The 1,153,433-nt window shown below is 34.1% G+C and overlaps 3 protein-coding genes, 1 non-coding gene and 1 pseudogene across 4 annotated transcripts; 3 read left to right on the forward strand and 2 right to left on the reverse strand.

Moving 5' to 3' along the window:
- The first annotated feature begins 225,233 nt into the window (after nucleotides 1-225,233).
- Nucleotides 225,234-226,413, forward strand: LOC130849936 (5-azacytidine-induced protein 2-like). Its single transcript, XM_057729196.1, is given in 2 exon segments — nucleotides 225,234-225,400; nucleotides 225,402-226,413. Coding segments are annotated over 2 exon segments (1,179 nt in total).
- A 327,888-nt stretch (nucleotides 226,414-554,301) lies between these two features.
- On the reverse strand, nucleotides 554,302-554,924 carry LOC130849714 (syntenin-1-like; annotated as a pseudogene).
- Nucleotides 554,925-666,333: 111,409 nt separating this feature from the next.
- Nucleotides 666,334-667,192, forward strand: LOC130849501 (26S proteasome non-ATPase regulatory subunit 10-like). The gene is given in 1 exon segment (XM_057728437.1): nucleotides 666,334-667,192. A coding segment is annotated over 1 exon segment (681 nt). The 3' UTR covers nucleotides 667,015-667,192.
- Nucleotides 667,193-968,826: 301,634 nt separating this feature from the next.
- On the reverse strand, nucleotides 968,827-969,418 carry LOC130849898 (FUN14 domain-containing protein 1-like). Its single transcript, XM_057729143.1, has one exon. The coding sequence runs from the start codon at nucleotides 969,380-969,382 to the stop codon at nucleotides 968,915-968,917; it is 468 nt and encodes a 155-aa protein (XP_057585126.1). The 5' UTR covers nucleotides 969,383-969,418; the 3' UTR covers nucleotides 968,827-968,914.
- Nucleotides 969,419-1,054,342: 84,924 nt separating this feature from the next.
- LOC130850568 (U6 spliceosomal RNA) lies at nucleotides 1,054,343-1,054,449 on the forward strand. Its single transcript, XR_009052938.1, has one exon. It is a non-coding gene; the product is annotated as a U6 spliceosomal RNA (small nuclear RNA).
- The last annotated feature ends 98,984 nt before the right edge of the window (nucleotides 1,054,450-1,153,433 follow it).

The following is a 1,153,433-nucleotide window of genomic DNA, read 5'->3' on the forward strand; positions in this document are numbered from 1 at the left end:
TCAGCAAAATTACTCTCTATGCATATATTTGAAATTTTTTATAATAAAATATTTTCAAAATGTCCATGAGACATTATAAACAGGAAAAAATAGAAAGCAATAAATGGCAATAAATCTATAATAATTAGAAAGCAAATAATTAAAAATAGACACACTTTTATATTTGTTCTCATTTGAAATAGCTAATTAATTTTAGCAATTTTATGTATTGAAAATAAATAAAACTTTTAATGATAAAGCTTTGGAGTTTAAAGTAATAAAGTTCAATATGACATTTTATTTTTAAGTAAATAATTAATAATAATTACTATACATTGTCTCATATTTTGATTACTCCTTAGGGATATTTGCTCTTCTTCTGGTGGGGTATAATTTAGGTGTTCTTTTCCATGGGAAATTGGTGTCCTTCTCAACTACAAACATAGAACTAAAGAGGGGCATAATATCACCACTAGCACAGCATCCATACTTAGCATATCCACAAGTATATTTTATTAGTTATGTTAAAATTAGTTATAACATCCTTGATTCTAGAAAGAATTTAGGTTGACACATAAAGTTGTAGTAAACATTATCATTTTCTAAAAAACTGTTTTATAGGTTTGGAGACTGAAATCTAGGCTTATTGGAATCTAGGGTTCTCCCTCCTGCACCATTTCCACACCATGGTTGATAAACTAAGGTGATTGGCTACCCAAGTGAAAGCAATCATTTTCCCAGGTTCTGGATCAGAGACAGGTAACAAAATTTAGCCTCAGCTGTACAAGGTAATGGAGTAGTATTTGGAATGCAAGCAGTTCTATTTTGCTGTTAAATAGGAAATCTGAGATGTAAGTTTGACTGTATCAGGCACATGAGAGAGCAGTGTTTATCAGCACATCTGGAGAGGTGAAGATGCCAGAACAAAAGGGCCCAGGGAAGCTGTGGGGAAAATCATGAAGAATAAAAGAGTAGCTCCCCTCTTTGTTAGTTACCATGATTAAAAGGAAAGTTAAAGGAAGTAGAATTGGACTTCCTGTGAACCTCTCCATGACACCTCCATGATGTATCTTTGAGATGCATTCATTCACTTAGGAAATTTGTCTCCATTTGGTGGCCCCTAGTTTTTTTTATAAGTTCATGAGCATTGTAATGGGAGTAGAGAAGCCATTTTCAATAATAAACAAAACCCAGTGGAAAATTTCTAGGAATAATTAACAAAAAGCTAAGCTAACTAAAACATCAAAATATTGTATTTTTATGTAGGATGAACTTAGTGGTATTTTCATTTTGAACAGAAACTATGTTTTGCAATTTTATATCTTTCTTTAACATGAGTTAGATTACTAAACACCATATTAAAAGTAGTTTGATTAATACATCATTTTAAGGAGAAATATAAGGGTATAATAATAGGAATAATAATAATAACATTTTTAAATTTTTATACAGACTTCTACTTATCAGAATTATGTTTGACTGACAGCCTCAGCTAAGCAAGTAGAAATCCTTAACTTTTCATAAATTTGAATAAGATTTTCAGCAAATTCCAATAAAATTCACAGATTTAACTTGATGTTCAAATACTTTCCATTCTTTCTACAATGGAAAATTTTTAATGTGTTTCACAGTACCGCCACACAAATAAAGGGATTAAATATGTGATTATTATTTAGTACTGAGTTCCCGCTCTACATTCAGTGTTCTGACAACTGATTGTGATTGTCTTGAAAGAAATAACTATATAATTAGCAGATTCTGCATTTTATTTTTTGTCCTGCTAAATATTCAGTGTCTCATGTGTTTAACTCATTGAGATGCTTACTCTTTGCAAAAGTTATTAACATGCCAAGAGCTACTCCTTGAGAATGGCAATGTAGTAATATCTAGATTGTATTTATAAAGTATAGGAGAAAACTAAACAGCACAATAGAGGAATATAAAAAATTCATAAATGAAGCTTACCCATTTAAAATTCTAGGTACACAATTTAAAAAAGTTTTTATATTAAATCAATCATATTAAAAGTCAGATTTAACAAAAGCCCTCAAAAATAATTTCACATGATTATCTACCTATAGTTTATGCATTAATTGACATTTGAACATTGATTTGAAACAGTTAACAATAGTGGGGGGGAATATAAAAATATGGAATTTCACATTAACTTTTATAAAAGCTGAAATATATAGATGGTTCTACATGGTATGTTTTTTGTTTCAGTTTATTACAAATATGGCTTAAGGTCTTATGAGTTTCTAAAATCTTTATTAAAAAGTCCTTTTTTTGAAACAGTAGATGGAACTTCAAAACAATTGCTTAATTTTAAGAAAAATTCTCTGAAATTTAATAAAAACTTTAGAAAATTATTCTGAATGTTTTGTTTGCAAAAGTTTGGAGAATAAAGAAGATGACAGAATCAGGGAATAATAAGAAGAGAAAGTTGCAAAAACTCATCATAACTTGAGAATTTCTAGTCAAATCTCTAATGAGGGAAAAATGTATTTGTGCAAGTTCAACATGTAGCTAATTAAAAGTTAACCACATTTCCAATATGCCTGACACTGCAAAGTTTTCTGATCAAGACAATGGTTTTAGTAAGTAATCATTTCAATGGAATGGTCAATCAATTAAATCTATTTCAGTAGAATTAACAAATAATGGGAAGTCATGATTAAATTTGTCCAAGGGAGCATATTTGTCACTAATTCATACTTTTTATCTGCAAATATGAGACCAATATATCAATTTTTAGAGCTTTAATATAACCAAAAAAATGCATAATGAAAATAGCATGATTTCTCATGCAGTTCATAGCAGAATGTCCATTTTGTACTTTAGTTTTTGCGAGAGAAAAAAAAATTCCTTCTGCTGTAACTCTTCAAATTTTTATTATACTATTAAAATTATTATAGCTACAAATCTGTCTTCAATATCCTGCAAACAATATCAATAAAATATTTCAAACCCCATAGGCTTCTTATATCAATCTTTCAAAATATGATTTAGTGATAAAAACATTTACTAAAGGATATTCTCCAAACTTTTCAGTCTGATATATTGAAGGCTAATTTATTAATTTTATTATATTATATTTATTTATAGTCCATATCAAGTCAATTAAGCATCATTTCTTAGTAAGGATGGCTTTTATATGTCTATATCCATGCTTTTGTTCACTTCTGAAATTCTATTTGAAATGACCTTCCCTTAGCTTTGTTCTCTTGTGATACTTGTTGAACTTTTTTTTTTCTCCGTGAATAGATCTGTGATTTTTCTACTCATGAATAATTATCCTATTTTAAAAACTAGCACTGTTTCTAGTTCTCTTTTCTCCCTCTTGGTTATTTATTTAGATGATTGAGATTACATACTATTCTTATAGACTCCAATAGATTTTATATTATTTTGGAGAAGTTATTATACACATATTCCTTGTACTAGTTGTCATAGTACTTGGTCAACATGCTGTTCAAATGTATGTATTTTCAGGGAGGATGTCAGAAAGATAACAGACTAGGAAGCTCCAGGCACTTCTTCCCCCATAGAGACACAAAGTTAACAACAATACATGGACCAGAAACCTCTGTGAGAACACTAGAGACCAACTGGGCAGCTACAACATTCAGAACATTTTAAAACCAAGAAAGAAACACAAAGAAAGTTTAGAAATATTATCTGCATTTGGCACACCTGTTTATGCCCCTCTCCCAAGGCAATATAATGAAGCAACCAGAAGGAAACCCTCCATCCTGGGGCTTCTCCTTTGGGATGTAAACAATAGAGTAGACCCAGGGTCCAATGTTCTGGCTTGTCTAGGGGCTGCCCTAGAGACTGGTTTCTGACTCCAAGCACTGACAGGACTGTTGGGAGTTTGGAAGCTGCTGAAAACAGATGAGTGCCTCTGCACGTCAGAACTTTAAGTTTTACAGGTAGACCCTGGGGGGAGGAAAATACCAGAAAAGGTTGGAGAGGACCCAGGACCTCCAGCCAGCCAAAGGTTTACCTGCATAAGATCAGGACTCAGACTGAGAGAGATGGTTGTTTTTTGAAATGCCCACATTCCATAAAAAAATTAAAATGTATTCAAAGAAACAGAGAAATATGGCCCAATCAAAGGAACAGAATAGAACTTCAGAAGTTGACTCTAAAGAAACACAGATCTATGAGTTGCCTGTAAAATAAAGTAACTGTCATAAAAATGCTCAATGGACTAAAAGAGAAAACAGACAATCAAATAAAGTCAATGAAACAATGCATGAATAAAATGAGAATATCAACAAAGGTAGAAACTGTAAAAAGAACCAAATAGAAATCATCCTTAAAGAAGGAAATGCTGTCATTTGCAAAAACAGGGATGAACCATGAGTTCATTATGCTAAGTGAGTTGTCAGAGAAAAACAAATACTGTATAATATCACTTATATGTGGAATGTAAAAAGCCAAACTCATAGAAATGGGAGTAGATTGGTTGTTGCCAAGGGCCAGAAGATGGAGGAAATGAAGGGATGCTGGTTAAAGGGTACAGACTTTCAGTTAAAAGATGAATAACTTCAGGGAATCTAATGTACGGGATGGTGACTATAGTTAACAATACTGTATTGTATACTTGAAATTTGATAAGAGAGTAGATCTTAAATGTTCTCACCACACACACACACACACACACACACACACACACACACACGCACAAAGTACTATGTGAGGTGATGGATGTATTAACTAAACTTATGGTAGTAATGTGATGGATGTATTAACTAAACTTATGGTAGTAATCACTTCACAATATACACATGTATGTATATATTTTATATGTATATCAAATCCTCACACTGTATACCTTAAACTTACACAATGTTTTCTGTCAATTGTTTAATGCATACAGAATTTTAGACATGTAAGAGGAAAAATTCTGGAGATCTGTTTTACAACAATGTGAATATATAGAATACTACTAACTGTACATTTAAAAATTGTTAAGATTAGCACTTTTATTTTGCACTTTTTTACACAATTAAACATTAAAGTTAAATTTTAAAAATTTGTTACTTATTTTTTTCATTTTTATTTATTTTGGAACATAGCTGCAAACTAACATAATATTTTCTTAGTTTCAGGTGTACAGCAAAGTGATTCACTTAAATGTATACATGTACCTATTCTTTTTCAAATTCTTGTAATGGTTTGTTTTTTAAATCCAACAATTCATTCACATATTCTGGATTCACTGAAAAATGTGTAGTTTATCATAAAACTACCTGAGTTCAAATGCTGATTTGACTCCTTACTGAGCCATGTGACCCAGGTCAAACTACTTAATTTATAAAATCTTTTTTTCCTTATCTGCAAATTTGTCATAATTATAAGACCCTCCTCACAGGTTTGCTGAATTTCTGTAAGACCTCCCTTTTCTTCTACATGGCAAATAGATAAGATGTATTCCATAATGAATACATGTTGCTGGACTTAAGGAGATTAGTTATTCTATTGCTCTAGTCTTATAATCTCATTACTACAAGTGGGAGAAATTAGAACCTCCATTTCAAATGGCCCCTTCTTGTAAAAATTATCAGAAAGAAACTTTAAAAGGTTCACTATTGCAAAATGAGGAAAGCATAAATCAGTCTACAAACATTATAATAGTAAACATTACAGTAGAAAGAAAGAATTTTGAAGCACTAATTTTGAACTTCAAATGTCATAGACCTTACATAACCAAGAGTCTCAAAATATTTGGTGTTTTCATCAGTGTTGCATAATAACATATACTTCTGAGAATAAATAATTAATGTCCTTCATCTTCCACCAAGAAGACCAAATTCTTTGATTACTCAATTTCATTTGTTAGGAAAAAAAGGAAGTGGAAATATTTTCTCCTCTGAGTTATAGATTTGGGCAGTTATTCTCCAACAAAAAGAGGTAGCTTGCCTTGGTTAAAGAAGTATCAACAGATGGATGGATAAAAATGATTTGGCACATATATACAATGGAATATTACTCAGCCATAAAAAGGAATGAAATTGAGTTATTTGTAGTGAGGTGGATGGACCTAGAGTCTGTATGAAGTAAATCAGAAAGAGAAAAACAAATACCGTATGCTGACACATACACATGGAATCTAAAAAAAATAAAATAAAATGGTACTGATGAACTCAGTGGCAAAGGAAGAAAAAAGACACCTATGTAGAGAATAGCCTTGAGGACATGGGGAGGGAGACAAGGAGAAGCTGGGACAAAATGAAAGAGTAGTATTGACATTTATACACTACCAAATGTAAAATAGATGGCCAGTGGGAAGCAACTGCAAAGCACAGGGAGATCAACTCGATGATTGGTGATAACCCAGAGGGGTGGGATAGGAAGGGTGGGAGGGAGGCTCAAGAGGGAGGGGATATGGCGATAAATGTATAAATACAGCTCATTCACTTTGTTGTTTAGCAGAAACTGGCACAACAGTGTAAAGCTATTATACTCCAATAAAGATCGAAAGAAAACTTTAAAAAAAAGTATTGTTTTCTTAAAACAGTAGAAATAATATGTCTTATAAGTTCAAAACAAATTCATGTATTTTTATATATAATATTGCTTTTGGAATACTGAGAAAATATGAAAAAAAAGGCATTCTTTGAGTGGAAAATCAATTATGTAACAAATTATTTTTCTTTCGGAATTTGCTAAATTATTTGATTAAAACACAGAAAGCTCAGGGTTTAATGCTTTCATTTAAAGTAGCAAAATAATTTGTAATAGCATAAAATAAATTTTGAGAGAGAGATTTTAAACACTGAAAATAAAATTGTTATTCAGATAAAAATGCCTACTATATTTTAATCATTGTGTTTTCCCTTTACATATCATTTGAATAACAAAATTTGGAAAATATTGTAGAAGCTTTATGCTTAGAAACCACAAGTGGATACTGAACTAACAGACATTAAAACTGGGGATTTTAATGAGTGTCAATATGCTAAATTTCTTCAAAAATGAAAGTAATATTTATAATCAAGAAAAAATATGAAATCTAAAAGAAAATCTTGAATGGGAAATCAATTATATAACTAAAACCTCTATTTTTGTTTCAGGATTTGCTAAACACTTTGATTAAAGTACATTGATCCCCGTTGCAAACATGTGATGTGTAGTCATCAGAACCACTACAATGACTTTCAAAATCAGAAGACTACACTTGGCACAAGTCTATTCAGAGAAGCAAACTATAGGAACCACAGCTTGCCAGCAGGACAACATCAAATGTTCTCTGAATGGCAGTCCTTGTAGTAATCCACAGTGGGACAGAGGCCTGTCCAGGAGCCATTTTCTCTAGAGGTTATGTCTCAGGTGAAAAGGCTAAAACCCACTGGTGGGCTTGGAAGCCACTCTGGCTTAAAGGCCTCAAGTACCATGAAGGGTAATATGTCTTGGAATAACTCTATAAATATATCTTTCAATTTTATGCACCCATTTATAAAGTGTGTGCCCATTTATAAAGGGCTCCACTCTCAGAGAAACTCAAAAGAAGGAGCCTCTGCCAGAAGTTTATGGTTCTCCTAGTAGATGTGTAGTTTTTAATATTGCCTCTATTTCCAGATATTAGAAAGTTAACCAAAGGACAAATATGCATGCAGAGCAATCAAAAAGGGGCTTATTAACCCTTTACTCTCATATCACAAGCAAGGATGGTCTTCTCTCAGACCTGACTGAGTGCTCTTCCAAAACAGAGGATGCTAAGTAATACTAGAAAGAGATAAAGATGTGCTAATACCTATGAAAAAATTCAAAGTAAGACAAAAAACTGAAAATTGAGGGGTTTTACAATTAAATTAATTATGTATTCATACTATTTATAGAAAATTATAGTATTCAATGATTCATTAAAAACTAGAAACTAGATTTTTACAATTAAACGTAGAAAATTCAGAAGCAACCATAATTTAATATTTTCTATTTTTGTATATTTTTAAAAATGATATCTCATTATAAAACATTTTGTAAAATGCTATAGCATTGAAGATCCACACAAATTATGGATAATCTGTTATTTTAAATAATCTGTTTATTCTCAGTAACTTTGTTATTGAATGAACGAACATAAAAAATAGAGTTTCTTCTTACTACAAAGGATATTTTTTGGTTTGTGAAAATAAAAATACGATGAAAATCCTATGCCTACATTTTAAAATTTACTGTATAATTGGAAGTTATGGAATGAAAAGAAAACAATTTTTTGTAATACCATAAGTGGTACAACAGAGGTATTTAGAAATCCTATGGTGAGAACAGACTTGTGGTTGCCAAGGGGGAGGAAGAGTAGGAGAGGGATGGACTGGGAGTTTGGGATTAGCAGATGCAAACTATTATATAGAGAATTGATAAGCAACAAGGTTCCACTGTATTCAATATGTTGTGGTAAACCATAAAGGAAAAGATTATGAAAAAGAATATATATATGTATACATATATATGTTAGCTGAATCACTTTGCTGTACAGCAGAAATTAATACAACATTGTAAATTACTATACTTCAATAAAATACATTTTAAAAATTAAAAGTAAAAATGCCATGGGAACAATTAAAAAGAAAATATTAGTTACATTTGCAGGCTAAAGAAAGATTTCATTGAAGGACTGGCATTTCATCTTGCCACTGGGAAAATTAGAGATTACTAGAAAGTGAAGGCTATTTCATCCAAAGAATGTAGTGGAGTAACTTCAGAGAAATATGGAACCATTTATCACGTCCATGAAAACGTAGTTAGTTATATTTAGGGTGTAGAGCAAAAGTATTGGAGACTCGGAGTTGAAACTAAAAAAAATCAGGAAGTAAGGGCAACAGTAAAAAGGAAAAGTAAACAATTGTAAAGGAATACCAAATTTGTATGAGGTGTGTTCTGTACGAGAATCCTATGCTGAGGCTTTCGCAGTCTGCGTTATAAATAACAGTCCTGAGACTCAAAGACTTTGTCTGTTTTTCAAGGTCAATTATCACTAAATATCATCACTAAATTTAAACTTAAGTCTGTCTGACTTCAAGATTCAGTCTCTTTCCACTAACCCATTCAACCAGATTGAGATGGGCACACACACATTATGCTAATATGCTCAGGTTTCCTCACGTAGAATTTATGGAGTCATGTGAATTGTTTTTAAAAACGTTAAAAGTATGGTCATGTGAAACAGAGCCAAAAATGACGATCCTGGAAGGAAGTAGCATAATTCTAATGCTGTAAAATTATGTCCTCAAAAAGACTTTAAAACACACTTCTACTGATTTATAGGTACTATTTATAGGTATTTCCTTTGTTCAATGATGATAATTCCCAAGAAATGGTAATCCCCCCAAATTTGCACATTTTGTTCAATAATTTGTCCTTTTGGGGAGAGTAGGAAGTTCATTGATCTTTGGAAGCTCAAGTTAAAACATAAAATGGACAAAAATATCAATCCACCACTCCATGTTTCTTTTTTGTCCCACTAATTTAACATTTGTGTGTGTGTATGTCTGTGTGTGTGTGTTCATGTGCACACTCCCACACACCGCCAGCATCTCTGAGTGTTTTAACAATGAGAATTGAGGTGGGACTGCAAAGAGAGTTAGGGCAATTTATTTAATCATTCTCTTAGTATACACAGTAATTTAGAGAGTGTAGACTGTCTGGGGTACAATACTTAAGGAAAATGTCCTAAATCAATCAGACTAGGTAAATCTTTCTCCATAAGTTGTATTCAATCCTGTCAGGAACAGTTTTAGTGTGTAGTATGTTTGAAGCACTCTGTGTGAGGTAAAGTTCCTTGGCAGAATTTTCTCCTCTCTCTTCTCCCTGCAGTGTCTGGTCAGTTTGGGTGAATCCTTATCATTGTTAAAATCGTGAACAGGAAATAGGATGAATAATATCCTATTTTAAGATTGCAGGAGTCAGAGAGGATGGCTGACATTGGAGAAAAGTTGTTTCTTCTACAAGAGCAAACATTGGGATGCCTTGTTCAAGGACTCAGACTACCTGATTCAGATTGATAATAGGCTGACCCAGACATTTATATTTAAAGGGGAGGGAGCTTTTGACAATTTTAATTTACTTTTAGACACTGACCCTGTTACACAATAGGGACAAATAACTCCAAAAAATCATAGGATGGATTGGGAGCAAACATGTGTAGGATTCTTTTATCTTTGTAGGATTTTATCAGAAATAATTGGCAAGCAAATAAAATGACTCCCAGTCAACAAAATTGACCTTTTGTATTTGCCATTTGCAGCATTCATGTCATGGCAAACTATAGCAGCACTAGGAATTTGAATCAAAAAATCTACTTGGGAAAGGACCTGCATTCAGGATAATCAAAAACTTCTGAAATGAGTCCTGTTCATTTTCAGGCTATTTGCTGCTGCACCTGTTCAGACATTGTTCCAACTGGCTCGTGGTTTAGCCATTCCCTCAACACTTGATTAAAAACATGTCTTCATCAAACAGGTTGGGAAGCTCTCACACCTGTATTTGAGTTTAGATTTTCTTCTTTCAGAGGATGATCTTAAATTTTGTACAGAAAGTTTTGTGCCCAGTTATTTCTCTGCATCTGTGTTAAAAGAGATACATGCCACCACCACCCCATACAGCAGGAAGACACAAATTGCTTTCACTGGACATTTAACCACCTTTATTTGCCCAAAACTGAGAGAGAACCATCAATAATAGGAATAGTTTTGTGAGCATGACCTTTATTGTCAGGATCACCTGAAGCTCAAATTCCAACTCTGTCACTTACTGTCTATGAAGCCTTAGTTGAACTGCTTTAGCTCTTTAAACCTCATGTTACTTGCCTGAAAATGGGTACAATCATTCGTTATTCCCATGGCTTTAAGGATTCAGAGAGATTATGTATTAAACATTCTAACAGAATTCCCAAGGCATAGGAAGCTCTTAATAAATTGAGGTACAAAATGTTCTTTAATTTTAAACCCAGGGAGATTTAAACATACCTACACTCTTTATTATAGCCCAATATAATAAGGTGCCTGTCTCTTGCCAAGTTGGGACTTCCTTAGCAGCAAACATCTTTCTCTCTTTCTCCCTCACTCCCTGGGTCCTGGCAAGTAGTAAGGTTTCTAAGAATTTTTCATGAAAGATAATTTTATAAATATAATATTTAATGTTTTTGGAAATCACATCACAAAAAGATGTAAATATAAAGAGAGATATTGGGATTCTCATGTTCATGAATGTAACTATAAAAGTATGAAGAATCATTTATAGAACCACATAATAATGTAGAAATTAATGAATGATTGCATGTTTTTTATTATAGCTGATCAAGTAAATGGGTATTTTTCAGTTCTAGATGTAAAATTCTCTTAGTTCAGCTTTGTCTACATGAACAGGGCCATTCTTTGGGCAATTAGCTAATAGAATTTTTCTATTTGTGTTTAAAGGTTGTCAGTAGATGATGCCTTACCACAATATCATCCTATTCTTATTCATTCAAACACCCATATATTCTTCATGCACATAGAGTTTCTATTAAAATATACCTATAAAAATAATCAAATATAAATATATAGAGAATTTGAAGGGAAAATATGACATTTTGTAACTGTATCTGTAGATTAATTTTATATAAAAAAACATATTGTATTTCACACCAAATCCCCACACTCCCTAATTAAACCTGATAACAGAACATCACATTAGAGTACACTAGTACTTTTATACTCATGATATCATGTAAGTCTACACAATATATGCTGTTAGCCTATAAGTGATGGAACACATAGAGAATTTCATTTCAACACAATTGCCTTGAAGTAACTCAATGTTTCTAACTACAGTTATACTTCCAGATTTACTTCCATAATATATCTAAGACTTTTTGAGGCTCAAGTCAGGATAGAAACTCTCACTTAAAAGAAAAAACTATAGAAAGAGGAATCAGTCATTTTTAAGAGAAGTGTTTTTAGTTCTTCAGGGTCTGTATTATTTGAGGAGGAGAGAAGAGTTTAGGGTTTCTGGCCAAGAACATTATGCAATGATTTTTTCGGATACCTAGCAGACATATATTTGATTCTGTAACAAAATCATTTTATATCTCATATCATTTCTCCTTCTCTAAAGAATTGACAGAACACTGCGTCTTCTGGACTAAAACAGTGGATTAAAATATACACAGATGTAATGCCAGGCTTTTCAGATATTTATGCATGTTGTTTTTTAAAGATCATTTCAGCTAGAAAACTTTTCATAATAACAATAATACACAATAGCTTAGCAAATTTTTGATAATTTTCTTCATATATATTTGTGCCACAAAAACATAACCTCTTATTTTTATAAGCAGGAATTTATCCCTTTCAACCTGCTTTTAATGGTGGGTTTTGTTCTTTTTTCAGTTCATTCAATTTTGAATTTTGCCATAATGATACCTACCATTCCTGTGGTTGATGGCAACACATTTGTTTCATCTGTTTTTATGTAAAGTTAGCTACATCATGGTTTTCCTTTCAAAATAATGTTTCTTTCTGACATGATTTTATCAGTTTTTTTTAGGATAGCACTTGTAAGATTTGTAAAAAAAAAAAAAAAAAGCAGATGCTGTGTTCATTGCAAAAATTAAAAAAAGAGAGAATATACTGCAAGGCCCTTGGATACACAATAATTTCAGTTAAGAATATTACTCATTATGTCATTTACTGGAAGTTGAGTTTCTTTTTCTTTTTTCTTCTTTTTCTACATTGAACAAGTTGTTTTATTTGGTTGGTTGTATGCAAACTGACTGATGTACCTGCAGGGAAAGAGAAGGCTTACAGTACAAAATCTTATATATTTTCATAGGAGTAAGTCTGGAAACAGAAATAGTGAATTTTTAGCTCAAGAGAGACAGGTAGGTCATAACTTTGGTAATTTCTGCTTTTCCATTCTCATTCCCTAACACCCTTCAATTTTTTCTCTTCTGCCATGCACTATAAGAAAGATGAGATAGGCAGTATTAGTTTGGTTCCCATTTTAACTAACAGTCCAAAAATAATTATTAAATTAGAATGGGTTTCTTGAAGGCAGTGACAGTAGCACATTGCCCAGGATATAGAGGCACTATGAAATGTTGGCTGACTTAATTAGTCAATGAGAGACTTGGGTCCTGAAGAGTGATTGAATTTTCACGAGATTCCACAGTAAGAGGAAAAAGATATTTTTATGATTCTCAATGCAGTACTCTTTCCGTTGTAGCATGCCACTTCCTGAATGAGATTTTGGTACAACATGAAGTTTTGAAAGGAGACATGATCATATTATTTCTGTGGGAAATAATGTTATCTGTGCCTCCAAGATTCATGACAGGTTATCAAAGAGGAACTCTGTATGACCTGAAATGAATCTTTATTCCATCATCACTATATAAAAACAAAACTTAGCAGGCAAAAGCTTTTTACTGTCTCTTGAAAGAAGAGGTAGCATTGGGGATTTGAGAAGACATATGTTAAGAGGACTCTCCACTGAATCACATATATTTGGCCATTAATCAAAAAGCTAAGCCTTTAGAAATTCAATCTCTTTGTGTTTTTATCCTCGTGGCTTCCAGTCTTAGATTAATGCAGAGTAACTGGATGAGAAGCAAAGGTTTTAAACTCTAAATGTTAAGCTAATTGTTTATTGTTGATTACCTATCCAATTGGTCTCACATCCATTGGGATGATTTGACCTTCCCTGGGAGCAGCAATATACAGAACAAACAGCAAGGTAGCAAGCTTATACTATTGCTAATATCTCGAGCTAATTTACCAAAGCCACCAGACTGTGCGAAAGAGCCATTCCTGGCATCTCCTCTCACATAGTAATGTTACCATGTTGAACAGCTGAGGCAAAGTGAATGCGCTGATACCTGGCTTAATATGGCTATGTGAGCACTATTTCAATAGAAGACCTGGTAGGTCTGCCTAGGATGTTTATAAATTCACATAAGTTCAATATCTTTTATACTCAATTTACCATCTTTTTATGGTATACTTTCTCCACTCCAATAAATTCTTCAAACAAATCCACAAAGCTTTCCTCAGGTAGAGTTCATCATACCCTGTATTTTTCTCTCTTTAATTAATGCTTAATTCATTTGCCTGAGGTTTTTCTCATTATAATAGCATTAACATGAGTAAAAGGCTTTGTATTCAGGACAAACAGAAATGAGGCTGAAACAAAGTATTCTCAACTGAACTCCATGCTTCTTCTTATAGGATGTCATATATGTTATTTGATCACCTCACTCCTATGGTCTTGATAGAAGAAAAAACTCTACAGTTTTCTCTTCATTTGCTTTCTATTTGTCAGAACATCTTGTTAATGATACATGTTTTTCTTAAATTACTGATACAATGAAATTTAATTCTACTAATTAAACCTAATATAGTTGAATCTTAGGCTCAGGTATATTTTACCACTTAGAAATTGTATATAACAATTATCATTTCATAGTTTAAAAAAGTATATAGAGCAGGGATTAGCAGTTTATGGCCATGAGCCAAATCCAATGTATTACCTGTTTTTATAAATAAAGTCTCATTGAAACGCGGCCATGACTTCCATAGTGGTGCAGTGGTTAAGAATCTGCCTGCCAATGCAGGGGACACAGGTTTGAGCCCTGGTCCAGGAAGATCCGACATGCCACAGAACTACTAATCCCGTGTGCCGCAACTACTGAACCTGCGCTCTAGAGCCTGTGAGCCACAACTATTGAGCCCACGTGCCACAATTACTGAAGCCCATGCACCTAGAGCCCATGCTTTACAACAAGAGAAGCCACCGCAATAAGAAGCCCACACACTGCAATGAAGAGTATCCCCCGCTCGACACAACTAGAAAAAGCCTGTGCGCAGCAATGAAGACCCAACACAGCCAATAAATAAATAAATTCATTTTTTTAAAAAAACCCAAATCCCTTGGTGTACCCCCCAAAAATAATAAATAAATAAAATTAAAAAACAAAACAAAACAAAACAAAAAGCCAAATCCATTCTTTTTCTCTGGCTACTTTTGAACTACAATGACATTGTTGAGTAGTTGTGACAGGGATGTTATGATCAACGAAGACTAAAACATTTTCTATCTTGTCCTTTACAGAAAAGGTTTGCTGACCCCTCATCTTAAGTGGTCCACTCAGATTTTATTATTTGTCTAATCCACCTATATAATTATATTATAAATATTTATACTAATGCCATAGAAAACAAGTTGTCTTGATTAAAAAATATATAGCAGCATATTGCAAGGATGGTATTATGACTGAGTGCGCTTAGGAAATGTTACTAGTTGAGAAGCAGCAGTGGTGTTTAGGATTGACTATACACAACTGAAATTAAGCAGACACAATAGTTGTGTTTCCTCTTTTAGCAAGTTCAAAATGAGAGAACTCTAGAACCTCTTCTGTGTTTTTTTATGCTATAAGCTGAGTGTATTCGAATGCCTACATCACTAAGAGAAAGAAGTTCTTCTTGCTTTTAAGAACATTAGAAGCAGAAAGATAAGATTCTTAGATAGAAATGGGACATGAAATAGTCAAGGTGGAATGAATTCATTGCGTCTCCTTAAAAAGTTCACACCTGAGGCATGCCTCTCTTCTGCCAATGAAGAGCAGTGCAAGTAAACTTTTTGGAAGATACCTGCAATCCCAGTGTGCAGAAAATTTAAGAAACATACAAAGATAAATAGGAACAACTAGAAAGCCAGCTAAAGTAAATTCATAATTTATTTCTTCATTTATTGACATTCATTCATTTAATTAAAGCATTTATTCAACTACTAGGAACCATGTTATGCCCGTCATTGAGGATAAAGAGGTAAATAAAAAGATTTTTCTTCTGAAGCATCTTTAATTTTCTGGGTTAGCAAGATGGTATGGTAGGGGGATGGAAGGGCGGATGAGAACAAGAAGATAAAAGCAAGTGTGAAAGGGTGACTTGTTCTCATTCCAAGGTATATTAAAGATCTCTGAGGAAATTTAAACTTGAGTTCTTCACAAAAAACATTAGTCTGGGGCAAGTTGAAGAAGACATCAGATCTTTTGTGTATGTATGTGTGTATTCAATCTTATATTCATAAATAGATCAAATTACTTGACAATTTATTTTGACCTTAATTATTATCAGTAAGTTTTTAAGTTTTCATGATGCAGTGTACTAAACTGCTCCACAATGCCACTCAGTAACTCAATGGAACACTGCCATCTCAAAAGCATGACTTCTAAGGAAATCTTCAGGATTAACATTTGGTCAACAGAAGGTAAGAGTGAGGCAGTAGAGGATCATACAGGGGTATTAAAAGTCATGCCTTGACTTAGACATCAATTCTTCCCACATTCTATTGGCCAACACTCACCAACACTACCCCACATGGTGCCAGGAGGTTTGCAAATGCAGCCTCTGGGTAAGCAGTCACTTCTCAGTGATTCCTTTACACTACAGAACAGATCCTTTTGGTAGAGCTGTCTCTATATCACAAGTGTTGAATAAGTTGCTGTATCTTAAGTTGCTAAACAATAATTCCAAGGACCATCAGGGTCAACTTTGTTTTCCTACAGCTATTGGAAACCCTCTTAGATCATCTATAATCATCTATCTTATATCATGATTGTTTATAAATATATTTCATATTCCAGATTGGGGTGTATATTCCTGAAGATGGGAGTTCTATGTTCATTTTCAGAAATCTTCTTCAGAGATTGACCCTGTCCATGATTGTTTAAAGTTATAGGATTACTACTATTTTAATTTCAACTAGCTATTTCAGTGGGTAGACCTGATGGATATTTACTTATTTTGGGTTAAGTTTATTGGGCTCATTCTATGACATAATTGCTACACATTTTTATATTTATAGAAGCTGAAGACTGTTGCATATTACTGACATCAGCTAACTTTTGTGAGCCTAGTAACAACAATTCTGGGAAGTCACTTTTGAAGGCCATGGGCATGACACTATATTACGGTAAAATGATTAAGAATGTCTTGTGAGATTGCATCATTAAGCTATTACTGCCTTGTTCTGCCATGAGATCATAGTTTACTTTTACTCAGTTTCTGATATTCAGAAGCAGTTTTTTCTGGCCACTTGCTGACTCTTGAGAAGACTCTGACCAGTGCATTGATTTTGTTTCCCATAAAGTATTTTCAAGCTAAGAAACCATGAACTTGAATCTATTCCAGAGAAGTTTGCTGGTAGCACTAGGATTCTAAAAGAATATATATTGCTAGATATATGCCTCTTATTTTAATGGGATTTAATATTCTCCGAGAGCAAGCATATAAAATGATATAATAATGTTAAATTAAAAAGGAAGTAATTATGAGTCATATATTGCTTACTTTTTTCCTTCCAGTTTTGTTGAGATATGGACATATAGTATTGTACAAGTTTAAGGTGTCCAGCATAATAATTTCACTTACATACATCATGAAATGATTACCACAATAATTTTACTGAACATTCATCATCTCATATAGATATAAAAGAAAAGAAAAAGAAAAAATATTTTTCTTTGTGATGAGAACTTCCAGGATCCACTCTCTTAACAACTGTCATCTGCAGCATTCAGCAGTGTTAATCACTACATATTTATCATGAATCAATGCATTGCATCCCTAATACTCATTTATCATATAATTGGAAATTTGTACTTTTGACTTCCTTCATCCAGTTCTTCTTCCCTCACCCCCTAACTCTGGTAAACACAAATCTGATCTCTTTTGTTTGTTGGTGTTTGAAGTATAATTGACCTAAAATACTATGCAAGTTCTTGTTACACGGCATAGTGATTAAATATTCCCATAGGTTATAAAATGACCACCATGACAAGTCCAGTTATCATATGTCAGCATACAAAGAAATTACTTATTTATAAAGGAAAATAATAAAATGCAAATGACTATATAGAACTTTCCCTTCCCTGATAGAGTAATAATTAGTCAATATAAACAAGATGGTTACCATATTGTATTTCACAAAACAGAGGGTCAAAGTAAACAGGAGCTACTTTGGTATAAAACCAAACACTGAGGATATTCCATTTTTGTTTTTAAGGAGATCAATTTAGAGTTAGACATAAAGCATCACATAAGTAAAATTTTATCTAAAACAAAAATTCTATCTAAAACAGAACGCTTGAATTTTGCAAATGTGAACCACCAGTTCTGAGCAAAATCTCAAGGTAAAAACTGTCACATAGTTAAACGCATGTTAACAATTTGAGTCAATTTTCTTCTTCCAGCCAAATACTGACTTTTGGAATTGAGAACTGTAAATTTCAATAAATTAGATCCCTACTACATATCTGCCTCCATCTTTTTTAACCAAAACTGTTACAACAATCTCCTAACAGACACTGTTGTCTTCTATAATCCATTATCCAAACACAGAGCAGGTTGGTTTCTCTTAAGCAGTTTCCCAGACAGAGTTAGGAATGTAAGGTGTTCATTAGGAATCAATACCTCTGAAAAGATGTAGGAGGTTGCAGGATTGCACCAAAGAAGACGTTGAATTGTGATGCATGAACAACAAACACTTGACACAGGAGATCTAGAGGGAATATTGCACATAGGGGTTCTCCTTTGTTGGCTGAAATATCTAGGTCTTTCTGCCCCTGGGCTATGGGCAGCCCTGAGAAGGCTACAACTTCAAAAGAGGTGGCTCTCTGGAGATCCTAAAGGAGCTGCGAGTTGGAGCCTGTTTGCTGACTAATCCTTGAAGCTATGATTCTTTCCTGAAGGGTAAGCTAAGCAGTGTATCTCATGCCTACCACAAAACAGCAGTCAAGCAAAGGTTTTAAAATATAAAACACTTTATATCTTTACTAACACATAACTCTTTAATGGCTTTTTTCTGCAGTTAGCACAAGTATATCATGAAATACAAAGATGGCTTTTACTAACATCTTTTCCATTTTATCTCATTTTTCACTTCCCTTTGCTCAGCCACTAATTAGTACTTAGTCTTAGAATTCTTCAAGGAACATTTACTTTTCCCAGCTTAATGACTTGTTATTCCCCATGTGTGCAATGGTCCATAACTTGACTTTGCTTGTACATTTTTTAGTTTGTAGATCTCAGTTTAAATGATTACATGAGCATAGGCCTTCTTAGACCATTCACTATAGCAGTCATTCTCATGACAGTACGTGTTTATTGTTTGTCTCCATATTATGCAATATGTTCTATCAGAGTAGTGATTACATAAATATTGTTGAATGCCATAAGGCCATACAATCATAAATTAATGGCAACATAACTTTAAAAGCCATGTTTTGTAAAAAAAATATCATATTACAAAAGCACACTAGGGTTAAATGTGAAATCTAGAAATATTTAGAACTGAATTATAATGAAACTACCATCAAAATCTGTGGCTCATGGTTAATATAATACTTGAATTACAACACAATAGAATATGAATAAATAAATGTTACAGAAAATGAAATAGATACCTAAGAACTCCATTCAATAATTTCAAACATAGATTTTTATGAGTTAAATTTATAAAATCTTCAAGATATAATTAATTTGTTTTTAATCAAGGTGTACTAAAAATTTTTTTTAATTATTTATTTATTTTTTTTGGGGGGGTACACCAGGTTCAATCAACTGTTTTTATACACATATCCCCATATTCCCTCCCTTCCTTGACACCCCCCCCTCGAGTCCCCCCCCACCCTCCCTGTCCCAGTCCTCTAAGGCATCTTCCATCCTCGAGTTGGACTCCCTTTGTTATACAACAACTTCCCACTGACTATTTTACAGTTGGTAGTATATATATGTCTGTGCTACTCTCTCGCTTCTTCTCAGTTTCCCCTTCACCCCCCGCCCCCTCCCATACCTCGAGTTCTCCAGTCCATTCTCTGTATCTGCTTCCTTGTTCTTGTCACTGAGTTCATCAGTACCATTTTTAGATTCCGTATATGTGAGTTAGCATACAATATTTGTCCTTCTCTTTCTGAGTTACTTCACTATGTATGACAGATTGTAGTTCTATCCACCTCATTACATATAGCTCCATCTCATCCCTTTTTATAGCTGAGTAATATTCCATTGTATATATATGCCACATCTTCTGTATCCATTCATTTGTTGATGGGCATTTCGGTTGCTTCCATGTCCTGGCTATTGTAAAGAGTGCTGCAATAAACATTATGGTACAAGTTTCTTTTGGGATTATGGTTTTCTTTGGGTATATGCCCAGGAGTGGGATGACTGGATCATATGGTAGTTCTATTTGTAGTTTTTTAAGGAACCTCCAAATTGTTTTCCATAGTGGCTTTACCAACTTACAGTTCCACCAACAGTGCAGGAGAGTTCCCTTTTCTCCACACCCTCTCCAACATTTGTTGTTTCCAGACTTTGTGATGATGGCCATTCTGATTGGTGTGAGGTGATACCTCATTGTGGCTTTGACTTGCATTTCTCTGATGATTAGTGATGTTGAGCATCTTTTCATGTGTTTGTTGGCCATCTGTATGTCTTCTTTGGAGAAATGTCTATTTAGGTCTTCTGCCCATTTGTGGATTGGGTTATTTGCTTTTTTGGTATGAAGCTGCATGAGCTGCTTGTATATTTTGGAGGTTAATCCTTTGTCCATTGTTTCATAGGCAATTATTTTTTCCCATTCTGAGGGTTGCCTTTTAGTCTTGTTTATGGTTTCTTTCGCTGTGCAAAAGCTTTTATGAGGTCCCATTTGTTTATTCTTGATTTTATTTCCATGATTCTAGGAGGTGGGTCAAAAAGGATGTTGCTTTGATGTATGTCAAAGAGTGTTCTGCCTATGTTTTCCTCTAGGAGTTTGATAGTGTCTGGCCTTACATTTAGGTCTTTAATCCATTTGGAGTTTATTTTTGTGTATGGTGTTATGAAGTGTTCGAATTTCATTCTTTTACATGTTGCTGTCCAATTTTCCCAGCACCACTTATTGAAGAGGCTGTCTTTTTTCCATTGTATACTCGTGCCTCCTTTGTCAAAGATAAGGTGCCCATATGTGTTTGGGCTTACTTCTGAGGTCTCTATTCTATTCCATTGATCTTCCTTTCTATTTTTGTGCCAGTACCATACTGTCTTGATCACTATGGCCTTGTAGTATAGTTTGAAGTCAGGAAGCCTGATTCCACCAACTCCATTTTTCCTTCTCAAGATTGCTTTGGCTATTCGGGGTCTTTTGCGTTTCCATACAAATCGTAAGATTTCTTGCTCTAGTTCTGTGAAAAATGCCATTGGTAATTTGATCGGGATTGCATTGAATCTGTAAATTGCTTTGGGTAGTGCAGTCATTTTCACGATGTTGATTCTTCCAATCCAGGAACATGGTATGTCCCTCCATCTGTTTGTGTTGTCTTTGATTTCTTTCATCAATGTCTTAAAGTTTTCTGCATACAGATCTTTTGCCTCCTTAGGCAGGTTTATTCCTAGGTATTTTATTCTTTTTGTTGCAATGATGAATGGGAGAGTTTCCTTAATTTCTCTTTCTGCTCTTCTGTTGTTAGTGTATAGGAATGCAAGAGATTTCTGCGCATTAATTTTGTATCCTGCTACTTTACTAAACTCATCAACGAGTGCTAGCAGTTTTCTGGTAGAGTCTTTAGGGTTTTCTATATATAATATCATGTCATCTGCAAAGAGTGACAATTTGACTTCTTCTTTTCCAATTTGGATTCCTTTGATTTCTTTTTCTTCTCTGATGGCTGTGGCTAAAACTTCCAAAACTATGTTGAATAATAATGGTGAGAGTGGACACCCTTGTCTTGTTCCTTTCTTAGAGGGAATTCTTCCAGTTTTTCTCCATTGAGAACAATGTTGGCTTTTGGTTTGTCATATATGGCTTTTATTATGTTGAGGTAATTTCCTTCTATGCCCATTCTCTGGAGAGCTTTTATCATAAATGGATGTTGAACTTTGTCAAAAGCTTTTTCTGCATCTATTGAAATGATCATATGGTTTTTATCCTTCAATTTGTTGACATGATGTATCACGTTGATTGATTTGCGTATATTGAAGAATCCTTGCATCCCAGGGATAAACCCCACTTGATCGTGGTGTATGATTTTTTTAATGTGCTGTTGCAGTCTGTTAGCTAGTATTTTGTTGAGGATTTTTGCATCTATATTCATCAGTGATATTGGTCTGTAGTTTTCTTTTTTTGTGACATCTTTGCCTGGTTTTGGTATCAGGGTGATGGTGGCCTCGTAGAATGAGTTTGGGAGTGCTCCGCCTTCTGCAATATTTTGGAAGAGTTTGAGAAGGATAGGTGTTAACTCTTCTCGAAATGTTTGATAGAATTCGCCTGTGAATCCATCTGGTCCTGGGCTTTTCTGTGTTGGGAGATTTTTAATCACTGCCTCAATTTCTGTACTTGTGATTGGTCTGTTCATGGTTTCTATTTCTTCCTGGTTCAGTCTTGGAAGATTGTATTTTTCTAAGAATGTATCCATTTCTTCCAGGTTATCCAATTGATTGGCATATAGTTGCTTGTAGTAGTCTCTCATGATGTTTTGTATTTCTGAGGTGTCCGTTGTGACTTCTCCTTTTTCATTTCTAATTCTGTTGATTTGCATCTTCTCCCTTTTTTTCTTGATGAGTCTGGCTAATGGTTTATCAATTTTGTTAATCTTCTCAAAGAACCAGCTTTTAGTTTCATTTATTTTTCTTATGGTTTCTTTCCTTTCTTTTTCATTTATTTCTGCTCTGATCTTTATGATTTCTTTCCTTCTGCTCACTTTAGGGTTTCTTTGTTCTTCTTTCTCTAGTTGTTTGAGGTGTAAGGTTAGGTTGTTTATTCGATCATTTTCTTGTTTCTTAAAGTAGGACTGTATTGCTATAAACTTCCCTCTTAGAACTGCTTTTGCTGTGTCCCATAGGTTTTGGGTTGTTGTGTTTTCGTTGTCATTTGTTTCTAGATATTTTTTGATTTCCTCTTTGATTTCTGTAGTGATTCCCTGGTTGTTTAGGAGTGAATTGTTTAGCCTCCATGTGTTTGTCTTTTTTGCAGTTTTTTTCCTGTAATTGATATCTAGTCTCATGGCGTTGTGGTCTGAGAAGATGCTTGATATGATTTCAATTTTCTTGAATTTGCTGAGGTTTGATTTGTGACCCAAGATGTGATCTCTCCTGGAAAATGTTGCATGTGCACTTGAAAAGAAAGTGTAGTCTGTCATTTTTGGATGGAATGTCCTATAAATATCAATGAAGTCGAGATGGTCTAATGTGTCATTTAAAGCTTGTGTGTCTTTATTTATTTTCTGTTTGGATGATCTGTCCATGGATGTAAGTGGGGTGTTCAAGTCTCCCACTATTATTGTGTTACTGTCGATGTCCCCTTTTATAGCTGTTAGCATTTGCCTTATGTATTGAGGTGCTCCTATATTGGGGGCATAGATATTTACCATTGTGATATGTTCTTCTTGGATGGATCCCTTGATCATTACGTAGTGCCCTTCCTTGTCTCTTTTAATAGTCTTTACTTTCAAGTCTAATTTGTCTGATATGAGGATTGCTACTCCAGCTTTCTTTTGACTTCCATTTGCATGGAATATCTTTTTCCATCCCTTCACTTTCAGTCTATATGTATCCCTTGGTCTGAAGTGGGTTTCTTGTAGGCAGCATATAGAAGGGTCTTGTTTTTGTCTCCATTCAGCCAGTCTGTGTCTTTTGGTTGGAGCATTTAATCCATTTACATTTAAAGTGATTATTGACATGTGTGTTCCAATGACCATTTTCTTCATTGTTTTGGGTTTGTATTTGTAGGTGTTTTCCTTTTCTTGTGTTTCCTACTTAGAGAAGTTCCTTTAGCACTTGTTGTAAGGCTGGTTTGGTGGTGCTGAATTCTCTTAACTTTTGCTTGTCTGGAAAGCTTTTGATTTCTCCCTCAAATCTGAATGAGATTCTTGCTGGGTAGAGTGTTCTTGGCTGTAGGTTTCTCTCTTTCAGGACTTTCAGTATATCCTGCCATTCCCTTCTGGCCTGCAGAGTTTCTGTAGAAAGGTCAGCTGTTATCCTGATGGGTTTCCCCTGATATGTTGTTTGTTGCTTTTCTCTTGCTGCTTTTAATATTTTTTCTTTGTGTTTAATTGTCGTTAGTTTGATTAATATGTGTCTTGGTGTATTTCTCCTTGGGTTTATTCTGTATGGGACTCTCTGTGCTTCTTGAACTTGGTGAATTATTTCCTTTCCCATGTTGGGGAAGTTTCCACTAGAACCTCTTCAAATATTTTCTCAGACCCTTTCTTGTTTTCTTCTTCTTCTGGGATGCCTATAATTCGAATGTTGGTACGTTTAAGGTTATCACTGAGGTCTCTGAGGCTGTCTTCTAGTCTTGTTATTTTTTTTTCTTTTTCCTGCTCTGTGGCCTTTATTTCTCCCATTCTATCTTCCAACTCACTTATTCGTTCTTCTGCCTCAGTCATTCTGCTGGTTATAGCATCTAGAGTATTTTTAATTTCCGTTATTTTGTTATCCATTGCTGTTTGTTTTTCTGAGTTCTTATGAACTGTTTCTTGTACTTTCTCTATTTTGTTATCGAGATTTTGTATCATTTTTACTATCATTACTCTAAATTCTTTTTCAGGCATTTTTCCTATTTCCTCCTCATTTATTTGTTCTTGTGGGTTTTTTTCCTGCTCCTTTGCCTGCATGGGGTTACTTTGTTTCCTCATGGTTGTCCAAGCTTTTGGGGTTGCTTGTCCTGGTGATAGAGGTGTTTATAGAAGACTGTCCAAGCCTCAGACTAATGTCCAAGTATTGGATTAAATGAATATTCAGTCTAGGAAACACATACATGTATAAGACACACAATTATTGAATCCGTTAGGACATAAGGCTCTAGAAAGACCTGACAGAACCCCAGTGTGCTATCAGATATTCAAAGAGAAACCCTGCAGAAATTGACAACTGAAACAGAACAAATCAGAGACAAAAGCAAAAGCAAACAAACAACAAATAACACCCTACACATACAAACATCAATCCAGGGAGATTTTGTAAGCTAGGATCAAATATAGAAATGAGCTGGAGTACCACCAGAGAGAATGGAGATTCTCAGAATGTAATTAGACAACTGTACTAAGAACTAAGATAAAGACAACAGCCTAATATTAATACCAAGGCAGTGCATCATCTGGAGAATAGAGCAAGGAGTCTGAGCAGGCCGATAGTGTTGCTTATAAGTATGTTAAGATAAAATAAACTTAAAATGGCTGGAAGAAAGGGGAACAGAAGAGCGTAATGTGGTTGGAAATATGCAAAGAAAAAGAAAGGAATAGAAGTGTATAAAAGATAGGGATGAAAGGAAAGTATGAGAGATATTTTGTCCATACTACCAAAAACTTAGCTAGATGTAGAAGTATATAAAAAGGCAAAAAAAAAAAAAAAAAAAGAATAAAAAATATCCTTAAAAAATTATGTTATAATACTTGTAGATTCCTTAGGGCTAAGATAGTATTTAATAAATCAAAAAAAAAAAAAAAAAGAGAGAGAGAAAGAAAAGAAAAAAAAAAAAAAATCCAGAACTGATCCCAGAATGGACCAGTTCAATAGGTACTGATACTACTATTTCTGTTTCCTTAGCGTCTCAGCTGTAAATGTCCTTCTCCTTGCCTTGGGTTTTTTTTTGCATTATTCTGTGACCAGCAGAGGTTCCTTTATTGTTCATCTGTAAGCGTCGGTGTGTGGGGAGGGAGAGGGTACAAGAGTGGCTCCTTCTCCTGGGAGTGAGTGAGCAGTGGCGCACTGTTGTTTCAGTCAGGCTTGGAGGTGCCTGTTGCAGAAGGCGCTGGTGGCTCAGGCGTACACAGAAAGTCTTAGAGTTGGGCCTCTCTCAGGGTTTTTTCTTTTTGATGCTGGTTTTTTTTTTTCTCTCGGCAGCCTCCCTGCTGCTGGCATTGCAAGGAGTTTTAATCTAGCCCCGCCCGAGTGCCTGAGGGTGCTTGTTATCCCTGAGCGCCTTAGGTGGCCCACAGGGCATCTCTCCACTGCCTGTTGCAGAGGCACCGAAAGAGAGGGAGAGGCTACGTGCGCGGCTCCTCCCCCCCGCCCGGGAGCCTGCAGCCTCCACCGCCATCACGGCCGGGCAGCTCTCAGGGACGGGCACTCCTCTCCGCGGACCTCCTCCCTCCTGTCCCCTCGGTCCGTCACCCTAGCGGCAACAATGTTTCTCCCCCTGAACCAGCTCTCTGGTTCCCACGCTCCCGCTGCTGGACCCTCCGTTCAGCCGCGGATCGATGTCTCGGTCCTGGAACACTGAGCTGCGCTGCAGACCCTCCGTATGTTTCTCACTCCCTCCCGTCTGCCACAGCTCCGCCGCTTCACCCTCTTTGAGCCCTCGTAGATGCCTCCCTACCGGCTATGTCGGGCTCCCCGCAGCCCTTTCTGGTGTCCGAGGCCATCTGCTGGTGTTCAGCTGGTTCTCTGTGGGAATGACTGCGTCCTTCCATGCATTCCCAATGCATCTGTGGAGAGGGATGCACTCCACATCTCTCTACTTCGCCGCCATCTTTTCTCTCCTAAAAATTTTTTAAAGCTATCTCATTTATCAATTAATTTAATAAGGCCCTATAATTATGTTTCCAAAACCAGATCAGGACAAAAAGAACCAAATAAACAAAAACAAGTACAGGGCCATTTCACTGAGACATATAGATGTTAAAATTCAGAGGAAATTATTAAGTAATAGTACATTTATACTGTACAGTTAAAGAGACTAATTTTAGGAATGTGGAAATATCTCAATAACAGAAAAAATAATCTATTACTATATTTGATAACCTTAATAAATTAAGGGAGAAAAAACAATTTTGCTTCATAAGTTCTTTCAGAAAATAAAACAACATGTATAGATTCATCCCTTATTTGTGATACAAATGCTTAGTGAAAGAGTAGAGACTTCTTAAGTACATAAAAGTTGACTTTATTTACCAAAACCTGTAACAAATATTACATTACATTTAATGAGGATACTTTATACACATTCCCTTTAACATCAGGAATAACAAAATAATGTCTAATATAACTTTTTTTGCTACATTGTAATCAAGACCCTAGCCAATCTTATCCATAAAGAAGCAAAATAGAAGTTTAATTTATTTGAACATGATAGAATAATTTACCTAGAAAATCTAATGGAAGCAATGAACTATTTGAATTAATTATAATTTCAGCAACACTGCAGAAATGAAATAAAAACTTCACATGCCCAACTCAGTGTCGTTTCTCTGCAGCAGCAATTATATGCTGGAAAATACAAAGGAGAGTAAGATAAGATATAAAGAGCAAGTAAAAATACAACTACCTGGGAACTACGTTACTAAGAATTAATAGACATTTCATGAAAAAACTTTAGGCTTCTAATGAAAGAGGGATAATGATCCAGATTAAGGTTTCCCAATCTCAGCATTATTGACACTTTGTAACAGATAATTCTTTGTCACATAGGGCAGCCCTGTATGTTGTAAGATGTTTTGCATTCTTGCCTATGTGTCAGTAGCATCTCTCCAGTTGTAACAACCAAATTACTAAATATCTCCAGATTTTGCCAAATGTCTCCCAGAGGACAAAATTGCCACTGATCTAAAGGAATGAAGAGATAATTGATGCCTTTAAAAGAGATAACCTAATAATACAAAAAGATGATTTATCCCCACAAAGTAATCTATGATTTCATTGTAATCACAATAACAATTTCATTTGGAAGATCCTTTATAAACTTACTCTTACATATATAGAAATACAAAAGGAATAAAGACTTGCTTAGAGAGGCAAAAACATTTTCAAGCTTCAAAGTCAGAATCATGATATTTACATTAAAAGCAACAACAGCAATAATAATAAACTGTCTTAACTAAAAAAAAGGAGAGAAATAAACTATTGGAAAAATAAAGAGCTAGCTGTAGAATAGAGGCACAAGTGGAAATTTATACTTTTCTAAAGGGGGCACTAACACAGTATACTGGAGAAATTTCATAAAGTTTAGTAGATGGTGTTAGAAAAACTGGATTAGCATACAGAGAAAAGTCATACTGAATTATTTTTTAAGATTCTAAGTAATATCAGGTTCTATTTTCTACATAAAAATGGATTCTAGTTGGATTAAATACAATATATAATTAATAAACACATAAAATACCTTTCCGTCCTGGAGTGAGAAAGAGGTTTTTAAAAGAAACTTCAAAAACACAAAAATGAAGGCAAACATGATTAACACATTACATCAGATTTTTGTTTTTCTGTTCATAGGGTGAATAAATGGTGAAAGTTAAAAGATATATAAGAAAATATGAAAATATACTCCAGACATCTAGAAATGACAATAGATTCACATCCAGAATAGGCAGAGAACTCCTACAAATGAACAAAGAAAAGACTAAATAAAAATATTTAAAAATTGCAAGGAAGTGATAAAAACTCAGTTACAGAAGAAAAAGGTGCCGGAGCTAATGAAATATGAAAAATATTTATAATTGTGAGTAAGCAGTGGAAAGAAAATTAGAGTAACAAAAAAAAATGGCTTTGCTTATTGGACTGGTGGTGATCAAAAAACTGGAAAATGTCAAGTGTTAGTGGGGATGTGAGTCTCACTGTTGGTAAGATTGTGGGGATTGGCAGTCATTCTAGAAAGCTCCATATGGGGACATGTGCAAGGTCATTAATTGCATCAATGTTCCCAACCAGGGAAAGGCATTGGAAGCAAGTTGACTATCCATCATTTGAAGAGTGGTGGATAAAATGTGGCAGATAACACCGTGGAGTGTTATAAAGAAAAGTTGTCACTTAGATGTATACACAGCATAATGGATAGATCATAGATATACAATGCTTTGTGAAAAACAGAAAAAATCAAGAGAGCTGATATAATAATATTTAACTGTTAAGCAGAAACTTGTATCTCATAGCTTAGGTAAAATATCTTTCTGGTAGGAAGTTTTGTTCTAAGTCTTTTGTAAAGGTCATGTAGTTATGTGCTCTGGCTGCACCCCTCCTTTGGAGTCAAGTTGCCTACTCTACTTAATTGTATTTCTAATTACATTTTCAGAACTATAGCTAGAATAAACCAGAGTGTACACTGTTTATGTTCAAGTTGCATACTATTATTTTATCTTCCTTGTATCTCTATTTCCTGGTTCTCTAGTACCCCCCCAAAGTGTAATTAAACAGAAAATACAATTTATGCTGTGCTTTCAAAATCTGTCCTGTTGCCATCTTCCCTCGCAAGTTGGTCACATGTCCCAAAAAGCCCTACATAACTAAGAATACATAACTTCTCACAAAGTACATATATTATTTTTTTATCATTTTCTCACAAAATGTAGAAAACTAAAGCTTCCATATCTGTGTTCTTAATCAGATGAGCTATGAGAGGAAACAACTCTGAGTTATTGAAAAAAATTCAATGAATTAAAAAAGAAAAGATGTCATCTCCTGAACTTGCCTGATACAAATGACTTTTTGAGTCATGGGAGAGAAGGAATTGGAAAACTAAGATATCTTCCCGTATTTTCAAGTTTTTTATTTCATGTAATTAATCAGAGTTACCATGCTAACATTCATGAAAGCCAGAATATGTTTTCCCACAATCCAGATATATCTGTCTTCTAAACAGCATCCTTACATTTCAAATATTTCTCTCTCTCTTTCCTTGTGTATGAAAGAACATTGTATTATATACATATTTAAATTTGAATTACATATGACATATTACAAAATATAAAAGATATTTTAAGGCACTATATGAAAAAAATAAAACTAACATAATAGATATTCTGAAATTTTATATAGAAATTATATATAGAAATTTAGATTATATATATAATTAGAAGTAATATGCATGTAAATGTATATAATATATATTATATATAATTGTCTAAGAAATGGGCTATTTCTACAGGGCTTCAAGCATAAAGCCAATTATGTTCCTTTTTCTATTTCATACCATCTTGTTCTTTTCAGTCCCTCATACACCTGTTCAAGCTTTTTTAACTCATGATTCCAATAGTTGGCACTGTTCTCAACTTTGTTTTAACCAATAATGTGAATGATATGAAGATTATGTCTTAATCTACATAATTGGAAAAAACAGTCTGCAGTCAAGAGTAAAGGACTTTAGGACTTTGGACCTTTCTAATTTGTCATCTATATCTGGGTGGGTAAACAAGGTCAAGATGAATTCATCCAACTTCACCATCAGATCAGCTTCTGTTTCTTCATCAATACTTAATTGACAGTTCTGCTGTTCAACAAAATCATTCAGTCAGGGCCAGGCACTTTTCTACAAACTGAAAATATAGAATAACAAAGAATAGACAAGGTCTCTGCTCTCATAGATCCTTTGTTTTAATAAACCAGTCAACAAATAAATACAATTGAAAAGGGCTATAAAGAAAAAGGAAACAGAGTGATGTGATAGCAAGTACCTACCAGGCTTATGTATGTGTGCATAGCTAGGAGGAGACCACTTGGAACTGGATTTTGAGGAAAGACTGTACAAATGTAATAGTTGAGAAGAAACCAATGGGAAAGAAAAATCAGCCACAGGAAGACCAACGGATTGGAGACTTGAACTCATAAATTCCAACATGCTTTCTATTACTGTTCATTGTATCCAATCAGATAGGCTATTTCTGTTTTAAGAAGGGCCCGTATATTATTTTCCTCTCTTAACTTAATATATTTGGAGTTTATTGATTTTGTAGCTCTATATTTTCCCTCAAATGGTTGTAAGAGATAAAGGGAAGGTTGCTGAAAGGATTACATTGAGTTACCATATTCATGATTTCAGTTAATTATCTTTCAATAAATGCTTTGGGTTCAAACTCTCTAAAAGAAATAAGGGAAAGATTTTAATTTGTTCAATTGAAAGACATATCAAATACACATATTGGTCATTACATAGATAAGACAAAATTTTCTAAATCCCTGTTTGTTTTTTTTTAAACTGATTGTTCAGGTTTTTTTTTGCTTGTTTATTTGAATTGGGATGATGATTAAAGAAACCAGAAATGTTTTGATAGGGTGGCCTACTAGAGGAAAGTTGTCTTAAGATACTTTAAGAACAATACAAGAAATTTAATTTCTTTTCTTCATTTAGAATTATTCTAATTGTAGGTGAACTGCATAGAAGATCACAGTGCTTCTGTCACCTGCAACTTCTTTCCTCAAAGGACAAGGGACAAAAGATTATTTATACCATCAGAAATCATCAATCTCCTACTTCCCTTTCCCCTATGTTTAAATTAATAGATATTTTAGGCACCTGCCAATATTTGAGTGGTAGATTTTTTAAAGGAAAACTTCTAAATATTCTAGGAAATGGTTTGAAGAGGAGCTGATAAGATTGGTTAAATTCAAAATGCAAAAACATGCTGGAAAATCATGTCAGAAATCCAAATGTAAACATTTAAATGGAGACAACAGTGTTCAAGTTTCATAAATGTACAATAATTAGGTTAGAAGCAAAATATGTGCAAGCAGAAAACAGTCATATGTTAACCTAGTCTGACGCTCAGAGAATAATCTCAGGTTCATTTGAAAATCTGCAACTGTTCATAAGTGTCTTAGATTGCTTTCATGCTTAGTTCATCAGTTTGAAAAAAGTTGTGCACATATTGTAAAATTCTTGTGCATATGTTACCAGCTCTTCTTTTGCTGTTTATATCACCACTAATTAACATTTTTAATTAAGACAAAAAACACTGTTAGCATAATTCATGAAAAATTGGAGCAGGTGTTTAGGGTAATAATTTGTATAAATAGCTCTTGCCCTACACTAGCATCTAAATTATAATCATTAACTAGCTTTTTAGTGGATCAAAGTGAAAGTCTTTCTTTTATTTAATTAAAGGAGAAAATGGGAAAGAAAAATAAACCACAAAAATAAATGCAGACACTACAAAATTCTACTATTCTCATTATATTCCTAGTGTATACGACATTTAGAACTTATCCTTCTTGAAGCCCATCTGGTCCTCTTCCCCTCCACCACCTCTGACCTTGTACTCTTCAATTCACTCTTGAAAGCACAGTTCTAAATAGAAATTTCCTTCCTGACTTTCTCTGCTCTTCAAATTTCTTCTCGCATCAGAAGCAGGGTGGGTTTTTACAGCATATTGTACTATATTCCATTAAAATAGGTACTCACCGAATCAAAATTAGTTAATAAATATGTCCATTTTGTCTAGTAAAAGAGCAAAGCACTAGAGGACTTATATTGCCAGCACAGTGCTAAATTAAGTTAACTTAGCTCATTGAAGTAAATTAAATTAAATTCGCTATTTAAAGAGAGTTACTTACAGTACATGCATCACTTGTGATATGCCAAATTATGTGGCTTCAAACTTACCTAAAATTCAATAGCATCACTTCTTATTCCTCTTGCAAAGGTATTCTTCTGCCTGTGTTCAGAATCTGAGTCAAAGGCATCATTGGTGCCCTAGATGCCCAGGAAGAGACTGCAGATCTATCTATAATGTTTTTCCTCTCTCATCTCTGACAGTCAATGCCCACAACCCACCATGACAACTAAAATTTAGTGAACGTGTATTATGCTCAGGGCTGAGAATGCAAGAAAGTATAAAATACTGTATTCTAGCTATGGCTCTTTTGAAATGCCTCTGTTATTACCCTTTCTAACACTTCAGTCCTTTGCCCTGTTCATGTTCTTATCATTCGCCTAGGTGATTCTAATAGCCCTGGTTTGCGTTTCCAGCACTCAGTCTTTTAACCTTCATACTGTGGCCAAATTTTTTTTCTAATTTTTTCTTATAAAAAATTGTTAATTTGTCTTTTTTTTCTATTGGTAAGTAGTAGCTGTATTTGCCCTTTCTATGTAATAACTTAATTGTGAAATACATATCACATATTCATTGATCTGACCCTGGCCTATTGTCTGTGTTTGTTTCTCATTCCGTTATTCTCCAGTTCATACAGAACTCTGCATCATCACTATGACAAAGTATTTTGTATAATTCCCCTTGGAAGTTTGATATATTTTATGTTTATTAAAATGAGGTGGTTATAGCACATTTTCTGATGTCAAATGAATGATGCAGTACATAACAATAAAGTCAGAGATAGGGTTAGATATAAGACTGGTAAAAACCAATATGGAACTATTTGCCTAATGAAAAAGGAGAAATATTAAAACCACAAACTGTAAGTAGATGATTCAAATTATGTCCACTCCAAATTGTGATATGCACAAAATATTTACAAGTTAATAATATATAAAGCAATTTTGAGGATTCGCTCTATATTCACTCCATAGACATTTTTAAGTTTATAATACTTAAGTATATTTGTCTCTTTTTATATATCCAATTGTCAATTTTGCTATAGGCACAAGTAAACATAACTGATCAGTAATCTTTGAAAAGTTAAAAAAGATATTGTATATCTCTATAATGTCCTTTTGAGTAATGACAGTACTATTTAATGTAAAATTTTTACTTTATGTGGTTTTAGCCTATTCATTCTAAGATGAAAAGAGAAGCATTTCATAAATTTTATAGTTTTATTTTTCATAGAGGTTACCACTCCCTGAATGTGTAGTGTTTATTTACTTGTGCATTTCTCTATAATCTGTCCCATTAATACAGTGTAAGTTTCATAAGGCAATCATTTTGTTTGTGTTTTCCAAAAAGGCACATGTTGAAATTCAACTCCAAGGTGCTGGTATTAGGAGGTGGGACCTTGGGGAGGTGATGAGGCTATAAGAGTAGAATGCTCAAAATGCCTTGTAGAAGAGACCCCAGAGAGCTCCCTTGTGTCTTCTGCCCCATGAGGATACTGTAAATAGGTGGCTGTTTCTGAACCAGTAAGCAAGCAGGCATCAGACACCAAATCAGCTGGTGACATGATCTCGGACTTCCCAGCCTCCAGAACTATGAGAAATAAATGTTAGTTGTTTAAACCACTCAGTCTATGTTACTTTTGTTATGCAGACTAAATGGACTAAGTTGGAGTCTGTGGAGGTTCATGAAGATTCATAGAAACAATCAAGACTCCTGAACAAGTCCTATATATAAAATTGTATCTCCATTTTCTTTTATGTAAACATATGATTTTTTAAAAAGGACATGGCAAAAGACATTTAGAAATTATACTATATTTATTTTACTGCCAAATCTAACTACACTTGTTCTGTTACCTCAAAATTTGAAAAGACAAAAAAGAAAAACCAACAGAAAATCATTTTAAGTTGTTTCAAATAAACAAATATAATGATTAAAGAAAAACATGAACTCCTGAAGGATTTGTACTATGAATAAACTATTACAGATTCTGAGGTTTTATTATGAATGTATTTCATGCAATAGTTAAGATTTAGTTGCCCACATGTTTGCTACTATTTTATATGTATGTTTTAGATGATAAATTTTGTAGTCAGTGTTTAACTTGTATACACTGTATGTGAAGATTTGCTTAATGAATGTTTCTCTAAAGTGATATAGCCAATCATTCCATTTCATATGCATAAAATATATTATACAAACAAAAATTAAAATTAAAAACCTTAATCACAATTACACTCTGTTAGATGAACTAATCACTTTTTCCAATATTCCTTTATAGATTTCACTGTTCATATAGGTGTGTTTGTGTTTGTATGCATTAGTTTATGATTTATGTGGAAGTTATGACAGCATAAATGTTTTTTACACAGTTGCATTATCTTCATAGATAATATTTAAATAAATACATCAAATACATTTAAATGATATAACCCAATTTTCTTAACCATGTTATAGTGTTCAAGGACAAGCTGATTATTATTACTCCTAGGTTATTACCATTGGAGATAAACCTGCAATGGATATCTTCAGATATTGTGCTTTTCCTCTAATTTGAATGATTATTTTGGGATAATTTACTAATAGTCAAAATATATGAACATTTTAAGATTCTATAATTATTGTCAAATCACCTTCCAAAGAGGTTTTACCCTTTGCATTTAATGTTGCCTTTATTGTTAGTATTAACATTGGAAATTGATGACACTACCTCATGGGCAAAACGATAAAGAAGAGAACATATTTATAAATCAAGGATAGTTCTTGGAAATTTGGAGTACCATGGGTAGACACTGAGATTCCAAGGAAAGGGGATAATGTCTAATTAAAATTTGAATATGTAGGAATGGAGATTGATTTAGTTACTACAAGGGTGAGTCAAAAATTATCTGCACTCTGATTATATTAAAACTTCTGTTGGCTGCACTGTCTTATCAGCGCTTTCCACTCAAGGCTACTATCTCCTCAGTCACTGCTGTGCAGGTGTGAACATGTTACATCAGTTCATTTGTAACTGCGGTGCGAGCAAAAATGGATGCCCCACCTGTGATCTACAGGAAAGAGGAGCAGCGTGCAGTGATTTGTTTTTCGTGGTCTGAGGGTACACCTGGTGCCATTGTTTATCAGAGACTTTGTGTACAGTATGGGGAAAGTGTTTGCTCATGAAGAGGTGTGTATGAATGGATAGAGAAGTTCAAGGAAGGTCGCACAAGTGTTAGCCATCAAGAAGGAGCCAGGTGCCCTTACACCTGAAGACATGAAGACAGCAGTGCATTGGTGGCTCACGCTCAGCCTAAAACATTGTTTAATGAGGGAATACGAAAGCTTGTTGGCAGATGGACAAAGTGTATTGAAAAGGAGATTATGTCTAAAAATGATGTATTTGTCTTTCCTAAAAGTTCATGAAAATGAATTCTACAGCCAGAATGCAGATAATTTTTGACTCACCCTCATATAGGGAGGGTGTTAACATCAATAAAAGCAGAGATAAATCAAATTCAGGGATAAAGAATAACTAAGGAAGAGAATCATTACTCAGACAGCTTGGTTTACAAGAATGCATTACAGAAGACGATGCCTACTGTGGCTCAGGAAGAATTCCACCAAGGGCAACCCTTCCCTCCCATGAAATAAGAGAGCTTGTGAATCCAATCCAGGTGGGCAATGAAGCAAATATTCAATAGTCTGCCCTTTCCTTGGGTATATTTATGATTTATTGTTTTTGGCTAATATACAAATAAATAACAATTCTAATGTTTTATTTTAAAAGGTGAAGATTTTTAATATGCTCTCTGGCAGGGGTCTCATTGTTTCCTGAGAAGATGTAGGCCACATCTACAACAGCTGTCTTGCAGACTGCAGACAGCTGAGCTGGAGCTAGAAGGAGGAAAGGTAGCACCAGGATCATCTGCAAAAGTGTGTCATGACATTTTTAAACTCCATTTTTAATAAATGAATGTTGTTTTACTTGGCAATTATTTTGTAATTATTTTAAATGTCTTATTTTAAAAGTAATATATAGTATTCTTATTAATGTGAATAACACTATTAGTACACCTTAGCTCTTTACAAAGGAACTTTCATTCACCGCATAAAATATTGTCAACAAAGTCAGTGTGTGTACATGAGAAAAAGGAAAGAAGAGAGAAGAGAGAGAGAGAGAGAATCAATCTTTTAAAAAAGGAGCAAAATCTATAAGGTTTCTTAAGGCAGCTATTCACTATTCCTCCAAGCTCTATTTATAACTGCTATAAAATAATAATCCCCTTTTCTTGTTCACTTTTATAGGCCTGTCTACAGGCCTTAGAAATATTGTGTTTGGATGAAGAGGTAGAAATCTTAAAAACAGTAAAATCTAGATTTGAGCTTTTGAGCCTCAGCAGAGGAATCTGCTGACAGAGGCTTGTGTTTGCGTTTAACCCACAAAGTAGATTTATTATCAAATATTTGTGAGTTTTGAACAAAATTTTATGAAACTGGTCTGTCACATGTGTACAAATACAATAAGAATTCCAAAAAGTGTTCTGTAATTTATTTTCTTTTTTGCTTCTAAATTATTTATCAACTAAATCAAACTGAATTTTCCAGGTCATTTTGAGACTTAATTGGCTCCCACGTGTGACCTAAAGTGACTTAACTTGTCTAACCTTCAGCCTTCCTATTTAAAAATAATGTTTTATAAGGGCCTTGGTTGAGAATTAAAATCAGGTAATAAATAGATAGTCTCCTGAAAATGATAGAGTGAAAATATACGGTTTTTGTTTATCTTCACTCTTCCCTCAAATTCAGTTAACCCACATGAAATTATTAGCTTTAAAATCAGTGGAAACTTGTCTTTCATAGCTTATAGGTTTAACAAGAATAAAAAGTAACTTTACTTGAATTTGTCAGAATATAGATACCTTTCATGAATTACTAAATTTAACTCTCTTAGATATATACTCCTGGCATTATGTATTAACTTAAATAGGTGCTATGAGAACCCTAAAAGAATAGATGTATATGTTTATACTTAATATAACAGGGTCACATTCTGAAAGGTTACATCTGTTAAGTGAATCTACTGGAATGATCTTTACTTGGGTATCAGATGCCAATGTTTCAAAGTTTTTGCTAGCTGTGAGAAACATGAATTAGTTTATGTAAAAAAATAAAACTTTCAACAGTATTTCAGAACAAACATGTAAGAGTAGATAAAGCTCTCCAGTTAATATCCACTAAGTAATCTGGAGAAAATTCCATAATGGCAAACTTACCAAGATAAATTTCTGGTAAAAGCAGTCCAGGTAGTTTCAGAAAATGTGAAGATCTATCAATTACATTTATAACTGTTAAAACTATGAAATCTTTGGTCCTGTGTATCTACATAGTGAAAATAAAAAGCAATAAAGTGTAAAATGGTATTCAACATTCTGAGTTTTGGAGTTAGACACTTGTGGAGTGGGTCTTGTCTCTGCCTTTTAGAGGACATTTGATTTTAACCCCACCGAGACTTTTCAATTTTATCTTCTCTAGAGTGAGAAAAACATCTATTTCATAGATTTGCCACGAGGCATAAATAAACAGTGTGAATATAGAATGCAGCATGATGCTTGTGGTAGTTGTTAAATAAATCATGGTGATACAGTGATTTAGGACATATAGATTATTTGGCTTAACATGTTTAGAAGAATAAATGATTATAAAATATTAAAATATGCCATAATAACTTATTTATGTATATTATATTCTTTTCATACAAGAAATTGATTTAAGTTATCTTTACCTGACTTCCCTACTCGCTCTTAATTTGGTAACTCATTTGATATATCATTTATGTATTGGCTTATTCTTCACATTCTATGGGATTCTCTCCCTCATCTTACATTAGATTATTGACTAATACTCTAGGCTCTCAGAATACTATGTGTTTCTTTAATCATGTTACTTTTTACATTTAATTGCAATACTGGCTTAGCTTTATATAAGTCAATAAAAAATCTCCAAGGAGGCATTAACTTTTTGTGTGTGTGCTATTCCAACAGTGTGTGATCCAGAGAAGGAACTCAATAAAAGCCATTGTCTGAACTGAGACATGTTAGGCTATTCAATCACACTGGTAGTGATGGCACCAAAAAATTTCAACTCATTAAAATGAAAGTAAATCAAACTTTTTATGTTTTATGGATAAAATATTTTATATTAAATGGTTGAATCCTGCCAATATGTAAATGTTTATATCTACTCAAATTGTTGAAATAGAAAAGAATGAATAATAATGGTGCTATCAGAAAAAAAATCAACCATAAAACAAATATTCAGGACAAATTTTCTTTGGTTTTTGTTTACTATTTGCTTTATACCAAAGGGAATCACAGTTTAAGAGATAGTTTAAATAAAGGTTTTAAAAGAAATCCATAACATGCACACCTTAACTTGAACAATGGTATGTGTCAAGTATGTCTCAATAAATCTGGAAAGAAAGAGAAATCCATAATAAATTGTATATCCTCCAGGAAAATATTTTAGTATGTTATATGAATACATATTAAACAAAGAAGGTTTTATATGTTACAAAATATTCTTGCAACTTTTTCCCAGGTATTTAAAAATAAATGCTACTTCTCTGAAAATTATCAGTATCACAGAGAAGTAAAAGAAGACCGCCTTGCATATCCACCCACCTAATGAGACAGAAACTTTTCAGACAATTTGAGAAAATGCTTTACTTATTTATTTTTATATTTTAAAGCTATCATCAGATGAATATCTACTAGACAGTTGGTTTTGCTTCAAATCATAAATCTGTCATGGCCAGCTTTATCATTTGCTGTCTGACACTTTCCAGTACTGATAATCTCTGTGAAGAATAAGAAGTTGGAGTGGAAAACTCTCGTAAACCCCCTCTGTAGTACATTTGTCAATTTCATGTTTTTAACTCCTGGCTGCAACTGTGGGGACATTTCTAATTCATTCTCATTTGAGAGTCCTCATTTTATCTACTTTTCAGAGTGCAGTGTTATCTGATGCTATTTCATGCTGAGATGAAACACTGTATCAGTGGGGATAACTGCTGAGTAGAAAGAACAAAAGAATTGCATATATCTAACAGTCCAGAATTTTCACTGGGGTTGTGCTGAGCTAGAGCATTTACTTATATCCCAAAAGGATTGTTTCATAATATATAGATTCCTATAAACTTTGAGACTTGTAAGGGAAGTAAGAACTCAACAACAAGTTTCACATTTGGGTGAAATTTTCAAAATGATCTTATTTTTGTCACTTTCTTTTTATTTCCCGTAAGAAAACAGTTTTGCATATGCAACAAAATTGTCCTTGGAAACTTTGATCTAAAGGATAAAACTTGAAGGTTTAATCTCTGAAAATAGACAAAAACTTTACATTTATTGACCTGATTACTTTGCAAAAGTGCTCACAAATATGTAGCTGGGAATAAACATTTCAAGAAAACATGACAATAAAAATGATTGTAATCCACAGTTTTAAAAAAATTAACTACAAGTTAGTGTTTTCTCTTAGATTATAGCTATAATCCCATGTCTAGAATACATTGCAAAAACAGTTTAATTTTAGATGACCTGAATATAAGAATATTAAAGTGTTTAAACAATCTAAACATATCTGGAAAGTCCTTTTAAAAATCATGTGATAAAACACCTAGCAGATTTTAGTTTCAGCCCAATTTGTGACTATATGCAACCATTTTCAAACATACATCATTACTCCTGATTGAAGGTAAATTAGGTAATATTTATAAACCTCTTCACATCAATCTTGAAACATACTCTAATTTAGCAGTTGGTGTAAGATAGAAATCAGGGTAGTAGTAGTGATGGTAGTAGTAATACTATTAATTTTGACAATTTCCTTTTTGAAAATCTAGTTTAAAAGATACAAATAATATTTGACATCAGTGATTATTAGAGTCACTAATGAATAGATTAGGTTTGTAGTTTCCATTCTGCAATTCATGTTTGTATGCAAATTATGTTATAATTATAGTCCATCACTTATTAAGACAAAACTATTTATGTGTTAGGTTGATGCTTAATTGACATGCATAGAATTATAACCAAATGCAAAATAAGTAAAATGTAACAATGTTCATCTTAATTACATTCATATTTAGGTAAGGATTTTCTCTTCTTTTTCCTCTATCACAGAAAAAAGAAAATATTTCATAACAACCTTCGTTATATGAAACACCATATGGTTCATTATTCAATCCATTAGAGAAAATTGAAAAGAACCCCTTGTTCTTTTGCAATGCAGTGATCCTCACTTCCCCTTCCAATACAGTGAAATTCTGACCTCAGAATTTCAGGTTTGATCCCAGATCTTTGATTCTAGTTACCAATTTGTTGGTTACCAATTTGTTAACCCTCAGCAAATGCAATTGTTGTGCTTCTAAGGTTTGATCATTTATGTAAGAAAGATAGTACTCTTGGCTGTCAAAATAATCATTAAATACCTAATAGTAGACATATTCATATTTTATTGTATGATGAGTGACAAATTAAAAAATAAAGAAGATAGTATAGTCCAAGTTTACTTTTAAACTTCATGTATTCTTCTACCTTGGAAGACTATAGCATATCAAGCACTTCATGTATTCTTCTACCTTGGAAGACTATAGCATATCATGCTGTGGTGGATATGTCATAGAAACCCTCACTTATAAAGCAGGTGATTGGGTGGGGAAAATGTGAATACTTGATCAGAAATTAGAAAATAGAACATTTGATCAGAATCATTGTATATCAGTCATGAAGCAACTACATGAAGAAATGAAACACTGCAGGGCACAGGTAAATAATAAGTTGTAATGTAAACAAGAGTTATACACACAAATAGAATAATACTAGGACCATATCATAGAAGTAGATAGAGAGTCAACTGGTAAACCATTCAGTATAAGGGAAACACAAGTGCAACCAGGATATGACACAAGCTTGTTTCCTATTTTAAGAGTTGTAAATTTAATTGCCTATAGATGTCATATAGATTCCTTAACAGAATTGAGTGGACTAAATGGCATCTGATGTTTGGTCTCAGTATCCAGGATCAATAGAGAATACTGAAATGTAGTGAATTGGAGAGGAAGGTCCCTGTCCTAAGGGCACAGAGGCTGATACATATCCGATAATTATTATAATCTAGTATTGTTGTGCTTCTCATAAAATGTCCAAATAGCCATGTGAAATCTATCCCATTATTTAATTGAAAAAAAGCAATTTTTTTTTTTTTACTTTTGGTGTTAGGTAATTTTTTAGTAGACTTAATATTTTATAGGAGCCTAGATAGGTTCACAACAAAATTGAACAGAAGATACATAAATTTCCCATATATTCCCTACCTCCCACACAGGTACAGTTTCCTCCACTATCAATATTCACCACCACAGTGATACATTTCTTACAACTGAGGAACCTACACTGACACATCATTATCACCCAGCATCCATAGTTTATATTAGCTTTCACTCTCAGTCTTATATTTTCTGTGGGTTTAAACAACTGTAGCCATTATTATAGTATCATACAAAAAGGTTACAATACCCTAAAAATCTTCAGTGTTTTGTCTCATCATCATTTCTTTTCACTTAACCCCAGAAGCCACTGATTTTGTCTTTTCAAGTATGCTAGTCATATAGTTAGAATCATATAGTATGTAGCTTTCTAGCTTGGCTTCTTTCACTTAGTAATATATGTCAAATGTTCCTCCATGTCTTATTATAACTTGATAGCTCATTTATTTTTAGCACTGCATAATATTCCATCATCTGTATGCATCACACTTTGTTTAACCATTCATCTACTGCAGGACATGTTGGTTATTTCCAATTTTTGGAAATTATAAAGCTACTATAAATATGTGTGCAGGTTTTAAGATAGATACAAGTTTTCAACCCCTTTGTGTAAATATCAATGAACACATTTGCTGAATTTATGGTAAAAGTATATTTACTTTTGTAAGAAACTGCCAAACTGTCTTCCAGAGTGGCTCTACCATTTTGCTTTCCTATCAACAATGAATGAATGAGAGGTCTTTTTGCTCACATCCTCAACATCATTTTGTTTACTCAGTGTTTTAGATTTCATTCATTCTAATGAATGTGTAGTGATATCTCCTTACTCTAATATGTAGCTCCCTAATGCTGTATGACCATTTCATACGCTTACTTGCTATCTGTCTATCTTTTTTGGTGAGATATCTGTTAAGTCTTTTGCACACTTTAATTGGGTTGTTTGTTCCCTTATTTAGTTTGAAGAGACCATTGTATGTTTTAAATAACAGTGTTTATCAGATATGTCTTTTGCAAATATTTTCTCCCAATCTGTGGCTTGTCTTCTAATTCTTCTGACATTGTGTTTCACAGAACAGGTTTTAATTTTTTTTTAAATATTTCTTTCTTTTTTTTTCTTTTTTTATTGTTTTAATCCCAGCTATCCTTTTTTTATTTTTAAAAAAAATTTGTATTGGAATATAGTTGATTTAAAATGTTGTGTTAGTTTCAGGTGTATAGCAAAGTGAATCAGTTATACATATACATAAATCCACTCTTCTTTAGATTCTTTTCCCATACAAGCCATTGCAGAGTATTGAGTACAGTTCCCTGTGCTATATAGTAGGTCCTTACTAGTTATCTATTTTATATAAAGTAGTGTGTATATGTCACTCCCAATCTCCCAATAATGACCCATTTTGAGTTAATTATTATGAAAAGTGTAAGGTCTATGACTAGATTCTTTTTTTTTTTAATGTGGAAAAAGAAAGTTGTTCTAGCACTATTTGTTGAAAAGAGTATCTTTGCTCCATTTAACTGCTGTTGTTCCTTTCTCAAAGATCAGCTGACTACTTATGTGGATCTACTTCTCATCTGTATATTCAGTTTTTTTGATCCACTTGTCTATTCTTTTGAAAATACCATCCTGCCTTGATTATTGTAGCATTACAGTAAGTCTCAAGGTTGCATAGTATCAGTCCTCTAACTTGGTACTTCTTGTTCAATATTATGTTGACTATTCTGGTCTTTTGCTAAATCAATCCATTTTTAAATATTAAAAAAGTAATTACTTTTTTTTAATATGGTGTGTGCCAACACTATATAGGCCAAATTAAACATCTTTGCTAATTGTTTTTAGTCCACAGATTGTGAATGTGTAAAGCCTGCCCCGATATATCAATATAGTGTTTTGCAAAGATTTCTAAAGAATTTCCATTTAGTATTATGGTAAGACAATGAGAAGAAAATTTGGATTCTCTTCAAAACTGCTACTCAGAAGGAATAGAACAGAAATGATCATTTAAGAGTTGTCCTAGTGGACCAGACTTCATGATAAGAGCCTGTATTCACTCAAAAAAGAAGCAGGGACTATGCTCACCTAGGGTTACAGTAAACCAACCACCATGGAAACTACATCTGAGGGAAGCAGATATCAAGAGGGACTCTTGGTTGCTTAGGGTAGGAATAATTGCTGGAACCATACAAGGAAGTATAGTTGAAAGATGAAAATTTGACAGAAAGTCTCTTTCTCTATCATTTTAATGTGGCTTTCTCATGTCATTTTCTGGGTGGAAGCAATATTGCCTTGTACTGACTATACCACTACTTGATTAAGGTTCTTTGAAAGAACTTTACACATGCCATGCAAACTGCTTCCTCTGACCCTACACCAAAAAAAAAAAAAAAAAAAAAAAAATCAAGCACTATTTCTTTAAATAAGCCTTTGCTGATCCCCAAGATTATGTCAAAATTTTATATCATAGACTCTTATGGTACCTTATGTTTCCACTCCATACATTTATCATTCTTTTAACCAAACAGCTAATCTTATATTTATGTGTTTAATTCTATATCACCTATCAGAATATAAGCTTCCATAGTGGCCAGAGCCACAAGATTCATTCCCTAGTATATTTATTTTACCTAATACAGTCTTTGCATATAGTCAGAATAATGTTTGTTGACTGAATGAATGAATATAAATGAATATATTTTTGGCCTTTGTGGATGTATTCTTTTCTGAAAAGTTAGTAAGAAAACACTATTCCATTTAAATACCTGTTGAAAATAAAAACTGAAAAAGAAACCCTGGAAGTGAACTCAAGAAATTACAGATGACTGTAATACAAACAATAACAAAAAACTTTGAATTTCTAATCATCATAGTATAACTTGAAAATGATTGCCAAATCAATAAGAAACCAAAATTATACTGTTCACCTTGTTGTGGAGTTGACAGTTACTTCTTTTTCTATACATCTATATCTATGTTAACATTAATTCAAGAAATACTTATTGGAAGCTTTCTTTATTTTATGGAATTAGTCATTCACTTTAAGTGGGCAAGTGCAGAATCGTGACATGACTTTCCTCACAATTTTTAAAAGCCCTGGATTATTATGTTGGAATTTTATTTTTTTGAAATTTCTAATAATAAAACAAAAATTTCAGTTTCACAGCTGTGATGGTTCCTTGGTTTCCATAGAAGAGGTTTTATTTTCTTTTTTTCTTTCTTTTTTTTTAGTGAAGCAAGGACTAAGAATCCATCCATATTTAGATGTTCCCCTTTCATGATGGCTCAATTATTAATGTTGGTACTAATCATCTCAGTACTTGGCAAGACTCATTCATGCTGCAGGAAAGCAAACTTTCTGAGAAATCAAAACACCAAATGTTCTGAACAAAATAATTGGAGAATAAGAGTCCCCTCAGAATCTGAAATTTTCACTTGACAGAGCCTTGACAAATGTGAGTGGGTGTTTAATCAAAAGGATATTTGTCACAGAGCATAGCTCACAATTTTCAACACAGCAAAGGAAATATTTGGTTCCTATGGTGTAACCGGAGCTTAATCCCAGCAGACCATTCCAAGCCTGTGATCCAGACTGATTTTTAATTCAGAAGTCAATGGCTTGAAGATTCAATTTCTGGGATTTGCACAGATATGAAGGCAATGGCTTACTTTCCTACCAAAGGCATGAATGGTAGAATTGGTTCATGGTTACTCCCACAGGTTCTAGGAGCCGAGGCAAAGTGCCTGAGTTAAAGAAAGATGCAGTGTTCCTTTCTGCATGTTTATGAAATCAAAATGATATCATCAGAGACATTATGTTTATACAAATTCAGCTTTTGAAAATGATTTAAAAAGAGAGAGGATGTAAATTTATAATTTACTTTTTCTTGACAAACAAATTTTTGGAACTTAATTTTAGATCATCTGGCATATTTTGGAAAATGCTGTTTATTAAGTGTGAGTTAGAATAACCTTGTGGAATGTTTAAAACTACTTATATGTTCTAGTAAAATCTGTCCTGCTATTAGAGTAACACTGTTGTCGAAACATTTTTCTCCTCATAAGTATTTATTCATTAGAGAGATCAGAAACTATAAAAAGAGTATAAAATCAAGAAAACCCTATTCTTGAAAAACAACTATGTGTACATATGTAATACTATATATTCAGATTATTTTTGGAAAAACAATATAATAGTTTACAATTTATACAGCATGTAATGCATTTTATTATCATGTATTTTATTATGTATGCTCAGGTTATTTACTTTGGGAAAAACAAGAGTTGATAATTGTTGAGCCCATGCTAAGTATTGGACTTATTTATAATAAACCTGTTTTACAACTAAACATATTTTAAAGTACACAATGGTCAATTATCATACAAAACAAGATAATGGAAGTGCCTGGATTCTAATACAAATTATCTTATAGGTAGTTTTTTCCTTTAATAATATTATTCTCAGGTAACTCTTATTCCCTTGGGTGTGCAATTGCTTTTCACTGATTGGTACATCAAACTCTATCTCAAATAAATGTCAAGATTTTCCTGATTTTTTTTTTACCCTAAGGTTATTCCTATGTATAATAAACCCACTTTACAGCAGTCAGTATGTTTATGGTCATACATAAAACCAAGTTCGTTGCTTTAATCTTGTGATCCCCTATTCCTGGAATGCAATCTCTCAGCTTTAAATCTACCGCTCATTCAGCCACCATCATCTTGTAACCTAAAGCTGCACATCTTTCCTAACGCACTCCCTGTAACGTGCTCGTCAAGCAACTTCACTCTCTTCTAAAACTGTGCATATCATCTGCCCCAGAGACTGGAATTTATCACATTATACTTCCTATATTCTTAATATTTTTTCTTTCTGTAACTCTTTTCATGCCTAAACGTGTATATCACTGTGCTAGAAATTGGAATATGAAGACGAACAAGATGCATTTCTTTCCCTTGATTTGTTCAGATTGATGTCTATATTTTTTTAAGAACTTTTATTGAGACACAGTTAACATACAATAAACTGCATATATTTAGAGTGTACAATTTGGTATTTTTTTCTTATTAGTAATGTATATATGACAATCCCAATCTCCCAATTCATTCCCCCCAATCCTCCCCACTTTCCCCACTTGGTGTCCATATGTTTGTTCTCTACATCTGTGTCTCTATTTCTGCCTTGCAAACCAGTTGATTTGTACGATGTCTGTATGTTTTTGTTTTGTTTTGTTTTGTCACTACACTTGGAGAATATGTTTCCTACATTATATTGAGTTTTAAGATTTACAAATTATCTCAATAGCACATTCCATAAATTTTAATTTAGTAGTAACCACTTTATAAAACTCACTCCTCAGAAAATAAGAATATACTTTATAATAAGACTAAATATAAACCCAGTATCTTGATATTCTTATGGTTGAGCAGAGTACCATGGACCGGTTACCAATAGCAGGAAAGGACTTCAACTACATGGAGAATAGCAAATATCACAATGCCAGCCTCCAGGATTAGATGTCCACATATGTCTACCTACTACACGTTGCTATCAGAATCTCCAAGCAAAACACAACACAGTCAAGCACTGGATGGAACCATGCCTTTACTCGCATAGGGAAGAAATAGAGCAAGATCAGCTCTGATAGGGTGCATTAATGTCTCATGACTAGCAGCACCCCCATACACATGGCCCCTTCCCCCCCAGCTGATGCAGGGCAATTGGTCTGTATGCACTCTCTAGTGCTGCAGCAGAAGGACCCCTCTTCCTCCCCCATGAAGTCAGAAATACTGAAAGTTAGAGACCCACTGAAGCACATAAGTATGCGGAACATAGGAACATTCACTGAGTGTAAAACAGTGTAAGATATTTCCACACAAGTTGCTAAGCCCAGCACACGTGTTATGGGCTCTTTATCTCCTGGTAAGCAATTGTTCCAGGCCCAAGACCCATTCTTCTGTGCCCTGTGATTGAGCAGGGGTCAAAAGACTGCATGCGTGCTTTTCCCAACACTTGAACAGTATGAGAAAAAATATTAAAAAAAATACAGATAAATTAACCCAAGTGGAGAGGGTAACTGATTTGTTTTCATTAAGTATGGACAGGCTACAGCTGGTATATTTAGACTGATCAGCGATTCCCTCATATCTACTATACACTATTAGGGGTTCCTGTCATATTTAACTTGGAGTCTCACCTTTAAAATGAAAAAAAAAAAAAAGGCAGAAAACTTAAATGGGATTTTGGCTGAATGCAACAGACATATTTACCAGAGTTCATGCCTTTAAGATAATCGCTTACAATAAATATCCTGTTAAATAGGCTCTGTGACATTTTGCAAGCAATAGTGGCCAACTAATAACACATTTGTGTGTCAATGACAATCCAACTTCAATTATACTTTATCATTTGTCCAAATTTCCTCTTTGGTATATCAGCTTTTCTTCCATAATTGAAAGTCTGTCCTCTTACCATGCTGTAAGTTCTTTAAGACAATGAACAAAAATCTTCTACTTGGACATACTTCATCACATGCCTAATACACTGTGATGTTGGATCAGGAGCAGACAAAATTGGGTGCATCAATGACATAGTTCCAGATGCAGATGCAAACAACCTGTCATCATTATATTCTGTTTCTATACAATCCTTTCACCTTACACTCTGCCAATGTGATATACTTAAAATAGCATTTACTGCAATGGGTGTATTCATTTTCTATGCAAAACCAATGACATCAAACTTAGAGCCAAAATCTACATACTATTTTGCAATTTCTGTGGGTAAGAATCCTGGGCATGACTTTGCTGTGTCCTCTGCTCTGGATCTCACAAGACTGAAATCAGGATGTTAACCAGGTGGCATGATCATCTGGATGCTTGACTGGGGAAGAATCTGCTACCAAGCTCAGTCATGCTGTTGGCAGCATATGTCTCCTTGTGACTGTGGAAATAAGGATTTTGTTTCTTGCTGGCTGTTAATTGAAGGCCACTCTCAACCTCTAGACGCCACCTGCAGCACCTCGCCACATGGTCTTCTCATAATATGGCAGCTTAGTTCTTCATAGCCAAGAAGAGAATCTCTCTCTCTCTGTTAACATTGTTGCATTCATAATATGATGTGACCATGGCAGTGAAATCCTAACACCTTTGCAATATGACAGAACCTAAACTAGGGAGTGACACCCCATCACCTTTTCCATCTTTTGTTGATTGAAATCAAATTACAAGTCCTTCTCACACTCAAGGCAAGTGGATTATACGTGGCTGTGGCCACCATAATTGATGAACTTTTGTCATAAAGGAAAGATTAAGAAACGTTTACCTATGAAGTTTATTACTTTTCTTAGTGTATGTTTAGTCTAATTTGTTTAATTGCATATCCATCTATGTTTATATATACATCTCACAGTGGACGTGGGTCTATTTAACTAACAGAGAAAAAGACTATTGATGAGTTTTACAAAGCCAAGTGTCTGTTTTTTCTTCTTACACTGACCTTTCAAAATGAAGGATTTAAATTGACAAATTTTAAATAGATCAGCCAAATAGTTACAGTCTCTTTCAAGACCCTATTTTAACTTACTCTCTCTTACACATTCTATTTATAAACATCTTAATTAACCTGGGGGTGAGTGGCCAGAAAAACACAGGGTTTTAAGGTTTTAGAATACAGAATGCTAGTGTGTCCGACTGGGATATCTGTTTTTCATGAGAGATTGCCTGCTCACCAAATAAATTCCTGACTATCTATCTATCATGGACTTCAATTTTCCAACAGAATAGCCTGATTCATCACTGTTATGTCAATGACACCCTGCTCTATCTGTCGTTGCCTACTGATTCCCCTGGGGAAACTCTAATATTTCAGGCTTATGTGGAAGATATTAAGTTTGATATCACAGAATTTCTTGCATCTAAGAAATACTGAAAGAGAGGATATGCATTGCCTTTGACTATTCACACAGGAATTTGAGACACTTAAAGTTGAAAAGGCTCTCATAGGATTTAGAGTAAAAAAAAAAAAAAAGTCAGTGCACCATGGTGAAAATGAGGCCCAAAAAGGAAATATCATATGGCTTTGGCCACCAAACCAATTAGGTAAAATATTCAAACCTAAGTTTTCTAATTTTAAAGCACTGTCTGTGCCCTACATTAAATATTCTATACATACCTTCTACCCCAGGCCACAAGGCAAAGTATAGCCCTAATGTTATAATGGCACCATGACCCAGTTACATAATGCCGACAGCATTTTTCTTGCCCTTTACATTTTGGACACTCTACCACTCTACCACCTCTGGATCTCTGCATCCCTCTCAGTATTTTCCCTCTTCCTCCTCTTGGTATTTGTTCTTCTAATAACTTAGAAAATACAGTTTTTGAAAGTATTATATTACTTGTTGTCAATAAAATTTAACTCTAAGTGGGACCAATTCAGTTTCTCTTGTCATCTCTGTCCTATTTCCACTCCATGTGTTGCCTTTTCTCACCTATGCGTGTTTACATTCCTTTAGCTACTCCTGTCTATGGCTATACTCTCTAATTTCTGGTTCTCTGCTTTCTGAAACCAGCCTCCTAAGGTTCTGGGCATGGAAATCATGAGCATTCATTGTCCTGCCCTCTGACCCTTGGAGATGCCACCTATGATAGAGTGGAGTTTTGGTAAAGAATTAGATGGGAACAATTTGGAACTACACCATGTATGTTTTCATTCATTTACTTGGGCATGGGCCTCAGTGGGTTCAGAGAGGGTATAGAAATGGTCTTTGGGAAGGCAATATAACAGAAGAAACACAGAAAATCTTTTGTCCTCAAAAAATGTAAATTTTAGTGAGGGAGGTCAATAATCAACAAATAGAAATAAATGGCTGTAAAAATGGCTATATATTGCAATGTTAAGTACAGAGAATGCATAAAGAAAATAAAGCAGGGATAGGAAATAGACACTAATGTAAGTTGATGGGAGGTTTTAAATATTATGTTCAGGGAAAGTTTGCTAAGGAACGGCTTTTGGGCAGAGACTTGAATAAGACATCCTTCAAATGACGGAGAGGAGCATTTCTGGAGTGAGAGCAGCAATGTGAAGATCACAATAGGGAGTGAACAATTTTATTTGTGGAAAAAAATAATTAAGGCCATAGTGACAAGACATTCAGCAACATCATACCTAAGCAATATGGATGAGTCACTTAAACCTAATGTTTAGCAAAATAAATTACTATACAATTACATTTATAAAAAGTTCAAAAGTGGACAAAATAATTTGTGGTGTTAAAATAATAATTTATTGTGGGGACAAAGGAGTAAACAGGATGGTTCCCTCTAAGGGATTCAGGGTATTTCATTTTTTTAACATGGAATATTCTTTTTGTAAAAATTCATTGAGCTGTACACACATAATTAATGTTCTCTTCTGTAACAATTTTACTACAATAAACATACTTAAAAAATCTAAGTGCCAGTGGAAGGAAATAAGCCACACATGGGGAAAATAAATTAAAATCTCAGGAGTAAAAAAGCCCGTCAATCTAGATCCTGGATTCTGAAATACCATAGTATATTGTAGTAGTTTAACAGACATTTACTAGCACAGACTAGGTGATAGATGATCTTCCAAAAAGCAGCATTATTCAGGTTCTAATAAGGAGGAACTTATAATAGCATTGAAGAGATAAAACAATTAAAATGAATTTTTATACACAGAGGGATTTTCTAAAGTGGTGGTATTAATACTCTTCTGTGGAGTATAGTATAAAGCTATTGTTCAATAGAAAACACAGAGTAGCTATGAAGCAAGTGAATATTTGTTCATTAGGAATTTTATGAACACAGTTATTCACGAGCTAACATGTTTTTCTACTACTTAAGGCCCTTGGTTTATTTCTCCATGTCCTCTGGATAAGATCTGAATTGTTTAAAATGGTTTATTCCTCTTTTCTTCCTTATACACTTCATCTTTCACTGAACACACAGATTCTGAAAATACCTTCTATTCTCTTATCATTACACCTGTACACACTGCTATGTTTGTACTGAAATTTGCTCTGCTCTTCATCTGGCTAATTCTTGCTCCTCATTTATACACTTCTTTCTCAGTTGGATAATTTCCAACCCCCAAATACTGACTTTTGTCCCTTGTTGGAATCTTTAATACTGGTTGGTGATATGGCAAACATCACTTTCTGTTATTAGTGCTTCTTACCTGTCTCTATTCCTGGCTGATTGAGGACAGATGCTGTGTCTTGTCTCCTGCTGTAGACACACCACCAGATGCAGTGGCTGGCACACAGGAGAGGCTTGATTCACTTTCGCTGAATGTGTGAATGAATGGAATGGAAGGAATGAGGAAAGAAGAAATAAAGGAAGGATTGGGTAATGGAAAGACAGAAGGACTGGACTAGAAATCAGGTCTCTTTACTCCTGGTCCAGAGATTTTTCTTTAAGAATGAACGACTCAAATGGATCTGGGGACAAGCAGAAGTAAAAATTACCAAAATGATTCAAAAGGAAGTTTGAGGGCTCTGATGCATGTGAGCACGGTCCTCTTTAAAGGCAAAGCAGCTCTTCAGTTCCACTTTACCTGTGTCATCTGAGTATTCTAATGATCAGCATGGCCAGATACCTTGATTTTTGTTTCTTGTTTGTTTGTTTAAAGATAATCTATAGATGTGGATTTTGAAATGGTGGCTGGTAATTCTAGCACTGCCATCATCGTCATTATTATTTATTTGCAAATAATGTGCTTTCCAACATCCATTCTAGATATTTCATTTTCAAATGTTGATTATACCTTCAATTTTTATTAAAGCATCTTTCTAAATTATTGAGGTTTTATTTGTAGCATTCTCATGTGTGGTAAAAAATAGTGGTCAATAATGGTCAGTCTCTTCAATATGACAGAAACTATGTTCTTTTTTGACCTGATATTTTAAGAAAATGATCTCACAAATTAGGAAGCATTTGGGATTTCCCTTAATTTCTCTTTTTCCTAATAAATTTTGAAAACTATGATATATGCTCTCCTGTCTTCCAATAATTCATTCCCTTTAATTATTTAAACGTCATTGGAAAAAAATTCTGAGTTGGATTTGAGTTCACATTTTTCTTAGATTTGAAAATGTGCATTTCCCTTGTTTATGTCACAACACTTTTTTGTAGTTAATTTTGAGTAAAAACAACTAGAAGATTATATGCATCTGGAAGCACAAAGACACAAATTATTTAGGCATAACCTTAAACAATGCAAAAAAGTAAACTGTTTTATTTTTTGTTTCTTCGCCCTAGATGGCTATCTCCATTGTAAGTTACAGTTAAAACTTGCTTGTAATAATAGACTGTCTACCTATATATATATATATATATATATATATATCCATTTGGCTTATGCTAACTCTGGTTTTATTATTCTGAGCATTTAGCAGAATATCCACAGTTATAATTAGGCTAACAAAACAAATTCTTGTATAAAGAACTTTAAGTTCATAAATTTGAAATCTTACATCAGGTTGTAAACTGGGGATAAAGGCATATTTCCAGGCTAGGATAATTAGTAATAAAACAGGCATAGTGCTAGGGTATAGTAACAGACATTAGAAGAGGAAGTTTTCCAGACTCATGTAACACAAGAAATATACATATATATTTTAAATCATCATTAGCTTCAAAAATGTAAGTGATATTTGATACTTTCCCAGAATTTCTATAGTCCCAATTTACCTATGTTAATTTACTCTTGTACTTACTTCCAAATTGTAAGGTGTATAATATTTTTAAAAATTTCTCACTGTTTTTATTCTTAGTGCTGCTCAGATTTGTTTCTATGGAGGCTAATAGGCAAAGCTGGGCACATTGAGGAGAAAGTCTTTGCTATGAGGATCTCTCACAGATTAGCCTTAACAAACCTGTTAAACATATGCTTGTAATTGAGTCTCAATGTGCTCAGTTATTTAGAGTAATCCAAGATAAAAGACATGGATAAGCTCAAATCATTGACTTTCATTTCCTTTCCATTATAGTATGGAGATGATTAGTTGCTGTTTCTTGGTGGAAAGCCAAGAGCTACTATTTCATAAAATTTTTTTTCTTTTCTGAAAAACCTTGCAATTAATTTACCAAAATTTTTATTGATTAACTTCTATTTTTAACTTACTACCCTAAACTGATACTTGAAAGGCAAAGGAGAAACAAGAAGCTCAATGGAGGTACACCGAAAAATTGGCACAGCAGTGTAAAGCAATTATATTCCAATAAGGAGCTTAAAAAAAAAAAGAAGAAGCTCAATGGAGGCACAAGCAGCATATGCAAATGAATGACTCAAATCTTTTGGAGTGACCTCCAGATTATGTTAGAATGATGGTTACTATGGTTACCTTCAGAGGAAATATTGAGGATTAAAAAGAAAAACATTTAAAAAATAGGTTAACTATTTGCCTTTTCTGTTACTATTAACTATGTTAACTATTTATCTTTGCTATGATTGAGAAAAACATATCCAAAAAGATAATATTTGCTTCATTAAAAGCGAAGTAAGAGAGAAGAATTATTCTCTCTGCATGAACATTTAAAAATTCATTATTTGCAGGAGGATGTAGTCTTACATCAGAGACGTAGCTTTCACCTAGCTAACTCAACAGCAGAGCCTCCAACTACTGCGAGCTTATGATTTCTACTCTGTGTATCAGTTAGATATTGTTTTACAATTAAAAAAACACACAATTTAGCGATGTAAAACAACACTTGAATCAGTTTTCTGTTGGTAGATAGCAATTACCAGGAATTCAGCAGCTTAAAATAACACAATGTCATTATGGTATAATTTCCATATGTTAGGAGTCCAACGTGTTGTATCTCTAATCAGGGTCTCATAAGGCTGAATCAAAGTGTTGGATGGCTGTGTCCTCACCTGCAGGCTTTACTTAGGAAAGATTCACTTGCAAAATTTCTCAAGTTGTTGGATTCCTTATAATTCAATTCCTTGTAATTGCAGAACGAAGGTCCCCATTGTCTTGCTAGGTATTGGCTGGTTACTGCATTCAGTTCCTAGAACTTGCTCTCAGATCTTTGCCATGTAGCCCCTTCTGACTCAGCCATGAAGCAACACCCCTGAGTCAAAATCCTCTCATGTTTTGATTTTACTCAGCATCCTCTTTTCAGAGTAGCCAGAGAAAGCTTTGAAAGGGCTCATGAGATTAGGTCAGTCTCACCCAGATAATTTCTGAAGGTCAACTGTGCCATATAACATCACCTAATTATGGAAGGAAAATCCATCAAATTCAGAATCCCAGGGATGATGGAGTGTGTGTATATCAGGTAAGAAATCCTGCTTGTCATGACTAGTTTGTAAATCTCATGAACCTGCTGATTCTTCATATGAGATATTATTGGAGTTATAGATGCAGCTGCAATCAGCTGGACATTAGACTGGACATTTGAAGACTTTCTATGGAAGAGTTTTATGGAGAAGCAGTGGGGAGTCTCTCTCCCTTTTGATTCTCATCCTCCGGCAGGGGTGTCTAGTGCTTATTACTAGAGTTCTCAGAGAGAGAGAGAACATAACTGTACAAAGTCTCTTGAGGCTTAGATCTGAACTCATACATTGTCTTTTCTACCATACTGTGGCCAAAGTAAGTCACAAGTCCTACCCAGATTAAATGAGTGAAGAAATAGCTCCACATCTTTAAGAGAAGGGAAGAATCTGTGATCATTGTTGCTATGTACCATTGTTTTTTCTAGATAAAATTAATTAGGACAGAGAAGAAAAATTTGTTAAGAAAGAATATATATTCATAAACATACAACTAGTTAACATTTATATCATGTATTCTAAGAATTAAGACTAAAATTATGCAGTGAGTATTTTTAGATTGAAAGATCTGGGAAAAAATTAAAATTTAGAAGAACTAGATAAACAAAACTCCAAAAATAATTAATTTTACAGGTATCTTGATATAAGAGGATAGGTAGGAGAGGATATTTTTAGCTGAAATCACATGTATTTCTTCTGTTTTGACTTTGATTTGATCAGATTCTTTGTATTTCAAAGCTGGAATAAAAATCTTTGACTCATCTTTCACATTTTATTCTCTGGGAGGTATGCATATATAATGAAAACAAAAGCCACTAAACATCCTTCCTCTCCAACCACTGTTTTAGCTTTGGTAAATATTTCTAATTCTGTTTATCATAGAAGCTTGAAGGAAATTTGCAAAATCTAAGTAGCATTTTCCTACCTAATCAGGATTTGATGCATGTCAACTTTATTCCCTTGCTTTGCACAATGTCACGGGAAGATAATAAATGAACTGAAGGAAACACATCTATATATTCACTTGACTCATAGTCTCTATTAGACAATGATGTTCAATATAAAGCATGATTCAAGAGGGAGAAACTGAACATCCACTCTCTATAATCAATATTAATATCATTAGGAAACTTAATAGCCAAAGGGTAGAGTATGGCAGCTAATAAATTTTGGACATAAGAGCCATTTAAAATTTTATCCTTGTTGGAAGCAAGAGAGCCACCTTGTTTTCATAGCAGTCCAAAATTTTGAGACACTCCAAAGGCTTATATATTTTCAGTGTAAATATCAGCTCTTTTGCCCTTGGCTAGAATACATGACACTGAGAGTGCATATAGCTTGGCTTGTTGGACTAAAGTAGCTGAAGGCAAAGGTGCTGCTTCAGGTACTTCAAAAAGAGCTGATATTGCATACTTAGCATAAAGGTTGCCACTTTCATCTTTCAATTGAGAACCATCAGCGAACCATGAGAAATCAGCAGTATAAAAAGGATTTTCCTGTTAGTCAGCAAGAGCGGTCAAAGGGTGATCTGTCGATCAGGAATGAGTAGTCTCCTTTGCAGAGGAAAGAAGAAGGGTGGCAGGGATAAAGTTATTAGAGTTAGAAACAGTTAAATAAGCAACAGTTAGCAGGAGAATCTCATAGGAGTTGAGGCAACTAGCCAAAATGTATTGAGTGTGATGAGAATTTAGGAAGGCTTCTTCTCCCGCTTGGGTTGCAAGGTGGTTAAAGGGGATCCTGTTACTTTTTCTCTAGCAGCATTAAAATCACAGTTGCAGGAGTAGCTCTGAGGTAAAGGGGTACCCTCATGCCAAGGGGTCTAGTTGTTAGCTATACCCTACTCAACTTGATGGTAGTCCCCATCTTTTTGGGCGAACACCGCAAGGGCATTTCCTTCCTTTTCATACACCAAAGAAAAGAGAGAAGCTGTAATTAGAGTGTCCAAGTGCAGGGGGATTTATCCAATTTTCCTTTAAGGTATTAAAACTGAAGTTATCCTGATTTTTCTAAGTATTATGACCAGGTTCAATGTTCTTTAGTAAGGCCTGTAAGGACTTGGCTGAGCTCACCCCCTCCCATGGGCACACCAAAGTTACAATTATTTACAGAGCCACTACCAGTGAGAATGACCTGAGCACTAGCAGAAAAAAATTTCCAGCATGAAGCTTATAAAGAAGGGACCACGATGATATGGGTAAGAGGGCTGAAGACACAGTATGGTCAAGATCCACACCCCCTGGGTATGAGACCAACAAACAGGAGAACAATCACAAAGCAGAGATTCTCTCCAAGTAGTCATGTGTCTGAGCCCCACATTGGGCTCCATAGCCTGGGGATCTTGTACCTTACAGATTTTTGTAATCACCACTGTACTCCTCATCTTTCATTCTACAATTTTTGACCCTAGATAGGGACACTGTGTATGGTTCCATTATCAGTGAACCACACATGTAGTCACATTCAATTCTGTCATCTCCAACCCACTCCAAAATACATTTAGAGTAGGGAACTCCTCTTACATCATTCCTTATTTTTCCAATTCCATTGATTCTCTTGTTTAAGAGATAACTTTTCATTTGGGTATTTAATGCTTATTATTAAGAAGCCAGGCTTTGAAATCCCAAGTCCTTTTACTGTTCAAAAATATACGGCACTTGCAATTCAAAAGTCATGTGTCTTCTACTATGAGTATCAAGAACCTAACATAAAAGTAAAAATTTAACTTTCTTTTTTAAGTTGTTCAAGCTTCAACACTGAGGACATAGCATATAGAAAAGCATTTGCTGATAGAAAGATAAGGCTCAGGTTCACTTACTCACTTGTAAGTAAACAAGGTATACAGTAAACTTCAGGAAACACTGGCCACACATCTTCTGATAATACTGTGAAAGGTAGCTGTAGTGTGCTAAGCAATTGTGTGCCTAAGAGAAAGTAATGAGCTCTCTGCTTCTTTAAAAAATGGCATTTATGCTTAAATCTGAACAATGAACAAGGATTACCTATAATAAGCAAAGAGAGTTTTGGGAAGGTTAAATATTCAGAAAATATCAGATGAGAAATGGTAAAGAAGGAAGTATTTTTTTCAAGGAACTGAGAAACAAACAGTGTAGTCAGAACATACAAAATGATGTCAACTGCCACAGATAAGATTGCTGAATTGGTACCAGGCTTGGAGGCAAGTAAAATGCTAAATGATTTAGATTTAAACCTAAATACAATGGGAATCCAGGGAAGGATTTTAAACAGGTACAAATTATGTGATTAATGTTGTGCAATTATGTGACCACTACAACTATGAGCCTGTGCTCTTAGAACCATGTTTGAATGGGCAGCCCTCTCCATGTGTATGTGTAGGGATGCTTTAACCTACCAATTATTTCTTTATAATGGCGGTGCAGAGATAGATCTTTACTTTATTTGTGGAATGTCTGTAATGGTCCTTATATCAGCTGGTCACATTAAAATTAACACTATTTGAGACACAATATTTGAGACAATGTTCCATTGTGCAAGTGTGGTGGAAAAATCAAACCTTCCTTTACACACTCTGTGTGTGAGTAATCCTTCCTGAGGCTCCCAGCTTTACATGATGCATGCTTTGAATACTTCCATCTGTGGATTTATGTCCTGTATGTTGCCTTTACTAAAATAAAACACCCTCATTTAATTGTGCATTTTGTGTGTGTTTGTATGCATGTGGGTATTTTCTCTAGAAAGATTTGTGGAAGCTTAGAAGGGATACACTTGGAATGATATAAATAGGAGTAATGGTGTTATGCCATCTTTTCTGATTGGCATTACAGAAAAAAACACAAGTCTGGATGATCATTAAAAGGTAGAGAAGTGATACTGTACCCCATAAATAGAAAAATATAGTTTCTATAGCACAGAAATGTAAGCATATTTTATTTTTTCATGAGATGAATTTCTGAGAAATTCTACTGTGTCTAGCTGAATTAATTTCTACAATCATAAAACACCTTAACATATTTAGAGAGTACTGCCCATTGGCATTAATAAATTATAAACTAAAATGAAGTAGCCATTGGGAAGACATTTAGATTTTGGATGTTAAACTTTAACTTATGATATGGAAAAAGTCAAATGATACATTAGTTAAATTAATATCTGGTCCTACACTAGTAGGAAAGAGCAGAGGGGAAATTAGATATATTCACATAAATGTTAGCATTGAAGCTCAGCACAAAAATCTGTGAGTTTGCCAAATTTAAAAATTTTTGTGTATAGTAGTGTGTATCTATTAATACCAAACACGCAATTTATCCCTCCCCTCTTTCCCTTTTGGTAACCATAAGTTTGTTTTCTATGTCTGTGAGTCTGTAAGTCTGTTTCTGTTTTGTAAATAAGTTCATTTGTATCATTTTTTTTTAGATTCCACATATAAGTGGATACCATATGATAGTTGTCTTTCTCTGTCTGACTTACTTCACTTAGTATGAGGTTTCAAGGTCCACCCATGCTGCTGTAAATGACATTATTTCATTCCTGTTTTATGGCTAGTAATATTCCATTGTACCACAACTTCTTTATCCATTCATATATCAATGGACACATTTTTTCCCCCAAATCGTTATAGGAGTATAATTGCTTTACACTGTTGTGCTAATTTCTGCTGCACAACAAAGTGAATCAACTGTATTTATACATATATCCCCATATCTCCTCCGTCTGGAGCCTCCCTTCCACCCTCCCTATCCCACCCCTCTACATCATCACCAGTCTTTGAATTGATCCCCCTTTGTTATGCAGTTATCTTCCCACTAACTATCTATTTTACATTTGGTAGTCAATGTCAATATATGTCAATGCTATTCTCTCACTTTGTCCCAGCTTCCCCTCCCCTCCCACCATGTCCTCAAGTCCATTCTCTACATCTGCATCTTTATTCTTGCCCTGCTACTGGGTTCATCAGTACCATATTTTTAGATTCCATATATATGTGTTAGCATACTATATTTGTTATTCTCTTTCTGACTTACTTCACTCTGTATGACAGACTCTAGGTCCATCCATCTCACTACAAATAACTTAATTTCATTCCTTTTTATGGCTGAGTAATATTACATTTTACATATGTGCCACATCTTCTTTATCCATTCATCTGTTGATTGGCATTTTGGTTGCTTCCATATCCTGGCTATTGTAAATAGCACTGCAATGAACATTATGGTACATGTATCTTTTTGAATTATGATTTTCTCAGGATATGTTTCAATTTTTTTAATATATTTTTTTATTTTTTGGGGGTATACCAGGTTCAATCATCTGTTTTTATACACATATCCCTGTATTCACTCTCTTCTTTGACTCCCCCCGCCCCCGATTTTCTCAGGATATATGCCCAGTAGTGGGATTGTTGGGTCATATGTTAGTCAATGGACACCTAGGTTGTTTCAATGTCTTGACTATCATAAATAATGCTGCTATGAATATCAGGGTGCATGTATCTTTTTGAATTAAAGTTTTTGTCTTTTCCAGATATGTGTCCAGGAGTGGGATTGCTGGATCATATGGTAGCTCTATTTTTACCTTTTAAAGGATTCTCCATTCTGTTTTCTGTAGTGGCTGCCAATTTAGATTCCCACAAACAGTGCAAGAGGGTTCCCTTTTCTCTACATCCTCTCCAGCATTTATCGTTTATAGACTCTTTGATGATGGTCATTCTGACTGGTGTGAGGTGATACCTCATTGTAGTTTTGACTAGTATTTCTCTAATAATTAGCAACATTGAGCATCTTTTCATGTACCTGTTGGCCATCTGCATGTCTTCTACAATACTATGTATAAAACAGATAAACAACAGGAACCTACTGTATAGTACAGGGAACTATATTCAATACCTTTGTAATTACCTATAACAGAAAAGAATCTGAAAAATAACACATACATAAAACTGAATAATTTTATCTGTACATAAATATACATATATGTAAGTGAATCACTTTGCTGTACCTCTGAAACTAACACAACATTGTAAATCAACTTTACCTCAATAAAAAAATAATAAAGTAAAATAAAATTAAAAAAATAAAGACCCTTGACAGTAGTCTTCAAAAAATTATTTGCTTAAGGTAGAGATAATAACATAGCAAAATATATGATCAATATCTAACTTTAGTGGCAAAAGACCTTCAATTTAGCTTTATTTCTGCAATATAATAAAACTTTAAATTAATTCAATAACAACAGTATTTTAAAAATGAATTCTGTCCTCAAATATGAAGTTTTAGATTCTGTGTAATTTCAAAAAATTACATGGAATCATTTATTGTAATGCTTTGGTAAATCATATGTCTCTTTATGTAAAATTTAGTTTTATTATTTTATAAATTTATCTGATTTTATTTCATTTTTTGAAAAGACTAGTCTAATATGTGCATGGTATCATTTTAGAAACACAGATGTATCTTTTCGTTGCCTGCCTCAACTTTTCCTACATTTTAGATAACAATATACTATATTAACACTTACTCTTCTTCAGTGTAAAGCAAGATCTTGAAATTAAGTTTTTACAGCAAAGTTAAATCAACATCAGTGCAGTGACAAATATTTCCAAAGAAAAAATTGAATAGTCTTGCAATCTGCTCAGAGATGGCTTTTATATAAGAAGTGAAGAATTACTCTCCCACATAATTTCCCAACCACAGACCAAAGTGGCAAAAGTTTTAGAAGTTTACTGACACTATTTAAAAATTGATTAATTCTCAAAATAAATATAGGATAATATATATTAATGAGCTAATTATGAACATAGTTCAAAATAGTCTTCTTCATTTAAAATATTGTAATTCTTTATACAGGTTCAGACAACATTACATTTCAGTAACACAAAATAAAATAAAGTGGAGATCTGAATATTTGATGTAAAGATTTAGCTAATCCATTTTTATTTCACATGAGACCATTGCAAAATATCTCCATGAGAATTCTTACCATCCATTTTCTGTGTATCTGCATTATATTAAATATAAGAAAATTTCTGTTTCTTTATACAATTAGCTTATTGATTTTATATATTTATTTTTAATATAAACTTGCTTAATAAAATAGTTCTATGGAATTTGCTTCAAATAGATTTTACTTCAGTAAATACTTTAATGATATTGATCTTTCAAAATAGCAAATGAGACATTCAAGAATAATTAATACTCATAAATCCAATCTAAATCTAGTAGTATATATATTCACATCATCCACAATATTCCACATTATGGAATCTTCTCCAGATGAGAATGCTGATAGATTATATTTGAAAAAATTTTAAACAAATTATTCAATCTCTGTGTGCATATGAGTATATTTAAAATGTCATTATTATTGTATAGAATTTTATCTGTTTTATATTGGTTATATTCAAAGAGTTTCTTAATTTATGAAAATAAAAATATTCTTAAAATTATATATTACAATGTTACTGTGTTCTTACAGCAACATGGAGAATTTATATGCCTTTGAAATTGTTTAAAACTCTGACTTTAAATAACATAAAATAATTGATTTCTTCTTAACTCCACATCTAGTACACATATACACTGGTTGCTTATTGTCATATAGATTGTGAAATTTAATAGTTTAGGAAAACATAAATAGTCAAGACATTAAAAAATTTTGCCTATGTCTCAGGATTTTTCAACAACAAATGTGTGAGAAGAAAGTAGAATCATTGTGATAAATATAGGTATTTTTGGCAGATATTACACATTTGAAAAAGCACAACATATCCACACTTTGATTCACAATAATGGCATTTAGTAGAAAGGACTAGTATAAAGTAAATTATATGTTCTCTTATTTTGTTTTATTTGTATATAAAATAGTACCAGTGATATGAGGGTGTGTTAGTTGTTTATTGCTGCTTCACAAATTATCCCAAAGCCTAGTGGCTTAACACAACAAATAATTATGATCTCACAGTTCCATGAATGAGTAATCTGGGCATGATTTAGCTGAGTCCTGGGCCCTTGGATATCTCACAAGCCTGCTGTTAAAGTACTGGCCAAAGCTATGATCATCTCAAGGCTCCTTTTAGGGAGAATTTCCTTTCAAGCTCACCCACACGGTTGTTGGCATAATTCAGCTTCTCCTGGGTTTTTGCACTATAGGACTCAGTTGTTGGCTGGTCTGTATGTTGGCTGGAGGCTCCCCAAATTTATCTCTGTAAGTCACATGATAACATGACAGCTGGTTTCGTCAAATTGATCAAGTGGTAGAGAGCAAGAGAGTGTCAGTAAGATGGAAGTGATGACCTATCACCCGTCATATTTTCTTAGTTAAAAGTGAATCATTAATGGAATAGGGTAGAAAGCCCAGAGATAAACCCATGCGCCTATGGTTACCTATCTATGATGGAGGAGGCAAGAATATACAGCAGAAAAAAGATAGTCTCTTCAGTTAGTGGTGCTGGGAAAACTGGACAGCTACATGTAAAAGAATAAAATTAGAACACTCCCTAACACCATACACAAAATAAACTCAAAATGTATTAAAGACCTAAATGCAAGGCCAGACACTATAAAACTCTTAGAGGAAAACATAGGAAGAACACTCTTTGACATAAATCACAGCAAGATCTTTTTTAACCCACCTCCTAGAGTAACAAAATAAAAACAAAAATAAACAAATGGCACCTAATTAAACTTAAAAGATTTTGCACAGCAAAGGAAACCATAAACAAGATGGAAAGACAACCCTCAGAATGGGAGAAAATATTTACAATCAAAGCAACTGACAAGGAATTAATCTCCAAGATATACAAACGGCTCATGCAGCTCAATAAAAATAAAAAAAAAAAATCAAAAAAGTGGGCAGATCTAAATAGACATTTCTCCAAAGAAGACATGTTGATGGCCAAGAGGCACATGAAAAGCTGCTCAACATCACTAATTATTAGAGAAATGCAACTCAAAACTACAATGAGGTATCACCTCACACCTGTTAGAATGGGCATCATCAGAAAATCTACAAATAACAAATGCTGGAGAGGGTGTAGAGAAAAGGGAATCTTCTTGCACTGTTGGTGGGAATGTAAATTGATACAGCCACTATGGAGAACAGTATGGAGGTTCCTTAAAAAACCAAAAATAGAATTATCATATGACCCAGCAATCCCTCTACTGTGTATACACCCTGAGAAAACCATAATTCAAAAAGACACATGCACCCCAATGTTCATTGCAGCACTATTTATAATAGCCAGGACACAGAAGTAACCTAAATGTCCACTGACAGGTGAATGGATGAAGAAGATGTGGTACATATACACAATGGAATATTACTCAGCCACTAAAAAGAACAAAATTGGGTCATTTGTAGTGACATGGATGGATCTAGAGACGTATCATACAGAGTGAAGGAAGTCAGAGAAAAACAAATGTCTTATATTCACACACATATGTGAAATCTAGAAAAATGGTACAGTTGGACCTAGTTGCAAAGCAGAAATAGAGACACAGACTTAGAGCACAAACATATGGACACTAAGGAGGAAAATGGGGGTGTGATGAATTGTGAGATTGGGATTGACATGTATACACTGCTCTGTATGGAACAGATAACTAGTGAGAGTCTGCTGCATAGGGCAGGGAACTCTACTCAGTGCTCCCTGGTGACTTAGATGGGAAATCCAGAAGGAAGGGTATATGCATATACATATGGCTGATTCCCTTCACTGTACAGCAGAAACTAGCACAGCATTGTGAAGCAACTCTACCCCAATAAAAAAAAACTACATCAGTCCAAGGAAGATATACAAATCTCAAATACACACAGAACAAGAGGCTCAAAATCATTAGTCGTTAGGGATATGTAAATGAATACCACAGTTACATACCACTTTAGACAAACTAGGAATGTTAAAATGAAAAAGACAGACAATAACAAATGCTAACAAGCACGTGGAAGAAATCAGAACCCTCATAAATGTATGAGAATGTAAAACAGTGAAGCCACTTTGGAAAACAATTTGGCAATTACTCACAAGCTTAAACGTAGAGTCAGTAATTCTACTCCGATGTATATGCCCAAGAGAAACAAAAACATATGTCCAAACAAAAATTCACATATGAATGTTCACATTAGCATTATTCATAATAGCAAAAAAGTAGAAACAACTGAAATGTCCATCAACTGAAAAACATAAACAAAATGTGATACATCCATACAGTGAACTATTATTCAGCCATATAAAAGCATGAAGTACTCATACAGGCTACAACATGGATAAGCCTTAAAAACATTATGCTAAGTGAAAGAAGCCAGTCAGAAGATCACATAACATATGATTTCATTCATATGAAAGTCCAGAGTAAGGAAGCAATAGAGACAGTCTATTCGTAGTTGCTCAGGACTGGGGCTGGAGGGAGGGGGCAAGGGAACGTGGGACAGTAAAAAAGTTCTAAAATAAAATAAAGTGAATCATAAAATTGAATTCACACTGAAATGAAAGGAATTACACAAAGGTGTCAATACCAGGAAGCAGGAATCTTTGAAAGCCATCCTTGAAGTATGTCAAGGACAAGCGATATGTAAATACATTCTTGCTGCAAAAATTTTCCAGATTTCTGTGAGAAATCTTGATGTCCATGAGCTATCTGGAAAATTCTCAAAGTAAATATTAGACAACTGCATTATTTAGCCAACCAAATGTCACATACCATTCTTCTTTGAAAAATATGCTGATGTGCATATTGCATGCGGACCTTGTGGTCACAGTATGTCAAAAAAAGTAAATAAATAAAGGCAGAATGTTAGGGTAGTTATTCCCAAAACTGATGCTATTCAATATCAGAGTGCTGTAAATCAAGACGTTCTGTCCAATTAATTAAATACTAATTCCATTCCTTCATTTGTCATGACTTCCAGATACTTGACTTGTCTTCGTTTCATCTGGCTGTACACACAGCATAGTCGAAAAGGGGAAAATAAAATATATCACTATTAATTGTTCACATTCAAAGAAAACAGTAGAACAAGAATTCATATTTCTCAGATGGAGACACTCTCTTAAAATTCCAATGAATTTAGTAGTACTTTACACACTAATGCATATATGCAAGCCAGAACAAAAATAAAAATAACTGTTCAGGGAAGATTCTTTTACACTTAAACCCAGCTACTGTTAGATGAATTCCTACAAAATACAGAAAGATATGGAACATTATTTTTCTTATGCTGAGTAATTCATTAATGTCCAACTACCTTGGATGATAATGGAACTATCCATGCACATTATTGGAAAAATGTAGCCCTGGAGAGTTAAACAAATGTAATGCAGGGAATAATGTGTCTCAGGAGGGAATGTATGACCTACTCACTATATTAACTTTGTATTGTCTTTGCTTCTATGATTGGTTAAAAAAAACCTATAAAAATTGTTATTAATATTTTAGAGAAGTGTTAGAAAGGCTATTATTCTGCATTTATATAGGAAACCAAGTAAATTACTAAAGACTACATTAAAGGACCATTTTACACTGGGATGTCTACACACTTCTTCATTTAATTCTTTGTTATTCTTTGTTGTGGAATATGTTCACACTTGAATATGAGCTTTTTTATGTGTGTTGGTAAATCAATAGATAAATACATTATTACAGGTCATCTACTATGTTTCAAGTACTATTGTGAGACAAAAACTACGACCTTCTTCAAAGAGGTTAGAATTATATTAACTCAAATTTGTACATCATTTTAGTATATATGATACAATTTCACATACAAAAGGGAGGGGTTTTCTTCTTGATGTTTAACTTCAAGACTATGTGACATAACATGGCACACTTGAAAAATTTTGAGTTCATTGTTTTATTCCTCATAGCAAGTTTTTATCAAAGCTTGTTCCTTATCACATTCAACTGTAGGTTAGTGCTTCCCTGCATGCCATCTGTGGATTACCTGACTGCAATCACCTGAACTATGTAAAACATGTTAAACATGAATATTCTGGCCACAAACATAATCATTCTGTATCCAAGTCTCTATGGGGCAGCCAAGAAAAATCTCCTTTTTGACCAAGTCTCTATGTCATTATTCTGCACAGTGAAGCATGAGAACCACTTTCCTTAGTCGTGCTAATCCATACATCTTAGCTAGAGAGATGAACTTCCACTTGTGAAACTGATAATGAGGGCTTGGAGGAAACAGGAGATAAATAATAGAACCCTGAAAGGCAGTAAATTAAATGCACAGTATTTTGTTTTTTGATAACAATTATTAAAAGTTTACTATGTATCAGGCATTGTTCTAAAAACTTAATGTACAGTACCTAACTTAAATCAATAAAACATCTCTTCTAGAAAAGAAGAATTTTAAATACCTAATTTGCAAATGAAAAAATGGAGACCCAGACAATGTATTGAACTGACTAAGATCATACAAACAGTCACCAAATGAGAGATTCTAAATCAGGTCAGTCTTCTTTAAATTCTCAACTTCTGTGCCACCCTGGAGAGAATAACTTGGTTTGCAGTGGATAAAGAAAGTTTCACTGGAAAAGGCAACTCCTTTTAGGCTTTGGTATACAGAGAATTGGGACTCACAGTAGTTATTGAAGAATGAATGGTGTTTAAATAAATACAATAAAGGAGGGAGAGTATTTCTGCTTTGACTCATGGTGTAAGCAAATCTTGAAGTCGGACATAACTGGGAATACATGTGACACCAAACGCTGAAGAGTGTAGAGGAGTAGGGAAAATTGATTTCCTGGAAATAGAGTGAATATTTCTTTGGTCATTCAGAGGTGAAAAGTTTTGCTTTTAACAATGTAAAAAACTAAAATTTGTATTTATGTGTCAGTATTTGAGTAGAACTTCCTTTTGCACATATTTATTGTTAAATCTGAAGCATTTAAAGCATGTGACCACTCTCTTCTTGAAACTCTTCACCTTGAGGTTGAGAGACCTTGTTCCATCTAATTTCCATTTATCATTCTATTTTTTAATCAATTATCTATCTCATTTCTCTTTCTGTGCTTATCCCTTAACTGTGGGTTTTGTTCTGTACGTTATACAAATATGAAGTTCATGGTTTTCTTTATGATTTCTGCTGGAGGGGTTCTTAAACTATTGTCCAAAATATTCAGTCTTTATAAGCCTTAAAGTAACTATTGAGTGTCAGTTCACTATTTATTCTTCTTTATTTTTGGCTAGAACTGTCTCAATTTTGTTTAAATTTTAGCACAGCTCTATATGAATCATCCTAACTCCTTAATAAAAATTTAATTCTTCTTCTAAGAGATTGATTGAAGAATGGATATATGGACCAATCCTAACAATTAAACATGAGATGAAGCTGTCTGGAGAGGGACATAATGGTTCCAGGAAGGGTTTCTTCCCTGGTGAAAGAGACACACACAGAAAAATCACCATTGTTCTTTAGTTGGACCTTGTCATATCTGAATGCTATTCTTGGATCTGATGTGTCTATCTTATATCCATAAAGAGGACTAGTCCAAGTGCAAACTGACATGCCAAGGATGTCCCTTGTAATATTTTTGAGAGATCATATTACCAACCTTGGAACTTAATATCAGGTATGATAATGAAGTTTTCTTCTTATTTGAATTATTTTAAATTGGTGTTTTCTCTTATTTGTAACCAAAGTCATCGCCACTGATTCCAATGGAAAATGAGATGTATACAACATTAAAACTGTGAAATCTTGTGCCAGTTTATGGGAATAGGTTTCATGGTCTCAGATATTTTTTTAAAAATATGTAGTAGTATAAATTCTTAAAATGTAATTGATTAACATATTGATTACTTGTAACTGTGCATCTTCTTTATGAATGAAGTTATTTTCATTAACTTCACTCTTATGCTCACTAATACAATCATTTCTCTATTACTGTTTCTATTTGCTAAATGAAATTTGGTCATGTTATTTCATTGCTTAAACCTCTATTCTAATTGCCTAAGGCGTTGCCTTTAATTTTTCTATTTCTTTATAAAAAGTTCATTAAATGACTCTAATCCTTCAAAAATTCAATAAGAAATACACACAAAGCTTCTTGAGTGATGCACTTGTCACGAATAAAGAAATAGGATAATGGAACAGAAGGGTAATTTGTCTATTCCACATCAACCTTTCAGTTTCTGCAGATAAAGCAATGTCCCACTGAGGGATGTGTCCAGGAATAGTAGGGGATGGGCATGGCAGGAGCCCCTGGCAGAACTGGGAGAGTCAAGGAGAAACAAAATATACGTAGCTGTAACTGAGGAGAGAAAAAAAATAGTGTCTTTCAGTTGTGGAATAAAGAAAGCTAACACACTGATAGGAAGAAAAAGGACAGCAAAACCTTGCATGTTATCCATAGAAATTCAAGAGATGAACCAATTTAAATCTCATCTAATCACAGAACTCCTTCAGAGTAGCAGCTGATTGAATGGAAGGAGAAAGGGAGTGCAGTCTAATTTTGATTTGCCTAAGATACTACCTATCTTCTCTTCAAAGTCCGGGACCTTTAGTGTATTGTGATGAGTGGAGAATCCTCTTTTTTCAAGGTTCATCATCTTCACTGTATTGAAGTGAGGAGGAAAGAAGAGAGACAAGTGTGTTGCCACTTTACAGGTAAGGCTTGTGGACCTCCTTCTGCTGGTAGACACTTTTTTTTTTTGTATGATGCTGTCCAGTTATTAATGTTCTGTCTATGGAAGGTGTTTAAATATGGGGTACCTAATGGGATGCTTGCCTCCTCTGCATTTCTCCACTAAAGGTTATGTAGATTCTCCTTGTCCAGTGCTTGGAGCTATCACCTGTCTCAGAGCCCAAAGTCTCTTACAACTGGAGCCCTTAGCCCTGTAGGCATTTCTCTTAGCTAGGGTAACAAGTGATGCCTGGAGAGCAGCCACTATCCCTGTGGGAAATGTCTCCCTTCTGTAATGTTTTCTGGTCCCCATTGTGTTGAGAAGGTATGACCCTGCACACCTCTCTGTTCTTAAGTCCATGATATATAACTGTATATTCTGAAAAAAAAAAAAAAAACAGAGATACAATCCCTCAATACTTTAAAAACTGTTCTATTTAGCAAAAACAAAACTAAACTAACAGTATTAACTTTTTCAAGTTGGAATACATGTACTCTCTTCTGTGAAAACCAATCTTTGTGTGCTTCTTTTAAATTCTTTCATTATTTTATTATTGCTTATTTGGTAAAATCTATAGTGTAAACAGAGGTGAATCATACAAATATACTTTTATGTGTTTTATAATTTATTCTATGGAAGAAATACCTGAAACATTGACTGTGAGCTCCACTGTTCACACCTATAGTCATTTATACTACATATTTGTTTCTTTGGGCAAGGCTCACTCTCTAGAGCTTTAACTATATGCATGACCTATATTCAAACACATGTGAACAGATGCCCAGAAATCTACTTGAAGAAGGCACTGAGTTTCCTGTTACTGAATACATGCACACTGAAGAGGTCAGGAAGATGCATGTGACCTAATAATAAAACTCTGTTCATTAGAGAAGATGGATGATTCTTGTATCTGTCATTTTTGTAAAATCTGTCAATTCTCTCTTCTCTCTGCAGCTCCTATGTGCCTCAGTCCTTTCTTCATGCCTAGACCTAAAGCTCAGAACATTTTCTTGTTCTCTTAAAAAACCCATCAGCCAAAAACACAGCTGAGTAATGGTTATTTTCTGTAGTTTTTATATGGGAAACAGAGAAGGGATCTTTCTGTTACAAACCTGACAGTAAACAGAGAAAGAATTTACCCAGTTTTATTTTCCACATTCACATATTTCTTGGTTCTTCTTTCCTCCTCCTTCTCTCCTTTAATTTTCACTTAGGAATTCTTCCTAAGCATTTTGTTTTTTTTTAATTAATTATTTTTTGCAGAGGCAATTCAGCTTCCTCCTGGCTCTTGCATACAAGAAAAATTAACAAAAGCATCTTTCAGTTATTTGTGCCCCCCATCTTGAAAGACCATGTATGTGTTTGCACAGGAGACTTGTATTAATTTCTCCTCCTCAGTCATGATGGTATGTTTGAATCATGAAAAGTGAAGAGACAAAAACTTGGGGGGAGGTGAAAAATTGATTAAAAGCTAAGTGACAGTTTGAATAATAAGCTCTGAGATGTCAGAGTCATAAATAAGATGTTTCCCACATGAGGAGGCGTATTACAAAACTGACAGAAAAATTTTTCCCACAGCCTGGAGATGTTTAAGAATTCTCTGATGGCCCCCACTGCTGGACTTAAGAGTGAGTTAAATTTCAGCATCCGATTTCTCCAGAGGAAGCTTGGGGAAGAGAATAAAATAGCACCTTTATGTTGCAGTAAATGGATTTATATTTAAATACATGTTCGAGACATCCTGTAAACATCACCGGTGATGGTGATCCAGGAGTGCACTGGAAGGAGCATCAGATACTGCAGTTGGAAGCATGTCCCACAGAACAAGAATTTGCCTATTGTGAATACCATCCTGGATGAACCCCTTAGGAAAGAACGCTTGAAAAAACAGGAGCTACCCAATCATATACAGCACTTGAGAATTTGGGAGCTGGAAAGGACTTCTGGAGATCCATCTCTTCTAATGTCCTATATGTTACTTCTGCCACAACTTCCAATGTTTGGATGCATTCTCAAAACAAACCACTGTTATCATTAAAATATGTCCCAGTTTTTCTAAATAATCTTATTAGCTGTGATATGTATGTTCTACAAACTATCCATTTAATGAGATATTTATTTTCATCAACCGTTAATCTAAATGTACTTATGCTTTCTGCTATGTATTCTTTATTTTTTATGGGTAATATAATTAGATTTTAAACAGGGGAAGAATTCAGTAAATGACAAGAATGTAAACTCCAAAAGCTATTTTTAATACAACAAAACAAGACTATGAAGACAATTAGAGAAATTAAAATTTTCTGAAACAAATTTATGGAGCTGAAAGACTATTTTATCAAATAAGAATATAGTTTTATATAAAAATAATCTGATTCTTTCTACTTAGGCTATATTAATAGCTATAAATTAAAAATACAAATAGACTTTTATTAGGAGGGTAGTCTATATGCGAGTCATGGTTTTATCTGTTCTTAGTTTTCATTTAACCTAATTACCTTGAACCTATAGGTAATAAAAATTATCAGTAAAATAAACTTACCATAGTAAATGTGGATTTTGGAGTTAAGCAGGCCAAATTAAGCATTCAGCTCCTTTCTCTACTGCTGTTTTAAATCTGGACATTTTCTTAAATTCTCTAAGTCACTGTTTCTTCATGCATGTAATGGAGATATACCAATTTATTTGTTTGTGAAAAAAACTAAATGAGAATTTATTTGCCATAGTATGTGGCATTTAACATCTTCTCAATGCATACTGATTCCCATTTTGGTCTAGGAGGAAATGGAAAAAAAAAACATTTTTATGGTAGACCCATATTAGATGCCAAAAATAATTATATTAATATCTAACCGTTGAACAAATGCTTACTATATACCAATTGTAGGCACTGTACAATTATGATCCCATTTATATCTCAGAATAATACTGTGATGTAAGAAGTATTCCTGTCCCCATTTAACACATAATGGGGCTTAAAGAAGGACTTTTCTAATCAGCACACTGCTGCTATGAGAAACTGGGATCCTAGTTCAGTGAGTCTGATGTCAGACCTCCCACTCTTAATCCTACATTTTGTTGATTTAATTCTGTAGGCGTGTATAAGCATGGACATGTGTGTTTGTGTACTTTTACTGAGGGGCTATTTTGAGTAAATCTTCTTTAACAAAAGGCTAGAAACTATATGGTTATCAGTAAGCATTTATGGAGCATCTGCTTCCATTGGTTTTTAAAGTCATAGGTATCTAGTACCTAAGAATGATTTTTTTTTCAGAATTAAGAATGCTGACTAAATACCTTCATAGTTTGAATTTTGGGTGGAAAGTTCCTGAGTTATACATAGATATATAGAGATATATATAGAGAGATATTATTTCTATATATAAAATAAATTTTATATAAAATATATGTTTATGGATACTTGATATTTACATACACTATATATAAAATAATACCTAGATTTAGTTAGATATGGATATATAATTTTAGTAAACTTTAAATTTTTTATTTTGGAATTATATTATTTTATTTTTTTTAATTGTGGGTGGTTTTTATTTTTATTTTTTATTTTTTAAAATCATTTCTATCTTTATTTTTTATTTTTGGCTGTGTTGGGTCTTCCTTGCTGCGCCTGGGCTTTCTCTAGTTGCAGAGAGTGAGGGCTACTCTTTGTTGTGGTGTGTGGGCTTCTCATTGTGGTGGCTTCTCCTGTTGTGGAGCACAGGCTCTAGGCATGCAGGCTTCAGTAGTTGTGGCTCACAGACTTAGATGCTCTGTGGAATGTGTGATCTCTTCCTGGACCAGGGATCAAACCTGTGTCCCCTCATTGGTAGGCGGATTCTTAACTACTGTGCAACCAGGGAAGTCCCTGGGATAAATTTAGATTTATAGAAAAGTTGCAAAGAGATTAGAGAAAGTTCTATATGCCCTTCAACAAGTTTCCTTTAGTGTTAACATCTTAAACATTACACATTTTTCAAAACAAAAAAAAACATATTATTTCATTAGTATTAAACAGAAGATTTTATTCAGATTTTACCAGATTTCCCAATAATGTTCTTTTACTGTTCCACCATCCAGATTAGGATACCACATTGCATGTAATTTTCACATCTCCTTGTTCTCTTCCTGTGTAAAACAGTTTGCCAGTCTTCCCATGTGTTTCCTGACCTGACCTGGAGAATTCTGAAGAACACTGATGATTATTTTGCAGAATGTCCTTTAATTTCTCATAATTAGACCAGTGTTATAGGATTGGGGTCAGAAATCAGAGGTGAAGTGCCCTTCCACCACACTATATCAGGGGCATGTGACATCAATATGGCTTACTACTGGAGATTACTTGGTAGTACCGTCTTCTAAGTTTCCTCATTATAAAGTTATTATTTTTTTCTTCCTTTGCATAGTATATTCTTTAGAATCAAATCCTTGAGTCCAGCTCACAGTCAAGGAGGAGGGAATTGAGTACCACTTACTAGAAGAGGCAAAATATCTATGTATATTATTAAGATATCTTCTATAAAGAACATTTGTCCCTTCTCCTCATTTTTTTCAATAATTTATTTATATTAATATAGGCACATATATATTTGATTTATGCTTTGAGTTAGAATCCAATATTACATTAATTATTTTGTTCTTTTCATTTTTTCAGCTTTGGATACCACATATTTTTTTTTTCCTTTTAAAGTGGATGACTTTTCAAAAAATGTCCTTCTCTCTGATTTATAGACATTTATATTATACAAATCTACAAAAATTTTTCCCTAATAACTTTAGTTTATAAAGGTTTTCTACCTTCTCTTATCAATTTTGCATTCTACTCCATAATTAACAACTTACATACTATTTTATTTAGTAATTATCTTCATTTATAAAGTTTGCTTTCTTAAATACTATCTTGTTCATCAATCCATCAAACAACAAATCCCTAGGGAACACTTCTTATTTGTTAATGATGATGTTGGGTGCTGTAGAAACTAGAGGGGAGAAAAAAGAAATATTCGTCTTCAAAGAACATATAATCTATTTGAGAGAATAAAAATAGCACTCTCAAAGCAACTGCAGCATAATCTAAACCTTCATTATAGAAGAACCAATATTGTGGAAGTTAAGAAAGAGGGCAAAAAGGCAAGGCATCACAAAATCAAAACATGATTTATCCAATAAATATAATGTACTGAAGTTCAAGAAAAAAGTGGTGAGCAGATGATTAAGAAGTCATGTCCAAAGAGTGTGATGAGTTAGTTTTAAGCCTCATTGCACAGAGCACTATGATATAACCTCACAAAATCTGAGTCTATGGTGTTTTAGAAGGCCTTCTGGAGCTGACTTTTATATAAGATCTGAGTTATTAACAGGAAAAACCATCTTGGAACTTGTATGCGGTCTTGGAAATGACTTTCAGAGCATGAAATCAGAATGATAATTGTTATACATAATGTAGTATTTTCTTATGTCCTCAAGTTAATTGTAAAATATCCATAGGTAGGGGTTTCTATGCAATATAACAGTACAGAATTGTTTTTTAGTAATCCTTCTAAAGACATTTTATATGTATGTGTGTATGTATTTGTGTGCTTGTTTGTGCATCTTCAGATATGTTTTCCCTGTTTGAATTTTTTTTGTACATGGCCATACACTCATTCTGTCATTATTTTTTCATTTATTCTTCCAACAAAAAATATCCACTTACTTTGTGATGGGCAAGATTCTAAGATGACCACTCATATAACCTCATCATTCCCTTGAGTGTAGTAGAACCTGTGAATATAATGTGTTATAACTACTATGGTTCTATTACGTGACAAAAGTGATCTTGTAGATGTAATGAAGTTTACTAATTGGTTGACTTTGAGTTAATTAATAGGAGGTTATCAAGGTGGACCTGGCCAATCACATGGGCCTTTTAAATTGTGTTTAAAGTCCAGAGAAAAGGGAATTCAGAGACCCATAGTACAAGAAATATTTGGTGCACCATTACTGATTTGAAGATGGAGGGGGTCACATTGATAAGAATGTAGTAACTTCTGGGATCTGAGAGTGATCCTGATTAATAGTCAGCAAAGAAATAGGGACCTTCATGTTACAAGAAACTGAATTATTCCAAAAGAATGTGCTCTCAAGTGAATCTTCTCCCAGAGCTTCCAGATGAGAACTCAACCTGGTCAATACCTTGATTTCGGTCTTGTGATACTCTGAGCAGAGAGCCCAGCAATGCAATCTGAACTTCTGACCTATAGACTGTGAGCCAATAAATGAATATTGTCTCAAGCCACCAAGTTTGTGGCAATTTGTTGTGCAGCTGTAGCAAACTAGCACATACTTATTTGTGTCAAGCACTATTTTAGACCCCTGAAATGAGAGTCAGGTTGTGCTATATTATGTTGTAAAAAAAATAATAAACACAGTAACAAAACTTCAAATCTTTGTGGTTTAATACTACAAAAAGTTTGTTCTCATTTATGCAAATCTCTATTATCTATAGAGTGTATAATGATGCATTTTTAATTTTGTAACATCACCATCTCAACAAAGCCTCTCTCCATTATTCCTAAAGCAGGGTAAAAAACCACTGGTCTTATAAAACCAATACATATTCTCCCATGGAAAAGACACATCAATTTTGTCTACACCAATTGGTTTGAATTAATCATGTTGCCATGCCTTGGGTTGGGGGAGTCAATGTGCCCAGGAAAAGAGCAGGGTATATGTGAGTTATAGAAGTCTCTACTATACTTGGGTGACCAAGAAAACATTTAAATCAGTGACCAAGACAAAAATCCTTGTCTTCATGAAAACAACATCCTAGGTGTTTAAGGAAATCATCTGTCTCTTGGAACAAAGACTTATTGTTGGGACATTTTAACAGGAATAAAGCAGAAGATGAATTTTAAGTTTAAATCCCAAGTTAACATTGTCAGCCAGTCTGTGTCTTAAGTTCCTACTAACTTACTCAGGACAAGATGGAAGCGGGGAGGAGGAGGAAATCTTTTTTTGCTCCTGTGGAATTGAGAAGAGTCAAGGAGACAAACAAAGGGGTCAGAAACCCAGCCTCTCATATTTATCCCATTGCTGGTTTGAGCCTTGGGGATATTGCAAACATATCTCCACACCCACACACAGGATGGTGAATAATGAATGATGTACACTAGTGCCAGTTCCTTCAGAATAAGGACACGTATTAAGTAAGACACATCTCTTACCCTATTTCACAGACATTTTAAACTCTGTATCAAGCAAACATATGAGCAAATAACATGATGGTATTAGGTAAAATTAGAATAATAATAAAGTAATAAATAGATAAACTAAATATGCAAATAAAACAAGAAGAAATCATTTTAATATTATAGGCTGATTCTAAAATATAGTAGCCAGACAAGTCTAAAAATTTACTTCAGCCCTCTGCACTTATTCCTCAGCTTCTCCATTTTCAGAGATGACCTTGGACCATTTTAAGGAGCTATTTTTCATCCGCAATTTCTTTGTTCATCTGTGACTGTCAGTGCCTTAAAAAAATCAGTGGATGTATTTCAATATCTAATACTACAATATAAGACACTTTAATTGTTAGAAATTTGATTTCCCTTGCCACTGTTAAGCTGCTTGTCAAAAAACAGATTTCCATTTATATGAATAAATGGAAATAATAAGTGTAATGCAGACACTTTGAATCAATTGTTTTAATACATTCTACATAGTTAAGCCCAACTCCTTAATTAGTTTTAATTTTATAAGTCCCAAAGAAATAATTGCTCATTTTTTATTGTTCTTTCACCTCCTAATTCAAAAGAAATATCATTTTATGTCATATTACCATGAAAAATTAATTACACTGCTTTAACAAAGGATAGTTGTTCATACTTTACCTTAAATAATTAAGGATTTGAAGTTAAGTAGAGATACTTATATTTGTAATGTATTATATTCAACATATAAATGTCACTATATTTCTTTAATAAAATTTGCATAAAATATATATTTAGTAAATTATTAAAGAGGACTATTGCTATGCATTTAAAGTTTTACAAATTTGTGTTATGAACTTACAACCTGGTATTATACCAAATTCTCTTAAGAAATGTACATGAAATTCAGGGTATTTAAGGAAGCTGGAATAAAAGCTGAGGACAACAGATGAAAAATATATTTTTAATAAAAATCAGAATAAAGCAACTGTTAAGTGTTGTGTGGAAAAGACATACAATGTGCCAAAAACAATATATGTAGACCACCCCACAGAGAAGTCAGTGCCTTCATGACCTCTACCCATCTAGGTTTTGATACTAAGATCACAGAACTGTGGCACAACCACAGCCATAGAATATAATAGGAAGGGCTGAGATCAAGGATTCTTACAGAAAATCAAACAGGAAGCATGGAATGAGAAGTTAAGCTATCTACTTGAGTTCGAGAAACATGATTCATCCCTGCTGTTACCCATAGCAATAGCACTTGGGATGTTAAGACTTAGAATGAAAAAAGGACTGTGAAATTTGCTGCTTATATCAGTTTTACTTAAAGCTTGGAAGGTAAAGCAAAGAGGACTTTACAATGGTAAAGAGACTGTACATTCATTGCCATGTAATTCTGGACCATGTAATCTAATCTTAGGAATCTGTTCACAGGTGGGAATACAAAGGTAGGAAGCAAGGGAACTATCCTGTTCCCTCTGGAAGCATCCTGTTACAAACTGAAATAAGAGGAAGTAGATAAATGTAGATTCACTTCATTAGGGAGGAGCATAAAGAATCTTATCTGTTTGACTTAATAAATCTCAGAGAATAAGGGCTTCACACCCCTTCATTTTACACAAAGTTGTATTTCTTATTTAAAAAAATAGACAATTAAATGTTTGCTTGTTTTGTGATATTTTACCAGGAACAGATACACTTTCTTATTTCTGCTTCTACATTATTCCACAGCTGCGATATGATTTCCAACTTCCTTTTGCTGTATTACTCCATTGGAAGCTTAGGCACATTAACCTTTAGCACTGCCTAAATATCATTGTCTTCTCAGCCTTGTTGAATTCAAAGCCTCCTACATAAAATACTGGGAGACTTGCAGATGCAGGTAAAGTGGCTTGCTCTTTAAAGGTTAGCTATGTACCTATCCTATTGAGCTAATAATAGCTCAAAAGACTTTAGTAGTTATTAGCTAAAACAAATCAATACTGAAGGAAATCAATATTAAAGAGAAAATAAAAAGATTAGACTTTATTATTGGATCCTTTTTCTACCTTAAAAATCAATGGTTGTTCAAAAAGCCCCAGCATCTCCCTTTCTTCAAAACAATTTATTTTGGCACAGTATGTCAAAAAAATGAAAAGTTGTCATGGCCTATTCTCATCCTCTTCCAAACTAAATAATTCAAAGCATTTTTTTAAGTTGATGGATTTAATTTTTCCATTTTTATTAAATTTGAGTTAAAATATTAATAATTTGATATTTGTCACAAAGTTCATTAACATCAGTTTTTACACCTTACTATTTTGTCAGTCAACTTTGAACTAAGTTTTCATAAATACCGACAAAATATATCTGTTTTACCCAAACTGAATCATGTATATATAATAGCAAAAGATTTTGACATTTCATTCTACACTCTCATTCTTGCTTTTGGGTTTATAAATCTGGGAATTCCTTTGATCCTTTATCTCATTTGGTGAACTTCACAAACTTTAAAAAGTTTACATATACTGGGAGACTGGTTGAGAGGCCCAGATGGAGGGTAAGTTATGGCTAGTAAAAATCAGCTTGACCACATCTTTGTCTGTTATAGCCTAATTGATAGGAAACTAGATGTCACACACAGAGTCCAAGCATGTGAAGAGTTATCTGAGCAGAACTAGCAGCAGCATTTTCCCATTCATATATTCCCTTAGTGTCTGGACATTTTCAGTAAGCAATATGGCATTTATAAATGCAAAATGAAACTATAACTCAAAGCCAAAGTTACATGTGTTTTTGAAAGACAACAAAGCATTCTTTGATTTGCATATTCTTACATAATTTTCTTTACTGTTTTCTCTGACGTCCATAAATCTGTAATAGTTTGTAATCATGCAACTCAAAGTGAGAGCTGAGGATCAACACTACTGGCATCAATTAGATTTGATAGACATGAAGAATCTTAGGTGCCATCTGAAACCCATTGGATAAGAATATTTATTTTTAAATATATGTCCCAATAATTCATGAGCACATGAAAGCTGAGAAAGTATGTTTATAAGTTCTTCTTGGTATAACTATGGCTTCCAGGACCTCAAATCAGCCTTCAATTTGCACCATAATGTGCTTCTCAGTTATCATTTTCATTCCATAGAAAAACACTGTGTAATTATGATGTGCAAGCATGCTTTGAGGTCCTGTGAATTTAGCAGTAATAGAGATAGACAAAGCCATCAGCTGTTATGAACTTATATTCTAAGCATGAGAGTTATTAAACACACAAAATAAGTAAAATATTTAGAATGTTAGGCAATGACAAAAATATGGAGTAAAATAATTTAGGGAAAAGGAGAGGAAGGTGGTGAGGTGTAACTTTAGATAGGATGACTAAGGAAGTTCTTACTAAAAGGCCAATGTTGTAATAAATTCCAGTAGAAGTGAGGCATCAAGTTAATGGATATTTGGAAGGAAAAAACGTAAAAATTTATGTGATGAGATGTTTCATATTAAGCCTGGAGTGCCTGGTTAGCTCTACTTCCATGGACAGAAAAATCATAATATAAAATATTAGGGGAAATTACATCCCTTGAGCGACTATTAGTTGCAGTTATTATGATAACTGGTTTATGTATTTTATATCCTTTAGTTACTATGACAACTCTACTGGATAAACATTATTATTATCTTGAGGAAACTGAGTCTCAGAAAAGTTGGATAACTTGCCAAATTTCATATAGCTTGAAATACAGGAATCAAGATTTAAATGCCAAGTCCATCTGTTTCAAAAGCCTATGCTATTTCCTCTAATCATCTGGCTGTCATCCCCTCATAACCAGGATCAGATTTAATAAGTTGAAAAGTGTAATTATAATACTGACTCAAGAAAAAATTATTACTGGATTCAGTTGTTTTCAGAGCAAATAAAGTAAGATGTGTAAAGATCTTAAATGTAATATTGACTATATTGTCATTTTTAAAAAATATTTATTTGTTTGTTTGTTTGTTTATTGCTGCATTGGTTCTTTGTTGTTGCATGCAGACTTTCTCAAGCAGGGTCTACTCTTCATTGCCGGTGCACAGGCTTCTCAGTGTGGTGGTTTCTCTTGTTGCCGAGCGTGGGCTCTCGGCACTAAGTCCTTAGTAGCTGCAACACAAGGGCTCAGTAGTTGTGCCATGTGGGCTCTAGAGTGCCTCAGTAGTTGCAGCATGTGAGCTCAGTAGTTGTGGTGCACAGGCTTAGTTGCTCCATGGCAAGTGGGATCTTCCCAGACCAGGGATTGAACTCTTGTCCCCTGCATTGGCATGCAGTTTCTTAACCACTGCACCACCAAGGAAGTCCCTATATTGTCAATTTTAATCAGCAATTTTAGCACTGGGATGAAAAAAAAGAGCTGTGGGAACTTTTTTTCAAACACTCTGTCGCTCCCCCCTGACCTCAGCATTTTAGATTCACTAAATTCAGTTTGGCGGCTCAGGTATCCATCTTTTAGACCAAAGTTCCATAAGCAATTCTGATGCATGATAATATCTAACAATCACTGCGGTAAATTTTTAAAGGGTCTGATCAAAATCATCCAAAAGCAATTTCACCTTAGGGGAAATTAACTTAGACAAGATTAGTTGGGATTCTCACTCATGTCTTTTTTTTTAAGGACCATACATCTGCCAATAAATAAGCTAAATTACCTTTGTAAACTCTTTATCAACTCTGACCTAGATATTGTGCAATTTCCTTTGAAGTGTGTTTCCAGATAGTCCATACTGATTGAACAGTATCAATCTTACAAATTGCATTCACCACATGTTATTTGAAAGGCTGTGTGATGTGACTAAGGAATAAGAAGAATGAGTCTGAACATTGGCAATAGAATATTCCAAACTCTATTTAGTAAAGTTTAAATGGATTAGGTATATATTTGTTCTATTCAATTTCCTCAAGTGTTTACCTATTTAAATAAAAAAAAAAAAAGCTCGCTGTGACACAATTTAGATTTTATAGAGTTCTGTCACTTTGGATTGTATTTGAAATTTTAACTCAAAGTTCTTGAAGAAAAATCTGGTTTAATGTAAATTCACTTTGTGACTGACAATTTGACAAGAAATATCACAATTGTGAAAGCTTGAGCATATTGTCACAAGACTATTATTGAAACTAGACAAACAATAGTGATATTATAAAGAAGGTCACTTACTGTGATTTTTGGAATTAAAATTTATCCAAGAGTATACAGTTTCACTATGGATAGTGAAAGCAATCTATTGCTGCTTTTCAGTATTAGAAAAGAAAAAGTTCATTCTGTCATTGATTGACCTTTAAAAAGAAAAATGTAGCTGGCTTATGTGTAATAAGAAAGCTATATATATATATATATATATATATATATGTAAAGGTAACCCATAGACTTTCTTCATTTGGGTCCACTGCACAGGTTTTTCACACTTTTATTATAATCTGATTGGATAAACTAATGACCGCCAAGTCATATTACCATAATGGAATACAACTCTTTTTTGCAATAATTTTTTGCCTGCAAATTTTGCAAAAATAAAATTACAAAGCAGGAAGACTTTTTAAAATTTTTCATAATTTCTCTATTTGATAAATAATGTGGCATGAAAATATGTAATGCTTTTATCATTTATATTTATAAAAAAATAAAAACCTCATTTTAAAAGAGTAATATTCAACAAATATCTTTGCAACTATAAGTTTAACCAATTTCTCCCCTCGGTGGAAAATATAGTTATGTAGCATAAAGACAGTGAATGATATAAAAGTTCACATGATAAATGATGTATGTAGTCATGGTCAGTTTTTGCAACTGAATAAGGAATGATTGTCTTGGAACTATGACATTTTTCCTATTCAAAATTACCCTCATATGTCTTTCCTCTTTTATCTTCTTTTCAAATCTCACATCTTTTTGTTGTATTGTATATTTTATGGAATACTAAATAATGAAAAATATCCAGTTGTGTCATGCTATCTTACATTATTTTTTGAATTCAAATTTTAGCTTTAATTTTATCTGGTTTGATAAAATTAACATAATTATTGTATTCATATATTCCATAAACTACTTCTTTTCACAAACAGAATGTTAAATGTATTTATTTCTTGAACACCAATTTTACTTGCAACATTTAATTATCTGTCCCTTGGCTCTTCTAATTCAATTTGATTTTTTAAATTTAAGGTACATGGGTTTTATAAGCTCTGATCATAAAGAAGATGACATTTAAAAATATAAGCCTAGTGAAAACATAAACTATAGTTTCTGACATGTTTACATTAGGCAATATCAAATGTTTCTATTTTTTTTTACTCATTGTATATACATTTTTTTAAATTAGGATTTAGTGATGATATCTTTCAAAAGTTAATTTCTGCCAGTTGGTACAGAATCTAATACAAGACTCTTTCTCATAATGTTTCCTAGCTTTAAGTTTGAGTTAATTTAGGTTAATAGAGTTAAGCTTTAGTTAATTCTCTTGAATTCATTGCCCTTTCTTTATTTGAAAGCTGAAGGTAAGCATCTTCTTATAAGTCCTCAGGGATTTTATATTTTATGGTATGATTTAATTTATATTTTAATACTTCCCCTTTCAATTTCTGCAAATCTGCCATGTTGTTGCCATCTATAGACGCATCTTGTACTATAGCTATCATTCAATGACCTCAGCCTATGAAACCCAGATGCCTCAAAAGATTATATCAGCCAAGGTAGCCTTCTGTGATAGGGAACACTTCCTGCTCAGTTTATTCAAGATGTCTTATAGAGGCCAAGAGCATCCTCTTAGGGACGAATATCTCAAACCTCTAACATCCTTATAGAGGCTAAGACCTGATTGTACAGCACATCTGTATTGCTCAAACTCAAATTTAAAAAGCCAGTTAAAGGTTTATCTTTTGACTTGCCTATGTGATTATGCAGGACATTCTCTGCTTAGTACCTCCAAGCATACAGTAATTTGGACATGCTTTTTTTCATATTTGCCTTCTATTTCCCTTGTATCTTATTAAAAAAGGAACGGTGGAGAAGAATTTGTATGGCATGATAATGCTGATATCCACATTTTTGTCCAATCTTTCTACAAGCCATCTATGGATGGTGGATTTAAAAAGCCTACTTGGAGTAACAGGAGGTTGGAATTTGGAACTCTAGACTCATTTTCAAAGATACATGCTGTCCATACATCTATTCTACTAGGCTAAAATCTAAGTGCATTTTTGCCAAGGAATGGAAGTAATTTTTATCAGTTATTTGCAGCAACATTTATCCTGGTAGTTCACTGGCTTATCATCATAAAAATATACTTCTCAATTAATATACCATCCAATGTAGGTAGGAGGAAGAAGTATGCAGGGGGCCAGGGCTCTGCTCTACACAGGGCCAAGTTTTTTCCATCTTGTGTCTCCACCCTCCTAAGTGTGTTTAGTGTCCTCTGCATTCAGTCAGCCAGTACTGAAGAAACAATTCTTACTGGAGAAAGAATTCTGGAAGGAAAATGTGTATGAGACAGTCCTGAAAGTGATGCCCATCAGGTTCACTCATACATTCTATGGACAATAGACAAAAACTGAGTCACATGCCCACACCTAAAAAGTTAGAGATGCTAACTATTCCAGCTAAGCACCTGGATGAGCTGTAAGGACTGTTACTGATGCGCACTGGCAATCTCTGGGTTTTATAATTGAGTTTCCTATTTGTCATATATATTTACATATTTGTATATATCCTTTCCCTCTGACTCTACTCAGTTTTAACTAGGTCTTGTGTGATCTGTCAACACAGATTTATAAGTTTAGTCTATTTTGCTTTTCCACAAAGCCATCACAATTATTGGGGAAACTTATAGACTAGTATCTTAATTTTAACTCTAAAATTCAACCTATTGAGCTAGAAAACTCTTTAGAATATAAGCTAATATGCTAATATTTTCCACCCCACTTTTCTTCTATGAGATGAATTATAGGATAAATGGAAAAAGCAAAGTGGGGTCTCTGTTTCCACTTAAAAGATTTCTTAATGAAAATTACCTAAATGTTAAGTACACTCTTCTGTACAGAATTTGGTAGTTTCTTTGGAAGATGTGAAGAGGAATTATTTTTGTCATACTGTTTTGTACCAATTTCAATTAATAATTAGCCATATTTAGACACAAATTCTGATCTTTAGTAATGGGGCTACATCAATTGTAAAAATTAATGAAATTAGAACTTCACTACTACCCAATCATTCAATAAATACAATAACCACCTGCATTTTTAAGGTTCTGTGTGTTCATAAATGTTTAATATTAGCTTTTATATCCTCATGAAATTACTGGTCAAACAGGCAAAGAAACAACATAGAAAAGTAACACGATTACTTGTATGAACATACTGATATAGTGTACTAGATGGAATGTGTTGGAACAACTACATCAAATAACACAAAATTTGTGTGGTAAGAAATATTTAATTTATTGAACTAAATTGAGTTTCCTCATTTGGAATGTCAAGCATTCTTAGAATACTCTAAGGCACTCAAATTTACCCCCCCCCAAAAAAAAACCTTTTAAAAAGAGGCCTATAGCAGTTTAAACTCCTATAAATAGCATTTTTACTAAATATACACAATTCTTAACAGCAGCATTTCATAAAGACTTGTTTGGGTCTGGGGATGATGCAGAAGAACATGAAGATGAGTGAAGCCAGCAAACTGTGCAGTGGTAAAGAGAAGAGAATTAGATTTGCTTTAATAGTTACCTAAATAAATGGTCCAGTATTAAAGGAAAAGAAGGTAAGATTGAATTACATAATTTAATGTTTGATTCTTTTAAATAAAAACCAAAATTATTTAATTTTATATTTTTTATTTTTTAACAGTGTTACTAAAAAACTAGTCAAGTCTGTCAGGTTGGTGATGCTGGTTATTTGAAAAATGTAAAGGTTTCCTTAGTCTCTGAAGTACAAGAAATCCAAGGAAAAATAATAATAACTTTGCAATGTTTACAAGTAAGGTATTTTCAGGCTTTTTACAAATATCCCCATTCACTTCTCAGGTAAAAATATGGAGTTTAAACCATTCACTGACTTTTTTTTTTTTTTTGTAAATTCAATCAGAAATAAAATTGTATCAAGTGCATAAGATTTAACTAATGAAGATACAGTAGAGAATAACATAACATTTGATCTTATACACATGGGGTTTACAGTCCAATATTTATGCAAAAAGAAAATTATTTCAACATGTTACGAAGAACAAAAATATACCTAAAATGTGTTCACAATATCCAAAGATAAAAGTCATGCAGTAACAAGAGAAAACCTACAGAGCTATGGGGTGTATCTCAGTTGTTGCTTATGTACTACACTGAACCCACAGCCTCACCCTCTATTCTAGTCACTGGTACTATGATCAAATTTGTGTTGATACATTTTGAAATGAATCACCTCGTCTAAAACAGTGCTTATTTATTTTAGCCCCAGGATGTTTTTGTGCTACAACAACAGAACCCAGCAGAAAATGATATAGCACTCAGTATAGGCAACCTGGACGTGTAGTGCCCTAGGGGTCAAACTGTGGTCAAAGGAACGTAAGAGACAATGGATCAATGCTTCTGTCTCTGTTTTTCCAGGTGGATTGTCCTGAATCATATCCCTTAGGCTTCTTAAACCTTCCCAAAGGATTGAGTATCCAGAAGCCCAAGCAAGTTACCTACCAGATAGTGCATTCTGGTATTCTCTCTCTCTCTCTCTCTCTCTCTTCCCCCTCACCTCATCTCTCTCCCTTTCATTCCTTCCTCCTGTACCTGGGATAGTATTCCCAAACAAACTGCAACTACACAAGCCATTGCCTTAGGTTCTGTTTTGAGGTACTCAAGCGAAACACAGAGTGTCTCAGCTAATAGGGGATGGAATCATAAGCTGAAATATTATAGGTCTATAAAAGCAATTTTGAAGAGGTCTGTACTCATGTTTTTCTGCTATTATATTTGGGTGTTAGCGATTCACTCAAGGTTTTACAGCTTGCAGTCAAAGTGTGACTAAAATATGATCACCTGCTTCTTCATCCAATGTTATCTTCCAAATGTATTCAATGTTTTTCTACATTCTTTTTCATAAAACATACCCTGATCTATCCCAATATGGTTCTTAAAACAGAAGTGAAAGTGAGAGAATTAGAAGGAACTCTGCCAATTTTTTATTTATTTATATATTTTTTTTGATGTTGAGTTGTATGAGCTGTTTATATACTTTGGGGTTTTTTTGTGGTTTTAAAATTAATTAATTAATTAATTAATTTTATTTATTGACTGCATTGGGTCTTCATTGCTGCACGCGGGCTTTCTCTAGTTGCGGTGAGTGGGGGCTACTCTTCATTGTGGTGCAAGGGGCTTCTTATTACAGTGGCTTCTCTTGTTGCAGAACATGGGCTCTAGGCACATGGGCTTCAGTAGTTGTGGTGTGTGGGCTCAGGAGTTGTGGCTTGCAGGCTAAATTGCTCTGTGGCATGTGGGATCTTCCTGGACGAGGGATTGAACCCATGTCCCCTGCATTAGCAGGGGGATTCTTAACCACTGCGTCACCATGGAAGCCCTGTTTATGTATTTTGGATATTAACCTATTTTTGGTTGTATCGTCTGAAAATATTTTCTTTCATTCCATAAGTTATTTTTGTTGACTGTTTCCTTTGCTTTGCAAAAGCTTTTAAGTTTGATTTTGTACCATTTGTTTATTTTTGCTTTATTCATTTATTTTTGTCTTGAGAGAATGATCTAAGAAAATAGTGCTATACTTTACATCAGTTAACTTTTGCTTATATTATCTTCAAGGAGTTTTATGGTATCCTGTCTTATATTTAGGCCTTTAAACTGTTCTGAGTTTATTTTTGCATATGGTGTAAGGAAGTGTTCTAGTCTCATTTTTTTACATTCAGTGGTCCAGTTTTTCCAGCACCACTTATTGAAGAGACTGTCTTTTCTCCATTGTATATTCTTGCCTGATTTGTTGTAGATTAATTCACTATAGGTGTTTGGGCTTATTTCTGAGCTCTCTATTCTGTTCCACTGAAGACCTAAATAGACATTTCTCCAAAGAAGACATAGAGAAGGATAACGGGCACATGAAAAGATGCTCAACATCGTTAATTATTAGAGCAATGTAAATCAAAACCACAATGAGGTGTGACTCACACTGGTCAGAATGGCTATCATCAAAAAGTCTACAAATAATGAATGCTAGAGAGGGTGTGGAGAAAAGGGAACCCTCCTGCACTGTTGGTGGGAATGCAAATTTGTGCAGCCACTAAGGAAAACAGTATGGAAGTTCCTTAAAAAACTGAAATTAGAGCTATCACATGATTCAGCAATCCCACTCCTGGGTATATATCTAGAAAAGAAGAAAACTACAATTAGAAAAGATAAATGAACCCCAATATTTATAGCAGCATGATTTAAAATAGCCAAGGCATGGAAACAACCGAAGTGCCCATCAACAGACAATTGGTTTAAGAAAATATGATATATACGCACACACACACAATGGAATAGTACTCAGCCATAAAAAAGAATGAAATATTTCCATTTGCAGCAAAATGGATGGACCTAGAGAATATCATACTAAATAAAGTCAGACAAAGACAAATATTATAGTGTAGCACATATATGTGGAATCTAAAAAATAATACAAATGAATCTATATACCAAACAGAAACAGGCTCACAGACATAGAAAACAAACTTATGATTACCAAAAGTGAAAGGGAGGGGGAGGAGAGATAAATTAGGAGTACAGGATTCACAGATACAAACTACTATACAAAAAATAGAGAAGCCACAAGGATTCGCTCTATAGCACAGGGAACTATATTCAATATCTTCCAATAATCTATAATGCGAAATATTCTGAAAAACATATATACATAGCTGAATCACTTTACTGTAACCCAAAACTATCACAATATTGTAAATCAACTATACTTCAATAAAAAAGAAACTTTCAAGGATATTGTATATTGATTATATAGAATAAAACATTATCTTATTATTTTATACCATTAAAAAACACTCATACAATTTGCCTCATTTATTTTCAGTAGACCTCACCTTTCTTTAGTTTGTTTGTTTATAGAAGCTGTAATTTAGAAAGTTAGGGACAAAACGAATCAGAATCAGAATGGAACTATGCTAGAATCTTACGTGGTACAAAATTGTCTTTAGAGATTAAATAACCAAGTTGTCCTATCATGCTTTCTCCTGAATAAGTCATTGAATGAAAGAGAACAATAAAAATTTTAGGCAATAAGTGATTTTTATTTAATCTGGGCACTGAAATCATTCTATGAATCTTTCCACTCATAAAATCTGACTTTCTGTTATTACTACCAGGATGAGGGCCCCAGACCAAGGTCTTTGGGGATTTCCCACCCCAAGGTCATATAATAATCATTTCTGAAATGAACAAGAATACAGTAACAAAACCCTTCATCTTGTAGATATTTATAAGTATAGAAGTATAAACAGGGTCTAGATATATTTGCTTTATTGTGATATGTGAATTGCATTGATTTTTATGGCTGAAGTTCACATTTTTATGGACGAACATGTTGCAAAGAATTGCTGAATACATATATATATATGTTATGCCTCATCTTTAAAAGTCTCTCAAACTTTATAGAGGAAATAGAAAATGCCAGTTGAACACTAATTTAGGTCTGATTTCCCTGAAACAGATCATGATATTTGCATTCACATGCATGCAACTTAAGGAAATGCACCCAAGACATCAAGTAATTTTGACAAAGTCCCAGTTTCAGCCCTATTGCAGTGCAGAAGGGAGATTTGAAGCTTAGTTATGCCTCTTTGTTCCATTTGCAGGGAGCATACATGAGGAGTAGGATGGTGATGTGGAAACTCTAACCACCCAGGCATCTCCTTATACCCCTTTGATCTCTTTGTGCTGGGGGGAGATGGCTCTGTAGCCAATGGGAAATCATTAAAAGAAAACCATGAGCACCTGGGGACCCAGTGATGGGCACACAGAAGTGGTGCAGGTATCCAACAGTGAGGTCTCCATTCCCTGTTTAAATATATGGTAGGGATAGGAAATGCTTCTTCTGTCTTGAGGGAAGGAATGATGCAAGAATATACTTACTGATTGGTCCTTGAAGGCAGGAACTAGTTCTTATTTTTTTAACCCTTGTGTCTGGCACAGTGCATGATATATAGTAAGTGTTTAGTAAATATACATAGATTAATTAAAAATAAGCACACACACACACAAAACTCAAAGGACATAGATAATTAATGAAGCTTTGAAATTTGCCTAATTTATACATCAAAAACATTTGAATCACAATATTATAGTTGTACCAAATCTTCCACCAAAAATATCTCATATAGGATTTTAGTAATTAATTGAATGAAAGAATATGCAGCAAATTTTTATTTCCTAGTACATGTTCATTGATCTCCTCTGTACTTGACCCTCCTGTTGATTTCAAAGGAGACTTGCTCAGCAGTGCTAACAGCACAGGAATAAAAGGTTCACAAAAACAGTATTCTATATTTTAAAGTTGTTAATTCAATAACTAAAGGGGAAAAAGAGGAAAGAGAGAAGGGAGTCTATCATTATCCTACACTGACTTTGAATGCAGCAAAGCAAAAGCAAGAGTTTTTCACAATTATCTTTACTTTCTTACACTTCAATGAGTCTTCTTGGAAGAGAAAATACTTTTCCATATGCATTAATGTTAATTTATAAAGCAATTTACATGCACCAAACACTATACATTCTGTTTCTCCTCTTCTTCTTAATTTTTAAATTAATTCCTTTTCTTATTTTTTCTTTTCAAATTATATATGTATGTATGGAATATATATAATATGGCAGTTGTAATAAGGCATAACAGTAGGCACTTTTAAGCAAACCTAAGATATTGTCACCAGGAACCTTATAATGCCATTGTAAAATATCTATTAGGAATAGCCAAAAGTTTCTCTCTTGGTTTTTGCTTTTAGATGTGGGAAAAAAATCATTCACTGCTGTGACCTTAAAGGTTGATTTTGTTTTCTTCTGATTTTGCTTGTGACATTCTCTAGAATATAATTTTAGAGGATTATAAACTTTTTGACTTAATACATTTGCCTTTGATGCAGCCCTAAGTCTAGATAATGTAGACATTTGCCTTTTGACAAGTTATCTGTAAAGCTGTATATACTCTAATTATGATGCATGCTATTTGTTAATGGCTTTAGTTCTTTAACATGGCATCTGGCTTAGAGCTAGGAAGAGAATTATCACTCAAGGTACACCTATGTCATGACTTTAGTAAAAGCTTACAATGTCAAAATAAAATTGCTTAGTGCTTTTTTGGATATTTCAAGTCATTGTAAACTTAAAATATAATAATAAAATATTTGTGAAAGAAATATTTACATATCAGTTCCAGTCACTGATAAAATTCCATTTATATTTTAAGTAGAATCTTATATGAATTACTTTCCAGTATCCAGACAATGGTTAACTTTCTAATTACTGCTTAGGGTTACAATGATTTTGTGCAAGTGAGTTAGGCTTCACTGTTTATTGGGGTTGCCCATACTTGGAATTATTCTATACGAGATTAGAGTATCACTTCTCAAAATTGATAAAATATTTCAATGCATAAAAGTATAGACTAAATGCTAAATACTTGCTACTAAATGCAATCAGTTCAAGTTACTTCCTGCCTTAAAATCTTTTGGTGTTCCCTCTGTGCTTTCAGAATAGAGTAAAAACATCTTAAATTGTCTTATAAATCTATCTACAATTAGACTCTGATTTCTTTAGCCTCTTGTCTCACCATTCACCCCTTCAAATTCTTGGCTTTAACTTTTTGGAATTATTAACTCACCAAACATTCCATAATCCTGCCTCCAGCCTTGTAAAAGATGTTCAATTATCCTTAACTACCCTTTTCTTCTCTTTCACTTTGTCCTCATCTACAAATCCCCTAGCTTTCACTTTCTTTCTGATAATTGTTCTGCAGATATTCTGAAATGAGGGTCAATGTCTCTCTTATGCAGTGCCACAGCATCTAGTATTTGGACAAATGGTAACATTTCAACCACCAAAATTTCCTAGTACCTTGTCTGCATTGCCCCACTAGACTATAAAAATTTTGAACTAAGTAATGGTACCTCATTCATTTTTGTATCCCCAGCAAATAGCATAGTGTAAGGCTCTCAACATTCCACAGAGTATATATAATTTCACACACACACACACACACACACACACACACAGTCACAGTTTATTACAGAGATTGATGAAATTACTTTTATTCTAATGTGCCAAAGAAATTTATATGTGAGAATGCTAGGTAGGCATCTAGAATAATTTCATGTGGCCAGCTAGACAAGTGATCACAGCACAACATGACAGTTACTTATTCAAACCTATGCCAATCCTAGTGAAATCTGAAAGCGTTTTTAGACTTATTGTACCTGTTCCCTCTTTTCTTCATTCAGAGAGAATTATGACCTTTGACAAATCAATTGATTCCCCTTCAAGTCAATACATTATTTCTTATTCCTAACAGTAAGACAATGATTAAAAATGTATAAAACTTAATTCTTAACAATAAAATAAATTTGATTTGTACACTTATGGAAGAATTAATCTCTTGGTACTTAACTATGGAGAATTAACCTACAGTCCCAATGAGGAAATATTGTCTTGAAATACAAGTATTATATGAGGTAAAAACTCAATCTCAATAAAGCCTCTTCATTTTGGTTTCACTGACTACTCACCTTCCGTCAATGAACATTCTTTAATTTTCAGTCCATGATCTATATCTAAATATATCTGACTTCTTCCCAGTGAATTTACTCTGTATTGAGCTAAATTTTAATTACATGTGTATGCACTATTTCTCTATTGCATAATGAGTTGTACTTTTTACCTATTTATTTTTTCTAAATAAACCATTTATAAAATAACTATACATTTATATTTATAAAATTGGCTGCTTTATTTGGGTAAATATTCATAAAATATGTCTGTGGATTTATTTTGTTTTGATGTGAAAAAAGATTTGTGTCTCAATCTCACAGTCATTGATTCTTGAGGATTAGGTGCTATCTGTACATCCCAGTGTCTGGAAAAAGATGAAATCAATTAACATTTGCTTTAAAAAATGGGCACATACATTAAAAACATAAAGAGGGAGGTAGCAATTTTACTTTAATTTGACCAAGGATGCTATATTATTGATTTATATTCAATTGTTGAATAGTTGACCTGTATAATATGGTTTTCCAAATAACTGGAGAAAAGAAAACTGCAAATTCCCTATGCCATTCTTCTTTCGAACTTCTTTCTCTTTTGAAAGGGCAAAAAGAAACACTTATCACAAACGGTTTTAATGCAGTTATTATGGAGCTCTGGTAAAATGTTCAAGTCAGATTGGGTGAAGACTTTAAATATATCTTTTCATTATTTGATTGAGATTTCAAATTTTAAATAGTTTGCAACATTTCACAATAACCTCTCCCTAAAAAGCATTTACCTCTATTATGACAGTGTTTTCCTTCTGGGAAACACAGGAAATTGCACTGATATTCAGTGATAAGAAATAACAGTGCTAAGATGTTACTATTAAATTATGTATAAATATCTTCATAATCGGAACATAGCATGTTTATGCTGATGTGTATTTACTGAAAATAGTAAAAGAAATTGTGCATATATAACATTAACAGTATCTTTCATAAACTAAAAATTAGAATAGTGTGTTTTTAAATTATTTCTTTTGAAGACATGTATCTTTCTCACTACTTCACATGAAATTTTATAATTGACAACATAAACAAAAAAATACTACATTTATCATCTTAATTTATCCCTATTTTCCATAGATATTAAACTCCATAAAAGGGACTATCATACTCAAGTGTTTTTCATGGCAGGAAAAAAGTGCCAGTTCAGATACCCAAGGCAATTGTTATTATAAAATCCACCATGAAGACAGAAAGAATATTTTTATAATTACTTGAAATAAGGAAAATACATTTTTTAATCTTGTAATTGTTTCAATAAACAAATCTATAGTATATCTTGTATCTACTGCTCTTGTTTCAAAATACTCAGACATTTTTTTACCAATTTGTTAATTTGCTGGCACCATTATCCAAGAAGTTCCATAATACTGAAATACAATTCAGTTTAGCTACGTAAAGTAGCTAGAAAATTGGAATTTTTAAAATATTATTTATTTGAAAAGAGGGTATGAGATCTTGAAGTAGTGTAATATTCAATACTCCCTTTGGAGGAGCAATTCCTACTTTAGTTGTGCAAAAAGAGACATCTATTCTGCTTCCTGTGACAGGCAGTATTTTACAGAGAAGGCCACAACAGTAAACCCCCACATTGTGACTTTGCCATTTTTACAGTGGATCAAGGAAATACTGTACTTTGTGCCTTGATTCTGAGTGAATTTATTGATATCTTGTAACCAACAGAAAGTAGTGGAAGGGACACAGCTTAAACTTAGAGGCTAGCTCATAAGTGGCAGTGAAGCTTCTGCCTCCTTTGATCAGATAGATTTTGGAGGCCTAAGCTACTGTATAAGAAGCCCTACCAGGCTGTGGCCACTATGGTCTGAGAAAATGCAAACTAGCCCACAAGGAGTGATAATGGAGAGAGACTTTTAATCTAAATGAGGAGAGAGAGAGAGGGAGAGAGAATGGGAGAGAGAGCTACCTGGTAAATTTACAGATGTACCAGCCCCAACCCCCTCCCCATCCCCCCCACTGCCCCACCCCACACTACCCCACCCCATCCGCAGGCAGCGTTTCATCTCTGGCCTCTACCTGAATGCAATTACATGAAATACAGCCAGAAACATCCCCTGAACAATTTCTGAATTCCTGATCCACAGAAACCTTGAGAGACAATACAATTATTGTTGATGTTTTAGGGAGATAACCAAAACACTTTTCAGGAGTGTACCCATCATTTTTGCTTTTATTTAAATTATTATTTCCACTATATAAGTGCTTAATATGTATTTGTTGATAATTTAATTTAGTGTAAGGGAACTATAGATTTCTACCTAAAATTCCTTCAGACACGAATCCAGAAAATCATAGTTTATCTCCACACAAAATTGGGAATATAGATAGATAGATAGATGACAGATAGATAGATGATAGATAGATAATGTATCTTATTTACTTTCTTCATCATTAGCCAAAAAGATGCCCAAATTGTCAATTAGTATATTGGCCTCAATTAACAGGAAGAGTTTTATATAGATAAATGCATAAGTTGAGTCAATAAATCAATACATAGAAACTTTAAATGTTTTCATGAATTACTATGAGTTAAGTAATTTCTCAGGTCATCACTGGATGGTTTAATCTTACTTTTGCAACTTGCATGGGAATATCTGAAATTTATATTTAAAAGCTTAATAATCATAATTACTATAAAAAAAAAACAAAGCAAGACATTAAGAAACAAGATTTAAGAAATATAAAGCAAACTTAGTGGATAAAACCCATTTATCTTACATACAAACAACAAGGCTTGATTATTCCTTGTGATTAAGCATGAGGTCCTTGCTAATGCACTGACTTCTCTGTTCCTCCCTTTGGATTGCCCAGCATCTCAGTCTACACACTTGGGAAAATGGTCCAAAGATTTTCCAAAATATAACTCAATTGACCAGCCACCTTTTTCATTTGTTTTCAAAATTGTCCCAAACTCTATTTCTTGAAGTACAATCTTTCATTTCTCAATGTCTAGAAATCTACAAGCTACATGTCAGCTGTTCTTTCCTGTGTACAAATCACTTCACAATTCAGGAGTTTATAACAAATACCATATGTTTTTGCTTATGAGTCTGTGGGTGGTTGGTAGTTTTGCTGATGTAAGTAATTCTCAGTTGACAACTGGGTGTTGCTCTTGTGTTACTGTCGATTGAGTGCTGAGTGGTCTAAGATAGCCTCACTCACATAATAGGTGGTTGACTTGCCATCAGCTGGGACTGCGGAGAGACTATGTGTCTATTCTTCTCTAAGCTAGTCAGGACTTCACAAGGGGATCACTGACTTTGAGTCCTAGGTCAGAACTGGCAAGTCTCTTATGCTGCTTTCCATTGGCCATAGAAGGTCAGAAAGCCAGTCCATATTTAGTGGGTGTAGAAACAGACAAATACATAGACTTCATCTGTCAAAAGAAACAGACAAATACATAGACTTCATCTGTCAAACATCTGTCATGTTTCAACTGAGCATAAATACAGGATGAGAAATAACTGCATCTCTTTTTGCAAACATTCTACCATAAAAGTCTAGTGGCCAGCTATGTGTCCCATTCGCCAAGAGAGAGAAAGAACATAATTGCTTTCCCAGCAGTCACCTCTCTACCTCCGGACTCTTTCTTTTTATTTGTTATTCTCACCAGATTTACTTTTTATACTGACTATGATATCAGTGATGATAGCAAAAACAACATTAATAACATCAGTTAATATTTATTGAACACTTACCATATGCTAGGTGTTATACTAAATTATTTATAAATATATCTAACATATTCCCTCAGCAATTAAAAGAAGTAAATACAATTATTATAATATAAAATTATGAATATATAAGTATACATAATTTTTATTTATTTTTTATTGTTATTCATTTCTTTCAGAAAAAAGCAAGCAACTGTGCATTGGCATGTAAGGACATACATGGTCTTGCACACTGACAATTCTTTGATTGCATCTTCCGTTCTACCCTTCTGTCATCCCACTACAGAAACTCTGACCTCCCTGCTCATCCCAAAGTAAAATAGGCAATACCCCTGTGCACTGCGCTTTCCATCCACCTGGAGCAATTCTGCCGGGTGGATGCATGGCTTCTTCCCTCACTTCCCTCAATTCTTTGCACAAGCAGTACTTTCTTAATGAGGTCCACCTGACCATTTTATTTACTATTTTAATCTACTCTCCCACCTCCATTCCCCTAAGCTGTCCTTCTCTGTTTTCTCAAGACTTGTCACCTTCTAGCATATTATAAAATACACTGCTAGAACTGAGGTCAGCAAACTGTGTACCAATAGGAAAGTCCAGCCCAAAATCTGTTTTTGTAAACAAAATTTTATTGGAGCACAGCCACGCTCATATAATCATGTATATTAGCTAGGACTGCTTTTGTGATACAATGGCAGAATTAGGCATTTGTAACAGCAATGTAGGACTCAAAAAGCTAAAACAATTTACTATATGGATTTGTAGAGAAAAAATTTTCTGACACATTGTCAGAATGTAAAGTCTAAGAGGGTAGGGAGGTATTCTTTATTCCTTGATGTGCTCTAGTGTCTAGAAAAAACAAATTAATAGTTTTTGAAGGAATGAATTCTCCAGTCTCCTCCTCTCTAGTATATATATCCATACACTAACACTATTGTAACTACTTTGGGCCCAAATCAACGTAACATAGGAGGGAGAATTTTGAGGTGGACAACATAACACAGTTTGAAAATATTTTCAAATACAGTATAAGTTTATTATATGACTTGATAGATATAACTTTTTTCCATACTAAAGTTTGTTATTGGTAGATTTTTCTGATCTATATATCTTGATGTTTTTCCCCCTTAAAATTATTATTCTTTCAAGTTAAATTAAAGGGTCATCTCTTTTTGTCAAATCCTTTTCCAGTTACTTCAGTCTAAAACATGTAATATCTGTTTAATTTCTGTATCTCTTGATAAGTCAGTTACTGGTATGAACTGTTTGTTATATTCTAACCTAAGTTTTCTGGATATAGCTATGGTGCACCTCCAAATAACCTTTAAAATCTGGTTTATTAAATGCTGTAATTTTGTCTTATTTTTCTCTGTCTACAGTGACTAACTTGAAATTTGCTAGTTATTCTACCAATATTTGATTTTATTGTAGTCTAAATTTAGCTCTGCTAAAAATAATTTTGAACCTAAATATTTATCCTTATATATATAGAATATTATAATTCTTACACTACTTGAAATGGTAAAAGCAGCCAAATATATATTTTTAAAGTATCATTAGAAGTCCCTCAAAAAGAGAACTTTTCAAATGCCCAGCCCTCCCTTTCTTTATCCTAGGTGCAAATATCACATCTTAGCCTTTGTCGTTCTACTTTATTTCAGACAATATTAAAAAGTGTTGACATGTGAGAGGTGGTTACAAGTTTTCATTTGAAAAATCATCCAACCTCAGAGAAGAAATATTATCTCACATAATTATAGGAGTGAATTAAAGCCAGGACTCATATGAAATCAAAATTAGTTGTAGGCTCCATTATAAAATGTGTTATATTCATTCATCCAATAAGCATCTTAAATGTCAATTTGTGCAGACTTTATTGTGAGGCTCTGTGGCCACAAAGGTAACTAACATTTGGTCCTTAACATCAAGGAGCCCAAATATGTGGCGCTGTGGGTAGACACAGAGAGCTACCCATGAATTCACATTGAATTCTACATTCAAATATGTTATTTATAAGGTTTACATGGGTTTGGGTCAATCTATATAAGCAAATATTTTACAGTTAAGTTTGTTTTTCTGTTTGCTCTGTATAATCATACATAAAGATTAAATTTATGTGGTTTTTTTCTAAGTTTCCTGTAGTTTCATCAATTTCTAAAACAATTTATGAAAGATAGTGTTTGGAAGTTTATATAAAATATTCATAAAATATCTCTCAGTTTTTGATAATTCTTGGAACTACACAAATTGATTTAGTGAATAAAAGACATGTGTGCTTTTCTCCTGTTTTGAAAATTATTGCTTCAAGAAAATTCCTAAAGCATCTACATTCTCTTAATAACGTTGGACATTGTCACTTTTCCTAATATACTGTTCCCTGACTATGTTTGCTTTAAATGTTCTCTTTATATTCAATACAATTGTTATATATAACCACCATTTTGCATCTATATAGTTTTCTGTGTGGTTATATAACCAACTGTATGCACTTTATTTTCATAATGATATTTTAGATCCCATAATAGCAAGAAACATGTCATTTAATATCACTCATCATTCTTAAAACAGTACTTTATTAGCTATTCAAACATATTTTAAATAAATATTTTTACATGTTTAGATTAAAAAAGAGATTCAATTGCTATTTTATTTTCATCCCCTACATTAACAATTCTTTGAGTGACAAACTCCCCATCACATAGAATTTAGTAATTTCCTCATAGTTATGTACCTTGAGGGGGAAATTTTTTATTCTTATTATTAACATAAAAATTGAGATCTCAGTCTCTCTAGTCTCCTGTTAAAATGTTTAACGTGTAGTACATGCTTGAGTCTTGGTTGAACCCATATTTGCTTTCTCTGAAAGAAACTTCCATCAGATATCTTCATCCTTTGCTCTCCCATTTCTTTCCAAATTCTGTTCAACATTAGTTTACCAGAAAGAGTTTCTTGGCCTATTTTACATATAAAAAATCAAATCAGTTCTCATAAATTTATTTACCACATCCTCCTGTGTCATATTTTCCAATATCTTTAATGGCCTATGAAGATACCTATCTATTCATCCACCTACCTATATTGTCTATTTTTCACTCCCACCCCAAGAATAATACTCTCATGTAGGGTCAAAATTTTTGTCTTTTTTCATCCTGTTGTTTCTTAGTGCATCAAACAGTATCCAACACACAGTAGGTATTCAATAAATATCTTTTATTCACACCGCCAGTTACACATTTTAAAAGAAATATTGAAATATCTTAAATAGGGAATATGACTAATTGATATTTTACTATTTCTTAAATGTTAACTTGTTTGAAATTTATTCTATCAATCCTAAGTGCACAAATATGTAAATGAAACATATTTTAATTTTTCTATTAATTTAAAATTTTAACAGCTATTTTTAGCTCTTATTTGAAAGCAGTACTGAAAATATAAGTATTCTAAATTTTTGTACTATACATTCATAACTGACATAAAAAATTAATCCAACTTTTGTAAGAATATTAGGATTTCATTCTCATAAATTCCTACAAGATACCTGGAAGATATAATCTCATTTTGTTCAGAGGAGTATCAAGACAAAAGGTTTTCCTTTTTTGTCCTAAACTATATAATTAATGGCAAAATTTAATGGCAGAAAATTAATGATTTTGTTGGAGATGTTCATCATTAAATTAATTCCTAGAATTTCAGTATTTTATAAGGGAACTGCAAGAATTCTTATTTTGGATTTAAAAAGAATATATGCAGCTGAGTATGTTTCTCAGAATTCCTTCCCATGATGCTTCTACTATCCATCTTTTTATTTTGTAATGAGCTGGGGCTCTTTAAACACAGACTAGGAAGGAAGAGAAATGTTTAAGAGCCAACTAATATTTTTAAATATATTTTTACGTGGTGAATTTAGAGAAAGGGTCTACTTAACTGTGCATAAATTAGTAGCATTCTAGGTACTATATAAACTACTATTTTAACTACAGCTGTGAGTTGATAAATCAGAGTAGACACTTGACTCAATGGGATTGCAACCAATTTATTAGACGAGCATCTACTTCAAAGAGTTGTCTTGAGGAGTAATCAGATCTTTCTCTTGAAGAGGTAAAACAAAAAATACAGAGAATTTTAGAAAACAGTGATAGACATTAAAACTGTGAAGTTCATTGACTGAATGAGTGTTCTGAACCCCTACTACATGCCAAATTTTACTGAGACTGTAGTAAGGAACAGAACAAACATGAATTCTTTGCAGCATGAAATTTAGGTTCTAATGAAGACATAACAGTTAATAGATTGGTAAATTAAATATTATGTCAGATGGTGATAAGAACCACAGAATTAAGCTGAGCAAGGAGGAAATTTGATGTGATGGCAGAAGGCATGACCTAGGAGTTCTGGATTTCTTTGATGTGTCATCTCAATACACAAAAGTGATCACTTGCTCAGATTAAACTTGATGATTGGTGATGACCTTGAGGGGTGGGATAGGGAGGGTGGGAGGGAGGCTCAAGAGGGAGGGGATATGGGGATATATGTATAAATACAGCTGATTCACTTTGTTGTACAGCAGAAACACAACAGTGGCACAACAGTGTAAAGCAATTATACTCCAATAAAGATCTGAAAAAAATTTAAAAATACAATAAAATGGCGAAAGTGTGATTGCATAGTGATTCTTGGACTATGGCCAATTATTTGGCTAGATGATCAGGAAGGTGGAAGAAACATGAAAATTAGTGACAATGAAATTTAAGAGATATTTGGATATACTTCTCTGAATGGGTGAAAAAGTGAATATATTTGTGTCCCATGTGAATGTTCACCAATGAATGACCTCAGCAGAGGAGGATTTTTTTCTTTTTTTTACACTTCAAATACATGCAGTTTATTGTATGTCAACTACAACTCGATAAAAGCCCTTAAAAAAAAGAATACAATATTTTCTCTTACTTAGAATTCAAACATCTTTTCACCATTCTCACAGACTGAATACTATGATTACAAATAGCACTGAAATACAATCTGCCTCCCTCTTAAATCAAGTCTTTCCATTATCTGATCTGGTTGATTTGCATGTGCTATTCACATACTACTTAGACTGTATTTATTTATATACTTTTTTATTTACAAAGTAATCACCTCCCTGGATGGTCTACTTTGAGTTTTAAACTTTTCATAGAGTCAAATGGCTTGAATTCAGAGAAGGATTTTAATAATCAAGTGGATAGAGTGACCCAGTGTCCTTTGTGGATACCAGTCAGCCTCTTTCAACAGCCACCCCTGTCATCCCGAAATGGGCTCACAAAGTAGCCATAGTGGCACCAAGGACTCTTGGCTATGTCCACTGCTGCATGCCCAACCTGCCAGCTTCAGAGACTGATGCTGAGTCCCTGTAACCTGGGGTGGTCAGTCAGCTACTTGGTAGCATATGGATTGCATTGAACTGCTTCCATCTTGGAAGGGACAGAGTTTTGTTCTTACTGAAATGGATGCTTACTCTGTACATTGACTTGTTTTCTCTGCATGCACGATTTCTGCCAAAACTACCATGTGTGAACTTATCTACTGTTGTGTTAATCTGATCAGGGAACTAAGTCTTCCATTAGAACATATTCGGATGAGCTCTAGGGGGCTAAAAGACCATCCTCATGATGGAAACTAATGTTTTAAGAACAAATCAAAAGTGTAGTGTATAGATACATGTGAGCAAAAGTTTATAGATGATATAAAACATGAATGAACCTTACAAGAGAATTAGGTTTTCAATAAGTTGGAAAAATAATTATGAAAGTTGAATATAATGCTACTGTCCCTTCTTTTTCTAGTAATTTTATGTGACTCTCTAAGCATAAAAAAAGCTATGATATTTCCTTGTTCCCACGTCTTAAAGAAACGCTAAAGACATGGATGTGATGAAAGAAATAGTCTTTGCTTTATACTTTAATTCTCTGTGCTGCCAAAAGCTTTGCCAAGTCAAGGAGTTTAAAAAAATGTCATCCTCATAATGGGCCATATGAAGGGGCAACCTGATGCAATAGAAGAGAAATAAAAATCCCATTGCGAGGTAATTATGGAATCATGTACAAACCTTTAAAGGTTAATGAGCTCTCCAGAGAAGATGAATGACAGTTCTAGAATCAGCGTCTGCCTATAATTCATTTTCAACATAATCCTAGTTGTGAAGATTTGACATATTATAGGTAATTCAGGGTGAATGTTAACTGTGAAAATGGTTACTTAAGTATGGTGCACCCAAATGATATTAAAAGAAACATCATTTGGTCAAGAGATGAAACAAGAGCATTTAAAACATAGTGACTAGAAAAAACAAAGTATACCTTAATGATAAAAAGCAAAGTAAATGACCAAAGAATGATCTTTGAATTCATTAACCTAGGTATAAACCAAGTGATATCTATCCTTTGATTCTTCTTTTACATGAAATTTTAAGTGCACAATTAAGCAAAATTATTTCTTCTAAGTTAAACAGCATTGTGGTAAGAAAGATGACAAAAAGAGAAAAAAGAGTTAGCAAAATACATCTGAAACACCTAGATTGCTTTTATAGTAAATGAATACAGTATGATGATTTTTGAGACAGAATTTTCTACTTTATATTCACTATAAGATCATACACTCTGCAAGAAGACAAAGACTTTAGCATGGACATTTATGATCTGTCACTCCATTAATTAAGGAATAAGTTAAAATAAGAATAGTTTGTAAAATTAAAGTGGTAAAATTAATAAAAATAAATTATTATTTTGTATAATAAGGGCAGATTACTCAAACATTTTTAAATGAAAAAATGTGTATTGCAAATAGGAGAAGCCTTGATACAATATATAAATTATTTATTGCATTTAAGCTTGTTCAAATGTCAAATTATATAGAGATAATCTTAGTATTATTAATAATAATAAAATAATAGGAGTAAATATTTACTGAAAACTATCCAGTTCATTTTATTGCTCCAGTAACTGTGTTGATCATTTTATGAACATTATTTCATTTAAATGTTTTAGCAGCTTTACAAAGTTTGTATTATTGTTATTATTGATGTTATATAATAAGATTACTGAGATTCCTATGTTCATGTGATTTATCCGAAATAGACAACTGATAAGCAGAGAATTTAGAATTTTAATTCAAGAAGTTTCCTTTTAGGAGTTGAATTTTGAACATTATTGCCTTGATATTCTCATTTTATAAAAATTAAAATGAGACAATAATTTTTCCTTTAAATCTTAAGGCTTAATAAAAGTGATCAGTAATATCTTCATACTGGTATTTGGGAGCAAGTTATGTTAGATGTATTGGGGATCTCCAGAGAAGAAAACCAATAGTAGATAGATAAATCTAATTCCAGCAGCCTTAATATCCAGGAAGGGTTTCCATTTTGCAGTCTTGAGGAGAATCCCTTCTACTTTGAGGATTCTTAGTCTTTGCTCTTAGAACCTTCAACTGATTGGATGAGGCTCACCATGTTATGGAAGACAATCTGCTTTATTCAAAATCTACTGATTTAAATGTTAGTCTAATCTAAAATATAACTTTACAGCATCATCTAGATTGGAGCTTGACACAACAACTGGGTACCATGGCCTAAACAAATTGACACATAAAATTAGTCACCACAAAAGCCAAATCTGTAAGCATGACTAAACTTTATCATCCTGAGTAACCTAAAATAAGTGAGCAAAGAGTGGGAGTGATTCAGTTAGTGTTATGTGAGGGCTATTAGAATAAATAAATGGAAGAGAGCAACAGACAGACAGAGAAGCTATTCCATTTCTTCAAGTCAAATCTCTTTCTTGACTATAAAATCCTTACAATAAATTTTATTATCTCTTAAGGTAATTAGAGTTTCTTGGTTACTTTCTTTATTCTGTTACTTGACAACAAACAAGCCTAACTTTTATAGTTTATTAAGTTTGAAAAAAATAGACATTTTTTACTAGATTTTACAAATTTACTAGAATCTACAAAATATCATTCTAAACCAATGTTTCTTAAAAGGACTATCTTGAAGGGGAAAAAGAAAGCAAACAAAGAAATCCTACTTTTCCTTAAGTTTCTAAACTTAATTCCAAAGCTAAAATATAATTATGAAGTAAAAGTTGTTTCTACACATCACAGTATAAAATCACAGTTCTTGAACTATTTTATTATTCACATGTTCGATTTAACTTAAATACATCAAGATATGTCTATAGGAGATGTCAAGGCATGAAAGAATTATTTACTTTCATAATCACAGTGATTTAATGTTCATGAATTAATTTCATACTCATTCTTACATTAAAATATGACAAAATTAATTTGCACCTGAGTTATTTTAAATGAATAGAATATTTAAAAATCTGCATTTAATATAACTACATTTATGATTTTTACATTTGTATTGCTATTGTACAAAGAGGAGGATCACTTATTGATTTTTGTCTAACAGATTGACACATTTTTTAAATGTTCTCAATTTTTTCAAATGCTTTATAGTTTTTAAAAAATGTTAACCCTCTGAAAATAGAAGTCAAGACACTTTCTCTTGGATCATAATTTTTCAATAGGCAAAAATAAACAGCAGGACCTAATGAAACTTAAAAGCTTTTGTACAGCAAAGGAAACTATAAACAAGATGAAAAGACAACCCTCAGAACGGAAGAAAATATTTGCAAACAAATCAACAGACAAAGGATTAATCTCCAAAATATATAAACAGTTCATGCAGCTCAATATCAAAAGAACAAACAACCCAATCAAAAAATGGGCAGAAGACCTAGATAGGCATATCTCCAAAGAAGACATACTGATGGCCAAGAGGCACATGAAAACCTGCTCGTCATTAATTATTAGAGAAATGCAAATCAAAGCTACAATGAGGTGTCACCTCACACAGGATAGAATGGACATCATCAGAAAATCTACAAATAACAAATGCTGGAGAGGGTGTAGAGAAAAGGGAACCTTCTTGCCCTGTTGGCAGGAATGTAAATTGATACAGCCACTATAGAGAACAGTATGGAGGTTTCTTAAAAAAACCAAAAATAGAATTATCATATGACCCAGCAATTCCTCTACTGTGTATACACCCTGAGAAAACCATAATTCAAAAAGACACGTGCACCCCAATGTTCATTGCAGCACTATTTACAATAGCCAGGTCAAAGAAGCAACCTAAAAGTCCATCAACAGATGAATGGATAAAGATGTTGTACATATATACAATGGACTATTACTCAGCCATAAAAAGGAACACAATTGGGTCATTTGTAGAGACATGGATGGACCTAGAGACTGTCATGCAGAGTGAAGTAACTCAGAAAGAGAAAAACAAGTATTGTATATTAATGCATATATGTGGAATCTAGAAAAATGATACAAATCAACCAATTTGCAAGGCAGAAATAGAGACACAGATGTAGAGGACAAACATGTGGACATAGAGGGTAAGTGGGGCATGGCGTGGGTGGTGGGATGAATTGGGAGATTGGGACTGCATTATATACATTAAAATGTATAAAATGGATGACTAATAAGAAAAAAATATCAAATTGTACACTTTAAATATATGCAGTTTATTGCATGTGAATTATATCTCAATAAAACTTTTTAAGGGAAAAAAATGTGAAATTGTATGAAATTTTCCATAAAATAAAGTTAAATTAATTTTGCATTATTACCATGTGATATAACTATGTATGCATGCATAGATAAACTTATACAAGAAGAAAAGACTCAACATCTTAGTGAGTAGTGACTGCATAAAAATTTCAGTAAGCAAATAAAAACACAAAAAGGGCAAATTATTTTTTTCCCCCATGGCCACGGACTCAGCCTGGCACACTCTGCCCTGCCCCTCCCTCTTACCGCAGGATGCCACCCCACCCCGGTGCACCCTGGGACATGTAGTCCTGAAGCGGGGCCAGCAAAATCTTTACAATAAATTTGTTCATATTTTATTAATTCAATAAATGTTTTTTGGCTACTTTTTTTTTTTGTCTCTGCAGCCTGTGGTATCTTAGTTCCCTGACCAAGGATTGAACTCAAGCTCCCTGCTTTGGAAGCCTGGAGTCTTAAACACTGGACAACCAGGGAAGTCCCAGTGGATACTATTTCTATATAACAAGGAACAGACTCTAGGATTAAACAGGGCCATATGCACACAAAAGCATGTGGTACTGTTTACACTCATGATTGAAAAGAGCAAATATCGCACACTTTGCTAAAAGTGTTTGTGCGTAGAAAGGTCGAAAAGTTATTATCATGAAAGACACTGAGTTTGCAAATGTTCTTCTTAGAGCCATGGGAGCAGTTCTAAGCACAGGGAAGGAAGCACATACCAGAAACATGATAGAATCCCTGAAATTTCAGAGACTAATCTATCAGTATTTTTGTGTACTCCCATGGTGGAATATCACACTTCCAGCAAAGTGCTGAACTTTCGTGCTGCTGTCAGGCATTTAGTATCCTTCCAGTGATAGGTTTAAAAAAAAATCAGCAATTCTATTCCAACTTTTGGAAATCATTCTGAAAGGGAAAAATTAAATAAAGAATGTACTGTGAATACTAAGGCAAGTAGATTTTCCAAATACTTTATATTAGAATAGCAGAGCAGACAGTGGAATGATCGTTCTAAAAGATTTTTTTTTTTGTCCGTGTCAGATTTTCTCATATTTTTGTGTAGCTTAAAATATTTAGAACAAATGGTAGCAATTCCTCTTCAGAATCTTGAGTGTGAGATTTCAGAGGTAAATTGAAATCTCAATATAAATGGAAGAAGCAAGGTTATTTAAAAGAGAAGACCACAGAAGCAAAAGGGAAACATTATTTTTCTTTCATCTGTTAGAAAACAATAAAGCAAGCACTGGCTTGTGTAGGAGCTTAATAATAAATTTCCATCCATATAATTTCACAGAATACATTCACCATTCCAGACCTAAGCATGATGATTTATCCTAATACTGTTAATAGGATGGAATCAATAAATGAGAACAAGTTGAGACTGGCAGAGGGCAATCTTGAATATACTTGGGATACATTTCCCTAAAGATAATAGGATATGTAACTATTAAATATATATTTGTAGTGAGGCAGACTGTTCCTTCTTAATCAATAATGAGCACTCTTTGCTGTTTCTGCATAACATCTTTTATTTTCCCGCTGATTTCTCCTCCTAAAGAAAGCTTAAGGTTAATAGTTTGTCACAAGCTTTTGCTGATGTTATATGTTCCAGCATGCCTCCAAGGAAATGTGAGATAATAATTTATCTCAATAAGGGAAAAAATAAACTCTTAGTTCAATTTGATTATCTAAACATTAGTTAAGTTTTTGTAAAGATAAAATTTTGTATATTCCAAATATATTTGAAGAAACTTTCATAAAATAAGAGAGAATGTCATCCCAGGATATGCAAGAAGAATGCTCTCTATTTCTTAATTACACTGTGGGAAAGTCTGCATAAACAATCACAATTTTTTTGCAATAATAGTCCAACTTTCATGCATTTATTTTCTAAATTGACTATGATAACCTTGCTCACTTTCAATTGATAATGTATGTTATTTTTTGTTATAACTTAAAGGATACTGCCTTGATTATAGACAAATCATCATTAATATGTTATGTAACTGGCTAAAGATCACATTTTCCAAGTGGCTGAATGTATCATTCTAGATACTTCCCTGTCTCTCTTTCACACACATATCTGGCCAATATAATCAAATAATTTCAGGTCTATTTTTATGATATATCCAGAATTTAGCATTTCTTACCACCTTCACTGCTACCACCAGGGTCTAAGACAGCATCAAACGGCATGGCATTTCTTGCAATAGCCTCCTAACTGATGTCCCAGCAGTCTATTTCCAAGACTGTAGCCAGATTGGTCCTTTTAAAATATTTCAGACCATATTATTCCTCTGCTCTAAGGCTGCAATGATTCTTTTCTGAACATTGTAAAGGAAACAGCATTATCAAACTCACACTCACTCTCCAAACCCCTTTTACATGCATTAATCTTCTCAAAAGTGCTCATAACCATGTGACACCTTACATTTCTCTGTATGTGTTTGTTCACTATTTGTCTTCGCAAATAGAATATAATGAAAGAGAGTGAAGTCAGGGACTGTATTTTCTTCACTAGGTTATCTCCAATGCTTAGAAACTTGCTGATTCATTATAATCTGTGAGTATATATCAGTTGAATAAAGGAATGAAATTAAGAACATAATAATAAGATTTATGATTGCCATGAAAATTAGTCCAATAATTGTAAATGGATTAAAAAGTTAATCTCTTTTAATGTAGATTAGTTTTATCATTCTTATATGATAATTATATTAATAGCCACATTTTTCTTCTGCCTTTTATGTTACAAGGCACTATGAAAAATCCTTTACATACACTGTTCTACTCATCTTTAAATAATGTTATGAAGTAGGTGCAACTATGACTAATTTTATAAGACTTAGCAAGATCAAATTATCTTTTCAGGGTAAGAATGTGCTTACATGGCAGAGCTGAAGCATGTCAAATTGATTTCACAATCTGTTTTATGCTATACTGCCCCAATCCACAGTTTAGATGTTTTGGGTTAAGTGGTGTTGTAGAGACCTGCCTGGCATCATAATCTGCACCAAATAACATGTGACAAATCCATGAATTATTTTCCCAAATCCCTAAGTGGTGCCTCATCTGATCCTTTTCAACACTCTCAAGAACATAGTTTCTCTTATTCTGTGCATATTTGTTGTGTCTATTTTACTATCTGGGTATGATCTTGACTTTTCCAACTATGAGTCAGACTTTACCCCAGCATTATTCAACTCAGTCAATGGTTCTCTCCTTCTACCCAGGACCTCAGAAATTTCCAACCTGTGGTCTTCCTTTGTGGGCAACAGCTCCACCTTGTTCATCCCTGTCTCACAAAAACAAACAAAAAACAAACAAAAACAAAACAAAAACAAAAAACACTGACAAAATGTTTTGAGCATCTCTCTTATTTTGTTCACGTGAATTTTTTGCTTTCTGGTTTTTCATCTGAAACTAACTCATAGGATACAATGTAACTCTGATTAATATATTCACTTAGAGAGAACTTAGTGTCCCGGCATAGCACACCATTTTGGATCTATTAAAAAAAAAAAAAAAAAACAGTAACACACCCTTATTTCAACTAGTAGGTCTTAGTTTAAGCTTGCTGGATACTTAGAAAGTCCATAGATAAGACATTGGTGTCCCAAGAGCATCTGTATAAATGATCTGTCAAATGTGTGTGTGTGTGTGTGTATGTGTGTGAAACTGTGTGTAATTTGCAGGGAGGACATTCATAAATTTCATCAGATTGTCAAAGGGACTCATCATAAAAAAATCTTAATTTTCATGTCATTATATCATTTTTGTTGGGAAAGGTCATCAAGAGGACATGATCACTGATTGACCCACAAGCTGGCCCGAGGTAATCAGATGCTCCTTACCCCCTCCCCTGACCTTGGAATACATTTTTGCCCACTCTTCCCACAATGGGAGCCATTTTCAAGGACACAATCTTAAGAGAGCAATGTGTTGTTGAGGTCATCTGTATGGTACTTGTGACTGAATCCAGATAAGGACTCTATGTAAACTCAGATTCTTGTGGGAGGGTGAGGAGATCTACTCATCTTGTAAGTTTCCTTGCTTATCTACCCTGCCACCTACCAGTCTGGACACCCGACTCTTTCTTCAGTCTCTCCTTGCCCTCTGTGTATGGGGGCCAGTTTGCAAACCAACAGTTGTTGAGCCAGCCAGGATACCAAGAAATGGGCCTTAGGAAAGAGGCATTCATGGGGGAAATCCCAAGCTGACCATCAACCTCTATGTGGAGAGGGGTGGCCTATGTGTTAGATACTTCTGGTCTGCTGCATGAGTATGGGGGTGCCACTAAAATGCTAGCTGTTTTGATGCACTTGTCTGAGGAACTGGACATAATGCACTGAACTGAGAAAGGAGAAGAGTGGCTGTGCAGGGTGTGGGCCTCTACTGTGGACAGGTTGGCTGGACACTGATGCCCAGCCAACTAACTGAAGTCCCAGTTAGAAAGTTGGAGGAAGAGCTGAGGATAGAGAAGGACAGACAAGTGTCCACTGCTCTGCTGGGGCCGGCAGACAAGGTGAGAGAGCCGGATAGTAAATTGGAGACTCTAGCGTGCCATTTTGAAAAGCTAGGAGGGAGTAGGCTGCAATGGAGTAAGATCCAAGCACTTGTGATATAGACTGATTGGAACACTAAGGGGTGGAATCCCTGGGAAAGTGAGGAGAGGGAAAAGGGAGGATGCTGTGGTGCTTGACAATTAAATGGTAGAAAAGCCTCCAGCCATCTGACCCTTAATACAGAGGAAAGCAAAAGCACAGCAACAACAGCAGCCAGTGGTGCAGCCCCCAATTCAGGAGACATTCATGATGAGAGAATATATACCCACTGAGCTTACTGATGTAGCTGTCAAGTTCCAGCAAAAAAGCCGGGGAAAGGACCCAGGCATGGGATGTGGAGAGCAATGGCATTTCTCTGATTGGGCAGGAATCAGAAAAATAAGCAATATCACCACATACTCTGCCTTCCAACATTGCCTACATGGTGCTCTGGGGGTTCAAGGTACTCACTCCCTTATAGATTGGATTGTTCTAGCCTGCAGGGAGAATTGGTCCAATGAGGAGAGTCTCCATGAGGATGCAGGACCCTGGAAATCTGCAAAGGAAATGTAATAATGTTTTAGGGATTGGGGAGTAAAACATGCCATCTATGCCCCTGTCTTTGAGGGCCATTTTGGGACCACATTCATACAGAAATGAAAGCCAAGATACTCTAGTTTGCCCCCAGCACTGTTACTTATTTTGGGAATCATCTTAATCTGTGCTTCTATTTCATGTGCCTATATTGTTACTGTGGTGTCTGCCTCCAATGCAGAAAGATAGATGCCAAAAAGTCACCTCCATGTTAATGAAGCCCCTTGCTGAGCACTCAGGGCACACTGCAGACGACAAGAGATGTATAAGATTGTGATCGCCAGTCACAAGGGGCAGGGTGTTGGAGGAAGTTATCCAGGTGACATGACCTCTGATTGACCCTTCAGCTGGACCTGAGAAATTGAAGCTCCTCACATCACCCCATCCTTAGATACACGTTCTGCCACTGTTCCCACAGTGCAAGCCATTTTCAAGGATGCAGCCATGAGAGAGCAAAGTGTTGTTGAGACCATCTGGACAGTATACGTGATGGAAACCAGTTAAGGTCTCTACAAATACTTTTCAGATTCTGGAGAGCAGGTGAAGAGACCTACACATCTTGTAAGTTTCCTGTTATCAACCGTGCCACCTACCAATCTGGAGTGGCCAGTCTCTTTCTTTAATCTCTCCTTGCCTTTTGTGTGGGGGCCAGTTTTCGAAACACATGTGTATATTCAAAGAAATTTTGCTTTTAATAATTACCTCCAGGTCCACCTAGAAATTATGTATCTTTTTAAAAAAAGTTTTCTCCCAGTGTGTATAGTTTCTATTATTTTCCATAACTGGCCTCATTTTCATAAAGTTTTGCTACTCATCCACCAGGCAAAGCTGAGCCTCTCTTGTATTTTGTTTCTTGAGGCACGGTTGTTTTCTGTGGAGGAAATAATACATCAAACATACAGAGTGTGCATCTTTGTCAGGGAGGGGTTAGGAGGAATGTGAGATGTGAATTTTGTTCTGCCCACAGCCTTTGTCAGCCAGCAGCGAGGGAAATGGATATAAAAATATATTGCTCTTGAGGAAAAATAATAGGTAGCGGGTACCGTTACTTTAAAAAACAGTGATAGCAATTTTTGTCACTGTTTGCAGCTGTGTTTTTCTGCCAAAATAAACATGGCTGTGTTGTGTCTCACCATTTCTCTTTCTGTGTCTCTTAGTGAGGAGAAAGGAAAATTCTCAGTTTACTGAGTTAAATCATCATTTTCTGAGGCAAAGACAGGAGTGGAAATGCTCTCAACTGTTTCCATGGGTGTTAGTCAGCATTTTATTTCACTATTGGAAAGTTGATGGACAAGATTATTATTTTTCTTAACTAGCCATGTTATCTCCAATTTGCCAGTTTCTGAATTACAAAACAGCAATTTCATAGGCCATAATTTACCACATTTATGACATTTTCCTCACCATACATGTAGGTATCAACCTCAAGAATGCCTAATATTTGGCATAGTTGTGTGTGTGTGTGTGTGTGTGTGTGTGTGTGTGTGTGTCTGTGTGTGTGGTAGAGAGAGAGAGAGAGCTGTTTTAAGTTGTAGATAACAGTTTAACTCTGACTAGTAATTCAGAACAAAGCATCATCTACATAAGGCTGCCTATCCTTAACAGTTATTGTGTCAGTTATTTCAAGTTTATTGCATGTTGATATATTATTTGGCAAAGAAAAAAGCAGAAAGTAGATTCTACCTTTGATAAGCACTTTCAGGACAACATATAAGTAAACAAAAAAATCAACTGAAAATAGTGAGACTTCAAATGGGCATTGTATTTAATGACTATTGTTTTAGTACTGTATTAGTTTCTTGTGGTTGCTGTAACAAATGACCCCAGACTCAGTGGTTTACAACAATGCAAATTTATTATCTTATAGTTTCAGACATCAGAAGCACAAAATGGTTTCCCTGGGCTAAAATTAAGGTGTCTGCATGCTGAATTCCTTTCTGGAAGCTCTAGGGAAGACTGTTTTATTGCTTTTTCCAGCTTCTAAAGGCTGTCCAAATTCAATAGCTCATGGTCCACTCCCAGCTTCAAAGGCAGCAATGGGGCAATAGGTAGATGAGTCTTTTCCACATCTGAAGGGTAGCAGAATATGCCACCCCAGAAAATGCCTTTTCAGCATAGAGATTATCTTCAACTAATCTTATCAATAGAGAATCTTATCAAGAGAGGGACTTAAGTCTACATAACAAACCTCATTCTTATTTACCTTGCTTTTCCTAGTCTTATAACTGCATCACCATGCCCTTAACATCTTCCTTTTTTCTTTAGCTGAAAATGGTATATTTTTTTACTCCAAAATGTTAATAGCATTTCTTTTCTTTTTTATCTTAAATTTGATGTTTTATTGTTCACTGACAAAAATGTCCAAAAATTGTAGATAAAATGTAACCCTAGCCAACAAGAGTTATTGCAGAGGGAGATCTGAAGATTCTGGAACCTCTCAGTTTAGGAATTACTGAACTCCTTTTTGAAATAAACATAATATAACCAAATATCTTGTGTTCTTGCATCTTCCTACTATGTTTTTTTTTTCTTCTTTTCAAAGTTTTTTTTTTTTTTTTTTTTTTTTCATTGAACCATAGATGATTTATAAAGTTGTGTTAGGTTCTGGTATACAGAAAAATGATTCAGTTATTTATATATATATATTCTTTTTCAGTTTCTTTTTCATTATAGGTTATTATAAGATATTAAATATAGTTCCCTGTGCTATACAGTAGGACCTCATTGTTTATTTTATATGTAGTAGTTTGTATCTGCTAATCCCAAACTCCTAATTTGTTCATCCTCCCCTTGCCCCTTTGGTAACCATAAGTGTGTTTTCTATGTCTGTGAGTCTGCTTCTGTTTTGTAAATAAGTTTGTTTGTATCATATTTTAGATTCCACATATAAGTGATATCATATGATATTTGTCTTTCTCTGTCTGACTTACTTCACAATAAGATAATCTCTAGGTCCATCCATGTTGCTGCAAATGGCATGATTTCACTCTTTTTTATGGCTGAGTAGTCCATTGTATCACATTTTCTTCATCTGTTGACATTTAGGTTGCTTCCTTGTCTTGGCTATTGTAAATAGTACTGCTATGAATATTGGAGTGCATATATCTTTTCGAATTACAGTTTTCCCCAGATATATGCCCAGAAGCAGGATTGCTGGATCATATGGTAGCTCTATATTTATTTTTTCAAAGAATTTCCATACCATTTTTCAGAGTGGCTCACCAATTTACATTCCCATCAACAATGTGGGAAGGTTCCCTTTTCTCCACATCATCTCCAATGTTTATCATTTGTGACCTTTTATGATGGCCAATCTGACCAGTGTGTGGTGATACCTCATTGTAGTTTTGATTTGCAGTTCTCCAATAATTAGTGATAGGCACATCTTTTCATATGCCTATTGGCCATTTGTATGTCTTCTTTGGAGAAATGTCTAGGTCTCAAAATAGCTTAAAGACTTAAATATAAGAGAGGACACCATAAAACTTCTAGAAGAGAACATAGACAATATGTTTTCTGACATAAATCATAGCAATGTTTTCCTAGGTCAGTGTCCCAGGGCAATAGAAATAAAACAAAAATAAACAAGTGGAATCTAATCACACTTATAAGCCTTCGCACAGCAAAGGAAACCATAAACAAAACGAAAAGACAACCTATGGACTGGGAGAAAATATTTGCAAATGATGTGACCAACAAGGGCTTAATTTCCAAAATATACAAACAGCTCATACAATTCGATAACAACAAAAAAAAAACACACTCAAAAAATCGGCAGAAGACCTAAAAAGATATTTCTTCAATAAAAATGTTATTTAAGGTGATGGCTTGGCCATCTTGGTGAGTTACTCAATTTTCCTGGGTAACTTCCATGTATATATGATAAACTTCTGTTTGATTTTGTCTTGTTAATCTGTTTTATATTATAGGAAGTCTTACCCAAAACTCAGAAGAGCAGAGAAAAAATTATTTTTCCTTCCTACACATCATATCACATCACTCAGACACTGACTCTTATGCCTCCCTCTTCTATACTTAAGGACCTTTAAGATTACTTTGGGTCCACTGTGTAATCCAGGATAATCTCTCTATTTTAAGGTCTGTCAATAGCAACCTTAATTACATCTGCAAACTTGATTCCCTTGTACATGTAACATATTCATACGTTCAAAAGATTAGGACATTTACATCTTAGGGAGCCATTATTCTTTCTACTGTAAACATGTAATATGTACTTTATACTATGCCAACTCTTCTATGAAGTTGAGCGAAGGCAGACCAAGTCAGAAATGGACATCTATGTTTTTAATAAAGTATATTCATTAACTTAATGATATGGATTCATTAGAGTTATTACTAAAGTACTACGTGACAAAATAGTGTATAACATCCAATAGCTCAGAGAAGTTTGGGGGATGGAAATGCTATTATTTTTAATTCTTACTTTATAGGTTTCTTTAGAGTAGAAATGCCCTGATTAGCAGATACCACTGAGCAAGAGCAGTTAGCTTTAGCCCTATATCAATTTAATTCTCATTACGTCTTTGTTATGATTTTATCCCAATAACAATAGAGAAGAACAGGAGAGTTATTTTGATCTAAAAACATCTGTGTCTTTGGGAAGATTAAAAAACTGCTATTTTAAGTTCCAAGATGACATGGAATGCCAAATTGTTTTCACATGGTGTGAATCAGCCTAACTTCATTTTGGAGAAAATGACTATTGAAAGTCTTGGACAATTATTGCATTTTAGATCCTGAACAAAGATGAACAAGACACTGAGCATTTCTCTGAAATGTAGCATCATCCTAGAAACACACCAAGGGAGTATGAGGAAAGGATATTCAGACAGCTTCGGAGTCAAACATCTTATAGGAAGTGATACTTGATTTCATTCTTTTTAGAAAAGGAGTGAGATTAATTTAAGACCAAGTTGTCAGGAATAATGGGTTAATAGCATGTGAACAGAGGGAATAGCATGAGGAAAAAACCATCACAAAGGTGTAAAAATATCAGGGTGCAGTAGAGGTAAGATTTCTGAAATCTGCAGTTTCCAGTGGCATATCTATAAATAGGATGCAAATAATATAAAACATTAATAAATTATTGCTTTGTGAGTAGACTAATTGGTAATAATATCTGGAGAAAATTCTCCACTTATTTAATAGATAATGATGCCCTGGAGTAGATGAGCAACCTCTACATTCTCTTCCAGGTAATTTTTATTCCAGGTAGAGCAACATAGCATGGAATGGTACTGAAAAAATCTCTGCCCTTTTTCCATGGCAATGAAGGGAGACAATACACAAAAACTTAATTGTGATAAAAATATTTCAGATAAGAAGACTAGCAAGGAAAAAAAATGCAATGACACATTGTGACTGATGAAAGAAGAGTTCACGTTCAAGTAAAATTTGTAATAATGAGAAGGATCCAACAATAAAACTAACAAGGGGAAGATGATCATTGCAAGGAGAATCATAAAGACCTACAGCAATATTAAAATGATGAAAGTTAATATATATATAGCAGATACATATTTTATTGTTCAAACCATGACATCTTATGGGTGAAAATTTTTATTAAGGTATTTTTCACTGACTGAATGATTTGATCTTTTTTTATTGGTGGTCAACTACCATTCAAAATTTACTTTTGACAATAAAATTATTTCTAAACAACTTAAAATAGCTTATATCCATGTTAATTACATATACATTCTTATACAAGTATATCAATTAAAGCAAAAAGTGTCATTTATATTGAAAGTGAAATAAGCGGATTCCTTTTCCTTGTTACATATTCACACACTTCAATTGCCTAGCTACCTAATATGCTTTGCAACTGGTATTTTTCTGCAAAATGATTTTTAAAATATAATTCTTCTTTTTTACAAAATCACCCATAATTTCTCCCCAAACTGGTTTTTACTTAATCAAATTGAAAATGCTGATATATTTAATGGCCACTTTTCTTTATATCTTAACACTTTTAATTGAGATAATTGTGTTTATGTGTGTGTGTGTGTGTGTGTGTGTGCGCGCGCGCGCATGCCAGTACCTGGTAAGGACTAACCAAACATTTAAAAAATGATGAATACTTCCAATTTAATTTTTTTTTGCAATGACAGATGAACGTATTTCAGCCACAACAGATTTACAGGTACTGTCTTATTGCTTTCATTCAGAACACTAATATTTTTAACTAATATCTTGCAAGACAAAATTGGTTACATTGACTCCATATATGACTCAAATGTTTTTGTGGATGCTTTTTTGCTAAACATAGGAGTTTCGAAATCATAAAATTTCTTTATTTGATTCCATGTCAGTATAAGATATAAATTAAACAGGTAGAATTACATCAAAAATTCCTTCTACGTGTAGAGATACTCTAAAGCACAAGTATAGATTTTCAAAATTAAATCTGTACATCATGTAAACTTTCATTGTTTAATTTGTTCAGTACTTCCTTGTTCTTGTAAATATAAATTTTGTGCCACTCAAATTATTGGACAAATTTATTAATAGATCCCACTTGAATTAAACAAAATATATTTAAACTTAAGAGATTTAATGATAAAAGCCATCTTACTCTATCTGTCTAGGATAGGTTAAAAATATGTATTCAAAGGCTCTATATACCTAAAGTCTGATCACTGACAGGCAGTCAAGAGTCAAAGCATGAGCGATCACAGCAGCTTCATTACTATTTATTTTTAGTTCAAACACTCTAATTGTGTACACATAATATATTTATAAATATTGACAGCTACATTTGGTTAGTAAAATGTCACAACTTTCTTGTAAGTATTTATAAATTACATTTTTACTTCAATCATTTCTTAGTCTGTGGTGTGTGTGTGTGCGTGTGCGCGTGCGTGGTGGAGGTCGGATGGAAGTGAAGAAATGAGCTCATACAATAAAACGGAGTAAAATGTGTTTCAAATTTCATTACTCTTTGCATTATCTGCAGACACTGAAAAATTTTTGGATTCAATGGAATTGTTCATTATTTTTCAAGTACTAACAAGACAAAACATAAGAGTAACTGTAAAAAAAATACAATTAATTCAGGAGGAAGGGTAAGATGGGGTCTATATTGTTAGATTAGAGTCAGAATATCAAATATCAATGACTTTTTTATTTTACTTTATATACGGATGGATATATACAGAAACACACACATACACACATACATGCATGTGTGTGTGTGTTTTTATATGGATTACTATACATACATAGATTTCAAACTCTATTTATTGAGAGAGCCTAGGAGTAGCACATTCAGCACTACTTCATAGTTTGCAAATACATTTCTTCAGTAACATAAACCAAGTTTTCCTGAAGTGATAGCTGATTCTAGGGCTGGGCCAGGGATTATGCAAGTTAAGCCTGGTACTTTATGTAGTGTCAGGAAGTAAGGAAGTGCTTATGAAACAAGTGGAATATGTCAAAAAGATATTGTAGCCAACTTTACGGTGTTCCCAATAGCCCGAGCTGGGGTAATTTGAGCAAGAAAGTAAATGATCAGAGTATTAGATTATCACCCAAATCATAAAAATAAGTATCCATGAATCCATATTGATGTGAATAAGTGATTGAATAAGTAAATGAAGGGATGAGAAGGAACACACATTTTTTACAGAAGAATTTCACATAACAACTGTAGAAGAAATGAAAATAGAAAATCTCTATTAGAATATTATAGTAATAATTGCTATGGGCAAGTCCCTGGATGAAGGCTAAAATTACTGTGCAAAATTTTAAGTAGAAACAATATATTTGCAACATCACAAAGTGACTTGCCCAAAATATTAATTAATGGATCAGGCAGTTTTATCAGATATCAACATATTATCTGATACTTTTCTTTCCATGAGGTGGAGTTTTACTCCCCCTCCCCTTGAGAGTGGGTTAGATATAGTGACTTGCTTCTAAGCAATAGAGTGTTGAAAGGAAAAAAAAATAGTAACTTTATAGTAGCAAAATCTAGTGGACACCACATTAACCAAGAAATTAAGATTGACATCAACAGCCATAAGTCATGCTGATATCATATACTACCTGATATTTTATGATGAGAATGTCATTTCACCACTGCAATATCATACACCCCCAAAAGCATAATCCCAGTCTAATCATAAGAAAATGGTAGACCACCCCCAAATCAAGGGACAGTCAACAAAATACTTTGCAAGATCTCATCAAAATTGTCAAGGTCGTGAAAAGCAAGGGAATGCTGAGTTTCTGTCATAGACAGGAGGAGACTAAGGGAGTGTGATGACAACACATTATGGTACCCTAGACTGAATCCTTTAATAGTACAATACATTAGTGTAGGGCTTCCTATGTGGTGCAGTAGTTAAGAATCCGCCTGCCAATGCAGGGGACATGGGTTCTAGCCCTGCTCCAGGATGATCCCGCATGCCACGGAGCAACTAAGCCTGTGAGCCACAACTATTGAGCCCATGTGCCACAACTACTGAAGCCCACATGCCTAGACCCCGTGCTCCACAACAAGAGAAGCCACGGCAATGAGGAGCCCGCACACCACAATAAAGAGTAGCGCCCACTCACCACAACTAAAGAAAGCCTGTGCACAGCAAAAAAGACCCAACACAGACAATAAAATAAATAAATAAATAAATAAATAAATAAATAAATAAATAAATAAATAATTTTTTTAAAGTACATTAGTGTAAAATATAATAAAATCTGAATGAGGTATTTAAATGCTAATAAAATGTGAATAAAGTCTAATAAATGCTAATTTATTAGATTTAAGTATTTACCAGCATTATAGACAATGTTAGTATTAGGGGATGCTGGATGAAAGTTTTATGGGAACTCATTAAACCATCTTGACAATTATGGAGTAAATCTAAAATGACTTCAAAATAGCTTTTAGAGGTTAACAACTTGTAGGATAGTTTAATGGAAAGAACCATTAGAACTTCATTCTCATTTAGCTCTGCTTCAAGCAACTTGTTTCTTCTTTGCTTCTCAGCTTTCTGATTTGCAAAATGCAAAGATAAGACAAGGTAATTTACCTATGATGCTTTCTTCAGTTTTCTCTAATGTTATGTGTAATATTTAAATTATGCTGAGCCATCATCTTGGATTTTTGTTAAGTAGGCTGGTAGAAGCAGATGCAGGGATTAGTGTGGCAGGCATTCTGTAAAATGACCCCCAATGATATACATCTCCTGGTATCCATGCCCTGGAGTAATTTCCTCTGCTTGCCTGTGGGCTGAATTTGTTGTCTCACTACTAATTAATAAAATGTAAAAAAAGTGATAGGGTATTACTTATTTGACTAGCTTATAAAACACTGCAATTTTCACCTTGAACCCTCCCTCTCTCTTATTCTCTTCCTCTCTCTCTCTAACTGGCCCAGAGAGAATCCAGATATCATGATGTGAGGCAGCCATGTGGACATTCCAGGTGATGGGAAAGCAGGGAACTGACCAGCTGAAATACTGATTTTCATTTCAGTGAGGGTTTATCTGTTGTGTCTATTCTGTCTAATGATATAATTAGTGAAAAAAGATAATCAGATATTATATGGTAAGACACTTTGCTCTAAATATGCATCTTTTAGGAACTGTGAGTTGCCTCTAGCTTCTGATTTCAATATTTACTGGAATAGAGTAGGGCCCAGGCTATTTCCATGATATTTCCATGGTGGTCATTTGCTTCATTTCAACAAAGAGACTCTCACTTTTTCCTATGCTTGGCTACTGAACAAATTTTTTGTAGTTTCCTCAAATAAGAAAGTCTCATTTTGCATAATTTCACTCTTTCCCTGTTTTAATCTTACACAAATTTATTATTCCTCTTCTTCCTACACACACTTTTTCTTGGCCCAACCATTAAAGGTTAAAATATGGTGAAAAGGAACAGTGGTATAATCTAATGTGAGATTTCTTACTTTTTCCAAGGTCATATGCATCTATTTTAACTATACTGGATCAGTTTAAAAATTTCTCTTTAGATTTATTCCAATGATATAAAATATAATACAATTAACATTGAACAAGAAAAAGTGTAAGAATGTTTTATTTTGTATGATGATGAAACATCAAGGTGATTTACAGAATTTCATTATGAAATGAATACATCTAAATCTTGTCAAAAGTACATGCTAAACATTCTCAGAAAGAGTTAACTTTTTCTAGGTCAGGTTTGAAACATTACCTTTTGCTATATTTTTTCTACTTCAAATATTGAGGTTGATAATTCGAAGATACTAATCTTAAACTTTCAAGAAAATTGCTAGTTGAGCTAAAATACAATATTATGTCATTTTTTGGAATTAGCTATTTAATTAAAATTTTCATTCATCTTCTTGAAAATAGAGATAACTGACAGGCAAAAATTAACCTTCAAGAAATAACTATTTATAATGAAATTATAAAACAAATTATAAAAATTTAATTTTGGGTTTGTGTATTTTTCAGGTATTTTATTTTCACAGTTGAGATTTAATTGTATGAGAGAAAGTTCACATAAAAGTGCATTTAAGACAAGATTGACTCAATGTTTATCAATTGATTGACTCGATTGATTTCAACTAGTACACTCAGAACTAATATTTGAATTTATTCTGGACATTAATTAAAATATGTCTCCATTAAAAATTTTCTTTTAAACTTTTTAGACAAGCATAAAAAAGTGTTTTTTATTTATGCTTGTACAATAAATTGGTAACATTTTAATGATATTTTAATTTTAGTGAATTAAATATCTGATAATAATGATATTTGTTCCTTAAAAATCTGTAGATGTCTGTTTCATAAATTAACAGCTCCAAAACCAAGTTTCATGTTTAACTAGCTCTCATATACATCAGCAAAAATAAAATATTATGTAACTTTGAAAAGCCAAGGGCTTATGATTTATTGGTAATTTTGCTCTTTTAATCATATCATAGGTTGGAATTGAATGACCTCTATGAGATGAAATAATAAATCTAAACTGCAAATTCAAAATCAATTTAAACATATAGAATAACATCTGTATTTTTATTCACATATATGAAATGCTTCTTAATTTGAAGAAAAAAATAACTTGAGAAACGAGCATGTATCTATCTGTAACTGCTAATTCTGCCTCCTCCTGCTTTATGATTCTAACAGTGGAGAATATTAAATGAAATCCCTAAGTAATGGAAAGGGTGATAGTGTTAAAAGGGCTGAGACACCAGTCAATGGAGACTCATGATGTTATTACCCCTCCTCTTGGCAGTGCCGCTGAGATGCAATAAGTGACTGCAGAGTTCAGCAGGAAGGAAGAAAATGTAATGATGATTCTAATTTTCATGTAGATTTTCTTTGTACTTGGAGTGTATCCTGCATCACATTGCTTCCAAAACCAGACTGCCACTTTGTACTCTGCCACTTGCAAGTGGTGAAAGAAACATTTTAAAGACAGGTATTCAAGTTTGATTTAAACAGTGCCTGAAAAACCCAGAGTGGAGATAAAGATAGATAATACGTTAATACTGGCCTATAGTGGATTAGCCAAGAAGTCTAAAAGTGTTTTCATTGTTTGAAGTTCCTTTGGCGTTTTTTAGCTGTGATCTTAAACAAATTATTTAACTTCTCTGTGCTTTAGTTTGTCTACTGTAAAATTATGATAATAATAAAAATGATAGTATCTACTTCATCAAATTATTGTGAGGCATAGAAAATTAATAGAAGAGCAACGCACTTAAAGAGGCACCTGGAATGTAGTAGGCAAAAAGCTCTTACTTTTATGCCTAAAATAATATCCACATGGCTGTTTTTTACGAAATAATAAATGAAATTGTTTTCCTGTTTAGAAAAGATGTACCAATCAATTACAAATAATTTAGAAAATAAAGAAAATAGTAGAGCCAAATCTTATTCATAATGTCAAAACTCACTAATAATTATTATTTAATTATTTTGTTTACCTATTAGAAATATTTTTGTAAATTAAATATACCTTTATAATGCCATTTTTGAAGACTGCATGTTTATTCCATTAGGTTATTTCACAATTTATCTCCCATTTACTATCTGAACAGTCCTCAGTTTCTCACCTCCAAAGTGCACATAGTAGTAAATACCAGCTTTTTCGTGTAATAGGGAAAGTTAGGTTTGACAATGTATATAAAGTTAACAAAATTTGATCTATTTTTATTATTTAATAATTGCAACTTAAAAAATTCCATTTTGTTTTAACTCATTTTACATATTTAATAATGTATTAGAGAATGTGTGTACATTGAATTATTGAAGCACACATTATACATGTTGTTAAGATTTTAAATCTAGGAATCACTTTTAAATTGCAGTTAAGCATAACTATTTTAACTAAATTTTCCTTGTTTTTCCTCCAAGCAAATTAAATTCCCAGAATCCCTTCTCATTTTTCTCTCCTGTTTTAGGGTCCCAATTCAACAATCCTCCAAGCAAAGACTTAGTACAACCTTTCAATTAAATGATTACAATATGCACAGTCTCATTTATCACCCTTTATAGAGCTAATAGGGTCCTTTTGCCTTGAACCATCTTTTAAGATATTTAAAGGTGATTTTATAATGCAAATAATTTCAATTTTATATCTATGACTGTAGGGAAATTATTCTAATTTGCAATGATATTAAATGCAAACTAAGTGAACATACAAGTAAGCATCTCTGCAAAATTATTCAGTTTTAGATTTTTTCTATAAATATATCTTCTGAGTTCTTCATTGGATGAAAATTGCATAGAAAGTAAATACATATCTGCAATTTAAAATTATTAATATATTCTCTAAAGATGAGCTCATATTTTTAACCTATATGTCATTTTTTTATGTAAGGACTATGTTAAAAAAAATTGGGGGACTTTGGTCATGAACTGCCAGTTTAAGATCCTGGTAATCAAAGCAAAACCCCTGAGATACAATTCTTAGACTATGACCCTTTGACACCTGAAGAACTAGAGGCATATTTTCTTTTCTTTTTTTTTTTTTTTTTTAATTGGCTGTGTTGGGTCTTCATTGCTGCACATGGGCTTTCTCTAGTTGCGGTGAGCAGGGGCTAATCTTTGTTGTGGTGCACGGGTTCCTCATTGTGGTGGCTTCTCTAGCAGAGCATGGGCTCTAGGTACATGGGCTTCAGTAGTTCCAGTACATGAGCTTAATAGTTGTTGCTCACTGGCTCTACAGCACAGTCTCAATAGTTGTGGTGCACGGGCTTAGTTGCTCCACAACATGTGGTATCTCCCTGGAGCAGGGATCAAACCTGTGTCCCCTGAATTGGCAGGTGGATTCTTAACCACTGCACCACCTGGAAAGTCCAGGACATATTCTCTTGAATGATGGAAACTCCATGAGAATTTACTTATACCTTATAATTCCATTGACCAATTATTTTAATTTATAGCATATACTTTGCATCTGTTTTGGCATTGTTAGATATTTTAATAATTCTCTAATATGATATTCAGTAATAAGCACATCCAATGCCACAGAACTTTGAGAAATTATTTTAACAAATGATAAAGTCTTACACTTTACATTTACTATGACAATTTTAGCACCAATAAAATAATTCCTAATATTTTTCTGATATCCTTTTTAGTGTCCAAAATGTCTATTTTGTCTATAAACAAATTAATACTAAGAAAATAGGGAGCTGGCAAGCAATGGTAGCTAGTTTTCTTTTATTCATGAATAATATCATAACGATGTAAGGAATGAAATATTTTCCAAATTTCATGCTAAATATTGAGAATCGTAATGAGGATCTAAAATTGTGCCAAGAACCAAAGTAAAGAGATCAATTAGCAATAAAACCAAACTCAGAATGGTCTAAGGAAAACAAATTTGTTATTTGATTGGCTGATGTAAATGGCATTCTCGGCGTCATGCTTATGTTCAGGAATGAGCAGATAGAGGGGCTTTCTCAAATATATCTAATATTTCCTTTGGCTCTGTGTTGCTTTCATTTCAATGTACAATCTTTGTGGTGGCAAACACAATCACCTATATCATCAGGCTTTTATCTTATCAGTTTATAAACCCCAGCAGAAACAAGCAGCTTTCTTCACAGTTGAAGAGTGAAATACAGGTTACTCTTATTTGCTCACCCCAGAATGCAGCTCTGTAAGGGTTAATTAGATCCAACAGAGTAACATGGACCAATGGTAGGGAAGTGAAACACCAAAGAAAATTTAGGAAGCCTTCACCTAAAGGAGGGTGAAACAGCAAATGGTCACAATAGCAAGAAATATCAACAAAAATGTTACTTTGATAATCTCCACAGTATTAGTTTTCTACTGTTGCATTAAAAATTATGTGACTATCAACAATACCCTTTGATTATCCTATAGTGTCTATAGGTCAGAAGTCCAGGCATAGCTTACCTGGGTATCCTGTTCAGGTTCTCAGAGACTGGAAAAAATATATTAGCCTGGGTGGTAATCCAGTATTTACAGGCTTATTCCAATCTCATTGATTGTTGACATAATTCAGTTCCTTTCTATTGTTGTAAGACAGAACCATTCAGCGCTTAAAAGCCTCCCAATGTTACCTGCCATGTGACATGGTACTTTGTTTTTTCAAGGCCAAAAGAAAAGTGTTTCTCTTGCTTCCCTGCCTCAGACTTTGACGTCTGGACATGCTTTTTAAGGGCTAATCTGATTATGTCTGCCCAACCAGGATAATTTACCTCTTGAATAACTTAAAGTCACTTGATTACATCTATAAGATTATATCTGCAAGATTCCTTCACCTTTGCTATGTAATATTACAGTCACGAAGCATAAAACTTGATGGTAACCATTTTAGAATTCTGCTTACTACATCTACTAACCAACACCATCAATACATAGCTATGAGATAGAGACAGACTCATAGTTACTAAAATAAATAATATTTTCAAGATTGTGTTTTTCTAATAAGTTCATTGGCATCTTTTACTACCATGCTTTCTTTAACACAAATAATTCATTTTGGTTTTTAGTTTCCTTTTTTTATATTTATTATAGTACCTCATAATCTTCATTTAGCCACAATCCATCAAAAACTTCAAACATTCAATATTATTTCTCCTCATTATGTAAATCATCAAAAGAAATCATTTTCAAATTGACAATTTAAACTCATAGAAATTTACATATATGTGTATACAACCAACAAATTCCTTTGTATGCAGATTTAAAAACTTTTTAGGGCATCATTATTAGCTATTGCTATGGCCAAGACATTTTAAAATCCTCCCCCTAAAAGCAGCTATAAAACAGGAGAAAACTGACAAAAGCAACCATTTCAGTGCTCTGGAAAACCACATGTTTACAAGAAAACTGTCTACAGTTGAATAAATATTGAACCTTTGGTAAAAATAACAGGAATCTGTGATGATCCACCCAAAGGAAGAGGAGATAAAGCAGAAAAAATATTTTTGAAAAAATAATGATGAAGAACTTGATAAAATATGTTATTGTACACTTGAAGAGCGCTCTAAATTAGAACAACTGCAAACAAATCCACATCTAAAGAAATAATAGTCAAACTGTTGAAAGAAAAAAATTTGTATGAAGGAAAGGAAAAATGACTCACCATGTAAAGGGATGACTCAATATAATTAATAAATGACTTTGTGTGAAACCATGGAAACCTGTAGACAGTAGAATGACATATTCAAAGGACAGAAAGGAAAGCAAGCAAACAAAACACCTGTCAACACAGAAATGTACATACAGCAAAATAGCCTTCAAAAATGAAAGTAAAATTCAGATATTCATAGACAAAGACTGAAAAAATTATTACTAGTAGTAAATCTGCCTTACAAAAAAATGTGCAGGGAATTCTCCCACTGAAAGGAAATTACATGAGACAATATTTAAATCACAAGAAGAAATTTTTAACAAAACCCATAAATGACAAATTGGTCAATTAATATAAATGAATTGGTGAGTATTTTATACATTCTCTTAATATCTTTAAAGTCATTAAATTTTATAAGGCAATGATTATAACACTGAATTGTTAGATTTATATCACACACAGATATATATTAATGATTATGTATATTTATAGATGGGGGACTGGAGCTATATAGGAACAAAGTTTCCATATTGTACTGGAATCAAGTTAGCATTAATATGAAGTGAATTTAATCAATTAAGATTCATATCATAATCCTGAGAGAAACCACGAGAAAATAACTCACAAAAGTGTAATTTAAAAAAAGGAAGTAAAATTTAACATTAAAAATATTTTAGCATAAAATCCAGTAATTAAAGAAGCCTATAAATACACACAAAAAAGTAGAAGACATACATAATGTAAATCCAACTGTATCAATAACTATATTGAATGCAAAATTCTAAACAACCCAATTAAACTAGTAGATATTGTCAGACAGGATAAAAAAATCAAGACCCAAATACAGGCTGTTGGCAAGAGACAAAACTCAGATTCAAAGAAATCCACAGACTGAAAGTAAAAGGATGGAAAAAGATATCCCATGTAAACAGAAATGACAAGAGAGGTGAATTGGCTACACCAATATCAGAAAAAAAAAAAAGACTTTAATATTCTTAGACATGGATAAGTATATTTCATAATGATAAGTTAATAAGTCACAAAGGTATAATAATTATAAATATATACCCATCCAATAACAGAGCTACAACATACATAAAGTAACAATAATAGTTGGAAATTTCAAGAAGTGATTCCATTCTCAAGAATTGATAGAATAACTAGCTAGAAACTCTGAGAAGATAGGAGTCTTGCATAACACTGTCAGCCAACATTATTAAACTGATGTATATAGAACACTCCACCCAATGATTGCAGATTACACTTTGTTTTGAAGTAGACATGGGACATAATCAGAATAGATTATCTGCTAAACTTAAATTAACTTTAACAAATTTAAAAAACTGAAGTCATGCAAAGTATATTCAACTACAACAAAGTTAAATTGTTAAAGCAATAATAGAAATATTAGAAAGTACCAAATATTTGAAAATTAAAAGCCACCCTTCTAATAGTAACATAGGTCAAAAAAGAAATTTTAAGGGAATTAGAAAATACTTTAAACTGAATGAAAAGAAAAAAAATTACAAAATATCAAAAATTATGTAATGCAGTTAAAGTAATGATTAAAAGGAATTTTATAGTTTCAACCAACTATAGAATGAGAATGATTGTAAATGGGGAGAAGGATTCTGTTTTTTGGCCCTGATAGAAATGTTTTAAAATTAGATTATGATGGGGACTTCTTAGGTGGTGCAGTGGATAAGAATCCGCCTGCCAATGCAGGGGACACGGGTTCGATTCCTGCCCCAGGAAGACACCACATGCCATGAAGCAACTAAGCCCATGCACCACAAATATTGAGCCTGTGCTCTAGGGCCCGTAAGCCACAACTATTGAGCCCATGTGCCACAACTACTGAAGCCCATGCACCTAGAGCTTGTACTCTGCAACAAGAGAGTCCACCACAATAAGAAGCCTGTGCACCACAATGAAGACTAGCCCCCGCTGGCCACAACTAGAGAAAGCCCATGTGCAGCCAACGAAGACCCAACACAGACAATTACATAAATACATAAATACATAAATAAATAAAATTAGATTATGTTGATGTTGAGCAATTGTATTAATGTACTAAAATTATTGAATCTAACCATAAAACAGATAAATTTTATGATATGTAATAAAACTAATAAATATTTGTTGACTAAAAAACCAGAATATTAATTACAAACTATATTTTGAGAAAAGGGGCAAAATTACTAGTGTTGTTTTGAAAAGATTAGCAGAGGATTAGTCTGAAGGACTGAACTGAATGAAGAGAGTTTGAACCGAGATCATTTGGTGTGTAAATCAGAGCTCTGTACATATACAAAAAAAGTAATTGAATTGTACACTTAAAAGCAATGAATTTTATGATATGTAAACAGAGCTGCTAAAGAAGTAATCTGGACATTAATTTTCATCTGTGTATTTTCCATAAAATCTATATCTGAAATAAATTTACCCTAATTGAAATAATTAACTGCATTAATATGTTTATTATAAGAATTTGTCATTCACCTACCACTTTTATTAGTTAAAAATAGTTTATTTCAGATAAAATAGCATTAAAATACTAATTTTCATTTCCTGGTATATCCAAATAACTTCAGCAACCCACAGAATGGAAGAAGATAGATTTAATATATATATCTGAAAATGAAGTCATCAATGATATGGAAGGGACACCTAAAATCAGTAAAAAGAACATTAAAAAATGAAAATAGATGAAAGATATAAATATATACCTCATATAAAAATATGTTAATAGTCAATGGTAATTATAATTCTGTCAAGCCAGTTCAAATTTTTAGTCATCATAGAAATTCAAGTCCAAATTAAAATGCAATAATATCACACAACTACCATTACATAAAATACAAAACAGAGAATACTAAGTTTTGAATAGATCAAGGTACAGGAAGAAATCTTATACATTTCTGGTGTAAATGCAAACTGGTACAAATATTATGGAAAATTGACAATAGATAGTAAAGAATCTTTACTTCTAGGCATGTACCCAACAGAAAGAGTACATCTTTAAGCATGAAAAAAGGTATCTAATGGCAAGTTTGTGACAGCACAGCATACTAGTCAAACATCAGAAACTACCTAAATGTGTATCAACAGTAGACTAAATTAATTGTTGTACCATAGTACAATTGTACTACTATACAACAACTAGAATGAATAATCAACAATTAAGCATGATGATCAGGATACATCTTACACTGCTGAGCAAGACATGGAATGGCATATGAATAAAAAACATAAAATGAACAAAGAACAAATACAATATGTATACAGTACTTTTCTATTTAATACAATTTACATCAAATTCCATTAATCTCATGTAACATGATTTTTTCTTGTTTCTCTTTTTTCCTTTCTTATCCTTTTGATACTTTCATACATTTGGAAATACTAAAGGAAAATCTTTTGATTATTTATTGCTGTATTTTATTTTGTTTTTAATGCAACAGTTTGGGAGTTGTGAAACAATTTATTTTACATATCCAACTTGCTATGTTCAACATTCTCAATTTCTACAAACAGACTTACGTTTAAAATATTGACAGGCTTTATTTTTAGAGGAGTTCTGGGTTTGAATAAAATTGAGCAGGCTATACACAAAGTCCCATATACCCCTTCTCCCACCCCCAATACAGTTTTCCATTCTTACTAAGTCTTTCATTAGTGTTTGATTCAATCGGTGAAATGGTAATGAGGCATTATTATTAACTAAAGTCTCTAATTTGCATTAGACTTCTTTGTGTCCATTAGAGTTCACTCTTTGTGTCATACATTTCTATGGATTTTGACAAAGACATAATGTGAAATATCCACCATTACAATGCCATACAGAATAGTTTTACTGCCCTAAAATTCCCTTCTGCTGCACCTATTCAACCTCCCTTCCTTCCCCTTGAATTCCTGGCAAGCACTGATTTTTTATTGCCTTTATAGTTTTGCCTTTTCCAGAATGTCATATAGTTGAATTCATGAAGAATATAGATTTGATTTCTTTCACCTAGCAATACATAGTTAATGTTCCCCTATATTTGGTCATGGCCTGATAGCTCATTTCTTTTTAGTACTTCCTGTCCATGAACATGGGATATAACCCCATTTGCTTGCATTTTCTTTTCTAAGAATTTTTTTGTTTTTTTCCAAAGAAATCTTGTACATATTTTTTTAGATTTGTACTCGAATGTTTCAATTTTTGGTACTACTATAAATTGTATTTTTTATTTCAGATTTTGATTATTCACCACTAGCATATAGGAAAGCCATTGTGTTTTGTATATTACCCTTGCATTCTGCAACCTTGCAGTAATTACTTATTAGCTTCAGTGGATTTTTTGGTTGATTCTTCAGAATATTCTAAATAAACAACAGTGTCAGTAAGATGTAGGGGAGGGAAGCATTCTATAATCCTTTGATTTGGTCTCAAGTCTTCTAGCAAATTTGTAGCCCTGTGCTCTTTCCTCACAAGTGCTTCTTAGCATTTTCCCCCCTTAGGTGAGACAGGTAAATGGAGAGAGGGCTAGAGTTGGTTGTTTTCTTTCCCCAGGTAAGTTAAGCTCTGGTGAAATAGTTTTCATTGAGGCAGGATTTTTTAAGGAGAACAAAATGATCCAAGCTTATTTCAATATTCAAACTTTCCTCTTCTTCTGCCTCAGTATTTAGGGAATTTTCCTCAGATATTTGCTCTGAGAAATTGGTGTGGATTCTACAGGTAAAACTCATAAAAATATTTTTTTTCATGTAAACATTATGTAGTAATTGCATCATATATTTCATTATTATAGTATGAAAAATGTATATATTAACAGCTTGGTCAGATATATAAGTGATTTTAAGTAAGGTATTTACCAATTTTTAGAAATACAAAACTGAAAATAAATTTACAGTAGGATTTTAAATATTTGTTCAAACTTATGAATGAGTAAACAAGTAACCAATATATGTATAAAAAATCAACCAAACTTTTTTCAGAAAGAGTCTATAGATTAATACTCTAGATAATTCAAGTGTATTCACATATTGAATAGTCAATATCATACTAACCTTCTGGGCATCCTTACCCTTTATTCAAGCTTAGTGGTAGTAGTAGTAATAGTGGAGGTAATAGTGGTAGTAGTAGTAATAGTAGTAGTTTCTTTTTTTAGCCATGTTATGATATAACTACACACATTTTCACTTTTACACATTTTTTACAGGGGGTATTCTGAATAGCAAATCCTAAACACTCAGTGCTTTTTATCTTGTTTATTCCAAAGTAAATGGATTGGATGATGATGGTAAGGGTACATTTAAATGAGAGATTGCTCATTCTTACAGCAGGCTGTCACAAAACACTGTTTTACAAATCCTGTGATTCTCAAAATCTACTCTATATTAGTGTAGGCAGGAAAAAAAACCCAAGCTTTTGCTTATTAAAATTGGTTTTATATAACATTTCTTTATATTTTACAGTTATTGCTTCAATGAGAATCATAACTATCAGATTTCTTTCTTACTTACATTTACCTGAGAATTTTATCCTCTTTAATCTGGAGATCTGACATTGTTTACATGAAGTAAAAACCCACATGAAAAAGAAAAACCTGGGAAAATTTATGACTGAGTTAAGGAGACTTCACAAGGCAAGGGGAGAGAGAGAGAGAGAGAGCGCGCGAGAGCATGTACAGAGTGAGAATGTTGAAAAACAAAGGAAAAGTCACACTACTTGGAGGCAACTGGTTGATTTTACAGAAAGAAAATACCAACAAGAAGAAATAAAATATGGAATGAGTGTGTAATTGTAATTATATTATGGGTTTTCCCTAAAAGCTTGACTTACCAGTGGCAAAGTAAATTAGTTTTACATGAACAGTATAACTTTTATTGTAAATTTTAAAAAATATATGATTAACATAATAACTTACTCTACTCCATTAGATATATTGCAAAATTTCCCCACACAAACTAAGTTAAGAAATTAAAGCACATTTGAGTGGAATGGTGAAGGGTTGAATTAATGAAGGCTAAGCAAGAAGCCCAGGCAATTGCACTGCTCTAAAGATGCAATCTTTTTGATTACTTTAAAAAGTTGGGATGTCAAACTGCTTCCTTTTTTCCCAATAATTTTCTTTCAAAATAAAATAATGTGCTTTTTTAACTATTCATTTTGCAAAGACTGAGTCTATGGCAACATAGGAATTCCTTACTTTACATTTTATGGGCAGTCTCTTTAATCTTCCCACATTCTGTACCTTCGGGCATATAACACAGTTCATGTTTTTCCACAGACCTAATTCCAATTAATGCCAGTAATGGTGTGAGGAAACTTTACGTGATGGATGTACTCAGTTCTATTAGAAAACTACCATGCTTTTTGCACAGAAGCACAAAATCCATATATTAAATGATGGGATTTACTGGGTGTAAATACAAGATTTTGCAGATTGACAGAAGGAGAATCAAATTGTTATTAGTGATATCAGCTGATCTGATATTGTCAGTTGGGGAAGAATCATAGTTTTTATCTTTCTTGTTAAAAATAATTGAAACTAAAATTTTATTTTCTTCCATATCTTACTCTCAAATGTCGACTCCTTTTCTTTTTATCTATGATTGCAAATTTTATTATTTCATAATTTTTCCTAGTAGAGTCTTGAGAACAGTTTTTTATGCATGCATTTCATTCCAGTTAGATAAATCTGTCACCATATGAGTTATTTTTCAACTTATGCCAAGTATGTGCCCAAGTATAATTCTTTAAAAATCACCAGTATAAGATTTAACATCATAATTTTCCATATTTTTATTATAAAAGTAATTCCTAAGAAAATTCAAGCAATATAAAACTCCATAAAATAAAAAGGATAATATTTACATTTCTGTCACCACCTGTCCTTTCATCACTTCAACTATTTCCACTATGAGTCACTGTGATGAAAATTATTATTTATATCATTCCAGATCTTTTTCTACACACACACACACACACACACACACACACTTCAACATCTTTATTTTAGAATTATGGGTCTGCTTTCAGTTTTACTCTGTAACTCATCAAGTTGGCATAACAAATGTCATCCCTTCTTTTTATGACAAATCCATAATGCCCTTATTAAGGTACATTTACATAGTTAATGGTATTTTTCATTATTGTCAATAATATAGTAAGAAATATAATTTATATGTATGCATCATATGTAAATAATTGCTTAGGATACATTTCTAGACAAATTTGGATGGTTGGAAATATGCCCATTTATATTTTTGATAGGTATTATCAGGTCGATTTCCAAAAACTATGTAAATTCTGTCACAGTTTATTTTCCCTTAGTTTTACTCATTGTGTTTTGGAAAAACTATTCTTTTTTTTTTTTTTTTTAACAAAAAAGACAGTGTCATAAGCCTAATTTTTGTTAACATTTTAGTACAATGTTAACCAGGAGGTGATGCAAGGTTAAAATAGTTGCAAGCCATTATCTACCTAAATTGTTTTTGGTTAGATTGTTCACAACCATTTTTATCGGCAATTCACATAAATACCTAGAATTGTAGAAATAACATTAATTGCCAAATTAAATACCCTTAACAAACCATAGGCATTCTTTCCACTCTGCTCAGTATTTTGACTTGTCACAGGCATATTCACAATAACACCATTGATTTTTGAATCACAGATTATTGATTTTAATTTCACTACTGTGCTGCTTCTTTGGTGCAGTAACTTTCAGTCTTCCAGGTCAGCTCATTAAGTTATTTCTATCCTGCTGCTCTAGTCTCTACAGCTTTGCCCCTGCAGAAGTCCGTAACTCCTGCTTATTTGTGTTTATTTAACTTGATGGTTATTCCCTTTCAAAAGTCATTAGTAAAGATGCAATACGAGATCCTTTCACCTCATACAGAAGAGTTTAGTAGTGTCCTTGCCTGGTGCTAGCTCCGTGAAATGAGAGAGGCTGTAACTGATGATCTCTAACCTCCCTCCTTTCTGATTTTCCTTTTCCTCATTACTAACCTCTGGCTCTCAGCTATATTTTTCTCCACTTTCAAAAGCACTTTTATGCCCTGAGAGGTTTGTGTTTCCATGGAACTTTTCTTTAGAAAGCAGTTCAAAACACTTATCTGTCATCATTTTGGTTAATTCTCATAGCTCACTGTGATGTCTCCAGCTAGTGAGTTCTATAGTGAGAGTCCCATTTTACATTAAATCTTAAGAATAAAGAGGCCACGTATATTGTTAAAGACATCACAAGAAATAATCAGAAATAAACTTTTACTTTTGAACTCATTATTCAACAGATATTTATTAAGTGTCTCTTTCATCAGGGCTCAAATATGACAAAGTTATTTCCTTTACTTTTTCCCAAATAAAATACATGATGTTTTTGTAATCACATAAAGAGACATAGAGTAGTACTAGCACTGATTTATTATTATTCAAGAGTAGGGACATTTATTTGTGTATGTCTTTGCTTCTATTTCTATTTCTAATTTGTAATAAAATATGTGTAAATCTCACCATCTTCTTAATTGCTTACATTTTGCCAAAATTTTCCCAGCAAACTCTGGCAGGAATAAGATTTAAAAAATATGGTGGTATATGTATAAGTACAGCTGATTCACTTTGTTGTACAGCAAACACTGGCACAACAGTGTGAAGCAATTATATTCCAATAAAGAGTTTAAAAATGTATCAATAAAGTTACATGCTTGCTGCTGAATCTCTACCAATATTTAGTAAACTTAAGCAGATCTTTCAAAAACTTTAACACCTGAGAAATAGAAATTATAATTTCAAGTTGCATAATTTTAGGGTTTATAAAGTATCTTCATAGGTTTTATCTTAATAATCTCAACAGCTCATTAAAATGCATACAATTATTCACATTTTATAAATGCAGAAATTGGAATCAGAAAGTTTAAAATACTTTTAAAGAGTTAAAGGTGTCAATTTTTAAATGTAATAGCTGAAATTAAAATTCAAGTTTTCTTGCTCCAGATCAGTAATTTTTGCCTCTTAATACAAATAATATTTATTAAGGGTTTATAATATGCCAGGAACTAACTGATGTGTTTCATCTCATTTAACCATCACAAAACACTGAAGGGAATAACTTTTAATAGTGTTTCAAGCATATAGAAGAGGAATCATAAGCATGAACCCCATAGCTAGTTGAGGGTGCAGATGGGAAACAAACCCCTGTCTGATTGCGTAGTCAAAACCCATGACTATGGTATCCACATTCTGTCACTTTTTGACACTAATTGAACCAAAAGGGATTAAGCACTGAACGTATAGTTTATTCTTAAAAACCAGCATAGAGCAATTGCTTTTCCGTCCTCAAAAACTCTACTATATGTTACATCCTGGCTGAAGGCAGGGATGTGTCTTTAGTGACTGGCTCATCAAGGCATGACCTGCATTGCAGGAAAAACAGTTTCACCTAAAATCCTCTGAGCATATCGACACCTAAAGCCCCACCAAGCAGACCTATTGCATCATAATCTTTATTTGACTAAGAGCCCCAGGTGATTCTATGCATGTTATTAAAGTTTGGAAAGCACTGCCTTAGTGAATCAGCAACAGCCAAAAACAATTTTGAAAACTCCAGATATATTAAAGAATATTTCAAAGTTATTTTATTTTGATCATTTTTTGTGGCTGTTATTTATAAAGATAAAATGCTTTCCTTCATAATGTCTTTGAAATTGGTGGTGTCCCATAGTTTTATGAATAACAAAACTTGAGAAAACATCTTCTATATTTAGCTCTATTAGCCCTTTTTTACTTTAACCTTTTAGATTTTTTTCTTAAGTTTCACGCAGATCTAGTATATTGATGACAAGGTACATGATATATACCAGCATTATACTTCTGCAATAGAGACTACATGTTGGAAAAAGAGTGAGGGAAATGTTAGCTTAGAAAATTTGAAGCATAAATCAGAAGCTTGTCTCCTTGGGAACATTTAAAATAATATGCAAGAAAATCATTGAATCATAGTGCAGGCTTTTCTTTTATTTGAACACTAAATATAATAATACACTATTCTGTAGAGTGTCATGAATTTTTTACATTTCATTATATCCTTACTTACTCTGAATCTATCTGTAAAAATGATCAGAGCAAATTTTGTCTGTGTATATGTGATTTGTATTTGTTTAGAAAATAAAACAAGAAAGCATTACATAACATTTATATCTTCATAAAGATTGGACACCTAACGGAACAAAATTTTTAAGGAGAAAAAAATGCCAATAATATCAGCCCAATTGATCATAATGTATCTTCTTAATCCACTGTATTATCAAGGATATGTATCTAAGTGTAAAATGATTTACCTTTATTCATTATGTCTCTTAATTTATCTGTTTTGTATCATTTTGAAAGATTATAAAATGTGATGGAGTATATTACCTGTTAAAATAAGACTACATTTTTACCCTTAGGCAGCAAGTTGACAAATGGACATGAATTTTGCCTCTGAGTATTCCATAAGCTGGTATTGTCCTGACATTGCAAAGTGTTTACCACGAAAATCCTTTACATCCATCACCCAGGGCCAGCTTTTGCTAGATTCTAATTCCACTGACATTGAAATCTGAAGTTCTCTGTGAATCATTTATCATGCTTATTAAAATGTTCCATTGTGGATTAGAATAGCAATTCACTATTATTTCAGAGTGCTGCCCAAGGAGTATTCTGTGCAGCAATCTTAATGCTTTATTGAAATAGAACTTTGGTTTTAATAAACGATCTTTGCAAAGGTACCCTGCTTTCAATTATGAAAGGTGATGCTGGTTTTTTAAATCTGGCATCTGTGCCCAAGATTACATAAATCCCTTAGTTTAATATTGCATTTTTCTGTTCTAAATATTCCACTCTCAATATTTTAACATGCATATGTCAATTGGATTAATTAGACTATTGTATAAAGAATATCCTTCTAAATCCTCTTTTTGAAATGGGGCCAACTGATCAACATATAATGAATACTTCAAAATAACAAATATATTGCATATGAATGAAAAGAAAATACAGTTTTTTCATAAGAAATGAGGTATTTGTACAATAGATAGATTTCCAAATAGAACCTATTATTTTGTACAGCAAGCTTCTCCCTAACCAAGATGTGTTACTTTTTTTTCAAAAAACTTTAAATGTATAATAGCGCAATCCACTCTTAGCTCTTTTTCTTTCTTTTCTCTCTTTAATTTCTCTTTCTCTTTCTATGTTTCTCTTCCTCTCATTATCTAATTGCACATGACATTATCTCTTTGATGTCTTTCTAAGAAAAAGACAAATATAATTTTGTACAAGTTCTAATTCTCTGCTCCTACTTGAAACTTGTCACTGTAACTCTGAAGAAACAGTTTTTTATTTTTGAAAGAAAAAAGATTAACTTATAACTTTAAAATTTTAAATATCATAAAATTATAGCTGGTATAAATTAATGTCATGTTTTTTTCTTCTTTTCCATCATGTTTTATTATAGGATATTGGATATAGTTCCCTGGGCTATACAAGATTATGTTTTCTCGATAGTTGAAACATACTAGGATGTTAGGCATTCCCTCCTTAAACATAGTTCCTCCTTAGCCAATAAAGTGATGAAGCTCTAGTTAAATTATTTAGCTAAAGCTATACAGGAAATGAGAGAAAGATACAGAAATATAACTTTTAACTAAAAAATCATAAAGACTTCTCCCAATGCTAGGTTGTGGCTACTTCTTAATTTTTACAGGTCCTTTTAAATACCTGCTTATATTTGTTTATTTTCAACCAGGAAAATTAAATTGGAAGTTAAATATACATTTATATACATTTATATATTAAATAGAGAATTTCTTAAATTAAACTCTGACCCAGTAACTTTATAGCAATTTATCCTACTGAATCAAAGGAGATTGAAGTTTGAAGGGGACCTTATTTCTTTTGCTCTGCAATCTGATATTTTTTAAAATCTTGATGGAAAGTTTACAGGTGAATATGATCTCCATTTATAGTAATAAGCAAGAAACATGACATACAATTAGATTTCTTATGTTAGGAGAGAAGAATGTTAGAGAGTAAAACTTAAAAAGATAAAAAAAAGAGACTTTAATAGTGAATAGTGCGACATACGGATGGCCAAGAGGCACATGAAAAGCTGCTCAACATCACTAATTATTAGAGAAATGCAAATCAAAACTACAATGAGGTATCACCTCACACTGGTTAGAATGGTCATTATCAGAAAATCTACAAACAGTAATTACTGGAGAGGGTGTGGAGAAAAGGGAACAATCTTGCACTCTTGGTGGGAGTGTAAATTGATACAGCCACTATGGAGAACAGTATGGACGTTCCTTGCAAAACTAAAAACAGAGTTACCATATGACCCAGCAATCGCACTCTTGGGCATATACCCAGAGAACACCACAATTCAAAAAGACACATGCACTCCAATGTTCATTGCAGCACTATTTACAACAGCCAGGACTTGGAAACAACCTAAATGTCCATCAACAGATGAATGGATAAAAAAGATGTGGTACATATATACAATGGAATATTACTCAGCTGTAAAAAGCAATGAAACTGGGACATTTGTAGAGTCATGGATGCACCTAGAGACTGTCATACAGAGTGAAGTGAGTCAGAAAGAGAAAAACAGATATCGTATATTAACACATATATGCGGAATATAGAAAAATGGTACAAATCAACTGGTTTGCAAGGCAGAAATAGAGACACAGATGTAGAGAACAAACATATGGACACCAACTGGGGGAAGTGGGGAGGGTTGGGGGGGGAATGAACTGGGAGATTGGGATACCAAATTTTACACTCTAAATACATGCAGTTTATTGTATGTTAACTGTATCTCAACAAAAGTTGTTAAAAATAAAAAAAGAACATAGGTTAAACTCACACACAAAAAAGGAGTGAATAGTGCATATAGAGAGGTAAAACTGAGGGAGGCAAGTGGAAACAAGAAAAGTTGTGTTTGAATGAAAGTAATCCAGACTTCTAAAACCATTAAAGCACAACTGTGTCCCCATCTTTACCCTCTTTTGTTTTCAAAGTGGAGAGTCACTGGGTTTTGTTTCATAAAATTGCTCCATCTAGAAAAGGTGGGTCTAAGTCCCATAAACGTGGAAGAGAGAGGCACCTGTGTGTGCTGGGTGTCCTTTTCCACTCCAGAGTGAACACAAAGCAATGGATCTAGAAATTGCCCTAAGGACTTCATGTGTTCACCCAGGCTCCACAAGAGAATATCCAGAACTTCCACAGCAAAATTCAAAGAAAAAAAAAAAAAACAATCTAAAGAAAAGATAAGCATAAACAGCCCATAATGTAGTTTTTGTGCCATTTGACAATAATGGATTACAGTTTTCACTCCCAATTTCTGAATTTGGACTTCTGAGAGGCAGAAGAGCTTCCAAAGGTTTACACAATTCTGACACACATCCCATTCCCCAGATGTAAAAATGAAAATCATGAGACATTTGATATCCTATGTATGTAAAAACCTGATGGTAAATAACGGGTAATTACAAACAATTTATAAGAGAGAAGGTTGAATAGACAATCAGTTCAAAAACAGCAATTATAAAAGTAAACAGGATACTCTTTTCTGAACAGACTAGGTCTATCTAGAAGTTGTTTTTATTAGAAATTATTTTTCCTATAGTCACCATCGTTACAGGATGAATGAATTACCAACTTCACACCTCCAAACAAGGTGACTGTGCATATATTTCAATTTGTGCTATGTTAAAACTGTCAAGTTGAAACTATTCCCTTTCTAGCTACATATATTCAAGGTCCTCTGAGAGTATTTGAATGGTGATGACTCAAATTATAGCTAATTAAATACCTGAAAGAAAATGAAGGTTTAAATAAGAGAACCTGATAAGAGGAGGAAAATTGCCAAATTGAAGTAGAAGTTTGATATACGGATGTCTTTCATAGAACTTCCTATTACATAAGTAACAATTAAACTCAGTAACAATTTGTTTTTAAATAACTTTCCAGTAAAAAATACAGCTATAATTGCCTGACAGCCTTATTAAGAATGCAAGAATTGAGTCATATAGTGCTAACATATTTTTCCATCTCTGCTTCCAATAAACTGTCCATAGAAGTTTGGAGTTTCCCCTTTATGTTAAGTATCAGCCTGAAGTTGAAGAAAATGACTTGATTGTAAATATCAATTTGGCTGATTTTTATTAGAGATATTTTTATGCTTCTGTTTCACAATATGCATGTACATAAAGAAATTCATTTACTAGGCACCCAATTGCCTCTGTAAGAGAATAAAATAAATGAATTTGATTCCAATTCATCCAAATCATCTAAAGTATATGAAAAAAGGCCAGAAATGCAGTATTGGAATTACATTGCAATACAAAAATAGGCTTTTGAGAAAAATTCTAGAATTTTTGTCTATACTCCACCACATATTAAATATGATGGAAGATTTATTTCATGATTTTCAAGATTAATTGGTATGTTGTGAAGATTTATGGACATTAGCACACTGAAAACAACCAGATCTTTCTTTTATACTTCTACTTACTTGGAAAGCTTTCAAGAAATAAGTTCCAAAGAAATTGTAATTACTAACTGTTAAACTGGAAATTTTATAAAATCAGATTTTAAATAACGAGAAAAGCATGTAGCATACAGATATAGCAGTGTTCAGTAGAAAATTTATAGCCTGAAATTTCACGTTAACAAAAAATGAATTTTTTTTTTCACTCTTGGATTGAAAGGTTAAAAAAATAATATATTTTATCGGCATTCTCTTACCTGAAGGATGTTGAATTGGTACACTTCTACAAAGATTCAAATGTTTTAATTTGCTATTTCTCCTAAAATTCTCTTGTCAGGAAAATATTAGAGTTGAATTTCCTTACATTTTTCATGAAGCATTCTGTTAGAAATGACTCTTTAACATCCAACATATTTGTGTTTAAATTACATATGCTAAGAAATACCTTGTCCTGAAAGAAATTTATGAAAATAAATTAAAAAAAATTTTAAGTGGAATTTTTTTCATGTACCATTTTAGGATAAAAAATAGGCTGGGGGAAACTTACTGACAAAATGACAAACTCAAAACACTATAGGTTTTTCTTAAAACAGTGTAAATTAGTGTTCTATTTCTATCCATGTGAGTCAAATAAATTCCTTTGCTTTACCCTATCCAAAAGCAAGATAGATATACAGGAATAGTTAGAATTGGGGACAATTAACTGAGAAAACTCAGATTGGTGCCCATGTTCCACCACTTAAAAATGTTGAGTAATTTACCTAATTTCTCTGAACCTTAGTTGCCTCATAGGTTTGTTTAAGGATTAGCTAAAATAAGGCACAAAGTTCTAATTGTGCCCAGTGCATGGTAACTTTCTCAGGGTTTAAAGTATGAAAAATGTTTGGATTAGTTTATTTTTATGCTATTTATATCTTCTCAAAACTTTTTGTTCACTTGCTATGTGGCTGAGAGAGCTGAATTGGATTTTCCTTCTATTAATGTCTTTCTATGTTTCCTCATATTCCTATAAGTTTTAATTAAAAATTACTATGTTGTGTATTATGGTTTATGAATATTTTAACATTTCTCATTTTAAATTATATACTTTATCTTTAAGCATTGAACACCCTTGCCTTTTTTAAGGTATTTTACCCTAATTTTAATTTAGTTTTATTTAAAGATAGCAAATCCTAAATTCAGTCTGGTATGATTTGCTCATTTTGCAAATTTCCATCTCCCTGGGAAATTATACCTTTTAATATAACATATGAGCATGTTTTCTTTATAACCTATTTTTCCTTTTCTTTTTAGAGGTTGATTTATCCCAGTTATGCTCATTGCTGTCACAGATTATTTGGGTGACATTTGGTTAAATTAAAATTTAAATTAAATTAAAGTTAAATTTTTTGCTGTTTATTTTTCTTTCAAAATTTTATTATATATCCTATAGTGTTTTCTTTCCCCTCCAAGTATATCTCTTCTAGTGTTTTTTTAAGAACTTTAGGATTTGTATTTTTCTCTTACTTTTGTATCCGAATTTCAGTTTGGCTGAATGTAAAATCTTTTTATTACCCTTTCCTTCCCTATCTTCTTTCCTTCATTTTTCCTTCTTTTATTCTTTTGTTAAATTCCTTCTGTCATGTGTGTGCACGCCTGTGTATAGAGAGGTATTTTTGTAGGCTTTTCTCTGGTCTCTTTAACTAAATTTAATTCCAGATTAATTTGAATAAAGTGTGATTATTTGATCATTTTCTCTGTATAAGTGATTTGAAATTTTGCTTAGTTACTAGAAAATCTTTCTTTTCATACCTTTCATCAACACTACTTTTTTTGGAAATGTCTCATTGTTGACTGCTCTGTGTTCTTAGATTTGTAAGTATTACTTGTTATTTCATAACAAATTCATGAATTATATGTTTAAAAACTTTAGAATAAACCAAATAGGTATATGATAGATCTTTATCTCTATTCTACATCATGCATCTGTTTGATCAGATCTATATTTGAACTCTTTGGTCATTTCAACTTCTGCTTACTTATTCTGCATTGAGCAACTTGTATCTCACATTTTGTTTTTTATAATAGCACTGTTTTTTCTTTTATTTCTTGAGTTCTGTTGTTTATGTTTTATCTCTTCTATAAATTGTGTCTCTCCATGTGCTTTTATTGTACAAAGAGAATTGATTCATTGAGTTTTTTTTGTTCAATTTATGTTGGTATTTGGTCAAAACTTTTATTTTTGCTCAGTGATACCATTCCTTATTGATGACCATCATTTGCCAACATTTTGATTTTTCTTTTCTTGCCCTTCCTTTTTCCTACTCATCTCTTCATTTTTTTTTTTCTCCCTTGTTATATATGCACAGATTCCATATTGATTTTAGGTTAACTATTGCACTTTTTTGAATGAGATAAGTTCTGGCTGGACCAGCTCTTAGTAAAATGTTCATGTTGGGGAAAGGTCAGTAACACTTTATAAGATACTTAAAATTTGCCTTATGAAACAAAGTTGTTTCAGCGACTGATACATCTTAATCTTCACTTCTCCTGTCAACATAATAGACACTTTATGAACCTCACAGCCATTTTGAGTGAGATTTTCTTAGTAGTTGAGTATTGAAGTCACTCAGATGATTAAATTGAAAGAATGAGAATGGGGAAGGTTCCCATTCTTGTTGCAGCAGCATGTAGAACCAGTCTAAGATAAGATAGCAAATCTGTAAAGAATTAGGGATCTTGGAGTTAGCTTTGATGCTCAAAGTAAAGCTCTCTTTGCTTTGACATGAGTGGAATCCTATGTCTTATCCCTGATCCCTTTCCTTTTATTCTATCAAAGTCTTCCAGTAGCTAACTTGCCTAGAGTCAGTGCTCACTCTACACACATATATGTGTAGAGAAACAGACCTACCCAAGACAAGAGTATAGACAGACAAGCTAGGTCCACCAGAGCTTGTTATTACACACATGCCCATTTTAGTAACAAAAAGCATAACTCTAAAGACAAAAAAAAGAAAAAGAAAAACTATCAACAAATTCATGGATTTGACTGTGAACACCTGAAAAATTAAAAGAAAAAGATGAATCAGAAAATATATGCAATATGTATGATATATTTGTAAGAAAGTGCTTAATCACACTAGCAGAAAAAAAGATAAAGTATATATCAAAATAATTTACAAAAAATGAAATGTAAGTGCCCAATTCAGATATATGATTCTATGTTGGTGCTCAATTGTATGTGCATTTAAACAATTTGTGTAAAAAATGGGAATAAATTGTGCTTTTTAAAAAATTTTGTCCAATATTCAAGGGTACTGTATATAGTACATTCTTGATTGAAATAAACACAAGTAGTCAGTTTATCAATACATATCAATATTTTAAAATATTTATACTATTTATACATTCAACGTTTAGAATCTGAATAAGCAAAAACATCTGGCCTCTTTCAGGTAGGTTATTCAGGGACTGTCTCTCTGAAATTCAAATTATGTTCTTTCCCATTCAAAAAGCTAGTTGCTCTCAGAGGCTTTCAAAAAGTGGAAAATCCTTAGCAAATATTCTGGGTCTTTCGTAATGTACTATCAGTATTAGACATTATCATTCCACATACATTATTCATTTTTGATTTAACAGCTCATTTAGGCTTTAAAATAAGCTGGGCTTTTATCTTTCCTACCATGCTACCATTTAGTCCATAGTTACTCATTTTTTTCTCTTTGCCTAGAATCTTCTTTTTTAAACTCATTCCTGTCTTCCCTATCTGAAATCCTTTCTGGTCTACTAAGACAAAATTCCCACAGTCTTCACCGCCTAAGTTATTGGCTACTCCATGCTTTTAATATCTCAGGTTGAAAAATCCTTGAAAGTATTGTTGACTCTTCTCACAAAAAGTAAATCCAATGTATCAGCAAATCCTGTCATCTTGCTGTGAAAGTGGATTCTGAATCTGAACAGAGCTCACAGCCACCACTTCTGATAAATGCTCATCCAAGCTACCATCATCTCAACTATATTATGAAATATACCTCTTAATGAGTCTATTTACTCTCTTTGGTTTAGGTCCTTGGTGGCAGTAAGAATGAGTCTGTTAAAACACACATCAGGGCATGCTATTCTTTTACAACCTTCAATTGCATTTCTATTTCACCCAACAAAAAAAGGACCAATGATTGAATAAGGCTTAACAGTCCCAATATGAGCTGATGTTATTTACCTCTTTGACTTTCCCTCCCACTCCTCTTCTTCCTTTCTGTCTTACCTTTAGCAACACTGGGTTTCTTGCTCATTTGTACTCAGGCTGGCATAATTCCACTTTAGTGCCTTCAGGGCCTGTTTTGCTACTTCTTCCATATTTTAGTGTTACTGTGTACTTGTTTTTCACATCTACCTGAAACAAGTGGCAGGGACTGAATCATGTTTACCAAACCATCCCTCACAGAAGCCATGACTACCATGTGTAATTTCTAACTTTTCCATAAAATACTGGTTAAATAGATTTTAAGTGAACTTGGGTTCAAAGCAGTTAAATGTGGTCCCACATTAATTCTGAAGGTCCCACACAGAGTTAATACTAGAGAGAGAAAGGTGTCCTGATCTCTTGATGGCAAGTCAAGCAGCTGTCCTGTTCTTTAACCCCTTGTAGGAATTTATATTGAAACACTGAGTCAGATTTGCAGCACGGTTCTCATTAACTGACTTCTTTTCTTCATAGAGCAATGATCTCATTAAAAGAAAACTGACACTCATGGGGTTTCCATATGGACAAGTGGAAAAATGCAGATGTCATTTAGAAGAAAACTTCCTGTAAAACTTCCTGCACTCCCCTCTGAGTTGCTATCCTCAGGATTTGCTGCTGTCTTTAATAACCCTCTGTGTATGCGTATGTGTGTGTATGTGTTTCTGTAGGTGTATGCATGCATTCCAATGTATTCAAGAGAGAGGCATCTTTAAAATATCAATATTTCTTTCCTGAGAAAAACAATTGTAGGGTTAGCTACCTATGTGGAATTTTAAAATCTATCCCCATTCCTCCACCCCATTTTTTTCTCTCTGTCTCTCATTTCACTTTATTCTTACTCTCTTATTTTAAACCCTATTTTTCTTGCCTTAGTTTATTAGAATCCGTTTGGTGACAGCATCAAGATGGCTAAATATTACAGAAAATCATCTCAGACTTTTTTTTAGACATAGGGCAGTTTACAAAGGAATGTTAAATAAGCAATGAATACAGGACATTTATTTTGGAAATATTTCATATTGACTGACCATGCTGTGTTTGCCTTCAATTAAACATTAGATGAAAATGACTGTTCACTAACCCTTTCAAACAAACAAAAAAATGACAGCTTTAATATAATGTTTAACCTATCAATTCTTCTGAATTTTTGTATCATGTTTGAACTACCCACTATTAACACTCTCAGAGCAATAATAGAATATATTTAAAAAATACATTAAGTAATGTTATTTTGGTACAGAATGAAATGTTAATGAATGTTATTGATGTTGTTGTTTTACATTTGTCTTGACACCAGATAGTGAGCTTTGCCAAGAGATACAGAAACGTAATTGTAAGCATTTTGAATTCATATAACCTCACACATTGCTCCATCATTTGTTTAATTGACTTAATTTGAATGAAAAAGTTCCCCTGCCCTTTACAAAGTTGCAGTCTAACTGTAGAGATATTGTTGAAGATTAAGCTTCTTTCTTTTAATAACATAGTAAAAATTGATAATTTGAAATTTCCGAGTCCAAAAGAGATTAATTCAGGTTTTATGTCAAACATCCTAGTGAGGTTTATAAAATGTTTCAGAAATAGAATGAGGAATGTACAAAAGGATAACATGTGTAAAGTGCAAAGAGAGAGATCTGCACAGGGCATCATGAATCATGAAAATAAACATAAGGACAAAGACTACAAGAAAATAGACCCATGACTACATTACTTTGCCTCATCTCTGTCAAAACTTTATTTAAATAGTAATGATTTGCACAATGCTTTACTAGTGCTTTAACATAGATAATATTCTTAATAGAACAAGACATCAGAAATAACACTCAGAATTCAAAGAAAATATTTCATTATTCAAATGGTTGCCCATATATAAACCCTTTTAAGAATTTATGGTAAAATATTTAAAAGAATAGTATTTGGGGACATGATGATGATGGTGATGGTGATGAAATCCCTTCACTTATGCCGTATAGCATAACAAAATCATGGGAGTGATACCCCATCCCATTTGCCATATTCTGTTGATTAGAAGCAACATTCAGGTGTCACCTCCATTCAAAGAGGGGAATGTATACCACTCATCAGGGTGTGTGTCACCCTAGGGTGTGTCAGCCACATATTAAAGATCTTAGGACACATGAAAGATATTTAGAATGTGGCTTACAACCAACATCATCATATTCCTTGGACTCCTTTGTAACCGGAGATCTCCTTTGACTCATTGTGGGGTTTTTTAAAGTGTTATTCTTCTACACTTAGTACTGAGCCCCTAAATTGGCTATATAAAAATTGTTGAAATTGTGTTTACCTTCCTTAGAGGAAAATTAAATTTGGATGATAAAGAGTTGTCTTAAAATGATAAAAAGCAAATGGATTTTAAAAGTTAAGCCATTGTACATTTTGGTGAAGTACTATTTGGCTATATATCTCACACTCATATATTCTGAGGAGATACTGAGGGAAGCAAGTTGAGATTGAGTAAAAAAGGTGTTCATTATATTATTATAATAATAGTAAAACATTGATAAAATCTAAATGTCAGGCAATTAATTGAGTATGTAACTATTGAATAAATTGGGCTAAGTAGAGTATATTAAGATACAGAATTTTTCTACAATTATTCAAACATTATCTATCAGATTTCCCCTTACTGGTACTTAAGGATATCTCGGGCAAATGGTATAACTTTTACTTGTTAACTTTAAAAATTCTTCATATCATGTAAATGCCTAATTTGCTTAAATCACAACTTTAAACTCAAACCCAACTTTCCCAGATTCAAGTCTGATTGTGGATTCAAGATCAGCCAAAAAGGAGAGGAAATGATATGATCTGATCTTTGCTAGTCTTGACAATGCTCTTTTTTCCCAACCCTTCTGCTTCTGTTTTTTTTTTTGTTTGTTTGATGTTGAAGACAGTTGGGGTTAGGAAAGCAGGGATGAGAGGGAAAATACCAAATATGTGTTTTATTTTGTTTTGATATTTACTTAGTAGGGGTTAATAGCATTTCTCTTCTACCTCTTAGAATCTGTCCAAATGCTGGTATCTAAGTGTTGGCTATTTAGTAGGGTTAATAAATGAGTTCTTCAGAGAATCATTACAAGATATCTACAGTGCCCCCATTCCCTGCTTTGAACCATGACCTATTACATCTTCTTTCCTGCACCGTTATTACAAACTATTCCAACTTTACTTCTATTTGTCCAATTATCAACCAAGTTTGTGCCTTGATGGACTTGAGGGGAGGGAGTAACTCTGATTATTCTTCCACTCATTCCATTTCTCAATCTCCACTGTAGTGTAGGGGTCAGAGAGTAGGAATAAAGAAAAAAGGGGAAATCAACACCCTTTTGAGACTTTAACAAGCAGGACCCCTGTCCTGTGCCTTGCATGCCATACAAAATATGCACAAAATGATTAAAAATGCAATAAACATATTAAAGGATATGTATGGCTTGCTTATACAAGATCTTGGCTTCATGTTAACACAGCAAGACCTGTAACCTCAAGGCATTTACACTCCTAATACTTCTGAGAACTCAAGGAAACACTTCTCCATCTCTCTTGCTGTGTATCTTTCAAAGAAAAAGTGCCTATATACTAGTGCCTTGAAAGTTTGTATATTCTGTTTCCAGTGTCAGAGTTATACAATGAATACTTTGAATTTCAGATATTTGCATAATGGAAATGCTTCAGTAAGCAAAAATGACTAATTAATTTGTCACATCTTTTCTTTCAGAGAGCGTGAATGCAATAGATTATTGCTTAATGAAGTCCCATTTCCCCTTCCCCCTCTATCCCCCCACTGCCCCAGGAGTGACAAGTTTCTGTTTTCTTGCTTCTCTTGGTGTTTCTATTTGTGATTTCAGAATTAGTGAGATACTTTCAATGATTACAAATAATGAGTAAGAACATTTTTAACATTACAAAATGCATATTGCCCTTTAAATTTGTTTATATGTGTATGTGTATATGTCTAAACATAATGTGCATTATTAAGATATCAGTTCATTAAACTTGGCAACACTTTCCTAGCCTGATAATTTTATTTCTTAATTATTTGAAATATTTGAGATAATATTTTTTAAAACTTATAATTAATGTTTTTATAATAATTTTGAAGTTTTTATATTCATTATTCATAGCATTTAGTCTTTTAATGTTAGTAGATAATTGTGAACAATTTAGAAGAAAAATAACCTTTTGAAATATACATATATGATTTAATTACTCACTTTTAATTTACATTTGTATGTTTATTCACATTTTTATACTCAATACATCTTACTTTTAAATTACTTTACATTATTATTCTTTGAAAATAAGTTATGAAAATCTAGATTATAACATAATTATAGTTTATCTGAAAAGAGGCAAACAGAACATATGAAATAAATACAAAAATATGCATTATGTGTGTGTTTTATTTTATTACTCAAACATAACATGCCATCTATGGAATATTTAAACATGCACAATAATAATTAAACTCAGTTTCTTTTGTGAAATCCATAGCCTCACCCATATTTTAAAATTTTATCATTATGAAGGTATATTTATCAGGTAGGAAAACAGAATAGATGTTATTTAACAATTTGCTACCCTGATTTATGACTTAATAACATTTATAAGTATATCATTTGGCCCTTTATATTGTGTCCTTGCCCCTAGCTTGAAGATCTGAGGGGCACTCATGGGTACAATATCTCTTTATTTAACTAGAAAAGCTTGTTATTCTCTCATTGATTTTTTTTCCCTGAATCCCTGGTTAATAATGATTGACTATCAGTGCCCTCTGTGAGGCGATCATCCAAACACTGGAACATTTTTCAGAAGCATGTTTGAATTCTTCAAGGCTTCCCCACTGCCCAAGTCCTTCATCGAGGTCTAGTTTACTGACTTCCAATCAGTGTTCCTGCCTCAACTACAAGTGCCATCTTTGTATATGTGTTTCTTGCTGCTAGAGCCTCTTGGGCAAGTAGACAGTTGTCCTGAGTCAGGTACTGATAAAATGGCTGCAGCTGAGTTTGATTCTGCAGTAGTAACCCTTGATTCACAGAATATTCACACTTTCTTAATGTATCTCAAATGGAAGGAGTGCAATCTACTATGCTCAGGCAGCTATATTCAACTTGATATTTCTCTTCAACTCATAGGTAGGTACAAGAGCAGATCATCAAGTTGCTTGCCTAGCAGTCTTCAAAGCCACATATTGAATGAGGATCACCCACCTCCAACTGGGCAGGGAAAGAGTAAAATGTTACTACTGAACTGCCCTTCCCTTACTATTTCTCTGCATGAACAGGGAGGGTAGGCATTGAATTAGTGACCAGTGATAGTGTAGTCTCTTCTCACAAATCTTGTTAATTCTTAGAGAAAGGCATCTGGCCCTGATATTGCAATTCTGTATGGGCTCAAATTGGAAGAAGATTATTTTCCTTTTTTCTTTTATGTAGTAGTCACAATTAGTGTCAAACCTCCATTCTATACCTTGTTATAACGGTAAACTAAAGTATGAGATTACTGGGTAACACAAATTATCTTAAAGGAAAATGTGGCTTTTATAAGTTGTTAATTTATCACTTTACAAACAATGTCACAAATTTAACAAACAATTCTTTATATTTTACCAATGGTAGCAGCTTGTGAAAAAGAAAATGTGTCAAGGAAAGAATAAAAATCTTAAATGAATATTATAAATAGCAAAAATGAAAACACTAAGTAACAATTCAAAACCTCAAAAGATGTGGTAAACCTAAAAGAATCATCAGAGCATCACTCGGGTTCTTAAATGATCTTTTGCTTTAAGAAAAAATAATTTTATTTTCCATTCAGAAAGCCACTGCCTATTTTTAAAACTGCATGTCTAGCTTTGACATTAAACTAATACATATTGATTCCTATCTCTCTGGTTGTACTAGAGAATATTGATTCATATGTTAAAAAATTATTGACACCCTTGTCGCAGTGTTTCTGAAATTAATTTTTTAACATTTTCAAGAAAGCACTCATTTATTCAATCAGTAGATTAATGTTCTGACTCCAAAATTCACATTTGTAGGGAATGGGTAGGGAAAGAAGACATCTAGAATACTGTAGAATTTTGTCTACTCCTTAACTTTTCCTCTTTCTGTGCAATCATTTGTCATTTGGGCTCTTGTTACTGTGAGTCTTCAATGTTATGTGGAATAATCGATGGATATTTGACATACATGCTCAGAAAAATAAATCTTTTTCTGTTTATATAGCCATAGTAAAGCATTTTTTTGCAAATATAATATGCCAGGCTCTAGATGTCTGATGTCTAATATCTATTAACTCATTTAATCCCCATGACAACCCTATAATATAGATATTATTTTATAGTTGGACAACTAAAGTACAGAGATATTAGAAGATTTTTCTAAGGTAACAGCCAACAATTGATAAAGGCAGTTTCTGAATCCAAGGGTTTGTCTTGAGAGTCTCCTTCTACTCATAATGTAGTAGTGTCTGTACTAATGAACAAACCTTGAAGTATTAAATAATTGCTTTTGTTGTGGTGGTGGTGATCATTATGGGTTTGTAAAGTCTTTCCTAATTAAAATAAGAATTGTTTTAAAGAATTTATTTAGCTAGGACTTAGTAAAATTATTAAGGAGGAAGAAGTGGAGGAGGAAGAAGAGGAGGAGGAGGACTTGATCCAAACTGAAACAACCAGTTTTCCCTAAAGATTAGAGTGGGAAGAATAATGATTATAGATTTTATAAATAATATTTCTGAAATGAAGTTGGCAATACTAGACCCCTAAGACACAATGATAAAAGTAAAACTAAATTTATTGCCAGTCATGTAACTTAAATTCAAGAAAAAAAGAAGTTTCAAAAAAATTTCAGAGGCATTACACATACAATTGCTTGGCTAGAGATTCTGACAACTTCTCAAGAGGAAACTGAAATTGTAAGTGACTTAGAACTTAGTGGACAAAATTTTAAAGTGTTTATCTTAAGAAGGTTTACTTGAAGATTTTGAGTTGAAAATTTTGTACAATACTCTATTCTAATGCTGGATAACTCAGTGCTTTGGACATGACCAAACACGTGGTTAGTACTAACATATAGATGTTGAATTGAATTGAATCCAATCCCCAACATCCCTGAAAAATTTTTGACAAGTTTACTTAAATTTCAAAATATATATCAGTTGAAAAATTAAAACATTTTTGCACTTGGAAAAAATGTTTCTTATATAATTAGCATTTTTGAAGTTAAGAATTTTTAAAAAGTGACTTAAAATAGTGAAAAATCACACATAATGTTAACAGTTATGTAAATTATTACATTTATGGCAAGTAAGTTAGCAAAAGTCTTTTTTATTAGTTTTTATTGGAGTATAGTTTCTTTGCAATGTTGCATTAGCAAATATCTTAGCATTTTTTAACATCCAAGTCAGAAATTTTATTTCTAGGTATTTATTTTATAGAAGTAATTGTGGATATAAGATATGGCTACAAGAGTGTTCATTCTAATATAGTTTGCAATGGAAAAAATTTCTAAACAACCTAATTGTCTAAGACTAGGAAATTGATTGAATAAATTTTCATAGACCATTGCCATATAATACTATGCAGTCATTGGACATTATGTTGTGGAATAATAATTAATGTCTTGGAAAATGATCATGATTCAATGATAACCAAAGAAGCAGATTACAAAATAGTGTGAAGAAAAATGTCATTTATTTCATATGTATCACATGCCTTGGGTGTTTTTTCTTTGTTTATAATGTTTTACTGTTTTTAAAACTTTTTCTTCAGTGTCTACACTTTGTTAGTTATGATGGCTAGGTCATAATGTGACCTAGAAGTGGTGGCAGGAAGGCCCCTAATCACAGTGACTTAATATAATAAAGATCTAGTTCTCACTTATGCAAATTGCACTGCTTGTCCAAGGGAATCTCAGAGGTAGTGTTCCTCCAGCAATTTGGAATGCTTTGGTCTTCTGGCTGCACAATTTCAGCATAAGATCTTCTCTATAACCACAATGGCAAAGAAAGAGAACCTGGAACAATACACACAAGCTCTTCACTGTCTCAGCAGAAACACATATTCCCTTCTGTTCATGGTCTAAAGGCTAAAATTTGTCACATGGCCCCACCAGCTGTAAGGGATTTGAGAAGTACTGTCATTCATCTATTGATTCAGAAACAAAGGGTAGACATTCATGAACTCTAGTAACTGAAAAGAAACAGGAATCAATTATTATATACATATTTTTTAAAAATCTTCAGAAGCTATATTTGGATCAAGAAGGAAAGGGAGCATAAACTCATTCCTTGGTAAGATAGTAAAAATATTAACAGTTCTAAAGGGTAAAACATATATTTTCAGCTTATGTATTGCAAATGTTTTTAACCCCAACAGTCAGATTCAAATATGAAAGGTCAATTTAGCATCTTAAAGGTGGGAAAATGGGAATTTTGTCTTAATTTCAGGCATAAAGCAAAGTGATTCATTTATACATGAACATATACATCTGTTCTTTTTTGGATTCTTTTCTCTTATATGTTATTACAAAATATTGACTATAGTTATATGTGCCATACAGTAGGTCCTTGTTGGTTACCTATTTTATATGTAGTAGTGTGTACAAATTTTTTCTTTTCCTTTTCTTCATTCAGAGGAGTGACTTTGCCCAGTTTAGAATGAAAGTGACTTTCTCTAGTGCAGAATGAGTCCACGCTGAAGACAAATGTGTTATATGAAGACAATATCTCTAGTAATGAAAGAAGGTGAAATACAGTTTTTGTTGTTTTTGCTGTTGTTAATGACTCACTGTATTAAAATGCCCTGATTTTAATGGATCATTAAGGTGCTTTTTGATTGAACATAAAGGGCTTTTGTGATAAATGTTTGGAAGGGACATCATAGGTATTCAGGGGATAATTAAAAAAGAAATGAACCGCCCCAATATTAGGAGATCTCAGCCTGGGATGTCTTCCAGTTAAGCTGGCAAGAAGAGTGACCACTGCTTGAACTTTGCTGGCTCAGAGTCCACTCCAGCTGATATCCTTGTCCTCAAAACATGGAAAATTAAATTTGCCTGGATTCCAATAGTGGCACTAAATGCCTGTTCTTGTGAGTGGAAAATTCATTTTTTCTGTCAAAGTGTTCTTCCCAGCCATCTGCTCAATGGAAATGATGCCCAATCTATGTCATGATTGTTTTACAGTGTTACCTTTGGGGCACTTCATAAAGATTCCTCCCAGTAACAACTTCCTGTAGGAAAATTTAAGAACCTTGGTTATTGGGGAGGAGCTCCTTAATTTAAATATGCTAAAAGCCATGAGCTAGAACATTATAGAAAGGCAGTACTATCCTGTTTGTTGCAGGCTACTTTATGTGATGCTGCATGTTTTGCATCAAGCTTCTTTATGATTTTTTTGGGGGGATTAGTATGCCCCAAAGTATTTTACAAGACATTGGTTCCCAACTGTAGTATGTGTCAAAATCATCTGAAGAGTTTGTAAAAACCAAGATCACTGGACCCTGGCCACAGAGTTTCTGATTTAGTAGGACCAGAGTGGATCCTGATATTTATATGTCTAACAATTCCCAGGTCATGCTGATACTTGTGGTGACACAATTGGAGAAGCACTGATATAACATAGAAAACACAGAAAAGATTGTTTTATTATGCAGTACTCTGTAGGATAATATTTACCTGAATTTTCCATTCTGGGTACCACAGTCTTTACTGCAGTGGCCTAAACTAGTGTACTTTGTTTAAATATCTATTTATTATCTTTTGCAGACATTATTAAAATTTAAAACAGATTCATCACATTTTATCAAATCCTAACCATTGAGTTAGAATATACAATTTACTTTTTTAAAAATTTATATAGGTATATATACATGTGTGTGTGTGTTTGTATATATGTATGTGTGTACATATATACATATGTATCACATATAATTTTGTCTGTACATGCATCTTTATCAAAATATATGAACTCTAAAATTAGTACAATTTATTTTAATTGTAAGCTCAGTTTAGATGTGATTTAAGGATGTGTCTATAAGCTGGTGAGTCTTCATTTTCTCATTTGGTTCTGGATAATTCACTGACACCATGGTCTTTTGTGAGCCATATAATTTAATTTGGAATAGAAACATAAAGATATCTTTATCATTCTTCCTGTCTCATTCCCTTCTTATTTTTATAGAACATTTTTTATTTGATTTCAGAGAAATCTCCCTCTTTCTGCAATTGTTGCTCTTTCATCTTTCAAATGTGAGTTTTGTTTTGATAATTCTATCTCTTTTGCATTAATACAGTTATTAACTATGCTAAAACTTTCAATTTATACTCTTCAAAATGCTAGCTACAGTGTTGTTGCATCTTTCTTTTAAATATTTTTCTGGTCTGAATTATAAGGTATTGATCGTTATGGTGCTGGACTGATGGAAGGGGTTTACAGCCCTTGGATTTTTGGTGGAAAGGGAGCTCTTTCAGGTTGAATGCTAATTGAACAATCTTTCCTCCTAGTTATAAATAAATGACTGATTTTTTTTGTCCTAAGATGAACAACCACCCCCCTTGCTGTGGTCTCTTGTAATTGGTTATGTTAATAGCACAATGCATGATGCATATTAGAAACTGTCTAATTTTTCAAGTCATGATAATTTGTTTTGTTGAAAGACTTATATAAAGTTAAAATAAAAGAGAAGAACATACTGAAGAATTCACTGTGACATGTGGCTTACATAAAAGAAATAAAAAGAAATCATTACATGGATTATAAGTTATTTGGAAAGAATTTCATTATGTTTTCTCTAGCTTCTTTGAATTTTTACAGTTAAAGAAATAGATTATCTTTTTAACAGTTCTGTTCAAAATAATTTATTTGCTAATGAATATCACATATGAAACAAACAATTCCATTTTTTCTTGATCCTTTCTCTGTAATGTTAAAACACTAAAACCATTTTTTGTTAATTTATAAACAAATAAACAAGGCTTGTATTTTCCTTTTTAAGAAGAATGTATTTTTCCAGAAGAAAAATGCTCATTTGGCTATATAAATATATATATGTATATCTGAAGCTAATAATATGTCTTCAATCTCTGTTGTGTTGGATTGGTTATTGTGTTTGTTGGGAATGAAAAAATCTTTAAAATTTGTTCTAAATAATTTACAGTGTCTTCTTTACCATGTTGCTTCCATATTGAACTTCTCTAGTACAAAAAAAGCAAAGCAAATAAGTTCAAAATTAACAGCAAGCCAAACTGTCCATAAACATGAAATCTCTGGACATATAATTTCTTAATGATTAAAATTTCTAAAGTCCAGAGTTGCAATTATAAACAAGCTTTAGTTCATGGTTTTCATGTCATTAGAATAATTATTGTTTAACCACTGCCCTCTTCATAAAGTAGAAAATAAATGGTTTCAAACAAAACTCATCATTCAATTTGTGGTTAATTGATATAATTATAGTATATTTTGTCATTTTTTTCTTTCTAAACTGATAATAATGTGAAATATTTGACAAGCTAGTTTATAGACTAGAGGAAAGCATGTTCTCTGGTTTTTAAATTTTACTTACAGAAGTTTTCAGTTTTTCATATATGCTAGGGGAAATTTCATATAAATTTTGATGTTTTTTATTGTAGTATTTTTCAGAGATTTATGGTAGACTTAGATCTGTATATTATTTGTCTCAGTAAATAATGATTGTTGATGTATACATCATACCTGTTTTCTGAAAATTCTAAAATAACATTAATTTTGTAATAAGTTCATAATTAATAATAACATTTATTTCATAATATTTTGATTAATCCATAGTCATATGGCTCAATTTTTGACATTTAGGAATTAATCTAAAGCAGTTGTTCTACAATGGATTAATTTTGCTCCCTAAGGTAATTTTAGCAATGTCTACAGAAATTTTTTGGTGTTACAACTGGTGGTGGGGGTGGGGGTGGGGGGGAAGGGATTGTTGCTAGTGCCATTTAATGAGTAGAGGCCAAGGATGTGGCTAAACATCCTATAATGAACAAGACGTGCCCCCCCACTAAAGAATTATTTGCCTCTAAATGTCAACAGTGCTGATGTTGATAAGCCTGATTAAGAGTACCTCGCTCAATGCAGTCTTTAACCATAATAAAGTTTGAAATCATATACGAAACTATTTATCCTTTCAGCACGTTCTTATATTAGCATCAACTTATGCTGAGATGGTTAGTCATTCTGTCTACTTTGTCTTCTTCTAATTTCCCTGACAATTATGATACGTGTGAAAACCCTGAATCTTAGCTGCGAAGACAAGTTGAGGAATGGAAATAAGATCTCACTCTTTTGGAATAGGTATCTACTTTCTGTGGGTCAGCAATGCATAACTGTGATGTTCACTACCACTGTTTTCACTTTTGATTTGCTTTTTTTTTTCTGTGTGATTGCATGATGTGTGAGATTTTTAACTTTTATGGCATAGATGGTTTATTAGAACCACAAGAAACGTCAAGTTGCTGCTCATCTCTTTTATTACACTCCAATTTACAAATGAAGATGTAATTATTTGGAAAAAAATCAAGGTTAGTCACAATTCAGATACAAAAATGTGATTCACTTCCCTTACACTTTTTCTTTGAGGGACAAAAAAAGAGACAGCAAAATTAAGCTGAAAATTCAAAACAGCACACGTATACAATTAATAGAGGGAAAATGTGTTCTATTTGCATGGAGAGAGAGAAAGAGCAACCCATCATTCTATTCTGAGGTAATTTTCACTGATGAAGGCATATTCATGATCTGAAATCTGGGCTTGGGGCTTAGCCATGGGTTATAGAAATGCATAACTACATAGAATTTTATTTAAAAGGAGGCTTAATGTCACTGGCACAAAACTGAAACTGTGTTGTTATACTATACTGAAATTTTTCTTTCCCTGTCTTTATCATTAAATTTTAGGAGGTATAATTGTCACCCATCTCCTATGACAATTAACAGTGCTTGGCTTGGGAAGAAGTCAAGATTTTGAAGGACAGGACCTTTGCAGCTCAGGAGATTTCAGTGTCTCTAGTACAAATGATGAAAGAATATGTACGTTATGTATCCATTTCATCTGCTTAAATGGCCCCCACAAATACCCTAAGGAGGAGGCCTCGGCAGCTCTTAGTCAAGGATTAAATTTTTAGCCTAAATAAGGACAATCAATGTTTCTTAACTGAGAGTTTGTAATTAGGACACAGAATAACTGAGTAATATAAACTTAATATTTATAAATGACATATATTTTGCCATGTGTACAGGAGCTGAAAAAATGCCCAAAGAGAAGAGACTGAAGAAGTTACAAGGGGATAAACAGGAAAAAGAGATAGAAAGTCCATGACACTTTCCAGACTCTTGTAGGTTCTGAAACCAGATCAGCACACCTGCTTTGTTTTCAATGATATCCTTTAAATCTTCATAACAATGCTACTTCCAGCATTTTAGCTATACCATGCTATTTTGTGTTACTTTCTAACAAAAGAATTCTAATAAAGTCTGTAATAATAATGTTAATGATAATGTTCAAAGAATACTAATTCTATATTAGGCAACATTCTAATATACTTACAAGATTTTTCACACCTACTGCTCTCCAAACCTATGTGATAGAAAAGTCTTTTCAATTTCAGCAATGAGTTAAATACTTATATTAAAACTATCATTAAGAAAGGAAATAAAATATACCACTAAAGCTTGATGTTTTATATTGATTTAATTTTTTGCATAGGCCAGAGACAGATAAATATCAATGCTCACAGTTGGAACATTCAAAAATCATTTAGAGGTTTGCATGAAATGTGAAAGTCACGAGAACTTTATCAGCAGCTTTTTGTTTTGTTTTTATTTTTTATTGGAGTATAGTTGATTAACAATGTTGTGTTAGTTTCAGGTGTACAGCAAAGTAATTCAGTTATACATATACATGTATCTATTCTTTTTCAAATTCTTTTCCCATTTAGGTTATTACACAATACTGAGTAGAGTTCCCTGTGCTATACAGTAGGTCCCTGTTGGTTATCTATTTTAAATGTACCAGTGTATGCTGTAGTCACTGTATAGCATTATGTATCTAAATTTGTCAGTGTAATTAATTTGAATTCATACACAAGCATTTCCTTATCTCCTCCTCTACACCCACACATTCATGCACAAACACTAAAAACCAGTATACATTATGTATATTGTATATATATTACATATTATAAATATAATATTTATAGTATAAAAATAAGATTTTATTATCTATATTGCATATGTAATATATGCAATGTACATAATAACACCTGGGGCTTGGGAGATATTTCAAAATCAAAATAAGGAGAATTTCTTTCAAAAAGGCAGAGCATTTTTTCTCTCCTGACCTTTTTTTCAAGTAAATATCCTATAATTCAAAGCATTACTTAGAGGAAATCGTTCATAATGAAAGCACATGGTAAAATTTTAAAGTGCATTCTGTTCCCAAAAATGCAAGATAGTGCCTAAAGAAAGTTGTTTTTGAAAAATGATTCAAATTGATGCTATTGCATAATTTCAATACAAGTTGTTAAAATAAAAAATAACGCTATAATAACTTAGTAATGGAGGTGCACAAAAAATTCAGAATTCAGGCAGTCCACAAAATCTTCATCAGGTAATGTACTTAGCAACCATTCTGAGGTAGGGCCGTGCTTGGGTTCGAACTGTAAAGAAGAAAGGCACAAGCTTGGTCTCCTAAGGCTCATGATGTGTTTTCTGGTCAAGAAATAGTGAAAACAATAGAGATTAGAAAACTAAAAGGGGAGATTGGGTATAATGATTCCATAAATCCAAGTGTGAGAAAGTGGAATCCAGGAATCAAAAAACCCCTGACTTTTTATAGATGATAGCAGAAACTTTCTTTGAATTACTGGCTATTCTGAGGCTCACAGATAGAGCTGAGTGGGAACACCTGATTCAAATGATGGGTGGGTTATTAGATTCAAATGATGGGTTGTTTATACTAAACTGTATAAATCAGGAATCATTATTTTGGATCTTAGATCTTTTAAATTTTAATTGTTATGATGGTTAATTTAATGTGTCTACTTGGCTAGGCTATGGTGCCCACTTGTTTGGTCAAATACTAGTCTGGATATTGTTCTGAAGTTAATTTTTCAGGTGGAATGAACATTTCAGTAGTGGACTTTGAGCAAGTCAGATTATCTTCCATAATATGAGTGGGCCTCATCCAATCAGTCAGACACCTTAAGAATAAAGACAGGTTTCCTAAAGAAGGAATTTTCCTCAAGACCACATAGGAACCCTCCCTAAGTTTCCAGACTGCTGCCCTGGAGGCTTCATACTCAGGAATGCAATATTAACAATTTTTTGAATGTCCAACCTGTTAACCATCCCTATATATTTCAGACTTGCCAGCCCCCACGATTATTGAACCAATACATTAAAATATAATCCCCTCTCTCTCTCTTTCTTCATATATATAATTTTTCTCCAATAGGTTCTGTTTCTATTACAGGTTCTATTTCTCTGGAGAACCCTGACTAATGCAATTGCATGTTTTGCTATATCCATGTGTGTTCCTAAAAATCATCATATCAGTGTCCACATTTTCTCTTCCCTGTGCCTTCCAGCAAGGTGAGATGTGATGCTCCTCTCCTTTGTGCCTTTGGCAAAGAACTTTTCACTATTCTCCTCCTCCCCTTGGGTCTTGATTAAGGCAATTCTCTTGCACACAATTTTGTGCCTATAAAACTGTATCCCCAGATGCTTTCAAAATATACTTTGATATCTTACAGAACCATTTTTTAAGAGTTGGATCAGCTAGTGTTGTGTAGGTTTCTAGTTCTATCCCCAGTGTCTACCCTCCAGCAAATGTTGCTATCATTTTTAAACCAAAAACTTTTGTGAGTCACAAGCGCTCAACAAAAGATCCTTTAGCTCAATAATTTTAAAAAGCTTAAACTATTTGATCTCAAAAATACAAAGTATTTTAGCTTACCAAAAAAATGAGGAACAAACTGATAGTACCATCTGCTACTTTCAAAGTCTTTACTGTTGTCAATATGACAGTTACGACAGTAGCACTAAATTGGTTGGGATGGTGACCGGGGGTTCTCTACTGTGTAATATCATTTGTGTATTCTGCAATGGAAATACTGTTTCAGGTTTCTATGTCCTTTTCTCATTAATCCTTCCCTACTGCTAAATTTTTACAAACAGTAAAAAAATGTTCAAAGCATTCACATGTTGACATATACTGATGTTTGTGTGGCATGTCTCTTGATGTTTGGGCAATGTGTTAAACAAATTGCACAACAAGTAAGTAGAAACTGGTTGCAGGATGTTGTTTATTTTCTCAGCTCAAGGTGGTTGCTTCTAGATTTGAGTCTGTGATTCTTAAAAAAGTATAATATGACATGAAATATCATTGCTCAAACCTCTCCATTCTTTGTTGACAGTTAGACAGCAGAATACAAAAATGTGCTGCTGCATTGACAGTTGTCAGCAATTATTATACTTTTGTTCAGAGAAATAATTATATATTTTTGGAGAAAAGAAAAGGATTTCTAATTAAGAGGTACCCTTCAACCAGTTTGCAAGGCAGAAATAAAGACACAGGTGTAGAGAACAAACATATGGACACCAAGTGGGGAAAGTGGGGAGGGTTGGGGGGAATGAATTGGGAGATTGGGATACCAAATTGTACATTCTAAATATATGCAGTTTATTGTATGTTAACTGTATCTCAATAAAAGTTCTAAAAAAAAACCAAAAACAAAAAGTCTATCAATAAATATTCATGAATTTTTATTAAAAAAAAAAGAGGTAGTCAAAAGTCTACCTTTAATATTGTTTCTAAAAGTATAAGAAAAAAATAAAGTCTTGTACTGTTTTATCATAGATTCATTCCACAATTAGGTATTTCTGGTCCAAATTTCATTTCTCATCTCACTATGCCAATATATATCTAACAGATACCTCTCATCTTTAAGCCATATTGACCTTCTCTCTGTTCAGTGATTATTACACTGATTTCCTCTCTTCTTAAAATGTCTTTAGTCTTCTCTTGTAACTAATGTATTTTAACAATGAGTTTTCCGATATGTAGGCTTATCTCATATACTTACATAAAATCTATTCTGTCACTTTTGGTGTTGCAACAGAATATACCTCTCTTGTAAGATCTCCCACTTCATATGAGACTTCTCTTCAAAGCATTTCCCTTCAAGAAATTATGATGTCCTTGAGGAAAGTGAAGAAATCTCCCTCCTCCTTATTTATGTGCAAAATAGGCTACATCCATATTACTCATACCACCCTCATACATTGAATTATCTTACAGAAAATATATAAAGTAACTGTATAAAGTAAAATATCAGTGATAAAAGTATTAAATTAGAAAGTCTACACAGACTAGTTTTCTATGTCTTAAAGTTTTGTGCATTTTCTTTCTAATGTTAATTTCATTGATGGTCTCATCCAAACATGTATGTTTAGTTCTCTCAATAAATTCCAAAGTACTTTTTGATATCTGTATATATAAAGTGTAGTCATTTAAAGAGGAAATCAGCTTATAATTTTACACAGTCTACAAAAGAAGTAATTAATCTGAGTTTACTATGGAACCAACTATAAAGCTTTCAAAAAAGACATCTCCCTGAGTGCTACTCCTGGATAGTTTGATTCATTGGAGGTTTACATCAAAGAAAGGTTCAAATGTGAGAAGTTACAACTGTGAATTAAAAAGGAAAAGCATTTTTAAAAAGACACAAAATGGAATGACATGACACAGGTCACGCAGTAGAACTGAGCAACTCATTTACTTATACACATATTAAAAGCCTACTCTGTATCAAGCACTGTTCTAGTTTTGGGGGGATAAGTCAGTAAAGCAAAATTGATCCTTGCCCTTATAGAAGTTATATTCTTCCAGTGGAAATTAGATGATAAATAATTAAAATAACAAAGGTGTTAATTTTCAGTGGAAAGAAACTGTGGAGAAAAGGTGAACAAAAATAGGACTAGATGAATCATATGTGCTATGCTGGGAAGGGAATTTCAGATTTAAATAGGATGCTATAGGTTGGCCTCATCACATAGTTACATTTGAGTAAGGGCTTTTGTAGTTGAGGGTGTTGTTCAAGTGAATAGCTACTGTCAGTGAATTCCAGGCAGAGGAGTACCTAATTTAAAGCTCTAAATCAAGGATGTGCCTGACATGATGAAGAGTCAGCAAGGATGATTATGTAGCTAGAGTGAAATGAGTGGAGTGAATGGGGAGAGTGATAAGAAAGGAGGTCAGAGTTATGGGGTGAGAAGAAAATTATGTTGGGCTTGTGGACAACTGTAGTGACTTTGTTTTTACACTCAATGAGAAGAGAAGCACTTGCAAGCTTTTAATCAGTATATTGTTATGACCTGCCTTAAGAATTTAAAGGATGACTTTGTCTTTGTGTTTTAGAATTGAATGCCTATAAATCAGAATACAAGCAGAAGGAGCTGTTAAGAAGCTATTGCGGTGATCCAGGTAGGTACCGAAGATGGCTTAAACCAGTGCAGGAGCAGTGGAGGAATGCAATTATTTTGAAGGTAGTGCCAAAGTGATTTACCAACACATTAAATGTGGAACATGAGAAACAGGGAAGCCAAAGATGATGCCAGGGACTCCAGCCTCCTAAATTTAGTGACTGGCATTCCTATCACCTGGGACCTATAAGTGTCACCTTATATAGAGAAAAGGTTTTGCAGATGCCATTAAAGTAAGAATGAAGTAAGCCAGAAAGAGAAAAACAAATATTGTATGCTAACTCATATATATGGAATCTAAAAAAAAAAAAGGTACTGATGAACCTAGTGACAGGACAAGAATAAGGATGCAGATGCAGAGAATGGACTAGAGGACACGAGGTTGGGGGGATGGGGGGCAAAGGGGAAGCTGGGATGAAGTGAGAGAGAAGCATAGACATATATAAACTACCAACTGTAAAATAGATTGTCAGTGGGAAGTTGCTGTATAACAAAGGGAGATCAACCCACTGATGGGTGATGCCTTAGAGAACTGGGATGGTAGGGTGGAGGGGAGTCACAGGAGGGAGGGAATATGGAGATATGTGTATAAATACAGCTGACTGACTTTGGTGTAGCTCAAAAAATGGTACAGGAGGGTAAAGCAATTATATTCCAATAAAGAGCTTAAAAAAAAAAAAAAAAGGATCTTGAGATGGGGAAATTATCCTGGGTTTTCTGGATGGGCCATAAATTCAATTACATATTTCCTTAAAATGGGGGAACAAAGGGAGATTTTATGTACAAACACACAGGGAAAGGTGAAGATAGAGCAGAGAGAAATTTGAAGATACTAGCCTTGAAAGACTGCAGTGATGCATCCACAAGCCAAGGAATGCTGGCAGCCACTAGAAGCTAGAAGAAGCCAGAAAAGATTTTCTCCTAGATCCTTTAAAGGATACATTTCCCTACCAATACCTTGATTTTGGCCAAGTGTTATTTAATTTGGACTTGCAGCTCCCAGAACTGTGAGATAGTTTCTGTTGTTTCAAGTTACCAAGTTTGTGGTATTTTGTTACAGCAGCCACAGAAAATGAATACAGATGCTAACAGATTGAACTCCAAATTGGTGGCAAAAATTGCAGATTCCATAGCAGTATAAGAAGGCTCACATTGCTCTACGCTGTTGTCAGCATTTGACATCATCACATGTTTAAAACTATTTGCTAATCTGATGGTTGAAAAGTTCCAAGTACTTTGGTTTTTATAATACTTTCTCTGTTAATGTTTAGGTTGAGTGTATTTTCATATGGTTATTGGTCATTTGTACTTCCTCTTGTGACATGTGTGTTTTAAATGTTTTCTAATTTGTATTTTTATTTTTGATTTATAAGAATTCTCTTTGAATTCTGCCTGATATATAATTCAAATATTTTCTCCAAAATTGGGTTAAAGATTAAAGTTTTGATTTAGTAAATTTTGTTGTGTTATCCATTCTAGCTTTTGAACTTATTGTATTGTTTTGTTTTAGATGGCTTACCAAAAAAATAAATACATTTTTCTGTATTTATTTTTTGTAGTTTAGGGTTTTTAAAATATTGAGATCTTAGGAAATTCTTCTTTTGAAAATTATATGAGCTACTGATATGGATGATTTTTACCTTGGAAATACAGTAAATCTAAAAAAAAAGATTTCTGGATAGTATAATCCTACACTGATTTAAAATACCAACTTTATTATATAATATTTAGATTTTCATTTTTGCCTCACTGATCTTTAGGCTTATCCTACCACCAGAATAACATTATCTACTTTCAAGTATATGCATGATATACATATGTATATATTTACATATAAATATATATACATATGCATACATGGACAGGTCCTCTCTCCTGTTTCCCCATTTAAAAAATTGTGTTTAAGTAAAATTTACTCTTCCATAAAAAAAATTTACTCATACATACACATTTTAGAATTTTATAAGAGTCTCAGGAGTTGTAGAGAAAAATAATTTGGGGTATGATTGATGAAGCATTTAATTAGTACATTATCTGGACAAGAAAAAACCCTTTGGCTTATAATAGTCTAAATTAGAATATTTAATGTATATTTTAAAAGATTTTCTCATTGATCAATATTCTAAGAACTGAGAAAATATATTATTTTTGAAGTATTCATATTTTATAAGAAACACATTAATTTTTTATGCCCTTTATTGGAATATAATTGCTTTACACTGTTGTGCCAGTTTTTGCTGTACAATAAAGTGAATCAGATGTATTTATACATATATCCCCATATCCCCTGCCTCCTGCGACTCCTTCCCGCCTTCCCTATCCCAGTCCTCTAAGGCATCACCCATCATCAAGTTGATCTCCCTATGTTATGCAGCAACTTCCCACTAGCTATCTATTTTACATTTGGTAGTGTATATATGTCAATGCTTCTCTCTCACTTTGTCTCAGCCTCCCCTTAAACTTAAGTCCTTAAGTCTGTTCTCTACATCAGCATCTTTATTCTTGCCCTGACACTGGGTTCATCAGTACCATTTTTTTAGATTCCATAGATATAAGTTAGTATAAGATATTTATTTTTCTCTTTCTGGCTTACTTCACTCTGTATGATAGACTCTAGGTCCATCCACCTCACTACGAATAACTCAACTTCATTCCTTTTTATGGCTGAGTAATATTCCATTGGATGTATGTGCCACACCTTCTTTATTCATTCCTCTGTTGATGGGCATTTAGGTTGCTTCCATGTCCTGGTTATTGTAAATAGTCCTGCAATGAACATTGTGGTACATGTTTCTTTTTGGATTATGGTTTTCTCAGGGTATATGCCCAGTAGTGGAATTGTTGGGTCAAATGGTAATTCTATTTTTAGTTTTCTAAGGAACCTCCATGCTGTTTTCCATAGTGGCTGCACCAGTTTGCATTCTCACCAACAGTGCAGGAAGGTTCCCTCTTCTCTGCACCCTCCCCAGCATTTATTGTTTCTAGATTTTTTGATGATGGCCATTCTGACTGGTGTGAAGTGATACCTCACTGTGGCTTTGACTTGCATGTCTCTAATGACTAGTGATGTTGAGCATCTTCCCATGCAAACACATCAATTTTTGTTATAACTTTTAAACATGTCATCCTGAACACCATCAAGACAACTGTGATAAAGCCTTTCTTTTTTTTTTTTTTTATCCCAATCTCCCAATTCATTCCCCCCCAACCCTCCCCACTTTCCCCACTTGGTGTCCATGTGTTTGTTCTCTACACCTGTGTCTCTATTTCTGCCTTGTATTTCCCCTTTCATACTTGTTAGCATTTGCCTTATGTATTGAGGTGCTCCTATATTGGGTGCATATATATTTATAATTGTTATCTCCTCTTCTTGGATGAATCCCTTGATCTTTATGTAATGTCCTTTCTTGTCTCTTGTAACATTTTTTATTTTAAAGTCTATTTTATCTGATATGACTATTGCTACTCCAGCTTTCTTTTGATTTTCATTTGCATGGAATATCTTTTTCCATCCCCTCACTTTAAGTCTGTATGTGTGCCTAGGTCTGAAGTGGGTCTCTTGGAGACAGCATATATATGGGTCTTGTTTTTGTATCCATTCAGCCAGTCTGTGTCGTCTGGTTGGTGCATTTAGTCCATTTACAGTCAAAATAATTATCGATATGTATGTTCCTATTACTATTTTCTTAATTGTTTTGTTGTTGTTTCTGTAGGTCCTTTTCTTCTCTTATGTTTCCCGCATAGAGAAGTTCCTTTAGCATTTGTTGTAGGGTTGGTTTGGTGGTGCTGAATTCTCTTAGCTCTTGCTTGTTTGTAAAGCTTTTGATTTCTCTGTCGAATCTGAATGAGATCCTTGTTGGGTAGAGTATTCTTGGTTGTAGGTTCTTCCCTTTCATCACTTTAAATATGTCATGCCACTCCCTTCTGGCTTGCAGAGTTTCTGCTGAGAAATCAGCTGCTAACCTGATGGGAGTTCCCTTGTATGTTATTTGTTGTTTTTCCCTTGTTGCTTTTAATAACTTTTCTCTGTCTTTAATTTTTGTCAATTTGACTATTATATGTCTTGGCATGTTTCTTCTTGGGTTTATCCTGCCTGGGACTCTCTGTACTTCCTGCACTTGGGTAGCTATTTCCTTTCCCATGTTAGGGAAGTTTTCAACTAGAATCTCTTCCAATATTTTCTCAGGTCCTTTCTCTCTCTCGTCTCCTTCTGGGACCCTTATAATGCGAATGTTGGTGCATTTAACATTGTCCCAGAGGTCTCTTAGGCTGTCTTCAATTCTTTTCATTCTTTTTTCCTTATTCTTTTTCTGCATCTGTGATTATCACCATTCTGTCTTCTAGGTCACTTATTCGCCCTTCTGCCTCCATTAATCTCTGTTGGTTCCTTCTAGTGTATTTTTCATTTCAGTTATTGTGTTGCATATCTCTGTTTGTTTGCTCTTTAGTTCTTCTAGGTCTTTGATAAACTTTTTGATCTTTGCATCCAGTCTTTTTTCAAAGACCTGGATCATCTTCACTATTATTATTCTAAATTCTTTTTCTGGAAGGGTGCCTATCTTCTCTTCATTTAGTTGTTTTTCTGGGGTTTTATCCTGTCCCTTCATCTGGTACAAAGTCCTCTGCTTTTTCATTTTCTCTGTCTTTCTGTGGCTGTGGTTTTCAGTTCCACAGGATGAAATACTGCTGATACTGCTTGATACTGCTGTCTGCCCTCTTGTGGAGGAAGCTATCCAGGAGGCTCCTGCATGCTTCTTGACGGGAGGGACTCAGCATTTCTTAAAAGGATCCATAAAAGGGCTGAAGCCGTTGGTCTTGTGTCCTTTAAGTTAATTTTTTCTTTATAGAGAGCTCATCTTCTTTTGGTTCCAACATGGACATGTTGCTAAATATGTCTGATTTATTACTTCCAGCAACCAGTGTTCTCTATGTGGTAAGGGATGGCTTATTTCTTTACACAACAGTTAACAATGTTTCCTTAATTTTGGTCTGGATCTTGCTTCTCTTGCAAAAAGAGATGATTCTTTTCTAATTCATGTTGTATTAAAAAAAAACAGAATAACTGAGATAGAATTATTTAAATGATGGAGGAAGTTCAATTGTCTGGTTTACTCATAAAATTACACTAACTAGTTTCTAACAGACAAGAAATATTTAGCTAAAAGCATACTTTATATAATAGTAACTGGAAATTTATGACTTTATAAAGAAAAAAATGACTTTTCTGAGAATGACTCAGCTTACACAATTAAATAGAAGAACATAGAACAGTGTGATTTACTACACATGTTCCAGGTCTGTCTAGCTCAGGACTATGAAATAACTTCATTTTCTTTTCTTCTTCTTTTTTTTTTAATTCATTTATTGATTTACTTATTTATTGGCTGTGTTGGGTCTTTGTTGCTGCATGCAGGTTTTGTCTAGTTGCAGAGAGCGGGGTCTACACTTTGTTGTGGTGTGAGGGCTTCTCGTTGAGGTGGCTTCTCCTGTTGTGGAGCACAGACTCTAGGCACTCAAGCTTCAATAGTTGCAGCACATGGGCTCAATAGTTGTGGCTTGCGGGCTCTAGAGGGCAAGCTCAGTAGTTGTGGTACTCAGGCTTAGTTGCTCCGCAGCATGTGGGATCTTCCCAGACCAGGGATCGAATCCCTGTCCCCTGCATTGACAAGTGGATTGTTAGCCACTGCGCCACCAGGGAAGCCCTTGTTTCCTTTTTAAACATAAAGTATATTGGCACAGCTCTTATCTGGTTTAATTGTTAAATTGTTGGTAATTCTCTGCCCTTCTTATTCCTGGAAGTACCCAAACAGTGCTGCTTCACTGTAAGTCTAAAAAATGGTCTGTCAACAAAAGGTCCTGGAGGGTATACACACTGTTGTCTTTCTCCTGATCTGGCCTCAACTTGTAAGTGGTCACAACCAGGGAAGCTACCAGCACAGCCTTAGCCAATGGTCTGCACCAATGGTACTGGCCAAAATGTCCTGAATGTTTCCCTCAATGCGGCTAAAATTCAGACAGTCTTCTTCCTAACCCAAGGTCCTGACCTCTCTTTTCATAGAGCATTTATTTTAGAAACTTGTCATTATAAATTCCCTTTTCCCTCTTTGAGAGACCTCTTTTTAAAGACCTCTTTGCAGTTTTACAACCCATAAATGTCTTCCTCAATGATCTGAGATATATCTCTTTGAAATTTTAAACATTAAGTTAGACAGTCCACTTATCTTTCAGTTTATGTTGGAAGGTAAGAGCCTAATTTTTGTGGGCATCATGCTCCAAGTTGTACAACAAACTACCTCCCGTCACAAAGACATGAGAAAATTTACATTTTCTGTGCATGTTAATTAGCAAACCCAGGTGGCTTGTGTGTCCCATCATCCCAGGAACTTAAAAATCCTTTGAGTCTTTGTTTCAGTTGAGTTCAAGTTGAGATCTGTTGTCTCTCCCAGATTTCAACATTCTGTTTAAATTTATTCAGCGTAATTTTTGCTTTAACAATACTGTCTCTGGGTCCTCCAGACTATTTACTTTATCCTTGTGACAGAGCTTCCTTGTAAGGATAAGTTAACTGCCTCCTAAGTATGAGGGTGAGTCAACAATTATCCACACTCTGGCTGTAAAATTTATTTTAATTAACTTTTAGAAAAAGACATACATCATTTTTCAATATAATCTCCTTGCTTTTCAATACACTTTGTCCCTCTGTCAAGAAGTTTTGAATTCCCTCATTAAAAAATGTTTTAGGCTGCAAGCCATGAATGCACCTCTTTCTTCAGTTCTTCATCAGAAGTGAATCTTCATCCTCATAGGGCTGCTTTCAAGGGATCAAACAGATGAAAGTTCAATGGAACAAGAGCAAGACTATAGGGAGGATGCTTTAACACCTCAAAAGGAACTAATCCACGACAGACTTAGGTATCAAAAAATTTGTGTGAGATGGGTACTGAAACAACTCACAAAAGAGCATAAACAGAAGCATTTGGATATCTGCAAAGAAAATTTGGATGGATACTCTAAGAAAGGTGAAAGTTTCTTAAAGAGAATTGTTACTGAGGAAGAGACATGGATTCATAACTACGAGCCTGAGAGTAAATGGCAAAGTATGGAATGGAAACATCCTCAATCGCTGACAAAGAAAAAGTTCAGAAGTCAACCATCCGCTGGAAAATTGATGCTTACAGTTTTCTTGGGTTCTCAAGGGCCAGTATCGGGACATTATCAGGAAAAAGTTCAACAACCAACAGTGCTCATTAAAGTGAGATGCTTACTGAAGAGCTGAAGCCTAAACTTCAGATTAACTGCAGAAGACTGCTATCCAAGGGTGTTGTGATCTTGCAGGACAATGCACACCTGCACACTTCCGCCCACACTGTTGAAATGGCAAAAATTTCATTTTGAGGTGTTAAAGCACACCCCCTATAGTCCTGATCTTGTCCCATCAGACTTTCACCTTTTTGGTTCCCTGAAAGCAGCCCTACAAGGACAAAGATTCAATTCTTATGAAGTGAAAACAGAGGTGCATTCGCAGTTCGCAGCTCAGCCTAAAACATTTTTTAATGAGAGAATTCAAAAGCTTGTTGACAGAGGGACAAAGTGTATTGAAAAGCAAGGAGATTATGTCAAAAAATGATGTGTTTGTCTTTTCTAAAAGTTCATTAAAATAAATTCTACAGCCAGAGTGAGGATAATTTTTGTCTCACCCGCATACTTCCTAATTCAAGGAGAAGCAGCTCTCTTTGGGCCCACAGACTTGCACAGCCTTCTCCAGGGAGGGCAGCACCACCAGATGCTAGACATTATCCTTTGATAAAATCTTACCTCATCCTTCTCAAAACGTGATTCCTCTAGTTTCTGACATTTACTTATTTAACCATAGGAGCTGAAATAAAGAGCTAAGGGGCCTCATAGGGACTAGGTATCATGTACTCTGTATTATTCTTTTTCACTTTACTTTGAAACATTCCATCTCCATCTGAAAATAAAAATGTGAGTGAGACAAGAAGGTGTGTTGTCAGGATATATAGCATATCTGGACCCCCACTTAGCAAAAATGTTCTATATCACCCGTTTCTCTATGGTGACGTAAATAACCCACAAAGTGAGTTCCAGTTGTTTAGAAATACTTGGTAGAGTTCCTATGCCTGTACTTTCTACTTTAGAAAATCATATGTTCTATATTTTAACATCAACTATGGAGATATTAAAACATTTATTTTTGTTAAAATCATAAACTTACTGGGATGGAATTGGGGTTTCACCTACCGTTGTCTTTTCTTAAGCGAAGTTCTTATGGCTGAAAGTCCAATTCAAATCCAGAACACCGGTTTCTTACAAATATAGCCTCTTACATTAATGTGGCATAGACTTCTGTTCTGTGTATCTTAATTTACAATCCGTATTCAAAATATGATTCTATTTTTATGACCAGTACTTACTATACAGGAGGTGCTTACAAATGGTAAGTAGGCTTTTAAAAGTGTTTTCCCTATTACCAAAATTGCAAATAAAAATAATAGCAAAAATTGGTTTGAAAATAAAATGACACAAATACTGTCACCTATTGAGACATTGGCCTATTAAGGAAGCCACTTTTTAAAATGCCAAAATATATCTAAACTTGTTCTTGATTCCAGATATTCTGACCTTTACCCTAGAGCTCTTTTATTCCTCTCTATATTTCATGAGCACTTATTCTAAAAGTTAAAGACAATTTTGCACAATATTACATACACTTGCAGATAAACCTATTTCAAATAAATCAAAGTTATCACAACAGAATGCTATGTCATTTACTATATGCTATCCCTGAAAATGTGGCATATGTATGTATATATAACATGTACAATGTATCTAATATATATAACATCTAACATTTACAAGCAACCTTTGTATATATGCATCTTCTCTGTAGAACAGATATATTTACTCTTTCTAACATGTGAAAAAAAATCCATTAAAAAGAAGTCAGTTCTTTAGTCTAAGTCTTTTCATTAGTCTTCATCAATGCTGCATCTCTGAATTATGATGTAAAGTTTTCTTTTTCACAAATGAGTCTCATTCATAATGTACTTAACTGCTCTAGATTTTAATAAAACCTACAACCTGTTGCTTTCCTGGGTATGACAGTGATAGATACTAAGGAAGTTCCTGAAGAAGCAATATTAAAATTTGAGTTTAAAATGAAAAACACATTTTGGTATAATGTAACACTAAGATAACTAGACATTCAGGTACAAGGATATTTATCCAGACTGAATTATTTTTCTCTCACTCCAATTTGACCTTTTGGAATTGCTGAAATCAACTTTATAAGCACCATAGAAACCAGACACTCTCATATAATTTTGAAAAAAAAAAAAAAGAAAGAAAGAAAAGAGAGTTCCAGTCAATGTTTGAACCCCATTAACTTTTTTGCTTATCATTATTTTACCTTGGATCCAGCCTTGTCTTTGTAAATCATTATGTTCCAAGCCTCAAGCTCTTATAGGCAGTGAGAGCAATTCTTACGATGACCTATTCTACGCCATACTTTCAGTAAAGTCTATAAACTTTCTAGACAATAATCTAAAAGTGTAGATAAAAATGAAGTAAAGGAATAAAACCATTTGCTCTTTCCAACTGGAAAGCTTCCTAAGCAGGAAAAGAAAAATTATATTAGAGACAATCTTGTATGTTAAAAAAGCACTAAGACTCATGGGGAAACCATGAGTAGAATTATTTTGCCTCCTGGATTTTCCATGTATACTTGCATCCTTCTGAAAGTCACTTCCACTTGCTTAACACTAGTATCCTCACAAAATCTAGTACTGATTTTTCCATTGTATAGTTAAGAAAATGAAAACTGACAGAGGAAATCTCAGGATTTCAAACTGCCAAAACCAAGGCTGAAAACTTTGCCCTAGAAGAACTCTCTACATATCAATATACACTTCTTGAGTAGATAATTATGTGTTAGGAAACTAACTTAGAAAAATTAGAAGGCATGGACTCAACTCAGGATTACTGGAACCCATTTTTCACTTAGCTCAATAATAATAACAGTACTAAATTCTCTAATCATTGTAGAGAAGGCCAGTGTTCTTACTTTCATGTATTTCTTTTAGAAGCTTAGTGTATCACGATGTAACATTTTAATGGTAGTTAGATAATAACAATATATAACCTATGTTAACCTCAGAAATATTAACTGGCTAATGAACTAAATAAGTGCATAGAACACAAATAAAATCTTGTAAATGCTGATTTCTTCTCTGTACAGAATTTCATTATACAAGCTAATGTAATTTTAACTCTTTCAGATTTCTACAAAGCCCAGAACTGTGACCAAGAATCATAAATACTTACAAAGAAAAGCTTCTAAATCGCAGCACTGTCTCTCTCAGACTCCCTGAATTTCACGCATTTGCAGAGCTCATAAGAACATACTCAAGAGTGGTTTAAAAAAAAAAAGGAGTTCCCTAGTGGCCTAAAGGTTAGGATTCTGGGCTTTCCGGGCAATGGCCTGAGTTCAATCCTTGGTTGAGGAATTGAGATCCCGCAAGCTGTGTGGCCAAAAAGCAAAACAAAACAAATAAACAAAAAAACAAGGTGGTTGTCTTTTACAAAAGAATAGCACATTTGATTAGTTTGTTTTTCAATCAAAAGCAAATCGTATGTAGAAAAAAGAATGAGGTTTGAGATTTGAAAAGTTGTTAGATCTGTATTAGTAGTGCTAAAATAAAATATGAGCAGACAGCTATAGAATAAACTGAAGAATACAGAAGTATTCCAATAATCTTAGTGCATTTAACCTAAATTCAAGTCAACTTGCATACCTTAATGTAGAAGTTAGTCTTATGACATTTTAAAATAAATTATGATGATGATGGTGAATGTATATAATTGAATTATTATTTTAATCAATTTTTTATTGAAGTATAGTTGATTTGAATTATTTTTAATGTGTCTTCTTTAGGTTTAAGATGGATAGCAATATGATATATTTTCATCAAAACTTGACTTTTAAGAATCTCTTAAATTAACTTGCATAAATTTGTTGATCCCTGAAGAAAACTGAATTCATTAAAAAGAAACTTGTGCAGAAGAATAAATGGATTGATTTTAGTCAATTAGAACATTTTCAAGTAGGGAAAATATTATTCCTTAATATTCAGATTTATAAAATAGCCCTGGAATAAATGTCTGTGTTTGTACTTAATAACGTAACATTTAATGATATGTTATTTAAGTAGATACAAATTTTAAAATAAAATACATTCTATCTAAATTAAAAGGAGCAGAAAGCGGTAAGACTAAAGGACACTTTTTTAAATAGTGGAATTAATATACCTTTTGTTCAGACATCTTGAATGCATTTTATATGAACAAGAATAGCAAGTTGATTAGAAAAATAATGTAGTCCAAATAAACTGGGTTTTATAATCAGTGTGTACATTAAAATGCTCAAACCCAGAGGTAGAAGCAAGCCCATTATTCCAGTTCATACTAAAATTAACTGGAATAATATATATGGAGATTCTAAAGGAATCTGGAATATTCTAAGCAAAATGGCTGGTGGTTCTCAGAGAAGCCTAAGATTGGTGCTTATGGAAGATGTATGAGCCAACTAATCCCTGGAGATTTTGAAGTGCAGAATTCTATCTATTGCGAATCTCTTGGATAACTGTAGCACCACAGCTGGCTGCTAACCAGGCTTTACATGTAGTGAAACAAGTAGATATTTTAAGACAAATCTTAAACAGGACTAGAGTACCTCCTGTGGCAAATAGAAGGTCTCTGTCATGGGGTCCTTCTTACTGGAAAAAAATACCTATTAAATCATGTAACCTTAGAAAAGGAATTTGCTTGTATATTCAAGACTTTGGAATCCTGAAATAACTGTCCTAACCACTAAACTATACCCATATGAGAAATAACATATTGTAGATGGAACAGTCACTGGTTGGATGGGACAAAATAAAAGTATTGTAATTATGTCAAGTTACATCGCAGTATTACAAAGTGAAATATAGGGACTACAAGTAAAATTAATGGTAGAAAAGTCAAGAAAAATTGTATGGTAATAGTGGTTTTGATGGTCAAGTGTGTTGGAAAACTAGTCAAAATGCTCCCAAGGTATTATTTATATGGAGGGGGAACTGACCTGCAGCAGATTTAAATGTGATTAATAACAGATTGATTACTGTTGTTAATTACACAGAGAATGTATACAAAAAATCATAGAAAGCTTTAGATTTGGAAAACAAAAAAATTGTAAAGTTATTGTAAAGACACATTTCATAAAGTTTGTTTTGGTCTTATTAATGCCTAGCTGTCTAACTTCAAATCATTGGTTATTGCAAATGTTAAGTATCTGTATAGGCATTTGGATTGTGTAATTGATTACATGATATTCTAAACCTGTCAAATTAAGAGCAAGTGTTTTGTCATAAAAAACCTTTGTCTGTGGGTCAGTGGCGTGGACTATGAAGTGACGCTTCATTCCAGCAGGCCTGGAATTGGCCTAAGCTATTTTGCTGCCACCACGTGACACTGACCTCTAGCCATGCACAAATGTACTGCTTGATAGTGCACTGGATCTGAAAAACATGGGATGTATTTTGTGCAAACTTGCTAATAATAAATGACTGTACTACCCAAAGCAATTTACAGATTCAATGCAATCCCAATCAAATTACCAATAGCATTTTCCCAGAACTAGAGCAAGAAATCTTATGATCTGTATGGAAATGCAAAAGACCCCAAATAGCCAAAGCAATCTTGAGAAGGAAAAATGGAGTTGGTGGAATCAGGCTTCCTGACTTCAAACTATACTACAAGGCCATAGTGATCAAGACAGTATGGTACTGGCACAAAAATAGAAAGGAAGATCAATGGAATAGAATAGAGAACTCAGAAGTAAGCCCAAACACATATGGGCACCTTATCTTTGACAAAGGAGGCACAAATATACAATGGAAAAAAGACAGCCTCTTCAATAAGTGGTGCTGGGAAAATTGGACAGCAACATGTAAAAGAAAGAAATGAGAACACTTCCTAACACCATACACAAAAATAAACTCCAAATGGATTAAAGACCTACATGTAAGGCCAGACACTATAAAACTCCTAGAGGAAAACATAGGCAGAACACTCTGTGACATCCATCAAAGCAAGATCCTTTTTGACCTACCTCCTAGAATCATGGAAATCAAATCAAGAATAAATGAATGGGACCTCATGAAACTTAAAAGCTTTTGCACAGCGAAAGAAACCATAAACAAGACTAAAAGGCAACCCTCAGAATGGGAAAAAATAGTTGCCTATGAAACAACAGACAAAGGATTAACCTCCAAAATATACAAGCAGCTCATGCAGCTTAATACCAAAAAAGCAAAGAACCCAATCCACAAATGGGCAGAAGACCTAAATAGACATTTCTCCAAAGAAGACATCCAGATGGCCAACAAACACATGAAAAGATGCTCAACATCACTCATCATCAGAGAAATGCAAGTCAAAGCCACAATGAGGTATCACCTCATACCAATCAGAATGGCCATCATCAGAAAATCTGGAAACCACAAATGTTGGAGAGGGTGTGGAGAAAAGGGAACTCTCCTGCACTGTTGGTGGGACTGTAAGTTGGTACAGCCACTATGGAAAACAATTTGGAGGTTCCTTAAAAAACTACAAATAGAACTACCATATGATCCAGTAATCCCATTCCTGGGCATATACCCAAAGAAAACCATAATCCCAAAAGAAACATGTACCATAATGTTTATTGCAGCACTATTTACAATAGCCAGGACATGGAAGCACCCTAAATGCCCATCAACAGATGAATGGATAAAGAAGATGTGCCATATATATACAATGGAATATTACTCAGCTATAAAAAGGGATGAGATGGAGCTATATGTAATGAGGTGGATAGAACTACAGTCTGTCATACAGAGTGAAGTAAGTCAGAAAGAGAAAGACAAATATAGTATGCTAACTCACATATACGGAATCTAAAAATCGTACTGATGAACTCAGTGACAAGAATAAGATGCAGATGCAGAGAATGGACTGGAGAACTTGAGGTTTGGGAGGGGGCGGGGGGTGAAGGGGAAGTTGAGACAAAGTGAGAGAGTAGCACAGACATATATATACTACCAACTGTAAAATAGATAGCCAGCGGGAAGTTGTTGTATAACAAAGGGAGTTCAACTCGAGGATGGAAGATGCCTTGGAGGACTGGGATGAGGAGGATGGGGGGTACGCAAGGGAGGGTGGGGGGGGAGTCAAGGGAGGGAGGGAATACAGGGATATGTGTATAAAAACAGATGATCGAACTTGGTGTACTCCCCAAAAAATAAAAAAATAGCAAACTGATGCTTTGGACTGATTTTGCACCTCACATGGTTTAGCCATTGTGGCTGACCACATAACAATAATGTGTCTACATGACCCACAGGGTGTAAGAAACCCAGCCAAGACTCCATGTTGAGCTCCCTAGTTCTGAGGTGTTCTGGTTCTTATGTCAGTTGATCCTCATCTAAGAGAAAAAGTGAGTCTGGTACAATTCTGCAAAGGGAGAACAATTGAAGTCTGTTCTCAGTGTCTCCAGATTGCCCACTCTAAGGCAGACACTGGCAACAAAGCATATTTTAATTTCATTGCTTTTTGCCATATTGTATCATTTTCCTGACTAAATTGTAGTTTTATAAGAGATGATATTTTAGGTCCTGCTTTCTTCTTTAGCAAACCAAATCTATTCAGCTCCCACTGATAGAGCGGTTGACTTATTAGCTATAACTGTCTCTCATTCACTTTTTTTATAATTTGGTGGTGTTTTAGGGTTTAGAGTATACACATATAATGTGTAACAGTATTCCTTAAGTGATATCATATCACTTCATGAATCATATAAAAAGTTTATAAATGTATGTTTCCATTATCTCATTCTCAGCCTTTGTGCTATTATTCTCATAAATTTATAATACTTATATGTTATAAATCCCATTATATAATTTTACTATACTGTTGACCCTTGAAAAACATGGGTTTGAACTGTGTGGGTCCACTTACAATTTTTTTGTAGATTTTTTTCAATAGTAAGTAGTATGGTACTACACAGTCTGTGGTTGGTTGAATTCACAGATGCTGAACCACAGTTACAGAGGGCTGACTATAAATTATACCCTGATTTTCAACTGCATGGGGGTGGGGGGGCATCTCTAACCTCTGCATTTATCAAGGGTCAGCTGTATTTGCTTTAAAGTTTCAATTTTCAGATTAAAATAGTTTAAAATATGGAAAATAAGTCTAGTGTTTACACACATTTTTACTTTTTTTAGTGTTCTTCATTACTTTGTAAGATATAGATTTTCATCTAGTATCACTTTCTTTCTGTGTAAAGGAATTCCTATAACTTGTACTTTAAAGAGATTTGTTCCACTGCCTCTGGCATGCATTTCATCAAAGAAAAGTCTGTTGTCCTTCTAATTTTTTTTTTTTTTTAATCTACTCTGTCTTTTTCTCTGGTTGCATGTGTGATGGCAAATGGTGTGTGGGAAATCTCCATGCTTTTCTCTGAATTTTGTTGTAAACCTAAAATGATGTAAAAAAATCAAGTATTAATAAAAATAGCAGCCAATATCTATGAATTCAAAATAATACATTGGCTAATTTATTTCACTATAACCATTTTTTAATTCCTTTGTTCCAACTTTGAAGTAAATGGTGTCAAACACATAGTACTGTCTCCTTCATCAACTTCAAACAGTTTGGCTCAGACCATCTCCCTAAAGTACAATGTAATATAAACAGACCTATTATCAAACACTCATTTTCAATATTATGGTAGACATAATAATGGCCCTCTAGAGATGTCCACATCCAGATCTCTGGAACATAGGAGTAAGTTACCTTACATGGCAAAGGAAATTTAAGTTTGCAGATCAAATTAAATTTGATTAGTGGCTGACCTAAAAATGATAGAGTATCCTGGATTATGCAGATGTGCCCAGTGAGGTCAGAGTGATGTGATATGACATGACATGACTCAGTCAGCTGGTGCTGGCCTTGAAGAAAGAAAGGGGTCCATGAGCCAAGGAATACAGATGGCTTCTAGTAACAGGAAAGGAAAACAAAGCAGAATCTCCTGGAATTCATGGATAAGCAGGAAGAATGACACACTGTGAGGGAGAGAGAGAGCAAGGAAACTCCTAGTTCTTTCCCATATACCTTGCCTTACGCATCTTTCCATTTGGCTTTTCCTGAGTTATATCATTTTATAATAAATTGATAATCTAGTAAGTAATCTGTTTCTCTGAGTTCCGTAAGCTGCTCTAGTAAATTAATTGAATCTGATGAAGGGTTCATGGGAAACTCCAATTTTATAGCCACTTGGTCAGAAGAACAGGTGAGAACCTGGACTTGTAATTGGTGTATGAAGTGGTAATCTTGTGGAACTGAGCCCTTAACCTTCTCATGGGGATCTGATGCTGTCTAATGGGACCTGATGCTATCTCCAGGTAGATAGTGTCAGAATTGAGTTAACTGCTTGGTGGTTTTAGTTAAAAACACATGTCAGAGCAGAAAAAAATAAGAAAACAAACAATTTGAAGCTAAAATTCTATTGGAGGTCAGATGGAGATCAATTTGAAACAAGGTGGTTAGAAGAAGTAATAGACATCATTACAGAAATATAAGTTGGCATTTGGATATTTGATGGAGACATATTTTCAGCAATCTTTGCTAAGAGGAATGCACTTCTTTAAATTTTTTTTGAATGTGTCACCCTGTATTCTTACTTAATATCCAAAACAATGCAGCCAGAAAGAAATCTGAAGACCTATTGTGGATCGTGCTGATGCATGTTGAAAGAGCACTAAATTCCCTATAGCTTAAAAGTAATTGGACTATTTTCTTTTCTAGTTAAAAGAGTAATTGATTTTAGAAAAGTAGAAAGTATTTCTAAAATTTCAGCAAACCATTTAAATGCCTGCAGCCGGAACCTGTACAAAAAAGAAATATTCTGCTCTATATTTTTGTGACGTCACGGTGCTATTTCTATGATTTACAATGATGTGATTCCAAGACATGGAACCTACAAAAATATTCTAAATATTCACTGCAATCATTAAAAACAAAAACAAAAACAAGCAAACAAAAGGCAACAAAACTACAGTAATGGTACAGGTGGCCTATAATCAAACAAGTGTCTGCTCAATTTTCCATTGTTATGTAACTCTTAATTTACATTTTATGTAACATAGGACTTTGCAGGTTATTATTATTATGTTTTTTATTTCCCCAGTATGGCCATTAGCAGTTCTTGTGACATATAGGCAGAAAGTATTTATTATTGTATGTATCACTTTATTTGACAAAACATAGTAAATATTTTGATGGCTAAAAATATTTTTTAAAGTTCAGGTTTTATTCTAGAGCAATTATACTTCCTATAGGACTATTTTTTTCTTATCAACATATATTTTGTTTGCTGCCAGCTTTTTTAAGAGTTGAAATGGCCTTTCATCTCTCCTTTCACTCACCCAATAGTGCGACACTTTAGACTGGGCATCATTTATTTATAAAAGAGAAAATCACATCCTGAGGCACTGTACCACAAGAAGCTTTAAAGTTTAAATGACAAAAATTGTAAGAGCAAGAGGAGATACAAAAGTAAAACCACTGAAAGAGAATTTTCATTATATGAATGTATTAAACTGTCATGTTTTCAAGCCTCTTTGATGTTCATTACCACTTACCAACCACATTATCAATCTGAAATTTTTATTCAGAGTGATGGACTCTACTAAATGACTATTTTTTAGCATGTCTTACATAAAATTTTAAAGAAAAATTTCTCACTATACATTTTGTAATTGAACATTAATCCTCTCATAAAAGAAGGACACAGAATCTTCTCTATAATATCATTTGTGTGTGGGGGTGTGTGTTTGTGGTGTGTGTGTTAATAACACTAGCCTACTTAATATGGAAAACGTTTCTTCCTACATTCATAGCATATCCCTTTGAGTGAAATGTAAAATCAATATGCTTTATTTAAAATAATCTTAAACTTTTAAAAAGTCAGTGAAATAGTAAATAAAGAAGAATTTGGAATCAGATAGGATTAAATAGATATCACAGTAGTCATTCATTCAATGAACTTCTGAGCTTTACTACAACCCCTGTTTTTTCATCTGCACAAATTTCCCCCATTAAGAAAACATGTTTTGACTGTTCTAGATGCTTGGGATATAGATGAATAAAGTAAAAATTTTTTCCTTATGGGTTTGATTTTCTAATCGTGGAGTAAATTGCATAGGTAGGTAAGATGGCAGTTAGGTAGATGATTAAATACATAGATGGATAGATAGATAATTTTTCCCATGTGGTAAATAAAATGTGAAAAGAGGAATGAGAATAATGGTCAGGGAAGTCAGGTAAAGTCTCTTCAGGTAGAAACTGATGTAGGCTGGTAAAATTAGTATTAAGTAGGCACATGAAACTCTGGACAATGAGCCTTCAAGATGGAGGAAGCAGGGAGTAAGATCTTTGAGGTGGGAATATACTTGCTGTAGTAATTGGACAAGAAAGAGAAAAAACTATAGCAGAGTTTACATTTAATCTTAAGTGCAATTTGACAGTTATTAACAGAGGCATCCTAATTTGAGGGTTTGTTGACAATATTAAATTAAATTATAAATATATATAGGAATCTGAAATACTGGTTTTCAATAAGTTTTTGACAGTCTTTCATTCCTTAAGAACCAGTATTTAAAGATTTCACCCAGGCAGTTTGGAATTACAAAAAGAACACCATATACATCAAAGACAAACAAACTTGGGTTTGACTCTTTTTCTCTAACAACTACTATGTGATCTTGGGCCAAAGGGGATTAAAAACCTCTTCAAGCAGCTTCCATATCTCCTCAAAAACACTTTCACAATCTCATTTGCCTCTATGAGTAGCACATATTTCCATTTACCTTACAACAAAGAGGGTTACAAATAAAATATAACAGGAATATTAAATATATAAATAACTATACATATTGAATACTATCAAAATAATATATTATGATAAGAAACATTGTAACAATATAATCATAATACAAGTATTGAAAACTTCATTTAGGAGATTTCTAAAGCCAGAGACATCTTGGCAAAACTTATCCACTGAATTATATAAAACTTTATTTTCGATGATCCCTTTGTTCAGAATAAACTTAGAAAAGGACAGAATCAGGTTACTTTTTTAGAAAGATTTCTAATCTTATAAATTTCATAAAGATGTTTAATTAGCTCAATTTTCATTGATCCAACCTATCCAGGCTAATTTCATGTTAAACTTGATATACTGCCCATAATATTAACAAGTTTTGTGTATAGATATTTGTGTAATGTGAATATTATAGACCTCATACTATCAGCCTGCAGTACCACAAAGCAATAAATAAAATAAATTAATAGAAGTAGAAAAAAATCTGTTTTTTTTTGTTTGTTTTTAAATTTGAACTGTGCTGTTAGGGAACTGATTTATTTAACTAAAGCATTGTCATCGAAATTTGTGTACCTGGGAACTGTGCAAATCAAGGACTGCCTATACACTACTAGTTTACATTGACCCATATAGGCGAAAAAAAATCTGTTTTTTTAAATGTCCGTGTGGAAAAAATTTTAAGCCTTTATAACCATGTTTATCTCCACAATAGCTGTGATATTTAACATCATCTTATAGGTTAATATATCTTTTAATCTGATGTTCTAGCTATAACTTCTCCCATAAAAGTTTTATCAAAGATTTTAAAAAGCAAATATTGGGTGTACATGATTTTCTCTTTCTTTTCCATATAAATGTGGGTGTTGATTGCACCTTTCTTACTATTAGGAGGGAAGTGAGGTAGATAAATTTTGTCTTATGCTTCAGGGTCATTTAATAAGTGGAGAGGACTGAATGTTACTGTAGATCCTATGTTTGAGTTATTTGCAGTAAAGGCATAGATTTTGGGTTTGTCCACTTGGAAAGGAGGTGCATCTATTCCACATTCAGACAAAATAGAGAATCCAACCCACAAAGAAGATTGTGGCTAATACCAACAATATGCTCCCCACCCCCATTTCTCTTCCTGGGTCTACGGAATGACTATTTTTCCTAGCCTCCCTTGCATTTAAGTTGTGGCCACACCACTATGCTTTTGCCAATGGAACGTGCCCAGAATTATGTGTGTCACTTCCAGGTTTGGCCCTGAAAATCAGTCATGAGATCCTCCATGCTTTCCTTCTCTCCCATCCCCAATAGCTGGAACTAAAAACTCACTGATGATGGAGCCAACGAATGGAAGGGGCCTGGATCATTGAATGACAGCATGGAGGGGAATTGACAGGAGAGCCTTCCAATCTGTACTCACTTTGCAAGCATAAGCCATTAACTTTAATTTTTTAAATCTGTACTATTTTGGGGCATATTTGTGACAACAATTTTCTCAATAGTTAAAAGAAAGGTAAAATTCTAATTTCCAAGAAGGTAGGTAGAGTGCATGTATATTTTATGTTTGTATCCCCTGTGTCTTCCATGATGCCTGGCACACAGTGGATGCTCAATCAATTTATGACTGACAGATGAACTGACTGGGAGAATGAACAGATAAATGACTTGAAAGGGTACATTTGATTAAATAAATACTACCCCAAAACAACCTGGGTCCATTTCAGATTTAGGTTCAGATATAACCTAGTTTACTCTTTGTAAGTGAACCTATGACAAAATCAAACACATATATGTTCCTTGTTCAGTAGTAGTCTCCTTCTTGCTGTAATAATTTGCTGTAACAAGTTACCATAAACTTGGTAGCTTAAATAACACAAATTTTTTGACTTACAGTGCTAAGTCAATATCACTAGAAGCTGGACCTAAGTCTCACTGGACTAAAATCAAGATGTCAACAGGGCTGATTTATTTCCAGGTGCTCTCAAGAATTATTCTTTGCCCTTTCCAGCTTCCAGAGGTTGTTGACATTCCTTGGCTCATGGCTCCCTTCCTCTATCTTCAAAGGCTGCAACAGCAGGTTCAGTTCTTATATCATAGTAATCTGGCCTGCACTTCTACCTCCCTCTTCCACTTTTAGGGATCCTTGGACTACACTGGGACCACTTACATATTCCAAAATAATCTCCTTATTTTAAGGTCACCTAGTTAGCAAAGTTAATCCTATCTGTAAATTTAATTCTTCTTTGCCATGTTAGGTAACTTATTCATAAATTCTAGGGATTCAGATATGGACATCTTTAAGATGCCATTATTTTGTTTACCACAGTTCTTTTATATATAATTAACAGTTTATTTTATTTAATGAAATTCATAAAATGTCATATTCACAAATTCTCATAAGAAGCCTCATAAGAAGCCTGCAAAGGTTTCTACAGGACACATCAATCTAATTTTATTGATTTCCATTCTTGCACAGACTGAAAAAGCTAAGGAGATTAAAAAATGGAGTTTCTGCTTCAAGTTCTTTTGAACATATTTGGAGTCACCCTGCATTATGCAGGATCAGTGTAGTTAAAGAGTTTTCCATCTGTTATTATTTGTTATCTTAGCAATCTACTACATATGCATGCCCTTAAAACAGCTAAAATAATCTCTTGCTGGAGGCTGCAATGTGGCTTTGTAATGAAGGGGATGATCTTGAGATATTTTCAGTTTCTATTGTAGCATTCTAGAAGAATCTGGAGTGACATCAGATTTCACATTCATTCTTGTTCACTCAGAAACCCATTTAGCTTGGAGCAAATGGGACATATCCTTTCACATTGCTGACACTATCGAAGAGCCAAATGATGAAGGATTCCACAGCTTTTGTTCTTCAATTCCCCAAATCCCATGTTTATACTATGGCTTTTCTTCATTGGAGAAAGATTGGTCTCATAAAACAAAACTACCTCAGATTTCATATCACTGGCACGTCCTGATACAAGGCACTTGAGTTTGCAAGCTAAAATCTATCACGTTTTATGTTTATTCTTTTCAATTCTACAATTCCTCTTCTAAACAAACCAAAACAATAAGTAACTAATAATTTGTTATGTACCAAATATTAAAAGCTTTCAATGACAGAAAAAAATGTCTGTGTATATGTCAGAACTCTTTTTTCTTCTCCTTTAAATACTACTAATTTAAGTTCCAACTACCTATTGTTTACAATATTTGGCATCATGTGCCTTTTGATCATGACCATGGTCATCTGACCATCACTTCGAAGGCTGTTATTAAGACCACTGAATTTAGGGTATATAAATAATTTCAGCTGAAGAGTGAGTTCTCATCTCGTCCTCTTAAAGGCATTCAGTGTTATCCTGATTGGCATTCAAGGTCCAAAGAAATAACAGAGGAGTAAACCAATTGAAAGTGAAATATGAATTGAATGTTAACTGAACACAGATTCTAGAGAGCTTTCAGACAAATTCTGCAAAGAACAACAACCTCCAAGTGAGTGAACATGAAAATAATAAGAATGGGAAAATGTCATCTGACTTCTAGTTGAAGTCTCCCACTTCAAGTAAAGCAGATTTCCAAGGTCAAGTCTACAGAACAACAACATTTGAGCTCACTGGCCAGATTCTCCATTAAAGAGCAAAGGTTCAAGCCTATTGCTGGCAGGAAAGTGGGGAAAATGTAAAATAATCAGTGCCAAGGGCCAAGACTAAGTGACTAGCTAGAGAATGAGGACCTTACCCATAATCAGGGAATAGGGGCTGCAAAAAGCCAATTTAGAATTCCTGTAAGAGGTTTAGTTCTGCTGATGAAATGCTGAGCTCCATCATTCTTTGCAACACCAAATTGGACTTTCTGTGTTTCCTTAAGTTGACAGTCTCAGGTCATTTGTGTATCTGTTGGGTTCTTCATGTTACTCTCCATATAAAAGTAAACAAGGTCTTAATCTCATAATTTACAAAGCAAATTTATCTCAGAATATAGCAATTAGACTCACAAAGACTTATTTGGTTAGTCATTTGGAGCTATTTGCATTACTTTGGACATCTGACACTGTCAAATTTAGACTGCTTTAGTCTATTTTTAGAGATATACTTATTAGAAGGGTTACTCTGGGAGATGATATAAAAGAAAAAGATTTTTTTTCTCTTAAAATATTTTCTTGTATTATTATGAAAAGGAATGCTGAATGTGGCTCTCTACTCACATAAAACTGAACATTTTACTGACAGTATTCACAACAGACCTCAACATTAGAAGGGAAATGATATAAATAGAATTTTTTTTTAATCTCTAAAATATAAGTAGTCTTTTCTATCTTTTCTGAGGCGACTGTTCTCAGGAACATCTTATTTAAATGCCTCTGTGAAATTCCTTGAGTTGATTCTTATGGAATATGCTTCCAAACTGAAGTCAAAATATCACTCTTTAATTTATTACTGTTGTTTTCACACATTTATGCAGAATGTAGATGGAAATAACATTCTTTGAGACTCCACCATGTAAGAAGCATACTGGTAGTTATTATAATTAATCCTCTCAATAACTCTGTGACAGTGTGATGGTTATACCTATTTTATTTTATCTTTTAAAGTTTTATTTATTTATTTATTTATTTTCGACTGCATCGGGTCTTAATTGTGGCACAGGGTCTTCATTGAGGCATGTGGGATCTTTCATTGCAGGTTCTCTAGTTGTGGTACATGTGCTTCTCTCTAGCTGTGGCTTGCAGGTTTTCTCTCTAGTTGTGTGCACAGGCTCCAGGATGCATGGGCTCTGTAGTTGTGGTGTGTAGGTTCCAGAGCTCTTGGGCTCTCTAGTTTGTGGCATGTGGGCTCTCTCATTGAGGCATGTGGGCTCAATAATTGTGGCACATGGGCTTAGTTCTGCCAAGGCATGTGGGAGTTTAGTTCCCCAACCAGGATCAAACCCAAACCCCCTTCATTGGAAGGAGGATTCTTTACCACTGGACGACCAGGGAAGTACCTTGTAATACCTATTTTAAAAATGAAGAAACACACAGAGAAAGTAAATGATGTGTTCAAGAGTTTGAGTGAGGATGGAAATCCAGGCCAGCTTGATTTTAAGTTTATGCTCTCTCTACTACACTGCACTGTCTCCGTGTGAAAAACAAGGTTTCCATTACCCACACTTTACCTGTTTATTGTTCTGCTGTGCACATCCTTTCTCAGAAATGAAAAGAGTATCCAAGTAAGACAGCATTTCAGCCACCCCAGTGAGTTCAAAAGATAAATCATTTGTATTTCTATTCACAAGAATCCCTATGAGATTAACATTAGTCATTAGTCAATCCCAAATTAAGTGGAGATATATATTTCTTTTGTTATTCTTGGCTTATAATATATTTCATTATATTTTTTAAAAATTAAATATAGTATATATATAACCATTATGTAAGTATATGCATTCATATATGTATACATATATACACATATATGTATATATGTTCTTTACATGTTTGATAACTATATAAAAATATATAATAGATTTTCATATATAATATGTATCAAATGTGATATGATATATAATATCCAGAATAGCAATAAAAGTAAGATCTATGCACTAAGCTCTACAATTAAGAAATAGAATATTACTAGTGTCTTTGAGGAAGACATCTTAAATGCGTAACTCTCCCCATAGGTAGTCATCCTTGGTTTTTTTTTTTTCTTTATAGTTTTATCATATATGCAAATATACCACAAAAGATATGAGGTTCAACGACAAAAAAATAATTTTATATAAATTGAGTCACATGATATGTATGTCTCTGAAACTCTCTTTTTTTCAAAATTTCATTGGTGAAATTCATTATGTTTGTAGGTGTGTATAATATTGTGGTTTATAATGAGAAATATAGATTTAGTCTTCTACCTGGTTCCTGGCACAGAGATCTAAATTAGAACTTCCTAAGTGATGAGAGCATAATAAAGATGCCTTTGTTATGTTAATGAGGTGAATTTTGGAAATCCCATGAAGATGGGATGCTGCTTCTCAAGGGAACCAGCTATGATCAGAGGATTGGAACTCTCCATCTGTATACCTCCCAACCTCTGGGAAGGGTGGAGGCTGGAGGCTGAATCAGTTACCAATGGTGAATGATGTAATTAATTATGTCTCTGTAATGAAATTTCCATAAAGAAACAAAAGAAGGGGATTGGGAGAGCTTCCAGGTTGGTGGACCAACCAGAATATATCCACATGCTGGCTCCAAACTCCTCAGGGACAGAAGCTCCTGTGGTCAGGACCTCTCCCTATCTATTTCTTCATCTGGCTTTTTATTCCTATCTTTTAATATCCTTTGTAATAAACTGTAATTTAGTAAATAACCTAGCTCCTCAAGTTCTGTGAGCAGCTCTAGCAAATTGAATCCTTGGAGGGGGGTGTGGGAACCTTCAATTTATAGCCAGTTGGTCAGAAGCACAAGTAACAAGCCGGACTTGGTGTCTGAAGTGGGGACAGTTTTGTGGGACTAAGCCCTTCACTTGCAGGATCTGATGCTGTCTCCAGGTAGACACTGTCAGAAGTGGATGGAACTGTAAGACACCCAGCTGGCGTCTAAGAGTTGCTTGGTGATATGAAAAAAGTCACACGCTTTATTCATTTTTATTTCTTTATAATAATCCATTGTTCAAATATAGAATAATTGATTTATCTATTCTTTCATCTGGGGTTTATCTTGAAACTTATTATTCAAACTTATTATACAACACGGCTCAACACTGTGAAGTAGGGATCTAATTTTATTTTTGTTTATATACAGATAATTAATTATCAGCACTCATCTATACTATCCCAATCATGTACAGATTATCATACACACAGTATCTGTGGTGTACTATCAGTTTCCACAAATGAAGTGCTTTTTCCAAGTTATCTCTTTTGAATAATTCTGAAGAATATTCTGGAATATTGACCTATGGTTGTCAGTGACATTTGTTTAAAACTTTTTGATAAATTTGGTTTTTATTAATTGAAAGACTCTTATTCGTGTCTCTCAATTGTGCCTTGGCTAATTTTGATTTCTCACTTTTTAAAGTACATTTTAGCACTAACTTGTAATTTCCATTATGAAAAATGATTAGATTTTTAATTGAAATTTCACTCAGTAGTTAAATTGGGGGGAAATGAATCCCTTTTTACATTAAATATTTCTATCTTTGAATATTATATATCTCTACCTTTACATAAGATTTTTTAAAGTCTCAAAAATTTATAGTTTTCTCACTACTGTCTTAAACATATATTATCAGATTTATTTTAAGCACCATGCATTTGTGCTTGCAATTGTAATTGGTATCTTGGTTTAAATAATGCCACTTAATTTTGTTGCTGATATTTTCTAAGTAGTAATCCTACCATAAACAAATAATGAGAGTTTTGTTTCTTTTTTTTAATCTATATTTTTATTTATATTTATTTCTTGCCCTACTATGCTGATTAGGTCATCCAGGATGATATTGAAAAAGCAGGAAATTTGGGGCTAAAGAAAAAAAGAGCTAAAAAAGACAGTAAAATGTATAGATAAACACAAATAATTAATTTCAATACAATTTTGAATCTCAAAATTAAAATTTAAATATTATAAGATTTAGACATTATTTTCAAAAATGTTAAGAGTGGAGAAATAAACTTCTAGATCACTTTAAGAAACATAAAGAAGATGATTCAGTTGAATTGCAATAGCTTTTTTTCTAGTTTTCAAAAGGAAATTAATAATGTATATCAATTTTCAAGATTAATATAATAATACTGGTGCAAACATTCAATTAAATATTGTAAAGATAGCTAACAGACATGTAGAATGTCATGAATATTACTCCTTCATCTATACTTATCACAGAGAGTTATAATTATTGGGACAATACTAGTTTAGGGGAAAGGTTTAGTAAAGGAAATACGTTTTTATATTATATATTTTCTACTACTTCAAACTTTTAAAAATAGAATATATTTTATGTGTGATAGAAGAAATTAAATATAACAAAGTTAATGGGCCTTTTTTGTTCCAAGTGTAGTTCGTAAATTTATAATTTTGAAGAGATAAGTATTATTTATGATACCTGAGTTAACTGACATTTTTCCATGCTGCCGTTAAATTGTCCAAATATTTTTTTACCTGAAATTCTACATTAATCTCATTTTTTATTACTTTTCACTTGAACTTTATACTTGTGTTAAACAGACTATCAGAAGCACAGTTTGGACTAGATCTATCATAATATTTCTTCCAAGTCCATTTAAAAAATGAAAATTATTGAAATCAACCTCATATCTACTGAGTCAGCATCACTGGGAATGGCACCCAGGAATATTAATTTTAACAGTGTCCTAGGTGTTCCTGATATGTGTTATATTTTGAGAACCATTGCTCTTACCCTAGAGTACACACTGATTTTCATTCCCACTTTCATTAAATACTGCTAAGCATACCTTCTGTTTTTAACGTAGTAGTCCTGTGATGATAACTGAACATGGACAGTTAGATATAGATAGGTAAGTAGATAGATAGATAGATGATAGATAAGTAGATAGATAGAGATAGAGATATCTTTAAAGAATTATCCAAGTAATTCTGTTGCTTATCCTTTACTACATGGAACACGTAGTGGGCATGTGTCATTGAATTTGACTAACATCCCCCAACATATCTCTTAACAATCTGGCTACATTTTGTTAGTCTTCCATATAATGAGTCCTACCTTTACAAACAAGGATTTAAAACAACAATACAGCAACAAACAGATATATATTTCCCAGATGCTTTTGCAAACACATAGACTCGGTCCCATTAATCAGACTCACCCAGCTAAGATTAATGACAAAATAAACAGCATGTGGAGATGTCACAGGTTGGTGGGGGAAGGTAAGAGAAAATTTTCCATATGTTCTTTAAAAATTAGAGACCAAGTATTCAACTGAGAAATAGAATATATAGAAAAACTAAGATTATCCAATGACCACTATTATCAAGTATCATTGTTATCAATTATCATTGTCAAATATATTCAATGAGGGATGAAGGATTGAGTTGTTAAAAATGTAGGAACTTAAAATGTAGGTATTCCCCTATATTTGTTATTCACTCACATCAGAAGCTAATAATCCTAGAGCTCTAGTATCAGTTTAACCTGAGAGAAATATAAAATTTCTTGATATCAAGATTTAACAGGAATGTACACCAGGCACTCCATAAACCTTAATACTGATGTTATTTCTTCTCTTTCTTTTTCTTTTTGACATGAAAAGTGTTTTACATAATTGATGTACACAACTTGATGAGTTTGGAAATAAGTACATACTTGTGAAACTATCACCACAGTATCTGCTGTAAACCTATCCACGACCTCCAGAAGACTTCTCCCACCCTCTTATTTATTTATACATAATTTTTTAGTTTGTATTCTTAACTTAAAAACACAATATAAAATCTACCTTCTTAGCAAATTTTTAAGTGAACAATACAGTGTTGTTAATTGTAGACACTGTGTTATGCAGTAGATCTCTAGGACTTACTCATTCTGGATAATCAAAACTTTGCACCCTTTGACATATACCCTCCTTTTCCCCCTCCTTCCAGGCTCTGGCAACCACCATTCTACTCTTTACTTCTATAAGTTTGACTATTTTAGATTTGCCATATAAATGGTACCATGTAGTATTTGTCCTTCTCTTTCTGGCTCACTTTACTTAGCATAAGGTCCTCTAGTTTCATCTATGTTGTCACATATAACAGGGTTTCCTTTTTTTTAAACACTGAATAATATTCTATTGTGTACATATACCACATTTTCTTTATCCACTCATCTATTGATGAACATTTATGTTGCTTCCATATCTTAGCTATTGTAAATAATGCTGCAATGAACATGAAAGTGCAGTTATCTCTTCTAAATCTTAATTTCACTTCCTCTGGTTATATAACCAGATGTGGGATTCTTGGATCATATGGTAGTTCTACCTTTATTTTTTGGGGGAATCTCCACATAGTTTTCCATAGTGGCTGTACCAATCTACATTCCCATCAAATGTGCACAAGGATTCTCTTATCTCCACACCCTTGCCAACATTTGTTATCTTTTTTTTTCTGATAAAAGCCATCCTAATGGATATGAGGTGCTGTCTCATTGCAGTTTTGATATGCATTTCCCTAGTTATTAGTGATGTTTATTACCTTGTTACATATCTGTTCAAATATGTAAATCAGTTTTGTTGAGTACCACAGGACATTAACAAAGGCCCCACTGAGAAGATGACTTGTGATCAAAGACTATGTGGATATGTAGGAAAGTGTTCTCCAAGAAGAGGGAACTGCAAGGACCAAGATCCTGAGGTAAAGAGCACACCTGACATATTCAACAACAAAGAGAGCCTGTGGAAGGAGAGAAGAGTGAGCAAAAAAATATATATGTGTATATATATATATATATATATATATATATAAAGAAGGTGAATGAAATTGTTCATGAAGAAGAAGGCTAAATATTGATAAGATGCAAGTTCTTCCCAAATTGACCTATAGATTCAATATAATCCCAATCAAAATCCTAACAAATTATCTTATGGATATTAACAAGTTGATTCTAAAGTTTATATAAAGAGCCAAAAGATCTAGTATTAAAGAGTAGAATAAAGTTAGAGAACTGATACTACCCAACCTCAAGACTTACTAGAAAGTTACACTGATCAAGACAGTATTGGTAAAAGTGTAGACAAATAGATCAATGGAACAGAATAGAGAGCACAAAAATTGATCCACATAAATTTATACTTTTGATCTTTGACAAAGAACCAAAAGCAATACAAAGGAGCAAAGATAGTCTTTTCAATAAATGTAACAAGTGGACATGCATATATGAAAAACAAACAAACAAAAAACTAGATACTAGACACAGACTTTATTCTCTTCACAAAATGGACCAAAATGTAAAATGCAAAAGAATAATACTCCTAGAAAGTAACATAGAAGAAAACCTACATTGTCTTGGGTATGGTGATGATTTGTTAGATACACCACAGATACAATCCATAAAAAAATTAATTGATAAGCTGAACTTTATTAAAATCAAAAACTGCTCAGAGAAAGACAATGTTGAGAAAATGAGAAGACAAGCCACAGCCTGGGAGAAAATACCTACAAAGATACAAATAATAAAGGATAGTTATCCAAAATATACAAAGGACTCTTAAAACTCATCAATAAGAAAATACATGCCAGTCAAAAAATGGGCCGAAGGCCTTAACAAACAGCTCATCAAAGGAGATATACAGGTGGAAAACAAGCATATGAAAAAATGTTCCACATCATATGTCATTAGGAAAATGTAAATTAAAACAACAATGAAGTACACTACACAACTATTAGAATGGCAAAGTCTAGAACACTGACAAAACCAAATGCTGATGAGAATGTGAAACAAGAACCCTCATTCATTGCTAGTGAGAATACAAAATGTTATAGCCAGTCTCAGTTTCTTACAAAATAAAACTTACTGTTACCATTCCCTCCAGCAATTCCACTCTTTGATATTTACACAAATAAGTTGAAAACTTATATCCACACAAAAATTTGTACATGGATGTTTATAGCTGCTTTATTCATAACTGCCAAAACTTGGAAGCAACCTAGATGCCCTTCAGTAGACTAATAGATAAACTGTGATACATCCAGACAATGGCATATTATTCAGTGATAAAGAATTATTTAATCATTAAAAGGAAGCAAATGCAATTACTAAGTGAAATATGTCAATCTGAGAAGGCTAAAAACTTTAATTCCAACCATACGACATTCTGGAAAAAAGCAAAACTGGAAAAGACAGTAAAAAAATCAGAAAATTCAGTAAAAATCTCAGTGGTTGCCAGGGATTGGGGGTTGATGATTAAATAGGGAGAAGAGAGAATTTTTAGGGCAGTGAAAATACTCTTATAATACTATAATGACAAATACATTTTATTATACATTTGTCCAAGTGCATAGTTAGACAATACTAAGAGTAAAATCTAAAGTAAATTTTGGATTTTGAATAATTATGTTATGCTGATGTAGGTTCATCAATTGTAATACATGTGCAGCTCTGATGTGGGATGTTGATATTGGAGGAGGTCATCCATGGGCATGGAGTACATTGAAAATCTCTCTCACTTTCCATCAAATTTTCTTCTTATGACCTCTCAAGGCCACGTTAATAGTGTTTGCTTTTACTTGAGTGAAATAGTAAGCCATTAAAAGGATCTGAGCACAGAGCTGTGGTGATCTTTTATATTAATAGGAATGCCCCAATACCATTGCTGTGTTGAGGAAAGACTAATGGAAGACAAAGGTGGAAGTAGGAGACTAGTGTGAAAGCTATTACTGGCATCCAAATGAGAAAGAGAGGTAGCTTGGGCCAAAGTAATGGCAATGGGGTAGTGAGAAGTAAACAGATTCTGAACAAAAAATTAAGAGTTGCAAAACTACATCAAGGTAGGCTCCAAAATTTTGGCTTAAGTAGTTGGAAAGATGGATTTTTACATCTAGTGATATGGGGAACAATACAGACAAAAGAGATTTGAAGGAAAGCATATTGTACATGCACTATGGCACCTACATTTTTTGTGCCAAACCAATTGCTTACAAGCTATATAACGTTGGGTGATTTATTCAGCTTCTTCTTACACTAAAACCTTGGATTGCAAGTAACTTGTTCTGCGAGTGTTCCGCAAGATGAGCAAACATTTCTAATAAATTTTAACTTGATAAATGAGCAATGTCTTGCAATATGAGTAGTATGTGATGCCAAATGTCACATGATCACAACTGAGCTAATGGTTCTTCTCTCTGTCTTACTGCAGGGCTGTGGGTGATTGTCTCCCATGCTCAAGTGATGGGTGATGCTCGGTCTCAGGCCGCAGTGTTTGGCAGAAATCAGTGATTTTTCAGAATGTTGGAAAGTGCCCACAACTGGCACTAGTGTATTTTTTGTCACTTCAAAGCACATACAGACAGTCCTTTGCTTTTCCATACAAGAGATGTGTAAAATGTGGGAAACAGTGCAAAATTTTGTAGAAAAGCACCACCCGAATAAGGCGGTAGCAGTGTGAGCGATGAATCTGTTTAACGACAATGCAATGTCATGTTTCCACGAAATCCTCAAAAGGAGGCACAAGCAAGTGTCATTGGATAGGGTCCTTGTTAAAGTTGCACAAAAAGAAAAAGATTCCATTGCGCCAATAGATAGCAGTGATTCCTTTAGTGATAGTGAAAGTCGTCCTACACAATAAGCCTCCTCTCTCGTCTCCTTCACACCAGCCACAAAGGTTTTAAAAGGTAATTGCACGTTAATTTGTTTATTTTTCTTTATATTTTGATTTTCTTTATTACTTTGTATTATATTACAGTATTGTAATCATTTTTATATGAATATTTTTGTGTTGTGGAACGAATCATCTTAGTTTCCATTATTTCTTATGGGTAAATTTGCTTTGATATACAAGTGCTTTGGATTACAAGCATGTTTCTGGAATGGATTATGCTTGCAAACCAAGGTTTTACTGTATCTCAGTTTCTTCATTTATAATAGCAATGACTTCATTGGCTTATTATAAGGGATAAGTCAACTAATATAAGTAAAATTATTAGAGTATTTTCTGGTACATAGTAAGTATTATACAGATGGCAACTGTTACTGTTACCAGGTGCTAGGCTGTGGGCATTTAAAATTTGAAATGTCTATTACACATACAATTGGAGATGTTTAATAAGAAATTGGACAATCAAACTTACAGTTCATGGGAAAGGTCAATGATAGAGATATGAAGTTGAGAATCAATAACTGGAGATTACAAAGTTAAGAATTTCCACTTTAAAGACCATCTAATCAAATGCATGTGACTTTGTGCATGTTAAAGTCTCACAAATACAATCTAGTCATATATTTAAAGGCATGAAACTGGAAGAAATAGCCAAAGAAATAATGATATATAGAAAGACAAATAGTTCAAATACAGGTTCCTATAGCACTACAATGCTAATTCAATCAAGGTGGGAAGAAATATCAAAGGAAACTGAATGAAGATCATTTGCCTATAAAATAGGAAAAAAAAAAGGAAGAAGAAGAAAGTGAAGTGTACTGGAAGTCACATAAAAAAAGTGTTTCAGGGAAGAGAGTGTCATCAATCGTGCAAGTGGGGCTAAAAGGTGAAATAAGATGAACGTTACTTGGTGTCATTAAGTAGAACCATTTTGGTTGAATAGGCGAAGATAAAACCTAAATGGCATAGGTTCAAGAGAGAATGGGAGAAGATAAAACAGAGACAATTTCTTTAAAAATTTTTGCCGTAAAAAGAGATAAGATGGTAGCTCAATGGGGACTTGGTGCCAAGAGAGGTTTCATTTTGTGCTGTTTTGTTTTACAAGGGAGAAATTACAACATCTTTTCATGTATATAAAAAATAAGCAGGAGAAGATGAAAAAATAATTTCTAAAGGCTGAATCCAAAATGAGTGATTGAGTTTGTGCTTTAGTTCACTGCAGGCAGGATTCTCAGGAGTAAAGAAAATGAATGGAGCACTACTGGCCACAAAAGGGGCAGAGATGCAGGAAGTTGTTAGATGTGTCCTAGGAGCATTGGCAAGCCTTCTTCTGAGTGCTTCAGTGAATTATGATGCCAAGTCACTATATGTGAGAAAGGATGAGGAGGCAGAAGGAGGCTAAATGAAGACTGCACATCATGAAACAGTCTACTGGGAAAGTGTGAAAGAGAAAGGCAGGGAAATCCAGTATTATTGCTGGAAATCACATTGTCATCAGTGATTCAGTATTTAGTGGAACCTGCTCAGTGTGTTTGTGATTTTTTTCTCCAAACATCTTCATCTCCATGGCTACAGATGCAGAATAGGAAAGAGTTTGATTTGACCAGGATTTGGACCTTGCCAGGTGAAAATACCAAAACTAGATGGGAGCAAAGAATTGAGTGAGTATTCACAGGAATTATTTAATATGAAATCCATGAAAGGGAAAGCTAAAGAAGAAAGCTAAAGAGGACATGGCGTGGTCAAAAAGTTATATCAATTGATGTGATATTTTTGAGCAGAGGATTGTGGATTGAGGTTCTGAGGGAGTAAGGTAAAATGTAGGAGATGGTGTCAGAAATCTGAGGCTTGAAGCTGAAATATCACTTTTATTATTGATCACCAGATGTATGGTATAGCCATGGGAACAAGTGAGTGAAGTGGGATAAAGGACAAAGTATATGGAGAGGAGAAGATTCTGGATCAGAGATCCAGATATTGATTATTGAAGGAATGCTATTAGAGAGAAAAGGTGACTGAGCCAGGAAGTAAAATCTTAAGGGAGTAGGGTAGCATACCCTAAGGCTAGAAGAGGATAGATAAGGGAGAGTGAAGTAGATAGTTTAGTTTGTGACATGAGATTAAAAGGTCTGTGGACATAAGGAGGATGGAAGGAGAGTTTAAAAGTGGCAAAGAGGATTAAGGCAGCCACCTACTGCAACTCCATGCTTAGTGTCCTAGCATACCCCATGTGACACAGTGTCTCCAATGGAAACTAGACTCCATTTAGTACAGAATGATAAAAAGAATTCTCAGAGAGGAAACTGAAGTTATTGTGAATTTTGGTGATGCCGAGATCCAGAGGGCATAGGTAATTGGCAAAAGAAGTAACACTTGCACTAAAATATCCTGACTCTTACTCCAGTGCTGTAAAAGTTTCAATTCATTCCTTTACTATCATAAATTCATCTGAATGACTGACTTATTTGTTTGTACTATAAGTAATCCTTAAAATGAACAAATACAAATTTTTCAGCAGAAATTATTATATAATAGTAGTCCTATAATTGTAAAACAATAGTCTTGGTTTAATCTGCACCTATAGTCATAAAATAAATAAAAAGGCATAGGTCTAGCAAATCTACTTAAAGATTTAAATCTATGGAATTGTACATGGCAAAGAAAGAGAATAAAATATAAAAACTTCATGTCAAATGATGTGAAACTTTCTGCTCTACGCTTACCTCAAGCTCGGCAGTGTGAAAAAATGCTGCCTCTTTTTTTAAGTAGAGACCCTGAAAATGAAGCCATCGTTTTTGCTGTAACTGACAGATCCTGCCTCACTTACAGTAATTGAGGTATCAGGATGAATTCACCCTATGAGCACAGTAGAAGTGCCTGAGAACCTGCACATCATGGAAATCTTGAAGACAGTCAATTGGGCTTTCTATCTCAGCAAGCATCACAGATACCCAGTTTCTCAAGATAGAAACTTCAGAGCCAACCTTGACTCCTGACGTCTCCTCCATCTCACACATCCAGTTATTCACTTATTAATCCTTCCTCATAAATATCTCTTGAATCTGGCTTTTCTTCTCCACTTCCATCACCAATGCCCTAGTTCAAGACTTCATTATCTCTTCCAGGGAAATTTCAACAGTCTCCTTTTTAGGGAGGTATCTCTTCATCTAATCTTTTCCTCACTGCAGTCCATATTTTGCACTTTAATAAAGTTATTGTCTCAGAAAATTACTTCGGAGCATGCTGATGTCTGTTTTCTTGTAACCAATGTTGAACTATTCAGGATTGTACAAGTGAGGTTAATTAATGAATATGCATTGTGTTTCCTGAATTTAGTTTTAAGCATCTCAGTGGAGGACTTACTTCATTTTTTTTTTTTTTTTCTGTTTTGCTTATGGTGCCCAGTGCAATACTGAATGCAATTAAGTAAGTGCTTAATGCAGAGCTGGATGATTAATTGTCTTTATCATAGGCAGGATTTCAACATTTTGAGGAAATGTCGGAGTTATTATTTTGTTGGCAGCCTTCTCCTAAATCTTCTTTGGCAAAGGTCTTGTGCTTCCATTATTGTGGAAGATGCCAAGGACATTCTCCATTTCTTGCCAATATTTTTATCTATATAATTTATAAGATAGAAATATGGTGTTACACTGAAAATCCCTGAGGAGAAAACTAGACGTACAGACTATAAATAACTGAATAGTTCATCTCAATGCTGCAGTCAGTATTCTGATATACTGGTGAAAAGGAGGCGTTCCAATGGCATATTTTACTTTCTGAAACTTGGATAAGCACAAGCAGCCTGCCCAGCAACTAGTGTATAGCCCAATTCTAAGCACTCATTAGGGTTTTGGATAGATGTACTGATTCAGGATTCTGAATAGGAGGGGGTCACACTACAACATTTTTGCGTCCATGAGAAAGAATTTTTTTGCTGTTTTATAGAAAATCATCATGATTTTGGACAAATGTAATGATACTTTCATATTAGATATTAATTATTGGCCTAGCACTTTATACTTATAGGAAATACAGACTGATGAATTGAGGTTACGTTATAGTAGCAGATTTACAGCTTGGATACAGGGTAGAGAAAAGAAAAAAAAAAAAAGTACTTTTAAAAAAACTTGCTCTCTTCCTTAGGTATTTGACTTCTGGAGTTTGAGTAATAATTAATTTACATAATATGGATTAGATGATCATAACAAGCTTTAATTAAGTAATAAGAGAAGTAAAAATTTCAAACTAAGATTGCATCTTTCATTTCTATCCTGCCTTCTTTCATGATATTAGACACTCAACAGGAACCAGTTTAATATCAGCATCTGTACAGGAACCTCGTGAGGCATACCCATCACCATGACTGGAGGAATACCTGCTGGGTCCTGCAACCCAGAGTCCACTTTTAACCTTTGACCTTCATGAGGACTCTGATCAAGGGAAGAGCAAAGTGTATCACATTGACAAAAAGGACTAAAACACAGGCATGGAATTGGACCCAGTATGGTGTTCTCCAGCTCAGATATTTGCTCACAAGGCAGTGCTCGTGAGCAAAGAAACCTAGTGGCACAGTGATGTCCATGAATTGGCACACTTGTCTAGCTTGGTGAAGATGTAAATAGAAGATGTGGTAGAGGCTGAGGCAGTCTGGGAGCAACTCCGTATGGAAACAAGCTACGCATGCTTCTCTACCTGTGAAGGGCTCATAGAGGTGCAATAGCTGCCCATGATGGACCAGGCCACCTCCCTGATGAGCACTCACTTCTGTTCCAACATGAAGACACCACATGGCAGTGGTCCAGCTCCCACAGACACTTGGGCAGCTGTAACCACTGCTTCTGCTCTGGGTGGGTGCCCAGTCATCTGTACCAACTGTTTCTGAGCCTCATTAGCCTAAATTTGCTAGAGAAAGGCCTGGGACACACCCTTCAGGGTGTCTTATGGCAGGATGGCTGGTAGTGACAGGTTAATGCTGGGCTCAGCAGTGCTCAGGGCTTTGTCATTTAAGATCTCTTTCATCCTGGGCGTCACTTTGAGGGCACAAGCCAGCAGTGGTGAGCTTCTCTGTTATGGATGACTTGTGCAACTCCGCCTCTGTGTGGGGGCCAATAGATCAGCTGGTCCTTGGACTGCCGCTCAAGACATCTTCCAGATTTTGGCTGAAGACATGAAGTCACTGAAGGAGAGGCAAACCCTGAGTCACTCCATCAACTTCCTGGTCAGACAGCAGTTGGACAGAATGAATGCTGATAATCTTACCTCTTGATATTCATGAACTTGGGCATGTTGCACACCTGGCATAATGTTGCATTTCTCTATCTATCTATCTATCTATCTATCTATCTATCTATCTATCTATGTATCTATCTATCATCTATCTATGTATCTATCTATCATCTATCTATCCATCTATCTATCTAATCTAATCTAATCTAATCTAATCTATGTACCAAGCTATATATTTAATCAAGGAAGGAAGATTTTCTTCAAGCTTACTACAATTGGAGAAAGAGACCAAAATTCAGTCTGAGCTCAACTCTGCTGGAACAATGGGTAGGAAGGTTTTGTTTTGTTTTAAGTATTTATTTATTTACTTATTTATTTTTTAAAATTTTTATTGGAGTATAGTTGGTTTACAATGTTGTGTTAGTTTCTGCTGTATAGCAAAGTGAATCAGTTATACACATACATATATCAACTCTTTTTTAGATTCTTTTCCTGTATAGATCATTACAGAGTATTGGGTAGAATTCCCTGTGCTATACACTAGGTCCTTATTAGTTATCTATTTCATATATAGTAGTGTGTATATGAAAGTCCCAATCTCCCAATTTATCCTTCTTCTCCCTCCTCCTGCCACACCCTGTAACCATAAGATTGTTTTCTACATCTTTGACTCTATTTCTGTTTTGTAGATAAGTTCATTTGTACCATTTTTTTAGATCTGATACATAAGTGATATCATACAATATTTGTCCTTCTCTGTCTGACTTACTTCACTCAGTATGAAAATCTCTAGATCCATCAATGTTGCTGAGAGTTTTAAATAGCTGGGATGGGGTGGGGCAAGGAAATTTTAAACTATCTGTGTATGCTAATGAGACTTACCCAGAGGAAAAACAAACTCATCTTCATGACAGGAAGCAGTTTTACAACTTGGAGTAGAGTGCTTACCACGTTTGACTCCTAAACCCCAACCTCCACCCCCACAGAAACTTAGAAATAGGAGCACGGTCTTCCTTGATGATTGTATTTCAAAGGTATGGCTCCAGGTCCTTGACAAAGACTTCCCTGAGTGGTAAAACTGGCCTCAGGCTTTTAAGAAGATTTATACATTAAAGAGACAAAGAAAGAGTTTACAATTGCAAGGTTTTTAGAGTAAATGCTCTCAGAAGAGGGAAGTTGGGGGCTACTGTCAGGAAGAAGTTTGTCTAAAATTTAGTAGAACTGAAGAAAACAAGACCGTCTTGGTATATGTATATTCAGAAAGCATGAAAGAGTTAATCATAAGAGTCATTCTTATACATATACCATATTAATTTTGTGGATTTTCTTGCTTTCAGGAGCTTTCATACTTAATGCATATGGGGGAGGGGGGAAGAATTGGTGGGGAAACCCAGAGAAACATTACTAGGATTTATTTTAGTGATCCTTGTTCAAAACGGTAATTTGTCAGAGTAAACTAAGAACTAGTTTAGATACAAATGGACCAAATCCTCTACAAAATGTACTACTTGCCAACATTAAGCAAACTAATTTTCCACCAAAGTTAATTATTATTGGAGTAATTTTAATGCAAGACTTTTTTGCTTTTAGACTATCCAATCTTGTTTAAAGAAAAGAAAACTTATAAAGGAGATGAAATTTATAGGAAATGTTAAGCATAGATGGTAAGTAAATCTAGTAGCTTTTCATAATGCTAACTCATAGGATATATTAAAAAAGTGTAGGTATCAAAAAATCAAGTAGCTTGTGAGAAATCTAAATAATAAGTGAGTTAGTCCTTGGTAAGACATGCAAAAGAGAAAATAAAATTATGATGGGACAAACAAATATGTAAGTTTTAGATAGAAAGCAATGCAATGAGTAATGTTATCATGATAGTTCTGAGATACTAGCTATGTTTTTCTTAAATTGGTCACCTATTGATGACACCCAGTACAGTTTAATTGTGGATCCATAAGAACTCTATTCAGACAATGCAAGAAAAACCCATAACTCTTTAGCAGCTAACTAGTGAGCTATGTCTGTAGTCAACTGTCTTTTCCTACAGTATTTTCTATCTGTGAACCCCCATGCTCAAACCTCAACCATAATCCTACTAACTGCTTCATCAACAGGGAAGTTGAGAAATGGCAGAAATAAAGACAGAACCTGAGAACTTTGCATGACCTTGGATTCAGGTCTGCATACTTGGACCCCATATTAAGTATGGTTGACTTAAAAAAAATGCTCAAGGTGAGAGTTGCGAGTTAAGTTTTATTTGGGGCAAAATTAGGACTGCAGCCCAGGAGACAGCATCCTACATAGCTCTGAGAAGCTGTTCCAAAGAGGCAGGGGGGAAGCTCAGTATATATGTGGTTTGGTGAAAGGGAAAAATATGCAATCAAGCACATATTGTTTACAAAAGGTTACTGCTAGTTACAAGCAGCAGTCATCACCATGAAGGATTTTAGTGTTTTTTTTCTAGACTTGAGGAGATACAAGAACTGGGCCCATAAAGTTGGCTCCTGAAAATATCTAACTATCTGATGACCTGTTCTGCCAGTTTTTCACAGAGCACAGAGTGCCTCATTTCAGCTCTCTACCCTGAACACCTTCCAGGGGGGTGTTGATAGTCAGCAGCTGGAGCAGCACAAGATCTAATCTTTGTAGAGGTAGATGGCAAATGCCAATGGCCAATGCCAGTTGTAGTTGACAGTATCTTAGCATATATCATTCATTTTCCCTGTTTCCTCATGGGCTTTTTTACATTGAATTAATTAACCATATAATTTGAATATCTTAATTTGGTTCATAAATCTCTTCTGCTCCTCTGGAATAGCTTGTGCGGAAGCCACCAGTGTTTCAAAGCCATTTGCCTCATGAGAGTTATTGTATATAAAATGCCTAGCGCAAGGGATGGGCCTAGAGATGCTGTTCAATAAATGCTTGCTATCCCTTATGATAATTTTCAGATTTGGTATCTACTGTCATATTCTTATCTAGATCAGTGGTTCTTAAAAAGGGGCAATTTTGCCCTCCAAGGAATATTTGACAGTGTCTGGAGATACTTTTGATTGTCACTACCAAGGGAATGCTAGTGGCATCTGGTGGGTAGAGATCAAGGATGCTGTTAACATCCTATGAAGCACAGTATAGTCACCCAACACAAGGAATTATCAAGTCCAAATGCTAAATTGGTATGGTTGAGAAACCCCCACCTGGAATGATCATGCTCCCCCGTCCTCACTGAAAATTTTGAGATCAATCTAGATATAGAAATGGATACTTTAGCTAATACATTCTACCTCATGATATGTATTTATTTCAAAATAATTTTGAAACAATCGGCCTTATGAATTTACCTCAGCAACTATCTAAGATGCTAATGTACAAAATGATCACTATAGTAAAACTACGTTACAGAGATTTAAATTCAACACTGAATATTATGAAAAATCCAAAAACAAAGCAGAAAACATATAAACAAAAAACACACAAAACCTGATCAGTCCTCTGCTCTTAACCTTTCCTCAAATGCTATTAGCTATGGCTCAGAAAAATTATCTCTATTAATCATACTTTGAAAATATTGTCATAAAGAATTATCTCTTAAGAGTTAGAGCCATTAAAGGCTTTGATGAAGTCAGATCTTCCATTGCTAAGAACAAGAAAGTCAGCAGTTTATCTATGTTATACTAATTGGCCAAAGATAGTTTAAACATCAAGATTTAGTGGGAAATAAAAAATAATTGCCAGATTTAATTCAGCTACAGATAAGATTTTTATCTTCATAACCAAGTTTATCTTCCCAATAACTAAAGAGTAGCATGAGGGAAAAAATTAATTGTTCACTTGATATTATAACAGGATTACACAATTTTAAAGGGATGGTGTCTCAGCATTTCTTCCATTTGTTATTTCACATTTTACTTTCCAATTCCTTTTACTAAGTTTATATTTTATATTTAGAAAATCACACATCCTTTAGAAATGTAGTGTGTTGTGTGTGTTTGTGAGGTGGAAGGCAATTTTTTTTTAAATGTTTGGGTTCTCAGAGAGAGAAGATGAAGAAATAATCGAATATGTAAAGTAGAACTGAGGGTCTGTTTTCCAGTTTCTCTTCTGTGGAAACCTGCCCTGGTCAGCACACAGAAGGGATTGAGCCATCCATCTGTCTATCATCTGGACAGGCAGAGGCTGTATACTATGTGAACAGGGCCAAAAAGTAGATGAGTTTGTGGGGGGCAAGTTGATGAAGTGATTCCCAAGCTGTGTCCTTATGGCAAATACTTCGTACAATATTCCCAACTGTTCAGCTATTCTCTGTCTTCATCAGACTAGGTAGAACACAAAACAAAATAAAAAAAAAAAGTTAATAAAGACAATGTTTTCTAACATTCTAAAATAATGAGTAGAGCCATGACCATAATGCTGCCCAAGAAGTGTTAGAGAATCAGTATTTATAAAATTGCCTACACTTCATATATAAGATAAGGAAGGGTCAGATTGATCAATAAATTATTTTAGCCCCTCCTCTAACAAATAGCACCATATCCTTGCTCTGTTTCCTATTAAGGCTAGAGCTTATTCCCACTGGATTATGCTGCCCTTACTCTTTGTGGGGGCTTCATTCACAACCTAATTTAAGCCACTCCTCACTTCATTTCAAAGGCCTCTTCTTTCTATATCTTACCAATTCTTCAAGATTTAACTCAAGCTGTATTGATAGCTACAGTACACCTTAGCCCAGGTGGATTTCTTCTTTTCTGAACTATGAAAACACATTGGTTTGAGCCATTAGCCTCCTTAAAATGTTAAACAAATTATATATTTTTCTTTCTTATTAGATTGCATACTCCCTAGCATGAACCATAAAATGTTCAATTGCTCTATTTCTGATATTAAAGATTCTCTGTAGAATAATCCTTCCCACAGTTCACCAAGATTGTTGTGTGGATTAATTCAGACTAATATACGTGAATGTTCCTCACCTGATGTTTGCCACAAAGTACATGAGAACACAAGAAATGTTCATGTGTATAAACACATGAAACAGATGGGTGAGTAAGAGGAAAATGCTGTGAGGCAGATGTTTTTTGGTAGAGTTGGAAAGACACAGAGAGAAAGACAGATTGAGAGAGAATGAGAGAGAAACTTGTTCCACCCTTCAAAAGAGAAATAGTTTTAGTCCCTTTAACCTGAAAAGGGGAAAGAAGCAAAAAGTAACTATTTCTCCCTAGGTGAAAAGAGACTTTCTAAGTTGTTTTCTCCTTTAAAAAGGAAAGGGCAGAACTGGTGGGGTCTATTGCTCCTGTGGGGAGAGTGGGAAAAAGAGAAGAGACCCTCTTCCAGCACAGAGCACAGAAAAATTGCATCAAGTAAATGAAACACCAAGAAGGTGCAACAGTGGCAGGGGATTTCAGTGAAGACCCAGAAGACAAAGAGGCTGCCTGGAGAACGGTGGCGTTGTAGCCTCAAGGTGATTCAAGTGGTGATTTCAGTCATTAACTGTGCTGACCGCTACAGAAAAAGTTGGGGAGTCTGCCAAAATTCTCCTGGGGAAAAATAATGGAACTCAGAGTATCTTAGGGTTCAGCAATTACTTTTATATGTGTTGGCCAAGTAATACATCATTGAAAGATGACTCACATCCCACTGACTGTCCATCCACAGGCTGATTGCCAAGAAACATCTATACTATATAGAAGCTAGAGTTATACAATAATTATATCTAATTTTCATACTCATATCTGAATTGCTTGAAAGTTTTTTATGTATTTTTGTACCTGCTCATATTTCCTACCCATCTTTTTTTGAATCTTATATCAATATTTAAAGTGGTTTTGCGTAAAAGAGGATCAGCTTCATTATAGTCTTCATGCATTTCCATTAGCCTTGATTATTAGTTAACATCAGTAACTGTGCTCCTTTTATGTTTTCTGCTGTGGTGGTACTTTGGAAAATTTAACTACTGTGCGGAAGTATTGATAGTTATAAGGATGTGTGAAAACACCATCAAGTATATTTTCCAACTCTTATTTAAGATTATTAGTCTATTCTGGCAACCTAAAATGCTGAGAAGCTATAAAAAAAAAGTCATATAATAATGGCTCACTGGTTTAGGAGATATTAGGCTATATCCTGAATTTTTTTTGGAGGTATATATGGTGCCACACTCACACTTGAATGTCCTCTTGAATACAAATCTGGACCAACATATATAAATTCTCAATAAATATTTGATAGGTTGGGTGGAAGTAGAGCATTGAATCTAACTCTAACTAGAAAATATTACACTAGGAGATTTGGTCCCGGTAGATGATTGGAATCAAGTCAGAACTATTGAGTCTGGTTTAATCTGGGCTTATCCTGGGCATAGACCACGTAGTAATTTTTTTATGTGTATAACTGCAGGGAGAGGCATGAGGAAAAGTAAAAATGGGCATGTCAAAATCTCAAATGCCCCCCTTTCCTCCCTCTTTACCTTTCAATCCCTAAATTAGACTTGGTGTTTATGCCAAAAACACTGTTTAAATGAACACTATTAAAGAGAAAAGGAAACTGAATGGCTAGCTGTGTCCCACTTACACATTAGCTAGTGTACTATCATTGTATTAATGCAGATTTTTGTAATTTGATAAAATTATGGGAAAAAACAGATTAAGTCTAAATGGTAGACTTGGAAGGGTTCATTGAGTGAGTGGTTTCAGTTAGATGGCAGCTGAGGCTGGAGTCATCTGGAGGCTCCATTGGACCACTTGGACACTGGGCAGCTGGGCCTCTCTCCCCTTCTATATAACATCATAACCTCTTCATGTCACCCCTCTATGTATGGTAGCTGAACTATTTACGTGGTAACTCAGAGATTCCAAGAGCATAAAAATGGAAATGTCCAGGCTTTTAAGCTTTATAAGCAAAACTGACACAGTGTTCAATCCCCACTTTCTACAGATTAAAACAAAGTCACAGGATTATGCAACAATCATCATGGGAGAGGACTATATATTTGAATGAATGCCACCATTCATTCAGTGGATGGCTCATTGGGGGCCATGTTTGTAGTAATCATTCAAGACTTCTTTGAGTAGTTGCACTAGGGAATGTGCAATATGTTGAAAGGAGAAAAAGAAACAACATATGGTTTGAACAGTGAGACAATTAGCTACACATATGTGATTACTTTCCCTGCACAGATTCCATTCCCCTTACAGTTCAGTGTATTCTAATTTTCATGAAATATCATATGTTCCATGCCAAAGCAATTTTTTTCCATTGACTTCTCCCCGGTAATCATTTTCAGGGAAATATTGATGTCTAATATATTCCCTTTTTCTGAGTCCTGAAACAAACATGATAGGATAGCATTGATATTGCCAGTCTATGTGGTGTACTGATGACCCTAAAACACATGGAAGTTATGTTGAGGACATGTATTCCTACACAGAGTCCACCAAAGAGAAGTCACATTCTTAGCCTGCATTCAGAAGATAGCACCTAAATAGAATTGATTTTCATAGACATGTAAAGAACAAGATTAGGTTTTTCTTCCATGGCCGAGTAGACAGCATTTTCAAAGGGAATTGATAAGCAACATAAAGCAAGTGTGAGACACTCATAATAAATGTGGTACAGACTGGATTTGTGGGCTTGATAAAGGTTAAGTGAAACCACCCAAGAATACAGAAAATGCATACGCTCTTTCCTGTCTAGAATTATTACTTTTGTTTTGGAGAGTGATATTCCTACATACATGTGCTACTCCAGGAGGGCACGACAGAAAGTACAAGAGCTGGCAATTCAGCAAAAATTGACATTGGTGATGGAACTTTCAGTTTCTTTAAAGAAGAGATCTCTTCCCTGCTTTGAGTACTCTGTGTGTGTGCATGTGTGTGTGTGTACATGTTGGTATATATTTAGCTGCATTCTGAAAATACACTGAAGAGGAAGGAGGCCATGTTTCCCCCAGTTACCTGGACACCCTTTCTGAATTCCCTGCTTTTCAATCCCATGCTTCTTTCTAACCTCTGCTGAAACAGCTCTGCTGTGCCTCTCTGGTTCACTTTCTCTAGAGAATTTGCCTCTGGTTTTTGGCTGGGGAGTTGGGAAGTGAGTTGAGTGTGTGGGGAGGGGTAATAATAGCTGTCTGGCTGCATAAGATAGAAGAGCAACAAATCAGGGTTCTCCACAGTTGACCTGACTTTCCCACTGCTCAGAATACAAAGTTTCAACCAATCTTCCTATTTTCAAACTGGTATCATCTCTCTGCCCTCTGTGGGGCCTGGTTTGTATAAATGCTGAGCTTCTAAAGAGGTTTTGTGGGGCGATTTGACTGAGTCCACACTGTTTTCTTCCTCTGCAGTCAATTAAATTATACCTTTCTTCACATTTTCAACTCAGCTATCACTCTTATATATCAATTACTTATCTTAAAAAAATACAAAATGTTTTGTCTGATGTCATTATTGCTATTGATATCTAATGCCTTTTTTCATCTTTAAGTACCTTTTCAGTGGATTTTTGGAAAGGATAAATGATCAATACTCATGTTCAAGTGAGAGGTTTTAGCTGTTATTGTTCTTTTTCACTACATGCTCTTGAGATTTTTAATACATTTGAACATTTAATTCTAGTAAACCAAAAAAAAAAAAAAAAACCCAAGAACCAAAAAAACTTTATTTTCCTGGTTGAACATTCATTCAAACTTCTTTGGTAGGTTTCTTCTGAGAGTGTTTCCAGTTATTTTTCTTGTCTATAAAATATTTTATAAGAAACAAGTAGGGGGACTTCTGTGGTGGCACAGAGCTTAAGAATCTGCCTGTCAGTGCAGGGGACAAAAGTTGGAGCCCTGGTCTGGGAGGATACCACATGCCACAGAGCAACTAAGCCTGTGTGCCACAACTACTGAGCCTGTGCTCTAGAGCCTGTGAGCCACAACTATTGAGCCTGCATGCCACAACTACTGAAGCCCATGCACCTAGAGCCCATGCTCTGCAAAAAGAGAAGCCACAGCAATGAGAAGCCTGTGCATTGCAAGGAAGAGTAGCCCCACTCGCCACAGCTAGAGAAAGCCCATACACAGCAACAAAGACCCAAAGCAACCAAAAAATAAATTAAATAAATAAATAAATAAATAAATAAATAATTTAGCAAAAAAAAGAAACAAGTATGTTATTAGAAAAAATAATCCAATATTTATCACCACTCACTATTTTTTATTTAATACACAAACTACCAAGAGCAATGCAAGAATTTTCTCATAATATTTCTATCACTGACTATATTTTCATTAAATGAAAAGTAGGATGCTGACCTAGAAACTGGTTTAGCAATACTCTAAAAAAACTACCAAGTAATTGGTGCTGGGAAATTATCTGAAAATTCTTAACCTCTGTTCTCTATTTATTTCAGGTCTCAGATTAGTTTGGTACTATTTACCATATCATGTGGTTACAATTTATGTTATTTTTGCTGATTACAGAAAATTTTGCTTCAGAAGTCATCATATGAGCAGCTAAGAATTGTTTCAGTATCATAAGAAAAAAATAGCTTAATATTGGTTAACAAAACTGTAAATTACTTGGATGAGATATTGTATTAAAATGAACATTACAAAATATTTTTATATAATAGTTCACTTCATTTACCCATTCAATATATAGTTCATCTAACAACAAAGTTTCAACCACAAAACTATTGAAAGATCCATTTGGGAATTGTTATGGACAACGTAAGTGAAAATTGTGTGGGTCCAGGTAACTGAGCTATCTCAAAGCTTTCTGTCCATCCCAAGGAACTGTGAACCTGACTCACATGCATTTAAATTGCTCACACATAATTGAAAAAGTATGATTGCCCTTTTATTAGGCCTGAGCTTATTAACTTTTATAGCAAAATATCACTATTGTTGCCTTTACTCTTTTAAATCAAAATCTGGTTCAAAATTGATTTCTTGGAAATAAATAATAGAGTTTAAAATAAGAAATCATCTGTATCAGAACCAGAAATGGTAAATTATATCAAGAGCTAAAATATAGTATAGAGATAAGTGGCAAAAATTTGAACATGCAGGAGTTTCACCCTGGTAAGGGAGGAAATAGAAGGATTTAATTCATATACTATATACCTCACAGTTTATATAATTCAGTATTTTCAGTTAATTCACAGGATTGTTCAACTATCACCACAATCAAATATTAACATTTTTATTCCCCTAAAGACATCTTGGGCCCCTTAGCAGTCAATCTCCATTTCCTTTTTGCTCCGCTCTGAACTCAGCCCTAAGCAGCCACTAATAAACTCCCTAAATCTATAAATTTGCTTATTCTGGACAAATTTCAAGGATTTCAAAAGATTTTTTAAAAATTGTAATTTCACTGGTTAAACTGTGGAGAGAGTTACTGAGTTACTTACACTGTCATTCTGTAAGTCCTGTTCCCTCCAATTGTTCTGACTCACTTTTATTAAATATCTTCATTCAAATCATGTTATATTTAAAATAATTTTAATACAAAGTTTGAATATGTATTTTAGAAGATATCAGAACAATCATTTTATTCTGTTGTAGGCAGAATAAAAGGCATCCGAAAGATATCTATGTTGTAATTCCCAGAACCTGTGAGTTCTGTATCTTTCCTGGCAAAGGATAATTAAGGTTGCAGGTGGAATTAAGGTTACTAATCAGCTGACCTTAAAATGAATACATTATCCAAGATAATCTGGATTGGCCCAATATAATGGCAAAATCCTTAAATGTGGAAGAGGGAGGCAGAAGAAGAGTATATGTAGGAGTAATGTGATAGGAGAAAGACTTGAATGGTCCTTGTGGGCTTTGAAAATGAAATGAGATCATGAACGAAGGAATGTGGGAATTCTCTAGAAACTGTAAAAGGCAAAGAAGAAGATGCTCCTCTAGAGACTCCAGAAAGGAATGAAACCCTAGTGACATCTTAATTTTAGCATGATGAAGTCTATTTTGAACTTCTGAAAGCCACATCTATATTACTACTACCAGATTCTGGGGGTAATTCAAAAAACCCGATTCAAATTATGGCCCACTAAGTTACTATGGTGGTCTTATTAAAATTATTCAACCACTTCCCACTCAAAGCCTTGTTCTGGTGTTTCTCCTTTGTGTATTTACTATGGAATACTGTGATAGAATAAGGTGACAAGCTGAGTAAGAATATAGTATTTTAAATTATATATCAGTTCACATCTTTCCTTCTCAGTTTCATAGACTATAATCCACTCAAAGCATGGAATTAGGGTTCTAGGGCATATTGGTGTTCTTTCAGCAGTTATTTTCACCTCTGGGAATTCTTTTGTAAATAGTCCATTTTCTCTATTCAGGTAATGACAATAGATGGACACATTATTATTGAATAGTTCTACTCTCTCTTTGTTATCCATTAATTGTGGAACGTTATTCTAAGTAGGTCTATTACAATTTTTTCCCACCTTTTTGTCAGACTAAAGATTAAAATAACTTTTTCATTGTTATTCTTAAACTTCTGTAACCCTTAGTTTTTCTGACTTGTGCTTCTCATTTATATTTGCTTTGAGTTATGTTTGGTCCTTATTTCCAACTTTTATACATTTAAGTTTATAAAAGTTGTTGTTGGAGATCTCCCTGGCCTCTCATACTATTGCTTTAGATACCTCCTCTTTTATCCATCATAAAAGCAAATCATAAGTGTTTAACCAGAAATGTGTTTTGAGAGCTTCTCAGCTCTCTTGAGGTACTTTCCCTCTTCCAGTCTCAAAATACAGACTGGCCCAATAGTCTCTTCAAGTCATATTTCTTTCTATGTCCTTCATGTGTGTCTCTTCCTATTACTTTCTTTCCTAATGACAATAATAAGCATGCAAATTTTCTGCAGATACTTCAAAAACTAATTCAGCTGTAAACTGTACCTAGACAGTAGTTTTTTCCTTGACCAATGTATTTTATTTTCCACTTATGATCATCTTTACACTCATTTTGATTCATTTTCCATATTCAAATTCTTGTAAAAATAGGTGTCCTTTTTACATTGCTTCCTGTTCCATCTAGGGACTGTATGTTATGTAGTTAGAGAAGCTTCATGATCTATTATTGTCCCAAAATAAGGCCAGATATAAATATGCATATAAGCCATTTCTACTTTTATCTTCCAGTGGTGCTGGAAGATAGTGACAAATCATGTTATTTGAGTCTCACATTGACCTCTTTGTTATCATGCCTTCATATATGTTAACTGATATTTTCTTTTGTATCACTAGTTTATATACCATAGTGTGATAAGAATCATATAGCAATGCTTTGAAGTAGTAGGCCACGCATACTGTGTTGCTGATTTTGTAATTCTGAGGGAATTCCCAGGGATCTTTCTTAGCAGCAGCTCAGATAATTATGATGAAGGTGGTTTTAGAGCCACATTGGGAAACTGTGCTCTATAATTTTTAAACAAAGTTGCATTATGGATTTCTGACACTAAAATCTGCTCACTTGATTAGACTTCTAAAATGACTTATTTTCTCCTGTGTTGTTCTCTCCTATGATAGTGATTTTTCTTTGAATATTTTTAGACAAGAAAAATGTAAAAAAAAAAAAGGTAAATGAAAGATGGTATTATAATGAGAGTAGGAATATAAGGCAGCAAGTAAATGCCACCTAATATCAATATTTTAACACCAAATAAAATTAATATACAGTATGTTATTTTAGAGCTAAATGCTTTGACATTGTCATCTTAATCTTTTTTTAATGTTTTTTTCTAATACAGACTAGTAAAATTTTATCAGAGTCAGCTGCAATCACTAACCAACATTGAAATCACTGCCATTAAAATGTTTACCATACATATTTTGATTTTAATCACACAAGCTAAATTCGTTTCCAACTTTTGGAGATTCTGCTATTACCTTCCATTATTCTATTTACTGGCTTAATTTCTAATTTCAGTAATCTGTGTTCTCCTTAGTTCTTTTTTTCTGACAGGGGAGCTGCTGGTTAACAGATATTCTCATACATCATTGATGGGAGTATGTGTGACTCAGCACAATTTGTTAATCCTTTGAAGGGAAATTTGGAAGCATCTATCACATTTTCAAATGCACAAACCTGATCTAGCATTTCACCACAAGAAATTTGCTCTACAGATATATTTCAAATATAAACTGATATATATATGTATATATATTATATATATGTAAAAATATTCACCACAGCACAGTTTGTAATAGCAAAACACTGAAAACACTCCAAATGTCCTTTAACAGATGACTAGCTTTATAAATCATGTTACGTATATACAATAGAATAATACCCAGCTGATAAATCAATTAAATAATAATGTATGTGCTGCTAGCACCCTGATATTGGTTTCTAAATACCATTCTCCACTTTAAAAAAAATTACAAAAACAAACAAAGCAGAACTCCAGTGCTGTCTCATAGAATGTGTAACATGATGCTGGATCAATGTACTGCATCAGAATGTAAGGAAGCACTCAAATGATCATGGGGACATGTCTAAAGGAGACAGTAGCCAGCTTAAAGTGGCTTTCACTGGCTCTCTGGGACAATTTAAGTATCAAAAATAAGAATAATAGCATCACATTTTAACACATTGAATAAAATAAGAATCTAAGAATTTATACAAATATAGATACATACATACCTACATACGCATGTACATAGTGGAAAAGAGAATGCTCTTTTTTTTTCAATAGCCAAATCATGGAACTGATAAACTGATAATGAGCTTGACATGGCAGGCCTTCATAAAGTAGAGGATGTACAGAGGTGAAAAGTGTCCATGAAGTTTTGTATGGGGGGGTTATAAAATATGTACTCATTATTAGTTTACAAGTTTTTGACCTGAACCCCTACTTTGTCCATCTGAATGATATGATCTTGATTTATTGAAAGCCTTATCAAATATCATCATTATCTCTAACAACTCTTTAGCTCTCTGTGCACATTTTCAAGTGCCTACTGATGTCTCAGATCTTTCAAATTAAATATGTCCCACACTGCCCTCAACATATTCCCTGTATTGAACTCTTTAGATTATCACCAGGGAATCTGCTAATAAAGCAAAACTTAAACTTGTTGTAGCAAGAACATGACCTGAACAGAGTCTTAGCTAGGGAGCTAACTGGATTGCACAAAATCTGAAGAAAGTGTTTTTTTGGTAAGTGGGCTGTTTGCTCAGGGGAACAGATTCTCATCTTTAATAAATGTGTCTGTAGGAATTTTCTAAAACAATTGGTGGAAATTCCTACAAATCCCTGCTCTTTATTGCTTTCTTTAATTTTTTTATGGTGAATGTGGGAAAAGTTGTTTGAAAATGACCCCTCAGCTGCAGTAAATAAGAAATCTGATATCTGAATAACATGAGCACTTTCTTTTAGCTATTAAAGTTCACATTATATATCTCACATAAGCCTAGGACTATCGAATTGGATTCGTACACTAGAACAGCTGAATCAGACGCAGCCTGAATGAAGATTCAGATGAATTCTATCAAGAATAGTGCAGGCATAACTTATGCACATTTATAAATGACCATACAATATCCTGTTCATTTTATTTTTATTTTATTTTTTTAATTAATTTATTTATTTTATTGGCTGTGTTGGGTCTTTTTTTTTTTCTGTGCGCAGGCTTTCTTTTTTAGTTGCAGTGAGTGGGGGCTACTCTTCGTTGTGGTATGCGGGCTCCTCATTGCCATGACTTCTCTTGTTGCGAAGCACAGGCTCTCGGTGCATGGGCTTCAGTAGTTGCAGCACATGGGCTCAATAGTTGTGGCGCATGGGCTTAGTTGCTCTGCGGCATGTGGGATCTTCCTGGAGCAGGGATCAAACCCGTGTCCCCTGCATTGGCAGGAGGATTCTCAAACACTGCACCACGTAGGAAGCCCCGTCCTGTTCATTTTATAAATGTTCATGGCCTTATTGATTTTTTCTGATTCTCAAAGGATAAAAATATCCTTTGAGAAAAATGTATATACACCCATAACAATAATATATACAAAGATATTTTTGGGCAAATTCTGATTTAACCTCAAGTATGGTTGGATTGTTGTGGATATTTTCACTCCAAATCATAATAATTGATAGATATGTCACATTCCTGTAAATTTCCAATAATGAAGTTACTGTTATAAATGTGCCCAAAACTATTAAATTCCAAGGTTCTTATTCTAAAGAAACCATTTCTTATAAATAGGAAGGTGAGCCAAAAATTACCTGCACTCTGACTGTAGAATTTATAGAAGTTTTAATATAACCAAGTGTAGATAATTTTTGATTCACCCTCATATAGTTGTATGTCCCTATGAAAATGGGGCTTTGATGACATCTATGTAAAATCAATACGCAAATTTTGAGTATTGAAAGAAAAGAAGGACTTCATTACTAATTATTTTTATGAATCTATTTAGTCATTCATATGATTCTAACTCTTGTTCTCTTCCAACCTCTTTCACAGTCTTGGCTGTCAAACACCAGTACCTTCATCTGTCAAACCTCAAGTTAACCTCCTCCCAACGGGGCACTTCTTCATCATTCCATACCTAATTATATCTTCTTACTCTGCTTTACATGTATTAAATTCAATGCAGAGGGCCACTGTAGAATTATCATACATATTATAATTACTGTTTCATGTGCACAAACTTTGTAATTTGGGACTATGTCATTTCATCTTTATATTGCCATAGACTAGCACAACAGAACCCACTACAGAAATGAATAAAGTAAGCTTATGGTTAAATCAAGTAGTATGATAATACAATTTAATTTAGTACAGAATAAACTAAAAACTTTATAGGAACAAATTAATTATCCTCACTTGTTTGGAAACTTGGATAAGGCACATCATAGGATAAGGTGAAAGAAAAATTTCAGGAGGAAAATACTTACCTACTATTTTCACAAACATCTAAAAAACAAGGCCATCTGGTATAAAGAAGAATTCCAGCCAAAAAAAAGTGGCAAAAAAAATTGGTTTGACAACTTTGACATAAAAGCTACTTATTCCCAATGCCAATTTCTCATGTCTTGCCAGTTGAAAATCACATCTCTCTGAGAATGGCATTTAGTCTTATTGAAATCTGATATACAAAACAGACCATTTTATCACATCAGGGATTACTGTGAGTATATTTATTCAAGGTGCCAAACTGCACTGCAGACCAATCCACAGTACAACTTGCCAAATGGATATGAATGATATAAGCTAATAACTAAGAAAGAGTATCAACTAGTAGAATCTGTGACTCAGGCACAGTGCAAATAACACCAGCTGACACTAGGAATTAATCAGCATCCAGTGTCTTAATGAGGGTGTTGCCATTATTTCCTATGAAAAAATTATTTTCTTTTTCTGTGATGACTTAGGGGAGTTAGAAAAGAAGCTTTCCTGAAACAGGAAATTAGTATGTGTGGTCTACACTGTTTAGCCTTTATGTTACTTGAGAACATAACCCTCATATAGCTGAAAATTGAAAATGACTAAACCATTCTGTATTATTTCACATACATCGTTTGATATCTTTCTAATAATAACACTCTGATATAAATCGTTGGTACTGAAAGTTCTTCAATGCAAAAATCAGTGACCTTATTTTTGCCTTTTTCTTTTATACTTATGATGAATGAAGTCTAAAATAGAAAAGAAAGCAATTACTTCTTGTTTTAAAAGGAAAAGGCTTCATTCTACGACTTCCACATCCTTGACGCAGATAACAATAGCAATCTAGGAGTAGGAAAGAAAACGTAGACAAGAATGCTCAGGGCCACATAGAGGTGGATTCCAAGAGAATGGCAATATTAACCTCTCAGATGTATAAATTGTCCCACTCATCTGCAAAAGGTGCCACTATTCTCTGTTCTGCATTAAGCAGCTAGAAATAATGGTTCTTAGAACAGAAAAAAAAATCAAAGTGTAGCACTTTTCTTAGGGCATTTGCTATTCACTGACCTCTAGTCAGTCAAAAAGCTGCATGTTCTGGTTCACAGATACTTAAAATTTTATTCATAATTATGAAATTTCTCACATTTTACAGTCTTTGTATGTGCTAGAATACTTTCATATAATTTATGTGATGCTATCAAGCTGGAAATGAATAAGGGTTTCTTTTACTATTGAACTAAGGTGTAATTTATTTTATTGGGTTAGGATACAAAATAATTCTGTTGTCTGGGTTAATTCAATATCAAACATTTAAAGACAACATGTGTTATTTTCTTCACTGTAGCCCAGTAAAATTCCATCCTTTAAAAATATAAATCCAACAAACTAGTGAATATAACAAAGAAGAAGCAGACTCACAGTTACAGAGAACAAACTAGTGGTCACTAGTGGGGAGAGGGAAGGTGGGAGGGGAAATTAAGGGTAGGGGATTATTAGGTACAAACTATTATGGATAAAATAAGCTACAAGGATATATTGTACAGCACAGTGAATATAGCCAATATTTTATAATAACTATAAATGGAGTATAACCTTTAAAAATTTTAACTCACTCTATTGTACACCTGTAACTTACATAATATTGTACATCAACTATACTTCAATTAAAAAAGAAATTTCAAAATATATATATTCACATACACATACAAATTCATTCATCTCAATTAAGATGTGAAAATATACTCATTGAGTGTTTCCTAGTCCTAGGCATTGTGTAAAATATATGCTTTCTTGCTTAATTCTTACACTGGCTCTTTAAGGTCATTACCACATGAGGAGACTGAGGCTAAAAAGAGTTATCACATGTCTAAGAATGTTCAGCTACTAAGTGTAAAACCCAAGATTTGCACATTCATTTTTCTTAAATGACCATCTTAACACTTAATAAACACCTTGTACTGCCAGTCCACATAAAAGTGTCAACTCACTGAGAATTTCTGTTTCCAACTGAATTCTAGTGGCAAGAAAATTTATGTCATCCAGAAGTTCCATGAACAGAAATATGACCCTCATGATCAGCTTTCTATATAAGCAAACAGGTTTATAGAATTAATTATTAATCTACTGACAAGGTATTACAAAATATCAGTTGCTAACATAAGCTATAATTACATAAATATAGATATCCATTCCTTGTGTATTAATATTAATAAACATGCTCAATATATTGTTGTAATTCTAAAATTCTGTTTCCTTGAATTAATTTTCTCCTTTACTAGAGAACCAATTAAATTCATGAAATTTAAGAAAATAAGATCTGACCCAAGTAAAATAAATCCTTGAGATTAAAATTCTGGGTTATTTCTATGATACTTGAAAAAATATGGTGCAGGAACTAATTGATTTTACTTAAGTTTTGGTAAGTTTTTTAGAACCAATTGCTAAGGAACATCAGAAAGAGATAACTTTTAGCTTTTACTCTGAACCTCCTACTAGACTGATAATATAATTAAATTGCAAGTGCAAATATAAGAAGTTTTTTTTCATTTCCTGGGCATTGCTGTGTCAGTGACATTCACATACAGCATAATAATATTTCCTTTTTTACTGAATATACAAAAACAAAAAGAAAAGCTCCCAAAATTTAAAATTTCATGAAATTTTTATTTTTCTCTAACATCTATATGAGCTATTGGAATAGTATACCTCTGATAACATATTTATAACAGTCTACCTGCCATTGGGGGATATTAGTAAATGCATTATATGAAAATGCCAATAAAGTTTAATGACAATGCTCAGTACCCGTGTTATTCCTAACAAAGAAAGACTGTAATTACCACACATAAATATATGTGCAACTACCTTGCAAAAGTGAAGTTATATGGTAGATAAAAATAATAATGTTTATAATTCTTTCCTAAACTCCCTTTCAGTTATTAGGTAAAAAAGCCAAAATTGTGAGTCATTTCTGGATGGTTGCATGCATTTAATACTCACAGTTTATCTCTACGTTTGAAGTCTATACTTAGAGCTTATGTCTGTACTATACTATAAAGTCTATACTAAAGAGTCCTTGTAGCCTTAAGATCAGTCTTCTGATGTTCTGGTATATATACAGTAGGGTGAACTTCAATATTTGTCATGGTTTTCTTTGGGTATCCTAGGGAGAGTAAAAAGATGTTTAGCTTTGGAGTCATTGAGATCTAGCTTTGAATCTCAGCTCCTTTAATTACTAAACCTGTACTCTAGGGCAAGGTAATTAACCATCTGAAGTTTAATATAGTATGCAAAAGGGAGGGACTGATAACTATTTTGCACCCACCTTTAAATGCTTAAAAATATCTGACACAATTAAGGGCTCAACTCTTTGTTGAATGCATCTGCAAACAAAGAAAATCCTCACATCTGCTTGGAGAGTTATAGTGAGTATTATCAGGAATCAAGTGTGAGAAATAAAATAACAACGCATGGCAAGCGGAAGTTATCACTGTCTTAGTTTCTCTCTTGTGCTTCTTCCTTCTGTCATGAATACTCTTCAGACACCTAGATTGCTTGCACTTATTCATATCTCTAATGTTAATTCATCTACATGAGTGACTTGTATTTTTGGCTCTTTGGTCTTTTTTTTTGTTTATTCAAATGATTGGGTCTCTAGAGGAGTAATTCTTAAGGTTGTCTAAAATAGTGTTCTTTTGAAAGAGAGAGAGAAGTCTTATCAGGTATACAGCATTTATATTAGATGCTTTTTTTTCAGGGTAAATCTAGACATGGTCAATGACATTAATTAAAAGTTTAGATATTCTTGGTTATGTAAAATGTTAGCAATATATCTTTTTCATGTCTAATTATTAACCATATTCTCTTTCTCATAAGTTGTTCCATTTAGAATACTTGTGGTTGCAGATATCAGAAATTACTTTCAAATCAGTTTTTTTAAATAATGGAAACAATATATAAAATTAATTTTAAAATTTAGTTACTACTTGGGTAGGTCAAACAATGTGATCAGATGTGAGTTTTGGCTATGTTTCGTAGCTTAACAGCTTTTTTAAAAATATTTTTTATTGAAGTATAGTTAATTTACAATGTTATGTTAGTTTCAGGTGTACAATATAGAGATTCAATAATTTTATAGATTATACTCCATTTAAAGTTATTATAAAATATTGGGTATATTCCTTGAGCTGAATGTTACGTCCTTGTAACTTATTTACTATTAGTTTGTACCTCATAATCCCGTTCCCCTGTTTTGCCCCTCCCTCCACCCCTCTACCAACTGATAACCATTAGTTTGTTCTCTGTATCTATGAGTCTGTTTCTGTTTTGTTTTCATTAATTTGCTTTATTTTTTAGAGTCCACTTATGAGTGAAAATATATAGTGTTTGATTTTCTCTGTCTGACTTTTCACTAAGCATAACAGCCTCCAAGTTCATCCATGTTGTTGTGAATGGCAAAATTTCATTCTTTCATGGCTGAGTAATATTCCAGTGTGTGTGTGTGTGTGTGTGTGTGTGTGTAAAACATATCTTCTTTATCCATTCATCTGTTGATGAACACATAGATTGCTTCATTATATTGGCTATTGTAAATAATGCTGCTATGAACATTGGGGTGCATGCATTTTTTTCCAATTAGTGCTTTTTGGTCCTTTGGATATATATCCAGGAGTAGAATTGTTGGACCATCAAGCCTGTGATATGCTCCTCCTGTTCTGTGTCCCCCTCCTGGGTTGCAGGTCCTAATCAGATTGCTTCTCCTCTTTTCCTGCCAGATGCTATATGGATCTTTCTTTATAACCTTGGTTGCAGAAGAGCTGTTCTGCTAGTCCCCAAGTAGATATTAGCAAGAGTCTCTCTATATATTTAGTTGTAGTTCTGATATGTTTGTGAGTGCAGGTGAGTCCAGTGTCCTTCTACTCAGTCATCTTGATCTCTGTTCAACAGCTAGTTTGGGATCCTTTCTTGGAAAACTCCCATCTTACTTCTAACAGATGTCTTCCTGGTATTTCCTAAGGCTACATGCTCACATATTCAAATCTAGCAGTAAAGAGATACTAAAGTTTCATAAATCTAATTGGATTTGTAATCATGGGATGGGGTATTTCAACTGGATTATGGCAATCAGTCACAGTTTTGAAAATGGAGGGGAGGATTAATCTCAACAAAACAACATGCCTGGAAAATATGAACTGTTATTAAGGGAAAGGCAGCCAGTAAATATTAATCTCAGTCTGATTCTTTAATTACCCAATTAAAAATAATACTTCTCATTAATGACTCAAAAATATGTCAAAGGATATAAATATGTATATTTAACTTCTCCTAAAAGGAAGACAAAATTTGATCTGTTATTACATTCAATTTCACACCCATGATCTCTGGATGATAGGGAGGCTTCTTCGTGAAATCTGACTGTAACTTCCCAAGGGCTGACAACTTAGTAAATGATAAGTTAAACTAACACCAGGATACTCAGTATATTTATATGGACAAAGTATAAGGCAAGTATAAAAGAAACTCCCATTTGTAAACACATAATGGCCACTAATTCATAACAGATATCACTATGTGTTGGAATGGAAAAACAAGCTATTCCTGAGTTGCCACTTAAGTCTATTTTTTCAGTTTTACAATCTGAGGCTTTTAGTTGTATTTCAGGAAAGAATCTGCCTTGACCATTGCACTTCATTCTTAGTGACTCTCCCTTCCTAGAAAAGCTTTTTGAATAATTGCCTCTATCTCCATGCCATCATTCCGTTCTTGCTGTTCCAGAGGCCTCTTCTTGTTTGTTTAAGTTTTAAGGTTTAGGGATTGTTTTAAAAATTAAGCAATCACATACTTTAACAACCTGAATTGAGCTGTCTCTGACAATAGAACCTACAGAAGAACTGAATTGATTTCTGTTCTGTTCATTCCTGATCAATTTCTGAGGTATTCAGTTGTAATTTTTAGCCAAAAATGAGGCATCTGAATTTATCATTTTTAAGCATTAGATCTCTGCTCTTTGCCCATTCCTTCAGACTTCATTTTCCTGGAGTTTGCCATTTTAATCTCTGCCTGGAGGAAATTTGAATTAAGTGCCAATAATTTGCACCTATCCCTACATGGCATTCAGGCTACATTGTCAAAATGATCCTCTTTATTATACATAGTGGTATTTATCAAGCAGAGAAGGGTTATTAGGTGGTCATGAACAATCTTATGGGGCTAGGCTTCTCCAGGAGTCCTAAGGTATCCCTTTATAAATTCCTACTTCCCACAGTTTTCTGACTTTGAAAGGTTCCACATTATTTCACTCAGTTGCTTTGGTTTACAGTTCCAAGCAGAAAAAATTCTCATTGACAAAGGCATATTTTCTTCACTCTGTGACTCCAGTGGCCAGTTCTTTAGTGTGATTTTTTTTTTAAATCCTAAGGAGTTGCTAAAAGATTCAGTTAAGTAGCCAACAAACCCCAGTGGTGTGAAATTGTCCCTCAAGACTCCTAGTATTGTAGTCTTGGAATGCACATGATCTGTGTTACAAGATACATTAATTCATAGTTTATGAGTGGAAAAGATTTACTAATTCTTCCACTCAGGAAGATCATCACTGCTCTCATCAAGAAGGATGAAAGCAATGTGTCAGGATATCATTTCAATTTAAACAAGCTCGGTTCAAATACTCCCTCAGTGCAAGCAAGAAGGTAAATTAATTACTGTAAAACCATAAATAGACTCATATGATGGACTCTATTAGCAAAATCAGCTGGCCTAAGCCAAGATAAAAAGGTTCAGAAGAAGTTGACAGCCTCAAAGACAAAATTACAATCAACATGGGAAGAAAAGTAGAGGGAGGACGATTATGTGGCCAGTGGAGTAGTAGATTGAGCAATCATGACGTTATGCTGGAGCAGGAATAGGCTGGCAAGCAATACAGGATAGATGTTGTGAAAACCAAATGAACAAGTGTTGAGTTGACCTACATTTTCCCTAGTAGTGAGGATCTTTGTAATTGAGGTTAACAATTATCAAATGTGGCTTTTCTTTGTGGACACACAGCTTGACTACACTTCCCAAGCCCCCTTGAAATTAGGTGTGATCACATCCTCCACATCTAACCTATGAAAGATAAAAGTTGCCTGACTCTTTCTCCCTTTCCCCCAGATAAACTTCCCATAAAAAGTTCTTCATGCTACTTCCTCTTTCTTCTGAATGGACAGTGAAAATTATGGTGAAGTAGAAAGTCACATGTTTAAGATGATAATACAATCTTTATCCTGAGTCTCTGAATATGTGAAGCAGAACACCTCATTTACTGGATACTGCCCAAGATTCTCATGTAAGCAAGAAATGCATTATTATTGCATAGAATTATTATAAGTTTGAATCTAATTGGCATTGTTACCTAGCCTGCACTAATTAATACATAAATCAGTAGTAATATTTGGTTGTCATATGGTAGGCAATTATGAAAATTACATCAGAGACTAGAAGGCATTCTCATGACATACAATGATTTAAAACACTTTGTAAACACAATGATTTCAGTAACTTGGAAGGCAAAGAGTCTACCATTTCTGTAGTGTGAGGGTAAGTTATCAGATAGAACCCATCCAGATAGAATGTTGGTATGTGTTGACTTCATTGCTGCATTGAGCAGGACTTTAATAAAAATAAATTAGCCAGATAAGAATTGACCATTTCAGAGCAGAACTGTACGGGAATAAGAGTCAAGGAATTAGACCCAGCCCCTCGCGGCGCTCCCCCGGCGCGTCGCGGTCCTTGCGGGCGGCGACGAGCCCGGGTGACCGGCCTTCTCCGGCGGCGGCTCGGCCCTCCTTCCAGGGCCTCCGGGGCCGCAGCTGACCGGCCAGCCGGGCCGGCCCTGACGCCGCCGAGGCGGGGGAAATGGGCGTCTCTCCGCGGCGTCCCCGCAGCGGCAGCCTTCGCCGGCGAAGCGGCACTGTCTTCCAGGAAACCGGAAGCCCGCGGTGATCCCTGGCCACCCGGTTTGTTTTCGCTCCGTTTCCAAACACTGGGGAATCGAACCTCGGCGGCCCTGGCGGCAGCCCCGCGGAGCCTGTGTTCGGGCTGTCATGGATTCACTGGTAGAAGACGATATCTGCATTCTGAATCATGAAAAAGCCCATAGGAGAGCTCCTGTGACGCCAGTCTCAATATATTCAGGAGATGAATCTGTTGCTTCACATTTTGCCCTTGTCACTGCATATGAAGACATCAAAAAACGACTTAAGGATTCAGAGAGAGAACTCTTTCTTAAAAAAAAGAATAAGAATTTTGGAAGAAAAGCTTCTAGGAGCTCCAAAGGATGAAGAACCAAGTTCTGTGGGACGAGACCAAGTAAATAAGGCCTATCATGCGTATCGAGAGGTTTGCATTGATAGAGATAATTTGAAGACCAAATTGGATAAAATGAATAAAGACAGCTCCGAATCTTTGAAAGTGTTGAATGAACAGCTACAATCTAAAGAAGTAGAACTCCTCCAGCTGAGAACAGAGGTGGAAACTCAGCAGGTGATAAGAAATTTAAATCCTCCTTCATCAAACTGGGAGGTGGAAAAGTTGAGCTGTGACCTGAAGATCCATGGTTTGGAGCAAGACCTGGAACTGATGAGGAAAGAATGTAGAGATCTCAAAACAGAGCTACAAAGAGCCAAACAAATGGATCCATCTCAGGAAGACAATCTGAAGAGCAGAGATCTCCAGAGACTAAGCATTTCAAGTGATAACATGCAAAGTACCTACTGGGAACTGAACAGAGAAATGTCTAATTTACATCTGGTGACTCAAATACAAGCTGAACTACTAAGAAAGCTGAAAACCTCAACTGCAATCAAGAAAGCTTGCTCCCCAGCAGGATGCAGGGAAGACCTGGGGAAAGACAGCACAAAACTGCACTTGACGAATTTTACTGCAATGTACAAAAGACACGTGCCTCTCTCACCAAACGGCAAAATTCTTTGTCATGCCACCTCTTCCCCTTTACCAGGAGATGCAAAGGTTTTATCAGAGAGAGCGGTTCTCCAGTCGTGGACAGATCACGAACAAGCCATTGCTCACAATGGCACAGACTTTCAGGAACACAACTCTTATGGCAGAAATTCTCTGGAAGATAATTCGTGGGTGTTCCCAAGCCCTCCTAAATCAAGTAAGACAGCATTTGGGGAAACTAAGAATAAACCTTTGCCTTCACCTAACCTGCCACCCCTGCATTACTTGGATCAGCATAATCAAAACTGCCATTATAAACATTGATGCTGAAGAGATTCATGATGTTCTCACCAGGTTGCCGTGTCTCCCTCAGTGGTTTTCTTGGGAAATCATTAACAAACTGAAAACAGATTTTGATTAAACTTTTGCAGAGTTCTTCAGTATTTACATTTGCACATAATGTACCATATTACGTAGTTGATTTTTCAGTATGAAAGAACACCCTCCTTCTCCATATTGTGGCTGAGAATGAGATATGTGTTGCTAATTAATAATAAACCTAAGGTGTTTCAAAAAAAAAAAAGAGTCAAGGAATTAACAACTTTGCAAGAGCAGAAAAGTTAACTGCTCTTGGATCTCAAAACATAGAATAAAGTTTTCTATCCAGTCATATACCTTTCTATGGCTTCAAAGTTGAATGACTCCTATTAAGGTGAGACAGATATGAAGAAAAAGAGGCACATATAAAAATAATTCTAAGAACACTTTCCTGGAAATAAATTCAGTGAAAATTATTGGCTTAGGGTACTAAATGTAAGCAAAAAGATCAGAAGCCTATTGAGTTGTTTTTCAGATGAGCCATGTGCCAGATCTTAAAAAAATCTGTGATTGTAAAAACCTGGGTTGTAAATAACGTAAAACTGGTACAAGTTATTCCCTAATAATCACTTTGAATGTGACCATATAAATTATGGACAAGAAAGAACTACCCAGAGCATGGAGCCAGAGGCCACAGAAAACCACGAACAAGCAAGTTCCGTATAGAGAGGAGATCGGGGGCGGGGAACATATTGGTCACACAATGTTTTCTCAGCAGAATTTTGCATTACCTCCTCTATGGTTGAATGACTATTATGTGTTATTTTGATTCCTTTTATAAATAAGAATTTTTATTATGTATCATCTTTTCTTGCTCTGCCATTATATATCAGAAGTGGGGAAGTTGCAAGGAGAGAGACTTACATTTTTATTTTATATGTGCTTTATAAAGCACATATTGCCATGATGTGCTTTACTATAAAAAGCATATCATGGCAATATGGAAATAATATTTTGAGATGAATACAGTGATTAAATGGAACTGGTGAGGAGACTGCATGTGTCTTATGTGAATGCATGATGAGAAGGGTACAAATGGATGAATAGCAGTCTGCATTGTGGCAGACTGCTAACTTCATCTAAATGAGATTCCTCTTTGTCTTTGGCAGACAACTAAAATACACACATTTTAGCTTCATTTGTATTTAGGTGGAACTGTGTTCTAAACAATAGAATATGTATCAATTAACTTTGTATGTAACCAATCACTCCTAAATTTAGTGGCTTAAAACAATCATTTGTTCAGCTCACATTTCTATAAATTAATAATTTGGACAAGACTCAACTGTGAAGTTTTCTTGATTTTGCTGGGTTCCCGCATTCATCTGTAGATCTTCTTCTGGAGGTTGTTTAGCTGTCATCTGGGGTAATGGGAAATTCTGAACCATTTGTCTCTCAGCATCCAACAGATTATCTGGGACTTCAGATAGCAGTGGAAGCAGTGTCTTCTAAGAGCAATAAGAGAAGGTAAACCCCAAAGCGCAATCATTTTTTTTCAGGTTTCTCCTTGTGTCCTTGTTCAAAAAAATAAAATATAATCTGAGAGCCAAGTCCAAATTTAAGACCACAGAAATATAATTGACCTCATAATGGAAGAAGCTGATAATCTTCATTGCAAAGGGGACATGCAGACAGCAATGGGAAAAAATCTGTGGCCATAGAAAATGAATAGAAATAATGCCTGCCATTTCCAGACTTACTCATTAAAAACCTCCTCTGTTCTTGCCATCACCATTCTTCCTTCAATTAGCTGGATAGAGACACTTGCTTTGGCGTATTAAATCTGGTCACAGAGTCCTTGTCACTCTATCAATATGAGAATCTCTGCTGGCCATATGAGTTGCTTGGACAAATGAAATACAGTTGCTATGGTGTGTCCCATTTTAAGGACTAGCCCCTAGGAGACCTAATAATTTCAACATTTGCCCTCTTGGAATCCTGAGCCTTTATATAAAGAGTTTCATCTGCCTTATTGGAGAGACAATGTGGAGAAAAAGAAATTTCTGTTCAGCCTTAAACTGGTCCAGCAATCCCAACTGAGCTGTCAGACATATGAATGCAGCCATCATGGATTTCTGGCCAGTCCTGAACTACTCCAGCTATTCCATCTGAGCTACTGGGCATGTGAATGAGACCAAATTGAGACTGCAGATGACAGCAGTCACATGAGTGAGCTCAGATGAGAGCAGCAGAAGAATCTACCAGGTGAATCCTGAGGCTATTGGTAAATTGTAAACATGTTTTTGTTTGTTTGTTTGTTTCAGCCCCTAAGTTTTGAGATAGTGTTTTATGTAGCAATAGATAACCAAAGCAAACATGGTAACCTTGGGAGATAATCGAAGATGGAAGAACTTCTATTTACTTGTGTGCCGAAATGAGTTGATGATAAATTCTAGCCAACTCCCCCAATGCTTATAGACCTAGAGACCTCGCCCCAAGAGAGTTATGAAAGCAAAACTAAAATTTTATCCTCTTGAGCCACTTCATATGTAGTTCTATTTTGTTTTCCTGCAACTTAGTCTATTTTAAGTGGTATAAGCTCCTATTATTGATGGTCAGTCTATATTCCCAGATTCTGCTCAGGCATTGTCCATCCCATTCCAATATGCTGTTCACTTCCTGGTGATGTAGGACATCTCAAAATCTTCTTCTTGTCCAATAATATAGGTTATGAGGGTTTGAACACCTTCTATGTTATTGGTATTATAAAGAAAAGTCTTACCTGTGGCCAAAGTGGAATAAATGGAATCATTGTGAAATTGTCCACTTAAATGGTACAGTGATAGAATACTTTGCCCCGTCACATCAAAATGGAACAAAAAAGAACTCAATTTGATTTGACACAAGAAAGATTGAAAACATTTATAGAGGCAAAATCAAATGGAAATTCTGAAGCCTTAATTTCCATGTGAATAAAGCACTTTGGTATTACTCAGGCAATCTTCTGTATGAGTGATTGTTCAAGCTGCACATGAGCATGAAATATTCTAGGTAAACACCAGGAAATGATCAAAACTACAAATATTAGTTTATCCATGAAAAGACTAATATATCGTTGTATGAAATATATGCAAAATATTTAATGCCCCATGAGAAAGAGGCTGAAGATGATATTAAATCCCAGGCACACTCTTGTCTTTAGAGAAAAGCCCTATTTCTCACAGAACAATGGAGAAATGAGGCAGTAGCAAACAAAATGAAAGATCAAGGTACAAGGTAGGAAATTAATGTAAACTCTTAGTACAGTGGAGTAAACCAGCATGGGAGTAGGCAAGGAAATACTTAAAAATTAATCACTGTCAAATCACCAATGTAAATCTCCACAAGTACTGCAGAGATTTATGTCATTTCCCTCCTAAAACAGGGAAAGTCTAGGGAAAATTGGGACAAGTTTTTCACCCTATGAATGAATGAACAAATAAATGGATTAAAGGAGTTCCTTTCAGGCATAACGGAATGCACCTACATTCATAAGATTAGCTATACTAAATTCAGCCCTATCCAATGGAATTTTCTCCAAAGAAGGAAATGTTATATAATCTAAAGTTTCAGATACAGTAAACACTAGGAATGTGTGGCTATTGAACACTTGAAATGTGGCTAATGCAACTTAGGACTTGATTTTTAAATTTAATTAATTTAAATATAAATTTAAATAGCCGTGTGTAGGTATTTGAGTTGGGTTCCTACTACTTCTGGGACAGCTGATGATCATAGAACTATTTAAATGATACCATCTTGTCAAGATCCAAATAATGTTTATTTGATGGAAAATGTTTTTCAATTAACATCTGTTCATTTACCAAAATTGTATTGAGCCTATTCTTCTTTCCTGACAGGGTGCTAGCTAGCAGTCTTGAGAGATCCAAAGCATTCTCTGAAGCCAAATGGAAAAGGAGATAAGAGTATTATTTTGCTCTCTGTTTACAGAGCACAGTCAGATTTTAAAACATATTTTTGGCCTATGTATTTACCGTAAGGACTTTTCACAATTTGGACCCAGACTTTTATCCCAGAGTGGTTTCCGATTATTCTTCCAAATACTCTTTACATTATAGGTGAGCCTGACTGTTGTACTGGCAAATCATCCCTCCAGCTGTTCCCAATCTATGATTTCTTCTTTCTTCATTCTCTCTCCTCCTTCTCCTCCTCTTTTCTCTTTTTGTAAAAATTCATTTGTCATGAATTCCTTCTACTTATTTATAATTATTTTCTCTACCCTGTGAAATCCTTGAGCCTTACCTTAACATCTTTTTCTAATCACTTGTTCTAAAAAAGAGGAAAGAAAATGGAACAAATATGTATTGGGTAAGTACTCAGAACCAGTTGTTTTATATAGGTATTAACTTTAATTGTTAAAAAAAAATTGTTTAAGAACAATTGTATTATTTCTATTCTCTGGAATGAAGCCTTAGAGAAAATTAATAAATTGACCAAGGATATATAGCTATGAAGTATTTGTATTTCCATTCAAACACATTTTTCTGATAGAACATCTTCATTTCACTACCTTATTAGCAACACCAGTACTGGCTCTTACAACCATTGCCCTTTGGAACCTTGAGGTACAATGGAGAAGAACATTCTGTCTAAGAAAAACTTAGCATAGGTAATTGACCTCATATGTCTGCAGGCCTACTTATAGGTACTCTGTCTCAAACCTGACTCAGAATGGGAAATATAATTTATGGAGAGTTTATAAGTGATCCTTTGCCTGTATTAAAATACTTTCTCAACTACCTCTCAGTTCAAAGGTCCCATCTCACCCCTATGTTTTTGTACAATCTATAACAAGTAACTGGAGTCACACACAAAAGTTTGCCTTTTCTCATGTCCCTAGAGTCATATTGCCATTCCATTATCTAATAAATAGTCTATGCTACAAAACTTAGGAGACCTGTGAGACTTGTGCCTTCCAGAAAGCCAATATTAAATGTGATTTCTTCTAAATCTTCCTTTCTGGCATCTATACATCAGAAACGATAAATTATCAAGATCTAGGGCAGCAAGGGAAAACATAAATGTTTTCAACGTTTTGTTGTCTATAATCTAATTCCAGGAGCCTAAACCAAACCCAAGCAAAAATCTTAAAGTCCTTCAGATCTCCACTCTCTAATGTCAGACAACTTTACTATGAAACAAAGAAATATATGAACTTAACTGTTTGTGCATAGGTGTGACATTCAGACAAAGAGGAAAAGAACGAGTATCCAAGTCAACTTTTTTCTGCCTTTAGTTCAGACCTCTTCAAATATGTGTGATTGTAACACCTCTGCAACCCTTGCTGCTTCCCAAGAATTTAACACAGTGTTTTAACACACACCACAGGTGTGATGGTAGGGATTTTTTTTTTTTTCAGATTCTTTTCCATTAGAGGTTATTACAAGATATTGAATATAGTTCCCTGTGCTATACAGTAGGCCCTTGCTATTTATCTATTTTTTATATATAGTAGTTTGTATCTGCTAATCCCAAATTGCTAATTTATGCCTCTCTCCAATTCCCCTTTGGTAACCATAGCTTGCTTTTTATGTCTGTGAGTCTATTTCTATTTTGTAAATAAGTTCATTTGTATTACACTTTTTTTTAGATTCCACATATATGTGGTATCATGTGGGATTTGTCTTTCTCTGTCCGACTTACTTCACTTAGTATGATAATCCCTAGATTCTCCATGAAGCTACAAATGGCATTATTTCATTTTTTCTTATGGCTGAGTAATATTCCACTGTGTGTGTGCGTGTGTGTGTCTGTGTGTGTATACATATATACATATATATACATATAGAGAGAGATTATATCTATATCTATATCCACCACATCTTCTTTATCCATTCATTTGTTGGTGGATATTTAGGTTGCTTCCATGTCTTGGCCATTGTAAATAGTGCTGCAATGAACACTGAGGTGCATGTACGTTTTCTTTTTTTTAATTTTTTTTAATTTTTATTTTATATTAGAATATAGTTGATTAACAATGTTGTGTTAGTCTCAAGTGTACAGCAAAGTGATTCAGTTAAATATATACAAGTATCTATTCTTTTTCAAATGCTTTTCCTATTTAGGTTATTATAGAATATTAAGCAGAGTATCTTTCAAATTAGAGTTTTCATCCTTTCTGGATGTATACCCAGGAGTGGAATTGCTGGGTCATATGGTAACTCTATTTTTAGATTTTTAAGGATTCTCCATACTGTTTTCCATAGTAGCTGCACAAATATACATTTCCACCAATAGTGTAAGAGGGTTTCCTTTTCAGAATGATATTTTTTTAAAATGAACTGAGAATAAAATGCAATATAGGCTCAGAAAGTGAGGCATAAGTTTTTCAAATTAGCTTGATGTAGACATCTTTTCTTCTCTAAATTAGGTTTGGGTTAGTTACTCCATTATTTCTCTTTAAGTACCTAAATTCTGAAATTCTCTGATTATGTACAGATAATATAATATCCATGTATATATATAATAAATAGTTGATGGTTTATAATTAAGTGTGGAAAAAATACTATACTTGTTTTCCAGATACAGAATGGCTTCTGATACAATAAATGGATGAGATGTTTAGGGGAGGTATTAACAAAAGACATGGACTTTGAGTTATTTTTATCCCCTTTAAACTGATTTTATAACAATTATGAAGTAAAGTGGAAGTAGTTTACATTGATATTAGGTTTCAACCATATACAAATAGGGTGTGCTTAAATAAACTCCTGGAGATAATTTAATGTCATTATCATGATGTGGCTGTTGGACTTCCTAGGTGGTGCAGTGGTTAAGAATCTGCCTGCCAATGCAGGGAACACAGGTTTGATCCCTGCTCCAGGAAGATCTCACATGCCACAGAGCAACTAAGCCCATATGCCACAACTATTGAGCCTGTGCTAGAGCCCGTGAGTCACAACTATTGAGCCTATGTGCCACAACTACTGAAGCCCACATGCCTAGAGCCTGTGCTCTGCAACAAGAGAAGCTACTGCAATGAGAAGCCCACACACCACAATGAACACTAGCCCCCGCTCGCCACAACTAGAGAAAGCCCGTGTGCAGCATTGAAGACCCAACACAGCCAATAAATAAATTTATAAAAAAAAAAAATAAAAGTATCTGGGAAACTTTAAAAAAGAAAAAGGATGTGGTTGTTAATTTCATTAGTGTTTGGAATCTCTTAAGATAGCCAACTAATTAGGTCAAAGTGTTGGCAAAGAAGTTGACCAATGAATAGTCCAAACTATTCTACAGTAGAGTAAACACATATGATACTTTTATTTTCTTTCTGGCTGCTTTAAATGTTAATAACCCTGGCCAGCAAAGAAAGATGATTATAGACTAACAGTCCCATCCATCAATAATGATGGAATTTTAGATTGCATATATTAAGTCATATAGATTATAACTGAAACTGGTGAAAACAAATATGAAAACCTAAGAAATGTGAGAAGAAATTCACCCTAAATTCAGAATATTTACACTTCAATGTCTCAAGATATTTAAAGGCACTTAGAATGTAACATATACAGTTTTTCAGCCTTTTATATTTTTTCTTCTGTGCCTAACAATGCTAGTTTTTATAGTTTATTGCTTGTGGTAAGCAAAATAATGATTTCCCAAAATGTGCACATCCTAAACCCAGAGCCTATAAATATGGTAGGCTATATGATAAGGGGGAATTGAGATTACAAATCAAATTAAGGTTGCTTATCAGATAACATTGAGATGGGGAAATTATCCTTGATTAATCCCTCATGTAATCACCAGAGTCCATAAATGTGGAAGAAGGAAGCAGAAGACGAGTCAGTGTCAGAATGATGTGGTAAAAACTACTCAGCCATTGCTGGCTGTTAAGATGGAAGGGGTCCATAAGCTAAGGAATGCATAGATCTTCTAGAAGCCAGAAAAGGCAACAGAAGGGATTGATTCTCCCCTAAAACCTCCAGGAAGGAATACAGCTTTTCTAACACCTCGATTTTAGCCTAGTAAAATCCATTTTGGACTGTTGACTTCCAGAACTGTAAGAATACATTTGTATTGCTTTAAACCACCAAATTTGCAGTAATTTGTTACAGTAACAAAATAGAACCTATGCATCACACCGATCTTATCCATATCCATAATGTCTTGCCTCTTGTCATTCTCCTACAGCTACCTATCAACCTTGAATGATTCTTTTTTGGTTTCTACTCTGGACGTGATATGATCTATTTTTGACAATTAAGTTATTATGGTTTTCAAGTACATATGTATCCAGGGTTGTCTACTTTAGGACATTTTGGTATACCATTTGTATATATTAATATCATACAATTAATAGAATACTATTTTTTCTCTAATATTTCTTTAATATTTTCATGACACGTCAGTGTAGTAACTTGCATTTCCAAAGACTGATGGTGATATTCCATTGAAAGATCAGATTTAGAACCTCACCCTTATTAATCCTTGTTAACCATTATTAATCCTTGGTAATGTTTATAATCATGTAAAATATCAAACATTAAAAGTGATAAAACAACTCTTTTATCATTAATTTATAAACTTTCAAGGAAAAGCTATTTATAAACAAATTGGGAAGGAGTAGAAAGAGAAAACTACATAAATTTGATTTTTCAAGTAAATTGTTTAAAGACAAAGCATTATATCCTTGATCTTAGCTGCCAACACAATAAAACAAGTTTGCAGTGAAAAATATTTTTTTGATTTAAGCCCTCTTTGTAAATATTAAAAGTGATAAACAGAAATTTTACAGCATGACAGTTTAGCTGTTCATTTCAAATGACAAATAGTTTCATATCCAATATCTTATCACAAAAATTAAAAACAAATGAAGTAGTGGTATGGCTGAAAGTCACAATATTTCAGAAAACAATAATTCACATGAAACTAGTTAAAATTTTTTTTGATAAATTGAACATCAAATTTAAAGATAAAATTCTCTTCTATGGCAGGGTAAAATAAGCCTCCAACTCTCTAAATGAAATAAGGTTAGTAAAATTCATAATGCACTGAGTGTCTCATTTTTATGTGAATTACTGATAATTTGCAAACTCATATTAAAAGACATACTTTAATTTTTTTCTGAACACAGCTAAAGATCAAATTTAGCATTTGGCATTTCTAAAATTCTGGACATTAAAAAGAATATACATATACATACACTTTTCTTTAAATTTTTCTGAAATTCAAGCACAACTGTGTTGTCTCAGATCTATAAAGTGGATAATAGATTTCCATTAGTTGCTTGGCAACATTGTTTTATGTTCTGCAGCTGAATTTCATATTGATGATTTATTTTTAAAGTTACCTGCATGAAGTTGTTGGAAACTTGGACAGGTATAGTTAAGATCACTGAAGGTTCTATGCACCTGGAGTTTATTGTTTCAAAGAAAATGATTAATATGATTAGCATATGGTGCGCAATAAATCATTGCCAATTTGCTTCTTCCCAGTTATATTCTATATGCTCAAAAATTTAAATTGTATTAACTTAGTTTAAATTATAATAGTGAAAATTATATTCTAGTACTAAAACAATTCTGTTTTTAAAAATTTGGCTTTATCATATATAAATACACACACATACATAATATTAATATATATATAATCTTAAGATATGTATATATACATATACATACACATATATATATACATGTTTGTGTACATATAAATGTAATCACAAACATGTATGTATGTAGTAAGAGTGGTAATATTTTCTCTTACTGGTATAATTTCACTGATACTAAAAATGATCTCTTTCCCTATAAAATCTCTAGATAAAATTTTTGAATTTTTACTATCAAAGCCTCACTTCCTCTGTTACAAATGTTACTGTGTTTTGAAGACAAGTGCTCTAATACAATAAGATCAAGCTAAAGATATGTCACTAATTGTTTGAACACAATTCACCATGTTACTTGTCTATAAAAATAGACAAGAATCAAGAAGAGAGGGTGTGAGGAGTGGGTTCATATGTTTGAAGTGCGGAGATGTAGGCATGGATAAGGCACAGAAATCAAGCGACTCAACATTTTGGCTATAATTTGATGTCAACTGGGCCTCTTGGTAGGTAAATTCAAAAATTGGAAAAAAAGAACTCATAAGGGAAGTCCAAAAGCACTAAGGTTCATGAGTTGTAATTTTCCTTTTCCATGTTTTGGCATTAATATTTCACCACTTTCTGATTTAAGGCTATTCTTTGATTCTGTGTTTTCTGTTGAGAATAATTTGGGTAAATTTTTTATATCAACAATCTAAAGTCCCGTCTCTTTTCATGGCATTCAGTCCTATTCTTCCTCTGGTCCTTAATTAACATTCCAGCTCTGCTGCTATCTATGAGTGCTCAACCAGAAGCCCAATGACATATATGCCCTAGGTATTTTTCACAATTATATTTCACTTTGATGTGGCTGAGCACTGACATCCTTTTAATTTTTTTTTTTAAGAGGAAAGACTTTCTGCCATTTCCTCAGTCTGAAATACTCATGCTTTTATTTTTTCTCCTTCCTAGCAGAATATTTAGAATATTTTCTGTCCTAGATCACAGTTCTTATCTTTCCAAAGAATAGTGTTTACTTTTTCTCAGTCCATTATCTCCTATTATCGTGCCATTCTTCACCATAAGACAGTAAAATGTTTATATATCTATTTCTGCTACTCATTATATATGCCACTGCGGCAGGGATGTTGTCTTAGTTTTAGTGTCCTTAATACAAAAAGAGAATAAAAACATACTACTTTTAAATTTAAGAATCATACTTAGGGCACCATGATTTCTTAAAATGTCCTTTCTTCATTAAGACATATTTATTCTTTTTTATCTATGTAAGTTGTCAATCTTTGCCAAAACATTTATTGCCACTCATCAGCATTAATGTAATTGGATCCTTGACAACTTTGTTCTGACTCTTATTTTTCCTATATTCAAGGAAGTTCAAGTTATTATTACTGTGCTAATAGAATGTCCTAAGTTTACATTAAAAAACTTAAAGCATGTAATCAGTACAGACTACGTGCTACACATTACAGAAAACTAAATAAACTGCAAAACAATTGTTCTTGAAAATATTATAATCCTGCTTATATCCAGCCTGAGGACAGGATATGCTTTCTTGTTGCTGCCTAGTGTCTTTTTGTTTCAACTTGAAAGACTCCTGTTAGCATTTCTTATAACGCAAGTCTAGTGAAAAGGAACTTTCTCAGCTTTCATTTATCTGAGAAAGTTGTGATTTTTACTTCAGTTTTGAAGAACCCTTTTTTCTGGACATAGTATTCTTTGTTAGCAGATGTTTGTTTTTGTTGTTGTTTAAAATTTTCAGCACTTTTGAATATTTCATCCCAATTCCTTCTGGACTGTATGTTTTGGCTGAAATAACCTCTGATGACCTTATGGGAGCTCCTTTGTATATGCTAGGTCACTATTGTCTTGATGCTTTCAAGATTCTCTCTTTGCTGTTGAATTTAGCAGTTCTGTGATAATGTGTCTCATTGTAGGCCTTCTTGAATTTATTCTAATTGGAATCCTTCCAGCTTCTTGAAACTGGATTTCCATTTCCTCCTTCAGATTTGGATTTGTGAAGTTTTCAGTCACTCTTTTCTTCAAATAAGATTTCTCTCTCTCTCCCTCTTTTCTCTTTCTGGGACTCTCATAATACATACGTTGGAACCTTTTGATGGTACATTATAAGTCCTTTAGACTATTTTTACATTTTTTTACTATTTTTTCTTTTTCTTTTTCCCTTCTAGCTCACTAATTTCAAATGACTTTTCTTGGAGTTCACTGATTCTTCTGCTTGATCAAGCCTACTATTGAACCCATCTAGTGGATTTTTCAAGTTAGTTATTAATTTATCAGTTACATTTTTTACAGCTAAAAACAAGCTGCTTCTTTTTTTACAGTTACTACTTCATTATTGATGTTTTCATTTTGTTCATGGATCATTTTCCTGATTTTATTTAGTTGTCTGTGTTCTCTTGTAGTATACTTCTTCAAAACAAATATTTTGAATTCTTTATCAGGTAATTTGTAGACCTCTATTTCCTTAAAGTCAGTTTATGGAGAGTGTTTTCCTTTGACTGGGTCACATTTTCTTATTTCTTTGTGTGCCTTATAATATTTTGTTGTGATTGGTCCTTTTGAAAAAGCAGCCATTCTCTCATTCTTTTCTGACAGGCTTCATACAAGGAAAGAGCATCACCCATCAGGCTGGCTAGAGGCTCTTGGAGTCTCTCAGACCTTTCCTGTGATTACTTCTTCTCTAGGCACGAGTATTATTTCTCATTTAGAGAGGTTTGCTAGTAGCTTTATTAAAAGCTTGTAGTTTTTTTGCCCTCTCTCCTCTGTCTGTGTTACTACAGGTTTTTTGGTGTTGCTTTAAACCATTGATGTCTCCTTTGTTCTCAGCCACCCCCAGGTATCCAAAGAATGTGATCCCCTATCACCTTTAGGAGTCAAGTGAAACAGAAACCAATCCTTTCAGGAGGCCTCTGAAGAGCCAGAACGTTGCATGATGTTCTACTCTTCTTTTTTCCCTCCCATAGGAGAAGCCACATTGAGTTTCTCCTCCTAACTGTGAGCTGTGCCAACTTGGTGGAAAAACAGATATAGTTGAAATAAAAGTTTTCTTACTCATTCCCATGCTGATGTTCTTGGCTTTGAGCTTGCCTGGGTCACTGCAATGTCCTAACTGCGTCTAGACTTCTCATAAAGCTTTTGTAGACCTTACAGTGTTGTTGAGTTGGTGTTTCTAAGGGGAAACAAAGTCTGGGACTTCCTATTTAATGATCTTGCAAATACCTAGACTGATATGTATTTCTATGCTGAGTGAACATGTTTAGCATAGAGGGAAAATAGTAAAGGTTGTTTTTACTTGCTAAGTTTGTGATGATTTGTTACACAGCAAAAGAAAATTATTATGATGTGTTTTACATAGAGTCTATCTTCTGTGTAAAATCCTTTGCTTATATTTTGATTGAGAATTTATCTTTTACAGGCATTCCTTATGTATCTGCAACATTAATATTTTGCCTGTTATCTGTGATGTAAATTACTTCTCCACTTGTCTTATTTTAAGATTGGTAATTTTATACATATTTTCATTCATGTTGATTTAATTGAGCAATTGATTTTATATGATTTCTTTTCCTTTACTTATCTTAAGAAACCACAAAGCCAAAATATAGTCTCTATGAAAGAATCTCACAAGTGTAATGTTTATCAACAAAATAAAATACAAAGGAACATGTACTGATTGACTCAGCGTACATAAGAGATAAAAATAGTGGTGTCCTTTGGAGGGATAGTGACTAGAATGGGATATAAGGAAAAAGTACCTTTCTATGCCAGTATACAGTAAGGCTTGATCCAGTGTTGGTTTCCCAGGTATGTTCACATGAGAAAAATTCAGCAAGCTGTACTCTGACAATCTGTACACTTCTCTGTGTGTTTGTTTTCAACGGTAATAATGTATACCTTCCTACTGAAATACAGTATACAATTGTATGACTATATCACAAAATATCTATATACTTGACTGCTGATATGTATTTAGGTTGTTTTATTAAAAATAGTGCTGCTATTAACATTTTTTTTTTTATATTTTAGGTCAAGCTATAAAAGCATTTCTCCTTTTTATATATCCAGTAATTTAACTTCTGAGTCACAGGATTTGAATTTGTCCAGCTTTGAGTGATACTGGCAAAGAATTTTCCAAAATGGAAATCTACACTCCAAGCAGCAGTACATGAGCACTTTGAATAGTCCACATTTAACAAATAGTTTCAATCATTTTCATTTTAGCTTGGGAAAGGGGTAAATAGTAATATCCCATTGTGTGGTTTTTTTTTTGGACATACAATAAAGGGCATATATTTAAAGCATACAATTTGATTTTTTTTTCTCATTAGTAATGTATGTATGGCAATCCCAATCTCCCAATTCACCCACCCCAACTCCCCCTGCTTTCCCCACTTGATGTCCATATGTTTGTTCTCTATATCTGTTTCTCTATTTCTGCCTTGCAAACTGGTTGATTTGTACCATTTTTCTATATTCTCATGTATATATTCTATATACATGAGTTAATATACAATATTTGTTTTTCTCTTGCTGACTCACTTCACTCTGTATGACAGTCTCTAGGTCCATCCATGACTCTGCAAATGTCCCAGCTTCATTCCTTTTTACAGCTGAGTAGTATTCCATTGTATAAATGTACCACATCTTCTTTATCCATTCATCTCTTGATGGACATTTAGGTTGCTTCCATGTCCTGACTATTGTAAATAGTGTTGCAATGAACATTGGAGTGCATGTGTCTTTTTGAATTATGGTGTTCTCTGGGTATATGCCCAGCAGTGGGATTGCTGGGTCATATGGTAACTCTCTTTTTAGTTTTGCAAGGAACCTCCATACTGTTCTCCATAGTGGCTGTATCAATTTACATTCCCACCAAGAGTGCAAGAGTGTTCCCTTTTCTTCACACCCTCTCCAGCATTCACTGTTTGTAGATTTTCTGATGATGCCCAATCTAACTAGTGTGAGGTGATACCTCACTGTCATTTTGATTTGCATTTCTCTAATAATTAGTGATGTTGAGCAGCTTTTCATGTGCCTCTTGGCCATCCGTATGTCTTCTTTGGAGAAATGCCTATTTAGGTTTTCTGCCCATTTCTTGATTGGGTTGTGTTTTTTTTTTTTGTTATTGAGCTGGATGAACTATTTATATATTTGGGGGATTAATCCTTTGTCTGTTGATTTGTTTGCAAATATTTTCTCCCATTCTGAGGGTTGTCTTTTCATCTTGTTTATAGTTTCCTTTGCTGTGCAGAAGCTTATAAGTTTCATTAGGTCCCACTTATTTATTTTTGTTCTTATTTCCATTACTCTCGGAGGTGGGTCAAGAAAGATCTTGCTGTGATTTCTGTCAAAGAGTGTTGTTCTTCCTATGTTTTCCTCTAGGAGTTTTACAGTGTCTGGCCTTACATTTAAGTCTTTAATCCATTTTGAGTTTATTTTTGTGTATATCCCATTGTGTTTTAATTTATATTTCCTTGATGAAATGTGAAATTGAGTACCTTTTAATTTTTGTGAAGTGCCCGTTCTTATCAATTGTCATAATCTATTGGATATTGTTATCATTGTCACTGTGATTGATTTGTGGAAGGTTTTTATTATAAATATGAGTCTTTGTCAGATGCTTTATTATAAATAATTTCTGTCACACTGGAACTTGCCCTTTTTACTCTCTTCATGGGATCTTTTGATGAATAGTAGTTCTTACTTAATATAATGAATAATTATTTTTCCTTTTGTATCTTATGTAATATATTTATCTCACTTTGAATAGTGCCATATTTTTATTGTTTAATAAGGTCTTTGAAAACAATCATAATAATACTGTTTCTGAGACCAAGATCTCAGGGGTTTTGACCATCTAGATTTGAATCCTAATTTTACTATTTTTAGTTGTATTACTTTGGGGAAATTACTTAACCTTTCAACATTTGAGTTTTTTTATCTTAAAAAAAGAGCCTGAAATATCCCAAAGAATACTTTTGAAAATTAAATGAAATAATCTAAGTGAAAGACACAAAACAATGCTTGGCACATAGGAAAACTGCACAATAAATTTATGCTATTACACATAACAAATTAATTCCATATGTACGAAGTAATGCAAAAAACATATGAAAGTTAGTATTAGTTGTCAAAATAAAAACTAAATTTGATTTTCTGACAGTTTTTAACAGTCATACTATGTTAAAACTCTTGTTTATTGGAGAAAGAATAGATGATAAATGAGGAAAATAAATATATTCATCAGAGCACTTAGCTGCCAGCAAGAGAAGCTGACTCTAGATAATTTAAGCAGACATGGAATTCATTAAATGGATTTTAGTTAGGGACTTCACTGGTGGCACAGTGGTTAAGAATCCACCTGCCAATATAGGGGACACAGAGTTGATCCCTAGTCTGGGAAGATCCCACAAGCTGCGGAGCAACAAAACCCATGCACCACAACTACTGAGCCTGTGTGCTGCAACTACTGAAGCCCACATGCCTAGAGCCTGTGCTCCACAATAAGAAAAGCCACCTCACTGAGAAGCCTGCACACCTCAATGAAGAGTAGCCCCAACTCACCAAAACTAGAGAAAGCCCATGAGCAGCAATGAAAATCCAATGCAGACAAAAATAAAAATAAATAAATACAAATTTTTTAAAAATAGATTTTAGTTAGTTTGTGTCATTGTTGGCATAGCTAAAAAATCTGGTAAAAAACTGCAGTGTCAGAACCAACACCCAATATCATCCTGAAGAACATTCTGGTGAGGGCTCTACCAACCTGAATCCTACCTTCAAACACAAGATGTACATCTTGCTCCCTGCCAGTGCCTTGGAAAACTGACTCTTGCTGCACCTGCTGCTATTTTTGGAGAAAAAAATCTTCTTCCACGTGAAAGAGGGCTTCTTTGGATTACTTACTTCCAAATACCTGTTTCCCTCTCTCTCTCCTCTCTCTCTCTCTCTCTCTGGCTCTTCTCACTTTGGTGTGACAAAGCCAGCTGATCTATTGTAAGCTACTCCATGGACAGTCTCATTTGGCAAGGAACTAAGGCATCCTTCTGCCCAGAGGGTCTAGGGTCCTCAGTCCAACAACCTGTGAGGAACTGAATCCTGCCAACGCCACATAAGCCACATAAGAAGAGGACTGTTTCCCAGGTAAGCCTTGAAATGATTGTAGCCCCAGCTGATCATTTGATGCCAACTTCATAAGAAATACTAACCCAGAAGAACCAAGTCTTCAGTGACAGGATTCTCAATCTACAGAAACTTTGAGATCATAATTTTTTTTAAGCCTCTAAGTTTTGGTTTAATTTTTATACAGTGATAGATTACTAATACAATGCCTATCGATCTTTTGAATATTATTTTCTTACCATTAGTACTAAAGTTATTAAAATAATAAAACTCTATTTTAATCAGAATCTAATTAACCAGAATACTCAAATAAGTAGATTTTTTCCAGAAGTTTATAATGTCCTATAATGTAACTATATTGAAAAAAAGCAAAAGCCATTAGGATAAACATTCTTGTATTAGTGATAAACCTCCTGTATTCATCTATATAAACATTATAATTTGATATAAGAAAAATGAACCTTGGATCTTAAGAGTCTCATACCAAGTAAAGAGTAAATTTCTGGTAACAGAGTTACACATTTCTTGGGTAATAAGTGTTAATATATGTGTATTAAACTAATGGAAGATTTATTTCCCTCAGAGTAATTATTTTTAAAGCAAAAAGAGAGATAAATTATAAAACGATCAAATTTTGGGATCAAGTAAAGTAGTTTTAGTTTTAGTTTTTTAAATGAAATGTATTATTCCCTTAACTATTCTAATAAATGCCATCAAAATACCTATTTAATCCAGACAAAATAATTTGGTTACTGTAATTAAGCCATAAAATCTCTGTTATGTAATTCTAAAATTTTGTGTTTTTTTTTTAATTAGTACATTTTCAAATTAGCATTTGAAAGAACTAAGCTTAACCAAATGGGATAAAAGCATTTACCAAAATGGCTAGTATATTTTATACTTTAAAAAACTTCAAGTCATTGAAGTATTTTCTTCTTTTATTATTATTTTTTTCAATATAAAAGGATCACTTTAGACAAAAGACCAAGAGAATAAAGGTAATTACTGTTCAAAAGTAATGTTATCTACCTCTAGTATTAAAAAAAATGACATTTATGAAATTTTAGACTTAAACTCTCAGAGATAATAAAATCCCAAGTAACAGCATCAAAACAATGTCAACAGTTCCTACTGATATGCAGGATAAGCTGGCATAAAGTCTGCAGTATTAAAACATGGCTTACTAAGAGAAAAGATACTGATTAGTTTTTGTTTGTTTTTTTCTCTTCCCCTCCATTTCTTTTCTTTTTTAAGAACTTTTATTGAGATACAGTTGACATACAATAAACTGCAGATATTTACGGTGCCCAACTTGATACTTTTTTTCTTATTAGTAATGTATATATGGAAATCCCAATCTCCCAATTCATTTCCCCCCAACCCTGACCATTTTCCCCATTTGGTGTCCATGTTTGTTCTCTACATCTGTGTCTTTATTTCTGCCTTGCAAACCAGTTGATTTGTACCATTCTTCTATATTCCGCATATATGTGTTAATATACGATATTTGTTTTTCTCTTGCTGACTCACTTCACTCTGTATGACAGTCTCTAGGTCCACCATGTCTCTACAAATTGATTAGTATTAAAGTGCTTTTAACCTTACCTCCACAAATCAGAAAACATTTCTCCAGTGTTTTTATTCTGTAGAAGACTTTAGCTATTTCAAGATGATGGTCTTTTGTATCTTTCAGAGAGAAGGCCATTGACAACTAAACAATACCTCAAAAAACTAACAGACATCTTAATAAAACAGTGCATTTTAGGCTGGTATAGCCAAAAATCCAGTACTTTTTGCAAACTAACCCTTTAAAATGCATCCTATTTAACATGATACTTATGTTTGATATTGAGATAGTTAATTTTGTTATTAATTTACAGAATATAGAGGTTTAGAAGGGTATATGTTGGTATAATAACTGAGTAATTTACTTACTATGAAAAGCTCCTCATTTATATGATGTTATTTGGTAACACAGGCTGAGGTGGAGAGAGGAAGAATACAGGTTCCATACTTAAAGATCTCACTATAAGTCCATACAGTTCAGCACTGTGTAGTCAGCTTCCATGATGGCCTCCAATGACCATCAACTGCTGGTATTCAAGCCTCTGTACAATCCCCTCCCACACTGAATAGGTCTGTCAAAAAGCTACTGTGAATATGGCAATGCTAAGCCATAACAGACATTACAACTTTCTCCTTGCTCTTTGGGATCATTTGCTGTAGGAGACACTGGCTGCCATGGTAGGAGGCCGCTAAAGGTAGATCTGCATGGCAAAGTTCTGATGCCTTTTGACAACTTTCAGTAAGAAACAGGAGCCTCCTACTAACAGGCATGTGAATGAGCCACCTTAGGAAATCCTCCAGCCACAGTGAAGTCTTTAGACAACTACCGCCCCAGCTGGCATCTTAGCTTGAACCTCATGAGAGATCCCCCAGCCAGGACTAATCAGTTATGCTGCTCCTGAATTCCTGACCTACAGAAATGTGTGACATAATACAAAGTATAGTTGGATTAAGCCTCTTTATTTTGGGAGTAATTTGTTACACAGCAATAAATAACTAATATGCACAGAACAGCATATATTAAAAAAAGAGAGAGACCCTAGTATTCAGTTACTAACTTAAATGAGTTTGTATGTATGCCTGTGGATGTATGAGAAAGACTATATACATAATCAAAACAATGTCAAGAGAGCATACATCAGGAAAATATATAAAGTAGCACATTTTATTTTCAAAAAAGAAAGCAATGAGTGCTATGAATTTTCAAAGAAATAATGGACACAAAAAATTCCTTTCACATACACCATCACGCCAAAGACTGTTAAACATGGATTCCTGCCCACTGATGCACAGCAGGATAAAAATTAGAGGATGTTAAACCAGGTGTCTCCAGGGCTGTCCACCATTGCTATCAACCAAAACGTTCCAAACGATTCCTCTCAGACTGTTTGCATTAATGAATAGATGATGTCTAAAACCATATGGGATTCTGTACTTGCCTTAATTAAAATTAATTGCCCCATGAATGATTAATGCTTAGCCTGAATTTTTCATAGTTTCTATGTAACTGAGATACCAAACAATGGAGCTCATCTACATTTTATGTTGCTCTTTCAATTTCCATTAAAAAAAGTAATTAATTACTGCATCTGTTTTCTTTTACTAAATATGACTAAATGCTCATTTTAAAACATTAAATATTTACTGCAGAAATTTACCTGAAGAAATTTCTGGCATCTCTAGTAATTTAAATTTTTCTTGGAACCATGAATAATAACTATCTGATACTAGAGATAATTTTAGAATAGATTGGCTTGCTTTAACTGTCAATAAGAAGGCATATGTAATTCTTCAATCAAGTTTGGAAATTAAAAAATAAAAGATACAAAGTACATGTAAATATTTCTGCAAAGCAATGCTTTTCAAAAATATTTAAATTTTTCTTCTGCTACATAGCCTTGGAAATTATCATTTCTATGTTTCCCTTATAAAATAATAATTTTCAAAAAAAGTTTACTGCCATACTCAAGAGGTTATGCTTTCCAAATTAGTAAATTTATTTTTAAAAAGTTCTCATTCTTGAAAAGCTACCATAACAATCATCTAGTCTCACAAAACAATCTTCAGGATTACAAAGGAGTTTCCTGATAGAGCCTGGACTAGGTTTTATGTCACTTGAGAGACATGGCCTCCTTATCAAGGAGCTACAGTGGCTATTAACACTCACAAAATAGTAATTGGTTCTAGGACTTAAAATTTGGGCCAATTAGTGGTAAATGTTTTTTCAAACATATTTTAAGCAAATTGTATTATATAAGTAAACTAGTCAAATATATCACTTTGTCTTATTAGTTCAATGCTCTCAAACTCAGTCAACCAATTTAGATTATAGCTCATTTATAAGAAAGCTAATGAGACCAAGATTTCAGTCTCTATTTGAGCATGCTAATTTTGTACACATACAAACTCAGTCCCCATCACCCATTTTTACTAATCTGTACCAATTTTCATGAGCAAAACAGACATCTGAGAAGAGATAAAACATAGTCCATAATCTTGCAAGAGAAACCCACATAGCATGTTTTAAAAGGATGGGTCAGTAACTTAAAAAAGAATTGACACAATTTCTAATGTATCTTCCGCTTTTTATTTTAATTTTTGTTGAAATATTAACTTAAATTACAAAACAAAATACTTAATTTACAAAACTAAAATAGTTTTATATAGTTTATAATTATAAAAAGTAGTCTCCTGACCCCCTAACCCTCACCATTACTGTCTTACTCTTTAGAAGCATGCACTTTTAACTCATTTAGCTAATTTGTTTTAGTATTTGTCTTCATATTTCTAAATGATTTGCTTTTTTGCAAAATGTTCTTAAATTTAGTTATTTCTTGTATAAGAGTGTATTTTGTTTCCTACACTTCCCCCAACCCCAAAATTACAAATATATACAAAAATAACCCTCCCTGTAATCCTCTCAAGAATTTTACATGTGAACTTTAGTCAAATCAATAGCCAGTGTTTACATTATTATGATGATTCAACTACTATTCACCGTGGCAAGCAGAATCAATTCTAAAGATGTTCCCACAAGATTCCTTTCCTTTGGTTATTCAATCAAACACTAATCTAGCTACTGCTGTGGAATGATTTTGCAGACAAAATCTAAAGTTGCTAATCAGCTGACATTAAAGCAGGGAGATTATATGGCATTATTTGGATAACCACAAGTAATTACATGAGATTTTAAAGTCAGAAGAAGAAGGCAGAACACTCACTCAAAGAGATGTAGCAGAAGGGAAGGCAGAAAAAAATGAGGCAGAAGTAGAAGACAGAAATTTGAAGTGTGAGAAGGACTCGACCCACCATTACTGGCTTGACCACAAAGAGGACCAGGAGCCAAGGAATGAACGTGGCCTCAAGAAGATGATAATGTAATCTATTAAAAGGAAACAAGCACCTCAGCCCTACAAGCAGCATAGAACTAAATTCTACCAACAACCTGAGAACCTGGAAGCTGATTCTCCCCCACATCCTCTAGACTGAGAGTTTAGGCAAGCCAACACTCTGATTTAGTCCAGAGAGATAGTAAACAAATTCTTAGGACTCTATCCCAGTCGAAGCACTTCTATCTATAGAACTGTGAGAAAATAAATGGGTGTTGTTTGAGTTGGTAAGATTGTGGTGGTTTGCTACAGCAGCAATAGAAACACTATACATTCATCATTGAGACACATAATACAATATGATTACTTTTCACTTACCAAACTATCTAAACTCAGATAACACTTTACACCTGCCATACGATAATTACCACAGGCATTTCCTTTATATTTTCCCATGCTGGATCTATTGTTTCCCTGAATCCCAGAACTTCCTCTTTTTCTTTCATTTTCATGGAGAGCATCCTTCAATAGCTTCGTGAAAGAGAAAGAGTAACTTAAAACAACTTTGAAACTTTGCTTGTATGAAAATAATTTTGGTCAACCCATGAAAATAAGTTGATTGAAAACTTGTTTGGCTATAGAATTCTAGCTTGGAAATAAATTCTCTTCAGGATTTTGAAAGGCAGCATCTAGCCTTGTTTAAAAGTTCAAAGCCATTCTGAGGCTGCCACCTTTATGAGGAAACTTTTTTTTCCCCTCTATCTCTCTCCAGAAGCCTTTCTTTCTTCAGTAAGCCATTATTTTCATCCCTAGTGCTTGGAAATTTCCTAAACTGTATCTTACTGTGGTTACATTTTCCATTTAGTATGATTACTATTTGGTTAGCCCTTTCAAGAGGGATATTTATGTTCATCCATTCTAGGAAAATTTTTTGAATTATTTTATACTTTTCTTCTCTCATTTTCTCTATTCTCTCTCAATCAATGAAGAATTGGATAGTCTTGTTTACTACAGTAAAATATCTAAAATATTTCTCTTCTATTATGTATATATGTACCTTTGTTTTCTTGAAGATTTTTCTCAAACTTATTTTAAAAACCCTCCTTTGTCATTTATATTTATGCTTTCATATTTAAGATCTCCAGAAGTTCCTATTGTATGTATATTTCTAAGATTTTTTTATTTTATGAATGCTTCCTTTATATAAAATCTGGTTCTTGTTTGATTGTGGAAATATATTCTCCTATATCTCTAAAGAGATGTTATAATTTATCATACTGAATTTTTCTTTTATTCCCTTTAATTTTCCCTTCCTGTGGCAATAATTGTAGTACAATTTTCTATAGAAATAACAGAAAGTATTTCAGTCTTATTTTGCTTTCATTGTTGATAGAAATGTATTTTTTGAGTCTTCATAGTTGGAATGAATAAAACATGTGCCCTTAGTCAGTCATTTTTGATGTTTATAGGAAAAACTGAGGAATTTTGATTAATTTATTTGCACAATATATTTCAAAACAGAAAATATATCATGTAACTATTATTGACTTTGCCTCACTCTCAAGTATTTTACTGACATGAGAAAACTTCAATTCTGAATAGACAGTGATAAGAAGCAAATTTCCCTTCTGTTTAATAATTGGATGTCAACACTGGTTATGTGTTCTGTGTATCTGAATCTTTTACTCCTCCATTACATGCATGCTTCTGGTATTGATATCTCTGGAAGCATTTGAATTTTATTACCTCTGGTTCTGTACTTTGTTACCATGTCTGGTGGGTCAGCTCCATAGGCAATGCCAGTATTCCTGGAAGTCACTTCTATACCAGAGCAGATAGCAGTAATTTAACACTATGCAAACATTACCATAAACCACATACCTGTAATGTCTCTAAATTTACACTAATTGTATTCCAAAATTGTCTTCTTTGTACTTAGATCCAAGAAATACCTGCGGATCTTAAATATTACCTAACAGGAGGGAACTTAGGATGAAAGTAAGTCAAAGTGAAAAGAGACAATGGTATTACCTGATTTTAGGCATTACCCTCTATAATGCTGAAAATCTTGCCAAAATATATGTTCATGTGAACACATTGCTGGGTTCCTCCCAAGGCCTTGGAAGGAGGCCATGCAAGTGAGGGACCCTTGAGATTAAGCTTTATAAGCTTCATGATAAATCTACTTCCACGACCAATTTGCTTTGGGTACCCATTCAGGAAACTGGAAGTATAGATTTTGCCCTTGAAAGCCTATGAAATAGATCAGGATTTTACATTAAATAAATCAACTTCAAGTCAACCCTGTACCAAAATCTGAAAATTCACTCTGCTATGCAGTCCGGATTGAATCCAACTGCATTATTCAATACAGCCTATTAGAAGTTTAAGCAATGAAATAAATCTTCAGCATTACAGAGATGCTTTAAACATGAATGCTAACCTAGTCCCATTGTGGAATATACAGAAAAAAAGTTAAATTTAAAAAATTAAATTCTGCAAATTAAAGTCCAAATAAATTCCTGTGAAATTTAATTCTAAATTATATTACCTCATGCTTAAGAATTTAACTTCAAATAAAACAAACAAACAAACAAAGAAAAACACCAAAAGGCTAAGTGTTATCTACTGAATCTCATTTAAAAGGGATTCAAATCCTCAGATGAAAATTGGCTGCCTCTGAGATGTGCAACTTGGACCATCTTTCAACAAAAAGGGCAGTTAATTCAAGGAAACCAATGTTGTGTTAAATCAAGGCATGGTCTTTTACAAATTTTACTTTTAAATAGTAGAAACATTTAATAGTTCACATGATGTTATTAAGCATTGACCTTATAGACAACCCATTCAGAAAAAATAAATTCCTTGTTCTTAGAGCAGTCATTCAAGGCAAAATTATGTTCTCAGAGCTCAATATTTACAGTTGCCAAAATGTGCAACAATGTTTCAGTCATATGGAGTGTAAAAAGACAGATGAAAAAAATGTAGTTTTCAGCTTCAGCAGATATCAATCAGTGTGTGCTAGTTGCTGAGAGTACATGACTTTAGATTTAACTTGGTGTGGAACATTCTCATTGAGAGATTATTAAACATGTTTTGTATTTGCTATATCACTCTGAGGAAATGTGGAATGGAGTAAGGAATCTGCATGTAAAAACCAGCTTCAGAGCTAGAGGGTGATATTCTAATTGTTGGTATATTTTTGCAAAGTTTAGAATGCATTATTAATTGCAACCCCAGGTCTCAGGTCTTACTGCAGCTGCCTTTTTTTCCTACAGAGCCGAATTAAAACTCAACATGCATTTTCCCTATGAGGGCCATATTTTTGGCAATCCAGGGCTGCTTTTCCACTGTTGTTGTTAGAAGAAGGGTCTAGTAACATAGCATCTACACTCTACTCTGAGAAAACATTTTCACTAGTGTGCCACAGTGGCTATTTCTACTACCTTTTGCCATAGAATGACTTGGGAAGAAGAAAACTGCCTGTTGAAATGCATAATTAATTTTCAGAAGCTCACATAGGGCTGATTCCCAGGCTTAACACTAATAACCCATACTTTTTGTAGCACACATGAAAATCAGCAGCTTTGCAACTTAAAAAATAGCAAATATAATTCTGTACATCAATATTTTAAGGTATCTAATCTTGCTTCAACCTAGGCTAAAATTCCATGGAATAATACAAGTTTTCTTTCCCAAGAAATGAAGAGAAAAAATATTTTCATTGACAATTTCTCTTTTCAACTCATCATTTATCAAAGCCACCTCTCCTATGCTGAAGAGAAGTGAGAATAAGTGTGCAGAAATGCAAAGTGTTATTCTAGTAAAACTCTCCACCAAGAAGGAAGTATAAGAAATGGTGAAGAAACAAAAGTTGTCCTATGAGTTGTCCTCTCATCCCTGGTAATTTATTCATATTTAAGAAGGCATCCAAAAGTTGAATGGATGTTCTATGACAATGCTGTTTCTTTTACACAGTGCCTCAGTCATTTTATTGTAGGATGCACAAATTACCTGATTGAGGGGTGGGGCATTTTCTTAGGTGAATTCATTGCTTCAGAATGTATACTGTTAGGTTCCTATCTTGGGTATAATTCTGTGTGTCATTTTGGGATATGAGAAAGATAATTAAAATGGGGATTATCATTATTCAAAAAGGAATGTCATGTTCTAGTCTCATGCATTAATGTCATTCTTGGTGATGACATGTGTCTTCAAGTCTGAAATTTCTCTAGTTTTAATTAACCAAAGAGCAAATTTTCCCCCACATTGTGAGAAGAGCAGTAGGAGTTTGACGTCATGGAGAAAGAAAAATGTTTTGAACATTTAATTATATAATTTCTTGTGTAGTGAAATTGTATAGTGAACCCTACTCTTGTCAGCCTCCCTACATCCATAATACCCACCTTCAGAAGTACTGGTGCCTCCAAATCTGGAGGCTTTGAGGCTTCTATAGCAAATGATCACTTATGGATCTTTGACAAAGCAGCCTTAAAATTTACAGCTCAAGCTTCCAAAGTTTATCATGCAGGCATCCCTCTCAGATGTCCTATTACATTCCAGAAGTCCAGTGAACTCATGGGTTAAATCTTCCTTCCTGAGATCATCAGACTCCTCATCTCACATTCAGGAATGGGGTTCTAACCCTTCTTGTTTAGTATTTTACCTCTTTTGCTCCCTTCCCTCAAAGTTATTCACTGCTTCTTTATGGCAATTTGTGTCAGGTAGAACAATACCAGAAAAATGATTGGGTCAGAGGTTGCCAACTCAAAGTGTATGTTTTGAATTTCTTCTATAGATTTTATTTTATAGGTACTTTATTTTGACCAACATGATATTTTATTAATTGAACCCAGTTTTAAAATGATAGATTTTTGTACTCCCTTGAGAAATGTGTAGATCTAACAACATGGGCTAGTATCCTGGAGATAGATATATTAAAAGTAGTATTGCCAACTTTTATGTAAACTACAAGTATTTCCTTCATATATTTTAATTGTATGTATACTTACAATTAATCTGCTTCAATTGCATAGTTTTCTATGTCATCCTTATACACCTCTGGGTTTACAAAATAAATTTTTTTATCAAAAAAAAATTAAGACGTAGCAGGGCTACCATAGAGTTGCGTAGATCAAACTACCCTGGATGATATAACACACTGAGATTGTTAAGTGGATGGCACTGCCTGGGTTTGTGCACTGACAACTAGTATAACTATAAGTCTTTATCCTTGGACCTAGTTTTCCTCTGTTAAAATCTGCTTTTGCCCTTGAAACACAAATATTCTTAAGGAAAAGTCCTCTTTACCACCTTGGAAATGGAGAGGGGAAAAGCACAGGAAAATAAAACATAAATTAATATCTCAATAAGTTATTCTGTCACAGTCATATATGAGAAAGAACAGAATATATTATCCATGAATAAAATATTTAAATATTACAAAAAAATTAAAATACTGGGAAAATTACAGGAAGCAATTATAGAATTATCTAGACAGAGAGGTAGTCTAAATAAAACATTGCAAAATTAGGATAGCCTATGCAGTGATGAGTACAAGGCTGAGAGCTGGGAGCTCATATTCCTGTTTTTAATCTTGCTAGGGTACATCACTCTTACCTGTTAAAGAGAGATTAAACTAAGTGATTATTAAAAACTCATTTTATGTTTAGATTCTTTGATTGTAATAAGTAATACAGGCTCTTTCAAGTCCTAACTCCCAAAGAATGTAGCATTGACTAGTGCATTCCCTTTTATGGATGTTTTTTAAAAGAAGCTTTCAACAGAATGATGTCTGTGCTCAGAGCAATCTTAGACTGACTTATCTCACTTGTATTCTCATTTGTGATAGAAGAATCTAGGTTTGCTTTTTTTTCCCTGGAAGCCACTGCAGATTTAATTTCCCTTTAAGCAGTAGAGTAATAACACACTCTCCTTCACCCCACAGCTTGAACAGATTGAGAGTTTTAATGGGGAAAACATCAGTGCAGGTAGGGAAAACCCAGGAGGCTCCAGGAGAGCAGCCCTAAATCTAGTAAGTAAGAGAGATATAACAGTGGTATGAGTTCTACTGTTTGGTTTCCAGGGAAAACCCATTCTTTCTAACATTCTCACACTATCCCACCTACATTTTATTTTCAATCTTGTTTTTCTTTCCCTGAATCCTTATCCATTCAACACTCAGGGGACCATGAGCAGAGCCACTTGCTGCCTTCCCTCCATGTAAGCCTCTCTTCTTCAGATTCATTCTTATCTTTTTTGAAAACAGATTCTAAATACATTCTTTGAGAGAATGTTGTGTTTATAGGAGTTTTTACAAGTAAGTTAAAATTATAATTGTCCAACACCTTAATGGGGCAAGTAAAACACATTTTGGTGCAATGATTTTGACAATCACCATTTAATTCTTCAATACTTTAGTGAGTACTCATTGCAAAATTTAGGGCAATAGGAAAAGAAGAAAAAATCACTATAAAGCCTAAGGTCAACCAAGATAAACTGTTGGCAGAAAAGACATCCTTTTGATGAGATGTCAATAATATCTCTGTGTTTGGACTGTATGTTCTAGTGGAATGAAGAAGAGAAATAAAAACAGACATGGCAGAGATTCTATTCAAGAACTATGAGTTCAAGGAAGCATTGAACTGTATAGGAGCAGAATACACACTACCCCAAAATATGTCTCTTTGGCATAAGAATTATTTTAGGCAGACTATTGTTAAGAAACAGCAGACAAAGAAGAAGATTTGAAGCCAAGTAGAAGTTACACTTTTGTAACAGACATTTATATATAGAAGGGAAGTCTCCATTTGCAGGGCTGTCTACCTCTCTGTACCAGGAAGAGGATGATGTCTAAATCTCTAGAAATTCTTATCAATGGAGAAAGCATAGTCTTAAATCTGCATAACAACCATATCTTTGATTACTGTGTCTTGGCTAGTAACTTCCCATAACTGGCCTCCTCCTTCTCCCAACATGTTTTGTTTTTGGCTAGAGTTTGTATTTAAGGTGGTGGCTTTGACCATTTCTAGGAGTTGCTCAGTTTTACTGAGTCTCTCCCATGTATATAGGAGATATTCATGTTATTAAATTTCTGCTTGTTTTCTCCCATTAATGTGCCTTTTATTACAGGGGGATTTCAGCCAAGAACTTGGAAGGGTAGGGGGGAAATGATTTTTCCTCCCCTACAGAACTCACAGTTTATCTTTCTAGAATTCAAATGAAAGTACAGTTGACAATATTTTTTCTGTCACAAATGCTATATTTCTTATGAATGAAGAGGACATTTTGATGTAAAGATTAATGGAACCACTCAATTTGATATTTTAATTTTTTTCTTTAACTTCAATTTTTAATTTCAAATACAGAATAATTATATGACACTCTTTGGAATGCTAATTGGTTATGTATACTGAAATAAAAACACACAACATAAGAACTCTGAGTTTCAGTTCTATCCAGGGACCTTACTGAGGACTATAGCCCAGGAGACAGCCTCTCAGCTCTGAGGAATTGCTCCAAAGAGGTAGGGTAGGAGCCAATAAATATGAATTTGGGGGCTAGGAAATACATGTAATCAAGCATATATCTTGGTAAAAGATTACTGCTAATCACACACACACAAAAAAAAAACCCACAAAAAAAAACATATCTTAAGTTGATTTTAGTGGTTATCTATATATGGGAAAATTCAAGAATCTGAGGTCATTGAAATTCTTTCTTAGCAATGCCTCTTAACTATCTAGGGAGCCATGTATCCAAAACACAAAGAGCTTCATTCTGTTTTTCTTTTTTTTTTTTTCTTTTTTCATTCTGTTTTTCATCCTCAGTTCCTTTCAAGGTGTACTGTAGGTAAATTACTACAGTGGCTAATGACTTGAGCTTGTGAAACTGGGTAGTAGGCAACATTGTTCTACAGCTGTCAATTTAATAGAAAAGTAAAAAAAATCTTACATTTTAGTAGCCATAGTAAGACCTTATTTCCTATGAAAAAAATAATGGGACATGCTGCACTATGTACCTAGTGATGATGAAAAAAATTCATATTTTATGGAAAGACAAGAAAAATTTAAACATAAAATTTTTCCTTGCCCATTTGTGCCTTCTCCCTCACCCTTAGTGTGCACGGTGCAACTGCATTAACCAGACCTCCTTAAGAGATAACACTCTTTTTTAATCTCATAAATGATCACAGGTCCTTAGGGGATAATTTTCTCAATCTTGTAAGGGGTCACAATGACCCATGACCCACTACTTTTTGTACATGTGCATCTGGATTGCATACACTGTCAATAATATGTCATTTGCTGTATGACCCTTTGTCTCAAACACTTATATAACTGTGCTTTGATCTCTAATGGGTAGAATAGTCCTCAGAGTTATATGAAAGACTGTCTCCTAGGTTACAATGCTCAAGCTGGCTCAAAATTTTTCATTTCTTAGACTATTAACTTTTTATTGACACTGGTTAATCAATTTTGTTTTGTTTTCTTTCTTTTCTGTAGATTAAATGCTGCTGCTTTTTTTTTTTTCATCCTGCTTCTCCAACCTAAAATCTTTCCCTCTTTCCCATTCTTTTTTTCTCCTCCTATATTTCTATCTGTTTTTCTGATGCCTGATTTATGATTCCTGCTTCTTCCAGGAAGCTTTCCATGAATACCAGGGCCCACTATAGTAACTAGCTCTTTACTATTATACTATTTATATTCTGTACTGCTTGGCAAAGGCAACTCTATTGTATAAAGTCCCAGAAGAGGTGTCTCGGTACATGATTTCAAATTTCTACGCTATCATTAAAATTTCTGAAGCTACAATTTTCAGTTTCTAAAATTAATTGAAGAATTCTTCAATTTTCACATATGTTGAGAGTTGAATGAGAAAAAATATTAATGTTCAACACGTTAGGTGTGTGTGACTTGTATTAAAAGATGCTTTAGAATGTGAGGATAGAGACTAAATTCCATGAATCCTTCCTATTGTTGGACCTAAATTTTTGACAAATATAAGTGCTCAATAATTATATATTATTTGGTTTAATCCAAAATAAAGTGTTCAAAAACAATTCTCAATCTCCATTAATAATTAATGTATTTTTCTTTTTAATACATGTAAAACATAGTAGATGTGCATAGCCATTATATGAAGCCATGTATCATGCTACTATCTTACCTTCCAGAACTTCCTTTAGTAAGAAGTTACCTCTGTAAAAATAGGGATGAATATTTATGAAAGGTTATTCATTGTGCTTTCTATAAACTAACAATTTTCTGTATGAAGAGAAAATCAAAGTGAAGTCGGTATTGCTAAGAAACCTCTCTAAAACGGAGCAAGGAAGCCATTGAGGAAATGGGATCTATGCATGTCTGCTTCTGGGTGGAATCAGAACTCTGACCGCTTATTGTCTCAACGCAGGAATTCAGAACACCTGCACAATATTCTAAAACCTCAAGATACTTATCAAACCCTTACCTTAAATAACTTGTAACAGTCTATTCCTTAAGGACAAATATTTCCTTTTTGGGTCAGAGCCAATCAAGATTGATGAAAGACAGCTTTAATTAACAACCTTGTGGTTTTTATCTTTATAAGCCCATGACACTTTCTCTTCCCAGGAACATTCTTTCAATTTTACTTGAATCTGTGTCTTCTGAACTGCAATTACCAAGACCCCAAATAAAGAACTTCATTCTTTGCAGCTTCAAAACTGATTATTGTTCTACACCTTTTTGATCATTATTTTGGAAAAAAATAACTTGAGGGAAAAAAATCTGTCTTAAGGCCATAGGAAATACTTAATTGAAATGTTTTTTCACAAATTTAGATGAAATTCCTAGATGATGTTGCCAATACTACTTCTAAAAATACTAACCTCAATGATCATATAAAATATATATTTTTTTAATTTTTATTGTGATAAATACACATAACAAAATATACCATCTCAAATATTTTTAAGTGTACAACTGAGTGGTATTAAATACAACCATAATGTTCTGCAACCATCACCACCATCCATCTCCATAACTCTTTTCATCTTGTAAAAACTGAAACTTCATACCCATTAAACAACAGATCTCCTTTCTCCTACTTCCCCCATCCCTTAGCTACCTCTATTCTACTTTCTGTCTCTATAATTTTGACTCCTCCAAGTCCATCATGTAAGTGGAATCACGCAACATTTGTTATTTTGTGACTGGATTATTTCCCTTAGCATAATACCCCCAAAGTTGATTTATTTTGTATCATATTTCAGAATTCCTTTCTGTTTAAAATCTGAATAGTATTCCATTGTATGTATGTATGAAATTTTTTTCATCCATTGATGGATCCTTGGGTTGCTTCTATGGCTTAGCTATTGTGACTAATGCTACTATGAGTATGGGAGTACAAATATATCTTTAAGATTTTGCTTTTGTCTTTTTGTATATATTCTAAAAGGAATTGGCAGATCATACAGTACAGTAATTTTATTTTTAATTTTTGGAGAACCTCTCATGTTTTCCACACTGACTGTACCATTTTACATTCCCACCAGTAGTCCCTAAGGATTCCAGTTTCTCCACATATTCACCAACATGCCTGCCTTTCTTTCTTTCTTCCTTCCTTTCTTCTTCTTTCTTTCTTTTTCTTCCTTTCTTTCTTTCTTTCTTTCTTTCTTTCTTTCTTTCTTTCATTTTTTCGTTCTTTCGTTCTTTTGTTCTTTCTTTCTTTCTCCCTCCCTCCCTCCCTTTCTTCATTCCTTCCTTCCTTCCTTTCTTCTTTCTTTCTTTCTCTTTCTCTCTTTCTTTCTTTTTCTTTCTTTCTTTTTGCCTTCTTTCTCCTTCCTTCCTTTCTTTCTTCCTCCCTGCTGCTCTCCCTTCCTTCCTCCCTCCCTACCTCTGTTCCTCCCCCCTCTTTCTTTCTTTTTTTGATAGTGGCATCCTAACAAGTATAAGGTGGTATCTCAACATAGTCTTGATTTACATATCCCTAATGATTCATGAGGTTGAGGATCTTTTCATGTCCTTGTTGGCTATTTATATCTCTTCTTTGGAGAAATGTCTATTAAATACTTTGCTCATTTTTTATCATGGTTGATTGTTTTTTTGGTTGTTAAATTTTAGGAGTTATCTGTATTTTCTGGTTATGAATCCTTTATTAGTTATATGATTTGAAAACATTTTCTCTGATTCTGTGGGTTGCTTTTTACTCTGTTTAGAGTATCTTTGGTTCATGAATAAATTTTTTGGAAGTTTATTGTCTATTATTTTTTGTTACCCATATCTTTGTTATCCAAGAAATCATTTCAAAATGCAATGTGATGAAGTTTCTGTCCTATATTTTCTTTTAAGAGTTTTATTGTTTTAGATCTTACATTTAGATCTTTGAACTATTTTGATTTTTGTATTTAGTGTTAAGTAAGGGTCTAACTTCATTCTTTTGCATGTGAATATCCTGTTCTCCCAACATTTGTTGGAAAAAACTTTCCTTTCTCCCATTGGATGGTCTTGGCACCTTTGTCAAAAATTATTTGAATATGTATGAAAGTGTTTACTTCTAGGCTGTTTATTCTTTGCATTGGACTATGTCTGTCTTTATGCCAACATCACACTGATTTGATTACTGTAACTTTTTGATAAGTTTTGAAAGGACTCAAGTGTGAGTTCTATAATTTTGTTCTTTTTCAAGATTTTTTGGCCATTCAGGGACTCTTGAGATTCCACATTAATTTTAGAATTTTTTTTTCTATTTCTGAAAAAAATGTCATTACAATTTTCATAGGGGCGTTATTGCATCACTTTGGATAGTATTGACATCTTAAAAGTGTTTATGCTTCCAATCCATGAACATGGGATATGTTCAATTTATTTGCATTTTTAACTTATTTCAACAATGTTTTGTAGTTTTTATTGTATAGACTTTTACTTCCTTGGTTAAGCTGATTCTTAAGTATTTCATTATTTTTTATGACATTGTAAATTGTTTTCTGAATTTCCTTTTTATGCTGTTCATTTTTAGTGTAGAAATATGAAAATAATTATTGAAGATTTATTTTGTATCTTGTTACTTTGCTGGATTAAAATTGTTAATTTTTTGGTGGAATCTGTAGGGTTTTCTACATATAAGAGAATATCATATGCACAGAGTGATAATTTTCTTTTTCCTTTCCAACTTGGATAACTTTTATTTGTTTTTCTTGCCTAATTACTGTGGCTAGAACATCCAGTATCATGTTGAATAAAGGTAGCAAAAGCAGGCATCCTTACCTTGCAGTTTTTTTTTGTTTTGTTTGTTGTTTTTTTTTTTTAATTTATGGCTCCTATTATGTTAAAGTAGTTTTCTTCTATTCCTAGTCTTTAAATGTTTTCTATTATGAAAGTGTGGAATTTTATTATTGTTTTTTAGCTTCAGTTGAGATGGTTACATATTTTTCCCTCTATTCTGTTAATGTGATGTATTATATTAGCTAATTTTATATGTAGCCATCCTTGCATGCCAGGAATAAATTCCATTAGATCATGATATATAAAAGTTTTTAAATTGCCACTGAACTGGGCTTGCTAGAATTTTGTTGAGAATTTTTACATCAAGGATCATAACTGATTCTGGTTTGTAATTTTCTTTTCTTGTAGAATCTTCATCTTGCTTTGATATCAGAGTAGTGATGACCTTGTAGAATGAGTTAGAAAATGTTCCTTTCTCTTCAGCTGTTTGCAAAAGTTTGAGAAGAATTTGTATTAGGTCTTCATTAAATGTTTGATAGACTTCACCAGTGAAATAATTGGGTCCAGGGCCTTTCTTTGTTGGGGGATTTTTGATTAGTGATTCAACCTCTTGACTAATTTTATGTCTGTTCAGATTTTCCATTTCTTCATAAATTAGTCTTGGTAGGTTTTGTGTTTCTGGGAATTTTTCCATTTCATCTACTTTATCCAATTTGTTGGCATACAATTCTTCCTACTACTATCCTGTAATCTTTTATATTTCTGTATAATCAGTAATAATATCTCCATTTTTATTTCTGATTTTAGCAACTTGTCTTTCCTCTTTTTTTTTTTTTTTTTTTTTGTTGCCAATTTAAGGTTTGTTACTTTTTCCTGATCTTTTTGAAGAACTAACTTTTGGTTTCATTGATTCTTCTGTACTATTTTTCTAGTTTCTGTTTTATTTTTCTCTGCTCTAATTTTTATTATTTCTGGCTTTCTGCTAACTTTGTGTTTAGTTTTTTCTTCTTTATTTAGTTCCTTAAGGTGTCAAATCAGGTTATTAATTTGAGATCTTCCTTGTTTTAAAGTTATTTTAAAGGTTTTATTTATTATATCTGCTATCAGATCTTTTTCAGGGGCTGCTTTTACTGATTTATTGTTTCCCTTTGAAGGGTACATATTTTCCTGATTTTTTGTATGCTTTGGAATTTTTCACAGAAAACCTAGACATTTGAATCTAATAATGTTGTAATTCTGGAAATCATGTTATCCTGCTTTCCCAGGCTATGTTATATTTATTTATTGTTTGTTTATGTATGTATGTATTTATTTATTTATTTAATTGTTGTAGGCTGTCTTGGTGTTGAGGATCATCCTGAGTATAAATTTATTTATTTATATTTTAAGAATATTTATTTATTTACTTGGCTAAGTTAGGTCTTAGTTGTGGCATGCAGGATCATTTTTGCCACATGCAGGATCTTTAGTTGCAGCATGCATGATCTTTAGTTGCAGTATGCGAGATCTAGTTCCCTGACCAGGGATTGAAACTGGGCCCCCTACATTGGGAATGCAGAGTCTTAGCCACTGGACCACTAGGGAAGTTCCCTGAATATAAATTGAAGAACTTCCCAGGTCTTTCAGAGCTTTCCCCTGGATTTGTGTGGTTAGTATATAATTTTCCCTCATATTTACAGTTGTTTTGAAAAGTCTGATCCTTAATATCTGACTTCTAAAGAGAAAAATAGAAAAATGAAAGGGAGGGGTTAAGAGGCTGGGCCTTTCAATCCCTTGCAAGTCACTTGAGTCAGAGGTGGAGAGGCTTGAAACAATGGAGAAGGGTACAACAATGACTACCTACATTTTTCTGCACCTCTGTTTTCAGAAGAACAATCCGTGATCGTAACACAGATTCCCATTATTTGGAAAATAAGGTTCTTTTTATCCACCTTGGCTCTCACAATCTGTGTACAAACAGCTCCAAGGACACATAAACAGCTGTCTGCTATGTGGCTGAAGATGGAGAATGGATAGCTGCTACTCTGCTAAAAGCTAAAATTCATAAAATTTAATCATAATTTATGGTCCAAGTATTCCCCTGGAATTTATAAGCTTTCAACAGACTCTAGAGTTCTAAAATGCTTACTTCAGATTGATCCTGCCATTGTAATTATTGTCTTAGGTGGGGAGACAGATTCTTCTCACCTCCTAACTCTGCCATCTCCTTAGAACCCTCTAATATAGTTCTTTATAAAAAAATATTTTTCTTTTGCTTTTTTGATGTTGAACTATTTCCAAATATCCAATTAAATATGGTACTTCTATCTACGAATTTCTATATAACTAACATTTTGCCTAACCTGAATGACATTTGACACTATCTGCCATGAATTAATTTCATTCTTGTCTCAGTTCTTCTTATGAGCTCCATATGAGCAGAGATGCTATAATTTTCTTCTTAGTAGATGTGGTAGTTCCTCCCCAATTAATTTACATCCTAAACCTGGGACTTTTGAATTCTACCTGATATGACAGCAAAGATTTTGCAGATGTGATTAAGTTAAGCATCTTAGCATAGGAATACCATCCTGGATTATCTGAGTGGGCCCAAAATACAATCACATATATCCCTTATGAAAAGGAAGAAGAGAAATATTTGACCACATTGAAGAGAAGGGTAATGTGACCAGGGAGATTGTAGTGACACAGTTGTAACTCAAGAAATGTTGAAAGTCATAAGAAGATGAAAGAGACAAGGAATAGAATCTACCCCAGAGCCTCTAAAGATTGTTCATCTCTGCGAAAACATTGATTGTGTCCCAGTGATACTCATTTCAGATTTTGGCCTTCATAACTGTAAGAAAATGCATTTCTGTTTTTTTGGTTTTGTTTTTGTTATCTTTGTTGTTTTTTGTTTGTTTGTTTTTGTCACCAAGTTTGTGGTCATATTTTTCACAGCAAAAAAAAGGAAACTATGTAGTAGACAAAAATCTTATCTTGTTTTGTTTTGTTTTGTTTTAGTGTGTAAATTCTTGGTATACTTTATAATTCTACCTAGCAGCCATTTCTCTGCTCTCCTCTTCTTTGTTATACCACACATCTTCTCTGGACAATATCATCTAATTTTTTAATGCAAAATACATTCATACCAGATGGTTCATAAGTGAATCTTTAGCCCTGACCTCTCTTCTGGGCTCTGGATCTTTATATTCACAAGTTCAGGAAATCTACATTTTGAAATCACCGAAGTATCATAAATTCTACATGCTGAAAAGAGAATAAGTTATGTTTAGCAAACTTATCCTGAGTTCCATATCTTAGTGATTAACACCAATATTTAACCATAACCCAAACCAGGAAATTCAGAGTCAGCCTTAACTCTTCATTTTTCTTTATTCCCTATGTCTATTGAGTCTCTAAAGTGTTTGGATGCTTGAATCTAAAATTTTCTCCAATATATTTACTTCTATAATCTCCTTCTTCTATATATAAGCTAGGTTATTAAAAATGCCTACCAACTCTACCTACAGCATTGCATACCATAACCCTGCTCTCATACAGGCAGAGGAAAGATTTGCTTATGTCATTCCCTTGATAAAAACAATTAGATGATGTCTCATTGTCCTTAGACTGAAGTCCAAATTCTTTTAAGAGCTCTATAAGCCCATTGTGTATCTGAGTGCATATATATTTTATCTCTAGATGTATTTTCACATCTTCCCTTTAAAACAGTGCTCTCTGGCCATATTAAATTTCTCTTAGAAACAGCAATGTTCTTTTTCTGCCTTTAGAGCATTGGTTGTGCTATTCTATCTGTTGGGAATGCTCTTCATCTTCTTCATTCACCTGGCAACTCAATCTTCAGATTTAATTATACATCGTGTTTCCTCTGTGAAACTTTCTCTGATGCCCTGCAGACCAGATTTGTGGCTTCCACCATGTGTTTACACAGCACACTCTGTATTTTCCATGGTAACACTCACCACAATTTATTCTATTCAAATGGGATCCTTGTCTGTCTCTTCTAAAAGACTGTAAGGATTTTAAGAACAGGCTACATCTGTAGTCCCATTCTTTGTCTCACACATAATGATCAATTAATGTATATATGTTTATATGTATATACACACACACACATATATATATGTTTATATGTATATACACACACACATATATACATATATATATGTTTGTTTAATAAATACCTATGGATAAAGGACAAACTGAAAGGTTGTAGGGACAACTGCAGCATTTATATACTCCGAAGAGAATCCTAGAACTTCAGTATTCTATTTACTCATAGAAATTTTCTTCAGATGTTAAAAACAGCATGGGTTGACATTGACTTCAACTTTTTCTTTAATTTTAAAAAACATATTTTAATAAAAATAACAGGAAACTTCAGCCTAACTAGTGATATGATAGATTTTTCTTTTACCATTGTATTTTATACAGTATACACTTTTTAATTCACTGCCATAAATTAAAACATGTGGATCAGCTACGAGAATTTCAGGCTAACATGAAATGATACTTTCTGCCAGCCAAAGTTTCAGTTTCACAGGATTACCTTCTTGATCCATGTTTATTTATACAATTACTTGGATTTTTACTATATATTTATTTTATTACCTCATAAACATTCCATTGAAAAATGAAATCAATAATTCCAGCAATCCTAGATCTAAGTATTATTATAGACTCTCACACTTTAATCAGAACTAAAAGCTGTATCTTTCAGGAGAACTGGGGCATGCAGCCAAGTATGAATCTTGTTTGATAGAAGCCAGTAGTGGAGTTCTCATTCTCTATGTCAAATAGTAGTTTACACATATGACTCAGATAAATTTGTAAGATGTGATAAAAAATCTTCTGAAGGACTTATGGGGAAAATGGACATGAGGCACAAGTAGTCCTTTTTGTCTGACTTTGGGGCATTTTAATTATTATTATTATTTTCTGAAAGGATATGTTGATTGGAAATAGCTGCAGCCACTGTGCGGCTCTGAGGAAAGTGCCAAGAAAATCACACATGGGCTTGCAATGCATGGGCTGATTTTGCTGAGCTGCTGAAAAACAATCTTAGATGTACCCTACTTCAAGATTTCTTTAATAAGTAGATACAGCTTTTTTCTCATTCTTTGTACTTCTGATGACAGATTGAAATTACAATGGAGTAATCACAGTTCAGGCATACAAAAATGGAGTCAGGCAACCTTCAGAATCTGGTCTCAGACACTTCTTTGCACTATTGAGAACCTGAATTTCTCTGAACTGTGCCAAACCCAGGGACACCACCAGCCATATTTAGAACAGCATCCACCAGCTGCCATTTAATATTCTTAAGGTCCCTAACTATGCAACCATTTCTGACCCCAACCAGTCCTTGCTTAATAAGCACTCCGACTTCTTGCCAGCTCCGATTATAATTCTTGACAGACAAGAATTATGTAACTTTATGCAACCAACTGTGGCCCTGAGGGTTTTGCTTTTATAAGGGTCCTACATTTTGTCATTTGGGGGAACACAATTCAAGTGCTTCTGGAATCTGTGGCTCCCAGTCTGTAGTCCTGACAAAGCCCAAATAACACCTTCAAATAAAGTCTCTGCTTCTAAAATTTTGGCTAATGCTTCTTTTTTATCAGTATTTCTCTTGCTTTTAGTGTTCATAAATGTATCTTAATTTAGACAAAGATGGAAATAACTAGCGATGGTAAAAATTGTAAAAATGTAAACCCTAAAGTTAAGACCCTAAGTTTAGTCTATTAACTCTGTGTTCAAATGTGAAGAAAAATAATTAGATTTAAGACCATATGTAATATATTAAAATAACTTCAGTATTTGCATTTAATATCCCAAATACATTACAAATTTTATGTTATTTTAACTTCATTTTGAATAGAAACAATTTTCTAATCAGTAAACTTTTTTGAGCTCTACACTATCCACTTTCACATATATGTTTAGAAATGCATAATTATGTAAAAGTAGAAGCCCAAAATAAATTATCTTGATATATGTATATAGTTTTTATTTTGTGTAGCTAATTTTACAAATATGCATTGTTTGAGAGTGAATACAATTGTTATCCCTTCTACTTTCCATCTTCTATCATCATTTCTCCAATGTTTATAAAATTCTGTAAGTAGTAAGTTTGTTCTTCAGATAATCTGTTATCAGATGGTTAAACAGAATAAAACTCTTCTGCAGTGATTGTATGGTATATATTGATTCTAGATAATTTTGATTATCTAGACAAAGTGACGCATTTTTCTCTATGTCTTCAAGATGTATAGATTCTTAACATCAAATGAAAAGGTAAAAAGGACTACTACTTTTTCCACGAAATCTATTTATTCAGAATGTAAAAACTACAATCAGGAAAAAAGTTTCTTAAACCATTTATTGTATCAGTGACTTTCAAACTCCTATCCAATATTTTGAAAAGTACTTCTAACCAATGAGCTTTATTATTGCTTTTTGGTTTGGGTTTTGGTTTATGTTTTCCCCCAGTATTATAATTATTATCCTTTTGTTTCTTAACCTGTAGGGAGAAAAGCTTATGTGCTCCTCTTTCTCACTGGGTTCTATGTCTATTGTTTAATAAAACCAAAAGTGAAGAAGCCTCATTCATCTTACTCCCCTTGGGTGCTCCAATTCACAGAGTTGGAAGTCAGCTTGTCTGAATTTTCTTTGGGGACATTACTGCACTAATGAGTACTCAGGTGTAATTCACTGGAAGAAGTTTTCTGGTGGAAGTTGTTTGTTTCTTATGGTGAAAATGAGCATTCTACACCAGCACAAGAATACTTGTTACAATTTTTTGCAACACCAGCAAAATTGTTCATACTTGCCAATTTTTGCTTTATGTACAAAATTTTTTTAACAGAAGTCACTGTTTTCTTGATATTAATTATGATAGAATTTCCAAACAATATAAATTCTGAAAAAGCTTGGGGTGCTTCTTAAGACAGCTCTTTTTGGTCAACATGACAGTGGTATAAATCTTTTCATAAAGGGATTTTTGGTTTACTTAACTTACAATCATATTTTAAAATATCCCACAACCCAATCTACTAGAAAAGTTGATTCTACTTCAAAATATCAATAAATATACATGGTCTTTCTATTAATGAGGATTAAACTGACTTTACATACACAGAAATGTGTTGATATGATACATGACACAGTAAAGCATTGTTTTACACACACATATTTTTAACTGAATATTTCTAGATTTCATGGGCTTTTGGTTTCACTTCCTTAGATTTTCGATTGGTCTTTGTACATCTTGTGTTAAAAATTTTTTTCTTGACACTTGTAGTGGACTCATATATATAATAGCATACCTCAGTTCATTGTTTCTGTAATACATATAATAAACACATAAATGGTACAAAGAATTCAGTTTGCCATTTGAAAGAAAGCTGGATATCTTTTCTGTCCTGGATAGTTCAGCAGGGCAATATTAAAAAGAAGCTTTGAAAGAAGCATTACTAACATTCTATTTGCTGCATTAGGCAAAATTCTATCAACTGAATGATAGTTTCCACCATCTTTCAGCACCCCAAACACATGAAACTTGTAGGTTAACCAAGGAGAATCTCTTCAAAATAAGTTTCTTTGCTGGCATGAAATTTTCAATGTTTTGTGTTCTACTCACAATAACTCTGGAGCTTCTTGTGGAAAAGGTAAACATGGATCTACAGGCTTAATTGAATTAGAATCGCAGTTTTATATCCCTCTCTCTAGGGTGATGTAAGCACCCTGCTTAGCATCAATCCAAGGACCTGCTGCACTTGGCTACTCTAGTCTAACAGAACAAACTAGTTACTTGAGTGGCTGGCTCACCATCATCAATGCGTGGTGATGATGTTGTCCATCTTGGAGACCAGAGTCTTAATTGGGCATCAGTAATGTCTGATGCTAGGTACAGTTTTGACATTGGTTAGCTTTGAGGCAAAAGCACATTGCTTCATTTCTCTGGGCTTCAGCTCTGGCCTGTATAATTAGTGAATAGAAATAGACGATTTCCTGTCAAAATCCCTTGACAGGAAATTTGATGTTTACAATATGATTTGCTTTATTAGAAAACATCATTTTATTAAACACATCTTAAATGTTATTTCATTTAAATGTTATTTAAATGTTATTGAACTTAAATGTTATTGCAATTAAATGTTATTGCAACTATCTATAGGTTGTGAGGAACCATGTATTTTGTCCCCACTACATTTTGAATCACAGGGAAGCTAACATCATTGATACAATACTTAGAGTAGGTGACTATAATCCTTATGAGGTCAAATATATTTATATTTTTCATTCATTGATTTATTTCCAGTCTAGAGAATGCCAAACATGTAGCTAGAAGTTCAATAAATATGTTGAATAAATGAATTAATGAATGAACCATCATACAAAGCTTCCTGCTCAGTAACGATAAGGCCAGCCTTCTCTTTCTCAAAGAGTCATTCTTTTCGTCCACAGATTGGAAAGAAATACAGGTCTTCCTGGACTTATGATGAGGTTATGTCCCAATAAACCTATTGTAAATTGAAACTATCATAAGTGGAAAATGCATTTAATACACCTAAACTACCAAACATCGTAGCTTCACCTAGCCTTCCTTAAACATGCTCAGAATATTTACATTAGACTACTATTGGGCCAAATCATCTAACACAAAACCTATTTTATAATGCCATGTTGAATATTTCATGCAGTTTATTTAATATTGTACCAAAAGTGAAAATGGAATTGTTTTATGGATACAGATGGTAAGTGTATCAGCTGTTTACCTACCCTCATTGTCATGTGGCTGACTGGGAGCTGCAGCTCTCTGCTCCTGCCTTGCATCACAAGACAGTACTATACTGCATAGTGCTAGCCTGAGACAAGAGCAAAATTTAAAATCCACAGTATGTTTTTTACTGAATGAGTATTGCTTTAACACCATTGTGAAGCTGAAAAATCATAAATTGAACCATCCTACATTGAGGACCATCTGTACGGATTTCCTTCTAACCCCCATATCAGGAAGAGTCAAATCAGCCATGTGATCTCAGCAAACTCTGGTCACAGAATGGGAAAGTCTTTGCATTGTACATTCCATTAAATGGTGGTGATGATCATGATGGTGGTGATGACAGCTAATCACAAAGACGTGTCTGAAGCCCTTAATATCCTTATGACAATCCTATGAAATAGGTTCTTTTCTTACCAACACTTTTAATAGAAGATGAAACTGAAACACAGGCAGGTTAACTTGCTAAAGGTCATGAAACTTCCCAGATCAAATGCTTGCCAGTCTTCTCTACTTATAAGACTCCCTACATCATACACACATGTGCACACACGTGTGTGTGTGTGCACACACGCACACACACACACACTTCCAAATAACATTCCAGGCAACTCTGTGCTTAAGGAAACATTACCATGTACCCATATGCAATACCCATAGCACCACCTTAAATTTCATATATAAGTCAGAACTCAGAATCTCTGCTCTAATTCAAGGAAGAATTATTCATTTTGTAGCAGTCGATGTACCAAACACAGTCAATCAACATTTTCTGCAATTCACTAACAACAGAAGCAAAATTTCACAATTTAGCACAGTTTTCTTTTGCCTTTTGCAATAAATATATCTTTACCCATAACATTTTTTTGAAATTTGTAAGGTACATTAATCATTTAAAAGATTTTCTTAGAATAAAAAAAAATTAGTCATATCAGACTCAGTGATTAATGTTAGTTCTTTGTATTCATTTCTTAGGGCTTCTTTCACAAAATATCTCAAACTAGGAGGCTTAAATGATGGAAGTTATTTTTTTCACAGTTCTGGAAGCTAGGAGGTGTTGAAAATTAAAGTTTTAGCACTGTGGCTTCTTTCTTAGGGCTCTGAATGGGGATCTGTTTCATGCCTCTCCCCTAGCTTCTGGTGACAACCAACAATCACTGGCATTCCTCGCCTTGTAGATGCATTACTTTAATCTCTGCCTCTGTTTTTACTTGCTGCTTTTACTGTGTGTTTTGGTGTTCAAATTTTCCTCTTCTTATAAAGACACCAGTCATGCTGTGAGGGCTCAGTCCTAATGACCTCATCTTATCTTAGTTAAATCTGCAAAGACCTTACTTCCAAATAAGGTCATGTTCAGAGATACTGGGGTTTAGGAATTTAACATATCTTTTGGGGAGAACAACCCAACCCATAATGCTATTTTAATGAAATAAACATTTTCCCCATAATAATACTAAAAGCTAATTTGACCTCATTTTTAAAACATTATTTTTAAAATTACTTTTTATATAATGGTTAATATATGTCATGTATTTTGGTATGCAATTTACCTATACCAGCTCATGAAATTTATACCCCAAGTTCAAACAGTAGGGATTTGGACCAAGGAAGTATGGCTTCAAAAGTTACCCAAATGATCTTATACCACATTTCTCCTTCAGTCTGACACACTCTTGCATTTTTCTTTTTCTTTCTTCCTTTCCTCTCACTCTATCATCTCAAGATTCTTCCAATCTGTCCTACAAGTCATCCTCTATGTTGCCTCCGTACACATTCTAGACATTCTTCCCACTCTTCCTCATTGCCCAAAATTGACATAAGTGATATTATTTTCTGATTGCTAAGATTTCAAGAAATGAAACTTAAACTAGCCTGGTGAAATATGTATGAATAGTAATGAGTATATAGGTTATCCTTTCTAGGTTTCAATTTTTAAAACTTGGGGTATGTATATCTCCTAACCAAAAAGACTAATTATTTTAGTAGAAATTCAGAAGTTTGGATTCAAAAAGGTTTGATACTGAATTTTTGATCTGCCACAAAGTACCTGACACACTGAGTTGCATTTAATTTCTGTAAAATAGGGTTATATAAAAAGCAGATTAAACTTATTATTCTTTTTTAACAGACTAGAAACCTGAGGTAAATGAAATTGGGTAACTTACTCCAGGTCACACATCTAATAAATAGAAGTCTTGATTCTGCATTGAACTATCCCAGACTACTTTTATAAGATTATTTATAAGAAATGAGATAATATTTATTAATCACCTCCCTACAAGTTTCTTTGTCACATATTTTCCTCTTTTTCCTTAATTCATGTCTGTTTGGCAATAAAAAGCACATTCCATTACTTAGTCACACTACCATTTTCCTAAAGACCTCCCTGCCATTGCAAGTCATATATCAACAGTATATACTTTTACCTATAACTAGTCCTCAAAATCCCATGTCAGAACTAAACCCAAATTAGGAACAAATGAATGAAAAAAAAGTGTACTTTGTAAAGCATATTTTAAAATATGCTTTATCTGTGGATATTGAAAAATCCTTGTATCCCTAGGATAAATCCCACTTGATCATGGTGTATGATCCTTTTAATGTATTGTTGAATTTGGATTGCTGGTATTTTGTTGCAGATTTTTGTGTCTAGGTTCATCTGTCATATTGGCCTGTAACTTTCTTTTTTTGTGGTATCTCAGTCTGGTTTTGATTTCAGGATGATGGTTGCCTCATAGAATGAGTTTGGGAGTTTTCCTTCCTCTGCAATTCTTTGGAACAGTTTCAGAAGAATAGGTATTAACTCTTCTCTAAGTGTTTGATAGCATTCACCTGTAAAGTCATCTGATCCTGGACTCTGTTTGGAGTTTTAAAACCACAGTCTCAATGTCATTACTTGTAATTGGTCTGTTCATATTTTCTACTTCTTCCTGGTTCAGTCTTGGGATATTGTAGCTTTCCAAGAATTTGTCCACTTCTTCCAGGTTGTCCAATTTATTGGCATATAGTTGCTTGTCTCTTATGATCCTTTGTATTTCCATGGTGACAGTTGTACCTTCTCTTTTTAATTTCTAATTTTATTGATTTGAGTCCTCTCCCTTTTTTTCTTGATGAATCTGGCTAAAGTTTTATCACCTTTGTTTATCTTTTCAAAGCTTTTAATTTCATTGATCTTTCCTATTATTTTCTTCATCTCTATTTCATTTATCTCTGCTCTGATTTTTATGATTACTTTTCTTCTACTAATTTTGGGTTTTATTTGTTCTTTCTCTAGTTGCTTTAGGTGTAAGGTTAGGTTATTTATTTGAGATTTTCTTGTTTCCTGAGCTAAGAGTGTATTGCTATAAACTTCCCTCTATGAACTGCTTTTGCTGTATCCCATAAGTTTTGGATGATTGTGCTTTCATTTGCATTTGTCTCTAGGTATTTTTTGATTTCCTCTTTGATTTATTCAGTGATCCATTGGTTGTATAGTAACATATTATTTAGCCTCCACATATTTGTGTTTTTCAGTTTTTATTCTTGTAGTTTATTTCTAATCTCATACCAAAACGAGACAAAGATATCACACAAAAAAGAATATTGCAGGCCAATATCACTGATGAACATAGACACAAAAATCCTCAGCAAATTACTAGCAAACCAAATCCAACAGCTCATTAAAAGAATCATACACCATGATCAAGTGGTATTTACCCCAGGAATACAAGCATTCTTCAATATATGCAAGTCAATCAATGTGATATGCCATAGCAACAAATTGAAGAATAAAAACTACACAATCATCTCAGTAAATGCAGAAAAAGTTTTCAACAATATTCAACACTCATTTATGATAAAAACTCTCCAGAAAGTGGGCATAGAAGCAACCTATCTCAACATAATAAAGGCCATATATGACAAAACTACAGCTAACATGATTCTCAATGGTGAAAAGTTGAAAGCATTTCCTCTAAGACCAAAAACAAGACAAGGATGCCCATTGTCACCACTTTTATTCAACATAGTTTTGGAAATCCTAGCTACATCAATCACAGAAGAAAATGAAATAAAAGGAATCTAAATTGGAAAAGAGGAAGTAAAACTGTCACTGTTTGCAGGTGACATGAAATTATACATAGAAAATCCTAAAGATGATACCAGAAAACTACTAGCACTCACCAATGAATTCAGTAAAGTAGCAGGTTACAAAATTAATACACAGAAATCTGTTGCATTTTTGTACACTAATAATGAAAGATCAGAAAGAGTAATTAAAGAAACAATCCCATTTGCCATCCCATCAAAAGAATAAAATATAAGAATAAATCTACTTAAGGAGACAAAAGACCTGAGTACTCTGAATACTAGACAATACTGATGAAAGAAATTGAAAACAACACAGATGGAAACACATACCAAGTTCTTGGATTGGAAGAATCAATATTGTCAAAATATGTATACTACCCAAGGCAATCTACAAATTCAATGCAATCCCTATCAAATTACCAATGGCATTTTTCACAGAACTAGAACAAAAAATTCTTAAAATTTGTATGGAGACACAAAGGACCCCAGATAGCCAAAGCAATATTGAGAAAGAAAAACGGAGCTGAAGGAATCAGGTGTCCTGATTTCAGACTATACTACAAAGCTATGGTTATTAAAACAGTATGGTACTGGCACAAAAATAGAAATTTAGATCAACAGAACAGGATAGAAAGCACAGAGATAAATCCATGTACCTATGGTCAATTAATCTACAACAAAGGAAGCAAGACATACAATGGAGGCAAGACATTCTCTTTAATAAATGGTGCTGGGAAAACTGGACAGCTACATGTAAAGAAATGAAATTAGAACACTCTTTGACACCATACACAAAAAATAAACTCAAAATGGATTAAAGATCTAAATGTAAGACTGGACATTATAAAACTCTTAAAGGAAAACATAGGCAGAACCCTCTCTGACATAAATCACAGAAATATCCTTTTCAGTGTGTCTCCAAGAGGAACAGAAATAAAAAACAAAAATAAACAAATGGGATCTAATTAAACTCAAAAGCTTTAGCACAGCAAAGGAAACCATAAACAAAAGAAAAAGGCAATCCACAGAATGGGGTTAGTGGGTTGCCTTTTCACAAATAGTGTGTCTAACAAGGGGTTAGTTTCCAAAATTTACAATCAGCTCATGTGGCTTAATATCATAAAAACAAACAACCCAATCAAAACATGGGCAGGGCTTCCCTGGTGGCACAGTGGTTAATAACCCCCTTGCCAATGCAGGGGACACTAGATCCTTGGCCCAGGAAGATCCCACATGTCGCGGAGCAACTAAGCGCGTGTGCCACAACTCAAGAGCCCATGAGCCACAACTATTGAGTCCACATGCCACAAGTACTGAAGCCCATGTGCCTAGAGCCTATGCTCTGCAACAAGAGAAGCCACAGCAATGAGAAGCCCACACACAGCAATGAAGAGTATCCCCTGCTGGTCACAAGTGGAGAAAGCATACATGTAGCAAACAAGACCCAACACAGTCAATAAATAAATAAATAAGTTAATTAATTAATTAATTTTTTAAAAAAATGGGTAGACCTCAATAGACATTTCTCCAAAGAAGACATACAGATGGCCAAGAGGCACATGAAAAGATGTTCAATATCCCTAATTATTAGCGAATGCAAATCAAAACTACAATGAGCTATAACCTCACACTGCTTATAATGGCTATCATCAAAAATCTACAAACAACAAACACTGGAGAGGGTGGGGAGATAAGGGAACCATCCTTCATGGTTGGTGGGAAAGTAAATTGTTACAGCCACTGTGGAGAACAGTATGGAGGTTTCTCAAAAAACTAAAATAGAGCTATCATATGATCCTACAATCCCACTCCTATGCGTATAACCAGAGAAAAACATAATATGAAAGGATACATGCACTCCAATATTCATTGCAGCTCTGTTTACAATAGCCAAGACATGGAAGTACCTAAATGTCCATCAAGAGAGGAATGGATAAATAAGATGTGGTACATATATACAATGGAATATTACCCAACCATTAAAGAGAATGAAATAATGCTTTTTGTCGCAACATGGATGGACCTAGAAATTGTCATACTGAGTGAAGTAAGTCAGACAGAGAAAGACAAATAACATATGATATCTCTTACATGCAGAATCTTAAAAAATGTTACCAATGAACTTATTTACAAGACAAAAAGAGACTCGCAGACTTAGAGAATAAACTTATGGTTGCCAGAAGGGAAGGATGGGAGGGGGGATAGTTAGGGAGCATGGGATTGGTATATACACACTACTATATTTTAAATGGATAACCAACAAGGACCTACTGTATAGCACAGGGACCTCTGCTCAATAATGATGTAACAATCTCAATGGGAAAAGAATTTGAAAAAGAATAGATAGGTGTATATGTACAATTGAATCACTTTGCAGTATACCTGAAACTAACACAACATTGTTAGTAAACTATACTACAATATAAAATAAAAAGTTAAAGAAATAACTGTAATGTAGCCATTTAAAAAATAAATAAAACATGCTTATGTTTCCTATTTAGATGAGAAACTAAATAATTAGCATTTTATGTTAAGTGTGAATAATATTATGTGGTACATACATTCGGAAATATTTATGACTGTCTTAATCAGCTTAAGTTGCCATAATAAAATACCATAGACTCAGTGCTTAAGGAACAGAAAGTTTATTTGTCAAAGTTCTGGAGAGTGAGAAGCCCAAGATCAAAGTGCCAGCCAATTTGGTTACCAATAAGGACCTTCTTCCCATCTTGCAGGCAGCTGCCCTTAGTTTACTTACATGTCCTTTTCTTAGTGCATCCAGAGGGGAGACAGAGAGAGAGAGAGACAGAGAGAAATGAAGAAAGAAAGAGATCTCTCTTCTTCTTCTACAAGGCCTTCAGTCCTACGGGATTGGGATCCTACCCTTATGACCTCATCTAAATCTTAATTACCTCCTAAAAACCCTGTCTCCAAATACAGCCACATGGGAGTTGGAACTTCAAAATATGAATTTGTAAGGGACTACAATTCAGACCATAGATGGATTCTTACCATTTTTTTTACTTAAAATAATCCATATTTAGATAATATGAGACCTTGAAAGCAAGGAAAATGTGAAGCTGAATTTTAAATGTATCATAATAAATTAATTCTAATTTTATAATCTATAGTAAGTCAACTCTTTATAATGATTTAAGCATCAGTTTTTCTTAGCTTTTCTTTAGATATCTGCACTTAGATTTGAATTTTCTCGTAACATTAGGTAGAGATTGTTTTTGCTATAGTCACAAAAACTACGAAAGTTGTTGGCATACTCTTGTTGTAATTAAATTCTCATTTATAGATATTCTAGTGTTTGAACTGAAAACGTTCTATTTCCATAAAACCTCAATATGCAGAGTCTTATTATCTGTGTTACTACTCAAATGTTAAAAAGCTCAGAGTGTAAAAACATAGTTATATAGTCAATTTCCATTTAAGCAAAGAGCTTTAATAGAAGCATCAAATATGCTATTTACCACATTAGTACTTTTCCAAGTCTTCTTGAAAGAAAGATTTACCTGCCTGTTTTACAACTATAATAAAGCCAATTATAGAAGAGCTCACTCAATCTTTAGATCAAAACTCTTTGCCAGTAAGTCAATTATCCTGGTCAAATTGTGCTCTGAAAGGAAAGCACTGTGCTTAAGGGGGTTTGAGAAAGAACTTTACATGCATTGTAGAAGCTTCAGGCCCTCCCCTACAGTGTGAGCTCATTGTGTGGTCCAGGCGTCATTGGAATACCAGATGCCTGTACTTCTCTTCTACTTTCCATACCTGTACCTCCTTTCAGCAACATTGTCAGTAACATGGGAAATAGCAATTTAAATGTGCCAAATAAAGAAATAAATCATTCTTTGAATGATATAATTTATAATTGCTTATTAACAAGGCTTACTTTTTAAGGATTTTATTTTATGCATGTATGTGGGAATAATAAAATTGCTTGGAACAACCTACATTCTTCTCTGTGTGTGTGTGTGTGTGTGTACAGAGAAAGAACAAGAAGGAGAAAGAGAGATAAAGAGGTTACTTTATGTGCCAAGTACCATTTTAGATTCTGAGAATATCCAGATTCACCAGTTCTTTCTTTCTAGGAACCCACCATCTGGCAGGGGAGACAGAGATATGAGCCAGCAACAATTAAACTGTTGGTTTTTTATAAGTTTGTCTGTAATATGAGAATAATATACTGTGCCTTAGTAGCAGAGAAGGGCAATATAAATTCTCATAAGGGATAAGAAAGGAGAGCCAGGAAGGGCTTGACAGAAAAGTTGGCTCCGTAGCAAAGAATGGACTTTACCCAAAGAGAGTTTTGCCCTGTGTCCCAGATCCTGGGAGATAACCTCTAAACACTTGGAATTTCCCAAGTTATAGAAGTGTCTCTGTTGTTCACGGTGGGCTCCTGGATCATACCTGATAGTTTATGCTAACCAGATGACTTAGGCTGTACCAGAAAGAACAGCCATGTGACTGAATGGTTGTGGCTTTGTTAACTACATGGGAAATGACTCAATCAATTTTTCCTGTGTAATGAAGCCCCAATAAAAACTAAGGAGATCAAAGTTCAAGTGAGCAATTGGGTTGGCAATGCATCTTGTATCTCCTCACACATTGGTGGCAGAAGGACAACAAATGTCTCATTCCTGAGGACATGAGTTCTTTTTATTGAACCCTACTAGTTGTACTAACTCGTTTACTCATTTTGACCTCCTCCTACAATGCCTTTTGGTTCTGCAGAGCTTATAAAACTAAGAGCCAAAATTTATGATTCCCTTACAACTAGAAGAAGTCTAAATGGGACTTTGATATAACTGTGTAAATCTTGATTTCAAAACGAATCAAATGAGTGAGAAACAGGGTGCGAGCTGCTCATCATTCAGGTGTTTAGCATGGCAATGTTGCCAGAATCTGTGATTATGGGTTCCCCCATGCAGATCGTGATTCTGGATCATGATTCAGAGCCAACCACTGTCCTGGTATTTCCACTTTCCACAGGTAACCTCCCGATCTTATCAGTACAATAAGCACTTCTGAGGTGACCTTCTAGACATCATCCTTGAGGGTTCCATATAGTGTCTGTTTAGACTAAGTGAATCTGTAAGTTGATTTTAACCCAGTGCTTAACCTAGTTATATTCTGCAACTAACCCCTATGATAACCTTCTAAGAGAAGATAAAAAAAAAAAAAAAAAAAAAGAAGGGAGTCATGAAATCCCTAGATAAATATGCTTCAACTGGGAGCTTGTTAGAAATGCAAAATGTCAGATGCAACCCAAGACCTACTAAATCAGAATCTGCAGTTTAACATGTCCTACTGATTCTAAATGAACATTTTTTTTTCCATCAGAGAAAGAGATAAAATAAAAGAGTAAAGCAAACAAATGTAGTGATAGCTGCTAAGGAGGTGATACAAGGAGATGATGTTATCACAGAGTGATGGAGGCAGGGTGGTTCTACTTTAAATATGTTTGTCAGTATAGAGCCCTCAGAGGCTCTAACACTTGAACTGAGACTGGTAGGGTCTTAAGAGTCCAGGCATGAGAAGATGTGGAGAATATCTGAGATAGATCTGTCAGCCACAAAAATTTTGAAGTAGGAAGGGTTTGACATGTTCAGAAAATAGGAATGCTACTGTGAATATGGTAAGTAAAGAGAAAATGAAAAGGTCAGAAAGGTAAGCATGAACCTGTCATTAAAATGGAACATTGATTTATATTTGCTTCCATTGGAAGAACTATCAGTGGACTTTAATCAAACAAGTATATGATATAATTTAACTTTTAAGAGGACAAATGGTGAAGAATAGCTTATAGGCCTGAATGACTGAAGTAGTCCACAGGCAAGAGATGAAAGTAGCTTGGGCACTAGTAGCGACAGTAGAAATGGGGGAGAACTAGAAACATTCAACATTTTGTACATTATTTCAACAGGACTTTGTAATTGTTTGGATATGAGATGTGAGGGAAAGAGATAAATCAAGCATAACTGTGAGTTTTGGGGTTTAGCCAACTGGTATGTTGATTCTGATATTCCTGAGATGAAGAAGGAAGGAATAAGAAAGGTTTAGTTGTGGGGTTATTAAAAAATTCATTTTTATGGTTGGACCTAAAGATTTTCATGCTAAGGGAAGTAAGTTAGACAGAGAAAGACAAATACATAATATAATATATGTGAAATCTAAAAAATAATACAAATGAATTTATTTACAAAACAGAAACAGACTCACATACTTAGAAAACAAACTTATGGTTACTAAAGTAGAAGTAGGGGAGGGATCATTTAGGAGCATGGGATTAAGAGATACAGACTACTATACATAAAATAAATAAACAACAAGGATTTCCTGTGTAGTGCCAGGAACTATATTCAAAATCTTATAATGACCTAAAATGGAAAAAAATCTGAAAAAAATATATAACTGAATCACTTTGCTGTACACATGAAACTAATACAATATTGTAAGTCAACTATACTTCAATTTAAAAAAAAGAAGTCCTCTTTTGAACATGTAAAATTTATGTTGTTAGAACTACAAATGAAGAAATGAAGATGATAAATGGAAAGCTTGAAATGAGACTCAAGTTCAGGAAAGAAGTCAGAGCTACAGCTGAAATTTGATGATCAGTCTGCACTGGCATTGTTTTCAAAGCTAGAAGCATGGATGAAACTCTGTAGTAAAAAAAAAAGAAAGTATGTATGGAGACAAAAAAATATTCAGAACAACTCACTGGGGTTTCCCTTGCATCCACAGAATGAGTAAATATGGAAGAGACAGAAGCATTGCAAACTGAGCAGATAAACTGTATATATATATATATATACACACACACACACATATACATGGTATTTTACTCAAGAGATAAGGAGCTGGATCAACATGTCAAGGGCTGATGAAATATCAGGTAGAAGAGGAGAACAGTTACTTTAGTATTTGGTATAATGGGGATCACTAAGAGTGTTACCAAGAATAGTCTGATGGACTGATAGGAATGAAAGCCATGGTAAAGTGGGAAGAAGGAAACACAGGCAGCAAGTCCAGACAAATATGTTGCAAGTTTTACTAACAACAGGACCATAGGATTGGGACAGTGATTGGAGGAGAATATAGGCTTGAAGTTTAAGATATCATTTAGTTTTCTTTTATCTAATGGAAGATAGTAAAGGATGTTTGCATGCTGGCAAAATATTATTGTAATAAAGAGAATACATGCATTAATTGCAAAACACAGTTCCTGACAAGTTACAAGTGACAGGATATGGGAACTAGGAAGAGGATTTTTTTTTTGATAGAGCAAAGACTTCTTATGTTTATTTTGTAATACAAAGGGACATAGAAAATGTGAGTACAGACATACGTAGGTTTTTACATGTGGTGGTAGGAAGATGAGGGATTTCTTATTTTTTCAACTGACTTACAAGGAGAGTTAAATGCCAGGAGTTGTTGAATGACCATGTAGTTTTGCTATTACTGTGGTAACTGAGACATACCAAAAAGCAAAGCATGATGGAATTCATTCTGTTAGTCTTTTGAAGGAAGATGACCATGGAGTTCAAGCTAGAATCCAGAGTATTTAGCTTAAAGTTACTGGACATGTGGGCAATATTCTAAGCCTAAAGATGGTCTGGAGGACATGAGTTAAAAGTCTTATTTAAGTCTAGATGTAGCCAAATAACTAAGTTCTGACAAATGAAATTGCGATGACTTCTGAGACTAAGTACCTGGATCCAGGCCAGACTTCACAGGTTAAGGGCATAGTCCTCCACAAGACTGTTCACCTTGCTTCAGATGCCAGATGCAATCCCAAGGGTCCCCACTCTGATCATGGGATACAAATTCAAGAGTCTTGCTGTCCACTCAGTTTCAGTACTTTGCTAGAATGACTCACAGAACTCAGGACAGCACTATACTTATGATTAGATGTATTATAACAAAGGAATACAAATCAGAACCAGCCTATGGGAGAAATGCATAGGATGTGATCTGGGAAGGTCCAAAATATGCAAATTCCTTGTCCTCAAGATGCATTAGCCTTGGGACACATCAGTGTGTGATAGTATTCAGAGTATTGCCAGGCAAGGAAGATGACACACACATCATTGTCCTGAGTTTTTATTTGGGTTTCATTACAGAGGCATGATTGATTGAATCACTGTTGATATGTTTGGGAATTCAATCTCCAGTCCTCTCTTCTTTCTGGAGGTCAGGCGGATATCACATGGTTCAAAGCACGGGGGATCTCTAACCACATGTTTGTTCGTTCTGCTATGGATAGCCCCCGTCCTGAGTCATCTTGTTAGCATAAACTATCAGGTTCCGTCCCAGGGGCCATGAGTAACATGGCCAATAATACATTTAAATGTTTAACATGTCAACATTTTGCCATATGTCATTTATTTTACTTGTAAAGGTTTTAAGAACTTTTTTTGGTAATTTATGTCAAAGTCTCATTTTGTTAGCACTCATCAGAAAAGTGCTAATTAGAAGAAAAAATAGAGCAAGAATTTTAAGACAACTATTAATATCTTTCCTCTTCCTCTAACATGATTTTGTTGATTTTCTATGAGCCAGTATTTGCTATGATCCAAAAGGATTCTGAGAATGTACTCATTACTGTAAATATCCCATAGTAAGTTATAAATTCTACTAATTACCGTATGTCAAGTTATCAATCTCTCCACTCAGAAACAAGTTAACAATTTATTTTTCTGTGCTTAATGCCAGAGATAATATTTCTCATAAAAATACTATGATTTCATTTAATAGAATATTCAGAATGTTGACTAAGTTTTCTAATATTTTATCTAGAAGTTACTAATGTCTGGAGGGATCTTCATTGATATTGAACAAATGCTACATTAATTTTTAGTGTTATTAAATCTTACAGTAGATCAAATAACATCCCAATCTACATCAGGCAAATGCCATGGTTACAAGAATTTACAGTAGTATATCAGTATAGTTACATAATTACACATTTATTTGACCAATTAAGCATGAAAGTGGCATATTGTCAGAGATATGATATATGACCTGAACATAATTTGGTTAATGAGGAACAAGAAATACCTGCTAATTAGGGCAGGTATTCTGTTAGCAGAAGACTGCTAATTACCCCTGACATATGTCAGATTGAATGGTTTTATGTGAAAAAATGCTGAGTGGAGAAATCTTGTGGAAAATAGACTCTTCTTATTTATAAAATATTTTTAAACATTTAGCTTTAGGAAGTTGAAAAAAAGTTTGCTATAGACAGTAGTTGCAGCTATTGTGCAAATTCTCCTGTGTACTCAGTCAATGATAAATAGCTGCTGCCATTTCAGGTTTGTGTCTGTTATGAACTTCTAGAGAGAAAATCTTTACTTCCAATTTCTAATTATCTAGACTCCCAAATGTATCCACCCACAGAATCCCCTGGCTTAAGTTGGATCCAAGTCTTAACTCCTAAAATCTCTTTAATTCCCTCAACTCTTTCTCCTTTCTTATAAATAAGAAAGACAATCAACATTTCACGTGCAGATGAGAAAAACGTTGATGGTAACAGATTTTTGAACTGTTGTAGGATTTCAATGAAGTTCCTTATTGCCTACTGACAAAGAATTAATGGAAACCGAACACAAGGTGGAGGTTTCAAAGGGAATTACTGCTAAGAAATTAAAAATACCAGATAAACATGGCAATCATGAAATATGGGGTATTCATCTTTATGGATAAAACATGGAAAAAATTCTGACGACTCAGCTTATAGTTCCTGAGATAATTCAGTATGATTTCTAGGCTTAGATGTGTGGCTCTAACCAATCTGCATTAAAACATATGAAAATAATCTATACAAAATTTTAATTATAAACTCATCTTTTGCTTTAATTATTTTTTCATGTGTAATTTTTCAATATAGCTGTTTTTAAAAATGCTATCTTAAAGATGGAGTGTAGAATAGAGGTTATAGTGTCATACAGGTCTTATACTTACTAAATCTATCATATCGGTCAGTTTAAGTAGCTTCTCTGAAACTCACTTCATTGTAACAAAATTCTCTATATTAATATTGATATATTGAAAATAAATTTATCACACAAAAATGGTACTTAACATTTATATATAGTAGTCCTCTGCTTGTCCTTACTGCATACCTCTTTCCCATCATCACTCAAGAAGACAGTGTTTCCTCCTAAAAATATAGTACATTCATTTTACAGAAATTATGCACTGGACTACATAGGAATTAACAGAATATGCTAGCCTCACATTTCATTTAGAATTTAGTTAAAAGCAATAAATTTATCTTGACAAAATAATATATTCTTTCAATTTTTTCCAGGTTGACATATTCAAATTTTGGTTAGGTTGGTTAGTATATAGAGATACTTCTTAAATATTTGAAAAATGTTACACATAATTTAAATTTAAACATAATTTAAATATCAAAAATTTCAAATACCTTGTTTTATGTTTGATTCTTTATAATGAATTATTCTCCCCACTGGTAAAAATCATTAGACATAATCCAATAATTTTCTTTCATATTTCTTTAAAGTAAAGGGAGGTAAATATGACCAAAGAAATTCAAAAATAGTTTTGTTGCTCATTTTCTTATTTTATATAAGTTGGAAATATCAAAGACTTAATATGTTTTTATATAACATATAATGCAATTCCACATTGGTGTGTGCAGTTACTATTGAGTACTAAAACTTCAAATCATTTATAATTAAGTTACATTTTATGAAAAACATAGTGTGCTTATCTGGTAAGTAATAAAGGCATCAAACTCTGATTTCTTAAATAAAAAAAAAGTCTTCCCAGTACTCTTTTCTTGTGCTAAATTAAGAAAATTGTGTTCTGAACTCTTTCCATTTGTTAGTTCCCAGTCATATTTTATTGAAAATCTGACTCATATCTTGGCCCTATATATGAGATAAGTTAGTTCTAGCTTGTCTGAAAACAATTTCACAAGTCTCAAGTTTTGTCTGACTTTCACAGAGAGTAAATGTTATGTAAATTTTTAACTATCCTTGTAGCCTGGCCCCACACAAACTATTCATATTTATTTTATATCACTTTTAGTCAGATTCTTAGTTCTAGAAACTCTGACAGTACAAGGATTCTGAATTCTGATCATTCTAGCTTCGGTCTTACATTTGTTCATGTTTTATGTTTGCCTGGAATTTCCATCACACTAATTTTAAATCACACTAATTTTTCAAGATCTTTTGTCTCATTCCTGTTGGAATCATTTGTGGCTACTGTACTGGATGTTTCATTCCCCAATACTCTATAGAAATTAAAATCTGTCTTCCTAAAATTCAGCAATGAATTGTTCAAGTTCATGTCGGCTTCTGTCTTTGTTTCATAATAAATACAGTTTTATCTCCCAAATAGTTTGTGGTCTCTGGGAGAGGAGGAACAGCCTATTATTCTCTTCTATCTCCCACAGTTATAGTTAGAAAAAAGTGTGCCAATCTTTATGACTTAAATTGTTAATTAACCTCCAGGTGCTTCTGTGTGATTGTTTGCTAAGCATTCAAAATGGTGCCTGCTGGACACCCTGACTATGAGGGCTTAATGATTGACAGCCATTATTATTGTCATTATTATTTCCTCTTTCTTGCTCTTATATTTTTTTAAATCTGCATTTCTCAGTTCCCTATTGAAATAGTATCAATTTTATACACGTTAGAGTTTCTAGATCTTTCTTCTCTTCTACACTTTTACATGTTGATGTGTCCTGGGACTAATGCTCTTCTTATCTCTCTCTATACTCCCTCCCTCATTTACTTTCACAAAATTCTTGATGGAAAGAAAGATTGGTATGATTATACACTGAATGGGATAGAGGGTGTATGGAGAAGTCATCATTTTAATTTATATCTTATTAGTTTAAGATGGGAGAAGTGTACAGATTTCTTAAAGGAGAGGGTGTGAAAAATGTAAATGTAAATGTTTGCAAATGATAAAGGAAATGGTAAAATTAAGGGAGATGATATCAGATGGCCTCAATGTTCTTAATGATTCAAAGGCAAAGTAGTCATCAGAGAAAGAGGTAAGAAATGTTGTGTAGGTGTCTTAAAAGTTTTGAAGATTTTGCATGGTCACTGAGCAGAAAGAAAGGCATCTGACTTTAGACAAAAATAAGAATTAACTGACAGTGCTGGAGTCTTTGTTGAAGTTTTAAACTTAAGCTGTTTAAAATAAATCTCTCCTTCCATAAGTCTAGGTTGTTTTTTATTTCATAAATTCTCTGTAAATTTTGACAAAGCTGATCTTTCCCTGAGCTGTTTTCTCAGAAAAACAGGAAAATGGACAGTTAAGAAATCCCTCACCATTTTGTGTTCCAAAGAGTCATCCTTGCCCTTAAAGGAAAATTGAATCAGATGGAGTTAAATCAGGCAAGGAAGGCTTTATTCAAGACTATTGCAGTAGGGGAGAGAGACTGAACACACTTTGCTGAAATAAAACATAGGAGAGATATTAGGTGTTGGATGAGCTAATGAAAAATTACTGGAGGATGTTAGGGAGAAGTTGGTTAATGTGATTAAGCCTTCTGTGTTTGCTAATTGGTGCTTACCTAAGTTAGACATCTACCCTTACACAGAGACCTAGAGATAGGAACCTCTTTGAAATTGGTTACATTTGATTTGAATGGAATGAATTCGATTACATTTCAAAGGGGTAGTTTTCTGGTCCTTGAGAAAGAAATTCCTGGGAAGAGTCTTTTTCTGGAAAAAACAAACAAAAAACTGGCAAGAGTCTGTGAGAAGATTTACATCTCGAAGGGGCAAAGAAAGAATTTAAAATTGCAAGTTTTCTAAAGTAAATGCTCTAAATGAAACAAAGGTCAGGATCTATAATCAAGGAGAAAGCTGTCTAAAGTATAATTAAGCTAAGGGGAATAATAAAACTGTCTCAGTGACCCTGTGTATTCTGCCTGTCCTGAGATAAATCTGCCTCTACCTTTCTTCAGTGACTCAGATTATCTTTCTCTTGCCTGCCATAAGAATCCAGGATGACTTCCTTCTGTATCTGCCTCTGTAAAAACAAAGGGCCCTATCCTTTTCTTTGGGACTTTCCTCATTAATGAATGCTCTCCTTAAAAATAATTTTCTTAATTTGCTGGTGCTTTTGTCTTTCACATGGTAATACAATACATCCTACATCATTTCATATTAAATAAACAAAAACCTAAATGAGTTGATGTAAGCAAAGCAATTCGCATACCTGCAGCATAATTCACTTTGAGATACTCAGATCTGCAAGTAAAATTATTGTGAGTACCTAAGAAATTTGTCCTTTAAACAAGTGTCTAATTATACAGGCATATATCATCACAATACAATTAGATATAGATGGGATTATGTTTCCCATAACTAGGTGATAGGTATAAGTGAAAGCAAGTTTCAAGTGAATACCAATAAGGGATAAACATTCCTAGCAAAGAAGCACAAGACCATCACGTAACCCGCTTTCCTCAACTGTTCCAGCTCACTTTCTTCAGGCATTATGACATATATCTTGTAAGGATAGGTGACTCTGAGTCAGAAAGAATCATGTTCTGATGACAGGTCAGGCAAATATCTGGTGAAATCAGACAACAGAATCCTCCATTAATAACTGGGGGGTGGGGTACACATAAGGCCAACCAGAAATCTTGACCTAGATATTAGTTCCATAGGTTCCAAGCTGCAGGGTTGGATGGATTCTGATACTCTCTTATATGGGAATATCAGGGTTCCTATAGATTTTCTATGTAAACTACTTTTCTGAATTTATTTCACCACCACAAAAATATATCTAACATTACTCATGCTAAGTGTTTAAACTTCTGTGCAGAGTTGGATGACATATTTAGGTCATTTTTTTATAACCTTTGGCATATGGATTCCTGATTGGAGTCTTTCCAATGTTTACCAAAACCCCTTGCATGTGAATTCCTGATTAAAGTACTTCAAATGTTAACTAACAGCTCCTAGACTGGTACTTAGCTGTAACTTGTATGAAAACACATTCAATTAATCCCCCAAAAATATTGTTAAAGTAAGTAATATTATATTGGACACCAGTAATATTTTATGCTTTTTTTTCATATTGAATAATGAATTTGGACCTACTTAAAGTCTTGAGTTGGTCATTAACATATAAGCTTTTATAGATTTATATAGTAAAATTTCTTCTGTAGGCATTTTCTTGGTTTGAAGAGATGATTTCTAGCAGATGAGCTTAGAACAGAGGGCTTTTCTTCACTGAATATTTCATATGTCAGTCTCACTCTAGCTAGTCTCTGGTTTTCACTGTTGATATCTCATTTTCTCCATTGTCTGATCCCATTTTAAGTACAGAGGAGAGGTTCGAAGACTTGATGAGATTGAAGTTGAACTGAGTAAACAAGCTGCATTCTGTATAAAAAAAGAAAAAGAAAAAAGTGTGACAGAGATATTAAACATGAGTAAATTTAAATTTTGTCAATTTTTATTTTAAATTATATATCAAATGCCAGAAGTATAGAAATGGGAAATATACATCAAAATAGTCAGTTTTCTTCTGAAAGACATACATGCATTCTTTTTCATAGACTGCCTGTAAGAACTAAAAAACAACAACAAAATAAATATTTTTTAAAATGCTGCATCAGCTCTTAAAACAGACAGTGCTGACATTTTGAGATGTGAAAGGGAGATTGATTTTGGATAGAGAGACAGAGAATGCTAAGAAAATTTAAATACTTCCTCGGCAGATAAAAAACAAATCTCTTTACAGTCTCCTGTTGCTATTCTCTTTTTGCAACATTATCCACACACCTACTAGTTTTCTTAAGAGCAGAAAATTGAGAAACAACATTTGAATAAGAGTGGTTGAAATATTATCAGGGCATTTTTTAAAAGGAAATATTTGGGGAAAGATAATTTTCAAAGGTGTAAGCAAAGCAAAATTATCAGGGAAGAATTATTATATTTTGTTTGCTGAAAAGTTGCTTTCAGATAGTTTTACATTTACTTTGCTGTGCTCTTTAAATGTTTATTTTTCATTTTCTTTACAAAGTTATTTTGCTAGGCTACTGGTTTAGACAGGCTACCTAGAACTCTAATCATAGTGGAGTATGCATAATAATAATTTCAGAAACAAGTGGGAGTAGGTGGGGATGGACAGTCATGGACTTTACCCCTACTTATTTTCTCCAAAGGACAATTTTATTAAATCTGAAAGTCCCATCTTTTTAGTACCTTTTTCAAATTGAGTAAATATATCTGGAAAGAGCTTTTATGACATCTACACATGCTAAAGAAAGACTAGTTTGCAATTAGTACACTTATATTCTCTAAAAACTAAGAACTATTTTCCAATATGCAGTACTTACCCTAGGGACAGAGAAAGTATAGCCAGTGACACCTATTTAGTTTTTTATTTCCAAATATTGATTCTTTACCTTCTAGCAACATCATCCAATATTTCTTTGGTGGGGAAACATCTTCCACAGTTGCAGGTCCATGTATTTTAGGACGGACTGTCTCCACACTTGTGGTTCTTAAGAACAACATAAGATTCGGGGCAGCTCAATCTGTGTTCTATCACTCTGCCACAGTTATCAACTTAGGGAAGAGCAAGTGATATTGGTTGGTCCAAAGAGACAATCTAAGATATTCCTTAGGACTCTTTGAATTCCAGGTTTGGCAAGCTTATTAAAGGTGAGTCTGGCACATCAGCAGCCATTCTGGCATCAAAAAGTGAGAGGAAACTTGAGAATTAAACCAATGTAAAGAAACCAGAAGTGACAGCACAAAGAGAGAGATTGAGTAACAGAAAACCACTGGGTCTTGATGAAATAGTTTGAGCACCCAAACAAAATATCTATTCCTAGAACTTTTATTTACATAAAAGTATTTTTTTCTTATTTACTTACATGAACTTGAATCAGAATTGTGTCACTTGAAAATGGAAGATCTGGTCTATATGAAGAGAGCTACTCAGATGACTGAACTGTGATCTTCTTCAGAAATTTGTATTATCCCCAGGTTTTACTAACCCAATACATGTAATTTTTCTTCCTCAACTTTGCCATTTGAGTAGTGCTGTGTTAGTTGCCCTCCTTCATTTGTAGAGTTGTAGAGAGCATTTCTTGGGATTCTACAAAAATACATTTTGCTCAGAATAGAATGGAATACATTTGACTCTGCTCTTCTGTAAAACCCTAAAAGTGTAAACTGTTTTCTTTTTCTCAGCTCTATAGTTTACTTTTTTCTTCAGTTTGAAAACCCACCTTTCTTTACTGCATAAAGTCCCCCTAGTCAGTTTCCATTTTCAAAATTAGTTATATGCTATACATTTTAAATACTCCAGTTGTGGAGAAAATGGAGTTAAAAGAGGCAAAACTAAATTTTCAGTTTCCTTTAAGATTGTGAGAAAAAAATATTACTTTTTAAAAATTTAAATTAAAAATATTTATTATTAAAAGAAAATAATTTTTTGGTTGTTGTTACTGTTCCATCTCTTTTTCAGGTTTTTCTACACAGGGATTCAAATTCAAAATATGTTTGCTCTCATGTTTGAAGAAAGTCAACATCATGAAGGTATTTTCAATTCTAAGAAGAATTTTTATGTTTTTTAAAATAATTTTGTTTTAATACTTTTTCTTTATGAAAGGTAATTCATTGAGAAGTTGGAGGATCTGGTTTGAATGCCTCTTATAAACAGAAGGAAAGGCTATGTTTTCACCTCTCTTGAGAAGAGGGAAAGAATATGTGTGATTGTTTTGCTGTGTTTGTTATTTTATTTGCTTCTGCCTTTTACAATTCCTAAGTTACAAGCTACTAAGGAGATATTTTGTTAAATGGGCTCTTGGTCTGATATTTATTGTGTATGTCATTACCATGGTTGAGGAGCAAAAGCATAATGGCCATTTTGTTTTGAGGGCTTGCATGCCCTGGTGCTAGCCACTGAGATGACTGAAAGCAGGTCATTGGTCATGACCTTCACCACAGCTGTAGTGAGGCTAGTGCTCTGTGTAAGGAGTGGCCAATATGGAGGCACAGAATGTTCCCATCAAAGATGTGTGCCTGAAGGAAAAAGGGAAACAGCTGAGCAACTATGATGTCCTGAGGAAAGGCCTGTTAGAGATTACCATAGATTTGCTGGGAGACCAGGTGAGTACTAGGAATATCATCAACCCTACCATGACTACCAAGGTGACTATGGATGAGGCAATTGAGAACAGATTGGGAGAACCAAAGGTTCATGAGAACCTACAAAAGAGGGTGTGATAGGTTGCAAGGTCCCCCTACTCTGAACAGAATATCTTTCCATACCAGGCTCTAAAGAAAGGCCTCATCCTCAGAGGCCAGGATCTTCACCTGCATGATACCTAGTTGTATACAGGTAACATCATGGATCCTCCATGCCCCTGGCCCTCACCTGTGCTAGGTAATGAGAAGACACAAGAAGTGTTCTGTCAGTATCCATTGGCAATGCCAAGGGGTACTATAACACCATCATGCGGGAGCAGGTCATGTACAGCCAGCTCCAACAGTGGTGCTACACCGACAAGCTGACAAGCTGACAGGGCTGATGCTGCAGCCCCTCTCAGAAGGCCATCCAGTCCCAAAAGGAGGAGTTCTACACTGACATCCAAGTTTATGTCCTTCAATAAACCCCAGCTGACAGCTTCACTCACACACTCATACACACACAAATGTAAATATTGCTAGGCAAGAATTTTATCTCCACAAGATAAGGTTTGTCTAGTAATGCACGATTAATTAGAAAAAAATTGTGGACAATAATCCAAGGGATATGCCCAGTTTACAAAAGCTATCTCACATTTCCTAGAAAGGATATTATATACATGTGATTATCATGACCAATAAAGTAAAATGGTCAGGGTGCAGATTTCTGAGGCCACCAAAATATCTGTCCTTCTCTCATGTCTGCTTCCCACAGGCATTCAGTGTACTCCAGCTGTCTTTTTCTATTTGTAGGTAAAACTAGAACCTCAATGTAGAAGGTGAAAAGCCATTTGAAGTAGATTCCTTCCATGCCCACTCTCTGGAGAGTTTTTACATTAATGGGTGTTGAATATTGTAGAAAGATTTTTCTGCATCTATTGAGATGATCATGTGTTTTTTATCCTTCAGTTTGTTAAAATGGTATATCACATTGACTGATATTTGTATATTGAAGAATCCTGACATCCCTGGGATAAATCCCACTTGCTCATGGTGCATGATCCTTTTAATGTGTTGTTGGATTTGGTTTGCTAGTATTTTCTTGAGGATTTTTGCATCTATGTTTATCAGTGATAATGGCCTATAATTTTCTTTTTTTGTGATATCCTTGTGTAATTTTGGTATCAGGGTGATGGTGGTCTCGTAGAATGAGTTCAGGAGTGTTCCTCCTTCTGCAATTTTTTGGAAGAGTTTGAGAAGGATAGGTGTTTGCTCTTCTCTAAATGTTTGATAGAATTTGCCTGTGAAGGCATCTGGTCCTGGACTTTTGTTTGTTGGAAGATATTTTAATCACAGTTTCAATTTCTTTACTTATGATTGGTCTGTTAGTATTTTCTATTTCTTCCTGATTCAATCTTAGGAAGTTGTACCTTTCTAAGAATTTGCCCATTTCTTCCAGGTTGTCCATTTTAGTGGCATATATTTGCTTGTAGTAATCTCTTATGATCCTTTGTATTTCTGTGGTGTCAGTTGTACCTTCTCCTTTCTCATTTCTAATTTTATTGATTTGAATCCTCTCCTTTTTTTTCTTGATGCATCTGGCTAAAGTTTTATCAATTTGGTTTATCTTTTCAAAGAGCCAGCTTTTAGTTTTATTGATCTTTGCTATTGTTTTCTTTATTTCTATTTCATTTATTTCTGCTCTAATCTTTATGATTTCTTTCCTTCTACTAACTTTGGGTTTTGTTTTTTCTTCTTTCTCTAGTTGCTTTAGGTGTAAGATTAGGTTGTTTATTTGAGATTTTTCTTGTTTCTTGAGGTAGGATTTTATTTCTATAAACTTCCCTCTTAGAGCTGCTTTTGCTGCATCCCATAGGTTTTGGGTCATTGTGTTTTCATTGTCACTTGTTTCCAGGTATTTTTTTAAATTTCCTCTTTGATTTGGTTATTTGACTAAATAACCAAGTGAGCTCTTAGTTATTTAATAGCATATTATTTAGACTCCATGTGTTTGTGTTTTTTTACCTTTTTTTCCCCTGTATTTGATTTCTAATCTCATAACATTGTGATCAGAAAAGATGCTTGACATGATTTCAATTTTCTTAAATTTACCAAAGCTTGATTTGTGACTCAAGATGTGATCTATCCTGGAGAATATTCCATAGGCCCTTGAGAAGAAAGTGTATTCTGCTTCTTTCAGATGGAATGTCCTAAAAATATCAATTAAGTCTATCTGGTCTAATATGTCATTTAATGCTTGTGTTTCATTATTAATTTTCTGTCTGGATGATCTATCTATTGGTATAAGGGAAGTGTTAAAGTCCCCCACTATTATTGCTTTACTACCTCAACATAATAAAGGCCACATATGACAAACCCACAGCAAACATTATTCTCAATGATGAAAAGCTGAAAGCATCCCCTCTAAGATCAGGAAAAAGGTAAACGTGTCTACTCTCACCACTATTATTCAACATAATTTTGGAAGTCAGAGAAGAAAAAGAAATTAAAGGAAATCTGAGAAGAAAAACAAATAAAGGGAATCCAAATTGGAAAAGAAGTAAAACTGTGACTGTTTGCAGATGACATGATTTTACACATAGAAAATCCTAAATACTTTACATAGGAAATCCTAAAGATGCCACCAGAAAACTACTAAAGCTAATCATTGAGTCTAGTAAGTCTCAGGATACAAAATTAGTACACAGAAATCTCTTGCATCCTATACACTAACAAAGAAAAATCAGAAAGAGAAATTAAGGAAACAATCCCATTCACCATTGCAATAAAAAGAACAAAAAATACCTCAGAATAAAACTAGCTAAGTAGGCAAGAAACCTGTATGCAGAAAACTATGACCCTGATGAAAGAAATCAAAGATGACACAAACAGAGAGATATATCATACTCTTGGATTAGAAGAATCAGTACTGTGAAAATCATTATATTATCCAAAGAAATCTACAGATTCAATGCAATCCTTATCAAAATACCAATGGCATTTTTCACAGAACTAGAAAAAAAATTTTACAATTTGTAAGGAAAACACAAAAACCCCAAATAGCCAAAGCAACGTTGAGAAAGAAAAATGGAGCTGGAGGAATGAGGCTTCCTGACTTCAAACTATACTACAAAGCTACAATAATCAAGATAGTATGGTACTGGCACAAACACAGAAATATAGATCTATGGAACAGGATAGAAAGCCCAAAGATAAAGCCATGACTCTATGGTCACCTAATCTATGACAAAGAGGCAAAAATATACAATGGAGAAAAGGCAGCCTCTTTAGTAAGCAGTGCTGGGAAAACTGGACAGCTATATGTAAAAGAATGAAATTAGATCACTTCCTAACACCATACAGAAAAATAAACTCAAAATGGATTAAAGACCTAAATGTAAGGCCAGACACTATAAAACTCTTAGAGGAAAACATAGGCAGAACACTCTATTACATAAATGACAGCAAGATCCTTTTTGACCCTCCTCCTAAAGTAATGGAAATAAAAATAAACAAATGGGACCTAATTAAACTTAAAAGCTTTTGTACAGTAAAGGAAACCATCAAGTTGAAAAGACAACCTTCAGAATGGGAGAAAATATTTGCAAATGAAGCAACTGACAAAGGATTAATCTCCAAAATATACAAACAGCTCATGTAGCTCAATATCAATAAACCAAACAACCCAATCAAAAAATGGATGGAAGACCTAAGTAGACATTTCTCCAAAGACATACAGGTGGCCAAGAGGCACATGAAAAGATGTTCAACAACCCTAATTATTAGAGAAATGCCAATCAAAACTACAATGTGGGGCTTCCCTGGTGGCACAGTGGTTAAGAATCCACCTGCCAGTGCAGGGGACTCAGGTTCGAGCCCTGGTCCAGGAAGATCCCACATGCAGCGGAGCAACTAAGCCCGTGTGCCACAAGTACTGAGCCTGTGCTCTAGAGCCCATGAGTCACAACTATTGAGCCCAGGTACCACAACTACTGAAGCCTGTGTGCCTAGAACATATGTATATATATAATGGAATTATAAACACGATTGAACAAATGGAGGAAGATCTTTTGCAGATAATGGGTACTTTGTAAGGTCTATAAATTGCTCAACAGAATTTTCTGATTGTTCACTCTTCACACAAGTTGTTTTTCAAAAGAAAAACAAATTTTTATCTGTTCCTTGCACCCTGTTTTCTGCTCATAAACCATCTGTAGTGAGTACTTTTATTACATTATACCTCACAGTATTGTTTACACACTCTACTCTTATCTGAAGAAAGTCCCATATCATGGATCCTACCTCCTCAAAGTGTAAGCAAAATTCAACTTTTAGCCTCTTTGTACCTAAAATACAAGCATGTGACTGACCTAGGTTCTGCCATTCAGAAATACATTTATGAGATTTCAGTTAAGAAGCGAGCACTGTTGTGAAGTTCTACCACATAAAAGGAAATAGATAAATACTTGTTTCATTAAAATCACAATGGTTGGTAAATGTACATATCAAATTTTTAAAATGCTGATGAAGAAATAATTAAAATTATATACATAAGCATTTTATGAAGATACATTATTATTAGGAATGATTAATAATTTATACTTAATTACATTTTTAATGTGTGATAATTAGATGAAAATACCAGGCAGTTTATGTGATTGTAAGTATTATTATAATTTATAGCCAAATCAAATATTTTTAGCATCAACATGGGACATGAGAGAAAGCAGATAAGTATGAGTGAGATTCTGTACTAATTGAAATAATTGAGTGCAAAATGGAGGTATCCCATAATTACAGAAGAGTTTTAACATTGATTAGGGTAGAATGACTAAAGGAAGTATTTTGTTCCTATTGAATGTGTGTACTATATAAGTGCATATGTTTAAATGAGTCTGTGTATGCTGTTAACCCATTTATCTTCTTAGGAACTGTAAGGCATAGAGGTGAAATCTTTTAAAATTTGTCATCTTAAATATTTTTACTTTCAAAATATGAACATTTTAAGCCAATGAATGTATTACCTTTCTATTGCTGCATAGCACATTAACTCAAAACATAGTGACTTAAGGCAGTTATTGTTTATCATCTTGTTCAGTGTCTGTGGGTGATAAATTGAGGAGCACTTTAGCCGGTTCTTCTGACTCAGGAGCATTAACGAGGTTGCAATAAGATGTGAGCTGGAGCTGCAGTCATCAAAAGTCTTGACTGACACTGAAAGATTTGCTCCCAAGGTGGTTCTTTCTAATCACTGACAAATTATTGTAGGCTATGTTGGCTGTTAGTGGGAAGACTCAATTCCTTTCCATTTGTGTGCCTCTCCGTAGAGCTGTTTGAATGTCTTTGTGGCATGGTGTCTGGCTTGTTCCAGCAAGAGCAAGCCAAGAGAATAAGGTGAAAGTTGCACTATCTTTAATAACTGCTCCTGGGAAGTTACACACCCTCACTATCAAAATGTTGACTACATAGGTCAGCTTTGATTCACTGTGGAAGGTCACTACTGAAAGGCATAAATACATGGAAGCCAAGATTATCAGGGGCAATCTTGGAAGCTAGCTAATACAATGAAAAATAAATTTAAAAATTTTTTTCACTAAACAAAAATTGTTATTTTGAATCGTGGTTTCTACAATTTGCTTTTAATCGCTAGATAATAATAATCATACAAATTTACCTGCAGTAATATTGTACTGTATTGCATTGTATTGTACTGCATTTATTGTTTGTTCACTTTTTTGGGGAGAGGGGTTGATAACTTATAACAAATCTGTGTGAAAGTTCATCATTAGCACTAAATACAAAATCTACATAAAGACATTCATCACCCATGTTTCTTACTGATAAAGATTCCAGGATGTATCTTGACAGATATTTTAGAGCTAGGTATTAGTAACGCTGAGGAAAAAACCAGGATTTTCTAAGGAGTGGACCCCTAACTTCTTCCCTATACCACCTTTTTATGCATAGAAGAATCAGTTTGTTTATTAAAAAAATATATTTTTAAAATAATCATGTCTAGTTTTCCTTATATATATCTTTTTAATTTCCTTTATTGTTATTCCTTAATTCATTACTCAGTTATAAATTCACAAAAACATCACTTTTGTATTATATAAAATGTGAAGTGTACAGATGTTAAGTGCATACAGTACAAGTTTTAAGGAATATTTATCAAAGTCTAATATTTTAGTGCTTTGAGGAATATAATAAATGCCTTTTAGCTTTTGCTTAAAAGGACTTTGGGGTTGGTTGCAGAATAAAGACATATATGCTAAAAAAAAAAGTAGTTAAGCAATCATATAGTTTATTTTACTGAACATATAGATAATGTAAAGATAAGTCCCAAATCTTATTTTTTCTAGTAATCATAATTGTTTATTGACCTTTTCATAGGCTGCTACTAAGAAAATAGCAAAATTATCTGATTTAAAATATTGTTCTTGGACTTCCCTGATGGCACAGTGGTTAAGAATCTGCCTGCCAGTGCAGGGGACACAGGTTTGAGCCCTAGTCTGGGAGGATCCCACATGCCATGGAGCGACTAAGCCCATGCACCACAACTACTGAGCCCGTGTGCCACAACTACTGAAGCCCATGCACCTAGAAGCCCATGCTCCACAATAAGAGAAGTCACTACAATGAGAAGCCAGTACACCACAACGAAGAGTAGCCCCCACACACCACAACTAGAGAAAGCCCACATGCAGCAAGACCCAGTGTAGCAAGTAAATAAATAAATAATTTAAAAATACATAAAATATTGTTCTCTTCCTTCACATTTAGGAGAGAGGACAAGCTATTATTATCCTAAGTTAAAAAGAAGAGGAAGATAATGGGGAGCTAAAAATTATTCAGTTATATAATCACTCTCCAGTGTTGGGGAGTCAGTGGGAACTGTTCTCTTCAACAGTTAAGCAAGGATAATGTGGAGGGGAAAAGGTGCATAAAAAACAGCCTTTATAATTATAGTATAATTATCTATCTATCTATAGGTAAATATTTGATTTTTTCCTAGATTTGGTTCTTGGCAAATAGTTCCTAAAACTCTCAGAATTTCCTGAGTGATAGAAGCGTCTTTTGCTATTCGTGAGAGGCCTTTTCAATCATATCTAAGTTTGCGCTAATGAAGCGACTCTTGAGAGCGCCTCTAGGTAGCTTCGAAATGGGGCTGGTCACCAGAATCACCAATCATGTGATTTACAAGGTTGGAATTTTCAGTCTCAGTCACCAACCCCCAACTTTTGAGTTGAGAGGTTCTGGAGATTGAATTCTGTCATCAATGGCCAATGATCTCAGCAATCAAGCCTCTGTAATGGAACTTCACATAAATATTATAAACAACAGAATTTGGGAAGTTTCTGGGTTGATGAATACAACAAAGTGCACTATGGGGAGTTTGTGTACTTCCACCTCCCCCTCGCCCCCCCCCCCCCCATACCTTGCTCTATGGACTTCTTCCATTTGGCTGTTCCTAAGTTGTAGACTTTATAATAAACTGAAATAGTAAGTAAAACACTTTCCTGAATTCTGTGAGCCAGTCAATCAGAAGTGTGGGTAGGCTGGCACTTCCATTTACGATCAGCTTTGTAAGTGCAGGGAGTCTTATTGAACTGAGTTTAACCATCAGAGTTTACATCAACTTCAAGTTTTAGTGTCAGAATTGAATTGAATTGTTGGACACCAAATTGATGTCAGAGAACTGGAGAATTGATGTGGAAAAATGACATGTATTTAATGCCAGAAAAAGTCACACATTTGGTGTCAAAAAAAGATATAACAATAGTATTTATTCAACTACTTCTTCATTTTAATCTAGTAAACCTCTGATTTTTTTTTTATCAATTGTTCATGTTGTAGTTGCTTCTCTTGTGAGGATTTTTGATAAAGCAAGACTAGAAAATGCATCAGGGATTTGGAAAAGAGAACTAAAGAAATTTAGATTACAAGTATTTAGAATAGATCCTAGAGAGGAATGAGATAAAGAATTAGAGCAGTGTTTTAGGGGAAAGGCAAAAACAAAAACATGGGTAAGAGAACCTGTCATTTTGGCAAGCCATGCAATCTTTCTTACAACTAAAGAAAGCAATGTAAAACTCTTCCTTACCTATGTTGTAAAATAACAAGCAATTTCTAAGTGAAACTAAAGGGACAGTATAAAACAACAGCAAAAATATATTTTTGGGTAGAATGACCCAATCGTTGCTGGGGATGAGGGTATTTAGAAAAATGTCAAAAGGCTAAAGACCAGTAGGAGAATAAGCAGTATTTTGAATTAAATTTACAATTCTGAAAAGTCATAAAATATTTGAAAGTCACTTTTGAAACATATATCTAATCATAGGACTTTATGAAATTTGCAAACGCATACGACATAAACTTCATGACTGTCACCTACTTTACTGGTAGAATTTTAGATTCAAGCTGTGATTTTCAAGCTTTTTTTAAATTGTTATTTACCAGCTCCATTTGCCTGGACATGAACACCTCAAAGACTTTCATTTGCTTTTCCAGAGGGGGGAAAAATGCCTTCTTTATACAATTCACTGCTTCTCTTGCAAAAAAATCTATTACAATTACTAATTACTTTTTTAATCACAGCTTTAATTCTTAATAGTAAGTATATAACATGTTCCAAGATTTTTGAATATTTTATTTGTCTCCCAGTGACTACAGTATATTTTATTATTTCTATTTTGCATATGAGAAAGTAGAAATTCATTTTTACATTTTCATTTACTCAAAAATAATATGTGAATTGATTTTTATATTCATCAGACTTCTCTAGAGAGCTAGGACAGATAACATATATATAAAGAAACCTGTTATAAGGAATTGACTCATGAGATTGGGTCATGGAGACTGAGAAGTCCTGTGTCCTGCCATTTGAAAGCTGGAGGCCCAGAAAAGCTGGTGGTGTAGGTCCAGGTCATATCTGAAGGCCTGAGAATCAGCAGAGCCTATTGCATGTTTTAGTTCATGTCCTAAAGCTGAAAACCGGTAGTTCTGACGGTTTAAGTCTCAATCCAAGAGCAGAAGAGAACCTGCTCAGTTAGGCAGAGAGAGTAAATTCTCCCTGTCTCCATCTTTTAGTTCTTTGTGGGCCCTCAGTGGATTGGGTGAAGGAATAGGAAGACAGAAGAGTGAATGAGAGGTAAGAAAAATTTGATATGACATATCAAGAAAGTTTAACAGATAATATATATTTATTCTCTGACAATTTAGTTAAGTGCCTAACATTCTAATCTATTTAAAATAAATTGGATTTTGTAATGATTCTGTGAAGTATTGGAATTTATTAACTTACATGTTTCTTAAAGTAGTAGTGATAGGTTTCCTTGAGATATTAATAAGAATTAATAAAGATTGTGATAGTAGAGAAATACCAATTATAGTAATCTGAACATGAAAAATCATTAACCACATCATAACTTTTAATTAAGTTTGAATATTTACAATATCAATATGAAATTAAAATAATATTAATATTGATAATAAACATTCATTTGGGACTTTCTTTGTCTTGTGAAATTTATTTCCGCTATCTTCAGTCTTCATCTAGGTCCTGCAAGTGAACAGAAGTATTTTCACTTTGTACTGGGAGAAACTGGGCTTAAAGAAGATCAGTAGCTTGCCTACTGGTACCCAGGAGGTGGAAGAGTTGAGATTTAAATTTAAGATTCTCTGACTCCAAATGCTATGACTTCTTCTGCTATTGCATTTTCTCCCTTCCTAAAATTATTCTGTATTTCTGGGATTTTTAAAGGTCAACAAAGATTACCTCTTCTTTCCACTTTGATTTTAGAATCATTTTATTAATCAAGCACAATAGGTAGAATAATGGAGATCAAGATATCAGCTATGGAAAATACAGTTGTAATTATATGGTGAAATAGGCTTCTTTGAATTTCACCTCTGAAGTAGACTGGAGTAAAGAGATTCTCAGACTCAATGAGAGGCAGAAGTGGCCTTCACAGGGAGAGTGTCTCCCCATTGAGTCCATCACAGAGTGTAGGGCTGTGCAATTTGTCTTCAATGCAAGCAGATTGACCTCATGAATGAGATAAGGAGGGGGTGCTACCTTATTTTTGTCTCTCAGATTCACCAACCAGATGACTCATCCTTCCTCTCTTGGGTAGAGTTAGTAAGGAGTGAGAGCCAAGCTAGGCGCTACCCCTGACATAGGAAAGTGAGGAGCCTTATTTAAGTGTCCCCCCCAGTGTATTATCAGCAAAGTTTGACCATCTTTAAAGAATGGTTGAATAAAGGAGTTTGGTTTACTTTATAGCTTAGCTTGTTTTAATACAAGATCCTAGTTAATATAATATATAATATATAACATAATATACTTAAATAAATATCAGAATTCTTGTCATTATTTTAATTTTTGGATGAATGAAAATATTACATTTTGGAATATATTCAGATAAATTGATATTTTAAAAATTTGGAATATAGTCTTCTAATTCTTACTTAAAATAGAAGTCAAATATTTAATTTTTTGAAACTCCTCCAAATTTTCATAGAAACATTTTCAATGACTTGAAAGTCAATGCTAATTTTTGAAACACATCTGTCACCAGGGATGGATGACCTAATTTAGGTGAATTGTGATTTCAAGTATTCATCTAAAATTCAAGGTTGACCTACATCAAATGTGAGAGACTCGAAGTTTGGTTAACTTCTTATATTACTTTTCTTTTCCTCTTCGTATAACTTTTTGCTTCCTGTTTCTGACTTGTCTCAGAAGCAGAACTGCTAGCAGTGTAAGACAAGCTGGTTCTATGATGATTCTATACAGCTACAAACCTAAAATGTGCAAATCTGTAGAAGAATACGGTTCCAGATTTTCAGCCTCAAGAAGTTTCAGTTCCTGGAGAGTTTTCATAAATGTCTTTGTTTTTCTGTATCATGTGATTATTTCATCATTTATATTGACACAATGTATTTGATATAACAAATATGTTATTTTCATTTGCTAAACTATTCAGAAACTGGTTTTTATTTCACTATATGTTGACTCTATCTTCAAACATTCATTTCAGAATTAGCAATATACTTTTACAAAATTAATTACAAATCTCATATAGGAAAAATTATTTTTAGATAAGTTTTTCACATGGCTAGCTTCTATGTGTTGTTTATATCTCCACTGGAATGTGTTCTCCTCAAGAGGATTTTTTCTATATAAAGTTGCTTCAGCCACTATTACACTCTTTCGGTTCTTTCACTGAAGGGTATAACTATGTTACTATCTTGGTTTTTTATTTGTTTACTAGATGATTACATTTCTCCCTGAATTGGAAGACATATTGCATGAAGTCCGGAATCTTTTCTCTTTCAATCACTTCTGTATTCCTTGAATAAGACCTAGAAGAGCATGTTGTGTGTGTATATAGATTTTCAGCCTCACAACAATAATGTCCACTAGGCTTTTTTTTTAATCAGTTGTCATCTCATGAACCTGCAAATTTAGCCACTTTTCCATTTCTTCCATAACTTCATCACACACTATATATGCCACTTTAGCACTTTCTGAGTGGCCTCCTGCACAGACTGGCAAGTGTCCTCTTCCTTTTTCTCAGTGTATCATATTGCTGACATTGTCAATGAACTTATGCCAACAGCACTATAACACATGCCTGAGCAAAGTTTATCTAATACATGTAATTTCTTTGTAAGGTATATCACAACCTTCTTGTACTTAGGCATACTAGACAGCACTTCAGTACTCTGCTTGGGGGCCATTTTAAACAGTAAAATCATCAACAAACAGCACAAAAATGCAACACATGTGGCATGAGAGAGTCTGTGAAAAGCACTCTTGTTTAGAGTATGAGAGCTGAAATAAGAAGGCAGAGAGAACATTGCTTTGTTCAACCTCAGCTCTGCACATGTCTACAAATGAAGGTGAAAACACTTCACACCTCAAGTATTGATTCAGGATATATAGGTGTATGTGCCAATTATTCTATAAGATCTTTAAGAGCAGCATCTAAGCTTTATTGAAACTTATAACCCATTGTCACCCACAGTACTGGTACAAAGTGGAAACTCAATTTCCTATCAATGAATTGGCATGGCATAGAAGCTAGTGTGTCCTGTGAGGATGTCAGTGTGTCTATTTTGACTGCAGGCCATATTTCTGCTTTGATGCATTGCTAAATTGTGACTGAAGAGGGAGAGATCAAGACCATTGGCTGAAGAAGACTGGCGATAATTGTGCAGGTAAACAAGATCTTGAGAAAATATGAAATATTAAACCCAAAATGGATTTAGGACTCTGTTTTTACAGAAGAGAAATATAAAGCAAGATTTGGGAGAAAGTTTCAGTAATTCCAAGAGTGCCTAGATATTTACCCCAATCACCTTTCATTTATTTTGCCTCATAACACAAGGACTAGAGTTTTACTCTCCTATCACCTCCTGACACACATATCTTTTATTCTGCACTGGTGACATAGAATTGCTCCTATACTCCCACATTTTATTAGAATAGATTCTGGACTGATTGTACTTGACATGGAGAAAAGCTGGGGAATGTTAGAAGTGACATCCTTAACAGATCTAAAATAAAAATAATTTATATGAAAAAATATTATAGTTTTCTCATACAGCTAACATGAAAGTGAAAGAGTGATTGGAATATGTATGTGTGTATATATGCTAGATCTATTTCATTAAACAATATTAATTAGACTGACATAATACTGACCAGTGCCTTTTTACCAAAAAAGCATGATTAAAAGTCCTATAGGCATAAAGGAGCTAGTTGTGGAAAGGTGATGAAAGTAGGTACTATTAAAATATAAAGTTTAAAGCAAAATGTTAGATGTGGCTGCATAGAAAGGTAGGCTGCCTAGAGTATCTTGTATATCATGATAAAGACCTTTGGGAGTATTTTGTATATGATAAGAAATACCTTGGCAATGTCTCCCAGTTCAAATGTAAAACAAATATGCTTGTTGTGTTCTCGTGTATCATCTAATGTGGATTTCTGACTCTCACATTATCGGTCTTATCCTCAAGGAAGGAACTTAGTCCCAGACTGGCTTGGTCCATTTTTCTTCACTTTGTATATCAATGTATATTCTACTGTGTATATTCCCTCACATCCTCTGGCTAAATCTGTGTAGGTTATGACTCAAAATGTACCTCATGTAGAGTGCTGAGGGCAAATCCCATTGCGCTTTGCTATACTGCATCACGGACAAAAAGCCATATATTGATCCAACTAGTATCAATTAACCATTTCTGTACATGAGGCACTATTGTAGGCACATGTTACACGAGTAAACAAAATAAACAGAATTTATTGCCCTTACAGAGCTTATATCCTAGCATGCATGCAAATATACAACAGAAAACAAAACCAAAAAATACCACCATCTGTCCCAGCACTGGGTGTGGAACAACCCTTAAACTGATTCTGAGTTTTGTGACAGTGTGTTCAGTAGTATTTGTTGCAGAGCCCAGCAGTAATGCCAGGTAAGAACCAGGGCTTTGGAAATACACAAAATGTAGCCAATATTCAAGTCACAAATCACTCAGTTTATTGCATACAATTAGCACACAACACAGGTTAATCAAAATGGAGAAAAGGGGGTAAGAAACCACTCAGAGAAATCTGGAAAGGAGTCATCTTAGCATGAACAGCTGTCTCACACTGGTCTCATGACAAATATGAGTAGGAAGTTTCCTTCTGCTCTGATAGAGCCCCTGGCAGTGTCCCTCTAGAACAATCTCAATGGTGGAGTCAAGTCCTCCAGCAAAGAGCTTGACATCACTAAGCTCATGCCAGTAGGGTTTAACTGTTACATTCCTAGGGGGTCTTATCTCTGTCAACTGTTCCTTCTGTTCCAGTGAAATCTTTCCACAGAAATTACTAAAAAATGCCTTATCTAAAGTAACATTCTTAATTTACCACTCTAAGATACTCATAGTCCTACACTAGGCATTTCATAACAACCAATATGGAAGTTCACACTGGCCACAGTGACTCCATCTTGAACTGTATAATATAGCTTAAATCCTATGAGATTCATACTAGATGAATAGGATTCATGACACAAAAGAAATCTCATCATAACAAGTATTTTTGATATGGTGAGTTCCTGGAGAAACACCTGTGGAAGCAAATGCTTTGATGAAAGAGAAAATAGATGTTCCAACTGGCATCCAGTTTATCTCTGATGGGGTCTCCTCTCAACTTGCTCTTTTTATGTTGAACATTTATAAGTTCAATTGCCTGTAGACAGTCGTCCAGAATTACTTTGAATGCAACATACACAAAACATATTGGCATTTACTCTTCTAAAAATTAGGAAATTATATGTAAGACCCCTGTATTACTGAGCCTCAGAAAGCCCACTCTGTCAATTGTGTTCTCCTGGAAGGAAACATCAAGACTAAGTAAGAAGTACAAAAGAAGATTGTACATAATACCTGTGAAAGATAAAAGGAAGAGAGAGCAGGTGTAAGCAGGATAAGGCTGCAGACCATACTACAGGTCTGACATCTATGAAAGGAGACAGGACAAAAAAGAGTAGAAAAAGCCTCAGCAGGGCAGCTCTGAGAAAGTTTGGGCCAGGCTATCTGGGAGCTCTGAAATGATTGCCATAGAAGAGTTCCACACTGAGGAGGAATGCCTAAACTAGCACTCTCACCTTAGGCTGTCATTGCCTTGCAGCTGTTTGGGAAGAGTGCAACCTCAGTTTAACCACTGCTGTGGATCTCCAATGTTCTGCAGCTAAAGGCTCTCAGCTAGATGCCCTCATTGCAGTTGGTTGAAAATGTCTTTCTTTAAGGGTGACCCTAACAGTCCACCTCCATGATGTCACACCTATGGCATTTATGCTATATCCTTCGATTTTCTTCTTCCTGTTGAAGTAAGTCTCTGAACCTCAGTCTGAATGCCTTTTCTCTGTGTGGACATTCACCAACTCATCTATAGTGTTCTATGTGTTTCTTCTTTCAAACCACCCAGGACTGAGGTGGAGTGACACTTTCCTCAAATGTTGCTATTTTAACTATATTGAAACAAATACACAAAACTTATTTTATACGTTTTTAAACTTTAAGCACTTTTCCTTTTATCAGTACAAGCATGAACTAACAACAATAACAACCAGAAGAAGTAACAGAAGTTTTAGGATCTTTTAATAATCTCAGAAAGACAATCTATAGTCTATAGTGCTTAATTCCCTATTAAACTAGAATTTTGTTTTGTTTTGTTTTTCCGTTTCATTCCTTGCCAATGGCACCTTAGGCTAACCTCACTAAATGTCTTCATCACTTGTATTCCCACCCATTTTGAAAACCTTGTGGTAATTTTCTCTATAAAGGTCCCTGTTCCTAGGTATTGTCCTAAAATTGTATTCTTTGTAGACCGATGAGTGTAATTTTCTTTCAGGTGAACGACGTCAAGTATCTCTTGACAAGGTGATAACTCCGTCCTCCTGCACAGCAGTTAACTTCTTGGATAGTTGCCCAAATGAGTTATTCTTCCTCTAATCTCTTCAGTTTCTAAAATTCTGCAGTTTAATTGATTTTTTTCTTCAAAAGTGATGCCCATTTTTCAAATTCTTTATGAACTATTCACTCTATCAGTTATCTACAAGTCTAAGCCAATTCTTGTTTTTCAGTCTGAACTCCACTCTCAGACACCTCTAGAAAAGACACCTGGATTGTTTTCTGGCCCCTATTTTCTTTTTCCATTTTTCATGGGTTTGTCTTTTATTTTTATCTCTCTTGTGTGGTTTATTAACAAATTGCTTTTTTGCTTAAGTGACTTTGATTATGGATTTCTGGGATCCCTTTGACAATCATAAATAAGAATATTGTGTTTTTAACTCTGTGCCAGGTTTCAGTATGAATTTTCCCTGAGTATGCTTTTAACTTCAGAACTCAATATTTGCTAAGGTCCCCAAAATGACTCTTTACTTGGATATAGTATTTGTTTGGGATTATCTTAGATATGACTGAATAAAAAGTTACCAGGTCTTTAATAAAATACATTGTGTTTTTACTATAATTTCTTGCTTATCATGTACCTTCTCTCATCCTGTAACATATGGGTAATGTTCTGAAGTTTGCTGCACTTTCCAAAAGAGTTTGTTTCTTAGAGTGGATTAAAATGGGCAACTTGCCAGTAAAACACCAGCCTAACTGAAATAGTCACAAAACATGGATGAGAGGGAATCCTAATGGCTGTTTCTTAATGTTGAAGCTTAGAATTCTTAAGTTCCAGCAAAGTAATCAATTTATTAGATTATCAATAGATAAATCACAAAATATCCACTAAGTCTAGCAAAGTTGGTCTTAACAGTAATATACTGACAGAGGAAGCCATGACAGTATGTCTTACACATGCTCTGCCATGGAAGGGTCGGGGGTATTTTCAATACACTATTGTGGTAGAGATGTATATAGTTCAATATGAGATTCCCCTAATGCAAAACTGATTAGGAAAGTCAAAGCAGGTTAAACTGAAATATGATATTACTGCAACAAACATCACAGCATTCTGGAAGTAAAATACAGATGGAGTGCTCATTTTATTATGACCAAATCATGAATTTATCTTCTTAGTATTATTGTAGTATTTTATTAGAGAAATTAATGAAAAGTAAAGAGGATCTTAAGAAGAACTAATAGAAAGTTAAATGTGAATACCATTAGATTTCAAAATGTGGTGGGTTAGAAAAAAGAGCACAGCCTTTGTTATCAGCAAGGCTTCAGCTTAAATACTGAAAAAGGAATTCACCTCTTGGAATTAAAATGTCCACTTATAAAATATGAATAACTGTACCAATCTTATAGAATTGTTGTGAAAATAAAATATTCACTGTGGTAATTGGCAGATATTAAATTCCCAGTGACTGAACATCCCAAGTTATAAAAAATAATAAAAATTTCATTTACATAACACCCGCTTAATCTTATACCAACATGAATATGACAGGGAATCTATTTATTATATTATAATATTACACTTATCATGAAAATGAAATATTGTTATTGTCATTTAGTCTTGTTTTGGATATACAATTGCACAAAAATCCTTATATGTCCTATTTCAGTCCAAGAAACATATGGCACAATATTAGCATAATAGAAAATTCAGTTGAGAAGGAAGCCTAAATTATGAAATTTCCTGGTGATTTTTAATTTGCTTTATTAAACCTGAAGCCTCCTCTGTCTCTTGCCCGTCTCCAGCGGGACAGTTACATTTTAATATAGTTGACAGCCTCCAGTAGGCTGATGGACATGCAGAATCTCTGAATGCTGAGAGCACTTAAAAAAAGTGAAGTGACTGTATATATGGCGATAGACAAGAGTAGACTCTATAGAGGAATGGAAAGTACATTCTGAATGCTTTTCCTTGGCAACCTGTTTTCCCAGCATAGCTCTTTAGAGCTCTTGGCTGTGATTCACTTTTCTATTAATGTTATAAAGCACTCAGCTGTCTTAGCAGACATAATGATGTACCAAGGCAGAGTACTAACAAAAAATCAAGAAGTCTCTGTGGCCTTGTACTTTCATTATCTTGTTATCTGCACATGCTTGACTCAAAAGTTGAAACACTGGTAGAGAAGAGCAAAAGTAGAGTGAGGAAACCAAGTTGCCTCATTTTTCTCAGCTTTGAGGGAAGTCCTAGCATGTCTTTAGAAACTCAGCAAGAAAAAAACTACACCAAAACTTCCTAGACACTTAATGATGACTAATCATATTGTTACATAGTTTATTGTTATATAAAATTGGAGCATGTCAATGATTGCACCCTTAAAATTATATTTCACTTTAAACCTTGTGTTTAACAATTTTTATAAGAACAAGTCCGCATAAGGCCAAAAGATTAAAAAACTCATCAAGCAACATATAGAAATAGTGACTGATATTATTGTAATATAAGTGAATTTACCTTTACTTAAAAAAAATAGAACTTTATTACCTTTGGACTCATTTTCTATCAAACATATTTGAAAATGTAGATGATGAATAACAGTCACGCAATACTACCACCACAGTGGCTGGAAGCAGAAAACAAGAACTGTATAAAATCAAACTAAAATACCTCTTTACTGAATATACCTTTAAACAAATAAGCAAGAAAGCAGAGCTAATTTTTTAAATGATAGATTTATCATCATGATTTGTATATATGGATTAATTTCATATTAATTTTAAATATTACTTTGGTGAGAAATTTGATGTAATTGAAAGAGCAAGATCTTTAGGACAAAATAACACGCATAAGAAGCATAGCTCCAACACTCAACACTGAAAGCTTTTTTTTTTCTTTTAAGAAAGCCATCTACTTTTCTCAGCCAGGGTTTGTTATTGTAGAAAATGATGGAACTAATTCTTGTTTTTTTCTAGGGCAGTTGTCAATTTTAGAAATGTGTGTATAATGTTTCACATATATGAAATAATAAACAGAAACTTGTAACTTGTTCAAAAGGGGACCTTGACTGTGGGGATGAGTACATGGTTGTATGCATATGCCAAAACTCACCAAACTGTACTTTTTAGGTATGTAAAATGTATTGTACCTTCAGAAATTTTACACTAATAAAGCTACAAAGCATCTATGTGATCTGTGCATATTTCTCACTCTTTTTTGAACAGCAAAACAGAATAGACAGTTATTTCTCTTTTCTTTCCTGTCACATAGACAAAAAATGACAATAAAATACTGAATAGTTTTTATTGCTTTTTATTTAAGAACACTTTTGGTAAAAAATCACTATTCACAGGAGCCCTATGAGATAGGAACTCAGATTTTTAAAATGTAAAAACTGAAAATCAGGTAATTTAAACAATTTGTATAATACATGAGCCTCCATCAGATTTCCAGAAGCTGAATCTTGTCACAATGCATACTGCACTTCCATAGATTTTTCTGGAAAGTCCGACACTACTAACTGTTCAATCATAAATTTTTTTAGGACATTTACTGCATTTCATAGAAAACATGGAGAAAATGTTTGGAAATTGTATAACAAAAAATAATAGCAAAGAATAACATAGCACTAAATTATTTTTTACCGAACAATGAAGACTGAAAATCTACCTATTCCTTCCTTCTCTCCCATTTCTCTCTCTTCCTCCTCTCCCATTTCTCTCTCTTCCTCCATCACTCTCTTCCTATTTTTCTCTCTTTTTAAAAAATAAGACCATTTGCATTGCCAAATTTCTTTGTGTCTTCCCAGCCTGTTTTCCATAGAGATGTTTTTGACTATTCTTCAAAAATAGTAAAGAATGAAAGAAAGAGAGAGAGAGAGCAGTCCCCCTTATCTTAGGTTTTGCTTTCAGTGGTTTGTTACACATGGTCAACCATGATCTGACAATTTTAAATGGATAATCCTAGAAATAAACAAATCATAAATTTTAAATTGTGCACTGTTCTGGGGCATGTAAAGAAATATTGTACAAACCCGCTCTGCCCACCCTGGATGTGAATTATTTCTTTGTCCAGCATATCTGCACTGTATCTGCTACCTGCCCTTAGTCATTCAGTAGCCTTCTTGGTTTATCAGATCAACTGTCACAGTATCACAGTACTTGTGTTTGAGTAACACTCATTTTACTTAATTAATAACCTGGAAGCACAAGAGTAGTGGTATTGGCAATTGAGATGTTCTCTTATTGCGTCTCATTTATAAATTAAACTTTGTCACGGGTATGTGGATACAGGAAAAAACATAGCATACATAGGGTTTGGTACTATCCAAGGTTTTGGGCCTTGGATCTGAGGGTCTTGGAGCATATTCCCAAAGGATAAGGAGGGGGACCAGCATACATATATGTATATACGTATATATAAATGACTTTTGCCAATTCATCATAAATCAAGCAATCATAGTGAACTACTTCATATTCTATAAATTTCAGCTATTTTTCTTGAAACTTATTTAGATGTTTTATGCAGAGAATCATTTATCCTGAAAAGTCATAATTGTGGGCCATCTTTCCAAGGTTTGTTATAAAAATTAATGTTTAAACTTGTTATTTTAGCTAGCTGCATTACATACTATTGTATAGGTGTACAATAATTATGTAATATTCCATACTGTTGCACCTCTAGGTTGTTTTCTAATTTTTTTAATCAATAATAAGCTAAAGAAATAAACACAGTAACTACAACAATGATTATTTCCTTAGAATAAAATCCTGAGAGTATAATTGTTTAGTGGAAGGCTTTAAAAAATATTTTCATACTTGTAGACTCACAAGCATACCTCATTTTATTGCACTTCCATTTATTATGCTTTGCAAATAACATCCCTTCATAGTAATGCACCAAAAAAGGGATCATTCAGTTGAAAAATGATAAGGAATCTTTTGTTCTTCCTCATCCCACATGTTAAGAGGGGAGTTTTTTCATTTAGGATAGGCAGAAACTAAGCTTACATTCATTCAAGAAATTTAATTGATCACATATCATGTGCCAATAACAAGCACTGTTAGAATCAACATTGGAATTTTGCAGGGCCATGGAAATCTGTCCAAAAGGGATGCCATATATTCTCACCTCCCATCAAATCATGCTACTAACACCTTTCTTCACAAAAAAAGAGAACTGAGCTGTATAAAAGTGTTTGACATTAAACTTTGAGCTGTCCACATCTTACTGATATATGTGAATGTTCCACAAGTGTCTTCTCCTATTATCTCAGACATTACTTGCATGTACTTTCTATACACAAATATCAAATCAAAGTTCCTAGTGAGTAATTCCACCAATATTTCCTTCATAACGTTTTGTGTTCAAGCTTCTATTATCTAGTAGATACATGTTATTCCTAAGGAATAATGTCTGTTCTTATATTGCAGACCAAGATGTATTATTGTAAACTAATATGTTTCCAGAGTTTTGAAAGAAACACTTAACTACTTTGTGTTGTACCTTACAACAAAAACATATTGATTTGAACTAGAGGGCAAACTATCCCTGCTGCATGATGACTGCCAAGATGCTTGATGGGTGCATCTGGCATTTATCAATACTCACTCTAATATGATTTTTCTTTCTCTATAAAACTTTCAAAATTTCTCCACATTCAAATGAATAATAAATGGAACACATTTTTATGCAGACCTTGTTCATGGTAGAATATTCTTGAATTCTATTCATTTTATTGCTTTATTACTTCCCAATTTTAAAGTCAACATTATTCCAAAACTAAATGTAACTAAATAGTCCATAATTCCATAACTAATTCCATAATTCTATAAACAAATGTGAAGTAAAAATAGTGTCAAATTACTAGCTTATTTATCTGTTTAATTGTCTGTCATTGTTTATGTATCTACATTTAATTATCTATCATTAAAAACTGAGTTAAAACTTAGTGTCATTTTATGGGGTTTTTTGGTAATTACATTGTTTCCCTGATGAGCTGTCTATAGTTATTAATCTTATATTACAAATTTAATTAAAATAGTTCAGTTCAAAAAAATACCTTAGTGCTTATTATCTCTTTAACACTATGTTTACTACTGAGAATATAAAAATAAACACATCTCAAACTCTTCATTGAGTAAGGTATCGATTAGCTCAAGAAGACATATATGCAAGAAAATAACTTTCTATGAAAGTTTATAATAAAACAAATGAATAATACGCAAAATAAGAAGGCAGTTGAAAATATTTAATATAATTTCTGCTGTTTTTCAACTGAACACATGCCATTTGAAAAGTAATGCCATTTCCAATTGGAAAATAATCATTGTCCAATTGATTTGGAATTATTTTCTAGTTAAGTTTATCAATCAAAACTGGCATTATTACTATGGAACAGGAATTCATAATACATGAAAACAATACAGAAAACACTAATGTATACAATGCTGTTGATAAATGAAAATTATCCTGAATATTGTATGTACGTTAATGAGCAAAGCTTTAAATCTAAACTTTGCACATTAAAGCTGCATTTCAGGTGGGGAAACATTCAGTGAAGAAAAACAAACAAATAACTACACATTTTGGCTCAGATATTAGAAACAATTTGAAAACTAAATCAGTTTTGTCATAAAACTATGTTTTCTTCTCATGTTTCCAACTTTCTATAATGTCAGTCTGATTTAAAGGCATTTATCTTGTATCTGAACACCTGAAGATGTTTCATTAATAGATCAATGCTAGAGTAGAATTTGACAATTTTTCTCTATTCAAACATGTAAGGGGTCTTTATAAAGATATGCAAATGAAGAGGAGTTTGCACGCCCTCAACAATAAAAGATTTTTCTCTTGGAATGACATCATTATTTCCTCAAATGCAAAGATTATTTTGCTGCTTTGAAAAAAAGTGTTCATGCAAACTCTTGATTGAGACTTGAACAGTAATGTTTCGATTCTACACTCTGAAATGAGATTAGCTTATAACAAGCATAGATATGGTATTTTCAGAATTTTTCTTTGATAGATATAATATAAAATAAACTTGTAGAAATACTCAAAAGAAGAAACTACTAAGCCATTATTTAATGCATATGAAGCACTTTTTATGCACCTAGAGAAAAGTAAGTACTTAATAAATGCCAAGAGTATTACTATTATTATATCAATGAAATAAAAACACATGAATATAGACCATTTTCTCAAGATTTTGCAACATTCTAAGGAAATAAAGACCAAGAGTGAGTACAGCGATTTCTGACTTTTATATAATCATTTACACAAATGATGTACTGGTATTACTGCCTAGCAGTAAAATATTAGAACACGTACATGCACATTTATAAATAGCTACTTCTCTGAGCCCCAGCTGCCACAGTTTGGCCCCTCCCTGGAGGTCCCCATGATTTACCAATGAAGGGATTTATTCCTTAAGAAGAAAAGGTCCTCAATTCCACTACCAAGACCAGTGTCATTTCTGATTGTTGGATGCCCATTTTACACCAGAAGTTGTTAAACATTTTGGGTTTTACTCCTGAATTTACTATATACCAGTATAATGAAGCAGAAAGTATATTAGATCACATGATTTTGGATCTTTATTCTACTTTTAAAGTGGGCAGAATTAGAGCCTTGGCTTCCTCATCTGTAACAATGACCATAATATTATATATCACTCAAATTTTGAAAATAAAATAATTTTTGTATAAAATTATCTAGAAAATTGATCCTAAATAAAAGTGGATTCCATCTGAAAGTTTTTAAGATTTTTTCCTTATATCCTTTTCATTTTTCTCATTTTATATGAAATACATTCCAGACTCCCAGATGAGTCATCTAAAGCAGTCCTCAATAATCTATTTATTTCCAAATATTCAGTTTCTTATGTCCAAGCACTGATCTAGCAATAGAGATACAAGATGTAGCAAAACAAAAAAAAAAACCAAAAAAGAGTTCCATTATCATGACCTTATAATTTTGTGAGAAAACAGACCAAAGAAAAAGTAAATAAATTAATAAGAAAAATGTTCTCAGTGAAAAGAGCTATGATGATAAAACTGATGCTTCTTCACCACAATAAAGCATTGTTTTATTATTCTCACAATATAGTTTTTATCATAATAGTAGTCACAACGCTTTTCTGCCCCTAAATTTGAATTAGTTCAAGCTAATGAAATGTAATATTTTAATATTAAAAATTTAATCAATTGCTGTTTTAACAACAGCACAAAGGAGAAAAGCAGTAAAGTTTGAATTGGTCAAGAGGCGAGTCCAGGATGAGATAAAATTTCAGAGATATTCCGGATATTGGCTCTTCTAACTGCAGAAAGAGAAAGAGTGTAGAAGATGGATGTCATAATGAAATGTCATCCAATCATCCAAATTCTACTCAAGCAAGAAGGATCTCTTCCATAGTGTGCAGAGACCAAAATCATTTTGAGGGTGACTGTGTGTCTTGGGCTAACTACAGAATAATTTTTAAAAACTTGTTTTATATGACAATAGATCCCAAAATGTGAAGCTTGAGTCTGTAGACCCCTGTCTATGCCAGTGAATGTCACCAAGTTAGCCTTTGCCATATTCTGGTGTCCTATATTCAGTTGCCTGCTCTTATTGCTTCTAATCATGTTTTAAGTATATTTCAACTTGTTTTTTCCTTGATCATTCCCCATTATGATGGCCCAGTAGGTGGGCTTCTTTCTCTATCAAAATTTAACAACCCAGAATAAAGATGGGGCTGTCCAGAAACAAGTGCCCAATTTAAAGAAAGTTTTTACTGCTTTTAAATTTGCAAATGATACTGGCTCACACAGGAAAAGGACATCTAATTCCTCCAGGTCCTCTAAACTGTTCTCTATAAATTTCATTAAGGTCCATGTCATTTTTTAGTCACTGAATTAGAAAGTATCCATGGAAATTGTGGGAATCTATGAGAAGCAGACTATTTTACTATTTTTGTTCAGTAGATAAAGGATGTCATTGTGATTTATGTTTTTTAAATTCAGTGTCATCATCATAGAATTTCAGAAAACACCCTTCTGTTTTATATAATCCAATATACAAAGGTGAGTCAAAAATTATCCACACTCTGGTTGTTGAATTTATTTTAATTAACTTTTAGAAAAAATAAATACATCATTTCCAACATAATCTCCTTGCTTTTCTATACACTTTGTCCATCTGTAAACAAGCTTTTGCATTCCCTCATTAAAAAATGTTTTAGGCTAAGCTGTGAGCCACGGATGTACCACTGTCTTCACTTATTTATCAGAAGTGAATCTTCGTCCTCGTAGGGCTGCTTTCAGGGGACCAAACAGGTGAAAGTCCAATGGAGCAAGATCAGAACTATAGGGAGGATGCTTTAACACCTCAAAATGAAGTTTTTGGGGAGTATCAATAGCTTGGGCAGAAATGTGCAGATGTGCATTGTCATGCAAGATCATGACGTCCTTGGAAAGCAGTCCTCTGCATTTAATCAGAAGTTTAGGCTTCAGCTCTTCAATAAGCATCTCACTGTAATGAGCACTGTTGATTGTGGAACCTTTGAGCCATGGCTGATTTGCAAATGATTTGTCACATATTTCTAAAATTCTTAAACTGGTCAAGAGTACAGTTAAGACATACTCAACTTGAAGACTGGAAGAATATTGGGGAAAATAGAACTCATTTTAAAATAGGCACTTACATTGAATAATATTTCTTCTAATGAAAATAGTCCAGCAATCTTTGGGTAAAGTTTGTCTAATCAATTAGAAGTGACATTTTATTTTCTAAATCACAATATAAACTCTGCTTAAAATTTAGATATTTTGTAAATAATTTAAACTATTTAAATTGAATTATTCAGTGCTCATTATGAAGAAATTAAATTGTAACAAACAATTATTTACATTTACTTTTCTTGAAGTTGGCATGTAATTTTAAATCAGAATTGATTAGAATACATAGAATATGGAAAATATTATGCATTTTCTATGAATAAGCATAGTAGTATAAAAAGTAGGAACCTGTAAAATTGGACATTTTCAGGGAGGTCTGTGAATTCCCCTACACTGTGTCTAAATTAAATTATGTGAATTTGAGGGGTGGGATCAGGTCCAGAGATTTCTTTTCTGTAATTTATTTTTGGTTCTGTGACACTAAAATAGGTTAGTAAATATTGATCTAGGCTTCTGTCCAAAGTTATCATTACCAAAATGTGTTCCATGGTATACTAGTCTGTGGATATGTTCCCACTCCACCTTCCCCCCATAAAAGCCTCCTGTCAAATAAATTTGAGATATTATACACACTATACTTTCATATTGAAGATTTACTTTGCAGCAATTTGAAAATTGGTTTTCCATCCTTTTTTTTTTTTTTTTTTGAGTCACTCTAGAGACCAATGTTTCAAAGTACAAATTGTGCTACACACTTCAGTAGGGAAACTACAGAAGTGATTCTAGAAAGGTACTTTGGGGTCAAATCTAGAATGTTTAAATGACTAGATACAGAGGTTCAATTTAATTATGTGGCCTAATAGGGTACCATTTAAAGAGAGAGGAGTGATGAAAGTGATGTTTCCTCCATCAGTTTACAAAGAGATCTGTAGAGGAAGAGACTTGCTCTAGAAAGATCCCAGGAGGTTACTGTAATAACTGAAGTCCTTTATTAATTTGATCACATCCAGACATCAATATAAATATTTAACATAGTATCTACTGATTAGCCAGATTTTGAGTGGATTGGTCCATTATAAGCTATTGCATTCTATTCTTTCAAAGATTTCTCACTCATCCTCCTGCATTTCACTCCCACACTCAGACACACTGCTGCACTGCTCTGACTGCTTTAGTTGCAATTTATCCCATGGTGTGAATGAAATGCCTATACCTCAATTTCATTGCTGGCCCTAGTTTCCCAATTTCGAGATCATTTTCTCTTCTTATTGATTTTAGAGTAGACAGAAGAATTTATTAGGATCAATTTTATCTATTGCTTTCAGAATTTTGTAACCTCAATAAGGTCATGAAAGGTTAATGCTTTTTTATTAAAATGAATAAGCCCAATTTCCTCAAACTTTTCTCTCAAATAACATCATTGATTCTGATACACTGTGTGCTCTGCTCCCTCAAGGGTAATTATGCCACTGAGTGGCTATATGCCAACTGGTATTTTACAACATGTTTCAGCCATGTCCAGAATCACACAAAGATTGCTCTTGTTTGAATGGAATTGCTCTAATAGCATATCTGCTATCTTTTTATCCATGCATTAGGCTTTGGGTTCATGGGTATTATTGCAACTATAAAATAATTTTCCTCTGTCAAGGTTATTAGCTTAAGTCCCATTTAGCTGAAATTAGCAGATTTATTTCTCTAATCTTTGGATCATAACTGTCTTTCCCTGAATAGTGTATCAATTTCCTTCTTATCTGACAAAAAATTTCACATGCTTTGTTGCATCCTCATTATTTAAGATACATTGCAAGGGTGCCATTTTTAAAGTCATGCAATTTTTGTAACTTTATGGTAAGATATTTTAATTGTAATAATCATTTAAAAGTAAAATATGGAAGAGAATTAGAAATGATCAATTCTATGAAAATATTTTTAATGTAAAATAACAGAGTATTTATGGCTCCAGTTTTAGGCAAGTGCCCTCAAACATTATTCAAGCTCAGTTGTTTTACAAATTAAGGGATTATGAACTAGTAATAATACAGCACAAGGTAGGAAACTACATATTATGTGTCCAAAATCTGTGCCAAGTGATTCTCATAATTTTGCCACAAATGCTGCCTCTGTTTCCTTCCCCCATGTAAACTCTGCTTTCAGTAACCATGAAACCATGTAAGATTGATGGCTAAAAGATATGATGGTAAGAAGAGGTGTTTTTAAAAGAAGTCCTAAAGTTTTACTTTAACTGTTTCACATCTTTATTAAGATCCATCCTCATTCTGCTGGAGCCTCAATTTAAATGTACTTGGGGAAATTTTTCATATTTGATAATGTTTTCTAGCAAATATATTAGTAAAATATGCTCAAGTTCAGATAACTTTTAACCTTTCTTTAAAAATTTAGCTATTTCTCAAAATGAGCTTCAAGGAATTTTTAAATGCCACAGGCCAATTGTAGGAATAAATAGTTCAATTATCTTTCCCATGGACTAAGAAGCTATTTTGCATGTGTGAAAAGTATTGGTCTTCAAATACATTATGCAATTAGAGTGAAAATAAATGAAATAACAGATACAAAGCAATATGCTTAATTTGCAATTTTAGATAAACTGAATTTTTCTTACTTTATATACCTTACTTATTGAGTCCAAGGAGAGTAAGAAAAACAGCAAAAATATGGCTATATGTTTATTCTTTTTTAAGGCCAAGCCTCCTTGAATTTTAACTCATTGAGTTAAATAACTTATTCAATAGAAGGATGAATAAACAAATATCTTGTTGCATTTTAACATCTTAGGTTTATGGCCCGATGCTACCATCTTGAATTGCAGTGTTCACTGCATTTCTTCTGCACATGGTCTACTGAGCTGAGGTGCTGGGCACAGCCATTTTGCATGAGGAATTCTGGTCTGAAGCACCAGGTGCAAGGTCTCTGCATGCTGCACCCTATTAGCAAGTGAAACTAGACTAAGCACAAAGGAAATGAAAAAGTTTTCTAGATTTTGGTCATTCTAATAAAGACAAGATAGTGAAGTAGAAGGACTTGAGCTCACCTCCTCCCATGAAAACACCAAAATCATAACTAACTGCTGAACAACTATTGACAAAAAGAACTGGAACCTACCAAAGAAGACATTTTACATCCTAAGACAAAGAAGACACAATGAGATGGTAGGAGGGTCACTTTTGCAATATAATCAAATCCCATCCCCACTGGATCAGCAACCAACAAACTGGAAAATAATTATCTGCAGAGGTTCTCCCACAAGAATGAGTGTTCTGAGCCCCTCATCAGGGTCCCCAGCCTGGGGGTCTGGCAATGGGAGGAGGAGCCCCCAGAGTATTTGGCTTTGAAGGTCAAAGGGGCTTGAGTGCAAGAGCCATGCAGGACTGGGGGAAACAGAGACTCTACTCTTGGAGGGTGCACACAAGTTTTAACATGCCCTGGGATCCTGGGCAAAGCAGTGACTCCATAGGAACCTGGGCCAGACCTACCTGTAGGTCTTGGAGGATCTCCTGGGGAGGCAGAGGTAGGCTGTGGCTCACTGTGGGGGCAAGGACCCCCATAGCAGAGGCCCCAGGGAATATGCATCAGCCTGAGCTCTCCTGGAGGTTCCATTTTGGCACCAAGACCTGGCCCCACCCAATAGTCTGTAGACTCCAGTGCTGAAACACCTCAGGCTAAACAACTAACAGGATGGGGACACAGCCCCACCCATTAGCATACAGACTGCCTAAAGTCTCCTGAGTGCACAGCCACCTCTAACACCCCTTGACATGGACCTGCCTGCTAAAGAGATAAGACCCAGCACCACCCTCCAGTGGACAGGCACCACTCCCTCCCACTAGGAAGCCTGAACAAGCCTCAGGACCAACCTCATCCACCAGGGGACAGACACACACCACAAGCAAGAGGAACTACAAACCTGCAGCCTGAAAGATAGAGGCCACAAATACAGAAAGTTAGACAAAATTAGATGTCAGAGAAATGTGTTCCAGACAAAGGAACAAGGTAAAACTCCAGAAGAACAGCTAAGTGAATTGGAGATAGGCGATCTGCCTGAAAAATAATTCAGAGTAATGATAATAAAAATGATTCAAGATCTGGGGAAAAGAATGGGGGCACAGACTGAGAAGACACAAGAAATGTTTAACAAAGACCTAGTAGACTTAAAGAACAAACAAACAGAGATGAACAATAAAATTGAAATGAAAAATACACTAAAATGAATCAATAGCAGAATAAATGAGGCAGAAGAACAAATAAGTGATCTGGAAGACAGATTGGTGGAAATCACTGCTGTGGAACAGAATAAAGAATAAAGAATGAAAAGAAATGAGGACATCTCAGAGAACTCTGGGACAAGATTAAATGCACCAACATTCACATTATAGGAGTCTCAGAAGGAGCAGAGAGAGAGAAAGGGCCTGAGAAAATATCTGAAGAGATAATAGCTGAAAACTTCCCTAACTTGGGAAAGGAAACACTCACTCAAGTCCAGGAAGCACAGAGAGTCCCATACAGGATAAACTCAAAGAGGAACATGCCAAGACATATATTAATTAAGCTGACAAAACTTAAAGACAGAGAAAGTATTAAAAGCAACAAATAACATACAAAGGACTCCCTATAAGGTTATCAGCTGATCTTTCAGCAGAGCGGAGTGACTTGATTTATTTAAAGTGATGAAAGGGAAAAACCTACAACCAAGAACACTCTAGCCAGCAAGACTCTTATTCAGATTCAATGGAGAAATCAAAAGCTTTATAGACAAGCAAAAGCTAAGCAAATTTAGCATCACCAAACCAACTTTACAACAAATGCTAAAGGAACTTCTTTAGATGGAAAAGTAAAGGTCACAAACAGAAACAAGAAAATTACAAATGGAAAAACTCACTAGTAAAGGCAAATATACAATAAAGACAGAAAACCATCCACACAAAAATATGGTATCAAAACTAGCAATTGTGAGGAGAGTTTTACATCAGGATATAAGAAATGCATTGGAAATTAAACATTTTCATTCAGTCCAAAATAATCTCTGATTTTCCTTGTGACTTCATCTTTGATCCTTACTTTAGAAAAGTGTTGTTTCATTTCCAACTATTTGGATATTTTCCAAATTTTTTTTCTTTTCTATTATTAAATTCTAGTTTAATTCCACTGTGATTTGAAAATAAACTTTGAAAATTTCAATATTTTAAAATGTGAGGCTTGGTTTACGGCCCAGATTACGGTCCCCCTTGGTAAATGTTTCATGTCATTTAAAAACATGTGTATTATATGATTTTTGATATAAATTAGATCTGATGGATTAATGGTGTTATTTGACTCTTCTATATCTTACTGACTACTGGTTCTATCAATTATTGAGGAAGAAGTATTGAAATCTACAACAATCATTGTGGCTTTCCATACTTTTTTCTTTCAGTTTTATCAGTATCTTATTTACATTTTTACAAGATATTACATGATGTGTTTTAATTAGGATTTTTATATTTTATTGAATAATTGACCCCTCTATCATTAAGAAGTATCCCTAATTATCAGTTGCTGTATTCCATATTTTGAGGTCTCCTTATTATTAATTTAACCATTTTAGCCCACTTTTAATGATTGTTTTGATGGTATGTCTTTTTACATCTTTAACTTTTAGCTTTTCAATATCTTATAATTAAAATGTGGTTTTGCAGATAGCATATTTTTGAGTATTTTGATACAAGTCTACAATCTCTAATTTTAATTAGACTGTTTATATTTACATTTAACACAATTAACCATACAGTAGGATTTAAAACATACTATATTGCTGTTTGTTTTCCATTAGTCCCATCTGTTCTCTTTATTTTACATTTTTCTGCCTCCTAAGGATTAATTTTTATGATTTTTTTCTATATTTTTGGTTTTTTGATAAACCTCTATGTTTTAATATTTTGGTGATTCTTTTAAGATTTACAGTAAACTTCATTAAACCATACAGCCTGCATTCCAATATTAGTATATACTCAGTGTTGAATTCTGTTTTATTTCTTTGACGATTTTGTATTTTATTTCTAATATTCATTAAAGTTACACTTGCAAATTAGACTTATACTTTCAAGGTTTGTTTTTAAATTGTTTTAAAAGTGTACTCAAATAACCTACTTCAAGGTAATTTTTAAATACTATATCATTACAATATCTTTTCTAAATTTCCCGCTACAAGGTGTAATATCTCTTCCTTTGAGTGACCACTACATTTCACACTCAGAAGATTTAAAAGCTGAAATAAATTATATTGATAATTGTATGCACATAACAAAACAAGCTGAAAAAGATAAATTGAAGTAGTGAAGATGGAATCAAAAGTTGTTTTATCTAGTTCCCAGTTTAAAATTCTATTTAATTGATGATTTTCTTTTTTTATCATACACTCTGTTTTTTATCATACTAGCTGTTTACCGGTTGTTCTTAATACCTCTTGTCTATCCATGTGTCATCCCACACACACTTATATGTATAATTAGTGATTTTTAAGGGCCTAGAAGTTAGAGATACAAATAAATTTTTCATTGTATCACATACATATCTATATCTATATCCATATCTATATCTGTATCTATATCTATCTGTATATCACTGGAATCAGGCAGTTATTACCTGGTGCCATTCCTTCCAAGGGAATCAATGCATATTAGATGCATGTTAGTTGACCTGAACAACTAAATGAAGAAGATGGAGAACTTTAACAATTATTATTTAGATGAAAAATTACAGTCAAAACTGTATACATTTTGTTCCCACCTTCCTATCAAATTGAAAAAAATGTAATTATTACATATTATGCTTGTACACATACACATACACACACTTTTATTACAAATAAAACTAACTTCTAACTTTCTGCCACAGCATGTTTAGTTAAGATGTTTTCTCACCATGTAAATTATATCTGTTATACAACTATTATTCTTGAATATGACTTTGTATTGTGCCTATGATTAATCTGATTTTCATAATTTATTTGCTATTCAATTATGTTTATCTAACTGACTTTTTTTTATCTCTTGATATTTTCAATTAAATTCCTGAAGTGAGGAATGGAAGATGAAAATTACAGCAAGCAGCAGTCTCTCTAGATTAGAAGAGCCCTTTGCAGTAAAGTGCATATTACTTTTTTCAGGATTATATTCAATGAGTCATGGAAGGTTTCTTTCCTTAGGGAACTAGCTTTGTCTCTGATTTAAGTGGTTATTAGAGTATCAGGTGAGCATCGCTTCACATCTACAGTTCTGTTTTCATTTTATTTCACAGATGGCTTGGTTCATTCTGACACACAAGTAACTAACTGAATGCAAACCTGCCTCTCTCTCAAGGTGAACTCACAGGTAGGCAGTGCTTAGGAAGAATGTGCAATTCTGTGTTTTTTCATAGTAGAACACTTAAGAGGATGAATATCACACTCCATATGTATCTTCCAAGGAAATTCATTTCTTTCTGCAAGTCCACCATCTTATTTACACTGTCAGCTGGACTGATACTTCTCCTTATTCTTTGTGTGCCCTCTTCTCTAAAGCACACCACTCTTCAATACACAGCCTATTTCTTGCACTGAATTGGTTGAGAATGGGAAGGACAAGGATGTGGAGAATGAGGCTGTGAACTGAAAGAGAGAAAGATAGTACCAAGATCCTTCTAAATCTATGAGTTTCCCCTCCAAGATCCTATTCAAGTCACTCCTGAAAGCCTTCTATTTTCTACATTTGATTGCCAGGCATCCAGGCAAAGTGTTTTCACACTTTTAGACTAACAGGCAGGTTGACACCAAGATGCCTCAAATTTATGTGTGCTTCCAAACCACAGAAATGGGGAGGATAAAACATAGGAGAAATCAATATAGATCGAATGAAGTATGTATATACCACAGAACCCTGTGCATTGCCTCATTTCCTTTAAACCTATTCCTTCTGTTCCCCTGCCCTTCCAATGCTTTTGAGACACAGGTGGTTCATGCCATCCGCAGTTCTGTGTAAGTGAGTGAAAATCATTTTTGGCTTCTTAAAGGAGAGTTAATACCCTCTTCCTCAAACCTAGACCACAGACTATTAAAAAAGGGGACAAAGCACATTGAAGGGTAGGAAATAGGGGAAGAAAAAAAAACCTACAAAATTTCTGGGTTTAGGAACACCAACCCATAATACCACATGGTCATTCCAGTTTTCCTCTTCATTTTTAAAATTATACTACCATTTCTGCATGTGCAAGGTACATACATCATATAAAAGCATGCATCTGGCCCAACTGTTACTCCATGCTTGTTAATGGTGGCAAATAAGCGTCTGAAAAATAAACCATTGTGTTTATTTAGTTGCTTGTTGTTTTCCAAGAAGTTCTTCATCTGACCCAAGATACAGTCAAGAGTAATGTATTGGATGCATTCGTAAATGCTGGAATCAGAATTTCTGAGTTTATAAGTAGTTTCTGCAATTCAACATGTGTTCGGCCTTAGGAAGTTATTTAATCTTTGTATACTTGAGAGTAAAATGGGAAAATAATTGTACCTACCTCCTATGGTTTTTACTAAGCTTAACTGAGTAAATAATATGTGTAAAATATTCAGAAATGTTAGCTATTATTACTTTTATCTGATTAAAGTCAAGTGGTAGATAAGCAATACTCTATTAGGTCCTTCTTTCTGAGAAAAAAAATATAGTTATAGCTATATTAAGTATCTTGTTGCTAGTGGCATTATAAGAGCTTATTTCTAATACTCTTAGAGCTTATGTTTGTTATAAATTGTTTATGAAGTTAAGTTCTCAGTCTTACACTTCTACATTATGTTCACAATAAAATATTTTCTTGATATGATTGACTTTGGGTGCTTCAGGTATTCTTGATGGCTGTAATAGTCTAGTCTGATGGCCAATATAGGTGATAATAATAATTAATCCTAAAACATCAACTTGTTTCAACTGAAAGTGGCTCCATGTCGTGGCAAATTTAAAAAAAGCTAAACTTTCTGTAAAAGACACTGAATAAATCACTTTCCTGGCAGTGCAACTATCCATGTATAGAACTAAGATTAAAAATTAGATATGTTATCTCTTGTCACTGTTGGCAGCTTCAATTCCTCACCTCTTCACCTGTGGGCTGAAACACAACATTGTTGATAAACAATTTCCTCATTTCTGAAGGCTTTATATTGCGATGGCATGTCAGGTTCAGTCCTTTCAGAAAGTTAATACTTTGAAGTTGGGCTTCTACATGCTTTTTAAGTATCACTTTTGTCTATAGCACTTTTGAGCACCCTCTTCAGTTTATCATCAGCAGACCAACTGTTCAGCTTTCTGCTGTCATTCTTTCACATTGCCCAGTTAAACAAAACTGAATTTTCTTCCTTTTTTTAATGATATTTTCAATGTGAATGACCTTATTGCTGAGAAGCTTGTCTTGTCACTTTATACTACATCCTGAAAGAAGTAAGAACTATTGAAAATTTCTACAAATATCCACTCAGATATCTGCAACATGTTCAAAAAGATGTGCAATTAAATTCAATTATTTTTAAACTTTTAGACTGCTCTCATCATTAACACTGTATTTCAGATTGGGAGCTATTGATTACATAAAATTTGCACTTACGGATTATTCTACATATTTGGGGTTGTTAAGTAACAAATTTCCAAGAAAGGAAGGAAAGGAAAGGAAAGGAAAGGAAAGGAAAGGAAAGGAAAGGAAAGACAGGAAAGAGAAGAGACAAGAAAACAGAAAGAAGGGGAAGAACCTCCCTCATATAAGTCAGCACAATCTGAAGTGATGAAAATATATATCATTCCCAGCAGTATGTGTCTTTTCGCTAGATTTTTTGGTGAACACGCTTTCTCCACTGGTAGTTCTGATGGTGAGACCATCTGTATTCTAAGTTCACTAATTATTACTTTGATAGACACCATGCAGCACATACGGGGGAAAGTTTTCATGACCAGACCACTTTTCAGTCCTCTCATTTGAACTCTATTTGCTGGATCTGGCCTTGCCTCACTTTTCAAAACCAAAGAGAGTATTTTATAGAGCTCTGTAATCACTACTGAATGACTAGCTACTAATATGATGTTGATTTTACTTCTCAGTTCTGATAAATGGGCCTCTTTCCCGAGCTATTTTTTCATTGTGTCAGAACTGCTCTTATAGCTACTCTTTGGCCTAGATATTTGTAGTATATATCCATTCTTACAACCTCTAAAAATCCATTGACCAACCCATACTGAGGATTTCTGTTAATTATGCCAATCTTCCTCTCAAGGACTGAAGTCAACCCTAGATGCAATCTGATGTCTTCAATATTAATGTTCAGATAATAGGTAGTTAGAAATTTTGCTCCCTTGACTGCAGTTCCATGATTGGCATTTTCCTCACATGCTAATAAATTAATGTGAAGTGGAGCTTAATCTATGACAAGTAATCCAAAATTCTCTTCTTGCAGAGATGTTGCAGTAAAATGAAAGAGATAAATTAAAGAGACACATAATTACATAATATAGAAAAGAGTTAAGTGAGAGTTCCAAAAGTGTTATGGGAAAAGTTAGGAGGAAATGGGAGGATAAAAATATGCCAAACTATTTGGTTTCCAGAAGGCTTCAAAAGAAGCAGTGTTATTTGCATGTAACGCATCCCTTTGATTAACTGGGCTTAAAAAAAGGAAATTCTAGATAAAAGAAACAAACTTTAAGAAAGCATTGATAAAAGAAAAGGGAAGCAAGTTTATAACAGTAAATTTAGTTGGGTTGTCTGAACTTTATATAGTATATGACTATTTCAGTTTAAATTAAGACCTAAAATATAAGTTGGGAGCTGATTTGCGGGTAAGTTTGTGAAAGTCCAAGTTTAATTTGAAATCACAGGTCAGTTGCCTTTTTCTTTCCCTCATTCATAATTGAAATCTAACATAAATGCCTTCTCAAAAAAAGTAGCTGAAAATAAACATACTGGTTGAGGAAGTAGTGTGTCTATTTGCATCTCTCATTTCTGCAAATGATGTCCTGTGACACCTGTGACTGAAAGCCATGTGGCTTCACAGAGAGGTGTTTGAGAACCATGGCTTTACTATGTGAAGGACTTCAAGTGATTCTGAATCGAACAGGCCTATGGGCAGCAGCTTTTTTTTTTTTTTCCCAATGTTCCCAGAAGAAAAATGAAGAATAAAACAGGTCAGTGGCTTCGGGCAAAATCAAAGATGGTCCTGGCTCTGGAATGTAGACCAATATTTATTTTGCACATCTGCCTTTATAGTTAAAGCAGAGAAGTGTATGTTCAATTTCTAGAAATGTAGAACAACCTTCCTACAGGGTGTTTCACAAAGGGTGAAACCTTTCACAAAGGGTGTTTGCTAGAGATCTTTTAAAAATTTTGAACCCTTGAGACAGGATTTTCATAACATAAAGTGTATCTGTTACTCAGTGCTGATGAATTCAACTGAAAATTGAGAAATTAGAATGCCAGCAGATCTGATGAAACTGGCTGATGTATTAGGCAATAGGATTTATAATCACCATACATAGCTTTGCAATACCTTTAGTCCCTTTGTACTCATAGAACCAAAATTCCTGATTTCATCAGTATTCCTGCATGAAAAATAATGGACTCAGACACAAACATAAGTTAAAATGCATGTTCAGTTCAAATACAGAAATAAATATGGCAATAAACACAAGCCTGGACCTCAAAAACTGAGAAGGTTGTTTCCGTAAAGAGAGTGTGAGGAAAAGCATAAGAAGGAAAATTTGAGGTTGCTTAGTTGCAAAAACGAAGTTGGAAGGATATCATCAACAGCAACTACACGTGGGGTGGGGAAGCAATCACAGGCTTTGTACTAAGTGTAAGGTAGTCAGAAACGGAAGCCTTCCTGTTTGCCTTATTCACAAAGGGAGAGGCACAACATAAACATTTCCACCAGTTATCACAAGAACAAACCTAGACAAGAGGACAATCCTTTGTACCAGCTCTGTGTATGCATAGTATATACTGTATATGCATTCTGTACATACTGTATACACATACATGTAGTGCTATAATCCAGACAGGTGGACATATAGACAGATAGTGAATTCATAATCCTCTAAAGTTTGCTGTGTTCAGCTGTGTACTTTACTTTGTGTTAGTTTGTTGTTACTTGATCATATAAAACATAAACTTGCTGAGAAACATCATCCAAAAGCCAAGATAACTTCAGTATTATGTCACCAGTTCTTGAGAGAGCAATCTGGTATGAGCTAATTTGCTTTACAGAAACACAGATCATAAAATCAGATAGGATACATAACACGATATAAATTTCTTTTATTGATTTCTGGAACCATAGTGGCCACATTCCATTAAAAAATTTTGATGCCCATTAAATTCAGTTGATAACTGTGAGCTCTGCATGAACATAAATGTTAGGTCTCTATAGCATTTTCAGAAACCATCTTTTATTTTCACTAAATTAACATAATCTCAAGCCACTTAATTTCTGTCAGACCCCAGTTTTTCATGCTAAAATGGGGAAAGTAAGAGAAACAATATCAATAATAGGTCACAGTAGTAAAAATATGTTCTAGATACTTTATATTCATTTATTGCATTTTTAATCTTCACAACAATTCTATGAAGTAGGTGCAATGGTTCATTTCACAGGGTAGATACCAAACTTACAGAGGGTAAAATTCCTCAGTGCCATCTTACTTTTCAGAAATAAAAAACCCTTTTAACCACACAATGTTTACATAATGCAAAAGGAAGTATTGTCATGTCCTCTTCTGTAGCTTTGTAGTTAGCTTCTCTCTCCCTTTTCTCCTTAATGACTCTTTCAGGAAGGAAAGATAGAACACTGGGGCTTCTAGAACCAGCGTGAGTGAGGTAAAAGGCTTCTGTTCCAAGATTTATTTTACAATCTGGACCAGTTACCCTAGAGATTATCCCAAGAGACTTCTAGTTTTCAAAGTTGGAAACCTGTCAAAGTAATTAAGATGACCTTCCAGAACAGAATAAGGGATGCCTTGGTACCTTGAAAGGTAGAAGAAAGTGGATGAATCCTAGAGGAAGAAGATTCCCCAAACTGGAAACAGTGAAGAGGGCATAGACTGAGTGCATGTTGACACATGAATACTAAATACTAGGGATTTAAAAGCATAAGCAAAAGCCATCAGGGAACAAAGTTACCAGTAAGGTAACTTTTATAGAGATGCTTTAATTTTCTATTGCTGCCGTAACAAGTTAGCACAAATTTAGTGTTTTAAAACAACACAAACTTATTATTTCACTGTTCTGGAGGTCAGAAGTATGACATGGGTCTCACTGATCTAAAATCATGAGGTCAGCAACAATGTGTTTCTTCCTAGACTTCCAGGGGAAAATCTGTTCCCTTGCCTTGTTCAGATTCTAGAGTCTGCCTGCATTGCTCAGCCTATGGCCCCTTCCTCCATCTTCAAAGCCAGTAGCTAGTATCTTCAATTTCTCTCTCTCTCTCTCTCTCTCTCTCTCTCTCTCTCATTCAGGTTCTGACACTAACTTTTCTACCTCCCTATTCTACATTTAAGGGACTCTTAGGATTACATTGGGTCCATCCACATAACTTAGGATAAACTATTTTAAGATTAATTGTTTAAAAACTTTAATTCCAAATGTAAATCCCTGTTGAAATGTAACAGGACATATTCACAGGTTCCAAGGAATAAGGCATAGACATCCTGAAGCAGGAACATTATTCTGCTGTCCACAATGAGTAATCTGGAATTGGGCAAGATTCTACAGCAGTAGCTCTTTATACCAAGGATAGTATTTCAGGGTGCTTCCTATTTTTTCCTGGATCACTTAATCCTTAGGCTTGGACAAAGAACATGGAAGGAAGAGAATGCCTTAAAAAATCCATGGAAACTTTGATATATATGACTTCCAATCTAGATCTAATTTGTTGTAAGAAAAAAACAAAGACATGACATTTCTTGGTTTAAGTATAGTGGAACAATTCAAGTCTGCTTATAAAATTTTTATTTGTGACCTCAGCCTTGTCTACAACTACTCCTTCATTTACAATACCAAGGAGAGTTCTCAAGTGTGTTTTATGGAATATCTAGTTTTTCAAGGAATTAAAGATGTTTTTGACCCTGCAGTTTTGAGAATAAGTATGTTAGAATATTGTTTGAAAATCAGCTTCTTGAAAACCAGTAAAATGCACTGGAAAATTTACTGGATATCTACTTTGTACAAAGGAAATTAAGACTAAGAAAGATTAAATGCTTTTCTGAGATTGAGGAGTAAGTTGCAGAAATGGCATTCATTCAAAATTGATTTCTAGCAAAATCCATATATTTAAACATTATACTGTTCTCCCCCTAAATAGCCTCAAATCACCTCATTATAAGTAACATACCTCCATTTTGTTAAAAAAGTCTCCATCCCTTAGAGAGAGACTTCAGTTTGGGCCTTAGGAATCTATACTTTCAGTCACCTTTGGTATGTATTCTGCACAGGTAGTTTGAGATAATTTCGTTAGGCAGCACAATCTCCTGATTCCTGGAAAATGCAATTCTGCAGAAATATATCTCTACGTAATTGCATTGGAAGGGGAGCTTTTATAGAATTAAGATAACTGAAAGTCCCAGCTGTATCCACCATCCTCAGTTTTTCTAAATCCCCAATTCCAAGTGGAAACCCCAATGCATTAAAGGAAGTGCCCCACTCCACAGAGAGGGTTTGGCACTTTATAAAGGTAGCTGTCCCAACTATGGTACCAAGGTGTTATTTCTAAAACACATTTAGTTTTTGATACATGGTATCTCAAAGTAGCCACATCAAAGTGGCATGAAGCCAATTTTTCAGTCTCTCTGATAGGCCTGTTCCTGAGAGGCTGCCATCAAGCTGTCAATTTTACTATTTCCCCACTGTCATAGGCAAAGTCGCATTGCCCACTAAGGAAAACAATCCCCAAACTACAAAAATTAATGTTCTCTTTACACTGCTGTCACAAATGAATGGATTTTCAAATAGAAATTATACAAGGAAAATTGCTTTCAGAACAAGACCACATTCTGCAAGAAAAATGTCATGCCACTGTTTATTTGTCTGACCAGTGCATAAGCTTCTAGAAAATAGAGTTTATTATAGAGAAGTATGATGGGCCTCTCACAGACAGTACAGCAAGAGCACTGTTAGAAAAAATGTTGCTTGGTCAACACAAAGCAATTACTTGTCAGGGAGACTATTGTAGATGGAACGATATTCCTCTGTTAGTCTTGATTTTATGACTAAATTGTGAGGTGTTTTAGTCTTTATTACCAACAGTAAAATATAAGTAAGCTTGTTAAATTATGTTAATTATACATATCGGAATCCACAGGTATCTACTAATAAACATTCCTTGAAAATGTCAACAGCATACTTGTCTCCTTTTGTAAAAATGTTTTCTTGAATGTCAATATTAAAATACATTTTGTAGGATGACAATTAATTGCAGTTCTTGCATTAGGGAGAATTCTCTATCTCACACATGTTTTTTTCTTTTTTCTTTTCTTTTTTCCAGTGACTAACCAGACAAACTTATTTTGGTCTTATCTTCAAGTCTTAGATTGATAGGTTTTGTAACAAGGATATGGAGAGCAGAGGTCAAAGGTAATAAGAGGGGCAGAAAATTTGAAAACACCACCTTTAGACTTGTCAAGAAGTCCATCTGCAGCTGTTTATAATTAATTATTGGTCCATTTGGTTAAGCTAGACTTCTCAGGATGAATTTTTACTTGCCCCTCTCATACATCTCATATATCTAATTCCATTCCAACATTTATTAAAAAGCCAACATTTACCACTGTGCTAAATTCTTTTAGTCTTTTCCTTTTTATCTTCACAAGGAATTGATGAGGTAATATCATAGACTGAATATTTGTGTCTGCTCAAAATTCATATGCTGAATGAAACCTAATCCTCAGCCTGCTGGTATTTGGAAGTGGGGCATTTGGGAGATGATTATGTCATGAAGGCAGAGCCCTCATGAATCCCATTAGTGCCCTAATGAACAAGGTCCCAGAGAGTTGCCTTGCTCCTTATGTCATGTGGGGACATAGTGAGAAGATGGCTGTCCATGAGCCAGGAGGCAGGCTCTTGCCAGACACCAAATCTGCCTATGCCTTGATCTGTGTTTAGTGTTACTCAGGCCTTGGGATGCCTCACTGAAGAAACAGAGACAAAAAGAGAAAGTTGTTTGCAATGTAACTGGAAAATAAATTATTGTCATCAACTCCTGGCCATTAGTATAGGGGAAGAAGAAACATTAGATGTTAGAAGAGTGGTCAGGAGTGAATTGCAACAAATACTAATCTAGGACAATTTTGATATCCTTTCATGGTGTTTCCTTTTGACACGTTTTATAAAGTGGATTTATAAGTAAAATAGTATACTCAGTCTTAAGGTTTTTGATGAACATTGCCCAATTTTTTCTGTACAAGTTGGACTAAATTATATTCCCATCAGTAGCACACAAGATAACTCTATTCCCCCTTCCAAACTGGCAATATTGGTTATGTTCTTTTTTACAAAATGTAATTTGAAAGAAGTATGGTATGTCAATGTTATTTTTTAAATTTCTTTATATTTATGAATTTGTTTACCACTTAAAATTCTTTTGTGAACTCAAGTATATATAATTTTTGTGATTATATTTTTTCTTAAAATTTTCTAGTAGTATTTTACATATGTTACAAACTTTTATCCTGTCATGTAATTTGCAAGTTAATTTTCCAATTGATTTGTCTTTTTATTTTATAGCTTTCAGTCTATAACTGTTATTCCTAACAGCATATCTAAAATGTTCATTTTTACTTCATTCTTTCTTCTTTTGGTCTGATAATTGGAAGTGATTATTTATATGCAAAGAACAAAGATTCTATTATACTGTTTTGTTACATTTTTGTTTGGAGACAATTGGTACTAGTTCTGATCTACATAATTTACAGAGAGCATAAATATGTGTGGACATATTATGGGGGTCATTACAGTTTGCTTTCAAATCCACGTTTTACCTTTTATGTCATGCAAAATCTAGTCACTATATTCCTTTACCAACTGGCTTCTTACCTTAGTGGGCCAACTGGAGCCACTGGTAAGATGTTAGTATGTTTACTTCTCTATTTTCTCCACTTCTGTGAGTCTTTATCAAAAAGTAAATTTGTAATCTTGTTTTTGGTGTGTGTTTGTTTTTTATGTAAAGTTATTTCTTCCACACCACTAACAAAGGTTTCTCAAAGAGTATGAAATTTGGAGGACATCATGCTCTGGGTTCCAGAACTGACACAATTTTTTCACTCTTTGCATTTTTATTCTTTCAGGATACTGTCTTTAATCGAAGTCCTCCTGTAGAATTTTAATATTATGTTTAACAAAGAGAAGATGGAAAATTACTCATAGCTTTTAGAGAGATAAACTCACTTCTTTTCAATCTGCATTGCTTATAGGTATATTTTATCCATACTCAAGAATACTTGAAGTGGCATGATGGTCAGACTGGTAGGAAATAAGCTAGGATGTATTTTAACCAATTATCTGTGAACTAAGTTCACATTTCCTGTCCTTAAACTTAATTTTGCAAATGACATTTTTTTCCCCATCTAAAATACAACTATCCATTTAGCTATTTCCTGATTGTTCTCTGCACACTTATTAAAAGTGAAGGCTAGGCAGACATTGAAAAGAAAAAAAATAGAAAATTCTGAGGAGGCACCAATGCCTACATTACCAATTTAAGTTTTGTGCCAAGGTGTAAATTGCAGCTGCTGCATCTTCTGAAGTAGATAGTACCATTTTTTACTACAACAAAAGACTAGAGAAAAACAATTCACAAAGGTTGTTTCTACACAAAAACCTGAAATGTTAAGGTCAAGCAGGGCTCAAGGGAGGTAACAAACACTAACTCAAGTTGCATTCTTTAGTATACCTTATTTCTCTCCCCCCACCCCATGTATTTGGAAGCAAACTCAGATATCTTATTTTGACTTAATTTTATGTATACAGCACATGTGAGCCATATATCAAGAGGCTGATGGCTTTTAAAAAATTCCTAGATTCTTCAACAAATCATATGGATTACTAATTAATGTAACTATTTATTATTTCTTAGAGTGGCCAGCTCATGTAATATAACACTACTACTGTTCTCAGGAGCACAGGATACAGTGCGGAAGGCACTGTGGTAAATAAAGAGTCAAAAAACAAAACAAAAACCCTCAGATAAGTACAGTGACAGGCAAAGCATATCATATTTTGATAACTTGTAGGAAAGGCACCTAACATAGCCAACATCTTTGAAATCAGAGATGATTTTGCAAAGTTGCTGACATATGAATTAGCTTAATAAGAATGAGTGCACAGGTTTGCATGGGGTTCTCCAAGCCATACACACCACACACACCATACCCAACACATGCTTAGGAAAAGTAAATACCATAGGCAATTCCCAGGAGAGGAATGAATAGTTAATTATAAATTAAGCCTGAAGTTTGAGAGTAAAAATAATATAGCAGCAATGCTGGAGCATTAGATATGATGCTATGATGAAATACCTCATAAAACATTCTAATTGATACAGAAGATTTCACACAGGTGAGTGACATAAAAACCTTTCCATTTTAGAAGAATCTCGCTGATAAAATATGTACACAAGAAAGCAGAGTTATAGGCCAACAAATCTGATAACCCAGATGATACAGATAAATTTCTGAAAACATACAAGCTGTTAAGACTGAATCATGAAGAAATTGAAAAGTTGAACACACCAACAACCAGTAAGGAAATTGAATCAGTAATCAAAAACCTTCCCCTGAAATATAACACCAGGACCAGAAATCTTTACTGGTGAATTTTACTAAACATTTAAAGAAGAATTGATGCCAATATTTCTCAAACTCTTTCCAAAAATTGAAGAGGAGGGAGCACTGCCAAACTCATTTTACAAAGGCTGCATTACTCTGGTGCCAAACCAGACAAAAACATTATGAGAAAAGAAATTTATAGGATTTTATATGTTGAACACAGATGCAAAAATCTTCAACAAAATATCAGCAAATTGAGTTCAACAATACATTAAAAGGATCAAACACAATGATTAAATGGCATTCATTCCAGAGATGCAAGAATGGTTCAATATCTGCAAATCATTAAATGTAATACACCACATTAACAAAATGAAGGGTAAAAACCATATGATCATCTCAATTTATGCCAAAAAAGCATTTGATAAAATTCAACATATTTTTGGGATAAAATTCTCAACAAACTGGGTACAGAGGACATGTACTTCAACATAATAAAGGCCATATATGATAAACACACAGCTAACATAATATTCAGTAGTGAAACATGGAAAGCTTTTCTTATAGGATTAGGAAACAACAGGATGCCCATCCTGCCACTTTTATTCATCATAGTACTGGAAGTTCTATCTAGAGAAGTTAATTAAGAAAAGGAAATAAAAGGCACCAAAATTGAAAAGGAATAAGTAAAATTGTCAGTAGGTTTGAAGAAAATTGGACAAGCTCAAGTAATATTAAGAATTCAGAATTAATTAAGCTTTATTTAGGAGTGGAGAATTAAAAGAAGAAGATAAGAATGAAATCCTAAATTTTGCTTAGGAATCTTTGTAGATAGAGTGGCAATTCCATGTGATACTACAAAAGGATGAGGAAGTATTAAAGAAAGTTATATATAATAAATACAAAGAAGCTAAAATATATTAATATGGACAAAAAAAACAAAGAAGAAATAATTAGTTCATTTGAATAATTAACAGAAAGAACCATAGAAAAAAAACTTACAATGGTTAAAATAATTATACAAATATCTGAGATTAGATTAATTAGCAGATACACCTAGATAGACTTACAAATTTGAATGCTGGATCCAAATAAATTACCTAGAGAGGAGAAAAAAGAAAAATAAATGAAACTATGAAAAAAAGAGATTATGAAACACGGAAGATAGAGGAAGAAGGCCTAATGTGTATCTAATCAATGATGCAAAATGAGATAATACAGAGACTTCTAAAGAAGTATTAAGCACTAAGAAACTTCTAGAATTATTGAGGTAACCAATAATTAGAACTAGATTAGAATAATTCAACAAATACCAAGCAGGATAGTTTGAAAAAAACAAACCAACAAACCAACAGAGCTATGTATATCTTAGGGACCTATAAAAGATGAAGAGGGAAAAAAAGGAAGGTATTAAATTTACCAAAAAGAAAATGTAAATTACTTACAAATGAATGACCACTTGATGGATAATCTCTCAATTGCAATAATGGAGGCCAGAACAGAGAAATCATATTCTCAGCAAGCTGAGAGAAAAGAAATTGTCAACCTAGATTTTCATAAAGAGCAAAACTACATTTTATGCATGAAGGCAAAAATAAATATTTTCAGAAAACAAAGACAGTTTCTGGTGCTAAAGGAAAATCTTAAACTGTATCTTTTGGACACATGAAAAATTATTCCAGGTGGGAGAATTGATCTGCAAATAGGAACAGTGAACATAATGATAAATACAGGTAACTAGGTTGACAGAAGTACCTAAAGAATGATCATGTGACACTATGATACTAAGATTCAGGGGAGAGGATTTAAAATGACATACTGGACAACAATTGAAAAAAAAGTTTTGAAAGGCTGACAATAAAATTATTCTAATTTACTTGTACTGTCAACAATGTGAGTAAAAATCTTGGTACAGTTAAAGTTTCTTTAATTAAATATTCATGTTAAAATAGCTAGGGTTATTAGGAGACTATTAGGGTAACAGTTTCTAACTTCCAAAAAAGTGAGAAGAATAAATGAAGTGAGAAAAAAAGGGAGGGGGCCCCCTTAATCTGTAAAAGTAAAAGGCAAGAAAGAAGAGAAAGTGGGCACTGGAAAGAATATAATAAAATAATAGAAATAAAACTGAATATATCAGAAATCACAGTTAATGTAGATGTAATAACCTTTCCAATTTTATCAATAAAGTTTCAAACAGAGCACTTATGAGAATTTCAAGAGGGTTTATTTATAAATGAAGCTTTACAAAATTGTATATGAGCATAAGGGAAGCTAGAGGAATAGTGCAGTTACTAGAATCTGGTATCTTTGAAACTCTTATTACCTGTAAGTGCAAAGGTCTAGGGGTGGGAACCGTTAGTGCACAGAGTTATGCTGAGGAGACCTCTTTGAGTGTTCTCCAGGGTGATCTTTCAAGGAGGCAGCCAAGCGACTAAACACCTTGACTTCATTCTCCTCATCCCCCTGTGATTACTAGACTTCTTCACTGACTAACTAGAAACCAGTAGTCAAGAACTTGTGCGCAGACTCCACAAAGATCATCATTCCAATATGGAAAATGGGAGGAAAAGGATGGAGAGTAAGTCTAAAGAGGCAAAAGAGCTGTAAATTTTTTAAATGTCTGATTTAATTATTTTTAGAATTGTTAACTGCACCTTGTTAGAAAATATTGCTTGCTTAATACTTAATAAATTGTATTTCTGTACATTACAATAAAATATTAAAACAAATTTGTAGAACCCATCAGATAACATAACAATTAAAATTTATTTCTTCATAAAATGCAGATATGGCAGAATGTATTTCATGCTAAATGTGGTCTGCTTGACAATTGAAAGCAAAAGTATCTGACATTTCAATAAGTTTCAGTAACCATCAATAAAATAGGCTCCATGGATTAAAGGTCCAACAGAAAGCAGCTTTGACTAAAGTCCAGTGAGTTCTTTTCAGTCCAATGATATTATGTCAAGAGCACTACCTCCTTTGCTGTCTTTGCCCTGTGCCTCTCCCATGCTGCTCACATAGGGACTATTCGTTGGGCCAGATGTACAACTGGCTTTTGAGGATGAGGTGAGACTATCCAAAACTGTAAGACAGTAATACTGTTGGGGTTCAAAGAGAAAAAAATCCAAACCTGGCAAACCTAAGGACATGAGTGATATTGGAGTATAACAGAATGGTGCCATGTAGTCTCACAACAACACTGGAGAAGAGCAAGATAAACTGAAGTCACACCAGGAATCACTAGAGAAGATGGTGTGTTGCATTTACAAAAACACTTTAGGTTCAAATGCTTTGTGTTTCCCACATAAAGTTTCAGGTTTTTTGTTTGTTTGTTTGAGTCAGGAGAGTCTTTCTCCACCAGGAGATAATGTTAGACCAATAACATTGCCTATCTTCTTTTCCTTGCCTCATTGGCCACTGAATAAGATTTATTAAGAAGGCTTGGACTTTTTATGCTTGTGCACTGTTGGCTGGCTATATGCATAGCTTTTGTCTTTAATTTCTTCTTGGAATTTAATCTCATCAGTATAAGAAAAGTCATTGAGAATCTCCACAAAGACCCAATTCAGCATTAAAGGCAATGTGGCACAAATTCAGGTAGGCTTCTTATTCACTTACAGACAAATGGCAGTATCCAAACAAGGCACACCCATGCAAGCCACTGCACCATATGGGACTATCAGCCCCACTTTTTCTAAAAGGCACATTAGGTACCCCCAAAGGTGATGATAGCACTGCATTTCTCTTTAATTAGTCACCTGAGTATATTAGTGGTCTCAATGTATTAGTTTACAAGGGCTGCTTCTGGAGGCTAGAAGTATGAGATCAAAGTGACAGCAGGTTTGGCTTCTCCTGAGGTCTCTCTCCTTGGCTTGCAAACAGCTGCCTTCTCCCTGTGCCCTCATATAGTCTGTCTTCTGTTCCTGTGCACCTTGATGCTTCTTCCTGTTCTTAGAAGGACACCAGCCATATTTGATTAGGGTCCTACCCTTATGACCTCATTTAACCTGAATTACCTTTTTGAAAGGCCATATCTCTAAATATAGTCATGTTGGGAGTTAGTGCTTTAAGATGAATTTTGGAGGACCACAATTCAGTCCATAGTAGTTTTTAAGAACTATTCATTTTTTAATCTCTATGACAAAGAGCTGACATGAACTGTTGTATAAGATTTAAAGGCATGGAATAAATCTTTACAATTTTTTTGCCCTAGAAGTGGATATCTGATTTAGCCCAACTGAAGATAACCTAACTAGTTGTGTCATAATCAAAAATGTCTAGGGCTTTTTCACTTCGAGTGTTCAACAGCCTTGCACCCCCATGCAAAAGAAAGAAAAAGAGTTTCCTCTTTACTTTTATACACAGCTGTTGAGGTAATAATCTTCTTGAGGGAGATTTGTCTATGCTAGGCAGTCTCAGTGAATTTGGACTCTGTAATCTCTCACTGGAAATAAATATCTCTCAAATTTATTGAGGAATCAGAGAAAAATGAAATGAAATGAAATGAAAGTACATAAAATATCAATTGAAATAGTTGAATATGCTTTGAACTGAACTGGAAGGGCTCAAGAGAACAGGAAGGTCATAAAAGTCTTGCCTTTTCAATGGCCCATCAGGATAGACAGGAGTTTGGAAGCATGGCATCTCAAATTTGGCTTGTATTTTGAAGCTGCACTGAATCCATAGCAGAGGAAGGAAGGTGACGCCAGACTGAAAGGTCTCAGCCCAAACCAGCCAAGGTATACCAGCAATGAAGCCCTGCCCATAGTGAAACCCAACACTTTCATTGTGGAAAAATCAGAAAGTTCATCAACAGTCTGTGAGTATTTGCATCTACACAATGCTCTCATTTTCAAATAAACCACCACTCTTTAACAAACTCAGCGTCTTCATCTATACATCCTGCTTGTGTCCACTTCCACTGTGACTAGCAACACCTGATTATTAGCTCAGAGAGGCAAAACTGGGAAACCACATTCCTCAACTCTTGGAAATCAGCAGGTTTCTAGCACCAGAGGCTCCCCCTGCACTTGGACAGCCCTTGGACACCACTTACAGCCCTGACTCCTACTGCATGTGTGGTATTACTGACCCAAGTCCAAATTAGAATTTTTAAAATAACTTCCACTTGTATTCTCAATATAGGAAACAACTTTAAACATTAAAGGAATGGAAAAATTGGGAAAACAATGAATGGAAAAATATGTAACAGGCAAATAGCCAAAGAGAGATCATGTATCTACAATAATCAAACAAAATAGACCTTGCAGCCAAAAGCATTTCTAGAAATAACCAGGTTTACTCCATGCTGATAACAAGCTTGATTCACCAGGGACTATAAAGACCTACACATGTATACACACACCATAGCCTTGAGATAGATGAGCTAAAAATAGAACTTCAAAGGGAAACTGACAAGGCATTATCATTGTGGGAGATTCTTAGCACATTTCTCTAGGTAATTAATTGAACAAGCAGATCAAAATCAATAAGGAAACACATGATTTGAGCAGTGTACATAAGAGCTTTGAATAAATGAACACACAGGATACTGCACCCAATAACTGGAAAACACACATAAAATTTATATGAAAAGCAAGTATTTACTAGCAAAAGCTACCTTCATCAAATGTTAAGAGTGGGTTTGAACTGACCATGTATTTTACTGCAACGCAACTAGTTTGAAAATAAAATGGAAACAGATAAAAAACACAATATGAACAAGAAGACAACCCTCAAAATGGGAGAAAATACTTGCTAATGAAAAAACTGACAAAAGATTAATCTCCAAAATATACAAGAAGCTCATGCAGCTTAATACCAAAAAAGCAAATAACCCAATCCACAAATGGGCGGAAGACGTAAATAGACATTTCTCTAAAGAAGACATACAGATGGCCAACAGACATATGAAAAGATGCTCAACATCACTAATCATCAGAGAAATGCAAGATAAAGCCACAATGAGGAATCACCTCACACCGGTCAGAATGGCCATCATCAAAAAAATCTAGAAACAATAAATTTTGGAGAGGTGTGGCAAAAAGGGAACTCTCCTGCACTGTTGGTACAGCCACTATGGAAAACAGTTTGGAGGTTCCTTAAAAAACTAAAAATAGAACTACCATATGACCCAGTTGTCCCACTACTGGGTATATACCCAGAGAAAACCATAATCCAGAAAGAAACATGTACCATAATATTCATTGCAGCACTATTTACAATAGCCAGGACATGGAAGCAACCTAAATGCCCATCAACAGATGAATGGACAAAGAAGATGTGGCACATATATACAATAGAATATTACTCAGGAGGTTCCTTAAAAAACTAAAAATAGAACTTCCATATGATCCAGTAATCCCACTACTGGGCATATACCCAAAGAAAACCATAATCTCAAAAGAAACATGTACCATAATGTTTATTGCAGCACTATTTACAATAGCCAGGACATGGAAGTAACTGAAATGCCCATCAACAAATGAATGGATAAAGAAGATGTGGCATATATATACAATGGAATATTACTCAGCTATAAAAAGGGATGAGATGGAGCTATATGTAATGAGGTGGATAGACCTAGAGTCTGTCATACAGAGTGAAGTAAGTCAGAAAGTGAAAGGCAAATATTGTATGCTAACTCTCATATACGGAATCTAAAAATCGTACTGATGAACTCAATGACAAGAACAAGGATGCAGATGCAGAGAATGGACTGGAGAACTCGAGATTTGGGAGGGGGTGAGGGGTGAAAGGGAAACTGAGACAAAGCGAGAGAGTAGCACAGACATATATATACTACCAACTGTAAAATAGATAGCCAGTGGGAAGTTGTTGTATAACAAAGGGAGTTCAACTCGAGGATAGAAGATACCTTAGAGGACTGAGACGGGGAGGATGGGTGGGGGACTCAAGGGAGGGTGGGGGGGAGTCGAGAAAGGGAGGGAATAGGGGGATATGTGTATAAAAAGAGATGATTGAACTTGGTGTACCCCCAAAAAATAATAAATAAATAAATAAAATTTAAAAAAAAAGAATATTAGCCATAAAAAGGAATGAAATGGAGCTATATGTAATGAGGTGGATAGACCTAGAGTCTGTCATACAGAGTGAAATAAGCCAGAAAAACAAATACTGTATGCTAACTCATATGTAAGGAATCTTAAAAAAAAAAAATAGTATTCATGAACCCAGTGACAGAGCAAGAATAAGGATGCAGAAAATGGACTGGAGGACACGGGATTGGGGGAGCAGGGGGTGAAGGGGAAGCTGGGACGAAGTGAGAGAGTAGCATAGACATATATACACTCCCAACTGTAAAATAGAGAGCTAGTGGGAAGTTGCTGTATAACAAAGGGAGATCAGCTCGATGATGGGTGATGCCTTAGAGGACCAGGACAGGGAGGGTGGGAGGGAGTCACGGGAGGGAGGGGATATGAGGATATGTGTACAAATACAGCTGATTCACTTTGGTGTACCTCAAAATCTGCTACAAGAGTGTAAAGCAATTATATTCCAATAAAGAACTTAAAAAAAATGACTCAAAAACTATTTTTAAAAAAGTCTTCCAAAAAAGCCAAATTGATGTTTATACAGGGAATAAAATGTTGGTTTTACATTAGAAAATAGGTCATTGCAATTAACCAAATTAATAAAGATAAAAATTACATGATCATCTCAATAAATGTCCTCTGAAGAAATTTTAAAATTCATATCCATTCATGATTAAAAAACAAAAATAAAACAAACTCAAAGCTCTTATAATTCCAGGCAAAAATAGGTACTTCCTTTAATCTAAAAGAGAGAATCCTAATGCTCAAATGCTGGAAACATACTTTTAATATGAAGAGCAATGATGCCCACCACCTCTACTTCTACTTCTACTTACTGCCTATCATAGTAAGACCAGAAAAAGTATTGCACAGAAGGAAAGACAGAAAGCTTTCTTTACTTCCGGATGATTCAATAGTATGTATACTGAAATTAATTATACTTAAAAAGAAAATTTAGCATTATTTCTGGATAAAAAGATAGCTATATAAAAATTCATTTACTTCTATATACGAGCAACAATTCATTAGCATTAGATAGCAACAAAATAAAGTACCAGGAACAAATCTAAGTATATAAAATTATTTTATGGGAAAAATAAAAAATAGTTATTGAAACATATTAATACACCTACATAAATGGATAAACCACTTTAGTCTTGAACATTTACATATTCATTCCATACACCCTTTTGTACAAATGATATAGCACAGTAAAAAAAAATAAATAAATAAAGCCAAAAATAGAAACTTGCAATGTTATAGTGAAAATGATAGAAGAAATTTTAATAATGACAATGAATTAAATACAGTATTCTTTCCCTTGTGTCAGGGTACCAGTTTTTGAAAATGGACATACTCCATCAGGTGGTAAACAATCTTGGCAAAATAGAGCTTGTTGACATTAAAAATATCCCTACTTCTTCATCTCTCAGTTAATCATGCCCTTCCCTCATCATAAATCACATCTATAACCTCCAGCCCAACACCCAAACTCAGATGCATCTAACCACACACCTGGTTCATGTAGTATGATAAGGAGCAACGTTGCAGTTTAGAGCTATCACAATTCTTCCAAAGCTCACCCCTCATCTCTCTCATCACCTGACCTGTATTTCAATGAGAATAAATTTTTTAAAAAATTGAGGTCATTAAGGATATGCCACGTGGGCAAATTATCCAAATGCATATAAACATGGAATTCAAGATGGTACAATCATATAAGTGAATGCTTCCTGTATTTCAAAGACAATGCATCCAAGGTAAGAGCCTTTGTCTGATTATTTCCTTTTGCATTTTTAGCTTCTCTCTCACTCTCTCTCTTGCCATCTCTCTGAAGCTTAACATTATGTTGCTTTCTCTAATTTAAAGGAAAATAATTCTACATCCTGAAGCAAGTGTGCCTTTCTAGCTGTTGCCCAAGAGCTCCTTGGCTGCTTTGTTTGCCACTTATATCCTCAGATCCTAGAACATTAACTAGCACTGGAAAAGTATTTGCTAAATATGTGTTATTGATTCTTTCTTCAAAGTCATGCTTCATCAAAGAATACCCTGCTTTGGCCGCCTTCTCTTTTCCTTTTCCCATTCATTCCTACTCAATAATCTCACTCTCTTCTCTAATCAAAACCTTTTCTCTTTCTCTGTTATCATGGTGAATGGCACCCCACAGACTTCCCGCAATTATCCTTTCCTTCCTGACCCTCCTTGACAGTTATCACATGCCAAGGCTGACCTATGTCTTTTGAATTTTCTGTATATGACCTCTCCTCTCCAGTTTGTAAATTTTATGACCCTATTCCTTCTCAGCTGGATCTTTACAAACTCTTTTAACTCATTTTGTATCTTACTATCCTTATTCTGTTAATCTTGCACACTTTTATTACTAAGATTCAAATCATTCTGAATTGAATTCATATGTTGCTCAATGTTTTTAATGATAAAAACTAAGCATTAGAATTTTGTGCAGGGTTGTTTGTGGGTTAATTCTGTCCTCTTTCTCTAAATACCTCTAAACACATTTCTCTACAATTTTGGAGGCATTATTAAAATCCAGAGAGTTTTACACAATATCATGATTTCTTAATACTGTGATTTCCTACTTCTGTTATAGAAAAACAACATATTGCAAAGAGATAAAGAACTGAAATGGAAAGAAATGTACTGATTTTACTTTTGCCTTGTTGAATTTACAAATTTGAATAAAATCTTGGTCATATTATATCCATTAACTTTTTACCTAATATTTTGATTAAATTCTCTGAAAATGGACCTTATGGCTAATTTTTTTTGTCTTAATACATTACACAAACTGCTATAGAAATATAATGATATGTGGTAAAATCTATCTAGTACAATTATTTGAGACAATCGAATCTGTGATGCATATAGAGTTTTATCTTGCCTACACTCCTCATTTTATGGTCTAATTAGGGACTATTATTCTAATTCACATTTTTTTAGCACTTTCAAAAGAAATATTAATGACTTGAGAAGCTTGCCAAGAACAATATCCAGAAAGGTGATCCTTATAGCAATTTATAACACCTTAGCTTTCTTTTCCTCTATTAATATTCTTATATCCTTTTGATCTTCAAATATGGTTCAGGGTCATTATCCTTCAACTTAAGAGATAGATACAATCTCAGAAAAACTGATTGAGAAGCAAATTTCTTCCCCCCAAAAGTTCTTTTTAATTGGCTTCTTAAAATGAGAAGAAGGTGACTTCCAAGATAAATGGTATATATTTTCAATAAAAGTTTTTAAATGATGATTCTCAAAGTTTAGAATTTTGAAAAATACAAAACTAAAAAAAAAATTTATAGGTACCAACAAAGAATTGTGGGTTTTTTTTAACTGCAAAAAGGACATACAAACCAAGTAATCTATCTAACGTACAAGAAAAAAAACACAACTAATACACTAACTTCAAAATTCAGAAAGAAAAAAATATTTAACTCTGCCACATTAAGAAAGATAATGTCAAAATAAACAAGTTGCCTAATCAGATGCAATTTATCAAAACAATTTTTTATAGTTTTTCTAGGTCCTTCATCCTTTGTCATTGGTCACAACTGTTATATGATTGATGTTTGGGAAATGCTTTTATGCAATATAAGTGTACCTTCTGAATAAATATTTCTCCAATAAATACATTGTTTCTGCCATTGTCTCAATCCATATTTCACATCCCTTGACTTATCATCTATAAAAATAGAAATTTGTCCAAAATATGAATTCCTTTATTCTATATTCATAAATCCTAGATTTTTTTTCTGCTCTTTCACCTCTTATCTAGCTATTTACTACTATTGGGCTAAGATATATTTTCTTACTTAACCAAAACTTTTTATTATCCAATGCATAAGTTCTGATTTAAATAAATCTTTAAATTAATGTTTCTTAGTTGATATAACAAAATAGTATGATAGTTTATTAAATAAAACAACTTTAAATGATATAAAACATATATTTAATATTAAAAATGCTATTTTCTTCCCATCAAGCAGTATTTCTCAAATATGTGGTATAGAAGAACCCTCTAACTGGAATTATATTTCTATATGATATTCACATGCCTGCTTCCTCTAGCCTGAGCACTTCTGTTACAAAGCATGCTGGTAATTATTGAGAAAATTTGTACTTTTGAACTTCATAATTTAAATTTTAATTTTCCCGGGGTCATATTATTATATAGTGTTAACTTTGTGACATTAATTTACTTTTATTGGTGATGTGATTGTAATAAATGTGATTAAATGACCAACTTGTTTTATTTATTCAATATAAATTTACATACAGAAATATATTTAAAGATGCAAGATATTTTGTAATATATTCACGTGGCATTTAAAATGCAGCCTCTGCTATGAAGCACATGGTATTTGTTTCCATAAACAGTTGAGGAAACATCATTACAGCTCACTGGCTGAAATTTATAAACAAGGATGACTGATCCCTAGTACCTTGAGAAAAGGAATATCATCAACTAATGCTTTTCAGTAAGAACAAAGCCAGAGACAAATTCGTGAGCTGCTGAAATGGAAAGGCACAATTTCATGAGGAATAAAAAGGCTTCACAGGTGGAAGAAAGATGGTGGCAAAGTAGAAGGACATGGAGCGCATCCCTCTCCACGGATGCATTAGGAATACACCAAAAGATGCAATAATTCCCATAGAGAAGCAGCTGAACACCAGCAAAAGATCTCAGACACCAGAAAGGACTACAAGGATCCCGACATAACCTGTAGGGAGGCATTTGCGATGGTTCAAAGAAGGTGAAGCAGCTGAGCTGTGGCAGATGGGAGGGAGTGAGAAACACACGGAGGGTCTGCACCACAGCTCTGTGTGCCCGGACTGAGACATCGATTCACAGCTGAACAGGGGGTCTGCGAATGGGAGCATGGGAACCAGAGAGCTGGTTCAGGGTGAGAAACTTTGGCGGTGGGGAGATGGACCAAGGGGACAGGAGGGAAGAGGTCCGCAGAGAGGAGTGCCTACCTCAGAGAGCTGCAAGACCATAGTGGCAGCTGGATGTTGCTGATTCACAAGCAGTGGGGAGGAGCTGTGGGTGCAGCCTCTCTCTCAGTGCCTGCAAGGGACAGAGGAAGGACCCCTGTGGGCCAAGCTAACGCCCCAAAGGCCCCTGGGTGGGGCTGGCTTAGAGTGCCTGCAGCCAAGAGCCAAAAGCCCCACAGAGAAGCCCAATGCTGAGACATTCTTTTTACACCTGAACCACCAGCGTCCCTCTGCAACAGGCACTGCCACATCCAAGGGAACCGCCAAGTCCTAGACAGGGCGCCACTGCTCACTCACTCCCAGGGGAAGGGAGCACTATTGTACTCTCTCTTTCCCCACACACCAGTGCTTACAGATGAAAAATAAAGGAAGCTCTGCTGGTCACAGAATAATACAAAACACTCAAGACGGGTAGAAGGACACTTACAGCTGAGACCCCAAGGAATTAGAAACGTTAGTATTGATTCTACTGAACTGATCCATTCTGGGATCAGTTCTAGTTTTTTGTTGTTGCTGTTGTTTTCTTTTTTTTTTATTAATTATGAGTTTAGTCCTAAGGGATCTACAAGTTTTTATAACATATTTTTATTCCATTTTTATTCTATTTTTATTTTTAGCCTTTTTATATATTTCTATTTCTAGCTAAATTTTTGTAGTGCTGATTGTATCTCTCCTACCTTCTTTTCATCTCTATCTTTTATATATTTCTATTTTTTTTCTTTTTCTTTTCGTATTTCCATTCACACTACGCTCTTCTGTTACCCTATTTTCTATCCTTCTTTAGTTTATTTTATCTTAATATACTTATTATATTATTAAGCAATATTATTGGTCTGCTCTGTCTCCTTGCTTTATTCTCCAGATGACACACTGCTTTGGTATTTATTATTAGGTTTTTGTCTTTATCTTAGTTCTATGTATAATTGTCTGATTTCACTCTGAGAATCTTCAGTCTGTCTGGTGGTACTCTAGCTCTTTATTATATTTGATCCTAGCTTTCAATATCTCCCTGGATTTGTGTTTGTGTATGTGGTGTTATTTGTTTGTTTGTTTGTTTTTGCTTTTGTTTCTGTTTTGTTCTGTTTTTGTTTTGAATTTCTGTTGGTTTTCTCTTTGAATGTCAGATAGCATACTGGGGTTCTGCTGTCAGGTCTTTCTAGTGCCTTATGTTCTGCTGGATTCAGTATTTGTGTGTCTTATACATGTATGTGTTTCCTCGACTTAGTATATGTATGACTCAACACTCTGCCATTAGTCTGGGGCTTGGACAGTCTTCTTTAAATCCCTTTATAGCCAGGACAAGCAACCTCTGAAGTTTGGACTACCATGAGAAAACAAAGAAACACCATGAAGACAAAGGAGCAGGAAAAAAAAACCCGCAAGACCAAATAAATGAAGAGGAAATAGGAAAATTGCCTGAAAAAGAATTCAGAGTAATGATAGTAAAAATGATACAAAATCTTGATAACAAAATACAGAAAATAAAAGAAATAGTTAATAAGGACTCAGAAGAACTAAAGAACAAACAAACAGTAATGGACAACAAAATAACTGAAATTAAAAATACTCCAGGTGGTATAAACAGCAGAATAACTGAGGCAGGAGAATGAATAAGTGAATTGGAAGATAGAATGGGGGAAATAAATGCCACAGAGGAGGAAAAAGAAAAAAGAATAAAAAGAATGGAAGACAGTGTCAGAGACCTTGGTGACAACATTAAGTGCACCAACATTCAAATCATAGGCATCCCAGAAGAAGAAGGAAACAAGAACGGGTCTGAGAAAACATTTCAAGAGGTTATAGTGGAAAACTTCCCCAACATGGGAACGGAAATAATTAACCAAGTTCAAGTGCAGAGAGTCCCATACAGAATAAACCCAAGGAGAAATACACCAAGGCACATATTAATCAAACTAACGAAAAATAAACACAAAGAAAAAATATTAAAAGCAGCAAGAGAAAAGCAACAAATAACATATAAGGGAAAACTCATAAGGATAACAGCTGAGCATTCTGCAAAAGCTCTGCAGGCAAGAAGGGAATGGCAGGATATACTGAAAGTCCTGAAAGAGAAAAACCTACAGCCAAGAATACTCTACCCAGCAAGAATCTCATTCAGATTCGACCAAAAAATCAAAAGCTTTCCAGACAAGCAAAAGTTAAGAGAATTCAGCACCACCAAACCAGCATTACAACAATCGCTAAAGGAACTTTTCTAAGTAGGAAACACAAGAAAAGGAAAACATCTACAAATACAAACCCAAAACAATTAAGAAAATGGTAATCGGAACACACATATCAATAATCACTTTAAATGTAAATGGATTAAATGCTCCAACCAAAAGACACAGACTGGCTGAATGGATACAAAAACAAGACCCTTCTATATGCTGCCTACAAGAAACCCACTTCAGACCAAGGGATACATATAGACTGAAAGTAAAGGGATGGAAAAAGATATTCCATGCAAATGGAAGTCAAAAGAAAACTAGAGTAGCAATAGTCCTATCAGACACATTAGACTTGAAAGTAAAGACTATTACAAGAGACAAGGAAGGACACTACATAATGATCAAGGGATTCATCCAAGAAGAACATATCACAATGGTAAATATCTATGCCCCCAACATAGGAGCACCTCAATACATAAGGCAAATGCTAACAGCCATAAAAGGGGAAATTGACAATAACACAATAATAGTGGGAGACTTGAACACCCCACTTACATCAATGGACAGATCATCCAAACAGAAAATACACACAAGCTTTAAGTGACACATTAGACCATCTCGACTTAATTGATATTTATAGGACATTCCATCCAAAAATGACAGAATACCCTTTCTTCTCAAGTGCACATGGAACAATTTCCAGGATAGATCACATCTTGGGTCACAAAGGAAGCCTTGGTAAATTCAAGAAAATTGAAATCATATCAAGCATCTTCTCAGACCACAGCGCCATGAGACTAGATATCAGTTACAGGAAAAAAACTGCAAAAAATACAAACACATGAATGCTAAACAATTCCCTATTAAACAACCAAGAAATCACTAAAGAAATCAAAGAGGAAATAAAAAATATCTAAAAACAAACAACAATGAAGACACAACAACCCAAAACCTATGGGATGCAGCAAAAGCAGTTCTCAGAGGGAAGTTTATAGCAATACAGTCCTACCTCAAGAAACAAGAAAAATATCGAATAAACAACCTCACCTTATACCTAAAACAATTAGAAAAAGAAGAACAAAGAAACCCTAAAGAGCAGAAGGAAAGAAATCATAAAGATCAGAGCAGAAATCAATGAAAAAGAAAGGAAGGAAGCAATAGCAAAAATTAATGAAACTAAAAGCTGGTTCTTTGAGAAGATAAACAAAATTGATAAACCATTGGCCAGACTCATCAGGAAAAAAAGGGAGAAGATGCAAGTCAACAGAATTAGAAATGAAAAAGGAGAAGTAACAACAGACACCTCAGAAATACAAAAGATCATGAGAGACTACTACAAGCAGCTATATGTCAATAAATTGGATAATCTAGAAGAAATGGATAAATTCTTAGAAAAATACAATCCTCCAAGACTGAACCAGGAAGAAATAGAAAATATGAACAGACCAATCACAAGTATGGAAATTGAGACTGTGATTAAAAATCTCCCAACACACAAAAGCCCAGGGCCAGATGGATTCACAGGTGAATTCTATCAAACATTTCAAGAAGAGCTAACACATATCCTTCTCAAACTCTTCCAAAATATAGCAGAAGGAGGAACACTCTCAAACTCATTCTACGAGGCCACCATCACCTTGATCCCCGAACCAGGCAAAGATGTCACAAAAAAAGAACATTACAGACCAATATCACTGATGAATATAGATACAAAAGTCCTCAACAAAATACTTGCTAACAGAATCCAAAAGCACATTTAAAAGATCATACACCATGATCAAGTGGGGTTTATCCCTGGGATGCAAGGATTCCTCAATATATGTAAATCAATCAATGTGATACATCATATCAACAAATTGAAGGATAAAAACCATATGATCATCTCAATAGATGCAGAAAAAGCTTTTGACAAAGTTCAACATCCATTTATGATAAAAGCTCTCCAGAAAATGGGCATAGAAGGAAATTAACTCAACATAATAAAAGCCATATATGAGAAACCAAAAGCCAACATTGTTCTCAATGGGGAAAAACTGAAAGAATTCTAAGAACAGGAACAAGACAAGGGTGTCCACTCTCACCATTAATATTCAACATAGTTTTGGAAGTTTTAGCCACAGCCATCAGAGAGGAAAAAGAAATAAAAGGAATCCAAATTGGAAAAGAAGAAGTAAAATTGTCACTCTTTGCAGATGACATGATATTATACATAGAAAACCCTAAAGACTCTACCAGAAAACTGCTAGCACTAATTGACAAGTTTAGTAAAGTAGCAGGATACAAAATTAATGCGCAGAAATCTCTTGCATTCCTATACACTAACAACGAAAGAGCAGAAAGAGAAATTAAGGAAACTCTCTCATTCACCATTGCAACAAAAAGAATAAAATACCTAGGAATAAACCTGCCTAAGGAGGCAAAAGATCTGTATGCAGAAAACTATAAAACACTGATGAAAGAAATCAAAGATGACACAAATAGATGGAGGGACATACCATGTTCTTGGATTGGAAGAATCAACATTGTGAAAATGACTTTCCTACCCAAAGCAATTTACAGATTCAACGCAATCCTTATCAAATTACCAATGGCATTTTTCACAGAACTAGAACAAGAAATCTTACAATTTGTATGGAAATGCAAAAGACCCTGAATAGCCAAAGCAATCTTGAGAAGGAAAGATGGAGTTTGTGGTATTAGGCTTCCTGACTTCAAACTAAACTACAAGGCCACAGTGATCAAGACAGAATGGTACTGGCACAAAAATAGAAAGGAAGATCAATGGAACAGAATAGAGAACTCAGAAGTAAGCCCAAGCACATATGGGCACCTTATCTTTGACAAAGGAGGCAAGAATATACAATGAAAAAAGACAGCCTCTTCAATAAGTGGTGCTGGGAAAATTGGACAGCAACATGTAAAAGAATGAAATGAGAACACTTCCTAACACCATATACAAAAATAAACTCAAAATGGATTAAAGACCTAAATGTAAGGCCAGCCACTATAAAACTCCTAGAGAAAAACATAGGCAGAACCATCTGTGACATATATCAAAGCAAGATCCTTTTTGACCCACCTCCTAGTATAATGGAAATAAAATCAAGAATAAACAAACGGGACCTAATGAAACTTAAAAGCTTTCACACAGTGAAAGAAACCGTAAACAAGAGAAGACAACCCTCAAAATGGGAGAAAATAGTTGCCAATGAAACAATGGACAAAGGATTAATCTCCAAAATATACAAGCAGCACATGAAGCTTAATACGAAAAAAGCAAATAACCCAATCCACAAATGGGTGGAAGACCTAAATAGACATTTCTCCAAAGAAGACATATGGATGGCCAACAAACACATGAAAAGATGTTATACATCACTAATCATTAGAGAAATACAAGTCAAAGTCACAATGAGGTATCACCTCACACCAATCAGAATGGCCATCATCACAAAATCTGGAAACAACAAATGTTGGAGAGGGTGTGGAGAAAAGGGAACTCTCCTGCACTGTTGGTGGGAATGTAAGTTGGTACAGCCGCTATGGAAAACAGTTTGGAGGATCCTTAAAAAACTAAAAATGAAACTACCATATGACCCAGCAATCCCACTACTGGGCTTATACCCAGAGAAATCCATAATCCAAAAAGAAACATGTATCATAATGTTCATTGCAGCACAATAGCCAGGATATGGAAGCAACCTAAATGTCCATTGACAGATGAATGGATAAAGAAAATGTGACATATATATATACAACGGAATATTACTCAGCCATAAGAGGGAATGAAATGGAGCTATATGTAATGAGGTGGAAAGACCTACAGTCTGTCACACAGAGTGAAGTAAGCCAGAAAGAGAAAAACAAATACTGTATGCTAACTTATATATATATAGAATCTAAAAAAAAGAAAAAAGAAAAGTACTGATGAACCCAGTGACAAGACATGAATAAGGATGCAGATGCAGAGAATGGGCTAGAGGACACAAGGTTGGGGGGGCAGGGGGTGAAGGGGAAGCTGGGATGAAGTGAGAGCATAGCATAGACATATATATATACTACCAACTGTAAAATAGATAGCCAGAGGGAAGTTTCTATATAACAAAGGGAGATCAACTCGATGATGGGGGATGCCTTAGAGGGCCAGGATGGGGATGGTGGGGGGAGTCACAGGAGGGAGGGAATATGGGGATATGTGTATAAATACAGCTGACTCACTTTGGTGTACCTCAAAAACTGGTACAAGAGTGCAAAGCAATTATATTCCAATAAAGAGCCAAAAAAAAAAAAAAAAGGCCTCACAAATCAATACCAGAATTTAAGCATTTAGATGAATATTGGACAACATGAACTATTGATGGAGGCATTGTATAATTACTAATTTTGGCTTATAGGAATTGAAGTGCATCCGGAAATATACAAAGCTCACCTTGAATTAAAACAAGGTTGTCCTCGGGAATAAAATTTGAGGAATTTTCCCCTTGTTCTTGTACATATACATTTTTCTTAATTCTGCCTAGCTAGCATGTGAAGTTCTCTAAACCAGTGGTTGTCTACCCGGGACAATTATGCCCCTCCGAGGACATTTAGCAATGTCTGAAGAAATTTTTCATTGTAACAATGGGGTTTGGGGTGCTACTGGCATCCAATGGGTAGAGGTCAGGGATACAGCTAAGTATTTCACAACATATAGGACAGTCCCCCACGACAAATAATTATCAATGCAAATATCTCCAAGGATGGGAAAATGCACTCCAAATGTTAACAAGAAACATTGCTACATAGGTAAATAATTATCAGGAATACTAATTGTAATTCACAAATGAAAAGATAGTTACTTCCCTCTGCTGACTTCTACTTTTTTCAAGTTTCTTTTAAAAACTTTGCAACACTATACCTCATTTCCCACCAAATATATGTACAAATTTATGTAAATATAAATACATTTATAGTTATAAGAAACTTAATCACCATTTTAAAGTAAGTATTTTGTAAATCCTTGCTAGAATCCAACTCCAAATAATTTTATATGTAAGAAAAATGGTGACTCAGTTAAGTGGACTGGATAAGTAGTATTCAGAGTCATTTCATTTGATGAAATCATGCCATATGTGATCTTTCTCAGTGGCTTGTTCACTCAGCATGCCACTGAGCTGGATTCATGTTTTGGTGAGTACAAATAGTACTTTCCATTTTATTGTGAATATTAGTTCACTGTATGAATATACCACAGTTTCTCTACCAAATCTCCTATTGAAGTAAATTTAGGTTATTTTTGAATTTTGACTAAAGAATACAGCTGTTATGAGCATTTATATATACACATATATTATGTATATATGTATTATTTATATACATATATACACTTTATTGACTTTATTTTTCTTTTATACTTAGTGTTTTGAATGTCCAAAGAAATTTTTGCCAACCCCAAGGTCATCAAGATGTTCAATGTTTACTTCTAGAGATTTTATCATTTCAATTTTAGTTTTAGGTCTATGACTAATTTGGACTTAATTTCTGCATGTGATTTGAGATAGTAGTCAAAATTATTTTTTTTCTTAATGTGGATTTCAAGTTGTTCCACAAGAAGTGTTTCACATTCTTTATCAAGCATTAATTGAATATATTTATCAGGTTTTCTTCTTGAATTTTTGCTTTTGTTTCACTTATCTCTATGTCTATTCTTATAAGAATATCATAGAGTCGTGATAGTATATTCAAAATGAAATTTGAAGTGAGGGACCAAGTTGTAAAGCTTTTCATTCCATTTTGTTTTTTTTTTAACCATTTATTGAGGTATGATTGGCATACAAAAACTGTATGTATTTAGTGTATAGATCTTAATGAGTTTGGAGATAAGCATACATCTGCTAAACCATCACCTCAATTTATGCCATAATTATATCCATCAGCTCCAAAATTTCCTACCACCCTACTATTTGCGTTTCTGTGTGTGATAAGAACACAACATAAGATCTACCCTTTTCAAAAAAAAAAAGATCTACCCTTTGCACAATTTTTCTTGGAAGCTCCATACTGGTTTTCTATAGTGGCTGCAATAACTTACGTTCACATCAACAGTGTACAAGGGTTTCCTTTTCTCCACATCTCCACATTCCTATCTCCAAGGATGTGGAGAAAAGGAAATACATCTCACTTGTGTTATTTTTTTTATAATAGCCATCAAAACAGGTGTGAGGTGATGTCTTATTGTGGGTTTGATATGCATTTTTCTGATTAGTGATGTTGAGCAACTTTTCATATACTTAATTACCATTTATATAACTTCTTTGGAGAAATGTCTATTCAGACCCTTTGCTTCCTTTTTAATTGATTACTTTTTGGTTTTCATTGTTGTTGTTGTTTTGTTTTGTTTTTTTTGCCTTTGAGTTGAAGGGTCTCTTTTACTGAATATTAACACTTTTTCAGGTACATGATTTGCAAATATTTACTTCCAATCTGTAGATCGACTGTTCATTGTTGATTGTTTCCTTTGCCGTACAAAAGTTTTAAAATTTGATGTAGTCTCACTTGCCTATTTTTGCTTTTGTTGCCTGCGATTTGGGGATGTGTGCAAGAACTCCTTGCCAAGACCAATGTTAAGAAGATTTTTATTCTGGGAGTTTCATGGCTTTAGATCTTATGTTGAAGTCTTTAATGCATTTTTAATAATTTGAAAGTCTAATAATTTGTGTGTGTGGTATAAGATAATTTCAATTTTATTATTTTGCACATGGGTGCAAAATTTCCAGATTTCCCAACACCATTTGTTGAAGAGATTCTCTTTTCCCCATTGTGTATCATTGATGTCTTATCAAAAGTCAGTTGACCATATAAGCATGGCCTTATTCCTAGTCTCTATTCTGTTCCGTTAGTCTTTATGTCTGTTTTTATGCCAATATCATTGTGTTTTGATTACTACAGCTTTGTAATATATCTTGATATCAGGAAATGTGATGTTTTCAGAGTTGTTCTTCCTGTCCAAAATTATTTTGGTTACTAGAGAGTTTTTGTGCTTCTGTATGAATTTTAGGATGTTTTTTTATATTTCTGTGAAATATACCATGTGATTTTGATAGGAAGTACACTGAATCTGTGGATTACTTTGGAGAGTATGGACATTTTAACAATATTATTTCTTTGCATCCATAAACAGGAAATGTTTTTAAATTTATATGTCTCCTTTAATTGCTTTTATTAGTGTTTTAGCATTTAAATATTAGCATTTAAATATAAATTTTAGAATGCTTTTGGCACTAACATTGGAGGAAAACCTGTTAGGGATTTAATTGGGAATTTGTTGAATTTATTGATCAATTCTGGTAATGTTGTCATCTTAACAATCGAGTTTTTTAATCAATAATTGAAGTACATTTCTTATTTTGATAGTCTACAATATGTATGTGGAAAGGTTTTGCTGTTTTATTGGTTGGATTTTATTTTTTGTTTTGTTTAAAATTGAGGTCTTCAATAGTTTATCAAATTTATCTCAAAATATTTTCTGTATTCTAATGTTATTTAATGTATTTTGGTTTTGAAGTTTATTTTGAAATTATTTATTGCTAATAGATAAAAATACAATTAATTGGCTATATCAGCCTTATACAACAACTATCCTAAACTAAATATTAGTTTTAGTCAATTAAAAAAATGATTCCTTAAGATTTTCTACACATTGAATCATATTGCCTATAAATACAGTTTTATTCTATCCTTGCAACACTATATATTTTTTCTTCTGCTCCCCATCTTATTGCACTAAAATTTTTAGCACAATGATGAGAATAGCCATACCTAACTTTGCTCTGGCCAATGGAAAAAAATGATCTGTTTTTCACTTGAGTATGCGGCTAGTGATAAATTTTCTATAGGTGACCTTTATCAGGTTAAGGTAATTTTTTTCCTTTTCCGAGTTTGTTAAGATTTTTTAAAAATTATACATTAATTTTAAATTTTATCAAGTATTTAAAATATGAAACCAACCTTAATTTCCTTGGATAAACCCTATTTTGTCATGATGTCTTATCCTTTTGATGCACTATTGGTTTAGATTTATTATATATTGTTAAAGATTCTTGCTCCTATGCTTGTGATTTATATAAAATAAAATTTTGTTTAGGTGGAGAGGATATTTTTATGTGGTTTTAATATTAGTGTCATGTTGATCCATGAAACGAGTCAGAGAGTGTTGCTCGACTTCTCTGTTTCCTGAGAGTTTATGTAAGCCTGTAATTTTTGCCCTCTTTAGTTTGTAATAGAAATCACCTTTAACAAAATCTGTGTTTGGGATTTTCTTTGTTGGAAGGTTTATGTTACAAACACAATAGACATGGGGTTGTTGCAAGCTTTTATTTCTTCTTATGTTCATTTTGATAATTTGTGTCATTCAAGGAAATGGTACATTTCATCCTGACAAACTTATTGGCATAACTATAAATAGCCTTTCTTAATTATCATTTTAAATGTATATAAGATCTGTAGTGATATCCCTTATTCATTTTAGATACCACTAATCTCTATTTTAATATACATTTTACTAATGTAGATATGTTTAGCAATTTGAGTATTTTTCAAAGGACTGATTTTTACTTTCATTTATTTTTTCCACTTTCTTATTAAAATTCTTTAAGTTCCAATCCACTAGCCACAGATTATTTGATGTTTGCTTGCTTTTATTTTTAAAATACGCTTTCACTGAATAAGCAATGTCACATTCACACGTCTTTCTTTCAACAACTTTGAAAATTTTAATCCATTGCATTTTCTTCACTCAAATGTAATATAGTTTTTTTGTTCTTGTTGTTGTTTGTGTCTGCTTATTAACAGTTTTGAGTAACTTGATTATTGTGAGCCTTGATGTTTAAATGCTGTTATTTTAAGTGATGTTCCTTTTACCATGCATGCATTTTTTGAGCTTCTTGAATCTTTTAGTTTACATTTTTTTCTTAAAAATGGATAAATTTTAGCTATTATTTATTTAAATATTTTCCTGTTCCTCCCTTTTCCCTGGGTAAAATTATGTGTACATTCTACTGGCTTTTATCTTCTCATAGGTCACTCAAAGTCTGTTAAGTTTTACTCAATACATTTTTCTTCCTGTTCTTAACTTTGTAAGTTTTCTTTCACATTATCTTCAAATTTACCTATCTTTGGTTTTATAGGGTCTAATTATCTGTTAAATGCAAACTATGGATTTGTCATTTCAGATATTGTATTTTTCAGTTATAAAAATTCAAGTTGTTTATTTTCTTTATAGTTCTCTTTTCATTATATCCATATTATTATGATTCTTTAATGTATACACAGCAGTTATTTTAAAGTCCTTGTATGTTAATTTGACCATATTTGCCATTTTTTGTCTATTTCTGTTAATTCATTTTCTTTTCATTTTAGGTTTAATTCTCCAACCTAGCATGCCTAATAATTTTTAAATAAGTAATGGATATTGTGAATACTGTATTGCTGAGTACATAAGTTTTATTTTCTCTCTTTAAAACTGTTCAGTTTTGTTTACTCACACAATTGCTTTAGTCATGGATCATCTTCAACTTTTGGGGGATTATTTTCAACATTCTTAGTTTAAAACTACAGTAGGGGTTTTATTCTAGGGCTTTTATAGCCCTACTGTGAAGAAATAGCCTCTCTGGTGTTCCTGTTTAATGTGTTTACTGTTCAAGGATGTCTTTCTACCTTAAGCAGTCAGAATCTGGACATCCTCAGTCATGTGTAAGTCCTGGAAGAACTTCAGCTCATAGCTCCTTGGTAGTTGCTGATTTCCCATTTGTCCCCTTGCCATCTTATTGGATACTCTCCCTAAGCATGCACAGCTTCATATTAAGACTAAAAATTCAAGGGAATATCTGTACATCATTCTATAGTTCTTAATCTGAAACTTTACATTAAGCTCTTTCTGTCACTATGACCTGCAAATTTCAGCCACCTCTTTCTCCTCTCCATGAAGTGAAATCTCCTCTTCTTGCCTAAACAAGCCTTCAAGATCTGCTTAGTTACTTCTTGCCTGTGCTATGTTCTTGAAATTTCCTTCGGACAGAAGGCCAGGTTGATAGTAGTGTTCACTTTGCTTGTTTTTCTCCTCTCAGTGTCATAATCCTACTTTGCTTCTTTTTCAATTTCTGAAAGAGTTCTATGTATTTTGCCCAATTTCCAGTCTTCTTTATTTAAATAGCAGTCTGGTTTTAGTTACTGCATCATGATTATACTCCTGGACATATATTTTAAAATCTGAAGAAGAACCTGAGATAATATTATGTAGCAGTTGTGCTAAGTTATTTAAAATATTATTTTATTTTATCCTGAAAAACACCTGAGGAGATTCTATCATTCCATTTCTTCAATAAAAAAGGAGGAAAGGAAAGAAAGCAGATATAATGATAACTAGGCATGGGGAATTTCAGAAAGAATTTGTTCAGAATTAGATCAGTGGAAGTGAAAGCAGAAGGAAGAACATAAATAAAAGTGCCTTAGAACATAACTTCAGGGAGTTCTTAAGATTAACCTTAATCTCTGAAGCAGGGTATTCAAAAATAATATTGATAAGGGTTCTGTATGTGATACTCAGACAGTGGAAAGCCCTGAATACCAGTTTGAGTATATATTTTATCCAAAAAACCAATAAAAAAATTACAGGATCTTTATGGTGCTCCTATGAATGATTTGTTTTCCCATTTAAATTGGAATTAGATTTCACATACATTGTTTCAGCAGTGGGCAAGAAAATGTACATGCCCAAAGCTGGCTTTCATCATTGCTGGGATACGTTATTTATTGGCTGGTTCAAAAAGAATTCTGACAATAATAGGTCAAGAGTAAGGCAACCTGTTCCAAATTAGAAGTTTTATATCTCTGGAGTATAAAGCCTCCAGCATTTCTTTTTAGTATTAGAGAAAATTTGGCAAGCAGGTAATACTTTGGAACTAAAATATGTCATGAGTGGTAAAATATACTAGCTGTAGTTTAGACCATTGGAAAATACATAAGCAGAGTTGACAGAGTCTCTGTTTTGCATGATCATAAATTGATTCTACATATTATTATATAGGAAAAACCCCAGGTATTTTTACTACCAAAGGATAAGGAGAAAGTAAAGGCCTTCATGGTGGCTTAGTTTGTCGAGGGACACAAATATATTGCTTCCAGTCATGTGGCAAATGTAGATGCCAATTGAGCACAGCAGCCACAAGAGAACCTGCTTTATTTTGAAACTGAATGTTGTCCAGGACACTGGGTAAAAATCTCAACTCTGATAAACCCCCAAGGTGTTTAACGTGAAATGGGAGTTTCATTACCAATTCAGGTAAGTGTAAAAGATAGAAATTTATTAGCTCTCTGGAGGTGTTTGCATTCTAAAAAGAGTCCATAAAAGCTATGATGATGGCTGAGAAGTGACAAAAACACTTATGGATGATTTTTGCTCTAAATGTACGTGTAGTTTTACCATTATATTTTAGGGAATAAATCACTTAGCTTGTGAAAGCACCGAAGGTGTATAGGTGTTACCAGTTTTAATTTTTCTAATTAAATCTCTCATTTGTTATTGTTTTTTGTGTTAAAATGTCCCTTCTTACAGCTCTTATAGCATTTAACATAGTTTGGATCTTTAAAAATCATCCACTGCATGCAGCTCAATTATCGGGAAGGACATGTGAATTTTTACAGAAAGAAAATAAGAAAATAAATGCTTTACCTACTAAAAAGCAACCAATTACTGAAGTAGCTGTTGTGATATTCTTTTGTTTTTCCTAATGGTCAATATGACTTCAGTGGGAAATAATTTATTTGGCTGTATAAAGGAGGCACACCAAATTGATTAGCTGTTTTGTAATGGCCTTTGTGCTTTGAAAACTGTCAATAAGTGAGCATTTTAGACATTGGCATGAGAAACCACAAGACACTTTCATTTGTTTGTCTGTCTAAGTTGCTGCTTGAACAGCTGGAGTGTCTTTTAGTGATTCTCTTTTTCCTATGATAGCATAGCAATGCAATGTCATTTTCTGGGCCTGATTCAAATCATCATGCTTTAATTTCACAAAGACTAATAATTTGGATACATAGATTAGACAACTACTGGTGCCCTAGCAGTACATTTATAGATCAAGCAATCAGAGCCCCAAATTTCCCAGATGTCTGCAAACTTTACTGTTGTGTGGTAATACTAACTCCTGTGTCATTTGAGTTTACCTTGATCATTCTTTCTTGAAAATGAGGTGCTTTGGAATTAGGAATTTTAAGCAGGAATTTGGCAAGTTAACATTTTCCTCATGAGAAATATAGTTGTATTTTTGCCTTTTTTCAATTCCATTTCAGTGAATTCAATATTTTTAATTAGGTCTTGTTTAGCATAATGAACTCTGAATAGACCCCCTGGTCAGATGACACCACTTCAAGTAGATAAGATATGACTTTCATTTTTAGCTCCCCCAGAACTTGTTTGGTGACCTTGAACAAGCTACTTAACCTCTCATTGACTTATTTTTATCACCTGCAAATTGGATATAATAGGTTCAGCCTCCCTCATGATGGTACTGAAAGATAGTTAACACAATGTTTTAAAAATGCCCTTGGCCCCCGGAGAACCATGCTCTAAAATAGCAGCTGTATTGGAAATCAGACCCCAGATCACCTTTGCAACCTTTAGATTGCACCATTTGTGCACATTGTCATGTCTAGCCTTTGCTCTTTAGGTTGCTTTTAGTCCATTTTAACCTTAAAAGCATCTCTTTAATATTCGTGGTCAATTTGAAAATTACCTTTCAGTGAAACATGTAGTTTATGATAAGTGATTTGCAAACCCTAGCAAAATTAGAGATTTTTATAAAAAACAGGAACTCTAGAGACTTTGAAAAAAAAAGCATTAAATTGAAAGTAGATGAAGCAAGTTGATAAAATTATTTGAATTTCAGAGAATGCATGACAGATAATAATAAACCCAAGCTGTGCTGAAGAAAATTTTCACCTTCAGATGTTTAGTTAATAGTTGAAAGTATTCTTTTTCCATTTTTGAAATAAGATGAAATAATCTCTTTCATTCATGTTACTCACAGCACACTTTTAACTGTAGCATGTTTCTTGTATTTACTCTATGTTTAGTATAACTTATTTTCTTATTTCTGCCATTGTCACATTTCTTACTAATCAAATGTGCTAAGGTTTGCTACTGTGACTTCTTTGCAGATCATATTTGTATCTACTTCCTTTCTGTTGTCTAAAGATATATTTCTCTGTCAGTCTAGTGACAAGTTCACTGAAAACAGTGACAGGATCAACCAGATCTTCTACTTTCTTTGTTCTCATTCTCTACATTTAGAATCCAAAGAACATAATTTTTATCTTTTTCTTTATGGCATTTATTGGTCATGAGCAAAAGCAGTAGAAAAGACCAGCAACATTTTCCAGCCAAGTGGATGGTATGAATTGATTTATTCAATCACAGTTAAGATACTCAGCTGAATTGATGTACAGTTACTATTTGAAAATGGTAGTAATGATACACTTGTATAAACTTTCCTTGTCTATCTTTATTAAATCATATAAAATAATCAGCACACTTTGGTCAGATTACCTTTTGATTACTTCCTCAAATTAAATGCATCCCACAAATTATCATACTTGAGCACTTTCCAGAGGATGGACTGAAAGATCTGAAAACAATTTTTAAGGAAGAGTTTGTAACTATTTTCTTGAATAGTTATGAGGAATCCCTTAATACAAACATTTAAATTAATATTACAAGACCTCAAAGGACTTTAACTTAGGATATATATGATTGGGAAATATCAAATTAAGGACTTTGGTATATTTCTTCTGGTTTCATTTAATCTGCAATCTCTCCTCTTACCAATTGTTAAAGTCCAAGAATCACTCATCTCTGCAGAACATCAAAAAGTCTGTCACAAACATTAGATACTTGTAGAAGATATTTACATGCCAGATATTGGAGTAAACTTATCTTCAGTTTACAGCATTACACACTTCTGTGAAGTAACATGTTAGGATGAAATTATTTAGAGCTATAGAAATGGTTGCTGAATCGAGCATACATAAAGCAGAGAGAATTTTCTGCAGATGGTATAAAAGGCTCTGACTTATGGAAGTGATGAGTTCAACAAACAGTGATATGTATGGTGTATGGAATAGAACACTGCAATGAAGAATCAGTGAATGATACAGAACTGTCCAGAACAAGATATTATTGGTTCAAAGAGATTATATTATAGATATAATACATCTGTAATATATGTATTATAATAAGTGTAAATTTACCCTACAACAGATAACCCCTGCGACCTATGTGTCTCCTTCCCATACCTTTTCAGCTGTTACTACAATTAAGATGAAACCAGCAGGGGACTATAAAATTAACATCCAAGTCATCATTTGGTGGTTCTATGATTCAGGTACAAGGGGCAATTTTAGGATAAGTTTTTGGTAAACAAGTCAGATTTAGATAAGAGCACCTCTTACCTAAAAGGTGAAAGCTGAGGGATTTAGGCAAGTTCAATGAGTCTACACAACAGTTGTTTGTTTCTCTCAGATTCATAAAGTTTTGAGAATCTGTTTATAAGTTAGGTTGCTTTTAACTGGAAGTATGAGAAAACCAGAGCCAAGAAGCTTACGAAGAAAGGAATTTATTATAGTTCATAGCAGGAAAACAGAAGGAAATGTGCTTCCAGAGTTACTCAGTTCTGCAGCTTAAAGATGACATCATGGGCATGGGTTAGGTCATTCATTCATTCAACAGTTGAATTTCTTATATATCTCAGGCCCTGTTCTAAGCACTGAGGTTTTCAGGGTGCTATGCTAAAAAGTGGCTGCAAATACTTTAAATTCCTTCCAATGTGAGATGATGTCTAATTTCCCTAAACTTGAATCTTAGTTGGCCTTACTGACTTGCTCTATCACAAGAACGTTGCAGAGGTGATTTCTGGGGGACTACCGAGAAAATGTTGTAAGTATCCTTGAAGTTTCTGCCTCGGGTTCTTCGAGTGCTCACTCTCAGCATAGTTTCTCTTGAAACCCAGCCTCTGTACCATGAGAAGTCCAAGCCATGGACAGGGAGGTATTCCAGTCAATATTCCATGTTGAGCCTCCAGAGAATGTCCAGCAACATGAGTTTTTAGAAAACTCAAATCCCAGATGTCTTTTGCCTGCAACCATATGAGACCCCTGGTGAAAACCAATTATTTAAGCACAGACATTCCCCTGCCCCAAAACTATGAAAGATAACAATACAATATCATTTTACAGTATTTATTAAGTTTTGGGATTGTGTGTCATGCTGCCATAACATTATAACATGCAATGAACAGCACAGATAAAAATCTCTACACTTGTGGAGCTTATACTCTCATTAGGGAGGCAGAAACAAATAAGCTACATAAATAGGTTAGATATTTTTAAATGCTAGGTAAAAAATTGTAAGGCAGATAAGGTGGAAGAGAGAGAGAGATTTCTGCCCTGATTCTTAAGAGTAAAAGCCAGTTCTCCTAATGGTCAGAAGAGAGAGAACACCACTCAGCAATACAACCTAAAAAACCAACTCTAGGAAAAAATACATTGCATCTGCCTTGTGATCTATTTCTTTAACAAATTAAACAAAAAATATTTTCCCAGAAAATCCCTAAAGTATTTCCACTTCTGTCTTATAAAACACAATTGTGTCACATGCCTGAACAAACTTAACTCTAGTAGAGATTGATTACATCAATAGGGAAAAAAAAACAAAAACAGATACTAAGTAAAGGGTTTAATATTGGTACTACTCGTTATTATGTAAAAACCTTATCTATTGAAGAGAATTTCTTAGAGGAAGACTGACTCCATGCTTTATCTTTAGGGATTAAAACTAGAATTCCTGGAACCTATACACCCAATTTAAATGATCAACTATATTTAATAAGGTTTAAGTACAAGGGGAGGAGGCAAGCATTGTCAAGTATTAACATTGCATGGAATGGATAAATGGCTGGTTATTATTGACTTGCATACAAAATACGTACATGCATACATACATACAGGAAAATTTTAGCTACTTTTACAGACTTATGAGGAAAGCAAATATGCAAACAATCTCATTTGACACTCAACTAATGATTAAGTTAAAAAATAAACTATTAACATATTAAATATATTATATTTCAAGGAAGATTTGCGTGAAGAACTTTTTGTTTAATTTTAAAAATATAGTAATTTTAAGAAGAGCGGGGGCAACAATAAGGAGAGACAGAACTTATTTTTTAAAAAAGGAGATGTTTACACTCAAGACATCAAACAAATAAAATTATTACAATTTCCGAAAAATATTCAACACAATCTTGGAAGGATCCAGCACTTCCATACAAATTGCAAAATAGACATGTAATAATATGCAAATGGGACATTTCAGATTCTGAATCAAATGGACTATGAATATTTTTAAAATATTCTGCCTGTGTGTTTTGTTTTGGGAATGCACTGTAGTTATGTGATTATAGAATAAATATGGTGAAATTTTGTGGATTACAATCTCAAGGTAATGAAGAGCTTTTAGGAGAAAAAAATCAATTTATAATTGTGAAAATTTAAAAAGAAAAATAAATTTTTCCAAACTACTGATTGTAATATTAAAACATCACAGAATTGTTTTGATTTCAGATTGGAATAGATGTATCTTTCTTTAAGAAAAAATTATCATTTAGATTTTACTCTACTTTAAAAAATAAATGTTATAGAAGTTTTAATTTATATTCTCATTAAAATCATTGAAATCACAGATATTAAATGTGATTTAATAATTTAATTTAATAATTAATTAATATTAAAAGCTTTTAGAAGCATGACTACTATATATACCAATAGCCATATATTCTAAATCATTTCTTACCAAGCCCTCACTTTATATAATTTTTTTTTTAGAAATTATATTGAGATACAGTTAACATACAATCAACTGCATATATTTAGAGCATACAATTTGGTATCCCAATCTCCCAATTCATTCCCCCCCATTCATCCCTGCTTTCCCCAATTGGTGTCCATATGTTTGTTCTCTACATCTGTGTCTCTATTTCTGCCTTACAAAACTGGTTCATTTGTACCATTTTTCTATAGTCCGCATATATGTGTTAATATACGGTATTTGTTTTTCTCTTTCTGACACACTTCACTCTGTATGGCAGTCTCTAAGTCCATCCATGTCTCTAGAAATGTCCCAGTTTCCTTGCTTTTTACAGCTGAGTAATATTCCATTGTATATATGTACCATATCTTCTTTATCCATTCATCTGTTGATGGACATTTAGGTTGCTTCCATGTCCTGGCTATTGTAAATAGTGCTGCAATGAACATTGGAGTGCATGTTCTTTTTGAATTATGGTGTTCTCTGGGTGTGTGCCCAGTAGTAGGATTGCTGGGTCATATGGTAGTTCTATTTTTAGTTTTGCAAGGAACCTCCATACTATTCTCCATAGTGGCTGTATCAATTTACATTCCCACCAACAGTGCAAGAGCGTTCACTTTTCTCCACACCCTCTCCAGCATTTACTGTTTGTAGATTTTCTGATGATGCCCATTCTGACTGGTGTGAGGTGATACCTCATTGTTGTTTTGATTTGCATTTCTCTAATAATTAGTGATGTTGAGCAGATTTTCATGTGCCTCTTGGCCATCTGTATGTCTTCTTTGGAGAAATGCCTATTTAGGTCTTCTGCCCATTTTTGGATTGGGTTGCTTGTTTTTTTGATATTGAGCTGGATGAAATGTTTGTATATTTTGGGGATTAATCCTTTGTCTGTTGATTCATTTGCAAATATTTTCTCCCACTCTAAGGGTTGTCCTTTCACCTTGCTTATAGTTTCCTTTGCTATGCAGAAGCTTTGAAGTTTCCTTAGGTCCCACTTATTTATTTTTGTTTTTATTTCCATTACTCTAGGTGGATCAAAAAAGATCTTGCTGTTATTTACGTCAAAGAGTATTCTTCCTATGTTTTCCTCTAGCAGTTTTATAGTGTCTGGCCTTATATTTAGGTCTTTAATCCATTATGAGTTTATTTTTGTGTATGGTGTTAGGGAGTGTTCTAATCTCATTATTTTCCATATAGCTGTCCAGTTTTCCCAGCACCACTTATTGAAGAGGCTGCTTTTTCTCCATTGTATATCCTTGCCTCCTTTGTCATAGATTAGTTGACTATAGTTTATGTCTGGGCTTTCTCTTCTGTTCCATTGATCTATATTTCTGTTTTTGTGCCAGTACCATACTGTCTTGATCACTGTAGCCTTGTAGGATAGCCTGAAGTCTGGAAGCCTGATTCCACCAACTCCGTCTTTCCTTCTCAAGATTGTTTTGGCTATTCAGGGTCTTTTGCATTTCCATACAAATCATAAAATGTCTTGTTCTAGTTCTGTGAAAAATGCCATTGATAATTTGATGGGGATTGCATTGAATCTGTAAATTGCTTTGGGTAGTATAGTCATTTTCACAATGTTGATTCTTCCAATCCAAGAACATGGTATGTCCCTCCATCTGTTTGTGTCATCTTTGATTTCTTTCATTAGTGTCTTATAGTTTCTGAATACAGGTCTTTTACCTCCTTGGTTAGGTTTATTCCTAGGTATTTTATTCTTTTTGTTGCAATGGTGAATGGGATTGTTTCTTTAATTTCTCTTTCTGATCTTTCTGTTCTGTCAGTTTATATATTTTATGTTTAATAACTGTGTGTAATATAAAGTATTTAATTGTCATACTCTGTACAGTAAATTTATTTGTGTAAGGAAGGTTCGGTTAAAATAGAAATAGGTAATCTGCTTAGATTAACTTTCTTGTAAATATAAGCTGTATTAGAGAGACACCTTGATTTCTCAAATATAGATGTGATGTTATCGTATGCTTACCATTAAGACTTAGAAATTTAAGTTTTCCAATCATTGTTCTCATAAGAGCTTAATTAAAATACTGAAAACAATAGCAAATTCTGGAGTAACTGTTAGAATGCTCACTTATTCTACATCATCAATTGGAAAATGAAAAATGTGGATTTTCAAGGATTTATATCAGATTTATAACCTGTATTGCAAACATAGCCTGGATTTAGTAAACGTTTTTAAAATACTATTACTGGTTAATTTTAATGGCATGAATTTGGCTTCCAAAAAACTTGGTAATTGCTGAATAATTATTCCTCAGTAAGCACTGTATCACACATCTACTTCCAAATCACAGATTTTAATATATATGTTATTTTAAAAGCTGTCTATTTTCAATCATAAGCAACTTACCTCATATGGAACAAAGAATCATATAACAAGATATCTAAGTAACATTAGCTCTGTCTTATTTTCTACCCACACCTACAGGCTTGAAATTGGTAGTTCAATAATTTTCCTTTGAGAATACTGTTGCTGAGATTTGTGCTTATATTGGCTAAAATCTAATTTTATCATCTGTTTTCTTTGCCATTTATAAACACTTTAATTTCTTCACATTTAAGACATGTATGTAACATTCTTGGAGATTTAACTTCTTTATAGTTTCTATATCCTTAATTTATATAACCAAAAGATGGCAGTACTTCATCAAGTATTATTTTACTGTAGGCTTTAGTATTTATTTTCACGATAGTCAAAATCTATTGGGTACAAGTTTATATTTTAAGAGTAGAACTATATTCAATATTAACAGCTTTCCAATAAATATTTTAATTTTTTATCCTTAAATCAGTTCTTTTTTTTAAAGTAATTTAAAAAATAAAAGGCCTGTAATAATGTCAAATAGAGCATATTCTGAGTGCATATTTTAAACACTCTTCTCCATATTCTCTCCTGGCTTTATTCGATTAGTCGCATATGAATCTCACTGATGGCAGATCTTTGAAGACCAATGGAGCTACCTTTCTATCAATACAATGATCTTGATTTCATTTCAAAAATCTTAAAATCTGTATTTGTGCTTTCATATGTGCAGAAGTGAAGCTGAATCTTAAAATTTTCCTTTAGGCTCAAGAGTTTTGACTCCAGATCTAACAAAGCTTCCACCCAATAATTCTAATTAATGCACCATCAATATAAAGGAAATAGATTTCCATGTTTAAATAGAGCAGCACTGAAATTCCACGAATTTTTGAGTGTAGAATAATAATTAACTGAACTTTTTGATTGTCCTCACTGTCTGTTATATTAATAGCTAATTTTCTCTGACAGCCTTTGTCCCCTTACCTACCTTTTGCTCACTCCCAACCAAAACCCACCCAATAATCCATTTTAATATATTTTAATTTGATAATTTTAGCAATATATTATAAATCACAAATTTCAAATCTGTATAACAGTATCCAAATCTATTTCCTAACTTCTAATTCTGCATCTTGCAAGAACATTTGTCAGTACTTATTACTATGTTATTTAGTATCAAATGTGAAACTCCAAATATTTTCCAAGCTGCTGACAACTTTATTTTTCTCAGCTTGACTAAACTTTAGACAGGTTTCTTCCAGAAAATTAGCCCTTGATCTCCCTTTTCTTAGAGCATTCGCTTTAGAAAACTTACAATTGTAAATTCTTGCTTTGCTCCTTTGAGGTGTAAATCTTTCCCACCCTCTCAACAGTTTTGTTTTCCTTAAGGACCTAGGAGTATATACTACCAACTGTAAAATAGTCAGTGGGAAGTTGTTGTATAACAAAGGGAGTCCAGCTCGAGGATGGAAGATGCCTTGGAGGACTGGGGCAGGGAGGGTTGGGGGAACTCAAGGCGGGGGGGGGTCGGGGAAGGGAGGGAGTACGGAGATGTGTGTATGGAAACAGATGATTGAACCTGGTGTACCCCCAAAAAATAAAAAAATAAAATGTAATCATCAAGAAAGATAGGGCTCCTATCTTCTAGTTTCCTTAGGCGGGTAGGGAATCTAACTTAGGTAAGCACAACTTAGCAAGCACACAGGGTATAATCACATTGACCAACCCATCCCCTTAAACGTCCTCTAGTACTTTTCCACCTGCTCACCCCCTTTGCTTAAAAGCTTTCCTGCTTTTTCCTTTAACAAAGTTGAGTATAATCTCTGTCCTCTATTGCAATACTCTTGAATAAAATCTTACTTGCTTGTTTAACTTCATTTGGTGCAATTTTTCTTTGGCATTATTTTCTTTTGTTGAAATTGCTGAAATAAAACATGTCATTGAAGGATCCCAGTGATTCTTTTTATCCAGGGTATGTTTGAGCTAAAAGGAACTAGAGCTCATCTTTGTTGTTGTTGTTTTTTCTTTATAAAGAACAAAAGCCCTGTTGCTTAATTAAGTATAAATAATTTCAGGAGAGTGTTAAAGCAGAATCTTGAGGCTCTTGGCAATAGTATTTCCAAGCATCCTCTATAACCTCATTTCCCAGCTTCCTCTATAACCTTGCAGAATTGCCTTTCATCAAGAATTTGTGGTGAGGATTGGGAAAATTCATTAAACAAACAAAATCTATCCCAAACTCCGGCAAGTGACAGTGATGAGAAGGGTGTTACTGCAACAGGGCAGTCATAAACAGGAAAATATTCAGGTTTTATGGAGTCTGTAACTTGTACAATCTAGGAAGCCTTCATTATGGAAAATAAAACATTTTAATATAAAAGTTGCTAAAGTCACTCCCAGGGCCTAGACAAATGAGGGTCCCTGAAACATAAGCTATGTTAATTCTCATTTAATCCTCCCTTGAATGCAGCTCCTTGAAACAATGGTAGATTTAAGAGGTGAGGGAAACAAAACAAAAACCACCTGAAAAAGATGACTTTCTAGTATGCAGTTGGTCCAGAGCCAGAATTCAGAATTCACAGAATCCCTGTGTAGGATATGAACTAAACTTAGAGTTCAGAACCCAAAGCAGATTTCAGAGGAAACAGAAGAATGGTGTGAGATGACAATTATAAAGATTCATGTCAAATAGTCATTGTTTTCTTTTTCTGCTCATTCTTTTGAGTATTATCCTAGCCATGACTGTGTCCTAGAGTTGAAGTCAGTTCATGAAACAGGTGTGAGCTGATTAAAGAGTTAACTAGAGAGAGCCTAACGGGACAAAAATATGGATATGTAGGTAAGTGTGGATATACATGGAAGTATATATACTCATATATACTTATATACATTATTTATTACTTATATATACCTACTACTTATATACCTAGTATATGCACACAGTTATATACAATCCTTTATCAACTGCCCCCATTCAAGAGCACAGGAGAAACACTACACTACTCTGTTCCTTTCTCCTCCTTCCTTAAATTTAATCACAAGAATTGACACTTGAAATAATGCTGGTGAAAAAGTGAGCACACAAAGTTTTGCTGTTTTTTTTTCAAGAGACATTGATGAAAAGATATGAATGAAAGATGAATGATAATCAAAAATAACCAATTCTTGTGAATGAGTATAGGGATACTGAAACAGCAAGTATGGGTCCTTTAACCAGCTAAGTGCTCCTTAGAAAGACTCATTTCTATTTTTTTAAAGCTATTTCTTTCTATTCTGATGAAACTTTTTTGAGTTAACTATAGAAAATAATATTACCTAATTTTAAAGAAGAATTAGTAAATATGCTCAGAGAGTTTGTATAACTTTGAAAAGAGAAAGAAAATTGTATAAAAACCTGAGACCATATATAATAGTACAGAGAACTTTGCTCAATACTCTGTAACAACATAAATAGGAAAAGAATTTGAAAAAGAATAGATACATGTATATGTATAACTTAATCCCTCTGCCTTACAGCTGAAACTAATGCGATATTGTTAATCAACTATACTCCAATATAAAATAAAAGATTTGGAAAAGGAAAAAAAAATAAAGGTAAGTTCTTCGACTGCACCTCCTCAGCCTTTTAACTTCACTCTGTCTCATTAGAAAATGACAACATTAAAGTAGTACTTTGCATTTCTTAATATACTTTCACATAGATTACTCTATTGGTATAAAAGGTAAAAGTAATCTAATCCAATAACAAAATGGGGAAGGGAGTTTGGGTTTTGTTTTAGGGATTTAAGTGTTTCCTTTCCATTACAAGAATAGTGAAAATAGTGGCCTTCTTACTTTATGGAATGGTGTATAGACATTACTGTGTCTTTGGTGATTAATAAGGGCTCTTTAAAAAGGGGCATGCATATGGGTGTATGATAGCTTTCTAATGCATACTTGCACACAATTGGTTTAAAGGGAATCAATTTCCAGATTCTCAACATTCATGTATGATGTTTTCAAAAATCAGTGTCTAAGAATTCACTCTCATGATGAGGTACAGCTTCTCCTCACCCACCTCCCTCTTTCTCAAATGGTCTACAACTTTGCAAATACACACATACCTCCCAACAACCTTACATCTTTACTCTGAATCATTGTTGTAGACACAAGTGTCTCTAAGTCATCAAACAGAGGAACACATAGAGATAATATTAACTGAGTATTTGTTTCTTTTGTGGTTTTTACAAATAGGTGGTTTTGAAATGTCTACCTTAAACAAATCAAGGAGGGCCAAATCAAGTCATTAGCTGACACATCCTTAAAGTCTTTTTCGATAATTAATTGTTCTGTGATATTTGCTCTATAACTCAAAAGGATTTCAGAAAACAATGGCATCTTGGTAACAACAGTTTTCATTGTTTTTTTATTTTCATAGTTTGCCTAGGAATTTACATCTAAAACAACAGAAAAATAAAAATGAAAAGATTACTAAATTCAACAGCATTCCAGCAATATAAGTAAGCTTTATTCACAGATACAAAAACAATAACTAAAAAAGAGAATCTCTTCTATCACATTAAAAGTAGCATTCCTAAAAACATTTGACATTAAAAAGAATAATTGTAATTAAACCCGTTTGTATTTATCAATTATACATAAATAAAAACTCCTTGCATATGATTTGTCTCATATAGTAAAACAAATTGTCAAAGAACATGTTAAAAATAATATATATTTTGTGTATAAATTTGAAGAGAAAATGATATGGTGGTAAATAGTCTTTTAGGTATACATTATATTTGACAAAGATAAAATTCTATTGGGGAAGTTGAATGGAAATATTTTTAAATCTTCTAAATATATATTTCAAATTAAACTTTAGATATCAAATTTAAAAATATGAATGAGACATATAATTATATACAATCCTTTGAAGATACAAGTGTCTACAATGCAAAGAACACAGATTCTTACTACTATTATAGAATCAGAAGAAAAGGACATGTTTATAATGCTATTCTATTAAAGTCTAACAAAGGACAGAAAAAATGTTGGTATGAGAAGTTAGAAAGTTGTTAGAGCCTTTATTTACTTATTTATTAAATTTCTTTATTTTTATAAATGTATTTGACATATTTATTTTAGATAAATGTATTTATTTACTAAATAATATTTAGAGAGTCTTGAAATCTGGTGGTCAATATTTTTTATAGAACTTCCTATTCACTCACATTTTTATGAAATAACAGAATTCTTTCCAATGCTTTCTTTTTTCTCCTAAAGGTACTTTGGGAATATAAGAAATGTGATTTCACTTCTACCAATCATACACATGTGGAAAATATTTCTGGAAATGGATGATTACATTCATTTTTATATTTGCTTAGACTTTTTCTATGTAGATTAGTTTTATAAATTATTTCAGCTTGATCATGAGATTATGTTTTTTACTATAATTATCCATATTTATTATCATCCTTTTGTTGGTACTTTTTTCCCTCCACCTAGCAATGGCCCTCAGATCACATCATTCCTAATCAGATTATAGACACAGTCAAAGAAGAATGCCAGGGACCAGGGTCATTGACAAAATGAGGTGAGCTGCCTGGGCCACTTACTCAGTGTAAGTAGCTGCCAAAGAAAATTGTAGTTGAAAATTGTACTTCAGGTTTACAAAATTTCCACAAACTCCATTTTAATTTTACAAAAGAAGTTAAAGCGGAAATGCCCTATACCACCACCAGGGTTCCAATGCTTGCATACCATTGCCAAAATACCCTGGACTTGAAGTGATTGGACTTCGTAAAGGGGAAGGCAAAGCAGTTTTTAGAAACAAAGATGCAGTCTTGACACTTCTGTTAAAAAACAATAACAACAACAACAACAACAACAACAACAAACTCGTGTCCCAGAATCTTATTTTCCTTTAGGTAAAATAAAAAGGGTTTAGTGGGCACTCAAGAAGTTAAGACCTTGAATAGACACTCCCTGCCTAACATGGCAGTGAAATTTGCTCACCACCCTTCCTCTTGCTCTCTTCACTGGGTTGCCTAAGCTCCCTTCTCGTTTTTGCAGTATTCTCTTATACCCCAGGGTCTTTCAAGCATACAGCTTCCTCAGCCTGAAATATTCTCAGGTGATCATCTAATTCCTATTCTACCTTCAGGTCTCAAGTTTAACATCATTTCTTCAGGAAGACTTCCTTTAATCTGGGTTTATCTGCATTTGTTTTAAAATTCTAAAGCCTTTTTAGGAGAAGGAGGGATTGTAAGAATGAGGAATTGGCAACTAATATTTACTGAGCCCTCACTATATATCAGGCACTCATTACCTCTTTTATTGCAACCCCATGAAGTAGATACTATTTTTATCCCCATTTCAAACTAAGTATTAGATTCTGATTGGAATTACTTGACAAAGGTGACAAGGCTAGTAAGCGACAAGTGATTATTTCTTTAATGTGTGTTCTTACTAATTTCTACTTCCATAAGAACAGAGACAAATGCCTGTTTTGTTCATCTTTGTGTGTATTTCCAGATCTGGCACAGTGGGTATTAAATAAATATTTATTAGATGTTTGAATTATGCAGATAATATGACAGTGAGGCTGTTTCATGTGTTTATTAAAGAGAGTAGTGGGTTGCAAGAAATTGCTAGGTGAGAATTACAAAAGGTGTCTTTAGTTCCAAGTGTGATAAATGAAAAAAAGAAAAATATTCCTTTGGGGAAGCTCTGCATGTGGCATAATCTTAAAGAGTAGTAAGTATGCATGTGATTTTAAAGTAGGAAGTAGTGCAAAATAGATACTTATTGCCAGAGGGTACAATTATTTGACTAGAATTATTGACATTATTCATTCATTCCTGCTTTAAAATTTTGAAAAACATTAAAAAAAAGTCCTCCATATCAATTAAGTAGGTAACCATGCTGGATTATCTACTTTGCTTTTGATTGTTTTCATTGCATAAGCAATAAATCAGGGACTTCCCTGGTGGTCCAGTAGGTAAGACTCCATGCGCCCAATGCAGGCGGCCCGGATTTGATCCCTGGTGGGAGAACTAGATCCTGCAGGCATGATGCAACTAAAGATCCTACATACCACAACGAAGATCCCATGTGCCACAACTAAGACCTGGCACGCTCTAAATAAATAAATAAGCAAATAAATAAATATTTTTTAAAACAAAGAAATAAATCAGATAGAGCAAAACAATTATAATGATCATAGTCATTATAGAGAGAGCAGAAATACAGACAAGCAAGAAAAAGATTGGTGACTGAGCCCAATGCAAACATATAACCACTGTGGAAATTTGGCTATATTTATTTACCTATTACCTAATACATATACTGAATTACCATCAAAATTGTTTTAATCAGCCCTTTTTTCCTTGAGGGAATGGCACAACCTGAAATCTATTCAAAATTGTGTGCCTGGAAATTTCTCAACCCAAGAATCAATGGTTTTTATCAGCATTTCCAGGAGATTTATTATTAAAAAAATGTTAAGAACTATTTCTTTGTCAATACTGATGTCAAAATGATAGATTTCTAGGCTTCTTTGTGCTTGCTTAATGTTCAAAAGAAAGAGTAGAAAAAATGTCTTCATGCACAATTTTCTAAACAATGCCATTTTCATGTATTTTGTCTAATTTTTGCTGCCAGAATGAGATAGTGGTAGCTGTTAGAGTCCCATTACTCCAATTTGAAATTAATTAATCACTAGTGTCTTTAATTCCACTACTACTGTAATAGATTTCTTGACACTATGTAGACAATAGAGACACACAAATACACGTATACTTTTAAGCCATATATTATTTATTATAAAATATGTTATATTTTTATTTGACAGTTTACTTATTTTTAATGTCTGCAAGAATCTGTTATACTATTATATTATTATATGTTGTTTGATGGTGAAGAATTTGTAGTCAGTTGATTTATGGAAAGACAGATTTCTTTTAAGCATTGAGTCCATCCCTGAGTATAATACTGTTTGTTTATTCATGACATTTTATAGTTCCTTCAATATCACTTTGAAATTATTTTCTTAGATTTATACTTAAGTAAAATTTGGAAGCAATTATAATCACATCTTTTATCCTATTATATATGCTGTGTTTTTATAGCTTATGTAAAGAAATGCGGTTCCTTTTGTTTCTGTGGATTTATTTTTCATTCAGTCAACCTCGTGGAACTCTGCATACTTTCAAATATTTATTGATATAGTCTTTTAAATTTTTGATATATACACAGTTGTGTTTTCTACAAATAACAATAATGTTGTCCCTTTGTTTCCAAACCTAATAATTTTTTTTCTCATTGTTTGTGCTCTTACCCTATTGGCTAGGATGTTTAGGATAACTTTGTGTAGTAAATCACTTATGATTAATAATATATTTTGGCTACTTTTCTCAAACTTATCTTTTAACCCACTATTTATTTATATGTGTTGTTTTTATTATATGCTGAATCTAGTTGAATTAATTGAATTTTGACTTGTATTTTCTTCCTGATTGGGCGGTTAGATACTCCATTTTAATATGAAAGTAACCAATATCCCTATTATTCTGCCACATCAAAGGAACTTGAACTACCTTTCTCTCATAACTTCACAACTTTAACTTGACCTGGTTTTTCACACCAACATAATGAATCTCTACCTCTAATTTTTTTTAAGGTGGAAGATTATTTAGGTATACTAATATGTTCATAGACTTTTATAATTAACTTCTATTGGAGTATAGTTACTTTATAATGTTGCATTAGTTTGTATTGTACAGCAAAGTGAATCAGCTAAAGGTATAAGTATGTCCCCTCTTTTTGATTTCCTTCCCATTTAGGTCACCACAGAGCACTGAGTAGAGTTCCCTGAACTATGCAGTAGGTTTTCATTAGTTATCTATTTTATGCATAGTATCAATAGTGTACATATATCAATCTCAATCTCCCAGTTTAGCCCACTCCCACCTTATCCCCCACTCCAGTGTCCATATGTTTGTTCTCTATGCCTGTGTCTATATTTTTGTTTAGCAAATAAGATCATCTATTTTTTAATTTACCATTTTTTCTTTATTCTGAGTTCCTTATTGATAAAATAAACCCTTTATATTTTGTTCTTTTCAGTAAATATTTTAAAGAATTAAGTTATCTCACATTTCTTGGACTAAAAGCCTTGTATGTTCCTTACTAAAATTATATTTGTATATTGATTAACAAATATTTTGAACATTTTTTATAAGTCAAACTTTGCTCTAGGTGCCAATGCTGTAACACTGCACCAAGAGACAAAACTGTCCTCAACAATTTTAACTTACAATCAATTAAGGAAAGACAGTTGGTTAAAAAAAATATAACACTTATTGTGTCTGATGGTTATTAGGAGAAATAATAATCAAGAAATGTAGAGAATTCTTGAGTATGGGGGAGAAATGCCAGTTTACAAACAATGGTTAAGGAAAATCTTGATAAAGTAGACGAGTCTAATGTTATAAAGGAGTGAGCCATGCAGTGATATGTGCCTACAGCATTTAGAGAAGACCCACAGCAAGTAGAAAGAGTAAGAGTAGCCATATGCTTAGTGTGGCTGAAGTGAAGTCAGTGGAAGAGAAAGTAGCTTAGAAGGGAGAGAAAAGGAGAACTAACAGAAGTTGAGGTCAGAAAGGCCTTAGCTTTTGAGTTCTTACAGACTCTATTCAATGGCTAAGGTCTTTCCTTTTTAGAAGGAGTAAGTTGAGAAGCCATCAGATGATTTCAACAGTGGAGTAAGATGATCTTTCATCCTAAAAACATGCTTTAAATTTGCACATTTATGATGTGTGGAACATGAGGAACATCTACAGCAATATGAGCAGTGGACATTTAGAGATACAATTTTGTAGCTCAAGGAAGAATTAGGGGTCTATGTGATTTCTTGTTAAAAATAACAAAAAGAAAAAAAAAAACCATAAGATTGGGAAGTGCATTTAAAAGGTGTGTTTCTTAATTATGGGATCCTTCAGCATATTTTGTGAATTTCCAAGAGTACTATAAAGTATGAGGTATTTAACAGAATCTTCCATGCTGAGAATCTCATCGGTAAATAATTTCACTAAAAGCACATCATGAAATTCTGAACACCGAAATTCAGTGCCTCAGACTTGTTTTCTCTTCATACTGACTTCCTTCAAAACATTTTAATAAGGTTTGGGTCATATTTGTATTTCTGATTATTTACTTCCTGTACTCAAACCACTAAAACGGCTCTTTATTGCTTCTAGGAAAAATTCCGAGTCCTATCAGATCTGAACTTTTTCTACTTATCTCATTTAATTCCACTACTCATACTTAAACAAGATGACCTTCAGTCATATTGAATTAATTGAAATTCCTGAACTCATTCTGCTTTTCTTATAAATTGAAATTTTATGGAGAAATTACTATTTCTGAAACAACTTTCACCCTCCTTCTCTGTTGGCTAAGTTCTGTTCATTGCTTTATAGCTAGAGTTTCTCGAGAACATTTTCTATTTTCCTCCTCCCACCTCCAGAATGGCTTATGCTCTTCTCTTGTACTCTCATAACTCCCAAACAGTCATTCTACCATGTCAAAATTTTGCTAATTTATTTTTTCTCAATTAGGTTAATTTCCTAGCACATAGACTGATACATACATGAAATGAATGGAGTGAATAAGATAAGTAATATGTTCATAATTTTGTATTCACCTAAAAGTTTAGCAGAACATTGTTGACTATGACATTAGTAACTGCTCTTTTTTCATGAGTAATTGCCCCTGTTAATATTTTCTTGTCCACTTTCCAATTCCAGTGGGTTTTTTTCTCTTTTTCTTTTCTTTTTCTTTTTAGTAAAATAGCCTTGAAATAATGTAGTTCAAATAAATTTAGAAATGTGCTCTCATCCATACTTAGCAGGTACTTTGCCCTAAATTGTTTTTATTAATGTTAATATACAGTGTTACTCAGTTTTCTTTCCTCTTATACACTATTATTAATCATAGGAACCAGCTGTAATAATCCAGTACTTAATTCCATTAAAATTTGACATGTTTTCTCTTTAATATGATTAATATGTCACACTTACCTTGCAGATGATGAATATTACAAAGGTTTGTCTAAACCTGATTAACTGATTGTATTTACTTTAAATATTAAAAATAATTTTACAACATATGTTTATATTTTTAATCTTATAATGCCAATATAAATAAAGTTATAGGAAATGGGAAAGACATATCTGTATAATGTATCTATTGGGGATAACAGAATTTGGCAAACAAGGTTTAATATTAGATGTCCAAATATCCATCCATATGCATTTCTCTAAAGAAACTCAAATTCCAGGCAGAAAGCAGTATTGTATTACTGTATAACTTGTCTAATCTAATTTGAGAGATGGATAGATTAATTTAAGAAACAACTTGTTTGAGTATATTATTGGCTACCTGCCATTTCTAAGTGGTCCCCAATAATGTTTTTTTGTGGAAGTTCTGTTAACTAATGTGCATTAAATTGAATGTACTTAAGTCCTGAAGACTTTCAGCTAGTTTAATAATGCAGATTAAAATACTACAGTACTACATGTATAACACTAATAAATCTTTAATAATTATATCTGTGCTTTTAAAGAATTGAATGAAATGTGTTCTGAAGAAAGAAAATAAGCAAGATTACAGTCAGAAAATCTATGAATTTAATAGGCAAGGATGGTGATATATATATACACTATATATACATATATTAAGAATGATAGCTATCTATATCTATGTCTATGGTGATAAACACATATATTCCATATAAATATATATATATTTACTCCTTAATATAGGAAGGAATATATATATATATATATATATATATATATATATATATATATTCCTGTCTTAGGAATTAAAATAAATCTCTCTCCCATGTATTTATGTATCATCTACTTATCATTTCTTGTATCATATTTTAACACAATTTTAATGCACTGAAATAACTTTAGTTGAAAAAATCATTGGGAATTCCCTGGTAGCCTAGTGGTTAGTATTCCAGGCTTTCACTGCCATGGCCCGGGTTCAATTCCTGGTTGGGAAACTGAGATCCGTCAAGCTGTGCAGCACAGCCAAAAATAAACAAATTAATTAATTTAATTAAATTAAAAATTGTTAGATTTAATTGTCAAATATTTAAATAAATAAAAATATAAAATAAATTCCACTTTATATGTTGTAGTCCCTAAATATTTCCAAGTGTTTTTTTAATCCTAGAAATAACTTGATATTAGAAGCTGAAATGTACTTGATGAAAAAAATTCTTCATGAATGAGTAGACAAACTGTAGTACACAAATGTATGTGATGTTCAGCAGTAAAGTAGACAGAACTGCTAGTAGATAGAATAACAATGGATGAATTTTGAAAGTATCGTGCTAAATGAAGGAGGACAATCCAAAAGGCTACATGTTTTATTAATCCACTTATGTGACATTTTGGAAAAAATTAAAATGTAGGTTAAAAAAATGCAGATCAGTGATTTCCAGGAGTTGATTTCAGGGGGAGATGTAGACTACAAAGGGTATCTTGAAGGAATTTGGGGATTTGACAGTTCTTTGTCTTGATTATGGTGGTGTTTACATGATTGCATGTATATGTCTATACTCATAAAACTGTTCATCAAAGAGAATAAAGTTTACTGTATGTAAGTAACCAGTAAGTTAAAATATAGTATCATCCCTATAAATAATCTAAGTTACTTTCATCCAAATCTTTGCTAACCCTGTTCTTCTCCAAATTTCTTTATGCTACAGTTACTAGAATAATTTTTATAAGTCCTTTTCCAACTACACCTTTTCTCTTCTGCACATATTGAAATTGTATGTACAAAATCCCATTCATATGACAAGTGTATCTAAGGTACTTTGATAGAAAGAAATTAGAAATTGGGGAAACCTATTATTTTTGAAATTATCATTTAGAATGAAGGCTTTAGCATTTGCTACTTTAAACCTCTAGTCACATAGTAGTGTCACATTGTGGTTTAAAGATAGATTTATTTCAATGACAAATTTGCTGATTTTCTCATATTTTGAGTTTTCTCTCATTATTCCATATCTTCCTCTTTTGAGTCAATGCACTAGAGTCTCTCTCCTAAAGAGAAGAAGCTTGCATATTTTATTATTTACACATTCAATTCTTTTATCATCTATGTTCCCCATATGTCTTATATACTTAAAAAAATGAATTCCCATTTAGCAAAGGTACCAATTTAATTCTAGATATCTTCATCATGGATAGCTAAACTTTCTAAGGAAAAATAATCCCAACATTTTCAAATCAATATCTTTTCTCTGGGCAAGTTTCTCTCAACATTTGTGGGGTTAGAAAACAAACCAAATCTAATCTTTGCCCTACCAGAGCTGAAAATCTAGTTGAGGGAAATCATTAGAACATGCATATGAAAAGATAGCAAGCAATTAAAGCCAAATTTATGAAGTAAAATAGAGAACTGAGAGATATCACTGGTGAGGGGATGACACATAGTGCTAGAATACGGGATTATACTTCCCTTGTTAAAAGTGAAAAGCTAAGAAAAAGTTTGAATTATACCTGCGATGACTTAGAGGGCTGGGATAGGGAGGTTGGGAGGGAGGCACAGGAGGGAGGGGATATGGGGTGTAAGTATAAATACAGCTGATTCATTTGTTGTACAGCAAAAACTGGCACAACATTGTAAAGAAATTATATTCCAATAAAGAAATAAAACTAAAATAAAATAAGAGCTTATTTTTGACTATTTTAATGACTAACCCCCTCACATATATTACTATTCATAATATTAAAAATCTTTATCTTATCTTTTAAATAACATTTCTCAAAATGTTATCACACCAAAGAGAAGAAATGGAATGGAACAGAATAGAATGAAATGGAATGGAATACAGACCTTGGTTGTGGGCCATTTCTTATAATGTACTCTTTTATGGAGTTAGACATGGAAAGGAAGAGAGAATCACTTTAAAAAGCTATAAAAGAAGCAAGAATAAAAATACCTTTTAAATTATGAATAAAGTCATTACTGAAATTTAACAAAAAAAAGTTCTGAGTATTGAAAGCCCTGGCAATGCAAGATCTTGTGCAAGTTCTCAGAGCGTATTTTGACTCATGTATCTCTGAACTAGAGGCATATTTGACCGCTTATTCATTCATACATTCAGTTCCTTTGGTAGTGTTTTTATATTAATAAAAATAAATTTCTAATATTTGCTTTAGCAAGATACTACATGACATTAGTTATTAGATATAGCCTAAAATTTACATGTTGAAAACTAATCTCCCATGTGATGAAATTTGGAAGTGGGGCCTTTGGAAGGTGATTAGGTTATAAGGACAAAGCCCTCATGAGTGGAATTAGCACCCTTATAAAAAGAACCCAGACAACTTTCATGCCCCTTCCACCATGTGAATACACAGTGAGAAGACACCTGCTTATGAACCAGAAAACAGGACCTCACATGACTCTGAATCTGTCAGCATCTTGGTCTTGGACTTCCCAGCCTCTAGAACTGTTAGAAATAAATTTTTATTGTTTATAAGCCACTCAATTGATGTTTGGGCTTTTGTTATAGTGGCCTAAATGGATTGACAGAAGTATACAACACAAATACATATATATATGTGAAAGTGGGAACTTAAAATATTTTATCAATTCTTTCATAATATGATTCTTGTTTATTATTCAAAATAGTCTTCATAATTTTGAAATACATTTCCTTAATTTTTGTCTATCTTATAAAAGTGATTATATAGGTTTTTAGAAATGAGCAGTTTTGTGCATTTACATATATCAGATTTAATAGAATTTTTAATGTTCTGAATGGGTAAATAAGTTTATTATACAAATATCACATTGATCCTTAAAAATCATATGACACAGATATTGTTATTCTAATTTTATGAAAAAGCACAATTAAACTAAGTAAATTTTTAGTGTAAGGTTGAAAAAGACACAATTTGAACCCAAGTCTATATGACTTCAAATTTAATGCAATGAATACTTAAGCATTATAAAACCCATAGTTAATGAACTCAATAAACCCAAACCTTTGTTATTTTTTATGCATAATAAAAAATTTACCTGAAAAAGTGTTACTTGAAAGTGCTAAAGACATCCACTGGCATTCAATTGTAAGCAATAAGAACATTATCTATATGTCTATGTAAAAATAATAGAAAATATTTACCTCAAAGTTTTAAGTGAGAAATCAGTGTGTTAACATTTGTAAAGATCATTAAAATGTGCATAGAACATAGCAAATGCTTTATAAATGTTAGCTCTTATTGTTCTATTTTTACAATGTAGGTATTATTATTTTTGCAAATACATCTTTTTAGAAATAGATGTGTCTATTTGGGAGACAGACTACTGATATTACATAGGTATGACATTCTAATAGATCATTGTCCAGGAGTTTTGGTTTCTTTGTCTAATATGCTATCATTTATTTTAAGATCTAAACACTTTCTTCTTCTCCTTCTGTTATCCATAAATTTCCCTTTTTCCTCTTATACGTCCTTCTCTTCCTCCTTCCTCTCTGCTTCTTCAGGATTTCAAATTCTTAACAATGATTGATGACTTTAACAGTAAATATTTGAAATCTGGCACCCATAATAGTCCAATAGTTTTCTTCCAATAATCCATCTTTAATACATGTATATATCTTTATCTTATGTTGCCACATCTTCCTCATCCTGTGGAATAGCTGAATCTTAAAAGGTTACCCTGAACCCAGCAACCTGGAATAAACAATAAGATTAAAAAAAGAGTTAAGTTCTCAGAATTGTGTGGAATTCAAGATATATTGCATAGTAAATTTAATACAAAGCCCAAGATTTTAACAAAATCTTTATTCCTAAAAACATGAACATTTGGTTTGGAACTGAAAAGTTTGTTAATTAATTTTGAATCATTCCATTTACTTTTCTTGGTATCACTGACAAGGAAGTGGAAAGCATGTCAGCTATTAATAATCACAAAAACATCAATAGCCCTTTTTAAACCCCATCCAAATGCTGCATGTATTTTAATATACAAATTACTTTCCTACATTTATCTAAGTCCTTCTACAAGATTGCTCTCTTAAAATGTACTATAATTTTTTAAAACTTTTTATTTTTGTTGTTCAGAATACATTTGTCCTCTTACTTTTTAGATAAACATCAGATTTCCTCTAATAACTGAGTAATATCAGTCTATCTTTACTGCTCTTCTCCTCTTCCTTTTCCAACTTTTCCTTTTATCTGTTACCATCACTTTTCTTCCTATGCAGTTTTGAATCTTAGCCCAGAAAACATATCTTTTTGTTTTCATTTTTACCTTCTGCTCCAAGCTGGTATATTTAAACAGGTTATGTAGATATTCATAACTCCAGAACTAAATTTCTGTAATAACTTCCTAGTTGATCTACTCTCTCCCTGTTGCCATTATCCTGCCAAACTTTCATTCCTAATCCAGCACACAGCCACTAAAATATATACTTGTTTATGTCACATCCTGCCACATTTCCACACAAGTTACTGTTCCTTAAGAAGTTTCTACTTCATTGAAGTTAAAGCAAATCCCATAAAATGTTATGCAATGGTTTTCAAAGAAGACAGAACTGCTTTCAGAAACTCTTTTATATTTGGGTTTTTTCCCCCTAAAAATTGGGAGATTCTATAACATTCATTATGTAGAACCAGGATTCTAAGATTTCCCTTCTACATGGAAGAATACCACAAAATAAAAAAGTATCCTGTGGCTTCCCTGGTGGTGCAGTGTTTAAGAATCTGTCTGCCAATGCATGGGACATGGGTTCGATCCCTGGGCCAGGAAGATCCCACATGCCACGGAGCAACTAAGTCTGTGCACCACAACTACAGAGCCTGCACTCTACAGCCTGCGAGCCACAACTATTGAGCCCACGTGCCACAACTACTGAAGCCCTCATGCGTAAAGCCTGTGCTTTGCAACAAGAGAAGCCATTGCAATGAGAAATCCTCGCACCACAACAAAGAGTAGTCCCTGCTCACCACAACTTGAGAAAGCCTGTGAGCAGCAATGAAGACCCAACACAGGCAAAAATAAATAAATAAAATAAAAAAACAAATAATAATAAAATAAATCTTGCAGATGGAAGTGATTTTACCAGATAATCAGATAAGCAAGATTAAAAAAAATAAAAACATAAACACCAGAACAATTCATAATTCACTGAGCCTAGAATCTAAGTGTTTTTCACCTATGACGACTAAGTATTTTAATGTTTTTATACACTATTAATTTTCCTGTAACCATATAATTTAATAGAAAATAGGTTGCACTTTACTTCCACTAGAACATCACTTAAAATTATTATTCACCACTTAAAGCACATCTGGCAGTCTTTCTTGTGGTTTTTGACTTGCCAGTTTAACATACACAATCTGCATTAGTATCTGAGCTGTCACATGCAAAGACATAATAGTGGAGATTTGAAACTCCTTTTAAAAGACTTAGAAATAGGATAACCACATAATGTATCACTTAAAATAGAGACATTCTTGATAGTAAAATGAAGCATTGAAATAATTAGTATTTAATATTTTTTGAAATGTTTATTTGTTGATTGAGTTTTTTATCATACTGGTAAATTATAAAATGATTATATTCAAAAACCGTTTCAGAAATGAATTTTTCTAAAAATAAAATATATCACTATATGTTGAAGCAAAATAATATTATTGATTACCTAAACATTTTTAAGGGGGATTTCTGTTTCCAAGGACTAAAATTACCCTTCTACTATAAACAACCAGATTATCAAATAAATATAGGAGACAAATGTTTCCAGACATTGGACAATGAATGCAAGAAGACAAATTCTTTAAGGAATTAACAGATAAGCTGTAAATTGAATTAGGTTGAAATAAACTACATGGGTAGATATTTCTCTATCAATCATTTATAACACAGCTGAGATAATCACAGTACACTTCAGAATATGCCATATTTTTGAGGGAACATACAGTTATGGTAGGAACCTTATTCAAGCCTCTTTTTGACTCTTTCTGCATCAACACTCTTCAAAGGAAAAGCCTATTTCCCCACTGGATTTTTAGTCACTATGTTAGTTTCAGTTTATGACTTGGTAAATGTCATTCTAAACTTGCTTGATTTATCATAGCCTCCTCAGAATTTTTACCTTTGTTCTCTGAGCAATCTCACTTAGCTTCTCACTTTGAATACTTCTTTTATTACTCTAAGATACACTTCAAACTTATTTATTCTGCCTTGTCACCTTTGGGATGTTTCTGCTTTTTATTTATGAGTACATACATCATCTCTCTGAGATTTCCTTGGTCACTGCTTCCACTTGATAAGTGATGATATCGTGGGATAAACCGCCTGAGGGGGGAAGGCACACCAGCTAAGCATCCAAGAATTGGTTTGCGCATCCTGTTTCCTTCCAGATTGTGCTTAAATTTACTGGGGGGAAAAGAAGTCCCATTTCTTCCTACATGTCAGTGTCTCTGGTGTAACTTTTCTTATGAAAACATCTTAGTTTTACTTTAGAATATCTACCTACTTTTTTCTTTTCTTTTTTTTTTTTTTTCCTCTCTAGCACATATGTTAGAGACCTAAAATTACCTCATTTATGGAAGAGCACATGATGATAATTTAGACATTGAAAGATAAACTTACCTAATTCAGGCAGATTGTAATTCTTTACTCTCTGGAGCCCAAATTAAATCATTACATTCCTTGTAAAATGTTTTAGGTTGGTGCAATACCAATATGAATCTTCTAATTGCTCATTATTAGGGCTTAGCTCTTTCACTAAAGTGGGAGCATCACATTAAACAGTTCCAAAATAATGACTCTTTTAGTCATGAACTACTGTGCAACGATATGAAAATCACTAGTTTGTTGGAAGCAAAACAAGAAATGGCAGCAGGGGAAAATATTCCACTGTAGTTCTTATCTATCCTGCCTGACAAGAGCTCTATTTGGATCTGCATCTTATTGTATTTGATTATTATATATGTATAATGATTTCTAATAATTTTGTGTGATTTAGCAAGATATCTTAGTAATGCAGTTGTGAATTTATTCCTCTATATGTAACTTTACAATGACTATAAATTGTTTTTTTACCAAAATCACTTTTCTTTTTCCAATAGAGGAATTCAGATATTTTACTTTCAGAATGACAGTACACTTACTTGAAAAGCAAAAGGGACTCTGTTATGTCTATTATATCTTGAAAATCATACATTATTTTACACTTCAAACATTCTCTTTAAATACAAGATGCTGAACATAGAAGTTAGTGGGTGGGAATTCTTTCTTTTATAACTGTAATATGAATGGAAAAAACTGAAAAAAAAAATTGTGAGAAGTAAAAGTGTTCTCTTTATACTGTGGCACCAGTGTCTTGAAACTGTTTTTATTACCATGAAAGGCAGTTGGGCCATATGAAGTTGAATTCAAAATCCAAATTGAATTGTAAATTAAAGCAAATAATCTTAGAGATTACTTGTTTAGAGAAGTCCTAATTTAATTAACATACGTGTGCTTTGCTAGGAATTATTTTTAACATATTGGGATTATCTATGAGCCACTCTCAAACAAGTGGGTTGTTTTTCTAATAACTATAATGAGTTGCCCTAATCCATTGATACTCTTTCAGCCTCTTCAGTTTCTCTTCAGTGAATGCATTTGGGGGAGATGTATGTGTAGCCTCAGAACTACTTCAGGGAATGGATTAGAGCTGAGTGTTGTCTGAACTGGTTCTGAACCTTCTTTGAATCCTGTCCTGCCAAATGGGCTGGACTGTAGAGAGGCATTCTCTAAAAATTAAGCACCTGAATATTTTATTGTGTAACACCTGCATTTTGAGCAGGTTGAGGTTGTTATATGTTCATGTTCCCATGTATCTTTGGTAACTCTCTGGGTCATCCTGGTTTCTTTCCTTCTGCTGGCTTTTTTTATTGATGTAGTTGCACAAAGATAATATGCTGATGGGTGTGTGGTTCCTTTGGGAATAGTAGAGAGTCTCACTTCAAGTCCCTCCTTCACTGATGACTCTCTAGAGTATGTATATAACCCTGTCTCACTCCAGCCTCTCAGAATATCCAAGACGTCAAATATCCTTTTCAAATAATATTATCCATTAATTAGTTAAGCATAACCCTGAGCATCCCTAGGCTATAACTTTCTTCTCTATTTTTCATGCTCCTTCATAGGAGTTGCAGGGACCCATAAGGCTAATTTTGTCTTCTTAGACGGATGGAATCAGCTACTCTTCTCCATTCCCTCCCAGCCTCTTGTCACCACAGTTCTTACTCACCCTGATGGCAAAGGATGGCTTCACTAACTCCTGACATCAGAAGAAAACAGGGAAGATACAATTATCAGTTCCTATTTTCTCACCTGACAATACATCCCAAGGGACTCAGACCAAACTCTCTCACCAATTTCTCAACATATATTGAGTGGTGATGCCAAAGTGGAACTGATATTTCCAGCTTATCAAATTCTCAGGGGTGAGATGTTTGTCTCAACTTCTTTTGGACAAGCTCAATCTCGGGAGTGATGCTCTTAGGGAGTCCTGCTTTATTTGGCTTTTAGTGAAAAACAGTCCCTCTCTTTTGCATGACAACCCTATTCAAAGAAAAGGATCAGTCTCTTTCACAGAACTTTTCTTTTTTTTCTTTTCAGAGTCTTCATAAACATAAATTACCTATTTATTTATTACAGGTATATTGTCTTTTTGCCCGCTTAAACATAATTTTCATGAGGGCAGATATTTTTCAAGTCTGGTTTCTGTTGCATCTTCAAAGCTGTAGACAATAACTGAAATGTATAATTATTCATTTTTAAAGCAAATTAATGAATCCACAAGTGAGTGTTCTCCAAGAAGAATGTAAATGAATGTCATCTACCTTGATCTATGAACTCTCTACTCTAAACTGTAAATCTGCCTAATTCAGCTAATATCCAGATAAACATAATTCAGGTTAAGGTTTAGGTCTTTAAAACATTTTAAATCTAGTTGAAGAAGAACTTATAACTAAAAAAAATTACCAATTTTTATTATTCGAGGTGAGAGATGGATTATATACAAAGTGATTGAATAGATAGTGAGTAGTAAGAATAAATAGTTTTATAAAGAACTTCAGAGGAATGTGTGGGTTGATATAAACTAAAGGGTTCAGTGCAACATAAATGGAAAAGTTAGAACTAATGGATACCTTTGGTAATTACTTATCAAAGATATGTCATATTATTTACATTGGGAAGAGAAGCAGAAAAGCACCACAGGAATATTTGCAGAAAAGGGCAATAGTAACAAAACTTTGGTGGCATAAGCAATCATGAAGTGTAGAATTAGCAGAATGTCTTTAGAATAACCACAGTTTGACTCAAGCAGTTTATGTAGGGGAGATGTGTAAAGTTAGACCAGCTTTTGCCAAGAGAGATGGCAAGAACAATTCCAGTCTTATAATTTTGCTTTGTAGGCAGTGAGAACATTTTGTAGATCATCTTTGGTAAATTGTTTTTTGGGGGGTGTTTGACCAACAGGTAATTATATTTCTTCTTTTGTGGCTTTTGCCTTTATACATATCAACACTAAATTTAAGTTACTGAACCATTGTTTCATTTTTCTTTACAGTGACCCTTGAACAATGTGGGGGTTAGGGGCGCTGACACTCAGCATAGACAAAAACTTTCTTATACTTTATAGTCAGCCCTGAAATCCATGCTTCCTCCACACACGTGGATTCAAACAACCTCAGACCATACAGTATTGTAATATTTACTATTGAAAAATATCCACTTATAAATGGACCTTTGCAATTCAAATCCATATTGTTCAAGGATCAACAGTATTTTTTTTTCACTTTTACCAATCAATTCTACCAAATTTACTTCTATTTTATTTTGCTTCAAGTACTTATCTAATAAATAGTCATTAATAATTTTCTACATAAAACATAAAGTTCTTTCCCTTCTTCTATGAGAATTTATTTTTTTCACAAAAACTTTTAGCTTAATTTGCTGCCACACTTATGTTTTACAGATACCATAACTAAGTCTTTAATTAAATTAGATTACATAAAATAATCATTTTTCTTGAAACCAGAGCTCATATTACTTTGGATTCAAATCACTCTTCTTTTTGTTTAGTTTCTAAGTGGAAACTTAGATGATTGATTCTAGAGCTTCTTTTACACATTTTCCTCTAAACGCTGCTTTTGCTGCATCCCACAAATTTTGATAAGTTGTAGGGTTTTGGTTTTTTTTTTCATTTAGGTTAAAATATTTCTCAAATTTCTGAGATTTCTTCTTTGACCTATGTGTTATTTAGAAGTGTGTTGTTTAATCTCCACTTGTTTGGAGATTTTTCAGATGTCTTTCTGTTATTCCTAGTTTAATTCCATTGTGGTTTGACAGCAGACATTATATGGTTCCTATTATTTTGATTTTGTTAAGGTGTGCATGATATGTGAGTGATATAATCTATTAAAATATGATGGATTTCTCAGTCATAAAAATTTCTCTTTTAAAAGGCTAAGTGGGTATTTATTTACTGCTAACATTCATACTTTCAAATTGGAGAGAAACTAAGGATGCATTTGCATATATGAGATGCATTTCAACATAAGTGTTTTTAAATAAAAAGAACAAGTACTTTAATATGAAGTAACTAATAAATAGTACTCTTCAAGACTTACTTTCTTCATAAATAATTATTATAGAGCTGGTGTATATATATCATTATCAACTGACTTGGAATAATTTTTAGCCAAATAATCTGATTAATGTTTATTAAGTTCCCTGAATGGAGTGAGGCTCCTGTTATTTCTTCACCTCAGTCATCCCCTCTGCTCACCAAGTTTCAGTGCACTATTTCAAACATGCCAGGCATTGCCCTTCTCAAGGCTTTTGCAACTTGCTATTTTTTCTAGGATGCCTCTCGACAAATATACATATGACTCACTGCCTTCCATTCTGGCTCAAAGGTTGACTTCCCATAGAGACTTTCTTTGAATCCTCCATTTAAAGTTGACTACATAATTCCACCCTCATTCAGCACATATCTCATTTTCCTTACTTCACTTTACTATGCAGTACTCATTACCTTATAACTTAAAATGTAAATATTTATTATTATTTTTTATTATTCTCTCCACTGAAAAATTTGTCCCATGAGACTAGGGATTCTTCCTTGTCTTGTTTGCTAATGTATACCAGGTACCCATTACATAGAGGCCTAAAATTAATATTTCTGAATAAATGAAAATGTCCTCAAAATGCTCTGTTCTGCTTAATAGTTTGCTTATTTCCAATGTACTGGCCTAATCCTACATAGTAATAGTAGTACATTTCTCATGTAAATTTAAAATTTCCCTTCTTCCCACTTTATCCTCAATAAGTACTTATGTTTAACTCAATCACAATTTAGAACTAGAAAGAATTATGTATTGAGTCTTAAAACCTGTTGGGAAAAACAAATATTTTTATCTGAATTATTTTAAATTCATTTTCTGATTGTTTAAATTGTTTCAACAAAAACTATCAAATGCCTAAACTATCAAATGATATTAACTTTTATAAAAATGAATTTCAAAGTCAATAATTTCCACAGAAATGAAATAACTGTTTACATTTTGAGTGTTTTCTTTCAGTCTTTTCCCTCCACTTTTACCTTCTAATATTCATCACTGCCATCCATCATAGACATGACTATTTTCTGGTCTATTTCTAGCAGAGGTAGAATAGCTGTCACTACAAATTCGATCTCCCTTATCAGATTACCTGGATTAAAATCCCAAATGTGCCACTAGCTAGTGACATAACTTCAGCAGATTAATTTCTCTGTCCTTTGTTTGCCTCACCTCTTAAAAATGTGGATTGTTTAGAGGATGAATTATGCATCTTCAAAATTCTTATGTTGATGTCCTAACAACGCAGTAGTACCTCAATATGACTCTACTGGGTTTTTAAAGAGGTAACTAAGTTTAAGTCATTAGAGTGGGCCCTAATCCAATATACCAGGTGTCCTTATAAGAAGAGATTAAGATACAGGTATGCAGGAAAGATCATTTGAAGACAGGGAGCAGACAACCATATACAAAACAAGGAAAGAGGACTGAAGATGACATCAACCTTGCCAACACCATAATCTTGGACTCCGAGTCTCCAGAACTGTGAGGAAATAAATTTCTATTGTTTAAAGCACCCAGCCTGTGGTACTTTGTTGTGATTATGGCAACCCTAGAAAACTAATACAAGGATCATTGTTTATCTAGGTCATATTATTGTTATAATGACTCAGTAACTTATAGAAATGAATTCCATAAAATAACTTATAGTAAGAACTCAATAAACTTTGTCATTCATGTTCAGTGATATATTTATGGATTTAAAAATATAAGCTCAAAGTAGGCAGATAGCAAGTACAATAATAAATTTAAGACTCTAGATGATTTCCAAATATTTTATTAATTGTATTTATGTTATGCATTTCAAAGTCAAGTAAATTCCATCTCCAGCATACTCTTCCACACCAGAAATTTAGCAACGATGATAGTTGTGGGGTGGGGGAGGGGAGACTAAAAATCTCACCATACGGAGGAATTTCATGAATTAGCAGCCACTATTCAGAATATGAATGAGAAATAACATGTTTGAAGTGTCCTTTGAAAGATTCAGTGAATGGCATATCTAACAGAGAGTCATAGGGGGAAAGAGGAAATCTGGGTTCTCTTCCAAACTGGTATTAACTACCTACCGCTACCACAGTGCCGCTGACAAGAGCTACTTCTAAATAATTCTTTTTCTTTTCTTTAATTTTTTTAAACTTTTTATTTTTTTTTTATTTTTTACAATAAACTGCATATATTTAGAGTGTACAATTTGGTATCCCAATCTCCCAATTCATTCCCCTCCAACCCTCCCTGCTTTCCCCACTTGGTGTCCATATATTTGTTCTCTACATCCGTGTCTCTATTTCTGCCTTGCAAACAGGTTCATGTGTACCATTTTTCCATAGTCCACATACATATGTTAATATACAATATTTGTTTTTCTCTTTCTGACTCACTGACTCACTTTTCTCTTTCTGACTCACTTCAAATATACAATATTTGTTTTTCTCCTTCTGACTCGCTTCAGTCTCTGGGTCCATCCATGTCTCTAAAAATGTCCCACTTTCATTGCTTTTTACAGCTGAGTAATATTCCATTGTATGTATGTACCATATCTTCTTTATCCATTCATCTGTTGATGGACATTTAGGTTGCTTCCATGTCCTGGCTATTGTAAATAGTGCTGCCATGAACATTGGAGTGCATGTGTCTTTTTGAATTATGGTGTTCTCTGGGTATATGCCCAGTAGTGGGATTGCTGGGTCATAAGTTAGTTCTATTTTCATTTTTGCAAGGAACCTCCATACTGTTTTCCATAGTGGCTGTATCAATTTACATTCCCACCAGCAATGCAAGAGCATTCCTTTTTCTCCACACCCTCTCCAGCATTTACTGTTTGTAGATTTTCTGATGATGCCCATTCTGACCAGTGTGAGGTGATTCCTCATTGTAGTTTTGATTTGCATTTCTCTAATAATTAGTGATGTTGAGAAACTTTTCATGTGCCTCTTGGCCACCCATATGTTGTCTTTGGAGAAATGCCTATTTAGGTCTTCTGCCCATTTTTTGATTGGGTTCTTTGTTTGTTTGATATTGAGCTGGATAAACTGTTCATATATATTTTGGAGATCAAACCTTTGTCTGTTGATTCATTTGCAAATATTTTTTCCCATTCTGAGGGTTGCCTTTTCACCTTGCTTATAGTTTTCTTTGCTATGCAGAGCTTTGAAGTTTCATTAGGTCCCACTTATTTATTTTTGTTTTTATTTCCATTATTCTAGGGGTGGATCGGAAAAGATCCTGCTGTTATTTACATCGAAGAGTGTTCTTCCTATGTTTTCCTCTAGGAGTTTTACAGCATCTGGCCTTACATTTAGGTCTTTTACCCATTTTGAGTTTACTTTTGTGTGTGGTGTTAGGAAGTGTTCTAATCTCATTCTTTTACATGTAGCTGTCCAGTTTTCCCAGCACCACTTATTGAAGAGGCTGCTTTTTCTCCATTGTATATCCTTGCCTCCTTTGCTATAGATTAGTTGACTGTAGTTTATCTCTGGGCTTTCTATCCTGTTCCATTGATTTATATTTCTGTTTTTGTGACAGTACCATACTGTCTTGATCACTATGGCCTTGTAGTATAGCCTGAAGTTGGGAAGCCTGATTCCACCCACTCCGTCTTTCCTTCTCAAGATTGTTTTGGCTATTCAGGGTCTTTTGCATTTCCATACAAATTGTAAAATTTCTTGTTCTAGTTCTGTGAAAAATGCCATTGGTAATTTGATCGGGATTGCATTGAATCTGTAAATTGCTTTCAGTAATATAGTCATTTTCACAATGTTGATTCTTCCAATCCAAGAACATGGTATGTCCCTCCATCTGTTTCTGTCGTTTTGATTTCTTTCATTAGTGTCTTATAGTTTTCTGAGTACAGGTCTCTTACCTCCTTGGTTAGGTTTATTCCTAGGTATTTTATTCTTTTTGTTGCAATGGTGAATGGGATTGTTTCCTTAATTTCTCTTTCTGATCTTTCATTGTTGGTGTATAGAAATGCAAGTGATTTCTGTGTGTTAATTTTGTATCCTGCAACTTTACCAAATTCATTGATTAGCTCAAGTAGTTTCCTGGTGGCATCTTTAGGATTTTCTATGTATAGTATCATGTCATCTGTGAACAGTGACAGTTTTACTTCTTCTTCTCCAATTTGAATTCCTTTTATTTCTTTTTCTTCTCTGATTGCTATGGCAAGGACTTCCAAAACTATGTTGAATAGTAGTGGCGAGAGTGGACATCCTTGTCTTGTTCCTGATCTTAGAGGGAATGCTTCCAGTTTTTCACCATTGAGAATGATATTTGCTTGGGTTTGTCATATATGGCCTTTATTATGTTGAGGTAGGTTCCCTCTCTGCCCACCTTCTGGAGAGTTTTTATCATAAATGGGTGTTGAATTTTGTCAAAAACTTTTTCTGCATCTACTGAGATGATCGTGTGGTTTTTATCCTTCAGTTTGTTAATGTGGTGTATCACATTGATTGATTTGCATATATTGAAGAATCCATGCATTCCAGGGATAAACCCCACTTGATCATGGTGGATGATCCTTTTAATGTGTTGTTGGATTCTGTTGGCTAGTATTTTGTTGAGGATTTTTGCATCTAAATTCATCAGTGAAATTGGTCTGTAGTTTGCTTTTTTTGTAGTATCTTTGTCTGGTTTTGGTATCAGGGTGATGGTGGCTTCATAAAATGAGTTTGGGAGTGTTTCTTCCCCTGCAATTTTTTGGAAGAGTTTGAGAAGGATGGGTGTTAGCTCTTCTCTAAATGTTTGATAAAATTCACCTGTGAATCCATCTGGTCCTGGACTTTTGTTTGTTGGGGGATTTTTAATCACAGTTTCAATGTCATTACTTGTGATTGGTCTGTTCATATTTTCTATGTCTTCCTGATTCAGTCTTGGAAGCTTATACCTTTCTAAGAATCTGTCCATTTCATCCAGGTTCTCCATTTTATTGGCATATGGTTGCTTGTAGTAATCTCTTATGGTGCTTTTTATTTCTGCGGTGTCCGTTGTAACTTCTCCTGTTTCATTTCTAATTTTATTGATTTGAGTCCTCTTCCTCTTTTTCTTGATGAGTCTTGCTAGAGGTTTATCAATTTTATTTATCTTCTCAAAGAACCAGCTTTTAGTTTTATTGATTTTTGCTATTGTTTTCTTTGCCTCTATTTCACTTATTTCTGCTCTGATCTTTATGATTTCTCTCCATCTACTAACTTTGGGTTTTGTTTGCTCTTCTTTCTCTAGTTTCTTTAGGTGTAAGCTTAGATTGTTTATTTGGGATGTTTCTTGTTTCTTGAGGTAGGATTGTATTACTATAAACTTCCCTGTTAGAACTGCCTTTGCTGCATCCCATAGGTTTCGGATCATTGTGTTTTCATTGTCATTTGTCTCTAGGTATTTTTGGATTTCTTCCTTGATTTCTTCAGTGATCTGTTGGTTATTTAGTAGCATATTGTTTAGCCTCCATGTGTTTGTGTTTTTTACAGTTTTTTTCCTGTAATTGATTTCTAACCTCATAACGTTGTGGTCAGAAAAGATGTTTGATATGATTTCAATTTTCTTGAATTTACCAAGGCTTGATTTATGACCCAAAATATGATCTATCCTGGAGAATGTTCCAGGTGCACTTGAGAAGAATGTGTAATCTGCTGTTTTTGGATGGAATGCCCTATAGATATCTATTAAATCAAGCTGATTTGTTGTGTCATTTAAAGCTTGCATTTCCTTATTAACTTTCTGTGTGGATGATCTGTCCATTGGTGTAAGTAGGGTGTTAAAGTCCCTCACTATGATTGTGTTACTGTCGATTTCCTCTTTCATAGTTGTTAGCATTTGCCTTATGTATTGAGGTGTTCCTATATTGGGTGCATAAACATTTATAATTGTTATCTCTTCTTCTTGGATTGATCCCTCGATTTTTATATAGTGTCCTTTCTTGTCTCATGTAAAATTTTTTATCTTAAAGTCTATTTTATCTCATATGAGTATTGCTACTCCAGCTTTATTTTGATTTCCATTTGCATGGAATACCTTTTTCCATCCCCTCACTTTCAGTCCATATGTGTCCCTAGGTTTGAAGTGGGTCTTTTGGAGACAGCATATATGTGGGTCTTGTTTTTGTATCCATTCAGCCAGTCTGTGTCTTTTGGTTGGTGCATTTAGTCCATTTGCAGTCAAGGTAATTATCGATATGTATGTTCCTAGTACCATTTTCTTAATTGTTTTCCTTTTGTTTCTGTAGGTCCTTTTCTTCTCTTATGTTTCCCACTTAGAGAAATTCCTTTAGCATTTGTTGTAGGGCTGGTTTGGTGGTGCTGAATTCTCTTAGCTCTTGCTTGTTTGTAAAGCTTTTGATTTCTCCATCGAATCTGAATGAGATCCTTGCTGGGTAGAGGATTCTTGGTTGTAGGTTCTTCCCTTTCATCACTTTAAATATGGCATGCCACTCCCTTCTGGCTTGCAGAGCTTCTGCTGAGAAATCAGCTGTTAACCTGATGGGAGTTCCCTTGTATGTTATTTGTCATTTTCCCCTTGTTGCTCTCAATAACTTTTCTCTGTCTTTAATTTTTGTCAGTTTGACTACTATATGTTTGGCGTGTTTCTCCTTGGGTTTATCCTGCCTGGGACTCTCTGAGCTTCCTGGAGTTGGGTAGCTATTTCCTTTCCCATGTTAGGGAAGTTTTCAACTATAATCTCTTCCAATATTTTCTCAGGTCCTTTCTCTCTCTCGTCTCCTTCTGGGACCCCTATAATGTGAATGTTGGTGCATTTAACATTGTCCCAGAGGTCTCTTAGGCTGTCTTCAGTTCTTTTCATTCTTTTTTCTTTATTCTTTTCCACGTCAGTGATGATCACCATTCTGTCTTCCAGGTCACTTATTCGTCCTTCTGCCTCGGTTAATCTGCTATTGGTTCCTTCTAGCGTATTTTTCATTTCGGTTATTGTGTTGCATATCTCTGTTTGTTAGTTCTTTAATTCTTCTAGGTCTTTGGTAAACTTTTCTTGCATCTTTTTGATCTTTGCATTCAGTCTTTTTTCAAAGTCCTGGATCATCTTCACTGTCATTATTCTGAATTATTTTTCCAGAAGAGTGTCTATCTCCTCTTCATTTAGTTGTTTTTCTGGTGTTTTTCTTGTCCCTTCATCTGGTTCAAAGTCTTTTGCCTTTTCATTTTCTCTGTCTTTTTGTGGCTGTGATTTTCAGTTCCACAAGATGAAATACTGCTGATACTACTTGATTCTGCTGTCTGCCCTCTTGTGGAGGAAGCTATCTAGGAGGCTCATAGGTGCTTCCTGATGGGAGGGACTGATGGTGGGTTGGGGTGGGTGGATGGAGCTCAGTAAAACTTTAATCTGATTTGGTGGGTGGATCTCAGTGACACTTTAATCTGCTTGTCTGCCAATGGGTGGGGCTGTGTTCCCATACTGGTGGTATTTGGCCTGAGGCGACCCAGCACTGGAGCTTACAGGCTCTTTGGTGGAGCTAATGGTGGACTCTGGAAGGGCTCATGCCAATGAGTACTTCTCAGAACCCCTGCTGCCAGCTCCCCTTCTCCTTGGTGAGCCACAGCTGCCCCCCACCTCTGCAGGCAACCATCCAACACCAGCAGGTAGGTCTGGTTCAGTCTCCTATGGGGTCATTGCTCCTTCCTCCTGGGTCCTGGTGAGCACATTTTTTGTGTGCCCTCCAAGAGTGGAATCTCCATTTCCCCTAGTCCTGTGGAGGTCTTGCAATCAAATCCCACTGGCTTTCAAAGTCTGATTCTCTGGGGATTCCTCCTCCTGTTGCTGGACCCCCAGGTTAGGAAGCCTGATGTGGGGCTCAGAACCCTCAGGACTTCTGTGGTATAACTCTTCTCCAGCTCATGAGCCACCCACCCAGCATTTATGGAATTTGATTTTAATGCGATTGCACCCTCCTACCATCTCATTGTGGCTTCTCCTTTGTCTCTGGATGTGGAGTGGGTTTTTTTGGTGAGTTTCAATGTCTTTCTGTTGATGGTTGTTCAGTAGTTAGTTGTAATTCCAGTGCTTTTGAAGGAGGGAGTGAGTACACATCCTCCTACTCTGCCATCTTGTTTCTTCCTCCTGCTTCTAAATAATTCTATCCATGTAATGAGTTCTTATATTATGATAGACACCATGATAATCACTTTCAAAGCAATGCCTAATTTGAGGCTCATAACAAGGGAATGTGTTATGAATTATCACTGTTTTCCTTGTGCACATAGGAAAGGAGACTTTAAAAAGTTCAAAAACCTGATCAGATTCCCACAGGAAGAAATTGGAAGAGGCAGGACCCAAGTTCAGTTGTACTGAGTCTAAAGATAGCAACACAGATGTATTGTGAACATACTCACTATTTTGAGGCTTGTCTTTTTGAGCCACCAGTGTAAATAGAAAAATTTGAATAATATAATATAGCCCCTTTCAATTCTAAACTGGTATGATGCAATGACTTCAGATTCTAATATATTTAAATTATGCAAAATTATTTCTCAATGGCTCTTTGAAAAAAACAACTCTGTGGAACTTAAAGAATTGACTTCAGACAATGCTAATGGTAAATACGTCTCACATTTTTTTTACTGACAAGGATCTATATCCAAACAATCCACAGAATTTATGTATGCATTACCTATCAGCAAAGACACATTTTTTAAAATATGAAGAACAAGAACTTGAAAAATATAGAATTTAATATAATATGCACAAGTGCTGACCTTTTGATAAATTTCCTACATTTTCCTTTGACATAAACAAAGACATGAAAATAAAGATGCATTTGTAAATTAACTTTCTTATGATAGATTTAATATAACCTTAGCTCAAAGGAAAACTGTCAACAAACTATCAGCAAACTTTAACTCTCACAAATTCGTTAGCTGAGGTCTCTAGGAAAAAACTACAGACAATTAAATAGATGTATTTAAAAAAATCTCAGATTTTCAGTTTCCAAAAATAAAGAAAAATAAGATTCTTAAATCACAAATCTCATAGCCCTGCATCTCCCAATAAAAATGATTTTTCTATTTCTTACCATTAATCTTTCAACCTACTGTTCAAAACAAAAATTATTCTTCCATCTTGTCATGAATCTGTCAAAGGCACCGCTTCCAACAAAATTGACTTCTCTAATTTATGTTTCTTTCCCTGAATCTCTCAAGCCTTGTTCCCAATTTTTAAAAAAAAAAAATCTTATTCTGTATTTTGAGGTCTTCGGGTCACAGGAAAAATGCATTTTCATTTAGGTTAAAGTTTCTTTCTGGTAAAAATATTTGTAACTAAAGAAAATATTCACGTGGACTATGTGCATGTGTGTTTTTTTTCAATGTATGAAAGAGAATACGTGTTTTCTTAAATAGGCCATTTGAGCCCTTGATCATTTTAAAACACATAAATGACATTCTTTCAACATATACACATTTAAAATCATAAAATAGATTATACTTCATGGCTTGTTTTATAATCATATATTCCATGAATATCACTTTCTGTTTTAGGAAGATACAAACAAGATCCAAATGATCTGTAAAATTTCTATTTTATTTTATTTTATTATTTGAGGTGGATTGGATCTGTAGCTACAGAGAAAGCAGAAATGTTGTCTTTTAACTGACTCCTTAGTGACAAACATAATGTCTGGCACAATATGTCCATCCAGTCTGCCCTTTTGGATTGCATGTATTAAATGAATAAATAAAGTTCTAAATACCTATATAATAATCTTATTTGTTTAGGTGTCTTGTGATCCAATTTGAAACAATCTTGTGGAAAACAATTGTGTAACCACTGGCAGTTGCTAAGTTAAAAATAATATATATGATGGGAAAAAAATAGCTAGATTAGTCACAGCTATGGAATATGTCTCATCAGAGTTGGCAATGGAAACATTTGCTTTATTCAACAGACATCATAAGCTCCCCACACTTGAAAGTGACAAGAGATTGATTTATCCTTATATTGAAAGAGCATTGTTCTCTTATGAACAAGGTGATATTTCCTACATATTGGAAAAAAATTTAATTGTTTTAGTCACAACCCTCATAAGATTGGTGACTAATAATTCTCATATTAAGACTTATCTGGTAGATTTACTTGCAGGTATGTCCATAGTCATTTTGCAAATTTAACACAACATAAAATCTTTACATGTATTTTTTTTTAATGTCTTTCCAGGCCAGGGCTTACATCATAGAGAGAGGAAAAGTGTGAGTCACAGAAAAATTTGCCATTTATTCTGGGTAGGCTAATTATTCATTGGCAGAAATGGAACACAATAATTAGGCAAAACAGTTATTTTCAAGATCTTGAAGAATTATTATCTGGAAAAAGAACTTGGTTCAGATATTGTTGATACCAAGAGGTAGAAATTTAATGAACAACGTATATATCACATTGTATATTATCGATAGATTACATTATTTTAAAATAATCATGACTTTATCAGTAGCATTAAACCAATCATGTAAGAGGGTGGTCTAAAATGGTGAAATATCTTGGGGAAAGTTTGGTAACAGTAAATGTTAAGACTAAGTGTAAACTATTAGGTTTCTGATTCCTAATATATTATGTATCCCACTGATAACTTTCCGTATGTATAACAAAATTATTTCCTTTCCAAACTGAAGTAATTAAACTGAAGTCTACAGGGTTTTCAGGAAACTAGAAAGAAAAGTTTCTTACAGAAAATAATCTATGAGTTAGGGTTCGACACTGCTATGTTGAAATAAGTTTTAGGAAATTTCAGTATGACCCACATATAAAAAAGAAGCACTTGTATTTCAGATATAATTACTGGTAATAATTTGATATATTAAAATTGTCATACTACGTATGAAATTTTGTATCATTCCTTTTTCCTAGTTAATATTATACTGTATTTTCCCTAACATAAAATGTTCTTGAAAACAATTTTAATAGCTGCAAAATACACTTTATGAAAAGTCATATAGAATGAAAATTTAAACATTATAATTCACATATTGAAGCTGAATGGATAAAATTTGCAATAGAATTTTCATTCAAATTTTAATGAGTAATTACTTTCCAGCTAGAAAAATATTCTAAGAAATCAAGTTAGTGAAAAAAAAAATAGTAAGAATAGGAACAAGTAGAAGACAAGTAACAAACTTGTAACGAATACATAGTGTACCTTACCTCCATAAATGCTAGTCACTCTCCTTAAGATACAGTGGACTATTTATGGAACCAGACAGTCTATCTGGTCATAAGACAAATATCAATACATATACAGAGATCTTGAACATAAAGAATAATTAATTTTGGCCACATTTATATTATAATCAAGTTCAATATCAGTAGAGAAATGTAAGTTGGATGTGTTTGGAAGTTAAAATAACATAGAGATAGCTCATACATCAAAAAATTATCTTTAAAAAGTAGAAAATACATATATTTGTGATATTTCAATAGCCATCAAAATACTACACTGCAAAGTATGTAAAATGCATTTAATATATAGGGGAGATATATCTTTTAAAGCTTATGTTTGAAAAAAAGTCTGAAAATGAATGATCTAATCATGCAATGTAAACATTATGAAGATAAAATAAATTAATCCAAGTAATTGAAAGGAAAGAAATAACAAAAGAAGCTCAGAATCAAAGGAATATTTAACAAATTTTAGGAAATCAGCAACGTCAAAAGTATTTTATTTGAAAAGTGTAATAAAATAGATTTTAATCAAAAGAGGGAGAGGAAAGAGAGAGAGAAATCACAAATAAATAGTATTAGGACTGGAAGGGAGCATGATTATACATACAGAAATAATTTAAACATCAATGATTATTCAGTCACTTTATGCCAATTAGTTCAAAACCTTGCCAGAACTAAACCAAGAACTGTAAACCCGCACGAGAAATATAATCGTTAAAGAAATGAAATCTACCCACAGGATTTAAAATTAAATAATAAAACACAAGCTACAGCTATTTTTGCCAGTAAGTTCTACCTACAATCAAGGAATGGATTTTTACTGGTAAGTTTTTAAATATTCAAAGATTGGAGCATATATAAATTCTTTTAGAAAGTAAATAGAAGATGATAACTCATTTTAGCAAACCTTAATAACCTTGTTACTTATGGTAGGCCGAATTCGAGAGATGGATCTCCAAGATTCTTATCCCTGATATTCTATCTAAAACTAATCTAAGTGCTGTAAAGAGATTTTGCAGATGTAAAGTCCTAGATCCCTTGGCTTTAAGATATGGGTGGGCTTCCTAATCCCATGAGCACTTTAAAAAGAGAAAAATCAGAGAGATTTGAAGCATTAGGAAGATTCATGCACCACTACATCTTTGTATTGCCTCAAAGATAAAGGGACAACATTGATGAGGAAAGCAGGGAGTTTCAAAAAGTTGAGAGCTGCCCCCATGTTGACCACCAGCAAGGAAATGGGGACCTCAGTCTTCCAACCCAAGGAGCTGAGGTGAGCTACCAATCTGAAAGAATTTGGAAGTGCTTCTACCCTAGGGCCACCAGATAAGAAATCAGCCTCCCCTAAATCTTGATTTCAGCACTGTATGGTTCTGAGCAGAGAACCCAGTTGAACAAGCCCAGAGTCCTGACCTACAGAACTGTAAAACCATAAATGGCTGTTCTTTTAAACACTTAATTTGTAGTAAAGTAATTTGTTATTCAGCAGTGCAGAAGTAATACAGTACCAAACTAGATGAAGGTAGATGAAAATGTAAGATCACTTATGCATCTATGTGCAAAAACTAAATAAACCAATAACTTAACCCAGCAGTTAAAAAGAATTTATGACCCAAAGTTTTATCTCAAGAGTATGAAGATAACATTAAAGTTAAACTCACCTCTGGAAATATTCATGTATATAGTGGAAAAAAGGGAGATATAAGAGAAGCAAGGAAATTTTGTTATTTGCATGTATTGACATATATAATCAGTAATCTCTGTCCTTTAAAAAATTTACTTTGGTGGCTAGTTTGTTGGAGTTGACTTGGAGAATAAAATTAGATAATAATAAAACTGATTTTCAATTTAACTACTGGTTTTAATACTGAGCTGACAGTTTCAGATAATTTCACTTATTTCATTCTGTTCAGTGTTGAGTCAAATATTTTACATACTTTTAAGTGACAAGTTTTTTTTTAATTGCAATAATATTCATTGATCATTCAATCAGAATTATTTACTATATATTTCTGTTCTTATCTCACAGTATGATGTTTTTTCCTCCACTACCACATTTATAAAATCTGCCCCATTAGTTGGCATTGTATTATTTGCCTCCACTACTGGATTGAAAGCTCTTTGAAGACAGACCAGGTTTTGGGAGGTTTTTTTTGGTTTGGTTGGTTTTTGTTGTTGCTTTCTTTTTTTTCATTCTTCAGCAACTTACCAAGCACATAGCTCATCACAATACCTCATCATGTTTATTGATAGAAATGAATAATATTAATTATCTTTTTGAACAGTAATAAAAATGAAATAGGTAAATGTATGTTAGTGCCTAACAAGGAGAGCGCTGAAATTCTGGCTATCATGATTATAACCCACATTGTTTATTATGTCCCTAAAGTCTCACTTCATTGTCACAGCATGGCAGATACACTCTGTGTGGGTATTGAACATCAAATGGAAGGAAAATACACACATAAATTATTGAAAGACATGTTTTTCTTGGTGGATGAAGTAGAACTAGGATTAGATTTTACTCCCCTCTTGGCCGTTTTACCAATTATTTTGTGTAGCAGACAGCAGCTCTGGTAACTCCCACAGGTTTTAGTGTAATCTCTCACAGAGGAAATTATATTATTTCTACAAAAGTCTAGGTAGTTGAACAAGCCTCCTGAGTTATGAGGTAGCCATCTAAGCATCTTCTGGATGCCCAAAACATTTCCTAATCTAGCTGATATCTTGGTAGACCTGTAAACCATTTCCAAAATATAAGTCCTCCTAGGGTGTGAAACTTTAAGCTTGCCAGATAAAAAAAAGATTTATCTGTTGTGTCAGAAAAGTTTCAAATGACTGAGTCTAAAGAAGTAAACATATTGCTTTCCTTATTGACTAGCTTGATGGAGATTTCCATAAATGTATGTTGGTTTTGAAAGAACTTGCAGGATCGCTCTTTATCATAGTGTTCTTTATTGCTTTGATTTTACTGTATATGATTAAGGCAAAATAGTCTGTTTCCCAGTTAAGAAGTTCTGAAAGCAAATGCAGGAAAGAGAGTACAAATTCTGTATTATATGTATCTCAAAATGGGAAACCACTTGTTTGAAGTCAAACCAGGATCACTAATTGATGCACCTTTACCCCTAAAGCTTCATGAAATGACCGCTGTGCATGAATATAATAATTAAAATGTGTTGACAACCATTTAGTTGGTATCCACTGAAATTGTCAAGCACTATTCAAAATTAAAATGAGATCAGTCAGACATAGTATTATATGTCATAATTTTCAGCATCTGGATAAAAAGGAATTGCTCATATATGTGTATTTCCATCCTCAAAATTAACAAGAGCATGAAAGATGGCTTCTTGTGCTTTCTTTCTCAGCTTTTATTTCTTAATAGATTAATGGTGTGCTGATGTAAGTCACCATTTCTGGGGTCCTTTGTGCCAAACTGATAAAATAACAGCCATCCGGGTTAACTGTACCATAGCTCCTCTCATTCTAATCATGCCAAGTACTTAAGTCATATTCTAAGTACTAGACAAGCATGTGGTTAGACTGAGCACTTTGCAAAGAAAGCATATGTCTGCTTATCTCTAATTTTTCTTTTTTTTATGTTATTTAAGGATTTTTTTTTTCTGGGAAGGAAAAAAAAAAAGAAAAACAAAAACTGGCTGAATATCATTTTAACTCCTAGCCAGCATGCAAGGAGACTTTAGTCAGTGTCTGAAGTTTCATTGTGGCTCACAAAGTCCTTATATCTAAACTTACATGCAAACTACAGAACTATAAAACAGTTTGAGAATTAATATTTGAAATACTTATCACAGCCCTAGTGCTGTGCAAACAGTGCTACTAAATATTTGCTAAATGAATACATTAATTAAGTTCTTTTACTTTAATGTGGGAAACCGTAAGAGGTTCATACTTTTTTAGTGCTATAATTTGGCATACATTAAATGACAGAAATACATTTAATGAAAGAAACAAAATAAAGTATGTGTCAATCATATCATTCAATAGAGCAAATACAAGTTCAAAACTGGTATGTGTGTACACACATGCTTCTGTGTGTGTGTGTGTGTGTGTGTGTGTGTGTGTTGTGTTGCAGTATGTGCTCAAAAGACAAAGTTCAACAATACGGTGGCCTTGTAAAGCTGACTCTTTCGTAGAAAAACTAGACAAACTAATAATTTCAATATGACATACCTCTCAAGTGGGTGTTTTACACAGCAACCCAGGGAAGTGGAGAGGAAAGACATAAATGTAAACCGAGGGTTCAGGTAAGACATTCTAGAAGAGTTGATCCAAAACCTGAATAGTGAAAGATGGCACAAAAATTCAGTATGAAAATCTTAAGCTGAGAAAATATTAGAAGCAAGAGCTTAGTAATAAAAATCATGATGTTAATGATCATAATAAATTATAATTAACAATAGAGAAACCAAATTGATAGCCTATTATGTTAGGGTTTTCCACACCTTATTACATTATTAATCATCACAGGGTAATTATTATTATCATCATCTCCATTTTACCATATAAGACCAAGGCAAAGGAAGGGCTCATGAACAGCACAAGAATACACAGATGATAAGTGGTGAAGCCAGGGCTTGAAATCAAAAGCTCTTCAAATACCATAGTTTACGAAGTAAACTTTAAGCAAGTATACACTACCACTATTCTGGTAATATATATTTGTAAACTTTTTTATTTATTGAGGTGAGATACACATAACATAAAATTGTCTGCTTTCACCATTTTAATATATACCCCTGAATAGAATTTAGTATATTCACAATGTTGTGTAAACATAACCTGTATCTAGTTCCAGAACATCTTTTTCTCCCCAAAAGGAAACTCTATATCCATTAAGCAGTCATTCCCAATTTCCTCCTTCTTTCTATCTTTTCATGTGCTTCCATCCCTAAGTGATTATCTGTATTCTTATTTAAAACCCATTTTTCCCATTAAGTTGTTTCACTCATTTTTATTGATTAAAGATGTATTGGCACTTTTCTCAAATTTTGTTTGTCTGCAGTGATGTGTTTCATTCACCATATTTGATGTTTATGCAAGTATAAATAAAAAGTTTTTGCAGTTAATACTTTGAGATATTATTCCACTGATTTTCATTAATACTGTTGGTGGAAGTACTCAGACCTATGTTTGTTCCCTTGAGGATCATATGTATTTATTTGCTAATTTATTTAAGGTCTTTTCTCCCTCATTGAGGTTTTGTAGTTACATTATGTTGGCTCTAGGTGTGGAATTATATTTGTCCTGCATAAGATTCATGAAGTTTCCAGAATGTGAATTGTTTTATTTGAAATTCATTCTGAAAATTTCTCATCCATTACATCTTTATTTCTAGCTTCTTCACCAGGTTATTCTCATTTTCCCAGTAGATAAGTGTTAAAATCTTTTATTTTATTCTCAAATCTCTCAACTTCCTTTTTATTTTATCTCTGTTTCTCTATACTGAGTTCTAAGTAATTCTACTAAAATCTGTATTCTAGTTCATTAATTCTTTCCTCATTGTGTCTCTGTATCTTATCTGTGAGCTCTTTTAACATTTCTCAAATTTTTATTTTGCTATTTTCCAAATCTGATTCAGCATTCTTATATCCTCTTTTCTTTCACCTACTTGAATATTCACTTTTGTTATTAAAATATATTACTCACACTTTTTAATACTCTACATCTGATTCTTTGTGTATATTCTGTTAATTCTTGCTCACAGTAAGCTGTTCTTTTGGTTATTTTATTTTCTTATAAATAAAATTTAAAAGAATTTTAATGACTATTGCACTATATTATTTAGAAAACTTTGAAGTGCTATGATAATATCTGTTGCTATGATAAGGGCTGTTTAATTTTATAAGGTATCTGGAATATTGACAATTCTCAGGAATTCTACATTAATTTCATGCTTTAGGTATTGGGTTCTGTAGATAACATGATTTCTGATATCAAATCTGCTTAGGTCAAACTGGAGGTTATAAATCATCAAAGAAGACTTTCTATACCCCACTTCCTCATTTGTCAAGTTTAATTATTGCCTCCTTATGTTGAGAGCTCTACTTTTCTCCCAGTTGTATATTTCCTTCCACATTCACATTTTGGAGTCATGACTTTATATTGAGAGGCTCTTGGTTTGATTTTTTACTTTCTCAGTCTGAAGGGTTTTATTTTGTTTTTCTTTACACCTGTTGGATTAAAACCATAAGGCTAAAACCTCCTAGAATTTGCATCTTTTTCCCAAGCAACTGCAGCTGTTTTGTGGGCTTTCCTCTTTGAATTTTTGATTTCTTCTAGATTTTTAAAATTTATTTTAATTTTTTAAAACTTTCTTGCTAACTAAACTATGCACTTAAAGAATTTTAAAAAGTATTCAGCATGTTGAAGGAAGTTTCAGAATAGTCAGTGTGCCCTATTGCCAGAAATAGAATTGCTGTCCTATTTCTTCATTTTAATTAGTATTTAAGGGATAATGTATAAGAAAAAAAAAGTTGGGAAGAGTTAGTAATCATCTTGATGTAAATCCTCAACAAGCATTCAGATTTTATTAAAATGTATGGCATTGATTTATTTTATAATCATGAAATTATCTAAATTTGAAATAAATTTATAGTAGTGGAATGATATGAGGTGGCCTTTCAATTACTCAAAAGGAATAATTTCCAGATAATCTCCAGATGTTTATTCTGAGTGCAAATTCTCCTTGGGAATTTGTCCATTCGTGCCTTTGCCCAGCAGTGCAGAGTTTTTCTATTATCTGCTATTCTCTGTTTCTTTGGCTCCTACCCAGCTTCTCCCTCTTCGCCTACCACTTTCAATTTATGACTCATTCAGGTTTATCCTTTTTAATTTGGCTGCTCCCCAAGTAATTGCCTTTTGGAGCACATACTTCTCGACCTGTTCAACAGTTCTTAAAAAATTATGCTATGCTTTCCCATCTAGCTCTGACTTGATAGAAAACTCAATTTTCCCAGTTCTCCAAAATACAAGTCACTCTGGTGCCTTGGGGAATAAAGTGTTCAAATTCTGTATTTATTTAATATGGTTAATTGGAATGAGAGGCAACTGTGGCTAACACGTTTGTTTATTATTAGACTCGGTTGAACTATCTGGGTGTGAACCCCTCCTCTTCCATTAACTAATCAACTGTGTAACACTGGAAAAGCTAAAGTTTCTTATCTGGAAAATGATAATAAAAATAGTACTTAAATGATAAGACTGTGTCAATGATTAAATGAGAAAAAAAATTAGGATTTAGTACAGTGCCCTGTGTCTCTAGATATATACCAACACACATGCACAAACACACATATACATATGTATAGACACAAATATAGATACAATGAGAGTTATATTAGAAAAATGCCCTTCTGGGTATTTAGAGAAGGAAAGTAGAATAAAGATATTTACATAATTTTTTCAGTTTCTTTAGATCATCTGATAATAATTTAACCTGCCTACAATATGTCCTTGCTCCTTTCCACCCAAATCTTCATTCTGGCTCAATAAAGTCATTTAAGTAATTCTAATTCCCACTGATATCTACCTATTCCAAAATAACATATTTGTATTAAATTGAAATATTATTTGATCTCCTATAGGTGAATACAGTTTTCTGTGAACTCGACTATATGTATCCTAAGGGAGATAATGGCAAAAAGTTATCTTGCATCTAGCTCAATATCTGAAACATAGTGGATATTTAATAATTATTTGTGTAGAAACTATTGAATCTTGACTTCCCAAACCTAAGTCTCTCAAAATAAATCATTTTACCAAAGGTAAATTAAGTAACTGGTGGACAGAGTCATTTTTTTTTTTAGCAAAGGAACAACTAGAAAGTTACAAAAAAGTTTTCCAAGAGTTAATTTTCAACATTTTATCATCATAAAATCCAAACCAATAGGGAAATCAATTACTGTATTATTTAGTTTATTGTTTAAGGGGGGAAAAAGAAAGAAAAATTATCTTTTATGTAAATTTCTCTAAGCATTTCTAACACTAGGTACTCCAGAGAACAGGATGTAAAGCACAAGGATGAAATGTGAAAAAATTTTCACTTATTGGTTGTTCCCACACCCCCACACCTCCCCAACCTGAATCAACCTTATCCCTTGAACATCTTTAAAGGTAAAGAGAAGGCTTTATTTCTGGAGAAATGGCATCAAAGAGGTTCTAGAGTCAAAAAAACTAGACAAAACAGTCACAGTGCTGGAAACAGTTTTAACTAGAAATTTACATGCTGAACTTTGAGATGACCACTTCCTTTCTCTCACCTCCTTGGGGAATTCTATTTACCATGTGAGTACCATGACTCATTCAGAATCTGATGTGAGACCACAGAGAGAAAGACTACCACATATTACTAAATGGGATACCACAATGAAAAAAAAGAGAAGAAGAAATCACTTGTTTCCTAGTTATTTTACAACATGAATCTCAACTTTAGCTTGCATCAGAATCATCTATATGGCTTATTAAGGCACAGATTGCCAGGCATTTAAAGGATCTGACAATTAGGTGGGAAAATGACAAATGAATCATTAACCCTAGAAAGAAAATAAAACCTGTATGTAACAAATAATAAAGTGTATCTCTTAGTTCAGCAGGTAACAATATTTTCATATACAGAGTAATTAAGCATTCCATATTGACTTAAACAAAATGTAATGTTTTGAGGAAGATATAAATATGGGTGTGAAAAAAGAACTGAAAACCTCGTTATTCGTAACAAAAACCAAATCATCATATCTAAAAATAACAAGTAAAAATATCAGGTAAACTATATTATTTTGAAATGTACATTTTAGAGAATCATGAGAAAAATGAAAAAAATTTTGAAAAAGAAAGTTGTCGGATCAATGCCATTTAGGAAAGGGACAGTGAGAGATGGAAGGCAGCCTGTGAATTGTGGATACATTCTTTATATTTCTGTTTGATTTATAATTATATACTTGCATGACTTTAATAAAAAAATCATTTTCATATACATAAATATTCCCTTTATTATTTAATTTACAGCCATGATCAGCTACATTATTTTCCTTATGCAAATTTCTAGTATGCTAGTATTAATTTAAAATAACGTATTTAATGTAGTAAAGTCCCAGAGTCATAATGCACTCTTTTTAACTTGAATAGCATACATGAATTCACTGTGAATGTTTTATGGAAGTCATCTTGCCATTTTTGTGTAGCTTCGTAATGCAGAAAGTGTGAAAACTTTAAAGGTCATTGTATAAATTTTCTTCAATTACATTTTTTTAAAAATTGTACTGTACATTTATAAATATACTTCTAAAACATTTTAGAACAGATAATTTCATCTTGTAAACTGCTAATTAGTTTAGCACTCAAAAGTATGTACCTTTGATTTTAGTACTGGTGCTATAACTTACTATAGAAATAGAATATATCTATATAGATATAAAAATATAACATTTCTGTATTGGAGTCTTTATTTCTTATATCATATCCTCCCCTCCTTTGTTATTATTCTCTTTGGTGCATCAAATTCTTCAGTAGTGTTCATAGAATAATTGAATGTGAAGTGATTTTTTGAGATTTTGTGCATCTTTTAAAACCTATTTTTCACTTTCTAACCTAGATGCTATTATGGAGAAAATAATTATCCTTTATAAATCCTTTAATGGAAATCAATATTTTTAAATCTGCTGTGCTAGTGTCTTCTAGCTTCCATTTTTGTTACTGAGATGACTGACTACATTTTGGTTCCTGATATCTCCCTCTCCATCACCTGAGTATACATTTACCTATTCCTTCTCCCTTTTTTCACTCACTTGGTGTATTTGTATATGTACTTTTTGGTTGTTGTTTGTCTGTTTAACGATGCCTTATCCACTATCATTGAATTTATGTGTATGTGTGTGGTGGGGTATGTGTTTAGTCTGGCTTTTTTTTTTTTTTTTACTTATTTATGCTATTTGTTTTTTTTTCTCTTTTTAAAGGGAATGATTTCATGGTGAAACTCATACCAAGTTAATCAGAATGAGTCTTGGGTGTGTACATCTTTTGCTAATAAAAAGAAAAACTACTACTTTCAACTACTATTTATTTAGTAGTTACTATCTACCATGCAAATACATATTTTATTCTACTGTACACATAATAACTATGTAAATCCAGTGGGAGGATCACCTTGAACTGGGGTATCATCAGCTTTTTCCTGCCTTCAGACTCAAACTGAAACATCAATTCTTTCCCGGTCTCAAGCTTGCTGGCCTTTCTTGGGAATTACACCATTGGCTCAGATGGGTGTCCACTTTGCTTACTCACCCTCATCCTGCACATCTTAGGACTTGTCAGTCTTTATAATCACATGAGTCAATTGCTTATAATAAATCACTTTATATAAAATCACTTTTATATATAAATCACTTTATATATAAATCACTATATATATACATATGGTATATGTATTCATACATATGTTAATACACATATTATAATATATAGTAATACAATTACCAAAAGTAAAACATTATGTGAGTTTTGTGAAAATATATTTCATTTCAAGCAATGCAAACAATTTAGTTGAACTGAGAAAATCTTCACAATCTTTTTGGGGGGGTGCAGAGAAACTTTCAACTGCACTGACAAATATCAATTCTGCAACTTTTTTTTTTAAAGAACTTTTATTGAGATACAGTTAATAGACAATAAACAGCATATATTTAGAGTGTATAATTTGGTATCCCAATCTTCCAATTCATCCCCCCCAACCCTCCCCGCTTTCGCCACTTGGTGTCCATGTGTTTGTTCTCTACATCTGTGTCTCTATTTCTGCCTTGCATTTCCTCTTTCATAGTTGTTAGCATTTGCCTAATGTATTGAGGTGCTCCTATATTGGGTGCATATATATTTATAATTGTTATCTCTTCTTCTTGGATTGATCCCTTGATCTTTACATAGTGTCCTTTCTTGTCTCTTGTAACATTTTTTATTTTAAAGTCTATTTTATCTCATATGAGTATTGCTACTCCAGCTTTATTTTGATTTCCATTTGCATGCAATATCTTTTTCCATCCCCTCACTTTAAGTCTGTATGTGTGCCTAGGTCTGAAGTGGGTCTCTTGGAGACAGCATATATATGGGTCTTGTTTTTGTATCCATTCAGCCAATCTGTGTCTTTTGGTTGGTGCATTTAGTCCATTTACAGTCTAGGTAATTATCAATATGTATGTTCCTAGTACCATTTTCTTAATTGTTTTCCTTTTGTTTTTGTAGGTCCTTTTCTTCTCTTATGTTTCCCACTTAGAGAAATTCCTTTAGCATTTGTTGTAGGGCTGGTTTGGTGGTGCTGAATTCTCTTAGCTCTTGCTTGTCTGTAAAACTTTTGATTTCTCCATTGAATCTGAATGAGATCCTTGCTGGGTAGAGTATTCTTGGTTGTAGGTTCTTCCTTGTCATCACTTTAAATATATCACGCCACTCCCTTCTGGCTTGCAGAGTTTCTGCTGAGAAATCAGCTGTTAACCTGATGGGAGTTCCCTTGTATGTTATTTGTCATTTTCCCCTTGTTGCTTTTAATAACTTTTCTCTGTCTTTAATTTTTGTCAATTTGACTACTATATGTCTTGGCGTGTTTCTCCATTTGTTTATCCTGCCTGGGACTCTCTGAGCTTCCTGGAGTTGGGTAGCTATTTCCTTTCCCATGTTAGGGAAGTTTTCAACTATAATCTCTTCCAATATTTTCTTGGGTCCTTTCTCTCTCTCGTCTCCTTCTGGGACCCCTATAATGAGAATGTTGGTGAGTTTAACATTGTCCCAGAGGTCTCTTAGGCTGTCTTCAGTTCTTTTCATTCTTTTTTCTTTATTCTTTTCCACATCAGTGATTTTCACCATTCTGTCTTTCAGGTCACTTATTCATCCTTCTGCCTCAGTTAATCTGCTATTGGCTCCTTCTAGTGTATTTTTCATTTCCGTTATTGTGTTGCATATCTCTGTTTGTTAGTTCTTTAATTCTTCTAGGTTTTCGGTAAACTTTTTGATCTTTGCATCCAGTCTTTTTTCAAAGTCCTGGATCATCTTCACCATCATTATTCTGAATTCTTTTTCTGTAGGGGTGTCTATCTCCTCTTCATTTAGTTGTTTTTTTGGGGGTTTTATCCTGTCCCTTCATCTGGTACAAAGTTCTCTGCTTTTTCATTTTCTCTATCTTTCTGTGGTTGTGGTCTTCAGTTCCATGAGACAAAATACTGCTGATACTACTTGATACTGCTGTCTTCCCTCTTGTGGAGGAAGCTATCTAGGAGGCTCTTGGGTGCTTCCTGATGGGAGGGACTAATGGTGGGTAGGACTTGGTGGGTGGAGCTCCGTAAGGCTTTAATCTGCTTGTCTGCTAATGGGTGGGGCTGTGTTCACACCTTGTTGTTTGTTTGGCCTGAGGCTACCTAGCACTGGTGCTTACAGGCTCCTTGGTGGGGCTAATGGCAGACTCTGGGAGGGCTCACACCAATGAGCACCTCCCAGAACCCCTGCTGCCAGTGCCCCTGTCTCCTCTTTGAACCAGCTGCCCCCCACCTCTGCAGGCAACCATCTAACACCAGCGGGTAGGTCTGGTTCAGTCTCCTATGGGGTCACTGCTCCTTCCCCCTGGGTCCTGGTGAGCACATTTTCTTCTGTGCCCTCCAAGAGTGGAGTCTCTCTTTCCCTGTTTCCCCCAGTCCTGCGGAGGTCCTGCAATCAAATCTCGTTGGCTCTCAGAGTCAGATTCTCTCGGGATTCCTCCTCCCGTTGCTGGACTCCCAGGTTGGGAAGCCTGATGTGGGGCTCAGAACCCTCACTTTAATGGGTGGACTTCTGCAACATAACTGTTCTCCAGTTTGTGAGTCACCCACCCAGCATATATGGGATTTGATTTTAATGCAATTGCACCCCTCCTACTATCTCATTGCAGCTTCTCCTTTGTCTCTTGATGTGGGGTGTCTTTTTTGGTGAGTTCCAGTGTCTTTCTGTTGATGATTGTTCAGCAGTTAGTTGTAATTCTGGTGCTCTTGCAAGAGGGAGTGAGCGCACGTCCTCCTACTTTGCCATCTTAATCCTATCTCTCGAGACCTATTCTGCAACTTTTAATCTTTGTATTTCATTATATGCTGCATTTCCTTGAAGATATTTTTATAAGAAACAGAAATCTAAACAAACTGTAATATCTCTTGATGTAAAAATTCATCTAATATTTATGTACATGTATGACAAATAAGATAATACATATGAAGACTTTCAGATAAGGTATAAATTTCCATTTAACTGTTACTATTTGGTATTATTATTTAGTCTGTTGTCTAGTACCTTGAACAGATGACAGTATATAAGTATTCACTAATCACATGATGAATAGATAAACACACTTTCACACAATATGCATATGCAGTCTGTGAACTAACTGCTTATGTATGTTTATATATAAACATAAACACAAATACAAATATATGTATATATGTACATATATATGGAGAGAGAGAGGGAGAGAGAGAAGAGCACAAAAGGTAAAAGTATCTGACCACTTTAACAGTGCTTTCAGGGACTTCCCTGGTGGTACAGTGGTTAAGAATCCACCTGTGAATGCAGGGGACACGGGTTCAAGCCCTGGTCCAGGAAGATCGCACATGCCGCAGAGCAACTAAGCCTGTGTGCCAAAATTACTGAGCCTGAGCTCTAGAGTCCATGAGCCACAACTATTGAGCCCACACACCACAGCTACTGAAGCCCTCGCATCTAGAGCCCATGCTCCTCAACAAGAGAAGCCACCACAGTGAGAAGCCCATACACTGCAATGAAGAGTAGCCCCCACTTGCCACAAATAAAGAAAGTCCATAAGCAACAACAAAGACCCAACACAGACAATTAATTAGTTAATTAATTAATTTTAAAAAAGCAGTGCTTCCAGAATTATAATATACCATTATGATATAAAAATTATAAATGAAAATGGGATGAGGAAAAGATAATTAAATAGAATCAAGGACAAGCACAACTGACACAAGAAAGAACATTCTTTCTAATCTAACTCCTAGTTAGATTATTAATATTTCATTCAGCAAATATTTATTAACTACTTATTCCCAAAAAGAAGCTTTCTAGTCCTGGTGAAAGACACAAAGAATTGCACAATTTACTGCCATCAAGTCATTGTGAAGTTAGAAATGCTGAAGACTAAAAAGCTGCCAGGTTGCCTAATCCCATTGATATCATAGAATAGTCACCCAAAGGAAAAGAAGAGGTAAGGAAATCAGGCTGGTATTCATCTATATAGAAATATCACCTGGCTTGGATTGTGTGCTAGAAAGTTGATAATTTACATTGTCCTGAAGTTCTTTCCCTTTTTTTCCCCCTTGTAAGAGCAAAACTGCCTTATGATACTTCTTTCTTTGGCTTTCCAAAATGTACCATATAACATTTCTAATTTAGGTTTTATTCTTTCAGAAAATTGCCAAATATAAAAAAAGACACCTTTCACAATGGAATATTAGCAGCTATGTGTTGGTTAGCATTATGCATCTTACAAAGCTTTCAGTAAAAGAGGCTTTGAATAAGAACCAGTTTGTCAAGGACCCTTTTATATTTAAGTTGCCACCATTGTGCTCCTTGACTAAGAACTCCTCTTCTCTTAGCCCTTCACATAACTGAACTTAGCATAGTTTTGTGCAGTTGTGATGTTTTCATTATTTAAAAGTACTCATTCTCTCTGTCGCACGTTGTGTAGGAGCATGCCTCAGGCTACTGAAGGCCTGATGGAATAATGTCAAATGCACGATACAAATAATTATTTCAATAAACATCATTTTCTCTTTCCATCACTTTCAGGCTGTCTAGTTATACAATCACATTGGTGTTTTAATATTAACTCTTTGGATTTTTTCTAATGATAAGAAATTAATATTCCAGCTTTTATTAACTGTCTTCACTATCCAGGCTGTGCATGTCAAGTATTTTATTAGTACTTTAAAATTTGCAACTAGTTCTGTTTTCCACAGCTTGCTACCATATAATAGTTTGCCTACTGATAATTTAGGTTTACTAAACTATGTAGAGCATTCAGTACTAGAATCCAAATGATTCAGCAAAGAGCATAAGCATGGGTGATTGGATTGCTCAATCACTGTCCCAAATAGTCTATGAGCCCCATGTGTTTACGTTTTTAGAATAAGAATTGTGACGCCATAGTCCTTTTTAAGTTGATGGAGAACAAACAAATGCATCACTTCTCTGAATCTATATTCAGTAATAAACAGAAATTAGATGTCCCTTGTAAAGGAGAGGATGTCAAGAGGAGCTATGCTATTGCTTGAAAATCCACAAATTATTCTTAATGGGCTCTTTGCTAGGTTAAGATTTAGAATTTATCTTAACATATTTATTTTACATTATTTAAAAGTGTAACTGCTATAGTTTAAAGTAATGTAAATAGTATGTTTCATCTTACAAATAATATTTAATCAGAAAAATATACTAATGCCCATCATGTATCCTCATGCCAAGAAGATTAAAGGAGCTGGCTTTTGTAGTACATGGCCTCAAAATTAATAAGCGAAACACACATATAGCTAAGTAAAAATATAAGATTTGAAAACTAGTAGTAGAAATCAGTCATTTTTACTAGTTATTTTTTCAAAGTTATATTGACTATTCAAGTATTTTGTCTATTTAAAAGTTTTAAATTTGATTCATGTCTTCAGGTGTTGTTTTGAGCTTCTATAATGTTTTGTAACATTGTTTGCAGCAGTTATGTACATGATATTGATGGATTTACTTCTATTGTCTGTGCTGTATTTGTTGCTATTATAAACGGTATTTCTTAACTTTTATTTTATTTTCTAACTGGCCGTTGATGCTGCTGATTCTCATGAATGTGTTTTCTGTAGATTATCAAATGATTTGCAAAGAATAACAATTTTATTTACTTCTCCCCGAGGCATTAGCTTTAATTATTTTTTTCCTTTTCTTATTGAATTGACAAACAAGTGTTTTGAAAACATCTGTGAACTGAATTTTTTTTTAACTTGTTTATTTCACAGTAGTTTATAGAGTACCCTCAGATGCTTAGCAGAATGCTCTGAGAGTACAAAATGATGAGATATGGTCCCTGTCTTTGAGGTGCTCACAGTCTATTGAGGGAGAAATATTACAAAAATATACATGATAAGTCAGCACAAAAAAATCATGTTATTTAGAAAGAACAAAGTGCTTGAGGCTTAAAGGGATCTGAGTGAGTGTCATTGAAGTCTGTACCTTTTACATCATTCTGTGAAGTGCATTTAATTTTCCATGTGGACAAGATTCACAATATTCTTGCAGAAATGGTGATGGGAGGAATGGTATTTGGAAACCATCATGAATGAGATTGTTACACAAATTGATGCACAAAAAAACTGGAGAAATCTGAGGCTAGCTTAGCAGGGGGAGCTCCAGCCCTTGCTGTATCAGCTGTAAAGAATATGAATCTTCTGGAGACCCCAAGAAATATTAACATTGGTGACATCAGTATAAAATTATCAAACCTGCCCTCTTTTATATAAAAAATTAAAAAGGCCACTGCCAAGTAAAATACAGGGGGAAAACTCATCTAAGTTTACCATGTGGTTGTTTACCAAAAGTAGAGGAAGAGAGTCATAACTTTTGCTCTTGAACTTAAGTCAAGGTACTGTATAGAATTTATGGAAAATCAATATGGAAGTTCAATGTTGCTTTCCTTGCTCAGTGATTTTGAAGAAATGGAGTAGTTCCAGTGTGATTTTTTTTCTTTACTTTCTAAACTGCATTCCTATGGCCACCTAAGGCATGCCTCTATGTATAGGCTACTACAGTATTTTGAGAAGTGTTTGGGACATTTCTTTAAATTATGTACAACCCAAAATGTTAGTGTTTTGTATGCATCACAAGTGCAGCATTCCTTAATTCTTTCTGTTATTTGTCACACTTGTTATTTAAAGAATGAAGTATGCATTGAATGAAAACATTATGACCTTTTTCTCTTAGTTTGAATAAAGTCCAAGGTAACTAGACTTCTAAAAGCACCATTCTGTTTTGCCTAATACCTGCTTTAGCAATAATTTTTTATGACCCTCCGACTCAACAAAGTAAATAAAAGTATGTTTTATCACTGTTAAAAAAATAAAAATAAAAAAACTTTTCCTATCTTTTGGTAAATATGTCACTTCATTTGCTTGAAGTCTTCCTAATTTATTAATAACTACATATAGTAATATATATTTTCTTTATCCATTTATATAGACATAATGCCTTTGTTTCTTGACTATATATATTTATTTTTTGTGATTATCATTTTAATACGTTATTTAAGAATGTGCTTTTTAGAATCTGAACAAAAATTTTAATTTTAAATAATTTTCCTATTTTAAGTTATTGAATTTTCATATAAATAAATGCTTATTTGGAAAATATTGAGAATTTACTAGTGGTGTGGTCATTATATTATAAATAATACCTGAGTATTTAAGAGAATGTGCATTCTTTATATTTTGAGTATAAAACTTTCTATGTATTAAAAGCAAGATTTGTTGAATCACAAATTGTCAATTTTTATTATTTTTTAAGACTTCTATAATCTCATTAATTTTCAGACTGAATCAGAACAAATATAAAATTTGGGATAGTTGTATTAAACTCTTCTGACTGCAAATTCATATTTTTATTTAAAACTTAAATTTTACTTTATAAATTGGGACACTGTTGCATACATTGAAGTAAATTATTTTTTCATTATTTTAATGCTTCTTTAAAAATGTAAAATATACTGTCCTATTCATACTCTTATCTTAAATTCTATTTAGTCTAACAGTATTATTGTACTAACACTTCATTGTGTTTTATTTTTCCTCTTTGTTGTGAAATATATGATATGTGAAAGAAGATAAAAAGGAGTATACACCTTATGACTCCATTTTATAAAAAATCCAGAAAATGCAAAGTAATCTAAAATACTGTTTGTGCTATGCCATGGCGATGCACAGTATATATTACAATGGGGCTTGAGAAAATATTATCTTCATTATGGTGCTTTCATGGTGTGTAAAGAAACATATTAAAACTCATCAAATTTTAAACTTTAAGTTAATGCAGTTTTGTACAATAAATTTATGTTAATAGAGCTCTGACAATGCATTCTCTTTCTTTTTTAAAGTATTAAAGTCAATTTTTACCATGTCATTTTATGAAAAATATTTGAGCGTTAATTTCTATTGTGCAATACATACATGATTTAACCTATGTTCTATTGCTGAATAATTGGTGTAATTTATAGAATTAAATCACTATACACTGTTTTCTCTTGTACATAAATATGTATGTATGTCTCTTACCTTCACTTCTCCATTGGCTGAATTCCTAGGAATTGAAAGAGTGATAATTGTGCCTGCACACTAACAATAGCCACAAAGTATTACTAAACCGTCTTGAAGTTTCCCAACATTCTCTTCAAATCCTTGACAATAGCTTTATAAAATTCTTCTCAAATTACCCAATTTGAGTAGTTTATGCCAAGACTACAACTGATAACATGGTCCTCAAAATCTTATATTCCATAATCTGTTATATGTTATAATTTAAAAGATCATAGATAACATCACATATTTATCTGTTGCTTTATTATTTTTATTATTAATAATATTATTTAAGTTTAATCGTATTGGAGTTTCCAAATTGAGAAATTAATCATGCTGTGTGTGTTTGGAGTTAACTTTTGGATTAGGAAAAAAAACCAAAAAGCAAAACTTCATTGCATTTATTCTCTTATTTCTGTTGTTTTTAAAAGCAAAACCCTGAAGCAGTATTCTTCCCCTTCCAAAATAGACACTGTTTTTCAAGGTATTCTAAATATAAGAATAGTCAAATTATAAAACATGAATTATCTCAAAGGGACACAACTAAAGTGAAAATTGAGTCATTTAGCTGCAGGCCTGCTGAACACTTCAGTAAAATGTGTCTTTGTATCATTTTCACTTGCATAAAAGTGAACTGTGAGTAACTCCAAAGAAACTAATTTTGGAATGATCATTGCTTGACTCACCAAGGTCAATTTACATGATGGGAAAAGGCACTAGATTTCCCCTCACTTTTCAAGGATTTTATGTAAGACAAAACAAAACAAAACAAAAACTTCCAGCTCTATATAATACAGTTTTTTTACAGTCTTGGATTTTTTCCTATGTTTTTTCCTAAGTTTTCCACACTACATGAAAACAAAAAGGCAGTTATTTTATTGGAAGGCAGAACTTCCATATCATCTAAATGGTTCCCTAATGTTTGTTTGGATACAAATAGAGAAAAACATATAAAACAGAAGACTAACTTTTTGCAATATCTTAAATTTGCTAGAGAAATATTCAGTCAACAAAAGTATACTGGTAAGTTACTAAGTACCAGTAATATTATTCTGCACTAGGAATGTATATGCTAATTGTAAAATAAACAAACACAGACATAGAAACAATTAGAAATATGTTCACAATAAATAAGGGATAATAGTGAGGTATAACAGAATTCAGAAATGAACTCTTAATTTTGTGTGCTTTGGAATCTAAGTATGGATCTAGTTGACTGTACTCTGTTTATGTGATTAAAACAGTATGTTTGTGGGGACTTTCTATAGGATTAGAAAAACTAGGGCAATAGCCCTAGTTTTAAAAACAGTCAGAAAGATTTTCTTATGGCAGAGATGAGAAACAGGAAACACTGAAAGAACTAACGATATGCTAAATTTAGAAAATTTTACACTGTATGTGATTAATTTTTGTGAAATTGTACCTAGTGCCTTTTTCTTTTTGTTCCTTAGCTCTTTTCAAATTTTGCATTGTAAAATATCCTTTTCCACACTTCAATCTGTGCTTTTCTCTTTTTGTTAGAGAAGAGGTTTTGGAAATATTTGCCATGGCTAAGAATATGCTGTAGGCACAGTTTCCGCTTACACAAGTTTGAAGCTACTTCAATACTCTCTTATGGTTCCATGAAATGTAAGTCTGCCAGCCAGACTTAGAATCATTGATCTGGAAGGCCTCTTTCAATCCAGTTGCATGTGATCCTGGCAGTTGTCAGTTAACAAGCTTCTTTGAGTGTTTTTCAAACCACAACATCAGGATGAAATGAAAAGAGTGTGTGTATTGGTTTGTCATGATTTCAAATCAACTTATGGCTTAAGTGAAGTTGTTTTGAATGAAAGCTAGATTTGTTTACATTGGGGAGGCCATGTCAGGATAATGTCATCAAAATTGTTGTGTTACTGAGTGCTTATGGGTATGAACATACAGAGGAAAGGCTATGATGTAAATGGACATTTAAACTTAAAATACGAAGAAGTTGTGAGGGTTTACTGAGAGCGTTCTATGTGGGCAAGGGTATTCTTTCCTGATCTAAATAGCTCTCCAAAGACTGTGGGACATTAGCTCTTGCTGTGGCAAGGCTACTCTGATGGCAGGGATGAAAGCCATGTAAAAGGCTCCTGAAAGAGATGGTCTTGCCTGCCAACACCAGTGCCCTCCTTCCACTAGTGTTGCGCTCTAGTGACAAGGGACTTTGGGTTTGCACTGGCAGCAAAGCAAAAAGAGGTTAGAAGTTTAGAAAGTTAAAATTCATTTAAGTAATAGATCAGAAAACAGCCGGTGTAACCAATGTTTAAATGTCATGGGCAGAGCAAATAACTTGATTAAAGAGGAGAGTATGGCCAATAATTTTTAGGAAACAAAAATTAAGGACTAGATGGTATATTAGTTATGGTTTTCCAGAGAAACAGAATCAATAGGATGAGAGAGGGAGAAAGAAGAGCTTAAGAAATTTGGGGGGGTTGGGTGGGGGAGAGAGAGGACCCTGGCGAGTATAAATTTCACAGGGTAGGTCAGCAAACTGGAGACCCAGAGAAGAACTAATGTTGCAGCTGCAGCCTGAAGCATCTAGAGGCAGAATTCCTTCTTCATCAGAGAACCTCAGACTTTTCTCTGAAAGGCCTTCATCTTTCAGAAGGAGGCCCACCCACATTATGGAGGGCCCCCTGCTTTACTCAAAGTCTACTGATTTAAAGTTCATCTCATCTAAAAAACACCTTGGCAGTGTTTTAGACTGACATCTAGACTGACTGTTGACCAACTATCTGGGTGCCATGGCCTAGCCACACTGACACACAAAATTAACCATCACAAATGATGCATTTTAAGTTAGTTTGAAGAATGCTTATCTCTTGAAGTACCTGGATCTCTGTACTACACTTTTTCCCCCTAAGAATTCAACTGTATTTTGTGATAATCCTCACCTATGAAGTTTTTAGTCCTCATGGGGTCTCGTTTACAGTCTGTGAAATCAGAGACTGTGTCTCTGACACATAGGAAATCCCCTTTTAATATTTATTGTATGATGTTACAAACCTATAGCATCCTTCACAAATAAGGTATTCAGGTTGATTTTTTATTTGGTCACTGCTGATTTCTGGCTCTGATCAAGTATCCTACTGGACAGCATTTTTCTTATGCAATGATTCTGCCTCATTCCTCAGTCCCCTCTAGATTTCCACCAGCTGGAGATTTATGTAAGTGATGATGCACATGGACATAGTTAATTAATGGAAGATTACATTTATCATATGAAACATGAATTTGCTGCTAAATACTTTTTGCTGCTTTCTATTTCATACCAAGTGCATGTATTTGTCACTTGATTGCCTGTCAAATGTGAGGAGTCCAGCTCCAGGCCAAAATACTATGTGATTTTTCAGGTCAGATTATAGGCCATCACAAAGGCTTTACCTGGCAGGCCTCGGGGTGAAGCTGCCCTTTTACACTGGATGGTGCACATCCACTATATTGCAGTTAAGGACCCTGGCAGGTCTTTCTGTTTTGCATATTTTAATTTGTAGCTCAGGGCCTTCATTCCTAGATTCATTGCATCATTCTTGTTATCTGAGGCCTTGGCCAGAGGTCTTACAGGAGCCTCTGCTGAGGCCTCCTCCTTGTGGAGAAGGAGGAGGGAAAACATTGAGACAACTTTTCCTACTCGAACTCACTACTCAGTAGTTGCCCTTCCTAGTCCTGACTCCATGCCCTCACCCCAACCCCAGGATCCACAAAACTGTTACAGCCTTTTGTTTGGGGTTCCCTCAATAGTAAGAGGACCCCCACATCTATGCTGATCTACCTGACCCTCTACTGGTGTGCTGTTCTATGGGGGGAAATGGAACAGTGGGGGTTGGTGTTTTCTTGGGTTTTAGCCTGTTGCTTATGGTGTTGTAATAAGCGATTGAAGGCTTACCTCTTTCATTTTTGGCTTGATGCTTTAATCAGCTATTCTGATACTTGGCAGCTCTGCTTTCTCTCTCAACTCAGCTGCGCTCCTGACAAAATGTAGAGGCAAATTAAAATGATACCTTTAAGTCAAAACACTTGGCCTGGTCACTTTTTTACTTTACACTAAGGCTTTAAATATTTCTCACTTCAGACAAATGGATAAAGGTCCACGCATATACTTCCACAACTAATTTGGGGACAAATAGTATTTTCGATACTTAATCAAATTATCATAATTTTATCACCATCATTTCAACTGTATTGAAATAGACCTGGGAAAATTTGGTGGAGAGAAATAGACTCTTCCCACTGATACAGACAGGCACATGCATTTATTCATTCATTATCCATCAAACAAATATGTATTGAGGAAAATCTGTATGTCTTGATCTGTATGAAATTATATGGAGCATGGCTAGTACAAAGATGAAAAAGATATGGCTTCTATTTTTGAATAAGTGGAAGTTTGGTGTAAGACAAATTTGTTAAAATATAAATAATTAAAAGAGGATGAAAACCTTGGGGCACCACAGAAAGATAATAACTAATTTTGTTTGGACAAGTAAAGTAAGATTTCATGGAGAAAATAACATGTAAGCCACCTCTTAAAGGATGAATAGAAACTTTCATGGACAGAAAAAGTGGCAGATAATATTTGGGAAATGGAAAAACTTATACAAAAGTATAAAAAAGTCACAAGAGTGTGAAAATGTGTATCATGCCAGTAAATAATGAGAACTCAATACTATTGGAAGAAAGGCTATAATTGGTGCAAAATGAGACCATCAACAGTACATTTTGATAAATCTAGGCACCATACAAGTTCTAACTGTATCATCTAAGGATGGGATAATATAGAAATGTGCAAATGGAGAATTAATATGACAATGATTTTTAAGGTTGGGTATTCTGAGAAACTTATGGATGATGTATGGTAATGAGGAAATAAATTATTAAAAAGAAAGCCATTTAGGAGTATATATCAATAGTGAAAGCCAGAAAACCAATAATAGTTTTCACCAAAAAGCTTCATTAGTATAACATCTGAAGCTTTTAGAAAAGATAGATGTTTGGGCTCCAATCCATGCTTTCTCAATCAGAATTTTGAGATGAGGGAACTGATCATGTGTATGTAGAAGTTTTCACTAGTTTTATGTGATGCCCATAATTTGTAAAGAACCAGTGGAAAATTATAGTGAACAAAGACAGAAATAGATTCAAAACACTTTTGTGAATTGAAATCGAGATACTTTGATGTGTTCTAATGGTTGAGATATAATGTAGTACTGACTATGATAAGTAGATAGCAATTATATTTGAAAATATTAGAACACAGGAGTAGAAAAATCTTTATAACTGTAGAAAAAAATCAGTTTTAATTATTAGATGCTAGATTTTATCAACATAATCTACAAATTTTTTAAATTCTTCTATGGATTCCTCACTATCTATGTAAATTTATATAGTTTTAAAAACAAATTTATATGCTTTTTGTAAAATTATTTATATGTTACTGGTTTTGTTTATGTGGTATTTTAGTTTCCATGATATTTTGATGAAAGATATTTCATTTTCCTATACAGGAAAGATTTTTTATCACTATGTCATAGTCTATTTGAATACTTTGAACTGATGGATAACTTACTACCTTGATATAAGTGACATGATTCTATCCTGAATCCTCACGATAATGCTGCTCACTGCCTGTAACAGGTGATTAATTTCTAATATGATGTTTAATGTCACCTCATATATCTCCCTGGATTTACATGTTTAACCATTTTTTTTTCTCCAGCAGGGCGCCTAATTTCTATAAAATTTTTGAAATGGCTTGTACCAAGTATATATTTCTCAAGCTGTATACTTACTTTATATTTCTGTTTCATATGATATATACTTTTTAGGAATTCAAATGTTTTCCTGGAAATTGAAATTTTTCTTAGAATTTTTTATATTTTGAAAGTCCAGAATCATATGAAGCAGTGTTTTAAATCTACCAAATTATATATATATATATATATATATATATATAATGTAGTTGTAAAGATGTCACTATTACTGTTATTTAAATATTAATATGCAATTTTGACAGTTCAATTATCTGTCTATATTATTAACTAATAGGCAGGCACTGTGCCAGAATATTATTTTCTATTTTATGAGTGTAAAAACTCACAATAGGAAATGACAAAGAACTTTTGTAAATGCAAAAATTCCAAGATTTTTTTTTTTAATGGCTTCAACCAATCACCAAAATGGGCTTGGAACTATTTATCTTATGAGCAGCAATAATCTGTATTTGAAATGGTAGTCAGCATCTTAGGATGCCCTGCATGATTCTGGCCCTCTGCTGTATAAACCTTGTATAACCCCCTCTTCTCGAGTCCTGGCAGAACGTGTGAATGTGGGGATATCACTCCTTTGATCCTGTGGACTTTGATTTAATCAAAGAAGATGATTCCCACTGGCTTGATTTGATCAAATGGGCCCTTTCTGAAGTCAGACATCGGCAGTTGAGATGGCCTGCATAGGGGGCAAGTGACTAAGAACTGCAGGTGGCCTCCGGGAGCTGAAAGTGCTTTCTGTCCAACAGACAGCAGAAGAACGGTTAAACAAACACAAGAAATGGGATTCTGCCAAAAATCATTTGAATTTGAAAGAGGACTCTGAGCTCTGGAAAAGAAGCTCAGATGACACCTTGCTTTCAGTCTTGTAATATACTGAGTGGAGAGCTCAATTCAGCCATGCATGGATTTCTGACCTATAGATATTGTGAGATAATAAATGTGTGCTAAGTAGCTAAGTTTGTGGTAATTTGTTAAACAGCACTGAAAACTGAATAGTATACTTTCTCCAGAAATGCTTTGAGTATATACAAATATAAATTGCGAGCTATACCATATTCTGCATATGCAAATGCAAATTCTCAAATCTAAAGGTAGCCTTGAAAACTGTACTTTTGTCTGCTCATCTCAAAAGCTTAATCCAGCTATCAAAAAGATGTTGCTTTATTTTCTTATTTGAGATATCTTATTTCCTTTTCAGGTAATGTCATTGTGTTTTCAATACCTTTTTTGTCCACGTGGAGTCAGATATTCCACGGAAGAGGGCAATAGCCAACGAGTAGATTGAGTTTCCTCAGTGAATGCAAAGTGAGCCAAGAAATAAGTCTTTTAACTTTAACATTAAATTACTTTCAATACTAAGAATGGAAGACATTTCTTAAGGATTTATTAACTGTGGAATTCACAAAAATAGTGTTACCTTAGCAACTCATGACATACAAATTAAGCTGTCAAGATTTCGATCATTCAAAAAGGGTCACTGATCTTCATGTCAATACAGCAGATGAAAAAGAGTTGCAGTGATGCACTCTGCCAGGTTTTTGAACTCTAATAAACAAGTCAAGCTGTGCTTATGAACTCCTTAAAATGGACAAGTGGAGAATACAGCAGTATCAGTGCCAAAGTGGATTTATAGTCAGTTGGACATTGTGCACACTGCCAAAGGAATCGTCATTTACTACCTCCTTTTATAATGAGGAATACCAGATTTACCACAAAAAGCCAAGCAGAGACAATCCCTGCACTTGGCAAAATTCATGGCTTTATCACGTTATCTGTCATTAAGAAGAGATTCATTAGGTCCGTATTTCCTTTAAAGAACTCTAAGGTGTCTTTTGAGCTAATGCTTGGAGACAAGTCAGCATGAAATTCTCCAGTCCCTAAATATATCAAGTAAAGATATCACCATTGCCATTTCACTGAGAGAAAAGAGAAATCAAGAAACAAAAGTTTAAAAAAATCCAGTGTAACTCAGTTCTCTAATGCAACTTTAAATAAGTAGCAGAAATTCATTCTAGTTCTTAATAAACCTTAGTATTATATATATATATCCCACATGTCTGCACTAAGAGCCAGCTTTTGACCATATCATATCATATATAATAACTGTGGCCAGGAAAAGTAGGAAGGATTAGATTTTTTCTGGTAATTCATTTCTGGTCTCTCAAAAATATCATATTTTTAGACATCTCTCAACCATAAGTTTGAAACAATAGCATTTCACTAAAACTCTGGGCCTCTAACCTTGGTACACTTGTATTAGTGAAAGAAAACTGTTTCACTATTAGCACAATTCAATCATGGCTTGTTTTGACTGCATTTCTGATCCTCTTTTCATTCTTGATTTCAAAAGAATGAATATATGGTTGTTCAATTCTGTTAGTCCAATGTGGGCTAATAATGGCTCAATAATGGCCTCCTCCAGATAGCCACACCCTACTTCCTGAAAGCTGTGAATATATTTAGGTTACATGGCAAAAGGGACTTTATAGGTGTGATTAAGATTACAAACCTTGAGAGGGGAAAATTATTTTAGATTAACCAGATTGGCGTAAATCTAATTACATGGACCATTAAAAGTAGAAACATTTCTCCAGCTAGTCAGACTGATGTGGTAGAAGAAGAATTAGGAATGATTTGAAGTGTGGGAGAGACTTCATCTGCCGTTTGTTGGCCTTGAAGATGAGGAAGGTCATGTGCCAGGGAATGCAGGTAGCCTCTAGCAGTTGGGAATGACCTCCAGGCCTAGAACCAGCAAGTGAACAAGATCTACAATTGCATGAACCTGGATTCAGCCAATAATTTGAATAAGCCTAAAGTGAATTATCCTCCAGAACCTCTAGCCAAGGACCTGGCTCTGCTGACATCTTGATTTTGGTCTTGTGAGACTCTAAGCAGAGAAATCAAGAGATCCTACCAGATTCTGACCTATAGAACTGCGGGATAATAAATTTCTCTTGTTTTAAGACGTGGAATTAGCAGTAATTTTTACGGCAGCAATAGAAATCAATACACCCAACCTAATGAACTACTCTATCATGACATTTGGTCTCTGACTCCATCTAATCCCAAGTCTGTTACTTAATGATTTACTCTATATTCCTATTGTTTCCTGTGATTCTTCTTGTTCTGGTATCAAGTGTTCCCAAGTATGTTCCACATTTCCACTTCAAGTGGAAATTCCAGACACTTGAAATTCTGGCAATCACCTTCTAACTCTAGGAAAGATTTTGGGGAGTACAGTTTTATAACTGCATACACTATTGTCATACCTGAAAATCTAAGTGTTGTGATACTCACTAGAGTGCCTACATTTCCAAATAAAATTTCTCAGAGGAGTATTCCACAGACCAACAAGATAGACCAGGGCTGGTAGCCAATTCTGGGAGTCCAGCCAGCACTAGACATCTAAAAGATATCTGGACTGTGGCCACAATCAAAGGAAGTAGGCAGAATACTCACATATTGCAAGTGGGAACATTCTACTGTAAGCTTACTTCCTGCCTTGAATATTGAGGAAATTGAGTCCTGCCTGAGTTGACTGTCCTTTTCATTGCACACAGATATGATGTCACCTGGCAATGGCTGCTGCTGCTTCATCTTCAGAGGGTCTTTTTTGCTGCCTCCTCCTGCTGCTTCCCCTCTCACTCCCTCCCTCTTCTTCTTTCTGAGTATTGTCCAGGTATGTATGTATATACATTCAAACACCAATGCAATTAGGATTGTTTTACATATTCATATTTAAAAGACATGTTTTATCTTTCTAAAGACATTGGTGAGAAGAGATTATGTTCATCTTGTAAATGTGGGAGAAAAAAATCCAATATATTATCTTGATTCACATTTAAAGAACAAAGGTTATGTGATATATTAGAGAAACTAATATGCAACTTAAATATTTTCATTTGTTCTTTTATAAAAACATTATTACTTATGGAATGGGCACTCTGATAGATGCTAGAGATGTAGCAGTAATCATATCCCAACTTTCATGTAGTCTGAATACAAAAGAAAGGTAAATATGAAACAGAGAACTACATATTTCATAGTGGAAAAATCTCCATTCTTTTCACATATAGGAATGTCAAGGTCTTTTGATGCAAGGTCAGTTGAGTCAAGATGAAAAACTTCTGAATGAAAGAATATTGAATGTTTTAATCTGAAAAGTAAAGATTCAATAGAAGTTGATTAAGCAAATTTATAAGAAGGAATTGCTAAGAGAAGATAATACGGTGAGGATCTTGAGACGGAAGGTACTCGGCACATTCAAAGAGAAGCCTAATGTGATCAGAGCATAATAAGGAAGGGGGAGAATTGGCTAAGAATAAAAAATGTGTAGGGGCCAGATTATGATGGGTGTCAAAGAAATTACTAAGTTTTATGAATTTTAGACCAAGAGCACTGTAATGATATTAAAGTCATCTAAGCAAGAAAATTAAAATATCAGTCATACACACACACACAAGAATACAACTGATCTCTCACACATACAGATAAGTTCCCAATGAAATACTTGTAAAGCAGTCTAAAAGTTGTGCAATGAAGTAATGAAAACATAAACTATTTTAATATTTCCAAAATAATGGTTAATAAGATGTTGGAGAACTTCTACACAGTATGTTTCTTTTCTTTGGCAGAAATTATCATTACAGGAGGTACGTGGTGATTAGAAACTCTGAATACAATATCCCAGATAATCTTTGGGGAAAAATAATCTTTACATAAATAATATTCACAGAAAGAAAATAAATGAACCAACAACTAATAGTGTGACTATTGGCATGATTCCTTAGTAGTTTTCAGTATTATAGTTTTCACAGATATGAATTGCACTCAATGAAGTCTGATGCTCCTTCCCTCTAGGTGACAAGGATGACAGTCCTTTCCTTATACTTTGTCATAGGGCTGGGGTATTCTACAAGTTCTCCCATGGTCTGTGAATAGACATGAGTCACTTCCTTGTGGAAGCATTTAATCACTGGTGTGAGATCCTCTACCTCCTTCCACTGCCCTGCTATTGCTGTAGTTGGGAGGATGGAGCAATAGAAACAAAGCATCCTGTGTCTCTGTCACCGCTAGAGCACCTAGTGTCACACCAGTCTCCACATGGGTGCAAAATAAGCCTTTATTGTTTTAAGCCACTAAAATCTGTGGGTTTTATTTTACAGCTATTAGGATATCTTAGTTTATCCTAATTTATATATTGATATTATTAGTTTGGTTTTACACTTACTTTTAATTATCAGTAATACCAACTTTAGTCTAACAGTTTATTTTTATAATTACCTTAATTTTAATGAAGTAGCCAGTTGTCCATGCTTAATGTGCATTTCTGATTGCCAAATGACATAAGTCACCTGAATTTGCTTTAGCTCTTCTATTAAAACTGAGTATTGTTTAAGAGGGGCTCCATTGAAGAGATACCTCCACAGTTCCATGTGAAATTCAGATTTTAAGTGGCTCAGAAAGTATTTTCATCTGCTATTTAAAGTTTATAATCGGATAGTCAAGGAGAAAAACTTCAGGTTACTGTATATCACATAAAGATGACAAGGCAATTAGGCCATTAATATACTGCAATAAGTTAATTCTCATGTTATATAAACTGTTTAAAGTAAAAAAATATAAGGTACACCATTTTTGTTCATTTGTTTTGCTCCCCTGTAATATATAGGAGAAAGTATTTGTTGCAAAATGGTCACTGCTGACTAAAAATATTCCTTTCCTTGAACTTTTGTAACATTTCACCCTCCTGGTGAAAAATCATCCTTAATTTAATCATCTAATGCACCAATTGTGCTTTCAAAGGTTATTCCAAATGGGGTCATTCTCCATTTTTCTATACTCAATTTGCTAATACTCTTTACACTCAAACTGAAATGTGTTAGTTTTTGTTGACATTTCCTTTTTCTCTGAAAACAGGCAGTCATTGTCATCAAAGTCTTTTCTTAAAATGTATATCATATTGTTTTATGCTTTTAGTTCTCATAACCACAGTTTTTTGGGTTATCCTAAGTCATTCCTGAAACTTTACATAGATTTATATCATCCACATAAGCCAAACTACCTTCATGGTCTCCATGGTCTTATATGTCTTCAAACTGCTGAATATCAATCTTTATAAAGCATTGTTTGAGTATTACAACTTTCTTCCCAATGGGTTTTTCCGGCTCTTTTTTTTTTTTTATCCTACTGAACAAAGTAAAAATACATTGCTACAAGATTATTTATAGCATCGAAGTTCCAGTCTTTTCGTTTATACCATTTTCTATTTCAGCCAAAATGAAATATCTCTTAAAAAAAAAGAGTTTTGTTTTCCACATCCCTGGCTTGGCTCACACAGTTCTCATCATCTGTGTTCCCACACTTCAAGGTACGGTTTGTGTGTGAAGTCTTCAATGAAGATCTATACAAAATTTATAACAATTGTGACATTCTTTTCATTGTAATTAACACTTGAGTATTTTTTACTACAAGCCCCTTGAAAGCGGACAATTGCTATCTATATACTTGGTTCCTACCTCCTGTTGAATATTATAATTTCATAATTTAAGGCTCAATGTCAATATGTTTGATAACACTGCAAAAAGTAGTATGCTTTATTTATGATATAGTGTTCCATATTTTACTTGCATGATTTGAAAAGCATAAAATTTTATTGTCCATTTTCCAAATGATAACAATTACAAAGCACACGCCTGCATGTCCTTTTAGCCTTCCTTAACTGTTTTAGAACTGAATCATATCTACTTCCCTGAAAGTCTCCCTCTTTGAAGAATGTATGCTTGTCTCTGTGTGATAGGGACAAAATAATAATTAGCATTTGACAATTCTGCACTGAGACTTAGAGTCTCAAATATGCACTGAAGTAATTTATAAGGCATTTGATAAGGTGAACTGATGATTAGATGTAGGTTAAGTCCCAGCATAAACTTTCCCAAATTGTTCTACTAAATTCAAGGCACTGATTGAGAGAGGATTAAGTGGTCTTCAAGAACCACTTTATAATCTGTAGGGTAACATAAGGGCTATTTCATTCCTTTATCCTACTTTTAAAAGCTATTTTAAGCAAGAAGTAACTCACATATCTAATTTATATTTTTTCCCTTTGCAGTTTTGCTATACTTGGCCATTTTAAGGCACCTATAATCTTGCTATTTAAGACTAATTGTTTTTCTTACCAAAAATTAAACAAATAAGTAATTATCAGTTTGTATTATACTCAAAGACTGCTTATATTCTCAGGAAAAGATTTAATAATTATAAAATTATTTTTCTGATTAATCACAGTATTTGCTTTTAATGAATTACTACATAATAACTGGGCTCTCCAAGTTAGCGTAATTATTGTAAAAATTAAGATCCATAGTCACAGGATTATGCCCTAACTTTTAAATTAGACATGATATAATGTCTTTCAAAACCTGCCCCTGCTAACTTCTCCAAATGAATTTTCCATAGGACCTCTTCCATCTCTTAAGGATCACTAAACTACTCATTCTCTCTGTATTCCCTCTATAAAATTTTTGTTTGCCTTTTCATATCCTCAGAAGTTTGCATGCACTATTTCCTCCATCTGTTCTACCTGGGATGCCTTTTATTTCCTTTTTCCATTTACGACATTATGTTTTGGGGTTTTGCCAATAAAGTGAAAATCCTTCATCAGAGTATGACTTCTTTCAGAAAAAAAGAACAGATAGAACTTATGTTATGCATTTTTGGCAATCAAGAATACAATATTTTGCTAGACATAAAAAGCATTTAATACATTTGTTGACTGAAATGCTTGAGGGGGGAGGGACTACTCCTGTTAAAAAATAGATGTCTGGAAGTTTAAAAGGTGCAATAAGACCTGAAAGACTGCTAGAAGTACAACTAGGAAGGGCTCAGATGATTTTTGCAGTGTGTCTCAGGTCTTTGTTTTAGATAGGTAGATGATAGATAGATAGATAGATAGATAGATAGATAGATAGATAGATAGATAGATGATAGATAGATCAATCTAGGTATCTCTCCTACCAAGAGGTAGAAAGACAGTAATGTACCTGTTAATTTCCCACTTTACAGGTGTTCCTTTAATGAGTTTTAGAGAAGTTAATGTTCAAATAAAATACTAAAGATCTAAATTAAAATGAAACAAAATGTTTGTTTTGAATTTGATTATTCATATATGAATATATATTGAATTAATATATATTGAATATGTTTTATTCAACCAAGTGATGTCACATGAATTGGTATTTTGTTTTTTTAATTTCTATAGCACTAGATAGTACTCTAACTCCGGAGTCCAAATGTTTATATTTTAACATTATCCCCTGCCTTGGGTGTGTTTTCTTATCGCTTTAGTCTTTTTTTATGAGGGATATAATTTTTTCTCTACAAGTAGTCTGGAGTATGAAGTGATGACAATTTGATACATAGCAGAGAGATTTTTCTTTTTTTTTTTTTATTTTGTGTGTAGTACTTTTTCTTACCCTTTCTATCTATTTATATGTGTCCTTCCCCCCTTTATTATTATTTCTTTTTTCCCTTTATTATTTCTTTTTCTTTAAATTGAGGCATAACTTACACTTGATAACATGCACAAATCTTAGCTATACAGCTCAATAAATTTTACATATGCATAAATGTGTTCTTTTGAAGGAATTTTAAAATAGGTAAATTATTAGATAGTACAAATAGACTAATTTTTTTTTTCCTTTTAGGTCTTTCCTGAACTGGATTGTGCTTCTCTTTAATTCTCTGTGATTCATTGCTGAATTGGTGTTAAATACAATTGGTTTACACATCCATCAACATAGCACCTGTTGCATTGCAAATACTGAATAAATGTAAATACTAAGTAAATGAATGAATGAGGGAATAGACAAAATATCTGTGTAAGCAAAGTGGTGAGAGTAACGTCCTCAGATACTGTTGTGGAAATGGAAATCAGCAAACTATTACTGTGCATTCAGAGAGTTTGACTATTGTTATCAATCACAGTCCAAAAAGGAAAGAGCAACCTTGTGATTATTTGCGTGGAGCACGTTTAATATTAAAAACATTCACTATAACAGAGAGTAAAATGCATTGGCCAGTAAGAGAAATCTAAAGTATATAGGAATAATGGATATAAAGCCACTAATCCTGGAGCTGAGATAAAGTTTCCAATGAGGAGTGTCCATCTGTGACTCACTGAATGGCAGGAAAGTCACTGTGGTGTTGCACTGGTAGAATTTGCTGAAAATCGATTCTCTAGATGCTGGGAAATATCGTTCAGCAGAAGGAGCCTCACCAGGCGTATTTGGCTAGGAGACATTGGAGGGAGAGTCTATGAGAAGTTATGGCACCTGAGTGCTGGTAGCTGCCAGGTACTGCAGCAGTCTGACACTAGAGAGGCTGAGTGCACTGCAGAAACTGGGTCCCTGCAATGTTGACAACAATGTAGGGGCCTAGCACTGGAGAAACCAATGCACTATAGGAGGCTGCCTGTCAGAAGCCCCTGGTGCTACAGAAAGAAGCCTGGAACTTAAGAACTTGCTTATGTTTAGAAGCCTAGTCCCCAAAAAAGCTGCACACACTGCAGGAACCAGGCACTGGGGAAGCCAGGTGACTGTGGGAGCTGACAACGAGAAGCACAGCAGAGCAAGAAGAGAAGCCCCTTCTCCTTGCAATGTCTCTCTAGTGCTTGCAACTGGCAAAGATTTCCATTGTTGCAGCTGACAAGAAACAAATATTAATAGGGTCAAGCTCCATTCTCACAGAGCAGGCAATGAAGTTTAAATTTGTAGCTGAGAGGCAATAAGTTTATAACTGTAACTCCCAGAATGAAGGCAGGAGGAACAGAGAGAAAATTAAAGAGAATGCACTCAATAATTAGAGAAATTACCTATTTGCTTTACAGGAGCCAAAATGCTTATGGAGAAGGAAAGAAATGAGACAAGAGAGGAAGGTATATGGCATGAGATAGGAAATAACTGACAATGAAATCATGAATACAAGAGCAGATGAAAATATCAGGGACAAAATTTTAAAAGATATGTACATTTATCTTGTGCTTGTAATATAATTATAAAGTGATTTTCTTCTGAGAGGATTGCTTTTCCACATTTCTGTCTCTATATGTATATATTATCCTAAAAATTATTATTGAAATAGTTTCAGATTTTAAATTGGAAACATGTAGAGGAGGTATATCATTACATCAGTAAAGTTTTTTAAGAATTATAACATTTAGAATTCTAAATGTATTTATAAAATACCTATTTAACAAATGAAGTTCTTAGCCAACAGCTTTAGGAATGTCTAACATTAATTAGGTTTTATTATTTCTAGACAATATAGTCAACATACTACTATAATTATGTAATCAGTTAAATAATTAGGACTATTAGAACTTGAACATTATGACTCATTTCTCTGAAATATATGAAGAGCTATGCACTATAAAAATAATTCTTTATCATAGCAAATATCACAAGTATATTTTAATAGGAATTATATATTATTGAATTGGATTCAATATATACTAATTAAAAAAGCAAAATTGACCTATAACTTGGCAGAACAGTATCCTCTAAGAATGTAACAGGTAAGGTTTTAAAAATTATTAGGATTTCTCTTCAACCATGTCTAACATATACCTTTAAGAAATAACTAATTCCTGACATTTCTCATTAATGTAGTTTATACCTCCACAAAATGGATATATTTCTTATATTTTGGTGGAAAATGCTAGCAAAGCCTAATTTCAATCTCAGTGATTTATATATCATTTTGTGATTTTGTTTTCTTCTCACCATACTGATTACTTCCAATTAGATCCCAATCGAAAGGAGAATATATCAAGGGCATCTACAAGAAAAAAACATCAAATGAGCATCTTAATGATTTAATATTTGGAATTTATGCTATGTAAGTTAAGTTTTTTTAATTGAAAAGAAAATATATTTATAGGTATATTTACAAATGACTAGTGTTTAAAGCACATCACTGAGAGCATATTTACAGAAATTTTACTGACAAATTAGTAATACTAATGATTACTTTTATTGTTATCTAATAAATGTAGAGTATGTTGTTTGGGAACAAAACAATCCTTTGACCACTGTTAGTTCATTGAAATTATTCACAAACAACAAATAATTTAGTAAAAATGTAACATAACTTTTTTTACCTTGAATCTTTTGAAAATGTTTATATCACAGTTAAAAGTATTTTGACCAATAAAGAAAAATGCATAGAAAAGTAATTATAAAGTAAAACCAGTTGCATTTTAGTTTCTACATTATATTGTTTATGTAGATTGAAAAATTAAATAAAAACTGGTGTTTGATAGGTCCCCATATGAGGGATTTGAGCTAGGATAGAAGCCTTATTTACACTGATAGTGATAGAGTGGTATCTCTTAGGGTCTAAATCACCACTGACTTGAGAAATATAATTTTGCTGAAGCAGAATACTGTTGTTTTTATCCTTACTTGACAAGAAAATGTGAGCAATATTTTGTCACCAACATAAATTGGGCTGCCCCAATTACAAACACATGGTCATTTTCTGTTTGTGGCAAAACCAATGTGGCCCATTATTGAAATGTATTACTGAAATGTACCAGCATATGTATTCTGTGATTATTTGCCTTCTGCATCTTGGTATCCAAGCACCAGTCACTTTTGCATTTTATTCTTTCAGTGCTCTTCCTGATCCTGTGCTTAGATTTATGGTAAAGTATTCATCAATCAAATTGGCATTGCTTTTAGTCACATTTAGAGGGGGAAATGTTTGAATTTAATCAACAAATGCACATGTTTTACTCCTGGATATGTAACTGTAGGCCCCATTGCAATTTTAATAACTTACATTGGAGGTTTTCAGAAGACTATCATTATTTACACAAATGCATTTGAATGTTGTTGCCTATTAGGACTTGAATGAAAAGATGGATTCACAGGGATCCTCCAGAAGCTTAGTATGCCAGTACTGATACAGCTGCTACTTAGAACTGTGCTCAAATAGTGGACTACTTGACTGCCGCTGCCAATTGGATTTGCTTAACTATTATTTCCCTTTAGCCAACGGCACAGAATGTAGGAAATCTATATCTAAGGGCTTTGGCAGAAGCTTAGCTATTTATCATTTGTGTAAGGATCAAGCAAGCCAGGTGCTGTTTATTTTAATGAAGCCAGTATAGAAAAGGGAGTTCAGAATAACAATATAAAGCATTATTCATTTACTTTACCCCTTGCTTGCAGTTGCAAGAATGTTGTAGTTTCCTAGCTCACAAAATAGCCTGAGCTTTAATCCATTTTCACAAATGCTCAGAAGAGAAACCATTTCTGTTTTTACATCACTTACACTATATTGTGTTTTTATTTGTTTAATACAAAGATTTCTTGAAGAAAATAATGCCACATTTTCTGATCCACACAATGCCTAAAACTGCAAGACAGAAAAAAAAAGAAATGTTATTTTGAGGAAAAAAATGGTGATTGAAGTTAAGATGCAGGCTAGATTGTATATCTGTGGAATCAGAATACAGCAGTGATCTCAAAGGTAATTTCAAAGTCCCCTACCTTCTTTCAAGTAAACATGCTAGTTTAGCATGACTCCAGTTCTTCTAAGCACTTGTAAGTTCCAGTATTAGGAGTGAGGTGAAAGTTATGATTAGGCTTCAAGGTGACAAGCAATAACTCTGATTAAGTTAAAAATGATCACACTAGTATATATAAAATCAATAACCACTAAGGACCTACTGTAGAGCACAGGAAACTCTACTCAATACTCTGTAATGGCCTATATGGGAAAAGAATCTAAAAAATAAGAGAGGATATATGTATATGAATAACCGATTCCCTTTGCTGTACAGCAGAAACTAACACAATGTTGTAAATCAATTGTACTCCAATAAAAATTTAACAAAAAAAGATAAAAATGATGAGACTGACACTGAAACAGTATGCAGCCATGATAGCAGCAAGAATACAGTACACAGAGAAAGGGTTGGCATTCTGCAGAATATACATGCTACTTTAATACCCAGCACCCTACCATACCCCTTATTCGCAACATTTGGGAATGTTCAGTGATTACTATCCCACTATGGTGTACATTAGATTTCAGAATAAATAAGGGAGCACTTTTAACACTGCATCAAGCTAATAGAAACACTATAAAAGACATAGTATCTCCTAGTCTTTCAAGTGCATTGCTTCTTTGGTGTATCTCACAATAGAAAGGACTTTTGAAACTATGCCTTAGGGTTAACAATTCTGAAGAACCAGTTGACAAGGAAGAATATTATCCCTTCACTTCTTCATTCAGGTAGACTATTAGCACCTCTCTTGCCAGAATGTGTTCTAGGTGTCACAGAAGCTTGAAATCTAGTGAGACAAAAATTTAGAAACACTGCAATTCTTCCTATAATATCTGTACCTTCATGACTTCTTATAATGCAGGCAGATTAAAGGTAAAATATCCATTGAGGAAACCATCTTATACTAGAGGATATAGTTTCATGAGATAAGTAGAACCCAGCAAAAAAAGATGTCTGAAACTGTTATGAGAGTTTCTGCACTAACTATTCCTCTTCCTGGACTGTCCTTCCCCAGAGAGTTGCCTGGTTAAATATCTCATTTCATTTGGGTCTCTTTATAAAAATTTTCTGCAATTCACCAGTGATGTCATTTGGGTTTGTAGATTTGTTTGTAGGGAGGACTTTAAGTACAAAGACAATTTAATTAAATTTTAATATAGGTCTATTTATGTTAATTTCTTCTTAAGTGAGCTTCGGTAGTATGTGTCTTTCAAGAAATTTGGCCATTTCTTCGAACTTACCAAATATACTAGCCTAAAGTCACTCATACTGTTCTCCCTATTATCTTATTAATATTTGTATGATTTATAGCGATTGTACCTCTCTCATTTGGATAACGGTAACTTTTTTTGTTTTCCGGTCGTTCTAAGTTATCAGTTTGATAACTTTTTTTTTTATTTTTAAGCTCTTTATTGGAATATAATTGCTTTACACTCTTGTGCCAGTTTTTGAGGTACACCAAAGTGAATCAGCCGTATTTATACACATATCCCCACATCCCCTCCCTCCCGCGACTCCCTCCCACCCTCCCTGTCCTGGCTCTCTGTCATCACCCATAATCCAGTTTATCTCCCTGTTATACAGCAACTTCCCATTAGCTACCTATTTTACATTTGGTAGTGTATACATGTCAATGCTATTCTCTCACTTTGTCCCAGCTTCCCCTTCGCCCCCCACCCCCACCCCATGTCCTCAAGTCCATTCTCTACATCTGCATCTTTATTCTTGCCCTGTCACTGGGTTCATCAGTACCATTTTTTTTAGATTCCATATATATGAGTTAGCATATGGTATTTGTTTTTCTCTTTCTGGCTTATTTGGCTCTGTATGACAGTCTCTATGTCTATCCACCTCATTACAAATAACTCAATACATTCCTTTTTATGGCTCAATAATATTTCATTGTGTATATGTGCCACATCTTCTTTATCCATTCATCTGTTGATGGGCATTTAGGTTGCTTCCATGTCCTGGCTATTGCAAATAGTGCTGCAATGAATGTTGTGGTACATGTTTCTTTTGGGATTATGGTATTCTCTGGGTATATGCCCAGTAGTGGGATTGCTCGGTCATATGGTAGTTCTATTTTTAGTTTTTTAAGGAACCTCCAAACTGTTTTCCATAGTGGCTGTACCAACTTACAGTCCCACCAACAGTGCAGGAGGGTTCCCTTTTCTCCACACCCACTCCAGCATTTATGGTTTCTAGATTTTTTGATGATGGCCATTTTGGCCAGTGTGAGGTGATACCTCATTGTGGCTTTGACTTGCATTTCTCTAATGATTAGTGATGTTGAGCATCTTTTCATGTGTCTGTTGGCCATCTGCATGTCTTCTTTGGAGAAATGTCTATTTAGGTCTTCTGCCCATTTGTGGATTGGGTTATTTGTTTTTGTTGATATTAAGCTGCATGTGTTGCTTGTATATTTTGGAGGTTAATCCTTTGTCAGTTGCTTCATTGGCAAATATTTTCTGCCATTCTGAGAGTTGTCTTCTTGTCTTGTTTATGGTTTATTTCACTGTGCAAAAGCTTTTAAGTTTCGTTAGGTCCCATTTGTTTATTTTTGATTTTATTTCCATTATTCCAGGAGGTGGGTCAAAAGGATCTGGCTTTGATTTATGTCATAGAGTGTTCTGCCTGTTTTTTCCTCCAAGAGTTTTATAGTGTCTGGCCTTATATTTAGGTCTTTAATTCAGTTTGAGTTTATTTTTGTGTATGGTGTTAGGAAGTGTTCTCATTTCATTCTTTTACATGTAGCTGTCCAATTTTCCCAGCACCACTTATTGAAGAGGCTGTCTTTTATCCATTATATATTCTGCCTCCTATGTCAAAGATAAGATGCTGGGTCACATGGTAATTCTATTTTTAGTTATTCAAGGAACCTCCCCTCAGCAAGGGAGCCTAATGGACTCCCCCTCAGTTTGCTCTTTTTAAACTATGGCCTTAAAATCTCATAGGACACTAAACTTGAACAAGAGTAAGACTCACTTTTTCCTTAATTCCAGTGATTATTACCTTTTATTCTCTGAAGTCCAGTGTTTTGAAATTTGTTGTTCCAATTCTTCGCTCCATCTGTTGATCATTTTTGGTGAGAGGGCAAATCAGGTCCTCACGGTTATTACTTCATCTTGCCTTGAAAACTTCAGATAACTTGGCTTTCCTGGACACTCTCCTTGGTCTCCTAAATTAAGGAAGGCCACCAGGCTCTCATTGTTCTCTGCCTGCTATGTGCCTGTAAACTGTTTTCATGAAGGTATCTGGAGCAATATAGGTGTATTCACCAGGGTTCTCCAGAAAGTGAGATTTATTTTAAGACATTGGCTTATGCACTGTGGAGACTTTGGTAAATCCAAAATCTTCAGGGCAGGTTAGTAGGCTGGAGACCCAGGAAAGGACTGTAGTTTGTTCTAAAGACAGTCTGCTGGCAGAATTCCTTATTACTCAAGGGAGGTCAGTCTGTGTTCTATTAAGGTGCTTAACTGATTGCATGAGGTCCACCCACATTATAGAGGGTAATCTGCTTTACTCAATGTCCAGCAATTTAAATCTCAATCTCATCCAAAAAATTCCTTCATGAAAATTTCCAGATAATGTTGGAACAAATATCTGGAATCATGGCCCAGACAAGTTGACACATAAGTCATCACAGTAGTGTTCATATGGTTTCCTATCTCTTCAGGGATCATTGTCTTTTGATAGCCATTTTAAAATAGATTTTGTACATAGGGAGTCAATATTTTGTAACTTTAGATAGAGTAGAATCTATAAAAATAAAAAATGAAAGGATCACTACATTGTACATCTGAAACTAATATAATATTGTAAGTTAACTATACTTCAATTAAAAAATAAAATACATTTTGTGTGACTTTTAGCTTTTTTAGTGTTTTGTAAAAATGCATGAAATGTTCTTTTTATTAGAGAAAAACCTAACTTAGCTTACATACTATTAGTTATATTTAGAGGACCACGTACCAAATCTACAATTATAGTTCTTGGTTAGATTGGAACCTCCTTGCCCCTCCTCCCTATTAGAAATATGTAATTTAAAAAGTCATAGCTAGAAGAGAAATAGACAAACCACAAGTAAAGCTAAAATTATCTGCAGCCTCATTTGAGGAAAAAGGGAGTGAATAGGATAATGTTACATCAAAACAAAATCACTGGTTTAAATATAGAAGTGTAATGAATGTAATTTCCCCTTCTTTAAGAAAGTTTCCATCAACAATCTCTTGCCTTTTACTTTTCAACAAAGTGAAGTATTGCTTACAGAGTTAATGTATTTTTCAGAGAAAAACATTTCAGTTTTTAAAAAAAAAGCAGTATTGTATACCGTATTACCATAATAGTTTTCCTTTATTACCAGATTGTACTTCCATACTTTATCTTTTATCATGAGACCACAACTATATGAGGGTAATAATGCAAATTAATTTTAATACATAATTACATGTATAATGGCTCACTGAATAAAAGTTAAGTGCAAACTAATGCAGTAGAACATAAAAATATTAAAATACAACAATGGCTTTACTAATTTTAGCATCATTCTTTTTATTTTTCAGGATAATTATATGTATGAAGGATCCATTTTGTTTTTCATTTCTCATCCAATTGAAAAATAAAATAGTTATTTAAAATCTCTGAAGAATAAAATCTATTGTTGATAGAACAAATTTAAACTTCATTACCAAAATTTTCATGGTGGGTAGAAGGGTCTAATCACAGACTTGCATCATTCTCACCAGCTGCATCAGGCAGCAAATTGTCATCATAAGGGATGATATAAAGAGGAAAACAAAGTGATCTGAAATAAAGAATATTTTTCTGGGGTGAAGTTACTAAAACATCATTTCAAAATATCCGCTTTTTGTCAGCTTCTCATATGCAACACCTAATTTAATCATCACAAAACCTTACCAACTTGTCAATTGTCCCATAGAATTTGAAACCAGGACACTTGACTCTGAAATCTATGCTTCTGTTACTATCACATATAGACAAGCTGACTGATACTTTCCATATAGCCAATAGTTGTGAACTAGTTAAATCATTTGTTAGGGGATTTTTACTCTACTCTGGATATCAGTTTTTCTTTAGAGAGTTTGGGCATGAGATCTGACTAAAAAAGGGTTATCCTGAAATATTGATTTAATTTCATCCTGACTTATTTTTACATTACTCTTTCTTAAAACAATATCAGAATGCTACAGAGAGTGAATAATGATCTCAGCAGTAGGGATACAAATTTTGAATATTTTTAATTTTAATTTTATCTGAATAAATGAATTAATTAATATAGTGTTTTCTTATGGCTGTGTAATATTCCATTGTATATATATTCTACATCTTCTTTATTCATTTATCTGTCAATATACATTTAGGCTTCCATATCTTGGCTAAGAGATTATCATATTAAGTGAAGGAAGTCAAACAAAGACAAATATCATATGATATCACTTATATGTGGAATCTGAAAAGAATGATACAAATTAACTTATTTACAAAACAGAAATAGACTCACAGACATAGAAAACAAACTTATGGTCACCAAAGGGGAAAAGGGAGGGGAGATAAATTAGGAACTCGGGTTTAACAGATACACACTACTATATATAAAATAGATAGACAAGTACCTGCTGTATAGCATAGGGAACTATATTCAGTATCTCAGTACCCTATAATAACCTGTAATGGAAAAGAATCTTAAAAATAATACACACACACACATATAGCTGAATCACTTTGTTGTACACTTGAAACATTGTGAATCAACTACACTCCAATAAAAAAATACATTATTCAAAAATAAATAAAAATTAAAAATAAATATATTGTTTTCAAGTACTTTCTCTTGAAATTTGCTCCAGGCTTTGTCTCAGAATACTTTCTTAGGTCTCTGGTCCTCTTGTTATCACTGTCTTTCTCTTTCAGCTTTATTATCCATAGATTGGAAATAAGATTTTATAATTGCTGTTATTTGTACTATTATTATTTTATGTTTACTCATATTCTGATTTTTTTAATATGAATGCAGATGAAATGAATGTGTTATATTTTCAAACATTAAAAAATTACTATGTTTACTCATAAGGTGCCATTATATCACACGTTTCTCATTCATTTATTCTGTTATTCATTAATTTATTCAGCAAATAATACTTGAACAACTGCTATATATGGGAGGGGTGAAAAACACCTCCCAGCTATGTAGGACAAGGATGGGGTGTACAGAGCCTAAGATTTGATTAGCCTGCAAAGGATAAAGATGAATAAGAGATTGGGGCTTCTTACTCTGCCTGAGAAACAAAGGTTAAGGTTGCAATGAAAACAGTTCTGTTTTACGCAAAGCTGATAGTGGTGGAAAGGCCAAAAGTGGTGGAGGTAAGGAGTGGATTTTAGAAAAAGAGGAACAAACTCCTGACTCCAGATGCCTTCCCATGATTCTTAATGGTTTCAAATAAATTTTATACCTCTTCTTCTTTTGCAAAACTAGTCAGCATACCAAAGCATTCATATTTTAGTTTTTTGTTTTTGTTTTTGTTTTCCTTAATCACATTAACGGAGTTGTCTTTTATTGGAAGAAAGACTTATAGATTGTGCAAACTTAGACATATTACTCAAACTTTCTAGACTTCAGTTTCTATATCTTAAACAGGCATATTAATATTGCATAGATAATATATTTGATGTGTGATTTAAGTGAATTAATTCAAGTAAATACCTAGAACATTTCCTGACATATTGGAAATGCACATTCAATAAACTAGTTACTACTCCCTTAGTATTAAAAGGGTAAAGCAGAGATGAGGAGGTGGTTGCTATTTCAAACAGTTATTACAATCTTCTTGTCTCCTTTTTCAAGGCTGTGTTTTGGCTTCTTTATTTTATTTGTTTAGCATCATACTCTACTTTCTGATTCCATGGTTAGTATTTGTTTTCTTGTTCATTTCTCTGGAACACCACAAAACTATCTATAGTAAAAATTTTCAATATGTTGCCAATCAATATTTGTGTGTTCTTTTTACCATGAGATATTCCATGTGTATATGTGGTGCTGGTTGTATAAAAAAACAATTTAGGCATCAGGCTAAATCAAGGGTAGTTTTCAACACTTCCTTGAAGTAGGTTTAATTTTGATTTGTATAGAGTAATCAGTGAGACAGTATATTTGGGACAGAAACTTAAAGATCCTTCAATAAAGATGTTCTTCCAGTCTCTTATTCAGTATTCATACATCACTACATTGGTTTAAGCCCTCTTTTTCCCCCTTCATATCTGAGCATCTCTGGGTCCCCTACTTGAAATAACAATATATGTCTATTTGCCCACAACTTTACATTTCTTAAAAAGGGTTTGGGAGTGGCTATGGTGTTTTAGTCCTTTTACATAGATGTTATTCAGTTACCACTCTGATTCTACAGATGTGGGTTTACTCTTCTGGTAACAGTTTAAACACTGGTAACAGTTTAAACACATTAATTGTACAGAAGTAAATGTTGAATTTATTTAATTATTTTAAGTGTATCTTTGAGAAAAAGGATATATATTTAATTTATACTATGGGAGTGAGAATAATGGTTAAATCATAATTTATTATTTTAATCTTTTTAAGAATTCTCTCTTAAAGGAATGGGGAGAATCATTAAATATGTGGCAGGTTTTCTAGGGGCTTTAGGAAGGGAAATCAGATAAAAGACCCCCATATCCTTTGTTAATAACAGTATTACCTCTTAATTTTTTAAAAATAATTTATATCTGTATGTCCTGCTTGTGCTTTGATATTTATTTTGATATCTGCTTATTACATATCTACAATATATATCTTCTTTTAGCTTGTGTGAAAGAAATATTGTATGTAATTTAATGATATCTTTATTTAATTTGAGCCCTAATTCAAACACAGACACAGGCATTTGGGGGAATAGTCTCTTTTAAAAGACTTGTGTAGAATAATCTTCAGGGTGAACGTCATTAGATCCTTGGTAAGTGAAAACTACTAATGTTGCCACCACTAATTGTGCTTAGGACAAATTTTAATGTCTCAGGAGACGTGATGGATCTAGGTCTAGGTCTTTACAAAAGAGAAAAACAAGACTCACACATCTAACCGAAAGAAAAAAAAAAGAAAGAAAGAAAATGTTTAATTAGAAGAAAATGTATGTACCTTGAAATATATTTTCTCAATATTTAACTATTTCTCAACAAATACCATTTGGATCATACTACATTAAAAGCATCATGTAGACCATTAAGAACTTAAGGATATAACTGGCCTCAAACATTTTATGATGTATTTGTGAAGGCAGGGTACATCCATGTTAAAGTAAATATCTAAGCATAGTCAATATATATATTCAGGGCCAAATAAATGACATAATAAAAAAATAGCTCCCTATCTCATACTAACTCTTTATTTCTTTAAAGTAACAATCATCTTTTCAGTAACTACTGTATATCATTACCTGGAAAGTTTTCCTAATACCTATTAGGAGAAAGCAATTCATTTATTCCTGTTCTGCCTCAGCACACAAGGTGAACAGCCATCACTCAAAGATGTTCATTTTATTTTACTTGACTTTTAGCCCTTTGGAAAGTGAATCCTTAAATAGACATTAATGAAGAAGCTTTTAAGTCATTGTCAAAGTTTAATTTACCAGTGACATTAAATTTCAGTTAACCCATGGCATCACACCAGTATTACAGTGGCATCCGTTTTGTTTAGAGTAAAAACAGAGGACCGATTGTTACAGATCAAGCCAGACACCCATGAACGTGAAGAATCTGAGAAAGAATCCTTTCAAACTTATATAAAGTAGCAGAAAATGCTATTTTTACTACTAGTATTTTTCACCTTATCAGAAATGCACAGTAACAAAATCAAAGCAAATTCTATTGCTAGAGTTTTAAAGAAAAAGTGGAATTGTGATGAATAATTCTGCCTATTTTGGAATAATGAAAACAATGCAAGGAACATAATGATCTTCTAATCTTAATTTTCTTTACTAGAAACCCACAGAGCACATATTATGTGCATGACAGCTTAACCAAGAGGCAAACTAATTTTCACCTTGAAAATATTTGTTTATAGTAAATTATGATTCAGAAATTCAACAGAAATTGGACAATCTCAATAACTAATCAGACAATAGTTCCCAACATATTTTGTTCTTTTTAAACTATGGATTAGGTACCTTGAATCAACAGGATTTTAATCCAGAGCTGGAAAAGTGGCAGAGGAAAAGTAAACAGCATAGCCAATGTTTCTAGATATACTCAATAAAAAGTGCTGTGTTAGAGTATCACTGTATTTATTTTTCCATCTGATTTTAGATAAACATTGCTAAATTACTTATGTACAAAATACTTTCCATTTTTAACCCTAAACCTAGAAATAAATTTCAAAGATACTGATGACCTTGTCAAAGGTACAAATATATAAGATGTTTGTTAAGTATCTTGGAAAGACTGAATTTCTTGTCATAGCCATTTTATACATATTCTTAGATGAAAAGTCTATCTCGTATTTCAGAGTCATCTTACAATAATAGAAAATGTGTCATTTCTTCTGCTTTGCACTGATTATCTACAAGTGTTTTGTGCTGTGGTTTAACCTGCAGCTTCCTCTGGAGGCTCCTCTGTGACCACCACTCTCAACTAAAACTGCATGTTCTCATTTCAAAGGCTTCTTACCATCAGCATTTAAATATACTTTGTCATGCAAAAGTTAACAAAACAAAGACATCAGTATTCACAGGAAACTCTCCCAAACTATTATTTTTCTCAAATTTTTTTTGCCAAGCTTCTAATATTCTCTCTATCCATATTCCCAGGTTCTTTAGTTCAAATTATCTCCAAACTTGCTACAAAGAAACTTCCACTCTACATCAGTGAGACTGTTCTGAATATGTTTAACAACCTCTTGTTTGCATCTCAATTTTTTATTTTCCCTCAAACCGTCTATTTTATTTAGCAGTGTTGACCACTGATTTTGAATCATTCTATTTCTTCAGTTTCTATGGTACCATGATTTCCTACTCACCCAGCTACTTCTCCAGTTGGGCTTCTCTTTCCATGTTCATCCTTTAATTTGTGATTCTTTTTAAGGATGTTTCTTTGATTCTCATTCTATAGGCTATCCCCCTTATGGTCTATGTAAAATCTTGGATCCCATATTGGCTATACATTGGTGATTCCCAAATCTAGATCTACAAGTCTTATTGCACTAATGATAATAGTATTAATATATTTATTTTCTTACTAAAAATTGGCATTTAAATCTACAGAAAGCTTAAAATGGTGATTTCCACCTTTTCTTGTAAAATAGGAAAATGTAGGAATATTAGCCAATTTTGTTTGTGGCAACAATGAGCTTGAGCTAATTAATTTCTGTTCTTTTTAAGCTGGACATGTTATGGACTTTATAGTCATTTGAGTTTCAAAACCACAATAGAGAGGAGAGATGTAGATTTGGAGTCTAATGTCTTTTGGCTAAATGGCATTAGTCAAGTCCATTTCAAGTCCCTCCATCAATATGTAATGTAAAATAAAAAACAAAACATACATTTAGTAGGCTTTTTATAGGATTAGAAAATGGTTTTTCTTTACCAATTTATTTATTAGTGACATTTATGCATTTATATAGCATATATTATGTACCATGTACTGAGGTAAATGTTGGAGGAGACACAAAACTTTTGTCCTAATGGAACTTAAATTCTATGTAGTGTATGAAATAATTATGTAATGGTAAATGTATTAAATAAATAATTATGGATTGTGCATGGCATATATGAAACAATAAAAACTAGGTGTTTTAATCTTATATAAATTAACTCAAAACATAGACTTCCTAGAAATTAGAAATTAAATGCATTTATTTTAGAGTAGGAAAGTTAGAAAATTTAGCCACAGTAAGGATTCTGTTTTGAAGTTCATGATGTGGCTATTACTCTTTTTCTATTCCAGTGTCTCTACTAAGTGTTGGGATGAACATTATCCATAATTTCAATTTTTAACAATTCAAACATGAAATCAGTGTGTATGTGTGTAGAACTTTAAAAACAATTATCATATATTAATTATCAATCTTGTCCCTCAGAGAAGCAAACTATAACCTTGATTCTCGGAGGACTAACAAATGTAAGTGGACTACCAATAAAGATAACAGGAAATTATTTTGGCTGAGAAAAGGTAATTTGTGCAACTCTTTAAAAAATATTAGTTTTTTTGAACTTGGTGTACCCCCAAAAAATAATTTTAAAAAAATATTAGTTTTATTTCTGCACCTTATTTATCAGTAGTAAGTAGGTGTTTTAAATGCCCAATGGAATGAGATTCGCTGCTATTTCTTCAGTGTTATGAAACTGTACATTTTACATCCATGGAGAGTATTCTATCTAAACAATTTATCAAGATAGTTGTTATGAAATACCAGAAAAAATAAAATACTAATATTTTCATATATTGTGTCTTTCAGTGAATTTAAAATAGTAATGTAGACCTCCAGTTTCTGGTTCTGCATGTGAGGATTTTGGAATCACCACTCCATTTTAACAAATAAAAAGCTGAACAGACTCTAATGTAACAAATCTTCTTGGGCAAACCAAGAAAAGAAAAAAAGGAGACAGAAAGGAGAGGACAGAGGGCAAACCACTGCCCTCAAGATTGGAGAGACTGAGGGATGAAAACAGAATAACAACTTACTGGAGAGGAGACTCACAAATGGAAATCTCCAGAGGAATCAGTGCTGGAACTGGAAAACCTGAAATGAGGTTGATGAGTAGCTGGAAGCTCAATGTATACAAATCTGAGAGTTAAAAACTCCAGGGAGACCCAGACATTACGAGGTCCCCATAGTTCTGTAAGATTTGCCTCCATGAAGTCCATCAGACTCCCACAATAAATGTCAGAGAAAAATCCCCTCAGGTTTTCAGCATGGGGAGGGGAAAAGGAAATATTTTTATACTTCGGATTACTCTGTTCTTTTTAAAAAGGCATGCCCTCAGGAGAAACTAGTTAACTGGAGACTAACTTGCTGGGGTATTTTCAGAGCCTAACTGATTTAGGAGAAGGAAAATAAATACCCAACTCCAGTCAACTCTCATCTTTTACATGGGAGAAGGAAAATACCTTACTTCAGCCCACTCTAGCCTTTCTGTCCCAACTAAGCGGGGAGAAAAAAACTGAGAAACGCTTGTGAAATTCAAAGTCCAGAGGCACTGGTTCATTGAAGAATTAAGACCTAATTCATAGGATTATAGAAGGTTTCCTCTCTCCACACATCTTGCCATCACATGACTGAAGGCTCACTTGCAGCAGTTTCTTTTACCTCATACATCATGTGTAGAGACAAAGAAAAAGTTACATATCCAATGACAAAAAAACAATTTAAAGAGACAGAGCAAATACCAAAAGCAGATATGGTCGAGATGTTGGAATTAGACTGTGAATTTAAAGCAACTATGATTAAGATTACAATGCTAAAATTAAATGAACTTTAAGGCATACAAAGACATGGAAGAATCTTAAACACATATTACTACATGAGTGGGGCCAACCTGAAAAGGCTACATACTGTATTATTCCAAATATATGACGTTCTGGAAAAGGCAAAACTGTGGAGATAATAAAAGGCTCAATGGTTGTGGGTATTGGGAGGAAGAAAATGAATAGAAAGAGCAGAGAGGATTTTTAGGACAGTGAAAATACTCTATGATACTATAATGATGAATATCATTATACATTTGTCCAAATGCATAGAATATATAACACCAAGAGTAAACCCTAACTATGAACTTTGGGTGATTATGATGTGTCAATGTAAGTTTATCCTTGGTTTAAAAGCAAAGAAATTACCATCTGGGTAGTAATGTAGATAAAGGGGGAGGCTGTTGTGCATGAGTGTGAGTGGGGGTATACAGGAATTCTCTATACCTCCTTTTCAATTTTATTCTAAATATAAACTATTCTGAAAAAAAATCTTAAAGAATGTTCAAACATAAAATTTTAACAATTACCTTTTTACAAAAATGTGCCTAGACTGCACCCATAGGCCCACATTATTTATCTTTACCATATGAAAATTAAGAAAATTCCTTGCAGTTGTATTTTTAGAATAATAGTGTATAATTCTTTGAGTACAAATATGTTTTAATTTGCGCCACATGTTAATAGGATAGGAGCTAGCAAGTCTGATGAAAATGAGATTAGACGATATGATTTAGGATCTATGAATCCCACCCCTCACCCCACCCCCACCACCGCCAAATGACCTGGTTTTATGTATATGAAACTAAGAGACTTCTATCTTAAAATTTGAGAATATTTTCTTTAAAACTCTTTCCTAAGTAATTATTAGTCATTGCCTGTGGTGGCCCTGGAAGTCAATATCTCTCATATAGTAAAAGTTTATTTTTCATTTGTTTATTTAATACTGGTATACATGAGCCCTGAACTAGAATTTGAAGACTGTGATTAGTGGAAAGAATAATCAATAATAACAAACTATTACATCCTTGTTGACATGCAAACATGGTAGTATCACATTGTGGGAGCAGAAAGTATAGTCAGCCGAAAGGTGGCAAGGCCCATATATATAGCATTTCTTGGAGAAAGTGGTCTATTGTATGAATCTTGGGCATAAACTAAATGTAAGGACTGATGGCAGCTACAAGCATTTCAATGCCCTAAACATGGTAGTGTCAGTGGTACTCAGAGAGAAAGTTGTGATGATAGATAAAGGGAGAAATATCTGGTTTGGACATCTGCATTAGAACAAATGAGGTGATTTACAAAACCCCTTTCCAAATGTTGCTCTGGAGAGATTAAAAAAAAAAAAAAAAACAGCTGTTTTTACACCACGATGAGAGAAGCTATGGAAAGGCAACTTTGAGTTTTGTTGGCCAACTTTTACATAATCAATCACATTGACTGTGTGACAGTCCAAATCAGTCATTACGATGGGTGAAAGCAGTGAATCGACCTTGCTACAATCCAGTGTTTGGGTCATAGAGGCATGAACTATGTTTATATGCCTGAAGCAAATGCATGAGGAACAGCAATGGGGTCAATAAGTTTCACTGGCCCAGTCAGCTTGATCTATTTTGAATCCCTATAGCATCCAAACTGAGGCCCTGTGGATCAGTCATTGAGTCAGCCAATCGCAAACTGGTCCAGTAATTAAGCCATAGTGCTGTAACATTTATGAAGGTATAAAGTTGAGTAGAATTTATAAACGGCTTTTATTTCTTCCCTTCTTAACTAATTATTAACCATCATTTTCTAATGTCAATACCCTTCCTTCCAAAACTTGTAAATATTTATCTTGACATCTAATACATATTAAAATTTGATAATCTATGAATAAAACACTATACTGCCCCAAAATAGAAGGCATGTCCAATATTCAAAAAAATAATACATCTAATTACAGTTTCCTAAAATGCTGTGATATTGTCTCCATTGCTAAACCAAGATGTTTGGAGAACTGTAGAAATCATATGTTTAGTTTATTTCTATTTACTTAAAAAATTTCTCCTGCAGCATTTAGGATTTTAAAAATATATAATTCCTATTAATTTCTAGGCTGTTTTCAAAATCTTTATATTTCTTTTAAAATTATTTTTTGTTCACTGCTTCTCTTGGTGTTCTACTATATCTCTCTTAAAAACATCTATTAGGTTTACAAACATGTTATATCTTTATAGTATATTTACATGGAGATTGAAGGGCCTCGAGAAGACCATCCTCTTTCAGACCACATGTTATTGTTTCCAAAATATTATTTCCTATATTTTGCACAGTAGGCACTTTTTATTTGTATATATATTTACATGTGTGTGTGTATATACATATATTTGCGCTTACTAGTGTATCAGAGTTACTCCTTAATAACAAATAACCTCTTATTTTGCATAATTGCAGAGATTCCAGACCCCCATCCCAAAGATTTCTGAATGTAATTTACATGGACTTTTTTTCTGCTATGCTTTAATCTCAAACATGGCCATAAATTGTTGCCTTTAAATCAAGGACAGTAAAAGCTACCTTACTATGTATCAAACTATATGTTTTATAGAAAATTGATGAAAATTATATAGATATAAACTATATATGCATACATAATATATGTATGCATATATATATATATTCTTTATGACAGCCATAACTGTGTCAGAGACAACCAGTGATCTTACTGAATTTATTTATTTATTCATTCAACAAATGTGGTACTGAATAACCACAATATTTTTAGGCACTATTCTGTAACCCTGAGGTAGAGAAGAAAATAAAACAAATAAAAATGTTCTTGCCCTTATAGTTTTAAAATTCTAATGGAAGAGACAATGACGAAACAATTAAACAATAAACTGCCTGATAAAATATCAGATAGGTAAAAGAAATGAGAAGAAAGATGAACATATTATGGCATTGAGATGTATTCTCACATATGAATGGGGTAAGGAAAAGACAGAAAGATACATAGAGATAAAGCATTCCACAGAGAGTTGATGAGGGCTTTGAGTTAGAAAGATGCTTGACTTATCAAAGGGGCAGGAATCATACCACTGTAACTAGAGTGTAATAAAAAGTAGAGTCATGTTTGATGGTGCTGGAAAGGTAACTAAGGATAGAGTACCTAAGGCTTTGTAAGACACAGAAGGATTTTACATGTTGATCTAAATGTGATGTGTACTGCTCAGGTATTACCACAATAATTCTGAATAATAAACCACCACGCAATCAGTAGTATGCACAAATTAGCGTATATGTTTCACTTCCACAACTGAAGGTTGTAGGATCTAGGCAGGGTCCAGGCAGGCTCAGTGGATGTGGTCCCGAGTGATGAGCTAGGTCCAGTAGACCCAAAGCTTCCTCCTTTCTCAGGTTATTTAATTTTACATTTCCTACTCTGAACCTACCTCTATGTAAACATAAATTATTTTTGTGTTTGTTTGCCTCTGCTTTCCCTTTGATGAAAGCTATACTGAAACATGAATAGTACTTGACTTTTTCACTACTGTCACACTTGTGGCTTAGGCAGAACATGGAGCTGAGGAGGTAAATACTAGGTATTGGCAGACTGGCTTTCTTCGGAAGAGGTTTTTGAATTGAAGTCATTGCTAGGTGCATAGATAATTCTGATACACTCTTCTGTCATTCTCTGCTCTTCAAACATGCCTTTTATAAACGTTTTGAAAATAAAAACCATTCTGGTGCTTGTCTCGTATAAAATATAGCAGACACTGTGTTAAGTCAACACATAATGTGGCCCAGCTCTTGCTGGTGTTATCCTCCAGACCAGGGATTAGCAAACCTTCTGTAAAATGTCAGATAGTAAATATTTATTCTTTGCCATCACAGCTGAACAACTCTGCTGTTATAGCATGAAAGCATCCATAGAAAATACAAAAAAAAAATGGATGTGGTTGTGTTCCAACGAACATTATTTACAAAAAAACAGGTGGAAGGCCAGATTTGGTCCATGGGTCATAGTTTCCTCACCTCTGTTCTTGGGGGAACAAACATCATCGTTTCCACATTACTCCTATCTACCCTACAGTCATTTTTCCATCCCCAAAAGATATTGCATCCTGTAGATATATTAAATGGGTTAACAGATTTCCATACCATAGGTTTCCTCACAGTCTCTTGTGTTGATATTTGCTTTCTGATTGCTGTTTTGTATCTGCTGCCACAACATATCTGTTGAGGCCAGAGCCCATGCTGAGAGCATCAGTGCCTTGGTTGAGGGTGATACATCAATATACTCCCCAAAGTGTCAATGTAGTGTTGGTCTCAGAATCTTTACTGTAATAACCTATATTGTATTCTGTCCACAAATGGAGAAGTCATCTCTCTCTGATACGTCATTCTCATGTCAGGGTTGCTTATGCTATAGTATCTCAAAGATTTGGTCCAAGAAAGTGACTTTCCAGTTTTTTCTTTAACCTCTGGAATAATAACTCTAGTTTTTGACAGGGGTTAGAGGCTAAACCAATGCAAAGTAACAAACAAAAATTATCCCTTTATTCCTCTTCTGTCAATCTATTAGGTGTTCTCAGAGAGTGGGCAAGGTACCTGGAGGATACACGAAGTAGACAGTATTGGTGTTTGCTATTAGAAGATCAACCCATAAATTCTGACAATTATAATAAACTTCAGATAAAATAAATCCTAAGGTCAGCCACACCTGGTTTGTCCAAAGTGTTATTAATTAAGGTTAAAGTTTATAAGGAAGAAAAGCAGAAAAGTTTGATGGCAGAAGTGTTTAATCTCCTGTGGTTGCTTCCCTGGGTGATGGACTGAGCATTCCTTGTTCTATCCATCTAGACTCTCTTTTGGGTCAATCTCTCTGTAGAGAATGGTCATAGAGATAGGTTATAGTCCTCAGAAAGGAAATATCCAGTTTTTGAGAGCAAGTTCAAATCGGGAGGGATATTGGAAGCCTAAAGTGGCCAAAGATTAAGCCATATTCTCCAAATTAACCTTGCATATACTTAAGCTGGTATTTCATATCCATCTGTTTAATTCATCATTTATATGTTGCAAAAAGTTCTGAAATGCGGTGAAGACAAGCATGTAGTTTATTAGCGCCCTTGAACTCTAAAATGTATTATCCAAATATAATGTCTGATGTTTCGATAGGTCAAGCATAAATAAGAAAAAAATAGAAAAAGACATCACTATTTATAAAGCAAATGTGGTGTTCTTGTAACTTAAAACATCACAAAACAGAATAGTTCTTTGAAATTTTGCAATTACCAAATTAGATAGTTTTGTTAATAATATACTTCATTATTTTCCTTTACATTACTTATATTATTTATTTAAAAAGGATTCCAAAAGCACGTATTCATTATAGAGTAATGTAATAAATAGATGTAGGAGATATGCTGAATAATTTCCATCGCATTTTTAAAATATATTTTCTTGCCACAATTGATTTAATTTATTGCACTACCCTAGGCATAATCCAGCTAGAAATTCCCTAACTGGTGAAGTTGATACATGAGCATTCTAATGTGTTTTCATTTTCTTAAATGTAACATGGAGAAACAAATGAGATTGAAAGTAATGAGGCACAGTTCTGTTTTTTTTTTTTTTTTCTAGCAGAAACCATTACATTATGAAAGTAATAAACTCTTTAGAAATAAAGACACCTGTCATGATGGGTGTAAAAAAGAGAGAAGCAAAGTGACTCTTGCACTAGGAAGATTCCATTTTTATTATTATGTTGAACAGTTTATTTTCTTTGCCTCTTTTTATCCAGTCTCTGAGTATTTTACTGCTATTTTTCTTCTTTCCTTCATTCACAATTTTTGATCTATTTGCTCCACCCTTCAAGAAACCTTGGATGGCAAAATAGTGGCATAATTGCATACCAAGGTCAAAATCAGAGGAGCATACAGAAAGCTGGTGTTGTGGGAACAAACAGGTTATGACAAGATTTCAGGTGACACTTACTGCCAGGTTTGCATTATTAATGGTTCTCTTCAAATTAATTTTTTCAGTCAAGTATCTGGTTCATGAAGTTTTCTTCTTGGCAAAAAATTTCATCATTTGATTTTTGTGAAATATATAATTTGTGAAATAAATTTCTATTTATTAATATGATTGGGAAAAAGCAAATATATGGCTGACAATAACCTGTATCAGTAATTAACATAGTGCTAATGAATACTGTATTTTCTAAATTTACAATAAAATACTGTTAACACTTCAATACCTTAGCAGAAAATACTTCTATATGTTATTCAGATTTACTAATCTTTGAAAGTCAAAAGAAATTGGAGGGCTTGCAGTTGTTTAAAACTATTATTCTGAAATTTAAATATAAGACTAGACATTTGAAAGTGTACAAAATTGGTCTCGGTTGGGGTATGTACTCCTAACACTTCTTGCTAGCAGTTCTTTTGTGTAATTCTGTGACATAACCTCATTTGCTTGTCTTTTGATCTCCCCTTACAATATTAGATTTATAATGAGGTAATTGAGACAATACGATGGGAAAATTTTATAGAAATTTGTATTACATTCATTAAAGTATATTTATTAAAAATTTAACTTTTTACATTTTACAGTGAGGTCAGAGTAATTGTAAGGTCATGAGTCCTTTGTGATGGACAGTAGAGCCCTCATGTCAAATTGGATATGTTTTTGAAATGAGTACAACACCTCCTTTCAGTTAAAAAAGCAGAAAGTTAGGGTATAATTACAGCTTCCATGGAGTTTCACACTGATGTCTGTCATTAAACTAGCTCATGTAACTATGGGCTTGAAAAGGAATTAATACTGACAGCAGTAACATAGCAAGTTTGGGAACAGAGGTTATGTCATCATTACATAAGTATCCATGCAAATGAGATTCTTTGCTTTGTTCAGAGGTGAGATTAATTTTTATTTTCTGTTGGAAGGTCTTCTTTGCTCTCAATGTATTGCACTGGAACAGCAGTCAATATGAAGACAAATTTAGTAGGAGGCTAAATTTTAAGTGAAAGAAATTGATCTCTAAATACAACCTCGTTGATTACTGCTTGACTCTTAATAAACTATTACAGCAAGTAGAAAAATACTTGGTTTTGAGCCAGAGCCAGGTTCTTCTACTCATAAGCCTCATAGAATCATAACAAATTAAACTAATATGATGATACCTAACTCATAGCATTGCTATGAGTATTTAATTAGTATGTAAATACTAGTTAAATACTCATATCTATGTATCACCTAATACAGTACCAGACACTGTTAAGTTTTAACAAATGGTATTGTTATTCAAAATTAAGTAGTGTATCCATGCATTAATTTTAGAGTTAATCCAACAATTATCTATGGGTCACATGTTTTTTTCTCTTATTAATTATTCAACATTTAATAATGTGATTATGACTTTACTTGAATGGTGTTGCATCAGAATGTAGAATGGGAAGTGGAAATATGAGGGATCACTGGAAGAGGGGTTGCCAAAGTGGGCTCCGACTATAGTACCAATACAGGAAAAGAGTTTTAAAACACAGGCTCATATGCCAACCACAGATATTCTTATTCATAGTGACAATAGTAAGATGTACAGCTAGGTCTGGGTCCTCTGCCCAAGCCGACACAAATCTTACTGGTAAACCTACCTTTGTACAGAAGCCTAGGTGTGTGCACTTTCCTTTTCAGTCTACAGAAATCTATCAGTGGCATTTAGATTCTCAAGTGAGGTCAGTTTGGTGGTATAAAGTAGAAGCTAGGATTCGGCATGAGAGACATTAATTCCACATCAATGTAAATATACCCCCTGTTCAAGTTCAGGAAGGAGGGATGGATTTCCCTTAACAATTCTAGACAGTTTTAATATTATTTTTGTGATCTCATTCAATAAATGTTTGATCTGTTCCATGACTCCCTCCCAGCTATGATTCATTGTCAGCAATTCTTAGTGTTCCTTAGCTTGTAGACACATCATTATAATATCTGCCTCTGTCTCCACATGGTGTTTCCATTTCTCCACATTCTGGGACTCATAGAAAGGCAGCTACAGGGCTGACCATAGTGACATTTGAAAAATGTGTCAAAGAAAGGAAAATGCACACAAACACACACACACACATGCACCAAAACAGAACCCAGCATTACCAACCCTCCGTCTTTTAAATATCAGTACATTTCTGTTGTAACGTATCTTTACTAGCAAATATCAAATTCCTTCCCAAAACATATATTGGCCAACTTGGTACCTGTGTGACATCCTATATTTTTAACATAATTGTTTGATTAGTACATAGTATATCAATTAAAGATGACAAAATTTGATTTTTAAGGTTAGTATAGGTTTTTACTTTAAAAGGTATAGATGTTATCTGGTTTCCTTTCACACATATATTTTGCACTGAATTTTCAGTGAAGTTCTCACATAAAGCTTATTGGTGGATTGAAGTTTGTGATGGAGTGGTCTTCATATCTATGTTGCTACACAGGTAAAATACTTTTATAAAACATATTTAACATTATCTCTGTTTTTAATTTTAGGAATCCATCCTCCTTCCTTCACCATCAATTTAAATGCAGTCTCCCTTAATCCAAGTTTAGCTTTTTTTCTCCCTTGTTTTTTCACCTATACATTCAATTATGTGTATACTGCTCAGTAAATTCATACTTTTAAGATAAAATAGTTTTCCATTTTATCATTAAAACATTGCAAAGGGTAAGACAATGTCTCAGCATATATCCTAGCAGAGAATACTAAGAAACATAGGACTATATTCATCTAATGATTAAGGTTTTTGTACTAATTTGTATTCCCAAAATGACAGAACTGTGAAGTGTTACAGAGTATAACTTAGGTAGTGAACTCTGAGCAGAAAGAAGCCTTTAATTTCCTTTAAATTTTACATTTTTTTTTCAGGTAAGACAACGCTCTTAAGGGAAATCCCTAACTGTGAATTAGGGGTGAGATTTTTGGAGAGTCAATGCAGTGCTTAGATAGGCAAGAACTTGTCCAGGCACTGAATAAAACAGGGAATTCAAATGGGGCTTACAGTGCAGTGTTTCAGGGAAAGACTTAGTGTTTTGTTTCATCTGGTTGTAAAACCATGATTCAGTGAGAGACTCTCCAAGAACTTTTGGGAGTCTAGGACTTCTGAGGTTCCCCAGAAACATATAACCAAAGATCTCGTATAGAAGAAAACATTTGATCCGGACAACTCACAGGCCCTATGGCTTCTGTTCATTCATCAAAATGTGTTTTAGGAACTCTAGAGGATTTTAATTATTTCCTACAAGGATTTCAAAGAGGCCCCAAGGTGTCACTGGGTGGAAGTATATTTGGCAAAATGTCTACAATACATGCTGCCATCTGCTAGGAGATACCTTAATATCAAACTAAATCCTCAGCCAGACAGAACACTAGGGTGGTCACTGCTTGAAAGACATGTAAACACCTAGACATCTGCTAGTGGTGACTGCAAACCTGGGGATCTTGATAGTTCTCTACCTGCGGGTTTGATTGTTCCTGCTGTGTCTGGGCATATCTGTGAGAGAGACCAGGATGCTGGGAAAAGTAGGATAAGAGAAGGTTAACAGGTACTCTCACACTCATAATGATCTTTCATTCCCAGAGAAACAAATTCTTTACTGTGATATTATGTAATGTCCTGGGAAAGTTGTTTACTGAATTATAAGACTGCGGCTTATGAATTCTTTCATTATTAACAGTTGTAAAAAATATTTGAAATATGCTTAGGGAATATGTTTTTGGTGATGAGCCACTAGGCTAGAGAACCCATCCTCTCATTCATTATTTTGGCATCAGTTTATGACCAACAAAATGCTTTTATATTCATACAAGCATATATGGCTTGTTAAATATATATTTATAAACACACATATATTAAAACTATACCAAAACAAGCTTAAATACATTTAAGGAACAATCAATAAAGTAAATTACAAGTGAAAGGGAAAATAAGATATTAACCTGGCTAATAATTTTCCATTTCCTTACATATTCCCTTAGCATTTTTGAGCAATTATTTGAGTATTTGAGCAGGCACTGGATTTTATACCTTGTTCAGTAAATGCTTTTGATGATATGGCAACTGTAAGATAAATTTAAGTTGTAATAGATAAAGTTATCATAAATATAATAAGAATATGTACACTATCAATAGAGTTCAATTGCTCTTCAGACAAAGAAAATTTAAATTATTTCTAAACATTTATAGTCAGATTTCTGGCAGCTGCTTCTAAATTAATTATAGTAAGCTTTAGAAAAGTTAGCTATGAATTAGCAGAGTCCAAATAATCAATTTTCATAAGTTTACTAATAACTTTAGCAAATAAATCAGACATGACAGCTTAATGTGTTCAACCTGTTCTACATGTCATTTAGTTACAGTGAATCCAATGCACATGCTCTAGAATTAAGTTCTCTATATCCATTACTAAGAATAGAGTCTAGGATTTATCCCTGTGCCTTGTCCATTTTCCAAAGTCTCGCAAGCCAACACCAATATTTCAAACATGCAATTTTGCATGTCTGAATAAACAATTGCCATGTTTTATGTAGATGCATTAGTTTGCTAGGGCTGCCATAACAAAATGTCACAGACTGGGTGACAAACAAAAGAAATTTATTTTCTCACAGTTCTGAAGGATGGAAGTCCAAGATTAATGTGCTGGTAGGTTTGGTTCTTCCTGAGGTCTTTCTCCTGGCTTACAGACTGCTGCCTTCTCACTTTATCCTTACATGGACTTTCCTCTGTGCGTGTGCATCCCTGGTGTCTCTTATTTTTCTTATACAAACACCAGTCATATTGGATTAGGACCCCATCCTTATGACCTCATTTAACCTTAATTATCTCTTAAAAGGTCTTATCTCTAAATAGAGTCACTTTGGAGGTTAGGGATTCCATACTTATTTCATAGTCTCAAGAAACTATTGAATTAACTTAGTGATGATACTCTGACAGGTTTTTGTTGTTGTTGTTAAATACTTGAAAAAACTCACTATTCTCATACCTTGGAAACTTATTTTCCTCTTTTTTTTTCACTTGAAATATTCTTACTTCTCTCAGTATCTGAATAAAGTTTGAAAGTGCAGTCATTTTGGTCTTGCTTTCCCTGTTCCTATATACATTTCATTAAAGATCTCAATCTGCGTGTTATTAACCACAGCGGTAAACTGTCTCTGGGCTGTGCTACACTTTTGGTTAATCTAGTATACAATATCATTCCAAAAAATGAGACACATATACTTCTTACATATAATAACAAGTATGTGCCTTTTCTACCTATGAACCACAACACAACTCTCATGCTAATAGTGGAGTTGAGGAATATTATCTAGTATAGTTTGAAATTATAATAATAAAATGAAATATGCTCCCTAAAACTTTCATCAAAATGTTAACACATTTTCCTTAAGGTTTACAAGATTTCATTAGTCACTCAAGACATACATATTTTTGAAAAGAATATCCTTTTATTCTGTATTATATATTTTGTTTTAAAATACAAAATTGAAATAACTCTTTCATTTGTGATTTAGTAGAATAAATGAGAAGTTTGTCTTTGTAACATACACAAAAACTATGTTCTTTCTTTCCTTTGCAAAATCAAAGATGTAATCTAGCCTCTAAATAGTATGATTGATCCTTTCTCACTGTGGTCTTGTTTGAGTTAATAAATCAGGACACAGCTACCACCTCCAAATGTTCAATTCTGACCCTACAATTAGCTTTCTGCTGACTCTGGTTCCTGATTATCAGCACAAACCTCTACTTGGAGTTATCCCATAATTAGTCAGACAATACAGTGTCATGTGCTAAAATATCCTGGCTGGTAGAACATTTGCTAACCACTCATCTGTCACATCCCCTGAATGGATCTCATGCCCTTGTTTAGATAAGAGGATCATCAGCTCTACTTCCCATCACATCGACACTGATGTGGCATCCAAAATTTAAATGCAGCAATTAAAAGTTTTTTAAGCTTTTCTTAAATGGCACCAGGCCAAATCCTATGTACAAAATGTTTGGTGATCTTTCTTAAGTATGAATAAAAGTTTTCAAATGTTAAACAATTCTGAAGGTGCTACACCAACAGACCATATGCATGGAATTTTGCTTTTATTATGAAAAAAAAGAAAAAAGCAGAACTAAAGCAGATCTCTTCAGCTGAAACAGAGGAAATATACTTCATTATTTGTTTTTTATTGATATTTTTATCTTATTTTTCCTTCAACTATCTGTAATTTTCTAAAAGAATGTTTCCAAATTAAGATCTCAATTTTGTATCATTTCTTAATTGTATTCTACTTGTATACATTTATAAAAATTTGTAAGAATTATACTTTCCATATTTGGCCTTTTGGTAATATATGTGATCACAGGGCAAGTATTAGAGGTACAAGATTTCAAAAGAAGACCATTATATTATTGATAAACAAGGTGAGAATTATCAGGCATATTTAATGAACTAACACTACTGTCAACAAAAACAAATTATAAGGCTTAGAAGCGTCTCAAGTTTATAGGTCATAAAGTCACATTGCATGTAGTTAAAATACTAGTAAAAACAATTTAACCACAGTTCTCATCTGATTATTTTTACCATTTGTTTAAAAGGATGTTCACGATTGGAAATACAGAAATGGACAGAAGTTACATTAAAAGGTGTTCATCATCATTAATCATAAGAAAAATGCAAGTTAAAACTACACCGTGCCACCTCTTATACAAACTCAGATGTCTAAAATTAAAAACAATGAATATCCCAAATGTCAGTGAGGATATGCAATAACTGAAATGACATATTGCTCGTGGGAGTATTAAATTATATAACAACTTTTGAAGAGGATATGAGATCCCTTATAAAGTTAAACATACTATATCATCTAGCAATTCCAATTTTAGGTATTTATCCAAAATAAAACATATGTCCACACAAAGACATTTGTGCAAATGTTCACAGCAGTTTTTTTCAGTCCCAAACTGGAAACAATTCAAATGTCTACCCACAAAAAGTAAGTAAACACATTTAGCATATTCAAAAACAGAATACTAAAAAAAAAGCACTAATAATTTATGCAAAAACATGGATGAATACGAAACAGACACAAAAGGGCACATACTACATGATTTCATTTGTTTTGCTTCTAAATATGTAAAACTAAATAATGGAGTTAGATATCAGAAAAGTATTTCTCCTGAGGTTAAAGGGAGTTTGACTAGATAAGAGTATAAAGAACTTTCTGAGGTGATGAAAATAATTTATATTTTGATTGAGACAGTGGCCACCTGGGTATATATATATTTGTTAAAACTCACCAAACTGTCAATTAAATCTTGTGCACTTAATTGTAAATAAATTTCATTTTGTGCAAATCTGTGCTGTATAAATATTACCTCAATTAAAACCAACAATCATCACCATATACTAATAAACAGAATAAGAACAAAACTGTCTTAATAGATTACGAAATAACAATCATAAAAGCAATACTCATTCTTGAATTTAGTATCTGATAATTTCTCCATCAAATAACAATAAAAAAATTAGCAAGACTGTTCTGAATACAAAAGAATTCATGCACAGCATTGTACCTAGATAACAGCCAGTACTCAATAACTAAAATATTCTTATTAGATATTATCATTTCCTAATGAAATAACTTAAGTACTAGATTTGTCTTTATTACATTCAAAAATAGCTGTCTCCATGGATGGACTTAGAGACTTTCATATGGAGTGAAGTCAGAAGGAGAAAAACAAATATCATATATTAATGCATATATGTGGAATCTAGAAAAACGGCTATAGATGATCTTATTTGCAAAACAGAAACAGAGACACAGTCATAGAGAACAAACTTATGGATACCAAGGGAGAAAGGGGACAGGTAGGATGAATTGGGAGATGGGGGTTGACACATATACTCTATTTATACTATGTATAAAACAAATAATTTATGAGAACCTACTGCATAGCTCAGGAAACTCTACTCAGTGCTCTGTGGTGAACTAAATGGGAAGGACATCCAAAACAGAGAGGGTATATGTATACGTATAGCTGGTTCACTTTACTGTACAGTAGAAACTAACACAACATTGTAAAGTAACTATAGTCCAATAAAAACTAATTAAAAAATAGCTGTCTCTTATCCACAACATGGACAAAGCCATGGCAAAAAGTAAAATAGATGAGAACCGCTGTTTGGTATGCTCAACAAATATTTTGGTGAATCGATCAGTAAAATAGTGACTTTCTTTTTGCAAAAACCTGTACCAGAAAAAAAAAATAGCAAATCATGGTGGAATGTATCTCATGGATATAAGACTGTGATAGCTTCAGAGAGTGATTTACATAGCGTTACCCTCCAAAATTATTTTTAAAATTAAGTAAAATGTCAGGACACTTGATAAGAAACAACTGACTAAAGAAAAGTGCCACCTTAACCTGACTTGCACTCTCTCACTTTCAGTAATTATAACCGCTTGTTTACATTAAATTAAAATATTAAGTTCAAGCATTTTGTTTTTTTTCCCCAATACTGTAAATGGAAAAAAATCTTAACTGTTTGCTTTTTTTAAAAAAAAGATTTATTTTATTATTTATTTTATTTTTGGCTGCATTGAGTCTTCATTGCTGCACACGTGCTTTCTCTAGTTGAAGGGAGGTACTGTTTGTTGCAGTGCATGGCTTATCTCATTGCAGTGGCTTCTTTTGCTGAGGAGCACGGGGCTCTAGGCACATGGGCTTCAGTAGTTGCAGCGCATGGCCTCAGTAGTTGTGGCTCACAGGCTTAGTTGCCCCTCAGCATATGGGAATCTTCCCAGCCCGGGAATCGAACCCATGACCCACGCATTGGCAGGTGGATTCTTAACCACTGCTCCCCCAGAGGAGCCCCTAACTATTTGCTTTTATGCAAATATATAATAGTATTTTTAACTACAGTCACTAACCTGTAATGTAAATTTTCAGGAGTTATTCACCTTGTATAACTGAAACTTTGTATTCTTTATCTAACATCTTCCTGTTTTTCAGCTTCCCAGCCCTTGGCAATCACCATTCCACTCTCCGTTCCTATGAGTCTGACTAATTTAGCTTCATTATATAAGTGGTATCATGAAGTATTTGTTCTGTCTCATTTGATGTAGCATAATGTCCTCTTGGTTCATCCGTGTTGTTGCAAATGTCAGTATTTCTTTATTTTTCTTTTTAAGGCTCAAAAATATTTCATTTTATGTTTATACCACACTATATTTAACCTTTCATTCATTCATGGGCTTTTAGGTTGCATTTAGTTGGAGGTGATATCTCATCGGAGCTTTGATTTGCATTTCCCTGATGACTAGTGATGTTGATCACCTTTTCTATACGTGTTGGCCATTTGTATAAACATACAAATGTTTATTTAGTCTCTTTGCCCATTTTTAAATTGGGTTATTTGTTTTGTTTTTGCTATTAAGTTATAAAAGTTCCTTATATATGTTAGATTTTTATTCCCATTTTATAGTATTGAGTAGGTCTTCCAGAGAAAAAAAGGTGAATAAACTTATTTATAACCATGATTCTTATCATTATTTTATTGTTGGCTGTTGTTTTGTTTTGTTTTAACTAAGAGTGACTTTGCCACCTGGTTTGATCTCTGAAAAATTGTGTGGCCTTAGAAAAGTTATATAACCTTTCTAGGATCCATTATCTAAAATATAAACAGGTATAAAATGCTTACCTATCTCACAGGATTTCTATAAGGATGAAGTGAGTTAATGCATATAAAGCACATAAGACAGTGTCTGGCAGGAGGAAGCTCTATGTAAGAGTTGCTTTGATGATGATAACGAGGATGATTGTCATGCTCCTATTATCTCATGTTCTTATCACAGAAGTTCTTTCATTTTGCATAGAGGAAATCCAAAACCAAGTACAGTAAATTTAATTAGGATTCATGCATCTTAATCATATTTGAAATTTACTATTTTGTTTTTTTAAATTTGTATTAGAATATTTTTATCAGATACAATAAATTGACAATATCAAATAAAATAAATTGACTTTGGCACTGTTTAAATAATATGAGAATTAGCTCTTACTATTAAAGGCTATAGAACTGGCACATAAACTGTCTTATTGTAATTCTTTCATTGGATAATGCCGTTTCCAATATACTGAAAAACTCTTCATCTAGTTCTGTGATCTACATCTTCCAGAGATAGATTGCTATTTACGGATTTCAACATATAAATATTACCATGAATATAAATATTAGTGTTCAAATATTCTATTCTTATATAATTGTATTATATAATTGTTTGCTTTTATATATGCTTAGGAATATATATGTGTTTTTTAATATCACATATAATATACTAGTTTTAATATCACGTATATATTTATATCGGCTCTTTCTTTCAGCTATTTCTCAACATTTGGTAGAATTTTCCAGAATTGTTTAATTTATTGATCATTTCATATCATTTCTTGAGTTTCCTGGGGAGTTGTGAACTCATGCATTTAGATTTTCAAATGTATTGGCATAAAGTTTGCATGAAAAACGTATGTTATAAAAAATATACATTCCATGTATATATTCATTAATTACTTCTGTGTATAATGTGTATTATGTAATTATACTATGTATGGTCTTTGCTTCCATCCTTTCCTACTGTGAAGATATAGCTAACATCAAAAGGCTGTATATACATACACACTTTTGTCATACTTACTGCTCTCATTCTGTATTGGAACATTTCTTGGTATTAAAATGTTATATAGTTTTATTACCTCAAATAAAATAAATCTATCATTTATTTTACAATTAAAAAATAGCTGAGGAATTTTAAAAATACACAATGCTAATATTATTCTAAGTAACATTTTCATATATTGTTGGTATTGATAAATACTTGGGAAGCATTTATTTAAAAGTGAAATGCAGTAGTGGGCATAAATCTAATCATATTATTTGTCCTTGTCATAAATATTTTGGGATTTTATGCTAAAAACACATTTCCAAGAGTAGGAAAGTCTATAAATTGAAATATTTGGAACATCCTAAAAGTCCAATCATACATATTTTGAGTAAGGCTATTATTTTCCTTTTGAATACTTATGTATGAACCATAATTACGCACTAGATAATTATTTAAAAGGTGGGGGAAGGATGGAGCTATGGCATATATTTAGAATCTTTGGAAATTCAGGCAATTGGAATAGAATATGAGGAATACGATCAAACTTTTCTTTTGAGGTTGGAAGGCTCTGTGAATTCATTGCAATGACTCTCCAATGATGCCTTTACTATGGAGGAATACTGTTTATCTAAGGCAACACATGCTCTCAGATAGATGGCAATTGCAAATAGGATCGGCTGCAAAACTTTATAGTTGATTACAATGCATAGTGTTACCTTAGCAATGGTATTCATTTTTCTTTTTTTTTCTTTCTAGTTTTATCAAGGTAAAATTTACAAATAAAACTGTAAGATATTTGAAGTATACATTGTGATGATTTGATATACATATGCATCCTAAAATAATCCCTTTTTTCTAATTTATTAATCACCTCATATATTTATCTTTTGTGTATGTGTGAGAACATTTAAGTTCTACTCTTAACAGACTTCAATAACATAATATAGTGCCACCATGTTACACATTAAATCCTCTGACTGTATTCATCTTACAGTCAAAAGTTTGTGCCCTTTTAAAACCAACCTCTTCCTGTTTCTCTCACTCCAGCTCTTAACAACCATGTTTTGACTCTGTTTTCTGTAATTTTGACCTTGTTTTTTTCTTTTTTGGTTCTACATATATGTGATATCACGCAGTATTGTCTTTCTGTGTCTAGCTTATTTCATTTAGGAATTCCATCCATGTTGTTATGTTGTAAGTATCAGGATGTCCTTCTTCTTTGTGGCTGAATAATATATATATACATATCTATATACACACATATGTGTATTTACACACACACACACGCATATATTTCTATTCCGTATGGATCTGGATATATATATATGGCATATGTCTGGACATATATATCTATATCTCACATATTCTTTATCCATTCGTCCACTGATGAACACTTTGGTTGTTTCCATGTCCTGGCTATTATGAATAATGCTGCAATAAACATTGAAATGCAGATCCCTCATTAATATTCTGTTTTCATTTCCTTTGTGTAATATACCCAGAAGTATAACTGATAGAGCATATGGTAGTTCTATTTTTACTTTTTTGAGGAGAATCCGTACTGTTTTACATAGTGGCTGAACCAATTTACATTTCCATTAATGGTGCAAAAGGATTTCTTCTTTGCATACTCATCAACACTTGTTATTCTTTCTTTGTGAGGATAGCTATTTTAACAGGTGTGAGGTGATATCTCATTGTGATATGGGTTTGATTTTCTCTGACAATTAGTGAAGTTGAGCACTTTTTCATGTCTCTGTTGGCCATTTGCATGACTTTGGCAATGCCTATTCAGTTTCTCCGCTCTTTTTTTTTTTATTTCTTTCTGCTCATATTTTAATCAGATGGTTTGTTTTCTACTATTAAGTTGTGTCAGTTCTTCATATATTTTGAATATTAACCCTTTATCAGATATATGATTTGCAAGTATTTTCTTTCATTCTGTAGTTTGCTTTTTTATTTTAGTGTCTTCTTGGCAGTGCAGAAGTGTTTTAATTTCATGCAATCCTATTTGTATATTTTTCTTTGGTTGCCTGTTCTTTTGGCATCATAGCAAAAAAATGAAAAAACAAAAAACAACTGTTGCCAAAACCAATATCAAGAAGCTCTTTTTCTGTTTTCTTCTAGGCCTTTTATGACTTCAGGTCTTAAATTTTTCTTTAACCCATTTTGAATTGATTTTTGTGCATTGTGTCAGATAGAGGTCTAGTTTCACTCTTCTGCAGGTTGCTGTCCAGTTTTCTCAACACAATTTATTGAAGAGACTATTCTTTCCCTATTATATAGTCTTGGCTCTTTTGTTAAAAATTAGTTGACCCTGTATATGCATGGGTTTATTATTGGACTCTATTCTGTTCCTTTGATCTATGTGTCTCTTTTTGTGCCACTAACATTGTGTTTTGATTACTATAGCTTTACAATACTTTGAAATTAGGAAGTATGATACCTCCAGCTTTCTTCTTCTATCTCAAGGTTTGGTATCTTCGGTGCCTGATACCAATTTCAAAACTGTTTTTTCTATTTCTGTGAAAAATTCCACTGGAATTTTTTTTTTAAGGGATTGCTTTGAATTTGTAGATTGCTTTGAGTAGTATGGACATCTTAACAATATTAATTCAGTGTTATTCTTCACTGGCATTTTCTCATTTTGAGATTTTAAATATATATATTGGGTTAAATTATATCTCATATTCTTTTAGAGAAAGATATCTTCTTTGGATTGAAAATAAGAAGATTCATGCTTTGAAGTGTTCAGCCACAAACTGCCTCAAGGCCTTCCAACTGGGTACTCATTAAGTCTACTAGCTCTAGACACTCAAGAATTGTTTCACCTCTTTTTTCAATGACTAGTACAGCTTCAAAAGCCAGAATATAGCCTTGGGAACATTGTGTTCACTGCAGAAGTGGGACAACGAATACAGCCTAATACAGAATTTTAATTTTTTTTTTCTTTCGTAGACTTTACTTAGACATTAAGCATCAGCAACAGTGCATTGATTGTGTGAATGTTTCTATTCATATTTACTTGCCTTTCATGAATTTTTATTTATGTCAAAAGTATAGTTGTCATTCTCTCAAGAAACAAGTGAAAAATGTCTTCAATTGCAAATATTATTGGATAATTAGGTGAGTAGAATAAAATATTCTTTATTGGATTTTGGCTTTGACTAGAGAAATAAACTTATTGAGTTTCTCTCTTAAAATATTACCTGTAATACTCTTCACTAATCACAACTATCAATTATAAAATTTTTGAAAAAGAAAAGATACCAGATGTGCCTTTTTTTTTTTTCTGTCAGAAGTTGCTACTCTCATCACTTAAGGGCCAGCAGCAATTATATTTATTGACAACCAAGAATTTCTTAAGCAGGGTCATTTCCTCTATGAGGGTTTTTTGATACATGATGAATACGTATTTCACTTAGGTATTTAATGGACCCTGTCATCGTCACCTAAACAATATGCAATAGTATATATATATAAACTTATATATAATACAATTATTATATATAATAAAATTACTTACATAAATTTATGTGTAGAAATATACTTTTGATTGTTTTGATTGCCTATGTATTTTCTATAATATCATAGCATAAATAAATAAAGTGGTATATAATTTGAGATGGTATGATGTAATATACTTTAAGGAAGGCATTTCAGTCAGTCCATACAGAACTTTTAAAACAGTATGCATACATTTCAAGATGTGTCTTCTCATACTGTAGGGAGAAACATTAACTATAAAATATTTTTTAAATGAAACATATATTTGGTTAACATAAATAACATCATTAAAAATTTTTTGTTGAAATTTTTTTCACTTGCACAAATTGTTTGCGGTCATTTCTAGTAAGACAGTGTCACTAACAAAAACATAGGCTCTGGAACTGTATTGTGTGGGTACAACTTATGTCAGCTACTCTCCAGATCTGTATGGCTTCTCCTCATTTGTACAGTAGAAATAACCACAGTATATTCGCAAATAGTTGTGAGGAACCAGACAATCTGTTCAAGCACTAAGAACAGCGTCTGGCATATGATTAAATTTCAATAAACATCAGTTATTATTAATAGTAGTAGCAGTAATACTACTACTACACGTACTATAAATAGAAAAGTACTGCATAAAATTCCCATTAGCATAATTCAAAAATATCGTTATAGCTAGCATTGCTATTTTATTTATTTATTTATTTTTAAAATTCAACATTCGTTTTAATGTGTTGCAGGGCAGGATACTCATAATAAGACTTTTGGAATTTGGAAAAGAGAAGAATGGAAATATGAAGCAGTTACTGGTCCATGGTGGTGGTGATACCTTGACCTGGCAGTTGGAGACATTCTTTTTTCAGACTCTGATTCTGCTCTGCAGGAAGAATTTCACATCTGTTGATCCCTGGGAAGCTCACCCATCGGACAGTTCTCTGTTTCGTGTCCTTCATGACCACATCTAAAATGGTCATCCGTGAGCACATTTTCCTTGGGTGCTGAGTGGTTTATGTATCAGTAGCTTGTTTTCTGTTAGCACATGTTGGGGATTGTGGCCGCTGTTTTACACTCACAGGCTCTTTCAAAGTAGACCCATGGTTTCTTTGGCTACATAATTCCTTCAGCAATGCCATAAACATCACTCTATTTGTTTTCAGGCAGATCCAATTGCCACATAAAAATATCAAAGGCATAACAATATCACTTTCAATCCTATATTATTTCCTTCTTTTTGTGCTCCTCTGTCTCAATTTAATGTGGCTACATTGATGTCATTCTGGAATCAATCTCTTTCTCTCTCTCTCTCTCCCTAATTTTAATAACTGCTTGAAAACTGTTACATTATTTCCTGAGTGCATCTCTTTCTTCTAATAATTGGTGAAAACAGCAAGGAGTAATTAATATACGCAGACATAAAATTGTTATTTTAATTAGATAAAAAATAATTAAAATATATTTAAACTAATCACAGGGGTATTATTTGTCTTCTTTCTACATGAGTTGAATCTGTAAAAGTGAAATAGCATTATAAAAAGACACTTCTCATGTAAAAATGGTCAAAATCGAAAATTTTTAGGTTTATTAACCAATAATTTATTTATCAATCATACAATTTTCTTCATATTTATACTTAGTTTTATGGGATGAACTTCCAGCTGATGGCATCTTTAATAGTCTATAGTGTTTAAATAATTCTAGTTATTAAGTCGTCTGTATTAAACAGAGTAAAATTTTAGACATCAAAGCCCCTCACATTTTTATGGATAATTCTATAAATTTAAAATGTTGTTTTGCCAGACACTTAAATTCTAGTTCAGTTGATTTTTAAAGAATAGTTTCCATAACATTAATTCTTGGCACTTATACAGAAGTTCATTTTCATACTGATCACAGATATTTTAATTTCTTTCTTCAAATAAAGTGTATACTTCATGAATATATTTTCTTCCATACACTTAAGAATTCCATATTATTACTTACATAGCCCATTATCCAAACCACTAGTTTATATTCCATACATTCCAGAGACATGTTTTTATGGTGCTATACAAACAAATTATATTAACAAATAATTTTTGTTGGGTTAATTGTCCTTTTCATCCTAATATATTAATACTTGTTTCTTTACTAACTTAAGAAGGAAATTTTTATGCTAGCAGAAATAGTTTCAGAAGACATGAAGACTAAGCAAGGCCTTTGAAGAATGTATTAAATTTTGAAAACTGACACTTTTGTAAAAACAGCAAAGGCACTTTACATTTTTTGCTTTATAAAGGAAGGAATAACATTTTACCTTAGCTATGAAGGATTAACATTAATTATTACCCATCTTACTGCAATGAATGTCCTATGTATCAACCACTGAAAGTTGGCTGAGTTCAAGTGTTTGTTTATTCTGTGTGACAAAGGAAAAATAATATCATAAAATAACTGGATTATAGCATGGATTCCTCAAATGCAATTCTTTTTTTAATTAATTAATTTATTTATTTTTATCTTTGCTTGCCTTGGATTTTTGTTACTGCACGTGGGGTTTCTGTAGTTGCGGAAAGCGGGGTCTACTCTTCCTTGCAGTGCATGGGCTTCTCACTGTGGTGGCTTCTCTTGTTGCGGAGGACATGCTCTAGACATGAGGGCTTCAGTAGTTATGGCATGGGCTCAGTAGTTGTGGCTCTCAGGCTCTAGAGCACAGGCTCAGTAGTTGTGGCGCACAGGCTTAGTTGCTCTGCGGCACGTGGAATCTACCCGGACCAGGGATCGAACGCATGTCCCCTACATTGGCAAGCAGATTCTTAACCATTGCGCCACCTGAGGAGTCCCTCAAATGCATTTCTAATCTTTAGAAAGTTTGTGGTACACATGGTAGGTCTATTTAATAAGCAAATATTTGACCACCAGCTACCCGCACACACCTACTCACACTCTCACACTGGTTCCTTCATAATCTAAACACATTGTGAAGAAAGCAGGAAACCACTTTTCTCACTTTGCTGGGTTATTGGAAAAGTCATCCCTCATGATGCAGATGTTATACATAGGTAGATTTAGCACCAATGACTATATATAGTTTCTATGTTCAAGTTATTGTGTCCTGCTGTTTTTTTTTTTTTTTTTAACTTAAATTGTGAAACCATTCTCTAATGGAAAACAATGATATACAATTGATTTGTACAATAAACATTTTAAATGTAAACAGTACATCACAATAACAAAGTGCTAATATGTATAACTCAGTTCCATTGTTCTATAATAGCTGATATCAGGAGTTTGTTTCTAAGACCAGAAATTGTGGGGGAAATCACGTATACTGTACAATGACTATATTTTTGGACAATAAGTGATTTAATGAAGCCCATGCTTTGATACCTTAGGCTTTTCAGGGGATGATACATTTAGAGGAAACAACTTTATTGCAGAATGATTTTTAAATACTACTACTGCCCAAGATACACATGAATGGGATGCACCTAAGCTATTATAATTGATGACCTTTGTTGAGGAATAGCTCCAAGCATAAAATGATGAAGTTGATGGTTTACTGTAATTGGAAACCGAGTGATTAAATGACTTAATAATAACTAGTCTAATTCTTTCTGATTGTCTCCACATGTCAAGGCAGTCCTTTTGTGGATAATGCTGCTCCCAAATTAAACACTGCTTTAGGTAAGCTGAACCTGAGTCCTGTATGGATGCTTATCTTGGGTCTTCATCTCTTCTGATATTGGTGCTCTCATGACTTCCTTTAATGCCAGTCTCATGAGCTGAAATGTGTAACACAGTTACCAAAGACTTTTCTGCTAGAGAAAAAGTTCTGTAACATGATAGATGTTCCTAATGACAATTGGAGTCCTCCTGGATATACCTATGCTGTCTTTTCCTAGGTGTTTTATCCCAAGATCTATGCCTTTATTATAGCACTAAGCTGTGTTTTGATGTCTTCTCAACAATTCTGGAATAGTTTACCTGCACTACCACCTATGGCAATTCACCTTGCTTTATGAGTTCCAGCAGCTGAATTTGTCACCATCTCACTCTACTCCACTGACTGGCTTTGGTCATTCTCTAATGGACACGTATCTTTCCAGGGCCATTTTTCATTTCCAGACCTGGCCATTTCAAAAGCTACAAAAGGAGAAACAAGCAAAAAAGCAGATTGCTAACTGTGAGAGCTGTAGATGTTAGAAAGAACTAGATTGAAATGGATCAGATTCTGAATTCTGTCACATTGTCAGTAAAGAATGGTTATTTATAATTTCTTAATTTTTTTGTCTAATCTTTTGGGAAATGTGTTTACATTAACTATGTTGATTAATCCCCCCTTGTTAGAAAATGAATGTTTATAAATTGGTAATAAAAGATAACAGGGAGAATAAGAGGTATTTAATAATATATTTCCTTTGCCTGACTTTACATCCAGACTAAAATTGGGTCTTCAGAGTGTATTGCTAAAATAAGAGCATTACATCCTTCAAAATCTTGATAAAGTCGATAAATATGATGTGAACTAGAACTTGTGAGCCATAAATGCTCACAGTAACATATTTAAAAAATACAATATTGTCTGTTTCAAAGTAATCAGTTTTCTCCTCTATTGATTGTGAATACTGAATATCTAAATTTCAAACTCATCTTGGAGGGAAATCAATAAATATATTTCTATTTAATTACACAAATAAACAGAACTGGTAAGAGACTGGGTGAAAGCTCCTCCCTATGACCTCACTACATGACAATTCTATCTACAAATGGAAATTTTATTCCCTTCAATTCATATGTGCTTCCCAGAAGTCTCCATATTTCCCAGAATATACATTAGCGCTCTCAAATATACCAACAATGGTTTTTAAGCATTGCAGATTTTGATCCAGTTTTACTTTTCCAAGTTTCTGGGAAAATGATTTGTCCAAACTAATTGAGTATTTCATCTGATATATTTTTTTTTGGGGGGGGGGATTTTTTTTAAGGCTCTTTTTTGGAATATAATTGCTTTACACTGTTGTTCCAATTTCTGAGGTACACCAAAGTGAATCAGCTGTTATGAAACAAGCTAAGAAAGTCTAAGTTAAAATGAGAGGAGAAACCATCACCAGACTTTCTAATGTCTTTCACTAGTCTTCAGCTAGTACAAAATGAGACTTCATGTGTACTAGAAAGGTATTCATTAAGACAAATGATCATCAACGAATAAAGAGCTTTTCCCTGCTTTAGACCAAATGTTTTTGTCCCCCCAAATCTGGGTGTTGAAATCCTAGTCTCCAGTGTAGGGTGTTTTGAGTTGGAGCCCTTGGGAAGTAATTCAGATTAGATAATTCATGAGGGTGTATGTTCCATGATGGGATTATTGTTCTTTTTAAGAGGATGACGAGCTCAATGCTCTCTCTTTCTCTGCCATATAAGAACACAGCAAAAAGTTAGCCTTTTGTAAACTAGAAAGCGGGCTTTCACCAGACACCAAATCTGTTGGCACCTTGATCTTAGACTTCCCAGACTCCAGAACTGGGAAAAATAAATGTTAATTATTTAATCTATCCATCTTATGGTCTTTTGTTATAGCAGCCCCAGCTGACCAGGACATTTCCCTTCTGGTTTTAAAAGATGTACTACTATGATTCTTCACCCATATTATTTTTATACATAACATACATATTCTGTAATTACCAAAATAACAATTTACTTTGCTCTCTATGCTTTTCATTTATTTCATTCAACTTACTTTTTTCTATCATTCCATAATTTACCAACACATTCAATGCCTCAAGAGATTCAGAACAAATAAAATGTCTACTACATACTATTTAGTCTTCACTACATGATTCACAATATAGAAATCCCCTCTTCTTTACTATTCAATAGAAAATGTCTATTTCCTTCTCTCTCCAGGTTAAACATATATATATGGTTTTCTACTTTTCATTGCTGAGAATGCTTTTACAGGAGATTCTCCATTAGTCAAAAGAGTGAGCATCCTTTCAGCTCTACTTATTTATTAATTATATTAGACAAATGAAAAAAATATTTTACCATTCTTGCCAATTTTCTGATGCCCAAGAAAATGGAATGTGTATCAACTCTCCTTTTCTTTTTTTTTTTTTTCTAATTGGAGGTTATTTCATCTACCCTTCTCCTGTTTTAATTTTCAAAGCAACTCCCAAATTTTACTTTCTCATCTCCTTACCTCTGAGAACATTTTTCAACTCAATCTCTCTAACTCTAATTTACTGATCAATAACTATGAACCAGAGACTCTATTAAGATGGCAGGAATCCACAGTTATCAAAACAAAGGGGTCTTATTTTCATGACATATACATTTGGTATTGAGGAGAAGAGACATAGGAAAAGCCCATTGTCAAACAAATGCAATAAATACTATATTTAAAAAGAGTATTCAAAGGAAAATCAGGAAGCAGAATGACTAGGGTGAAATACCCAGCCTATAAAAATGAAAGAGACTTCTTTTTTGTTTAAAGATTTCCAATATAGCAGCATTACATCAGATATTTCTTCCCTTTATATTTCTGCATATATTGGATAAGAATGGGACTAGGAAAGCTATTTTTAACAAGGGAAGTACAAGCCATGAAGGAAAATAAACCAAATTGAGCAAAAGAGATTGCATTAGGAGTTAGAAGAATTGGGTGCTAGCTAATCTTAGACCTGGTCCTTTTTAAAATTAATTAATTAATTAATTTTTGGCTGCATTGGGTCTTCGTTGCTGTATAAGGACTTTCTCTAGTTGCAGTGAGTGGGGAATACTCTTCGTTGCAGTGCGCGGGCATCTCATTGAGGTGGCTTCTCTTCTTGTGGAGCATGGGCTCTAGGCACACAGGCTTCAGTAGTTGTGGCTCAATATTTGTGGCTCACTGACTCTAGAGCACAGGTTGAGTAGTTGCAGTGCATGGGCTTAGTTGCTCCATAGCATGTGGGATCTTCCTGGACCTGGGCTCGAACCTGTGTCCCCTGCATTGGCAGGTGGATTCTTAATTACTGCACCACCAGGGAAGTCCCTAGCTGGCACATATATTTAGAGTGCAGTAAACATTAGCTCTTATTCTTATTAATTTTTCTAGGATTGTTTCTCCATTCATAAAATGACAGAGTAAACCAGGAAATTTACAAGGTCTCTTACCAATAAAAAGAGGTGATTCTGATTTCATACTTTTGTTGCCATTTACATACTAAGGTGTAAGTGCAGAGTGAGGGAAGCCAATTCTCTTAAACAAGAGATCTGATTCTAATATACTGATTTGGGCAAATGATTTGACTTCGTTCTTCCAGTCCTTAACTTGTTAAACGAGGAAGTTGTTCTAGGTTAGAGTTTTCAAATTGTGTTCCACAAGCCCTAGGGTTTGAAGTTGAATACTGTCTTATTTGGGAGGTGTGGGGGGATGATCAGTTTACTAGATACCCCCCTTGACATTTATCAAATTAGCTCTGTTTATAGTGGCTATATATTTAGTGTGTATACTCTATGTATACATTTAGCTGAAAAATGTTTTTCATGCTCAAAGTAAAATATCAATCTTTACACTTTAAATTATAATGTTCCATGATACTATCACATACAGTGTGAAGAGGTCAGGGGGAACATTTCTTTTGCTTTTGTTTTACACATAGTACCCACTACATTTCCTTACTTTCTTCTCATACTGGCCTAATGTGAAAGGGTATGTCTTTAGCATAAAATACTTCAAAAGTATAAACTCTATCAATATTGCCAATAATAAGTTTTAATTTTCTTAGAGAAAAATGTAAATTTGCACTCCAAGAGAACACACAAAGAGCTATTTTCTATAAAGATTCAAGAACTCCTCAAGATGGAGGCAAGGAAAATGTCTTTCCAGTCTTGATAATCTATATCATGAACAGTGCAAATCAAGGATTCAAGGTGGAAAGGGGTTGGGGGATGGGGAGAAAGAAGACTGAAGAGTATAAAATAAACAAAAAAGGAAAGGAAAGTAGAGATATCTGACTGTTCAAATGATACTGACTCTACATATTAAGAAAGGCCATTAGAGAGAATTTGCAGTGTATTCATGATAAGATATAGGAAAGACTGCATTCTTTTTGATAATGGACTGTATCTACATGTCCTTTCAGATATTTTAAGGGCATTAAAAGGGCTACACATTTTTACATTCAGTAAATATTAACCAGGTACTATGATAGTGTGGCAATACAGCTATCAAAATACATATTTGAATTCCACCCACAAAAGCTAATAGTCTAGAACCATGTTATACCTTAGCCACGAGCTCGTGTGGCTATTTAAAATTAAATTAATTAAAATTAAAAAAGACTAGTAATTTAGTTCACTGATCACACTACATGACTATATCAATGACTCTACAGTCACTTATGGCTAGTAACTGCTGTTTTGGACAGTCAAGATTATAGAATCTTTCCATCACAGCAGAAAGTCTTATTGAACATTGTTGAAGTAGAAGACAATACAGGAATGAAACTCAAAATTGCAGTTTTAATTAACACACTGAAATATAAACGTAAGACATTTATGGAGTATATTAACAATCTCAGGAAAATTTAATTCATTTGTAGCTGGTATGAGTATGTGACAACAATATTTAAAAAGAAAGCTTCCTTGAGAAAATTATGTTTAAGATAAAACCAAAATTTACTAGGTTGAATAAGATTGGAGTATAATGATTAAATAGATGTAGTATAAAGCACCACAGACAGAGAAAAGAGAACATGAGATTCTATAGTTACTAGACTGAACAAAGTAAGAAGAAGAGTGGCAAGAACTATTCCCCATCATGTTGGCTAATGAAAACTGTCAAAGTTCAAGCATTTGATGATTTATCCAAAAAGCATGAGAACGACTATAAAGATTTTTAGTAGTCTAGTGTCATAAACAGTATTACATTTTTAGAGATATCTATGGCAATTGAGAATAATCGGAGATGACCAAAAGATGAAATCAGAAATTATGTAGAAGTTAATTGCTCTGATCCATTACAAAAATAATGCCCATTTGGTCAAATATGATGAAAACTGTGACTGCAGGATTAATCTGAATGCCCAGTCAATTATTTTTGAAAATCTGTATTTGGGAGGTGAAGGAGTAAGAGAGGACTGTCCAGCTGATCAATAGACTCACAAGAGTTTTTAGACACTAGGTTTCAGAGTGACTTGTTACACAGTAACCATTAACTGATACAGTAGTATTGAAATAAGGAACAATAGATGAAGAATAGTTTTTTGGTCAGAAGATAATTATTTACATACATAGATCCTAAGTTTGAAACTTCTGTCAGACACTGAAATGAATATAACTTATGTAAGTTTTGGAAGTTGGTAAAAAGGTCTATGGCTAAAATATACATTTTGGAGAGAGCTGTATGTAGAAACTAATTGGAATACTGGGGAGAGAATGAGATTTCCAAGGGAAAACATGTAGTGTGAAAAGAGATAAAAGAAAATAAAAGTCCTGAGTGACTTTAACAGTTAATAGAAACTATGTTGTATACCCTGGAGGTCAGTATACTTTAGAAATCAGGCTTACCTGAAGGAACTATGTTCCCATGGAAATATTCATAGACCTTAAATATTCATAGACATCTTTATTCAAATGAAGAACAGAAGGCTGAAGACACAACAAGAAAGAAAAAGAAGAAACCCAGCTGAATATTTTTCTTCATGAAATTTCTTATCATGTCAAATTTATATTATACTATTCAATAAATGCAAATGCTGCTAATTTCTGCTCTTAAATACAATAAAAGATTGTGACAAAAATGTAACTGCAGTTTTTCAGGGGGAAAATCAACAGCTTTTATTTCAGCTTTGAATATTTTTAAATTTCCCTCTGATTCTCTTGGCCTCTTTTAGCTAACAGAAATTCACTCAGTGATGATTAATTTAACAGAAAGGAACCCATGATCTCTGCTTATTTCTTAAGCACTTCCACTCTGCTTCTTTGTGAGCTGCAAAAATCTTAAATGTGGCTGTTTTGCTGAGATTTACCATAAAAAAAAATAAAACTATTAAATGTTGACATGGCACAGTAAATGATGATAAAGTATTATTAGTTAAATTCTTAAATATTCTTGGCAGTGGGAATGCTCAAAAATACGTATTATGGGAGGATGGAATATAAACTAAATGTATGTAATTGATTTATTTATGTAGAAATTTAAGCTTTATGAAAAGTAAGCTATGTAAGTGAATACATTTTTATCTTGACCTATAAGTTGAGCAATCACTCAACCCCTTTATAGACAATACAAATTAAAACAACCTATACATATGAGATATATTATTGCATAAGTTTTTATTTGAACATTCAATTACTTGATCATGGTAAATTATTATTTTGAAATAATACTGAAATTAATTTAATAGTAAATTATTTTAAATTTAAATGCCCCTTTGTAAGAAACACCTGTCTATACTTTTAGTTGGGTACAAGATGGAATTTTACAAGATGTTTGTATTAGTTTTGAGGTATATTTTTGGTACCTCAGAATGTAAATGTTTCCATATAATTGGATATTTCATGCCCTAAATCTCCTTATTTGATTTTAAATTACTTTTCTGTTACCAAACATAATAGTTAACACTGGTATACTGGCTGGCATTGAACATTAAATTCTAAGTAAATTTAAAATCTTGGGGAATTTGACTTTTGAATTATGATTAAAAAATGGGTACTGATTTTACATGTGTGAAATTTGAAAATCAAGCAGAAGGCTTTGCAATGCTGGCTAAAGAGCTTTTATGTATTTTGGACAAAGGAATAAATAAATGCATAAATGAAAGTAATTATTTTTAAAAATTGCATAGGTAAAATAATCAGTCACATGCATATTTTTTAACTGTGAGCTTTATGAAGATCTCAGAATAGTTTGATGTGACTACCTAAACCCACATCTTGTTATCAGGGTCGTACAAGATGTATTCTGGGTAGTTATATCAATGACACAATTTACACTCACTAAAGTTTATATTACTGGTTCTGATATTAATTTCCAAATGATCTAATTGAATTACACTAAGGGAAAGGCAAGGGAAGATTTTTTTTTCATTAAATATAGATATCTTTCTGAAAGTTTTGTTTTTGACCTATCCTTGACACTATTTTTGCATCTTTCAGGGCAAGTTTTAATCTTTGCTTATTATTATCTAAAATTAGAGTCTTTAAGAACAGAGATTTTATCCATCTGATTTATATGAAAGTCTCCTCTTCCTTCTCTTATGCTCTTGCAGAACTCTCTCGGAAGTGAGCACGGCCTCAGTTCTCTTTTCTCATCTAAGGCTCTAGTCTTTACCTGTACTGTCTTTATATTGAAATTTGATTTTGAAATGCCGTGAAATGTGGGCTATTGTAAAGATTTTCTAAGTCACTTTCTGTTTGGAGTCTTTTCTAAAAACAGATTATCAAATACACAAAGATGAGGACATTCAATACAAGCTGGGAATGCCATTAAAAAAAAATCCCTCCTTCAGAAACAGCTCAGAAGAATGGCTATTTAATAACTTTCACACAATATTATACAAAGCACATGAAACTATAATAAAATTTCCTAAAATATGAGTTTTTTTTTACTTTCTTGGATGTTTTATAGGAAATGTGTAAGAGGGATTTTCCAGTGTTCCCTCACACCTACATGTCACACACGGTATGGCTGATTTTAAACTAAGTAATGTCCCTAAAACAAGTATGATGGCTCCATGGGTACTGGGTGAAGCTAAAGAAGGATGTCACTGGCAGTGAGCAAAATTCAATAATGATTTCTGCATTAATGGGTAGCTTAGCCTGCCCTGTTCAGTGTAGAGATTTTGTAGAATTTTTAAAAATTAAAAATAGTAGTGGAAGACTTATGGATAAGAATTAGTCTGATCTTTATTCTTTTACAATGATAATTTGTGATAAATTACTTTGAAGTCTGCAGTCCAAATGAAAATCAGCTGTGACAAGAAATAGTTGTCTTGAGTACATTCTATCTACAAGTCCAATGTGCTTGCTTTCTCTGTATTTTGGTTATTTTCTAACTCAGTTATCAATTCCATACCTTCATTGTCCAACCTCTGCTTTTACTCTGCCAATCATTTTTGACTTTTCTTTTTCAAGGCTGCAGCTCATACTATATCCATCACTTTTCTTCTTGCTACATCTTATTTTTTTTCTCACTTGTGCCCATTTTTCCACAATTGCCCTCTTCTGCACTGTTTTAAATTACATTCTATATCTTCCCCTGAGTTGTGAATAGTAGAGCATAAAAATTGTTTGTAAACCTTTCTGTATTGTTTACAGTTATAAATTGCTTTTAAAATTTTGAATCATGGGGCATTGAAATATTTTTTGCTTATTTATTATCCATTTTTGAAAAGTATTAATTATCAAAATTGCTCTTCTGTGTGAAGGGCAAACAATGTGTAGTGCTCTGATTTTTCCCACCTGATTTTGAATCCTCTCATGGAATAGCCAGTACCTGAAGGAATGGTTTACATCATAGCAGGTTCATCCATTCTTCTGGATCTCAGTCAGTTCTTTGAATATTGGAGGGATTATTTCCCCAAAAAAACATCTCTCAGGAGAAAGGGAAGAAGAAGAACTTGAGGATCTCAGTAAAACCGCTGACATGAAGCATGTGTGATCCCTTTGTGGAAATGTTAAACTTGCCACAGACTGAAGACAGTTCTCTACTCATGTTGACCAAGCCATAGAAGGAAGAGCTACCACTAACATACAGGTGATTTGGTTCGAGCTACACATAACAGGTATCAGGTCTAATGTAGTCCTGTATATTGTAGACCCTATGTTTTATCTGTGTTCAGGGATGTAGGTTCAATAACTGGACAAGACTGAGCTTTTTTAATTATCACATTATCAGTACAAATCATTGCAGTAATACTTGCTATAAGAGATAAACCACAAACTCTCAGTAACTGAATAACAGTTTGTTCTTTTAAAGTGTAAAACAGGTGGGGTGTGGCCAGTGAGTGGGTGGTCTCCTATAAGCAGTGATTAAAAATGTCAAGGAACTTCTACTTGGTGGTTCCTTCATCTTCACCACGTGGCTTCCACGTTCATCAAGCTGGTTTACAACAAGACCCAGAAATGGGAAGAGCAGAGTATCACATTTTGGATGTCAGCCCACGTCATTTTGTTAGATCTCAGGCACAAATGGCTAAAGTTAAGTGCAACAGAGAGTAGACAATTTAGTCTAGCTGGATACCCCAAAAGAAGTGGGTGTGGTGAGCAGCTGTTATTCTGTGCCATGCTATCTTTAACTGCATGTGTTGGAAATGTTGAGAGAAACCTTACTGAACCCACACTCTGGGAAGGGCTATTTTTTTCCATAAGATATTTAGAAATAATTACTTACATAAATTATATGGATGAATGACATTAGACAGATTTCATAAGACTGAGTAAAATTGGCCATTAAATTGAATAGTGAGAACTTTAGGCAAGCAGCCAGCTAGGCAATCAGTTAATTCAACTTTTAAACGTAGTGTGTTTGGAAAGAAGTGTTCCATGCTGATGTGTAGCCTCTGAGGAAATGCTTCTGTGAAGACATTAACATTTTACGTAAAATCCAGTGTGTGTGTATGTGAGGGAGGCGTGGGGGGCTATGGGAGATTGGGGCACAGATAAATCATAAATGAATACATTTAGTTCAAAAAATTGATCTGGATATATTGTAGAATGTCTATAATATATTTTAGAATAAGCAATTATATAATTAATTTTATTGCATGCTTATTGCTGTAATTTTCAAATTATTTCCATAATACAGAGAGATACTATGGAGTTGGGATCTGAGGGTAAATATTATTGCCTTATAACATTGACTAATGAAAAGTGAGAGTAAATAGTAAAGCTGGGTAAATACATAAAAATGCACCGTAGAAGGCTTCCTCCTTTCCCTTCCCTTCCCACCTGGGAAGATGTCCCTGGAACCTGGGAATACATTACATGACTTGACAGTAAGACCTTTGCAGATAAGATTACAGACTTTAAAATGAGAAATTACACTTGATTTTCCAGTTGGGCCCAAACTGTTCACATGAGCCCTTAGAAGCAATGATTTTCTCTGCTTAGAGTACTGAAAATGTGTGGCAGTAAGGAAAATCAGAAGGATTCAAAGAAAGACTGAGAAGGACTTTGCCATATGGAAAATACTAGAAGGAATTGAGCAGTCTTTATGAACAAAGATGTCTAGTTGCTAACAAGCAGCAAGAAAATGGGGACCACACGATTGAATTCAGTGAACAACCAAAATGTTTGAAAGAAAATTCTTCCCTAGAGCCTCCAGAACATAATGCAGCTCTGTCCACATCCTGAGTTCTGCCTTGTGAAATGCTGTACAGACACCAAGCTGAGCCACACCACACCTGGGCTTCTAATCCACAGAACTGTGAGATGATAAATTTGTGTTGTTTTCATCCACAAAGTCTTTGCAATTTGTTATAACAGTAATAGAAAACTAAGGCAATTATGAAAGAAAAAAGGAAGACATAGTGAGGAAGATGGGTCTAATCTTGGTTGTCTGAAAGGATTCCAAATATCCGCAGACGAAATACAAAGGCCACCAACACTGCTTATATGGTTTGGGAAAACTTTAGGCTGGCATTTAAAAAACATAGTAAAGTAACTTCAAGCAACTTTATTTAGGGATAGGAATATTGTTTTATTTTTCATATGGCTTAATTTTTTTAAAAGAGAAGTCAAGCAAATTTTTTTTACTTTCTCAACCTTGGAAATCCAGTTCATTATTCTAAACCAGTTCAAATGACACACATTCTAGCTTTTTCATTCAAAATAGTCAATTTCTCTCTATTTCAAAAACATTTCATTTACTGCTCTTTTCTAGAGTTCACAGTCATAAGTTTCCTTTCTTAAAAATATTATGTGTTTATCCCTTTCTCTAGGTTGTAAACCCAGTATCAAATACATAATATATCTCTTTTCTGTTGATCCCATTTTTATTTAAGAAGATACATTTTATTGTTATTATTATTTGTCTTCTTAAATTGTTATTATTACTTTTAAATTTTGCTGAGTTATTATCAGGGAATGTGACCTTTGCAATTAAAACTTTTTGTCTAATCTTTCTACCACACATATTAAGTATATATATTTACATAAATTTAATTGAACTCTATAAATATACATAAATTATTCTTATCATTTTAGGATTATGGTATTAAATTGACTCTTCACCCTTTTCCTGCAAATTGTACAGTAAGAAGAAGAAAAATGTATTATTATTATTATTTTTTTTTTTTAAGGAAGACATCCTGCTCCACAGTCTGAACAGGCCACAGTGCTGAGGAACAGTCGCCAGAAGCTGAGGCTCACTTCTTCCCCTACCCCCTTCCCCAAACTGGCTGAAAAATTTTAAGAGTAAATAAAATTTATTTTTATGAAACTGCAAGTGATGTAAAATTCCAAATGCCATATTTAAAAGGAAAGAAAGAATGAAAAAAGTAAAAACAAAAAAAGCAGTAGAAACCCAAAGAACTATATGTGAGGTGAAGCTTGTAAGATGTCAGAGCTTGTCCTCAGAAATATCTAAAAACAAACACTCCTTGATGATCAGGAGTACAGACTGAGATACAAAACTTAAATGCCTTATTTGGAACACAATAATTGGAATATGTGTTAATAACAGATGCTCCCTGGTCTCCTTGTTTATGAATACTGAGGGGGCAGAATTCAATGTAGGTTTACACAGGCAAGTCATAATTCCAGAAGGTTGCCTGCATTTGTGGCAATGGGGCCAATGCAAGACTTCAAACTGTAAATACTGTCCAGTTGAATATTGCTATTAGTGGAGAAAAATGATATCCAATTAAACTTACACACAAGTCCATTGATATAAAACTCATATTTCAAATAAGAATAATGAAGATGGAAATAGATCATGAATATATAAAGATTTCACAAAAATAAATAGCATATGACATAGGAAAAATCAGTTGCAAGTAAATAACATTCTTCAGAAAAAATGAGATAATATATTTGCAAATGTATGTATACACATGTATTTATATACATCTCTATCTCTCTATCTCTTTATGTATTCATAATGCGGATAAAATTCTGAAACAAAATATCCATGAGCTAAAATGACAATGGAATGGATCAACTATATATGTATAATTTTAGACAGAGACCACCTGTAACAATGTGGAAGCAGATCCCTGTTGCCATAAATTATCTACCCTCCAGTAAATGGACTTCACTTTAATGTTACCTATAACTCTGACTTTATTATTTAAAGATGCTCATTCGTTCTGACATATGATTTGAGAGAATAATTCTATTTTTATTATATTTATGCTTTGAATTAAATGAGCTACATAAATTCCTCTAATAAAAGCAAAAAGACATTTTTGAAGTGCTTGATATCAAATCTTCAGAAATCTGCTTAACTTTGCTTATATTCTTTCATTATTGATTTTTCTTAACATCTTGACATAATGAGGGAATTCGGAAACACAACTGATAAAACCATAAATCTGAGATAGTCTAACACTGCTGTGAAGTATTTTGACAAGCCCTGCTTCCTGCTAACCCTGAAAAAATCATAAAAGTGTATTAAACTAAAATAACTATAGCTAATACCCATTAGTTTCAACCTAGTTTCACATAGTATTTAGAAGTTGTCCCAGTTAAATCCATCAAAACACAAACCCTGCTAGGACAGGAGAGTTTTGTCCCTAAGGGCCCTTTCTTATAATTGCAGACCCATCAGATTTTTAAGTCATATGGAAAGTCAATATGGAATCTCCAGGGAAGCTAGTTCTTTCCCAACTTTTCTATTTCTCTATTACTATGTTCACCTCATTTCAACTCTCATTCAAATTTTAACAACTGCAAGAGTAGGCTTATTTCAGAGCCTCTTGACATACATTTTTACCTGGTAGAAGATTCCAATACCCTTAGGGACCATATCAAAAATGCCTCACTTAAAAAGAATTTGCTGAAGTGCATTTATGAACTCAGTCTCTATGCATTCAGCAGTACAAGTCTATAATTTTCCTCAAATGAAGTTTGGCCTTTGAGTATAGTTATACTTTGTATCAAAGTCATATGCAATTATAAAAATGCATGAAAAAAAATCAAGACCCTTTAGGCAGCTGTTCTGATCATGGAGGTCAAAGAAATGCCAACAGACTATTTCTCCCATGCCCTGCCTCCAATCAGGACTATATTACAACCACCCAGAAAGATTATTTTCTCTTTTTAAAAAACTCTCCAATTATTCTCTATAGAAAGATATGAAAACACTTCATATCTTAATATAATTCTCATGATGTTAAGGAAAAAAGAAAGGATTTTGGAGTAAGAAAATATATAGTTCCTCATTGTACATTTGGATCAGGAAAGCATTTTACAATGAATAGCAAGAGACCATAATTAATAAAGAAGGGGCAAATTAGTTTTACTATCCTGCAAAAGCAGGTAACTGGTATGTGGCAAATTATAATCCATGAATATTTAATTCCCCTTAGATATTTCTCTCCTGTAACCTGGCAGAGGGTATATCAAGAAATGACTTTTCTAAAAATGCAAATTCCTCCCTTGAATGCTTAACTCCTTTGTTAATCTGATGAGCAGTTCTTTTTTCAGTCTTCAGCTATTATTAAAAAAAAAAGGAAGAAAAATGAAAAAGAAAAAAAAATCCTGCTATGAGAAACCAAGCTAAATGTCTGTCATAATATTTTTTATAAATCAAAACTTTTGTAGATATTTGCTGACATTTTTAAATAAAACTGAAAAATAATTACTTCAGTTGAAAAATTCTATTAAAATTTAATATTGACTATAGAAAAATAATTATAAGATTTTATAAAATGTCAAAATGTTATTTATAGAAGTTAAATATTTTTGCCCTTCTACCTTAAAATTAGCCATGGTAAACATAATTATATTTTATTTGACATTTTCTTAATTGTTTTGATAAAAATTTTACTACATATAGATCTAGTGCCTGAATTAGAGTCACCTGTAAAGATTTATGGAGGAATTTCTTTATGCATATGATAAAAACAAGAGAAGACATAAGCAAAACAAGGCTAATCATAACGATGCTATTTCACCCTTTTTTAAAGACATCCTCTGCTTAGAAAAACAAAAACAGAAAACACTTCCCTGAAATAAAATGCCAAGGGCCATGAACTAAACAATTTAAAAATATATAGTAGCTTTAACCACATTTCCTCCTAGTGAATTCAAAATAAAATGCTCTATTTTGAATTGATATCTAAACCACTTACCAATGCACTCACATTAACTTTTTTTTTACAATAAACTGCATATATTTAAAGTGTACAATTTGATTTTTTTTCTTAATAGTAATGTATTTATGACAATCCCAATCACTCATATTAACTTAATAAATGTCTTCAGTGTGTAACAAATTTTGATAGGGTTCATGTTGATCTTTGTGAGAATGAAAACTACAGTCCAAGTGCCTAATAAAATGCATGAAACACAATGGGTGTAAAATAAAAATATGAAAAAACTAAATATATGTTACTATTGTTTTTCTATCTTGACCAAAATGTCAATTTACCATGTCTTTGTTTTTACTTCAAAAATGAGTCAAATAGTGATGTCACCAGTCCCAGTTCTTTATGAACCATTACCATGGTTAATTCTGTTTTGTTTAGATTTGTTTTAAACTTTGGTACCTTTGACAAATATTGATTCTTCCATCATTTGTACATGCCTGTTAAAAACTGAATTTCTTGGTGTTTCCTCTGGGGACAAACTGCCTCAAAATGCCTTCTTTTGTGTGGAAATATATATGTATTTATATTTGTAAATGAAGGCATGTTTCAAAAGTATTTTAGACATGCAAAATTTCAAATCCATTGTTAGTGTATGCCCTTGTACCTCATTTTCAAAAAAAAATTTGGAAGCCTGAAGATGCCTATGATTTCCTTAATTCCTAGTATAGAGCCTGCACTGAGCTTCTGCAAATATTTCATCTGTCCCTCATTCTTTCTTAATGTAATTATGAATATATTCATTGATGTCCAGCATATGAAAATAAAGATATATCTCACGAGTGGAGAGTAATTTGTATAAAAGAAGTATTAGTACATTTTTCTCCAGAGTTAGGTTAGAGTATGTCTTCCTGGGTTGTGGAATGTTTGTTATGAGATGAAAATTTCAGTAGAACAAAAGAGAAAAATAAAAATACAACAAATGAACTGTTTTTTCTTAAGTATGCTTGAGGAGAATGATATCTAACTCAAAATTTTCAAAATCATCTTTCAAAAAAGTTAAAAATGAAGATAAAATAAAACTAAACATATGGCTTTATTATAACTGTAAGGCAAAAAGATGTCAAAAGCATAAAAATTGCACTGTGACAAGAAGAGAGAGAAGAAAAAATGAGTCTTTCCCAGAAAGAAAAATTAAAAAGAACATAGGAAATCAAAAGACATTCAATATCTTCCCGCATCACTACACCTCCTCAAAAAAGGAACTTAGTAAAGAAATTTAATTTACCAAACTGACAGAAGAGGATGTTGCAACTTTAAATTATACTCACACAAGAACATGTTGATATGATAAAACATTAAAATTAAAGAAAAAAAAACACTAAAAACAGAAATTGACCAAAGGTAGAAGCAAAATTAGAACTTATTGAATTTATGAAATATCAATAAGTAGATGACAAAAAGAAAATCATAAAAAAATGAAGACTTGGTTTAAAAGTGCCCTAGGAAAAATAGGTTAGAAGAAAAACTTTAAAAGAAATATTACAGAAAAAAAGAAAAACAACCAAAAGATTGAAACTGAAAAAATAAAATTTAAAAACGGTTTTAAAACTCTTGGGTAAAAGATAACTGAAATTATCAGCTTTCAAAATAGCAATAATCAAAATCACATATTTAAGTATACAATTAAAGTATTTGAAAAAGTGTTCAGATATGAATTATTTACTAACATTTTTATAAAAATTTAAAAATAAAAATATTTGATAGTCCCATCTTAGTAAGCTAAGAAAATAACAAAAACAGCAACAAACCAAAAAGCAGCAAGAAAGGAAATATAAAGATAAAATAAAAATCAGTGATGTAGAGAATAGAAACCTCATAAGAAATAATAATTCAATATCCTATATTTTTAAAAAAGTGATTAAAGTAGGTAAAAAAGACTTTGTTAATTCAGTTAAAATGAAGAAAGGAAAAGTATAATTAAACAAATAACATGTAATCAAGAGAAAAGTGTTGAATTAGGATTTTTTTAATTAAAAAGCATTTTTCATATATCATAAAACCTCAAAAAAATGGATAATATACTAGAGAAATTGAGTTTACCTTATTAGAAATATAAAGTTCCAAGAGGCAAATATTTGTGGTGGAGATGGAGAACTTTTTAATAAATTCTAGCACAAAAAAATAAAATAAAATAAACACCAAACTGAATGATTTAAAATTGGAATTTAGAAAGTCTTCAAATTTCAGCTTTTTTTTCAGAGTTGTGATGGGTATGTCAACTTGACTAGGCTGCTGAAAGCCAGAAATTTGGTTGAAGATTGTTCTGGTTGTGTCTATGAGGATGTTTTTGGATTAGATAAATATTTAAATGGGGAGATGGAGTAAAGCAGGTTGTCCTCCCTAATGTAGGAGAGCCTTGAAGGCTTGGATAGAGCAAAAGGGCCGACCCTCCATAAGTAAGATAATTTTTCTTTCCTAACTGCTCTTGAACAGAGACATTGGCAGTTTTCCTGCTGAAACATCAGATTTTACGTTATCTGGAGCCTGCCAGCCTTTGGACTAGAGCTACACCATCAGCTTTCCTGGGTCTCCAGCTTGCTGACTCACCCTGCTGGTCTTGGAACTTATCACCGTCCATAATCAGCTGAGCCAATTCTTGATAACAAATCTCTTTCTCTATATGTCCACAGCCTATCAGTTTTGTTGCTCTAGAGAACCCAGGCTAATACAAGAAGACAGAAAATGGAAGGATTCAAACATTAGTTTCATGAAGCAAGCAAAATCTTGGCATGTCACTGATAAAAAAGTAAACAAAAGGTAAATGATGCCATAATATCATTTATGAATTAAAGGTAAAAGATTAAATAAAATTTTAGCAAGCCACATTTAAAAATGTCAAGATTGTATAACAAGGTCTAGAGCATAAAAATGAATCTTGTAACAGGTTATAAGCCATAGGATATCATAAACCATACGTCCATACTGAAAAAACACACAAATAAATCCCCCTCAGAGTAGAATGACAAAAAATTTACTATAAATGATAGATCGAGAAAAATTGCCATTTGATAGCCATTACAGTAATAATAAGTTCAGGCAGGATTCATCAATAAACACTAATTATTAAGTGAGAGTTTGAAGAATAATATGATATTTACTTAGTGTCAAAGTCTCTCCCTGCAACCACGTGCTTACTAATTACAAAATGTAAAACAGTAACTTTACAGTCAAACCACTTAGCAGATACTACTTGAACTGATCACAGAAGCTAGTATTGCCTGGAAGGGGAATACGGAACGCAAATTACTCCTGTTATGGATTTTACTCCAAAAAAATTAGTATAACTTTTATAGTATCATTGCTAAAATTGCATAATATGATACTTTTCCAAGTGAGAGACTCTTCAAAATAAATGTCCTGCACTCTTCACAGATGTCTAGGTCATGAAAAACAGACTGAAGAAATATACCAAATTAAAGATGACTAAAGTAATGTAACAACTACATGCAACCTGTGACTTTGAAATGCATATAAAACCAGAAACACTTTTTTCCATAAAGGACAGACATTATTGGGTCAATAGGAAAAATGTTAACAAGATGTACAGATTAGAAAATAGTACTAATTTTTATAGTTTCCTGATTTTGATCATTGGCTTGTGGTTACAGAATAGGCTTTCCCTTGTGTTTAAGGAACGTATATTGAAGTACTTAGATGTAAAGTAGCATCATGTATGTAACTTACTCTCAAATGGATCAAAAATGATAATATCTACAAGAAACAATGAAGCAAACATAATAAAATGCTAACATATGGGGGATCTGTATAAAGGGTATACAGAGGGCCTGAATTTTTTCTAAAAATCTGAAGTTAGTTCAAAATAAAATGTTTAAAAATAGAGGTTTTCTTTTAGGGGAATTATATTTTCGATATCTATTTGAAGAATAGATTCAAATATCATGATTTATATCTTCCCACTGTGATTTTCCCATTAGAGAGCTCACTTTTCAGAGGATATGGAGTGATTAACATTGAAACAATGGATTTATATGGAATGAATACAGCTGCTATTTTTATGTTGAAATTTTATGACATCTATGATGGTAGAAAATAGTGACAACAACCCAACAGTGATTAACTTTTCTTGAAAAACTGAAAGCTATGTAAACCTCCGCAAGTAGAATTTAGCAGAGTCACCTTGAAGTATAATATTAAAATAGAGATATCAAAGATGTGAGCTATCTCAGAATTTTTTCACCACTGGGCATTTGTTTCTTCTCTGTTACAGGCATAGAGTGCAAAATGCATAAAAGACTTAACACAAGGCAACAGCCTAGACTTTGTTATAATCTCACTGGGACAGGGAAAGCAAAATTGTATGCATGGTCACCAAGGAACATAAGACTTCAAAGCAAGCATCTCAGATAAAAGTGAACTTCAGAAAAGCACACCAGATATGATATTCTGTACCTAACTTCTGTTTGAATGATTTGATGTTTCCAATGTGCCCATTTCCAGGGTAAGACATTGTCAAGAAAAAAAACGAAAAAGGAAAAGAGAAAGAAAGAGAAAGGAAGGAAGAAAGGAAAGAAAGAAGGAAGGAAGGAGGGATGGAAGGAAGGAAGGAAGGAAGGAAGGATGGAAGGAAGGAAGGGAGAGAGAAAAAGAAAGAAAGAAAGAAAGAGAGAAAGAAAGAAAGAAAGAAAGAAAGAAAGAAAGAAAGAAAGAAAGAAAGAAAGAAAGAAAGAAAGAAAGAGAGAGAGAAAGAAAGAAAGAAAGAAAGAGAAAGGGAAAGAAAGAAAGAAAGATGAAGGAAGGAAGGAGGGAAGGAAGGAAGAAAAAGGAGAAGAGAAAGTACTGCTAAGGAGCTAAAAACAACAACAATTATTATTTATAAAATTTAAAAAGATGAGAACAACTCAAATATTCATCCATAGCAGAAGGAATAAATAGAACAGTGGGTATGTACATCGCAGAATATTATATAGCAGTGAAATAGAACAAACTACTTGAATTAATAGTGGTGAGTATCATAAATGAATAAGTGACATAATTGGAAAATGTGGAATTACCCTCTATGGACTGCTCATAAACAAACAAAATGAACCAATGGTGATAGAAATCAGAATAGTCTGCACCTTTGCAGTGTGTCTAGTAACTGGGATGGACCACAAAGCAGGGCTTCTGGAGTGTTAGGAAATGTTAGTGTTTGTTTTACATCTTAATCTGGATGTTTGTTCTATGGGCATGTTTACATTGTAAAAATTAATTGAGCTGTTATTGTATATGTAAGATTTTTCATTTTTATGTTATTATGTTATTTTATGTTATTATTTTTCAAAGGAAATGTTAAAAACATTTGAAAACATGTTAAAAACAAATGAAACAAACTACTATTTCCTTCACAGAATACTGTGAAAAGCAGACTTTAATGTTAATTCAATTAATGAGGATTCTGATTAAAATACACTTTTTGTAAATGTATTTGATTTACATTTAAGTAAATGATATTTGATTAGTAATAAAAATATAGTATGCAAAAGTCCATTCCACTGACAGAAAATAAGAGAAAAAATAAATGATTGAAAAAAGGATTCCTGAGAGAGTCAATTTACTTAGCTAGACCTGTCAAGTTATATTTCCTTTTCCTGGGAAGGAATGGAGTAAAGACCAAAATCAAAATAGAGCCTGTAGCTATAACATGCTTCCACAGACCGAATGCACTCAGCCTTAACTTGGATTTTGACATATTTACAATTTTTCACATTTTCATTGAGATTTTATGAGCATCCAACCTCCCCCTAACATTGTTTGGTGAGGCGGTGATTTCAAATATTGAACAATATCAGCTAGGCATCAACCAATCAGAATGGATGCCAACCATCCTCAGCTGATACAGCCCCACAGAAGCAGCCTGGCTAAACATCAACCTGGCCAGATGTCCTGCTGGTATGTTTGCAAAAATAAATATGGGTCATGTCATCTGAATCTAAAGATCACTGATATTACTACAGAAACCCGAGGAATTATAAATTATTTTTGCAAAGTAATCATTAATCCTTGCCTCTGTGTGTCATATTTGAGTAGCATTCAAAGATTATAATCTAAGCATATATTATATTGAATTAACATTGCCATAACAAATAACTAAATTAAGCCTTTCTATTTAGATTTAATGTCAGATGAGTTTCCCTTTGTAGATTTTTATTTTAAATGTTTCTGTTTTCCCAAAACAGTTCCAATGTACTTCACGAGAGTGTATTTGGGGGTTGAAAAATCACAGAAAAGCAATATTTCTTGGAGCATACAAACTGGGCCTTGTCAGTTCGGATCATAATCTGTTTACCCATGTAAATCAACTCACTTAATAATTGACTAATCATCACTTCGGCAATCCTTTTAGCAGTTTCCCAGGACAATTTTTGCTTCTCTCCCATCTGACTGTCACAAAGCCCCCAAAGTTCCCTTTTGTCACTTGAATTCAATCAATTGGACTTGAATGAAATAGCTCACTCAAGTACTTTTCTCTTCTGTCTTTAAGTGAACTCTGCCTTGTCTTGGTTAATGTGCATGTTGGATCAACCAGAGCACTCTTTGAAAAGGCATTCATTTTGAATTATGTGCAGTACACATTCACTCTATTACCCCTTCTTTTGCATCTGTCCTTTTACGCTTGTTAGAGCCTAACTGTTCTCCGCAAATATTTGAAATCCAGGTAGAGGGTTTATGTAGGAGTAAATCTTTTTTAAAATTATGTACAATGCTTATAACAAAATAGTACTAAAATAAAGTTAGAGCTATATATTCTCAAATTTTATAAAATAATAAAATTAAACTCAAGTTGCTAAAAGTGTGGAACAAACATACAGTACATGATGATTTGAAAGCACTATAAAGTGTAAAAGTAGCAATAAATATAATTCTACAGTTCAGTGATTCTAACAACAGTCTGATATACTAGCTATTGTAAATATTCAGCAGTTAACTGACAACAATCTGGTTTTCACAACCTTAGAATTTTGAAGAATCTTGTGAAATTCTTTATATGGCCTGAGTCTCACTAGAAAATCATTACAAGAAAGTCTGAGCAGATTTATCTTTATTTTTTCTTTTGATAAATTTCTATGAAGCAAGCATACACAATCAGAAACATTTCCTAAACTATATACCGGAGTAGTATAGTTATAACTATAGTTGTAGTAGTATTGATAGAACTATAGTTAATAAAAAATTCTGATACAGAAGTATGTCCAAGTAGTCATTCTTTTTTTCATGTATTTATCAGCAGCAACTAAGTTTAAAGAAATAAATGTGGTGTTAGGGTATACAGGTTTGCAAAGAATGAACTCCTGATTTTGACTACTCCACAAAATAATTGAAGATAAAGGTGTTCAATATAAGGTAAAAGTAACTAGGAAACAACTTTTTAGGAATATTTTTGAGGCTTTGTTGACTATATATATTCTGCATTAATCAATTCATATAAATCAAATGTATTAAGAACTTCATAAACTCTCAATGAATGAAGAGATATACTTTTGACTTTAAGGAGATTATTCAAAAACGAAGGAAATATCTGGCCATTACCAAAGCTTTTGAAAACAACTTTAAAACAATTTACACCATATTGCTAAAAATAATCATATAATGGCAAGACAGTATCTTATAAGGGTATATATTATTGTCTTATTTTACCAAAGTATAAGTGTACAAACCTGAGTTAAGAATTTTTTAAATTAATTAATTAATTAATTATTGGCTGTGTTGGGTTTTTGTTGCTGTGGGTGGGCTTTCTCTAGTTGTGGTGAGAAGCAGCTATTCTTCGTTGCAGTGCACAGACTTGTGGTGGCTTCTCTTGTTGTGGAGCACCAACTCTAGGTAAGTGGGCTTCAATAGTTGTGGCATACAGGCTCGGTAGTTGTAGCTCGTGGGCTCTAGAACTCAGGATCAGTAGTTGTGGCACACGGGCTTAATTGCTCCACGGCATGTGGGATCTTCCTGGACCAGGGATCAAACCCATGTCCCCTGCATTGGCAGGTGGATTCTTAATCACTGTGCCACCAGGGAAGTCCCTAAGAGGGTAGCATTTTTTTTAAAGTTATCAGATAGCTTGATAACTAGTCATTCATTCAAGCATTTAACTAGTATATATTTATCACTTCCTATTAGCCTGGCATGGTGTTGGATATGGCAGATTGACCAATTAAGGAGACAGGTCAACTTTTCCTTTCCAGAGCTTGCATTATAAAGTGAAAGACAGATATGAATTGGATTGCACTGGGCAATAATCCCAGGGATGGAGATTTCAACCAATGTGGGATAACCTTTGTGTTGTGGTAAGGTCTCTGTATAAGGGGATGACAAGCTTCTCCCAGGAAGGTCCAGCATGCTTTCCTCTATTGTTTTTCTTTTTTTTTTCCTCTTTTTCCTTTTTTTTTGCACTATTCTCTGCTATGTGGGATGTTCAATTGCACTCATATCTGAGAGAGTACCCTCCACCACTATCTGTCATCGTCACCTCTCTTTTCCACTCTGAAAGCCTGAGATGACTCTGTTTCAAGAAATTGACAAAAGCTCATTCTCTATCTCAGGTTGGATAGTTATGGATTAACACTGATTACTGAAGAGTAGTGAGATCCAAGATTCATATGTTTATTTAGTGTAAAGAATAGAAAATTAGAAATTTTACCTTGCTTTGTTTCTAGATCTTAAGATTCCTTTAGACCATGAGATGAATTTGTTTAGTGCTTAAGCCTAGATCAAAATGTATTACATTAAAATTTGGAGCTGACTTTCACCCATTGTAGTATGACTTACATCCTTTAGTCTCTGACTATAATATGACTGTTGTAAATAATTTAACTGAAGTTTTATGCTAGTGCTAATTAACATGTTTACAAATTCAAAGTATATTGCAATTACTATATTCTCTTTGCCTAATGACAAAACAAAAGTGTAAATGGGATAAATAGATAGAGGATGGGTAGATAGATATCTTAATTAAATCATAAGTATATTGCTCATAAGACATTTTAGAAAGAGTAAGTAAGAAACAAAACTGAATTTACTTTTTACTTCAATTCCTAACTTTTGAAGAATAAAACTTTTTTTAATGTGGCTAAATGCCAGAACTGTGATTAGAAAATGACAAGAGTGAAGATAAAGTAAGAAAATTAAGTCTCTGAGGAACAGAATGGCAAAGATCTTTGATAATTAGAACCAAAGCCTTTCCTAGTGGCCAGTTCAAATCCAGCTGATTTTAGCAGAGGCCAAAAGTGCTTGATCTGATGGATGTTCAATATAACTCATGAAACAAAGACAAAGGAGTAGCTTTCCCCGGGTGACCAGCAATAACATCTTCAAATCTACAATAGAAATTGGCAAACTCATTACCCAGCTTGAAAAAAGTTGGCAAATATTAGAATAGAAAAAGAGAGTGACCCATTGGATATAGCACAAAAGGAGCTTGTTAGGAAACTATTAGCTATTCCATTCTTCTCTTTCTTTTCCTCCAAGCTAAATTTGGCCTACTTATTTTGAAACTAAGCTGTATTTTGAGGACCATAAGGTAACAAAGAAAATGCTACCTACTTCATCTCTCCAAGTAAAAGGTCCCTATTAATTAAAATGCTTTTTCCCCAACTTATTGTAAAAAAAAAAATCATTAATATTATTTCAGTCAAGATGGTATCGAAGTTCACACTTCAAAGCCTTTCCTTGGTTCTGAACACATGGCAATGAGAGATAAAATAAACAATGAGATATTATAATAAAAAATATTGAAAAGTCATAGCTTTAAGAACAAAAGAAGAAGAAGGAAAAACAAGAACCAAAAACACAAAGTGGTGAGTCTGGGTGAAAATATATATCCAATTTGCTCAGAATTAGCCAAGAAGATTGGGAGTTTGGCTCATATGGGTAATGAGATGAAAGGTGTTCCATTTTTTTAATCATTAGTGTTTTGATTTGATATCCTCCTGCTTTTATAAGGAAATTAACAAAAAAAATGCTATAGAACATTGATGTTGCATCTTATATGAAAGGAAGCAGAGAACACAGCTGTATATCAGGGGCAAGATTTGAACTAAAATTTGGTTATCGTATCTCTGATTTCCCTAATATAATTGTTAGACATTCCAAGATGCCATTATCAGACCTAATACTAGACATGGCCCCATATGACAAGAAAAAGGTGACAAGGAAAAGAAAATAGGTCAGAAAATCCAAGATTCCAGAAATAATGAGAGAGAGAGAGAGAGAGAGAGAGAGAGAGATTCTAACACCAGTGAAGAAAATTGGTCCTCAGATGGGTATCCAATAAGTTCAAAACCTAGGAATTGAATTTACTGTTCTCAAAATTAAAATAATAAAGTAATCTAAAGAGTGTTAAATATATATGTAATAAGATATAGTAAAAAGTCAAATAATGGAATATATCCATAAATAAAATGTCAAAAAAAGAATGAAATAAATAAAAGTTATTTAAGTAGGAAGGATCATTAACCCAAACTCAAAAAGATATAGATACAAAAAAAATGACTCATTAGAAATACATACAGACACACACACACACACACACACACACACCCCTACATGACTGGCGAGGAACCAGCACTACAACAAAGTGTATTAAATAGTTAGCTTGGCAGTAGTGGAGAAGGAAGTCTTTGGGGATGTAGTGGAGGCAGTAGCATTCCAATAAGAAATTAAAAAAATAAGTTGGTAAATAATTGACCATTAAGTGTTCTTTTTTCCTCTAATATTTAGTAAATCTGTTAACATAATAATCGTTCACTATTGAAAAGGTTTTAAGAAAGTTAAGTCAGGAAAAAACAAATCTACTAGATTAATTTTAGATATAAAAAATATGTGTTTGGCATAATAGTAAAATCAGTGCATCCCCAAATTACTATGATAAATACCACTTAAAAGAAAACACACGGCTGGGCTATATGGTCTCTTTGATAAGATGAAGATTTAATAAAAATTTCAAAACACCAGAAGTGTTTGTCTTATATGAAAGATGCATTTCCATTATATATTCCAATTGAAAAACAAATGGAGAAAAGAGAGGCATTTTGAAACCAATGGGGTGGATATATTTACAAATGATACATAATAAAGATCCCAAATGAGCAAAAGATAAAATATGAGAAGTGAAAGATAGAAAGGGAAATGAAAATTGCAGGGAATAATGGAAACATTCTGTCTTCAAACATTGTTTAGTATAGTAACAATTAGCTTAGCAATAAAATATTTTGTAAATGTGCTAGTTTGCACTTAGAAGTAAGGAAACATATCATTTCAGATTGATTTTTTTCTTGTCATTTAACAGAAAGAAAATAGTGCCCCTTTTAACTAGGAGCTCATTCATTTCAGTGATGGCTTTAATGATAGTTAATCATGATAATGGCAGTGGCTGATGTAACCACTCATGATTAGTTCAGGCTTGTTTTTGTGTATGCTTAAAGCAAAAGACAGCTTTTTTCCAGTCTTCAATTCTTTCTGCTCTATTTCCTCTCGTAAGTTAAAGCTTAGCATTTAACACACACACATATTCCTCTTACATATCTATTACATATCAAAAGATGTAGCTATGTAAGGTGTTAAGTACATATTTCTGAGTCAAAAAGGCATGGTTATTAGTGAATTTTAATATTTTGCAAAATAATCTACTTCTACTAACATATTCCCAGATGATTCTAACCTCCAACCATATACAGACAGAGAAGAAAGAGTGATAAGGAGACAGAGAGAAAAAGAGGGAGGGAGAAATTTGAGTGATATGTAAAATATTGTCTAATTAGATACATGATATACAGTGATTGCCTTTCTTAACATTTTTTTAAGACTTTAAAAAAACAAACAGTGTATCATCAATTAGTCAGTTTAAATACAAAGCTATAAAAAATCTAGAATGATCACAATATTAAAAAGGCAAACAAACCAGTAACCAGTGGTAGGAACTTAATGAGCCATTAAAGCAATTTCCACATGTACTAATGGGGGAAATATTGATTTTTCAAAATTTGACTTTATTTATGATTTCTGCAGAAGGATTTTTGAACGGAAAATTATTTGCACAGCTATTTTCCCAAACTGTATCCTCATGAAAGTCATCAGAAACCTGATATATCCTATAATTAATAAAATGAATCTTAAATGTTTTATTCATTTATGACTTGAAATATGAAGGAAGAACCTAAGATCATTCCTCTATTCAGAGAGACATATGCTGGAAATATTTTATTTCTATGGACTTAATTCTTGCTAAGGGAAAAAATAATTAACTTCTCTATTTAATTTTTATTCTATGAGTTTCTTTCTCTTTCCACTCCCAATGAGAAACTTCTGTGAACGTTTGGCTTTAGGAAGCTGTCTTCTAACTAAAAGTGAGAGGGACTGGATCTAGAGTAATGAAAAGTTTCATTTTAACTCTATAGTGAGAATTAGAAATGTGCCACATGAAGATGCAATGTTTGGCAAGTGAAAATATAAATATGCAAGTTATGTGTACCCAGAGATGAATGGCTAATTGAATAAGGCATTTCTTGATATTTGTCATATTTTCTGAGATTATTCTCTTCAAAATGACTTGTGTGTTTTCTTACTCATTCTATCTTTAAAACCTCTGGGAGTGCTAGGAGTATAGAATAACTAGAATGGTCTTCTCATATATTTTACATGTGTTGAAAGAATTTTAAGATTTTTGAAAGAAGAATGTGGTTAAATGCCAAGATGTTACTTTCAGTTCTTATATACATGTGTAAACAGATCCCAGGAAATTTTCTCATTTCCATTCTCTTCCCTGTCAATTATTCAGCAAATATTTTACTTGGATTTTCAACCATGCAATTAGCTATCTAAGTAGCACACACCTGGTAAACAAAGTACTCTCTCTATTGAATAAAATGTGAGATAGAGCATTTCTGATTGTGAGCTCCAAAGAATAGAATGTAAAATATTGTCATTACATAAATTTCCTCATGATTTTGACAGTAATAGCAATACTCAACATATTCTTAACGAGAAGCAATCAAAAGATAATTTCTAGATATACTAAAAATATTTATAATAGTTTCTCTTATTTCGTAATTCCCAATGCATTAAAAATGTTTCTATCAGCTCACAAACTATAATTTAAAACTATTATATCTGTATTCTGTATTTCTCATTTCATTATAAATATTATGTTTTTGATGTCTGTGACTTTGTGCTCTGATGGCAAATAGTCTTTAATATCTGCTCTCTCTCTCTCTCTATATATATATATAACAGATATTAGGAAACTTAAAATAGGGGGAGCAAAAAAAGCGTGAAAATATGTAATAAGCATTCACATATACAATCAGTTCGAGTGAATAAAAATGTACAAAAAGAATGGATATTGAATTGCCCATATCTGGCAATAATGTGAATAAGCTGAGAAATATGCTTGAAACAACTGCCATTCTCCAGGTAACAGAAAGAAAAGCAGTTGTCTAATTTGACACTTAGTAGCAGAGTTGTTTCTTAAACATGAAGAGTGAAGATAAAACTCAGACATCAAGAGGAAAGAGTTAGAACAAACAAAAAAATTTAGAACACAAAACAGTAAGCTTGAAGATATAGGTCGTGTTTGAGTGGGGCTGAGGGGCTGCACACAAATGGAGGCAGAATGTGAACAGCTTTGTTCACCATAGTTAGATGCTTGTTTTTGATCCAGGGGGCATTGGGAGAGCACTGAAAAGCCTGAGTAAAGGAACACATGATTAGACCCATCGAAATTGAAAGGGGTTTAGATGTAGAAGAGAGAACACTGTGGACTGGTCCTGTTTGAATTGATCAGGAGCAGGAGTCAGGATGTAGCAGCAGAAATAAAATGGATAAATTAGAGCAAAAATGAGAATACAAAGAAAAAATAAGGTTAAGAGAAATTCTGAATAACACATCCTAGGAGGTAGAAAAGATGAAGGGATATCAGAATTTAAGACACGTTCCCTTCAATACATGCATTTGTGTTACCACCTGTATGAGCTGTCCAAGGCAGAATGCTATAAGGCAGAAACACATGAGATTTTCCATGTTATGTCTAATTTTGATCCCAGTTTTTTTTCTAATTGCATTCTTCATCAGGCAAATTAAATTCTTTCAATCAGTTTCCTTATCTGTTAAACGTGAGTGGTATTATAGTTGATATTGCACATCTCAATATGTTTTGTAGAATACAACTGAGTTCAATTTAATATATTTTTGCCAATTGAAAAATGATACTACAAATATTAGCAATTGTTACAAAATACTTTAAATTCTTCTAGATTAGACAAAATCAGAAGTTTGCATGTACACATATCTGAGTTTTGATTAAATTACACACATTGTATAGTTTTATATGGATAATAAAATTGTCACAAGTCTATTGAGGCATGAACATGGGAGGCTTCTATAAGGGACAAAAATCACCAATCCAAATTCAACCCATAAGAGGTACCATCACTAAAAACTATAGGACCAAATTTAGAGTGGTTTGTAAGCCTATTATTATTATTTACTTGTGTTTATCTTATTTTAAAAATTCCTTAAAGAAAGCCTCAGCACATGAAGCTCTCTGGTTAAAGAGAAATGGAAGCTTAGAGCCATTTGTATTTCTGGGTCTGGAGCCCCACATCACTGAGGATAACATCCTTAAGACTCTCTTTCAATACCATGGAGAGAAAGTTCTTCATGGCATTAGAAGAACACCTCAGCAATATTTAGAGTTACATCAATCTGAAGGCTGTCTCTTCTTTTCCATTTCTCCCCTCTTTGTCAGATGTGTGCTTTCTATTTCTGTGGATGCCATTTGTCCATTTATGAATATTTATTGAACCTTATAAATGTTCGCAGTGCAATGTAAATGATCTCTTGCAGATTTATTTCCCACTCTCTTATCTTATCAGGCACCTGAGTCTTCCCTGCAGAAAAAACTTGTCCTGAAATTTCCATGATCAGAGCTTATGACCTCCTCTGGCTCACAGTCCAATGACGAGACTTCCGGACTCCACGACTGTTGATATGTTAATACTTTCCTGAAAAATAAATTAATAATGCCTGTTTACAATTCTTTGTGTGATCTGCCCCTACTATGGCATGTGCTTTCTGTACCTCTCTTTACTTCCACTCATAGCCAAACTTTTCAAATGGGCCCTTTCCTACCCAACCTATTATTGTGAATGTTCTTCTGAAGGTCTTTAACAATTACCAAATTGTGAAATCCATGTTCCCTATTCAGTTCTAATCATAGCTGAAGTTTTTGATTTATTTGTCATTTGCATCCCTTCTTTCACCTTGAAACCTGCCTCCATCAGCTTCCATGCCCCATATTCTCCTACATTTTTATCTAATGTGCATTTTAACAAAATATTCTTAGTGCCCATTTCAAATTTTCTCTCTACTCCCATAGGAAAACGTTGCTGTTACTCAATTTGCCCTTAGTCATATCTGTTCATCTGCACTTTGCCCTATAACTATAATATTTTGCTTTTTATGCCAATAAAAATTTTTAAATTATTTTTTGTAAATTTGTATGTCCATATAAAAATTATCTTCTGCTATTTGGGCTCTTCTAACTTTTTATTTGAAATTCTGTTCGTATTTTCCATAAGTATTTCAAATTCAATATACACAAACTAATCCTATTTCCAAAACCTTTATTATTTTTTGGTTAATACATTCACTTAGTGATCAAATTTAAATACCTAGGTAATGAGTTTTATTCTTCACTCTTACCTACTCTTCTAATTGACACAAACTTTCATAGCCTTTCATTTCTTTTTTTCTTAAACAAATGTGAACCCTTCCATCCTTCACCTCTCCATGTCCACAAAAAACTGTTATAGTTTAGGTTCTCATGATCCATCATCAAGAGTATTGGACCAATCTTAACACATATTTGCTTTACTGAGTTGATTTGTCTCCTAATTTCTTTCTCTGGCTATAAATCCTTCTGTTTAAGCTGTACTGCTGCTAGATGATCAAGTTATGCCTCTAAATTTAAACTGTCAATTGACAGATGTCAATATTCCTGAACAAAGTAGCTTTACTATGTCATTCCAAACACTTGGATATATCTGCCAAGAACTTACGATTATTTTTACATATGCAGTATTTATTCAGATGAAGGTATTTTATATTAGTTAATTTTCCAAGGTTTCTGTTGGAAACAATTTACCAGATTTCAGAACTTAAGCTCTTATTATTTCACAGTTAAGGAGACAAAAACACTCTTTCATAGTTGAATTCAATAGAGACTTTTAACTCTAGGTCAGAGACTCTTTCCCACCCCAAAATGTGTCAACACACACTCACCTTCTGTGCCTCAGTCACCAGGCATGCATTTATTTATTGAATCTACATGTAAGTCATGGGTGAGTATCAGTGAACGAGGTAGTGTGGGAAGCTGGCAAATTAAAAAAAAAAAAAGTATAAGGAAGAATGCCCATGGCCTTGTGCCATAAATGTGTCCTGATTATGTCCATTTTAATAATTTGGCTTTTGTTTTTAAAGAGCCAGAAAACAATCATCTCTTCTCTCATACTGAGAGACATCACAGAGATATCACATATCTCTGCTAGAAGGTTCTGACTTCTTTAGTTTGGTATGAGCAAATGAAGATATACCATACTTGATGTACTTGTGGGTTATTGCCTTAATGGGCTTATTTCCATTCCATTATAATCATCAATTTAGTCTATAATGTACCAGAATGAGAGAGCAAACAGAAAGCTTGAATGGGTGTGTTTATCTTAATCATGAAATTGCTACAACTAGATCATTTAACATGGATGCATTCTTTGCCTCAATGATAATTGAGCAAAGATATTTCTGGAGGATCTGATTGTGTAGTAGGGGTGTGTGTGTGCATGTGTGTGTAAGGAAAGGATTTGACTGGGAAACCTTTTCTAGTTCACAAGTTCTACACAAAGCTTAGATTTGTTAAGGACCCTAGCATTCCCATTAACCTTCTTCCACTCTCAAACTTGCACAATCAGAACTCAATCTCAGGGTGGAAATTTAAGTGTATTACATAAAAATGATAGGCTAGTGATGCTGAAACCATATAACCAACTGAAAAGATCTCTATGCATGCATCTGAAATATAGAGAAACAGACACTCTACAGAACAGGAGATCAGTAAGGCAACTGAATAGAGATTTGGGGAGTAAAGACATATGAGATATGCTGCTAGGGTTAAACCTAAAGGAACATGGTTATCCACAGATACTAGAAAATTTTTAAAAATCTAATTAGATAGTTAACTTTCAGCTGGTTACAAAATGTTATTTTTTTAGCAGTAGACAAAGTCAGAATTTTAAGCTAAACTATTCTTCTTAGGATAGGGACACTATTTATATTGCTAATTTTCAAAAGAGGGTTCAGAACCTGACATAAAGTAAGGGCTTATAAAATGTGAAATGAATTGAAATTGCACGGATTTTGTATATTATCAAAATTTCGCAAAGGTATGGGGACCCGTTGTAGGAAAAACCAGGTCATGCAGAGATACTTATAATATTTGAAATAACTAAAATTTCCTAGTCAGGGTTGAAAAACATTAATCAATAATATTAATGAGTTAACTTTTAATACGTGTTGCTATCAAAGCAAGGAATTATCATATGTAGTTTTAAGAACATATTTACATAATATGATAAATTATTTGAGACCTCTGTAAATTATTTTCTCTTTTTAAACTAAATATAAGCATCTTTAATTAATTACTTTCTTTGAGGAGTAGTGACTGAGATGGAGTACAAGGGGGACTTCTATGAGGCATCTCAAGTTTTATTTTTTAATATGGGTGGAGAGTACACTAGTGTTTTCACATTGTAAAAATTATTGAAATGCATACCTGTGATTTGTGCACTTTATATGCTTGTTATATGAATAATTCCGAAAAGTGACATGAAAAACTGTAATATGTAAATTCAGAAATAGAGAGGAGGAAAGGGATGGTTGTGCCATTTGTTGTGATAGTACTCAGGGTATTTGATGATTGCAGATAGCCGTAAGTTTATTTAGTTTTTTAATTCCCAAATCCAACGAATTGACAATATTCAAAGACAACTTTCAGGGTCAATTTGCGGCTAATTGCTCACATAGTTTATTAAAATGGGAGAATATAAATGAGATAACCAATTTGCTTGGAAAATGAATGTTACCTTAGCTTACAAACTAGTAAAAGTTTAAAAGGGTCATTAGAATTCCAAAGAAATTTTGATGCAACAAAATGTAGCTTGTCACGTGCATAGACAGAACTACAGTTTGCCCTATATTAACTATGACCTTGTCTTCTGATATTTCCCCTTTTAAGCAAAGGCTATGAAACCAAATGAAATGCCAGATGACAAAACGATTGTGTCATACACTCAGGAAACTTAATCCCCAAAGTTTGAAGGCTGTGTTTAATAGGCCTTATTATATTTGGCCTAGATTATTTAAATATTAAGCGGGATGTACAATCCAAACAAGGACATCTTTTAAAATCATTTGATTTTTATACTATACAATTTTTATAAATACAAGTTTTTCTAATTCTCCAAGCTGTTTTTCTTTTGATTTACTATGATTGCCACATAACCATTCATTTCATCTGTTTCTCCAAACTTCAATGCTGCAATATTCGCTGAGTTAAGCTCTGGATCATGGCATAATATCTACCTTTTGACTTCAAATGACTCTAGCAACTTAATTTACTGAGTTAAAATACATGTATCGGTATCTAATATTCTCTTGATAGAGTTCCATGGGTAAGCCCTTCAAAGTAATTTTGAACTTACAAAATTTAAATAGTTTTGCAAATAAACTTCACAAATATATAACAGCAAAATCTACTGGATAGCCTAATAATCATTTAACACTGACATCAACTGAAAGATTAATTAAAAACTTCACATACACACACACAAAACCACAGATGATTTTACAGATGTTTTGAACCAAACACAGAAGTAACAAATCAACTGTATGTAAACTCTTTCAGAGGAATAATAAATGGGGAGCCAAATTATTTAATTAAGCCTTAAAAATTAGGAGACTATATAATAACAGTATTGCCTCGCTATTAAAACCAGACAAGGACAGATTGAGAACTATAAAAGCATTTAATATACAACTATACATCAAAATCATAGCCAACTTTTTACCCACAAATGATCTATATGAATATATTCTGCAAACAAAATAAAATTTCTTAATTTATAGTTAATGTATCTATAAGGTAAAGATCATATTTTTAAAAATTTCATCACTATTTTCCTTTGATGCCTATACTATATCAAGGACTGATTAAAATCCATGGCTTATATAAAGCATAGGTACACCCTGAATACAGAAAAAAGGTAATAAATTTCAGGCTTGTACTTAGAATTAAAAATTAGACAATAGAATCTTATGGCATGTAAAAATATATAATCTGGACAAATTCTGTTTTTAAAACTGTAAAATAGTTTCTAAGGCCACGGTCATTAGAATCAACCATATTTGCTCTTGGGTTATATTTTCTTCTGAGTTATATGTATATTTTGGCATGTTATGTAAACAATTTGAAGGTCCATTTCCACATTGGTACAATATTGACAATAAAACTTATCTTATGGAACTGTTGTGAGATTAAACAAGCATAATATTGCAAAGCACCTCAAATCATCTCTCACTAGAGAATGATCAATTAATGACAGTTACCATTATTGCTGCTTTAGTATTCTTAATAACTAATAATTATATATATTCTTATAATTATAAAGTTAATAAACAATTTAAATTTTTGTGAATTCACAGAGAATCACCCCAATATTTACATTAAACATAAAATTTCCAATATCATTACTTTTGAACTTTAAATATGTTCTTTTGACCATTACTAGGACTGCCATAAGAACCAAAATTATTATTTTATGGGAAACTGTTTTCCAGTATATTATCCTATTAAATCAATGAACAGCATTTTTTAGTAGTACATAAAATAATTTAACTTAAGACTAGAATCAGTGAAAGACAACTAGTTCTAGACAGGCATTACAGATGTCATAACAAAGATACAGGCAGCATTGGAGAAACAGGATGTGTCTCCTATAATCTACATGTGCGTATCCTGAAAAATGAAACGGAATTTGAGTCATTTTGATGATTCCTATGCTTTAGACTTGCAACTGGAGGTTAAAGTGACTCCAACAGTGGATTAGATCACTAGCATAGCTGGACCTGATATGACAGGCCCCAGAGGTCAGAGAGAAGACACATTGCCAGCATCAGAGAAGCTGCAGTTGAGAGCTTCTAAGTGGTTTCTAGAGAGTGAGGCTTTTTTTATTTTGATTTAATTTTTTTCTCAAATTAGAAATTTGTATGCTCTCCAGTTGGATAAAGTCCCATGCAGACAAGGTTTGGATAGCATATGGTCCTTTTGGAAAAAATAAAATAAAATAAAATCACAGGGTGCATGGCTTGGCATTCAAAGTACTTGCTGGATTTTGATCTCCTCTCTCCCCTTGCCAGGTGTCTGTGTGTACAGCTGGGAGATTCCCAGAGATAGGGGATCATTGAAGAATTAACAAAAGTGTCTGTAACAGAACATGTCCTATCTTGATACCTGCTACTCCCATGAGGCATCAGTGCAAGATTATAACCACTACAAACATAAAAAGTCTTTTATTTCTTATATGCCCTCTCCCTCTCCCTCAGTTCACCCTTGGCGAGACTGAAAAGGGTAAATACTGAGAGAAGAATGCGTTGGAATTTAAAACAGAAAAGAAATCAACCACACACCCCCTTCCCATCCGCCATAGTGACTCTGGGTCTAAGGTACATCCAGACTGGGAGTGAAAACCTTTAAACTGAGTACAATTTCTTATGGTAGTTTGAATTTGACATTTAAGTTAAAAAATTAAAATGATTTAAAAACTGTAAAATTATGTGATTTTCCCAAAATTTTATTCAGAGATAAGAAAGAATGTACAAGTTTGCAGTGGCCTATGAAGAAATAACATAAAAATGTATTGTATATCATCATACAGAGCCTAACATATAACATGTTAAGTAGCTAATAAGTATCCAAGAGAGGAAAGCTTCAGTAGAGGTAAGAGAAAGTGCAAAATTTTGGAGTGGGAATCAACATGACATTTCTGGAAATAGCAAGTGTGTTTTAATTGTAATATGATGTAGTCAAATATAAAGTTATCCAATACATACACAAATATGTGTTGTAAAGAAATATATGCACTCAAGGAGACTTCTCTGAGACTGTGTCATTTGAGCTGGGTCATGTGAGGAGGGTGCATTGAGTGCATAGTGGATGGAAAGACATTCCAGGCAGAAAGAGTAAATGTGTGATAGTGAAAGCAGCATGACATGTCTGATGAATGCGAGCACAAGACTGGTTTAAGAAAGGAAGGATGGAGTATTGAAAGGCTGATAAATTGATTGGGGCCACACCAAAAACGCTTTGTATACCATAAAAATATTTGATTTCAGGTATGCATGAGAAGTTTAGTAAAGGAATAGTAATAATAAGATGAGTACTTGAAAAATATCTTTTAAAAACAAAACAAAATAAAAGCCACAAAAATCTATTGTTTTAGTTTCCTATTTCTGCTGTAACAAATTACCATAAACTTAGTGACTTAACACACAGTTGTATCTTCTTAGAATTGTGCATTTCAGAAATCCTAAGTGGATCACACTGGGCCAACATCAAGGTATCAGCAAGGTATCTCAAACTTTAGGTGAGAATCTGTTTGCCTTTTCCATCTTCTGGAGGCTGCCTACATGTCTTGTCCCATAGTTCTGTTTATGCAACTTCAAAGCCAGCAATAGCTGCCTGCATCTTTCTCAATATATCAGCTCGCTGGTGTTGACTTTTCTATCTCCCTCTTCCCCATTCTTAGGTTATAGCAATTAGGACTTGGACATCTTTGCGGGGATATTATTCTGCTTCCCACAACTACTACTCAAGAAATGATTAAGAAAATTTTGGTGCTTCAAAGCGGTGGAATAAATAATAATAGTTGTAAATAACACATAGTAACAATAATAATAATACTGTTGGTGAGTACGGGTTAATATGTAAATTTCTCTGTGGTTCACAAGGCCAGAGGGATATTACTGAATGAATCATTTGTGAAAGATTAGATGAAACACTATCAAAGCCCTTTGAGAGACAACTGGTGGTTTGGTGTGGGCGGATTCTATACTTTTTTTAGTCAGCTCTTTATACTGTTTGAAATTTTTGGTGTGTGTACATAGCAACTTTTCAATTAAAGATACTGCATTTACTTAATTTTTAGAAGAATTTTTATAATGTGTGTGTTCTAATCAATTGAGGAGTACAAACATGGAAGTTACTTGGTGTGAGATTTCAGTAGACACAATTTAGAGTAGCTTCCTGGAGACACCATCTTTAGTAGCCATGACAGTAGTCTGCCTCCATATGGTCTTATGATAAAAGACTCACCTGCCCTGTGGGTCAATGGATTGGTCATGTTATCCATTCTGGGCATTATCAGTCAGAATATGTCAGTTCCTTAGACCTATGATTCATCAACAGACCTGACGTGAAGAGGATCTCCCTTGGTAGTGTCCAACCTGTACGTGAGAAGAGAAGCTGTTTTTAATTTCTGCTCATGAAACTAAGAAATGAACTTAAAATAGCTGTCAGCCACTTCCACTGACATCTTTCCAGCCATCACTAAAAAGGAAAATCTAATGCTAAAATACTGGAGAACCTAAATAGGAAATCCTAAATATATTCTAATCTGTTATAAGTGGTTCACAAGGCCAGAGACATAATTGACCTCTTTGGTTAATTAATATGAGCCAGTAGATTCCCTTTAATAATTGAGCTAGTTCAGGTTATACTTCTGCCTTTTTAATGAAAAGAGTTTGGAAAATAAATAAGTAAATAATATTTTATGGAATTTTAAATAACTCCATTTTTGACAACAATGAAACTGCTTTCCTCCTACTTACTATTTGATAATACTGTCTCTGAATGTGGTTGTACGTTTCATGCCACTTTGACCTCAGACTACCAGAGAACAACTTAAAATATGACTCAGAACATTCTTGAACTATTCCTATCATCCTTTCTCTCCTACACAGATTTGTTGTGATTTCTACACAAATTTTCAAAACTCACAAATTATTTTTTAGAATATCACAAAGCCAGCCTAAGTAATGATCCAGTTTCACATGCCAAGAGTTGTGTTATTCATTTATGTCTTACTGTAGTTTTTCAGGTAAGAAAAACCAAAGAGACAGCAGGAAATTATACATAATGAACAACAAATGTAAGTTTATTTTTGGTGGATATTCATTCAACTGCAGAGAAAAATGCGCTACAAAAAGGAGGAAATGGTAAACTTTGAAATGGCCAGATATGTTCTTCAATTACAACTAACCATTCAAGATTCATTCAAAAAATGTGAATTAAATATGCTGCCAAAGTAAAAACATAAATAGTTGCCAACAAATCGCAACATGAAATGACCTTTTCCATTTGGAAGAGCCAATGTATTTTTTTAAGAGTGTAAAAAGTGATTTTTTTATGCTACTAAATGCCATCATCACTATTACCTCATCAATCTTATTAAAAAACCACTTACACTTAAGAGCAAGAAGCACTTGATTTATAATTCAGAGAACAATCATTGTAACAATTTTACTTTAAACGTTTAGACCCAAATGATTAAAGATAATAAACTTATGAGTCTATGAGTAATCAATGAGACTAGTGTCTCTCTCCCCCCTACCCCCCCCCACCCCCCGCCGGCCAATATGAAAGCTTAATGTGTTTAAGCAGACTTAGAAAGAATCTCACAGCATAACTCGTGTAATTTTTTTTCTTTTCTCCTCAAAAAAATAGATATTCTTATATTTTGGACAACAAATACTAAAGTTACATTTTAAAAATAGAGTTACCAGAATTCCAGATTCAGTCGCTTATGGTAGGATGTTAATACAGATCTTTGACTGCACAGGGCTCATACACCTTCTCTGTCCTACAATTCTATGAAGTTTTGTACTCCATCTTGGAGGAAATATTTCAGGACTCAGAGATGGTTAGAAATGAACTGGTACTACTTTTTCTATCTCTTTCTCCACCATCAACCTATCTTTATCTTCTTTTTCTTCTCTTCCATTACTGAAAGTCTCTTTAGATAAGAATATCTCTAACTTCCGGTTCTTCAGTATATGATAGTCCTATAACCTCAGGTCGTTTAGAGATTTCTTTAGCAGGAATTAGTCATCCTTTTAGTAAATGTGCTCTTCAAGTGACTACTACATGTAAAAACCCATAAAAATATTGTTTTTCATTTACATAGGTATTGATGAGGCTCAGGGCTGGGGACCCAAAATATGACAAAGTGGCATATTGATTCTTTTGAATTAAAGTTACTTGAGAAACAGCCACGTGGAAACTCTGACCCTCCTCTCTGTTTCCCTGAAAGCAGGAAATATATCTCCCTTCCTGTACCAGGAGGTAGAGAGACATTGTTTTATAAGAGATAGGGAATTAAGAGCCAAAGAGGCTATGTGAACAAACTCTGCTTGGTTTCTTCACTAATTAGTACCCAAGCCTAAGTTTCTTTGTCTTATTCGTTCTTCACAAACATATTGTTTCTTTGTCTAAAAGGTATACAAAAAGCTTACTTTGGTCACTTCTTGGGTTTGACATTAGGAAGCCTCTGTATTATTTTTTCCTCCTGCTGATCTGCCTTGTGTCAGTTTAATTATTAAAGCCAGACAAAAGAATCAAAAGTGGTAGAGAGAAATTTTCACTTCCTTGACAGTGCCCTGACATCATTTGCCAAATACCTACATGTTTTTTAGTTTACCCATCTCTGTGAAATGGGTGCTGCTGAAAAATTGTATCATTGACATTTGAAGGACGAGTAAATGAATTTTACATAGAGTGACTTGTCTAAGACACAAAAAATGTAATAACTAAACCAGGATGAAAACTCATTTCCCCAGCTCCTGATCCCAATTCAGCTCAATTAATTCTGTTCAATAATACCCAAGCTCAAGGAAAAACATCAAAGTTAAGCTTCCCCTACCATGGATTTCTCTGTCTTTTCCAGAAGTCAGCCCTGCATTTCTGCCTGACAGCTTTTCTTACCTCCTCTGTCTCCCTCTCAGCTTTTTTCCCTCACAGTTATTTCCCCACTAAATCTCTAATCCATCTACTCCTATTTTGGAATCTGCTTCTTATAGGACTCAAACTAACATAAACTCTTTTCTAAACCCCTCAGAAGAGTATAAACATCACCATTCCTTCCTGATAGTTAAATATGTGACATGATATGAATAAACAATTATATCAATAGCCAACAAAAGTCACAAACAAGTACAAGTTCCATATAGTATATATTTCCTTTATCCTTCAGCATTAAGACCATATGATTATTAACAGTATTGTAATCTGTACAAATGTTTTATTGTGCATGGAAATATATCAGACTATTCCAAATCTTGAACCCTCTGATTTCATGTTTCTAAGTTAATTTTAATAAAATCACAACAGAAGTGTGCAAAGGTAGAATTATGAGGATGAAAACAAGGGGTTATTATTAATGAGAAAAAATTATCTTCTTGAAGAATATGTAAAATAATGGAAAGATGCTAATCAAATATTGATAAATCAAAAAAGCAATGTATATATTGCTTTTTTTTTCCTGCGGAAAAATATGTAAGAATATTTATCCACAATATGAATGGAAGCATGTATCAATAAAATAAAATATAACCCAGTTTTCTGTTTTTCTCCTTGTTGGTAAAAATATGGGTGGATTTAATCCTTTACTTTTGCATTTCTGTATTTTCCATAATAAATGTGCATTAATTTAATAGTCAAAAAACATGCTTATCCTATGAAAAACAATGATAGACATGCACTTTCCTAAATATAGCAGGGAAAATGAACAAAGAAATGAGAAATATTCTTCATGATTTACACCTCCAGTTTTCAAAATTGAAGTATGTTTTAAGAATATTTTTTCAAACTGTTATAAATTACTTGTGAATATATATTGTCTGCCATTTTGGAAAATTGAATAATTGATATACACTATCCATGCAGTAATTTAATTCAAAATTCTGAAATATCAGCAATCACATAATGGTTTTGCATCCATAAGTTTGCACAGCTTAATATCCAAACTCACATGGAATACAAGTGTGTCTTCATACTTCCATGAAGTCTTCAAAAGAACTGTGTAATCTCTCAAAAAATTAAAAATAAAATTACAATGTAGTTTTTTTAATTTTTAGAAATCTTATCCTTTGCTTTTCTCAAAGTTTTATTCAATGAAATAACTGTTTGGAAATGTGACTCATCTCATATATAGAGAAATAGATTTTCTGAATCATTAATTTATTAATTTATTTACAAATATGTGTTGACTATGTTCATTTTGTTGATCATTAAGCTAGTAACAGTATTGGAATTAATTAATATTTAGATTAATCATCATCATAGTCTCCGCAGCGTTTAGAATATGTGGTCATTCAATAATAAATATACATTAATATTTTATGTTAGATGCTGGTAGTGAAATAGCAATTAAAAGAGAAATCAGGAATTTTCCTATGGAACTCACAGATAAAAATGTGTAAATGAAGGACTGACAGGACCTTGAGATTTTCAAATTAATATGTTAGGAACTTAGATGGGAGATAGGTTATCTCATGGCATAAGTAACATTTAAGCTGGCCTTAGATACCATTTTCTGTACGTGCCCCCTGCCCCTGGCATCATATTTTTTCTTCTATAAGAGCACTCAACATCCTATGATGTAATTATCCAATATTTTCCTGTATGGAGGCTTCTCAGATCATAAATAATTCCTCTCATCTCTACATATGTATTGATTAGCCCCTTACTTCTCCACTCCCTTATAGATCTTTCAATGAGCTCCTCTGTAATATGCTCACTATTGATAGCAAATTTCTGGGTATCATTTGTTTTTTCTCTGAATATCATTCATACTTCAGGGAACTGAAAATTTGATGCTCCCTGTTTTTTAATTACTAATATTGGTGACTCGTATTTTTTTTCTCTTTTTTCCTTGATTACTCTTGTTAGGGTTTTATAACTTCAGTAATATTTTTAGAGGACTAACATTTAGTTTTTATCATTTTCTTTATTGTACAATTGATTTACATTGAGTTCATCTATTGCACATTGAACTTCCATCCATTACTTTTTCTTGTTCTCTTCCTTTCACTTTATGGAGTTTGTTTTTCTTCTTTTTAGTTTTTTCAAGTGAAAACGCAGATAGTCGAGTTTCAGCTCTTCTCTTCTAACCTATTCATTTAAAACTCTAAAAGTTCTCTTTTTGTCATGCTGTAAACCTCATCCCACAAATTTTGATATGCCTCCCTTCAATATCATTCAGTTAAAAATATTTCCATTGTTATTCAAAACATAATTTTGATATTTTCACTGTCATATATTCTTGTTTCCTGGTTTCTTAAAAAGCATACTGGTAAATTCCAAGTGGAAAGAGGTTATTATTTTTCTGGTTTTTACTTTATTGTCATTGATTTACCTTTATTGCCATCGAGTGCTCAATTCCTTTTGAGCTACTGAATACTCTCTAAATGATGTCCATCCATTGATAATGGTCAAATCATGTTTAATATACCAGCCTTGAACCAATTTTCATAAATACTCCATATTTATTTGAAAATAATTTGTACTCTCTTGTTACAAGATAATTCTTCTTATCAAATCTTAAGAGAAATGTGATAAAAATTTCTTACTGTTGGCAAGGAGTTACTGCTCTGAATACTTTGGCTAACTTTTGCTTTATACTTTAAAGATGTGTTATATATATAATATATACATTTACCTCCCTCATGAGAAGATACATATATGTGTATGTATGTATATGTATATAATCTCACTTTTGATTCTGAGAATATTTCTTGTCATTATGTCAAATTATCTTTGTTCATACAATTAGCTCAGATTTACTTTGGTTAGAATTTGAATATTTACTATTTATTTAATATTATTATTTATTTTTATCTTGCAATATCTCTGTTGTTACAATATATCTCATGTAACTGAACATATCTGATTTTTTTTCAAATCTGCCAACCTTTGTCTTCTGTATTTATTGTAAAACACAAATATAGTTGTAATTTTAATGACCATTTTCTTCTTTTTACTTTTCTATTTAGTTCACCTTTTTCATACCCTTTAGTCTCTCCTTTTTTTGACTTCTTTTGGACTAATAAAATTACTTGATTTTTCTGTTTTATCTTCTATCTCATTAATTTCACATTCTTTTTTTGATTGTCCTACATAATAATATGCATCATTGAATAACGACAGTTTAATATAAACATTAGCAATTCAAGGTATGATATCTTTTTCCAGTCTTTTCACACCTGCTATATATGATGATGGTTTCATATTTTTTTCCTCCGATTTCTTTACGCACTTTCTATGACTTACCTTCATTGTTTATTAACTCTGTTTCTCACTTTATGTAATCTGTTGCCAAAACCCATGAACCTGAGGAAAAGTGGTCATATAGTGAACAGGTTAAAGGTAGAATTGGCAGACTCTTCTGAGTAATGGAATGCAAAATTAAAGAGAGAGACTCAATTATTCTTCATTGTGAGCATCTAATAATATTTTTGCCACTGGGCTAGTTTTCTTTGCTTAATCAAGACTTCTTAATGGGAGATGCTTGAGAAAAGGTAGGGATTTTATTTAGTTGATATGTGGTACAAAAACGGTGTTTCTTCATAGCATGAGGGGTTTCAAATCAGTAGAATCTCACGCAGTTAAAATTGGGAGACTCAGGATTCCCTGATGGTCTTGTGCTTAGGATTCAGCGTTTTCACTGCCATGGCCCAGGTTCATTCCCTGGTCAGGGAACTGAGATCCTGCAAGCCACGTGGCATGCCAAAAACAAACAGAAAACAAACTGGGAGACTCAGTGAGCAAGAATGTGCTGTGGGAGAACAGTATGTCTTCAGGCTTGCATTTTGTCTAATATTTCCTATTTCTCACTCTTGTATACAATGTTACTAAAAGTAACAGTAAACATAACTAACCTTCTGATTTTTCCAAGCATTTTCTTAAGAACTATGGGCTCAATGGTTCACCTTCTAAAATACAGCAAGTAACAGTTTTATTAAATGTTTTGGCATAGCATAAGAAATCATCAGTTTCCAAATATTTTACTTTCATTATTTTTAGAGGCACTCTGCTATCATTAGTTCCTTTATTATTTAAGATACAAACTATGATTCTATAGAAAAAAGATAGCCCAAAATACAAAAGCCAAAGCCAAAGAGGAGTAATTTTTCTCTCACATAACAGTCCAGTGTAGATATGTGAACCCGAGTATCTCTACCCACGAGACCATTCATGACACATTTTCATTCTATATTACTGCATTTGTCAACATGGTAAAATATGGTCCAAAATTTTCTGTGTTCTGCTTCTCTGTGTCAGAAAAACACAAAGTTGATGGTAAATAATGGTCTTTTCTAAAATTATGGAATCTGTATAAAACACATCTATTCATATTCTGTCAATAAGACTTTTTTTATGTCACTGTACATAGCTCATGCAATGATGAAAAATATAATCTCTAGAGAAGTGGTCATCTGGACTACAAAAACTCAAGTTTTTTATTAAATAAGCAAGATGAAAATGGATGATGTAGGAATTATGAGGTTTCTGCATGACTGAAAAACTCATCACAATTTGAAAAATAAACGGTAGATTCACAAAAACTAAAGACCAGATCAAAAAAAAAAAACAAAAAACAAAAACTCTGCCCTTTTGTAAGAGGTCAACAAAATCAAATGCAAGGGCATGAATGAATGAGGGGACGTACTTTGGATTATGTTTACAATTTACTGCATGCAACAATTATTTGCTATTGAATAAAATTTGCTTCAAAATCTATTTTCCTAAAGTAATCATCATCTTAGTATATAAAAAATAAGATTTACTAGTCTTGCTGTATAAGTGTAGATTATTCATGGAATTAAAAAAATAATGTTAATATAATGCAGCAATAGTTTTTTTAACTTTGCAGAAAATATTAGAGATGTATTAACCAGTGTCAATGACTACCTAATTTTAGAATTATATGTTACATGTAAAATATATTTATACATTTAGAAGTATTTGTCTGAAATTTATTTAAATTATATACAATTTTTTCTCAGTGATGATTATTTATTTACTACCATCCTCACTTTTTACATAGAATCCTAAATATCTATTGTTTTTCCTTCGTGTCCTTCAAAGTTTCATCGTATCAAATAGAGTTAAGACTAACACAATTAACATGATTGTTTCTATTTCATTAGCCTCATGGATATTTGGCAATGTTAAACAATTAACTTTTAAGTTAAGCATTTATTTCTTAAACAATTTATAATTTGCATTATCTCAAGATATAATCATTTTAAAGTGTTTTGATAGAGGTTTTATCTTAGTGTCTGCATTTTCCTTAAAAATTCTTGCCATAGTTATAAAACTAAAATCTTCAATTCCTAAATAAACTGAACATGCTGATGTTGGGGAAGACTTTTGTTTGCCATCTGGTTACCTTGGAAACCATACTCTTGGAAATAACTGCATTGCTGAGTTTAAACATGTACCATGGAAACCAGGAAAGAAAAACTCACTTGTATTATAACAAATTACTGAAAATGTAGGCAAGGGGAGTGGGAGAAAAACAGGAATATACATGTGTTCATTTATAATTATTTAAGTGTAAATTTTTGAGATAATTTATGTATTATAATATTTATAATTGAAGGAAATCCTATAGTTTCTGTAATATCTTACCCAGTCCTGTAACTGGAGAATAATAATACATTTATTATGATGATTAGAATCTTCCAGCACCAACAGAGAACCTGGTCTTCAGAAAGCTGTAATCAAGATTTCACATTATTTTTGCATTATCTCAAAATGTAATCCCTTCAGGAAATATTAAAATTGCATAGACAAAATGTGAATTTCATGAAGAAATTCAGTTGCCTGCTCTAATTTCTAAATTTATGATTTGTGTATGTAAAATAATATTCTATTCAACTGTACTGATTAATCCCAGATTTTAGGAAAACTGAAGGAGCCTAGTGTGGTCAACAAAATTCTAAAGATGTTTCCTTGTCCAAGTTATTCAATAAAACACTAATATAGGTAGAGTTGTGAAGGGCTTTGCAGAGAGAATGAAGGTTGCTAAATAGCTGATCTTAAAAAAGGGATTTTATACTGGATTATCCAGATGGACCCAATGTAATCACATGAGCCATGAAAAGGGGAAGAGACTGCTATGGAAAACAGAATGACCATTCCTCAAAAAGTTAAAAATAGAATTACCATATGATCTACCAATTCCACTTGTGGCTATGTACCCAAAAGAATTAAAAGCAAGGACCCAAACAGATATGTGGACACCCATGTTTCTTAGCTTATTGACAATAGCCAAAAGGTGGAAACAGCTCAAGTTGGATAAATGGATAAACAAAATGTAGTAGTTTATTCATCCTTAAAAGGAAAGGAAATTCGGACACATGCGACAACATAGATGAACCTAGAAAACACTATGCTAAGTAAAAAATGCCAGTCACAAAAAAGACAAATACTGTGTGAATCCACTCATACGTGGTACACAGCATAGTCAAATTCATAGAGACAGGAAGTAGAATGGTGGTTGCCAGGAGCTGGAGAGAGGGGACACAGAGGAGTTATTGTTTAATGGGTACAGAGTTTCTGTTTGGGAAGATGGAAAATTCATCTGCATGTGGATGGTAATGATATTGCACAACAATATGAATGTACTTAATGCCACTAAACTAACCACACACTTAAAATGGTTAAAATTATAAATTAAAAAAAGGGGGTGGAGAGAGAAACACAAAGGAGTGAGTCTGAGAGATGTGGCAGAAGAGGGAAGCAACAAGAGAGATGAGGCAGAAAGGGACTTCAGAAAGACTTGGAGCCTAAGAAGTACTTAACCCTGGTTTTGAAGATGAAGGAAAAGGGCAACAAGCCAAAGAATGCAGGAGACCTCTTGAACTTGAGAATGACTACCAATCTGCAGTCCACGAGGAACCAGTAAGCTCAGTGCTATGATAACAGTATAGCATTGAACTCAGCCAACAACCTGGATGAGCAGTGAAACAGTTCTCCCCTAGAGCCTCCAGAAAAGAACAGGTTGATTTAGGCTTTGAGATACCTGGAGCAGATAACCCAGCAGAGCCCACTGATTTTCTGACATACACACTCTGTGATAATAAATTTGTATTATTTTAAGTTTATAGTAATTTGTTGGGGCCTTAATAGAAAACCCAGATAACTTCTTTGAAATTTTAGGCAACACATTTAATCCATTATTATGCTTTTCATTGCTAATTTATCCATCTTTTATGCATTATTATGTATATTAATTTAGATAGAAAAATAGATATGGAGAGAGAGAGGGAGAGAATCTTTCTAGCATTTATCACAGTTGTAATTAAATACATACTTGTGTGCTAATTTCTTTTATTTTATATGTATGGCCCTTGTTTGACAGAGTGCTCCATAATAAGAAATTATGTCTTTTATTGTTCACTACTGTATACGAATGACCAACCCAAGATCTGGAAATTGAAACTGTTTGCTGATTGAGTTAATCAACTAATGAATAATTGGTGGAAACATACATTATAAAATTATAGAAGACTTCTCTGGTGGTGCAATGGTTAAGAATCCACCTGTCAGCACAGGGGACGTGGGTTGGATCCCTGGTCTGGGAAGATCTCACATGCCACGGAGCAGCTAAGCCCGTGTGCCATAACTACTGAGCCTGTGCTCTAGAGCCCTTGAGCCACAACTACTGAGCCCACAAGCCACAACTACTGAAGCCCATGCTCTGCAACATGAGAAGCCACCACACTGAGAAGTCCATGCACAGCAACGAAGAGTAGCCCCTGCTCACCACAACTAGAGAAAGCCTGTGCAGCAACAAAAACCCAACGTAGTCAATAAATAGATAAATAAATAAATAAAATATTTTAAAAATTAAATTAAAGAGAATTCATAACATTAAAAAATAAATAAAATTATAGAGACTATGCTTTCTGCATTCAAGAAACTTATAATTATGTTAGAGATTATGTACCCAAATAAATATGAGAAAAGAAAAGATATGATCTATAAGTTCCATGAAGATAGAGAAAACAGTAAGACCATAAGATTTTAGAGAAGGTAGTGATTATCTGATAAGTATGATAAGAAAAAGTTTTTCAAGTGATGGTAAACATCCCCCTAATCAAACGGGATAGGATGGATAGGCTATTGATAATCAGAGTTGATACTGACAGTGGCAAAGCAGTAGAAAACTCATGAATGAACTTTTGAATATGTTTTAAGAATATTGTTTATTATTGTCATTGGGGCTTTGAAAGGGGTTTATATCTTAAGGTCTTCGATCAGGTGACATGGACTTTTCTGAAATAAACTATTTCATATCAGTCAAAGAACAGAACTCTGTTCTGAAGTACCTCTACAAGTAGGACAAGCCTATCATGGTATACTCCATAGGGATATGGGGACAAGTTTAGGCAGAAGGTTGGTGATTCTTGAAAGTGAAGCTTTTAATTGCTAATTGGCTTTGGATTCTTTCAAGATTATAATATTTCTTTTCTTTTAATTCATTGATCAGTGTTTTTAAAAATTATATTTTAACAGTATATTTATTCTTATGTATTTTTAAGTACCTGTCTAAGGCACAGCCTGGAGCCAATAATGTCATATAGTACATGGCAAATTGATCGTTATTTGCCTTTTCTGTTTTTCTTGCTGATGCAGATACTTCTTAATGCAGTCTCCCTTTTCAGGAGAGAGTTGGTTTCTGAAAGATAGTGTCCTATAATTACAAACAGTGTTCTGTAATTTTCTATGTAACTACTTCTGTAAAATAGTTAAAATCTAATTTTATAGTTGCGATAGATGCTACAATATATGGCCATATATTTGGAATTTTGCATACCAATATTTTATTAGCTTATCTATTCATCTAATTACATTTCACTTTTCCTTAAATAGATTGCACACTCCCTGAAACTATAGAACATGTTTTATTTTTCTGTATACATAAAATATACATATATATTGTGTATGTTGACTGTTTTCTTTCAGACATTCAGATGGTTCCTGTCTTGCTGTCAAGTGCCTCTGCATGTGTAAAATCCCATTCACCCCATTGGTAAGAGATATATTCCTGTCCTATGGTTATGGGGATGGCCAAATACATGACATCAGATACTGGACAGATGAGACTGATATTTTTAGTCACATATACTCACAGCCCAAGGGACAAGAACACTACATGCTACAAAGGGCCCCACTGGGGTTGCACTTGGGAACAGAGTAAACAATCAAAGGCAAACTTTGCAGTGTCAAGAGAGTCAGGGACCTCTGGTTCCCATGGGAGGATACGATTAGCTTGCTTGTGCAAGTCCATGGGCAGGCAGGGAGCTGAAGCCCACCTCTCAGTAATAACCATGAATGGGGCCTGGTCGCCATGGTTAGGAAGTTTGTTAGGCTAGGGGACGAAGCTGTGGAAACAGCACGAACGGGAGCTTGTGGTTAGGCTGTTCCAGGTCCTCCTGATTTTCCCTACGTACAATGGCACAAATTATATTGGGTCTTACTTTTAGGACTTTTATCACTGGATGTCAGCAAGTGATGTTTTGGGCTATGGAAATTACTCATCGTGATGTGCTGTTGACTTTTATCCTATATATATCACGCCAAGGCATGTTCTTCATTGGTGTACTCAGACAACCGAGAGAGTCCAAGCGGAAGAACCAGCTATGTTTCCCTCACATGCTATTTTGAGATAGACATAGATTATCTATCCAATGTAAACCCTTGGAGGTTGTCCATCCATAAGGATATCAAAATTGGACCTTTGAGGAGAGAGCTTCAGTAGCAAATGCTGTTACACTGCTCACTTAACCCAATATTTAAGAGACTCCACAGTTTGGCTAAATCTTAATAGTTTAGCCTTGTTTTCTGCCTTCATGAAACCTCCATCGTCTATTCAAATTTCTTCCTTCGTTATCTCCCAAGCAAACTTTGATCTTTCCTGACCTTAGGTCAAATAGTATTGGGCTTCCATCTTTAGTTAAAATTCTTACTGTATGAATGATCTGTCTGGTCCTTATTTCTCTTGTCTATGAAAGAGAAATAATATTATATACTTTGTTTTCTGTTGTGAAAATTAAAAGAGTGGATCTAAATTACTCATCACAAGATTATACATATCATAAATGTTTGATAAATGTTATAGAATATCATTTCTGTCAATACAGTTCTGATTTATAGAAAAAGCTTAAGGGAGGATTAATTATGGCATTGTCATTACTTACTTAGAATAACATTTTATCACTAAAACATAAATTTTTCATATATCACATAATGGAAAATTTAACAGCCATTAAAAATGGCATGAAATTTAAATGCATGAGGTCTCTTGATAACATTAGCACTGATTGTTTATTTATATTCTAGAAGAAAAAGTAAAATAAACAGCTTACCAAAGAGAATGTGATGAAAACCCCTGGTTGAGAGTTGTCTACATAGAAAAATAAAACCTGAAAAGATATACAATAAAATGTTTTTCTTTATGTGACTACTTTATGCTGGTTTTGCTTATTTATGTTCCATTTTCTAATTTTACAAAATATACTATCATATTATTTTAATACACTTGAAGACTTACCAGATCATCTTACTTTCTGGACATGGCACTTTCCTTTGAATTGTTAAAGCTTTTTATTGTCTGTTTCAGCCACACACCAATTTTCCATATGCTCTTCAGTTTTGTCTGTGTTGTAGAGATGTCGATCACCCATGACAATATTGACATACTAAAAATATGGCTTAAAATAATTATTACATTACTTTATTATGTGGCTTTAGAATCCAGGTGGTATTTTTACTGTGCAATTCTGGGTGTCAACTGGAGTTACCTGATAGACTTCAGAGGGCAGCTGGGATGGGCTGGAGGGTCCAAGACAGCTTGCTCATATGTACACCTGGGCATGATGTTGGAGATGGCTGAGAGACTGGGTTTAGCTATCCCCACCACCCATGTAGTATCAGAGGCTTTCTATGTCATCTCTTAGCATCAGATCCATATTTCTAACATGCTGGATTAGGGAATCCCTGAGACCAAACTGGAAGCTACCAGTCCTCTTAAAATTCTGACCTAGAATGCCATAACATTATTTCCACATTCTCTGTTGATTGGTCACTCACAGATCAGTCTAAATTCAAGAAAAGGAAAAATAAATCTCACCTCCCAGCAGAAGGAGAATATATTATTTTTGGCCATCTCTAATTTTCCACGGGAAGGTAAACTAAAATTTTATCATAATCCTGATAAAATTTTGGTACTTTTTAGTGCTTTATATTATATGTGTATTTTAATGTGGATTAGTTCATTATCTCTTTAGATATTTAAATATTTACAATAATCTCAAAAAGTTACTACTACTGTATCAACAGTTTGAGATGTTTGAGAAGTTCTGATTACCAGTACCATTTTCCCTTTCGAAGTTCTATGCTGAAGGAGACACAGAGGATCAGTGTATTATAATTGGGAAATATGATATTGAAGATTAAAGCTCATATCTGGGCATCACTAGGTTTCATAAAACTGACCCCCAGAATTAGTCAAACTTACTCATGCAAGGAGCGACCGCCATTACCTATAAGGAAGTGAGCAAAGCATAGCATATGCTCTCTGTTTTCTATGCTGCTTTCTAGAGATATAAGAGAATTAGGATAGGTTTCACATGCCAATTGTCTCATTTCTCTTCCCCAGGCGTATCTTGATGAAACGATGCCAGAGAATAAAAAGGAGTAAGCATAAGGCAACCATACGCTGACACATGAAAAAACTGAGAATACCAAGAATCGAAGTTAAAAGATGTTTGCAAGACTTCAAAGGTAGACAGTTGCAGACTGAGACCTTGAATCTAGACCTTCTGAGTCCAATTCTGCAAAGTATTTGCAGAAATGAATTTCTGTTACTTACAAGCCACCAGTCTATGGTGTTTTGTTATATCACCCCAGATGGACTTAGACAGTCTTTCTTAATGCATCTTGGTGGCATCTGCCAATCTACAAAGTAATTGCAAAAATGTGTAGACTGTTAGTCACTATATATTGGAACACTTAGGGTAGTGCTCTCACACTCTGTGTTTGTGGGAACATTTACTCAAAAGATTGCCAAAATGGGATTTATGTAGAAAATTCTAAGTTATTTCTAAATTTTCCTCATTATTTTAACAGATGTTTTAGTGATCAAACTTTCTCCAATAGAAAACTTACAGTGGCAGCTCCATGAAGTTTGAAATCGAACAAAGAATATAGCTCTGGAATTTAAACTAGTTTCATCTTTAGTGCTTTAAATGCCATGGACTTTTACGACTTTACTCATAGGTTTACCTATATAAGGATTCCAGCCAAAAATGTTGAAAAAATAAGAATGATATTTATAATAGGAGTTGAGGTTTATCTGTCTTTTCAACATTGTCTACAATGTTTAGAAAGGAGTCATGTTCCATTAATGCTATTTTTTTCTCAGGTTCGTCCCGTGCTATGTGAAGACTTTATATCTGTATGTTTATCTATATCTATACACACACAAGGAACTGGAAGTAGAGTAGAAGAAAAAAAAAGGAGGAAAAAGTGCTTCAGAGCCAATCATTTAAAATATTTAAGTTTGGGGGAATTCCTTGGAGGTGCAGTGGTTAGGACTTGGCACTTTCACTGCCGGGACCTGGTTCAATCCCAGAGGGTGGGATTCAATACCACAAGCAGCACAGCCAAAAACAAAAAAACAAAAAAATTGTTTGTTTGGATCAGAAGAGAGTGATACTATTGAACAACATCTAAGTCAATGATTTGAGGGTAGCCAGCCTTCTAAAGGCCACTGTGTTGGAATTATGTAGTCTATAAATAAAACACTTATCATGAATTTTGGATCAAAGTCTTTTGTAAAACTTTTCATCATTCATTTAAAAATAGATACCCAAGTAGGTGATATATAACATCAGTAGGTATTGATGAGGAAAGAGTTGGGCTCCAGGGCACTCCAGAGATTAGTCAATGAGATATTTATAGTATTTATTATGGGTCTAAGTTTTACAGATCTATGCCTTCTTTGACAATCTGACTGCTGTTTTCTAAACATATTACACTTAATATTCTTTGGGTGTGTGTGTGTATTTGAAGGAGAAAGCAGGCAATATGTCACCCATAGGGAACAGTTGGAAGGATAAGCCTATATCAAGATTCTTTATGTCTTGGGATCTCTTAACTACTGATGAAGACTTCTGGGCTGTGAAGGCATTATGTAAACACAGGCAAGATCGGTGTCTGATTTTTTTTCTCATTGATACAAATTTTCAATTTAGGGGGTGAGGGATGGGAGCAGGACAGCAACCAGAAACAACCAGAAGCAGGAGAAAGTTTCGAGGGGAGGGCATGTACTGAGAATTAAAACTACAGAACTAGACTCCTATCCTCAAGCCTAGCTCAAGGTAAAGGAGTCAAAACCTGGGTATACATGAGACTGAAACCGGGAATCACAGCAAGGGCTAGAGTAAATTAAGATAGTTTAAGTTACTATTTTCAATTTCCCCAGGCTCATGTTTATTGATCAGCAAATGGATGGTGCCCAAGTGGATAGGACGGTATAAGCACAAGGTCATAGATATTCAGTGTTAGCAAAGTCAAAACTATAACTCCTTGAAGAGAAACTTCGAAATACACATTCCATGCGTAATAGGTTACATTTCTGCTCTCTGCCAACCCAAGATGTACACAAAGCTCTCCTACCCAGGAGAGGCATTGTTTTGTTCCTTGGCATGTGAGTGAGTACATTGGATCTACTGCTTGACACTGGGACTTAAAAGGACAAAAACTGCCTAGTGCCTTATACCTTTTACGGTGTTTTGTTTTCCATTAAAAAAATCTCAAGTAACATTGTGCTCAGGTAAGACTTTGAGGGAAAGATATTTTAGATTCAGGAAAACAGGGAGTTTTGTTAGAGTAGAAAGAGGATAGACCTTGAAAGCTTAGGTTTATTTTACTGGTTATGGCATAATATTGGGAAAGTTATTTAGTGCTTAAAATCTACAAATTATACATATTAGTATTAATAAAGCTTTATTGGCTTTTTTAAGTACAATTCAAGCAAGAAGTGCATACAGTGGAATCAGTAAATGTCAGTTTACTCTCTGATTTATTTTGTTCTCTGATGCTCAAGTTAGCCTTCTGGAAGCCCAGTTCTTCAGGGTAGCCTGCGCAGACTGGTGCTCCCTGCAGGTCATCTCTGCATATTTTGGAAGTCAGTGGAAAGCAGCAGACATCACCACCTGATGTGTTCCTGAAGTAATATCGAATGAGGAATATAAGTGCTTCAATATGAGTGACCAAGGTACAAAGTGAAAGGAGAGACCCTAATTCGCTCCTAAAATTACCTATGTATGTGTATATATAAATATGATTATAGCACTTCACTGAATGGTTGCAAATTTTAAATAAAATGAAATGAAATTAGTGCAATGAAAGTCTCATGTTGTCATTTACCATTACAAAACTGTTAAATATAAATCTTTCCCTTTACCCATTCACTCAAATAAAAAGAAGGAAAGCGAAAGAGAGATAATGAGAAAAAAATATTTTTAGATAGTATTATAAATCTTCACTATAAGAATAACTTTTTTATAACGGCCTATGAAAATTTGTTCATTTGAATGGTACTTAAATTAAAACGTGCACAATACTATAAATGGTAGAAAAGTATATGTTTCTCCTTGCTAATGATTATAGCTACCATTTATGGAATGCTTATTACACGGCAGGCAGAGTAGAAAGCATTTTATATTTTCACACAATCCCCCCTACAAACCTCCCTGAAAGAGGTATTTTAATATTTTTAGTTCTCAAGTGAGAAACAGAAAACTTAGAGCAGATATGTAACTCATATAGCTTAATGCCATACATCTATTAATACTAGACCCTAGTTTTTATCGGAATGACCCAGAAGCATTACTTTTTTTTTTTTTTTAAGACTTTATTTCCTGAAAGGATGTATGATAATACATGATACGCACAGATGATGACTTTATGATGAAACAGGAAAGAGAGAGAGATGCATGCATAACTTACTAAGGATTTATGACATAAACAACTTTTTGTCACTTTTTCATGGTATTTATTTATGGCAGGTGGGCAAAGGCTTATGTTAATTAACCCCCTCACATTGCAGCCAAAATCAACTATTTGCTACCTCCCTTTTACAGGCCAGATTTTGAAAAAGCTTCTTCCTCTTTCAAATATCACATGCTAAATTTCTACATATAATTTAAAAATCATCCCATAAAATAAATCTTCCCTGTGGTTTTTGAGGTGGCCAGCACATACCTCTTTAAGTGTATACAGGGTTTTGTTTTGTTTTGTTTTTTGATTTATTTATTATTTTTTCGGGGGTACACCAAGTTCAATCAACTGTTTTTATACACATCTCCCCATATTCCCTCCCTTCCTTGACTCCCCCCCTCTTCGAATCCCCCCCACCCTCCCCGCCCCAGTCCTCTAAGGCATCTTCCATCCTCGAGTTGGACTCCCTTTGTTATACAACAACTTCCCACTGACTATCTATTGTGCAGTTGGTAGTACATATATGTCTGTGCTACTTTCTCGCTTCGTCTCAGTTTCCCCTTCACCCCCCGCCCCCTCCCAAACCTCGAGTTCTCCAGTCCATTCTCTGTATCTGCATCCTTGTTCTTGTCACTGAGTTCATCAGTACCATTTTTAGATTCCATATATGTGAGTTGCATACAATATTTGTCCTTCTCTTTCTGACTTACTTCACTATGTATGACAGACTGTAGGTCTATCCACCTCATTACATATAGCTCCATCTCATCCCTTTTTATAGCTGAGTAATATTCCATTGTATACATATGCCACATCTTCTTTATCCATTCATTTGTTGATGGGCATTTAGGTTGCTTCCATGTCCTGGCTATTGTAAAGAGTGCTGCAATAAACATTATGGTACAAGTTTCTTTTGGGATTATGGTTTTCTTTGGGTATATCCCCAGGAGTGGGATGACTGGATCATATGGTAGTTCTATTTCTAGTTTTTTAAGGAACCTCCAAATTGTTTTCCATAGTGGCTGTACCAACTTACATTCCCACCAACAGTGCAAGAGAGTTCCCTTTTCTCCACACCCTCTCCAACATTTGTGGTTTCCAGACTTTGTGATGATGGCCATTCTGATCGGTGTGAGGTGATACCTCATTGTGGCTTTGACTTGCATTTCTCTGATGATTAGTAATGTTGAGCATCTTTTCATGTGTTTGTTGGCCATCTGTATGTCTTCTTTGGAGAAATGTCTATTTAGGTCTTCTGCCCATTTGTGGATTGGGTTATTTGCTTTTTTGGTATTAAGCTTCATGAGCTGCTACAGGGTTTTAAATATGTTGCTATGTTACCCATCTTAGCTTCCATCATGAATTTATGTACTGCTCATCTCCCTTACTCTTCCAAATGCTGTTTGTTGGAAGAGTTTGTGCAGTATTCATCATTTAAAAAATATATACTTACAGTTTTGACTTCTCTATCTTGCACACAGTAGATTATTCAGTAAAGACAGGTGCTGCAGTGGTAAACACAAGCATAGTTCACCAAAGCTTTGAGCCTCAGTTTTCAGGAATGGCAAGATTGCAAACATATTCTTTAAAGTTGGGTGCAATCCCACAAATTGATCTGACCAATGTATATGATGAGAAGACACATGTCACACTTTCTAGGTAGAAGGCAGCTTGCAATCTGCCATGCCCACTTCCATCTCTCAGGGCTCCAGGCTTATGGTCCTTGTTTAGATAAAAATAAAACCAAAAAAATGATAACTGCTCTAATACACCACATTGCTACCTTTTCCAATATCAACGTGCCTGGAATCAGATGTGGCTCTATCACTTTTACACTTGACGAGACAATACCGGGCTGCCTTCTCTGAATGTGCTGTGGCAAGAGAAACATTTTAAGGCACATCAGCTTTATATTTTCCACCTGCAAAACAACTTACGAGATACTTTGGAGTCAAAATTCCAGGGTGTATTTTTTCATCCTTCTTATATATAATTTGATTTATTGTGACCTTCACATTCTATTTTTTTTCCTGGCCTGACTTGCAATTTTCAAAATACTGTGTGCAGCTAGGATTTGTTATGACAAAAAGATGTGTTTAAATATGCAATTGTTTTTAGTAGCTCACTTATTTCTTTGTAGCTCAGTTTGATCTTGTCAGACATAATGTAGATAATTATAGCAGCAAAAATACAAATTAATTACTTATCTTCTTGATTTTTGATGTTGTGCTACCCTACAATGCAATGAGTTTTTGATTTCACACTTAAAAATCCTTAATGAATAATCCTCAGTTCCTTTTACACAAAGCTAAAGAAATTAAAAAAAATACACATTGCTATGTTACCCATCTTAGCTTCCACTTTTATTATTCTTTAAATGTTTAATTTTAAAGCAATTTTAAAATAAGTGCTAAACAAGTTGTAGTAAAAATATCACAGACTTGGCGTACAAATGTAATCATGTCAACATACACAACAGGTTAGGAATCATGAGTTCGGTTTATATGACACATTTATCCTACTATTCTAGCACTTTCAAAGATGCCATTATAGAAACTAAGTTCAACTGAAATTCACTTTTAGAATAACTATGACATAGTTTTAAGTATATTAACTACTAATCTGTTCAAAAATATGGATTTTTCTTTGTTTTGTATTTCCTCATCATAGTATAGAATGGAATCCATATGGCACAAAGATTTGTAGGAGGGCTTGGCCAATTGATTGCCTTTTCTTTTAATTAAAGTTTTATTGGAACTTGGCCATGACCATCAATTTACTTATTGTTCATACATATATTCAGAATTGATTCACAGTTAAAAATAAACCTAACCCTGACACTAATCAAGGGTTAGAGTTAAGCAGGGCAGAGTTGAATAGTTTATGACAGAGACCATATAGTCCAAAAGCATAAACTATTTATTACCCAGTCCTTTACACAAAAAGTTTGCTGACCTCACATTTAGAATGTGAGCATCGAATCAAAAAACATAGACCTGCAATTTTATAACTTATAACAGCCAAATTATGTAGCTTTTTTAAACTTTATTTTAAAATTTTCATCTGTAGTTTTATCTCTAAATTTTACATTTATAATCTAAAGATTATAATAATACTTGTATCAAGCTAATCTGATGTTTAAATGGAAGAAGGTATACACATTGCTTAGTCTGGTATCTGGTACAGAGAAATTGCTTAATAAAGATCATGTTATTATTATTGATGCTGTTTTTGTTCTTGTTATTTCTGACCTTTCTTCTTAGCACTCCCTGAGCAACATCCACTTGTATATAAATTATTAGATTGTCCATGTTTACATAATATAAATTATGAAATTATTAATGTAGTTCCCACATAGGCAAAGAGACTTTCTTAGTGTGTTATTATATGTACTAGAGTGTCAAAGAAGTACACCATTTAAAAAAATATATCTATATTTCTAAGGTTAATATATTTACAAGAGATTTTCTTGGCACACTTGGAGTTGATATATTCGGCACCTGTAAAATGTAGGACATACATAGATTGTGACTTTGAAGACATAAAGGTCAATTTGGTAATGCATATGTATTGAATTTTCCATGAAAGGATTAAATAAATGAATGAGTTTTCTAATGAAGGTTAGGCTTCCTCCTTCCTCCCTACAGAGCATAACCTAACTATAAACTGAAACTATATAAAATAGTGAGTCTCTAATGCCAAATAATAGTAAGTCTCCAATGCCATTTTTAAATAGTTTCATGGCCTGAAAAGGGGCCTTATACATTCATTTTCTCTTCTACAGAATTAAGTTTACCTTGCACTTCATTCTTTGCACAGATGTCCAAAGGGTCTGCTGCACTGAGGTGCTCTGGTTTATGGTTTCCTTCTCCTGTTGTCAGTAAGCAGTATATGCGCAGGTTACTTCTGGAGATAGGATGCAAAGGACTAAGCTCACAGTAGAATCAGGGGTAGACCTAGAGGAACATCATCACTGTGGCATGCTGCATAGATAGAGGTAAATGCAATGTTACAGATATTTTTCACATATCTAAATTTTGAAACCCACAGCTAAACCTAGGCAGTTTCTAGACAATGAAGGCTGAATTTTTTCAAAAGTTGGAATACTATACCATTTTGATCTTTCCATCTTTAGGTCATTTTCATATAAGTAATGTCTTCACTTCTTGAAATTGCCCAAACAATTTCTTTCTTCTTGGCAAAATTTCCATTACCCCAGATAAAACAACGATAGTTTGTTCTTTCTCTATTAATATTTCCATTAAGCTATTTATCTAATCTTCTTTGAAAATACAATGACCTGGAATCTTTCTTGTTGTGGAATTTGTGTTTGAATTTGTTAAGACTAGTTGTCAAACAACCTAGAATTATGTTAAAATGTGTGAGAATATAAAAGTATGGATGGATTGGAAGTTTGATTGTACTATCTTAAAGTTGACTTCTTTCTGTATGCTAAACATATTTTCATAGGTCTGCCTAAGAAATCAAAAGAACTCACTATTCAGCCTAGCTCTTCAACCATTATTAAGCACCACATGAGAAAGTCAAGTATTCCCAGGGACCCTTTTTTAATTCAGATAGTGCTCCATATTTATTTAAGTTTCTATAAATCAATAAGCACCTTACATGATTATTAACACATCTGGATGCTGACTATTAGAGTTTTACAGGCACTCTAGAAGCAGCATTGCTTAGTATTCATATTGGTGTTCATATAAAGCACAGGGTATTTTCAAGCAATTTATAAGCTGTCAGGGATTGTGAACCACTGATCAAAATTTATTGAAAATTGAAGAACAGGAGACAGTAAGAGAGCAAGAGCTAAATAGAGAAATGTGGTTTGTAGCCAAGAAATAAACTCTTACATAGTATTTGCTGCTCATGTGCTCCAGAAAATTAGGTCGATTGTAGATTATTGAATACATTTTCCAGAAACTACAGCAATAGAGAAACAAAGGAGGTAGGAATTCTTCAGGAAGCTGAGAGGGCATTGATTATAACCTGATTACTCATTTGTTACCTTTAACCTGTCTCTCTAAGTTTGAAACTATGCTTTAATTCCCAACTCTTTTGAAGAGCCAGGAAATCAGAAGAAATCTATTGCTGAAGACAAGGTGGAGATGATACTGGCATAAATGAGGATTAAACACATGCACACACACACAGATACACACTTGCACACATACATTAGACCCTACAACTGGGAGGGTTTGAGATGAAAGAGGGGTCTATTAATGATAAGGTCAGAACATCAGGTATAAACTGGGGCTGGCCCTATGCACCTGCAGGGAACAATCCCCTTACATAAATTATAAGCAAGTGCTCCAAACTATTGATAACACCAATAAAACTCAACCGAATCTTTCACAGTTTTCCACCAAACTACTTTACAGACAAATTTATTCCGAGGTAATTCATCACAGCATTTTTTTAAATCAAATTTTGTTTCATATCAAATGCAACTCTTTAGAATCATACCTCAGTGTTAACATGGGATTCACAGAAAGCTTTCTCTCTGCCCGCTAAGTGTTCTTGTCCTTACCTTTGCCTCTGTTCCCGTATAGTTTAATTTGTGCCACAGGAAAGACATGCTCTGATATGCAATGACTTTAATAACCTATCTGTAGGCAAATTTTAAAAAAGGAAATACCTGCAGACACCTGCCAGGAGGTACGTTTACAGCAAGGCACAGCCTCACTCATTTGACATTACTGTTTCACAGGTTATATTTCCAGTTGATTTGCTTCAGATTTTTTTTTCAGGTCTATTAGGCCGTACTTTTCAAAACTCAAAAACATTTCCTTGTTTTTGAACCAAATGCCTGAACCTTTTAGGTCCACATTTATTTTTCCATTTCATCACTATTTATTTTCTTTTTACGTAAATCTACTATAGATATTTTCACTCTGTCACTCTCTTCTGCTGTTCCTTCTACTTCAAGTAAAATGAGTTTTCAAAAAGAGGATAGACATTAGCAACTGAATATTTTCTCACAAACGCATTTTCATGTATAGTTTTGTTTCCACTATCATGTGCAAAGCTCTGCTTAACTCAAAAAATAAAATATCTTTTAAATCAAGTAACAAATTCATATTGACTATGTAAGTAGCCATCTGGATTTGGATAACAATTCTGTAATAAATTGTTACCTACAGCTTCTACATTAAGAAGAGGTGTGGTTAAATTAACTGATACAGAGACTGGTCCTTTTGCCACATGAAATTTGTGGAATGCCATTCCTACCATTACAAACACTATCTAGTTAGTTGGGGCTCTTAATAGAAAGTTTAAACAGAAGAGTATTATTTGGGAACAATTCAAACTACATACAATGGCTTGCCATCCCCTGAATGTTCCACGCTCTTTTACATCACCATGGGATTCTCTCTGCCTGAAGGGATGCAGGCTACTTCCAAAACTTCATTAACTCCTTGCCAGCCTCGCAACTCAACCTAGATGGTACTTATTATAAAATGAGTTTCTTCAAACTTATTTTGTTCCTTTTCCTTTCTCTCTTGTGGTGGAAGGCTGTTTTCCTCTCTCTTTTTTTTCTTTCTAAACCCCCATATGAAACACTTCTTTCAGGGTAAGAAAGTTCAGGGCTTTAGGGCAACAACCCTAGCCTTTAAACCCACAAAATGAAACAAAATTTTCTCCCTGGTGCTTACTCCTTCATCTCTTCTGAGCATCCTTTGACCCCAATAAAGTGGTCTGTCTTAAGTGCTGTCTCTGTGATTTTGCTTTTAACTCTTTATTGCACACATTGCTCTAGACAGTATTAACTTTTATAACAAAACACTACTGATTCATTTCTGAACTCAGAGATTACATGAAATGCTAGCAAGCATCTTCCAGTACATCTCACAATCCTTGATTGTGTGATGTATTTTAGTATCTTGCCAATAATCTTCTTGCATATTATTGTGCAAATATAATGGTTGCCTATTAACTCATAAGATCAACATTATTTCTTCTACAATTATCAATAATTTAGCCTTTCAGTGACAGAAGTACATACCTCATGTTGAGGTATCCTCTAATTTGCCCTTATCACTTTTTCCCCCTCTAGCTCCTGGTGAGATGTTCAGTGATGTTAGGAAAAGACAAATTCCATTGTAACAAACTTTAAGAACCAGTGCAAACCTCATCTGAGAATTAAACAAGTTAACCAATGAGTGAGGTTTGGTCATTTTTTGTGTGTATAGGATTTGTCTCATGACAATAATGAAACGGTACCTTAACATGATAACGTTGTTACAATGAACTCTAGGGAGAAACTAGGTGAGTAAAAGCAACCCACTTTGTAAACACGCAGCCTGGTGAAGTAATTAGTTAATCCAAGTACCAAGTAGAGCTATGGAAAGAATAATTGATCCTGTGGCACCTGGTAGTCAGGCTGAATGTATTTAAATTAAATGTGTGGGTAGTATTGTAGTACTAGGCCATTTCTTCCCAGTCAAATGAGAGGGACATGATGGAAATTGGTTTAGCTAATTCAAGACCATACTGGCCACATACCTGAAAATTAGCATGTAGGCTTTAGTCAGTTAATTAAAAAAAAATTAAATACAAAACCATCATCAGTTTCAGCATCTAAGCAAAGTATTACCCTGACCTCAGAGAATGTTATCCTTTCTACACTTTGTCAGCTCTAATAAATTGTGAGAGACTATAATTTTCAGTGTTCCTTATAAAAACAGGGCAAGTCAAGTTCCCCAGAGTACAAAATCATGCTAACTCTGTACATTAAAGATTTTGCTAGGGAAAAAAATATCAAGAACATAATAGTAGTTAACTAGGATACAAAGTTACCAATGTGATTATTACATATCACCTTTACAACAACCTTAAGAGGCAGGTTCTGTTATTATCACTATTTAAAGATACAGGAAACTAAAGAACAGAGGATGCTTGTGATTTGCAAAGGGAGTCAGTCATTGGTAGAAGCAAGATTTGTGCCATAGGTGTTTAGCTAAAGAGAACATGCCCTTAAGACACAGATTATAGTTCCCCTTTTCTGCTTTTGTGCCCCAATTTCCTCTGGCTCCAAACTTATATATTTTGATGCAAGGGGAACTGCATCAACAAGATAAAAGACTTTCTTCTTGATTTAGGGCACTAAAAGGATAAACCACAGGAATGCTGCCTTGACCCACTACTTCGCATTGATGGAAGGAATTTTCTCCTCAACCAATACTCACTGCTATATTTATGGCTGGGTATCATCATCAGAACTGAGAAAGCTGGCTGGTGCTACCTTAAAACTTGCTGTGTTTTCCATTAAGTCAAATGTATCAATCCTTGTACTTTAAGGAAAGAAATACTAACCTGCTCTCTTAAAATCCTTTTCAAAAACAAAGAAGAATCAAGAAAATCTAGAATACTAATATAGTTGATGATGTTAGAGATGAATGAAGCTTTCTGAGGAAATAATATATAAAGTTTATTTTTTCATCATTTGTTCTTTTGCTTTAAATTCCTGAACTGGAAAGAAAGAATAATATATGCAAGTGAAATAAACGTGTGTGTTTTCTGTAGGATAATACATATCAAGATATGCTCTGGGATAAGTCACTTAAAGTATTCAAATTATAAAATCTTATTTTAAGAGAATTAGTTTAATTTATTCTAAATTAAGCCGGTATTTTATTCAAAATTAAACCAATGGTCTCTGAACTTGGTGCCTCAAATTTCACAATATATGTTCCTATGTAACAACAAACGTTAAAATTTTGTGCAAAATCACACATTCAAATTTGAAATAAGTATTCCTTGGAAAGACATTTAACATCAATTTGATTCACATATATAGTATAGGATGGCAGTGAATCACACCTAGGGTATGGGTAATAGCACAATGGCATTCAGAAACCTCTGCCAAGATTCTGTTAATCTTCTACTCCACATGCTTTCCTGAATTTTCATTAAACCACATTAGCTTATTTCTTTCACTCACAGTAATATTTCATAATATCAACTGATCTTTTTCCAGTGGACAAAGTCAGTTTCTTGATCCTTACCCTTTTGTTCTACATTACGGTTAAACTTGCAAAGGATGTTGTCTGTTTTAAAACGTACTGTGTAAGTCACCTTCGGTCTTAAAAAGGAAAGACAAAATATAAATCTTACATATGTATCTTATTCCTAATTGGGACTTCCAATGAGCAGAAAACTCAAGGTTGAATCCTCATTGAACTTTTTTTCCTGCACTGCTCCCTATGATTCACTGTACCTGTACAGCCGGAAATAAAACCTATCAGGTTCCCAATAAAACTTGATGAGTTTTAGAACACATTCTACAACTGCTCATTTAAGATATGCATTACACTGAGGTTATTACGACACTCACTAAAAGCTGACTAAATCCATTTCCACAAAACTTGAGCTTTTTACAGACTTGTCAGTGTTTAAGCAGATGCTATGCTTAGCGCCATCTATTGGTTGACTTTGTAAATGTCCTTTTTTTTCTGGATGTTAAGGTAGAAAATTATTACCACCATTTCTGAAAAGTAGAAAATAGAAAATACTGAAGCAATGGCCAGTCTAAATAATAATAAATAAAATTATACAAAGATCAAAATAATAATGGGATAAACATTGCTTTTCAAATTATTCTAATTTTCTACTCTGAAATTTTAAAGGTTAGGCTACAAATAGAAACAATTTTCATTCTATTCAGTTAGATTTACTGAAAAATAAGTCATTTGTCTGTAGTTTTATTTATTGGTTTTATGAAATAGATTTGAATATTTATATTGAGATTTCCTCAGCATTTGTTTCCTCATATATAAAGACATCTGCTAAGAAAAAAAAAAACACTCTCAAATGATCTTATATTAATTTTTGTGGCAGCATAATTCTGGAAGTAAATAATTTATTCAAAACTACCAATTCTGGAACAGTAGAAGCATCTGACATATGATAATATCTTTGTTGGTAAAATCTTTCACAATAGTCATGCAGTCTGTATTTATTTGTTCAGCAAATGTGTATTTAGCTCCTAGTTAATAAGAGAAATAAAACATATGTGGTCATTACACAAACAAGGAAGAAAGAGGGGGAGGGAACAGAGAGAGAGAGAGGGAAGGGGAGGAGGAGTAATATTACAAGGTGGGTGAAGTGCTGTGATAGAAATAAAAAGACTGATGAGGAGGAAATTTACCTGGCATACTTGGGTGTAGAGACAGAACCGTTTCCATCTTCGACATTGCATGACGTGTATCTCTGGTTGTATTCCAGTTGTTGGAAGTTGATTCTAATTTCAGAGGTAAGTTTCATAAAGTTCATCTGATATTAAATCATCCTTTTTTCTTACACCTGTAAATGACTACAAGGAGGTTTCATTTTTCTAGCCACAAACAAGCTCCTGATTCAATTGATGTTCTCCTGGGAAACGCCTCCAAGAGATTGGAACCAAAAATTCATAAATAGACTGACTTTTAGAAAAATTCATATTAGAACCATATACAGACATACCTTGTTTCATCGTGCTTTCCTCTATTGCACTTCACAGATACTGTGTTTTTTTACAAACAGAAGGTATGTAGCAAGTCTATTGGCACCATTTTTCCAACAGCATTTGCTCACTTAGTGATTTTGTATCACTTTCTGGTAATTCTTGCAATATTTCAAACTTTTCATTATTATGATAATTGCTATTGTGATCTGTGATCAGTGTTCTCAGATGCTATTATTGTAACTGTTTTGGGGCGCCACGAACTGTGCCCACATAACACGGTGAACTTAACCCTTATATGCTGTGGGTATTCTGGCTGCTCCAGATGTACAATAAGATTTATGTTGTTTTTATTCCTGCTAACACAACATCAATTCTGCAGCCTGTGGATCAAGGAGTAATTTTGACTTTCAAGTCTTATTATTTAAAAAATACATTTTGTAAGGCTATGGATGCTGCAGATAGTGATTCCGCTAATGAATCTGGGCAAAGTCAATTGAAAACTATGTGGAAAAGATTGACCATTCTAAATGTCATGAAGAATGTTCGTGATTTATGGGAAGAAGTCAAAATGTCAACCCAAACAGGAGTTTGGAAGAAGTTGATCCCAACCCTCGTGGATGACTTTGAGGGGGTTCAATACTTCAGTGGAAGAAGTAACTGTGTGTAGATATGGTAGTAATAGCAAATCAACTAGAATTAGAAATGGAGCCTGAAGATGTGACTGAATTGCTGCAATCTCATGATAAAACTTTACTGGATGAGGAGTTGCTTCCTATGTACGAGCAAAGAAAGTGGTTTCTTTAGAGGGAATCTGCTCCTGGTGAATAAAAGGAACTTCTACTCTGGGTAAAATGCTATGAACCAGCATTCCATGCTACAGAGAAATCATTTATGGACTGAAGCAATGCAGCAAACCTCCTTGTCTGATTTTAAGAAATTGCCGCATCCAGCTGCACCTTCAGCAACCAGCACCCTGATGAGTCAGGAGCTATCAGCAAGAATCCTCCACCAGCAAAAATATTACAACTTGCTGAAGGCTCAGATGATAGCATTTTTTAGCAATAAAGTATTTTTTTAGCAATAAAGTGTTTTTAATTAAGGTGTGTACATCGTCTTTTTAGACATAATTCTATTGCACACTTAGACTACAGTGTAGTGTAAACATAACTTTTATATGCACTGAGAAACCAAAAAAATTGTGTGAATCACTTTATTATGACCTTCACTTTATTATGGTGGTCTGGAACAGAACCTGCAATATCTCCAAGGTATGCCTGTATGTTCTATGTTTTACACACACACTGTACACCGTGGAAAAGAACAACAGATAGCTTTGCAATTTACTCAGTTCCTATAGGAAATTTTACCCTATAGATGCTTTGTCTTAATAGCATTTTAAATGTTGTAGCCTATATAAAATCACAGTATATAAAAATGACATTGTATAAACAAATATAAGTTGTAAGCTAGGAGTAGCTACAGCAAATAGACTATAATAGCACCCAGGTGCAAGTAGATGCCAGAAGTCCTAAGTATAAATACTTCCTTTAATCTTACTAGCTATGTGATAGCATACATTAGGAAATAGTTTCTTAATAGTAAGTGGCCTGACACACACACACACATGCACACACACACCACACACACACTCTTATAATTATATAAATGTATCATAAACATAGGCTAAGCTATAAATCTTTAATATAAAAAGAAATAAAAATAGTCTATAACTTTGGAGATGTATTTTAAAAACCAAAAAGATAAATTGCTAGAGATATATAAAAAAAGTCTAATAGGTCAAATTAAAATCATCCAGAAAATTCCCTGTTATAAAAAATGATAAAGTTGACCTAAACTAACTAAACAGTATAATAATTAGATATATTGATAATCCACAGTTCATTAGCATTATAGACATAATGCTAACCATAACAATTTAAATTTCATATTTTGTTTACAATTTGTTAGTCACACCAATGACCAGTGATTAGAATAGACAAAACCAGTAATTGCATGGCTCTGTGTTTTGCTGAAATCATAAATATGCAGCACTGGGTTCTAAAAGCACAGACATGTAACTAAATTAAATAACATTTCATAAGCCAAGCTCTACTACTTTGTGGTTCTCGGCAACTCTGGCCTTACGACATTTTATTTTCCCTCCTAATTGAAGAGCTCAAGGTTAATAAAGTGTAAGTTTCCTAATGATACCATCTGGTTTTTTTTCCCAATTGTGTTTGGTGCTTTGTATAGCACAATTTATATTTGTTTATATTATTCATTTATATTATACTTATCTTAATAAATAAATAACAAAATAGCCATTTTCATAGTTGTTTAAAACTTCTTTTAAATTAAGAAGACATATGGGATCCTTACTAACAAACACATGTAATATGGAGAGAGGGAGAAACAGAGAGAAGAAAGAGAGAGGGAGGGAGAGAGAAGAAAGGTGGGGAGAGGAGAAGAGAGATAAAAAGTAAAAAGCAAAACCAACATTCTCTCTCTCACACATGCTTGGATAGTACATTTATAGGAATTAACATTCTCAAGATTCTTAATATGAGTATTTGGAGGAGGGATAAAAAAATTGAATTTTTTTTCTAGAAGATCAAAAGACAAGATGCAGCTTTGAATTTACAAAAGTTTGCATATAAAAGAGTAAAAATAAACACATACATGTTGATATAAGATTGAAATCAGTGTAGATACTCTCTATTCGGCATTAAAGTATATTGTAGATTAAAAATAAATATAAATTTATATACTTTTATTCAAATTGAAATTGATATATATGAATTGCATCATTAGCCCTATTTATTAATGCCTGACTAAACAGAACTTACATATCGTTATCTAATATCCATATTTGATGACTTTTGAGATGAATGACACCATGGAGACTGCATATTAGGAATAAAATTATCGCTAATTATTTTAAGTATGCCTCTCATTTACTTAGCATAATTAATGATCATATAATCAAAACACCAAGCTTTAACAGAAAATATGTATTATGTTTTGCTTTTTACATGTACGTATGGCATTGAACAAAATTTATCACAAACTTGAACTCAACTTAGTTTTTCTATGACCTCCTCTAGATAATACCAAACTCAAAATAATATTAGGCCAATATATCCTATAAAGCAATATTTGCCAAAATGCAGGGGTGTATAGAATTGCTCTTCTTTTCTTCACCTCATCTTCTAGTCTGCCATCACATTAACAACTCAACTAATTCTTTTGTCAGTTGACCAGCTATTTTTTCTAATACATTATTATTAAGTATCTAGGTACAATATACCTTTGTGGGCCCAGATATGAGAAATTTATGTTAAAACAATTACTGAAGCTATATATCTCTCTTTTGCATTATTGAATAAACACCTCTCTGTTTTACAATCTTATATACACACAAATATTTGACTTTAGTGGGATGTAAGTTCTTTAATGTTTCTTTCTTACCTATTGCGCTTTTCATTTTAATAGACTTTTGTACTGACTCAAGAAAAGAAAAAGATTTAAGGAGAGGTACTTAAAGTTGTGAGCCTCTGTATACTTCTTCTTTGTACTTTAATTCTGAAAAAAACCCTCTGATATATAGCAAATATTATAAACTCATAAGCAACCTTTTTGTTTTTATTTAGTAATTCTATCCAGGGTTTTCCTTAACACATAACGCATAATTTAGGATAGATAGTTAGTGAATTAATATAGGGATTGTTAGTTATTTTCTGTGTGATCTGACATGTAAGTCAAGAAATCTGGGTTCTAGACAAGTATTATCCTCTACTTTCGTGATTTTATAAAAGTCACTTAACCTCCTTGAATCTCAAATTTCTTTGTAGATTATGCTGGCAGATAAAAAAATATAAACAGGGCAAAACAGAGATAACTATTGGGAACTGATAAGGATCTTGTTACTTGCACCACACTGAGCTTTTCAAAACATTCAGTTGTGGCAGATTCTAGAGGTAAATATAACCATAAGCATGTTTAAAGTCCTATGAGCATTTAGGTTTTTGCTAGGCACTTTGCTAATTATTTTTTCAAATTCTCAACAGGGATCTTTGATTTAGAAGCCATTGTTATTAACAGATGAGAAAACAGTAGTTTATTAAAATCAAGTTCATATCATGTTAGTATCAGTGGTGGATTTTGAGCCTCAGTATCAGATGTAAAATGACAGGGATACTGGGCTTCCCTGGTAGCACACTGGTTAAAAATCTGCCTGCCAAATGCAGGGGGCATGGGTTCGAGCCATGGTCTGGGAAGATCCCACATGCCACAGAGCAACTAAGCCCATGCACCACAACTACTGAGCTTGCACTCTAAAGCCCGTGAGCCACAACTAATGAGCCCATGCTCCACAACTACTGAACCCCGGGCACCTAGAGCCTGTGCTCCGCAACAAGAGAAGCCACTGCAATGAGAAACCTGTGCACTGCAACGAAGAGTAGCCACCACACACCACAAATAGAGAAAGCCTGTGCACAGCAACAAAGACCCCACTCAGCCAATAAATAAATAAATAAATTTACTAAAAAATGACAGAGAGACTTATGATGGAAATGTCCTAGCTTTATTCTTTCATTGGAAATGACACACATTAAGAAAGCTCCCCTCCCCTGCCCCCACTTTGTACATTTATCAGCAATGGTTTTTTCTTTCCTTTTTTTCCCCCTCGTAGAAGCAGTTGATACCAAGGAAAGAACATACACATTTGCTTTCAGACAAATAAGACTGACAATTCTGCCCCCATAATTAATAGCTCTGAGGACTTAGAAGTGTTAACTAAACTCACTGAGCTATGGTCACTGCCTTTGTAAAATGGGATAAAAAATGCCGACTTTGAATACTTTATATAAAGCTGAAAATAATCCGTGTGATGGTTGCAGTGCAAGGTGCACTGTAAATGCAACAGCTATTACTTTTATGAAAACTTCTCATACTGTCTACACGTCGAACAAATTCCAGAACAAATTCCAGCTCTATGGAAATCCCTTACACATGTTTTAGTTCATGATAGAAGCATCAGAGGAGGAAAGAGGCAGTGTATTCCTAAAGAAGAAATTTGGATAAAAATAATTATCTGCCAGAAATATGGAAAATGTATGCATTCTAAAATGTGGGATGAAAGCCTCTAATCTCAAGATTGCTTTGGCTATTCGGGGTCTTTTGTGTTTCCACACAAATTGTAAAATTTTTTGTTCTAATTCTGTGAAGAATGCCATAGGTAATTTGATAGGGATTGCCTTGAATTTGTAGATTACTTTGGGTAGTATAGTCATTTTCACAATATTGATTCTTCCAATCCAAGAACATGGTATATTTCTCCATCTGTTCATGTCATCTTTGATTTCTTTCATCAGTGTTTTATAGTTTTCTGAATACAAGTCTTTTGTATCCTTAGGTAGGTTTATGCCTAGGTATTTCATTCTTTTTGTTGCGACGGTAAAGGGGATTGTTTCTTTAATTTCTCTTTCTGATTTTTCATTGTTAGTGTATAGGAGTGCAAAAGACTCTGTGCATTAATTTTATATCCTGCAAAACTGGGCAGAAGACCCAAATAGACGTTTCTCCAAGGAAGACATATAGATGGCCAACAGACACATGAAAAGATGTTCAACATCACTAATCATTAGAGAAATGCAAATCAAAACCACAATGAGGTATTACCTTACACCAGTCACAATGGCCATCATCAAAAAATCTAGAAACAATAAATGCTGGAGAGGGTGTGGAGTAAAGGGAACCCTCCTGTACTGTTGGTGGGAACGTAAATTGATACAGCCACTATGGAACACAGTACGGAGGTTCCTTAAAAAACTAAAACTAGAACTACCAATAGACCCAGCAATCCCACTACTGGGCATATACCCAGAGAAAACCATAATCCAAAAAGATACATGCACCACAATGTTCATTGCAGCACTATTTACAATAGCCAGAACATGGAAGCAACCTAAATGCCCATTGACAGATGAATGGATAAAGACGATGTGGCATGTATATATAATGGACGATTACTCAGCCATAAAAAGGAATGAAATTGAGCTATTTGTCGTGAGATGAATGGATCTAGAGTCTGTCATACAGAGTAAAGTAAGCCAGAAACAGTAAAACAAATGCTGTATGCTAACACGTATATATGGAATCTAGAAAAATGGTACTGATTAACCCTGTGGCAGGGTAGGAATAGAGATGCAGACGTAGAGAACGGACTTGAGGACACCAGGGGGAGGGGAAGTTGGAACGCAGTGAGCGTAGCATTGACATACACACACTACCAAATGTGAAATAGCTGGCTAGTGGGAAGCTACTGCAGAGCACAGGGAGATCAGCTTGATGCTTTGTGAAGACCTAAAGGGGTGGGATAGGGAGGCTTGGAGGGAGCCTTAAGAGGGAGGGGATATGGGGATATATGTATACATGTGGTTGATTCACTTTGTTGTACAGCAGAAACTGAGAAAATACTGTAAAACAATTACCCTTCAATAAAGTTTAAATAATTTAAAAAATTAAAGTAATAGACTTTAAAAAAAACCCTCTAATCTCTGGCAGAAATAAAAGTCATAAAAGGCTGATGTGATTGGATTTTTTGAGGAAATAAATATGAACAAAGTCTATATCTGCCTCTTGTTTGACTGGGCTTAGACAAAGTCAACCTGTAAACTGCAAAGGACAGCAGATAGCAGTTTGTTTTCCTTCACCAGTTGACTAACTAATTGGTCTTCAAACTTAGTTCTAGTAACTTATTTACTCATCTTTATAAATCGAGTTATCACAAAGTAGTTCAATTATTTAACTCATGACTCAGAAAATCATGTGTACACACTTTATGACAGAACACTTATGTATTTCTAGAGGTGTAAGTGGTGTTTTCATTTTTGTGCTGCTCTATAAGAGCAACCAATAGAGAGATTTCTTCTCATTCTGGTCTTGCAGATTACATGCATGTATTCTCTGAGACCAGAGTGAGTCAAACTGAATCCTTGGAATAGCCATCATCCATAAATTACTAGCTAGTTGCAGAGTTCATTGATAGACTGTGTAACACTACAACATGCTTTTAAATCACTGTTAGAGGCTATAATAACCTCAGAATCAACAACTTCTAGCCTGTTGGACCACTATGATCTTGATCCTTTTTGGGTGGCAATGAATACTTCAACATTAATGCGTTTTTTGATGTTCAAAGGAAAACAGAAATAACATTAAGCCTTATTTTATGCCACTTGATTTTTAAGGGTGACCTTTTCTTTTTTGTAAGGATGATCATAGTGTGAAGCTGTGTGTGAGACCCTGGAGCTGCTATGTTAAGCTAAGAATATGCAGATTATGACCCGCTGAATAAGAAAGCATGAGCCACAAGCAGGGGCGAGGGTTGGGGTGCGGGTGGGGGTGCAGCAGGTTACTCCTTGAGCATTGCGGCAGCTCCCACTTTGGGGACATGGGAGCCTGTTTTGATTGAAGGTGCAATTTCAATACACTCACACGAAGGAAGTCAAGTCACAAATGTACTACTTGCAGATCCTAGAAGAGGAGGCACAATGAGCTAGGGGAGGGCAGCCCTCCATCTGAGGTCTCCAGCCAGCAGGATATAGAGAGAACCTACCTATTACTTAAAAGGCACCCAGGCCCGAGGTTACTAATATTGTGAGGGGGGGTCAACACTGAGTGGTCATTTTATATGGTGCCCCACGAAAAGCAAGGCGGAACCTTGTGCAGCAACCTTAAACTCAGGTCCATATCTCAACGTCCACGCTCTGGGTGTGAGCAGCGTTGTCATACTGTAAAATGCCTGGGCAGCAACTCAAAATATGGTTCATCATCACAGAAGCATTACATGGCAACAATCCTGGAGAAAATTGGCGATTTGTGATTCACTCTTGATTGCTCACTTTTTTATCTCCCTTTTTTAAAGGATTACTTTTAGGAGGAAGGTGCTATGCGTGCATTCTCTGTGTCTTGATGAAAGCTGTATTACCGTTACATTTCTAGTCCTAAAACGTAAGTGGTGAGAACTGTTGGAAATGGGTCCAAGCACAGTCAGGGATGTTGCATATAAATCAATAGAGTTGTTTTATTGTTGCTGTTTTACTTAACATACTCATGTTTATTATCAGATAATTGATTGTAATATCTACTTACAAAATATCTCAATAAATACTACATCATTTTTTATGATTTTCCTACATTCAGTCGCATGCTAGCTTACTAACTAAAAATTTATAAAATCTACTTAGAAAAACGAGGAAAATGATTGTTCCCAATATATCTCACAAAGATGATACAAGAATTAATAATTTAATGATTATGTGTCAGCTAACTATGAGGAGGAGATAACGGGAGATTTTCTTCTCTTTAGATCTTTAACTTGAAAATCAAGACCTGTCATATGAATTCTTACCAATGAAGGTAATCATTTAATGCATCTCTCCTTCATTTTTTTTCTATTTCTTATGAACTCTCAAATCCCAATTATTACTATATTCAGGAAAGATACTCTGGCATTTTCTCGATATATATATTTTTCTTTTCCTGGCAAATTAAAATGAAGAATTAAGAGTTTAGAAAGTTAAAACAAAAATATATCATCTGTTAGAGGACCTAGGTTCAAATGTTTCATGAGTGTAAATAATATTTTTTAAGTTATATTTACGGTTTTGTTCATGAGTAGGTGTGAGCCTGGTTTTATTGGCAGAGGAGATAGTAAAATTATTTAAAGTATTCAGCAAGTATAGTTTCTCTTTCAGAATACCATTACAGGAGTGGATATATTGTTATCTGGACAATGTGGAGGAAAAGTAACACTGCTTGTGATTTCATGTGTGAAATCCTCAAATGCAGAACGTATGAGGTGCAGCTGCAGTAAGTGCTGCCAGAGAGGAGCCAAGGAAACGGCAGGCAATCCAGCAAGATGGAACACTTGAAGGTACATTTCTCTGGAGTACTGGTAGATATGTGGCTCGATGATTTATGGCAATACAATGCACGCAAAGAAAATAAACAAGATTTTTATGTCAAGGTACAACTCGAAGTCATATTTCCTGACCGCTGTCCTGCTATATGTTTTACTGAGCATATATATACACCTTCTGACAGTGGGGTGGGGGCCTAACGTATTTAATATGAGTATGATCTTGACAGAGCACATGAGACTTGATTCATTTCTGAGTGCTCCATTACGTACTCTGACAGCCTTACAGCTCTGTTGGGAAATGAAGTATAACATCAGGTTACTAAGCAACTCTGCAGCTTTTTAAAAGTATGTCTTGGAACTTGCTTGTTTCTCCTAATTGATTCCATCCATGTCATTTTGAACATAAGTGGGACATCATGTTTAGGAATATGTTGGATTGCTGCTTTCAGCTAACATGTCTTGCTACCTCTGCATAACTAAATCAAGGACTGGCATATAAATGTCATATTCAAAGCAAAATTTTATCTTCCTCTTGAGTTGCATTGGAAGTATATATATATATATAGATATATATATATATATATGCAGTTCAAGCTAATGTCTGAAGTTATTTACACACTGTCAGAAAACAACGTAAAAGAATGGAGAGTGATTCTCTCATTTTTTTTACTTTTACACAGAATAAAGTTTTAATTAGCCAGTCAGACTTACCCCCCAGTACATCTCCCCAATATAACACATCAGAATTAATAGCAAATATGTCTCACAGCGTGGCAGCATGTTGACATTTCTGCAGTCACTAAACCTTTGAGTATTAAGATAGTAACTTATCTAGTCTTGAAGTATTAGCGATAAATGCATGCATATATCACATTTTATGAGGAGCAAAGTTGTCTTTTATTATCTTTGATTTCTCTTTCCATTATATCAGAGGCAAAGAGTAAATAATAAAATTACAAACATTTTAGTCAGTGCATTTTCTCAAGGAACCATTAGCTCTCCACTCACATTTTACAGTAGTGCACAATTTAGTTACTAATCCTGTTACATGGAATATCTTGTAATTTGATGAGAGTCAAAGATGTGGAAGAAATTGACAGATTTTTTTAAAATTCTGGATGTTTTTACTCAGTGTCCACCTTGGAATTGTTGAATTCTTTTTCTCTTTTCTTAAAATATGACCAGTACAAAATCCTTTATAAGAGTCACTTCATAAGTAGCCACTTTAAAACAACTGTTGATATAAAAAGCATGTTTATTCAATTAATTGGAAGAATCATAGTAATATACAAATGCCATTTTTAAACTAAAAATATCATTAGAAGTGAATTTTATTTACTGGATCAGAATATCACAGTGGTTATCAATATTGCATAGCTTTAATAGTCACAGAAATGTGTGAAAACTGAGCCATAGAATTACAGAAAGGATTAACAAAAGCTGGCTATTTCCCACAGTACCCCTCACATAGTCAGTGTGCAATAAATGAAATTTCAACTATTTCTATGAAATATTGTACTAACACACATTGCAATATAACACAGATTAGGACTGGGATATTACTTTCTCTAAAATTCTTATACATCCATTTCGGAAACAGAGCACACACTTCTCTCATTGCAGGAAAACTCACACAACAACAAGATGTGGCAAAAAATAGGATAGTTAATAAATAAGGTATGAAAAAGCATATGTGGTAACAAAAATAATATATTGGGCTGATAAATTGTCTTAGCCAACAATTCTTTCCTATTAGAAACCAGCCTAATCATTATTGGACCTATTCTGTTCTGCTCCTGGTTATAAAGAACTGAAAGGAAGACATGAATCCTGATACCTGATATTTTGAAAGGAAGCTGATGAAAACTGAAGTTAAAAAAAACCCAAAACTACAAAAACTGTAAAAGTAGACAAAATGACTACTTCTTAACACTTCCTCCAGTAAATGACATCCATTAGCAGATTTTACAATGTTTGCTTTAAGCAAAGAAAAGAAAACAAAAGTCACAAGTCAAAACTGCTTTTTATTCTCTGAACTAAGACTCCACCTCTCAAATATGATACCTCCCAAAACATTGGGCAGTCTATGATTTTTAGTAGCTTCAAGCAAGATAAATCAATAAGGAGAGTTCCATACAACTGCATCAAATTGCAGCCATAGACTGAAGCAGCCTGAGGTAAACTCTAATTCAATGTTGGTACATTGAAGAAAATTTCCTATTCACTATGGAAGCAGAAAAACTTTGGATTTCCCAAACGTTTTCTCAGTGTTGAATTATCTTTCTTCAATATATGTTCCCTGGATAATAAGTTCAAAACTGTGTTACATAATATGATACTTACAAAAAAATAAGCCTGAATCTGATGACAGAGGGCATAAATTAAAATAAAACATAAATCTGTTAGTTTAGGAATTAAAGTTAAGGGCCAATATGTATACGGGCCAATATGTATACGGTGTCTTAAGAACTGTGTCTGAAAAAAAGAATTGCATCTCAATGGAATTATTTACAGATTGTTTCATTTTGACCTTTCAGATATTTGATAATAAAGGCTGCTCTTTTCTATTTTCTTATTAAAAAAGCAATTATAGTTTGTTGCAAAAAAAGTTAGAAAATGTAAATAGCAAAAAAGAAAAGAAATAGAAAAAATCATACAGCCCCCAATCAGGTGACCAATAATGATATTTTACTGCAAAGAATTCTTTTCTTTTTCCTTTTTTATACATATTTACATATATATTTCCATAAAAATAAGAGTATACATGATATTATCTTTGTGTCAATGATTTTTTCACTTAATGATGAATGGAATACAATTTTCTAAGCTATTAAGTGTTTTTGAAGTATCACATTAAATGGCTATCTTATATAGCTTTGAATTATTAAGTCACTCTCATTTCCTTGAATATTCAGTAATTTCAAGTTTTTGATCTATTAAATATTGTGTTGCCATTTCTTTATTATATTTATAAATTTTTGAAAGTATTACAATTTTTAGGGTACAGTATCTTTATTTTGTCTACACTAGAAGAACCTGAACCTCATTGAAATAAAAATATTCCTGTGACACAGAGAAAGAAAAGCGTTTTAGAAATGTTTTCTGCAGTCGCTACACTAAAATTCCAGAAAGGACATGAATAAGCAATTTGTATCTGCTTGTCCAAATAGCTAAGAGAGCAAACTCTCTCAAAATTCCTCACAACATTGGAAAGGAGAAACAGTAGGACGTTTAGAAAGAAAAAGATTCATTATTCATTTACAAAATTCATAACTCAATGCAACTGTTTTGACTGAGCATTTATTAATTGCTAATGGTGAATGAGACAATAAACATAGCAGAGAATTAAGGTTCTAAGCATTTACTTCAATGGTAAAGTGGTATTTGGAAGACAAAATGAGGTAAATATGAAACTGGAAGCCTGATAATATGCTACGAATGTAATGACCCAGTAAGTCCAGGGAGAAAGTCATGAATGTTAGGCAGAGTAGGTGGGAGTAATTCAGAAACAAAAGGCAGAATTGGAACTTGAATCTGAAAGAAGTTGATTTGAGATGACACTTACATCCATTTCTGCATAGAGTTAACTTAGTTTATTGTGTCCTTTTACTTTGTTTCTGCCATCACAAGATATTCTTCAACAAGGATGCACAAAGTGTGTGTAGTGTAAAAATGAAAAAAAAATGGGTAGAATAGATTTAGGGAGGTGTTAAGGATTCCCATAAGCATTGTACTACCACCCCAACCTTTTAATAATCTATTTGAAAAATGTTCACACACATAATAATCTGGTCCCCGTATAATGCATTTTCCCCAATAAAAGTGTGTGACGCAAAGGCAAGGCATGCATTGTCATTTATTAAATCTGTTGATAGAGATGGCAAAACAAAATCTGGGAATTGCAATGATAGACAGCTAAAGCAGTAGCACATAGTTGTTTTGCCAAGCTTACAGATGAGACTGTAGCAAATCACTAACAGAAGAGAGAGATTGAACGTATGAGGGCATGATTGTAGAAGTAGATGTGAATGTTCTCTATTGATAATAATGTATCATTACTAATTTGCATAAAATTATGTTCACTGGATTACAATAGCCTTCAATACTACCTAATTGAAGCCCAGGACCATTTGCCACAATGTGTCTAAATATGGCACTGACACGATGTGTTTAATCATCAACTGTGAGGTGAAAAATAGTTGATGCTCCTTGCCATGTATTAATATAAATACTGAGTTTGACAAATATTTGATATATCATAATTTGTCACCTTACAGGTGAACTACTTTCACAATGGCTTTTTTATTAGTAAGCAATAATTGCATATGAGGACCAATAATCTAAGAAACCATTAGAAGTTCTTGACATTCTTTCTAGAACAACCTCTGGAAAACTGGAAAGTATCCATAATTCACAAGTGGTGATGACTGATAAGGATCCTATAAAACCATCAAGTGGTATGCCCCACATCCACATCTATTCCACAGATATTTTTTAACTTTATTTATGCATTTTTCATTAAAATAGAATAGACATAAACCAAAGAGAAGGGGAAAAAAATCAGGATGAAGTGTTACTGTCATTTTGTTTGCAGGGAGAAGTCAGGAAATGGAACAAATTACACAGACAGCATTCTAAGACCATCCCAAAACAGCTAAGTTACAGGTTACATTTAAATGCCAAAATCAGGTATTATCCCTCTTAATCTACACATGAAAAAGAAGTCAAGGTTTATCCTATTTAGTACAAGAATGTTTACATTAAACATATAGTGATTCATTTCTAGGAAAGTGATACCAGTAACTTTTAGAAGAAAGAAGTTTCCATTACACAAGGACTAGAAAATCTCAATGCAACTAAACAGTTGTGCTACCACTCAGTGTGTGCCACTACACTGCTCTGGGCTAGTGTACATTTCAGTTTAATACAGAACTGCATTCGGGCTTTTAGAAAGGCAGCAAGAGTTATATTTTGCCTTTCATTCTAGATGCTTAACGCAGTTAAGGTGATAATTCAAGCATATTAAGTGAAGGCAGTTAAAATGTAATGATAATCAATCAGTCCTTTGCAGCCTACATACACTGTATAATAATGCTCACATGGAATGAAACCAGTGATACTTAATTGGTGTTTTACACACACACACACACACACACACCTGAAAGAAAAAAAACTAATCATTCTAAATGTACTGTGGTGACACAGTAAAAATGCAAATACACCATAGAAGTAAAGTGATACAAACAGCACCACTCGATACCCAGGATGAAGGTGATTGGTTCTAACAGAAAGCTAAGCCTGTATCAGTCATCCCCATCACACAGCTTGCGAAAGCTTCAGGTTTCCAGTAAAGAAACTCGTCTGTGAAGGTCAGTAAGTCTTTTCAACTGTAAAACTAGGTTAAGGCTACAACTATCTTGAAGTCTGAACAAGATATCAGATCAAACAGTAAGATTCCCAGCCTGACTGTAAGAGAGGAAGATCCTCCTGCAGCATATGCTCGCTGGCTCCTAGGAAGCTCCACGTGCATAATAGAAAGGTAAGTTGCAAAAGACATAAGTGGGAGAACTTCAGCGAAGTTTCCATGGTGCCATGACTTCTAAACCTCAAGAATGGCATGATCCATCAAGCTCTTCATAATGCTTGGGGCCATCCGTTTAATAATATGTTCAAAGATAGAAGCAGGCATGATTGTGATAGTAACTACATTCCCAGCTGTTGACAGTATGTCTGTGATTTGAGAGTCCTTCAGTCCAATGACATTCTGTCCATTGACCTCACAGATGTTGTGTTCTGTGAGAAGATCGTTTCTAGCTACAGAACGGTCTTTCACTATGGATGTGATTTTCCCATTTTTGAAGACAAAGCCGACGTGTCCAGTGCTGTCCTTACGCATGGTAATTGTCCGCTCAAAGGGCCTGTCACGGATGGTCATGGTAGTCTTCTCTCCGAAAGCCTGTTTGAGCAGCTTGCGTGCCCAGTCCGAGCTCCAGCCAGCATAGTTCTCCCCATTGATCTGCAGCACCTGGTCCCCGAATCGCAGACCCACCAATGAGGACAGAGAATTGGCCTGGACTAGCTAAACAAATACACCATTGTCTATGAATCTAAGCCTGAGCCCAATTTTCCCATCTTGATCCTTACACAAAATGACCTCCCATATCCCATGCTTAATTTCTGCTCTGCAGATGCCAGCATCATACCAGTTATAGGAGTCACCATATAGTTCATGCTGGAAGGTCTTGCTACCAACTGCCCCTAACTTGGTACTCCAGGGACCATGGCCATATTTGCACATATTTCTTCTTCATTTAAACTCAGCCTCATGTACTGAGAGAGCTCCAGATACAGTTTAGGATAGAGATTTCCATCCTGAGAGATGAGAGCAGAAGCTTCAGATAAAACTGCTGGGTTCACAGGGTTTGCAGAAAAGGCAGTTTGAGCCTGAATCATCTTGTCTACCTTCAGGTCTTCAAGATGGATAAAGAAGATGTGGCATATATATACAATGGAATATTACTCAGCCATAAAAAGGAATGAAATGGAGCTATATGTAATGAGGTGGATATACCTAGAGTCTGTCATACAGAGTGAAGTAAGCCAGAAAGAGAAAAACAAATACTGTATGCTAACTCATATATACGGAATCTAAAAAAAAAAAAAAAATGGTACTGATGAACCCAGTGACAAGACAAGAATAAGGATGCAGATGCAGAGAATGGACTGGAGGACACGGGGTTGGGGGGCGGGGGGCGAAGGGGAAGTTGGGACGAAGTGAGAGAGTAGCATAGGCATATATATACTCCCAACTGTAAAATAGATAGCTAGTGGGAAGTTGCTGTATAACAAAGGGAGATCAACTCAATGATGGGTGATGCCTTAGAGGGCTGGGACAGGGAGAGAGGCAGGGAGTTGCGGGAGGGAGGGGATATGGGGATATATGTATAAATACAGCCGATTCACTTTGGTGTACCTCAAAAGCTGGTACAAGAGTGTAAAGCAATTATATTCCAATAAAGAGCTTAAAAAAAAAGTAAACCGTTAAAAAAATAGTCTCAACCTTCACTGACACTATGATAGTGATGTTAATAAAGGTTAAAATTATTTAGCTCAAATTTTATGTTAAGTAGCCAGCTAACTTAAAGATTTTTTTTTAAATAAAGCAAAACTATACTAGTAAAAAAAAAAAGAGAGAGACATTTTTGCAGGATTTTTCTAGGCCACAGAGACCTACTCACCGCTCGCCGCCACCTGTCACTGGCTCGGACGCTACTCCACAGATTTTTGAGTAATAATGAATGGCCAAGCTTGCTGCCTGTCACGTGGAAAGCAGTGCATGAAAGAATAACTTCCTTCATCCTCACAACAATGCCAAAAGTTATGTCCATTTGGAATGAATAACCTGGAAGTTACAGAAAACTCAATGAAGAGTACCATTGCCAAGTACATATATTTTTTCATGTGTATTCAGAGGAAAGATTTCCAATATTGGCTCAGAAGCTCAACAATGTCATTAATAATCCATGTTCTTCCATCTTTGTGTTCTATCACTCCTGGCAAATTGGCCTTTCTCCTCTTGGTTAGGAGATGGCTACTGCACTTTGGTGAGTTATAAGGGGCAGGAAGGTGAAGGACTTTCTCTTTTTGAAATGATGGGGTGTGTGTGTCTGTGTGTAAACAATGTCTTATTGTGTACACCTTCCTATATATTGTGCTGATCAGAACTTGGTCGTGTGTCCAAGGAAAATAAATAACCATAACTAGGAAGGATCATTCAGGAAATAACACTTGTGTCTGGTACCGGGGCCACCCCTTTTCTCCAATCAAGGACTCTGTTACCTAGGACATTGTATGAAGTAGGCATTTATTCATAATGCATTGAGAAGCAGTAAATTGTTTTGCACTGTAGAGCTACACAGTCTAATATTCCTTTTTGATAATTATTATAGGTACCCTCTGGAAATGATTTGTCAAGGGTCTAGAATCAAAGAGGACAGCAGTTTGAAAAACCCTGAGTAGCTCTGGGAAGAGAAAGAAATGACAAGGCTCTGTAGATTATAGTCACAGTGGAGCAAGGTATGAAGAAGAATATTTCTGACAACGTTGATTTGCCATAATCAATCTTAGGGTCACCAAACTGGAGAGAATCTGTTGTATACTTGAAGACTGACTCTGGAATGCCTTGCTCCCAACTTGTGAATACCACAGTTTAATTTCACTGGGACTTTTGTAATCTTCATAATCTCAATTCAGAAAACGTGAACTGTTAAGACCATCTCTGAGCCACCCATTGAAGTCTTTTGAACAACATGTTCTCTCAAAGCCATTCTTTGCTTTGAAGAATTTGCCCTCCACGTCTCTATTATCAGAGCGCTGATGTAAACTTCAGGCCAGGAGCACAAGTTTTATGAATGAAAGCCTATGCAGCAATCTTCAGCTGCTGTTTTCTCTGTTCTGCTGGCCCCATTGAAAAATCCTCTCTGCCAGCATAGTATGAACACCATTCACATCAGAAACATATCTTTTACTTCTCAGATGAAAGGTAGATGTTATCACATCAAAGAGTTTCTGCTTAAACTAAACCTTTATCACTGTAACATTTGCTTTGCTCAAGAGACAACATCTGGAGGGCACTTTACAAGAAAATATTGCAATACAGCTTGCAAAACTCCCCAAAGTGGTGCATGCAATGTTAAAATTTGGAAAACCTCTAGATTTTCCTTATCTTTTCTTTTTTCAGCTTCATATCTGCCAAAGGCTATTCTCCCCGATTCTCCATCTGTACTGCATCAAGTTCAATCCTCAGTTTTAGCTGCTAATCTGGATCTATGCTAAATCTAATCTGCTAAATTATGAAATCCATGGTCCCCAAGGGTGAGAATGGTGTTTCTTTCTCACTGTTTTGTTTTTTGTTTATATTTTTGGTGGATAGGGCCTAGTCTAGGAACCTTCCTTTAAAACAACAAAGTTTCTCTACATAGTAGAATTTGCCTCATTTGGCTTAGTCATTCTCCCAGATACTTAGGTCCTGAGGCCAAACTACAGTCAGGTGACAGGAGCATTAATACCTGTTGACAGGTTTACCTGGATCACATCACCAGTCTGTTTGCTTGAATCTTTAAAGACTCACTGTGTTTTGATGTGTGATCGCCAATTTGCACTCCTCTCTGAAAACATATATTTTAACTGCCGGCCTTATAATGTCAACACATTTTATACCTACTAGGTACTGCTCTTTTGAACTAGACTGTATCCTTGCTTTTCACGTGGATGTGACTTTAAAATGCTTGTCCATCCCAAGATTTCCTTTTAAATCTCAAATATTCAGGCCATGTCTTAAGAAGCCACAGTAAATATATTTTCTTAGCCCCTAATCAGAACCCACTCTGACAGTTGGTGTGAATGATTGTCAGACGGCCCTAGAAAATCTAACATAAATAACTATCACAGTCAATGGGGCAATTCCCTTTTCCACTCAGGACCCAAGACAGAGGGAGCTGCTCCACAATATGAGCCCTCTTCTTCTCTCCACGAAAAAAATTCTAGTTAGGAAATGTTAAAAACAAAAATAAACAAACAAAACAAAACAAAAACAAAAAGCCCACAATGCTTGTTCTTCCCCTGACAATAAGAACATTTTATAAATCTCACAAATAAATATACCTCTTAGTACTGGGTAAAATATTATTGTTGAGTGATATTATCATGGAAAAGTTTTAGACTTCAGATTTGACTAGCAATATATCATAATTCTGTTCAAGGTCCTTTGTTATATGGGATTAAAGTAAAAATGGAAGCACTCCATGCTTGCTTCCAAGCAATAAACTCACTCAATATCTTTTTCTGTGTAATATCAAAATGTAGTCATTTTAGCAACTATTCTATTCTACCGCTCAACAGCAGCATGTGAAAGTAGATTTTCATTGTCTGTAACTAACTGGACTACACGGCCAGAAAATTTATTTTGATATGGCGTTAAGTTTTCATTTTTGTTATTTTTTTCTTTAAGCGCAAGCTTAGGTTTTGCGACCACCAGGCAAGCTATGTGGCTGCAACCTAAAAATAACTCATGGTAGTTAAACAGTATGTTTTACATATTAAACAGAGTAAAATCATGGTAGTTATACAGAAAGACAAAGCCAGCAAAATAATAAAATTGAATGCCTTTGTGGCCTGGAGTGTGTAACAGATGTAATATGAACCAGGTCAGACAACAGCCATCCTAGACAGAGTAGCTCTCCCACGTTTCTCTTCATTTTTTTCTTGAGCTGGGTTTCGTGATTCTTATTATGTGAGAAACAACCAGAAATCTCAGAATAAAATAACTAGCAATAAGAGTACTCTTTTGAACATCAAATGCTATTCCTTACACTAAAGTTTGTAATAGCCTAGGAGAAAAAGCAAAGAAAATAGGAGAAATGTATGAGGAAGATCTTTTTGTATTCTGAAGTATCTTCAAGAATTTTAATAACAGCTCAGAAAATACTGTTCTTCTTATGGACTAAATTGTGTCCCCCCAAATTCATATGTTGAAGTCAAACTCCCAATATCTTAGAATGTGTCTGGGTTTGGAGACAAGTTCTTTAAACAGGTGGTTAAGAGTAAACCAGGTCATAGGGGTAAGGCTCTAATCCAATAGGACTGGCATCCTTATAAGAATGTTTATAGCAGTCTATTCATAATTGCCAAAAAGTGGGAACAAATAGAATATCCTTCAACAAGTGAATGGTTAAGGAAGAGGCACTACTTTTGCATAATGGAATACTATTGTGCTACCAAAAGGAATAAGCTAAAACCAAAGCAAAACAAAGCAAAACTAAACAGACAGTGAAAAAGATCACTGGTTTCTAGGGGTTTGGGAGAGAGTGGCTTGAAAAATTAAATGAAGAAGGCTTTTAAGATCAGTAAAACTTTTCTGTATAATACGGTAATGTTGGATACATGAAACTATGCATTTGTCAAAATCTGTAGACTTTAAAGCACAAAGACTGAAACCATATATGCAAATTAAAAAAAAAATTAGAAGCTGAAGAATCCCAGGATGGAAGGCAGACTATAATAAACGTAGTTAACTCTATTATAAATGTGCAAAATTATCTCACTGAAAAGAATGAAGGAAAAAAATGCTGACCTAAAAACATTTGGAAACAAGTGGAGTCTCTAAACCTAAAGGACAAGGGAATTGCACCTAAAACTGTAATTGCTGGTAAAGTTATTTACCACATGGGTACATATGAATAGTTCTGAAACCATAATAGGATATTATTAGAATTGAAAAATTAAGTAAATTGGTGACAAATGCTGGGAACCAGGCTCCTTGTATTGAAGTTGGAGTTTGGCGATAAACAAGGATGAAGGCTATAATAAGCGATGTGATAACAGATTAGAGTTAGAAACATCAGTATAAACTCATGTTTAGCTTAATACAGATACACTTGGTTACATATAGAAATATTTATAGACCTCTGTATAAACAGGTTATCTGTCAGCTGAATGAGACTAGTACCAATGACACCCAAATAGCAATGAACTTCCCCAGTGCCCAGATCTTGGATTATATTCCATTCACCAATAAATCAAACTGGGAATCTTTAGAGAAATAACCGATTCTGGTATTGAGACAGAGACTTCATAAGATGAGCCTGGAACCTCTAGTAGCCAGAAAATAAGAAAATGCCTAAAAAAGTGTAAATCCCATGATGGTGTGTATATACCAAAGGGACACAACAGCCAACTAAAAGAATTCCCACAGGCCAAAGCTGGAACAATTTGAGCAACTTAATAAAGAAAAGAGAATTGGACTATTGCCCAAAGCATGAAATAAATGTCCATGAATCCATAGTTATATAAATAATAAGTGAATGGATGATAGAGAGATAGATAGACAGATGGGTAGATAGAGGAGGGAAAAAAGCTGAATCTCTGGTGCAGAAAAAGTTTAAATACTGTATGTAGATACTCTGCCATTAAGCAAATGGGACATAAGTCTCCATGCCTTAAGTGTGAGCTGTGCACAGGCACTTTCAAAGAGTACAGGTTGGAAAGGGGGAAAATGGTAACTTTCAGTGGAGAAATTTGACAGACACTACTTCAGTCTGGTGATGAAGGTAAACCTCAAGAGAAATCAGTCCTGCTGCCAGCATGTACCAGGGATATGTGGTGGGAATGACACTTTACCTCTGTGATTTTCCCCTCCAAAACCCATAAGAAGAGACTAATCTTGAGAAAACTCCAGACAAGCCCTAACTGAGGGACATTTTGCAAAAAAAATACCTGGCAATATTCCTCAAAACTGTCAAAGTAATCAAAAACAATGAACATGTCAGAAGTGGTCTCAGCAAAGAGTAAGGGTAGACAAAGTAGACAAGGTGAGGAAATGTAATGTTGTATCTTAGATGGGATCCTACAATTAAAGAAACACATTTAGGGAAAACTAAAGAATATAAAGTATGAACTTTAGTTGATCATAATGTATCAATATTGACCCATTTTCTACGGCAAATATGCTAAAGTGAATAATAGGGAAACTGGTTGTAGTGTACATGGTAACCCTACACTATCTTCACAATTATTCTACAAATCTAAAATCATTCTAAAACAAAATGTTAATTAAAATTTACAATAGTATACCATTACAATAGCTTCAAAATGTGAAAAAAAATTAGAGATTATCCTGACAAAAGATGTGAAAGATCTGTACACTAATATCTACTAGCCATTACCGAACGAATTTAAAGACCTAAATAAATTGAGAGGCAAACTGTATTCATGGGTCAGAAGACTCAATATTGTTAGGACATCAATGCTTTACAAACTGACTCATAGATACAGCAAACTGCCAGTCAAAATTCCAGCAGACATTTTTTGTAAAAATTTGTGAACTAATTCTAAAATTAATATGGGAATGCCCAAGGATCTAGAGTAGCTTAAGCAACTTTGAGAAAGAAAAATGTTTGAGACTTCAAGACTTATTAGGAAGCTACAGGAATCAAGATAAGCAAGTACATCAATGGAACAAAATAGGGAATTGAAAAATAGAAGCACAACTGTAAAATAGTCAGTGGGAAGTTGTTGTATAACAAAGGGAGTCCAACTCGAGGATGGAAGATGCCTTAGAGGACTGGGGCAGGGAGGGTGGGGGGGAATCGAGGTGGGGGCGTCAAGGAAGGGAGGGAATATGGGGATATGTGTATAAAAACAGTTGATTGAACCTGGTGTACCCCTCCAAAAAAAAAATAAAATAAAATAATAAAAAAAAAAAAAAAATAGAAGCACAGCTATGGACAAGTTATTTTCAGAAAAGGAATACAGATAAGTTAGCATTTTCAACTAAATGTTGTATATGCCCTCCTATGTCCAGGGGTCTAAGCAAGGAAATCTTAAGTTGTTCTAAATAAAGTAATCTGTTGGTCCAAATGAGAGACTAAGTATTGCATTTAACGTAAGCATAAGAACCTGTGCACTCAATAATCCACCATCATATTTAACTACAAAATTGATTCTTAAGAAAATTAAGTAGATAATTATGATTGTGGCATTTATGAATAAAACAATCTTTCCAATATTCATATCCTTAATAGCAACAACATGATGTCTATGGTATTACAGCCATCATGTTGGCCAATTCAGAAACCTAGGAGACAGCCCATTATTTCTTTCTCATTCTGTATGCCAGCTTTCAGTTTACCACCGTGTCACATCAAATATGCCTTCTACTATCTCTCATGTAGTCACTATATCCACTGCTATGGTTTGGTCTTCAACATCTATTTCTTAGATTATTATGTCAATTATTCAGTTCATACTTCTGCTTCCAGTTTTACCCTCTATCAAATTACATTACTTCCAGGGTAATCTTTGTCACTAAAATCTGACATCACTTCAATAGTTTTCCAAACACCTAGAAAATCAATCCTTCTAGGGACCTCAGGTGGTGCAATGGTGGCTGCTGAGAGTTAAGTGGTACTAAAATAAGTAAGATCATGCCTTGTGAACTTTTATTATATGATATATATCAAGGTCAGATGGTATTTCTCTCCCTGAGATCCTCCAGACAGAGTTTGGGACCCCTGTATCCACAGCATGTTACCATCATAACATGTGCTATATTGTAACTTACGTGTTATTTTTAACTGTTGTCAATTACATCATACTAAATGACTTCAGAAAGGGTATTTTGAACTTACAAAATTTTTAATTCAACTTTGCAGCTTTTATAACTTTATACTTTTTTCCTTCAGTTGTTCGATGTGCATAGTCAGAATTAACAGAATCCCCTATTTGGCATGCTTTGCGTGTTTTTGCTATAACTAATCTTCATTTACATGGTGGAATTTAATATTATATTCGGGTGGAGGAACTGAGGATATAAATTATGTTGATGTCTTAGAAAAAGCCTTTTTGGGAATTCAAGAGTAGATATAAGCTGTAAACCTTTGAAACATATCAGTAAAGATGATCCATTCGTTTACTGTTTTAGCTCATTAATTCGCCAAGGCTGGTGTTACTCGGAGCATGCCAAGACCTTTAGGGAAGTAGAATAACTAGGTCAGGAACATTTTGGAAAGATGATCAGAGAAACAACTGGCCAGTCCTCCCCAAAAGGAAAGGCCAGCAGACTAAAACAATATGTTCATAGAACAACGTTCATGCAGTGCTTTTAGGTGATGAGTATGGTGAGAGGGTTGTGGTAGTGACAATGTCCTAAATAAGAAAAGGTCTTCGGCCTCAAGGCAAGGATTGTTATTTTTTTGCTTATTTTTTATTGAGCTGTAACTGACAAATAAGTGGTATAAGTTTAAAATGATTTGACACATTGATATATTGCAGTGTGGTTACCATGGTGATATTAACCAGCATCCCCATTATGTCACATAATTATTTTTTTTGGGGGGGTGAAGATACTGTATTATATGCTTCAAAGTTGCTGAGAGACTAGATTTTAAAGGCAAGGTTTTTGAAGCAGGACCCTCTCCTAGGTCATGAAAAGCCATCAGGTAATACAGTGAGGATTAAAGACTTATTTAAATAAACAATTTGAGCAGAAAGAGGGTAAATGGAGGTTTTAACTCTTGCGAAAACTCATGGCCCTTTTCACGGCAAGTCTTACCAGATCTTGGGTAAAAAAAGAAATGACTTCAAGTTTCAATTGACCCACGAAGAAAAAGCTGCTGAATGTGGCTGAGACTTTGCTGTGTCAGAGACTTCGCTGTGTCAGAAACTTCAGCAAAAAGCTATACTGACAAAGATTTCAGCATCATATCTGGCATGAAATTAGGATAGGCCAAAGGATATTGGCCCTGCCCTTGTGGTGGATATAGTCTAATAGGAGATAGACTGTGAATAAAACAACGACGGTGCAATGCATTATGTTTAATAATAGAGCTATTAAAAATGCTTTGGTGGCACAGAAAACAGATTAATGTATCCATTTTCACCAAATTATTCCATTTTTTTCAGTTTTATTAATCCTATATAGACCATCTGAAGTCCTCATCCTGATAGAGAGATCCAAAGTGATTGTTCAGATAACTCATTTTACAAGCCTTTTCTCTAAGGAAAATCTCCCTTTTTTTCTAGATAACTGGATCGCTATGATTAAATAGCATTTCCCCATAATGAACTACATTATGTTCTGTTAAGTGACTTTCAACCTTAAAAATGAATTTATGAGAGGAAGTACTCACTTGAAATATAATAATTGTCTCTTTTTGATGTTTAATTGAGAATTTATGTTTTTAGTTTATGATGAGAAGAGTTTCCTTAAGAAGATATCGGTATCTTTGAAGAAAATGAATGAATCAGTAAGACATAGGCTTCCACTCTAAATTTTGCTTAGCTTTTTAAAGTATTAAATCAACAATGGTTATATATTATTTTTACTAGATTGATGTGAAATACCTTCTAATATTCAGTCTTTTATTTGGGCTATTTGATTCCTAATTTCTTACCATGTCTATAGTCTCTCTTATCTTCTTCTCCTTCCTTCCTTCCTTCCTTCCTTCCTTCCTTCCTTCCTTCCTTCCTTCCTTCCTTCCTTCTCTTTCTTTCGTTCCTCCTTTTTTGGTAATAATGCCATTTTATTGATATCTCCACTTTGTGCTTCTATTTCCATAAAATGTTCTTGGGTGAAGACTACTTGCTAATGTGGCCAATAGCATGGAACTGTTTTTTTTTTCCACCTGCACTTAAATTTTAAGTAATTTTTTTCTACATTTAATGTGGAGAACATGGAAAGTTATGACACATTCAGTCTTTATTTTCAGCAACATAAAACTTATCCTCCATAAATTGTAGCCAAACTACAGCTTTTCAAAACATGATTTTACACATATAAGGAGAATATCATGTTATAAAGAAAAACAAAACAATGTTTCAAAAATTCAAAATGCAGACAATACATTTATATATAGTATTCTTTAGTCTATTTCTCTATACAATTTTAATCTCTTATCCTCAAACTACTGCCATAAGTCTATAGTATTGTTGATATTTTATTTGCACAACTTTTGTTTCAAGCATCTTTAGCATCTAGTACATATACTTCACCCTAATTCTAGAAGCTGCTAATTTCCTGTCTCTAGAAAATCCATCTCTTGAATATCAACATATCTTTCTAAATGATTTTTAATAATTCTTGGTTAAACTGACAAAAGCTGTTGTCTCGTACACCATTCACAGACCACTTTTTTTCCTACAAAATACAATTTCCAAATGAGAAGTCATTAAAGAAATCCATAGAGAAGTAGCATGAGAACAAACTACTTACCTCCTTACCAAGAAACAAAGTAGAGAAAATAAAGTAGAACAAAACATCTTTTCAGCATCCCTCACATAGTTCATTCCATGGAAGCAGTTATCAGGCCCTTCCTTGGCTATTGAACAAACAACTTGATAAAACCAGTGTGAAAAGTTTTCATGTTGTTACAGTATTACCAATATCATCAGCTTCATATATTGTAACATAAACAATATCTCTGAATCATGATATGCTTTAGAAAAGAAAGAAAGTGGCTCTAAAATTCTAGGATAATTTTTTAAATAGTTGGATTTTCATAGCTACAGACAAAAGAATTGAAGAAAACACATATCTAAGTGATGATAAAGATATTGTTTAACACTAGAAAAACAACACCAAAGTGTAATTTCAATACTTTAACCATAGTTTTAGAGGCTAAGAAACAAAAATATGTTAAGAAATTACTTTATTTGCTAATTCTCTAATCACCCTTTGAGGTAGGTGTAACCTGACAAAGCACACAGTGCTGCAAAGTGGCAAAGATAGATTTCCAGCCCTTTGATTCCAAGTCCATGTTTGTTTATTTTAAATTATATTTTATCCTAATTTACAAGTCCTGTTTTGTGAACCAGTTTTTACTTATAGACTTTTATATAAAATTTCCAAGCATTATATTTATTGGTACATAATTTCTGTTTACTATTGCATTTACATTTCCATTTTAGATATATTGTTACTTTTAATTTTTTGTTTGGTAAATAATTTGCAAAATCTTGAAAATTCTTAATTTTTTCAGTCTGAAAGAAATAGTAAATATATGACAGATAGAAAATGAACAATTGAGATAGTAAAAGAGAAATGTTAAGACACAGAATGGGGAGATTAAAAAATAAAACTAATGGCATTTAAATAATCCAAAGATGTGGTAGCATTTAATATTTTAACTGTGCTCTTTTTACAAAAAATATTATTTTGTAGCTGTGATACCATTTTAGACATGTCTGCCTCTTCATAAATTGTGCACTTGAATTATTGAAAAATTAACACTCAATGTAGACCTTTTTTTCCTGCGTGTCTGTCTTATTGATATTTTTTTGTATGAATGATACACAATCTAACTCCAACGTGTTTAAGAACAAATGGATATTTACGGCTTCATATAACTAAATAGTGCCATGAGAAATAGTATTGGTTCTAGGTCCACGGCTTCTCGTTTTATCATTAGGTGTTGTGCTTGCTTGCTCCACGTTCATTTTCCTCCGTGTTAGAGAGACCCTCGGGCAGAGTCCTCACTGAGGAATCAACTTGCCTGCCAGTGGCTGAATGATTACATCCTATCTACTCAAGTTCAAGACTGGTATCCAGCTTAATTTGAACAGATTTCATTCCCTTGACCATCCCGAGCCAATGATTTATTTGCTCATACATTTATTCTAAATTTAGTATGTAAATCTACTCCTTACTTCACAGATACTCCTTATCCCCTTCCTTCCTTTATTTTTCATGTTATCACCATCATACACATGATTTTTATATTGATGTTATTTTATATAGTGGTAAATTGTGTATATATATATATGCAAATCAAATTTCTCTGTTGTTTTATTGTGTATTTCACCCAACCAGAATGTAAAGTCCATCTGGGAAGTATATTTAGTCTGATTCTTTTACTCACTGCTTTTTCTCCAGAACCCAGAAGAATGATGGCATATAGTTTCTGCTCAATGAATGAATGAATTTATTATTATCTACTCTGTACTGTATTCTAAATATTTGAGATATAACAGTGAACAGCACATCAAATATTCTGGTCTCATTGAGTTTATTTTCTAGTAGAAGTATACATGATAGATAGAGACGTAGATAAAATGTATACAACGTGTCAGGGAATTATAAGTGCTAAGAGGAAGTATGCTGTTTCTGGACGTCAAGAAGCATATTCATTGATGGGTATGGGCTAAGTCCTTCATTCTTCACTGACTATGTGTGAGGATAGCCTCAATCAAAGTTCCTTTCCTGAAAGACTGGAAGGGATGTTTCTGCTTAAAGTTTCTGGTATTAATTGCCAGAAGATATTGGAATAGATGTTAAGAAAGCAACAATAGCAAAGTCCACTGTAGCGTTATTTATGATCTTATTCTGTCACTCAACAAATGTTTACTGAGTGCCTCATATGCTCCTTAAACTTTTCTAGCCTTTAGAAATCATTAAATATCTTAGTCTACTTTCCCAGGAGGCAGAAGCTAAAGAAAGATCCAGTGATTTAGAGAACAGAGTCTCAGACAACAGAAGCAAGGAGGGAAAGTAAAGAAAGCCAACATGAACGTGACTCCCACATTGTATCAAGCATCTGAAAACCATTCCAGTAACTATTTCTCAGGACTTCCTTGCTGTGTTAGAAAAGGAGGACATCTTCAGGATTTCTTCTACCCTTGGTACCAGATTGCCTCCCATCACTCCACCCCCAACTCCACTCAACCTTATAGCACCCCATATAATCCCACACTTTCAGGAAATCATTCTGGAAACAAAGCAATAGAGAAGCTCTGGAGCAGGATATAAGAGGAGTGTAGCATGGACAAAGTGGGTCACTACTCAGTCATGTAAAAGTGAATTTGGTTAGAGGCCACACAGACCATGCTGAAGCTGGCACTGGGTCAAGTCACACGAGACTTGGATATGATAAGGCAAATAGGATATAAAATAACTTCAAAAAGAAGAAACATTCCTATTTACATGGAGTCGATAGTCTCAAGGACAGACAACATACCATCAATACTATAAATAAATACATTCTGCAATATGCTGGTAACTGTGTTGACTGATAGAATAAAATGAACTTATATTTGGCCATAATTTGGGTTCAGTCTTCTAAGTTCTCAAATAGCAAAATACCTAATAAATTTAACTTTTGGCAAGTTGTTTGCATGTCAAAGTTTATTTGCAACCTTTGCTGTCAGTAAATTTGATTGTAACTCTTATCTTCTCAGCATGCCTTTTTCAAATTTGGACATAAGTTGTCTTGCCCCAGGCTTGCTAGGCTAAATACATAGGCCTCTCTATATTTGCACTCTACCTTTTCCAATACTTCACTTCTAATAATTGTATACAATTTGCCCCCTAATGTTCACTGTCATCTGCCTTTTAAAATCTTTTTGATGAAAGCAAGTTGAATAAAATCTCTAGTTGTGTGATAAGAGAACAAATTTCTTTTCTTTAGCAATAATTATAAGTGAAAATCTATGATTCTTATGTATTTATGTAATAAAAATTAGTATGGCATAGTCTAGAATGTACTGAGATTGTGTTTGTACTTTGTTGATAGCCACCTTGCATTTATGAAGTTGAAAACATACAGCTGAGCTAAATTGTTCCAAAAGAATGAAAGGTAATGGAAGGTGATATCCAGATATTTCTAATGATTTTCAAAATGAAATCTAGAATATATGTGTGTGTGCATGTGTGTGTGTGTGTATCTCACATCTTCTTCATCCATTCATGTGTTGATGGACACTTAGGTTGCATCCCTATCTTGGCTATTGTAAATAATGCTGCCATGAACATTAGTGTGCATGTATCTTTTTGAATTAGTGTTTTCATTTTCTTTGGATATATACCTAGCAGTAAGTGGAATAGCTGGATGATATGGTAGTTCTATTATTTTTTTTTTTTTGAGAAACTTCCATACTGTTTTCCACAGTGGCTGCACCAATTTACATTCCTACCAACAGTGTATGAGGTTCTCTTTTCTTCATGTCCTCACCAACAACTGTTATTTGCGGTCTTTTTGATAATAGCCGTTCTGACAGGTGTAAGGTGATAGGAGACAAGTGTAAGGTGTAGCATGATCTTGTTGTGGTTTTGATTTGCATTTCTCTTATGATTAGTGAAGCTGAGCATCTTTGCATATGCTTGTTGGTCTTTTATTTTTAAATGTCTGTCTCATTAATTCTAATTATAACTGAAATCAGACTATATGCAGATTTAAATCCTTCAGTCACTCCATGTTTGGACTTCCTATCACTCCCTCCTTTCTCCCTTAACAATTTTAGACTTTTTGTTTCATCAGTTCTAAAGTTCAATTTCCAACATAAGAGAATTACTTGTCCTGCTGGCCTCCTGTCTTATCCATCTAGTAGAGCCACAAACCCTAGCACAACTGGACTGTCTACACTCTTTACATTAATATCCAGGAGTCTGAGTACTGCTAGAGAAAATCTTAAATCATGCAGACTTGGTCCACTGTACTTACATGCGCCCTCCTTATCTAAGCCTCAGTGCAGCCTGGACATTCTTCTATATTTCCTACTCATTATTTTAAACCAATTGTATTTCTATCCAGACATGTGATCTGACCATTGCCCACTCCATCTGAGATAATGGCTTTGTCTTTTACTCCACAGAGAAAATAGAAATTATCTGAAAATCATCTCTCAGAAATTTTTTTACCCTACCCAGATAAATAAAAATATATTCACTCACCGTATTTCTTCCCCTTCTATTTGAAGGAAAGCTATAATCTTCCTTCTATCTCAGATGAATCACTTTACCAGGAAACTAGATTCCCTCCTTCCCGAATTTGTCAAACCCATTTCTTCTAGTCTTTACTACTTATCCTTTCATCTCATTATATAAATATGTTTAAGCCTCTCTAGTTATACATAATAAAAATAAGTATAAGACCAAAAAATTTTCACTTCTGATCTGTATTTCCTTCTACCTAATCATGTCCCTGGCCAGTTTTAATACTCAAACTGCCTGAGAGTGTTACCTACCATGCATCATTCCACTATAATAGTGGAATGTCTCCCTTTTACTCTTCAACCATATTCAATCTGGTGTCTACCAATATCACTCTAGTAAAAGACCTCTCATAGGTACAGAGAACAAACAAGTGATTGCCAGAGAGGAGGGAGGTGGAGAGATAGATGAAATAGCTGAAGGCAATTAAGAGGTACAAACTACCAGTTATAAGGTAAGTCACAGAGATGGAATGTACAACACAGGGAATATCATTGATAGTATTATAATTACTTTGGTGTATAATCTATAAAAATATCAAATCACCATGTTGTACACCTGAAACTAATACAATAGTGTAGGTCAATTATACTTCAATTAAAAAAAAAAAAAACTTTCATGAAGCACTCTTACGATCTTGTGACTAAACCCAAGCAAAGACTGTTTATCTTATGTTGTTTAGCCTCTAAGGATATCTGATTCTATTGACTTACCCTGCTTTTCTGAAATAACTCTTTCTTTACATCTATAGCGCAGAATCTCACACTTTTTCTCCCATCATGAGGGCTGCTCTTCAGCCATATTTTGAGTGCCTTTTAAATTCTAGCTATCATTTAAATATAAGTGTTTTTCAGAATCTATTATTGGGTTTTTATCCTACACAATTTCCTTGGCAGACTCAACAATTGTTATATCTTAATTATCACAGTTAAGCTGATGATATATATTTCTAACACAGTTGTCTCTCTTGAGATTTAGATGTTATATCCAAGTGTCTGCTAAATATTTCTCTTTGAATGGCTGAAGTTACACATATACAAATCTGCCCTTACTCCTCTGCACTCCATCTTGATGCCTCACATGTCTATGTGACTTTTCCCTACAGATTCACCTCTGTTACTCAGTCATAAATTTAGATATTGCTTTTGATTTCATCCTCTTCCCCCTCAGATCCAACAAATTACTTCATTTCATTTAATTCTATATCTTAGCTACCTCTGCTGTTTTTCATGTAGTCATTGTTCTAGTTAGTCATTCCTTCCCTTTCTTATTTACTGTAACATCTCTCTACATTTCTTTTTCTCTTTGTTTGTTTTCCCTCCTTTCTTACCCCATTTTTAATCAGGAAAAGATATATTACTGCATGATAAAAAGCAACACTGGTTTCTCACTGATATAAATCAATAAAGGCTTATTCCTCATCTGTGCTTTCTATTTATCTTGTATTTGTGTGACACCCAGATCTTTGTAATCCTTCTTTCAGAGCATAAGATGGTAAAGACTCCAACTCCTCACATATCGTTATTCTGTAGAAGGAAGGTGAATATAGATGATCAGGCACTGCCTCTGTCAGGTTTTTGTCCAACAGCCACACATACCACTTGTGGCCCCGGTGACTCACTTGGCCAAAACTAACATCTACTGAGTGGTGAAGTGCAGTCCTCCAATGTGAGCTTTGTTTTTCAACAATGAAGTAGGTCTAACTTCTTTTTTTAATATTTTTTTGTTGAGGTAACTCGTGTATAGTACTGTATAAGTTCCATGTGTACTTCATTATATTCCACTTCTATATACCATACAGCATGCTCACCACCAAAAATTTTGTTTCCATTCATCAGCATACATCACTCCCCACCCTCCCCACCCTGCCTGCTTCCCCTCTGGTAAGCAGCACTCAGTTCTCTGTATCTAATATGTTTTATTTACCTATACTTGCTTGCTTATTTTTTATATTCCAAATATACAAATAACTCATATAACTCAACAACATGAAAACAAACAGCCTGATTAGAAAATGGGCAGAGGAGCTGAATAGACATTTTGCAAAGGAGACATACAGACCAACAGGCACATCAAAAGATGCTCACCATGGATAATCATTAGAGAAATGCAAATCAAAACCACAATGAGGTATCACCTCACACCTGTCAGAATGGTCATCATCAAAAATGCAAGAAATAATAAGCGTTGTTGAAGATGTGGAGAAAAGGGTACCCTCATATACTGTTGGTCGGAATGTAAATTGGTGCAGGCACTATAGAAAACAGTATGGATATTCCTCAAAATATTTAGAACTACCATATGACCCAGTTATCCCACTTTGGGGTATTTATCCAAATAATTCTAAAACACTAATTCAAAAAGATATATGTCCCCTATGTTCATCACAGCATTATTTACAATAGCCAAGTTATGGAAACAACCTAAGTGTCCATCAAGGAATAAATGGATAAGGAAGATGGAGTATATATGGAATACTACTTAGTCATGAAGAGATGAAATCTTGTCACATGCGACAACATGGATGGATGTTAAGAATATTATGCTAAGTGAAATAAGTCAGAAAGACCGTATAATTCTGACTTCTTTATGCACTAGTGTAAAGCCTCACCAAACACAAGAGCAATGATGCAAAAGACTACTTAGTCACAGAATCAAGTTTAAAGTCTGAGATCTCCAGGAGATTTAAGAAACGTATAAACTGAAATGTAAGGATGTTTGTACAAACAAACTACAATGGTAGGATGGGATATATAATAATTAAAATACCCCAAACCTTTCCTGATTCATAGATGATAAGAATAGATAGTTCACAACAGGCAGAGGATTACAGAAATTCTGAAATCGTCTGGGGTAGTGAATATTTCTTTTTTTTGGCCCTAATTCTGCTCCCAACATGTAGCTTGCTTATCTAATACCTTAATTTGAACCTTCCCTGAAGGCTAAGTTTAAATTATTCTTTCCAACTATAAAACTATTTTATCTTTAACTATTAGAGTTAAGGATAGTTGCCTCTTTGAATCTTAAAGGTCTCTATTCTTTTCATTCCTGTTTGCTAATTGGCTAATTATTTTTTGCACCCAACTTCTATTTGAATTTCTTGCCAACCACAGCTAACAGAAGCCCTTATACTTTTAAACTTTGATTTCTGAATTAATGTAACTCTCCAAATTAATGCTTTAAAATAATCCTCAGAAACAAATTCCTGCAAACAAGTAATAAAATGGTTTCTCCTGAGAGCATAGCCTGCCATGTTTTCCCTCTTGAACATCCGTTTTCTTGCTGCCTACTGCCCACGTCTTAAGATAATCCTACAGATGTCTGCACCAGCACACTAACTTCTGGCCCACATGGTTTTACATGGGGATTTACACTCACAGATTCTCCAAAAGTCAGGAGCGTCACAATCAATGGCGAGGGAACAGAAAGAGGACACTTGTGCCACGAATCTTAAAAGATTTCCACTGGCAAGTGGATGGTCTTTCCACTCAGACGGCATTGTCAGGGAGTACAGCCCTACAGTATTTCTAGAGAAGGAGAACCCAACATAGTAGTGAACAGTACTGATGATCACAAAACCTTCTTTGATACAGTTTTCTACACTATGATCAAACTGATTTTTTTTTAAAATATACATTTTCAACATTACCTGAACCATACTATCGCTAATTTGGAAAGACAGGTTGCAGGACTATACATCATTTCAAGCTTGAACTCTTTCAAGTAGTCAACACTGCCTCTCAAAACCTTTGCTTCTTCTTTATGGAGCATCTATTAAGAACCAAATCCTGTATCCAATGTGGCCATGAACGTCCTTATGTAATCCTCACACCTTGAAAGAGAGGGGCTAATATTCCCACTCCACAAGGACTTGAAAGATATATATAAATGCCACATAGATGTCTTCTGCTATCACATGTATAGTAATAAAGGAAGCACTGTATAGAAGTTTTCTTGAAAAAAAAATCTCTATGTCAGATATTTGAGAAGAATATTTCTGACTATTTTGTATGAATTTCTTAAAATATTATATGTCTGCTCTTTTAAAGTGCTTGCCACTCAAAGTAGTATTAAAATAAGATCAAGCTGGCTGTGCAAATGATGCATATTGTATGAAATATTCCAATCTATTCCGGATATAGCTGAACAACTTCAGTTTATGGTAATAACCAGTGAAAGAGAAAGAGACTCACCTACAGAATCTGGGCTCAGGCAATACATTGTTTATATAAAGACAAAAATCACTTGACATTTCGGCTTAATAGTGTTCTCCTAAGTTTCACTGTTACAGTGTTCCCCTGAAATTTTTACTTAGAGTCTCTGTTGCCAACATTAAGATATAGATTTTTCTTCCCAACCATTCATTCTCTAAACTATTGTTAGTCCCACAATAAAAATGTCCTTAATGTAACGGGGTGTCATTGTACTTTACATTAGGTGGAGTAGATTCTACTTGGTTTCTACAAAATAAATTACTTTTCTCCATTCCAATTTCTGAACCACTTTGCGGAAGAAATATTTGAATTCATCAATTTTAGAGAGACATTGAATCATCCTTCAAGCAATATATGATGACATTTTGAGCACAAATATCAAGATTATTATTTTTAAAATTAAATATTACCTGAGTGTTTAAAGTGGCTGAGGAGCATATTAATATTAAATATTATTTCTGACATTTAAAAAGGTCAAATATGCTGCTGTTATACAAAAACTATTAGGAGAAACATCAAATTATTACAATCATTCTAAACACTAATTTGGTTCAAAAGTTAACATTTAGAGAGTTTGGACTCAATATTTCTTCTCAATGAAGGTCAACATAATTTCACTGTTCAAGTTTTATCCAAAAAAATTTCACTCAACTTGAAAACACTAATTTAATATCAGCATTGACTTTCACTGTAATTCTTAGTGAACATTTTAATTTTTCCTGGCTGACTACTGTCGCCGGGAGCGTGGAGTATAATTTTTTTCAATAACTTTTCAACTTTCATCTAACTCTTCTACAAAGCATAATCCTTGAGCACCAAATGTAGCTGTACAAACTATGAGGTTGAGAAGGATGTTTGCTTCTTTGTAACTGAAAGAACAAACTTCACTCCACTTTTCACCAGTGACTGAATAGAGGACTAGACCTTGAACAAAAATCCAGCTTTGCTCCCTAGAATCAGCTGCCTAAGATTTCAAACTCTTTCTACTTATGGACTTTCATAGAATAGAATGTCTTTTGAATTAAAGGAATAATCACAGGGCCAAGGAGACTTTGGATGGATTTTCTGCATCTCTGTTTTCTCTTCTGTATATTGAGTCAATAGTTACCTTACTGCTTACTTAATCTTACTTCATTCTCTTCTCTTTGTAAATTCTCATTTTCTTTATTTACTCAGTTTTGTTCTCTAGAAGAAATTTTTCAATTGTGATATACCCATCCTCAGGAGTACTTCATATCTCTAAGGTCGTTAAAAGTTTACATGTGACCAACTGTATGTCAGTTCAGATAAGCCAGAAGACTGGGATATTTTATGTATGGAATATGTGGTTATATCAAAGTATTCAACACACCTTTCTTTTACATGTCTTCTTTTCCCATTCTATTTTCTTTCTTTAAATAATGATTTGCTTTTGAGAAGCTTCCAGAAACTATTAGTCTGGTTAGTAAAAGCCCTGGAGATTTTCAATGTGCTAACTACTGCATCTCTCTTCTACAAAACAAAGAATTTTTTGACTTTCTTTATATCATTTCATTCTGACAGCATCCCCATATATTAGAGAGCATCCTCATCTCCTATATACTAGTAAAAAGGGAACCTCCAATAGATAACACATATTGTTCAAATTTAAATAGCTAATAAATATCTGAACTAAATTTGAAACAGAAATCATAAAACACTATCTTTTCAAGTACTCCTTAGGAATGATTATTTGAAAATTTACATAACATCTTTTTCTAGTCTCCTTGGATTCAAGTGTCAATAAATTCAAGGAGGCTGCAGAACAAGCATTTGGACCCATTTCACTATAGGTAAAAAGAAGTTTAGAATATCTGCAGATCTTAGGACCATTCTGCTGCTAGAATGGATTAGCCAAATGTTCTGTTGTTGTTGCCCACAAACAGAAAAAGGGTGGGTATTCTGACCCCCACATATCACTGTATTATTTTTACACTTTTCAGAAACTCACAAAAATGGAATAGACTGGTTTCTCCATGACCCTCATTCTTCATTTATAGATATATTATCTTCAAGTGGTGATATATACAGCAAGATGTCATGAAAAAACTTTGCTACTAAACATCACTTTTTTTTACTATCTTTTTCTGTTTGTCTAGCTGCTAAAAGCCTTCTAAGTTCCTACATTCTATTTCCAGAATTGCTGCAGGTTAATTTTACTTTCTTTTGCCCTTTATGATATAATTTCCTAGTTTTAGAACCTCTTTTCTCTCTTTAATACGGCTCATTCTTGGTCGCTCTGATCATTACATAGTGCATATATGATTTTCAGTAATTTAAGCCTTTATTTCTATAAAGTGGGGAGAGTTGTGTTCTTTGATTCTGCAAACCAAACTTCTTTTCCACAGCCCAGAAATTTACCATAAGGTTGCAAGTGTCACACCTTCCCCATGGCTCAAATCTGAAAGAAGGGCAGACTTTTTCAGAAGGGAAGAGGTTACCAGATTCTTCTCAGGGGCAGACTCAAACACTCGGGTTTTCCGATTACCTGGGGACAAATACTCTACATTTTTCAAAATGTTACCCTTAATATTTCAACTTTTTTGAAAACAGATATTCTCAGTCTATCTGTGATTCATTCACATGTATATTTCTCTGCTTTCCTTTAATGAATATTGAGCCTCCTGAAAATAAATATCAATACATTTGTTTTTCTGAGTTTGCCTGCAGGAGCAATCTTTTCAGGGTGAATTGCATATTCAAGTTTCCAGCTGCTTTCAATCCATCTAGGATTAACCAGAATTTACCTGTTTACAACAAATGGAATAGATATTGGGTATTTGATCAAGGACAGTCCTCAGGCCTTATAGTCTTTTCTATGTGTTGAAATTTAATGTCATTTAACCTCTGGGAGTGGAGCACAAGCTTTCTTCTAGACCAGATTTTTCTAATTTATAGAGGAAGCTTTTTGAATGAAATGGAGCTGCAAGGCTGGTTTTTATTTGTTTTGGCTCAAAATGTTTGCATTTTTATACCACTTGCTTGCCCCAGGGCTCCACAGAATAGGTGATTTTTACAGATCGGAAAAATAAATCAATCGATATGAGAATTTGTTGGTCTGTATTTTCTATTAGTATAACAATCTCTTCTCTCCTGGGACATCTTCTACAAACTCAGTTAATAAAGGAGAAGCCTTGCAGTGTTTTAAATTGCGGTTATACTACAGATAAATAAATATACCCAACAACCCTACATCAGTCTTATTTTAATGAAACATGGGAATGAACAGAGAAGACTAAAGTGCTAATAGCAAAACCCACATAATCTTAAGTAGTGTGTTGTTTTTGTGATTGTTATTAATGTTATTTTTAAGAATATTATGGTGACAAGATTTTCTCAACTTATATCTTTCCATTAATGAAGGGATCTAGGAGGATATATTATATCTGAGGAAGTAGAAAAGGACAGAAAGGAAAGAAAATGGGTGAGGAAAAGGTGTGATTTATGTAAGAAAAAGGGAAAATACTCTTCAGATATGGAATAGATGACCTTATGAAAATTTACTGTTTAATATACAGCATTTCCCACATTAAAAGTCTGAAGAAAAATCTGACTGAAAAGAGTTGAGGTCAAGAAGTATAACACTGCTTTTACTAATGCTTAAAATATTTAAAATAAATAATCAAATACTTTTTAATTAAAAATGGATATAACATCTGGTGAAATTTAAAAGTCTTGATTTAAATATAAATAATTTTTAAGATTTTATGAGATTAATTTAAATAATGAAAGTGAAAGTAGCACTGGAATTGGCACACAGTGGGTATGCAATAATTGTGAGGTTAATGTATCAGGGGATAAAATTTAAAGACAACATATGTAAAAAATAACTGTGTTCAATATGAACCAAAAAAACTGATTAGGATTCTTTTCTAACATTTATAATTCATACAACTTAATGCAAATCATTTAATTTTCTAGGTCCCAGTTTCTTAATCTAAAAGAAGTTGGCATATTAGTATTAAACTTGGTAAACTTGCAAAGTCATTGTGACAATACAATTTAGTTGTTTTTTTTTTTTTTAATTATTTTTGGGGGGGGTACACCAAGTTCAATCATCTGTTTTTATACACATATCCCCGTATTCCCTCCCTTCCTTGACTCCCCCCACCTCGAGTCCCCCCCACCCTCCCCGCCCCAGTCCTCTAAGGCATCTTCCATCCTCGAGTTGGACTCCCTTTGTTATACAACAACTTCCCACTGACTATTTTACAGTTGGTAGTATATATATGTCTGTGCTACTCTCTCGCTTCATCGCAGATACAGAGAATGGACTGGAGAACTCGAGGGAAACTGAGACAATTTAGTTTTAAAGTGAACAAATTCATTCCTTCATCTAATTTGTATTGGGCATGCATAAACTTTGTTCGAGCTGTGGACTAGTCACAAGGAAGATAAGAAGACTCTGCCCACAAAGAGATGGATAATGTTAACAGAGAGACCAAACACAAAAGGACAGTGATCAGAATATATGTAAAAACGGAGCTACGACCTCTACAGCAACGATTTCAGTAAACCAAATTAAATCTCTAGAGCTATTGACCACAAATGGTCAAAACTTGGTTAGTAATTGCCAGCTTCTGTAATTTTTGCCCTCGCTTTTAAACCAGGATCAATCAAAGAAAGCCAGATATGCTCCCCAAACCAATCACATAGGCTGCCTCGGTGATTGGCCCACCTGCAGCTTTCCCAGCCAACAACCTCCAATCAGAGCCGATGTGAAGCCTTCCCTTTGTTCACCATGAAGAGTCCACACTCCCCTGCCTCCCTTTGAGTCTCTGCCAAATGGAATTGATGAGGGCTGCCTTCCCTGCAAGCTCTGAATGAGTGTCCTCGCTCTGCTTTTTCTCCTTTGAGTGGTCTTCGTTTATTTCCACATTACATAAAAAGCCATATCTTATACCAATACCTGAGCAGTGATGGGGGGAATTTGTTATTGTGTACAGTATGGGAGACAATGGTGGATAGTGACCTTTATAAGGGAACTGAGGAGAGTTAAAAGGCAACTGAGGACTTTAAAAAGTTAAAGTTAAAAGGAAACTGCAGAAAGTTAAAAGCAACCCCAGTATATAAAGATATTGAAAGTCATCACTCTTAAACTTACAATGAGGGAAAAACTGGACAAAATGAAAATTGATTATTTTTCTTGGACTGCTGCAGGAAGACATGTAGTATCCCCAAATGTGCAGGATCTGGTGCATAGAAAGAGAGATTGCACCCATGATTTATTTACTAAGAACAGAGGCCACTGGGTGTCATAGGTGGTAGGAACACTTCAATGGTAGTTTTGACAAATTGCTGAAGACTGTGTGTGGACTAACATGAGAGATACAAGCTCCCACAATCTCAGAGTTCTACCAGGCTTGGATTCAGGAAAAGTCTCCTTGTGATCCAAGGAGGCAGAGCAGGAAAAGGGCCACTTGTAAACCATGCCCAGTCTTCCCCATAGCGAATGCCTACTCTGTGGTGGAAAGGGCTTTGCCAGAGCACAAAAGAACCGGACAAATTTGTCCCAGATATTGCGATTCCCAGACAGGGGGTGTAAAATAACTATGATTAACATATTAAGTTCTCTAATGAGAAAAAGTAAACAGCATGCAAAAGAGATGGGTACTGTAAGCAGAAAGATGGAAATTCTAAGAAAGAATAAAAAGGAAATGCTAGAAATCAAAACCACCGTAAGAAGAATAAAGAGTACCTTTGATGGATACATCAGGTGCTGCAAAAAGACCAGGCTAAGAAATTTCCAAGACTGAAACTTAAGAAAGAGGAAAAGAAAGGGGAAAAAACACAGAATGGGACCTGCGGCAACTGTGAGACAATGCAAAATGTTGCAAAATGCAAATTTTGAGATTTGTCCTTTAAAAATCTGTAAAGTTATCAGGCAAAAAACTATTCAGAGCATTATAGGCAGAATGACCAGCATACATGCACAAAAAGTCATGGAATTTGGAGAAGATCTGGCACATAGAGGGAAGAATTTACAGTTTAATGTAACTATAATATAGAATATGTGGGAAGAGCAGAAACTGATGCTAAGGAACCGGTTGTAAATTGTTCCATACACCATGTTCTTAAGTTCAGACTTCCATCTGAGGGCACCATAGAGGTAGTGTATGTCATGCAGCTTAGCAGCATGAATTGATTTAAGTTTTGGGAAATAAGCTTTTGAGGCAGCTGAACTATGGGAGTAAACAGAATAATCTGAGTATGTGTTTTTGTCTTTGTTTTTGTTTTGTTTTTTGGTTCTTTTTTTTTTAAGCTCTTTATTGGAATATAATTGCTTTACACTGTTGTGTCAGCTTTTGCTGTACAACAAAGTGAATCAGCTGTATTTATACATATATCCCCATATGCCCTCCCTCCCATGACTCCCTCCCACCCTCCCTATCCCAGCCCTCTAAGTCATCACCCATCATCGAGTTGATCTCCCTGTGTTATGCAGCAGCTTCCCACTAGCTATCTATTTTACATTTGGTCATGTATATATGCCAGTGCTGTACTCTCTCACTTCGTCCCAGCTTCCACTTCACGGCACTGCCCCACCCCATGTCCTCAAGTCCGTTCTCTACATCTGCATCTTTATCTTGCCCTGTCACTGGGTTCATCAGCACCATTATTTTAGATTCCGTATATATGAGTTAGCATCCGGTATTTGTTTTTTCTCTTTCTGGCTTATTTCACTCTGTATGACAGTCTGTGGGCCCATTCACCTCACTAAACATAACTCAATTTCATTCCTTTTTACGTTTTTTGGTTCTTTAAGAAAGAAGGAGGGATCGAGATGTATGAACATCAAGATGGTCCTACTGTTTTCTATCTCCTTTACTCTCCTCCCATAACCCTTCTTGAAATGGCAAGAACTTCAGAGCTGAGACGAGTATCCTGTGTGGGCATCAATAGCCTGGGCATGAATCCTCTCCACATGAGGGCACAGTGTTCACTTCTCGCGTGCTTGTGCTGCTTGGGGTTGGGAGGCAGGTGGAATTCTTCGCTTCTAGTGGAAAACACTGTGTAATATTATTTTTATTCATAAGTTGTCTTTTCTGTTACTATTATGGTAGTTTTATCTATACATGCAATTACTGTTAAGTGACATTCATCCCAATATCATTGTCTAAGGGAAGCATGCTATGATCTCTCCAAATAGAGGTAATCATCCCTGTGCTGGGCTAACTCTGTATATAGATCTCCTTTTATTCTTGCCCTCATTACCCTGTGAAATAGAAACATGTCTTCCCAATTAGACTATGAATAATAGGAGCACATTGTCAGAACCAGTCATGGCACATAAAAAAAAAGCTGACCCCTAAAATGTTGGTTGAAAATTATAATCATAAATATCTAAAGTATAAATTGTATTATTTATAATACCAATAATTTACAATTATAAATATTTAAATAAAAGTATACTGGGATATACTTTTTGGCTATTATAATAGTTTGTGTCTGATTACAAGTATCTGAAATTTAAGTTGATTAAATATATTGAAGATTATTAAGAATTGATACAAGTACCATATAGTTCTTAGGCACATAAATATCAGGGAAACAAGGGTGAAGTAACAATACAATGGCCTCTATAGGTTTCTGCATCTAAAAGAAGGGGTTAGGGAAGATGTCTATACATTTCCATGCTATGATCAACATACATTCTAGAGAATAATTCCTCTGTTGTGGTATATTAGCATATGCAATTTCCAGCATGTAGCTGTTCCTCCATATTTTTCTTCCATTCAAAAAAGCATATCAGAATGCAAAGGAAAAAGTTTGAGGTTATTATAGAAATAAACTCATTTCTGATCTAATCTATACTGCTAAGAGTAAGTCAGAGAAATTCAGAAATTTAATTATTATTAGTAACAACTTAATTACAACACTACAAAACTAATGGTGATGCACAAGTATCTAATAACACCATTGTTGAAAATCTCTATGTTACTTTCTGTTTAATTTTGGAAGAAGTACAATTATGTATTATAAACATTAATTGTAAATATAGCAAAATTTCATTATATATATAATCTGATAACAGATTCTTTCAAGCTCATAAGGTTGTTTTAGTTATTGAAATAATCAATGTGTAATGATTTTCAGTGTACCTGGTACACTCTGAGAAATTAATAAATCTTTACCATTCTGCTAACTATAAACAATAATATGTGCTTTATGAAATGCATTTACATGCACTATTTTAACTGAGACAGATAAGTAGGTTTTTATCCTTGAGTTACTTATAAGGAAAAGTTAGAAAAATTATTTGTTGAATATCTTTATCTATTCAATATAGAGACAGCATAGCATAGTGATAAATTCAGACTCATTCTAAAGTTGAATTGTCCGTTTCCCAGCTCTGCCACTCATCAAATGAATGCCCTCAGCTACTTTATCGAATTTCTTCATTCCTTATGTTCCTGATGATAACAAGTCACTTATATGTGTTCATTAAATAAATAAAACATGAAATAAATAAAATAGGAAAAATGGTAGTTTGGGACATTCTTATTAAGCAACCAAATTTACTTACCACCTATGCTTGTTACTGAATCTGCTGCTTCCAAGTTGTCATAATAAAGCACTGCCTCATTCTAATAGCTAAGGATCTTTTTTCTTTCACCTGAAACTACAGAGAGCATTTTTTTTGTAGACTTAGGTCTCAGTGGTATAGCTCCAAAGTAGCACAAATCAAGAGTAACTTCAGGTTTCCATGAGAGCCAATATGGAAGCTAGACGCATCTAAAGGACCATATGCCCAGGCAAGTTGTTTGCTTTCCGATTTCCCTGAGGATCAAGGTGTTCTGTAATACATAGTCTCTCTGTAAGAAATGCACAATTGCCCCTACCCAATATAGAATCAACTGGATTCCACAGGAAAATTTTCTCATATTCTGTCATTGAAATCCCCACTTGAATTTTTGTTTATTTATTTTCCTCATGAAAGTCTCTATGGGTCTCAGAAACATTATTCAAAATCACCACCCTTTTAATTTTGCCCAGATCTCACCTGTATCTCCAAAGTGTTGGAAATATTAGATCCGCTTTTTAATGCAACTCGTAATCTTTTCTCTCAATATTATTTACTGTCTCAAAAAGATGATTAAGACAGATTAGTGATAGAGTCACTGACACTTTTTTGTCAAACATTTTTCTGACAAACTTGGAAATTCTGAATAGACTTGGACCAGGAGCAGGAACATTGCAAACATCATTTTTGGCAATGAGGGAAAAGAGAAGATGATGGTGAAACAATCAGAGTTCTGAGAACATAAGCAATATGGTTCATGGATTTGGTAATTCTATTCACCTCCATCTCAACTTCAATTATTTTGACTAAGTTTAGGATAATTCCAAATTGTTACTTTGTTTCAATAAAACCATGTTTTACTTATCCAAAAGAATGTCCTGTAACCTATAAATATTTATATTATCATAATAATTAAATGAGAAAATTATACTAATGAAGGTCTGATTTTAACAGAAACATACAGAATAAAACTATATTTTTACTTTAGAAATGTGATATAATGAACATTTTGACTTCCCTGTGTGGACAAGTATTAATTCTTATGTTATGATGATGTTATGAGCTGAAGTCAGTCTATCTCTTTACTGTATAATTTGTAAAAGCATTTCAGACTCTCTGAATGTTTTAAAGTAGTTAATTTTTTATAGAAGAAAGAGTTACTTTACTTTGCATTTTCTTAAATGCAATGAAGTTATCAAGAACCATTAAGTAAAGTCAGGAAGGCAGATTAAATGTACTAAGTATTAAGGCTATAAAGGAAATGTGCTAATGTTAATGTGTCCTTCACAAGAGGCAAATTGCATGATTTCGAAAATACAGTGAAAATTTGTATTGGGATTAGTGAAGCTAAACCCAGTTTCCTGGATAGGATTCAGATAAGATCACTATATTCTTTCTCCTTATGTCCTTATAGAAGTTTTATTTGGGTAGTATTATATCTCATCTACTTGTCTTATTTTTTTTCTATTTTCTATTCATCTGGTGATAAAATTTAAGAAGTCTCCGTTAACCTTTAGTTCATCTTGGTTTTCTTCTGTGTATCTAGGAATTTATCTGGTCGAATGGGGGTTACATTCAGTAATTGTATTGGGCACTTTTTTTTTTCTTATAGCCTCAGCTTTTACAAACTAAAAGAGCAAGCAAAGAAGTTTTTTGATGACCAAGGTAATAACAAAACTTGATCTCTGAGAATTTTTTTTTTAGCCATGTACTTTTTAACAATAGTAGACACAGGAGGAAATTTTATTAATAAGATCTGCGATTACAACTCAAGATAAACAATTCAAACTTTATAATTGGTTGTCAGTCATGTCATGCATTACACCAGGGTAAGTCCATTGACTTATTTTTGTTATTTGTATAATGATAACAAGAAGGTACCCTAGACAGTGAATTTGGGAGTCATTACTGCAATTCTGGTAAGAAACAATAACCTTTTCTTCTGACTTCTGCCTTATACCTTCACCAGAGCCATGCTGTAATCACCTCAACATGCATCACCTGTTGTGTCTTACTGCTGCATAATATAATAGGAAGTAACAACTGAACAATCTGATGAGCTAATTAGAGTTCTGAGGAGCTCAGCTAATACTTACAGTCCCCTTTGTCACTTGGAATCACACTTGCCTCTGGGCCCAAAGGTTGAAGTTTCACATCTTACAACATTACATTGATTCAGATTTTGTTTACTGTCAGAGGAACAGAGCTCAACCTGTTCTGCAACATTTAAAAATCACTTTTCTTTGCACAGAAATGCTTATACAATTTCCAACAAAAATAAAAAGTAAACTGAAATGCTAATACCAATGTCAATATTCCCTCTTTTGCGAAATTATGTATACTGTGTTTAAAAATTACTTAATAGGAGACAAACTTCACTGTTAGGGCCAATAAGTAGAACATGTTGGCACTTAAATCTTACTACCAATTCATTTAAATTTTGTTATATTTCTCTGTTTTAGAAAAAAGATAATTTGTAAGGTATGACTAACATGTTGGTAAAATCATTATAACAAGGACTCAAATTCTGACACTTTAAATGAAAGCTTTAACACCAGGAGGCAATGAAAAGAGAGATGAGTCAGTTCCCAGTTCCTGTGTGTTTTAGTGTCTTCTTTTAATTATATGTTTCCTCGCCTGGGTCTTTCTGCCATCATGGACTGTGGAAATAACCACCTGGGGAAAAAAAAGAAAAAAGAAACGTAGCTACAGAATAGGGCTACAATATTTACTGACATTCATTACAACCTGGAATATAACTTCTCGGTTAATATATACTTCTGCAAGTTTTGGTGGGAAATGAAAGCTCTTGGTGATGAGGGGAAGCTGAATACATCACCCCAGAATGTGTCACTTTGGCATGTGGATTATTTTGAGCTGGAGACAGTAAGGGCCCAGCAGACTCAGGAAGAGCTTTTCATTTCCCCCTTAACTGTCTAAAAGAATTTGGACAGGGGACCTGTACCAGGAAGGGAGCTATTACCAGAAATAATGTTTTTTTCTATCAGAAAGACTCATCTGCATGGCATAGCAAATATTTGCCATTCTCATCTTCCTGTGGATTGTCTTCCTCCCCTTTAAAGCCCCGGATGAGTACACCATTATCATTAGCTCAGGATGGTGTATAATTTCAATTGCCTGATGGCTGTGGAGTCTCATATTTTTATGGGACTCCCATACATACGATGTTTGCATTTCTCCTGCTAATTTGTCTCATGTCAATTTAATCATTAGACCAGCTAAAGAACCTACAAATGAAGAAGTGAACATTTTTCCACCCCAGGGTCACATAGGAAACTAAACTGAACAGATGATTGCCTGAAATCTCTTCCCTTTCTTATCTACATTCAGCACTTCTCATTTCTTCTTTACTTCCTATCAATTTGTAATTAGATTTCAAGGAAATCTTCTAGAAATAGCTCCTTTCCTATTCATCCAGCCATCTTAAAAAATAAGAAGTAAAAATACAATAATCAATGTATATGTATTCTCATCACCTGCCTTTACCTTTTAATTTTAATATTTTATATATGCTTTTAGTGTTAAATAATTATCTTTCTCTCTTTCTACCCCACTCTCTCTCTCTCTGTATTTGTTTTTACAGTCAGTAGAACCCTGAAATAAAGACATTGGCACCTTGATTCAAGCATGCCTTGGTGACTGCTGGTTTCCTACCTCTGACTTCTTGGAAAGTTTCAGTTTCCTTTAAAATAAAAATTGTAATAGTACCTATTTTACTAGGATGCTCTGAGGATTAAATAAAATAGTACATGTTAGACACAGCTCAGCCTCCTAGGGTAAGTATGGTATATTGATAATGCACATAGTTTATAGTTAAAATGAACAGTAATTATGTTGATATTGAGTTTCTTCATGAAGATCATAAATATATCCCAATCATTATGCTTTTTATTTAAATTTCAAGATGCAATTAGCTTTTAAAAGTGTTTATTTTGTGACTTCATTATTTCAAAACTGTTATATAAAAATTATACAATTGATACTACTGTGTCAGACAGACAAAAAATAAATATTTGACTCCTGCCTTTAAACAAGTTATCATTTAATGATAACACACACATACACACATACATGACCAAATCATAGAAATAAAAGCAAGTACAGGAAATTAATAATTTTGGAAAATGACAAGACACTGAGTAACGAAGAATTAGTTGAAGGAAAAGGCTTTTGAAGGCATGACTCTCAATACTGTTCTCATCTAGAGACTCTGCTCATCTCGATTCTATTCATCCAGAAAGAAATGTTTAGAAATTGGCATACAGCATACCTTCAACAGAGAGATGCTGAACTTTATTGGTTTACTGTCTCTTACTATTGGGCATGGGATTAAATATTTTGGGGGTAGCTACATTAGACTGCATATGGATTAGATGAAAGTTCTCTTGCTGTTTTGGTCCATTTTATCGAAAGTTCCCCAAGGGCCGTGTTGAGCAGAGGCTTGCAGTGTGCAGTGAAGCTTGGAAGTAAGCCACCTGAACCCTCCATCTTGTTTCCTTCGCTTCAACTAATTCAGGGTAAAAGTCAGTGAGAGTATTTGAAGTTAATTTTCTTGACAATTGTTCTGATATTGTGTGTACACTGTGCATCCCAATGAATCCAACTTAGTAGTGTTTAATTTTTTTTTAGAACTTTTATTGAGATACAGTTAACAGACAATAAACTGCATATATTTAGAGCGTACAATTTGGTATTCCAATCTCCCAATTCATTCCCTTTCAACCCTCCCCACTTTGCCCACTCGGTGTCCATATGTTTGTTCTCTACAACTGTGTCTCTATGTCCCCCTTGCAAACTGGTTGATTTGTACCATTTTTCTATAGTCCACATATATGTGTTAATATACAGTATTTGGTTTTTTTTATTAATTAATTTATTTATTTGGCTGTGTTGGGTCTTCGTTGCTGCACACGGGCTTCCTCTAGTTGTGGTGAGTGGGGGCTACTCTTTGTTGTGGTGCGCGGGCTTCTCATTGTGGTGGCCTCTCTTGTTGCAGAGCATGGGCTCTAGGTGCATGGGCTTCAGTAGTTGTGGCACATGGGCTCAATAGTTGTGGCTCATGGGCTCCAGAGCACAGGCTCAACAGTTGTGGTGCATGGGCTTAGTTGCTCCGTGGCATGTGGTATCTTCCTGGGGCAGGGCTCGAACCTGTGTCCCCTGCATTGGCAGGCAGATTCTTACCCACTGCACCACCTAGGAAGTCCCCAGTATTTTTTTTTTTTTTTACCTTTTGTTTGAAGGTAGGTCTTGAATATGAGGACTCATTTCTTGAACAGTGCCACTCTGCTCACAATAGAAATGTGGTTAAATTCCCACTTTGTTCCAAACTTTTTAACATATTACCAAGAGTAAAAAGATAAATAAGATGTCTGGTTTGATTGGAAGTTAAGACTTTACCAGATATCTTTAAATATAATTAGTTCCATGATCACTACATTGACATATATAAACTACAGAATGTAAAATAGATAGCTAGTGGGAAGCAACTGCATAACATAGGAAGATCAACTCAATTATGGGTGATGACTTAGAGGGCTGGGATAGGGAGGGTGGGAAGGAGCCATGGGAGGGAGAGGATATGGGGCTATATGTATAAATACATCTGACTCACTTTGTTGTACAGAAGAAACTGGCACAACAGTGTAAAGCAATTATATTCCAATAAAAAGCTTAAAAAAAAAAAAAAAAAGAATGAATGGCCATAGAAATTGTGGACAATCACCAAGGTGTAAAAATATGTGAACCAAAAAGCAGACTTTTTCAAATACTGTATTAAATTTTAGTTTCAAACAGTAGAACAGCAAAGAAAACTACCAGAGTTCACCATTAGCATCTAAGATACTAAACATATGTCACATAATGTAATGTGTGACTAATTTACATAAAATTGATTGCAGTTCAGATTAAAGAATTATCACAATTTCCAGTTTGAAGGGATCTTGAAAATCATGAGGATTCGGCCTATTCCTACTATAAGTATAGAATAGTGGAAAAAAACTTAAGTTTTGGAGCCAGTCTTCCCCGGTTAAAAGCGCTGCTCAAATTCTTACTAACTTTAAAAAAAAAATCTCATTTTACATTTCTAAAATCTCTTTTACATTTCTAAAATAGAATGTCTTCCTCATAAATGTTTATTGTTTAATACATGCAAAGAATAAGTGGTAGTGACTCACATATACTAAATAGTCAATAAAACTCAAATATTATGAAAATTATAAGGACTGTTTCCTTTATTACCTGGTGTGACAAAAGATTTTCTGTGAAGGAGCAGGTTATCAATATTTTAGGCTTTGCAGGCCATATGATTTCTCTCCTAGATGCTCTCATCTGCCACTGCAGAGTGAAAGCACCCATAGAAAATATGTAAATGAAGAAGGGTGGCTGTTTTATAATAAAACTGTATTTATGAACACTGAAATTTAAGTTCCATATATTTTCATGTGTCACAAAATATTATTCCTCAAATGACATGTTTCAATTACTTAAAAAGGGAATAAGGAAAAACATTCCTAGATTGCAGGCTGTACAAAAGTTGAGAGCACGCTAGATTTGCCCTGTGGACTGTAGTTCTCTGACTCTTGGATGATTTCAGGCAAGCCTCTTGTGCAACTTGGGCTTGCTGGCCTTGTCTATACAATGGAGATTGCAGGGCCTCCTTACCTGATGCAAAGAGGTTATAATATGCTAATGGAGAAATGTTGGAAAATTGGCCAATAAACAATTGATGATGTTTATTTGATGCAGTTATAAAATTGCAGAATACAACCAGAGAGTGTTACATTAAACTATATCTTTATTTTTGCTCATTTTAAACAGTTATCACACTTGTAATTAGTAGGATAATGTCTTTCTCTTTGGACTGAATATAAGTTCCTAAAGGCAGGAACTCTGCCTATTCTATCTACTCTGATCTCAGTATCTATTAGAGTGACTGGTACACGGTAGGTTGTCAACAATATTAATTGAATCTATGAATGAAAAAATAGAAATAAAATAAAGCATATTCCATTATTTAATCCTATCTTTTCCACTTATAAGAGTTTAAATTTACTGGATTGAAAAAAAGGAAAGAATTTGGGTTAAAATCTAGTGGACTATTGTTGAAATAATCATTATTGTTCCTTTCTAGGTCATGTATTATGCTTCGGTTAGCCGTGACCTTGAGTATGTGACTCTATTACAACTTTCCTAGAAGCCCATTAACCAATTTCTTTACTTTCCTTCCTTCCATTCTCAGTCATTTCTAATTATTAGAATTATTTTAATTTTTGATCTAAGCTTACTGTTAAATACCAGCAAATACTCTCAAGTACTGAATGTTTTCAATCTATTTTTTAAAATAAAAATGACCATATGAATGCCTCTGTGAAATCTGACAGGTTATATGTTAAACAAATTTAGTTGGCAATATATAGCTTTTTGCAGGTATTTTAAGAAGAAAATTAACAGGCTATATTGTTAACACTGAAAAACCCTTCGTCTTCTTTTCCCTCCTCCTTCCATTTTCCAGTTCTAATTGATATCTTGACTTGTTTGTTGTACATTTTTGGCACCTGTTTTCTAAAGATTAAGGATTAAGTTTACATGTTTTTTACTTCTCACATTTTTCAATTTCTCTTTTCTGATAGATCCTTGTTATTGCCTGCTTGTCTAAGATACTGTTGACAGATTCTCTCTTATTAAACCATCCATGTTCCTGAAGCCTCAGGTAACAACCAGAGCAATGATCTGCTCCAAAAAAATGGGGAAAAAGCTTCTACACTTTTTCTTAAATGAGATTAAGAGAGAGAAGTTTCTTTTCATTTGTAGTCTGCAGAATCATCTGGCATTTTCCCATAGATTTACAACAGGAAGGTGATTTGGAGTTTCCACCAATGTATCCCCTAGAGCTCCTTGCAGAACAGCAAAGAGCTTGGAGGGTGTGAGATCACTCCCTACACCTTTTTAACATCCCTGCTTTTCCCACTAGATTCATCATTCTTATCTAGGAAAGAAGGAAGATTCTCATTTCCCATGCTTTTACTCTACCACAGTGTTCTCAAGGGAGTGATATGTGGGTATATGGGCTCCAGAGTGCCTTTAAATTTTCTAGCAAGGGCAATCAGCACACCCACTGGAAGGCATACAATATTCTGCTACACCAGAGGTTAGGCAGTTGGCATCTTGCCATTTGCTAAACATGCTCGTCAGTACAACGTAATTTGTTTTATGTCATTTGCTATTCTGAGGTAACCTGCTTCAACCATTTTGCCTTTCGTTGAAAGACGCTGTTATACTTAAGTGTTGGATTCTGTACATTTAAATTTGGACTAAATTATTATTCAGTCAAGATACTAATAACTAGACTTGTGGTCTAATGACAGTATTGTGCCCATCAGTATTGTATCACTACAAAGGCACTCTTATGAATACATTTAAATTAGTGTCATAGGTCAAGGGTTGCACTAGGATGACGTTACCACTGTACAATATCAGCATGAAAGGATAAAATTGATGACCAATAAAGTCACTACAATTACAGAGAGCAAAAAAGATGTGATTTACATTTTATTTTGCATAGAAATGGGGAGAAATGGTCTTTTTTTGTTTCAAAGATTTCATGTTCAGTGCAACCCTTTAAAAACAATATACATGTCAATTTTTATAATCGATCTATAATGAATAATTTCAAATAAATGATTTAATTAATCATTTGAAATTATACTAACATTTCAACTAAATGGTGTGGTTAAAATTAACTAAATGTCTTTATCCCAAACTCATTTCTAGAAAACCTACATTCTCAGTGGCAGAGATTTATTTGAATATTCTGTCATTCAAGGCCCATTGCTGGCCTTCATAAACTTTATATATGGAGTCATAGAATGACTATATTCTCCAATGTGCCTTTGTGTTCTTATGTTCCCTCTTGGTTGGCATCCTTTCTTAGTTCTAATTGCTATCTGTATTTATCTCTCTTTTACTCTCTCTGACACACACACACACACACACACACACACACACAGAGTTTACTGCTGTCATCTCTTTGTCATTTCTTTCTAGCTCGCATATTTTACCATTTATCTAATAACAAAGATCTATTGTTGAAAAGCAATAGTAAGAAGAAAGAAATGTTTGTTATCACATCCTAATTTGATTTCCTTGATGACTTTGATGCCAAAGTGCCTTATAATTATCAGTAGAACTAATAATTATTTCAGCATAATTATGGCTGTGTATGGGGAAAGCTGAGGTGATCGACAGAATTAAAGAAGACTAAACTAGTGTAAAACCATATGTGGAGTGATTTTATAATGCAAGACAGTGAAAAGGCAGAATCCATGTTTTACGTTCCCAAAACAAGTGGCCAAAAGTAAAGGAAGAAAAAGATCACTATATTCCTTCTTAATCAGAATTGAACAAATCTATGTAATATGTCATGAAATGTAGTTATTGACACATTATAATTATCATAGTCGATAACTAATCTCCAATTACATCATCAAAATATCCACTCTTTGAAAAACTCATTAAATTTCCTTCATGGCTAACATACTCAGTTGCTATAAATGACCTCATAATTTTTATGTTACTTTTATTTCCCAGAAAAGTTTGGAAAGTTTCCTCACCTTTTGTGCTGAAACCACCCCAGAACGACACACACAAAATGTGATTTAAGTATCCATTTTGTGTTTAGCTCATCTGTAGAGATATGTAGCTGCCATATTACATGCAGAATTTTGATGGTTTGCATGCATCTCTACTGCAAGTTGCAGAAATTAACTTGAACAAAGTAAAGATGTCAGTTTCCAAAGAGAAGTCAGAAATCTTTCACAGAGTCCTCAGTGTCCAGACAGTACTAAGGGAAGACTGGAACAGGGAACTAGAAGGCTGACAGGGAACAGGGATGTGCTTATTTCCCTCTTTGTCTCTGCTTCTCTTGTCATGTGCTCCTTCTCTCTTTCTGCAAACTGTCTCCCTCTGCTTTGCTGCTCAGTGAAACTGACTCATCTGTGCTCTAGCTTTCCATCTCCCCTTGTCTCTCTTGGACTCTCTCCTCCACTGCTTTTGTTCCAAATACCTGAGTATCAAGCGATGATCATTCCAACTTAGAATATATCACCATCTGTAGGCCAGCCAATTGTGGGGGAAGTGGGCAGGGTTACTTTGTTTACAAAGGCTGGCGGGGGGTGGGGGTGGGGGAGCTGTTACTATTGGTAAGTGGAAAGGGGCAAAAAAGAAGCCTCTAAAAGAACGGACTGAGCTCTGCAGCCAGTTCAAAAAATACCCAGTGCTTGTGATGTGTGCTTCACTCCACTTGAGTTCTTATAATCTCAAGAGGTTCTTGAGTTAGACATTTGAATAATCAACTGCAGTAATTTGGTTTCAGGATTTTTGACTTTCAAGTAACGAGGTCTGTCATGTACACAAGGTTACTCAATGCTTACAAGTTACTTTATTATAAGTTGTTTATATTGAGGCTATATCCCAGCTAACGTCACCATTTATGCGAAGTTATTTGTGGAGAAGGTTGAGAGATTGATTGCCATCTAAAGTTCATAATGTTCAAATGTACAAATTGAGAACAGGTGATGGAGCTTCTCTTCCATGAAAGAGAGATTACTACATAAATGCAGGGAGAAAAAAAAGATTTAAGAAGTAAAAGCATGTAGCTAGGGTCAAATATTTACGAAGCTAAAAAGGATGGGACATGAAAACGACTATCACCTTTTCCAACATAGTCCAGATGTCCTATATAGAAAAATTTGCAATCTAACAAAAGTTACGGTATTCGAGATCTTATCCGAAAGTACTGGTTTAGAAGTAAGTGGAGAGTGTTTCTGTGTTTTGTAGTGAGTGAAAAATGAGACGTTTCCAAGGGAAACAATATGTGGCAGAAAAAAAATTGTGCACAAATATCCCTTACCCCCTCTTTCATTTAGTTTTAAATCCCCTGCCAACCCCCTGAGATTTAGCTGTCCATAAGGCTGCTCGGCTAGAAAAACATATCATGTATTATTTTGCAACATGGTATGGCCATGTTTTGGTCTAAGCAATGTGAGCAGAAATGAAACTTACAGTGTGTAAATTGCCCTCTACTTCAAATTGCCCCCTTCCTGATAGCAGGGCTATGATGAGATTGGAAGCAGCTGCTTTGAACTCAGGAATGTAAAACCCAGGGCTAAAGAGTTGGCAATCCTGATACCTCCCTTCTACTTAATTTTGGGCTATTTCTTTCCAGAGAGGTGTACTTTAATTCTATTTAGGTTTCCACATGTTAACCTCTATTCATGAAAACAAAAGATAACATTTAACTTAACTAGTTTACTTAAAAAGGAACGAGCTTATTGTAATTTAAGACTGGGAGGAGTAAAACTTGTTCAATGAAAAGTGCCAGAATGTACTTTGTTTATAATAGAGATTCAGGCAGTACAGTAGAAAGTTGAATTTGATCCTCTAAAGGAAAAGAAGAAGAAAATAAGAAAAGAGCAGGTAACAGAGCTTCTTGGATTTTAGGTGGCAGATAAGAAAGGAGCACACTGAATAGAAATGTGGTGGGATATATTAGTCCCATCATTTTGGCTGAAATATTGATTTTTGTTCACTTCATATTTGCAGGGAGGGGTGCTGGTAGGACCTGTGGTTTTAAAAAAGTTGATATGATCAGCAACTGACGCCTTGCCCTGGACTTGTAACCATTACAAAGCATAAACTAGGCTACAGGATGTGGTGAGATGAGGTTCAAGTGAGGATTTGAGAAGCCAGGGTTTGATAGAATCAGCTATATTCAGCAATGCATATTAATTTCCTTCAAATTTGTCTTGATTCTCAGTTTGATAAGGGAATTTTTAAGTTTATAACTTTATGCTAGCTGTTTCTGTAAAATCTGCTTGCTGTGCTGCGATAAGAACAGGACCTAGCAATCAACTGTAACCTTAAGATGTTCTGATAAGTATGAAATGCCCTGCTCCTGCTCCTGCAAGTTTCTGTTTGGGAAACACACCCCTCCCCGCCACCCCCCCCACCCACCCCACCCCCCACCCACCCCGCCCTTGTAACCCATAGCAACTCCCGCGCTCTGTAACTGCCCATAACCTATAGTAATTGTGTAACCAATCAATTTGTGCCAACTCCACTAGAGCCTTATTTAAACCAACCAATCAGTCCATGCCAACTATAGCTATATGTCTTAACCTATATAAGGAAAGGATTCCCCTGAAGCAGGGCCCCAGAGTTTTGGAGTCCTCCAGCCCAATAAACTTGAGTTCTCCAACCCTCTGAGTGTGGTGCTTGGTTTCTCGTGGGATCAGTTTCTGCAACAAGGTAAAAGTGTTGGGATTCTTTTATTGTACTCTGCGCAAAGCCCTTGACCAGGCAGGAAAAGGGAAGTGACAATTTATTATTGCCCAGAAGGTCTTATAGATAAATCAGCACATTTGGACTTGGGCTATACAGGCAGTGAAGGCTGAGAGAATGCAAAGAGAGAAGGAAATGATGTAAACCAAAGTTCAAAAGTGGAACAAGGGCCACATAGAAATACTCTGTAAATCAGATGGACAACTACATGGACCCTAAAACATAGGGTATTAAGGCTAAATTATAGAATATTAGAAAACCTGTAAACTAAATCTTTTATTTTACAAGAAGCTGAGAGCCAAGGATTAGAATTTATGTGATTCAGGACCACACAATGAGAGTCAGATTCACTATTAAAATCCGTAGTGACTTGGTTTCCTGACCCGTGATTTCTGCAGACAGAAGCACAGGCTTTCATGTTTGTGTGTGTGGTGGGGAGGAAGGCATGCATACTTATGTATGTTTTAGTGTTAAGAACTTGTTTGGGACAAGAGATTTCTGGACAAAGAGAAAATATTTTCTCTTCTGATTTTTAATGTACCATTGTTTTCTACAATAACACTTTAAGGAATTTAATATTTTTCAAGCACTATAAAAATAAGCTAATATCTGTAAAAGTCATGTTTTTTTAACAAATAAAATATGTAGTAAAGAAACAGGTGTGGAAAGTTGAAAATATTTCCCTGGTGTTAAGTAACAGGTGGGTGTCTGTCCTAGACCAGACACATGGTTTAACTCTGTTGCTAAAATTACATATTCTAGTTCAGTGGCTGTTAAAGTGTTCCAAAGAAAGATTTATTTTGGTTTCTAAGAATGTCAATGTATATAATGTGTATGGCTAACGAGTGAATGGGGAGATGGTATAAACTTTATGTTATGTCATGGGACTTAATGTAATTACATTCCTACTTGCTTATGTAATATATGGCTTTCAATATTTTTCTTTATGACCTGATATTAGCTCTGTGATCATTTTAAAATTGACCTACATTTCTAACTACATGGCGAGACTAACTCTTCTTGTTCTCATTAGAGGCAGCAGGATTTATTTTAATGCAGTCAACAGCTAGTCAGGGATTTCTCCTTCCAATGCAGAAATATTACAAGGCTTGTCAATGTGCTTCTTTTCCAAGACACAGCCATCTATAAAGGCACAGAGGAACAATCTAGGGAAGGTTCCAGAGTATACTCCTTCTTTTTCTTTTCCCTTCATCTTCTTTTCTCTTTCACTTTCATTTTCCTTCCTTTCTCTCTCTCTCAGTCTCTCTCTGTCACTTCCTTCTTCCCTTCCCCTCCTTCTTCCCTTCTTTCCTTCCCTCTTTCCCTTCTTCCCTTCTTCCCTCTCTCCCTCCCTTCCTTCCTTCTTTCCTTCTTTCCTTCCTTCTTTCCAGTTCTACATATCAAAAAGGGACTATGAACACAGCAGGGTAATAAAAAATGAAGCACTTTTCCATGTAATAGGACTTTTCAAGAGATTCAAATGAATACCTACAGAGACATCAAAATCATAAAGCGGCAGCCAAGACCCAAATGGAAGAAAGGTGTGCAGAGCTCAAACTTTGTCCAAGGAAGCACTGGTTTAACTGAAAACTATCATTAAAACATTCTTCTACACCATTCAAAATCAAACACTTGCACTATAATTGACTCTAGGTTAGCTACTGCTTCTGTGTGCTCAACAAGTTTTTTTTATGTTTTTCTTTTTTTAGTGTTTAATTTATTTGTGTATTTATATGTCTATTTATTTATTTATTGGAGTATAATTGCTTTACAATGTTGTATTAGTTTCTGCTGATGTACACATCAGTTTCTTAAGAGAGAGACACGCTAAATGGTTTGGGCAAGACCTCAGTAAAGGAATCAAAATTTCAATCCACCAGACAACTATCTTTCTGAAAGAGTACAAGAATCAGATGGCAACTCACTGAATTACACTACTTGTTTGAATGTTACACATTTATATTCAATGGCTTATGACCCTCACTTCTTAGGGCTGTCTTTTGGAATGATGAGAATTTTATTTGACTAATACCTTTTAAAAATGTGAACCTTGTCATTGATTTAATAGCAACAGTTCATTGAAAATCACCCTAAGTAAACTGTGGAAACTATTTTAAGTTGACAATATGTGGAGCATTAATACTCACTAGAAACAATGTGATTTTATTTCATTCTACTTTGCATACTTGAGTGTTCCCTATTGGATTCTTCTGTATACTTTCAAATCAGAATTACTGGAGCTCCTTTATATGCTGAAGTACTGCATGGCAGACACATCTTCCAAACAAGGGTTTGTGCGCTTCAGCAGCTCTGCAGGAAACAGGTTTTTCAATAAATGTCTTTCCTTAATTGTCTAGCTCGTTAATGATTTTTATTACTTCTGAAAGTGTGCCAAATCCCTCATGGAACTCAATTACATTTCAAGTGAAAAGCACGATACATGGAAACACTGAAATCTTATATAAAGCAAGATTTTTTTCCTCTTTTTTATCCCTCCCACTGAGATACTTTAGAATTTAAAACTATAATGTCTCCTGCTTCATGCATCACACATGATATAATGTAGAATATAGCGTGATTGAGAGCAGGTGAAATACAGGTGCTAGGCTCCAAAAAATGTTCTAAAAAGGAAAAAATAAAACAAAGTAGGATTTCAGGCTTTGAACTTAACCCTTTGTTTGTATATGAATTGAGGAAGGGATTCTTGTAAAATGATTTTTACTCCCTCTGGAGAGACAAAGTTATTGGGTAATAGGTTACCCTTCAGCCAGCATCAGCACAACTATAAATCTACAATGTACGAATTCAACAGCACATTACTTGCCATTGAATATAAGGCTTAAAAATCTCCATGGAGAAAAATTAAGCTATATGTGCCTGCTTCCTGTGGTATTTTTCTCATTTTGTAAGCATTTTGGTTGAAACGATTGTATCTATTACTGAATTTATCTTTACAGGAATATTATGGGTTTGTAATAAATATTAAATAACAATAATTAGAAGAGCTCAGAAGAAAAATCTCACTTTAGTTTGAAAGCAAGAAACCTTACAAACAATAGCTTTATTAGAAAACAATGTACATCAGTAAATACATTTAAATTATATTTTGTGAGTAGAATTAGCATGGTCCTTTGTTCCTTATACTTAGATGTTTCCCTCACATTATCTTTAGAGAAAACTGTTTCAAAATATAAACGCTCCATATTCTAGCTCAAAAGACACACATTTCATGAAATCACATAAGTGATGTCTAACAGGATGACTGTCAGTTTTGCATGATGGTTGTGATTCTAATCTAGATCAGGGAAAAAATTCTTTTAAAAATATGCCATAATAAAGCTTATCTGATCATTTTAGCTTTCAGAGTGAAGACAAGCAAACATGACAGTGATCATGAGAATAGGATCAGTAAACTACAATCAAATAATTTGGTTGAAATGAAATATTAGGATGCTATTTGAATAAAAATCTGCCAATGTTTAAGCGCTAATTATATCGGTGGTAATTTGACCACCAAGGTTAAAACTTTAGCAACATAAACCACTGGATTGGCAAATCCCTGATAAAGAGTAGAGATAAGGAACTCAGAATTAACTGCAGGATAAGATCTAATTATGGCAAAGGAAGATGATGGTAATGCTGATGGTGATGATGACGATGTCTTATAAAATAAATGTCACTACAATTCTTTAAAACTACAGAGAACTTAGGTACTTTTACACTTGTAGGTAGAGAAGGCTTAATGTAAGGGGGTGCTGACTTTTAAGCTGGTTTCTAAATGAAGGTATACGTTTTAATAAACAGAAAGTTCAGGTGGTATGAATGGCTTCAATGTATCTAGAAATGTTACAGAGAAGTATGAAAGAAACAATAGTGCAATTTGACTAGAATAACACCTTAGTGTTGGTTTAGTGATAGGCAAATCCCATTCACTGTGATTGATTAAGGAAAGCACTGAGTTTTGATGGAAGCTTGATTCACTATACACAAATTTCTGTTTTTCTTTATTTTTACTGTTTTACACATTTAGAGTAAAGGGACTTCTCTTGCTTAATCACACTAAGTGAAATTGTATATGGTAGAATCTGGATCAGTTGGATTGGGATTTATATAAACTAAATGAAGAAATTTTATGAGACTATTCCAGAGCTTTGTGTTTGACAAAAGATAAAATCTGAAGTGTAACATAAAGGTTTATATTTTTGCATTTAATTTAATAAGTATACATTTGAAGCTAATAGAACATTTCAATACAGTAACTTTCCACATCTCACACTTGTATTATTTCTTTTTTTAATTTTTATTTATTTATTTATTTATTTATTTATTTATTTGCTGCGTTGGATCGTCATTGCATACCAAGGGATTTAAAGTCTTAGATGATACCTGACATAACTATCTTATTTTTATGATTCTTTATATCAGTCACCCAACAAATAATAAAACAGTCACCCACTCCCACCCCATCAACTATACCCAAGATACAAAAGCTAAGGGAAAATTACATAAAAGTAACCCATCCTTCTTTTAGTTTTCTTTACCCTGAAACATACTGTTTTCTAGGCCCTTGGCTATGGTTTCCTCTTTGTACATACATCTTATTTAAACACTAGGATATTTTAAGTTGTTTTGCAGCTCATTTTTAACTTGTTTTTTCCAGGAAACATATACCATCTCTTCTCCAAAGCTTACTTTATTTTCTCTATCTTTCCCCATTATTTAATCCCTGAAGTTTCTACACTGGATTCCCATTCTTCTTACTTTGATGGTCTGTTTTAAATTGTTTTCTTAGTTCTTACACTCAGCTGAATAACGCAGCTATACTTTTCATTCACCATATGCATATTCCCTTTCTCATCACAAAGTATTGATATAATAGCTGAGTGAAATCTTTATCTGATAATTTTCTCATCCGAGTCATCCAAAGAATGCTCTCCTTGAATGTCTTTTCTGTTGGAGGGTGTGATTATTATTGTTATGGTCACTAATATTTTCATCCTTTAGTAAAGACATTGTGATTGTTAATTTGTGAAGACTCTAAATTCTATTCTTCTGAAGAATGTTATTGTTTGCTTGTTTTCTCTTTGGTTTCGGCAGACAATTAACTTGGTTGGACTTGCTTTCGCAGGTGGCAGCTCAAATCTCAGTCCTGTTTTTTCATTCTTAACTAGGATACATGTTGTCTTCCTTGGTGTTTACCTGGTTGGTTATCAGCCAGGGATTTGGGCAGCACTTAATGGATTTTTAGGTTCCTGATCTCTTGTTCAATTATTTTCAGAATTTTCCGTTAAAGTTTTCATCCTTTGTTTTTTCCCTGTCCCTTTCCTTTAAGTTCCTCAGGCCAGAAAGACACCTACCTGAATTGTATCTGCTTAATATGGCACCAAGTAGTGCTAACACCATTCTCAATCCCCTCAATATTTTCCCTACTTTCCCAAGAATCCTTTCTGTGTAGGAGATGTTTTCTTACTACTCATCACGTTGAGTCATTTCTCTTGGACAATGTCAGTCATGCTGGTTTTCAGTAAAAACGTGTAGCATCTAGACTGTACCATTAAGTAGGAACTTTATTCTCGCTCCCTTCTTGTAAATGATAATTCATGAAAACAACAGTGAAGACATTCCCATATATTAATCTGTGAACAAGTCACTTAGAAAGTAGAATTCGTTGGCGTAGCATAGGAGATCTTACATATTAAATTGAATGAGACAGGAATTATATTTGTTGCTGGAAAATACAACGGGACACTAATTTCACCTTGAATCATCTTATGAAAAAATATAGGAACTCTTTGAGAAAACAATACAGACACTAGGCAGGACTATCTTCTGATAGTGTCCCGTCAGCGAGATAGGTCAGGAAAAGTGAGCAGGGGTGGGAGGGACCAAGAAGAATTCTGAGTCTCACCTGAATCTGCATAGCGGCCATCTTTTTATGATGAAAGAGCTGATTGCTCACAGGCAGTCGTCATGATGTTTTCAGCTGATACAATAACCCATGGGAATCAAATGGAACGCTATTTCTTAACCACATTTTCTTCCCCTTACTCTTTCTTGAAATAATGGGCCACCTGATGTTACTAATATGTCACTGAGCAAAAGACAATGTTTCATCACTGGGAGCATTCATGTTCCAACTAGACAATTCCATGTTGGGACAGTTGTGGATCCAAGGATGAGAACAGGGACATGAGAGGAGAGCGTTGTTACATGTGATGATTAGTATCACTCCAAATTTGAAGTATGATAATGCAAACATTTAATTTGTCCATTAGCGGGCAGGAGAGGCATTCAGCTTTTTGATATCAGGTTACCACAAATGAAATTGGGAGGAGATGTTAAGTTACATGACAGATACATTTTTACAGGAAACATTATACTGAAACATGCAGATGCATTTGTACCTTTTTGCAATGAGTAGATTTTCAATGCCAAGCAATTGAGAGTCTTCTGTTAGCAGTTTTTAATTTCCTGCCTTAAGAACTGCTTTGTATCATGACTGCTGACACCTTAGCCTACAGTCCACTCAGGATGTAAAACAGAGGAATGCTTCTGCAAACTTCTTCTTGCTATTGGAATACTGGCTCAATTACAAGGGGTTTTCCTTCCAGGACTGAAGCAACTTTTTCTGCTGTGATGATTTGTTCTCTCTCTGAAGCTGTGCTGGGCTTGGGACCCACACTTCCCTGGTCTCAGAATGTCAGAGAAGGAATCCTATACTCCCTCTCTCCCTAGGGCAGGCTAAGGCCCACAGTTTAATTTAAATCATGTAAACTGTAATAATTGGAAACTACAGGGGGCCAAGACAATTTGTTAAATCTGCATACCTGTGAAACAGAAATGGCTGAATTGTGAAAGACAAGTCCCAGACAAGGAAAGCCTGTTTTATATTGTTTGAAATGAAATCTTAGAAATCAATAACACCAGGCCAGGGAAAACCGACCTGTTATAGAGAAACCCAAGTTATCAAATGACTAGGAAAAGTAGAAAAAAAAGAAGATATCGGCCCCTGTTTATAAAAAGCAAACACACACACACCCACACAAACACACACACGCCCAGACACAAAAATTCACAGCCCCACCCAGGTGACCATATAGATTCAAACTTGTTATCTTTTATAGATAACTTGAATTTCGTGTTCTCTATTTCACCTCTGGGAATAACTAATGATATAAAATTTATGAACAGATTGTTTCATAAATATTCCTGTAAGATACATGCAAAGAAGCCAAAATGGCTATAGAATTGAATGGGAGAAATATGACCTCCAGCAAAACATTTCACACAAGAACAACAGCTCAGAAATACAAGTAGATAAAGAAGATCACCTGTACAAAGAAGAAACATTATCTTGGAAATGTTAACAAAAAAGGGAAAAGCTGAAGAAGGCATTTAGCTTCACTGGATCCAGCTTACCATGTGACGTGAGGAATACATTTTAATTAAGGGAGAGTAAACAGGACAGTCAGCAAACCTATTCAGCGAGAGGAGACTTCAAGCTAAGTGGCCAGGCTGGAGTGTCTTTCAATGGGCCTGGATAATTCAAAGAGTAAATGGTCACCTGAGGAAGGTAAAGTCTGAACCCATTGTCTGTAATGTAGGTTGGTTTTCTTGGCTGTGAACGTATTTGGTATGCATTAAACATTCTGTCTCTCAGAGACTGCCAAGTTTCTTTGGATTTATGCTCCATGGAAGAGAGACTTGGATTTATTATAAAAAAAAGCATGAACAAAAGCCTATGCAGTGTGCTAGATAAGTTTTATGTTAGAGGGCAGAGTGGACATGGCTAACAAATAAGAAGTAATCGCCAAAATTCCTCTTAAATATATGAAAACAGTCAGTACTTAAATCGAACGGATTTTCTACTCTCACAACTTCAATGGGGTTATGATAAAATTTTATTTATCAAAAAGACACCCTGAAATAAAGCAGTTATTACAGGAATCTTACATGGTAATTATTGTCTCGTTCCAACATTACTGGGTATTTCCTCAAATCATATCAGTTGCCAAAAAGAAAGCATACCAAAATACCACTTCAGGCAATAGGTATTATTTGATTGTAGGAAAGATAGTATTTTGAAAAAGTGAACTTTCAAAGCTATAGTATCGTTCAAAACAAGTTTATTGAGTATTCTTAAATATTGTGTGCTTTTGCTGATCTGATTGACATGTGGGTGAAAAGAGAGCTGTCACTATTTGGTGACAAAGTAACATGTATTTTGGAAATCCTTTTCTTGCTTTCTTTCATTTATTTAATTGTTTTGCTTCTAAGAGCTCCCTATAGGAAACTAATTCTGCTTGTTCTTTTTCAAATACTGCATTGCTTGAGGACTTTGACAAACTGTGTAATGAAGGGTTTAGGCCCCAGTAATGAATGTCATGATCTTAACAATAAGATCCAACAAACAATTTGAAGCGATGTCATGAACGCTGACTCTGTTGTCGAGCACACACAGAGTCTGACTAGTCTAAGTAATGACTGGAGTTTGGCGGAGATACAGTTTGCACAGCCCACTATGACAGCACCTGCTGAGACATCGCATTATTTTGAAAAATAATAGGTTCTTCCAAAGGAATGAATGCTTTATAGTATAGTAATTGAATGCAGGCATCAATACACTTGCTTTCTTTGTGTTCTTGAGAATCTTTTCATTTGGGGGTTGTGTTTTGTCAGCCATGTCATGTTTTAAGGAGTGCCAATTAGTCTTGGTATTATTATTTGTTGAGTCCCTTCAAAGAAGAATCAGTAGTAGACATTTGGGAGATGTGTTTGCAAAGGATAAAATATGTTCTTCTAATGTATTATAATTATGTATTGATTATTTAATGTTGTATTATATAGTATATACATATATACATATGTATATATGGACAAATGAGGCAGAGGAAAGTTTATTCAAGACATTGATTGTGGAAGAGTTTATTTTTCTCTTTTTCTATAGTTTTCATTATCTATCATTTTTGCATTTTCATACTGACCTTCCTGTCTAAATTGAGCAGTCTAGTACTAGACAAGGAGGAAGAATATTTAGAGTGGATTGATAACGACACCATACTTAGACTGCTGGTAGAAACTTTTTTTTCCCCTCCATTGTCTTGAAGGACTAAAAATGCCACAGGAAAATAATTTCTGTAGCTTCTTTTATTACAAGCAAGGGGTTTGAGAGACAGAAACTTCATGATAGGACCCCAGGCACTGTCCCTGCTGAGTTATTATTGGACATTTGAATGAATTAGACCACTGGAATCTACCAGAAATAGCACTATACCTGCACTTCAAGAAAAGGTGTCTTTCTGTGGTTCCCAAAGTGTGACTCATTTTTAATTACATTGCCTGATCTGAAATAAGAAGACACAAAGCTGGCACAATTTCCTATTCAGGTAGTGAGGACTAGGTTAGGTCTAGGTCTTTTAGGAAGTTATAGGATAATGTCTCTACATGCAGAAGCTCACGGCGAGATGAGACAGTGTGGAGATGGAGCACGTGGGGCCATCATTAAAGAGCCGAGGGATTCAGGGCAATTCTGACTTTGTCAAATTACTTTTCATGTCAAAGTCTCTGCTATAATTTTTGCCTTACCAATTGTCCTTTCTACCTTCCAAATTTTGAAACTTTGGGCCATTCCTCTTTGCCGTCTATTTTCTCATGGGGAAATGGAACTAGTTGTCAGAGTTGGGAGTGACAAGTAGCTAGAGGTGATTTTTGTCCCCTTTATTGAGTATGAAACTTCAGCAATTCTCCTCTGAAGTATTGTCATTGTTTACACAAAAGCAATACAGTGAAAGTTATCAGCTGGGAATCTCCTGTAACGTCACTATTGTGCATTTCCTTGTGACTGATCATCTATCTGAACACACAGGCAAGGTAGGTCTGTGGTTCTATTAACCACCATGGATTTATTTCTAGACCTTCCAGGAAAATGCAGACCCCTCTAGATACAGACAACAACAATACAGAGTTTCATTTATTCAAAAAAAATACTCATCAACACAAATAAAACTTCCCTTTAACCATACGGGTTTACTAAAAAGCAAATCTATAGGTTGATAAAATATGGCATAGTTTCATTTACAGAATTAAGCCTTGAATTTATAACTTTATAAGTGAAAATGTATTGGGAACCATCCAAGTAAAAACTGGTTATTATTTGGGGAGATAAAGGGAAGTTAGAGTGTGTATGGCTGAGAGTCAATATTATTTAGTCCTAAGGAATTCTTACAATAGAAAATCAAAAGATTAATTCTCAAATGAATACGGGCCATGCACATGCGCATACAATCATTGTATTTATATAATGATTCTTATATTCCTTGTATTATTTGGAATTATATATGTAATTACATACATATGTATTATATATATGTATTATGTATGTAATATATATACCATCACACTTAATCCTCATTGTTATTAAACCTATTCCCTACAGATAGGGAAAATGAGGCATGTGGTAACTAAATAACCCGGCCCAGGTCATATGACTGGGAGGTAGCTGACCTGAGATTTAAATCAAGAAGTCTGGCACCATTGTTCAAGATTTTAACCATTATGCCATATTGCCTCCAGAAGAAATATCAAATTTCAGCAAGTATATTAGATTTTTCTTTGATCTGAGTACTAGTTTAAATTACCCAAATTAAATAATTTAAATTAAAATAATGATATGCCTGACAAATTGATATTTCTAAATGGCAATATTCAGTGATGGTAATGACATAGGAATATAAGTTACTTTCATATATTATAATAGGTTTCTAATTTGGCTCAACCTTTTTTGAGTACAATTTAGCAATATATGGAAAGATCCTTTAAATATTTTCTTTGAGCAAATAATGGTACTTCTAATATTATTTTGCAAGAAAACAATTAGAAACAAATATGTGAGCCCCATGCCAACATATATTTCCTGTATTTTTGCCTGCTGTGGTCATTTGCCAGAAAGGTTTCTGAGGTACATTTTGTTGAATGAAATATACATTTAATGATTGATATTTCTCATGAATTATGTATAATATTGAAAACTGATAATCTACATGCTTCCAAATAGGAGACTGTTTACAAAGTTATATTTTACCTGTAAAAGATACATTACCTGAGCTTTAAAAAGTATGATGCAGCTGCTGCTGATTACAATGAGGCAGGTATGCAAGTAGAGAAATGGAATAATTTTAAAAATATTATTAAATAAATATCATTAGGAAAAGTTTTTCAATAAAGCAGAATATATACTATGATTATGGTTTGGGGTATTTGTGAAATACATGCACATAGTATACATACACAATATAATCTACATATATGAATACATACATAAAATGGTTATATTTTGGAATACAAACATAGATACATACATATCTATTGACAATTCTCGGTACTGATCCAATTTTAGCCTATATCCGGAAAGATACTAATCAAAATATTCAGTGACTCTTTCTGTTTCATTGGTACTCAGGTTTCTTTACTGTTTTCTTTATTCAGTGAAAATGCATATGGTTTATAAATAAATAATAGAAATAGAAATATTTTGAGTCAAATGGAAAAAATGAAGGCTTTATCTATATGGACATATTTTAAGCCATATCTAGCTGTCCAAAATAGCACTGCTTTTGTATGTAGAAAGTTCTCCCTCCAACATGTAAGGAGCTTTGGTGTCTGAAAAATAGGTACATATTATTAACATGCAAGTACCTTTTAGTTCTGGAGCATGAGGTTTGAAAACAGAGGGCTAGCTTTTGTACTAAGTGATATGACTCTGTGTGTATTAATATTCAACAAGTGACCTGTTAATTTAACAGGATCATAAAAAGGAAGACTAATAGTGAACTGACAATACATAGTCCTTTTCCTACACACATAAATGTGAGCTGCTAAATAGATATCACTATCTTACGTAGCTCAGTTTTCAAAAAACATATCTCTCTCTCTCCAATATTTTAAAAACTGAAAATCTTACCCCATGCATACTCAGTGAATTTACTCTTTGTAATCCAAACTACAATTTACAAATTATATTGAAATTTATTTGTGGAGCATGTTTTATTATTAATTCATGATCTTTTCCATTATCATTCATAGTATTTAATTTTCTAATGTGTGATAACATTACTTGTGAAAAAAGCATTATTGTGTTTATATAGCTTTGGAAACTTTTTTTTTAAGATCTTTATTGGAATATAATTTCTTTCCACTGTTGTGCCAGTTTTTGAGGTACACCAAAGTAAATCAGCTGTATTTATATGTATATCCCCATATCCCCTCCCTGCCACGACTCCCTTCCACCCTCCCTATCCCAAACTTTTGATAAATGGATATAATCTTTCCTACTAAGTGTGACAAGGTTTTTGCTAAATAAAAGTGGACTTTTGAACAAGCGTTTAAGAGGAATGTATAAATAAATATTATATTGTAGACAGTACAGGACCTTGTGGAAATTACAAAAGACTACCAATTAGAAAAAAAGCTGTAAGAGGCAAAGTGTTTTCATTTACATATTTCTAGTTATGTTAGTTTTATAAATTGTTATCTAAAAAAATAAATGGAATGTGCCAACATGAAACTTTATTTTCACGTGCTGAAATTAATATTTGCTTTGAATGCAGTCCTACCTTACTGGGGCTGCAATAACAAAATACCACCGACTTGGTGGTTTAAAAACAGCAGAAATATATTTCTTACAGTTTTAGAGCCTGGCAGTCAGAGGTTAGGGTGCCTGCAAGGTTGGGTTCTGGGAGAGCTCTCTTCTGGGTTGTAGACTTCTTAATGTGGCCTACATGGTAGAAGAGTTTAGGAAGCTCTATGTGGTTTCTGTTATAAGAGAACTAATCCATTCATAAAGGCTTCACCTGCATGACGTAATCACATTCTAACACCATTACATTCCAGCACATGGATTTGGGAAGACACAAACATTCTCGTACCACAGTAAATACCCAGTTTCCTGCAGGGAACCTTAATGAGTTTAAGTGGCCGTGAGTTTACTAAAGACCAAACATTCACTGGGGAGTGAAATCTTGTCCTCAGTGTCATTACAGATCTCTGAGTTCCACATGGACCCTCTACAGTCTCCTCATCCCAATGGCTACACGTCCATGGTCCCTCTTTCCATTGAGTTCTCAACCCTTCTTAAGGCAAGAGGTGGGGGTCAGGAAAACATTTAGGTGTTCTTCCCACTGTGCAGGGTCTCTGGAAAACATAAAGATCCATGACAGGCCTACTCTGATGTCACCACCACTGCTGTCATTCTGTGGTGGCACAGGGAACTCCGTGGACACTTCTCCCATGGTTGCTTGTCCTCTCTCTTCTGCTTCTTACATAATGTTAAAATCTTCAAAAATATTTTTAAAATTTCACGTAAAATTTTGCAAAAATTTCTCATTTATTTATTAACTTTATATTTTTCAAATATTGACATGATGGAATAGAATATTTAACATTAATTTGTTTAATGGCTTTTGGAATTAAGATTCAGACAATATTTTTAAAAAGAGATTTTTGTCTGATTTTTGGTAAATAATAGCAGAAATAACATAAGGATGATATTGCACATAAAGATTTGTTAAACTTCTGATATAGAAGCCTTTTGAAACAGACCACATTCTACGGAATGTGTATCTCTCTACATAAATCCACTTCTTACCTATCAAAAGTAAAACAAAAAAAAACTTCTGGTATAAAACAATTTGGATGTAATTTTTTAAGTGTTTATCTCTGAGTGAATTTTCTGTTAATGTTTTCTAACCCTCCTCAAGGAAGTTTTGGCATTAGAAACTTTCTGAGAAATTTAGAGTCGTTAAATATTCAACATTATTAATTAGCAAATGCACTCTTCAATCTTGTTTTAATCTTTTGCATGTTTTTGTTTTCTTAGTTTCTTAAATATGTTTTAATATAGGAGAAGGAAAGAAACATTACTCTTCTTTTGTAAATGTTTTTGTAAGTTTTTGTAATTTTTTCATGGTAATTTTCAGCCATTTTTTTTCTTTCATATGAACTGTAAATTTACTAGTTACAAAAGCAAATCATATATCACTCAATGTATGATTGGAATCTTACTACATTCATAATTAGTTTAGGAAGACGTGACACTTTTATGACTTTATTTCCAGAATATAATATATAATTGTCTTTACATTAACCCAGATATTATTTTATTATATTTCATGAAGGTCCTGTTTATTATATTTCATGAAGATCCTTCATTTAGGTCCTGTTACTTTCTGTTATATTTATTCCTAAATATGTTTATTTTTCTAATTTCATTTTAATGAAATTAGAAAATTTTACTTATTAAATCTTTTCTAAATTGCAATCATTTCATGCTGAATTTCTCATATGTAGGGATTATAACATATAAGTTTCAAATAAGGGATCTTTTCTTCTTAAATATATGTGTATATCTTTATATATAACAAAGTGTTGCATTTTATTCTTATGATATCTAAAATATTACAAAAATGCTGAATATTTTGATATATGGAACAGCATGAATTCTTTCTGGAAACAATGTTTACTATTATTTAATTATTTATCAAGTACCCTGATATCAATAACTCAGATCCTGTGTCCTCAAAATATCTTGACATTGCTTTTTCTCCTGCATTTTGTTACCTTAATTAATGGCTATAGATTCCTTTAGAGGGTTGGGTAAATCATTCAGGTATACATATTTGTGAGAAATTCAGGGTTCATTCTCTTAGACCAGGCTTATACTTCAGTCGATAGATTCTAGGTATGATAACTGGATCAAGTCTGGGAGCTGGACTAGAGATTATAACTTGTATTAGGACAGCTTTTCTCAGCATACTTGTAATTCCTCCTTGATATATGGTCATTCTATAGAGTCAGCCTTTGTTGGCTATCCATTGATCTTACATCAAGGTACACCATGTTCTATTAACCATCTTCCCATCTCTGTACAGGTTAGGACTTCTTGGCTGCAAATCTAATCTTTCTGCTTACTACAAAAATTATGTAATTGTGGCTCATTGCCACCACCTGACCCTTATTACTTTAGGATCCTATTATCTCCATTGCTTTTAGGAGCCGTTTTGTAATAGTGTTCTCTGCCATCAGCCCTGGTCACCAGAGGGCAGCCATCACTGTTTCACAGATGCTGAAACCTCTCTCAAGCAGTACATATCATTTTTGTTTTTCTCTGGCTTCTCCCATAGGACACAGATAGCTGACCATTATTTTTGCCCTTCATAGTACATCACTAGTTTTCTTGAGCTTCTGTTTCCTTCTTTACAGTCTGTGATAGCAATTCTTGCATTTTTACTTCACTCATGTATCCAATTGCTTTTTCCAAATTTCCAAGAACCATCTTAGCAAGATTTTAGTAAGCTCTATCAGAGTCCTTGTCAAGATGTTAAATCCTACAGAAGAGTCTTTCCATACTGCTAAACCTTTCTTTATTCAACTTTAATTTTCACAGTGCACCCTTAATTCAGCACATTCAAAACAAGGGGCCATGCATATTCTTCCAAATCCTCATTGCTTAGATTTGCTAGATCCTGCAACCACTTTCCAATATAGTCCAGCATATAGCTGATTTGATTTACAACTTGACTCTTGTGTTGGTTTGATTTCCAGGGTGTAGATGAGCATAGTTTCTAGTGTAGGTATGTTGTCTTACAAGTCAGAGGCCTCTCCATCATCAGGAAAGGGGAGAATTCTGATTTTTAAGAGGAAGAAGTTGATTCACATAATTCATGAGAAAGTGAAATTTCAAGGAATTCCAGTGTATGTACGCAGATGTCCCAATTCCCAGTCCCAGGGGCCCACTTCTTCCCCCAAATGGTCCCAGCCTAGGTATAACAAAGTTACTTATACTTTGAATTTAAACTTTTTTGGAAGCTTGGCCACCGTTATGATGAAGTCTTACAGTTTTCTGCTCACTGCATATAAGAGACGAGAGTTTTATAACATACTACCGAAGAGGCCTAATTACTTTCACATATCACCTGAAGTTGCTGATTAATTACCCTCATCATTACATTTGTTTATTTTTTTCCTCCAAGTTCTAGCCAATGCAACAAGAAAAGAAAAAAAAAAGATATGTTTGGTGTATGCTTTATCTCAGGCCTTTGAAAATTTCAAAAAATTTATAAGCACAAAGATAGTATAGGCGTTCTCATAAACTTAATTATACAAAGGCTAAGCAAAGTATTAGGAGGAAGATAGTATTGCAATAAAAAGTTAGTATATCATGACCACTGTGGGTTTATTTCAGGAATGTAAGATTAGTTTAACATTAGAAAACAAATCAGTGTAATTTTCTAAAATAAAAGAATATTGGAATTTGGCAACATGACAAGAATGTCCACTCTCTCCATTGGTAGTAGGCATTGTACTAATGGTCAGTCCTAGACAGTATGATAAAATATGACCACTCCACAACTCCAGTGAAAAATTCAGTGAAAGCAGTAAAATAATTTTTATCCACAGATTACATAATTGTGTATATATAAAACTGGAATTAATAAGTGTATTTAGCAAGGTCACTGGATAAAGATCGATATACAAATATCAGTTGAACCTATAAATATTTGCAACAAGCAAAAACTAGAAATGGGATTTATAAAATACCACTTATAACAGCATCCCAAATAATAAATAACTAAAAATAAAATCTAAGTAAAATATAAAATAACTCTACATTGAAAATACAAATAGAGGGACTTCCCTGGTGGTGCAGTGGTTAAAACTCCACACTCCCAATGCAAGGGGCCTGGGTTCTATCCCTGGTCAGGGAACTAGATCCCACATGCATGCCACAACTAAGAGTTTGCATGCCACAACTAAGAAATCCGCATGTTACAACTAAGGAGCCCACATGCCGCAACTAAAACCCTGTGAACCAAATAAATAAATAAACAAATAAATAAATATTAAAAAATAATCATTGCCTGAGCACGGCAAATTCAAGTTTTTAAAAAAGGAAAATACAAATAGAAAAGTTAATGATTATCTAGATAAGTGGAGAGATATACCATGAACAAAAAGACTAAATATTCTTGAGATGTAAGTTCCCTGAATATTGTCTTACATATTTAATATAATCCTAAAATAATCTCAGTGGTATGTTGGAGAAATTAAAAATGTGCCCCTGAAGTTCATATAAAAATATTAAGATCCTAGATTAATCAAGAGAATCTGGAAGAAAAGAACAAATTTTGGGGTATTGCACCAATAGTTTCAAAATTTACTACAAGTGACATCATGACAGTGCTATGGAAACAGTGTTAGAAATATATACTACTGAAACATAATAGTTAATAAATAGAAGTCATGTGCAAATCTGATATACAAAAAACTCATCACTGCTATTCCACAGAGAAAGAATATTAAAGGTATTTTAGTTTCACTTTGTTTCTTTTTAGAAATAAATTGTGCTGGATCAACTAGATTTCTATATAAAAACAAACAACAACAACAAAAACTTGTATCTTTATGCCAAAATACTTGCTATAAATTTTAAATCATAATGCTAACTGAAAAAATAAAAGCTTTTCAGTTCCAAAGCTTCAATAAGAAGATGGAGGAGGAAATCTTTGTGACCATAGAGTAGGCAAATATTTCTTAAATAGGACTCAAAATCACTCATCACAAAAGAAAATAAAGATTTCAGTTTGACTCCTTTTGGGGGTAATGGGGTGAGAAATTAAACATTAGTGCTCTTCCAAATATAGCAACATATATTTGGAATATATTAGAGCGTTTCTTCACAGGGTGGGGTCCCAAAGGGCTATACTTTGGGAACCATGAAAGGAAGAGGGATAAACCAGACAACCATCTTTCCATTTCAGAGGAAAGTAACTTTATTCCTAAGGGCTGGGGGAGGAAGAAAAACTTCTTTTGAATAGGTGTAGTGGCAAATTTAATTTCACACAAATATGATACCTTTTAGTTTCACATTTAATTTAATATTACAATTAACATTTAATATAATATTTAATAATGCAATGATAGCGGGATTTATTTAGTTATTTATTTGGCCACATGGCTTGTGGGGTTTTAGCTCCCCAGTTAGGGATTTAACCAGGGCCTCTGCAATGAGAGCTTGGAGTCCTAACCACTGGACCACCAGGGAATTTCTCTGATAGCGGGCTTTAAACAGTTTAGTTTTTACAACTGTTTTCAGTCTATATGAAAGTGAGCTTAAAGATTCTTAATTCCACCTCTTTGTGCCACTTCTTTCAGACACTATTATGACCCATAAGCATTGGGATTCAGTCATTTTAGGTTTCCCATAATCTCTTCTTCTACTTCTAAATTGTTTAACAGCAAAGACCATCTCTTACTCATCTTTCAATCTCCTTATGACCAAGCACAATGACTGGCAAATCACACAATGAATAATATTGAATAAAAGCTCCAATAAATGTATGAAAGTTAAAACTTGGAATATGACTTACAATGCTATTAAAATGAGGAAACTATCATGGAGTTTTGTCTCTGACCTAAATTAGTGGGTGTAAGTAATATGCTATACAAAGTGCTGGAAAGTTCTGTTCTAATTGATAGAATAGTACTTCTGTATTAACAAATAGAAGACTGATTAAGTTACCAGAAATATGAAAGTCAGTCAACTTCTTAATTCTTCTGAAGATTGCTTCAAAAATGTTACTTGAAAACTTCAGTAGTAAAAATATGTTAAAATATTAAAAAAATTTACTGCAAGTGAAGCATAATTTAAAATAAAATATAACTTTTCAAACAATTTTTGTAAAGATTATATGTTCATTAATTTAGGATAATGAAAAATGTAAAGTTGATAAAATGTAAATAGTAGATTGTGGAAAATGGCATTGTTCTCGTGAAAATTCTTGCATATTACATGGAGAGGCTACAGAATAGACACATTTAAATCTATTTTACTCTTTTAAAAAATTTGTACATATAGCAAAACTTGCTTTTCTAGGGTGTACAGTGTTGAGTGTTTAGAGAAATGCATGGAATCATACAATCGCCACCACAGTCAGGATACAGAACAGTACCATCTCTCAGAAGTTGTTCTCATGCTGCTTTTAGTCAAAACTGTCCGACACTCCTTATCCCTGGCAAAACTGATAATATATGTGTGTACTTGATAGCTATTTGGCAACTATTAAAGAATGGAGGGGAAGATTGGTAAGTGAAATACTGTAACATAAATTTGAACTCTCACATGCTTTCCTTTTCCTGTATACATCACTATCGCATTTGTAATAAAATTATCACTGCAAAATTACTATAATGGTGCCTGCATACACACAGAATATATCCATACAGATAACTAGTTGAAAAAAAGTTGTTGTGTCAGTTTCCATCCCCAAAGCATCAATTTTCAGAGAAATATAGTAAAAACAACAACAACAACAAACAGCTTTTAGGTTTGTTATTTCACTTATTTTTAAAAACAAGTAAATTTTCACAAAAAGTGTAATATGACCCAAACTAGGTATGAAGAATATGATTTTTAAACCATCCAAATTTGGAATTTGATTTATTGATAGATTTAAGGTAGCTTACCTACCTTTCTTTGTGTAAATAATCTAATTAATTTCCCCTGTGAATAGGCTTCCACATTTTGTATATTTTTCCCTTTGCTTCTTTTAAACTATAGTCTCCTTTCACAGATAAATGGTACTAATCGATGGCTGGAAAAATTTGCTTTAAAAATGATTATACATGAGAAAATGCCTTATTTATTGTCTGTACTTATTAATATCAGGATTTGCATAAGTGTAAGAAAGGGAAAAGTAGCCTCTCATTTGCAGTTCTCGGTACTAACCTTATTGAGGGTGTTTCTTCCCATCAGCTGATTTGCAGCTTCCACCAAGTGCAGCTCACAGAGTTTCCTCACAGCAGACTGTGATGCTAATGCTAAAATAAAGTTGTTCTGAGCTTGATGAACTATTAAGTGGTCAAGATTTTTAAAAAACAGAAGCACCTACGTTATTTTCAGTTGCCTTTAACTGTATGTACTCATTGCTTTTCAGTGTTTGCCAAGTGAAAAACCAAAGTGCTAATGGTAGGGAAACATCGTTTTGGAATATCTATTACCAAATTGCTGTTTTCGTCTGAGGAGAATACCTGCTTTGCTTGATGAGAAAGCCTTCCTCTCCGAATCTGCATGAGAAAATACCTATGTGCTTGCAGACAATATTGAAATTGCTTTTCAATATCTTCTAAAGGTCATCCCCAATACTGAAAGCCTTTTTCATATTTACTGTGAGATTCTTAAACATAATGGTATTAAATTATAAACCTCATGAGAACAGGGGTTGAGTGTATCTTGTTTACGACTGCTTTAAGTACCTGGCATGGTGCCTGGTACAGAAATATTCAATAAATATTTACTGAGTGAATAAAGGAATACATGAATGAATGAATGAATAAAGACAGTAAAACACCTGACTTAAATCTGAGATTTTTACATCTGATTTTAACATCAATTGTATGGTTTAAGCTGAAGAAAATTCATCTTTTTATGGATTAATAAAAAGAATATTATAGTAATAAGTAACAATGCACACTTAAAATGTTACACCTGGTCTTCCAGCATTTTATAGAAGATAAAAACTAAAATTAAAGTGGAAAACATTATATTTATTGAAGAAAGAAAATGAAACAATTCTGCTCATATTATCATAGGAAGAGAATTCTGTAAATGACCACCTAGGCATAAGAAGCCTGGATGAAAGAGTGTTGTCGTTGCTTTTCAAAAAATGAAAAATATCTCCAGACAGCTATTTTGTTTAAATATAAGCACAAATCTCAAGGGAAACAAACGGAAGGGAAATGTGACATATCTCAAGCTCAGAGGACAACAGGGCTATACAAATCTTAACAGGCTATTTTAGCAACAAGCTCATTGGAGAGCAATTTCAGTTATTTACTATCATCTATAAAGCCCTAAATGGTTACCTCAATGCTCATCTCTTCTCCGGAGGACCATTCTGGCTATTGCAGTGAATTAGAGACCATTTTTTACAGTTCAAATTCAATTTTTTCCAATCTGTAGAGATAACTTCAGAGAAGAAATTAGCCTGATCCAGATGTATATTTACCTAAACTTATAAGCATACTTCTAATTTGAAAATGTATGCGCATTTAAGCTGTTCATGAGATATTTAAAATTTCGTAGTCATAATTTTGAAATGTTCACTGTGCAATCATTTTAACTAATCCCCATCATCTTGATATAGTTTTCTTAGTGTATAGTTGGATCATACACCATGTACAATGACCAGTAGAGTTATATTGTTATCCTGATATAGGTTTCTATAGCATGTTTTATGAGGGTGAATCAAAAATTATCCTCACTCTGGCTATAGAATTTATTTTAATTAACTTTCAGAAAAGACAAATACATCATTTTTCATCATAATCTCCTTGCTTTTCAATACACTTTTTCCATCTGTCAAGAAGATTTGTATTCCTTCATTTAAAAATAGTTTAAGCTGAGCTGCAAGCCACAAATGCACCACTGTCTTTGCTTCTTCATCAGAAGTGAATCTTCGTCCTCATAGGGCTGCTGATTTCAGGGGACCAAACAGGTGAAAGTCTGATGGAGCAAGATCAAGACTATAGGGAGGATGCTTTAACACCTCAAAATGAAGTTTTGCAGAGTGTCAACAGTGTGGGGAAAAGTGTACAGACATACATTTTCATGCAAGGTCACAATGCCCTTGAATAGCGGTCCTCTGCATTTAATCCGAAGTTTAGGCTTCAGCTCTTCAATAAGCATCTCACTGTAATGAGCACTGTTGATTGTTGAAATTTTTCCTCATGATGTTCCAATACTGGCCCTTGAGAATCCCAGAAAACTGTAAGCATAAATTTTCCAGCTGATGGTTGACCTCTGAACTTTCTCTTGGTCAGCAATTGAGGATGTCTCCATTCCATACTCTGTCGTTTACTCTCAGGCTGGTAGTGATGAATCCATGTCTCATCACAGTAATGATTCTCTTTAAGAAACTTTCATCTTCCTTAGAGTATTGGTCCAAATTTTGTTTGCAGATATCCAAACACTTCTGTTTATGCTCTTCCATGAGTTGTTTCAGTACCCCTCTCGCACAAACTTTTTGAAACCTAAATCTGTCGTGGATTACTTCATTTTGAGGTGTTAAAGCATCCTCCCTATAGTCCTGATCTTGCTCCATCAGACTTTCACCTGTTTGGTCCCCTGAAAGCAGCCCTATGAGGATGAAGATTCATTCCTGATGAAGAAGCAAAGACAGTGGTGCGTTCGTGGCTCACAGTTTAGCCTAAAATAATTTTTAATGAGGGAGTATGAAAGCTTCTTGACAGATTGGACAAAGTATATTGAAAAGCAAGGAGATTATGTCAAAAAATTATGTATTTGTCTTTTGTAAAAGTTAATTGAAGTAAATTCTACAGCCAGAGTGTGGATAATTTTTGACTCACCCTCATACAAATGTAAATGCCGATAGGCTAAAAGAGCTCATTTCACATTGTTGTACACATAAAGAATTCCCCTATTTTGTTTAGATACTTATTATATCTGAGACAGCACATACCTTACATCAAATCCATTTGGCCCCTATCTCTGGTAACATGTTAGAATGAGCTCTGGAAAAATTCATACAAACACATGTGATAGCACCTTACCTTATGCTCTTTTTTTAAGAACTTTTATTGAGATATAATTGACAAGCAATAAACTGTATATATTTAGTGTACAATTTGATTGTTTTTCTTGTTAATAATGAACATATGGCAATCACAATCTCCCAGTTCATCCTACCCCAACCCCCCCACCCCGTTCCCCCTTGGTGTCCATATGTTTGTTCTTTACATTTGTGTCTCTATGTCTGCCTTGCTAACCAGTTGATCTGTACCATTTTCCTATATTCCGTATATATGCATTAATATATTTGTTTTTCTCTTTCTGACTCACTTCACTCTGTATGATAGTCTCTAGGTCCATCCATGTCTCTACAAATGTCCCAATTTCATTCCTCTTTACAGCTGAGTAATATTCCATTGTATATATGTACCACATCTTCTTTATCCATGCATCTGTTGATGGACATTTAGGTTGCTTCCATGACCTAGCTATTGAAATAATGCTGCAATGAACATTGGGGTGCATGTGTCTTTTTGATTACAGTTTCTTCAGGGTATATGCCCAGTAATGGGATTGTTGGGTCATATGGTAATTCTATTTTTAGTTTTTCAAGGAACCTCCATACTGTTATCCATAGTGGCTGTATTAATTTATATTTCCACCAACAGTATCCCTTGGCCATTTGTATGTCTTCTTTGGAGAAACGCCTGTTTAGGTTTCTGCCTATTTTTGATTGGGTTGTTTCATTTTGTTTTGTTTTGATATTGAGCTGCATGAACTGTCTTTTCATCTTTTTATAGTTTCCTTTGTTGTGCAAAAGCTTTTAAGCTTCATTAGGTCCCACTTATTTATTTTTGGTTTTATTTCCATTACTCTAGGAGGTGGGTCAAAACTTTCTTGCTGTGATTTATGTCAAAGAGTGGTCTTCCTATGTTTTCCTCTAGGAGTTTTATAGTGTCTGGCCTTACATTTAGGTCTTTAATCCATTTACCTTATATTCTTGATGATTCCTATCCTGGATCTGTATTGTTGAGGTTTCCATGGGAACCAACTTGGTACCCAATCACATGTAATTCAGAAGTGTGACCTCCGTTGGTGCTCACCAGGCAAGGACTGTAGGAAGCACATTTATGGTCAAAGTTAGGTCTTTAAGCTCTGATAGTAAAGAAGATTGGAAACAATGAAATATGTGGTATCTTACTAATGAGTTGTTAGGAGGGTATAATGGTTAATTCTGTGTGTCAGCCTTACTGGGCTAAGGAATGCCCAGATAGTTGGTAAAACATCATTTGGAGGGCTGTCTGTGAGGGTGTTTTGGAAGAGATTAGCTTTTGAATTCGTAGGCTGAGGAAAAATCACCTTCCCCAATGAGTGTGTGCATCATGGAATCAATTGAGGGCCTTAATAGAACAAAAAGGCGGAGGAAGGGTGAATGTGCTCTCTTTACTTGAGCTGGGACATCCATCTCCTCCTACACTCAGATATTGGTGCTTTTAGTTCCCAGATATTTGGATCCAGGTGGTAATCTCTCCATCACTCCTCCATTCTAGGGCATGTGGGCTTGAACTGAATTCCACCACTGGCTTTCCTGGTTCTCCCGTCTGCAGACAGCAGACTGTGGGACTTCTCAGAATACATAATTATATGAGCCAAATGCTATAGTATATCTCCTGTTATATATGTATCTATATCTTTATCTATTCTATCTCATTGCTTCAGTTTCTCTGGAGAACCCTGATTAATATCATACTATCTATAGAATTTCGGATACCTATTAGGAGATTTCACAGGAGGTTCAAGGAAGCATAGGCTGTTCTGGATTGAGTACTGTAAGAAGTCAGAGACAATTTGGGGGTTAAGTACTTGGTATTTTTTTTTATCTTGAATGTCAGAGAAACAGTACAGGGCTGGGATTATCATTGGAAAAGGAACTGTGAGAAGGGCATGTTTGGTCATGTTTTTGTGCTTGCAAAATTTTCATCCTCTTTAAGCATATTCTGTAGTGATCTTGTTTTTCTCTTGTTCTATTGTGGTCAGAGAGAGCCCTTGTCTGATGTTGCTATTACAAAAAAAAATAAGTTCAGTAAGAGAACACCATGGCTAAACTGGTAGGAAACAACTTTCACGTGTTAGGGATGTTTATTCTCTTTCTCAAACCAACGAGATGAAATGAATACATTCTGCCAGGCGGCCAGTTCTGAGACACAGTTCTTATGGCTTTTTTGTGGACATTCCAAAAACATCAAGAAATCCATTCCAATTAGTTGTGACCATCTTGATAATTAATTTTTTATTGGAATATAATTGCTTTACACTCTTGTACCAGTTTTTGAGGTACATCAAAGTGAATCAGCTGTATTTATACACATATCCCCATATTCCCTCCCTCCCTTGACTCCCTCCCACCCTCCCTGTCCGGCCCTCTAAGGCATCACCCATCATTGAGTTGATCTCCCTTTGTTATACAGCAACTTCCCACTGGCTATCTATTTTACAGTTGGTAGTATATATATGTCTATGCCACTCTCTCACTTCGTCTCAGCTTCCCCTTCACTCCCCACCCCACCAACCTTGTGTGATAATTAATTCTTAAATTGGCTCTTGCTTGTTCCTGCTCTTGTATTTCACCCTGCCCCATTTCTTTAGAATTATGTTTTCTCAAAATCTGCCTCAGATTCTGCTTTCTGATGAACCTAATTTTGTCAGTGGCTACCAGGAGGGATTCTAAATAGTAGACATCCAGGAAGGATTTTTGACCTACCTTACTGCTCATTACCTGTACAGGTAATATGATAGTATTCTAGGTAATGCTATAGTGATTAGAGTTCTTGTTTCTCCTGCATGTAATACATCATAAATGCTAAGGTTCCCACCTGTAATTAATTGCTATGAGAAACACTGGATCACAATGCACCAGGATATGCCTCAACTTTGCTGCTTGAACAGTATGGGAGTAATAATTACAACAATTGTTGACTCGCTTGCCTTTTTATAACTTCATTTGCAGTTTTGTTAAAGAAAATTATAGTCCCATGGAATACATTTATTCACTTAGGGCACACTGTAAAAGCTACAATGCATCTATAGCAGCTTTTAAGGAGACTCACATCTCCTGCAGCCACTATAAATCAAGCTTAAGGCTTCGAGCAATGATTACAACACTTCAGTGTAAACTCTATGTCCAGCCTTGATGGGTTTCCTGTGTCAAAGCGCTGGAAAAGCCTGGGAGGGTGAGACTAGGACAGGGGCATCTAGATAAGTGAGCTTGAGAATTCTGAACCCTCAGATTCTTCTGAATCCTCTAGGATGGGAAATGGAATTCTCTCCTACTTTCCTGAAGAAAGCAGCACATATTTTGGGGGGCTCACATCGGGCAAGTGTTTTCATGGATTTTTCTTGAGAGTTTCAAGATAGTCACTTGCAATTGTCATTGCCTCTTAGTTAAAAGTAAGGGGTGGATCTTATCTTAACCCAAATTGTAAAGTATAGCTCTTGTTCTGACAAGAAATAACCTTTGTACTGAAAGAATTACATGAGCTAACTATTGTAGTGGACTAATAGGTAGATATTAGCAGGGACTAACACCTATCGACTAGGTAGGTAGGTGAGTATATTCCGAGTAGCTAATGATGTTGTTGGGTTATCATGAGAATAGAGAAGATATAAGAATGGTCAACCAAATATATTGACATTGAGGCAGGAGCTGAACAGCTGGAGTTTCTCCCCTGTGGATGGATACTCCAAGATAGCAGTAGAGAGAAGAGCTGAGACCCGCTCAGATAAAAGATGGAGACCACATATTTCTCATTCTCAATGTCAAGGAGACCTTCCTGACTATACATGTGCAGAGAGGCTCCTTGGAGGTCAAAGGGGAGGGCGTGTCACCTCATAGTAAATGATGTCAATCTACCTATAGGCCTCTTCGCTAGAATCCATCTTGGTTAATGTATGTGGCCACACACATGGGAGGACCCTGAGATACACCGAATATGAACTCAGAACCAGGCAAAGCAAGATGATTGGCCACAGGAAACCCAGAAGAAATGCCCCATAAAAGTGATTCAAATTACCACAAGGGTGCAATTCTCTCTCTGAGCCCACCATGTGTCTATCCACACATACTCTTTTTCCTCCTAGTAAACACTTTACTTGCTTCACTACCTTTCATCTCTATATGGAAATTCAAAGCCAACAGGCCAGGGCCTTGTCACTGGCCATGGTCCCTGGTGGTCGGGTGGCTAGGATTCAGCGTTCTCACTGCCGTGGCCTAAACTCAATCCCTGGCTGGGAACCGAAATCCTGCTTCAAGCCGCTGCTGGCTAAGGCCACCCCAGATCAACATGGGGATACCTGCAGACAGTTTTAATATTTTCCTGAGATTGTTTCTCAAACTTTGACATAAAGATAGCTATGGTGAATGAGGTAGAGATGCCAGAACTCTACCTTAATCCAGATTAAGCAGAGGAAGATTTTAGAATGGGATTATTTTGTATATTTTGAAAACCCACTATGGGAAGGTATTTCCCCTAATGCAGCTATATATAGGAAAACCTAGGGGACATCATTTCCATACAGGAAAATGAAGTATGCTTGTCACGGGGGATGAGGGAAGAGGATGGTGCTTATTGACGTCATTGAGAAGCTGGGGGCATTGCCCAGGTAGGCAAGAGTTACTGGCAGGTTATGAGAGCATGGTATTAGGCACTCTGGGATTCTAGAATGGCAGAATCCCAATAACATCGCTTGTGAGTTAGAGGCAGGGCTGAATGAAGATTATGGTGCTTTGTTCCACAAGGATGTATAATGATGGCTAATAGATTTTAGTATCCTTGAGGCAAGATAGACAGATGGCCAAATAGAGGTTTTTTTTTTTTAATTTATTTATTTGTTTTGGCTGTGTTGGCTCTTTTTTGTTGCGCACGGGCTTTCTCTAGTTGTGGCGAGCGGGGGCTACTCTTGGTTGTGGTGCATGGGCTTCTCATTGCAGTGGCTTATCTTGCTGTGGAGCTCAGGCTCTAGGTTCGTGGGATTCAGTAGTCGCAGCAAGCAGGCTCAGTGGTTGTGGCCGATAGGTTATAGAGAGCAGGCTCAGTTGCTGTGGTGCACAAGCTTAGTTGCTTGCCTCATGTGGGATCTTCCTGGACCAGGGATCAAACCTGTGTCCCCTGCATTGGCAGGCGAATTCTCAGCCACTGTACCACCAGGGAAGCCCCCAAATAGAGTATTGATCAACTTCATCACTATTGATCAAATATGGTAGCAAATAATTTTTTTTTTTAAGTTGTGATCTGGCAAGCAGTTACCTGGTGGTAGCCTCTGCTGTGGAAAGTGGCAATCCTTTGACTAGCTCTAAGTCAGTTCATAGGTTAACAGCTTAATAGATGAGGGACAGGAACAGATTTCATTGAGGAAGAACCTGGAATATCACCTTAACTGCACATGTTGTACAATGTTCCCCTGTTTGAAAGCAAATTGGAAGCAAAGGGGATCTGTGAATATTTTCTCTGGTAACTGCACACTGGTGAAGAGGTAAAAACTTGTACGCCATTGAAAATAGCTGATAAAACAACATATAGATAAAGCAACAAAGTTTAATTCCACCAATTTTTTTGTTTGATAAAATAATTTAACAATATATATTACTACCATTACTACCAAATATTAGTGTGTATTTTCTTTTTGAGATTCTTTAGTGTTAGGCTTTCAAAACAGAAATAAATGCAAATCAATGCTTGAGAGCTTCCTTTGATTTATAACTCATTCTCCTTCATGCTAATTTCAAGAAGCAATCATTACTTTTGCCTTTTGTCTGCCTTCATTCTTCCAGGAACATTATATTCTTTCAAATGTAAAGGATATCTTTATATTCTTTCCAAACCAATATAACCAGTTTATTCTTTTTTATAATTGTAGCTTCTTTTTTTTAATGTTTGCAATATATTCCCTTTACCTATTCTGTCAATTTAATGTATTTATTTTAAGATTTAGTTCTATTTGCTCCATTACCATATTACCTGTTATAAATTTGTTTGTTGTTTTACATTAGGTGTACGTGAAACTTAGCATGGAACTCAGTTGGGGCTACGTTTTTCCCTCCCTATGACACAAACTCAGTAGTAGCTGCCCTGTGGGTAAAGGCCACAGGACACTGGTTACATACTCAATTCGTTTTAGTTTGTTTGTTTGTTATTATATTCCAAACTTTTAAGTTCCCAGCCTTAAGTTTCCAGTCCCATTATCCATTGCTGGATCGACTTTGGCCATATAATAAAAGATGCCTACTCTGGTCTAGTCTGAAATTTCTTACTCAGTTTGCATTTATGCTCCGTATCTAACCAGACTGATGGGGAGAGAGAAAAACCCCTATCCCAGTCTTTCCAGCACTGACCACCATCGATTTGCTCACACACACAAGCCTATTGTTTTCTTCCTGCATTTCATTATCTCCAGGCTTTCCTAAGTTTACATCATAATTGCTGCACTGTCTTGCTCTTCCTATTCTGGCAAATACTAGACTCGAAGCTCCAGAATGTAATTGAGACTTGCCTATTATCATGGTCAGTTTGGGAATTTTTCTACACTGTACTGGTGTACAGCTTTATAGATGCATCGTTCAGGTTTCAAGAACAAACATTCCGACATTGCTACACTGAATCTAGCCCAATTTGGATATAGTGCAATGGCATTTACCTTAAAATACATTTTTGTGAAAAGACAATAATCTACCTCTTTCTTAACAGAGAGAAAAACATTTTCCTTTTGTTTGTTTTCCAGTGTAGTCTAGTTGTTGAAAATTTCATCATATCATAGCTTGTCTCTATGAAATGTATACCATTTGGTCAGTAGTTCCAGTTTTAATCAAATGAGGACATTCTAGCAAATTGACAATGCAATTACAGATACTGGAACTGTAAGCTTTTCCCAGGTACGCTGTTATTGAGATTTTTTTTCCCCGTATAATTAACAATAGTCTCTTACATCTGTGGATTTTATTTTTCTCTAGGATTTAAGACACTGCAGTGTGTTTAAACAACGTGACAAAATAAAAATGTAATAGATCCTAGAGTTCCAGATGATGCTACTGAATATAAAGATGCTATCAAGCAAAAATATGCCCTTGGATAAATTTGCCCACGTTTTATAAATCCAAATATATTTATTTTTGTGCTGGAAATTATTCTGTTGAACACAGTACTGGTGATAGGGACAAATTAATCCAGCCAAAAGATTGTTATAACATCTCAACTTTGTCTCTTAACCTTGAAGTATTGATACTTAATCTTGCTGTTGCTATGGGCGGGGGGTGTATGCATTTTCCTGGGGAGACTGCCAACATTTTTTTTGCATTTTTCTTTTGATTTTGTTGAAAAAAATGTTACTTTGTGGGTATTAATCAATAGGATATATTATTAAGATGAATTTTCTTTTGTGGATTTTTTTAGCATTCAGATGATGAGCAGGTTCTATAGGTTGCTATCCTAAATATGACAATTGTAAAACACTGTCAATGTACTTGCAATATTCTAGATATATTTTTCTACCTTTATTGAACTTATAAAAATAAAACTGTATGATAGTAAAAGTTAATTTAAGAATATATTTTAATGATGTACAATGTCGTGTTGCTTATGATAAAATTGACACTTTGTCACTGGATATGTTCTAGTTAAAACCAGAAAAGATTTTCAGGAAAATATTTCTATATTTTAAAGGCAGTTGATTTCCAATCTAATATTGTTTAAACACAATTACAGTATTCAGTTATTTGACACCATTTTAGGATATATTTTATTATCTCAGTAACACTGGAGAGATGAGAAATATTCTTAGCTCTAGTACCAAACTTCTGTGAAAACTTTATCATTCCTGTTTTCTATGGTCAGAAGTTGCATTTGGAGGAAATAAATGATTACAAACATTTCTTCTATCTCATAATATCTTGACTGTACTGATAGTCAAATGTGAGGCCATTCTTTATAGTTTATGCTTATGTTGGAGGAAGTCACTCTTTGATTTTGAAGGAGAAAATAAGAAGGAAATATTTGAGGGACAGCAACAAAAATCAAGAAGTATGTCATAATTTTAATAACCTAAAAGAATATGCCAGGAAAAAAGTCAAAAATTAACATTTTATTGAAAAGCAAAATATTATTAATAATACTTCTGGACATTGGTGGGTTACATGCTTTTGATGGGGTCCTCTTTTGAGATTATTAATTTCTTTCCAGGTTTCTCAATATGGGAATCTCAAAAGAATGAAAAGTTAAATTTCCTGTTCACTTCACCCCCACCGTACTTTCAGGAGTTCAGCAATGCTCTTTTCCAAAGCGTGTAATAATATATTGTTTCGTCAGGGCCTTACAGCATCCTTATTGTGGGGTTGGAAAAGGGGAAAAGGAAGGCTTGAATTGACTCTAGAGCTGGAGTGCAGGAGGCTACTGCTTAAAGACTGGTAATAAGTCCCAAGAGTGCGAAGGGGAGAAGGCTGGCAGGATAGAGAAATAATGGAGGTACAGATCTTTTTTTCACATAACGTCCTGGACTTCACATGATTCTGTAGGGCTTAATGTATAGATATTTTGGGTCTGCAGAGTACATCAATCATTGGGCTTTGAGAACAACAGATGAGTTCCTGCTTACCATATTTAGCACTGTAAGATGCTTTCTACATTTTCCTCTCTTCTTTCCCCCTTAATTTTATTAAATTTTAAATTTTTTATATAAGATGTGTATATTCACAGATTCACAGTCTATTCCAGTTCCAGTTTTTAGGTAGAATACTGAAATCTCCAGTCTCACAAGTTGCAAATTAGTTTGTTGAAATATTAAATTAAACGAGTACATAATTTAGTGGTATTTAGGGAAGTTCAACACATGCACCAGGCATTTTGGCAAGATTACGGTCACAACCAAATAATTTCCTGGAAACCCTTGCATTTGAAATAGACAGTATACATAAGTAACTTTGTCTCTGCCAGGTGGGATCATCCATTAAAAATAATGATTTAAACCTGAGAGATATGAGGACATTCCTTGTGCATTCTGATGAGAGTGGCAAAGTATGATGGGCAATTATTTGTAATATAAGAGATATCATTGGCAAAGATCTTAAGTGATGAAATCTTATACTCAAGATTTGCATTTTGTCCAAAGATGGTGATACTGCATCCATATAGAAGTGTGATATAATATTTTTCCTGATTCTCTAGGCTTCATTGAGATTCTGTGAGCTATTTCCTACACTTAATTGATGTTCAACTTAAGATAGAGTAAGTTGTTGTTTTAGAAAGGACACACATTGGATTGCTGAACTATTTCAGCCTGCTTTAAATGACAGCAGTATTGAGGAAGCTTTCAAAATGGAAGGTTTCATAGAAAGTGTCAGGTTTGATAATTGCTAAAAGTTCTTAATGACTTCAAGATCCACCTGCAGAATAATTTTTTCTTGAATTTATTAAGAATGTCAAGGTCACCTGCCCTTTTGCTTTTGTTTCATTGGTTTATATAGGAAAATGTAAGATTTTCCTTGTAAACAGTGTAGAGGTATGCATCAGTGTTACGTATATAAAAGGAATGCCGAGCCACACCATTTCCCAGGGAAACATAATATGTGTGAAGTTGCTTGATCAGTGTCAGAAATTTTATACAATCTGAGAAACTGAGAAAAGATGATCATAAACCAAAAATAACAGCCTCTGTTTCTGCAGAGTATTGAGACCATGTTAATGTCAACAGTTTTCTTGCAAGGGTCATATAATCTACCCTTTTTGAGGCATGCTATAGATTTGGAAACTAAATATATGTCATCCACAATCAATCAAATCATCTTGAGATGGTTTTTAAATCATGCATGAGAAGAGTAGCTAATGATGTAGTAAAAGTATGACTCCGCTTACAACTTTTTAAAGTGACCCTGAGGTTAGACGTATGCATGTGTCTTCCTGATCTTCCTTTTATTAGAAGCCCCGAAAATATTTTTTCACATCTATCCATCAGTGGGCAAGCAGTGTTGGTAAGAGAAAAAGAAAAACAAATAGGATCCAAAATAACACAAAACTTCTTTAAATAGCTCTTCATATAGGTAAATCTAATACATAGAAAGGCATCTGAGATACACACCAGCATGCCTATATACTGGAAAAGTATTTTGATTGATGTGGTGTTTCTTTCCACACCCCACCTCCCACAGTAGGAGTGGAAGCTTAGGCTGAAACAATGGACTCACACCTCACTAACTCTATAATTTCAGCTTCCCTAATCTTCATCCACTGCACCTGGTTCATTGTCTCCAGTTACTCAACCAATTTCCACAGGCTAGAGTTACAGCCTTAACTGGCTGCTGGCCAAAACTAAACAAAGAGGAGGATAACTGAGTCTCTGCATCCAAGCCTCCCCAGCACAACACCAGATAGAAAGAAGAGTTTTTAATCATGACAGCATTTTTTTAATATAAAAGCATGCCACTATTGTTTTCAATATCTTAATTTTAAAGATATTATTTAAGTGCAATTTTGAAAGTGTTACCTTTTGGATCCTGTGGTGGAATTTCATTTGCCACTGCTTTGATTGTATAAATTCTGCATTTTAGGTCTTTGTGAGTAGATGTGCATGATTTTCCCATAGTAAGCATTATTGCTGGAGTGCTTTGGGTACATACTAGAAAGTTTTACACATATTTTAAACAAGAGAGATGCATCTGTGGAAATTTATGTATGGGGTGCTAGGTATTATGGTACATATGCAAACGTTTATAAAATATGCAAATCTCTTGTTATTATTAATACGAACACCTGTCCAAGCCATGTGCTACTCATATAGAGAAAATGCATGTATTTGTTGTAATGTAGAGATTTGCTAACTTGAATTTTTTTCAAAAATTCATGTTTTACCCTTTTCTGCAATTTTTCATTTTGGCTCACAATTTGAGAGAATAAAAACAAAATGTATCAAGGTTTTAGGAATAGATTTCTAAGCAAATGTGGTTTGATACATGCAGAAAAATAATCAGGAACAAAACATTTTTCTGGGCAAACTGCAATTTGAGTTTTTTAATGCTTCTCATTCAATTAATTATTCTATTAATTTTGGGTCTTCAAACTCATTATATCTTATAAAGCAAACTTTCCTGAGCAAAAACTGTAGTTTATAGAATAACAACCCAAGCTACAGATAAAAAGTAAATGAGCTAAATGGCAGATGTGATCAGGAAGAAGAGAAGATAAATATAGTTCTAATCAGGGAACTGAGAAAAATTAACATTCCAATAGACAAGGTAGCCAAATCAAAATATAGGCAATTATTTGACATGGGAAACTATACCCTCCTACTACAGATTTTATGGAAACTGTCTTAGTCTAGGCTTCTTCTAATTTATTATACTATATAGTTTATTAGGCTACAATGATAATTTTGTTTTATTCTTAAGTCTCCTTAGTAGTTATCAAAGTAAAGATCACTGTATATGAAATTGGTCAAGAAAACGAGTAGAGAAAAAAATCCTGACAGTGTCTGATGGGTGTTGTTTTCAAGCCTGGTGCAATGGAACCATTGTGTGAAATGAGTTTGTGACTATTGATCCAGGTCATGAGCTTTTCAAACACTGCTTTGTTGTAAGAAACTGCTGGGGAGAACAAGGAAGGCCTGGATGGGACCTCTTGCTCCTTTGACTAAGACAGACACAGGTCCTGAGACACCAAATTAAAGCTGAAATGTGGAGGTTGTCTTACTTGTCTTACGAAGATGTACCATTTTGTCTATCGTTGACTTCATTACTTTTACTTTTAAGTTCCTTTCTTCCAACTACCCTAATTCCACCACAAGTATTTTAGTAAAAAAAATGAAAAGAAAATTATATACACGTACATTCTCAAATTTTATTTATTTTATAACTGGAAGTTTATAAAATAACTGGGACCACCTTTGCCCATTTCCCCCCTCCCACTTCTGGCAGCCATCAATCTGTTTTCTGTTTTTATGAGTTCCTTTTTTTTAGATTCCACAAATAAGTGAGATCATAGTATTTGTTCTTCTCTCTCTGAATTATTTCACTTAGCATAATGCCCTTAAGATCCACCTGTGTTGTTATAAATGGCTGTATTTACTTCTTTTTATGGCTGAGTAATACTCTATTACATATATTACATTTTTTATCCATTCATCTGTCAATGACATTTGTTTTTTGGTTGCATATTTTGGCTATTGTGAATAATGCTGCAATTAACATGGGAGTGTAAATATCTCTTCAAGATAGTGATTTTGCTTTCTTAGCTGTATCTCTAAAAGTGGATTTGCTGGATCATTTGTCAGTTATATTTTTAATATTTTGAGGAATGTGCATGCTATTTTCCATAATGGCTGGACCAATTTACATTCCTACCAATAGTGCACAAGGGTTCACTTTTCTCCACGTCGTCACCAACAATTATCTCTTGTCTTTCTGATGACAGCCATTCTATCAGACATGAGATATCTCGTGGTTTTGATTTGCATTTCCCTGGTGATAGGTGATGCTGCACATTTACTTTTTCACATGTAGACTTTATTTTTTAGAGCAATTATAGATTCATGGGAAAAATACACAATATCAACATCCCCACCAGAATGGTACATTTGTTACAGCTGATGAAATATATTTCACAAAATCACTCCAAGTCTATAGTTTATATTTTTAATATCGGTGCTGTGCTTTCTATAGCTTGGACAACTGTATAATGACATGTATTCACCATTATAGTATCATACAAAGTAGGTTCACTACTGGAAAAATCCCTGTGTTTCACTTATTCATCCCTTTCCACTAACCCCTGGTAATTATGGATCTTTTTACTGCCTCCATAGTTTTGGCTTTTCTAGAATATTATATAGTTGGAATCACACTTTATGTTGCCTTCTTTAGATGGGCTTCTTTTGCTGAGTATTATGTTTTAAAGTTTTCTTCATGTCTTTTCACAGCGTGATATCTCACTTCTTTAGCTCTCTGAATAACAGTCCACTGTCTGAGTGTACCAGTTTCTTTTGGGGAAATACCAAGAAGCACAATTTCTGGATCCACTGGGAAGAGAATGTTTAGTTTTATAAGAAATTGGCAAACTGTCTTCCAAAGTGGCTGTACCATTTTGCATTTCCTCCAGCCGCGAATCAGAGTTCTTGTTGCTCCACATCCTTGTCAGCATTTGATGCTGTCAGTGTCCTAGATTTTGGCTGTTCTAATTGGCGTGTAGTGGAATCTTGCTGTTGTTGTTTTCATTCTAAAACTTTAATTTGTTTATTTAAATTTTTATAACACTTTTCTATTTCTATCTCAGTTCAACTAAACAGCAGTATGGTAAGAAAAAAATATTTAATCTTTGTTGGTATGAATCTCAGTGAGAAACTCTTTGAATATTTCCAAGTTATTTATTTAACACACTTGAGCAATAATTATACAAAACTTCTAGCTCTGTGGGTTCACAGACTCATAGTCTAAATTTATATAAATTATATAAAAATATGTAATATATTATACATTGTTGTTTTAATTTGCATTTCCCTCATGACATATGGTGTAGAGAATTTTATCACATGCTTATTTGTTGTCTGTATTTTTTTATTGTTGTCTGTTAAAGGCTTTGGCCCATTTTTTAATCAATTTGTTTTTATTGTTGACTTTTAAGTGTTCTTTTTTATATTTTAGATAATGCTCCTTCATTAGACATTATTTTGCAAAATTTTCTCACAGTTTGTTGCTTGCCTTTTCATGCTTTAACAGTGTCTTTCACAGAACAGAAATTATGTGTATTTGTTTTATTTTGATGAAGTCCAGCTTATTAATTCTTTCTTTCATTGATGTTGTTTGGTGTTGTGTATATAAAGACACCTCCAAACCCAAGGTAATCAAGACTTTCTCCTACGTCATCTTCTAGGAGTTTTATGGTTTTGCATTTTGAATTTATGTCTGTAATCCATTTTGAATTAATTTTTGTGAAGGATATAATGTCTGTGTCTTGATTCTTTTTTTTTTTTGCATATTGTTGGCCAGTTGTTCTGGCACCACTTGTTGAAAGACTACTTTGCTCCATTTTATTCCCTTGTTTCTTTGTCAAAAATCAGTGGACTGCAGGGCTTCCCTGGTTGCACAGTGGTTAAGAATCCACCTGCCAATGCAGGGGACACGGGTTCGAACCCTGGTCCAGGAAGATCCCACATGCTGTGGAGCAACTAAGCCCGTGAGCTACAACTACTGAGCCTGAGTGCCACAACTACTGAAGCTGGTGTCCTAGAGCCCGTGCTCTGCAACAAGAGAAGCTGCCACCATGAGAGGCCTGTGCACTACAACGAAGACCCAACACAGCCAATAAATTAATTAATTAATTTTAAAAAATCAGTGGACTGTATTTATATGGGTCTCTTTCTGGGCTCTTTATTCTGTTCTATTGACTACTTGTGTATTCTTTCAATAATATCCCACTGTCTTGATTATGGTAACTTTATATTGTCTTAAATGTAGGAGTGCCACTCCTCAGGCTATGTTACTTTTAACCACCTTTTAAATAAATTAATCACTTTAAAATTGGAAGTCTGTGGCAATAAATTAAGCAGGATGGTGTATGGGTTAAGTGAAGGTTCTGGTCTCAGATAGCTTAGGATTGGCTATCAGCTCTGTTTCTTACTAGTCCTGTGATATTAGACATAGGCAAACCACTTCAACTTGTTTCAACTTCAGTTTCCTCATCCTTAAAATAGGAATATTGGAGAGTATACCTCATTGCATTGTGAAATGAAATAAAATTTTTGATATGCAGTATTATTCAAGGGTGTAGCTCCAATGCAGGGTGAGCTATGTCATTATTCTCAGTGGCAGCAGTTTTTTTTTATCATTATTCCCATTGGCGAAGCATTGTCAGCCCCTCTGGACTCCAACTCCAGCTCTAGGGATTTGCTCTGTGTGTAGCTACATAGGGTATTGTGAGTATGGAAACTAAAAGCACCTTGCTAAAGCCCTGGCACAAGTAAGCTCTCAAAAATGTTAGGGAATTGGATAATTGGAAATCAAGCTCTCTGATATTCAATTTTCTTCTCTGTAAAAAGCATGATATTTAATACCTTCCTTTCAGTGTCCTTGTCAAAAATGAAATCAGATTATGCATTTAATTGCTTGGAATACTATGAGGACTGAACAAATCATGTCATCATTATTATATTATCAAGACATACTTTAGCTACAGAACTTGAAGTATATTGTTTGCCACATTTCAGACTACATATTTGAGAAAAATAGAATATTACATTTTGTTTCATGTTTGTTTAGTTTTTGTTTGTTTTTGTGTAATGCACTGATTTTTTTGTTCAAATGAAAGCTAGCTTGGAAGTCCAAAATAAATACAGGGAAAAAGCATAGCTGCTGTGTTTGAAGCAATGGGGAGTAAAGGGTTCCTCTTACTGAACTCATTACCCCTCCCATCAAAGTGCCCTTGAAATGTGTCTGTGAAAAACAATTGGAAAACCAACGATCTACTACAATCCTCTCATTTCACACAGAAAAGCTGAAAAGTGAGTTCACTTCAACAAAGCTGCAAAGAAAGTTAAAGACAGCACGGGAATAAAACCCAAGATCCTGGATCTCTGGTCTGTGCTTTTCCTAAGTAAAAGGCATGGGCATGACACTGGGCTTGACAGTGACATCATGATGTGTGAATTGTATCACAAGATCCCAGAAGGCAGGGACAGTGGCATTTATTTTGCTGTTGCAAGTGCTTCCGGCACTTGCATACTGCTTCATTCACTTCTTTCATGATTGAAATTTATTGACTGATAGTCGTTTGGTTTTATTTTGTAAAATAAAAATTTAATTCATGTGTTGAATTATTATTATATAGAATACTCTGCAAAGTAGGTGAAAATTAAAAGTTTCACAGATCAGTGCTCTAAATGGCCATGCCACAGAACCAATATTATGAAATGCACTTTCCTAATTATCTTAGTCCACATTAATATAATTTAAAGCACATTATCTTTTAAAAAAATACCATAAACAATATTTTCAAAGGGGTTTCAGTGATAATATGTTGACATTAAAAACACTGTTGGAATTGTAATAAAGTGACAAAACATTTGTCAATTATTCAAGGAAAATGGCAATACCATTCTGGTTAGCCTGATATACATTTACTGTTAAATTAAAAAATATATTTCATAAGTAAACAATTTAATAATTGTCAAATTGATAGCTGAAAGACAGTAAAAATAATCTTCACTATTTATGGGTTTTTTTGGCTCCCAAAAATAAAATGTAATGATGGACTTTTAAATGTGCCAGTAGTAGAAATTGGAAGTAAATATGCTAATCCGAGTAGGGTTGAATGCGGGTCCCCCTAAAATATCACCAAAGCAACTTGATGAGTTATCACTTACTGTAGCAAAGCAAATAACCACCTCCATAAATTTTTTAATGAGGTAAAATTCAGGACATTTATGAGATTTTGAAGTCTGTTTTAAGATGACACTTTAAGCAGGGGTTTGGTTAGGATTCCATAGGGTGATAATGTAATAATTCAGGATTGGTGGATACAATAGGCAGAGGAATTTGAAGCAAATGGCGTCAGACTGTTGGGGTGTAAACTGTCCTTTGATATTTTCTACCGAAGATTGTGTGGGTCTTTAGGCAGTTCCTACAGTAAATAATCAAATGATTTGTCATGTTTACTTTCCTGGGCAAAGATCTGTTCTCCCAGAGTATTAAAGTCATGATGGGGAAGAGAATGAACAGTAAAGTCACATTAATGAAGACACTAAGCTGTGTAGACTTAGAATTTTTGGTTGTCAGAGGATTCACACATAAGAAAAATGACTGAAAAAAATGGGAAATTGCATACTCTTGCAGACTTCAAATACACATAAGGGTTTTACTTTTCTCCACATAATCAATCATATGTACATTTTTCAAAAATTTCCCCATGTTTGTTGCAAACCTTTACTTAATTATTTGAAAATGTGTGCTCTGGAACCTCAATATTACTTCTTCAATGGCATTCTCACTGCCTCAAAGAGTTAATGACATTTTCACAGACAATTAACACCTTGTTCCTTGAAGTACCCCAGGGTGCCTTTGCCTCCAGCTGAAGGTACCAGATAAACAGTCCTCAGAGAAATTTGCGCTTAATCTCAGTAGCTGCTCCATTGCCTGCACATATACCATATCTAATCTTTTCTCTCTTCAATTCATTCTTTCATTCATTCAACAAATATAAATACCAGGTTCCTGGTGTGGACAAGACAGGATAGCAGCAATGGAGACCAAGAGAGGAAAACACAGTCCTGAAGCTTCATTTCCATCTGCTTGGGAAAGAAAGGCAATGAACAGTGAACACTGTAGTCATCACGAGGCAGGATCCAAAGGAAAACGCAGGCCTGGGTCCAAACAAGCGTATAAGAAAAGAAGCAAACCTAGTGTGGTCAAGAATGGTTTCGGAAAAGTTTTTCTGAAAAAGTAAAGTTCAAGCATTGAATTTCATGATGAGTATGATTTAGCCAGGCAAAACTGTAGTGAGAAGAAGACAGATGTCAGACACGTAAAAAGCATTCATGTATTCATTAATTGAACAGATATGCATTGCACTATCTTGTAGAGTGGACCCTTTTCTAGGCATTGTGAATATAGCAGTAAAAAGGAAAACAACAACAACAACAACAAAGGAAAAGAACAAGCCTGCTGTCACACAGTAGGAGAGAGAGTTACACCAGGTGTGTCATTCCAAGATAGAAAAGAACACAGCATGGTGTGGCCATGGACTTGAAAAGACATGCTGGACTTGAGTTAAGAAACAAAATAGGAAGAAAATTTGCAGAAACAGGCAGGGTTAGATTAGCCAGAGCCCTTGTTTAAGCTGTGCCAAGGAATTCAGACTTTTCTTAAAGATACTGGGAAACCACAGAAGAATTATAAGGATACATAGATTTGCATGCGCTTTTTAAAAAAAAAAGGCAGCTCAAAGCAGCCCTAGGTACAAGTAGCAATTCTGAAAGTGCCTTACATGAGTACGGGAGGTGAAGAATGAATAAGTGAGTAAATGGAGAGTGAATAATAAAAATCAGATTTCTCACTGTCAGCAAAAAAAGTTCAGATAAATAAGAAATAAAGAATAGAATGTATGTATGCTGTGGTAGTGCACTAGAGCCTGAGACATTAGTAAGAACTCATGATTTTATATATATATATATGCATATATATACACACACACATATATATACATATGTTTATATAATATCACACAAATAGGTACAGAAACAATTATAGATATCCATGTATACATAGGTTAGCATACATGTATTCTCCAGTTCTGTGTGTTAAGAAGGCCTAAAGACAAGGATATCTCAATGGCGAGGATTACACCCAGCACCCAGATTTTAGTTCTGAATGATATTCTCTAATTAAAAAACATAGTGTTCTTTGGTTTAATAACTGACTTTAGGGTTGAGGCAGAGAAAAATGCAAAAAAAATCCTGGGGCATCCTGTGGGTTAGGAATGTTCTAAAAAATCAATTGAGGACATGCCCAAGGACATAGGAGACAAACTGAAAAATTTCCCAAAGACCAAAATTTGGACAATTTGAGCAACAAAATAAATAAATTGTGGATTATAATTCTACATAAAAATAATATTACATAAGTCAATACTGATATAAACAAATAATCAAATAAACAAATAAATGTAGAAGAGATAAATTTTCTTACAGAAGAATTCCAAAAATATAAATATGTAGATACTCCCTCTAAGAATCTGGATTTATCTCCCCACTACAATGTCATACACTAGACTTAGTGACTACCTTTCAAAATATAGAATAAGAAGAGGGAAAATTAATAAACTTACAGTGGAGAAACCTGGCAACTACTACCCTAAACAAGTGATGAAGGTGAAGATCATCAGTGATATCATATAGCTATCATCTACCGCCCCGATATGATGTGATAACAAGGACACTTTGCTGTACCCTTGTCAAAATCCCATAATCTGAGTCTAATTATATGTACATATACATATGTATACGCACATATAAAATAGATTAATAATCTATATATTATCTGTCTATCTATATATCTATCTATAGAGAAAAATCCAGCTTGGGAGTTTTTCTAGAGACTACCCAGCTAGTACTCCTTGAGGCTGTCAAGGTCATGAAAAGCAAGGAAAGACTCAGAAACTATCCCAGACCAGTGGGGACAGGAGAGAAGTGAGGACTAAATGAAATGTAGTATCTGGTGTTATAGACTAAATATTTGTGTCCCCTCAAAATTCATATGTTGAAACTCAATCCTCAAGGTGATGGTATTAGGAGGTGGGGCCTTTGGGAGGTGATCAGGTCATGAGGGCAGAGCTCTCACTAATAGGATTAGTGCCCTTATAAAAGACACCCCAGAGAGCAAAGTCATCCCCTTTCGCCATGTGAGGAGATAGCCAGAAGAAAGCCATCTATAAACCAGGAAACAGACCTCGCCAGATGCCAAATCTGTTATTACCTTGATCTTGGACTCCCCAGCCTCCAAAGCTGTAAGAAATGAAAGTTTGTTGTTTAAGCTACCCAGTCTATGGTATTTTTGTTATAATAGCCCAAACAGACTAAAACACCTAGATTACATCAAGGAATAGAAAAAAACCATCAATAGAAAAAGTGATAAAATGCATTGGCATTTAATCAGTAGTAACATATCAATGTCAGTCTCATAGTTTTGAAAAAGGTACACAGTAACACGATGTTAACAATGGGAGAAACTGGGTATGGGCTTTACAGAAACTCTTTATGTTTTATTTGCAACTTTTCTATAAATTAAAATTATTTCAAAATAAAGTTTAAATACAAATTTAAAGAAAGCAGCCTCATACCTGTCAAGGTCTACAGAATACTACATCTCAGCCGGGGTCATGTCTTTGCTTAGCTACTGAGTGTTCATGGAGATGTCTTCAAACACTACAAGTTAATTATATTTTAACAGACATTGGCTCTGAAAATGTTACTTGGATTTTTTTCTCAAGTGGGCCGGAAAACACTTCAAAAAATGATTTCTGTTGGCTTGTTTTTTTTCATCTGTTTAGAATAACTGCCATAAAAAATAATAATTTCAAAAAATAAATGAAAGCAAGCATGTTCTCAGAAAACTATTAAAGGACAGAAAGAATATTATATTTGACAAGTCTACATTAAACATCTTACTTTTTTGTAAATCTCTGCAGATGTCAGCAATAAACATTATTAGAGAGTAGGAAGAATTAGTTTTCAACATGAAAAACATTCAAAGTTATTTATTCCTTGGTGACTTTTAAGATGCAGTTATTTTGGGAATGTTTTTAACAACAGGGCCATAACTACCCAGCATGGCTATGTGAAAGTGTTTTCTGATTTGTTTCTAGTGGATTTCTTTTTTTTTTTCACTGAGACCTATGTGACACTGTTCTCATGGCTCAGTAATGAGCCAGCCAAGAGCCTGTTCTACTCCACAGAATAGTTGTTTCCAGAAGTCACTCCTGACTGGTCAGAAGCAGAAGAGAGAGAATATACTGTCACAGTTTTTGTATGCTTAGGAAGAATGAAGTACCCACAAATCCATTCTACTTCAGAATTCTGCATGGCCTTAGACCCATGACCAAAACTCACCTTGAGAACCTGCTTTACTTTCTGGTTTCCCTATATATTTTCAAAGCACTAAATTTTCTCAGCCTTAGTGGTCTCTGGTCCTTGAATTTATTTTAATCAACCCATTTAATTAATGGGTAGTTCTTAATGATTCTGACTGGGAGTTATTTCTTCATAATTCATCCTCCATAACTGTGTTTGATAAATATAATTGTTTTCCTGGTGACAGCTCATTTCACAAGCCTTTAATAGTTATCTCTGACTCTTGCTTTTCTCTCTCTAACATATTCTGATAAAACTGGGCTTAACAATTTCTCCCACTCTCCCCAGGAAAAGTCTTTTTCTCCAGAAAGATTGGTGGCCAGCACAGGGCCCATCATTCATTAAAATCAGAATTTTTATTTCCCTTCACTTTTTGGTAAAATAAATGCGGTATTAAAAAATAGAAACTGAATTAACCAAAAATCTAATCTTCTGGAAAAACCTATTTATGTACATTTTTTCCCCTAATGCTATGATTCTCTTCTTAGCTTGTGCTCGTTCTTCTGTCTGTTACAGAGGTGTGTTCTGAGTCCTTCATTAGGTCTTTCCCAAGACTGTTCTAGCATCTTGTTTCATTTTTAGATCACATGTATTATCTCTATGCATTTTTAGTTTTATACTGATCTCTTCTATTTTGTCTTTCTCTAGTTTGTCTCTTCAACAAAAGAGAAGGCCTTGCAGATCAATGATGTCCCAACTTACCACCAAACATAGTTCAGTAAACATAGGGGAAAAAAGGAGGAAATTTTAAGCTTTTACATATTGGTGTCCTTGACTTTTAGGACACCAATGACCACCTCATATCAGAAATCTGCAGATGTGGCTGTGTCTTTCAGATCTATGTCTATACCTATATCTATGTCTATATCTATATCTATCTATATCTATATCTATAATGATTCATTTTATAATGTGTACAGATAATTAGATAACTAGAAATTTTCACAATGTTACCATCCAGAGATCCTTTATGGAACAGGGAGACTCTGTTCTATGCCCTTCTCCTAGCTTCTGCCAAACTTTGCTGGCAATCTTTGGTATTGTTTGGCTTGTAGATCCATCACCGTGACCTCTGCTTTTATCTTCCCATGGTATTCTCCTTGTGCACATGTCTATGTCCAAATTTTCCATTTTTTATAAGGACACCAATTGCATTGAATTAGGGTCTACCACCCTAATGACCTCATCTTAACTTGACCATCTGAAAAGACTTTATTTCCAAATAGGGTCACATTCACAGGCACTGGAATTTAGGATATCAACATCTTTTGGGGTTATACAATTTAAGCCCTAACAGGTATCTTATTTTGAATAAGTGTCTCGTTGATGAATCATATGACCAATCTTCACTGAGGACCCAAGCACTGCTAAATATTGTGATTTCTTCTCTACATGTCAGCAAGACATCAAGAATTTCTCAAGGACCATCAAACTCAAGAATTCAATGATTCTATTTGTCAGCGATAGAACTCAGATCAAGTCTTAAACCCAGTCAACAGATCCATATAAAAGTGTTGTTTCCCAAGTGGTCACAGAATTACAGTTTGGGGCTAAAATCTCTCCTATCCTTTCTTATTTTTAATCTACTCAGGTACAGAAAAGGGATTAACAATAAGCACAAATCACATGCAGAATGAGAACTAGGGATTAAGCAGGAGAAGTGGGTCTTGAAGACTTCCCTCAATAGTCAGAATTGTTTGTGAGTAAACAAGGTGATGTAAAAAAGGAAGCAATTGCCTCAGATAATTTCAATTTTTATGTACTTTATGCACTTCAATCTTTCTCTGCCAAGTAACCGGTTGGCTTCATTTACAACTGGCACTTGGCTAAAAAGTTTTTATCCACAATCACATAAAGGGTAATATAATTTCAAAATTACACTCAGAGTTCATGAGACATATTTTAATTTATTTCTACTGGATAGTGACTGAAGGCCTAGAAACAATTGAACAAGATACTTAGAATCAGAAATTGAAATGTTGGAAGTGACAAGGTCCCAGGGTTTCATCAATCACCTCCCTTCACAGATGAGAATCCTGAAATCAAGAAGAGGCTGACAGTTATTGAGCTGGTCAGCAGAAGAGTGGAATTGAGTCCAGGTCTCTTGAATTCTAGGCCAATCTTCCTTCTGGAGGGAAGTTTCAATGATAGTTTCTCTCATCTTCTTTCACCTCTCTAACAATCCCTCATCTCTAAGATCTCAAGCAGATACATCAGATGCTGGCAGATACATCAGATGCTCCAGAATGTTAGGGCTCCGTGGAATCTTACAGATTATCTAATGATTAGAATAGTCCAAGCATCTCTAGTCTAAACACCTCACTTTACAAAGAAGGAAACTGGGATCCAGAGAGAGAAGCTGACTGGTTTCCTGCCATTAGCCAGAGACAGAGCTTGTACTGGAAACAAGGTTTCCTGGTGAAGTTCAGTGCTCTCTTTCCTGCCTTCTTTGGATTGAGTAAATCTTATTATTCCATTTATTGCTTTTATTGGCTTATCAGCTATAACTTTATTATTTAGTATAGTATACATTTATTATAACATAATATACTATAATTTGTGTATACATAAATTATAGTATACATTTTATTTAATCACAGTCTATGTTCAAGTGATATTAAATGACCACTTCAGGTACAAAATAAAAGCCTACCTTTCTCTCCTCCCAGCACAATGTCCAATATCTTAAAAACTGTTGTTTCATATAATTTGCCCTTCTATTTTTTCATGTCTTTCTTTTGTTTCAGGTAGGAGGGTAAATTTGGTCCCTGTCCCTCCATCTTGGCTCAAAACAGAAGTCTGGAATGGTAGAAATTTCATCTTACTGAATTTGGAGGATTTTACTGAAAGAAAAAGAAAAAAAATGAAGATAAACACCTTAAAAATACATAATAAACACATATAATATATTCTATATATGTATATATAGAATTTATTTTCTTATATTACCATTTAATATAATATTATGAGCATAATTCCCATGAAATTAAATGCTCTATTAAAACATAATTTAAAAGGTTATACCAAAACTCATTTACAACATCACTATGGAATTTATGTGTTTTACATGTGTATTTGTTCTCATCTCTGATTATTTCTTCAGGAAACTATGTTTTTTGGTTTTTTTTTTTTTACTTCCCTGGTGGTCCAGTGGTTAAGACTTCGTACTTCCATTGCACGGGGCAGTTTCGATACCTGGTTAGGGAACTAAGATCCTGCATGCCTTGCAGCAGTTCAGGCAAAAAAAAAAGAAAGAAAGAAAGAAAGAAAAAAGAAAAAAAAGGAAACTATGTTCTATGCTTTAAAGTGTAATTTCTGAGCAATGGTATGTGAACATATGAAAATTATGTTATGCGGCTTTTTCACTAAAAAGGTGATATTGTGGTATTGGTCTTATTTTTCTGATATTCACTGATTTTCTTAGTAGTGAGGTACAATGTTTTTGTAATATTTTATAATTTATTCTTTACAATATCCCTTTTACGTTTTAAATTTGAAATAACCAATTGTTTCCTGTTCAGAAATCAAGTACCTAATATTACTTAAATAGTATCAAGCTCTTATCCATTGTTTTAAAAAATCATTCTAACAGTTTATCACATCTGTTTGCATTTTAATCTCATTTATAATGTTATATGAAGCCCTGAAGATCAAATTTATCATGATCAAATTGATCAAAATTTCCCTTTCTGGCATTTTCCATTTTATTGTAGAAAGACTTTCTCATTATATATATATATTATATATATATATACATGTTTTATATATATATAATATATATATTTTCAAATTGCCTTTTATTTCTTTTCTTTGAATTTAATAATTTGATACATCTGAAATCATTTTAAGGTGTTGTAGGAAGTAAATATATAAATGTATCCTTTTTTAAATAGTTAATTTTCTGAAAACCATTTACTAAATTATATCTTTTTTTATCTAATATTAGACCTTTGTTTATCATATTCAAATATATAATTTGAAGTAAGCATCCAGTATATAAATACTGTGATTTCTTGTTCAAATAACATCATTTCATTACTGTAATAGCTAATAGGAAAACAAGTTGATTGTTAATCTACTTTTTCTACATATTTTGGGTTAGTTTTGCCTACTTTTACTTCCAAATATATTTTGGGATCACTTTGTCAATGTCTTATATTTATAAAATAATACGTGAAGTGTAAAATCCTTAACAACATCTAATTGAAGCATATCCCTTAATGTCATCAAGTTTTCCATTTTGGCTCTTTAGGTGAATTGTTTTTTAGCATTTACCATAAACATCCTAAAATTATCTTGGTATCTTAAAAACTCTTAATTTTTGTTTTATTCTATTGCTTGTTTCTTATATCACAGCTCTTCACCATGGTCACTGATGTTCTAAATAATTATCTTAATTCACCATAAGAATATCTAATATACTGTTACTGCTGCTGCTGCTGCTATGACTACAGACACTATTACTATGTCTACTATTTTATGCCAGAAGTCAGTTATTTTTCAATTTCAGTTAAACAGAATTCAAAGTTTCCCCACATAGTCAAGTCTTATGGAAATGTATTTATGAGTAAAGTAGTGCATTTGAAAGCACTTCTAAATGATATTAAAAGCTAACATAAATTGTGTGAACTCTGCTAGGAGCTATGACTTCATCATCCTATTTAATCTTCACGTCATGCTATACAACAAGGCTCTTCTTATCTCCAATTAACAGATGAAGGAACTCAGACTGATAACAGTCAAATATCATCTTATACTGTGTCAGTGATGGAGCCAGAACTTGAACCCTGTCAACCAGACTCCAGACCCACTCACTTCATCACAACATTGCTCTTAACACTTACATAGATTCAGTCTGTTTTTAAGAAGTACAAGTTCAGATAGGAAAAGCTGGGTCCTTAGGTAGTAGTTCATGAGCTCTGTCTTAGTTCCTAGTATTGTCTTTGCCACATAGAAGGGATTTCTAAGGAGTGACTATATATTTATTAGGACATTAAATTATGAACTAGATAGAAATATTTTATTTTCCATATTTAAAATATGGAAATTTTTAAATGTTCTTTGCTAATATTTAATCACGAGTTTTAGTACAAGTGTCTGTATGATTTCTCAATTTTTATTCCTGAAAATTTCTTACAGAAATCATTGTAGTTTGTTTGGAGAAATCTCTGTTCCTTAAAAAACTACTTAATACTATATTAAATCAGGCACAAGAAGAGTTATGAACAGAGATGTCATATAAATCTTGGAAAGAGTTCAGAATTTTTGTGATTAAATGTTTATAAAGGCTGGTTAAAACAACAACAACAAAAATAGAAGCATGTCTTTTTTGCAACACGCTAATAGGAGCATGACCACAGAAGGAAAATCAAAATATTTGCTTCCATAGTTAAATTTCACAACAGCTGTTTTGTTTTGTTTTGTTTTGTTTTTGTTTGTTTTTATCATTAAGTCACTACAGAAAGGAGTAAAAATGGAGGAATAAAGATGACTGGAAAATAAACAAAAATTTTTTAACCAGATATAATAAACCCATCTGCAAAGGTGTTATCAATATTAGTTTAGTGTTATTCTATTGAAGAATAGTGTTATAAGTGGAATTATTTCACAAGAGCGGTAGCTTACAAATAATAAACAACTTGCCTTCAGAAATGTGTGCAGAGAAACCCAAAGCTCAATCTTTAGAACCAGTCCCTCTGTCTCTCCCTCTCTCTCTTTCTTAATCTCTCTCTTTGTCTCTCGATGCTTAAATTAGGCTTATAAATTCAACTTGAAACAATTTACATGGCTAACCAGTATACAATTGAAGTTTATATTTCATTGCTGTTGTGGTACAGTTCTAAGATAATTTATGACCCAGAAGTGTCTGCATTAAACTCTGTTCAACAGTAATTTAAATAGAAATCATTAAGCACTGTTCTTTACCTTTCAGGAATTTGAAATTTAATACAATTTTATTTCATTATAAATTTTAATAAATCTATCCATTTTTATGATATCTAAGTCTATCCAAGAATGTGAAATTATCCTATCATTTTACATAGTTGAAAGCCCATTGCTATTTGAAATTAGAATAAAACTGAATCAATTCTATTTTTGCCATTTTTGAATCTCTACTATGTCCATGACACAAGACACCGAATCTTACATTATCCTAATTTGGAGTATGTCGAATCTAAAATATATGATTTTTTGGTATTTTGAGAATTAATAAAATTTATGTTGCACAGATTTTTCTCTCCAGAAGAGTATCTGCATTTCCCTCTTAACAACATGTAAACAAGATAAACGTATAGGTAAGTAAGATTGCATCAACATATTTCATAGTGAAAGAATCTTAACAATCAAACATTGCTTATACCAGACAAACTAGTTTCCATTCAGAAAATTTACAGTTTGTCACCGACATATGTTCCTCCCCATTGATTTTGTATAGCCTCCTTTTCACAGGCAGGTATTTTCAATATGATTTTATTACTCCAATTCATTAACCTGACAGAAACATTTCAGATTAAAGAATTTTTCAATCAGTATGTTCCAGTCCACTTAAAATTGTTTGGGCCATTTTCACTTGACATTTTATATGCTTAGAATGAGAACGAGTGTGATATCTAAGAAATCTTATATACAGGTCTAGTTTCAAAAAGATGCATACCTGGTTTCCTAATTGAAGTACTAAAAACTATTGATAAAAAGACAGTCACATCTGGCATTTAGCATCTAAACACAGGCGCCTCTTTTTTTGCGTTGCATGATTCGATATTTACCTTGGCTTTTTTTACAGCTCAGAACATCCTTATTTAAAATTCTTGAATATTTTTGTATAATTCTGATCATTGTGTTTTCTATGAATATATCCTGTGGAGTCAAACTCAATATATATTTTAGGGTGTATACGAAGTAAATTTTTTTGCTCCTCAAGTAATTTTATTTAATTGTAATTGGACATACTTTCATGTGTCAAGCATTTAAAATTTTTTATTATAGAGGACTTTTACTATGTTTTATCATATTAAGCTCTTTTCCTAGGTAGTTCTCTTAGGCCCATTGCAAGTTTATGGCTCTGGTTCCCTGTATGACTGGAAGGTTTCTGTGTTGATTCTATCTCTCCTTAGTCACCAATCTGAGGTGCAGTCCAGGACCCAGTACCTTGTAGAGTCTCATTCAACTGAAGTTCACCATGATTTCCCACATATTTTTCCAGATTGGGATGTAGCTTGGTTCCTGATTGAAAAATTGCAGTCTTCTTCTCCAAGGAATGTTGCCTTGAACTCTGGATGAGTTATCTAGACCATGCTAATAACCATCTAGCATCTCATCTGAAGTCTCTCTGAGTATCAACCTGCAACCTAAAATGAGAATTGATTTGCCGTATGTCATGGAGGCTGTTTTGCGTCCCCTTGGATAACTTCCCCTCATTGAGCTTTCTTCTCAACTTTTTGTAGTTAATGTCATACTAGATTTGTGATTCCTACCCACTTCTCACTAACCGCTAATCTAAATTTGCCTAATATAAATCCTGCCCCACATAGACAAAAAGTACATAAATCAACTTTTCGTTGTCTATCTCATAGTGTCATGAGTATGTTTGCTCATATAGTGGCTAACACAAACCCTGTGTAACCCTGGTAGCTGTCATCTTAAACATCTTTGATATTCAGATAACTAGTTGGGGTTTAGTAAATGTATTCTCACTCTGCTGCTTAAACCATATGTTTTACCATAATTTTATCTTTAGTTAAACATTTATTGCAGTACTCTAAGCCTGATTTGAAATAGTTAGAGGCAAGAAAGTCAATTCCTGTAGATATCATAAGTTACAATGAAGGAGAGAAGCAGGGGACTGTGACACAATCGCTCATGATTTTCCCGGGAGGAGATCCTGGAGATGATGTGGTCATGTGGAATGTGGGCTCAGTGTTGGCAGATGTTCTACTTACTCGAGAAGTCAGATATCTGGATTTCATACACATGGGACCTGGTCAAAAGTGTTGTTTAATAATCTATTTTTGAAAAATGGTAAGTGAAGAAAATTGTATCTATAGCCACAATCTATATCTTGTCCCGGCAGTGTGCAATATCTGGCTTGAAGGGACAAAGGCTCACTGTAAATAGATGGGTTTTTTATTGAAATAGTTAATTATAACTCCCTTCCCATTGAGGTTTTATAAGTTATACCCACTTGCACAGAGTTACTTATCACACTTATTAATACATTTATTCAATATACATTTATTAAATATTTCAGCATATGTATTTATAGATCCAAGTGTTTAAGTCTGAAAAAACTAGTCTTGAGAAATCTGGACCACAGAGCAACTTCCACCATAACCTCAGCTGCTCATTGAACAGTGGTGGATATTTTATAAAGTAGATGCTATTGGATAAATATTTCTGAACTCATATCTTAATTTAGTCACAGTAATGAGCACTAAATTTGACGTTAAAAAGGAACAACATGTATCAAGCCTCGGAGAAGGAAACAAAATGGGTTATTTCAGAGAAACAGGTGATGCCACTAACTGGAGACAATTTGTTTTCTTACATGAGACTATTTTAGCAACAGGGCTACCAATAACAAGAAGTACCATAAGAAATCCTGATACTGTGAGAATTTGATCAAATACAGAAAGTGGACCAGATAAATGTATGCAGTACACTTAGAAATAATCTCATCTGGATAAACTGCAGGAGTTGGCAGTGAAGAAAATATAGGTAAAAGAGCAGACTTCAGGTGATTTTTACAAATTTGATAATTTCTTTCCTTATTGAGTTCTCAGGGAGCCCCCTGCACCATCACAAATTGGCACACTGCAAAACCTTCTCTCAGCCTCACTTCTCCAACCAGTTTCCTCTGCAATTCTGTCCCATTTTGCAGTAAACTTCTCAAAACAGTTGCACATCTCTACTCAAAACCTTTCATAATTTATTCTTTTTTGTATTCTAAGCCCTATTTAAGGTACTAAGGGAATATTTGTTATATAAATAAATTACTGCAGCCTGTGGGGAGCTGACATCATAAAGAAAAGTGATGGGGAAAAAAAATGAATGAAAACTTAGGAAGCATAGGTTATGGATTGAGAAAGTATAGGTTATATTTAAATAGAGTTTCAGAAGGAGATAATACAAAGAAAAAATAATCCAAAAACCAAAAGGATAAATTTACCCTTAACTAAATTTAAACACATAAATTTTAAAATTCAAGATACAAACTTATAAACTGAAAGTGGACACTAACTGTAGCCTTCTCATAAGCAACAATGGAACATACATGGATATTTTGTTTTGTTGTTTCTAAAATTCAATATACTATGGACTTTTTAAGGATATGTAATAGTCTGAAATGAAAAATAATGTGCTAAGACAAATTATATTGACTTATGTGAAATTGCAATATATTTTCTCATAGGAAAATAATTTTAAAATTTTTAAATAAAATATACACTAACTATAATTTTATGAGTGTTAATTACTACTACTTGCATAGTAACTACTTTTTAAATCGGTAAATAATCTGGAATATTGTTTACGGTGCTTTTTTCTATCTCCATTCTATTTCTGGAAGCATAAGGCATGGAGGAAGGCATTCTTAGCACAGAAATATATAAATGTGGGTAAGTAATATGTATCAATAATGTAACTAAGATCAGTCCATATTTAAAATTAAGTTCTCCCAGTGACAGGGCAAGAATAAAGATGCAGAAGTAGAGAATGGACTTGAAGACATGGTGGGGGGTGGGGGGGGCAAAGGGGAAGCTGGGATGAAGTGAGAGAGTAGCATTGACACATATACACTACCAAATGTAAAATAGGTAGCTCCTGGGAAGTTCCTGAATAACATAAGGAGGTAAACTGGATAATGGGTGATGACTAAGAGGGCCAGGATAAGGAGGGTGGGAGGGAGTCGTGGGAGGGAGGGGATGTGGGGATATGTGTATAAATACAGCTGATTCACTTTGGTGAACCTCAAAAATTGGCACAACAGTGTAAAGCAATTATATTCCAAAAAAGAGCTTTAAATACAATTAAGTTCTCCTGCTACCAATCATAACATTGTGATGGGTCATTGTTTTTAGAATTTCAACATTAAACAGATAAATACAGATAAATTTTTTTTCTATGAAAATTTCCTGTTTAAAAAAAGTTCCTAGTTAAATAAAATATTTAAAAATTTACTACTCACATTGGGTAAATTCTATTTCATCAGTACCATCTTAACTTTATTTTTCTCTCCATCACTTTATTTTCCTTTCCTGACTGACTCTGTGTATATGTGTGTGTGTGTGTGTGTGTGTGTGTGTGTGTGTGTGTGCTTTCCAGCTAAAGTTTTTAGGTCACCTGTGGGAGCTCCATTCTCAGTCTGCGACCAAATATCTATCTTTCTCATAATCTCCGCACCAAAGTGACATTTTAGTAATTCAAAATTACTAAAGTTACTAAAACTTCCATCCTGTGAAAGTAAATCATTTTCTTAAAATTCTACTAGAAAAAATAAAGAACAAATTCTAGGAAAGATGACTGCACATTTGTGAAATGTTTCCAAATATTCTCTGTTTCCTGTACAACCTGTTTATCTTTTCCAATCATACATTTCAGATTAACTCTTCTAATCTCATAATAGCTACATAATGGGAGAGATAACGTGTACAAAATTCAGAAAACTACCTGGCACTCAATAAACATTTCCTATTTTTTAATTTTCTTATCAATTGAAAGCTTTATAATTTTAATGATATATATTAATTCTTTAAAACATTTCTTAAGTATATTCTCTGTGCCAAGGACTCAGCAAAATATAAAATAAACCTTTCCTTTAAAATAGAACTTAGGGTCACATACTCCTTCCTAGATATCTAAATAAAACCTAAACTAGAAAACAGCATTCCTATGCTATACATAATGTAAAATCCACCTAAGAATAATTAGGTCAAAATTGCCTAGCAACTTACAGTAGTAATATTATTCAATCAATACAATTCCATATTGAAAAAAAAAAAAAAAAACTACATTTTCCCATGGGAAATATTCATGGGAAACTGTTTAAATATATTCTTTAAAAATTGCACTCTCAAGCAGATCATGAATTCTACAATATGTTCTCTTCCTTATCCAGAAGAACTTCCAAATGCTTTAGTTTCTACCAATCCTGAGAACGTTAATATGGGTAGAGAGCCATGTGTTTTTCTGAGCATTGAATCCAAATTTTTAAACCAAGATTTGTGTTTTGTTTCCCTTGTCTTACACAGTATATACTACCATTACTTAGTGCTACATAAATAATAAGGAAGCAACATTCCACCTGCAAACTCCCTCTTTTCCTCAGCTGTATCTTTCACATGGCATTGCATCTGCTTTTCCATTGATAACTGGGGATTTATGTACCTTATTCCACTGTGCATTGATTGGAGAATAAATCCCTGCAATATATTTCTTTCCCATGACTTTGTTACATATCTATATTTCAGACCAAATGTTACTGTCATATTTTTAGTGCTTTTACCACACAAGCTACAGATAATCCAATCAGACCAACCAACATAATTCATTTCTTATTCTGCTAAAACTACATATGCTTGAAAAATGTTTCTGAAAATTTAACAGTAGTTAACATGTGCTTTCTGTTTTTGAAGACAATTTTTCTTGCTGAAATTTATAGAGAAAAACAGGAGCAAACCCTGAAAGGAGTATTGTTATTACCATTTACCGCAGTCTGACACAACAAAGGAAAATAATTTGTAATGTAAGTTGTTAGAATACATCTAATAAAGATTGCCACTGTAGGATTAAGCATCCAATGGTTTATATGCTATCCATTCTATGATTTTTATCTGTATGGTATTTATCTGTACACCTTCGATTCATAGCACAGCATCTGACAGAAAATTGTTTTAAAATACTGCATTAAATCAATTCAATTAAGTAACAAATACTGTAAAGACACTTTTACATTACAATACATACATCTTTCATCTTGCATCATAGTAATCATTCAGCTAAAACATTTTTTTAGAAAATGCAAGAAATACTCAAAGTAAAAATTAAAGGAATTAGTTTATTTTGACAGTAATATGATCAATTGGAAAGCAAGTATGTTATGTTGGTGCAGTTATGTTGGGTTCAGGTATGTATTATATAGAATAAAGGTGCAGATACTTGTATATGTATAACTTAATCACTTTGCTGTACACCTGAAACTAACACAACATTGGTAATCAACTATACTTCAATATAAAATTTAAATTAAAAAATAATCTCAAAACAGGATGCACGATTATGATGCAGATGCAATAGGAACCTATGAATGTCCCAGCAACTTCAAAAATCACCTTAAAGAGTGTTTGGAGTATAGTAGATATGAAACTAATTAACTTGGGGTTTATTTGCTACATGAAATGATTGCAAGTTTGAGCATTGATATGATGATTAAAAAGTGACCTTTCTAGGAAGTGCATTTTCACATGGATACCCAACATGGATGCTTGCCATCTTGTATATGAAATGTCTCCCCAGAACAAAAATGAAGAAGATATAAAAGTAACCTTTAGACACTATGTCTGGTTACCCAGAAAAAACCACAAGGCATACCAAAAAGCAAAAAAAAAAAGACAATTTGAAGAGATAAAGCATGCATCACAACCAGACATGGCACAGATGCTGGAATTATCAGATTGGGAATTTAAAACAATTGTAATTAATATGCTAAGGGCTCTAACAGATAAAGTAGATAACATGATGAGGAGAATCTGGAGTTCATACACAGCTAGAAAATAACTGTATGTCTGCTCTGCTTCTGTAAAACCTGCTTGCTACTCTAGAGTGAGGACAAAATACTTTAACAATCAACTGGAACCTAAAAGATGATCAGATAAGTATGGAATGTTCTGTTCCTGCCCCTGCTCACCTTTGTTTGAAAACCCTTTGCATGTAACCCCTAGCAACTCCTGTGCTCTGTAATCACTTGTAATCTATGGAAACTGAGTAGCCAATCAATTAATGCCAACTGTAGCCAATCAATTAATGCCAACTGTAGCTATATGTCTTAACCTATATAAGGAGAGAATTCACCTGGAACAGGGACCAGAATTTTGGAGTGTTAGCTCATCTGGGTCTGCTGGCTCAATAAACCTGAGTTCTCCAACCCTCCAAGTGTGGTGCTTGGTTTCTCATGGGATTGATTTCCACAACAAACATACAAGAGCAATGTCAACAGAGAGATGAAAATCCTAAGAAAGAACCAAAAATAAATACTAGAGATAAAAAAAGTACTGTAACAGAAATGAAGAATGTTTTTGATGGGCTTACTAGTAGATTGGACACAGCTGAGGAAAGAATCTCTTAGCTACAGGATGTCTCAATAGAATCTTCAAAAACCAAAAAAGCAAAGAGAACAAAGACTGATGAAAACAGAACAGAATATCCAAGGACTGTGGGACAAATACAAAAGGTATAATGTATGTGTGACGGGAATACCAGAAGGAGAAGAAAGAGGAACATAAAAAAATATTAAAAACAAGGACTTCTCTGGCAGTCCAGTGGTTAAGATGCTGTGCTGCACTTCCACTGCAGGGGGTGTGGGTTCAATCCCTGGTTGGGGAACTAAGATGCCACATGCCATACAGCAAGAAAGGAAGGAAGGAAGGAAGCAAGGGAACGAGGGAGGAAGGAAGGAAGGAAATATTTTAAAAGAAATATTTAAAACAATAATGATTGAGAATTTCCCCCAAATTAGTGTCACACACCAAACCACAGATCCAGGATGCTCAGAGATCACCAAACAGGATAGAGGCCAAAAAAAAAAAAAAAAAAAATCCAGAAAATGAAAGATAAAGAAAAAAATACTGGAAAAAAAATAAAAGGAAACTTTGGTAGTAACAAGTTTAAAGGATTAAGCTGAAAATCTTAGGTATGATTATGGATCATCATTTTAATTGATTTAAATTAACAAGGACTCAAAAATTATGAATGTGTTTTGCATAATTTATGAAAAGAAAATATTCTAGTTAAGTTTATTACTACATCCTCAAGTGACCACTTATGAAATTGCATCATAAAGCCAAGCCTGTCAATACTCAGCCACTTTTTTGGGCCATTGGGTGTATTTGGTAACTGCAGTATTTGAGAGCAACTCAAGACTTTCACTTTATTTTTCACAGCTGTTAGAGATATTCCAATAAATCCAGACTTCCAGACAACAACAATATAGGAATTAATTAAGACAGAATTAATAAACCCATATATATTTTGAGCCTTGTAGTATCTGCCTTCTAAGCTTCTTAACTCAATTTGTATCACAAATTCCAATATATGAGAGTGAGTCAAAAATTATCTGCACCCTGGCTGTAAAATTTATTTTCATTAACTTTTAGAAAAGACAAATGTATCACTTTTCAACATAATCTCCTTGCTTTTCAATACATTTTGTCCATCTGTCAACAAGCTTTCATATTCCCTCATTAAAAAATGTTTTAGGCTGACCTGCAGCCATGAATACACCACTGTCTTCACTTCATCAGAAGTGAATTTTCATCCTCGTAGAGCTGCTTTCAGGGGACATAACAGGTGAAAGTCTGATGGAGCAAGATCAGGACTATAGAGAGGGTGCTTTAACACCTCAAAATGAAATAATCCATGGTAGACTTAGGCTTTGAAAATTTTGTGGGTGATGAGTACTGAAACACCCCACGGAAGAGCATAAACAGAAGTGTTTGGGTATCTGCAAACAAAATTTGGACTGATACTCTAAGGAAGGTGAAGATTTCTTAAAGAGAATCATTACTGGTGATGATATATGGATTCATCACTATGAGTCTGAGAGTAAATGACAGAGTATGGAACAGAAACATCCTCAACCGCTGACCAACAGAAAGTTCAGAAGTCAGCCATCAGCTGGAAAATTGATGCTTGCAGTATTCTGGGATTCTCAAGGGCCAGTATTGGAACATTATCAGGAAACATGTTCAACAATCAACAGTGCTCATTACAGTGAGATGCTAATTGAAGAGCTGAAGCCTAAACTTCAGATTAAACACAGAGGACTGCTATCCAAGGGCATTGTGATCTTGCATGACAATGCACGTCTGCACACTTCTGCCCACACTGTTGACACTCTGCAAAAACTTCGTTTTGAGGTGTTGAAGCATCCTCCCTGTAGTCCTGATCTTGCTCCATCGGACTTTCACCTGTTTGGTCCCCTGAAAGCAGCCCTACAAGGATGAAGATTCACTTCTGATGAGGAAGTGAAGACAACAGTGCATTCATAGCTTGCAGCTCAGCCTAAAATATTTTCTAATGAGGGAATATGAAAGCTTCTTGACAGAGGGACAAAGTGTATTGAAAAGCAAGGATATTATGTCAAAAAATTATGTATTTATATTTTCTAAAAGTTAATGAAAATAAATTCTACAGCCAGAGTGTGGATAATTTTTGACTCTCTCATACTTATTATCAAAGATTTTGGAATACCTGTTGGCATTACTGTCAAGCCAGGTAGAACATGTAAACTAGTGAATCAGTTTTTTTCAGTGCAATAACAGATTTACAATGTATAAATAAATCTCTATATTCATATGTTTTAACTTTTATTGCTCTACTCTGAATGCTAAGAGTTAAAATTTACAGATCTTCCTTGATTTGTGATGGAGTTACGTCCTAGTAAACCCACCATAAATTGGAAATATTGTAAGTCACAAATGCATTTAACACACCCAAACTACTGAACATCATAGGTTACCTAGCCTACCTAAAAATGCTTAGAACATTTACTTTAGTGTGCAGTTGGCAAAATCATCTCACATAAAGTGTTGACTATTTCATGGACTGTATTAAATTTTATACCTAAAGTCAAAAGCTGAATGGTTGTATGGGTACAGTATGGTTGTATATTTATTAGTTGTTTGCCCTCATGATTGCACGGCTAATTGGGAGGTGCGCCTTTGCTACCACAGCCCAGCATCATGAGAGACTCTCACACCATGTCACTAGCCCAGAAAAAGATCAAAATTCAAAATTTGAAGTACGGTTTCTACTGAACTCATATCACTTTTGCACCACCATAATATTGAAAAATTGTAAGTTGAACCATAAATCAGGGGCCATCTGTACAGTGAAAGGCATGCAACTTTGACCAAAACACATGATAAAATACTGCTGAATGATAATATTTAGAAATATTACAGCCTGAAATAGATTAACAATATGAAAAACAAAGCTACCTAAGAGTCAACACACACATACACACACACATGATGCTTGCAAACTTTCAGCACTGATATAGTCCTACAATGCCTATTTTGCTCTAACTAGTGTCTGTGATGAATGGCTTCAGAATGACAATTGAACAACACGTTCAACAGGCATCCTCAGTCTATAAGTAATAAAGATCACTCACCGTTAAAAATGCAAAGAAAATATAGAACAAGAAATTGTACAGAGCTCCAAACAGCCTTATCTTATTCTGCCCTTGGCACCTGATCATAAAGGACTAGGCTAGATTCTTAGGAAAACTTCAATTCAGAGAAGCCATCACATTTTATACATAGGCCCTTCAGACATGCGTGATCAACTTCTCGTCTCCCACTTCTCCTGGATCCCATCAATGCTGGTTGCTCTTTACTCAATAAACATGCTCCAAATCATAGAATCCTGGGGTTTGGTCCAGTACATATGCCTCAGCCAAAATTTCAGGTTGTTAGATGAAGAACAGTGTCTAAATTATATTTCAGGAGAACTGATCAAGACAAACATTCAGACACCCCCAAAGATAGAGCAATGGCCACAAAATCAGCTGTCAATACTTTCCTCCAATGCTGGACAGTAACTTAGGTTAGATAATTAGGGTTTTATTGAATAAATAATTGAAAACTACTTAAAATGCTTTCCAATTCATCAGACACATTGAGAATGCAAATTTAAAATTAGTATTTTCTATTTTAATGTTATGAACTATATTAATTTGAATATAGATATGTTGATTATAAACAACATCATGAAAATAATTTGGAATACATGTTTAAGTGGTTGGTGTGAACTAAGTTAAATGAATGTACTGTTTGGAAATTTATTTTAATTCACCTCACCCCTGAGAAAGACGGTAGCATCTAGTTCCTTAAAGCAGAGTAAGTTTAGCTCTCTTTCCTATTTTACTTTTCCAATTATATTCTCAGTGAATGTATTTTATAAATACTTTATGATTAGATATTTAACTGTTGACCTTTCTAATATCTCTTTCTTTTTCTGAATCGTTATCAGATTAGAAAGTACTAACTTAAACTTCTAATGTCTCAAGTTGTAGAAATAAAAATAATGGCTGTTTTTTCCTCTATATGTCTTGCTGTATCAAAAGATATTTGATACAGTATTAAGAAAAGTAGGGTTGGGTTTAAAAGGACACTACAATAATGTAGCAAAAATAAATGTTTAAAAGTGTATGCTTTCCCTATTTATTTTTATTGAATAAGTGGATATTTTTGAATGCATTTGTGTATTAATATTTTATATCTTTATGTAATGCATAGAAATATACATGTTTAAATTCCAAAACTCTAATATCTGAATCTATATTTATTATAATTGACTTTTAAATATTTTAGTTGCCTGCTTTTTTAATTTGCCTTCACCAATAGTTTAATGTTGATACAAGATTTTCAAAATCATATGAGAAAATATTAATGATTATATTTTAAAGGTTTAAAGTAGACTCAGTAACTGGTTTTACTTTAACATGAAAGGACATTTTGTCTATGTAGATTATACAGTGTAAGTTTTTTTTTTTAATTTAAAATCATTTGTCCATGGTTATTTAATAAAATCTGTTCTTCAGGTCCATATAGTGTAGTTGTCCTAATAACCCTGTAACACAAATAAAATTTTTGGAAAGTGGTTTCAAAAACTACAAAATTCTATCACAATTCAAAGAAAGAAAATTCACTTCCATCATCTTGAAGAAGGTGGCATTTAAGTCAAGTTTTAAAGGCAAATAAAAATGCAACACAATGAGAAGGGCTGGGAGAGGGTATTAAAATATGGAGGAGGGAAACCACATGGTGTGTTCTAGGAATGATGAGCAAGGCAGATCGGCTGCATCCTTTAACATATATTGAGAAACAGTGTGAGAGAAGTTTGGAATACATAGCTCATGCAGAGATCCGAATAATCAGATCAAATTTTAAAATAGTATTGTTTGTAATAAGTGTTGTCAAGAGTTTCTGAGTAAGGAAATTTGATGACAATTTCTTTGATTTAGGGTTGCTACTTTGACAACTATGTGTAGGATGACTTGGAGCACAAATTTACTAGAAGTATTTAAGAGTTAACAAAATGACTCTGAGATCGGTGTGTGGGTTAGGGATAGTCTAATGTAATGGCCTGGGAAACAGAAACACTAAAGACTTAAACTAAAAGGGCACTTGGAAATAAAGATATGCTATCCATACAATATTTGTCTTCACCTTCCATAGCTTCAAGTTTTTGCTAAGAAGCAGCACCCAGCCAGGAGTGTAATTTTTTTTTTATAGCTTTTACTCTGTGACATGGGGAGTGACTTAACCTCTCCTAGACTTTGCCCACCCCCCCCTTTATTTTTTTTTATTTTTATTTATTTATTTATTTTAATTTATTATTTTTGGGGGGTACACCAAGTTCAATCATCTGTTTTTATACACATATTCCCGAATTCCCTCCCTCCCTCCCTCAACTCCCCCCCACCCTCCCCGTCCCAGTCCCCTAAGGCATCTTCCATCCTCGAGTTGAACTCCCTTTGTTATACAACAACTTCCCACTGGCTATCTATTTTACAATTGGTAGTATATCTATGTCTGTGCTACTCTCTCACTTCATCTCAGCTTCCCTGAGGAGTGCAATTTTTAATCCCCACTGCCGCAGGGGGTAGCTAAACACTTGAAGATAGTCAAAGGATTGTAAGGCAAATAGCACTTGCAATTGTTAGGACAAGTGATAAGAAGCAAATTTACCTTTGCTAATTTTTGTCCGTCTACTAAGTTAAACCAAAAGAAACTGAAGTCCTAGAAATGCCAAAAATTAAAGATGGAAAGAGCTCAGTTTCCTAAATTACCATGAGAAAGAAGCCCCTGAAAATCTGAAAGGGAGTGAAGTATGTTTTTGAGGTTCTCAGATTTGGAATTTTAGTAATTACAACCAGCTTTATGCTGTCAATTAAAGCTGCTAATCACATACAAAAACCTAAATATGTTTCATTTTTTAGGGTTTTAAAATTATTTATTTCTTAGGCATTATCATTTATTCAAACAGTATGCTAAAAACATTCCATTCCATTATCCTTGGAGAAATGACTGACTCTAGGCCTTGAGCAGAATAGATCAAAGATAAGCCCGAAGCATCTTCTTAGATCCAATACACACACATTCACACACACAGGAAGTTTATCCAAGGAACAGAGAAGCCAACTGAAAGATTTCCCAGTGGATTAAGTCCCAATGGACAAATAATTAGAGCAACAAAGCAAATAAAAAAGGATTATATTGTAACTCAAAGTAAAAAATAAATATGCATGAGCCCATGTTAATATAAATAAATGATTAAATAAATAAGGGAAAAGAAACATCTCCCATAAAGAAGAATTTTAAAATAACTTCCATGTATACTCTACCTTCAGAGATGAGGCAAAATTCCTCACCTCTTAAATATGGGCTGCGCCTGGCAATTACTTCCAAAGAATACACTAGGGAAAGGAAGGAAAATGAATAACTTTAAGGTGGAGAAAACTGCCAAACACTGTCTCAGCTAAGGGACTAATATCAACTGTTATAAGGTTGGCAATATGTGCCCTTAATATGATGCAATGAATGGTACTTTATCTTAATGGTCTTCCTCCTAAAAACCCACAACCCAAGCATAATCATGAGAAGATGATCAGACAAATGGCAGTTGAGAACCAATACTACTCAGAGCTGTCAATATCATCAAAAACAAAAAAATCTTGAGAAAGTATGACAAATAGGAGACATAAGGCAATATGACAACTAAATGTGATGTGGTATTTGAATGGAATCTTGGAACAGAAAAAAAGATTTAGGTGAAAGCTAATTAAATAAGTGCCATATTTATTCATATTTCATAAAAATGTAACAATGTATTCACTGGTTGCGACAATAATTCCATAATAATGCAAGATGGTAATAATAGCCAAAACTCACGGTGTGTAGGAACTCTCTGTACTATCTTCAAAAGTTTTCTATAAGTCAAAATTATTCTAAAATAAAAATGTTATTAAAAGTAGTAATAATTATGGAATAATCACACAAAGAATCACAAAGAATACTTGACAAGACAATTTATTCCAGAAAGCAGAATAAGTACCTAATCAATATATTTACTCATGGTTAGGATGAAGGTATTTTGAGATACAATTCTCTACGGGTCTCATGTTTTCGCACATTTTGTGAGACAGTAATTGCCCTTTTGTTCCATACTATCTTTTTAATGCTGTTTGTATGGCAAACTGTATATACCAAACATTACTATATCAAACAGCCTCAAAAGGTAGAGTTAAGAACAAGTTCATTTCCTGTCCATTACAAAAAATTCAGACTCCCTCAGCTCATGTTTCTTCTACTATAACGCAACTTATTTTTTGTGAAAGTGATACACAGGGTTTTCATGTTTCCCTGTGAGAACCTGGGCTCAGAGAACAAGTACAAGAAAACATTGATACCCTGGATATTTCTGGGAATATGAAACTGTTTCGTCTGTGGCCTAGAAATCTTGTTTAGTCTACCAGCATACACAAATCTGGTCAAGTTAGTAGCTTGCAAGTAGGATAACATTTCAGATATTTCATGATTCTTGACAAGGGACCTCACAATGCTTGGCTGGTTTGATTGAATCCTTGGTGTAAACTAGAGACCCTTATGTGCCTCCTAGTCTTTCCTTCTCCAAAGAGGAGTTTCTATTGCAGTCACTCACCGTTGTATCTTAAGTGTTATAGCTAAATTATTTTTAATTGGTACATTTTCAGGCCATGGGATCTATATCTAGATATAATACAGAAGTGAGTATATCCAGATCTGATACAGTGGCATGTCCTTTGGATGAAGGCTCTTGTGCGCATGGGAAGAAGGGTATGCAAAAATATTTTGTAGCCTAATAGTTAGACTTTGGCCCAGAGGTACTGCAGTGTTTCCAGTTTTTTGGTTTTGTTTTCCTGGCAGTAGCTATAAGGCCAGGAATTATATTTCTAATAGCCTTAAACCTAGACATGACTGTGTAACTAATGGATATGAAATAAAGTGATATACAATTCCTGGACAACATGGTGAAAATCATACAAGTTTTCTATGTCTTTCATTTGCTATCTGCCTGCTGGAAATAAAGGACTCCATGGCTCTCTGAGGTAACTGACCCATTAGTTGGTAGGATTCTGGGTCTCTGAATCACTAAGTAAAATGCTGGCTACTGAACACATTCATCAAAATATTGCATGACTAAGAGGTAAACAAATTTTGTTAAGCTACTGAGTATTTAAGCTTTATTTGTTATTGCAACTAGTATTAACCTACCTAATGTAGTGATGGTGAAAAAAGAATGGCAATTAGAGAAATATTTTGTGTGTGATATCAGTAGATTTCATTGACTGATTTATGGAGAGGTAAACAAAAAGACAATTTCTTGTGTCACCAGAGGAAGATGTGTTTGGGAGGTTAAATTTTGAGGTTTCTTTTAACATTTCTATCTAGACCTTACAAATACTTATTTTGATTTTGTAGTTGTGGTGGGCAGAATAGCACATCCCCCAAAGATGTCTATATTCTAAGATGTGTTAATAAGGTATTTTTCCTGGCAAAGTGGCAAGTAACATAGAAGATATAACTAATGTTGCTAATCACCTACCTTGAAATAGGGCGATTATTCTGGATTATCAAGATGGGCCCGATGCAATCACAAGGATCTATAAACTGGAAAAAGGGAGGTGGAAGAGGGGTGCAGAGTGACCTAATGTTGGAAGGACTGGGGCTGACTGTTGCTGACTTTGAATACGAAAGCGGTGGCTGCGAACAAAGGAATGCAGGATGTCTCTAGGTGCTGTAAAAGCCAAGGGAACAGATTCCCCAGAGAGCAATAACACAGAAAAGAATGCAGGCCTGCCCGTAGCTTGATTTTTGCCCACTGGATCCCATTCTGGATTCCTAAACTACAGAATTGTAAGTTAATAAATTTGTGTTATTTTGAGACACTAAATTTGGGCAATGTATTATAGCAGCCATGGAAGACCAACACAGTACTCATCCACACAGAGATGATATTTCAAACCACAAGAGAATAAAAGATCAGCAAGAAAGGAAAGAAGAGGAAAGAGAAGATAATAGAAAGAAAGGGGAAAAGAGAATAGACAGTTATTTGATAACATCTATACTTCTTATCAAGATATGGAAAAAACTAGAGGTTTAGATGTCTCTTTTTAGGAAGAGAGGGGACTTGTACAAAAACCCAAAAGCAGTGTAAAAGTGCTAAGCTATAAAATGTGTACCTTTTTTCTATGTTCTCTCAACCTGCTGTGGTGTTTTATATTTGCTATTTAATGCAATAGCACCTCTAACACAGATAGTTTTTTCAGTTGTGGATGAGAACAACCCACCACAGAGGTCACTGGCCCATATTTGGCATATTAGGGGATGAGGCTACTCTGCTGCTAGGGCCTCCTCCCACCATCCACCAGACCCATGTGCCAGACCTCAATAAAGGGTGAGGACTTTGAGACAGGTGTTTCCCTCCACTTCCCACAGCCCCCAGTGCCAACCCAGAGAAAACAGGCAAGCCCCGAGGGTGACTCTGTACTCTAGAAGCATTAGGAATCTGGATGGGTAGGGTGGAAGGTGAGAGGCTTGCTCTTGCCAACTCAACCCACTAGCAAGCGGACTAGGTAGCTCCTGTCTGTGGAGGGTGATCCTGAGAAGGAGCCACTACCAGCATTAGTAGTCAACACTCAATAAGCATTGAAAGAAGGGTGTACCCACCTGAAAACAAGAATCTGGTGGAGCACCAAAAATGTCTAATACAGCAACATCCATTGTGTTCTGATTGTGAGGTGGCACCTGGCTTTGAACTCCTCTGATGAAACCATAGCTTGTTTTGCTACAATTTGATAGTAACTGCAAAGTTGGAGAACTGACATTAAAAATACCGGGCCACGGACTTCCCTGTTGGCTCAATGGTTAAGAATCCACATGCCAGTGCAGGGAACACAGATTCGAGTCCTGGTCGGGGACGATCCCACATGTCTCAGAGCAACTAAGCCCATATGCCACAACTACTGAGCCTGTGCTCTAGAGCCCGTGAGTCACAACTACTGAGCCTGTGTGCTGCAACTACTGAAGCCCATGCATCTAGAGCCTGTGCTCCACAAGAGAAGTCACCGCAATGAGAAGCCTGTGCACTGCAAGGAAGAGTAGCCCCCTGCTCGCCCCAAATAGAGAAAGCCCACACACAGCAACGAAGCCCCAAAGCAGCCAAATAAATAAATTAATTAAAAAATTTAATTAAATTAAATAGTGGGTCACATATTCATTATTTAAAATATGCAATAAAAATTGTAAAGAGATTTTATCAATAGATTGCCATCAGTCATCAGAAAAGTCTGGGTTGATGGCTATTATTACACTACTGATAAGGGTCATAAACAAAAATAAAAAAATAAGACAAAATAATGAAAACCAAAAAGCAGGGATTAAAAAGAAAACCCTGTTCTTTAGCTGAAGTCATATCTGAGTATAATTTAGGATAGAACCAGTTATTAAAGACTTAACAGGGAACAGAGCATTTGTTTATGCCATTCTAGGGTTTAATAAAAGCAAATGCCAATCTTTTAGGCACAGGTATGTGTATACGAAATTACTAAGGTTTGAACATGGCACACATACACACACACACACACACACACACACACACACGTTAAACACACAGCTAAGATTTTACTTAAACAATGTTGATTTGTTTAAGAATAGATAAGAATATATTTCTGGCATTTGGTGTGTCTTTTGATGTCAAGATACTAACATTACTTGGTAAAGAATGTAATGTGAAAAAAATAAGACTAAAGTCTCACTGACATTTATATGTGCATAGGGCAGACTATACTTTCTGGCTTACATTTTCTTAAGAATATGGAATCACCACGAGAGGGAGGGCATATACCGATGACTCACTGTCATACAGCAAAAACTGGCACAACAGTGTAAAGCGATTATATTCCAATAAAGAGCTAAAAAAAACAAGAATATGGAATCAGAATTTTAGAATAATTTTTATTGTTTATTTTAATAATAATATTGTTTAGAATAATTTATTTTTATTTATTATTATTTAATGTATTTGAGAGGTGATAGTTACTTTGCAAAGTAAATTTTCTGTAATATTTTTGCCTCAAAGACACTTGAAAGCTATAAGAGACAATTTGCCTGTAGCCTAAGGGCTCAGTGGTAATCATGTAATTTATTTACATTGAATTTGGGAGAGTGATGTACTTTCTGGATATTTGGATAATTCTTTATTAAGTATTATTGGGGATATATTTTAAAACATTAACTTGGATATTTGTGATATTAAATGTAATAAAGAATTAATATTAAAATAGCAACTAGTGGGGAAAATTGATTTTATCCACTATGATTTTAAAAACATGACTTAATTAGTTAACTTATCTTTTCATTCACCAAACAGTTACAAAGTATCTTCTTCAGGGTTGAACTTATCACTATTCTCAAAGAGATATCTCATTTAATATTGGCAGAGTACATGACTGTGGTAATGAAAAAATTATGAATAAATAATTATTGTATGTTATATTGAATCATTAGTACACATAATTTAATTCAGAAAGAAGACAAAGTGTGACATGGAAAATAATATATAGGAAGCCTGGGTTCAGATCGCAACTCTTAGCATAGTTGCTTTATGATCTTAAGTAAGCGTTTTAATCTTTCCTTTAAAACAACATGGTATAAATTTTCAAGATTACAGCATCTGAAATCCTATTCTGTATATCCATTTCCTGGTTGAGTGGCCTTGGCCAAATACCCTTTCAATGCCTCAGTTTCCCCATTAATAAAAAGGTAATAATATTATTACTTTCCTGTTATGTTATTTGTGAACATTAAGTGAATGGGTATATCTAAAGCACTTAAAACAATGCTTTCTTGACCTATGAGCTATATCTAAAAGTAAATTTTGATATTTTGGTAAAGGAAAAACAAAATACTTTTGAAAATATCTTAAAATCCTATGGTAACTGCAAAATAGGAAACAAATTACACCTTCTCTTTAGCTCAGTGTGCATGCATTGGGCAGTAGGTGAAACTTGGATTTAATAATAAATTAGGCAGGCCTTAATGTCCCCAAATTCCAGGAGTAAGTATTTAGAGCACTTTCAACAACATTGCAAAGGACATCGAGGTTGAGAATGCAAATATCAAAATGTCCTTATCTATTTCAGGGAAGAAAATTGATAATAGTGAGATGTGGTACTCGTGCTGTCTTCTTATATCTTTGAAAGCTCCATTGGCAAAATATAAAATTTCCAAATTTATGCTGTAGATAGAGAAAACTCTCTTTCCTTGAGAGGATAATATCTTGTCTTTCATATCAACTCATTCTGGGGTATTGGAAGAGAGGTTTATCACTTTCTTTGGTCACTTAAATAAGAAACAATTCTACCCTTTAAAAGAAACCGTATTTACCATTTTCTAGTCTATCTGCTTATTTAGGTTAAAATGCTCAATTCTGGAATATGTTGATCTCATTAGAGGGTTTGCAAATAGCAAATAATTCCACAGTAATCATATTAGGAACTGCGGTCATCAGAGTTCAACTAGAGAAAAAGAACCAATAAAAAATATATATTAAGAAATGAATAGCACATTATTAATTTACACAATAGTGGGGACTAAGGCAAGTCCAAAATCCTTAGAGTAGTCTGTCAGGAAGAGCAGTCTATAACTCTTGGACAGGGGATATACCTGCTGTCCAGAGGTGGAATTTTAGTTGCCTTTAACCTTGATTACATTTATAAAGACCCTTGTGATTACTTTGATCCCACCTGAGTAATCTTCTCAAGTCAAGACACTTAATCACATCAGCATGTAGACATCTTGTTGGGAGGTGGGACACTATTCTGTTCACAATAATAATTAACAGTAACAATAAACAGAGACGGTAGGAAAGAACGATTAGATTCACCCATTTTCTGGTTTTGTTCAATGCGGAGGCTAAAAATGATTTTGAACTATAATGAAAAAAAATGACAGAACCAAGCATTTCATAATTTTGCCAAACTATAAAAAACATAGTATTTGTTATGACCTACCTGTTTAGAAAATCAAAAAACAATGGTTTATAGTATTGCTTATAGGTAAAAAGATTTAGTAAGAAAAAGCCAGTTTTATATCATGCATAAGATCAAATTACAAAAAAAGCTATAAGTATATAAAACCACAATCCACCTGGAAAAATAAAGAATCCACAGGTACACAAGAGATCATTTTAAGGTTCAAAAAGAAAAATAATTTTAGATGCGGTAGAGGTTGGTGCTTTGCACTCCACTGAATCGCTCAAGGGAGTATAAATAATAAAAAAAAATGCAATTATATCCTTTGGAACTTCTCCAGAACTTGTGTTTTTCTTTTCTTTTTTCACTTGCCCAATTTCCATATGTGCCACATGACAGAAAAGAAAATCAAATGATCTGCCAGATTATTCCTTGACAGTGAAGAAAACTCTACATTCTATTGAAAACAAATGTAATAAAACAAAAGCTATAAAAGGAAGAGAACAGAGTAAAAGGAGGAAAATTTCAGGAAAAATAAAAGGGATATAAACAACCAGTAGATAAACAGACCAATGCAAGAAATAAAATAATATTGAATTAGTAACGACAGAATCAGTAGTGAGTGAATTAAATCAGTACTGATAAAATATTTTGCTGAATATGTGCAAAAGTTTGCCAAGTTTAATGCTGAGAGAGGTTAAAAACATGAGCAGTAATTTTTTGAAAAGGCACACTGTTTTTTATTGTGATTTCAAAACCTTTAAATTTTACCTTAGGGACACCTTAGATGCAGGTCTTGGTATTGCGGTATCCTTTTCTTGTTGGGATACAGACAAGTTTCTAAACTTAATTCCATCCAATCATAGAAAATAAAATTCTAGTATCTTTTTTCTTGGGTGTATTTTCTTACCTATCTACTCTTTAGTCATCAACTCTTTTTTTTTTTAATGTCACCACTATACTTTATATTTATTATAACCCTTATAATGCTCTATCAATACTGTGTGTAAAGATCTCTGGTACCATGTCAGCAACTAGAGGTCACAGATTGTGTCTCAATTATTTTCAATCCCTAATCACTCATCATAGTGTCTGGTAAAGAGTAGGACCTCCACACAATATTATCAAATAATGTGTGCATAAAATGCATGAGCTAATGGTTATGATATTTAACAAATACTCTTATTTCTACAGTTAAAATACTAGAGGCATGTAAGTGTTATTATATGAACTAGTGTGGTTATCAGAAAGGCATGAGGAAAATAATAGTGTGTTTTGGTCCTAATTTAGGTGTAAATATTTTTAAAAAATCAAATTATCAACTATATATAGACTTTATATTAAATATTCAATTGTTTTATTCCTCAGGTGAAATCTGGTGAGGAATGAAAAATTCATCACAAACAATATACAGGAGTGTTATAATGTAAAATTAATATTCTGAGATCAAGAAATAATACGAGAGATAAAATGAGAGCTTCTGTTTAGTTAGCTCTTGTTATGTTCTTATGCTAGTTAATTGTTCATGTACTAATTTTTATATATGATTCTGTTTATTTTAATCCTCAAAACGGTTGTGAATACTAGTTACTGTATCACTTTTACACAATAGATGAGAATGCATGTGCTTTAAGTCCTACACTTAGAAGTGGCAGAGTTAGAATTCAATCCAATTTTGTCCAAGTCCAAAATTATACCTTCCCATCAGGCTTCACCCAGGTCCTGGGAAAGCGAAATGGAGGGGTTTGTGTCTAACCTAATGGTCTGCAACCTGGCCTACAGCGGGAAGCTGGAGGAGTTGAAGGAGAGGATTCTGGCCAATAAATCCCTGGCCACTAGGACTGACCAGGACAGCAGAACTGCGCTGCATTGGGCGTGCTCCACCAGACATACAGAAATTGTTGAATTCTTGCTGTAACTTGGAGTGCCAGTGAATGACAGAGATGATGCAGGTTGGTCTCCTCTTCATATTGCTGCTTCTGCTGGCTGGGATGAGATTGTAAAAGCCCTTCTGGGAAAAGGTGCTCAAGTGAATGCTGTCAATCAAAATGGCTGTACTCCCCTACATTATGCAGCTTCCAAGAACAGACATGAGACTGATGTCATGTTACTGGAAGGCGGGGCTAATCCAGATGCTAAGGACCATTATGAGGCTACAGCAATGCACCGGGCAGCAGCCAAGGGTAACTTGAAGATGATTCATATCCTTCTGTACTACAAAGCTTCCACAAACATCCAAGACACTGAGGGTAACACTCCTCTACACTTAGCCTGTGACGAGGAGCGAGTGGAAGAAGCAAAACTGCTGGTGTCCCAAGGAGCAAGTATTTACATTGAGAATAAAGAAGAAAAGACACCCCTGCAAGTGGCCAAAGGTGGTCTGGCTTTAATACTCAAGAGAATGGTGGAAAGTTAAGCAGCTTGGATTTATTGTTACTTCGTATGTTTTGTGGTTGTCCCCTAATGTCCTGGAAACTAATGTACTTGTGCACAAGACATCATCTATGAATGAGGAAGTTTTTTCATCTTCCTAGTCTTATAAACATGTTGACTGCTGTTTCTGCTGAGGTATTTCTTAGCTTACACCTTACTTTCCAGGCGTTGAATAACTGTTGAGATTGTTCTACTATTGTATATTGTTCTGTATTGAATCTTGATTAACTTTGAGTAAGTGATTCTGTGGCTGTTGTGAGTCTTCAGCACCCTGCTGTGCACCCTCCTATCCGCCTCTGAGGCAGAACCACCCAAATAGTACCAGGCCAGTTGTTTTGCCAAATGTTTCTAGGTGGATTCTAGAAGGTTCCTCCATGCAGTTGAAACACATCATAACTCGTTTTTCAAGCTCACTCAGAGACCTATGCCAAATATTTCTGTTTTTTCCAACAGTGTGGTTTAATTTGTTTTTGTTATAGGAGGAATACTTATATATTGTGAGGACCATATTTTCAATTTGGGGGGCAAGCTCTCCAAGTTTGGCATTCATAAACACTAAAATCTTGAAAAATAATAGCTTGTGTACCAATGTATGTTTTTAATGAGCTATTTCCCTCCAAAATAAAATGTATTGTTTTCAAAAAGGAAGTTTTGAAATACCTATATTGTCATCCTGTATTGAAAAGAATGTCAAGCTTGTTACCGTGATGTGTAACAAAAATGTATTTTGATTTGTATTTCAGAAACTAAAAAAATAAAATGTTGAGAGAAAAAAAAAAAAAAAAAGAACACACCCATCCCAACATCACTTTTGTTATATCCTTTACTCAGCAAAAGCTTTTACAGAGAGTTAGTATACAAATTCAATCGTTATTTTCCACACTGACATCATATTAGATGAGCTGGTTAGCATTATCCTTTACATTACTTTCCACTACTGTCAGGATCATGTGTTATATATGAAATATTTATGAAATCTGAAGAGTTTGGGATTCTAAAATTTGTGTCAGATGGTAGTCTCCCAACTTTCAGTCTCTTGTATATGATGGATTTTTTTTTTTAAAGAGAGAAACTCCCCTGAAATAAACATTTTTCTTAATATGCTTTTCTTACTGCATATAGTCTCTCTGTTATTTCTAGGAATCTTAGAGGATGTGGTTTTTGTTTCACCATCGATTGAACTCTTAAATGCAGCTTCCTTGTTTTACAAAATTTATTTATTTATTTATTTATTTATTTATTTATTTATTTATTTATTTATTGGCTGCTTTGGGTCTTCATTGCTGCACACGGGCTTTCTCCAGCTGAGGAGAGCGGGGGCTACTCTTTGTTGTGGTGCACGGGCTCCTCATTGTGGTGACTTCTCTTGTTGTGGAGCACAGGCTCTAGGTGCATGGGCTTCAGTAGTTGTGGTGCATGGGCTCAACAGTTGTGGCACACGGGCTTAGTTGCTCCATGGTGTGTGGGATCTTCCTGGAGCAGTGATCAAACCCATTTCCCCTGCATTGGCAGGTGGATTCTTAACCACTGCACCACCAGGGAAGTCCTTAAATGTAGCTTCTTAAGATGTATTAGACATTGCCATTGTTCTACTCACTTCCCCAATCTATAGCAGTGAACTGAGTGAAAATCCTGTTTCTTGCTTATTCACCTGAACATTTTTTGTCCAATTTCTTTTACCAACTGTATTCTCTCTCCAGAAAACAGTTCTCTGTGCAATGAATCCTTTGAGCTCGGTGGTTGGTGAGAGGCAGGCAGTAAGCCATGATACAGTTTAATTTAAGAAAAATTACATATGCATTCTGATTTTTTTCCACCTGTGTTCTCACAGATAAGAATTCTGAGATTTCACTAACTACACTTATTGGACACCATTGATGAAGAAAACGTCAAATACATGTGAATTCTCTTATAACTCTCTCACATAAACATTGAGACTCCCTTTTCTATGTGCCTATTGCAACTATTCTTGTCCTAATAAAATTCTAGTCATATTTAATTGCTCTTAATTATTTCTTTGCAGTGGAGTATCCAAACCTGGAAAGAGACTGTCTCTGTCAGGTGTATATCCCTAATGCTGAGCAAAATTTTGCACATGATACCTGATCTACATATTTAGTAAATTAATGAATACCTTTTATTACAAAAAGGTCTAAAGTATGGATTTCTCATTAGGAAATACATGGCAATTAAATCACATATTAGTTCTGAGTAAAACTAAAGAAAAATCATATCCCAAAGGACAATCAGTCTCAAGAATTACATTCTTTTATCCTGCAACACCTAAAACACCACATTTATTGGACTTTCAAAGAAATGCAAAATAAGCAATTCATCTTTCTAAATTCCTTCAGGAGTTGGAAATAAACCCTATTCTATTAAATTACAAAATGAACTATGCGGACGCTTACCAGATTATTAAAGAGGAAAATGCATGTCAGAAGTGTTTAGTTATTGTGAATTTTAACATCCCAGTAAATATTCACTTGAAAAGAACTTTATACAAAAAAAAAAAAAAAATTAGGGGTATATTATCTGTATGTTTTAAGCCTAATTCTCTAGAGCATACTTTATATATTACAAAATGGAATTTGAAAATGAAATAAAAGTGGCCATACAGTAAAAACATTGGGAGCATAGATATATGCTTAAATGTATATTATAATTTCTTAAAAGTCAAAGTAAACTATGAAACAACTAAAGAATTCTAACTTGATAAATAAATCAAAATAGGCGTCATACACTATGAATTGGAGGCCCCTTCTTTAACAGGATTAAGCATAAATATAAGCAAAAACCAACATCACACTTTTCAAGTGCTGGAAGAATATTCCTTAAAAATTGGGGAAGTATTATTTATTATGTATTGCCTACCAATATGACATACTTTTAAGTTTAATTTGCATTATTGATATTTTCTCTGTCACTTTCTGAAGTCTAGACAATTAAAAATAAACAAGTCAAAGCCTATATTAGTGTTTCCTGATTTCTAGGGTGTAAATACTCACATCATGACTGGTTTTAAGTCATCCAATGATGTCATTGGATACAAAGTTGGGAACAACTGCACATTATCAGGCTATTATCAGGCATTTCCATCATAAAGATAAACAGAGTTAACCTCAAGGCCATAGATTATAGCAAAATGTAATAAGTGGTGTGTTGAATATTTATCACTTTTGTTTTTAATATAATGCTTAATTATAAATTATGTTATGCATTTTTAAATAACAGCTGTCTTTAATAACTGGTTTGCAACATTCCTGAAAAATTAAAAATAAGCATTTGTGAGATGATAAAATCCGGTTCAAGTGTACTGTTGGTAGGGTTTTTTAACAGCAGAAAATCAAAGATTGGTTTGTAATTTTGGAAAGATATTGGTGATCTATGGGTATTCTCCAGATGTTGAAAAAGAAAGTATCTTATGAATTCTCCTAGGATATCAGTAGTGAGTAGAACTAGCACAGATAATAAGCCAGCATCACCACTGCTTTGAACCAAGATGGAGTAACAAGGACCAGTTTTACCCTCTTGACTGAAACCAATTAAAACCTGGACTAAAAGGCCTGAAAAAGTGTATTTTCAGTTATTAGCCATCAAGAAATGAGGAACAGTGATCTCTGAGAAAATAAGAGGAAGAAAAGGTGATCCTTATGATTTTCCCAGCCCTCAGCCTAGGTAAAGTTTTCAGGCCATAGTGAAGAGAAGGAAAACTCAGGCAGAGTATGGAAGTCTCTTTGAATTTAAAATATGGGCTTGGGAATCCAGAGAACCCAAGATGGCTCGAGTTCACAGAACAAAGTGGAAAGAGTGCTGCCCACAGAGAGAACTTTGGAGATCTTCACAATATTCCTCTCAAATATTCATCTGAATACCAGTCAGTGTGTATGTAAAGATATTATTGATGACCCAAAAAATAACCAACTGGAAAGATTAGAGGGAGTAGTGCCCCCAGTTCATACAGGAGCAGAGGGAAAAAAAATAATATGTTCCCATTAGCCCGAGGCAAAAAATTATAGTTCACAAACATTCATTAGACTAGATTCTTGCCTCTATGGTGGGGAGAAATTAACTTTCAACTAAAATTTACTGTGGACTCACCTAAAATTGCTTTAAACAAAAACCCCCCAAAATCAAACTGTTTCTAAATAACATAACTGTGTCCTGTAACAAAACTTCACAGTATTTAATAAAGAAACATAAAAATATGCAGCTCTAAATGAGGTAAAATTCTCACATTTGACATTGTATAAGGATTACAAGGCATGAAAAGTCAGGAAGTTAAATTCACAATGAACAAGAAAAAAAATTCAATACAAATGGCCCATAAATGACACAGATAATAGAATTAGTACACAAGAACACTGAACAGTTATTACAACTGTAATCCATATGTTGTAGAAGCTAAAGAAAGAATTAAATATGTTAAATGGAGACATTAAAACATGTTTAAAGAGACCAAATCAAAATTCTATAAATGAAAACTAAATGTCAATGATGAAAAAATACTGCAAGAGATTAACAACACACTAGACATTTCGGAAAAAAAAATAGTAGATTTGAATTAGGCTTGAAGGCATAACAACAGAAACTCTCTGAAATGAAAAATGGATAGAAATAACTTGCAAAGAAAGAAGATTGCTTCAGTGAACTGTGGCACAACTATAAGCAGTCAAATGTATGTATAATTGGATTCCTTAGGAAAGGTGGGGACAAAAAATTTGGAAAAAAGATGGCTGAATTTTTTTTTGCAAATTTGATGTAAACCATAAACCTACAGATCCAAAAGCTCTAAAATTTCCAATCACAAGAAACATTAATAAAACTGCACAAATATGCGAATTAAGTACATTTTTCAAAATAGTAATAATAAAAAAGATACCTTAAAAGCATCTAGAAAAAAGGCATGTTATGTATAATGAAATAAAGATAAACATGGCAAGGTATTTCTCTTTGGAAACAACTCAAGCCAGAGCACAATGGGGCAACATCTATAACCCATTGAAAGAAAAACAACAACAAATTACCAATCAAGATTTCTTAAGCAGTGAAAAAATTTTCAAAAACAAAGATGAAATTAAAACTATTACATAGGCAAAACCAGAAATAACTCATCACTGGAAAACCTACACTACAAGAAATATTAAAAAAGTTTCTTCAAGCACAGGAAAATTATACCATATAAAACTTAGAAATACACAAAGGAATGGAATTTTGTCTATATAAGTAAAGGTGTTTACAACAGCATTCCTATGTCTTGCAGACTTTTAATTTTGTCTTCTATATTATATGAAAATATTCCTTTCACCTCAAATTCATTTATCATGGTCCTATACAAAGTGCAGTTCTCAATCAACATCTGAGTAAAAGTTGAAACTAAATCCAACTATTGGCATGTGGAAACCTCAATCTCAAGTAAAATCAATCATATTATTAAACTTAAACTATCCAAATACTTTTTTTGCTCCAGTTCTATCTCAGAAGAACTAATTGTCACAAATTATCTCAAATTGTGTCAATATCAATTAGTAACATCCTGAAATTTCTTTGTTAGGCAAACCTTCTCTACTAGGCTGTAATAATCTGACCAGCCCTTACAACACAAGGCTTTCTTACTCTTGCCTGGTTCTGAAATCTATGATAGTTGAAGGATAACACTCAGAAAATATTTAACCAAGGAGGTAAGACAAGGTAGTATCTCTCCACAGAATGTGTCTGTTAAAGACACTACTACAGTTACTACTATTATTTCACGCTGGATTCTTAATTCCTATTAAGACACTGAAAATTATCTTTGGCATTTAAGATACAATTACATCATTACTTCTAGGTTCAAAATACACATAAATCCATTTTAATTGTTGAACTTAAATTGTATTAAGGACTCTTTCTTCTAAGAAATTGGGAGAGAAAATATACAGCCCAGGATTCATTCAGCAGCAAGAGGCAGAACTCTGAATTCTATTTTTTGGAGCTTCAAAACTATGAAAAATAATCATTCCAAAAAGATACAGGGTCACTTCATTTGGGAAATAAAGGTAAGGAAATTTTATATATAAACCTATACAATTTTTTAAAGGAAACTAAAAAATGTAGAGATATACTATGATTTACTTTTATAAACAGTCTTTATCACAAAATTAATTTTTTAAAACTCCTTTTTTATTTGAAATAAAAATCCTAGTGTGATTAGAAGCTTGATGAACTCATTTTATAAAGCAAATGGTCAAATGAATAAGCAGAAGAATATGGCCAAGAAAACCTAGGTAAAAAGAGAATTGAGAGAAGATTTGCTTTTTGGGACAAGTTATACTAAAAAAAAAAAAAAAAAAAAAACCTAAAATATCTAAGATTGTTTAGTGGCATTAGTGGAAACAAGAAAAATACTGAAATAGTTTATACACATCAGAAGCAGACTCCAAATTCTACAGAAATTTATTATGTAACAAAGGTGACATTTCATATCAAGAGCATAAAGGGAGAGAAAAGATGGCGGTGAAGTAGAGAGACGTGGAGTGCATCCCTCTCCACAGATGCATTGGGAATGCACGGAAGGACGCAGTCATTCCCACAGAGAACCAGCTGAACACCAGCAGACGGCCTCGGACACCAGAAAAGGCTGCGGAGAGCCCGACATAGCCAGGAGGGAGGCATCTACGAGGGCTCAAAGAGGGTGAAGCGGCGGAGCTGTGGCAGACGGGAGGGAGTGAGAAACATACGGAGGGTCCGCAGCGCAGCTCAGTGTTCCCGGACCGAGACATTGATCCGCGGCTGAACGGAGGGTCCAGGAGCGGGAGCATGGGAACCGGAGAGCTGGTTCAGGGGGAGAAACATTGTTGCCGATAGGGTGACGGACCGAGAGGACGGGAGGGAAGAGGTCCGCAGAGAGGAGTGCCCGTCCCTGGGAGCTGCCCGGCCATGATGGCGGCTGGAGGCTGCAGGCTCCCGGGCGGGGGGGAGGAGCCGCGCGCGTAGCCTCTCTCTCTCTTTCTGCGCCTCTGCAACAGGCAGTGGAGAGAAGCCCTGCGGGCCACCTAAGGCGCTCAGGGATAACAAGCACCCTCAGGCACTCGGGCAGGGCTAGATTAAAACCCCTTGCAAAGCCAGCAGCAGGGAGGCTGCCGAGAGAAAAAAAAAACAAAAAACAACAGCATCAAAAAGAAAAAAACCCCAAGAGAGGCCCAACTCTAAGACTTTCTGTGTACGCCTGAGCCACCAGCGCCCTCTGCAACAGGCACCTCCAAGCCTGACTGAAACAACAGTGCGCCACTGCTCACTCTCTCCCGGGAGAAGGAGCCACTATTGTACCCTCTCCCTCCCCACACACCGTCAAACAATAAAGGAACCTGTGCTGGTCACAGAATAAAGCAAAAAAAACCCAAGGCAAGGAGAAGGACACTTACAGCTGAGACGCTAAGGAAACAGAAATACTAGTATCAATACCTATTGAACTGGTCCATTCTGGGATCAGTTCTGGATTTTTTTTTTTTTCTTTCTCTCTCTCTCTCTCTCTTTTTTTTTTTTTTGATTTATTAAATACGATCTTAGCCCTAAGAGATCTACAAGTTTTATAACATAGTTTTTTAATGATATTTTTTATTCTTTTTTTTTTTTGCCTTTTTATATACTTTTATATCTAGCTAAGTTTTTGGTAGTACAGACAAAATATCTCTCATACTTTCCTTTCATCCCTATCTTTTATACATTTCTATTCCTTTCTTTTTATTTGCATATTTCCAACCACATTACACTCTTCTGTTCCCCTTTCTTCCAGCCATTTTAAGTTTATTTTATCTTAATATACGTATAAGCAACACTATCGGTCTGCTCAGACTCCTTGCTCTATTCTCCAGATGATGCACTGCCTTGGTATTAATATTAGGCTTTTGTCTTTATCTTAGTTCTTAGTAGAGTTGTCTAATTACATTCTGAGAATCTCCATTCTCTCTGGTGGTACTCCAGCTCTTTTCTATATTTGATCCTAGCTTACAAAATCTCCCTGGATTGATGTTTGTATGTGTAGGGTGTTATTTGTTGTTTGTTTGCTTTTGCTTTTGTCTCTGAATTGTTCTGTTTCAGTTGTCAATTTCTGTTGGGTTTCTCTTTGAATATCTGATAGCACACTGGGGTTCTGTCAGGTCTTTCTAGAGCCTTATGTCCTAACGGATTCAGTAATTGTGTGTCTTATACATGTATGTGTTTCCTAGACTTAATATTCGTTTAATCCAATACTTGGACATTAGTCTGAGGCTTGGACAGTCTTCTATAAACACCTCTATCGCCAGGACAAGCAACCCCAAAAGGTTGGACAACCATGAGGAAACAAAGAAACACCATGCAGGCAAAGGAGCAGGAAAAAAACCCACAAGACCAAATAAATGAGGAGGAAATAGGAAAAATGCCTGAAAAAGAATTTAGAGTCATGATAGTAAAAATGATACAAAATCTCGATAACAAAATAGAGAAAGTACAAGAAACAGTTCATAAGAACTCAGAAAAACAAACAGCAATGGATAACAAAATAACTGAAATTAAAAATACTCTAGATGCTCTAACCAGCAGAATGACTGAGGCAGAAGAACGAACAAGTGAGTTGGAAGATAGAATGGGGGAAATAACTGCCACAGAGCAGGAAAAAGAAAAAAGAATAAAAAGATTAGAAGACAGTCTCAGAGACCTCAGTGATAACCTTAAACGTACCAACATTCGAATTATAGGCATCCCAGAAGAAGAAGAAAAAAAGAAAGGGTCTGAGAAAATATTTGAAGAGGTTATAGTGGAAAACTTCCCCAACATGGGAAAGGAAATAATTAACCAAGTCCAAGAAGCACAGAGAGTCCCATACAGAATAAACCCAAGGAGAAATACACCAAGACACATATTAATCAAACAAACGACAATTAAACACAAAGAAAAAATGTTAAAAGCAGCAAGAGAAAAGCAACAAACAACATATAAGGGAAAACCCATCAGGATAACAGCTGACTTTTCTACAGAAACTCTGCAGGCCAGAAGGGAATGGCAGGATATACTGAAAGTCCTGAAAGAGAGAAACCTACAGCCAAGAATACTCTACCTAGCAAGAATCTCATTCAGATTTGAGGGAGAAATCAAAAGCTTTCCAGACAAGCAAAAGTTAAGAGAATTCAGCACCACCAAACCAGCCTTACAACAAGTACTAAAGGAACTTCTCTAAGTAGGACACACAAGAAAAGGAAAACACCTACAAATACAAACCCAAAACAATTAAGAAAATGGTAATTGGAACACACATGTCAATAATCACTTTAAATGTAAATGGATTAAATGCTCCAACCAAAAGACACAGACTGGTTCAATGGATACAAAAACAAGACCCTTCTATATGCTGCCTACAAGAAACCCACTTCAGACCAAGGGATACATATAGACTGAAAGTAAAGGGATGGAAAAAGATATTCCATGCAAATGGAAGGCAAAAGAAAGCTGGAGTAGCAATACTCATATCAGACAAATTAGACTTGAAAGTAAAGACTATTACAAGAGACAAGGAAGGACACTACATAATGATCAAGGGATCCATTCAAGAAGAACACATCACAATGGTAAATATCTATGCCCCCAATATAGGAGCACCTCAATACATAAGGCAAATGCTAACAGCTGTAAAAGGGGACATCGACAGTAACACAATAATAGTGGGAGACTTGAACACCCCACTTACATCCATGGACAGATCATCCAAACAGAAAATAAATAAAGACACACAAGCTTTAAATGACACATTAGACCATCTTGACTTAATTGATATTTATAGGACATTCCATCCAAAAACGACAGACTACACTTTCTTCTCAAGTGCACATGGAACATTTTCCAGGATAGATCACATCTTGGGTCACAAATCAAACCTCAGCAAATTCAAGAAAATTGAAATCATATCAAGCATCTTCTCAGACCACAATGCCATGAGACTAGATATCAATTACAGGAAAAAAACTGCAAAAAATACAAACACATGGAGGCTAAACAATTCACTCCTAAACAACCAAGGAATCACTACAGAAATCAAAGAGGAAATCAAAAAATATCTAGAAACAAATGACAATGAAAACACAACAACCCAAAACCTATGGGCTGCAGCAAAAGCAGTTCTAAGAGGGAAGTTTATAGCAATACAGTCCTACCTTAAGAAACAAGAAAATGATCGAATAAACAACCTAACCTTACACCTCAAACAACTAGAGAAAGAAGAACAAAGAAACCCCAAAGTGAGCAGAAGGAAAGAAATCATAAAGATCACAGCAGAAATAAAAGAAAAAGAAAGGAAAGAAACCATAAGAAAAATAAATAAAACTAAAAGCTGGTTCTTTGAGAAGATTAACAAAATTGATAAACCATTAGCCAGACTCATCAAGAAAAAAAGGGAGAAGATGCAAATCAACAGAATTAGAAATGAAAAAGGAGAAGTAACAACAGACACCTCAGAAATACAAAACATCATGAGAGACTACTACAAGCAACTCTATGCCAATCAATTGGATAACCTGGAAGAAATGGATACATTCTTAGAAAAATACAATCTTCCAAGACTGAACCAGGAAGAAATAGAAACCATGAACAGACCAATCACAAGTACGGAAATTGAGGCAGTGATTAAAAATCTCCCAACACACAAAAGCCCAGGACCAGATGGGTTCACGGGCGAATTCTATCAAACATTTTGAGAAGAGTTAACACCTATCCTTCTCAAACTCTTCCAAAATATTGCAGAAGGCGGAACACTCCCAAACTCATTCTACGAGGCTACCATCACCCTGATACCAAAACCAGGCAAAGATGTCACAAAAAAAGAAAACCACAGACCAATATCACTGATGAATATAGATGCAAAAATCCTCAACAAAATACTAGCTAACAGACTCCAACAGCACATTAAAAAAAATCATACACCATGATCAAGTGGGGTTTATCCCTGGGATGCAAGGATTCTTCAATATACGCAAATCAATCAACGTGATACATCATATCAACAAATTGAAGGATAAAAACCATATGATCATTTCAATAGATGCAGAAAAAGCTTTTGACAAAGTTCAACATCCATTTATGATAAAAGCTCTCCAGAAAATGGGCATAGAAGGAAATTACCTCAACATAATAAAAGGCATATATGAAAAACCAAAAGCCAACATCGTTCTCAATGGGGAAAAACTGGAAGAATTCCCTCTAAGAACAGGAACAAGACAAGTGTGTCCACTCTCACCATTATTATTCAACATAGTTTTGGAAGTTTTAGCCATCCAATCAGAGAAGAAAAAGAAATCAAAGGAATCCAAATTGGAAAAGAAGAATTAAAATTGTCACTTTTTGCAGATGACATGATATTATATATAAAAAACCCTAAAGACTCTACCAGAAAACTGCTAGCACTAATTGATGAGTTTAGTAAAGTAGCAGGATACAAAATTAATGCACAGAAATCTCTTGCATTCCTATACACGAACAACGGAAGAGCAGAAAGAGAAATTAAGGAAACTCTCCCATTCACCATTGCAACCAAAAGAATCAAATACCTAGGAATAAACCTGCCTAAGGAGGCAAAAGATCTGTATGCAGAAAACTTTAAGACATTGATGAAAGAAATCAAAGACGACACAAACAGATGGAGGGACATACAATGTTCCTGGATTGGAAGAATCAACATCGTGAAAATGTCTGTACTACCCAAAGCAATTTACAGATTCAATGCAATCCCGATCAAATTACCAATGGCATTTTTCACAGAACTAGAGCAAGAAATCTCACGATTTGTATGGAAACGCAAAAGACCCCGAATAGCCAAAGCAATCTTGAGAAGGAAAAATGGAGTTGGTGGAATCAGGCTTCCTGACTTCAAACTATACTACAAGGCCATAGTGATCAAGACAGTATGGTACTGGCACAGAAATAGAAAGGACGATCAATGGAATAGAATAGAGAACTCAGAAGTAAGCCCAAACACATATGGGCACCTTATCTTTGACAAAGGAGGCACGAATATAAAATGGAAAAAAGACAGCCTCTTCAATAAGTGGTGCTGGGAAAATTGGACAGCAACATGTGAAAGAATGAAATTAGAACACTTCCTAACACCATACACAAAAATAAACTCCAAATGGATTAAAGACCTACATGTAAGGCCAGACACTATCAAACTCCTAGAGGAAAACATAGGCAGAACACTCTATGGCATCCATCAAAGCAAGATCCTTTTTGACCCACCTCCTAGAATCAGGGAAATAAAATCAAGAATAAACAAATGGGACCTCATGAAACTTAAAAGCTTTTGCACAGCAAAAGAAACCATAAACGAGACTAAAAGGCAACCCTCAGAATGGGAAAAAATAGTTGCCTATGAAACAACGGACAAAGATTAACCTCCAAAATATACAAGCAGCTCATGAAGCTTAACACCAAAAAAGCAAATAACCCAATCCACAAATGGGCAGAAGACCTAAACAGACATTTCTCCAAAGAAGACATACAGATGGCCAACAAACACATGAAAAGATGCTCCACATCACTAATCATCAGAGAAATGCAAGTCAAAGCCACAATGAGGTATCACCTCACACCAATCAGAATGGCCATCATCACAAAGTCTGGAAACCACAAATGTTGGAGAGGGTGTGGAGAAAAGGGAACTCTCCTGCACTGTTGGTGGGAATGTAAGTTGGTCCAGCCACTATGGAAAACAATTTGGAGGTTCCTTAGAAAACTACAAATAGAACTACCATATGATCCAGTCATCCCACTCCTGGGCATATACCCAAAGAAAACCATAATCCCAAAAGAAAATTGTACCATAATGTTTATTGCAGCACTATTTACAATAGCCAGGACATGGAAGCAACCTAAATGCCCATCAACAAATGAATGGATACAGACAATGTGGCATATATATACAATGGAATATTACTCAGCTATAAAAAGGGATGAGATGGAGCTATATGTAATGAGGTAGATAGAACTACAATCTGTCATACAGAGTGAAGTAAGTCAGAAAGAGAAGGACAAATATTGTATGCTAACTCACATATACGGAATCTAAAAATGGTACTGATGAACTCAGTGACAAGAACAAGGATGCAGATACAGAGAATGGACTGGAGAAGTCGAGGTATGGGAGGGGGCGGGGGGTGAAGGGGAAACTGAGACAAAGTGTGAGAGTAGCACAGACATATATATACTACCAACTGTAAAATAGTCAGTGGGAATTTGTTGTATAACAAAGGGAGTCCAACTCGAGGATGGAAGATGCCTTAGAGAACTGGGGCAGGGAGGGTGGGGGGGACTCGAGGGGGGGGAGTCAAGGAAGGGAGGGAATACGGGGATATGTGTATAAAAACAGATGATTGAACCTGGTGTACCCCCCCCCAAAAAAAAATAAAATAAAATCATGAAAAGAAAAAAAAGAGCATAAAGATAGGCTTTTAACTAGTATTAGAAAAATCAGCTCTCTATAAAAAAATAATGTTATATCTCCACTTCACATTACTTACAAAGTATATTCTAGTGTAATTAATAGCTAGATACATAGGATTCAAATATAACAAATAAAATGTAGAGAGAATGAAAAAAATCAAAATGTCTTAGAATCATTTCAAATATAACTTTTTATTCTTTCTGTTTTTATTATTTCTCTGTTTTACCATTAAATATTTCATTAGACACAGCACCTGATATTTTGCCAGTTAATTTAGTTTATTTCTATGTCAAACAGACATAGAAATATGAACATTTAATTCCTTAGAGAGTGTATTCTAGAGGTTCAGGATCTGAAAACTTTCCAGAACACTATTCTAAATATTTTATTTTAATTTTGAGCACAAAGTGCATGATTTTGATCACATATTGGCCAAAATGACATAGATATTGATTTTTGCTAAATATATTTATCAAAGACTACATTAGCAAATTTACTTGTTAGCTCATAATGCCACATATTAAGCAAGAGAACTGCATGTTAATAAATAAAAGATAAATCCTGAGTAACATACATCATGATGACTATAGTTAGCAATATTGTGTTGTTTGTTTGCAAGTTGCTAAGAGAGTGGATTTTAAAATTTCGGCTAAGGAAAAACTAAATAAATACTCTATGTGTGGTGATGACTGTTAAGAAAATTCTTGTGGTGATTATTTCACAATATATGCATAAATCAAATCATTATGTTGTACACTCAAAATTAATATGATATGTCAAATACACATCAATTTAAAAAAGAAAGAAATTATACCAGATTGTTTAATATAGTATATGCAATATCAAAGCAGTACTTTGAGTAATTTTTATAATTACACTAAAAAAGTTTGTGGTAATCCTGTAGAATTTAATTAAGAAACTGCTATTATTAAAGAAGAGCTCATTTTAGGCAATGGAAAAAGAGAATAACATTTTGTTATCTTCCTATAATTTTCTCTAAAAAAGAGAATCTTAAAAAATGAATTCGTCTTTTTTTTTTGCCTTCCCTTAGTTAAGCTTTATTTTTCATAATTATATCATCCTAGACATGAAATGCAGTGACAGTAGATATCACATCAAAACATTTTACTCTTAATCCAGAACACCACAAGAAGAACTGTAAGAAGGGAAATAAGCTTTGACATCTTTGTCAAGTCAAAATTGTAGGTAATTATTTTAAAGTAGGTCTTCTTTTTTTATTTTAAAACTAAAGGAAGAAAAGTAGCCATAATTATTCTGCAATGGAAATGTAAAAATAGTACAGTCCATAATTCTAGGAGTTATCAATTCTATTCTCTGTGTGATGCAGTAGAAACCTAACAAATAAAACATTTATGTGAAAAATGTAACAGTACAAAGAGCTACATGCAATTCAAGTTATCATATAGAACATTCAGATAAAGAACACTAATTTGAATGATGTGTCATTTAGTATCCTGTCACAAATATTAAAATTTAATTAAATGGTATCACATAAATGGCATGTCTAGTATATTTAGGGGTTTTCATAGTTCTCAATCTAGTGAAAAATTAAAATTATTTGAGCGGTGGTAAAAACATTAACAATGTCATCATAACACTGCATGACAACATGGCTTCTATGATATTCCTAATTACTGACTATTCCATAAAGGACAAACTTTCTCTTTTATAAAACAAGGTTTTTCCCCTCTTATGCTATGTGCTCACAAGAAAACATTTTAAGTACTTCAAAATGTATTAGAAAAAAATCTCTTAGAATGCTTGAGGCATTTTGAAGAAAGACACAGACAACAATAGGTTATCAACATGTCTTAAAGGAAAATAAAATATAAGTTCTGAAAAAATAAGTACTAGAAATAATAATAGCTATAATAAATTGTGCTTTGTTTTTCTGAAAGCAGAACAGAATTTTCCTTAATCCCTGAAGAACAACCCTACAATATTTTTCATACATCTTCACGCTTTTTAAAATAAGGTAATAATGTAATTTAAACTGAATTTAAATTTATCTTTGGATGTATTTATTATCAGAATCAGAGTGATCCCACAATTTTCCTTCAAGTCAAAATGGCTGTGTGTTGGACACACTCGCTTTATTTTATAGGGACTAACAATGGTATAATTTCATTTCTATGTTAAAATATACAAACTAATAAATAAATTACAAAAATATACAAACTACAAAACTAACATGTATTAAACTAGAATTGAAATTAAAATATGTTCTCATAAAAAACTAGAACTAAGTTTTTGGATTTAATTACGTGGAAAAGAGCAATAAATCTATTGTTTTTGGTAGCCATGAAAGGAGGTCTCTTTTGGGCTTACTAGACACCAGACACTGTTGTTAATGCTTTTTGTGTATTAACACATTTAATACTCACAAGAACCCCAAAAATTGGTGCTGTTTTGATCAACACAAATTTACTGATGAGGAAGTTGAAGCATAGGCGTGAAATTGCCCAGCCTCACGTGGCTAATGAGGCAAGAGCTGGGATTCACACACAGCAGTGTGACTGTGCAGACTCCAAACTTCCCACTACACTAAGGTGCCCTGTAAACTCTGCATGCTGTGAATTCATGGGCATCACTCATGAGCTCCTCTCTCCCATTGACTGATTAGGCCTCAGACTGGTGTGTGTCTGTTATTATATTCCATTGCCACATAAAATATCTTACTTTTATCTGATGCTTAAACTTTTAATTCTAAAATGAAAAAAATATTACAACAAATGAAGGCTAATTTAATAAAGCATTCTTTCATTTGTGGAAGAAAATGAGCTCGTATTATACGAAAGACATCATCTATAATGCTGCTAAAACAAAATTCATTCTTCCTGGTACTTGTCCTGAAGGAATTTATGACTAACAAATGTTGTTCACTCTGTTCAGAATGCCCTTCCCACATTTTACCATTCCCAGCTCCACCAACTCAAATTTGAAAATTCTCCTATCTTTTGATAGCACCTTTCTTTATTGCTTTGAGCACCACTAATTCTTTTTATTTCAGTCAAGTATTATTTTACATACCTTTTTTTACTTTTCTTTAAAAATAATGTGTTCCATCAATAAATAATTTAAATGGTATAGATATATATAAAATATTTTTTTTAAAAACTCCCTATGCCTGTCTTCTATCTTAATTTAACTCCCTGAAGTTAAGTAGTGCTCATAGGTTAGTAAGTATTCTCACAGAAAATGAACCAATGACAAAATAGCAAAGTTTTAATATAGACACAAACATATCTATATCTGTATTGGTCACGTAGTTGACATTTATTGGTTTACTAGTACAAGTAACAAACTAGAAAGTGAGATCAATTAAAATAAGAAAATATCTTCAAGCTCCTAGAAGAGGGCTTTAGAATTTAGCATACTGTGTATATTTTATTGAATAAATATATCAATTCATTATTTCAGTAAATACACAAACACATGCACACACTTTGACTTGATTTTAAAATAGAAGAACGGGATAAAGTGCCAATCTTGCTTTACAAATAGCAAAGTTATCCAGAATCTCTGCACTTTTACCTTCTCACCTGGAAAATGGTGCTAATAGTATATATGTAAAGGGATCTTGTAATAATGGACATGTTTTTCTTGTAAACTGTAAAGGCCTCTACAAATTAAATAATGTACCAACACATATTATCTACATTCATATTAAAGCATACCTATGTAATTATTTATAAATATAATTTCACAATTTTTATGATTGTAGGAATAAGTAATGTGTATATATATAGCAGATATATATATACATGTATAGAGATCTCATTTAGAAGATGGAAGCCGATATTTATGCAATGTTTTGACTTTTCAGAATAGAGTGCCTGAAATTGTTAGCCCAGAAGATTTTTAAATAAAAATGCCATCAATCATTTATGGTAATGGTAGGATAGGCACATCATCAATAAAGTAAACTCTATGCAAGCACTATTCTCGGACTGTTAATCAATTCAAAACCATTTTCTCTCATAGTGCTTCACGTACTCAAGAATTTTTGTTTGTGTGTTTTAATGATGAGTGGGTTATGGACTACATTATCACCAAACAGGTGAAGTTCTCCAAGAATTGTACAGTTGACTTATTTAGGCCATGTTCTCACTTGCAATTTTTCAAAACAGTCAGTAGTGAGGCTGTCTACCATTAATTAAAACATCTGACCTCATTATTCAATATAGTGCCACCAATCTATTTCATAGTGAGAGGGCTATAAAGATAGATAATATCTGAAAGGATTTGAATCTAGCTTTCAGCACAATGAGCTAGTTCCCAGTTGAGATTGTGCAGTGTCTTTCTATTTTTCTCTCACAGTTATATTTAGCTCCTATAAAGTCATCTCTGGGAAGATATTTGTGAGATAGAGTTATTATTCAAAACCCAACTGATATATCAAAATTTTATATTTTTTCCTCTAAGGTTAATGAATATTTACAAAGTTAATCAAGAATTGAGATAATAATTCAGGAAACTTTTGGCATACTTTTTTTTTGCTTTGAATAATCAAGATTTTTGCTAATATTCATCAAATTTAAAAAGTAATCACTGAACTATTTATTTTTCACAGCAGAACATGAGATACTTGGAAATGAAGGGAACAGTTGGAGGAAATTCCCCAACTATCTGCCCATTATCAACCAATATGAGGGGGAAAATTCATTTCCTGCAATGGAGAGTGAGTGGACTCTCTTGCTTATATACTTATTCAATAGGCATTTACATAGCATTTACCCTGATTCAAGCAATATGATAACAACGGAAACACAAAGGTGGCTTAGACACGGTCCCTGTCCTCAAGGAACAAACTGTCTCATAGACAGAATGAAATAGTAAGAGAAGTCTTAAAACTGTGAAAAGTAATTTAATGGTTCAAAGAGGTAGAATGGAAAAAGAAACATTACCTTGGGTTTTAGAGAGAGTTTGAGTTTATTTACAGCTTAAGAAAGAGTCAAAAATTGTTTTCTAAAAAACATGTTTTAAAAGAATTGAAAGTTTTACCTGTCAAAAATGTCAAGTACTTAATTTTTGTAATGTTTGGTTTTAAACCCTAACTATGTTTCCAAGAGATCAGCATCAGTGTTATCAGTGAGTAAGAGATTCTCTGGGTATTTCTATACAATAAATGAATTATATTAATTGTTTATTTTGCATTTCCCAATGCATTGTGTTCCTTAGGAAACAAAATGCTGTGTTCACGTTAATCAACAGGAACGTAGCTTAGGATAAGAAAGAACCTGGGAACACCTGACATTGAAAACCAGATTTTATGTGAGGAGTGAAAAGTTGAACTCTAGTCTAAATTTACTGAAGAAAGAGCTAGGAATGCTAGTTTTTTTTTAAAAAATTGTATAAAATATTTGCTGTTTTTATGTCCCACATCTCACTCCTCTTTTTTTATTACTGACTTTAGGATACAATATTCATACATGCATTAAAAAATAATTCAGGTAAGTGGAATAACCCTCAATCATATCTTCATGGTTGATGTTTTTGTACATTGCCACATCTCTATTTTTTTTCACACATATTGTATAATGGGAAGCAAAATAAATGCTAGTAAAAATAGATCTCATTCTCATTCTCTCTCTTTCTATCTCACTCTCTCCCTCTAACTGTAATTGCCTCTTTTCATCCAACAGTGATATAAGAAATAAAGGTGGCATTATTTCCTCTAGAATGAAGAAAATCTGACCCCAGATTTGAGTTGCCCCATCATATAGACATAAATGATGGGCTTCCTAGGTGATGCAGTGGTTGAGAATCCGCCAATGCAGGGGACACGGGTTCGATCCCGGCTCCAGGAAGATCCCACATGCCATGGAGCAACTAAGCCCATGCACCACAACTATTGAGCCTGCACTTTAGAGCCTGTGAGCCACAAATATTGAGCCCATGTGCTGCAACTACTGAAGCCCACGTGCCTAGAGCCCATTCTCCACAACAAGAGAAGCCACGGCAATGAGGAGCCCATGCACCACAACGAAGAGTAGCCCCCACTCACCGCAACTAAAAGAGAGCCCGTGCACAGCAAAAAAGACCCAACACAGCCAGTAAAATAAATAAATAAATAAATAAATTTATTTTAAAAAAAAAACCATAAATGAAATGCCAGTGTTTCTTAGCGCTGCCAAATGCTGGAAAATATGAGAAGCATTAATACACTTTGATATTTAGAAAGATAGGGCCTAGTCTGTAGTGGAGAAATTGAGAAAGCTGAATTTCTATGCATAAAAAAGTGTCAGGAATTTTTGCTTTTAAGATTGTCAGCCAATAGGAAGAGGAGAAGGGAGTCCTCTAAGATGGTGAGAAGCTGGTACTTCAAATGGGGGAATAAGTAGGAGACAATACCAATACCAATACCAGTGACTCAGTCCCCAGGTCACTCTGAAAATTGGGGAAGAACAATATTCAGTATTAAGATGTAAGCTCTACTCTGCTGGGAAATAACATCTCCCTGTTGTGCCAGGTTTTCGCAGCATTTAGCTCACACAAACTTATTTAATTGGTTCTTTGGGGTTCATAGAGGAAGAAGAGCTCACTTGGGGATGAAAGGGGGAAAACATTTTTTAAGAGATGCTGCCTGAACACACAGAGATAGAAACGGAGAGAGCTGGGGTAGCTGACAGGAGTAGCAGGGCCAGGTGACAGGTGAATACTTTCAGGGTTCTCCAGAGATTTTAGGAAGAATGATTATTTATTAAAGCACATGAAATGGTGAGACGAGTTTGAGCCAATGTTAAGAAAATCTTAAAGGCCAACGTGACCCTTACAAGTTAGAAGTCCTGTGGATCAACTGAGAAGTTTCCAATTGGCACACACATACACACACACAGTCTTTCTCTCTCTCTCTTTCTTTCTCTCTCTCTCTCTCTACTATGGCCTGTATTATGCTACCCAAATTCATATGTTTAAACCCTAACCCCCAATGTGACAGTATTTGGTGATGGGGTCTTTGGGGAAGTAATTAGGTTTTGATTAGGTCATCAGGGCAGAGTCCTCATGGTGGGATTAATATGCTTATAAGAGACCAGAGAGCTTGTTTCTCTCTCTCTCTCTCTCTCTCTCTCTCACACACACACTTTTATGGCTCTACTGTGTAAAGGCACAGGGAGAAGCAAGTTGTCTACAAGGCAGAAAGAAAGCACTCACCAGAAAATTAATTGGCTCATAGTTTGATCTTGGAATTCTCAGCTTCCAGAAATATGAGAAATAAACATCTGATGTTTAAGCAACCCAATTGGTGGTATTTTGTTAGGGTAGCTCAAACATACAAAGACACACCACACACACACACAAACACACATACAATGTCTACAAGTTTGCAGGTAAACGGATTTTATGCTACTGTTTTCTAGCCTGCTTCTTTATTTAGTAGGGTACCATGGTTGCTTCCCCAATTCATTAAATTGGGGAATTTACCATGACTTTCAAAAGTACCATGATACACCTCTGTGGGTATATGTAGTTCACTCACTATACATTCACAAAATAAATAACTTATTTTATATATATTAAAGAAAGCATTTTTGTTTAAACATTAATTCATGTTTTTGCATATTTCTCCTAAAATATTTCCCAGAGATATTAAAGCTGAACATCCTAACATTTGCAGTCCTTCTATTATAATTTGAAAATATTGTACATATGACTTATTTATGCTAATAGATTGTAAACACTGGTTTTTTGCATTTTATTTTATTCATCTTTAGATTAATTCACAGTAGCTAGCACATTGGCTGCACAGAGTAGATATTCAGCAAACATCTCTTGGATATTGAAATAATCACGTACTTATACTACAAGACTACCAGCTGTTAAGCGATATTATTTTTTGTTTTTTCTTTCATGAGATTTGAGCAAATGTTTATGGTTTTATTAGTAGTTTTTATTAAATTTTAACCCTCCTTATCCATTTGTATTTGTGCTTATAAACCTTGTGACCTAATGGTATGAAACCATTGACTTACTCTCCTTCACAATTAAAAATATAGTAAAATAAAGGTATTATGTAAATTAAATTTTGAGACAACTTTTCCTAGATCTTTCAATCAAATAAAAATGGTTTCAGAAAACTTCCAGTAAACCAATACTTTTGTTAATACTTACAATATGTCTGAGGCTTTACTGTATTTTATGACTGTTCTGACAAAAGTGTTAAGCTCTTTGGAGAGATAAAACCAACACATTTGAAATCTGAGTGAGCCATATATCACAGGGTGCAATTACTAGGTGACGTAATGAAAAGATGTTGTTGATCAATCATTGCAAAAATAAGCAGAAAATTAAATACAATTGTCAATCAAAGATACACACTTTTATTTCAGTTCTAGAGTATGCACATACAAAGCAAGAAATTTGAGCCCATAGCATAACATTTTGCAGGAGATTGTTGTGAAAAAATGTTTTAGTGATAGCATTAGGTCAATTCTTTAAAAAATATAAACCTTTTTTTCCAGGCATTCCAAAACAAAGCTTTATCAGTCATGGTTCAATTCTTAAAACCACTTAAATGAGTATTCTGATGATCCAGGGAATGGTGAGTGAAAAGCTAGGGATCTTCCTCTGTTGTCATGTAAAGCCGTCGATATTAGGTTTAAAGAACTTTTCTGATGGGAGAAATATCATAAGATTCTCAGGCTAACAGACCTTCTGTCTGTGGTACCAATAGTAAGCAAAGCCTTTTTCATCATGTTATATTGTATTTTGGACTGCTCACATGTGAGCTTTAAATCACGCTTTCAGGCTAATAGGCCCGTGGTGTGCCTGATCAATAGTTCAGCATTTATAATATCAATATTTTCACTTGTTCTAAAACCATTGGTTTTTGGATGATCTGGATATCAGCCATGCTTGCGTTCTTTCACTCTACATGTATTCACTTTATGCTCAATTGAAATTCAGAAAATTGGAAAATATCCTATACTTAATATCATATCTATCTTCTTCCTACATTTTTTTTTTCACAGACTTACTTCGAGGCACCAATATCTGATGAAATTATATGTGACTCAACCTGAGCAACAACACTTCTATCCATCACTTGCCGAATCCTCCCTACTTCCATTTCATTAACCAAAATAGTTTGGTTTTTTGATCTGTTTATTTATTCTAAAGCACACTAACTATAACAGGTATGGCTTTACAAAAGAATAGAAACTAGAAACCTATTTTAAGTTTATTACAATGTGACATTATTGTAATTCAAATATAACATTTCATCTGTAAGCCATGAGGCCATGTAAATTAGCAATACTTTGATAGTTTTTAAATGATACCTCTTTGTGTCTTGTAGACCTACACAGAAGTATTCACATAAATCTATTACAATAAATTTAGGGCAATCCTATATTTTGATCTCCCAATTAATTTTTAGGACACATATTATTATTAAATAGGTAATATAAAGAAGGTAGGCTAGGTTCTCCAGGGTATGTCAGTTTAAATAAGCAAATCTGTTACCAAAAGGGGACCTAGGTTAATATTCATACAATGGTGATGGCAATAACAACAGAGCTCACACTGACATAGCAATTAACATGCACTATTCACTATTCTCGGGGCTTTACATGCAATAACTCAATTAACAATGTCAGGAAATAGAATGTTATAGATTGGGGTGGTATTCAAAATATTTCATGATCTCTACAGTTCATGGCAGAAGCACCAGTTTGGACAGGCAGGTGGGTAACTTTCTGGTAGATAAAGGCCTGATACAGATGCCCATAATCTCTGGGCTCGGATAAGTACTGAGCTGTTTGCCCTCCTGAGCGCTAGAACTACCAATAGGCTGGCATCAGCCCTACAGCTTCTAAGCCTGTCCTAGAGAAGTGCCTGCATTTGTGGACTTTCTCAGCTACCTGGCATGTGTTAAATTTGGAGGGAATCCTGGTGGCATCTCCATTTCTCCATTCTCAACCCTTCACATACTAGTTTGAATAACTGGATGGGGAACCTCAGGAGGCCCAGGCAGTAACTATTTACCAACAGATATCTTTCAAAATTATACCAATTGGCACAGGTTTCCCACTGGGTACCGTTGGATTGTCAGCTCAGAGGATGAATGCTGAAATACAATTTCACAGAGTATGTCTGTTCAAAGGCAAAGAAGAAGATATCAGGTGATTTCTAAAACATGTTATAAATGGAGTGTGGGTTTGCAGATGTTTACAATTTCCTTTGCAAAAAAAATGGGATAACAGTTTAGTCTGAAATAGAAACATATGTTAATATGCAGGGTCAGGAGACCATGGGAAAGGTGTAGAAAATACAGAATTTGATGTTGACTCTACATGAAATTATGGGAGGTAAGTCTAGAAATATAGGTTGACTCTAAATTGTAGAATACCTGTATGTTCCTCAGACAAAAATTGGAACATAATTGGTAAAACTGTGGAGAGTCAAGGTATTGGGAAGAGGAGTTCCCTGACTACAACATTATATACTTATAGAGGAAATTTGGTACTAGGAAGCAGGGGGAATTGAAAAATGTTTCCTGAGAATATCTACAAAATAAAATATAGTGAAAAGAGAAAGTGAATTGATTGGTAAGACTAAAAGACATAGATTTAAGACACACTGGGAGAATACCTTCCAGTAGTAATTCTATGCTATGTCCTTGAGGTTGCTCCAGCATCCACTGGGAAGGGTCAGATAAGACAAATCAAGCAGCCTCCAGACCTATTACTCCTCTTTCAACTAGAAGAACTCAACTTCTATATCATTTATCTGGTGAGGTTCTTGGAAACAATTCCATTTTTATTATTTACACATTCTCTAATTAGCTTCCTCTTCAAAATTACAAAAGTAAAGATCCAATTTGGAAAAATAAAAGCTCTCTGATGCACATGTATACATATATTTTATATTATATATAAATATCTCTATCTATATATATATACTCACATTGCACATGAGTTTTATATAAGAATTTAGGGATTATTGAATGAAAAGAACAAGAAAGAGAGAGAGGAAATAGGGGGAACAAAATGGAAAACTTGGAAATCAAGAAAATTCTGAAAGAAAAGTCACACAACAAAGGTGAAAAAAATAATTCTATTTGGGATATGTGATGTTTAAGGTGTTTCAAAGAAGTACATGACACGTAAGATATTAGAGTTGAATACTGGAATTGGATATTATCTCTTTAGAGATTACATTTGAAATCATGAGAGCATGAATTTGCCAAGAAGGAAAGTAAAAACAACCAATAGGGAAAAAAAAGTTACCCAAAAGCAGAACAGAATTTTGAGCTAATACTTTCAGTTGAGTAGCAATTGGAGAAACAGGAACAACTTTTGAAGAAAGAAAATGATCAGTTCCACAGAGTAACAGAAACTAGACTACTTAGGCTGAGAGAAGTCAAGGACAGATGGAGTTCCAAGAAAATTTGTAATTTGGTGTGTGGTTCTCAGTAGTTTTCGTTGTATATCATCAAGATAGATTAATCCTTAGAAAGTGTGGATGGACTTAGTTTTCGAAGAAGCTGTTACACTTGGATGATGTGGAAAGAAGACCAAGGTGATCAAGTAATGAGAGCATGGTGAGGGAGAGGACACAAAAGATGATGATTTCAGAAGATTTGGCAAGAAAAGGAAAGGGGTAATAAAAGATTACAACAAGTTGGTAGGGTCTAGGGAAAACTTTTTTTGTGTTGCTGTCTTAAATATGATAGGATACCTCGGAGGCCTCTAAGAATGACTAATACAAAAGGAGAGTGAGAGAGACACAAAATGTAAATTTGAAGAGATGATTGAGCAAGGTGCCTAATGTTTGGAAGCACTAAGATTCAAAAGTACAGGTGAAGGGTTATTTTTAGCAAAAAGGGAAAAATGGTTTAATGAAGCTATATAAAGTTTCATATGTAGGCATCAATTTTAGTAAATGAGAAGAAAACTGCTGAAAGTATAAAGAAAGAGAGACTATGACAAAGTAATAAATTTGGGAAAATTGGAGATATTTTGTAGAGCTGCTATTTAAATAAGTAATTAATAAACAATAAAAATTTGAATCATAAAGATTAATAATCAGTATTGAGAAGTCTCTACTTTAGCCTGGAATACAGGATATCATTATGTCAAATAAAAAAACAAATCTAGACTTAGGTGAGGAAACACTTTATTTGAAAAAACTGTTGCAATGGGGGTAGGAGAATTATTTCAAGAACAGGAAAGGGACTGTTGCAATAGTCTGATCATAAGATCTGCAAGCGTCTCCAAGTTAGGCAAAGTTAGGCATCCATGAGGCAAAATGGCTTCTCTTTTATAAGGAGGAATAAACAAGGCTGGCAAGAACCAGATGTGGGGGTGTAGGATGAGGTGTCTTCAGACATTTGATCCGTAAATGGTTTGTTTGTTTTGTTTTCTTTCATTTTGTTTTGTTTTGAGATCAGTAGATTCTCAAGAGAGGCCATTAAGGAGAGATTGTTCTGCATTCGTATGCCTATGAAGAATAGGTGGAGTCAGTGTCCTGTGTGGAGAGGAGACACCTGGGTAAATTTTGGTCAGGGCAAGTTAGTAAACGTTTTATCCTGAAGGCAAACAATTCAGCCAATCATGTATAAGATAAACGATGGGAATTTCAGGATTGCATCTGTCCCTGTCATAGGTAAACAAGAGGGTCAGTCCACCTGGGAGTCTTATTTTAGTCAAAGGGGGATGGATGTTTCTTTGAAAGAAGCTCTTTCCCAGACACATAGGAAGGGGAGATTCTTAACTGTTGCTGTTTTCCAAGAGCATAGTGCTCAGGTAAAGTTCAACATTGTCAGTTATTATTGCTTTCATTTAAATCTCTCAAATGTCACTGAATCACTAAGAAGAGATGGAGAAAATGTGAACTGTACAGAGCTGGAAAATGGCAAAATGAAAATAATGTGGGTTCCAATGGGGCAAAGCTTTTCCAATGGTATGGAGTGATCGTAATTGAATGGCTCCCTCTAGAGACAAAGATGAGAAACGGGCTTCCTTTCTTCAGGATGCTGAAATGAAGAAATCTCAATCATTGCAACCAGACTTGGAATACTAATTGTTTAAATGAAATAAGTATGTGTGTGTGTGTGTGTGTGGTGTGTGTGTGTGTGTGTGTGAGAGAAAGTCAAAGTCACAATAAATTTTATTGAAGTTTTCCTAAATTTTATCCTGCAGCAGTGGAAGATCCAGCCATTTCAAGCACAATATGAAGTGTCAGTGGTAGATGAAATAAAGATTCACTATGGTTGCATCCCCTGAGTCACACTTTTTAAATGTAACAACTACAGGCTTAAGGTTTGCACATATATCAGGAATTGTCAATAGTTTCAATTTTGGGAATTAGAGAAATGGGTTTGGGATATATATAAGTAATTGAATGTAGAATAATTTAATCAATGATGTGCATCAATCAGTGTCCCTGAGGAAAATAAATAACACACTGTTGATAATATGAGGCTATTGTAATAAAGGGGAGATTTACAAAGCTGTATGAATTCTGAATTAAACCCTAAGGAATAGTGTAGGGAGCCTGCATTAACCCAAAGCCAATCAACAGGGACCAGGTGTAGAGTAGAGAACCAGGGAAACAAACTACCTAACCGCATTCTCCTCCCCTCTTCCAATCATCTCTCATGCTTCCCATCCCCAAAACCCAAACAGGAGCAAGATGGCAAGAGTCTGTTGATGAAGCCACACCAAGCCACAGATCAGGATGGAGAAAGGAAAGAACAGATCTGGAAGTGAAGAAGATTTCCAGCTTTGGGAGAAGGCAGATTGGTGATTAGAAAAAAAGCTGGCTGTTTTGTTCTTGTTAAATAAACGAGCCACATGACTTTCGATATATTTTGGAAACATAATGTGAAACTGCAATTATATCATATTTAGTAAGTAAAACAAAAACATTATTTATCAGTCTTTATAGAGACAAAAAACTGTATTCAGACAAAAATTTACAAGTCTAAATGGCATGACATAAATCAAAAATGGAATAAAATAATTAAAATAACATTTCAAGAATTAGAAGTTATAAAATATATGCTATGAAAATAAGATAAACACATAAATATTACAGCTGAATTAATAGAACAGGATATATAAATATTGAAATCTAATAATGAAACAAATATTTTGTCTGTATTAAGCATAATCAAGAAAAACTTTAGAAAACAAAATATCTAAATTTAACATAAAAATGTATAGACATATTGGGAAATCCTATAAATGCAAAACTATTTTACATTACTTTATAATCATATAACAATATAAATAAAATGTAGTATATTTCATATGTATTTAGTGCACAATATTATTCTTTTTACTCTGTTACCTTACATTTTGCTTTATCATATTATGTTCATATTTTATTATATTTATTATTTTACTATATTCCATAAGTTATATTTTACTGTATTTTTTAACTTTGAAAAGATAAACTTGAAATTATATAAAATAAACATTCTTTTAGGAAGTACAAATTGATACAGTTTACATGTGAATTCTTGCAAAATGTTGAGGAGATAGTTCCATTTTTATGAACTGATCTAAAGCAAAGCTGAAAATGAAACATTTTTCTATTTCTCCCCTGTTGCTTGCTGTGTTTCTTGATTTCCAGTGGTGTTATAGGTTGTTTTTTCACTTTATTTTGTTTTTCAGTGGAATTTTTCATGGAAAGTAATGCGGGACTAGAATTTTAAATTCCATAAATGTATAAATATGTACACACAATAAGGTAACCAGTGCAAGCTTTCCTAATTTGTGGCATGGGGAAGTATGTTCATTTCCTGCCTCTAAAATTTTCTTCTTCATCCACTCAACGGTCATGACTTTATGTTATCCACCATCCTCCTTCTTTCATGAGAAGCAAGCAGTATATTTGATTTGTTAACACTTTCTGTTCAATTCCCTTAGTCTTTGTTATTACAGAGATTACATTTTTAGAGTTCTATTGGACTAAAGGGGGCCAATAATTTCAAGTCAGTATTGGATAGTGAAAGCATGGAACCAAATTAGCTCCATGGGGACTCCATCATCCTCCTTCTCAAGGCTGTCAGATTGATTTTCCTAAAGCATATCTTTTATATACCTTAATTGCCAATAAATTCCCATGTTATCTACAGGGAAGTGTACATTTGAAAACAGGAAAGCTACTCTAGATTCCATTTTTAATCTACTTTCTAAACTTTATCTCCAGCATTCATCATTATATCACAAAACCTCAAGCCATGCTTAACTATTCATCCTTAATTTTATACCCTTTCCCTTTGCTGCACTTTCATTCCTTTTTTTTTTTTTCTTTCTCAGCATTGCCCCTTTTCCCACATTTTCTTATGTCCAAAAATGTTCCATTTTTGAAGTTCTTGAGGCCTTCCGGGTAGGTGCTCCATTCAGGAAAGCAAACATACCAACAAATAGATCTCTATCTCTCTTATAAAATAAAAAGCCCTCTCACAAGACTATATCTGCAAATGCTTAGTTCAATTACCACTTTTATGTTATATTTTTGCTTCTCATTTGCATGCTTTCCCACCATGGACAAACAAGAACATGCCTGATCCTTATTTGCGTGACTTTTAAGTAACTGATTACACACCATTGTCCTAACACAATTATTCTAAAACAAATGATAATGGCCAATATTTGTTAAATAAATGAATAAAATAATTAATTGCATGCTGGGCTTTTAAGGAACTTGAGGTTATTTCATTAGTAATATTGTCATTTCACTGGGGACAAACATCTATTTTAATGCTGCCAGCTTCTCTTTCTGTGCAGCAAAGAGATTGGAATTGGCTCTGCTTCAATAGGCCACTTGCTTATGTAAATGCAAAGCTCAAATATTCTTTTGAAATAATATGAGAAACCAAGATGGTATGCTGTTCTTTATATTGTTTAAACTCTCTCTAGCAGTTTCTCCCAGCTCAGAGCCAGAAAAAGTGTGGCATTTCTACTGTTGTCTCATATGTGACCAGCTATCAGAAAATCATAATTTGTTAATCCATTAGATTTCTCTTTTGGCTTTAGCTGATAGAGGCTTAGAAATATTTAAGTATGAATACCATGACTTTCCCATTGTTTGTTTCTTACTTTAAGGATCTCATCCTTATTATAGCAATTACTTTTACTTATTGCTCACTTTGTTTTCTGATAAGGAATATTTTTAGGTACTATGATAAGTAAGCTATTTTTCTTAATATGCCATTGCTAACAAGATTTTTTAAAATAAACTCTAAGGGTTTTGTATATAGCATAAATGTTTATTTGCATGTATCTTTTACTGGAGATTCTGAGGCCACTAAAGGCAAAAACAACACCCACATAATAATCACTAGGAATCACCTTGTAGTAATTAGCAATTATCTTGTTAGAATTTTTCTAGTTTCTGCTCTTTCTTTTAGTTACCACATCTAATTCATCAGGAAGTTCTCTGGAATCTCCTGTGAAATTGATCCTGAATATCTACTATTTTTCCATTCTTATTTCTTTCTCCTTAGTTCAAGCCACTGTCATATCACACCTGGATTACTTCAAGATTTTCCTAAAATCTCCTCTCTTACATGTTATTCCCAGGAATGCATTGTCCTCATGGTAGCTGAGAGGTTATTTTAAATGTAAATCGTGTTATATCACTCACTTCTTAAAACGGTGCAATTCTTTTTCATATGCATTTGGAAACAAATTATGACTCCCTACCTTGGCTTTCAAACCTTACATATATGGTTCATGCAAATTTCTGTGACTATTTTTTACCATTCTTTTCTTTCCCTACCATGTTGCCATCACTCAGGCCTTTTATACTTCCTTGAACACACACACTTCTTTTCTACCTTAGTGATTTTTTCTCTTCCTGCAATGATCTCCGCTATTTTCTCCATGCTTGATTCATATCATTTATACGTCAGCTTAAAGATAGGCTTCTGAGAAATTCTTCCTTGATCACCAAATCTAAAGTTGGCCACCCAATCACTGTCTATGATATCAACTCTTATTTTAATATTCCAATATGGCAGGCATCATTCTTTGATATTTTTCTTTGTATATCTATACATCCATTGATCCATCCATCATATACTCTTTCATTGGTTCAGCAACACCCATCTAAAAGTCAAGACCCATGAAAGAAAAACATCATTCATGTGTCCACTGCTTTCTTCTGGACCTACAATGATGCTTAATATGTCGTAGATATTCAGTAAATAAATGTGAAAACAACAACTGTTAACCCGACAAATTACTCACTTTTATTTTGCATATATCATCTCAATTAATCTTCACTATAAATTTTTCAAGTGGTGACTGGCATCATTCCTTTAATGAGTGAGGAAACAGATTTAAAGAGGTGAACTAATGTGTTCAATTATATATATATAGAAACATATTTGTTTTCACAGAATTTATGTATGACATCAAGTCACAGATTTGGGCCTTTCCAATCAATTATAATCCTTAGTTAAAGGTACATTACAATAAGCCATTCAGACATAGATCTTTATTTCCCACTTCTATGCTTTATTTTAAATAAAATCTGAACTCTACTACCATAGTCACACTTACTCCAATATTTAATGTGAGTTCTCCAAGTCAAGCACATATGCATCTATATTCATATAATGCCATTTTGTGAGTGTCTTAACTGAAAAATTGCATAGTATTCAAGGTCTGATATTGAATTTAATCTTTTTCAGCCATCATTATGCTACTGAGGTTCATTCATATTGATATCTAAGGGCCTAGCAGAGTCTTTGAATGGCTTTGAGATATTCTTCCACTTGAGTAACCACCCTGTATTCTGTAGATCTTCCTCATTAGTCCCTTTGGATGATACCAAATTTTGCTGTTCCAGACTGTGTTGCACGAGCATCTGCATCCTTAACTCCTACATGCCTGTGAATGGAGTTCCTACGTTTTTAGAAGATACTATATTTGCTATAGCGTTTAAATGAAACATCTAAAAATATGAAAACTTTTTCTTGTTTGTCAAATTCTCAGATGTATGGGGATTCAAGACATTTAAGTACTTAAAAGTTAAACTGCTCAGTAATAAAGTCTTAATATTTTCAGTATTATTAAATATTGACAATTTTTCTAAGTTGTGCTTATTTATATAACATCTAGAAAAGAACATCTCTTCATATAGTTAATACCCATTTCTTTCCTGGTTTTTGCCTACCTGATTAAAAAGTGGTATCTCACTGTTATTTTAACTTGCTTTTCTCTGTTTAATTTTGAGACTAAACCTCCATGAGGTTATTTTTAACATGTACTTAAAATGTAATGAAAGTTAACTTTTCAGGACTTCCTAGGTGGTGCAGTGGTTAAGAATCCGCCTGCCAATGCAGGGGACATGGGTTCGATCCCAGCCCCAGGACAATTCCACATGCTGTGGAGCAACTAAGCCCATGAGCCACAAATATTGAGCCTGTGCTCTAGAGCTCATGAGCCACAACTATTGAGCCCATGTGCTGCAACTACTGATGCCTGCTTGCCTAGAGCCTGTGCTCTGCAACAAGAGAAGCCACTGCAATGAGAAGCCCGTGCACCACACTGAAGAGTAGCCCCTGCTCTCGGCAACTAGAGAAAGCCTGTGTGCAGCAACAAAGACCCAGTGCACCCGATAAATAAATAAATAAAAATTTTTTAAATTAACTTTTCATTTTGTAGTAACTTTGCATCAATAGTTCCAACATGTCATCTTTTTCAGAATCTAAACCCTTTGCTGTGTTCTCCTACTGTGCATAGGAAGCAATTCCCATCAGTGAATTTAATCATGAGCTGGCTCATTGAATAACAATAGTAATGATTCTTTCAGTTCTAAGTTTAGATATCAGGAGGCCTAGTGTATTCTGTTTGCCTTTTTATGCTTCTACCATTTTCATTAGAAAGATGCCCAGATTGGTCTTCAGGTCAGAAAAAGAGGATGAGAGACACATGGAGCAAAACTGTCCCGGCAAGCTACTCTGGCCAAGCCAGCTCTGAGTGAAGCCTCCAGCCTGACTGCAGATGCATGAGCCAGAGGCCCTACAGAAGCACTGGGGAATCCATGTAAGATCTGTAAATTCACAGCCTCCTGACTCATGAGACATCATAATAAATGTTTGTTTAAGCCATTGGGTTTTGAGGTGGTTTGTTAGTTAACACCTAAAGGTTACATATCGTATGTCAGCAAAGGTGATTTATCCTAGGAAATTTAAAAAAAAATCAGTTTTAATGATTCAGTGACATTTTTCACTAATATAATAACATGCTTTAAATATTATATATTTATATTTAAATGTAATTATTTATTTATAAGTATTGTATATTTATATTTAAATACAATTATTTATATTTAATATTATATATTTATATATTCTTTTTTATGAGCAAACCTAGTGCTTTTAACTTTTTTCTTAGGTATAAAATGTTTAGTAGTTATAATCATACATATATATGTATGATTAACAAGTATAAGCTGAGGCTCTGGAATGTCAATTGTCAAACAGTGATAAAGTATTGAGTGAGATTTTCAAACACACATACACACACACACACACACACACACACACACACAAATATTTAATTTCATAAAACAAGCCAGGTGGTGAAATAAAAGCTGTTTTAATCCTTAAGGATTTTTATGGTGTGAATGAGAACAAATGATTGTTTTTCACGCCTGCATTGTAGTGATGCAACATTAACATGCATAGAACTCAAAGAATTAAAAGAAAAGAATTTTGAAAGAAGCACACCTTTGAAATAAATCCCCATGATTTCATCTTTGTAAGCAGTTTCTTTTCTCTTTATCTTTAACTATATTATCCTCAATTTATTATTTGTGTGCTCTCAACTTTTTAAAATAATCAAATAATAATAGTTTGAAAGTATTTGAGTGTAGTTTAACCAATAAAATTGTAAATATAACCAATTCTTTTTTTGCACAGGTGAAATAAGAAAATAGTAATAGTGCTTATTACTGAAATATGTTGGAACTTTACCATCTGGAATTTCAGCATTATGAAAATGGCTAACCAAATCCCCTTTATACAAATTTACAGTAATAGCAACACATTAATATTTTACATAAATTACAATTTCTTTGAGATTTTAAATAGACAAATAATTGGGAGGATCTGTGCTTATGTAAAGATTTAAGATAAGTTAAAAAGAAGAAAGAAACTTCTGGAAATATGGAAATTCAACTTAGACATTTTATTCTCAGAAAAAAAAACTGACTTTACTCTTATCAAATCCACTTATTCAAGAATGTCTAACATATATGTGCTAATATATATTATATAAGATGTGTATTATATATATCTTATATATATTCTACATCTAGTAGAACCTTTAAAGATAAGGCTTTAGATCTTGCTTTTTTTGTCATGAATGTGTATGTGAGGAAAGGAATATTTTCTGGTCCATAAGTTAAATCCACTTACCATTTAAATGTGAGCCAATATTCTGTGGTAAAGAATAGTGAATCTGGAAACTCTGTTAGCTAAGTATATTTTCAAGTGCAATAAATTCACAGTACTTAATAGGAAGATATTTAAAATAATAATACCTTAATAGGCCATTCTATGGAAAGAATAGACATTTTAGCAGGTGACCTTAAGTGTGAGTATGAATGAGCCTGTGTTTCCTCATCTTTTCTCCAAATATTATTCAAATGTATATAAATAACCTAGTGGAAAAAAATAGAATGTATTTTATTTCTTTCATACTTAAAAAATCCATAATTCCTTCTCTTTCCTTCTGCTTCTAGTATCATTAAAATGACTGTTTTTCATAGTTTTCATATCCAAGGTCTGCCATTTCTTACTTCTAAAGCATTCACACCCTCATGTCATAATTAGAATAAAACAACATAAATCTCCCTGTCAAAATTTTATACAAGTAGTTAATAATATTTGCTACTTTTTTTTGTTGTTAAGTATATTTCTTATAATCCAAAAGACTGTGCTGAGAATTGGAATTTTATTATTTACTGCTTGCTTGTTTTGTACTGGCTAGTGAACAGGGAATATAATAGAATTTAATAAATATTCCAATTAGTTACTCAGTTAATAAAATTATCTGGATTGATGCAAATCATGATTTCCAAATCTTATACCTAGCAGTAAAATATGGAACTACATAAGCAACTTTGAAAATAGCTAAAATGTACTTATATGTGGCAAATGTGTCATTTTTTTTAGTAATCGAATTATTTTAGTAATTACAGATTTACTAAAAAACCATCAAATTAGCAAACAACCAAATGTAACAAATATGATTTAAAGTCCAGATATTTTACAAAATTATAGATTGCAAATTGACCATTCAGTGCATACATTTTATTCTCTTACCTTCTGAGTGAGAAAGCAACTGAGATAGGGGAATAGATACTCTAACTCATTCCTGTGTCTTCTCTACACTCCATACTCAACTCTGTAAAAGCCATTCCTGGATGGCAACAGCTCTCATCTACTTGCTTTCTAAATCCTCACCCTCAGCATGTCACACTTTCCTGGAAACCTATCAAAACATGCCATCTTTGTTTAAGATGGATGCTTAAAGAATAAAAAAAAGCGGATAAACATTAACTAGGTATTGTTCTTTACGTTTCCAGTAGGGCCCTTAAAATAAATCAACTATCATGACCAGAAAACACCGCATTAACTTACTGATAAATAACAAGCTAGTTATGCATCTGGGTATTTAAAATCATAATGATTAGTATTATAAAGACATCTGCTAATGTTAATCATCCATTCTCTCAACAAATGCCTTCTTTACTGCCTGCTCTGAACAAGGCATAGTGATTGATCTTTTCCTTATTGTGTGTGCTATTTAGTATACAAAACTACTCAAACTTTACAAGAACTGTATTTTGAATGTGCTATGTTTTTGAAACGATAAAATTTAGACTATAAAATACTTCTAATATTTAATAAGATGGTTTGCTTTCTTGAAAATTATGTATTATCAAATGTGGTATTTATGTGTAAGATTCTGCCTTAAGCCAGTAGGAGGCATCCATTCTATCAGTATTATTTCTATAAGTTTGAGTATTTCTTAAGGTTATTATATATATGCTTCAATGCTCATTTTAATGTTTTTTTACAGTATAATGTATATTTTTTATTAAGTATATTATTTCTCTACTAAAGTCAAATATAATGGGAAAATATTCACCATAATGTAGTAATGGTCATATTTAGAACAAATACCTTATAAATTATTTTGAAAGCATTTTGTTAAAACATAAAAAGAAAGTCATTTTAAGAACAAAAAATTCCCTTGTTAAAATTTTCGTAGGTCGTATTTTCTTATGCCTCAATTTATAACAACTAAAGATGGGCACTAATGGACTTCTGATATTTCATGTTCTCCATATGTATCTTTATTTTATAAAGTGCTTGTTTTTAAGGTTCATAATTTAGCTATCTAACCTGTCATGTTTCATTTATTTATACCCAATGAGGTATATTATGTAAGAAGCACTGTGTTTAACAGATTTGCAAGATATTTAAACATACATAAAGCAGAACTCTTGCATTTGATATGTCCAAAGACTGATAATCACTACATATATATTTATATGTATATCAGACAAAATATGTGTATCAGACCAATAAGATATATACAAAGGTAGAGCAAAAGTGTTTTTTACTATCCTTAGAAATTTTCATGGTGAATACATTTTGTTTTTTTTAATTAAAGGATACTAGATATTGAATATCTTTCAACAATGTATTGTCCCTATTAAGGGTAATTTTGTCGAAACCCACATGGTACCTGACTCAGATATATCCATCTAGGTGCCACGTACCAGTTTTATAGACTTTCATGATGTTGATCATGGCCTAAAGTAAAAGAAATCCATTAAAAAAATCTGTTTCTATTACCTGAGAACAATTTAAAGGCCTTTGAGAAGAATGAGTATTTTGAATATAAATTTAGGCTCTACACTCTTCCTAAATTTGCTATTTCAAAAATGACCCTAGGATATTACTTCCTGTCAGGAAAAAAAAAAAAGATGTCTTCTCTTCACACTGTCATTTAATTTAAAAATTGTCTCAAGCACCTAAATAAGCAGTTAAAAATGAACATTTGGGATGTATTTGCAATCCTTTAAAATCTACAGTTGAAAAAAGTTGAACCAGTTAATTCTATTACACCTTCAAATATTAAATTAAACTCTGAAAAATATATTTTAAATCAAATAAGTTTATATACTTTGTGATTATTTACATTTTCTGGTTTAGCACATTAACTAAAATATGAAAAAATATTTTAATAGATGAAATATGATAAATAAAAATAAATTATATCCCATTTTTGAAGATGATATTATACAGTGAGGCTGTCAAATAATCAAAAATAATAAATCAAAGAGGATTCTTAATCTGCAAACGTAAAAAGTAATATATACACCATTAAAAAGGAACTGAGGTCATGATGTCTTTAAGCATTCTAATTAAACAAAAATGCTTGCTTTAGTCCTCACTCATCAAGCATCTTTTAGGTAACTTGTATTGCCAGGTAACTTGTTTATAAATGAAAATGTTGTCATTTTATGTTTTGTTCATGGAACAGTGATGTTGGTTCTCATATTTGACGAATGGATTTCTGCTTCAGCTTGATCCATTGGTTTCTTTTTTTATTTTCAGCTTTATGGAGGTATAATATTTGTCTCCTTTATAAGAGAAAATTAGTGTAGCTGTAGGCTGCTAAGTCTGAGGCTCTGATTGTAGCAGGAATCGGCAGCAGCAGACAGGACACTGAGGCTATAAGCAGGAAGCAATGTTTATTGTACCGGCACAGGCTCAGTGGATTTATATCCAAAGGCTGATCCCCAAACACAGTGGGGAATCACCTTATGTACTTTTGTTAAACTCCTATACATTGGAATTTTTTGTCTCCCAAATAAGGTAACAAGCAAAGGATCATATAATGTGGTTGGGTACTTCCCTTTCTATGGCCTCTGGGCCATTGCTAAGTTACAGAGTTAGGCAGGAGTTACACAGTAACAGAGTTATGCAGGAACCATGCAAGAGGGGCTTCAGAGATAATGGGCACATAAAGATAATGGCAGGATCCAACTGTATTCCTTTCTAGTTGAGTTAAGTTCTCTGGGCCCTAGAGTTACTTTGTTCTGGGGGAGCTCCTATCACATGATAAGCAGGAATGCCTGATTATGAAGGTTGATGATTAGAACCAGGATTTGAAAAAAATATGTGTCCAGGAGGTCATTAAATGTTCCCAGGCAGCATTCTCCAATTATATGCTGCATGCACCTCTTATTTGATGTTTTCAAAATACATAGGGTTTAGAGATGGAAATTTGAACAGTATCTGCACAAATATCATCTTGTGATAGTTGATGCAATGGATACAAGTGTGTGTGCATGTGTGTGTGTGTGAACATGAAGGAGAGGGAAAAGCACTTTATATAATTAACTTCTCTTAGTACTGTAATTGAAGCCAGGTGAAGCATGTGATGCTTGGAAGCTTTGGAAGTAAGGACAGAAATGTGCTTTAGTGTCACTCATTCTCATGAGAAGCAAGGATATATTTTTGAGACACATATACTGACAATAATCATGACTCATTAATATTTATTTAATTTATAATTATTTGCATAGCTTGTCTAGCATTAAACAAAATTATTCCAACCCTCCTATGTTATCCAAAGATCCCAAGTATAAAGAGGAGAATATAATGTCATTGATAAAACACCAAGAGTAAAGTATCTGTTGTTTTTAGAATTATGAAATAGTAAACTGTATTTTCTGCCACTGTGACTTCATATCAGTGCAATCATAATATTTTCAGCTGTTTTCCTGTACCTTATATATCAGCTTGTGAAAACAATAGTGGCTACTGTGACTTCACTGTAAGAAATTTTATGTCATGGAAGGTTGCTATAGGAGGAGCGGAGGTTCTAAAGAGCAGTAAAACTTTAGCTGATTTTTAGAGTAACTGTTTAGTACAGGTCAACAGTAGCAGATGAGAAGTGTGAGATCCTAGAGGGAAAAACACATACCTAAAAAGAAACACAGAAATAATTACTTTTACATTCCTCATTTTAGGAGAAAAGATCCAGGAAATAATTTTATTATCAACATACTTAATTTTCCCATGAGAATCAACTCAGCAGATTATCAGGATTTGAACAGTACTAAGAATGATATTGATATATTTCCAAGATGCTTATTATAGCTCTACCAGGAAGCATTTGAGATAATGTTTTCAGCTCTTTTGAGTGTATTTATGAATTCCCTATTTCCAGTGACTATAAAAGGTAATTGAACCCAGTGACAGGGCAAGAATAAAGATGCAGATGTGGAGAACGGACTTGAGGATACAGGGTGGGGGGTGAAAGGGACACTGGGATGAAGTGAGAGAGTAGTATTGACATATACACAGTATCAAATGTAAAATAGATAGCTAGTGGGAAGCTGATACATAACACAAGGAGATCAACTTGATGATTGGTGATGACTTAGAGGGCTGGGATAGGGAGGGTAGGAAGGAGTCACTGGAGGGAGAGGATATGGAGATATATGTATAGAGCTGATTCACTTTGTTGTACAGCAGAAACTGGCACAACAGTGTAAAGCAATTATACTCCAATAAAGACATTTTTAAAAAAAAAGGTAATTGAAAGTCTTGCTTAAGTGTCACTTCCAAAGGGAGAATGACAAGATCATTGCACCCCTGTATTTTCCTTTTATTTCTCTCCCCATGTGGAATTTCTCATCTAACAAACATCTTCTTTGATAAATTGGTAAACTCCATGAGGGGAGGAGTAATAGTTACTCAGTCTTATCTCTGAGCTCAGAGTGACTAGCAAAGATATTTCCTGATTAATAATTGATCAATACCCAGTTGATAATTTAGGTAACATCCTGCAGAAAGTGTGAGGATATCAAGGTTTTATTTTTAATACAATTGCAAGGCAATTCACTCAACACATGTACTATGTTCTCAATCAAATCTATCCTGGTATTTCAGCCAGAAGTAATTTCCTTCCTGAAATCTCTCACCATGGTTTGTATAAACTTCTCTTAGTGAACATCATTCTTCCCTGAATTGCCACGGTTGCAGACATATTTTATTTTAGGAATTGCAATCTGAATACCCACAGGGTAAAAGCAAATGTTATAAATAATAAAGCCAGACTTGGGTAGTGAAGGTCACAGTGTCACACTGGAAAGTCACATGAAGAAAATAGGGACTACTTGGCTCCAACTAAGTGACATTGTTTAAAAACTCATGCTCAGCACTGTCAAGACAATTGTTTCAGCTCATTTAATATAATACAACTTCCCAAAGTCATTTTCTATGCTTTAGTTTTGTTTAAACCTTATCTACATAGTATCAGGGTAGCACATTGTACATATCAAGCATTGCATTAACTTCTTTGGATTAGTTATAACATGTATTATACATAATATAATTTTAAAGAGAACAAAATTAGCCAAAATAAGAAAGAATATTTATCTGTTAATTTATTAATGTTTTTCTATACAAGGTATTAGGTCATACCCATCATATGACTCAAAATGTCCTACTCTGAGAATGGTATTAGAGATATGTGTGCTACAATGTGTATCTAATTGTATATTCAGTGAAGAGTATTTCAAAATGTATTCCTATTTCCTCTTAAAATGTTATAGCATAAAATTCAGAGAATACAAGAGAATTTAACTTGCTCTATCCAATCAAGTAATCAGCTCAATTATTGCAACCAAACAGTAATACTGAAAAAGTTGTTTTCATTCTAGAATTCATTACATTGTATGCCAGGTACTTAAAAGCAAGTATGATTTCTCATTTACTCTCTCATTTTCCAATGCTAAACACTGTGCTTGTAACTTCTTAGCATGTCAAATGATATACCATGAATTAATTAATGAATTAGTTGACAATTAAAAACAACTTTTCTAAAAACAAGCCACATGTAGTTAGTTTACTAGCAATGGGCTTAAACATGAGTTTCTGAGGTATTACCAGATAAATTCATATAGGTGAAACTGACCACATTTCTCTTAGAAATGCTTGGCTGAAACCCTCCTTAAGAGAGTTTGGCATAGTTTTCCTTTTTTGAATCTGACCCATAACATACTCTCCTTTTGTCCTGATTCCATATTTTACCTTTCTTACCTTAGCCTCATCATTGCCCTTGTCAGAACAGTGCATAGACCAACGCTAACAGAGAGGTTCCTTTCGATAGGCAACTTTCTGAATTACCCTATATAAAGTACAGATATTCAGTTCTAATTATAAAATGACATGTGTGACATTTCATAGCATTCCTTTGTTACCCAGTGATCGATTCACACACATTCTGTCTTTGAAAGTCCATTCTAATGTGAGCATGCTTACGCCCGTGATGCTGTAACAGATAACACATAAAATTACCTTCAAAAGCACTGAGCTCCTAATCTTACATCTGATGTTTCCTTCTGCTGATTCTAAGTCCCTGACTTGGCTCCCCAGCCTCTTTCCTAGTTCACCGCGGGTGAAAAAGAATCATTTTTTTTTTTTTTTTTGCACTTCAAACCTCTTATATCAGCTATATAATCCTTTAAAAATACGCTCTTTAAAGTCACACACAATATCCTTAGTTGATAATTTTTATTTACAAAGATGAGTAAAATTATCAAAACCACTTTATTCTGCATTTGGGGAAAGTAAGACACACATACACATGCACACAAACTCGTAGAGCTATGACTGGTGGCATTGGAGACATTTCTTAAAACAAACAAACAAAAAACCTTGAAATTATTCCTGAAACATTTGGTGATTAATGGGGACGCTGGAACAGAATATTTAAAATCAGCACTACAATGAGAGAATAGATTGTAAATTTGCCATATAAATCACTTGGAAACATTTGCCTATTTACTCTATACAACTGGTAATATAATGTATAATAGGTGTAAATAAGCATACTTTTTTCATAACTTTTAATATACACTTTCCTTATGCCCTTTATTTTGACGTGCACTGTCATTTGAAAACAGAAAACTAAATACTTTCTTGAAGAGTTGACAAATCTTTGTACTTATTAACTACCTTATTATTTTACATTTCAGAAAAGAGAAGCCATCTGAATTTCACTGTGACTAATTTAATTAGATGAACACTGTAATTCTTGTGTATAGTCTACGATCTGTCTTTACTTTACTATACATTTTGATTCTCTTGCCAGATGGAAACAAAAGAGAAACTACATCCCTTGTGGTTTTAAACTCTATTTTCTCTTTTTGCTTTTTTAAAATCTTCTTTTAGATTATGTGGAACTTGGCTTCTTCCCCCAACCCTGCTTTCTATTTTCCTAAACTATACAATGATATTTGATCCTTAACAAAACCCCAGTTTGTAAGGTGATTGTATAATGGTAAAACATCATTACTTTATGAAGAAGGAAAAAGCCAATATACATTGGTGAAAACTAGTCGAAAGGAATTAATCTCTGTTTCATTTAACATAAATGCCAACTAACAAAATAGTTCTGGAAAAATAATTTGTTTTCTCCTGTACAATAATTTATGATTGTATTTCCCACTACACACTGTGTTCTTTTCTAAAAGATAATTATTGTACTTATATTTGCTTTCAGTTAGATAAACTAGTATAAAGATTGGACATTTTCACTCCATCATATAAACTACATTTATTTGCAGAAATGCTTGTCTCCCATAACTGATCTCATTCACCCAATTCACCCTATGACTTACAGCAGAAAAGAGTAAATACTCTTTATAATTTTGTGTAATTTGTATTAAATTTTAATGACCCTCCAAAGATGTTTTAAAATGTACACAATCCAATACAAATATATGTTTCTCTTCCAACTCCTTGCTTTTATACAGAGAGAGGATGCTATATACATTGTTCTAAACTTTGATTTTTGGATTTAGCAATTTATCTTGGCAAACTTTCCACATTGGCACATGAGCTCCTTTTTTTTTTAATCTTCATAGTATTCCATTATAGGGATTTACCGTAATTTATTTATACAATTCTCCATTGATGGACATTTGTGTTTCTTCCAATAATTTCCAATAATTATAGGCAGTGATGCATTGAGAATACTGTATATGCAGTATTTTAAACACATTCCACTTTCTTATGGAATTTCCAGAATTTGAATTGTGAGAGACAAAAGTATGTGAATTTTTATTTTAATAGATATATTCAAATTACTTTCCATCATTACAGCCCCATCAATCATGAATGAGCAGATCTGTTAATATAGAACTTAATCAAATATTTATCTGTTTGCCAATCTGATAGGTTAAATTGCACTGTTTTAATTTCCTTTTTATTTTAAAATGATGTTGACTATATTTTCATATTTTAAGAATTTCTATGAACTATCTGTTCATATCTTTTGACACTTTTTCTATGGAGCTATTTTATTTCAGAATTGGTAGGAGCTATTTATGTATTGGGAGGGTTAGCTTTTTGTTTATGGTATGAATATTGAAATGTTTCTCAGTTTGTCATTTTGCTGTTAAATTTTGCTTATGGTGTTTTATGTCATACCCATTATCTTTAAATTGAAGGTAGTTGAATATATATCAATCTTATCCATTGTATTGTATGGATTTTAAATCAAGGTTAGAATGATTTTCAACATTCTGAAATTGTAAGAAAATTATATTTCATGTCATTTTGATATAGTTTGTTACTTTTTATTATTAACCTTTGTATCATTTGGAATTTACATTTAGGTGAAGTTTGGCTTCTGAATCCAATTAACTTTCATTTCCAGAAAGTTACTCAATGATTAAAAAAGCCAAATATTGAAGAGTCATCTTTTTCTCACTGAACTGAAATGTCATTATCAGCACATGGTTAATGTTTGTTTATGTCTGTTTTTATATCTGCATATCAATTATTCATTTGCCTGGCACATATCAGTATTTTATTATTTTAATTATTAAAACTTTAAGATATATTTTGCTTCAGGACAACATCTCCCTTCATGTTCTTATTCAGTTTCTGACTATTTTCATAGTATATTTTCTAAAGGTGCCAACTCCATATCCACACTGTCCAAAATCAAAGTTCATTTGCTACAGCTTCAGCAAGTTCCTTCATCAGTTTCATGAGCAGAGAAAATAATACTGCCTACCTCAAAGGGTTGTTATGTTATTATTTAAGGAACTCAAATAATGTCTGGCAAACAGCATTCAGTTAAGTGATAGCTCTATCATTACTTAATTATTTCACAGAAGATATGCTATTACTTGTCCAGTTAAAATGCTGATATTTTAAAGGGATTTTATTAATGAGATACATAGATAGGCAGAGTAATTTAAAGGACTCTGACATTTTTATGATGACTAGTACTAAACAGGAACATAATATCTGTTTCATTTTTGTTCATGTACGTGTTTGTCCTTCGTTTATCCAGGATACATATACTCTATATATGGAATCAATATATTTTAGAATAAGTTTATTCCAAAGCAATTTATCTTTTTGGTTGTTACCATAAACAAGATTTTTTTCTCCCATTAGTTCTTTTTTTTTTTTTTTTTTTTTTTCCTTTCTTTTTTGATTAAAAAATTTAACTTTTTAATTGAGGTATAATTAACACAGTTTCAAATGCACAATAATGATTCCATATTTGTTTATCTTGGGAAATGATCACCACAGTAAGTCTAGTTAACATTTGTCACCTCACATAGTTACAAATTTTTTTTCTTGTGATGAGAACTTTTAAGATCCACTCTCTTAGCAATGTTCAAATATGCAATATGGTATTTTTTTTTTTTAATTTTTTTATTATTATTTTATTTTATTTTTTTTTTGGGGGGTACACCAGGTTCAATCAACTGTTTTTATACACATATCCCCATATTCCCTCCCTTCCTTGACGCCCCCCCCTCGATTCCCCCCCACCCTCCCTGCCCCAGTCCTCTAAGGCATCTTCCATCCTCGAGTTGGACTCCCTTTGTTATACAACAACTTCCCACTGACTATTTTACAGTTGGTAGTATATATATGTCTGTACTACTCTCCCGCTTCTTCTCAGTTTCCCCTTCACCCCCCGCCCCCTCCCATACCTCGAGTTCTCCAGTCCATTCCCTGTATCTGCTTCCCTGTTCTTGTCACTGAGTTCATCAGTACCATTTTTAGATTCCATATATGTGAGTTAGCATACAATATTTGTCTTTCTCTTTCTGACTTACTTCACTCTGTATGACAGATTGTAGTTCTATCCACCTCATTACATATAGCTCCATCTCATCCCTTTTTATAGCTGAGTAATATTCCATTGTATATATATGCCACATCTTCTGTATCCATTCATTTGTTGATGGGCATTTAGGTTGCTTCCATGTCCTGGCTATTGTAAAGAGTGCTGCAATAAACATTATGGTACAAGTTTCTTTTGGGATTATGGTTTTCTTTGGGTATATGCCCAGGAGTGGGATGACTGGATCATATGGTAGTTCTATTTGTAGTTTTTTAAGGAACCTCCAAATTGTTTTCCATAGTGGCTGTACCAACTTACAGTCCCACCAACAGTGCAGGAGAGTTCCCTTTTCTCCACACCCTCTCCAACATTTGTTGTTTCCAGACTTAGTGATGATGGCCATTCTGATTGGTGTGAGGTGATACCTCATTGTGGCTTTGACTTGCATTTCTCTGATGATGAGTGATGTTGAGCATCTTTTCATGTGTTTGTTGGCCATCTGTATATCTTCTTTGGAGAAATGTCTATGTAGGTCTTCTGCCCATTTGTGGATTGGGTTATTTGCTTTTTTGGTATGAAGCTGCATGAGCTGCTTGTATATTTTGGAGGTTAATCCTTTGTCCGTTGTTTCATAGGCAATTATTTTTTCCCATTCTGAGGGTTGCCTTTTAGTCTTGTTTATGGTTTCTTTTGCTGTGCAAAAGCTTTTAAGTTTCATGAGGTCCCATTCGTTTATTCTTGATTTTATTTCCATGATTCTAGGAGGTGGGTCAAAAAGGATGTTGCTTTGATGTATGTCAAAGAGTGTTCTGCCTATGTTTTCCTCTAGGAGTTTGATAGTGTCTGGCCTTATATGTAGGTCTTTAATCCATTTGGAGTTTATTTTTGTGTATGGTGTTAGGAAGTGTTCTAATTTCATTCTTTTACATGTTGCTGTCCAATTTTCCCAGCACCACTTATTGAAGAGGTTGTCTTTTTTCCATTGTATACTCGTGCCTCCTTTGTCAAAGATAAGGTGCCCATATGTGTTTGGGCTTACTTCTGAGTTCTCTATTCTGTTCCATTGATCTTCCTTTCTATTTTTGTGCCAGTACCATACTGTCTTGATCACTATGGCCTTGTAGTATAGTTTGAAGTCAGGAAGCCTGATTCCACCAACTCCATTTTTCCTTCTCAAGATTGCTTTGGCTATTCGGGGTCTTTTGCGTTTCCATACAAATCGTAAGATTTCTTGCTCTAGTTCTGTGAAAAATGCCATTGGTAATCTGATCCTCCCATTAGTTCTTGAAACTCATCTGTATTTTTAAACACAAAATTATAGGATTTTATATATGAATTTTTGTACTCTTGCTATATAGCTGCAATCGGTTATTACTTGTAGTGGGTTTTCAATTTCTGCATTTGGGTCATCAAGGTACAAAATTGTAGCATCTAAAAATAGCAATAATTTTATCACCTCCTTTCCATTTTTTTGCTTCTTATTGATTTCTTCTCTTCAGTTGCATTGGTTAGGATGTCCAGTTTAAATGTAAATAATAGAAATTACCAGGGGCATTCACATTGTTCCCCTTATCCAACTTTAGTGAAGAATCTTCAGTATTTCTGAATTAAATATAATTCTGGCTTGGGCTAAAATAATCATATTTTAATTTCCTAGTAAGTCGAACTTGAATTTTAAAAGTACTCCTCTCAGCAACTATTGTTGTAATTATATTTTCACCATGTACATCTTATAGCATGGTACATTTTATTAATTTCCTAATAGTAAAATATCAGCCCATTCCTAAAATAATCATTACTTAATTACTATATGTCTTTTAATTAATTCTGGATTTGGTTTGCTAATATTTTATTTTAAATAGTTGCATTGATATTGATAAATGATATCTCCCAACAGTTTTATGTTTACTTGGAATCTTTCAAATTTTGTTACACATAAAAGCCATATGATCATCTCAATAGATGCAGAAAAAGCATTTGACAAAACTCAATACCCATTTATAATAAAAAACTCTCCAGAAAGTGAGCATAGAGGGAACCTAATTCAAAATAATTAAGGCCATATATAACAAACCCACAGCAAACATTATTCTCAATGATGAAAATCTGAAAGCATTTCCTCTAAAAGCAGGTACAAGACAAGGGCACCCATTCTCATCACTATTATTCAACATAGTTTTGGGAGTCCTAGCCACAGCAATCAGAGTAGAAAAAGAAATAAAATTCATACAAATTGGAAAAGAAGTACAACTGCCACTGTTTGCAGATGACATGATGCTATACATAGAAAATCCTAAAGATGCCACCAGAAAACTACTAGAGCTAATCAATGAATTTAGTAAAGTCACAGGATACAAAATTAATGCACAGAAATCCCTTGCATTCCTATGCACTAACAATGAATGATCAGAAAGAGAAATTAAGGAAACATTTACCATTACAAAAAAAGAATAAAATGCCTAGGACTAAACCTACCTAAGCAGGCAAAAGAGCTGTACACAGAAAACTATTAGATACTGATGAAAGAAATCACACACAGATGGAGAGATATACCCTGTCTTTGGATTGGAAGAATCAATATTTTGAAAATATCTATACTACCCAAAGCAATCTACAGATTCAATGCAATCCCTATCAAATTACCAATGGCATTTTTCACAGAACTAGAACAAAAAATTTTAGAATTTGTATAGAAACATAAAGGACCTCAAATAACAAAAGCAAAAACAGTCTTGAGGGGAAAAAAAACAAAACAAAACAAAAGACCTGGAGCTGGAGGAAGCAGGCTCCCTGACTTCAGACAATACCTCAAGGCAGTATGGTACTGGCACAAAAAAGGAAATATACATCAAAGGAACAGGATAGAAAGCCCAGAGATAAATTCACACCTATGGTCATTTAATCTATGACGATGGAGGCAAAATATACAATGAAGCAAAGACATTCTCTTCAATAAGTGGTGCTGGGAAAACTGGACAGCTCCATGTAAAAGAATGAAATTAGAACACTCCCTAACACTATACACAAAAATAAACTCAAAAAGAATTAAAGACCTAAATGTAAGTCCAGACACTATAAAACTTTTAGAGGAAAACAGAGGCAGAACACTGACATAAATTGCAGCAAGAAATTTTTGACTCATATCCTAGAGTAATGAAAATAAAAACAAAAATAAACAAATGGGACCTAATTAAACTTAAAAAGTTTTGCACAGCAAAGGAAACCAAAATCAAGACAAAAAGACAACCCTCAGAATTGGAGAAACTATTTACAAATGAAGCAACTGACAAAGGATTAATCTCCAAAATACACAAGCAGCACATGCAGCTCAATATCAAAAAAACAAACAACCCAATCAAAAAATGGGTGGAAGAGCTAAAGAGACATTTCTCCAAAGAATACATACAGATGGCCAAGAGGCACATGAAAATACATTCAACATTGCTAAGTATTAGAGAAATGCAAACCAAAAATACAATGAGATATCACCTCACACCAGTCAGAATGGCCATCATCACAAAATCTACAAACAATAAATGCTAGAGAGGGTATGAAGAAAAGGTAACCCTCTTGCACTGTTGGTGGGAATGTAATTTGATGCAGCCACTATGGAGAACAGTATGGAGGGTCCTTAAAAAACTTAAATAGAACTACCATATGACCCAGCAATCCCACTACTGGGCATACACCCTGAGAAAACCATAATTCAAAAAGATGCATGCACCCCAATGTTCATTGCAGCACAATTTACAATAGCCAGGTCATGGAAACAACCTAAATGTCCATCAACAGAGGAATGGATAAAGATGTGGTACATATACACAGTGGAATATCACTCAGCAATTAAAAGGAACAAAATTGGGTCATTTGTGGAGACATGGACGGACCTAGAGACTGTCATACCCAGTGAAGTAAGTCAGAAAGAGAAAAACAAAAATCTTATATTAATGCATGTATATGGAATCCAAAAAATTGCTGTAGATGATCCGGAAATAGAGACACAGCAGAAACAGAGACACAGACATAGAGAACAAACCAAATGTATGAATACCAAGGAGGAAAGGAGGAGGGGAGTAGGATGAATTGGGAGATTGGGATTAACATATATACACTATTGATACCATGTATAAAACAGATAACAAAGGAGAACCTACTCTATAGCACACAGAACTCTACTCGATGCTCTGTGGTGACCTAAATGGGAAGGAAATCCAAAATAGGGGACATATGTATACATATAGCTGATTCGCTTTGCTGTACAGTAGAGACTAACACAAGTTTATAAACCAACGATACTCCAATAAAAATTTAAAAAGAATAAATAAAAAACATTAACTGTTCACATATTTTATTTCAGTTGCTTAAAATAAAATCACAATAATTTTCTCCTAAAAATATGGTATAATTCTTCTGTAAAATTATCTGGGTCACATACTAAAAGACATTTTAAAAAATAATTAGTATGGAAAACAATATAAAATGAAATCTTTAACCTCAAACCAAAAACATATGCCATATCTGTATTTGGTTTTCTTTTTTTCTTTCATTTCTTTCCTAAGATTTTCTTGCCAATAAAGTTTTATCTCACCTGTTTCTTCATATTTTAATTTCAGCCATTCCATTTGTATTTGAGGGTTATTTTTGTAGATGCTGTGCTAGTTACTTTTTTAGTAAATGATTCAGGGAACTGGATTTTTCTTAACTTGTTCCTTTTCTAGCAGTAGAAACTCAAAGGACCAGGGTAGTGCTCTCACAAAGCAAGCAAACAAAACCTTTATTGTCTCATAACTCAGAGATACCACATTTGTTCAAGAGGAAGAAATGTCACACACAAAAATCACATCATATAAAGATTATTGGCAGGAAGCACTGAGTAGTATTTCCACCTTTACTCTTCTGTAACAAACTACATGCAGAGGTGTGTTTGCCACACAAAGAAGAGCCCAGGTCGCTTGTGTTTCTACCTCTGCCATTGCAAATAAGTAATATAGCTTTTCTTACTTTGAGGATTTTCCCTTAAACTTCAGACTTTTATTTCTACTTGCACTTAAAGCACAGGGTAATTCTCTTGTGTACTACCTATCATATTTCATTATATATTTAGTTCTATGATTATTAATGGATTAATGATTTCTACATCAGATTTTAAGTTTTATGACAAAAGAAAAGAGCAGTCTATATAAATAATGGAATCAGAGTGTGGATTGTTAAGAGATGATCCAAAATGGGAAGTTAAGGAAGGCTTTACTAAGAAAATAGCATTTGACAAATGAGAAGGTACATGTTGCTCATACAGAGAATCCTAGAAAGAGAATCAAATGGAATAGTCCTATGAAAATAGGAAGGAAAGCATATTTGAAGATTGGAAGAAAGTGAAACTTGTAGTAAAGGGTCAAGAAATGAGGCTTGAAAGGCAGGCAAGCAATAGGTAATTAATATTTCGTATATGAAATTTTATATTTTCCCAAGAGCAGCAGGGAAGTTTTTGGACTGTTTTAAGTAAGTGGTATAGTTTGAAAAAACAACAACCAAAAAAACAAGCAAACAAACAAAAAAAAGAAAACCACTCTGCCTTCAGGTGAAGATAACTTGGAGTACAAGAGTCTCTGGAAGAGAGGTAAGAAGAGCCAACCACTCATTGCTCTCATGACACACATCATTCTTTATTTTCCTAATGGTTGTCTATATGATTGTGGTCCCTTAAGAATAAGAACTTTGTGTCCAATGCCATCCTATGGTTAGTGCTCAATGAATATTACCATGGTTGCACCTTAATGGATATTTCTCCTTCTCCCTTACTTTCAAATACTCATCAAGACTTAAATTTTGCTCAAAACCAGCTCCTTCAATACTCATGCACAATTTTATTTCTTGCCCATATCACATATGCATACTGGACTCTAGAGTTAGGAACAAATAGTTCTGAATCACGGTAGTGCTACTTATGAGCTAAAACATATTGAATAAAAAAGTGAAATTCTCAATAATTTTCCCAATTCCCAGTATGGGGAAATGATTAATTAGAAATATATGTGAAATTCTTCACAGTGTGCATTACAGATGGTAAGTATGTAATGAATGGTTGATGTTAATTGTTTATGAAGAAACCATGTTAGATATTGTAACCACAAAGATGGAAAAACATGACCTTTGGTCTCTTGAGCTTTCAATTATAATTCAGAAATTTATATAATTGTGTGTGTCAATCATAAATCAACATTCAAATGTTAGATATTATTATTAAAATTATAAAGTAAAATTAATTTTCTAAAGGTTTTTTCTACATATTCACTAAGTAATCATTATTCTTAAAAAAGAGTCCTGGACTCTAATAATAAGATTTATGTTTTTCTTCATTGACTAAAGGACATTTATTGACCATTCATCTTGTACCAGGCTTTGTTATAGGCTTATAGCAGCACACAAAACAAAGTCCAAACTCTTGTGGGTCCTATATTCTATAGCCAGTGAGGTAAGATATAAAACAAATAAGAAAATATATAACGTTAAAATCTAATAATGACAAACTTTATGAATCAGAATTAGAGGAAAGAAGATGACAGTGCTTAGTCAGTGAAGGGAGACACTACTTTTCAAATTCTCTCCCCTGGTCTATATTAGATTCCCATAGCTGTTGTACAAATTACTACAAACTTAGTGGTTTTAAACCACACAAATTTCTTCGTTTATTTATTCTCTTAATGGTTCTTCAGGTCAAAACCTCAGGGATGAATCTGCTCCTTGTCTCTTCCAGTTTCAAGAGGTCATCAGCATTCCTGGACTCCTGGCTACATCACTCCACTCTCCACTTACCTCATCACAGCTCCTTCTCCTGCCTTTCACTTTCATACTTCCCTCTTATAAGTACCCCTGTGATTATGTTGGGCTCATCTGGGTAACCCAGCATAGTCTCCCTATTTCAACATGCTTACCCGAATCACATTTTCAAAGTCGCTTTCACCAGGTAAGGTAACACATTCACAAGTTCCAGGGATTAGGATATGGGCATCTTTGAGGTGGGGGAGAGGAGCATTATTCTGTCTACCACATGCTCCAAAGTTTGTTTGATTAACTCTTTTAGTACTACATGTGACTCTCTGAAAAAAAATGTAAACCCTCCATCTTCTTGTGGTGTAAAATGCGTGAAAATTAGGACAAAAAAAGCCAAATATATGTTAATTTGATAACACTTATTTTGGGGTGACCACTAGTTGCTCTGATGGAAATGACTGAAACAGAAGCTAAATTTTCAAAACAGGAGGAAGCAATCTGCCGCATTAACCAGTTCATCTTTCAAGCAACTATAATTGTACTATTTAAAGACAAAGTCTTTTGGGTAGTTATTTTAAAACTATGTAACATACAACTCCTTAACCCTGGCACTGAATGCCTCTCTGTATTTATAAAACAGGCTCATCGGGTTTGATTTTCAACATGAACAAACCGCACACGAGCAGAAACAAAGTACACTGCTTTGTTTGAATATCATGAAACTTCAGCATTTAATTGTGTCTGTGTAGATGCTGCTGAAACATCTACATGTTGATAGCAATCTTGCTAAGCTGTCAACATGTGAACACTGTTCTTTTAGCTTGGTGGGTTCTTCTTATTCAGTCTATTGTTGCACAGAGCTCTGAATTGAGTCAAGAGAATCTGGAATAATGATCTCTAAAGACAACTCAATGTTTATTTATTAAATACTTTGTTTGTACCTAGCACTATATTTATTCTATTTGTTCTGTTATAACTGGAACACATGAGAATGGACATTAGATCGAAAAGCAGTAAAATTTAAGATTAATTAATGACAGTGATTTTGAGTTGACCTAGGAGTTTCTATTCTTGTTTACTGTTTGTCAGTTCAGGCTACAATTAAAAAATATCATTGACTGGGTTATGTGTAAGTAACTGGAAATTATTTCTTACAGTTCTGGAGGCTGGAAAGTCTAAGATTAAGGCACTGGCAGATTTGGTGTCTGGTAAGAACCTGCTTCCATGTTCATAGAGGGCCATAGTCTTGCTGTGTCTTCACATGGAAAAAGGGGTGAGGGAGCTCTCTGGTGGCTTTATTTTAAGGCTCTAATTCCATTCATGAGGGCTTCACCCTCATGATCTAATCACCTCACAAAGAACCCCTCCAATCTCCTAAAACAATCACTTTGGTGTTAGGATTTTTGCCTGTGAATTTTGGAAGGACACATACAATTTAATCTATAGCACTTACCTACTTATTTGGGACAGAAAAGAAATGCAAGTATTTATGTCTCTTGAAAATAATCCAAGTCATGGTAATTCCATTAATTTAATAATTAAGTATTACTCTGTTTTTATTATATATTTTGCCACTTTTAAACACATAATTTTTAATTCATTTAATTTTTTGTTCATTATCTGATGTTTGTTACTTTAGTGAATTTAAACTCGAGATTGACAGAAACTTGGCTAGTGATTTGTCAGCCTGATTGTGAAAGATCCTATAGTAAATTTAATCATTTTTGGCTCTAAAAACCGTAAGGCAGTTTGCAATGACATTTTATTTTGCTGATTTTTTTTTTTTTTACTGTCACTACACATAATGAGTTTATTTTAAATCAAGCCCAAGCATCCTGGATATGATATGACTGAAATGTAGCATGTGAATAAGAAGTCTCTAAATGAATTGTGGAAGAATAATTAGACATTAACAAAAAGTGACTGTATAGAAATTGAGAATCATATCTGGAAGAATTAAGATGAACGTTATTAAATATGAAAAAGTCTTGAGAAATAAAGTATCATTTAAATATCCTCCAAAATATCTAGAGTAGAAAATATTATTTTACTCAACATATAATTCCTAATTGCACCAATTAAGGCAGAATTTGTCAGAGTGATTCAAAAAAGAATAACCATTATTTTTAATGGCTGAGTGATATTCCATTTTATATACATACTACTTCTTCTTTATCCATTGCTCTGTTAATGGACATTTAGGTTGTGTCCATGTCTTGGCTATTGTAAATAGTGCTTTAATGAACATTGGGGTGCATGTATCCTTTCAGACCATGTTTTCCACCAGACATATGCCCAGGAGTGGGATTGCAGGATAACATGGTAGCTCTATTTTTGTTTTTTTAAGGAACCTCCATACTGTTCTCCATAGTGGCTTTACCAATTTACATCCCCATCAATAGTGCTCTTGGTTCTCTTCTCTCATGAAATAATGCCATTTGCAGGAACACGGATGGACATTAAGATTGTCATACTGAGTGAAGTAAGTCAGATAGAGAAAGAAACATAGCCTATGATATAGCTTGTATGCAAATTCTAAAAAGAAATGATAAATTATAAAAATGAACTTATTTACAAAACAAAAACAGACTTAGAGAATGAACTTATGGTTATCAGGGGAGAAGCATGAGGGGAAGAGATAGTTAGGGAGTTGGGGATTGACATATATACACTGCTGCTATACACACAGTGCTATATTTAATATACACACTTGTATATTTAGAATGGATAACCAACAAAGACCTACTCTACAGCAGAGGGAACTCTGTTCAATATTATGCAACAACCTAAATGGGGAAAAATTGGAAAAAGATTGGATACATGTACATGTAAAACTGAATCACTTGGTTGATTACCTGAAACTATCAAAACATTATTAATCAACTATACTCCAATATAAAACAAAAAGTTTAAAAAAAAAAACCAACTGCATGTTGTTAAAACAACCTTAGTTTAAATATAAATACATATGTAGATTAAATGTAAATGGATGGAGAAATACGTACCATGGTAATAGTAACAAAAAGAAAGTGGGAGAAGATATTAATTTCAGACAGAGCTGACCTCATAGTGAGGAAAGTTATCAGGGATAAAGAAGCACATTGCATAATGATAAAAGGGTCAATTCTCCAAGAAGATATAACAATCCTTAATGTGTAAATGCCTAACAGAGCGTCAAACTACTTGAGGCAAAAACTAGTACAACTTCAAGGAGATGGATGACTCTACCATCATATTTGAAGGCTACAATACCCCTGATTAGAAATGCAGCAGACAGAAAATGAGAAAGGTCATAACTGAATTCAACATACATAATTGACATCTTTAAAAGGCTTCATCCAATAGCAGCAGAATATACATTTTTCTCAAGATCATATGGAATATTCACCAATGTGGAACACAGTTTGGGCCATAAGACACACTTTAACAAATTCAAAATAACAGAAACCATACAATGTCTTCTCTCAGACTGCAATGGAATTAAACTAGAAATGAACAACAGAAAGATAACTGGAAACCCCCAAATTACATGAAGATTAGAAAACACACTTCTAAAAAACACATGCATAGAAAAAGAAATCTCAAGAGAATTTAAAAATATTTTGAACTAACTGAAAATGAAAACACAATTTATTAAAGTTTGTGGGATCTTATAAAAGCAAAACCTAGAGGGAAATTTATAGTATTGAATACATAGATTAGAAAAGATCTAAAATCAGTAATCTAAGTTTCTACATTAGAAAACTAGAAAAGGAAGAGCAAATAAAATTTAAATTAAGTAGGATAAAATAAATAAGAATTAAAACAAATCAATAAAAGAGAAAATCAATGAAACCAAAAGTTTTTTCATTGAAAATGTCGATAAAATTTATGCACTTCTATCTAGGTAACTATGAACAAAAAAAGAGAGCATGTACACAACTTGATAACATCAGAGTAAAATAAGGAATATTACTACAAATCCCATAGACATTAAAAAGATGATAAGGGAATACTATAAATAACTCTATGCCCACAACATTGGTAATATAGATGAAATAATAACCTTCTAAAACCTTCAGAAAGTACCAGGCTGAGATAGTTTACTAGTAAATTCTACCTAATATAGAAGCAAAAAAAGTATACCAATTTCCTACAATCTCTCTCAGAGGATAGAAGTAGAGGGAATACTTGCTAACTAACTCTATGAAACTGATATTATCTTAATACTAGAACCAGACAAAGACATTGTAAGAAAACAAAACTACAAACCAATATCTATCATGGACATAGGTGCAAAAATCCTGAACAAATGATCAGAAATGGAATCCAACAATAAATAAACAGAATTATACACCAATTTCACCAAGTGAAGTTTATTCAAGATATGAGAGTTTGGTTCAACATTTGAAAATAAATAAATGTAATCCCTCATACCAACAAGCTAAAAAAGTCACACAATCTTATCTATAGCTATAGAAAAAGCTTTTGACAAAATCCAACACACAATCATAATAAAAATCTCTCAGTGAACTAGAAACTGAAGAAAACATCAACTTGATAAAGACTGTATAAAGTTAACATCATACTTAATAATGAGAAACTGGAAGCTTCCCCACTAAAGTCAAATAGAAGTCAAGGATGTCGATCTTACCTTTTCTTTTTAGTATCATACTGGAAATTCTTGAAAATGCAATAAGACCAGAAAAGGAATTAAAAGATGTATGGCTTGGTAAGGAAGACTTGAACGAAGACTTGTCTTTGTTCACAGGTGATATGATCATCTATGTATAAAATCCAAAAGATTTATCAAAAAAATATTGCAATTAATACATAATTATGCAAGGTTTCTGCATATAAGATTAGTATACCAAAGTTAGTTGCTTTCCTAACAATAAACAAGTGAGATTTGAGATTAAAAGCACAATATCATTTTTATTAGCATCCCAAAATTAATTACTTAGGTATAAATCTAATAACATATGTACAAACAAAATCTACATGAGGGGAACTACAAAAATTTTGATGAACAAATTCAAAAAAGAACTAAATAAATGGAAAATTGTTCCATGATTATGGATAGAAGGACTCAACATTGTTAAGATAACAGCTCTTCCCACCTTGATCTACAGATTTAATGTAATCCCCCCTCAAAAAATCCCAGAATGTTCTTTTATGGAATTTGACAAACTGATTCTAACACTTATATGGAGAAGCAAAAGACCCAGATTAGTCAACACAATATTGAAGGAGAAAAACAACGTGGACTGATAGTTTCCAACTTCAATGCTTACTGTTAAGCAAGAGTAATCAAAAGAATGTGGTATTGGTGAAAACAGACCAATAAATCAATGGAACAGAATAGAGAGCCAAGAAATAATCCCACATAAATATCATCAAGTGACCTTTGGCAAAGGAGTCAAGGCAATACAGTGGAGAAAAGATAGTTTCTTTCACAGAGAATGTTGAAACAACAGGTCAGTCACATGCAAAAATAAAAAAATATATAGTAAAATAAATCTAGACACAAACCTTATACTCTTTACAAAAATTAACTCCAAATAGATTAAAAACCTAAATGGAGAACACAAAATTATAAAACTTCTAGAAGATAAAATAGGAGAAAATATAGATTATTTGAGTTTTGGTGATAACTTCAGACACAACACCAAAGGCATGCTCCATAAAAAAGAAATTAATAAAAGTTGAAATGTATTAAAAGTAAAAACTTCTGTTCTGTGAAAGATAATGTCAAGAGAATGAAAAGACAAGCCACTGACTGGGAGAAAATATTTGCAAAATACACATCTGGTAAAGTTATGCAAAAAAACATAATACTCAACAATAAGAAAACAAGCAAAATGGGCCAAAGACCTAAACAGATAACTCATCAAAGAAGATACACAAATGGCAAATAAGCATATTAAAAATGTTTCCCATCATATGTGACAGAGGAAATGTATATTAAAACAAGATACCACTACACTCCCATTAAAATGAGTAGAATGGCCACATCTGGAACACTGACAACATTAAATGCTGGTGAAGATACAGGGCGACAGGAACTCTCATTCAATACTGGTGGGAAAGCAAAAAAGGTACAACCATTTTGGAAGACTGTTTGGTGGCTTCTTACAAAATAAATCTACTCCTAATATATGATCTAGAAATCACATTCCTTGGTATTTACCTAAAGAAGGTGAAAACATGTCCACATAAAAATGTGTACACAGATGTTTATAGCAGCTTTGTTCATAATTAACAAAATTTAGGGGAGTTCCCTGGTGGCCTAGTGGTTAGGATTTCGTGCTTTCACTGCCATTGCTGGGTTTAATCCCTGGTCAGGAAATTGAGATCCCACAAACCTCACAGGGCATGATCAAAATAATAAAACTTGGATGCAACCAATATTTCCTTCAGCTAGTGAATGGGGTAATTAAACTGTGGCACACCCAGACAATGTAATGTTATTCAATGCTAAAAAGAAATGAACTATCAAGTCTTAAAAAGACATGGATGAACCTTAAATGCAGCGAATCTGAAAAGATTACATACTGTATTATTTCAACTATACGACGTACTGGTAGAGGCAACACTATGGAGACAGTAGAAAGATCAGTGGTTGCCAGGGGCTGAAGAGTGGAGAGTTTGAATAGGTGGAGCACAGAAGAATTTTAGGACAGTGAAAATATTTTGTATATTATATAGATCAATACATGTTATGATACAGTTTCCAAACCCACAGAATGTACAATGCCAATTATGAACCCTAAGGTAAGCTACCAGCTTTGGGTATTTATGATGTGCCGGTGTTGGTTCACCAATTATAACAGATGTATCACTCTGATTAGTGATGTTGATAATGGGGGAGGCTATACATACCTGGGGGCAGGGGGATACTGGGAAATCGCTGTGCCTTCCTTTCAGTTTGCTGTGAACTGATCTAAAAAATAAAGTCTTAAAAAACAAAACAAAGCAAAAAATGTGTGTCAGGCAGACAGATAATGTAGTTTGAGAGTTCCTAGGAAGATGTTATTTGTAGCAGAAAATAAAAGGTTTAATTATGGGGAAATCAGTCATTCCAGACTAAGAGCACAGGCTTAGCAAATACCAAGAAATGTTAGAAATACACGTAAACTGCTCATATATCTGTTCGGCTGGAGTACGTGTGTGTAAAGTTTAACAGTGAAAATGAGCTGGGATCACAATATAGGGGGCTTTTAAAGCACTCCACTAAGAGCTGGTACGTTATTTTGTAAAAGAAAAAAAAAAACATTGAAAATAATCAGCAGCAAACAGAGAAATACATCTTCAAACCTCTTATTATTACATCTACCTTTCCAAGAAAGGTATTAGAACAGTAGACACAATCCAAAAAAAATGGCCTCAGGAATTTTTATCCTAAGATTGAAGGACCCACAAAAACATTTAGAAAAAATAAAATATGTAAACATGACTATTGACAATTTATAAATGTTTAACATTTAATATTTTCACTTATAACCTGAAGATCACATAAACTATCATTAAAATTTTCATCTTCTATTCTTTTACAAAGGAGTGAATGTCTCAAAATTTAGAAGATCCATTCTCTCCAGTTTTCTGTTGTATAACTAATCTTTTATGTAGTACAAAAATGTAGGTTTGGGGGACTGCTTTTCTTCTCTTGTCACTTCTAAAAAAGTTGCTAAATTTGTTATTTTTTTTGTCAGTTGCCCAAAAATGTTTCATAATTTTCCTGTGAAAAGACCAGGGAAGACAGGTTTCCTATTTACCAATCTTGCTTGCATTTTCTCTTCATTTTTGTGCGTGTCTCCTCTGTAGGATCTACAAGAGAGAAGTAAATGTCATATTCAAAAAAGATTAGCATCAAAATTAGCCTAATGTAGTTGTTGTATAGTCAACATGCTAATGCTCTGATTTATTTATTATTTAATTTCCAGTATAAGATTGTAAGTTGTTTTCAGTCTCCTTTTTTCTTACAGGGGTTTTAAATTCAGAAGTCATATTCAACCCCCTACTTGTGTTTCTTATTAAGACTATTCATTTATTGATTCCATAATAACTACTGTTGTCAATGTTGCATATTGTGATGATGTGAATTGTGTTCAATCCCAGGTCAGTAAACAGACATTTTTAGTCTTTATATTTTACATTCCAATTTTATTATATGTGTATATATAAGTGTGTATATATGTTATATTTTATTGTATTTCATTAAAACTTGAGTACTGAGACAGAGAGAAATCTCCTAATACATACCTGAAGCTAGCAAGTTGACAAAAGCTTGGCATATTTTAGACAAATTCATCATTGTATGTGTAAGTGCAAGAGTGATAATTTTTGAACTTTTTAGTTACTTGTGTTTATTTTCCCTTTTTATACTGTATTTTTATTTCCAGATAGTATAATCTGATGTCTGCAATTGTATCCTCTCTGGCTAAGAAAGCATTGTTAATTACAACTGATTTGGCTGGTTAGTGTAAAGGCAGATAATTTGACAAATGACAGTGTTATGAAAATGGAAATCAGATTCTCCATGTAAGTTTCTTTCAAGTGCTAAAATAAAAAGAATTAGAATTACTGCCAATTTTCATAGACTTAGTTTAATGCGCTCAAAATATTTGCAGAAGAAATGTTATATACAATTATTTATATGTGATTATAAATAAATATATAAATTATAAGAATTTGAAGTCATTAATTTAGTGTTTTGACTATGGGAGGGCAAAGAAACAACATTAGGGAATCTGGAAACTGCATGATTTTTCATTTTCTATTGAGGTTTATTTGATATACCACATTAATAGAAATAGAAGGAGCTATCTGTAAAGAAAAAAATGGATAACATTCTAGGTTTATGAAGAGATTTGTGTTGTTATGTGGAAATTTTTTATTCATTATAATCTATGCATGTGCCCATTAAAGATTATAAAACTTCACATACTGGGATAAGATTTTGTTCATGACACTGTATAGGACATGACAGAAGGAATGTGTGTTTTTCTACGAGTTAAAATGATAATTATATACACTAAAAATTCTAGCTTTAGTATATTTTATGATTCTACACTCAATTAAGTAAATATAAAACTTTTATGTTTTATTTCCAGTAAGTATACTTTCCTAGAGAATTTACATAAGCTCAGTATATGTTAAGATTTACTTTATTTTAGGCAGAGCCAATATGTTCAGATATCAGCTTTATCCATGGTAAACGTATTCATTATTTTGATGATAACATACTGTGTTTTACTCCATTTGATCTTTTCTCTTTACAAACCAGAGTGTTAATAATTTTAGGTGTTTATTTAGAACATTACAAAATAAAGCATGTCAAAGTTAGTTTTTAATTGAATATGGGATGGAAAGAGTTTAGTTACAATACAATCTTCATTGAGTCTGAGTCGTCAGCAATTGGGTCATTTGTAGATGTGTAGTGCATAACAATCGGTCCCTGGGTTTTTCTGATTAACTGACTTGTACTGAATAAATAAATGAGTAGGAGTAAATAGTAATTACAACAATAAGTTCCTAAGAGGGATTTTCTTAGTGCTATATGGTATAATTAATGTAGTTTATGAATATAATTAGAAAGTATCATTATTTATAATTATTATATGTTGGAGAAACAGTGATTGACATCACAATTATCTATTATATTTATCAACAAAAAAAGGTAAATATAAGTTAAGCACCAATTGTAAATTGCAAAATTTTAGTGAACAGAGACAAACTACAATTTTAATATTTAAAGGAGCTTTTGAGGCAGCTTGCTTTTTTTTTTTTTTTTTTTTCCATGCCATGCGGCTTAGTTTCTTGAACCAGGAATCTAAGAACCCAGGTCCCCTGCAGTAGAAGCACAGAGTCCTAACCACTAGACTGCGAGGGAATTCCCTGATGCAACTTGCTTTTAATAACAGTGTAAATTTCTCTGATCCCCAAAATATTACATTATAGACTATTTGAAATCTCATCACAGAAATTATCATTTACTCTAATGATAACCTACAAAATTGAAAAAGAGTCATGCCATTCTAGGCAGAGTAAAACACACCAATTATAACTCATTGTCAGTGAGTGTTTCACACCGTTCTAAACCTTAGAGCAGGGTTTGAAAGGAGGTCATCATTGGGAGAAATAAAGTATAAGGATCATCAAGAAATTTGAAGACTAAGAACCAAAAATAAATACTTCTTTGTTCACAAAATAATCTTGGAGCAACTACTCCCTTGGGTTAATTATGTTTTGTTTTGTTTTGTTGTTTATCCTCCGTGAAATCTGTAAACTTTTAATACAGAAGCATTCAGAACTATAAATTCTTGAATAACAGGAATCAAGGAATCACAGCATTAGAACAATAAATGCCAACTCATCGTGTCAGTCTTTCACTCAAAAGCTTTCAATTTCACATGTCCCTTGCATTAAATCCAAAATTATTTCATCATTCTCCATATTTTGTCATTGACATATGTTCTCAAGCTTACCAAGAAATTTGTTTCAAAATAAATGCCACACGTTAATTTTTCCTTAATAAAGAAAATAGTTAATGTTTTTTGAGTGGTACATTGACAGTACCTGTCAGTCAGTCTCTATTCTAATATCAATCTATTTGTTATTTTATTTGATATTCACAATAGTCCTAAGAAGCCAGGCTCAGAAGTTATTTGCCCAGAGATTAGAAGAGTTTTTGGTACTGGAGTGAGTATTCATCTCCAGAGTGTGAATATGGCATTCTCATGTGCCTCCTTAAACATATCCGAACCTATAACACAAAAGATAAAAATGGTATCCTGGAGAAAACAAACAGATCTACCCATTTTTGTTCATTTAGCTCCTTTTCCGTGAATCCAGAGACCTCTTCAATCTCCTTCTATTAAAATCCTTAGATCTTTCAGACCCCAGTTTAAATTCCACCTCCTTTATGAAATACTAAGTAATCAATATCTTCATGGACATCTTTATATTGATAACTGAATCATATTTCTTCTCTCTCTTCTCAGACCCCCACTCCAATATTTAGTGGAATTTCTTTTATTGTGAAATTAACTTTCAAACAGAAAAATAGTTATGTGGGTATTGTGATTACTGCCTTTCCCATTACAATCATTGAAATAAAGTTCTGTGTCTCATTCAAGTCATCTTCTAAAAGAGAGACCAGTGCCTTTTTGCCAGAGAATATCTGTTGAAAAACTTAATTTATAAATGTATATGGGAATAATAAACAAAGAAGAAGCATTTGATAGATTTCAACCAGTCAGGCAGATAGTCCTCTCTCCATCTCTCTCTTCGATAAAAATAACTTCTCTATTGTAAATTCAGAATAAGTAGAACATATTGCTCATGAATGATTTCTCCAGAATTCAGAAATTGAAATATTGAATCATTTCATAACAGCTATTTTATTGCGGCCAAAAGTGAGGAAAGAGTGGTGACTCTTAAGCCTCTGTCGTGGGAATGTGTACTATGTAAGCATAATCCCTTGCACACTCAGGTTACAACCTTTCATTCCTCTCCATGTTCTGTTTAAGGAAACTCTACTCACCCTCACATGGTTTTAACAGGCTGTTCCTAACACTACATTCTCAGCATCATCATTCATCACACATCGCCTTATTTCTGATTCTCAGACTGCATTAGACCCACTCAGATTTTTCTGCTTAGATTATATTGTTCTCCAAATTGCTAAGAATTGTTCTTCTGGCTTTTTCTTATGAGCACAGCATCACTCATCTTTCAAGTTGCAGCTCAATGATTTTTACCGTGGTTCTTCAGATGCGAATTATTCACCATCCAACATTTACTTACCCTATGACAATATTTGTGATATAATTTATTGGGTATTTATGCCTTTTGCACCTATCAGATTTCAACTTTTTAAAGGGAAAGAACAAAAGGACTTATGCCACAAAAGTAAGGATTTTTCCCACCCATTTTGTTCACTGTGAGTTCCCAGAACATTACAGGTACTGAATTTCTGAATGAATATTTTGTGATCTCCCGAAATTCATAGCACACAACATAATTGTTTACATAAAAATAAATAAATGTTCTAAACTGAAAATTCTAAACCTTAAAAAAGGTTTACTGTGGAATTTATACACATGTAAAAAGCATTAGCCATAAATAATCACAGCAAATGTGGTGTTTAAATAGCTGTAATTTCAGGTTTTGTTCTAAGTGTTGCATAGGTTTTAACATATGTATTCTTCATAATGAAACTCTAGTTAAAAATAATAATATTATTATAACTATCATTTCTGCTGAAGAAACATGGGTTCAGAGAGGCTAATTTCATAGCTATTAAGTAGTAGAGCCTGGATAAAATCCTAGCAGTTTGATTTTAGAATCTAGTGTCTGTTTTTTGTTTTTGATTGTTTGTTTGTTTAATCATTATGTTATACTATCCTATTTTTCCAACTTAAGGCTTGCAAAAGAGGGTTGGAAAATACAAATTAAAATACTTGAATGTCAGCTCTTTACTAAATATATGGTTCAGTATGTCTTCCGTGACTGATTTAGAAAGTGAACCAAAGTGGAATTTTAAAAGAATATTTCATCTTGTAATGTGGACATAGCAGCATGCATTTCTTTCAGAAAGAGGAGAAACCTCAAAGAGATAAGTGGAGTTGTGGCTAAAATTTAAATTCTGTACATTTAATTTAATTTTAATTTCACCTTCTACTCACTTTTGTATGTTTGCTCTGTAGTGCTTACCCAGCAGGTGAAAAGGCTACTCAGTTATATTCTAAGAAGCGTAAGCGCCTGGCAGAGTTTGGACTATACTCTCCAAAGTGTGTTTTCAGTCTTCTTTTTTTTTTTCCCACAATGGACAGTTTGGCAGAATTATAGGGATCGTTTTTATGCAAGTCATCTTCAGTAAGTACATAAGTGAGTTTTATTCACTCATTTCACTCACTCTGTTTCTGAGAAAATGTGTTCGATTCCTCCAAGATATAATATACTGTGATCTGTTAAAAACGGTTGCTTAGAGAGCTTCAGAGTTGCAATTAATTTCTGTATTTTAAAATAATTATTCAGTAATATCCATAGAATAATAATTTAGTATCATGCACTCTGTGCAAGGTACTTTTCTAAGCATTTTACTTTGACACTGAATAAAAATACGTTCTTGGACTGGTCAAAGAGAGAGATTTATCAACAACAACAGGCAGGTGAATTAAAAACAAAGTCCTGATTTGTAATATTTTTTAATTTTCTTTGTGTATAATCTACTATCAAAATTGATTTCAAGCTTCCAACATGAAGCCACTAAAGCTGGAGCTGGGACAAGATGAACGTGATCAAGGGTTACAACCTATTAGGAGGTTAACATAAGCCAGCAAAGCACAGCACATTTAAGAAATCACACATTCTGCTTAGGAGGCCATGGCAAGTGCTAAGGACAAAGAAGACAGAATAAGTGAATACAGAAAAGGTAAAAGAGATGTCAGCAATGAAAACATCATTTAACAGGAGAGCATGGTGAAACAAAAGTCAAAAGTATTTTGAAAGTTGTATCCTATCAAGAAAGAATAGCACTATGATAAGGGGATTAAAAAAAAAAACTAGAGAAGATCAGGGCCTCTTAGAAATAGAAAGCAATATAAGTAAATAAATACCAGTATGTTCTTCAGTTATTGTATCAGTCCCCAACCTTTTGGGCTCTAGAGACCAGTTTCATTGGAAGACAATTTTTCCATGGATCAGGGGGTGGGGGTGGGGTGGGGGATGGTTTCGGGATGATTCAAACACATTACATTTACTGTGCACTTTATTTCTATTACATTGTAATATGAAATAATTATATAACTCACCATAATGCAGAATCAGTGGGAGCCCTGAGCTTGTTTTCCTGCAACTAGATGGGCCCACCTGGAGGTGATGGGAGACAGTGACACCCAAAGTGTGTTGCTTGTATCCAGTCTACTCTGTAATCTCATTTTGGTTGTTGTCACTGCAGAAAACCCTGCTTCACAAAGATAAGATATTGGAAATGGAAGCAGACTTTTCAGGGCTTTTGTGGCAATCTCAGGATATTCCGCCTTGACTTTAATCCAGAATGTATGGAGATTTGAAGTTGTCTCAAACACACTATTAAGGCCACCATCATTTGCGATTTCAAGCAGTTGTGGCCCAGTTCCTAACAGGCCACGGACTGCTGGGTTTTGGGGACCCCTGAGTTATTGACAGCAGGCACCTGGCTTAATGTATGATTCTATCTGTAGCATCAAGCACTGCATGTTATACAGGGTAGGAGTTAGCTACGTAACCTGAAACTTCACTACATGGTGGAGGTCATCATTATATAACATGAGCTTCCTTCTTAGTTCTTGCAATATCACCTCTTTCATTTTAGAGTCTACTTCCTTGTGTCCAATCATAGAGAAAATAGTATCCTACTTTTTAATCAAGGCTAGTGAACAGATGCAGATTCAGAAATACATGAGTTTCATTCACAGATTCCCTACTTACTGCTATGTGATCGTAGCACATTCATTAGTAGTTTTGTATCTCGCCTGTATAATAATAATAATAACAATAACAACAACAAAAATCATAATAAACAGGCCTGTTAAAGAGATTTAGATGATACAATTCATGTAAAAGCTAGAATTTAGAATATTGTGTTTCGTACATACTTGGTGTCATTTGGTCCATAGTAAGAGGTCAATAATATACTTATTAAATAAAGGCATAAAAGAATAAATGAACAATGAACAATTCTGCCTCTGCTCTGATTACATGCCCTAAACACCTCCTCAAATTTCTGTCTTTCCTGGTATACATTACTCGTTTACATATTATACACTTAATAGACATTTTAATAATTTCCATGGTGTCCTAGCTATAAATACTCATCCCCAAAAAGTTAACTGATTTTTTTACATGAATGGGAATATAGAAACCATATGTTTTGGCACCTAAATTTTGCCGTTGAGAGATGTGAGACTCAGTGATCTCAGGGTTTTGTTTTTTCTTTTTTAAGAAAAAAGATAATAGTGTTGAGGGGGGAGAAAAGGTATCCTATTGTAAAAAAGGAGGATGTTACTTATTTCCAAATAACCTTAAAACAAATTAGAGTATAAAACAGAAAATATTTCTGTTCACAGAAAGGAGAGAAGACTAAAGGCCATCAAAGTTCAATTGTTTATTATCTTTCTATAGGGAAAAAAAAAAGCAAAACAAGACAAAAACCAAAATGAAAATTCACCTATTTGAGTGAAGGTAAGTAACTGCCACATGCTCTGATACCACTGATACATACATGTTGTTTGTATATTTCTATTTATTACATTATATAGAACCAATTTATATAGCATTCTTCACATTTCATCCAATGTTTATGAACACCTTAAAATATGTTATATAAAAATCCACGCAAATACTCATACACATGCATATGTAATTGTTCAGTCTTTAGGTCTGGCACCATGGCAAATTTTATAATCATTGCTTCTTACTATAAGCCTATGAGACCAAGTCTACTGTTATGTCATTTTACAAATAAGTACACTGAGAATAAGAGAAGTGATATGAATAAAGTCACAGAGCCTGACTACACAGGCAGACCAAAACATGAACTTAGTTTTTATCAGCTACAATTGCTTCAGTTAACCATCATGCTGTGAGACAGTCATTCATTCATTCTACAAACATTGGTGGCAGGCCTGGCAAACATGAGACATCATACTAGATGTTGAAACTACAAATTCCAATAGGGTACAGAGTCTTCTTCCTTCATCAATATCACAGTCTAACAAGAAAAATAAACATCTTAACCAGGAATACATTATAGTGTGAAACATAATATGATAATACGGGCACTACAAGGAGTGCTGGGTAAGTACCTAAAACTTTCAGAAAATGCTTCATAAAAAATGGAGCATATACCATTTCTGAAACAAGAGTAGATATTCACCAGACTCTAGGTAAGAGGCAGTAGAGTGAATCTACAGGCTATTTAGGAAGCTGCTGTGTTAGCTTGCAAAAAGCTTGAGGAAGTGTTTAGTTACTGACAAAGGACAGGGCATTTAGATGGTGGTGATGAATTCCAGAGGCTGATGGGGTCAGGCACAAAAAGTAGAAAAATGCAAGCCTAGGATATCAGCCTAATAAGTTGCTGTGAAGCTCTACTAACTTTGCTTTGAATTTAAAATCACTTTTCATTCCCACACCAAGGTCAGGAGACTAAAGCATTATTGGGACAGAGTTTTACCACATTTATCTCCTTCAAACTCAGAGGATGACCTGCTTTATATCTCACTTAGAATACCCAGGGATGTCTGAATTGCCTATTACACCACGAGAAGAAGATGTTCTCACTTAGAAAATAATATAGAGCCATGCTTTGAGGGCTATTTTCAAGATTTGTTATCTTAGGGAACATGACAGTCTAACAAAATTTGGTGACCAGGTAAAGGAGGAAGGAAAAAAAAACCCAACCCCTGCAGAATATAAGCACAGAAATGAGGGAATTAATTCTCCATAATTTGTTTACTATTGATTGGTTTTTTTACAGCAGCACCTGTGATACAATATTCAGGTACTGAAATAGCCAAGAATTAAGAACTCTAATTAGAAGTGCCGTTGAGTCAGCAGGGAAGACATAGGGGGCAAGGTAAGCTAATAACAGGAACATTTTATTAAGGCATAAGTCACAGGTTGACCTGCTTCCAACTATACACACAGCTAAGCTAAAATCCTGACAAAGCAAGTCAAAGGACTATCAGATGGTCCTAAGCAGAGCTAATTGTTAAAAGAGGCACTTTTCAAAAGAGCAGTGCCCAGCATTTGCAGTAGAAACCTTCTTAAAGATGTTATTCCATAATGAGCAACACTCAGCCCTCTTAATTGATGATTTTCAAAACGAAGAAAGTTGTAGATAAATGAGACAAATGGGGCAATAAGTTCCAGGCGATATTTTCTTCTTTGCAGAGCTATCTGAAAGAACAGCCAAAAAAGAAATGTGATAGGATGAAAAGTAGATGACTGAAAGGAAATGCAAGAATGAATGACAGAGCAGGAAAGAAAGGGAAAGAAAGCAGCATTGAAATGTGAAAATTTTCTGTTAGTCTGTGGGGCCCTCAAGCAAATGTGTTTGTTGTTTACAATATTACATTTGTCAGCTCCATCAATGTTTAAAGTGAGTTTACTGTAAATGGGAAGAAACCATTTAAGAAACATTTTTTTTCTAAATAGGTTTATTTATTTATGACCTTTGCTGTTCTCTCTTTTTAAATCATATTGATAAGAGAGAGCTTGCCTATACAGGAAAGCTTTATTTGATATTGGCTTATTTTAAGTGGTGTCTGGATCATTCTGCCAGTTTCTCAATATGCCGTTAATTCACATTGGTAAGAGAAAACTAAAGACGGCCCAGATTTGCTGGTATTTAGTGTGCAAAAATCCTATGTTCACAAGCTTTAGACTAGGTCTAACTATATATATTTATTTAATTCACTTAATTTGCTCATATAAGCAAATGATTTTTCCTATTATTTAACATTTAATTTGAGGACTTTATAGATGGTCTAATGTAGATCACATTTAATTTACATGTGAAAAATGTGAGGATTTCAAGCGCTGGACTAGTCCAAGGTTACCAGATTAATTAATAGCAAAGTATGTTAGGCAAAAACATATTTTGACTAGTTGTCTAGTGTCCTCAGTAGTATCACCTGCTATATTTCTGATTTTAATATTGCGTTAAATGTGAGTTACATAAAATGAAAGAATGCAGGCTGTGTGCTGATTCTCAGTGAAACAGTTATGTTTCTTTTTCTCACATGTTTTCCACCCTGAATTCTTCTAGCTTGCCCCCTCCCAAATTAAATTTTAAGGAATTTTATCAATTATATTTGAGTTCTATAAGTTTATTTACTGAATTTTATCAGCATTATTTTTAGCCTCTGAAACACTTATGTTCAAAAATATCAAATAACTTCATGCCTGTATTGCATAAATTCACTGACTACTTTATAAATGTCCTTTATTTTTAAATACATGGTTTTTAAAAGCATAGGTCAACTTTTTAAGATGGATGATAGAAGTCCAGTGTCTTAAAACACTTAGAGATAAACATTTGTTCCTTTCAGCAGAAAAAAAAATATCTGGAGAAAAAATTACAACGTCATTAAAAATCTTAGAGCATGAGCTGGTCTAGAGGCATTTTCTGTGAATACAGTCTTTGTCTATTCTGACCCTGAACAATTAGCTGAGTGTGAGAAAAGTGAATTTTAATTTTTTTATATCAATCTTCCATGTGTTTGACTCAAAACACAGAGTGAGGAGCAATGTGATCCCAAATAGTCATTTATATACAGATGGCACTAGACCAATAAAGCTGCATTATTGCCAAAGCGAAAAGGATAAGCCAAGATGAGAGCAAAGCAGAAAATGAATGGCATTGTGTTATTGAATGTCTTACTTCATACAGTTAAGCAGAGTGCCATCATCTTAGCTTAATATTTCTCATTGTTGGTTCACAGCCTTGGGAATTTCCTGGGTGAAATCTGAAACTGGCTACCATACATGGAGGGCAAGGAGAGACAGAAGAAATAGGCAAACCACTCCAGATTGGTAGTTGGCAAGCTTTAATAAGCAAAGGGACTTTGCTTATTAAATAAATAAATAAATTTGAATATATTAATCATAAATTTATATGGGTGAGTACAAAAATAAACAAACAAGAATAACTAACAAACAGTCAAGAAGGATGAAAAGAAGCAAGAGGAGGAGGAAATGAAGACTTATTAAGCTCTAGAGTTTAAAGAATCAGTCCTCACTAAAGTCCATAGAAACATTAAGTTTAGGATTCTGTGATCTAACCTCCGAGACCTCCACTTAGACTTGACTTTGTACTTTATCGTCTATCCTGGAAAAATGACTATGCAGCTTAGCAGCAACATGGAAGCTAAGGTCATTTTGAAAGGGCTCTATTTCACTAGACCTTGCGCTTGTATCAAAAATCTCATGAGCCAGTGAATTACTTCCTGCAAGATCCTCCCATTGGTGGTAAGACAGTTTTATTTGATGTCTATTAAAAATGTGGACAATCAGAATTATACCTCCAAATTCTAATAAAATTTAGAGGAAAAGGAACAAGCTCCTGAGGCTTTGGTGAAAGCTAACAATGCATATGACTAAGAGTTCTGTGGCATCTCTCCAGTGGGCACAAGTAGACACAATGTATCTTGGATTACACATGAAGAAAAGACATATCAAGAGTGAATATTCATAACCTATATAGAGAAGTTCCTAGAGTTTTCAGTGAGCCAACAACTTATAGGAGGCTTTATCAGTTGAGCACTGATTCTTTTGGCCTAATGGGATCCAATCTTTTGGGCTATGCCTTGCTCATTGAAATTCCTTTTAATGTAATATTTATTGCATTGCAAATCTTAAGTTAAAGTAACTATCATCTTTGTTATTAAAGATTTGTGTTTCCTAAATTGTTTATCTCTATATTTTTTTCAATCAAAACTTCATCAAATTTTATATTGTTTCTCATTGCTTAACACTTAAACATAAATTTCTTGGGAAATTTTTCTTTTATACTTCTCTGCAATTATGTTTAAATGATTTGTTGCAAATTGTAGTTCATCTTTTGATTTGGTAATAATTACTTGATTATTTTCAAGTAACCTCAATTTAATTATTTTCTTATTAATTAAATAGCACTAGACTTAATTACCCTTTGGAAATAATTCATTGCCTTACTTGAAAAATATAATAAATGAGTCTCATTTTCTACACATCATCTTTATTCACTTAGATTTTTCAGTCTCTAGATGTCTAAAAATTGTGATGAGTAAACCTCTTGTAATATTATTTTGCTTCATTTTTCATTGTATCTATCAGTTTAATTTCTCATGTTTTCCAACAGGCAAGTGCATTCACAATAAATTTTCAACAGTTTCCCTCCTTTAATATCTAAAATGGAGACCAGCCCTTTAGTTTTAGAGATTTTTGCAGAGAAGAAAATGGAAGCAGCTAAGGCCAGCAGCTCTCCTTCATATTTGGGAAAGAGTCAAACAATTGACAAGATAATTAGTGTTCTTGAAGGGGAGTGGAGAAGGAGAAGGAGAAAGATATTGAAGACAATGGGAAAATCAAAGTGGGACTGTGGGGGATAATTTCAGGGACTGGAAAATCAAGAGAATGTCCATAGCAGAAGAAAACTAGATACTGCTTCCAAATATGATAAGAATTACAAGGGAATTAAGAGCTAAAGGTGAATATTTCATAAATATTAAAAAAATTGTTAATCCAAGATTTCAAGATGGTTCACTGGGTACATGTCCTGCCATCATCTCTCCCCCTTACCTACTCATGGAAATTGTAGACAAGATAGGGTGTAAAATGTATTCCTGACCCAAAATTTACAGCAAGAATTCTTGATGGCAAAAAAGGTGGGTCTAATCTTTAAAAGACCAAACATAAGAAGAAATCTTTACACAAAATGTGCTGCAAAATGTGATCCATGAGGGAACTCCACCAGCTAATGTAACAACCTCTTTGCATCTGCCACCAATCCTGGGGACAAGTGGCAGAAATAGAACTGTCATTCCACAATGTTTCCAGACCTCTGGGATTGTGAAATCTTGTCAGTTGCACAAGTGGCTGGAGGACCCTGGGAAGCATAGGAACATTCTGAGCCTAGAAGAGTATCTGTGTAGATATTTCAACTGCTGATATGATTTAAATTTTTTCCCTCAATAGACCAATAATATTTGTATTTAATAGACATCCATTGTTCTCGTCTTTGAATGACCAACTTTAAACTTTTTCTCATCATCCAACATGATTGTTTGTATCTTTATTATTGTTTTATTTTTGTCCTTATGTATTCTGCCTTCCAATATTTTGTTATAACTTTTCCAGATGTTTCGCCTAGTCTTTTATAAATATATTAACATTTATTTTGGTATCTTTAAAATTATAAAAACTTTAAATTTTTGAAGATTTTTTTTGTCAGATTACATAAACATTCCTATGTGTTGTTAAGTCTAAGTAAACATTAATTTAAAATACCTGATGTTAACTTTCTAAGTTATATTAATATGAGACAGAACAAAAGAAAGTAGGGAAAAGCTACAAATTATTAATAGAGAAGGAACTAAAGTATGGCATACTTATACAACAGAATTGCATATAAAATATATAATTTTATTATATTATATAAAATATAATTTATAGATATTTAGATAAGTAAGCAAATAGATTGGTAGATTGACTGATAAATCAATAGCCAGATTGAGATGTGTGTACATGTGTTTATAAATGGCATTATCAGAATTCCAAGACATATTGTATATTAGATGTCTCTATTTTTTGTTTAGAAGGAGAATTTGCCATGTACTAAGTAAAATAATTAATTTTCAAAAGTTAAAAGGAATCTGATAATGTGAACTTGGCTATTATAGAATATTAAATAACATCTCCAAAACTCCTTAACATCTGCATTTATATATCAGAGCTTTCTTTTCCATCAACCTGAAGCACACTATTTTCTGCTGGTTTCTACTTTTCATCTTTGTATTCTACTTTTTCATTCTTTTGCAATTCTTTTGTATCTATCTTTTAAATGTTAAATTGTTTTCTTGAGTAGTTTCTATTTTCCTGAGAAAAAGAGTTTTTTAGGTTACCACATCTACCCTCACATTTTTAGTACCATCTATACACTAAAATTTTTGAAATTAATATTTCTAGCTCTAATACTTTTGGAGTTCTCCATACCTTTAAAAGAATTCTATTCACTTATATAATATGTTTTGGAACATACATGAGAGAAATACATGGATGAGATGAGATTTACCTGAATATTCTCAAGGTCCCAGGGCTAGTATAATATGAACTTTCTCTGACTTGGGTTTGAAGCAGCAGAAAGGATTTGCTGGAGCCTCCTGCAAAACTATTGCAGGGCAAAAGACTGGCTGCCTCCAGGAGGTAAAATGCGACTATATCATTTACAGTATCACACAGAAAAGACATCAAGGGAAGGGAGACACCCAATCACAATTCTATTTGAACTTACTTTGGTATCTGATAGACAAATTTCTCCTCATAAACAAGAAAGCAAAGAAATAGAATTTCTAAACAAAGATTTCTTACAGATATTTCAAAATGTCATTTACCTCCTTCTTATTTACCAATAGACAAGTTATAAGAAATTTAAGATTAAATTTTGGTTAACTTGATTAAAACCAATAGAAAATGAATATAGTATGCAAATATCATGAAGAGAACAAAACCTTAAAAGGAAATTTAAGAAGTCCCATGTAGAGATTTTCCTAAAGATTTCCAATTAAAAAAATAATAATATTTCAAATCTCACCTTTAACTGGGATATCATAAAAATCAATCATCCTCTAAACACTGTATAATAAAAATGTCAAAATCCCAGGCCTGATTCTAGTGCAATAAGTATGCAAATATCACCTTTGGCAGGGTTGAAATTCAATAATTTCACATGTAGCTAATAGTTTACTTAAGCCCTAAATAATTATAGCTTTGTTTAAGTTCTCTGGGACAAGCTAACTCTGTGAAGATGTTTTTCCATGGTCAATTAAGGCACAAGTGATGGTAAAAGAGTCTGTTGGTGACCCAAAATTTATTCTTAATGGTGGTAGAGATGTTCGTACACAAGAAGTTATCATAACAAAGATAAGGGAAAGTCTTTTAAAGTGTTGTGCAAAATTGTGTGCACTTTGGGGAATGTTGTCCAGGTAAAGTCAGAACCTTCATTGCAACCAGAGCTCAAAGAAGCAGAACCACTAGACATACTAAATAAAATTCACTACAGGGATTCTGCCTTATGCAATTGTAAGAGTTCAACAGTCTCTGTGAAGCGGTTTTCTTCATGTCTTTTGCTGGAGCTTGAAGTTCTCAAAGCAGACAGTAGGAAAAGGAAGATGAATGTAAAGTGGAGGCGATCAAGGGCAAGGCAGAAGCCACAGCATGGGCTGATACAGAAATAGACTGGAATCCATGCACATTCATCTCCTATGGTCGTTGTAACAAATTACTACAAATTTAAGGGCTTAAAAAACAGGGATTTGTTACCATACAATTCTGGAGGTCAGAAATCTGAAATAGTCTCGTTAGAATAACATCAAGGTCTTGCCAAAGATATATTCCTTCCATATGCTCTAGAGGGGAATCTGTATCCTTGTCTTTTCCAGCTTCTAGAGGCCTCCTACACTCCTTGACTCATGAAACTTTCCTCCATCTTAAAAGCCAGCAGCAGAGCATCTTCAAATCTGTCTCTGAACATGACCTGTGCTTCCACTGTTACACCACCTTGTATGATTCTGACCCTCCTCTCTTCCTCTCTTATGATTATATTGAGACCATCCTGATAATCCAGGATAATTTTTATCTCAAGAGTTTTAATTCAATGATATCTGCAAAGATTCATTATATTTAAGGTAATATATTGACAGGTTTAGAGATTAGGGTATGGACATCTTTGGGGGGACCATTATTTTGCCTACCCACAACATTCCAGTTCTTACCTTTCCAACCTTGATGCTATAATGCCCTTTATAAGAAATAGGTTCCTGTTTCAGGGAGCTAATCAAACTTGGATTAGAAGTTAAAAACTAGAGGATCCAAGGGAAGGAAAGGGAATTGTGGACTCAGTTACTGCCTCATAGAAACATGGTGAGCCAGCAGGTAAACAACAACAGGTGTGAGCTACCAAAGCTTCTGGTGACCCTGCCCCAACTTTTAAAGCATGAAAGACAGTAATGCTGCTGCTTCTCAAATCTCATGCAAAAATGAATATTGTACCTCAACTCAACAAGGGAATTTTGAAAAGATTATTTACCCTAGTCAAGTTGATACATTACAAAATCATTACAGTTGCTAACAAGTATGCTGGGATACACTCAGTTGAGTATTACTAAAGAAGTTCTTTTTGATGCCCTACGCCTTGAAGGATGGACTACCTTCATAATGTAATATCCGTCCTAGTCTTTAGTCAACTATCATTAGTAAATCTTTTTATTTGCTATAGCTGAGCAAACTGGCTGTAATTTGTTTCACATGTATAATATATCCAAGGCCTCCTTCTAGCCCAACATTTAATTCATAACATCTTAATAACAATTTGAGTTTCTTTAATCATCCATTAGTGGAAATTCACTAGAGCAGGATAGTCAAGATTTCTCAGGCCCCAAGAGAGCAAAAGCAGAAACTGCAAAGCCTCTTAAAGCCCAAGCATGGAATTTGAAGATTATCTCTTCCACTACATTGTATTCCTCCAAGCAAGCCATAAGGCCAGGCCTAGTGAAGAAGTAGAATACACAAGAACATAAATTCACATGATGTGATTACTGGGGGATTAGGGGATGGGGAGGGAAGTTTGTAACAATTTGACTCAAGAGTTCTAGTTATCAAACCTTCACTTGTACAGGTTCTTAATCTTACATAAAATGTTATAAAGACTCAATTCTACATTCTGAAAAGGACACTATTTCTAATATCCAAATACTGATTCTAGGGCTAGATCTACTGCCTTGGTCTACATGTGCTGTGTGGGTAGTGATAGAATGGAGCAGATATCCAGAGCAAAAAGGAAAAGAAATCAGATTTGTGTCTATGGAAGAGAGGAAGGCTGTGAGCTAGAGAAAGAGACAGAGAGAATTGCCTTGGTTCCTGATGGCTTTCTTGTCTCCAACATGAAGTCCAGGGCTATCTGTTTATTTTCCTGAGCTCAACATAAGGCATAACAATATATCATCCAAACCTAAATATCTGGAGTCAAATTTTGTTTTTTGATGTCAAATAATATATAACTAACATTTGGATTACTGGTGGTTTTCTTTAGAATGAAGATCTATACAATTTGACAAAAATTATTATCTCTATTTCTATTGATTCATAACAATTTCATACCGTGCATGTATACTCCATGTGGTCTATTATATTCTAAAATACTGTCTCTATACTTTTTCTTCAGAGTTGAATTTGTTTGGTTATATGCTTATTTTTTTTGTTTGCTCTAGATGTTATATGATTGTTCATAATCTGCCTTTGCTTTACTCTCATACCTCATGTCTCAACACTTCCCACCAAGAACTGCGCACTTCTGCCTTCCTGTATCACTGAACTTTCTCCGAAAGTACCATTTCTCCATTGTCTTCAAACCTTGACTATGTTCTTGACTCTACCTAGAATACATTTCTCTGTCTCAACATTTCCATGACTAACTCATCTCCCATCCTTGCCGTACCCAGCTCCAATTCCCACTCTTTTGAAGTGTAGTTCCTACTCAATTTTCATGCCTAACTCTTCTTCTAAGGAGACTTAGGAAATAACTAGCACTTATCTTAACACTTTAAGTGCTTTTTAGTATTATATATTTCCCACTAGAGTATAAACTCTTGAAAACATGATCAAATTTTTATTCCAGATATCTAACACACAGCAACTAATGCAATATATTTTAATGAATTAGTTTGCATTAATCTTATTTGTCATTTCTTATTTTGTAAACTTATTTGATTTATAAAGTTGGTCCAGAATTTGTCAGTGCTCAGTTAATAATGTTTAATTTTGGTTTCAGTCTTGCTGAAGACAACTATGGTCTCCCATCTTTCATTCATATTTAAATTCAAGAGACAAGTACTATAACCTTACACAAAAAAATCAGAGACTGAAACACATTGTTACCTGATCTTGATCACAGCTGATTTATAACTAAACCCAACTTTCACTTCCCGTCTTTCAGTTTTGCGTTTTTTTCTCAATCAAATTATTAACATTTATTTGCTCATAATGTTTTTTTAAGGATGTTTAAACAAATGTTCTCATGTACATATGCAGCACTTCTATAAATTAATCAATCCTTAATTTTTAATATTATTACACTATTAATTTTATATTTTCTGCATCTGCAACCCAATATTCTTAGCTGATAATTACCACTATACCTCATTATTAAAATCAATCATATACACCTTTTTAATCTCCATGTGAAAATAAAATGCTTTTGATTTATTATTTATTAGACTTATTATTCTTATGTATATCCTTTTGCAATTTCAGTATCATCATCAATTCTTCCCTTCTTCATGCCCTGGTTTCCATTTAGAGAGGAGAAAGTGGAATAATTGCTATACTCCTAGATTAAATTATTTAATTCTTTTTCTCAATTCTAGCATTCCAAAAATATTAATGTCTTTTCATATTCATATAATTTGTATAATTCATCAGGATTGTAAAAATTTGAAGGACATTTTGAATCAGAGGAATGCAATATACCATCAGTGAATTTTTAAAAAATGGTGAAGAAATTCCCTTATTGATAAACTCAATGTACAAAACCATGTACAAAACCAAACCTATAAGCAAGGGAAAATAGGTAGCAATAATATTTGCTTCTATAGTTTCTTCAGATTAAAAAATAAGGGAGATGTATAGACAGCCTTGTAGAAATAAACTAATGAGGAGCAGAGCTTTGCTATCTGTCTCATTGTGTAGCCTGTAATTTAAACTGGCCATTTCACAAGACATAAATACTCTGTGTATGTGTGTGTGTGTATGTGTGTGTGTGTGTAATTGTACATTAATATTATACTGTACATTTTACTGCTAGAATAAAACAAATCAGGGTACCAATTGTATATATTTATTAAACTCTCATGGTATATTAGTTACCTATTGCAGCATACCAAATTATTCCAAACAGTGGCTTACAGCAACAAAGATAATTCTAACATATGTGTTATCACAACAAATTTCTTATCTAGATAGTGTCTTTAAGACAGTACACATTTTTTTTTTTTAATTTATTGGCCTCTGTTTCCCTCCTGGCCCACAACACTTTATCTCAATTTAACAACAGCTACCTTGGGATCATCTCAAAGTGTTTGCCCAAGATGGCAATGTCCATAATCCAATTTTGGCTGGTCAGCTGGCAGCCTTTGTAAAGCGGAACACCAGTAGCATGTTGCTAAATCTGCAGCTTCACAACACTTTTAATTGCTTTTGTTTCTGGTACAGAATTTGTTGATGAATTAGATGATGCAGTCAGTCAACTACAATCGCCTGCCACAGGTAGAGAGCTTTTGATTTAGTAAAACCTTATACCATTCCTTCTTTGTTTATGGAGGGTTTACCTAAAGACTAAGAACATCTTTCTCCTAGAATTTGTCCAAAAGGGTAAGAAGAAACCAGCACACACAGAGTTGTTGTTATTGTTGTTTAATTTCACTACCATTTCCCTTTCAACATAATTGGCATGTGTTTTTCCCTTAATTTTCATCTCAAACTTTATATCTCTTGACACACCTCACCACAAGGCTAGGACATCCATACTTAATTTCATCTAGTAAAGTTATTAGCTAATAAACCAGTGGTTCTATTATTAAGAAAGAAAATATAGAGGAAAAAAATACAATGACTAATAAGACAAACAAGATTTTCAACTTGAACATAGCATACAAATTGAAATCTTTAAATAATTAAAATTCATGACCTTTTTTGAAGGTCCCCCTCATGAAACTGTATCTGGATATATGAGAAAATAGATGAAAAATTATACAGATAGACATGGTAAAGATATATAGACGTAAATAGATATAGAGGTACAGATAGATAAAATTAATGAACAAAAACAGACAGCAAAATTTAAAATAGGGTAGGTGTTATCTCTCAGAGAATGAATAGACACTCTCTCAAAAAATCGATACAAGAAACTTTTTGCATTTCAGAAATTTTACAAAACTTTGTAAAACACTCCAATATTCCTTCAGCACTTTTAGATGTCTTCACTAATATGCCTGTCATTTAAAAAGAAACTCATTTTAGATTTCGGCTGTAGCTTGCGGATGGATGCCATGGAAGCTGAAACAGGAACACAGCAACTAATTAGAGAAATTAGATCCTGTGTGCTGCCTGAATCTGAAAAGAGAATTCTTTGCTGCATGTAATTTAAGGAGACAACAAAGTAACTAATGCATTTCTGTTTTCTGAAATACAACGGATATGTTCAATCATCCTTAAGCTTTAATCTTTTCAGCCAGCTGTGTCAGAAACCACATGAACCTGTCAAGAACATGGGTAAATTAGGAGAACTTCCCAACATGGTTCAAAATAAAAATGCACATACCAACCAATTGTAAATAATGATTGTTTCTTTACCATAGAATTCAAAGATTATCTAGGAGGGCTGGATATGGAATTCATAGGCAAACAGCCTATGTAAATACAAATTTAATAAAGCAAAAAAGAGTGAAGTTTATTTTATACTAAATTTTAGACTAAAATAAGTTATTGGCTTTGGATATCTTTTGTTGTCTCCTTGATGAACCAGTCTAAACATTCTCTACATTGTGGTTACAAAGATATTGCAATAAAATCCCAATTTTAATATAAATAGATGAATAATATAGTATACAGATGAATTTGTACTTTATGACAAAAGCAGTTACTAAAAAGTACTCTAAAGTTGAAAATTCCTATTAAGTATTCCTATATTTTAATTCAAATTTAAAGTTATTAAGAAAACACAAGGTATTTCTCAATACCCCAAATTTGCTAACAGTTCTCTTTATCTCATGGAATCTTAAGGAACTTTAGTGATTGGTCAGACAAAGCTGTGAATTAGTGATATATATTTTACTAAAAAGTTGTGCAAACACATGACAAAATAAGAGAAAGCAAAACTAGTGATATTATCTCTCCTGATAAAGTTTCTACTACCAGACTCAGAGCCCTCCATCTTTACTCATAGGCTCATGTAAAACCAGCAAAGAAAGAGTAAAGTTTGATTTGTGTAATCCTTTATTATGGTTTGGCTTCATGGAAATAGGTAAATATATATCTCAATCTTTAGTCATAGAAGACAACTTCATAAATATTAAATAAAATAAGCACTGCCTATATTACTTTTTTCAACTCTCTTCCTAACCTTACTACCATTCTTTATGCAACATAGAAACAATGAAAATTGTCCTTTTTTTTGATGATACTTAATAAGTCTACAAAAGTAAAACTTTAACTGTAGAAAACTTATGCAGGCTTCTAAACATTTCAAACTCAAGCTGGTCAAGACTAAACTCTTCACCTTTCCTCATAACAAAAAAAAAAATTCTTCAGATTTACTTATGTATTTTAAAATTCTCCATCACTATCTGAATTCAACAATTTTTCCATAATAGCCCAGTTTCTCCTAAAAAAATGAGAATTGGTAAAATTTTTATAAGAGAACCTGCTTAATAGAAACACAGGTGGAAAACACAATCTTGTATATTTGCAGGGAAATTTATTTGACATTCGACCTATAAAACGCAGCAAGGGCGAAACCTGTGTAGGTGTGTGCCTGGGGGTCTGTGTGTTTGTATATGTGATTGTTTCCTCAATTTTGTTTCTCTAGTGTCTTATAAGTTGGTGAATATTTAATATAACACAATTCCAGATTTCAACTGATCTCTGTCTGCATTTTTTCTACCCTCAAGCAATCCTCTCTCCCAAAATCTAAACAGTTGACAGTTTCTATAGATTTTACCTTCATCATACGTCTTGAAAATTTCAGTTTTCAGGACACAATATCTCTGTCTCAAGCTGAGAACTCATCTTGTTTCTGTCCTTACTGTATCAAATGTCTCTTAAATAACAATAGTTTTTCTGTCAGTTAATAAGCTATTCCAAATTTTTGCACACAGTGAAGTCTTGAATGCATCACATCCTTGTTCGAAATATTTTATTGGTTATACATTAAATATAAAAGCAAATATTCTTCAGTATGCTAATAAGTATACTCTTATTTATTTTTCTCCCACCAAGCTTTACAGTGTACTACTATTACCACTATTAGGTAGTGGTCCTTCTACTAGTACTATTTGACTTTTACATTTGCAGATGCACGCGCGCGCGCACACACACACACACACACATACACACACTAGAGCCAAAACATATTATTCAAGGTCCCCTGCAATTATTTCACAGGTCCTTCCTTATAAATTATTTTCTCTACCCATCTACATCAGTTAAACATCTATATGGCATTCAAGAACTTAGAGCAAATTCTCCTGTTTAGTAAAAGTTTTATAATTTTTCTCTCAACTTTTCTTTTAACTGACTCTGACTCTAAATTCACATTCCATTGGATTTCATGATAGTTTTGTACTGCCTGGCATCATTTTATTTGTATTTTTGTGTTATATGCTTATTAGATTGAATATTTCTATTCAACAAAGTCAAACTTTATTTCTTAGTTCTGCTGCCTAACAAGCAATGTAAATAACCAGTTTTGGATTGGTTTAACTGGTTTAAATTACATGTGCATATGAAAATACATAATATGATCATTAAAGTGATTGATAAAGCAGTTATTAAAGGTAAATGTGAAAATGAGGAAAAACACAGGCATCCCAAAAGTGGGTACTAAAGTAAAAAGGGAAAGACACACACAAATAAAATAAAACAATCAGAAAATCAGTTAGAACAAAAATAAGATGGTAAAAATATATCAAGATATATTAGTAATTAAAACAAATAATAATATACCTAAATGGAAAAGGCAAAAAGTAAGATTGTCAGCGTTAATGAATAAACAAAATCCACATATATGCTATTAGAAATGAGACATAAATACATAGAATCATAGAAGGAGAGTTAAATAAAGGGAAAAGATACGCTAGGTAAACATTAACAAAGAGGAGTCTAATCTACATAAAAATCACATGAGGAAGAGCCTATAGTAAAAAAAAAGAGAGAATGATTAGAGTTCAAGAAGGTAATCTCATAATAATAAAGGTATCAAGTCAAAAGGAAAATATAATATTTTAAAACATGTATGTACTCAATAACACATATTCAAATGTATAAGACAAAATTTTTCTGAAATATGAGATAAGTAACAAACCAGCTATCATGTAGAGAGGCATTGGCAAATATTGCCAGTGTTCGATGAGTAAAACATTCATGAACTCACAAGGATACATAATATTTCTACAATACAATTGATACATCCGATATAATGGATATATCTGGGACATTACTCAAAAGAGTTGTAGTATACATATTATTTTAAGCAATTATATTCTAATTATAGGAAATATTTAGAAAAACTGATAAACTGAGACAAAAACATGTTCAAGGATTTATAAAGGATAAATTCTAATTTAGTCCCTACTTTCTGAACACAATGATTTAACTGGAAATCAATAAAAAGATACCTGACTAGACCAATGCGTTAGAAATTTGAAGAACTTTAAATAATGCAATGCAGAAATTAAAATAAAAATGTATGTTTTTTAGATTCCACATGTAAGTGATAGCATACAGTATTTTCTATCTCTGACTTACTTGTTTCACTAAGCATAATACCCTTCAGTTCCATCCACGTTGTTGCAAATAGCAAAATTTCATTCTTTTTTATGACTGAGCAGTATTCTATAACATACATTATATATTGATACATCTATAAATACATATTATATACATATATATATATTCATATACATATATCACATCTTCTTTATCCATTCCCCTGTTGTTGGGCACTTAGGTTGCTTCTATGTCTTGACTATTGATATACATAACACTATATGTAATGCTGCTGTGAACATTGTGGTGCATATATCTTTTCAAATTAGTCTTTTTGTTTTCTTCAGATATACGGCCAAGAGTGGAATTGCAAGATCATGTGGAAGTTCTATTTTTAGTGTTTTGAGGAGCTCCTATACTGTTTTTAATAGTGACAGTACCAATTTACATTCCCATCAATATTGTACAAGTGTTCTCATTTCCCCACATTCTTGCCAACATTTGTTATTTGTGGTCTTTTTGATGACAGCCATTCTGACAGGCATGAAGTTTTGATTTGTATTTCTCTGATGATTAATGATGTTGAGCATATTTTCATGTGCCTGTTGGACATCCATATGTCTGCTGTGGAAAAATGTCTATTCAGGTCTTCAGTCCATTTTTTAATCAGGTTGTTTGTTGGTTTTCACATTAAGTTGTATGAGCTGTTTATATATTTTGAATATTAATGTTTGATCAATCATATCATCTGCAAATATTTTCTTTTATTCAGTAGGTTGTGTTTTCAATTTGTTGATGGTTTCCAAACAAATGATTGAGTATAACAAAACAAACAGACTCACAGATATAGAGAACAAACCAGTGGCTACCAGTGGGGAGAGAAAAAGGGGGATGGAAAAGATAGGGATAGGAAATTAAGAGGTGTAATGTACTATGTATAAGATAAGCTACAAGGATATATTATAAGGCACAGGGAATATAGCCAATATTTTATAATATGTTTAAATGGAATATAGTCTATAAAAATTTTGAATCACTATGTTGTACACCTGAAACTAATATACTATTGTAAATCAATTATACCTCAGTAAAAATAAATAAAATAGGAGTTAATTTAGAAGTAAAGTATATTGAAATATTACAATAAAATGATGCTATGTATAGTACTTAAAGCAAAATTTATAGCTGGTAAGACATGACTGAAAAGCGATGCTGAAGATTCAGTTAAATGAAAACCTAAAAAATGGAATAAAACACAAGAAAAATAGAACAGATTTAGATAAAATAAAAATAATAAAGTTTCCAGTTAGGTTTTTTGTTGTTCTTTTTTTCCTTTTTTTGAAAGCACTAAAACAAGTGTAATACTCTGGCAAGATTGATACAGAAAAAAAAAAATGAGCGGATCACTGATAAACAATATTTGAAATTGAAATTTAGACATTAATTTCAAATGCATAGAAGTTTAAAAATACAAGAGGATGCTAAAGAAATATTTATGCTAGTGAATTGAAAATCTTTGTGCAAAACAATAAAATGGAGAATATAACTTGCTAAAAATGACTGAAGAAGAAAGGGAAAGCCTCATTAATCTTATAATCATTAAAGAATTTGGATCAGTGATTTAAAAGTTTCCCAGATACAAAAGAGGTGATTTATAAAAGAAGTTATAAAAATAGCTTTTTCCAAGTTTACATGAATATTTCCAGAGAAAGAAAAGGGAATATCTCTCTTTAAATTATTTCATGTGTTCTACATAATATTATACATAGATGATTGTATATAGAAATATGTATAGATGTATGTGTAAACATATGTTAGCATTCACACATATATTCCTTTGCTTTGTCAGCTAAGAGGCCTTAGAATCAACAGAATCCCAGGAACAATTACCATCCCTATTATCCAATCTAAGTTTCTGACACCATTCTTTAGAAAAACAAACCAGGGCACTTTAGGTTAATGGCTGATCCTAGGACTCGTTTAGGAAATCTATGACATGAACCTGGAGTTGTATACTGCCAGGAGTTTAAAACGTGCTCAAAGCAAACAAACTTTGTTGATGGGGAATGTCAAGAGAACAAGAAGCCAATGAAAAGAGCTCACAATGTACAAAGAGGGAATAATTTAAGCCTGAAAATAAAGTAGTAATGGCTTATACTCCAAATTATAAAATTAGTACTCATGAGTCCATAGTGATATAAAAATGACTGAATAAATAAATTAAAAAGATAAATAGATATGTCTTTCATGAAGAAGAATTCCAAATAATTAGTGTAGATACTCTGTTCTTAAAGAGAGGCAGTATAATTCTCTACTTCTTAAGTGTTGGCTATACCTAGTGAGTGACTGCTTTCCAAAAAGTGTAGTATGGGAAGGGCTGCAAGAGAGTAGCTTTACAGTGGAGAATTCTGACAAACTGTATGTCAGTCAGGTGGTTAACCAACATCAGGAGTGATATGTCATGCTTATACTATGCATCCTTGAAGGAATGCAATAAAAATCACCTTTCTGGTCTTCCTTGAAACCCATAATTCTATGCCTGAACATGAGGAAACTATCAGACAAGTTTCAATAGATGGGCATTATATAAATATCTGACCAGTATTTTCAAAATTATCAAGGTTGCCAAAAACACCCAGGAGCAGGTTAGGGGACATGACAGCAAAATAGAGTGTGGTATTGTGGAAGTAATCCTGGAACAGAAAAAAGATGTTAGATAGTAAAGAAATCTCAATAAACTCTGCACCTTAGTTAATAATTATGTGTCAATACTCGTATATTAATTGGAACAAATGAACCATAGTAATGTAAAATATTAATAGTGGAAACTGGGTCTGGGATACATGGAAATTCAATTTCAGTATAAATCTGAAACTATCCTAAAAAGTAAAGTCTATTTCAAATTATAGCATGACAAGATTTCCTTTTTAAAATAACTTTCTTTTTAGAATTTCATAATAAAAAATAAATTTGTTAAAGCATGTAGTCCATCTCAAGTTTAACATATTCTATTTTAAAAGAGGGTTATCTGAAGAGGGATTACATAACCCAAATAAATGAATGACTAATGACATTACAAGACATTTATCTCATGACTTCCTGATTAATCTTGTGAAAACAACTCTGTGATTTTATAACTTCCTTGCCAAAATAAACCTATGATTTTCAATTTATTTTAAAATAGTATCTGCACTTCTATGCGCGGCTTTAAAATTTTACTCTTTCTCAGTCTGTATCCAAAACCTGTTTCCCATGTCTTCATGATGCAGTCACTCTCTTCCAGTCCAGTTATCTATTCATATTCTGCATGATGGAAAAAATAAATAAGAAAGAAAAACTAAGACTTAAAATTTGTGTGTCTGGCAAACTCTTAGCAGGATCATTCCTCCTTCTCAAATATTCTTCCACTGTCTTCATCTGTCGACATTCTGCTCATATTTTACCCACCAGTTCAAAATTTACAATTTATAATCAGTCTTTTCTGATTATAATAGCTTGGAGTGAAATTTCATTCTATAAATACAAAGTTTCTAGAAACCTGTCATTGTCTTTTACTGTAGAGAATTACTCATTTTAAATTGTATCTTACATATATTGGAGAGGATTTATGTTGTTCTATATTCTACAGAGCACTAATGTAAACTAAAGATTTACATGGAAAGGAAGTAGATCTATGAAAATCAGATTGTAAGGAATAGAGCAGAAGGAATTTGAAATGTTAGCCAACATGCTGATACAGGAAGGGCTGGGTGTTCAATGCTGGCAGAATATTGTTGGGCAGAACTATGGAATTAGATGAATTCTGGAACTTCAAGTGTAAGAACAGAAAGAGTAATGGTTATTTCAGTGCTGTGTAAGTGGGACAGAAGATAGGTCAGAAAATTCAGATTTGGGTTTATATTTTTCATGTTCATCAGAATTTACTTGGCAATCCTACACACATGATCAAAATGCATCTTAAAATACTTTTAGAGGTAAAGAAGCAGGAGGAATTGAGATTAAGATGTTCTAGCAAAGAATCAGGGAAAAAAGAAGGAAAACTTGATATTAATCTTGCCGCTCCAGCTGTCTTATGATTGGTGTTTGTGTAAAATAATTTTTCTGACCATTTTACTTTTACTGATCTGTGACATTTTTATAGTGGGTTTCTTATAGACATCATATGCATGGGTCTTCTTTTTTATCCATTCTAACAACTTCTGAATTTTAATTGGTATTTAGACCATTTATATTTGATGAAGTTGTTGATAGAGTTAGTTTAAATCTACTATTTCTATAATTTTGTCCCCTCTGTACTTTATTCCCATTTTTCTCTTTGTCTTCTTCTGGATTGAGTTCATTTTAATGATTCCATTTTATCTCATTTTTGGTTTATTATCTATAACTCTCTGTTTTATTATTTTAGTGGTTGTTTTAGAATTTAAAATGTATATTTTTAATGTATTATAGTTTTCATTCAAATACAACTCTACAACTTTACGTATAATGCAAAACCTTAAAACAGTATACTTCCATTTCCTCTATCCTATCATGCTATTGTTTGCTTATATTTTACTTCTATATATGTTATAAATCCCATAACATGTTGTTATTTGTTTTGCTTAGAACAATTATCCTTCAAAGTAATTTTAAAAATAGGAAAAAATATATATTTAACTTATCTGCATATAACCATTTTCATTTTTTATTCTTTCTGTAGATTAACATTTCAATTTCTCATTACTTTTCTTCTGCCTCAAGGACTTTCTGTAACATTTTTTGTAGTGAAGATAATAGTGATGCTGGTGATATATCCTTTCATATGTCACAGGTCTTTACTCTGGCTTCATTTTCGAAATATATTTTGTTGAAATAACATTCCAGGTTGACAATTTTTTCAGTACTTTTAAGATGCCTCTCCCTTTTTCTGGCTTGAATTATTGTTGACAATATATCTACTCTTGTTCTTATTTCCAATCCTATGTACATATCTTATTTTTTTCTCACAGCTTTAAAGATTTTATCGCTGGTTTTAAGTCATATGATTACAATGTCCCTTGGTGCTGGATCTTTCTTCTTCATTATGCTTAAAGTTCATTGAGCTTCTTAGAACATTGGGTTTATAATTTGTATGAAATTTGGAAAAATTTGGCTATTATTTTTTCAAATATTTTCTCTGATGCTCCCACCTCCTTCTCTGATATTTGAGTTACACTTATATTAGGCCACTTGATGACTCATAACTCACTGATGCTCTGTTATTCATCCCAGACTTTAAAAAAATCTATATTTCATTTTCTACAGTTTCTCGATTGTGATATATTTAAATTAATTAATATTTTTCTTCTACAGTCTCTAATTTCTCTTAGTTCAATTCAGCGTATTTTTAATTTTAGAGATCATGTTTTCTCCTCAAAGTTCACTTTGGGTCTCTTTTTTACATTTTATTTTTCTCTGTATCACCTTTACACACCACTTTTTTGAACACATGGAATATATTTTCCTTATACCATGTACGATTTCTTGTCCCTTTTCTACCAATTCTATCATGTGTACCTTTTTGGAATCTGGTTCAATTGATTGATGTCTCTTCTTATTATGTATTACATTTTTCTACTTTACATACCTGGTATTTTTTAAATAAATACTAAACATGTGTTTTACATTATTTGTTGCTGGAATTTTTTGTGCTGCTATAAATATAAACATTTCTGGGCTTTGCTCTGGAAAGTAATTGAGTTACTTGGGAAGAATTTTAATCTTTTGAGGCTTGCTTTTAAGCTTTCTTAGGAAAGTCCAGACAGTTTTTCATCTAGAGCTAACTTGGCCTCACTACAGAGAAAGTAATATTTTATGGACTCTCGTTGAAACAGTGTGTGTTAGGATATCTTTTCATTCTGATGATGGGAATAAGAATAATCCTTTACTATGAATAATTTCCAGGTTTTATTCTACTTGACCATTTCTTATAATCTTTTCCTGGATGCAGTTTTCTCATAAAAAGTGTGCTGATGAGCACTGAATTGTATACTTGGGATAAAGTATATCTTCAGTGCTTTCTCTCTGTGTGCGTGTGTGTGTATGTGTGTGTGTGTGTCCTATTTGGGGTTTTCCTTGTGAATTCTAGTCACCTTGACTTTCTAAACTCTGAACTCTTTTTCTTCAACTAATAAATTCAGCTAGCCTTTATCTGAGTCTCACCTCCTTGGGCTTTTGCCTGGAAATTTTGTTTAGTTAGTAAGCTGGAGAAATCTTATGATTCATATTATTTTTTTTCTTTCATTTATCAGTGTCTTATTTTGTCTATTTTCCAAAATCTGAAAATATTTACTTCATATATTTTGTCTGTATTTAAAATTTTAAGCTGAGAGGGTAAATTCTGGACCTGTCACTTCATCATGACAGGAAATGGAAAGGTCAAAAGAGCTTAAAATTGGCAAATTATAAATGGAAAAAAAAGGAGGCTGATGTGAGAATATTTAAGGGATAAAATGAAGAGAAAATGATACTCAAGTATGGCATAGGTGTTGAGGAAGGGGAAATAATCTAGAACAACTCACTTTTTATGGTTGATACATCTTGTATCTTTCTTTAAGCTCTGTTTCATCTTTTGATTAGCATACTATTTATTCTCTACTTTCACTTGACGTAGGTATATAGATCAATTCTACTCATATTTCTTTTGCATATGTCTGCCTTCCAACACCCACATCTATGCCACAATCATCTAGTCAACTTTGGAGCATATTTTAATATATTAGTGCTTACAGATTATTTTCACTGTATACTGCAATAGGAAAACATATTCACTTGGCCAATACAATGATCATATTAATGGACCAAGATATCTGTGTGCTAAGAAAATCTTTTGCTGTCACCTAACATTTTTTTAAATAAATAAATTTATTTATTTATTTATTGGCTGCATTGGATCTTCGTTGCGGCACACAAGGTTTCTCTAGTTGTGGCAAGTGGGGGCTACTCTTCATTGTGGTGCACAGGCTCCTCATTGCAGTGGCTTCTCTTGTTGTGGAGCACGGGCTCTAGGTATGTGGGCTTCAGTAGTTGTGGCACATGGGCTCAGTAGTTGTGGCGCATGGGCTTAGCTGCTCTGTGACACTGGGTTTTTCCAGGACCTGGGTTCCCTCCATTGGCAGGCAGATTCTTAACCACTGCACCACCTAGGAAGTCCCCTGTCTCCTATCATTTTTAACATATACATGTATTTTTAGATTAGATTTATATTGTTGAGATGAACTCTGAATACACAAAATAACCACTTGTCAATTTAGGCATGAAATTGTTCATTGGAATTGAATGAAGAATGCAATTGATATTGAGGTATGGAGAAATGTTTTAAAATATAAGTTGCAACTTTAAAAATAAGTATCTCATCTATATAAATCATTGGAATTTGAAATACCTCTAGAAGGATATAAAAGAAATAAGAATAGAAAACCATAGATGGAAAATAGTTTTAATAAATAAATGTATAAAACATATATTTCAACATAATGGTCTTCTTGATTGAATAACTGAATCATTCTTAGAGTATAAATTAAATAGTACTTTCTTAAATTCTATTCTCCAGGTATTGAAATAAATTCTATGTGGGATGACTAAGATTTGAAAATGCAACCGTGAATAGTTATTTATTATGAATCAACATCTATTTGTCACAAAAGTTACTTGTTCTCAAGTTGAATTCATCTCAGAAAATTAGGGTTTGAGTTTATATTCTACTCTATTTTTTTTTATAAAGCATCATCAGTTATGAAAATGATATGGGATTTCTGCCTCCTATTTTCCTTGAATTCTTCAGCATTCACGTACATACACCAAAAATGCAAAAAGAAAAAGGAAAAGAAGAAAAAAGAAAATGCTGAGTTTTTGTTTTAGGTTAACAAGCTAGATGGGATGGCATCTTATTCAGTGATAATTTGTGAAATGTTCTACTGCTAATGAAATGGCACACCTCTCTAGTTGCCTTCCAAAACTCCAAATTTGGAAGTACCTATTATGCCAATACTGACAAGGCAGGAAATATGAGCACTTGAACTTAGCATGAGGAAACAAGAAAAAAAAATCTCCCAAACTGATACAGCCCTCTAATGAGCTTCAGAACTCCATACTGACTCAGGATGCTACCAGAATTAGAAACTAGATACTTCTTATCTCTTTTAAGGAAAAAAAAATATGCTGAAGACTGACTGCAACTAAATTTGATTGATTTTTCAATCCTCTCTATAGTGTATGGAAAAAGTACCAACTACCCATAATCAGGTAACACAATCATGATTTTTAAGTAGTTGCTTGCTCAGGTTAGTGTCTTCTAAGTAGAGTATAATATGTACATTTTTGCTTATATTTTTACTGAAATATAAATTATCAGATTAAATGAAATATAAAGTTACACAAAATTAAAGAACATAAATTATTAGAACTTAGAGGAATTAGTTCACTGCCATTTCACTGTACTATTTTATGTGAAAACATAAATTGATTACTTAAGCTTGAATATAGAGAATTTTTTATTTTGAAGTAAATGTATATGTCTGTGTGTGTGCATTTGTGTGTATACTGGTATCAAACATTTATTAACACTATGACTAGGGTGTGCAACAACAGTGTAGCTTCTTTATCTATAATTATTGTAGATGCCATAACCTTCTAGATAGTGAAAGAATACTATTATAGCTCTTTCCATTAATATTAGGCTGAAAAAATAATATAAGTAGTCACTTTAAGTAATGTTAGGTCTCTCTAGGTAAGAATGCTCAGTCTTTCATATTGCTCCTCATATCCTGCTCCTCTCAAAGACAGTTTCTTTGTTTGTGTAGGGCTATATGACTTTGTGGGTGTTTAGGCAAAGAGGTCCTGAAATCCTCTGTGGCATTTTCTTGATCTACTGATTTCTAAGGTAACATCTGGCATCCAACTCCTTACATACACAATTCATAATAACATGAAAGAGGAGGAGAATTATACAGTGATCACTGAGGTTCATTATAGAATTCTGCCCACCAAAATAGTTAACCATCTAGATTTTTAACATATTTAAATTAAAGTGTAAAGAATTTAGGAAACTTTTTTCTCTTGGTAAGGGCTGGCTCTCTAACCTATATTTGCTGTACCATCTTATGTCAAATGTCAGAAACTATATGTTTATGATATCATTATCTTTGTTTTATTATTTTAAATTTATTTTATTTTGATAAGAACACTTAATGAGATCCACACTCTTAAGAAATAGCTGTGTGCCATACAGTTTTGTTAACTATAGCTGCAATGTGTACAGCATATCTCTAGAACTTTCTCTTATTGATTAACTGAAACTTTGTGACTTTTGATTAAAGACTTCTCATTTTCCCCTACTCCAGCCTCTGGCACTCTTTAATTCAATGCATTTGACTGTTTTAGATACCTCATATATAAATGGAATCATGCAATATCTGTCCTTTGTGACTGACTTATTTCACATAACAGAATGTTCTCAAGGTCCATCTGTGTGAAAGCATGTGACAGAACTTCTTTTTTAAGGCTGAACAATATTCTGCTGTATATATATAATACTCTGTGTGTGTATATATAATATTGTTCAGTTACTCATTTAGTTATTCTTTAGTTGTCTTTAGTTATTCATTTTTCAGTGGACATTTAGGTTACTTTTACTACTTGGCTACTGTGAATAATGTTGCAGTAAATGTGAGTATGTGTGTAATATATTTTGAGACCTTGTTTTCAATTTTTTTGGATATATGCCCAAAAATGAGATGGCTGGATCATATGGTAATTCTATTTTTAGATTTTGGGGAACCTCCATGCTGTTTTTCATAGCAGCCACACCATTTTACATTTTCACCAACAGTGCACAAGAGTTCGACTTTATCTACATCATTGCTATTTCTTGTTATTTTCTATGTTTTGATAGTAGCCATCCTAATTGGTTGATGTGATATCTCACTGTGGTTTTCACAGGGATTTCCCTGATGACTAGTGATGTTGAGCATCTTTTCATGTACCTGTCGGCCATTTGTATGTCATCCGCAAACAGAAATAATTTTAATTTTTCCTTTCCAATCTGGATGTGTTCTATTTACTTTTCTCACCTAATTGCTATGACTAGGACTTCCAGTACTATGTTGAAGTAAAAATAATGAAAATATGCATCCTTGCTTTGTTCCTGATCTTTGAAGAAAAAACATTCAACTTTTCACTCTTGAGTACAATGATAGCTGTGAGCTTCTCATATGTGGCCTTTATGTTTACTTCTCAGATTTTTAAATTTTCAGGTCTTACATTTAAACCTTTAATCCATTTGGAGTTAATTTTTGTGTGTGGTGTAAGACATGTTCGAAATCTTTCTTTTTCTTGTTGTTATCCAGTCTTCCCAGCATCACTTATTGAAAAGACTATCATCCTGCATTGTTTATTCTTGACACTTTTGTCAGGGATTAGTTCACGATATCCATGGCATGGATAATACACTTTTTAAAAAAGGGAAATAGATGATTCTTATTTAGTGAGTCAGAACTGTCTATCTGACATGCAATGTGTATCTACATAACCAAGTGCAGAGTGGTAGATCACCCATAATATTTAGCAGGTGGCAGAAAAGCATAAGGTGGTTAGAATTTCCATAGAGCTAAACTGCTGAGTGAACTGCTGAGTGTGGATTTACCACATTAAAGTGCACTGTAGTTTAATTTAAAATAAGAGATTGGTATGCAAGTCAAGTAGAACTTCTAAACATTATCTTGCCAATTACTTTACCCAGTGGCTTTACTTCCTGTTATCAGGAACTAGAGTTATCATATTATCCTACAGAATGAACACCTGATTGATTCATATCCAACACTGTAACATGTTCAGCTAAAAATGTCCACGATACAGAGGAATATATAACAGGTCAACACTGGAGTCATTATTATGTTGGTGTTACTTAAAATATTGAGTATACAATATTTCCTAAAATAGATTATACAAAGTCAAGAAAATTAAGCTAAGAAGAAATACAGGGGAAAGAAAGCAATATTAAAGTGACTGATGAAAACTATAAATTAGGGAAGAAATCTAATGAAAAACAGAGTTTGTTTTCTTCTTTGTTGAATATTTTATTAAGTAATTAGAAAGACACAACTACGAAAGAGGAGAAAGATTGGAGTAATTTTGACAAAAAAGGAAATGATTTTCAAAAAGAAGCAAAAGGTATGTGAGTGTTGAAATGTTCTCTATACTGTGTTAGAATTAATTGAATATATTAAGATGTAATTCAGGAGAGGAATGAATGTGATATATTTTTGTAAATTGCAGGGGTTTTACTTTTGTTTGATAACACAATGAAGTATATCAATAATATAATTTTAGTAGCTTTAAGAGAGAACTGACAGCTAAAATTCTCAGCGGCGTCATTCAGGAGACCCCCTCCTAGTATTGTGGATGTTATAATGAGAATAAGTTACATGTAAGTGAATAAAACATTAATTCCTGGAAGAGCAACACCTTATGGAGTCATTTCATATTCAGTCTGTAGTAATCATTAAATGAGATCATGAAGATTGAGGGTAGAGGTGGTATTGTGAAGAGGCTGGAAGCCTGAAAATCCTCAGGCTCTGCTGATTCATTATATGATCTGTGACATATTTGCAGTCAGAGTAAGAAAAGCAAATATTCATAAGTCTGAATTGCCTCACCTAGTTCTCCCAATTTCATTGCTCCATCAAAGAACACCTAAAAATTGGGAACGGGAAAGCTTATGTACTCATAATTTTTCCATTGGCTTCAGTTGCAAATTATTTTAGTATCTTACAGTTTTCCTAGTTTATGCTGCCAACAAGCAGCCTTTACCTACAAGTAAAATGTGAGCTAAAAGAAGAAGGAAAAGGAGAAGGCATCCACATAGGAGAACCAAAGGAATCGTCTGAGGAGAAATAGGAGGGTAGCATTGTGGAAGGAAACAGTTGAGAAAGGTTCAAGGACAGAGTAGTCAACAGCTCCAAATGCAAGAGTGAAATCAAAAAGAAAGCAGAAGGAAAAATGTGTTTTGGTCTTAGAGATGCTGGCAGTACCATTAAATGTGTCCAGATCCTGCTAAAGTTTTGAGGTAGGAATAATAGGTCATCAAGCCTACATCACAACATAAAACTAGGATTAAGGAGTGGAGTACATGTGAATTAGAATAATAAATGCACAGTAAAGTAGAGCTATTCTTGTAGAAAGCTTAGTGGGAATGAAAAAGAGAAGAGGGCAATAGAAATACACTAGAGTTACTGATTTGTCTAACTCTATCAGTTACATCTTTGTCTAAAACTGTTGTTTAATATCTAGGAAGGAGTTTTAACACCATGTGAACTTAGAGTTATAGGCTCACTCTCAACCTATTGTTACAATTCAAAATGACTCAAATGCATAATAAAAAAGGATAAAACAGCATAAAATAAGTTATTCTTTAAAACACTATACACTTATTTGTTAATCTTTGCTATTTTTGAAAGCAACATGACTTTAGAAAAATGGGAAATATAGGAAAACAAAGAAAAGAATCATTTCACAAATGTTAAAGAAAATAACAATTATGACAATTTTACTATATTGTTTCCCTTGGTTTGTTTTTTTTTTGAATGTAAGTGTAATACATGTGACTATTTACACATACATTGCTAAAAATTCAGACCACACTCTACATATAGCTATGCATAATGCTATTTCATTTGCAATCATATTGTGAGCACTTTTACCACAATGGTAAATTTTTAATGACTGCACTGTTATATTCTATTTCATTGCTCTATTAAAATACTACTTTATATTTCTCTCTTTTTTGATAATTTGGGTTCTCAATATTTCATTATTTCATAACTTTGTGATCACATCTCTGCTTATATATATATCTCAATTATAATTTCTGGTTATCATTTCAAAATAAAATCCTGAAATTAAATTATGAGCTCAAGAATAGTAAAAAATTAAGTTTTTGAAAGATTTATAGTTCTCACACTGGCTGTAGTTATTTTTACTGTCACCAGGATTTAAGTAGGTTCACCTTCTGCATCCTAAAAAGAGAAATATTATTAGTATTGTTATTTAACTCTAAGTATTAGAAGTATTACAGTTGAAAAATAGTAGTGTGTTTCTATTTACAGATTTTTATCATTAAGATGTGTTATATGTACTTATTTGTTATGTGCTATAATTTCTGTCTTGCTTACCTTTTGCTTTTGTGTAATCTCTAGTTAAATCCTCTACCATTTTTTTCCTACTGGGCCATTACATGTTTAATTAAATTTTAGATGTTTTCTGTATTAAGATTTTAATCCATTTTATTTTTTTAATTTTATTATTTATTTATTATTTATTTTACTTTTGGCTGCATTTGATTTTCATTGCTATGCTCGGGCTTTGTCTAGTTGTAGCAAGCAGGCTCTACAACTTTGTTCAGGTGCGTGGGTTTCTCCTGTTGCGGAGCATGGGCTCTAGGTGGGCAGGTTTCAGTAGTTGTCACGCGTGGGCTCAGTAGTTGTGGCTGGGGGGCGCTAGAGCCCCCCCAGAGCACAGGCTCAGTAGCTGTGGCACATGGGCTTAGTTGCTCCACGGCATGTGGGATCTTCCTGGCCAAGGGATCGAACCCATGTCCCCTGCATTGGTAGGCAGATTCTTAACCACTGCGCCACCAGGGAAGCCCCATTGTCTTTTAAATGTGTACCAACCATCCCCTTTTCTATGCAGTATGAATTTTATCATGTCTTTTTATGCATACGGTTTACACTTTTCATGTGGTAGTAGTTTCTGCATCTTTTAAAATTTCTCTAACAGTGTTAGCTATTAATACAGAGGAAGAATCATTAGCAAACATTTACTTCTTATCAAATTTCAAAATCCCCAAAATCAAGGAGCTCCAAAGAAGGATTTTGATTCAACATTTTTAATAGTTAAAACTAATAACTACAAATTACTAGTCTTCTGTTATTTATTGGGCATTTTAAATGTCACAACAGTCCTATGAAGCCAGTACACTTTTATCCATAGGAAACTAATGCTCAGAGTGGAAATAACCCATAAAAGGAACAAGGATATTGGAAAATCAGTTCTCCTCAAAACCAAGGCTTTCAGAGTCTCATCCGAAGACCTTAATCACCCTCTTATACTGATATTATCACGCATGTTGAAACTCATTAGTGATAAAGAATATTCAATCAGGACAGAGTCTAAATTAATTTTAGTTAATGCACTTTAAAAAAATATCAAATGTTACCCAGAAAATGATTTCTTGAAACTTTTCTTATTTTGAACTTTTCCAAAGATTTTGGGGTTCTACATTTCTATAAGAAAATGGTACCTGGGTAAGTTGGACTCTCTCTCTGTCTCCACACACTACACACACACACACACACACACACCCCAAGGAGGCAAATAAAATCCTTTGTTGGCACAATTGTATGCTCTTGCATATAAGGGAAGTCATTTACTAGTGTAAAGGAGGTGCTATGAATAACTACACAGGGGCAGCAATGAACCAAGACTGTCTTGGACAAAGTTGGACATATGGTCACTCTACCCATATTTCCCAATTCTAACTTGAAAAGGAGATTCTACAATTTTCACTTTGTAAGTAAATAGTCAAATAAATATGCTAGACCAGAAAGGCACTTTTGTAAGCCTATAATAGACACAGACAGGTGGTAAGTCTGCAGAAAACAGTTTTACTGGAAGCAGATTTTTTGTACAATGATGATAAAGAAAAACCATGCTAAAGAATATATAAAATAACATATGTGGAATAAAGTAAAGTAACAAGCAGAAGATATCCTCAAATCTTTAAATACTCATATCCATAAGAATAAAAGATGAAAGTGTGTTAAATATCCAACTGAAAAGCTTGGAAAAATAACAAAAGTGAAGGCAAGAAATTATACAGAAAAACGTTGTGTTAGAAAACAAAAATACTGTATAAGAACTAAGAAATAAATAAGCAATACTTCAAGAAAAAATATATAAATTGACAAATCATTTATGGTAAGAAACCTCTCAAATGGCCCCCAATGGTCCCCACGTCCTAGCATTCATAGTCTTGTATAATCACCTAGTCTTGAGTGTAGGCTAGATTTAGTAATTCAATTTTAATGAACTTAGGAGATGACAAGATGGCCTTTCTGAGTTTAGGGTTAAGTATCACTGTGGCTTCATTTTGGGCATACTCTTTCGTGATCTCTAGCATCACTTCTGAAGAAAGCCAGCTGCCACCTGTGAGCTGTTCTGTGGAGAGGCTAACATGACAACGAACTAAGGGAAACCACCAGCCAACTCCCAGGGAAGAACTAAACCCTGCCACCAACCATATGATAAGATTGGAAGCAGATCCTTGTGTAGTCGAGGTTTTAGGTGAGACCACAAACCTCGCCAATATTCTCATTGCAAACTCATGAGACAACTTGTGCCAGGAACACCTACACTTGAGTGATTTCTGATCATAAATATTGTGAAATAGCAAAAGTTTATTGTTTAAGCCATCTCACTTTTGGTTTATAGTTAATAAGCACTATATAACTAACTAATCAAACTAAAAATAAAAGGGGGAAGATAAAGCAAAAGCAAAAAATAAGACATTTCAAGGTCATTATGACTAATGAGAGAGGTAAAAACAAATGAGCAAATTAGTAAGCAAATTAGCAATTAGTAGGATTTTTTTTGGGAGGGGTGGTGGGTGGGCAGGATATGCTAGTGGTACCACTATTTAATGCCTCACTCTAAAGGAAACCTTACCTTCGAATGCTAATACTAGGCATTGTTGCCTTAACTAAATGATCAGGTCTAGCATTACTAGTGGTGGAACAACCTGACATATGCCTCTTGACCTGTTATAACAAAGTACACAGCACCACCCATTATATATTTTTGCCACATGTGTTTCACCTGGATCTTATAAAGCCTTTAAAATAAGTTCCACATTAAAGGAAGTACAAGATATATATAGATGATTGACATGGGCTACTTCCTCTCTGCCCATCCTCAGCCACTACAGAGTATATGTTGGACAGAATTTAATCTCTTTTTTGGAAAATTTCTTTCTTTTTTCAGCAATAGAATGACATTCTAGAGAAGATTAAATCAAGGATTTCTCCAACTACTTATTCTACTTCCTCAGTTTCTATTGAACTTTTGCTATGGAAACACTAAGCATTGGTTTCTAGGTACAACATTTTGTCTTAGATACATTTTTCAAAGGCTGCTGTTTGATTTATATTCAAAATTTGGTAGATTTGGGGCCAATTTGGGGTAATAAGATTTTTTTCTATTAACTTTTTGGCTTTTCACATTCTGATAATGAACAAATACAACTTCTAAAATCCTGAACAAAGTAAACCATTGCCAGTGAGATACAACTCAGTTGGTAATTCCTGGAAGAAACTGATTTCATCCAGAAACTCACAATGCCCCCTGCCACAATGGAGTTTATGAAACTGGGAAGTTTTTTCCTCTTTAACCTTTTTAACTTTAATGTAAAAATTCTGATCTTTTTACTTATAAAGGATCTTAATTTTGGACTATGTTACAGAGCAAATTGTATTCCCTGCAAAACTCATGTATTGAAGCCCTAACCCCCCAAAGCCACTACATTTGGAGAGTGGGCTTAAGGAAGTAATAAAGATTACATTGGGTCACAAGAGTAAGGTTCTAATTCAATATGACTGGTATCTTCATAAGAAGAGGAGGAGACACCAGGGATAGGCCTTCACAGAGAAAAGGCCATGTTAGTGAAACTGTATACCAACCCCAATATCCCTGTATTTTGAAGTAAAAGGCTTTTGCTTTAGTCTCCCAGGCCTCCCCTGAGTCTCAAAAGGCTGTCTCCATAGTTAATGATTAGGAAACGAGAAGATGTGGAAACAAAGAATAGCTGTTGGGCAGAGAAACTGGTAACTGTTTAGACCATAAACCAGCCACACAGCAGACTCACTGAGCTCCCAGTTCCCCAAAAGATAAAAAGCTCTAACACACATTGCTAAGTTGTTTTCTTTACAGGAAGTAGATGCCCTTCAGATGAAAAGTGTTGACCTCAAGCACGTAGACCGCAGGCAGGTTGAAACCAGAAGATCTGAGATGCTTAAAGCTTCACCTTGATGCCGACCAATCTGAGAATGGTGCGTGAGCTGATCATGCCCCTGCAACCCCCTCCCTCACATTGCCTTTAAAAACCCTCCCTGAAAGCCCTCGCGAGGTTTGGGTCTTTTGAGCATTAGCTGCCCCTTATTCTTGCTCAGTGCCTTGCAATAAACTCTGTACTTTCCTTCATCACAACCAGGTGTCAGTAGATTGACTTTACTGCTGTGGGCAAGTGGACCCAAGTTCAGGTTCAGTAACATTAGGACATAGTAACAAGGCATTCATATACAGGCCAAGAAGAGAGACCTCAGGAGAAATCAAATCTGTAGGCACTTTGATCTTGGACTTTCAGCTTGCTAGGAGAAATAAATTTCTGTTCTATCAGCCACCCACTTTGTGATATTCTGTTGTGGCAGACTAGCAAACTAATACAGACTGTACTTTTAAAATCTCTCCCTAGAAAGTTGATATTGAGGTTGATTTATATTGAAATCTTGTATTCCTAATATTATTATCAGAGTATATTTATACTCTCATTCAATCTAATTGCATAGCCTTGGAGAATCTATGTTGGGAAAATATAACAAGCTTTGATTTAGAGTAGCAAATAATAAAAGCCAATGAATTTTCTTTTTTTTTAAGAGAAAGAGAATTCTGGGTTTTTTTGTTTTAAATTTTTATTATTTTTCAGATCTACATGCTTATTATAGAAAATGTGAAAAATATGAGTATAAAGAATTAAAATAACCCATACTCCATTCAAAATAACTATTGTTAATATTTTAATGAATTTCCTCCGGTCTATTTTTTACATATTACTGACATCTTTCAGTAAAAACACATTTAGTCCATGACTTCCACTTATTGTATAAATAAAATGATCCACAGAGATAATTTTCATAACTGTGTAAAATTATATTTTATGCACGTGTAATAACTTGTTAAACCATTCTCCTATTGCACTATATTTAAGTTCCTTCTAAGCTTTCATTTTTGCAAGTGGATCAGGGTCTTGACTATAATTGGGATGTGAAGAAAAATTTAGCTCTTTCATTTTTTTCTCATCTTCCCAAGTTCTATTCTCTGGCTAGTGTGACAAAAAAAAAAAAAAAGTTACCTTTAAAATCTTAGTCCTATCCAATAATCTATACATGTAAGTCTCAGTCTCTCTAAGAAAAATGGTCCATCTTCCACTCCCGTCCAACATGGTGACTGGGGAGCAGAAGGGGAAGGAGCGTGGCTTCTGGGATCCCAGGGCAGGGTTGGGAGGGAGACTCAGGGGGCTTTGTCCATTGTTGACTCAGGTCCCTTCTGAATGTAAAGCCAATGAATTTTCAAATCAAATTTTACTAGCTTGTTTGGAACCCAAATCGTCACTGATGGCATTTCTAGAAGTATCAGCATGGGGCAGCTGTTAGTCATGCATGTGGACTGTCCTGAGAAAACACTTAGCTCCTTCTCTGGAAGCAGCATCCACAACTGTGGTCAAGCAGAAGGCTGATATTCGAGTTAAAATGATTAAAGAATCACAACTTAGTGTAATATTATGGGACAAGAATTTCTTTTCCTTGGCCTTAGGTTTCCACATGGAGGAAGTTCCACCATAGTCACACTGCTAGACTATTTCCATCTCATCACTGACTTCTCTGCAGGAAAAAGTGGCTTGCCTACCTGATTGCTAAGTTTGGGAGTAAATTCTGGGTGTGCCTGGCTCAAAACTTGTCTTTTTTACTTTACCTTAGGTATTATCTTACCTGTATAGGTTAATTATATATGTTTCTGTCTTCCATCTTCTAACTTTTACACACATTTCTTGAAAGGGAAGCCTCTATGGTCCACCTCAGCTTGTGTCTGACTGGATAAGTCTGTCTATTTCTAGGGTGCAATCTTAGCAGGACATTTGGCCATACCCAAGTCAGCCTTGTCCATATAGCATTTCTAGGGGTAAAAAAAGATGATGGTTGCAATTTCATCCGCTGACTTAAGTTTACTTATCAGTTGTTTCTGTCTTGAATGAGAAAGAGGACATCATTACTAGCTTACAGTATTTCAATAATACAAATTAGTGTTCTCCAAAAGAAAGTGCTCCTTTCCCACAGAAATGCAGCATAATCCAATAGGGAGTTTAAAATAATATTAGAATTCCTAGTATTTTTATCTAAAAACTGTGAGAACTACACATTGCTATATTAATACTTAATATGAGGAAAGAGAATTTTATATTTATGAACAATTACTATATGCCAGACACACTTTATGTTCTGGGGAGCCAATGATAAGAGAGACAACCAAAGACCCACCATACAAAAGAGCTGCTTTATGTCAAGGTCTCATGAAACAGGAAAGCAAACAATTGAATATGTAATTTAATATTAGAGAGTGATAAATCAATGAAACTTAACAAGACAGAAAAAGTGGATAGAAGATGATGGAGGTGTGTTGAGAAGGATGCTATCTGGGGAGACCAAATGTAATATTTTAGCAGAGGAAATAAAGAGGTGACTCATGAAAAGAGGTCCTATGCCATGAAAAATCGATGCATGTCTGAGGAAAAAAAAAATGCCAGAACATATGGGGATGGTATGGGATTGGGAGGTGGGAGGAAGGGCAAGCCAGAAGGAGAAGAGCCAGACGGTGATAGGTTTTCTGGCATGGCTGGAATTTTGGACATTAGTCAGTGTGTGATAGGTCATTGGAAGCTTATGAGCAGGTGAGGTAATGACACAATCTGATTTACCTTTTTAAATGATCTCTCTGGCTCCTTCATGGAGAAAAATAAAAATGTATTGAGGAATGTGCTGCTTTTATTTCTAATGCAAACATGTTAAAATGTTTGAAGGCCATTGATCCTAAGTATAAATGAATGTTTCAATTGTCTATACCTGCTCTTATGAAAAACAGAGTAAGTAAGATTTTTTTAATGATGTTCTAGAACTAATATAAAAATAATATCAATAGAAATATCCTGTGCTTTAAGGTCAGACCACACTAGAAACTAGTTCCAATTTGGCCTCTGCCTAATTTTGTGATCTCAGGTAAGTTATTGGAGTTATTGGTGCCTCCATTTCTCTGTCTGCAAAATTACAATAATGATTATCATTATCACCTTGATTGTTTCTGTATGGATAACAGCAGTGCTCATTGCATCTAGTCCAGAGCAGGAAATCAATAACTGTTGTGTCTCATTATTATTGATGGCCAGATATGCTGGAAAAAAAAAAAAAAACAGAATTCAAATAGCGAAAAAACCATCAGCTTAATTTTGTAGAACTCTGCTGAGAATAACCGGAGCTCCAGATTTCCCAACTGGTTAATATAGAAAAGGCAGACGATAAACTGCTAGAAGTAGAATACACATTGACAGAGATAGAGAAACAGTCAAGCCAAGGATAAAGTAAGTAACAAAGATGACAACCATATGGTCATTAATAGATAAGGTTTCCCACCTGTCACTTCCTCTATTTGAAAAAAATCTCTCATTTCATTTCCAGAGAGGCCCTTGGAGACAATAAAGTATCCTTCCCACTCCTGTAACAGATTAATGAATAATTTTATCAAATCATTCAGGATAATTCAAGTCCAAAATTACTTTCAAGTGAAGTAACCATTTAATTGAGGCAAAATTGTTTGGTTTTGCTCCAATTATCCAATTAATTGCTTTCATTTTGCGCTTTACTTTCTGTGTGTTGGCATCAACTCAGTCTTGTAATCCAGTGTTTTCTTTCTTTTTATGCTCCTTTGTGTACAAGTTGGAAGATACAACCTCATTCCTCAATAACTTTGTTCTTTTCCATGTCATTGATTTCTCCCTGTGGATCTAATCGAGCTTAAGCTTGCTTATGTTCATTTGTTTTCTCTTTGTCACTAGCAACCCTGATGCTGTAGTCTTGTTTCTGAGAGTAGTGTGTTTACTGGAGACTTATTGTTGCAGAACAAAGTAAAGAAATAGGCATATGGAAGAGAGAGAGGTTGGGTGGGGTGGCGGGGGCATTCAGATAGAACAGAATGTTACTTAATCAGTAAAAATGAAAGTGAACATTTGGAAATAATCTTTTTTGTTTTTAATGTGGAAAAGAAAATTTAAGTAGGAGAAAAGAAAAGCAAAAACAAGATAGGCCATAGCCAACTGATAAATTCAGTATCTGAAATAAATTCTGCAACATGCTCCATAATCAAATATTATAGTTCTCTAAGTGGTGACCACAGTAATCAGAAAACTTCCAAATTTTCACACAAGATTGCCATGTGTAAACCATGCCTAATGATACCAGTAAAGCCTTTTTTCTATTTGTGTGTGTGTGTGTGTGTGTGTGTGTAACCCATAGAGAAACACAGTTAAGAATATATCTCTCATAGTGACTTGACATGCTTAAATGAATACTTAGATGATTCATTCTATGCGCAATATAATCCTGAAGAACGTCCATAATACATGTTCAGATGAGCATTTCCTGAAATATGTTCTGTGGAATTCTTGTCTCACAAATTGATTCATAAAACTTTTCTCTGTGATTAGCTGGACTTGCAAATTATCCATCTAGATATTTGCTTTAAGCCTTTTTTTCACGTCTTGTTGAAAATGGAGCAGGACCCCTCAGGGTTCTCCTGGCTTCAAAAGCCCTCTGTGTCTCCAGTTTCTCATTTGTAGAAAAAGGCTTCAGTCTCCTAGGTCTTCTCTGAGTTCCAAAGAGCAGACTTAAGCAGTTGCTAATTAGGGAAGAGTGGGATTGCAGAAACAAAGGAAAAGCAGTCAAGCAAAAAACAAGTAATGGTAGATTAAATGATGTATATCTCTGGGTTATTTAGCAAAAACTGAGATCCTCACCCAGCTATAGGAACATGACCACATGCTGACCACAAGCATGTAGACCAGAAGGTTGGAACCAGAGACTGATGATTAAGATTCCAGAAACATCACCCTGTTACCTCACCAACCAATCAGAAGAAAAGGTCTTTAAAAACCTTTCTCTGAAATCCATCAGGGACTTAGGGTCTTTTGAGCATTACTTGTACATTCTCCTTGCTTGGCACCCTGTAACAAATGTTGTAATTTCTGTTACCACAGTCTGGTACCAGGATATTGGATGTGCTGTGCGGTGGATGAATGGACCCAAGTTCAGTTTGGTAACAATTTATAGACATTAGCAAAGACTACAAGGTTTAATTCTTCTGATGCTTATTAGTCACAGAAAATAATACACAGAAAAGCCATTTTTAACAAATGGCTTTTAGTAAATGGCATTATGATACAATGGACACATTATTATCTTTTTGTGGGGGATAGATTTGTTAAACACGTCCTATGTCCCAAGTACATTGCTGGTTCTGTAGATCTTGACGCTCATAAAACTCTTTGATGCCCCAGGCTTCAAAGAGATCACAATCTAGTTAAGAAAAATATTGTTTGTTAGCAATTATGAAGTAATGTGAAGTGATTAGCTATAATGGGAAGATTAAGGAGGAGTGAGCAGGTCTGGGGAGGATAAGGCAAATTAACTTAAAGAAATAATTGTGTTAGTGTAATCAATAAAATATTATAAAGTAGACATAGCTGTATTTAAATGTGACCTATATATTCTGCTACAAACACAAATTGGCAGTTTTTCTACATTCTTGAGATGAACTAAACCACTGTGGAATCATCCCGCTCATTTTGACCATCATAATAAGAGATGCAAATCCCTGCATGGACCTGGAGTCCTTAGGCATTGATGACCATGATGGCTGAAGGGCCCAAATCAGTCCTGCTGTGATCCACTGGAATTTAACTTTCCAGTCTAGGGAAGGGCACAGTTGATCTCATTATAGTGGCTTGCTAGAGAAAGAAGCTGAATTGTGAAATAAACTCATGATGACTATAGTCCTCTCCCTGTGGAGAGATTTGCATCACAAAAACTCCCTCATCACTGATCTTGTCATTATTCATATTGGTAGTGTCAGCAGAGAAAACAAGAGCTGAATGTCTCTGAACAATAAACTTCTGATTTACCTTCGTTTTAGTAACAAGTTGTGTTATGTCCTGGATTAGGGGAAAAAAGTCAGGAATAAATTTTAATAAAAATCACCTATACTGGAAGTTACATTGAGTTTTACGTTTTCCAGCAGAGATTATATGATTTTGTATGAATACGTTTCATACATATATACCGCCCCATGCTTTATTTATTTATCCAGTATCTTCAAGTATAATTTTTAACAATCCCATTGTTTTTCTCTTCTTTACTATGCCCAACTCTAGCATATCATACAAAAAAAATGAATGAAAAGTAGTTGAAAAGAGTAACTTTCTTACATTTCAAATGCTTTAGGGCATAGGCCACCTGATTTAGTAATCATGTCTCCTAGATAGTCAAATATACAGATTCACACAGATATTGAATCTAACTTATGGGAAATGTATTATTTCCATAAAGCCTTTGGCACTAATGTGGTATACTTGCAATAAATGAATCTTTTAAAAATGTTTATATCAGAATCCACTTTTATCTCTTGACTGTTCCTTTCTGGAATTATACATTCAGGGATTGCATACATAAAGAGTCTAGCTCCATACATATCAAAAGAAGTGGTGATCAATTATAGAAAAGAGCAGTGTCTAATGAGATGGCAGGATCACTATAATTTACTAGTGATTACCTTAAAAATGAATATGTGACTACAAGACAAGTGACTTTCAAAAACTGCATTTTCTTAAATGTCAAGAAATTTTCCCCTTAAGAATCATTGGGCAGTTAGTCTTTGCTATCATATTTTTATTAAATTACAGATTTGATTTGACAACGTTTGTTTATCAGAGCAGGTTGAATGTTCCATTAAAACCCTTGGCTCCATGATGATATTTTTATTAAAGTGAACTCTCTATTGCTTTTTTCAGTGCATTTGCTTCTTTTGTAGAAAACATTAGAGCAGGGACTTGTTCATTTCTGTGTGCTTATAAAATAAGCAAGTGTACTTATGTAACAGAATTAGGTATTACAGCACCAGCCGAGAGGTAAAGGTAAGCACTGTTGGTGTGTTTATACTTTATTCCAGTGAAGGGATAACAAAATTTTTCAACAGGATGAAACAGAACAGGTTGCTGTGCATTAAGAAGGTGGTTTGGATTTATGTAATAATAAGCTACCTGCATAAAGGGCCTTGAAAGTTAACAGAAAAAGCAAACTACACAAAATATTTGCCCTTCTGCAACATTAGAAAACTGCAGAACTGATTCCACCATTTAAAATTTTCTGTTACCATGGAATGAAGATTAGATTCTCTATCAACACACGGGTACTGACTCTGCTGACAAGTACTGAATTTTGGAAGTTCGAACGTTAAGAAATTAACAAATAAGAAGATAATGTGTTGAACTGATTATCAGAGCTATTTCATAATCAAAGCTAGGTGAAGGCCAGGCGCCTAGAAGATTAGTGCATGAGTGGAGAGAGCATTGTGCTATGTGTGTTAGAGAAGCAGGGCTAGTGTGTTGGTCATGCTAGGGCAGGATGAGGCTCTGGGCTCCTGTGAGAGCTAGAAATGAAGCTCACTCTCAGGAAGGGAGGAGAGAAGGAAAAGGGGGTTGGAAATACTTTTGCTATGTTATTTGATCAACATAAAACTCACTAAAATATTTACCATAATCCTGAACTGAAAATTGTTTCTCTGTGTGTCTGTGTGCGTGTGTGAGAGAGAGAGAGAGAGAGAGAGAAAGTCTGTCTGCCTGTCTGTCTTTCTCAATATAGCTCTGGTACAAAGCTTTGTAACTGTTTTCTGAAATGGTTTGGTACTACCATGCCAAGAATAGCAGTGTCCTTCATTGAATCTGGTCATGAAAATATAGTATTCTGAAGAGACCAAGACAAACTTAATACTTATTTTAATGCAAAGTAATAGAAATCTTCAGACTATGTTTGGATATCAAAATACAAAGAAATCTTAAATTCTCAATTTGATCATCTCCTCCCGTCATACTTGATTACCTGAGGAAGAGAGAGGGAATTCTTATCAGCTTTCACTCTCCTGATTTGTCTGAGGAATGGCTTCCTATGTTTCAAATATTCGAGCCTCTCATGACTGTGAATCATTTTTTCTTTCCTTTGCCCACTATTGGTGCATCCTCATGTCCTCAACTAAGTATAATGCTCCTTTAAGGACTCTCCATCTGTTGCTTGCACCTAAGCAACTTCACTCTTGTGCCTAAATGACTTTGAGATTAAAGAGAAGTGGCAGGAAATATTTGGGGAGAAACATTTTTTTTCCCCTAGAGCGGACCATTTTTTTGTCCATCAATTAATTTAATTATCCGTGGGTTAATGGATAGAATGATTCTTGTCTCCCATAAGTCAGGGTATGTTATAAGTATGATGAAAAAACAATCTCTTCCTACAAACATACACAGGAATTCTACGGGGAATGTTAAAACCCAATACTTCATAAGTTAAAATATGTGGATTTCTAGGAGTCAAATATGTATATCTCTGAAATGTTATAATGTCATCTAATCTTACTTAAATATGATGTTTTCAACTTCTACAGTTAAAGACAAAAAAGAAATGCATGTGTCTAAGGTTTTCCTCACCATGATACTGCTACAGCCCTAGTTTCTTTATAAATTTGGGATCACTAATATATTTCTGAAATAGCAAAGCATACATCAGAATTCTAGTTATGAAGGAAACCATGTGTTGTCATCTTAAGATACAGATATGCAGCAACAAGTCGAATAATCAGATATTCCATTTGGCCACAACCACAGATTTTGAATGAAACTTATGGACATTTTTGCTGGTCAGCCAACCTTTAATTTTCTTATGATTGAGCATGCACTTTCTAGTCCAAAAGACCTGTATTTATACTAAGGTTTGCTTAGTACTAACTCTATGCTTTTGAATAAATTTTACAACATTTTCTTGTTTCATTTTTCTTACTACAGAAGAGAAATAACACTTACTTACCTGACAGATTTATAGTAACAATTAAATAAAACAACAGTGAGTAGTCCTAGTGTACTGCCTGGCATGGTCTATGCTCAGAACTTGCACTGCCACTTCCCTGGAGCAAGTCACCATAATCACTTGCCAGGCTTACTGCAATATCTCTCTACTTTCAGTTACACTATTTACAGTCTATTATCAACAAAACAGCCAGTGTCATCCTGTGAAATATAATGCCCTCCAATGGCCTCACCTCTCTGGACTCAGGGGAAGCCTGTGCCTACAAATAATAACGTAACAGGTTTCACATGGTATTCTCCACCAGACACACAGCCTTACTCACTCCTCTGACATCATTTTCTACTATTCTCTGTTTGCTCCATTTTAGGAATACTGGACTCCTTGATGTTCTTCAAGTACATCATGTGATCAAAACTATTCTTTTCCTAGATAACTTCATAGTTCATCCTCTTACCTCCCTTTGTTGATTCACTGCAGTTCATACTGGCAACAGCCTCCCCTATATCTTGGTTCTCCTTTTCTAATTCACTGATTATCATTTTCCACAGTTACCACATTTTAAAGAATTTGATGATTTCTGCTATTTATTGTTTACTCACTCCTCTAAGGAAAGCTCCTTGATGACAGAGACTTTAGTCTCCTATCTGCTGACAACAGCATGCCTAAATCATAGTAAACACTCAATAAATATTTATGGAATGAATAAATGATATATATCAATGAAAGAATAAGTAAATGAATGAGTATCATTTCCTTTATCCCCTGCCTTCCCTCCATAAAAAATCCAAAGGTCATTTTTTTCTTATTGATCATCTGGCATTCTTATCTCTGGGTGTTATTGTCTCTGACACAATGCCTATTTCTTTTTCCAGATGTTTGATCTTTTGTGTCTATAGAAATAATTCTAACTGGGATGGCATCCTATTTGAACATGTCAACCAATTCTCTCTCCTCAGAGATCTCCAATCACTTTCCTTCAACTTCCCCAGAAATGATATCCTAACTTCCCAGTTAGAAATCACTATTTTCTGTGAGACCTTCTAATGGGGCAAAAGATATTTAAGCAAAACCAAGAAAATAGCCTGCAGAGTCCAGTATATGCCACTGTACCTGTATTTCAGCACCATTTTCCTAGTCTCTTCAAGTTGTGCCCATATTTTATTGACATATGTAACTATCTGTCTTTTTATGAATTGGCTGTTCCCCTCTCTGGGATTTCTAGCTCGCATGAGTCCCTTAATATATAAATTTTGATGCAGTGAATAACTAAATACATTATTTAAATATAGCTTTTTTTTCCAATATTTACTTCTTAATTCTTAGGAAAACAGTTTTGGTTCTAATTATGTACTCCCAATCCTTTACTTCAACAAGAATTCCCATCCTTGTAACCAAATTATCTTACTATATTGCCACATTCAGTGATTTCACCTGTCTTTACCACTAACTTCTTCACTTTTGGAGCCATCAGTATCTTCCTGCTGTGATGAAAAGAGCTTCAGTATGCTTACTTTGTATATCAAAGGATTTCATTCATGTCCCTTAGTTATCTCAGTTCTTATACCACAGCAGACTTTCAAACTTACTTGACTAAGTCTTACTATTAGTCAAATTCAGACTCAATTCAGTGTTTTTCAATTTTTCACCCTGCATCTTCTAGGATATTCTAGGAGTTTCGCTTTATTTCCAAAACACATAAGATCCATCATGATTGAAGTCTCACAAATGTTATCTTGTTTTTATTGAATTTTTTGTTTTCTGAGCAGCTTTAAATTCACAGCAGTATTGAACAGAAGGTACAGAGATTTCCTATATTCCCTGCCTTCACACATACATAGCCTACCCCAAGTCAACACTCCCCACCAGAATAGGACATCCATTATAATTTATGAATCTCCATTGATACGTCAAACCAGGACTCTCCAAGATATTTTTTTCTCTTTTTCACAATTACATTTAAATCTCTTCCTCAGTGATATATTTCCTGACCTGTATCTTAGTGTATGTGCGTGTATATATGTGTATGAATAAGTGCATAGCAGTATATGTGTACTCATGAATATTATATGTGTGTAATATATGTATATATAATGAAATATTAAACTCAATACTGTGAATTAAAATTTGAAATGTTATTTTGAATAATTTTAGAGCTATCTCTTTAAATAAGGCAGAATTTAAAGTAGGTGTTTTTGCAGAATTTGGCTTTCACTTAAGGAAACTTCCATAGAAAGAAAAATGCAGTTCTATCATCTTAAATTTCCAAGTGCAGTGGTGAGTGAAGAAAGATATTCTCTCTCAACATTACATTCATTTATTAGTAAAAGGACTGTAAGTACATGTGATGGTATGCATCTGGCCCCAGCTTATGTGATAATGCTTCAGGGTATTTGCCACTTAATTTTACCATAAGACCAGTTTGATTCCAGGGAAACCTTCTGTAGATATGTAAAGTAACCTTCTGTCTCTCATAAATCATAATTTATGTTCCTTATGTGTGAACAGAAGGTGTAGGTAAACAAACCGATTTGTGGAAGTTAGCTATTTCTCCAAATGTTCAACCTCCTCAGAATCCCTTTAATTTAGCTTTTATTGATCTCTCTTTTAGTCCTGGATATTTTTGTTTCTCTGACAAAGTAACCATATACATAGTTGTATATGTCACTGCCTCCGTTTCTTACCAGATTCTCTGTTTTTTTGTTGTTCTTGTTTGTGTGTTTGTTTTGTTTTTCTTTAATATCTGGGGAATATATATATATTTAATATGTATATAGTATATATATAATCAGTCACTATACGCTATTTATTAGACTCTTTCAAACTTTCTCTTGCTACTTATTTCAGTTATCTATATTTGCACTCTAAACATCGTGAGTTAAAACTAACAAAATCAGTCATATGATTCCGAAGTTTCACAATTGGAGCAGGGCTTGGTGGGGACAACCTAGGTTTACTTTTTTGTATCATAAGCTGAGCAGCTCAGGTAGAACTAGAACATTCTTTACCTTCACTTCCAAGATGACTTACACTCTTCTGACAATTTGGTGCTGGCTGTCAGATGGAAGCCAAGCTGAAGGTTGTCGTCTGGGACCTTGATTCTCCTCCAAGTAGATTTCTCCACATAGTGGCTTGTGCTCTCTGATAGTATGACAGCTGGCTACAATAAAGCGACTTCTAAGAGTCAGTATTCCAAGAAGCAAAAAGCAGACATTTCCAATCACTTTAAAAGCTTGGTTTGACTGTCGTAAGGTCACATTTGATATGTTCTGTTGGTAGTCACAGGATCAGCCTGAATTCAAGGGATGGAAAATAAACACAAATCCATCTCTCAGAATGAGAGTGGTAACTTAATGGCCATCTTTATTCCATCTCACTGCCCAAGATCCACATCACAGATCATAGGTTCACCTCCTTATCTCGCCACAAACACTTGCTTCCTGATTAATTGCTATCTGAGTCCTCCGCTTTGGACTCCTGAATATTATCTAGATATCATGTCACATTTTTGCTAAAATTATTTGCTTTGTTTTCTCACTGTCTCCTTCTTTCTATCAAAACAGGAAATATTCTTCCTCCTCATCTGCCTTATATGTATGTGCTTTTTTTTCTCTGTCACCTCTTTGCATAACTTGTCACATTAATAATCTCTCCATTTTCCATCACTAACCATCTCTTTGGGCTCATCTGCCTTTTTTTTCACTAGTTTGCTTGGTTCTACTATGTCATATTTTTTAAAAGAATAACTTTCTGTAAATCTGCCACCCTATCAAACTAACAACCACTATTTCACTTTTACTAGAACATTTCAGTGACAGTAATAATAATAATAACCAACAGCAATTGAATGCTAATTGTATGTGAAGAACTGTGTTAATGGCTGTATTTGAATTGTATTATAATTTAATATTGAGAAGAGCCTTATATACCCATGCCATTATTTTTTCTCTTTAAAGGGGAGTAAACTGGAGATCAGTAAGTCAGTGAGTCTAAGTGCTTAGTTTAAGAGCCTACAATGAGTAGTACAGACATTTTCACGATGTTGATTCTTCCAATCCAGGAACATGGTATGTCCCTCCATCTGTTTGTGTCATCTTTGATTTCTTTCATCAATGTCTTAAAGTTTTCTGCATACAGATCTTTTGCCTCCTTAGGCAGGTTTATTCCTAGGTATTTTATTCTTTTTGTTGCAGTGGTGAATGGGAGAGTTTCCTTAATTTCTCTTTCTGCTCTTCCATTGTTAGTGTATAGGAATGCAAGAGATTTCTGTGCATTAATTTTATATCCTGCTACTTTACTAAACTCATCAATTAGTGCTAGCAGTTTTCTGGTAGAGTCTTTCGGGTTTTCTATATATAATATCATGTCATCTGCAAAGAGTGACAATTTTACTTCTTCTTTTCCAATTTGGATTCCTTTTATTTCTTTGTCTTCTCTGATTGCTGTGGCTAAAATTTCCAAAATTATGTTGAATAATAGTGGTGAGAGTGGACACCCAATATCTGTACTACCCAAAGCAATTTACAGATTCAATGCAATCCCGATCAAATTACCAATGGCATTTTTCACAGAACTAGAGCAAGAAATCTTACGATTTGTATGGAAACGCAAAAGACCCCGAATAGCCAAAGCAATCTTGAGAAGGAAAAATGGAGTTGGTGGAATCAGGCTTCCTGAATTCAAACTATACTACAAGGCCATAGTGATCAAGACAGTATGGTACTGGCACAAAAATAGAAAGGACGATCAATGGAATAGAATAGAGAACTCAGAAGTAAGCCCAAACACATATGGTCACCTTATCTTTGACAAAGGAGCCACGAGTATACAATGGAAAAAAGACAGCCTCTTCAAGAAGTGGTGCTGGGAAAATTGGACAGCAACATGTAAAAGAATGAAATGAGAACACTTCCTAACACCATACACAAAAATAAACTCCAAATGGATTAAAGACCTACATGTAAGGCCAGACACTATCAAACTCCTAGAGGAAAACATAGGCAGAACACTCTATGACATCCATCAAAGCAAAATCCTTTTTGACCCACCTCCTAGAATCATGGACATAAAATCAAGAATAAACAAATGGGACCTCATGAAACTTAAAAGCTTTTGCACAGCAAAAGAAACCATAAACAAGACTAAAAGGCAACCCTCAGAATGGGAAAAAATAATTGCCTATGAAACAACGGACAAAGGATTAACCTCCAAAATATACAAGCAGCTCATGAAGCTTCATACCAAAAAAGCAAATAACCTAATCCACAAATGGGCAGAAGACCTAAACAGACATTTCTCCAAAGAAGACATACAGATGGCCAACAAACACATGAAAAGATGCTCCACATCACTAATCATCAGAGAAATGCAAGTCAAAGCCACAATGAGGTATCACCTCACACCAATCAGAATGGCCATCATCACAAAATCTGGAAACAACAAATGTTGGAGAGGGTGTGGAGAAAAGGGAACTCTCCTGCACTGTTGGTGGGACTGTAAGTTGATCCAGCCACTATGGAAAACAATTTGGAGGTTCCTTAAAAAACTACAAATAGAACTACCATATGATCCAGTCATCCCACTCCTGGGCATATACCCAAAGAAAACCATAATCCCAAAAGAAACTTGTACCATCATGTTTATTGCAGCACTATTTACAATAGCCAGGACATGGAAGCAACCTAAATGCCCATCAACAAATGAATGGATAGAGAAGATGTGGCATATATATACAATGGAATATTACTCAGCTATAAAAAGGGATGAGATGGAGCTATATGTAATGAGGTGGATAGAACTACAGTCTGTCATACAGAGTGAAGTAAGTCAGAAAGAGAAGGACAAATATTGTATGCTAACTCACATATACGGAATCTAAAAATGGTACTGATGAACTCAGTGACAAGAACAAGGATGCAGATACAGAGAATGGACTGGAGAACTCGAGGTATGGGAGGGGGCAGGGGGTGAAGGGGAAACTGAGACAAAGTGTGAGAGTAGCACAGACATATATATACTACCAACTGTAAAATAGTCAGTGGGAAGTTGTTGTATAACAAAGGGAGTCCAACTCGAGGATGGAAGATGCCTTAGAGGACTGGGGTGGGGAGGGTGGGGGGGACTCGAGGTGGGGGGGAGTCAAGGAAGGGAGGGAATACGGGGATATGTGTATAAAAACAGATGATTGAACCTGGTGTACCCCCCAAAAAATAAAAAATTAAAAAAAAAAAAGAGCCTACAATGAGTAAGTGACAGAACAAATATTAGAACTCTATTTTCTATGAGGCCATATATACATATAGTATATGTATATGCTCTTGTAAGATAGTATACACTCACTGCCTTTACTTCTTAACTGGCATTGATATATTAACATTCCCAAGTATTTTAAAAAGAGAAGAAACCTTAGTTATTTGTAACTTGTTGAATGCTTCAGTTTTTATGTTTATATGTCTTTCCGTTCATCTACCTATCTCTAAAAACATAGTATATATAATATTAAATACTTATATATCTAATAAATATCATTTTATAACAGGTTTTGATTACAGTAAATTAAATTTACTTTTCTTTAGCTATATAAATGGCAATTACAAATGAAAAACAATGGATTCTTTTGAATACTTCAAGCAATACATACACCAATATATATTTACATAACATGCTGAATGAGCAGGTCCCACAGAGTAAAATTAGAACACAAGGTTATTTCCTACCCACCCCACTTCACCTCCTCCTTCATCTTGACTATTATGTTTGATTGGTCTATTTTTACCCCAGTACCACATTTCCATAAATCTTTAGAATTTTCTTATTAATAATCACAAAAATATTCTAGGCTATTATTAGACTAAGAATAACTTTATAGATCAATTTGGCAAAAATTTCTCTCTTTACATTAGTGAATTTCAGAGTTAATGAATATAGTATATCTTATCATTTATTTAGGTCTTTAATTTTTCTCAATAATAGCTTATAAACCTCTAGAGAGATTTTACATTTTTATCAGACTTATTCATGGGCATTTGGTGTTTTCACTGCTATTATAATAAAAATGTATTAAATTTACTTTTCTATTGATCTCTTGCTTCTATATCAAACTTGTTTATTGATATTATTTATTGAATTTAATGTTACTTAGATTCCTTGAATGTATTAGACATATGCTGAAAATTACTTGATTTTACTTATAATAAGAGTTTTAAAGTTTTATTTTTCCTATCTTCACTTTTAAAATTTATCTTTTTCTTACTTCACTCTCTATGACTTAAAGGAGAACATTAAATAAAAATAGTAAGACAGGCATCCCTGCCCTAGCTTAATCTCAGTGGGAAAGCTTACAATATTTTGCTGTTAAATATAAAGACTTCTATAATTTATTATAGATTTTATTTATCAGATTATTAACTTCTTTATTTTACTAAATGATTTTATGAAAATAGGTTTTGAATTTTATCATGTACTTTACTGCATCTGTTGAGGTAAACATAATATTTATTTATTGTATTAACATGGTGAATCACATTGATTTTCATAGGGTAAATCAGCTTTGTATGCTTTTAGGAAACTCACTTTTATTATCATTTTTACATGTTGCTCGATTAGTTTTACTATTATTGTGTTTAGCATTTTCCATTCATGTTCAAGAAAAGAATTAGCCTGTGATCTTGTTGTCATCTACTGTTATTATCAAAGATATATTTCCTAATAAAACAAGCAGGGAAGCATTCCTATATTTCTGCTCTGTAACAATTTTGATACTATCTGTTCTCTTCTTCAAATATTTGTGAATGAAATTATTAGTGATGCCATGTGAGTCTGTATTGTTCTTTGTAAAAAAATTAATCATAATGTTTCATAAGTTATATTACTACTAAGATATTTTCATTCTACTTCTCTCAAATTTCATTAAATGATATTTTATAGAAATTTGTTCCCTTAATCTAAATTATCAAATATAACAACAAAATATTTTCTTAGTTTTGTTTTTTAATGTGTTTGAGATCCATGTTATTGCCCGTTTTATTCTTTATACTGGTACTTTGTGACTTATCACCTTTTGCTGTTATGCTTTCACAGTTATTTTCAATTGTGTTAGTTTTTCCATAGAGTCAAATTTTGCTTTATTGATTTTGCCTACAGTATGTTTGTTCTCTATCTCACTGATTGCTATTCTTATTTTATTATGGCTTTTTTCTTTGATTTAAATTTTCTGTTCTTTCTGGGATGAGCACTTAGGTAATAGATTTTCAACCTTTTTCTCTTTTAATATATACATTTAGGGCTAATCTTTTAGTATGCCATATTTTCATAATAATTAATTTATAATTAGTGTAACATATATTTCGATTTCTTCCATAACCTATGGTTTATTTAAAGATACATCGCTTCATTTCTAAATAAATTTTATTTAAAACCATTTTTAAATTTATGTTTTTTATTAATTTTGTTGTGACCACAAAAATACTTTGAATGATTTTAATCCCTTTAAATCTGTTGAATATATGCTCTTTTAAATTGTCAATTTTGGTAAATATTTCATATTCTTTCATTGTTAGGTGAAGTTTTCTGTTCAGTTAATTTTGTTAATTGTTGTTTAATCCATATAACTTTGATTTTTTTAAGATAAGATTTTTTTTAAGATGTATGTTAATGATGTCTCCTCATTATGACGGTAGATTTTCAGTTACTCCTTTTCAATACTGTCATTCTTTTCTCCTCATATTTTCTGTTTTGTTATTTGGCAATATTGTATCTTCTGTCTTTGTTATTTGGTACATACAAACTTACAGTTGTTTTATCATTTAGGTGGCTTGAACATTTTATCATTTTAAAACACACTAATTCCTCTACTACTATTTGTTGCCTTAAAGTTTATATCATATGATATTAGTATAATCACATAGTCTCTGAGAACAACCCCTGAAATAAAGTATACTTGCTTTTGGGCAATAACACCATTCTGAATTTTTCTTTCTCTAGGGTATAGAATGAGCCACTTTCCTAAAATCTGTTTTCTTTTGTAAGGGAATATTCTTAGACACACATATCTGGTCTTGGAGCATGCAAAGATGTTGCCACTGCTATTGAGCTAAGGGAAAAAAAAAAGATTCTTTGGGATCTTTTGAAATATCATGGAAACAAATAATACTTTTCCTTATTTAACTTAATAATTTTACTTTTCCACTTTGAGGTCTCATCTGTCAGCAAGACTTAATAAGAATGTTACTCACTTCATGTTTGCTATTGGTTTCTCAAAATATATGAATTAAGCAACTCTAATGGCTCTTTTTTAAATGTTTTCTTTAATTTAAATGCTTCAAAGACACTGTCAATCAGCAAAGCCAAAACAAAACAAAACAAAGCCTTTATTTGATTTGATGACATTCCATTATACCTATTTGCACAATGGAAAAAGTATAATGGAGAAATCCTTACATCTTTTGTCTTTCCAGTCTTTGAGTCACTTACACTGGGTTTTTTGTTTATTTGTTTATTTATGCTTTGACCTCATCTCTCTGTTTTTTTCAATCTCCATCCTTTCTCTTCTAATTATTTTCTGTACTTGTACTCTCTTCTCTATATAAATGATTTCCAACTCTTGTCTTGACCTCACATGAGCTATTCCCATACTTTAAATTGTTATTCAGACTATTTTACATGGAAGTATGTTCTAGGAGACCTCTAACCAGTTTATAGACCTAAAAATCATTGTTTAAAATTTATTATATATCTATTTTTTTCTCTCTAGGGGACATGCATATAAATTCCACCTATTATCTATTATTCTTTTATAATATCCTTTAAGAACTAGACATATCTTTCTCAAAAATATAAATCCACACTTTTCGAGCAATTGGAGAATGTGATGCTTCTAGAGGAAGATCTTCTAATATGACAAGGTCACTTTTAAAAATATGTCAGAATGTTTGTTAATGTTGTCACCAAAGAACAGAGAAGTTCCACTAACAGCTTCTTTGAATGAGATAGTGGGGTTATGACTGAGTGTTCTCACAGCAAATTATGTCTGTCTCAGGAGAGTGTATAAAAATTCTGGAACTCTACCTTTGATGTGCACTAGGGTTTGCATACAAAAACACTTATGTTTACTTTGAAGTAAACATCAGGGCCAGAATTGCTCAAATATATAAAAAAATGGCACCATGAATATAGGAGCAGAAATGTAATATCTTAGTTTAGTGGAATTTCCACCATATCCATATTGTTTATCCAATATGAACTTAAATTAGACTAATTTTAGAGACAGAAATAACCCCTAACTTCAGTAAATGTTATGATCAATATAGAAAATAAGGATAGTAAGAATATGAGAATAAGTTCTCCACTTCGGGTCTCTACATCTGTTCTTCATTTGTTTTCCTAATCACTGTCCATCATTCCTCAATTATTAAGAGTGTCACGCATTTAAACACCCTATCATATACAATGTATTAAGTTTATATCAGAATTTTGTTTTCAGTACCTTTCATATTTTATCTTTTATTTCTCTTCCTATTTATCACCATTATTTTGTCCCTTTATTCTTCAAGACTAGGGAAATGGCAAAAGCTTCTCAGCCGGCACTATGGATTTCAGGTTCTGGAATATCTCTCACTTAAACGTATCCTACATTATTGTTCTATTGCATTACTCTTCCTAAAGCAAAACTTGGATCACATTATTCTTCTTAAAATCTTCACTTACTCTTGGTCCACCTCAATGAAAAAAAAAAAAAAGAGAGAAGAAAATCAACTACTTCAGATGATTATAGTAAAAGATTCTCTCTCTACATTTATACTATATGCAGGCCATATCCAAACATTGTCTGAATAATTACGTGTACTGGTGTGTGCTTATTTGTACTATATTCCTATATCCAATCAGGGACACATAAGCATGCCTCTGAGATAGTGTGGGTTCAGTTCCAGACCACCACAATAAAGCAAATATCACAATAAAGTGAGTCACATGAATTTTTTGTTTCCCAATACATATAAAAGTTATGTTTACACTATACTGTAGTCATCAAGTGTAGAATAGCATGATGTCCAAAAAACAATGTATGTATTTTAATTTAAAAAAATACTTTATTGCTAAAAATTCTAACCATCATCTGACAAAGCAGGGTGACTACAAGCCTTTAATTCGTAAAAGACACAATATCTGTGAAGTACAATGAAATGAAGCATAGTAAAATAAAGTACACCTATAATGCCCATTGTACCTTTATTCATTCATTGAGTTCAATAGATACCAAATAAAAGCTCAAGTCAATAAATCTTCACTCAGGCAACTTACCACACTTACCTAGCCTTCCAATATACCAGTCCCCAACCACAATGACAACCATTGGACTGAGGTATATTCAGACACAGGAATTTTTAAAACCTCTCATTCTTTCTCATATGCCTCATCTTCAAAAATCTCTGGCCTAGGAGATGTAAATAACTATGCTAATTGTTTAAGAATGTACAAATAGAGAAGAGAGAGAGGGTTCATCTTTAAGATGTTTACTGTTATTGTGAGGGTCACCATTTTTAGGCTTCAGAGTAAGACCAACAGGGATTTAATCCCTAGCCTCATCACTGGCTCTAGCCCTAGCAATTTGCTTAATACCTCTTAAGCTTTAGTTTTCTGATTTAAAAAATTGAGATAAAATCGTGTTTGCTTGAGTAAACAAGTTTGTGCATAAAAAGCTTGTAGCAGGTTTCTTGGCCCTTAGTAAACACTTAATATAACACAATATTGTTACTGACAATAACACAAACTCACAGACAACTGTTTTACACAGCAGTATAAGAATCCCAGAAGAGGTGAAAGTAAACTCTTAAATTTTTCAGAAGGGAGCTTGCTATTTTACAGTAAGAAATTCAGGTAAGTGTCAAGCAATGGGTGTTCACATTATGGTAAAAATTAGTCCTATATGGGAAAGAGAATGAAGAATATTTCCAAGAGAAAGAACAACACAGGCAAAAGAGTGGGATTATAAAATGCAAGGTTTGTGCAGTAATTATTAAAAAGTACAGTTAGAATGCATTAGAACAATAGCTTAAGAAGATTAATAGGAGTTAATTTTTTTTAAGTTTGAATACAGGATTTAATGGACCTCTAATATAGGGTTGGCCAAGAAGTTTGTTGGATTTTTCTATGTTATGGAAAAACCCAAATGAACCTTTTGGCCAACCCAATACAAGTGTGTCTTTTGTTCATTGTGACGCTGCGGGTTTTGAGTACATGGTTGACATCAGGAAAATACGTTCAGGGAGCCTCACTTTTCAGTTGCAGAGTGAGTAGTTTGGATAGAAAGTATTACCTCAATTAACAGACAAAAAAAAATGAAGACCTGGTTCATGGAATTATGCAGATTAAATACATGGTCAATCTTTAATGTGTCAATAGGAGATAATATGTTCAATTTTATTCATCTGTTTTATTTAAAGCAAAAACACCAAAGCAGAATTACTATATCTTAGTTAGCTCATGGTTCTCCGGTTACCAACATGCCAATAGTAGAATAATCAGATATATAACACCCCTCCAACAACAACCAAAACATTTTCTTTTACCGATGTGACCTCCTTTGAGAGCAGGTGGAGGAGACACAGCTCAGTGCATGGAATGTAATCACTGCCGTGTTGATTGCACACATGAACCACCCAGATGCTAGTGCCAGTTGCCTCTGCATGGAGGACCAGTTGCTGCTTATTATCACCTTTTCATTTCTTCTTGTGTAACTGAACCAACCCTCCTCATAAAATCAAGCAAGAGCCAGCTCATGTCATCATGTTTTTCCCAAGTAACTTCAGTTACATTATTTCCATAGATTAGAAACAAAATTTGCTTTTCCTTTCCACAGACTGCAAGCTCTGCTTATTTATCACCAGCATTATTTGATAAGTAACAAAGAAATGAACATAGACATCAGGCTATTTTTCTGCTTTTTCCTGTCATTTTCAATACTGCACTGAGGTTGATTTTTCAGTTATTGTAATGATGTGAGATTATGCAAATTATGACAGTGCATTGACACTGCATTTATTCAAGGACCTATAGTCAAATATAAGAAGCAACAGTTAATAGAAGTTTTTAGACCTAAAAGATACACCCAAAATCACCTTGTTCACCAAACACATTTTAGGCTGTGCACATAACCAGGAATCAATTTAATCAGCTTTCCAAACCTTTGGGAAGAGTAAAGCATGAGTTTTGCAAGGGCTATAATGTAGAAGCTGGGCTGTGACCTGATTCCATTCAGAGTTCTTATCAGTTGCTAAGGCATAGAATTATAATTGGTACTTTCCTTCATCCAGAAGATAATGGAGTAAAGAGGAAATGGTACTGGTAAAATTTTGTTTGAGAAAAAAGAAAGCAAGGGTGTGGGGGTGGGGAGAGAAATTAAGTTTATTTCCTCAATTAATAAATGAGATTTTTTAAAAAGCCAGCCTTCATCAAATATTTGCATGGCTTGTAATCAAGCATGGAGCACACTTCTCTACAGGGTTCTAGGCTTCCCAGTTAACTGTCATGGCCTAAAAATTTTTATTTATCACACATTATGGAATGTCTATCTCCTCCAAACATCACATTTTTAATAATTCAAAGGGTGAAGACACAAAGTAAGAAATAAGACCTGAATATCACCATGGTCTTCAGGCTTTACAGGATCAGTCTTCTATCCCAGGTACAATAACCCTAACCCTGGTGACAGAACCTCAAATCCCATCTTCACATGCCCAAGCCAGATGGCGGAAAAAAAACACGCAAACTGAATACATGGCACAATAGAATTCAGTTCAGAGATACCCTCCAATCCCCTTAAAAAGACAATAATTTATAGAGAGTGGACTTGAGGACACTGAGGGGTGGGGAGGGGAAGCTGGGAAGAAGTGAGAGAGTAGCATTAACATATATACACTACCAAATGTAAAATAGATAGCTAATGGGAAGCTGCTGCATAACACAGGGAGATCAACTCAGTGATTGGTGATGATCTAGAGGGGTGAGATAGGAAGTGTGGGAGGGAGTTGCAGGAGGGAGGGGATATGGGGATATATGTATAAATACAGCTGATTCACTTTGTTGTACAGCAGAAACTGGCACAACAGTGTAAAGCAATTATATTCCAATAAAGATCTGAAAAAAAGATGATAATTTATCATTACATTACTTTTATTTTATGTAATGTTTCTTTCTTTCTGTCATACCCATGACTTTTATGTCAGTAATTTTGGTTTAAATTATTTGGCCAAAGTTTAGTTTAAAATAGTTTTAGTTATTATAAAACAACAACAAAAAGAGACTTTACTTTCACACAACAACAACAACAAAATCTATTATCAAATTTTAATATTTTTTAGGGTAAAAAATATCTGAAAATACTTTGAAAATACAGTGAGATTTTTGTTATTTATTTATTTGTTTTTAGAGATTCCAAAGACTCCAAAGCAGTTTATTAGACAGAATTCAAAGTCTATGGATGTATGTACCCCAACACAGAATGAATTCCTCAAACAGGAGATCATGAAATAAATAGGTAAGAAAGTAGTTACAGTAAAAGAGCAATCTCTTCATTCCAGGGTAAACTCCAATGATAAATTTATTTTCATAATATATTGACAGTCGTTAATAAAATTTTTGAACCACAAGAATGTAGTGAAGATAGAGTAGAATAGTATAGGATTATAAAATAATGATTATGCCTAGCAGGAGAGGAAAAGAAGGGCCAGATGTTAAATTAGGAAGTACAGAAAAGCTTTACTGAGATATGGTCTGTCTTAAAGGGTAATTTCCTATTAAATTTTCCATGGACATGATTTTCAACCAGTCAACCGATATCAATTACTTACTGCACAACTATGATATGCAAACGTTATGATATACAATGCACAGGTATACAAAGTTGAATTTAAAAAAATATTTCTATCTTAAAAAGTACTTATTCTCACTAACGCAGATGTTATCACTCCATCTCGTGTCCTATAATTTCAACTTGTGAACTTTTAATTTGACTTTATAATTTTTATTGAAGTTCTTTCCCTACCAGTCTGGATTAACAGAAAAACAGGTGTGTTAAAATAAGCACAGAAATTATCATGAAACAATAATGGCTCTAGAGTCAAACAAACCTTTGTAATGAATCAACAAAATTCTACTAGAAAATTATGAGGTATTTGATTTGAAAATATGAAGCAGAGCTCAGAAGAGGCAGATGATTCAATTTATGGATATATTTTATTATATTACATTTGAAAGTGAAAGGATACGAATATTTTAGGTTTCCTCTCTGGGAAGGAAGTTGCGTACGTATTTTTATTGCCTATACAATCTTTGCTGACAAGGGCTATTCTATTTCAATTTTTTTTTTCAAATAGTATTTTGTTTTGTTTTTTTCTCCTCTTAAAAAGTTTTCTTGGGACCTCCCTAGTGGTCCAGTGGTGAAGACTTCTCCTTCCAATGCAGATCGAACAGGAGCTTGTTCGATCCCTAGCTGGGGAGCTAAGATCCCACATGCCTCGCGGCCAAAAAACCAAAACACTAAACAGAAGCAATATTGTAACAAATTCAATAAAAACTTTAAAAATGGTCCATATCAAAAAAATTCTTAAAAAAATAAAAACTTTTCCTTAGGTATGATGGAAGATATTTAATATTTAATATTTAAATATGATGATATTTAATATGAAATGCAATAAATATGTTGAGCAGAAAAATCCAGCTGTGGAGCTTTATCCAGTGACAGTGATAGTGTCTGAGGACCTTTGCTCCCTTATATGCAGCTTGTGGTGGGTAGAATGATACATGGCCTCTGACTTGATGTCAAGCCATTTTGTTTCAGCTTGGTCATAGACTCTTTCAGTATTAATTGCATACCCTTCAGCAACTTTGCTGCAGATCATACAGTTGTGAGATGTTTGTCTCTTTTAAGATGTTTCTTTTTTGTCCTGTTTATTTGATTTTTAAGTATAAGCTTAGACTCTGATCAGGAAAAGAGGAAATCTGACTTTGTGGTAGAATTTACGTTCTTTCTGTTGATCTCATCGATCATGCTAAGTAGAACATGTCTGAACATTTATCTTAAGGCTTGTGAACCTAGAGATAACATAAAATCCAGGAGCTTCCATAGCAGGTGGTGAGAGCAACTCTGTTGGCAGAAAAATCCAGAATTATTTTAAGCATCTACATAGTTCTAGGGAATACATAGGAAAACATAAAGTCTATGACACAGACAGAAGAATAAACTGATTATTTCACTGAGTCAAACCAAATTTAGTTCTGTAAAAGTCTTAAGTATCAATATTACCCTTAATTACACACACACACACACACACACACTCAAGAACTCTGTCAATATTTTCTCTTTTAAGTTGAGCTTTCCCAGCCAATTTGGCCAAATTCTGATGGTGTTTTGGGGGAAAGTGGGAGGGAGACAGTGAAAAGAGAGAAAATGCTTGACATATCGATTTACCTGAAGTTTTTTAAAAATCACCTTGAAGAACCTATACATTTTTCACAGTTATCATGAGCTTTCATAATATCCTGATGCTGCAACAATTTCTTAACTTTTTATTTTACGTGAACTCTCATGTAATGAAAAGGATCGTCTGGATAAGAAGGAAATTATAATGGATTACTGTCTTGAATATTTCTAATGATGTCAGCAACCCATTGAGAAGAAAATTTTCCAAGATGATTTATAGGCCACTCCAACATAAAGTTCTTAACTCTTCATAATGGCTTCAAGGTTTGTATCATTTGTAGAACCCTGTAATCCAATATATTGGGCACACCTATACTCTAATACTGAAGGCTAATGACTTAGACACAATGTGCCAATAACATCCGTAGCAGCATGAATTAATTTTTCAACTGCTTAATGAATTGTTAATTTAACAGTGGCCATTAACTCAGACTCAAAAATGGATATTTTATTGGTAAAAAATGCTCTGTAGAAAGCTTAATGTTTCCTATCATAAAAACAAAAAAATTACAACTCTACATACAAATTGTTATATAATTTAAGAAATGTTTTCAAATAATTAATTTCATTTTTTTCTAATTGAGTTTTAGATATCGAAGTGTACAAATCTTAGGTGTACAGATTAATAAATTTGTACATGCATATATACATCCAGGCAAGCAAAATCTAAATCAAGTTTAGAATGCTATCAACCACCTAGAAAACTACTTTATATTATCTTTTAAATAGATAAAGTCCCAAAGATAATAAGACATGTTTGATCTTTATTCACTTATTGAAGACTTGATTGTTTTAAGTTTTTGGCACAAAACTGTTATAATGATTTGCATGCAGGTTTTTTGTGGACCTGAGAATTCAAATTAGTTGGGTAAATGCTTAGGAGCACAATTTCTGGATCATATGGCAAGATTATATTTAGTTTTGTAAGAAAGTTCCACTCTATTTTTCAAAGCTGTACCATTTAGCATTCCCATCAGCAATGAATGAGAGCTTCTGTCTCTCCACAGCCTTACCAGTAATTGGTATTGTCAGGTTTGTGTGTTTGGTTTTTAAGCCATTTTGACATCTTATCATTTTGTTTTGTGTTTTACTTGGAACATTTATGTCCTAATTTTCATTCCGTATATGTTGAAAGGCTATGTCTGACAAGTGCAAAAACAGAATATCAAAAAGTAAAGAAAAGTGTACCTTCTCGTAAAATGAGTGATTAAAGGATAGGGTCTGAACCTGAGGCTATGCTGTTGCTCCCACATCGAGTTACAAACTAAGCATAATCTCCACTTAGAAATATAGAAATCAGTTTTCTCCTACATCCTAACTAATAAAATCATATAGATGCCAGGAGGCTAGACTAGTTGCTAGAGGAGTTTCTGTTTGGTGAACAAGATAAGATGTCTCTAGGGTTAAAAACCTCCCAGCAGCCAAACAGCTCAAAGATAAAGTAGCAGGATGTTCCTCCTGGTGAGCAGAGTGTGGCAATTCAGTTAGGGATATTAATTTGAGAAGCTGTTAGTAAAATTCTGGTAGACTCCATTTTTTAAATATGAACTCTAATCCTTGCATGGAAGCCCTGACAGAAGCAAGGAGGATACTACAGCTTTTAGGGGGGAAAAGTAATTAGAAATATTTCCAGAACTTGGATATGAAGGCAAATACCAATAGTTATGAATTGGAGAAATTTAGGGTGACTTGGGCTTAAAAAGGTAGGCTAAATAAGGGTATTTATGAAAAAACAGGCAAGCAGGTCTAGGTAAGCAGTCTCAAGAGAACAGAAGTGGGGAAGGAAAGCTGCCACTGTATGCTCCTCTTGCCTTGAGCCCTGTGAAAACATAGTTAAGATATTTGGCAAGGAAATCAATGTACCCATCATTCAAAATCTGTAGAAACTGGAGGAGGAAGAAATGGAACAAAATTTTGTCATAAGAAGGAATCTTGGGAAGATGAATGTAGTTCCATTGGAAGAAAACTATAACAATTCAAAATAAAGTTTAGAGCTTTAGAGCTTAGTACAAACTGGGCAACAACAAAAGCAGCATTTGCTGTAACTTACCTGTATGCCTAGGACCAGGCTAAGAATGTCACATGGATAATTAATCCTCACAAGCATCCTAAATGCTACAAATTTTATCCCTTTTAGAGATGAAAAAACTAAGTCAGTATGTCCAAGTTTCTTAGCTACTTACATGGGAGCTTCTGTCTTCACAGATTGGTAAATCAAAGGGCTTCAAAAATGGCACAATTAGACATTATGGTGTGCTCCATTCTAATGCCCAAAAAGACTGTTGGTAGGTTAAACTACGAAAAACTGGAGGAAAATAGTGATGAACAATTGAGTGACAAATGCACTGGTATATAAACTCCATTTCACTTTATTCTTGTCATTGAACTGGGAAGATCCATTGCATAATCCATTTAACACTGAATGTAATGCTTGTTTTAACTTTCAATATTTTAGACATTAAAAAATCCACAATTGAGTGGGAAAGACTGCAATTATCATATTATCTCTTTTCAGGGAAAGCTTTCCTTTTGTTTTAAGACTACCTGAAAGCTACAGCAATGGCAGCTTACCTATACTAACTAGAAGAATAGAGTCATCTAGAGAATAAGCTTTACAAATCTATTTAAATTATTATTAATTACATGCACGAATTTTCTACTCTGACATGCAGGAAATTACTGATCATTTAAATACTATAAATAAAATTGAATAATTATTTTATCTAATTTTTGAGGTGTGGATAAAATAAAAATAGCTTGACCACCTTAGTTAAAATAGACAGATAATATATGCAAGATAAGGATCTGCAATATGATTAAATTACATGATATTCTTAACATATAAAACAGAAAAACTATTCTTCAGATTACATCATTTAAGTAGCTTAACAACTACCCTGTGGAGGACAAATAGCTGAAATACTGATGTTCTAGGTTACAATTATGCAAACTAATGATGAGTAGGTTTTCAAATTTACACAGCCAATGAAGAAAAGAAATATTTTGCCTAATATATCAAACTTAGAGTTTAACAAATTTGGATTTAAAATTTGACGAATATAAATAAAGATAAAGACATACATTTGGAAATATATCTTAGAAGGTGATATTACTTGAAAACTAAGAACCATCACAAAATAGTCAAGAGCACAGGATTAGAAGTCAACCAGACGTGGTTTTACTCAAACTCCAACTTTTCAGTTCCTCAAATAGGCCAAGTCCTTTCCCAAACAGGACCTATCAACTTAGAAACACTGCTTTGTAAATACTCTTCTTTAGCGTGATTATCTACTTTGTCTTTTAAATTTAATCTTCAGAGAATCCCTTCCTGACTAATCTATTTAAAGTAGATACTACAAAGTTCTCCCTATCAAAGAGAGCCCCTATTAATTTCCTTTTAAGCCATTATCAATCTTAATTGTTTTCTTTCATTTCCTTGCCTGTTTATTGCTTCCCTAGCCTCTTCAACTCCAAGAAGGTAGCAACCTTCTCACTCTTTTTTCTGCTGTATCCTCAGTGCTCACGCAGCACTTGCACAAAATAGGTAGGCAATAAATAACATGTTAATGCCCCAGTTCCAGACTTATTTCAATTAAAATCATTTTGAAAAATTTGCCTAAAAACTTTCTATCAATAAATAAAACCAAATAAAATTTAAATAAAATTTCACATAATTTTATTAATGAATTTAAGCAAAACTAAGCAGTTGTCTTACATCTCATGAACTTAATTGATGAGTTATTTCTGATGTTATGTTTCTGGCTTACATTGAAGGACATCCATTAGTAAGACCTACATGAAAACTCTTAGTATATTTATTGTCAGAATGTCCTTGAGAACATTATCAAGGTCATTACACTGTTTCCTCTGTATAAAGACCCATGGGAGAATCGTCAGTTGTACTTTGGTACCAAGGAAAGTTTGCTTTCCTCTTATAAGAAAACATATATATGTATGTGTATATAGTTATTGGTCATTGATTATGTTTCTCTCTTTCATTAGTTACTAGAGAAGCTGAGATTTCAATCTGATGTTCACCTCTTGTAATAATGTAAGAAATAATGTTCATATCTCTCTACCATGTCTCCCTATATATTGTACTTACTGTACTTTAATTTAATATTTGTATTAAATTATTTTATTAATATTTAAACTTTTTTGTATGTGATCTCAAATTTTTAGAACATGGCAAGTTACAAGTAAACATAAATATAGAATAATCAGTTTAAAAGTTGGTAAAACACATGGTAGTGGAAGCTTTTACATCAATATTTTTAAATGAGAAAGTAGAAAGTTCTAGTTGCAGTAGCCAGTAAATACTGTAAATACAAATTAAATGTCACTAGGACGATTTGCGAATAGTGTTTTATTATGTTCCAGAGAAAGATATAAATAATAGTGAGTGCTTTTTAATAAGCAGTATTTTTGTAATATAGTTTGATTAAATTAAAAACCAGTAGATTGATATAATACAGTCTACTGGGTACATTGGTATCATTGTTGTTTTTGTTGTTTTATATGCTCTCACATTTGGTTTTTGCCTTTCTTTTTCTTTTTATTTAGCTTTCTTCTGTGTATATCATATTAATATGAGAGCATGCATTTTATTCGAAGTGACCTTGGCCCCTGGTGATGGGCCAAAGTGGAAAAAAAAATCAGGGGTCCCTTCCCTACAATTTGGATGTGGTGGCAGGGTGGGGGGTGGCATGGGAGGATAATGGACATTGTCTCTTTACAATGTTGGGCATTTCTCTCTCTCGTTTTTCAAATAGAAACCCACAGTGATATTAAAGAGAAGAATGAAACAAGTTACCAGATTAACTCAGATATAAATTATGGAGAAAAACATGGTGCTCTAGTTCCTGGGTACAACTGTTATTAAGCCAAACTTTCATTTTATTTTTCCACCTCAAAGATGATTTTATTTAATCATTTGAATATTTCATGAGATTTCACAGCATTCTTCTAATAAATTCCTCAATTTACTTCAGCTAGTTTAAATTTGGTATCTGCCACTCTTAACAAGCCAATGTAATACAAATTGAAATTTTCATACATATTGATTGATATAATAGGTAACTGGAAAAATACTCTTATGTTTAAGCTCTGAAAAAAATATATCAAATTGGGTTATCCAAGAAAACAGAAGAAAATATATCGAATTGGATTCTCCAAGAAAACATAAAATTTGAAGTACAAGAGATTTATTGAGTTTATTGGGGGGACAGGCATCTATGAAAGAGAAAAAAGGAAGAGAGCAGAAATAATCAGGAAGTACCAATTGCAGATATAACACTTATGGAAAGACAGGAGGAAAGAAAAAGAATTGGACAGATAGAGCTTCAGTCCGCATTGCTAACATGACAAAGTCTCTCCAAGCCCAGAGGAATTTCAGAACAAAGATTACCTATAACCCAGGGGAGTCCTGTATTAGGTAGGATATAGTCTACTTCTACTATCCCTGCTCTACTTAGTCCTTGAGTAAGAGCAAACCAAGGAGAGCATGGCCTTGGTGTGAACTCTTTAGCAAATCCCAAAGTCATGGAGCTGGAAGACTGTAAGCTAACCCCAGTCCTCATAGCAGATTCTTCCTTGATATGAGATCTGAGTGGGCATGTCTAGGACTGCTGCAAATATTGATATCAGTAATACTATAAAAGTGACTTTAATTTTATAATCTAAAAAGCAGTTCATTGAAGCAGAAATCACAAGACTATAACAATATCTATGACATAGGAAAGCTATAAGATATTATAAAGATAGACTGTATCCTTAATAATGCATATGCAATGTAGAAAATGATGAAAAAATAAAAGAATAAATGATTGCTCTTTGGAAAGAATTTCAAATTGTTCTTATATCTGTAATCATTGGCATCAAATTGCTAAGGAAAACACTGAAAACTATGTCAGCAATTCCAAGAAGTAAGGTCCAAGTGAGTTTAAATGATACCATTAAATGGGAAAAGAACATTTTGTGCCTTCTTAAGGATCTCATGTCATGTTAAATATACCTAAAAACTCTGAAACAGTGAAATTTGATTGGTGATGTATGGCAAAACCTCACAGAAGTATAAACAGAATATTTAAAGATAAAAATATGCAACATATTGCTTTTATCACAAATATGAACATAGTTGCTATTGTTTCATAAGAAAAATAAACTACCTCCATTTTCATACTACTTTAACAATCTTCCCGCATGATCATATAAGCATTATCACATTTCAAAAATAGTTCACTTTCAGATAGTATTATGGTAACCTTCTACTTTTTTTAGTCTCACCTTTAATTGAAGCTGGTCTTCTAAAAATGTATTACCCATTCATTCTACAAATATTTATTAAGCTCCTACACTTTAACTGAATTTTGCATAGACACTACTGGTACAGCAATTCACAAAACAGTCAGAAATGATTGGCTTCATAAAATTTAAATTCTAGTGTGGTAGAGATAGTCAATAAACAAATAAATTAATATAATATAAACTATCCTTGATAGTGTCTTTAAGAAAAATAAGCCAGAGTAGGGATAGTACTTGATTGGTAGGTCACAAGTTTAAATAGAGCAGTCATAGGTTCTTATTTTAAAAAAAGAGAGATTTTTGAAGTGTGTGAGTGAAGTATGTATATCTGAGAGAAGAATAATCCAAGTGAAATGAAAGTAAAATGATAATGAAGAGGAAGTATCAGAGAAAACTGAGGGGTATTCAGGAAGAAGGAATGTCAGGAAGACCTGAGGAATGAGGAAGAAGGAAAGTCAGGAGATGTTGGCTTGAAGGCAATTGAAGAGGGAAGAAAGAGTCAGCTGCTCAAATTTTACTGATTGGCAAAAATAATAAGAGAATTGAGCATATTATCAAATTTAGCAGTGGGAAGGTCATTGGTACCCTTGGAAAAAAATAATGCTTTAGTGAAATCGGTGACCTGCTTGAATTGTATTCAGAGGAGAATAGGAGAGGAACCGGAAGAGGTGAGAATCAAAAACACTAGCAATCTTGCAAAAAAGGAACAGAGAAATGGTAGGTGGTGAATGTGGGCAAGTTATACATAAATTATAGTTTAATTCAGGATACTATACAAAATATTATAGACTGAATGACTTAAACAACAAACATGATTTCTCACAATTCTGGAGAACAGGATATCCAAGATCAAGGTGCTGGCAGATAAGGTGTCTGGTGAGGGCCCTCTGTCCTCCTCCTATTTTGAAGACTGCTGCCTTCTGGCTGTGTCCTCACATGGACGGGAAAGAGAGCTCTTTTGTCTCCTCTTCTAAGGTCACTAATCCCATCATTAGTGACCCACCCACATGGCCTCAGCTAAACCCTTTTACTTGCTAGGTGCCCCACTTCCAAATAACATCACACTAGAGACTAAGGCTTCATCATATGAATTGCAGTGGGGTGGGGGGGACACACACACGTTAAGCCCATAGCATATAGATAATGTGGAATGACAGCATGCAATTTATGATGAGAAGGATCCAGCAGAAATGAACACATTGATGAAAGGAAAGCACTGATGATCTGAGAGCGAGAAGGGAAAATTTATGCCTCCTTAATGTTGCAGAGCACACAAGGGGAGACATTTTTATGGGGAATAAGCAGGTCATTTGCACATGGTAACGGGAGCAGGGCTAAAGGTATGGGAACCAATGCATACAAGTTTGTAAATGTGGTGAGCGTTCTAAATGAAATTGTCTCAGTGAGATTGAATTTGGGGATAGAGATATCAGTGGTAGGAGGAAAAAGAAAAAAATTAAAATCACATGATTGTCAACAGGATTAAGAGCATATATGAGGTTAGTGGTCTGTAATAGAGTGAGTCCAGATGGCTTGTTCATATTTCTCCAGCCACTTTCACCTGCTATGCTGGTGCAAGAGGAGAAGGGGAGGAGAGTTGGACTAAACTACGAGTTGGTGCATTTACAAGGAAGTGTAAAGAATTGAGAAAGTGGTAAAAAGGTGAAGGTATATCCAATACAAGCAGTTATTATAAAGCATGATGATAATTAATTTGGGAATGGAACATGTTGCATGTTGAGGAATAGGAAAGATGAAACAATATTATGTAATAAAATTCACTTTTGTTCTGATTATATAGATAAAATACATTCATCATAGAAGAAATTTGGAAATGTACTAATAGAATTTTAATTCTATGACAATAGATTGATTACCTTAACCATGTATTATATTTTGTTGCAGTTATATTTTATAGGAATGGGATTGCATTGCATGTGAAGTTTTAAAGATCACTTTACATTTAAACTTATATCACAAATACTTTTTAATTAATTATTATTTGATAACCTACTTTTTAATGACATAACCATAAGCTGAATATAATGGTGATATATATATATATATATATATATATATACACACACACATATATAAATTTATTTAATCCCACTTTCTTGGATATTTAGACTATTTTCAACACTTATTAAACATGCTTTTTCCTCATAAATATGTTCAGTGTATTAATTCAATCCTATTTGCAGGTCTCACTGCTCTTCACCTTTTTCTCATAACTCAGTCTCAGAGTCTGTTTTCCTAAACTCGCTGTATTTTTTTTTTAATTTATTTTTTTGGGGGGTACACCAGGTTCAATCATCTGCTTTTATACACATATCCCCGTATTCCCTCCCTTCCTTGACTCCCCCCCTCGAGTCCCCCCCACCCTCCCTGCCCCAGTCCTCTAAGGCATCTTCCATCCTCGAGTTGGACTCCCTTTGTTATACAACAACTTCCCACTGACTATTTTACAGTTGGTAGTATATATATGTCTGTGCTACTCTCTCGCTTCGTCTCAGTTTTCCCTTCACCCCCTGCCCCCTCCCATACCTCGAGTTCTCCAGTCCATTCTCTGTATCTGCATCCTTGTTCTTGTCACTGAGTTCATCAGTACCATTTTTAGATTCTGTATATGTGAGTTAGCATACAATATTTGTCCTTCTCTTTCTGACTTACTTCACTCTGTATGACAGATTGTAGTTCTATCCACCTCATTACATATAGCTCCATCTCATCCCTTTTTATAGCTGAGTAATATTCCATTGTATATATATGCCACATCTTCTGTATCCATTCATTTGTTGATGGGCATTTAGGTTGCTTCCATGTCCTGGCTATTGTAAATAGTGCTGCAATAAACATTATGGTACAAGTTTCTTTTGGGATTATGGTTTTCTTTGGGTATATGCCCAGGAGTGGGATGACTGGATCATATGGTAGTTCTATTTGTAGTTTTTTAAGGAACCTCCAAATTGTTTTCCATAGTGGCTGTACCAACTTACATTCCCACCAACAGTGCAGGAGAGTTCCCTTTTCTCCACACCCTCTCCAACATTTGTTGTTTCCAGACTTTGTGATGATGGCCATTCTGTATTAATTGACCCATTTATTTTCTTTGGATAGTATTTCCTGCCACTCCTTTCTCCTTTTTGGCTCTTGGTGAGACATTCCTTTCCTCATCTCTTCTAAGTTTCCTCTTCTTCTGGATCATTTTTTGGTGGTGTAGTGCCCAAAGTGTTCAGCCCTCCATATTTTCCTATTCCAATTTTACATTGTTTTTCTAGAAAACTTCAGTCATCAATTGTGAAATCTCTAGATCATACTTGTTGACAAAATTCCAGACTCATGTATCCAGAATCCTACTGACCATCTACATCTAGATCTACCCCAAGCACTTCACACTGAACCAATCTCAGAACATCCTTACTACTCTGAGACTTCTCCCATTTAGTCTTCTCTACTTGATAACTAGTGAAACAATTGGTGATATAATCCAGAAAAGTATTAAATTTCCTAGGTTTCTCATTCATCCATAATCATAATCCCCTCATCTAATCATTTATTCCATAAACTTTGCTAACTGAAAATACACACACCTCATTCTCATTTCCTTATCACTGACCTAGTCTCTTTAACAAAAACCGAAGTAGCCTTCTTTCAGGTGGTCTTACATTTTGTTTTATCTGCCTCTAATTTACCAAGTGCCTCCCAAAATGATTCTTCTAAGTTGCAAGTCTGATGTGTACATTCCTCACAAGATCTCAAATTTTGTATGCAAATGAAACACTGAAGAAATTATTTAAATTATACATGTGAGACACTACCTTCAAAGATTCAAATATTGATTAGATCTGTTATTTAATATTGTGTGCAAATAAAAATAATTACAAAATTAAAATAAAAATTATAAAGCACATTGTATGTTATGTATTGTTCTAAATATATATAAGTACATATTAATATGTGCATTGTATATGTTGTATACATTGTACATTTGTAAGTATATTTTTTAAAAAGACTACTATATAACTAATAATAATAAATATTTTAATATTTGGTGCTTCCTTTAGTTTTAGAGGAGACATTTTTTCTCTTCAGCAGTCATATCCACCTCCCTTTCTTCAATTTTAATAAATTTTGTATATATTATAAATGTACCTTATAGTGTATACAAAAATGTTTAATATATTTTTGTATATATAACTCTATCTTCTCTGACTTGCTTTTTTAATCAGATATATTTTTCAATATTCAATTATATGTATGTATGTGGTTATAATTATTAATTTTCCATTAAATGGTATTTTTTGTACAGCTATATTACAACTGTTTTTTGCTTCTCTTGTCAATAAGAACGTGAGTTGTTTCTACCTATTTGTTATTTCAAAGTTGGTGTTTTGAATACTTATTGGCATAAGTTTTTTTCCCAATGTACATGTGAAAGAGCTTGTCTAACTCTATAAGCTTACAGGTAGAATTGTAAGTCATACAATTTCCAGCTTCACAGTTTTACAACAACATGCCAGATTATTTTCCTAAGCAATTCTAATAAAAGACTTGGGTCAACCTACCAAATATGTAAAACCCATGTTATACATTTATGTTCCTTCCTATCTCAATCCTGTGTTCCTCTAGCATAAACAACTAAAGACTAAGGCATCTCCTGAAGAAAGATATTTGAAAATAAAATTATTTCTCATTTATACAGACATTCCTTCTTACAGTATCTCAATTCTGAATATATTGCTTTTCAGTTATTTCCACAAGAGTCATTTCCAAAATAATATATTAGAATACCAATATTATCATCAATAATATTATCAACAAAAAGTATATTAGCCTTTGTCATGATATAATAAATAATTTAGATAAATGTCCTTCTAGTTCACTGAGAAATTTTTGATCTAAAACAGATAAAATTAATAAATATAAATGTGTTTTAAAAACATAAAAGAATGAGGAAATAATTCAGTGCAGCAGAAATGTTATTTAGTTGTATAAATGCACAGGCTCTCTGAGTTAGATGGACCATTGAAGGTTGACTTCCACCCAAGTATAAAATTTCTTCCTTCATATACTTAAATTTGATCATCCACAGTTCTGCTTCAATAGTATTAACAATGATACTCATCATTTCAATTTTTCCTCACCAGAATGCAAACTCCCCATGGGCAGTGATTCTTACTTGGTTTGTTTATTTGCTTATTTGTTTTGTGCTTGGTTATCTTTGGTACCCAGACCAGTGTTCGACATATGGAAGGTGTTAAAAACTATTTGGTGAATAAGTCGATAATAGAATAATCATCTCTTTCTCTTAAATATTCTCTTTAGCCTTAGTTCTGCTCTGTAAAGCAACACAAATCAAATTCTTGGTTTGTCTCTTACTAAAGTTTTGTATAGTTGAAATTGGTCAAAATGTAGTCCTCTAAGTCTTGTATCTCATTTGCTCTCTAGTGAAATAGCAAGACTTCCAAGATCCTTTCCAGATTTTGTAAAAAGTATGCATTTAAGAACTCTCACCAAGTTAGGGGTCTTTTAATAACTGTCTGGTTTTCCAGTGTGTTTTAATGTATAAAGATCATAATTGCCTGACACGTCAAATACAGCAAATGAAAAAGAAAACCTTCCTCCCATTTCCACTTACATCCATGGAAGCACCCTAAGATAATTCTATTTATTTAATATTTGTGGCCACTTGGCACATTTTGATATTTATATTAACAAAAACTACAAAGTTTATTCACACAGATGGACTGCCACGTGTATAGTAAGAGCATTTAGATCATAAATATGCAAAGGTTTAATTGAGATGGAAAAGCTGGAGAAAAATTTAAGCACTTCCTTCTGGACTAAGGACATAGTAAAGCTTTGGATAGTTTTGAATTTGGAACAATTTTGCTGAAGACATGGAAATTTAGTATTTTTCTCAATGAGGTATAGAGAGAAAAATGGCAAAACAGAGACAATCTACTTTGCATTTCATCTTACTTTATTATTTTTTTGCAAAGATTTATTTTAAGCTCTGTACAACAGAATATTCTTATTTGCATGCCTGCTAGAAAGTATATTTTCCCCCAGCCTTTGTATGAACCATTTTTATTGCAATCTTGATGGCAACTTACTGGCAGAGTTCTTATAATGTATCAAGTTGGTCCCTATTTGGGGAGCTTTCATTTCCAAAGGACAAGGCATTTCCTTTTCAGATTCACCTTGAAAGTACAGTACCTCCATTTTTATTCCCTGCTGGCATAGCAAATAAGCATAATGAAATGTCAACTTTGTTAGCTTCAGTCAATTGCTTCTTCCCCTCTTCCCAATCTCCTTATTCAATCCACTTTGAAAACTTTACTATCAACCTCGACAATCTTGTGACATTTTACAGTGTAAGTCACAGCCTTTAGCCAAACTGAAAAGGTACTTATTTAAGTTGATGTTTTAATAAAAACAACAATCTGAATGTAAACATTTCATTTGTTTAAATCTTTTATAAACAATTTTACTTCAAAACAAAAAGCAAACTTTTAAAGATGGTGACGCATTTCTTTTGGTGAGTAGAAAACTCATATTAACCTAAAGTATACGTTTCACTGATTATTTTGATGAGATATTGAAATAAAGCAAGATATTTGACCTTAAAGAAATTCTTAGAGGTTGCTGATGAAATAAATTTGCAATGAAGGAAGTCTCAATAACAAGTGTTTAATACTGTAGACATATCAAACAACAATTTGAGAGACATCATTTTGAATTTTTGGAAGGTTACGAAGAGCAATGAAGAAGAAAACCGTGCTGTTGAAATGAACATGTAAATTAAAGTGTACATTGGTTACTTTTGAGATTGGGAATTTTTCAAACAGACAAACTATCCTGGGAATTCTGCAGATACCCACTATAAGATAAAACTTATAATCATTTAATAATTCCTATGAGAATCACTCTGATAAAAGACTGTATGTTCTGTCTCATTTAATCTTCAGAAATACTTTAAATGTGTACTGTTATCAATTGTTTTTAGGTAAAAATACTGAAGTGCAAAAAATATTGAAGTGCAACAAGTCCTATGACACATGACAAACTTTGAATTATAATAAAATTAACAAAATAATAGCAACTATAACAAACACAAATAACAATAGTAGTAGAAACAGTAACTAACAGGTATGGAATGTTTACCATGAGCAAGTACAAGGCTAATTAATTACAAATATTTTCTTGAACAATAATTGATTTACCATGTTGTGTTAGTTTCTGGTAACAGCATAGTGATTCATATATATATATATACACACACGTATTCTTTTAATATTCTTTTTCATTATGATTTATTATAGGATATTAAATATAGTTCCTTGTGTATAATAGGACCTTGTTGTTTATCTATTTTATATACACTAGTTTGTATTTGCTAATCTCGGGCTCATAATTTATCCTCCCCCCACCATAGGCTAATGATTTTTGATGCATTCTCTCAGTTAGTCCCTATAACATCTTTTTTAGATGAGGATACCCAGTAGTAGAATCTAAGCCAATTATTTGTGTGCACATAATTTATTAAGGCAAGAAGTGCTCCCAGTTAAGTGATGGAGGATGGAGTGTTGATAGGTGGAAAGTGGGACAGGAAAGGTCAAGATGCCAAGCGTTGTTCAATCCAAGGCAAAGTCAGTCTGAGCCTGCAGGGGAGAAGGGGATGGCAGAAACTCCCAGGCAATTCCAAGTGTGTATAGTGGTTCCAGTCTTGGGAAGAGAGTGGCAGGTGCCACTCTATTTTATTATTAAGCCAATAAAAGCAAAAGCGCTGAGAAGTTTTTAGATGGTCATTTGGAATTAATAAAAACAATCTGAGGGGATTTAAGTATAGTCAACAATGTCTGTATTATGGGCTAAACTGTGCCCCTCCCCTTCCCCAGTTTATATATTGAAACCACAAAGCTTAGTATGACTTTATTTGTATATAGCGCCTTCAAGAGGTTAATTAATATTAATTAAAGTGATAAGGTGGGGACCTCATCCAATAGAACTGGCATCCTTACATGAAGAGGAAGAGACAACAGGAGTGCGAACACACAGAAGAAAGTCCATGTGAGAACACAGCCAGAAGGTGGCCTTCTGCAGCCAGAAAGGGAGACCTCCGGAGAAAGTAACCTTGTTGGCAGCTTGATCTTGGACTTCCAGCCTCCAGAACTGTGAAAAAGTAAATTTCTTTTGTTTAAACTATTCAGCCTGGAGTATCCTATTACGGTAGCCCTAGTAGACTAATACGGTTTGTTACCATAACCTAATGATAGGTACTATTATTGTCATTAATTTATACTTGAAAAAAATTGACGCTTAGAGTTCATCCATGTCAAGTTATTTGATCAAGAAACACATAAAAGAACATAAAACCAGTATCATAAAGGGTAAATACTGTATCACAATTCACACTAACAAAGATTATTTTATAAATATTTAGCTTAATATACATTTTGCTCCTGTTATGAATTTAAGTGTTTATAATTACTGTTCTTAAAAGTATCATTCAATACTTTAAGCCCTGTCACCTATAATATTTGTTTTTCAAAACTGATGAGAGAGTGGAATTAGTAAGGTTAACAAGAGTCCCTGAAGAAAGGGCCACGGGGCTTAGGAAGCTGTTATCTTACAGTGTGACTTCAAGGCACACTGCATGGAGTACAGTGAGTTTACCCAAGGTGGTCAGTGTCAGGATTAGAACTGGAATGATGGTTTTACTTGAAAAACTAGTTCTAAGAGAAAGAGACCACAATTCAAACTTTGCAAGGCACCCAGAGAATTTAAAGAAAAGGAAAGGAGAAGAAAAGAAAGGAAAGGTTAAAAAAAAAAAAAGGGGGAAAATGGAAGAGTAGAGGGAAAAAAGAAAAAAATGAAGGGAAAAAAGGAAAGAAAAAAGAGGAAGGGAGGGAGGAAGAAAGGATGTAAAATTCAAACATTCTATATCATGATTTCTGACTAGAAACTTGTTTTTATGTGTATCTCTGCTTAAAAAAATAATATCAAAATTCTAGTTCAAATAGTATATTTATTTAGTGTGTTTGGAGGTTAAAATTTCTTTCTTTAAAAAAGAATCCGTAAAAACATGCAACTTCTAAAGATCACTTTTGGCAAAAACTCATTAACTGAACTGTCACTATGTGAAGTAAGCCTGTAACTAAATTTTAATTTATTTTATTTATTCCTTTAACTGGTCTTTTCAAAAAATATTATTTTAAGCATTTTAGGCATTATTGATTAAGAAATTAATGCTTATACATCCTGTCTTCTTCCCCCCTTGCTTCATAGATTTTGTTTCATTATCAATGCATATTACATTTGCATCCTCTTATATGAATTAAATGTTCATGATTCCTTAACTATAATTATAAAGTTAAATGGATTACTTGCCCATTGCATGGTATCCTCTGGGGGAAAAACGTGCTATTATAAAATTTTATCCTGAGTTTCTAAGAATGCCATCTACTTTTCCTCTATTAATGTCTTTAATAAGTTATTTTGGTTGCCTGAGATTCCAACTCTCCAAAAGTATTCCAGCATACTTTTCCCCTGTAGCAATTTTATCTCATGTCTCAAACTCCAACCTCATGCAAACTCTTCCATGAAGTGTAATCCCAGCTAGAATTGATCTCTGCATAGTAAGAACTCTCCTAAAACTTTGTTCCAAACATAACCTATGATTGTGTGGTTCTTTAAACAGTTTATTATTTTTAATCTCTATCTGTATATCTGAAGCGTCTTGAGGACACCTATTTATTTATCGCATTATAAAATGTTTTCTTGAAAAATAAAAGTGATTTCAAACATTTCTGAAATGAAAAGAGAGGGAGGAAAGAAGGAAAAGAAAGACAATGTTAGGGCAAGGGAGTGAAGAAAGAAAGAAAATAAGAAAGGCAGGGAAGAAAGCAGGGCTGGACGAGGGAAGAAGAGACGGAAGAAAGAGGAGAAACGTGTGCCAGACAGCTGAGAGGAGAGGGGAGGAAAGAAAAGGGAAGAGAACATTACTAACATCATTAGCATGGGGTTGGGAAGATAATTTAAGGGATGGATGTCTAATGTAACTCCCTACTATATCTGATGAACCTGGGTGGGAGGCAATTATAACTTGCTATGACAACTTGCTATGATCAACTGATCATTACCAAAACCATATATTCTTTTTATATTCCCTTTTCTTTCTAGAAGGCTTTTTTCTGTTTATTTCCTTTTATGATGTAATTTTTTTTTCAAATGAAGTAAAAGTAATTCCCATCCCATATCACTGAACTATCACTCTTGGAATTTGCATTATAATGATATCCTCAACAGCCACATGTTTGTATGAATTGCATTATATCAGAAAAAAAATTTGCCCATAAGCAAATGACTATTTCAGATATATGAAAATTTATTGATAAATAGTGATTTTTCTATTTCCATCTAAATAACTTTATATATATAAAATATATTTATACATTATACATGCATATAAATATACAATATATATTACATATGAGTATATATACATATATGTATGTATATGTACATATATACATATGTAAATGCATCTATAATACATATTTATACATTATTTATATATGTGTATAAATGTACATTATATAGTATATATGTATATACACATATATATACAGACACATACATATATATGTAAAATACCATCAAAACAGTAAAACTGAAAATGGCTAAGTGTTAGCAAACAGTGGTACATGTGTCAAAAACAGGAATGGGAAATATGATGATCTCTATCTAAGGGCTGGCCACAAATATGTCAATATTATCACTTTCAGCTAACTTTCCTTCTCTATCTCAAATTCTATCATGAGGACATCATTGAAGAAATAGGCGCAACTAAGTGATCTCTCATAGAATTTACAGTAGTAGAATGTTTCACAGTCATTGCTTTCTTCCCACTAGATCTCTCTTTAAAAGCAAAAATACAGGAATATACAGCTAAAGATCAACTTCTATCATTGAGACACAATTTTTTCCGTGATGATTATAGCCAATATTATTTTTTTAAAAAGAGAGAGAATAAATCATCCAAGGTGTTGTCCATATATTTTACACATGGTGATCTAACATTAAGGAGATATTTCCAAATTTTAATAACCAACATACTGCATTAATAATCTTTTGATAAATCTTTACACTGACTCTAATTCACTTTTAAACTTTATTCATAAAAAATTTTATATCATTGCCATAGGTCACTGATGATAAGTGAGCTAATATTTATAAAGCTCTTAAAACTATGCTTGACAATCTTCTGATGCATAATCAACAAACACATGAAGTGTCCCCAAAATAGTATCACAAAGAACAAGCAATTTTATTAAATTATAGCTAGACAGCATTTCCCACTGAAGGCTTTGAGCCTGAGATCTAGTCTCAGTTAAAACTGAATTTTCGAGGTGATAAAGACACATTAACACCAAACTGGCTTTCCTTTTATTTGTTTGTGATAGTGGGTACAAATTTAAATTAGCCTTACCTTGCAATAGTGAAAAGTTAATAAACAGAAATCTCAATTAAATAGAGTTAGGAGACCATAAGGGGGAGCTCTCACACCCTGGGACGACAGCAGAGCCCAATAGGAAGAAGATTCGTCTTTCTAGGCAAGGACTCAGCCAATGGAAAGCAATGGACTCTTTGTTTACTGCACCCCTCCCAACTTCCTCATCCTCTCTTATAAAAGCGGTCTCCCTCCCTTGCTGTGTAGGGACTTACACATTGCTGGCCATGGTTGCCTGAATTGCAATTCTCCAATGATCCTGAATAAACCTTTTTTTGCTTAGAGAAATATTTGGCAGTCTATTTGTTTCAGGTCAACACAATACATGAGTCAATGCTATTTAATTTGGGGTGTGCAAATAATAGTCTCCCTGTACTTTGGAAAATATTATTTGAAAGGCTATTTTGGACAGGCTTCAGAATGTCTGCAAACCTTCTGAAGTCAAATTATATACACTGATGTTCGTACGTCCATAGTTTGTTGATATTGTTTTTTCCATATTCTTTTTCCATATTCTTTTCCCATATGCTCAGCAGGGTTTTTGACCCAACAAAGATTAAAAACTGCCTTATAAATAAATATTACAAGCCAAAGATAATTAAATAGCTTATCTCCAGAACAGGGGAAATTTTGTAATGAAAATCAACCAATCTGGGACTTCCCTGGTGGCGCAGTGGTTAATAATCTGCCTGCCAATGCAGGGCACACGGGTTCGATCCCTGGTCTGGGAAGACCCCACATGCCATGGAGCAACTAAGCCCATGTGCCACAACTACTGAGCCTGCGTGCCACAGCTACTGAAGCCCGTGTGCCTTGAGCCCATGCTCCACAAGAGAAGCCACCGCAATGAGAAGCCCATGCAATGAAGAGTAGCCCCTGCTCACTGCACACAGCAAAGAAGACCCAACACAGCCAATAAATAAGTAAATAAATAAAGAAAAGAAAATTAACCAATATGGACTTTTAAAAAGATAGAAAGTATCCAACTGAGAGCAGATCATGAAGTACGGTATAAGAGCATAACTGCATAAAGTTATGGAATGAACCAGGCCCATTTCAAGTCTTGGCTTGATTACATACAAGCTCTTACTATGGCCATGGTCCCAAACTCCCCAAGTCTCAGCTTAATAATATGCTTTTAATAGATTATTGTCAGTATTAAAAGAAATTTAAAAATATAAGAAAGTAAGAGCACACCAGGCAGTGTCTAGTGCATATCAATCAGACTGTTATAAAAATGGAAGCTATTAAGTCCTTGTGATATTGATTTATAATAAGCAATAGGTGTTTGATCTTTGTCCCTTTTTCTGGCACAGACCTCCCAAAACACTTGGAATTTCTTCAGTGTTAAGAAAGTTAAAGATGTCCTTTTTTATGCTAATGAGTTGACCATTGGTATGCCCCTAGGTCATCTAAGGTTGTGGAGTGGTTACCAGAGGAAGCAACCATGTGATTAGAGGGTTGGAACTCTTAGTCCCATCCCCTTGACCTCTGGGAGAGGAGAGGGCTGGAGTTTGAATCCATTGCCAATGGCCAATAATTTAACCAATCTTGCCTATGTAATGAAGCCTCCCTAAATCCCCAAAAGGACAGGGTTCAGAGAGCTTCTGGGTTGGTGAACACAGGGTAGTTCTGGAAGAGTGGGGAGCCTGGAGAGGACATGGAAGCTCTGCACCCTTCGTCCATGCTTGGTTCTGTGCGTCTCTTCCAGCTGGCTGTTCCTAAGTTATATTTTTTTACTATAAATTGATAATCTAGTAAGTAAATTTTTTATCTGAGTTATGTGAGCCACTCTAGCAAGTTAATAGAACTTGAGGATGGGATCTTTGGAACTCCTGATGTATAGCCAGTGGCTCAGTACAGCTACCAGTTTGAATCATGACTGGCATCTGTAATCCAAGGAGGAGGTCACAGGAACCACCAGTCTGTAGCTGGTCAGTCAGAAGCTCAGGTAACAATCTGGGTTTGTGCCTGGCATCTGAAGTAAGGGAGGACAGACTTATAGGACTGAACCACTAGCCTGTGGAATCTGATGCTATCTCCAAGAACACAGGGCCCAAATTGAGCTGAATTGTAGGACGTGGAGCTGATGTCCTAAGAATTGCCTGTTAGTGTGGGGAACCCCCTCCCCAATGGACTTGGTACCAGAACTCATTTAGTCTTGCTCAACCTTACACACAATGTTGAATTCACATAATTAAAGGGTAGAATGAAGTAGAAAATGGAAAGAAGGAAAAAGGAGGTAACATAATTATAGGAGGCCTGTTGGGAACTGCAGCCAACTGCAACAGGGTTTCATTTGTAAGTGAATATGACTCAGGTAGGTGCTTCCCAACACTGGTGGAACACTCCTTCTAGAAAAGCATATCAGTGCCATCTGGTAAGCAGCCCAGATGTTTTGTTCTGTGTATGTTTGTTAAACATATTATAAATAGAGGTTTAGTGGTCTAGTTTTAGAAAATGACATTGAAAGCAGGTTGATAGATAAGTTATACATATTTGAGCTCAGTATTGCTGTGTAAAGAAATATATAAGAACGATTCTTTCCTACAGAAATATGGGGAAGAGAAGGCAGACTGATGTATTATGAAGTTAAAGAGACACTGATGGAGCCAGTAGTAGATCCGGGCTCTGTACTAATTTAAATTTGGAGCGTAAAATACAATCCCTTTCCTTAAAGTTCTCTTTCTTCTGGGGGAAAACTAAGGGGAAACAGATAACTTGCTATTATAGTGACTATGCTATGACCAAAGAATGTACAGAAGGGAAAGGAATAGGAACATTATCTTCCTCTCACCCTGCTTTATATTTCTTCACCTTGCATTCCTTTATTATATATTATACATTAATTTTTTTCTCATGACCACCCCCTTTACACACACACACACATGCACAATGTACACACTAAATTGTAAGCTCCATGAAATCATGGACTTGGTATGCTATCTTCCCAAAGGATAGAACAATGTGGCATATAGACCACACTCAATAAATATAAAGGAGCCCATGTGAACAGTATTTTAAATTTAAAAATATTTTATTTCCTCTAATGTAATTAGTCAATTAACAATTTTATTTACTGTAACTCAATATTGTTAGGGTAAAACCCTTCACTCTTGCATTTTCCTTTTAAATTAGCTTAAGCTCATATTGGTTTAAGCCCAATTATTTTAACACACATGACTTTTCTCTGACACTTTATTCATTCCATATCAGGTAAGGTTGTTTGATGTATCAAACTGAAATTTAGTAAGAATTAACCTGCATGTTGGGATCCTTTAGTAGTTCCTATTTCTAAAATCTGTTGCGAAAGTATCTCCTGGCTTTGCAATTGTTAATATGGCTCTTCCATGAAGAGACACTCTATTTTCTCTCTCCTTTCATCTTGTCTCATTCTATGACTATTTTAATCAAAAAGTATGGTGAAAATATCATTCTAGAACTTCAAATTTCAGGCATTAAGCAAGCCTAGTACCTGCTATTTTCATGTACTGGAGGAAGTAAGCTACCGGCTAAGGAGTCTGGCTAAACTGAGATTTCCACACTGGGAGAAAAATAAAACAAGCTACACAGAGATTGTGTGGGGAGAGAGTCAAAGGCCATCCAGCCCCCATAGTTTCAGTCAGTCCAGCTAGGATTCAGACATGTTAGGGAAGAAGTCATCCTGGATGTTATAGTTCGAGCAGATACCATTTGGATCTGAGACAATCTTTCTTCATCGAGCTCCATCCTAACTGAGGATCTATGCAGCAATGGATGATGAAAGCAGCTCTACTCCATTTTTTTTTTCTTCAGTACTATTTGCACACAAGGAACAAGTATTCTAGTCTTCTCTTTCAAGAGGAACATCTGACTGTTAATTGGAGTGGTTGAGGATGGCTGCCATGTCCTGGCACTGCTCTGACAGAGTGGATTATTAGGATGAATTCTGGAATACATTTAGCAAGCCCATGTCTTTCCATTAGGCTCCTTTGTCTAGTTAGTCTTTAATAGTAATAGAGGTGATATTTTGGCCTCCAATTGTGATTTGCTTCTTTTTCCCCTTCTTTCTCTGTAGTTTAGAATGTGAGTGAAAAAGAAATGTGTTAATTATTGGCCTATCTCATCCCCACCCTCATATTTAGGAACACATGGTTTGTCACCTTGCTTTTTTGGCCTCTGTTCTCTATCTGTAAAATAACAGATCATCATCACTAAAGTTCCAAGATTCCATTAAGCTTTCACTTTGAGTTAAATCACTGATAAAAAATATACCATATTAAATGTATATACTTTTAAGCAAAAGTATGTATTCCTGGGAATGAGAATGCAAACTAAATGAGTTTGTATTAGTCTGCTGAGGTGGCCAAACAAAATACCACAGATCAAACAGCTTAAACAATAAAAATTCATTTTCTCAGTTTGGAGGCTGCAAATCTGAGATCAAGGTTCAGCATGTTTGGTTTATCCTGAGGCTGCTCTCCTTGGCTTGTAGACATCCATCTTCCCACTGTCCTTTTCTCTGTGCACACCCATCCCTGGTGTCTCTTTCTCTTCATATAAAGACACCAGCCGTATTGGATTAGGGCTCCACCCTAATAGCCCCATTTTAAGTTTATCACAACACTTATAATTTATCTCCACATATGGTTACATTCAGAGGCACTGGAGTTAGGAGCTCAACATAGGAATTGTGGGGGCCACAATTCAGCCCATAACAAAGTTCAACCTGGGTTTCTTGTAGCTCAGGCCTATGAGGATGCTTTCCAGATATCTTATATTAGAAAACACAATAGAGACACGGATGTAGAGAACAAACATATGGACACCAAGTGGGGAAAGCCAGGGGGCAGGGGGAGGGTTGGAGTGGGATGAATTAGGAGATTGGGATTGCCAGATACACATTACTAATAAGAAAAAAAATATCAAATTGTACACTTTAAACATATGCAGTTTATTGTATATCAATTGTATCTCAATAAAAGTTCTTAAAGAGAAAAAAAAAACACAAGGAATGGAATCATTATACCACACTTAGAGAAAGCACTTAGAGAACTCATAGATCTTCTCACTTTACTAATAATTCAAAGACAGAAGCAATATCACAGCATGCATCAAATAGAAAAATCTGAGATTGTCAACTCTGCTGGTAGCATCAGGTTACATTCTAGTTAAGTTTTAACATTTCTGTGAAAGTGATACTGCTAGCACAAAGGAAAGCAGTTTCTTTATGAAACAACTGCATTGTTATACCCCATTAGTTCTAGAACTGTCGTGATATTCTCTAGCTAGAAATGCCCACATAAATCCATTAATGGAAGATTTGTTTTTAATAAGCAGTGTAGCCTGACCAGGTGTATCCCATTAAAAGAAGTCCATAGATAAGAACTCATTCTGCTGGTAAGTAAAATTAATGTCTTTGCCATGAGATCTTGGTAAAAAGTTTACAAGGGGATTTGACCGGATCATTTTTTTTCCTGGGTGTAAAAGGTAGAGAGTGGGTTGCAGACCTGCTTGTAACCCATACTTTCTCATCTCCAAATTCCTGTGAGTTATGATACACTTTAGGTTAGAGATGTTTCCATAAACCTTTCATGTATTTGCTGGTCTCCCCAGGCTACACAGTTGATTCTGTAGGATTCAGTATTGGACACCTCATCGTTACTCTGTTTTCACAAAGATTTTTTTTAAAGCACTCTAAATGTCATATTTTAACATTGAGCTTGATACCCATTCATTGTTCATTTGGTTCAGGTCTAGCACTACCATTTTGTGTTCCAATTCAGCCAAACTTTTCCCAGATCAGAAGAAAGTGAGACCACCAAATACAAGCAATATTTGTTTCGAAAGCAGGGAAGGCACCACTATGTCACTGAGAGATTTTACAGTGTGATGCATTAACTCACGCTGCTCAGAAGTGTCCCTTTGACAGTATTTACTGGTCCTCAGGACATTCTCAGACATGGGAAAATATAGACATGAGTAGCTTGCCAATCATGCAGGTATACATTCAGGAGAATATTTAGGAGACTAGAGTGTTGTATTATAAACACTGTTATGCACTGAGCAGAAAATCGTTAAAAAGAGGCAATTATGGGATGTATGCATATATAAGTAGATATTAATAAAAATATTTTTTAAAATGTTTCTCTAACTTGATAGAAAGACCCAATATAAACATTTTTCTTTGTATAAATTACAAACCTAGAATGTATTTAGAATGTATTTAGATGCTATTTTCACTTATGTTCAAAAACCAACATAATTAATGTAAATTAATGTGAACAATTGGTAAACAAAGCTAAAGAAAACTATCAATGACTGAATAAATCAATAGCTGGTTTGAAATAAAAAAGACACATGATTCCATAGTAATTTCCATATTTCAAGCTGAAATAAGGAGTACAAGTAATATGGAAAAAAATTCACCATATAGGCAGGTGTTTTCTAGACATGGGCACATATCAAGGTTAGAATAAATTGAATATGCCTAGTACATGCCCTCCCACAGATTACAGCCTGATGGGTGAGACAGATTTCAACAAAATAGTTATATAAATATTTATTTCATTGTAATTGTACACTGTAATTTAAAAAGTGTGAAATCAAAACACATACCAGGCAATTTATATATTAATGTGTTCCCAGCTCTCAATCCTCTGTTATCTCAAGTAATGATAATTCAATTGACAACAGGAAAAGCCTATAGGAAAAGGTAATTTAAGAAAATGAAAGCATGAGAATAAGATATGAAAGGTATCAAAGATATTTAAGTTATTATATGAGTTCTACCTATGTGTTTTCCATATTGACTCAGACTTGAGAATGCATAGATAGTTATTGCATGGGAGATGAGGTGGACGTAGAAATGGCATAAATAATCAGAAGAGTTCTGCACAACACAGCAGGATTTGTAGCCTGGGGACAGTCATTTCCATGAAAAGCAGGTTGGGAGGATATTATTGAATTGACAGATAAATATAAATGTTAATGGGAAAGGTAAGGTTTTCTTTGTTTGGGAAACATGCTGAATTTATTCAATAAAAAAACAATAAACTTAAGATTTTCTAAAACTATTGACATACTGTCACAAAAATAATCCAAGCATATAGTCTTTCCTGAATGCTTACTACCTGCCATGTGCTAAGCACACTTTTACTTCTTAGAATGACCTTTGTAGTTAAAATTTTTTTGCCTTTTTAAAGATGAAGAAATTGGGGTTTAGAGAAGATGTTTAAAACTTTGAGTGGCCTAGTTTCATCATCTATAAAATTAGGCATTGATAAGAAGTGTTCTTCAACCTCTAACATGCTACATTAAACAAAAATTATAGAGTGAAACTATGAGATGTGAATTGTGAAAGGGATAGAGTTTATTCCCTTAAAATTCTGGATTAAAACCTAAGAAAGTTATCAACCGTCAAGGGAACAGCCAACAAAACATAAAAACATTCACAGCAAAGAGTTCATTTGGCAATTACTCCATAAGGTGCTCAATTATTTTCCCCCAGAAATCAAGGCTGAGGTCAAAACAGTTTAGCTTTTAAGAAGATTCTTGAAAAAAATATAACATGGTGTGATAAGTACATTTAATAGTGGAATTACAGAAGTGATGCCAAGGTGTCTCAGGAGAGTAGGATTTATACCATTCAAATGGGGAACATAGCAAGGAGTTGACTAAAGAATAAGTTAACAGCCTATTGGACAAGAAGAATGCATAAAAAAGATATCACTGAACAAAATTAAGATCCATGGCTAGGGTTTCACTATTATCACCCTGAAGTCCTTTAGAAGATTTAAAAAATTTTATTGAGGGAATTCAGGAAGTTACAACAACTCTAGCATGATTTAGTTTATCTGAGTGAAATTCTCTGATAGTAATAGGCCCTACCATGATATTAATGGAGAGATAAAAGATATATAAGTGACATTTTGGGGGGATTTCTGAAAAATTATACTTTTCTGTCATTCGGTTCCTGAACAAAGGATTAGAGGAAAATATTTGAAATTAGTAACTAAAATCAGTCTTTACTTTTATGCTTCTTTATTTGCACATCAATATTTCCTTCAGGGAAAATAGAGTATTTTAGATTTTCTTCTTTTGATAGTATCTAAATTCATAAAGCCAGAACTGCAAGAGTTTGATAGCTCAATAAGTCTTGTAATGCCAAAATTCTCTTTGGGGGGGGGGGGAACACTTTAGTTCCTTGACTATCCATTCAAATAAAAATACAGTAAAATGGTATGTGAAAGATTTCCTTTTAGGTGAACAACTTTTTTTTTTTTTTTCTCCAAATATTCTACCCCGGAATAGTAAAATGCCCTGGTGTACATATCAGTTTGTATAGAGATAGTTAACATTTCTGTTGACACCTGTGAACAGAAGCATCAGTTCTGTTCCATTAATTCTATGAAGAATGAATTGAAAATCATAGTGACAAACTAATATCTAAATTATGTGATAGAGGGGCTCCTAGAAAGGAAAATGTATGAACTTCACTGTCCCAAGTGAATGCAATTCTGTTTATTATCTTACATACCAACTGTCAGCAGCCTGTGATGTGGAACTGTTTAGATTATTGCTGACATTTGGAAAAATAAATGAATTTGAATGAGTTTGAACAAGTTAAGCAACATGGCAACTTAAAATTGCTGAGCAGAAACTGTTTATTTGTGGATAAAATAAAAGAAATATTGTGGAAATTTTTGTTAGCTCCTGCTTTCTTGTTTAGGTTTATCTCTGGATAATTAGAATAGCTTGGATGACTTTGACATCAAAATATTGAGTAAAATATATTAACATTCTTAATGCAGCATAAATATAGGGAAAAGTATCTATTGGTGTGCTGGAAATTTCCACTGCATAAAGCTGAGTTAAACTGATATTTCTCACTGGGTACTCTGTATTCTGTACCTTGATTCATTATTTAAAAATAAAAATACGACTTTCACTAGAGAAAATATTAAGAAAGCCTTTTGAGAGAAATGCTAATTAAGGTTGGGAATACAGTCGCTTTTGCTATTGCATAACAACCTAAATATAACTGTTTAAGATATAATAAACATAACTGTATGTTTGTATCTTTGGTGTTTGGGAAATATATGTGAAAGAAATATTCCTGCTGTCTAAGAGCATTATGTGTGTAAAGACGACAGGTCTTCCAAATATTAGATAAACCCTGTACAGCCTGATTATTAATTTTAGATGTTGAAACTATTTGTCTTAAAGGTGTTTCAATAAATCTTTAATTAGATACTAGGAAATTGTCTGAGTTAAGGTCATCAAAAGCCTGAAAAGCAAAGTGATAGTGAGGTTATAGCATAGGTGGTCAGCAGGGAAGAGGTTGTACAGTAGGTGATTAAGTGGTAAACCCTAAATCCTTGTCCTTTTCCTCTAGAAGAAATTCTAGTATTTATTTGTGCCACTTCCCATAATAAAAATCAAGGTGTTAAATATTTGACATCAGCAAAGTTATCTGTAAGTTGTATGATTATTAAAATGCCGGGTAGAAACTTTACATTTGGAAAGCCACTCTTTATTTGTCTTTTTTTAAATTAATTAATTTATCTATTTATTGGCTGTGTTGGGTCTTCATTGCTGCGCATGGGCTTTCTCTAGTTGCAGTGAGTGGGGCCTACTCTTCATTGTGGTGCTCGGGCTGCTCATTGCAGTTGCTTCTCTTGTTGCAGAGCACAGGATCTAGGTGTGTGAGCTTCAGTAGTTGCAGCACACGGGCTCAAGAGTTGTGGCTCACACGTTATTTGTGTTAATGAAATTCCTTTCCAAAATTTCCCCTTGCCCCATAACCTAACGTCTGTAGAATATTGAGTGGTGTATTACAGACATTCAGTAAATGATAATTATTCCAAAAATAATGACATTTATTAATTATACAATTTAAATGTGTTATTCTGTAGGGAAAAAATAAAAGCTCAATTTGTATTGCCTAGAATCAATAATGATTGATAGGTGAGACGTGAGTCTGGATAATGGAAAGGAAACTATTTTAGCCACAGGACCACTCAAGTCACACTGCATAGAAGTTTGTATTGGAGACCAATGCTTTAGACATCTCAACATTCTGCAGACCATTAAGTTCTAAATTTCATGCATGGATAGGATAGGTGCATTACATTTATTGAATACCTGTTTACCAAAAGTAGTCAAGCTGTTTTGAGAGCTTACTATATGTCAAGCAATGTTCGAAAGCACTTTAGGTATGTTCAAATACTTCCTCACATCAATACTACTAGGCAGATACTATGATTTTCACCTTTTTATAGAAGACACTTAGGCACGGACTAAAGTACTTGCCTAAAATTAACAAGTTGCAAATCCAGGACGTGAACTCAGGGAGCTGGCACCAGATCCTATGCTCTTACCCAACAGTCAAGTTATTTCTCATTTGTTCACAATTTCATGACTTGGTATGCAGTTTAAAGAAAGTAATTGATGGTCTTCATTGTTATTTCTTAGTTAATTATTGTTATTTATTTTTATTGAGGTATAATAAAAACACAGATTTCCAAGCAGTAAAGGTGCTCATCTTAAAACATACAGCTCAATAAAATTTTACATATGTGTGTATCCACGTAAGATGAAGACATAAATACCATATATACCATCAAGATGAAGACATAAAACATTTTCCACACTCCAGAAAGATCATTTGTACTTCCTTGCTTTTTAGTACATTGGTACAAGCATGACCACTTTTCTGATTTTAATTATACATAGATTAGTGTGCTTGCTTTTGAATATCATATAAATGGTATTTTATGGTATGTACTCTGTCTATTGACTTATTTTCTCAACAAATTCCATGAGATACATCTATGTTGTATTGTGTATTAGTAGCTTTTTTTCTTTTTTTTAAATTTTGTGTCATTTCCTTTCCTTGAAAGTAGAAGACGCTGCTAATTTGCTTTATTTTAATTTAAGTATAATATATATATTTTTAAAGCAGATTCATGTTTCAAGCAGATTGATGAGCAGGAAACACACAGAATCCCCATATGCTCCCTCTCCTTCTGCCCCTACTTTTCCATTATTAGCATCTTGCATCAGTGGCATTCAATTGTTAGAACTGATGAACCAATACATTATTATTAAATAACATAGTTTATATTCTGGTTTGCTCTTCATGTTGTATAGTTCTATGCACTTTAACAAATGCTTAACATTATGTATACACTATTGCATTATCGTACAGAATTGTTTCAATGCCTTCAAAATCCCCTGTTATACTTATTCAACCCCACCTTCAAGCCTGCCCCAACCCTTGGACGCAACTTATATTTTTTTTCTACCTCCATAGTATTGCTTTTTCCAGAATGTTGTGTAGCTGGAATCATACAGCCTGTAGACTTTTCAGACTAACTTATTTCACTTAGCTATACGCATTTAAGGTTCTTTTCCGGTGCGTTTTCATGGATTTATATGGTAGATCATTTACTGAATATTAGTCCATTATACACATATGAACACACATACACAGATACAGTTTTCCCTTCTTGAAATGCCTCCAGCTTTGATATTAGGGAAACATTGTCTTCATAGAATAAGTCAGGGAGTGCATCCTTGCTTTCATCTTTCTGGAACTTATTTAATATATTTATATATAAATATACATATTTATATATATATAGTATAAATATTTAGTAGAATTCGGTGAACCCATCTGGGCTTGGTGCTTTTTTTCCTAATGCCTTTGGAAGCTATTACTTATTGTTTAAATTTCTTTAATAGATATAGGGTTATTCAAATTACACATTTCTCCTTGTGTGAATTTTAGTAGATTGTATCTTTCAAGAAATTGGTTTATCTATGTTATCAAATTGTGAGCATAGAATTATGCATAATACTTTTATTATGCTTTTAATTTTCATTGGATCAATGAATTTGTTTCCTGTTTTTAATTTCATTAATTTCTGCTTTTACTATTTCCTTTATTCTGCTTAATTGAATTTAATTTGCTCTTATTTTTCTAGTTACCTTAGGTAAATACTTAGATTATTTATTTTAGATCCTTTTCCTTTTTTAATATATGAGGTCAATACTATAAATTTTTCTGTAATCACTGCTATTACTTCATCTGCCAAGTTTTGATATGTTGTATTTCCATTTTCACTTATTACAAAACATTTATAATTTCTCTCAGGATTTCTTTTTAGACTAATGTGTTCTTTAGAAGCTTGTTATTTAATCTCCAAACATTTGGAGAGTTCCTCTATTTTTCTGTTATTATTTTATAGTATAATTTTACTGTGTTATGAAAGTATGCTTTGTATAATGTTTATTCTTTTAAATTAAGGCATATTTTACAGCCTAGAATGCAGTCTATCTTAGTGAATGTTCCATGTGAGCTTGAGAAGAACATGCATTCTGCTGTTGGATGAAATATTCTATAAATGCCGATTAGATGCAGTTGATTTTTGATGCTATTCAGGTCAACTATGCTTTATAATTTTCTGCCTGATGCATCTGTCAGTTACTAATAGAGAGTTCTTAACATATCCAACTGTGATAGTGGACTCACCTATTTCTCCCTGCAGTTCCATCAGTTTTGCCTCTCATACTGTGATGCTCCGTTACTAGGCACATTCACAACCATATTACACATGTACCTACAGAGGAACAAGAATAACAATCACATCAAACTTCTGTTCAGAAAACATGTAGACAAGAAGAGGGAAGTGAAATAATTTGTACTGAAAGAAAAAATATCAACCTAGAATTCTCTACCCTGTGAAATTATTCTTTGAAAGTGAAGGAGAAATAAAGACTCATTTAGACAAATAAAACCTGAAGACATTTTGATAGACATGCCTTGCAAGAAATGTTCAAAGAGACTCTTCAAAGGAAATGAAAGTTAGGTCTTAAGCTCAATCTATGCGAAGAAAATAGCATTAGGGAAGGAATACGTGAAGATAAAATAAAACCTCTTTTTGTTCTTAATTGATCTAAAGAATAACTGCTCAAAATGATAACAGCAACAATGTATTCAGTTATTGTATCTTATGAATAGGAGGGAGGAATTGAGATAATTTTGTTATAAATTATTTGTCCTACATCTGAGGCAGTATAGTGTTATCCGAAAGTGGACATGGATTAGTTGTAAATGTATTTTATGGACTTCAAGGCAACCACTAAAATTTAGTAATAAAAGAAGTACAATTCATGTGTTAAGAGAGGAAAGAAAAATCTTATATGATATAATCAACTAAAACCAGAGAAGAAAGAAAAATAGTGGAAAACAAAAGAAACAAAGAACAAGGGCAACAAGTAGATAACAATTAACAAATATGGTAGGTATCAGTCCAACTATACCAAAATTCACTTTAAATGTAAATAGTCTATATACAGGAATGGAAAAAAAAAAACTGAAGCTATCAGAGTGGACCAAAAAAATAAGACCCAACTCTATACTGTATAAAAGTAAGTCACTTTAAAGACACAGATAGATGAAAAGTAAAGAAAGATGAAGAATGATATACCATGCTGACACTAATCAAAGAAAAAATAAGTTGAAATAGCTATATTAATTTCAGACAAAGCAGACTTCAGAGCAAGAAAAATTATCAGGAATAGAGAGGAACATTACATATGACAAAAATGTCAATTTTCCCTAAATTAGTTTTAACCACTAAAATATGGCAAAGATGAGTGGATATCACTCATACATGATTCCATCTTCTTAGCCAATTCTTTTCATTTTTTCCAGATTGATGAAGTAGGCCACCATGTTGAGTTGAGCACATGGCAGAGATCTCCAGGCACCCTCTAGAAACTGTGGATGGCCACACAGACTAAACTAAAATAAACAAACAAACAAAACCCCCTCAAGTTCTTTCTCTTAAAATCCTAAGATTTTAATCTCAACTACCAAGTGAACATCAAAGAGGCCCCTGAGCCTTAGATGAAAACTCAACATGGACAGCATCCTAGTTGCAGATTTTAGATAACCAAAATAGAGTATTCAGTTAAGCTGTACCCTACTTGTGAACAAAAGTATCTCTGAGATAATAAACATCTTCTGCTTTATGCTACTGAATTAATGGTCATTTGTTACATAGCAAGACAAAATGAATATAGCTTGATTCAGTTTTGAGGTTATTGTGATTAAAGCTATAACTAACATTCTTGGTATTTAGTGGACATTTGAGCCATTTCTGTTGAGTAAGTACTTTGGAATAGGAGTGCTAGATCATGGGAATTGATAATATTTCCTTTAGTAGTTATGGCCAAATATCTTTCCAAAGTTATTGTACCAATTGATACTCCCACAAACAATGAAAGAGAGATTCATTTTTCTTCTCAAGCTTGCCAACACTTGCTCTTGATAATGCTTTCAATTTTAGCCATTCTAGTGCATAATATATTATTCACATACTGGTATTTTATTGTGGTCATAATTTGTATTATAGTAATATTATGGAAATTATAATAACCCAATGCATAGACACAAAAAGTATTTGGTTGATATTTATAAACTAGAAAGCAAAATCTCTGCAAGCCACAAAATAGTTTCCATACTTTTCAAATTTTACTATTATGCTGTAGTGAAAATGATGGGAAAAGCAAGGATGCAGGTCCATATAAAATTTTTAAAGAAAAAAAATAAAAGAAAAAAAGATGAGTAAATCTTAAAAAAATACTGAAGTGATAAAGCTTATAAAACAGCTCACAACAGCATCACAAAAGTTTTGTAATCCACTAAAGAGTCTTTAGGATACTGCTTTAATCATGTACATTGAAATTAAGATGTCATTATGCATAAGTGACTAGAACAAAACCTTATTAAAACATTGTGCAAACTGGCAAAATACTAAATGCTGTAGTTGTAACTTGCACAGTATGTATTATTGCTTATGTTATTTTACTGTTATAGGCTTTGGAGATATCAAGATAAAAAGAAATTAAAGATCCTCCTGCAGTAAGCAAGTTTTCTCTTTCTGAAAATGTAGCTTCACAACTGACCACACCCCATCAAAAAAAAAGACAGCAACAAATAGAAAAATGACAATGACATATAATATATAGAGGAGAAAATATACATGTCCAATGTATATTTTAATAGATGATGAATCTTAGTAGTAACTGAGGAGGGATTAAGCTGTATTGTTAATCCATTGGATTGGTGTCTGAGGTCACTTACTTATGTATTTACTTACTTTTTTTTCTGCTGGATAATTTATGCAAAAAGATACATGTTCAGAGCTTACTAATCCAAGACAATGTCCCTTTCACACATTTAGGCTGGGGAAACACACCTATGTGCAAGAGAACATGTGTAAGCATTGCACTCATCTCTTTATTAACAAAAAAAATTCAGAAAAAATACATTATTGACTAAAGGAAGAATAATGTGCTCAGTTACAAGAGAAGCAGACTCAGACATTTCACACACATCCCCATGCTTTGTGTCATGGTTCTCAACTCTCACAACTAATCAGCCCTGGGTTCTCCACTTGTGATAGTCAGTGGACTCTTAAGTGTGCTGGTATAATTACTCTGGCTGGCCTAAATTGCATTAGATTTTCTCACAGGATTTAAAAAATAAGATGCCCAGTGAGATGTGCTACCATTCATCAACAATAGTAGAAGCAGAGACAAAAAAAAAAAAAAAATTCAAGTCATCCTAACAAACTTTTTCATAATAATTATAATTTATTAACATAATAGTTTTCATAACACTTACATGCCTAGTATATGTTAGGCACTGCACTAAGCATTGTGTGTGTGTGTGTGTGTGTGTGTGTGTATTCATTTAATTCTCTCAAGACCCATATGAAGTAAGTACCATTTTTATCCCTGTCACCATTATTGATGAGGAAACTGAAGTCACAAAACTTGCTCAAAGTCACAGAGCTAAGAGATAGTGGAATCTGGCTAACTGAATCTGGCAACTGTGCTCTCAACCACTCTGCTTTCCTACCTCTTAATTAGATTTCCTATTAATCCATTAGATCTGTTGTGGTATCCTGAATAGTGTTGTCAATGAATAGTTTTTTTTCTTCCCTATGTGTTCTTAAAACAACATCCAATCATAAGGCTGAGCTTCTCAAATATAAGTAATATATGAACCCAATTTCAGGTTAAAAATAAATAAAAGGACAAAGAAATCCCCTGGGATTAGTGAGTACTTAATTGAATAACTCACACTGACAGTTTCAAAATTATGTAAATAAAAGAATAGAATTTTAAAAACAAAACAGATTAAATACAAAGTAAGAAAGACTGGTTGCATTAATGGTCCCTGTTTTTAATCTCACCCCTATCTACACTCTTTGCCATGTGACTGTTTAGTTCCTCTCGAAAAAGAGAAACCTGGCTTTGTGACTTGTTCTGCCAGTAAAATATCACAGAAGTGACAGTGTGACGGTGTGGCAGTTCTGAATACAGGCCTCAAAATGAGTTGTATTTCCACTCAGCTGCTCTTGCACCTCTGCCTTTTGAATCTATTCTAACCTGCTGTATGAATATAGAGAAATATAGAGCTGAGCAAACTTGCTCCAGCCAAGACAGTGACCTGCAAATGTCTGAGCTTCTGGCAGACAGTAGCCACTCCCAGATGAGAGCCTAGCTCAAATCACAAGTAACTGTCAAGGGCATACATACTACTTATTGCAAGTTCATACCCTTAAACAACCTCTGCTTATCCCTCCACTGCACCCCCACTCCCTTCCCCTGGAAACCGTTTTACTTTTTGTATTTATGAGTTTGGCCTTTTTAGATTTCACATATAAGTGATATTGTACATACTTACCTTCCTGTCTGATAAGCCTTAGAGAGCTAATGCACAACACAGTGAACAGAGGAACAATATTGTATTATAATCATCAAACTTGCTAAAAGACTAAAACTTAATGATTCCAACCTCTAAAAAGAAAGGATAATTATATAATGTGTTATTGTTGCTAATTATCTCTACAAGGGCAATTATGTTACAATATATAAATGTATCAAATTAATATGTTGTACACCTTAAAGTCACACAATATTATATGTAATTTATATTTGGATTTAAAAAGCAAGAAATAACTTTCAGCTGAAACTCAGATCTGTAGTATCATGATCTCAATAAATGTATATTGTTATACCACCTTATTCTGGGATGATTAATTTTGTAGCAGTATCATGGAAATGTTTGAAACAGAAATTGATACCTAGACTTGGACTTCTGCCATGTAAATGAAACCTAAAATACATGGCTTCAGGTACTAGGCAGTGAGTGAGTAAAGGCTGAGAAAATGGATGAAGACATACAGGAGACTGAAAACTGTTATGTTTTGTACTGGTCAAACAATTGGCAATTTATTCTGACAATAACTTGGAAGTTAAGTAAAATGATGTGATATCATGTTTCTATATTGTGCATTAGATCTCTAAGTCTTAACAGACAGAAAAAGACAAGTATTTATATTGAAACTAAAACACCAATGTTAAGTTTAAGAGAAATATTTAGAATTAGGTTTGGCTCCATATTTATCTGCTTATGGATTTTGATTCTAACAACAGTAACGCAAAGGACAATAGTTTAAATAAATATGTACAAAATGCATTAATAATTTAACAATTTGGTTGGATAATCAAATGCAAAACTTTAAAAAAAAAGTAACTGTGTAGAACACTAAAATGACAATTTTTGTGAGGTTTTATTTCATAATCTTATGATGCTCTCCTGTTTTATTTTGCAGTAATTTACAATTTGAGTTGTTCATATCTGTATTAAATAGATACTCATTCCAATTTTTGCTGAATTCTGAAAAAAATAACTCTTTTTTTCATTACACATTTATTTTGATCAGTTGTGCAGTACTGATTGTTGTGAGTAGGTAATTACAAAGATGGGATCATTTTAGACTGGTAATATGGAACTCACCTCTTTGGAACAGAACTTCTGCTATGTGTCTGACAGACCAAAGTAGAGTATGCCATCTGATGACTCGTGAATCAGACAGCTCTTGTCCATTCAATTTATAAAAGCTTTTCTATTGCAACCTTGTTATCATTTGATTGTCAATTTGCTGGAACACAGTCATTTACTAAAACAAATTAAAATGTTTTCATCAACATCATTGTGCTGTGATAGACTAATTGGCACTAGTAATTATCCCCTACCATGTCCTGTGCTTAATAAATTCTCATTCACTACCAGAGATGCTGAGTGCACATCCATGACCCTTGGCTTTGAGCCTGGCTATCTAACTAGCTTTGAACAATGGGGCATTAGTGGAGCTGGTATAAGCAGAGTCTTAAAAGAAGCTTTTTACTTATGGATACAAAGGGGGAAAGGGAGGGGGTGGGATGAATTGGGAGATTGGGATTGGCATATATATACTACTATGTATAAAATAGGTAACTAGTAAGAACCTGCTGTATAGCACAGGGAACTCTACTCGATGCTCTGTGATGACCTAAATGGGAAGGAAATCCAAAAAACAGGGGAATATACATATATGTATGGCTGATTCACCTAGCTGTACAGCAGAAACTGACACAGCAGTGTAAAGTAACTATATTCCAACAAAATAAATAAATAAATAAAATCTCACACTCAAATAAATTAAAATGGTAAATAAAAGAATTAAAAAATAATAAAAGGTTTTAATGTTGAACTTGTCCCATTATGCTTCACCATTGCATTCATCAGTAGATGCCCTTTTACCTTGGGACCCAGAATGAACACTAGTGGAACAAAGTTGAGCTACCTAACCTACCAACATGTGAGAAATACATGCTTAATTTTGAATTCCACTGAGTTATTATGGCATAATTATTTACTATATACCAATAGTTTACTGATATAATTATAAGCCAGACAATCCAGAATATACTTAAATTAACTGCTGTAGTTTGTCACCAAAATGAAAAGCTTGAATTTTAAAAAAAAATTACATTGTAGAGATGCCCAAGGCATAAATTTAGACATTCCTGATGGTTGAGGGGCAGTGGGGGGGTAGCAGTTTACAAACTTCAGGATAAGCATTCCTGACTTAAGTTTATCTGAGCATATTTTCAGATTTTATACCTTGGAAGGGTTTATGAAACAATGGGCTGGTGTTGGGGAAAGTGTCTTGTACTGAATGGATGGATAAATGTATGGATGGATGGATGAAAGATACTAATGAACCACTGTGGCTATTTTTTCTTTTAGGCAGAGGACACTCTAAAGATGAAAAATTCACTGCAACGTGAAGAGGGCAAGAAGCCAATGCACTGATAAGAAATACATTGAAACTATACATTCTTACATGTTTTCTTTAGATCCCCACAAACCTCTTCACAATTTATTCTCCTTGCCCGAAGACTCAGTTTATTAAGTAAAGTTAGCCTTTAAAAAAAAGTACTCATGTGTTCTACAGAGGTTTATAGAGTAGCCTGTGACACTGTTTGTGGAGCTCAGTTTTTTATTGTATTATATCTGTTTTAACCTTTTCAACTGCTCTCTCTCCCCTTTTCATCCAGATCTCAGCAGCTATATCATACTTTCAGAAATTAGCAGTGCTTAAGAAATATGAGGGTGACATAAGTTAAATTGAATTCATTCAAGTTGAATTAAATGGAAAATATTTGGGAACAATCACTATACCAGTATGACTATAGAGGACTGACATTACATAGGAATGTAAAAGGAAACTGGAATTAAAGAAAGTTGAATGCTTAATTAAGTTCTCTGGTATTTTATCCTAGAGGCAGTAAGACTTACCTAATATTTCCATAAACTGGAATATATGGGTTTAAAAACAAGCAAGCAAGCAAACCAAAAAAAAATACAAGTGGATCTTGTTCAATAGGAAAATGACATGAAGGGACAGGGAAGGGTAGGGACCAACACCTAAACAGGGCAATTATGTGGAAAATAAACTATGGCCTCCAAGGGCACAGTCAACTCTTCGCAACTTAATACCGTCCTTCTACCCTATTATCTCCTGTAGGCGTCTCCCGTTTGTTGAGTCCAGTCAGAAGCTAGATTGAAATGGAGCATGCTGACACAGTGAATATGGGGTAATTTCCTGGCATCAGAGCAAGATGAAAAATAGTAGAGAGTGGATCCAAAGGAACAAATGACAGATATTTTGTACATCACCTTTAAAAAGTGTGTTTTAGATACAGATACCATGAAATACCCAAAAGGGATTGGGAAACTTAACAATGTTTCACTTTCCTTTCAACCCAATGGCAATAAAAGAATTCTGTTTCACAAGAATGAATTTTGTCCCTAAAAAGAAACAAAAACCTCAAATTTCTAAACTAGGAATATTTTATGCCGTTCTACTCAGCCTCGGTTTTTGGACCACAGGTTCTCATTATAAGATCTTGACCATAACAGGGAGCTCAGCAGGTTAGTTTAGAAACTCCTAAAACTTTCCTCTCCATTCCTCTGAAAAGAGAAGTCTTAAGTTACTAATTTGGACTCTGCTCTATTATATTAAAAAGTCATATCAAAGATTTATAAATGCTCCAGAAAAAAATTTGCTCCCCCCCCCCAAAAAAAAAACCGGCAAAAAAAAAAAAAAAAAAAATTGGTAGAGGCAACAGGAAAGAATAGTATCTGTAACCTTATTGTGTGATTACTTGAAACTAATTTTAGACTGTCCGTTCTTGTGTTATTATCACATCCCTACTTAAACAAAGAGTGAACATCCTGTAAGTAAATATGGTACTTTAACTGAGAGCATGCATTACACAACTTATGAAAATTTGAAAGCCAGAGGAAATAAGCAATCTTCTAAGGAGGAGAACATCCCATTCTGTCCAAAGTTTATTAGCAGCTGAAATGAACACACAGATTCCTCAGTTCTTTCTTTCTACATATATCATAAGTTCCTTTCGAGTGGTAACTGGATCTAACACTTGGAATTCCACTAAAGAGGTGTTTCATTTTGGTTAAGCCCCTGTACTCTCAGGGTATCAAAGGGCAGTATGCATGTTGGTTAGGAGGAAAGGATCTGGAGCTAGTGCTGAACCTTCAAGGCTACTTAAGTTTTCATGTTCTGCCTTGAGTGGATGGCCCAACTGTGACACTTTCCATTGGTTATGGTGGTGACTCGCTGACTTCCCCTTGCATACTTTTGAATGAAAAGCCCAAAGAGAGAATAAGAAAGGATAAAGGTAGAGTCCAGATACTAGGATAACAGCTAATAAAAAGAAGACTTAGAAAGATATGTGTTGAATACCCAGAATGGTGGAAAAACTAGTTTAATGAATGCTTTGGGGGAGATGTCTAGCACTGCTTAATCTGAGAGAACAACCAAATGGAGTTACGATTGCATCCTAAATAGTAATAAATGGAATTTCATTTTTCTACCATATTTAATTGTGGAAATGCTAAGATTTTTCTGAAGTATTCTTCTCTATGCTTATATATTAAACTTCTATCACTGAATAAATTTTGGTCATTGGGATAAACTAAATTGCTTGCAATTTGATAGATTCTAATAGTAAGAAAATCAGGTTTATATTGAAGTAGAGGGAGAAACATGAGAAGAAATTAGAGAAAGAAAAAGTGGAAATGCTCTCAGGTATGGTAAGGGATGATATATGTGTCATCAGTTAACGGTAGGGCAGCTAGAGGCTTAATGAAGGTACTGAATGTAGAGGTAAGACTGAGCATAATAAAGAAAGCTGAAGATTTAAAAGACATGTAGAGCATACTGTGCAGGTTATCCAAGACTGTTGGTGGCCACATTCTGAATATTGGTCAAATACTTATTTTATGTTGAAAGCATCTATTATATGATAGAAAACCAAAAAACATGACATCTTGTACATTGCATGATCTTTTTCTTCCTGCCTTTATTTTGATTGTGGTTAGATTTCTATTGTTTTATTTCAGGGATATATGAGGTATATTTATCTTTATTGTGGAAACATTTTTATTATGGAATATTTCAAAACCATATAAAAATAGAGATAATAGTACAACAAGACTATGGATCCATTACACAACTTTAACCATTTTTAATGCAGGGCCAATAGTATTTGTCTGCATTCTATTCTACTTTTTCCCATTGCTCCAGAAGTAGTTTGAGGTAGATCCAAGAAAGTTTGTGTTTCACTCATAACTATTTAATACTTACTTTTAAGAGATGATTCTTAAATATAGCCATTAATTATTAAATTTCAAAAATAGCAACATTTGTTTAGCATCATTCAGTATCCAGCAAGTATTCTATTTATGGGAACACTTTAATTCACAAAGCTACCCCTACATAAATATGGGGCTCCAGAAAAATTAATGCAGATGCTTCATATATTCTTATTGAGGGTAAATTCAATTGCCCATGAAAGTTCTTAAGATCATCTGATCAGTTCTTCATTCGAAAAGAAAAATCAAGCATCAAAATTGTTTAAGAATTATTTTGCTAATCATCCAAGTTCCATGACTCTGTACACGTTAATATGACTTGACATGTTTGCAAACTTTATTTTATGTATTGAACAATGGCTTTTATACTTATCATGTACTACTCATTGCATGCATCCCTCCAGTTTACTTGTATTTTGCCAAACGCTCCACTTGACCAGTGAGCCAAAGTGTACTGTAACTGATGAATCGCAAGTGTATTCAATATATTTCTGGTAAAATCTGAGTCAGCATGAAGAGTCTACTGGAGTGCAAGAATTAGCCTGACATAATGCTGAGTGCAGTCTCTTTCAAGTTAAAGATCTGAATAGCAAAATTGAATCCATGGAACTATATTGATTTCCTAGAATAAAAAAATCTAGGCAATCCCATTTTAGTCTTTGACTATATGTAATATAAACATCATTTCATTGAAATAATGCAGAATTAATTTAAATTGCTGTGAACTATAATTTTTGGAGTCTTTCTGCATAGAACTCATGTGCGTATGTATTCATGTGAATGTGTGTATGTATATGTATATTTATATATAATTATTAACTAAATAAATGAAATGCAGCAAAATGTCAAATATCACTTTCTACATAATTTTAGCAAGACTTCGCAACAGCTGACACATGTTATCTTGTTTTTAAATATGCTCTGCCCACATTAAATTATGAATAATCTAGTCTTGCTAAACTGTTTTTTCAAGAATTCCAGTTATGATTTTACTTCATATGCTCAATATATTTTTTCCTTTTTTATGTCTATAAATATTCTCCTGCTGGCTACTTATTAATTCCTTTAATAGCCTTTAATCTTATCAATTTATTATTGTATTCTGGAAAAGGAACATCCAAAGTCACTTTGGACTAATTGTAAAAAAATAGTTTTAAGATCATAATTAAAGGTAGAAAGTTCAAATTCTTTAAAATAATTTCTGAACAAAATCAATTCTGTTTTCAATATGTAAAACTCAAAATCTCTGCTTTTTTAAATTTGAGTTAAGGAAAATCTATGTTATTTAAAAAGGTTTTGCTCTAAATCTTGTAAAAGAAGATTCAATTATCATTTATGATAAAATGACTGTATTTAGGAATGTATTTCTTGGCATTTACAATAATCAGAAGTCACTTTTTTAATGTTATATATATACTTGCTAGTTCCGGAAGATTAAAATAATATGTTTACATGAAAATCTTAGGAAAAAAGAAAAAACCTAGCACACGTTTGAAATTAAATCCTTTTTAGGCAATTGGAGTTTTAGCCAGTAGCATAAATGAGCAGGTTGGAAACTCTAAAATTAATGCAAAAAAAAAAAAAAAAAAAAAAGGATGAGACATTATTTGAGAAATGAAATCGTGTTTTTGGTTCTAATAATATATTTTAAAAATCTGCCAACATCACAAATATGTCCTTTGCATAGTGGAAAAAATGCAAATTGCTCAGTGCTTTATAATGTATTTCATGTTCTTTTGCTTTTCACTTAATTGTCATTGTTTGGATGCTGGGTATTACTCATTTCAAAAGTTACACCAAATGGCAAAGGCATTGTATCATTATGTAAAGAATGAGCACGCCTAAGATTCTCATAGCAATTTTTTGTTATGCATAGTATTTATATATATATGGTCATATAAAAGGAGTCCTACTGTACCTAAAGAAATTCACAGTGAAAACAAATCTAACTTTCTAAAGTTTAGTTTCTTCTTTAAAATATAATAAAAATGTAGAATTTTTCTCTCTTTTTTTCTGACTCGCCCTATAATTAGGATGGCCTTGTAATTTAGCATCCAAACAGGAACCCTGTAAGAATGAAAGCAGGCATTATTAAACATTATCCAGGTAGAGGAAATGTAAACTGGGATTATTCAAGGCAAAGCAGTACCTATGATTATTGTCTTACTTATAACAGGCTGCTTCTGAACTTAGCTACAGTCATTTCAGGAACTTTGTGTTACCATATTACAGTATTGGAATGGTCTCAGTGAGTTGATGTGTCAAACTTAACACTAGGGAACAATTTAGACTTGGTACAGCCAGGCACTCCGTGAACAAATATTTACAATAGCTTACTCTTTACTGCATCTTGATGTCCAAATATTTCCTTCAAGGTACGAACGTTTTTATACCTCCAGATGCTTGGGCATTCCAACAGTTGGTACTAATTAGGTAAGTAGAATGGGAGTAGCTGAGGACATATGTGTTTTCTCCATTCATATAGTGGGAAGTAGTATCTGCCCCTGAGATTCAAGCTCTCCTGCTCCCCAGTCATGCAACATTATTCATTGTCTCCTTTAAAGCAAAGAAGCTGATTCTCATCTAGCTAATGTTTGTTTACTTCTTTAGAATGGAAGCTCTTCCAGGAGTTTCACTACTAACTCTGAGAAGTAATAAAAAACTCTAATTCCAAGAACTCCTGATTACTATCAATAAGAGAAAATTTTAAGTAAAACAAGTTCAGATGACTCGCCCCTGCTCCATTCTTAAGATATTGTTTGGATAGAAAGGGGCCAGAGAACTAATTCCTACAAAGAAGCAATTCTCTCTGTGTTCTTTGTTTTATACTGTGATTATATATTTTCATTGTATATATTCAACTTGTTTATAGGTTTCTGAGAGACATATGATGCTGTTGAAGGACAGTGTTGGGAGAGAAACATCAAAAATAGTCAATCATTTAAAAATGCATTCATTGATTATATACTCAATGATTATGTCCAAAGTCTATTGCCATAGTGACATTTCACTTGCTGTGAATCAAAGGGTTCATGTGCCTCTAGACAGAAAGATCAGAATAACAGTACCATATTAGAAAAGTTTTGATACTTACATATCCCATTTGCCAAGTTAAATCATATCTGAAACAATAAGAAGTTTGTCCTAAGAGGTTCTCTGGTGCTGTTGAAGTAGTTCATTTACCAGGTTTATACCTCAATTTTAGCACAGGATTGGAGGCTTCTGACCTCTTGGCAATCTATGTGTGAGGAGGCTGTTGCTCTGTATTTCTTCTTTATATTAAAGATCTGCATAAGGAATCAGCATCAGTTTCAAGTGTCTGCTTATCAAAGTCTTGCTGTACAGACAAGAGATATAGAACTTTACAAGACATCATGTTTATATTCTGATTTGGAGAAGGCAACTCATGTCTAAGAACTATTTGTCCTTCTGGAAAGTTACTATTGATTCATTTAGTTAAATACATTGTTGCAAAACTATTCTATAAAGAAGTAAGGTACCATTCACTACTTAGAACTATATCAAAACATCAAGATCCACCTTCCAACAGGAAAACGTCTTAAATTTTTGTTCACAGTATTAAACAACATGACTCATAAACATAAAGTTTTTATAATTATTTGTTGCAAATAGAAGTGAATGACTGAATGTTATGCAATCTACGATAGCCCTTCAGAAGATTATTTAAATGGAAAATATTTTAAAATATTTTATTAAGGGGATTGTTATACATTCTTCCCATGTAATTAATTGCTACAGAAACATTCTATTTAAATTTTTGAGCTAGTGTAAGAATGTACTCTTAAAAAGTATTAAGGATTTATCATGATCAACATATTTTATAGGTACACTCAGTATAAGCACATGAATGTGTAAGTACATTTGAAGTTCTCTGAAAGAAAATTGGTTGTTTGATGGAGATAGAGAGTAACTTCAGGTTGTGTTGCTAAAATAAACATTTATCACTCTGAGATGTGTTTTTGTACTCCTTTGACTTCAGCTAAAATACAAATCTGTGGTGCAGAGAAGGAGAGTGAATAAATTCTTTTTTAATGAGAACTGGCATAATGGTGGCATAGGAGCAAAAGCACGGAGCTTCGTGGTGGAGAATCATGAATTATATCCCACCTCAGCAAGCACACATCTTTTTACCTAAGGCAAGTTATTTAACCTCTGCAAGTCCAGTTACCTCCTGTGATGACATGGGGACGTGCTGGATGTTCTCTGCTTGGTGTTGCAGATCTATCTTCCATCCCTCTCCATCCTGCTGGGTGCCTCTGGAGGGTGCTATTTATGGAAGGAATCAACCAAGGATCTTGACCTTCTGACATTCAGTGAATGGGAAGCATCAACCGGAGGGTAGTAATAGAAGTTTGATGCTTATGCCCTTGGTTCTTTCTGTGACAGGCTGAAGCTTGACTGCTGACTTTTTTCTCCAGATGCCCCCTCCTACACCTCCAGGTCCTGCTGAGTGCTCTGAACCATTCCCCTCACTATACCTTCCGGCCAAATAGTGACTATGACCTGGGTTCTTTCACTATCGCTTGTTCATTTTTCTTAAAGCTAGCCCTACCTATGAAAGTGATTCCTTTATTAAACAGTCAGTGATTTCCTCCTTTGAGCATGTAGTTGCCTGCTGGACCCATATTTACATGGAGGATAAAGAAAACACCAGCAGTGTATGCTTATTGTATGGATGTATTGCTATGAGTGTAAGAATGGATAAGATGTATTAAATGCCAAATAAAAATCAGTTAAAATAACCTAGGTCATCTACCTCCATGCAGGGATTTGAAATGTATGTCTGGCTATTTGGCTGAATCAATATATATCAGCAAGAGTCTCCCTGATCCAAATGAGCTGGTCAGCGTTCAGCATTTTAGACTCCTGCTTCTGCCAGCCTCCACAGTTTTCTTAAGAAGCACAGATACTCTGCACAGTTATTATTAAGGCATAGGAGGTGTATTTCATCCACCCCTGTGATTTAGAATGGTTCTTTTTCCCAACACTCAGGTTTTTAAATTACTCTGTCTAAAATTTGGCAAGTATGTGAATTTTCTAAGATGTCTGTCAAGAAAATGACAATTGCAATGTTATTAGAGAAAGAGGGAGCGACATTGCTGATGAGATGACAGTGCCTCAGTTGCTGGATAACAAAGGTGACAAGAACCTCAAAATGGTAATGAATTCTTGACATTTTCTTACAGGGCAAAGGAATCTCATATCACATGTTGTGAAGATGATAGTCGATTCAAAGAAATGATACTTACAGATGTTCTACTCATTTTAGAGACTTGATTAGGAAAAAGTAGCAAGTGTGGCATACAAGTTTGAGTGTTGGAATAAGAGAGAACACCTCATCTCCATCAACTTGCCTATACTATCTTTAAAGAGGAAAGACCATCAAAGTGTCAGTCTAGATACATGGTTTTCAGTGATATCTCAATTCAAACTCAGAGACTGTCCTTGGGCTCTGTGATGGTTACTTTTTTGTGTCATCTTGACTGGGCTGAGGCATGCCCAAATTACTGGTGAAACATTAATTCTGGATCTGTCCATGGGAGTGTTGCTGGAAGAGATTAGCATTTGAATCAGTAGACTAAGTAAAAAAGATTGCCTTCATCAGTGTGGATGGGCATCATTCACTCCACTGAGGGCTTGAATCAAACAGAAGGGCAGAGGAAGGGTGAATTAGCTCTCTCAGCTTGAGCTGAGACTTTCATCTTCTTCTGCCCTGGGACATTGGCATTCTTGCTTCTCTGACCTTTACACTCACACCAGGACATACAACATTAGCAGCGCCCCCCCCCCAAGTCCCCCATTTCTTGGGCCTTTGAACTCGAACTTACACCTTCAGCCCCAAGTTCTTGGGCCTTTGGAGTGAATTACACCGTCTGCTTTCCTTGTTCTCCAGATTGCATATGGCTGATCTTGGGAATTCTTGGCCTCTGTAAAGACATAAGCCAACACCTATAAATCTCCTTTTAGATATGTCCCATTGGTTCTGTTTATTTGGAGAACTCTAATACAGGCACATCAGTTAGTTAACCGCTATAGGTCTCCTTGTAGTAAAGCATAAGATGAGAATTAAGAAATTACAATCTTATTGACATCATGCATGAGATTGGTGGCAGAATTAAACCAGATGCATGCCTTTTTCAATTATGATGTCTCACTGTAGACAAATTACTTAACTTTTCTAAGATTCAGTTTATTTGTCTATAAAATGAGAAGTGTATACTGGAGTCAAGTTTTCCAAGTAGGTCCTGGAAAGCTATGGGTTTCTTAAAAGGTTATGATAAGCCTAACAAATGTAAGATTTTTTTTTGTATAAAATTAGATCATTTCAAAAGCTTATAAAATTACAATTAATGAAATAAAATTTTATATTCAATAAAATTGAACAATCAATTCCAGTAGTAACTTATGTAAAAGAACATTTTTCTTAGTTAGGCATGCATTACCATAGGTTACTACTGGAATTAATTTTTCAATTTTGTAGAATATACACACACATATCTAGTTTTTAACCATCAGCCAATACCATAATTAATGGTGAATCACATATTAGAATTATCCTACTTCAAATTAGGAATAGGGCTAGAATTGCTGTTACAATATCAACTGTTGTGAATATTGTTCCAGATGTTTCAGCAAATATAGTAAATATAAAACCTAAATATGTAACTTTATGATTCAGGGTTCACAAATATCACTATTTTTGATATTTTATTCCAAATATCAAATAGCAAAAATTAAAGGAAAAATAGATAACAAGCCAAAAAATACAATGAAAATATAATTAGAAATAATATCACAGTTTCAACACCATGGGAAGTTCAAAATGTTTATATGTATGTATACTTTTGTTTTTATTCCAGAGGTAAATAGCCAGTACAAGAAGATCAATAAAAATTTGTATAGCCTAAAAAAGATTCTTAGTGTGAAAATAGAAAATCAATTAAATATTAAGTTTAAAAAATCAATTATAAAAGAATTGGGACAAAAGACAAGGTAATATTTCTTCAATATAAGATTAAGAAAGGCATTTCTGAACCTTGAATGAAAATGCAGAAACTATAAATTTGAAAAGTAATGGATTTAGCTGTGTAGAATTTTGAAACACCAGAAACTGATAATAAACTAAGAAAATGTGTTTTCAATATTTATCACCAACACATAAATTCTGGACAATGAAAATGCTTTTTTATTCATTCATTTTTTCATACAACAAATGTCTAGAAAACGCAAGCGCACCCAATTTAACATGAGAAACAGTCACATGTGTATAAATTTAAATGGCCAATAAATACAATATAAGTATGAAGCTTAGTAATAAATCATTTGAAAAAAGAATAACCGAGAATAAATGTTTTACATCACATAGAAAAGATTAAAGAAAAAGATGATACAAGTTTTAATTATATATGATTAAAGCATTGTTAAACCATATACTATAAACATTATATTTTAAAATTGACAGTAAAGTATGAACTTTTTATTCCTATGAAACATATTTAGGACTTTAAGCAGGATGGAATTTTAAGTTAATTTGAGAGAAATAAATATCTTAACTATATATAATTTTAAAATCAGAAACAGTCTCTCTTCATTTATTCAAAATGTCTTTTATCACCCATTTAAATTTGGTAGTCTGACCTCTTTGAGCTTATGACCTTGGAGGTGTGTGACACAATATAACCTGTCTTGAAAGTATATGATAGAAGAGTATCCATGAGATCTACCCAAATTGTAGAAAAGCTAGAAGAATTAAACATTAGTGGAACAATTCAGATTTTGAATTTAGCAAGACCACTCTCACTGCAGGGTGGAAAACATTTTAGAATGCCTGAAGTCATACCAATTCAGAATATGATCATGTTCTCGCAAATGCCAAAATGTTCAGTCTTTTTAAAAAAAAACAAATGAATGCGTAACTAAAAAAAAAAAATCACAGGGGTCATATATGTGGGCAAGTCCATCTTACTAGAGTATTTTTACCCTTTTCACAAAAACTTTTAAACCTGGAGGTCACTGTATATTTTATGCACTTTGAAGTTTGCCTCCCAATTTACTAAATATTTCCCTAAACTATAATTACTTTAGGTTGTTCCAGTTGCAAACATAACATTGCAGATAATATAAATTAAAAATGAAATAAAACAATAGAAAATAAATATTTTTGAAGCTCCTCTGAATGCCCTTCTACCATTTGACAAAGCCTTATCTCCATTTACTCTCCCAATAAATCTATTAAGTGGAAACATAGTTTTATTTTATAGAAGGGTTAAATTGTCCAAGTTTAAAGAGCTAGGAAGCTGCAGTCTATATTTCAAATCCACATATTCTGATTCCAAACCCCCCTTCAAAGGACCCCTATATATTGCTATTCAAATAAAATATTTTTATTATTAATGATGACAATAAGAATAACACTTGTGAACACACACATGTATACATAGCTTATCTTTCTTCCAATTTCTTTTTGTCTTTCTTTCCTAAGAGATTTTCCATTTCTCTTCCCATTTATGGATTACTCATAGATACACAGATATGCACATGCCCTTCCTACTCTTACCCAAGGCTACTTTATATTAGTATTGCAATAATATAACTGATACACAAAATCAATAGAATGAACATATAAGATACAATCTAAATAATCAAACAAATACTTTTGTATTATTCACCCAATAGAAATTATTATATTGTAAGTTCCCTGTTCTATCCAGCTGCCTCTCACCATTACACAGATAACCATTTATGGGAACTGTTACTCATCAGAGACTTGTATATTTTTACATTTGATAATAAATACACTATATATATATGTATATACACATTCCTAAAAATATATTGTCCATATTTTGATCGTCCATAATTTAGAGCTTCATGAAAATATAGCATCATACTCTAGTCATCATTATGTTTCTGAGATTCATTGACTCTGTTTCACGCTTCTTTCATTTTCACTTCTGTGTAATACTCCATCAGGCCAGGGATTAGCAAACTTTTTCTGTAAGTTGTCAGATAACAAATTGTTTGGCTTCATAGGGCATAATGTCTCTGTCACAGGTGCCCACTCTGCTGTTATACAGAAAAAGCAGCCTTACACAATATATAAACTGATGAGTGTGGCTGTATTTCAATAAAATAAAATAGGAGGCTTGCCTGCTCTGGCTCATGGTCTATAGTTTGCCAATTCCAGCATTACATGAATATAGCTAAAGTTAGTTCTCTCTCCTCCTGTCTGTAGACTTCTGTTGTTTCCAGTTAGCTATTATAAATGATTCTTGCTATGAACATTTTAGCATAAGTTTCCTGGAACATATGCTTGGAAATGCAATTCCTAAATTTTAGTCATGCATATTTGTAGAGATAAATCCCTATTCTTTCCCAGAGTGATTTTTAGCAATTTTCCATCTCACTAGAGTGTATAAAAGTCTCTGTTGATTCACAACCTTGCCAAAATTTGTAATTGTCAGATTTCTTCATTCACTCCTGTCTAGTGAATATAAAATTGTATCATATTGCAGTGTGGATATGCATTTCCATAATGTTAACAAAAATAGCTCGTGTTTTTTATATTTATTTGTAGAGACATGTATGTTTTTTTTTTCTTTAAGATGATTATAGATGTCCTTTGCCTATTTTTGTACTTGATTTTTGTATTTTTTCTTGCTGAGCAAAAATATTCTTGAAAGTGATTCCTTTTCCAGTTATGTTTCAAAAATCTTGTTCTGGTTTGTGGCTTGTGTTTTTCTTTTCCTTATAATTTATTTCAATAAGCAGCTTCTGGTATTTCTGTCTATTCAGGCAATGTCTTTTGTTTTTGGATGGTACACTTTGTGAAAATACAGTCATAAAGGTAGCCAATATTGGCTTCAAATTTGCTTTTATGTTTAAATCTTTAATCCATCTGGAATTAATATTTTGCGTATTGGGTATTGTAAATATGCAATTTCAAATTAACTTCCCAGATGGATACCCACCACCATTGTCCCACCACCATTTATTTTGTAGACCACTTCTTTCCCAGTGCGAAACGATGCTGCTTTGACTATATATTGTTTCCATATGTGGTCTTTTTCTAAGCTCATTTTCTGTTCCATTGGTCAATGTTTCTATCTCTAGCTTAATGCCACAGAGATTTAATTACTAGTTTCATAAATGTCTTCCTCCCTGGGAGGAAATCGCTTCATCTAGGAGTGCTTTTGTTATGCTTAGTCTTTTTAGAATTATTTTGTCAATTTCCTCAAATATCCTGCTGGGATTTTGATTACAATTCAATCAAATCCATGAGTCAATTTTTGAAGAAACAACAATCTTAAAATAGTGACATTGGTAAGACTTTTTTCCAGGCATGTTTTAAAATTCTCCAGAAGTATCTTGTACAACTTTGCTAGATTTATCCCTAAGTATCTTTTTTTTTGCCCTAGACACCTTAAATTTATGATTTGCTTTTGTAAATTATTACTTTTAAAAATTATATTTTACTTTGTTTTTAGAGTATAGAAATGCAAATGTCTCATTAATTCTCTCACTCTATTAATGAAATTTTTTGCAATTTTCTTTATAGAAATCCAAGCTTCTTATTTCATATTCATGTCTCTTTTGTGTCTTATTCCACTGACATTCACAAAGATGTTGAATAGAATGGGCCACTGTGGTTCCAAGTCCTGTTCCTGTTTATTAAGCAATGGTATGATCATCAGTAGGGATAATGTTGACTATGTATTTTGGATAGATTGCTTTATCAAATTAAAGAGTTTTCTTCCTACTCCTATTACTTAAAATTTTATTTTAAAGACATAATTAGATGTAGAATTTTATAGTTTTGCCCCATTTATTGAAATGATCATATTAAACTCTGTTTATTAGTACAGAATTACTTCTATAGATAACTTAATATTAAACCATGTACGCATTTCTTGTGTGGAGCTTAATTTGGTTGCACTATGTTATTTTCTTTTTAATACACTGATAGATCTTATTTGCTAAAATTTTCTTCAGAATTTAATATCAAAATTCTTCTGGTCTCACAGAATGAGTTGAGTCATGGACCTATACCTTCTCCTCTCTGGAAGGTTGTTTCATATTATTTAAATTGTCTGTATATTAAATGTTGTAGAACTCACCTGCAACACTATTTAGATCTTCCATTTCTATGTGCAAATTTTTTTGAGCACTGATTTATTATTTATTGAAAAGACCTAAATATTTAGTTTCCACATTTTTCTTGAAATGTTTTGACTATATTTTTCTAATTATTTGTTCTTTTCAGCTAAGTTATCAAAGGTTGTCATTGTCATGTATATATTTAATTTTAGTATTTTTACAATCTAATAATCTGTATGTATGTCCCCAGTTTTATTTGTAAAATTATTTATTAATGTCATCTATTTTCTTGATAATTTACCACAAGGTATTGTTATTTCCAAAATAAATAATTTTCTTTGTTAAATTGCAGTTTCAGCTTTTCTGTTTCATGTATTATTGGTTTTGTTTTCATATCTTCTGTTCTCTACTCACTTTTAGTTAGTCTATTGTTATTTTTCTATTTTCTTTCTTTTTTTATATGACTTAAGGCTTCTTCAGATCTCAGTTTCAAGTTCTCTCAAGCAAGTCTAGTCTTCAAAAACATAAGCTTTTACCTTTTACTCAAGTAGATCTTCTTTCTATATATTCCCAAGTTTACATTCAAAAGAATATGAAAGTACTTATTTAACAAATTTATCAATATATGAAACTTTGTGCTATGTAAGAGGACTTTGTGCTATGTAAGGTATCTTGGATAGACTTTGCATCATAATTTCAAGAGAGATTAATTGAAAAAATAAATATTAGTACTATCCGTATTACAGTGCCTATATCAGAATCTCTCACAGTATTCCAGAGCACCTGAGGAAATATCAGACATTTGTACATAAGTGTTATGCACTGAAAGTCTGTGTCCTCCTCAAATTCGTACATTGAAACTTTAACCTTCAACATGATGGCATTAGGAGGTGGGCGTCTTTGGGAGGTAATTAGATTCAGATCAGGTCATGAGGGTGGAACATTCACGATGGGATTAGTGTCCTTATAAGAAGAGGAAGAGATATCAAGGCTTCATCTCCTCTTCCATGTGAGGATACAGTGAGAAGGCAACTGTCTATAAGCCAGGAAGAGAACACTCACCAAGAACAAATCTGCAGGCATCTTGATCTTGAACTTCTCAGCCTCCAGAACTATGAGAAATAAATTTCTGTTGTTTAAGCTACTCAGTCTATGGTCTTAGCTTAAGCTAAGACACTAGATATTTTTGTGTGGGAACTATTCCACTCTCGTTGATGCCAGACTTGACCCACTAAAAGCCTCTGTGGGTGACCAATGCCATAAGGACTTCCATATGTAATATGGGCTTATTGGATGCAGGATAATTTAAAAAAATGCATCTTATATACCAACAAATTTGAGTATATATACACACATGATGTTACTGTTATTTACTGATGATTAAAGACAAATTTGCTCTGGAAAAAAATGCTTCTTTCTTTCAGGAGCTTAGCAGAGAACTGCGAGCTCGCCAGATTGAAGCCGAAAGCAGAACAGACTCATTTTACCCGTGGGTTTTCAGAGACCTCCCCTTTCTTACAGGGATAATTCTCCAACCAGAGTATCATTGTTCTGTAGTGACAGAGATCCCTATCCACCATTAATACAGACACTCGGCTTGCAACTTGGTCGTGGTACACACCTGTCGATGTTCTTTGTCCAGCCTAAACTGTGGCAGGCTGGGAGCAGGGGCAATTGTGCCCACCCAGTGGCTTTTCTGTGGATCAGTTTTCTCAGAATATATGTGGTGCTGGTGACATGTACCCATGACCCCTTTGCACAGCACTTGCAAGAGAAAAATATTTAATGTCATAGATAAATACTTAAAAACATGTCTTAATGTGGTACTTAATTTAAAATATAATACATTCATGAACACAGATGCAAATATGCACGTCTATCTGGATAATTCCATACCAAATGTTAAAAGTGGTTCTTTTCTTTGTGATTGGGTATATTTTCCAAACGTTCCTGAGTGAAAACTTATTGCGTTCTCTATGATTAAAAAAATTAATATTTTTATAACAAATTGTGCCGTCAACTAGGCTTAATTTAATATTCTACCTTCTAAAATTCAGTGCTTCACAACTGATCTGGTTCTAGAAGTTTCAAATATTTTGCTAGTGGGAGGATATGTATTGTAATCTTTAAATATCCTAAAAGATATTGTTACTGGCATCAGGAGTCACCATTCCAGAACACGAGGACATTTGGCATCTCAGGGCTTCATTCAAGAGAATGAATCTGTTTTTCTTTCAAAAAACATAAGAGTTAAGTGACATTTATTTTAAACCATTTCCTAGGAGTCAGGTAATGTCCTGTTCAAACTGCATCAGTGAGTCACTTTTCACAATGAGTCTATAGACACTCAAATGCAATACTTTTTGAAATATCTTCACAATTTTATTATGTTCCCATAGCCATAATAATACTGATGTTCACGCAGTAAAATAGGGCAGAACTGAAAGGTTCCAAATGTTTAACTTGCCCTAATACTCGTTGATCAACTTTGCTATATCACAATTTGCAGACAGAAGTAGGTCATGTCTCTAACTAGGTCCTTGATATGCCCCTGACAAGCACCAACATTTTAAAATGACATATATTTTATGTAACACATCAAGAAAATATACTTTAAAAAAACTTTCCCCATGTATTCATTTGCTCTCAAAAGCCCATGTGTGACTGCAATCAAATATGTACTTAGGCTGTAGTTAGGATATCCTAAGACCTTTAACTGAGATGCAAAGAAACATTGTCTCTGTGTGATTGATACTACATAAGCCCATGTTTTTTAAGATAGCCTATTCACAGGCAGATAAATTCACTCTATATAAAACCATGATTTAAATATATAGGAAGAGGCAGGAATAGAAGTTGCAACAAATGGGAGTAGTCATTTTCACTGCTAAATTTGTTCTAAAGTTCTAAAATTAAGATATTCACTTGTTTTGTCTGCGATTCTTATTCACATCTCCCCTCCAAGTAATCATTGTACCTTCAGATCTGTATATATAAAGTGTTCACCGTAGTCCTACAAAATATTTTTTATACTTGTTGATATGAAGAAAATGTTACTTTTTGTTGAGTGCAATAAATTAGAATATAAGTAAATGATAATTTTAGTAAGTAGTGGGCAGGTAATTTGCTACTAAAATGATGATGATTTACCTTGGAATCAGTCATTTAATCATCTCACATCTTGTGTTCCTAAAAGTAATCATGTAACCTTAACTATAAGGAAAAATTGCTAGATTTCTAGAATGATTGTAGCCATCAAATAAGAACAGTTAGAGCTGGGTTTCTTCTCCCCTCCATTTTAATGTTTACAACTTTCTATTCTCTTAACTCTATACCATATATCCCAATTACATTTTCCTGATGTTTCTCTGACTATCTTGCTTTAATATATGAATTCACTAAAAAAGAAATATTTCTATTTAGAAGAATGATAAAACACAAGACAGCACTTATGACTAAGCTATGAAGATAATTTTTCTAACCAATTCAATGAGCAATTATTGATTGTTCCTTACATTCAAAATGAGAGAACAATGCAGCAACTACAGCTTTTCAACATATATTCACCATATATAATTTAGTACAAAAGAGAAGAAATAGGTGTGTTAATTCCACATCTGATGTATTTTTCATTTGAGTAATTTTTACTCCTCTTAAAAAATAACCTACAAAAAAATAAAAAAGAAAAGAAAGAAATAAACCTAAGGAACTGGATTTCTGCTCAAATCAACAAAATTTGGCACAAAGATTACAATATATAGTTACCACTTTAAGTCATTCAAAACTTTGGAAATTATTTTAATTGTCAATTAATGGGAAATCTTTCAGCTCAGGCCCACATGGAACCAGGCTGTGAAATGTGAGAACAGCTCAAGTCAGCACTAGGATTAGGTGAGAAGGCTACCACCTCCTGGTGTCCTATTATGCTTGAGTCATGGAGTGTGAGATAGATGGTGAAGCATAGGACAGAGGGTGAGCAGGAACAAGGCCATGAAGTGATGGGACTCTAGAGTTATGTGGTGAGTTGTGTCCCCCCAAAGTTCATATGTTGAAGCCCTCACACCTAGTATCTCAGAATGTGACTGTATTTGAAGATAAAGTCTTTAAAGAGGTAATTAAGGTAAAATCAGGCCACATGGGTGGCCTAATATGACTGATGTTCTTAGGAGAAGAGGAGATTAGGACAAAAACAATACAAAGGAAAAACAGGAATACAATACAAAGGAAAAACTATGTGAGGGTCAGTGACAAGACAGCTATCTGTAAGCCAAGAAGAGAGGTCTTGGGAGAAACCACTGTCAACAGTAAGTAGAGCTGCTATGAACATACATAGGGAGTCCTTTTGGATATATATTATGATTTCTGTTTAGTAAATACCATTTGTTCCACATCTTTCCCAGTACTTGATATTTTCACTCTTTAAAATTGTCTTTTAAGTTTTTAATCTTTATATATGCAATTATTTTAGTGGTTATAATATGGTATCCATTCTAGTTTTAAGTTTAATTTCTCTGATGATCAAATATGTTGACCACCATTTATTTACTTACTTGATATTTGTATATCTCCCTTCATAAACTTTGTGTTCAAATCTTCTGCTAATATAAAAAAATTAATTCCTTGTCTTTTTATTTTTCAAGTGTAAGATTTATTTATATTTTCTCAACAGAAATAATTTCAGATACATGTATTTCAAATCTTTTCTCCCATATGTAGCTTTCTTTTCATTTTCTTATGGTGAATTTTGATGAGCAGAAGTTTTCCATTTTGGTGGTATACAATTTATTTTTTTTCTTTTATGATTAGTTCTTTTTGCATCCTCTGTAAGACATCTTTTCCTATCATAAGGCAGAGAAAATATTCTCCTCTTATTCTTTTATTTGTAGATGTGTTGTAGATTTGTTTTTATCTTTAGGTCTATGAAATATCTCAAATTGACTTCGATGTATGTTATGAGATAGGGGTTGAGGGGCTTTTTTTCTATGTAATTATCTACTGGTGTCAATATAACTTGTTAAAAAATTTTTTCTTTATCCCATTCCTTTTCCTTAGTCCTTATATACATGCTGAATCTATTTCTAGATACTCTATTCTCTTCCAATGAACTATTCATCTGTGATTATGCCAATGACATATTATCTTGAACACTGTAATTTTATAGTAAATTGTGAAATCAGCTAGTGTGAGTACTCCAACTATTGTCCTTATTTTCTAGATAATTTTGGCAATACTAGATTATTTCCTCATTTCCCTACAATTTTGCAATCAGCTGGGCAATTTCTACAAAAACAACTACTGAAGTTTAAACGGGGTTGTATGTGTGTGGATGTGTAGTGATATTTAACTGAAACTATGTACAAATATGTTTAGATGTGGATGTAGAGCTCTCTCTTTATATATATATTTAATAAAGATATATCTTTCTTAGATATATTTTTGGGATAATACTATGTTGTCAGCAACACTGAAGAAGAAAAGAAATATGTTATTAATCATGGGTGATAGCAATTTTGATCAGAAGTGGGCTATTTAAATTTTCTTGTTTATAGCTCAGAAAACTGAAGCAGACTAGGTTGATTATTGTTAGTTTTCTTCTCTCAACTTCTCAAAATAACCTGAGGTTACAGCACAGAGGTACCTTTCCAGGGTCACAGAGATGGTTAATGGGGGAATATTTCTATAACCCCATCTGGTGTCCTTTCAATCAGTTACACACGCCATCTCAAGTCCAGGTTGCTGAAATATCATAACTCCAAAATCAATATGACACATTTGGAAAAGAAATCATGATATTCTGATTAATGTATTCTACTCCCAGCAAACGGTATGTTCTACTTCTGTCATTCATTTTGCTCTCTGCCTTGAATGCTTTTTTTCCTCTTCCACATGTCTATATCATTACAATCCTTCAAGGTCAAGTTTTAAATTCTTAAGGAATTTTATTATTTGGCATTTGTTATCGACGGCTCTGCTGGACAATGACTTGTATACATCTTTTATTTCTACTAACAAGAGTTCTGTGTACAGTAGGAAAAGAGCAGCATCTTAAAGTAGTATCCTTGAAGCAGGAAAAGAGTAGCATCACCATTGCACAAACAAAACCTCATTTCTGGGTACTTGGAAGATAAATATTGATTATATAATAGTAACAAGATAACCATTGCTAACAGTTATGGTATCTTTACCATACCCAGACCATTTTTCTAAATTTTTGTTTCGCTTTATGACTCAGGTACTTTTAATGCGCACATTTAACAAAATGAGAACCCTGTTGAGGTTAAGGAACTTGCTCAGTTCATAACTATGATAGCGGAGGAGTTGGGAACAAGCTTAGGCAATCTGACTTCAGGACCATATGCTTAGAACATTAGACTGTAGAGCTTCTCATGATAGATATTGAAAATGTATCATTTATTTTAAATTTTGGCTAAAAAGTACTATAAACTTTGTTTTTATTTTGATATATATATTTAAGTACCTGCCTTTTTAATGTCAAACAAAACTGAAATCTCCTTAGATTAATTATACTGAAAGCAATAAGATCTCTATGACTAATAATTTTAATTTGTAAATTATTTTATATTTGGAAAAAAAGGCAGCGTTTTCATTACAGGCCTACCCTTAGATGGTTGAGACCATTGGATCTCTATTAGGATTAGGGTTAGGATTAAGGAAAAATATATTTGGATACATTTAAATGTTTAATAAAATATAGCTGCCTTTTCATTGTTGATATTGGTAATTTAGCCATGGTAATAGATTTGTTGAGTTTTTAAGAAATGATAGCATACACAGTGACACTTTTTTGTTTGTTTATTTTCAAAAACTTCTGCATGTGTTTCCAAATACCCTGCCTTCCCTCCAATGAAAATTAGTGAACTACCAGCCCTTCTATCTACAGGCAACTCCTGCTCGTGCCCAGGATCACATCCCCTCCTGCCTAATCAAGAACATCTCTCCAGCATTTCTCCTCTCGCTTCCACATCATCGTCTTCTTTCTGTTCTCATGAAATTCCATTTCTGTTCACATGAAATTCCATTTTCTTCTAATGTGTCACACCTCTCCTCAAACTCTACAATAGCTTCCCATCTGTATTTGTTTCATTTTATTTCCTGTGGCCTATGTAACAAGTTACCACAAACATGGGTTGTTTTAAAAAAACACATTTATTCTCTTACTGCCTGTAAGTCAGAAGTCCAAAATCGGTTCAGTGGGCTAAAATCAAGGAGTTCACAAGAGAATCTAGGGCAGTATCCCTTTCCTAGCTTTTTTCAGGCTCAAGAACCACATCCCTTACATTCTTGGCTTGTAGTCTTTTCTTACATCATTAAAGCCAGCAGCATAGCATCTTATTTCAGTTGTCACATGGCTTTCTTCCTCTGTGTCAAAAATTTCCCCTTCCCTCTTCTAAACATCCTTGTGATTACATTCAAGGCCAATGTGGATGATCTAAGGTAATCTCCCCATGTCAAATCCTTAATTTAATCACATCTGTAAAATTCCTTTTGCCATATAAAGTAACATTGATAGATTCCAGGGATTAAGACCTTAATATTTGAAGGAAGGGTGTGGCATTATTCAGCCTTCTCTCAAATAATGAAGAAAATATTCTTAAAAACCCTGACATTGTCTGGCCTCCAATACCTTCTCTGACCTAATGCACTATCACTGAGGCTTTGTCACTGTCTTGAGTACACTGACCTTCAGCGTGTTCCCTTTGCCTACCAACTACGCTCCTACTTCAGAGCCTTTGTATATGCTATGTCCTCTTATCTGATGCTCTCCTAGACAACTGCTGGGCTAACTCCTTTACTTTCCATTGATCTCTTTCACAATGTTGTGCTATCACAGATTTCCTACACCAAACGAGGGTGTAGTGACATCTTTGCCATCCCCATTATTTCCCCGACTTGGCCTTTTCTTTCCTCTATGTCATGATCATCCCCCAGCACATAAATTTTTTTTGTCTCTCCACTAGACTATAAGCTCCTTGAGGGCAGAAATAGTATTTATATTGCTGCTGTGTCTCCAGTGCCTAGGAGAGAGCTCACTTGTTTTGTCAATATTTGCTAGTTCATAGCTCCTGGAATCGCAATTCAGATTCCTCATGCAAGGAGAAAAACATGGGCATTATGAATCAACATAACTAAAGGGACAGATAAGTAATTTATTTTGAGTCAAAGGGAAGTCTAAAAAATAACAAAATGGATAATTCACTCACAAATCACACCAAATATTTAGCTTACAATTTATCTCAGGAAGGGTATGAAAAACATAAAGAAAAATTGTGGTTATGTATGAATTACTGAAAACATTAGCTTATGATACAGAACCCCGGAGACCTGAGTATTTTATTGCAATCACCATTTTATTCCAATAGCATTTTATATATAATGATAAATTCTGGCTTAATATTCAACATAAACTTTAAAGGAAAAAAAACTTTTGGAATAGTTGCATAGTATTTGGATTCAGATTATTCAATTTGGGTAAAAGCTCTGTCATTTATTTGCTATATGAACTCTAGGAAAAAATAAAAATCTCTTTAAGTTGTTAACCCATATTCTCATCTAAAAAATGATGATAAAACACTTTATCGGTCATGAGATGGAAGTTAAATCTCATACATGAAATTGATTTGTAAACTGTAATGCCAACACTAGTATTTTTACTAATGAAATAACACAGTTCTACTCATAATATTTCTCATGGGCTTATTCAATTTATTCCAAAAGTAATCTTACGCAAGGACTAATTTTATAAACTTGTAGACATGTTAGTAGAGAGAGAGAGAGAAATATACTACAGTATAGGGAAAAAAAAGTGTGTTTCAAAAATCTCTCAGATTGAACCAAAGAGCTGGTAACTGATATTATTGATTATGTAGGTGTTTTGAATATCATTATATTCCCTTGAGTATGTTATCCTAAGAATTCGCCAATTTGATAAAAAACAATGGAAGTTTATAGATATTAATTTATTTTCTCAAAGACACAAGGAATTATAGATTATTTCTGGGAGGCTGAGCAAATCAACTTCTTCAGACCCACACCTTATATTTCTCCCCTCCACCCCAATTATTAGTTGTTTCCTGATGAAGTGATATGGGTGGTCTAAGTGTTTCTGTAAAACACCAAGTGCATCAATACTTTTTTTTTCCTTTTACAGTTGCCAAATACAACTTAGTAATATTAAGTTAATTATGGTCTGGCTATATGTTCTCCAATGTCCATTTTTACTTACACAAATCCATAGTTCTGGAACATTACAGTTTTCCCACATGTTTGTGCAGAAAGAGTCCACAACAACCCCTTGTATAATTAATTATGTCTCTGTTGTGTTATAGATGTTGCCTCTCTTGTTTCAGTTCCCCTACTTTGAACTGCAGTAAAATTCTCCGCGTGTGCACGTCTGTGTATTTGTGCACGTGTGTGCACACGCATGCAAGGGTTTGGGAGAAAGCATTTCTTAAATTTAATAAAGTGAGAATAATAATTAATAATCTTTAAAATAATAGAATCTAAAATCGTGTTGCTGAAGAGTCAGATGAGACACAGGATAAAGGAAGCTGCACTGAACAGATGTTATTTCAGATAAATCCATTCTCCAAACTCTAAATTTTTAAAAAAATGGGAAAGGATATGATTTGAAACTAACTGTTGATAACACTGGTGTTTTTGAAAAGCAATAGATGGGCAATGCTTCTGAAGCCTAAACTCTCAGAATAAAGCAAAGTTTAAACTGTAACAGTTTCCTCATCTTTTACTAACCTGGCTCTAGGGAGATGCTTTATGATGAGCTTCATAGCATTTTTCAAATACAAGGAGAAAAACTATTACAATTACTACTGTTAATGAAATAATCTCATTTATTAATACTATTCTCCTACCATGATTTTTATCATAATTATTAATTTTTGTGTAAAAACACAGAAATATGGTAAATGTAAATAGTTCCAAAGGAATTTCTGAGGAAACTCCATGTTATTAATAAGTAATTCTAAGGAAATTTTGGGAGAAATTCCATATTACCAACTATTCAATCTTGAGTACAGAATTAGTGATTTATAGAAAGATACACAAAACAAAGATTTTAATTGTTAGGAAATGTTAGGGAAAAATCATATTACACTTTGAAATTGATTTGCCACAATTATTAATATTTTAATGAGGATCATCCTTTCTTCAGATTTTCACATAGAATCCCTTTTAAAAAACTGTTATCTCCATTGCCCATAGACTACATATATCATTAGTAAAGAATTATTTGAAGAAATATACACACTACATTTTCTCTGTCTTTTCATTATATCACTTGAGAGATACAGAGGCCCCAAATCCTCTTTTGAAGTAAGTTTGGAATAATGCTTATGGAAAATGCTATGGATTAATTTATTTTGCCAGAAAAATATTTTAAAATGTTGATTCCAGTTTTCCAAGGACTACTTTCCATCAGAACTAACAGCTAAAACACCCTGACAGAGACTACAAATTCTTACTTAGTTTACCTATCTCTTAATACACCTAAAATAAACTATCTTTGGGTGTTTTTTTTTTAATTTGGAGAACTTACATATTAATCAAAATACTAAATTGAAGCTAGTAGAACCATGGAGTGGTCCAAATGTTCACGTAATTCTGAGTATTTAATACAGGGGAAATTGTATCTAGATCAAGGGAATATAGAAGATTCCATGACCGATTTGAGAGCTAGGACAGTTTCATTCCCCTCTGTGTTTTTCACAATGCCTATAACATAGAGCATTATAATATGTGTTAATTAAACAATATGCATGAAACTGAGTAAAATGTGGATGGGTCTTGAGTATCTGTTCTTAAAAATCCTAATGATATTTGTGCAATGATAATATTCAGTCTGTATGATCCCCCATATAAGTGTTATCTGTAAAATTTATATAGAAGTACTTGAGTACATGCTTTAAAAATGCTGCCCACAGAAAGGCTTTCTTGGACTGTTTTGCAGTTAGCTTTTAAACTTCAATATCTTTAAGAAGGGAAAGATGTATTTCTAGTTATGGATGGTGACATAAGTAGTAAAAATTAACTACAACACAGTATGTAGTTTGGTCACACCTTTGATTGTCCTTCAAGAAGTAAGTTAGGCAAGGAAAGCTCCAAATTTTGAGGGGAAAAGGCAGCATATGTTATTAGAAACTAGCTTCCTAATCCTCCTAATCTCCATCTTCTGCAAATTGTTTGGATACTTACTTAAGTGGTTGATAACAGGCTACCAGGAGGGTAGTCAGAGACATAATTCTGCTCCTTCTCCCCACACTGGAGAGAGCTGTGATGGTCCAAGGACACATCAAATCATAAAAGCTTACCTCCTGAGCCCCTTCTAAAATCATCTTTCTAGAAACATTTGTGCAACCTCTCAAAATCCAAGGGCCCCTAGATATAAATTAGGTGTTTGGGCTTAGACTCTCCAATCTAGTGAGATTCACCAGCAACACTTGTCATCATTATTCAGAAACTCCTCCCTCCACTCTTTTCACTCTCCATTGTGAACTGCGTCTCTGACACTATTTTCCACCCATACTTCCAATCCACAGCTTCAGAACTGATGTTTAAGATATCTGCATGCAACAAAATGGCAACTGACCAAAGTGTTTCCATGTATTGCTTCATTTGTTTATATCTGCCTCACTCTTGTTCTAGCCTCATCCTAGAGGAGGGAGTCATCCTCCACTACTCGGTCTCCCCCAGACGTGGCCACAGAAATGAATCACAGGAACACAACACCGATTAAGTGGAATTACTATAGTCACTAATTTCAAAAAGAGTAATCAGATTTTTCACATGCATGATGTGATTTCTAAAAACAAACAAACATATGATATGTACTCATACTAAAGATTCTTCCCCAACACATTCGGGGAGGAAAGCAGGTTTAGAGAATAGGTTTCTGAAGACACCAAGGGGTACTGTTTCCCATCCTGCATATTCAAGTGAGCTCTTTATTTGCACTCTGTTAAATTTAGAGAGAAGACAGAGATTTTTTTAAACCAAAATCCAGGAAAAACATTTTAAAATGCCCAAAAGACATTTCTAAATCCTATGGCATAATCATGTTTTTCAAATGTGATTTTATTAAATATCTAGAGGCATAAACCTAGCCTATGTTAAACTGCGGGGCATTTTAAGATCTCGAGATGTCTTGGAAGCTTTCAATTTGCAAGGCTTAGAGGATATATGTTTTATATTGCCGTCTTGTGGTAAATTTTGCCATCCTTTAAATCATATACTAATCTCAATCTTTTGTCTTAAAATAATTGTGAAATTACAGATAAAATTAAGAAAGATTGAAAATTTTCATATCATGTAAAAAAATTTCTTTGATTGATCACCTATAACTAGGGTTACCAGAGTAACCATAAGGCCTGGTATACCTTGGAGAGTTCCAGGTATATCTGTGGTTCTGGTTTAGTTATTAATAACACCGTGTTTCGTTCTCATGGTTAGGATGATAAATTATATAGCCATCTTGCCTACAATGCATTAAAACAAGTGCTCTCTGCTTCTATTCCCCATTATTCTTATTTTGGCTTTCTTCAGGAGTGAATTATCTTTATTTCTTTATTTCTCTCATATTATTTTTTCAGAAATATAAAAAGATAGTTATTTGAGAACATTGAATCAAATTTATAGTCTTTGCTCCTTAAATTGCTAGCATAAGGCTATCAAATTTCAGTTTAAATTTATTAAATTTATGAAATAAATGCTGAGCTAAAGAATGACAATAAAAGTAATTTGGACCAACTTGGTTTAATGTGAAAAATTAAGAAAATATATTCATATTTATATTACATATGTAATATATATTTATATATATGGAGAGAGAGTGAGAGAGAGAAGAGAGAGGGAGAGAGAGAAACAGAGCAGGAGCGATAGATAGAAAAAGAGAGAAAGTGTAAAAAATATTGATCTACATCTAAAAACATTTAGTGCTACATCTAAAAACATTTTTTTCTTAATATTAAGTAGGCTCTTGGAATAAACAGCTTCAAAGCACAGCTTGAAATGGACCAATTGTAAGGAACAGAGTGGCAAACTTATGTTACCACGCACAACTGTGAATAGGCTTCCAGACAGCTAAAATGTGTCATTTAGAAGGAATGTGTTTCATTTATCCATTGTTTAGAGTGATTGAAATACATTGCTCTCACCCAGCTCCTTGGCAAGTGTTTCAATTAAGTGGGCACAAAATTTATCCTAGTGCAGTATTCTATTATTCTGCTCTGTAGTATATAATTGCCTGTGACTTTGGACTTATGGAGGCCTTCCGTTGTCGGAAAAATAAAATAACACATCTCTTTTAAGGTAATAATCGTAACTTTTCTCAGTGGAAACACTTGTTCAATAAAAAGCCACTGATGCTGGAACCACAGGGCATTTATTTTCATCAATGTATTAGAAAATAACGGGAAATGTATGCAGCTAGTAAAGTCTGCAATCAACAAAATATTAATCTGTGTAAAAAATAAGCAAAATTACATGGAAGATGGTACTACATGCTATTTTTGGCATGAAAATGATGTCTCTGTATTGGAGATGAATCAAGAGTAGGTTAAAGATTTTCTAGTACTCACATCTCCCACTGGCCTTGAAGTAGTAAGAATTTAAAGTAATCAAAGACTTATCTTGGGTTCATTCTCCACTGTACTGTAGCATAAAATATTGTGATACACTCTGATGTCTTGGGAGCTATTCATATTAGGTTATAAGTTTACTTCCGCATTGTATGTTTTCAACTTACTCTTTATGTGCCCTAAGTTTCTTATTTTCTTAAGGTGAAGAACTTAGAATGCTTAGTCACATATTTTTTTAAAAATCTAATTTCTATTTTTTTAAAAGACTCATGGGACTTCCCTGGTGGTGCAGTGGTTGAGAATCTGCCTGCCAATGCAGGGCACACGGATTCAAGCCCTGCTCCGGGAAGATCCCACATGCCGTGGAGCAGCTGAGCCTGTGCACCACAACTACTGAAGCCCACGTGCCTAGAGCCTGTGCTCCACAAGAGAAACTATCACAATGAGAAGCCCATGCACTGCAATGAAGAGTAGCCACCTCTTGCCAGAACTAGAGAAAGCCCACACAGAGCAATGAAGACCCAACACAGCCAAAAATAAATAAATATTTATTTATTTATAAATAAATTTAAAAATATAAATAAATAAATAAAAATAAACAAAAGACTCATACCGGACAAACACACACATGAAGACACACACAGGCAGGTGCACACACACAAACACATATATCCACACACAGAACATGAGGGCAGTTCCTGCAGTTTTATTTGTCTGAAACTATATTTTGCAGAATGGAATAGTAGAAGGAGATTAGAAAACCTAGACCCCTGTCTCAGCTTTGTCAACAAGCTAGCAGTGTGTATATGGCTAAATCAGTTACTTTTCTGAATCTTTATTTCCTCCTCATTCAAAAAAAAGAGTTTGTAAACATCTAAGTATTTTTCAGTCTTTCTATTTGATCTAGGAATAATTTACATTTGAAAAATATATATCATATTAGAGTAATTCTGCTCGCTTCAGAAATTCTTTTAGGTTTTGTCCATGGTATGTCCCACATTTTAAAAAAATTTGCTTCTTAAGAAAATATCATGGAGGTTAAAAGATTTCCCTCCTGCAAAAAATCAAATTTTAGTTTCACAATATTATATTTTCCATGCACTGGATATTAAATCACTAACCACATATTTTTGCATTGTCACAATTATTCCTGGTAGTACATTGGGAACTTGAGCACTCTTAGTCACTGTCTAAACAAGGCCGGAGAAGTGAAATGGGACACACAAAACAGGAAACTCTTACAACAGGAAGTCACAGAATCTGATCTTCACTTTAAAAGGTAATGTCCATCACCACATTGCCAGCTGCTTTTGCTGGACTTTTCTATAGCATGCATTATTTATCAACAATAATTTATTTTCTAAATCAAACTTCCTATATTTCATCATGTAGACTAAAAGTATTCTTGTCATGGACTTATAATTTTTATGATAGCAATTATGAAATATCCATTCTCACATGCCTAGAAATTACTCAGAATTGGGTTGGATCAAGCAGGAGTTTTCTATTTGTTTCAGAATATAACAAAATCTTTGAGGGATTGTAAGTTGGCCAAAGTCATGTAACACAAGTTATGAAGTCAGAATGGCAGCAATCATTTTCAGTGATTTCAGAACTGAGCCCACTCTCTGCACAGCTTTTAATTTTTGGTGCTTTGGTACTTTCCAGATTGAATTTGAGCACTTTGCTGCTTTCCATATTGAGAGTATCCTTTGGAGTTATGAGATAGTTAGTAAATTACCATAATAGTCAAAATCCTTTATTCTTCCCTGTATCTACACCCTTAAGAAGGTGACTTTAAAATATCTCCCATGCAGAGTCTATTTCTCCTCCACTTGAATCTGGGTTGGCCTTGTGACTTACTTTAGTCAAAAAAATTTAATGGGAGAAATGTCATGCTGCTTCCTAGGACTCAAAATAACTTACATGCTTCTGCACAGTATCTTGGAAACCTGAGGAGCTGCCTTGGAAACAAGGCTGAGCAAGCATGCTGGAGGATAGGAGTCCTCTTGAAGCAAAGATGAAACATCCCAGCATAGACTAAGCTAGACCAGCAAGCACCCAGTCCGCCCAGCCCAACAAAGACTAGATGTGCCTAGCTGTCCCCCCAACCTCCCTTCCAAATTGCCACCCCCTTAGAATAGCAGTTGTTTTAAGTCACTAAAGATTAGAGTAGAATGTTACATAGAAAATGCTAACTGGTTTTGGCATAAGAAGATAGATCATTCCATTAGAAAACTTTGGGGGGAATTTGCATACATGATTTTACTTGTTTAGTACATTAAAATCTCTGACTTTAATAGAACTGCACTATAGAAAGTGGTCAAATAAGATGGCAGAGGCAAAATCTCTACACATTGTGATGAGTAAAAAAACTTGAAATTGCTTGAGAAGGATTCTAGCCATACTATATTTGTATTGCATTTAATGGAAGCATTTGGTAGCTACAGTAACTGTGTAGGCATTTTTCAGTGAAAGGGCAAGTTATTCTGAGTCTAGCGAACATGCTTGTAGGTTTCCAGTTTATAGGATAGAAGAAACAAAAAAGATGACAGGAGCAGCTTTCCCACCATTCAAAGAAATAATGGGTCAATAATCAATACCAGGGAGATTTGCGAGGAATTATGAATGTTTTAAGGGGATCTTTATAATTCTCTATAAATCCTTACCAAATGAATCTATACTGTTTTTCTGCAAGACCTGTGGTAGGTTTCCACAATGCTCTTAAATGTCAATTTGGCATTGGAAACTGCTGTTTCACAGCAGATATTGAAAGCGACCATCATAGTTATGTTGAAAAAGTAATAATTTGCAATTCAAGGGAAGCTTAGACTTGAAAAAAAACCAGACTTTCTCATGAGGTTTTAATTCAGATATCATTATCAAGGACAAGAGTGTTCACATTGTAATAGAATTCAACAGCTTTCTCACTGAGCACTGCTTTCAAGTGTTCCGGCAAATTGATACAGTCATTATTCTATCAAAATAAACATTCATTGACTAATTATGCAGTTCAGGACATCGCCCTGAGCTACTTTGCATAGTGGAAACTTTCCTTCTTTGAAATCACAAAAGTACTTGCTTTGTTTGAGACCTTCTGTGCTTATGTCAGAGAACCACTAACTTTGATCCTGGCTGAACGTGATAAATTACAGCTAGTAAAAAGCGTAAACAGGAATGTATAATGGTTGCTCTCTCATGCCTTTGTGATGTTCGAGATGTTAATTACTGTTATTACTATGTTTCTTATGTTAATGTCTTAGAAATTTTGGAGTTTCCAAAATGATTGCCCATTTCCAAGATATTCTGTTCCTTCAGAATCTACTCATACTACAATACTCAATATCTAGAGAGAAAGTCCCCCTCCAAAAAAATACACATGTACATGTATTCATTTATAAACAAATATATGTGTGTTTGTTTATAAATAAAATGTGCTCCCAGTTTATCACTGAAATTCATTCCAAAAGTAGCACAGTTTCAATGAAACATTGCTGTGAGTGCTTGATAAATGTTTTTCAATGATTCATTTTGGGAACATTGGCATTTATTTGTACATAAGATAAAGTTACTATTTTATAAAATATGTGAAATATATAAAAAGAAATACATACAACCCAAGTTTTTCCTGAGAGTTTAAAAATAATTTTATAATGGTGCCAATTATTACCCATTGATAAGGTAAATTAACTCAGCATTTTGTGTCAATTTTTATATAGGCAGAACAATTTTTATGATACACTAAATATGATATGGCTTCTCATATCATATTATTTTCCTTGGATGATATTCATAGCATTTTAGTTAACTCTTTTTGACTTGGATAGCTATTAATAGGAGATTCTTTCTTCTTTTAAATCAATTACGAATCCTTATGCTATGTTAGTTGAGTCAAATTAAAACACACACACACACTAAATGATTCAATTCAATATCTTTCAATAGCGCAACCTGCTCCACCCACAGCACCTGGAAAAATGTTCTGTGTTTTGATGTATCAGGGTACCTATTTCCTCATATCCCTTTTCACTAGCCAGAGCATTTTTGTTCTTGAATGGACATCCAAACAGTATACTAAATAATTAAAAATACCTTGAGAACAAGAGTTGAGATACAAAAAATACGTGGATGAGAAGTTGTGACTGCATTAGCTGGAAGCTAAATAACAAGGCTTGCAGAGGTCCTTCTCAGCAATGGAGACTAAACCATGTTCTGAGAGAGAGGAGAAGGGAAGAGGCATGGAGAATAACATGAAAGGCACAAGTATATTTGATGCCAAAGAGAAAGCTAGAGAAGAGATGCCTCATCTACTCATCATTTTCTTCCCATAATGACCAGCTAAGTTTTGTTACCATTCAGTAATAAAACCATTCAAATTAACTTCTATTTCCAGCAACCAAAGCTTCTGAAACTGGTGTGAAGAAAAAAAGTGGTAGCTTTTAACCAATAGTCAGGTCTTACTGTGAGCGATTCATTTTATTGAAATGTGGTTGGTTTTGTGTATATATATACGTATATATGTATATAAAAAACAATAAAAATATATATTCACAGACAAGAAGTAATTGATTTGATAATTCTCTGAATATTTGAATTATCTGTAGCAATGTCTCTTCTACTTTAATGTCAGTTATTGAGTGTTGATTCTATTTTCAAACAGTAAACAATTCTGACAATGCTATCTATGGTGGAATGTTGAAATGAATCAATACTTTTCATGGAAAAAATCTCATTGTTAGCAAAACAAGCCTATTAAACCTAAGGTTATTTCCTATTGCTTTCAACTTTTGAAAAATGCTAACACTGCCAGCTAGACCTTCTTATAAAATTGGAAACTGGCTGGTTATAGATATATAAGCCAGTGATACTGTGTCAGCACTTTCTAAATCTGTATTGGTGCTTTCTTTCCAAGTATAATCAAGGCCAATCCTGTACCAGCCAACACATCTCGGAAATGTTCTACAAAAAAACTTATGGGCATATCGATAATGATTCACTGGTGCCCTTTACAGCACAAAGAATCTCTTAGGAAGCGAAATGTACAGCTGCCTCAGTGAGAGCATGCAGGATTATTCAATCCAAAGTACCCACTTAAAAAGTGCAATTCTAGATTGAAGATATAGACAAAAGAAAGCAGTCATCTAGTTGTACACTAATTCATTTATGCATTTTTTGTAATCATGAGTAAGAAATAAGATATCTATCAAGTGCCTACTCTTTGTAAAGCATTCTTAAAAACAAATCCTATCTTGAAAGCTTTCTAGTCTAGTAGGAAAAATCTTATAAATACATTAAAAATATAATTTATGTTAAAATTTTTCACTTACCAAAAATGGGCACAGTAAAATAAATAAGCATGTTAAGCCAGGTTGTATTGTGGTAACAAAATACTTAAAATCTCAGTTATGTAAATCAATGAAGACTAATTCTCCCTGAGGACCAGCTGGGAGTTCTCCTATTTTTGTTCCAACTCCAGGACCCAGGCTGACAGAACAGCTTCTCTTAGCACCATTGCCTGTCATAGCCACAGAAAAGAAAAACTGTGGAAATGATTGAACTGTTGCTCAATAATATGACCCAGAAAAAACAATCCCCTTCATGGACATTGCCCACAAATAATCACAGGAACTCTCCCAACCATAAGGGGGCAGAAACAAAAGTTGAGGCTTGCATGCACTCAGAAGGCAAGCAGAATCAATGATTAAGCATAAACAACTAAGTAGTAACGCGATGACAAGGAGTTGCACTTGATCTGATCTTCAAAGGTTAATAAGAATTTAGACATTAATTTGGAGAAAAAGTTTTTCCAGACAGAATGTATATCATGTGTACAGAAGGCATGTTGTGTACAGAGAAGTGCTAGGAGTGTCACTGAACCAGCTACAGGTCTGGTGTTAAAGAAATATTGTACTGCACACTTGTTAAATGTGGCAAGGCAGATTTTATTCAGACTACTACAGTAGGGGAGAGATTCCACTATAAACTGAGCTCAGCTCAAAAATGACACGGTGCCTTAAAGGAAAACATAAGGGGCACAAAATGGGCTATGGGGAAAATGGAAAATTACCGACGGGCGATAAGTGGAAAACCAGTGAAAATGGTTTGTCAGTATGGGTTGGGACAAAGTACATTTTGTGGTTTGACAATGTTGCATTTATTTTGAGCAAAAATGCAAAATAAATTGGGGCTGGGGGCATCTTTAGGGACACAGACCAGTGAAGGTAGAGGCCGGGTTACATTTGGTGAATGACAGACTGCTTTCTGTTTGCCTGGTTGGACTTTGAGATAAACAACCTCTAGAAACGAAATCATAGGAGACATAGACTGTAACAGTGGTTCATAATTTGTAATTTGTGTGTGTGTGTGTGGCAGAGGTGGGAGGAGGAGTGGAATGAATAAGTAGAGGAGATCACTGATCCATACTGGAGTCTGAGGACAGCTATAGACCCCTCCATTAGCTGTGGGAGGGGTCCATAGCTATTGATATATGAATATATATGTATACACACACACACACACACACACAGACTGACAGACATACTCACAGCAGTTTTCAATATAATTAAACATTCTTACCGAAGTGTGATTCATGGACCTCTACTTAAAAATCCTTGCAATTAACAAATGTTTACACATATTGAAAATACATTTGTGGTTTATGTTAAATATATTACAAGCTATATATTACAAAATAACAATATATTGTAAAACATAGAAATTTAATATCACTATTATAAAATCATAGAAACATAAAATATCAGCATATAGAAGGAAAAGTATAGGTCGCCCAATCCAACTTCATTTTTCAGAAGAGAAAAGGATGTTCACGTTTGTGAAAAGACATGCCATAATTGCTAAGTGGGTTAGTGAATGACAGAGACATACCTGGGGCCTGGATTTTTTAATTTTCTGGAACATTTCCAGGTCAAAATATGGCAGTTAATGGCTTCTTGTTTTAGAAATATAATAGTGCAAAGAGCTCTCTATTGTCCTGGCAGTTTTGATGGATACACACAAGGACATGAAAGAATCCTTGACATCTTGTAGCCTCTTAGGTCAAGATAACAGTGCACACCTATAGCACAATGTCCTCTGCTGCTCCCCTGGTAGGGAAGAACACTTACTCTTTGCTCTATTAATTTGTCTCCTCAGAAAGACTGCCTTCTCTCCAGGTTCTCTCTTGAAGCACAAAAGCTGTGAAAGAACAACTGGATCAGTGTATCAGGATGGGTGGTCGAGGGGAGAGGAAAAAGAATTGTACAAAAGAGAATAGATTTTGTCATATGTCTCCTATGCAGAACTGAGAAGTAAAAATTTTTACTGACCTACTACAGGTTTTACTCTTAATTTATTTAATTCAATAGCTGCATTAATTACCCAGTTTAAATTTACTTTGTAACTGTGGTATAAAGGAAACAACCCAGGAAATGTGTGGTTGTATTTGAGATTAGTGAGTTGCTTAATCATTCTAGGTTAAATTCCTGCTATCACTACCTCTTCACTACACCTTATTGGCAAACTCTTACTCAGTCTTTAAAATTCACCTTAACTCTCATCTTGACTAAGATACATTCCTTGGCTTTCATGCTGAATTATGCTCCCTTGTTTTACATCCCCGCAATACCTTGTGTGCACCCTATTCTTGCACTCATGAGACTGTTCTGTAGTCACCCCTTCTCTGTTTTCCTCACCATCATGTAAGTTACATCAGTTCAGGGCTGAGTTTTATTCATATCTGCATACCCAACATATTGTATTGTGTGTTTCACACAGCAAACCTCAGTAAGTACTTGTTAAGTGACTTAATAAAAGCATAAAAGGGCTTTGAGTATAACAGTACAGTCTATTCTGGTTTTTGAATTTTATTGTTATTGAATTTAACCTACTATTTACTTTGACAATGTACATTTGTACTGAGACATTTTCTCCCTTTTATATAGGGCCCATCTATGTCTACCACATATAGGAGGTGCATCATAGGATATTTCTTTGAAGGTTTTAAATCTATTTCATCAAATATTCTTTCAAAATATCCCAGGATATTTTTATATATTTTTGCCATTTTTCTCATTTGGGTTCACTCCAGGAAGCATCCTGATCACTGTAAGGGCTAAAATTAATAACATAGCAAGTAGCTTTATGTGAAAGGAGAGGCATTCTTCCCACAATGACAAAGGTTTTTTTTGTTTGGGGCAGGGTTGTTTTGTTTTTTAACTTCAATTATTAATCACAGTACTTTGTTTCTGAAGACTCCTTCATCATTTTCTTCCTCAAGACTTCAATCCTTAATATCAGCCCTAAATTCTAGATCTCCATTTTGTACATATACAAATCTAGCTTGTATCTACTTGCATGCCTCTTCTGTTCTCACTACCATATATCATTTCAAGTATATATATATATCCCATTTTCTTCTTTTCTCTCTCTCTCTCTCACTTTCTTTCTCCCCCCTCCCTCTCCCTCTCTCCCCTCTCTTCTCTCCACTCCATCTCTAGAAATCTATCTTTCTATCATCTATCTATCTATCTATCTATCTATCTATCTATCTATCTATCTATCTTTCTATCTGTCCAATCAGCCCTTGGTATCAGCAAGTTTTATATCAACAGATTGAAAATAGTTGAAAAAAAAATTCCGGAAAGTTCCAAAAAGCAAAACATGAATGAACCATGCTTGGGCAACTATTCACATGGCATTTACATTGTATTAACAACCACTTACATAGCATTTACATTTTGTTAGATATCATAAGTAATCTAAAGATAATTTAAGGTGTATGAGAGGATGTGTGTAAGTTATATACAAATACTATGCTATTTTATATAAGGGACTTGAGCATCCATGCATTTGGGTGTCCATAGGGTTCCTGGTACCAATACCACAGATAGATACTGAAGGATGCTTGTATATAGAGATCTAGAGAGATTATCTCTCTATATAGAGATTCCTTTGTGTCTTGTATTTGTGAGAGAGAGAGAGAAAGACACAGAGAGAGACAAAGAGAGAAACAGAAATAGAGACAGAACCTGAAAGCAATATCTCTTTCTATTTATCCCTCTTTATATTTTTATCTCTCATTCTTAAGTAGAAGTGTGCACATATAAATATTGATTCAAAGGATGTAATAAAGCAGAGGGTATGAGGATGATATGTAAAGCAGGAGGTGTGTCTTTGATGAAAGGTGGATGAGAGAGAAAAAAAAATAAGACCCAGGAGGGCTAAATATAGAACATTGGATAGAAGAGAGATCGGTAGATACAATGGCATAAAATTTGGGGGAAGTTATGTATTTGAGGATTTTTCTCTTCTTGTGTGCCACTCCTCCATAATGGTCTCTCAGAGAAAGAGTTGGGAACATACTCTATTGGAAGGTTCATAGCTCAGAACCTTGTTGTTCAAGGGGGGGTCACTCAAAACCTCTACCCCAGAAGAAATGTTGCACCAAGTTCACCACCTTTCCTGTGATTTCCTTTTATACTATCTCTGTGGACTTGGGTTCTAGGGCAAACTTCTACCAGTTCAATCTCCTTTTAGAAAATCATTGATATTCATGAAGATGGGAATTCTAGCTTAAGTATATTATACATCAATTAATTTTTATGGGCTTTCTGGTCAGTGTGAATACTGTGAACTCTATGGAACTTTGAATTATTTATAAAACCTTTACCACAGTCAATGCATTACGAGGATTTTTTGTCACGGTTTCAGTAAGTAAACTGAATACACAGTCATCTGGCTTTCACTTCAGGGGTAAAAGTTGTACCATCATTAAAGACAACTAGGGGCATCAATCTACATGTTACAGGTTTTTAATTTTTTTCCTAGAACAAAACAAGATTTCATTCAGCTTTGTACTGTCAATATAAATGGAGGTACAATGAATCTGAGCTACTGTATTTGGCCCTGACTCTTGGCTAATACTCCAAATAAGGGATTATAAAAAGTGTTCTTTTCTTCCAGGAACACCTCCAATCTCCAACACTGCCTGCTTTCTCCCTTGGAATTTATTTTTTTATACACACTGTTTCCCATGATATTCTACTTTTTCTGGGATGAAGGGATAAGTGATAGTGTCTTGTGACAGCTTACCCAACACAATATTAGCTCACAACTGTCTTCAATATATTCATTGAGATGTGATCAAGCTATTTCCCTTCACTCTAACTGGCCTACTTTCTGTATGTTTGTCCAGATCATCTTAACCCTAAAATTGAGTCTATAACATCAGCATAAGAAATGAAAGACACATTTGGCATTGAGTAAGCCATTATTTTAGCAAATTGTAACATATTAGCTATTGGTCCTTCAGGGCAGATAAGAAGGTACCTGAACATTTAACTTTTTGTTAGTAGCATATTTATGTGTGATCATTGTTTTAATCATGTAACACTATTGCACATGCATGATGTACTAACATCATGTAAGACAGTGCTCTGAGTACTAGAGGTATATAATATAAAATAAGTGTACTTTATTTTAAGGTGTTAACAATTGCATGTTAACAGTTTTAACTCTAGTGTATGTTTCTCTCTCTTAGTGACCTTGAATTTCTATATTTATGTTGCTTATTTATCATTTTTGGAGCCAACTCAAATGCAACACAATTACAGCTCTAAATAATTACCCATAGGTGCAGACGCAGACTTTTTTTTGAAGTCAAGAAACCACTCCATCACTGTCTTCCATGTTTAGGTAAACTAACTAACCACACAGGGGAGCTTACAGAGCCTTCTGAGAACCACCTGCCAATCACTGTGATGATCATTTAGGAAACTGTCATGGATAAATTTGGCTGAATAGAATTATTCATCTTATTATATTTATACCATTGGTATCTTCACTGTGTTTTTGCTTTTATCAACTGGTCTTAAATTATAGTTAAGTGATGATGAAACTCACAGCCATACTACTCCTTATGTGTTTCCTTGAAACAGAGAACACATATTTACAATCTTGTAAATAAATACCTTAAAATACAAGATCTAAAAAAAGTAAAAATAAAATAAAAAACAGATCTGGTATTACAATCACTGCAAAGTAGTTTCATTTGTGTCTGTCAGCTATGTATCTGCAATAAACGAGCCCCAAACTAAGAGGCTTATAAGTATTTATTCTTACTCACTTGCTAATTGTTCAGCTGGGGTTCTACCTCAAACTGCTAATCCACGGGTCCATCTCTGTTGACCTCTGCTGGCCCTAGTTAGGTTTAGTTCCAGGTCATGTGCTCAGCTGAGGTCTACTCTACGTGCTTTTCATTTTTTTGAGACCAATCGGACTACTCAGCATGTCCTCATGGTAGAGGCAGAGTACAAGAGAGAAAGCCCAGTGCATAAGCATATTTCAAGCCTGGGCTTGCATCACATCAACATCTGCTGATAGCCCAGGAGTAAAAGCAAGTTATAAGTTCAAGCCCAAAGATGAGGAGAAGATAAATACACTCCTCACATTAAAATAGAATGCCGAAGCATATTCTAACATACACCATAGACACGTAGTAACCACCTTCCTGAATTCCCCTCAAAAATTAGAGACTTGAATTATAATGGTTACTGATAAAAAAATTGATCTTTTGACTAAAAGGTCTGTGTATTAATGCTCTCTATATTACTGACCTTTAGCATAGTGCCTGCCACATATTAGGCATTCTATAAATATCTACTGGCCATTCAGCTGGGTGTCATGGTGTACGACATATAGATATGGCACCAATATAATAATGCCCAACTAAAAGAAAGCTACTTTCTTGTACCAAGAAATGGGTTAACTTTTCCCACAGTTCAAAAAGAAATATACTTACAATTCAGACTCTTTGAAAAACAACAATGATGATGATTCCCACTGAATCATCCTACTTGGACATCCTCTAATGTATTAACTCTCCTTGAAGGAGTTGCGTTAATTATTAGATATTTAATTAATGGTGTAAACATAATATGAAAATTCACTTTGATTTTAGTTGTCATTTTGGAATCACTAATCAACTGAGAGGTATGAATAATCATATAGGGGACTAAGATTTGAACTTGAGGGTTTTTTTTTTTAAATAAATCTGGTATCATTAAATGAATATATGGTCTCAATTACAGAATGTGAAATCCTATTAAATTATCCCATATGAGTTAATGCCCAGAGGGCCATTTTTGATCAGGGTAGAATAACTAATTTTTGAGGACCTTAAGAAGGCAAATTTCATGTTTTAATGAAAGATCATATCATGAATCTTCTTTACTCCTTCATTGTAAAAGGCAGGATCTGTTATTCCCTTCATTGAGGATAAAAGTAGCTTGGAAAAAATAAAAAGAATTTGGATTTAAGAACTTGAAAGATTTTGTAATTTTTCCTTATTTTTTCAGTGTTTTTTTTTCATAATTATTAGTATTTAAAACGTTCCGCATGACTTTGGATCTATGTTCCTTTTTTTTAGTATCAGCTAAACAAGCTAACTCTGCCTATGACACTTATCTTTTCCCACAACATGCACATGTGTGGTTGAGTGCACATGCACACACAAACACACCCACACACACACTACATCCACATGTCCCTCTTTACCACTATTTATTGTAGTATAAAATCTCCTAAGTTTAGGACCAAAGTCATTGTTCTGACCTCTATGCTTGACCACAGAAATGATTTCTTCCCTGCCTCTCCTTTGGAATAGTCACTATCAAATACTTATGCTGCTCTGTAATTACTGATTACATGTCTTTCACTATCTTAAGAAGATCATATACTCCCAACATCAGGCACTGTGGTCTGAATCTTGGTCTATGTACCATGCCCATCCCAAGGCCTAGCTCAGATTTGTTTAAAACCTGTTTTCTGAAATAGAGCCATAGATTTGGTTGGAATAGTCTCTTGCAAAGTCTCCTTTTAATTTTTACTTGAAATGAATTTCTAATTTCTCCGTTGCTTTAGTTATTATTAGGTTTGCAAACACTTTTTTTTCCCAAATGGATTTTGAACACACCATAATCAAAATTTGTATAACTATGAATCACAGGAATACGTGCACAATTGATAAAATATGTACGACGGTGGCTGGGGTAAGTATGTAGCTGTACTACAAAAAATAAGAATAACAAAATAAAACAGGCACACAAAAAGTTTAGTAAATTTTACAAATACTTTATTTATAATCTTTATAATTTTCTTTATTTTATCTGGGTTACTTTCTTTTTTTATTTACCAAATGCTAGGATTAAGAAAGATAATTTTAAAAAGCTCTCTCCACTTCCAATAAAAATATCGTAGAACTTTAAAAATCTATACAGAATAGTATTTGCAATTTTTATAGTCACTTCCTATGTGTTTTTGGTCAGAAGCTGAAATTATTGGTTTAAATGTATGTTGGTTTTCAGTGTCCATTAGCTAAAACTGAAGTAAATAAATATTAAAAATAATAACTATTAAAAACTCAAAGCACTGAGTTTTCTTCCAACTAATTTTATCGAGCAGCAGTTACATAAGATTCAAAGCTATACTTATAATTTTCTTGGTGGTACATATACTTCTGCATCCCATATAATAGAATTTGTAAGTTATCTACCTCTTTGTGTGTCTATGTCACTGATATTAAATAATTAATATATTATCTTAGAAGTCACCAGCAAAGATTTAGTTAACAGATCATTATTGAGCTTTTCTTTATTTCAAATGTGGTTACTGAACTGTATAAATTTGAAAACTATAATCATGGACTATAGAACAAGCAGATACAGACATGACAGGTTAAGCATACACTGTTTTAAGAGGCCTCTATTTTTAAAAGGTATTAAATATTTATTTTCACAGTTTGATATGTTTAGGGGAACCATTTTAAAATATGTTGTCACAATTATTTTGGAAACAACAATAATTTTTATCATTATTCTGATTTTCAGTGTCTATTCACATATAATTCCAAGTATGACATTAAATTGCTGAAGCAAAACCAAACACTTTAAAAATAAAAAAATTAAAGTACAGAAAATTAATTGACTTGCAGCACATTTTTGCACTGCCACCTTGGCTAAGCCAGAATTGTTTACTAGAATCCCCTAGTAGCTTGTATGATACTTTTGCTAATTGGCCCAAGAAATGTTTTACAAGTTTTAGAAGGTGAAAGTAAAGCAGCATTTCTGAAATCTGTTTTTTCAGAAGCCATCAGCAACAAAAAAAAGAGAGAGAGGTGGATTCTAACTAGTTCTTGCTCTCCTTGGCTCCAGACCCACCTCATCTGCCCAAATGAAAATTTTGCTGATGAAGAGCAGCTCAAGCCCATCAGATATGTAGAGACAGCAGCTTTCTATAATCTTTTTCACCAGGTCTCCTTTGCAGACTCATTTGGACAGCCAAAGTTGCCTTCTTTCAAAGGGCTGCTTATGGACTTTTCTCTGATCCTCCAATTCTCCCTTTTAGAAATGTATAACACCAGCAATATACACAATTTGGGGAAGTGTTATCACATATTTAACTGCTTCTTACATAATACTCGTACTTGTTTTAGTTTTCAGATTGATTCTGACTGAGACATAACTTAATGAGATCACACTGCTATTAAATGTCAATATTGAAAATCAAATATAAGTTTCTTATTATTACTCCACCTTGAAAGAATGAGTATTTCAGCAAAAGAGGGGTTGCTAAGGTACGTGTTTAGTAAAAAAGAAGTTGGAGGAAAGGAATAGGAGGTTTCAAGAGAGAGAGAACACAGAAAAAAGAAGAAAATCTAGCAGGAGAGGATGATTCATGCTTAAGAATGTTTTCATGGTAGCCAGTGCTGTCTACCAGCTGGCTGGTTATGTCAGGAAATACTGGTATAACTGATAACAAGGAAAACTTTCAAAGCTTCATGCCCCTAACATTCATTAAAGAGAAAAATACCCCCATTTTATCTGGATGAGACAGGATGTATATCCTTTTTTACATACAAAAACTCCAAATTTCAGTGGATTAAACAACAAAGATTTATAATTTACTTGAGAAAAGTCTGTATCCAGATAAAAAGCAAGAAAAACTGTCCCCAAACTAGCAACTCAGTGATTCGGAACAAGGACAGTGCTACCATCTTGGAGCAACACTGCATGAGCCACTGCTGGTTGTTCCATGCTTTGTGCCAAAACTTATACAGGCAAATTCTGCTCATAGCCATTGAACAAAGCTAATCGCATGGCCCACATAATCTTCAAGTGGATGAATAATGTAGTCTTATTTGTGCATAGAAAGGAAGGAAAAGGAAATACTGGTGAACACTGGTAATATTCTTTCCATATAGCCTAGTATATGAAAGTATTGACTTTGACATAGGTAGGGCTTTATGGTATTGGACACATTAATTAGATGATTTGTTCCACATTTTTCTCATTAATAAAAGGGAAGGCAATGATATTCAAGTAATAGAACAATCAAGGAGTCCAATGCAGGCATATAGCACTCAGTAATATTAGTCAGTATCATGGTTGTCACCATGGTCAGCGTTTTCTATATCTTTAGCCCTTGACAACATGTATCGCTGTGGCTGATTGAAAGATTTTGACAAAAACATAGAATATTAGAGCTAGAAAGGATTTTAGAGATTACCTAATCTGGTCCATTAATTTTATTTATGAGAAAACAGATGGCCATCACGTAAAGTGACCTACCCAGGCCCAAATCACCCTAGTGGCAAAACTGGCACCAGACATCTCAGTCCAGTGCCCTTTGTTCTCAAGTTAGGGAAATTACAACTTCCTGTCAAGCATGGACTGAAGATTTCCAACTGTCTTTCCTCCACTGCTAAACCTGTTCCATGTTACCTCTTCTCATTTTAATTCATTCATTAATTGATATTTTGTAATTAATTAAAATCTCCCCAAAATATGCCAGCTTAATGATTGCATGACCATGACAGAAATATGTTGATATATGTATCAATAAGCAAATGTATTTTCCAATTTCTAAGAACCAGTCACGGAAAGAAATTTTGCTTATTCTGCTAAAATTTAGGGATTTTAATGGTGGGAAATGAATTAGAAAAAATAAAAAGCGAAACTGTTAATATATTAAGTACTGTAGCATCTGACTTATAATTATACAAATGATTATTTGTTCTCCCATTTCCCCCAAAACAGTAAAAAAGATGCTATTAGAATTATATGGGTCAAAAAACCATTACAGAACTCAAAATCAAGAATATAACTAATGTCCCTGCCACTATGAACTTTCTTTGTGGAAGAAATTTGTACCGCCTGGACATAGATGAATAAGACAGAAAAGGCCAGGCAACAAAAACACATTAACTTGCCTAATAAGTGGATAAAATGCAAAATGTTAAATGCCAAAATGTTAAAATTCCACTTCAAGTTTACAAATGCTATTTAAAAAGACTTTCAAAAGCATTCTACCATTTTTTCTATAAAATTGAAACTTTTATTTTTAATTAATCACCTACAAATAAATAAGAATCCAGACTCACAAAAAGACTGATCAAGAAATATATTTGCTATGTCCATGACATGTTGTTGAAAGAACTGAGAAAAAAAGCAGAGAAAAAAGAGAGAGAGATGACCCTGTGTGTGCATGCATGTGTGTGTTTTGGGGGTGCAGAAGGTAGAAGGTGAAGTAGATGGGGAATAAAGAGTCTTGGTCTTGCGTGTTTTACGCTTAACAGATGATAAAAACGTTGGTGTAAATTTATTTAAATCTGCAATGTTTCATCATTACAGAAGAACATAAATGGCAATGCATCACTTTTTAAGGTTAAAGAAACGGAGATGCTAAAGATATAAAAATTTGTTACATAAATGAATTGCACTGAAATACTGTTATCCTTATTAATGTATATGAAGAATCACAATTTCAGTTATATTTGTCAATTATTCCTCAGCAAAGTTAAAAAAGTTAAAAATAGAAAGAAAAAGTCACAACACACTGTGATATCTGACAGTACAGAATGTGTCTTCAAGCCGAACAGTCCTTAAGCGATGAATTTGAATTGGGGGTATATACAAACCAGGAGTCAGAAAGACTAGTTATAAAACTATTGTAGTTGACCAGGAGAGAATGTAAAGGTTTAAAAAAGATGGATTTATTCAAGAACTATTAAGAAGATAGAATTGGGTGAGCTTATTTACTATTTAAAAGTAGGGCATGAGGCTAAGTGAGAAATATAGATTGACCTTTGTTCTGGTTTCTTTCTGGTGTAACTGAGTCAAAGCAGTGACTTACACTAGAAGAGAGAAGAGATAAGAAGATAGGGAAAGGTACCAAGTGTAGTAAATTCAGCTTGAGGTATCTTGGGTAGTTTGTGTTTGATTTTAGAAGATATGTGTAGTTTGAGTATATGAATAGGTACTAGTTTAAACCATGAGATTTGGATACTATTCCAAAAATGTGTGTGGAGACTGATACATAAGAACAGAGCATGATGGGAGTCCAGCATTTTAGACACTGACAAGGAATGGTAAACCCAAATTGTTAGGGATTCTTAAAGAATCATAAAAAAGATGGAAAAGCCTGGAAAGAACAGTGAATTTGCTGGAGAAAAAGAAAATGGAGTGTATTAGTTGACAAGGCTGCAGAGTACCACCAACTGAGTGACTTAAACAGCAGCAATTTATTGTTCAGGAGGCTAAAAGTCTGAGATGTAGGTGTTAGAAGGGCTGGTTCCTTCTGAGGGCTACGAGGAAGAATGTGTTCCCTGCAATTCCCCCAATTCCTGGTGGTTTTCTGCAGTCTTTAGCCTTCCTTCATGTGAAGAAGCATCACCCCGATCTCGGCTTCTTCCTCACATGTCATTCCCCCTGTGTCCACGGGTGTCTGTGCTCAAATTTTCCCTTTTTATAAAGACTCCAGTCATATTGGTTTAGGGACCCCACTAGTCTAGCAAGACCTCGTTTTAACTAATCACATCTGCAACAACCCTATTGCATGTAAGGTCGCATTCTGAGGTAGCTGAGTTTAAGACTTCAACACAGAAATTTTATAGGACACAACTGATTCCATAACAGGACTTTAGACAAGGCAGCTGTTGAGTAAAAAATAAAAAAATTCATAGATCTAAACTACAGTACAGATTAAAAGTGCCTATTAAATAGGATCACTAAGAAAGTCATTTTTATTAACCTGTTTCAATTGGTGGTAGAGGCAGACACCTGAAATCATTTATCTAGTTTAAATGATAAACAAGAGAGAATGAAAGCTTCTTTAAAAAGACACTTGGATATGAAGTGAAGGCCAAATATAAATCAGCAGTTAGAAGAGGAAGTTTGGTCTCTAAATAAAACATGGGAAAAAGATAGGTGTTTTGATTTCATATTTAATTTGACCTCCCATGAAGTTTCTTTTGAGAAAGAGTCTCCTGGCGGTATACCTGGCCTGCCTGGATCTGTTTCTGAGTGTAACATGGTACAGCAGAATTAGCAAGAGACTTGCAGTCACAAGATCCACTGTGTGGTTCTGAGCCTTAAGTCTTTAAACTGTGTAACTTTGAACATGTTTATTGACCTCTCTGAGTTTCATTTCTCTTACCTTTAAATCATAGGTAATAGTACTCCTGCACCAGAATATTATAAAAATTAAAGATGATTATGTTTGCTAAAAGTGCTTTTTATCAAAATATTATATATTGTATACATTTTTATATATGTCAGCTTCATTTTGTTCCAAGTCTGATGCTCCCCTGTATCAAAATTACTTGTGGTCACTATAAAGTGTTTATGAATGTTTAGAAAATGCAGAATTAGATCTCCTCTGATTGCTAGAGCATAGCAAGGATCGTTAGAAACCTAATCATCTATCAAAAATACTATACCTTTTTATCTTGAAATACTAAAATAATGCATTACTATAAAATAAATTTGTTGTATAACAGCAATGGCAGAAACAAATCTTAAGAAATCTTTATGAACAACACTGAAGATACAGAACGCACAAAACAAGATGGATGGTAAAAACAGAAACATTTTTGAATTTAATAAAATAGTACAATCTCATGCTGGCACATGGGCACCAGATCTCAGGAAATATTAATATCTATTATACTCACATTTGTAATTCACTAAGATGTAATTTTGTATTATATCTATTTGAAAATCAGAAAACTCTAATAAGAGTGATTGGTTGCATTAGATGTGAGTGAGGAATGAAAATGATGACATACAGTAAATGGGAAACCACAGTTGTGTCTCAGTCACAAAAATGCTAGGTATTTAGTTCCCCAAATTGAAAGCAGATATGCCACTTAAAGATGAATACTAAGTTTTTGAAATCGTGCCATTTCTTATCTTAATATGCTCTATCTGTCCCCATATAGTACTGAGATATGTCAAATTATTATTCTGTTTACCTACAACACCAGGTGGTCTGACAGACTATAACAGTGCATAATTTAATCCAAATGTTTTATTTCATTAAATTCAACATCTAAGGATATATATTATGTTATATAAAAAGTAACATGTTTTCATTTTTGGGTACATGTTGTAAGAAGAAGAGTAATAGTCTATCATGTCATATTCCAGACCATTCTGTGTCCAACATCCCCTTCAGCAATCCATGGGTAGTGTGACTACCCTGATCACCTAGTCTAATTACCCTGGCAAGCACGTTGCATATAAGGAGAATCACCTCAGTGTTTCACATACAAAAAGGAAAATTAAATCTTGTTAATTCTGTGGTTAGACATTCACCCTAAACTTGTCATTCTAGCCAGTGGCAGAATTCTCCAGCTGAGTATGCTGTAGAGTTTGCAATGAAAACACTCACCTCCACCCAACACCTTCTTTGTGTGTACATGCTAGTGATCAAAATGGTCAAGTATATTTCTGCAAGTACGTACATTATTGAGGAATGCTTAAAAGATGAAGTACCCTCAACTCCTTTGTTTTATTGATTGACTATATTTATATCTTGTCTCTTTCCAAAACACGTGGAGGTTGTTCTTTCTCTACTTTCCCTTTAAATGCAAGTTACTAAGGATTTATCTCCTGGAAAATAGGAAGAACGAATTACTTATCTCAACTCAAAAGTATATAATATAATTAATATAATATAATATATATAACAGCATATAAACATAACATATAACATATAACAATATAATATACTTGGTGCGCATGTGTGTGGGGGGGGAGAAACTGTTCATGTTGAAATATTTGCTGGTTGTTGACATACTTGTCATCTACTCATATTATGAACATCTGTGGATCTGAAACATGTCATAATTTTAGCTATATTTTGTTCTTTCTTAAAGGAATGATCAGGACTAACACAATTCTTAACATTCATTAAGTTCAATAAGCATTTGTTTAATGAATAGCATCATCCAAATATATTTAAAATTAAAATACAGTTACATGTCCCCTGTCTAAGCACAGTGCCCCCAAAGGGACCAAAATTAATTATGATGATCAAAGAACATCCTGAGGACCTTCAGTGTCCAGGACTGAGCTGGAAGTTTCTTTAGAACACACTTCAGCTCTTTCACAATAGATTAACTTTGCTCTTGGCATCGAAGAAATATTTTTTCCTCTGTATGAGCAGCTGACTTACTGAGAGCAAGTGCCGTGGGGCAGCGGAAGGCAGGACACAAATGCCTACTCCTGCTTCTTAAACTTGTTTTTCTTTTCCAAGAGACAAGAGTTGAGAGTCATAAAACTATAAGTTTATAAATAGGATTTACACTGATTCTTTTTTTTTTCCATATCTTTATTGGAGTATAACAGCTTTACACTGTTGTGCCAATTTCTGCTCTACAACAAAGTGAGTCAGCTGTATTTATACATATATCTCCATATCCCCTCCCTCTCATGACTCCTTCCCACCCTTCCTATCCCAGCCCTCTAAGTCATCACTCATCATCGAGTGGATCTCCCTGTGTTATGCAGCAGCTTCCCACTAACTATCTATTTTACATTTGGTAGTGTATATGTGTCAGTGCTACTCTCTCACTTCATCCCAGCTTCCCCACCTCGGCCACACCCCATATCCTCAAGTCGGGTCTCTATATCTGCATCTTTATTCTTGCCCTGCCACTGGGTTCATCAGTACCATTTTTCTGGGATTTCATATATATGTGTTAGCATACGGTATTTGTTTTTCTCTTTCTGGCTTACTTCACTCTGTATGACAGATTCTAGGTCCATCCACCTCACTACAAATAATTCAATTTCATTCCTTTTTATGACTGAGTAATATTTTGTTGTATATATGTGCCACATCTTCTTTATCCATTCATCTGTTGATGGGCATTTAGGTTGCTTCCATGCCCTGGCTATCGTAAATAGTGCTGTAATGAACACTAATTCTTTATCAAAGGAGATGTGAAAGAGATTCTGCCAGTTAGCTATCAATGCATGTCCGTTGCTCCTTTTCTGGGTAGACACAATGCTTGTATTCATCTGGGAGCATTTCTCAGCATGCTTTGCAGCTAGATTTGGTGACTAAATTGTGGTCAGTAAAATATAAAATTATCTTGTTCTCTGAGAACAATTTTAAAGGGTGCCATGCCCTCTTCTCTCTTCTTCTTTTCAGTTGCCCAGAATACATTTGCACTGGCTTGAGGAATCAGCATGTCTGGAGAACTTGGGAATGGAGGCCCCATCCCCCACTCCTCTGCTCCTCTCGACAGCAAAGAAGCAGGGTAGAAAGTTTTGGTTAGAAAAGATAGAAAGTTTTTGTTAGTACAATTTAACCATCTCCACTTTCCAGAGAACTCGCTTTACCTCGTTACATCACTTAAGCCTCCTTAGGATAATGACACACACATCCCAAATCAGCTTGATGAGCTCCTTCTTAGCGATCTACTGTTGGAAAGTGAAATATTCACCTCCTAACTTCTGTCTTTTGACACTGGCTATTTTAAGTGACCACTATCAGATTGGCCTACTCCTCTCTTTCATTTCACATATTCTTCTCTGCAAGCATCAATTTGTTCAACTTTGTAACATCCTAACTGTTCTCTTAATTTCCAGTTCCATCTCCTGCATACAAGGAACATTATCCTGGAAGATACATCCATGAAATTTCAATTTCAACAGTCATTTGGGGGCAAGGGCTCTGCTCCCACAGTGAGAATAAGCAATTGTCATCTTAAGGAGCATGGAAAGTCCAGTGTCACCACACCTGAATTCAGTCAATAAATAAATTTCAGTCAAAAAGTAACATTTGCTTCTGATGATGACATATCTAATTAATACCTTCGTGTAAAACACTTTTTTATATAAACACAATGTAGCTGCTAGCCTAGCTGGGTTCAAAAGAATAGAAAAAGAAGAAGACCAGAAGCAACCTTAGCTCTAGGGTCCCCAGAAAGCCCGGATGCAGTGGGATACCATGGTACAGCATGAGGCTTCTGGTGAGTGTCAAATAGGAGGTAGAGTTTTGCCCAACTCTTACTTGATTCCAGATAATTCCTCTGATACTGGACCAACATGACGTAAGTGTCCTCATCCACTCAAATCCCATCTCTTTCTGAAATTTTTTTGAATGTTTCAGTGCATAGTCACATTAATTATTATGTTTCATTCATTGTGGCACTTAAACCTATTATCATCTTGCATTGTTTCAAAATATTGAATGTGTGTAATCACTCTAATTATTTCTGTTTCTCTGTTTCAGTTGTGATGGTTATGTGTTTTCTGAATCTTATCTTCTCTTTTTAAACTGTCTGCTCAAGCAAAATTGATCCACTCAATGCTTCACAAAAACTTGTACAGTTTGACTTCCAGAAATATTACTTTAAATATTCTATTTGAAGTGTTTTCTCTCTCTTCTCACTCTGTGTGAATAGTGTTCATCCTTCGAAAGCCAGGCAATGACAGTGATTTTGAAAGAATCATTCCTCCTGTAAAAGTATACCTGATCTAGTGAGTATGCTATTTCTCAGAACGAAATACAGTAATTTGTTTGGAAGCTTTCCATACACAGGCACACCTCGTTTTATTGTGCTTCACTTTATTGCACTTTGCACATATTACATTTTTTACAATTTGAAGGTTTGTGGCAGACCATGCATGAAGTTAAGTCTTTCAGCACCATTTCTCCAATAGCATTTGCTCACTTTGTGTCTCTCTGTCACACTTGGGTAATTCCCATAATACTTCAGACTTTACCATTATTATGACATATGTTATGGTGATCTGTGACCAGTGATCTTTGATGCTGCTGTGGTAATTGTTTCAGGGTGCCACAAACCGTGCCATATAAAATGCAAACTTGATTGACAAATGCTGTGTGTGTTCTGACTGCTCCACTTACTGGCTGTTCCCCCAACCTCTCTCCCTTTCCTTGGGCCTCCCTATTCCCCAAGACACAACTATATTGAAATTCGACAAACTGATAACCCTACAATGGCCTTTAAGTGTTTAAGTGAAAGGAAGAGTAAATTAAAATGGTACATTTCAGTGTCGTCTTATTTTAAGAAATTGCCACAGACTCCCTAACCTTCAGCAACTATCAATAAGGCAAAACCCTCCATTAGCAAAAATACTATGACCTGCTGAAGGCTCAGATGATGGTTATCATTTTTTAGAATTAAATCATTTTTTAAGTTAAGGTATGTGTGTGTGATTTTTTAAGATATCGTGCTATTGTAAGCTTAATGGACTACAGTGTAATGTAAACATAACTTTTTATATGCATTTGGAAACCAAAAATCATGTGTCTCACTTTATTGTGATATTTGCTTTATTGTGGTGGTCTGGAAGTGAACTTGAAATATCTCTGAGGTATACCTGTATACCTTCTTCTATCATTTCTCTAATTATTTCTCCATGAATCTATTTTCATATCTACCCATATATCACTTAATTTGTAAATGCTAAGAGAATTAATTCACGTTGAGGTACCACTTCGCACCTACTAGGACGGCTGTCATTAAAAAGATGGGCAATGACAAGTGTTGAAAAGGATGAGGAGAAATTAGAACCCTCATAGGTTTCTGGGTGGGGGGATGTAAAATGATGAAGCCACTCTATAAGTCAGTTAGTTCCTCAGAAAGTTAAATAAAGAGTGAAACCTATGATGCAGCAATTCCACTCTTAGGAATATGCCCAAGAAAATTTTTAAAATATGTCCAAAAATTTGTGTACAAATATTCATAGCAACATTACTCATAATAGCCCCCAAATGGAAACAAGACCATCAACTAATTAATGGATAAATGAAATACGGCATATCCACAGAATAAAATATTATTTGGCCGTGAAAAGAAAGAAGTACTGATTCATGTTACAGTGTGGATAAACCATTGAAATATTATGCTAAGTGAAAGAAGCCATACACAAAAAGCCACATATTGTATTATTCCTTTTATATGAAATGTCCAGAATAGCTAAGTGAATAGAGAAAGTAGATTAGAGTTCGCCAGGGGCAATAATCAGCTGATATATGGTTGAGTAGAGGATTGGCTGAATTACAAAGGATGAGATAAAGGGGTACTTCAAAATGATCCAACCCAATTATTCACTTTTTGTTTATTATTTTTGCTGGCCTCCTAATTGGCATATATACTTTCTTAACAAATAGCCCCGATTGCAAGTGCAGAGCAGTTGTGTAACTGTTGACTGCTGTGCTTGCCTAAAGAGACATAAAGAATGTGAATGAATCTACACTTAAAAGTGGAAGTTTTCAATCTTTGATCTCAATTTCTCAAAGACATTCCCTGCAGTTGTAGTCAGGGCCTTGGCTGTGTGGCAGTCTTTAAAATTGCATGGATTCAATCAATGAGTTTATTGATGTTGAACAACAGGAACCTGTAAATAGAGGAGGTTGAAGTTGTCAGTTTACTGATAAAATCTTGCATGGGTAAGCAATTCAAAGTCTCCTGCAGTCAGCCTTGCAGAGCAATCCCTCGTAAAATGGTAGAATTTCTTTTTTCTCTGTTTTCAGCTCCAAATATGTCAAATGCAATGCCTGTGTTTGAACCCTTCAGTTATTCACAGGAAAGAGCCACGCACAAAAATTTGCAAATGATGACTCAAGATTAAAACAAAATAAATAAACAAATAAAGAATATAAGGTCAGGCTATGGCAAAAGTTGCTACAGTATTTTAAATATCAAAAGATAAAATTTAATACAGGAATATCCTATCCTTTGCTTCTAAAGTTACTAAACTGAAACAATTCAGCTTATTCCACAGGAAAACCACATAGTACTCAGATATGAAGATACAAAAATATCTGAATCCTTTTTAAGGCTTGAACAAGCTGAATCATCTGTAGAAAAGAGTAATGATGTTGCCAAGAGTTGCACTTCTTTCCATTAAAGGCTTTTTTAATTTTCTCATGACAGGTAGCTGAAGTATATTTTAAATTAGTGTGTTATATTTTCTTTCTACTTTGTTGGTAGAGATTTCATATCGTTTCATTCATATCAATTTTTATTGAACATGCAAAAGCATTGCAGGGAAATGAGCAAACTGCATAAATGATAGTCATTTATTGAGATGGCCAGACTCCCTTAGCCAAGCATTTCCCTTTAGCCTAGTTTAATTTAGTAGAGTTTAATTTTGTATTGAGAAACAAAGCCGACCTCATGCTTATGTTTTAGAATTTGCATGTATGCAATTTACTAAAACAGCATAATCCCATTTGTATTATCACAGACTTTCAAAATATATCTAAAAAAAGTAACTTTTTTTAATTATTAAGAGATGTTCCAATCAGATGTGATGAAAAAAAATGATGTCTAGAGCAGACTGTGAAATAAACATTTTAAGGAATAATTAGGTCCTTTGTCCCATTCAATTTCTTGCTTATTAGTTTTAACTACCATTAATTGAATTTCTATTCAGCATGTTGGGTAGAAAATATCTGAAAATAAAATGTTTTGTATAGACATTATTTTTTTCTTCTATTACAAAGGAAGTGTAAGGAGACACTACCTCCTGAATTTTTGCTGATGATTATAATATTTATCAGGAAAGTAGGTAAATGATAAAAATAAATAGCAGCAAATATTTGTTTAGTCAGTCCATGTTTAAGTAAAGAGTGTTGTCCAGAGGTAATCAAATGTCAGCAGCTTAAAGTCCTGGTTCTTCCTTTATTATTTATGTGTTCATGGAAAATTTATTTAATCTTTCTAAACTTTGATATCTTCACCTTGAAAAAAAAAAGTTAAACTAAATTCTGGGGATAATAGAACCAATGTTGGAGAATTAAGGGAAAAAAGGAAAGAATTTAGTCTAGTATCTGACACATAACAGTTTGTCTGCAAGTCTTTCTTTCTCCCTTCTTTTTTCCTTCCTTCCTTCCCTCCCTTCTACCACCTTCCCACTCTTCCTTGCTTCCTTCTAATTCCTTCCTGATTTTAATTATTTAATTTACTAGATAGCAGGACCATTTTACCACTTCATTAGGCCCTAGTCACTGACAATTATGGCCATCTTCTACATTATACTAATGTGATAGGCACAGATAGAGAAGATCACTTTTTATAAAATATGTAATTTATTATAGTTTTGACTCAAAGTGAACTAGCTATTTAATTCAGATTATCCATCATTTCTTAAGTCATTGGGAATTCTTTCCAACACTTAAGTGAGATATGTAACCGATGGAATATTTTCAATTGAAATTGAAATTTAGTGATGAAATGTAATAGTTTTGTGGACATTTATTAAAATAAATTCTGTAAGATGCCTGTTATGTAATGTAGACAAATATACATATTTTTCCACCTGTCAAAGAACTCTGTAGATTTTGAAAAGAAGGCCTCTAATGCATCATGGATTAAACTGCACTGGTTGCCTGATTCTTATAAGAGCCCATTAAGTCACTGTTTATGGCAGCCGCTTTACCAGAAAATCTAATAAACTTTAATTGTTGTGGTTAACAAATAATTGATAGATTATACGTTATCTTATAACATAGAATGAATGATTGAATACAAAAAATTCAACATGGCTACTTCTACTCTATTGAAATGTCCATATTGAAAACTACCTTCTACTTACACAACGGTTGCGTTTAGCTAAACACTGCTTTGAAAAACACCATTTGGAAAAGGCCCTTGGATGCTAGCACCTTTATGCACCATTCATTTTCACAGTGTGTGATTCTAGGAGAGTGGCTCCAAGTATAGGTCAGAGACTCTGTTAATCAACATTTGGGGGTGGGGTTGGGGAGGCAACACTATCAGGGCGTTTTGTTTTTCGAAGACACGTAGGTTTTTGCCAACAAGATATTTGTATTATTTTTGTTTTTGAGTTAACACTTGATTGCTGAATTCCTGATCAAAATGCGTTATTCATTTTAAATTTATACTGAATGAAGGGAAGGTCAGCACCAGATAGATTGGTTAGACTGAACTCTATATTCTTTTTTCACAAGGGTATGTCCCTCTAATTTTGCAGAGAGATCAAGAACAATACTTCAAGACAGTCTAACCAACAGCAAGTAGTTCTCTGATTTGGAGTGTCTTGATTTGCTTTTAATTTGCATTTAGAGTGTATCTTATTCTAGCTAGGAAGTAGGAGTCTCACTTCAGTAAGTAGAGTCGTGAAACTATGTATATGCCTGAAATTGCTACATGTTGGTATTATTGTGTCTGTTGGGGATCCAGAAATAAGTAAGTTTAATAAATTGATTCAATTTTGAGTGTGTTAGAATTTAATGAAACTTAAATTGTACAGAAGGATTCTTGACACTTTAATTAGAGGCTAATTTCAGGTCACTGAATTGTGTTACCTATATCAGGGCATTACAGACAGGATGGAATGATATGTTGTAATGTTTTGGATACAATAATTTAGGTTTTCACACTAGATAAAAGGTTTTTCTCTACCTCCACCAAGGACAGAGGGACAAGAATCCGGTTGTTTAGGAAATGATGCACTTGCTGACCATCTGCTCTGTACATAGAACTGCATGATCGCCAGCTTATAAAAAAGGAATTGAAGCTCCTCACTTTCTTGTGTAGATTAAGGGCAAGTCAAGAGAGAAAATATTAATGCAGACAATTAGAGGACAAATGTGGTATGATTTGTTAATTACTACAAGAATGTAAAATAAAGGTGAAAAAGTACATCAGTGAAGGTTAACCTAAATCTTGAATTGTAAAACAAGCTATAACCATGTAATTAAGCTGAACTACTTACAATTGCTCAAATGCTTTGAATTTTTTCTTATTGCAAATCCTTTGCCTACAATGTTCTTCCCTGTGCCCTATTAGCTTGTTACTTATTTTGAAGATATTTCAGAATAGCTCCATATCATCCTTCTGGAAGTTTCCCCTGAACTACCCATAAACCAAATTAAATGTTTTCTCTACTGTGCTCCATTAGCACCTACTACGTAACTTTATTGTATAACTGCTCAGATATGTTTTATCTCTCCAACTTGACCTTAATTCCCTAGAAGGCAAAGCTTTATTCTATTTATTTAAGATCCCCATGACTTTGTACATGCCCCCAGATTTAACTCCTCTCCCCAAACCATACTGCTGTATCTAGACAGGAATTATCTTCTCTGCACTCTCTCTTTGGGGGAATCTGGTTCCATTTCTTTCAATTGCAGCCCAAGACACCTCTGTTTATACTACGGACTCCAATTTGATCCCCTCCTCTGAGGTTTGACCTACACTCAACTATCTACCTGACATCTCTGCTTGAGTGCTATATGGGCATCTCTAACTCCACATTTTGTAAACTTCTCTCACATTTTATATAAATCATATCCTCTGTCTCTCTTGCTGCTTAAGCTTGGATATTAGGAGTTGTCCTTGATTCTTCTTTATTCCTTATTCCTCACATAAAATATATCACCAATTCTTGATAATTAAACTTTCAAAATCCATCTCCTTGGTCTTCATCATCATGGCCACCACTCAGCATCTTCTAATATCCTTCTCTCTCTTAATTCATGGAATTTAAGTTGCACTGGAGTTTTTTGAGTACTCAAGGCTGTGACTATTACCCATCTTGTTACTTGTGTCTGATGCTGTTCTATCAGAAAAATACAAATTTGAATTCTTGGGCATGGCTGGTTCCTTCTTTTCATTCAGGTCTCAGGTTAATTTTACTTCTCTAAGGACAATAGTGGGCTTTCCATTCTAGATTGGAATCCACTCTCCCCCGGATTGTTTTCTTAAAGAGCATTTGTCTCCTTCTTAGCACTTAAAATCTCATTACTTTGTATTCATGTCTGCTTGTATTATATAATATTTATTTCCTTATTATAATGTAAGAACCATGAAGACAGTAATCATCTCACCATTATGTACCAAACACCTAGTACAAAGCCAAGCACATGGTACACCTTAACTATTTCTTAAAAAGATGAATACATCGATTGAAAAATCATCAAAAGAAACACCATAATCAGAAGTATAGAGGATGCTATAATGCCAGCTCTGTAGAGGCAAGCACATTTTTGTTTTTTACCATTATATTCCTTTGTCTAAGGGCATTTTGACATGTGGTGTGTGTTCAATATTTGTTGAATAAATGGAAGGATTTAGAAGGCAATGCTTAAAGTAATTTTGAATGTCCACATCAATGTTGGGATCTACTTCCAAGATAAATAAAATTGAATTTTTCTCTTCAATATACATGAGTAGAGACACTTTATTTTATACAAAATTTCTGCTCAGTATATTTACTGTCTTATCAGTCAGTGAATAAAAGGGGCAACAACAGTTTTTTTGGGTCACTGTATAAGATAATGTAATCAACATAATGAAGAAGCCTGAAATAACTTAAAAATCAAGGAACACAGTAATAAATGGACTAACCATCAGAATGGGTTTCACAGAGAAGAAGAAAAAAAAAGAAAAGCACTCATATTTAAAACTTTGATCTGTAAGTAACAAAAGCAAAGCAAAAATCTCAAAAAAAATTAAAATATACATTTAGGGGCATAAAACTTTTTTTTTTTTTAGAGTTTCCAGTACAGTTCCACAGGTCACTGAATCTCACATTATTTTTTATGCTCTTTATTGGAATATAATTGCTTTACACTCTTGTGCCAGTTTTTGAGGTACACCAAAGTGAATCAGCTGTATTTATACACATATCCCTGTATCCCCTCCCTCCCGTGACTCTCTCCCACCCTCCCTGTCCTGGCCCTCTAAGGCATCACCCATCCCAGACTGGTTTTCTGTCATTTCATACAATGGTTATCCAACCATAAAACTTTACTACAACAGTTTTGGCATTTATTTTTTCTCAAAGTCTATACTTCAGTCTAACTTCTCCTACCCACATATGTTCCTTTCCACTCTCTCCATGAGATGATGGAAAAGATGTCTACAACAGCTGCTGCATTTTGGATAACTCACAAGGGAGGAAACAAAAAGGTGAGCAGCCTGATGGGCAATACCATCTTCTATAGTTTGGGTTTTAACTTTCAAAGAGTAAACAACTCGCAATCTGATTCTATTTTAGAAAGAATGAGAGGAATAAATTTTATATAATTAAATGCCCCTCCAATTCTGTAAGTTTCATAAGTAAATATAGATGGGTTTGAAAAAAATTCACATAAAAGCATGAGTTAAGTAATAACCTTTTTTAAAAAGCTTAAATTTAATCCTAATTAAGCTACACATGTCTGAAGTTTGGTATTCAGCGAGGATTTCATAAAATAAGTAATTTCTTCTAACTTTTCTCAAAAAGCAAAAGCATTATATTGCTCTTCATATGTTTAATGATATTTGTTTTGAGGTATGCTGTGATAGACACTTTAAAAAATTTCCTTTTTAGGCCCCCAGTTTCCTGATAACACCATGAAATGATTCATTTTCGACTTGGGTACAGTTGAGATTTGTAAGCAATGATTTGGGGCTATTGTTCACACCAAAGTGCATGAAAGTCTCTTTGTAAAACGAAAATTGTATAATAAGTGAGGGTTTCCTATAGTAAATGGTAAATTTATTATGTAAGTTGTTTCGTGGAATTCTACATTGGGAGCCTGAACCTATTGTTTCTCTTTGGATGACAGATTCTTCCCTAAACCATTTGAAACCTGTAGTCTGTAAATTTTAAATAGGATAGCATGATTTTGGAATAGTAGAGTAGTTTAAATTTAAGCACAACCATTCTGTTTCAATTATAAAAGTGTCATTGGGCTTTAATGACACAATTTGAAAACCTGAGAGTAAAAGTACCCACATGTTCCTGATCTGTGAGGTCCTGGCTCCCGGCAGCCGGGTTTCTGCACCTCGGCATTACTGCCGTGTTGAACTGGATTATGTGTGTGTCTGGGGTGGGGTGGAAGAGGTAGGGAATGCTGGCCTGTCCATTTCAGGCTATTTAGCAGCATCTTGAAGTAGATACCAATAGCACTGCAATGCTGGTATGAAAAACATCTTTCCAGATCTTAGCAAATGTCCTGGGGGAGAAATACCCCAGTTTGAGAACCACTGTTTTAAGAAAAAATTCCTCAGAACCTACCTAGCTACTTAAAAGCATAGGCCTTCAGGCTCTCTCTCGGAAACCTTGTGGAAACAGGTAACGCTTTCATGTCAGTGCCATAGCTGTCACCTATCCAGAAGCCTCTAATGAAATTGCTGCCTTTGTGTAAAGTAGCAAAGCTGAGCTACCGTGCTCACAAACATATTACCAAGCAGTGACCAATCTCTTCTCTACAAACATCATGGACTCATGTAAGAAGAGCTTTATCCTTTACCTTCTTTCCCCATCTTCTAAGGAAGATGGAGGTAGCAACCATCGTGGCTTTCTTCAATCTGTGTTTTTTGGTAATAGCCATATTAGAGTTTGTTGGTTCACAAGCTGCACTCCCAAACATGGAGGACAAAGAGAGACAGAAGAAAGAGGCAAACCACACCAGATTGGCAGGTGGCAGCTCTAACAGTCAAAGGAACTTATATCCGAGTCTTGTCTTGGGCAGTTGCAAGACAAATAGATTTCTGCACCTGCCCACCAGAATCTTAAAAGTTTATATATAGAGGCCTTAACTGGATTCGGTCACATGCACTGTCCAGCTGGTCTCAGCAACACATTGCTCTCTCAAGGCTGCTCCTTGAAAGTAGCTCCTGCTGTGGAAAGATGGTCAGAACCTACATTCCAAGGGCAGGGGAGGGTTTGAGGAGCCTCTGATTAGTGGGCCCAGCTCATTGGTCAACTAAAGTCACATCCTCTCAATGACCTCCAACAGCTCTTTGCTTCCTTATTTGAAGTTAAAAGATCAAGCTTTACTTAATTCTCTCTATTTAAGACCCTTGTGTGTTAAAAAGCCGTGCTTGTTTACATTTTATATTTATCTAATAGACCATGGTGATGTCCCCTTCAGTGGGCCAATGATGTCTGAAAATTGTGCCAACATGTCACCACAGGTCCAAAGTTTCTGCCCTGGAGAAAATAATAAATAGGAACAGTGCAGAATTCCACCTTCAGATGAGTCAGCCGCCTTCAGATGTGGCTGACAGAGGGCAAGGTCAAGAAGCAGGCCAACCCACTCTCATCCATCCCTACTAGTAAAGAATTAAGTGCAGCTCTGGGTCTCTCAAATTTCTAGACAAGTGAAGAAAGCCACATTCTGGCAGAGGACACGAGTAGTGAAATTAGTATCTAGATATCATTTGATATTTAATTTGTTAGGGAAAATGTATTGAAATACTTTTGTGCAATTCTGTTTGTTGGTGTTGTATCAATTATTTTGTGTTGAATGAAGGAACCGCCTGGAAACTTAACGACTTAAAAAGAGAACCATTTATTTAACTCAGTGTGTCATGGGTTGACTATTTGGATGGCAATCAGCTGGATGATTGTTCTACTGATGCTACCTGGACTTCATTTCTGGTCATTTGAAGTTCAGCCAGCTCCTCTTCTAGGGGTTGGCTGGTTGGAAGTTGGCATGACAGGAGCAACTGGACCACATGTTTCTCATTATCCAATAACCTAGCTTCTGCTTGTTTCCATGCAAGAACAGAAGCTGCAAGAAGTCTTCAATTCAAAGCTGAGAATATCCACATTACTTCTGTCAGATTCTCTTGGTCAAATCAAGTCACAGAGAAGCCCAGATTCAAGGAATTGAGGTGCAGTTTCCACTTCTTGATAGAAGGTGCTATAAAATATTTTAGTCATTCTTTGGTAATTTTTCATAGGTGTTCTGAATTTCATTCATTTTCCAGTTAAAACAATTAAATTAAGTGTTTTTCAGATTAAAAATATATCCTTAATTTTAGCAGGAGCTAGGGAATGGATGATATAGGATTACACATTGTTTGTAAATATTTCTCTTTGAAGAGCAGGAATAGACAATTATATTTTATAAAGTGGCAAACCCTGGAAAAGGGTACTGCTTCTAGGAAAACTGCAAGCCTTTTTTCTACATATTTTATTTTCTTCCTTTATTCTTCCCATCCAAATTATTGGTACTTGCAAGTCTTATAGTAGAACAGAAGTGATATTTTTCTTTTTATGAAATCAAATAAATATTTTACTATGTACTCTTACACAGCTTCCTGTAACAGTCATCTATAGATTCATTTCCTTTTAGAGGGAATCATGATTCAATTAATATGCTCAGGATCTTTTAAAAAATGTTTTTGGTTTATATTCAAGTAACAGATGCTCTGAGGCTATGTAAACTGCATAACTTTCTCTCTGCCATGCCAACAATTATAAGCACTTTGCTTCTGGCTTATTTCCATAGCTTTTAAGACTTAAAAAAAATCTAAATTATATAATTTTATGTTTGGTATCAGCATAGTTGCAAACATACTATTCACCTGGAGATTTTGCTTATAAGCTTAAAAATGACCAAATATTTGTATAAAATTATAGACTTAGGATTCACATTAAGTTTACTATTCTATGATCATATAGTACATGCTTTTCTCTTGAAGAGTAAAGATAATGTTAACAAATGTACTCTAATTATAAGACTATAGATCAAAGAGGAAAGACTTATGCCACAAAGAAACAGAGCACAGTAGAAAACAAAGGACATGAAGAAATGACATAAAAAAGACTTAAGCCATTCAAATGCTAACAGCCACAAAAGAGGAAATCGACAGTAACACGATATTAATGGGGGACTTTAACACCCCACTTACACCAGTGGACAGATCATCCAGACAATTAATAAGGAAACACAAGCCTTAAATAACACATTAGACCAGACAGACATAACTGATATTTATAGGACATTCCATCCAAAAGCAGCAGAATACATTTTCTTCTCAAGTGCACGTGGAACAATCTCTAGGATAGATCACATCTTGGGTCATGTATCAAGCCTTGGCAAATTTAAGAAAATTGAAATCGTATCAAGCATCTCTTCTGACAACAACACTATAAAGTTAGAAATCAATTACAGGAAAAAACTGTAAAAAAACAAACACATGGAGGCTAAACAGTATATTACTAAACAACCAATGGATCACTGAAGAAATCAAAGAGGAAATCAAAAAATACCTAGAGACAAATGACAAAGAAAACACAATGATCCAAAATGTATGGGATGCAGCAAAAGAAGTTCTAAGAGAAAAGTTTATAGCAGTACAATCTTATCTCAAGAAATTAGAAAAATCTCAAATAAACAATCTAACCTAACACTTAAAGCTACTAGAGAAAGAAGAACAAACAAAACCAAAATTTCATAGAAGGAAAGAATCATAAAGGCCAGAGCAGAAATAAATGAAATAGCAAAGATCAACAACAAAAAAAAGTTTGTTCTTTAAGAAGATAAACAAAACTGATAAACCATTAGCCAGACTCATCAAAAAAAAAAAAAAAAGGAGAGGACTCGAATCAATACATTTAGAAATGGAAAAGAAGTTACAATGGACACCACAGAAATACAAAAGATCATAAGAGACTACTACAAGCAACTGTATGCCAATGAAGTGGACAACCTAGAAGAACTAGACAAATTCTTAGAAAGGTATGACCTTCCAAGACTGAGCCAGGAACAAATAGAAAATATGAACAGACCAATCATAAGTATTAAAATTGAAATTGTGATTAAAATTTTTTAACAAACAAGAGTCGAGGACCAGATGGCTTCACAGGAGAATTCTATCAAACATTTAGAGAAGAGTTCACACCCACCTTTCTGAAACTCTTCCAAAAAATTGTAGAGGAAGGAACACTCCTAACTTTATTCTACAAGACCATCAATCATCCTGATACCAAAACCAGACAAAGATATCACACACAAAAAAAATTACAGGCCAATATCACTGATGAACATAGAAGCAAAAATCCTCTACAAAATACTAGCAAACTGAAAACACATTTAAAGTATTATACACCATGATCAAGTGGGATTTCTCCCAGGGATGCAAGGATTTTTCAGTATCCACAAATCAATCAGTGTGATACACCACATCAACAAATTGAAGAATAAAAACCATATGATCATCTCAACAGATGCAGAAAAAGGTTTTGACAAAATTCAGCACCCATTTGTGATAAAAACTCCTGAGAAGGTGAGCATAGAGGGAACCAACCTCGACATAATAAAGGCCATATACTACAAACCGACAACAAACATTAATGATGAAAAACTGAAAGCATTTCATCTAAATACAGGAACAAGGCAAGGATGTCCATGCTCACAACTATTATTCAGCATCGTTTTGTAAGTCCTAGCCACAGCAGTCAGAGAAAAAAAGAAATCAAAGGAATACAAATTGGAAAAGAAGAAGTAAAATTGTCATTGTTTGCACATGACATGATACTATACATAGAAAATCCTAAAGATGCTACCAGGATAATAGGAGAGCCCATCAATGAATCTGGTAAAGTCACAGGATGCAAAATTAATACACAGAAATGCCTTGCATTCCTATGCACTAACAACGAAAGATCAGAAGGAGAAACCAAGGAAACAGTCCCATCTACCATCACATCAAAAAGAATAAAATACCTAGGAATAGACTTACCTAAAGAGTCAAAAGACCTAAACTCAGAAAACTATATGATACTGATGAAAGAAATAAAAGATGACACAAACAGATGGAGAGATGTATCATGTTCTAGGATTGGAAGAATCAATACTGTTAAAATTTCTATACTACCCAAAGCAATCTACAGATTCAGTGCAATCCCTATCAAATTACCAAGGGCATTTTTCACAGAATTAGAACAAAAATTTTACAATTTGTATGGAAGCACAAAAGACTATGAATAGCCAAAACAATCTTGAGAAAGAAAAATGGAGCTGGAGGAATCAGACACTCAGACTTCAGACTATACTACAAAGCTACAGTAATAAAAATAGTACAGTACTGACACAAAAACAGAAATATAGATCAAAATGGAACAGGATAGAAAGCCCAGAGATTAACCCATACACTATGGTCACCTAATCTATGACAAAGGAGGCAAGAATATACAATGGTGAAAAGACAGTCTCTTCACTAAGTGGTGCTGGCAAAATTGGACAGCTACATGTAAAAGAATGAAATTAGAACTCTCCCTAACACCATACACAAAAATAACCTCAGAATGGATTAGACCTAAATGTAAGGCCAGACAGTATAAAACTCTCAGAGGAAAACACAGGCAGAATATTCTCTAACATAAATCACAGCAAGATCTTTTTTGATCCACCTCCTATAGAATTAAAAATAAAAACAAAAATAAACAAACTGGACCTAATTAAACTCAAAAGCTTTTGCACAACAAAGGAAACCGTAAAAAAAAAAGACAACCCTCAGAATGGAAGAAAATATTTGCAAATGAAGCAACTTACAAGGAATTAATCTCCAATATATATAAGCAGCTCATGCAGCTCAATAACAAAAAACAAACAAACAAACAAACAACTCAGTCAAAAACTGGGTGGAAAATCTAAGTAGACATTTCTCCAAAGAAGACATACAAATGGTCAACAAACACATGAAAAGATGCTCAACATCAGTAATTATTAGGGAAATGCAAATCAAAACTACAATGAGGTATCACTTCACACCAGTCAGAATAGCCATCTTCAAAAAATCTACAAAAAATAAATGCTGGAGAGGATGTTGGAGAAAAGGGAACCCTCCTGCGCTGTTGGTGGGAATGTAAATTGGTAGAGCCACTATGGAGAACAGTATGGAAGTTCCTTAAAAACTAAATATAGAGCTACCATGTGATCCAGAAATCCCACTCCTGGGCATATATCTGGAGAAAACTGTAGTTCGAAAATACACATGCACCTCAATGTTCATTGCAGCACTGTTTACAATAGTCAGGACATGGAAGCACCATAAATGACCATCAACAGAGGAATGGATAAAGAAGATGTGGTACATATATACAATGCAATATTACTTAGCCATAAAAAAGAATGAAATAGTGCCATTTGCAGCTACATGGATAGTCCTAGAGATTGTCATACTGAGTGAAGTAAGTCACACAGAGAAAGACAAATATCATATGATATCACTTGTGTGGAATCTAAAAAAATGTGTACAAATGAAATTATCTACAAAACAGAAATAGAGTTACAGATGTAGAAAACAAACTATGGTTACCAAGGAGTAAGAGGGAGAGGGATAAACTGGGTGATTGGGATGGTTATATATACACCACTATATACACTACTATATATAAAATAGATAACTAATAAGGACCTACTGTAGAGCACAGGGAACCCTGTAATGGCATATATGGGAAAAGAATCTAAGTAAGAGTAGATATATGTACATGTACAACTGATTCACTTTGTTGTACACCTGAAACTAACACAACATTGTAAATCAACTATACTCCAATAAAATTTGTTTAACAAATGAAACTCTTAAGCCATGAAGAAAAAAAGAACAATAACAAAGAGAGTGAGGAGGGCAATGATATAGGGTAGTAAAAAAAAAATAACAAAAAAGCAGTGTATATATTTTTTCCTTTTTTCATAATTTTATTTGTTTTTATTCTTTCCAGAGCATGTGGCACGATAAAAGAAATTCATATCTTATTCTTGAATTCTCAAGCATGTTTTGAGGTAGCCGTAGTTTAAATTGGGGAAGACAAAAACATGATTCAATTGAGTTGCACTGAGATCTAGTCCTACCCCACATTTACTGTCTAAGATGGGTTGGGTGAGCTTCCCTAATGCTCATTTTCTTCAACAAGAAATTAAACATGATAATAATTCCCTATTAGTGTTGTTGTAAAAATTTGTATATTTATTGTTCAGTAAAATATGTACTGCACCCTACAATAGTCCAATAAATGGTAGAGTTTTACAAATATATGTTAGTATATTTCTGTGAGTTGAAGAACCACCTTCTATTATGTCTCTGGTATACATGAAATTTTTATATTTGTAGTAAATAAAATATTTGTAGATACTTGAAAAGTCAACATTTCAGGTGTTTTCTTTGAGCAGTGTGGCTAGATAGTTTAACACTTCATGGATACCAATAAATTTTGATTGCATTTTGCTGATATTTATGTTTTTTCACAAAATCAAGAATTTAAAATGTTAGTATAAAATTGATTCATCAAAGACAAATTAATTAAAAGGCCAGACATTATTACTGATAGCAGTGCAAACTGTAATTTTGTGACTAAAATAGTATTTTTAAAATAATTCCTCTTACAACGGTGAAGGAAATGAAGCCAAGGGTTGTAATGTACAGAACTATTAAGAATACATCACATGGGTTGACATACATCTCTAATTGTAATAGCATCTAACTCAGGAAACAATGAATTATATTATCAATTTGGTACATTTTTAAATAGAATGTTTTAAGAAGAAACAACGCACATTAATTTTTCAGCTCACTCTGCATTCTGTTCTGCCAAACATGTTAAATACTTCTAGAAAGTAAGTAACAGATGGTTCTGTACCCTCTCAATTATAGAGACAATAATTAATGTAGGCCAAGTATTGTGGTAAAAATTAAAAAGGCAGGTTACTGATTTTAGGAAGTACCTACTTTATTACAGGAATCAGATAAGTGTCAGATGATTACAAAGCTTTACAATCTATGTTGCTGTGACAAGAATCCCATGCTTCAGTGCTTTTTCTTTCTTGCTCATTTGGTTTGGAACTACCTCCTTTCCACTCCTTTCTCTAAAAGTTTTTACAATTCAGTTCTCACATTGATTCCTCTGGACATCTTTCTCTGACCCCAGTAAGTACCTGGTGTTCCATCTCTATTTAGACAGTAGGTTGAACTTTTTCATAAAACACAGATATTGGAGTAATGTGTGTGTGTGTGTGTGTGTGTGTGTGTGTGTAAAATGTTTTTAAAATTATCTATCAGATGATATTGTCTTGGAGAAAATGCTCTACTGGCCATAAATTGCAAATAGAAGAAAATCTAGGGGGAAAACGGAGTAGTTGGGGATGGGGTGGGATGAATTGGGAGATTGAGATTGCCATATATACATTACTAATAAGAAAAAAAATAACAAATTGTACACTTTAAATATATGCAGTTTATTGTATGTCAATTACATCTCAATAAAAGTTCTTAAAAAAAAGAAGAAAACCTAAAACATTTTTTCATGGCCTACTTGAACCATATTACCCCTTCTCCCCTGCCCCAGAAAGCCCTTAATTGTTTTCTTCAACCCCACTAACATTTATTTCTCTTCTTTTTCTCTCTTTCTTTCTCCCTTTCTTTTCCTCTCCTTCCTTCCTTCCTTCCTTCCTTCCTTCCTTCCTTCCTTCCTTCCTTCTTCTTTCCTCCTCTCTTTTTTTTTTTTTTCAATCTTTTGAAAACCTCAAGTCACTATGCTCTTTGAAATTAACCTTGAAGCACTCTTCTTTCTATATCCTGTCATGGCTGACTGTTCATGAGTCACACCACAGCTTAAAATGTAACACCCTAAGAGAAGCAATTGGAAACACTTACTCTAAAGTAGCAATGAAAACTTTCTAACTCTATGCCACTGTTCAATTATTTCTTCTTTACTTTTTTGTGTGTTTTGAAATTACCTTATCTATTATTTTTAGAGTGTCTCTCTGCCAAATACAATGTATATAAGTTCTTAGAGGGCAAATTCCACAGCCCTTTGGTATAGAGAAAATGCTTGATGAATACAAAAATATATATTTTTTTAATTGACTAAACTTTTGAACCAATAGATGAACCAATATATTCATATGGGTTGGGGGGCGGGTAGGGAAAATCTCTGATTCACTTCATTCACACTTATTTCTTAAACAAAGAATGGCTCACAATGGCCATCATCAAAAAATCTAGAAACAATAAATGCTGGAGAGGGTGTGGAGAAAAGGGAACCCTCCTGCACTGTTGGTGGGAATGCAAATTGGTATAGCCACTGTGGAAAACAGTATGGATGTTTCTTAAAAAACTAAAATTAGAACTACCATATGACCCAGCAATCCCACTCCTGGGCATATACCCTGAGAAAACCATAATCCAAGAAGAAACATGTGCCACAGTGTTCACTGCAGCACTATTTACAATAGCGGGACATGGAAACAACCTAAATGCCCATCAACAGATGAATGGATAAAGAAGATGTGGCACATATGTACAGTGAAATATTACCCAGCCATAAAAAGGAATGAAACTGAGTTATTTGTAGTGAGGTGGATGGACCTAGAGTGTGTCATACAGAGAGAAGTAAGCCAGAAAGAGAAAAAAATACCGTATGGTAACTCATATACATGGAATCTAAAAAAATGGTACTGATGAACCCAGTGACAGGAAAGAATAAAGATGCAGATGTAGAGAATGGACTTGAGGACACGGGGTGGGGGAGGGGAGGGCAGGCCAGGGTGGGGACAAAAGGGAAGCTGGGACGAAGTGAGAGAGTAGCATTGACATATATACATTACCAAATGTAAAATAGATAGCTAGTGGGAAGCTGCTGCATAACACAGGGAGATCAACTTGATGAATGGTGATCACCTAGAGGGGTGGGATAGGGAGGGTGGGAGGGAGTCCTGGGAAGGAGGGGATATGGGGATATATGTATGAATACAGCTGATTCACTTTGTTGTACAGCAAAAAACTGACACAACAGTGTAAAGCAGTTATATTCCAATAAAGAGCTTAAAAAAAAAAGAATGGGTGAGTGGTTTATCTCCTGGAACACATCTGAATCAGTGTTAAACTCCCCTGTGTGTGGGGGAAGGAAGTTTATCACCACTTCACTGAATGGTTCACTGAAATATCCTTTTATCCTGAAAATGTTTGGTAGCTGCTATGCTATTCAAAGAAAAAGTGATAGCGAAAACTGCCCACCACTTGGTTTATTGCCTTCCAAGTCAGTTATATTGTTCAATTTAAATCTGAGACATAATCAATACTCTGGAATGCATTCCAGGTGTGTTTTTAGGACAGCAAACTGCAAGCGTAATATGATCTGAGGTTGAAAAAAATGTGTGTGGGGAGGTATCAGTGACTTTCAGTGACATCACTGAGCAGAGATAAGAAGAGGAATTCCGAAAGCAGGGAATGCAGCTGTTTCAGTAAGGGCATTCTAAGCTTTAGCCAGTTTCTGCTTTTCTCTCTTCCAAAAATTTTAAAGGATCTTATCAAATGTTATTCATCATTTTTTACAGTAATTTTATTTTACTATTTTCCTGTGGCTGATTCTACTAGAGCTTGAGGTAACACACTACAAAGAAATCATTTTGAACACAGACACAGTAAATTACTACAAGGTATGGGTCAAAAAGTAGTTTCCGAAAAAAAGTATTTTATTCAGGCAACAACCTATACAGTAGGAGAATTGGACTAATTTTCTTCAGGAAATAGAAAGTGTTATTTTAGCCACCTTTCAGACATCATCCAAATAATGAAATAATATATATGTATACATACATACATTGTATATATACAATATATACATATGTATATGTAGTCTTACTTTTCTTCAAACTTCCTAGGCATTTTATGAAGCCTTTTCTATCGAATTAATTATATATTCCCTTTTATTCACTTATCCATAGATAAATGTTTATTATGAAATTACCAAATGCCAGGCACTAATCTATAGTGGTGAATTATAGAAGTCCCTAGCCTCACAAAGCTTACTTTCTATTGGAAATCATTAGCTAGCTTTTAAGAGCACTCATGATATTCCAGCATTCTTCTTAGTGCTTTGGTAGACACTATGTTAATATTATTTCTCATTTGAAAGACAAAGACACTAAGCATTAGAGCATCTAAAGAATTTTTTCAAGATCACCAAGATAGTTAAGTATTAAAAATGAGATTTAAACCCATACAGTTTGAACATGCCTATGTGTCTAGCTTCCATGCTATTTTGTCCTTTTAGTGTGTACTCTTCCAATACATAGATCTATGCTATTCATATGCTTCCTTATGTTTTTAAATAAATTTTACATTTTAACTGTTAAAATAAATAACACAGGAAATTTGGAAAATGGAGAAAATACTCATTAACACCATCTTATAACTATTAATCTCTAAATCTTCTCATATGTTTCAATACATAAACACTTGCAATCATAGTACATGAGCAAATCCATCGCCTACCTTTTCCATTTTCCATTTTATTATAATATTTCCATTGTGTTACATACAATTTAAATACATTTTATTGTAATTTTTTCTATAATGCTACATAGAGTTCATAATCATTATTTTTAGGCTGCTTAAATGTCTGTTGAGTAGATATATCATTATATATTTTGCATTCTCATTGGTAGACATTTCTTCACTGAAGAAAAAAACCCCACGATTTTATCACATAAAAAAGCAGTTTGCAATTTCAATTCAAATTAAATTAAACATATAGAATTATTTGACAACATTATGGTTGCCAGCCTTCCATGTACTATGATCTATCTCCAAAAACATACTTCAACAAATATTTCTTGCATCCTACCATTCACACACCCTGTGATAGGTCTTAAAGATGTTGAATTGATGGAAAACAGTCTCTAAATGCAAGAAGCTCCTAATCTAGTCAGAAGTGACAAAAACCCAGAACAGTATGAGGTATGAGAATACATAAAAATGCACCTAGTTTAGTAATGTAGTGTTGATGAAAATGAATGGGATAGAAAGGAATTCTGAACAAGATGACATTTACACAGAAATCTGGAAGACTGGTAGAAATTGTTCAGAATGGTTTATTAGCCTGCTCAGGCTGCTATAACCAGATACCACAGACTGTGTGACTTAAACAACAGATGCTTACTTTTTTACAGTTCTGGAGGCTGGAATTCCAATATCAAAGTGCCAACAGGTTGGTTTCTGATAGACCTCTTTCCATGTAGATGGCCACCTACTCTCTGTGTCCTCATATGGCCTCTTTGTGCATGCATGGAAAGAAAGACCCAGTATCTTTTCTTCTTTTTGTAAGCACACAAGTCCTGTGGGATTATGGTCCTACCCTAATGACTTAATTTAATTAATTACCTCATAAAAGTCCTATCTAGGAATGCAATCACATTGGGGGTTACAGTATCATATGATATCATGTGAATTTTAGAAAGACAGAATTCAGTTCATAGCAGCTGAGAAAAAGGGAAGAGATGAGGGATGAGATAGATAAAGTTAACCAAACATATGTTTAGAAAATAGTTTTAAGAATTTATGAGGGAAAGACAAGAAACTACTACAATAACTACAAACTATCATAAAGGAGATAAAGTTGAAACTTTCATAAAAATTAACAATCACAGTTTGCAAAAGTCACTTAAAACAGGACACAATTATTTAACAGCATTTCCAGTTTTTAGATTTGCTTCTATCAGGGTCAAATATGAATAATTACCTTACTTGATTACAAATTCATTCTGAATAATCTGCTCATATTTTTTTAAAGGTAATATGAAAACTCTAATCAAAAAATGTGAGAGAAGAGAATATACAGACAAAAATAAAGAAGGTTGTTAACAAGAAATATATACCTCCAACAGAGGTCTCTAAAGAAAATAAACTAAAACTTTGGCAGGAGCAAGAGGTTGGAATGAGATTACGGACACAGATTCTTCTTTTGACCAATATCTTGACAAATCTGATCAGATTAATAAAGTGGAAAAGATGACATTTACCTTAAATATATTATCTAATAATGCTGTACAAATGTTTTGAAAGGCTGTCTGTAAATCTATATATGAAAATTTTTACTGTATTTAGGGAGTTAAATTTCATAAAATCTGCCTTTGTGGATTTGCAATATAGGTTAATATGACAGCTAAATTTTTTACTTATTCTCAGAGAATGAAAATGATTTATTAAATACAACTTTAACACTTTGATTTATAAAACAGCTAGAGGTGGTAACCCACAACAAATTAACCTACTATGAATTATGAAATTAATACAGCTCGACTTAAACATCTGTGGTTCACAGAAATTACGTGGAATTATTTATCAGTGCCATTTCCTCTTTCTGTCTTACCTAACTACATTTGATGAATGGGGCTGGCATATTTTTGTCATTACATAGGGAATAGAGTCTGTGCCAAAACACATGGCTCAGGGTTTATAAGTTATATCCCATGAATATTTATGAATATACTGTCCAATATACAAAATTTCCACAATATTTGAATGATTGGGATATAGTGTTCAAAATGCTAGAGTGAGGAAGTGTTGGCTTTAAATGTAGAATAAAATAGCTACCATTTCTTAATTGCTAGACTGGGCTAACAGCTTTAACTCCCATATTTATTTTAACTGTTCAAAACATTTTATAAATAAAAGTACTGAGGAACTCATGGAAATTCATATTGCTGGTAAGTTATGAAGCCAGAATTTGAAATCAAGTATATCTGGTTCAAGATGCCAGGCTCATTTTTCTCATCTGCAAAACTGAAAAAACAGACCATCTCCTCCTTAACTAACAACACTGTTTTGAGGTTCAAATGTAAGAATAAAAAATTTTTGTAAATTGTAACACCTAAGTAGTTGTAAAATTACTTCTTTAGTTATGGCTTATTTACCTATCCCATTCACTATAATACCTATCCAAACAAGAAATATAGATAGGCTAAGAAGAAGCCAAATGAAAAGCTAGGTAGAGCCTTTCTGTTCAGGGATGCCACCAACACAGTACCCGAAGCCGTCAAAGTAAGAACCTTTTATTCCCACCTACCTAAAGTTGTACTTTAAAAAACTTGGCCTTGGGTATTTAATAGGGGGAAAAGCTCCCAAATGAGTGGAATATAAAGCTCTTTCAATGCCAGATGTTAAATTAACAAACAAACTCAAAACAAAACAAGATTTCTAGACAAGTCCAATCAACCAATTGATCAATTGATGGTGAGGCCATAGTTCCTTGTCATGGTTTAGAACAAAGAAGATTGCTGGTAGTGTGCTGTGGGAGAGGCAAGGCTTGTATTTATTGAAATCGATGCATTAGGAGAGTTGATGTACAAATAACCTCTATTTTACTTATCTTTTTTATGCCTTAATCCAACTGGCTTGAGTCAAAGAAAGATATTTTCAAGTGTTAGTGTTCTTCCCCTTCCTTTCCTAATGTTAACTTCAAGCAAACCAGCAAGTAAACCATATTCCCAGATCAGAGCCAGGTCAGCAGAGATTCTTTTAGGTTCAAACTCAAGTCAAAAAGGATTTTTTGATGCCATCTACAGTTGGGAGTTGGAGACAGCCAGATAAGATAAATGTCATCTTTATTTCCCATCAAATCTGGAACCAATTTCCAAATACACCCAGGAGTCAAAGACAAGCAAATGCAAACAGTGGCTTTATTATGGAAAACACAGAATCAAAGAATATTTTGTAAAGCTATGGCATCAATGGGCTTCAAGGTACAGTGATGAGAAAATATGTACCTGGTCACCGGTACATAATGAAAGACACATCTAGAGGAGTGGGACGATTGCTTCTTTATTAACTATATGACCAAGAACTATGTGTTCTCCACAGGCAGCCATAACTGAGAGAAAGGAAGAGAATGGGTTGAGCTGTGCACATCTAAGTCCTGATCCCATATTACTGATAATTCATTTTCCTTGCAAGGAGTGATTGAAAGGTTAGAGATAGAACAAAAGTGTATGCTAATTGATGTTTCTTTATTAAGAAAATATGATACAAGACGAATGGAGACCCACATAAACACTAGACTAAGTTTAAGTGTCCAAAAACCTTTTTCCCTTTTTTTTTTGGCTGTGCTGGGTGTTAGTTGTAGCACGTGGGATCTTCATTGTGGAATGTGGGATCTTTGTTGTAGCACATGGGCTCTTTGCTGCGGCTGTGGGCTTCTCTCTAGTTATGGCGTTTGGGTTTTTTTTTTTTTCCCTTCTCTAGTTGTGGCGCTCAGGCTCCAGGGCACGTGAACTCTGCAGTTGTGCAGAGTCACTTGTGAAGATCATGTGGCCATGTTATTTTTTACTCTCCACATAAGAAAGGTATCAACCCTCTTTGTAATCAAAACAAAATGTCCACTTCTTGTGTTACTAGTCATTATTTGTATTGAATATTACATATAATTCATGGAAATGGCAAATAAAAGCTGTTTATAACACAAAAGTTTAGAAATGTGGTTTCCTAGTTGATTGCTTTGATGTTATGTCATTCATACTATAAAAAATGTGGCAGGCATATTAAATAGTGGTCCAATTTTCTACTTGTAAAGATGTGTATCCCAAGACCCATTAGAAAAAAAAGACCCCATCAATTCCACTTGTCAAAATGTCACCAGCAGAACAGCGATCACCTAGGTTCTTGTCCTCTCAAGGGAAAGAATTCAGTTGAGAGACAGACATAGAGCAGTTTTAAGTAGCAAGAGTTTTATTAAGAAGTAGAAGCACACTCTTGAGAAAGGATGAGAATGGGCTGTCTGAAAACCAGAGGCAGCCCCCCAGTGGGAGTAGAGTTGGGTTTTTTTAGAGTAGTGGTGATCCCTCCCTGTGTCTTGTGTCATTTGACTGACCAGTTGATTGACAGCTTTAGGCTGTATAACTTTTCTCCTAGTGTACAGGTGCTTACTCAAGCAAAACTCATGGTGGGGTGGCACAAAAACTGCAATGTTAATTTATTACAAATATGGCATAATGAACCCAAGGTTACTTTGAGTCACCTTTTAGGTCTTGGCGCACCTGCACCAACGCATGCTGACCGTTTTATCTTGCTTGGTCCTTCTATGGCTAGAAGTCTAGCAGTCCTTGACCAGAAAATGGAGGATATCTGGGCATGTTCTGATTGCCAGTGTCCAGGCGGGGAAGGGAAAGACAATCCCATTCAGGAAGGGGTGGGAACCCACTGATGTCTGACTAACTACCTAATAAAAACAAAATTTGTATTTTCCATAAGAAATCATATCAAATTTTGACTATTTCAATAAAAATCCTCTTGTACCAAACACAGGAACACAGTTTAACTCTTTCCATAAAAGCATAGGGTAAAATTATAATCAATTCATTAATATCTTGTTACCTTGAGTAAGACATTTTCAAACAGTTTAATTACTATTTTCTATTGTGTGAAATCGGAATATTTTTAGAAAACAATTTCTGAAAGAACCAATTATGTTGTTTTAGATCATCAGCATAAGTGAAAATTATATTGAAAGCTTCTTGAAAAATGTAGATACTTTTCATTTCCAGATATTTTGTTTCAGTAACCCTGCGGTGTAAACTTTAGCCAGAATCCCAGAAGACACTGAACCCCAAGGATCCGTACTATAAAAATTGCTAGGGGAATGTCAGCCTCTGCTTGGAATGAGATTTTACCAAACCTCTGCTTGGTTTGTTCCTTCCTGTAATCCTGTAAAGGTCACATTGTTAATGCTGCCTCTTCCAAGAGGAATTTTTGATCACTCATGTCACTCTCTATCACATCTCCCTGTTCAGTTCCTTTATAACTCTTTTCAATAACAGTATCTTTGTTTTCTCCTGTCATGTTCATGGGTGTATCCAAGTGCCCTTAACAATTCCTGATGCTTAATGCAAGATCAATAAATATTTGCTGGATAATGAATTAAGGTATGAGAGGCTAATTAGACACTCTAATCATTGGATGAGAAATAGATTTATCTTTCTTACTAAAAAACAAACCTATCCATTATAGGAGTCCTACACTCACATAAATGAAAAAACAAAATGCGGACAGGAAATCTTCACCAACAAATTTATCATCATCCCCAAGACATTTTTTTGAATCTTTTCCAGTTTTAATTTTTATAACTAAATATCATACATAATTATATGATTTGCTTTGCATATTTGCCATTTTATACTTTGTAGCAGATTCTGTCAGTAACTCACCCATAGCCTTTAGAGTTTTCAGTGTGCTCTGACCAACTTCTAACTGCCATGTTTGCATCTATGCGCCTGAGATGGAAATCTCAGGTGTATAAATGCCCCAGTTCCCTTGTTTGTCAAGTAGGAAAATTTTGAAATGTGTTTTACATCATTTCTCAGAGTTAAACTACTGTGATAGTTGACTTAATCAAGAAGCTTAATTGGTTCTTCTTTCTCAATATCACTTCCTTACTATAACTGGTGTCTCTCCTCAAATCAAGTACTTACCCTTGATTTTTGCCCAAGCGTAGGCTTCTGGGGGAATTGAATCTAAGATATATAGTCTTTTTCATATTCCCACATAGTCTCTAACTCTTCTTTAACATAACTGATACATAGTAGGTCTTGAATAAATATTTGTTGAATGAATGAATAAATTGTTTCATTCTCTTATGTTTTTCTTTCAAAACCTTTTATCAGTATTTTTTTCCATCTTTACCTTTTTTGTATCATTTCCACTTAGTTACCTACTAGGTATCCTTGAAGTCTCAATCACAAATGCTAAACTTCTTTTCACACCTTCTCACAACTATGCAGTCTTATCCTTCTTGTAGAGTTCCATGATAATTTACAAATAATATTTGACTGCTCTTAGCATTATACATAGACAATGTATGAGCAGCAGTACCTAGGTTATCATTTCTTTGTTTTCTGTGTTCCATACTGATGACAGCAAATAACATGCACTTAAGAACAATTAAAAAAAAAAAGAATGAATGAAGTATACTTGACATTCTCTGTGTTCTAGTTGCTTCCTGATTTCCACATTAATGTCTTCTCATGGCCTGGATCAATAATTTACTCAAACTTTTGTCTGTTTATTTTAAAATCAATGTCTTTCCTCTGAGCATCTGGTTTAGAGTAAACGTTTGACATAGAAAGAGTATATATACACACTCTTTCTGTATACACACTCTTTTCTTTTCCATGTACCCTTCCTTGTTTGAGATTTTCCTCCCATGAGGTATTCTTCTTCCCACTTCTCACCTCCTTATTGTGACAGTCCTCCTTCAAAAAAACTTTTTTTTATATTTCCCTATGTCCTTTTTTTACCAGCTCAATATACAATCCACCCTAACATATGAGTTGTTGACCTGAAAAAAAAAAAAAAAAAGCACAACATGAGAGTTGCGAGTTAAGTTTTATTTGGGGCAAAATGAGGACTGCAGCCCTAAGATAGCATTTCAGATAGCTCTGAGAAACTGCTCTGAAGAGGTAGGGGGAAAATCAGTGTATATGTGATCTTGGTGGAGGAGGAGTACATGCAATCAAACACATATTTTGGTAGAAGTTTTCTGCTGGTCATGAGGAGCAGATGTCACTATGAAGGGATTTAGTGCTTTTTTAGATATGAGGAGATGCAAGGATTGGCTCACAAAATCAGCTCCTGAAAACATTTCTCAGAAGACCTGTTCCACTTGTTTCTTCCAAAGCACAGAGTGCCTCATTCCTGATCTCCACCCTGAATTCCCTTCAGGGATGTCAAAGGTCAGCAGCTACAGCAGCACATGTGATTTAATCCTACCTAGAGGTGGATGGCAAGTGCCACTTTTTAGTTGACAGAGTGATTAACTAGGTTGCTGAGTACTAACTGAAAACAACTTAAAACTCATACACAAGCTGATGGTTGAATTACAGTGAAGTTCTTCAGTGGAGTAACAGGAATTACTGAATACTGATGCTATTTTTGTTGGTAATTTGTTTTTTTGGTAATTTGATCAAATCATGGAAGAAACAACACTTGAAAATTCCTTTAAATCACATAATGAAAATAGATGTTTGATACATTTCCAAATCAATCTTCCTTTCTTCTTTTAAAATATATGTCTAATTCCAACTCACTTTACCAATTTTTTCCAAATCTTTCAAATCTCTTCAACATTCTTCTCTGAAGAGTCCCTATGTGAAAAGCTACCTATATATCTGTTTTATATTGGTCTAGTACTTATCCAAATATTCACTTTCAATTAACATTTCCTATCCTTCCTTCCTATGGCTGCTGTATGATTGTATCTATAGGACATGAAATCATAGAGATCACAGATTTTGTTTATATAAATCACAAAACACTTCAACTAATTACTCTGCAATTAACAATGTACAATGAAGAAGTAAGTTCCTAACATTTGCTTTTGGTTGACAATTATGGTGACAATGTAACTTTCTGAAAAGGTGACCAGCTTGCTGGGGATATCTAGTAATGGAAATAAGACCCATGTGTCTATGGCCTCACATAATGGACCATAATGCATTCATATCTAACACCATGCAGCAGCCCTCTATAATAAAAAAGGTGAAAATAAGAGAATAAACTTTTCTTTCAATATTTAGAGACTTTATGCATGGACTAATGTCTTCAAAAAATGTTTATTAGTGTCTTTGTGCCTACAATGTCTCAAAAATGTAGGTAATAATCTACATTCTGGAATATCACTAAGTATATATCTATGTGTATATATGAATACATTTACTTACTTTCACATCTACACATCCACAAGCAAACACAGAAAACAACCATTATATATATATATGTAGGTGTATATATATATATATTTATAAACTTATGTACAAAACTTCCTTTTTTCCTGAGGAAACTATGCTAGTAGTATCCTGTTTTTAAAACACATTATACATCTAAGAAAAACTATTTACATATATCCATATGTGGAAGCCTAAGAGATTATTACTCCATGATATACTACTATATCTAGTCCAGACCTTTCTTCCCTACTGTTCTCTAAAGGGGAAAGTGAAGTGTGTGTGTTGAAGAGGAGAGGTAGATGACAGATAATAGTAAATCAAAGAATGAAAACTCATCATTTTGGTTCTTAGAGATGTAATACACAACTGAACCACATTCATCAAATGAAAACATTTAGGAAGAATTTTAAGTCCTCTATAATTTTGTTTGTTAAAAGTGATATTTATAGTGACATTTTTATTGTTTTATGCTTTTTTTGGAAAATGAATTTTCCTCAGGGAAGAAGTTTGCCCTGCCTTGGAAAACAGCTTGCCACCAGGCATGTTTCCAGGATATTTATAAGGCAAGAGCTTTGTATACCAGGCCTTTGTAAATTCTCTGGGATGAAGCTGGAGAAGGGCTTGCTTTACGTTAGATTCTACTTAATAGCATGCAGGGCAGAGCTACTGCATGGTTCCCAAAAGGCTTACATGCAGCAACATGAAAACTTTGGAGTTGGCGTGCATTTCCTTATGTGATGACTACAGAACTCAATCTCGTTAGAGAGTTGATCCCATTAGCAAGAAGGTGTCCCCAGAAGCCACAGAATAATGTCATAGAGATATCTTTATCTACAAAAGACTGTTCCCCTTTGCAGTGTATTACTCTATTTAAGCATTAGCAAGTTAACTAGGTGCTAGGTGAAAATATAATAAGATCTTAGACCGAAACTCTGGTTCAGAAATATTCAAAAGGTGGGGAGGTAAAAGCAATGAATACAAGAAGAAGAAGCAGAGAGGGAATTCTGGTATTTAGTTGCTAAAGAAGACTGAACTTTACAAGAAGGAGGTATCACCTAGTGTAAAAAGTCAGGGCTCCCTTGCTTCTGATACTATGCTTGACTTTATAAGTAGCATGGCCTTGAGCAGGTAACTTAAATTCTTAATGTCTGTTTCCTTGATTGTAAAAGTGGATTACTAAAGATGCCTACCTTGTGGAATTATCAAGAAGGCTTAATAAAATAAAATATATAAAATTATTAGAATAAGAATAGCATCTAGACTTTTATACTATGCTTTTTAATATATGCTTTTACATATGTTATCATCATCATCAAAATCATTAATAAAATTAAGATTTAAAAGTGATCATTTTATTCACTTTTGTGCCTACAACTTCTATTATTACCACATTTCTTTATTTCTTATGTCTATATTCAGTTCCGGCTCTCAAGCATAAAAATTAAAATTTTGCTATTATTTTAAAGGGTTAACAACACAATCTCTAGAAAGGACACAACACAGATGAAACAAACTCCCTTCCCCCTTCCCCCAAAATGACCCACCACAATAATAACCTGTGAGTTATAGAGAATTTAATAAACCTGAAAACTCACCTTGCTATTTATTTTGATGACAAGTTAAGATGAAGCAAAGGTTCTCTAATATGGAGATAAAGATGAGAGATCCTTCAGCACATGTTTGGTGGTTGAAGCCAAAAATTAGTCTTTCTGGACATTAAGAAATTTAAATCCTAGGACATTATTAAAGAATGTACAGCTAATAAACTAACATTAAAATGCAAACACTGGTGTGTAGGCTACAAATTGTTAAGTTCATATTAGTAAACACCAAAGACGTCTCTCACAATAATTTGGTAATTTTTTTTCCAAAATGTGGCCAAGAATAGAGCATTTAATAAGACAATTGCGATGAGTATCAGAATCATTTGTTTTATGAAATCCATTCATGAAATACAAGATAATCTATAGCACTGATTCAACATCTTCCTCTGTTATTTATGAATGTGGGGGATGGAAAATAAAAGTTAATAAAATTCCAGTCATGGAGAAATGTAATACCATTCAATCTCAATTCCCAAACAAGTGGTTGGAAACAGATTGTCATATAGCAAATCACTGATCTGTTTATCTAGGACAATGAGCTTGGCTTTTTGTCATCTTGGCAATTGTAACCCTTAAGACCTTGAGAGGGAGATATGCCCTTGTTCCTGCCCACAAAGGCCTGTCTGGATACGTTGGTTTAAAATCTCATGTATCTAGAATCAATTGGAGAATTTTCAATAATACTGAAATTATGTAGTAGTTTTAAAAAGAATTTTGCTATCAGAGGAAACAACACTGAGACAGAAAAAAATAGTAATAAAAAGAATACCTTGCATTTACTTGGCATTCATTTTGACTGTTTGAATTCTGCTTTTAAACAGCGGAACCATAAATTCATGATCATGAGAAAAAGGAATGTTTGTTATCCATTAAAACTACTGCATTAATTTAGATGCACATAGATTAAATAGCCTTAAGGGGCATATGCGCAATTCCAAATTGAACCATTATTTAACTTTTAAGCCCCCAAATTATACTTGGATATATTTAACATCAAATGATTTCACATATTTTGTATTGCCTTTTAAAAAACAGGATTTCACGATAATTATTTTGCTTTAGTTCAAGTAGGCTACTTATTTGAAAAACTGTTGCAATGACTGTTTAAACTGTACATTTTAAATGTATCCCTGCTTGACAACTGCAAGAAGAGGAAGAAATGGTCACTAACAGGAAATTCCTCAGTAACATAGCATACCTATATAAAGATGTTTTTAACAGTTGCACATAAGTTTTTCTGTTTGAAAATCTTTGACAGAATTTTTAGAGTAATTATTTAATTAATGAATGATGACAAGGAAGTCTGCATTCATGGTACTTTGATTTCATATCTTCTAAAAATATATTTTCTATAACATATTTGGTTCATTGACAGTCATTCATATTACTCATTAGATGATAAGAAATGAATTAAATTGTAGTTAAATGCATAAAATATTGCTATATGAGGCAAAAATTTTGATGTGAATGTGTTAAAGCTGTTTGCCATTCTGTAAGATACTCCAATTTCTCTGATACTTCGGTTACCATGACAACATGAAATTTGTATACTACCCTGTATTTAAGAATTTATTTCTATCCTTACTTTATTTTCAATATTTTAAATGATAATTTTTCTGTATTTATCTGTTATATATCAAAATAATAAAACTTTTGAGCACCTTAAATAAATATTAAGACAAACTGTTACAAATAAAGTATTATAATAAATATATAATTATTTATATGTTGTACTAAATTATGTTGTTAATAAAATATATATGTGTATAGTTATCTAATAAATTATTAAAATGTTATAATAAAGGACATAGATGAAAGCTTTATGGTAAATGTTTTACCCTTATAGAATACTTCTTTGTTTCTAACGATACAAATAATTCTAATAGTTGACAATAACCCCTGATATTTAGTAATTTAGTCCACACACACACACACACACAAACACACAGACACTCACACGCACACTCACACACTAACAAATAAACAGAAGCATATACTTAACAACATGAAGTGCTCCTTCTTAAAAAGACGGTATCACATCTAGAAATACATCATTATCCCTACATGATATTATGGATGACTTTAGCACATACTCCAATTAATGTAAAATATTAGAGAAATAGATCAGCATTACATCATCAAATTAACTAGTGTTACTTTAATTTCAACTCTTTTAATCTTTCAAAAATTAGACATTAGCATAAGAGAAGAACCTCAGGATGATTTTCACTGTTGATTTTCAAGTCTGAAAATCAAAGATTTATAAAAGATGAGTTCATTTTAAAGAAACATAGTATAAATGAGACTAAATTCATGAACTTAACATTTAACTAAGAAGAGATTGAGAAGGGATTCTCAGCCTTTGGAAGTCTGCTAAATCTGAACTTTGTCACTCGTAAAAAGGCCTTCCCAGACAAGCTTTTTGAAAATTTATTTTCATCAGTCTCCATCTACATGCTCTGCTTAGTTGTCTTCATTACATTTATAACCTCCAATTACTATATCACATGTTTGTCTGTTGTCTATGTACCCAAGTAGAATGTAAGCTCCATGAGGGCGTGACTTTTTCTATTCTTTATCTTGTTCTCCACAGTATCTCTAGAGCTTCTGACCATCGTTGGTATTCAATAATTCAATAGTTATTTTCTTTATATAGTTTTAAATAAAGAAAACTCATTTCAAAAGATAGTAACTTAGAAATTTCATCACACTTTTAATTTTTATTGAAAGGATTTTTACATGTAATTAGTAGTGCCCTATATTACTCATGTGTACTTATAAAGGAAAATAGAAGAAAAGAACATTGGTTAAGGTATTCCTAAGTCTCCTTTGTCATCAGAGTTATGATTACTATGCTAAGCCATTTTTGTGACTTAGAGTGATTATTGTTTTCGTCTGACAATATGGTCCTTGGTTCCATCAAGAAGGTGCCCCATTATTGTCTCCACATTTTCTCGGACTGTGATGACATTTATTCTGCCAGTGTTGATGATGATATTTTTCATATTTTACTAGGAAGCACCAACATAGAATTTTCAGATAATAACTACTAGGACCCGCATTTCTTTCTCAAATGATCTTTGAGTGGTTTGTAGACTGAAACTTTGAGCAATTGTAGATGTCCAGACTTTTAACACTAGAAATAACATCTTGATTTACCCATGCACAGGCCATGGCAATGACATCAACAACCGCTAATTAGCAAGAACAATTGTAAAAGAATTGTAAAAGATCAAGTAAAAGAAGGATTCCCATCTCTGAGACTTTGAAATGTGAACAAGTTTAGCTTAGGTGGATAAAAATCACAATAATAATATATCATATACAGTATTGTAGAACTCACTACAGACCAATTCAGAACTATATTTGTTGCTTTGTATATATCGTCTCTTTAGATGCTAATAGTTTTTGGCGAGAGAGGTAAATATTGCTATTGGGCAAATAAAGAAATGTAGGCCTAGGAAATTCATTTTTTTTTTATCCCAAAGTCACACAATTAGTATGATGCAATAAAGTTTAGATGCTAAATCAGTTTGACTCCAAAGCCTTAACCACTATTTCGTATAAAAGCAATACTTTTGTTGTTTCAGTGGCTGAAAGACTTCCAGTATGGACTTTGCTCTATTGGTAACCCTGTTTTCCCAAAACACTTTCCCAAGGAAAATGATTGACGCAATTGTGGCTAAACAGCAGGACTTATTTTTCCAAAATCCATTATAAGTGATTTGCATACACTTGTTCCTATTTTTCACTTTGTGCAGATCAACAAATGTCAGCAGTTAAGGTAATTAAAAACCATAAAAAGCATTAAGTACACCACCACATAGTAGGTCCAAAAATGAGTTTCTATATGTGTTTATCATACAAAAACCTGCAGCAAAACCATTTTAAAGAAAGGCTTCATTTTTTCACCCCCTGCCCCTAGGAAGAGGGTAGGAGGGCAATGGGCAGGGAGAAAGTCAAATTAAAATGAAAGGTAAAGAAATAGAGCATAGTTTTTGTACAATGCCACAGGTAACATAGGCCTGGTTTAGAATTATCTCTTAAAGGATGTGCGGAAAGCAAGAACAACAACAAATAAATAAAAAAACACCTTGGTTCACTCCCAACCACCTGTCCTTCAGCACTACTTCTCTGCTAAAAATACTCGAGATAAATTGTAATAAAGTGTGTCAATGTGTTTGGATGACACCCTAAAATCAAAGAATAAACTATATTCAGTCCAATTTGCTTGGTTTGCCAGTGACTGACTTAGGCCACTTGGAGAAAAAACTGCATGCTTCAGGGAACAATATTCCTTCCTGATGGAAACAGAGAGTAGTAAAAAAAAAGAAGAAGAAGAAGAAGAAAAAAAGAAAAAGATCTTCTCCACATACTTCTCCCTTGCTGCTTTCAGATGTCATTGACTGAGGACGTGATGTTGAAACTCTGATGCCATCTGATGTACAGGGGAAATAGCCAGCATACTCAGCAGAATGCTTGCAAAAGCCTCATTCTGTCACTGAAGCACCCTTTGTGATATTCCCTATTTCTGGAATTTCAGTTAAAGGAAAACAGACAAGTACCTACAGTTGAAGTCAAAATAATTCAGATATTCCACAACTTGAAGACAAGTTATCCTCACTGAATGAGATGCCCACTTTGGAAATCAGATTCAGGACTGTAACTGTTTGTTGCTTCTCTCTTTTCCCTTATTCCACATGGAAGCATTTTTGATTAATTTGTAAAATCAGAAAAAGTTTGAAGCCATAGGAAATATAAAAATCATGACTACAGAGTTTTTGTTTGCCTTTGTTTTGTCCATTTGTGATGTTATTTGGTGCCCTTCTTTTCTCTACTTAGTTTACTTTTCTTCCTCATTTTCATATCCTTCATCTTTTCTATCAATTAACAGCAATTCATTTTACCATGATAAGAAATTATTACCAATGCTAACCCAAATAACATCAAATCCAACTATCACTGAGTACACACGTATAGCATTTAATTTTGTACTTTAGGCTTATCTTTGCAATTATGCTGTATTTACCATAATATTAACATTACTTAGTTTCCTTTTACTGGTGCCAGATGAGGACAGAGAGAAGATAGAGGCAGATAGAAAATATTCAGAGGAAAGCAAGAGCATATCAAAAAAATGCAATAAGTTAGAAAGCTAGAAGGTCAACAGTGGCTACTTAACCAATTCCTTTATTCCATTCATAAGAAAACTAAAACTGAGAGAGGTAGAGCAGTGTCAATACCTGGTAGTAGTATAGTCAAGAAATGAATACAGTTTCCTAATTACTGACAAGGTCCTCTCTAAATTGCATTTTATGACATGATTTCAAATAGAGCATCTTGGATGTCACTCAATTTTCCTCATTGATAAGTCAAGGCAAATTAGTCTTAACCATGTAAAATATTAAATGAAGAGATGGATGCATAATTGTGGTAAAAAAAAAAAAGAGTGGAACTAAAAGATCAATTTAATTTAATTCAAAACAGTACAGATAGATTTTCTTTTTAATCCTCTCTTCTCTCAATCATTCTCTTCCTAGTGTTATCTTATCTAATTATAATTCTTTGTTGAATTCTTCTTGTGTCTGTGTACATGTTTTTTATCCTTGGTCTTTCTATTCATGTATTCAATTAGTAAGAATATAGGCCAGGCATTTTTCTGGGATCTAGGAAGATAGCAGTAAATAAACTGACAAATCGTCCCTTCTCATGTATGTTTCACCCTAATGGAGAAATAAATAAGAAATAACTATATAACCTAACATTAGGCATTTCCTATGTGCCAGATGCTATTCTAAGCCCTTTAGATAAAGTAACATCATTACTATCAAGATACTATTATTATTTTCATTTTTTTAGGGTTGCGGAAACCAAGACACAGAGTGGGAAGGTGAAATTGCTCAAGGTCACATAGGTAGTAAAAAAGTGAAATCCAGGAAATACGGCTCCAAAACCTGAGCTCTCAACCATTATGCTATGATAGCTCTCCATGTGTTCTGAAAAAGATGAGAGTGGGGCTGGTTAAGAGAAAATAGAATGTGTGAGAGAGGAGGGTTTTTTTTATTTAAGGAGGCCAAGGAGAGCCTCAATGAGAAGATGTGGGCATTAGTCAGGCAACTAGATGAGAAGGAGCTTTGAGGGGATTGCAAAGATAAAGTCTTGCATCAGGGAACAACCAAGAAAACACCTTGGATGATCTGCAGTGAGAGGCAAATGGTGGATGAGTTAACAGATTGTATAGCGACCAGATCACATCAGACTTTGGATTTCAGTATGTTTTTTATGGGTGATGAAAATAAAAATTGAGGAACTTTGAGCGAAGAGGTGGCACATTCAGATTAAAAGGATTAGTTGGACTAATAGTCTGGAAAATAGCAATAAAAGCACTAAGTGAAAGAAGAATCAATAAAGATTTGGGAGAGGATGCTAGGTGGTGAATGGTGGTCAGATTTTTTTTTTTAATATATGTATCACAATTTCCTGGACCCTCGATGTGAGGAGTGGTGATACCATGGAGTCAAGGCTGACTTCAAATATTTTGACCTTAGCCCACAGGTAAGTAACAGTGCCAGATATTGCAATCAGGAAGCCTAGGAGAGAAGAAGATTGCAGGGTAGGGTAAACATTCAGTTTGTGAATCTGTAATTTTGAGACATCTGTTATGCTTAAATTGTCTAATGTGGTATCCTCTAGGACTTGAAATGTGATTAGTAGAAACCAAATTTTACAATTTATTAATTTACTGAATTTAAATTTAAATTTAAAACTGCTACTCAATTCAGTTATTGCAAAAGTTTTCTTGTGTTTGGATCAATTTGGTTTGTGACTCTACTTTTTGAACTGTCAATTTTATGAAATCCAAATACAGGTCAAGTAATTGATGAAATTTTAGTGTCTGAATTGAGACGTCTTTTAAGTGTAAAATGCACACTGGATTTCAAAGACTTGAGCTGAGTAGATCATAACGTATATTGTCTTGAGTTCATTAGAGAGATTGAGATTGGAGATATAAATTTTGAAAGCATCATACTTTTAAAAGTAGGGTATTGAAGTTTTGGAACTGAATCAGCCAATTAAAGAGGGCATTTGGTTAGCAAGGACTTAATATTTTCACGTGGGTTGGCAATGGAATCATGGAGGGCACCTGGCTTGCTTGGATGAGGTTTGGTTGGTTTATTTGTGTGCAGGAGTTGGCAGATGAGTGGGGAAGGAAAGGAGAGGAATAAGAGCTTTTATCCTCTTTGTTTTCATACAATCTTAGAAAAATAGTTAGAAGTTTAGGTTCTTGTCCTTCTCACTCCCATCCTTCAATATATCTGGACCAATTTTGACAAAATAAAATTGAGTCCCAAATCATTTAGCTCATTTTCCAAAAGTTTCCCAGGTGAGTAGTGATAAATTAAGATTAGGATTTATACACATTTCAATTTATTATTTAGCACTGATTCCTTTATATTTGGGGTGACCCAGATGCCACTCTCTACATTACTACAATACCTATTTCACTAACCTAAAGAAATCTGAAGAGGATTTTTGCTTTTATGAAAAAAAGGCAAAAATCAATAGTAGTTCAACATTTGTTTTGCAGAGAGTTGTCGTAGAGACAGTGTGCACGCCAGCAGAGTGGTACCACCAAGCTTCTTCCCTGGGAACTATACAAAGCATCTCAGCATCAAGTCGTCATTGTATCTAAACCATGTCTATGAACATTTCTGCTTTATATGGATTTATTTAGTGCATCCATTAGCAAGACATGTCCTCAGGTAATTTCCTGTTCACCTTGTGTGATTTCAGCTTAGAAAGGTTTCATAGAAACACTCTACTATCAGACAGTGGGGGAAACCTGTATTACTTTCTTTTCATCGTCTATTTTTTGTTCCAAAAAGCTCTGGCAAATGTTAGCTATTTGTCATGAATGTGGGCTCTTCCCCTGGCACTTTTTTGCTGTATTTGACTCATTCTAATTCTACAAAGCTGTTTCACTTCATAGAACCCTGCAGTTAGGATTCAGATTATCTTTCTATTTTAGTTTCTCTAGAATGCAATTTATAGCACATTTCTGCACCTATTTCCCCTGTCCCCTTCAAGGTCAAGCAATGGATGACATCTGGATTTATGATAGGTATTCAATTTGGAAACACTAAGGTGAAAAATAATAACTCAAAGAAATTCACTGTTAGTAGCTGAGCTCTAATTTTTTACTCATTATCTCTAATTTTGGGAGCTATTTTGAGAGCATACACTGTATCCCTGCAATTATGCTGGGTAGTAAACGTGTGCCTCTTTGTTTCCTAAATATGAGTATTGTTTCCACCCAAATCAGATATGTGGGCCAGGTTTTATCTGCAACAGCATTTATTTTCTCTTTCTTATTTATCTTGATATAATTATATGTAATTAACTTATCTGTACCTTTTGATGCACCTCATACCATAACATACTAGCTTAGAAACAACACTAGCAACAAAATGTTTGAACGGAAGACAGACAGTTAATGAGTAAAGAAAGACTCTAAAAACACAAATGATGTCTCAGAATAAAGGCAAAATAAGTCCTTGTGACTACATGTGACTGACAAGCTCCACACCCATTAATTTCCTGCTTTTTTCCTGTAATTTTGAAAAATCGTATGCTTGTGTACTTTTTTAATTCCGTATTTTGTTTCAGTAGAAAATTCCTTTACTGTTTTCTCAGAAAATAGCATATACATGTAAGTCATCACCAAAGATGACTCCTGTGCTCTTTTATGTCATTTAAATATATATATATATTGGGGCTTCCCTGGTGGCACAGTGGTTAAGAATCCACCTGCCAATGCAGGGGACACGGGTTCAATCCCTGCTCCAGGAGGATCCCACGTGCCACGGAGCATCCCACATGCCACGGAGCAACTAAGTCTGTGCACCACAACTACTGAGGCTGTGCTCTAGAGCCCGTGAGCCACAACTATTGAGCCTGTGTGCCGCAACTACTCAAGCCTGTGCACCTAGAGCCCATGCTCCACAACAAGAGAAGTCACTGCAATGAGGAGCCTGCGTACCACAATGAAGAGTAGCCCCCGCTCTCTGCAACTAGAGAAAGAGGTAAAGAAGACCCAACGTGGCCAATAAAATATATATATTAATTTATTCAATATGTTAATGGTCACTATTGCCTGACCCCTATCCTTACCAACTTACCACTGTCTTGTTGATTATTCCCTATGAGCTGTTTTTCTTTTTTAAATATTTTCTTGTTTTTAGTCTTGTTTCTTTGATTCAAATCCTTACTATCATAATTTATCCAATTGTAATAAATTCCTAGGTTTTGTTCCTTTCTCTAATATTTCATATTTTCACTGCATCTAACAGTCCCCCTCTAAATTCACCTTCTCCTAAAGCCACTCATATTATATATCGTTCAAAATTTTTTTATACTGCATTCAATAAAGTCCAAATTCTCAGTTATATGACACTGATTCAAGCTATATTCCAAACCTCTCTTACTTAGTGTGCCCAGCAGAGGACCTTGAAACAAAGATCCAAGTGCAATATTTAGGAAGTGATCAATTGAACAAGAGTAGAGACTGAGATGAAACCAAACAGAAAGCAAGTCAGTACAGTTTACATGATCAAGCTAGTTACCACTGGGTGCAACTGGAGTTTATTAATCCATGTGGAGGTTTGGGGGGATTAGTGTAGGCTATTTTCCTCTGTGTGTTTCTATATAAGGGGCAGGAGATGAGATTCTTATCCATTCAATGGATGTAATAAAAATAATGATAAATTTAGTACATATTTAACTTTTGTTAGGCTCTGGGCTACGTACAGTCACATGCCTTACTTAATTTAATATCACAGAAAGCCTATGAGGTTGGTAACATTGTTCCTACCCTCATTTCACAATGTTTGCAGGTGTTAGGGGACTTGTTCAAAGTTAAGGCTTGCATTCAAACTTTAAACTCAGAGCTGTGTGTTGACTATAATGGCAGTATTTCACCACTGTTCACGATACACTATTTTTGGTAATGAGCTTCAGATCTTCAACAGAATCACAGGTTTTTTAATTTCATATAACATTCAGTGTCTGTGCATGTGGTCCAGCAGATGACTTGCTGTCTCCTCAATTTCTGGAATTCTTTCATCAGTCTTAGCTTTGTCTGCTTATATGTAAACTTCCTTAGGACAGTGACAATTTTCTCCATATTATTGACAATATACAACAATTTAACATATATTTTTTCTATAATATTGTCCTACAATATTAATAATAATAACTTCATCTTTTGTATATTTCTGAAAAATTGCATGTAAACATTTTTCATGTGCTCTTTTTAATACAAATTTTTCTGATATTCATTACTATGTCTACTATAATTGTTTTTAATTTCATATATATTGGGTTACATGTTTTTAGTAGCAGTTTTCAATTCAGTGACCTTGAAGTGTATGTGCATATAAAAATATACTCATATATACAATGTTATGCATCTATGTTATTACACATATTAAAATTAAAATAATGTATCCTTAAAAATGCATATTTAAAAATTTTTGAAAATGGTATTAAAATATACCAACAAAAACATCCTATGTTAAGGAAATCCATATTTTATTTTTGGCAACAATAATTCACTATTATCTTTGTATTAGTCATTTCCAACAAGTATAAAGAAGCAATGCAGCAAGAGCGGCAAAAGACACACAATCGAATGATTAATAGATATGTACAAAATTTTTAAAGAACTTGGCTTCCTTCCTCTGTTTAACAATGCTTATGTTATTTATAAGATAATGCAAATATTCCCACATTAATTCACCACACTATCCTTTAAAATATGAGAAATTGTTAAATGGGGTGAAAAATGCAAGACATTTTTAAATTAAGCTATTATGCTAAGTTTATGCAAATATGAATATTGCTAGCTAAAATAATAATTTTTTAAATGTTGTCTTTGAAATGTTCATTTCATTAGCATGCATAGTCCTCTAAAAATCCTGCATTTAACACTGTTATTTGGAGATAATATAGTGATATATATGTAGTAAATGTCTCATTTAATGTTGCACTTTAGCATATGAGACATAAGGGAAAGGTTCTCCGATTCGGAGGCATTTTCAAGGCCATAATATAATTTTCTTTTGTATTTGTGAAGTTTGGATGGTCAGTAAACATTGTGATTTAAATCTTGAAAATAATTAATAGTATGAGTTCCCTGGTCTAAATCTATTTTCAAGAATAAATATTTTGAAGAAAATTAGTTGCAAAACCTGTTCAGGCAGCACAATGATATAACCATAATGCTGGAAAGAAAGCTAAAATGTTATCACTATCAGAGCAGGGTTTTTACCTAGTTGGTTCAATGTCGCATCCCTAATATTTAAAATACTGCCTGAAAAACACTGTGTCAAATAAATGTTAGTGAACTAATTTATTTGAAAAGCTGTATTCAAATGTATATTTGATTAATACTGCTGGATGCATCTTCTTTTAAAAGTGATCCTGTTGCTAAACCATTTCAGGCCATCCACCCCACCATTCTTGTAGTTTTAAGCAAATTTATTGAATATTTACTCCATGAAATGCACTATTATGACGCCTGGAGGTACAACACATAGTTAAATTGACAAACATTTCATAAAGTTTAAAATGTATTGAAAGAATATAGACAAAACAAAACAAAAAAATAGTGATAATATATCTATGAAGAAACATAATCAGAGAAAGGGAGTTCCGGGGACCATGAAAGGATTTTTGGAAGGTGAGATAAAGTTTCACGAAGAAGGTGAGCACAGAATAAATACCTAAATAAAATAGGCCAATCCACAGTAATCTTAGCAAAGAGTATTCTAAACAGAGACAGAAACATATCAGACTCTCAGGTGGAAGCATGCCTGGTGCGTTCAGGCATCAACCAAAAAATCCTTTGGCTGTTCTAGCATGAAGAAGGGGACATAGAAGATGACAGGTGGCCTCTGATTATACTATTCTTTTTTTTAGCTCTTTATTGGAGTATAATTGCTTTACACTGCTGTGTCAGTTTTTGCTGTACAACAAAGTGAATCAGCTGTATTCATACATATATCCCCATATCCCCTCCTTCCCGTGACTCTCTCCCACCCTTCCTATCCCAGCCCTCTAAGTCATCCCCCATCATCAAGTTGATCTCCCCGTGTTGTGCAGCAGCTTCCCACTAGCTATCTATTTTACATTTGGTAGTGTATATATGTCAGTGCTACTCTCTCACTTTGTCCCAGCTTCCCCTTCGCCCTGCCCCTGCTTCCATTAACTCAAGTCTGTCCTCTATATCTGCAGCTTTATTCTTGCTCTGTCACTGGGTTCATCAGTATCATTTTGTTTAGATTCCATATATATGAGTCAGCATACTGTATTTGTTTTTCTCTTTCTGGCTTACTTTGCTCTGTATGACAGACTTTAGGTCCATCTACCTCACTACAAATAACTCAGTTTCATTCCTTTTCATGGTTGAGTAATATTCCATTATATATATGTGCCACATCTTCTTTACCCATTCATCTGTTGATGGGTTGCTTCCATGTCCTGGCTATTGTAAATAGCGCTGCAAAGAACATTGTGGTACATGTTTCTTTTTGCATTATGGTTTTCTCTGGGTATATGCCCAGGAGTGGGAATGCTGGGTCATATGGTATTTCTATTTTTAGATTTTTGAGGAAACTCCACACTGTTTCCCATAGTGGCTGTACCAATTTGCATTCCCACCAACAGTGCAGGAGGGTCCCCTTTTCTCCACACCCTCTCCAACATTTATTGTTTTATGATTTTTTGATGATGGCCATTCTGACTGGTCTGAGGTGATACCTCATTGTGGCTTTGATTTGCATTTCTCTAATGATTAGTGATGTTGAGCATCTTTTCATGTGTTTGTTGGCCATCTGTATGTCTTCTTTGGAGAAATGTCTATTTAGGTCTTCTGCCCATTTTTGGATTGGGTTATTCGCTTTTATGGTATTAAGCTGCATGAGCTGCTTGTACATTTTAGAGATAAATCCTTTGTCAGTTGTTTCATTGGCAAGTACTTTCCCCCATTCTGAGGGTCGTATTCTTGTCTTGTTTATGATTTCTTTCGCTGTGCAAAAAGCTTTTTTTTTTAATTAATTAATTTATTTATTTATTTATTTTTGGCTGCGTTGGGTCTTTGTTGCTATGCACAGGCTTTCTCTAGTTGCAGAGAGCAGGGGCCACTCTTCGTTGCAGTGCACGGGCTTCCCGTGGTGGCTTGTCTTGTCACAGAGCACAGGCTCCAGGCATGTGCGCTTCAGAAGCTGTGGCACCTGGGCTCAGTAGTTGTAGCGCACTGGCTCAGCCACTCCGTGGCATGTGGGATCTTCCCAGACCAGGGGTCGAACCCGTGTCCCCTGCACTGGCAGCTGGACTCCTAACCACTGCACCACGAGGGAAGTCCCTGTGCAAAAGCTTTTAAGTTTTGTTAGGTCCCATTTGTTTATCCTTGATTTTATTTCCATTATTCTAGGAGGTGGGTCAAAAAGGATCTTGCTTTGATGTATGTCATAGAGTGTTCTGCCTATGTTTTCCTCTAGGAGTTTTATAGTGTCTGGCCTTACATTTAGGTCTTTAATCCATTTTGAGTTTATTTTTGTGTATGGTGTTAGGAAGTGTTCTAATTTCATTCTTTTACATGTTGCTGTCCAATTTTCCCAGCACCACTTATTGAAGAGGCTGTCATTTTTCCATCTGTATATCCTTGCCTCCTTTCTCAAAGATAAGGTGCCCATATGGGCATGGATTTATCTCTGGGATCTCTATTCTGTTCCATTGATCTATTTCTATTTTTGTGCCAGTACCATACTGTCTTGATCACTGTAGCCTTGTCATATAGTTTGAAGTCAGGAAGCCTGATTCCACCAGCTCTGTCTTTCCTTCCTAGCACTGCTTTGGCTATTTGGGGTCTTTTGCATTTCCATACAATTCATAAAATTCCTTCTACTAGTTCTGTGAAAATTGCCATTGGTAATTTGATCGGGATTGCATTGAATCTGTAAATTGCTTTGGGTAGTACAGTCATTTTCACAATGTTGATTCTTCCAATCCAAGAACATGGTATGTCCCTCCATCTTTTTGTATCGTCTTTGATTTCTTTCATCCGTGTCTTATAGTTTTCTGCACATAGGTCTTTTGCCTCTTTAGGCAGATTTATTCCTAGGTATTTTATTCTTTTGGTTGCAATGGTAGAGGGATTGTTTCCTTAGTTTTTGTTTTTGGTCTTTCATTGTTAGTATATAGGAATGCAAGAGATTTCTACACATTAATTTTGTATCCTGCTACTTTACTAAATTCATCAGTTAGTGCTAGCACTTTTCTGGTAGCTTCTTTAGGGTTTTCTATGTATAATATCATGTCATCTGCAAAGAGTGACAATTTTACTTCTTTTCCAATTTGGATTCCTTTTATTTTGTTTTCTTCTCTGATTGCTGTGGCTAAAAATTCCAAAACTATGTTGAATAATAGTGGTGAGAGTGGGCACCCCTGTCTTGTTCCTGTCCTTAGAGGGAATGCTTCCAGTTTTTTACCATTTAGAATGATGTTGGCTGTTGGTTTGTCATATCAGAAATAAATGAAAAAGAAATGAAGGAAACAATACCAAAGATCAATAAAACTAAAAGCTGGTTCTTTGCAAAGATAAACAAAGTTGATAAACCATTAGTTAGACTCATCAGGAAAAAAAGGGAGAAGATGCAAATCAACAAAATTAGAAATGAAAATGGAGAAGTAACAACTGACACTGCAGAAATACAAAAGATCATGAGAGACTCAAAGCAAGTATATGGCAATAAATTGGATAACCTTGAAGAAACAGATAAATTCTAAGAAAAGTACAATCTTCCAAGACTGAACCAGGAAGAAATAGAAAATATGAACAGACCAATCAGAAGTATGGAAATTGAGGCTGTGATTAAAAATCTCCCAACAAATAGAAGTCTAGGGCCAGATGGATTCACAGATGAATTCTATCAAACATTTCGAGAAGAGCTAACACCTATCCTTCTCAAACTCTTCCAAAATATAGCAGAAGGAGGAACACTCCCAAACTCATTCTATGAGGCCACCATCACCCTGATACCAAAACCAGGCAAAGATATCCCCAAAAATGAAAATTACAGGCCAATATCACTGACGGATATAGAATCCTCAACAAAATACTAGCAAACAGAATCCAACAGCACATTAAAAAGATCATACACCATGATCAAGTGAGGATTATCCCTAGAATGCAAGGATTCTTCAATATATGCAAATCAACCAATGTGATACATCATTAACAAACTGAAGGATAAAAACCATATGATCATCTCAATAGATGCAGAAAAAGCTTTTGACAAAATTCAACACCCATTTATGATAAAAACTCTCCAGAAAGTGGGCATAGAAGGAAGCTACCTCAACATAATAAAAGCCATATATGACACACCAACAGCCAACATCATTCTAAATGGTGAAAAACTAATTATACTCTTAACACTAGCTACTGATTTGGGGATTTTGAAAGAATGGGCAATTTATTATTCTTAAATCTTTAAAAAAGAGAACACCTATTTGCTTTGCAAGGTGCCAAGTTTTAGGTCCAGATGAATACCAATATACATGAAAAAGTTTCAAGCAGCACAGTTGCAGTGGTGACCAAGACTGCAGACTTTGAAACCCCAGCTAACCCAACTGGTATATGTAAGACCTTGAGTATGTGATTTAACCTTTCAGTGCTTTAGTTTTCTCAGTCCCAAAGTGGGGGTGATGACTGTGTCTTACAGGTTGTTAGAGCATTAAATGAAATATGCGCACATGCTCTCAACACTATGTCCTGCAAAGAAACGTTATAAAAATACTTGAGGTGTAGTATTATTTTAGTATTTTAAAGTAGCAGTAATATAGTAGTTCTAGTAGCATATGTTTATAGAATTAGAATGAGTGGTTTTGAGAGTCATAAAAATGGTAAAAAAGTAAGTCATTTATGCAAATACCCTTTTAATTCAGAAAAAACAAACAGAAAACCTATGAATACCGTTAACTATACACAGAAAAGCATGTTGATGACACAGAGGGGTTGTGGGCTTTGGAAAAAGAAGGCTGTGATTCCTAGGCCATAGCAAGGATTGAGCAAGAAGAAGCCATCAAAATGAATCATGTAATGGAGTTATTAAAAAGTTCTGAGAGATGCTATAAGAATTGCATATCTTAATTTTATTGAAGTGTAAACACATTTCTTATAATATTATCTTTATGAATGACCAATGTCAGCCTATGAATAGACTGATAGTCATAGAGCTGTTTTAGGCTGGGTTATCTGGGAAGCATCCTGAGGCAGAGGTTTCAGTGCAGGTGATTTCCTAGGAAGTGTTTAGGGCTGACAGCAGCTCTAAGGAGTGAGGCAAGCAGGATTTAGTGGTACAGTGGCAGTCGAGACCACAGCCTGTTTCCACAGGGAGCTCTCAAGCTAGGACAGCCATTCAGGATTGATCTCAATTGGGGCCAGAACTTTTTAATTCTACATCAATCAGCCATGGATACGGGCTGCGTGGGAGTAAAGGTTGTAACCTTAGGACAGGAAGCTCTTTTAGGAAAGGCAAGTACTAGAGAGGGATTTAGTCTGAAGCTGAAACTCCTGGAAGCCGAGAGGGTAGGGGTTGTCAGTGCCCAGGTTCTGAAGAGCTGATAGGAGAGAGAATCTCTCCACATCTTCCATTTGTCCTCCAAGATTCTGTCCTGGCCTTTTTCCAATAACTCATTTGTAAAACATTCATTCTTATAGGGCAGAACTCAGAGAATTAGTTGATTAATCAATCCAGGACATACTGGATAATACTGCAAAAAGCAATTATTTTAATAGTTAGCTGCTGAAACTAGTAATGTTACAATAAACGTGAATGCAAAATGTAACACTTAGGTTGAAAAACTAAATTACAAAAATAAGATACCTTAATGGTCAAATACACAACAAAACAGAAAAATCTCCTGTAAAAAGTATAGGATACCAAAACTCTGGATTACAGATTTACACTGCATACTGGCAATATAGCATCCACATTAAAGAATGCTCCTGTGTTCATATACCCTGCCCTAGTCAAGGCACATGGAATGTCCCCTGCAGTTTGGAAGAAATCAGATCTGAAACTGGAAAAGTTACTGCGGAACCTGCACTCTTACCTATCAGACCACAGCTCCTCCTCAGTAAAAACAACCCAGATTTGTAAACTTTGTGGATGTAACCTTGACCAAATTTCCTCTGGACCAATTTAGGAGATTTCCTTAAAATTTCTGCTTGTATTCTACCACACTAATATCTCTTATTTTGATGAAAAAATATTAGCAATTTAAACATATTAAGATTATATTATAATCCTTATTATGCTAGCATACTATAATATAAAGAATATGTGACTTTATATTATTATTATTATTTTGGCTTGGAGGTGAGTACCTATGTTTTCGTCTTATGATTGTTCTGTAGACCATAAGTACACATTATAAATCCTTTTTAATATGGATATTATGTTTAATAATAAAAGAAAAAATACAAACAAGTAAAACAAAGGACATATAATTTCCCATAACCCCAGGTTGTAGGGATAACCATCATTGACACTTCGGAATATATCTTTGTGTGTATGTATCAAAAAATATTCAGTATATAGACTTTCTAATCTGCTTTCTTTTTTTTCACTTTGTATGCCATGAACCTGTTCTTATGTCAATAAACATTTGTTAACAGCCTTAATGACTGAAGAGTATTCTACTCTATGAATTTACCATCGTATAATCAATAATGGATGTCATTTATTCATTCTTCTAGACACCTAACTTGTTTCTATTTTTATTTCTACTAAAATGCTTTGAGAAGCAATCTTAAGTTTAAAGATCTTTGTTCATCCCTACTATTTCCTTAGGATACCCTTCTAGGTACGTAATTGTTGAGTCAAAGTGGATCAGTGTTTTGGGGCTTCTTTTTAACATCTGTAATTGCTGGTATTGTTGGTAAAGTTTGATCAGCATTTTAACTCACTTTTTTTTTTGGTAAAACAAACATTGGTTTATTTTTTTAATTAATTAATTAATTAATTAATTTTATTGGCTGTGTTGGGTCTTTTTTTTGCTATGCGTGGGCTTCCTTTCTAGTTGCGGTGAGTGGGGGCTGCTCTTCGTTGTGGTGCGTGGGCTTCTCATTGCTGTGGCTTCTTTTGTTGTGGAGCATGGGCTCTGGCGCATGGGCTTCAGTAGTTGCAGCACACGCGCTCAATAGTTGTGGCTCACGGGCTCTAAAGCGCAGGCTCAATAGTTGTGGTGCACGGGCTTAGTTGCTCTGCGGCATGTGGGATCTTCCTGGAGCAGGGATTGAACCTGTGTCCCCTGCATTGACAGGCGGATTCTCAACCACTGCGCCACCTAGGAAGCCCCTTAATTCACTCTTATCTATTTGAAGTCCACTTAAACTAGGAATAAAATAGCAATTTCTAAGACTAAACAATTAACATTCATTGAATTCTGTAGTTGGTTGTCTGTGAAGCCTCCAAGATCTTCCCTCTAGGACTTTAAGACTTATTCCCCAGCTGCTGGAAATGTTGCCAGTAACACCTCAAGGCTATCAACCTATTCTGAGAATTACTGGTGCTGAAGACACATCTTGCTCAATGTCAGATCCATGTCCTAGGAGCAGCTAGCCCCTGATGACTGGCTGATATTGGGGTGTAAAATACCAATCCCTACTAGTGTCGTAGGCTGAGACCCTTTTCTGACTAAAAACGCTTCTTTCACTTCCCCCCAGTTGTTCATCCTACTAGTACTTCCTAATACACGTCCTGCATGCTAATCGGTCTCAGAGTTGGCTTTCTTGTGGTCCTCCTTGCAACAAGCACCTACCATGTGCAGATACAGTGTTGTGTTTCATAGCCATTGTCTCATTTAATCTATTCAGTAATAGATAGGTGGTGCGATAGGTGAGAGAGGTGGTATGATTACTGTTATTTTATAGGTAAAATTATCCCCAGCTGTTTAATCAGCTTGTCCTAGGACAAGCCATACAGCTAGTGAAGCCAGGATTCAAAACTAGAAATCTGACCTCGAAGCCCATGTACTACACTAGACACTACTTCCTCCAGACTCAGACCAAACAACACAAATTGATAACCTTAGTACTTTAGAAACAGTGAATAATATTTCTGCTCCACTGTCCTCCAGGCTAAGTTAGAGTCTTTCCTCACTTTCACATCTTCTCACTTTGATTTACAATTAACTCTTTATATTCCTGTCAGTCACTATAACTAAATACTAAGTCCCACAGGGCAGTTAGTAACATCACACGTAATACATATTGTGCTCTGTGAGTAAACTGCATTTGAATAAATGGATGAATGTATTTGCTCCTATTCATTTAGATTTATTCATGCTAAATCAGGTCTACAGTCTGGTCTAGACAGACTTCTATCTGATTTGGCCACCAAAGAAAAGGGTGTTAAATAATCATTCTTTCCTTGACCTCACCTCAGATAAAAAGTATAGCTATTCTATGACTGAAAAAGAAAATGGATGTTTTACTGTGTTGCTAAATTTTGCATAGATTAATATTCCCCTCTTTTCTAAACTTTCCACTCTTTGGTTTCAATATAGAGTCATTTATAAAAAGTGTGTACACACTATTTTTCACTTCATATACTTTGATCATTATCCAGTTTCACCTTTTGTCTTTTTAGCTCAACCATACAACAAATAGATTCCAGCCATCTGGAAACTGCCAAGCACTATATTAACTAATGAGAAATTCAAGATTTTAAAAATTATACTCTTACTATAAAATATCTCATACTTTCTCTTAAGTTTTTTGCTTTTTATTCAAATGATTATAAAAGATTTTAGAGAGTCATATCCTATATATTGTTTTTGATTTACTACCAAAATTTTCTTTTGGAGATACTTAGAATACAATTGTTACCTTTTTCAACAGTTCAGTTTGGAAATATTATTTTATAGAAAAATATAATGATAAGTAAGTCTCAATAATTTGGAAATATACTAATTAAAGTATATTTAAACTTTAAATATTATTGAAGTTTTTCTGAATGATTAACTGCTAATCAAAATTTGTAATGTCTGGTCAATTGAGGGTGTTTACATATGTAAAAATAATTATTATTAGACTGTCATGTATAATTTGACTGTAAACAAAATTACATTTTTAAGAGAATTAGAGTGTGAGTTTGAAACAGGAACAAACTAGGAAGAGACAAAGAATCCAATGCAAATCAATAATCTAGCACCAGAGTAGGTCATTAAAACAGGCCTTGCTGGTGAACACACTTCCAGTTGCACTACCAGAACCAGGGCTGTAATCTTCATAAGGACTTAGCTGTTCAGTTTTTCTCTTGATGCCTGATCTCATGTCAGAGATTCCACTTTTCATTATATACATGTGTGTTTTTCTAATAAACGCTCTGTTAATTTTGGTTATTTTAGTACTCTATGTATCTTGCAATCAAAACAGCCCAACAGAAGAATGCACATCATAGCGAGCGTATTATTAAATGCTATCAGTTTAGAATATGACATTTTATTGCAAAGGTACATCTGACATATAAATAATGCAGCAATAGTAGCAATGGTTGCATGCATATTTTCTGTCAAAGAATAAATCTATGGATATATAAAGTCGGATTCCAATTGGAATCACACTAATTTAACAGCTATAAAGTTATCAGCAATCGCTATTGATGAAGAGCAGTATATCAGTTTCCTGAAGCTGCTGTAACACATTACTATCAACTGGGTATCTTAAATCAACATAAGTGTATTCTTTTTATAGTTCTGGAGGCCAGAAGTCTGGAATCAAGGTGTCCGCAGGGCTATGCTCCCTCCATAGGCTCTAAGATGTAATCCTCGAATCTCCCAGCTTCTGGTGGATGCAGATGTTTCTTGTGTTGTGGCCTCATCATTCAAGTCTCTGCTTCCATGGACACATTGCCTCCCCTCTCTCCAAAATCCACTCTGCCTCTTTATTATAAAGACATATGGGATTGTGTTTAGAGCCCAACTGGATAATTCAGAATAAACTGCTCTTCTCAAGATCCTAAACTTAAATTGCGTCTTTTGCCATAACTAATGGGTAAAGTTCACTCTTTTAACAGGTAAGATAATATGCACCAGTGCCATGGATTAAGACATAAACATATCTGTTTAAGGGCCACTTTTCAGATATCATCAAAAAATCATTTCCATTTAAACTTTGACATTATTTTGATCAATGTGATTTGAAAAACCTGTGCCTTTGCAATGTTAACAAAATAACAAAGCTAATTCAGAAAGATACTTGAAGGTTTGGCCACTCACTGCTCAAATCTTCCATCCTCTCCATTTCATGCTGCACTTGGACCAAATCCCTTAAACTAAATGGCCACAAACTATCTTAGGTTTGAGATATGAATTTGTGGTTTATACTCTCTTTGACATAAGGAGCAGCCATGGATTTCCTTCTTTCTAAGTGAAAAGTAGATATATATTTTAATAATACTGAAGTCATTGTAAAAAATACAAAATGGCATGTCATAATTTATTAATTACTTTTACATTAGCAAAAAATTTAATGCAGTGTTGTTAAAATTTTATTTAAAAGATGAGAATTTAAATGCTTACTTTTTTTTTAATTTTGTTGTTGAATCTGATGTTGATGATAACTGACATTTATTGAGTGATAACAAAGACATTGTTAAGTATCTGGTTAAAGAATTAAATCCTCACAGCAATTAAGTTACATACTATGGTTTTCACCATTTTACATATGAAGAAATTAAATTATTTGCTAAGGGTATGCTATAGTAAAATGGTTCGACTAGGATTTAAATCCATACAGTCTGCCTCTAGTATGTGTGCTTTTAGCTACTATGTTATGCTGTAAACTTATCTGCTTTCAGATATGTGCACTTGCAGTTTATTTTAATACTCTAGAATTGATGTAGTGAAAGTTCATATGAAAAGGACTTTCTAATCATAAACTTCACAAAGGGATACATCTAAGAGCAAAAATAAGTTATATTAGATTTTTTGTGTATACATATATATCTGGAACTGATAGCTGGTGTGTGTGTATGTGTGTAAAGCAGACATAGCAACTGTGTTAAACACATGTTTTTCACTGGAAGTCAATTTAGGACTATTTTATCAAAGCGAGAATAAATGTATGTGTCATTTTTGAGTTTGGCAATTCACCAAAACTTATATTGACAAGAGGTTTAATTTTTTCCATTTTATGATATTTAAGAAATCCACTTGTATAATTTTATCTGTAATTTATAACTCAATAAATCTAACAAATTGGACTTTTATATAATGAATCATAAATGTAAGGAGAGCATATTGATTCATTATTAATTCTTGCCAAACCAAGCAGATGCTTTCATTTCAAGAATATCTATAACATAAAAATATCAACTTGCTTAGTAGGAAGCAAATATAAAATGGTCAGAATAGAAAAATATTAATATAATCATTAAAAATTTCTCCTTTTTATGTTCTACACTCTTCACATTGGTTTTATATTTGTGTCTTGATTACATTTACTAGTTTTTACTTAGATGAAAATTTTACTGTTTAGATAAAAATAAAAATAGGAAAAAGTTAATTAGTATTAGAAGTCCATAGAATGTTATTAAAAATCATTTGCTACATGTATTTAAGAAGATATAACTTATTCTCAGTGTTAATTTAGCAAATTAATAAAATTACAAAAGCCCCTTTACTATGTTAAAAAATTTATCTAAGTAAGGTTAAATAACAAATATTATGTTGTACAGAAAACTATTTGGTCTCAAATCCATTTTTCTGACCTAACTTCCTACAAAAAAATTATAATTTTTTCAGTCTCTTGAGGAAAATATGGAAAAATTAATTATGATGGTTAGTTATTTCATTGCAGTTTTGAGTACCACTCAAGGTCAATGAGTAACAGTTTCTCAGAAAGATAAATCTCATCCTGTTGTTAACAAAAGGGATATGTAATATTTCCAAAGTTCTTATGAGAAATATTTGTCCGAAAGATCTTGCCGTTTAATATACAAGTAACAGAGATAACCAGCCCTCTGAACCCACCTCAAATGAAGAAAGGAATCCTAATCTACCCCAGGAAGGGGAGTTAAAAGTAATAAACCACTGTCCCATTTGAAGTTACCCTTTGATGCAAGTGCTGATTAACCCTTTTTTTTTTTTTTTAATGTCTTCCAAAGAGGTGTGGGGCAATTCAGGTGTTCTGGGCCATTTGTAAAACTGAAGAAATCTCAGAATTAAAGGAGGGAAACAGTTATGACACCATCTGAATATTGTATTACCTGGCTGTTTCAAACAGAGAAAAGAAAAGGGGAAAAAAAAAAAAAACAGACAGCAGAATGACTTGATACCATCTCAAAATTTATACTGTCCCAGAATATTAAATCAGTTGTTTAAAAAGTAATATCAATAAAATACGCCTAGCCCAATCAGCTAAAACAAAAAATGTCATATTATTTAAAAAATAAAATATTTAAGAAAATCTAATTATTTTGCAGTTACTTTTGTCCTTTATGCCTACAACAAACTTTTGAGAAGAATAGTATTCTTGCTCTGATTTTGTCTGTATCAATTCAGGCACAGCACACTTCTCCAGACTCATGTATCCATTAAGTGGAGAAGGTTTTGAGTGGGTGGGCAGAATGTGAACAGACGCAGTCCTATCAATACACCTGCACTTGTATAACAAAGGGAGTCCAACTCGAGGATGGAAGATGCCTTGGGGGACTGGGGCGGGGAGGGTGGGGGGGACTCGGGGGGGGGGAGTCGGGGAGGGGAGGGAGTGCAGGGATATGTGTATAAGAACAGATGATTGAACTTGGTGTACCCCCCCAAAAAAAAAAAAAAAACAGATGATTGAACTTGGTGTACCCCCCCCCAAAAAAAAAACAGATGATTGAACTTGGTGTACCCCCCCAAAAATAATAAATAAATTTTAAAAAATTTAAAAAAAAATACACCTGCACTTTTCATCACTGCATCATATGGAAAATGAAGAATATCCTCACACACGAATACCACAGATTATGAAGAGACTGGCTAATTTGCTGGTGGTTTCCAAAAGCTAGAGGATGGAGAGTTTATTGAAGGCAGCTTTATGACACACTGTATTTCTCTGTACACTTTAAAAAAAAAGAATTATTCTGGTAACTCATAGAATTATTATGTTTCAAACTTCTTAATGTAGCTTTGTTTTTTTTGTTTTTTTTTTTTTTTTGCAAAAGCTGTATACTGTTTGTCTCCAGTAAATGTCACTCTTTTTGGAGATTTTAGATACCTACTGAATTCTATTCTCAGATTTGTTTTGGGGAAGTTGGGGGCAGATAGGTCCTCTGAGGCATGAAGCAAAGATTAGATTAATCCGAGTTCTATGACCTGTGAAATTAGAAATGCCTAATTTTTCAAAGTATGTTCCTCATAATCATTGATCATTGAGAATAAAATGTTAATCTCTTCATGACTCCATCAAATAGAGATCTTATCAGTCATTCTTCTCTTATAATCAATACTATTTCTATTGAAGTCCATATTTATAATCAAGATAAGTTCTAGGACACCTGTATTCCTGCTCAACATCATTAGCTGAGGAAGTGGGCGTTGGATTTGAACCTCATCAAAATTACAAGGGAGGTCTCAGCCAACTCCATTAGATTTGTTCTGGATTTATGCTTTGACAGTGACTTTTTAGCCAGCACGGACCCGGTCATTGAATGTGAGGTAACCCCACGATGGGCAAGTAGATGAACTGTGAATTGTCATCTACCAATACTCCTGGAAGCTGGAGAAATGAGAGCTTTGGTCTTAAAAAGGAAATCTGAGCAGCAACCAGCAGTGTCCACTACTACACTATATTTTCATTTAAATCCCCAGATAAGATTTCTTTAAACATTTTTATGCACAGGAGTAGACATGTGCCTTTGTCTAAGGAAAAGCGATTATGTTAATCTCTATCTTATTATTTCAGGCATTTGAAGTAGGTGCTATATGGCAGTGAGGAGGAGGTGGGTTGTGAGAGGTGGACAATGCTCAAGATCTTTGACAACCCAAGCAAAAAAGGGACTATGTGTAGCATATTCACTAAATACTATATATCCAATTATCTTACAACGTTTGATTTATGTTCCACATGTAGCCTATGTCCTGGTAGTTTTTGTTTTTAATTAAAATTTAAAATTATCTAATCCAGCACTCACACTTTTACATGGAGAAAACTGAGACATGGAGAAATTGGGTCATTTGCCCAAGATCACATTATTGTTTGTTGCTAATGGTAGAACTGATATCAGACTATCTAGAATTTCCCAAGTATGGTCATTGCAAACATCCCCCAATTTTTCTTTTGTCAGTTTATTTCCTGCTTGTGGCAAAACACACCTTTTTAAAAATTCAGAATGAGGCCAGTGAGATCACTTTATGTTCCTTAGCCACTAATTTACAAACTTGAAGACTTATGTCAATACCTTTAAGAAACAAGTAAAGAAACCTGTCTTAGAGGATAAAGGTAGCCATTAACTACAGGGTTTCTTTTAATGTCGGTGTGAAGGCACTGATTCAAGTCTCAGTCTCTCTCTCTCTCTTTCATATATGTGTGTACATATATGTACACGTGTGTACATATATAATATATATGTATACACATACAGTTACACATATGTGGTACAGCATAATACAAAATATGGAAATAACAAGTGTTGGCAAGGATGTAGAGAAATTAGAACCCTCATACATTGCTGATATTGCTAAATGGTGCCTCTGCTATGGAAAACAGGTTGGCAAGTCTTCAAAATGTTGACTATAGCATCACCATATGATCCAGTAATTTCACTCCTAAGTATATACCCAAAATAATAGAAAACATGTATTCAGATACTTATATATCAATGTTCACTGCCCCACTATTCACAATATCCAAATGTCCAAACAACTCAAATGGCCATTGACAGATGATTAGTTAAAATCTGCCTTATACACACTATGGAATATTATTCAGCCATACAAAAGAATGCAGTTCTGATACATGCTGCAACATAGATGAACTTTGCAAACAGTGTGCCTAGTGAAGCAAGCCAGAGAAAAAGGACGAATAAGATTCAACTCACATGAAATATCTAGAATAGGCAAATTCATACAGATGGAAAGTAGATTAGAGATTTCTAGGGGCTAGGGAGAGAGGGTACATGGGAGTTATTGATTAATGAACAAAGTTTTTGTTTGGAGTTATGAAAAATTTTGGAAATAGATGGCGGTGAGAGTTGCATAACATATTATATAATGCCACCAAACTGTATGCTTAAAAGTGGTTAAAATGGCAAATACTCTTATGTATATATACCACAATAAAAAAGTAAATGAATGTGACTTGATTTTGAAAGTAGTGTATAAGATCCTGAAATTTCATATGCTAAGACCATATCCTTGGTATTTATTATAAAACCCTTCCATTATAATTAGACTTCACCCTACAGCAATTTTGACCCTTTTCGACTCAGTAGTCTACAAATATCACATCTCCAGTACATTTTTTCCTTAACAATGACTGTTTTTCATTATTTTTTCTCTCTTTTTTTTAATGTGATTAAGGTCTTAAGAATGCCATATTGTAAGTATATTATATCATGTTTTAAGTATTGTATGTGCATAAGCTTTTCTGTCCTTCGAACTTCAGATTACAGGCATAAATTGTTGAATATACTTAATACGTATAAAAGCTTTATTTAGATATAAATATTTTATTTAAAATGAAACAAGGAATTAGAAATGCCTAATTTATTTAATGAAATCTGGATATTAGATTTTTTCCTTTCCCTTTTTGCACAGTCTTTTATGAGTCTCTAAGCCTATTGTAGATCTCATTTACCCTCTAACTTTCCCATTTTTCTACTCAGCTACCACCATACACCACACTTGGACTGTCTTACTTCAGACGACTTCTCCAGGTCTTCTGCCTCAGATCTTGCTCCCCTGCACTCCATTCTCCGCACAGAAACTAGGCAATCCTTTCTTAAATAAAATTTTAGAGCATCTCCAATCTTCTGCAAACCCTTTAGTGTATTCCCATTGCCTCTAGGATTTGATTTCCACTACATAAATTGGAATCCTTTAGAGTCTTAACTACCACTCCAGTCTCATTTCTCTTCAAACCTCCCTTTAAGTGAGATACTCAACTATTTTCAGTATTTGAATGATGTCAAGCTTATTCTCTTCAACAGTCATACTATTCACTATCATTAAAGATCTTCTCCTATCCCTGAGCTTTTATACAATGTTTCATGTCTCAGGTTAAATATCACATCCCCTTAGAAGACTGTGATACTTGATACATCGCAATATGTGTTCCTGCTTTGTGTTCCCGTTTATATTAAATTTTATTTCAATTACTAGTTTAATTGTTTTTCTGATCACTAGGTGGTAAATTCTGTTAGGCCAGATACTCAGGCCTATGTTGAGCCCACGTCTTTTGTTAACCTCTTGTACCCACAGCACATAACTCAGTAATCAGGAAATACTGTGTTCAATGAATATTTGTTTAATGAGTGACTGACAATAGGAAGGCTGGTTTCACACAAATTGGCTTAGTCCCTTTGACTGAATGTCTTTTTTTTTTTTTTTTTTTTTTATTTATTTATTTATTTATTTATTTATTTTTTTGGGGGGTACACCAGGTTCAATCATCCGTTTTTATACACATATCCCCATCTTCCCTCCCTTCCTTGACGCCCCCCCCAAGCCCCCCCAACCTTCCCGCCCCAGTCCTCAAAGGCATCTTCCATCCTCGAGTTGGACTCCCTTTGTTATACAACAACTTCCCACTGACTATTTTACAGTTGGTAGTATATATATGTCTGTGTTACTCTCTCGCTTCATCTCAGTTTCCCCTTCACCCCCCGCCCCCTCCCATACCTCGAGTTCTCCAGTCCATTCTCTGTATCTGCATCCTTGTTCTGGTCACTGAGTCCAACAGTACCATTTTTAGATTCTGTATATGTGAGTTAGCATACAATATTTGTCCTTCTCTTTCTGACTTACTTCACTCTGTATGACAGACTGTAGTTCTATCCACCTCATTACATATAGCTCCATCTCATCCCTTTTTATAGCTGAGTAATATTCCATTGTATATATATGCCACATCTTCTGTATCCATTCATTTGTTGATGGGCATTTCGGTTGCTTCCATGTCCTGGCTATTGTAAATAGTGCTGCAATAAACATTATGGTACAAGTTTCTTTTGGGATTATGGTTTTCTTTGGGTATATGCCCAGGAGTGGGATGACTGGATCATATGGTAGTTCTATTTGTAGTTTTTTAAGGAACCTCCAAATTGTTTTCCATAGTGGCTGGACCAATTTACAGTCCCACCAACAGTGCAGGAGAGTTCCTTTTTCTCCACACCCTCTCCAACATTTGTTGTTTCCAGACTTTGTGATGATGGCCATTCTGATTGGTGTGAGGTGATACCTCATTGTAGCTTTGACTTGCATTTCTCTGATGATTAGTGATGTAGAGCATCTTTTCATGTGTTTGTTGGCCATCTGTATGTCTTCTTTGGAGAAATGTCTATTTAGGTCTTCTGCCCATTTGTGGATTGGGTTATTTGCTTTTTTGGTATGAAGCTGCATGAGCTGCTTGTATATTTTGGAGGTTAATCCTTTGTCCGTTGTTTCATAGGCAATTATTTTTTCCCACTCTGAGGGTTGCCTTTTAGTCTTGTTTATGGTTTCTTTTGCTGTGCAAAAGCTTTTAAGTTTCATGAGGTCCCATTCATTTATTCTTGATTTTATTTCCATGATTCTAGGAGGTGGGTCAAAAAGGATGGCGCTTTGATGGATGTCATATAGTGTTCTGCCTATGTTTTCCTCTAGGAGTTTGATAGTGTCTGGCCTTACATGTAGGTCTTTAATCCATTTGGAGTTTACTTTTGTGTATGGTGTTAGGAAGTGTTCGAATTTCATTCTTTTGCATGTTGCTGCCCCGTTCTCCCAGCACCACTTATGGAAGAGGCTGTCTTTTTTCCATTGTATATTCTTGCCTCCTTTGTCAAAGATAAGGCGCCCATATGTGTTTGGGCTTACTTCTGAGTTCTCTATTCTATTCCATTGATCTTCCTTTCTATTTTTGTGCCAGTACCATACTGTCTTGATCACTATGGCCTTGTAGTATAGTTTGAAGTCAGGAAGCCTGATTCCACCAACTCCATTTTTCCTTCTCAAGATTGCTTTGGCTATTCGGGGTCTTTTGCGTTTCCATACAAATGGTAAGATTTCTTGCTCTAGTTCTGTGAAAAATGCCATTGGTAATTTGATCGGGATTGCATTGAATCTGTAAATTGCTTTGGGTAGTACAGACATTTTCACGATGTTGATTCTTCCAATCCAGGAACATGGTATGTCCCTCCATCTGTTTGTGTCGTCTTTGATTTCTTTCATCAATGTCTTAAAGTTTTCTGCATACAGATCTTTTGCCTCCTTAGGCAGGTTTATTCCTAGGTATTTTATTCTTTTGGTTGCAATGGTGAATGGGAGAGTTTCCTTAATTTCTCTTTCTGCTCTTCCGTTGTTAGTGTATAGGAATGCAAGAGATTTCTGTGCATTAATTTTGTATCCTGCTACTTTACTAAACTCATCAATTAGTGCTAGCAGTTTTCTGGTAGAGTCTTTAGGGTTTTCTATATATAATATCATGTCATCTGCAAAGAGTGACAATTTTACTTCTTCTTTTCCAATTTGGATTCCTTTGATTTCTTTTTCTTCTCTGATTGCTGTGGCTAAAACTTCCAAAACTATGTTGAATAATAGTGGTGAGAGTGGACAGCCTTGTCTTGTTCCTGTTTTTAGGGGGAATTCTTCCAGTTTTTCTCCATTGAGAACAATGTTGGCTTTTGGTTTTGCATATATGGCTTTTATTATGTTGAGGTAATTTCCTTCTATGCCCATTTTTGGATGGAATGTCCTATAAATATCAATTAAGTCGAGATGGTCTAATGTGTCATTTAAAGCTTGTGTGTCTTTATTGATTTTCTGTTTCGATGATCTGTCCATTGATGTAAGTGGGGTGTTCAAGTCTCCCACTATTATTGTGTTCCTGTCGATGTCCCCTTTTATAGCTGTTAGCATTTGCCTTATGTATTGAGGTGCTCCTATATTGGGGGCATAGATATTTACCATTGTGATATGTTCTTCTTGGATGGATCCCTTGATCATTATGTAGTGTCCTTCCTTGTCTCTTTTAATAGTCTTTACTTTCAAGTCTAATTTGTCTGATATGAGTATTGCGACTCCAGCTTTCTTTTGACTTCCATTTGCATGGAATATCTTTTTCCATCCCTTTACTTTCAGTCTATATGTATCCCTTGGTCTGAAGTGGGTTTCTTGTAGGCAGCATATAGAAGGGTCTTGTTTTTGTATCCATTCAGCCAGTCTGTGTCTTTTGGTTGGAGCATTTAGTCCATTTACATTTAAGGTGATTATTGACATGTGTGTTCCAATTACCATTTTCTTAATTGTTTTGAGTTTGTATTTGTAGGTGTTTTCCTTTTCTTGTGTTTCCTACTTAGAGAAGTTCCTTTAGCACTTGTTGTAAGGCTGGTTTGGTGGTGCTGAATTCTCTTAACTTTTGCTTGTCTGGAAAGCTTTTGATTTCTCCCTCAAATCTGAATGAGCTTCTTGCTGGGTAGAGTATTCTTGGCTGTAGGTTTCTCTCTTTCAGGACTTTCAGGATATCCTGCCATTCCCTTCTGGCCTGCAGAGTTTCTGTAGAAAGGTCAGCTGTTATCCTGATGGGTTTTCCCTTATATGTTGTTTGTTGCTTTTCTCTTGTTGCTTTTAATATTTTTTCTTTGTGTTTAGTTGTCGTTCGTTTGATTAATATGTGTCTCGGTGTATTTCTCCTTGGGTTTATTCTGTATGGGACTCTCTGTGCTTCTTGGACTTGGTTCATTATTTCCTTTCCCATGTTGGGGAAGTTTTCCACTATAACCTCTTCAAATATTTTCTTAGACCCTTTCTTGTTTTCTTCTTCTTCTGGGATGCCTATAATTCGAATGTTGGTACGCTTAATGTTATCAGTGAGGTCTCTGAGACTGTCTTCTAATCTTTTTATTATTTTTTCTTTTTCCTGCTCTGTGGCAGTTATTTCCCCCATTCTATCTTCCAACTCACTTATTCGTTCTTCTGCCTCAGTCATTCTGCTGGTTATAGCATCTAGAGTATTTTTAATTTCAGTTATTTTGTTATCCATTGCTGTTTGTTTTTCTGAGTTCTTATGAACTGTTTCTTGTACTTTCTCTATTTTGTTATCGAGATTTTGGATCATTTTTACTATCATTACTCTAAATTCCTTTTCAGGCATTTTTCCTATTTCCTCCTCATTTATTTGGTCTTGTGGGTTTTTTTCTTGCTCCTTTGCCTGCATGGTGTTTCTTTGTTTCCTCATGGTTGTCCAAACTTTTGGGGTTGCTTGTCCTTGGGTTTTTTTGCGTTATTCTGTGACCAGCAGAGGTTCCTTTATTGTTCGTCTGTAAGCATCGGTGTGTGGGGAGGGTGAGGGTACAACAGTGGCTCCTTCTCCTGGGAGGGAGTGAGCAGTGGCGCACTGATGTCTCAGTCAAGCTTGGAGGTGCCTGTTGCAGAGGGCACCGGTGGCTCAGGCGTAAACAGAAAGTCTTAGAGTTGGGCCTCTCTCCGGGGTTTTTTTCTTTTCTTTTTTTTTTTTTTTTTTTTCTCTAGGCAGCCTCCCTGCTGCTGGAGTTGCAAGGGGTTTTAATCTAGCCCCACCCGAGTGCCTGAGGGTCCTTGTTATCCCTGAGCGCCTTAGGTGGCCCGCAGGGCGTCTCTCCACTGCCTGTTGCAGAGGCACCGAAAGAGAGAGAGAGGCTATGCGCGGGGCTCCTCCCAGCCGCCAGTGAGCCTGCAGCCTCCAGCCGCCATCATGGCTGGGCAGCTCTCAGGAACGGGCACTCCTCTCCGCGGGCCTCTTCCCTCCTGTCCTCTCGGTCCGTCACCCTACCGGCAACAATGTTTCCCACACTGAACCAGCTCTCCGGTTCCCACACTCCCGCTCCTGGACCCTCCGTTCAGCTGCGGATCGATGTCTCGGTCCCGGAACGCTGAGCTGCGCTGCGGACCCTCCGTATGTTTCTCACTCCCTCCCGTCTGCCACAGCTCCGCCGCTTCACCCTCTTTGAGCCCTCGTAGATGCCTCCCTACCGGCTATGTCGGGCTCCCCGCAGTCCCATCCGGTGTCCGAGGCCGTCTGCTGGTGTTCAGCTGGTTCTCTGTGAGAATTACTGCGTCCTTCCGTGCATTCCCAATGCATCTGACTGAATGTCTTAAAACTTAAAAGTCTTTGCAATCTGAATGTTTGTGACCCCCCAGAATCCACATGTTGAAATTGCAATGCCCAAGGTGATGGTTCTGGGAGGTTGGGTCTTTGATAGGTACATATGAGGCTGAAGCCCTTATGAATGGGATTAGTGTCATTATAAAAAAGACCCTACAGAACTCCCTAGCAACTTCTGCATGTGAGGATGCAAGGAGAAATCTGCAACTTGGAAGAGGGCCCTCACCTGACCCTGACCTTAGACTTCCAGCTTCCAGAACTGTGAGAAACACATTTCTACTGTTTATAAGACACCCAAGCTGATATTTTCTTAGAGCATCCCAAACACATTAAGACAATTTGAACATAGTTTTTGGTTTGCAATTAACCTGTTTCCATGGTCTGGTACCGGCCTTCTCTTACCTCACTACAGCTTCTGTAAACTGGCATACCTCAAATATTTCAGGTCTTTCATGGGGTCACATTCACTCTGGACTCCAGGATTTCCCACAGGCAACTTTTTACATACAGCAAGTTCTTCAGTCTCCTTGCTCCCCCTATCTTTTAGCTCTCAAGAACCTTTATTTGTTAAGTTCTTAATACTGAAGAAGTATTATAATCACTAGGACAGCATTTATTTTACCATTAATATTGCAGTGCTTCTCTATCTTGTTTACCAATATATAGAGTGTCTTATAGCATAGCAGATGTACAGGGTAAAACCTCAATGATTATGTATTGATTGGAAGAAAACAAAAAAATATCCTTGAGATCAACTATATCCAAACTATAGAGAGTGATGTACAGGATAGAATGTATATTTTCTATGATGAAAAATAAAGACTATGCCACCATCTGGTATTAGTCTCTGGTTTCTTCTCATTCAAAAAAAAATAGTAATAATGCTCAATAAGTGTAGTTAAGGACTAGTCTCTATAATTCTTGGCTCCAGAGCTTTTAACATTTCTATTTTACTTCTTGGTATATTGATTGGTATAGTAGGGAACCATTCTTCTTAATTTGTAGACCTTGTTACCAATTATATATAATTCTATACCTTTCCACTGAGCCCTAAGAACAGTTGTATAATACTATTTCTTTCTAAATAGTGTAGGATATATTTGTACTCTTTCAGGAGAAAGTCAGTTTTGTTCTCTGGGTGCTCGGAAGTTTTAATGTTGTTTTTGGTGGTATTATTCTGGATTATTTTGTGTGTGTATGTATAGAGGGGAAGACTCTCCTTCACGCTGAAAGACCTGTAAAATGATGGATTTGCCATTTTTTCAGATGCATTATCATCCTTATTTATTATCTCTAGCTTCCTAATTATCATTTAATTTGTAATGTATTTAATTTACAAATTCTTATTTAATGCCATTAGTTTACTACTTATAAATTTACTAACAATTTCAAACCTATACAGTAATAACTATTGTTTGTTTAGCCTTTTATGTGGAAGCAAAATGCTAACTGCTTTCAGCATTATCTTGTTTGTCAGCAAATCCATGTGTCAGACTCTATTAATAGTGTTGTATTACTGGATGCACTGGAAACAAGACTGAAATCCAGTATGCTTCTCCTTTTAATCATTGTACCATGTGGTCTCAAAATTAAAGGAAAATGAAAAATGTTAATTTTGTAAAATAAAGTTCATTTACAAATGTAGTCATTTCTAAAGTGTACAGAACATGTGCCCTGGACAAATAAAATCAGGGTCATGCAGATAGAATAAGAGGGCCCCAATGACTAGAAGCTCTAGATATGAATCAAAAGGAATTTATTCTTACAAAATCTTCCTGTTCCATACATACAGTCAGCCTTATGGTGGTTTTTAAATCTACATTTCTATAATCACAAATGACATATAATTCACAGGGCCTTCAAGCATTCAAAGCCATATATTTCATTTAAATTTTCCAAGTATTTTTTTACAGAATGATTTATGAAAAGAAAACTAAATATATTAAGTTCTTTATAGATTACAACCATATATGGATATTCCCTAGCTTTTTCATATAATGAATTTCAAAGATCCTTTATTCTTCTTGAATCATAGTAGTACATTAAAATATTCGATTAATAGTCATGATAAAACATTTGACTTTTCAAATCTCCATCTGTATCTAAGATTCTTAACAATGATGCTTATGTATGGTAATTATGCATAGCCAAGACAGGAGACCAAAACTCATAAACCAAAGCGTATATCTTTGTGACGTGGATTTATTTTTTTAATGTGCTAGACAGGTTGAGGGCAAGTGACTCCAGATTGCAAATGGGCTTGGGCTTGGAACACAGATTCTGAATTGAGATGACTGAAATGATTGCTGGGTTTTAAAATAGAACTTATTAGCTAATGCACACTTAATAATCCACCTAGAACACTGCCCCCTTTCTGAGAATGGCTCTAGAAAAATTGCTGCAAGTGTCCTTAATGTTTATGAAAAATCTTTCCTTGTTGTTATCATAAAAATCAATATCTTCACTGATAATATTTCTAGTGACATCAATCAGTAAATACAAAGATACTAAAATAATGAGTATAAGACTTTAAAACTTTCCTTTAAAATAACATTTGGTTTTGGTATCAAGTTTTCCAATTAACTAGCTTAAAATATACACTTTAATAGGAAATCTTACACTGTATTTGGTATAGACTATAAAAGATAAAGGAAAACTCTACTGGGATATTTGACACAGCAATATGGAAACCCCAGAGTTCTTGACTTCATTGTTTCCTTTAATTTTATTATTTTCCTTTTGTATTAGCTTGCTTTTGATGTACTTGTTATTTTTTACTGTTCTGACTAGCTTAAGTGACCTTGTCAACAGTTCGGTTGTTGAATAAGGCAAAGTGTTAGTTATAGTGTGAAAATCTGGTGTGCTGTCAGAAAAGGGCAAGCCATTAACTTTCGAATTTCAGCTTCCCGTGTTCCATAGCTCAATGATGGCTGAAAAGCCTCTTGCATGAATTAGTATTAAGGGTAACATGGCATAAGCACTTATGAAGCTTTGTAATTATGCATGATACAAACCTTCATCATACAAAACTACACTTACTGAGTAGTCTGTGGTGGTGTTTTTTCCTTTAAAAAAAAATCAAAAGCCCTGTTAACCATAAAATGGATGTTATTTTCAGAAAAATAATTCAGGACAGAAGTGCATCCTGCAAGAAATGATCTAAAAATCCCATGTCAAAGAAGGCCATTTTCAAATGATCTAGATAATATTTGAGGTTGGGAACAATCGGAGTAAATTATGTTACTGATAGAATACATTTATGTCAAAACCTCTGTATAAACGAGATACCAGAGTGTATGGAGGTTCATGACCTTGCTTTAGAGTAGAGTGGCTGGAAACTGAATGACAGTAGTCTTGCAACATGGCAAATACTGTGTAAGGATGGTGATTACGTGTTATTGTTCTGTCTGTCGAATCACAGCATTATCATTAGGTTCTGTGGTTACGTGGAAATTATTCCCAGCACTCCTAGAAACTGTGAACCATCTGTGGAATGGGTAATTTCTGTCCTTTGAAGATATTTAGGTATCAAATATTATGTAGTTTTTAGGATTATGTTGAATTCCTATTTACATAATGTGAGAATGTACGGAAATAAGATTTTTCTATAAAGTTCCCAGAAGAGAAACATAATGATATATGTGTTTAATTTAACATTAATGGTCTAATGCTGCGTTTCTTAACTTTGGGACTGTTGACACTTTGTGCTGCATAATTCTTTCTCATGGGGGCTGTCCTGTGCATTGCAATATTTAGTGGCCCCCCCAGGAATTTATTTACTAGGACCAGTAGTACTGTCCCCTTATAGTTATGACAATGAAAATTATCTCCAGATGTCAAATGCCCTATGGGGGTCAAAAAATGTCAGATGAGAACCAGTGGACTAAAGCAATGTGGGATACAATTTTTTAAGCTAAAATAGTAAGGGAATCTCAATTCTTGTTAAACTATTTTTGAATATGATCTCTCTCTCTCTCTCTCTCTCTCTTTCTCTCTCTTTCTCTCTGTTGCTTCACCTGGAAGATCATAACATTGGAGTAGAGCAACGGAAAAAAATACACCCTAATTCAAAAAGATACATGCATCTCAATGTTCATAACAGCATTATTTACTGTTGCCAAGGTATGGAAGCAACTTCAGTGTCCATCCACCAACAGATGAATGGATAAAGAAGATGTGATATATATATATACATATATATATATATATATATATATATATATATATATATATACACATAATGGAATACTACTCAGCCACAAAAAAGAATGAAATTTTGTCATTTGCAGCAACATCAGTAAACTTAAAGGGCATTATGCTAAGTGAAATAAGTCAGACAGAAAAGGACAAATACTATATGATATCACATGTGGAATCTAAAACGTACAACAAACCAGTGAATATAACAAAATAGAAGCAGACTCAAAGATATAGACAACAAACAAGTGCTTACCAGTTGGAGGTGGGAGAGGGGTGTTAGAGAGGATGGGAAAAGTGGAGGTACAAACTATTGGGTGTAAAATAGGCTACGAGGATATATTGTACACCACGGACAATATAGCCAATATTTTGTAATAACTGCAAATGGAGTGTAACCTTTAAAAACTGTAGTAAATAAATAACTATATAAATTTTTAAAATTTAATGTTCTTCAAGTAATACTAAAAGCGTGAAAGTAAAAAGTTTAGAAAAGCCTCTAGTCAACTCTAATATATACCAAATATTAATATTCAGTAAACTCTCACTTATGCCACTATTTTTGTGCTGACTTCTGAAATTAGACTTCTCCTGATATTTCTGTGCATATGATACAATTTCTTACAAACACATAATGGTGAAGAAAGGGTGAAATACTATATTTGATTTTCTTTATGAAGACAGGTGTGTGCAAGCCCAGGGGTCAAAACTTGCACTGATAAGCTCCAGGTGAAGCACAGAAGAGCCTGCTAAACTGTAGGCCAGTCAATTCTCAGGGATCTGTGCTCTTTGCCATCTAATTGTTAGCTAAAATTAAGAAGAATTTTCTTCACTCTTTTTCTATTGATAATGTCAGAATACAATTGTTGTGCTTATTTGTTAGCTTTGAGTATTCTCTGTTGTTATTGACCATGAGTGAGAAGAGTTATTGAATCTTGAAACTGAATAAAAAAATCTCCCATTTCCATTTAAAACACCTCCATTGTTTTAAATCTACAGAGCCTTGAGGATGCCAAAAGTCCTATGATGACTATTTCCATGTGCTTTGATTTGTCTGTCTGGATTCCTAGTTTTCAATATTATGTAATCTGGAAAGAAAGAAGAAATAAATTGTATACTGAAACTGATATATAACTACAACTGTCTGCCATAACAACCAAGTTAACATGTATTTATCAAAATGGGCTCATTATTTTCATGGATTGACTATTCATATGCACATAGTTTAAACCGGAACTTCTAAAATAAACTTAGGCTGATGGACTCATTTAATGTACATTTTAATATAAAGGACTAGTTAAGTTTAATGTGAAAAATAGTTCTACTTTTAAAAATATTTGAAATTCACATCTTTAGACTGCAATTGTTCTAAGTTTCTATTATTTCTGTGCCATAATTTATACACTATGAAAGGCATTTGAAGGGAGAAAAATTTTTTCCTAAGATTTTGGAATAACTATCTTATTAAAAAAAACTATCCAAAAGAAAACTATCAAGCCATTTTTCTGAAATTTTGCATTGCGGTTTAAAAAACCATGTTAAGGAATACAGATATCTCATTTTTATCCAATCTATGGTTGTGGGTTTTGGGGGTGTGACTGGTCCTGTACAAGATAGGTAAGTTATCATTTGCCCCATTTCCTGCCTCCTTTGCTACAACATGTAAATACTGACTGTGTCTTCAGAACTTGTCTCAATTGTAAATAGATGCCAAAATAAACTGTTGTCATGTGTTATATTCATAAAAACTATAGCCTAGAGCCAAGGATGGTGAAAATTATTTTTCTGCAGTTGTCTTAACAAGTATAGATGGTGAAATCTATGCCTTGCTCCTTACCACTTTCTTTCAAGGGAAATACACCCTAGTGAAGTTTTCGCCTTAAAATGTCCCTTAAGAATTGAATAAGTTGAAACTGCCCAAGGGGATGGATTACTGAATGTTTTCTTCACAAGATATTAAAAACAAAAAGAGGGAGTGCTTTCAAGACACTGCAGTAAACAGTCTTGGTCTCCTGATGCAACACCTATTTGCAGCTGTTATCCCTTGCTTTTCTATAAAAGACACAGGAAAATAAAGAGTAAGAGAGTACAAAAATAGACATATGTGTATGACACCAGGAAATCACTGTGAACTTCCTGGAAAATAATGTGGGTGGCCTTGTCTACAGTGGTTTAATATCTAGGCTTTAGAATTATACTCATCTGATTTTGAAGTCTAGGTTTGTTTCTGCTGACCAAGAATGTGTTATCTGTTTTGTTGTTGTTGTTGTTTGCTCAGTTGTTAATGTGTTCTTGCTGAAGTCTTTGCATTTCCTGATTTACACATACACTCACCTATAGTATAGGTGTTTTAACTGCTATTTTACAGATGATGAATCTGAAGGAGCCTCAGAGAGGTTGCCTCATGTTACAGAACTAGTTAATGGAAAATTCAGGTTAAAGACAAGCTCTGTTACTTTCCCCTTCCTGAGACTTAACCAAGGAAAGATCAAAACAATTGGAAGAACAAAGAACAAAAATATGGTGCAAGCTCCCATTTTTTTGGAACACCAAATTATTTTCCTTTACTCTCTTTTGAACTCTTTGAGCAAGTGATTAGTTTGTCTACAATACAATACAATGCTCTTCTTAATAACTCTCTTCCTTCCCAAAATTATCATGACCTATGGCAAGACAATTTCTCAAAACCTCATTTTCCTGTCTTTAGAAGATATTAAAACCAAACTAAAATTAGGATAAAATTATATGTACAGTATTTTTCATAGTGCCTGGAAGTCATCAATTGTAAGCTCTTTACAAAAGGCATAAATTACAGAGTATTTGCTGGGACAGATTACTGGGCAACTGGAGTGGTCCCATCCTTTAAGACGCTCGTAGGTGGATAATGATGACTGGGAAATTCAAAGTAAATTCAGTGATGGAGACTTACTTTAAAAAATGGTCACATTGCTCATCTTCACAAAACACATTCTCTAGCTCTGATAGAGTTTTGATTCATTCACTTGGCAGGCATTACTGGTATATATTGCCTGCTAAGCATTAGGGAGATTTTTTTAAGTGTAAGTTTCTGTATAAAAGGAATTCACAGTGTGTTAGTGAATGTGGTTTGATGTTAATGACAGTAGGGTTCTGCTCAGGTAGTTTTGTCATGGTCACAACAGTTTGACTGTCATGGCCTTAATATAGTGAAGCAGGGTGATATTAAGTAGCACCTGCATTTTGACTAGGGGACATAGCTGGAAACATATGCAGGAAATATCTCTATATTATGTTAAGTTTCTTGAACAAGTTTCCATGTTCATACCTCAGGGCCTTTGTATTTTTTCATCGGTCCGGAACCCCTTCTCCCCACTTCTCCACCTGGATATTCCAAGGCTTGATCTTTCACTTGCTTCTTGTGCCTCTACTCAAATAATCCCTTTCTCGCATTGCTTTCACTAATTACTTTATTTTAAACAGAACCACCACCATTAAAGCTTTCCAAACCCACCATTCCTAAAACCTTTATCTTTGTCTGCTTTAGTTTGTTTCATAGGAATGTTTACTCCATAGAGAAAAATATTTTATGCTATTTTACTAGCACCTAGAATGATTCCTTCCACATTATTGATGCTTAATAAATATTTGCAGAACCAATTTTGAGTTCTAAGAATAGTGTGTTCTTGAGGCTCGCTGTCACAGGAGATCATATTCATATTATACATTCAGTAGAATCAACACTACTAATCACAGTGACTTCCCTTTATTCAAAAATAGAGTGGGAAGAGTCATGTGGAAGCTGCTTAGGGGGTGCAGTATCCCTGGAAAGAAGGAGGTAATCTGGGGATTCCTTTACTCTCTCAAAGCCAGCAGAGTAGAATCTTTCAGAGACTCACTTGTAAAGATTAGTTGTATGACACTCTCTAGGTCCATCCACGATTCTACAAATGACCCAATTTTGTTCCTTTTTATGGCTGAGTAATAGTCTATTGTATATATGTACCACATCTTCTTAATCCATTCCTCTGTTGATGGACATTTAGGTTGCTTCCATGTCCTGGCTATTGTAAATAGTGCTGCAATGAACATTGGGGTGCCTGTGTCTTTTTGAATTATGGTTTTCTCTGGGTATATGCCCAATAGTGGGATTTCTGGGTCATAGATAACTAATGAGAACATATGTATAGCACAGGGAACTCTACTCAGTGCTCTGTGGTAACCTAAATGGGAAGGAAGTCCAAAAAAGAGGGGATATATATACATGTTTAGATGATTCATTTTGCTGTATAGTAGAAACTAACATAACATTGTAAGCATCTATACTCCAATAGAAATTAGTTAAGAAAAAAAAGATTAGGTGTACCTCCAAGAATTGAAGACTGATATTTGGCTCCCATGTTGTTTATCTATTTAGTCAACTGTCCTCCCAGTATGTCTCTGTACAATCTGCAGAACCCGAGGTAAGTGGGGAGATAACCTGGGGCTGATAGATAGAGTGGAGCTGCCTGTGCTCCTGTTATTGGCCCAAGGAGGCTGAATGAGTGTACACTAAAGTAGTTCTTTGGGCTTGAGCCATTTGGCCCATACCTCACATAAAAGAATGTCTTGGGAAGGAGACTCAGAAGTAAAACGCTATGGAGAAGATGCTTGGCCACCCACACTGGCTGGGAAATTGTGGGCAAGGGTGGGAATTTAGTTTAGCAGTACTGAGTTTCAAAAATCAGGGAAACTTAAAATGGGAGTGTGCCTACTGAATTTCTCTGAACCACCCATGGAAATACCACCAAAGAGCTGGCATTTGGACACTTCTGCCAGAAAAGAAACTGAGTACCAGGCAGTGTTAGCAAGAGAAGTAGGGTGATCAACCAGGAGACAGGTCTGCCACTTGAACAGGTTTTGTAAAGAAATGTTTGCCTTTTCTACCCTACCTTCTCCCAATAACAGTAAATGGAAGAGTTAGTTATTAGAAGAGGGAGTAAAGTTTGTTTTATAGCCCAAAGATCCCTTCTTTCCTCCATTCTGAACAGCCAGGACCTCCACTTTAGAGAGGAGAGGGGTATTTAGTTAGGGGAGAGAAGGAAATAAAGCTTTAGAGATTGAGATTGAAATTAACAAACAAAACTAATTTAAAGAAGGGGAGTGGGTCTTAATTATCATACTGAGATTTGTGTGACTCAAAATCTATGCATTTAATTCAGATGTCATTATCGAATCAGCAAGTAAGTATTATTTTACCTGGTATAGTTGTAATAATGATGGCTATTCAAAGAAATAGACTCTCAATATTTATAAGTTAATGAGTTCAATATTATAGTGACAATGAGATCAACATACAGTTTATATACCATCTCCTTCAGTAATAAAGCAGCTGCTTGCAGGACTTCTTAGGTGGCTCAGTGGTTAAGAGTCCTCCTGCCAGTGCGGGGGACATGGGTTCGATCTCTGCCCCAGGAAGATACCACATGCTGCAGAGCAACTAAGCCCGTGTGCGACAACTACTGAGCCTGTACCCTAGAGCCTGCGTGAGCCACAACTATTGAGCCCATGTGCCACAACTACTGAAGCCTGTGTGCCTAGAGCCCATGCTCTGCAACAAGAGAAGCCACCACAATGAGGAGCCTGCACACCACAAGGAAGAGTAGCCCCACTCATCACATTTAGAGAAAGCCCATGTGTAGCATCAAAGACCCAATGTAGCCAATAAATAAATACATAAATTTTTTTAAAATAAAAAATAAATAAAACAGCTATTTTCATCTTTGGCAGATATTTTGATTTTTTTGTCTTTCAAAATGAGATCTAAATCATAGTCTGAAACATTGGTTAGAGCTCTGGCCTAAATTATCTCCTTAAAAAGAGAGTAGCCATTTTAATGTTGATGAATAAAAGGAGTTATTTCTTCATTAGTATGTCTCAGACAATCTAACAAGTTCAAAAAAAATCAAAGAAAATATTCAAATGCAAGTTGATTCTTCTATGAGACATATTCCATTTTAAGATGCATTATAACCAACTGATGATCTGTATGTAGGCATAAACAGACAGTTTCATGGAGTATCTCAGTATATTTTTTTTGAATGAAAAAAGTTTTCCATGTCTTTGCATTCTGAATATAGCAAAAACAGCTTTAACTGAGGAAAAAGAATGACCAAAAAAGCATTGATTCTAGGCTTTGTGGTCTCCTATGATTAGCAGTGGTCTCTTTCCCTGCCATTGAGCTCACTTAAGCCATCAGAATTAGCCCAGAATACCTGGTCAGCATGAGGAATGGCCATCCCATCACATTTTTTAAAAATTGTTTAAAACAAAGTAATCATTTAAATGGACACTTTACCCAAAGAGTAATTTTAATGCATTAAAAAATAGAATAGGCAGTGAGGAGGAAGTATTGAGTAGTGGTACGTGGAATGCACATTCTCTCTTCTTGCATTTATCCCCAACTAAACGCACTGTGATTCTCTGACATTTCAGTTTTGAAGTTTCAAAATGCATGCCCTCTTTTTAATCAAACAGTGCTTCCATTCAAAACAGCAGTGATGATTTCAAAGTTTTAAAGTTATTCTTTAATGATGGACATCATGTAATCAATGTATAGTTAATAATAGCATTTTATACTTGCCAATATTTATCATAAATGATCACAGTGGTTTAAAGGCTTTTATTTATAACACTATGGAACAATGGTTGGCATTATAATTTGTTTTTCTTTAACCTTTAGGGAAAAAAAAACTAAAGTAGAAAGAAATGAAATCTTTTAGCTTCGCAGAAGAAAGGTGGCATGTAAATACAAATTATCAGTGAGTGATTTGTTTTTAATCCACAAAATGAATCAGTAGGGAATAGCTGTCGATAGAAAAAAATACTTGATTCTCAACTCTTTTTACTTTTACAAAATGAGTTGTTCATAATTATTTCTTTGGTGGCAGTGGTGGTGACAGTGAGAGGATTGTCCCAATTTGGCAAAGTCAACACTCTTGAAGAACACAAGGCTTTCTTTTCCTTCATTTTAATGAGACATTGTTTCTCAAGGAAACCAAAAACATTTAGATAATTCAGATTAGGTTAAATATTACAGATTTATTTTATTTACTCAATTCTCATAACAGTAAATTTATTGCATATTTTAATAAACACATTGCTAAGTTCTAAATTTAATCAGTACTGAGCATAATTAGAATGTACCTTTTTGAATATACTTATAAGCAATTTTACCCCAACTATCTCCCATCTTGCTGGAAATCATACATTTTTGAATCCTTCAAGTTTATTTTTCTAGATTTTCCTATTTCAGCAGAATTATACCAAGAATATATGTGATAATAACAGCTAGAGACAACTTTCAAATAGGTGAATCATTGTCATTTAAGGAGAGCAAAGTTGACAAGGGAAAAGGACTTGTGCAGACATCAGTGAAACTCGAAATGGTAGAAGGGTTCCAAAGGGGGAAGAAAGTACATTTCTATGACAAATTTGCTTTAGCTCAATTGCAGACTCTAAAGGACATCAGACCATCTTTCTTATTCCCTACTCTATTTGTAGCAATTAGTACAATGTCTGTCACCAAATAAATGTTTGTTGTGTAAATTCTAAATGAATTCATACTTATATTTTGCAATCAGCCAGTCTCAGTATATGATTTCTTCTCCTAATTTTTTTAGTGAGTGCAAAGTGGAATTAAATTTAGTTTAGCATCTAGCTTTATGACTACTTTGAAGTAATCTAATAATTCTAGAACTCACTTTCTTTATGTCTAACTCTTGAGTTATAATCTTTGATTGACAAAAACAGTATAGCTATATCTAGATACTAGTGCTCCTGTTTATGTTTGTAAATTACTTATAGTTCAAATACATGACATTTATAGGCATTGTAGTAAATTCACAGTGGATTTACTTTTTGGTTAATCTATTTAGAACTCTAGAATATAGGAGAATAGGTAATGCTATTCCTATTTTTTAAATAAGAATCAGTAAAATTGAAAAAAGTATGTTGATTCAGAAAATTTTTCTAATTTTTACTTTCTATTTTGAAGCTTTGACATTTGTAGTAATACGTTTCTCAAATTTCTGTTTAGTGAATAAGGATTTATAATTAGTACAAGGATCAAATAAAGTTACCAACTCTGGAAAACACTGTAGGGAATAGATACCCCAAACAGAAAATAGTTCAAATAATAGAGACAAATAACATTTACTTCACGAGTATCATATTTAAGAAAGGTTCAAGAACAGGAAGAGTTAGGGATGTGATGGGTCCAATGTACGCCCATTAACATAAATGAATATCAGAGATTCTACTAATTATTATGAATAGCATACATTCCAAAAATAGTATTCAATCTTATTCAGAATTTCTGAAAATTAGTCATTCCATATAATGGATATTCAAGATAAATGAAGAAACTCATTTAAGGGATAAAGGAAATAGTTTTGTGGTAGACAGAATAATGTTCCCACCAAAGTCAGCATCCTAATCCATGGTCCTGTGAAACTGTTACCTTACATGGCAGAGGGGACTTTCAAGACGTTACTGAAGTTAAGGACATTGAGACAAGGACATTTATCCTGGATTATGCAGAAGGAACCAATCTAATCACATGAATTCTTAAGTGAGGACTCACTTCTGGATATAGTCAAAGAAAAAGATGTGACTATAGAAGAAAGGTCAGGGGCTTACAATGTTGCAGGTTTTGAAGACATATGATGGGAGCTGGGAGCTGGGAGCTGGGAGCCAAGGAATGCAGGCTGCCACTAGAAACTGGAAAAGACAAGAAAACAAAGTGTCTCCTAGACCCTCCAGAAGGGAACACAGAACTGCTGACGTTTTGATCTAAGCCTGGAGAGATCTGTGTCACATCTCTGACCTACCAAATGGTAAAGTAATACATTTGTGTTCTTCTAAGCTGCTAAGTTTTGTGGTACTTTGTTATAGTTGCAATAGAAGTCCAATACAAATTCCAACATGGACTGCGTAAATTCTTGCTAATTGTTGATCATTATTTAACCATTTTATTGAAGATCAAGGTCATATCCATGCTTAGTAATTATAGCACTAAATACAAATGTAAGAACTGGCTTTTTCCCTTACAGTTGGTGATACTAGATACCCTATGAAATAAGGAAAAACTTTGACACTAGTTCCTACTATATGTCTGAACTGGGTACTTGTTAAGTGCTACATCATTAATTGTAATAATGGTGTTATGGTTCTCCATTAAACAAATGTGGAAAGTAAGTCTTGAAACATTAAGGCAAATTCCCAATCTCCAGAAGGTTATTAATGATAGAATTTACATTCTAAGGCAGGTTTTAAACTTACCACTTCATGGCTCGGTAATAATTCCCATTCTGACTGTATTTCTTGAATCCCTTCCTTCCTACTCAATTTGCTGCTTCTAATCATCTATGGAACAGGGGAATCAGAAGAACTAATTTTCTTAGAGTTGGATATGAAAATAGAGTAGAGTGATAATGAGGACATGAAGGTCAATCTAAGGATGAAATTCATGAGCTTCAGTGGATGAACTTTTTAATCCATATTCATGATATGAGGACTATGCCAGTTTTTAGACTCATAAGCACTATTGCTCTATTATTAGGGTGCCTGTAATGGCTAAGACAAACCTATTGAATAAGCTAAAGATATTGTGTTATTGACTGCATGTTTGTGTCCCCATGAAATGCATATGTTGAAATCCCAACTTTCAATGTGATGGTATTAGGAGGTGGAGCATTTGAGATGTATTTAGATCAAGAGAACGGAGCCCTCAGGAATGGGATTAGTGCCCTTGTAAGAAGGAAGATAAGAGCTTGCCCTCTTTCTCTCCGCTCTCTGCCATGTGAAGACACAACAAGAAGACAGTCATCTGCAAATCAGGAAGAGCGCCCTCATGAGATATAAGATAGCCAACTCCTTTATCTTGGACTTCCCAGCCACCAGAATTGTGAGAAATAAGTGTTTGTTATTTAAGCCACCCAGTCTCTGGTAACTTTGTTATAGCTGCCCAAACTGACTAAGATAGTTGTTAAGCTCAAGACCGAGAGTATGTTAATAAAACTGTGCACATTGCATGATTGAAGTCAAGGGTTGTTTAGTTTCTTAGGGCTGCCATGACAAAGTACCATAAATTGGATGCCTTAAAACAACAGAAGTGTATTGTATCACAGTTCTGCAGGCCAGAAGTCCAGTATCAAGGTGCCATGTTTCCTCTGAAACATGTAGGGGAGAATCCTTCCTTGCCTCTTCCAACTTCTGGTAGCCCCAGTTGTTCCATATCTTGTGGCCATATAACTCCAGTCTCCACCTCCATCTTCACATGGCCATATTCCCTCTGCGTGTGTTTTCACATGGCATTCCCCTCTCTGTGTATATTTGTGCCCAAATATTCCTCTTCTAATAAGGACACTTGCCATACTGGGTTAGGACCCACCCTAATGGCCACATCTTAACTTGATTACATCTGCAATGAGCTTAGTTTCAAATCAGGTCACATGCACAAGTGTGGTTGTTAGAATTTCATCACATCTTATTGGAGGAAATAATTCAACCCATAAAAAGAGTTATGGACAAGTTCCAGGGAAAATTGAGAAGAAATATTCTTTGGGTGGACTAGATTCTAAATGACCAATTCCTGAGCAAGGGTTTTGGAAGAGAAATTCCAAAATAAACCCTTTGGATCGTGTTTGGATAGCATGGTACTCCTCACGGCTCCTAGATTCTTGATATGGTAGATGTCTGAATGAAGACTTTGGCAGCTCATTTTTATTTTGTATTTTGACGCTGTTCTAGTTTTAGATTGTTGGTTTAATTATCTCTAGATAACTGGGAATGACATGTATTTGACAATGACAATCAGAGAGAAGGATGATTACACATTGAACTGAGATATACAAAAGAGCTTCAGATTTTTCATAAGGGCTGAGGTTCTAATTAGGTAGAAAAAGATTGATGGACATAGGTGAAAACCAGGAAAGGAGTATGTGTCTTAAGCAAAAACAATGAACTTTAAGCAGAATAAAAGGACCTGGGACAGACATGAAAAGGGAAGCTGAGATAAAAACTCTGAATAAAATCCTACTTTTTAACTTCAACAATGAATTCATAGATTTTTCACAGAGCACAAATTGTATTTTAGATAATCAGGTACTTAATTGCACGATTATGAAAATATCACTCTGAATTCTTAGGCCATTAGCTCAGCATGAAATGTAATCCCAGAAAGATATAAAGAATTTAGGTACCTCTGTCAACCTCTTCAAGTCAATAATGATTTTATAATGAGTTGTGTTTTTATCAATAAAAGATATGTGGAAAAATCATAGGAGTAAACAAATTCAGAAAACGAGAAATAAGTGACTGTTTAAAATTTTATGTGTAAACCTTGATCAATGTTTAGAATACAAAGGAAGCGATATACAATAGAATTATTTTTTGTGATTTTATTTGTACTCCTTAAACAAACAAGTCAAATAAGTATATTTTTCTTTTGAAGAGAAATCTCTCTGAAAACAATCAGTTATAATTGTTGAGCTCATTTTAATTTTGTGAATTCACCCCTTGCCTCTTTTTTTCTTTAAATGGTTGCCTCCGGAAAACTCCAAATATTTTTCACCTATGAAATTTGCTTTCACAATTATACATGGAAGCTAAGGAGTTACTTACTTCTATTTGCTATTAACCAGGCACTTGCAAAATCATTGTTCCTAAACTGCACTATATTTTCATAAGATTCAGTAAATCCTGTATTTTCTGTTTAGCATAACAGTTAAAAGCTTATATCTGAAGTGAAAATGCACAGTTTCAACTTGACTTCAGAACCTGACTTTTTTTGCTATGAAATGAGGATAATAATGTTGCTGAACTCACAGCATCCTTGTCAGGATTCAATGAGGTAATATTTATGAAGCATGTGTACGAGTGATCATCGTATAATCAGCAGAAAATACGTCACATATCAACAGTACTATTAAAAGCACTTTCAGAATCAACGATCATTTTAGTTTTAGAATTTCTGTTTGGGAAAAACAAAATTGAGGAAGAGAAAATAAGTGAGACCAACATAAGGAAGGCAAAATAGATGGAAGAGAATGAGAAAGGTTTTTGTAATAAACCATCATTACTTCCATTATGAGCAACAGCTCTCATTTCCTCTAGAATATCCCTATGCGATATATATATTCCAATAGACACAGCACCACAAACAATACTTTTAAAATAACTCTTGTCTGCTTATTTTACCTCCCAAAAATGTAGCACATAGTAATATTTCTTAAAACTCATCTTTTTTTTTTCTATCATCTATTTCCTGCACATGCAACAGCTACACACACACGTGTTTCTTTAAAAATGATCTCAGAACATCCTTACTCATAATGTTGAATAGCTATAGTCCTATTTTTATCATGATAGGAAATTATCTGCAATAAATAAATCTCCTAGAGGGCTGGAGAGTGGAGGAAACCCAACTGGCTGAGCCAGAAGCCCCTTTATTCCACACAGAAAACAGAAAGTAGACTCAAACATTACTCATTTTATTCACACTGCATACAAAAAAAAAAAAAAAACAACACTTTAGAGCGAAGAGGTAAATGTTTAGGTTGCCTTGTAAATCAGAGTCTAACCATATAATAGAAACCACCAGAATATGTAAATATAGTAATGTAGAGAATTGGTTATGCAAGTGAAAGAAAAGATAAGAATCCACAATTAGGAGAACGGAACAGCCCAGAAATCAGCGATACGTAGCTACTATAACCTCTAGATTGGAGATGTAAAGGGAGAAGATTTGTGGGAAGAGGAGGGGTGGGACCTAGACCCAGGACAGACTGAAGGAGGAGGAATACACAGTGGGTTCCCATGTAATCCAAGATAGAGAAAGAGGAGGATAGAGTCCATCTATTTCTTCCCTACCCCTGACTAACAATCTCCCAACAATACCTTCCAAGGGCCATACCTAGCTAGAAGTCAGCTGACTAGAATCCTTCGGAAATACAGCACCAGCCACCCCATAATACATCGCAAAGAAAAGAGCAAGGGTAGATGCAGGGATTCATGGGCAATTGTGCTGGAAAAGCACAGTAAATGTCAGAGAGACTATTCATTCACAAGGATTGATGAAAACAGCAATTAAGTTATATTATGCCAAACACTCAGATGGAAGGACGGATGAACGAGATAGATTAGAGAGGAGGGAAGAAGAGAGAGAGAGAGAGGAAGAGGGAAGGAAGCAAACCCAAATCTATCTTGGGTGATAGTCAGCAACCGTGAATAGAAGTTTCAAGAAGGACTTTATTAGCTTTGCTGCAGGTTTGGTGATGGTAACGGCTATGCGGATTTATAAATGATAAACATCTGTTCATTTCATGACATTTCTGCTTGTTATCATTTCTTTCTGAAAAAAATTCTAATAAAGAATAACTGGCATAACACTACAGCATTTTTTACCTACTTTGGGGTGACTTTAGAATTATAGTTATTCTTTCCTGTTTTGTAATGTCTTCCTTTTCTTAAGTTGTAGTTTCTTTAAAAACAAACAGTAACATCAGCAGTGGCTCTTTGGCTCATTTTTACTTAAAGATCCAAATTGTAATCTATGTTGTTCCATTTCAATTAATAATGTATATACTTTGTTTCCTTGTGGGAGAACACATTCCTACATTCTCAGCTTATTCATTGGAAAGCCAGTCCCATTTCCTTCATAAATACAGTGTTTATTTATAGCACTGAAAATCTGGATTATTACAGACCAGGCGTGGTTGCTATCTTCTTTCATAAAGGAATTAGGAAACCTGTTTTAGAGTCTCTTCTGTCTAGAAGTATAGGTGACCAGGTCAAAGTCATTGGGAATCCATCCCAACATTTTGGGATCTCGAACTGATTCTTGGGATTTTCAAGGTGAAAACAGTTGTGATTTTCAGGGTATCCTTAGTCCAGCTGGGTCACACAATAAATAATCCAAACCAAAATAAACTACTATTTTAGCTTTTGTAAACCTCAGCTTTCTCGCTTATGATGTAATTATTGTCAGTATAAAATAGGATACAGTACACAAGTACTCAATCAAGATTCCCATCTTTAGAGTCTATTTTTATAGAAAAAATACTGAAAGTTTCTTAGAAGGCTTTGGGTTCTCTTACATTTTGACTATCCCCTTGTGATTGTCAGAATTTCATAGCCTCTCTCCACTTTCAACTTATTCTTCCAGTTCTATAATGGATCATTAAATAATTTAACCATGTGAGAAAAACATTTAAATAATAGTAGGTTGGTTCCATCTGAGGACTTAGGAGTTTGAAAAATAATTTGTTTAATGTCTACAGGTTTTACTACAATGAATTTTATGACTTTACTTTTGGCTACTTAGACTCCATTTTTTTTACCTTTTACTTGGCGGAAGATTGCATAGTTTCGGTTGTCAAATTAATAATCTCATTTATGTGATGTAATATTGTATTTTCTTTATGATGTCTAAGAAATCATAAAAGTGATGTTATACCAAAAGACACAGACTGGCTGAATGGATAAAAGTGATGTTATTTCAACATTTTGAAAATAATTCAATTATTAACATTTTCTTCTGTTTACATACACAATTATAATGGTTCTTTGAATAATTCATTTAGTCCTTAATGATGATTTCCTGTAGTTCTATGAATAGTAACAATGCAACTGGAAACAATGAAGTAAGCATTCGATTATTCTCTGCATTGCTCAGACAATAAGTTTGTGGAAGGCATAAGCAATTCTAAATATGGTCATTTACATAGGAAAGATGGAGCAAATTAGAAATTATTAAAACCCAATTCCCTGTCCCCTCACAGCCTAATCATATGAATTGCTCCTCTTTCATAATATAAACTTATTTATCAATTTTAAATAATGTTTACACACACCTATAAATGCATGATTTAATTATTGCACTTCTTAAATGTCTGGTCAGTGTTAGAGCTGGGATTTTTTTTTCTTACTATATAATCATAATGTGTCAATATCTGAAAGCAAGAAATAAAAATAAACTCATTATATTAAAAGTGAGCATAAGGATGACTGCAGATATGAACTTCACGATTTCTTCCATGGTACCAAGAACTTATTGGGGACAAGTATGTGTGATTTTTAAAGTATAATAAACAATTGTCTAAAATAATAGAATGATTATTTAAAAGCCTGCATTGTTTATTGTTTCATTTGCTGCTGCTCAAATACTCTATTTTCGATTGAATGAAATAATCATATGATGTTAAGCACTTATCATGTGCAAGGCGTTGGAGGATAAAAAAATAAGTAATGTTTATAGTAACATTGTTCACATGTTCATAGTAACACTGAAGTCTTATGGGAAAAAAGCAGGCCAATAGTAGCAAACTATAATACATAGCAGAATTTTAAAATATTTATTGATTTCCAAAATCTGTGATGGAAGCATAGGGAAAAATAATTTATTCTGACATTAGGAAAATTTCCTGGAGGAGACAGTAATTGTTTTAAGTTTTTCAGGTGAATGATTTTAAGAACTGGAAAATGGGAAAGCAGATATTCTCAGACTTAAAGTCAAGCATAGGCAAAGATATGGAATAGGAAAAAGATTTCAGCAAGCAGAAATAACTGAAATATTGGAGAAAATGCTCCAGGGCAATGAATAATGAGGCTGGAAAAGCAGGTTGGGACAAAGTCACAGGGAGATTGGCATATCATCGAAAGGTTTCTCTTCTGTGTTCTCTTCTTCTTTCCTCACTGCACATAGCTATGTGCTCCGGAAAGAATGCCTGTAAGTCCAAGCTATGTAAAGGCACACTGGGTTCTCAAACGTAGCATAATTTGTAAGTGCCCAGGTAATATCCCACTGAATATATATCATAAGTTTCAAGTGTAGTTATACTTTTTCACTTTTGCGTCTTTTTTGAGTGTCTATGAAAATTGTCAAACTTCTTGGAAGAGTCAAAATGTAATTCATTATTAACAAATGCCTCAATAAATGAATAATAGCTTGAATGTCTAATAGACATCTCATATTAAGGTGTCAAATGCCAATCTAGTTCTCTTCTCTCCCAAATCTGCTTACCTAGTTACTACAGCAAAGCAGATAATGTCAGCTCCATTCTTCCATTTTTAAAATAAAAACCTTGGCATTGTCCTTGACTTCTTTAGTACATTTTCAACTCATATCCAAATTCTGTTGGCTCTACATTCAAAATCTCTAAAGATTCTTAATACTTCTCACCATCTCTACAGCTGCCATCCCTGGATTTTTTCCTTGGATTTTTTTTCCCATCTTCCTAAAAGACCTTCCTTCTACAAATGCATTTCAGTCATTCTCAACACATCACTAGAGCATTTTTTAAACATAGGTGAAAATGCTACACCTAGGCTCAAAATCCTGAAGAAGGTCTCTGATGGTTTTCTAACACCTCATCTAGGCCATGAGGCTTCCAGACTTTTGGTCAAACATTATTGTATGTGTGTCTGTGAGGGTGTTTCTAGATGAGATTAACATTTAAATTGGTAGACTAAGTAAAGCAGAATGCTCTCCCTAATGTGGGAGAGCAAGGTCCAATCAATTGAAGGCCTAAATAGGACTCAAGAGGAAATCCTCCTGCCTGACTATTTCAGTGGAGATGTTGGTATTTTTCAAGCTTTTGGACTAAACCTGAAAAATCAGCTTGCTTTGGTTCTCCAGCCTACAAGCTTTGAGACCAGAATTTACATCATTTGCTCTCTTGGTTCAAAGGACTTTGGATTCAGAATAGAACTATCCCATTGGCTCTCCTGGATTGTAGCTTGCCAACTGCAGGTCTTGGGACTTCTCCACCTCCATAATCACATGAAAATATTACGTATATATTCTGGTTTCTATTTTTCTGACTAATATAAATTTTGGGACTGAGAATGGTTCTAGAGGAACAGAATTTTAAGAGTGAATATTTTGAATTGGTTCTGGGATTTCTGGAATTGGGTCTCTAATCTGATTAGATTTAAAAGCACTAATGACTGTTTCCAGAAGTAGATAAAGCACTGATAGCCCATGGCTTGATCTAGCAATGGAGATATATAAAATGTTGCCACTGGATATACTAACCACTTATAATAAGCAAGAAGCTAGATGACCTTGTATATGATACTTTCAGCTGGCAAGGACAGAAGTTCACTGTCTTACTTCAAGGGTATATCAACAATCCAAAACGATGTCATAAAGTAGTTTGCAGGGAGGGTGAAGCGGCTGAGCTGTGGCAGATGGGAAAGAGTGAGAAACACACGGGGGGACTGCACCACAGCTCAGCATGTGCAGACTGAGACACTGGTTCACAGCTGAACAGGAGGTCTGGGAGCTGGAACTTGGGAACCGGAGAATTGGTTCAGGGAGAGAAATGTTGGCAGTGGGGAGATGGACTGAGAGGACAAGTGGGAAGAAATCCACAGTGGAGAGTGCCTACTGTGGAAAGCTGGGCGGCCACGGCAGTGGCTCAATACTGTTGACTCACAAGCGGGGGGAGGAGGCGCGGGTGTAGCCGTTCTCTCAGCGCTTGCCACGAACATAGGAAGAACACCCCTGGGCCTGGCTAATGCACTCAGGGATAACAAAGGCCCCTGCGTGGGGCTGGCCTACAGTGCCTGCAGCCGAGAGCCAAAAGTCTGCAGAGTGGCCCAGGTCTGGAGACATTCTGTTTACACCTGAGCCACCAGTGTCCCTCTGCAACAGGCATCGCCACGGCCGACTGAGCCGCTGTGACCCAGGCAGGGTACCCTGGCAGAGTCATAGCAGGGGGAAGAAGCCGCGGCTGGAGTTGCTCTCTTGGCCTGAGCTGCCCAAGCTGCCATGATGCAGGCAGGGTGCCACTGCTCACTCATGTCCAGGGGAAGGAGCCACTATTGTACCCTCTCTCCCCCAACACACAGGCACTTACAGACAAACAATAAAGGAAGCTCTGCTGGTTGCGGAGTAATACAAAATCCCAAGGTGGGTAGAAGGACACTTAGAGCTGAGACCCGAAGGAAACAGAAATATTATTATTAATTCTATTCATCTGGTCCATTCTGGGGTCAGTTCTAGTTATTTTTTTTTTTTAATTATGATCTTAGTTCTAAGAGATCCACATGTTTTATAACATATTTTTTATTCTATTATTTATTCTATTTTTATTTTTAGCCTTTTTATATATTTCTATTTCTAGCTAAGTTGTTTGTAGTGCTGACTGTATCTCTCCTACCTTCTTTTCCTCTCTATCTTTTATACATTTCTATTTCTTTTTCTTTCCATATTTCCAGTCACACTTCTGTTGCCCTGTCTTCTATCCTTTTTTGTTTTTTTATCTTAATATACTTATAAGCAATATTATCGCTCAGCTCTGTTTCCTTGCTTTATTCTCCAGATGACACACTGCTTTAGTTTTTATTATTAGGTTTTGTCTTTATCTTAGTTCTAAGTATAATTGTGTGATTTCATTCTGAGAATCTTCAGTCTGTCTGGTGGTACTCTCGCTCTTTATTATATTTCATCCTAGCTTTCAAAATCTCCCTGGATTTGTGCTTGTGTGTGTGGGTTTTTTTTGTTTGTTTGTTTTTTGTTTTGTTTTGAATTTCTGTTGGCTTTCTCTTTGATTGTCTGATGGTATACAGGGGTTCTTTTGTCAGGTCTTTCTAGTGCCTTGTGTTCTACTGGATTCACTATTTGTGTGTCTTATACATGTATATGTTTCCTTGACTTAGTATTTGTTTGACTCAACACTCTGCCATTAGTCTGGGACTTGGACAGTTTTCTTTAAACCCCTTTATTGCCAGGACAAGCAACCTCTAAAGTCTGGAATACTCCATCAGAAGTCAAGCAGGAGGCTCTGGGGAGGGAGAACTGAATCCAGGATGCTAGACTATTAGGGAGTCCTCAGACACAGGGAAGGTTAACTGCAGAGAACTCTCATAGAACCCTGTATCAGAGTCAAAGATGCGGCTTCGTCCGACTGTCTGCAACTGCCAGTGCTGAACACCTCACACCAAACTACAAACAAGACAGGAACACAAACCCACCCATCAGCACACAGACTACCGAAAGCCATATTAACCTCACAGATACCCTAAAACACTCCACCTGACACAGCCCTGCTCATCAGAGAGTAAAGACACAAAGCCACACACTGGAAAGCAGGCACCAGACACCACCACCAGGAAGCCTACTCAAGACACTGGACAAACTCCACCACAGGGGGCAGAAGGCAGAAACAAGAGGAATTACTACTAGGCAGCACAGGGAAAGGAGAAAGCAAATCCTACAAATTAGACAAAATGAGAAAACAAAGAAAGACCATGCAGGCAAAGGAGCAGGAAAAAAACCCAAAAGTCCAAATAAATGAAGAGGAAATAGGAAAATTGCCTGAAAAAGAATTCAGAGTAATGATAGTAAAGATGATACAAAATCTCAATAATAAAATACAGAAAATACAAGAAACAGTTAATAAGGACTCAGAAGAACTAAAGAGCAAACAAATAGTAATGGACACCAAAATAACCAAAATTAAAAATACTCTAGATGGTATAAACAGCAGAATACCTGAGGCAGAAGAACGAATAAGTGATTTGGAAGATAGAATGGGGGAAATAACTGACACAGAGCAGGAAAGAGAAAAAAGAATTAAAAGAATGGACGACAGTCTCAGAGACCTTGGTGACATTAAGCACACCAACATTCGAATCAGAGGCATCCCAGAAGAAGAAGAAAAAAAGAAAGAGTCTGAGAAAATATTTCAAGAGGTTATAGCAGAAAACTTCCCCAACATGGGAAAGGAAATAATTAATTAATTAAGTCCAAGAAGCAGAGAGAGTCCCATACAGAATAAACCCAAGGAGAAATACACCAAGGCACATATTAATCAAAATAATGAAAATTAAACACAAAGAAGAAATATTAAAAGCAGCAAGAGAAAAGCAACAAATAATATATAAGGGAAAACTCATAAGGATAAGAGCTGATCTTTGTGCAGAAACTCTGCAGGCCAGAAGGGAATGGCAGGATATACTGAAAGTTCTGAAAGAGAAAAACCTACAACCAAGAATACTCTACCCAGCAAGAATTGCATTCAGATTTGAGGGAGAAATCAAAAGCTTTCCAGACAAGCAAAAGTTAAGAGAATTCAGCACCACCAAACCAGTCTTACAACAAGTGCTAAAGGAACTTTTCTAAGTAGGAAACACAAGAGAAGGAAAAGACCTACAAATACAAACCCAAAACAGTTAAGAAAATGGCAATAGGAACACACATGTCAATAATCACCTTAAATGTAAATGGGTTAAATGCTCCAACCAAAAGACACAGACTGGCTGAATGGAGACAAAAACAAGACCCTTCTATATGCTGCCTACAATAAGCCCACTTGAGACCAAGGGACACATATAGACTGAAAGTAAAGGGATGGAAAAAGATATTCCATGCAAATGGAAGTCAAAAGAAAGCTGGAGTAGCAATACTCACATCAGACAAATTAGACTTTAAAGTAAAGACTATTACAAGAGACAAGGAAGGACACTACATAATGATCAAGGGATCCATCCAAGAAGAACATATAACAATGGTAAATATCCATGCACCCCACATAGGAGCAGCTCAATACATAAGACAAATGCTAACAGCCACAAAAGAGGAAATTGACAGTAACACAACAATAGTAGAAGACTTTAACACCCCACTTGCATCAATGGACAGATCATCCAAACAGAAAATAAATAAGGACACACAAGCTTTAAATGACACATTAGACCATCTCGACTTAATTGATATTTATATGACATTCATCCAAAAACTACAGAATACACTTTCTTCTCAAGTCCACACAGAAAATTTTCCAGGAGAGATCATACCTTGGGTCACAAATCAAACCTCAGTAAATATCAAGAAAATTGAAATCATATCAAGCATCTTTTCTGACCACAACGCCATGAAACTAGATATCAATTACAGGAAAAAAAACTGTAAAAAATACAATCACATGGAGACTAAATAATATGCTATTAAACAACCAAGAAATCACTAAAGAAATCAAAGAGGAAATCAAAAAATGTCTAGAAACAAATGACAATGAAAACACAACAACCCAAAACCTATGGGATGCTGCAAAAGCAGTTCTAAGAGGGATGTTTATAGCAATACAGTCCTGCCTCAAGCAGGAAGAAAAATATCAAATAAACAACCTTTCCTTACACCTAAAACAATTAGAGAAAGAAGAACAAAGAAATCCCAAAGTGAGCAGAAGGAAAGAAATCATAACGATCAGAGCAGAAATAAATGAAAAAGAAAGGAAGGAAACAATAGCAAAAATTAATAAAACTAATAGCTCGTTCTTTGAGAAGATAAACAAAGTTGATAAAGCATTAGCCAGACTCATCAGGAAAAAAAGGAAGAAGACACACAAATCAACAGAATTACAAATGAAAAAGGAGAAGTAACAACGGAATACACCACAGAAATACAAAAGATCATGAGAGACTACTACAAGCAACTATATGCCAATAAATTGGATAACCTGGAAGAAAAGGATAAATTCTTAAAAAAATACAATCTTCCAAGACTGAACCAGGAAGAAATAGAAAATATGAACAGACCAATCACAAGTACGGAAATTGAGGCTGTGATTAAAAATCTGCTAACACACAAAAGCCCAGGACCAGATGGCTTCACAGGCAAATCCTATCAAACATTTCGAGAAGAGCTAACACCTATCCTTCTCAAACCCTTCCAAAATATAGCAGAAGGAGGAACACTCCCAAACTCATTCTACGAGGCCACCATCACCCTGATACCAAAACCAGGCAAAGATGTCACAGAAAAAGAACATTACAGGCCAATATCACTGATGAAAATAGATGGAAAAATTCTCAACAAAATACTAGCTAACAGAATCCAATAGCACATTAAAAAGATCATACACCATGATCAAGTGGGGTTTAACCCTGGGATGCAAGGATTCTTCAATATATGCAAATCAATCAATGTGATACATCATATCAACAAACTGAAGGATAAAAACCATACGATCATCTCAATAGATGTGGAAAAAAGCTTTTGACAAAATTCAACATCCATTTATGATAAAAACTCTCCAGAAAATGGGCATAGAAGGAAATTACCTCAACATAATAAAAGCCATATATGAGAAACCAAAAGCCAACATCGTTCTGAATGGTGAAAAACTGAAGCATTCCTCCTAAGATAAGGAACGATACAAGGGTGCCCACTCTCACCATTATTATTCAAAATAGTTTTGGAAGTTTTAGCCACAGCCATCAGAGAAGAAAAGGAAATCAAAGGAATCCAAATTGGAAAAGAAGAAGTAAAATTGTCACTCTTTGCAGATGATATGATATTATACATAGAAAACCCTAAAGACTCTGTGAGAAAACTGCTAGCAACAGCTGATGAATTTAGTAAAGCAGAAGGATACAAAATTAATGCACAGAAATCTCTTGCATTCCTATACGCTAACAATGGAAGAGCAGAAAGAGAAATTAAGGAAACTCTCCCATTCACCATTACAACCAAAAGAATAAAATACCTAGGAATAAACCTGCCTAAGGAGGCAAAAGACCTGTATGCAGAAAACTATAAGACACTGATGAAAGAAATCAAAGGCGACACAAACAGATGGAGGGACATACCATGTTCTTGGAGTGGACGAATCAACATTGTGAAAATGACTTTCCTACCCAAAGCAATTTACAGATTCAACACATCCTTATCAAATTACTAACGGCATTTTTCACAGAACTAGAACAAGAAATCTTACGATTTCTATGGAAATACAAAAGACCCCGAATAGCCAAAGCAATCTTTTTTTTTTTTAAACTGGTATTAAATTTATTTACTATCTTTAATAATTCTATTATTTGTAAATCCTTCCACAAAAGGGCATTACAGTTCTTCAGTTTATTGCAAACAAATCTTTAAAAAAAAGTCAGCCCTGCTGTTGAAGCTATAATACAAAGTTTTTAATTATTAGCACTATACTAAAAAGCACAATGGAGAACAGCCTATTTAAATAAAATGATGGTAATATTTCACTGGGGGATATATCCAACAGATTTTTTCTCTCTGAACGTCTATATTCAATGGTAGTGTTTTACAGGCAAATTTTAAACAAATGCAAATTTTTAAAAAATAATGAAAGCCATGTTTTGCTCTGGAATACTATTATACACATACCATACAGGTTGTTTTATAGCAGATACTAGTCTGCCACATTTCAGATGGCAAAATGCTAAGCAGTAAGTTTGGTATTGTCCAGGTAGTTGTTTCTTGTCATCCTGGAGAATCTGTCAGTGGGTAATGTTGAGACCATCTTGTCACCACCATTTCTCTCCTCAGAGGTGACTCCACCGTGATAGAACATTCACATCCTTAAGACGCAAGGCCTAGCAAAAAGTCTCCCACAAATCCACTGGATATCACAATGTTCTGCTTGACAAATTCTGTTGCTTCTTCTATTATATTGTTGATTTCAGGTGCTGCCTTATTTGCTCGAATCTTAATCTGTCTTTTTGCTTTGTTTACATCTTTTTCAACTCTCTTCCAGTCAATCTGCACATAGCCACTGTGACTGGCAATCTGAAGGAGAAGAAAGCCACCACCTACTGCAGTTGCTGCAAGTTTTCCAACTTTCTGAAACAAAAATCCTGCACACCAGCCACTCACTCCACCCATTACAATCTGGGTGGCTACTGAGTATTTTTCTACCATAGGTCCGGAACTGTGGCCAAACACTCGATTCCACCAGTGGTGTCTTCTTGCATACTCAGTTAAATCCAACACTTCGTAAGAATCATCATCACTTTCATATTCTTGGGGAGGGGGGTTCCGGGTCGCCATGATACCACCGGCGGCCTGTAATGAAGGTGGTCCCAACCCGCCTGCCTCTTCCAGCTTCTTTTTCCAAAGCAATCTTGAGAAGGAAAGATGGAGTTGGCGCAATTAGGCTTCCTGACGTCAAACTATACTAGAAGGCCACAGTGATCAAGACAGTATGGTACTGGCACAAAAACAGAAAGGAAGATCAATGGAACAGAATAGAGAACTCAGAGGTAAGCCCAAGCACATATGGGCACCTTATCTTTGAGAAAGGAGGCAAGGATATACAGACGGAAAAATGACAGCCTCTTCAATAAGTGGTGCTGGGAAAATTGGACAGCAACATGTAAAAGAATGAAATTTGAACACCTCCTAACACCATACACAAAAATAAATCCAAATGGATTAAAGACCTACATGTAAGGCCAGACAGTATAAAACTCCTAGAGGAAAACATAGGCAGAACACTCTATAACATACATCAAAGCAAGATCCTTTTTGACCCACCTCTTAGAATGCTGAAACCAGCTCGGCGACTCGAGGTGAGTGACGGGTGCTGCAAGCTTAAAGAAAACACAGACACACATTTAAGAGAAAGATGGGACCGGGGGACTCAAGACATCTAGGATCAAGAGCCTCTCTGATTGATCCCACGTTGCTTTTATTGAGTTCTTGGCATAGCCTAAAGGTCTAACACTCCCAGTTTAGTCCCACAAACAAGGTTATCTTTGAAGTAAACAAAGGCCTCACATGACTGGGGCAATGATCTTTGTTTGCCTCCTGGGTCCGATTTGAGCAGGGTGTGGATCTGAGCTGGGCGTGGATTCGAGCTGGGTGTGGAGAGCAAAGCAGCCCTGGGGGCAGGAGAACTTTCTCAGAAGGATTAAGGGTCTGTGCCCCACCCCTGTTGGCCCCTCTGCGACTGTGCCTGTCTTAGGTTGTTCCTCCCCTGAGGAATCTTACCCGTCTCTGGCTAACCAGCCATCCTCCAGGGCCAAACAGGGTGATATGAGGTGTGCAAGTGAGAAAGGCGCTGTGCCCCCAGAGAGGGTCAATATTCTGTTTCCACAGTAGCCTGTGCCCCCATGGTCTCCACGCCCAGCACCATTAGTTCCTCCACTGCTCAAGCAGGACATTCTGCATCCAATCACTCGGCCCACATACTTTAATTACTTTTAGTAACATTTTCAAGGTTTCAGAAAGACTTCTGAATGTTTTCCCACACTAGAATAATGGAAATAAAATCAAGAATAAACATATGGAACCTAATGAAACTTAAAAGCTTTTGCACAGCGACAGAAATCATAAACAAGACAAGAAGACAACCCTCAGAATGGGAGAAAATACTTGCCAATGAAACAAAGGACAAAGAATTAATCTCCAAAATATACAAGCAGCTCATGCAGCTTAATACCAAAAAAACAAATAACCCAATCCAAAAATGGGTGGAAGACCTAAATAGACATTTCTCCAAAGAAGACATAGAGATGGCTAACAAGCACATGAAAAGATGCTCAACATCACTAATCATCAGAGAAATGCAAGTCAAAGCCACAATGAGGTATCACCTCAAATTGGTCAGAATGGCCATCATCAAAACATCTAGAAACCATAAATGCTGGATAGGCTGTGGAGAAAAGGGAACTCTCCAGCACTGTTGGTGGGAATGTAGGTTGGTACAGCCACTCTGGAAAACAGTATGGAGGTTCCTTAAAAAACTAAAAATGGAATTACCACATGACCCAGCAATCCCACTACTGGGCATATACCCAGAGAAAACCATAATCCATAAAGAAACATGTATCATAATGTTCACTGCAGCATAATAGCCAGGACATCAAAGCAATGTAAATGTTCATCGACAGATGAATGGATAAAGAAGATGTGGCATATATATACAATGGAATATTACTCAGCCATAAAAAGGAATGATATGGAGCTATATGTAATGAGGTGGATAGACCTAGAGTCTGTCATACAGAGTGAAGTAAGCCAGAAAGAGAAAAACAAATATTGTATGCTAACTCATATATATGGAATATAAAAAGAAAAAAAAATGGTACTGATGAACCCAGGGACAGGGCAAGAATAAAGATGGAGATGCAGAGAATGGACTGGAGGGCACGGGGTTGGGGGGGGCGGGGGGCGAAGGGGAAGCTGGGACGAAGTGAGAGAGTAGCATAGACATATATATACACTACCAAGTGTAAAATAGATAGCCAGTGAAAAGTTGCTGTATAACAAAGGGAGATCAACTCGATGATGGGTGATGCCTTAGGGGGCCAGGACAGGGAGAGTGGGAGGGAGTCACGGGAGGGAGTCGTGGCAGGGAGGGGATATGGGGATATATGTATAAATACAGCTGATTCACTCTGGTGTACCTCAGAAGCTGGCACAAGAGTGTAAAGCAATTATTTTCCAATAAAGAGCTTGAAAAAATAAAAAAGTAGTTTGCAGGGAGTTTCCCTTCTACAAGATACCACAAAGTTCTACTACACTGATATTATACTGATTGGACCTAGTGAGCAAGAAGTAAAAACTACACTAGACTATTTGGTAAGAAATGTTAATGCCAGAGGATGGAACTTAAATCTGACAAAAGTTTCGGGGATCTTCTACCTTGATGAAATTTTAAGGGTCTAGTAACCTGGAGCATATTGAGATATCCCTTCTGATATAAAGGATAAGTTGTTGTATCTGGCCCCTTTTACAACTAAAAAACAAGCTCAATGCATAGTGGGCCTCTCTGGACTTTTGAAAGAATGTTCCTTACTTGGGTCTATTTCTCTGGCCTATTTATTGAGGGGTTTGGAAAGCTGCTAGTTTTGAGTGGAACCCAGAAGAAGAAAAGGCTTGGGAATAGGTCCAGGCTGTTGTACAAGCTGATCTGCAACTTGGGCCATGTAATCCAACTGATCCGATTGTGCCTGAAATTTTAGAAGCCGATAAGGATGCTGTTTGGAGCCTATGGCAGGTTCTTATATGTGAATCACTGTGCTGACACTTAGGAAATTGAAACCAAGCCCTGCTCTCCTCCACAAATAAATTATCTTCTTTTGAGAATCAGCTCTTGACCTATACTGGGCCTTAGTAAAGGCTGAACACCCAGCCATGGGCCACCAAGTTCCCATGTGACCTGAGTGTCCCATCATGAACTGGGTGTTATCTGACTTGCTAAGCCATAAAGTTAGATGTGCACAGCAATACTCTATCATCAAAGGTGAGTGGTATATACATGATTGTGCCCTAATAGGACCTAAAAGCATAGGTTAGTTATGTGAGGAAGTGACATAAACGCCTACAGTCTCGAACCCTACTACAGTGCCTTCTCCACTCAACTGGCACATATGGCACCATGGGGAGTTCCCTAGGATCAGCTGATAGGAAAGAAAAGACAGGCATGGTTTACACATGATTTTGCACAATATACAGATACCACCAGAAAGTAGACACCTGCATTGCTATAGCCCCTTTCTGGGACATCGATAAAGAACAATGGTGAAGAGAAATCTTACTAGTGGTCAAAACTTCAAGCAGTGCACCTGGTTTTTTGCCTGGAAAGAGAAATGACCACATGTGTGATTATGTACCAATTCTTGTGTTGTGGAGAAAAGTTTGACTGAATGCTCAGGGACTTGGATGAAGCGATTGCAAAATTGGTGACAACAAAGTTTAGGGAAAAAGTATGCGGATAAACCCTACTGAATGGGCAAAAAGCATGAAGATATTCATGTTCCATGTGAACATTTGCCAAAAGTTAACCAAGAAGAGGAAGATTTTAATAACCAAGTAGATAGGATGACCTGTTTTATGGATATCAGTCAGCCTCTCTCCCCAGCCACCTCTATCATTGTCTAATGGGTTCATTGACAAACTGGCCATGGTGGTAGGAACAGAGAAAATGCATGGACTCAGCAACATGGACCTCTACTCACCAAGGACAACCTGGCTGTAGCTATTGCTGAGTGATCACCTTACCAGCAGCGGAGATCAACATTTGAATTTTGATGTGGCAACATTGCTCAGGGTCATCCACCAGTGTGAGGTATGTAGAAACAAAGACAATATCAGGTTTTCCTGAATTTCGAAACATAAGAGGGAAAGGAAGATGGATAAGAGCTGATTAAGAATCAAATGTGTGTATAAAGACAAGTTATTTTAGCATAACTCGTTTTCTCTTTCTTCAGTAGTGCTTACTTGTCCTTAGCAAATAGCCAAAGGCCTCTTAAAACATGATTTTAATTTGTCGTTAACCCAAGAGGTCTACAAAATAAAGTCATGTTCTAGAAGCCAACTTGGAACACAAACTTCATTATCAAGTTTTCCCTAAAGCTGCCTAGGCTTGGCTCTGGTACATTGTGGTCCATAAAGGAGAAAAATATAATTGTTTGAAAATAGGTGAAGAGTAAACTCATTTTTGGCAATGTGGCAAGTAAACATTTTGAAAAGCTCTAACACTGCAAAATATCGAAAATACAAAATGTTGTATACGTTTCCATATGCTTAAAGTAAAGGACATTGCCAAGCTCATGAGGGATTAGGTGAGATCCCAGTGGCCCACAGAAAATATATATACAGAATTTAAAGTGGAAAGTAGAAACTGGAAGGCTAATGTCTGTTTCAGGGACCAGGATATTTAAAGATATGGGTCTCAGGCCAAAGTCAGGGTGGAGATGGATGAACAGGACTGACATCTATACCCTTTATAAAACATTAATCCTGAGGGGACTCACACACCTTCAGTCAAGGATGAAATGAAAAACAAGGTCCACTGAGGTGGGGAGAGACAATGAATAAACTGTTGCTCTCCTCTCTAAACTGGGTAGAGAATGAAAGACTGTAGAAACTCTAAGAATTTCTGCTGGAATGTATAACCCAGATCTTCCCCCAACTGAGGCTGAGGTTTGGATATTTGTTGACTGTATCATAAGTGAGAACAGATGCAAATTCATATCCTCCCTGGATGCCCTACACTCAGACTTCTGAGGATTTCTACAGATTAATCTCAACTAAATGCTAATTACAATGTAAAAATTACAAAAAAACACAAAATAAAACAAACTATTTTAGGAGGGCTGAGAGTAGGATGAAGTGAGTGAAGCACTGATCATGGGTACAAAATTTAAAAGGGCACCAATAATCTCGTAGTCAAGACAAATAGTACTTCAATTCCTTATTTTAACAAATCAAAATCAATGCTCAAATCTATGATAAACAAAATACCAAAATTTTAGCAAAGGAAGGATCTACTCTAGATGGATTAGGGTGAGACAAATGAGGTGGCCTGTATGAGTTCAAGGTCAGATCTTGTCTTTGTTTAAACTTTTGATATTTGTTTATCATGGATTTTCTGCAAAAATTTTGATTTTAAAAATTATATTAACATAGTATTTATTTTGATTACTGATTATTTTGGCCACTTATATTTGGCACATAATATGAGTGACTCACGCACTTAACCCTATTCCTCACCCTGTATCCCTGTAAGAATCAGCAGAAAAAAGAAATAACACACTTACCTCCTAAGATTTAATATATTGAAATATCAACATCAGTATATAAAATAGCTATGTGTATAATATATAAACAAAAGTTGAAACTATTAATGATCGAGACAAAAGCTTATTTTAAATGACTATGAAAATTAAAATCCCATTTAAAGATATTTTATATATATATATAAAATAAGCAAATGTGAAATTAAAATTTATTGCATGAGTTAATCTGCAGAGTAGACAACATTGAAAAAAGAATTAGTGAACTGGATATTGGACTTGAAGTTTACAGAAAAGAGATTAAAATATATAGAAGGCATAATGAGGACTAATATTCCTCTCATCACAGTTCAAGGAAAAGCCAAAAGTGAGAATGGAGAGGAAATATTTTTTAAAATAATAGCTAAGAAATTTTCAGAATTGACAAAAGACATGAAGCCTAAAATTCGAAAAATATATATTCCTAATATCACTTACATATACACAATGAGTATTAAAAAAATTCATCTACAAACAAAACAAAAACCATATAATTCAACTTAGAATAAACTTCCCAGCAGCAATGAGAGGCAAAATGAGTGGAAGAATATGTTTAAAATGCTGAGAGAAATGAATCATCAATTTTCAGTTATGTAACTAGCAAACTCTCTTTCAAGAATGAGAACAAGAACAAGATAAATACTGAGCAAATTTACCATCAACAGACTCTCCCTAAACATATATATATATTACATTATATATTTTATATATACATATATTTGCCAAAACTAGATTACGGTAAAATTTCAAGAAGAACCACCAAAAACTTAAAAACAGAAAGTATACATTTAAAATTTTGTAGGGAAAAATTTAGGGAACAAACTTATTTTAAAATAACAATAGAAGAGGGAAGAAATAAAATATCAGAATATAATTTTACAGAAATTGTTTATCAAATTTTCAAGTAACAGATGCACGAATTGTATGAAGCACAGAAAAATTAAAAACACTAATTTTAAAAGGCATTTTACTTGGTACAGATGAACCCAGTGACAGGGCAAGAATAAAGATGCAGATGTAGAGAATGGACTTGAGGACACAGGGCGGGGGGGGGGAGGTGAAGGGGAAGCAGAGAGGAAGTGAGAGAGTAGCACTGACATATATACACTACCAAATGTAAAATAGATAGCTAGTGGGAAGCTGCTGCATAACACAGGGAGATCAACTTGATGATGGGTGATGAATTAGAGGGCTTGGATAGGGAAGGTGGGAAGGAGTCGCGGGATGGAGGAGATATGGGAACATATGTATAAATACAGCTGATTCACTTTGTTACACAGCAAACTGACACAAAAATGTAAAGCAATTATACTCCAATAAAGAGCTTTAAAAAAAAGTACCTTGCAAAATGCAATTTAAAAAAAGGCATTTTACTAACACCAGACCAAAAAATATATATTTAATAAAAAAAGTCAACTCACACTCATGACCATGAATACAAAGCATTTAAACAATGCACCGGAAATTGTAATCATGTTGTATTTTAAAATCTAAGCTAAATTAGTTTTATCTCCTATTTACAAGTTTGGATTAACATTAATAAAGCTATTAATATTTTTCTCCTATAAAGTGATTAAAGAGAAAGAAAATATGATCAAGTGAATAAAAATAGACAAGGTAATATATTCCATGGAATATTTTTTGTTTTTTTTTTACCAATAGCAATGAACAAGAATATTTATACCAGGATTGTTTGTAGTAGCAAGAAACTAATAACAGCCAAAAAGTCCCCAAAAGAAAAGAATGGGCAAAGCAATTACATATTGATATTAATACATTAGAATTAATTACAGGAGTATTAACGAACGAGCCATGGTCAATCAAATCAAAATACATCAATCTCAGAAATATACGTGGCTTAGCAATAACATTGAAAAAAACCACGTCTGGTATGGCATCAATTACATAAAAACAAAATTATACAAAACTAAGGGTATATGTATACGTATGTAACAAAACTACTGTCAACCATCATTGTTTAAAATTCTGTATGTGTGATTTGCTTACTTGCTAAAATGCATTTGTAATCCCCAAATCTATAGTCAGACATGCTCAGAACAGTGAAAATTCGAGTCTGAGGTGCATGTTCCCAGTTGAGGGCTCACAGAGCAAGGTGTTCTGCCCTTTTTTTTTCAGCTCTCACAGAGATGCCCAGAGGATGGAGAGGGCTGTGTACTGCAGAGCAAACAGCTCTGCCTCTGGGGCTGAAGGTGGACAGCCCCAGAAGACAGGGACTGAATCCCAACTCTGCCATCTGTTAGTGGGGAGTCCTCAAGCAAGTCACTTAACCATTCTGAATCTTGTTTCCTCTTTTGTAAAATAAGAAAAATCAAATCTACCAGGATGAGCTGTTTTACAATTTAAAACTGTAATCTACGTAAGATATGTGTGTACACGTGTGTGTGTTCATATTTCCCTTAGGAGCAATGGTTCAGTATTTGCTAATTCAGTGTTCACCTCAACTTTGTGCAGCATAAACAGCATGAATAAGGAGAATCAACTGATAAGGAAAACCAAGGAAATAATATACATGAACAGTAATTCTTTCCACAGAACAGGGAGAGGTGATATGGGAGCCTGGGAAAGAAAAACACAACTGAAAGTCTCACAGAGGGAATTGTAACTGTATTGGTAATGCTCTGCTGGATAATTCAGATGTTGGGGCCTCAATTGCTCATTTTATTATTGGTTTACTATTTATGGCATATGACATTTATATAACATAAAATTATATTTATGAGATACTTGATAATAATAAAATTATTTTAAAAGATCAATCTGCCTTTGTTTAGCGCTAGGGTCAGCTAACTATGGTCCGTGGGTATAGCCACAACCAAGCTTGATTTAGAGCAGGAATAGTCAAACTCTGGCTCGTAAACCAAATCCACCTGTTTTTACAAAATTTTATTAGCGCATAGCCTGCCCATTTTATGTATTTTCTGTGGTTGCTTTTGAGCTATAAGAGCAGAATTAAGTAGTTGCAACAGGCACCTCACAAAGCCTAAAGTACGTATCATTTGGCCCTTTACCAAACATTCTGCTAAACCCTAATTCAGAGCAACATCTTAATACACACACTAATTGGTAAGAACAGCTCAGAAGCCATGGCCAAAATGAACTACAGAGAAAAATCTAGAAGAAAATTTTTTCTACATGATAAAGTGACATAAGCTTTTAAGATTCTGAGACATCCATAAAGCAGCAGGTGTGGGGGTCTAGAGCAATGTGCCAGCAAACAAAACTGAAAATAAGCCAACAAGAAAACTTGCAAATATTAACTCATGGATTCCTCACGATTCCCATATAAGTCAACTGAAGCACAGATAGAGAAAATCACCCATGTTCACAATGTTAGGTGATTGAAGCTAGAATTCCATACAACCTGACTTCCCGTGTAAAACAATCCTCACTCACAATTAACATAATCTATTACTAAGGTGGTTCCCATGGTAAATCGTATGCTGTGAGAAAACTCTCATTATTTCAAAGCTTCTGTAAATTGTGTTATTTTGGAGAGTGAAGAAGGCAGTGACATATTCAGTATACCTCTTGGGAATATAAAGATTCAGTGAACTCAAGACTTTGGAATAAAGAGAAATTTAAGCCTCCTGCTCATCTGTGAAGTTATTAGGAGATACTGGGTTTCTAACCACATGTGATATGGAGATTTATTTAGTATTTAAAATATTAAAAGACAGGGTAAATTTGGCATACAAAGAGATTGACATCACCAAATTGGCTATTTTGGTTACTGTTTATAAATACAATAATTCTTTTTTGTTCTGCAATCAGTCAATTTACAAAAAATGAGGGTGTCATGGTGGAACCATATTTTATACCTGCTAGCCTTTCTTTAAAAGAGCCAGCAGAATGAACTTCACATGCTCTATAGCAAGCCATTGAATGCAAGGATCAACACAGTATGTGGCTTTCTGAAGGGGGAAGAAAGTTTTTGAATTCAAGTACTAACAATGAGGTAAGTAGCATGAATATTTCCCTGTGTTCTTGTATAAAATACTAGTACATTTATTCAAAAATAACTTTTTTATTGAAAATTATTGAAGATAATTTGCATATTAAAACATATTATTGAAGCAAATTGAGATAAATAATGTAATATATGTTATTTCACAAAACATGCAAATACAAGATCTTTTTAAAATTATTTTTCAGTTTAAATGTATGCTATATAAAATCAACTTTGCTCTACCACAAGTGAAAGTTCATGGGAAAGATTGTAAGTAATCAGGAGAAAAATCTTTTTTGATAATTTTATTTTCCTAGAGTCCATAGATCAAAAAAATATAGGCCATAGAGAGAATTGAGAATTAGGTTAAAAGCCTTCTGTGCCCCCAGATATAATTGATGTTGCACAGCAATTAAAAAAAATTACCTAGAATTCTTGTGTATAATGGCTTAATTTATTTTTATCATTATGCTTTTATGTGGAGCAACACATTTATCACACAGACTTGAAGAATTCTGATTTGCATTGAATGAAGCATATATATTACATTGACTCTTTTTTAAATTATCTGAAATTGGAAAACAAAAGCAACTGTTAGAGTCTTACACTTTGAAAATATTATTTTAGCAATATGACATCATTTAATGTTTTCATTTATATTCAATTAAGCTTTGATCTATGGTTTCTGAAAGATATAAAGTCAAAGCAATTTCCATAATTTGGACATTTTAATGTAATATATCTTGTTACTTACCACAGAGGTTGTCACATTTGTCATCTCATTAATTCCTACATCCTTATATAACCCTTTCAGGATTTCTTGCAGGCAAAGATCTTTTCTTTGTCCCTCACATTTCAGTGTATACTTTTCAGATTCCATTCACTACATCTGTGTCCGGAACCTCATTCCCTTTCTTGTTAGGGAAATGGGCCAATTACAGTCCTGGTTTCCCTACCCTACATTCTGTTCCCTGGGAAGCTTCTGGCTGTGAGTCCCTGCTTCAGTAAGCTAATGACCTGTATTCATCTGTTGGCCTCTCCAATTTGAAGGTAGCAATTTTACCTGTGTCCTCCCCTCTCTTACAGACTCCAGTAATTTTTCAGTCTGTTCTGCTTTTTTTTGCTTTTTTTAAGGTTATTTATTTATGTATGTATTTATGTATTTATTTATTTATTTTTGGCGACGCCACCCTGCTTGTAGGATTTTAATTCCCTGACCAGAGATTGAACCCCAGGCCCTCAGCAGTGAGAGTGTGGAGTCCTAACCTTTGGACCACCAAGGAATTCCCAGTTCGGCCTTTTACTTGCTGTTTGAAATGAGTCAGAAATCCCAAGTTTCTTACCTGTGGAAACTGAAATGGGAAGTCAAGGTCATTACTCTAAATTTTTTTAGTAAAAGAGGAAGAAATACAATTTCACCCCGGAGCATATAAGGATCAGATTGTGTCCATAGAAACTAACCATGAATAATCTCTTATGTTCTGCCCTAGGACTGAGTGTGTGTGTGTGTGAGTGTGTTTGGGGGGAAGTGGGGCAGTAAGGTGGGCAGGGCTCTTCACTCTTCAGACCTTGGAAGCAAGTCTAAAAGAAACCTCACAGCACAGTGTATGTCACATCTAAATTTGACTTAATAGTGTTTTGACTAGAACATGAAGGGGACATTTTTGAGACATTTTTAAAAAATGTTTATATTTTGGAGCTCTAATTCTTCAGCTTCTAAAACAGACAGATAAATTAACACAGAGCATGGTGAAAGAAAAATATCTCCAAAATTTCATGAAGAATTCCACTAAGTCTAATTAAGTTAATGGCCAAATTTTACTATTATTCCCAGGATAGTTTCTGGTAGAATGAACACTCTTCAAAAAATACTATAGGTTAAGGATTAATATTCCCAGCCTGTGAAGCTGTACAAATTGCTAATTCCCTCTATACCTTTGTCCTTCTCCTATTGCCAAGCTCTTTCTGTCTTCTATTAACATTCAAACTATTGCAACATTTGAATAGCTGCCGTTGTAAGAAAGAGTGATCTCATCTCGTTTGGCTTTACTTTTTCGTTTGACATTCACACTCAAACCAGTGAAATGTTGTTTCACCCTCTACTCTCAATATATCAATAGTCTCCTTGTTAAATCTAGTGGATTCTTCTCAGAACACTTCTTACCACTGCAGCATTTGATACTGAGGGCAATTTTCTTCGTATTTTGCATTCTTGAAATTTCTTTTTTGATTTCCATGACAAAACTCTTTCCAGGTATTTTCTTATCCTTCTGGTTGCTCTTTTATTCTTAGGTGAGCTATTCCCTGATCACAGATTCTAAATTTTGGTGTTTCATAGAAGCAGTGTCCTCTACTGGGGATAACTTCATTTCTCCCTATAGTATCTCAGTCATGCTGTGAGCTGTATCTATATATTCAAGATAGCCTTTTCCCTGTAGCTGTATACTCATCAGTAAACCTAAATTACCTTCTAAGTACCTACACATAGACATTCTATAAAATATTTGTTAGTTTTTCACTCAAGTTGTTGAAATCTAAGCTTATTATACGCCTAGAAAAGATCTATCTATTTTCCCCATCTCAGAAAATGGCGCTTTTAGCCTCCCCCTCCTCAACCCATCATAGACTCCTCAGTTGTACTTGTTCCTGTTGGTGTCAGTAAGGGCCCAGATTGCTTTTTGATTGAAAAGCAATCAAAGCAGAAATATACCAAATTTGCTAAAATCGCAAGCTCCATTTTCTAAAGCTTCAACCCCAAGAAAATGCGTTCTATATGCTCTAGTCTGGCACTACTCAGCAATGATGATGGTCAAACGAGTGAGGCTTCCTTCAAACATGATCACCCTGTTTGTTTTAAATAAGTATTACCTGTGCTCATGAAGACAAAATAAGCAGTACTACCCACAAAAGTCCTGGCCTTACAAGATGCCTATATCAGATACCTTTCTGGCCCATCTCAAATATCATATTTGATTTTAGCAGCAGCTGTGCCAGACACCTCTGTGCCATACTTGTTCAATCAATTCTCTGTATTATAGTCTTTCTGTTAAAATAACTGGTGTGATTTCTGTTTTCCTGCCTGAGCCTAACTGACCCAATCAGCAAAGATAAAGAATGAAGATACACACAAGATCTGGGATACAGGGTAGGATATGTGTATCTGTCTCCTCAGGACCCCTCTTACTTCTCACAGAGGCACATCCCAAGTGCAGAGGTCCTAGCAGTGTAGGTGGCATAGGGGGTCCATGGAGTAGAAGAGAATGAAGACAGGCTCATTCTTTGCCATGTATCTCTCACACTGGGGTGGGAGTTTGGGGGGGTGGTACATGTCAGCACACAAAGGTCCATGTTATTACAATATAATACAGTTCTTACTCTGCACAGTTAAATAATCAGGTTCAATTTCTTGTAGCTTTAATGGGCTTCTCTCCGAATATCTGTGTGTCAGACCTGGTCGTGACCCACCCCAGCCTGTGAGGTATGGTCCATTGTTTTCCTTCTAACCTGCTGCCTCCGCCTCTCAAAGAGTCTAGCGATAAAGCTTTATGACTATTCTTCAAGCATATAAAGGTTTTTCCTGCATTAGAGCTTTTACGCATGCAGTATTCTGTGCCCAAAGTCAACTCCTCTTCCACCCTGATACCTTCCACAGTGGTGATCTCTAACTTTTTTCTACCAGGATAACTCACACTTATTTTTCAGGAAACATTATTTCTTCAGGGAAGCTTTTCCTTCTCACTACTCTCTCCCACGAGTCTAGATTAATTCCTCTAGTTTACACTCTGCCACTTCATAGATGATCCAATCATGGGCATCACTGTCAAAAGCTCAGAAATAACAGAAGTAAAATCACTGAATCACAGAAGGAGCAATTAGTAAAAGTTTATTGTGCAAGCACCAAAAAGAGTTAGTGAACTGGGAGCACTCAAACCAAAATATGGAAATGAGGCTCAGGGGTGTATTTTTTTTATAATACAGCTATAGTGAGAAAGCAATGACTGTTTATTCTTCACAGTGATTGGTTATAATACTAGTTTTTTATTTAATGATCGGGAATTGGTCAGTGGTTACTCCATATCATCCTTGGAAAAGGGTTCAAGTTTGGCTTATGATATCCAGAGGTGTAAATAAGATATGACTCAGGTAAAATTAGTCTTGCATAATAAGCTAAATTAAGCTTTGTTTTAATGACTAAACTGATTTTGTCTGTTCAGAGAAGTTTCAAGGCTGGTCTTCATTTGTTTTTGATTTTGATGCCATATAGTTTTTGTTGGTTAATATTTTATTCCTGCCTTAATTTCAAGAATGTAAGCCTGATGAAAGCAGGCACTTATATTCATTTTATGCATTTCCATATCCCTGGAACTAAAGACAGTGCCTGATACATTATGGATATTTATTAAGATATTAGTTAATGGCTGAATAAATGGATAAATGATGATTGAATGTTACTGTCTGTATCAGTCCCATCCGATATACCTTTTCGTGATTTCAGAAATGCTGTATGTCTGAATTATCCAATATGGAAGACACACATGGTTATTGAACACTTAACATGGCTACTGACTAAAAAACTGAATTTTTAATTTAATTTGAATTAATGTAAATTTAATTTTAAATAACTACATGTGGATAGTTGCTAACATTTTGGACAGAGGTCTATGGGACAGAATCCATAAGGATGTTCAGTAAAAAATATGAATGAAAATATACGTATACAAGAGATAAATTTGGGGAAATCATAAATCTTAAACTGAGCTTTATATGTGGAAAAAAAAAATCAAGTTTTTTGAACAGAGAGCACAAGAACACAGAACATAAATAGCACTCTTGCCTAGAATATAACTCTTCTCTAAACACAGTAAAGCACAAGTTTCTTGTACTTAAACTAGAGACATAATGTGACCAATATTTGAAAGAAAATAAGTTATGTTCTACCTTTTCAGAAAAATATGGAAAGACTAAATCTCATTGAATGTGCATTTGTTTTGTGACTATGATCTAGCCTCAGTCTTTTATTATAGCTTTATGTTGTATCTATAGAATTCACACAAAAGAAAAATTTGGATAGTGTAATAATCATTACTTAAGCACCTTGCCTATGTTGGTCATATAGTGAATTGAGATAGCTTATTGATTGCATTATTAAAACCTACTTACATTTATGTTTTATGATTAAAATTTTGCACAGTTTGAATACTTTACACACGTTCATATATATTACATATGTTTTAGTCAACATTGTCTTAATTGATTTTTTTCCTCACAACAAATTTTTTTCATGACTGTATGTAAGCTTGCCCTTTTTATTTAATTTCTTGAATCATCCTTATTAGGATAATATATATCTGTCTTTTGCAACTGTATACTTACCACTTCATAGAGAGCATCAAAGGTTAAGAATGTATGGGACATTTTCAATACATATTTGTATATCCAACTAAATCATAAGCAAAGTTCGCATTTTTGTATAAATGTAAATGTATTCTTCTAAATTTGGACATATCCTACACTATATTTGTACTAACAGCTTTAAAAAAATATTTTGCTGACTTTAACTCTCTTGAGCCATACAAATGTTCCTAAGTTCTCTGAATGTTCTGTTCTGCTTGATTTAATTTTGTTTTTGTAAAAGCTAAACTCATATAATTCCATCTGAATTCAGAGTTGCTGTTTTAAAATTAAATCACATTTTCTAGATAATATTTATCCCAGATCTATATTTCCTCTGTCTTGGAAACAGTGTTGATTTTATTCACTTCTGATAAGGCAGTAGCACCTTGGCTAAAGATACTTTTGACTTTTTTTTTATTTTATTTTATTTATTTATTTATTATTTTTTGGGGGGTACGCCAAGTTCAATCAACTGTTTTTATACACATATCCCCATATTCCCTCCCTTCCTTGACTCTCCCTCCCTCGAGTCCCTCCCACCCTCCCCGCCCCAGTACTCTAAGGCATCTTCCATCCTCGAGTTGGACTCCCTTTGTTATACAACAACTTTCCACTGACTATCTACTTTACAGTTGGTAGTATATATATGTCTGTGCTACTCTCTCACTTTGTCTCAGCTTCCCCTTCCTGACTTATTTTTAATTTCAAGTCTTGTAGACACAAAACACTACCTCTAGTTCCTTCATACCATCCTCCTCATGCCAGAGATCTTCTCAAACACAACCCAATAAAAAATAAACCCTATTATATATGAAATGGCAAAACATTTTCTACTGAATACAGCATTCTAAAATTAGATCAATAATCTGAGAATCAGCTAGTGGCCTAATGATGCTCTTAACCATGCTCTTGGGTCCTACTTTTTTCTGAAGACAAATTTCTAGCTCTAGAAGAATAACATATACATTTTCAACAGTATAGAGAAGAGTGAAGAGGAAGTATTAGTACATCCCACCTTTCAGTTGTTCTGAATACCATCTCAGCTTGTCAGAGGGTACTTCATCATAACTCTCCTTATTCCCCACATGCACAAAAAATGCACATAAACAGTACCGAGATATTTTCTCAAGACCGGCAGGCAAGGAATACAACTCAGCAGTAAAGAGCCAACTCTACTATCTTTGCAGATATTCTCCCCCACATATCTTTAAATGTGTGAATCATCACACCAACAGGCCTTTCCCTTCCATAAGGATGTTTTCCTACATCACCCTCCATGAAATCTTTACCAACTGAGCACCATCTTCTGCCAGGGTCTATCTGTGCCCCACTTACCATGTGGGATTGTGCCCACTTCAACTGCCAAGGGGTGATGAGCCAGTTCCACCTTACCACCTGTGTTCTCAGACCATTCCCAGTGACTACTGCATGAGCCTTCAGACTGTGATGCAGGTCTCTCATCTGTGGAAGGAGAGAGGTAAGGAAGGATGATTAGATAAGAAAAATATTAGATTGCAGCATAGTTCCAAGAAAGGCGAGACAAGTCCAATGAGCAGTCCTTGGACGAAAGGTGCCTGGTGGAGAAATCTCACATCTTGCATGTATAGGCTTTCTTTATTACACTGACATGCTCAGTTATTGGCTGGGACGCCCAACAGCAAGCATGGCCTCAATGTAACCACTGTAGTAGAGTCAAAGAAACAGTACCTGGACCTGCCAGTCAAATATGTGCCTCCCAAACAGATCTGTGCATTTTCACAGCCTCCACATTACTCTACTTCCGTCTTTCCCAATCATTCCACAATATTTGAGGAGGTCACCTAGAACCTCCATTATACCCAGTGGTTATCTTCCGGTCCCTCTCTTACTTTACCATTCAGCCATACATTGAATAGTTGATGCTACTCAAGTCAGTCAGTTCACTGAAACACTCTCTCTTTGACTTCATTGACACCACCCTTTTCTGAAGGACCACTTTCCTCTCTTGTTGCTCAGTACATGTCTCATTTGTATGCCCATCCTCTTCTACTCAGCTACTAAATATTTTCAGTTTCCTAAACACAGGTTGATATCCCTTTTTCATCACACTCTGTATTCCTTCTATGGTTTACCTCATCTACGTTAAAGTTCTCAGTTTCTACTTATATGCAGGTGACTTTCAAGTTTATACCTCCAGCTTAGATATCTCCCCTGAACTTTAAACTCAGATGTCCAATCAGCCTGTGACATGTCATTGATGGTAAAACACACATCAAAACCAACAAATAAAAACTAAATTCATGGAGTTCACCCCCTTCAACCCCAGTAGGTTACTTCCTCCCAGATAACCTGTTACAACAAAGGGCATCACCATCCTTCTAGTAACATAAGCAATAAAATCTGAGTCATCCTTGTCACATTCCTCTTTCTCACACCCATATATCCATCTCAACTTTGTGATATTTACCACATAAATATCCTTAGAATCTATCTACATTCCTCTCCTCTTCACCTGGATAATGTCACTTAATTCATCAGACCTCAAAACAAATATGATTTTCTTACAAAAGTCTTCCCTAATGTCTTAAACTGGATGAACACTCTTTAGTGAATCTTCAAAATACTCTTTACATATTCAGTTTTAGATTGAATTTTATAATTAGTTGATCAATGTCTACCCTACTCTAACAAAATATCCATAAATTCAGATAACCTGTCAGTATTTTCCTCAAGTACCTAACATTTATTTTTAAAATATAACTGTCTGCTTATGATACTAAACCTGATCCTAAACAAGCAAAATATATTTATAAATATTCAATATTAAAAATCACTAAATTACATACACAAAAGTACAAACACATGACTGAAAAGCCAAATAACCTGCTTACTCTTAGTGCATATTAGAAAAACATCAAAATATTATGTTTTCATTATTCTGGATATTTTCTTTTTGTAAAAGATGGAAATTGTAAATAAACACAATAAAATTGTATGGATGAGACAAATGAGAAACTTAATTCAATACAACATAGAGGCATCAGTAATATTAAGTTGGTTAATTATTTTGTGTGGGGGGAGGGGAGAGAATTCATTATTTTTTAAAAAATTCTATTTAGTAATCCAATGAATATTTTGCCCTTGAATTTAACATTGAACTATACCTTAATAAGATCTAGAGCAACAGCTAGTTTCTCAAAGCTTATTACAAGCTAACTACAGTAAGAGTCTTTATGGCTGTCCTCAAACCCATCCATACCCTATAGTTGCATCATTGGATGCTAAGCTAGAGCTTCTCTGATATAAAAGACTTTTTATTAGAGATCCTTTCCACCTGGCTATGACACAAAATGCATATTTCCTCTGTCATTTCATTCCCTATTTGTCTCCTATTTATTGTGTAGGTGGCTAAGATTGTCTGAGCCGGTATTTGAGGGTGGAAATAGCTTCCTGAGTTATTTGAATCTGTAAAAGGATCAAAGATTTTTAAGAAATGATAAATCTAAATTCACACTTATAGAAGCATTAATCTACAGTGATGAAATAAGACATTTTTTCCCCAAATAGTCTCTCCCCTTTCTTTTAAATGAGAGCAGCACATCATTTTGTAATAGAGATGGGAAATACATGAGTAATAGCAAATACAATTTAACTGGATTTTTCATACTCCACCTGGAAATATGAAAGATTAGTCCTCATGGATGAGAAGGATTTGATAATACACATCTACAGGATTATTTAGTTTGTGAAGCCCCTAAACTCCTGAGTTAAAAAATTTATAACTATAACCATATTACATGAATGTACAAGGGTGAGTCAAAAATTATCCACACTCTGGTTATATTAAAACTTCTGTTGGCCACACTGTCTTATCAGTGCCTTCCATTCAAGGCTACTATCTCCCCAGTCACTGCCATGCAGGTGTGAATGTGTTACATCAGTTCATTTGTAACTGCAGTGCGAGCAAAAATGGATGCCCCACTTGTGATTTGCATGAAAGAAGAGCAGAGTGCAGTGATTCATTTTTTGTGGTCTGAGGGTGTGCACGTCCACATGCTTCTGCCCACACTGTCGACACTCTGCAAAAACTTCCCTTTGAGGTGTTAAAGCATCCTCCCTATACTCCTGATCTTGTTCTATTGGACTTTCACCTCTTTGGTCCCCTGAAAGCAACCCTACGAGGATGAAGATTCACTTCTGATGAAGAAGTGAAGAGAGAGGTGCATTCGTGGCTCACAGCTCAGCCTAAACCAATTTTAAATGAGGAAATATGAAAGCTTGTTGACAGATGGACAAAGTGTATTGAGAATCAAGGAGATTATGCCAAAAATGACGTATTTGTCTTTTCTAAAATTTAATTAAAATGAATTCTACAGCCAGAATGTGGATAATTTTTGACTCACCCTCATAACTAGATGAAAAGTAGTACATTCAATCTAAAGAGGTATTTGACATCATTTTGACAAAAACAGGCTGTTTGCCTGAATTCAAATTTATTTTACTGAGCTAAGTATGACAGGTTTTTTTTGTGTGTTGAGATCAACTGCAATGTATAATTAGAAAAAAGATTTCGTGGCAACCAGAAACTTACTTACATTTAATTCTATTTTATATCATGAATTGAAAATCGCTTCTGCACAGGATCTTACAGAGATAACTATAGTTCATCCTCCCTTCAGGAGATTACTTTTTTCATGACCAGAAATGATCTTTCTGCCAATGACTTAAATGAATTGTATTCAGTCCTTATTTACCTGACCATCCTGCAGTATATGATGCTGTTGACCTTTCCCTTCTAATTGAAAAACAGCCATAAGACTTTGCTTTCTATGAGCTGGCACTCCCTGATTCTCATTTGGCACTTTTGACCTCCATCAAAATTTGTTTTCCTTTCCTGGTCCTTTTATGTAGGTTTCCCTCAGGATTCTGTGATCTGTGCTCTGTTGCATCATCACTTTATGTGTTTGGCATGAGCAATCCAATTGACTGTGATGGTTCTAAGTAAATCTATGTATTTATGACTCTAAAAGCTTGTATCAATCAGGATCCTCTAGATAAACAGACTAAAAGAATTTGTATAGATATGTAGAAAGGTATATATTGTGAGGGATTGGCTCACACAATTATGAAAGCAGAGAAACCCCACAATCTACCTTCTGCAATCTGGACACCAGGAAAGCCTGCAGTGCAATTCTAGCCTAAACTAGAAAACTTGAGAACCAGGGGATCCAGTGATGTAAGTCCTAGTCCAAGTCTGAAGGTCTCAGAGCAAACAGTGCTGATGTACAAGAAGCACTTGCAAGACAAGATGGATGACCCAGCTCCAGAGAGTAAACAAAGTAGCCCTTCCACCATTTTGTTCTATTCAAGCCTTCAGTGGATTGGATGATTCCTCACATTGGTAAGGGAGATCTTTACTTAGTCTACCAATTTAAATGCTAATCTTTCCTAGAAACACCCTCAAATACACACACACCCAGAAATATGTCTTACCAGCTCTTATTGCTTAGCCCTGTCAAGCTGACACATAAAATTAACCATCACAAAGCCTAATACTATCTCAGTTATTGAAATTTTTACATTCATATATTCCACTACAGATGACACTGGTTGTATTTCAGGCCAACATAGGCAACACAGGCATAACTTGAAAATATATTTTCAGAATATAACTTACCTCCTAAAAATGTATTTTTATTGAGGTAGAATATAACTACTATAAAGTATACAAATCTTATGTATAAAGCTTGCTTAAATTTTGCTATGTACCTGATATAAATGCCTCAAAGATTAATATATAATAATTTTCCAGATGCCTGATTATGAATTTAGAATCCTAAAGCTTAAAGCCTCCTAAAGGATCTTCCCTACCTCTTTCCAGTCAGTACTCTTCAAGGTAACCATTACTTTGACTTCTGTCTACATATACTGGTTTTTCCTGATATTTTTAGACATGATATAAAAAGAATCCTATGATGTGTTCTTTTGGGTCTGGCTTCTTTTGTCCATTATTGGATCTGTGAGATGCACCCATAGTGTTTTCCATAGCAGTGCTTCATTCTTTTTTATTGCTGGGTAATGTTTCACTGTATAACTAGAACAGATTTTATGTAACCATTCTCCCATTGGTAGACATTTGGGTTATACATGAGTTATCAATTGCTGTGTAACAAGTTTTCCCAAAGCATAACCACTTAAAACACCCCAGTGAAATCCTGAGATGACTGAAGTCCTGGCTGACAGCCTGATGGCAAGCTCATGAGAGACATGAGACAATTGGCCAACCTTGTTTTGTCACTGGCTGTTGACTAAAGACTTCAGTTCCACAGATTTCTGTCATCATGTCATATAAATGTCTATTGATGGCTTTAATTTTTATCTGTTATTTCTTGTTAAGTGTTACACAAATATCTTCATTTCCTTTTTTAAATCAAAATCTTTTTTAAAAAATTGTTCTGTCCCCTGCTTGGTTCTTCTATAGCCTCCATTCCACTTTCTATCTTTCATGCTCAGTTACTTGAATTTATGAGGGCTCATCCTATAACTTTCATTAATTTATCACTTTCATTGTTACATTTTCTGTACAATAGATATAGATGCTAGTATATTAATTTTGAAAAAATAATAAATGGCTGTAAGACTGAAATGTTCAACTACTTGTGACAATGACCATGAAATATTTCTCCAACATATGCACACCTCATAATCAAGTAAATATGTGATTAAGTGTGAATAACAACTCAAGAATTCAGATTTTCTACCTTCCAATATCCAGGATCCCATGATAGACCAAGTTAATATAGTGTTTTAGTATAATTTCTAGTGTGTTAATATAGTTTCAGGCAGTATAATTTAAATAAAGCTCATAACTTTAGTTAATTTAATTACAAAGATGCACAGCTATTAATCTATTCAAAAGAGTAAAACTCCAAAAATTATTAGCTAGTCAATGCTATTAACACAACGAAGCTCATTGTTTATTTTACTAGCATATCAGACATTTTAAACTTTATAAAATTTCTATTATACTCACTTTTCTTTTATACTGCTAAGGTCAAATTTGCCCATCTTCAGTATAGCATTTCCCGAAGAGAAATTTTAAAATTGAGAAAATTCAGTGTGTTGTTTCAGTAATATAACTGTGGCAATAGAAAAAAAAGTGACAATGACATTAGAGATTACCTGGCATAAAATGTATTATTTGTATCCAATTAGTATCAAACAAACAAAAGTTTACATAGTAGGATTTTCTATCCAGATAAAGTTTTAAGATATATTTTATATCTTATAACTGTCACACAGAAAAGAAAAAATATACATAAGCAGAAATTAAATTTCCAAATGTGAACCCTAGGGCCAAGTAAATTAAGAAAAACCTCAAAGATTATGATTGCCTTAATATAAAAACTGACATAATTTCTACTGGGGATAAAGAAAGATTTTCATTGTGCTTTTCACATAGGCAACATTTTACATATCCTTTTTCTTTTGTATTTTTAAAGAAGTTGATATTGTGAGTATACTTATAAAGAAAGAATGTCTTATCCAAATAACCACAGTATTTCTAAATATTTTAGTACTAATTACAATATTTTTTCTTACTCTCTAAGGGAACTCTTCTGTGACTGTCATATTAAAACTAGATTCAAGTTTGTTAAATTTCAAGAGGTTTTAAAAATTCAATATGATTGACAACAATGTGGCCTGAACGCTGGGTCGATGCTCAGACATTGTTTACCTGATTTTAGAGATTAATACTTATTCATTTTTAGAAATGCAAATAATGGATATTTAAATAATAAATAATGTCATCTAAGCCCAGGTGCTAAAGAACATCACCAAACTCCATTAGTAAAAGTCAGTATTACTGACTTTGAAATAGTTTTTTTAAATTCATAAACTTTGTATATTGAATGGCTCTCCTGACTTTTAATTCAAATAGTCACAGAACTTGTGTCATCTCTCAATCAATTGCTCTTAGCCAAAGCTTTTTTCTTGCAGAATGTTTGCTATGCTAAAGAAAATGTACTTCAGCTAATCAAATCTCTTTACCTTCTCTACTTTATTTCCATATTGGGAGAATCAGAAATATCAGTGAGAGAATTTTAGTGTATCATTGTGTGATGACAAGACTAATCCTTTTTCCCCATCAGATGAAGTAATTTTTATGAACAAAGTAGCTGGGTTACTAGCTCCATAAAATTTCATTATCAAATCAGATGTGGAAGAGACATTCAACAATATATGGTCTGATCTTTATTGTGCATATTGGGAAATTGAAGCCCAGAGATTTTAAGTGATTCATTTAAAGTCACAGTCAACCAGTAATAAAGCTGTAACTGGAATCCAGGGCCAAACTTTTCCTTTTTATAATTCTTTCAATACTTTTCCATTTAGTTACCTTTGGAAAATTCTTGCTTTATGGTCTTATTTCTTTTTCAATTGAGATATGTTACTAAATTTACATAAAGAAGAATCATAGAACTGTAATTCAGGATAAGTGGTGAAGAACACCTAGTACAGTTTTCAAAACATTCTTTTGGTTTTTCAGTTATTTCAACCAAACTTCCTCCAAAGTTATCTAAGTTTTTGAAGGGTTTTTTTTTTTTTGCTATACTAAAGAGTCTTTCCAACTTAGATAGGGGAACATTCTCCCATGGTGAAAATGTGAATTATTGCAATTACTTTGGTGTACAGCATGATAATCTAACTAAGTTTAAATAGTACTTCTAATTCTAGATGTTTATCAGGCCTGAAAAAGTATATAATAAAAGCTGGAAGTAGTTTACATATATGAGATTTATAAAATATAAGTAAAATAACATATCTATAAATAAAATAGTATATTTATAAAATATAAAGTAAATTATAAAATAACGTGGTACATTTGATAAATAGAATACCATACAATTATTAAAAACAAAGAAGCTGATCTAAGTGCCAATTGCAGAACATTAGATTTAAGTGGAAAAATACAAAGTGTAAAACATATAATCTTATTTAAAATTATAATGTGTGTGTATGTTGTGTAATGTATGTAGAAACTATATCCCTCTATCTACATAAAGATTTTCACAATGTTGGCAATGAGATTATCCTTATAATTCTCTCTGAATTAGGAAGAGGTTTGGGGACAGAGGAAGTGAGATTTAAATTTTGTTAGCAGTTGTAGGTTCACAGCAAAATGGAGCAGAAAGAACAAAGAGTACCCATATATTCCTGAGAATTAAATATTAACTTTAACATTTTTTAGGATGTCTAATTTATTTTTGTTATTATGTGTGTAAAGCTTCTTTCTTAAAATCTGGTTGAAAGATGAAAATCTTTAAAAATATGATTAATGAATATCAATTAAAATTTGACTAAAAGGTATACAATTAAAAAAGTACCAGCATCAATTAAGATGAAATCAATGCATGTATTCTGTTTTGTTTTCTTTATGTATGGTATTTAATTATTTTGGTTAAAAATTCACTACATTGTTGTCCTTATGTCCATTTGCTTTTCCCATTTATTTTTTACCTCATTACAATACTTAGGTGTCACACACACATGCACAAAACCCCCTGATTAAAAAAAGAAAAATGAAGCACATGTCACATAATTTCTCAGGGTGGTGGTGATTGTGGAGGTTAGGGGATGCATATATTAGAATTAAATAGCCCAGGGACTTCCCTGGTAGTGAAGAGGTTAAGAATATGCCTGACTGTGCAGGGGACACAGGTTTGAGCCCTGGTCCAGGAAGATCCCACATGCCATGGAGCAACTAAGCCTGTGAGCCACAACTACTGAGCCTGAGCTCTAGAGCCCATGAGCCACAACTACTGAGCCCATGTGCCACAACTACTGAAATCTTTGTGCCTAGAGCCTGTGCTCTGCAATGAGAAGCCACCGCAAGGAGAAGCCCCCACACCACAATGACAAGTAGCCTCTCCTCGCAGCAACTAGAGAGAGCCCACTTGCAGCACCGAAGACCCAATGCAGCCAACAAATAAATAAATGAATAAATACATTTATTTAAAAAAAAAGAAGAATTAAATAGCCCAATAACTATCATACTCAAGATGCAGGTTTGATATGAATTCCATTCAGCAGAGCTCGCTTCCAAACATAAACTGTTGCATTCATTTTTAAGATTCATTTCAAGTACCACCCTCTCAGTGATGTGTGACCCATTACTTGTGGACAAGCTGTATTCACTCCTCTCTAATTCTTGAGGTATTTATAATCTCTACCAAAATGTGCTACTTATCTGCAGTTTCTTGTTTTTTCTCTTGCTACTTGTCAGCTATGGCTTCAACCGTATTTGAAGTTATCTTCCTGAGTATAGAAATCAATTTTAGGACTCATTTCATTTTCCACAATATTCATTGTTAACATTACTATTTGACTTCCAAAATCTACTCTTGTTTTCTGAGAAGACCATCTTTATGTCCTCTTGCCCATCTTCCTGCTTCCCTGTAACCTACGATTATATGTAGTCCAAATGGGAGCTATACTTAACTTGCAAGCCCTTCTTCTCTGGTTATCAGAATATATTGAAAGGTGGTCCTTAGTCTCAATCTTTCGTTTCACTTCACTGACAAGTTTTCAGCGTGTAACTCCATCCATGCCAAGCAAAACCTCATCTAATATTTTTTAACTAAATTTGCTAAACATAGAAAAATGGTAACTGTGATGTTAGTGTTAATGAGAAAGGCATTTTGGGGGAATAACATCATTGATGAGAGACTCATAATAAGTAGAAAGAGAGGCTAATGATGACTATTCAGTTTTAGTCCCTGAAATTCTGAGAACTACCTTGGTTTCAGAATTCTACCTATGTAGTTTTCGACTGGCCTTCAACTCTTTGAATTGTCCCAGAACCTTTCAAAGTAACTTCTTTTATATTTCCTTATCTAGCTTAAATTAGATTTTTGTCCTTTTTTTTTTGCCAAATTTGTTCAGTAATGATGGTGCCTAATTCAGAACATACATTGCATGGCAACTAATGAATTTTCTTCACAGTTTTACTCTTGTATTCCTGATAAATAATGTCTTATGAAAGAACGTACACTCTTCAAATGCCATTAGAAAAACACTTGAAAATTATTGGTGCACAAATACAAGAGTAAGTTAAAAGCTATTGTCAAAGAAAAGTGTTTTGACAATTTTAGGAATTTTATTTGATGTTATACATAATCTTAATAAAGAAATTAATTGTAATACCCTGTTAACTAAAGTAGTATTCCCCTAGGTAATTTAAAATGTATTTTATCCACTATTAATCTATTAAAAAATCTTAGGCCTGAAAAGTCATATCAAATTATTTTTAGTTACACTCACTTGCCTCTTAAATTGAACAGTTTTCAACATTAGCATTACCAAATAACCTAATTCATCATCAAATTAAGAAAATTTTTTCTTTTCATTTTTGTCTTTTTCAAGGTCTTATAGCATGTCAATACATATATATGTAATATTATTCTTGCATAAAGGACAAACTTTATTGCATCTTCCTTTCCATCTAATAATATATTTGAATCAATACCATAGTGATTCCAAAATTTTCTAAGTGAATAAAACTGAATGTAGTACCTTTTGGACATTTTGAATATTTTCTTTAACATAAGAAAACACTGATACATTGTCTGATTTTCTCCAATAACATCTTTCTGAAATATGATATAAAATACAGACCACAATGGCTAATACTTTTGTAGTACTGATTTTGTTGTTTTGTTTTGTTTCTATAATTGATACAGAAGGTAGCATGGCAAGACATTTAATAATTTTGAATATAATTTTACATATTTTACTATGAAGAAATTCAAAGGGACCAATAATATTTTTTCGTACTTTGTTAAGGAATAAAATTTCTATTGCTTAATGTCTATTGCTCACATTGATTTTGTTTTATAAACTGACATTGAGATGTAAACTTTGTAAGTTTCTTTGTTAAGACAGAAATAGTCAAGATTAGAATCAGGTTAAATCAAAAAGACCATTTATTGTAGTACCCAGAGTCTACCTCTTTTTTTACCCCACATATCTAAAACCCAAGTGACTTGTCTTGTCTGTGGCATAGATTAGGACATTCCTAAACATCCTTAGGAAAGCAGACAAACAGATAAAAAGTGTAAATTGTAAAACCATACATAAGTGATGACAAAATATTATTATAAGAAAAGATCTCAAAGATTTTATGAACAGAAAAAGAGAATCACCCTATTTTCTTTCATTTAAATTGTGATCAATACTATTACAGTGTTTTGTCAATATTAAGGAACTGAATTGAAAAGAATAATTTATTTTTAAGCTGAGTTATTAATTTGAACATTCTTTAGCTTGTTTATATAATATTGTATTCTATCATATTTATTATAGGAAGGTATACATTTAAGTTAAACATTTTTAATAGAGATTACAGATTTCTTTACTCCCAAAATCATGACAGCTGAAGATTATATACTTGAAAGTATTCTGTGATCATATATTGTTTCTCTTGTGTTTGGTAAGGTTTGAAAATGAATAGTTAATGTGAGCACTTGAATAAAGTTAAATTTTAGAAATCTGTGGATAAAACCAATTAATGGCAGGCAAGTAGCTTGGGTAGTTTAATGATGTATCCTAATGGTCCAATTTTGTGATTTTGCACATCTTCTGAATACGTAACTATTTTGAATGACATCTTCCTAGTTCCAGCATGACAGGGGAAACAAAATGAGGCTATTTCGGTTGTAGCACAATTTTTCTTTTGCCAGAAAAGAGGAGAATAAGTTCTCCTGCTAGTATCATAAGCACAGTATGTGAAAATTTCATGATATTAATACAATTTAACATTCTGTATACATTCAAAGAATAGAAATAATGACACATTAGAGTCAAAATCCTAATGACAAGATTAATTTTTTATTAAAGATCATTTTATTTAATTCTATTTGATGAACAGAGGAAACATTGTTTTAGTTAAACATTTTTTGGTTAAACTAAGTATTAAATATAAATATAACATGGAACTTTATAAGGGTCTGCTTAATTGACTAAAAGAGACAAACATCTTTTTTCACATTCTTTTCTAAGATTCAAAACTTATGAAACTTGTAGGTTTGCTATAGAGCATTTGTTTTGTAATAGTTACATCTTTCTCACCACCACTGCAGAATCATAGATACGATAGGGATTTAGAAACAATTTAATACAATCTCAATGCAAATTTAAACATATATACACAAGAACTGCTTGATCAATATTAGCATAAATTGCCTCCTATTTTTAGATGAGTTGCATTGTTAAGAATATCTAATTGTTTGTAATTATATATTTATATTGACTATATATTTGTCTCCCTGTAAATAGTTTGTTGATCCTATTCTGTATATGTAAGGCAGAAGAAATTGAACCCTGTTACACATGAGATATCTTTAAATATTTTAAGAAAACAGTTTTGCTTTATTAGGTCTTTTACTTGGATAAAGTACAGTCTGTGGGTCAGACATGTTAGCATGACTAGGGAGCTTGACAAAAATGCAAAAAGATTCCATCTCAGTAATACTAATTAGAACCTGCATATCAAGATCTCTAGATGGTTTATATGCACCTTTTAGTTTGAGAACCACGGCCCTGAATTAATCTTCATATGTAAGTCAGAGTCTTTTGAACTTTCTAAATTCCAGTTATAACACACACACACACACACACACACACACTCCTTTTTAAAAAATTTTGTTTAGGTATAATTTTTATATGGTTAAAAGCACAGATCTGAAGTGTACAGTACAATCAATTTTGATAAATCTATATACCATGAAACCCAAGCTTCCATATTCAATATATAGAATGATTCCATCACCAGGTAAAGATCACCCACTTCTCAGGTGACCATTGAACTTATGTGTCACTAAAAGCTAGATTTGACTGTTATAAACTTCATATAAATATCATTCAGTATGCGCTAATTTTTTTTACCCAACATAATGTTTTTGATATTAATCCATGTTGCTGCACACATGAATAGTTTAGTTATTTCCATTGCTCAATGGTGTTTCTTTGTGTTAGTATGACACAATTTGTTTATGCATTCACTTGTTGATGGATACCTGGCTTTTTTTAGTTCTTGGCTATTTATGAATAAAGCTACTATAAATATTCTTGTGCAGCATCCTTTGTGAACATATGTTTTCATTTCTCTTAGGTAAATAACTAGGAATAGAATCACTGTGTCAGTGTAAATGTATGTTGCATTTTCCAATATATTTTATGAAAATATTCAAATATACAGCAAATTTGAAAACACTTTTCAGCGAACATTAATACTCACCAACTAGATTCTAACATTAATATTTTAAAATACTCATTTTATCACATATCTATCCACTTAGGTATGTTTCTATCCACGCATCAGTCTATTTAAATTTTTAATATGTTTCAAAGTAAATTGCAGACATTAATTCAGTTCTCCTTCAAAACTTCAGCGCACACATCACTAGAGTAAAACCTTTATTTATATTTTTTTCTTTTTGTATAAAATTTACTTAAAATTAAACATGTGTACACATTTTCTGTATTTTGACGTGTGCATCTATCTATGTAACCTGAATACTTGCAACATTAATATTGCTCCAGAAAATATTTTCATGCTTATTTCCAATCAAACCCCTTCAGCATCCTAGCTAATGCAACCACTCTTATGTGTTTTTCCCAGCATCAGTTAGTTTTTCTAGTTTTAGAAATTCACTTAAATGGAACCTTACAGTTGTGTAATTATATTGTGCCTGGCTTTATTCAGTTTCACTTCAGGATTCCTCTATATTGCCTTTGTCAGTGATTTGTTCCTTTTTATGGCTAATATTTTGTTATATGAATAAAATAGATTTTTAGTGATTTTGCTACTGATGGAAACCTAGGATTTCCAGTTTGGGGCTATTGTGAATAAAGTTACTAAGCCTTCCCATATACTAGTTTTTACACGAGCACATTTTTGTTTTTCCTGAGAATATATCTAGAATTCTTAAGTCACAGATACGTCTGTTTAGTTTTTTTAGAAACTGCTAGAACATTCTAAAGCAGTTGCAACGTTTACTTTCTCCAAAACAACTTGAGGGATGGGTTGTTCCACATCCTTACTAACATCTGGTGTTGTCAGTCTGCTTTATTTTTGTGTCTGATGTGAACACTGAGTTGAGGTTTAATTCCTTTCAAAATGAGTATCCAGTTTTTCCAGCACTATCTGTTGAAGAGACATTTTTTGTTTTTCATCTTCTGATTGTTTTGGCTCCTTTGCTGAAAATCAGTTGACCCCATAAATGCATGACTTTATCTTGGCTAATTGATAGGCATGTTAAAATTGTCACTGATAATGGCAACATTACAAACAACAACCACACTAATCATAGCAGAATATAAATATTTATTAGATGTTTCTTATTTAGTCTTCTTGTTATCTTTTTAATCCCCACAACTGGATGAAGTTGGTGCTTTTACCCTTATTTTATTAATAATTATAATGAGTTTTGGAAATTAACTTGCTCAATGTAACACATCTCAAGTTCTTCACTACTGTATTAATGACCTCAAGAATTTAGAAAAAGCAATAGAAATTTCTTTCCAATTGACAACAGTCTATAGGAAACAAAACATTAGGTACATTATCCAATTAGCTACGAATTCGCCCATTAGTTATTTTCCAAAAAAAAAAAAAACCTCAGTAAAAATTTTCAAACACTATCGATTTGAAATAATCTGCCCTTGTCTGATCTCATCAACATGAGAAAATAAAATATTACTCATAATTTAAGTTTCTGTAATGTGTAATATGATTTTGCATGATCTCATTTAATCCTCTTGACTCTTATGCATTGGTTTAAAGAAAGCACCTAGTCTTGGGATCTGAGCATTATTCTTCAAACACTGCAGACAATTTGTGATATGGAATATAATGAAGTTACAGTCATACAGGCATACCTTGGCCATATTGCAAGTTCGGTTCCAGCCCCCCCCAGTAAAGTGAATATTGAAATAAAGTGAGTCACACAAATGTTCTGGTTTCCTAGTGCATATAAGAGAAATGGTTACACTGTTCTGTAGTCTATTCAGTGTGCAATAGCATTATGTCTAGTACAAGTACGTACTTAAAGAATACTTTATTGCTAAAAAATGGTAGCCAACATCTGAGCCCTCAACAAGTTGTAACCTTTTTGCTGGTGGAAGGTCGATGTTCATGGCTGCTGAATAATCAGGGTTGTGGTTGCTGAAGGCTGGAGTGCCTGTGGCAGTTTCTTAAAATAAGACAACAAGGAAGTTTGCTGCGCTGATTGACTCCCTCTCACAAACAATTTCTCTGTAGCATGCAATACTGTTTGATAACATTTGACCCACAGTAGAATTTTTTCAAAACTGGAGTCAAACCTCTCAAGCCCTGCCACTGCTTTATCAGCTAAGTTTATACATCCTGCATCCCTAGTTGTCATTTCGACAGTGCTCACAGCACCTTCACCAAGTAGATTTCACCTCAAGAAACTACTTTCTTTGCTCAGCCATAAGAAGCAACTCTTCATCCATTCAGCTTCTATAATGAGATCACAGAAGTCAGTCACATCTTCATTCTCCACTTCTAATTCTAGTTCTCTTGCTATTTCCAGCACATCTGCAGTTACTCCCTCCACTGAAGTCTTGAATTCCTCAAAGTCATTTATGAGGTTTGGAATCAGCTTCTTCTAAACTCCTGTTAATGTTGATATTTTGACCTCTTTCCATAAGCCAAAAATGTTCTTAATGGCATATAGAATGGTGAATCCTTTCCAGAAGGTTTCAATTGACTTTGCCCAGATCCATCAGAGGAATCACTACCTAAGGCAGTTACAGCCTTACAAAATGTATTTCCTAAATAATAAGACTTGAAATGTGAAATGACTCCTTGATCCATGGGCTGAAGAATGGATGTTGTGTTAGCAGACATGAAAACAGCACTAATCTTACCATACGTCTCCATTGGAGCAGTTGGGTGACCAGATGCATTGTCAATTAGAAGCAATATTTGATAGGAATCTTTTTTCTGGGCAGTAGCTCTCAAGAGTGGGCTTAAAATATTTAGTAAACCATGTTGTAAACTGATGGGCTGTCATCAGGGCTTTGTTGTTCCACTTATGGAGCACAGGCAGTATATTTAGCATAATTCTGAAGGGCCCTAAGATTCCAAAATGGTAAATAAGCATTGGCTTCAACTTAAAGTCACTAGCTATGTTAACCCCTAACAAGAAAGTTAGCCTGTCCTTTGAAACTTTGAAGCCAGGCATTGATTTCTCCCCTTTAGTTATGAAAGTTCTACTGGTATCTTTTTCTAGTATCTTGTCTTGGTATCAAAGTTTTACTTGCTTTATAAAATAAATTTCACAGTATTACATTTTTTTTCAATAATGTGGAATAGTTTATATCTTAGGGAATATTTTTTCTTTACAGATTTAGACAAAATAATTATTAAAATTATCTAACCCTAAGGACTTACAAAGGAAATGCTGATACATTTGCAGTTTTCCTATGGTTATTGCTTAATTTTCTTCAATCATTTATAATTTCTCAGAAAAAAAGAAACGAGATGTTCAGAATGGTTTCTTTTTTTTTCTTTTTTTTTAGCTCTTTATTGGAATATATTTGCTTTACACTCTTGTACCAGTTTTTGAGGTACACCAAAGTGAATTAGCTGTATTTATACACATATCCCCATATCCCCTCCCTCCCGCAACTCCCTCCCGCCCTCCATGTCCTGGCCCTCTAAGGCATCTCCCATCATCAAGTTGATCTCCTTTTGTTATACAGCAACTTCTCACTAGCTATCTATTTTACAGTTGGTAGTGTAAATACGTCTGTGCTACTCTCTCACTTCATCCCACCTTCCCCTTCACACCCACCTCAGCCCTGTGTCCTCAAGTTCATTCTCTATTTCTGTATCTCCACTCTTGCCTGTCACTGGGTTCATCAGTAACATTTCTTCAGATTCCATATATATGAGTTAGCATACTGTATTTGTTTTTCTCTTTCTGACTTACTTCACTCTGTATGACAGACTCTAGGTTTATCCACTTCATGACATATAATTTAATTTCATTCCTTTTTATGGTTGAGTAATATTCATTGTATATATGTGCCACATTTTCTTCATGCATTCATCTGTTGATGGACATTTAGGTTGCTTCCATGTCCTGGCTATTGTAAATAGTGCTGCAATGAACATTATGGTACATGTTTCTTTTTGGATTATGGTTTTCTCTGGTATATGCCCAGTAGTGGGATTACTGGGTCATATGGTAGTTCCATTTTTAGTTTTTTAAGGAATCTCCAAACTGTTTTCCATAGTGGTTTACATTCCCACCAACAGTGCAGGAGGGCTCCCTTTTCTGCACACCCTCTCCAACATTTATTGTTTCTAGATTTTTTGATGATGGCCATTCTGAGTGGTGTGAGGTGATACCTCATTGTGGCTTTGACTTGCATTTCTCTAATGATTAGTGAGGGCTTTTTTTTTTTAATAAATTTATTTAATTAATTAATTTATTTTATTGGCTGTGTTCGGTCTTTGTTGCTGCACACGGGCTTTCTCTAGTTGAGTCAAGCAGGGGCTACTCTCCATTGTGGTGCGCAGGCTTCTCATTACAGTGGCCTCTCATTGCAGAGCACGGGCTCTAGGCACGTGGGCTTCAGTAGTTGCAGCACATAGGCTCAATAGTTGTGGCTCACAGGTTCTAGAGCACAGGCTCAATAGTTGTGGCGCACGGCCTTGGTTGCTCTGGGGCATGTGGTATCTTCCTGGGGCAGGGATCGAGCCCGTGTCCCCTGCATTGGCAGGTGGATTCTTACCCACTGTCCCACTTAGGAAGTCCCAGAATGGTTTCTTATTAAATTAATCCTTATCTTCTCTTTTTAAAAATCCCTTTTGACATTGCATTCCTTTGTATAATTTTATTGATTTGTTTTGATTTCAGTTTTATCTCATTTCAGTTATTTATTGATCACTTTATTTATTTACTTACTTATTTTAATGGTAAGATATGTTTGAAGTTTGCCTATTTTAACATAACAATTAAGACTTTTTAATGTTTTTTATTTCAATAACACTATTTTATTAATATCCCATAGGTTAGCATTTTTATGCTGTTCCTTTTAATTTTTATTTCAAATTTAGTTAACCATACATTTTGCATGGTTAATTATTTCATCTAAATTATTTTTACAAAGAATCTAGCATGCTTCTCTATTATTTCTGTTTGCTTGCCCTTTTCTTAATGCTGGATAATCTTTTTATGTTTATATGCCAAGTGCTGATTAAATATTCTGCAGGATTTTTTCTATTTCCATTTAGTTATTTTTAAATCTATGCTTAACTCAACCTAATCCATTTTAATATTACCATCTTTATTTTTTTTCTCATCTTTTTTTTTTATGGTCTTCTTTAATGGCCTCTTCCTGCTTTATAGACACCATTTCCCTTCCATGTATTTAAGACACTAAGCTGTATACATTTTCTTATTTTCTGTATTACATATTTTTTGTTATAAACTTCTCTAGTGCTTAGAATTGCTTTGCTTTTTCTTAGTGCTACATGATATTTTTTTAACTTGACTTATGTTAGCTCATTATGTGGATACACTTGAGTATGTATGTTGACATAATATATACTGAAGATATCTATTCTGACCCAGTCTTTCTAGCAGAGAATGTGAGGATTACCCTTACTCTATACTTAGTGTTAGTCAAATACCCTTTCTCAAATCAATAACTATGCAGATGTGGAAGGGAGCAGGTCCCAAAGCAATAACTGTCTCCATAGTTTCTTGATAGTATTGATAAATTTTTCTTCACTCTTTTCAAAAAGTGGTCATCATTCTGCCTTCTTTTGGCAAATTCATATTCATTTTTCAAGTGTCTTTTCTTGAATAATTCTTTGCCAACATTGATGAGGCACGCAGTTGTAATAGACCCCATCACAATTCTTTTGCACATTTTTTATATTACTCACTCATTTTTAAATAAAGAATTTATATATTTGTGAGTTCCCCAGATTGACTGTAGGCAATTTGAAGGGTAGGACCAATCCAGTTCAATAGGCAAGGTCCAGGAGCAAACAGAATGTAGGACTGACTTACACAGCAGATCACTTGTGTAGATGAGATTGAAGTAGGGGCAGGGGGTCCTGGAAAGATGTGTGTCAACCACAAATGATAAGTGTGGGAAAAAAATCTATTAGGAACAGAATAAGGAAAGAAACTGCACTGAGGTGCTATGAAAGATGAGTTAGGATTTAAAGGTCTAGTTATAGTCAATCTCCTACATGCCTGAAGGATATGGACTTGAAGCGCTGTATGAACCACTGTACTGAAATGCTCCTTGTTGTATAAACATTCTTAGTTCTGTAAACATAATTCTTTAAAACTACTTCTCTTCCTCTGTCACCTTTTCTCTTTCTTATTTTATTCTCTTGATTCGTATTTCATGTTCTGAGTATAAAACAGAATAGACAAAGGGCTTTGGGACATTGGCAAGAAAATGAGATCAGGTATTATCATTTTACCTTCATTCAATTACATTATGAATTGCTGCGCTGGAAGTAATAGAAACAGGTCTGCTATTTATAAATGCATATTTCATGAACATTACTTGTTAAAGTTAAATTGATTATTCACAACAATATTTAAAAATAATATTTTGACAGGAATTGCAAATGCACCACCTTGTGAACTGTGGAGAATATATTTTAGTTTTCATAACTATTTTAATGAGAATTATTATAATGGAGTTAACTCCTGGAAGAATTAGATGTGAAAACTTGCCAACACTGCATCAATCATAATTTTAACTTTAAGCCTGTAAAATTCTCTTTAAAATATATAACAATGAAACTTTTTTAGCTCTAGGGTTGAAAATGAACTCTGGCTGCTAAGTCATACAGCTTAAATTAAAAGCAAGATTTAACTATAATTAGCAAATTCCAGATTTGTTTCAAAGCTATTTTGCATGACTTAAAGAAAGAACTATTGTGTGGTGACTCTCTACACTCCCTTTTCTTCCCCAGATTGATTGCATAATTATCCTACTCTCCACTTGATTGAGTCCTTATAGTCACTGAGCAATCAAGTAGAAACTACCCAGCTATTTGCATTATGGGCTGTATTTAGAGGTAGAAATGCCAGGAAGCAATGGACAAAATAAACATTGTTACTAGAGAAATGAAGGGGAAAAGCAGCAAAGAAAAGAATATGCTATTTAAAAAATCATTTTGTATTCCCCTAGACCTTAATTAAAAATGGAAGGCAAGTTATTAAGTTTTATGGATTTCTTGTCATCATAATTTTTAATACTATTTATTATCATTCTAGATATTTCAAATAGGAAAAAAAAAGAATGACATATAATTCATGCTCCACATCACATGTTTCAGAAAGGGAAGAAAACACATAATCAAATACATTCAAAACAAAATGGCATGTCCTGGAATCAAAGAAGTCTGGCATGGGAATTACCGAATAGAGGTCAAGTAAATATGGCTATGGAGTTGGGCTGTAATCACATTAAAAGTGAAATAAAATTTAATGAGTAGAATGTGTTCAGTGGTTCACAGCATCCACAGCATGTAAGCTTTCAGAGGTAGTGATTAGAAAAATAACTCATTATTTTAAGGAAAAACTATAGGTGGCAACATGGGTTTCAGTTTCGTTTTTTTCTTTCTTTCTTTCTTTCTTTTTTTTTTTTTTTGGTTTTTGTTAGGTTAAAATTCCAGGATATTATCTCTAAAAAAAACTTTACACCTGCACGTACCTAAAGAATTAGCCAAGAAACAAGTGGGAGTAACAGCATTCCAAATAGAGGGAATAGTAGAGGTGGCCAGAAATGATGGGAGTATAGGCTTCATACTAACAATTTTTCATGCGTACACTAAAGGATTCTGCCCCACTATTTTTAGAAATCATTTTCCCATGGAGTTTATGTGATATAAAATTCAAATAATCTTCCTTATTATTGAATTAAATTATCGTTGTATGGAAAAAAGTGAAACACATTCATTCCCTGTAAAATAGGTTGCTCTTATAAGACATTTCTGCTTGGCTTTTAAAAATTATTTTAAAGTTGCAGTCTTTAAAAACCCTCTTTATTATGATTTTTAAATCACTATATTATAAAGTGATCAATTATCTTCTGGTTGTAACTAAAACAAAACAGGGAATTAGGATTTTTAAAGATAATTTACATTTAATGGCTTTATAACTACTAGAGACACATTATGACAATTATTCATCTTATTTAAGTACTGGCATACTCTACTTTGAAATTTACAACAAAAACAATAGTCTCATTAGAGGTTGGACTTTATGACATCATCTGTCCCACACCCAATCGCAGCTAGTAAACTCTTGCTGCTATAAACTGAAGACTTTAGAGTTAGACTTAGACATGATAAAATAAAAATCCTAGCCTGTGGTGCCCTTACTGGAAAATAAGTTCTTAACCACATAATTCTGTTTACTGTTTAACAGTGTGAGTTACAATCATCTTTTGTTCTAACTTCTATATGCATTCATCTCTGTTAAGAACATTGAGATTTAAAAATAACAGCTGTCTTACTCTCTTTTTTATACTTGTCTTGATTTCCTACTCTTTACATAGCCAAAAATAAATAGTATTTCATGTGATCCTTGTACATTCCTACTTTTATGTTTCCTTCCTATATTATGTAGGCAATATTCCAGGCCATTCTAAGGAAATTTGACTCACGGAAACTGTTAACCAGAGGCACGTTCAGTGTTTTCCAGTAATTAATGTTGGTCCCTGATTTCTGTTGGTTCTATCTATTTCAAAAAAATATCTCAAAGATAGTTGATTCTCATTATCTGCAGATTACGTAACTATGGATTTTCCTTCTTGCTAAAATTTATTTGCAAACACAAAATCAATGCTCATGGACTTTCAGACATGCACAAAGGGATGAAAAATTAGAGTCACCTGATGAGCATGCCCAGAGCTGAGGTCAAACAAGAACATGCTGTGCCTTCTTGTTTCGGGTCTCATCCTGTAAATGAGTGTTTTTTCACCATCTATTTAATGCCACAGTTTTTGCATTTTAGTACTCTTTTTCAGTGAATTTGCTGTTTAAACTGACCCCCAAGGTTAACGCTAAAGTGCTGGCGATTGTTTCTAAGCTCAGGAAGGCTGTGATGTGCCTTCTGGAGAAGATACAAGTGATAAGATGTATTAGGCATGAATTGTGCTATTTGAGTTCAATGTTAATGAATCAACAATATGCTACTTCCAGAGACAGGAAGAAGGAATTTACTGATCTTTATAGGAGAATGCTTCAAAAGTGTTAAGTATAGTTTATGATGAAGCTACAGAAGAGGCTGGATAAGTGACTAAATTTGTGCATTTGTGAGATGATAACTCCTAAAACAAGACTTGTAGACAGCACTGTGTGAGTCTAAGGCCAGTATACCTGTGCCCATGCTATCCAGGCTCAGGACACAATCTCTTTTCAGCTCTGCTTCCTTACAAAGAAATACTGCATATAATTATTCCTTACAAATATATGTTATGTGTCAATAACCAAAGCACATAAAAACAAGCTTATGTTTGAATGGTTGATGAAAATGTTGCAATGAATAGCGCTCAGGAAACTAGCTACCTTGAAAAAGGAGGAACAATTGTATATGAAATGTGGTCAAGTCCTTTTTTATGGATAGAAAATTTTAGTTTCTTTACAGTTTCTTCCCTACCACTCCTTTATATAATTGATAATCAAATATGAGAGAATCTGGTCATGTAAGATATGAAATCAAATGAAATTTTACTCAGTGTTCATAAATAGGACTTGTAGAAATAGATTTCATCTTAGGAAATGCTACTTGTGTGTCTTTTAATGCAGAGAAATATATATTTATCTGTACCAGTATTCACATTTGATAGATGAGATTTACCTGATTTAATAGATTATTTCACAACTCTTAGGAATTCAAAGAGGAACATGATACAAAAATGATAAATTGAATAGCTATGAAAACAATAGAAAAGGAGTATGAAGGAATTATACACTAAAAAGTAATAGATGATTTCTTAAAATTAACTTATTTGGATAAAAATGCACACTTGTTTCAATTCATGAGAACAAACATTTTAAACTCTATGAGAACACGCACCTTGTACTTTTTTTTTCACTGACCACAGTGCCATGCTAAATTTCATTCAGAAAAACAATAAATGTATACACATTTGAAGACAGATAAATAGTTTCCATCTAAAAACAATAAATGTATACACATTTGAAGACAGATAAATAGTTTCCATCTAACTTATTACCAATTTTTTTTGATATTAGTTCTTTGAAATTAGTTCTAATGAAACTTAGTTCTTTGAAATGAATGGTTTTAAAATAAGTAGAAAATATTTAAACTATTTTCAGAGGTATTTAATACTCATTTATATGAAAAAATCTTGTGTATTTGTAACTCTTTTTTAGAAAGAACGAAAACCTAGTCTGAAAACAGTAAGAAAATAATCTTAAATATTATTTTAGGGAATCCAATGCATTTTTTCCTACTCTTAGCTCATTCATCTTCAACATATTTATTTGGGTTCTCTTTCTCATATGAAGTCTTGTAAGGATAAAAAGGGGAAAGACCTATATTGCTTTAAAGTGGTAACTCTTTTTAAATTTTTTTTAAATTTCAAAGTAGGCAACTCTTTCAGGAACAATGACTCTAGGTTCACCAAGTCACTATTCATTGCAACTTTATGAATTGTATGAAATGATTTGTATGAAAAAATGAATGAAAATGATTTGTCCAGGCAGGGGCATTGTAAGTCAAGGTTTTGCCATCATGAAATTTTTGCTTTTCAGTTACAAAACTATATGAAAGTTAAAACCCCTGAAATATGACAGACATCATAAGTGTAGCCCAGGTGGTGGTGTCATACTACAGCAGGCACTTCAGAAAGTACCATAAAACTAAATTACAAATGCATGTTATTTTCAGTAAATAAAAATTGGGAAAGTTGGACAGCTACATGTAAAAGAATGAAACTAGAACTCTTCCTAACACCATACACAAAAAGAAACTCAAAATGGACTAAAGATCTAAATTTAAGACCAGACACTATAAAACTTCTAGAGGAAAACAGGCAGAACACTCTATGACATACATCAAAGCAAGATCCTTTTTGTCCCACCTCCTAGGATAATGGAAATAAAATCAAAAATAAACAAATGGGACCTAATGAAACAAAAGCTTTTGCACAGCAACAGAAACCATAAACAAGACAAAAAGACAACCCTCAGAATGGGAGAAAATATTTGCCAACGAAGCAACTGACAAAGAATTAGTCACCAAAATATACAAGCAGATCATTCAGCTTAATGCCAAAAAAATAAATAATCCAATCCAAAAATGGGTGGAAGACCTAAATAGACATTTCTCCAAAGAAGACATACAAATGGCCAAACACATGAAAAGATGCTCAACATCACTAGTCATTAGAAAAATGCAAATCAAAACTACAATGAGGTATCACCTGACACTGGTCAGAACTGCCATCATCAAAAAAATCTACAAACAATAAATGCTGGAGAGGGTGTGGAAAAAACGGAACCCTCTGGCACTGTTGTTGGGAATGTAAATTGATACAGTCACTATGGAGAACAGTATGGAGGTTCCTCTGAAAACTGAAAATAGAACTACCATATGGCCTAGCATTCCCATTACTGGGTATATACCCAGAGAAAACCATAATTCAAAAAGACACATGCACCCCAATGCTCATCACAGCACTATTTACAATAGCCAGGACATGGAAGCAACCTAAATGCTCATCAACAGATGAATGGATAAAGAAGATGTGGCACATATATACAAAAGATAATACTCAGCTATAAAAAGGAATGAAATTGAGTTATTTGTAGTGAGGTGGATGGACCTAGAGTCTGTCATACAAAGCTAAGTAAGCCAGAAAGAGAAAAACAAATACCGAATGCTAACATATATACGGAATCTAAAAAAATGTTACTGATGAACCCAGTGACGGCGAGAATAATGATGCAGATGTAGAGAATGGACTTGAGGACATGGGAGGGGCGGGGGTGCTAAGGGGAAGCTGGGATGAAGTGAGAGAGTAGCATTGACATATATACACTACCAAATATAAAATAGATAGCTAGTGGGAAGCTGCTGCATAACACAGGGAGATCAACTCAATGATGGGTGATGACTTAGAGGCCTGGGATAGGGAGGGTGGGAGGCACTCGCAGGATGGAGGGGATATGGGAATATATATATAAATACAGCTGATTGACTTTGGTGTACCTCAAAAACTGGCACAACAGTGTAAAGCAATTATATTCCAATAAAGAGCTTAAAAAATAAAATAAAATAATATTTTCAAATAATTCAACTAAAAGACATACAGCTGAATTTTATCTTGTCAACAATCTTACAAGAATAAATATTTCCAGAAGCAGTATCCAAGAACAAACCTGTTATTGTAGATCACTCAATGGTACCCAAAATCTAAACAAAGATGTTCCACAATTCCACTCTTTTAAATATGGCTAATGCAAAAGTAAATGGCTCCTGGACTTCCCTGATGGCGCAGTGGTAAAGAATCCACCTGCCAAAAAAAAAAAAGGATCCACCTGCCAATTCAAGGGACACGTGTTTGATCTCTGGTCCAGGAAGATCCCACATGCCACAGAGCAACTAAGCCCATGCGCGTACGGGAGCCTACGCTCTAGAGCCTGCAAGCCACAACTATTGAAGTCCATGAGCTGCAACTACTGAAGCCCAAGTGCCTAGAGCCTGTGCTCCACGAAAAGAGAAGCTGCCGCAATGAGAAGCCCGAGAGCCGCAACGAAGAGGAGCCCCCACTCACCACAGCTAGAGAAAGCCAGTGTACAGCAAATAAGACCCAATGAAGCCAAAAATAAGTAAAAAAATAAATAAACAAATCTTTTTTAATGTAAGTTAATAGCTCCCAATTTTTATTTAATTTCAAGTTAATCAAAGTTAAACTGATTTCTTTAGTGAGGAATTTGTTAGAATTTTAGTATAATAAAGTCAGTTATAAAGCTCCAAAAAATGGTATATTTCTCTTTTCACTAATTTATTTATCCACAAAAGAAGGGCTGTGTGCATGTGCATGTGTGTGTGTTCTCTGATTCCTGGAATACTACAGAATACACACTACACCTTAGGAAGCTTTCTCATAAAAATATGTGATACATCCCAAATGACCATAAAGTGCTTTATTAATAATTCTTTTTGTGGAATATGTGAATATGATATCTGAGAAAGTTAGGATAAGTTCACTCAAAAAATGTTTTTTAGAAAAATTTGTATCGCACTTTCTTTTGTAAACATTTTGATTTCTTGGTATAAAAAAAGGAGAAAAAATGACTATGTATTTGGTGATGAAATGCCCAGTTTGTTATATAAATATGTAATATTGCCTCAAATCTTGCTTAGAATTGGGGAATTAGTATGGCTGATAGTAATAGAAAAATGCTTGGCACAATATCTGTTACTATTCAGTCATCATACATGGTCAGTGTTTCTGATTAACAAACTCTATGACCTCGAGACTTCATTTTTTATGGCCTATACAAGTAACTTATCATACAAACTCTACCTCTAAACACAAAAGGGTCTAAAAATTATTCTGCTTTCAAGACACTCTTAGTACGATTGAGATTAGACTAATATCTGCTAGTATAAGAAAACAAAATATTGAATATAGTTTTTGTTATCAGTATTCATTGAACTACTTTCCAGAAATTTGCACTTATATACAACTGTATAAAAAAGTGACAATTAGTTTACTGGTATATATATAAAAATTTATATTAATAATACCATTTTTAAAATTTTATCTGAGAAAGATTACATGTAAGAATCTTCCTTGATTTTATTAATTTAAATTTTACCTGAGGGAGATTTCAGAGTTAGTGGTCAATCATTAAATATACAAAACTTGTGATATTTGTTGGATTCTGTTATATACTATTTGGCCGCAGATCAATAGATTGATTTTGGATTTTGAGTATCACATTTAGGTGTCTGTTAAATTAGCCTTAAAATTAAATTGCAGACTCTCAGTACAAACATCTAACTCTTAGTCCTACACATTAACACAGATTCAATGTTTTGAAAAAGGCTCAATCTTTTTTTTTTTTTTAAGCTCTTTATTGGAGTATAATTGCTTTACACTCTTGTACCAGCTTATGAGGTACACCAAAGTGAATCAGCTGTATTTATACACATAACCCCATAACCCCTCCCTCCCACGACTGCCCCCTACCCTCCCCATCCTGGCCCTCCAAAGCATCACCCATCATCGAGTTGATCTCCCTTTGTTATGCAGCAACTTCCCACTAGCTATCTATTTTACAGTTGGTAGTATATATATATATATATATATGTCTATGCTACTCTCTCACTTCATCCCAGCTTCCCCTTCAACCCCCCGCCTCCCCAACCCCATGTCCTTCAGTCCATTCTCTGCATCTGCATCCTTATTCTTGTCCTGTCACTGGGTTCATCAGTACCATTTTTTTTTTTTTTTTTTTTTTTTTAGATTCCATATATATGAGTTAGCATACAATTTTTTTTTTTCTTTCTGGCTTACTTCATGGCTCAATCTTTTAATAAAGATCTTCATGCAGATTGAGGAGATTGACCACTAATCAGAATCCAGGTTCTGTCAAAACTGTTTTTTACATGTTGATTTTGTAGGCTAACTTGTAAACATCCACTCTGCAGCTAACTTCATTTTTCTTTCTAAAACAATAGATTTGATATGCATATTACAGAGAGGGCCTTGTATTTTCAAGTCAAAAAAATTCTTCAATAGGAAAATAAAAATACCTGAAAATCTGTTTTTGAAAAGAAGGAAGGTTAGTAATTGTTCAGAAGAACAAGCGGAGAAAATCACTGAGGATCTTTAAAGATGTCAAGATGATACTTAAGGAAATGAAACATTAGGGTTTTATTGTGATTTGAATTATTTAACAATTAGAATGTTATATAAAAGTCTGCTAATCTTCTCATCTTCTCTCCAGCTTGCCAACTCACTCAAGTTCTCTTTCCATATCTACTGCAAATGAAATTCAAGGGCTGACCAGCAAGTATTTTCCTAAGCAAATATCCCACCAGGTCAGGTGATACTGGTTTTCCTTAGTATAGGTATTGCCACTTTCTGCAAGGGATCACTGTAAACAACCCCTTAGCATGGGTAAGGAGTACCAAAAAACATGTGTATCCCAATCTAAAGACTCTATTCTACGAAGTTTCTCCTTGAGTTTCTCTACTCTACTTAAATAGGCAGGGAGGAAACGGAGGTTGGGCACAGGGAAGGATGGGAATGTGGACCTGTTCTGCCCCCTTTCTTTGTTAATGCCTATGGCAATTCCTTTTTGGACACAGCAGGTACTAATGCACTATGTTTAGATTTGGAGCATTGGCCTGAATTGCCAGGTAACACCTGCCATATTCCCCAGCACACAGAAACTAATGACTGATAATTAACCTGAGATAAAATAAATACCCCTTATCATCTCACAGTGTATTAATATTTCTAATACTCTAACATGGGAAAAATTAGATAGGGTGAATGTATTGTTTCAACTAAATTTTAGAAACTTAAACAGTAGGTACTTATTTCCTCACATTCTTAAAATTTTATCTACAAGAGGGAGATATCACAGTATAAATTTTAAATAAAAATTCTGTGACATGGAGGGTTTTTGCAGGCTCCCAGGATCTAAGAGACTTTATAAAGAATTGACATGGAATTTTCACACCTCAGTTTACTCTGCAAACCAAAGACTATGCTTCTTGTCATAATAAAATTTCATTTGTATCCAAGCACTTTGAGATATATTTTCCTAAGAAAATACCATGGAAATTTGCTTTGGAATTAGTTTTTGGATAAGTCAAGTCACATCTGTAGAGGATTTTATTTGAAAAGCTGAACCATATACTGTTGCTTAAATCCATAATTTTGGGTAATACAGTCACTTCTTGAATGAGGAAAAGTAAATTTAGCATCAGGTATACATTATGTTTTTAATAAAAATCTCTGAAAACTGATTATTCTGTGTCAGTTTGTTCTTTCTGAACAAAGTTAGTCTCCCAAGCTCTGTATGACTAAACTATAAAAAATAAAGAATGTGTAACATTTTAATATGGTACTTAAATATATTGACTAGTATTTCTGAATATTCTGTTTACTAATTCAATTAAAAGATTGCATATTGATATAGTCATGTTCAGTTATATACAAGCTATAGCAGCAATATTCACTATAAGAAAATAGAGACTGCATTAAATTTCCAAAGCAGTGACAATTTAGTCAGATTTTAAAATTGCACAAGAGCAATTACCTATGTTGATAAGCTCGTGTGGAGTTGGCTTTCTTATAACTGAATCAACTTACTATATATCAACAATTAGTGTTTAATATAAAAGATTTCCAAGAAGATTGAGCCTTATTTATCAAGATGAGCATACAGAAAGAAAAACATAGATACAAATTCTCTATAATAGAACATATTGCAGTAAAAAAAAACCCCACTATTTGTATTTTTAGTATTTGCACAATCCCAGTCATTAAAGAGTTACAATATTTTAGCAAAAAGTGAAATTTTCAAATTCTAAATAAATTTGACCTGTCACATTTTCACTAGAATACAAACACATTTTGCTGTGAATTTATTTTAAGAGCACAGCCTATTTGTTTTCAGGTTCATTTCTCACGGGATAAAGTGGCAGGAAATGGATAATCCATGGCTTGATTTCACACAGTCAGGCATCCCAGCATGCACCAGGAAGAGAGCAAATGAAAGAATCGGGACATTGATAACTAAGCTCCCTGCACACTCATTATTGGCAGTGCCCTGAACCATTACAAACCCACAGCCGTGAGAGCTCAGAAATGCATGCTGTGGTATACCACATTCATTGAAATATAGCTTAATGCATTTTTTAATTCTTTCATTTATATTTAACCTTTCATTTCTAAAAGCTAGAGTAATTGAGTTTCACATGTAAACAAAATTTAGTGAATTTATGATATTTTTATAAACTAAATCTATTTGGAAATGTGTAATATACACATATATGAGTAACCGAAACCTTTAAGAGTCCTTTTATTCCTCATAATGCCAAGATATCTGGCACTTTTAGTTTTCAAAACTGGCACTTTAATATAACATTTAGGTTTTCCTCATTAATTTTTTTAAAAGGTCAAAGTAAAATGCTACCAGATTTTATATAATAATCAAAAAGTGCATTTAGCATTTAGCTATCCCTTTTCACAACAAAATATAGTTGATGTAATATACAGAAAGTCAATGCAGAACAAAATGATATACATTTTTTATTTCACAGGAAGAAAAAAAAATCTTGTAATACGTAATGCAAAGAGATTGGGGCACCAAAAATTCTGGTACCCATTTTAATATATAACTATCATAAATATGGAAGTGGTACATGGGGATTAAGCATTTTACAATGTGAATAGAACTGTAACTATCTGCAGGGCCAAAAAATTAAGGTTTGGCATGGTTGATAGTTTATGGCTTTCCCCTAAATAAACTGAAAACCCTAAAAGAAGCCAACAACTTGAATATTAGAAGAAAAAATAATTTATGTTATAGGCAATTTACAAATAAACCTACTTATCGCCAAGAGATATCAGGTAGAAAACAGATCAACAGGTAGATAAAAGAATGCATGGGTCAGTGTTGATAATCCAAATTCTATAGCTTTTTTTTTTTTTTAGCTCTTTATTGGAATATAATTGCTTTACACTTTTGTACCAGCTTTTGAGGTACAGCAAAGTGAATCTGCTGTATTTATACATATATCCCCATATCTCTTCTGTCCCGCAATTCCCCCCCACCCTCCCCATCCCGGCCCTCTAAGGCATCACCCATCATCAAGTTGATCTCCCTTTGTTATGCAGCAACTTCCCACTAGCTATCTATTTTACAGTTGGTAGTGTATATATGTCTATGCTACTCTCTCACTTCGTCCCAGCTTCCCCTTCACCCCCCGGCCCCCCAACCCCATGTCCTCCAGTCCAGTCTCTGCATCTGCATTATGCACATATCTTGGCTCCAGTTTTGACTAAATTCACTGTGGGTAAGCTCCGCCCATGTCAATAATTTTAACATTAACAATAATAATCATATCTGCTTTTAAAAAATGATCTATATATAATGTGCCTGGCACTAATTGGAAACTTTTATATAATTTAATAACTATTTAACATAAATCATTTTAATTTTAAGTCATAAGTTCATAGTTTATAAGTTGAAGGATGTTTACAAGAGATCTGTTTTCATTTTCATATCATTCTGTTAAGAAGGTTAACAGAGTTTTGATAAGTAAAGGAAATACTGGGACATGTTAGCAGATGCAGACTTATTGCCTAGAAGGTATTTTGAACATTATGATTCTCACTTCATGGTAAATGTGTGAAAAAGCATTTTCAACATTGAAAATAGTCATATACACACAAAAAAATTCCTCGAGTCTAGATCATCAGCTGGTAGCATATGGCTAGCTCAGCAATATAGCTGTTGAGATCATTTTTAGTAAAGACACTGTGGCTAAATGCAAGGATTAATTTTGAGGGAAAAAACTGTCATCCAGCACTGCTGAATTTCTGATGGCTTTTGCCTCCTCCAGCTGGTTATGTCTGTTTTCTGAATCTTCGTTTAGGGACATGTTTCTTACCACATTGCTCACTCCTCTAATGCACTTTCTTACTCTCTAAAGCACTGGGAGTTACCTCTTCTGGAATCTCTTCCAAGACGTTAACCAGTGGCTAAAGGTTTATCTCATTAATAAACTAAGCCTGGAGTGGTAGTTTTATTTTTAGCACAAGCTTCATCTGATTTTATCTATTGAGATATTTTAAATATTATATAAAAAATGACCAAAGGATTGGATTAGGGATTAGGTGTCACAATCAATCTTACAAATCCTACCAGGATGCAGTGTTCCCTCCCCTAATTTTCTTCTCTCCAACCTTATCTCATTCTCCATCTGTGAGGGCCATGCTGGCCTCTTGTTGTTCCTGGAACAGGCCAGGCATGCTGGACCTTAAACTCTCGATACTCATTTTTCTTTCTGCCTGGAATACATTTCCTCCATAGAGTCACACCCCTTAGGTTTCATTCACATGTCACTTAGGTAACACTGTCACCACAGCCTAGTATTGACAATGGAGATAGGTAGACGATTGTGCTTTTAAAGCTTTCCGCCACAAGGTTTCTGCTTTTTTGCTTGAAATATCTCTCTCTATCATCTTTAATCTCAATTGAAAGAAACTGGAGTGAGTCACTTGGTAGAAAAGTTCCATTTTGTATTTCTATTAGAGAATTTCTTAATTTCCATTGATATAATGATAGAAATTATTGCTCATTATAAACCAAATATTTCCACATCCTTATTTAATCTATTGGTAAAAAGTACTATACCCCAATTCAACTAGCTTTTAATTTTCTTGCTGGCAAGGATCATGACCACTTTTTCTCTTGTGTGTCTATGTACCCCACCCATAACTCTCTCCTCTGTTGCGTGACACCAGTGCTTTGGTGTTTACAGGCATGTTGAGTGGACCAATACTTCTGGAGTCTTTTGAGAAGGCTCTGTTTATATTAATAGATTTGTGCTTGTAACGCAGCTCTCAGCTCAGAAAGAATTAAATGCTATATAACATAAAAAAGTGTAGGTTATATACCTATTAGTAAGGACATTGATTTCTTTATTTGATAAATATCACTTTGAAATTTTGCACATAAGTATGTGAAGACTGAGCCTTTGATTAAAGCTTGAGTGCCCAAACTACTTTGTTTTAATCTGAAATCACTTGAGCATAGCTTTTGTGCCTTTACAATTTCTAGTATGCACAATGAAAAGAATAAAAAGAACTCTGCACAGTTTTACATGTAAATCAAGTCAACCTAGCTGATCACTGACCAATCTGGATGCGGATGAAATGAAGCACACTAATATCCTAATATGACCCTTACTAAGCCCTGATGCAAATTATGTTTTTGGGTCAGAATTCAAAGGCATTACATAAAAATTATATCTAAGCTGAATTTTGTTCAGAAGTGTTAAAGAAAACAGTTGCTAAAAATTCATTTTAAAAGGGAAAAAAAGAACTAGGAAACTTTGTCATTAAGAATGATCTACTTTCAAAGAGCCTTGCTGCTTTCAGCATTATTTGTAACTTTTTGATAGGAGTCATTTTATCAGTACCTGTTTATAGAAAATTAGAAAAAAACTCCATCACCTTCTACCTTCTTTTAGAAACCTGACTAAAGGAGAGAATACTGGAAACCCCTGTGGCCTGGGCTAAAGAGAATCATCATTTGTTGATTGTATAGCTGAGGACTTTTACATTTATCTCATTTTAAAGCATGTAAATAATGTCTGTTGTGTGACAGACACTCAAAATTCTGAGGCCTTAAAGATAAGTAGCATTGAAGTCCCTCATAGAGAATTCACTAGCTCATGCAAATTCACACTTATAAATAATTACAGAATGTGTTAGGTCCTAATATATCTTTAGATCATATACTATTAATTATATTTTCTTCCCTTACTGTAAACTCAAAACTAAATTAAAATATATTCATGTTTTACCCATTCATATAAATTAAACTGCATTATTACTATAAGATACACCTGAGAAAAATCTGTAAACTCTTCAGTATTGTGTAGTTAAATAAAAGTGGATTTTAAATATTTAAAAGATATATTGTGGTTTATTTTTAATAATTTATGTGTTTTCTCATTTATGAATTCTTAATTTTTGTTATGTCAATTTTTTTTTTCTTCAAGAATATTTGGAAAAGAAAAGGATTAAGATTTTTGGTAAAATAAGTAAGTTCTCATCAGGTTGTTTCTTCATATCTACATTTTGTCACACATCATCTCTGGCTGGAGAATTTCTGTCTTTTTCATCAGAGAGAGAGATAATAAAACAGAAATCAAGAATGGCAACTAAAACCTTTAGACTTGGACAAGGATATCCCCATGCAGAATATTAAAAATGTAAGCTGTTTTCTCTTACTTGCATATATTTAACAACTACAAAAAAGGAGATGATCTTAAAAAAAAAAGTGGGAATATGTATTCAGAATTTAGAGGATTTCTGTATATCTTAGAAAACAAATCTATTTCTCAACTTTAACTTCGCTAGCCAGAAGAAGATTCTCAATTTAGGACACAGCTCAAGGCCAAACACAAAATCCAGATAAGACACAGACTCAGAATAAAAATCAAATCTGTGATATGGCTCTAACCCCCCTCATTACGACCTCTGAAAAAAATACGTTTGTGTGGCAAGTAAAAATTTTAAGCTAGAAAATGGGTTCTTAAAAGCATAAGGGAAAAATATATCAGTAACTTGCTGTGTTCAAAGAATCAGTAACTAAATCAAGAGAGAAAAGAACATCTTTTTAAAAATGTGGCTACAGCTTTTTGCAGAGAGAGCAGTCACAAATTGGAATCAAATACATAGAAGATCCACAATATGTTTGAGAGACCTTTATTAGCAAGAGTGCCATTAGTCTGCACTGTCGGAAATTCAGATTTTATACAAAGACTTTTAGGTCGCTACCTTTCAAAAGGCAGAAAATAGTCAGTGAGATTTGATCAGCTGCCAAAAGAACATATATCTCAATTCCCTTTTCTGAACTGGCCAGGGTGAATGACAGGAAAATAAAGACAAATGCTGTATGATATCACTTATTTGTGGAATCTAAAAAATACAACAAACTAGTGAACATAACAAAAAGGAAGCAGACTCACAGACATAGAGAACAAAGCAGTGGTTACCAGTAAGGAGATGGAAGGGGGGAGGGGCAATAGAGGGGTAAGAGGTGCAAACTATTATATATAAAATAAGAGACAGAGATATACTGTACAACACAGGGAATGTTTAATAAAATATATTTTAAACAAATTATTTTTTAATATATTTTATATTGGAGTAGAGTTGACTATATATATAATTATATATATATATATATACACATATATATACAATTTTTCAGATTCTTTTCCCATTTAGGTTATTTCAGAATGTTGAGTAGAGTTCCCTGTCCTATACAGTAGGTTGATTATCTATTTTACACATAGTACTGTGTATATGTTAATCCAACACTTCTAATTTACAGCCCCCCCCCACCACATTTGCCCTTTGGTAACCATAAGTTTGCTTTCTAAATTTGTGAGTGACTTTCTGTTTTATAAATAAGTTCATTTGTATCATTTCTTTTAGATTCCACATGTAAATGATATTATATATTTGTCTTTGTCTGATTTACTTAATTTAGTATGATAATCTCTAGGTCCATCTATGTTGCTGCAAATGGCATTATTTCGCTCTTTTTTGTGGCTAATATTCCATTGTATATATGTACCACATCTTCTTTATCCATTCATCTGTTGATGGGCATTTAGGTTGCTTCCATGTCTTGGCTATTGTAAATAGTGCTGCAATGAACTTTGGGGTGCATGTATCTTTTTGAATTATGGTTTTCTTGGATATATGCCCAGAAGTGAGATTGCTGGATAATATGGTAGCTCTATTTTTCGTTTTTTAAGGCACCTCCATACTGTTCTCTGTAGTGGCTCTACCAACTTACATTCACACCAACAGTGTAAGAAGGTTCCCTTTTCTATACACTCTCTCCAGCATTTATTGTTTGTAGACTTTTTGATGGTGGCTATCCTGACTGGTATGAGGTGATACCTCATCATAGTTTTGATTTGCATTTCTCTAATAATTAGTGATGTTGAGCATCTTTTCATGTGCTTTTTGCCCATCTGTATATCTTCTTTGAAGAAATGTCTGTTTAGATAGTATGAGGATTATAGTCAATATTTTATGATAACTATAAATGGAGTATATCCTTTGAAACTTGTGAATCACTACATTGTACACCTGTAACTTATATAAGATTATACATCAACTATACTTCAATTCAAAAAATGAAAAAGAAAAAGGTACTAGAGTATGGAACTCATAACTGAGCAAAAAATGAGCTGTGAAACTCTCTCAAGGAGCAGAACCAGAACCTATTCAAGGATCATCCCATACCCAAAGAGTGGGTGCAATTGCCAAAATTGCCCAGTGGAATATCAAGGTTGATATGTACCAATGACTACATTTATCTATGGGCAACACAGTTTCCACCAAGACATTAAAAATCATTTCAAAGGAAATCATCAGATATGTAAAAACTGTCGGGTTACATGTTATAACAGCAATACCCTAACAGCAATTAACTATGGAAGCAAAGAATGAAGAAAGGATAAGATGAGAAAACAATGACAAGGAAAAATCTACCACATAGTATTCAGGCAAAGAAATGGCTACTCAGGACCTCATCCTCTAGGCTGAGCCAGAATTGTTGTCAACAGTTGGCCAAACAAAAGTACTGAAAGATAAGGAAAGACGGCAAGTTAGAATGAGACAAGGAGTAAGAGGCACAAAGCAAAGTAAGGACATGATTATTGCATGCCTAATACATGAAACCTACATGCACAGCACTTATATCAAATTATACATAGGTATCAAATACTTCTACTTATAGAGTATATAACACATATATGCCAAACACTGTTATATGCTATTTACAAAAATTAAATCAATTAATCCTTGTAACAGTTACTTGAGGAAAGAACTATGTAAGCCCCATTTTACAAAGGAGAACATGATGCCAGAGAGGCTTATTAACTTTTTGATATTCACTCAGCTAGTAAGTGACAAAGCTGCTATTTGAGCACTTCATCTTATTTATCTTCTCAATTATCCTGTGCCTCACAAATTACCACTGTTTTATAGTTAAGAAAATTGATATCCAGGGAATTTAAATAATTTATGTGAGGACATAACTGGAATTCATTCTTTTATATTTTAAGGCAAGTACATCTAACTCAGATACCAGTGCTCTTACCATTATACAACTTTCCCTTGCTTATATAAATAAAAGAACAAGACTGTGTGAGGGAGTGAGAAATGAGTCAAATTTAAGGACTACAATTTATTGAGCGAGAAGTGACAAATCATAGAGAACAAACTAGCAGCTGGTGGGGAGAGGGAAGGGGAGGGAATGGTACAAACTATTAGGTATAATGTAAGCTAAAAGGATATGTCGTACAACACAGGGAATAGAGCCAAGATATTCATAATAACTAAAACCTATAAAAATTGTGAATCACTACGTTGTACACCTGCAACTTACATAATAAATTTTTTTAAATTTTAAAGAGAAATAAACGGGAAGTACTTGGACAAGTCTTGGGCACACAATTTTTGTTAAGGAAATCAAGTCATAGTTTAAAAAAAAAAGAAGTGAAGAATCTTTATAACCTCAATGTCCAGGTAGTATAATGATTTTTTTTAAGTTAGTCTCCTCATTAGCACAGAATGATGTTAACTACATGCCCATGGGAGGAGTGGGATGAGAAATATATATGACATCAGATACTTGAGATAATTCAAAAACAACTGCAAATGCAAAAAATCTTTTAAGGACCAGGACATACCTTGCATAGCTTCAATTTTTAATGAGAACTACTCAGTTTTTTAAGAGGGTAGGCAGAAGAGTGTCTAGTAACCATGAAACAGAGACTAGAAAGAGTGAATGAGACAGAGAGACAAACAGATAAATAGAAAGAAAAAGAAATACAGAGAGAGATACAGAAAGAGATACAGAAGAAAGAAAAAGAGGGAGAATTCAGATGATATAGAAGTCATAAGTAGAATCTTCAATAGCCAGAGATTTGTGTTAAGAATATTAGCAGAAATGATAACTTTAAAATTCTTTATTTTATCCTTTTAACTGACTTATCCTTGATATTTTATCCTTATAATAAAAGTTACTGTTTTAACATATCTTTATGTATAAAATAGTTATGAGATAAAGTCCTTGACAAGATGTTATTAATCTGAATATATTTTAAATCAATTTACAATGTTAACAGAACTCTGAAGGATGTTCAAGATTTTAAAATAACTAACACCTTAAAATTCTACTTGGAACCCATTTCCAGAATGAATTGAAGTCTTCTAGATAATCAGCAGTACACTGGAACTGTCAACGTGATGCTAACACAGACACCAAGTAAAAATACTTCTTCTTAAATTTTGGTTCTGGCATGAATGAACAACAAAAATATATAGGACACGGAAATTTTAAGAGAGAAAAATGCTTCAGGACAGTGCTATGGTCTGAATATCTGTATCCCCCTCCCCTCCCCAAATTCAAGTATTGAAATTCTAAACCCCAAAGATGATGGTATTAGGAGGTAGAGACTTTGGCAAGTGCTTAAACACTAGAGCAGAGCCTTCATGAATGGGATTAGTGCCTTATAAAAGAGGTCCAGAGAGCTCCTTAACCCCTTCCATCATGTGAGGACACAGTAAGAAAGAGCCACCTACGAATCAGGAAGAGGGCCGTCACAAGAACGTGACCAGGCTGGCACCATGATCTTGGATTTCTCAACCTCCAGAAGTGTAAGAAATAAATGCTGTTGATTATAAGCTACCCAGTCTATGGTATTTTGTTATAGCAGCCCAAATGGACTAAGGCAGAAATTTATCTAAGCCAAATGAAATCTTTTACTTTCAAGCTTAGCTTCCAAGATTTTCACATTTACTATATATGCAAATATGAATGCTGAGGATATCAAGGTCTAGAATACAAACATCGATAAACCTTATAAAACGGCCTCTAGACTATGGGAGTATAGTATTGCTAAAGTGATTAGGGAGGAAGGGAGAGTGTTTCCACTGGCCCATCTCCACTGGCTTCTCTGATATGATCTAAACTCAAGTAAGCTTTTTTTTTTAAATCATTTAGAAATACAGATCAATACATTATTCTTCATTTATTCCTTTAGAAGTATGATAGTTGTAATAAAATAAAAATCAATTTGTCAAGCAAATCTTGATTGCACTACCCTCAGAGGAAAATGCAAGTCGTCAATAAAATATTCTGACAAGAAAATAGTAATAAGCTTAAAGTCTCATTTCACAGTTGTTATCCTGACAGCAATAACTATGGAATATTTTCCTGACAGGAGAATTCCATTTTATTACCTTCGAAAAGAATCATCCAGAAACTTTTCTTCTCAAGGAAATAGTTATTATGCTGACAGAAACATTTCAGTTTCAGTGCCCTGAAAGAAGCACCACTCTTAACATGGAATAGAAAGAACTTGAATGAAGGAGGGCTTGTTCCTTTGACTGCTGGAGATATTTGATATAGTTACTTAAGAAGGAAAGAAACCAAAAATGTTTAATCAAACCACATATTCAGCTTGTCATTTTATAATATTAGAGGTATATTAAAATTTGAAATAGACACAAAAACAGAGAAGTATGTTTATCTACCACTTTCAAGCATTCAACCTGTTTTTGTATGGCAACGTCATATACTTACAGCCAGATTTTACAAACAGCATGGTTGGACAAGGAAGGAGACTCAGTTTGCAAAAGGGGTTGGGTGGAGACTGACCTACAGTTTCCTTCCACTCCTGGGCATCTCATTTGCACTGACAAAAGATCTTCTTTATACTCTTTACACATGCTTAAGTTATTTAATGCCCATGATCAGAAGTCAGTTACCATGATACTAATTCCAGCTAAGCCTCATACTATGTATTTGCTTTTGGAGCAGTTCATTAAACAATATGAGTCTAATTTGTAAAGTGAAGATAGATAACCAAACCCTTAAACATATTATTATTTTCCCTTAGGATCAAATTATAAAAAGTACAGAGATCAATAATATGGAAGCATCTAAAAGAGCATGATATGACATCTCCCAGCTTCTCATCAAAATCCAACTGAAGATAAGAAAGTAGTAAAACTTCAAATGGTAGTGAAGAAAATTATATATTCTTTAACGTTTGCAATATATTTGGGCAGAGGAACAAAAACATACACTACTCATATTCTATCTTATGCATCTAAATAGTACCTAAGATATGCGAATGTTTCTGACTCATCTCTGCTATTTTATCTTTCGGTTGATGGTTAGGGATAGTAACTTCTCTTAAATTCAAATTAGATCAAATTAACCACAGAAATTTTTTTCACAATGAGACTTGTGGGTTTTAACTGGGACTATTATTTTATCTGAATCTGTTACTGCACTCATAACAGATGCATATATTAAAGTTCTTTGGTTTGTCTAATATATTATAGATAAATGCATTTTAAACATAAACCTAAAATGACAAACCTAAAAATGACATTGATTGCTAGAAATATAAACTACTGTCAAATCCCACTTCTGAATATAAATGTTAAATCCTTAAGTAAAAAAAATAGCAAGATAGTTTTTAGAACGCTCTCCACCATAATTATATTTGGTTTTGTTTTTATTCCATTATTGTGAGGATGGATGAGTGTTTTGGAATCTATTTATATTGCATACATACAAAAACTTCTGCCCAATGAATTCAACAAAATCCCATGTCTATTTTTTAAAAAAATAAATGATATACTCTTAAAAAGCTACTGCAAAGTATCTATACTGTCATGAAGCAAACATTTGCTTAAGACTAATAACCATTATAAACTTAATGATAAAGCTCTGAAGATTTGTCCTAAAAAGTTAGGAAAAACACTAAGAGAAACTCATCTCTATGGTAACTATCTTAGGACACAATTGTTTATTCAAAATATTTGAGAAAAAACTATTTGAAGTAAGTGGACCTAATATTATTAGCATATGTGAGGGTGAGTCAAAAATTATCTGCACTCTGGCTGTAGAATTTATTTTAATTAACTTTTAGAAAAGGCAAATACATCATTTTTTCAACATAATCTCCTTGTTTTTCAATACACCTTGTCCATCTGTCAACAAGCTTTCACATTCCTTCATTAAAAAATGTTTTAGGCTGAACTGCGAGCCATGAATGCACCGCTGTCGTCACTTCTTCATCAGAAGTGAATCTTCGTCCTCGTAGGGCTGCTTTCAGGGGACCAAACAGGTGAAAGTCTGATGGAGCAAGATCAGGACTATAGGGAGGATGCTTCAACACCTCAAAATGAAGTTTTTGCAGAATGTCGACAGTGTGGGCAGAAGTGTGCAGATGCGCATTGTCATGCAAGATCACAACGCCCATGGATAGCAGTCCTCTGCATTTAATCCGAGGTTTAGGCTTCATCTCCTCAATAAGCATCTCACTGTAATGAGCAATGTTGATTGTTAAACACTTTTCCTGATAATGTTCCAATACTGGCCCTTGAGAATCCCAGAAAACTGTAAGCATCAATTTTCCAGCTGATGGTTGACTTTTGAATTTTTTCTTGGTTGGCAATTGAGGATTTTCATTCCATACTCTGCCATTTACTCTCAGGCTTGTACTGATGAATCCACGTCTTGTCACCAGTGATGACTCTCCTGAAGAGACTTTCAGCTTCCTTAAAGTATCAGTCCAAATTTTGTTTGCAGATAACCAAACGCTTCTGTTTATGCTCTTCCATGAGTTGTTTCAGTACCCATCTCACACAAACTTTTCGAAACCTAAGTCTGTCATGGATTACTTCATTTTGAGGTGTTAAAGCATCCTTCCTATAGTCCTGATCTTGCTCCATCGGACTTTCACCTGTTTGGTCCCCTGAAAGCAGCCCTAAGAGGATGAAGATTCACTTCTGATGAAGAAGTGAAGACAGTGATGCATTCGAGGCTCACAATTCAGCTTAAAACAGTTTTTAATGAGGGACTATGAAAGCTTGTTGACAGATGGACAAGGTGTATTGAAAAGCAAGGAGATTATGTCTGAAAATGATGTACTGTATTTGTCTCTTCTAAAAGTTAATTAAAATAAATTCTACAACCAGAGTGCAGATAATTTTTGACTCACCCTTGTATATGTATTAATACATATACATATATGTAATATATATATATTATATTATACCCATTTGTCACCATAAAGAGATCCAGACTCTGGATGAAGTCAATAAGGATGATAAAGTCTAGTGAGGGAAACAAACTGGGTCTATAATGACATTCTAGTGTCTCTGAATTAAAATCAACCTTTAAGCATGCTTTTCTCTAGAGTTTCAGATACTACTGTTTTAGAGTTTGAGTTGAATGTTACCTAAAACTAAAACTAAAGACTTCTCGTTAATATGACAAATCTCATTATATCTAAGCACTTTTTTTCAATTGGTTTTCTTGCGTTTCCTAGAGATAAATATATAGATGATGGATAGATATAGATAACAATATCTATATCTATATACATATATATCATGTTATAAATGTGAGGTCAAAAGAGAGGAAAATGATGCTCTGCTAGGTTCCAGTCATATTATACTAGTAGTCATCAGTCCAATCATTTTTTGGAGATGGGAACAATAATAATTAGGAAAGAAAGGGGATGCATAAAGATTTCAATTGTGTAAAACTATATGCATATGAATAGAAATGTGACAATTTTTTGTCTACCATATGGATAGTGGCATAATTTTTACTTCATAAAGTTGTTAAATATTATAGATTAAAAAAAGCTATGTAGATGTACATGAGGAAGAAAAATAGGTTTATTTCAATATTTAAAAGTATATTATATATGTATAGTTTATATTCAATATATAAATATATGCATATATAATAATATGATATATATATATGCTATTATGCATATATATATATTCCCTTTAATAATTAAGGAATAAAAGTGAGATCTATATAATATATTTTCCAAAAAAAGTACATATATGGATAGACAATATGTTTAGTTTTAGAAAATATGTGTATATATGAATAGATAGATAAATAGATAGACATAATTTACCAGCAGACATTGTTACTTCAACAATTCATGCAATGATATTACTTGTAAACATTATGCTTTGAGATACTGAAAAAGATACAAAGAAAATAAAATGAAATTATCAATTCTCCATGTACTAATACAATAATAAGGACATTTTGAATTGATATATTAATCAAAAATGTCAAGCAAAATGCTTAATTTTTGTTAAGGAAGATATATTTGTTACTTCCTTTCAAATGAATTCATTTTAAGGACAACATAAGAAAAACAAAAGACACAGCTAACAAATCCTTAATTTTTTTCTATGTTAAACTGGTATGAAAAGTAATGTTTCATAATGCTATGTGATAGCTTCAAGAACACTGGGAATGTGTGGCTGAACCACCACCCTCCCCCAAAAAAAGACGATGTCTGTACTTATATGAAGCACAATAGAATATGGATTCAAAGCTAAAACGTTTATACAGAGCAATGTTACTAAAAATTTTAGTTTTTGGCATATTTAAGAAATGGAATGTTCCAGTACTATTATCTTCTCTTAAACTGAAACTGGCTAAGCAGCGATAATTTCAGTCCAAGTACCATGTTTCTGGCATTAGTAGGCCTCCATTTGGAAAACAATGTCATAAGGTTCATGTAGACAGATGGATAAATGAACAAAAGCAAAATAACATCCTAAGTTTCCTTCCTTTTGTTTGGTCTTCTGCCAAATGGAACTGTATTCTGTACAAAACTGAAAAAATACATCCTGGCATAAATTTAAATCTTCCGATGTCAATTTTTTCTCCAAATTTACCTTCTCTGGTATATCCCCATTTCACAGAATGGTTATGTTAAAAACTCGTTCAGCGTGAACATTTAACCAAATTCTCTCAGTGTATAAATTATTCCTTGGTATAAAGTTAAATCTATATTTAAATACTACAGTGTTTGTTGGTATGGCCTGAATTGAGTATCCCCAATGTTCATATGTTACAGTCCCAACCCCCCGTACATCAGAATGTGCCTATATTTGGAGACAAGTCTTTAAAGAGGTAATTAAGTCAAAATGAGAACATTAGGGAAAGCCCTAATCCAATAGGAATGGCATTCATATAGGAAGAGGAGACCAGGACACAGATATGTACAGAGGGAAGACCATGTGAAGACATGTAGAGGAGAAGGCCATCTCCATGCCAAGAAGAGAGGCTTCATAGGAGATCAACTTTAAAGACACTTTGATCTCAGACTTCTACCCTTCAGAGTTGTAAGAAAATATATTTCTGTTTTGTAAACCATCCTGTCTGAGGTATTGACACTGTTATGGCCCCTTAGGAAACTAGTACATCTATGAGAAAGTAGGTTTGCTATTTTGAGCCTTACTGGTAGCTGTCCAATTATCTCTGTGTACTTCTAAACTATGAAGTTTCAGTAATTAGGCCAACAGTATACCGGTGTTTAGTTAGTTATATGGAGAGGTTAAGGACTCTCTCAGGGTAAAAAAGACATGTTAATCATTTGAAAGCTACATGACTACCTATTCCATGAATTAAAAGTACAATACTTAACAATCATGTTGAAAAACTGTATGATTCCCATACCTGACACAAAATAAATTTATCCTCTTTTGTAAACCAATAACAATGATACCTACTTCATGAGATTATTATGAGAATGAAACAAGGTATTTGTGGAACCACCTAGAAGATAACTGACTGTATAATCAATAATCAATATTATACTGAGTTGATTTGCAAAAGATACCCTCCTACTTACCAAGACTGCTTAACCAATAAATGAAAGATAACAAGGGGAATGTCAGGAACAGATTCTCTTACACAGGAAATTCACTGTACATTAGGCTAGAAGATAGGTTAGAGGAAGTTGATACCAGAATACAATATATATAATAATAGGTGCAGGGAACAATCAGAGACTTTACTTTTTAGACTGAGAGCCATATGTTGGGTGCTGTTAGGAACTATAGATTATGTAGTTAGAAGCTAAATTGTGAAGGCAGAAATAGAAAGATTAGAAATAGAGTGTGAGAAAATATGAAGGCTCCTGAGAAGGGGAATACATGCTGAAAGTAATGCTTAAAAAAGATTTGTCTGACAATGCAGGCTCTGCATTTCCTTGATATTTTAGTTTAATGCTTGTAAATCAAGGATAATGAAATATGACTTATGGGGAAATTGGGAGGATTAATTATAGACGCTAATGTTTGTAAAGAGCTTTAAGAAATGTTGAATTCAAAGTCTTATTGCATCTCAGTTCAGAGCATTTGCATTCTTCCTCTTGTGAATTTCTATTCACATTTTCTGAAGCTACTTTAGATTGAGTTCTAATAAAAGTAGTTTCTGAAAGCATTTAATGAAAAAGAGGCACCTGAGAGGAGCAATTGGCAGGGTCAGACCACCTCAGGACAAGAAAGGCCAGATTCCCATGATGAAAGGTCACTAGGAAGAGTTTCTAAGAGAAGTAGACAGCATTCCCCTGTTTTTCTCACTGGTCATCCACCTCCTCGCTTTCTCTTTCTCGGATTCCTGAGACTCTCAGGTCACTCCATATGATAATAAATAGTTAGCCATAGGGGTAATCCATAAATGATTGAGATCAAAATTGTTCATTAAATCTTTCCTTATAAATTTGATTATAATTAAAGTTACACATTTTTTTGGCATGACCAAATCATTTTCAGAAGGCAGTTTAGAAATGTGATATTTAAGCTGCCCACATGAAAAATTCCTCATATACAAAATACACACAGCCCTAGAAAATCACTACTCATTATTCCATGAATTTTTTGATTCACATTCATAGATCATATTTACTAAGAAAGTTTCCCCTGGGAATGCAGAAACTTAAATCCCAGCTCTGCCACTTAATCACTGTTAAAAGAATACTACCAATAATGAAATTCCTTTATGCAACTAATATTATGAAGATATAGTATTTCTCAGGCACTATTCTTGGCACATCTAATTGTGAGTGCATAAGTGAGACTAAAATGGAAATTAAATTATTTTTCCTTGTTATACACATTTGTTATTTTTTCATAATAATTTTCTATTGCATTTATGATAAAGTGTGTTAAAACTGAATTTATTGCAATCATTCTTGCCCTCATTAAGCCACTTTTCTTGAAAATATCACTTTCTTTCACATCATGGACTCATCCAACCAAACTATCCCCATGTATCTAGTCTCTTAACTCTTGCCTTTTCTTCATTAGCTTGTCTCAAAAAGTCACCCTTCACATTCTATCCCTATTCCCACTAATATAATCAAGGCCCTAAATCAGGCATAACTATATCAAGTGGCTTGCTGAGAGAGCTGTCCACTTTGCTTTCTTTCCTTCACCTCTCATTCTGCTCAGTCTGCATCACTGTGCTCTTTGCTAAATCTAAAGAACAATGGTGTGGTGATATTCAGTTCCAAGTTTCTGCTCTACCACTTACTATTTTTGTGACCTTGTTAATGTCACGTAAAAACTTTAAGTTTTAGTGTCATCAACTTGAAAAGGAGGAGATATTATCAAGATGTCACTATCTTCTCTTTTACCATAAAAATTTTTGAAGTTGATCTTTTTTTAAATATCTAAACTGGATTCATGATGTTTTTTATTTCCTCAGCTTCTTTTTCCCCGCTATTCCATCGTGTGCTTTGAACTAAGAAGCAGGTTAACTTACTATAAGAGCTCTTTCCCCATAAATCTTTCCTCTAGTTACTAATTAAATATATGTAATGTATTTATTTACATAATTTATATATCTATTTACATGAATAATGATGTATTTTCATAAATAAATTATACACATATGTAAAACTTTTACCTCAAGTTCAAATATAATTTCTGTTTTTTCCTCTACAATAATGCAAGCCTCTTTCCTCTTTTTAAGTGCAATATTTTCCCCCAAAATCTTTTATCAGAATTCAACACACAGTCAAAATTGTAGTACATTTCCATTTCAAAACTACTGAGATGGAGAATGGAATCATCTCGCTGGCTTTACTAACTTTGATTCATTATATTAGGCTAAGGAGGGACACAGCTTCCCATAAAGCACAAGACTGCTTAGTACCTAAAAGCAAGTATGGTGCTCTATCAAGGAAGAAGGTGAGAGGATATAGAATTGAGGTAATACATTGTGCTTCTAAGCACCACATGCTATGTTCCACTAGCATGTTCCCAAATGCTTTATCAAAACTTTTGAGAGATGTAAGAAGATAAATAGAATTTATATCTGTACAGTTGCTCAGTGGAAGGAGATTTGGGCTACATATATAAAAGTACTGGATTTTGTTTCTGACTCTATATCTAATGCCTGTCTGCAATATCATTGCATCTCTTTTGGTGCAATGATATTTGATCAATTTTCTCATGTGTTAATTAAGGTCTTGAGGAAAGGGAATTTAGTAAATCACAGGTTTGTGATTTGAGTGTTTGTATGAAGAGTGAAAATAATTAGAGAAATGTAAATCAAAACTACAATGAGGTATCACCTCACACCAGGTAGAACAGGCATCATCAGAAAATCTACAAACAGTAAATGTTGGAGAAGGTGTGGAGAAAAGGGAACCCTCTTGCACTGTTGGTGGGAATGTGAATTGATACAGCCACTATGGAGAACAGTATGGAGGTTCCTAAAAAAGCTAAAAATGAAATTCCCATATGACCCAGGAACCCCAATACTAGGCATATACCCAGAGAAAACCATAATTCAAAAAGATACATGCATTCCAATGTTCATTGCAGCACTATTTACAATAGCCCGGTCATGGAAGCAACCTAAATGTCCATCAAAAGATGAATGGATAAAGAAGATGTGGTACATATATACAATGGAATACTACTCAGCTGTAAAAAGGAACAAAATTGGGACATTAGCAGAGACATGGATGGACCTAGAGACTGTCATACATAGTGAAGTGAGTCAGAAAGAGAAAAACAGATATCGTATATTAGAACATATATGAGGAATATAGAAAAATGGTACAAATCAACCGGTTTGCAAGGCAGAAATAGAGACACAGATGTAGAGAACAAACATATGGACACCAAGTGGGGAAAGCGGGGAGGATTGAGGGGGGGAATGAATTGGGAGATTGGGATTGCCATATATGCATTATTAATGAGAAAAAATATCAAATTATACACTTTAAATATATGCAGTTTATTGTATGTCAAATGTATCTCAATAAAAGTTCTTAAAAAAAGTGAAACTATTCAGTAAGATAGAAAATATCTTGGAAGGGTAAATCTTAGGCGATAAATGAATATGTGAAGAACTCCTGGATGTGAAGAACCTGCACAAATCAGAGATTCAGTAGAATATTGATTGGCAGATGCCAATATTGCCCAGCACAGATAAATTAAAAAAGAAAATATTTGTCATTTACAAACATGTATACTATTTGAAGCTACTGGGCAGGGATGAAGTATTATTCTAGAGAGATTGAATACAGAGGTCTAACACCAATATAGAGCCATAGGCATAGTTAATGAAGACTATAGATTTTATTTGATAACTATATATATATTTAATTCAAAATTAATATTTTGGGAACTATTTGGGTATTTTTCACTGTGTTTAATCTTTTTGTTTTATTCATTTCTTGACTAGGATACACAACTGATATTTTGATAAATGTTTTATCCTTAATGAAAGCCAGAAATATATTTTTGAAAAAACAATTTACATGGAAACAATTTTGCCGATTACATTTCTTGCACACGATCTTTTCATTGTATGTTATATTTTGCTTGCTTTTGTCTCCTGATTCCAGCATCCTTTGTTTGATGTCTCAGTTGCAAAATGTAATAAAGACATTATGCAATTGGATAATTTTATTGTCACTGAAATAAGTTGCCTATAAAGTGTGTAGAATTAGGGGGGAAATGAGGATAAAGACAAATCAACTGCTAATAGTGATTGTTACAAACCAACTAACAAAATTATGAATAAAATTATGAATTCCATGACTGCAAGAAAATTCCAGAAGGTCTACCACTAAATTTTGCGAGAAATAATTAATTGTGAGTTAATGATTCCATGTTTTCAGTTTGATCTTTCCTGTCTTTCCCCCTTCGTTATTGGGCATACGATATTTTGTTAAACAAAGAAACACTTTTCTTTTCTTTAGTGACCATTAAAAAAACTCCATATCCATGCAGAAAGATATCATAGAGTGGAAAATTGTTAATTTATTTACCCATGTCCCCAGTCATTTTTTTCAAAAATATTATTACAACTTTACAAGTATTAGGGAGGTAAATACGTTTTTTTTTTTTTCTTTATTCAAGAGCTTCCCAGCAGACTACTTAACATATAGTTCATACAATAAATGCCTATAGAGGAATACACAAAAGTCATAAATAAGAATAAATACACTTTTACACTATTAACTATAATGTAATGTGATAAATTCTATAATAAATATCAGAATAAATTACTATGAAAATACTGTAGTTATAAGGAGGCTTCGCATGAGGATACGACCACTGAAAGATCAAAAAGTTAGTCATATAAGGCATATATATACTATTAAAAAGATGTAAATAAGAGTAAATGTGATGAATTAATAACTGGATATAGTTAATACTTGATCTAAAATGGCTTGTACAAGAGGCTTTGTTTATTGTATCCACTTTTTATTTTGTAAACATGTGTGTGCTTCAATGTCATGTCTTGCATTTCTTGAAAAGATGATGATTTAGTCAACAAATTCACTTAGAGAGAAAAATGCAAAAAATAAAGTAGATTTCCTGTACATGTAAAGGGTCCAATAAATATTTCTAACAATATAACACTTATAAAGCATCGATGTGTTGTGTAAACAGGAAATAGCATTCATTAGTCAAAGGAAATAAGTACTTAGAAAATTTTACTACAAGAGGAAAGCAAAACTCTTACTCATCCCATGAATATACAAAGTATTCTTGCTCATTGCAGATACTTGAGTAATTATGTGAAGGCTTTCCCTTTCTTTTCCTTACTTTTAAAAATCTATGTTGATACTCCTTTGTGTTGTGAATATACATAAGATATCAACACAATAACTATGCTTGGATATCATTAAGCAGATTAAATTTAATGATGAAATCTCTTTCTAATAAAATCAACATGGTTCTCTTTCTTGTTAACTGTATTAAACAAAATCCTCTCTTGGGATTGAGTCATTAAATTTATCCTCTCAAACTATAAAATAGAGCCATTAGACATTCAACTTGATCAACACAAATGTACAATTAAGGCAATTCTGAACTAAATACTTTTCTCGTTCAAATGCTATTTGGTTTACTTGATCTACCAAGACTGCTTTAATAAGAATGGAGCATCATTATTTTACTTTGTATGTATTGCAAAATGAAGCAAAAATAAGACTCATAACTATTTCTTAATCTTATTTTGATCTATTTTTATTGAGCTATAATTGACATATAACATTATATTAGTTTCAGTTGTACAATAGAATGAATCAATATGTGTAAATATTGTGAAATGATCACCAAAATAAGTCTAGTCAACATCCATCATCCACACATAGTTACAATTTTGTTTTCTTGTGATGAGAACTTTCAAGATTTACCCTTTTATCAACTTTGAAATATACAGTACAGTATCATTAACTGTAGTCACCATGGTTTACATTACAGACTCATAGCATTTATTTTATACCTAGAGGTTTTTATCTTTAGACCACCTTCACCCATTTTGCCCACTCCTACACCCCCACGCCTGGCAACCATTAATCTCTTTTGTTTATCTATGTGTCCTTTTTGTTTGTTAGTTTCTGGATTTTATATATCAGTGAGATCATATGTTATTGATCTTTCTATGTCTGACTCATGACATCAAGTTCTATCCACATATCCAAAAGTGGCAAGATTTCCTTCTTTCTTATGAAAAACTAATATTCCATTGCATATATATGTATATATACATATATATATAAAACATATTCTTTTTCCATTCATCCATCAATGGACACCTAAGTTGCTTCCATGTATTTTGACCTGCTTTACTAGTTTCCCAAAGAGGATACAACTGAATGCCTAAATGCCTAATCCCCAAGGAATTTAAATATTACTGAATGATGATAAGAAAAAAACACAAATATCTACAATCCAGGTAGATAAAATATAATGTCATAAAGGCCTCTGGTGGATCGAAGAAGTGGACTTTTGTTTTCTTTTGTGTTTTTAATTTTCTTTTGGTGAGAGCAGGAACAATATGGACATTGATAGAGATCACTGTTCAAACTCATTATATGCAATAAACCAAATAAATCTCGACAAAACATAGCTAATAAAATATGCTCTTACCCAGACCACAAATTCTCTATTGGTTTCCCATTAACCTCAAAACTGAGTGAAAATTATTTTGAAAACATAAATTTGTGAAAGGTGTCTCAGGCAGGAAAATCTTCCAAGAAAGAGAATGTAGTAGATATTGAATGAGTGATGAGTTTTATGCCATTTCAAGGGTAAAACAAACTGTTTGAAATATAATGTAAATAAATATGTTAAATGAGAAAAAAATTAAATGAATCTACACACATACAAGTTCTAGTGCTTTTCATTCATTTTTGTAGATCAAAATTTCCATCTGAAATAATTTGCCCTCAGCCTGAAAAATATTTTTAAGGAGACTTTGCAGTGCAGTATTGAAAAAAAAAAAAATCTCACTTTGGTTGTATTCTATTTTCTATTCATTTTTGAAGGATATTTTGAGCATATATAGAATTCTCATTGACATTTTTGCCCCCACGCTTTAAATATGTTAATCCATTGTCTTCTGGAATGCATTTTTTGGAGGCAGGGAATCCACAATGTTTTTTGCTTGTTTGTTTCCTTCTATATAATGTATTATTAGCCCCCTTGGCCCTGATTCCTTTCCTTGTTGTTTTTTAGTGATTTGATTATATGCTTTGTGTAATTTTCATGAAATTTGGAGACATTTTTGGTCATTATTTCTTGAAAAACTTTTCTTCCCAATTCCCTTGTAATTCTGAAATTCATATTATTCATGTATCAAATAACTTGACATTTTCCCATATGTCTCTTAAATCTCCGTTCATTTTTTTCAGCCATTTTCCCTCTTTTCTTGAGTTTGGACAGTTTCCAAAGCTGTGTTCTCAAATTCACTGAATTTTTCTATAAAGTGTCTAATCTCAGCCCCACTAGGTCTTTTTTTATTGTAGATATTTTACTTTTTATTCTAGAAGCTACATTTTTTAAATTAATTAATTAGTTTCTTTTTGGCTATGTTGGGTCTTTGTTGCTGCCTGCAGGTTTTCTCTAGTTGCAGCGAGTGGGGGCTACTCTTTGGTGCAGTATGCGGGCTTCTCATTGCAGTGGCTTCTCTTGTTGCAGAAAACAGACTCTAGGTATGCGGACTTCGGTGCTCAGTAGTTGTGGCTTGTGGGCTCTAGAGCACAGGCTCAGTAGTTGTGGCGCACGGACTTAGTTGCTCCACAACATGTGGGATCTTTCCAGACCAGGGCTCGAACCCGTGTCCCCTGCGTTGGCAGGTGTATTCTTAACCACTGTGCCACCAGGGAAGTCTGCTACATTTGTTTTTATGCAGCTCCCATGTCTCTCTTCATTGTGTTCATATTTACTTAATGACCTAAAAAATGTTATAGTTGATTTTTCTTTAAAAACTTGTCTGATTATTACTTCATCTTTCTCAGTTCTAGAATTTTAAATTAAATGATTTTTCTCTTGGTTATAGGCCATACCTTTTGCTTGTCATGTTTAATGATATTTGATCAGATGCTATACATTGTAAATATTTTTCCTCAAATATGTATATTTTTGTTTAATGAGTGTTGGGTTTTGTTTGTTTGTTTTTAAACCAAATTTCCTAACAGATCAGACTAATCTTTTAAAATTGTTTTTGTGGACCTAAAGCAGATTTTAACCTAGGCACTTGGACTACCTAAACCTTTCTCTTAAGCTGTAGCTTAATTGATGTAGCTACTGAATACATTAGGTGAATTCTTAACACTTTCCACTCTTGTTTATCAGATATGAAATGTCTCTTAAACTTGTTTCAGCTCCCCAGTAGTTTTTTCCCAATAGTTGTCTTTTGCCAAGGTTTGTGAAATCTCACCCTACACACGCACATCTTCATATTCAGCCAAGGACACAAAAGGACACACATGGATTTATAAAGCTTTTTCTTTTTCTGAATAGAGTACTTATCTCCACAAATCTCAGCAACTTGAACCTCTCAAATTTGGATTTATCTTTACATAGCTCATGAAGGTCATATTATATACTCTTCTTACCCTCCTTGGGCTAGGCTCTGGTAAATTAATTTAGGTAAAAGCTGGGACAATTTGGGCAATCATGTAATTTGTTTCCCGTCTTTCACAAATCATATTTTTTTGCAGCCAATTGTCCAAATCCTGGAAATAGTTGTTCCATATTTTTTCTAGTTTACTAGGTATTTATAATTGAAAGACTAGCTGGTGCCAGTTATTTAGTCATTTCCAGGAGCAGAAATTTATTTTTATGAGTAACATTAAATCAAAATGCTTTGTGCAAATATAAAGGCTTATCTACCTGCATTTGTTGAACAACTTGGAGGGAAATTTTTGTTGTTATTATCTTGGTGGGAATGATAATGTGAGCCCCCATATATTATGTTATTAGTAGTAATTTGTTAATACAAAGGATGTTAATGTAACTAAACTTTCAAATGTTGTTATCAAGCTAGCAAAGTAGTCACACAAACCAGGCAGTACAGTTGCATGAAGGGATAAATGAGACAGCTATGTTTGTGAAAAATGGTGAAGAAATTGGTGGAAAAGGATATATCCCAGTGCTGTTGAATAACAAGAGAAACAAGAACAAAAACAAATAATAATGTTATTATCAACAGAACCCGTCATCAAAATGATGGTAATAATTGTAAATTTGTAAGGTCAAATTCTTTATATGATCTATGTATCTTCTACAGTGCCAGTTAAGAGGATTTTTCACATGGAGGTATTGAATGATTATGACTTGATGTATTTTTTATAATCTTTAAAAATGCATAGATCTATAAAGATAGGCTTTTAATTATTTTATTGAACATACAGACTACAGAAATAATCTATTTTTGTTTTCTTATGCTTTAAGACAGGTTTAGTGAATTTAATACATGTAGCTCAGTTTAAGGTTTATAGGTTAGTATGTGATAGACAAGGTTAAGACGAAAGTGAGTTACAGTGGAAATTAGCTGAATAATCTATTCAAAAGTTTCTAAAATGTTTATGATGATTTTCTACTTCATGATTTTTTAAGATGCTAATGGATTTAATCAATTATTTTCTTAATGCACATATTTAAAATAATACCCTCAAATTATCTTAACCCAACTTAACAGAGAGAATAAAATAGGAATTATTCTTAATTTTTTGGTTATATTTATATCTGCATCATTTTATTTTATTTTTTTACATTTAAACTTAAAAAAAATATAGTCCATCCATTTATCCCAGGCTCCACCCCCTCCCTCTTGCAACTGCCAATCGGTTCCCTGTATCTATGAGCTTGAAGTTTGTTGTTTTGTTTTGTTTTTTACATTCCACATGTAAGAGAGATCAATGTTTCTTGTCTTTATCTGTCTGGCTTATTTCACTTAGCATAATGTCCTCAAGGTCCATCCATGTTGTTGCAAGGGGAAAGATTTCCTCCTTTTTTATGACTGAATAATATTTTATTGTATATACAGTTGACCCTTGAGCAACATGGGTCAGAACTCCAAGAGTCTACTTAAATGTGTTTTTTTTTTCAATAAATACATACTTCTGTATTACATGATACACGATGGGTTCAATCCACAGATACAGAACCTTAGATAAGGAGGGCCGACTGTAAAATTAAGAGCAGATTTTCAACTTCGCAGGGAATCAGTTGTTCAAAGGTCAACTGTATATACCACAATTTCTCTGTCCATTCATCCACTGATGGACACTTAGATTGTTTCCACATATTTACTACTGTAAGTAATGCTCCAATGAACATGGGGGTACACATATCTATTTAAATTAATGTTTTTGTTTTCTTTGAATAAATACTTGAGAATGCAATTGCTAGGTCAAATGAAAGTTCTATTCTCAATTTTTTGAGAAAGTTCCAAACTGCATTTCATAGTGGTTGCACCAAACCACATTCCACCAACAGTGCACAAGGGTTTCCTTTTCTCTACATTCTTGCCAACACTGTTATTTGTTGTCTTTATGGTAACAGCTATTCTAAAAATGAGGTGATATCTCATTGTTTTGATTTGCACTTCTCTGATGATTAATGGTATTGAGCATTTTTCCATGAATCTGTTGGCCATCTGTATCTCGTCTTTGGAAATATGTTTATTTAGATCTTCTGCCCATTTTTTAAATGAACTGTTTTTTTTGTTTGTTTTTTTGAGTTTTTTTTGCTAATAAACTGTATTGGTTTTTTCTATATGTGGGATATTAGCCCCTTATCAGATATATGATTTGCAATTATTTTCTCCCCTTCAGTAGGTTTCCTTTTCATCTTGTTGATGGTTTTCTTTGCTATGAAGAAGCTTTTTAGTGTGACCTACTCTCACTTGTCTATTTTTGCTTTTGCTCCTTTTTCTTTTGATACCAAATTAAAAAAATCAGTGGTAAGACCTATGTTAAGGAGCTTAACGTCTATGTTTTAATCTAGGAGTCATGGTTTCAGACTTTAATCTATTTTGAGTTAATTTTTGTGGATGGTGTAAGATAGTGGTCCAATTTCATTGATCCAAATATTGGACCATCTTTGTATACATGGAATAAATCCCACTTGATCACAGTGAATGATTCTTTTAATGTATTGTTGCATTTGGTTTGCTAATATTTTGCTCAGGACTTTCACTTCTATGTTCATTGGAGATACTGGCCTGTAAATTTTTTTGTGGCATCTTTGTCCAGTTTTGGTATTGGGGTAATGCTACCCTGGTACAATGTGTTAGGAAGAGGTGCCACCTCTTCTATTTTTTAGAAGAGTTTGAGAAGGACTGGTATCAATTTATCTTTAATTATTTGATAGAATTCATTGGTAAAGCCATCTGGTTCTGGATTTCTGTATGTTGGCAGATTTCTGATAGGTGATTTAATCTCCTTGCTAATAATCAGTCTGTTCAGATTTTCTATTTCATCATCATTCAATCTTGGTAGGTTATATATCTCTGGAAATTTATCCATTTCTTCCAGGTTGTCCAATTTGTTGGCATATACTTGTTCATAGTAGTCTCTTTTGATCCTTTGTATTTCTGTGATTGTTATGTTTTTCTTCTACTAACTTTGGGCTTCGTTGCTTCTTCCTTTATCATTCAGTTGTAAATTTAGATTACTTATATGAAACTTTTCTTGTTTCTTGAGGTAGATATTTATCACTATGAATTTCCCTTGTAGAACTGCTTTTGCCACATCCCATAAATTTTGATAGGTTACATTTCCATTTCTGTTTGTTCAAGCCCTTTTTTGATTTCTCTTTTTATTTCTTCTCTGACCCATTGGTTGTTCATATTGTTTAATCTCCACATATTTGTAAATTTTCCAGTTTTTTTCATGTAATTAATTTCTAATTTTGTACAATTGTGGCCATTTAGATGCTGGATATGATTTCAGTCCTCTTAAATTTATTGACTTGTTTTGTTGCCTAACATTTGATCTATCTTGGAAAGTGTTCTCTAAAAACTTGAGAAGAGTATTTATTCTGTTACTTTTGGATAAAATGTTTTGTAAATATGTCAAGTCCATCTGATCGAATGTCATTTAAGGCCGATGTTTCCTTATTGATTTTCTTTCTGAATGATCTATCTTTTAATATAAGTAGGCAATTAAAGTCTCCTACTATTATTGTACTGTTGACTATTTCTCCCTGTAAGTCTGTTAATATTTGCTTTACATATTTAGGTGTTCTTATGTTGGGTGCATAAACAGTTACAAATATTACATTCTTTTATTGGATTGACCCCCTTATTGTGTAACATCCTTCTTTATCCCTTATTACAGTCTTTATTTTAAAATCTATTTTGTCTGATATAAAACAAACATCTAGACCCAGGAAGCCCAGAGAATTACAAATAAAATCCATTTTTTCTAGATACTCTAGACTTCTTTTGGTTTCATTTGCATGGAATGACTTTTTCTGTCTCTTCATTTTCAGTTTGTGAGTATTCTTACACCTAAAGTGTGTCTCTTGTAGGTAGCATAAAGATGGGTCTCATTTTTTTATCTAGTCATACACTCTATACCTTTTTGTTTGAAGAATTTAGTACATTTATACTTAAAGTAATTACTGAGTGTGTTCTTATTGACATTTTGTTTATTGTTTTCTAGCTGTTTTTGCAATTTCTCTGTGTTCTTTTCTATTTCTCTTTCTCTCTTCCTTTGTGGCTTGATGACTTTCTTTTAGTGGTATGCTTATATTCTTTCTTCTTTTTCTTTTATGTATTTAATATAGGTTTTTACTTCATGTTACATTGATGCTATATATATAATATACATATATACATACCTATTATACATATTATCTATGGCCATCTATTTTAAGCTGATAACAACTTCAGTTCAATTCCATTCTAAAGCCAAAATTTTCAATCTCCTCCCACATTTGATGTTTTCGATGTCACATTTTACATCTTTTTATCCTGTGTTTCCCTTAACTGATTATTATAGTTATTTTTACTTTTATATTTTAACCTTCATACTAGATCTATAAATAATTAATCCACTACCTTTACTATATATTTCCTTTTCCAGTGAGATTTATTCTTTCATATGTGTTCTTGTTACAAAATAGTGTCCTTTCTTTTCAACTCAAATAAGTGCCTTTAATATTTCTTGTAAGGCCAGTTTAGTGATAATGGACTCCTTTAGTTTTTCTTGTCTGGAGAATTATCTTTCTTTCAATTCTAAATAACTTTGTTGGTAGAATATTCTTGGTTGGAAGTTTTTTTGTTGTTTTGTTTTATTTTGTTTATTTCCTTCATCACTTTGAATATATCATGTCACTCCCTTCTGGCCTACAAAGCTTATGCTGAATAATCTTCTGACAGTTGTATAGGGATTCTCTTCTATGTAAAGTTGTTTTAGTCTTGCTGCTTCAAATATTACCTGCTTCTCTTTAACTTCTGCTATTTTAATTATAATATATCTTGGTGTGTGTCTCTTTGGTTTCACTTTTTTTTTTTCCAGTTTTCTGGGCTTCCCAAGACTAGATGTTTGTTTTCTTTCCCAAGTTAGGGAAGCTTTTCAGTCATTTTTTTCACATAAGATTTCTGCCCCTTTCTCTCTCTCTTCTATTTCTTGGAGTCCTATAATTCTGGATAATTTTAAGTAATGGTTAGCTTCCTTGAAAGACTGATATGACTGCGATTAAAATACCTTGAAGCACACACATCCAAATTTAATGCAAAATTTTAAATTCTGTACAATGTGCTAAAATTAGGTTATATGTATTAGCCTGCTCTTAAAATATGTGTTAATGTGAAGGTTGTAATTCAATTTTATTTCTGACATTTTACAGGTAAGAATACAGACTCAGATCATCCAAGCTGCTTTTTTTTTTTGATCCTGTTCATAATGTGAAGAAATTTGACATTCTAAAACAAAACTACTGTCCTTTCTTCCATTTTTTCCTAGAAAAGGACTTAGAAAAGATAGAATCTTTTATTTTTTTAACCAAATAGTTTCACTTATTCTTAATAGGAAGAGTGTTTCCAGTTTAACTTGCCTAGCCTAGCCTACTATTCAAAGAGGCCCAGATATATCATCTCATTTTGACATTCACAAGTCCATATTTTACTTGTATGTATTTTTAATTTATTTAACAAACACATACTAGGTATACCAACTGATTACAATGACATTACGTAGACATTATTTTCCACAATCTCAAGATGAGAAAACTAAAGCATGAAAAGTAACATGCTTGCTCAAGGTCACACAAATAGTAGTTGATAGTTAGCATCTGAATCCAGGCAATCTGGCTCTAAACTAAATCCCTTCAAGTACTCACAACACAGGTATAAACTGTCAATCAATCTTTCAAAGCAATCTTTATGTAAACAGACACACCCTGAATGTGTCCTCATATGAAAGAGAAAGACAAATTACAACCTGGATGAACAATGCTCTCAAAACTTTTTTTAGATTAGATATGTGTGTGTGTTGACCATTCAAGGACACTTTCACAGACTTACTGTGATTTCTTTCCAAAGATAAGTTCAAGCCTCCTTTTATTTCTTAAAAAAAAAAATGCATTGAATTATATTTCTAAACATATGTTCTCTTCCATTATTTTTTTTCTTCTCTGAGGATTACAAATATTTGTACTTGCCATTCACTTTGTCTACTTTCTATACATATCACTTTCTCTCTAGTTGTTTATTTTACATATTTACTTTTTTCTCTCTAGACCTTGTTTGTGTATTCATTGTTTTTCGGCAAGGTTAGGCTTTTAAAATGGGATTTTAATATTTATTTCCCCTACCAGCTATCGTATATCTTATTTATTAACAGGGAAGTAAAGTATTTCATGAATTTAAATCTCACAAGTCTCATTTCTGAGCAATTAAAATTTAATAAAACAAATATTGAAGTACATTGAAACTTAGTCAAAGACATATTTCAAAAGCTTATTTATATTTTAGAAAGCTAATGCATGCTGGTCTATCTAATATTGTTTATAAATTTGGATTCTCTTTTTATATGATTAAGAATCATTCATTCTTATTCTTATATAAACAGAGTTAAACTGAAGGGAGTGTTTGAGGAGTGTGCAACTCAGATTGGGACTTGAACCAATGAGCTGGGACTCTAACCCAGCCAAAACCCAGACTGGGACTTGAACCCATTGCCTTTTTTTTCTTTTTTTTAATAAATTTATTTATATATTTATTGGCTGCACTGGGTCTTCATTGCTGCATGCAGGCTTTCTCCAGTTGCGGCGAGTAGGGGCTACTCTTTGTTGTGGTGCATGGGCTTCTTATTGCCATGGCTTCTCTAGTTGTAGAGCACGGGCTCTAGGCATGTGGGCTTCAGTAATTGTGGTACATGGGCTCAACAGTTGTGGCTCATGGGCTCTAAAGCACAGGCTCAATAGTCGTGGCGCACGGGCTTAGTTGCTCTGCGGCATGTGGGATCTTCCTGGAGCAGGGATCAAACCCGTGTCCCCTGCACTGGCAGGCGGATTCTTAACCAGTGCACCACCTAGGAAGCCCCGAACCCATAGCCTTTTAACTGAGATCACACATCTGGTCTCAGGACTTAATGAAGCTCAGGTTCTTGATATCTCATCACAGAAAGAATTCAATGAGAGACAAGTGATAGGTAAGAAATGGATTTGAGAGAAACAAACCCCACAGAGAGAGGGTGGGCCATCTCAGAAGGCAAGAGGAACACCAGGGTATGGGGTTTTTGGTTTTCATAGGATTAGGTAATTTCACTGGCTAATGAGTAGGAGGAGTATTCCAGCTATTTTGGGGAAAGGGTGGGGATTTCCAGGAATTGGGCCACTGCCCACTTTTTGAACTCTACTTCAGCCTTGGAACTGTCATGGTGCCTGTGGGTGTGTCATTTAGCTTGCTGATGTATTACAATGAGCATACACTGAGGTTCAAGGTTTAGTGGAAGTACACTTTGGGCCATTTTGGACTTACTTGGTTCTAATCTGTTTATGTCATGTTCTCAGGCTACATCATTCTTTTAAAGGTTGTGCCCTGCCCACTTCCTTCCTGTTTCTGTTTTCAAGATAAATACTCCTTACTTCACTTTATCAATTTTATGAAATATTTACAATTTAAATGCTAGGTACTTTTTCTGAGTTTATAATACTCAAAGCTTTTATTTTACATTTATTCAAAATTAATTAGCATATTTATTTATTAAATATCAATATTCTCTGATTTACATCTTGGTTTTTTTTACATATATCTATTTTATATACACATTTAACTTTAGTCTTTCCTCGTTAATTGTCTTTCTAGATTTATAATCATTTATGTTGCCTATTAATTTACCCAATTTGTCATCAACCTTCTGGCATGTCTTATTGAAAGTGGTGAGTTTTTTTTATTTTTTTTTTATTTTTTTGGGGGTACACCAAGTTCAATCATCTGTTTTTATACACATATCCCCGTATTCCCTCCCTTCCTTGACTCCCTCCCCCTCGAGTCCCCCCCACTCTCCCCGCCCCAGTCCTCTAAGGCATCTTCCATCCTCGAGTTGGACTCCCTTTGTTATACAACAACTTCCCACTGACTATCTATTTTACAGGTGGTACTATATATATGTCTGTGCTACTCTCTCGCTTCATCTCAGTTTCCCCTTCACCCCCCGCCCCCTCCCAAACCTCGACTTCTCCAGTCCATTCTCTGTATCTGCGTCCTTGTTCTTGTCACTGAGTTCATCAGTACCATTTTTAGATTCCGTATATGTGAGTTAGCATACAATATTTGTCTTTCTCTTTCTGACTTACTTCACTCTGTATGACAGACTGTAGTTCTGTCTACCTCATTACATATAGCTCCATCTCATCCCTTTTTATAGCTGAGTAACATTCCATTGTATACATATGCCACATCTTCTTTATCCATTCATTTGTTGATGGGCATTTAGGTTGCTTCCATGTCCTGGCTATTGTAAAGAGTGCTGCAATAAACATTATGGTACAAGTTTCTTTTGGGATTATGGTTTTCTTTGGGAATATGCCCAGGAGTGGGATGACTGGATCATATGGTAGTTCTATTTGTAGTTTTTTAAGGAACCTCCAAATTGTTTTCCATAGTGGCTGTACCAACTTACAGTCCCACCAACAGTGCAGGAGAGTTCCCTTTTCTCCACACCCTCTCCAACATTTGTTGTTTCCAGATTTTGTGAAGATGGCCATTCTGATCGGTGTGAGGTGATACCTCATTGTAGCTTTGACTTGCATTTCTCTGATGATTAGTGATGTTGAGCATCTTTTCATGTGTGTGTTGGCCATCTGTATGTCTTCTTTGGAGAAATGTCTATTTAGGTCTTCTGCCCATTTGTGAATTGGGTTATTTGCTTTTTTGGTATTAAGCTTCCTGAGCTGCTTGTATATTTTGGAGGTTAATCCTTTGTCCGTTATTTCATAGGCAATTATTTTCTCTCATTCTGAGGGTTGCCTTCTAGTCTTGTTTATGGTTTCTTTCGCTGTGCAAAAGCTTTTAAGTTTCATGAGGTCCCATTTGTTTATTCTTGATTTTATTTCCATGATTCTAGGAGGTGGGTCAAAAAGGATGTTGCTTTGATGGATGTCATAGAGTGTTCTGCCTATGTTTTCCTCTAGGAGTTTTATAGTGTCTGGCCTTACATGTAGGTCTTTAATCCATTTGGAGTTTATTTTTGTGTATGGTGTTAGGAAGTGTTCACTGATGAATATAGATGCAAAAATCCTCAACAAAATACTAGCTAACAGACTCCAACAGCACATTAAAAAAATCATACACCATGACCAAGTGGGGTTTATCCCTGGGATGCAAGGATTCTTCAATATATGCAAATCAATCAATGTGATACATCATATCAACAAATTGAAGGATAAAAACCATATGATCATCTCAATAGATGCAGAAAAAGCTTTTGACAAAGTTCAACATCCATTTATGATAAAAGCTCTCCAGAAAATGGGCATAGAAGGAAATTACCTCAACATAATAAAAGCCATATATGAAAAACCAAAAGCCAACATCGTTCTCAATGGGGAAAAACTGGAAGAATTCCCTCTACGAACAGGAACAAGACAAGGGTGCCCACTCTCACCATTATTATTCAACATAGTTTTGGAAGTTTTAGCCACAGCAATCAGAGAAGAAAAAGAAATCAAAGGAATCCAAATTGGAAAAGAAGAAGTAAAATTGTCACTCTTTGCAGATGACATGATATTATATATAGAAAACCCGAAAGACTCTACCAGAAAACTGCTAGCACTCATTGATGAGTTTAGTAAAGTAGCAGGATACAAAATTAATGCACAGAAATCTCTTGCATTCCTATACACGAACAACGGAAGAGCAGAAAGAGAAATTAAGGAAACTCTCCCATTCACCATTGCAACAAAAAGAATAAAATACCTAGGAATAAACCTGCCTAAGGAGGCAAAAGATCTGTATGCAGAAAACTTTAAGACATTGATGAAAAAAATCAAAGATGACACAAACAGATGGAGGGACATACCATGTTCCTGGATTGGAAGAATCAACATCGTGAAAATGACTGCACTACCCAAAGCAATTTACAGATTCAATGCAATCCCGATCAAATTACCAATGGCATTTTTCACAGAACTAGAGCAAGAAATCTTATGATTTGTATGGAAATGCAAAAGTCCCCAAATAGCCGAAGAAATCTTGAGAAGGAAAAATGGAGTTGGTGGAATCAGGCTTCCTGACTTCAGACTATACTACAAGGCCATAGTGATCAAGACAGTATGGTACTGGCACAAGAATAGAAAGGAAGATCAATGGAATAGAATAGAGAACTCAGAAGTAAGCCCAAACACATATGGGCACCTTATCTTTGAGAAAGGAGGCACGAGTATACAATGGAAAAAAGACAGCCTCTTCAATAAGTGGTGCTGGGAAAATTGGACAGCAACATGTAAAAGAATTAAAGTGGTGAGTTTTTAAAGGAAAAGAAAAAGTGGTATAAAAGCGAGTTTAAGGCTCTGCTAAAAAATTTTGTTGATTTCTTCCCTTTGTTATTTTTCAATAGTGTAGTTTTTTCACTAACACATAATATATTTCAACTTCTATTTGAATTTGACATTCAGAAGCATTGATATTCTTTGAAATATTAATAGTGATAATGTTGGAATTTCAAAAATATTCAAAAATATTAGCAATATATCTTAACATAAAATGATAACAATTAAGTATGCATGATGTGCAGAGGGTTCAAAATTACTATGTGCAGGGCTTATAAGGGAAAAGTTAATGTCATGTATGGAAGTTAGTAGCAGGTTTAATGTTTCCTCATAATTATTAAAAAAAAATTCTCCGATTGGAAGTCTCCATGACCTTTAGTTAAAATACCCTACTAATTTAGGTCTCTGCTTGAATACTACTTTTACTGAGAAGCTTATTGCCTCTTATACCAACTTTTCCTTGGCCAACTTTCAAACAAATGGTCATGAAGCAATACTGTCAAAATGGCAATGAATAGGATTCAGAGCCACAAAGATTATCAAGAACCAAAGCTTGGAAACTGACTTTTACTTCTGGATCAGTTAATCACTAGCAAATGTATCAGAAAACATCCCCTCACTGGGCTCTTCAGTGAAATTGTCTGCCAGGAAACTCTCTGTCTTTTTATTATAGGTATTCATTCTCATCACCCCTGGTTTATTGTTCTTGAAACAATGATTTAAAACATATGTAGAAGTAGTCTTCAGTTGCAAATATCTTCATTCCCCTTAGGACCAAAGGACCCAGACCATGTCAGGCTAGATTAATGTAATCACATTATTAAACACCCCAGAATGACCATTTTAAAACATAATTTGACTTGATTATGCATAAATATCAAAGTTGTGCACAAATTAACAACTGTTATAGGAAAAGCCTTATTTAAAACCTTTCTAACCTAGACTCTGGCAGCAGAATTATACAAAACTCTCCAGTATACAAACATATTTATTATCAAATTCTCCAAATTAATTTATCAATATTACTTTTTCCATTGCTTTATCTTACCTTTGTTCAATTGTTGTCTTGAGCTATTTATGACAAAATCTGGAGGTATCTGACCTATTCATATCTTTTATCATTTTATTTTTAATTACATTTCATTTTTGAAGTCCATAGAATCACATGAACTATAATATCAAGAACAAATAACTTCACTAGCAAATTCATTTACCCCAGTTCCAGTATCAATAGTTCAAGAGGTTACTGCTCTTCTTTTTTCATAATGTAGTCACTGGACATGTAAATTGTCTGCAATTGTGCTCCTCTCTAAAAAATGGTACTGCTAAAATTTTTAAATATGTGTTTTGGGTGGAATTATGACCTTGGAATATCCTTATCAAGTGTCTAGTTTACTGAATGTAAATGCGGAGGTGTACTTTTTGAGGATTACCTTGAATCACACAAACTGAAACTGAAGTTTATATTTATAAAACACTGCTAAAAAAGTTTGGCAAGTGAGTATGTTAAAAGGATGCATTGGGGGCCTGGTGAAGGAAAGAGAGAAGAAAGGTCAGAACCCAGATAGATTCAGTCACAAGGAGTATGCAATACATCCTTCGTTGTCATATGACAACTCGACTTTTTACTACTATGAACAAGATAAGATAACCTGGATATTTTTTTCACATTCCTTTACCAGTCTAAATTACCAACTGTACATTACTTGCTCAGTCACAATGCCTAAACAAAGACAATAAAAAGGCCTCTGAAACTTGCTTTTGAATAGGACACTGTAATCAGGACTGTTAGCATGAAGTTACAGTATCAGAGCAAAACTTCATCTTAAATCAACTCCTTTTCTATATTTCTACAACTATTTTTCTTCCTTTCTTTTTTAAGAATTTTATTGAGATATAATTGACATATAATAAACTGAATGTATTTACAGTGTACAATTTGATACTTTTTTTCTTATTCAACTAATTTTCATCTAAGGAAATTTGGACAACAAAATCCATATTTCCTGCATGATTAAATCTTAATCCTTGGCTCCAAAAAATTTACATATATATGTAAATTTATATATATATAAAAAACAGAGGAAAAATAGTGTCTGAAGAAAGCAATAAAAAATTATTGTGGGTGAATGAATCCAGTTAAATATTTGATTCAGAATGTGATCAGTAATTTAATATGAAATGTTTGATTTATATAAGTAGTTACAAAAGGTAGACTGCATCTAAGATTCTTCTAAACAGAAGAGTAATCATTTCTAATCAGGTTGTGATGGGACTAGAAACTGTAATGATAAAGATAAAAATATGGGATGTCCACTTATTTTTATCTGTCATTAAAAATGCTCTATTACTTAAATATAAATCAAAATTTTTCAAGTGGGTGAAATATTTATTTGAAAGATTATGAAAGTAAAAAAAACTGACACTTTTGTGGAAGTTTAAATAACATTAGAATTGTAGCTTGTAGTACAACATCTATCCAAGGCAATCTTGTATCATAGTAAATCACGCACTTAAAGAGTTTTATTTCAACATTAAAGTCTTTTAACTAGAAATGCAGTATCCATAAATATTTGTATTTTTACTTTATTCACAAATATCCCACGTAAATTTCTTATAAACTGAGTTGTGTCCCCCCCACAAATTTGCATATTGAAGCCCTAACCTCAATGTGACTGTATTTGGAAAGAAGGCCTATCTAGAGGTAATTAAGGTTAAATGAGGTCATGAGAGTGGAACCTTAATCCAGTATGAATGGTGTCCTTCTAAGAAGGGGAAGAGATACCAAGAATGTGTGTGACAGAGGAAAGACCATGTGAGGACATGGTGAGAAGGTGGCCATCTACAAGTCATGGAGAGAGGCCTCAAGAGAAACCAACCCTGCTGGTATCTTTATCTTGGACTTTCAGCCCTCAGAATTGTGAAAAATAAAGTGCCATCATTTAAGCCACCTAGCCTGTGGTATTTTGTTATGGAAGTCCTAGTGAAGTAACACAAAGTTTTAAGACCAAATTGTGTAACTTTCATAAATAAGTTTGGGGACAAGGAAAATATTACATATAGAAATCTATAATTTAGTACTTTTGCTTAAACATTCAAAATATATATTTACCTGAAACTCTAAAGGTATGAAGTTTTAATTCAAACAAACGGCTGAGATGGGAAAGCCAGATATTTCAGTTCATTCTTCAAAAATGCAGCTGGCTGAGGTATGGGAAATGTTGGGAAAAAAACAGAGTTCTGTATGTCTTGTCAGGATTTAAAAGTAGAATTCAGGAAAACTTGAAATCATGTGTAGTTCTGATATGTGTCCACTCCTATTAGGACAGTGACTGGTTGTATATACAGAGTAGATCTGGTCTTTGAAAATATAAGTGGCTAAACAGGATATCAGTAATTTAGACAAACTGATCAGAAATGGACCTCAGGGCTACAGGAGCACTGGAGTACAGGATCCATCCCTACCACCTTCAAGAGTGCTTTTCTGTACAGCAAGAGCAGAAAGCTAAATACTTTTTGTCTAGGTTTCTATACTCACATGGGATGCAAATTAGATTCTATCAGTTAGGTGCATTTATATAATTGTTTTTAAGGGAAAAACTGAAAGGAAGCCATCTTACTGCTGATTTTTGTTGGTTTGTTGTTATTGCAAGCAAGTTGTGAGGATGTGATTTTGTTTTGTGGCTTTGTTTCAGAATCTAATTTCCAGCTTCACTGGTATTTAAGTATAGTTCGGGGGTGGCAGTTACTTCCTGATTCATCCAGACAGTATGACAAACTCTGGTTCAGTAGTGACTTCTTGATTTTCCACTATTCTGATTATATCAGAGGCCAACCCTTGGCTGATCAAGTCAGTATGTAATGTTCTAAAGTATAGCTTAGAACCTACTCTTCCAATAGTTCTCTGGATTAAATCCCATTCTGTTCATAATATTTAGTGCATTCTGTTAGAGAAATTGAGAAGAAATAGTTTTCTGTATGGAATTAATTCCATTGTTGTTTGAGAAAGTATTATGTTATCCATACTCTAAATTTGATTTAATAGAAAATGGATACAATTATTAACCCAAACATCTCCAAATGTATACATGAGTAGGTTAATACAACTATCCCTCAAATTTGAAAATGTCTCTAATTTCACACTTTGAGTTTCTTTTTTCCTTAATCCACAGAGGCTGTCTTACTCCCTGCCCCCCCCCCCACCCCCTGCAATATGGTATACATTTACTGAAATAACTATCATGACTAATAGTTAAAACAGAAAATAAAGATTATTTTGTCAACAAGGAAACATTCTTGATTTCATTATCAGTTAGCCAAAAACTGAGTCAGTACATAACCACAAACATACGCAGAGTTATTAAACCTTATCTTCCCAGACCTAGTAACAACAGGAAAAGTTTATGAAAAAAAAAAGTTGTACTATTCTTTCAGCGTTTTACTCAATTTGATTACTTCCCTTCCTTACCCAGAGATTAAAACGATATTGAGCTACAAACCCTTGCCCTAATATTTACCTGAGCTATACCCAAAGAAATCTTTTAAATAGCTTTTCTAAAAATTATTTAATGGAAAGGGTACTTGACAGGGAGGAAGGAAAAGCTTGAGTTTTTATGGCTGCAGCCATTAACTACTGAAGAGCACTTCATTAGATCTCTCTGGGGCTTAGGTTACACTTCAATTAAAAATCAGAGGTGACCTAAATGATCTCTACAACTTACTATAGGTCTAAGATACCAGGTTTCTCTTCTGGCTATGCTATTCCAGGAAGGAATAAAGAAAGAGAGTGTTTAAAATGGGCTATTAGATTATGGAAGGAAAATGCTAAATTAGAACCTATTAATTAAATATGCAGAAAAAACATGGGAAGAAAAAAGGCATTTCCCAAAGGAGAATCCATAACTTAATGCAGATTTGAATTAATATAATACACAAACTATCAATAAATATTATGAAAGGTGTTTCTCTCTCCGCCATGCTTACTACACTCCCATATGTCTTGCTACTGTCCCCTGGGAGAAATGCTGGCATATATCTTCCTAAACCTTAAAAAATATACTTATCTACAAAGTTGTGTGTGTTTGTTGTTTTTCTCTCTTAAAAGAGAAAGAAATGAAAATATCTGAAAGTCATAATTTTCAAGGTGATTTTTTAGAGAAGCACAAAGATGAGGAAGTTTTGTCTGTTCAAAGATATGATGTTTGTGATAGCAGATTATCCCTAGGATATTTACTTTTATTAAAACCTGTGCCTTCACTTTCTTAATATCTGGAGGGCTAAGACTGCTTAGATGTTAGAAGAAGACAGCAATGGTAACAATGTTTTAGAATTTATCATCATTCTATCTAAAATGCCTATATTTTCCTTGAGTTTACCTCATGCATGAAAAAGAAAAAAAGGTCTATGAGAGAAGCTTTAGAGTTCAAATTTCATTATAAAAGTTACAAATCAATTTATTTGATTACAAAAATCCATCCAATGCTATAAATTTGTTCTCTCAAATGCATGGAACAGTGCATGGGAAGGTGCATTACCAATGGGTTACTGTGGCATTTTCCATAGGCTAGGTTAGACACAAATTCTTCATGAAAAGAAAAAGCTTTAGTATTCACTTTGGCAACATGTACACTAAAACTGGAACAATACAGAGAAAATTAGCAAGGCCCCTGAACAAGGATAACATGCAAATTTGTGAAGCATTCCATATTTAAAAAAAAAAAAAGCTTTATAATTTCAAGTATATTTTAAAATATCTGGAATTTGAGAAAAACACTTCTCTTTACACATTGTTTATAGCACACCATCAGTTTGACCATTTGCCCAAGCACCCCAGTCAATTAGAACATTGAATATAATGATTAATTCAATGAATTGACCAGCTGCATGTCTGAACTAACCAAATAATATAATTCACTTAATGTGAAATATGTGCAGTCTAACTACTGTGTAATTCATTACTTACACTATTTTGTTCATGCTCTGAGAAGTCCCTGACCTCCTCTTCTCTGCAAGATGGCACCTTCAACAGCTCAATAGGCTACATGCATCGTATTGTTGGAAAACTCAAATACATAAACACAAACAAATACTTACCAAGAATTAGAACTGATGAATCTAGCTTCCTGCAAATTTCTATACTGAAAACTAGGGGAACCTCCAAAGAAATAGGAAAACAGGTTGTGGGTTAAAGTTTCAGGGTTAATAATTTTCTTTGCACAAAGACTTCCTACATAGTACAGTACTTTTGAGTACCGGAGAGCAGAAAGACAGATTTCCAAACCAAGAAGGTTTTAAATACAAGTGTCCCCAAGCAGGACCTTATGGAGTCTTCCCAGAAAAGGCCCACCCGCCTTCCATGTTCTCCACATGCCTCTTGCCTGTAGAAAAACTTTAGCCTCCTAGGCTGTCCTCAGATTCCAAAGAGTAAATATAATCAGAGAAATGAGAAAATGCAGAAAGAGAGGAAAACAGTAAAGCAAGAAAAAATAATAATTGTTTAGACATTAAACAAAGTCAAGGACTCCCTCCTCAAGGGCTATAGATAATATTCAGAAACACATCCTTTGAGCTGTTTTACAGATACTGAAATCCCCACCAGGTGGAAGAAGTTAACTATAGCTGCCCACAAGCATATAGACCCCAGATTGGTTGGAACCAGAAGGTTGATGATGTCAACTCTTGATTACCTCACACCAACCAATCAGAATAATGTCCACAGCTGATCACACACCCATAACCCTCTTCCCTCACCTTGTCATTAAAAACCTTTCCATGGAAGCCAATAGGGAGTTTGGGCCTTTGGAGCACTAGCTGCCTTGTTTTGTGCCCTGCAGTAAATGCTGCACTTTCCTTCACCACAATCCAGTGTCAGTAGATTGGCTTTAATACACATTGGCAAGTGAACCCAAGTTTGGTTTGGTAACACAGGAGTGTGGATATACTATTAGATAGCCTCATTAGTTCTAGCCTTATACATAGGTAAATACCCATACACACTCTGCAGCCTAGTGGAAGCATACAGGCTTTGGGTCTAACAAAGCCCATCATCACATTTAAACCAGTTTTATTGCATTTGACTCCACAAAAAATCCTGTGTGATATAAAGGTAGGGTGTCTTTCTCACATGAGATAAGGAAACATTCAGAATAAGTGACTTGCCAATGATCACATAAGTAATAAATATTAGAGTCTGGTATAGCACCCAAATGTTTTAACTCAATTCATTGCTCTTTTTCCTATTACACATTATTAAATCTTACGTTTCAGTTGCAAATGACCAAAGCGTCAACTTAAATAAAATAAGTCCCATGCCCCAAGAGTAGGTAAATAGAATATTTATTGGTTTTACACCATCAGGAAGTCCAGAGGCAGAGATGACTTGATGGGTCCAGAAATTCAAAACAATAATCTGCTTAGTTTATGCAATCTCTCTGTCCTCTCTCTCTCAGCATATTTATCTGCTCTTCCTTCTCTCTCCCTTGCTGCTTATGTCCATATGTTGGCCTCATTCTTTCTTACTTCAGACAAGGTCTCTTTATCTGCCAACAATAATAATAATTTCATATTGATATTTTATCCTTTCCAGGTTTGTGATTCTTCTCCTCCACTTCCTCCTCCTTCTCTTCTTTCTCCTCCTTCTCTGTCTTTGTGTCTGATTCCTGACTTGGATCACAGATCAATCTGAAGATTCATCATTGCTTCCAGGGCTTTAAGGCACTTTTATTTTCCAGATTTGAGTCATATTTAATTGCCCAGTTAAAGATATTTTGACCAACAATCTTTTGGAAAACACATGAGGAGGTTTGGTGATTCTGTCCAACGTGAGGCTGTTTAAGGTCTTGGTCTCTCATTAGCAAGGATCCTGTTAGGTCAGTTTAGCAAGAATCTCCCTACCCTTGACATCTCCTCATAGAAATTTTCCATTGGGTGACCCCTCACTCAGCTCCTTCGCTATAAATAAATACTTGTCTTTGCTGATTTAGAATTGAGCCTCATCTCTCTCCCCTATTGCAATAGTCTGGAATAAAGTCTAAATTTACCATTTTAACAAGTGCGAGAATAATTTTTTCTTTAACACCACACTGCCCACCACCCCTGATACCAGCCTCACAGTGGCCATAAAATCTGCTCCTGCATTGAAAAGTCTATTGTTTCATTTAGGTTTTTAAAACACATCCCCTAACTCAGAAGACTGATCGATTGATTGATAAGCAACAGGACATATTGTATAGTACCGGGAATTATAGCCATTATCTTGTAATAATTTTTGATGGAGTATAATCTGAAAAAAACCACTGAATCACTATGCTATATATCTTAAACTAATATAATTTTGTAAATCAACTATACTTCGGTAAAAAGTCAGATAAAAGTTAAAAAAACAACAAAAAAATAAGAGCATGTACTAGTATAACAAAATTAAAATCTTATCTGTTCATTTATAGATATTTTATTTACCAAGATAGTTAAATTTCAATTATTGTAGGAACATTGATTTTTATGTTTATGATGACAGATGCATAAATTTTCATTTGCTATATTTTTTAACTTTTATTTTAACATTCTTATTTCCTGGACTTGTTAGCCCGTCTCGTTCAAAAAGGTATAAAATATGAGACATAAAAACAAATTTCTAAAATAAGTAAATATTGAGGGATACAATAAGAAGGATTATAGGAAATAACAGAAGAAATAATCTTTGTGCAAAGTATTAGTAGTATTACAACTACTACTACTAATGATAATACTGAAGTTCAAAAAAGCTAATTATGTTTTGGGCCAAATAAAATAGTGCAGACCCACACTTCCATTTCCGGGTTTCTATTTTTTAAATCACAAATACACACACACACATATTTAAAAACCTTACACCACCAAGGCAGAAAAGATTTACCTTCAAATATTGAGCCATTAATAAATATTAATTAATTAGTGCCTACATACTGAACATTTAGTTAGATGATTAAGATAAAGTACCAGCCGAAAAGATGGAGTCCGTTACCTCAGGGAGCATATCAATGAAAAAGGTGACTACAGCAATAAAGAACAGTACAATAGCTTGTGTCATAGGGTCTAAACACAGGATTACAGATGACCTTCCCAAGGAAGTGATGTTTAAACTGGAACCTGAAGGAGAAGTAGGATTCATTTGTGTAAACAGAAGAGGAAGAATATTCCAGTCCAGTGGTCAACGTGTACAATATATTGGTGAGGACACAGAGGGAGTGGCACGAAGTGGCTGATGGGATAATTGTCACATGAGTAAAGATCAGAATGGCCTCTGCAAAATTAATACCAGAAAACAATGGAGAAAGCCTAGAAAAAGTAAGCTAGCTCAAAGGTTTTATTTCTAGACTCTTTTTTTCTTTTTTTTTTTTTTTTGGCACACGGGCTTAGGTGCTCCACGGTATGTGAGATCTTCCTGGAGCAGGGATCGAATCCGTGTCCTCTGTATTGGCAGGCAGATTCTTAACCACTGCACCACCTAGGAAGATCCTCTAGCCATTTTTTTGAATGTAAAAAGCAACTTTTGTTTAGTCACTCATTCCAAAAAATAATTGAATCTATAGGTTCCTACTTTGCTCTGAACAAACACTCATCTATAAAGCCAAGTCCTCGCCCTTGAGGAGCTTACATTATAACAAAGAAGATTGGAATTAAATAAATGAATGGGTACTATACTGTGGAGTACTAATGGGTATTCTAATAAAAAGTAAAGCAAGCTAGATGGAGAGAGCATTGGGAGTGCTATTATAGGTCAGAAACATTGGGAAATCCTTCAGAAAAGCTGACATATAAACAGAAACCTGACTGAAATGAGAAGAGCAAAAATTGTAACTATTTCAGGAAAGATGGTCCTAAGCAATTTTAGATTGTCTGACATTTTCTCATTACCAGGTTGATGTTGTACATTTGTGGCAAGGATACCACAGAAGTTATGCTGTTTTTCCCAGTGTGTCATAAGAGGGGAAACATGATGTCAGTGTGTGTTATTACTGGTGGTGTAAACATTAATTACTTGGTAAAGATGGTATCTGCTGGGTTTCTCCATTATAAAGTTACTCTTTTTTTTCTCTGAATTAATAAATATCTTAGGATAAATTACTTGAAGTCTATGCAAATATCGTGCTCCTCTTCAAAATCTGGTCCTCCTGTTTTAATATCTATTGATGGATCTTGACTACAACAATTTTTCCTGTATTGTTCCAGTGGTGATTTTTTCCTCCATTCTTTCCACATTTATGAATTGTATTTTGTCTGTAAAGAAGAGTTATCCCTTCTCTTTCACTTATTTATGTATTCAGCTACCAGTTTATATTATTAGGTGCACATGGATATTTTATTCCATGGTTTCTAATGTTAAATTATCATTTCTTTTATTCTTCAAAATGTTCTAGCTTTGACCATTAAGAACTATTTCAGAGTGCCTGCTATAACCTTTTGACATGCTCCCCTCTTGTTGTGAGCACTTTCTTACTCTCCGGCACCACACAATGCTCCAGACTAATCTGTATTTCCTATGCTGCAGCTCTGGAATCAATAATTTCTTCAATAAGGCCTTGTTCCTTTTATTGGAAATGATATTTATAAACAAACATCTTGTATTTAGAAGCATACCTAACAAAGTGTCCTTTCTTTTAGGACTTCTGAGTGGATAGAGCTTGGAAAACATAAATACTTACTTCTGTATATGGAGGGATGGATAGATAAATTTATATCTATATCTATCCATACCATGAGTTTGTAGTGTATGTTTAATTCTAATCAAATACCACAGAGTTCATTCTAAGAAAGTGAAAAGTCTGGCTCTAATGATTTACAATGTACTTAGTTATTTGCACTATGTTAGTATACACAATTTCAGAATCGATGCCCTCTAAGAAACAAATTTATTAACTAGAGTACAATATTTGTGCATAGTTATTTTTGTCTTTAGCCTTTTGGTATCCAATCAGAACACTATTTTCCAAAATAATGTAGGTTATCTGTATTTCTCTACATCTTTCAGTATGGTACATCAAACATATTTTGTCCAGGTGGCCTCAGATGTTACATTTTAGCTTCCCGTTAGCTTCCTGTCACATATTGCTTGATTTCTCATACCTACAGAGTATGGCTTATGCAAATGCCAAATTATGTTTGTAGAAGAAATGTATGGATGGATGGATGGATGAATATACAATTTTTTCCAGGAAAGTTTCTCTGTCCGGTCTCTCAGATCATTTACCTATTTAGGTAATTAATAGATGTGGTTTGTCATATTTTTTGAGCATCTTTGGACATGTGACTGCTCAGTATTCAGTGTCTATTTGTGAGTGGGGGGGGGCGGGGAGTGGGGAGAGGGACAGGGACAGAGACAAAGTCAGAGACCAAGACATAGATCAAAAGGTCACAAGAAATGATGGGAGAAGAAATAATTCAGATTCTGGTGTTTTTCTCATTTATTGAGTCCTCTGGCCTAGTGCTTCCAGATTCTCTTTACTGCCTGCTTCTCAAGAGAAGTTAAAATTTTCTCAGATGGTGTACCATTTTATTTGTCCTTTCATACAGAGTCACACCCTGAGAGCATTGATTGTTAGTAGGTTCCTGCCCCTGTTGCCCTATTAAAATTCCTGCTAACATTAATATAACATACTTCAGAAACTAAATTATAACATTCAACAACTTCAGTTGCTAGGAAGGATAAAGTCAAAAGTATAAAATTCTGACTGAGTAAACAAAAGATTAATTGTGCTACTTCATGGCTTAGATATCCAGTTTGCCTGGAGAATAAGAATTTAGATTCAGAAATACTAATATGAGGAGAGTGAAGCACTTGCCTTGGGCATAAAATTTAAAGAAGAAACAAAAATACTCCACAATTGAGGTAAATATTTTAATGCAATATCATTGAATGTTCCATTTGCCTCAGGCTCAAACAGGGTTTATCAAGTTATAGGTGCTGATTGTGCCAGAATCTAAAATTTTGATATTTTGTTCATCATTACTTATTTGCATTAATCCTGATTTTAAAATAGGCATTAAATCAGATTTATCTTGATTACTGAGTTTTGGGGATGCACCCTTAAATACGGCCCCTGAGGTAAGTTCCTACTCATCTTCCTCACCTCCCTGTAACCCAGCCCTGCTTAGTCTCCATTTTTGTCTGCAATCAAGATAGTAAATGTTGATATTAGACAAAGGGAATTTCAGAGTATATATAGGAGTGTGTGTGCATGTGCGTGTGTGTAAACATATACAATACACGTGTAATACTAAAGAGGAATAATATCAGCATCCACCAAATAAACGATTTTCCTCCAATAATCTACTTCCTCTTAGAGAATATGTCAGAGTATCAAATACTCACAAAACATCTGAGTTAATTCCTCCCACAACAGCAAATAGCAAAATCACAATATCTCAAACAATGATTGTAAAAGAAAATTTGTGAGGCATTTGTAACTTAGTTGACAGAAACATATGAGAATTCTATTATAGAAGTGAAAACATTAATTATAGATTTCCTGTCAGAAGAGACGAATGCATGTCTAACCATGATATAAGAGGGGTTCTGCATTAGCCACATTCATCCTATCAAGCACAGATTTCCTATTAAGTTTTATATTATTAAATATAAAAAGAATACAAATCCTGGACTGCCTGAATTACTAAATCTTACTTTAAATTCCACCAGATATTTTGAAATCTCAAGTGTCTTATGATGAACACCTTTCTCTGGTGCAGTAAATTAAGAAGTTGATACTGACCCATTCTGCTGCTTGATGTCCCAGATTCCCTATTCACAATGCAACAGTCTTGCCTTAAATAAAGTCATATTTACTCTACTAAACTGGTTGCCTAAAAATATCTAGAGAGAAGAGAAAAAAAGCATTTTCTTCTGATCCTGTTGTCAACCTCATCTCATATGGCTGGAATAGCATTTACTCTAAGTTTCAAATCCAATATTCAAGACCCCTGGTTTTATTTTAGAAATGAATTAAAACCAAAGTGACATTAAATATATATTTTCCAAATTATCTCTAAACGGGACTAGTTCAATATCAACATTACATGACATCTGGACATCACAGAAGACGGCAAATTAGCAAGCCTCAGGGTTGCTTGATAACTACTGAGCTAGCAAAAACGATTTGAAGCAACTATTTTAGAACGCTAGATACTTGCAGCATTCAGGGAAGTGCTTGATGAAGAAAGATTCATATATTTCAGTGAATTCTGAGTTTCCTTTTGTAGCTATTATTCCCCATCCCCCATCTCCTAACCCTGTGGATACATCAGGCCACAATCCAGTGGGATTTCCTGGGTCCAGAGAGGGAAAAAGGAATCTTCTCCCAAAATGTGTTTTTTCCTTTGTGATTGCTGCTACTGACTGCTTAGGGGCTAACACAGAGGTAGGCCATTGATTTTATGCACATGGGCCATTGGTGAGATAAAACTTAAAGAGACAGACTTTTCATTTTTTTTCCCTTTTCATTAGAACCAGGCTTTTAAGAAAATTTCCATTAGGTTACTGGTTGACTGGAAGATAATGGAACAGAGACTGCAGTGACCACACATAACAAGGAACATAATCTTTGTAAAAACAGTCTAGAAAAGTCACTGAACAAACCGATGAGTGCAGCCTTCATTAGGTAACAGCAGCAATCCCAGATGAGAGCAGGGGATGTGATGTCCAGAGATGCCTCATTATGATATTCAAATCCAGTTCTCAACAAAAAGATTACAAAGCATACAAAGAAATATGAAAATGTGGCCTAGTCACAAAACAAAAGTAAATTGGTAGTAACTCTCCATGAAGAAGCCCAGACATTGTACTTACTAAAGAAAAACTTTACAGTAACAGTTTAAATGTGTTCAATGATCTGAAGGAAACCATGGACAAAGAAGTCAAGAAAGTCAGGAGACCGGTGAATGGGTAGCAATGGAATGTAAATAAATAGACATTATAGAAAGAAACCAAATAGAAATTTTAGAGCTGAAAAGTAGAACAGTTTAAATAAAAATTTCACTGATGGAATTAATAAACAGGCTTGAGCAGGCAGAATACAGAAGCAGAGAACTTAAATATGTGGCAATTGAAATTAATAGTCTGAGGAGCAGAAAGAAAAAAGAATGATGAACAGGGTCTAAGGTACCTATGGAACATCACCAAGTGTACCATCATATGAATTACAGAAATCCAAGAAAGAGAAGAAAGATAAAAAGAGCCAGAAATGGTGGCCACCAGCATGCCCTGGGAGAAGCCCCAGCTCACAATGAACATTGGCTCTAGCTCCTCTGGCTTACGCCCCAACCCCACCAAGAAAACAGCCCTTGCTTGCCTTAGGAGAAACTGCAACATTTTCTGGGCTCCAGCTCTAGCCCCTCCAGCTCCAGCCCAGCTCCAATGCAGGGGACACAGGTTTGATCCCTGGTCCAGGAAAATCCCACATGCCACGGAGCAGCTAAACCCGTATGCCAAAACTACTCAGTCTGTGCTCTAGAGCCTGTGAGCCACAACTACTGAAGCCCTCATGCCACAACTACTGAAGCCCACGTGCCTAGAGCCCATGCTCTGCAACAAGAGAAGCCACCACAACCATAAGCCCAAGCACCATAACAAAGTGTAGTCCATGTTAGCAGCAACTAGAGGAAGCCTGTGCACAGCAACAAAGACCCAACACAGACAAAAATAAAATTAATTAATTAATTAATTAATTTTTAAAAAGTCTATAGCATTCAGCAAAAGCAGTTCTAATAGGAAAAGGCTTACCTCAAAAAAAAAAAAAAGGGAAGAAGAAAAATCTCAAATAAACAAGCTACCTTTACATATAAAGGAATTAGAAAAAGAAGAATAAACAAGGCCCAGAATTAGTAGAAAGAAGGAAATAATAAATATCAGAGCAGAAATATACAAAATAGAGACCCCCCCAAAAAAAAACAATAGAAAAGATTAATTTAAATAAGACCCTGTTTTAAAAGATAAACAAAATTGAGAAACCATTGCCAAATACTTCAAGAAAGAAAGAGGGTCAAAATAAATAAAATTAGAAATAAAATAAGAGTTACAACAAATATTACAGAGATACAATATAAAGAATCAAAAGAGAATAATACAAACAATTACATGCTAACCCATTGGACAAACTAGAAGAAATGGGTGAATTCCTAGGAAAATACAATCTTCCAAGACAGAATTAGGAAGAAAAAGAAAATCTGAATAGATTAATTACTGGTAATGAAATTGAGTCAGTAATCAAAAAACTAACAAATGGAAGTTCAGAACCAGATGGCTTTACAGGGGAATTCTACCAAACATACAAAGAGTTGATACCTATCCTTCTCAAACTATTCCAAAAAATTGAAGAGGAGGGAACACTCCCAAATTCATTCCATGAAGGTACCATCATCCTCATACCGAAACCAGACAAAGATAATATGAAAAAGTAAAATTACACATCAATATCTCTGATGAATATAGATGTAAGACTCTCAGTAAAATATTAGCAAACTGAATTTAGCAATATATAAAAAGGATCGTATACTATGATCAAGTGGAATTTATTCCAGAGATGAAGAATGGTTCAATATCCACAAATCAATGTGATACACATCATTAATGAAAGGAAGGATAAAATCACATGATCACCTCAATACATGAAGGAAAAGCATTTGACAAAATTCAACATTTATTCCTGAAAAACTCTCAATAAAGTTGGTATAGCAGGAACATATCTCAATATAATAAAGCCCATTTATGACAAATTCACAGCTAACATCACAGTCAACAGTGAGGAGCTGAAAACTTTTCCTCTAAGATCAGGAAGACAACAAGGATCCCCACTCTTGACACTTCTATTTAACACAGAACTGGAAGTCCTAGCCACAGCAATAAGACAAGAGAAAGAAATAAAAGGCATCCAAATTGAAAGGGAAGAAGTAAAATTTTCACTATTTGAAGATGACCTGATACTATCTATAGAAAACCTTAAAGACTCCACCAAAAACCTAGTAGAGCAATAAATAAATTCAGTAAAGCTGCAGGATATAAAATTTATATGCAGAATTTTTTTGTATATATCTACGCTAATAATAAACCATCAGAAAGAGAAAGCAAGAAAAAAACACAGAAAACTCAAAATCAGAAAAGAAAGCAAAGGCACTATTACTGACTTTACAGACACTAGAGAAATTATGATAGAGTACTGTGAATAGGTTGTATGCCAACATATTTAGATAACTGAGATGAAATGGACACATTTCTAAAAACATACAAGTTACCAAGTTACCCACACTGAGCCAGAAGGAAATAGAACTTCTCAACATACCTTTAACAAGTAAAGATATTGGCTAAGTAACTAAACCTCTCAACAAAGAAAAATCCAGGACTAAATGGCTTCAGTGGTGAATTTTCACAAACATTTAAAAAAGAATTTAAACCAGTCCTTGTCAAACTTTTACAAAAAACTGAAGAGGAGAGAACATGTCCTAACACATCCTATGAGGCAGAATTATCCTGATACCAAAGCCAGATGTAAACATCACAAGAAAAGAAAGCAACAGGTCAATATTCTTTATGAATTTTCTCAACAAACATACCAGCAAACTGAAGCGAGAGAGTAGCACAGACATATATGTACTACCAACTGTAAAATAGTCAGTGGGAAGTTGTTGTATAACAAAGGGAGTCCAACTCGAGGATGGAAGATGCCTTAGAGGACTGGGGCAGGGAGGGTGGGGGGGACTCGAGGTGGGGGAGTCAAGGAAGGGAGGGAATACGGGGATATGTGTATAAAAACAGATGATTGAACCTGGTGTACCTCCCCCCCAAAAAAAAACAGCACATTTTGAGTTACACACCATACCCAAAAGTGGGACTTATCAAAAGAATAAAATAGTGGTTCAAAGCAGGAATTCAATTAATAAAATCCATATGTTAATGTAATTAAAGAAAAAACACAAGATCATTCCAGTTGTTCCAGAAAAATCATTTGACAAAATTCAGCACAGTTTCCTGAATAAAACACTCAGTAAACTAGGAATATTTGGGAACTTCTGCAGTATAATAAAGAATTTATGGAAACCCAGTTTTTCATACTTAATAGTGAAAATTTGAAACTTTTTCCCTAAGTTTAGGAACAAAACAATATTACTCATTTTACCCACTGTTATTCAACACTGTAATGAAAAAGCTATCCAGAGCAATTAGGCAAGGAAAATAAAGTCACTCAAATTGGAAATGAAGAAGAAAAATCTCTCTCAAGCAGAATATAGATGACATGATTCTTTATGCAGAAAACCTATAGAACACACAAAAGCTACCAGAGCTAATAAACAAATTCAGCAAAGTTGCCAGGTTCAAGATCAACACACAAAAAGTCAGTTGTGCTTCTATACAACAGCAATAAACAATCCAAAAGGAAAATTAGGAAAGCAAGCCATGTACACTAACAATCAAAAGAATAAAATACCTATGAGAGAATTTAACCAAGGAAGCGAAAGACTTGTACATTGAAAAATACAAACATTCCTGAAAGGTAAAGAGAACCCAAATAAATGGAAAGGTAATCCTCATCTGTGGAATGGAAGATGTAATGCTTTTAAGATGTTAATATTCCTCAAAGCAATCTAGAGCTTCATTGCAATCACTATCAAACTTCCCATGTCTTCCTGTTTTTTGTTTGTTTTTGTAGAAATGGAAAAGTAGATTCATATAGAAATGCAAGGGGCCCAAAATATGCAAAACAATCTTGAAAGAGAAAAACAAAGCAGGAGGACTCACACTTATTTATTTCAGAATTTACTACAAAACTGCAGAAATCAGAACTGTGTGGTGCTGACATATGGAAAGACATATAGAGCAATGGGATAAATTTGAGAGCTCAGAAATCAACCCAAACATCTTTAGTTAATTGATTCTCAACAAGAGAGCCTAGATTCTACATGAGGAAAAATAGTCTCTTCCACAAATGGAGCTGAAAAACTGGTTTTTCACAAGCAAAAAGAATGAATTTGGACCCATTCCTCATCCAGTATATAAAAATTAACTTAAAATGGATCAACAACCTAGATATAAAAACTAAAACTATAAAACTATTAGAACAAAACATAGCGTAAGCTTTCATGACCTTAGATTTGGCAGTGGATTCTTAGACTTAACACCACAAGCAAAAGCACAAAAGAAAAGAGCGATAAATTGGATTTCAAAAAATCTAAAAACTTACAGGCATCAAAGGACATTATTAAGAATGTGGAAAGAAAACCTACTAAAATGGAGAAACTATTTCCAAATTATATATCTGATAAATGTTTACTATCCAGAATCTATTAAGATCTGTTCTTTCTCAACAAAAAGACAAACAACCCAACTAAAAATGGAAAAATGAATTAGACATTTCTCCAAAGATATACAAATGGCCAACAAACACATAAAAAGATGTTCACAGTCCTTGGTCATTAAAGAAGTAGAAATCAAAACCACAATAGATACCGCTTCACACAACTAGTATAACTTTAATCAAGAAAGTAGAAATTAACAAGTGTTCCTGGTGATTTGGAGAAATAGGAACTCCCATACACTGCATGTGAGAATATAAAATAGTCCAACCCCTGTGGAAAAAGTCTGGTAGTCCCTTAAAAAGTCAAACAGAATACTCAGCAATTGTACTCCTAAGTATATACCTAAAGAAATAAAAATATATGTTTACACAGAAACTTGTTTGTGGATTTCTATAACAGCATTACTCATAGTATCTAAAAGGTAGAAATAACCCAAATACCCATTATGAGCAAATGGATACACAAAGTATGGCATATACATATAATGGAATATAATTCAGCCATAAAAAGGAACAAAGTACTGAAAAATGCTATAATTTGGATGAACCTCAAAACATTGCATTTAGGAAAGAAGCCTGACATAAAAGGTCACACGATATATTCAGAATAGGCTAATTTAGAAACAGAAGAGAGATCACAAGCTACTAAGGATGAAGGGAGTGGCAGGTGGGGAATATAATTATTAATTATTATGTGGAGTATAATTAATGGGTACAGAGTTTTTACAGGATGGTGGAAATGTTTTAAAACTAGAAAGAGCTGGTGTTTGCACAACATTGTAAATACATAACTGGTTTATAACTTTTAAATGACTAATTATATGATGTGAATTTGACCTCAATTTTTTAAAAAATCACATGATACACAGTTTTTATTGATATGATCACCACTAAATTTTGGACCAATTATATAATAATAAATTGGATATCCTACACAAATTATCTCTGTTCGTCTACCTGAATTGTTTAATTGAGCTACAGAAACATCTCCAAAGTTTCTAGTAACTTTTTTTTTTTGCCCAAAGTCAGAATTTTGTTTTGTTTTAAGGAATTTTATTGAAGTATAATTGAAGTACAATAAACTGCATATATTTAAAGTGTACAATTTGATATATTTTTTCTTTAGTAATGTACATATGGCAATCCCAATTCATCCTACCCCAACGCCCCTTGCTTTCCGCTGTTGTGTCCATATGTTTGTTCTCTACATCTGTGTCTCTATTTCTGCCTTGCAAACTGGTTGATCTGTACCATTTTTCAAGATTCCCCATATATACATTAATATATGATATTTGTTTTCCTCTTTCTGACTCACTTCACTATGTATGACAGTCTCTACGTCCATCCGTATCTCTACAAATGTCCCAATTTCGTTCCTTTTTATGGCTGAGTAATATTCCATTGTGTATATGTACCACATCTTCTTTATCCATTCATCTGTTAATGGACATTTAGATTGCTTCCATGACTGGGCTATTGTAAATAGTGCTGCAATGAACATTGGAATGCATGTGTCTTTTTGGATTATGATTTTCTCTGGGTATATGCCCAGGATGGGGGTTCCTGGGTAATATGGTAATTTCATTTTTCGTTTTTTAAGGAACCTCCATACTATTCTCCATAGTAGCAGTATCAATTCACATTCCCACCAACAGTGCAAGAGGGTTCCCTTTTCTCCACATCCTCTTCAACATTTATTGTTTGTAGATTTTCTGATGATGCCCATTCTAACCAGTGTGAGGTGATACCTCATTGTAGTTTTGATTTGCATTTTTCTAATAATTAGTGATGTTGAGCAGGTTTTCATGTGCCTCTTGGACATCTGTATGTCTTCTTTGGAAAAATGCCTTTTTAGATCTTCTGCCCATTTTTTGATTGGGTTGTTTGTTTTTTTGATATTGAGCTGCATGAACTGTTTATATATTTTGGAGATTAATCCTTTGTCTGTTGATTCATTTGCAAATATGTTCTCCCATCCTGGGGGTTGTCTTTTCATCTTGTTTATAGTTTCCTTTGCTGTGCAAAAGTTTTAAGATTCATTAGGTCCCACCTCTTTATTTTTGTTTTTATTTCCATTACTCTAGGAGATGGGTCAAAAAAGATGTTGCTGCGATTTATGTCAGAGAGTGTTCTCCCTATGTTTTCCTCTAAGAGTTTTACAGTGTCTAGCCTTACATTTAGTTTATTTTTGTGTATGGTGTTAGGGAGTGTTCTAATTTCATTCTTTTACATGTAGCTGTCCAGTTTTCCCAGTACCACTTATTGAAGAGGCTGTCTTTTCTCCATTGTATATCCTTGCCTCCTTTGTCATAGATTAGTTGACCATAGTTTATCTCTGGCTTTCTATCCTGTTCCATTGATCTATACTTCTGTTTTGGGGCCAGTACCATGTTGTCTTGATTACTGTAGCTTTGCAGTATAGTCTAAAGTTAGGGAGCCTGATTCCTCCAACTCTGTTTTTTTTCCTCATGATTGCTTTGGCTATTCGGGGTTTCCTATTCGGTGTCTCCATACAAATTTTAGGATTTTTTGTTCTAGTTCTACGAAACATGCCATTAGTAATTTGATAGGGATTGCACTGACTCTGTAGATTGCTTTGGGTAAGATAGACAATTTCACAATGTTGATTCTTCCAATCCAAGAACATGGTATATCTCTCCATCTGTTTGTGTCATCTTTGATTTCTTTCTTTAGTGTCTTTTAGTTTTCTGAATATAGTTCTTTTACCTCCTTAGTTAGCTTTATTCCTATGTATTTTATTCTTTTTGTTGCAATGGTGAATGGGATTGTTTCCTTAATTTCTCTTTCTGATCTTTCATTGTTAGTGTATAGCAATGCAAGAGATTTCTGTGCATTAATTTTGTATCCTGCAACTTTACCAAATTCATTGATTAGCTCAAATAGTTTTCTGGTGGCATCTTTAGGATTTTCTATGTACAGTATCATGTCATCTACAGTCATTAGTGACAGTTTTAACAGATGCAGAATTGTGAAAAAGGTAATGTCAATTCTGAATGCTATTTTCTCCATTCACGCTATGTGCAGCAGTAACGAGTTAGCTGATACCAAATGCAATAAAAATCAACTTTGATTATTGGAGAATATCAATGTATTTGTGCCTTTTTATGACTGGGCATGTGTCTAAATGTGGAACTTTCACTTAAGAAATTAAGAACAAAGCTAACTATGTTTTAGGTGTTGTCCTAGCACTTTACATTTCTCAGTTAATTTAACAATAAAACTAATCATGCAGACATTTAAGAAGTAAATTTTGATCATTCTCTTGTATAAAAGAGAATCATACATAAAACTTAATATACTGACTTTTTGTGAGGATAAAGTGAATAGTATAGGAGATAGAACATGCAAAATATTTATTATGTTGCAATGGCACAAAATATAATACTTAAAACTATAATAATAATGTTATTATTATTATTAAAATCATCTCAATATAATTCCAGATTGTGAAGAAAGTAGAGGGAAAGACTGAAAGGTGGCAAGATGATAGAATGTGACATTTAAGACTATGACAGTTGAGTTAGAGATCCGTTTGTCAACCATGAAGCATTTCTAACTTTACATATGACAAAACCCATATTATACAGTATTTGAATATGCCTTCTTAATATGCTCTGGTATTTATAACATGAATCACAAATCTATGTTTGGAGAATATACATAAAAAGTATATTTGTGAGGTTTTATTATTATTAATTCATAAAGAATATAATGCTTAAAAGGAAAAACTAAAATTAAAGGAATTTTTTAATTAACATGATAATGGTGAGAAGAAAGCTGATGGTGGTATTGACTGTTACACTGACAAAAAGCTAAAATGAGAAAGAGAAAGAGAAAAATAGAAAAAGGGAAGAAGGGAGAGAGGGAGAGAAGGAGGGAGGGAGGAAGGTAAGGAGTGAAGAACATGAAGCACTGACTTCAGTTTGGAATAGAAAGGTATACTTGTGTATGCTTGTGGTTAAAGTACAGTCCCCGTAGTAAAAATATATAGATTTTATTCCTGGCTTTGCTGTTTACTCGGCCCTTAGCTTTCTCTACCTTGTACAGAGCTTGTGATGTCTTTAATGGATTTTGATCTCATCTGAGAAAAGATGATGGAGGAGGAATCATTTTCCTCAGTTCTAGCAGACACTTGACAGCAAGAGCTATCAATTTCTCATCTGAAGTACTGGAGTATCCTTTTCTGGAAATCTTAACAATTGACTGGTCAAATCATACAAAAATATTGTAAGAAAAATTGAAAGAAACAGTTTTGTGCCTTTGGGAAATTTATTGACAGCAGTGGCAGACCTTTGAAGTTTTTTATATCCCTTGTTTTAGTAGTGCTACGATTTTTAACACACTTTTTTCTTTTAAAAAATGTGTATCCTATTTTAAAATAATTTGAAAGAAACAGCATCTGTTACTTTCTTCAGAAACCTATCTTTCCAAATTTGTAGCTCATGCTGTGATTTTTTTTTTTTCTTCATGAACAGCCACTTTCTTTAGGTTCTTGTAAGCTTTTATGAGCACCACCAGTTTAGTTTCCTTGGGGTTCTGATCTAAATTTTCTCTATTCTGATCTAAATTTTCAAGTTCTACAATGTGTGTGTGTGTGTGTGTGTGTGTGTGTGTGTGTGTGTGATCAAATGTATTACATCACAATTCCTATACATTTTATGGTGCCAAATAGCTATATAATCAAATCAAATGATGAGTATTTTAACATTAATTCAAAAGTGATACTTTAAAAGGAAGATTATATAATGTTATGGGACACGGTATTATGTGTATAAGTATGACATTTCTTTTACCTCAAACAAATTGGTATGTATGTTTTGGGAAAATCAAAACCGTACTTCAGATTATCTGTGAATAAACAGAGGAAAATTCTGAAAATGCTCTTCATGTTTATTGTACTGCAATAATGTTAGTGTTTCCATGAATAGCTTCTCCTAATTGAAATTTCAACATAATTAAATATTAAGCCTGTGAGGTTGTGAAAAAAAGACGCATTTATTTGGAAATATTTTGTAAGTAATGTTATAAAACTCCTGGTTTGAAAACTATTAAAGATGCTTAATGTCTCAATCTTTGGATTCATATGATTTTTAAATATTTTGTTTGAGTTGTTTCTAAATGAAAAAAGTATCTTGGTTTAAAAATAATCATTTAACCTCCTAGAATCATGGAAATAAAATCAAGAATAAACAAATGGGACCTCATGAAACTTAAAAGCTTTTGCACAGCAAAAGAAACCATAAACAAGACTAAAAGGCAACCCTCAGAATGGGAAAAAATAATTGCCTATGAAACAACGGACAAAGGATTAACCTCCAAAATATACAAGCAGCTCATGCAGCTTCATACCAAAAAAGCAAATAACCCAATCCACAAATGGGCAGAAGACCTAAACAGACATTTCTCCAAAGAAGACATACAGATGGCCAACACACACATGAAAAGATGCTCAACATCACTCATCATCAGAGAAATGCAAGTCAAAGCCACAATGAGGTATCACCTCACACCAATCAGAATGGCCATCATCACAAAGTCTGGAAACAACAAATGTTGGAGAGGGTGTGGAGAAAAGGGAACTCTCCTGCACTGTTGGTGGGACTGTAAGTTGGTACAGCCACTATGGAAAACAATTTGGAGGTTCCTTAAAAAACTACAAATAGAACTACCATATGATCCAGTAATCCCACTCCTGGGCATATTCCCAAAGAAAACCATAATCCCAAAAGAAACTTGTACCATAATGTTTATTGCAGCACTCTTTACAATAGCCAGGACATGGAAGCAACCTAAATGCCCATCAACAAATGAATGGATACAGAAGATGTGGCATATATATACGATGGAATATTACTCAGCTATAAAAAGGGATGAGATGGAGCTATATGTAATGAGGTGGATAGAACTACAATCTGTCATACATAGTGAAGTAAGTCAGAAAGAGAAGGACAAATATTGTATGCTAACTCACATATACGGAATCTAAAAATGGTACTGATGAACTCAGTGACAAGAACAGGGAAGCAGATACAGGGAATGGACTGGAGAACTCGAGGTATGGGAGGGGGCGGGGGGTGAAGGGGAAACTGAGAAGAAGCGAGAGAGTAGCACAGACATATATATACTACCAACTGTAAAATAGTCAGTGGGAAGTTGTTGTATAACAAAGGGAGTTCAACTCAAGGATGGAAGATGCCTTAGAGGACTGGGGCAGGGAGGGTGGGGGGGACTCGAGGGGGGGGCGTCAAGGAAGGGAGGGAATATGGGGATATGTGTATAAAAACAGTTGATTGAACCTGGTGTACCCCTAAAAATAAAAATAAAAATTAAAAATAAAAATAATCATTTAAAGAGTTTCTAAAATAAACCAATTATATCTTTTTTATGAAGGAATCATAAAGTTTTCTGATTTTTATATTTAAACAATCAGTATTTGAATGCTGTGGCATTGATATTACCTATAAAAGAAAAAATCTGTTTTTATAACAATAAATATTGTATTCTTAAATTATTATTTATTCAATTTTAAAATATCATTTTCAACCACAAGCATAAATTTACATGTGTGAATTTAAACACAATTAGTAGAAACAATTTAAAAGCAGTAGAATAAAATAGTGTGGACTTTTCAATATCATTTCCATGCATTAGAGTATGATTATAGTAAATATGTAGCATTTTTATATTTACAATACATCAGTCCAGGAATATTTCTTAAGCATTGTGATAAATTAATTTTTTAAAATATTTATTTATTGGCTGAGTTGGGTTTTCATTGCTGCTTGTGGGCTTTCTCTACTTGAGGCGAGCAGGGGCTACTTTTCATTGTGGTGCACAGGCTTCTCTATGTGATGGCTTTTCTTGTTGTGGAGCACAGGCTCCAGGCGCATGAGCTTCAGTAGTTGTGGCATGTGGGCTCAACAGTTGTGGCTTGAGGGCTCTAGAGTGCAGGCTCAGTAGTTGTGGTACATGGCCTTAGTTGCTCCATGGCATGTGGGATCTTCCTGGACCAGGTCTCAAATCCATGTCTCCTGCATTGGCAGATGGATTCTTAATCAACTGTGCATTCAGGGAAGTTCTGATAATTAATTTTGTGAGTCAACTTCGAGGGTGTTTTGGGATGAGATTAACACTTAAGTACATTTTGGGTAAAGCAGATTGCCCTCTATAATGCGAGTGGGCCTCATCCAATCAACTGAAGGCCTGAGTGGAACAAAAAGGCCTGAGTGGAACAAAAAGGCCTGAGTAGAACAAACAGAGCAGATAAGAGCTCTCCAGTAGACTGACTTCAGAGTTCTTCATCTGCACCATTAGCTCTCTGGAGTTCCCAGCCTGCCAGCCCACTTTGAAAATTTAAGTCTTACCAGCCTCCATAATTATGTAACTGAATTTCTTATAATTAATCTCTTTCTCTGTGTATACATCCTACTGGCTGGAGAACTCTTGATGAATTCGAGTGGTGATTGTGTCACTACTTTAAGTGTTATTTGGGCCTCTTAGAAGATTGGTCAGGAAGAGATCTGGTAAACACCATCATGCCTATGCTTTGAACTGTAGCACACACTATCCCAATTAAAAAATGAAATAAACATTCCTGTTGTTAGATTCATATTTAAAGAAAGAATTTAAGTTACTGTCAGAAATATATAACAACAGAGTCAGATCCATTTCCCTTGTATTTACAAACCCTTTTCTTAGCCCTTCTGAGTAGAATATCCCCTCCTAGCTATTTGCCTACTACTATGCTCCTTTAGATGAGATACTTGTAGATCCCCTGTGTCAGCAGAACTCTCTGCTAATCAAAGAGCTACACAGGCATCTATTGTGAAGATCAGGACAAAATTATAGGAGAAACCCTCCTCTCCTCGTGAACATGCCACCTCCTAATTCCCAGTGTGCAGAGCTCATATTTGGAGTGCCTTTGAATATATTTCAGCTCATCAGGAGTCTTCATCTGCAATGTAAGGTTAAATGAATTGGTAAAACTGAAAGTGCAGAAAATTATAATACTTTACTTCTTGTAGCAACATTCCTCTTTATTTTCCAATTCTAAAACATCCCTCCTTTGGCGGGAAAAGGGGACTTTTGAGATATAGATGTCCAAGTGCACACAGCCAAATTTTACATGTTAAGAGAGATGTTCCTTGATTCCTAGTAACTAAAATTCATACTCCTCTTTCACATTTGACCCACTCTGCTTTATTTTTCTTCCTAGGACTCACTGGTCTTTGACATTATATATTTTATATATTTATTGAAATAACTGCTATCTTTCTCCAAAATCTATGTTCTGTGGAAAAAGGGGCTATATTTGTTTTTTTTTTTAACTCAAATTTCAAATGCTACAACAACTAGTAGATAATCATATATTTCTTAAGATAATAATTCATAAGATAATATTTCTTAAATATTCTTGAATAGGACAATTAATTGGTAAATGAATGAATCGCATGTTTTGGAATAAATTCCTTCCTTATGTGGACAACCTCAGTATCCAACTGTATCTCTTGGGCCATAAAAAAAGTCTTCTCACATTTCTATGCTGATTAAAATAAGATATCTTTTTTTTTAATTAATGAATATTTAGACTTCTTTGGGGAAAAGTCCCAGAGCAATAAGTAGTAAAACATGCTAAAATTTCAATAAGAAAAATTTTTTTCATGCGGTTTGTTCAGTAACATGTCCTTAGCCTTGTATCTTCATTATGCAATACTATCTTAGTATATTACACCTGTAATCATTTTCCCTAGATCCCATTCTTTGGGAAACCCCATCTATTTGATAGTTGGACATGCTTAGTCAATAATAACAGAATACCTATAGCTCAGTCACCTACAGCTAAGCAAATCAATATCTAAAAAGAGGTGATATTTCCACCATTCTCTCAGCACATGAGGTCTTTTCTACTTCATAAATGACCCTTACCTCCTGTAATTCATCATCTTTCATAGTCTCAACAATGAGCACTGGATATCTATTGTGCTCAGCACAGTGGGTGATACAAAGATGTATAAGATATGGTTCCTGGCCTTCGAAGATTAAAATTCATGTCTTATTTTATAAACATTAAAATATTCATAGTGTTTACAACAGCAAAAGATGTACATAACTTTATTTATCTTAAAACTCAGACATACTTAGAAATAACTGAACAAATGGTTTGTCAAGCCATGTCTGATTCTCACTAATGCTATCTCAAAGTGTTGAAATTCAGGTAGGGATTCCTTTAACATTAGTGTTGAAATTCTTTGTCTAGATAGTATCATGTGTGACCCATATATGAGTAATCCCAGGCATTTTCTTCCTTCTACTCATGAAAGAGAAAATTGTTTGCCCTGCTCAGTTTCTTCTCATTTTTCCAATTTAAAAGAGAAATATTCCTTGTCCAAACTAACTGCTTTTGAGTTTTATTAGTGTCATTGTTTGTTTGCACTTGTTTTTATTTGTGTTTTGCTTTTTCAAATGTAAAATTTGGACAAACAAGAATGAGGAGAGAAAGGAATGTGATGGGTTGAGGTGGGATTTGAATCAGAAAAAGTTGAAAGCACCTGTGTCAAGAGGAACGCGGGAGAGAATAAAACATTTTTAAAAGGGTATTGCTTAGGTCAACATGTATACTTCACAGTGTTTGAGAAATGCACACAATAAGCTGGAATGTATTTAAATTTGGTTGTGGATAGTTTCTTTGGTCCTGACACTGTTTAGCTCATGTCCAAGGAATCACATAACCAGTAACATGTTTATTTTTGCTTTCCATAAATATGTATTAGATATTTATTCTATGCTGGGCACTGTCCTAGTGCATATTCATCTAGATGTAAACCTAGTAGAGGGCTCAGCCACCATGAAACTTACATTCTAGGAATAGAAGTGAGAGCAGAAGCACATAAAACCAAACAAAAATATCTCCCTACAGTGAAAATTGATATGAAGAAAACAAATGGGCAAAAAAAGAATACTTTGAAAAAAGGAGCTACCTCTGGGATGTGAAAAAAAATGATCAAGAATGTTTGAGGAAGGGAGAATCCTAAGAGCAAAGGACTTTACACCAGATCAAGCTTGGCATGGTAGAGCCCTAGTAAGAAGGCCAGTGCAGGCAGCAGGAGCATAAGATGTAAACAGAGTGTGCTTAAGCTAAGATAAAGGAAGTAAAGAGAGACATATTACATTGACCTTTCTGGATCACAAAAAAGGAAACAGGGTTAGTTTGCACGTTTATTTGTCTGTTTTCTAGAAATCATATAAAACCTTTACAGCTTAGTCAGGGATGGCCTGTACCAAACAGTAAAATTTGAGGCCAGAATGATAAAATTGCACACTTGTAAACATCTTGGAAAGAAAATTCCAGGAACTATTCTGATGTAGGAACAATCTACGTTTGTTGAGGGTCAAAGAAGAAGATCTGTATGAACTGGACTTCTTTGGGACTGAAGGAGAGCAAGATCTATAGAAGGAATAAAAACTGATGCAGGGCTTCCTAGGTGGCGCAGTGGTTAAGAATCCGCCTGCCAATGCAGAGGTCACGGGTTCGATCCCAGCTCCAGGAAGATCCCACATGCCGCGGAGCAACTAAGCCCATGTGCCAAGAAAAAAAAAAACTGATGCAAATCCATTGGGGAGCTTTAAGCATGGTATCTAGCTTTTAGTATAAATTGTTAACTGAAGTGTAGCATGCAGACAGAAAAGTGTGCAGATCATGTGTGAATATGTAATGAGTTATAAAGGAACATATGTGGAGCTCCACCCAGATTAAAAGGAGAAAAAAATGAAAGTGATACTTAAAGCATTCCAGAAGTCTGCACATGCCATATCTGTCTCCCCTCCCCCACTTCTCCTCAGAAGGTAGCACTATCCTTACTTTTAATACTAGAGGGTGGTATTGCACATTTTTAAGCATTATATATGTGTAATTTCACGGTATGCACTATTTTATACTTGGGTTCCTTTTCTTAATATTTCTGGCTTATTTTCATTCATTATTTTGTGTAGTTCAACATTTTTTATTTTATACTACATTTTAACCTTCATTGTTGTTTCTAATTTAATTGTGGTAGTACACACATACAGACAAATGCTCAGAAAAATCTCTTGATTAAAAAAAGGAAATCCTGCTATTTTGACAACATGGATAAAGCCTGAAGACCTTATGCTAAGTGAAATGTCAGACAGACAGATACAGACAAACACTGTATGATCTAACTTATATGTGGACTCAAATAAACTAAACATACAGAAACAGAGAAGAGATTGGTGGTGGTCAGGGGTGAGAGATTGGGGGTCTGGAAATGAGTGAAGGTAGTCAAAGGGTACAAGCTACCAGTTATAAAATGAGTAACAGTTCTAGGATGTAATGTATAGCATGGTGGCTATAGTTAACAATATTGTATTGTTATTTGGAAGTTGCTAAGAGAGATTTTAAAAGTTCTCACGACACACACAAAAATTGTAACTATGTGAGTTGATGAATGTGTTAACTAACCTTATTGTGGTAATCATTCTGCAATACTACATACCTATATCAAATCATTATGTTACACACCTTAAACTTACATTATGTTATATGTTATTTATATCTCAGTAAAGCTAAACAAAGAACAATATCTTGAGAAAATCATAGAAATTGAATACTATTCTGTTTTATTTTGCTCATAAAGTGCTTTTCAGCCATGCTAATTGACCTTTACTCACAGAATTGCTGACATGGTAAATTGAGTCAGTGATAACAATGGCAGTTTTTTAAGGAAAGTAGGCCTTTTAAGTACCCTGTTTAGACACAGTAAAGATATGATTAATATAAATGTTGAGCCATAATGTTCTCTTTTCAAATTATGGAAGCTCCCCCACCCCAAGTAATTTGGACACTAATCTAAGTTGTCTTTGTGGTTGGTTACTTGCTTTCTGTTTCGATTTTTATTTACTCTTTCTTCTCTGACTCAGTCAAGTACATTTATTCATTCATTCATTCATTCATTTATTACTTTTTAATGAATAAGAATTCTGAAACTTCTCAGCTCAACACCTTTGCATTGTAGAGCTTTAAACACATGAAACATTGAGATCAAGGATTAACAGAATAACTGAAGTATGAAAATCGTTAACCATTCCCCTTTAGTCCATTAGGGAAGAGCAATATACATATCCAGTGAAAAACTTGCATTTCATTTGAAGTTAGTTGCTGAAAACATGAAAATACTCCTGTGGTGGATAGGCACATGAACATGCTTCAACCTTCCATGGACACAAAATCACCTTATAGAACTAATTTGAATTTTAAAATATGGGCACAATTTATGAGTACTATCAATGCATGTTCACCACCATCTCTGCAAATACTGATTCAGCTTTGTAACTGAATTTAGTATCATTTCTGTTCCACAGCAAGCATGGTTTCAAGACAGGGTGGCCAATTTGGTACCATATGACGTCACTATTCCCATCTCCAAGTCATCCCGGTACTCTTTCCTGTGAATTCTAACTTGGAATTCCTGGTGCTGGTGTGTGTTCCTTTCTAGTTGCCCTCTCTACATCTAGAGAGGAAGAAAAAAGCTTTTTCTCTCATAAAACACCTAACTATATTGTCCTATTTCTAAGGGAGAAAACTCTTGCTCTCACTTAAAATAAAAATAAACCTTTTTTAAAATCTCGACAAAACGAAGCAAGAACAAAAAAATCAGTGAAAGGTTTAGTTAAGTAATGTTAAAAATATAACTATAATGAGACTTTTCTGAAAGATGATTAGGACGCGATCCCTATTGCCGGAAAGCTTTTATTGGTACAAACACACTTCTGGAATAGACCTTCTCGACCTTCCCTCACTTGTTAATGTGTATTTTGTTCAGAGTTTTTGGTTTCAGGTAAAAACCTACATGAGAATAACTTGCTTTTCCGTTCAATATTGCAAGTATTTTCAACAAAGATTTAGAGAAATTAGCATGCATATTTTGTGTTTTCACAAGAATATACTCCTCAAGCTGATTTTGTCATATGCTAAAATGGAAATATACACTCCAGAGATAATGCTTGTTCATGAATTTTAGGTATTGCATAAAAGTAGAAGTCTGAACCACATTTTAGGAAGCTGTGGTCTGGTCAATTAAATGGCTCTATATATTACCAGTGTTAAAAGCAAACCTATAAAATGCATATCCTTTCAATATGGCCTTATCTTGATCAAAAATACTAAGAAAAAGTCTTCAAAAATGTGAGTCACTCAAAATGCAAGTGAGGATGACTTTAAAATGCATGATCTAAGTTTCTGCACTGCAGGTACCTCCATACTTTGTTTTTACCTCAATTTACTGTTAAAATCAGTTTGCATTTCCTAAATACAGAATAATTGGTGCAGGCAGGCAGAAGGCCCAGAAATTCATACAAGAAATTCTCCCAGAAATAAAAACAGACTAAAATAGATCATTGCAGCAAAACCCGTACATGGATAATTAAGAATGAATAAGAAATAAAGCACACGGTAAAGAAAATCTATGTAGGAAGCCACTGCCATTTAAATTAGTTGTTTTCTCTCCTATTGGGAGGCCATAATATCGATGAAGACAATAAAGATAAGGGTAATGATCATGCTATTAATGGCAACTACTACTGAATTAAATGATTACTATGTGCCAGGTACTGTTACCCACTTTACAAATAGTATCTCATTTAATTCTCATACTATTTCTACATGCATGTATTAAAACCCCCATTTAAGAAAAGCCCAGACTTAGGATATTAAGATAGTTTTCCTGGGTAATATATTTAGTGTATCACAGAGCTAGGATTCATACCCAGCCTTCTGCGAGTCCAGAGCCCACACTTTCAGGGACTGTGCCATAAAAAGTGGTAATAAAATCCAGATTTATTCTATGGTTTGTTTGGTGCTTTTTCTTACCATTTGCTTGTTTCTTTGTATAATACCAAAGCAGCAGTGTGGCATCTCTAGCAAGTAAGGACTAGAGATTTTAAAGTATTTTTCCAACTATTTCAATGAGATGACATTTGTAAAGATTACATGTCATTTTATTTCACCATCTCAGGAAGGCAACGATTGAAAGATATTTCCTATGTCTATATCCATGTTTAACTCCTTCCCCCCATATTCTTGTATGAGGGGAGAAGATAGAAATATAAACAAGTTGCCATAGGTTTGGAAGCACAAATATTATTATTCCAGTCAAGCATAACCGACTCAGGAGTAACATAAATCTTGAATACACATTTACTGAATGCGTATTTACTGAATCTGTTGAAATTCTAAGAATTTGGCCAATAGCTAGGATATCTGGCCATGTTCCAATCTTGCTTGCATTTACTTTGAGAACTGTGTGTTTTCTTAAACATAGAATGCTATATTATTTGCGTAATTTCTACAGGATAAATTGGTGCTCTGGGGACACTTGGTACAGTGGGAGTGACCTTTCTAAAACCTAAATATGATTATATCAATCCTCAATTTAAAACACTTCAGTGCCTTCCTATCAGTTACAAAATGTAATCCAAGACTTTTATCACTGAATAAGTGGCCTCCTATCAGTTAACAAACAACTATAGATATGTAGTGTGTTAATTGTGATGGTTTAAGGACCAATTATTTATTGATTTCACAGAAGAGGAAATCCAGAATGAGGCTGTTGTGGGGCTGATGCAATGGTTCAATGACATTATCAGACATGATTCCAGGTTCTTTCATCTTTCAGCTCTTTGTTCATAGTGTATAATCCTGTTTCACCACCCTTATCGTTTCATGATCACAACATGACCGTTTTTCTTCAGGCTCATGCCTTCATAACAGTATAACCAGGGTGAGTGGGAGGGGAAGAGGAAAAAGCTATGCTCATACAAGGGAAACAATATAGGCAGACTACAGAGCAGAATAAGACTATTTCACGAATCACCTCTAGTTTTGGGGACAGCTGAAAAAAAGACTTTTAGATAGATGGGCTGGGAACCCCAAAATAATTAAAGGTTTATCTTTAAGGGAGAACAGCGGAATAGACTTTGGGTTGACTTCTAGCAGTACCCAATATGTGGAAAAAATTGTGTTGGTCATTGGGGTTAAAAATTATTACAATTGCTCCTGCTTAGTGTACTTTATGTAATCTAGCCAATTTCAACTGTCTTATCTCTTGTCCTGACATACCTCTTTGTCTAGTCTGTATCCCATTTTAGCTGAACAACTAATTCCCTGAATTGCCTGCACACTTTCTCTGTTGTTTTACATTTGCAGTTGCTATAACTTTGGCTTGCATAGTTCTGTCTTCTTGACATATCTGCTGAGTTTCTACTTTACCTAGATGTCAATTCAAGCATCTTTTACTGCATCAAGCATTCTCATATTCTCTTAAATGCCCATTAAAATATTATTCCTCTATGTCACATCATACTGTGACCATTTGTATGTGCTTACAAACAAGTGATTAATAGAGCTGAGAATTTAGAAAGTATTCAATCTGTGGCCACAGAAAAGAACTGACAAAATTAGGTTTCAAATATTTAAGTGATGATGCAACATATATCATTAAACATTTGAAAGCAAGTTTTGTTAATTCTATCCTTGTGGCCACAAGGACATACATATACAAGCATATATGAGCACACACACACACATATATATATATTTCTGTGTTGGAAGTTTATTTTTAATGAAAAGAAAATATTTTGCTTGGCTAAATTATTAAATTTCAGCCACTGTAGATGACATAATAGTGGACATGTGAAAAAGTAATCTACATGTTGTTATATGCTGTGATGATGTAAATTACTAACCATGAAATGTTGAATAATTATAATTTTGAATATATCAGTCTATAAATAACATTAGTATAGCACTTTAGTGTTTTCAATTTGTTTTCATACCCTATTTCACTTGATTTATAAAACAATCTAGTAAGGAAGAGATGATAAATGTCATTATCCCTCTTTTACAGAATAGATATGTTTATGGTTCAGAGAGGTTCACAGATGTGCCAAAGGTCAAATCGTGAGTGGTAAAATTAAAAATTAAATGCAGATCTTCTGATTCTAAATTCAATGCTTAGTTAATAAAATAATTCTGACTCACTGTGAACATGATGATATAAAAATTATGTACTTTTGTTCTCCTGAGTGTTTTGTTTTCATATATTTATTAACAATGAATGTTATTGAGTTATAATTATTTTTAAAATGTTATGTAAACCCTAAACATCTTGACCATAACTTATTTTCCATGCATTGCTCATTACTGAAGTTCTAAATTGCTCAGTCCTTGTTAAACAACTTGTCCAGGTTTGCCAAGGACTTTTCTGCTTTTAAAATTAAAATTCCCAAGTCCAAGTGACCTCCTCAGTCCTGGGAAAATCAGAAAACTTGATCACTCTCCTGATACTGTGGAAGACGTAAAATGTTAAGTGCTATATTCTTTTGAGCAGTCTTAGAACTATAGACGCTTCAACTGAAAATAAGGAATCTTGAAAGATGGGAAATAGTGGACACAATTTAAAATTTGTTTATTAATAAATTCTAGTTTAATAAATAGTTCAACTAGTCATATCTCATTAGTCACAAAAAGTTTAACAAATATTTATATTCTATGAATTACTGAATTTTAGTTAATTTTACATATCTTCTTATCAAAGTATCATAGCATTTGGTTTACATTTATATATACTTGCACAAAGGCAAAGAGTTTCCCTATAACGTTTAGAGAATTTTTATAACTGGTCCAAGCTTGTTGACTTTTAAATTTGATTCAAATAGTTTTGAGAGAAATGATGTATCTTCATTTAAAAAGGTGAGCTGTGTCAATTTTACCCATAACTATGAAATGATAAAGTATCACTGCCTCATTTACAGAGTAAATATTGTGATTATAAAAATACAAAAGGACAAGACAGTATTGCAAATATAAAGCTCAGGGATAAGAATAAAAATGTTTTTCATTAAAATTAATTGGACCATAAAATTATTTATTAACACATACTGAAGAGAGGACTTCTGCTTCTGGTAAAATGTAGTAGAGTACAGTAGGCTAATGGTCCCTCTGTAACATCTAGAAAAATTACATTTTTAAAGGCATAGCATAGTAATGGAAACAATAAGAATATGGTATACTGTTTTACATAATTTGAAAGAAAAGCAAATCCACCTATTATGAGTAAAAAGAGCCAGCCATTTCCTTCTTGTATGCAGATTTTTATTTTGTAGGAAGACTGGGTACCTGGCCTGACCCAGCAAGACTCTAAGAAGGACTAGAAACCAGCTGAGTCTTGGTAGCTGAGCAGTGGTAAACTCTCGAGTGATAGGATGAAAACTAGAGGAGCCACAAAAGGCTGTTTGCTTAGGTAATATTCACTGAGTTCTGGAGCTGTGATGGAGGCCCTGGGCTCTGAGTTAAAAGCTTCTAAACGGAAAACTGAAATAAAACACTGTCTGCTAGTAACTTGTGGGACAAAATTCTGATGGAGTGTAGGAGCCAGCTTCCCCTCAAAACATTTGCCAGGGCTTGAAAAATATGGTATGCAGGGAAGACACAGACTTAAAATAAAAACATCTCAGTGGGAGAACTGAATTTCACACCTGCTTCTGAGACTAAGAAGGTAGAGAACCACCAGATTCTCCGTCAAAACCATAGGCTGAATCTGAGATGCGAAACCCATGGATGTGAAACCCACAGATAGGAAGGGATGACTGTATTTGTTGTACTAAGCTATTTTATGTAAAAGACTTGAGCAGTCTCAGATTTCAGTATTTGCAGAGGCTCCAGAAACCCATACCCCATGGATACCGAGGGATGACTGCACATAATTTCTTCTGACCTTTACAAACACCATTCTAATCTTTTGATCAGTAAACATTAGAGCACTATGTAAATCTCCTCATACTGAGGATAATTTGATTCTCTCATTGCAAAAATCTTAGGAATTCCTCTTTATCCTGTAAGTTCTGATACTCCCTTACCATATATATATGGTGTGGGTCTTTCTTAATATACCTGCCACGCCCCCTACCCCCAGGTGGGGATTTCTGTCTGGAAATACTTGTCTTTCTTTAATTTTCAGAAATTTTCTTCTATTTTTCATTTTCCTCTCTATTTTCCCTTTGTCATTTCAATCAACAGTGTATTTTAGAGCACCTGGACTTATAAACGCTCTCCTATTTTCACTTGCTGTGACCACTTGCACCATGTTCTTTGTCTCAGTCTTCTGTTCATTCATTTGATCTTTAGCTGTGTCTACACTCCAATCATCTCAACCTTTAAAATTATGTTTTAATAATTTAACCAAGTGTATTTTTACTATTTAAGGAATATGTGTCTATTCTATCTGCTTTTTAAAATATATGGTTGCAAAATCCAATTAAATCTATGTAAGCTCTTAATTACAGTAAAAATAATTTATCCAAAAGTCAGTGAAAGGAAGCAGAATGTAGAAATACTTTAAGAAAAAAATCTTTTCATCCACCACTTCTAAAGCAGTGTCAATATACTAACTGAAGAAGGACTTGCTTTGTGTAGATTGTGACTGTGTGCTACCTGCCAGGTTGCAAATGACCAGTCAGTGCTGGTTTGAGCAACACAACATGGACAGCAGTGTTGATTGTAAGAGAATGACTGAAAAATGACTCCATCAAAAACTATTTCTTGTGGTAAAAATACTATAAATGTCATTCAACCAAGACAATTTACGACTAGCAAGAGGTGTCATAGGTGGACATGCTGAAGGAAGTTTGAAAAACAAAGGTATAACAGATAACATTACTGGAACTTCAACGAGAGATGTGTCATTTCCTCTTATATGCTGAGAATGCTACTACTTCAATGACCACAAAGTCTTCAGGAAAATGTTTTTGAGCATGGTATTGGAACTTAGGAAATATTTCTGTTAAACATTTAAAAAAATTATCACATGATTTCATATATTTGGCATATCAATCTTGTCATTATATATTTAATATTTTATGTTATATGATTTTTTAAATTTCTTGGCTTAACCCATGTGATTTGAATGTAAGCAAAATGATATTATATATTTAATGAATGTTTTCATTGGTTTCAACTACGTGGGTAGATAGAGGTAGATATACATGTGATAATACCTCTTTTTGTTTTTAAAATATCAAATTTCAGATTTAGAAAAAAATACACATATTATCTGTGGTTAAAAAAAATTATTGCACTTTATTTCTGAAATTCTTCTACAATTACCTCAAGAGGGAACATATGGTAGACGCATAGCTCCGATCACTCAGCCTCTTTTATCCCTACATACTCTAAATGACATTAGAAAGTCTATATGAGTCACTTGCCCAGGCTCCCTTGAAGCCAGAAGTGGTCAGTGAAATGTAAGCACAAGTCTGATGACATTCCCTGCCTCTTGTCTGCTTCCCTCTTCTTTCTTGGAATATACAGACATGCTGTTACCATGTTACCATGAGGATAAGGAGAAAATAACTGCACAAACTTTGGTAAAGACATTATTGAGTCACTGGTCCAACAGCTGCCTATCTCCCAATTTTTTATTATATGAGAGAAATAAACATTATTTACATGTTTGTAACAGCAGAAGTCAGGTTTTCTGTTATTTTCAGCTGAAATCTTAACTGACATTAAAAGAGATTCTCAGATAAAACTGAATTTATACTATCAATGTCATTTAACTCTATTATGCATTAAATTTAATTTCTTTTAAGAGTTAGTGAAACAAATAGGAGTGAAAGGGAAGAAATTACTGAAAATAAGATATTTTTACAAACTATAAGTTTGTAAAAAATGATACTGAACTTAATATATTAAGAATAATTTTGATGTTAGAGATATTATTTTAATAATTTAAGCTTCTTAATACTCTACTGATTCTCCTCTGTGAAAAAAGAGGATGCTACCTTACTGTGAGTTCTTGCCAACTCCCGTTGTTTTATTAATTGAGTTATTATTTTTATAATAATAAGGTTTATAATATTCATGTTTTACAAACACTTTGAAATAGTTTAGTAGATGTCTTTGTTCATTTTGTAAAGAGATGTAATGCCCACACCTTGCTTCTCCAGTCCAGGTTTCTGCAATTTTTTGGCTGAATATTTGGCTGTATTTTGCTAAGGACCTCAAATATGTTTTATTCCTGAGGTTCTGGCATATATAAAAAGTTTTGTATGTTGCCTTTGTAATTGAAGAAAATTTAGCCTTATGTACAATTACTTAGTGCTTTATGTTTTTTGAGAACTATGTAGATATTAATTAATTGTAATTTTTAAAAGATATTTATTTCAGGTAAATTTTTTTCCATTATGCCTAAATCCTCATGTCCTATTTAGTTCTTTCTCAGAAACCACAATTTTGCTTATGTTATTCTTCTTTATAGTACTGCATATTCCAAATCACTTATCTTCTCAAAAATCAGGCATTAATCATTTTACATTTCAATTTTTTATTACCTATTATGAGATAATCACTCATAATCACTATGCAATTTTGAGTTGCATTTGTTTTTATGTCCCTTGCTTCTAATGCAGTGTTTATTTCTGTTATCTTTTTCTGGTCTATTTTCTGCTATATTTTTTTCATCTCTTTCACATTTCTATAATCTATGCTTCAATCATATTCACTTAATCTTTGAGCTTCTTTTATTATTAACATCATTTGAGGCTATGTTTATTACAAATGTTATTTGTTTTCTTAGTTAAATGCTCTCGGAATATAGTGTTTTCGTATGTCTTTGCCTTGTGTGTTTTCTCCTTTCCAATGTACGGGTCATGTCTTGTGTCTTTCCTGCCTGTCACTCATCTTTTAGTGGGGCCAGCTATTTGTTGGCAAAGATTATGGAAACTGGAAAGTGAAATAAGATGGGGCAGCTGTCAGCTTCAATTAGGGTATGTCATATCAACATAAATATTTTGTTTAAAGAAAAAACATTTCTAAATGAATCTGAAAAAGAATAGATACATGTATATGTAAAACTGAATCACTTTGTTGTACACCTGAAACTAACACAACATTGTTAATCAACTAGAAGCCAATATAAAATAAATTGTACAGTCTAAATATATGCAGTTTATTGTATGTTAACTGTATCTCAATAAAAGTTCTTAAAAAAAAAGAAAAAAAAGAGTTGAAAAAACATTTCTGCATTTTTGTTGTTTAAAATCTGTGAATCACAGATTAGTTCTTTCTTTATAGCTCAGGCTCTGTGTTCATAGTTTCCTCAGTCTCTTTTCCTCCATCTCCCTTCCTTACATCTGTTCATCACCTTCAGCAGAGGTTGGATTGTAGTATTTGTCAGTATGGATTTTTATTTGTCCACTTTCCAGGCCATCCTGCAGAGCCTAACCAAGTCATTCCACGGATGTGGTCCTAGAGTTTATCACTCTCACCACTGGTCAATTCCATATTCCTTTTAGAACTATGGTATTTAAGTTGGGGGAAAAATTTAAGCTTTGTTTAGTTTTTGAAGAGTAATATGCTATAGGAGACCCCCAGAAATAATGGCCTTAAATTTTGGGTGAGATTTGACTTTACCATGTAAATAAAATAATAATTGTCTACCATGTTTTAGTGAATGCTATGTGTACATTCTCTGAATTATAGACTGCATATCTATAAAAAGAAAAGAGATCATACAAGCTGCAAATCCCCCATTAAAAGTCTCTCTTGGTTGAGAATTTATTTATTGACTTCTGATGGCTCTATTATAATTTGGTAAGGGTTTGGCAAGAAAAGCCGCCCCTCATTTTCTTCAATGAGCCAAGAAACGTGTGTTTGAATATCACACAAGGTCCATAGCTTGTGGCCCTAGGAAAGCAATTTAAGTCAGAGCATCTATTCTCTGTGCAGGTTCTCCTGGATACACTTGGTGAGGATTGGCTCTATGTCATTGGAAATACCTTGGCCGTCTTCCTCCATCACTGAAGCTCTCATGCTCACTGCCTTTTAGACATGTGAAGAATAAAATTGAATTGTCAGAGAGAGGGCAGAAGCAGGGTAGGTAATATCTGGACATTTCTAGGTACTTTGATGGAAATTGTTTGAAATGTATATACAATGAAGATCCCTACCAAATCTAGCTACATTCTACTTTTAAAAACCACCATGGTGATTGAACTCTTTACCTTGGGAGTCTGTTATGATATTAATAAAATTCAAACTTGTGTCATAGCTATTTGTATTCTTTATTATTTTTTGCTACTATATGAACAACACCTTCATGGCCAATATTGTTATAATTCAGCTTGTGTCAATCCTGTAAAACCTTCATCCTAATTACTCAATAAAACCTTGATGAATGTATGAAATTGTTTTAAAAAAGACAATGTAGTTCTAACAAAAGGAAAGTCTAAGCCAAGATGTAATTATTTGATGACAGGGATAAAAGAATGTACCATAAAATATAGCTGAAAGAAAAGGAACAAATATATTTATATAAACTCTATTTTTATGGCAAAATCATGTGTTCTATTTTGTCTGAACACAGAGACTTAAGGAGTATTAATTAAGAAGCCTACGTTAAACCACAATTACAAATCAATCACAGAATTTTAGTCATTTAACACACAAACAAAAATTTTTATTTCCCTCTCTCAGTAGAAAGCTACTGTCGGTCAGGGTAGGAGAAAGTCTATCCACACATTCATTCACAGACCCAGGCTGACTGAGCCTCTACCATCTGTTAATTACATATGGACCTTGTGACCTTCTTTTTCATTATAATAGGTGAAAAGAGGTCGTAGCACACTTGCTATCTTATACTTTATTCCTGTACTTCAGAGATGAGTACCTTCTGCTTAGAACCCATTGGCCAAAAGTAGCCATATCACCTCTACTGAAGACACAGGGGCTATAAAATATGGTGGGGGGGGGGAGCCCGGATATAGCTATTTGGATAATGAATATTTTTTTAAATGGAAGAAGAGGGATAAAAGCCAATTAAATGCATTTTTACAGTGTGTGTGAGGTGTATGTGCATCAACTAACAAATATATTCTGACAAATACTGTCATGTTTAGGAATACAGCATATACCTAAAATGTGTAAGGTGTGTTACCTGCTTCACAAATTTTTAATTCTAATTGTGGTAAAACATATTGTTATTAAATATCCTATATATGCAATTTATCTTGTCATTTAAGTAGTTTGGGATATTTGGGGGGAGGGTGTCAAAAAGTAAATATGTCTAATTTAAAACATTGCCTCTTATTAAAAAAGCTGTCTCTACTCCTGTCAAAAATCACTACGGCATTAATTGAACCACATGCATGATTTAGGAATTATACAAATGCTCTTTTCTAAATACAAACAGATGGCTCTTAGAAATCTACTGCAGGTCCTTTTACCACATATTATTATTTTGGTTTCATTTCTTTTATTATTGCTTTGAATATAAGAATTAAAATATTAGATTAAAATTTCATATATTTTTGATAAAATAGCTTAGAAAATCATATCTATGTTTCATCAGTTTATAAAAGAGATTATGTGGCAAGTAAGAATATATTCTGCAGCGTGGAAACTCAAGTCATTTTTCTTCCCCTATTTTACTATTTTTCCAAAAATCAATACAAAATAATATACGGTGAAGCAAATAACTTTTGATGTATTGCAGTAATACTCTCACCACCATCACCAAAAAGTTCAAGAACTGAGCAGAAGTTCAAGATATGAGAATGTCTGGATAACTTTGTAAGTAACTCAATAGTAACTAGAAAGTAAATAAAACTTTCTATTTTAGGTTGTTGTCTTAGTACTTTCTAATTGCCTTCTTACCTTACGAAGTACTTTGAAAGTTTTCAATAAGTAGATTTAGAAAGCATTAGAGATTAGATTAATTGTACTAAATGTATATATTGATTTGGAGATAATTTATATATCATGACATAATTTCTTCCCATTGGAGAATATGGGATGATGTTCCCATGTTCTTTTGTGCAGATCTCCATTTTGTCTTTCAATAAATGTGCTCTCAATTTATTCATATATGGTTTCTGTCTTTCTTATTAAATTTATGGGTAAGTATTTCCTAAAGTTTCCTGATTTTGTTTTGTCGGATTTATTGTTTGTTTTGAACAGATTAATTTTCCCATTTCTTTTCCTCAGTGTTTACTGCTAAATTCAAGACAACCTACTGATTTTTGTAATCATTAATGTTATATCAAGTCATTTTATCAAGTGACCTAACTCATTTCAGTAGTTTGAGAACAAAGATGAGGGTTGTAAGTATAAATCGTATTATCAAAAGGAAACATAATTTTATCTCTTTTACAAAGTTTATATTGATTGATTTCTGCATTCTTATATTGCTAAAAACTTAAGAAAATGTTACATAACATAATGAGAGTTGGGTTCTTATTAACTTATTTGTTTTAAATAATTTATAATTTTTATCCTGTAAGATAATGTTTGCTCAAGGATCCTGGTAAATGGTTTAATAACTTTTTCCTTCTATTTCTGTTATACCCATGCTTTTCATTAGGAATGAATTGTGATATTAACAAATGGCTTATTGGAACCTACCAATAGAATGTTTCACTTTTTCCTCTTTGAATGTGTGAACATAAAAATGTATATAAAATTTTTGATATCGTCACATTTTGATTAATGGAATAAACCCTGCTTAGTAATTTTACATTATATTTTCATGCATTGCTTGCTTCTATTTGTTCATATTTTATTAAGGATATGTATTTTTATATTCATAAATAATTTCTCTGTCTGTCTCCATCTCTCACTTTTTGTCTCTCTTTTCCTTTTTAAGATTGGAAATTTAAATCAAGCTGGTCTTATAAAATAAACTGGAGAATTCTTTTGTTTCCTTCTATATCTTGGAGTAATTTAAAGGAACCAAGAATGAAGTTATCTAATGGTTGGCTAAAACTTAGTGGATCCAGGTCTCCTATAGTGCAGCTTTTAAACACATATTCTGTTCGTTCTATTGTAATGCATCCTTTCATCTTGTCTACTTCTTGAATCAATTTTAGTAATTTGCATCTGTTAGAACTCATCCATTTCTGGTTGGATAACACTTTTTTTCCAAGGGAAAACCCTGGTGTTTTACTCAAGTACATTTTTTTGGGGTGGGGGGGGGCGGATGGTAAAAAACCACCTAATATTCCCATGTTTTCTAGCAACAACCAAAAAGTGACCATACTCTATAGTCTCATTATATGCCACGTTCTTAGTTTCTGTTCAGTAAACAATTTTGTTCAAAGAAAAATATTTAACGAAGGCCACGTTAATCCATTCAGAGGGTTTGCCAGAGGGTTGATGGCCTTGCCCATCTAGGCCATTTTTATTTCCTTAGCATGTTTACATAAGCAAGAGTCTACCAAATATTTAGGACTGTATAATATGAGTGACTGTCTTCCAGCCTCTTATAATAGATCAACTGCCACCACCAATGTCTCATATTTTAGTTCTGTTTTTCTTTTTTTGGGAGCACTCTGTTTTACAGAGCTTTGCTACAGCAGAATCACAGATAATCAGTGTCCTCAAAGAAAAACCATTTATTTCTTATGCACAACTTACGTGGGCAGTTACAGATCAGGTTCAGCAGCCCTACCAAATGAGTCTGCTTATATTATTACCCAGGCTGAAGAAACAGCTCTTATTCATAATATGTTACACTAGTGGCATAAGGGAAAAAGCAAAAGAGAGAGCTGAAGCACGCCCTGTACTTAAAGCGTTTGTTTCAAGAGATTATGTTCTATCTACACTGATTCCATTGGTCAAAGCTAGTTAAACGGTGAAGAAAACCATCAGTGGGGCAAGGATGTAAAAATCTACCCACAAAAGGAACTGCAAGTCACCTGGATATAGGAGGAGATACCTAATCCTCTTAAAGGGAATAGAAGGACTGGATACTCAAGGACAATACTGTGCTCTATGCCCTCCCCTCATTGATTTTGAAGTCTTCCTTTACCTTTCCTTCAGTGGCTACCTCTATATCCCTCCACACTTAATTATACATACTTTTTTACTAATATTTTCTAACAAGAAAAGTATTCTCCCTTCACACTATCACCCCTCCTTCAACTCACACTCATAAGGTAAAACTACAATAAAATTTTTGAGACATTTTCTTTGCTCTATTGTAGATATGGTATCATGAAAGGATTCTAATTCCTTTTTCTTATTTGTCTCTAGATATTAGTCCATTAGTTTTTGGTTTTATGTGCTGCACTAATTCTAGTATGATTCTTTTTTGTTTACAGATAATGTATTTAGTTCCAGAGACTTCTAAGAAATTTTCTGTATCTTTAGAATGGAAAGATTTTATCAGGATATGTTTTGCTATATTTCTTTTCTCAACAATCATTCTTGAAATTCAATGAACCATTTAATCTTCCGGCTTAAATCTTTCTTTATATCAGAAGAATTTTTTCTAGCTTTTTTGATCAAATGTTTCTCCTTTTACATCTGCATCTTTTTTGTTCTCATGACTAGCATAACTGTGTAATCCCATTTGCCACACATAGCCCTAGTTCATACCTGTGGTTTCAGCAAATTTATTAATATCCATCCATTTTTTACTCTAATAAGTGTCCAACTTTGATAATAAATTGTATGGTCAGCCTACCTATAAATCTTACTATTTGCATATTGAACTCCTGAAACTTTTCTCTGAACACCTAACCTTTATCCTCATAATATTCATATGTAGTTGAATGAACTGTTGCCTCCAAAATGTGTCTACACCCTTTTGCAGTTATTCCACCAGAAGTGGAATAAAATTCCTATCTCTCAACCTGGGCTCAGCTATATACTTCTTTTGTCCAATGGGGTGTCCACAGATGTGATTAAAACAAAACATTAATTGTACTTGTGTAATAGGACTTGGCATCTTGTTCGTCCTCAATCACCATGGGAAGAATATGTTCCAACTGGCACACAGGTCAAACGAAAATCAACCACATCAGGATCAAACCTGGAACAATCTGTAATTTGGAGCCAAGTTCAGATAAGCCTTGCCCATAACAGTCAATGACTCCTGCATAACTGATGGATATATGAGCAATAATAAATATCAGCAAAACTAACACATACATTCTATATTTTTACTGTGTACTCCAAGATATTTTTTATTTAATATTTTAGGTCACTAAGTTTTCTCAACAGTAAAAATCATAATTCATTTCATCCACTATGTTTTTATTTTTTCAAGATGGGCACTCAAGTTTCTCAATCACCAGAAAAACTCTTTCCCTATCAAGTCTCTTTTACTAGGCATGTTTCCTGTTTGTTCTAGCTAATTTATAAACTCTAGTTCTTGAACCCTTTTAAATAGTATGCTATTTTTCTTTGTCAGCTCATTTGGGTTTATGTCTTAGTTATGGCATATTATGATTTTAGTCCCAGAAGTGTCACAAAATGAAATTATCTCTTCTCTTTGGTCTATTGCTGTAGAAGCAAGAAAGTTGCAAGGCAGTGTCTGATGTGGCACCTGGAGAGAGTCCACCGGTTTAGCGGTCCCCCACTACACACCGAAGATCAAACGTAGGAAGCCTTCAGTCAGCCTCAATCAGATCACTCGATCAACTCTATTATTTTTTCCTTCTCAATAATTTAAGAGACTAAATACATTCCATAATGGCCAATGCTAAAATTCAATAAGAAATACAGAGATTTCTAAGGGCCAAACCCTTTCAATATTGATTAACAATTCTCATTTGTAGCTATAACATTAGGCTTCATTAGGATTTACACAAAAACGTGAAAGTCCCAACCGGCTTACTCCAAGGGACTCCCACAGAACCCAAGGCTTTATATTTCCTTAAGACATTTAGACTCTAACATCCATTCAGGTGACACAGATACATAAATATATATATATGTACATATTTTTTTAATCAGGTGGAAAGAAGCTATGTACAGATTGTGACTTTCCTCTTTGCAGTCTCTCACATCTATATAACTCTTTTATATCATTCATCTCACCCTTTTCTATGACCCTATTAATCTACCTTTCTCAAAATCAAAGTTCTCGAAATTGTTTTGTTGCTTTTGTTGTTGCTGTTGTTAATTACTTCTAATCATTTTCTCCACCCACATTCACTCATCAAAGGTGGGGTTTGCAACCTCGCCACTCTATGAAATCTTCTCTTGCTGATTGTCCAATAATCTCCATGTCCATAAATCCAATGGGTACCTTTGAGTCCTCTATTCAATTGCTGTGTAAGCAGCATTCTCCATGGTTGATCATTCTCTCTTTTTAAATCTTTACTTCCTTCAGCATCTCTGAGGCCATAATTTTTGGTCTTCTCTTTTGTTTCCTAACCCTAACCCTAACCCTTCTTTCTCTTCCAAATTTTAAACATTTTATCTTCATCATGGCTCTGTTCTGAGCCATTTTCCCCCTGATAGCCTGTATTTGGTTCTCAAATAATTTCCTTCATTTAAATCTAATTTCTGTGTTCTAAACAGAAATGCTATTGATCCTCAGCCCTACATTTCCAGTTCAAACCTCTCTTCCACTCCAGACATTTGGATACATTCATGATTTCTCAAATTGAACTCACAAACTTTGTCCCCGTACTTTTCCTTTTTGGGGTTTATCTCTGAGAATGCCATATCACATACTGAGATTCAGCTAATAAAACCTTAGGAGTCCTCCCTGACTATTCTTACCACTCAGTTAACGGATTAGTTGGTCTTATCAACTTTACTATCTTTCACCTACACTATCCCAGTGACACCAGTATTTCTCACTTGAATTACTCCCCTAGCCTCTTACTTGGCCTTTCTTCAGCCCCTCTTGAAGCACTGCTGCTATCAATGTATCTTTTTAAATTCACAAAACCAATCAAGCCATTCCTCCCTATTTAAACCTTTTTAATAATTCCTAATTGTACTTTAAAATGTGAACAGAATATGAACATGGCTGACACAGTCATGCTTAATGTGACCCTTCCTTATCCTGTCTCACTTTGCTTCACATTTCCCTTTGCTCTTTCTCATGCAGCCATGAAAGTCTTGCCCAAGATCCTCAAAGGTCACTGCCTCAAGAAATAACCCTAAACCTGAATCTGTTTCTTTTTTTCTTTTTAATTTACAATTTAACCTTTATTATTTCTGAGGTATCAGCTAATGTATGACTTCCTAAAAGAAAACTTCTTTGCCATACCAGACCAGGGTAAATTCTCAAATGGCTCTGAATACTTTTTCCCTTCATAGTTCCTTATTTATTATGACAATAAATTATTTGCAAATATTTATTTAATGTGCATCTGTATAGATGGTCTTTAAACCCCCAAGGCAAGACATCATGTGTTTTCTATGCAGGTCTCTGTTCCTAGTAACTAATACATTCAGTAACTATTAATGACTAATTAATATGCACAAATTTTTATTTGTGGGAGGGCAATGGTACTAGGAAATAAAACAGGATATTTGGGGGGGGTTGTTTTTGTTTTCTCCTCTTCTCTGTCAATTCCTTATCCTTGACCCACTTTTTTACTTTGTTTCAGCTGTTCAATACAGGGAAGTAGAGTATATTTTTTACTTGTTATGTATTTTGTACACATAATTATCTCAAGCTTAACTTCCTAAGCAAATGGATGTTAACTTCTTAAAGTTAAAACAACTTTTCAACTCTCTGTGTTTGCACTAAAAATATGGTAGCAGAAAATTTATTTGCGTATTTTGGCATGTATTTTAATTCGTTTAATTTTCCATATAAGTCAGGATCATTTTAAAATAAGAAAAGATGGGAAATTTTTTAGAAATGTTCTTTATGGAATGTTTTCTTTATTTTTTCAAATCTGGATAAAGACTTGGTCACACTTGCATTGAGAAGATTAAATGAAGAGAATATGAAAATATTTTATGAAATACATAGTACTGTTCAATTTGTTATTATTATATTAATATTAGCCTTGCACAGATGGTATTAAAATCATACATTTTTATAGTATCATATTATTTCAATTAAACACAAAAAATCTACTTATTATTCTAATTTTTTGTTGTCTCATAAATAATTATTACTCAAAGGGTGCAGGTTATGTTCAAACCCAGTGTTGTCAGGCAATGAAACTTTATCCAGAATCATTTCTTCATAAGACAGAATCTAAATGTCTGACAGAATATTCAAACTAGGGATTTTAGCTGATTTCAGTTAAAACTTACTAACACTATAAATCTATGGGGGAAAAATAGTGCTATGCATTTGAACTAGAAAAACATCTCCATTGCTTTAGTGTCCATTTTAAGAACTGCTGTTTAGTTAACATTTTTATAAAAAGATTCTTGCACTCAGGATCCTAATTAGTAACTGTGACATTCCAGAGCCAAAACTGCCACCATTTTTTAAAGTTACTCTTATTTTTTTCCCTGGCATTGGATTTTAAAGGTCAGATCCCCCAAGCTCTATGATTATGCAAGTAGGCTCTGAGACACGCAGCGCTTAAAGTTCAGGATCAAATGAGGGTCTGGATAGCACATATCAACTGTAGAGTAATAATAATAGGATGGACGCCCATTTGCTCAAGCAATAAACTGGTCTCTCAATAGTCATACGGTTACATCCTCTTGGAAACTTACAGCTTTAGTAAATTGAGGAACATGTTTTAATACATTCCTATGCATCTAATATTTTATACTAGATATATAACTTTTTTATTACTCCCATTTGAAAATAATAGAATAAAGAATTATCAATTAGTTATCTCATTTAAAACACTCTCTGAAACAAAGTTTTTAAAGGATCTATGCAATAAAATATTAATTATTCAAATTATTCATTATGAGATAAACTAAAATATTCAAGGCGTTTTAGTGGTATAAATTCCAAATCCAACTTTAATATATTCATTTCCAAAATATGGATGGTTGCCAGAGAAAGCTGGAAAATAATCAGAAGAGTCTTTGAGCTCTTAACTTTCACCATCTACAATAACAAATTGAAATCCACTATTTCTGCATTTTTTCTTAGTAAAGATGAATGATTTTGCTTTCGTTTACAACCATGCATAAATAATTTCAATCTGCTTATTGTTTTCACATAGCACTTTGCACAAGAAAATTAAAGACATTACTGAACTCCGAGAAGCATTTAGCACAATCAGCCATTTGCTCTTAGGACTGCACTGCTACGCTAAGTTGATTTTACTACTGTTGCATTTTAGAATATAAACATTACTGTATTTCTAGTCTAAAAGCAATGCTAGCTGAAATAAGAATTGCTCTCCATCATATCAAGACAACTTGATTTTTTATTTGAAAAAAAGAAAAATGAAAAGTTATAAAAACATAAATAATACTAATATAACTGTTGAAAATGTTAAAAAAAACAAACATTTTCATGAGAAGCTTGAATCACAAAATAGATACCACCAAGATCCCAAAATTTATTGAAAATTAGATGCTGCTAAATAATTCATTGGGTGATAAATAGAAGTACTTTCTGTAAAAACCTTAAAGAATCTTAAAGAATGTTTAAAATCAAAGTAGAATATAGAATAATACACAAATTTTCTAAGGCACTATGAAGGACTTTTGTTGTTTTGGATTATATATCCAGAGGCATCATATCATGAAGCTGCAAGATAATAAACCCTTGCTATCCAACTTCGTTGTATTGCCCTATGAAAACTGCATTAAGTTTTGGGCACCTCATTTCTAAAATATAGAAAGCCAAACAGATTTCTGGAAACAAAAACAAAAACAAAAACCATTAATGTTCAGAAATCTGGAGAGGGTATTTTTAATAAGATAATGTTTATAGTAGTCTTTTTCTCACATCTCTAGAATATTATTAGATGTATGCTCACCACGGATTCTATGTAAGCACACAGCCTTTTGATAAAGAAAAAAAAAAGGAGAAGTTTACTTAAAACAAGATTATTTTCATCAAAATTTCTAACCAGAAAGAATCAATAAGGATCGCCTTACCCAACACTCTTATTTAAAAATGAGGATTTGGGACCAAAGTCATCATCACAAACAAGTCCCTGTAACCTGTTAGTGTCAGAACCAACATTAAATTCCACATTCATGATAATAAAAGCTTTCCCCAATTTGTCAAATGCTTTAAGTATCTCTAGGTAGTATCATTTTACTGAATTAAAAGTACCACATTATTAACTTTCTCCAAATACATTTTGGGCATTCTTACTATTAAAATGGGCTTTGGTATAAGAAAAATAATTTCAGTCCACATTCTATAACCTAGATATTTGACCTTGGCCTAATTACTTATGTTTCCATTTTCCTTTTCTATAAAAAGGAATTATTAGTAGTAACAACTTTATAGGTTTGAATATCATATGAGAAAACTGAAGTGACATGTTTAACCCAGAATCTGGCACATGGTATAGTTTTCATCATTGTTGACTATTTTTATGAATTGTGGAAGAGAAGCCTAAATAGATATGTAGAAAGTATTCTTTACACCTTCCAGAAATTCTCCTCAACTGAATAAACACAAAATAAAGCACAACTGGGAAAATCACAGCAATGTCAATAAAAACCACGTACAAAATAAATTTTCTAAAAACACATTACCTTCACATGAATAACAAGAAGACTTGCAACTGATTTCTCAACAGAAATCATGAAAGGCAATTGACATTGGGGTGAAATTTTTAATGCTTAAGGAAAATAACTGTCAATCTAGAATTCAACATTCAAAAGAAATACTTTAAAAATAAGGTTAAATTAATAAACTTCCAGACGAGCAAAAACTAATACAGCATCTATTGCTAAATAACAACAAGAAAAGTTAGCGTCAGTCTTCTTCAGGGAGAAGAAAAGTGATTCTAGAAAGATGGTGATATACTAATCAATGAAGTGCAATGGAATACTCAATTATTTGGGAAAATGTAAATGAATATTGGATGTTTAAATTTATAATAACAAAAATAACAATGTTTCATGTGATTTAAAAATATTCAGAATTTAGATACATTTCAGTAATAATATAAATGGTGAAAGAGTAATAATAGGGATTATTAACATTGTATAAACTGTGTGTGTCAGGAAAGAAGTAATTATTCAAGGAAGGATTTTGTAATATTTATAATAATAGCTAAAGTATAATAAAAGAATGCATAACTAGAAAACCAATAGGCAGGTAAAGACAAAAGGAATTAAAAAACAGAAGAAACAGAAATAAAGCAACTGTTTAGAGAAGAGATTTACAATCAACTGGAGCAATAATTAAACATTACATGTAAATAAACACAATAGATGGGGTAAAAAGCAAACACTGTCAGACTGTATACAAAAGCAAAAGCTTACCATGTGCTCCTTTCAATAGACGTACCTAAAATATAACATAGATATATATAACGTGCAAATGGTAATCAAAGAAACCTTCTATAGTTATATTTATAGCAGAAAACTAGAATTAAAGGCAAGATTTATTTCTTCAATATAAATAAGTACTGCATAATGATACAAGAGTTCATTCAACCATGTATTGTTCATTCAATACATCTTTGAACATGTACCTTTAATTTGTATACACATAAAAACATAGCTTCAAAATAGTTAAATACTGACATACCGTAAAGGATAAGTAGGCAAAACTCTAGTCAAAATGGACATTTTAGCAAAATTTTCTCAGTAAATTATGGAGCAAGCAAAGAAAACCATAAAGAACTATAAACTTCGAACAGTATGATTAACGAATTTGTCCAATTGAGATTCACAGAATACTTTATCGACATTCTCCATAAGTGGACATGGATCATTTTCTAAATTGCCATATAACAACTATCAACAAATTTCAAATGACTGAAATTATTCAGTTTGTCTTCTGCCTACAGAAGAATGAAGCTAGAAACCACTAACAGAAGATAACTGGAAAATCCCAGATGCTTGAAACTAAAGCATTAAGCTACTAAATAGTTCATGTCATAGCCAAAAGAGCAAAGAGCAAATTTTCAATAATAAATGATAATGAAAATATGTCAAAGTGTGTTGTGAAGCTAAAGCTGTGTTTTAGAGGAAATTTATTATCATAAAAAATACACTGAAAGACAGAAAAGGGATTTAAGTATCCATCTTAATGAACTAGCGAAAGAAGGGATTGATAAAGAAGTCAATGACATAGGAAACAGAAAACAATAGAAAAATCAATAAAGCCAAAAGTTGGTTGTATGAAAAGATGAATTTGAAAACTAACATGAATGATTAAGAAACAAATTACAAATTATTAGTATTAATGAAAAACATAACTACCTAACTCTAGATCCCATAGATCTCATAAAGATAGTAAAGTAATATTTATCATTTAAAAATTTATTTAAAATTTTAGACAATGTAGACAAATTTTGAAAAGCACAACTACATGAAACTTATATAAGAATAAATAGGGTGCTCAAAAAAGATGGCGGAGGAGTAGGATGTGGAAATCACCTTCCTCCCCACAAATACATAAAAAAATACATCTGCTTGTGGAGTTGCTCCTGCAGAATACCTTCCAAATGCTGGCAAGAGACCTCACACTGCCAAAAAGGCAAGAGACTCCATGTAATTAGGTAGCGCAAAGGAAAGAAGCGGAAAAAAAAGAGACAAAGGAATCTTGAGGAGACCAGCCCCTCCGGGAGGGAGCTGTGGGGGAGGAAGGCTCCCACACACTGGGGAGCCCCCTCACTGGTGGGGAAGGACAGGGGGGCCTTGGAGCCCCAAGAAGAGAGAGCAACGGCAGGTGTGTGGAGGGCAGAGTGGAGACATCCCCACACGGAGGACTCAGGCAGCACTCCCCAGCCAGAGAAGCTAATCTGCTCACCCATGGTGGCAGTGGGGGCCAGGTACCGAGACTTGGGCTTTGGAGAACAGACACCAGGGAGAGAGCTGGGGCTGGTTGCCTGAGAACAGCCTAGGGGGCAGGTGCACCAGCAAGCTAGGAGGGAGTTTGGGGAAAATCCTGGGACAGACAGAGAGAGAGGGGACCTTTGTTTTGGAGTGCTTGGGAGGAACGTCCCTCTCCTTGATCTCACAGGCTGTGACATGGTATGATCCACGGCTACTGGATTGAAAAGCCTGACTGCCGTGTTGCACCCCCGCCCTGCCACATGCTGCCAGGCCCACCACCTGCCTGCCTCGCATGCCACTGGGCCCCTGTGACTGCCCGCCTGCCCTCCCACCACTCCGCTTCCCTGCCCCACTGCGCACTGCTGGCCCTGCGCACCACTGAGCCCCACTGCCCACCCACCTGTTGCCGCCAAGGGTCCTGTGTGTAGGGCAAGTCACTGGCCACATCCCCCCAGCTGCAGGTCAAGCCCACCAACACCAAGGGTCCTGTGTTCAGGACCACCTTCCCTGGGAGAATGTATGGCATACCTCAGGCTCTCACTGACCTCTGCTGCTACAAGCACTCCCACAGATTCCAATTAGACTGCTATACCCCTCCCTCCTCATGACCTGAAGTTGCACGTGAGCCCCAATAACCCTCTTTTGCCCCCTCATGCCTTGGTGGGGAATTGACTCCTGAGAGAAACCCACACGCAAAAAAGGGACCAAAACCAAAACTGATCCCCAAGGAATGCAGGACCAAAGAAGAGAAAGGGAAACAGCTGAAGGAGGAGCAGATTTAATACCCACAATAGGCTTGATAGACCTGGCATCTGTAGATCACCTGAATAGACGAGTGTTTCTACAATAGAGACTCTAGACATAGGGGGCAACTGGAGACTGTGGGGACAAATACACACAGGACTAATACCAGATCACAGTCTGAGCTCTCCACAGTCCTCTCCACAGCAGATGAAGAGCCCTACCTAGAAGTATTAGAGGACTTCTTGGTATGTTTGCCTTGTCTCTGGTTTTAGGTATTTGTTAGTTTAATCTTTACTGTATATATTTGTATGTGGATTTGCTTGTAATTGATATGAGTACTCCCTCCATTCTTTTCTTTGCTCTTTTTCTCTTCTCTTTGGTTTCTTTTCCTCTTCTCTTTTTGCAAGTGCAGGTGTGCACATCTCCTTGTGTGATTTTGACTGACTAGAGTTGCTTTTACCACCAGTCTTGGGGATCTGTCTGTCCTTTCCCCTTCTTCCCTTTTTTCGTCCTTTCTGTTCTTTGCTCTCCTTCTACCTCCTGTTTCTCTATGCTGTGCAGCTTCCAGGGTCTTGGTGTCCCGGCCAGGGGTCAAACCTGGACCTCTGAGACAGCAGAGCAGAGTCAGGATGTTGGACCACCAGAGACCTCCTGACCCCAAGGAATATTAATCAGCAAGTGCTTCAACAGAGTTCCCGTTCTCAACACCAAGCTCCAAATCCAACCAAATACCAGCAAGCTCCTGTGCTTGATACCTCATGCCAAACAAAACAGAGATGAGAGGAATTACTAGTAGTCAGCATAGAGAAAGGAGACAACAAATAGTATAAATTAGACAAAATGAGGAAACAACAAAACACCTTGCAGGTAAAGGAGCAAGATAAAAACCCACAAGATGAAATAAATGAAGAAGAAATTGGCAAATTGCCTGAAAAACAATTCAGAGTAATGACACTAAAGATGATCCAAAATCTTGAAAACAAAATAGAGAAAATACAAGAAACATTTAATAAGGACCTGAAGAACTAAAGAGCAAACAAACAGTAATGAACAAGACAATAACTGAAATTAAAAATACTGTAGATGGTATAAATAGCAGAATAACTGAGGCAGAAGAATGAGTGAGTTGGAAGATAGAATGGAGAAATAACTGCCACAGAGCAGGAAAAAGAAAATAGAATAAAAAGAATGGAAGACACTCTCAGAGACCTTGTGGATAACACTAAGTGTATCCACATTCGAATCATAGGGGTCCCAGAAGAAGAAGAAAAAAAGAAAGGGTCTGAGAAAATATTTGAAGAGATCATGGTGGAAAACTCCCCCCACATGGGAAAAGAAATAGTAAACCAAGTCCAAGAAGTGCAGAGAGTCCCATACAGAATAAACCCAAGAAGAAACACATCGAGGCACATATTAATCAAACTAATGACAATTAAACACAAAGAAAAAATATTAAAAGCAGCAAGAGAAAAGCAACAAATAACATATGAGGGAAAATCCATAAGGATAACAGCTGATCTTTCTGCAGAAACTCTGCAGGCCAGAAGAGAATGGCAGGAGATAATTAATTTCTTGAAAGAGGAAAACCTACAGCCAAGAATACTCTACACAGCAAGAATGTCATTCAGATTTGACAGAGAAATCAAAAGCTTTACAGACAAGCAAAAGTTAAGAGAATTCAGCACCACGAAACCAGGCTTACAACAACTGCTAAAGGAACTCATCTAGGCAGTAAAAAGAAGAGAAGGAAAAGACCTACAAAAACAAACCCAAAACAATTAGGAAAATGGTAATAGGAACATACTTGTCAATAATTACCTTAATTATAAATGGATTAAATGCTCCAATCAAAAGACACAGACTGACTGAATGGATACAAAAACAAGACCCTTACATATGCTGCCTACAAGAAACCCACTTCAGACCTAGGGACACATACAGACTGAAAGTAGGGGATGGAAGAAGACTTTCCATACAAATGGAAATCAAAAGAAAGCTGGAGTAGCAATACTCATATCAGACAAATTAGACCTTAAAGTAAAGACTATTACAAAAGACAAGGAAGGACACTACATAATGATCAACAGATCAATCCAGGAAGAAGATATAACAATTGTAAATATCTATGCACCCAACATAGGAGCACCTCAATATATAAGGCAAATGCTAGCAGCCATAAAAGGGGAAATCAACAGTAACACAATAAGTAGTAGGAGATTTTAACACCCCACTTACACCAATGGACAGATCATCCAATGAGAAAATAAATAAGGAAACACAAGGTTTAAATGAGACATTAGAACATCTTGACTTAATTGATATTTATAAGACATTCCATCCGAAAATGACAGAATACAGTTTCTTCTCAAGTACACATGGAACATTCTCCAGGATAGATCACATCTTGGGGTGCAAATCAAGCCTCAGTAAATTCAAGAAAATTGAAATCGTATCAAGCATCTTCTCTGACCACAATGCCATGAGATTAGAGATCAATTACAGGAAAAAAACTGTAAGAAATACAAACACATGGAGGCTAAACAATACACTATTAAACAACCAAGAAGTCACTGCAGAAATCAAAGAGGAAATCAAAAAATACCTAGAAAGAAATGACAATGAAAACACAACAACCCAAAATCTATGGGATGCAGCAAAAGCAGTTCTAAGAGAGAAGTTTATAGCAATACAGTCCTACATCAAGAAACAAGAAAAATATCGAATAAACAACCTAACCTTACACCTAAAACAATTAGAGAAAGAAGAACAAGAAAAAACCCAAAGTGAACAGAACGAAAGAAATTATAAAGATTAGATCAGAAATAAATGAAAAAGAAATGAAGGAAACAATAGCAAAGATCAGTAAAACTAAAAGCTGGTTCTTTGAGAAGATAAAAAAAATGATATACCTTTAGCCAGACTCATTAGGAAAAAAAGGGAGAAGACGCAAATCAACAGAATTAGAAATGAAAAAGAAGTAACAACCAACACCACAGAAACACAAAAGACCATGAGAGACTACTGCAAGCAGCTATATGCCAATAAACTGAATAACCTGGAAGAAATGGATAAATTCTTAGAAAAGTACAATCTTCCAAGACTGAACCAGGAAGAAACAGAAAATATGAACAGACCAATCACAAGTATGGAAATTGAGACTGTGATTAAAAATCTCCCAACACACAAAAGCCAGGGCAAGATGGCTTCACAGGTGAATTCTATCAAACATTTAGAGGAGAGCTAACACCTATCCTTCTCAAACCCTTCCAAAATATAGCAGAAGGAGGAACACCCCCAAAAGCATTCTACGAGGCCACCATCACCCTGATACCAAAACCAGGCAAAGATGTCACAAAAAAAGAAAATTACAGGCTGATATCACTGATGAATACAGCTGCAAAAACCCTCAACAAAATACTAGCAAACAGAATCTAACAGCACATTAAAAAGATCATACACCATGATCAAGTGGGGTTTATCCCTGGAATGCAAGGATTCTTCAATATACACAAATCAATCAATGTGATACATCGTACCAACAAACTGAAGGATAAAAACCATGTGACCATCTCAATAGATGCAGAAAAAGCTTTTGACAAAATTCAACATGCATTTATGATAAAAACTCTCCAGAAAGTGGGCATAGAAGGAAGTTAGCTCAACATAATAAAAGCCATATATGACAAACCAACAGCCAACATCATTCTAAATGATGAAAAACTGAAATCATTCCCTCTAAGGACAGGAACAAGACAAGGGTGCCCACTCTCACCACTATTATTCAACATTGTTTTAGAAGTGTTAGCCACAACAATCAGAGAAGAAAAACAAATAAAAGGAATCCAAATTGGAAAAGAAGTAAAATTGTCATTCTTTTCAGATGACATATTATACATAGAAAATCCTAAAGAAGCTTCCAGAAAACTGCTAGCACTAATCAATGACTTTAGTAAAGTAGCAGGATACAAAATTAATGCACAGAAATCTCTTGCATTCCTATATACTAACAATGAAAGATCAGAAAGAGAAATTAAAGAAACAATCCCTTTACCATTGCAACAAAAAGAATAAATACCTAGGAATAAACCTGCTTAAGGAGGCAAAAGACCTGTATGCAGAAAACTATAAGACACTGATGAAAGAAATCAAAGGCGACACAAACAGATGGAGGGACATACCATGTTCTTGCATTAGAAGAATCAACAATGTAAAAATGATTATACTACCCAAAACAATTTATAGATTCAATGCAAACCCTATCAAATTACCAATGGCATTTTTCACAGAACTAAAACAAGAAATCTTATGCTTTGAATGGAAACCTAAAAGACCCCAAATAGCCAAAGCAATCTTGAGAAGGAAAGATGGAGCTGGAAGAATCAGGCTCCCTGACTTCAAACTATACTACAAGGCCACAGTGATCAAGACAGTATGGTACTGGCACAAAAAGAGAAAGGAAGATCAATGGAATAGAATAGAGAACTCAGAGGTAAGCCCAAACACATATGGGCACCTTATCTTTGACAAAGGAGGCAAGAATATACAATGGAAAAAAGGCAGCCTCTACAATAAGTGGTGCTAGGAAAACTGGACAGCTACATGTAAAAGAATGAAATGAGAACACTTCCTAACACCATACACAGAAACAAACTCAAAATGCATTAAAGACCTAAAGGTAAGGACAGACACTATAAAACTCTTAGACAACACTCTATGACATAAATCAAAGCAAGATCCTTTTTGATTCACCTCCTGGAATAATGGAAATAAAATAAAAAAATCAACAAATGGGACCTAATGAAACAAAATCTTTTGCACAGCAAAAGAAATCATAAACAAGACAAGAAGACAGCCCTCAGAATGGGAGAAAATATTTGCCAATGAAGCAACTGACAAAGGACTAATCTCCAAAATATACAAGCAGCTCATGAAGCTTAATACCAAAAAAGCAAATAACCCAATCCACAAATGGGCAGAATACCTACATAGACATTTCTCCAAAGAAGACATGCAGATGGCTAACAAACAGATGAAAAGATGCTCAACATCACTGATCATTAGAGAAATGCAAGTCAGCGCCACAATGAGGTATCACCTCACACCGGTCAGAATGGCCATCATCAAAAAATCTAGAAACAATAAATGCTGGAGAGGGTGCGGATTAAAGGGACCTTCTTGCACTGTTGGTGGGAATGCAAAGTGGTACAGCCACTATGGAAAACAGTGTGGAGGTTCCTTAAAAAACTAAAAATAGAATGATCATATGACCCAACAATCCCGCTACTGGGCATACACCCTGAGAAAACCATAATCCAAGAAGAAACCTACCACAGTTTTCATGGCAGCACTATTTACAATATTCAGGACATGGAAGCAACCTAAAAGCCCATCAACAGATGAATGGGTAAAGAAGATGTGGCACATATATATGATGGAATATTATGCAGCCACAAAAAGGAATGAAATTGAGTTATTTGTAATGAGGTGGATGGACCTAGAGTCTGTCATACATAGCAAAGTTAGCCAGAAAGAGAAAGACAAATACTGTATGCTAACTCATATATATGGAATCTAAAAAAATGGTACTGATGAACCCAGTGACAAGGCAAGAATAGAGATGCAGTTGTAGAGAACGGACTTGAGGACACGGGGTAGGGGGGCGAAGGGGAAGCTGGGACGAAGTAAGAGTAGTATTGACATAGATACACTACCAAATGTAATACAGATAGCTAGTGGGAAACTGCTGCATAAAACAGGGAGATCAACTTGATGATGGGCAATGGCTTGGCGGGATGGGATAGGGAGGGTGGGAGGGAATCGCAGGAGGGAGGTGATCTGGGGATATATGTATAAATACAGCTGATTCACTTTGGTGTACAGCAAAAACTGGCACAACAGTGTAAAGCAATTATATTCCAATAAAGAGCTTTAAAATGTGAAAAAAAAAAGATAAAGAATAAATAGGATGCCTGCATTCTTCTATATCTAGTAAATAAATTAAATCTATAACTAAAAATCCAATCAGAAACTTCCTGGCCGAAATGAATTACTTTAAACATTACAGAATAATCTGTAGCCATGTTAAATATTTCCAATTATTAGAAAGAATGGGGGAATCCACAATTCATTTTATGAGATCAGCATAAATTTAATAAAACAAATCTGAAAAAATACAAGAAGAAAATTGAGAGATATATAAATGAAAAAATAATGCTTGAACCATTCACATGATATACTGAAAAACAAATTCCTTATCGTTTGCAGACGTAATATAAAAGATAAAACAATAAAACATGAAAGTATCTTTCTGATTTTGATTTAAGCAAATGTCTTAAGCAAGATTTCTGTATGTTAAAACACAACACTAAAAGAGTGAAAAAGCAGTCCACATTTCATTCCAATTACCAATGACAGACTTGAAGCCTGAACATAAAAAGAATTCCATATTTCCTTAGGAAAAGACACAAAACTCAGGAAGATAGTGGAGAAACCTCTTGCAACAGGTAAAAGAGACTGTTCAGTCAACAGGCATGTGAAATGGTATACAACCTTGTTCGTGATAAAGGAAACAAATTAAAATCAATGTGATACAAATACAGTCACCAAAATGGCTAAAATTAAAATGACTGGCATCACCTACAAATGGTGTGGATGCAAGCAGCTCGAATGTTATACACTCCTGGGAAGTGGCAATTGTTTAACCATGTTGGAAAAATGGCAGTATTTCCTAAAACTGAATGCAAACCTTCCCTGTTAATCAGTAATTGTCATATTTGCATCACAGGACACATACAATAGTGTTTACAGAAGTATTATTTCCATTAGTGTGAAAATTAATACAGGGAAACCTCATTTAAAATGGAATCAAGAAGCCCTGAAGGGGGCTCTCTCATACTCTTTGCTGTCTGCTTACCCTAAATAAGAGACGTGCCCTGTATCTCCAACAAGAATGTTACTACTTCACTATCCCAGCAAGAGGAAAGAAGATTCTCTCCTTGCCCCACAACAGCCTCAGCCACTGAGATGCTATCACTACTACTCAGCCAGTGAGAAGCTGTCATCACTCTGAACTCTGGCTTTCCTCCTGGATGGACTTTCCTTCAAAGCAGCCCTTCCAACTTCCTACTTTTTCTCCATAAAGTAACAATCCTCTCCTTTGCTGGAATTGCCTATAGTTTGGCCTTAGCTTTCAAATCCAGAATTGCAATTCCTCTGTTATTCCCTAATAAACCATTTTGCTGGTAAAATAACTGGCTGCTTTATTTTAAAGGTCAACTTTAGCTACAAATTAAAATCAACCACAATGTTCAGAAAGAGCAGAATGGATTGATCTTAATATAGTCATAAAATAGAATGCTACACATCAAGCAAAAGATTCTATTGTAGCCACAAAGACATTTTTAAATTATACTTCATGTTGAGAGAAAAAACACCAGCCATCAGCACACACACACACGCACTCACACACACACTCAAATGCAAATAGTACAGTCCCGTTGTTGACGCGTGCGTGTGTGTGTGTGTGTGTGTATTATAAAACAGGCACAATCCCTGAACAGAATTCAGGATAGTCATTACTTTTAAGGGAGGAGTATCAGAAGGGCTTCTGGGAGCTGGCATTTGTCTAATTTTTGATGTGAGTAGAGGTTACACAGTTGTGATCACACTGAATGAAATTACAGAGCTTTACATTTTATAATGTATTCTTTTTTTATATGTGGGTACATTTTCAGAGAAAAGTGTAAAATATGTGAATACAAGCTCATGTTATTCTCTTGAATGTTCTTCTTTGGGTTTTTGCTTTCTAAAAAGTTCATTATTTTTCAGGGTTTTTTTTTTTTTTTTTTTTTGGCCTTTTGATACCCTACTTCTCATAGGTTAGTTTATAGTTTTAAGCCTCTCTCTGACAACTTTTCCGCAGACACTTAAAATATCTATTCAAAGACTACTGCCAAAGAATTTCTGTTCATGATATTCTACTGAAAACATGACTCTTTTCATTTGCTCTGAAGAACACATCTCCCATCTCATCTGCTCAAAGCTTTTTAAAAATGTTTTTCCAAGAGACTCATGACTAACATCATTATTTTGATGTGAAAGCAGCTAACATCTGTGGCTTAGGAAAAAAATAATAAAACATGCTTCTGAGAGAACTTGTTCCATGTACTATACAAGTTCTGTATTATCAATGCTTGTACTTAGAAAGAATCTGTTCTAATTATTTTTTTCCAGCTACGACAAAAAGAAGAGAAAAAAGAAAGTATTAACCCTGCTTTTTCATAGTCCACTTTAGTTATTTATGACAACTGACCTCCAAAACCTGATACTGGTTTATTTGGAATTACTTGTCACATATTTTTTTTAACTAAGGTCAGGTTCCTGTCAATCAGGAAGCTGTGCAAAGTCTCAAATCAGGTGAAATGTTAGGATCCATATATCTGCATGATTAATATATTGTATTTTTGTGTTTTATTGTGATTACTGGATGGCATTTTATGAGAAATTTTAATACATATATGTTTTTACTTTTTTAATTTTAAAGCACTCCTAAGAAATAATTCTCTCTTCCAAAGTCCATTTGATACCACTCATATTTTAATTATGTGTTGGGACTTGAGGACAGTATTTTATAATTAGAGATATTTTATATCACAGAATTTTATGAATGAATCACTTTCATTTCACTGTACTCTACAGAAAGTATAAACATTGTACCTTACTATAATTAATCAATCCATCAAAGCATAAGCTATGTAAGCATTTTTCATGAATAAAACAGCAACTAGTCACATTTGAAATTCTAATGGCCATTTCTATTTACCAAGAACTATATTTACTATGGTTACAAGACAATAACTTAAAATTTACTTAAGTTATTTACAGCTGTTAATAACCCATCTATCAAACGTACTAAAAGAAATATATTCATGATCTCGAATATTATCAGGTAAACCTCATTTTTCTTTCTGGGAGGTAAGTAAGAAGGAAGGCAGAATTAAGTGAGATCAACATCACTTCTCCTCAAAAAGCTTTTCAAAGGCAAGAAGAGAAAATTATTAAGAAGCTTTTTCTGGTCTGTTAAATAGAGCTGCTTTATCACATTTATGGGCCTAGAATGTCATGTTTTTTGACTGCACAGAGATTATTTTAACAAGCTAGAATAGGATTACAGAGAATAGTGAGAAGTCTTTGAGACTGTGCTGGAGAAAGCTGAGAAGAAATGACTTGACAGAGGATACGTTCCCGAGGCTAATTTGTATGGCACACCTGTTAAAGAAACAAAATGAGAAATGAATAATATGTAAAGAAATATTTTATTTTTTAGCAGACTTATGCCAGCCCAATTATTTCAAGACTGAATATTTCAGGTCTTTCTGATAAAAGGGATTCATCAATAGATACATAACTATGATTTTATTAAAACCAATTCAAAGAATATATAGTTTTATTTATACATGAGTGAATTTGAACATAGCGAAAGCCTCCACATCAAGGCATCCTTATTTATTTATTAATAAATGAATGTTGAGTACTTACAACTAGTCATTTGGTATCCTAGACATTAGAGATGCAAAGAAATATAAATAGCGGTCTCTGCAGTCAGACACTGTACAGTAGGTTGACAGAAAATGACGAAAAATTCTGAATGACAACACAGCAGGATGAGTGAAATAATAAGGATGTGCAAAGAGTACAATGGGGAATACCAGGGAGGAAAAACTGGTTCCTTATTTGAATCAAAAAGAGTTTATTTTCAGGTGACGAAAAAATTAATGCCAACTAGCAGAAAAAGCACATGCAAGAGCGGCAAGATGAGAAGGCATGGCTTTACGGAATTATACACAGTGCAGTATGGATTGAGCATATGTTACAAGGGGAAAATGTGAAGGGATGAATTTTGAGAAGTAATTAAAGAAGACATAAGATATCTTTGGAAGTACAGCAGAGGAGAATGGATTTAATCTTATTTGCAAAAGAGAGAGCCTTTGAAGAAATTCAAGAGGAGTGACTGGTGCCAACTTTTACATTAGGGAGATCACTTGGGCCACAATGCCAGGCACGAACTGGATGACAATAGGAACAAAGGGGTAAGCCAGCTGTTTGTAAATCAAGTGAGAAATAACTAGAGCCTCACTAAAATAGTGGTAATTGAAATAGAAACAGGATGGCTGTTTAAGAGTTACAATAAGCAGCACTTAGTAATCACTTGGGTGCAGGTGGGGGAGACAGATAAAAGTGATGGATATCTACAAGTTGAGAGGTTTGACAGGCAGAGGAGATTTATTGGTAATGTTCACTGAAAAGGAAAATTACAATGAGAAAAGTGTTTGAAGGAAAGCATAAGTTTACTTTGGGACACTCTGAGATTCAGATACAGGTGGTAATCATGGTCAGGTAACAGCAGACATAGTTTTCAAACTCAACAAAATGATCTGGACGAGAGAGACTAATTTAGGAGTTCCCCAAATATTTCTCATTGCTGACATCATTGAAGTTAGGTAGTTTTCCCAGAGGTAGCAGAATTATGAAAGACTTTTAGAACCTTGGTGAACACTAAAGTGTAAGGAATGTGAAATGGAAGATAAAATTATAAAGGATCTAAGAGCAAGAAAGAACTGAAAACATAATGGTATCACAGAATCCAGGGGAAGAAAGAGTTTCTAGTCAAAAAATTCAGTAAACTCATGCAGCAGTTATGTTAATTAGATATGAACTAAAATGCCTCTAATGAATTAACCATAATCAGTTTTTGGTGAACTTAATGGGCCAATTTTACTGCTATGGAAGTAATAGAAGGAAGATTCCTGTGGGACAAAAAAAAAATAGTGAAAAAATTTTAGAAGAAACACATATAAATTACATATTTTAAAATCTGATAAGGGGAAAAAAGACACAAGGTAAGTAATGTAACAGTCAGAATTTCTTGATTGTGCTGCAATGAACAACCCTAATATCTCACTGTTTAAAACACCAGAAGTTGACTTCTTGCTTAGGCTCCATGCCCATCTGATGCCAGCAGAAGATTCTGGTCCACATTATCCTCACTCAGAATCCAAGCTAATGGAACCTTTAAAATTTGGAGTTATTGTGGCAGGGAGGGAAAAGAAACAGAAAATTGTGCATTGAATCTTGAAGACTTCTGCCCACACATCATAACTGACGCAAGTCACATGTTTATGCCTGCATTCAAGGGGGCAGAAGTGTAATTTACTATCTTCCCAGAATGAAAAAGACAGAAATATTTATGAAAACTGTAAACACTACTGCATTCTATTCTGTTCACCAAATACTCTCTTCACTCTCCATCCTGAATCCAGGTTTTACTCACCTCAGTCATAAATCCCATGCAATCATGGCATCGAACTAAAAGTGCCAGTTTTCTCAGGGAAAAGGTCTTTTTTCTAGAATGATGGATCAGAGATTTTAGATAAACCATGGCCGTGGCTATTCTTGTTTTGGAGACCTCTGAATTTAGAAAGACATGTTATTTTGCCCCCATAAACACACCTCAATAAATACTGGAAGAACAGGGTTTGGATAATCACAATAAATGCTCTTTTTTGGAGAAAGGAAGAATGCAACACAAATCAGAAACCAATTATTCTTTTCCACAATCTTCCTTTGCCACAATTAAAATGAACACCAGGGAATATGCTCTCTTTGGATACTGCAAATAGTTCTCAAATTACTTTCTGTCCATAGATAATTGGGACCTAGAGTCATTTCAAGTCTCAAATGGCAACCGTCTCCTCTGGTCCAAGCTGGTTTTGTTTCTGTTTTTGTTTCTGCATATGTGGTTGTTGTTTTTTTTGGGGGGACAGTACATTCTTTTTAAAAACCTAGTTGGTTCTTATCAACTTGATTCCAGTCAGCTTTATCTTTATATGTCAGTATTCACAAGCACAGTTCCCTTCAAGACATACATCTGATATATACTGTATTTCTCTCTCTCCCTCCCTTTCTTATTCTTGCTCTCTCAACACCTTGACTTAGCAAATACCTAGAGGTCATCAAGTTGGCAAGGTTGGCAAGTACACATTCTTAGTCTCTGTTTCTTGAGGCATTCTGCCCATTTAAAAATATTTATTGGAAGTCGTCATCTTAATTTGGATTTTTTTTCTGGTGTACGTTAATCCAGATGGTTTTAAAATATGACTGTCATGATCATTTCCTTATTTGATATTTGCTCTGAGGCAATTTATTTGGTTGAAAATTATTCACATTTTTTTTTCACTTGCAAGACTCAGTTTAAATCAACATTTCATTTATTTCTAGGAAGTTTTCTCACTTTTTTTCTCCTACTCTTTTGGGTCTAAAAACAGTTGTCTTCTTAATATTACAAGGCTTCAAATTTCTGGAAATGCTTTATTCCCTTTTATTCATTCCTGAATAATGGCTGATTTATTTTGAGATCTTACTTTTCCTGTAACGCCTTGCTAAATATATCGAATACATTCCACTGCCTTCTGTCTTTCCACCTTTTCCATTAACACTTCACATCTACTACCTCCATGGTCTGCTTTCCAAATTATAACCAACAATATTTTTACCAAAAGTTTTGCAACTGTCTAATGTGTAGCACTATTTTTTAAGCCTTAAATAACAGTTTTCTCTTTGCTTACCACACGGGTAGTGAGACATTATCTTATATTTTAGGTTTTTGTTATGTTAGCACCCAAATTCTAGGAATCAATTTCTATGTTAAGCAGGATAAGAGAGGTTATGCTTTGGTAAAGAGCAAACCGAAAATCTCAGAGCTTAAAAGTAAAAATATATTTGCTACTCACACCACATTATTTTTATCTCAAGTCAGCAAGGCTATGTACTCAACATCATGACCACTCAGGGACCTAGGCTGACAAACATCTGCCTCCTGGATGATCACCTGTTGCAGGAAAGGGGTTTGCAAAAATGGAGACTCTTCAGCTGGCTCATATGGCTCTTGCTCAAAAGTAAGGTACATCCAATTTCATTCACAATCTTATCGCGTGCCTGGAAGGAGAATCAATGCAGGTAAACTGCCCTATTGGCTAGCATAGGCAACATCTAGAGAGGTAAGTGGAATTAAAATATCATTTTTAGTTTTATTTTTATTTTTAAGGGATAAGTGATGAAATACGTTGTTTGCTGAGGAGGAATTTCAAAAAAAAAAAAGAGAAGAGAACATTGGAAAGAATGGTAATCATGGTTGGAGCACCGTGGCTGAGGATGCTAAAGAAGATACGGTCTATTAGAGGTGAAGCCATTATCCTTAAAAAGAAAATGGACATTTTTTTTCCTCCTCTTTGAAAATGGGAGAAAGAAAGTTAGATAAAAGTAAATGTGAAGGTGAGGAAAATCATACCTGAGAACCAGGACTTTCTCAAGGAAGCTAAAAGTCAATGCAAAGAAACCAGAGTGCATATAGTACATTCAAAATGTTTTCTGAGGCCTGGGTTAATCTATAGATACACAATAGGAGAAGATTTTACCTGAAATAATTTCTATTTTGTAGTATACCAGGCATTTCACCTCAGAGCTAAAACTCAGAAGACAAAAATACATACTGTATTGGACTTCTTAGCCAAAGCAGACGTGTAATCAGCAGACAATCTGATTACAAAGTGCTCATCACTTCCCTTCTAGGCTCCCTAAGAGAGATGCAACTACAATAATTCTATCTCACATAATAAAGAATGAGGAAAAAAGAAGATGGCAAATCAAAGGGAGAACAAAGTTTGCATGTGAGCGAAAGAATTCTTGAGTGACCCCTCTCCCCCATCATGAGGATGTGGCTTATGCAAAAGTTTATAAATCAACAAGGAAAGGAGCAAAACTGCTATAGCTTTTTTTTATTATTATTATTTATTTTACTTTAAACACTAGATAACTTTTGCTTACTAAGTACTTTCTCCTTAATTCTCATTTTAATAAGGAAGATGACCAACCGGGATCACTTTAAAGGCTGATAGCTCATAAACGTTTTATGAGATTGGCAAGATCGAAATGATAATGATAAAAAGCAAATTCAGAACTCACCTTCTAAAGCTTTTTCACTCAGCATTTATAGCCTCATTTTTCCATAGCTATTTTTAACTGCCTAACATGGGAGTCTGGTAAGATACTGACCCTCTTTGCAGAATTTATACCATAGAAGGAAGAATAAGACACACACTTATGTGCTTTAACCCCTGCACCTCAAATTTGGAATATAGACATCAGGTATGTATCTCACATGTTCTTACAAGTCCAAAGTAGCAGAAGTCAAATAGACCTCTCCCTCAGTCTCCTACTGATTTTCCCACCTCCCACAACTAATCATCCAGGAGAGGGAAAGGAAAGGGAAGGGCAGGGAAGGGAAAGGGAAAAAGGGAGAAAGAGAAATGAATCCTGGATGCTGGGTGCTGTGAACTGAATTATGTCCCCGGAAAATTCATATGTTGAAGCTTTAACCTCCAATATGATTGTATTTGAAGATATGGCTATCAGAAGTTAATTAAGGTTAAATGAGCTTATCAACTTGGGTCCTAATCCTGTAGGATTGGTAGTTTCATAAGAAGAAGAGAGAAAGCTCTCTCTCTCTCCATGAGCACACACTGAGGACAGGTCACGAGAGCACCCTGTGTGAAGGCGGCCATCGGCAAGCCAGAAAGAAGGCTCTCACTGGAACCTGACCATACTGGCATCCTGATAGAGAACTTTCAGTCTCCAGAACTGTGAGAAAATGAAGTTCTGTTGTTTCAGCTACCTTCCCAGTCTATGGTATTTGCTATGGCAGCCCAAACACAAGAAAGAAACAAAAAACTGAAACAAAGGTCCACAATTTTACACAACTGGAAATTTAAAATCTACTAAGACAATTTGTAAAACAAAAAGATAACATGGTTCTAAATGGCTTTTGTGCCTCTGCAACATAAGTTCTCAATTAATTTCTATTTCAGCAGAAATGCATCAATTGACAAACTTCAATGGTCTTAATCAACACTGGGGCCCAAATTACAGTTATACCTGGGGATCCAACTGAATTTAAACAAGGTATCCCCTACAGTCCTAGGGAGTTACTGAATATAAAATAGAGGACAATACGTGTGCCTTACTTTAACTATCAGAACTACACCTTGCCTAAATTCCCAATGGTCATAAAATTTATTGCCTTAAAATATCTCATAAGGGTCATGGAACACTCACCCAATGAATAATGAATTAAAATTAAACTAAGTATTTAGCACTTAGAAATTTACTTGACCAAATGGAACCCTATGGACTTGCTCCCTCCCCAACCCTGACAATTTAAAACAGAGCTTTTAAAAATTGAAACACATTATACAAGCCCTACTTAGAGAATGGGTTATTACCCCCACTGCTTCTCCATTTAACAGTCTAATTTAAGTTGTTCTTAAACTTGGAAAGAATGACTCATGCCTCGTGCTGAATTATTGCCGTCTTAGTGCTGGGCTCCAACCATCAAGGCACATACCCAATATTATTGAAATTACTGCCTTGGGTCATGGAAGAAGCACCCTGTAAGCTTGGCACAGACACCCAAGGATGTCTACAGGATAGAGCCAAACTTAGACACTCTGGTGTATCCCACCTGCAGGACGGCTTGCCTCAGTCACTTGTCACATGTCACTGTACCAGAGGAGATTATTCCTCTCTCAGACCCTTGGCTTCTGAGAGTCTCTTGGGATCAACAGAGTACACAATAATGAAAGTCCTCTGTTTGCATAATCGCCACAGTCACATGTGTTGGAGCTCAGTGGAGTGTTGCTTCTTTTCATCCCTTATCTAGGATGCCCTGGTGGAGGTCAGGAATCAAGGTTCAGCACAATCTGCTGACCCTCAGGCAGCCATCTTAGTCCTGGAAGCCCTGGCCCACAATCTTCGCACTGGCACATTTTTACAAACTCTTCAGCCAACGCAATTGGTCTGGCTGTTTGATTCAGCCAATGGCAGCAACAACCATTACTTATCTAAGATTGTCTCTTTGGGATAAAGGACTCTAGGAATCTCTGACCTTACCAGTACCCAAAGTATAAAATCAAGGTTATGCATGTCTCTATATCTACCAAAGCCATAGTGCAAGGCCTCATCATGACACTGTTTATCCATTCCAGAGTCCCAGACATCACTAATAGTGACCAAGGCAACCATTTCATTTCTCGGAATGAGAATACGTGATGCTGGGCTTACGTACCAGGTATTTGACAGAATGTTCACCTCTCTTATACCAGCTTCAGGGTGCTGCCCTCATACATCACCTTAATAATTTACTTAAACAACTTCAAATTCAATTAAATAAAAAACAGGAAATTTCAGTCACCAAGCATCGGAAGGGTCCCTGACTCCTCTATTTTTTGATGGAACTTTTAAGCCGCCATCAAAAAAGTTGTTGTTGACAGCTTTTAAGTCTCACCCTTACCTTTTCCCCTTCCACTCCACATCTGATAAGAAAAGCAATGATAAGAAAGCTGATAGAAAAGCAATGATAAGAAAGCTGATAAAAAAGCAATGACGCTCTCTCCTTCAGCCCCTTTTCTTGCATGGGAACCCGCATCTGATCCCACCCACTGACCACAATAAAACCCCCAACCTGCTCTTTTGTTCCTAAGATCTCAAGCCATATTTAAACCTGGTTTGGAGCTGATCTGCTCTTCCAAGAAAGTTCCATTATGTGACTAACGATCTTTTCATGCCCTCTTGGCATGCGTGTATGGTACCATGAATCTCAAAATCTGAGCCAACATTTGGGTGGAGTTTCATTCTGCTTCTGAAGAATGGTCACAACAGATAGGTAGGCAGATAGATAGTTAGATGACAGATAGGGACTAAGTTGAAGCAAAACCACAGAACTCTAAAGATAATGAGGAAATCTCAGCCTGAACTTCACAGTATTCATTTTAGAACTTAAGAAAAAGGATGTTATTGACTTACTTTAGAGCAGTGCTTCTCAATTCTAATGTGCATGTAAATCACCTAGGAATCTTGTTAAAATGTAGATTTTGATTCAGTGAAGGTAGAGTGGGGCCTAAGGATCTGCGTATCTAACAAGTTTTCATCACGTTTCCAGTCCTTGATTAAGGCATATGGGAGATATTTTGATTCACAGTCTTACCAACATCATATACGCTGACAGAGAGGTAGTTTCCACAATAAAGTTGGGAATTGTAGGCAACGTTAAAAAAAATCGGAGGATGCAAGAATGGATGCCGTGCACAAAATAACTAATGCTTCTTCTATTTGGAGGGTGAGTTTCGTCAGCTGAGTAATGCTTTGGTGAGCTGATTTATTTCTCCCTGAAACTCCATTTTCCTCACTTGATGGCAGCTACCCTTTCAAAACTCAAAGCCTGTGCTTATTACTACTGCCGTTGAGAAAAACTAGACCATACTATCTAGACTGTCCAGTGTAACAAAGCTTGTCTCATTGTCATGCCACACAGTCACGCCAAGAAATAATGTCTGAAAGCTGGGAGCACAAATTTGTGGGTGATTGTTTTGGTGTTTGTCAGCTTTAGTCTGTCTTTCTTGGTGATTTTTCCTTAAAAATTTCAGTTTCTATGTGCCTCAGCCTCTATTTCTCGTCAAACTCTTCAGTATCCCAAAGTCAGCAGTATCTTCGAGAAAATTATTAGACATACATACAAGATAGCATGCATATCTGGGATCTATTTTTATTTACAACTATAGATGCAGCATCAATGCAAAGCATGTGATTTAGCTGGCATCCACAAAACTTTCTCTTCGAGTGCTAACTTCGTAAATACATGTGAATTTTTTATTAATGTTTATTTTTATGCCACTCATCACACTTTTTTCTCTGCTGTGGCCATGGTTGGTGTTTTCACTATTGCTTAAGTTTCCCATTTTGATCCGCAGTAGGAACAAGTTGTCTATTTCTAGATCAGGCTTTTGGTCTCTGTTGTGTACAGATTCAGAGTGAAGAATTGTTAATGAAGTTGCTTCAATGTTTACTTTTACTGTATGCCAAGTGATGAGGCTTTATTATAGCAATTCCTTTGCCTGTCTTAAATCCTGTCATCCTACACAGCTCGTATGTTTGTTGGACCATGAAACCTTCACCAACTGTCACAAACGTGAAATTACATGGTTTGTTTATTGAAGTCACTGGGTCATTGTTAATCATTGAGACTGTTTCTGGCTATTTGCATTATTCTTTCTGTTGGAGCTCTACATATTTACATGCTTTAAAGTGTAAGTTTCTGCGATTGTCCTAAACACACTGATAATATAAAGAAAACACTACTTTGATTTACTTCATTGACCTTCAGTTTCTGATTTACACATTTTTTCTCTCTGCTGCGTGAAATTCATGGCTAATAAGTCATCCTTACTTGATGACATAATTGTATGTGGAAATACAGGGCTGCTTGTTGCTGTTCAGACTTGGATAAGTGCCTATAATTCTGTCACTTCAAAATTACAAACAAACTCAAGGTATTAGTTTTTTCTTATATATCCATTACAAAGAATACTGGCAATTCTTATTTTTTCACTAAAGAGAGATTTCTTTGTTGTAATAGTAACATAAAAACTAGGGTATATTTTTGTTAATTCCACCTAAAACTAGCTATTATGCATCTGCCTATAGATATTTCCTTGATATTAATCACTTAAATATTATTTCCTGCTCATTAGAACTCATGCTGTAGAATACAAAGACTCTAGCCTTGGATTTTACCTTATTTCTTTCATACACTTTTATTTCTAGCGTTTAATTTCTCTCTGCTCCATTTTAAATTCCTATTAAATGTTGAAACCAACAATGACCACTATCAGTGAAACCAATGAAATGAGAGTACTGAGATGTAGCTGAGAATAGAAATTGTTACATAATCTCATCTCTCCAAGTTGATGCCATAAATGATCATAGAGCTTTGCTTGCTGTATGTTTTCAGAGAGGGGATAATACAGGAATCTTCATGAGGGAAAAACATCCTTAAGAGCAACGCATTTGTGATAGCCCTCTTCTTTAACCAAAAGAGAAGAAATCTCTACACGCTTAAGTTAGAAAGAAAATCCGTACAGCAACTTGAATATTCCCAATGTACTCATGTGTAAAAATATAGTGAATTTGTCTCATGGCTATGGCTTTAAAATGAGGCCTTAGACATAATAAAACTTGTTGGAAGTTTTGGTAATCCATCACTCACTCTTCCTCCCCTCTGGATTCTAACTGTTTGGAGATTCAAATACAGAGCCAAATAATCATCAAAATATCAATAAAATTAATAGCATCAGGTAAGCAATCGATATGCAGAGCTCCCTGAAAAATTCTAGACAGAGTAATACCGCTTAGCCTCCTTTCGCTACACTGAATACAACCAGGAATCTAAGGGTCCACCTCATTTTACCCATCCATGTGAAGCAGAAAAAGGTTAGCCTGCGGCAAGAAATTCTATCTGGCATGCTTTTTACAGGAAAACAGGAACTGTATGAATTTACAGTCCTTGGGCTTGTGCAGATCCAGTGGAAAACAAGAGCTGAATTAGTAGAGAGCTGAAGTCAATACATCTTGTCAGTGCACAAATATTGACTTTCCACTCATAAACCCAACTGAGTACAGAAAGAGGGCCAAGAACATGTCAGTTTTCCAATAATTAGAAAAAATCATTACTTCTCCCTTGGTGTCCTCACAATATATAGATGGGTCAAAATGTTCATTCTCTCTTCACTAAGGGAGAGGTATCAGCGGAGAAATAGAAGGGGTCACCCTCAACCACACTCTTTTTTTCTTAACCTAGAAGTACAACATAAAATTGGTTTGGGGTTTTTTTAATTTGCTTTTATTGAAGCTACCTCTCACACAGTTTGATTTGAAACTGCATAATGCTAATTATGCATAAGGTACTGTTCTAGGTGGTGTAAATACAGCAGCAGATGAAACAGAAAAGTACCTGTCTTCCTGGAGCTTACATCTTAAATCAATAATTTTGTGTACCACTTTTTCAGTCTTTCAGAACCCCAGGGTTTCAGATCAGGAATGTTTAAAGGCCATGCTACTAAAAATGATCTAATACAATCTTGTAATTTAAAATACAAAGAAACTAGGCCATAAACCACTAGTTGGGTGTTTACTTTTCTTCAATTTGTTTTTAATTGTTACATATTCTGCAAGCCTGACAACTTCAAAGACAGCAGTCTTATATTTTTATTCTGCAAAATCCCCACGAACAGTTTGTAGCAGCTTAAAATAAACTAATTATGTTGATTTAAGACTGATATGAACCAGCTTGCCAATCCAAAGTGAATTATAACTCATATAATACCACTGCTGTTGGTTCTTGGACCACACTTTAAGAACTAGCAAGACTTTCAAGTTTAATGGAAGGCCTTGACGTTTCACAGGAAAAGGAATATTTTGTGAGATGAAGAGGATGAGTACAGGTGAGATCTGGACCACAGATCTGGGGATGGGAAGATGGAGAAAATCCAGTTTCTATCTCCTGATTTGTCAATACATATGAGGCCAATAGGAAGGATAGATTTACGTTTGAGGTGAGTGGGGGACATGGTATATTTTCTAGGCAGTTAGATCCCATTTAAAATTAATATTCACTATTTTTTAGTACAAGCAATCAGGCTCATCCCATTTGATTTCCTGCATCAGTTTTTTGCTGCTTCTCTTCAGGGATGGAGATGCCACTTCTTAACTTAAATATGAGTTGAGTTTTGCCAAGTTGTGATACAGGAAGAAAGAGAATAGTGGGGGGATGATTTGGGGACAGGAGTGAATAATAACAATGAACCATGAGATCCAAGCTGCACAAGGAAGCAAATGAAAGTAAGCGTTGGGATAGTAAAACAAAGTGAGCTACAGGGTTCTCATGAAGTCAAAGACTTGCAGAGATGGAAGGACAATAGTAACAGAGAAGCAAGAATTAAAGCTTTACCTAAAGACCATAGGTTTTACTTTGTACATTAATTGTTTGGGCCTAGTGCCAAGAATTTAGAAGATTCTTTTTTTTTAAATTCTGCATTTCATTAATCAGAAGGATGAATACTGTGAATTCTGAATCACATCTATATTGTTATTATAGATAAGTAGTAGATGGGTACTAACTACTATTACTACTATTACTAAAAATAGCTAATTCTTGATAAATATACTATTATATTAAGGGGCAGTAGTTTATAAGTATCTAGTTTTGGGATTCTTGACTCTTTCAACATATTACAGCACTCTAGACATTCACTAATAAACAAATATTTGCTGAGTGCTTAATCTATGCCAGATACAGTCCTTGTCACCAACATTACTTATTTTCACATGAAAATAGAAACCCAGAGAATCTGAAGTTCTAATTCAGAGTACACATTTTATGTGGTTTTTATTATGTCATGCTAGAGTCACTTAAGGGCTACAATTGTTTCTCAGGATATTAATTGGGATTTCTATAGCTCATGTAGTTCATGTTTTATGCATTTTATGGCAATATTCTTTAAAAATATATTTGAGCATTTCTATGTACACCTTATTTAGCTGTCACAGAATGAATGTAATAACATTAAAGAGCTGTAAGGAAAGTATATAAAGTCGTGTTCTTCCTTCTTTTTTTTTATTTTTATTTTTTTTATTTTTTTTGGGGTACACCAGGTTCAATCATCTGTTTTTATACACATATCCCCGTATTCCCTCCCTTCCTTGACTCCCCCACCTCGAGTCCCCCCCACCCTCCCCGCCCCAGTCCTCTAAGGCATCTTCCATCCTTGAGTTGGACTCCCTTTGTTATACAACAACTTCCCACTGACTATTTTACAGTTGGTAGTATATATATGTCTGTGCTACTCTCTCGCTTCGTCTCAGTTTCCCCTTCACCCCCCGCCCCCTCCCATACCTCGAGTTCTCCAGTCCATTCTCTGTATCTGCATCCTTGTTCTTGTCACTGAGTTCATCAGTACCATTTTTAGATTCCGTATATGTGAGTTAGCATACAATATTTGTCCTTCTCTTTCTGACTTACTTCACTATGTATGACAGATTGTAGTTCTATCCACCTCATTACATATAGCTCCATCTCATCCCTTTTTATAGCTGAGTAATATTCCATTGTATATATATGCCACATCTTCTGTATCCATTCATTTGTTGATGGGCATTTAGGTTGCTTCCATGTCCTGGCTATTGTAAATAGTGCTGCAATAAACATTATGGTACACGTTTCTTTTGGGATTATGGTTTTCTTTGGGTATATGCCCAGGAGTGGGATGACTGGATCATATGGTAGTTCTATTTGTAGTTTTTTAAGGAACCTCCAAATTGTTTTCCATAGTGGCTGTACCAACTTACAGTCCCACCAACAGTGCAGGAGAGTTCCCTTTTCTCCACACCCTCTCCAACATTTGTGGTTTCCAGACTTTGTGATGATGGCCATTCTGATCGGTGTGAGGTGATACCTCATTGTGGCTTTGACTTGCATTTCTCTGATGATGAGTGATGTTGAGCATCTTTTCATGTGTTTGTTGGCCATCTGTATGTCTTCTTTGGAGAAATGTCTATTTAGGTCTTCTGCCCATTTGTGGATTGGGTTATTTGCTTTTTTGGTATGAAGCTTCATGAGCTGCTTGTATATTTTGGAGGTTAATCCTTTGTCCGTTGTTTCATAGGCAATTATTTTTTCCCATTCTGAGGGTTGCCTTTTAGTCTTGTTTATGGTTTCTTTTGCTGTGCAAAAGCTTTTAAGTTTCATGAGGTCCCATTCATTTATTCTTGACTTTATTTCCCTGATTCTAGGAGGTGGGTCAAAAAGGATGTTGCTTTGATGGATGTCATAGAGTGTTCTGCCTATGTTTTCCTCTAGGAGTTTGATAGTGTCTGGCCTTACATGTAGGTCTTTAATCCATTTGGAGTTTATTTTTGTGTATGGTGTTAGGAAGTGTTCGAATTTCATTCTTTTACATGTTGCTGTCCAATTTTCCCAGCACCACTTATTGAAGAGGCTGTCTTTTTTCCATTGTATACTCGTGCCTCCTTTCTCAAAGATAAGGTGCCCATATGTGTTTGGGCTTACTTCTGAGTTCTCTATTCTATTCCATTGATCTTCCTTTCTATTCTTGTGCCAGTATCATACTGTCTTGATCACTATGGCCTTGTAGTATAGTTTGAAGTCAGGAAGCCTGATTCCACCAACTCCATGTTTCCTTCTCAAGATTGCTTTGGCTATTCGGGGTCTTTTGCGTTTCCATACAAATTGTAAGATTTCTTGCTCTAGTTCTGTGAAAAATGCCATTGGTAATTTGATCGGGATTGCATTGAATCTGTAAATTGCTTTGGGTAGTACAGACATTTTCACGATGTTGATTCTTCCAATCCAGGAACATGGTATGTCCCTCCATCTGTTTGTGTCGTCTTTGATTTCTTTCATCAATGTCTTAAAGTTTTCTGCATACAGATCTTTTGCCTCCTTAGGCAGGTTTATTCCTAGGTATTTGATTCTTTTTGTTGCAATGGTGAATGGGAGAGTTTCCTTAATTTCTCTTTCTGCTCTTCCGTTGTTAGTGTATAGGAATGCAAGAGATTTCTGTGCATTAATTTTGTATCCTGCTACTTTACTAAACTCATCAATGAGTGCTAGCAGTTTTCTGGTAGAGTCTTTCAGGTTTTCTATAAATAGTATCATGTCATCTGCAAAGAGTGACAATTTTACTTCTTTTCCAATTTGGATTCCTTTGATTTCTTTTTCTTCTCTGATTGCTGTGGCTAAAACTTCCAAAACTATGTTGAATAATAGTGGTGACAGTGGACACCCTTGTCTTTTTCCTGTTCCTAGAGGGAATTCTTCCAGTTTTTCCCCATTGAGAACGATGTTGGCTTTTGGTTTGTCATATATGGCTTTTATTATGTTGAGGTAATTTCCTTCTATGCCCATTTTCTGGAGAGCTTTTATCATAAATGGATATTGAACTTTGTCAAAAGCTTTTTCTGCATCTATTGAAATGATCATATGGTTTTTATTCTTCAATTTGTTGATATGATGTATCACGTTGATTGATTTGCGTATATCGAAGAATCCTTGCAACCCAGGGATAAACCCCACTTGATCATGGTGTATGATTTTTTTAATGTGCTGTTGCAGTCTGTTAGCTAGAATTTTGTTGAGGATTTTTGCATCTATCTTCATCAGTGATATTGGTCTGTAGTTTTCTTTTTTTGTGACATCTTTGCCTGGTTTTGGTATCAGGGTGATGGTAGCCTCGTAGAATGAGTTTGGGAGTGCTCTGCCTTCTGCAATATTTTGGAAGAGTTTGAGAAGGATAAGTGTTAACTCTTCTCGAAATGTTTGATAGAATTCACCCGTGAATCCATCTGGTCCTGGGTTTTTGTGTGTTGGGAGATTTTTAATCACTGCCTCAATTTCCGTACTTGTGATTGGTCTGTTCATGGTTTCTATTTCTTCTTGGTTCAGTCTTGGAAGATTGTATTTTTCTAAGAATGTATCCATTTCTTCCAGGTTATCCAATTGATTGGCATAGAGTTGCTTGTAGTTGTCTCTCATGATGTTTTGTATTTCTGAGGTGTCCGTTGTTACTTCTCCTTTTTCATTTCTAATTCTGTTGATTTGCATCTTCTCCCTTTTTTTCTTGATGAGTCTGGCTAATAGTTTATCAATTTTGTTAATCTTCTCAAAGAACCAGCTTTTAGTTTTATTTATTTTTCTTATGGTTTCTTTCCTTTCTTTTTCATTTATTTCTGCTCTGATCTTTATGATTTCTTTCCTTCTGCTCACTTTGGGGTTTCTTTGTTCTTCTTTCTCTAGTTGTTTGAGGTGTAAGGTTAGGTTGTTTATTCGATCATTTTCTTGTTTCTTAAGGTAGGACTGTATTGCTAGAAACTTCCCTCTTAGAACTGCTTTTGCTGCATCCCATAGGTTTTGGGTTGTTGTGTTTTCGTTGTCATTTGTTTCTAGATATTTTTCGATTTCCTCTTTGATTTCTTTAGTGATTCCTTAGTTGTTTAAGAGTGAATTGTTTAGCCTCCATGTGTTTGTATTTTTTGCAGTTTTTTTCATGTAATTGATATCTAGTCTCATGGCATTGTGGTCTGAGAAGATGCCTGATATGATTTCTATTTTCTTGAATTTGCTGAGGTTTGATTTGTGACCCAAGATGTGATCTATCCTGGAAAATGTTCCGTGTGCACTTGAGAAGAAAGTGTAGTCTGTCGTTTTTGGATGGAATGTCCTATAAATATCAATTAAGTCGAGATGGTCTAATGTGTCATTTAAAGCTTGTGTGTCTTTATTTATTTTCTGTTTGGATGATCTGTCCATTGATGTAAGTGGGGTGTTCAAGTCTCCCACTATTATTGTGTTACTGTCGATGTCCCCTTTTATAGCTGTTAGCATTTGCCTTATGTATTGAGGTGCTCCTATATTGGGGGCATAGATATTTACCATTGTGATATGTTCTTCTTGGATGGATCCCTTGATCATTATGTAGTGCCCTTCCTTGTCTCTTTTAATAGTCTTTACTTTAAGGTCTAATTTGTCTGATATGAGTATTGCTACTCCAGCTTTCTTTTGACTTCCATTTGCATGGAATATCTTTTTCCATCCCTTCACTTTCAGTCTATATGTATCCCTTGGTCTGAAGTGGGTTTCTTGTAGGCAGCATATAGAAGGGTCTTGTTTTTGTATCCATTCAGCCAGTCTGTGTCTTTTGGTTAGAGCATTTAATCCATTGACATTTAAAGAGATTATTGACATGTGTGTTCCAATGACCATTTTCTTAATTGTTTTGAGTTTGTATTTGTAGGTGTTTTCCTTTTCTTGTGTTTCCTACTTAGAGAAGTTTCTTTAGCACTTGTTGTAAGGCTGGTTTGGTGGTGCTGAATTCTCTTAACTTTTGCTTGTCTGGAAAGCTTTTGATTTCTCCCTCAAATCTGAATGAGATTCTTGCTGGGTAGAGTATTCTTGGCTGTAGGTTTCTCTCTTTCAGGACTTTCAGTATATCCTTTCATTCCCTTCTGGCCTGCAGAGTTTCTGTAGAAAGGTCAGCTGTTATCCTTATGGATTTTCCCTTATATGTTGTTTGTTGCTTTTCTCTTGCTGCTTTTAATATTTTTTCTTTGTGTTTAATTGTCGTTCGTTTGATTAATATGTGCCTTGGTGTATTTCTCCTTGGGTTTATTCTGTATGGGACTCTCTGTGCTTCTTGGACTTGGTGAATTATTTCCTTTCCCATGTTGGGGAAGTTTTCCACTATAACCTCCTCAAATATTTTCTCAGACCCTTTCTTGTTTTCTTCTTCTTCTGGGATGCCTATAATTCGAATGTTGGTACGTTTAAGGTTATCACTGAGGTCTCTGAGACTGTCTTCTAATCTTTTTATTTTTTTTTCTTTTTCCTGCTCTGTGGCAGTTATTTCCCCCATTCTATCTTCCAACTCACTTATTCGTTCTTCTGCCTCAGTCATTCTGCTGGTTATAGCATCTAGAGTATTTTTAATTTCGGTCATTTTGTTATCCATTGCTGTTTGTTTTTCTGAGTTCTTATGAACTGTTTCTTGTACTTTCTCTATTTTGTTATCGAGATTTTGTATCATTTTGACTATCATTACTCTAAATTCTTTTTCAGGCATTTTTCCTATTTCTTCCTCATTTATTTGGTCTTGTGGGTTTTTTTCCTGCTCCTTTGCCTGCATGGGGTTTCTTTGTTTCCTCATGGTTGTCCAACCTTTTGGGGTTGCTTGTCCTGGCGATAGAGGTGTTTATAGAAGACTGTCCAAGCCTCAGACTAATGTCCAAGTATTGGATTAATGAATATTAAGTCTAGGAAAGACATACATGTATAAGACACATAATTACTGAATCCGTTAGGACATAAGGCTCTAGAAAGACCTGACAGAACCCCAGTGTGCGATCAGATATTCAAAGAGAAACCCAGCAGAAATTGACAACTGAAACAGAACAAATCAGAGACAAAAGCAAAAGCAAACAAACAACAAATAACACCCTACACATACAAACATAAATCCAGGGAGATTTTGTAAGCTAGGATCAAATATAGAAAAGAGCTGGAGTACCACCAGAGAGAATGGAGATTCTCAGAATGTAATTAGACAACTCTACTAAGAACTAAGATAAAGACAAAAGCCTAATATTAAATACCAAGGCAGTGCGTCATCTGGAGAATAGAGCAAGGAGTCTGAGCAGACCGATAGTGTTGCTTATAAGTATGTTAAGATAAAATAAACTTAAAAAGGCTGGAAGAAAGGGGAACAGAAGAGCGTAATGTGGTTGGAAATATGCAAATAAAAAGAAAGGAATAGAAATGTATAAAAGATAGGGATGAAAGGAAAGTATGAGAGATATTTTGTCCGTACTACCAAAAACTTAGCTAGATATAGAAGTATATAAAAAGGCAAAAAAAAAAAAAAAGAATAAAAAATATCATTAAAAAATTATGTTGTAAAACTTGTAGATCCCTTAGGGCTAAGATCGTATTTAATAAATCAAAAAAAAAAAAAAATAGAGAGAGAGAGAAAGAAAAAAAAAAAAAATCCAGAACTGATCCCAGAATGGACCAGTTCAATAGGTATTGATACTACTATTTCTGTTTCCTTAGCGTCTCAGCTGTAAGTGTCCTTCTCCTTGCCTTGGGTTTTTTTTTTGCGTTATTCTGTGACCAGCAGAGGATCCTTTATTGTTCGTCTGTAAGCGTCGGTGTGTGGGGAGGGAGAGGGTACAATAGTGGCTCCTTCCCCTGGGAGTGAGCGAGCAGTGGCGCACTGTTGCTTCAGTCAGGCTTGGAGGTGCCTGTTGCAGAGGGCGCTGGTGGCTCAGGCGTAAACAGAAAGTCTTAGAGTTGGGCCTCTCTTGGGGTTTTTTTCTTTTTGATGCTGTTGTTTTTTTTTTTTTTTTTTTCTCTCAGCAGCCTCCCTGCTGCTGGCGTTGCAAGGGGTTTTAATCTAGCCCCACCCGAGTGCCTGAGGGTGCTTGTTATCCCTGAGCGCCTTAGGTGGCCCGCAGGGTGTCTCTCCACTGCCTGTTGCAGAGGCACCGAAAGAGAGAGAGGCTACGTGCGGCTCCTCCCCCCCGCCCCGGAGCCTGCAGCCTCCAGCCGCCATCATGGCCGGGCAGCTCTCAGGGACGGGCACTCCTCTCCGCGGACCTCCTCCCTCCTGTCCTCTCGGTCCGTCACCCTACCGGCAACAATGTTTCTCCCCCTGAACCAGCTCTCCGGTTCCCACGCTCCCGCTCCTGGACCCTCCGTTCAGCCGCGGATCAATGTCTCGGCCCCGGAACGCTGAGCTGCGCTGAGGACCCTCCATATGTTTCTCACTCCCTCCCGTCTGCCACAGCTCCGCCGCTTCACCCTCTTTGAGCCCTCGTAGATGCCTCCCTACCGGCTATGTCGGGCTCCCCGCTGCCCTTTCTGGTGTCCGAGGCCGTCTGCTGGTGTTCAGCTGGTTCTCTGTGGGAATGACTGCGTCCTTCCGTGCATTCCCAATGCATCTGTGGAGAGGGATGCACTCCACGTCTCTCTACTTCGCCGCCATCTTTTCTTTCCCTCTTCCTTCTTAATAACCCTTTAGCAACGTGCAACTTTATGTGCCTGTAGTCCTATTTATATGCCTAGCATGTAGTCCATGCTCCTACTACAGAGTTCTCCTTCAGAGACTCTGGCAGAGGGAAGGGAGTTAGACCCAAATCAATCCATTGGATTTCAAAAGTGCTAAGGGAGTAAAAATCTGGTCAAAACATGGTCCAAAAGGGCCACAGCAAATATGCTATTATTCCTGGAAAATGATGTATGTACCAGGACTACGTTGCCACATTATTTGCAATGAAAAAGGAAGAAAGGAAGAAAGAAAGCCAGCCACTGGAGTGTTCATTAATAAAGGACTATTTGAATAAAAGGTGTTATGTCCAAATAGGAAATATTGTTTTAATTTAAAAATAATCAGGTAGAATTCTACATATTGGTATGGAATAATGCCTCTGACAGGCCATTAATTGGGGAAAAACAAGACATAAAATAATATGTACGATATGATCAAATCTGCACGTGGGCACAAGTCTTAAGAATGGCAGGCAGGAAATGAAGGAGAAATCACTCTCAGTTACCCAGTCATTCTGTCAGTCAATCAACAAACATTACTTTCTGAGTGCATGGCATCTCTATTTAAAGTGCATACATCATTATCAGTGAACAATTTAGACTAAACTTAAAAAAAAAATTCATAAAAAAATACCTTCCCAACCTCCTGTGGAACATATTGGGAATTTAATTTTATACATGATTGCATTATTTACACATGTTACTTATGCAAATCACAGGAGTGAAATGTTCCACATGACTTAAGCATGTCACACTGACCAGCCCCACTCACCACACAGCTATGTGCCTAACTTAAATTGACAGGAGTGACAAAAGATGACTCATGGCAAAGAAAAAAGTTATTGAACTTCATTTACTTGGGAGTCTTAAAAAATTAATTCAAAAAATAATTTCAGTATCATTTCAGACAATAATGTGTTTTTTGATTGTCACATTTAGCTGATCTTAGAGAGATTTTGGTTTGTAGATTTTATTTTCTCAAATTGAACACAAACAGCATGCACCTTGCAGTGGAAAAGGGATTTAAATAAAAAGGCCTACTAAAATATCTGCTCTTTATCTCTTTTCCTCTTAAAAAATATCAGTAGATAAAGAAACACCTTTCTTAGTAATCAAGTCAAAACTGCTTAAGTAAAATTTATTTAATACCCCATGCTTGGTGATATAACTTTGATATGCTACACTTCATTGGTAACACAGCAGTCACTGACACATCAAAGGTTTAACTTGGTCAATTATTTGAGAAATTAGACATCAAGTTTATTGTGATCAAATGGCAAGTTGATTTTCTAGGATATATATGGGGGTGAGCTAGTGTGTTTCATAGGTAAACAGATGGAATCAATTCAGAAAGTAGCATTCTTTTAAAGTTTGTTTTTCTAGACCCTCTAAAAGAAGTTAATGCTTATCAAGTAAAGCTTTAAAGCGTAGAGGTGGAAGAATTTGGTATTTACAGGGGAGTCCCACCCAGTAATAATTTCATGCTTCTCTTTGAGTGATTCAGAGCCCTGTGTAGCAGACATTATTTAATGTTAATGTAACATTAAAATCCTTTATTCTACTGATCAGAAAAATGCTTACTTTAAAAGGGTGAAGATTTATGATAAAAGAGCATATTTACAAAATATAAAATACTTACATTTGAAATAAGACTAAAATTTGAATTCAGATTCTATTGGTTATGTGACTTTAGCCATACCATGTAACCAGTGTCAGTTTCAATTCCCTCACCTGTAATTAAGACTAAAGTACATGAGATTAAACATATAACATATTTAGGGGGAAGTCTAAAATATAGTAATAAAAATCACTAACAAGTATAGACTACTGACTTGTCCCAGGAAGTTGTCAAAGGACTTTATACATACTACTTCTGGAGTAGGTATGATTATGATTCTCATTTTATAGATGAGAAAACTCAGGAACAGAGAGGTTAAATAATTAGACCAAGGTTACACAGCTTAGAAATGGGAGAATCAGATCTGAATTTATAGAGCCAGGCATACTAAATTGCCTCTTTCTTTAGAAACTCCATGATCAGTAACTATTTAATCATTGTCTTTATTAAACTAAAAGAATATCTTCTTATAAATTAATCACAGAGTTATAATATTAAAGAGCCATTTCTGATTTCTTTCATCAGATGGCAAAATTCTGGGTATATATAGTTGCCAAATAAGGAATGATTTTTTTTCCCCTAAAACAGACACCAAGACTTGGCAGTTTTTTGTGAAATCTGTGCAACACAAGATGGGAGGAAAGAAAAAAAAGGTAGATATTAATAACATCTTTGAATACCTTTGTTTTATAAATCTTCCAAGTTCACCACCATCTTTTATTGATGGAACACCAACATATTCATATCTTTCAAAATGCCATTTTAATTAACATTACTCACATTATTTTCTATTCAACACAAAGAACTGTTTTCCTAATTCAAGTGTTTAAACCCATAAAAATCATTAATTAACTACCATACAGCCTTCTCTCTTTCAAAGTTTGTAATTCCTCTTTTCGCTTTTCCTCCAATTCCCATTATAAATGAATTTAATTAATTTCATGTCATCCCTTTGATTTCTTTCCAAGTCTTTTCCAGCTATCATTATTGCTTGTATCCCATACTGGACACTGAACAATGAAAAAGAATGCTCTTGATATAAAATCAGGGGATGATTTCAAGAAGTAATTTGACTGAATTATTAAAATGTAAAGGCTTTTCTAAACTGCAAATATCCTCATCTCCATCTGCCATCTCCTCCATAGTGTTTCTTGCTCCACAGCTTTGATATTCAAAGAATCTTTGCTCATGTTTCTTCATTCACCTACACATTACTCAGAGCAGAGAGTATTTACCATATATCTGGCACTTTTTTGGATCTGAGTCAAAAAGAAGTAACTAAAGTAGTTCTTGACCCTGAGGAATTTAGAATGCAGTGGAAGAGAAAGAAGGGTAAGAGACTATGTTTGTTTGATGCTATGCTCCCCATCTCTAAACCCCCAGGGAGTTAATCTTATTTGTTCTCTAATTGCAAATGCTCAATACTAAACAAAGTGATAAAGTGGGGATAAACAAATACCATCAAGAACAAAAAAAGAAGATAATATTGTTAAAGGAGTTCAGATAGACTCTATAAATGTCCTTTCTGACCCTCTCTTATTGGATAGTTTGTAATACTATTACTATTTGGTTTGTAGAATGTCTGCTATCCTGCTAAATTGAATTTGATGGCTATTTTTTAACATTTTACCCTTTTAATAGATTCTAGTTAACTAAATGAAATATTTATTTTCCACTATATGCCCTAATATTAATGATAAATGGGTTCATGACATAAACTTTCATAATCTGATAATATATGAAAAGTATAATTGTTTCATTTTTGAACTATGAATTTGGTTAAAAAAGCATTTGATTTATATAAATTTGTCAAATAAAAGTTTTATAAATTAAAATACCTGGGTATGTGCCAAAAATAAATAATTTTACCTTTTAGTTTGAGTATAAGATTTTCTCACTAAAAATAATATAGAAACCTAAATAGCCACATAAAACTCGTAAAAATGGTACATAATTTAGATATTTTCATTTATAATGAATTGTCAGTTATAATGTAAGTAAAGATTTTGTTTTATATTGCATTATATGGATGTATGTAATTTGTTTACCCAATCCTTAATTGAGAGGCAATTACTTTGTTTTTGGAGTTCTATGCATAAATAATACTGTGTGGACACTTTCCTAAGGGGCAACTCCTAGCGTTAGAATTGCGTTGAAATCATTATTATGCATATTGCTAAATTTTTCTCTTAAACAGTTGTAACAATTTGTAATTCCAACTGGAAGTTTTTGATCTTATGTTTGATTAGTACGTATATACATACGTACATACACGTATTCAGTGACTACTTATGCATATGTTTATGAATTGTTAAACCCTCCAGCACAATAGTGAATGAGTAAGATTGTTCTTCTTTTTTGACTAGCAGTAAAAAGTCTACATTAGATAACAGAATCAAATGTATCAGGTACATGAAGTTATAAAAACAAAATTGTGCATTTCTTTTAGAAACTTCTACTACACTATCAACCTGAAATTTAAAAATAAATATAAGTAAATGAAATCTAATCCAAGAATCATTTTATTTTTCCTATTTCTATCAAATAACATTCAGTAACTCTTTATGTCTTTCAGCAGCTCCAATTTTAAAAAATCCATTTGTTTTCCTAGGAAGGAAATGGAGATTAGTGTATCCATGATACACTTGCTTCTATTTATTCTAAAATATAGTCTCTATTTCAAATCCCTCTTAATCCATATACTTCAGGTTATCTATTCATGGCTGCAAGAACATGTACAATGTAAGAGAGAGAAGGCCCTTGTAAACAAAAACAAATTCATTAAACTTCCTGCTTCAGTGTGAGTGAGTACGGTTGTTAGGGAAATTAAATTTCTAAAAAATTCTTAAAAGAAAAAGACATCACCTTAAGGGATGATTTAAGTAGTCATAGCAACTACTATTTTAAAACCAAGTGTTCGAGCCCAATGTTTCCTTTCTTCCTCTTGACTTAAGATTTGTAAAATATTGTTGCCCCCTTCCCACAGGTTTTATTTTTATATCGTAAAAATATAAATTTTACATGTGCCAAGCTGTCTGCAGTAGTTTTCCTGGCAGGGGATAGATCTCAGCATCATGAGCCTGGTGTTGATGGTATTGTTTCCTCGTTCTTCATCTGACTGAGGGAGCGGTCACTGAGCGAGAAATGAGCAAAGCAAAAACAGCACTGTAATCATTCAAAATATTATCTGCATATAGTTCTTGAGGAGAGAGGAATCAAGAAGACGTTCATCCACAGGGGTAAATGAAATCCTTACAGCTGAGTTAATCTAGCTCAACTCACTGAGACAGGACATCCCTAAGATCAAAGACGTAGACTAATGTTTTCTTAAACACTTGTTACTTATGACTTTGATGCTATTTTCAAGTAAAATAAAATAAAGTAAAAAGGGAGAGTGTTGTTCTGTGAACCAATGTTTGAGGACTGCAATATTAAACAAGGTTTAATAGGTTCCAGTACCTAAGGGCAATTAAGCCTTTAATACACTTGCATGCAATGTAAATTTCCATTTATATTACAGATTTAATCAATAGGGTTTCCCAATAGCATTTTCATAAAATCCTTTTATAAACAACTTTATGTTCATGCCTCTATCCCAATCACCACTTAGATTATACTAACTAATGTGCAAGAAAGATTAAGATATTAAATAGATATAAAATAACAGTTGTCACATTGAGATATGTTGCTGTAAACTGATAAACAATGGACAGGTTCCAGAACATTTTCCTCTGCGTGTCTTCCTCGGTAATTTGTATTCAAGATCTCCTGGTTAAAGGTACAGAAATGTGGAATCCTTGCCCTCTCTTAATTATTCTGTGTACCATGCCATCATCTACTTATTGCTTAATGAAAAAATTAAATAGATATTAATTTGCAACATTAATTTTAGTTGTTATATAATCTGAAAAATATTAACATTAAAAATTATATAAAAAGAGGTATGAATTTAGTTTCTATCTTTATAAACTAAACCAAAAACTCTGAGATCTTATATAAAAATCATAAACTAAATAAACTTCACAAAATATTTCACTCTTATTCTCCACCCCCTTAAAGCAATGATTTTACTGTGTTTAATATGTAAATACCTTTCATTTTTAAGCATTCCCATAAAATAGGTAGGTATAGGGGACTTTCCTGGTGGCGCAGTGGTTAAGAATCTGCCTGTCAATGCAGGGGACATGGGTTCGATCCCTGATCTGGGAAGATTCCACATGCCACAGAGCAACTGGGCCCATGTGCCATGACTATTGAGCCTGCGCTCTGAAGCCTGTGAGTCACAGCTACTGAGCCCATGTGCCACAACTGCTCAAGCCCGTGTGCCTAGAGTCTGTGCTCTGCAAACAGGAGAAGCCACCACAAGGAGAAGCCCGAGCACCACAACAAAGAGTAGCCCCACTTGCCACAACTAGAGAAAGCCCATGTGCAGCAATGAAGACCCAATGCAGCCAATAAATAAATAAATAAATAAATATTATGTATAAAATATTATTCATTAAGAAATGCTGAATTGTTCTCCCATGTGAAGAGGGTTGTTATGTCACTTTATCCTTTATGAACCTTTCTAATTTTCCTAATAAATAATAGGAATTAAAAATAATATTGTTTAATTCCATTGCTCTGTAACTATCTGGATCATCTCAACATACCTATTAGTTTTTATATTTCCTTTTTTGAAAATTGTCTATTCATAACTCTTTCTATTTGTCCATTGAAACTGATGTCTTCTTAACTTTACTTGCAAGAATAAATTGTTGACTCCAGATATTAATTCTTCCTTGGTTTCAAATATTGCAAATATCTTTCCCCATTCTGTGATCTACCTATTATCTTTGTCCACAGTGTTCTTCATTTAGCAAAAATGATTAATCACATGAGATAGAATTTAACCGTGTTTTGCTTTGTGGTTTTTGTACGGAAATTTTGAAAATACTTTCCACCCTGAGGTCATAGAGATATTCTGTAACATTTGTTCTATTAACTATGCATTTTATTTTTCATAATTTTGTATTTAATTCATTCTAGTTTCTATCTTTGTGTGAGGTATTATGTTATGATTAAAATATTTTTTTTCATTTAACTGTCACTGAGATTCTGTTAGAAAGTGATATTTTCTAAGCACCATTTACAGTTCTGAGACAGTGTACATGGAGTAGTTGATACCCAGAGAGGAAATTTTAAAAGTCCTCTTCTTCAAATTGATTTATTATTTTCATTAATTAATAAACTATACAAAACAATAAGTATTTCCTTGATTCATTCAATAAGCAATTTATTTTCAAAGAATAAATCTGTTTTAAAGATATTATTCAAATTTAGTGAAATTGCTTGCAAGTTAACTTAAAAATACCACACCATGAATTTTGTACTCTGTTTCCTTTGTTAAAATTTAAGCACAGATAAAAACTTTGAGTGGTCACATAGAAAGGCAGAACTGAAGTGAGTGAAGTTCTGTTTCTCCATCATTACTTTCTCTATGCTATCAGTATTTCTCTTGAAGTTGCTGTTTAAACACAGAGATGTGAGGTAGCATAGAGAGTGGAGACAAGAATGATATCCAAAGCAAGTGTGAATGATTCTAAACTGTTACTGAGTCTTTAAATAAATGTGTATAACTGAGTCCAAGTGCGTCATGAGCCAACTGTATAACTGGAGGTTCTTTATATTAACTTCCATGAATCATTCAATGTTAATTAAAGAGTGAGTAATAAGACATAGACTGATTTGATATTTACATAAATATTAAAATTCACAACAACCACAGCAATTGTTTACAACTCAGCCCAGGAAAATATTTTTAGGAGACATACTTTATCACTGATATTATTGAGGATCACTGGTGCATGGTAATGGGATAAAGCTGAACAACATTTAGAGAGTTCAATTATAGTGTTTGAATTCTTATAGACAATGCAGCTAACGTGTTGGGAGCATTTGGTGATCATACCCCCTGCCACGCCTCTGGCAGGGCAGCACTTTAAGATTAGAATCTGAGGCTCCAGTACCAGGCTAAAGCATCATCCTATGTATGTTTGTGTGATCCCCAACTTTAATTATATGTTGATTGTAGAAGCTTTTGATCAGCAATAATTTCTATCTGTGACTCCAGTAGGATGACTTTCCCTGCATCAAGGAACTGTGACATCAGATGCACTGCACAGTTAGGAAGAGGCATGGAAAGTGGATACCTCCACTCACCTCCATCTGAAAAGTTGTACCATGTACCCCACAACAGGAGTGTCCGTTCATTTGTGATGATAGTACAGTCTATCCTTGCTACCAAATAAATTGAAGTGCTCCCTGGCTCTATGTTGGGACTTCACAAGCTAAAAAATCACAGCACATCTGGACTGGCTTGAGCATGAACAAGCAAAGGACTCTTGTCTAATGGAATGATTAAAAGTTTTAAAAATGCTGTTTTAATTCAATCAATTAAAAGCATAAACAGCATGGGTTTGATTGAATCAATTTAAAGAATTACACAGCAGTCAATGTGCTCATCAGCAGGAGTGAAAAATTCATGTATCACCTACAAACAGCTTGAAATCTGTATCCTTCAATTAGATGTAACAAACAATATTTTAGCACATTCTAGACAGGTGATTTTTTTTTTTTTTTTCAGAAGGGAAGAGTGGTGCTATACCAGAAGGATATGCTATTAGTTATAACTAGTGCAGCTGGCATCCAGTTTGAAATGTTTAACAAATACCATATCTTTGTTATGAATAACTTTGTGTCCTCTGTATTCCTCCAAATTTGATCCTAAACATGAAAATGTATTTCTACTCCTTTTGTTTAAAAAAATATTTGAATATCAAAATGTAATCTTAAAATACAATAATATGAAATAAGTGTACTGAGGGCACTGATGGTTTAAGATAATCATGAAACCATTGAGGTAATTGCATGTCTGCTTACTCTACTAAGAAGTTGCCAAAATGTATATTAATATTTACAGCCACAGCCAAATAAATCTCATAGAGACAGTGTTAAACTTGAGCTTCCTAAAAAAGTTAATAAATACTCCAAATTTCTAATTCACTCTCTTTTTAACATGCCTGGATTCTGACTATGATTAATAGAATTGTTTTGAGGGGAAGAGATTTTTTAATACAATTTTCACCACTATAATTGAGCCAAGATGATCATATATTCAGTAGGAAAAAAAAAGAGGGTAAATCAATATGCATGAATTTTGAAGTAAAAATAAAATAAATCACGTTAACCTGAGCATTTCCATTTCACCAGCATAAAGCTTTATACATTTTGATTGCTAGACTTGGAAAAGTTTGTGTTCCCTTAACCATATCTGGTTTAAAAAGCTTTAGAATTTAGGTGCAAATAAAGAAATGTTGGATTCTTCTCTCCCTATGCCATCTAAAGTGAGTATTCAAGTCTATATTTACCCTTATATCTATTCAGAATTTGTACAGAAACCGTGATCCCATGAGCTGGATTGACACAAAAAGAACCCTGTCCTAGAGTAAGTGCTCCATGACTGTTAGAATTAACATCTTTCAGATTGTATATCAAATTAATTTAGGATCATTACTTTCCTTATTTTAAGTGCATAATAATTTATTTCAAACTGCTAGGAGCTATACATATACTTATTTATCCCAAACATCTGGGGGGTTGGGTTTTAGGCATTTTGCATTTCAGAAAGCTAATATAATTTGTGTATGTGTGTGTATTACATACATTTATATTATGAATCATAACACCCATTTCATGTAGAGGTAGGAAGTACTTTGATGCTTATGAAAAGAAGAATATATTAATAGTCACCCTACTTAGAATGAATTCAGTTTTGTCACAAAATAAATTGAAGTATTTTGTTTTAATTTTGAGAGGCTTTTGTATTCTAGAGATGTGAATCTATACGCATGACAACTTTTTAAGTTAGAATGATTTTATACCTATTTGAGAAACGCAGAAACATGTTTGGCAAGGTTAGGTAAAATCACTCAGCTCAGAAGTAGTGGAGTCAGGATTCAAATCTAAGCCAGCTGGCTCCAAAGGCCACGCATTTATCCTTCCTCTCTCCCCCTCTCTCTGATTGTGGTAAATAATACCACAATCTTCACTCTCTATAGTCACCAAAGCTCAGGTTTTTCTAACCTCAGGAGGAGGCATTGTTTGACAAGGTAAATATGAAAGAAACAACATTTTATGTATCGTGTGCCCCAGGACAGAGCTGAATCCTGAAGGTCTTCCTGATGTACACATTCTAACAGGGTATGCATACAGATATGCAGCCCTGATGTCCCAAATAAGCTGCACCGGAACTTCAGAACTTCAATCAGTTACCAATTATGGATTAAACATACTGTTCGTGCCAGAAATGAGTGTCATATTTCAAAACACAGATGCCAGGTTAATGTGTTCATGTTTCATTTTAGTCAGCAGCACATGGCCTGCACTAACCTGGATGAGAGGACACAGTCGACAGCCTGTGTGACTGTCCATCAAAGGTCAGAGGCAGGTAGGCGAGCTTTGTAAATCCAATGTTGTAGGTATATATCTCATTTGTGGAACCTGCTCACCAAAGCAAAGTTGTAGGAGCTGAGGCAAAAAAAATGATTATGACCTGTAGATGATTAAAAATCAAAAACTTGAACATATGCCAATGCTGAATCTTGTTGTTTACTTGAAGTAAATGATTAAAAAAAAAAACCCACATGTAAATCTTCAAGGAAATAGTGTCAGGTAACTTAGAAGTACTCACATCTTGTCATGCAGGACGTTTCTTTGAATTATAATGCTACAAATTATAATTATATATTATGAAACCAGTGAAAACTTTTATTTAAGCTAAGTATCACTGCATTACTTAGAACAACAAAAGGGCCTCCCATCCAGGATACAAAATAAAAATCATAAAATAATCTATGCTTACTGAAGCTTCCCAACCAAGTTATTTAGAACAAAAATCACCGCTGAAAAAAAGGTAAGTGCAAGTAACATTTTAAAAATAAAATGCAACCAATAATGAACAGAATGTAAATTTCTGGCAAAATACTCCACCATAAACAGGATATGAAATAGGCTTTTGTAAGCATGAAAGGGTCTACAAGCACCATTAAAGAGCTGGCTTCAAACATTTTGAAAACACATTTCTCGAAAGCATTATGACTCAGGGGATTCTTTTGCCATTTTTATGGTATAAATTTTTCAGCTTAAGTATTCCTAACACACGAACACTTGCCTCGTCTGCTAGAGTGGCAGAGAAGAACCTGCGAATGTTTTGGTGAGAACCATGACACCACATTTGTGAGAAACGATGTGACGGAAAATGATATTTTCAGTGCATAAATACGATACTATAAGCTGTAACTTTTAATATTCTATTTTAAATACTTTGCTCTAATTTTTGTGCACAAATTTGGTTTTCTTTGCCAAACTGAACCGTGATTATGATGAATAACTATGAATGACATGAGTAAACAAACGCCTCACTTTGCCTTTCAAGTTACAACTCATTTGGAATTTCAAGATTCCACAAAATAACATTATACCACCATTCAATGCCTATTAAAAGAGTGATAAAAAGTGACAGATGTAATGGAGATAAGAACAAATTAAGAGTGAAGCATTTAATTACCACCAGTAAGTGGTTGTTTGAGTCCTTGACATTTTTTCTTCCCAGAATCACCAAGGATTGTTTATACCTCATAAGCTAGCATATTTTTATAAGAAGAATAAACCGAAATACGGTTCTCAACATATAAGTGAAATTCATAAGTGCTGTAATATTCAACCCACCACTATTGTCCTGTGTTTCTCACTATAAGAATTTCTCTTCTTTAACTAGTCAAGTTTATTGAACTAGATAATTTCTCCCCAAACCAAATAATGATATACTCCCTCTATTCTGTGATAGTTATATCTTTGAATTTGCTTTCTATACTATTTATCATATTATATGAATCTCATCTCTTCATTTCTCTGCCTTTTCTACTGAAGAGTGATTTCCATACATGTCTTAACTGGATACATAGTTTTACGCATGTTAATTATTTTTCTTATTAGTTTAACAAAACACAGCCATGTAACTTCTTCTTAACCGTGGCACAGTATACTACTTCAGGTGATATGTGGATCTCACCAATAACTTCAACAGTTTTTTCTCCATGCTCTACTTTCCTTACCACTAAAATGAAAATTGGTATTTTTTATTCCCCAAAGAATGAATGAGAATTATGTATGTTCATCATGGGGTACAACGCAATTCTTATATCCCAGACAGTTCATAATTTGACCAATACTTGTTGAGCATCTGTCCTATATTACGCCAAATATCAGAGAAATTGTGATGAACAATACAGACCCAGGCTCTTCCTAGAAGTCTGGCTAGAGGGAGAAAGAAATAGCAACAAATAATATGGGTTGCACTACATAAGTGCAAAATATTAACAGATACATTAAAAGAGAGCTGATTTAGTTTCTTCCTGAGACTGATTCAGGAGAAATAATTCAGGAAATGTGGAGGGTTCATGGGAGAAAAGCTTTCTAGGGAGAAGGAATAATCTGTTTCAAGGAACAAAGTGAAGTCTATGAAAATTTAGCCAAATCCCCTAATTCCTTGCTCTCTAGTTCTTCATCTCTAAGTAATTACATAACTCCTTTGTGGCTATAGGGTTGACATTTACACAAGTAAAGCACTGATAGCAGCACCTGACAAGTAGTGAACGGGTCATCTACTATAACTATGATATACCAGTGAGTGGTGAAGACAGGTGGGGAGGAAGCAGGAGATAAGGCTGGAGTCCCTCAAAGGCCAGGTCATGCAGTATCTTTCAAACATGTTAAGGACTTTTTATCTTTATCCTAGATTTTAAGCAAAGGAGTGATATGATAATTCTATCTGTTTTGAATATTACTTGACCACTGTGTAGGGGAAGAATTTAAGGGAAGAAAGAATGGATGAAGAAAACCTAGTTATGAGGTGTTATGTGCTAAATGCTTGTGTCCTCCCCTCCTCTCAGATTCCTAGGTTGAAGCCCTAACCTTCAATGATTATGGTATTTGGAGGTGGGGCCTTTGGCAGGTAATTCATTTTGGATGAGGGCATGAGCATGGCACCTCGTGATTGGATTATTGTCCTTAGAAGTAAAGGAAGAGAGGCCAGAGCTTGTCTGTGCCCACCCCCTCCCCTCTCTGCCTGTGCCACATGAGGACACAGCAAGAAGGTAGCTGTCTGCAAGCCAGGAAGAGGGCTGCCATGAGAAATCAAATCTGCTAACACCTTGGACTTCCTAGTCTCCAGAACCGTGAGAAATTAATGTGTATTGTTAAGCCACCCTGTCTATGGTACTTTCTAATAGCAGCCCAAGCAAACTAAAAAAGGGGGCTTCAGAAAGACTGTGTTTCAGGCAGAATATGTGGTAAACTTGAACCACAGCAATAGCAATGGCAATAAGAGACTGAATTACAGAGATGTTTAGGAGCAGAAGTCAGAATACCTAACATGTAGAGTATAATAGTTGAGTTCCAGCCCCACAAGCCAACCTGTCTGTGTTCAGATTCTGACTTTGCCATGTACAGACTGCAAAACCTTACATAAGTAACCTATCTCTATATTCTTTTTATCAATATCATGGGAGTCGTAGGAGTATGTACCTCACAGGATTATTGTGGCAAGTAAATTAATTAATATATGCAAAGCTCATGGAACCTTACCTAGCACTTATTAAATATTGCTTATTGCTTATTGGTGATTAGTGAAATATAAGTGGTAGGAAAGAGGAAATCACCAAGAAATAGTCATGGGTGTATAAGCCATGGCAAGTTAAATAGCCATAAATTTTTAGATCTTACATAAAAAACTAATTCATCCATATTGAATTGGTTGAATCTCATGAATTTTTAACATGCCAAGTGCTATAGTTTTCCTCAGAGTTTCAAGAAGTAAAATTGAACCATAATAATAATTGTTTTCCCTTTTACCTAATAATAAAGCCATTGGTAAGGTAATCTTACAATTAACAAAGTGCCTAATCTAACTTAAAAAATAAACAATAATATATTAAAAGAGTTTCTAACAAAAAAGTTAGAATTTCTAACAAAAAAAAATGTAAAATTTGCCACTGGCTTCCTTCTAATTTGCTCAAATGTCTCTTTTAAAGAAGGTGTTATTTTAAATTTCAAAATGGCCACAACATCATACCTATAATAAATTGTACATATTTAAGCACAGAATAAATTCAATTGCATAGTAAAATATGCATGAGATTCCTTATTACTAGCATTGAGATGCCAATTCACAATTATATTTTTCTAGGAGCTTTAATGTTATTTTATCCTCTGCGGATATATCAACAAAAATAAATGTATAAATAGCATTATTTTTATTTTTATTTTTATAATGACCGTAATGATACTAAAATCAAGCAAGCGTTGGTCTTACACAGAGGTCAGGCTAATCTTCATCCTCCAAAACAAAATGGGCTTCTATGATGCGATGAATAATTTTTCTAGAACACGTCTTCCAGAAACAATGTATTCTAATCTGTTATGAGTTTTTTTCCTCTTAAAAAAAATTACCAACCTATTTCATTTTGTGGGCTCTGAAGTTTTCTCAATTTTGGTTGCCTCTTTAAGAAAAAATATATAAACTAAAATTACCTAAGAAAGTATTAATGTAAGATGAAAAAAAAATAATGACATTATAAATTTTTAAAGCTGAAAATTATCACAACATAGAAATCCAAACAGAGAAGATACTAGTTTTATCAATTAACTGTCTGGCACAACTTTTTTCTGTCATACCATCCTGGCTTCATCTTTTCAACTCTTTACATGACAAAGCTTTTATATTTCACTTTCTAGAGACAATTGAAAGATAATTCCATTTTCCTTCTACATGGTTGGTGTAAATATTTCTGTTATTGTTAATATTAGTTTAGAAAGTTTCAGTTTTACAACTGATTATTAACGTGAGGAATTTGAGGGAAAATTCTTTCAACTTTCATATGTGGGCTATAACATTTGAAAGAGTTTTCCAAAGATAAGCGTTTTGGCTCCATGCATTTCCAAACATGTTTCTCTCTCTCTCACCCACATACTTCCAGGCACTGTGAATAATGCATCTCAGTGTCCAGATACCAACTGAGCTGACGTAATGAGCTGCGGGATATTTCTGGGTGCCATCCTTTCACTCAAATGGGTAACAATAATTTAACAGTATACATGACTTGACTGTGGAACCACATAAATAAATAACCCACGAAGCCCAAACGAAATGTATACCTAACTTCTCATTCACATGGTCTCAAAAAGGTTGGGGTTGAAGAAGAAAAGCTGGTATGAAAATAGATCATAGTGTTTAACGAATTGTAGTCAAAATATCTTACTCTTCCAGATTGCACAAAAACATATGACCCTGTGAACACATTGCATGGCCTCCTTCCAGGACCTTGAAAGGGGGGTAAAACTGAAGAATATTTCACTTTAGGCTTCATAAGCTTCATCTCTTACCTTATCATACCAACAGGACTTTTAAGGATATGAAAGAGTTCTTCATATTAAAAAACAAAAACAAAAACAAATTAAGCTACCACTGTGCCCTTAAAAGTCTATTAAGTTTTAATATGAATTGGGGATGGATTTTAACAGAGGTTGGAAATCCTACTATAAGGTAATGTTATTCATGATAAGTTGATCTCCCAGAATGAAACATAGTGCATCTATGCTATTTTTTGAAGAGAGGAACAATAAATTTCCCCAACTACTAAAACAGTACACAGTGGGAGGACTTAATGTCAAAATTTCCCGAAGAATGCTGATTATAATTATAAAAATGTGGTCACAACCCATGTCTGTTTGTGAGCCTGAAAAAAATCACTAGGGATCAGTAGCACTTTCTGATCAAGCCCAGGTGAACACTCCCCTAGGTTTGCTGTAATTGCTCACTACTGCAAAGACAGTTCCTGAATACAGCTGCACCAGGCTAAAGAAGGGGCATATAATAGAGCAACAACATACATGTAATTAATATTCACTCATTTATTTTTACTGAAGAATTATTAACTGAACACACACAATGCACCCTGGTGCTGTTCCAGTAACTGGAGACATGGCAATTAAACCCAATAAAATCTTTGGCATATATTCCGTGGAGGATTATGTTATAAAAAGTAGAACACATATTCATATAGGATTTACCATATGTACTGTATTTTTTCCTATTTTGAATTGTTACTGAGAATTTATAAAACATCTTTACAAAAAATTAAGGCTCCTTGTACAGGAGGCTGCATACATTCAATAACTATTTGATGATTATAGAGATGACATATATCAGTTTTATATTTCAAACTGGATTATAAGCTTTTTATCATTGTGTTTGGCATTTAATATACTTACTGGTTAACTGATTATTGAATGAGATTCTATTCTCAGCACAGATGATCCTTTTATCAATAATTTCTCATAACATCAAGGAATAGAAAGCTGGGCCATTTGAAGATAATTAAGCATTTCATATAAACTGAATACAATAGATATAATTATATGGGACTATAAAACTCTTTACACTACAGTGCGGCCTCATCAGAATGAATGAATTGATTGTGCTGAGGTGTTTTTCTTTTTCACCTACATAAGATATAATACAAAAGAGTCATTATCCATTTGGAAACTTATTCATTTTATCTTGTAATCAAAGGAGCTTGTCTCATACCATGACAGTTTTGAGAGGCCAGAAGGCATATTTATTGACTATGTGAATTAATTCATTATTGCTATTTTCTATTGTTGCAAAGTGATCTAGTTCTATTTAGACATGATAGCTCTTAGATTAGTTTTCATAGATAACCAATCATCAAAGATTTAGATGGTAAGAGTTACCTATTCCTCGCATTTTCGATACCATAATACTATGAAAGCACAATCAATATTTTTTAAACAAACCATTAGGAAATCAGGCATAGAAAAGAGCATACAATTTGTTCTATGAAGTTTTAGTTCTCTGAACTTTTAAGTTCCAATCACACCTTGACAGAAAAGTTCAGAGAAGGCAAACAATATAATGTTCCAGAAGAAGGATTCTGTATTTTCTAGTCTGTATCAGGAAATTTAAATTCTTCTAAATTAATGGTTGGACATGGATAGAATTAGGTAATAAACTCTGGAAGACATCCCTAAGATTGAAGGCTTCTAGCCTCTTTTCAGCCTCTTCATGAAAGATGAAGGAGGAGTACTGAATTAACTTTAGGCAATAATGACATGTTTAACTTTTTTTTTCTTTACTTATTAAGTCGTTAGTCTTTAAAAATTCATTTTTTGATATTTAGTATGCAAAATAATAAAGTGGTTGTTGGAGATATACATAACAGGGGGATTCATGATGGGGCCCTTCCTGATATGACATCTACTGACAACTTCTTCACTATTCCTTCTTGATTAGGACCTAGTTATAACTTAGCTTAAGTAACACACACAATGTTTACTCCATACACTGAAGTCATTCAAAGTAAATTAACATCCGTATGATATTCTCTTTAATGAATCTTGTAGTATGTACCTAAATAAGTGAAGTACTTCAGGAATGGTGGTGAGAGTAGCTCTGTGAATCTGCTTCCCAACAAATCAACCATAACTTGTGAAAATTATAAAAATCAACCATAAAAATCTCTGGTAACTGCCCTAAGGGCATGGAGCAGAGAAGTGTTTATGCAAGAAATCTACTAAATCTTTGGAAGAACAGAGACTTGGTGGCATTTAAGACATGATCCACACCCTTTAGCAGGCTTCTCCAATCAGTGTGATGACAGTTTTACTGTGGGTAGTGAGACCAAGAAGACAGGGATCTTTTTCTCCCACTGCCATCCTACAGTGATAGTTTCTCCCTAGAAAGGGCAAGCAGCAGCATTTCCATTGCTCTCAGCTCTGTGTTGTAGAAGTTCTTGTCTAGCCATGACAGGACAAGAATCCTGGGCCCTAATCTGCCTTACCCCAACTGTTCATAGCATAGATATTCCATACTGGAAGATACAAGCCAAGAAGACCAGAGGCCAGCACCTCCACTCACTGCCCTGTGTTTGGAGGAGGGCTGTCACTCCAAAAAGTTACAAGTTGTGTAAAGAAATAGGACAGTGTGATGCATACACAAGAAAAAAAGGGTAAAAAAGAAATTGGTCTAGGCCTATAATTCAGAAACACTGCCACAGAGATTCTGTCCGGGGAAAGATGCACGTTGCAAGAACAGAGAGCTCTGTTGTTCTCCCCACGAAGACTGATTTTATTTGGAACAGAGTGTAGGAAGCTTTGGCCTAATAGTTCTTTCAAAAACAATGAAGATTTTGGTGCTGAACTATTGAGAGGAGACTGGTAGCTCCATGTTAGCAAGAAGTGAAACAGTTGACCAAAAACATGTTTAACAGGGAAAAGCAGGAAAAGAGATAGCTGAGAAGGGCCCTTTTGTGGTCAGAGAAAGCTTCAAAGACTGGCTACAAAAACTACCTCTGCAAAGACCTCAGACTTTAATTCAATTAGACCATGGAGCAATTTATACTACAGGTCATTACTGGAAACAACAAAGCAACCAACAACCACTTAGGGTATGCGAACAGCTTGGGGTGATATCAATAAAGACTGGCCAGCTAGAGACTTAATAGAAAGAGAGCCCAACGGAAGTCTCTCAATCCATTGGGGTGGGGGGGTGGGGCGCTGGGAGGAAGAGGTAATTAGGGTTACTGTATGCATACCCAAAGCAGTGCCCTTTGAGAAGTGATATCAGAGGCTACACACTGCAGAGGAAACAGACTGCACTGAACAATTTACACCAACACAAGCCAACACAAGGAAACAAATGGAAAACAAATTCAAGCCTCAGAGGAGGAATCCCTATCCAGAGTTGAAATAATATATTTCTCAAAAGTCCAACTTTATATACTACCAACTGTAAAATAGTCAGTGGGAAGTTGTTGTATAACAAAGGGAGTCCAACTCGAGGATGGAAGATGCTTTAGAGGACTGGGGCAGGGAGGGTGGGGGGGACTCGAGGCGGGGGGGCGTCAAGGAAGGGAGGGAATATGGGGATATGTGTATAAAAACAGTTGATTGAACCTGGTGTACCCCCAAAAAAATAAAATAAAATAATAAAAAAAAAAAAAAAAAAAAAGTCCAACTTTAAAGAAAAATTACAAGTTGTGTAAAGAAATAGGACAGTGTGATGCATACACAAGAAAAAAAAGGGTTAAAAAGAAATTGCCTTTGAGAAGGCCCGGGTAATAGACTCAGCAGACAAACACTTCAAAGCAACCATTATAGATGTGTTCAATTAACTAAAGGAAGCAATGCTTTAAAAATTAAAGAAAGTTACAATAATGATGTCTCATCAACTACAGACTATCAATAGAGAGAAATAAATTATCTTAAAAAGCAAATAGAAATTCTGGAGACGAAAAGTACAATAAACAGACTGAAAAATTCACTAGAGGGGCTCAATAGTATATTTGCGCTGGCAGATGGAAGAATCAGCAAGTTTGAAAGTAGATTGATAGAAATTATGCAATCTGGAGAACAGAAAGAACCAAAGAAGGGAGAAAAACAATCAAGCCTCAGAGAAGTATAGGACATCATTAATTAGAAAAACATATATGTGATGGGAATAGCAAAATAAGAGAGAGAAGAGCAGAAAAAAAAATATTTTAAGGAATAATTGCCAGAATTTCCCAAATTTGGCAGAAGATATTGGTCTGCACATCCAAGTAGCATAATGAAATCCAAGTAGGCCAAATACAAAGAGAACCATACCCAGCCATATCATAGTCAAAATATTGAGAGACAAAGAGAAAATCTTTAAGGCAGTAAGAAAAAAGTAACTTGTCACCTACAGAGGAACTCAAGCAAAATTAACAGCTGGCTTTTCATCAGAAACAGCTAAGATCAAAGGTAGTGAGATAATATATTCACAATGGTGAAAACAATCATTAACAAAACATATTATATCCAGTAGTTTTATCTTTTAAAATTGAAGGTGAGATTAAGACTCCCACATAAGCAATAAGTGAAAGAATTCATTGCTAGCAGACGAACTTTATAAGAATAGCTTTTTTCTTGAAGGAAGCTTTTCAGGCTGAAAGCAAATACACCATACAGTAATTTGATTTATACATACACAAAAGAGAATTAGCAAAGGCAATCATGAAAGCAATTGTAAAAGACTGAACCATGTGTATTTCTCCTTCTTCTCCTAATTGATTTAAAAATAAGTATCATAAAACATAAATGTTTATGTATATAAATGTTTATGTATAAATTACATACATATGTATATATTAAATACATATATGTATGTATGTGTGTATTTGGTCTCCTCTCAGTTTCTTTAAAGGATATAAAATATACATATTAAATATAAAAGCACATCTGGGGGTTTGTAAAATAAATACATGTAAAAGGTATTATAATAATAGCACAAATACAAGAGGAGGGCATAAAGTTACACTTCTAAATCTCACTAAAATTAAATTAATATATATTTGTAGTAATTTCTGATATACTAACATGAATACTGTAAACTCTAGAGCAACCAATAAGAAAATCACTCAAAAAGGGTTGCAAAAATATTGAAGGAATTAAAATGCTACATTAGAGAAAATTTACTTGCAGCAAAAGACAGCAGTTAAAAAAGGAAAAAAGTTACAAATGGCAGAGAAAAATCCAACCATATTAATAATGACATCAGATGTTAATGAACTAATGTAATTAAAAGGCAGAGATTGTTCTACTGGATGAGTAAATGTGATATAATTTTATGCTGCATGCAGGAGACACTTTATATCAAAGATTCAAATTATTTTATGTAAAAGAATGGTGTGCCATATATAATGCAAATAGTAACTACAAAGTTGGAATAACTATTATATCAAAATAGAATTTAAAATCAAATGTGTTACTACAGATAAAGAAAAACATTTATAATGATCATTTACAATGATAATGAGAAAAAGTTCAACCCATAAAGCAGGATTAACAACTATAAATATATATAAACCTAATAAACCAGGGCCCAGAATACATGGAACAAAATGGACAAAATGAAAGGGAGATATAGACGGTTTAAAGATAATAGTCAGTACCCTGCTTTCAATAAGAGATGGAACAAATGGGCAGATGATCAACAAGGATATAGAAGACTTGAACAACATTATAAACCAACCAGACTTTTCTGACATCTATAGAATACTCCACTCAAAGCAGCTGAATATACATTTTTCTCATGCATGCCTAAAATACATTCAAAAATAGACCATATGCTAGGTGGTGAAACAAACCTGTATAAATTTAAAGGTATTTAAATCAAAGAAAGTATGTTCTTTAACCATAATTGGCTACATAATTTACTTAGAAATATGTAAAAGAACATTTTGAAAATTCACAAATATGAGAAAATTAAACAGTACACTCAAATGACAACTGAGTTAAAGAAAAAAATCACAAGGGAAATTATAAAATACATTGACATGAATGAAAATGAAAACACAGCATATCAAAACTTATATGACGCAGCTTAAGCAGTTCTTAGAGGGAAATTTATAATGGTAAAAGCCTCCATCAATAAAAAAAAAACAGAAAGAAAGATCTCAAATCAATAACTTAAACATCCACCTTAAGAAACTATAAAAAGAAAGGCAAGCTAAATCTATAGCAAGCAGAAAGAAGGGAATAGTAAAAATAGAATAGAAATTAATGGCATTAAAATACAAAAACAACAGGGTAAACCTATAAATATAAAAGATAGTTCTTTGAAAAGATCAACAAATTAAAAAAAAAACCTTTTTTAGCTACCTCAAGAAAAAAGGAATTTCAAAGAAGGAAAGAGAGAGCATCATTAATGACCATACGGCAATTACAAAATAATTTAAAAGATTATAAGGGGATATCATGAATATATGTATGCCAACAAAGTGTAACTTAGATGAAATGGACACATTTCTATAAAGACACAAATTACTAAAACTGACTCAAGAAGAAGTAGAAAATCTGAACCAATTTATAACACATAAAGCAACTGGATTAGCAATTAAAAAAAAAAAAGTTCCCAAATAAATAAATAGCCCAGGCCTGGACAGCTTCACTGGTCTACCAGTGAATTGTACCAATCATAAAATAGTCAGTACCAATCCTTCACAAACTTTTCCAAAATACAGGATAGGAAGGAACACATTGCATCTAATTCTCCGAGGTCAGTTTTACACTGACAACAAAACTAAAGATAGCATAATAGAAGAAAAATTCAGACCAATATCCCTTAGGAATATAGTTTTTAAAATCCTGAATAAAATGCTACCACACTGAATCCAGCACCATATAAAACATATTGTCATGGAAAACAAACCTGATTCCATATTGGATCTATTTCTTTAGCTCTAAACTTTGTGCTCTGTTGCCTGTCCTTAGTCATGCTGGCTCTACACCTTTGTCTCCTCAATCAGTAAAAGAATGTTGCCCATAGCCTGAAATATACATAAGAGCCCTTTCTTAAGGCTCTGCCTCCCCAGCTTGACCTTTAAAGCCATAACACATTTTATTTATATAGCGATAAAAAGCTGCACAACAGAAAATAACATCTGTCTTGTTGAAGGTTTACAGGAACATCATGGCCAGACCTACGTGGACAGCTGCAATATCAAAGGCGTCTCACATGCCATCCAGGATCTGGTCAATAATAATAAGTCTGATACAACCAGCCACCCCTTCTCTCC

Source organism: Hippopotamus amphibius, chromosome 3 (assembly GCF_030028045.1).
Source record: "Hippopotamus amphibius kiboko isolate mHipAmp2 chromosome 3, mHipAmp2.hap2, whole genome shotgun sequence".
NCBI classification, from domain to species: Eukaryota; Metazoa; Chordata; class Mammalia; order Artiodactyla; family Hippopotamidae; genus Hippopotamus; species Hippopotamus amphibius.

Coding starts and splice junctions, on each gene's coding strand:
- LOC130849898 (XM_057729143.1), bottom strand. CDS start 969,382: ATGGCGACCCGGAACCCCCCTCCCCAAGAATATGAAAGTGATGATGAT.